Source organism: Felis catus, chromosome X (assembly GCF_018350175.1).
Source record: "Felis catus isolate Fca126 chromosome X, F.catus_Fca126_mat1.0, whole genome shotgun sequence".
NCBI lineage: Eukaryota > Metazoa > Chordata > Mammalia > Carnivora > Felidae > Felis > Felis catus.
In genome coordinates, this window is record NC_058386.1 from 6,457,334 (window position 1) to 7,509,976 (window position 1,052,643).

The 1,052,643-nt window shown below is 49.0% G+C and overlaps 7 protein-coding genes, 3 long non-coding RNA genes, 2 other non-coding genes and 1 pseudogene across 30 annotated transcripts; 11 read left to right on the forward strand and 2 right to left on the reverse strand.

Annotated features, from left to right (window-relative positions):
• Window positions 1–146,534: 146,534 nt before the first annotated feature.
• Window positions 146,535–384,740, forward strand: TBL1X (transducin beta like 1 X-linked). 4 transcript variants are annotated; one of them, XM_023249356.2, is made up of 19 exons: window positions 148,211–148,464; window positions 206,246–206,323; window positions 235,504–235,577; window positions 313,478–313,566; window positions 324,660–324,715; window positions 329,565–329,672; window positions 356,082–356,227; window positions 359,359–359,620; window positions 361,664–361,796; window positions 362,172–362,313; window positions 363,025–363,088; window positions 363,203–363,300; window positions 367,159–367,219; window positions 371,816–371,937; window positions 374,906–374,980; window positions 375,361–375,488; window positions 377,566–377,731; window positions 380,215–380,316; window positions 381,277–384,740. In XM_023249356.2, the coding sequence occupies exons 6-19, from the start codon at window positions 329,615–329,617 to the stop codon at window positions 381,301–381,303; spliced, it is 1,584 nt and encodes a 527-aa protein (XP_023105124.2). In that variant the 5' UTR covers window positions 148,211–148,464; window positions 206,246–206,323; window positions 235,504–235,577; window positions 313,478–313,566; window positions 324,660–324,715; window positions 329,565–329,614; the 3' UTR covers window positions 381,304–384,740. The 4 variants fall into 4 exon arrangements, with proteins under 4 accessions (XP_044906367.1, XP_023105124.2, XP_023105122.2 ...); XM_023249354.2 differs by lacking the exon at window positions 324,660–324,715; XM_045050432.1 differs by lacking the exons at window positions 148,211–148,464; window positions 206,246–206,323; window positions 324,660–324,715 and adding an exon at window positions 146,535–146,644.
• On the reverse strand, window positions 370,198–437,153 carry GPR143 (G protein-coupled receptor 143). 5 transcript variants are annotated; one of them, XM_023249358.2, is made up of 9 exons: window positions 436,785–437,148; window positions 431,577–431,686; window positions 430,198–430,292; window positions 423,112–423,204; window positions 419,678–419,787; window positions 416,851–416,959; window positions 415,405–415,522; window positions 413,252–413,495; window positions 370,198–371,997 (listed from the first exon to the last, which is right to left on the reverse strand). In XM_023249358.2, the coding sequence occupies exons 1-9, from the start codon at window positions 437,146–437,148 to the stop codon at window positions 371,915–371,917; spliced, it is 1,326 nt and encodes a 441-aa protein (XP_023105126.2). In that variant the 3' UTR covers window positions 370,198–371,914. The 5 variants fall into 5 exon arrangements, with proteins under 5 accessions (XP_023105126.2, XP_023105125.2, XP_044906369.1 ...); XM_023249357.2 differs by lacking the exon at window positions 370,198–371,997 and adding an exon at window positions 387,462–387,842 and having other exon boundaries at window positions 436,785–437,153; XM_045050434.1 differs by lacking the exon at window positions 370,198–371,997 and adding an exon at window positions 412,118–412,342.
• LOC111558883 lies at window positions 415,026–415,240 on the forward strand (annotated as a pseudogene).
• A 223-nt stretch (window positions 437,154–437,376) lies between the features above and the next one.
• LOC109496423 lies at window positions 437,377–447,594 on the forward strand. The gene is made up of 4 exons (XR_006592859.1): window positions 437,377–439,860; window positions 441,237–441,358; window positions 442,301–442,340; window positions 447,459–447,594. It is a non-coding gene; the product is annotated as an uncharacterized LOC109496423 (long non-coding RNA).
• On the reverse strand, window positions 441,243–466,260 carry LOC109496425 (collagen alpha-1(I) chain-like). 6 transcript variants are annotated; one of them, XM_023249362.2, is made up of 5 exons: window positions 465,813–466,260; window positions 465,045–465,097; window positions 461,533–461,540; window positions 458,347–458,465; window positions 441,243–441,380 (listed from the first exon to the last, which is right to left on the reverse strand). In XM_023249362.2, exons 1-5 carry the CDS (start codon window positions 466,118–466,120, stop codon window positions 441,332–441,334), a joined length of 537 nt encoding a protein of 178 aa, XP_023105130.1. In that variant the 5' UTR covers window positions 466,121–466,260; the 3' UTR covers window positions 441,243–441,331. The 6 variants fall into 6 exon arrangements, 3 of the variants coding, with proteins under 3 accessions (XP_023105130.1, XP_023105129.2, XP_044906371.1); XR_006592857.1 differs by lacking the exon at window positions 461,533–461,540 and adding an exon at window positions 447,445–447,650 and having other exon boundaries at window positions 441,263–441,380; XM_023249361.2 differs by lacking the exon at window positions 441,243–441,380 and adding an exon at window positions 445,654–447,650.
• A 119-nt stretch (window positions 466,261–466,379) lies between these two features.
• On the forward strand, window positions 466,380–623,958 carry SHROOM2 (shroom family member 2). Of its 4 annotated transcripts, none has more exons than XM_023249375.2 (10): window positions 466,381–466,753; window positions 540,557–540,708; window positions 559,374–559,505; window positions 564,906–567,363; window positions 568,883–568,980; window positions 605,299–605,874; window positions 610,096–610,620; window positions 611,523–611,694; window positions 618,042–618,311; window positions 621,192–623,958. In XM_023249375.2, exons 1-10 carry the CDS (start codon window positions 466,589–466,591, stop codon window positions 621,456–621,458), a joined length of 4,815 nt encoding a protein of 1,604 aa, XP_023105143.2. In that variant the 5' UTR covers window positions 466,381–466,588; the 3' UTR covers window positions 621,459–623,958. The 4 variants fall into 4 exon arrangements, with proteins under 4 accessions (XP_023105144.2, XP_023105143.2, XP_023105142.2 ...); XM_023249374.2 differs by having other exon boundaries at window positions 466,382–466,753; window positions 618,039–618,311; XM_023249376.2 differs by lacking the exon at window positions 559,374–559,505 and having other exon boundaries at window positions 466,380–466,753; window positions 618,039–618,311.
• TRNAQ-UUG lies at window positions 503,852–503,936 on the forward strand. The gene has a single exon. It is a non-coding gene; the product is annotated as a tRNA-Gln (tRNA).
• Window positions 615,480–615,564, forward strand: TRNAR-GCG. The gene has a single exon. It is a non-coding gene; the product is annotated as a tRNA-Arg (tRNA).
• Window positions 623,959–628,775: 4,817 nt separating the features above from the next.
• Window positions 628,776–635,751, forward strand: CLDN34 (claudin 34). Its single transcript, XM_045051034.1, has 2 exons — window positions 628,776–629,384; window positions 634,799–635,751. The coding sequence occupies exons 1-2, from the start codon at window positions 629,090–629,092 to the stop codon at window positions 635,461–635,463; spliced, it is 960 nt and encodes a 319-aa protein (XP_044906969.1). The 5' UTR covers window positions 628,776–629,089; the 3' UTR covers window positions 635,464–635,751.
• Window positions 630,734–634,323, forward strand: LOC123383442. Its single transcript, XR_006593165.1, has 2 exons — window positions 630,734–630,876; window positions 631,174–634,323. It is a non-coding gene; the product is annotated as an uncharacterized LOC123383442 (long non-coding RNA).
• A 2,952-nt stretch (window positions 635,752–638,703) lies between the features above and the next one.
• LOC123383430 lies at window positions 638,704–692,148 on the forward strand. The gene is made up of 3 exons (XR_006593150.1): window positions 638,704–639,868; window positions 689,690–689,808; window positions 691,823–692,148. It is a non-coding gene; the product is annotated as an uncharacterized LOC123383430 (long non-coding RNA).
• Window positions 692,149–696,924: 4,776 nt separating this feature from the next.
• Window positions 696,925–815,599, forward strand: WWC3 (WWC family member 3). Its single transcript, XM_023249413.2, has 23 exons — window positions 696,925–697,223; window positions 738,218–738,327; window positions 745,410–745,613; window positions 755,820–755,896; window positions 757,283–757,362; window positions 768,561–768,690; window positions 771,381–771,527; window positions 775,615–775,688; window positions 785,181–785,423; window positions 788,197–788,286; window positions 789,094–789,659; window positions 794,950–795,070; window positions 796,103–796,177; window positions 796,994–797,080; window positions 797,808–798,000; window positions 799,557–799,703; window positions 800,047–800,198; window positions 801,602–801,767; window positions 804,996–805,160; window positions 807,823–807,915; window positions 810,472–810,699; window positions 811,137–811,264; window positions 812,865–815,599. The coding sequence occupies exons 1-23, from the start codon at window positions 696,940–696,942 to the stop codon at window positions 812,929–812,931; spliced, it is 3,627 nt and encodes a 1,208-aa protein (XP_023105181.2). The 5' UTR covers window positions 696,925–696,939; the 3' UTR covers window positions 812,932–815,599.
• Window positions 815,600–836,543: 20,944 nt separating this feature from the next.
• Window positions 836,544–899,743, forward strand: CLCN4 (chloride voltage-gated channel 4). Of its 4 annotated transcripts, none has more exons than XR_002152419.3 (14): window positions 836,544–836,700; window positions 837,825–838,096; window positions 862,272–862,440; window positions 865,067–865,166; window positions 869,543–869,730; window positions 871,984–872,106; window positions 877,344–877,550; window positions 877,679–877,759; window positions 878,741–879,286; window positions 880,961–881,147; window positions 882,615–883,013; window positions 889,969–890,185; window positions 896,571–897,399; window positions 897,738–899,743. XR_002152419.3 is itself a non-coding variant. In XM_019823538.3 (14 exons), exons 3-14 carry the CDS (start codon window positions 838,053–838,055, stop codon window positions 896,659–896,661), a joined length of 2,352 nt encoding a protein of 783 aa, XP_019679097.1. In that variant the 5' UTR covers window positions 836,554–836,700; window positions 837,315–837,417; window positions 837,825–838,052; the 3' UTR covers window positions 896,662–899,743. The 4 variants fall into 4 exon arrangements, 3 of the variants coding, with proteins under 3 accessions (XP_019679096.1, XP_011289907.1, XP_019679097.1); XM_019823538.3 differs by adding an exon at window positions 837,315–837,417 and having other exon boundaries at window positions 836,554–836,700; window positions 896,571–899,743; XM_019823537.3 differs by having other exon boundaries at window positions 896,571–899,743.
• The last annotated feature ends 152,900 nt before the right edge of the window (window positions 899,744–1,052,643 follow it).

The following is a 1,052,643-nucleotide window of genomic DNA, read 5'->3' on the forward strand; positions in this document are numbered from 1 at the left end:
GCCCCTCCCCCGTTCATGCTCTGTCTCTCTCTGTCTCAAAAATAAATAAAACGTTAACAAAAATTAAAAAAAAATAATAAATAAACATTAAAAAAAAAAATGAGGCACCTTGGTGGCTCCGTCAGGTATGCGCCTGACTTCAACTCAGGCTCTGTGCTGACAGCTCAGAGGAGCTTGGAGGCACGTCAAATTCTGTGTCTGCGTCTCCCTGCCCCTCCCCTGCTTGTGCTCTGTCCCTCTTTCTCTCTCCCTCTCTCTCAAAAATAAATAAACAGTAAAAAAATTGTTTTTTAATTAAAGGGGCTCCTGCATGGCTCAGTTGGTTAAGCATCCAACTTCATTTCAGCTCAGGTCATGATCTCATGGTTCGTGGATTCAAGCCCCACATCAGGATCTGTGCTGACAGCTCAGAGCCTGGAGCCCGCTTCAGATTCTGTGTCTGCCTCTCCCTGCCCCTCCCCTGCCTGCACTCCTCTCTCAAAGATAAACATTAAAAAACAATTTTTTAATTAAAAAAAAAAAAAGAGGGAAGAATTACTGGGGGCCATCTCGGAGGCAGACTACCCCATACAGTTTCCCAGAAAACGAAGAGAAAATTTGCCGGAAACCCATGGTCATGCTGGACCCTTGATGGAAAAAGCAGGGTCGAGAAGGAGTCTAGGGCTTAGAAACTGGCTCACGGGGTACCAGGATGGCCACCAGCCCAAACGTGAACATCCACAGGTGCATGGCAGAGAGTCCACGATAAGGAAGACATCACAGATGGAAGGCCGTCCGTCCAGTCCTTCCGTGGCGGAACCAGCTAGAGATTCCCAGTCAGAAACGCTTGGAGTCAAACAGCAGTACAGTCGTTCCAAACGGGTCACTTGGGGCAAGATTGCAGGCAGCAGCCGGAAGGAGAACCCACCCTCGAGAAAGGAACCGCTTCAGGGTAGGTCTCCGGGCGGTCAAGCGGACGAGGGAGCCGAACAGGAACCCACACTCGCGTCAGAGCCTAATGCTGCGCGCAGTGGCCCCGCAGGTGCCATGAGCCTTCCCCGCAACACTGGCTGCGGCGCGAGGCCCACCTGCACGAATGCCACAGCCCGTTCCTGCGTGGAGGCAAGCTTCCTGCCACGGAACGCTCTGGGTCTAGAGTTCTCACAAGAAAGCCAGCCAGCGCCCGCCAGCCTCCGGCCGCAGTGCATCCAGCAGCCGCCACACTGTGAAACCAGAAGCCTGCCCTCAGGCGACGCTCCACCACAGGCGGACTGTGCGGGTAATCGCCCAGGTCTGTGGGGGCCTTCAAAGCTAGCTGCTCGGGGCTCCTCCCTCGGGTGCAGGTCTGGAAAGTTGCGGCGTAGCACGTGGGGCTCCAGGCCTCCGCCCCTCAGGGGGCGGCGCCAGGCTAGAGTCCCCGCCCCCAGTACGGAGGGTGGATTACGGCGACCCCGAGTCCCCTACTTCCGGGACGGGCCCATCTCTCCGCAGTGCTTGCCCTGGGGTGGCAGGGCCGCTGCGTGGGCTGTGAGGGGCGAGAAGGGGCAAGGAGGGCGCCGGTGACCCCCAGAGCGGCGCCGCCACCTTGGACGCAGGACGCTCTCAAGGAGAGAGAGCTTGAGGCCGCTGAGGCTGCCGGGAGCCGAGGAGGGCCCGCGCGGCCGGCCGCTGAGGCTGCCGGGAGCCCAGGAGAGCCCGCGCCGGCCGGCCGCTGAGGCTGCCGGGAGTCGAGGAGGGCCAGCTGCAGTCGCAGGCTGGTTTCTCAGCGCAGCTTGCCGGGGAGGCTTGCTACCTGGGCTGATGGAGACTTGCAGTTTGTCACGTAAGCGCAGTCCGCTCGCAGGTAGTGGCTGGCGTTCACTGAAGGGCGGCCGGTTCTGGAATTCTCGGGGACTTGCACTGGTTCCGGCCACATGGTCGCTGTCACTCCAGAAGTGGTATCTGTGTTCCAGGCGGAGGCAGAGGGAAGAGGTCAGCGTGCAGGTCCTTGATCCCTTTGGTCAAGAAAGCAGGTTAATACCGCCCCCCCCCCGCCCCATTTGATATGTACAAAGCAAAATCTTATAAAAACAAAACAAAACAAAACAAAAAAACAGGCTCTAAGAAAACTCCATGTGGCACATGCTGAGCATCCCAGATTCCATTTCCTCCTTCATTCTTAAGAAGAGCCGTGTGACTTAGTTTACCACCATAATGTGCTCTGTTAAAATATATACATCTTGCGAGACTCTCTTGAAGCTGTAGGTAGCCTTGGGATATCATTCAAGCTAATGAAACTTAACTAGGAGACTCCTAGAGAGTGTGGGGAAAGTTTTAGCTTTCTGATGAAGGCATCTTTCCTTCCACCATCCCTCCTTCCTTCCATCCTTCCTAACCTTCTTCCTTTCATCCCTCCATCCCTCCTGCCCTCCACCCCTCCTTTCTTCTTTGAGCCTAAAACATATACTTTTGGGGAAGCCATCTTGCAAGTAGGAAGCAATGAGCAGGAGGATTAAAAGTACAAGCTGGGCGCCTGGGTGGCGCAGTCGGTTAAGCGTCCGACTTCAGCCAGGTCACGATCTCGCGGTCTGTGAGTTCGAGCCCCGCTTCGGGCTCTGGGCTGATGGCTCAGAGCCTGGAGCCTGTTTCCGATTCTGTGTCTCCCTCTCTCTCTGCCCCTCCCCCGTTCATGCTCTGTCTCTCTCTGTCCCAAAAATAAATAAACGTTGAAAAAAAAATTAAAAAAAAAAAAAAAAAGAAAAGTACAAGCTGAATGGGGCGCCTGGGTGGCTCAATGGGTTGAGCATCCAACTTCGGCTCAGGTCATGATCTCTCAGTTTGGAGTTCCAGCCCTGCGTCACGCTCTGTGCTGACAGCTCAGAGCCTGGAGCCTGCATCGAATTCTGTGTGGCCCTCTCTCTCTGCCCAGCTCAGAGCCTGGAGCCTGCATCGAATTCTGTGTGGCCCTCTCTCTGCCCTTCCCCTGCTTGTGCGCTCGCTTGCTCTCTCTCTCTCTCTCTCTCTCTCTCTCTCTCTGAAACATAATTTTTTTTTTTTTTTTTAAGTTCAAGCTGAAGAAGAGAGAGGAAGGAGACAGTCTGGGATACTGGGGAGAGTGTGAAGTCACTGCAGCAGCCTTGGATTATGTCTGGATCTTTTATAATGTGAGAAGAAATCAATTCCTGCTTAGTTAAAACTGTATGTCGACTTTGTCACATCCAACCAAATCCCGTCATAACAGATATGGTTAGTCCTGTATTGTCCAAACTCGTTTGGACACAGAAACTCTTTTGCCTTGTAGAATCCTTAACCACATTCCACAGAATTGTTGTTCTGTTGGGCATATTTTAGGGAAAGACTGAACTGGTAGCATTAGAGTGGATTTAAGTGAGGAAAAGGGGGCAGCTCCTCTACCAAGATGTTACGAGAGCCTACGTGCTGCTCCTTGGGTGCATGGAAGGGGTACCAGGGAGAAGGGAGTGAGTTTTGATAGAAATGTTACCATAATTGAAACTAGCTCAAAGAATGAGAATCAGGAGTCCTGGAAGCATTACGTCAAAAGTACATTACTCATCTTTATCTTCAGAACACAAATATTTTCAATATTATGCCCCACTGTGAAATTTATAATCTAGTTTTCATTACTGATTTGCATTACTAGCCCAGGAGTTGTAATTTAAAACATCTTCCACGAATGAAATATACTTCCCAGGTGGTTGCTGCTCCTGCCTTCTTCCACCTACAGTAATTCAAAATAAGCACCAGCTCTTTATGATTATTATTTTATGAATTCCAATGACATGTAAGTCTGGGAGGCACTGTGCATTTGCTGAGAAGAAAATAAGGGCTTCAGGGCTGTCCTGGAGCTATGCTGTCCACGAGGGTAGCCACTGGCCACATGCAGCTTTTGAGAACTTGAAACATGGCGAGTCTGAATTGAGAGGTGCAGTAAGTATAAAATACACACAGGATTTGGAAGATTTGGTATGAGAAAAGGAATACAAAATATCCATTAATAATTTATTTATTGGGGCACCTAAGTGGCTCAGGCAGTTAAGCATCTCTTGATTTCAGCTCTGGTCATTGTCTCATGGTTCGTGGGATCATGGGTTCATGGGATTGAAGCCCGCATCGGGCTCTGCACCAGCTCAGAGGCTGCTTGAGATTCTCTCTCACCCTCGTTCTCTGCCCCTTCCCCACTCACTCTCTCTCAAAATAAATACATAAACTTAAAAAACTTAGTTTTATTTATTTATTTATTTATTTATTTATTTATTCATGTATTTATTATGTGCTAAAATGATATTTTTGTGATGTACTAGATCAGTGGCCTGTATTATTAAAATTAATTTTGTCTGTTTTTTATCACTTTAAAAAAAAATTTTTTTTAATGTTTATTTATTTTTGAGAGACAGAGAGAGACAGAGCGTGATTGGGGGAGGGGCAGAGAGAGCAAGGGAGACACAGAACCGGAAGCAGGCTCCAGGCTCCGAGCTGTCAGCCCAGAGCCCCATGCGGGATCATGACCTGAGCCGAAGTCGGATGCTCAACTGACTGAGCCACCCAGGCGCCCCTGTTTATCACTTTTTAATGACAGTGCTAGGGGCGCCTGGGTGGCGCAGTCGGTTAAGCGTCCGACTTTGGCCAGGTCACGATCTCGCGGTCCTTGAGTTCGAGCCCCGCGTCAGGCTCTGGGCTGATGGCTCGGAGCCTGGAGCCTGTTTCCGATTCTGTGTCTCCCTCTCCCTCTCTCTCTGCCCCTCCCCTGCTCGTGCTTGGTCTCTGTTTCCCTCAAAAACAAATACACATTAAAACAAAATCTTAGGGGCGCCTGGGTGGCTCAGTGGATTGAGCCTCCGACTTCGGCTCAGGTCATGATCTCGCGAGGTCTCGCGTGATCTCGCGTGAGTTCGAGCCCCGCGTCGGGCTCTGGGCTGATGGCTCAGAGCCTGGAGCCTGTTTCCGATTCTGTGTCTCCCTCTCTCTCTGCCCCTCCCCCGTTCATGCTCTGTCTCTCTCTGTCCCAGAAATAAATAAACGTTAAAAAAAAAAAAAATGACAGTGCTAGAAAATTTTAAATTACCACTATGGCTGGCATTAAGGCCAGCATTATATTTCTATTACATGTGTTCTAGACACTCTTGTCCCAGTATTGTGACCTTTTGAGGGAGTCTTTGGGCTTCAGTTTCCCCAGCTATAGAATAGGGTGATTGCTCCCAGTTTTGGATCTATGAATTGTAAAATTTGTGCATTTCCTCTTTCCCTTTTTTTGTCTCTTAAGAAAAACCGTCACTTGAATATTTTCCTGGAGAGAACACGGAGCTTGGAGTTAGAAAGCCTGGTTTGAGTCCTGTTTCTGCCACTCCCTAGCCAAGTGACTTTGGATAAGTTGCTAATTTTTTAGTATTAGTTTCACATGGGAAGAACTCACATTTGAAGCGTTTTAAAGAAAATCCTACCTGAATGTGAAGCTGGCTCTGAGTAGACACATGGTTGTCTTGAAAATGAAGATGTTCATTTACAGACCCAGAAAACAGTATATAGGAAATATATTTGACAAGATAGAGGAACATTTTCCCAGCAGCTTACAGCCCACAGCCTAAAGTATAAAAGTACATAAAATGCCTCCCACAATGTCCACATTAGTTACTTTCAATCATTCTGCTGAAGGCTGAAGCGATTAGTACTTAGGTCCCCAGCAAGAAAGGAATCTCCAGGGGCGCCTGGGTGGCGCAGTCGGTTAAGCGTTCGACTTCAGCCAGGTCACTATCTCGCGGTCCGTGAGTTCGAGCCCCGCGTCGGGCTCTGGGCTGATGGCTCAGAGCCTGGAGCCTGTTTCCGATTCTGTGTCTCCCTCTCTCTCTGCCCCTCCCCCGTTCATGCTCTGTCTCTCTCTGTCCCAAAAATAAATAAACGTTGAGAAAAAAGATAAATAAATAAAAGAAAGGAATCTCTGTAAGAAAACAAATATGTGCCAAGTGATATTCAGGAACTGAGAATACAGTTGGAAAAAAAATCAAAACTGAAAAAAACAGTCAAAAAATCACACATGACTCCTTCCCCTCATGGTGCTTATTTTTCAGCAACTACAGAAGTTCCAGCATTACACAAATCTGTCGATAGCGATTGGGAACAGAAGGAGCAAGCACGATAGATGTGCAGGTGTCAACATTTCTATAAACACAACAGAAAGTTCCTGTTTAAAGTTAGAACTTTTGGGGCGCCTGGGTGGCTCAGTCGGTTAAGCGGCCGACTTCGGCTCAGGTCATGATCTCGCGGTCCGCGAGTTCGAGCCTGGCGTCGGGCTCTGTGCTGACAGCTCGGAGCCTGGAGCCTGTTTCAGATTCTGTGTCTCCCTCTCTCTGACCCTCCCCCGTTCTTGCTCTGTCTCTCTCTGTCTCAAAAATAAATAAACGTTAAAAAAAAATAAAGTTAGAACTTTTGAGAAATTATATGCAAAATGTCTACGAATTCTGCCACACGTTTATGTCCTGTGATACAAGTAAGTGGCAAGTCAGGGATGGATAAATACAGGATAACTAAGAAGATGGAAAAGGTCAGATGACCACAGAAACTCAGAGTGATGCTAGGAGCCAAATGACAGGAAAGTCTGGGGATCCAAAGCAGAGAGCATAGGTAGGGCTTGGGGCAATTTCCTGAACTTGGGCTTTCGTATGAGTTTTCAAACATTGGAGAGCAGTGTCCCCAAGGTCCAAGCTTGCAGGTTCAGCTCAGGAACCAACAGGTCACATCAAAAGCCACTCTCTAGCTGTACCTGGATGGTCTTCCTAAAATTCTTTACACGTTTACACTTTATCTGTTATTAAACCACTGGCAATGTATATACTGTCACCATTCATGTCACTCAAGGAATCACCTTTTTGTGTTTATAAAGAATCCAGTTACAATCATTGACTCATACATGTTACAGAATACTGACTCCTGGGGTAGATGTAATCAGACACATGCAGTGTCCTGACCACTTGGAAGTAGAATGGTGCCCAGGCAAGCCCTTTCCCTACCTTTCTTCATTCATTCAATACCTACATATTGCATATCTGTGTTATGGGTTGAATTGCGTCCCCCCAGAATTCGTGTGTTGAAATCCTAACCCCCAGTACCTCAGAACATGACTCTATTTGGAAATGAGTCCATTTCAGGTGTAATTATTTAAGTTAGGATGAGGCCATATGAGGGCTGGGGAGGCTAATCCAAGATGACTGGTGCCCTGGGAGCTGAGATGGAAATGAATAAGATGACTTCAGATGGTGATCAAGGACAGCCCTTAGACACACCGCATTATAGGTTCTTCTTTATTTTACTTTTTTCTTACTTTACTTTTATCTTACTTTATTCACAAAACTGTGAGCATGTAAAAACTTAAATCAAACTTGGATAGCTGCGGTGCTGGTATGCATTCCATTCCAGGAATGAATGGCCAATTGGCATTCGGAATTTCCCATTACAGAACCTCATACTTGTAATCCAATCCTGCTTCCATTTTCCTTCTTCAGTGCACATGGTCACTCTCCAGTATGATGCCTTCTAATCAGCAACAGTTCTCCCATATTCCTTCTATATAATATAAAGTTATATCTTTACCGTACAAGTCCATAAAGCCTCACCAGACATATAGCCTACTTAAGCAGGCTGAGAAAAAGAATGATTTTCATTGTATATCATTGGGCATTTTAAAAAACTTTAACAAGAGTAGAGAATTACGTGAATGAAAAGTAAAAGTAGAAAGCTGGGATGAATTATGGCCACCATGCTGGCAGTCTCAACAGGAATGTATAAAGGTGTATGTTATGCAGGACTAACAAATGGATAAAAGATATTATCATGAAAGTAGAGAAGTGGCTGCCTGGGTGAAGATGCTTGTGGAATCTTTTATGGCTTAACATGAACACAGCTTTAGAATGTATAATATAGTCAATGTCAAACTGAAAAAAAAAAGTTTATGATAATACAATTTGACTATTCATTTTTTCCCATTGCCTCAAATACTTCTTTACCAGAAAAAAAAAATTTTTTTCTGTGTATGGTGATATATACTAGATAGATGTTGGATGGATGGATGGATGGATGGATGGATGGATGGATTCATGAAAAATGGATGGATAGATAGACAGATAATGATGGATGGAGAGATAGAGATGGACAGATACAGATAATTGTATCCTAGGAAACAAGGTAGAGAAACCTGGATTATCTAGTCACTTTTTCAAACTGTCTTCCCCAAGCCCTAATGTGCCTCTTTCTCTGAAGGGACATTTGCCATTTTGCCAGGACAAGTCTTCATTATTCTTTTTTTTTTTTTTCCATTGTTCTTCATGGTACAGAGCTACCCCAGCACCACAGGTGTTTGGCATCCCCGAACCCTGCCAAGTGTACCTTCCAACCCTCAGTCATTAGGATGACAAACACATTTCCAGCACACTTCGAGCTCTCATCTTAATTCAACAGTTGCCATCAAGTTAGCCAGCAGGTTTTCTAGTCTGCCCAATGCTGTCCACTCAGCGTTGCAGAAAAATCTGGATTGGGTGGCAATGCATAAAAATGCATTGTTTTCCATTCTGCATTGCACCCACATGCCTGGCCATCTTGAATAACTGGAATATCTGCTAACAACTAGGCCCACATTTCCACATGGCCACGGTCTGGGGGGCTGCTAGCCCCTCCCCACTATACCTGACTTGTTTCCCTCTTTAAGGTACCTTCGTGGCCCCTAGTGCATCTAGCTTAACACCTAATTCCCAGATTCTGCCTTTAGAGCTGCAGTTGACCACTGATGCCTGGGTCCCCACAGATTTGATGGACTTCTCTGGGATGAGGCCTGAGAAACAGGACTTTGTATAGCTCCCCAGATGCTTAGAAAGTGCAGCTAGAGCTGAGAACCCTGCTCTAAAGCCTTGTTATTCAAAGTGTGCTCTGTAGATCTGGTTATTCCCAGGGTCCATGGGCAGATAGCATCAGCATCACCCAGGGCCCTGTTGGAAACGCAGAACTTCAGGTCCCAGTCCTGACAAGGCTGTAACAAGATCCCCTATGACAAGGTGATCTGTAAGCATGTTAAAACAACACCGACATAAGCCCTTTCTCCTCTCTTTGGCAAAGCAGTCATTCCAGTGACTTTAAACAGCACCTCCACGTGGATGACTCCCACGCAAACCTTCCCTGGTACATTATACTATGTTTATACTATGATTACATAAAACTGCCATGACTTTCCATTCAGGCTTCCTGCTGGTTCTGACTTTGGGAGCTGTGCTTATAATTTGGAGTCTCCAGGTTCTTCTCTATTTCCCAGATTCACTGAAAATGTGTCCTGTAGGTTGCTGTTGTTTTTCCTTGAAACTGTGTACGTTTTCCAGGAGAAGACAGTTCAGAACTAAGCTTCTGCCGTGCTCCTATCAGAAACAGAAATCACTTTTTTGGACTGAAGAAAAAATAACTTATGATTTATTCCCTCTCCTGTTTTTTCTCATTCTGGAATTGCTTTTGTTTATGTATTGGGCTTCCTCAAATGGTCCTCTAATTTTCTTATCCTTTCTTGTTATCCATTGTCTTTTTTTTCCCTCTACTTTCTGGCTATTCCTTAATTTCATTTTCGGTAGGAAGCTCTTTCTGTGCTCATCCATATTCCCTTGACACATGCATTTTCATGTCCCCAAGACTGTCTTCCAGCTGCCAACACCTAACAACTGTCAGCCAGGGGACTTTCTATGGCGACGGTATCCCACTGGGCTCTTATGAGCAGTGAGCTATAAATACCGAGGAATTATTCTGCCTTGGGAACAGCCTCCACCTAATGACTGATTGGCTTTTTCCACTTAGCTTATTTCCTTGGAGATACATCCATGTTGCTGTGACTATAAACAGTCTGTTCCTTTTTACCGCATAGTATTATTCCTTTGTATGGATGGACCACAGTTGGCTTAATCATTCATCTGTTGAAGGACACGAGAAATTGGAGCTATCACAAATAAAGTTGATGTATGGATATTTGTGTGAACATAAACTCATCTGTCTAGGACAAAATCCCACAATGGCAATGATTGGGTTATATGATACTCGCATGTTTCATGGTACCTGGTTTTTGAGCTAGAGGGCTTTGGACGTCACCTAACGGTAATGAAAACTATTCCCAACCTTTTGGACAGATAGGATGCAATCAGAATATTACTATATGAAAAGTAACAACTTCATGCAATATGGAAATTAAACTGGACATGAAGGGTCCAAGCAATACTGTCATGATGAGAAGAAGGATAAAGGAAGTGAACAGAAGACAGTCAATGGGGGTGGACAAGAGAATTGGATCCAGGGGGCAAAGTTCTTTGGAATCTTACAGGGTTAATTCCATAGTTGGAAAAGGATACCCTTGTAAAATATGACCCTGTGGTCTTCTTCAATCCCCAGGAGGATATTTGAGGAGAAATATAAACAAAGCAAAACAGAAGAGAAAGTTGTGCTTAAATTTATTTGTAATGTGTCCATTTAACATTAAAAACTATTCCTATAAAGAATACTGTGGCTTAAATAATAGAGAAAAATCTCCACCTCGTTTTCTTTTCCTACATGCAGCCTCTCTGTACTGCTTTTAATAAAATAAAGCATGATGTGCTTCTGTGGGTAAATTATGATTTTTCCCTAATATATTCCAATTCAAACTATTTTCAGAGAGCCCAATCTGAAAATTGCTCTCATATCTATAAAAAGCACATGTATTTTGAGAAATAAAAGATGAGAAACAAGAAGAAAAAGATACTTAAAAAAAAATTCTGCAGCCGGTCTAGTTACAGCTTGAGCCAAGAATCTGATGTCCTGAGAAAATAATTCTCTCCGACAGTTTTAGAAAAGGAAGAACCCAGATAAAAATAAGCCTCTAGCAAATGGAGCCTGGACAAGAATCTATCCCCTCCAAAAAAAAATCTAATTAAAAATATATACCATCTCACTTGCATATCTTATTTTGGATCCCTTAAAGATAAATTATTATTAAATCTTTTCCAAGAATTGCCCAACTTTAGGGGTGCCTGGGTGGTTCAGTCGGCTAAGCGTCCATCTCCAGCTCAGGTCATGATCTCACGGTTGGTTCATGGGTTCAAACCCCGTGTTGGGCTCTGTGCTGACAGCTCAGAGCCCGGACCCTGCTTCAGATTCTGTGTCTCCCTTTCTCTCCGCCCCTCCCCACCCCTGCTCTGAAAAATAAAATAAACACTAAAAAAAAAAAAAAATTGCCCAACTTCATCATAACCCCCTATGTCTTTGTAGTTTCTTATCACAGTGGTAAGGTTGAGGGTGGGTAGCGGGGGCGTATGTTGTTTTGTTCTGTTTGTTTCTTCACGGCAGATCATGCGAGATGGAAAGCAGCCCCAACTATTCCATTTTCCAAATTTGGATGTTCAGGAAAGCCAGTTTCAATAAAGAAGAAAAAACAAGCAAAACACACAAGGAAACAGAAAACCTAAAAAAAATACATTTGCACCCAGTTGTGTAAAGCCAGAGGGATGACACCATTGATGAAATCTGGTGACATAAAACACCTGTGAGGAAAGCCAATCACAGACACCCTGGACTCCTGTGGGTATCACTTTCCTTCCATGAATCTTCTTCTCCAACCACCTCTTTCTCCACGTTGTTCCTGTGCCCTCCTCCACAAGGAATGCGGGGTTCTGTTCCAAGGATGACTTTAACGAGACGTGAGGCCAAGCTTCACGTGGCAGAGCCACCTCAAGACTCTGAAGCCACTTCTCATGAAGCTGTACTATGTGCATTTCCTAATACTCCAGAGCAGCCAGTTTGGGTTTTTCTGCTATCTTTAAAAACATCAACATACGCCTTTTAAAGCTCCCAATGCTAGAGAGACTTCATGGAGTCAGATACACAGCAGAGTCCTCTAACTTGCTTGTAAATCCTGAATTTCCCAGATTCTTTTCCATGTGAATACGTTCATTATCAAACCATAGCACATACAAATGTATTCTGTAGCTAATGACCTGTTTACTTGAATTGCCATTACAGGCATTAAGGTCCTTAAGTATGCATAATTTCCAGCCAAGCAAAGGAGAAAAAGGATCATTCCAAGCTTAAGAATAATTGCATACATAAAATTTTCATATCTTTATCCATTTAAGGAGGAAATTTCTTGAAAACTGCTCTTCCAGGGTGACTGGGTGGCTCAGTCAGTTAAGTGACCAACTCCTGATTTCAGCTCAGGACATGATCTCACGGTTCATGAGTTCAAGCCCTGCATCGGGCTCCGGGCTGACAGCATGGAGCCTGCTTGGGATTCCTTTTCTCCCTCCCTCTCTCTGCCCCTCCCACTCTCTCTCTCTCTCTCAAAGTAAATTTAAAAACTTTTTTAAAAATGCTCTTTCAGGGGCGCCTGGGTGGCGCAGTCGGTTAAGCGTCCGACTTCAGCCAGGTCACGATCTCGCGGTCCGTGAGTTCGAGCCCCGCGTCAGGCTCTGGGCTGATGGCTCGGAGCCTGGAGCCTGTTTCCGATTCTGTGTCTCCCTCTCTCTCTGCCCCTCCCCCGTTCATGCTCTGTCTCTCTCTGTCCCAAAAATAAATAAATGTTAAAAAAATGCTCTTTCAGGTTAGAGTGGGAGAGAGCCAAAGCATAAGAGACTCTTAAAAACTGAGAACAAACTGAGGGTTGATGGGGGTAGGAGGGAGGGGAGGGTAGGTGATGGGTATTGAAGAGGACATCTTTTGGGAGGAGCACTGGGTGTTGTATGGAAACCAGTTTGACAATAAATTTCATATATTAAAAAAAATAAAAATAAAATAAATGAGAAAAAAAACTGTATTCCACAAACAACTTTATAAAGATATCTTTATCTGAAAACACTGACATTTTTGCTTGTAAGTCACATTGTTGACATTCCATAGAAAAATAAAGGCACAGCAAATATATTACAGAGTGCTATTTAGTAGAAAGCAATAAATGTGAAAGGATGGCAAGTCAAAGTTCTATATTAAATAACTAATTTTTATAAAATTAGAGTATACTTTTTTTTTTAATTTTTTTCAACGTTTATTTATTTTGGGGACAGAGAGAGACAGAGCATGAACGGGGGAGGGGCAGAGAGAGAGGGAGACACAGAATCGGAAACAGGCTCCAGGCTCTGAGCCATCATCAGCCCAGAGCCCGACGCGGGGCTCGAACTCACGGACCGCGAGATCGTGACCTGGCTGAAGTCGGAGCTTAACCGACTGCGCCACCCAGGCACCCCTAGAGTATACTTTTTAAGTAAATACATGCCATGTTTTATAAAAGTAGTAATAAAATTGCATATTAAATATTAAAAAAATAAATAAAAATAAAAATGCTCTTTCATTCAAAAGCAGAACACATTCCTACTTCTCAAACTGGCTGTATTTGAATTCATTGTTTTGAACCTTAAATCATTTTTCTCTGCTGTTCCTGTGTTTAAGTATGTTTAAGTAGATCATGTCCAATACTGGTATTTTACTGAAAACTTCTAAAATGTGGGTTAAAACATGTAATGTAAGTACATGCACCATGGTAACCAGCCTTCAAAATGGCCCCAAATGATGGTAACCAACTGGAGTTCATACTCTCATAATCCACTCCCACACCGAACCAGGACTAGCCTTGCACCAACAGAACACAGCAGAAATACTAGTGTGTGATTTCCAAGCAGAGCCCATAAAAGGCATTAAAGCTTCCACCTTGGTCTTTTGCAACACACCCATTCTGTCAAACGCCACCAACCATGCTGCAAGGATACTCAAGCAGCATGTGAAGACGCCATGTAGAAAGGGACTAACATGTCAGACAACCGAGGGAGCTGCCTGGAAAGGAGATCCCAGCTCTAGTTAAGCCTTCAGATGCCTGCAGCTCCAGTCAACAACTGACTGCAACCTCCTGAGAGATCAGAGCCACAATCACTCAGCTGAGCCCAAATTTCTGACCCACAGAAACCCAAGAGATAAGGATGTCTGGGTGGCTTGGTCGGTTAAAGCGTCCAGCTTCGGCTCAGGTCATGATCTCACCCTTTGTGAGTTCGAGCCCCTCATCGGGCTCTGTGCCGACAGCTCAGAGCCTGGAGCCTGCTTCAGATTCTGTGTCTCTTTCTCTCTCTCTGCCCCTCCCCCACTTGTGCTCTGTCTCTCTCAAAAATAAAGAAATACATGTAAAAATAATTTTTAAAAAAAGGGTGGAAGGAGCAGACTACTTTAAAAAAAAAAAAAAAGAAAGAAATTATGACCATTGTTTTAAGCCTCTACATTTTGGGGGTAACATGTTACACAGCTCTAGTAATTTGAACACACACACACACACACACACACACACACACACATATATACACCAAGCACAGATTACCCAGAAAAGGACTCAACTCCAACAGGAAAAAAAATTTTTTCAAGGTATCAACCCTTCCCGCAGATTATTCAGTGGATCACATAAAATATTTTTTTGGGGGGGTGCCTGGGTGGCTCAGTCAGTTTGATGTCTGACTTCAGCTAAGGTCATGATCTCACAGTTCATGGTTTTGAGTCCCACGTCAGTCTCTGTGCTGACACCTCAGAGCCTGAAGCCTACTTCAGATTCTGTGTCTCCCTCTCTCTCTCTGCCCCTCCCTCACTCATGCTCTGTTTCTCTCTCAAAACTAAATAAACATTTGAAAAATTTTAAAAAAACTATATATATAGTCTTTAAAGCATCAAAAACCAAACACGGATATTTTGCACATCAATTAAATTTTTTCTTCTTACAGCTACTGCACCTCTTGCTACAAAGTTCCTTTTTCTGATTGTATTTTGATCAAGGGTGTAGAGATAGTCTATATGGCTCTCCAAAATTTTCCATAACTGTCTAAATACAGTTGCCAACAACCTAGGTCAGTTATGAAATTACATGATATGCAATCTAATTGACAAAAAAATACTAAATTGAGACTAGAGTTTGATTTATTTTTTTTTCCACAAAAGAAAGCTTCAGAGCTTAATTGAATGGGAGAGGAAATATTGAGATAAAATTTTAAATGGTCTATCAAATATTTGCCTTGAAGAAGGGTTAAACTCATGTTTTTTTCTTTACTTTGTATGTAACAGACTGAATATTAAAAGGTACATTATGAATAACACTATACTGGATATATGCCAAGCCCTCTTAATTTTTAAGAAACAAACTCTTTCTTTATAAAATCCTATGAACCGACTTGCTGTACCTTGCTACATGTTTCCAATCTTGCTACATCTACACCAAAATGAAATTCTTATCATGTTAGCCAACGTCTTTTAGCCAAATGTATCAAATTCTATTCATGGAATCAAATGTATGAGAGCTCACAGATAAGTGGAATAACTCAGTTCATGAAATTATATGGGCAAATCCAGTATTCAGATGGCCTCTAAAGGGAACACAGCCTGTCATGCACAATAAAATTTAAAACAAAAATTAAGAAGGTTCCCCCACTGTAGCAGGGAATTTCCCAAGCATGGAAAACTGCCTTCTGTATTCTGGGTAATTACCCAAAATATAAAATGTCTATTTAATAGTCCTTTCTTCACCCAGACATTTCTCTGCCCACAACCATCACCTTCTTATCCCCAAGTACACTCCTAATTTTACAAGGAAATATCCTGGGGTGGGTGGTGGGGGGGGATAAAAGGAAGTAAATTTAGTCAGTAGCTATCCTGCTTCCTTGTATTTCTAGATTTTATTCTTTACATCACAGGGAAAGAAATGGCACCAACTGGCTTTTTGTTTGCCTTTTATTTTTCACGTTAACTGAGCATTTTCTAAGACCGGATTACCGATCTAAGCATTCAACTATTCCATTAGCATTACTCATTCAATACCCAGTAACCATGTGGGTCATTCCCCCCCTTTCACTATTAGGAAACTGAGGCTGAGAGAGAGTAAAGGAAGTCTGCCCAGCCCATAGAGTTAGTCTGCGGCAGGATAAGAATTCAGAACCATTAGGTCTGAGACCAGAGCCTATACCCTTAACCACTGCTCTGCATCCGTGATCATTTTCACACACACAAAAAGGCACCTGTTGTCAGTAGCTTTATCACCAGGTATTTTATCATCTATTCGATGGGGTGGAACAAAGTAGATTTCGCAAGAAACCTGGGATTCCCCTGCACAGGTGTTGTATACCTTACTCCGCGTCCCTCAGACATCGCAGAAGCCCAACAGACATGGCAGTGACACTACTACACGTGATTAATGTACCAAGAAGTACATCCAAAGGGGGGTTTCCTGACTTACAAGAGTATAAGTGAAAACCCAAGTACCTGTCCAATTCAGCTACTGCAAGAGATTCTCAAAGCAGAGTGCCTTTTAAGGAAATGTGTGTGGTCACAGATTTGGACTGATGGATTGGTGAGAAATCAAGCAGCATCAAGACAGGCTGAGTGAGCTGTTTTAGTCCTGTGTATTCCAGCCCTGTGTATTCCATTGTGCACATTCTTGACCAGTTTTCAGGTCAAAGACACAGTAGCCAATGCAAAATTAGAATCAGGGGTGCCTAGGGGCGCCTGGGTGGTTCCGTCGGTTCAGTGTCCGAATTCGGCTCAGGACATAATCTTGCAGTTTGTGGGTTCGAGCCCAACATCAGGCTCTGTGCTGACAGCTCAGAGCTTGGAACCTGCTTTGGATTCTGTGTCTCCCTGTCTCTCTTTGCCCCTCCCCCACTCACGCTCTCTCTCTCTCTCTCTCTCTCTCTCTCTCTCTGTCTCTCTCTCTCTCTCTCAAAAATAATTAAATGTTAAAAAAATTGAAAAAAATAATCAGGGGTGCCTGTGTGGCTCAGTTGGTTGAGCAACTCTTGATTTCACCTCAGGTCATGATCTTGGGGTCATGGGATCAAGCCCCACGTCAGGCTCTGTGCTGAGTGTGGAGCCTACTTGGGACTCTCACTCTCTCTTTCTCTCTCTCTTTCTGTCTCTTTCCCCTGCTCTGCTCTCTCTCTCTCAAAAATAAAAAATAAAAAATAAAAAATAAATTAGAATCAATTCCTAAAATAGAAATCAATCCATGGAAGTCGATAGCAAATATGTAACTAGGGAAAACTTAGCAATTTAAACATCAGGAAAGTGACCTTACTTTGCTAATGGCAAGCCATCTTCTAGAAACTGTGGAAGAGTGAAAAATAAGTTCATTTGCTTTTGTGCTAGACACTCACCAACTCATCACTACAAACATTTATGAAAACTCACAGAGAAAGGAATTCTAATAAATGCAAGGAGTAAAAAGTGATCTCTGAGGAATTGTCAAATCACTAACCTGCTGTAAGGATGAGGGAGTCTGAATGAGATCAATACACCTAAGCATAAAATAGACAAATCCCGTAACTGCTTGCCAAGGTAAAGCACCTTTAGGTGAATAACAATTATGATGATGATGATAGTAATAAAAATATCTTCTAGGGTTTATATACATTTCTTGAAAAAAATTACTTTCTGAGAAATCATCCCTGAATTATATTTAACTATAATATACATTACAGTAGACTTTTGACCTGTCTGGGTTTTCTTCCAAGATATCTAGTCCAGTATGCAAAAATTTATTTTAAAATCTTAAAGGAGCATGTAGGTGGCTCAGTCGATTAAACATCCAACTCTTGAGTTCGGCTCAGGTCATGATCCCATGGTAATAAGATTGAGCTCTGCATCAGGCTTGGGAATCTCTCTCTCTCTCTCTCTCTCTCTCTCAAAAAAAAAAAAGTAAATAGGGGAACTTAGGTGGCTCAGTCAGTTCAGTGTCTAACTTCGGCTCAAGTCATGATCTCACAGTTCGTGGGTTTGAGCCCCACGTCAGGCTCTGTGCTGACATCTCAGAGCCTGGAGCCTGCTTCGGATTCTGTATCTCCCTCTCTCTCTGCCCCCACCCTGCTTGTGTTCTCATTCCCTCTCTCTCTCTCTCTCTCTCTCAAAAATAAATAAACATTAAAAAAATTTTAATAGAAGAAAATATAATCTTAAAAACAAAAGTTATAGGGTTGTCTGGGTGGCTCAGTCAGTTGAAATCCAACTTTGGCTCAGGTTGTGGTCTCATGGTTCATGAATTGGAGCCCTACTCTGGGCTCTCCGCTGTTCATGTGGAGCATGCTTTGGATCCTCTGTCCCCCTCTCTCCCTGTACCTCACTTGTTTGCTCTCTCTCTCTCTCTCTCTCTCTCTCAAAAATAAACATTTTTAAAGAGTTATAGTTCAGACTTTAAAGAGCATTAATGCAGTTATATGATTTTTTTAAATGATGAATCTAAAGGTTAGACAAGTTGCCTGAATTACCCAAGGTCCTACCATCATTTTGTTCACGTCTTTGTTGATTCACTCAGCAAATGCAATGTAAGGCAGCAATCATGCTGAGCAATGTTTATACTCAGCCTGTACAGTGTGTATCACTGTTAGTCAATGGCAAAGCTAATATTAGATCCAGATCTTCTCACTTCAAGTCAAAGTTGTACAGAAAAAACAAAAGGTACCTGTGTCCACCCAAGTGGGTAACCAGTCTGGGTAATACCAGACAGTATTAATAATCCCTAATAGCAATGCATAGAGCCAAAGCACCATCACCATAGCTCCCATTACAGAAGCCTAAATTATTCCAACATCCATGAGCAAGTCTGGTATTTTCAGAAACACTTAACAGTGAGTTCTGGAAAAGTAAAAGCCATGCTTCATTGTCTTCAAGCTGATAGCATGTGGCATAGTAGTCAGTTACCGAGACCAGAATACGTGCTCAGTGAAGACTGCCTGAATGAGTCAAGAAAGTTTGCGTCATTCTGCAGGCACTTTCCTCATCCTTTTTGACAATGACCTTAGGAAAGAGAGAGGGGGAAATGAGACTAATAGGGGCAGAAGTAAAGGTGAAAATGGCCAATATTCAGAGAGGTACAACTATCCAAAACAGGCAAGTAAGGACTCCTATGGAAATTAAGTCATACTGATGGATTTAGGAAGATCAGCAGATGAGATTTCAAAGGTGGACAGAAAAGGAAGCACATACTAATGCCCTAATCAGAGACATTGCTGATCTAATGTGCTGATCTCTGCACATTAGGGCCTTACAGACTGAAAAAGTTAGACCAATGCAGACATGCAGAAAGCAGAGACTAAAAAACAAACAAACAAAAAAAAAAAATGCCCATTCTAGCTGGAACTCAGAGCATCACTAATTATTGGCATCCACATTAAAGACAAATAGGAAGAAACGGGGCTAAAAATAGCACTCACAACAATTCAACAGCACAGTGAATACATGTAACGTTGATACCTCAATAGTTGCTCTTTGTTAACAGAAGTCATACCTTCATTTGTCACCAGCTGGGGTTTTTTTTTAGATTTTTTTTTAATTTTTAACGTTTATTCATTTTTGAGAGACAGAGGAAGACACGGCATGAGGAGGGGAGGGACAGAGAGAGAGGGAGACACAGAATCGAAGCAGCCTCTAGGGTCTGAGCTGTCAGCGCAGAGCCTGACACGGGGCTCAGCCCCACACAACGTGAGATCATGACCCGAGGTGATGTAGGACACTTAACCGACTGAGTCACCCAGGCAACGGTTGTTTTCTTTAGCATCCCTTCTCGCATGCCTGTGTTGGTCTAACTCTTTCAATTGGTAAGCTCCTAATGTGCAGACATCAGCAATATCTATGAATGGAAACACATGTTGGGAGTAAAGGAAAATAACAGGTGGATGGGAAAAATAAATTAGACATCTTGGGGATAAAAAAAAAAATGTCATTGAAATTCAGAGACAGAAACGGCTCTCAGCTGAACACAGCCAAGAAAAGAAATTGCAGTTAGAAGTTTGCATCAAGGAATCTACCAGAACAAGCAAGCCTAGAGTTAAAAATTAGTTTAAGCAAAGGAATATCAAGGGGCTCCAACACATATCAAACTGAAATTCTAACAGAAGAGAAAGGAAATGAAAAAGTGAAGAAAGTCTTTCATAGCTTAGAGCATTCCTGAATTATCCTAGAAACGTTTCAGAGCTCAATAAATTTCTTAAAGTGAATCAATGGGAATTTGTAAGTGTGGGTTTCCGTGTTTCTCTGCTCTTTCCTAAATGACTAACCTCTACATAACTCCTTAGAACTTGCAAAGTTTTCTTCCCTTATGGTCTCACTTAATCCTCTGAGCAGCCTTGTGATATGGGTGTCATTAAACTTATTTCTCATACGAGAAAACTAAAATTCACAGGGAAATATAGAAGCTTTCCTACAATCCCACAGCTAGAAAAGAACAGAGCCACGGTGGGTGCAATGGCGTTAAAATATGTCCACAAATTTTTTTGATACTTCTTCCTTCAAAAGGTAGAGCCTAGGGGCACCTGGGTGGCTCAGTCGGTTAAGCATCCAACATCAGCTCAGGTTATAATCTCACAGTTCATGGGTTCGAGCCCCTCATTGGGCTCTGTGCTGACAGCTCAGAGCCTGCATGAGCCTGCTTCGGATTCTCTGTCTCCCTCTCTCTCTGCCCCTCCCCTGCTTGTGCTCTGTCTCTCCAAAATAAATAAATGTTAAAAAAAATTTTTTTTAAAAAAAAGGTGGAGCCTAGTTCCCCTTCCCTTGAGTGTGTGACTTGCCTCCAACAAATACAATAAGAGTGAAATGAACATATGTGCTATTCAAGACAAAGTCATGAAAGGCACTATGGCATCCATCTTGCTCTCTCTTGGATCACGCACTCTGGGGGAAGGCAACCGCCATGTTGTGAAGATACTGAAGTGGCCCATGAAACACATCCACTTGGGCAGAGGCTTTCTGCCAAAGTGCAGAGAGAATAGCCACCTTCTACCAAAAGCCATGAGAGCAGACCCTCCAGCCTCAATTAAGGCTTTGGATGACTTCAGCCAGGGTTGAAATCTTAACTGCAATCTCATGAGACACCTTGAGTCAGAACCACCCAGCTAAGCTGCTGCCAAATTCCTACCCCCAGAAACTATGAGATAATAGAAGCTTGTTTAAGGTACTAGAGAGTCATTCTGCAGCCACAGATAACTGATATACCAGGAAATAAACACAGAGGTCTTGACAAAGCCGGTGTGCTCTTTTATTTCACACTACTACTTTTTCCATGACTTCTTGCACAAAATCAAAATATACTAGCCCACTGAACTTACATTACATTCCCCTATCAGCTCAATCTTTGCCAATTATGTCACCTTTTCCTGTGCCTATTTATAGTACTTCCTGTATTCTTGAAACACTGGTCTCCTCTTAAAGACAATAGGGCCACAAGAACAGGAGACAGATCAGTTCTGGTCACCAGTGTATCCTAGGACCAAATTTAGTGTTCAGTTAGGAGTGAGTATTCAGTGAATATTTTGGATGAGTAAATATCCACATATGATAGAACCAATCTGCCACCAGAACTTGATTCTCATTTTATCTCGAACCAAAGGGGAATACTTTCTGTGTCTAAGAGGGAAAAGGGGATTCTGTTGGAGTTACGATTTTTTATTGATCCGAGCTCCCCGTTAGAAGTGTGTTGTAGGGGCGCCTGGGTGGCGCAGTCGGTTAAGCATCCGACTTCAGCCAGGTCACGATCTTGTGGTCCGTGAGTTTGAGCCCCGCGCCGGGCTCTGGGCTGATGGCTCAGAGCCTGGAGCCTGTTTCCGATTCTGTGTCTCCCTCTCTCTCTGCCCCTCCCCCGTTCATGCTCTGTCTCTCTCTGTCCCAAAAATAAATAAAAACGTTGAAAAAAATTTTTTTCAAAAAAAAAAAAAAAGAAGTGTGTTGTATTCTGATAAAGGAAATACTTTGAAGCACAGGATATATGATTATTTTTCAACAGCGTCCAAACATCCCCAGGGCATGTAAAAATAAGAATATTTTCCTAATCAAAAGTGTCTTGTTCAATCCTGCATGAGTTCTTTCACTTCCTGTCCAGACCGATGGGAGGTTTTGGGCAACAGGGCCTCAGACAGGAGTGGCCGGGCCTGCCGCTGACCTCATCCCACACTCAGCTGCACAGGCGGGAGGGCAGCCTTCAGTCACAGACAATATTTTAATGGCCAAGTTATTTGTTCACACATGAACAGTAAATCAACATGTAGTACTAAGTTGCAATGGCTTTTGATTTTGTGGGAAAAGCCTAACCACCCAGATTTTATTTCACAGCCAGGAAAACATAATAATGATAATGTGTGAGAGGAACAAAATGCAGGAACCTCTCTCAGACATGACTGAAATAAGAAATCTAAGGAACAAATAATGTTGCTAACAGCAGTCCAGCTTTGATCAAAGACCAGACATTTTTATAGTAACCACGAAGACAGGATGTGACATCACGGGCACATTTTCCATCCAGCCCTCACTACTTTCCTTGGCATTTTATCATCTCAACAAGTGCTGCCCATTCGATCTTTCTGAGATGAGGGAAATGTTCTGAGCTAACACAGGAGCCACTAGCCACGTGTGGTTGGTTACTGGGCACTGGAAATGTGGCTGGCTAGCATGACTTAGAATTGAATATTTTATCTCATTTTAATTGGTAATTTATTATTATCATTACATCAACTTTAATTTAAATTTTTTTTAATGTAAATAAAATTATCTTTGAGACCGAGAGAGACAGAGCATGAGCAGGGGAGGGGCAGAGAGAGAGGGAGACACAGAATCTGAACCGGGCTCCAGGCTCCGAGCTGTCAGCACAGAGCCCGATGCGGGGCTCCAACTCACACACTGCGAGATCATGACCTGAGCCGAAGTTGGATGCTCGACCGACCGACCGAGCCACCCAGGCGCCCCTGACATCAACTTTAATTTAAATGTAAATAGTCACGTGTGTCTAGAAACTATAGTAGCGGGCAGCACTGCTTGAGAACTATTTCCCACAGACTCTTGAGATCTAGGCTCTCTCAGGCTGCTGGAGTAACTTAGGTTAAGACAAGTTCACCATTATTACATTTTGCCAAAGACAGCAAGAAACTCAAAACTCAAAAAACTCAAGCTATTTTTAAATACTGCCAGGGAGCCCTAGTGTTCCACTCTTTTCTGGAGGGTTTTTTTTTTTAATGTTTATTTATTTTTGAGAGAGAGAGATAGCCTAAGTGCAAGAGAGGCAGAGAGAGAGAGACAGTGGATCTGAAGCAGGCTCTGAGCTGCCAGCAGAGAGCCCAATGCAGGGCTTGAACTCACAAACCATGAGATCATGACCTGGGTTAAAGTCAGATGCTTAACCGACTGAACCACCCAGGGTTTGCCCCTATTTTCTGGGGTTTCTTATGATCAGCTCCCAACCTGAGAAGTGAGACAGGAAAGAGCAAAGAAGGAAGCCCACCCGAGTTCTTCAACCGAGGTTCCCGTCCCAACATAGAAGGAGGGTCCATTCTAAAAGAGAGACCACCAGTACATGCCTTTAGGCTGAAATGGGACAGCAACGTGAAGTAAAGGGCTGCCTAGAATAGAAATCATGTTTAAATCACTAAGGAGGTCTAACTGGAATGCAACAAAGGCCTCAGAGAGTCCTTACCTGAGATGCCCAGTGAGCACATTGGCTACCTCTCATCATTTCCTTCTGCTTGGGGAGCAAGTCCAAAGTCTGCAATCTGTTGAGGAAGCAGTAGCCAGCCCCTGCTCCAGCCTTCCTCCTGTTACATTGAGGCCTGATTTCTCAGGTCTCCCCCACACAAGATCTGACCGCTGCATCCCAGCAACTGGGTGTCTACGATGATGTCCTCTTCTCCCGCTTTCTGCATGACTCCCTGACTGCACAACCCAGTCAAAGGGTCCAGGGCCAGGCTGGAGAGCAACTGGAACCTTGCCCTCTGCTGGCGGGAGTGTGAACTGACACAACCACCCTGGAAAACTTGTCTCTAGGGATCTACTAAAACTGAGCCCTCCCACTCCTGGGTAAATGCGTACCCAGCGCGTACAGATTTTCACCAAAAGACATGTGCGGCGACATCCACAGCAACATTATGCAGAGTACCCTAAAACTGGAAACCCCACAAATGCCAACAACAATGCAATGGAGAGATACAGTATATAGCAGAGTAGTACACAGCAGTGCAAACAGATGATTTGCAAGCACATGTGGCACCAACAGTGCGTCAGACAGCAGTTTGGGCTACCACAGCTAAACGCAAAAGAGCATCATTCTATGATGTCAACAGAGGCTTCCTGCACTTCACATCATTCAGTGTACAGAAAGTACAGAAATGAGCCACTTCATTCATGCTGTTCAAAGAGGTGGAGGTGCTGGTGACCGAAGGGGGACAGGGGAGGGAAGAGAGAACTCCAGAGTGCCCTTCACCTGAGTGTTGATTTGATGGGTGTGCTCAGTTGTAAGAGGTCAAGAAGCTGTACCCTGAAGGCACATGCAGACGCTTCTCTGGATGTATTCTTCAATACTTTTTTTTTTTAAAGCTCTATTCATCCTCAAAGTACAACTCAAAACTCACCACTTCCATGAACCATGAAAGTATCCTACAGCGGTCTTTCATTTTCTCATCATTAAAAACAGCTCACGTTATTTCAGGCACATACGTTTCAGCGTATCAGTCAGAATTTAAACACTGTGCTTTTTTAAACCTCCCTCGGTGTTTGGCACAGCACTGGTCACAAAATATGTATTTCATAAACTCTTGTAAGCCAAGCACATCTTTCGTGCTATTATTTAAAATTGCATAAATGGCAAAGACAGGTATTATCTCATACTTTCTGTGAATTTTCAAACAGCTGAGTTCAGTTAAGCACACATTTCCTTGCACATATAAAAATGGAAAACATTGCAACAAAAAAGACTCTGGAATTTTCCATCCACGCAGCTGTTGCTGCATAGAGTCTGTGGTGTAACCTTCTCTTAATGGAACTCACTCTCACAATCCCACACAAGAGAAATGATTTCATTCCATTGCAGTCCCATCACCGTACTGGGCAAAGGCATCAGAAGTAATCAAGGGAAGAAGAAAAGGCTCCCCAAAAGTGTGATGAAAACTATTACAGTGTACTACATCCAGAGTCTGAAAATTCATGGTAAATCCTTTTTTTTCCTGGGTTTCCAAATGACGGTCTAATTAGTATGCTTTTTCTGTCACTTGTAAACTATGAGAACCAAGGAGAAGTATGAATCCACAGACTAGTCGTAAATTACAGCAGTCATTTCTAGGAGCCTCGCGAGTACCCCGCCCCAGGAGGATTTTCACCCACAAACACTCCGCCAGCTCAGATTAATCAAAGGGGAACCCTTCCCTTCACAGCATGTTCCTCACTTCTCCTTTCCTTCCAACCAAATGCCTGCCACACAAAAAGAGGCTGGCCTCTCGAAATGTTCTTCTATTGGCTTGGTTTCATCAGCCCTGCAGAAAGAGGGGAAAAGTAATCTCCGATTTGCAGAAATGAGAGAAAGACGGGAGATTACAGATTTCCTTAGAACTTTCACCTCTGCTCTAAATAAACAGTTGAAATCATCTCCCCATTCCTGTAGTTTCATGGCGGAAGTTCGGTGCCATCAGAAGAAGGGTAGTGTGACATATTTACAGACACCCGGAAGGAAAGCAGGAGAAAACATCAAACAAGTACTTTCTTTAAAAAGACTCTTATCAACCTTCCACAGAGCCACAAGTGCTAGATAAGGAACATGGAATACACAAGATCCAAGAACCAGTCCGGCCAAAGCTGTTTGGGACACTGTGGGTTAGGTGACCTATGACTTTTCACTTGGTAGCAGCTACAAAACTCTTTACTCTTGGATTAAAGAACTTTCCAGAAATAGTCAAATCTATCATCTCAGTTCTAAGGAGTGAACCGAAAGCAAAAACTTGGTCGCACACATGCCCCCTCCCTCTTCCCATCCCTTCTCTGTACCTCTGTCTCTCTCTGTCTCTGTCTAACTGTCTTGCTTTCCCTCTCCATACCAGTTCAGGCAACCCCGTGAGTATTACTCTTTGGACCCGAGGAAGAGAGACTGACTCTGCACAGTCCTTCCCAGGGCTTCATACCTCTCCGTTGTCCAGAAGGGTAGTCTGCTCAACAAGGTCTCTGAGTCTTGGACCAGATATTCCTCTTTAAACAAATGCCTAATCCCACTCAACTTTAAAGTTCCTTTCAGCCCAGCAATTTCACTACTAGGCACCCACCAAGAAAACTCAAGGTATATGTCCACACAAAATCTCGTGCACGAATGTTCAAAGCAGCACATTCATAACAGCCGAAATGCAGACACAAACCAAATGGCCATCAGCTGATAAGTGAATACATGAAATATGGCATACCCATCCAATGGCACATTATTCAGCCGTAAAAAGGAATGAAATACTGGTTCATGTTGCTACATGGATGAACCTTAAAAACTCTATGCTACGGAAAAGGCAGCAAACACAAAAGCGTCAGCATACACAAAACATTGTATGATTCCACGTATGTGAAATATTCTGAATAGCAAGTCTAGACACAGAAAGTATCTTAGTGGCTGCCAGGGGCTGGGGGCAGAGGGGAGTCAGAAGTGACTGCTAATAGCCGCCTTGCTCACATCTTTTCAGGCCAACAAGTTCCCAGAAATTACTGGCTAATTTTATCTGCCTCTCCCAATTAGATGCTAGTTCCTTGCGGGTAGAGACTATCATTTTCTTGAACCGTCAGCCAGAGAAAGCACTCAATATGTAAAATGTAAGATGGAACATTTGGACCGGGAGTCTTTGTTCAGTATATTTCAAGCAAAGAATAGCAAAGGTGCATGACTTTGATATGAATCCTTAGAGCATCCAAAATGGGGATTCCCTCTTGGACTCAATCACCAGGCATTCGCTCGGAGCTCCCACTCATCAGGCTTAGAATTGCCTTGTTACATTTATTGACATGTTTGCCCCACAAAGCTGGGGACTTGATTGTCAGTGCATTTTGCTGCATTTACAGTGAAACAGGTCCTGGGACTCTGCACGTCTTCCAGGCAGCATTTGTTAAGAAGATATCAGAGCGGGGCGCCTGGGTGGCGCAGTCGGTTAAGCGTCCGACTTCAGCCAGGTCACGATCTCACGGTCCGTGAGTTCGAGCCCCACGTCAGGCTCTGGGCTGATGGCTCAGAGCCTGGAACCTGTTTCCGATTCTGTGTCTCCCTCTCTCTCTCTCTGCCCCTCGCCCGTTCATGCTCTGTCTCTCTCTGTCCCAAAAATAAATAAACGTTGAAAAAAAAAATTTTTTTTTTTAAATTAAAAAAAAATAAAAAAAAAAAAGAAGATATCAGAGCAAACAACTGACAATTTGGACGTGAAAGCAGAGATGTGGCTGCTTGGGCGGCAGGTGGTTCAGGGGAGGGCGGCACTGTAAGACGATCTCGGGCTCCCTTCTGTCACCCCTGCATCGCTGCGGGGAGCAGGAAGAGTTGCAGTCCGTCCAGCCTAAACCGGCCACACAGCCTTAACTCACCTGCGAAACCCACACCAGGCGGTCCCGATCAACAAATCTACGTAACCCTACTTGAGGGCTACCAAAATTTCCTTCCTTCCCAAACAGACATCCCCTTGCTTGCCACAGCACCTTAAATTAATCCATAAGGCGTCAGTTACCCTTCAGTTGAGACAGTTTCCCTAAATACTCATCTCCAAGTGCTCGCTTTCCTGCTTGTGATTCCACAGGGAGCCATTAGTCCTGAACATTAATTGTGAGTCTCTACCTTTATCTTCAACTGCTTGTCCCGCCCCACCCAGTCACCCCACAGCCACATCCGCATATTCTCTGGTCAAACTGACACACTGCTATCTAGGGCCATGCCCTGGCTGTTCTCTCTGGCTAGAACTTGCTCCCTCCCTCGAGTCTCCAAGCCAACACCCTCCCTTCGTTCACATCCCCGTTCCAATGTTGCCTTCTCGAGAAAACCTTGTTTGGCCATCTCCAGGAAATAGTAGCATGCCATCTTCCATCTGTCTTCATAGCACCTATGACCATCTGACCGGTGCACATTTGGGTTTTTTGGCTGTTAACCCACTACAACAAAGGCTGTGTCCATTTTGGTCACTAGGGGTTCTCTGGCCACATTGCAGGTCTCCAGCAAATATCAGGTGAAGAAAGGAGTGAGTGAGAATTGCATTCACAGACTTAGAAATGCCAAGGCAGCTCCTGTTCCCAGAGAGCTGAGGAGGATTAGCAAATCCTCAACTATAGCATAAATGTCTATATCGGGTGTTTTTGTAATTTTGTAATTCCCTAAGTGTTACAGAATGGGCATCAAGCAGAGCTCAGTTAGTTACAGATGATAGAAATTCCTTTTTCAGCCAACTTGCACACTCAAGGAAATTTACTGGAGTGCCTGGCAGTAAGGCTAGCGAGAGGCAAAAGTTGCATCTGGGCTCAAAAAGCCAGCATGACCAGGATTGGGTTTTTCTCTCCACTTCTCAGCTCCGCCCAGGCAGCCTGAGTTTCGCTTCTACACCAAGTCACCCTCTCTGTCATGGGCCCCAATGGCTGTCAGCCATTCAAGGTGCTTCCTCATTCAAGTCCAAAGCAAAGACTCTTTCCTGGCAGCATGCATGGGTGAATGAGGCTTTTCTCTCCCAGAAGTCCTTGCATCCCATTGACTCTGCTACATGTGAATGCATGAAGTCATCCCTGGAGCCAGCAGGGATAGAAGGAGCTTTGGCTGGGATCCAACCCACGCACACATATGATACAAAAATGGTGGAGGACTAAATTCCTCAGGAGGAAATTAGGGTTCTGTCGAGCAGAGAAGTGGCCAGCCACTGCAGGAAAGACCAACTACAAATGTCCAATATATCATGCGTACATAATGACTTAAGATGCTAAAAACCTAAAGTCAAATTAAATATAGAGTAGAAGTTTACTTCTCTAAAACCATTTCTTACCTCAAATTATAGCTTCCTCAATTTTTAAGGACAATGGAAATTTTTTATATGTTGATTGTGGTAATAGTTACATGACTGTTTAAATTGGTATAATTCGTAAGACTACTGCTAAGTCCACAGACTATATAAAGGACTAAATAGTCAATCTTTTCGACTTTGCAGATCAAAACTGTCGCAACTACTCAAGTCTGCAGTGCACCAGATTGGACCCATGAGCTGTATGTAGGTTGAAGGCTTCTGAACTCCACGTTTGAAAAAGAGTGAATTTTACCACGTATACATTATACCTCAATAAGCAAACCAAAAAAAAAAAAGTAAAGCAGAAAAAAAAAAAAACCACTCCAGGAAACACACACACACACACACACACACACACACACACACAATGTAGTTCCTTCCATTTATTTTAAGCAGAGATTATCAAGAGAACAAAGTTATTTTATTGTTTGTAAGAGAGATTGTTGGCAATAATTGTGCCACAGATGAGCAGAAAGGTTTACAGAAAGTTAAACAGAGAATTTTAAACTTGACTTTTGAAGATTATTTCACCAACTCAGTTGGAAAATTCACCTAGAAGCCAAGTACCATACCCCTGCCCTTGAAAAAGATACCTACAGCTGGCTGAGCCCCTTGTCAACACTCTAAACCGACTTGTTTTGCTTTGGTCTGGTTTGGTTCAGTGGGAATATTTTAAGACTTAGCGTCCTGCGCTTGTGGGGTTTTTTATTGTTTGCTTCTTTTATGGCAAAGCAGTCTCTATCAGACATAGATTGTAGATAACAGCCAGTCAATTCTTCCCCCTCTCTAAACAATGGCACAAAGAATCTCTGAGGCTTTTAGCCCACCAGAATAGAAAGAGAAATCAAACTTACTGGGAACCAGAAAGTGAACACTCTCAGGAAAAAAATAAGTAAATTTTAAGTAGGAGAGTTCAAAATCAGCACTCATCAGCTGGCATTCAAACACCCAAACTTGATGTAAGCGAAGTGATGGGGGGGTGTTACTGTATGTGTGGAAATTCAGGTTGTATAAAAGATATACAATCAGCCTCTAGCATCTGGATTTTTTAAAGATGTACAAGAAAGAAGAAATCAAAGTGCTCATCTCATTTTTCAGTCGAAAAAATACGCTTTTAAATCAAAGGTAGCTAACGTACAGATCAGCTGGAATTTTTCATGAAGACGTCCCTTACCACACCCAAATGTCAGTCCTGCAGGGGATGTGTATTAAGGGGCAGATGCTGTGAGAGGCACGGCTCCAGGAAGACAACACATGAGCTGCCCTTAAACATTGAGAGCCCAACTAAGAAGACCCAGAACACAAATATTTAAGAAAATGTGTTGTATTACCACAGAATCTCTAAATACTTTAACAAGTCCAGGCAAATTCATTTTGTAAGAGGTGAGGTCAAACGTGGAAGCAATGTCATTTCTCTTTGAAGCAATGCTAATAAGAAAATATGATCACTGTGTCCCTTGGTGCCGCCTGATGGAGGTGACAGCCATCTCCTACTCAGCCTCATGGCTGCCCTCAAACCTCTGGTAAAGACCAAGATCATTACAAAGAAGACCAATAATGAGCACCTGGGTGGCTCAGTCACTTAAGCATCCGACTTCAGCTCAGGTCATGATCTCATGGTTCATGAGTTTGAGCCCCGCATTGGGCTCTCTGCTGTCAGGGCACAGCCCGCTTCAGATCCTCGGTCCCTGCCTCTCTCTCTACCCCTCCCCAGCTTGTTCCCATTCTCTCTCTCTCTCTCTCTCTCCTTGTCTCTCTCTCTCCCTCCCTCCCTCAAAAAATAAAATTAAAAAATAAAAATACTTAAAAATTAAAAGAAAAAGAGGACCAAAAACTTCATCAGATACCAGTCAGACCGATCTGTTAAAATCACACACAACTGACATTGACGTTAGACTGTGCAGAAGATTCAAGAGACAGAGCTTGATGACCAACAGTGGATATGGGAGCAACAAGAAAACAAATCATGTGCTGCCCAGTGGCTTCCGGAAGTTCCTAGTCCACAACGTCAAGGAGCTTGGAGTGCTGCTGATGCACAACACATCCCATTGTGCAGAGGTCACTCCACATGTCTTCTCCAAGAACCACAAAGCCACTGTGGAAAGAGCAGCCCCTCTGACAATCAGAGTCACCAATTGCAATGCCAGGCTGGGTGGCAAAGAAAATGGATAGACAGCTTGTGTGCACATCATATTTGTGTTAATAAAACCATAAAACTACCAAAAAAAGGAAAATATTATCAAAAGAGTCACACAAGAGAAAAATGGACAAATTCATTTCGTCCTTCTGCTAAGTCATGTGTTACTACAGATAGGACAGATAGGACTTTTTAAAAAAAATTGCCAATACAAGAGAATGCTTATTTTTACTCATTTGTTGCAGGACTGTTTTGTTTCATTTTTGTTAAATGACTTCAGATTAATATTACCAAAAGGAAATCAGGAGTAAAATAAAGCTGGAAGGGACCGTTGGAGTTAATTTTAGTAACAATCCTGGTCTCAGTAACCGTCAGAACGTTTTAGAGACAGAATTGTGATATGGTTGAAACAACCAAGCTGGGAAGATAAAGTGAAGTTAAAAAACACAAAGTCATTTTTTCCAGTGAGTCATTTCCTACAATCAGACATAAATATCCCCAACACTCTTTGCCCTGGACATAAAATGGATAAGTTGAGAACAGCTCCTACAATTGATTCGATTCACTGCAAGTTAATTTGGGGATGAGACTTCACATAAGCAGCTCTTAAACGACACAGATACCTCAGAAGGATCACAAAGTATTCTCATCTCATTGCAGATTCCCAGGCACTACTCCCCAGAGACTCTTTGATTCCAGAGACAAACATGGGATCGCGAGTTTACTCACTTACTCAGTGGATCATGTTGTCACCCCTGTAGCCAGGAGGAAACCTTGAACTGCAGACGCAGTAAGGTGCAGTGTAACCAATCCTCCAAATGACACTTAACCCAGAGGTTCTGAAACCTCACCACCATTGACTCTTCAGGGCTCCCGCCAAGAATAATTTGGGATGGATCAATGTCTAGACATAGTGACTGTGTTGGATGCTGTCTAGTCCATTTGTAACCATTCAATGAGCAAATCAAAATGTTTAAGAGAAGAGGATGCATTTGTAGTTAAATTTCATCAATTCCACGGTTGCTTTTCCATTAATTGTGTCACTAAGATGTTTATTTCCTTAACATGACAGCTACTCCTATTTGTCTGCAGCTACCAGTTTTCCCACATCAGCAGAATAACTCTATCGGTGTTTTTCTTTGCAAAATAGAATCTCACACAGTCAGTGTAAGGCATTTATAAAACCCCTGTCACAGGAATCATCCATTTGTCTTCCAACACGTAAAGGAATATCAGACCCAAATGCCTAGAAGGGATTTAGTTATGTGATAGTAATTGCGTAAGTACATGATTTGTGAAGTCTTTGTGTACAAAAACCATTTCTCGCCAAGCCATTAATTTGTTGTGGGTCATCTGATTTTCCTACCATTACACTATGTGTTTATTGCTTATATCTAAGTAAAAGGCACTGGTATGACTAAATAATCTGCCTGAATAGGAAATTTGGCAGTTGCCTAATCCAGGGATTGGCAAATTACAGCCTGCCACCTGTTTCTGTAAAAAAAAAAAAGGGGGGGGGTAGTGTTTATTGGTGCACAGATAATGCCTATTCATTTAGATATTGTCTATGGTCACTTTCAAGCAACAACAGCAGAGTTAAGGAGCTGCCACAGAGACCATATGGCCTTCAAACCTAAAATATTTACAATGTGGCCCTATTCCAGAAAAGTTTGCCCACCCCTGTTCTCGTCAGTTGAGACCACCAAAGTTAGAACTCAGCCACACAAGGGCCAGATAGATGAAAATGCTCAATGTTAACATGGTGTCATGCAAACCAAGACTGATGTGGAAGAAATTGCCATGCACGAAAGCAATACAAGAAATCACAGAGAAAACATGGGTAGATTTTACTATATTTAATTTAAATGTTTTTTTAATTCCAAATTAAAAGGAAAAGACTACAAATTAAAAGAAATTAAAAGAGGGGCTCCTGGGTGGCGCAGTCGGTTAAGCGTCCGACTTCAGCCAGGTCACGATCTCGCGGTCTGTGAGTTCGAGCCCCGCGTCGGGCTCTGGGCTGATGGTTCGGAGCCTGGAGTCTGTTTCCGATTCTGTGTCTCCCTCTCTCTCTGCCCCTCCCCCGTTCATGCTCTGTCTCCCTCTGTCCCAAAAATAAATAAACGTTGAAAAAAAAAATTAAAAAAAAAGAGAAATTAAAAGAAATTAAAAGAAAAAGACTACAAAGAGGTTAATATGCTCACTCTCTAAAGAACTGCCACAAATCTGTAGCAACACTCAATGGAAGGAACCTAAAAGGAGTGGATACAAATTGCCACTTTACGGAACAGGAAGTCTACAAAACTGATAAAGATATGAAAAGATGATGGGGCACCTGGGTGGCTTAGTCACTTAAGTGTCCGACTTTGGCTCAGGTCATGATCTCACAGTTCACGAGTTGGAGCCCCACGTTGGACTCTGTGCTGACAACTCAAAGCCTAGAGCCTGCTTCGGATTCTGTGTCTCCCCCTCTCTCTGCCCCTCCTCTGCTAGTTCGTTCTCTCTCTCTCTCTCTCTCTCTCTCTCTCTCAAAAATAAACATTACCAAAACATAAATTTTAAAAAAGATATGAAAAGATGCTCACCCTAACTAGTAATCAAATTAAAAGTGAAATGAAGTATCATTTCAGATTGGCAAAAAACTGAGTCAAACATTCAGTAGTATCAGATCTTAGTGAAAACATGTGGATGAGGTACCCTGTGCCCCAACTGTGGAAGAACATTTTGAAGGTCATTTGACAACATCTATTGAAAGTTTAAATACCATGGCCTTTGACCCCACAATTAAAATTCTTGATGTTCACCCTAGCGAAACACTTGACCTTGTTCACAAGACTGTACGTCAAACACACTCTGAAAGAGCCACACTATAGAATCTGTGTAGCAATACAGTGCACGAAGCAAAAGTGAATGTACTAATGTTGAAAGTGGTCCAAGATCATTGTCACCCCAAAAAGAAGTGATTTGCAAAGCAATATATCCATGAAGATACCACTGAGTTTTTAAAAATCATTATCTTCAACTTGTTATGGGAAGAATCATGTCCTGCAAACACGATATGTTGCCATTCTAGGCTCCTGGACCTCAGAAGGTGGCCTTGTTTAGAAACAGGATCTTTACTGAGGTAATCAAGCCACATTGAGTAATTAGGTTGGGTCTCCATCCAACATGACTGGTGTCCCTATAAGAAGGGGAAATTTGGACACACACAGACACACACAGAAGGAAGGCGGTGTGAAAACACACAAGGAGAAGGTGGCCATGTGACTGGAGTGAGGCATGTACCACCCAAGGAATGCCAAAGATGGACAGCACTCAGCAGAAGCTAGTAGAGGGACGGAAGATCATCTCCTAGAACCTTCATGGGGACCATGGCCCTGATGACATCTTGGTTTTAGACTTCCAGCCTGTAAAACTGCACAACAATCAATTTCAGTTGTATTAAGTCATCCAGATGTTGGTACTTTATTATGGCAGCCCTAAGAAACAAATCCATAATCCATCACTTCTCCCCCCTAACACCCAGTCGTTTCTAGAGGGTTTGTACACATACTTATCTGTAAATGCACAGAAAATAGTTGAGAAGTTTATCTTGCAATCAGTAGTGGGTATGTGCGAGCAGAATTTGCAGGTGACATACGAGGGGAACCTGTCCTTTCTACACATTCTTTGAAAATCCAGCAGCTAGTATGTATTAATGTAGGACTTACATCTACTTTAAGTAGAAAATGTTTTTATAAGGTGCAATGGTGAAGGGCAGGCCAATCTTTCTTCTCCTGGAACAAATGCCCCTCTTCTAGAACCTCCCACTCTCCATTCCAACTATTGGGCTCAAACAAAGGCATCCACCATTGATTGGTCCTACAAGTGCACTCTGGGTCCAAGCTGGGTCCCTGGGGTCTGATGGAATCCCTCCCTGTCAGCACAGGTGAAGACCTATGCCTGGGACATGCTGGCCACCATATCCACTGCTTATCAGAAGCAGCAGCTCCAGGGGCAGAGAATAAAGCCAGTTTCAAAAGGGAGGTGATGGACGGGCACCCCTGTAAGAACTGGTGGCCTTGGAATCACTGTTTCCAGTCACTCCAGTAACCAGCTGCACCTCCGTCCTCACTTACGTGACCCAATGCTCTTTGTCACCAAGGCCACTTAGATTGGGTTTCTGTCACTTGCACTCAAAATAGCTCTACACAGAAAGAAACAAAACAAAGGAGACTAGATGCACATGATTCCAAACATCTGTTGAGAAAATGCTCAACCTTTTCATTATCAAAGGAATACAAATTCTTTTAAAATGGGATGTCTTTTTTTTTAATTCAGTGGCATCTATTGTGCGGGTGTGTGTGTGTATCCTTTGAACTGAAATTCTCAATCTCAGGTAGTGGAATGATAAGTAAATTGTGTTCTCTTTCATTTATACTTTTCTCTTTTTACTAAATTCTTACCAAAAAAATTATATTACTTCTGTATTAAAAATTAATTTGCCGGGGTGCCTGGGTGGCTCAGTCAGTCGAGCGTCCGACTTCGGCTCAGGTCATGATCTCATAGCTCGTGAGTTCGAGCCCCGCGTTGGGCTCTGTGCTGACAGCTCGGAGCCTGGAGTCTGCTTTGGATTCTGTGTCTCCCTCTCTCTCTACCCGTAACCCACTTGTATTCTGTCTCTGTCTCTCTCAAAAATAAATAAACATTAAAAAAATTTTTTTAATTAATTTGCCTTTCAAAGAAAAGTCTTACAAGAAATCAAGTGCGAAACATTTAGGACCTAGACATTAAGATATTGTTTTTTAAGAAATTTTTTAAGGTTCTTTTTTTTTTTTGAGATAGAGAGAGAGAGAAAGAGAGAGAGATCGAGCGTGTGCAGTGGAGGGGCAGAGAGAGAAGGAGAAAGAGAACATCCCAAGGAGTCTCCACACTATCAGTGAGGATCCTGATGCAGGGCTCAAACTCATGAACCATGAGATCATGACCTGGGCCAAACTCAGATGCTTAACCGACTGAACCACCCAGGCGCCCCTAGACATTCAGATATTTTCAAAGCATTGCTAGTTTTTGATCACTCACATGGAGAAAATGAGCAAAGACTCCAGGGTGACTTTACGGCTTGGGGCACATAATTTTTGGCTTCTTAGCACAGCATATTTACTACTAAGCCGGACTTACAAGGTGTGCCGTTGGCATGATTAAGTCATATATTTAAACACTTTACTGTATTAGATCCTGATAACTAGTGTGGTAGCTTATAGTTTTGGTCACCAATATTCAAGGACCCTCCCTGAAGAAGGATTAAACATCCTCCCTCAACTGAACTCATATGTTACCATGTTGTCACCAATGAGGGTGGGAAATATGTTTCAAGGGGATATTTTACAATGTGGTGGTCATTTCCCCCCATCTCCTCATTCTATCAATGTCAGTCCCCAAGTGACTACAATGAGCACGGGCCCCAGGCCAACATGCAGTGACATGTAGCAAGAGCAAGAAATAAACGAAGTTTTAAAGTCACTGGTCTTTGTTCATCACTGTGTCATTACATAGCCCATCCTCACTAGTATAGTGAGAACCCAGGAAAAGACACCATGAGGAATGTTTGGAAGGAAAAGGAAGATTACATGCCGTGGCTTGCAAAACACATTTTAACTCCTGTTCTATTCTCTTGCTATTTTTACACGCTGTAATTATTCTTCTTGATATTTTACTAACTTAGCAAAAGGTTCTAGTGCTTTTTGAGGCTGATTAACAAGCAAGCTAAGGGAAAAGCTTGGCTGGATCAGAAGCCTTAACATTTCTAGCAGAGCTCACACTATGCACTAAATTACACCGCTATCATCATAATCAAGCACAAACAAGGCCACATTTCTGTAATACATTATCCACTCCGTGGTTCCCTCCACCCCAGACAGCCTCCCCCCTCCATCTCAGCAGTCAGGGAGAATGTAATGGGAACCACACAAGCAACTCTTAGTAATTTTTCCCAGATCTGTTTTTACTCCACTTCTAAGCATGAGTATAGACCTAAGATTTTTGCCTCGTGGAAGCTAACTTAAATCATTTCATTAGATTCAGGCTCAGCTTGGGAAGTGTGCATATGAGGGCAGAGGGGAGGAACGCCTTCGTGTTGCGTCACGGGTGTGCAAAAATCAAGAAATAGCCCCTCAAGTAACAGGAAAGGAAGAACATTTTTCAATATGAGTTGATGGCAAACACCTTCAGTGATCTTGTGCATGAACGGAATACCAACAAGGGTGAAATCACTTTTAGAACGTAGATTGAGACCATCGTCATACAAACCCAAGCAGCTTCTCATGAGCTCAAGTACCCTACAATGAGGCAAAGCGCATATGCATACTCTCACACACACAAAAGGGCATGCACACTATCCACACTGGAGCAGTGCACAAACACACAGTTACACACACCGCCTACCTCGGGGCAGGGTGCGCGAACACACGGTTACACACACCGCCTACAATGAGGCAAAGTGTGCAAACACATGGTTACACACCCCGCCTACCTCGGGGCAAAGTGCGCGAGCACACGGTTACACACGCCGCCTATGACAAGGCAAGTGCGCGAACACACGGTTACACACATTGCCTACCTCGGGGCAAGGTGCGCGAACACACGGTTACACACCCCGCCGACCCAGGGGCAAGGTGCGCGAACACACAATTACACACCCCGCCTACCTCAGGGCAAGGCGCGCAAACACACGGTTACACACAAGGCGTACAATGCAGCAATGCACCCGCACAGAGGCAACACCCCAGGAAGGATTTGTACCAAATTTTAAATGAAATTTCTGTACTGCTCCGACTTTTCAAAAAATGCCTTTCCTTCCACACCACACCAGCAAGAGTTGGGGCATTGTCTTTTTTGCTGATGTAAAACCTCCTGGACTTGGTCAGGGTGCTTCTGCTGTCGTAACTGTTCAGCTTTAAGTCAGTTTTGACTCAAAGGTAAACTACTACCACGTTTTATCAAACTAAAACTTCCGTGCGGTCCAGGGCAGATACACCCAGAGTAGTAATGCCATTTGACGCCAACATTGCCTGAGATGTCAATCTTTGCCAAATTAAATGGTAACAATTCTGTCTGCGCAGATGCCACTTCCTGGTTCACAGAGGGCACCTTCTCGCTGTGTCCTCACGTGGCAGAAGGGGTATGGAGCTCTCTGGGGTCTCTTGTATAAGGGCACTAATCCCCTTCTGAAGACTCTACCCTCATGACCTGGTCACCGCCCCAAAGGCCCCACTTCCAAATCCTAGTTAGATTGCATGAACATATGAATCGGGGCTTGGGAGGGAGCTGACCCCAAGGTTAAGAGCATAGCACCCCTGGAATAACTTCACGCAATCGTTTCTATCAAATCCTGCCATCATTTTGCCCATGGGAGCCATATTGCGTAGAAGAGGCCACCAGCAATTTCTAAAAGGCAACAAACGTTTTGGAGATTATCAGACTGATCATTTGTGCCTCGACGTATATAGCTTGGGAAGCAGTTTTAATGACAGAGGGATTCGTTGGAGAATAACATGGGATAGCTGTTTATATTATTATTTATGTATTAATTTACATTACCAAGTGTTTTGTATGTTTTCTATTACCATAGGTTTTGTATTCTAGTACAATTCAAAGGGCAATTCTGATGGTGAAGTAAAACGATATGTGTAAAGTCCTGAACAAAGTTCCCATGGCACAGTAGTATACACTAAATTTTACTTACTTTTCTTCAGGTAGAACATCTAGACTTTGGACAAGTTAATGAAAAGCAAGACGTGGAAGTCACGTGAACAAGCCATTCATTGCAATCCCAAAGGCTGTAAACTTTTACGTTTGAAAAGTGCACCCCATCACCGGCCCTAATCTAATGCCACAGGAGTTCTCAGCTACTTAAGCAATTACTTTAGTTACAGCACAATTACCTTTACATGTGCCAGGGCCAAAAGGGAAAAGTAACAATGGAAATTGAAATTCAACTTAAACATTGACACTCAGGCACAATTCTCGGACCGCAAAACTGAAGGGACATAAATTGTTTCCAGTTTCCCTCAACACTGAAGAGAAAAGCATGAAACAGGTAATAAATCAAAGTTTAATTTAGAAATTTCCTGGGATTATGCTTTCATTTGTGATCTTTTTATTCCAGAAGCGCTTCTAAGCCTCCCTCATCAGTAAAAGAAACATACAAGCACTTCGTTTATTTACAGATCGTGGCTGATGGGTCTCATTCCCCAGCCCACCTCTCACAGAAACATATCTGCACCTGCCACTGCTATTTTTTTTTTTCTTTTTGTATGTGATCCTGAACAGCTTTCACATTTCAGGACAGTTTCCAATCACATGGAAATCAATTCTTCTAAAGTATGTCACTCCCTGCTCTCAGTAGATAAAACGTTTTAATTGGGTGAGAAAAGGGATTTACTACTCCAACAGCTCTTTGTAAAAATTCCTTACACTTTCTCAGCATCAAAGCCCCCGTTACTGTTGCTTCATGCATCTCTTTAACATCTGTTAGACGGTGTTGCTAGTTTTCAAACGGATTGTGTGTGAAGCCTACCCTTACCTTTCTAAAGCACTCAGGACAAAATGTGCATCCTGGGTTCTCTTTGCCTCTGAAGGATGGATGGACAGCCCACCTACACGTCCCCCTGCACGTATCCAGGGGGCTTTGTGGCAGGTAAAGAGTTATGCACCAGTGGCCCTATTCATGCTTTTTCTTCTCCTCTGTTTACAAAAAAAAAAAAAAAAAAAAAAAAAATCAATATCCTGTCAATACCTTCCTAGTTAGTAGTTGAACCATCTTGAGAAAGGTAAATTGTCCACTTACGAATATGTTCTTGCTCTGTCCAAATCAATGAGGCTAAGAGACACGTAGATGTTTAATTGAAAAATAAAAATCCTACACCTCTCAAAATCAGCAAACCACACTTATGGGCCAAATGAAGTGCTGCCTGTTTTTATCAATAAAGTTTTATTGGCACTTGGCCACACCCATTTGTTTCCAAATGGCCTATGGTACAAGGACCAAGTTGAAAACATTCCACAGAGACTTAATCCCCCACAAAGCCTAAAGTAATTACAATTTGGCCCTTTACACAAAACATTTGCCAACCCCTGCTCTAAAGAGGTACTGTCTTGGGGCACCTGGGTGGCTCAATTGGTTAAGCGTCCCACTTCGGCTCAGGTCATGAACTCGCAGTTTGTGGGTTCGAGCCTCATGTCGGGCTTTGTGCTGACAGCTCAGAGCTTGGAGCCTGCTTCTGATTCTGTGTCTCCCTCTCTCTCTGCCCCTCCCCCACTCATGCTCTGTCTCTCTCTGTCTCAGAAATAAATGAACATTAAAAAAAATTTTTAAAGGGGCGCCTAGGTGGCTCAGTCGGTTAAGCATCCGACTTCGCCTCAGGTCATGATCTCACAGTCTGTGAGTTCGAGCCCCGTGTTGGGTCTGTGCTGACAGCTTGGAGCCTGGAGCCTGCTTCAGATTCTTTGTCTCTCTCTCTGACCCTCCCCCATTCATGCTCTGTCTCTCTGTCTCAAAAATAAATAAACATTAAAAAAATTTTTTTTTATTATTTTAAAGAGGTACTGTCTTAACAGAAATATAATGGAGGCCACATACGTAATTCCAAATTATATAGTATTCATATTAAAAATTAAAAAGAAATAAGTAAAATTAATTTTAATATATTTAGCCCAATATAACCAAAATAGTGTCATTTCAGCACATGATCGATACTTAAGTTATTACTAACAAATTGTCCTTTTTTTTTTCTGCATACAAAGTCTGAAAAGTGTACTTCACATAACAATTCAGACTAGCCACGGTTTGAGAGCTTGATAGCCACTTAAGACTAGCGGCCACCACACTGGTCCCTGTGGCTCAAAAGGGCTTGCTAAGTGAAAGGAGAAAAGGAAGAAAAAAGAATGAATTTTTCAATGAAGGCTCCAGCTTCATGCAAGTGAAATGTGAGATAATGGACTTTGTGCTCATTCTAAGTATATCCCAAGTAATATTTAAGACATGAAACACCATCCGTTGTGTACCTGAAATTCAGGTACTGGGTGTCCTGATTTTATCTGGCCACATATGCCTCATCCGCTGAATCTTCCTGCTCAGTTAAAGTTCAAGAGGGAGGCAGCGAATGCAGGGGATGTTTTCCTAGGGCCTCTGGTCTGCTTGGGTTCCTCAAGTCAGCATTTAATTGATTTTGAAAATTGCTGGTGTGCACGCACTCCCTGGCCTTAGAGATCAATTAGTGCCAAATTCATCCAGCCCAGGCTCCACCAGGTGTCACACAGAAGGCGCAGGCTGCGTCCCTTAGTTCGAGTCCACAATGCCACCATCAACTCATGAGTGTACAAACTTGGATATAGATGCCATCTTCCTCTTCAGACAGTTTTCCTTTAAAAAAAAAAAATGCATGTTGTCCTACCAAGACACTAGGAATACCTCGCATAGAAAAGAAAGAGTCTGGGGGCACCTGGGTGGCTTAGTCGGTTGAGTGTCTGAATTCAGCTCAGGTCATGATGTCACAGCTCGTGAGTTTGAGCCCCACTTCAGGCTCTCAACTGTCAGCACGGAGCCTGCTTCCCGGCTCATGCTCTCTCACTCTCTCTCTCTCTCTCAAAATTAATAAATAAATAAACTTAAAAAAAAAAAAAGTAGTCTGCACCATGAGGAGTCGCGGTAAGAGTGGACTCCAAGTAACCTTTTTTATTCCTATGGAAAAAAATATTTTAAAAAATCACTGTCTCCTTTTTGCTTCTAAGGAAGTAGGCCAGCACTTCTGGAAGCCTTGACATGCAGAACTACGGAATGCATGGAGATGACCAGAGTAATGTTAGCACCTGAGAGCTGTCTGGGAATCCACACAAAAATCCAAGTTGTCAAGACCAAGCCCTGTGTGTTGTCTGTCTTCCCTATCCTCAAAAGATTGGTGATACAACTCAATATCCTCCACCATGGAGCCTTCTCAATGTGTCCTCTTCCACAGGCAACTCTGACAGAGTTCAAAGCCGAGGATGAAAATCAGATCGTGCGCAACAGAGTGTTGTCGGGTGAGCGAACGGCTGGGTATGGCAGTCAGGGGACTCGGCAGATGAGCGAACCACTTGGCGACTGCAGCGTGATCAAAGCTGTCAACACAGTTTGAACAAGGAAGAATGGACCCCGAAAAATGAAGGAGAAAATGATCCGGTGACAGCTACAATTATGCACTTTTCCTTTTATTCATCTTGAAAAATCATCTGGGAGAAACTTTCCACAGAAACAACAGACAACCTTTATGTCATTCTCTTTCAAATTAATTTACTTGCAGAGCTCAAGATTCGAAGCACTCTCCCATCAATCCATTATTTAATGATCCCTCAAAAGAGGTTTCTGTGCAGGATGAGAGTTATCTTTTAGGTCGAACAAAAACTATTTTTTTTTAACTGTGGACACATTTAGGTGGTCAAATGGGTATTAAAATCCAGGAGAAGGGTGAAATAATTCCACCCCCACCGGAGACACCCGAATCTGCAAACTTCTCTGTGTTTTTCCTGTTATTTCAGCTATATTTTCTCACAGTGTCAGTTACAAGGAACGGCATTAGGAGGACTTGTAAAGTCTCCAGGATTCTGCGGATAGTCATCAGGCCGTCCATTGGGTCAGTACTATTCTTGCAGTCTTGTTTTCCGGACAGCTTGCCCACCGCATCTGAAGATTCTCTCATCCCACAAACCAGAAAGCAAAAAACGCACTGCAGGAATGACCGACTGCAGCCAGCCATGTCACTGAGTTTATAAACAGGTGTCCTTGTCTCTCTGTGCTGGGAAAACATGGGCAAGATAGTCTGTCAGACTCTCAAATGTGTTAGCGGGCGTGAAGATTTCTTTCTCTAGTAGGTTAAACAAAAAAGGACCCTGCCTGCTATCTCCACTTTCAAGACAGTTTTAAGTTATGCTATATTCATTCTAGAATTCCTCAGTAAGATGAAATAAAATCACTCATGAATGTACTTAATACCATGGAAGTGTATACTTAAAAAAAGTTAAGGGGCGCCTGGGTGGGTGTCGGTCGAACATCCGACTTTGGCTCAGGTCATGATCTCCTGGTTCATGAGTTCGAGCCTCGTGTGGGGCTCTGTGCTGACAGCTCAGAACCTGGAGCCTGCTTTAGATTCTGTGTCTCCCTCTCTCTCTGCCCCTCCCCTGCTCGCACTCTGTCTCTCTCAAAAAATAAACATTAAAAAAAATTTTTTTAAGTTTACTTATTTATTTTGAGAGAGACAGAGACAGTGTGAGTAGGGGAGGGGCGGAGAGAGAGGGAGAGAGAGAATCCCAAGCAGGCTCCGCACTGCCAGCACAGAGCCTGATGCAGGACTCAAACCCATGAAACCATGAGATCATGACCTGAGCCAAAACCGAGTCAGACGCTTAACCGACTAACTTACCCAGGTGCCCCCGAACAGGATTATGATTTCAATATGCTGTTAAAACATGGGATTATTGGGGCGCCTGGGTGGCGCAGTCGGTTAAAGCGTCCGATTTCAGCCAGGTTACGATCTCGCGGTCCGTGAGTTCGAGCCCCGCGTCGGGCTCTGGGCTGATGGCTCAGAGCCTGGAGCCTGTTTCCGATTCTGTGTCTCGCTCTCTCTCTGCCCCACCCCCGTTCATGCTCTGTCTCTCTCTGTCCCAAAAATAAATAAAAAACGTTGAAAAAAAAAACATGGGATTATCTAGACTATTCACACACGATCCAGTTATTGTAGACTAAGGTGGAGACAAACAGAATTCCACCTCAGTATTACCATAATAACCAGTTACCTCCTCAAATTCCATAGCCGCACACATTTCTCCTATGTGGACACTCTTCAGCAATTTCTGTATGCTGGGAAATTGGCGTTGTTATTTTCATAAGCAATCCAATTCTTTAATGAGGATTTTACAAATCTTTTCCTACTAACAGCTAACTTATGAGTAGGTGTATTTTGGTGCTTTTTTCCCCTATGATTAAGCATTCCTTACAAAATTTCACACGTTTCCTGCCTTGGTTGGCTTTGGGGATGTTTTTCATGGTTTTGTGATTCATTAGTTGCGAGGCCTCTTGATGTCCACACAGGGCCCTTTGTGGACCTGGAGGAAGATGGGGTAGTCCAGAGGAAGGGGGGGCATGTCTGGGCTGAGACTTAATGAAAACAAAGGGGAGCACTGGTGAGCAAGATCCTTTCACAGGGAGGAGCATGGGGCAGGGCAGAGGAGGCACATGGCTGTAGGGGCTGGGGAAGGTGTTCCAAGCTAAAGGGAGGAGACTGGAAGGGAAAAGGGGTGACACCGGCAGATCTGTAGCAAGGGGGCATGTAGTGGGTTGCACGGCAGCCTCAAATACACGGGGCCAAGGGGCACCTGGGTCCCTCAGACGGTTAAGTGTGCAACTTCAGCTCGGGCCACGATCTCACGGTTCATGCGTTCAAGTCCTGCGTCCAGCTCTGCACTGCCTCTCTCTGCCCCTCCCTCACTTGCACTGTCTCTGTGTCTCTCCAAATAAATAAATAAACTTCAAAAAAACTTTTTTTAATTTAAAAACATATAAATGTATGCATAGGTAACAAGTGCTAACTCTTGGTACCTCAGAACCTAACCAAAGAAGGGGTTTTGTAGATGTTAATAAAGTTAGGATATTGACATGAGGACATCACAGATTTGGGGTGGGCCCTAAATCCAAGGACGTGTGTCCTTATAACAGAAATGACAGGGGGACATGAGACAGACCAAAAAGGCCATTCAAAGACCAGGGCCGAAATTGGAGTGGTGACAGTAATAACATTCAATTATCACTTGAATTCTCTACAAAACAGAGTCTACAAGTCAAGGATTGTTAGTAGCTACCAGAAGCTGAGAGAGCTCATGGCATGGATTCTCCCCACCAGGTTCCACAGGAACCCCTCCTGCAGACACTGTGATCTTAGGCTCATGGCCTCCGGAACAATGGGAGAATAAACTTCTGCAGTTATAACCCCCCTTCATCCCCTTACCCCGAGTTTATGGTCATTTGTGGCGGCAGCCCAAGGAAATCAATACAGATTCATATAATCAGGTGTGCATTGCAGAAATAGCACTCCAGCTTCTATAGAGAAAGATGGCTGGACCTAAAAGATGCACGTGCAAGTTAGGAAGACTGTGGCAATAGTCCGGGTGAGAACTTCAAAGACCCAGTCGCGACGCTGGCCAATGAAGGCAAGGTTATAAAGGCAAAGGCCTTTCACAGACATTGTCAGAGGTAGGTGTGGGCCGGAGGGAGCTCACGGAGCCAAGGACAGGAGCTCCTAGGAGGGGGGAGGGCACAGGTGCAGCTGTTACCGGAAAAGAAGCTGGGCCCCGGAGACGGCCGGGGAGGTAGGTATGGATGCAGAGGAGATTCATCGTTGCCAAGTTAAGAAACGAACAGTGTTACACCTGATGACCTCCATTAGTCAAGGTCATCTACTGGAAGTGTGTGGAGAAAAGCAGTGAGAACACCACGCCAGCCTGAAGAGGCTGGGTCTGGAGGGGGAGGGGGAGGGGGCAGCTGAAGGCAAACTCGCGGAATCGCTGGCTCTCACGAGGGCGCAGCTGGGGCTGAAGATCATGGTCTGGAGTAACGTGAATTCACTCGGCTGTGCAACTTTTCTTCAGCAGCCATCAGCAGTCTGGATGTGGACCAAGGACGGCAGATGGCTGGGCTGATTCAAGATCAGGCTTCCACAAAGAGCGGTACGTAGCATTTCAGTTTGTTTCCAATATGAGCTCTGTTGGACCGATCAACTTCAATAAATTCTCTACTATAAACATCGGGTACCAAAAATACTCCCTAATGGATAAATCCATTGTGGTACAGTCATATGGTGAATGCTCCGACAGCCTTGAAGATGGGTGGGCAATAGCTACAGCAGAGAGGAACATCACCCACATAATGTCAGCGGACAAATGTAGGATGCCCCCAAGATACATGCAGCACAGTTCCATTAATACAAAGTTCATTCAGTTTGGGGGTGCATACACGGAGTAAAACTATAGAGAAAAGCAAGGAGATGATGATCCCCAAAGTCTGAAAAGTGATAAAACTTCAGGTTGGTAACCATGGGGGTTTCCTGAGCAGCTGACAACATTCTCCTTCTCAACTCAGGTGATTACTAGTTGTCCTTTTTTGTATAACTCATTAAAATGTATAGATTTTGAATGTTCCCTTATGTCCAGAGGTCATATGTCATAATAAAAAATGAAAGGAAAAGAGGTAAATTCTCTGTGACTCTAATAACCTTTAATTACCATTTGAATTCTCTACAAAATAGGGAGTATCATTCTAATAAGCCAGGAAATACTTTTTAGGGGCAAGCATTAGCAACCCAAATCAGATTTGGCTAAGAAAAACAAACAAACAAACAAAAGGAACACATTGGTTCCTATAATTGAATAGTCCGTGTGTGGCCTTCAGGTGTGGCTAGATCTAGGCACTCAAATGCTACCTAACAGGGTCTCTCTCTGTTCCTTGGCTCCATGTTTCTCAGTGCTCACTGTTGTCTTCAGTCTCAAGCACTGATAAAGAAGATGAATTTTATCATAACTAGGTTTACATGTTACCAGCTGAGCAAGCAAGCAAGCCAACAAATAACCAAAGAAAGAAACAAACCCCTTTGTCAGTAATTGTAGCAAAAGCCCATCTCCGGCTCTTTCCGGATAATCATCAGTAACAGACTCCTCCCTAAGCAGTCACTGTAGCCAAGGGATGTAACATGCTGTTTGGCCAGACCTGATCCCCAAATTTACCCCCAGAGCTCTGTCGGGGTCTGAGAGTGACAGCCAAATGTTCCCTAAAGAAACTTTACTTGTTTTAACCGGAAGACAGGTAATGGACATGGAGTCAGACAAAACCCTCCAACGTCCACTACAGGTATTTCCACCTTTCTCTGGTGCCATCATCAAGCAGTAATTTCCTTTCATTTCCCACTCCTACACTTCAAACAAGCCACTTACCAAATAAAGAGCAAAGACAAACAAAAAAGACCGAAGAATTTAGAAAGAAACAAAAAGACTGAAAGAATGAGTGAATGATGCCATTTTCCCCAACTCTGGCCTCTTGTTAATTACCCACTGGACATCTGGGCCATAGCTTATACACAGAATTATACAATTTCTATCGAGTTACTGGTAATGGATTGCTGCCAGCATGGTTCCGTAGAAGAGAATGTGACATTGTGCTTGGCAGCACAGTGAAGGGTGCCAAATTGACCCAACTTCCTCAGCCTTTGCCCAGTGACCTGCACATTCTGTCCTGGAACCTCTGGGGACAAATGGAACTCAGTGAGCCCTTTAACGTAAGTAAAGGAGGAAGATCACGAATGCCCTCGGAGGGTCCGGAGGGCCCGGAGGGTCCGGGACAAGATGGATTTGCCCCAGAGGGAAAGGACAAACTCTGCCCATAACTGGCCATGCCAGTCAGTACTCTAGGATCTCTCCAAGATAATCACAACCAAGAATATCTCCTAATTACGTCTGTCATTCACCAAATCCCCTATGCTTCTGCAGATGCTGCAACGCTGGACGTGAAGGCAGACCCAGGGAAATCTGAAAGTATCCTGAGATCAACTCTTTCCAGCCATCCCACACTGGAATCAAAGGTAATAAGGCTGTTGAAACCACAGCTCTAACAGACTTTAGCCTCTGGACCTCTCCTTTCTCCTTCTCCTTCTCCTCCCACTCTTCCTCCTCCTCCCCCTCCCCCTCCTCCTCTTCCTCCCCTCCTCCTCCTCTTCCTCCCCCTCCTCCTCCTCCCCTTCCTCCTCCCCCTCCTCCTCCCCCTCCTCCTCCTTCCCTTCCTCCTCTCCCACCTCCTCCTCCTCCCCTTCCTCCTCCCCCTCCTCCTCCTCCTCCTTCAAGATTTTATTCTTAAGTAATCTCTACACCCAACGTCGGGCTCAAACTCACAACCCCAAGATCAAGAGTCACACACTCCACCGAGCAAACCAGCCAGGCGCCCCTGGACATCTCCTTTCTGAGAACAGCTTGAGGAAATGCACCATATCAGAACATCTACATCGTCTCCCCAGTTAGAGCAGCTAAGAAAGACAGAACTCTCCTTTTAATAATTACCCGTTACCATTTCACAACAAAAGGCTTTGTGGTTTCTGTCACACCCGATCGCCGAAGATTAAATTAACATCTTGAAAACCCACATGGTTATTCCACAAACATACCTTGGTTCCCTCCTAGGTGCCAAGCACTACAGTGAACTCTGGGGACACAAACATTCATAAGACACAACTCCTGCCAAAAAGAGACTACTCGGGAAAAACTTGGGTCTGGCAGCCTTTGCACATGCCCTTCAGGGTGTGGTGAACATGGAATACAGAAGTAATCTCTTTTTTAAAAATCTCTCATCTCCCAGAAGAGAGAATGAAAACTGCAGCCGTCATTCAGGGCTCATGGCCCAGGTCTGCCCTGGCACCTGGGCCACAAGGTCTCTCCCTTCCACATCTCCCTTCTCTCTGTGGACCAGACCCGCAGGGCACCCCAGGCTGAGGAGGGATGTGAGCTCCCTCCCCGCTCACCGCCTCTCCTGGAGCAAGCCTCCGAAGTCTCCTCCCCAACCCTGTTAGGGACTGATTTGTGTCCCCCCAAAATTCTTTGGTGAAATCCTAAGTCCCACTACCTTAGAATTGGACCACATTTGGAATCAGTCCTCAAGGAGGTGATTAAATTAAAATGGGGTGATTAGGGTGGGTTCTAATCTGGCTGGTGTCCTTGTATAAAGAGGACATGAAGACACAGGCAGGGACAAAGGGAAGGCCATGTGAGGACACAGGGAGCAGTCGCCCATCCTCAAACCAAGGAGAGCCGCCTCTGGAGAAGCCAAAGCTTCCGGAAAGCCCCACCGCAGACTTCCAGTCTTGAGAACTGTGAGGGAATAAATTCCTATTGTTTACGCCCCCACACTCTGTTACTTGGACACGACAGCCCTAGCAGACCAGTACAAACGCAATCTACCACTATCAAAATTCAGACACCCTACAGAAACGCTCAGGCTCTCAGGATGCCTTTTTTTTTTTTTTTTTTTCTTCCTAATTTTGAAAGCTCAGGCCCTTAAAATGCACGAGACTTCTGGGCCTTCAGACTGAGATGGAGGCGTGCGGGACCACCCCTGTCCAGCAGCCCCACACAGGGCGCCCAAGTCCGCACACCGTTCTTCCTCCACTCACAAGTCCCCAGACCCTTCTGAGACGCGGCACGACCTGGCTCGGAGAAGCCAATGGAGCGCTTACCGAATCTGGCTTCACGCGACGGTGACAGATTGTGAACTATACATTTGCCAATTTTCCCCCTGTGCCAGACCATTTTTAAGTTCTGTGTGCACAGAATGGCATTTAAAGGCCTTAAATCTCTCTCCAGGGAGAGAAAAGAGCAGAAAATGGCCCCCGAACCTCACATAGTATCATCAAGAACAGCTGAGGCAGAGTTTGGGTGGGTTTTCTGTTTGTTTTTTGTGTTGGGGGGAGTGCTTTTGGGGTTGGTTGTTTTTGTTGTTTTGGCTTTGGGGCTGAAGGGAGGGAACAGAACACACAGGGAACCTAGTTTACAGGAAGGTATTTAGGAAAATCACTTGTAGATGAGGGGAGGGGTAGGGCTTGGGGACCCCTGGGTTCCAACTGCTTAGGCTGGAGGCTGAGCGAGTTTCAGGGACTGTGATGACCCGGCAGGCAGCTCAGCCCCTGGGGACGCCCAGTCTCCCCTCAAACCCACCGCCTTCCCTGGACAAGTGCTTGGTTTTTTTTTAAAAAAAAAAAGTGTTTTTTAAGCAGCACTTCCTGTTATGCTAGAGGAAGGCAGGGGCCGTTTTATTATTAAGCAATTCTGTTTTAAAGTTAACAAAAAAGAAAAAAAAAAAAAAAACAGACCATATTTCTACCAGGCTGGAATCGGCCTTACTCAAGCATCCATGTTTTAAATCTCATATTTTCTTAAGCCCTAATTAAGCCTTCCAAGAGCTCGCTGTGTTTAATTTGCATTCTGAAACAGAAAATCTAATGTGTTTTAACATTGTCTGCTTCAGCTGAAAAGGAAACTGTAAATTTATACAGTCTGGTTTAAAAAAAAAAATTGGCAATTGCATCTTAATGAGTCTCTGGAATGGGGTTGGGCAGAGCCCCAAACCTTGTCTCTGGCCTCCTGTCCCCTTCGTCCTCCACTTTCCATACACCTCCTTCTCCTCTTTCCACCCTATCCCTCCCCCTCCTCCCATCCCCCTCTTCTTCCTCCACTTCCCCTTCCCATCCCCCTCCTCTTCCCATCCCCCTCCTCCCCTCCTCCCACCCCCTCCTCCCATCCCCCTCCACCCATCCCCCTCTTCTTCCTCCACTTCCCCTTCCCATCCCCCTCCTCTGCCTCCCATCCCTCTCCTCCCATCCCCCTCTCCTGCCTCCCATCCCCCTCCTCCCATCCCCCAATCCTGCCTCCCATCCCCCTTCTCTACCTCCTATCACCCTCCTCTCCCCATCCCCCTCCCCTGCCTCTCATCCCCCTCCCCTGCCTCTCATCCCCCTCCCCTGCCTCTCATCCCCCTCCTCTTCCTCCACTTCCCCTTCCCATCCCCCTCTCCTGCCTCCCATCCCCCTCCTCCCATCCCCCTCTCCTGCCTCCCATCCCCCTTCTCTACCTCCCATCACCCTCCTCTCCCCATCCCCCTCCCCTGCCTCTCATCCCCCCTGCACCTACCATCCCCCTCCTCCCATCCCCCTCTCCTGCCTCTCATCCCCCTCCTCTTCCCATCCCCCTCCTCCACTTTCCATCCCCCTCCTCTACCTCCCATCCCCCTCCTCTCCCCATCCCCCCTCCCCTGCCTCTCATCCCCCCTCCCCTGCCTCTCATCCCCCCTCCACCTTCCATCCCCCTCCTCTTCCTCCACTTCCTCTTCCCATCCCCCCCCTCCACCTTCCATCCCCCTCCTCTTCCTCCACTTCCTCTTCCCATCCCCCTCCTCTTCCCATCCTCCTCCTCCACCTCCCAACCCCCTCTACCCATACCTGTCCTCCTTCACTGTCCATCCTGCTTCCTCTTCCCATCCCCCTCCTCCACTTTCTATCCCCCTCCCTCCACCACCTCTGTGCCCCCTCCTTCGGTTTCTGCGCCCCTTCCCTGCCCCTCAGTCCCCCTCTGCCCTCCCCTAGTCCTCTCTGCTTTCCCCAAGCAAGCACAGGGTTCCACCTCCTCCCTCTCCTCCCCTCCCCGCCCCCACAACCCCCTCCCTCATCGCCTCTCGGAGGGCGGACGGGTTTAGAAAGGTCACGTGGCCCCCTCGGCCTCCCGGTGGGGTGAGGGGGCCGGCAGCCGAACCTGTTCTTTGTTAAGAGGTCAACGCAGGCGCCCAGCAGAGCCGAAGGAGTTACCGATGACCTTCGAAGAGCAGCGCACTCGCAGCACCCCGCCCCCACTGCCGCCCCCTCGCCTGCCTGCCGGGCTTTCACAGTGTGCGGTGCTCCCCAAACGGCTCACCGTTTGGGGGTGGGGGGGAAGAGGGGGTGGAATCCTAAGTCCCGGGGCGAGGGGGGGGGGACTGCGGTCCCAAGCAAGCTGAGAAACAGGAAAGGGGCCCCCGGAGGATGCGCCAGGTTGGGGGTGGGGGGCTGGCAGGAAGGCCTGGGGGCGGGTGCTCGTGTGGGACAGGAGGTAGAGGGGGAGCTCCTGGAGGAGGGGGGAGTTCTGAGCGGTGGAGGCGCGGCATCTACGGAAGGGAAAGCCAGGCCCAAAGGGTTCGCCCGGGTTCAGCCGGCATGGGGGGGGGGGGGGGGCTCAGTTTCTGCCGCACGTCAGGAGGGGGCTGTTTTCGCCGAGAGCCGCTGGCGACTGCCCAGGCCCGGCCTTAAACCCCCGCAGGGGAGGGGGAACCCCGCGGGAGGCTGCGCCCCACACACACACACACACACAATGCTGTGCGCAGCGGTGGGCTGCCCCCACCCCCAGAACGCCCCTGCGCATAGTGGCCTGGGGTCGTTGGGAATGGGGGGGGACCCCCGCGGGAGACTGCCTCCCCCCCCCCCAGACTGCTGCGCGCTGGACTGGGGGCTCCCCTAGATCGCCCCCGAGCAGCCTGGCCTGGTCATGGGGACCTGGGGACGAGCCGAGTTCTTCCGCCACCGGAGGAAGTCTTTGTCACCCCACTGTAGGCTCACCGTTGCACGTGCTGACGATTGTTCACTCTTCCTCGCAGAAAATAACAACGTGGCCAATTTTCTGTCCCGGGAAGTAGACATTCGCGGAGAAACCAGCGTTAGCGTTAGCGCGACATGCCTTTTTGGGCAGAACAGTTTTCCATCCAAAAATGCGAGTTGGGGGGAGGAAGGAGGTGAATAATAAAATAGGGCTCTCAGGATGGAAATGGCTTAGCGCTGTGATTTTGTTACCCAGCCTTAAAAATATTTTTCTGGGTCACTAAATATTGTTCAAAGGCGTGCTTTTAATGATGGCTTCAAATTTGACAGCCTGGAATGTTACATGCCAGCATTTATTAACCATTTCCCTATTGGAGAACGTTCCTTTTGTTTAAACGTGAAGAAATAGATGCTAAATTATACCGCCTTGCCTCGCGTAGTTATGTAAGTAACCTTTCCCACTGTGAGTCTCAGTGCAAGAAACGAATACAGTTTGCTCCTGCCGTGGATAAGCGTGTTGACTTTGCTTGCTTTGGGAGTTACTTGGAATTGCTCTTTGAAGCTTTCTGGGTATTACAGAAAGGAAGCATTGGTCGAGTGACCAAGCCAAGGGCTGCTGTTGGTCCTTTGCGACCTCAGATCACAGAGGAGAGCAGCCTAGCGGGGGTGGAAAGGATGCTTAAGGTGCCTGGAGAGTGTGGACGATATCCAGATCTCTCAGCCTTGCAAGCAGCCTGGGTGGGAAACTCTCTGTGCCACGTTCCCTGGGATATCCAGCAAAGCCTGAGTGTTTATGGTAAGGAGTGGAAATTTTCCCTTCTGCTACATTCTCTGCTAAATACACAGCTTTTGTATTTATATACACATGCACATTTTAGGGGAATGGTGGCTCTCCCCGATTCCATGTAAATTGAAGGCCTTGAAAGGCACAAATCTCAATGTGCTGGGACAAGCTGGAGGCCTCTCCTGCAAAGACTACAGTCACCTCCCGTTAATGACAAACTTCACAGGCCTGGGAGGCATCACATTCGGTGGTCTGTCGGTCGGTGGTCTGTCGGTCGGGTCATTGGCTTAAATGATTCCCTCTTTTTGTGCCAATCACGTGAACTGTGTGAGCAAATTGTTTCCCTGACTTACTTCACCCCACGTTTTAGTATTGCATATGATAAGAAGAAATGCTAGAACAATAGAGACTTCCCTTTAACTGAACCTCACTCCTATCTGTGTAGTGAATGAGAATGAATTCCACGCCCATTCTCCTACCCCTTTGAAACACACAGTGGGGGGTGGTTCTTTTATTCTTTTATTTTTTTAATGTTTATTTTAGAGAGAGAGAGAGAGAGAGAGAGAGAGAGAGAGAGGGAGAATGAGCAGGGGACACAGAATCGGAAGCAGGCTCTAGGCTCCCAGCTGTCAGCACAGAGTCCAATGTGGGGCTCGCACCCACGAACCATGAGATCGTGACCTGAGCCGAACTTGGACACTTAACCAACTGAGCCACCCAGGTGCCCTGGAGTTTTGTTCTTTTAATCAACAACTTCAGTGTTAGAACATGACCAATTGTACGTATCTACTCAAGAGAAAAGAAGACATATGTCCATATTATTCATAAAAGCCAAAAGTGGAAACAACCCAAATGTCTATGGACAGGTTAACAGACAAGTTGTAGTCTTATCCCTATTACGAATGGTATTCAGCCATAAAAAATAACAAATTCCTGGTGTGTGCTACATAGTTGAACCTCAGAAATGTTACACTGAGACATAAAAGGCTACTTATCATATGATTCTGTTCATACAAAATGTCCAGAAAAGATTAACCAATGGAGAGATAGTAAGTAACTTCATGGTTGTTGCTGTGTGGAGAGTGACAGCTGATGGGTACTGGGTTTCATTTTGGGGTGATGGAAATGTTCTAAAATTATATTATAGTCATGATTGTACAACCTTCTATATTAAAAAAAAATAAAAACTGAATTGTATACTTACAGTGGGGGATTTTTATAGCATATTAATTATATCTCAATTAAAAGTTTAATTCTTTGAATGCTTATTTATTTTTGAGAGAGAGAGAGCATGAACAGGGGAGGGGCAGAGAGAGAGGGAGACATAGAATTGAATGCAGGCTCCAGGCTCCGAGCTGTCAGCACAGAGCCTGACACGGGGCTCGAACTCATGAACTGAAAGCTCGTGACCTGAGCCGAAGGCAGACACTTAACCAGCTGAGCCACCAGGCGCCCCTCAATAAAAGTGGGGATTTTTTAATGCTTTTAAAAAGCATTTTTAAGAGACAATTTGTTCAGGCACTGTCTCTAAGTGAAAAGGGGACGCTGACACAGACCTATTAAAGATAAAATACCTTCCAAATTGGCCGCCCTAGGACTAGCACATGCTACAGTGAATCTGTACCAGATACTGGCTTTTTCTTGGAGACTTTTCTCTGAGATCCTGTGCCTACCTGGACCTAAGTCCTCCTCACTTTATGTTAGCATTTGGGCGCAGTCCTTGCAATGGTTTGCTTCACTGCTTTTCCCGCATATGCTGTGAAATAATCCATAAATCTGTCTCTTTGACGGATTTATGCAGTTAACCCCCAATTCCTCAAGCTAGAATTTCCTCGAGCTGAGCTCACCAAACTTAGCTGAGCTGTTTGCATCATCCTCACCTTTGCCACGTGTGACATACTATTTTTTCTTGTTCCACTTACGTGTCATTTTTTCGATGCTGATCATCACCGACCCCACTAAATTCACACCCAAGTAGTTGTTTGAGAAGCCATCCCTCCTTCCCCAGTTTGAAAACTATGAGTCCGGTGGGGACATTAGGCAATGTCCCTGCAGACAGTTTTGATTGGCACGGCTGGGGGAGGGGTACGACTGGCATCTAGCGGGTGGAGGCCAGGGAGGCTCCTCAACTCCCTACAGTGCCCAAGACAGCCCCCAGCAGAGGACAGTCTGCCCCCAAACACTAACAGTGCCAGGACAGGGAAATTCTGATTTCAGTGTTAGGAATGTTTCCAGTGTCCTCATCCACTCAACGGGTCTCATAGCTAACTCTGAAATAAGTTGGAAGGAGGGGTACCTGGGGGGCTGTTGGTTAAGCGTCCAACTTCAGCTCAGGTCATGATGTCACAGTTCATGAGTTCGAGCCCTGCATCCGGCTCTGTGCTCACAGCTCAGAGCCTGGAGCCTGCTTCGGATTCTGTCTTTCTCTCTCTCTCTCTCTCTCTCTCTCTCTCTCTCTGCCCCTCCCCCGTCTCAGAAATAAATAAGCAAAAGTAAATAAATAAAATAAGCCTGAAGGAGAGAACTCTCCATAATTCATAAGGGTAACATGCTCCTGCCTCTTCTTCCCTGATATCTTCCGCTTCTATATTATTAACCCAAAGCAGACAATTCAGGTCCCTAGCCAACATTAGCTCAGGGACGGTGGCTCTGAGAATGCCATCAACATTTAGCTGCAGGCCGACTTGTGCTCAGTGGATTTGCACACACACCCCTCAACATGAGTCCTGTGGGGAGTACGTACCATAGCCCTGTGACTCCACGCGCAGTCCCGCTAATCTGAACCCTCTTTCTCAGTCTGTGGCTAGTCCACGGGGGATTGTGGGTCTTTCTTACTTGGGCCTGAGGGTCTTCTGACTTTGGCTTCAAGTGTTCTGAAATGAAGGCCAGCCACTGCCTCAGTTGGGGCCCTCTCGCCTCGGCCTGGGAATGACAGGGCCTGTCTCCCCCCATGTACCTTGGCCCCCGTGAATGTCCACATGTTCATCCTGCCTCCTGCCATTTTGTCCACCCGTGTCCACCTCAGGCCTCCCCGATGCAGCTCCCCCCCCCCACCCTGAGTCCTGCCCCTTTGGAAAGTTCTTCCTTCTTGGCTTTGCTCTCACATTGTGTCTCGTTAAGAATCCAGAGGGTGTCTGGGATGTGGGCTCTGGTTTCCATCCCTGACTCCACTCACACCAACACCTATATCCCAGGTCCCCTGACGCTCCAGCATGGCCTCACATTGGAATCACTCCCAAAGCTTTCAAAACTCTGGTCGCCCAGGTCCCACCGCCAGAGACTGGGATTTCTTTAGTCTGGGATGTGGTCCGACCATCACAGGTTTGGAAATCACTCCCAGTTGAGAAACGCTAATTTAAAAGTATGCAGAAGTATGTTTCCGCTTTGCTGTTTTTTAGCTACATTAAAATTTACACTTTTTCAAAATAGTTTCCAAAGTTGCTTCGTGCCAACTATACTTTGTTTTGTTGGGGTGGGAGAGAGCGCCAGGCCTATGCTCCTCAGTCCTCCCAGAGGAAGGCCATAGCGGACCCACTGGATCAAGGCTTACAATTCAGTTGGAGGCAAGGCCTGACAAAGAAGTCAATGAAATTAGCAAAGCTGAGGTGTTGGCGGCCTCTCTTCTCATGGCCACTGCGGCTCAAGAGACTCCTTTTCAGGATCTCCTGCTGCTGACGGGACCAGACCGCGGGCACCTCCTGAGTCCCTCTCTGCCTCGGACGCCTCCCGAGTCCCTCTCTTCTTGCGACATAAGTGCAGATTCCTGACTTTGGGGATCACATGCTTCCTTCCCTCCCTGAAGCTGCACCTTCAAACAGCCTCAAATACCTGGAGAGAAGCCCGCACGTCACGAAAGAGATGTGGCTGGGTCGGGGACAGTTTGTGGCTTGTGAGCAACAGGGCACCAGCAGGCACAATTCTATCCGTTTGCCCCTGCACAGAGCCATTATCAGGGGAAACAAAGGATGATTAGCGGTTTTTAAAATTAAACAGATGGGGCGCCTGGGTGGCTCAGTCGGTTAAGCGTCCGACTTCGGCTCAGGTCACGATCTCGCGGTCCGTGGGTTCGAGCCCCGCGTCGGGCTCTGTGCTGACAGCTCAGAGCCTGGAGCCTGCTTCTGATTCTGTGTCTCCCTCTCTCTCTGACCCTCCCCCGTTCATGCTCTGTCTGTCTCTGTCTCAAAAATGAATAAACGTTAAAAAAATTTTTTTTAATTAAACAGAATATCATTGATGGGTTAAAAAACAAAAAACAAAAAAACTCGCAACCCTTATAGAACTATGTCAGGAATTCAAGAGAAGGAATTGGCCCTTTGAATTGTTTCCTCTGAATCGTTTGTGGGGAAATGAACTATCTTCTTTACTTGCTGTGACCTGCGAGCAGTCTACGGCCGTGTAATGACGTGTCCACATACGACTTCCGCTCAGATCTACTACGTAATTCGGGGGCACGGTGCAAACTGTCAATGCGGGGACCTCGGTGCAGAAGCAGACCGTCTCCCACGCTGCACTTCCTTGGGCACTGTGATCCTCCCACGGTCCGTGTGGACCCACACAGGTGCCCAGGGTCCCACGAGGCAGCAGGTAGAGCACACGCCCGAGGACCCCAATGCCCCCTTCATGCCCCCAGGGGCACAGGGTAGCAGCAGCACCTTGGTGGGCACAGGGAAGCCAGCTGCAGACAGCGCTCACGGTGGGGAGGCAGAGAAGCTGCTGGACACGGCACCCACCAACCTCCCAGTTTCCTTGCTCCATTGGCCAGGCAACTGCACTTTGCAAACACAAAGCCAAGCATAAAATTACGAAGGATTTCAATACGGTGGCTGCAGAGGATGTCCAACCTGGGCATACGGGGCCACGCGTGATGGAAGTGTCACCAGGCCCTGAAACTGCGGCATCAGCAATATTTTATAAAGTAAACGGTAAATTAAACATTTTCCAAGTGACGAGGATGACCCAATAATCAGTTCCACAAATAATTCACTCTTTTAGGGGCACAATCACGTTTTCAGCACATTTGCTTTTCTCAATTGCCAATGTTTTTTTTTGACATTGTTAACATCTGTACAGTAAAAACATACAGTGTATATTTAAAAAAAAAATAGTTCGGGCGCCTGGGTGGCGCAGTCGGTTAAGCGTCCGACTTCAGCCAGGTCACGATCTCTCGGTCCGTGAGTTCGAGCCCCGCGTCGGGCTCTGGGCTGATGGCTCGGAGCCTGGAGCCTGCTTCCGATTCTGTGTCTCCCTCTCTCTCTGCCCCTCCCCCGTTCATGCTCTGTCTCTCTCTGTCCCAAAAATAAATAAACGTTGAAAAAAAAAATAGTTCATTTTGTTGCTCCTGCCAAACATTTTTTGATCGATTTTTTTAAACTTTATTCGTTTTTTTTTTTAATTTTTTTAACATTTTATTTATTTTTGAGACAGGGAGAGACAGAGCATGAACAGGGGAGTGTCAGAGAGAGGGAGACACAGAATCTGAAACAGGCTCCAGGCTCTAAGCTGTCAGCACAGAGCCCGACGCGGGGCTCAAACTCACAGACCAAGAGATCATGACCTGAGCCGGAAGTCAGATGTTCAACCTGCTTAACCAACAGACTGAGCCACCCAGGCTCCCCTCAATTCTTTCTTTATTTATTTTTTAATTTTTTTTTAACGTTTTATTTATTTTTGAGACAGGGAGAAGAGCATGAACAGGGGAGGGTCAGAGAGAGGGAGACACAGAATCTGAAACAGGCTCCAGGCTCTGAGCTGTCAGCACAGAGCCTGACGCGGGGCTTGAACTCACGGACCGGGAGATCATGACCTGAGCCGAAGCCGGCCACTCAACCGACTGAGCCACCCAGGTGCCCCATTACCCTATCTTAATTTTTTTTAATGTTTGTTTATTTTTGAGAGAGAGGGAGAGACAGAGTGCAAGCGTGGGAGGGGCAGAGAAAGGGAGACACAGAATCCGAAGCAGGTTCCAGACTCTGAGGGCTTAGCACAGAGCCCAAAGCAGGGCTCGACTACAAGAACCCTGAGACCATGACCTGAGCCGAAGTCAGGCATATCACCAACTGATTCACCCAGGTGCCCCCCTACCGTACATTTTTTTTTTATCGATTTGTAAAACAGCCAAACAGAACTAAGGAGATATAATTTCTGTCCCGGCCAAAGAAACATGCATTCCCCAAAACCAGGTTGTCCCTTACTCGAAAGATAATGAAATCACCTGCTGGTTTGTTGCAAAGGACCAAAGCAGGACAGATTGTAAATGGCAAAGCATGATGGGTAAAGATTGGCCCCAGGTTTGTCACTCCTTCACCCATTTGTCCAGCTTTGTGGAGCAGAACTCCAGGGTGACATCTTGGGAACCTGCGTTAGGAACAAACAGCTCAGGTGCCACAACACACCCAACCATTGAGAACCACCGCCCAGTGTATCCCCCCCACCCCCGCCGACTGACCGTCCCTGGGCAGTAGAGAACAACACTGCTCCTTCCGGAAACGCTGTGAACTCCCTCTGGTTCCAGCTGCCGGGCTTGCTTTTACACATCACGCACATCACACGGTCGAAACGGCACAAAGCCATAGACACGCCTTGTCTGAAGCTGTCCACACCTGCCTCGGATGTGTGGAGTCAGGCAGCAGCATTCTGAGGGCGTGGGTACCCGTCTCCTGACCCTACACTCACCTCTGGGGCCATGCTGGATTGAAGGTTTGCATGTAGGACTTAATCACCTCCTTCTTCCTAGCCTTCTCCACTCTCCAGAGCCAGATATTGAAAAATACAATCGCCCTTTGTGTTCTTGCCTTTCCACTGTCTTGGCACAATCCCAGTTTGCAAGGTAGGAGCAAAAACTGCGAATGCAAATACCTTATGCTCAGGAAACACATGCCCCTCTTTTCTTAGGAAGTGACTATTTTCGAACTTTAAAAAAATCCTTCCCATATAAAATGTTGTTGTTATTGTCTCGAGACAGCAATCTGCTAATTTGGTAAATTTTTTCTTTCCTTTAAAAAAAATTTTTTTTTTGATGTTTATTTATTTTTGAGACACAGAGAAAGACAGAGTGTGAGGGGGAGGGGCAGAAAGAGAAGGAGACACAGAATCTGAAGCAGGCTCCAGGCTCCGAGCTGTCATCACAGAGCCGGACGCGGGGCTTGAAACCAGGAACCATGACATCATGACCTGAGCTGAAGTGGGACACTCACCCTACTAAGCCACCTAGGCGCCCCTGGCAATTTTTTTCTTAAACCTAACTCTTTCACTGTCATTGCAAATAACTTTCTTTGGGGGGCAATTATTTTTCATTGAACACAATACACATTTTCTTCCGTTTCTGACTGTCTAAAATACCATTTTCCTGTCCTTCTGTCTACCAAGTCATGCACATGTAGTGACGCATTAGCTCCAGGAAAAGCAAGAAAAAGATGTGGTCCTTGCTTTATCAGCACATTGTTGCGAAGGATCCCATCTGGCAAAACTCTGTCGGCCTTCCCTGAAATTTTAATTTTGCCACAGGTGATGTGTTGGTTTTGTTATTTATTGATTTATTTATTTATTTATTTATTTATTTTAACGTTTATTTATTTTTGAGACAGAGAGAGTCAGAGCATGAACGGGGGAGGGTCAGAGAGAGAGGGAGACACAGAATCGGAAGCAGGCTCCAGGCTCTGAGCGGTCAGCACAGAGCCCGACGCAGGACTTGAACTCAGGGACCTCGAGATCATGACCCGAGCCGAAGTCGGACGCTTAACCGACTGAGCCACCCAGGCGCCCCGGTTTTGTTATTTAAACTATAAATACATTTTATTTTTTATTTTGTTAATGTTTATTTAGTTTTGAGAGAGAAAAGGAGAGACAGAGTGTGAGCAGGGATGAGGCAGAGAGAGAAGGAGGCAGAATCCGAAGCAGGCTCCAGGCTCTGAGCTGTCAGCACAGAGCCTGACAAGGGGCTCAAACCCACCAACTGTGAGATCATGACCTGAGCCGAAGTTGGACTCTTAAGCGACTGAGCCACCCAGGTGCCCCATAAACTATGAATACGTTTTAAAATGTAAGAATGCAAGGAGTCCCAAGTGCAAAAGAAAACATTTTCGGGCAAAATAGGAAGAAAATAAAGACATGGTCCAGTTGACTGCCTAGAAGCTTTCATAAATTCTGCAGGATGGTGATAACGGTTGGTAACCTGGCAAGCGTTTCAGAGAAATGCACAGGAAGTGAAACCTACCGCACACATAACGGGCCCGATGTCTCATTGTGCAATGTCCCACAAGCCTTCAGGGTCCTCAGAACCATTTTGTAACCTACACATTTCATGGAGATGCCCCAGTTCCCTGAATGCCACCCGCCAGCCAGACTTCCTTGCAGGTCTGATGGGACAAAGCTTTCTTTGAAACAACAGCCAAAAAAGGGGGGGGGGGAGGGGCAAGCAAAACTTGGCTCTTCCCCAGAGTCTCGCCTGGCTGGTCTTTTCTTCTTCTCTTTCTTATCCTTCTGGCTTCTCGTTCATCATTATTTTGAGTCAGCAGGAGGAAATGTCAAGGGACTCCTAAGGAACGCTGGTGATAGGGTGGATAAGCAAAAGGCAACATTTTGCCTGTTCCTTTTATTAAGAAATCTTTGTTTGATTTGAGGATGCACTGTTCAAAGTGAAGGACTCCTCGGAGATTCTCTGGATAAGAAAGAGACACATGGTAAACCAATTCAAGGTCAGGCAGATCAGGTTTTGCTTGGCTTGGTTTTGTAGCGAAGCCCAGAGGCTCTCCAGTAAACCCTTGAGCACGCATTAGCTGGATGTCTCTTCGCAAAGAGTCACTTTTCGTAAGGTGCAGGGGAGCGCAGCCAAGGACAGCCGCCAAAAATAGCTGACTCCCAGGGCTGCAGAGAGATTGCAAGACCAGCGTAAAAGGACCTGTGTCACACCAATTAACCCATCTATGCCAAACAGTGGGCTACTCTGGGTTACAAAATGCGAACACGCCTGTTGGGAAAGATACAAATAGAAACTTCCCCGCTGTAGTAGTCTTAACATTGTGTCTACATTTCCAGCCCAGCCGTGACTTGTAAAGTAAGCCAATGTAAACAGATATTGGGGTCTGAGGAATTACGCTTATCTCTTATACAGTCCACACCGCTCCACAGGTTCAGGGAACCCCGGTGAATGGATCGAGTTCACTAAAGTGACAACAAAAATCAAGCTGGGGGATTAATTGCCCTTATCCCCACTTCCTCCAAAAGCAACAAGATATGTGGTCAAGAAATGAGAAAACCCCAGCAGACCATCCAGCGGGTCTGTGGCACAACTCTATCAGACAAAGTCAGTGCCAGGGTGCCCAGCGGGGCGGGGGGGCTCAGTCGGTTAAGTGGCTGGGTCTTGATTTCAGCTCAGGGCGTGATCTCACTATTTGTAAGTTCAAGCCCCTCATGGGTCTCTGCACTGACAGCATGGAGACTGCTTGGGATCCTCCTCCTTGCTCTCTCCTTCTGTCTCAAAAATAAACATTTAAAAAAACATTTATTAGAAAAGAGAATAAAGTCAGTGCCTTCAAACGTATGATATTGTTCATCCTAGGTTCTCACATTTTATTTAGTTGAATAGATTTTATTTAGTTGCTATGTAAGTTGAAACTTACATAGCAAAGCATTCTGCTAGGCTTGGAGGGAGGGGAGACAGAGAGGATACTAGTGACAACCAGTCACTCTGGAGAGGGATCTACAGTCAGTGAGCAGCTGTGCACACAGAGAGTTCCCGATACAGAGCAATACATGGGGCAACGGTTGAACACCTTCCCGTCAAGTTTACAAACACTGGTATCCAGCAGGCAAGAAGACATCGGGAGCTTAAAATTCTTTCGCATCTGGGGCCAGTCAGGGCTTAAGGGTCCCCTCGGAGTCTGAGGGCACCACCCTAGGACAAAGGGACTCCTTTAAATGGCATCCACCCCCTGGGACGCCTGAGTGGCTCAGTGGGTTAAATGTGGGACTTCAGCTCAGGTCATGATCTTGCGGTCTGTTGAGTTGCAGCCCCGCATTGGGCTCTGTGCTGACAACTCAGAGCCTGGATCGTGTTTTGTATTCTCTCTCTCTCTCTCTCTCTCTCTCTCTCTCTCTGCTCGCCCCCTGCTCACTCGGTATCTCAAAAATGAATAAATGTTAAACAAGAATTTTTTTTTTTTTTAATGTCATCCCCTTACCCACACACTCCTCCCACTGCCGCATGCAAGATCACAAGAGACCAGGTCTGGAGGAGGTCATGATTCGGTGCACAAGAGAGACCGGTAGAGATTGGCAGGTGAAGCATGACATTCCCACAGTGAGAAGTGAGAAGCGGCCTAACGCTGCTGGTCTGAGGTCACACCCGCGCAGCGACCGAAAGGTGGGATCCTGTCTTGTGCAGGTTCCTGGAACTCACTCCCAGGACTTCTGGTGCACTGGATTTTCTTTTCTTTTTTTTTTTTTTTAATTTTTTTTCAACGTTTTTTATTTATTTTTGGGACAGAGAGAGACAGAGCATGAACGGGGGAGGGGCAGAGAGAGAGGGAGACACAGAATCGGAAACAGGCTCCAGGCTCCGAGCCGTCAGCCCAGAGCCCGACGCGGGGCTCGAACTCACGGACCGAGAGATCGTGACCTGGCTGAAGTCGGATGCTTAACCGACTGCGCCACCCAGGCGCTCCTCACTGGATTTTAATAAGTTCCAAAGCTGTCTATTTAATACCTTCCCTGGGAAATTCTAGCATAACCAGTCTCTGCACTCATTGTTAGGACGGTGTATTCCAGGTGGAGAACCAACATGTGTGCTCTGGGAAGTGCCAGTCATTTGGGAGCAGGAATGTCTAGGAAAGGGGAGAGAACACAGAGGAAGCCTGATGCTTCTGTGAGCTCAGCTAAGAGTTTAGGGTCTAATTCCACTCTGAATGCAAGCCGCAGAAAGAAGGTGTCATGGGTTCCGTATAAACCAAACATTTATTCGACGTCAATACAAGGATGTTCCTGGACTAGAAAATGGACGACTTAATAAATAATACCTCTTTCTTTAAAAAAAAAATGTGTATTTATTTTTGAGAGAGTTCAAGCAAGGGAGGGGCAGAAAGAGAGGGAGACAGAGGATCTGTGAAGCGGGTTCTGCACTGACAGCAAAGAGCCTGATGTGGGGCTCGAATCCACAAACTGAGAGATCATGACCTGGACTGAAGTCAGATGCTTAACCAACTCACCCAGGTGCCCCAATAACTCTTTTTAGAAGCTCCGCCCACAACACACACACACACACACACACACACACACACACACACTGCATTGCAAAACAATAAATCAATGTGTAAAAATTTACACTATTTACAAGGTCAGCTGTTGGTAGATCTGTCCTTCCAGCTTCCTGGTGGAAACATTTGGGGCCCTCCTTGATGATATCTGCATCAGTCCTTATCGTCACCCTTATCATTGTGTTCAGAATCCAACCACTTTTCATCACCTTCAGGGTGTCGCCCTGTGGGAGCCAGCATTTTTTGTGTCTGGACAACAAGGTTGGAGAGGACCTCCTACTTTGACTTCCTGATTCCACTCTGGCCCCTAGAGCCTATTCCCTGCACAGTGCCTAGAGGATCCTTTTAAGAAGAAGTCAGATGGTGCCTTTGCTCAAAACTATCCAGAGCAGGGGCACCTGGGTAGCTCAGTCGGTTAGCGTCTGACCCTTGATTTCAGTTCAGATCATGAGCTCATGGCTCACAAGTTCAAGCCCTGCGTTGGGCTCTGTGCTGACAGTACAGAGCCTGCTTGGGCTTCTCTCTCTGCCCCTACCCTGGTCACACACACACTCTCTCTCTTAAAATAAATAAATAAACTGAAGAAGAAAAAAACTATACAAAGCATCCCCTGAAAGTTCCTGTGCAATTCCCCACCACCCTCCCTCTTACTTCTTAGACTTTGTGAAAGGGAGAATCATGACTCCCCAGAGATTTCCACCACAAGCTGTGGGTAGGTTACGTGTTACCTGGCAAAGGGGGATTCACATTGCTAGCTGCTGAGTTGCTAAGCAGCTGACTTTAAGATAGGGAGATTATCGGGGCACCTGGGTGGCTCAGTCGGCTAAGCGTCAACTTCGGCTGAAGTCATGATCTCACAGTCCGTGAGTTCGAGCCCTCTGTCGGGCTCAGTGCTGACAGCTCAGAGCCTGGAGCCTGCTTCAGATTCTGTGTCTGCCTCACTCTCTGCCCCTCCCCCGCTCATGCTCTGTCTCTCTTGCTCTCAAAAATAAATAAACATTAAAAAAAAGTTTTTTCAAAGATCACTTCACACTCTCAAATCTGTGACATACTTAGATGAACGTGAAATATCCCAAGTACAGCAAGGCAGGGCCCAGCCGCATAAGGTAGGGGTCGACAATACCATATATAGGACCATCCGGCAAGATGGCCCCAACAGTAAGATTTTTGAGAAGGAATGTTAATCTACCAGGACGTGGAGGTGGGGTGGCTTCCATTCAGGCAGCTGACATGAGTCGTGTGCTACAAGGTACATTTCAGAAGTGTCACAATCATGTCTAAGCAGGTAAAAAGGTCGAGGGACACTGAACCTGACACCCATGCTTAACGCATCATGTCCAGAGAAACTTCTAGAACCAGAACAACCTCTGATCTGAGCCACCTTTCAGAGGGGTCTCCCCAAGACGCCTTGAAGGGAGCAAGTTGGTGACCATCGCTATGCATATTAGTTTAAGTAGATTCACCATCTTTGCATCCGATCAGCTGGGCAGACTCAGTTCGGATTTCCTCTTGTCCTCAGATGCTGTGAAACCTGGGCCCAGAGGCCAGAAATAATTCGGAACGCATACGCGGTGCCTCCTAATACATAATTATAGTTAGTACTGTTAATGGATTTCCAAAATGCTCCCCCAGACCCCATTAGCTGCTCTCCTTCCTTACCCCCCAAGAGAGCACGCTTCAAGAGGAAATAAGGCATCTTTGCGGGAGAAGTAATACAAAAGAGTATAGAGTTGAATGTTTTGCTCAAGAAGTTAACATGAGGTATGGAATGGGAGAAAATATTTGCAAACGAGAAAAAAAGTTAACCTGAGGAAAAAGCAGGATGCTATCAATAGCATAAGATGCTCCCATTTGAGAAGTGAAGAGCATGTATACAAAACAGGGTAAGCCATGGGGCGCCTGGGTGGCGCAGTTGGTTAAGCGTCCGACTTCAGCCAGGTCACGATCTCGCGGTCCGGGAGTTCGAGCCCCGCGTCGGGCTCTGGGCTGATGGCTCAGAGCCTGGAGCCTGTTTCCGATTCTGTGTCTCCCTCTCTCTCTGCCCCTCCCCCGTTCATGCTCTGTCTCTCTCTGTCCCAAAAATAAATAAACGTGGAAAAAAAAAATTTAAAAAAAAAAAAAAAAACAGGGTAAGCCAGGGGCCCTGAAGGGCAGCACTAGCGACATATGGGGCAGGAATCTTCTGCTGGGGGCAGGGAGGCTGTCTTGTCAGATGGTTAGCAGTATCCCTGCCTAGATGTCCCGGAGCTGTGACAACTAAAATTGCCTCCAGACATTGTCCAATGTGCCCTGCAGGGAGGTAACGGCACTCCCAATTGAGAACCAGTGCAGTAAGTTAACTAGTACAGCAAACCAAACCAGTCATGAGACGGTCCTATCGGGGTCTCCAGAAAGCAGGGAGACAAGAAAGAATGTGGGGAGGGTCTGATGGGGGTTCCAGGAGCAGAGTCTGGGAGTGGCCTAGAGCACCTTTCCCAACGACTGGCCAAGACCTCATACAACTGCAAGGGAGGCTGGGAACATCACCTAGTTTCATGGCCAGAAAAAACAAAACCAGTCATGAGGCTTGCCGAGCACATCCTATTGACTATCACACATACATGCTTGTAAATGCCCCCACCATACAAAATCGCTATAAGAATGCACACAAACTCAGGCATGTAAACAGTGGTTGCCTTGAGCGAGGGGAAATGGAGACACTGGAGAGACCAAGAGGCTTGCTTTTCACTATTTGGATATTTGTAATTTTATACCATGACCATGCATGACTATTAAAAAAGAATTTTTGGGGGCGCCTGGGTGGCTCAGTCGGTTAAGCGTCTGACTTCGGCCCAGGTCATGATCTAGCGGTCTGTGGGTTCAAGCCCCGCATCGGGCTCTGTGCTGACAGCTCAGAGCCTAGAGCCTGCTTTGGATTCTGTGTCTCCCTCTTTCTCTGACCCTCCCCTGTTCGTGCTCTCTCTCTCTGTCTGTCTCAAAAATAAATAAATGTTAAAAAAATTAAAATAAAAATAAAAAATAAAAAAATAAAATAAAATAAAAAAGAATTTTTTAATGTTTATTTATTTTTGAGAGAGAGAGAGAGAGAAAGAGACAGAGCACAAGCAGGGGGAGGGGCAGAGAGAGAGGGAGACACAGAATCCGAAGCTCCAGGCTCCACGCTGTCAGCAAAGAGCCCGACGTGGGGCTGGAACTCACAAACCAGGAGATCATGACCTGAGCTGAAATCAGATGCTTAACGAACTGAGCCAGCCAGGTGCCCCTAATTTTGTTGTAAATCATCACTAGGAAAATAATGAAAGCTTAATGCACGTAACCATCAAAAATAGACATAAACGTTTTCACAGATGAATGTCAAGTTGCCTGTGCTATTGAAGACCAGATTTTTGTCTTCTGAGGGAATTAAAGGCAGGGCATCTCAGAGTCAGTTCGTGTGAATATGCTTTCACTAAAATCAATTATATCTGCTTCTTTCCATCAATCTCTCTCCACTTTCCACAGCTAACAGTGCTTGATCTCCTTCAGAGTAATTGGTACCAAAATGTGTCTCCATGAAGACATAGTATTAAAACATCTCAGAATGATTTTGATGTAATTCATGACTCAAACAATTTCGTAAGAGTTTTCACCTTTCCTACTTGAAAGGTTCTTGCTATAGAAGCCATTCTAATTGGGACTGGTAAATATATTTTACCTAATGTTCACAAGCAGGTAAATATATGGAGAGGTTCTCATGGAAAGTTCACAATTCTTGTTGAGGGACAATCTCCCACTAGAACTTGCACACAACCTTTCTCTTTCTTCCCATTTGGCTTACAGAATGCAAATCCCATGGAGGGAGCAAAGTTGTCTGGGGTGTGTTGTTTGGTTTCTCTTTGTAATATTTCCTGACAATAAAAGTCCTTTTCAGACGTTTCCTCCCCCTCTTCTCCAGTATGTCCAATTCAGTTGGTAACTACAAGGAAGAAATGCATAGACTTTCATTATTACAGGACAAGGGTTAACAATTCTGATTGGTCCAGCAGAAAGACTACTGAAATTGCCTAAGTCAAACTTTTTTTTTTTTAAATCAAGCAGTTTTAAAAGTTTTTAAATCTCTGAAAATACTGCTGTTTTAGAGTAGTTAGAAAATAATTTTCAGGTCAGAAGTCTTGTATGCTCACTAGATTAAAATTTGGATTCTTTAGAATAGTTGTATCAGTCAGCTTTTCTGCATAACAAACATTCCCCGAACTTAATGACCTAAAGCAACTACGATTCATTTTGGTCACAAATTTGGGTTGGGCTCAGCCAAGTGGATCTCCTAGTTTTGGCTGGACTCATGAATGTGTAGTTGGCTTCCATGTGAGCTGGAGATTGGCTGCTTCTAAAATGGTTGATCTCTGTGCTGTATAATCTGTCATCCTCCAGAAGGCTGGGCAGAGCTCTGAGAGAGAAGAGGCACATAAGACCTCTTAACATCTAGGCCCGGAAGTGACAATATTGTCACATCAGTATCACATTCCATTGGCTAAAGCAAGTCACAAGGCCAGATTAGAGTGAAAGGGAGGGAGAGTAGATTTGAGCTATTGATGGAAATAGATGCAAAGCCATGTTGCCAGGGTGCATGTGTACAAGCAGACAGAAAGATCATGACCATTCTTACAATCTGCAGTACATTTATTTCTATTTGCCTAATCACATTCTCCTGTATTGTAGTTATTAAAATTTAACCCTATGGAAAATAATGGGGCAAAAGAGTGGAAAACCAGAGAGCCCCATTGGATTCTGATTTGACACAAGCCCCGATACATGAATGTACATTATTGTTGAGCTTTGAAAAGTCTGGCTAGGGGCAGCTGGATGGCTCAGTCGTTAAGCATCCAACTTCAGCTCAGGTCATGATCTTGCAGTTCGTGGGTTCGAGCCCCGTGTCGGGCTCTGTGCTGACAGCTCAGAGCCTGGAGCCTGCAGCATGCATCAGATTCTGTGTCTCCCTCTCTCTCTCTCTCTCTCTCTCTCTGCCTTTCCCTGGCTCGCACTCTGTCACTCTCTCTCTCAAAAAGAAATAAACATTAAAAAATTCTTTTAAAAAGAAAAGTCTGGCTAAATATCTGTCCTCAAAACATAACCTTGAGCATCAGATTCTTAAGTTACTCCCAAAGCTACCTGTTTTGTTGCTTAGTGATTATCCATCTCCGAGGCAGTGGAAAATCACATGATCTTTATATAGATAATGCTGTTATGGCAATGGAAAAAAATTTGATTTGATATAAGGTTTACATAGCTAAAGCTCATTGATGTTGAACAAAACAGCCTCATTATTTTTGTATTCCATTCAAAATGCAAAGAGTGGTGAGGGAGGAGAAGCAAGCCAAACTTATTAAATGGAGGGGAAAAGAAGTAGGAAAGAATCATTAAGTTCTTATTCATGAATAAGAGGCACAAACCAAGAATAATGAAAAAGATAATCAGTAGCATCACCCCTGGCAAAAACCAAGCTTCTGCCATAACTAAAAATGTCCTGTGGCTCACAGCCTGTGACCGCCCCCCCCCAGCTCCCCTCAGCTGCACCCCATTCCCACCACTTTACAGAATCATGGATCCACTAAGCACACGGGGCATGATTTTCTAAATCACAGGGGGCTGGAAGAGCTTCACCAGATTGTTTGTATTTGGAGCACATTTTCAAGAGATAAAAATACCCATTCCTTCATCCCCAATATCTTTGGTGTTAAAATAAGAAAAAAATGCTTTTGGAGATGGGGCAACAATTATACATTACTGAACGTATCTTAAAACTAGGGGCACCTGGGTAGCTCAGTTGGTTAAGCATCCAGCTTCGGCTCAGGTCATGATCTCATGATTCCGTGAGTTTGAGCCCCAGGTCGGCTCTGTGCTGATGCCTCAGAGCCTGAAGCCTGCTTTCATTCTGTGTCTCCCTCTCCCTCTGCCCTTCCCCTGCTTACACTCTGTCTCACTCTTAAAAATAAATAAACATTGGGGCGCCTGGGTGGCTCAGTCGGTTAAGCGGCCAACTTCGGCTCAGGTCACGATCTCGCGGTCCATGGGTTCGAGCCCCGTGTCGGGCTCTGGGCTGACAGCTCAGAGCCTGGAGCCTGTTTCAGATTCTGTGTCTCCCTCTCTCTGACCCTCCCCCGTTCATGCTCTGTCTCTCTCTGTCTCAAAAATAAATAAACGTTAAAAAATATATATATTAAATAAATAATAAATAAATAAACATTAAAAAAAATTCACTAAGTGAACTAAAAATATCTGAAGGAAAGCCAGATGCAATGAAGAAATAACATTATGGACCCCTTAGCCAATAAGTACTTTCTCCTCTTCCCTGTAATTAATGCAATAAATAATTTATTGAGCACTTAATATGAACAAGGCATTGGGCTAGTATTGGGAAAGTGTAGAGATTAATAAAACATAAGCTCATTCTCTCAAGGAAATTATAATTTACCAGGAAAGAGAAGCACTCACTAAATAACACCAATACGAGATTGAAATGAATGCAGTCAGTCCTCACAATTCACGGATTCTGAATCTGCAAATTTGCCTCCTCGCTAAAATTTTTTGTAACCCCGAAGTCAACGCGCATGGTGGTTTCAAAGTCATTCAAGGACACGTATATGGCAGAGAAAATTTTTGAGTCCCTTGACACGTACATTGCCAGCCAAGCTCAGAGTAACACTCTGCCTTGTTTCCGCTCTGAGAATGTAAGCAAGCATCTTTTTCACAGCCCACCTGGTGCCACGTTTTTTGCTTTTTTTGTGCTTCCTGTGGGTGATTTCACTTTCGAAAATGGCCCCCTAACGCTGATGTGCTGTCAGGTGCTCCTCAGCACGAGAAGGCTGGATGGTGCCTCGTGGAGAAAATACGTTTTAGGTAAGTTTCCTCCAGTCATGGGTCATAGTGCTCTCGGCCATTGGTTCAATGTGAACAAATCGATAATAGATATGAAATAAGATGTCTTTGAACAGAAACATGTATAAAACAAGTTTAGGTACTGAGAGGTGGATGCAAGTCATGACCAGAGCCTTGTAGGAACCTGACCCCATATGTCCCCTGGGAGCAGAGGTTCACTATTTGCTAATTCAGTGTTCGTGGAGATTCTATAGAACATCAATACTGCAAATAATGAAAATCAATTGTATACCTTGAATGAATGAATGAATGAATGAGTCACAAGAGGCATAGGTGAAATGCTCTGAATGTTCAGAGACAACTTCCAGTTGAAGGAAAGGGAAAGAATTCATTGCAAGATGACACATGGGAGCTGAGTCTTACAGAGTCGGTCAGGTGTGGACATGCCCGGCAGGGTGGAACAGCGTGAGCAAAATCATACGTGCAGAAAACCTTGGCACTTGTCCTGCTCAAGAGCACAAGTCCCAAAGTCTTAGAATTACAAGTTCTAAGACATGGGATGCATGGTGTGACATCCGGTAAGTGACTCAATTTCCAGTGAAGCGGGTTAATAATACCATCTATCTCATAAGGTCGCTGTGAAGATTAAAATCTGTTACAACTTTTTAAAAAATATTTGTTTAGGGGCACCCGGGTGGCTTAGTCGGTTGGGCGTCCGACTTCGGCTCAGGTCATGATCTCGCGGTCCGTGAGTTCGAGCCCCACGTCGGGCTCTGTGCTGACAGCTCGGAGCCTGGAGCCTGTTTCAGATTCTGTGTCTCCCTCTCTCTCTGACCTTCCCCCATTCATGCTCTGTCTCCCTCTGTCTCAAAAATGAATAAATGTTAAAAAAAATTTTTTTAAATATTTGTTTATTTTTTGGAGAGCACAAGCGGGGGAGGGGCAGAGAGAGGGGGACAGAGTATCCAAAGCGGGATCCACGCTGACAGGCAGACAGCAGCGAGCCCGATGTGGGACTTGAACTCACGAACGGCGAGATCATGACCTGAGCCTGAAGTTGGACGCTCAATCGCCTGAGCCACCCAGGCGCCCCAAAATCTGTTACATCTTAATCAAGAGCCTCATGTATGTTAAATATTTACGACAAGTCAACTATCATTGTTATTATTTCTATTACCAGAACAGTGAATATTTCCATTTGGCTCAATCATAAGCCATATGAGGCAAAACGGGGTGGGGGAGGGACTAGCACCGGGAATATGTTCTCATCAGGTCCCAAGGACCTTGGATTCTAGATGAAGAAACTGAGTTTTCACACCAGAGCACTAGGGAGCAAGGCTATGTTTTCAAACAGAGAACAGACATGACAGGTTGTGGTCCAGCCTGAAGCTGGCAGTGGGAGGGAGGATGGATGGGCAGGGCCATGGTTGGGGCCTGGGAGACCAATGAGGAAATGGACCGGAAGGAGGGTGAGGGTTCCAGGATGAAATGGAGAAGAGGGAGTTCATGATATCTGGAAGAAGTTAACTCCTAGGAGTCCAACTTACCAGGACAGTAAGGTAGTGATTTGCTTCTTCATCTGGAGCTGGTTCCATGGGAGCGTTTAGGTTGTGAAAGTCAGAGAGCCACTGACTTCTCATATTTGCACCTTTCTGTATGTATAGAAACTGATGAATTTGTTAAAAAGTGCTTTAAAGGTTTTAGGCAGGCAGACGGGTTGGAGGATGGATCCATTTATATAAACAAGATGGAAAAGGAACAGAGTTGGGTGGGGAGGATGCAGAATTCAGTTTGCGGTCTATGGATTGGAGAAGCTTCATAAACCGTGATGATCTTGTTGGAAAACTGAGAGCCTCATGCTACCAAGAGGCGCCATCTAAAACCTTTAATTTCAGAATCAAGAATGGGGGAACAGGGCTATTTCTTGTGGTTCTTTTTTTTTTTTAAGTTTCTTCATTTTGAGAGAGACAGAGAGAGTGAGCGGGGGAGGGGCAGAGAGCAAGGGAGAGAGAGACTTCCAAGAAGGCTCTGCACTGTCAGTGTGGAGCCCCATGCAGGGCTCGAACTCACAAAACATCAGATCACAACCTGACCGAAACCAAGAGTCCGACACTTTACCTACTGAGCCACTTAGGCACCCCTATTCTCATGGTACTTAAGCAAAGCGCTAAAAGAAAAAAAGGAGAGAGGGAGGGAGAGAGTAAGGAGGAAAGGGAAGATTGGCCTTAGGTCGTGAAATTTAGGGTATTAACAATTAGGCTAACATTTTTGTCTTCTCACATAGGAATAGCAGGCCCTTGGTTACAGGCTTCTGTATTCTATATAAATCTTATTCCCAGTTTTCCCTGTGGGACAGGAATGTACCACAGCCTGACTAAAATCTAATAGAACACTGAAAAGTTTTGCAAATATCTTAGCTTTGCTTGAAACACCAATTGTCCAGTGGGAATAAATAGATGCCCACAAAGAAGGTTTTGGATGTCCTCGTTCCTCCTCTCTTAATCCACTGCATTTCCCTTTGAGAAATAGGCTGGGGTAGAGACAGGGGCGGGGGGGGGGGGGGGGGGCTGTAAACCAAAAAGGTGAAATCCTGTTTCTCATATAAAAACAAGCCTCTTTTCTACTTTCAAATGCAAACGCGAAGTAATCAAAGATGGCAGCCGTAACAGGCGTCCTCATCTTCGTTAACCTATGTGTGCTCATTAAATAGCAGGGGGTACATAGGGCATTTATTTCAATAAAAACAATTAAGTATATACGTTTTTTCTGCTCAGCGTTAATGATTCCCTGTTGACAGGGCTGCATGCGGGGTACTTCTTGAGTTTCAAAGCAAGATTATTAAACAGAAATGACTGTCAAGTCTTATAACTTGGGTAACTGCCAAACAGACCAAGGATAAAAGCAGAAAAAGGAAAGGAAAACAAGAGACTGATTACCTGAAGCACTTTTTTTTTTCCTATTAAAAAAATTACCCCTGAGGCCCTAACACTTATCTGCTCGGGCCATGCAGCCTCCAAAATGGAATGCCCACCATCATACCCACGCAGGACCGCACAACCTCCTCTCTAAGCCTGGGAAATCACTTCTAAACCACCTCTAGGGTGTCACATCCGAGGTGAAGGATTAATTAGTGCAAGTGTATAAAGTAGAGGAAAAGCCATCGAGGGCTGTCTATCCAACACCGTTCCCTCTAAAGCTGAAGGAGGTTGGGCCTCCACCCAAGCACTCACCAGGTTGGGTGAACATCCGTATTTCATTTTGACCCTCTCCCTAAATAAGAGATAGTGTTTGTCCTAAACTTCAGAAAAATTTTTTTAACTACTGGGAAGTCTGTAGTGTGCTTTCCTTCCGGCGGCCACTGAAACAGTAAGCCAGAACATACTCCAATCAAAATTATGCATTACAAAACCTGATTTCAGAAAAGAAGTAAATGATGAAGCAGGAGAAAGTATCTTGGACTTCACTGAACACACAACTTCCAGAGTGTATCTTGGGGGCCAATAAATGGAAATCAGCTTTGAGAGCACAGGGGAGGACTTTTAGCCCACTGGCCCCTGGCCCCTGGCAATGCGTGTTCCAGAGTCAAAAGGACAGTTAAATTAGGCTCAGCATGCTGACCTTGCTTCAGAAGGAGGAGGACTAAAAACATTTTTTAGAGGGTTGTAACAAGGAAGAATCTAAGGACACCAGAAAATTTACTTCACTCCCCAAGGTTTAACTCTGCTTTGAAACCTAAAATTGTGCCTTCTTCGCAATAAAGGTACATCTGAATAAAAATTAAACAAACAAGGGGCTCCTGATGGCTCAGTCGGTTACGTGTCCGACTTCAGCTCAGGTCATGATCTTACAGTTGGTGGGTTCGAGCCCCACGTTGGGCTCTGTGCTGACAGTGCAGAGACTGCTTGGGGTTTTTTCTCTGTATACCTCTCTCTCTCTTTGACTCTCTCTGCTTCTCCCTGACTTGTGCTCTTTCTCAAAATAAATAAATAAACTTAAAAAAGATTCTTTTTAAAAAGTTAAACAAATAAGAAAAAATGAAAACTAAATTTTCCAAATTATATATACCAGGAGTTATTTGACTAATGGGAAGTCAAAAGTCTTTTATAATTTCTGTTCACCCTCTTGGGAATAGCCCCCCCCCAACAACAGCACGCTCGGGTCCAGTTTGTGTCTGAGGTCACACAACTGGTTGATTGCAGAGCCCCGAATGGACACCAGTTGCCAACATGATTCACTAAACGTAATGGCCTTTGTCATTCACAGTTGCTTGGCCATTGACCCCAACATGCAGAACTGGTTAGGGCAGGGTTCACACTTGACATTTGGAGGCAGATAATTGTTGCCGAGGGCCACTCTGTGCACCGGCCTCTACCCATTAGATGCTGCAATGTACCCTCACCCACGTTTGCGGACACCCAAAAATGTATCCGGACGTTGCCAAATGTTCCCAGAGGGGGTGTGGGGACAAAGTCTCTCCCCAGTGAAATCCCTGGGTTTCGAGATAGGGATGTGGCCCTGCGTATCCAGATGTCATCTTCAAGCCCAGCCAGTCACCAAAGGACCCATCTGCTCCTACCACCCAAGAGAAATAAATTATAATGGCTGCACCTCACAATATACATCCCCCTGCCATTCTTCTCCAAGACCTGGCTCTTGGGTTCCTGTCTCCAGCCCAGGCTATGAGACCCACTTCTGACCCCCTTATAAGAATTATTGGACCTCCCACCCAGCTCTTTATTCCAGATCTCCAGTCCCTGCACTGGGGTCTCCAATAGGGATCAACCCAGGAACCTTAGAACCTCCCAGCCACCCTCATATCTCCACCATCTTATTCTTCCCACCACTCAATCAAGACAAGGGGATTTAATACCCACGACCTAGACTTGCTTCCACTTACCTGAAGGATAACATAGCAGAGGAATCGGCAAGTTTGTTGGATTGAGACAGATTCTGTCTCATCAGTTGCCTTGAACAATTCTGTTTCTATTGAGGAACAAATAATTAAGGATTCGGCCTTATCATGAGAAGTCAGCAACTAATAAGTGTTTATTCAATGCAAAGCAAGTCCAGGGAGGACCTGGCAGTCTAGAAAGTCTGCAGTGTGCGTTCATTCAGTCGCCCACTGGAACAGGACTCTTCTCTGACGCTTCGTTGTCTCGTCTACACCTAGCGTCTGAGATACGCTTGATAATAAATAGTTTTCGCATCAGTTAGTTCACTTCTCAGAAACATTAGGTAAGTGAATATGAGTTAAGGGAGTATTGCATGTTCCGTGCTGGTTTAAGCAGAAGGAATGAGTGAATGAACGGATCGATTAATCAGTCAAGGATTCCTTGTTAAAGTGGTAATTTTCAAGTGGCGGGAGACCACCGTTTTCATATTAGGGGTTGTAATAGGGAGAATTCCGAGATGCCTCTGACATGCCTGACCCCTGGCATACACACACCTTCTCCAAGTTATTCAGTCACATACTAACCTAGGTGGGTCCACGAAGGGATTTTGCAGCTGCAATTAAATCCCAAATCAATGACTTTAAGAAAGAGAGATTATCCTTGGTGGGGCTGACCTAATTAGGTGAGACCTTAAAGGTGACAAGGTTTTTCCTGGAAAGAGACTCGAAAGGTAACAGGGAATCTGGTGAGGCCCAGTCTCTGCTACTGGATTCAGAGATGAAGCCACAAGGCAAAGAATGTGGATGGTTTCCGGGAGCTAAAAGCAACCTGCAGCTGACCGCAGGCAGGGAAGCAGGGGCCTCACGTGTGCTGTCGCAAAGAACTGCATTCTGCCTCAACCACACTAGGAAAGGACCAGACCTTCAGATGACGACCACGGCCCCAGGGCCCAGGTGAGGCTGACACTTCCACTGCAGCCCGGTGAGACCTGGCTGAGCAGAGCTCACGGCCACACCATGCCCTGTTCTGCCCCGACCACGGTGAGCTGATGAGTGGGTGTGGCTGCAAGCCAAGTTGGTGGTGATTTGAGGGATAGCAATAGAAACCGAGGCAGGGTTTGGGGGGAGCCTGCGTGGCTCAGTAGGTTGAGCATTGGACTTCTGCTCGGGTCATGATCTCCCAGTTCATGAGTTCCAGCCCCGCATTGGGCTCCGTGCTGACAGCTCAGAGCCTGGAGCCTGCATCAGATTCTGTGGCTCCCTCTCTCTCTGCCCTTCCCCTTCTCACACTCTCTCTCTGTCTCTCTCTCTCAAAAATAACATTAAAAAATAAAAAAAATAAAGAAACTGAGGCAGGGTTCAAAACAACATTGTCATTTAATAAAAAGACCACAGAGTTAATTCTCATATTAACAGGAGGGGTGGGGCGTAGTTTGTGTCATGTATGACCAAGTGTCTTAGAAATGCTCACACTTAAGAGACACAGGTGTCACTTCCTCCACCTGTTCTCCATCACCTCCAGTCCCCAGTGGAGGAGCCAGCAGCCTCCAGTCTGCTATTAGCCCGAAGCTTTCGTTGTGTTAATCATGGTGAGAGCCACCAGGAATGACACCAGACAGGGAGCCCCACAGAAGGGAGAAATGGGGGCAAGAACAGGGGGATGGGGCAGGAAATAAGAGCCTGTGAGGAGCGCCATCTTGAGAGCAAACCGGGGAGGGGTGGGTGGATGGCAAGAAAGAGACGATGAGGACGTTTGCCATCTGTGTGTGATAGTAACAAAGAGAGAAGGAGGAGAGAGGGTTTAACAACTTCTGTTACACTGGGCTATGAGTGAAAACCCCCTTTGGGCAACTGCACAGTTGTAATTACTTTTATTATTTAGTAGGCACCAGATTAATGTTTTTGCATGTGGCTTTGTGGGGAAACGGCGTTTCCTGTGGATGCCAAAGGCCCAGCTTTCTACAGGTCACACTAGTATTGTCAGCCTGGCCTAAGGGAACGTGAAAACTGGCCTGCCTTCCCCACTCTTGTCTTCCTAGCTCTTGCCTCCGGGCCTCAGGTCTGCAAAAATTCCCTGAGGATCCATAAATGCAAGTCACATTAAAAAAAAAAAAAAAAAAAAAAGCCCAGGGGCGCCAAGGTGGCTCAGTCAAGGTTGAGCCTCTGACTTCGGCTCAGGTCATAGTCTCCGGTTCAGGAGTTCAAGCCCCATGTCGGGCTCTGTGATGACAGCTCAGAGCCTGGAGCCTGCTTGGGATTCTGTCTCCCTCTCTCTCTGCCCCTCCCCCACTCACACTCTGGCTCTCTCTCTCTTTCAAAAATAAATAAACATTTTTTTTAAAATGCCTCCGTCACGGGGCGCCTGGGTGGCGCAGTTGGTTAAGCGTCCGACTTCAGCCAGGTCACGATCTCGCGGTCCGGGAGTTCGAGCCCCGCGTCGGGCTCTGGGCTGATGGCTCGGAGCCTGGAGCCTGTTTCCGATTCTGTGTCTCCCTCTCTCTCTGCCCCTCCCCCGTTCATGCTCTGTCTCTCTCTGTCCCAAAAATAAATAAAAAACGTTGAAAAAAATTTAAAAATAAAAAAAAAATGCCTCCGTCACTTAAGCATCCGACTTTGGCACAGGCCATGATCTCCCAGTTCATGAGTTCGAGCCCCGCATCAGGTGAGCCCTGCCTCTCTCTCTCTCTCTCTCTCTCTCTCCACCTTCACTCACTTGTGCCCTCTCTCTCTCTAATAATAATAATAATAATAATGCCTCTCTCCCTGTTGAAGCTTGCTGCTCAGTGCCTCACAGCCTCCCTGGTGGCCCAGGAGAGGCTGAAGAGACGGCTATTGTGAGCAGGAAGAGGATGCGGTCATGCCTTGGTGTGAAGCCTTGTGGCCGAAACAACCACCCGAGAGGACAATTCTGGCCCAGATTCTCCCAGCTCCTGTCCTCTCCAGCACCAGTTCTCAACTGGGGCACTTTGCTCCCCAGGGAACATTCCACAATGTCCAGAGATATTTTTGGTTGTCACTCCTGGGGAGGAAGCGTGCTCGTGGCATGCAGAAGACAGAGACTAGACGTGTGCTGAACCCCCGCCCCCTGAAACACAGTACAGCCCCCCCCCCCGAAAGAGTATCCAGCCCCAATGTCAATAGAGCCGAGCCGGAGAAACTCTGATTGACAAGCTTTGGTGGGCAAGGATTGAATATCAAAAACACCACGGAAAGTGATGGAAACCAAGCTCCCATAGGCAGGTTTCTATGTTTGGAATATTTGATGTTTTTCTGCAGGAAAAAAAGAAAAGAAAAAAACCACCACGATTTCTCAGGTTAAAAAAAAATTACTGCAATAAAAACCACATGATGATAGAGCTAAGTTATTTAGCTGCCCACAGAGTAACCATAAGTGAAGAGCATACGGAAAGTTGCAGGCCCGTTTCAGAGCCCCCTCGTAAAGCTGCCCCATGATGCAAGGATTCTAGATTACCTTCCTCGGCTGCTTTTCTGGGCTTCCATGCATTTCACTGACCTGGTTCATGTTTGCGGGATGGATATGAGGCTGAACCTCTCTCCGAGAGGTAGGGTAGATGAGTTTAGGTCCCAAGATTGGGCACCCAAATGGACGCCATGAGTCCTTCTCGGAGATTCTACGTCATCAGTGGGGATACGTGGACAGCAGGAGTGAAGACGGCACAGAGGGGCTGGCCGTTGAGACACACTGTGTCTCTGAGTGGCTTCTGAGATCCACGGGACGCATGGCTCAGGGAGGAGCAAGCTGGGACTCATTCTCAGGAATGCCCTCGCCTCCAGCTTTCCACCCATGATCTGGAACTGACCGGCAAGCCTCTGTCCTCTCCAAGAAGGGTGGTGTGCTCCCGATGCATGGGCGCTCGAGGAACTTCTCTGCCTATGGTGGTGAAATCACGTCCTGCTGACTCAGAAGAGGGGGGTTGCGGGTGTCTGCATCTGATAGACTCAGGGGGACCCACACAGAGACCCAGAGTTAGAGCGGTTCATGGGCAGATGGGGACCAAGGTCTCTTTCCGGTGGGAGACGGGAAATGAAAGCCAGCACCACAATCGACAGAAACAATTTCCTCTTATTTTAATTTATTTTTTATTTTTTATTTTTAGAAAGAGAGCACATGGAGAGAGGGGCAGAAGAAGACAGAGAGAGAGAGAGAGAGAGGGAGAGAGAATCCCAAGCAGGCTCTATGCCCAGAACAGAGCCTGACACAGGGCTCAATCTCACCACCTGAGCTGAAATCAAGAGTCGGATGCTCAACCACCTGAGCCACCCAGGTGCCCCCCCCCCTTTTATTTTATGTTTATATCAGTCTTTACGTTTTCTGGCTTTCCTTCTTACCTGTTTTCTTTATGAATGCGTAAATCTTCAGTTTCCATACAACAGGACTAATGTAAGCACATAAAGAGGCATATAAAGACTCAACAATTCCATCTTGTCTTTTTGTTTTCTTGTGGCAGAAGCCATCAGCCTTTTGACAGATTCCCCAGACACTCCTTCATCCCGCATTTACAGGCACTCCTTCGTCCGCACGTTCGCGCGCTCCTTCGTCCCACATTTACACGCTCCGGTGCCGTAGTCGCAGCTCATTCTTCGGTGGGCTTTTGCCTGGCTCCATAATGCTCTGCATGAAATGCAGTGCTTAAAGACCAGAATCTTCCTCTTCTTTTTTTTCCAGTAAGCTCTGTGCCCAAGGTGGGGCTCAAAGTCACAACCCCAAAATCAAGAGGAATATACTCCACTGCCTGAGCCAGCCGGTGCCTCATTCTCTTCCTTTCTTTTTCTTTCTTTCTTTCTTTCTTTCTTTCTTTCTTTCTTTCTTTCTTTCTTTCTTTCTCTTCGTGAGAGCGTGTGCACCCACAGGTGTGGGAGCACTGGAGGAGCAGAGGGAGAAGGAGAGAGAGAATCCTAAGCAGCCTCCACGGTCAGCGCAGAGCCCGATGCCGGATGTGGGATCATGAGCTGAGCCGGAATCCACAGTCGGACACTTAACTGCCTGAGCCACCTAGGTGCCCCTATGCTTCCTTTCTTAATGTGAGTTGAGTGTCTCCATAGTTTTATAATAATCCTATAATAGAAACAACTTTATCATCAGGGATTTTACTGTAACCATTTACTGATGATTTTGAGCTCTACAGGTGCCCTCTCTTGTTTTTCTAATTCAGTGAAATTTAACATTTATTGAGTTTTTACTCCAGGCCAAGCTCTGTGCTAGGCTGTTGGGGGTGGGGGTCGGTATAAAGATGAATCAAACATCCATTTGCTCCTGAAGAGCTTTGGTGATTGTTTTTTCTCTGCCACATGCCAATGAAAACAATGAATTGTTTCATTGAACAAATTAACTGAGTGCCTGCTATGAGCAGAAACAGTAAAACCTATGCAGAGGATAAAAATCGACAAGAGGGGCTCCTGGGTGGCTCAGTAGGTTGACCGTCCAACTTCGGCTCAGGTCATGATCTCGCAGTTCGTGAGTTCGAGCCCCACGTCGGGCTCTGTGCTGACAGCTCAGACCCTGGAGCCTGTTTTGGATTCTGTGTCTCCCTCTCTCTCTGCTCCTCCCCTGCTCACACTCTGTCTCTCTCTCAAAAATAAATACAGATTAAAAACAATTTTTTTAAATCAACAAGAAATATGGTAGGAAAATAAGAAACAGGAGATGAAACCAGGGGTAACCACAGCATACAGAATTTATCCTATAAGCTCTATGTTTGGGCGAAGGGGGCATTATGTTTACCTCCCAGCTCCCCAGCAGCCAACTGAACAGAGAAATAATATCACCCGTGTATCGCAGTATAAAAACATGCACAAAAAAAAAACAAACAAAACATCAGAACCCTGCTACTCTTCTGGAAAGAACATTCTCTTCTCTTATTCTCCTAACACGGACTCCTCTGTGGTGTGAAACTAATGATGTCGCTGGAAGACACACAGGGAAACAAACTCCTCAGGACGCGAGCCACAGGCTGCGAGGGCAACATGTTGGATACACAGACGTAGCACGCCAAGGAATAGAGGAAGGGCCCCTCGACAGACCTTGCAGGACAGGGCACTGGAAATGGCTAAGACTTCCAGAGGCGGGAAGGACGACATTCTCAGCAGAAAGCACAGCCTAAGTGAAGGCACAGAGTTCGAGGGAAACAAAACATCTTTGGAAACAGGCCAGGGGCCTGCAGCGGCTGGCGTATAGGTCTCGTGGAAGCAGGTCAAAGGAGACAAGCTGGAGAGGCAGGCTGAAGCCAGACTACGAAAGTTCCTGAAGGCGAGCCGAGGGGTTGAGACGTTATTTTGTATGTTGTGTTTTGTCTGGAGTGGGGAGATATGGGATGTTTATGACAGCAGCCGGGAGCCCTGTGGGTGATGGATTCAAAGAAGGGAGGGTGGCAAGACCCAACCCACGGCTGGGGAGTAGCGGCGTAAAGATGAGGAGGACATGAACTGGACAGTGTATGGGCGAAGTAGGCGGATAGAAGAAAGAACCAGGGGACTATGGCGTTGACTGGCTTTGGCTCATGACTCAATCCTTGGCCAAGATCCTTGGCTTGGAATATAGATACTCTGCAAAGTTTGCTAGTTGAGGAACTACGGATATGACAAAAAATATATATATGTGATATATGAGGAACTAAAGGATATGACAAAAAAAAAAAAAAAGGCTTTGGGTTTTATAACCTGAGAAGCCAGAAGGATTCCAGTAGCATTAAGCAGACTAAAGAAGACAGATGGGTCTGAAGTGTTTTTACGGCACGCAGATGGGGGTTCCAATCTGCGGTTGCTTGAAGGGCATTGGTTGCCAAGGGGCAGATGGGGTGATGGAAATGTTCCTCATCTCGATTGGGATGTTAGGTACATAGGTGAGTACATTTGTAAACCCCACCTAGCTCATACCTAAGAGCTATGTGTTTTATTGCATATTAATTTTACCTCCATACGTTGAGTTTTTTTTAATGAATCTAAAATTTCCAGCACACGAACAAAGTTGAAGAGATTTTAGTTCCGTCCTAAAGGAGTTTGTACAAGCAAATGAATACAACAGAACCCAACAATAAGGAGAAATATAAGGGGCAGAATATAAAGGCCAGAGCGTAGTCCTGGGTGGGGTTTGGGGAAAGCTGACGGGCGGTGCTATTTGAACTGGGTTTTGAAGAATAAACAAACTGGAAATAGAACTGCCATGAGGAAGGACAGGAACCATAATTTGCTAATGACTCGTGGCATGATCAAGTTCAGACACATTTATTGCAATGCGCTTTAAGGCGTAATACAAATTTGCACAAGGGTATGCTTCCGCAAGAGACTGTCAGGCAGTGTGGAAGCACACGGATTTTGGAGGTGGACCGTTTTCAGGGTGGGCTCCTGCTATGCCCTTTACTGGTTGTGTGGCATTAGGCAAGTCACATCAGCTTTCTGCAGGTACACATGCTAATATCTCTACTATCTGGTAGTGGTGAGAATTAGCTCGGTCAGTGAATGTAAAATTCTTAGTTCACAGCGAGTGTCCGTGAGTGTAAACTCATGATGTGATTGCACAACAAGGGCCTATGCTTAGGATTAAAATGATTGTTAAAATAACACACCAAACAATACCCAGATAGTAATATGCTTATTTTCCAATGTTTCACATCCGAAGGTTTTAAGGTTGGGTTTTTCACCTGTGCACCCCTGGGGACCTCCTGAATTTAATTTAGGACTCCCTGCAGTGTCTTCTGTTAAATCCAAAACGTGTTAAACGTTTATCACAGCAATGCTTATCTAAAACAGAGAACATTCTACCCATGTGTGGGGGGAGGTGTGCACCATGTGTGCTGTGGAGATTTTTCCCTCCTCTGTTAAAAGAACACACGTGGAGATCATGTGTCCCCGCCGATTGTGTGGGAGGCAGAGGATCACACTGTACATTCTAACCCCTGACCCCCTGCAGAGTGTTCGAGGCCGAAGAAATCACACACAGGACATTCTGTTGATTTAAAAGATTTCTTCCGGAAGTCATCAAGCCCCTGACTGATCTCACTAATGAACCGTGTGGCCAAGATTGATCTTTCCCCAACCTGATCTCTTGAATCAAGCAAATTGCTGGAATGCTTAGCAACTCCATCTTCAAGGGGAAAACATTCGTCCTGCATATATGAGCGCTTCTAATGAGATGTGCCCCGTGCACCACAGCAGAGCGATCACGGGGGGACAGAGGTAAATTGTGAGAGAGCAAGTCTGGCAGTGATTGCTTTTTTAAATGATGATATATTTAGAACAGTCTGCCTCCCCAGCTGCCAGAATCCCTGCCAAAGCTGTCAGGCTTCCTCTTCTATTGTGGGCAGGCACTGGTTTACTTACTTAAAAATTGTAGAAAGCCAATGGGGTTTTCTTATCTTTCTCTTGGTTGTGTGGAGGCAGAAGCCGGTGTCTCCTCATTTCCAAATGGACTGATATTGATTGTAATGACAAGAATGGTCTTTGTTTTTTTTTAATTTCTTTTAACGTTTATTTATTTTTGAGAGACAGAGCATGAGCAGGGGAGGGTCGGAGAGACAAGGAGACACACAGAATCGGAAGCAGGCTCCAGGCTCCGAGCTGTCAGCACAGAGCCCGATGCAGGGCTCGAATCCATGAACCATGAGATCATGACCTGAGCCGAAGTGGGATGCTTAACCCACCGAGCTACCCAGGCACCCCAAGAACTGTTTTTTAGGGGGTAACTGTGAATATGCTCAAGAGCTAATGAGGGACAGAGTTATTTCCGTGAAGTGAAGGACAGATTAAAATGGAAGATGGAACTGAACATCCTATTTGAAGGCAACACGGATGAAGGGAGCCAGAACTGTCTCTGAGTCTAGGAGGTAAGCTTGCAGGTAGGGAAGGGAATCGGCAGGAGTGAGCTGTTTGCCACGCCCCTCGTGGCTTGGGAGGCAACCTGTAGAGGCAAGTGTTCTAGGGGAAGTCTTGACTTCTACCGGAGACACAACAAAAGTGTTGCTGTGATTCTATTACTAACCATGGTTTCTAAACCTTCAGTGTTTAAGCCTTGGTTCACCTTTCAGGATTCCCTACCAATTTCAGATCTACCGGGCGCTGACTACCCAGCTCCCAGCATGCAGTTCACAGACCTGAGTCCTCATCCTGGTTCATAATGTAAGACAACACGGGGTAAGAGGTCAGAATATTGGAGTTCCAAGTTCAGCGCGGCCGTTGAGTGTTGGGTAGCATCTCCAGTACTGAGGAAAGGCTGTATGTTATCTCTTGCTGTGTAATAAATCCTTTCAAAATGTGGTGACTTGAAACAACCATTCGTTCCATGTCAGGGTTTCTTCAGGTCCAGAATCCAAACAGGACACACAATCCAGAAGGGACGGCTCGTCCTTCATCCACAGTATTGAGCTTCTTCTAGAAAACTCAAAAGAAGCATCTGAAGACCAGACGCTGAAGGATCCACTTCCAAGGTGGCTCGCTCAACATGGCAGGTGTGTCGGTGCGGACTAAGGGGGGAAGATTCAGCTCCTCTCCACGTGGGCCTTTCTACAGGACGGCTCCCCCGGAGTGAGCAATCCAAGACTCCAAAGAGAAAACCAAAATGGCACACCACCACTTGCTCAGTATTTTACTGGTCACAAAGGTCAGTTGTAGCTAACATGGAGGAGGTGAGGGAGGGCAGCGAACACCAGGAGGTGAGGACCACCAGGGACTTCTTGGAGACTTGCCACCACAGGCAGCTTAAGACAGCTCGCGGTGGGGTGTGGCGGCCTGGGTGTGGATACAGCACACCGGTGTGGAGGGATGCCGTGTAACACCGGCTCTCAAGCCACACCATTTGGGTTCACATCCCAGCCTACCCCTTGCCCTGTGGCCTAAGGCAAATTGCTTCATGCTCTTGTGACTCAGATTCCACATACTTTAAATGTGGTGGGTCAGATTATTGGCAAATATTCACTCCCGACAGTGCCTTCTCTCCACCACCCCCAGCCTTCATGGGAGGAGTACACTCCCCCGCTCTGTCAATGTTGGGCTTGGCTCTGAACTCACGGTGGCCAGAGTGTAATTTCGACCTCAGTGAGGCTCAGCAATGTGCCTCATTTTGCCAATGCAAGAAGATTTGACACACATACAAGTCTGAAATGAGTTTGCCCGGTTTTGTTGCCCTTTTGCATATCGTCCATCATTATGGGAAAAACATACTCCAGGCAGGCCCCTGGGTCCCAGAAAAAGAGACGTGCCTGGAGCCACGTGAACCCAGCCTGCCACGTGGAGCTAACTCCAGCTGTGCTGGACCAGATGCCCTGAGCCTCCGCTGACCTGTGGACAGTGGACACTCTAGGAGAGATGAAGCGATTGGTGTGTTAAGCCCCAGAAACTTGTGGCAATGTTTGTTACACGGTATTGCTGAGGCGATAGCTAACTGATACAGGCGGCCGTGTGGAACCTGTCACATAGGGTCATGAGGATTGCACCAGATGATCTCTGTAAAGTGCTTCTAACATCGCCTGCTGCTAGGGCTGACTCAGGGAGCCTTCAGCCTACCTCTCGGCATGCTGGGGGCCCCTCCGCCCCGTCCGCCGGCCCTCTTTCCCTGGTGCATGCATTTCGCCTCGTCCCAGGCTTTCCTGCCTGCCACTGAACTCTGCCTCATCCCCTCCCACCCTGCCACCCCCTTCCAGGTGGTAAGCAGCACATCGGACTAATTAACCCACCCCAGTACAATGGTGGGAAAATCCTCTACCCACCTGGCCTCCTCCCACCTTCCTGGGAATCCGCGCTTGGCTATTTCTGTTGGTTTTAAACATTCTTGGAGTCAAGGGCTTCCTTTGTCTCCCCGGGAGAAATGAGTCACGGTGAACAACCCGGGCGAAGGACGCGGGGACGGGCAGGCTGCTTCAGGCCGGGAGGCGGAGGAGGGCTGCTGAACCGTGAGCACGGTCGCTCTGAGGCCGGCGGGGCTCCGAGGCAGCCTGGCCCCCGGACGCACAGCTCCCGTGCCTCCGCTTGCCGAGCCCTCCCCCGATGCTCAGGGCCGGCAGTCCCCAGCCGTGCATGCAGGTGCCCGTGGCCGACAACATTAGCTGACACTGCAAACGTTGGGAGGGGAGCGGGAGGTCAGGAGGACCAGCGGCACTGCCCCGGCCTCGGGTCCAGGGCGTCCGGCCCCCCAGCCGGAGCGTACAGCAGAGGTGGGATGCGGGAGGCGAGCCCCGCAGGCCGGCTGGCCACGGCAGCCTTTCCTGACCTCGGCAGTACACACATTTGGGCCTGGCTCCTTCTCTGTGGAGGGGACTGTCCTCTGCACTGTAGGATGTGGAGTGGCGTCCCCGCCCCCCACCCACCAGATGCCCACCCCCAGTAGTGACAACCAAAAATGTCTACAGATATCGCCGAACGTCCCCTGGGTGCCAGCTCTCCTCCAGGTGACAACCGCCGAGCTGGAGGCAGAGTCGGACCGAGGTACTTGTATTCAGTCAGCAAACACTTCCCGAGCGTCTCCCATTTGCCGGGCACCTTGCTGGGGCTCAGGATCGCAGGGATGAGTCAGGGAAGAAGACCTGTAGCTAAGGAGCAGTCACATCATGTGCCTTCTCTCCCGTACCCCGTGGGGGACGAGGGGGAGTCTGTGAGCTTGAGACAGTCAGCGTCACGAGCCCTGTGCTTGTCCCCAAAGCCGGAATAGGCACCAGCGCCCCAGAACCCCACCCGGCGTGCTTTCTTCTGACAGCCGAGCCGGGGAGGCCCTGCACCCTTCGCCCCTCCCTGTCAATGGTCATGTGCTGGGGTAGTCAGAGCCCCTCTCAAACCAACCTGGTTTGGGACCTATGGCCAGTGCTTCGTAGAAGGGCATGTCTTTCAGCCCTGGCTGTTCCCTGGGATAACCGGGGGGATCCTTACAAAACACCGATGCTCATGCTGGACGCCACTCTTCCTGTCTCTGCTTTCATTCGTCCGATGTGGGGCCGCTGTGGTTGCTAGAAAAGCTCCCATCTCACCCAAGAGGGCCTCTTCCCTCTCTGGAATTTTAGTTCTATTCCCCCCTCTCTGTTTCCACACCTCTCTGGTGCCTCCAGAAATGTGATTTCTGTGTCATTGGTCCATTTCGTTCTCGTTGCAATAGAAGCAGTGATCCATCCCTCACCAGCAGCAAAAGTCGCTGGGAGATTTTTAATCCCCTCCACCAGGTTCCAATATACAGCCAGGGTCCAGAAACCTTGTTTAAGAAAAGGCATAAGCCAGTGGTTCTCGGAGCGTGGCCCCGAGCCAGTAGCCTCACCCAGGAACCTGTTAGAAATTCCGACTCCTGGGCCCCATCCCAGAGCTGCTGAATCAGAAGCTGTGACCACGGAGCCCCACAATCTGTGCTTTAAATAGACTCCCAGGAGGGGAGCCTCGGTGCCTCAGTCGGTTGAGCATCCGACTCTTGATTTCGGTTCAGGTCATGATCTCACGGTTCATGAGATCAAGTCCTGCCTTAGGCTCCGTGTGCTGATGGCGTGGGGCCTGCTTCGGATGCGCTCTCTCTCCCTCTCTCTCTGCCCCTCCTCCGTTCACGTTTTTTCTCTCTCTCTCAAAATAAACTATTAAAAAGTAATCACTAGGGGCGCCTGGGTGGCTCAGTCAGTTAAGCGGCCGACTTCGGCTCAGGTCAGGATCTCACGGTCCGTGAGTTCGAGCCCCGCGTCGGGCTCTGGGCTGACAGCTCAGAGCCTGGAGCCTGTTTCCGATTCTGTGTCTCCCTCCCTCTGCCCCTCCCCCGTTCATGCTCTGTCTCTCTCTGTCTCAAAAATAAACGTTAAAAAAAAAATTAAAAAAAAAAAAGTAATCACTAAAAGAGACTCCCAGATGATTCTGACGCACACTCAAGTTTTCGAATCACTGTGAGAGGTAGCTGTTCCCTAGCTTTGTTTGGTTATCACAGGCTCCCCCTACCTCGGCCCTGTGCAGAGGCCTGACCGTGCCCGACTTCCCAACCCCATGGCACTGGACCAGGCTTGCTGAGACGGAGCTGATGCACCCTTGGGTGTTTGAGCTGAACTCGGAGACATCTGCACACCCGTATCGTGAAGCTGGCCTCACCCCTCCAGGAGCAGCCCCCGTCTAGATCTCGTTCCCCAGCCCCAGTGCTGGTCATCCCCCCTCCCCCAGCCCTCCTCATGACTGCGTAGGAATGACAGGGAACTCCAGCCAACTTGCCTCCCCCACTATTCCTCCCACTTTCCTACCTATTCGAGAATGAACTCACTCCCTTTTCAGAGAGAGCTTTCCTGCCACACAGAAAATGAAACACACCAGAGGTTGAAGAGGTTGAAGCCGGTGACGAGGAGGGAAAAGAAAAAAGATACAGCAAGAGTAAACGTAGATAAGATTAAGTGGGGAAGAGAATCACTGCCGTGGAAAGGAACGAAAAAACCACGGGAGGAGAGAATGATATATGAGTTGGGCTGGGAAGGACAAGGATGAGGAAGCATAAATAAATGTGTAGAGATCCAGAGGGAATTTTGATTCCTACAAAGTTTCTCAACTAGTCCTAAAAGAAGGGGGAAAAAAAAACAACAGATAATGGAGACAGAATTTAACCTATAAACTCGTGTGGAAACTAGCATGTTCCCATGGGTCTCGGGCATGAGAATTTGCCTCTGTGAGTTATTCCTAGAATATTTGCCTGGCTTCTTAACCCCAGGAACAAAAGACCGAGGTCTTAAAGGAGGATCGTGGGGGAATCTTAATGAGGCCAATTGTATCTGCCCGGATTCTTAGTTGTAAACAGTAGGACTTAACTCTGGCTCATCTAAACAGAAAATGAATTTATTAAGGAATGATAAGTCGCTCACAGAATCTCCAAGAGGGTGCATCAGACTTGGGGCTGACAAGGTCGGCCACGGAGCCAAAATGTCACGAAACAGCTCCAGCAAAGCCCAGCCTGGTGACAAATGTGGAAATAACACCACAGCTTGACCTTCCGTGAGGGAGGAGGCTTTGCCTAGATACAGGATAGAGACCCATCTTCCAGGCAAGGGGGGGTGTTGACATGTGTCTCTTAATATCCGATTCTTCCGTCCCGTTCACAGCCACTCTCGACTTGAGGCCACTTTACCCGCAGAGGACATGGGGCAATATCTGGGGAAAATTTTATTTGTCATCACTGGGAGGAGGATGTCACTGGCATCTGGTGGGTGTAGGCCAGGGATGCTAACCACCCGGCAACACACAGGACAGCCTCCCACCGCAGAGAATCACCTTGACCAAAATGTCCATCATGTGGGGGCTGAGGAGCCTTGCCCCTTCCAACAAGACGGGCTGTTTTTCACGGAGTCCCTGGCCACCCAAGAATAAAAATTATATTCTCCAGCCTCGTTTGCAGCACAGTGAGGCAGTGTGACCAAGCTCTAGCCGTGGGGTTATGGACAGAAATGGTGTGCACAGCCTTGAGGAACTGCTTGCTCTCCGTCCCTGTCAGCACAGGCTGCTATAACAAAGCACCACGCGCGAATCGACTTGAACAACACACATTCCTTGCTCGCACTTCCAGAGGCTGGGAAGTCCAGCATCAGGGTGGGGGGGGAGCCAGTGCCGGGGAGGGCCTGCTGCCTGGTCTGCGGATGGCCGTCTTCCTGCTGTTGGATCCTGTTTCCTCACTGCACATCTTGACACACAAAGGAACACGCCAGCCCATGTGCCAGACAGGCCACAGCGCAGAAGAGTTGGGGCTTCTGGAGGCAGGGCTCAGCAAATACTCTCGGGAGTCACTGGACAAGTGCCCCGGAGTGCTCACTGTTTGGGCAGGACGCCTCTGAGGCATGTTCTATGGTCTCTGAGGCCCCCACACCTGGGCTCCAGCCACCCATCATGCTCAGAGACTGGCAGGCGCTCCCTTCCTCAGCTGTCGTCTTCCAGGATTTGCTCACACATCAATGGCTTGCACTTCATCCCTGCCTCAGGCTCTGCTTGGGGGGGGGGGGGAACCCAACTCTGAACAGTTTTCTAACTTAAAGCCCATCTCTAGGCATGAAGACAGTTTGGATCAATTAATATATTTTTTTACATTTAAAGCAAAATTTATTTTAGAGAGAGAGAGAGCGTGCAAGCAGGAGAGAAGGGCAGTAGGAGAGAGAGAATCTCAAGCAGGCTCCACGCTCAACACAGAGTCTGACACCAGCTCAACGCCACGACCCTGGGATCACCACCCGAGCCGAAATCAAGACTCAGAGGCTCAACCGACTGATCCACCCAGGTGCCCCTTGGATCAATTAATATTTTAAAATAATGGCCATGCAGCAAGACAGACCAAGGACTTCCCAGCTCGAGGCTGTGGACGTGAACAGACAGTTGTCACTCATGGTCTAAACACAGGGTCTAGCACAGACTGCAGACGGTCAAACGCAGGTACCACATTAAATATAATTATGTTTTCGTGTGCGTGTGTGTGTGTTTGGTTCATAAATGCGATGTGTGACAGCAAAATCAATTGCTGTACAAAACAGAAACCTGACCCATCGGAAAATAAAATCTTTGCGGCAAAAAGAACCACAAGAGAACGGAATGTGTGGGATAGCACATCCCAGGCTCATTACTTGACTAAGTGGATCAGAGTTCTCAGGCAGAAAAGATTAAATATTGATCCCCAGCGGGGGCAAGGAGAGAAGGATCCTTATTCCCCTACCCCTGTTCCCTACATCTGCACATCCACCCCTCCCTGTGGCATCTGGGAAGTCCCCCTCCGCGTCTATGACGATCTCCCACCTTTTACAGGTTACACGATTTTTGGAAGAACCATCACTGGCTGTAATTGTCACTGAAATAGTTATGGTGCCCCCCCCCCCAACAGAGAAAATATAACTTTAGGTAAGTGCCAGTGAAAATGGAATGTCAGGACTATTAGCTATTAGCATTAAAACTTCATGCATGAGCACAAGCTGGAAATGACTCTTTGACTCTCTCTCACAGTCGAAGATTTTTTTTTTTAAGCACGATTTGCTTCTATTGTAACAGATGGGAAAGTCAGTATTACATATAATGGATCAATGATTTAAAAAAAACGACTAGACTCAGAAAGATACTTCAAAAATCTGCTCTTCATCATCCTTTTCTTCTGGGCGTTCAGGTGGATAATTTCCAGTTTTAACAAGGAAGCCGAGCAATTTCTTGGTATCACTGCTTACAACTTGACGTAAGCAATGGTGGTTCATTTCACCATTGGCATCAGCCTAATCTTTTTTGTTCAGTGCTGATCACACCTGAATTCATATTCATACTAAAAATACACGGGGATCTTTCTATGTGAGTTGGGGCTGGTGTGCTTCCTGCAACAACGGTAGCTCCAGGCGTGAATTTCCCAGGGATTTTGTAAGGTATTTGCGGAAAGATATCAAGCTTGCTTTTCTGCTACTCACGGGTGCCAAGGAGGACAAAGCAGCTAAATTTTACTATCAGGAGAATTTCCAGTCCTACTTCACAGAAGAAGACACATTGAGAAGATATTCCTTTTCAAGACCAAACGTCGGGGTGGGGGCTGGGTACAACAGGGAAATTAGCTTCTCAGCCTCTGCCTTCCAGCCAGACCAACTTGAGATCCTAAGAGAGTCTGCACGGCTCTGGAAAACAACAGACCCACAGCCGTGGCCTCTCATCGGGCGTTACGGCTGCTGGGAACGACTTGCTCAGGTAACTCAGTGTGTGTACAAGGAGTAACGGCTTATGTGCAACGGAGCCCAACCTGGACCAGAAGAATCCCTTGTCCGAGCCTGACCCAAATCGCTGGCCCGTGAGCCATGAGCTAAATGAACGGTGGTTGCTTTTCAGTCATTACATTTTGGAACCATTCGTCAAAATAGCAAAAGCCGAGGGCCTGGGGGGCTCAGTCAGCATCTGACCTCAGCTCAGGTCAGGATCTCACGGTTCGTGGGCTCGAGCCCTGTGTCAGGCTCTGTGCTGACAGCTCGGAGCCTGGAGCCTGCTTCCGATTCTGTGTCTCCCACTCTCTCTGCCCCTCCCCCATTCAGTCTCTGTCTCTCTGTCTCTCTCAAAAATAAACATTAAAAATTTTTTTAAATAAATAAATACAATAGCAAAAGCCGACTGATACAAGTAATTCACATTTTTTTTGAATCTTTTTCACTCTAATGAACATACAAGAGTGGTGATCTGAAAATTATTCTCCAACTACTCAAAAACAGCAACATTTTCAATGATGAAAAAACAGACTGAGCCTGATGGCTCAGTCGGTTAAGTGTCCGACTTCGGCTCAGGTCATGAATTCACAGATCGTGGGTGTGAGCCCTGCATCGGGCTCTGTGCTGACAGCTGAGCCTGGAGATGCTTCAGATTCTGTGTCTCCCTCTCTCTCTGCCCCTCCCCTGCTTGCTCTTTGTCTCTCTCTCTCTCTCTCTCTCAAAAATAAACATTAAAAAATATTTTTTAAAAAGTTAAATATAGAAGGACTTCTGGGTGGCTCAGTCTGTTAAGCATCTGACTTTAGCTCAGGTCATTGTCTCACAGTTTGTGGGTGTGGGTTTGAGTCCCACATGAGGCTCTGTGCTGACAGCTCAGAGCCTGGAGACGCTTCAGATTCTGTGTCTCCCTCTCTCTCCGCCCCTCCCCTGCTCATGCTCTGTCTCTCTCTGTCTCAAAAATAAACATTAAAATAAATAAATAAAAATTAAGTGATCCTAAGAATAGAAAGCAAGGAAGACTAACAAATATCACCATCTAAAATGTGGTCCGAGGCCTCATGGGATTCAATTATTGCATAGATGTAACCATAAGAAACCAGGTTTTTATGTCAATCACCTTCTTGTTTAGAAGCAGCAGGATTACTTTTATGTTATCATTTTATTTTATTTTATTTTATTTTATTTTATTTTATTTTTTTATTTTGGGGACAGAGAGAGACAGAGCATGAACGGGGGAGGGGCAGAGAGAGAGGGAGACACAGAATCGGAAACAGGCTCCAGGCTCTGAGCCATCAGCCCAGAGCCCGACGCGGGGCTCAAACTCACAGACCGTGAGATCGTGACCTGAGCTGAAGTCGGACGCCCAACCGACTGAGCCACCCAGGCGCCCCTATGTTATCATTTTAAAATTGAAGTGTAGTTTACAAACAGCAAAATGTGTAGGTCTACGTGGACACTTGGGTTGGTTTGGTTGATGCACACACACATAAAGCAGGAGAACATAGAACTTGTCCATCGTCCAGGCCACTCCCTGGTTCTTCTCCCTAGTTAATCCTTGTCTGCCTAGAAGCAACCATGGATCTGCTTCTGTCACCGTGAGTTAGATTTGTCTTTCTTAGAACTTCCTACAATCCATAGTGCATACTCTTCTGTGATTGTCTTCTTGCACTCTGCGTGAGGTTTTGCACACTCGTTTTTGTATACTGTCGTGTGTGTTAATAGTTCATTCCTTTTGATTCCTGAGTAGTATTCCATTCTACGGCTATGCCACTGCTCTCTTAGCCTGTCTCCTGTGCGTAGACACCTGGACCATTTCCAGGTTTTGGTGATGGTACGTAGATGGCTTCTTGCACTAGGCTTTCATAGCCACAGAGTTTACTTTCTCTTAGGCAATGACCTTTGGAGTGAGGTTGTTGGGCACCAGATAGATATGTGCTAAACTTCTTAACAGACGACCAAATTGTCTTCCCAACTGGTGGCACTATTTTTTTTTTAAGTAAACCAACCACCAAGTGCTTTTCCAAAACAGTGGCACTATTTTTTTTTTTAAGTAAACCCTCTACCCAAGGTGGGGCTCAAACTCACAATCCCAAGTTCAAGAGTCAAACGTTCTACCAAGTGAGCCAGCCAGGTGCACAGAGGTGGCACTACTTTAAATGCCCACCAACCAGCACTTTCTGAGCATTCTGGTTATCCTTGCCCTCCTTGAATGTGGTCATCACATCATAATATCAGCTGCTCTAGTGCACATACAGTGGTATTTCATTGTAGCCTACATCACTTCCTTTTGCAGGGTTTCTTTGCATGCAAGCGTTGAACAAGAGGTATTTCACTAAACAATAACGATTTGGAGTAACTCTCACTATGGAGGCGGTCAGGTCAACATTTTGGAAAACAATAAATCACAAGTGGGGCGCCTTGGGGGCTCAGTTGGTTGAGCGTCCGACTTCAGCTCTGGTCGTGATTTTACGGTTCGTGAGTTCAAGCCCCACATCGGGCTCTGTGCTGACAACTTGGAACCCGGAGCCTGCTTTGTATTCTGTGTCTCCCTGTCTCTCTGCCTGTCCCCTGCTCATACTCTGTCTCTCCCTCTCTAAAAAAATAAATAAACATTAAAAAAAAGTTTTTTTAAGAATAAATCAGAAGCAATAGGAATCTAGTTCTTAATACAAGGACCCATCTAACGACATCAGATTTTTACGTAGTTGTGTTCCAAATTAGTGGAACTTATCAAACTAGCACAACATGGCTTCTAAGTATGCCATCATAAGACGCAGGATGGCCGGGACATGAGCCAAATGAGAGAGCATACGGAGCTAAGCATGTCCGCACTGGGAGAGGTCCACGGGAGCCAGATCTTGAGGATCTCGCCAGCCATGTCCAAAACGTGGATGTTACTCAGAGGCCGAGGGGAAGCCGCTTTCTGGATTTATGAAGGAATAGAATTACCTTACGACCCAGCAGTCCTTCTCCTGGGTATGTACCCCAAAGAGCTGAACACACGTACTCGAACAAAGATGTGCACACAAATACTCACAGCAGCGACTATTTACGATGGCCCCAGATTGGAAACAACCCTAATGTCCATCAAAGGATGAGCGGATAGATAAAATGTGGCATCATGATGGAATATCAATCTGGTATAAAAAAGAATAAAGTGCTGTTACAGGCTGCAATGTGGCTGAGCCTGAAAAATGTTATGCCACATACAAGAAGCCAGACATGAAAGCCTGTGTGAACGATACAGATTCGGCAAATCCATAGAGACAGAGGGCAGTCGGTGGTTGCCAGGGGCTGGGCAGAGCAGGGAATGAGGAGAGACCACTTCCTGGGGATGGGGTTTCTTTTTGGCGTGACAGAAACACTCCGGAAATACATAGGTGACGGTTGCACAACCTTGTGAATATCCTGAAGGGTCACTAGCAGTCAGTTTTATGCTGTGTGTGTTTTACCACAACGGGTTTGTTGTTGTTGTTGTTGTTGTTGTTGTTGTGGTTTGGTTTGGGTTTTGTTTTCTTTTGTTTTTTTTTTTTTTTTTTTTTGGTGGGTTTAATTTTAATTTCATTTTAATTTTTTTGTTTGTTTTGTTTTGTTTGTTTTAGAGAAAGAGCGTAAATGGTAGAGGGAGAGAGAGAGAATCCCAAGCAAGCTCCATGCTCACTGCGGAGCCCAACATTGGGCTTCATCCCCCATGACCTAGGCTGAAATCAAGAGTTGGGCGCTCACCTGAGGGGACCCCCCGGGTGCCCCCACCACAAGCGTTTTGAAAGGGAGCGTGAAGCCACGGGATCTGTCTGAGGAAGATGGGTATGACTGTGAATTGGAAGAGCAAGACTGGAGTCAGAGAGACCAGGAAAGACCACGTAATTCAGGAGAAAATTGTTGGAGTAGGAGTGGGTGGTGGGAAGAAGATCATGGACAGAGAAAGTGAGAGCTTGGTGACCTAGCCTTCGGGGACCAGGAATGTCAACAAGTCCAGGAGGAAGCACAGATCCCTCGTTTGAGCCACAAGGTCATCGGGGCAACACGATTTCAGAAAGGATTTTGCTCTTTTCACGTGTACCCTCTCCCTGTTTAGACCTGCAAACGTGTGGCTCCCTCCAGAGCGGTATAGATTATGCACTGTCAGAATTTCCATTTCATACACAGCTCTGTTTATGCCCCAGCACTTGGCGTTCTGCTGGTGGAGATAGGACCCAAGTCCCTGCGGAGAAACAGCGAGCCACCAGTCCAAAAAGTTAAGCTCTCCTTTGGGTCTCCCGTCCAGTTCTAGGACCACGCTGGCCCCAAATGAGCTTTTCCAGCTCTACAAATGTTTGGGATTGTAATTTCTGTTTCAAACTCTAAAGACAGAGCGCTGTGCAGTTTATCTGATAAACTGATCACCTGAAGATAAAATGTATCTTGGGGAAACAGCCGTTATAATGATAAAATCAACCAGAGCGTACTATTCACGACACGCCAGGCCCCGTGGTAAGTGCTTTCCGTCAGTGAGTGTATATGACCTCCTGCCCCCAGAGCCCAGTGGAAAAGAGAGAATATGACCTCTTACCAGATGAGGAAACGGAGAAGTTCAGACATAACACAGCCTAAGAGGGGATGGGGACTTGAACTCATTTCTGACTCCAAAGGTCATCATCTCCTTGCTCTCTTGAGTAGAAGACAGGTTAAATTTGATGGAATTGGAGGAGCTGGCTTCTGCTCAATGAGGCTCTGATCCTAAATATTCAAAGGCCCAGAGCCCAGTTATGGATTACCTGGGGCTTTTGCTTGTTTCTGGTTTTCTTCCCTCAGTCCCCTCCTTTAGGTGTCTAGAGCTGTGAGAAGAAGCCCTGTTCAGCCATGAGTTTCCACAGCGTTGACGGCCTAGCAAACCTGCTTTAAACCAACAAGACACCGATGGCTTAAATGGCATTCTAAACCAGAGGTCGGCCAGCAAACATTTTCTATAAGGGTGAAAGAATAAATATGTTAGGCTTTGCTGTCCTTATGGTCCCCGTCACAACTATTCAACTCTGCCATCGTAGCTGAAAGTGGCCATTGACAATATGTTCATGAACGGGCACGGGCATGTGCCAATAAAACTTTATTTACAAAATCAGACACTGGGCCAGATTTGGCTCGTGGGCCGTAGTTTGCCAGACCCGTGTTTTAAACTGAGGGTTTGAGATCGTGTTTTGATTTCATTTGTCTATAATCGGACTGGTCCTCACTGCCAAAACTACCCACAAGGGTTGAGTGGGCTACTGAAGACAAAACTGGGAGAGTTGAAGCCCAATCCCTGCTTGACGCCTTTGCGGGATCGTGATCATTACTGTCCTTTTGCCATTATGGTCTCAGATATCGCCGAGATAATGGCCTAATTAGAGGCTGCTCAGTTATGTTTCACTCAGCAATGCCTAGCCTTCCCTCCCTCCAAGCAAAGGAGAAGAAAGGAAAACCATCCAACTAATTAATTCTTTGGTCCCCAGCAATTACGCAGGCCAGGACTAGTGAATTATTTAAAACTAAAAATTAATTATTCAATGAGCGCTCCCAAGACACATCGCTGGCCACACAGAGGAAAAAGCAGGCCAGGCTGCCACTTCCGAAGTCAGATGCAATAACACAGGGGTGTGAGCTTTGTGATGCCAGGAGTTGATGAGCCAGAGAGCCTACTGCGTGCAGGGGGAGTAGGGCACAGGCACCCCTAAAGTGAACAGCGGGCTTCACTACAAAAGGGATGTCGACATAAAATGTACGTACGACCTTCACGTAAATGTCCCTGCCTGTTAACAGACCAGGACTGAGTGATCACAAAACATCCTGTGTTTGCCTTTTCTTTTTTCTGTAATAGCAGATCCTTAGAGAAAATGTAATTTTTAGACAAAGGTACTTTAGGCACTTGGCTCTCTTAATATTGGCTGCTCAGCCCTTGCCTGATAAGAAGAGGAAAGGGGCAGAACACGAGATCCATCCCAGGGTGAACTTTTTACCAGGCATAGGGATGAACCAATCCAACAGCTTTCACAGATGATTTTCCTAGGAGCCAATATTTTTCCACCAAAAATTTTCTAGCTTTGGGTCTTCAAGTAATCATAGATTCACGGGAAGTTGTGAAAATAGTGCAGAGAAGTCTCTTATTGCGACCTCCCGTTTTCCACCGACGTTGGCATCTTCTAGAACCCATTATCAAAATCAGGAAATCAACATAGTGTAATACAATGAATTCGTCTACAATTCCAGCTTGGATCTCATGCTTTTTCATGCATTCGTGAAATGTGCAGAATCCTATGCAATTGTGCCGTTTGTGTGGATTCCTATGACCCACCCCTGTCAAGACACAGACATCTGGGCACCTGGGGGGCTCGGTCAGTTAAGCGTCTGACTTCAGTTCAGGTCATGATCTCGTGGTTTGTGAGTTCAAGCCCCGCTTTGGGCTCTGTGCTGACAGCTCAGAGCCTGGAGCCTGCTTCCGATTCTGTGTTTCCCTCTCTCTGCCACTCTCCCGCTCATGCTCTGTCTCTCTCTCTCTCTCTCAAAAATAAATAAACATTTAAAAAAATTTTTTTTGTAGAAGACACAGATATCACCACAAGGGAAGGAGTCCGTGTAGTCACCCCTTTATAGTGACATCCACCCCCTCCGCCCCCAACCCCCGGCAGCTAGTGATCTGGTCCCCATTGTGTTATTGTGGGTCATACAGTATGGGACTTTCTGAGATTGGCTTTTTACACTCAGCATAATTTCCTGCAGATTCATGCAAATTGCAGCGTGCATCAATAAATACTGTGTTCCTTTTCACTGCTGAGTTGTAATTTGTGCTTCAAATGTGCAGCCACTCGCCCACTGAAGGACATCCGGAATGATGGTGGGTTTTGGCTCCTACAAAGTTAGCAGCTGTGGGTAGGGGTCGGTGTGAATCTAAGTTTTCATTTCTCCATAATCAATGCCCAGGAGTGGTTGCTATTTTCCAGATTTCCAGAGGGTATCCAACAACCTTTCAATGGCTTTGTGTTTGTCCCCACATTCCAGTTCCAAAGAAAACCATTGCCCATGCCAGCTATTCAAGTTCCTCATGAGCTCCACTGTGAGCCCCAAAAGTCATGGAACACCCTGGCTTCAGTGATTGAGCATTATTCAACCTCTTTAGTTTCTGCAAGAAGCCTACATTAGAAATAAGCTTTTCCCGGGGCGTCTGCGTGGCTCAGTTGGTTAAGCCTCCGACTCTTGATTTCAGCTCAGGTCGTGATCTCTTTGTGAGTTCAAGCCCCTCATTGGGCTCTGCGCTGACAGTGGGGAGCCTGCTTGAGATTCTCTCTCTTACTCTCTCTGCCTCTCCCCTGCTCTCCCTCAGAAATAAATAAATAAACATTAAAAAGAGAGAGAGAGAAGCTTTTCCTATGCCTCAGGAAGGGGGGCAGAAAGCAAACTTTCTCTGGAAATACGTGGTTGTTTCCGAATCCAGCTTTAAGAAAAGCAAAAGGAAAATAGAGGACTTCCAAGAGGTATTTGTCAAGGGCCAAAAAAGTGTAGAAAACAGAGTCATCTTTCATTCAGCTCGGCTCATGTGAACGGGAACCCTTACATAGTTGTGGATAACGTGTGGTGTGGGTGGCTAAGCATCGTTAAAGGAAGTCAACGTTTGTATAGGCAGCACTGTTTCCTTTCCAATTCTTTCATCTTGGACCAAGAACTGAGACCCTCAGCTTGGGACATGACCTCTGTTGAGACTGGCCAAAGAGCAGGCCTCCCAGCTCCAAAGCCCCTCTCCCATGCCTGTTGTCATTCAGCATGGATGGTTTTGAACCAACTCTTTTATGATGAGTAGGTGAAAAAAAATGCAGGTATGGTGGGGGGCACCTGGGTGACTCAGTTGGCTAAGCGTCTGACTTTGGCTCAGGTAATGATCTCACAGTCCATGAGTTCAAGCCCCATGTCAGGCTCTGTGCTAACAGCTCGGAGCTCAGAGCTCAGAGCCTGGAGCCTGCTTCGGATTCTGTATCTCCCTGTCTCTCTATTCCTCCCCTGCTTAATCTCTCTCTGAAACCAACGAACTGTGACATCGTGACCTGAGCCTAAGTCGAACGTTTAACCGACTGAGCCTCCCAGGCATCCCAAACAATTTTTTTTTTTTTACATGCAGGTACGACCCTACCCTACAAGAATAAGTCTACACTATGTTTTGATTGTGTTGTTGGCTTTCATTGCCCACGGTAGAAATCTAGCGACGATTTTCATGCTTCAGGGGAAAACAGTGCTGAGTAAGAAACCAAGTGTTCAATTGCTTGTTTTTCACCAGCAGGAGATACTGTGTTCCACACTCCTTGAGGCAGGAAGGACGCAAGCCTGGCCTTGGATAATCGCTGTAGGCATGTACGCCCCGGTGAGAAGTCTGGCAAGGCTCATGCAGACAGGGCAGGTCAGAACCAGAACAGCACACTCTCCATTTCCCCGCCACACAGGCGGAAACATACAGAGAGCCCTGTGCTAAGCACTGGACAGGTGCTCTCCCATTCTTTCCCACAAATGCAGAGAAAAAGAGGTTTACTGTTGCCACCTGACCAAGGAGAAAATTCCTGTGATGGAGCAGGTGTTCCACAAATATTTGCAGAATGTGTTCCCTTTTAAAAAAAAAATTTTTTTTTAATCTTTATTTATTTTTGAGAGAGACAGAAGCAGAGCGAGAGTTGGGGAGGGGCAGAAAGAGAGGGAAACACAGAGTGTGTAGCAGGATCCAGCCTCTGGGCTGTCAGCACAGAGCCCGACGCAGGGCTCGAACCCATGAGCCACAAGATCGTGACCTGAGCCAAAGTCAGACATTCGACTGACTGAGCCGCCCAGATGCCCCAGAAATGCTTCTAACACATTTTCAAATGAGTTAAATCATTGGCTCACTCCAGACCAACATTTGCGAAACAAGACTTTGTTCCATTTCTTTTTTTTAAGTTTAAAAAAATTTTTAAACTATGCCATGAGCAGGGGAGAGGCAGAGAGAGAGAGACAAGAGGAGAGCGATCCCAAGAGGCTCCATGTTGTCAGTGCGGAGCCCCAACACAGGGCATTAGCTTAGATCAAGACCTAAGCTAAAACCAAGAGTCAAACACTTAACTGAGTCACCCGGGCCCCCCAAGATTACAGTCATTAAACAATTCCCCCCAGAGGAATAGCCACCAAACACCCCACTTTTCCAAAATGGCATCCATGATTCCATTACCATATGTTCCCACAGTGTTCCAATTCTCGGGCCATTCATTTCCTTGGGTACCTTCGCTTCGGCAATGACCATCTCCAGGGTTGGATTTTATTGTACAAGGCTGCTTGAGTCTGCGAATGAGGAAAAGAGAGAGAGACAGGAGAGCCTGGGTGGCTCAGTCGGTTAAGCGTTCAACTTCGGCTCAGATCGTGATCTTGTGGTTTGTGGGTTCAAGTCCCATGTTGGGCTCTGTGCTGACAGCTCAGAGCCTGGAGCCTGCTTCGGATTCTGTGTCTCCCTCTCTCTCTGCTCCTCCCCCACTCAAGCTCTGTCTCTCTCTCAGAAATAAACAAACACTTAAAAAAAAAAAGAGAGAGACAGAGACAGAGAGACTATAAATAGGAGACCTTGATTTTAGCCATCAAAAAATGGTGATACTAAAAAATCTATCAGACTGTTAGAATTTTTTTTTCATGTGCTCACATCTCTGCGGAAAAGACGTATTTTTTTTTCCTAGTGAATACATGGCAAATATGGTCAGTTGTGTAATCCAAGACATGAGAACACTTTCTCTGAAAATGTAGCTGGGGAAAAAATGATTCCACAACGTAGAGAGGTAGCTGCCTCAAGAAACAAGTTTTCCGGAGTTGATGAAATAGTAGAAAGAGAAAAGAGGTCCCGTCGTGTGCTGTCCCCATCTCTATGTGTATTTTCAGAGCCAAAATGATTCCTTTTAAAGTATGCGTGCCAGAATTTTATTTTTTTTTAATTTTTTTTAACGTTTATTTATTTTTGAGACAGAGAGAGACAGAGCATGAACGGGGGAGGGGCAGAGAGAGAGGGAGACACAGAATCGGAAGCAGGCTCCAGGCTCTGGGCCATCAGCCCAGAACCTGACTCGGGGCTCGAACTCACGGACCGCGAGATCGTGACCTGAGCTGAAGTCGGACGCTCAACCGACTGAGCCTCCCAGGTGCCCCAAGAATTTTATTTTTAACAAACGCTATCCCAAGTGCACATTAGCATCTTACTGTCCACCTCTAAAATCACCCATGGTGACCTAAATAGCTGGGGACCACCAAGAGGAGGATGGTTTCCAGGAAGAATTAGTCACAAGAGGATCTGAGGGGGAGATGAGGCCTGCTGCCTTGGTGGTGAGGACGGGCGCTTCGTGTCAGCCTCCAAACGGGAGGACAGGAGCCCGTAGAGGGCTAAGGTGACCCACACACAATGCCCTGAACCCACTGACCTGGGAAATTAGTTGGCAAGGGCAGCATATTTTGAAACTTGCTTCTTTATGTTGTACACGGAAAAACAGATGTTAAAGACCCAAATCCTGGCAGAATTTCATTTCCTACAAGGTAGCTCACCTGGCGAGGAAGCTCCATGTACTTAAAAATAGGAATCAGATCGAACTAAAGCGGGCGCATAGTTAAGTCAAAAATTACCATCAATGCAGGAGCCTCGGTGGTTCAGTCGGTTAAGTGTCCGACCTCGGTGCAGGTGAGGATCCCACAGTTCGTGGGTTCCAGCCCTGTGTCGGGCTCTGCGCGGACAGCTGGGAGCCTGGAGCCTGCTTCGAATTCGGAGGATTTTGCTAACTACCCCAGTTAAACTCCTCCCCCGCCCCTCCATCTAGATATGCCGATTTTTGTTTAGATAGTCTTTATAGTATTATGGCTTCATAAGTTCTGTGCTGATCCAAGGGGCAAGCTATGGCTGCATTTCCTTTCTTGTGCAACTCTGAACGTTCTGGAATTAATACCTGTCTCATGCCATTGCTTGGTTTTCTATAGATGTATGCCGATTTTTTTCCAAATGTGTTCCAGTGTCTATTGATGTTTCTCCCAAAGGCTCAGGCACAGGGAGGCACCTGGCTGTCCACTTCTCCCCACCCAGAGAACACCCCTGTGAGCCATGCGCTGTCCTGCTCTGATGCACTGCTTGGATCTGGAAACCCCCGCACACAGCTATAATCCTGGAACACCCCACTTCTCTCATGAGACGGATCTTGTCTCTTCCTGCTTTGCTACTTTGTGGATCTGCAACACGTTCTCCAGTCGCTTCCCAGGAAAGCGTGCTTGCAAGGTACAGGAGGAATACATTTTTCATCCCCACGTGCTAAATAATTTACTCCTTCTGCCTTCTTTGTTCTGCCTGAGCGAGAGCTGCACACTTTCTCAGAATGTCCTCTTCTCTGCACGATCTCTCTGGTTCTGCCCCCGGAGGAATGGCCTGCCTTTGGACTCCGGCTCTTGGGCTGTGACCTGTTTTGCTCTGCAGAAACTTTCACCTCAGCACTGCCCACTAGAAAGAGGTCATGAGCTCCAAAGTTGATACTCTAATAGCCACCATTTAAAAGGCAAAAAGTGGCTGGGGCGCCTGGGTGGCTCAGTCGGTTAAGCGTCTGACTTCACCTCAAGTCATGATCTCACGGTTTGTGGGTACGAGCCCCGTGTCGGGCTCTGTGCAGACAGCTCAGAGCCTGAACCCTGCTTCAGATTCTGTGTCTCCTTCTCTCTCTGCCCCTGCCCTGCTCACACTCTGTCTCTCTCTGTCTCTCAAAAATAAATAAATGTAAAAGGCAAAAAGTGGAGTGAATTTTAAGAATATATTTTATTTGGGGGGCGCCTGGGTAGCTCAGTCAGTTAATCGTCCGACTCTTGATCTCGGCTCAAGTCATGATCTCAGGGTTCCTGAGATCAAGCCCCGCGTCAGGCTCCGTGCTGACAGCGTGGAGTCTGCTTGGGATCCTCTCTCTGCCTCTCTCTCTCTCTCAAAATGAATAAAGAAAACATTTTTTAAAAAGAATATATTTTATTTAACCCAACATTTACAAAATGTAATCATTATCACCCTATAATCAATATGAAAATGATCGACGAGCTGTTTTAGCTTGACTACATCTACATTTTCCACTCCCAGCTTGCCTTCTTGCTCTGTTCTCTGGGCTCTGCTCCATGTGCCTCCGGAAGCCTTCTGGAGTCCTGCCTCATACTCCATCATTGCTGGAGTCCTTCTCCACCACCGTACATCCCACTGGTCAGCCCCCTAGTTGTTTAATGTCATGGTGGTTCTGGGTCCTTACATGCCTAGTCACTCCTAAACATTCGAGAGCCCCGGTGCCCAAGTATTTGGGTGGAGAAGATAGTCTTTGCACATATGGAACTGGCCCGCCCTTCTGGTGGGTGGCCACCATCACATGGTGGGTCAGGTCACTGCTTCAGGATTTCTCCTGGCCCTCCTGCACGGCCTGTGATTTGAAATGTGTTCTCGGAATCCTCGAGGACTCTGTGGAAGGTTTTCAACATTTCCTGGGAAAGAACCAGCAATTCCTGGAAGGAGTGACTTTAGCCTTACCGGGTAACAGGCGCAAAGGAAACTCGGTGTACAGCCAGCAGAGGGCAAGACCCCTACCCACATGATCTCAGGCTGGGAGAGGGAGGGACGGACAGGGGACAAGGAGAAAGGAAAGCAGGACGGATCTCATCTCCTTCCCTTGTGGTTGGGGCACCAAGGACTCCAGGCTGGCCCCTGCTCCTGCCCTCCTTCCCTTCCACTCTCTTCCTCTCCCCACCTCTCCCTTCTCCCCCTCCACTCCCTCTCCCTTGACCCTGCCTCTCCCCAAGTCCCCATGGCAGACAAGGTCCACATGTCCCCACCGCGCTTAAATAACATAATCCCCTTATGCTCCTTTCGGTGGTAAGATTCCTCACCTGTATCTGTCATCTTAAAACAACAGACCAGAGCATGCCTCCTAATTTGCTTGTCAAACATTTACATAGCGTTTACTCTCAGCCGCCACTGTTCTAAATCCTTCTGCAAATATGAACTCATTTAATCCTAACAACCTCTGAAGGAGGAACCTTTTCTACCTCCATTTTACAGATGGGAGCACTGAGGCCAGGGAAGGCCAGGGTATACCGCAGTCTGTCCCCAGGCAGTGGCTCCGGACTCCATGATCTCAGCCATTGGTGGGGGCTCCCTGTCTCCCTGAAGTGCCTGCACAATTTGAAGGGGGAACAAGAAAGGTTTGGGTGTCTTACCATGGAATGGTCTATTCCGCAGAGCGGGTTGATTGATTGATTTATGTATTTATTTTCAATATTTTTTAACCCTTACATCTTTTTTCTTTACTTATTTTGAGAGAGAGAGAGAACCAGCCCGCATGGTGGAGGGGCAGAGAAAGAGGAGAGAGACACACACAGAGAGAGAGAGAGAGAGAGAATCCCATGCTTCATGCTTCATGCTGTCAGCACAGAGCCAGATGTGGGGCTTGAACTCCCAAACCGGGAGATCATGACCTGAGCCGAAATCAAGAGTTGGGTGTTTAACCCACTGAACCGACCAGGCGCCTCTGCAGAGCAGGTTTAAATCCAGACCAAGCCTGAGCTCAGAACGAGTTCTCAGTTCTAAATGCTCCTGGGGCTTCCATCTTGACCAACACCAAAGCCACGACATCTCCCTAAGTCTCCTGTGTACAGTTCACTCGCCCCCACCCCCCTCACTCTGCCAGGACCCCAGCTGCCAAAAAAGTCAGCTGACGTCCAGCAGACCCAGCCAAAAGTCTAGTAATACCTTTGCTTGTGAAACTCCCACTTAATTCCATTCCAGCTCAATTTTTGTCCATACCGATTTTCAACGGTGAACACGTGTTCTACTTTTTCCTCTCTGCCTAATTCAACTTTCCTGCTTCCAGAGTTTACAACATGTTGGTGAGTTTCAAATCCCTCAAATGTGTCTTGCTAGGAACCAGCAAGCCCATAATTAATAAGGATCTAATGAGTTTGGACGGCACTAATTTGCATTCCGTGATGGTTTTGACAGCAGCTGGGCGGGAGCAAACCTCAGTCCGTGAAGAAAAGGCTGGCTAATCATTTCACGGTGAAAGCATCGTAGGGACTAGATAAATATATTTTTCAGATCATGGAGCTGTGACAATTATTTACATACATAAACATGCTGTTGGATGCGTGCTGTTTCATACATGGAATGATATCGGATCTTTGGTTTTTAGTGCTGTCAGTTTTCCACATCCTTGGGTAATACAAGTGCCCTCTTATTTTACTTATTTGTACGTATGTATGTATGTACGTACGTATGTATTTTCCGCTTTGTTGTTGCATTTGGGTTTGCCCTGCCTCCTGAGTCTGACCCGAGAATGGGTAAATGCATTCTCATTGCCTCCAATTCCATGCATCTTACATTTAAGTTCTGAGATGCTGGATTCTTTATGATCCTACTTGGAGAGATTGGTGAAGGAGGGGACAGGTTTTCTGAATCAAGGAGCAGAAACTTGCTGTGAATTTCCTAACGATGACACTGATGGGATAAAGAAATATTCCAAACTTGGAGATTTTGGAGATAAATCCTCCAGGTTCTGGAGATGGTGAAGGGCTAGGGGCATATATTCTAGTCTGACAAAGAGAACTGAAAACTTGTAGCTTTGTACGTGAGGAGTCCGCATGCCGGCAACGCTGAAATTACCTTGGAATTAATTGTCAGGGGGTGAATGAATACAGGAAGGTAGCTTTTGAGGTTTAATTTGATTTTTCAATAACCATCTAGGAATAATTAATTCAGGACAAGTGTTTTTAAAAGTCTATTAAAATATAGCCCTGTTAAATTAATTGGCACAGTTTCTTCTGAATTCTCCTTTTAACAAAACTAATAAATTATTTTTCATGCATTTAATAAATATTAGATAGCTCAAAATTGAGTTTTCCTTTATTGTGGTGCTGATATTTTTAGCCTGCATCCAAAAAATGTGACATTGGGTATTCCAGGCATATTCCTGGATTCTAGCATGATAATTAGCATCCAATTTCACTGGGTTCTTTTCCCCCGAAGCTCCCCCAAAAGTGCCACACTAATTATTAATTATTCTCATTTGTTCATTAAAGCAAGCCCTCAAAGGACATCTTGGAAATGACAATTTATTAACCTAAACCAGGTTATTCTACGTTCTTCACTATAATAAAAGTGTAATTGTTTTAAAATATTTTAAATCCAGATTTTTTTCTGTGAACTCATTGCAACCTTCCCAGTATTCTGACTCATTGTCATTTCACCCTTACTCCTGACCCATCCGTTTTATTTATTTATTTGTTTGTTTGTTTGTTTGTTTTTAATGTTTATTTATTTTTTAGAGAGAGACGGACCGAGTATGAGCAGGGGGGGAGCAGAGAGAGAGGGAGACACAGAATCTGAAGCGGGCTCCAGGCTCCACGCTGTCAGCCGGGACCCCGACACAGGGCTTGAACTCACGAACCACGAGATCGTGACCTGAGTAGAAGTCGGGCACTTAACCGACTGAGGCCCCCAGGCACCCCCTGGCCCATCCTTTTAAATGAGCACAGACAGGCGGCAGCCGTCCCCTATGTAACCACAAAGTGCGTGGAATGAGAAGGTCCCAGCAAGAGATGAAAACTTCTATTTGCGGTTGCTAACTACACCCCACCTGGATGCGAAGACTCCAGCACCCTGCTGTCCCACAGTTAGGTGAGGCGCGGACAAATTAGGCAGCAAAGCCATGGCCGTCTGGCCCCTCTCCCCCTACCCAGAGGGTAAGACCCTTGGGCTCAGACCCATCTCGCTCATCTCCTATCGCTGGAGCTGCCCGGCACCCAGAACACAAGTTCCTCGGTCAAGGTTGGCTGCGTGGATATATGAGTAAATCCACCGCCAGCACCGGCACGCCATCCCGGGCCCTTTGGTGCACACACGCTGCTTCTCCTGGCCTCCCTCCTGCTCCCCGACACCGTCGGAGTGAAGGCACTTTCTCCACAGGGCCGGGGCGCCCGTCCCCCGCACCGAGTCAGGGTGGCATGAGCAGCAGGGGGAGGCTCAGGTTTTCCTTGTGACTTATTATCGGACCCACCTTTCAGGCCAAAACATAACAATAATAATAAGACGTACTGAGGTTGAAGGGACTAACCAAGGCGACCCAGCTATCGGGGAACATGAGAGCATTTGAGCCCAGGTTCCAGCTCCCCTGCGCGTCTGCTGTGAGGTCAGGCCAGTGGGTTTGCGTCTCTATGTTCATGAGACGCAGGAGAGCAAGACCTAGTGAGGACAAAGAGCGTGGCAAAGACCCTCGTGCGATCACATTTGGCACAGTCCGTAACAATAGGGGGAGGGATCCTGGATGAGTTTCCAAGGGCTGCAAAGCAGGTGCATAAAACAACAGAGACCTATTCTGTCCCAGTCTGCAGGACAGAAGTCCACACTCAAGTGTCACGGCAGCGCCACGCTCCCCGTGAGGGCCGTGGAGGAGACTCCGTTCCGTGCCCGTCACACCTTCTGGGGTAGCCAGCCATCCTGGCTGTCCCCTGGCTTGTGACCCCATCCCTCGCCATCTCTGCCATCGCACGATCTTTGTTCTCCCGAGTGTCTTAGCATTGTCTTGCCTCCGTGCGTGTCTCTCTCTGTTTGTCATCTCTGCTTCTCCTCAGGACAGCAGTCATACTGGATTAGGGCCCACCTTGATCCAGTAGGACCTCATCTCAACTCGATCACATCCTCAAAGACCCTATTTCCGAGGAAGGGAACATTCACAAGCCTTAGAGGCTGGGACACAAGTCTTTTGGGCGGAGGGAGGGGACACAATTCAACCCATAAAATGTGAGCAGTGATGGCAGATTATTTCCTGCTACGTTCTTTGGAACGTTTCAGGCAAAGTGAAGCCGGGGCTCCCAGACGGCATCTTGCTACTCAAGGTTGGTCGACGTGTGCAGACAGCAAATGAATTCTTGTAGGTCTTCACAATTTAAAGGCCTTGGCTCTAGGGCCCCAAATCTACGCAAGGGTGCTGCTATGTATCGCACGATGGGTAGGACGTTCCCCACAACAAAGAATGAACCAGGGATCAAGTGAGACTCTCAAGCACTTCTCCGTGAGGGATACGTCTTGAGGAAAAGCTTGAGAAGCCCTCCCCCAGGCCATGCCCGTCGTTTTATAAACCAGGCCTTTAGGAAAGTCACCTCAAATTACCCGCTGTGAGGAGCCCCCTGTTTCCTGCCCAGACAGACCCTATTATACTGATTCTTTTTTTTTTTTTTTTACTTTTTTAAAGTTTATTTATTTTGCGAAAGAGAGCAAGCGAGGGAGTGGCAGAAAGAGAGAAAGAGAGAATCCCAAGCAGGCTCCGTGCTATCGGCTCAAACTCGTGAACTGTGAGATCGTGACCTGGGCTGAAACCACGAGTTCAACACTTAACCGACTGAGCCACCCAGACGCCCCTACACCGATTCTTTTTCTATTATTTTTATTTTATTTTTTTTAATTTTTTTTTATAGTTTTTTATTTATTTTTGGGACAGAGAGAGACAGAGCATGAATGGGGGAGGGGCAGAGAAAGAGGGAGACACAGAATCGGAAACAGGCTCCAGGCTCCGAGCCATCAGCCCAGAGCCCGACGCGGGGCTCGAACTCACGGACCGCGAGATCGTGACCTGGCTCAAGTCGGACGCTCAACCGACTGCGCCACCCAGGCGCCCTATTATTTTTATTTTTTAAAGATGTTATTTTTAAGTAATCTCTACACCCAACATGGGGCTCTCGCTCACAGCCCTGAGATCAAGAGTCACGTGATCTCCTGACCGAGTCAGCCAGGTGCACCTACACGGATTGTTGTATTTCATTAGCCAAGGACACAGACCAGGTGAGTCTTGAAGATGGAGGGAAATGTCAGAAGGTTCTGGAATTTGAGAGTCTCCCTGGTGGAGCAGAGTAGATCCAGCAGAGAATATATGGTTTTGAGCCAGCAAACACCAGAACATGGAGATGTAAGTCCCAGCGAAAGGCCAAGTGTCCCAGAAAGAAACAGAGCCCAGCTAGAAAATAAATTTTATGCCTAGGGGCCCCTGGGTGGCTCAGTCGGGTAAGTGTCTGACTTCAACTCAGATCATGATCTTGCGGTTCATGGGTTCAAGCCCCGCGTCGGGCTCTGTGCTGACAGCGCAGAGCCTAAAGCCTGCTTCTGATTCTGCGTCTCCTCCTCTCTCTGCCTCTCCCCTGCTTGTGCTCTGTCTCTCTGTCTCTGTCCCTGTCTCTCTCAAAACTAAAATTAAAATTTTTTTTTTCTAATGAATTTTTGTTCCTCAAAACTGTACTGGTCAGAGTAGGCCTCAATTACGGGTGAGCCGCCATGAGAAAAGTGACCTCTGGTTGACTCTGGAAAGCTCCGCCTCTCTGGTGATGTCTGCTAGAAGAGAGGACCAGGCAAGTCAGAGGAAATGTTTGGTTCATTAAATAATTTGCAGTTCTGAATGTTTTGTTTGTTTTGACTGCGCGAACAGCTTCTCCAAATGGATGTCAGGCTTCTGCGGCCCGCTCACTTTGCCTTGCCCCAGCCTTCCTGGTGCGTTTTATGTTTGCTTAGTTATTTTATGTATTGGCCTCAGATGTTTGGATGTATGACACTAGACGTCAGCTGAGCATCCTGGCACAGCCAGGCTGGCTTCTGACACTGTTAATTGGTAAGTGATTTGCCTGGATCACAAGACATACTTTCCCGTGAAATTAATGTCCAGGCCAGACAACGAAAGCCCCTTCCTCCCACACTGTCCCTGAAGGCTTGGCAATAGTTTGGAATTTCGTCCCCCTGTCTCAGGGCGTGTCTGGAGAAATGTCTTTGGTAGGTGAGCCAGTTTGGAATTCAGGATCTCCACGCGCCACGAGTCCATACGGGGAGAGATGGAGGCGAAGGGAGAGAGACCCCTTCAGTAGACAACAGTTGCTTCACTCTCTTAACACCGGGGTTCCAGATAAGGCATGCGCAGCCAGAATGGGGGTTCAGAGGTCTGGAGATTACGAACTGGGATGGGGACGGGGACTTTGCACGATGCGTTAGCTTGGGAGACAGGACCCATGGGAGAAAGACGGGCTGGAGTGGAGGGACAGGAGAGTGTGGTGGGCAGAGTAAACACTCCCAAAGAGGTCTACGTCCTAATCCTGAGAACCCTTGAGTCTGTGACCTTACATGGCAAAAGGGACCTTGCAGGTCTAAGTTACAGATCTTGAGATGGGGGGTGATGCTGGATAATGTGGGGAAGCTCAGGGTCATCTCTAGGGGTTTTATTAGGACCCAGAAGTTCAGAGGAAGAGAGGGAGGCATGAGGAAGCAGTGGACAGAGTCAGAAGTTCACAGATGGCGTCCCACTGGCTGGGAGCACGGATGGAGCGACCAGGAGCCCAGCAACGCAGGCGCCTCTAGAAGCTGGAAGAGGCAAGACAGTGGATTGTTCCCAAGAGTCTCAAGACGGAACCAGCCCTACTGACCCCTTGTAGACTTCTGAGCTCCGGAATCGTGAGAGAATAAAACGGGGTTGTTTCAAGCCACCCTGCCTAGGATTATTTACAGTAGCCACAGGAGACCAGCGCGGTGAGGTTCAGGGATCAGCATGGGACGGTGGGAGATGGGGGAGGGAGGGAATGCCCAGGAAGAGTGGATCCCCCTCCCACCGCCTTCTGTCCCCTCCCATTCCCTCCCAAGGCAGAGAATGCAAAGGATCATGGGAGGAGTGGAGGCCACTCTCTTCCCCCAGGCCTGCCCTTGCACCCTCTCCTCTCCTGGTGGCTTTTGCCACTGTCCCCTGGACCTGTCACTGTTCTCATCACCCACTCTTTTTTAAAACTGTCTTTTATTGTGGTCAAATTTACATAATCTAAAACGTGCCATTTGGACTATTTTTAAGCACAGCTCAATAAGGACTTTCACACCGTTGTGCAAACATCAGCAACATGCGTCTCCAGGATGTCTGCATCTTCCCAGCGTCAGCAAAGACACAGCAAGTCCCCATTCCCTCCTCCCCCCTGGTGACTGCGAATCCATTGTCTGTGTCTGTACTTGCGCATTGTACACAGTCCGTCCGAGTGGAGTCCTACAACACCTGCCCTTGCGTGCCCGGCTGATCTCACCCGTGCAGTAGTTTCGCAGTCCAGCCGAGTGGTAGCATGTATCAGACCCCCACTCCTTCCTTGTTCAGGGTGAAGAGTTGTCCATCGTGCGGATGGTCCGCAGTTGTTTCTCCGTTCGTCGGCTGGGTTTGGCCGCTGGATCTGAATCCAGCTCTTGGCCATGGCAAAACTTGCTGCAAGAACATTGCTGCGCAAGTATCTGTCTGGGTTCCTGCTTTCACTTCTTTCCGGCAGAGGCCTAGAAGTTGAATTATTGCCTCGAAGGAATGCTATGTTTAATTTTGTGAGGAGCCACCACACCGTTTTCCACTCGCACTGGCAACGTGCTAGATAGAGCCTCTCCATGCCCTCGCCAAAGCTTGTTATTTTGTTTGTTTGTTTTCTATGCTTATTTATTTATTTATTTATTTTGAGATGGGGGGGGGCAGGGGAAGACAGAGGGAGAGAGAGAATCCCAAGCAGAGAAGCTGGATCTCACCACCACGAGATCATGAGCCAATATCAAGAGTTCGACGCTGGGGCGCCTGGGGAGCTCAGTCGGCTAAGTGTCCGTCTTTCGCTCAGGTCATGATCTCCCATTTTGTGAGTTTGAGCCTCATGTTGGGCTCTGTGCTGACAGTGCAGAGCTTGCTTGGGATTCTCGCTCCCTCCCTCCCTCCCTCTCTGCCCCTCCCTCACTCGAACTTCTCTCTTTCAAAATAAATAAATAAGAACTAAAAACAAAAGAGTTGGATGCTCAACAGACTGAGCCACACCCAGGCACCTGTTTCTTAGTTTATTTGATTACAGCTATTGTAGTGAGTGTGCATAGCACTGACTCTTTGTATTTTAATATTTTTTAATTTATTTATTTTGAGAGAGAGAAAGATAGACAGTCGTCGAGGAGAGGGGCAGAGAGAGAGGAAGACAGAGAATCCTAAGCAGGCTCCACACTGCCAGCGCAGAGCCTGATGCGGGGCTCGAACTCGCAAACTGTGAGATCACGACCTGAGCCGAGATCAAGAGTCGGACGCTCAACTGACTGAGTCACCAGCACTCTTCTGATAGGAAAACATAGCTGAGTGCTTACCGGGGGCCTGTGAGGAGGAAGGGAACCCGCTGAAGAAGAAACATGAGAAGTATGAGGGGGGACGTCTTCACCAGCCACAGAGAGGAGAGGCAAGAGTGGGTAACATCCTTGAGAGTCCCTCGAAGGTGGTAACGAACACACTGAACAGGAGTGGTCAGCCGAGCGCCCCTCCTTTAGTGTTGCCTGGACAGGGGGGCACACACCCTTCATGAGCACCTGCAAACCGACATGAGGAAAGGCCTCTGTGGATCCCCTGGTCTTTATTTTTTTTTTAATGTTTATTTTATTCTTTAGAGACAGAGCATGAGCGGGGGAGGGACAGGGAGAGAGGGAGACACAGAATCCAAAGCAGGCTCCAGGCTCTGAGCTATCGGCACAGAGCCCAACACGGGGCTTGAACCCACCAACCATGAGATGGTGACCTGAGCCGAAGTCGGACGCTCAACCGACTGAGCCACACAGGTGCCCGGATCCCCCGCTCTTTATGATGACCTTAGCGGAACAAGAGAACTCAGAGGGACACAGGCGATTTGCTGCTCAGGTGGCAACACCGTTTGAGGAACCGTGGTCTCCGAGCGTCACAGTGGGCCTTGAACTGACTGGCAGTATTGTCCCCCCCAAACCCGATCAGTGTGTGGCCGGATGTAGAGTGCAGGTGAGGAATCCACAGCTCATTAAGCAGCCATTTAAGAAAGCCCCTCTCCGGGCAGCACGTTTTCCAAAGGAACGTCCGAGAGGAAAGAGAGGTGTAGATACATCCACGCACGTCGCGCACGAGACACGACCACCAATTACGTGCCTCGTGCTCTTTTCTTTCCTTGCCATAAGGGACAATTAACTGGAAAGCAATTTTATGTATTTAAGAGATACAGATCGAGAAAAATCAATAGGACTGGGATGTTTTCACGGTTATCTCTGTTTTAATTGTGGTAATTTTTTTTTAACGTTTATTTATTTTTGAGACAGAGAGAGACACAGCATGAACGGGGGAGGGGCAGAGAGAGAGGGGGACACAGAATCGGAAGCAGGCTCCAGGCTCTGAGCCATCAGCCCAGAGCCCGACGAGGGGCTCGAACTCGTGGACCGCGAGATCATGACCTGAGCTGAAGTCGGACGCTCAACCGACTGAGCCACCCAGGCGCCCCATGTTTTAATTGTGGTAAAGAAACAAACCTCATAACATAAAATGTACCATCTTTGAGCGTAGGGTTCAGTAGTGTGAAGGATGTTCACACTGCCGTGAGGCGGGTGCCCAGAAGTGTTTCCTCTTGCAAAACCGGCTTGATACGAAGAAGCCACTCCCTCTTCCTCGCTCCCACAGCCCCTGGCAACCACCATTCTACTTGCTGCTTTTATGTCTTTGAGTACTTCTTTTTTTAAGTTTGTTTATTTTTGAGAGAGAGACAGAAAGAATGGGCGGGGGAGGGGCAGAGAGACAGAAGAGAATCCCTGTCAGAGAGACAGAAGAGAAGCAGTGTCGGTGCAGAGCCCGGTGTGGGGCCTGAACTCACACGATCCGTGAGGTCATGACCCGAGCTGAAGTCAAGAGTCGGACGCTCAACCCACTGCGCCACCCAGGCGCCCCTCCTGTGAGTACTTTAGATGCCTTACAGACGCAGAGCCATATAGTAGTGGCCTTTTCGTGACCGGTTATGTCACTTGGCATAATGTTCTCAAGCTTCGTCCACACTGTGATGGTGGAATGTCCTTACATTTCCAGGCTACATAATATTCCATCCTACGTACCGACCACATTCTGTTCATCCATCGGTAGGCATTTGGGCCGCTCCACGTTTTCGCTGCTGTGACCAATTCTGCTATGAATGTGGGTATGTAAATATCTCTTCAAGACCCTACTGTCCAATTCATTCTAAGTGGGATTGCTGGCCATCATAGAAGTATCTCTTTAGCCTGCCAAGTAACAAAATGGGTAGTACAAAGGCCAGTTCACAAGTTATATTTGTGCAACAGGGGAGCGTATCGGAGGGAAAGTTTCTAGCTCCCTTTACGCCTTGTTTACAGTTTATTATGAGCACTAGTTTTTAAACTTGTTATGGAAGAATATATACCGAAAAATACAAAAACGTTAAGTATGCAGCTCAATGTATTTTCTTAAACTGAACGCACTTGTGTAACCCGCATTCGTGGTAAGAAAGAAGACATTAGGGGCACCTGGGTGGCTCAGCTGGTTAAGCCTCTGACTTCGGCTCAGGTCGTGATCTCACGGTTTGTGAGTTCAAGCTCCACATTAGGCTGTGTGTTGACGGCTCGGAACCTGGAGCCTGCTTCAGATTCTGTGTCTGCCTGTGACTCTGCCCCTCCTTTGTTTACACTCTGTCTCTCCCTCTCTCTCAAAAATAAATAAACACTAAACAAAATTTTTAAAAGGAAAAAAGGAGGACATTGCCAGACCTAAGTAGCCCCTTTCCCAACCTCCTCAAGGGGAAACCACCCTGAGCTGTCAGCCTAAATAGGCATTGTTGATACTCAAAACATCCTAGAGGGGATAAAAAAAGAATTAAAAAAGAAAAGAGAAAGAAAGAAAAAGAGAAGAGGGAAAGAAAGAAAAGAAGGAAGGAAGGAGGGAAGGAAGGAAAGAAGAAAGAATGAATGGAAGAAAGAAAGGGACATGGGAAAGGAAGGAAGGAAGGAAGGAAAGGAAGGAAGGAAGAATGAATGAATGAATGAATGGAGGGAGGGAGGGAAAGAAAGGAAAGAAGGAGGAAAGAAGGAAGGAAGAAGGGAAGGAAGGAAAGAAGAAAGGAAGAATGAATGAATGAATGAAAGGAGGGAGGGAAAGGAAGGAATAAGGAAAGAAAGAAGGCTGAGTTTGAAGGCCAGCCTTCCCTTTAGCTGTGTGACATCGGGCAACTGAGTTAACAGCTAGGATCAGCTTTTGATCGCCACAGTGGACGTCCTCCTAATGCCCCACCGCCGCTCAGCTCAGTGCTGTCACGAGGGCCGTGACCTGGTTCCTGGATTTTATCACAACTAAGGGGAAGCAACGATATTCTGGGGATTAGCGTAACGTCAGGCTTTACCCTCTGCTCTTGAGGGTGGAAATTCTAGAAGAGCATATGTCATGTCCACTCTGTGAAGCTTCCCGGGGATTTTGCAGGGCAGAAAGGAAGAAGAAGAGCCAGGTTCTCAAGGGCCGGCAGGAAGCCACGTCCAGCGAGCCGAGAAAGCAGGGAGCAGGTGATCCGATGCCCCGCGAAATGAGCGTGGGCCCCGCCGGCCGGGCAGATCCCTTGTTGGACCAGGTGGTTCTGTAATTTTCACGTTTATATTTAGCACAACTTCTGAAAGTCTTGTTAAGGGAGGCGTGGAATCGTCCCCGGAGGTGAGTGTGAAACAGAGCAATGTTCTTGCAAAGCTCCATAAATAAGAAGGTAATGGGCCTACCCGATGAGCAGGGGTTGTCTGCACACATTCAGCCTCCCCAGGGGCGGGCTGGAACACTCTAGGCTTCTCATGCTCTCTCTTTCACACTGAGGAGAGCACTTAGCAAAGCCTCCTGTTTGCCTTAAAAGGGAAATATGAGGGGCGCCTGGGTGGCGCAGTCGGTTAAGCGGCCGACTTGAGCCAGGTCACGATCTCGCGGTCCGTGAGTTCGAGCCCCGCGTCAGGCTCTGGGCTGATGGCTCGGAGCCTGGAGCCTGTTTCCGATTCTGTGTCTCCCTCTCTCTCTGCCCCTCCCCCGTTCATGCTCTGTCTCTCTCTGTCCCAAAAATAAATAAACGTTGAAAAAAAAAAAAAGGGAAATGAAGTTCCCCCATGTGTGGCATTGTGTGGGAGATAACATTTCAGTGCATGGTCATATGGCTTACCAGTAACCCTGATATTAACATAAAGAGAAATAAAAATAATATTTCCTCTGGTAACCCAGTGACTTTTGCAGGAAACAGAAAAACCTCATTTTTTAAAAAAATGTTTATTTTTGAGAGACAGAGAGGGTGAGCGGGGGAGGGGCAGAGAGAGGTGGGGGACAGAGGATCCCAAGTGAGCTCTGTGCTGACAGCAGACAGCCCAATGCGGGCTTCGAACTCATGAACCATGACATCGTGACCTGATGAAGTTGACCCCTAACCAACTGAGCCACCCAGACACCCCAGAAAAACCTCAGTTTCCTCATCTAAAGACAATCTGAGTGAGGCTCCAAGTGGCTAACAGACTTGTCTAAAGTCACCCAGTTGTTAAGAAGCAGTGTGTGATCTTAAAACGTGGGTCTTGTGTTGCTAAAATTTAAAAGACCAACCAGGGGTACCTACGTGGCTCAGTCCATTGAGCATCTGACTCTTGATTTCAGCTCAGGTCATGTTCTCACCATTGTGAGACTGAGCCCTGCGTGGGGCTCTGTGCTGACCGCTCAAGAGCCTGGAGCCTGATTCGGATTCTGTGTCTCCCTCTGCCCCTCCCCCACTCGTGCTCTGTCTGTCTGTCTCTGTTTCTCTCAAAAACAAATAAACATTAAAAAACATTTTTCTTAATTTTTCACCATGGATAACTTATGAGAATTTCTCATTGTTCTAATTTGTTAATAACATAAATTCCCATCTGTAGTGTTTCTCTCTTCCTTGGTATTAAGATAACTAAGTTATTAAACTGCATCAGGAACTGAGCTGGAAATTGGCATAAAGGTTATAACTGAACACCCAGTCTCAACACTAAAGATCTAAGTACGCTTCTAGAAGAAATAAGAGTTCTCTGCTGTAAAAGAACTATTTCTCTGTGTGCTTGCTCTGATGGCTGTTCTTTACTGTAGTAACACGGAGGTGTGTTTATAATAAATTATGAGCTTTGAGTAGAACGTTGGAAACAAGACTCAAGACGCATCTGGGTGGCTCAGTCAGTTGAGTGTTCGACTCTTGATTTCAGCTCAGGTCACGGGACCTTAGGTCATGGGATGGAGCCCTGTGTCTGACTCTGCACTGAGCATGAGTGTCCTTAAGATTCTCCCCCACTCCCTCATGCTTGCTCTCTCTCTAAAATTAAAAAAAAAAAAAAAGTCAAAAGATGGGAGGCAGATTCTAGTGTGCACTCAGGCACTTAGGTGGGGTTCAGGTCTGGTGTATCAACCAGCGTCCTTACAGGAAACAGATGACATGCACAAAGGAAGGGTTAAAGAAGAGAGTTCAATGAAGGGGCCATGTAGGGAGAGGTGGGTGGGGTCAAGGGAATCCAGGAGGAAGCTGGATGTAAGGGAGCTGGGTGTGGGAAATGGCACTGTTGTCTCTCAGTTGACAGTTCCTCCCAGCCCACGTCTTATGCCTCTGCTTGTGGAGCGTCCTTCCTGCCCCTTGGGCCTTGGGCTTCATTCACTGACTCGCTTTGGCCAACGGAATGAGAGCAGATGTGGTGAATACCGTATCTACATGGAACTTTAAAGGCGCAAAATCTTCTTCCCTTGATTGTGTGTGTGAGCTCTGGATGAGATGAGATGTAACTCCTGTGATTAGGTAACTATGCAGTTGGCTCCGGGTCAATCAAAAGGGAGACGTCCTTGGTGGGCCTGACCTGGTCAGGTGATCTTTATAAAAGGGTGAGCCTGATGTAATCAGATGACCTTATAAAAGTGGGGAAACTCTCCTGCTGAACTCAAAGGCAAAGCAAACAGCTGCTTGTGAGCTGCCTATGAAAAAGACAATTCTCTAGGAGTTGACAGCCTCGGTCAGGCCCTCAGCTTGACTCCAGGCTGGTAAGTACCTGACCAGAGGATGCAGTTATGCCTTGCCCAGACTCCTGGCCCAGGAAACCATGAGATAATACATGCGTGTTGTTTGAAGCCTCTAAATGTGGAGTTAAGTGGAAAAACAATTCACCAGGGAACACATATCCTCAGTGTTGCACTACTTTATATCTTCTTTTTAATGCTAGGATGAAAAGAATAGAGGAGTTGCATTCCTTTTGTAGTTTACTCATGCAGCCTCAGTGAAGAGGGAGGGGTAGGTAGGAGAGAAATCAGACAGATTCCCTGCAGAAGCCCTTTTACAATCACTTTCTAGCGCAATTAGGGAGCTGGGGTTTTTTTTATTAAAAAAATTTTTTTTTTGTCTTAGAGAGGGAGAGACAGAGCACGAGTCGGGGAGGGGCAGAGAGAGAAGGAGACACAGAATCGGAAGCAGACTCCAGGCTCTGAGCTGACAGCACAGAGCCCAACGCGGGGCTCGAACTCAGGAACTGTGAGATCATGACCTGAGCTGAAATCGGATGTTGAGCTGGCTGAGCCACCCAGGCGCCCCGGGGGCTGTTATATTCTAACACTGACAACACCCATCCTAAGCCCTTCACTTACCTGAATCTCAACCTCATGCTTCTAGCAGGTCCCCTGTCCTCCCCAGGAAGGGCAGGGACCCTGGCCAGGACCCAGCCCCAGCCCTGTCCGCAGGCCCCTGGTAGAGCACTCACTCCAGTGTGGGGTTGGCTTATGTGCTCTTGGGCTCCCTGGTCCTTCAGCAGAAATGACGTCTACAATGCTTCTGGTATTCCTCAGCCCTGTGCCAAATGTGCCCTCACAATCCCCCAAATGTTGGCTAAATGCTTGAGCTATTAATAGCATTCCGATACTGACTTTCCGCAGGGTAGCCGTTCTCAAAGTGCGTTCCTCAGACCAGAGTCAGCATCTCCTGGGAACCTGTAGGAAATAAGTCGTGGGTCTCACCTGCTGAGTCACAAACTCAAGGGTCGGGGCCCAGCCACGTGGGGGTGACAAGTTCTCCCCGTGGTTCTCCTTGCTTTCAAGTTGGGGAATCTCCTCCCTGGCCTAAGGGTTCATATTTTCAGGGAATCAGCCCCTTAATCATTCCCAGAATGGTCCCTTTCTCTCAATGTTTCTGTAGCTGTTTTATTTTGGATTTTGCACAAAAGTCCTCAAAGTCGTATCATCAATATCGTGCTCACATTCCTTGTAGTCATCTGAGATCCGTATTTCAGTGGAATCATCATACCTTCAATTTGTTGAGAAGTTACTGGGTACCAAGCACTCAGCATAGTGCTGAACGCGGATTATCTTCCTCTCAAACCTGCCCCAGGAGAAGAGGCCGAGGTGACCCCGCTTGTCAGAGGCAGAGTCTGGAGTGCAGCCGTGTGCAGTCACTTATACAGCACATTGCCACAGCCGGTCGGGCTGGACTGGAAATTCAGAGCCAGGGTGTCCTGCTTTAAAATCATGGCTTGGGCGGCTCAGTCAGTTAATCGTCCGACTTCAGCTCAGGTTGTGATCTCACGGTTCTTGGGTTCAAGCCCCACGTCAGGCTCTGTGCTGACAGCTCAGAGCCTGGAGCCTGCTTCCGATTCTGTGTCTCCCTATCTCTGCCCCTCCCCTGCTCGCACTCTGTCTCTCTCTCTCTCTAGAATATATGAACATTAAAAAAATTTTTAAATAAATTTTAAAAATCACTGCTTGCAACCCCAGACTCAGTAGCCTCAGAATCCTAGACCCCAACTTTTAAAACGCACCGTTTACTGCATCCAAATCGTGTGCCCCAGAAAGCGTCCTGCTGGGGCTAAGGACGAGCATGACCGTGGAGGTGGGGACACCACGGTGTGCAGCCAGTCCCTGCCTGTGGTATCGCGGAACACGCAACGCCTTTGTCCCACCAGCCTCCGTGGGAAGCTCTTTGTTCCGGGAGAAGCTGTACGTGTTCAGGGAGCAGAGGACACCGTGACCGGCTTCCTTGGAGGTGTGGATCCGGCCCCTGTGAGAGCCACTCTGCCTTTCTCCTCTGCTCCAGGCTCCCTGTTGCAGGCAGCACCCCAGGCTTCAAGCCATCTCGGCCTCCTGCAGCCCCCCAATCCCTTTCCCAGGGGCCCTTCCCTTCCACCTCTGGCTCCCACCCGCCATCTCCGACGTGGATGTGGCAGCACGGTTATATTTCAGGGTCCCTAAGCAAAGCCCCACGCAAACACTGGCTGCGCCCCACTCCCGCCACCTGGTCCTCTTGGCCATCCGCCAATGGGACTTTTCACCTAGTGCCCGAGCACCATGAAAATTGAGAGTCGGTGGACTGAGTCCCCTGCCCTGATCTTTCTTCCTCCTCTGAGGCTGTCATCTCCGCGATCGACTGATTCCTCCGGGGCCCTTACAGCATTTCCATGTTTGGGTCTCCTAATACAAGAGAGAAGTAGATCTATAAATCATTATCATATTTGTTTGCATCTGTTAGTATGTGAAAATATATATAACACAAAGTTCGCCATTTTTAATCATTTTATTTATTCTTTTTTAGTTTACTTATTTTGAGAGAGAGAGAGAGACAGAGACAGAGAGAGAACGCTTGGGAGGGGCAGAGAAAAGGAGACAGAGAACCCCAAGCAGGCTCCACACTGTCAGCCCGATGCGGGACTCAATCTCATAAATGCTGAGATCAAGACCTGAGCTGAAATCAAGAGTCGGATGTTTGGGGTGCCTGAGCAGCTCAGTCGGTTAAGCGTCTGACGTTTGGTTTTAGCTCAGGTCATGGTCTCGTGGTTTGTGGGCTCAAGCCCCGTGTGCTGACAGGGTGGAGCCTGCTTGGGATTCTCTCTCCCCCTCTCCTTCTGCCTCTTCCCTGCTCCCTCCCTCTGTCTCTCTCTCAAAAATAAATAAATAAACTTAAAAATTAAAAAAAAAAAGAGTGGGACGCTTAACCCACTGAGCCACTCACATGCCCCAATTTTAACCATCGTGAAGTGCACACTTTTGTGGTATTCAGTGTATTTATCGCCACTGTACCCCTTCCAGAACTTTGTCATCATTCCCAAAAGAATCTCTCCTCTCATTAAGCAATAAGTCTGTGCCCCTAACTCCCCCAGGCCCCGGTAACTACTCTCCTACTTTCTGTGTCGATGAGTTTACTTATTCTACATACGTCATAGGAGTAGAATCATGCAATATTCTTTTATCTCTGTATTATCTTACTTTTTGAACCAGGAGGACAATGATAGGTGTGGGGACAGAGGGTGGATAGGGAGAAATGGAATTGTCGATGGCGAGTGACATTAGGTTCTGTACAAATACAATAAAATATAAACGTAAACAGCGGGGGGTGGGCATCATGGGGGCCCCCCTATAGTCGATCCAACACACTTTCAGGGTGCGAGAATGAGGGGAGAAAGAGCTGTGGAAAACCCCCATTTGCTCTTCCTCGGCTGGCCTGAATTCAGTCACCGACCCTGAGAGTATATAGTCAAACCTTTTACCCCAACATCATGGGGTAGTGACGGTTTTCGAACAGCCTTTGATTAAGACTGTAATGAAACGAAATGGAAGGAAAGATTGGTTTTAAGCATTACTGACTCATCTTCCTCCACCTGCAAATTTCAGCCCCAAAATAACTTGAAAAGAAAAAAACCTGGTTTATTTACATTTCCTCTCTATTTTTAACCGCCTTTCTGTTTAAAACATTTAATATCTTCTGAAGCCTTTTTAGAGCCCATTGAACCTGTAGCGAGATATCGTATTTATTTTCATAGCTATTTTGATCCGCTTAGAGAACTTTTTGTTTTCATGGGAGCTTTTAGGGAAGGTGAATCAGGTCAACTTGTCTGGCTGACTTGTCAACCGGCAGTGGCAGCTGCTTAATAAAACGGTGCTAAATGCAGATGTACTAATCATGTGTCTCTTTTTATGTGGCTCAATTTTCCATTACTTGAAGTTCCCAAATGCTAATAAACCCTAATGCACTATTTTTGGTGGGAATGAATGCATTATGCTTTTCAGAGCTGATGTTTTTACATAACTAGAAAACGTTCTGTAAGAGAGGAAAAACCACCCTCGTAGGGTGCACATCATTTGGGTTTTTTTTTTTTTTCCTATTGATCTGGAGCTGTTTAAGCAGAGAAGTGGGGAGAAACATAAATGCAGCAGAGGGAAAAATACACCTACACATTCCACCCACCTCTCCTACCTCCTGTCTGCTGGGCTATGGGTTCTTTTACATTTGCTCATTTCACACTCATGAGGCGTACATTTTCAAAGGGGTCTAATGGAAAAAGATGTCTGGAAGACAGCAAAGTGATTCCTGAGACTCTAGAAGAGAATGCATTTGTTATTCTTCCAGCCATACTTAGAATAAACATTTTGCCATAGAGTCATTGGAAATCAAAAGCCTTCATTAAAACCTGAATGAGTGCAGATAAAAGTAAGGAACAGGTGAGAGAAATCCGGAGTGTTAGCAAACTTCCATGGGAGAATTGACTAAGATGGGGAGTGAAGGCCCTTTCTAGAAAAGACCATGTCTTCATGTGGCTGATGCAGGTGCGTACTTGGATAAAACACACTGGGTGTTATTGCACTAACTGTATGTAAGTTACACCTCAGAATTTAAAGACAAAAATCCAACCTAACCCAAGCCTGGGGTAGTTCACACCTGCCATAGAATGTAAAACTAGCAACTAACAGTCAACAAAAATTTCACCTCCCTAATCTGAGCTGTTTATTCAGTGTCCCTCCCTTCTCTGCCCCCTCCACCCTTGTCCCCTACAATAGTTATTTTTGTTACACTTTACTTTATTCTTTTTCAAGCAGCTTCTGGCAGAAAGATGTAGCGTTTTAAGAGTTGAATATCAGAGTACTCGCATTTCCCTCTTGAATGTTTTCTAATTCCATCCCTCACTATAGATACATTTTGTATCTCTTCTCCTTGGTTTTGTCTAGCAGGCTCCTTGTCAACAGCTCACCTGTATTTCCGGGAACACTAAACCCCATAGGTTCATGCAGCTTTCAGTTTGCTATGAACAATATCCAGCATTGTTTATGGTTATTCTATTAGTTGATTGCATTTACTGCTTCTATCGAGGAAAAATGATAATAATGGTTCTTTGCCCCAAGAAGCTCGAGCAGTCAGTGTTGGGGTTTCACGCTGCGTGGCTCTGAGGACGGTTCTGGCAAATGTGTGGTGGGATCTGAAGGCGCACACAGTAGGATGTATATCTGCAGTGGGTCTGATGGCGCATGGAGTTTGTTTCTCTTTGCTGTGTTGCTATGTCTGAAATTAAACTGAAGCCAAGTATCAAGTGGGAGAGCCTTGTGTATTTCTTCCCCAGTTTCCTTTTGGGGGGGATGTTTGGCTACCTTTTCAAATACTAATTAAGTTTTATTTTGCAAGAAGAAAGTTTTATATTTCAGAAACTTTAATGAGACCTTTTCCTTACTTTTGGGGGAAGTTAAGATGAAAGTCACATAACATAAAATAAGTTTTTTTTAAGCATGCAATTCCGTGTACATATATAGAGTTGTGCAACCTTCTCCTCTATGTTGATGCAGGACGTGTTCATCATTCCCAAAGGAAACCTTGTAGCCATTAAACAGCCACTCCTCATTCCATTCCCCCTTTGCTCCAGCCCCAAGCAACCATTAATCTGCTTTCTGTCTCTAATGATTTACCTATTCTGGACATTTCGTAGAAATGAAATCATGCGATATGTGACCTTCTGTCTCTGGTTTCTTTCACTCAGCGTGTTTTTGAGGCTTATCCACATTGTAGCCTGTGTCAGTAATTCATTAAATTTATTTTTAGATGAAAACACTTTTAAATTAAAAACAATCATTTTATTTTATTTTTTTTCATTAGTATTTTTGAGACACAGAGAGAGACAGAGAGCAATCAGGGGAGGGGCAGAGAGAGAGGGAGACACAGAAAACGAAGCAGGCTCCAGGCTCTGAGCTGTCTCAAACTCACCAACTGCGAGATCATGACCTGAGTCGGACACTTAACTGACTGAGCCACCCGGGCGCCCCCAAAACAATCGTTATAAACACACGGTGAGCGTTTATTCATTGAGCACCTACTGTGTGCACTAAAGCGCTGTGTTACAGCCAGTGTGCTGTGGAAATTGATGCGATCCCTGCAATCAGCCTGCACTGGCCGCTGAAGGACGAAAGTAGATGAGTGTGTCCCCACCCATGCCACCGTCTCTCACGTGAAACTATTCTAGGTGTGTCCCCAAGGTAGCCCGACTCTTGGGACTCAAAGACTGTCATCTTTGGGGAAGTTATTTCCCCCTCCCCCCACACCTTTCTCCAAAGCAGCGTCCATTTCCCCAGAAACCACAGAAGCCACTTTAGAATTGTCCCTTCGACTCATGATATGCCAATAAACAGAAGGCAGAGCCCTGTGACCATCAAGACGAAGAGACATCCCTCAGAAGCCCTACGTGCCCGCAGGGGACAGAAGACACAAAGATGAAATGGGAAAACAGGAGCTGTAGAAAAAAGTCAGACAAGCTGGCCGTGTCCAGGTGGGGTCGCCCGGAAGGCTGACGGCTGTGAAGGGTCCTGCGGGGCCATCTGACGCGAAGTAGCCCTTGCAGAAACAGGCTGGGTGGAAAGTGAGGCTTGGAGAACTCAGCGAGATGACCTCGTGGCCGAAGGGAAGATCTGAGCCAGGACTTGGCTGCAAGAAGACAAGACAAGGCAGAAGCCATCTTGTTCAGAGTCAAATCCTTATTTGCAAACGAGCAAACTCGGACCATGTGAGAGGGAAGCAAAAGAGAAGGAACCCCCTCAGTTTTCTTGCTTCAGCTTCCCACAGCCAGCGTGCCATCTCCAGCCTGCGGAAGCCCAGGTGGGGGTGACCGCAGGACAGAGCCACAGGGTGTTCCTGCAGCCGATGAAGCACCCTCTGGCTTCTGCTATGACTCCAAAGGAATCTCCCATCATGCCTCTCTCCCATATTGTAGCAGGTGTCTCATACAGAGAGTCATGAATACAGAGAGTCATGACTCCGAGCCTTTTCCTTCCAGGAAGCAACTTGATTCGTGCCGGCCCTGGCTCAGTTGGGCTCGTCCCCGAAGCACTGAGCCCCAAACGCCATGTGGCGTAGTTGTTTACATATTTTCCACTTCTTCGTCTCCCATATGTGGGAACACACAAACACGCAGTCTGATGAAGTGGTCTCATGTTACAAGGTCGTGAGGGATGTTGTCACACACGCACATAAGCAGCTTGCCTTGAGGGTTTTCTTCTTCTTTTTCTTTCCTTAGGGAGGGCGCCCTACTACATGTCTTCTCTTCCTTCACCCCCATGGCAAGCTCTTGCCCATCCTTCCAGACCCATCTCTCCAAGTCGCAAACAGAATAGCTCCTTCCTCGTATATTCCCACCAAGTACATCTCACTGTTGGGACAACCGGTTCCTCCAAATGGAACACGTTCCCCTTGCCCGGCTGCAGGCATTGCACGTCACGCTAGAGCCCCACGGACCTTGCCACCGAGCCAGAGAAACAAGATGCAAGATGACAATCGCGATTGGCATCCGAGGCACAGTACGGCCGGTAGATCGGTGGAGCCCCTCAGTGTTCCGGGGAGTCGGAGAAGGTGCAAATGGCTGAGCGCAATGTTCCGGGCAGTCAGGAAGTGGAGTCGCTGGGGAACGCGGGGAGGTCAGGCCCAAGCCATCGCACGACAGAGACACGCTGCGATGAAAGGCAGAGCAGACCGTGGGCACAGGTGATTATGACTCACACACCGGGGTCGGTTGTGGGTGATGAGGTCCTGGGTGGGGGGCTGCTGAAGTCAAAGGGCACGCGGCAGACTGCCTGCAAAGGCAGAAGCAGAGAATCGGCGGCGGCTGAGTTAGATTTGCCGGGGATCGGCGGGAAGAAGCAGCGGCAGGTGGTTACAGGGATGGAGTTTGCGTCACCGGAAGATGGTCGTCCGACAGAAACGGGAGGTTCGGAAAGGGGGACAGCGTTTCCTTGCTGGGCACGTGGCATCGTTTGGGCCAGATCGCTACTCGGTGTGGACGGGTGCAGCCCCAGGCCCCTCGAGCCTCCCGCCTTTGCTGCCGGGTAGGACGCCAGCTCTGCGACACACACGAGCATTGTGGCCATTTGCGAGGCACGAAGTATGACAGCTGTCACATTTGTTTATGGACCGCTTGGCTCCTGGTGCCCCCAGAGACTAACGTCTGTGAGTGACAACACACCCCCAGATGTAACAAGTTTCCGGGAAGAGGTGAAATGATGCATCAGCCTCCACCGGCCCGCTCCCGCCAGACAAACGGTGTCTTCCCTCCGGCCCTTGTCTCCGCAGCTCAGCGAAGCAACAGTCCCGTTGGCGGACCTGCCGGGCTTCTCAGGAGGGTCCCCAGCATGTCAGGGGGTCCTCTTCCTCCTCCAGCTACAAAGCACAAAGATGTGGGTGCTAGGGCACCTGGCTGGCTCGGCGGGCCAAGCCTCTGACTCTTGATTTCAGCTCAGGTCTCGATCTTACCGTTTGTGAGATCAAGCCCAGCATCAGGCTTCACGCAGAGCCTGCTTGGGATTCTCTCTCTCTCTCTCTCTGCTCTCTCTCTCTCTCTCTCCTTCACTCTCTGCCCCTCCCCCCCTCTCGTGTTTACACACTCAAAGATCAAGAAACATTTCCCCAAAAATGTGGGTGCTGAAACCCATGGCCTGCTCACCCTCTCCAACGCCACAGCCAGGAAGGATGTCTTCACTGTTTTTACTCTGGGGAAAAGGTGGAGTGTGGGCCATTACTGGAGACGGTGAACAGAAACCAAAGTACCCCGGAACCTCCCAGAAAGCCAGGTGAAGGCGTGGGAACAATGGACAGACAGGTTTCATGTGGTGCCACGGATTTGTGCTACTTTGATATTTGTTTTCGGGCCGGCATTGCATTAGGAATTGTCTCATTTGCCAGCTCAATGTTCCCACGCGCATAATTTTCTCAATCGTCTGAAACGGTGAAGGTCATAAAGTCACAGAAGACATGTCTTTAAAAACTAGATTTTTAAAAAAAAAATTTAGTATTTCTGCATTTCATTGAATGAAATTATAAGTAGGACAATTTGCAAAAGTAAGGAATACAGAACTGTGAGCTTTTAGAACACCCACTAGGGAGAGCCCAAAATTAGAAAAATAGATGAATTCTTATGAGACAGTCACACTTCCCACACATACACTCTCTCGTTTCTACCATTTATCGCTCGCAACTTTTATTAGAGGTAAGTTTGTCTTCTACTAGAGCATAAGCTTCTAGAAGGTAGGGGTGTGTGTTACTGTTTTGTGTTTTCTCCTGTAGATCCGTAAAATGAACTCAATTATTGTTTGTTTGAACAGAATTAAACTTATATTACTAAGAGCTTTTGTTTAAAGTTTATTTATTTTTGGGGGGCCCCATGGTTGCTCTGTCAGTTAAGTGTCCTTCAGTTCAGGTCATGATCTCACGGTCGGGGGGTTCGAGCTCCACGTCAGACTCTGCGCTGACAGCTCAGAGCCTGGAGCCTGCTTGGGATTCTGGGTCTCCCTCTCTCTCTGCCCCTCCCCCACTTGTGTTCTCTCCTCTCTCTCAAAAATAAACATTAAAAAAAGTTTATCTATTTTTCTTATTTTTTTTAACGTTTATTCATTTTTGAGAAACAGAGATAGAGCATGAGTGGGAGAGGAGCAGAGAGAGGGAGACACAGAATCTGAAGCAGGCTCCAGGCTCTGAGCTGTCAGCACAGAGCCCAATGCAGGGCTTGAACTCACTGACCGGGAGACCATGACCTGAGCTGAAGTCGGATGCTTAACCCACTGAGCCACCCAGGTGCTCCAGAAGTTTGTTTATTTTTGCCAAAGGATCAACTGAAATGCTATTTTAGGAATGGCCCATTGCTTAGAAGGTTACAATTGTATTAAGTGAATTCTTAAAGCATCTAAATCCAGTAAGAAAATGAAATTTGAAAGGATGTTGAGGCGCCTGGGTGGCTCAGTCGGTTAAGCGTCCGACTTCAGCTCAGGTCGTGATCTCACGGTTCGTGGCTTCAAGCCCCGTGTCGGGTTCTGTGCTGACAGTTCGGAACCTGGAGCCTGCTTCCGATTCTGTGTCTCCCTCTCTGCCCTCCTCCACTTGAGTTCTGTGTCTCTCTGTCCCTGAAAAATGAATAAATGTTAAAAAAATTTTTTTTACAAAGAAAGGAAAAATGGGACTTCTTTCTCATACACGTTTCGGTTTTCAATGACTTTAGTATAAACATACCTTGACAAAAATTTTCCCTGCTTTTTAAATGTATTTTATCCAGGGGCGCCTGAGTGGCTCAGTTGGTTGGGTGTCCAACTTTGGCTCAGGTCATGATCTCATGGTTCAAGCCCCATGGCAGGCTCTGTGCTGACAGCTCAGAGCCTGGAGCCTGTTTCAGATTCTGTGTCTCCCTCTCTCTGCCCCTTCCCCGCTCATGCTCTGTCTCTCTCTGCCTCTCAAAAATAAATAAATGTTAAAAAAAAATTTTTTTTTACAAAGAAAGGGAAAATGGGCCTTCTTTTTCATACACGTTTTGGTTTTCAATGACTTTAGTATAAACATACCTTGACAAAAATTTTCCCTGCTTTTTAAATGTATTTGATCCAACAGGTATTTCCTTTCTAAAGTATTTGCAGCGCAGATAAAACATGCAGCTTCATGCCTATAACTCCGTTTCTGTAGTTTGTTTCATAGCCACTTGCGAAGTTTGTGCGAGGTCTGGGGAAGAGGTTTGTATCAGACCAACCGAACTGACAGTTCAAAGAATTTCAAGTGTTGAAATCTGAATGACTTTCCAAGGGCGTAGCCCACACATCCGCTGAAGAAGAAAAAAATCCTTAAGCCGTCCACTGGCAGACTCTGTCACAAATATCTAATCGACAGGGAAGGTCTAAGTCAGCACATGGACATTTTTTCACGTTTTTTAAAGCAGGCTTCACACCCTTGAACTCAACGACCCGGGATCATGAGTCCCGTGGCCTCCTGACTGAGCCAGCCAGGCGTCCCAGCACCTGCGCATTTTTGAGCTCGTTAATTCTGCCCCTCCTGTCTGAGGCAGCATTCCCAGAAGTCCAGTGCCCAAGGCTACTGTTATCATTACCTCTGCCCCGTTCTCAAAGGGAGCACAGAACTTGGAGCTCAGGGGGGATTACAGGACCCGCTTCACCCGCCTGCCCCGCTCTGCAGTAGCAAAGCCACGTGTCTGGCTGCAGGGTCTGTGGGCGGGTGTAAAACATTAAACCCGGATCCTGCACAACCCAGGGTTGCTGGACGCTGTGTGCCCGAGTCAAACTAGCTCAGGAGAACTGGGTGCCGACAGGAGCCTGGAAGCCGGCTCGGTCCGATGGAACACTCACCTTGCTGGTTGGCAAGACCTCGCTGTGGCTCCCTGGCACAGTGGGAGGTGTTGAAGTTCAGGGCCTGCCTGGCCAGAGGTGTCGTGGGTCACGAAGGCCAGACGCTGGGCGCACTGGACTTTTCCCAGTGGTAGGACTGGAGTGACGTAGGCACTCCCGCCTGAGCTGGCCGCACGCATCGCTCAGGCCGCTGCCTTGGAATGTTCCTTGGCCCCTTTTCCCTCTTTCTGTGCAAATCCTGTGTCTCCTCCTCCCTGAGCGGGAGAGAGATGGCCTGAGAGAGAGAACCCTCTCCGTGAGCCATTTCAGCTTTAGTATTTGTTCCTGTCGACGGAGTCTCAGCTCCTGCTTTTGAACCCGTAGTGTCTGATCCCCCAAGTGTGGTGTTTTGCTGGGGCTGGGTGGCCAACTTGGCTTTGTTCGCCACCTGCTCCCCATCCCTCCGCTGAGGCCCCCTAGCAGGACGGCGGAGGAGGGAGCAGTGGGCCAGGGGAGGGGTCCTTGCTGTCTGCCTGACTTCCACTGGGATAGGGGACACACGCAGCAGGGGGAAGGGGTGAGGAGGGAAGGACAGGAGACTTGAGTGCTCTAGACAGCTCATCCCCTCCTGGTGAGCAGGTGCCCTCAGCCCCGCCCCGGGCCCTGAGGATGGCAGAGGCCCATTCCCTGGGGGGCAGGCGCACTCACCCCTGCCAGAGCTGGCCACTCCCCATGCAGAGGGTCCCTCCCCCACCTGCAGCACTGTTTCCTGCCTAAATGTATTTCTCCAGCTTCTTGGAGAAAGCTCATGAACCACCCCCATGCAGGGTCGGGTTGCTGATGTCCCCGCACCAGCGTGCCCAGGACCCAAGCCTGAGCCTGCAGCCATGCTGTCAGGCTCCTCGATGTTGTGTCCCCGTGGTGCCCAGGTGCCTGCACGGGGTGGCCTGTGGGAGCCCCCTGCGGCCAGCCCCAGCTGGGGGCGGGGGAGCACTTGGGCTCGCTCCAGGACCTGCCTGCAGGGTCCTCTGTGCCTGTGGTGGCCGCCCCCCGGGGGACCCTAGACACATCCTGGCTTGGGAATGAACTTCTAGGCGGTCCGGGATGTCTGTGGAACTGCGCACGTTAGATGCAAAAGAGTTACAAGCGAAATAGGCCTTAATGGAGTCTTGCCAGAGGGAGAGAGAGGTAGAGAAAGGAAGAGAGAGACAGAAGGGGAGTGAGGCTTGGAAGTCACCTGAGCTGTCATCTCAGCCCTCAACCCCTGAGGGGTGTCCCTCAGCCCATCCACCCAGCACAGCTCAGTGAGACCCTGTCCTGGCCCGTACCCCACCCAGAGTCTGCGTGTGCACCGCCTGGAATTTTCCTCCACGCACCAGGGGAAGAGGGCTGTTGACCCGTCCTCCTGAACAGCAGGCCTAGCAGACGCCTGGCGACAGGTCTCCTCCCTGTAAATCATTAAATTGGCTCTGGGTAAAATCAGGCCCAAATCAGGTGACACTGGCCCAACTGAACCAGGCGCCTGCCAGCCTGCCCCATGCTCCCGGAACCTCACCACCTCGCAGCATGGATGGGAGCCAACACCAGGCGGAGGCTGGCAAGGGCAGGGACCTGGGGTCCCTGGAGCACCGGCCTACTGCTCCCTCTTTTACTCTGCACTCTGTCCCCTAAGTCAGCGGGCTGCAGGGCATCCTTGCTGGGAAAGTGCCCCCCAGCTGACTTGTAACTGGTATGAGGACAGCAGTGAATACCAGTCACGGTTGAATAAACGCTTTCCTTAACCGGGGCCCCTGATCCCGTGGGAAAGGACCGGCCTGCTGGGAGGGCACGCCTGGGGGATCAGTCCACAGGAGCCTCGCCAGGCTCTGTGTTGCTCCCAGACTGTGTGATCGGGCTGGGCTCTGTGGAAGTGGCAGACGCAGACACGCTCACTGGACCAAACACAAGTCTGCGTTGTGTACTCCTAAGGGTCCCCAGGGGTCATTGCCCTCACCCTGCCCGTGTGCGGCCGTGGGAAGGGTCTGCTTCCCCCAGCAGGCTCTCGGGGGCCAGCCTGACTCCCCAAGTTCCCGTCTCCTGCCTTCCGGGGAAGAGCTCGGGCGCACGGCTTCACCAACACCTGGGTCGCTGGGACTTTGATGGAGCACCCCTGTGACAGACACTAACGTGACCTGGTCAGACTCGGAGGAGGTGAGTTGCCAAAGGCTACGGGACTCTGAGGAACATTGCCGGGACCTGTCTGTGTTTACATCTCAGGCTCCTACTCACGGCGCCACCAAGAACCCGTATGATGCCATGTCATAGAACCCACGTTGGGTCTGCCCTGAGGGACGCAGAGGGTGTCATGAGGAAAACTGGAAGTCATTTTGAGGTCACATGAGGTGGCCTCATAGGAGGGAGGGAGATTCCCAGGACACGGTGCTCTATGTCAGTCTCCCTGTGAGAACAGGGACCTAGTCTCCATGGCGAACTGTGTCCACTCAGAGAAGATCAGGGCCACCGCCAAGTTTTCAAGAGGCCGTCTATCTGTGGCAAGTACCGCATGGAGACTCAACTTTGTTCCAGAAGAGAGTCTCACGGGAGCCAGATCTTATCACAGCCTTTGCTCAGATAGCCTGTGGACAACTTGGGCGTCCTGGCAGCCAACTGGCACATAATTTCTTTTTTAATTTTTAAAAATGCTTATTTTTGACAGAGAGAGAAAGAGCGCGAGCAGAGGAAGGACAGAAATGAAGGGGGCGACACGGAGTCTGAAGCAGGTTCCAGGCTCCGAGCTGTCAGCACAGAGCCCCATGTGGGGCTCGAACTCACAAACCACAAGACCGTGACCTGAGCCAAAGCCGATGCTTAACCAACCGAGCCACCGGGGCACCCCGGTTCCCACAGGCTTGCTTGGTTTGTTTAATTTGCAGACAATGCTGAAAGCACACAGGAGGGGGAGATCGTAGCTGAGAGGTAATTGAACTTGCAAGTGTGCTACAGGCCTGCAACTTCAAGATCCCCGGCCTCGGTTTTGATAGCATCGTCAGCTGGTGGGTGTTTTCATCGAAAAGACAGGCATCTCATCCGTGGGTCATTCTTCCCAAGATACAGTTGGACCACAATGTACCCAGAGGTGTGATCTCCGAGGATGGTCAGTGGCCCACAGTCTGCGACACGCACACACACGCACGCACACACACACACCCCCATCTGTCAGGCTGCTTAAAGAAGGGAAATTGAAACCACTCGTGATACCACTAGCCGCCTGTGAGCAGCAGTGCAGCTGGGAGCTGGGGGCTGGGGGCACAGACAGGCCCAACCCTGTGGCCACAAGACTCCTGAGCTCTGCAGGGTCCAGCGCAGGGAGCGCAATGATACATCTTTGGCAGCTTGGTCTCAAGTGAAGGTCAAATATATATACAATGTATGTGACAGAGTAGCCATTAGAATCCACAAAAGCAAAGACAGATGGTTTCCCTGGTGGGCAAGGACAAGGAATGAGGAGCCCATGGGACACTGACTGGGGACACACACACACACACACACACACGCACACACTCGCACTCAGGTCTACCGGCTCTGTCTTGTCTCTGGCGGGCACGGGGTGGTAGGAACTGAGAACCTATGGTCAGCCTCATCCCTGCGAACACAACAAGGAAGGTCCCTCGGCCACCACCGGTGGAGGGCCACGGAGCTTACCAGGGGCAGTGGTGCCCCAGGGGACACCTAGCCATGCCTACACACGGCTTTGATCTTGCGACTGGGCGGAGGGATGTCCTCCTGGCATCCAGCGAGTAGAGAATGCCGCTAGACCCCCTACCACGCACAGGATGGCTCCACGCCCCCAAAACATGATCCCGCCCTAGACGACAGTGGTGTGCAGGACACGAAACCCCTGTCCAAGTCAAAGCCGTGCCTTCTTCATTTTTAAATGTTTTTTGGGGGGGACTCAGGGCTCCCAACCAGCGCAATTTTGTCCGCCACCCCTCGGGACCCTTGTCAATGAATGGAGGCCGGTTGGGGAGAGGGGATGCCGTTGGCGTGGAGTGGCCAGACGCCTGGTACGCTGCTCCCTCCAGGGCACAGGGCGCACCCCAGTGAAGAAGGACGCCACGTGGTAAGCGGGCTGACCTGGAAAGAGCTCACGTCCCGAGTATTCACAGTGAGGTCAAGGGGCCCGCGTAAGTGTCTGTCACGGGATCCTGGGGTGGGGGGCGCCTTCCTCCAAAACCTTAATAAGAACAAGTCACGCAAGGGAAACTTTTCTGTTCTCCCCGGATCCTTAACTCCGGATGCCTCGCTACCTCCCTCCCTTCTTGTACCTCTGCCCCCTCACGTATTTTGTTTGTCGGGGGTCAGGGTAGTTTTTAAGAGCTTTATGGGTGTGTAATTCACACACACATTACATACATTCATCCTTTCAACGTGTACAGTTCAGTAGGTTTTGTACATTTGCAGGGATGTGTGACCATTATCTGGTTCCAGAACATTTTTCTCACTTCAAAAAGAAACGCGGTGCCCATTAGCAGTCCCGCCACATTGCCTCCTCCCCCGGCCCCTGGCAACCACTAATCTGCTTTCTGTCTCTAAGGATTTGCCTGTTCTGGACATTCCATATGTTACAGGCTGGATTGTGCCCCCCCCCCCACACACACACACAAGGGTCATACATGGAAACCCTAATTCTTAGCACCTCAGAATATAACCGAATTTGTGCGTAAGGTCTTTAAAGAGGTGATTAAGGTAAAAATGAGGTCAGTAGGATGGGCCCTGATCCCATAGGGCTGGTGTCCTTGTAAGAAGAGATTAGCACACAGATGCACACACAGAGGGGCGACCACGTGAGGACACAGGGAGGAGGTGGTGTCTACACGGCAAGGAGAGAGACCTCAGGAGGGACCAGCCTTGCTGACACCTTGAACTTGAATTCCAGCCTCCGTAACTGTGAGAAAATCCATGTCTGTAGCTTAAGCCGCCCGGTCTGTAGTGCTTTCTTCCAGCAACCCCAGCCGTACAAATAGAATCGTCCGGGCAGCTCACGGGTCCTGTCCCTGTGCTTTAATAAAACCACCTTTTTTGCACCAAAAAAAAAAAAAAAAAGGTAGCGTCCAGCATGTGGCTTCTCAGTCTGGCCTTCCCTCACCTTCTGCCCACTGGCCACATCTCCTGCATCCCGCCCCCTGCTCCCCTCCTTTCTCCCTCTCTTGGGGTCTCACCATCCACTCTCCTCTTACGAAAAGCTCTGGGTCCTGCCTCTTCTGCCAACCCATCCCAACAGACACTCATATTCAGGGGAAAGCTGCAGGGAAAACCCTAACTAGCGTTGAGGCAGAACCAAGATGCCGAGTTGACTTTTAAGAGGTAAGGTTGCGCGTGATCTGAACCTAGTGACTCAGAAATACAAGTTACAGCATTTGCGAACGCATTCACTACCACTTTCATTTTTTAGCTGTGAGGATGATTTATTTCTAGTTGTCTTTATAAATGCCTTGATACCTTCACCCACAATATTTTGGATTATAGTGAAGGCACGTCACAAGCATTTTCATGCAATTTACTGCTGCAGATAAAGAATTTGTGTTTCTTGGTTTGTAGCTGCCAATAGGCTCTGTGATCCTCTGTGTTTAAATGTGATAGATTCAGACAATTCTTCCACGTTCATAGAGCAGTCAGCGTTCCTCCCGAGAAACAGAACTAATAGAGGACACAAGCTAAGAGAGTTATTGCAAGGAATTGGCCTATGCCCTTGGAGGGGCTGGTTAGGCACGCCTGAAATCTGTAGGGCACGCAATAAAGGCAGACTGGAATTCTCTCAGAAACTGACAGAAGCCGCTGTCCCCAGGAACAATTTCTTCTTTCTCGGGGTAACCTCAGCCCTGCTCTGAAGACCTTTTACCTGATTGCGTGAGGCCCAGGCGGATTATCCAGGATCATCTCCCCTGCTTTCAGTCGTTGATTATGGACCTTCCTCACATCTATAAAACCCATCTGCAGCATCATTTAGATTTGTGTTTGTAATGGGTTAAAATGTATCCCCTCCAAAAAATCCTAACCCCTGGTACCTGTGAAAATGACCTTCATTGGAAATAAGGTCTTTGTAGGTGGAATTCAGCTAAGGCGAGGCCATACTGGGTTAGGGTAGGTCTCAAATCCAACGACTGGTGTTCATTTAGGGAAAGAGAGATTGGTGCACACACACACACACACACACACACACACGAGGAAGAAGTCCATGTGAAGAGGTGGAGGGTGGAACGAGACAGCTGAAAGATCAGGAACAGATTGCTGACCACCAGCAATATATTCTCGGCTCATCTATGAAACTTTCCCATCTTCTTCTTCTTTTTCTTCTTCTTTTCTTCTTTTTTTCTGGGTAGAACATTAACATCTAAAAATTCAAACCACCTTGGAATTATCTACTCATTTGTAAAAGCTATTTTAGTCATCCAAGGGGATCTATGCAAAGGCAAAGTACCCTTTGGGGAGCATACTTCTTGATTCCCCGTTCTAAAAAGCATTCCTTCCTTCTGCGCTCTTATCCACCGCTCAGACAATTCCCCGGAAAGCCTGTGTCTGCTCAGGTCAGCCCCACACCTGAGTGATTGATGGCTATGCGCTGGTGTGGGCTTCCGTGGGTAGGTGGGGGGGGGAGAGTTTTATCTGAAATAGTCACTTATAGAAAGGTGACTCATTCTCATTACTATCTCAGAAGTACATTAAAATGATCTTTCCCTTCCCCATTCCCTTAGGGACATTTTAAGAATTTTACATGACATATTTCTGATCTTATCAAATGGCTGTGATCTAACTAAAATAACAACAAACAGAAAGAGGTCCTTACATAGGTACTGCAGAAAAGCCCCGTGGTCTAGTTTCATTGAGTTTTATGGTATATTCCTCGAATCTTCTGAGTTCCCCCTTTTTTTTTTGTCTTTTAAGTCGATTTTCTTTTCTTTCTTTTTTTTTTTTTTAGTTTATGTATTTATTTTGAGAGTGAGAGAGAGAGTGTGCACAGGAGAGGGAGAGAGAGTGGAGGAGAGAGAGAATCCCAAACAGGCTATACACTGTCAGTGCAGAGCTGTTGTGGGGCTGGAAATCCCGAACCGTGAGCTCATGACCTGAGTCAAAACCAAGAGTTGGACACTTAATCAACTGAGCCACCCAGACTAATTCAATCTTCTTGAGATGTAATTTACACATTGTAAAGTCCACCCTTTTATTTTTATTATTTTTTAAAATGTTTATTTAGTTTTGAGAGAGAGACAGAGTGTGAGTGGGGGAGGGGCAGAGAGAGAGGGAGACACAGAATCCCAAGCAGGCTCCAGGCTCTGAGCTGTCAGCACAGAGCCTGCCATGGGGCTTGAACTCACAAACCGTGAGATCAGGACTTAATCCGAAATCGGACAGTTAACCCACTGAGCCACGCAGGTGCTCCATAAAGTCCACCCTTTCAGAATACGGTCCTATGAGTTTTGACCAACATTTACAGTGATGTAACCAGCACCCTAATCAAGATACAGAACAGCTTGGTCACCCCCCCTCCCCCCACCAAATTCCTCCATGGCCCTCCATAGTCAATATCTTTCCTCATGCCTAACCCCAGAAAATAATGATCTCAGTATTTTACCTTTTCCTGAAAGGTAAAATGGAATCATGGAGAATGTTGGCCTTTGAGACTGGCTTCTTCTACTTAGCGATTTACATTTGAGATGCATCACGGGGCTCAAACTTGCTCCTTGTTAGGGCTCATTAGTGCTCCATTGTACAGGTCTACATAGTTCATTTATCCAGGTTCTGTTGAAGGACATTTGGGTGGTTTCCGGTTCTGCCAACTATGAATAAAGCTACTGGTGTGCAGATTTTTGTATGAACCTAAGTTTTCACTTCTCTTGGGTTTACAATTAGGAGGGGAATTGCGGGGTGCGTATACTCACTGACATACGTCTGATCTTATCAGGTGGCTGTTCATGTTGTAGAAACAACAACATCAAAAAGATTTGATGACAAAGGCAGTGCAGGAAAATGCAAATATTCCACCTCCATCTGGTTTCACCTGTGCCTTTCTTGAAACTGCTGGATTCTGTCAGTGTGGTGTCCTGCTTCACTATGTGGGAGATGAGTTTGTGCAGCGACTATTTATAAAACCAGCCTCCCTCCATGCTTGTTCTCTATAGCCAGTTTTAAACACTCAAGGCAGAAGTGGAAACAAAGAGAGGAAAAAAAGCACATAACTTCTTCTAACAAAATATGGTTACCAAAAGGGAGGTGGGGGGAGGAACAGTCTTTTGAAAGTTATAATCTCCTGTTATTTTGTACCTATGACAGCTGTGTGTTATTTGGGGGAGAACTGAAACTCTTTCCTGTCCTGTGCACTTTTGAGTAAGCCCGGGCAGGGTTTTCTGTCCTTGCTTTGGGTGTGGGGACGGGTGGGCTGTGAAATCATACGCTGATTGAGAGGCAATGAGGTTCATGTTAGAAAGACCATGAGTGTGGGAATGAGAGTTGCTGGGTTTGAGTTCGCTCTGCCTCCCTTTTAGCCTAAGACCTTCTGCAAGTCTTCTGCAGAAGACAGAAGGTAGCCCATGCCCGGATAGCTGCCCACTACGTAACGTCCTAGAACTGGTGAAGATGCCCCATCCCATGCCAGAAGAGACTTTGCAGATGTGACTAAATGAACAACCTTGCCATGGAGAGATTGCGATGGCTGATACAGGTTGGCCCAATGTAATCGGCAAGATCTTTGGAACCGGAAAGGGAAAAGTGAAGGAACAGCAGGTGGGAATGATGTCATGTGAGGACAAGAGTTGCAGGAGGTCCTGGGCCACCGAATGCGGGCTCTGGACACTGGGAAAGGCAAGGACACAGAATCTCCCCCTGGGCATCTGGAAGGACCAAAGCCCTGATATTCACACGGTGGTCCGCACTCAGGACTTCTGAGATCCAGAATGGTCAGATGATGGGTTGATTTTAAGCCACTAGGCATGTGGTGATTTGTTGCAGCAGCGTTAGGAAAGTGATACAGCCATTAACCGAGACTCAGCTTGCCGCCTCTGTAAAATGGATATGCTTGTAACCAGTCCATGGGCTGCTATGATGATTGATCAGTGAGGTCATCTTCAAAGTGTTGGGAAAACCGTAAGACAACTCTGTTAGACACAAAAAGCAGAGCGCTCGTAACATCTCAGCTCTTCCTCTGCTCACCAGCGTGCACGCTATCAGGATACATCTAGGGGTGCCTGTATGGCTCAGTCAGTTAAGCCTCTGACTTCAGATCAGGTCATGATCTCACGGCTCATGGGTTCGAACCCCGTGTCGGGCTCTGTGATGACAGCTTGGAGCCTGGAGGCTGCTTCAGATTCTGTGTCTCCCTCTCCCTCTGCCCTCCCTCTTTCTCTCTCTCACAAATAAACACTAAAAAGTATTAAAAGGGGCACCTAGGCAGCTCAGTCGGTTAAGCGTCCGACTTCGGCTCAGGTCATGATCTTTCAGCTCAGGGGTTCAAGGGTTCAAGCCCTGCTCAGAGCCTGGAGGCTGCTTCAGATTCTGTGTCTCCCTCTTTCTCTGCCCCTCCCCTGCTCACGCTCTCTCTCTCTCTCTCTCTCTCTCAAAAATAAGTAAACATTAAAAAATTTTAGAAAAAAAAGGTTACATCTCATGTCACTCATTTCACTCACTTCTGATGACCTCTCCTCTTCCCAAGTGGGTGGCTGTGCCCAAGCTTCGGGCATGTCTGCTCTTCTGAAACCAACCACTGTCCCCAAACAGGAAGGGCTTGGTTTCCAAAGACAATCTGGGCTTCTTTTCCATCATCATTGCTCTCCTTCTTTTTCTTAAACATGAAAAAAAAGGTGTTTCTTAATTTAACTTATTCTGAAAATTTTTTTGAAAACACACTATAATAAAAACAAACAATTTCGTAGGAAGAAGTTAACAAGTTACATGAGGAGCCTTGAATCACTCAGTCTCTCAGAAAGAAGGGTCCGCAAACTTTCTGGAACCCTAGAGACAGTCAATGTTCTTTACGTTTTGTGGGCCATCGGGTATGTATCAGTCAGTTAACTGTGCCCTTACTGGGCTGTAAGCAGTAAAGGACTGGGTGTTTTTGTGTTGCTGTGGAACTTCATTCATGGGAACCGGGATTCAGATTTCATAGAATTTTCACATGTCACAAGGCATCACGCTATTCTTTTTCCCCTCGATCTTTTCCAAGCGTATCATTGTGGATACATTAGCTTGTGGGCTACAGGAACCCAGGTGTAGGAGCTGTGGTCTGCTAAGTCCTGTTCTAGAACAGATGCTCTAGATCAGAAACAGGGAGTTTCACCTTTCTGGGTAGGTGTTCCTTTCCAGTGACTGACACGGTATGCCGGGCAGTGTCGGACCCCATCTTTATTTCATATTTTGATATTTTGCTCGTCATGGAAGTTTGTTGCTTTTTTTTTTTTTTTGCATTAATTTTGATTTTTTAAAAAAATTTTTTTTTCAATGTTTATTTATTTTTGGGACAGAGAGAGACAGAGCATGAACGGGGGAGGGGCAGAGAGAGAGGGAGACACAGAATCGGAAACAGGCTCCAGGCTCCGAGCCGTCAGCCCAGAGCCCGACGCGGGGCTCGAACTCCCGGACCGCGAGATCGTGACCTGGCTGAAGTCGGACGCTTAACCGACTGCGCCACCCAGGCGCCCCAATTTTGATTTTTTAAATGTGGCATTATAATATTATTTATCTTGAGTATGGTTTTGGTGTGCCCTTAAACTCACCTCCCCTTAATGTCATGGTCCATTTCCCACGGGAGGGGTCCGTGGTGGGGCATGAGTGAATCCGGGTAGACGGAAGGGCAACAGAGGAACAAAGATTCCACTTTCTCCCTAGGCGGGAAGATCCCAGGGACAGATTTCAGGGGGTCTGTGAACTTACAAGGGGAGAAAGATCCGCCGTTTGAGGATCGCTAACCGCTAACTAGCTGAAATTCAGCATTTCAGACGACTCTGAATGTCTATATTCTTCTCCGATGAATGACAGCAGCTTTAACAGTGTCTTTAATTTGTTACCGATTTGTCACCAAGAGAAGCCTGATCTATTTTTAGAGCAGGTTACAGTTGAAGCCGATTTGGTCTCATCACTGTTTTGAAATGACAGCAGTTCTTGGAGCCACCTCTACGGCTTACGACTGGAAGTAATGAGAAAGCAGCACGTGCGTGACCATATGAGATTTCTAAAAAAATTTTGGATAACTATATTTTAACAGAATCGGGGTACTTTGCAACCCTATGTATTATTTTGTGTGTTTTGTGCATCATTAAGCATTTAGAAACAATACTCACTGAGCTACTAAAGAAGGTCTGAGGCATAGAGATGCTTCCAGATGTCCTCACTTGTCCTTTACTATCTTAGGTCTGTCTAGTCTTCTCCTCTGAATATTGGTGATCAAAATCCCTGCCCTCCGGAAGGGGAACAAATAGTTTCGAACAGAGAGGGAGGCAAACCATGAGAGACTCTTAAATACAGAGAACAAGCTGAGGGTGGATGGGGGGGAGGGGAGAGAGGGACATGGGTGATGGGCATTGAGGAGGGCACCTGTTGGGATGAGCACTGGGGTCTGTATGGAAGCGATGAATCATGGGAATCTATTCCCGAAGCCAAGAGCACACCGTATACACTGTGTGTTAGCTAACGTCACAGCAGATTAGATTTAAAAAAATCCAATATCCCGCATGGACCCCCACACCAACTGCAAGGTGTTCTCAGCATCGAAATGACGTGAACTGAACGCGACGTTCCAGATGGAAAAACAACAGCAGCAATAACACAAGAGCAGCAACAGAAAACCCAGCAACTCACACGCATTGGTCTGTTGGAGCTGGCCTAACACAGCACCACACACTGGGTGCTTTAAACAGAAGTTTATTTTCTCCCAAACCTGGATGCTGGAAGTTCAAGGTCAAGGTGTGAGCGGCATTAGCTCCTCCTGGGGCCTCTCTCCTGGGTGTGTATGTAGATGGCTGACTTCCCTCAGTGTCCTCATGCTGTCTTCCCCCTGTGTGTGTCTGTGTCCTAATCAACTTTTCTTATAGGGACCCCGGGCACATTGGGTAAGGGCCCACCCTTATGACTTCGTTTAACGTATTTACCACCTTAAGGCTGTATCTCCAAATAGGGTCAATTCTAAGGTGTGACTGGGGCCAAGGGCTTCTGCATATGAATTTTTTTTTGGAGGGGGACACAATTCATCCCATAGCAACACATTAAAAAAAGGAACCCGTGTGGTTCAATTGGTTAAGCCTCCGACTTCAGCTCAGGTCATGATCTCACAGCTTGTGAGTTCGAGCCCTCTGTCTGGCTCTGTGCTGATGGCTCGGAGCCTGGAGCCTGCAGCCTGCTTTGGATTCTGTGTCACCCTCTCTCTCTCTCTGCCCCTCCCCTGCTCTCTCTCTCTCTCTGTCTCTCTCAAAAATAAATAAATGCTGAAATAAACAAACATCATCTCACATCCATGGTGAGCGATGGACCGCTTTGTCCTCTGTGTTCCTGTTTACCTCTCCAAGTAACACCTCATGTGCCACCACCAGCACGTGCTCCAACTTAGCTCGTTTCATAGTTTACTCGAAGCTAAGACATGCTCTAGGAATGTCAACGAAGGATCGTGGCAATATTTAGCACGTCAGTCCTGGAATCTCAGGGCTTTCTGAGCAGGCCGCTCGTGGAGACAAATATTGCCTACGCGTTAGGAATCTTTCAAAGTCAGATGAGCCTGGGGGAAATTGGACACTGGAGTCAATGAAAACCAGACAGGGAGTCTGAAGAGAAGTTTCATACCTGTTCCTACTCTTTATTCATTTATTAAAAAAAAAATGGTTAACGTTTATTCATTGAGTTTTTTTTTAATGTTTATTTATTTTTGAGAGACAGAAATAGAGCACGAGCAGGAGAGGGGCAGAGACAGAGGGAGACACAGAACCCGAAGCAGTCTCCAGGCTCTGAGCTGTCGGCACAGAGCCAGACATGGGGCTCGAACCCATGAACTGCGAGATCATAACCTGAGCTGAAGTCGGACACTTGACCAACTAAGCCACCCAGGTGCCCCGTTACTTTTTTTTTTTTTTTTTAACGTATCGTATTTGTTTTGAGAGATAGAGAGCCGGCGGGGGAGGGGCAGAGAGAGAGAGGGAGAGAGAATTCTAAGCAGGCTCCAAGCTGTCCGTGCAGAGCCCGATGTGGGGCTCTATCCCACAAACCTTGAGATCACGACCTGAGCTGAGATCAAGAGCTGGATGCTTCACCGACCGATGAAGCCCCGATGAAACCCACAGTTTAGAGTTCAGAACATTACAGTTCACTCTGTGTCGTGTAGTTCTCAGTGTTTGGACAGTGTAAAATACTGTGGATCCTCTGTTACAATATGGAATAGTTTTACTGCCCCCAAAATGCCCTGTGCTGCACCTGTCTACCCCTCCCCATTCATCCCCAGAACCCCTGGCATCCACAGATCTTTTCAGTTTCGCCTTTTCCGGAGTGTTACTGAGTTGGAATCATATAGCGGGAAGCCTTTTCAGAGCAGCTTCTTCCACGTAGTAATATGTTCACGAAGTCCCTCCATGTCTTTTCAAGGCTTGATAGCTCATTTCTTTTTATTGCTGAAGAATATTCCGTTGTAAGGCTGTTCCACAGTTCCTCTTATCCATTTAGCAACTGAAGGGCATCCTGGCTGCTTTTAGTGTTTGCAGATTATGAGTTCCCATGGTGTATGGTGCCCTTTTGTGTAGACATAAGTTTTCTACGTAGTTGGGTAAATGCTTAGGAGCGCAATTGTTGGATTATACGGTAAGACTATGCCTAGCATTTGGAAAACACTAAATCGCCTTCCAAGGCGGCCTTACCATTTTGCATTCCACCCTCAATGCATAAAAGTTCCTGCTGTTTCTCAACCTGTGAGCATTTGGTGTTGTCATTTTCTGGGTCTTCAGGGGTGACTTTAATAGATGTATGAGGGTATTTTTTTTTAATGTGCAATTTCCTAGTGATATATGTCAGCATCTTTTCATATGCTTATTTTCCATTTGTATTATCTCTTTGGTGAGAGATTTCCAGATACGTTGCCATTTTTAAATTAGGTTGTTTTCTTGTTGTTGAGCTCTGAGAGTTCTTTGTATATCTTGGACACAATCCTTTACTAGATATGGATTTTGCAAATATTCTCTCCCAGTCTATCACTTGTCTTTTCATTCTCTTAACAGTGGATTTGTAGAGCAGATGTTTTAAATTTTGATGAAGTTCGGCTTACCAATTTTTTTCTTTCATGGGTCATGTTTTGGATGTTGTATCTAAAAACTCATTCCTTGGGGTGCCTGGGTGGCTCAGTCAGTTGAGCATCTGACTTAGGCTCAGGTCACGATCTCCCAGTTCGTGAGCTCAAGCCCCACATCAGGCTCTGCTGACAGCACAGAGTCTGGAGCCTGCTTCGGATTCTGTGTCTCCCTCTCTCTCTTTCCCTCTCTCTCATTCATGCTCTCTCTCTCTCTCTCAAAAATAAACATTAAAAAATTAAAATGAAAACAAAAAACTCATTGCTAATCTCAAGGTCACGTAGATTTTCTCCTATGTTATCTCCTAGACGTTTTATAGTTTTGCTTTTTACATTTAGACGTATGATTCATTTTGAGTCAGTTTTTGTGAAAAGCATAAGGTCTCTGGCTAGATTATTATTACTATTTTTTTGCATATGGATGTCCAATTTTCTAGAACCATTTGTTAAAAAGGATATTCTTTCTCCATTAAAATGCCTTTGCTCCTTTGCCAAATTAGTTCAGCCTATCTGGGTTGGCTTCTCCTGCCTTTTAATGAAAATTTTGTCTGCTGTTCTGGGGGGGAATACTGATAGCATTTGGTGCAAGCAGCCTCTTGTCAGCAACCTCCAGTCAGCAACCAAAAATAATTGTTTGGAATATAGATCTTGTGCCCTGGATACCTGCTGGAATCACTGCTGCTCACAGCCCCCCCCCCCCAATATACCTTCACTTTTATCACAAGGCCATAACTCCTCTCCCGCTCTAGTTTATTTCCTGTTTTCCTTGTTTCCTCCCACCATATAGGACGCACATTTGAAAAAAACTGCAAAACACATTAAATAAAATAGTCTAATTTGCCACCTACCTACCACCCCTCTGGTATTTCAGAAAGGGGAATATCAGTTTATCATGATAAACGTAGGCGGTCTATTTTCCTGTCTGAGGTCTTACAAAGTCCCTTAGGGGTCCTAAAATAAGCTAGGCTCCTAACTTACAAGAAGACCTTTGGGATGTTACCAAAGAGACAAGATGGATTCTGAGCTCGCTTGCTTTGTTAGTTACCGAAGACCAGCTGTGAAAATTGGTTAACACCGGTCATAGTTTGGAGGATTTCCACCAGTTTCCTGTACTTTAAATGATTGGCACCTGCCAACTAATCAAAACATACAAAGAGGACTTTTCACCAGGTTTAGTTCGGAATTTCCAAGCGACTAACGACAGGCAGGCCCAGCAAGCCAGAGGGCTCTTTTGGCTGCGCGGCTACTCGAGAGTGTGCGGTAGCCGAGGGCCGCGTCCCCGTAAAGCCGAGAGCTGTAATGATGTCAACTTGTTATTTACTTTCCAAATCTGAATGACTGAGCAAGGCGAAAGGAGAATCAATCAACCACAATGTGACCCTACAGGCGGAAAAAACGCAGCGCTCCCACCAGCAGGCGGTGGGGGAAGGGAAGCACGTGTAACCCGGGCAGGGTTGCATCATGAGCTTGCTCGGGCTTTCAATTGCACCCTTGGTTTTTCGATTGCATGTAATACCTCAGCATCAGTCCGCACAAGCCCAGGGAGCCGGGGAGCAACGAAGGGCAGGCCCAAGGGAAGGCCCCACCACGTCCTTTTGGGGGGCCTTGATTGGCAACTGATACATAATAAGACACAATCTATTCTGCTGATTCACAATTATGGAGACTGTGTAAGTGTGTATTTTTTATTGATGTGCTCTAATAATGGTGTTGCAACAGTCGTTTTACATCATTGACGTTTTACAGCAATATTTGGCCGGGTGATTTTTAGGTCCGCCTTTTTGATGGAGGTCCAGCCCCTTAAAAACTCACCTCCGGCGTCCCCCCCCCCCCCCGCCCCAGTCCCCCCGCGCCTACAACCTGAACAACAAATGGTCCAGTGTCCCAGAAAGGAGCAAGTGAGGTTACGGTTTAAAATGCTGAGTGTACTGAGCTCTTAGCGCAAAGCTCATTATACCCCAAAGGGAGGGGCAAGTTTATCTTAAAATATTCAACAAAGCAGACCCCGAAGTACTGGGTGGTGGGCGCGGTTATCTGATTAATTGAATTAAGGGACGCGAGTGGTGGTCAGGGGTCTCCAAACTGGAAGGGAGGAAGGAGCTCTGGGGACTTTAATGCACTGGGGCTGGGCCAAGTAAGCCTCAGCAACGTAAAACCCTTTGCAAAGCCTATGGGTGGGGTGGGGTGGGGTGGGGTGGGGGTCGGGAGTGAGAAGGCCCCAGGGCCCAGGTACCCCCAACTCCAGAGGCCCCCACACCCGAGGTCCTGGCCTCCACCTTCGTGTGTCTGAGTTTCTTTCTCCACGAACATTTCTGGATTTTCCCGGGAGGTGTTTTGCAAAGGTCGAGGCTCCGCCTGAGCCCCCACTTTTTTGGGAGGGGGAAGAGGCTTTTGGGGTGTCCTCTAAGCCGCCGGTTTTGAGAGAGATGCACCCTCGGGCAGGTTGCAGGGGGCTGTTAGGGTAGCTGAGTAGCTGCTGCTTTGAGGTGGGGGAGGGTAACACACTAGCAGTGGCTTGGGTTCCCCTCCCCCCTGGAAACCGCGGGGGTGGTGGCCCGGATTCCTGTACCCTCTGGGTAGTGGGGGAAAGGCTGGGTTTGGGAATAGGACTGCGTGGGGGTAGGCCCGTGTTCCCTTCATCTCCCAGGGAGGCCACTGGGAAAGGGAGAGGCCCGGGTTCCCCTCACCCACCCTAGGCGTGGGGGCGAGGGCAGAGTTTAGACTTGAGGGCGGTGTAGGGTCGCAGGTTCCCCCATCGTGAGGGAGGGGGCGGATTAGGACGCCCGGCCTCTCTAGAAGCTGCGTGGGGGCGCGGACTCTCACCCCCATCAGCGTGGGGGGAGGGGCGGCCCTGGAGGCCCCTCCCCCGGCCGTGGGGGAGGGGCAGGTTTGGGACTGGGCCCCCCCAGGGCTCAGGGGCGGGGCCGAATGGACGCGGGTTCCCCTCCCCCGCCCGTGGGGGAGGGGACGGGCTGGGGGGGGTTGGGGCGCGCTCCCCTTCCCCCCCACCGCCCCCGGGGCCCTGGCCTTGGGGGGAGGGGCCGGCCGGGGCGGCGGAGGCGGCCCCCCTGGCAGTCCTCCCGGCCGGGGTCGGCGCGCTGGCGGCCGTTCCCCCGCCCCGGCGGAGGTCACTGCCCGTGCCGGTCCCTCCCGCCGTCCCGCCCTCTCTCGCCGCCGCCGCCGCCGCCGCCGCCGCCGCTCCCGCCCCAGCCCCCCCCACTCTCCGCTCTCGGGAGCGAGGAGCCGCCAGCGCCCCCGCCCCGCCGCCGCCGCAGCGCCCTCGGCCGCCATTCGGCACCCGAAACTTTCCAGCGCCCGCGCCTCTCGGGGACTCGCGGCGGCGGGGCGGGGGCGGCCCGGGGGCGGCGCGAGGCTGCTCCGGGGCGCCGGGCCCTCCTCGGCCGCGGCACGGCCCGGGCTCGGCGACGGCCGGCGGCAGGGAGGCTCGGAGCGCGGCGGCGCCGCCACAAGTTGCGCTGCCGGCGGCGAGGTGAGTGCGCGGGGCTCGGCCGGCCGGGCGCGGGGCAGGGGGCGCAAACTTCTCCGGTGGGGGTGGGGGGGGGTGCTGGCGGGCGGCTCGGGGCGCCCGCACGCTCCGCCCGCCGCCGGGGCTCTGGAGGGGCAGGTCCCCAACTGTCCCCGGGGCTCGGGCAGGGGTGCGGCGCGCTCCCTGCAGGCTGAACAATACCCCGATGTGGCCGCTCCCCAAAGTGCCGGCGCGTCGGGGGCGGGCGGAGGCTGGCGCGCGGGGGGTGAGGGGGGCTCTGTTTGGGGAGGGGAGGCGGCCGGTAAGTTTGGGGAAGCGCTCGGGCTGTCCCCCGGCGCCCCTTTGTCTGTGTCTTCTGGGGCTGGCGGGGCGAACCTGCGCCGCCGCGGGATCCCCCCGTGGGGGAGGGGCGCCCCATTCATCCCCGGGCGCCGGCCAGCCCGCCCGGGACCGGCTGGAAGCGCGGCGGCGCGCGGTGGAGTGAGTGGCGGGCGAGGCGGCGGCGCGGGCCCGGCGGCCGCTCAGTTTCCGAGAGGCAGAAACTGTCAAGGAAGTCGGGAGCTCCCCGGCCCGAGCGAGGGGACCTGGCTAGGGGCGACATCGGTGGGTGGAGGGCGGGGGGCGCCCTTGGTCAGGCGGGGTCTGCCGAGTGCGGCCCGGAGAGGGTGCAGACCTGTTGCTCCCGGGCTCGGCGGGGGGTGGGGGGGTGGGGGGGTGGGGGACGGGAGGGGTAGGGGGTGGAGGGGGGAGGGGTGGCCCCCTTTCGGTGTGTTGAGCTGTGCACTCCATGGGGACTATCCCTATGGGGGGGCGGTGCTCGGAACGGCGTGGGGGTGTGCCTTCGGGTGTCGGTGACCGTCTGGTATATGACAATTTGGGGTCGCTAGAGGCCCGCCCGCGCTCGGGTAGGGCCTGGACTTCACGTGCGTCGCCTGCGCGCGCGGTCAGGCCTCGGCCCGGACTCGCTGCACGGCCTGGCATTCTCCGAGCCAACTGCCTTGGAAATTCCACAAAGTTAGAGTCGGTGGTGTGTGTGTGTGTGTGTGTGTGTGTGTGTGTGTGTGTGTGTTTTCCTCCTCTTAGTCGGTAATTTTGTGGAGCAGAACCCAGAAAGAAACAAAAACTCGCTTGCTATCGCATCCTCGACTGTTTCTGGTTTGCATTGTCACATGTGGCTTTACCCGACTTCTGGCTGTTTTTCTTCCGAAGTGCCGCCTGAGTCCCTAGTTTAACCTGAAAGGGGAGGGGCGGGGCTCTAACTGGGACGGGGAGAGCCCTCCTCAGGTCCCGAGCGTTGGTTTCCGGGTAGCAAATGGCTCTTGACGATTTTATGAAAAGTTTACAACTAGTCATTCCTGGAAAAGACATGATGGCGGGGGGGGGGGGGGGGGGGGTGGGCCGCGTAGGCAAGAATGTTGAGTTTGGCACAATTAAGACGTCGAGATGACACTTTAGTTTTAAAGGATGTTAACGTTTCAAATGTGCTGCAGATCGTCCTGGAAAACCAGCCAGCTGGATAACTAATCCAGGGATAAAAGTTGAAGTTCATCATTTGACCCAGTTGTTAAAATGGCCCTTAAGGAGATTCCAGCTCTTAAATGAAATGTGCACCTGTGGGACAAAAATGGGAGATTTTGGGTATTTTGTTTGGTGGCGTGCCCTGTGGGGCCAGTGTCAGTGGATCCTCTGGGATTGGCTTTTCTTTCTGCTTTTATCCACAGCTTGGTCGGTCCAGTAGTTATCAACACCCCCATTTAAATTTCCCAAACCTCAGTGCTCCTGAATGTTTGCATGTGTTAGGGGGTTGGGGAAGGATGGTGTGCAGGTGCTGTCGAGGTTAGTGTTGGATCTCATCCCTACCTGTGGGAACTTCGGGCTCCCTCCTCCGTGTGATGTTTGCCTGAATGGGCAAACTTCTCTGTCAGGAGTTTGCCTGAATGGGCCGTTAGGAGGGGTTCGGTGGGCTCCAGAGCCTGCAGAGAGGTGGACAGAGCCCTTGGACCCAGCTCTGTCAGGACACCTTGCTTGGCTAGAAACCAGCCTGTGTCCCCATTTGGCTTGAAGTAGCGAAAGGGTCCACCCTCTTAACACTCTGCTGCTGACCTTGAAGGTCTGCAACTTTTCCGAGTGTCCTTTCTATGTGTGCAGAACTGAGACTTGAAATCCTGGTGCTCATTGAGTGCTGGGAGGGAGAGAAAGAAAGAACGTGTGTGTGTATGTTTTCTGGAAACTATAAAGTTGCCTGTAAATTTTAGTTGTTCCTGTTGTGCAAATCGAATAATTGTCTACGCGTTACTTGAAGGCCACGCACTGCGGATTTTACAGGCACTTGATGCCCTGTGTGTGGTACTTCTTGCCATCCTGCTATAGGGGACACTGAGTTGCTAACATTTAGGGGAGGAAGGATTGTCTGATTCTTGAAGCCCAGCTCTTCTGCTTGGAGTTCCTGTTTTCCTGTTTACCTAGCACGAATTTTCACATTTGGAGACCTAAAGTTCCTTAAATGACATGCACGCATTCACGAACGAGAACGTACGTTGAAATCTGTTCAGAGATACAGGCCCAGGGGCTCCAGTGAGTCAAGAAACTTTGACCACAGCGGAGGGACTGCTTTCTATGGTTTCACTGTCCAGTATAGTAAGCACTAGGCACATGTGAATATTTAGATTCAAATTAATTAAAACTAAATAAAATAAACAATTCTGTTGAGTTCCTGGAGCGATAACTCACATGCTCGGTAGATGCCTGTGGCCAGTGGCCACTATATGAGACAGCACAGGACATGCGGAAAGTTTTCTTAGAGGGTGCTACTCCATAGTTACTGCAAGGAAATATTGATAAAAGTTGGTGTACTTTTTGTAGGGGGAGGGGAGAGGTTGTTAAAATTTGAAATAATTCACAGATAAACCTTTAAAAAAAAATGAAAGACCCATCTCAGCTATGATTTACCCAGGAAAGTGATTTCAGTGAATGGATTATTTCTTTTTTTTTTTTTTTAAAGTAGGCTTCATGCCCAATGTGGGGCTTGAATTCACCCCCTGGGATCAAGAGTCGAACCCTCTACCAACTGAGCCAGCCAGGCACCCCCAGTGAATGGAATCTTGATCTGAAATTGACAGCAATTTTGGATTGAGGTGCTTTGGACCAGTTCTGAATTAGAAAACTGGAACCGCAAGCCCGAGTCTCCCACGGAGTGTTTAACCTTGGGTGAGGCCGGTAGCCTCTCATCTCCGTGCGTCCTTTTTCCCACCTGAAGAAAGGTATAGCCATTAGCCAGGCCCCAAGATGCCTGCCTAAGCGGATGGTGGGGACTGTCCTTGGGATGGTGGAGCCCAACTTGTCAGCATCGGTGAGGCCCTGTGTGGGTGATTGAAGGTGCGGCCATGTGTGATGTGTTTTAGCCTCTGTTTGCTGTGGATACCACAGGCTTTCAGCCCCCCACCCCCGTGATAAGTCTTAGTTTTGAGGTTCAGTCTCTTGAGGTCAGAATCTTTCGTATTAAAAAGGCAGATAAGGAATCCTTCCAACAGAGTGAGATTTCACAATCGTCAGAGTATTTTTTTTTTTTTTTTTTTTTTTTAATGGCTGAGTACTAGCTGTTTCCTGTACACCAGGTCCCTGAGTCAGGATGTTATTTTTATTAGTTGCTGTGATCTTCGCACAGCTCTTTGTATTTTTTATAGTAATTGGCTAGAAATTTTATTTGTAAATGAGGGTGGGGGGGAAAACCAATTTTGTGTCTGCCAGAGAGAGAGGTGACTTCCCAGATCACCTTTCTGCCATTTGTACTCACTTATTTTTGTTTCTTCAGGGCTCTGGCGTGACCCGTCAGCTTTTGGCAGAAAGTACTTACAAATACCTAGGATGTCCCTGATTGTCTGTCTTCCAGAGGTGGGAGAAGGGTCTTCGCAGGAGGAGGCCAGGCCCACGGAAGCCTTCTGATTCTCAGTTACCTGGTGGGCTGGTGAGCAGCTCAGCTCAGCTCACCTGGGGCTGCCCCCTGCCTACTTCCCGCTGGGGGGTCTGGATTCCTGGGGTCTACGCAGGAGGCACTGGCAGGCCGATCTAGCCTAGACCGCAGCCCCGATGGCTCTTTGGTGCCACAGGACGCTGTCTTAGCGGTGGTTTCCTAATCCTGGCATTTGCCCTCTCTTCCCCTCTTAAAAAAAAAAACAAAAACGTGGAACATACAATAAGTTGTTGGCCTTTCACCCCTGAAGACTTTTGTTTATAGGGGTACCTGGGTGGCTCAGTTGGTTGAGAGTCCGATTTCAGCTCAGGTCATCTCGCGGTTCACGAGTTTGAGCCCTGAGTTCGAGCTGCAAGTCGGGCTCTGTGCTGACAACTCGGAGCCTGGAGCCTGTTTCAGATTCTGTGTCTCCCTCTCTCCCTGCCTCCCACCCCCGCTAGCGCTCTTTCAAAAGTAAATGTTAAAAAATAATTAAAAAAAAAAAGACTTTTATTTTTTAAAGTTTTTTTTTCCCCCCTAGAGGAAGCACTTATTCACAAGTGGAGAGGGGCAGGGAGAGAATGGGAGACAGAGATAGAGAAGAAATCCCAAGCAGGCTCCTCGCTGTCAGGCTCTAACTCATGAACCAGGAGATCAGGACCTGAACTGAAGTCTGACTCTCAACTGACTGAGCCACCCAGGCGCCCTGCCCCTAAAGACTTTTAAAATATAGTTTCAATTGGGAAGCAAGGCTAAAGTCATTTTGTAAACACTTTTTTTTGTAACTTGGAGATAAACTACCCCCCCCCCAACTATTTTTAGTATTGAAGGAAGTAACTGACCTCTTGAGTGGGAGACTGGATGTGAGTTTCCCCCTGGTGTCTTGCCCTCCTTGGCCTTCCCAACCCCCCACATCCTTTCCCTGGGGTTGACCAAACTACGCTGGCCAGATCGGCTAGATGAGACGCAACAAAGCCAAAATAAAAACGATGTGGGAAGGGACTGGCGAAGTCAACATGTTTATGTAGGCAAAGAGAGCCTCATCTGAGAAAATGAGTTCAAAACCTCAGGGGAAAAACGCAGCCATCAAGGAATCTGCTTCCCCGGGTGGCTTTGTGACCAGGGTGCAGGGAACTTGACTAAAGACGGTCGTGTTCACTTGGGGCCCCTGCGTGGCTCAGTCGGTTGAGCATCTGACTTTGGCTCAGGTCGTGATTTTGTGGTTCAGGGGTTCCAGCCCCACATCGGTCTCGCTGTTGTCAGCACAGAACTCACTTCGGATCCTCTGTCCCCCTCTCTGTCTGCCCCTTCCCTGCTCGCACTCTCTCTCACAAAAATAAATAAACATTAAAAGAAATACATGCTTGTGTTCACTTGAGTGGACAGGTTTGTCCCCATATCGCTGCTGTTAAGTGCTTATTGAGAATCTGCTGGGAGTGAAGACTGCAGACGTGTCCTGGAACCCAGTAAAAAAAGACAAAATTGGGGCAAATTTAAAGTTAATACGCTGGCAAAGATGTTTTTTAATTTCGCAGAGGAAGCCGGGTGCCATTTCTTTTGCTTATGTTTGTTCTTGGCAGACGGGAGCAGAGGTGGAGATGGGATGATACACAGGTGCAAAAGAAAGGAACGTCTTCTGAGGTGAAGGCAGGGGATGCTTTATGGGAACTGGGCTTGGAGCCCTCAGCTCTAGGATCTTGAATGAACTCACGGTTCTCAGGGCATTTCAGCCTCCTACTTTCAAAGGTGTTTGGCAACGTCTAGAAACGTTTTCAGTTGTCACAGCTTGGGGGAGGGGCATGGTGGTGCTCCTGACATCTGCAGGGGGCGGGGAGGGGGGGCGGTCTGTGGATGCTGCCGAATAGCCTACATTGCACAGGACAGTCCCCACCGTGAGGAATGATGGGCACCCAAATGCCAGTGGTGCCCAGGTGGGGACACCAACCCTGGATTAAATAGCATACAATCCTGTTGGGGAAAGAGTAGGGGGCGGGGGCGGGGGGAAGGTGGGTACCAAGAAGAACCTGTGTGTCAAGTTCTGTGTTCCCTTTTTTTCTTTGTTTGTTTTCAGGTTTTTATTTTGAGAGAGTGCAAGTTGGGGAGGGCAGAGAGAGGGAATCCCAAGCAGGCTCTGCACTGCCAGCACAGAGGCCTGTGTGGGGCTCGACTCATGAACCCTGTACGAGATCACGATCTGAGCCGAAGTGAAGAGTCGGATGCTTAACCGACTGAGCCACCCAGGCGCCCGTCACGTTCTGTGTTCTCAAGGCACACCTGTCCGTTTTGGGAATCTGTTAGGAAGTGAATTACATCCTTTGGCAGATTGAGACAGGAAGTTTGCAGTGCTCACAGGGGAAGAGGAGACAGGCTGAGTGCACTTCAAAGATGGAATGAAAAGACCAAGAGGGCCGTGTGTGTGTGTGTGTGTGTGTGTGTGTGTGGTGTCGTGTGGTGTCGTGTCATGTCGTGTTGTTGCCCAAGCTCCGCCTCAACACCAGGAGTTCAGAGACCCCAGATGCAGGTGTTTCTTGAAGGCGTGTTTCTGGACTTTTTCCTCTTGGTTCTATGGATGTCGTGCATTTGCTAGGTCTTACTTCGGGTCAGCTTCTGTGTACTGACGCTACTTATTGTGGAAAAAATGGCACCTGTCTCGTGTTTATGCAGTGACATGGGGGTCACCCTGGAGTTGAAGTTACCCCAGTACTACAGGCTGTGCAGGAGCTCGTGAGCGTGGGGGCGAGTGAGTGAAGTTTCGGCCGCTCTCGGGACTTGGTGCTGCCTCTGTGTCCGTCCCTTCTCTGACTCTCGAACTTCACAAACCGGGGCAGCCAGACATGGATCTACATTTTCCAAGGATCCCCCGGAAGAGGTGCCCTGTTAGTGTCTAGAGTCCGGTCCTGCTGCGTGTCTGGTCATCCTGAGCCCGCCAGTGACCCCAGAGGAGCACCAGGCCTGGCCTGCACGGGTGTCTTCTGGGCCCTTGGTGGCCGTGGGGCAGGTGACGCAGCTGTGGGGGGAGCTTCGTCTGTGGACAGCTTGCCTTGCGCTGCCCGCCTCTTTGGGCAGATCAGTTTCTTTCTCTAGCATTAGTTTTCTCATTTAGAGAGAGAGAAAATAGAATCTATTTCTCAGGCTTGTGGCATTAAAGGAGATAGGATTATTATCCTGCCTGGAGCCCCGCCTGCCGATACCTTCCTCCGCTCCGAGGTTGGGAATTGGGTGTGCAAATGCATCTTTATTAGTTATGATGGTCTCCAGCGCTTGCTTCCTTTTTCTTATCTCTTCCTCCCCACCTCCTCCCCACCTTAAGTTAAATTTCACTGCTGCTTATATATATGTCTTTATATTTAATTTTTCATATCATTCTATAAGATTGATTATCCTCTCTTCCTGTGTACAGTTTTGTGAATTTCGCTACACGCGTAGCTTTGTGTAACCAACACCAAAAGATGGGTACGGTACAAGTCTATCACCCCAAAGGCACCTGTGGTGCTTCCCTCCATAGTCACCCGGCCCCCCACCACTAACTGAAGTGCTCACCCAACAGCTCTGCCCACTGGGTCTTGGTAATTGCGTTTCAACTCTGGATCAGATGCCTTATGGAAAACCCTTCCACCCTCCCAGCACCTTCCTTTGTGTTTCTCTCTGATGGCACATGAACTTCACACTTTTGCACACATGGGCCTGTGTGTTTGCCTCAGAACAGCAGGGTTTGCACTGTGGGTATTATCGAAAGCAGGGAGAAGAAACCCTTACTGCTTCTTAATATTTGGGGGCGCCTGGGTGGCTCAGTCGGTTGAGCATCTGACTTCGGCTCAGGTCACGATCTCGCGGTTCGTGAGTTCGAGCCCCGCGTCGGGCTCTGGGCTCAGAACCTGGAGCCTGCTTCCGATTCTGTGTCTCCCTCTCTCTCTGCCCCTCCCCTGTTCATGCTCTGTCTCTCTCTGTCCCAAAAATAAATAAACGTTAAAAAAAAATTTTTTTTTAAAATATTTGTAGGAAGCCATGGAGTAAGGATACCAGGTGTCTGGTTGGGGCAGCCAAAGATCTGCTCTTTTCCTGTACTGGTTAGTCCTCGCCGCCAGATGAGTCGAAATGGGATGTTTTCTGATGCACTTTCAGAAAAACGTTTCCTGACTATTTCTGCCTCACCCCCCAAACACGCTTAGTATGTGAACTGTATCAGTGAGTTACAAAGTCCTGTCTTCAGTTTCAAAAAACAAGACCCACGTGTGGAGTTGTTGCGTTTTTTGCCAATGGGGGTAGTAATTGGAAAAGAAAAGCTAAAAATATAGTTGTATTTGTGTCACTTTGTTGTAGAAATAAAATGAATTCCTATGTCTGTGCGTCTCTGTAGTTGTTGACCTGTGCTTTAGGCTGTAATTTCAGTTTTTGTGGTCTAATAGGAGATGGCATGTTTTCTAGAGGAATGGGCTTGGTGTTTGGCTTTGGCCAGATCCTGCCCGGGGTGGTCCGCCTGCTTGCGTGACATCATTTAAAACCTGTGCGCGACCTCACCTCTAGAGGTGGAGTCAGAGCGCAGGTGAGCTGATCTTGAGACTTCTATCTTGTGGGGAGATTTTAATTTGGAAAACGGATATTACTCCTGTGTTGGGGCAGCTATCTTCTTAAAACTTAAAAAAAAGTGTTTATTTTGAGAGAGAGCGAGAGCACGTGCACACGTGAGCAGGGGAGGGGTAGAGAGAGAGGGAGAGAGAGAATCCCAAGTAGGCTGCATGGAGCCTGACAGCATGGAGCCTGACTCGGGCTCAAACTCACAAACCATGAGATCATGACCTGAGCCGAAGGCAGACGCCCAACCGACTGAGCCACCCAGGCGCCCCTACCCCATTTTTTTTTTAAAGAATGGTTAAGGATTATGTTAAAAAGTATAAGTAAACTGGTGTTTATTTATGTCCCCTGCTTTGACTGTCACTCTATCCACTAGCGAAATAGGTGATTTTGACTTAACGTTGATACCTTAGTTATATATTTTGCTTAACACAGTACACATCAAATCAGAAAATACTTTGGGCTGTTGGGTGACTCTGAATAATTTGTGTGGGTTTTGTAGTTTCCCAATCTCAAGAGACATTGTAAAGCACAAACAATGCTTATGGTAAAATTCACAGTGTTTATTCCTTGAAAACTTTGTCTGCTTTGAATTCTTGTGATTCCCCCTTCCCCCCTCTGGTGGATGCAGCCAGAAGGCTCTGAAGAAAGTTTGTTTTCTTCGTTGCTTCCCTGGAACCTGGAACCCAGAATATGACCCTAGATAGCCATCGTGGAGCACTTTCCCATCAACCTGCACGGGAGTGCAGATGCAGAGGGAGGTGTTGAGGGCTCCCCACCCCCCCCCCCCAAGCCTGATTACCTTCTCACTTTCTAAGAAATTGAAAACTTTCCTGAAGTCTACTGAGAACTAGGTAACCAGCATCACCCAAGTTGGAGTGAGTTTCAGGGGACACTTCATTTCTCACAGCGCTACGTTTCTTCCTATGATCAAGAGTCTGTGCAAATACCTGGTATGGTTCAGTTCTGGTATTGTTCTGTTCTGCAAACGTTTCCGCTTGTTTGAATATCCCAGTAGGTGGAAATGTGGACAAAAAGAAGCTTACTATATGCGATGCTATTTTATTAAATCACAAATAACAAAAGCTTTAATACTGTAAGACCGTATCAATGGTCATACGAAGTGGAGAAAAATTCAGCACCCCTGAGCAGTGATCTCTGTTCTGGTGTGTTGCAGGGAGTACTTAGTCTTAACCGGGTCAGCGCTGTTCCTCCAGTTGTCTTGTAATCTTGACATCCATTTGAAGAGGAGAAACGAGACCGTGGACAGGAAGTCTGTCACCGAAGTCATGCCGTGCAGAAGGCTGTTGCATCAGTATGCAAACCTAATTCCCAGCACTGATAAAGTTCCAGGCGGTTGTAAAAAAGTAGGGTTCCAGGTGGTTGCGGAGTGGTACGTTGTATTTGATAAAAGCAGTTGAGTTGAGAATTGATGTCTCTACCATTTGGTTCTTGTGGGGAACGGATTAAACTTGGGTCCCTGCCTTAGGTTCTTTTTCCAGCAGAATCTTATCAGGCACTTGAGATCCACACAGCTTTAATGCCAACTCGTGTTGGTAAAGACTCAAGCATTCACAGTTACTGACTTGACAACAGTGATGGCCAGCTCCTGACAGTCACAGATCAGTCTGGGAGACATGATTTGGTTTAACTTTTAACTTGGTTATGAGAAAATACCCATTCGGTTTGTTTCTAAGACGCAGGGGTGATTCTGTGCCAATTTCAACCATTTCCAGGGATTTGTAGCAAAATGCTTTCGAAAAGCCCTCGCCAAGAGAAACAACATTGGAGGTACACCCAGCTCTGAAGTTGATGAAAATAAGAATTAATGATCTTATGTGTCTAGTGCATGACAGAAATGATTGTAGACCAGATGAGAACAAGGTGAGAGGCCTTTGGAGATTAGAGTTGCCTTATAAATTTCATGGGAGTCTCTGATAAATTTCATGGGCTTCTGAGTACATTTCCTTGCAACCAGTAATCTCCACATTTTGTTGGGGGCAGTGTTAGGTTTTAATTCCCAAAGTGCCCTCCCCAAGTCGACTTCATGTTCTCTGGGCAGGTGCACAGCGAGGTTTATTAGGGCGTAGGAAGAAACTGAAAATGTCCACGTTCTCTGTGTCTTGATACTTAGAAGATGTCTGTTTTTGTGGTCTGTGAAAAATGCATGTAGTAATTGGTTGAGTGCTGTGTATAGTTAATAAATAAATTACGTGAGTTGGGGGCACACGTTAGAAACTTTTTCGCTGATTAGGATGTGCAATGAAAGCGCATTTAGACATTGCTGAATGGGTCCCCGGACACAGATGTATTCCCCCCTCTGGCTTTAGCTGCCAGAGCGTGTGTGTATATGTGCATGCTTGGATCTACCGGATTTTGTGTGTTTTAAAAGCTGAAAAAATATTCATGCTTTAGAACCAGATGACAGAATCTCCGCTGCAGGTGCGTGCTGTGCTTTTTACGCATTTCATGACTCTGCAGTGTTTTCATAATCACTTAATTCTGTTTATAAATCAGCTGCACTCATTGATGGTTGCCCTCAGGGCTCCTGAGAAACAGGCTTGTTGAAGAGATTCAGACCTTAGAAGACAACCAACGTGAGATGGTGCAGGAACAGGATTGTGATGAAAGTCCTTAGGTTAGGTACCTTCAGTCTGCCTGTTTCCTTGTTGGGTCTTTTTCCAGAGAGAAGTTTCATTGATCACGGTTGTTATTTAACACATTTTCAGAAATATTTCATGATAGAGGTTGTTTTTTTGTTCGTTTTAAAGACAAAACTCCCTTTAGTTGATGCTGTACTGCTGGTGTTACAGAGAGTAAAGGTAAAAATTCACGGGGCCCTTGGATGGCTCAGTCGGTTGAGCATCCAGCTCTTGATTTCCGATCAGGTCACGATGTCGTTTGTGGCATAAAGCTCCATGTCTGGCTCTGTGCTGACAGTGCAGAGTCTGCTTGAGATTCTCTCTCCTTCCCTCTCCCGCTCTCTGCCCCTCCTCCACTTGAGCACATGCACACTCTCTCAAAATAAATACATAAACATTAAAAAAATTAAGTTCACGATTCAGACCACACTGTGAGCTATGGAGGTGAGAACCAAGACTCGCCTCCTCACACTTGAAGTCTTCTGTCTGAGCTCATTTGCTGTGGAGGCTGAAGGTTTGGTTTTCATGAGACTAAATGTCAACCGCAAGTCGTTGCAGGGTTTCCACATCAGCCTTTTTGTTTGCTTAACTTGAAATGGTTGATAGGTTAGCTTTGGTTTTTCTGTGTAGTTTTTGGTGTTCGCATCAATTTTTCCCTTTGTGAATACTGAATTTGCAGTATAAGTCTGTACGTAAAACGAAACTGGGAGACTTGCGAGTGAATTCAAAAGCCTACAGGTTAACGCTTCTTGTTCATTTCTACGTGCCACGTGACAGATATGCCACGTGTCGTTAACGGATCTGCATAGACGTTCATTTGTCTTTGGGTAAACTGAAATACTTACCTCCTTAAAAAAAAATTGCTTCTCTTTATGGCAATAGTCAGAAGGCACCTACTGTAAAGAGGAGAAACAGGAAGTAGAATTTTTTTTCCTGTCGTGTTCTTCTAAACCTTTGTCTCTCCCATGTTATAAACCTTTGTCTTTCTTCTCCGGAGATCGATACGTGCAAATGCCAATAGTAGATTAGTTACAATTAGTGTCTCTGGGAATGTGCTTTATCTTTTATCTGCCCCTGCACCTTGCTCTTTGGAGAGGAAAGAGAAGTTGAAGTATTTTGCGCTCAGCCAGACTCCTTGAGCTGTGTCCACGTCTTTCCACGTCTTGACTTTGTGTTGTAAGTAGGTCAACCAGACACCAGCGAATCACTTCAGCTCTGATCCCGAGTCCTCTTCTTTGTTTTTGGGTGACACACTAGTAATTATTCATTTGATGATTTGCCTGCCAAATTACCCTGCAGAACATTTCCGAGCTGTGTCTCAGAAGATGGCTGTAAAGGGAGACTGTTTTCAGAGGCACGCACACAAGTTGCTTCTGTTCCCTAAACGTGTAGCTCAGACGCTAGTGAGGTGCGGAAATCTGCTCATAGTTTTTGAGAACGTGAGGCCTAGGTGTGTGAAGCAGGGGTGCAGGGAGACAGATAGTAAGGGCAAATGATAAAAGCCACCAGAACATTAAATGTATGAGCACACCAACCTTTGGAAGAGAATATAAAAACAAATTAGTTTATAGTTTTGTTGGAGTACCGTTTACATAATTTATATCAGGGAAGGCAGTTACTTTTCCTTGGGAAGATTGGGTTATTAAAATTAGCTGTCTTCATTTTTCCACCGAAATAAAAAAAAAAAAAAAAACAATTGTCGTTCAAATAATTGTGTGTGAAGCTTTATAATTGGAAGTTTGATGTTAGTAAAATTATATAACCTTGGTTAATTACATTCGTATACTAAAACTAAATATAGAGTAAGACTAGCTCATGGAAATACTTCATTTTTATCTCCGTCAGTACAGTACACATGTATTCAGTAGTTGCTTGTTTCATTTTGTATTTTTGTTCTTTTATTATCCCGGACGTATTTTCAAAGTGAACTTGAAATGAGACTGTGTGTTTTTATTTCCCAGCCACGTTTAAATATAAAATGGCACACAGAATGAGGTTTCCTTTGTGAATTTTGATTTTCTTAGTGGCTTCTGTGTTCTGTGGCTGCAAGGGATAAGCTAGGGGTCTTGTTATTTTGCAGGACATTTGTCCTAAGGGAAGTTTGGGTGCCACTGAGTATCTAACACTAAACATTCAACCTCCTCTATTTCCCCTTGTGTTTGCTTTTCCGTTGGATGTTCTCTATTTGGACAACAAGGAATTATTTAAAAAAATTTTGTTTTGATGTTTATTTTTGAGAGAGAGATAGAGCGCGAGCAGGGGAGGGGCAGAGAGAGAGAGGGAGACATAGAATCCGAAGCAGGCTCCAGGCTCTGAGCTGTCAGCACAGAGCCCGACCCCATGGACCACGAGATCACGACCTGAGCTCAAGTCGGATGCTTAACTGACTGAGCCACCCAGGCGCCCCACGGACAACAAGAATATTTTTTGGTGTGCGTTTCTGATGGCCCAGATGTTCGGCCCAGTGGAATTTCTCTGTCCACAGCACTGGGTTGGGCAGCTGGTGGTGTTGGGCCATATTTAGTCCTGAGAATTGATTCGGACTCCTTGTAGATTCAGGTTGGGCTGTCCTTCCCTCCCCGCAATCTGTGCGGAAGTTACGGTGTTCTGTTTGGGTTTGCCGTAGATGTTTGCCGTGCCTTTGGATTGCTTACTGTGGACGCCCGCTTGCGGTGGTGTTTAATGTAGAACTTTAAATGTGACTTACATCTAGTTGACTTTCTGAAACCACGATATTGAGGTATAAATTACATACCATAAAAATCACCCATTTTAAGCGTACGACTCAGTGATTTTTAGTAAATTTATGGAGTTGTGTAGCCATCGTCCTAATCGATTTTCATTCCTCAATACGGTCGTTCGTGTCCATTTGCCATCAATCGCACCTCCTACCTCCCAGCCACGGGCAGCCATTAATCTCCTTTCTGTCTTTGCAGATTTCCCTTTCCTCAGAACAAGTACTCGCGTGCTTGGTTGAGCTTGCCGGGTGGTAGGTGGTGAGGCTGGACTTAGTGAGCCTTACCCGCCCTTCCACAGGAGAGGGAGAAGGCGGCGATTGTAGGCTTCGTGCCTCAGTTCCCCCTTCTGAAAAATCAGGGTAGTCGTGGAGTTTTGGCAGCCTCTCAGTGCAGAACATGTGGGAAGTAATTAGCTCAGGATCTGGAGGAGCTCATCGCCTAGAGTCGTGTTCGGCCTCGGGGGACCCTGCAGAAAGGGCCCCTGGGACAGGTAGGAACTGAGAAAGGAGTTCCCTCGACAGTGAAGGACTCAGTTCCCGGACTCGGCCGACGAGCGAACCCATGACACGACCCAGGACATGTGCCCGTTTCCCCTCCATTCATCTTGCTTCTTGATTCTTTCATGGTGTTGACTGTTGATTAGGTTTGGAGGGAAGTTTGAGCTGGGCCTGGGATGGACCTCAGCTCACTGTCCCTCCGCCGGGGCAGTTTTCCTCCCAGGGAACTCTGGACGACGTCTGGAGACATTTCTGGTTGTTACAAATGGGGAAGAGGTCCCCAGGCATCTCGTGGGCTGAGACCAGAGATGCTCTCAAACACCCTCCAGTGCCAGAGGGCGGGCCCCCTGTGCCAGCCAACACTTCCCCAGCCCGAGAGGTCAGGAGTGTGGAGGCCAAGACCTCTGCCGTGGTAGCTTTGAATCGGGGGGTAGTTTTTTTTTTTAATGTTTTAATGTTTACTGACTTACTTATTTTTGAGAGAGAGTGAGAGAGGGGCCGCGACAGAGAGTGAGAGAGAGAATCCCAAGGAAGCTCTGTGCTGCCCGCGCGGAGCCCAACGTGGGACTCCACGCCACAAACTGAGATCATGACCTGAGCCAAAAGCAGGAGTCGGACGCTCAACTGACTGAGCCACCCAGGAGCCCCTGAATCTGGGGGTAGTTTTAAACGAGGTACTAGATCTTCACTAAAGACTTTGTGGGGCTCTTGGGTGGCTCACTCGGTTAAGCGTCCGACTTCGGCTCAGGTCATAATCTCACTGCTCGTGAGTTCAAGCCCCACGTCGGTCTCCGTGCTGACAACCTGGGGCCTCCTTCGGATTCTGTGTCTCCCTCTCTCTCTCTGCCCATGCTCCACTCATGCTCTCTGTCTGTCTGTCCCCCTCTCTCTCAAAAATAAATAAACGTTAAAAAAAAATTAAAAAGACTGTGACAATGGAGTGAAAATACCATCGAGTTTATGAAAGAGGTACAGGCATCTTTCATTCTTTGGACATTCCAGGGAAGTAGGGATTTTTTTGTAAGTTTTTAAAAAAATTTTAATTATTTTGAGTGAGAGAGCGAGAGAGAGAAAGACAGTGCAAATGGGGGAGGGGCAGACGGAGAGCCTGACGCGGGGCTCGAACCCACGAACTGCAGGACCATGACCTGAGCCAAAGTCGAGAGTTTTACGCTCAACCGACTGATCCACCCAGGTGTCCTGGAAATGGAGATTTTTTAAAAGCAAAGAACAAACAAGATTTTTGGAGTTAACTTTACAGGGGAAAAATTTCAATCCCTTTAGAAGTATTCATTTACAAATAATGAAATTGCAACATTGACAGACAGCTGGGGCCACCCCTTGACTTTGATCTGGGAATCACATTTCTTTACCTGTTTCCCTAAGAGCTGAGAAGACCAGGAGAAAGAGCCTGATCCTGCATGATGACTCTGAGAATTATGTCTGTACCTGGAAAAGGGCTGCTCTGAGCAGGCACCTTGTCATGGGACGTGTTTCTGGACTGGCTAGGGGGGTGACTTCTGCACCCCTAACACTTTGGGGCCTCTGCTGTGGGCCGCGTGCTTTCTGCTGGTTTCTCTAGGATTTTCCGTGGTTCCCCTGAAATGTCCACCGTGATGACCACCGGCCCTCCGCCAGCATCCTCCACTTTACTGTCTGTGTTTAGCTTCCTTGGGCTCATCTGCCTTGGAGTCCCCTGCCCGGGACCCAGCCTGTGCACCTGCCTCCTGTTCCCTGTGTTGTACTTTGCTGCCAGACCTTCCCCTTTCCTGCAGCTCTGGTTTCTACCCCTGGGTGGGGGGGTGCTCTTCCTCCCGCCTGCCCCCAACCTGCCTTCCTTAGCCCTTCCAAAGTGCAAGATCTCCTCCTAACATCCCTTCTCTGATTCTTTTGTTTGTGTCGTTTGTCCGTTCTAAGCTCAGGCTTTTTCCCAAGGTAATACATGATGTGCTAATTTCCATGAATGCAAGCAGCGTGGAGTTCTATCGTCCTCCTCCTGTTCTTCCAGAATAATCAATATTAACAGTCTATCGAGTGCGACAGAATAGATCTGCCTCTAGTGTGCTCAGCTGTCCACGTGCAAATATGTAGTCTTGTCCTTTTATCTAAGTGGAATCCTATTATACTTGGTTCCCATCTGTTTTCTTTGTTTTTACAACTGTATTAAAGTATAATTGAAGTAGAGGAAACTAGGCATATATAAATTATGTCTTTAATCAGTTTTCTCATTATCTTGATTGTGGTGGTTTCACAAACATCTACGTGTAATGTAGCTACGTTACCCATCTGCCTGTTTATATGTATCAATATAATATTTCCATTGCTTTCAGATTTCCTTGTGCCTTTCTGTGATCTCCGCCTCCCTCCACTCCTGCCTTCAGGATGAACATTGATTGGCTTTCTATTACTGGATTGGTTAGTTTGCATTTTCTAGAATTTTATATCCATGAAATTAGACCATATGCACTCATTGTTTTGCTTGGCCTTTTTCACTCAGTGTAATGATTTGGGGCTTCATCCATATCGTGGCTTGTGTCATGAATTCGTTCCTTTTTTTTTTTTTTTTAATGTTTCTTTACTTATTTTGAGAGAGAGAGAGAACATGCGAACATGCCCCAGGGGAGGGGCAGAGAGAGAGGGAGAGAGAGTGAATCCCAACCGTGAGATCATGACTTGAGCCGAAATCGAGTCGGACACTTAACCAGCTGAGCCACCCAGGCGCCCCGTGAATTCATCCTTTTTATAGCCGGGGAGGCTTGTTTGGGATATGGATACACCAGTTGGTTTATCCATTCGCCAGTTGTTGGACATTGGGGTCGGTTCCATTTTTTTTTTTTGGCTGTGAAGAATAATGCTGCTATAAATACTTTTGTGGTCATACTAGGGGTTCTCCAGCTTCACCCTTTGCCAGAACCCCCCCTGGAGAGCTTGTTGAAACACAGACTGCCGGGCCCCATCCCCGGAATTCTGATTCGGTCAATCTGGGCTGGGGCCCGCGACTGGGCCTTTCTAACAAGTTCTCAGCCACCCGTCTTAGACCGCACACACTCCGAGAGCCACGGCCTTACAGGTGGGTCTTTATAACCCATGGCTGTTACTGCTTTATTTCTTGTTCCAGATATTTCTCTCTCCACGGTTCCTTGTCTTGCAGTGTTGTGGTTTTAATCATCAGGCTTCCCATTTCCGTGTGGTTGTTGGTATCACTGTTTTCCTTTGGGCTTTTGGGTTTTACTTCCTTATGTCCAAAGGACTAAAAGGAAGAAAAACTCCGGGTTGCTGGGTTGGGCTGCTGATGTTCCCCAGAAGCCAGCCACGATACCCCCGTCCACAGGGGGCTGGCCCAACTGGACCCTTTGGGGACCTGAGCGATGCCTTCTTACCTTCTGAGCAGCTGGCCCAGCACTGTGGTCAGCACCCAGCCGCACGGGGTGGCTTGGACCCAGGCCTTGTGCCCGGAGGCCCCTGGTGCTGCTGCGTCCCCCTTGCAGCCTCAGGGTGACGAGTAGCCACTCACCTGTCTTTTCTCTCACAGGGAAACAGTCTATCCGTTTTGCATCCCGTACCCTCTCACTTAACACAACCAGCCCCAAGCCAATACCCCTATCTTATTTTCACTCTGTGTTTTATTTTTAATTTCCTTTTCGAGAGTCTAATCTGAATTCACTAATTTGGAGCCCCTAGATGTTATCAGTAGGTGTTTACTCTCATAGCCAGTGCATGTGTTCTATTTAAAAAAAAAAAAATTTTTTTTTTTTTGGTGTGGGAGGAAGATAACTTCTTTTATTTTAGAGAGCAATTTTTAAATTATTGCAAACTATTCTTTTTTTTTGTAAAAGTGTCTTTGTGCACTTGGACACGAACCTCATGTCTTCTGTCTTTTTGCCCCTGAATCTGTGGTCCGTTCCGAATTGCCTCCAGTCACACCTTCCCTTCTTCGGGCTGCTGACCTCAGCTCATTGTCTGAGAATCTTGACTCAAGAGATGCTGTGGAGTGGATTGTTGTGCAGGATTCCAGACTGGTTAAGTAGGCTCATCTCATTGGGATGGTTACGCTTTTAAAAATTTGCAGAGACTCGTAATCATGAGCTAATGTCTTAGTTTCTTCTTCTTCTTTTTTTTTAACGTGACAGCTTTACTGAGATGAAATTCTCATTCCATGCAACTCACCCGTTTAAAGCGTGTAATTCAGGGCTTTCCTGGGATATGCAGAGCTGTACAGCCACCACTGTTGTCTAATTCTGTAACATTTTCATCACCCCAGAAAGCAACTCCATACCGGGTAAGCCATCACACCCCATGTCTCCCCACCCCAGCCCCTGGCAACCACTCACTCACTGTCTCTGTCTCTGGATTTATGTGTCCTGGATCTTTCCTACAAATGGAGTCATGCCACATGTGGTCTTTTGTGTCTGGCTTCTTTCACTTGGTATTTTCAGGGTGCTTCCATGCTAGGGCTTGTGGTGTTGCAGTTTCTTGGTACCCGTTTTGTGGAAACTCTGGGTAGTCCAGGAAGCCTGGGAGTGAGGGGTGGGAATCCAGCTGGAAGAATGTTAGGGGATGAGAGAACCAGAGAGGCTCCCCCTCTCTTTGATCGCGTTTAAAGTGGAAAATGGTTCACAAAGGGAACGTTGTTTGTTTCGTTTTGGCTTCCAGCCTGGCATAAACTGTAACCTTCTTCCTTCCTTTTCTCTGCCCTTCTTCCATCTTTTCCCTGGAAGATCAGCATAGACAACAGTTTGGGTCAATGAGAGCTGCACCTGCTGACCCCTCTCTTCCGCCGAGGTTTTGGGGTGGGGTTTTAGCAAGTCGTTTCTTGGGATGAGGCATAGGAAGCTTGAGTTTTCCCAGGGTGTGGTGTGAAGTTCCTTCCAGCTCTGAGGTCATGGCATTCCATCCAGCTAGACTTCGGCTTCTTTCTAGGGCCTCCCCGGAGCCACAGCCCCGACTTACGCCATAGCAGAGTCATAGAATTGTGTGCTTTCCTGAATTTACAAACCCTTTGTCGGTGTCGGACTGCAATTACCATTCTGGCGTTGAGTGGAAGCGTACGGAGGCTGACTTTTCTCAGCCCGTCCACGGGCCGGAGCTCTCTGGCTTGTCCACGCCTACAGCAGATTGCTTCTTGCTAAGGTCATGTGTGTTCTGCTGGTTTATCTCCTTTTAACGCACTGTGTTGGTTTGTTATCGCTGCGGTGACAGATAGCCCCGGCGTATTGGCTTGAATGACACAAATTTATCATGCCACGTAGAGGTGAGAAGTCTAGAGGTGGCTCTCACTGTGCTAAAATCAAGATGTCACCAGGACTGCATTCTTTTCCAGAGGTCCTCAGGGGAATCTGTTTTCCTGTCTTTCCTGCTTCTGGAGGCCCCACTGCATTCCCTGGCTTGTGGTTCCCTCCCTCCATCTTCAAAGCCACCGAGCAGTGTAGCGGCTGTCAGACTGTTCTTCTGTGATTCCATCCCCTGTGACCACAGCGTGGAAAGATTCTCCATATGTGATGACATTGGGCCCACCTGGATAATCCGGGGTCATGTCCCTATCTCAAGATCCTTCACTTTGCCACACCTGCAAGTCTCTTCCATGAAAAATGTTTCCCAGGCCCCAGGGTTAGGGCATGGGAGTCCCGGGGGCCATTATTCTCCCCACCACATTGACATCCTTTGTTTCTGTCTCTTAAGGTTTTTTCCTTTGAAGCCTGCAAGGTTCATACTTTTATTTAATGTTTGCTGTTTGTTGAATAGAGTAGGTATCAGGGTCATGGGGGAAAAAAAAAAGGAAATGAGGGAGTCCTGGAACCTGGCTTGTATGCCCACCTTTTGCTGATGATCATAGCCCACTCGCTGAGTCTTAATTTACATCTGAGTACAACCAGGAGCTGTTTTCCATCTTGGACAGAACCAGGATTGCTGGTGCAGCTTGGGGACACACTGTTGTCCTCTCTTCTTCCCAAGAACCCCACACTTGCTGGGTGGCCCTTCCACACTCCATTTGGGGGTCACACGGGGGGTCTCGGCAGGACCAGTTCCTGGACTTAGGGTCTCAGAGTCTGAGTCAGCTGTCGGAACCCAACAGGACCACCGTGACATGAGCAGAGCCAGTAGGCGAGGCCCAGCCCCCAGGATTTCTAAGATACCATGTGTGCCTTTATAGGATCTTCTGAATCCGTGTTCTCTGGGCTTCTGGCTCCACAAAAATGGTGGAGGAAGATGGAGGGTAGGGATAGAAGAGAGTCACTGGACCGTTTTTGCTCAGAAATAGTTTGGGAGGTATTTGTATCAGTCAGCTTTCTGCTGTGCTGATACTGCGTAACAAGCCACCCCCGAAATCAGAGGCTTACAGAAACAAGCATTTATTTCTTGCGTACCAGTCTGTGGGTCACCCGTGGCTCTCCTGGGCTCAACCGGGTGGGACCAGGAAGGCCGGGTCAGGCTTTGGACTGGGTTCGGGACTGAACTAAGCATCTCATTTTTGAGGCCAGTGGACCCCTGGGGCACGTGGTTGTGCTTCCACCTGATTGGAGAAGCTGTGAGGTGGAATTCTGCGGTGCCAAACCGCTGCCTGTCACACCCACTGATACCCCACCGAACCAGGGGACCGGGCCCGATCCAGCATCTGGGGAGGGGGAGGTCCGTTCTAGTGCGGAGGTCCTGCGGAGTCACAGGGCAGAGGGAGTGAATGTGTATTTGTATTCCGGGGAGGAGGGGGGGGAGGGCAGAAGCGGGGTTTGTGTGTGGGAGGGGTGGGTGACTCCAGTGGATGGCGCTGGGTGCAGCCGGTTGTGTCCAGGAGAGTCTGCTCCGCGGGTGTTGGAGGCAGGGGTGCTCGCTCGACCTGCAGCTTCTTTGGCTGCATCTTGGAGTCCCCTGGATGCCGGTGGGGGGGGGGGTCCACTCGTGTCCCCAGGGAACACGTGGCAATGTCTGGAGACATCCTTGGCTGTCAGAACCGACTGGCGGGAGAGGGCGCTCCTGGCATCTAGTGGGTGGATGCCAAGGATGCTGACGGGCTGGTGACGCACGAGACAGCCCTCCACGAGGAACGGTGTGGCCTGGGCCTGGGTGTTCAGTGGCCGACGAGCCCTGCATGAAACAGGTACTTCCCAGCTGATTCTCGTGCACCTTCAAGTTGGAGAACCTCGTCTTGCAGGACTGCCCCAACTGTGAGGGAGAATTGGCGATCCTTTCCACACAGAGGCCTGCTGAGGAGGGGAAGTGAGTTGTTGAAAATGTCACAGATGGGCTGTGTAGAAGCAGGTTAAAACTTCTGGGTCTTGGCAGGGTCTCTCTGCAATCTGTGACTTTTTTTTTAATCGTTTTTTTATTAAAAATTTTTTAATGTTTATTTTTGAGAGGGAGAGGGACAGAGAGTGAGTGGGGGAGGGGCAGAGAGAGAGAGAGAGAAGGAGACACCTAATCTGAAGCAGGCTCCAGGCTCCCTGCTGTCAGCACAGAGCCTGACGTGGGTCTTGAACCCACGAATTGTGAGATTACGACTTGAGCCAAAGTCGGATGCTCAGCCCGCTGAGCCGTGATATCTGTGACTTTCTATCATTTATTTTGTACTGTATCAGTCTTTTCAGTTGTATTAATTTCTTTACCGTTGCTCAAGCTAATAAACGGACTATTTATTTGGTGTTGAAAAATCTGTTTTTTATTAGATTTTCATCGTGAGCTTAGTGTTTTCTTTCTCCAGGTGGCCCTTTGTCAACTATTTCTGTTATGTGTTTTCTTTCCTCACCAGCAACACTGCCAAGTTCTTGATAGCAAAGATCTGTGCCTTAAATTTCGTTTTTTTTTTCTACGCAGTAATGAGCATGTGTGGTAATTATTGGTCAGTTGCCATCGGTATCCATTGCGATGCAAGTTGCACAGTGGGGTTAAGGGCCATCTATCCAGTTTGCACAGACCAGCCTTTTATACCTTGCTATAAATCCCGTCTTCAGTCTTCAGGGGCCGATGGTTAGCAGGCTGACGCTTGGTTGCTGTGTGGCAAAAAGAAAGCTTTGACCTCATTAAAGGAAGGCAGCCGTGTTATTGAGAGGCAGGCCGCCTCATTCTTCCTCCCACACTCATGTTCTTTTATTTTGGTGGTTGAAATGTTTCAAGTATGAAAAAAAGTCGGGAATTGCTTGCAGGCAGGTACCAACGTACAATACAGCGAGTTAAAGCTTCTCCGGCCCTCCCCTCTGTTGTGCGCAGCAAGCAAATCTGTATTTTCTTTTAAAAAGCCAGTTGGGGAAGCATTTGCTGTGGGGATGCTGTATCTCCTAGAATTTGCTATGATCAGATGAACCAAGTACCGTCCGTTGGGGCTACCAGCAAGTTACGGGAATAATTGAAATGGTTCTCCTTGTGTGTATCTATGGTGCGGTGGTTTTGAAAAGACATTTGTTGACTTCATGGGATGCAGAGAGGTCAGGGCTCATTAAGGCTGTTCCACCCTTCAGTTCTCTTTTTTCCTTTTCTTCCCTTTCCCTTTCCCTTTCCCTTTCCCTTTCCCTTTCCCTGATTGATTGATTGTAGGCTTTATGCCCAGTACAGGGCTTGAACTCACGACCCTGAAATCAAGACCTGAGCTGAGATCAAGAGAGAGATGCGTGGCGCACCTGTGTGACTCAGTCGGTTGAGCATCAGACTCTTGATTTTCACGGAGGTCATGATCTCATGGTTCCTGAGTTTGAGCCCCGCGTTGGGCTCTCTGGTGTCAGCACACAGCCCACTTTGGATTCTGTGTCAGCCTCTCAGCCTCTCCCAGGCTCGTGTTTAAAACAAACGTTTAAGGGGCGCCTGGGTGGCTCAGTTGGTTAAGCGTCCGACTTCAGCTCAGGTCACGATCTCGCCATCCATGAGTTCAAGACCCACGTCGGGCTCTGTGCTGACAGCTCAGAGCCTGGAGCCTGCTTCCGATTCTGTGTCTCCCACTCTCTCTGCCCCTCCCCCATTCATGCTCTGTCTCTCTCTGTCTCAAAAATAAAAACGTTAAAAAAAACAAACAACAAACGTTTAAAAAAAAAAAGTAGTGCTGCTTGTATTTGGGAAATGAACCCCCACGCGGCAGATCAGACCCTTTTAGAGGCACTGGGAATGTCGCTCGTGCTGAAAGAGTTTAGCTGGAAAGCAGTGCAGGAGGAAACACCACTTCCGTTCTGCATGCCTGTATCAAGACGTTTTGAGTATTAATTCCTGTCGTGCAGCAGAAGAGGCTTCACGTTCTCATCAGGCATGGAGAATTGAGTGTGGCTGAGATGGGGTGTGTGTGTGTGTGTGTGTGTGTGTGTGTGTGTGTGTGTGTGTATGAAGGGGAGAAAGGAACAGTGACAAAGCCATTTGGAGTGCAGGGAATGTGTTCGAAGATACGCACTCGAGGACCGACGATAAAATTTTGGCAGTAGTCTGGGTTCCTGACCTGTGACCCAGACCCTGTGATTGCCAGAGAGGCTGCAGTGGTCCCGTAGCTGCATCCTGCTTCTTACCAGGGCCACAGGGCACTGCCTCAGGTCTGCCTTCCCACAGCGCTCTGGAGGAACTCTTCATGCTCCACAGAGGTGATACTTTTCCACTTGCTTCACTGTGTTTTAAGGAACCAGGAAGTGATATTATCGGCTGAACCGTCTCCAGGTCCTTTTGATGATTCTGTCCTTTACCAGCCGCGAGATGCCCGTGATTTTTGTGCTGTGACTTCTCGCGGCGCACTTGTCCTCGCGGCAAACCTGCGTGCCGCAGACAACGGGAAATGGAGACTCCTGGACATAGATTGATTCTCCTGTTGGGAGGTTGGGGTTATGGGAACCAACGTAAATCAGATCCTGCCTTCATCTGTGATTTTACCACATTAAATCCAAGGAGACCTGTGTAGGTGGTCAGTTTTTTCATCAAGTCTACAGAGTAATGTTTTCCTGGAAAGAGCCCTCAAATGGGAACAGAACGATTGAATTTTAGTCCTAACGTGGTCAGTAAGCACCCATGTGATACTGTCCTCAAGAGAGTAAAGGTAGTGTCGCATTTCTCCTGCCAGCTGAGGGCTCGGGCCACATGCTCCCCGATATCACTCTGGGACACGACATGATTGATTTCAAGACCGTTCGCAGCCCCTTGTTTGAATTCGTGGAATTATGAGCAGTTATGCTGCCACTCATGGTGGTAAAAATTGCATATGGTGGAACCCGGTGACTGGAAAGCCGTCTTTAGGATCATCTTGTCACCTGAAAAGGAGTGCTCCATAATAATTATGTTCCTTGGAACTTCTAGGGACTGAACTGCTTTGAACAGGAGTCAGGAAAGGCCTCCCTTCCAACAAATTCCATTTTTGTAATGTTTATTTTTTTTTATTTTATTTTTATTTTTTTATTTAAAAAAATTTTTTTTTTCAACGTTTATTTATTTTTGGGACAGAGAGAGACAGAGCATGAACGGGGGATGGGCAGAGAGAGAGGGAGACACAGAATCAGAAACAGGCTCCAGGCTCCGAGCCATCAGCCCAGAGCCCGACGCGGGGCTCGAACTCACGGACCATGAGATCGTGACCTGAGCTGAAGTCGGACGCTTAACCGACTGCGCCACCCAGGCGCCCCTGTAATGTTTATTTTTGAGAAACAGAGACAGAGCACAAGGAGGGGAGGAGCAGAGAGAGAGGGAGACACAGAATCTGAAGCAGGCTCCAGGCTCTGAGCTGTCAGCACAGAGCCCGATGTGGGGCTCGAACTTGGGAACAACAAGATCATGACCTGAGCCGAAGTCAGACGCAGCTCAGTCATGACCTGAGCCACCCAGGGGCCCTTCAACAAATTCCATTTTGGTAGAACTGTCTGAGAGAACTTCTGGATTATCTAGCTAAGTGGATGTGACAGAATTAAAGGCTAATTGGGACTCTGTCTGAGAAAATCAAATTCCGACACGTAGTCTAAGCAGAACTAAGGAATATGGGTACCTTTATCACATTATTTTAGTTTTCTTTGGAGGACATAGAAGCTTGTCCCATGGTGTCAGGCATCACATATGGAGGGACTTTTTTCCCTGAAAAGTCCTTGGTGGGGGTCAACTTTATTATTATTATTTTTTGAATGTTTATTTTGAGAGAGAGAGAGCCCTGGTGCGTGTGTGTGCGAGTGGGGGAGGGGCAGAGAGAGAGGAGAGAGCATCCCAAGCAGGCTACACACTGCTAGCTTGGAGCCCGATGTGGGGCTTGAACTCACGATCCTTGAGATCATGACCTGAGCTGAAATCGAGAGTCAGATGCTTAACTGACTGAGCCACCCAGGCACCCTGAGACCATTCAACTTTAAAAGAAAAAACAGCAAAACAAAACAAATAGTTAGCTTTTTTTTGTATTAAAATATTTTGCTTGAGAGTCTTTATTGAAAATTGGTAATCTTTTTGCAAATTTAAGTAGGCTTTGGTGCTTTTTAGGAAGATTCTTTCCTGCTTGATATGCTTGGTCCTTTTACAACTTAGGTTAGGACGGTTCTCCAGGAAAGAGAGGGGTTCAGCTGTGGTTTTACTGTTAGCATTGCTCCGATCACAAAAGAAATTTCCACCTTCACCTCTCCCTTTTGCTCACTTGCTGTCTTGGAAACATTTCCGCATCTGGCCTTGGGGGAGTCGTAAAACAGGAAGAAAGCGTTAACAACAGGCTGTGTTTCGTAACCGACATTTGCTTCTTGCCCTGAATACTGCATTTTTGCCAACCGTTTCCCACTTTATACATGGAGGCACATTCCAGAGCTGCTCCCCAGGGCTGCTGAGTCATGGAAATTGAAGGAGACCGCCTGCCGGGGCACCTGCTGTGACAGATGGGCTCCAGAGACATCAGCCAGCAGAGGGACAGGATTCATCTCCCAGCCCCGTCCTCTGTCATTTCATTCTCTCTCGTTCTGGCTTTTTCCTTTCATAGCTGCCCTTCCGGTTCATTTGAACCACACTTCACCTGTGCAGGAGGGCCATGAGCCAGCTCGCTTAGCTAGCTGTCAGGTGTGAAGAGGCAAGAATTGGGGCGCCTGGGTGGCTCCGTCGGTTGGGCATCTGACTTTGGCTCAGGTCATGATCCCACAGTTTGTGGGTTCGAGCCCCGTGTCAGGCTCTGTGCTGACAGCTCGGAGCCTGGAGCCTGCTTCGGATTCTCTGTCTCCCTCTCTCTCTGCCCTCCCCTGCTCACACTTTGTCTGTGTCTCTGTGTCTCAAAAATAAGTAAACATTAAAAAAAAAAAAAAAAAAAAGAATGAGGAAGGAATGGGGACGGGAGCAAGGGAGAGGTGACACCAGTGTGTCACAGATGGCTGTCTGTGGAATGTGAAAATATTGTAGGATGGTTTGCGGTCTTTTTTAGATTGAGTGGAAAGGACTCTGATGGGTACATGTTTATGTGGTTAGTGTGTCTGGGGGATTCTCGGTATTCGCAGTAGTTAATGTCCTGTAAAGTCACTGAAACTTCATAGAAGCTTTGCTCCTAGGGGAAACACAGGGGTAGCTTCCCGTGAGCCTCTGCTTGACGTCAGTACGTGAGCTTATTTTTCCGTAGAAAGACCCCTTATTGAATATATATCGTTGATTCCTTTACACTGAAACTCCCAGCCGACAGCAGTGTAACTCTTGCCCTAGGAAAGCTCGTCGAACAGGTGAGATTTCTCCGTAAGGCACGTCCTGCCTTCTTGCCCTTGGCAACGCCGGCCAGCACTAAAGCCCCGGGCTCGGGGCCGTTCTCAACGGTCCTCACCAACAGAGAGCAGGCAAACGGGAAAGACTTTGGCATGGCAGAGACCCCGTGAAGGACACTCGTTGCCAGTCTGGGAGCTGAAACGAGAAGGTAGAGTTCAGCCTTGTTCAGCCTCAGCTGGAAACACGTGCCCCTGGTGACTCAACTTCCCCGCTCCAGTGTCCTGGCGTGACCATGGAGCACGTGCGTATCGATCGCAGGGCGACAGATAAATTGTAGCAGATAGGCCGATTCAGAGATACCCACGGTGTTTATCCCTGTGCGTCAGAGACACATAAACCTGTGTCTAATTTGAGAGCGACTTTACCGGCCTGAAAGCAATCAGCGTTCCAACAGTTGTGTCCGCAGGGCCCCACGGAGATGGGTTGGAGCTGCAGGTGTTGCCAGACGTCTCGGGAGGCACGCAGAGGGTACGTGGGAGGCAGGGTCGGGTAGAAAGCCTAGCGACCTCAAAGCCCGCCTCCTGAAGTGTGGGCCAGCCAGATAGCCCCGGAGCAAGACAGAGATGGCCTTGCTCAGTCACGAGGCTGCCGGGAAGAGGAAAGCCAGGGTGGATTGGGAAATTCTTTCTTGAAAGGAGATAAGGAGCTTTGCGTTTCCGTAGTTTAAGAGTTGCATTTGCACAGTTACTCCCACAGTTGTAAACCGAACCTTCAGTTACAGGTTTATATATAAAGCATTTTGCACCCATATTAGGTGGTTGTTTTTGATCAGAAGTTGTCCGGTACTGGAAGTGTCTGATGGGTTAACCCAACAGAATCTTTTTTTGTTTTTTAACGTTTATTTATTTTGAGAGAGACAGAGTGAGGAGGGGAAGGGCAGAGAGAGAATCCCACGCAGTCTCCGTGTGGCCAGCACAGAGCCCGACACGGGGCTCTAACTCATGAAACTATAAGATGATGATCTGAACTGAAATCAAGAGTCGGATGCTCAACCGACTGAGCCACGCAGGCGCCCCCCCCCCAGTAGAACCTTTCTAAGGTGTAATGATATTGTTTGAAACAAGGGTCACCCTGATGTCTTTTGGGGAAGTCTACTGGACCTCAGTTGAAACGTGATTTGATCCACATTGGAAGCCAGTCAGTGGCATCAGGGCCTCCTGATGATTTTTGGTTGGTTGGTTTTATCAGGATGGTTCCTTCCCCCAGATTATGATTGAAAGGGAGCCAAGGTATTAAAAAAAGAATGGAGTTTATGAGTAGGTGTTGGTGTGTATATATTTAAGGTGGCCTTAGTCTGGGAAAAGGAGCTTTTTCTGGACAGCTCCTTCCCTTTCCTCAGGTTTTGTGGGTACTGAACACTGAAGTCCTGTATTAAAACTGTTGCTGGGGAGCCTGGGTGACTCATTCGGTTGAGCATCTGAGGCTTGATTTCGTGTCAGGTCCTGATCCGGGGTTGTGGGATCGAGCCCTCTTGTCGGGCTCTGTGTGGAGCCTGGAGCCTGCTTCAGATTCTCTCTCTTTCCCCCCTGCCTCTATCCCCCACTCACGCTCTCTCTTTATATATAAAATAAAGAAAATTAAAAAATACCATTATCGAGCAAATGTTAATAAGGACAAACAACACAGTTATGATTACCCGTTCTGAAATGATGGCGATATTAAATATAATTTGGTTGAACGTGTAACTGCCAGCGTATAAAGTAAAACGCTCACGTTGGACTTAAAACCAAGTAAATGTTCATTTCATGGGAAATATCCAACTGATAAAGGATGGGTTGGTTTCTGATGGTGATAAAGTCCGTTTTAAAAAATTGAAAGTGCTTTTTTCTTATCCGCAGTTCGTACAGATAAGTTCTGTAAGCTCTCGGATCGTTTCAATTTCAGGTGGCATAAATTCTGAGGCTCATTCTTAGAAAGACGTTTGGCCTTACCTGGGCTTATAGGTATAGTCTGTGTCCTTGAGGCAGTAACCACCAGATCGTGCACATCTGTGGTTGGACAAAGTTGAGCTTGTTGACTTACTGCCTCGAGGGGACCGTGGGCATCTCCGAAAGAGGGTGCGAGGAAGCGCTTAAAAGATTGGGCCTTGCGTTCAGTGATTTGGGGCAGGGTTTAAGGAATCGGAACCTTGTCCGATGCTGGTTGTCTCTGAAATTGTTTGTGTTGTGTCTGGAGAATGCCACAGCCTAGCTCCTTCTCCTCTTTCAGTTAATACATACTTGATTGGTACATGGATGGGTGATTGATTGAATGGGTGTCTGATGGGTGTGTGTGCTTAAACATCAGAAACATCCAAATAAAAGAATTGTCTTAAAAAGGCTTCTTAGTGATCACTCGTTGCTGAAATCCTGCGTAGTAGCTACTGGGTTTGGCCCTGCTGTCATCTTCAGGTTCCTTTTTTTTTTTTTTTTTTCTTTTAAGTAAAGCCTATTTATTTATTTTGAGAGAGAGTTGCACGCATGTGCGAGCAAGAGAGGGTCCCAAGCGGGCTCCCGTGGGGCCGGATCCCCCAACCCTGGGATCACGACCTGAGCCGAAATCAAGAGTCGGATACTCCTCTGATTGGGCCATCCAGGGAGGGGCCCCAGTGATGGCACTGTATGGTTCATATTTTAGAGCATCAGGTGCATTCTTTTTGGTGCTCTCGCGAGTGCTGACTTCTTAATTTCATTTTTAGGTTGTTCGTTTCTAGTGCTTGCAGAATATTACATTTTTTTTTAAATTTTTTTTTCAACGTTTTTTAATTTTATTTTTGGGACAGAGAGAGACAGAGCATGAACGGGGGAGGGGCAGAGAGAGAGGGAGACACAGAATCGGAAGCAGGCTCCAGGCTCCGAGCCATCAGCCCAGAGCCCGACGCGGGGCTCGAACTCACGGACCGCGAGATTGTGACCTGGCTGAAGTTGGACGCTTAACCGACTGTGCCACCCAGGCGCCCCCGAATATTACATTTTAATGCAATAGAGGACCCTTTTTTCTTGCTAGTTACAGGAAGAGTTTTTCTGGTTCACTGCCTGTGTTTATTGCAATTAGTTTTATTGAGTAGGAAGACCTTTATAGGGTTCCTTTACGTCCCTTGGATTTATTTTTAGTTCTCCAAAGTACCAGGAGGGTGCCTCAGTAACAGAGACTGTGTCAGGTTTTCAGAAATTTATTTAATTTTTTTATTTGAAGTGATTTATTTTGGTTAATTATAGACCCACAAGAAGTTGCAGAAATAGCGTTCTGTGTGCCGTCCCCCAGCTTCCTCCAATGGTGGCATCTTACATAACCTTGGTGTAATATCAAAACCGGGAAATCCACATGGCACAGTACAGTTCACCAGCCCTCAGCCCTCACTGGGAGTTCACTGGTTTCTGCACGGATTCATTTGGGAGTTACATTTGAAGGATAGGCATAAGCAATAGCAGAAGGGGATGGAAGGAGTTGGGGTTAGAAAGAAGCACGCGGTCGCGGTCGCCTTGACTTTTTTGGCAGCCAGTGTGCACGGGACAGGTGGCAGCAGGCCAGGAAGACAGGAGATGCTTTTGGTGGTTAAAAACCAGATATCTGTGCTGCCCATGCACACTGTGTTTTGTTTTCACTGCTGTAGTGAGACAGACCATTTTCCCTTAACCTCCAGGCAGACTCATGTAGAACATTAAATTTTGGGACAGTAGAAGACCTTTTTCTTGCTAGTTACAGGAAGCGATTAGAATGGGGAAGGCAGAAACCCAGTGTTACACAACCCGAAATCCTTGGCCCTAGATTCACTTATTCACATGTTCTTTACTTTGTGATGGATGAAACAGTCCCCATTCCCCCCCCCCCCCCACCGCCACTTCAGTGGACGTAGTCTTGTGTTGGGTGTTACCTACTCTATTAGGACCTCACTTCGGAATTCCCTTCCTCTTTTTTTTTAGCGTTAATTTGTTTCTTTTGAGAGTGGGGGAAGGACGGGGGTGGGGGGGAGAGAAGAGTCCCAAGCAGGTTCCCCACTGTCAGCACAGAGCCTGACGCGGGGCTCGAACTCCCAAACCGTGAGATCATGACCTGAGCTGAAATCAAGAGTTGGACGCTTAACCGATTGGGACACCCAGGCGCCCCTGGAGGGCCTTTCTTTTCCTCTGCTTGGGCGGTTTGCCACTTGTCCTGCTGGGAGAGTGGAAACGTAAAGTGATAGTTGACACGGACCCCAGTCTCCCATCACACGGAATGTGGCGGGATGGATGGTTTTTCTTTCCTGCCTCTCTTGCTGTGAGGGTAACAGGATTGGTAATGGTCACTGAGAGCAGCGAAGTGCTCTTGAGTAACTCTCCACGTGGGGGACGAGGTGCACTCTACCTCCAAGAGCCACATAATGGTGTGTCCCCCACGCTGGGGTTTGGACACAAGCTGGTCAAGAATGGAGTGCAGTAGATTCCTGTGTGAGCATTGAGAAGCTCTTGTGAGTGAGGCGTGGAGCGAGGTTGCACAAGCTTCTGTGACTCGTGGAAACCGGAGCCAGGCTCATTTACGGGCTCACACCCGTCGGGTACGATCAGACAGGGATGGTCGTTGCGAATGGGGTCCATGCCAAGGCGCCTGTGAGCATCTGTAGAGGCTTGGGACGGACTAAAAAAAGGCACAATGGTCTCGTATCTGTTGAAACAGAAAGGAGGTTAGCACTTACCTAGCACAGGGGGCTTGGGGACGGGGCCTGGGTTAGCGTCTGCTAAGGTGGGAGTGGAGGGCTTCTTCTCGGGACAGTGAACGTGTTCCAAGGTTATTTGCTGATGGTGGTTGCACAGCTCTGGGAATATACTAAGAGCAGTTGAATCATATACTGCCAGTGAGTGAATTGTATGGTGTGTGATTCCTAGCTCAACAAAACTGTTCACTTTTTTTTTTTTTTAACGTTTTAATTATTTTTGAGAGAGAAACAGAGTGTGAGCAGGGGAGGGGCAGAGAGAGGGGGAGAGAGAATCCCAAGCAGGCTCCTCACTGTCAGTACCGAGCCCAGTGCGGGGCTTGAAGCCTCAGATCATGACCTGAGCTGAGGTTGGACGCTCAGCTGAATGAGCCCCCCGGGCGCCCTTCATCAAAACCGCGTAAAGGGGGTTTTTGTACTTTGTAGTTTCAAGAGTGCTTTTCTAATACCTGCTGTGATCTTGTGTAGTTGGAGCTCCTGTTTGTGCACAGATGCGGTGTAACTTTCAGCGTGGAGAGAATGGTTTTTTCAGTGACCAGTTCCCGAAAACGTGTCCCCATCTGTCATCTCTACGCCGCCACAATTAGGAAGCAGCCATCCACGGTGAGCGGTGAAAACGTGGCTGCTGTCACAGGAAGTGTAGCACCGTCCTCTTCGTGTTTTCTCCTTTCCCTGTCTCCTCCTCCGCCCCTCCCCCTCCCACGAACTAACTAACTAACAAGAAACAGCAAGAACCCAGTGGCACAGCTGAATACGCTCCGGGCTTTTGAGGACAGGACACATACAGGGGGGAATATAAAGCACAAGTACAGCCACCCAGCCTTTCTCCACGGCCAGCGTCAAGATAGACACGGCAGAGGGCAGACTCGGGAAAGCCTTGATCTGCCTGGTCAGAGTTGGGAAAAAGTCCGAAAGATCTGGTACCCCAGATCACCCTTACTGTGACCCATGAAACTGATAGAGGGGGTGTAGGGAGAATAGGGAGAATGCAAGGGAAATTCACAAGGTAGCCGCCTGCACATTGATAATCGGTCTCCCGATGCCTCCCCAATGCGTCTTGCTCCGAAATTATCACAAAGCACTATCGTGCGCATAATTGGAAGCACCGTGGCCTGTTTCTCCATTCACACACTTGGCTAAACAAAAAACACACTTGGAGTGAAAAAAATGTTCCTTCACAAAGCTTCCGAGGGGCGCCTGGGTGGCTCGGTTAGTTAAGCACCTGACTTCGGCTCAGGTGCTGATCTCACGGTTCGTGGGTTCGAGCCTTGTGTTGGCTCGTGCTGACAGCTCAGAGCCTGGAGCCTATTTCAGATTCTCGGTTTTCTTCTCTCTGGCCCTCCCCTGCTCGTGTTCTGTCTGTCTCTCAAAAAGGAGTAAACATTAAAAAAAAAAAATTAAAACAACAACAAAAAAAGCTTCCGATATCCAGATGGTCACTTACTATGTCCTCTAACACTCAGCAATCTCGCCATGAGCTTTGTAGCATTGGCTCATTGCTTATGCTTAGAAGAGAATGACTGAAATCGCACATCCCGTTAAATAAAAGCCATCAGGGTTTAGTGTCCTGAAGAAATGTTGTCTACACAGCCAGCCTCTGTTCTTTCGTTACCACGTGCGGTCACACATCTGTGCTGTGAGCTGTGAGTAGTACACAGTTGCGAGGGAGAGAGCCGAGGTCACAGACCGGGGGACAGGGATGGTGGCTGTGGTGCAGTGTTCCAGGAAGAGGCCCAGGACGCTGGGGAGGAAGGACCCCCCCCTCCCCGGCCCGGTGAAATCAGCCTCCCCTTGTGTGTCTGTGTTTAATCTGCGGGGCGGGATTTCTCTGTGACTTCCTGTGTTGAAACCCGAGTGGCCTGTCCCGCCTTTGACCTCTGCTGTCTGCAGTGTGGCTTAGTTCACGTGTCCTGCTTCACTGTGAGACCCGGGGTCACATCCCTGGATTGACATCCGAGGTCAGAGTTTGGGGCAGGAATAGGAATGTACCCGAGTCTCGATGGGATGTGAAGGTAAAGACGATTAGCACCAGGGGTGCCTGGGTGGCTCAGTCGGCTGAGCATCCGACTCCCGGTTTTGGCTCGGGTCAGGATCTCACGGCTCATGAGATCGATCCCCATGCCTGGCTCTGCAGTGACTGTACAGAGCCTGCTGAGGCTTCTCTCCTCCTGTCTTTGCCCCTATCCTGCTCACCTGAACTCTCTTTCTCTCTCTCTCTTTTCTGTCTCTCTCTCAAAATAACAAAACAATTAGCACAGCCAGTTCGTCTTTGTGTGTCTGCCTTCCACCAGGCGGTGCTCGGGGGACCCTATGCAGTTCCTTTTGAGCCTCTACAACAAGTCCACATCATTGGAAAGACTCTTCTAGCTTTATAGGTGGGGAAACTGAGGCCAGGGCAGTGCAGTACCTGCTGTGCAACTCCCACCTGCGGAGCTCAGAGCGGGCTGGTGGCAGGTTGGGTCATCGCGACTTTAAAGTCCCTGTTGTCTGCGAGGCAACGCTGCGCTTCTGAGCCCTAGAGGGTTTCCCCTCGATTCCTGCCAATTTCCAGTGGGACAATTCGCAGGACCCCCAGGAGTGTGTGGCTAGAGGCTGCGGCTGTGTGCGTGGGAACCCTGAGAAAATGACGGCGTCTGATTCCAGAAACATCTCTGAGCCAAAGCCTGAGACCGGCCTGCCCTAAGGCAGGGGCTGCATTTGGCCTGCTACCTGTTTTTGTGCAGCCCGCGAGCTAAGAATGGTTTTAGATTTTTAAATGGCCGAGAAAAGAATAATATTTTGATATAAAAGTTACATGTCAGTCCGACACAGTTTTATTGGAACACAGCCACACCCATTCACGTATATCTCCTCTGAGCAATAGACGGTGTTGCAACACAGACCCCCTGGCCCAGGGAAGCCTGAAGTATTTACTCTCCGGCCCTTCACAGAACAAGGGTTGCAGTCCCTGCCTGCCTCGAGGCCTGTCCCTGTACCTGCTGTACTTTCATTCCGCCCGCCTCCCCATCTCTTCCTCATTTGCACTTTGTTCCCATTTCACCTTGCTTGCTGGAGCCTGGTATTGCACAGTTAGAGAGTCACTTGTTGGATGTGAAAGCCTGTCTCAGTTAAAATGTCTGTAGCCCTGAAAGAGGTAACATGTTAAACCTTACCATTTATGCCTTGGGAGTGGAAAGGGTTGGTGCTGGCATTGTTGGAACAGAGCAGGGCTGATGTATAAGAGGAGGGGGTATGGGGCGTCCCTGTGTGCCACAAGATGGGAGATTCGATCATTAGAAGTGACCTTTGTCACTTTCCCTCAGTCACCCAGAGGCTGGGAGTGTTGGTGGGCGAAGTGCGTGGCTAAGCTCCCCTGTGGGAGCTGTCGGCTTTGGAGAACCGGGTCACCTGAAGATTACCGCCCCCCTCCCCACCTTCCCCCCCACCCCCGCCTCCCAAGAAGAGGGTGCTAGGCTCCTGACGTGACTGGTCCCCGTGGAGTCGTAAGGTGGGGCCCACAGGTAGAAAGTGGTCGAGTCGGAATCGGATACAGACAGTCTTCCGTTCCCAGGGGCTTACCTGCATTCTGCCACCTTGTCTGCGATGCTGGCCTCACAGTGCAAGGGTGACCACCCGTTTCTTGCCTTTTTGTCCGCTGGTTTTGATGGTTGCTTCAAGGCTCGGACAAGGGTGAGAACTCGGGAGGGAGGTGTCGGTCGGTCCGTCTCATCTGTGGTACCTGGCGTGCCACACACGGACCCGTCGTCATGTGTATTTGAGAATAACGATGCCACGGTGGACCCTTGCCATGTTATGGTGTCCTGCCTGTAGGACTTCTGTGCCAAGTTCAGTTACGTTTGCAGGCTTTCTGGGGCCATTCTAGACTCGCTGGGAAGTTGACCATATTTTTATAGCGTCGTTTTGGGGAGAAAAACAGTTCTGAGTGAGGAACCAGTGAAGATTTGGACCCTGGCCCATTTGTAATTCGGAGGCTGCTTCAACTTCAAGCTTTCTTCTTTAAACTTGTCCCGTCGTGATGCACACAGTAGCAAGGCGGAGTCTTCCGTTAGCCGTGGCGTCCTCGCTAAGTGGCTTCCTCGCGTTCTACTTCTTGCTTCGCTTCTCGAAGCATTATTAAAATACGCTGGAGGCTGCTACCTCTTCTGGCCGGGGAGCGGGTTGGGGGGGTTGGGGAGAGAAGGATTAAAAATTAGCTCGGATCTAAAAGCCGCACTGACAGCGCAGATAATTTTTCATGCTAACCTACTTTCAGTGCTGCCAGCACCATCGTAGAATGGAAAATCTCTGCTTTCTCCCGTCCTGCTCTGACGAGACCTAAAAATAACTCCATGAGGAGATGGGCACGTGGCCCTTTGATCTCTGTGGCCTGGGATATTTCTTGGTAGGAGCCGAGGCTGGAAGGAACTTGGTGTTTTTCAATGAGCCTTCGGGTAGTTGCAGTTGATGGATGAGGCCAATTACTGGAATCGTCCTTCACCATCAGGCTATTTGATCTGTCCCTGGTTTCCACTTCTTAAGCTTCTCCGAATACGCTCTCCCTACGCCTGGGGTTTATGCAACTACAAACTGGGATATGTGTGCGGAAACCCAAACAGGACGCATCACTCTTGGATGCCAAGAACCGCTGGACTGGATATGTTAGTGATTTACTGAGGGGCCTCCGGTTCCGGAATAAGTAGAACACCGCTTTGACCCCCAGGGGGTCTGCGGTTGAGGTGGACAGGACAAGGGCAGGATTCGAGTTCACGGATAGCAGAGGTGTCCCAAGTGCCCGTGCGCTCTGCGCAAAGGAGTTTGAAAGGGGTTGGGAGCCGATGAGGTGGCCTGGGGCGCAGGAGGTGAGGCCCAGGAGGCGCCTTCCCGCGAGGAGCATGTCTGCAAGAGTGAGGAGAGGAGGAGAGCCCAGAGGAGCCAAGAGCCCTCAGAGGTGCAGAGGTGGGACGGTTGGTGGTGATTCTGGGGAATCCGACTTGTGTTTTTCAGGGTAGGAGTGGTGGGTCTACAGTGCATGGGAAACAGGGTACACGCGGGGCAGTGGGGTCACACCTCTCCTTGGAGAGCCGCAGCCCTGAAGGTGAGGCCGGAAGTGGGTAGCCTTTGCCTGGGAAACTAGTGTGGGTGAAGGAGGGCTTAGGGAAAGGGAGACTTAGACTTGGTGCTTGAGTGGAAGCAGACAGGGAGATGTTCAAGAGATAAGATACAGGATTGGCGGATGGACTGTATTTCTTCTTTTTTTATAATGTTCATTTAGTTTTGAGAGAGAGAGAGACACAGAGAGACAAGAGCGCAAGTGGGGGGTCCAGGGAGAGGGGGAAACACAGAATCTGAAGCAGGCTCCAGGCTCAGCTTTCAGCACAGAGCCCGACGCGGGGCTCAAACCCATGAACTGTGACATCATGACCTGAGCCGAAGTCGGACGCTTAACCGACTGAGCCACCCAGGTGCTCCAACGGACTGTATTTCTTGCAGGAGGAGAACTGTGCAGGGTTTTAGTCTTGGGAGACTAGGGGTATTAGGGACATTTCTTTTTGGGGACAGATGAGAAGGCAGTGAACATGTAAAATATTTAGAAGCAGAGAGGACGATACCTCTGAAAAGCTGTACCAGGAGATAACCTAACATATGAAGGTTAAGGTTTTCTGGGAGAGCAGGGGCGTCCTGACTCAAAGGAAGCCAGACGGGGTGGGATCTTCTGATGCCCCAGACCAACTAGGCTTTCAGACTGTACTGGGGAACAAAGGGTGTGTGCCTGGGGGCTTGGTAGCCAGCGGCCACTTCTTTACCTCCTGGTTCTTACCCTCCCTGATGACCACCATTGTTTAGAATCTGAGTCACCCTCATTTAATCCACTTCAGATGAGCCTTTCTGTTTAAGAGGTTATTTGAATTATGCTCAGTTTGTTTCCTAAAAACCAGTGGACTGGGGCATATACCAAGGCAAAGCAGGACTACGTGGAGATGGGCTAACCCCCAGCAGCTGTCTAGTAGAACGTTCTTCCATGATGCAGATGTTCCGTGTCTGCACTAGTGGATCGTCTCAATACTCATGGATTGTCTCCATACCTCGTGAATCATCTCCATACTTGTGGATCGTTTCCGCACTAGTGGATAGTCTCCATAATAATGGGTAGTTTCCATACTACTGGATAGTTTCCGTACCTAGTGGATCATCTCCACACTAGTGGATAGTTTCCATGCCTAGTGGATCGTTTTCATACCCAGTGATAGTTTCTGCACTAGTGGATAGTGTCCATACCTCGTGGTTAGTCTCTGCACTAATGGACAGTCTCCGTACCTAGTGGATGGTCTCCACACTAAGCGGATAGTCTCACATGGAAGATACTAGCTACACGTGCCTATGAATTGTTTGGGCTTCTGATGACAAGGTAAGATGAGAGCTTATGCGGTGTCTGAGAAGGATAGTCTGTCAGCAGAGCCTCTGGACGCGTGGCTGCGGTGAGGCTGAACATGACCATGGCCAGGTGAGGGCAGAGAACTGGTGTGAGGAGGAAAGCTCCAGGTGGCCGTGGCCCCCATGAACCAAAGCTGGGCTCCCTATGTTTCACTGCTTCTGTTTCTTACTGTTAATTACGTCAGGTACAGGAAGTGTGGGGCTGTGATTTTGTCCTTGTGCTGAGCCAGAGGGGCTGGTCTTCACCTTCACCGTCAATCGTGAGTCATGGTCTAAGGTCGTCTCTAACGGACAGCTGTGCGGAGATGAGGTTGACCGCCTCGGGTTTAGGGAGGGGGCAGGAGAACTCCAGGCAGAAACACCTCCTCCGCTGAATTCTCTTCCCTCCCCAGCTGCGTCTTCGAATAGCGACTCTTATCAAGCCCTTGGTCATCTCTGTTGACGTTTAGCCTTGAGAAAGGAAAAGATCAGCTCAGTGTTTCCATCTGTGAGCAACGTTTTCTGAACATGTTGAAAATGTGGGTTTAATTTTGTGAGCGTAGCAGGAATTCATGTGGTTCGGGATTTATTAAAAACCATAGGTTCTATGAGGAAAGACCACCTCTCACCTGAGTTCTACAGACTGTTTACTTGCTTTTCGCACTGGAAACACAAGCAAACCATTTCAGAAAAAAAAAAAAAAAAACAACAGAACCCTTTGTTAGATCTGTTCGCTGATTGCCCTGTTTCTGATTTTCCTCCTGCTCATCACCTGTCTTCGGAGAAAAGTCGCACACGCTCTGCCTTCATGCCGTCTGATGCTCTCGTGCCACGCACGCCCTGATGCTGTGCGATCTGGTCTGCCCCCACTTGGAAGAAGCATGCCTTCCTCGTTGCCCGTGAACTTCAGATCGTGGACACCCCAGCTCTTCCAGCCCTTCTGCCCCTACCTGCCACCCCCCTGCCTTCCCCACTGCCCTCTCCCTTCATCCTGCTGCTGACGGACCCTCCAGAGCACCAGGGCTGGGCACCCTGCTTGGGGCCAAGTACTTCAGAGTCCCCACGAGGTGATGCTGAGTTTGGACTCCTTGTGCCCAAGGCTCTCAACAGTCTAGCTTCCTTATTTGCCCACTTCTTGTAGACAATGGTCCTGAACCTTCGTTTTTATGTTTGGACCTGCTTTAGCTGTCCATCAAAGCCTAGGAGGCTTGTCAGAATAAAATTTTCAAATGCATTCCAAAAAAGAAAAAGAAAAATAGTCGGGTGTCTGGGTAGCTCACTTAGTTGAGTCTCCGACTTTGGCTCAGGTCATTCCCTCAGGGTTTGTAAGTTCGAGCCCTGTGTAGAGCTCTGTGCTGACAGCTCAGAGCCTGGAGTCTGCTTTGGATTCTGTGTCTCCCTCTCTCTCTCTGCCCCTCCCCAACTCGTGTTCTTTATCTCAAAAATAAATAAACATTTAAAAAATAAGAAAAACAGGCTTGCAAAGGACGCGATTAAAATTATTGTCATTACAATATTAAAAACAGAATTTGGGCCGCCTGGGTGGCTCGGTGGGTTGAGCGTCTGACTCTTGATTTCGGCTCGGATCATAATCTCACGGTTCATGAGATTGAACCCTGCATCAGGCTCTGTGCTGACTTAGGAGCCTGCTTGGGATTCCTTCTTTCTCCCTCTCTCTCTGCGCCTCCCCTGTTTGCTCCCTCGCTCTCTGTCAAATAAACTTTAAAGAAATAATAAAATTCATTGAATAGTAGGAATATGTGTTTTTTTTCCCTTTTCCTTTTGTTGTGGTAAAACATAAATAATATAAAATTTATCATTTTGGGGTGCCTGGGTTAAGCATCTGAGTCTTGATTTTGGCTCAGGTCATGATCTCACCGTTTGTGAGTTTGAGCCCTACACTGGGCTCTATGCTGACAGTGCACAGTCTTCATGGGATTCTGTGTCGCCCTCTCTGCTCCTCCCCTGCTCGCTCACACACTCTCTTTCTCAGAAAATAAACATTAAAAAAAATTTTACCATCTTGGAGTGCCTGGGTGGCTCAGTCACTTAAGCATCCAGCTCTCGATTTCAGCTCAGGTCATGATTCCACGGTTTGTGGGTTTGAGCCCCGTGTCGGGCTCTGTGCTGACAGTGCGGAGCCTGTGTGGGATTCTCTCTTCCCTTCTCCTGCGTGCTTACTCTTGCTCAAAATAAGTAAGTAAACACTTTTTTAACGTTTACCATCCCGACCTTTTTAAAGTGTCGAGTTAAGCAGCGAAAGTGTGTTCACGTTGTCATGCTGTCATCCCTACCGTCCGTCTCCATGTGGGACTTTGCATCATCTCCAGCTGAAACCGTCCCTGTTAAAGTCCTCGTCCTCCTCGCCCCCAGCCCCTGGCACCCACTGTTCTACGTTCTGTCTCTCCTCTCTGTGCCTCTGAATCACACAGTGTTTGTTTTTTGGTGATTGGGTTACTTCACTGAGCGCAGTGTTCTCCAGGCTCGCCCGTGGCATAACAGGTTCACGTGTGTACAGACCACATTTTGGTGGTCCATTCATCCGTCGGGAGACTCTTGAGTTGCTTACACCTTTCACGACTGTGAGTCGTGCTGCTGTGTGAGCCTGGGTGTATGAACGTCTCTTTAAGACCTGCTTTCTGTTCTTCATTATGGTCGTAAACATTTTAAAGGTTTTTTTTTAAGTTTTATTTATTTTGAGAGAGAAAGCAGGGGTGGGGGAGGGGTGAGAGAGAGGGAGGGAGGGAGGGAGAGAGAGAGAGAGAGAGAGAGAGAGAGAGAGATTGAGAGAGAGAGAGAGAGATTGAGAGATTGAGAATCTCAAGCAGGCTCCACACTCAGCACAGATCCCAACGCAGGGCTCGAACTCACTAGGAGATCATGACCTGAGCCAAAGTCAGACGCTCAGCGATGGAGCCACCCAGGTGCCCCAGTTCTTTTCAAATATTTTAAATAACACCACGTAGCAATGACTTTAACTGCTACCAGCATTTCCAAGTGGTATTCGGTGTCAGCAGTATTTGCAAGTGTCTGAGACCTCTGTAACATGATAGGAGAAAGGTCTTCGGTTTCTGTTGCTGAAAACCTCAGGGGTCTGCTAATTCCACAAAGGTTTGTTACCTGCGTTTCTGACGGAATTCGGTAAAGGCTAGTGGAAACAAAGTTGTTGCCCCCCTGTCCCTGCCATGCACGTTCCCTGAGGCCCCTGAACTGGCTTGCATGTGCATTCCAGCCAAGTGGGGAGACCGACTTTCTCTGGATGGACATGGAACCTTCTGCCTCTGTGCGTGCGCCTTCAACTAAAATCCCACCCATGGAAAATGCTCGCTTAGCTGGAGGCTTTTTCGTCCTCCCCTGCTCATTTACTTATTCATTCAACAAACGTGTGGTCGGTCCTGTGTAATCGGTGCTGCCCTGGGTACCCGGGGTGTGGCAGTGAACCAAACAGATTGTGTGGCCACGGTGCGCATACCCCGGCCAGAGTGGGTGGGAAAGAGAAGCCAGCACGTGCACACAAAGGTTTTTGGGTGGCAACCCTGATGATTATCCTGGGGAGATCATTGGCTGTGAGAGCGTGTGGTCGGGGCATCTTGCTTAGTTGTGGGAGGGGGCATTTAAGATGGAACCTGAGGGGTGAAGAGGAGGGGCTGCCTGGCCAAGGAACAAGCATTTGCAAAGGTCCAGAGCAGATGAGGAGAGGGAGAGAGAAAGAGAAAGATCGGCCAGGAGCCTTTGCCATGACTCTGTGGACTCTGTGGTCTGTGTTAAGAAGTCAGCGCTTGTCCTGAGTATCGGGTGGCATCCGTGGAGAGGAATGACCCGATCTGTACGTTGTGATGGGATTTGGCTGCTCTGTGGTCAGTGACTCAGAGGGAGTCCATAAGGGAAGTGAGTTGACTCTCGGAGCCTCCTGGAATATTCTAGAGGTGTAGAGGACCAGGGGCGTGGAGAGGAGGGCATTTACTGCAAACAAAACTTGGACATTTATTGGGTTTCTTTCTAAGTGTATTTATTTTGAGAGAGAAAGAAGAGAGGGGCAGGGGCAGAGAGGAGAGAGGGAGAATCCTAAGCAGGCTCCATGCAGAGCCCGATGCAGGGCCTGATCTCACCACCGTGAGGTCGTGACCTGAGCCGAAATCAAGAGTCAGTCAGAGGCTTAACCGACTGAGCACCCCCCAGGCGCCCTGGATCTTCTGATGCCTGTGAATTTTAAGATCCCTCCCTTCCCTCCTTCTCTCCTTCCATTGAAACCCGGAACACTCTGTGTCATTCGAACAGATTTATGTTCCTGCCTTAAAGTGTAGTTATTTTTATACTCTTTCTAGGTCTATATTAGACTGGAGGTCAGAGACTGAATTTACGTGCTTTGAATGTCTAAAAACATTATACCTCATTGCTGAGGTGAGTGTGTGTGTGTGTGTGTGTGTGTGTTATATGTATCCTGCATTCTTAGGCACATGAACAAATTTCTCAATAACTAGAAAGTGTGAACAAATTTCTCAATAACTAGAAATGTAACGATGTGTTGTAACGGCAGGTACTGTAGGGAACCCTCACGACCGACGGCACATTCCTGTTACTAGACCTTCCCTAGAGTCTGCAAATAGTGTGTCATTGTTTAATAAGGCGCCGGTTGAGGTTTCCGTGATAGACTTTTGCTTTTTAAAAGGAAATTATCTGGATTTTAATGGAAAAATTGTAGACCCTCCTGAGTGTTGTCTTGCCTTTGGTTCTGTCCTGTTTAAGAGCTGGTTGTGAGCAGGAGAAAATAACCCATTTTGTCTGTAACAAAAATGTACGTTTGGTTTTTAAAGCATATGCGACACAGAAGACAATACCAACTTGGCGGGCATTTAAATTGTTATGTAAATCAAATCTTTTGATGTGCGCATTGCTCTCTGTGTTTTTCACGATTTGTTTTTGCAGGGAGAAAATAATTTTTCCCAGAGAGGTTTTGGGTAGAAAGAAGCCCTCATATGGTATGAAGTGTGCGACGTCTTAGATTTATTTTTCCTCCTTCTGCCTGGGAGGATTGAAAGCTTAAGCATTTAGTGATGTGTGCGCACCCGGGAACATTCCTGCCTTGTTTTCCCTTCTAGTCCCATTTCCTGTATAAGGACAGGACTAATGAGTGCAGCTGGACCCACTCAGTTCAGAATGAAGGAGTGTGTGTGTGTGTGTGTGTGTGTGTGTGTGTGTGTGTGTGTATGAGAGAGAGAGAGAGAACGAGAACACTGTCTCTTTGTCAAACCCAGTGACTCCCCTGCCAGGAGTCCGGCTCCTGAGTTCTAGTGAACTTCATCTACTCATTTTGGGGGCGGGAGGGGGACCGGGGTTCAAAATTAAGCAAACAGCACTAGCGGGATAAATCATGTGTCTGTTAGAGACGCAGTCTCCGTTTTTCCTCTTCTGGGTCTCCATCCTGCCCGAGCCGAGGCAGACAGGCTTCAGAAGGACCCTGAGGATTAAGTTGGGGGAGATGCGGGTGACCCTTGGGGTCTGGTCTTTTCCTTTCGTTGAGGCGGGAACTTAGGGACCTGCCGGTGTCACTGGAGGCACGGCACAGGCTGCGATGGAATTTCGAGGTTCTGAGTCCTGGGCTCGCTTGTCTACACAGGGTGGGCAGCCTTTCTCTGTGGAGGGCCAGAGAGTAGACGTGTTAGCTTCAGATGGCAGGACACTGTCACAGGGCCTCTGTGGACCCATGCCTTGTGCTGAACAGCTCTAGACGTTTTATCACCGAATGAGTGTGGCAGGGTCCCAGGGAAAAGCCCACTTAAGGCCACTGAGGCCACTGGGCTTTGAATTTCCTATAAATTTCCTGTCTCCTGAAAGATTAGCCCTCTTGATTTCCCCCCACCCCCACCCCCACCATTTAAAACAAAGCAAGAAACCATCCTTAGCCTGTGGGCTTCGTGGGACAGGCCATGGGCTGGATTTGGCTGACCTCTGACCCACAGCGTGTGGACCATATAGAATTGGGCTCTTAATAGTTGGCGTGTATCCTGTGTATTTCTCAGAGCGCTCTGTGTTTTCTCGACAGGCGTTGGATTCCCTGACCTTGTCTGAAGGTGATGGATTTGTTTTTACTCATGCTCTGGGAGGAAATGGTTTCATTTCCGTGGAATTCTGTGTTCTCTTAATCCATGGGTCGTTTCATTCATCGACTCCGCGAATACCTGTTGGTGGCTTCGTCTGTGCAGTGCCCGGCGTGGTACGGTGGTAGTAACGTCTGGGCAAACGAGTTGCTTCCTGTCCTTGTGCGGTTGACACACGAGGACGGGTAGGTGCCCGAAGGGGCGGTTCTCTGGTGATGGGGGAGCGGCCTTGCTCCTTGAGAAGGGCCCTCCCACCAGATGGAACCAGAGAAGGTGAGACCTGGAGGTTGGGGGTGGCATCGTGGGCCAGGACTGGGCAAGTCATCCTGGGCGGCGAGCCCTAACTGAGAAAGAGGTGGGGTCCACGCACCCCCACCCCAGCCTTTGTCCGTGATTCAGGGGAGTTGGAGGTTTGCTAGATGTCAGGTGTTTGAAGCATACCCAGTTCAACTCCACCTCTGGAGAAGTGGTCCATTTCCTCAGATACCATCATTTATTTTTAATGTGAGAGAAGGATTATTTAAATTAAAAAAAAATTTTTTTACATTTTTATTTTTAAGAGAGAGAGAGAGAGAGAGAGAGAGAGAGAGAGAGAGAGAGAGTGGGTGCGTGCACAGTGGGGGAGGGGCAGAGAGAGAGGCAGACAGAATCCAAAGCAGGCTGCAGGCTCTGAGCTGTCAGCACAGAGCTCGATGCAGGGCTCAGACTCACAAACTGTGAGACCAAGACCTGAGCCAAAGTCGGACGCCTAACCGACTGAGCCACCCAGGCCCCCCAAGAGAGGGATTATTTAGGAAGAAGGACCACAGACACTTTAGCCTGTATTTAGTCACTGACCCTAAATGTGCATTGAAAAAAAAAATTTGGAGGTGCCTGGGTGGCTCAGTCAGTTGTGACTCTTGATTTTGGCTCAGGTCATGATCTCACAGTTGTGAGTTGGAGTTCCGCATCAGGCTCTGCACTGACAGTGTGGAGCCTGCTTGGGATTCTCTCTCTCCCTCTCTCTCTCTCTGCCCCTCCCCTTCTCATGCTGTCTCTTTCTCAAAATAAATAAACTGCTAAAAATTTTTGGATATTTTGGTTCATTTTTGTCAGGGCTGGCAGACTTTTTTTTTTTTTTTTTTTTAAGTAGACTCCATGCCCATGTGGGGCTTGAACTCATGACCCTGAGATCAGGAGTCACATGCCCCATCACCTGGGCCAGCAGACTTTTGTGTAAAGGTCCAGATTGTGGTCTTTTTGGACCGAATGGTATGTGGACATTGTGTGGCCAGAGGAGCCATGGATATGTATGTAAAGTAAGTTTTCTTTGATTATTTAAGTCATCTTAGTTCAGAATAGTTTGCCAGGAATGTTCCTAGTTGACAGATTAAGATCGGACATGATCTCCTGAGCCGAGATCAAGAGTTGGACGCTTAACAGACTGAGTCACCCAGGTGTCCCAAGGGGGCCATTCTTTAAATTTTTTTAAATGTTTTTATTTATTTTTGAGAGAGACACGGGGCACAAGTCGGGGAGGGGCAGAGAGAGAGGGAGACACAGAATCTAGGCTCTGAGCTGTCAGCACTGAGCCACCCAGGTGCCCATCAAGGGGCCCTTTGTAACCCCCTCCCCCATTGGAACGTGGCTTCAGGGGGCACAGTTCTGGGGTGGCTGGGGGAGGGGGGGGAGAATGCCCAGAAAGGGTGTCTTGGCAGGCCCATTACAGCATCCATTCCCCTGATCAAATATGTTGCCGACCATTCCTTGGGAAATTGGCATGGAAACACGGAGTCAAAAGTTTCCTGATTGTTTTCATCTCTTTGTTTATTTCTTTTGGAAAACTATTTAAAAGCTCAAGTGTGGCTTGCTAAAATTAAATCACAGGGGAAGTGCCTGAAGCGAGATTTGATAGTGCTCTGTGTCTGGGTCAAGTGCTCCTGTGGTCCATTTTGAAAGTCAAGTGTTCCTGGGACGCAGCCACACCCACTGTTGTCTGTGTGGACCTGTATGCTTTGGTCCCTTAGGGCCGAGCCGGGCAGTAGTGGATTGTACGGCCCCACAGAGTCGAAGGTGTTCATTATCTGGCTCATTTGCTGCCTCTGCTCTCGGTGGAAGCCGCAGTCTTCTTAGATCCAAAAGTCAGTCGTTTGCCTGCAATGCTGAGTCTCAGGTTCACTGAAGGAAGGTCCCAGACGCTGTGTCTGATGATGGCAGAGCAGAGCGTGCAGGGGTCCAGCGTGCAGGGCCGCCTGGCGACACAGCCAGAGCCTTGTGGTTTAGATGGCGGCCGCAGGCCACCTGTAGAGGGGCGCCCCTTCTCCCCGATGGAATTGGGAAGTAGCAAACGGGGGGATTTGGGACTCAGGGTGTCAGAAGTTGTAGAGAACCTGCATTCCAGGTTCTTTCCCTCCTCAAAAGCCGGAAGAACGGATACGTGTCTCAACACGACATGTTGAGGAATGACAGCAACCCAGGACGGAACAGAAAACCTCGTGAATGTGGGCAAAGCATGTATGAATTCCTCATTTTTTTGAATTAAAATTTTTTAAATGTTTACTTTTGAGAGAGAAAACAGAACGTGAGTAGGGGAGGGGCAGAGAGAGAGGGCGACACAGAATCCGAAGCGGGCTCCGGGCTCTGAGCTGTCAGCACAGAGCTGGACACGGGGCTCAAACCCACGAACCGTGAGATCACGACCTGAGCCGAAATCAAGAGTCAGATGCTTAACCGACTGAGCCACCCAGGTTCCCCATGGATTCCTCATTTTGGGATTAAAAAGGCGATTTTAAAAACCTCAGGCGAGGGGCACCTGGGTGGCTCAGTCAGTTAAGCATCCCATTCTTGACTTCGGCTCAGGTCATGATCTCACTGTTGGTGGGTTTGAGCCCATGTCGGGCTCCATACTGAGCCTGGAGCCTGCTTAAGATTTTCTTTCTCTCCCTCTCTGTCTGCCCCCTCACTCGTGTGGTCGCCCTTCTCTTTCTCTCTCTCCACCAAGTAAGTAAACAAACAAATGCTGCACCCGAGAAGGATCCTGTGTGTAGTGGGCCTTTTTCAAAGTGAACGTGTGTTTATAAGCCAGACATTATTTTAATGGAGCGCAGCGTTCTTCTGTCCTCTTTCTCCTTTTCTTTTGTTGAAGTAAGTAGCTTCTGGGTCTTCCTGACATCGTGGAGGACACCAAAGCCCAGAAAACTTGTTTTTGTGGTTTTTCTTCTGTGTTCAAGTTTGCCTGCTTGTAGCATATTGGCAAAAATTAAGAGTTTCCTTAAATTTTTGCCAGTGCAATTTAAGAGCAATTAGAGCAAATTCAGTTACTACATTTGAAGTGATTGTCTGGGTAAATTATAGTTTAAAATTTAATTTATACTAAATCCTACACTTTAATGAACAGACCACATCACACGTTTTTATGTTCTTAAATTATCCACGGCTTTAAAGCTATAAAACAAGGCTCTTTTAAAAAAGTACTGTTTCTTTTTTTTTTGTTTTCTTACTCCTTCAAAAGTATTTACATTGCTTTTTCAAAATAAGGTGAGAAAACCCCTTCGGCCTGTCAGCTTTAAAGAATTATACTTGTCGAGGGTGCCTGGGTGGCTCAGTCAGTTAGGCGTCTAGCTTCAGCTCAGGTCATGATCTCGTGGTTTATGGGTTCCAGCCCCGCGTCGGGCTCTGTGCCGACAGCTCACAGCCTGGAGCCTGCTTCGGGTTCTGTGTCTCCCTCGCTCTCTTCCCCTTCCCTGCTCATGCTCTCTCTCTCAAATATAAATAAACATTAAAAAAAAAGAATAATACTTGTCTTTCCATCTCATCGTCATTTATCTGGATTGACTTGAACCCATCAAATCTCAAAATGTACTAAGAGGAAGACATTTCCAGATTTTTTTTTTTCTGCAAAGTACATATATTTTTGAATGACCCGTTTTTAGCTTTTGCTTTAGTCCCCACTCTTTCACTACGTTTCTAGGTGTGTTCAATTAGAGATAGTTCTCCTCTCGGGGCCTCTGGGTGGCTCCCTCAGTTGAGCATCCGACTTCAGCTGAGGTCACGATCTCATGGTTCCTGAGTTCAAGCCCTGCGTCGGGCTCACTGCTGTCAGTGTGGAACCTGCTTCAGATCCTCTGTCTCTCTGCCCCCCTCCCCCACTCATGCATTCACACACACATTCTCTCTCAAAAATGAATAAACAGTGAAAAAAAAAACCTCTCCTCTCAAAGATTGGAGTCTCCCATGTGAGGATCTAAACACTCCCTGTGAAAGCATTTTCTCGGGGCCATTTGGAAAGTGATTGCAGGTCATCAGGTGATCCTGGAGCAGGCACGGGTGTGTGGACGGAAGAACTTGGCCCAATGTGATGGCCAGCTGGATGCAGGAGAGCCACGGGGGGGGGGGGGTGTCAAGAGCCCAATGACGTGGCCAGGTGTCCCTTTTGCCCGGTCTCCCCTACTTTCGGACGTCAGCTCTGTGGATTCCCGTGTCCTGGCTGGCACCCTGCCCTGAGTGTGGATGTGACGTGCCCTTGTCCCAGAGTCTTTGTCTTCCTGCTGGGCCTGGGGCCATGTCACCTGCTGTCCCCAGACATCTCCCCTGAGGTGTCGTAGGGGCTCAGTGCACCCAAGGGGTTACTCTGTTTCCTCCCCTCCTGTCCCCTGTCAGAACTGCCAGGGCCGCAGCCTCTGTTACTAACGTTCACAAGGGCGTGTCAGGAGGTTCACGGTAGAAGCCTTTGGGTCCCGGTGGGGTTCCCGAACTTGACCTTTCTGTTCTGTCTCTGTTCATTTCTCCAGCAAGCCCACCTGTCTCCTACTGGCGGTTTCCACAGAACCTGGTCTCTGCTGCCTCAGAGAAGATACTGCTCCCCGGGTCTCACTTCTCAACCAGGCTGCCTGCCGGGATTTCTTAGGAGTTTTATAGATTTTCTGGTGCTTAATTCCCACCTCCACAGAGGCAGGTTTAATTGGCGTGGAGTGTTGCCTGGCACCTGGGTTCCTCCCAGTTTTAAAAATGATAATGTTTGGGACACCTGGGTGGCTCAGTCTGTTAAGCGTCTGACTTCGGCTCATGTCGTGATCTCACGATTTGTGGGTTCGAGCCCCGTGTGGGGCTCTGTGCTGACGGCTCGGAGCCTGGAGCCTGCTCTGGTTTCTGTGTCTGCCTTTCTCTCTGCCCCTCCCCTGCTTGCGCTTTCTCTCTCTTTCAAAATTAAACGTTAAAAAAAAAAAAAAATTCCGTAAACAGAAATGTTACAGTTGAGAGAAGTATTTTTATGTCAGGAAGATACATCAGGAAGGCAACTTTTGGAACTCTTAGATTCCTTCTGAGTGAAAATCTTCAATGAAAAGATACGCTTCCCTTTTTCAGATGTGGAGAAAATGCAGTTTTCAAGTTCTAACCGCAAAGAGAATCCTTAGATTGCTCTGGAATCCTCCATGGATGTTTCAGCTGCTTAGTTGAGGGGGAACTTAAGGTCAGGACAATTTTTATTTATTTAATTCTTTCTTAAATTTAACTTTTTTTAAAGAGTTTTTTTTTAAAACATTTATTTATTTTTGAAAGAGCACAAATGGGGGAGGGGCAGAGAGAGAGGGAGACACAGAATCCGAAGCAGGCTCCAGGCTCTTGAGTTGTCAGCACAGAGCCTGATGGGGGGCTTGAACCCATGAGCCACGAGATCGTGACCTGAGCCAAAGTTGGACGTCAACCGACTGAGCCACGTAGGTGCCCCAAGGTCAGGACAGTTTTGAAGGAAAAATGCATGGTCTTGAGCACAGAAGACCCAAAGTAAAGACAAGTGGCCGTGTGGTATTTACGTAGTGTTCTGGAAACTTGAGGGTCAGGGATGCTAAATTAGCAGGCTAGAATAACCCGGGAACCAGAAATTCATGCCGGGACACTGGCTCTGCCTCTGGTTTGTCCTACTCGAGCTGCCTTGACAGGAGAAGCGTCCCGCAGACTGTCCCCGGCTACGGATGACTTGACTTCACATCAGTGCCACTTTAGTGCCCATGTGCTCCATGCGGGGGACGTGGAGGGACTCTGTTGATGGGGCCAGCGGGCTGCTGTGGGTGATGGCATGAACTACAAGGCAATGTGCGGAGACCTGAGGGCCCAAATCGGTGTTTTATCAAATTGTGTTTTCCGTTTGGTGATCTCATTGCACTAGAGACAAGCCTGAGAGACGCTGAGGCAGAAATGGCGGGTGACCAGTTTTATTCTGTCTGCCTGCGTTTAGAGTGACTTTTTCACAGCAGAGCCAAAATCAGTTAAGTCATTGTCATGAGTATAAGGAGACATGAGTACAGATTTTGTTTGCTGATGCTCCTGTAATTTAAAATTATTGACTTGAAAAAAATCATTTTTTATTTTTTCAAGTATCAACATACAGTTTTTACTTATTGGCCACATACTATCATCTCGTTCTGTTTACCTGGTGTCTCTGTACAAAATAATATTTTTAAAAAAATTTTTTAATGTGTTTTTCTTAATTTTTTAACATTTTTAAATTTATTTTTGAGACAGAGAGAGACAGACCATGAATGGGGGAGGGGCAGAGAGAGAAGGAGACACAGAATCGGAAGCAGGCTCCAGGCTCTGAGCCATCAGCCCAGAGCCCGACACGGGGCTCGAACTCACAGACCGTGACCTGAGCTGAAGTCGGATGCTTAACCGACTGAGCCACCCAGGCGCCCCTAATGTTTTATTTTTTGAGAGAGAGACAGAACACGAGCAGGGAAGGGGCAGAGAGAGAGGGAGATACAGAACCCGAAGCAGGCTCCAGGCTCCAAGCTGTCAGCACAGAGCCAAAATCAGTTAAGTCATTGTCATGAGTATAAGGAGACATGAGTACAGATTTCGTTTGCTGATGCTCCTGAAATTTAAAATTATTGACTCAAAAAAATCATTTTTTGTTTTTTCAAGTATCAACATACAGTTTTTACTTATTGGCCACATACTATCATCTCGTTCTGTTTACCGGCTGTCTCTGTACAAAATGATATTTAAAAAAATGTTTTTTAATGTTTTATTTTTTGAGGGAGAGACAGAGCATGAGCAGGGAAGGGGCAGAGAGAGGGGGAGACACAGAACCCGAAGCAGACTCCAGGCTCCGAGCCATCAGCACAGAGCCCGATGCGGGGCTTGAACCCATGAACCGTGAGATCATGACCCAAGCCAAAGTCGGATGCTTAACCGACTGAGCCACCCAGACGCCCCCAAGACAATATTTGTTTTGATCCAGGTTACACTGTTGGATGATTTACATACAGTGAGACGCACTCACTCATTCTTGGCTATTCTTGGCTTTTTAAAGAAACCGCTTTATTGAGATGTAAGTCACATACCATACAGTTTATTCATTTGAAGCGTATGACTCAGTGCTTTTTAATGTCTTATTATTATTTGTTTAAACAACACAGCGTTGAGTACTTCCTTTTGTTGCTTAAATAGTTAGGATAACTGGATTCCGTGTCCCCGTTTGACTCCTGCTGCCATCGCCACCGGGGTCACTGGTACGTCCTCAGTAGGACTTGCTGGGACATTTAAAAGCCACTTCCCTTAGACCGCTTACAAGAGGGCCTGGTGCTTGGCTAGCCCTCAGTCATTGTTAACCTACTTTTATGACTCCCTTTTTAAGAGGCAGGACGCAGGAGTTTCTGTGTTTTTGTGGCTTGGTATTTCTGCGGACCTGCCTCGGGAAGGCATCCCACGTGAATCCGTCCCCCTTCTCCTGCCGCAGAAGTTCCAGAAGCCTCGTGGTCTGTGGCGGATCGGGGCCACCAGTCGTGAAAGGGCTTGGCTCTGTGTGCTGTGTGCGTGTGAGCCATGCTGTGTTTGTTACTATTCAGGAGGTGGAGGAACCTTCCGGTCCCCTGTGAGGAAGCAAGGTCAGTCCACACAGATGTGGCTCTGTTCTGTTCCTAGAACGAAGGAAACGGGGTGGAGGGTGTCCACCGCTGCGCTCTTGGGAAAGTGCTCAGAAACATACACGTTTGCGTCTAGATCGTAACTGGAAAGCACGCAAGTCCACTGAGGGCTGGCCCGCCCCCCTGGTGGCAGTACGCTCTTGGGTGTTTAAGCCAGCAGATCTCTCGCACGGGAGCCACACGGACCCAGAAAGATACGATGAGGAGTTCTTACAGGGAGAGATTTCTGGTTTTGTGAAAATAACCGTGCACTCTTTATGCCGTCGTAAGGGGACTTGGCTCTGATTTGTCGAAATTAATAGTAGAGGATTTTGTGTATTACGTGTTTAGATGTGTGTCCGTCTCTCATGTTTAGTGTTCAGCACTTTGTATCGAAGAACTTTGTATTCTTTATAAGCTTTATATTCTGTTTGTTTGGCTGTAAATAGACTTGTCTGTAAAATTCAATATCCAGGAGTGCCTCTGTGCAGTGTCACCATGAAAGAACACGTAGAGAGCGGGGTCTTGGGCATAGGATGATCGTAGCGATGTGCTTGGAGCCACATTGAATACACCAGCAAGAGAGTACTGGTGACAGACATTAGGGAAAGTACAGAAGGAAGTGTGAATGTTTAAGGTCATGTGTCGTGTTCCCTGAACACTTTTTTTTCTTAAAGTTTATCTTCAGAGAGACAGACAGCATGAGTGGGGGAGGGGCAGAGAGAGAGAGAGAGAGAGAGAGAGGGAGAGAGGGAGAGAGGGAGAGAGGGAGAGCGAGAATCCCAAGCAGGCTCTGCCCTGCCAGCACAGAGCCCGATGAGGGACTCAAACTCACAAAGTCGTGAGATCATGACCTGAACCCAAGAGTCAGATGCTCAACTGACTGAGCCACCAGGCATTGCTCCCCCCCCCCCCCCCTCCCCGGCCTGAGCACTTCTGAGTCATTGGCTCCTTACGTTAGAATGGCTTGAAATTAATCAGCCTGAATTCGCCATCATGGGCACTCTTAGTTCGGGTGTCCTGTCACTAAGACAGTTGTGCATTGTGTTTAATAACTGGTGACGTGAGGGCATAAGGTGAGGCATTCTTCTACTCTGTGATGACTCGAGCATGTACCATTTGTTTTTTAAGTTTATTTATTTATTTTGAGAGAGGAGAGAGACGGTTCCAGCCGGGGAGGGGCAGAGAGAGGTGAGAGAGAGAATCCCAAGCAGGCTCTGCACTGCCAGCGCCATGGCTCAAACCCATGAACCGTGAGATCGTGACCTGAGCTAACACCAGAGTTGGGTGCTTAACTGGCTGAGCCCCCCCGGGCAGCCCCTGGTTCTGTTTTTAAGGTACCGTAGAAGCACGTGTTACAGCCGTGATTATGTGGCCATTACCTAAAGCTATCAAATTGTAAGTTTATGGGATGGCTGTTGTTTGGCCGGGCGTCAGAACGGAGCAGTTTAATCGTGGTGTCAGTGCCGTATTGGGAGTGGCCTGTAAAGTTAAATAAGTTCCATTTGCTGTACACAGGTAGTAATTACAAAATAATGTCCATGGAATGCGAGTATAAATGTTGACCCAGCAGCCTCCGTAGCTTAGCTCTAAGATCCAAGCACAGCTAATCCTAATAAGGCGAGGGCCCATCTTCCGAGTGGGACTCCTCCCCACCACTGTGGTGCAGTCAGCCTCATCAGAAAGGGAACGGAATAAGAGAGCGAAATGACGTGGAGGTCAAAGACTCTTAATTGAATCTCGATGATAAAGATGGCACGTTACAGCTATTGGATTGAAGCGGTGACTTTAATTTCTCTTCTGGTGGTGGGACAAGAGCCATTTATCTCCCATGAACAGAAAGTGAAGTTCAAAGTCTGTTCACTAAACACTGGCTCATATTTGGACTCCTAGAATGGTTTTGAGACTCTGAGTTACTGTTCTTTCTTTTTCGGTCTTGAAGCAATTACTGAAAGGTCAGTCCACTAATTCCTTCCAGAGTTACCCGAGACCTTTCGTGTAATCATTTAGAACTTGATTCCAAGTAGCTAATATTTATCCAGTTCTTACTTTGAGCAGGGCACAAACATGGTGGGGGGGGCGGTGGGGAGCTGAAGGAATCTTGGTCCTTACCCTTGAGACATCTAGTATCTTGAGTAATCTATGTACGTTAGCCACAGAAATGTCTTGGCGTCCTTGTTTGGGCATATTGAAGAATTTGGTGTTACAAGTAGATCCATGTCTTCCTGCCTTTCGCTCCCTAGCACTGTGTTGGCACATAGTAGGTGCTTTATAACTACTTGCGGAGTGCATGGAAGGGGGACTTGACCTGACCGTGATCCGTATTGCATCATAAAATGCTTCTGCTGCGTGGAGGGTCATTAATCCCTGATCTTTTGTTGACTGATGCTGTTTATGACGGCGATCACCCAGACACCTCAGAGTTTTGATTCTCTTCGAGGGTGGTTGCTTCGTCTGCTTGGACTGCTGTGACAAAGTACCAGAAACTGGGGGGCTTACGAACAACAGAAGTGAATTTCTAACATTTCTGAAGGCTGGCAGTCCAGCGTAGGCCGATTCGGGGTCTCCGGAGAGCCTGCTTCCTGGTTCACAGACCACCACCCTCTCGTTGTGTCCTCCCGTGGTGGAAGGGGTGAGGGAGCTCTCTGGGGTCTCTTTTGTAAAGGCTGATCCCGTCATGAGGCTTGTACCCTCATTAACTAATCACCTCCCACGAGCATTCCCGAATACCATTACGCTCGGCATTAGGTTTCAACGTATGAATTTAGGGGGGACACAAGCATTCGGGCCACAGCGGTGATGATACAAAAAAAACAAAAACAAAAACAATGAGTTTGACAATGACCTGTCAGGCGCGGTGCTTCCTGAGAGACAGTCCCAGCTGACGCGATACATGACACCGGTTCTCAGATTCCCCAGTCAGCCGTGGGTTTGTGCAAACCTGATGAGGTGGTGGCTAGTGGTGATCAAGGTGAGAGGACGTCTTAAATTTTGCTTGTGAATCTATGGCGTATCAGGAATAACTAGTCGCCGGTGTCCTGGAGATCACGCGGTGTGTGAGGGCAGCTTGGAGCACAGAAAGGTCGCTTTAACTAGAGACGGAGAATTTTGGGAAGGCGGTGGTCAACGAGGGAGGTGGCCTGCATGCTTGGAGCCGTCGTGTGCGGGCCAAGAGCTTTCCCACGTGATGCGTAGGCACGAACGCGGCAGCACAGACAGCACACAGTAGGCTGTTTCGGGTGGTGCGCGGAAATGTTTGAAGGCGAACGGACAGTTGGGATGTGCGTGGGTGAGTTGAGGTCTTGGAGGCCCGCCCTTGGAGGATGGAACCCGTTCAGTGAAAAGAGGGGAGACCGCTAAGCTTCTTTTGTTTTTGTTTTTGGATGGGGCAGACCACATCGGAAATTGTACGGAAGAAAGAATGGTCTGAGAGTAACACGTAGATCAGGGCTGGCACACTGTGAGATCAAGCCCCTGGTGTTTTTGTGTGACACCCACCCTCCGCAAGCTAAGAGTGGTTTTTACATTTTTAAAGAGTTGTGAAAGACAGACAAAGGGCAACACGGGACACAGACTGGTGTGATTTGCAAAGCCTATAATATTCATTATGTGGCCCTTCGCTTGAAGTAGTTTCCTAAGCCCCAGTGGATTGGAAAGGAGAAGACAACCTTACAGAACCCCTTTTCTCCCCACAGTAAGAGGAAGTTGAGCGTGTTGGCAGAATGAGGACCCTTTTGGAATTCTGGGTAAGGAGAGACCAGACATGAAGATGGGGCAGGTGAAGTAGGGCCCGGAACAGGCTGGAGAGAGAGGGTGGGATCGAGGACAGAATGTCCATTAACATTTGGGAAGGTAAAAAGGCTGATTGTTTCTTTGAGGAGAAAAGAATTGGGAAGGAAAATGGGTGTAGAAAATTAGCTAGTGGGTGGGGAAGAGGAAAGTGGAGACTCTTTACAAGGGATCTGCACCAGGCTTGGGGGTCAACCCTTGAGCAGGGTAGAACATTCTAGAATGGGTGCTGTGAAGAATGAAATGCAAAGACCATTAGCATTTGGTTTCTGTGGGGCAAAAATGCCATGTGTTACGTTATGTAGTGATTTATCTTTTATTTATTTATTTTAACTTTTTTTAACGTTTAATTTAATTTTGAGGCAGAGAGACAGAGTGCGAGCAGGGGAGGGGCCGAGAGAGGGGGAGACACAGAATGCAAAGCAGGCTCCGGGCTCTGAGCTGTCCGCGCAGAGCCCGACGTGGGGCTCCAACTCACAAACCATGAGATCATGACCTGAGCTGAAGTAGGAGGCTTAACTGACTGAGCTTCCCAGGTGCCCCCGCTGTGATTTACCTTTTAAAGCGTGGACTCCTCCACCATCCTGTGGTGCGTTCAGCTACTAAGAATGTCTTGCTAATTTTTATTCAGGAGCAGTTGAAGCAAGTGGCTAGCACAAAGAGGAGTGACGTTTGGTAATACTTGCTGGATGAACGAGGGCTAGATAGCAGAATAGTCCAGTTAAAGATAGGGAAGGCACCTTCCAGTTGCACCTCTGGCCCAGTTCGTTCACCAAGGGGAACTCAGCGAACAGCTACCAGACCAATGCCGCCCAGTAGAACTTTCTGCAGGGATAGAAACATTCTGTGCTGTCCAATATGGTGGCCATACAGGTGTGGCCAGTAAACACTTGAAATGGGTGGGCTTGTGGGATGGAACAACTGAATTTTAAATTTTACTTTTTTTATTGTGGTAAAATATATATAACCTAATGTTTACCGTCGGAACCATTTTAAAATGTAGAGTTGAGTGACTTTAAGTACATTCCCACTGTTGTGCGACCATTAGCACCATCCATCTCCAGAACTTTTTCGTCTTCCCCAACTGAAAGTGGTCTGCGTCCTCCCCTCCCGCAGCCCTACAACCTGTGCTGTCTGTCTCTGAATCTGACTCCTGTGGGTACCTCAAAGGAGTGGGATCCTCCGGTGTTTGTCTTTCTGTGACGTGCCTATCTCACTTGGCGTAAGGTCCTCCAGGGTCATTCTGTGTTGCAGCACGTGTCAGAATTTCTTTCCTCGTTAAGGATAAGTGACATTCCATGCGGATGTATGCCGTTTGTCCGTTCATCCATCGATAGACGCTTGGACGGTTTCCACCTTTTGGCCACTCTGAATCGGCCGTGTGAACCTGGGTGTGTACTTACTTCTGGTTGATGGGACTCTGCAAAGGCACGTGGGGGTTTGTGAGGCCTGTCGTGGGAGAAGCGGGTGGCCTGGTGGCACTTTTCGGCCTTGAAGGCTTTGGAAGGAAAAGCCTTCTCTGTGACCGCGGGCAGGCCATGAGGGGGTCAGAGTGCATCTGAGTTCAGGGTCCTTGGCATGGAGGGGACAGGACGCTGACTCCAGGAGTTTGTCCGGTGTTAACGGCTTGGGATATTTGTGCTGTGCTTGATGTCTGGAGGTTCCGTTGATAGTTGAAACATAATGATTTATGGAGCCTGGAAACTAGATGGAATCTGTCTGGTTTCCTGTGTCTCGCTCCCTCAGAGGTCGGCATGGCATTCCTGCTGCTCTCCCAGTTGGGATCATTTCAGCCTGCTTGAGCCTTCTCTTCTTGTGGCAAACGGTTGTGGCTTGAGGCTCCAGTTCTGTCTTATGTATCAGTTTCCGGGATGGCATTTGATTTTGTATTTGTTGTTGTTTGAAGGGTGTGGCGTGTCCGGAGCCCAGAGTGTCTTCGTGATCCGCCAGTGGAGCTGAGGTCTGTGTGATTGGCCCGTAGCAGGTAAAGATGGCGGGGGAAAGTTGCCTGGTGGGGTGCAAGCTGTGTGTGCACCTGCTGCGGAGAAGCAGGGCCCCGGCACCTCCCCTTGGCCCGGGGGGAGGGCCGGGACGGTGGAGAGGATGGATGTCTGTCTGTGCAGAAGCTGCAGGGGAACCCGGTGCTCAGAGGCCAGGAGGCTCGAGGACTGGCAGGTGAGGCTCACGGGGATGAGAGAGTCTGAGAGTCAGATGACCATCTTGATTTCTCTCCCGCGGTATGTCTTTCAGTGGCTGCAGCGAGGACAAGGGTAGGTTGTGTTTGGGGATGAAGAGGAACGTCTGGACACGTGTGTGTTTGCTCACATGCACGGGGACCTCCTTGTGACCTTCACGGCAATATGGCGGATCCGTGAAGGTCACGGGTATAACGGGGATGGCGTTGGTCTGAGAGTGACTGGGGTCAGGGAGGAAGGAGACCCCTCCGTGGCGTAGCCGTGGCATTTATCAGCTTAACCTTGGTTTCCAAATCAGGAGGGGGTGTTGGACAGCATTTACCTTATGAGGCTGGTGTATGAATTCAGTGAGGTGACATAGGTGGAGATTTTGGCGCATGAGCGCTTGGTAAAGGTTAGTTTCTTTTTTTATTTTATTTTTATTTTTTAATTTTTTTTTTGAGGGGGGGGCAGGCAGCAGCACGCAAGCCAGGGAGGGGCAGAGAGGGAGACACAGAATCGGAGGCAGGCTCCAGGCTCTGAGCTGTCAGCACAGAGCCCGATGTGGGGCTCAAACCCACAAGCTGAGATCATTACCTGAGCCGAAGTCAGCTGCTTAACTGACTGAGCCACCTGGGCTACCCGAGGTTAATTTCTTTACTATTTTGTTTTTATGTTTGTTTTTGAGAGCGCAGGCGCGAGTTGGGGAGGGGTAGAGAGGGAGACAGAGAATCCGAAGCCGGCTCTGCGCTGACGTGGGGCTCGAACCTAGGAACTGTGAGATCACGATCTGAGCTGAAGTCGGACGCTCAACTGATGGAGCCACCCAGGCGCCCCAGTTAGCGTCTTTAGACACGTGATGGGCCCCGCTCCCTTTTCTCTTTGTAACTAACTTCTGCTTATCCTTTAAAACTTGGCTCAGGTATCACCTTCCCCGGAAGCCTCCGTCTCCCACCCTCATGGCTCTGCTTCGTCCGTCTCTTGTAATACTCCAAAAGCGGTTTGCTACCGCGCTTCTGTGTTGTTTAGATACCCCGCCCCCCCCCCCCAGCTGTCCTTTGTGTGGTGGCCACAGGGCCGTGTCACATCATGTCATCCGGGCATGCGGCATGTGTTCAGGCAAGTGGGGAAGACCAGGCTGGTGAATCTCCTGTCCCTCCCCTTGTTTCTCCAGATCGTGGGAAGGGCATGGCCCTGTTAATTCCAGTAATCCTTGCAGACCATGGGCTGAGAGGACACAACTGGGCCAACGCAGTGGGCCGAGGAGGGTGCCAGGGGACAGGGTCTGGCTCTGGCTAGGGTCTTAGAAGACATCCCTGGCTGCCAGTGGAACAGAATGTCCACAGGGTTTGTACATGGACCGCAGCTGGTATTTACAGGTCAGGAACTCGGCCCAGGAAGGGTATCCGACGAGAAGTCTTGGGATTTTCCACGCTGTGGACAGAGATCCTGGGAGCCCATCCTCATCGTCACCGTCCGCTGTCTCGGCAGATACTTGCTGAGCGCCTCCTACGTGCCTGGGAGGGGGCGGGGTCTCGAGGGCCTCTCGCACTAGCTGTGTGACCCAGACAAAGAATCAGGCCTGGCCTGCAAGCTACCAGAAATAGTACCCTGGGGGGTAACTGAGTCCTGGGAGTCAGGCGTGCTGGACCCTGGTCGGCACCGTCCGGGGGCACCATCCGCGATCACGGTGGGAGCCGGGCTTCCTGAGGCCCTCGGGCCGTGATGGAATGTGTTCTTTGTGCTGGCCACACCTAGGCGAGCCAGAAAGCCAGGAGGCCGTGGCTCCTTCCTGAGGTCGAAGCCTCTCTGCCGTCCTCTCCTCCTTATAGAACTCACCTCCTCCCCGTGGCGGTTGAACTGGACTCATGCCGAGAAGGTGGGAGCCGCTGAGGCAGGGGACACCAAGGGTGATTTGTGTGCACCTCAGATATGTGCTGATTTAGAAGCTGTCCCATGTTTTAGAAGTTGACAGCAGGCTGAGCTAATCACAAGCAAGTCTCGTGCAAGTGGGGGCTGGGCGGGCTGGTTGTGGCCCATGAGTTTTTACTCGGGATGAAGTCGGGAGAGAAGATGGTCGTTCATTCACTCCCACGTGGGGTGTTCTTTGGAAAAGCCTCTCCTTTAGTGGCCAGCCCCAGGGAATGTTGCTGTTAAATATTTTTGCGTATCCTTCTCGTCGTTTAAAGGATGTAAAAATGCTCTTTCTTTTCTAATATTCTTTTTTTTTTTTTTTTTTTTTTTTGAGAGAGAGACAGAGTAGGAGCAGGGGAGGGGCAGAGAGACAGGGAGACACAGAAGCCGAGGCAGGCTCCAGGCTCCGAGCTGTCGGCACAGAGCCCGACGCGGGGCCCAAACTCACAAACCGTGAGATCCTGACCCCAGCCACAGTCAGATGCTTGATGGACTGAGCCACCCAGGCGTCCCCCAAAATGCTTTTTCTACCAATTTAATTAAGTGTGAGTGTGGCCTTAGTCTTTTCCCAGTTCCTAATTTTGCTTTTCTTTCTAGTCAGAAATAAAGGCAGAATGTGCTTTTTTGCTGTAAAGCGTACGTGACAAAGTGAACCTCCCTCACCAGCATCACGGAGCTTGGGAATCGGGCAACGTAAGAACAAAGCAAAACCAAACAAAAAAGCAAAAATGGGTTGGGTGGAATTTATCTATAATTAACCGTGCTAATTCAATATTGTGGAAACAAATGATCGTAAGGCCATTACGGTGCAACCGATCCGCTCGTAAATTGTTTGATCCTTGAAGTGTCAGGCACCTGATGTGGGAAAGTCTGTGTCGGGCTTGAGTCACCAGGACTAGGTTTGGCAATTCCGTTCTTTTTCTCTGGTGAGAGAACAAGATTTCTGCCTTGCTCTTTGAAGGTGGCAGTGAGTTCAGCCCGCAGATGGAGGTGGGCTTAAGGGGAATATTGTCAGAGGGCATTGTCTTAGAAGAAGGGAGAAAGATTCAAAAGGAGATTAATAAGCATTTCTATGGGTGAGAATTTATTCTCTGGGTTTGGCCTTCCTTTTAGGTTTGTACGCATTTATTTTTATTACGGTTATATGCTGTTTAGTTAAAATTGTAAAACTTTTAGAGAGGGTACCGAATGGTATGAGGAAGAGGTAAAAACCTCTTTCTCCCTCTTAACCCCACTTACAGGTTAACCGCTGTTGACAGTCGTGCGTTTTTTCCGGCTGTTTTACGCGTAGTCATAGGCACGTATGGGTGTGTGTGCACGTACGTACATTGTCAACAGCTTGGTTCTAAATCAAAACCAAGCTGTCGGTAAAGCGGCATGCATACGCATCTCGGACATGTTGGGGCTCGGGGAGACACGTACATCCCCTTGTGGGGCGCGTGATGGTCCGTTCGGGCTCTTGGTTTCCAACGACAGAGACCGCTCCTGGCCAAGTCGAGCTGACAGAGTCTGTCGGAACTGATGACGTGAGGGAGCAGGAGGAAACCAGGCAGCTGTACAGGACTGAGAAGCAGGAAGCAGGTAACACAGCCGCGTTCCCTGGGGCAGGAGTGCCTGGATCCCATCAAACTGGTGTGACCAAGACCGTGGAGGAAGCTTCCCATACATCCGTGTTCCTGTGTCACTACGTCAAGATGCAAAGTGTGTGTGCGCGCGCGCGCTCATGCGATAGGTGTGCGTATCCAGCTGGTTGAACTGCAGTCATGTGCCCACCTCTGGGCCAGACCGGACACCAAGGACAGCAGGGCTTCGGTCCCCGCGGTACGGCAGTCCTCCCACTAGGATTGCCGTCACCGGGCGTTTGCTGTTTGTTTGCTGGATGTTTGTTTACAGGTTTTGAAGGGCCCAAAGCAAGGAGCTATAAGCTCCTTTGGAGCTAGCAGACACTGCAAGTATCACATTCTGGGGAAAATGTGACATTTGTGAGTGAAAGAACTGCCTGTGCACCTCTGTATTTTTTCCCATTTTTCTTTAAACATTTACGTGTGTATGTACGTATATATGTATGTATCCACCTATCTATCTATTTAGAGAGTGAGAGCTGGGCAGGAGCAGAGAGAGGGAGACACAGAATCAGAAACAGGCTCCAGGCGAACTCACGGAGCTGTGAGATCACGACCTGAGCTGAAGTTGACGTTTAACTCACTCAGCCACCCAGGTGCCCTGTAATCTCTTATTCTTCTAAAAAAAATTTTTTTTAATGTTTGTTAATTTTTTAGAGAGAGAGCATGAGCGAGGGAGGGGCAGAGAGAAAGGGAGACACAGAATCTGAAGCAGGCTCCAGGCTCTGAGCTGTCAGCACAGAACCTGATGTGGGGCTCAAACTCACGAACCGAAAGATCGTGACCTGAGCTGAAGCCAGACGCTTAATCGAGTGAGCCACCTAGGCACGCCTGTAATCTCCTATTCTTTTTTTTTTTTAATTAAAAAAAAAATTTTTTTTTTCAACGTTTATTTTTGGGACAGAGAGAGACAGAGCGTGAACGGGGGAGGGGCAGAGAGAGAGGGAGACACAGAACTGGAAACAGGCTCCAGGCTCTGAGCCATCAGCCCAGAGCCTGACGCGGGGCTCGAACTCACGGACCGCAAGATCGTGACCTGGCTGAAGTCGGACGCTTAACCGACTGCGCCACCCAGGCACCCCTGTAATCTCCTATTCTTAAAGACAACAACAAAATCCCAAACCAGCCTTCTCCCCCACCCCTGGGCTTAGAGCCTGAGAAGGACTGAGAAAAGTGTTCACCATGTTACTCAAGCCATTACTACCACCGAGCAGAAGAAATGCATGTAAAGTCTGTTGTGAGTTGTTTTTATTTTAAGTTATTTATTCTGGGAGAGGGGGAGAGAGAGTATCAAAGTCCCAAGCAGGTTCCATGCTGTCAGCCTGGAGCTTGAAGTGGGGGTCGAACTCACGAACCATGAGATCATGACCTGAGGTGAAATCTAGGGTCAGACGCCTCACCGACTGAGCTACCCAGGCATCTCTGTTGTGAGTTATTTTTAAATGGTCCAAACTCCTGCTAATCATAAGGTACTTGCTCAGTTGAGAGCCCAGGAAATAACGACCATTGCTGTCCCATGGGATCTGTGAAGCCTTCTGGAGAGGTGGCCTGGCTGCACAGCTTTGGGATGGTCTCGTGTCCATGGAAATTCTGGCCCCGTGTTTTTCACTCTGACTTTCTGGAGCTCGACTGCACAGTGTCCGGCCTTCCTGGGTCTGCGGGGGGGAGGGGGGCGGTCACGCCTGTGCAGCCCACGACGGGGAGGATCCAGACACAACTCGTGGGAGCGTGTGCTTAACCGTCAGTGTCGAGCTCCACACAGACACAAACTCAGTGCCTTTTGTTGTAACAAGATACATTTGAACTACCATTTCAGTATTAAGACAGATTTCACTTGGTATTTTGTTGAAGACAAATAGTGGCCCAGTGGACCTGGCCAAGGTTTATGCACTTTTTATTCTCGGCTTTATATGGTAAGACATTTTCGGCACACAGGAAACTATGACTATGTTCATCTGTTGTTAGCATTCTGCCAAATTGGCTTTATCTCTATTGCGTGGTGGTTTTTGTCTTTCCTTTTTTTTTTTACCCTCTTGTGGTTCCCTGCCCCCAGTCTTTGGAGAGTAAGGCTATTTTTGAATATAAAAACATTTCCATGATCCCCAAGTCCAAACTCTATGAATAGGTGTTCTCTAAAGTCACATTCCAACTCGCCTCCTAATCCATTTTATTTTCTGCTGCATTTCTGGGCTCCTCGCTACATTTGTTTACTGTTCTTAAAGTCCCCCCCCCCCCGCCGCTTCCCCCGCCGAAGATCTGTTGGTAATGCTTACATTTATACAAAGAAAATGTCAACTTCTTAAGTAGGTTTTGTGACTGATGGTTAGCAAAGCATCCTATCTATGCTATTTTAGTATTAAGTATTTCACTATTTATTAAGCTTGGTGTGTAGGATTTTTGGTGCTCTTCTGGAGAATTACAAGGGTTTCTCCAAAGACGTGATGAAAAGAGGTCCAATTGAGACCACTTGTGATCACTTGATATATATATACACTTACGTGTGTGTGATACGAGGAATATCCTAAGGAAACAACACTCACTAATGTTGATTTATATTCATGCAAAGTAAGGAATAAAAAAGAAAGGCATGGGCGCCTGCGTGACCCAGTTGGTTAAGCGTCCAACTCTTGATTTCGGCTCAGGTCATGATCTCTTGGTTCATGGGATCGAGCCCCACATCAGGCCCTGTGCTGACAGTGTGGAGTCTGCTTGGGACCCTCCCTCTCTCCCCACCCCCCATCTCTCCCCCCCTCCCCTGCTTCTCCCCTACTCATGTTGTCTTTCAAAATAAATACATAAACTTTAAAAAATTCTTAAAAAATAAGACACAAAGCTTAAGGCTAAGCAGTATCAGTTTTATACAAAATACCATGCCTTTGTCATGCTTGAAGGTACCGGTTATCCCCCGGCCTGAGTTTCTTAGCACAGACGACACAAAGAGCGCATTCTAGGCTCAGAAAGACCTCTTTCTCCCGGATGCGCAAGTGTAGATTTTCCTTCCTTCTTCTCTTGCCTTCTGTCATGGCGTCCTGGGCAGCATCATGTCTTCTCTCCGGGCCCAGAGGTGGGCCACGGGCTGTGCCACCAAGAGGTGACGGCTGCCTGCCTCTGCTCCTCCAGGGCTGGGTCTCGAACAGCAGCCCCCCCGCCCCCGGCCAAACCTGGCTCGCTGCTTGCTTTTGTGCACACTTCACGCTGACGATGGTTCTCATGGTTTTTTTTTTTTAACGTTTCGTTTTATTTTTTGGGAGACAGAGACAGAGCACGAGCCGGGGAGGGGCAGAGAGGGAGACACAAAATCCACAGCAGGCTCCAGGCTCTGAACTGTCAGCACAGAGCCCGACGCAGGGCTCGAACCCACGGACTTGAGATCATGACCTGAGGTGAAGTCTCAGGTTGGACTCTTCAACCGACAGAGCCACCCAGGTGCCCCTGGTTCTCACATTTTTAATTGGTTGGGGAAAAAGCATCAATCTAGCCTTTTCAGAAAGAGTCCGCCAACTCCAGCTCCATCAAATGAGACCTTTGAAACAGATGTCAGAGATCATGGGTCCCAAGCCCTCCGAGGATCTAAAAGCCACTCAAATGCTTGCATTTCTCAAGTAAAAGCAAGGGGAGTTGTTCGCTCCCTCCTGTACCAGGCGGGCTCCCTGGGGACCTAGAGTTCCGCTGTGCTCCCTGCACAGACCTGTTCTTGCGATCCCGTCACCTGTAGGACCTGCACACCTCGCGGTTTGGACTTGGGAACAACGTGCAGCAGCTAGTTCGCTGTGGAATCTTGGAGAAAAAGAGCATCCCCCCCCCCCCCCCCCACTAAGGTCCTAAAAGCAGCATGAAGGACGCTTTCACTTCCTTCGAGCTTCCGCGTGGGGCAGAGCGGCCGGGACGATGGCACACACAGATCAGACGGCTTTCTCGGAAGGCAGGGCAGAGGGGACGGCCACGGCCCCTTCCCTCGCCCAGCCTGGTGCCCAGCCTGGGCACCCTTCCCGTGCCCAGCCTGGTGTGGCCGTCCCAGCAGTCACTGAGCGACCCGTCCCTTCTGATCTCAGTCCCTGTCAAAGGGGCTGCGGCTCTGGGCTCCCAGAAATCGTTGTCCAGGGCCCTGCCCCCGGGTTCTGGGCCATCGCTGGAGGGAGAAAGAGGCAGACGGACGCGAGCGTGAAAATCCTTTTTGGAGTCGCCGTGGAAAGGAGAAAATGAGAGCTTTGATGTAGACTCTGTTTCCAGCACTCCATTTGATTCTTTGTCCACAAGCCGAACGAAAATAAACAGTAATTTAGAGGCAATGTTTATGTAACCTAGAAGAATGTCGGTCAAGTGCGGGGAAGATGGAATCTGGGTTAATGCAGGACCACCTCCCGAGCGCTCTCCCTGATTGCGGGCTTTGGTGGAAAGCTAATGAAAGGAAGCAATTTCGGTTTTTGTTAGACTCTTCAAAATCCCCTTGGTAAAATACGGACTTTTTTCTTTCTTCTTCTTTTTTTTTTTTTTTTTTTTTTTTTTTTGCTTGGAAAAACACAGATTGTTTTTTGTGAGAGCTTATCATTTGGTCATTTTGATGGAATGTAGGTCGGAAAAGCATGATGCAGAATGTATCGCGTTCGTAAGACCTCTCAGAGCGGATGATTCTGGCTGTGAGTCATCGTAATCTGGGAAAGCACACTGCTCTTGTTCCAAGGACTGTATGCCTTAAATAATGTCAGGCCACGTTCTGTCTGGGGACGTTTTGGTGGTTTAGACTGGCGATTCTCAGCCCGCGGCAGCTGTGTCCCCCAGGGAGCATGTGGCATTGTCTGGGGATAGTTTTGGTTGTCATAGTTCGAAGGGGGGGAGGGGAATGTTCCTGGCACGTAGCGGGGTGTGACCAGGGATGTTGCCGCCGTCCTATAGGACACAGGATAGCCCGCACCACAAAGAATGGCCTGGCCCCAAATGTACGTAGTGTCAAAGTGTAAGCATTCTGGGCTAATGAATGTCTTAGAGTCTCATCTTGTGAGTTTTTAAATGTAAGATAGTACATATATGTGTGTGTGTAGACACACATATGCATACACATGTGTGCGTGCACACACAGAACGCTGCTCACTGTACACACGACGTAGGCCGTGGGACGTGTGCCCTGGAATCCGGCTTTAAGATTGATCCCCAACACTTGCCCAGGGTATTGTAACCTCCTGGGCATTGGCACATATATGTTGGTGATGTCAGTGACAGTGACGTGAAGACCCGAGGGCGTCTTCTGTCCTGCTCAAGGGTGCAAAGTAGAGTGGATTTCATACTTTCAAGACGTAGTTTACAATGTTCTGATTTTTAGGGTGGCACATCTCAACGGTTTTCTTCTGCGCAAATAAGTAGATTATGTTGTGAGTATTCCCTTTACAGCTTCACGACCTGAGCTTCCCGGTACAAAAGCCGAGATGGGTGCAGTGGTAAAGGACTCTGATGCGGACACACAGCCCCCTATCAATGTGGAGGAAGAATTGTGTGGGCACATGGTCGTTTTGGGAAACACGTGTGTTCCGGGATGTTGGTGGAGAGTGTATAGGATCTCTCTCCATGTTCAGCGTTGCATATGGAGGTCACAGAGCAGAGAACGACGGATTCACGGCACAGACACTTCGCGAGCACAGTAGGCCAGGTGCTCAGCAGGCACTGGAGTTGTGGAGCGTAGTTTTCCCCCTTGAGACCCTCAGATCCGGTCGGAGGGGCGGGTGAGACCCTCAGAACTGGTCGGAGGGGCGGGTGAGACCCTCAGATCCGGTCGGAGGGGCGGGTGAGACCATCAGATTTGGTTGGAGGGGCAGATGATCAGATCTAGTCGGAGGGGCGGGTGAGACCCTCAGATCCGGTCGGAGGGGCGGGTGAGACCCTCACATCTGGTCGGAGAGGCACGTGAGACCATCAGATTTGGTTGGAGGGGCAGGTGATCAGATCTAGTCGGAGGGACAGGTGAGACCCTCAGATCTGGTCAGAGGGGCGGGTGAGACCCTCAGATTGGGTTGGAGGTGTGGAGGAGACCCTCACATCTGGTCGGAGAGGCACGTGAGACCATCAGATTTGGTCGGAGGGGCAGGTGAGACCCTCAGATCGGGTCGGAGGTGCAGATGAGACCCTCACATCTGGTCAGAGAGGTACGTGAGACCATCAGATTTGGTCGGAGGGGCAGGTGAGACCCTCAGATCCGGTCGGAGAGTCACGTGAGACCCTCAGATCTGGTCGGAGGGGCAGATAAGTACCAGAGGCTCCATTGCAGGGATCAGAGCTGCAGGGAAGGTGTGGACGTCACTGGGCACCGGGTAAGGACCTGCTGGACATGTGGGTGCCGGGCCCTTAGATGAGGGAGGAGATGAGGTGTGTGGTGTCCGGGACGAGGCGGGGCCCCTGCCCACGTGGTGCGTACCTTGGCCTTGCTTGTCCAGGGGTCCTCAGATAGGCCTCCGTCTGGGTCTGTAAATGTCGCGGTCGCGTTTATCCTGCCTTCGAGATACGACATTTCTGGTTTGGGTGTTTTAGGGCAAAGGGGGCGGGAGGTGTTTGGGGACTGAGCTGAGCTTTGAGGAAAATGGCGGTGGCGTTCACTGAAGAGGGAGCGGTCTAGAATTGAGGTGCCAGCCTTCCTGCTGGGTGGGTCTGCGGTCTTGGGAAAACCATCCGGCCCCAGTCCATGTATCCCTGATTGGGGGAGAGCAGTGCGTGTGGGGAATAAACGAATGAGGTGTCAGTAAGTGTTTGGTGCCTTCTGAGGTCAAGCTCGTGGGAGCTGGAGCTGGCCGGGTTTGCGCCCACCTCTGGTTCCTGATATCAGGCCAGCCTAAACTGTGAAGTGTGCCAGGCAGAGCTCACACGTGCCCACCCCCTCGACCACAGTCCCCTACCAAAGAGCGGTTCTCACTACTGGTCAGAGTCCTAAAAATAGCACTCCCGTCTCCAGCCGCTCTTGCCCCTGCCATCACCACGTGCTTCTGTCATGCTGCGGCGACTCTGGGTGCTCTTCCCGTTTCTTAAGGTGGCCCTCGATCGTGGTGGCAGGCAGAGCAGTGGCCCTCGGAAGGTGTCCAGTCCTAGTCCTGGAAGCCGTGAGCGTGTCTCCGGGATCTTGAGATGGGGAGGTTTTCTGGTTGCGTGGGCCACAGTCGCCACTGAGACGCCTCCACGTGGAGGAGGAGAGAAGCAGGAGGCTCAGAATCCGAGAGGGGAGGGAGTGCGCTGGAGCAGAGGCCGGAGGCATGGGGGCCCACGGGCCACGGGATGCCGGCGGCCTCCAGACGCCGGACACGCTGAGGAAACGGACTCTGCCCTGGAGCCTCAGAAGGAGGCTCTGCCCCTCTGACCCGCTCCAGACATCTGGCCTCCAGAACCCAGAGAACAGATCTGGGTAGCTTGAAGCAGCTAAGTTGATGCTAATTTGTTACAACAGCCATAGGAAACCAACACCATGCATAAACCAGAGGTGTTAACAGTCCGGAGTTGGGTGTACTGGGACCAGGGGGTCCATGTAAGAAATGGACAAAAGATCAGGGTCCAGGACTTCTGCTCGATGGCCTCTTCCTCCTCTTTCAGTGAGAACACAGCCTGGCAGTGAGATGGGTCACCTGTTTGTTGTCCTTCTCATTGACCCTACCGTCGTGGACCACATCTGAACATGTTCTTTTATTTATTTATTTGTTTGTTTGTTTTGAAAGAGAGGGCTCGCCCAAGTGTGGGAGGAACAGAGAGAAGGAGAGAGAGAATCCCAAGCAGGCTTTGCTCTCTGTGCAGAGCTTGGCGCAGGGCTCGATCCCGCAAACCATGAGATCGTGACCTGAGCCGATACCAAGAGTTGGACACTCAATCGACCGAACCACCCAGGTGCCCCTGGACAGGTTCTTTTCAAGAACCTGGGCAAACAATAATCCTACAAAATTCTGATTTTATAGTGAGGGTTCAGCCTGAAAAAGAAGAGTATACTCCACAGAAAAAGCTGAAATTAAAGCGGGTGAGTTACAGACATCTTTTTTTTTTTTAATTTTTTTTTCAACGTTTTTCATTTATTTTGGGGGCAGAGAGAGAGGGAGACACAGAATTGGAAACAGGCTCCAGGCTCCGAGCCATCAGCCCAGAGCCTGATGCGGGGCTCGAACTCACGGACCGCAAGATTGTGACCTGGCTGAGGTCGGACGCTTAACCGACTGCGCCACCCAGGCGCCCCATCTTTTTTTTTTTTAATGTTTATTTATTTTGGGGACAGAGAGAGACAGAGCATGAATGGGGGAGGGGCAGAGAGAGAGGGAGACACAGAATCGGAAGCAGGCTCCAGGCTCTGAGCCATCAGCCCAGAGCCCGACGCGGGGCTCGAACTCACGGACCGCGAGATCGTGACCTGTGAAGTCAGACGCTTAACCGACTGCACCACCCAGGCGCCCCTACAGACATCTTTTTAACAATGCTGAAGTTCACGCTTGTCTGGAAGAAAAGCTCTACAACAGGTTCATTAGCTACTGGGCAGTTTTAAAAATATATTTCACTGTCATTCTTGAAGCTTCGTCATGTGTCACAACAGAAAATTGAATTTTGTTTTTTTTTTTTTTTTTTTTTTTTTTTTAATTTTTTTTTTTTTTCAGCGTTTTTTATTTATTTTTGGGACAGAGAGAGACAGAGCATGAACGGGGGAGGGGCAGAGAGAGAGGGAGACACAGAATCGGAAACAGGCTCCAGGCTCTGAGCCATCAGCCCAGAGCCCGACGCGGGGCTCGAACTCACGGACCGCGAGATCGTGACCTGGCTGAAGTCGGACGCTTAACCGACTGCGCCACCCAGGCGCCCCAGAAAATTGAATTTTGTAATCCACTTAGTGAATTTAAAATCCACTTATATTGAATTTAAAATCCACTTCAACTAGGGTTTCAGGTGTTAGTATTCTTGACTCCTAATAAGCAGATATTCTAGTGAGTTTCATCTTCTGGGTTCTGTTGTGACTGCCACAAGAGGCGTTTTATGTATTTTGATTTTCATCGCAAAGCAGCTGAAAATTATGTTATGTATAAATGTGACTCGATTCAATAAAATTTATTGTTCAGGCATAATTTGAATTAGAAAGGCCTTCTATATGCCTCTTACCAAGCTAGATTGTGCAATTATGCTTTTGACGCTAGAGGAAATGTACTTATTTAAAGTATAAAATCCTTTTTATCAGAGCAAATGAAGTTTCCGTTTTTTTTTTTAATTGGAAATTGCTCTAGTTTTTTGATCATACAGTAACAGCGTAACAGTACATTTTGTTTAGTGTTTATACACACAATCATAGGTAATCTTTGCTTCAAGGATCTTAAGGCTTTTTTTTTTTTTTTTTTTTTAGAAAAACAGCTTTACTGAGGCATCGTTTACAACATTCACCTGCTAGAGATGTACAATTCAGTGATTTTTAGTAAATGCACAGTCACGCAGGTATTATCACAGTGCAGTTTCAGAACATTTATCGGCCCTAAAAGACACCCTGTGTCCACCAACAGTGCGTCTTCCCCTCCCTGCCAGGACCTAGCAACCCTTTATCTTTGTGTATCTATGGATTTGTCTCTTCTGGACATTTCAAATAAATGGAGTCGTACAGTATGTGTATTTTGTGTCTGATTCCTTTTGTTTAGTATGATGCTTTTCAGAGTTCATCCGTGGTGTAGCATGAGTCAGTATTGTGCTTTTTTTTTATTGTTGAAGATACTCTCTTATTAGGCACGGACCACATTTTGCTTATCCACTTGTCATTTGATGGACATGTGGGCTCTTTCCCCTTTTTGACTATTAAAAATAAGCTGCCTTGAAGATTTGTATACAGGCTTTTGTATGCACCTATGTTTTCACTTTTCTTGGGCATATTCCTAAGAGTGGAATTGCTTGGCCATGTGAATTCTGTGTTTCACTTTTCAAGGAACTGCCAGATGGTTTTCCAGAGTGGCTGCACTGTTTTACATTCCTACCCATGATGGGTGAGCATTCCAGTTTCTCCATATCCTCACCAACACTTGTTATCATTTTGCAAAGAAATTTCTGAACCTCTGTTATAATGCCCACAAGTGTCACCTGTTGAGTACTTAGGAAATTAGGGATTTTCATTACCTGCCTTAGAGTCCACAAACCCCTTAAAGAAAGAAGCTAAGGGGTGCCTGGGGGGCTCAGTGGATTGAGCATCCGACTTGGGCTCAGGTCATGATCTCACGGTTCGTAAGTTCAAGCCCCATGTCTGGCTCTGTGCTGACAGCTGAGAGCCTGGAGCCTGCTTCTGATTGATTCTGTGTCTCCCTCTCTCTCTGCCCCTCCCCTGCTCAGGCTCTGTCTGTCTCTCTCCAAAATAAATGAATGTTAAAGATAATTTTTTTAATTAAAAAAAATAATTAAAAAAAAACACGTATGCATCTGTGCATACGTGCAAACCGGACGTATGCATCTGTGCATTGTATTAAGTCTGTCCTAAAGGTGGTTCTGCATGGATGAGACAAAAAGGGATTAACAAGTGATTTCCAACACAAAAAGGATTGTGGGGCTCTGCTTGCCCAGGGACTGCGGAGACAGGGCTTGGACCCAAAGGATGAGTGCTGAGTGAGTCCTGGTTTTGTGCCACTTGTCCGGGGAGGTAAGTCCCCAGATGTAGGGAAGCTCGTTTCTGGGTTAATGAACCCTTGTTCTGTGCTTCCAAATTCCATCGGCAGCCTTCATTTGCCCATGTCACGTAACCTAATGTGTTCACGGCTTCTAGAGATTAGGATGCCCTGGAAGAGTCGCTTGGGTAGTTCAGGGACAGGCTGAAGTTTGGCAGGAAGGCAGGTTTTCAGCCAGGAAGCTCTAACGGAGGGAGGACGACAGCACCGCGGTTGGTTGGCTCTGCAGCGTCCTGTGGGAGGCGCTGTAGAGACCGTGCTTGCTTGTAATGTAAACCCGCAGACCTCAAGCTATCCCTTGCGGTGATTACAGGGAATATAGTCTACTGTTTCTAAAACAGGGTGCTGAGGGCCCTAAAATGGTATGACTGAGCACGGTGGGAACTCAACGGCAAGAAAAAGGGTGTGTGAGTTTCTGATCGCTGCTGCGACAGGTGACCACAAGCTCGGTGGCTTAAAACAACACAAATGTATTACAGCTCTGGAGGTCACAAGTCCAAAGTGGGTCTCACTGGACAAAAATGGAGAAATCCACAGGGCCGCTTTGTTTTCTGCAGCTCCTAGAGGAAAATCTTTGTTTTGCTTTGTTTTGTGATTGCCTTCCCCACTTCTCGAGGCTGCCTGCAATCCTTGGCTCATAACTCCTTCCTTCGTCTTCAAAGTCAGCAAATAGCTGAAGTTTTCTCACGTGGCGTCACTCTGACACGGGTTGTTTTGCAGCCCCATTTAAAGGGGTCCCCTGATAACTTTGGGTGTGTTCGTCACCTTTTTTTTTATTTTTTTATTTTTTTTATTTTTATTTTTCCAACGTTTATTTATTTATTTTTGGGACAGAAAGAGACAGAGCATGAACAGGGGAGGGGCAGAGAGAGAGGGAGACACAGAATCGGAAACAGGCTCCAGGCTCTGAGCCATCAGCCCAGAGCCCGACGCGGGGCTCGAACTCCCGGACCGCGAGATCATGACCTGGCTGAAGTCAGACGCTCAACCGACTGCGCCACCCAGGCGCCCCCGCCACTTCTTTTTTAAGGTCAGATCGGTAACCCGAATTCCATCCGTCACGTTTATTCGCCCACGTTGTGCAACCGGATGTGTTCACAGGTAGTAGACAGGAGGATGTGCACAGCTTGGGCGGGGAGGGGTGTTACTCTGCTCAGCACAGGTTGTCTGCTTACGGTATTGTGATAATTTATTCCTGATGGTATTATCAGCCCTGCCCCCTGCTTTTCTCGCTGTGTAGGGACGAGCGCTTCCGGCAGGCCATATAATGACCTTGGGTTTGTTTTCTGGAGCACGGTACTCTGGACCTGGTAATGAGGTCCACCGGATCTCTGCTTTAGGAAGATTCCTGCAGTTTTCTGGATTTGCAGGGGGAGAGATCAGGAGAAGGGAAGCTGTATGCAATCCTTCAGAAGCCAGGTACCATGTAGGGGAGTGGCAGTGAACATGGAGAGATGCAGTGTTAGAGGCTTATGGGGTCGAAATGATAGGCCTTGGCATCTGATTGAGGGAATGTGGGGAGGGGGTGGCAGAGAGAAAGGAATGGGGCCAAGATGGGAGCAGCAGAGTTTGGGCCTGGGGGTGCAGGGTAACATTTGGTGCATAAAAAGACATAGTAATGCGAGTCTGGGAAGAAAGTGAAGATTGCATTTGAAATAGTGACCTTCAGGTGCTGGGCAGGGATCCACGTGGAGATAGGAGGCAGGCGGAGCAAATACGGCCTCGAAACAGAGCTTCAGGATTACCTACAAAGAGGGCCGCCGTCGGGAGATGGTGTTATAGGGGAGCAGAGCTAGAGGAAAAAGATTCAAGAACAGAGCGCTGGGAAAGTGTTTCATGGATGAGGTGATAAACCAGAGAAACAGTCTGAGAGAGAGGGGTTATGAAACAGAAAGAGGTCGACTCATTCGGCACGTATTTATTGAGCGACTATTGTTTGCCAGGTCCTGAAGAAATAAAGACAGATGCAGTTCCTGCCCTCGGTAGGGTTTACGGTCCAGCTCAGTTGTTCTGGACCCACTCACCTGGGTGTGTGGCCTGTGTGTAGCTGGTGACAGGCGAACAGTAGTGCCAGATGTCCCCGAGGAGCGGGGAGGATGAAATGTCATTATGTTTGTTGGCGTTATTACGTCAAGATAGCAGGTGGAGGAACCTTCCTTTGACGATTCACGTTCTAAGCAAGGGCCCTTCCTACACACTTCGCCATGTTAGAACCTCCAGGTTTTTTTTTTTAGTGTTTGTTTATTTTTGAGAGAGAAGAAAGAACATGAGTGGGGGAGGGGCAGAGAGCGAGAGGGAGACACAGAATCTGAAGCAGGCTCTAGGCTCTGAGCTGTCAGCATGGAGCCCCTTGTGGGGTTCAAACCCACGAACCGTGAGAGATCATGACCTGAGCCGAAGTTGGACGCTTAACCGACTGAGCCACCCGGGCGCCCCAGAAGCTCCAGGTTTAAAGACTCCCTGCTTCTTTCTACAGAAACTTGTGTCTAGGACCTTGACCAAGTTCCTAGTTTGTCATTCCAGATCCTAGGCAATCTCAGATGCTGACTTGTCTCTAATATCTAGAGTCGTCCTATAATTTCTTGTCCCCATCGGGACACTTTTGAGAGCGAAAGGCAGCACTGTTCTTCATGACCTTGAACAACAGGCATCAGCCAGAATCCTCTCAAGCCAAAGACAAGTGGATATGTTGATGTCTTGAAATGAGTCATAGTTAGCACATTAAGTTTGTCCTGAAATTCTCAATTCAAATTTGTGAAAAAGGTGTGTTTTTTAAAAAAGGTTTGTTTATTTTGAGAGAGTGTGATGCGGGAGGGGCAGAGAGAGGGAGAGAGAGAATCCCTAGTGGGCGACGCTGTCAGCACAGAGTCCGACCCGGGGGGCTTGATCTCATGAACCGTGAGATCATGACCTGAGCCACCCAAGGGTTGGACGCTTCACCGGCTGAGCCACCCGGGCCCCCCCGGGGGAAAGTTTTAATGCCAGATGGTTTGTAATTGTTTCCCAGCAAGCCTGGAAGTGCGTTCATACACACTCATTCAGGCACGGTTTCCGGGCTGTTGTCAGTTTTCTCCTGTGTGCTGTGTTCTGCACATTCCTACAGACCCTACCGTGATGGCCGGGAGGGCACGCCATCTCAGGGTGTCACCGACATGCTGCCACGATGCAGTCTTCCCGTTGGGTGTTTCTTCCCTGAATATTAGGTAATGAGAGCGTAGCTTTCTCTTTGTCCCCAAGTTGGCCCTCGAAATTTTTTCACGCCTAAAAATTACTTATTTTATTAGGCATTGCTTAAAATAACAAGTTGAATGCAGCGGAGAAAACATTTGTCTATACAGGGGGTTACCAAGCAAGTGTTAAAAATGATGTTATCATACAGGGGCACCTGGTGGTGCAGGCAGTTGAGCGTACGACTCTTGATTTCGGCTCAGGTTGTAGGTGATCCCGGGTTGTGGGATAGAGCCCTGTGTGGGGCTCTGGACTGAGTGTGGAGCCTGCTTGCTCGCTCTCTCTCTCTCTCTCTCTCTCTCTCTCTCTCCCTCTCCCTCTCTCTCTCTCTCTCCCTCTCTCTCTCTCTCTCCCTCTCTCTCTCTCTCTCCCTCTCCCTCTCCCTCTCCCTCTCTCTCTCCACCCCATCCCCCGTTTGCAGTCTCTAAAACAAACTACAACAACAAAATCACAATACGATACAAATGGCATGTTTTTTGGCATTGAAATGTGTTCGGTATATACCGTAGTGCGTTGCTGTGACCTCAGGGGACCTGCAGCCCAGTTGGGACTTGGAGCGCGTCTAAAACGTGTCCTTGGAGTCGTGCGGGCTGCGCGGAGACGTGCACACCACCACCATGTTGTTTGTACCCCCTCAGACTTGATTTATTTATCTCCCTGTGCTTCGGTGTCGTGCGATTAGATCCCATTGAGAATTATTTTAAGAAGCAGCCCGATGAAACGTCTCCTGGACCCCACTGACTGAGAATAGAGTTGCACGGAGTGCACGCGTTCCTTCTTCTCGGGGGCCCATGGGAGAAATTGTGCACATGCTTCATTTTTGGGATACAAATATCTACTCATACTTGTTTCTTTGAATAGATGTCTGGGAAACTCCAGAAACCGATTTTAGCTCCGTGCAACCGATGTAAACTTGTGTCTGCGGGTAGGCTTTGCCTACGTCCTCATCTGTCAGCTCTAGCTCATTCTTCGCGCCATTACCTTCCGTTTGCCCTGATTTCCCCCAGTTAATTATTTTAGTTTTGCCATTGTGTGTATTTGGAACCCACTTCAAGTGTTTTTCTTTCTCCGGGTGGAGAATTACTAAGTATTTCAGTGAATGAGAGCAGTGTGGTTTCTTGGAGGTTGTTGGCTCACGACAGCTTTTGAATTCTCATGTGTTAGTAGCATCTTATTTTAATCTGGCTGCTTCCCGCTGAAATGCATCGGGCAGAGCATATTTCTAAATTTAGTGTGAGGGAGGCTCGGTCAAAAGCAGCTGGCCAGCGGACCCGAGGTAAAGCTTTCTAGGTCTTTCAAGTCTGAAAATTAAACTTCTGTAAAATCACTTTATGAAACAAAGATTCGTAACAATTAGCAGCACTCTGGAATCACTCGATCGTCCTGGGAAAAAACTCACACCATTTAAAAAAACAAATTCTCCGGCTTGAAGTTACCTCGAACGGAGCGGAAATTCTTTTTCTATCTCTGGCAGCAAGGTGCAGCGGTTTCCTCTAAACTCCATTGAAAACAGGACCTTGGGGCCCCGGATGTGCTCCATAACTTTTGTCGAAAAGCAGGAAGTGAAAATGAGGTTATGGAAGTAAAAGTTCTTCAATGTCTGCCACTAAACAGGTATAAAGAATTAGCACGGGGGCGCCTGGGTGGCTCAGTCGGTTGAGCGTCCGACTTCGGCTCAGGTCATGATCTCGCGGTCTGTGAGTTCGAGCCCCGCATCGGGCTCTGTGCTGACGGCTCGGAGCCTGGAGCCTGCTTCCGATTCTAATCTCCCTCTCTCTCTGCCCCTCCCCTGCTCATACTCTGTCTCTGTCTCTCTCTCAGAAATAAATAAAACATTAAAAAAAAATTTAAGAATTAGCACAGGGATAATTTGTGTTTCTCGATTTACGAGAAGGAAAGCTTGGAATAACTTGTTGGGATCAGCTCAGTGCCTCGGCTGCCCTCCGTTAGTCACTGCTAGTGCCGACGGTCTCCCACAGGTCAGGGGCCACGCCGTGTATCTTAGCGTGACTCCCGGGTCGTCATCTGCGGCCACACGTCTGCTTCGTGACAAGGCTGTGAGCTCATTGCATCATGCATGGACTACGATGACAAGGGCAGTTTTGGCCGACACTTGCCTAGTTTCCGCTGTGTGCCAGGGAGGGTTCTCTGCTCTCCTCGTGTATGAAGGGCGGCGTGTACCCCTGACGTCATCATGAGGGCTCACTTACGCACCTCGCGCAGAAGAGGACCTGGGGTGCAAGGATGCCCAACCCCAGGATATGCACGCAGCTGGCACAGGGAGCCGGGCGGTTCTCGCGGAGCCCTCTGGCCCCAGTGTCCGTGCTGGTAATCGCCTGGCTCACTTGTCGGTGTGGAAGCACAGGAGTGCGCCTGGAGGACACACGTCTGAGGACCAGGCTTGGGTTCCAGGGAGAGCTTGCCGAGAGGGTAACATGCACGAGTGACGCAGAGACGTTAGCCGTGATGCAGTACTTGGACTTGGACGTACGGTTCTTTCAAAGGGTGCAAAGCTGGGGAGTGTGAAACCAGTTAGGAGGGCTTGCACACAGCCCGGGCAGAAGCTGGGGGCGTGGTGTTCTTTTGAGGTGGTTGTCGTAGGGACTGACCTGTACGTTGTAGGATGTGTAACAGCGCCCCTGGTCTCTACCTACTACGTGCCAGGAACCCTTCTTCCCCCGTTGCAGCAACCTAAAATGTCTCTGCCCATCGCCAGTGTCTCTTGGGGGAGGGCATAATCACCCCCAATAGAAAACCTCTGGTCTAAATGCTGGGGGCAGGAGTGACCCACAGTGTAAACCACAACAGAATTCCCAACGGCCTCTCCTCCCAGCTGTTGAATTTGACACTTAAAAATTCCAGGGCCGTCCAGCTGGCCGCCTGGCTAGCATGTGACTCTCCATCTCAGGATCATGAGTCTGAGCCCCGTGTTGGGTGTAGAGATTCCTCAAATAAATAAAAACTTAAAAAAAAATCAATTTTTGGAAAAGTCTCGGGCTTAAAAATCATTTTGAAGGCATCTGTTTCCAAAGGGGCATAGAAAGTTGGGGATTTCTATGGGGATTAGAAAGTTGGGTATTTGGGGGTTTACCTTTACAAGAGTTGTTCAGCTTTTTTCTTCTTTTTCCTTAAACGTTCATTTATTTCTTTTGAGAGAGAGTGTGTGCATGTGAGTGTGGGGGAGGGTCAGAAAGAAAGAACAAGAATCCTAAGCAGGCCCCGTGTGATCCCACGATTCACGAACCGTGAGATCATGACCTGAGCTGAGTTCAAGAGTCAGAAGCTTAACCAACTGAGCCACCCAGGCGCCCCCACCTTCTTTCATTATAGTGAAACTCCAGTATGTTTGTGTAAGAGTGTTGGGGTTTTTTAGTCTTGATTTGATGTGAATTTTTATGTAGGGCATCTTCCTGATCTCCTGAGTACGGAGGTAACACTTAAAGGACGATGCTTGGTGACCAGAAACAGATGTGTGGATGTGTGTGTGTTTTAATACTTAGTTCTTAAATGAGCAGATCATGGACACTGGTGTCCCAGATTTTGGAGTATGTATGTAAGCAAATAATTGAACGTAATTGTTTTACAAAAGGGATTTGCTTGCAGCATTGTTAACTGAAATTGAAGACAGTACGATTGACCTTTCCAGGTGAGTGGGAGATAGCAGGTGTTTGCAAATGATAGAAACTGAAATGTGATCACTAGGGCCGTATGATGTTCGGAAACTTTTAATCATAATTTCAGGAACAGATAACGCGCTTGACAATTACGTTTAAAATTATGCTCAGTGCTCACTGCAAAATGTGGAGACAGTACTTTGGGAGATGAGGAAGAGGTTCAGTGGATTCTTTCCTACCTCATGATGCACGATGCCCTCTATAAACAAAAAACTGAGTAGAGTCACCTGAAGATTATCTTCATACAGTTTAGTATTGTGTCTGTGGGGAGGGATTCAGATGGCTGTTGACTGACAGTTGGCTAAGTAAGAAAGATCATGTGCTCCTAATACTTTAATATGTCTTCTTTAAATGTTGTGGTTATTTTTCTCTCACTGAAGATCAGATCAGTTTCATGCCACTAAATGAAATTTAATCGCTCGTTCTAATTTAAATAATAATTGCTTAGAAGCAAATATTGTACGACTGATAGCTTATTAAAATTTGCTGTGGGTTTGTTTTTTTCCGTTGCTATTGCCTCTAGATTCTAGATAGATTATATAATTATAAGCCCAGTCAAGTCATGCCATTACCTTGTATCAGATTTTCACGTGACAAGCCGTATTTGGGTCTTTCTGTATGAAATCTGCTTGGTGTATCATAGTGTGAGTCAGGAAAGAGCCTTTCGTTTGTTGTGAGCGGCATATGGTTGCCTCTGTTGGGGTGGGGTGGTGGGTGAATGATGCATGTGCCTATCTGTATGTATCCAGATACATCAGTGTGAGTGAGAAGCATTGACTCTGTTGGTTGTACAAGCCTGAAAGGCTTGTTATTAACATCATAGTAGATTAAAAAGGAAAAGGAAAATCACGGAAATCAAGTTTGGTGTCTGTTTTTCTCCTTTTTGAACAGTTGGTACTTTCACGCTGAACTTCTAAACCCTACCAACATAATAAAAAGTCATGCTTTGCAGGAACAAAGGGATATTAAATGACTTACTAAAGAATAGATGGAAAAAAATGTGTTTCCCTATTGATCCCTAAATAAAAAAGGAATGATTTTCCCTGAACCTTTATTTCCCGATCCCCACAGTGCTAACACGCTTTTCCTGAGAGTTGAGAAAAACCATAACGACTTTCTTTTGGTTTGGATCCTACTCTTAATTCGTTTCCAATGCACACCTGTTACAGGCCTGCTGTATTGTGGGCTCTGAGCTGTAAAGAAAATGGGTCCCAGTGATGGAGATGAAGCAACGGCTTCATTGGGTTTGTCTTGGGTGCTCGGGACTTTTGCAGTTTGGGTTTTGTTTTGGTTTTTGCGGTTCTGTTTTCTGTCGTGGTCATTGTGTTGTTGTTTTTAAATGTTTCTTAACGTTTATTCATTTTTGAGAGACAGAGCATCAGGGGGGAGGGGCAGAGAGAGGGGGAGACACAGAATCCCAAGCAGGCTCCGGTCTCTGAGCTGTCAGCACAGAGCCTGACATGGGGCTTGAACCCACGAACCGTGAGATCATGACCTGAGCTGAAGTCGGACGTTTATCCAACTGAGCCAACCAGGCACCCCTCATGGTCATTGTTAATAGAATGTCTGGATAACAGTTTGTGATGTTTGTGGTATTTGTTGAATGAGTAAATGAATGAATGAGAGCCCAGAGAATGTTCTGGTATGCTTCTTTAGTTCTGTCCCCTAGACCCCCTCCTGTACAGAAGTAGTGTAGGGTGCTTGTGTTCTCATGAAGAAGGAGACCATGAGGAACTTCATAGTGAAAATAGTAATGGCGAGGATGTAGAAATTATACCCGATTTCTCCTCCTCCACCTCCTCCTATTTTAAGTTTATTTACTTATTTTGAGGGGGGAGTGGGCAGAGACAGGAGGGGAGAGAATCCCAAGCAGGCTCTGCACGGTCAGTGTGGAGCCTGAGGTAGGGCTCGAACTCCCGAATCAGGAGTTCATGACTCAAGCCAAAGTCAGGAGTCGGATGCTTCACCAACTGAGCCACCTCGGCTCCCCTCAGTTCCTTCTTCTGAACTCATGGTTAATATCATCTTAGAGTTGGTGCTGAAGGCACTGACTGCTTCTCCTTTGTCATCCCCCCATCTCCCCATTTGTCACAGTCTTTAGATTTGTGTTAATATGGTAACCACTGGCCACATGTGACTATTTGTACTTTAATTAAAAATTTAAAAAAACTTACTTTAAAAAAAAACTTTTAAATGTTTATTTGTGAGAGAGAGAGACAGAATGCGAGTGGGGGGAGGGGCAGAGAGAGAGGGAGACAGAGAATTGGAACAGTCTCCAGGCTTCCAGCTGTCAGCACAGAGCCCGATGAGGGGCTCGAACCCATGAACCGTGAGATCATGACCTGAGCCAAAGTCGGATGCTTAACCAACTGAGCCACCCCAGGCATCCCACGCAGGTGTCCCAAAATTAAATAAAATTTAAATGTCAGTTCCTCAGACACACTAGCCAAACATTTCAAGTGCTTAGTATCTACATGCAGCTAATGAATACCTTATTGGTCAGTGAAGCTAGAGCGCAGAAAGTTCTATCACATAGACGAGAGATGGTTATTCGGATTTTTGCCTAAAGGTATTCCAAGGAAGAGAGTGTGGAAAAAAAAATACGATTTCACACCAGGTTACTAGAAAAGAGAATAAAAATTAAGCACATAAAGGGGTGCCTCAGTGGCTCAGTCTATTGAGCTTCCAACTTCAGCTCGGGTCATGATCGCACGGTCTGTGAGTTTGAGCCCCACATCAGGCTCTGTGCTGACAGCTCAGATCCTGGAGCCTGCTTCAGATTCTGTGTCCCTCTCTTTCTGACCCTCTCCTGTTCATGCTCTGTTTCTCTCTGCCTCAAAAATAAACAAACATTAAAAAAATTTTTTTTGAATTTAAAGATTAAGCACATAAAAAAATTATTACAGGAAAGCTAATTGTCATGTCATTTTGGAATATTAGAGGTAAAGGCAGTATCTAAGCAGTATCCTGGATTTAAAAGTCATGTGAAGGATCTAGAATCAAAATGATATCAGATTTCTTAATGACAACACTGGAAGATAGAAAAGAGACTGAGCAGGGCACCTGGGTGGCTCAGTTGGTTAGATGTCCGACTTGAGCTCAGGTCATGATCTCACGGTTTGTGAGTTCCAGCCCTACATTGGGCTCTCTGCTGTCAGCGCAGAACCTGCTTGGGATCCTCTGTCTCCCTGTCTCTTGGCCCCTCCCCGACTCGTACTCTCACTGTCTCTATCAAAAATAAATAAACATTAAAAAAAAAAGAGGAAAGAAAAGAGCCTGAGCAGAGAATTCTGTGCAGATAATGTTCACTCAAATTTTGAAGTCATGGGATGCCTGGGTGGCTCAGTCCGTTACATGCCCGACTTGGTCCCAGGTCATGATCTCGTGGTCTGTGGGTTTGAGCCCCCGCGTCGGACTCTGTGCTGTCATGACAGCTTGGAGCCTGGAGCCTGCTTTGGATTCTGTGTTTCCCTTTCTCTCTGCTCCTCTCCTGCTTGCACTCTGTCCTCTTCTCTCTCTCTCTCTCTGTCTCTCTCTCTCTCAAAAAATAAACAAACATTAAAAACTTTTTTTAAAGAATTTTGAAGTCGTCTCTTCACAAGCTGTTAATTAAGGGTAGAATAAAGATATTTATACATATTCAGGATATAGGTAACATTTAGTTTTTACATGTCGTTTCCCTGAAATCTACTAGAGAATGTGTCCGGCCAAAATGAGAGAGTAAACCTAAAACTGGGGAGTTGGGATCCTAGAAACAGAGATACAGTGTATTCTCAAGATGTTGTTATGGTTTCAAGGCATGAAGTCTATATAGCAGGCCTGATGCTGACAATTACAGACTGGAGCAGAGGCAAGACATTTCAGAAGGTCTGATGTGTATTTGGGAAATATAGGGATGATTGAGGAGGAAACACATAGAGGTGACAGATTATCTAAGAATTTTGATTATGTGAAAAACTGAATTAAAAGACTGTGGACAGTGCTGGAAGAATTACCAAAGGATACAAAGAAAAAAAAAAAAAAAGAAAACTAAAAATAAAAACAAACACAATTAGTAACTCCAGGAAAACAAAAGGTTTGCATAAGAAAGGAATTGTAATCATACCATACTGCTTGTTTGGGAGTGCCCATTCCATTGCCAAAGTAATATCTGTCAAATACACATTTAACCAAAAACGATGACACTATTGGGAAAATGTGGGCAGGTAAGCAGAGAATTGAGGGTGGGGATTTAAAAAAACCAAAATCCTTATATGTATTTGAGAAAATCAAATAAATATTATCTGAGGCTGATAGGAAATATTATAAGCATGTCTTTTAGAAACAGGGAAGTCATACTAAGGATCACTGCCAGTAATTCCAACAGTTCTAAGATTTGAAAGTGGTTGCTTTGGGAAGTAGAATTGGGGATAGATGGCGCTATAAAAAGCTTGGAAGTAAAGAGAGGAGCCTTTTGCCTCACCTGTATTTTATTTTTTAAAACAATGTACATGTCGGGGCACCTGGGTGGCTTGGTCGGGTAAGCATGTGATTCTTGATCTAGGCTCAGGTCATGATCTCGTGAGTTTGAGCCCCATATTGGGCTCTGTGTTGACAGCAGATTCTGTCTCTCCTCTCTCTCTCTCTCTGCCCCTCCCCCCCCCCAATAAAGAAATTTTTTTAAACAGGCCAATTTGGAGTGGATTATGAGGATTGTTATTAAAAAAAAACATAAAACAGTGTACATGCATTATTTTGAAAGGGATAAAAATGCTTTGGAAAATGGAAGTATATAGGATGTATCTGCTATAAAATTATAGAAATCTTAGTGTGGTCAGCCTTGGCAGGATTGATATTTCAGCCAGATAATTCTTTGCTAAGAAGGGCTATCCCGAGTGCTTTACTAGATGGTACTAACATTCTTCCTCCGGTCTCAACAACTAGAAATGCCCAGTGTCCCATGGGAGACAGCCCCGTTTGAGAACCACTGCTTTAAAGGATTTAAAAACTGTTATTGAATGAATTTGTGGCAATACATAAAAATGCTATTCGGTATCAGTAATGCAGGAAACAACAGCTTCGTTACACAGAACTTGAACCCCGTAGCAAATGAAGTGTTCGCAGTTCTCTGGTTCCTCCTGCCAGCACCCGGCTTAGCCCCTGGCTCTCGGCCCAGTTAACTCAGGGCTCACTAAAAAAAGAAAGGGCTCAGGAGGAAATGGCAGCTTCTTTGTCATGCTCAGTGGCCTCTGAAAACATAGTTGACATTTTTTGCATTGTTTTCCCGATGGCACAACTTGAATTTCTCTGGGGTGCAAATGTTAATCATTAGGGCAACTTCGGGACAATATGGCAGCCTTTGGATGTATTTCTGTGGTCAGTTGGCTGCGGGACAGACAGACACACACATTCTTCCCCCCTGTGCATCCCCCCACCTCCTCCAGCATCCCTGTGCAACGCTCTTGGTTCAGTTCTTTGCAAGTGTCCCTGAGAATTTACAAAGGAAGTCAACAGGAAAATGGTTCCTCAGATTTTTTGATGTGGATAAAACCTCATAAATAATTTAATGCCCTCATTTCACAGCCGAGGAATCTGTGGTCCAGGGAGAGTTGCTTATAATTAATTAGGAGCAAAGTGAGACCTGTAAATCTGCCCTTCTTCCCCCCCCCCCAACTTTCCTTGCCCACTCCCCTTCTCCCTCTTTCAGTACAATGTGTGTGCACAGTAATACTGTGGGGTGAAGACAGAACAGGGTAGGAAAACGGATCAGGCATCTGGCAAGTTGTGTGAGCAATTTTCACACAGTCAAGGGCTCTGAGCGCCGTCCACCAGGGGCCCGAGTGCTTGTAAGCTTAGAGAAAACAGAAAAGAGAAGTGGTTGGCTCGTCCAGGGTGCCCCTGGCTCCTGCTTGGGCAGAACGGTGTGGCTCGTGTGGAATTTTGGAGTCGCCCCTTCCCCCCCCCCCGCCCCCGGGAGTGTGCCGTCCGCGGAGCCACCTTACCCCGGTGGCCACCTCTTCCCCATGCGGGACAGGGCGGCCCCATTCTGGCATCCTGACACCTTGCTACACACATCCGCTTTCCCAGCACCCCGAGAGTGCTTGTGACCCCAAGGCCCTCTGGCCTGCAGCTGTTGCCTCCAGCACCACTCAAGCTGCAGCCCTTTTCTTTTCCTCCTCGCCTGGCCTCTTGGGCCAGCAGGGATTTTGCTGCCTCCAGGAAGCCTCTCCGGATTTCTTCCATGGGGCGAGCGTGGGCAGACAAGACAGTGTGCTTGCTTGTCATCCCGTCCTCTGCAGTCCTCCTTGTCCTCCAGCTCAGTGGCAGGTATTTGTTAGTCCCTCCGTGATTTTTGAGAGCGGTCTGTCCCTAGACGCCAGGGACCCCACGCCGCCCAAGATTTCCTCCTAGTTCTCTGCACTCTCCTCTCTCACTGACAGCCCTTCTGTCAGGGTTCCATCCACACCTTGCGGGTCTGTAGACCAGTGGTTCTCAGCAGGGCACTTGTGCCCTCCGGGGGGACGCCTGGTAACAGCCGGGTCAGCTTGGGTTAGCACAGCAGAGGGGGCGGGGCGTGTGGATTGCCACCTGCATCTGACGCGGGGAGTCCAGGCGTGCGGCTCAGGGCACAGAGCAGCCCCAACAACAGTGACCTGACCCACAATGACCGCGGTGCCCGGGGCGAGAAACCCTGTTTGGGGCACTCCCATTCAGGCCCATAGGTTTTGAAGGTCATGGTCGTGGGATGAGTTCCAGACTTAACTCTGCAACTGTGATGTCTCCTGCTTGCCCGGGCGGGTGTGCTTAACTACCTCGTTCACAGTCCACTGAGAGACGGAATAGCATTTCATCGCGTCACACACAGAAAGTCTCCATTTTCCTCTCCTCGGTCCTGCGTCCCAGGAAATGGTACCGCCTTCCAAGTTGTGGCCCAAACCCTGAACCCGGAAGTCATGCTGGGTTCTTTTGTCCCATCCCCATCATGCATGCTTCCCCCTCTCCCCCTTGCGCGTCCTCTAGGTCAGAATGTCTTCGAACCCGACACACTCTCTCCGTTTCACGATCATCTTTCCTGCCAGCACGGTGCCAGCCACGAGCGGCTCTGCTGATCAGGAGTTTCTCTGGAGTTCGTTCTAGGCATGACAGGAGCCCCCGGAGAGTTTTTTAAATAGCAGGAGGGTCAGATTTTCTTTTCTCATGAAGCCTGGTACTGGCTGAAGAATAAGGTGTAGTGGAGCTTGTGTAGGATCAATTTCTTTCTTTTTCTTTTTTTTTTTTAATGTGTCTTATTTTGAGAGAGAGAACGAGCGAGGGAGGGGCAGAGAGAAAGGCAGAGAATCGTAAGCAGACTTTACACTACCCGTGCAGAGCCTGATGCAGGGCTCGATCTCACAAACCAGGAGATCATGAACTGAGCTGAAACCGAGCCTTGGATGCTTAATCAACTGAACCACCCAGGCGCCCCAGATCAGTTTCCTTTCCATGGGCTGCAGAGCCCTCTGGGACTTGGGACCTGTTATTACTTAACCTCTGGTGCCCAGCCCGCCAGACTTCCTCCCTCTTGGCCAAGATCATTCTCACCACAGGACATTTGCACTTGCTGTGCGTGCAGCCTGGCCTCCCTCGCCCGCGCTCACGTGCTCCCTCCTCCAAGAATGCTGCCCCAGGCCCCACCGGAACTCTGGTGACTCTGTCCCGCCACCAGCTGGGGTTTCTGTAGTTCTGTCATCTGAAATGATCTTGCTGTCCATTTGCTTTGTTTATTGTCCCTGCTGTTCCATCCTCACGTTCCCCCCTTTCCACTGCCAGGTTGGGGACACCCCACAAGACCCATGCGTCTCTAAGACCGGAGTGGCGCCGAGCGCTGTTTCACATACCTGCTGGCCTCGAGCGGTCTCTGCGTGGACGCTTTTGCCTTACTTTGCGTATTTTTCATTAACAGGTAACCGAAGACAGAAAGCGGGCCTCAAAATAAACCCTCGAAGGAAGAAGGGATTTGCCTACATTTGGCTCTGAGTAAGTGAAATTGTAAAATGGATTGCTTATTATGTAATAAATATCCTGTCCACCTCTCCATATTTTCTGTGCTTAAAAATGAAACGGTACTGCACTGGCTCTGAGTATTGGAACACGGTGATGTCTCAGGATTTCTTGTAACAGGTGATTTTGCCAGCACAGAAAAAATATGTCTGTATGACACTTCTTTTTTTTTGTTTAGCTTCTGGAAGTCAGAAATTTTAGGAAACAGAAATGGAGGTCATTTTTAAAACGTGTGCGCTTTTGCGAGAACCCTCGTTTCTGCTGTTCTCTGGCATACGCTTTTGAGGTACTTAAGTTGTCCTTAGAAGGCTGATTTACAACAAACAGTGGCTTTTGACTCTTTGTCTGCCACAGGCTCCCTTAGTCTCATTTGTTCTTCTCAGAAAGTGTCTGGAAGATGACGGGCTACCGACGGGCTACTTGAGGACCAGCCAGCATTTTCCATAAAATCCTTGCTTGGGCACCACTCTGAGGCAGCCTGGCCTGTGACGTAGGCCCCCGCGGGGCTGATTTCCTTCATTCTGAGCCCTGCCTGGACTGTCGTTAGAGCAGAGAGGATCCCCGGTCACTTAGAACGGGGCCTTGTGGGGTCTGGAACTGTCATCTTGGCCCCTGTAATGCATCCAGTTCACAAGAAGGCCTAATTCCCGCTGGAGTCAAGACGGTCCTTTCCAGCGCGCTTTGTATGAAAATCTTTCACCTCTGGGAGGACCGTGCTTGGGATCTGTTCCTTCTGGAGTATTGCGGAGTCTACACAGAGGTGTGAGATGGGTCTTGTTCTGGGGGGTAAGCATTACAGGTGCATGAAGTGGGGGGTGTGACACAAAGGCATGGTGTGGACGGGTGGCCCTGGGATGGTGTAGACAGTCCCTGCTGAGCGAATTCTGAGGAATTGTAGCGGCATGTGCCAGAGCACCGAGGAAGGCTGGACCTTCCTCCTGGAGGGGAGACTCCAGGTGGGCTTGGTGACGGGTGGAGTTTGGACGCAGACTGAAGAAGTATGTTCTGGATGGGGGACCGAGTCTGTGGGCAGAGCCAGGAACAAGAAAGCTTTCTTTTCTTATTTTTTTTCATTGGAGAAAGTTGATAGATCAGGCTGGTGGAATTGAGGGGGTGGTGGAGGAACAGAAAGGCCGTGAACTTTGTACGTACCCCTGCGTACAGAATATTCCGAGGAGACTTGCTCTAGTGGTAGAACTCCCGTCTCGTATCTGCCTGGACACACGTGCGGAATGCGAGCCCATCGGTATCAGAGGGACACCCTGTGGCCTGAAAGAACACCAGGGGTGACCCCCACGGGGAGGAAGGGACAGTAAATTGTGACGAAATACCTCAAAAAGCACCTACTGGGTGCCAGATGGTGCCAGTTTTTGGTAACCACTTTAGCGAGAGAATCCACACAGGTGACCGTTGACTCACCGAAAGCGTGCAGTTCCGCAGTTTTCCGGTGTATACCCGGGGTTGTGCGCCCAGCACCACAGCCTGTAGCTGGAGCCTTGCATGGACTGTTGTCACAGTGTCGCTCGCTGTTGCCGCCTCCCCGTGTCCCTGGCAGGCAGCCGGCTGCTTCCTGTGTCGGCGCATTCACGCGTTCCTGGGTGTGAAGAGAGCCCTGTGGGGTGTGTTCTTTGTGTCTGACTCCTGACTCAGCGGACTGTTTTCTTTTTCTTTAAAAAAATTTTTTTTAATGTTTTATTTATTTTTGAGAGAGAGAGAGAGAGAGAGAGAGAGAGAGAGAGAGAGAGCGAGCGCGCGCGCGAGCGGGGGAGGGTCACACAGAGAGGGAGACACAGAATCGGAAGCAGGCTCCAGGCTCTGAGCTGTCCGCACACAGCCCGACGCGGGGCTCAAACCCACAAACCTGAGAGATCATGACCTGGGCCGAAGTCAGACAGACGCTCAACCGACTGAGCCACCCAGGCGCCCCAGCAGACCGTTTTCGACGCTCACCTGTGTTGTCGCACGTGTCTGTCCTTCATGTCGTTTTATAGCCAAGTACTATTCCGTTGTATGAATGGACCACATTTTGTTTATCCGTTCATCCATCAGACAGTTATCTTGAAAGCTTCTATTCTGGGGGCGCCTGGGTGGCGCAGTCGGTTAAGCGTCCGACTTCAGCCAGGTCACGATCTCACGGTCCGTGAGTTCGAGCCCCGCGTCGGGCTCTGGGCTGATGGCTCAGAGCCTGGAGCCTGTTTCCGATTCTGTGTCTCCCTCTCTCTCTGCCCCTCCCCCGTTCATGCTCTGTCTCTCTCTGTCCCAAAAATAAAATAAAAAAACTTTGGAAAAAAAAATTTAAAAAAAAAAAAAAAAAAGAAAGCTTCTATTCTGAATTAACGTTCAACTTGGCAAGAAGTTGCGAAAAACAGTACCGTGAGTTCCAGAGTATTCTCCCCGCCTTCCGCCTTGCATCTTCCTGAGCTCTCACAGGAGGAAATGGGGATTGGCACTGTTGACTCAGATGCACGCTGTCCGTGGACCTCACCAGTCGTCACGTGCGCTTGTGCGTTTGCGTGTGCGTGCTTGCGTGGACCGCGCGTGGAATGTTCTCACACCTGTGCGTGCCGCCGCTGGTGAGTCTGACGCAGACGCGGAACCGTTCCATCGCCGGGAACGCTCCTCGTGATACTCCTTTATGTCACCCTCTCCAGCGCCTGGCAGCCGCTGGGTTCTCCATGTGTACAATTCTGTCACGTCGAGAGTGTTACATACACGGCATCTGGCCTTGGGAGACTGCCTTCGTTCACTCCGCCTCAGGCCCCGGACAATGCAATCGAGTTGTGGGTGTCAACAGCTCGTGCCTTTGAAAAAGTTTTTTTTAGTGTTTGATTTTGAGAGACAGAGCATGAGCCGGGGAGGGGCAGAGAGAGAGAGAGAGAGAGAGAGAGAGAGAGAGAGAGAGAGACACACACACACACACACACACACACACACACACGCACACACAGAATCGGAAGCAGGCTCCAATCTGTCAGTACAGAGCCCAATGTGGGGCTTGAACCCACGGACCGTGAGATCATGACCTGAGCTGAAGTCGGACGCTTAACCGACTGAGCCACCCGCTTGCCCCTCCGTGGGCATTCCTGCCTCCCCGTCTCCTTCCCTCACTCGTCCTCCCTGTCCAGAGCCTGGAAGTGATCGAGGACCCCGAAGTACTCACTGTTTGCTTTTGGGCTGTATTCTGTTTGCCCACTGGAGAGAGAGGGAGAGAGAGAGAGAGAGAGAGAGAGAGAGAGAGAGAGAGAGAGAGAGAGAGAGTGTGTGTGTGTGTGTGTGTGTGTGTGTGTGTTGGGCTTACTCTAAACGCTTGCCTTGGGCTTTCTCCTTTTTCTCGGATTGCTGTCCTTTTTGAGGTCTAACTCATGGGATGGGCGACCAATTCCCACCAGTTCCTTTTTATTCAGACAATCTAAGGAGGGCATAGTGGCCCAGGTAGTTGTAATCAAAGAGCGCCATGGCTCGGAGAAATGGTGCCGTGGAGCCTGAAGGGGTGGTTACCTGTTCGCATAGATTAGAAGTGGACGTTGAAGTAGGGACAAGATAGGGCCTCTGGTGTGTGTCACCTGGGCCGTGCACCATGTTGCAGACTAACCCACCTATGGGGGTTTTCACACTCAACTTGGTGAAGGTGGTGCCCCTGAGGGGTCTTTCAGCGGGTTTAGGGGGCGCTGGGGTAGAGTGGGGTGTTGCTGATCCATTGTATCAGAAGCAATAAAGCTTCACAGGTGCCCTGGGAACCATAGCTTCTTGATTTAAAGGTATCAGTTCCGTGTGGATAATTGGGCAGGACGGTTGCCTTGTGTGGTCTCCAGCTGATGAAGCGTTCTCGGTGGGTGCTGTTGGATAGCACGATTCAGCTGTCCGTTCTGCCTTTCAGTCTGCCGTTCGGATTCACTTAGTGTTCTTTCCTTTCAAACCACATTTGTCTTCACCTGCTTTCTCAAATGCCCAGAACGCACACGCCAAGCCGCGTAGACGCTGCCTCCAGGTTATCAGGAAAGCTGCTCTCTTGTGAGAAGCTGGGTATTCCTTTCGTCTTAAGCCCAAGCAGACTGGGAAAAGTGTGCCGTCTTCCCAACTAAGGGATTGAAAGTCTAGTGAGTTTCTTCATGGTGGAATTTTGACTCACATGGACGTTAATTAAGTTCTTTTTTTTTTTTTAATTTTTTTTTTAACGTTTATTTATTTTTGGGACAGAGAGAGACAGAGCATGAACGGGGGAGGGGCAGAGAGAGAGGGAGACACAGAATCGGAAACAGGCTCCAGGCTCCGAGCCATCAGCCCAGAGCCCGACGCGGGGCTCGAACTCCCGGACCGCGAGAGCGTGACCTGGCTGAAGTCGGACGCTTAACCGACTGTGCCACCCAGGCGCCCCAAGTTCTTGATGAGTTAAACTCAAGAATAAACTCTTGAACTTGGATTTAGATTCTGGGTGTAACATGGCTAAGAAAGGTCCTCAAAATGATGAAAGAATTCCTTCGTTTCTGACAAAACTCTTCTGTCTCTTGTAATAAATCAAAGTATGTTGTTTTTCTTAATGGTTCCACTATAACCCTTAATGTTCCCAAGTGTCTCTCCGTTTAGGACACTGCTTGTCAACTAGAGTGCCCCCCCCCCGCCCCCCAGGGGACACTTGACAAAGTCTGGAGACATATTTTTCAGGACTGGGGTGTGCGTGGGTGGGATATTGACCTCTAGAGAGCAGGACTCGGATGCTGTTAACGTCCTCCAGCGCACGGGACGGCCTCCCTCCCACCCTCCCACACCAAAGAGTTGTCTGGCTCAGATATCGATAGTATGGAGGTTGGCTGGTGTGGGATATGACCCCAAACTGTGCATATGTAAATTGTCGCCCTCTGTCTTCTTCATAGTACGACTCTCAGTGTGCTCATGGGTGTGAAGCATCGTGGTGAGGAGTTACACTTTTAGCTCTCCTGCCGTGACTCCAACACTCAATATAACTACAAATTTGGAAAAGAATAAGGTTATAGCCACAACTGCGATTCCTAAATAATGTTTCTCTTTGCATTAAGAAACACAGTTATGACAACATGATCGTATGTATAATTCATAGGCATCAAATCTGTTTAACTTCATTTAACTTATAATCTATCAAGGAAAATAATTTGTGTAATTTGTGATTTCTTTATGGTCAGGAGGAATTCTGAATTTATTACTTAGAATAATTATGTAATTTTTCAAATTCCCCACCTTTATAAGACCTCTGTATGCACAGTTAGCAGATTTTTAATGGATTTTTATTTTAGCAGATTTTTATTTTATTTTCAACATGAAAATACTCCCCTACAAAAAGATTATAATGGAAAGGTCATGCTTTGCTTAATACCTATTTAAGTCAGATTTACAAAGGATTCTTTTTTATCGTGATGAAATTCACGTGACGTATAATTTACGATCTTAACCTTTTTTTTTTTTTTTGAAAGAGCTTGTGTGATTGAAGGGAAGTCAGAGAGTGAGGGAAAGTATCCTTTTTTTTTTTTTAAAGGTTATTCGTCATTTTTGAGAGGGAGCGCACGAACAGGGGAGGGGCAGAGAGAGAGAGGGAGAGACAGAATGCCAAGCAGTCTCCACACTGTCAGCGCAGAGCCCGTCTCAGGGCTCAAACTCACAAACCGTGAGATCATGACCTGAGCCCAAATCAGGAGTTGAATGTTTAGGGGCGCCTGGGTGGTTCAGTTGGTTAAGCATATGACTTGAGCTTAGGTCATGATCTTGAGGTCCATGAGTTTGAGCCCCACATCAGGCTCTGTGCTGACGGCTCAGAGCCTGGAGCCTGCTTTGGATTCTGTGTCTCCTTCTCTCTCTGCCCCTCCCCTGCTTACGCTCTTATCTCTCTCTCAAAAAGAAACATCAAAAAAAAAAAAAAAAAAAGAGTGGGACGTTTAACCCAGTGAGCCACCCAGGCGCCCCTGTCTTAACCATTTTTGAGTTTCATCTCAATGTTATTAAGTTCACATTGTTGTGTAACTTTTGTCATCTTCCCAAACCAAAACTCTGAGCCATTAAACCCTGAATCCCAGTTCCTCGCTGCAGCCCCTCACCCACCATTCCACTTTGTGTGTCTGCAGATTTGCCTGTTCTAGGTACCTCTGTAAGAGGAATCAGACAGTATTTGTCTTTTCGTGTCTGGTTTATTTCAGTCAGTATAATATCTCCCAGGTTCGTCCGTGTTCTGGCGGGTGTCGGAATCTCCTTCCTTTTCAAGGCTGAATGATACTCCTTTGTGTATAGAGACCACATTTTGTTTGTCTGTTCATCCATCGTTGGGCGGTTGAGTGGTTTACAAAGAAATACTTTGAAGTTGAATCCATTATGTCTGGACCATCACTGTTTTTTAGACATAGTAAATGGGGACACCTGGGTGGGTCAGTCCATTGAGCATTCGACTCTTCAACGTTTATTTATTTATTTATTTTTTGGGACAGAGAGAGACAGAGCATGAACAGGGGAGGGGCAGAGAGAGAGGGAGACACAGAATCGGAAACAGGCTCCAGGCTCTGAGCCATCAGCCCAGAGCCCGACGCGGGGCTCGAACTCACGGACCGCGAGATCGTGACCTGGCTGAAGTCGGACGCTTAACCGACTGCGCCACCCAGGCGCCCCGAGCATTCGACTCTTGATTTCAGCTCAGGTCATGATCCCAGGGTTGTGGGATCCAGCCCTTTGTTGGGCTTGGAGCCTGTTTAGGGTTTGGTTTTGTTTTCTTTCTTTCTTTTTCTTTCTTTCTTTCTTTCTTTCTTTCTTTCTTTCTTTCTTTCTTTCTTTCTTTCTTTTCTTCTTCTTTCTTTCTTTCTCTCTCTCTCTCTCTCTCTCTCTCTTTCTTTTTCTTTCTTTCTCTCTCTCTCTCTCTCTCTCTCTCTCTCTCCCCCTCTCCCCCTCTCCCCCTCTCCCCCCTCCCCCCTTCTCTCCCTCTCTCCCCCCCCTCTTTCTCTGTTTCTCCCTCCCTCCCTCCCTCTCTCCAACTCTTTCCCTTCCTTCCTCGCTTTCTCTCTCTCTTTCCCTACCCACCCTGCCCCTCTCCCCTGCTTGCACTGGCTCTCTCTCACTTTCTCTCTTAAGAAAAACGAAAAAAAGTAGACATAGCAAACGATTCTGGTTGGTGTGTGCTGAAAGCATGTTGTACCCACACAGAAAATGCCACAGCTTCCCTCATGCACGTCCTCAGGTGCAGTTAAGACAACATTCTACTCTTTTGGGAACTGCAGCTGACCCTTGAATACACAGGGCTGAACTGCGCCGTCCACTTAGACGCGGATTTTTCGATAAATACAGTGCCGTCTTGTAAATCTATTTTCTTTTCCATGTGATTTTCTTATATTTTCTTTTCACCACCTTACTTTAAGGATATAGTATGTTGGGGGTGGGTGCCTGGGTGGCATGGTCAGTCAAGTGTCCTGACTCTTGGTCTCGGGTTGGGTTATGATCTCACGGTTTGTGAGTTCAGGCCCCACATGAGGCTCTGCTCTGATGGTGTGGAGCCTGCTTGGGATTCTTTTGTTGTTGTTGTTAATTTTTTTTTAATGTTTACTTAATTTTAAGAGAGACAGAGCACAAGCACAGGAGGGATGGAGAAAGAGGGAAGCACAGAATCTGAAGCAGGCTCCAGGCTCTGAGCTGTCAGCATAGGGCTCAAACTCACGCATGGCAAGATCATGACCTGAGCCAAAGTCGGATGCTCAACCACCTGAGCCACCCAGGTGCCCCACCTGTTTGGGATTCTGTGTCTCCTTCTCTGTGCCCTTCCCTACTTGTGTGCTCACTCACGCTATCTTTTCTGTCTCTCTTCTGTTCTATCTCTCTCTTTCTCTAAGTGACTAAACATTAAAAAATTTTTTAAATAAAAAAAAAAACACAGTATGTTGGCACCTGGGTGGCTCCGTTGGTTAAGCTTCCAACTCTTGATTTTGGTCAGGTCATGTTCTCAGGGTTTGGTTTGTGAGATCAAGCCCCTCGTCAGACTCCGAGCTGACAGGGTGGAGCCTGCTTGGGATTCCCTGTCTCCCTCTCTCTCTGCCCCTCCCCTGCTCACGCTGTCTCAAAATAAACTTTTCTTTTTTTAAAAAAAAAAAAGAATACAGTATGCAATGTGTATCACATACAAAATATGTATAAATCGAGTGTTGATGTTAATGGATAAGGCTCCTGGTTAACAGTAGGCTGTTCATTTTGGGGGAGTCAGAAGGTTTACACAGATTTTCAGCTGTGAGGGGTGGGTGTCCCTACCCCCTGAATTGCTCAAGGGTCAGCTGCCCTCTTCTGAGATGACTTCATACCTTTGTCCCATGTGTTTCTTTATTCCCTTAGCTTCTAAAGGAGAGAGCAGTGAGTGAAAGAAGTATTTCACACAGTAGAAGTGTCCAGAGAGGTACCCACACCCTTCGACTTCCCGCCATGCTCTCTTGAAATGAGATCTCTTTCCTGCCTCCCTCCCTCCCCTCGCGTGCCTCTGGCCACAACTCTCTTTGACAAGTAACCCTCCGCCAACAGTCCCTGAATGGCATTTCTTCTTCCCACCTCCTGGGACCTCACTTCTCTGCAAAAGTATAAACTTTGGCTCTGTGCGTGTCAACTTCTGAGACCCTTTGCAATCAGCACGTTGAAGTCTTTACGCGAAAAGAGTTTTGGTTATTCTGCCGTGTGGTGTCTGTAGTTGAAGCATCGTCTGTGAAAACTGGCGTTCTGACTTTGGGATCTGACTCTGTCCCCGCATATTATCGCAGCACTTAATCCTCAACCACCTGCTGTCTACTTAACAGGAGTATCGTTCACCTGTGATGAGGACGGTTCCTACGGCTGCACACCAAAGATTCGATTTCGTTTTTGGTTGGGGGTGGAGAACGTAGCGGGCGAGCACGGAGCTCCGTGAAATAGTTGAAAACCTGTCACACAGTCTGTAGGATCTGTAGCGGTTTGCCTTACAAAACAAAGTGCTTTGGTGGCGTTTCTGAGTTCTTCAAAATGCACGTCCGCTTTTTTATTTCGAACTGGTGGAATTAGACGGTTGTCCACTTGCCGTTTCGTAAACCTAAAGAAAAGCTTCCTTTGTGAGGCAAGTCCTCCTAGCAGGAGGGTTTTCTGGCTAAGACCGTGGGCTGCATTTCTTGTTTATGTTACATTGCTGATTCATTTTCAGTCTGATTTAAAATTTAATTTATGGTTTCTTTATCAAATTAATTACATTATTGGGTGCTTTCGTGATTTCACGGAGCTCACCGCATTTGATAGCAGTAGAGGGCAGGGTGTGTGACCTTTAGTAATTTTTCCACCCGTTTTAAAGACCGTTTTCTGTGTGACCACGCAGTGTTCGGCTCACAGGGTGCGTATTCCTTCAGACTCCAGATTTCGGTGGCAAATACCACGTTTGCACCGAGTTCCCTTCCCAGTGTTTACTTACATAGAATATCGTCATTCCGTGCTCGGGAGCTATTTGTCTTTGTCAGCGGATGTAGGTAGAATATTAATCTCGTATGAAATTCAGATAAGGAGAGAACAGATGGATTTATGGCTCTTGAAACCTCTAAACTCTGCAGCTGTGGGGAGTTGTTAAGCTATGAATAAAGAAATTCTGGACCGTGGCTAGCAAGGGCTGGCGTGACCCGGTTGGTGCTGAACCCATCGCCCTGTTAGGGATAGGTTTCTCGTGGCACGTCTTCTCTGGTTTGGGGTTAATGCTGTCCTGCTGCGGTCCGGCCTTCCTGTGGGCCAAGAATGAGTTCTCAGCGGTGTCCTTCACAGGAGTCTCCTGGGATGCAGGCAGAGTTACTCCGGATCCCCAGAGGCAAAAACAAGTGGTCAGGTGTATTTCTTTCGTGGTTGAGGGGGGCCGTGTGTCGGCCGGGTGCAGGTGCAGGAGAGGGCCAGCATCAAGGGGACACTCCCAGGCATCTTAGGACACGCAGCCTGTCGCCTTCAGTGAGACCTCATCGAGAGGACAGAAGCACCTGCGGATCATTATGGGGGATACGGGGCCACGTCGGGATTTGAAAATGGCAGTGAAGTGATCCAGTTTGGGGATCATTGCTTTGAGTTCAGCTGATGCCCCGAGCACACCACAAGATGATGCTTAGACGCAAGAAGGTCTGCTTGGCGATTTGCCTCCCGCGCCTGGGCTGGGACGCACGTTATGTAGAATTATGGAGGACAGGGGCCTCAGGTGAACGGGTAGGACCCATTGCCCCGTCTGTCTCAGAGTCCCCAGCCAGAAAGACGTGTCCTGTCTAGAAAGTGCAGAAACGGTTCTGAAAACGTTACCTCTCTGTTGATACAAGCGAGTGACTGTCCCCCGGCCACCAGCACCTCGTCACTTCATCGGAGTGGAAATGCCCTGTGCTGGGCTGTATTAACTGTCTAAAGATAAGTGAGCTTCATTAGTGTGTCCATCACGCACCCCTGTGCTAGGTGGGCCAGAACAATGTTAGCCAGAGGCAGTTTTTTCAACAGCTTTATTGACACATGATTCACATACTGTCACATTCATTCATTTAAAGTATCTGATTTGATGGTGTTTGGTGTATTCACAGAGTTGTACATCCTTCACCAAGATGTTAATTTTAGCGTATTTTCAACGCCCCTCGGAAGAAACCCCATGCCCCTTAACAGTGGCTGCCCATTTCTTTCTCTGTGGCTCCAGGCAGCTGCTAGCCTGTGACCCTCAGGATTGACCAGTTTGGGACATTTTGTAGAAAGGGAATCATTCTCGATGTGGCCTTTCGTGACTTCTTTTACTTTGCATGATGTTTTCAAGGCTCATCCACGTTGTAGCACGTGTCAGTGATTCATTCCTTTTGCCACTCCGTCGTACGGATTGACCCCGTCGTGTCTGGTCTGTTCATCAGTTGACGGGCACTTGGGTGGTTTCCACCGTTTGACCACATGAATAATGCTCCCCTGAACATTCCGGTGGAAGTTTTTGTGGGGATGTATGCAAGCTAGGATCAAGACGACCCAATGAACTGTTGGCTATCAGAATGATATAGGAAGGTTTTTAAGATGCAGCTTTACATTTTAAAAATTATTTTGATTATTGGGGTGCCTGGGTGGCTTAGTCGGTGGAGCGTCCAACTCTGGATTTCAGATTCCAGGGTCATGGGACAGAGCCCTGCATCGGGCTCCACGCTGAGTGTGCAGCGTGGGTAAGATTCTGTCTCCCTCTGCCCCTCTCCCCTGCTCACAAGCACGCTCTTTCTCCCTCTTAAAAAAAAAAGTTACTTTTAGGATTTTAAGTTCTCTGTGAGATAACTGTACTTTAGAAAAAAAAAATTTTTTTTTAACGTTTATTGTTGAGAGACAGACAAAGCGAGACAGAGTACAAGCAGGGGAGGGGCAGAGAGAGAGGGACACACCGAATCCGAAGCAGGCTCCGGGCTCTGAGCTGTCAGCCCAGAGCACGACGCGGGGCTCCAACCCGCGAACCGTGACATCATGACCTGAGCCAAAGTCAGACACTTAACCGATTGAGCCATCCATGCGCCCCAAGAGATAAGCGTACTTTTGTGTTTTGATCTTTTTGCCCCCAACTCCTCTCAAAGCATAGCATAACAAAGCTGTTGCGTATTTAGTAGCTCAAGTGTCCTTCCCTGGGTTGGGTTGAACCCGTGGGCGTGAAAGTGCTCTGTGTGGGTCTGTGTGGCTCCATATTTGAGCAGATGCCAGCGCTGTGAGAGGGGGTACAGTGTCTAGAACAGGTTTCTAGATGGCGGACAGTTCCAGAAGACCAAAACTGGGGCCAGGTCGGTCGGAGGCGACGGGATTACACAGTGAAATGAGGCAGGTAATTCACACGGGTCCACAGATCTTGCTTAGATGAGTAATTGAAGTAGGTGTCCACCCTTTTGCTTTTGCCCAAATTTGCAATTTTAGGCCGATCTAAATATTTCCAACTTTATACTTTTTTCATGTAAATTTAGAGTAAATGTTTTTTTCCTTGAATATATTGTACACCTGAAACTGATAGAACATCCTATGTCATACTTCAGTAAAAAATACAGATACATACACACACGCAATTCTTTTTTGTAAGTTTATTTATTTACATTGAGACAGAGACAGCACGCGTCGGGGAGCACAAAGAGAGGGAGACAGAGAATCCCAAGCAGGCTCCATGCTGTCAGCACAGACCCTGACGCGGGGCTCAAACTCACGAAGCTGTGAGATTATGACCTGAGCTGAAACAAGGAGTTGGGTGCTTAACTAACTGAAACACCCAGGTGCCCCCCAAAATGCAGTGTGTAAAATTACGAGGTGAAGATCAAGTGGCCAGTTTGTAGAAATTCCAGATTTCTTTGAATAGCGTGACCTCGGCACAAAGAGAGTTTTTCTTATTTTCCCAAGTGTCAAGCCTCACCTGTGTGTGGTGTTAGTTTGCAGTTGCCCGCCAGTTATTTTCCCGAGGTCTTCCAGAAGCTTGCACCGGTGTTAGGTCAGTGAAGAACTTCTCCGATAAGGAGGGGTCGCCTCCGGCCGAATTGTCTGCGCCGAGATGGAACCATTCACATCCGCGTGTTCAGTGCGGTACCCACTAGCCACCTGGGACCCTAGAGCATTTGAAACGAGCCTCATGCACCCCAGGAACTGAGTTACAGGTTTTGTTTAGTTTTTTTTTTTTTTTTCAACGTTTTTATTTATTTTTGGGACAGAGAGAGACAGAGCATGAACGGGGGAGGGGCAGAGAGAGAGGGAGACACAGAATCGGAAACAGGCTCCAGGCTCTGAGCCATCAGCCCAGAGCCTGACGCGGGGCTCGAACTCACGGACCGCGAGATCGTGACCTGGCTGAAGTCGGACGCTTAACCGACTGCGCCACCCAGGCGCCCCAGGTTTTGTTTAGTTTTAATTCACCCAAGATTAAATAGGCGCATGTGGCCAGGGGCCACCCTGATTGAACAGGGAGGATGGTTTGGGAGCTTTGTCTGGTGCTGGAGTGCAGTGAGGCTCATGGTGGTGGTTTGAGACGGGGACGTGTTTGGAGAAACGCCGTACAAACTAGGTCTTTATTTTGGTGGATACCTGGAAACCAAGGTGGCACCCGACCCCTTCAGAACAGGGACTCTCCAGTGCGTAGTTTTGCAGTCGTCGCCCCCACCCCTTCCCTGGACATCTGGCAGCGGTCTGGGGGGCATTTTGGATTGTCATAACTCAGAGGAGGGTGCTGGTGGCACCGAGTGCGTGGAGACCAGGGACTCTGTTCAGCCTCCCGCAGTGCGTGGCAAAACAAAACTCCCTGCCTTTGCGTGGTTTTCTCTCAAATTGAGTTTAGGGAAATGTGACCCTTAACTCTGCACGTTCACCAGCATAATGAGAGATAGCTGCAGTGCCCAAAGCAAGTTGGCTCACTCGCCTCTCCCAAAAGATGTAGAAAGCATTTGAAAAGGTCCTCTTTTACAAGCCAGTCTTGGCAACCTTTGGCAGGAACAGAAACGATTCATTGGATAATTGCAAGGGAACTCGAACTTCCTGTTAAGTGGTGCGGTGGAATTTGTAAGAGCGCTAACTGGTAAACCTGTCCCCAACACACACAGCAGTTGGAGGTGGTCCCCCACTTCCTGCCCCCCGTCCAAACCAAGGGGCCGTGGTTAGAGGTAGCCCTAACCAGCCCTTGTCATGCTGAGAAACACGAGTGGTCAGCGTCGTAATTCGTAACACGTACATGTTTAAGCATTGAAACTGAAAATTCGATTCTGCCACGCTGGAGCAGGGAGAGAAGGAACCCCCAGAGACGGGGGGCTGAAATGGGGCTGTGTTGGCCGTACGACGTGGGATGAGATGCTGCAATAAAACAAGCAGTGCCCTGTGCCTGAGGACAAATGGGTCGCCTGTGATAGGATGCGGGGGCGGCTTTGGCAGCCCGACCGTGCCCGGCAGAATGGACTTGAATTGGCCGTTTCTTTTCAGGATACTGCAGATAGTCCTGAGGAAGCTCGGATGGCTTGCCAAACAGATAATATTGATGCTGTTTTCACAAAATGAAGCCACGATGCTTGTATCCCATGGAAATGATTTTTATCCTGTTTGCAAAAACCAGAGATGTAAGTAGGACAGATGTGTCAGCAACTTAATAAGACAGTTGTCAAAGGAGTTAAATGGAAATCATTCAGAAAAATAAGCTCTCTGGCAAACCCAAAGCCCCAGGGGGATTTTGGATCTTACTTAATGTAAAATTCCTTGAAGCAGAGACTAGCAGGCATTATGTTACGGTTCCAGGCAGTTTATTGTGTCCGCCCCCCCCCCCCCCCCCGCCTAAATATTTGTGAAACGTGTGAATTACTGTGTGCGCTAACCATGGGAAGTAAAACCACAGACAGGGGGAGGGAGGTGTCGGATGAATTCCTCTTCAGCAGAGAATTGGAGCATCTCGTTCTAACAGAATCCGTCCCGACCACAGCGTGATGCGAGAAGCTGTGACGGATCTGAAACGTGCCAGGTCCCTGTCCGCCCTCAGTGCGCCGGGAAGCCCCGTCCACGGCATCCTCGCGCGCGCCGATCTGAAATTCGGTGCGATGGGAGCTTCCTGTCCCTGGCTGTGGGGTGGCACCTGTCCTGTTTCCGGGACGTCGATTGTACCCCTTTGACGGACCGGCCTCCACCTTTCGCGCCTGGACGCTCACTGAATAGAATCGGCAGGTGGAAGGAGAGCAGCTACGTTGGCTCTCCCGTCCCACGCGTGAGCCGAGGACGGATGCACAAAGATGCCCTCTTGCGAGGCTGCGGGAGGAAGTGACGGCGAAGAGAATCGCTCACATGCGGTTCTCACGTTCCTTTACGCCGCCCAGGCTGTCCCCCGCACGTTTGGGGATTCTGGGTCCAGCGGCTTAGATGTGGGGATCCCCGCGTGGCCACTCGTAGGGAAAATTCTTTGCTCTCAGCAAGCCCCGTGGGAGGCAGAAGTGGACGCTGATGTGGAAGAGAGGTGGGCGGGCGGGGGGGCGGATGCTGTTCTACAACTCGGCCTTCTCTCCGCTGCGGTGCGTTACCCCCGCTCTCTCCCTCCCCCGGGAGGAGGGCAGACCAGGGGCGCAGAGCGAGGGAAGCCAGAGAGCTGAGGGAGGCTGTAACTGGGTTCATGAAAATGAAGGGAGCCATGCTGGGAACCGGCTTTGATGCGAGTTAAAATCAGATACATCCTTGAACCACTGTCACTATTACTGGTGGGACGCTTGTCCTTGCTGTTGGAGAATGATTGCACCATCCGTCTTGACTGCCTAGAAACCGCAACATACTTAAGTTAAAATTTTAAAGACCTCTGTTCTATGAGGCCTGACGTTGTAATTATTCAAAAAGATTTTTTTTTAATCTTCCTGAAAGGCCATCTGAGTGAATCCGATGAAAGTTGCATGCTTGTGGGGCACCTGGGTGGCTTAGTCTGTTGAGCGTCCGACTTTAGCTCAGGTCACGATCTCACGGTTCACAGGTTTGAGCCCCATGTCGGGCTCTGGGCTGACGGCTTAGAGCCTGGAGCCTGCTTCAGATTCTGTGTCTCCCTCTCTGTCTGCCCCTCCCCCACTCACACTCTGTGTGTCTCTCAAAAATAAGTAAACATTAAAAAAAAAAATTAGGAAAAAATAAAAAGGCAGAGTTCATACTTTGCCCCAGAACGTTCCAGGGATTGGGCTGTTCGGTGAGGATTTTTTAGGACTCTGGTTTTCACTGAAGGAGGATTTTTGCCCCCCGCCTCTGGACAACACTTGGTCGTGTCTGAGGATATTTTTGGTTGGCTCGATGGGGATGTGCTCCTGGCATCCAGTGGGCGCGGACCCTGGATGTTGGCCAAGGCCTTACATTGCTCAGGACGCCCCAGCCCAGAGGGCGATCCGGCCCCACACGGCGGGAGTGCAAAGCTGACAGACCGTGCTCTGCAGAACTTTCCTTTTGCTCTGTGCTCCAGGAAGGCTTGGCTGCCAGCACCTTGTGTCGTTGGGAGAGGGCGAAGTCCCTGTGCTGTGCGGGTGTGCAGGTATCCGGATTCTGAAAGGAAATTGGAGATGTGAGGGTCACATCCAAGGAAACCTAGTGCATGCGGAGCAAATCAGAGACCCCCTGAGAGCTGCTGGAGGCGGACCGCCCAGCCCAGCCCAGTCCTGTTTCTCTTTCGGTTCTTCATTTAGATGCTGCCCGGGCTTCTCCTGAGGGCTGCTGGCTCCAGGCTGCCCCTCCGATCTCATTTCTTTCCAGTGCAATTCAGGTGAAGCTGCAGGAGCATGTTCCCTGAGGAGGGATTATGGGAATCAGGCCCGGCCTTCGCCACATAGACGTATCGGGAAACTTCACCGTCTTTCCCAGAATGCGGCTAACCGGTTCCCACAGGGCCGTCCGCCTGGAGGCTGTGCGGTGGCTTCCGTTGTGCAGGTTCAGTGTGGTAAGGCTGGCCGCCAGTGTGGTCACATCCCTCATTATTGCTCCAGAACTGCGAGCTAATGTTTCCAGAGTGTTTTCCTAGTGGCTTTTTAAGTGTGATCCCCCCTTGTTAGGGTCCGATAGTTGGCCTTGGCCTACATCACAGGAATTTGGTCTGTAAGCCCATCAGGTCTTTGGAGGCAGTGTGCTGATGCTTGCCATTGGGAACCTCATTCCTGAAGGGGTGTAACCTTAGCAGAGGGCGGTATTTTCAGCGTGTTGATTCCATTGTCTCTGTTCCGGTGCTGCTGGTGGAGGGCACGTAAGAAAGGATCCCTGGTTTATATACACAGGTGTGCGTGTCGTTTATCCTTGTGACGGGATGCATCTGAAGAAGTGCACAGGGACGCGAGCTTCCTGAATTGAGGATTCCTTCCAAGAAACTCGGTCGGGTGATGGCTCCCCGTAGGTCAGCATGCGATAGCAACTTTAATGAATGGGGTTCCGGTGTTTTTTGTCGTTTCTCTTTCGAAAAGGGTAGTGAGTAAAATGGATATTGACGTCGGACGCCTGGGTGGCTCAGTCGGTTAAGCCTGACTCTTGATTTCAGCTCAGGTCCCGATCTCATGGTTTGTGAGTTCGAGCCCTGCATCAAGCTCTGCACTGACAGCACAGAGCCTGCTAGGGGTTCTCTCTGTCTCCCTCTCCCTCTGCCCCTCCCCTGTTCGTGATCTCTCTCCCTCTCCCTCTGTCCCTCCCCTGTTCGTGATCTCTCTCTCTCCCTCTCCCTCTGCCCCTCTCCTGTTTGTGATCTCTCTCTCTCTCTTTCTCTCTCTCCCCCTCTGCCCCTCCCCATTTGTGATCTCTCTCTCTCTCTCAAATAAATAAACTTAAAACTATATGTGCAGATTACATATGCACTCTTAGCCTGTTAATACGGAAATCATCAAAAGCATACTCAAAGCGTATACAATATATCATATACTCCCACGTGCCCTTCACGCCGTTTCAGCCACTGTCGGCATCTGTCCCTCACTTCTTTTTTTTTTTTTTAATTAGGGCAACTTAAGGCAAATCTCAAAACACTGTGTCATTTCACCCATAAGTATTTTAGAGTATACCTTTAACATAGAAGGGATATATATGTGTGTGTATATATATATATATATATACACACACACATACACACACGTATATGTATGTATGTATATATATGTATAACACAAGTATATAACACACATATATATGATATATATACACACGTATATAATACATATATATAATACATATATATATATATATACACACACACACACACACACACATACATGTATATAATACATATATATATTTCTCTGGCCACCATAGCCAATTACCACAAACTGGATGACTTAAAACAACAGAATTCATTCTGTCACATCTCAGGAGTTCAGAAGTCTGAAATCCAGGTGTTGGAAAGATTGGTTCCTTCTGGAGGCTCTCAGGAGGAATCTATTCCGTGCTTCTCTCTCCACTTCTGGTCTTCAGGTGTTCTTGGCTCAGAGCCACATCATCCGGTCTCTGCTTCTGGCTCCATGTGGCCGCCTTCTGTGTGTCTGTCCCCAAATCTCTCCTTTCTGTTAGAAGATCCCAGTCATTGGATTTCAGGCCCACCCTAATCCAGGATGATCTCCACTTAATTTGATTCCATGTGCAAAAGACGTGATTTCCATGTAAGGTCACATTCGCAAGTCTTGGAGGTTAAAACCTTACCGTGAGTTTCCAGGGGACGCAGTTCAACCCACTGTGGTGATTGTGTGGTTCCTGCCCCGATCTACCTGCACTGAATTGTTCTTCCTTAGTTAACACATTGGCTCCCAGAAATCTTTGCTGGGGCATGGTAGGTGCATCACATGAACGGTTACCTTTGCGAGGTGCTTGGACCCACCATACCATCCCTGGGAGGGAAGCGAGTGTATTTTCTCAGGGTCACAGCGCTTGTGAGCAGCGGGACAGGTAAGAACCCGTGTCTGGCTCCAGATCGAGCCAAGGAAACGGACCACGGTTGACCACACGGGCTGGTGAGAAATGCTTGCTTGAATCTTTAGAACATAAACTATATATTGGATGATTTTGCGTTTCTGTAAGGCTGTGCATACGCTCCTTTATATTTATTTTATAAAGTTGTTGGTGCTCAGGGGCGCCTGGGTGGCTCGGTCGGTGAAGCGTGTGACGTTGGCTCAGGTGTCATGATCTCGTGGATTGTGAGTTTGAGCCCCTTGTTGGGCTCCGTGCTGAGAACACAGATCCTACTTCAATTCTCCGTTTCCCTCTCTCTCTGTTCCTCTTGCGTGTGCACGCGTTCTCTTTCTCTCAAAAATAAATAAACCTTTAAAAAAGCTTCTTTCAATCAACAGATAAGTAATTGTCGGTACTTAAAAAATACAGTACCACCCCTGCCCTCCACTGCCTGACCCCAGTCTGCAATTTTGCTTTGCACCTGTCCGTTACCCACGGGCAACTGTGTTGACAGTAGGTCAAAGGTCAGTGATAGCCGGATGCTGTATCATTCACCTGACTCATCTCATCATGAGTATGTTGTCACCTCCCGTCATCACGAGAAAGGATGAATGCAATACAGTAAGATCTTCTGAGAGAGAGTGCCGAGACCACACTCCCATAACTTTTATTGTAGTGTATTGTTATAATTGTCCCTTTTTCATTGGTGTTGTTCCTGTCCTACTGTGCCTGATTTGCAGATTAAACTTCGCATAGGTATGCAGGCAGAGGACAAAGCATGTTGTCTCTCCAGGGGTCCACACCACCAGCGGTTTCTGGCACCCCTTGGGGGATCTCAGAATGTATTCTTCGCAGATAAGGCGGCGGGGGGGGGGGTGGCTACTGTGCACTGTTTTAAAGTTTATTTATTTTGAAAGAGAGAGAGGATGTGCGAGTGGAAGCCGGGGAGAGGCAGAGAGAGAATGCTAAGCAGGCTCTGTGCTGTCAGAGCAGAGCCCGAATTGGGGCTTGAACTCACGAAATGTAGGATCATGAGCTGAGCTGAAACAAAGAGTTGGACGCTCTACTGACTGAGCCACCCAGGTGCCCCAACACTATTTTTTAATTAAAGCTTTACATATATTTTTAGACTTTAAGGGCGCCTGGGTCGCCCACTTGCTCGAGCGTCTGACTTCGGCTCAGGTCGTGATCTGGCGGTTCGTGGGTCTGAGCCCTGCTTTGGGCTCTCCTCTGCTGACGGTGCGGAGCCTTCTTCATATTATCTGTCTTCCTCTTCCTCTGCCCCTCCCCCGCTAAATGCTCACTCTCAAAAATAAACATTAAAAAAAGAAAAGACTTTAAGGATGTCTTTAGCGTATTTCTTTGAACCCAGCCATTCTTCTCATGTATACACCGCCCCGCGAGGACATCTGCAAGGGGCTTTCCATGGCTTCCCCTTACTTTTCTGCCATCACGATTGCAAACTGGTGCTTGCAGATAACCTGTCTGCTGGGGTAGTGCTGTGAGGTCTTAACGATGGTGCATCTACAATGTGTTTGTTCATAACTTCAGGTCATGTGGATTTTTTCTTTATTTTTCATTACAACTTAAAAAAAAAAAACTAATGTACTTTTTTTAAAGCAGTTTTCGGTTTACAGAAATCATTTGTTTTTTTTTTAAGTAGGCTCCGCACCCAGTGCGAAGCCCAGTGCGGGGCTTGAACTCACGACCCTGAAGACCTGGGCTGGGATCAAGAGTCGGACGCTTCACCGACAGAACCACCCAGGCGCCCCTCAGTTTTCTTTTTAATGAATGTGTTTATTGGCAGCGAACTTAGCCATCAACTTACATACCTTACAGTATCATTTTGAAATAGAACTTTTGTCACAGTCAGGATAAACACTACGCACAATCAAGCCACGATCAGGCGCATCCTTTGGGTCATCAGCAGGTTGCCGAGTGCACCGAACCCTTCTGCTCAGGATGTGTCCTTGGGATTCCCTTTCTTCCCCGTGAGCCGCCTGGACTCTTGATCACACACACATCCGTCGGCATTTTTAAGTGTTCTGTGTGCTCTTGCTTTACTCATCCGTGATTGACTTCAAGAGCCGGTTTTTAAAATAACATTTTAAAATAATTCTTGGAAGTTTTCCTTCTGAAAAGGATACAAATTGATCTAGCCATTTGAACTCCACACTGTGAGCCATATGTTAATTTTTGTATCCATAACATTCAAGAATCACTAGGCAACATTCGTGTGGGCTTAAAGTATCCCCCTCCCACCCCAAGAGATTTACCAATTACTAAAGGGACAACGCCAGTGATTTATGGGGAAGAAACCCAGCAGATAGCGCCAGCCGAGCCGAGTGACGAGGGTTAACCTTGCCAGGAATAAGGCCCAGTGACACCATGTGATGCCCTAAGAGGACACAGTATCACTTCTCTCGTATTCCTGCCAGAAACGCATCTCATCAAGAGAAGAGTTGGGCAAGCCCTAACTGAGTTACATTCTGCAAAGTAACTTGCACTCGTCCAAGGTGCCTGGATCTTTCTGACAAGGAAAGAAAGGCAACAGAGCAGAGTCTATATGAAGGATGTAGGGTGCTTAGGGGTCCTGGATGGGATCTTGGACAGGACATGTGCAGGTCTATAGTTAATTGTATTGTACGCATCTTGATTGTGTGTATGTATGTATTCATGGGGGAGAGTGAGCGAGAGAGACAGACAGTGGGGGAGGGGCAGAGAGATAGAGAGTTGAGCGAGGGAGACCGACAACTCCAAGCAGGCCCTACACTGTCAGTGCAGACTCCTGTGTGGGGTTCGAACTCATGAACCGGGAGGTCATGACCGGAGCAGAAATCAAGAGTCAGACGCTTCACTGACTGACCACCCAGGTGCCCCGATTCTGTTTTAATCATGGCTGTGTTTATGTCAGATGGTAACACCAAGGAGAAGCCGGGGGAAGGGTATATGGGAAGTCTGTACTATTTCTGCGACTCTTTGTAAATCTAAACTGACTTCAAAATGAAGAGTTTTTTGTTTTCAAGAATCATTTTAGGTATATTTTTATAAAACTAATGTTTTGGTTGGCATCACCATAACTTTTTGCAGTTCTGTTTCTTGATAGAGAATGTGCATCCAAACATTATCTTTTGTGAAAATAGGAACTGAGACCTTATTTAGTTTCAACAAAAATGCCGTGGAGGAGGTAGACTAGTTTTGCGTTGTAATTCTGAACATGTACTCGTTTTTAAGGAAACTCATTGTGTAGTGTTCCTCTCCTTAGAAGAAAGGCCACTCGTGTTCAAAACACAGCATCTGTTAAACACATTAGAATTTTAAAAGATTTTTCTTTTTTCTCTCTTTTTTTTTTTTTTGCTTTGCTTTTTATGAGTAGGGCTATTTGGGGGTATTCTGAATCTGGTCTTAAAAATTTTCTTTGTTTTAATGTTTATTCATTTTTGAAAGAGAGAGACAGAGTGTGAGCAGGGAGAGGGGCAGAGAGAGAGAGGGAGACACAGAATCCGAAGCAGGCTCCAGACTCTGAGCTGGCAGCACAGATCCTGATGCGGGGCTTGAACTCAGGAACCATGAGATCATGATCTGAGCTGAAGTCGGATGCGTAACTGACTGAGCCCCCCAGGCGCCCCTGAATCTAGGTTTTAAATCACTGCTGTGCACCCTTGTGTGTGATCTGTAGTCTCGTCTTCTACCTCACTGGAAGGGCCCCTCTTTCCCATTCGTAGAAATCTAGAAGGAAGCGTGAGAAGATGGCGTGGTTTGAGCATTGCTGGCATATCCCACAGGGCAGAGGATGTCCCGTGGGGCCGTGCCTTCCTTCAGAGACTCAGGGGCAACCCCAAGTCATGATGGAGAGAGAGAGAGAGAGAGAGAGAGAGAGAGAGAGAGCGCGTGCGTGTTCGTGCGTGCTCTGGGGGGGTTGCTGAGGGGAGAGGGGTGGTGGAAAAGGTGGAGGTTGGGGCCAGCAGCGACCCTACACGGAAGACCCAGGACAGGTGGCGGAGCCCGCAGTGGATTCCGCCTTGGGGTCTGCCCTGCCAGCTGGGACTGCTCGCTCCACATGCCCTTGAGCAGAAGCTCCAAGTGTTAAGCCTCATTTCTGGGCTCTGTCACAGAATGGTATCTTTCCCCTCCATAGCAGGATTAAATGCAGTTCTCCAGGGAGAACCGCGCTTAGCGTGGTTCCTGACCCTTCTGCAAACATGGGGCCAACCCGATGATGCTATCTTCTGTCATAATTTTATTTTAGTTTTATAATGTTTTATTTAGAGAGAGACACACACAGCATGAGCGGGGGAGGGGTAGAGGGAGAATCGGAAGCAGGCTCCAGGCTCTGAGCTGCCAGCCCAGAGCCCAGCACGGGGTTTGAACCCATGGACCCTGAGATCATGACCTGAGCCGAAGTCAGATGCTCAACTGACTGAGCCACTGAGGCGCCCTGTCATCATTTGATAATGCACAAGAGGTCGTTGAATCACAACGTCTGCTATTTGCCTTTCTTTCCCCATATGCAGTGCTCTGTGTCCCGATTTACTGCTTTCTCTCATCCCAGCTGATTTAAGCTGTTTTTTAGTCTTGATATGTTTAAATATTTTAAAAAAAATTTTAATGTTTATTTTTGAGAGAGAGAGAGAGGGAGACACAGAATCCGAAGCAGTGCTCCCAGCTTTGAGCTGTCAGCCCAGAGCCTGACACAGAGTTTGTACCCACGGACCATGAGATCATGACCTGAGCCGAAGTTAGATGCTTAACCGACGGAGCCACCCAGGGGCCCTGATATGTTTAAATATTTTAAAAGTAAATCTTTGTTATTCTGAAAAGTACGTATGTATCTACACATTCAAGGATGATTTACTCAGTGCTTGCAATCAAGTGGTTGGGGAGGTGCGGAGCATCGGACATCTTCTAGAACATAGAGTGATGTGGAGGGAGGACCCCTGGCTGAGCATCGTTCTGCTCCATGATGATGGATACGTGGGGCTGCACCTGCCTGCTGGAGGTCGGACGGGGGACAGCTGAGCCAGTCCCTGAGTGATGAAGAGGACGTTTCTGGAATCCAGAGGAAGGCGTCTTTTGCTAAGAGGACAGCGCGACCTCCTACAGCGTGTCTGGGAAATGGGTCCTTTGGTACAGGTTAGACAAGGGGAACTGTCCTGGGGTCAGGGGCTGGCATGGAGCAGGGACTGGGAACCTGCCAGCTCATTTACTCATGAGTAAATCAAAGCCACTTGGTCCCCTGAGGAACAGCTTTGATTTCATTTTGGAAATCGAAACTATTTTGAATAGGAATATAAAATAAATGTTCCATGAGACAAATGTGTTTCTTAATTCTTTATTCCCTTTAAAGTTTCTATCTATCGATGCTGTTTTTTTGCCTTATTGCCGAGTCCTGTTTCTGGCTTTTATTTCTGCTTTTTACTTAATAATCTTCGACTTCTTGATGTTGATTATTACCGACTGGTCTGTGCCTTCATCCTTCCTTCATTTCTTTCCTTGTGTCCACTTTGTTTACAGCCCGAGTCGTTGACCTTTTTACCCAGCACTTACTAAGTGGCATTTAAAGAAGCAATGTCACGTCACATGTCCCGTCATGTAACTGTGGCTTTTTGTACTTGGGACGCGTCACCTCCCTTGGTTGCTGATAGAGATCTTACCCTGTGGGTCATTCATTAATTCTATAGCAGATCAAAGAGGCTAGTCAATAATTGTGAAAAAAAGTTCATGTCCGGCCACATCCTATTTTTTATTGTGGTAAAATATGCCTAACATTCTTTTTAATGCTTAATTATTTTTGAGAAAGGTGGGGAGCGGACAGAGGATCTGAAGCAGGCTCTGTGCTGATAGCCGTGGACCTGATGTGGGGCTTGAACTCAGGAACTGTGAGATTGTGACCTGAGCCGGAATCGAGAGTCAGGTGCTTCACGGACTGAGCTGTGCAAGGTGCCCCTGGTAGCATTTTAGTCATCCATAAGTGTATATAGTTCAGTGACATTCGGGTCCATTCATTGTGTTCTGCAGCTGTCTAGACCCGAAACTATTCCATCATCCTCCCTAGAAAACTGTACCCATTATGACAGCTCCGTCTTCCACTGTTTCCCTCCCCGCAGCCCTCATAACCTGTCTTTTCTGTGTCCGTGAACTTGTGTATTGTAGGTTCCTCATGTAAGTGAAATCTTACAATATCTGTTCCTTCTGTGTCTCGTGTGTTTCCCTGAGCATAATGTTTTCAAGATCCGTCCGTGTTACAGCTTATGTGAGAATTCCACTCCCTGTTATAGCTCAGATCCCGCCTTATGGCCGTACGGCCATTTAGAAGAGTGCCAGGTGGGGTGCCTGGGTGGCTCAGTTGGTTAGTCGTCCAACTCTTGATTTCGGCTCAGGTTATCATCTCCCGGGTCGTGAGAATCCGTGCGATTCTCTGTCCCTGTCTCTCTGCCCCTCTCCTGCTCATGCTCTCTGTCTCTCACAAAATAAAAATAGCTTAAAAAAACGTATAGGAGAGCAGTAGGTACACTGCCCACATTGGGCTTGGGGAGGCCCCAGCGTTCATGGGTCTGTCTTACGTGTCACATCATGTGCTTCATGGGAAAGACGTTTCCTCTCGAAGTTTCCATGTGTGTTGCCTGTTTTCTGAACAGGTCGCCGTGGGGATGTGGTACTTCCTCTCTTTAAAGCTCTGGTAATAGAATTGATATTGTCTGGCTGAGTGAAACCAAGTACTCATTCATTTATTCATTCATTCATTCATTCACCGGACCTTCACTGAACTTGCACCACAAGTCAGGCAATGCGATGGGCCATGGACGTGGCTTAACTGACTGTCCCGACACCGTCTGTTGGTGGCAGTTTGTAGCTACCTTCAGAGTTTCCTTAGCTACATCCTGTTCCCTGTATCTGTCATTGTCTTGTCTTCTCAAGCAGTTCACACTTTTTAATTTCAGGTAAAGGCGTTTCATAATGTGTCTATATATCTTATCCAGTACCTTTTAAACCCGTGTTTCTCTTCTGCATGAGAACAGCCCCCGCCACGTAGAAAGATGAATTTAAGAGTGATTCATTGCCACCATTTGTAACTGATTTCCAAGTAGGATTTTTCTGGTTCTCAGGAAATTGTAATGCAATCAACATAAATCTCTCTGTGAGGGGAAAATAAATGCGTATGTCTGTGGTGAGAAGAAGAAGGGCATCTTTTTGGCTTAGGGGGTTGCAGCCACCCCGTCTTGGTGTTTATGGATCACCAGGAAATTAGGGCACATGGGCACGAAGGTGGTGATGGAAGGAACAGACTGTGATGGTTCTGTGCTCGGCATTGTAGAGAACGTGGGCATGTTGTCACACTTTACATGGTAAAGAACAAGGAAACACAATGACAAATGAAGGTTCAGCTACTGACCTAAGGAGAACCGGTGCCTTTTCCTGTCTTGGCACAGTCCTGGGTCCTGGTGACTGGCTCCCAAGCCACACACACCTGTGTGAAGCCCGTGGACCTCTCCATGGGGAGGGGAGTGGACGCTCACGGCTTAGGTTGGTTTCCTCCCCCAAATGCATTGAAACCCTCTCCATCACCAAGCGGCGCGTTCACATGTGCTCTGCTTACAAGATAGCCAGCCCATTGGAAGAATGGATGGAAAGGGTATTGGCTACTAATGTTCACGTTCTGCAGCGGAAGAAGGTGAAGTTCATTTAGCAGATTGGGGCCACCTGCTACCCCAGGTAGCCGCCACCTTGACCTGCCATTGAGATCTTGAGATCTAGTGTGGTGAGGTCTAAGACCACGTGGGGGGCCACAGGAAAGGCTTGCCCCAGTCTGGTCTAAGGGCGAGTCCTGGGCATCCAGGGTTAGAGGCCTCTCTTATTTTCTCCCCTGACCTGTCCTCCCCTGCCAGTGGCTACTCCCCACCTCACAGCCACCTCCCTCCCCTCTCTCCCCTCCCTCATGCCCCAGCCACCCGCCTCCCATCCATGCTTCCCCTTCTCCCAAGCCCACACACCACCTAGAGCTCATACCTGGAGCCCGCTGCACCCACCCCCCCTCACCACCCTCCCCAGCCCAAGGAGGACACAGGCTGGTGGTGTGGAGCCCTTCCCTCACTTTGGCTTCCTCCCAGGAATTTCCCATCACCTCCTGGGCTGGCCATGCCTCATGATGCAGAAAGTGCTCCCAAGTTGGGACATTACTGGGCTGGGATCAGCAAGGAAGTGGTTTTATTTATTTATTTATTTATTTATTTATTTATTTATTTTTTGAAATTTATTGTCAAATTGGTTTCCATACAACACCCAGTGCTCATCCCAAAAGGTGCCCTCCTCAATACCCATCACCCACCCCCTCCTCCCTCCCACCCCCCATCAACCCTCAGTTTGTTCTCAGTTTTTAAGAGTCTCTTATGCTTTGGCTCTCTCCCATTCTAACCTCTTTTTTTTTTTTCCTTCCCCTTCCACCAGGGGTTTCTGTTAAGTTTCTCAGGATCCACATAAGAGTGAAACCATATGGTATCTGTCTTTCTCTGTATGGCTTATTTCACTTAGCATCACACTCCCCAGTTCCATCCACGTTGCTACAAAAGGCCAGATTTCATTCTTTCTCATTGCCAAGTAGTATTCCATTGTGTATATAAACCACAATTTCTTTAAAGGGGGTGGTTTTAAAACAGGATTCAGAGGAGCCAATGGTGCGTAGGTACTCGAGGAAGGGTATTTCTCAGGATATGGCTTGAAAGGTGTCCTTACTGTGCGTCCCCGATAAGGGGCATGAAAGCAGCCGAGTGAATTAAATCACGTTTGTGAAACAGGGCTCTCTCCCAGCAGGAGCTTGGATGAGCGTCCACGGAAACACCTTCCACAGTTGTTCATGTCCGTGCACGAGATTGTCATCACTAGCCCAAGGTGTCTTTATTTGAAAAGGAACATGATGGTGTGCAGACGCACTTTGTGGAAGAGAAGAATATGTGGGATTCCTAGGAAGATAAAGAGGCAGTGATTTGATGGTGTTGGTATTAATAGTACTTAGTCTTAGGGAAATTCCTCTAGGAAAATATTCCCTACGGATGCTGCCTGTGCTCCTGATGTACTCTTCCTGGAATTTATAGGAGTTTATCCTTAGCCATGTCTGTGGTGCGTCTGTAGATAAGGGGAGATGGTTTTGGAAACTGACATCTTAAGAACCCATGAGAGGGACGCCTGGGTGCCTCAGTCGATTAAGTGGCCGACTTCAGCTCAGGTCAGGTTTGTCGGTTCGAGCCCCACGTCAGGCTCGTCGGCTCAGAGCCTGGAGCCTGCTTCGGATTCTGAGTCTCCCTCTGTCTCTGCCCCTCCCCTGCTCGTGCTCTGTCTCCTTTTTTGTCTCTCAAAAAATAACATGTTTAAAAACAACAACAAAAAGAACCCCTGAGAAATAGAGTTTAGCCTCGAGGGATCCTTGCTTCCAGCAAAATGGATTGTTTTGTTTTAGAGCCCGGTACTTTCAGGGAGTTAGGGTGCTAGTCTACTGAATTGTGATTTTAAACATTTTCATCAGCCCTCATCCTGATTTAGGACGGAAAAGATCTTTCCTCAGAACCACTAAGTTGTGCTTGCTGGGGTGGTTTTCGTTTCCTGTGTTGAATTATTAGCATAAAGCAGCAGGCTTCCAGGCTTGCCCCATCCCTGATTTCCCAGTGCCCTGATTTACACTGAATCCGTCTGAGAGTGAACCCTTTAAGGAGTGATGCGACAGGTTTCAAAGCTTGCACTGTTTTCTGACCGTAGCGTCGGCTTCCAGAACGGAAGGGTCGTGGCTTCGCAGCTTTCCCCAGCACCGGCACATCGGATGAGTTTGGGGACTGTGAGATGACGTATCCACGGCAAAACCAAACACATCCGCGGGCCACGCGGTGCCTCCCCTCTGGGTTGTCTTAGCGCTGTCCGCGGGGCTGTGCCCTTCTGTCCATGGGGCCACGGGCGTTGTGCTGTGGAGCAAGAATCTGGGTGGCCGTGGGCGCCCCCGGAGTGGCCAGGGGGCTTCGCCTTGGGCAGGGTCGCCAGAGCGCCAGCTGGGCTCGCCCCGCGACCCTGGGGAAGGCGCACCGATTTCCATCCCCGCCTGTCACGGTCACACGTGGGGCTGGCCCAACGCCGTGTTGGCCCGGGAAGTGGTCCGGCAGCTCGAACGGTGACGGTTTGTTGGCCAGGAACAAGGGGAACTCGGCGTATTACGCGCTGGTTCCGTTTGGTGACAGCGTGGTGGCTAACAGCCCTGCTGATAACAGGGAACTCATTACTTCGTGTTTGAAATGTAAATACCTTTTCGCCCAGATGTTAACGTTGTTTCAGTTTTTCAATTTAGAGGGTTCATATAATAAATAATTCCCTTAATAGAGTCACTGATTGCCTCGCTCCTCATGACGAGGACGAGGAGGTGTCCTTCCGTTCCCTGTCTTGCTGGCTTTTCAGGAACGGGGATTGAAGATGAAAGGGAATTCTTAATCACGGCTTGAATCCCTAGGGCATTTTAAGAATTGAAAGCCCTCCGTGCACAGAACACAGTTCGAAATTGAGGTTACTCTTCCTAATAAGCGTACCAGCACCCCAGCGGGCTGGTCACCAGCACACGTTTCCAGCAGCGCTGGGTTTTTTACGGCCCAGATTTGGCCTCGATGTCCTGTGCTTGCGAATGGTGGGCACACAGCTGGGGGCACACGGTGCCACATTTGGAAGAGGACATCAAGAGGTCACGCAACATTGTGTCGGAGACGTGATCCCTGAGGTTTGCGGTAATTTTGTTTACAAAGAGCCATTCTCTTAAACTTAAGGAGAACTGAAAATCAGATCCGCAGAAACCCTGCACATGTGGGGTATTTTTCCTGTCCAGACTCTGTGACATTTCCCCATCCACCTGGGCCCAGCAAAATAAATTATCTTGTAAACGAAATCATGAGGGGACCGTGTAGCATACGGAAGGGGACAGACTTGCGTTAGCTAATGCGAGGGATATTGCAGGCAAACGTGTGGCCTCTCACTGAATAATAGATGTGAAATCTTCAAAAAAAGTTCCTTGGAAACATTGGACCAGAGATGGTCTCGATGTGGCTCCTTCTCCCAAATTGTTTACAGCTAGTAGGGAAGATGAAAAAATTTTTTTAATGTTTATTTATTTTTGAGAGAGAGAGAGAGAGATAGAGCACGAGTGGTAGAGGGGGAGAGAAAGAGGGGGAGACACAGAATCTGAAGCAGGCTCCAGGCTCCGAGCTGTCAGCACAGAGTCCGTCGTGGGGCTCAAACCCATGAATGGTGAGATCATGACCTGAGCTGAAGTCGGACGCTTAACCGACTGAGGCACCCATGCCCCAAGGAATTTTTTTTTTTAATGTTTATTTATTTACTTTTGATAGAGCACAAGTGGGGGAAGGACAGAGAGAGAGACAGAGAGAGAGAGAGACACCGAATCCAAAGCAGGCTCCAGGCTCCGAGCTGTCAGCACAGAGTCCGCGTGGGGCTCAAACCCACAAACGGAGAGATCATGACCTGAGCTGAAGTCAGACGGTCAGCCAACTGAGCCACCCAGGCACCCCAAGAAATTTTTTATAATTAATTGTTACACAAGCCAGCCCTCTAAATCTGAGTATCCAGAGAAAACAAGGAGTCAAGGAAATCAGCCATTTGCCTGGACTGTCGTTCCTCAGCAGGGGCAGTTCAGCATCCCAGGGGACATTCGGCAGTCTCTGGACAGAGTTTCGGTTGTCACAAGTGGACGGAGGAAGATGTTCCTGACATCTGGTGGGTGGAGGCCAGGGATGCTACTAAACGCTCTTCGGTGCACAGGACAGTCCCCACCGCAAACAGTTGTCCACCCCATATATGCCAGGAGGACCCTCCCCCCTCTGCTTGTGACCACCCAGAATGTTTCCAGGCATCGCCGAACATCCTCTGGTGGCATGATTGCCCTGCGTGCCATTGAATGCCCTTCCCTCTGTCCGTGGCCACTTGAGTTCAGGCAAGTCAGGTGCCTCCTAGGAAGTGGCGGGGGCAGAGGCGGGACCCGGAGCTTCTCAGTCCTTCCTTACCTGCGGTGCCGCCCGCTGACCCAGCCCGAGTTCCGTCGTGGTCTCTGGAAATGCACACGGTGGCGGCCAGGAGGTGTCTGGGTCGTATAAGTTTTGCATTATTTAAATTTTTTTTAAGTTTGTTTATTTAGAGAGAGGGAGAGAGAGAATCCCAAGCAGGCTCCTCATTATCAGTGCAGAGCCCAGTGCGGAGCTTGAACCCCCGAACCATGAGGTCATAACCTGAGCTGAGACCAAGAGTCAGATGCTTAACTGACTGAGCCACCCAGGCGCCCCTGTAGTATTTTAGATGTCGCTTTGAATTCGTTCATGAAGGCTGTGGAAATGTGAACTACAGGTGCACGAGGGGTGTGAAAGAATGAAGACTCCTCAAAAAAACTTCCCAGCGTGGAACTTTGCCACGTAAATCCAGGTACAGATGGTTACCTGGGAGGCGTATGTAGTAATCCGTACTGTGCCCCACGTTGTCCTGTGACCGTGTTTTCTCTCACTGAAAGCAACATGGGACGCAGGTGTCCACCCAGGTAGAGAGACCCCCCTCCCAACCCCTTTGGGAAAGACTCAGGAGTAAGCTGGACGCCCCTGAAGCCCTGTGGCCCGTGGTTTCCTGTAACACTAACCGTGGGGCTGCAGTATCCAGTTATAAATAATTGGGTGGTGGCTATAAATTTTTGACATTGGTTCTCAAATATTCATAAGGAAAAAGTCACACGAGACTAATTGTTATGGAAGGGAGCGGAGACCTACGTGGCAAGGAGAGTCAGGGGAAAAAAGTTAGAAATGCAGATTCAGTGCCCGTAGAAAAGGAAGGAATGTCCTTTAACAGACTTGGACTCAAAGCAGCCTGCTGCTTTATTTTAATGTGAGTTGAATTACCTGTTTCACAGGACGGAGGGCCTCTAGCAGTGAAGTTCTCAATGACCCTACAGAATTCTTTGCCTTTCATTCTCTTTATGAAATTCTGTGGGCATTTTGCCTCCCGGAGATATTAATTGGGAACAACGGTGAATGCCCACTCTCCCACGGTCCTCCAGCCCACACACATATTCGGCTACCCACTGGCCACAATATATTCCAAATGCCACAAGCCACAGACCCTGACAGAATGCGTTTTTTTTTTAAAGAAAGAAATGCATGATATGCCCAAAATTTATGGAAAATGTTTCGATCTAGCAGTCCTCAAGTCAAATGTGTCCTTTAGGAGTTGTGTGGCAGGAAAGGCTCAGAGGTTCTCCTGAAGAGCGAACCCATGGAAGGATTTAGGAGGCAGACTTAATCCCGTCTCTGAACGGTGTTCTCCTTCTGGGCATATGTTGTTAATTATCACCGCTATTAGGGCTTTATAAATCAAGTAGTCTTTGTCACTGTTTGGTATGGATTGAAGTGCGTCTCCCCCCACACTCCAAGAAAAGATACGTTGGAGTCCCAACTCCCAGCACCTCAGAATATGACCTTATTTGGAAATAGGGTCAGGACGCCTGGGTGGCTCAGTCCATTAAGCGCCTGACACTTGGTTTCAGCTCCGGTCGTGATCTCATGGTTTGTGAGATCGAGCCCTGCGTCAGGCTCTGTGCTGAGAGCGCAGGGCCTGCTTGGGAATCTCTCTCTCCCCCTCTGAAAATAAATAAGTAAACTTAAAAAAAAAAAAAACAAAAACCAAAGAGAAAATAGGGTCTTACAGAAGTCATCAAGTCAGTGAGGTAATTGGGGTGGGCCCTCATCCAGTCTGACCAGTCCTTATAAAAAGAGGAAATTTGGATATAGGTGCACGTACGCATGGAGACAGCTACCCACGAGCGAAGAAGGGGGGCCTGCAGCAGACTCCCTGTCCCTCGCCCTCTCACGGAGCGAACCCTGTTGGCAGCTTGATCTCCAACTTCCAGACTCCACAACGTGAGCGGATGTGCCTTCTGTTAAGCCTCCCAGCTTGCGTTTCCTTGTTAAGGTCCCCCTGGGAAGCTAATACCCGGTCCCGGCCTCTGCACGGATCGCGGTCCATGGAGGGTGCCCAGGGTTCGGATGGCACGTCCTCGGTTTCCAGCAGGGCAGACCAAAAGGAATGTTCCTATTCACTTGGTTCCTTCTGCAGAGACCCGATTTCCAAATAAGGATGCGTTGTGAGGTAGTGGGGGATGGCGCCTCACCGTATCTTTTTGGGGGGGGGCATGATTCCACCTGTAACCCCGCGTGTTAGAAGGTTCTGTTTACTGTCCTGCACAGTGCTGCCAGGTTTGACAGAACTCCCTGGCTGGAATTGGCGGGGGAGGGTCTTTCCCAGTGCAGCAGGGTCCCGGCGATGAACAGGGAGGGTCCCAGGGGCACGACAGCAGAGGGATTCCCTTGTCAGAGGTGTGAGCCCTACGTCTTTGAGTTTTGAGACTTGACTGTCTTCAGAAGCTTTCTCTCGAAATCTCTGCTCTGGTCTGTATTTTTTCTCCGTTTCCTTGTGTGACTCTGGCCATATTACCACTGCCAGTGCAGTTGACTCAATGACTTGTTTGTAATTCAGAGTTTATCTCGGTTGTAAGTCTCCCTAAGGCTTAGAAAAAAAAAAAAAAAAAGGCTACCCATGAATATGTTACAAATTCTGCCCGCAGATAAGAATATGTGACTGAGGGGAACCTGGGTGGCTCATTTGGTTGAGCCTATTACGACTTTGGCTTAAGTCATGGTCTCACGGTTCGTGAGTTCAAGCCCCGCAGCAGGCTCTGTGCTGTCACCACAGAGCCTGCTTCAGATCCTCTGTTTCCCCCCCCCCCCCACCATTCACACTCGCTCAAAAAATAAAACAGTGGGGCGCCTGGGTGGCGCAGTCGGTTAAGCGTCCGACTTCAGCCAGGTCACGATCTCACGGTCTGTGAGTTCGAGCCCCGCGTCGGGCTCTGGGCTGATGGCTCGGAGCCTGGAGCCTGTTTCCGATTCTGTGTCTCCCTCTCTCTCTGCCCCTCCCCCGTTCATGCTCTGTCTCTCTCTGTCCCAAAAATAAATAAACGTTGAAAAAAAAATTAAAAAAAAAATAAATAAAACAGTAAAAAACAAGGATATGTGATTGACAGTCTTAATTAGAAAATAAAATATATCCTTTATTGGAATACAAGGAAAGGAGTTCTTTTGTTCTCTTAATCTTCATCGTTTTAGAGGTAGCAATCACCCCAAGCTGGTACTGGGTGGCCAGCCTTTCCGAGCAGATCCAGAGTGAAGCGAGATCTGTCAGTGCCACGGCCGAGTGCATCACGCTGGGAGGGAGGAGAACAGTCTCCATCACAAGGAGGATGGTGTGCGTGCCTTTACAGACATTAGAGGGGGAAGACATGTGGACAAACAGCCGCAGTTTTATTTGGCCAGAGCTGGACGTGAGTCTCCAAGAGGCTGCACTTTCCTGCCAGGCGGTCTTCCTGTAGAAAACGCCCATGAGACTCGGAACTGAGTTTTTCCCTTTTCCCACCGGGGCTGCCTGGCGGGCAGGGGTGTGATCAGCCCTCTTGGGTTCATGGGAGAGCAGTAGGTGTTAATAAGAAACCAACTGTGTGCTTTCCTCCCAGCCTCTAGTGGCTGAGACGTGACCTTGTGTTGACGCGGGTGAAGAATTAGGAGATGGTGGCCGGCCGGCTGTCCCGCACCACCTCGGAGCACGATGCAAGGTCGTCAGCGCCGCTTTGGAAACAGAGTGTGGGAATAGCTGTGCTGAATGGTCTCCTTTAAGTAGAGATCATGAGCACTGGCCTTCTCGGGGGTACTCCTGAAACTTCCTTTTGGGGGAGAATCCCTAAAATGCACAGGTGCTCCTGTCTCTGGGACCGTTGATCAGATACATACCCCATAGGAGCACCGGGGAGAGGGAGGTCCCCCTGTCCAACCTGTGACTGTCTGCTGTCGATGGGCGTATTAAGCCCGCATCCCAATGTCTGGAGCTACTGTACCTCTTTCAGTTGGATTGATAAGGCTCGCTAGGTTTTCATTTGCTTTTAACCACCCGATGGAAATCTACCAGGACGTAACAGCTTGGGAAAAAAAACCACAGAGAATGGCATTAGTCCGTTACAGCAGAACGATGCTCACCTCTCCACCTGGGTGATGTTGAAGACCATTTCTGACCCCCTTTGGAAATCCTTGTTGACAGACAGTGACTCATAAAACCAAAGACGCCCAGAAGCCTGTCGGCGTTGGCCTTACATACGTGGAGAGCCATGCTTTTTGCTGTAGCGTTATTATAAATTACACCTGATTTTTTTTAAGTTTGTTTATTTTGAGAGAGAGAGTGTGTCCCAGGCAGGGTTTGTGCTGCCACGGAAGAGCTGACACGGGCCTTGAATTCATGAGCCATGAGATCAGAACCTGAGCTGAAACCAAGAATCGGCCACTTGACTGACTGAGCCACCCACGCGCCCCGTGTTACACCTGATTTTAATTCAGTGCAGGCAACACTGGCCGAGTATCTCCTCTGTGTATCGTGCGCGGAAAGTTATACCAATAAATGAAACTTAATTTTTTCTGGGATCGGATTGGATGGATAGGACAGGCCTGAATGTGGCCAGACCGTGTTACTATTGTGGGAGCAGAGCGGAGGGTCTGATTTCTGCCCTGGAGAAAGACGAGGCTTACGGACAGCAGTGATATTTCAGCTGGACCTCTACAGAGTGGAAGTTTATCCAGAGGAGAAAACGAAGGTTCCTCTGGGTGGAGGGAACAAGCCAGCCGGGGGCCTGTGGACTTGATTACGTGTGCGTGGTGGTGGTGGGGGCGGGGGGGGGGTGTCACTGGAGGTTTTGTTCAGTAGACAATGAGGTCATAAATCAGTGTTCTGGGGCGTTCCCTCCGGTGGTGCCAGAGTTCGAGTCTCTGGGGTGAGCACATCAGCAGTAGACGGTAGGGGACATGCAGGGGGGTATTCAGGGCCTGGAGGACGACACCCCTACATCCACCATTTGCATCCAGCTAATGCAAATGTGATGTGGGCCCACGTGGACCTCTGGGTCAAGGAGGGCTAGGATTCGTGGCCACATGTGGTCTCTCTGGAGGTTGATGAGTGAGGGTTGGTATCTCCTGGGAGGAATGTCCTTCATGGGCAGGGTACACATGCGTTTTTTCTTTTTTCTTCATTCCCTGAATTGCAGAGGTGGATAGATAGGGGTCCAAGACCCTGAGATCAAGAGGCACGTGGTCCACCGGCCAGTCAGCCAGCTGCCCCTAGTGTCTTACCTTTTCTAATAATTGGTTGGCTGCATGTGGAACAGAGGTTCTAAAGGCAGACTTCCATCTTGATTAAATGTTAGAATGTTTGTCGTTATCCACGTGGCGTTGACACGCCCGCCAGTTGTTGTCAACGAGAAGCCTCACTGCCTAAATTGCCGAGTGGTCCACCGGAGAGATCTCAGAGTAAAGGAAGATTCCTTTGCTTCTCAGACATGCTAAACGGGGAAAGTAAAAGCAGGTGAGGAAGCGGCATCCAGGTTTGCTCTGCTCGCTGTTCTTCTAGGCAAACCAGTCTTTCTCCTTTCAGGGAAGCCGTTTCAGAATTTCTAATTAATTCTTCAAGCGGACTCATTACTGGGACTGGAGAAAGAGCTCATTACCGTAATGGTGTCTCATCCATTGTGTGGCTTGATGTCACGGACCCTGGGGGCCAGGCTAAGCTGTCGTTCCAGTGTCTCTCTTATCCATCTGAAACCCACCACACCGCACCACTTTTGTTTTTAGGATGATTATCTGGTGGTTTTAAATATGGTAAAAGTTGCACTGCTTTAAGAAACGTAAAATGGCATATGTGGACACGTATTTGGGTATCAGTCGTATAAAACAAAATGCTTATGGGTGTACATGTGCGGACAGCGTTTTACAATCCCTAAAAGATCCGATGTGTAGTCTGAGAACTGTGCATCCTCTCCCCAGTCCCACCTGAACCCCAGTGTCTCCGGGACGCGAAGGGAAGGGTGGAGGAGGTACGTGTAAGTGCTGTTCAGCTCGGCCAGCTGTCTGAGTGGGGAACGGCTAAGTCAAACCCAGGACCAAAGCCAGTCAGAGGGGCCTTTCCCTCCCAGCGGACTTGCTGGAACAGTACGATTGCCACTTACCGTCAGCGGTCACATCTGCGTCCTGGGACCGCCGTAACCATGAACCACGACCGGGGGACTGAAAACGGCGGACATTTATTCTGTCTCCGTTTCTCTTCTGGAGTTCAGAGGCAGAAACGTGAAGCCCAGGTGTCACCAGGGCCACCCACCCTCTGAAGGCTCTAGAAGGGAGGATCCTTCCTTTTCTGTCTCCGACTCACTTCCAGTGCTCGCCAGGGACTCCTGACATTCCCGGACTTGGAGACACACGGGTCCATCTCTGCCTTGTCCACGTGCCTCTGTTTTCACACAACTACAGGGACACCAGTCGTGTGGATAAGGGGCCCACCCGACTCCAGTGGGACCTCGTCTTGATGAATTCCATCCGCGGTGACCCCGTGTCCAAATAAGACCTCGTTGTGCAGCGCGGGGGTTAGGGCCACAACCGATCTTTTTGCAGAAGAAGGCGCAGTTGACTCCACGATCGTGGCTGTGGCCCACACCGTCTCATCCCGCCTCACCCCTGTTCCCCCGGGCCCCCTGCTGTACTCCCAGGTGGCCACCCAGCCATGCATGACGCACGCCCGTGGCCGTTAGGCGTTTGTGCAGCGCGGCCGAAGAAGCGCAGTGACAAACTCCTCGTCTTTAATAAAATTAGCACGCGGATACAGCGGCGCTCCGAGCGCAGTGCTCCGCGACAGGTCGGTGTCACGGCACTGCCTGCAGGGGAGCGCATTCAAGCAACGAGGTCGAAAGCAGAGGCTGGAACTGACTCGCTGGGCTTTCTCTTTCACGTTTTCTGCCAACGGTCTGCAGGCTCCAACCGTCTGTCCCCCGGGGGATGATGCTCTGTGTGCTGCGTTTCGCAGAGGTGCAGGCGTGGACTCCGTGGCTTTGTGCGCCGGCTCCGAGTTGCATCTCGGAGACCCGCTCTCTGTCACATGGCCCAATGAGGCTTTTCCACACGACTGAACGGGAGGAAGGAGCCGGGGTTCTGGTGACCATGTCGTCTGTGGGCCCACCCGCTTTGCCCCCCGGAATACTCCGTGAACCGGCCACACGGCACAGACTTTTCCTGGCCCCCGGCTGCCAGGAGAGACCCCAGGGCCTGGTGGTTCTGAGCGTAGCCCCCCGTCCTGTGGGAGCCGTAGGTGGGCGGGGACAGAAGCAGCTGTGTGCCCTTTGCGTTTTGGTGCCTGGCCTCCAAGGACCTGTCTGAGGAGTCTTGTCCAGTGTCTCTGAAAGAAATCATACTGTGGGTGAGTCTGTGATGCTAAGTTGGACATCTTTCTAGACTCTCTGGCTCTTTTGAGGGAAGTGTGTTCAACAGCACATCTATTCAAAAATGCTCTGTATCTGCAAGTCTCAGAGCGTGGAAGGAGAGACCTTGACCTTGGAATTCCTCTCTCGGCAGCGGTGGTGGCTTCAGGTAGTAAATAGGGGGTGACCTGGGTGTCCTCTGTCACCGCATTCCACCCCTTGGAGACAGACTCGGGGCCCTGGAGGATCGGCTTCCAGTAGCAGCTTCGACAACAGGGAATATGATTTCACATCATAATGACGTTCCCCAAACGAGATCCAACTTCATAATTGGAGTCCCAATTAGAGCACGTACACACTCGTCAGCTCTGTCCATTCTGGGCATTAATGTCAGACTCATGAGAAAGGCAGTGAACCAGAAACTAGAGTTTTGCTTTGGAGGTAAAAAATCTAAATCCTTTTACGTGAGATAACCTACGTAGTCTAAAGCCTCAAAGGGACTCTTTCTTTCAGGTAAATGTATTCTGTGGTGGTACAAAACACGTCTTGCGTTTTTGTGTCCTGAATTTGCTAAAATATATCGGGCGAGTTTAGGAGTTATCTCATAGGAAACCAAGAACTTTAGGCTGGACCTTTTCTTCTAATCTGATAAAAAGTACCATTTGTACCTTTTGCACATGGAAATGCATAGCTTAGGGGGGAGCAAGTTATTTGCTGGGGATTTAGGGGGGAAAATACCAGTCTGATTTTTTTTTTCTACTTTTTTTTTTTATAACGTTTATTCATTTTTGAGAGGCAGAGACAGAGCGTGAGTGGGGGAAGGGTAGAGAGAGGGAGACACAGAATCCAAAGCAGGCTCCAGGCTGCGAGCTGCCAGCACAGAGCCTGACACAGGGCTTGAACCCACAAACTGTGAGATCATGCCCTGGGCCGAAGTCGGACACCCAACCGACTGAGCCACCCGGGCACCCATTATCAGTCTGATTTCTAAGGCTGCATGATTCTTGGGAGGTAAACGACTTGCCCAGTAGATTTAGGTTCTACTCTTAAAAGAGAACTGCTTCATGGTGGCAAGATAGATCCATTTAGTTTGGGTCTTTGCGTGCTGGCTTGAAGGCAAATAAATGAAATGAAGTGGTAATTATGGACTTGGGGGGAGTGGACAGGGAGCAGATGAATGGGGTTGGTTTCTACTTTAGGTTCCTTTCTTCCCACTAGCACACTGCAGTGTCAGTCCCTGCATTGGTTATCCGTGGCTGTGTAACAAATGATGCCAACACTCGACAGCTGAAGGCTATAAGCACTTATTCTCTCACACTGGTTCTGAGACTCAGGAGAATCCAAGTACAGACTAGCTGGATGGTCTGGTTCAGGGTTGTCTCCAAGAGCCGCAGTCACGTTGTTGGCCCAGGCTGCAGTCTTTGAACGTTGTCCCAGCTGGAGGATCCGTTCCAAGCTCATTCCCGTATGTGGAAGTTGGAGGGAAGCTTTAGTTCCTCACCTTATGGGCCCCTCTGTAGGGCTGCTCGTGGCCTGACTTCCCCCAGAGTGAGTGATCCCTATGAGGAAAACAGACAAAGAGGAAGAGGAAGCGGGGGGAGAAGGAGACAGAGAAAGAAAGTGCCGGAAACCATAGCGCTTTCGTAACCTAATTAATTGCAAAAGTGACGTATCCTCGATTCTGCCATATTCTTTTGCTCGCACAGACCAATCCCGTTAAATGTTTGTTGGGGCTATGCGAGGGTTCGAATACCAGGAGGTGGGCTCACTGGGTGCCATCTAAGAGACTGCCCACCACAGTGCTCTGTCTTCCATACCCATAATTTTGCGTCTTGGTTAGAGAAGTGCTCCTTTGACTACATTACCAATTGTCAGGAAATGCTGGAGAAATTCTTTAGCCGTGTCCATGGCATAACCTCTGGAGCCAGTAGAACCTTCATGTAGAGACTCTCCCTTTACTACAGAGCATGAGTTAAATAACAACGATCATGTGTACCTATTTTGTGCTCTTAATTGTATTCTTGCACACAAAAATAGTTCTCCTTCCTATCACATGAAAACATCAGTTGAGCCCCTGATGGATGAGCCTCAACAGTGCCTGTGTCCACCGCGTGTACCTGTTAATCTTCCAGTTGCTGTCCGACGCGCTTCTGCACCTCCACACACACCTTCTGCCCCAAAACATTTAGGAAATGTTGACCTTTCCCTTTCACAATAGTGAAATTGAATTACCTTTTTTTACTGTCTCCTATGCAGAGTCAACGAAAGAAAAGTGAGTGAGATTCCTCCCCGCCAATGTTCCCAAAGTTTACAGAATTCTATCTCTTTTGAAAAATTAAAAAAAAATGTATTTCTAATTCAAGTGTAGTTGACATAGCTTATATGAGTTCCAGGTGTACTACATAGAGATTTGGCGATTACATACATCACGAAATGCTTGCTATGCTATGTGTCATTATAGTCTATCGTCATACAAAGTTATAACAGTGTTATTGACTGTGTTCCCTGTGCTGGACTTTTCATCCCGTTACTTATTTATTTTATAACGTGCAAGTACCTCTTATTCCCCTTTACCTATTTTGTCCCCCCTCCCCAGCCCCTTTCCTCTCTGGCAACCTTTAGTTCTCTGTATGTATGAGTCTGTTTTTTGTTTTTATTGTTGTTTCTTTGTTCATTTGTTTTGTTTTGTAGATTGCACGTGTAAGTGAAATCATATGGTATTTCTTTTTCTGACTGATGTATTTCCCTTAACATTATACCCTCTAGCTCCATCCATGTTGTTATGAATGTCAAGATTTCACTCTTTTATGGCTGAGTAATATTCCTTTTGTGTACATCACGTCTTCTTTATTTGTCGGTAGACACTCAGGTTGCTTCTGTATCTTGGCTGTTGTAAATAACTCTGCAGTAAGCACAGGGGTGCAGATATCTTTTTGAATTACTGTTTTTGTTTTCTTCAGGTATATACCCAGAGTAGAATTACTGGATCATATGGTATTTCTTCTTCTTCTTTTTTTTTTTTTTTTGAGGAACCTCCATACTGTTTTCCCCAGTGGTCATACCAATTTCCATGTGCACCCACAGTGCACAGGGGTTCCCTTTTCTCCACATCCTCACCAACACTTGTTATTCCTTGTCTTTCTGAAACCAGCCATTAAACTGGTGTCAGGTAATATGTCATTGTGGTTTTGATTTGCATTTCCTTGATGATTAGTAAATGCTGAGCGTCATTTCATGTGTCTGTTGGCCATCTTTATGTCTTCTTTGGAAAAGTGTCTATTCAGGTCTTCGGCCTATTTTTAATCAGATTATTTGGTTGTTTTTGTTTTTTGTTTTTTGGTGTTGAGTTGAGTTCTTTATGTATATTGGGTATTAATCCCTTTTTTTTTTTGAACATTTTTTCATTTTTGAGAGAGACAGAGCTTGAGTGGGGGAGGGGCAGAGAGAGGGAGACACAGGATCTAAAGCAGGCTCCAGGCTCTGAACTGTCAGCACAGAACCCAACATGGGCCTCGAACTCACAGATCGCGAGATCGTGACCTGAGCCGGAGTCGGAGGCTCAGCGGACTGAGCCATCCAGGCGCCCTGGATATTAACCCTGTTTCAGATATATCCCTTGCAAATACTGTCTGCCTTTCAGGAGGTTGCCTTTTCGTTTTGTTGATGGTTTCCTTTGCTCTACAAAAGCTTTTTAGTTTGACGTAGTCCCAGTTGTTTATTTTTGCTTTTGTTTCCCTTGCTAAGGTTGATGTCCAAGAGATTACTGCCTGTGTGTTCTTTTATGAGTTTTATGATTTCAGGTGTCACACTGAGGTCTCTAATCTACTTGGAGTTTATTTTTGTGTATGGTATGAGAAAGTCGGCCAGTTTCATTCTTTTGCACGTTGGTTTTCCCAACACCATTAATTGAAGAGGCTGTCTTTTTCCCATTGCGTATTCTCGCCTCTTTTGTCATAGATGATTTGACTGTATGAGTGTGGGCTTATTTCTGGGCTTTCTATTCTGTTCCATTGATCTATGTGACTATTTTTGTGCCAGTACCATACTGTACAAAATTTTATGTCCTGCTCATGATTCCAAAGATGATATACTACTGCTCTTTGCTCATATAGCACTAAAATCATTCATTCATTCATTCATTCATTCATTCAGCAAATACTTACTGAAAACTTATGCGTCCCAGACGTTAGGTGAGGCCCTGGAGAGGCTGTAAAGGCAGAATAGAGTAGTAAAGGCCAACATCTTAAACAGTAGCTTAAGGCACGTCAGATACAAAGAAATGAGCCTGGTACGTAGGAATTCCACTCTACGAATTCGGGACACTCAGGATGAATTAATGAACATTTCATAGGCTTCTAAAATTTTCGAGTTGAGAAGGAAGCTTTAAGATTCTCTTGTGTTTTCTGGGCAAGGCAGCTGCGGGCCAGAGAGGGGAGTGCTTTTCCTGACTGGAGAGCTGAGAACCCAGTGACCTGACCCCCAGAGCGTCCTTAGCAGGAGCGCGGTCAGACGGTCTCTGTCAGCATCTAGAAGATCAGACGCTCTCAGGGGATTTATTCCCCTGCTCTTCCAAGTTCTGGTGTGGGTTGGAAACCCTTCTGTTGCCCTAAACGTGGCCACTTGCTTTGACACGAAGCTTGGTGCTGCCGCACTGTTTCCATCTTTGCAGCTAGTGGCCCTGACCCTGAAGCCCAGCTCTTGGAGGGCATTTCTTCTCTTTTTGCTTTAAAGTTCTCCTTGGTGGATTTTCATCCCTGCTTTTCAAGTCCGACTGATGGAAATAACCGAAAGGGTTAAGGTGGGGGGTGGGGGGGAGTAGGAAGCCGAGAATAATGGAATAATAAAGACAATGGCATTTCGAGCGGTGGAAGCGACAGACCTCTATAAACGTGGTAACCTGATAAGACTGGGTAGGTGTTTCCACCACGGTTGCCAAGGCTGATGATCTTTGACGTGTTGAAGATTTGCAGCGAGGCAGACTCGTAACCGTGAAGGAGTTATTGGTGGCAAAGCCCAGGGACAGCTGTTGACCCAGATTGGGTTCGTTTGTTGGTGTGCGCGTGCAGGGCCTCTCCCCAGGGGAGTAAGCCACGGCATGCTTCCCAGGTGTGGACCCATTCTGCGCTGGTTTCCCTCAGGCACGGATGAGCCTTCTTACCTGGAGGACTGAGGCCCATAGCTGGCCAGGTCACCGGAGAGCATTGGGTAACTCAGGGAATCTAAAGAAACGATACTCGTATATACATTATTTGAAATACGTCTATTAATTGCATTTCAGACTTGTGTAGGTTTCACCCCTTTTCTTCACGAATGCGCTTTTTCTGTCCCGGGATCCCTACCAGGGCACCATGTTGAATTTGTCTCCTTATTTTCTCTGGACTGTGACAGTCTCTCAGACATTCCTGTTTTTCATGACCGTGGTCATTTTAAGGAATGCTGGGTCATGCATTCTGTAGAACGTTCTTCAGTTTGGATTTGGCTGCTGTTTTTCACATGATTAGACTGGGGTTAGGAGTTTGGGGGACAAAGACCACAGGTCAAGTGCCCTCGGGCCACATCCTGTCAAGGGTATGTGCCGTCCACGTGGCCATATCACTAATGCAGTAAACCTGACCTCCTGGCGACTGTTTTGTCTTAAGTTAAAGTAACTAGTGCCAACCTGTTGATGGCTGTGGACAGAGCTTTCTCTTGCGCTGCGGGTCTGGGTCCGCTGTTCTCATGAGCCACACCCGTGATGGACCCTCCGCCCTTTCCAGCATGGGCTTCTCTAAAGTGGAGCGAAAGCCTCTCCACGCAGAATCGCCCACGGATCTGTTGCCTCTTCCCCCCTCCTCACCATTGTCTGTGCTTCGGCCGCTCCGACGACACATTTTTGTTTGGTGGCCTCTCTCGGTTCAGTCTCATAACACAGCATCCAAAGTCGTTTTGGGAGAAAAGAAATTTTTGCGCTCCCAGTTGAAGTTCACACGATACTCGGTTACTGTTCACGAAGGCAGTAGCAGGTCCCGCCGGCATAAGCGGACTCGGGCACCAGCCGACGCTGGGCTTTTACGAAGTGGACGGGTACCCACTCGGGCAGGGGGACCCTGGGCCGGCGGAAAGGGAGGAGGCCCCGGGAGCCCCGGGGCCTGCGGGCAGAGTGCACGGTCCTGGTTCACGCAGCGAGAAAATGAAATTGGAGGCCTTGTTAAGAGACCTTCTCCTCTTTGTATTTTTAGAAGCGGCAAATATCAATCATAAATATTTAATGTTGTATTTATAGACTCGAGCATCATGAAACCTCAAAAAGGTGACTCCCAGGAGGTTGGTGCGTGTATGCCTAGAGAAGAAAAGCATTTCCCCGACACATCGCGCTATAGAAGGAAAAGCGTATTGATGTTCTTAGAAAAGAAAGAAATAGGTCGTCAGCTATCTTAGTTATGTTATTGATACTCACCACACGTGGAACTAGTAATTCTTTGTTGCCAGGGTTTTCGGTAACTTTGGTGATTTTAAAAATGACGTGCAAGTTGAAAAAAAAAATAGCATGGAAAGAAAATGAACGCCTCCAAACTCACCCACGGAAGTTCCCTCCCCGTCAGTATTTTGGTATATTTCTTTCCAGATGTTTATAAAAGTTGCGTGTGTAACACCCCGTAGAGTCAGCTTCCTAATGTTTGTCTTCCGCTTAACCTTACAGAGTGAGCATTTGGTCATCTACCAACATGTAATGAAAATATTTTTCTGCATCTATCCTGTCAAGTTCATGCACCGTAATCTATTTAACACGTGTAGTTGGGAGATTTAGATTGCTTCCAGTTTTGGCTTTAGGATAGATTGCTGGAAATAGAGTTGTGGGGCTCTTGGGATCGATTACCAACTTGCTGTCCTGAAACGTTGTTCCAATTGTATAGTATTGGGAAGGGGGTGGGGGACAGCCCTCGCAAACAGCTTGCATGATTGCGGTCAACCGACCTGGGAATGCACAGCATCTTTCTCTCTATATGTATATTTTTGCATTTCTTTGATTACCAATGAGGTGGGATATTTTATCTTGTTTGTCAGCCATTTGCATTTTTTTAATGAATTGGACAAAAGCCATTTTATTTTTTATTTTTTAAATACGTTGCTTTTAACGTTTATTTTTGAGAGACAGAGAGACACAGAGCGGAAGCAGGGGTGGGGCAGAGAGAGAGGGAGACACAGAATCCAAAGCAGGCTCCAGACTCTGAGCTGTCAGCACAGAGCCCGATGCGGGGCTTGAACTCACAGACTGTGACTTCATGACCTGAGCCGAAGTCAGATGCTTAACCTACTGAGCCACCCAGGCGCCCCGACAAAAGCCATTTTAAAAGGCATATCTCGGGTTCTTTTTTCGAACATCACGCTTTCTGGGTTTCACTTGAATGCCATTGTTTTAGGGATTGTCGGAGTTTCAGCTAAATGGGTCATTTTTTAAAAAATGTTTATTTACTTTTGAGGGAGAGAGATGGAGCACAAGCAGGGGAAGGGCAGAGAGAGAGGCAGACACAGAATCCAAAGCAGGCTCCAGGCTCTGAGCTGTCAGCACAGAGCCCGACGCGGAGCTGGAACCCACGAGCCACGAGATCATGACCTGAGCCGAAGTCGGAGGCTCAACTGACGGAGCCACCCAGACGCCCCTAAATGGATCATTTCTGATATTTGCTGGTACATTAGTGTCTTGAGCCAAACTGAATTAACATACTGTGGCTGCATGTGACACAGGGTCTACATCCAGAAAGAAAGAAGGAAGTTAGCAAATTAATTCACTGGTACCATACGTTCAGGTGCGCTTCTCTTGTTAGCTCTCTGATCCCTTTCCTTAAAGGTGTTCACGAGTGCCACAGTTACGACCCCCCGTTAATGCGAGTCCATGTGTTTGAATATCACAGAGAAGTGAATTCAGCTCATATTTCCCAGTGTGTTTATCAAAAGACGGTATTTTTGTAGAATGAAAAGCAGACATTCTTATGTTAGCCAATAAAAGAATGTTGAAATATAATTATACTTTGGCAGACTTGCCAATTTGTTTCCAGTTATCATTAGCCAAAGTTCAGTGTTTCTCAGGGATGTGTGTATATGCGTGCATGTGTGTGTACTTGTGTGACATATGTCTTATTATGCAAATGAATTAATTGAGTATCTATTTTGTGACAGGCTCTGTGCTGCCTTTGAAGCCCTGAGCTGTTTTATAATATGCTCAGGATGAGGAAGAAATTGTTTTCTAAATCACTCTGAAGTTCCTCATTCAAAGGAGTGCTGTGATAACATCAGGGCGGGATGGCTGCCCTTTTGCAACGTAACAGATGTAGCTTCTTAGTGGCGTTTGTATATTTTTGCTGAAAAGTACATTGAGTAGGTAAGAGGCTAGCCAGGGCTTCAATGAGTCATTTCCTGCCGAGTTGCAGTACATGAGATAATCCATGGAGAAATGGCTGTATTTCTCTAATATTGGGCATTTCCTTGGGACTCAAGATTCCATTTCCTCTGTGTGGTTTACTACCCAGAGTAGGAGTTTTCTTTGTTCTACAGTGTGTAGGACTCAGGAAATCAGGAACAGGGGCAGTGGCCCTGTCCTACCTTCTATTCCAACATGTGGCTCAAGGTCAGTGACTTAAAAACATTTTTTTCATGTTTGTTTATTTTTGAGAGAGAGACAGAGTGTGAGCAGGGAGGGGCAGAGAGAGAGGGAGACACAGAATCCGAAGCAGGCTCCGGGCTCCGAGCTGTCAGCACGGAGCCCGACGCGGGGCTCGAACCCACGAACCGTGAGATCATGACCTGAGCCCAAGTCGGACGCTTAACCGACTGAGCCACCAGGCGCCCAGTTGGTCTTCGTGGATGAGATACATGCAGTTACCTCAGTGCTAGGTGCTTGAGATGTGTAGCTGTTGATTCTCCGCTGCCCGTGATGGGCGGGGCTGAATTAAATCTTCAAGTGACTGCTGACAGTTAAGGGGCAGAATGTCAGACCTAAAAGGAGATTCAGTGTAACAATAATAGCAGGAGTAACTAACGGTAGTCCTGGCTGAGGTGTTTTGTTCGGGGTCACCCACTCCTGATCAGCGACCCGCTGGGATTTGAGCTACACACAAAGCCCATTAGTAGCTTCACTGCCTTTGTGCTCCTGTGACCACGTGCCAGGGGGTGGGACGCCCGTATTGTGGTCTCATCCCCATTTTGTAGATGACGGAACTGCAGCCAGGCTGGGTCCTTACCTGGAACTGAGACCTGGAAGTAGACAGCCTGCTGTGCCACCTGCTAGGCGAGGTAGGTCCAAAATCAAAATGGATAAAGTGCACAGATGTGAGCATTGGGCTGTTCGCTCACCCCATGCTTGGCCTGCTGTCGACCTTGGCGTTCTCGGACCCACAGGCTTCCACCAACACTCTGCTCACGTGTCTGATGGAAATTCTAATAATTCGCTATATTAAAAATAGCTTCAGACGGAAAATTGCTTTTTTCCAAGGGAATGCTAGTCTTTAATTAGAACAATTTGTGTGTTTTTTTTAATTTTATTTATTTATTATGTGAGAGAGAGAACGAAAGGGGTAGGAGCAGAGAGAGAGAGGGAGAGAGAGAGAATCCCAAGCGGGCTCCACGCTGTCAGCACAGAGCCTGACTCGGGGCTCTCAGACTCATGAACCGGGAGATTGTGACTTGAACGGAGATCAAGAGCTGGCCGCTCAACTGACTGAGCCACCCAGGCACCCCCAATTTGTGATTATTAATGTGTTTCGAATTGGTCAAGGAATAAAAAAGATGCCAAGGAATAAAAATTGGCAGTGGTCACAATTGAAACAGGAATCATGTGACCTAAAAAGACTCTGCTTTCATCTTGCAATGACGGTCAACATGTTAGAGCCTGCAGGCACCATAGAAGCCATCGAGATTGGTGCTGTGCAGTAGAAATAGAATGTGAGCCACAAATATCACTTTCTAGTAGCCACAACACAAAGTAAAAAGAAACCAGTGAAATTAATATTGCAACATATCTTAATATTGCAATCTATAATTTAATATGTAATAAGGCAGTAGTACATTCCATTTGACTCTATATCCATTTCAACAAGTGATCCATATAAAAAAATGACCCCCAAGATATTTTACGTCTTGTCTTTTTTTTGTACCGTCTCATCTGTGAAGTTCAGCACGTAATTTGGATTTACGGCACATGCCGTAAATGTGGCCTCATATATAGGAGAGTCCAATGTGAGACTCTAAGCTCCAGGATCTATCTAAAGTTATGAAAATTAGTTCGTAATATGAAAAGGAATTTTCAAGAAGAAACTTAGACTGTTTTTAGGAGGAGATAGTTTTAAACTTTGATACTTTATTAATCTATTGGGAATCGGTAGAGAAAAAAATTGTGGGCCTGTGATTTAAAACGCTGCATGTGGACCAATTAGAGAGGAATCGTGTGGCCTAGAAACTCCCCATCTCCCTCGATCCTACAGATCATAATCAAAGGATTTGATTAGCCTGGCTAGCTGCCCCGGGCTTCTTACTAGCCATGCTGACCTGCTCTGTCCGATAAGGTGGCCCCTAGCCACGTGGAGTTACGGAGTACCTGAAGCGTGGTCAGTGTCACTGAGGACAGACTTTAACATTTTATTTCCTTTTAATTGACGTAAGTTTAAACACCGATACTTGATTCAGTTATTGGAAAACTTTGAAATATGTTGGGAACCATTTAGTTTCCTAGTTGAGATGCACCATAAGTAGAAAATACCCGGTGGTTGAGGATTTTGGAGATGTAGTTGGAGAAAGGGACATGGGAGATCTCAGTAATTTTTGATAAGGAGCACATGTTGAAATGATGCTATTTGGGATACATTTTGGGTGAAATTTAAATAGTGATGAAAATTAACTTCACAGGTCTCTCTTTGCATGTTTAACTCTTAAAGTTAGGTGTACTCCAGGGACTCCTGGGTGGCTCAGTCGGTTGAGCGTCCGACTTCGGCTCAGGTCACGATCTCACGGTTCGTGGGTTCGAGCCCCGCATCAGGCTCTGTGCTGACAGCTCAGAGCCCGGAGCCTGCTTCGGATTCTGTGTCTCCCTCTCTCTCTGCCCCTCCCCTGCTTGCGCATGCGCGTTCTCTCTCTCGCTCTCTGGCTCTCGAAAATAAACATTTAAAAAAATTAAATAAAAAAAAAGTTAGATGTAAGCTCACCTTCTATTTCTCTTGGCCGGTGCAGGTCTGGATCCAGAGTTCTCCCGTAACAAGCGGAGAAAGTAGTTCTTGAAATGGGAGGCTGTGGGTTCATGACCAAATCCCAGCCCTTGTGCTTTGAAAAGCTTTCGGCACTCTCGGAGTGAGTCAACTTGATGATTTGCTGGGCTCAGTGTTGGGCCGTTTCCAAGCGTGGCCTCCTCACCGTCCCTCTGCCCACGTCCCCGTTGGCCACGAGAAGGCAAGGCCGAGAGCGAGCCAGGTCCTCCGCCCACATCGCTTTTCTTACCTCGCGGCACCCCTGTGAGATGAACATGGGCTTTCCTATCGCACACGTAACAGAAAGAGTGTCAGACATGCTGCATGATCGGCCACGAGGGTGGAAAGTGGTACCAGTTCAGAGTCTGGGATTAAGCCCAGGCGTGCTGCTTCCGATGTAGGCGCTTTTTTCAAGCTTTGTTTACATGGTGTGATACCCTCTAAGGAATTAAGATTAGGTGCCAAATCCAGGAAAAAATAAAAAAGACAACATGGGGTAGCACGTCGTATTTGTTTCTTGAGGCACTGAAAATGTTAAATTTCTTTTAATGTTTGTATATTTTTGAGAGAGAGAGCACGAGCAGGAGAGAGGCAGAGAGACAGGGAGACACAGAATCTGAAGCAGGCTCCAGGCTCTGAGCTGTCAGCACAGAGCCCAACTTGGGGGCTCGAACCCATGAACTATGAGATCACAGCCTGCCGAAGTCAGACACTTAACTGATTGAGCCACCAAGGCGCCCCTGGCCACTGTGATTTTAAGAACGCATTCATGAAGCTTCCTCTTTGACTTCTTACGTAGCCTTTGGCCAAAACCCATTCGCATGGAAAGCATATCCTTTTGGGGGGAGGGTGTGGCCATGTGCCCACCTAAAGTCGGGTGTCCTGTTCTCAAAGCATGAACAGAAACAGATAACGATAGATTAGCTGACTCCACTCTAGTCCCTGCCCGCTCTAGTGAAGGTGGCATTACTAAAACAACCACATGTTACATGCGGAATTCTAGACCACAGGACACCAAGCCATAGGTAGTTTACAGAAAGACCTCTACAAAGGACATCTCTCTCCCATCGTTTGAAGCCCAGTTGTACGTACTCTCTCTCTTGCCCACTACTAACTCTTGAGTTTTAGCCAGGTGACCAGAGACCTCTTTCTTTGTCCACGAAATGGGAATATGATCTAGCTCGTGTTATAAGGAGTAAATGGAGTGCCCCAGAGGAAAGGCAAAGAGTTCCTGTTACCTTTCCTGTCCTGGGTCAGAGATAACCTAATGCAGTGTTGGGAGTTCCGTTTCCACCTGAGTGCGTGTTGTGTATACACGAGCTTCTTGCACAGGAAAGGACTTTGTCTCCTGTCTTTATAATCTTCCCCCCACACCCGCCACATAGCATATTGCATAGTATGTGGACCCATTAAGCTCTTGATGAACACTTATTTTCTTCCGTCATTTCCGTTCACTTCATCTCGGTGTAAAACATTCAACTAACCAGTGTGTATTTACTGAGCACCTACTGTGTATATCAGGAACTATGTTAGATAGTAGTGAAAAGAGCAGACAAAAAAGTCTTCCGTTATAGTGGGTAAAAAATATATGCTGAGGTGCCTGGGTGGCTCGGTCAGTTGAGTGTCCGACTTCGGCTCAGGTCATGATCTTGAAGTTCGTGAGTTTGAGCCCTACGTTGGGCTCTCTGCCATCATCACAGAACCCGCTTCGGATGCTCTGTCACCCCCACTCTCTGCCCCTTCCTTCCCTGCTTGTGTTCGCTCTCTCTCTGTCTCTCTCTCTGTCTCTCCAAGTAAGTAAAATAAACTTAAAAATATATATATATGTGCTATGTGTGACACATCGGATAGGATGCTAAAAATGAGAGCCTATGAAATCATACTTGTATCGCATTTTGTAATTTTCAAAAATTAGATAGGTTAGATACTAACAGTTATATCTCTGTCACCAAAGAAGAGTACAGTAAAAGTATTGAACTTTGTATTATTTTTAAATGTTATTATAGTGTACTTGAGTTACTTGTGTATAGTTCTCAGCCATGTGATTAGAAACTGACGTTCTTTTAAATTCTTGTTTGTTGCAGAGAATACATAAAACACCATTTTCTGTTATATAACAGTACTTGGTTAAAAAAAAGTGCGTGCACGCACACACTTTTTAATGTACCTTGGCCAATTAGAAAAATTGTAAAGCGAAATTGATTTCTCCTGGGGTTTCTGTAGAAATTAGCCAACATAATGCTTTTCCCTGACCATGATCTCGTTTAAACTGCTGAGAGGTTTGTAATCATGGCAGGTTGAATGAGGTGAGCTGATTAATAAGTCCCTGATTTTGTTTTAATAGCATGTTCTGACCCAGTAAGGAAAGTTCAGACTATGTTTTCTTACAGTGGCAGCGCTGTTAAAATGTATGCAAATGGAACTCTTATTATTTCTAAGCCTTTCATAGTATTTTTGCTTTCTGGGGAGCTTTGTAAATCATCATAATTATTTTTACCCAGTGTATTGGTTCTAAATGCCCCTCCTGACCTGCCATGCTGAATTTCCATTCGGGGAAAATCGTATGGTTAAATTGAGGTTTATGCCCCATAGAAATTAAGAAGAGATTAATGCAGTTAGACCCAGCCGCTCGAGGCTGCGGTGGGTGATGAATTACTTCCTCACATTTATGGCGACTTTTACACCCTGATGTGCACGTAGCGGTAGGAACGTTGATGACAAGTACTTAAATGTGGACTTTGTCCATATGACACCGTTTTGAGTAATTGAGCCATTAAAATGCAGTAGGAATGCTGCGGTGGGGGATACAGAGGTGCAGCTATTAGATTTTAAATTTGGTTTCAGTTTGACCAGTCGTTTTTGGCTAAAGTGGTTCGTTTTTTGCTGTCTGGCAGGTACTGCCTTTTGAGGCGGGCATTACAATGAAGCCGTGTTAATAATGACTGGTCTTCTGCATTTTGTTTTTTCAAAAATTGTTAATGTTTATTCACTTCTGAGAGACATGAGCGGGGGAGGGGCAGAGAGAGAGGGAGACACAGAATCGGAAGCAGGCTCCAGGCTCCAAGCTGTCAGCACAGAGCCCGACGCGGGGCTCGAACTCACGCGAGATCACGCGAGATCACGCGAGATCATGACCTGAGCCGAAGTCGGACGCTCAACCGTCGGAGCCACCCGGGCGCCCCAGTTTTCTGCATTTTAAATAGATGCCTCGTAAATCCTGAGACTGTTCATGTGAATCTGATCATTTTGGTCTGATTTTTCTCAATCTCTCCAGTAAGCCTGCTCTGATCGAGGACACTGGTCTCCAGTAGCAGAATGCTGCGGGTCCACGTGCAAAGTGCCTTCTAGGTGGAATACAAGTTCAGGTTTACAGATCTCTGTGACTCAGACCATCCTTGGGTTGTTTGTTTCATTTTGTTCTGTTTTCATCTTGGTGAAGAAGATGCTCTAAATATAAATCTATTGTAGTAATTGCTGTATGTTGTTAGTGGTATTGTGTGACCCGCTACTTAATAAAACTTGAGTGGCGTATGGTAAGTGTTGTCCTCGGTTAAATTTGTTCGTTTCAAACAAATACATTGAAGGTGATCTTTTAAGGACCATAGCTTTAGAAGATAGAAAGATGAAGACTCTCTGGGCTGCTGGCCTTCCTGCAGTGATGCCCGTAACCATGTGAAGTGGCTTCGAATGCTGGAAAAATACAAACAAGATTGAGTTCCCACCCATAGAGTGAAGGTGCCTTGCAGACAACATAGGAACAAGAAAAAAGGTCACACGTGTTACAGAACGTGAAAACTGGCCGCAGGAAGAACACATACATTCACATAAGGAGATAGAATGGGTTTCTGAGTCTGGGCATTATGGACTTTTGGGGATGGGTAGTTCTTGGTGCTGGGGGATTGTGGGATGGTGAGCAGCATTCCTGGTCTGCACCCACCAGGGGCCACTAACGCTCCCCACAACAGTTATAACAACCAAAAATGTCACCAGATACTGCCCAGTGTTCCCGGGGGGGGGGGGGGGGGGAGGACAACATCACCCCCTGTTGAGAGCCGCTGGAATAGATAGGGAAATGCAAACAGGTTTACGGATCTTAGGTCTGGGGATCTTAGGTCTGGCATCGGATCTTAGGTCTGGCATCGGGAGGACGCATCAGAATGTAACGAACCCGTCAGAGCACATGGAAGTAGGTTGTTTCGTGCCCTCGGAGCCCGAGGACACACTGAGCAAACCATTCCTATTTGGGGTCAAGAAGGCTAGACCTCACCATCTTTAGAGGAAATGAGGTTTGAGTCGCTCTTTGAAGGTGGGGGTGGCAGAGGCTGAGGGACTAGATCAAAGGTCAGCATTAGGTGTTCTTTTTAGTTTATCATATGTCACAGGTACATATTTTACTCTGCAGATAGCTGCATTTAGGGAAAAAAAAACTTCCAGGAAGTGAATTTTTATAAGCTAACATACTCAACAAAGTGGAAAGTTTACTTATTTCTTCTATTTATTTTTATTTTGCTTAAAGTTTATTCATTTTTGAGAGAGAGAGACAGAGCCAGAGCAGGGGAGGGGCAGAGAGAGAGGGAGACACAGTATCTGAAGCAGGCTCCAGGCTCCGAGCCGTCAGCACAGAGCCCGACGCGGGGCTCGAACTCCTGCTGTGAGATCATGACCTGACCTCAAGTTGGACACTTAACGACTGAGCCACCCAGGCGCCCTGAACATTTACTTATTTCAATTTGAATTTGCATATTTCAAATTGGATTCTTTTCTAATATTAAAAAACTAGTTTTAGTGAAAATAGTCTTAATTTACCCATGTTCTATATTAGGCACTTAGATACGTCATTTTGTAAAGGGCTTTAGAGGATGGGGACGGATGTCTGGAATATTTGTGATTTTACCGCATTAATTTCACATCACAATGTTACAGCCATTTAACCTGGGGTCTACTCTGGACTCCAAAAACTGAGCCGACACTGTTAGCTCATTAGAACTTCATGGCGTCAGCACAAAGAACTTGTTTGATTTACGCACATTATAAATGGATATTTATCACTCAGAACGTGGACAGTTTTATGTGAAAAGACAGAAGTTGTCTGTCGTCCCCCTACCTCCCAAATCTGACCTGAGCATTGTCATGTTAATTCAAAAAGTCAGTATCAGCTGAGCAACCTAAAAAATGAGGCATACACATCTGACGTCTTTGGTTGTTTTAACCTAAAGCGTGTGAATACCAGTCATCTGTAGGTACCCAGTACCTCGAGGGTGGGCCTCCCCTTGCTGTGAGGAGGATTCACAGCCAGGACTTGCCCCCCAGAAGATTCCAGCCAGAGCGCTCGGTGCATTTTGCTGGCTTTCTAGCTCCTAGCCGCACATGCACACTGCATTCTGTTGTGGGCATCTCTCCAGATCGCCACCATCCGTCGTCTTGGCTGCCCCCCGCACCTAATCCCGTGACACTTGTGGAAACGACTCCCACTTAGCCGTTCTATAGAGGGTTCAACTTCGTTTCTGTAAACAACTAGTTGTGCACGTGTAAATCCGTGCCTGCTGGGCAGTGAGAAGGCTCAGTCAAGAGCGGCTGGGAGTAGGGGACTCCTTCACGAGAACTGGGCCATTTATCTGTTAATTGCTAGACCTTGCAGCCAAGAGCGAAGTCTAGTAATGACGTATGTGTTGGACTAACTTGGTCGTAAGTTGGATGCGGTAACGATGTTAAATTCATATGTAGGCAACATGGGGATGTACTGCCATCTGCTCCGAACTGTATACATTTAGACGGATATGATATCACACCAGTTCTATTTCTACCCCTACTTTCTGGTTATCATTAATGTTTATTACAAAGCTCTGCAGGTCCTGAAAATGGTGCGTGAGTCACCCAGACGGAAAATGCAACCTTGGGTGGAGCTTGGGTGTTAAATACATCTTCCTATATTCTGAAGGGTTTTGTTTTGTTTTGTTTTGTTTTCATCGTTATGTCCTAAGCTATCCAACGTTTTCTTGTTGTGTCAGGGACACAGCTAAGCTTTGTGGATACAGATGTTGAGTTAGACCCCCCTTGAGCTCAGTGTCGTGGATGCCGTTGGTGGACCTAGACAGGCAAGAAGCAGAAACAAACAAGATAGTTGATAACACATGCCACAAAGCGCATCAGCAGGGTTATGTGACCGAGGGACTTGGAGGAAAGGGGTCCCATGTTAGAGGTAAGAAGGCCTCTTAAAGAGGAAACCGTTGAGTTGGAGTCTGGGGGATACAGGGTGGGGGAGCCAGAGGAGAGTTCGGGAACAGCACGTGCAGAGGCCAGGCAGCGGGAGCGAGCTCCGGGAACGTGAGAGGTGAAAAGGCAGCCGGACTGGCGTGATGTGATAGCAGCAAGCATCTGACAGGGAGATGGGGTCAGAGCCGTGGACAGGGAACAGCCATCGGCTCCTTATGGGACACAATAATGGTGACAGCTTTGGACTTTTGGACAGCTCTGCCTCCGCACTCCCCCTGCAGGTGGCTGGCAGCTGGGTGGGGAAGGGACTGTAGTGTGTGGCTCCAGGTGGGTCCCAGGCAGAAGGCAGTCTTGCTTTCCACTCGCAGAGCTCAGTCAAGCCGGGAAGGAAGGCACAGATTTGGGACACTTCAGCGGATGTGCTGGCCGGAGGGGTCGGGCCTGGTGTCGTTCCCTGAGTGGGAGGGTGGTGTCATTCATTGAGACGGCAGGCTGCAGGAGTAACGCCTCCCTGAGTGGGAGGGAGGGTGGAGGGTTGCAGCGGGAACAGGCCGTGTTCGGGGTGCCCTCCAAGTAGACAGGTCATGTGGGATGGGTGTGGCTCGGGCAGGGCCAGGACCAGAAATGCATGTGGGGTCTCGAGCGGGGGCGGGGGGGGGGGTGACTCCTCGGGGCAGGAGAATGGCAGCGCAGGCCTGCCCGGTCCGTGGGAGGGGCCCAAGGGCAGCAAGACCCTTTCGGAAACTTAAGGTGCCAAAGTCATTTGATAACCCCTTGTGTTTTCATAAAGACGTACGCAGGCTCGTAGGAGATCAGAATTGGGTGAACCCGCCATCTAGAAACGTTCTGAGAGAAATTTGTGAATGCCATCTTCTTATTAACTCCTTTTTTGTTTTAAAGGGGAACAGCTTCCACTAAGAATTATGCCTAAATTTCCTTTTTGTCCTTTTTATTCTGACCTTGTAGTTTTCATCTGAGGTGGGGAGAAAGGATGTGACCGAGATTAAATCTGAATACCTGTTATTTTTCTTAGGCTTCTGTGAGGTTTTGCTGACAACCACAAGTACAGTGGTGAACATCACATAACGGCACAGTGTGTTAATTTTTTTTTTTGAATGGCTTTTATGATCTTTTTTTTTTAATGTTTGTTTTTGAGAGAGACAGAGGGGCAGAGCGTGAGTGGGGGAAGGGCAGAGAGAAAGGGAGACGCAGAATCCGAAGCAGGCTCCAGGCTCCGAGCTGTCAGCACAGAGCCCGACGTGGGGCTCGAACCCACAAACTGTGAGATCATGACCTGAGCTGAAGTCGGACACTTCACCGACTGAGCCACCCGGGCGCCCCTCGAATGGCTTTTATGATCTCGATTTAACGACAACTTCCATCCCATTTCCTGGCCACAAAGATTAATATGAATTTCACTAACCAAAATGTGTCATTCTGTTACCGTGTAGCTAAATTCTCTGAGGACAGAAGCTGGCCTAAGAATTTCCAGGTTTGACTAATGTTCAGATATTTCGGAAGGGACCAAGATTCTGAGGTTGCTTCTAGACAGTGGCTCTGCCCCACCAGAAAGTATCTGAACGTGTCACCTATGAATCTGAATATGACTGAGTCCATTTTGTATTTCATGGTGAAGGGTTTGAAAGTGGCTCGGGAAAAGATAGTGGTTACTTATTCCTCAGTTGCTAGCTTCCAGATATATTGGCCGTTGTCCGTTTTAACCCTCATCACCATTTTGATGTCAGTTGCTTTGTAATCAACAAGTAGGGTGTTTGGGAGAAATACATTTGCATTAAAGATTCATTTTCTTCGAGTTTTTGTTTTGTTTTGTTTTGTTTTGTTTTACGTGGTCTAAATATACATAATATAAAATTTACCGTTTTGGGGCGCCTGGGTGGTTCAGTCGGTCAAGCGTCCAGCTCTTGGTTTCGGCTCAGGTCATGATCTCACAGTTCATGAGTTCGAGCCCCACATCAGGCTCCGGGCTGACAGGGCAGAGCCTGTTTGGGATTCTCTCTCCACCTCTCCTCTGCTCCTGCTCTGTCTGTCTGTGTCTCTCTGTCAAAAATAAACATTTTTAAAACCTTACCATATTGGCCATGTTTAAGTATATAGTTTAATGGCATTAAGCATATTCACCATCCGTTCCCAGAGCTTTTTCATCTGCCTAAATTAATTTTTCAAATGTTTATTTTGAGAGAGAGAGAGAGAGAGAGAGAGAGTTTGTACACTTGTACAAGAGCAGGGGAGGGGCAGAGAGAGGGGGAGAGAGAAAATTCCAAGCAGGCTCTAGGCTGCTAGTGCAGAGCCTGACTCGGGGCTCGATCCCATGAACCTCAAGATCATGACCTGAGCCAAAATCGGGAGTCGAATGTTTACTCAGCTGAGCCACCTGGGTGCTCCCAAATTAAAACTCTCTGCCTTTTGGGACAATAATTCCTTTCCCTTCTGCCCATCCCCCAGCTCCAGGCTACCCAGTTCTTCTTTCTGTCTGTCTTGAACTACTCTAAGTAGGTGTTTCACATGAGTGGGATCCTGCAGGCTTTGGCCTTTCGTGTCCAGCTGATTTCTCTTAACGTAAAGTCCTCAGGGTTCACCCACAGGGTAGCACGTATCAGAATTTCATTCTTTTCAAAAGCTGAGTAATATCTTGTGTGTATGTGTGCGTGTATATATAACACATACATGTTTTGTTGATTCATTCGTTCATCGGTGGACATGTGGCTTGTTTCTGGCTGTTGGCCGTCGTGAATAATGTTGCTGCTATATGAACGTTAGGGTCCAAATATCCGTTCGACTTCCTTCTTTCAGTTCTTTTATATACCTAGAAGTGGGATTGCTGGATCATATGGTAATGCTATGTTTAGTTTTTGGGGGGGAGCTATCATACTGTTTTCCTGAAGGTTCATTTTGAAGTAATCTTTGCGAGATGCGATAGAAGTGGCATCCAACCATGACTCATGTTATCTAACATAAGAGCTAGCGAACGCCCACAGGCTAAATTTAGCCCAGTGCCTACTGCGGTACAGTCAACAAGCTAAGGGTGGCTTTTGCATTTTTAAATATCAAAAGAAGAAGAATGTCCTGATACGTGAAAATTCTATGAAATACAGGTGTTACTGTACATAATTAAAGTTTCGTTGGAACACAGCTACACCCATTGACTCGCGTCTTGTCCCTGACTGTTTCTCCCTACAGAGGTAGAGTGGAGTGACTGTAACAGAGACCATATGGCCCACGAAGCTGAAAATATTTACTCTTTGACCCTTTGGGAACAAGTTTGCCAACCTCTGCTCTAACAGATTAGAATTGTAAGAAGCCAGCGGTGCCTGGGGGGCTCAGTCAGTTGAGCGTTCAACTCTTGATTTCTGCTCAGATTGTGATCTCACAGTTGGTGGGATCGAGCCCCGTGTTGGGTTTTTTGCTGACAGCACGCAGCCTCCTTGGTATGTTCTCTCTCCTCTCTCTCTCTCTCTCTCTCTCTCTCTCTCTCTCTGCCCCTCTCCCTGCTTGTACGTGCTCTCTCCCTCCCTCTTATAATAAACATAAACTTAAAAAAAAAAGAATCGTAAGTCAGACAAGCACATTTACATCTGTTGACTGTGCCAGTGTAGCACGGGGTTTTCCACTGGTCATTATAGGAACGTCATGCTGTCCACCTTTTTAATCACACTGTTCTAAACCTCATTTCTGTCTCCTTTTTACATGCGAGCATCCAATGCTTATTGCCAAAGCCCCACGGACCTGCAGACTGTAAAACCCCACCCCGGTTTTTTTGTTTTTTCAGTATTTTACTTTTAAGTAATCTGTACACCCAATGTGGGGCTTGAACTCACAACCCTGAACTCACAGCATCGCATGCTGTACTGACTGAGGCAGCCAGGCGCCCCAACCCCAACCGAGTATTGAGACTCGCCCCTTTCGGATACATTTCCTTTTCCATTCCCCGTTCCAAAAGTTGCTTCTTGGGCCTGTCTTTTAAGGAATTCTTTCGTCCCCATGAAGAAGAGATAAATCTCTGAGTAATGGAGGAACCACACTGAGGAGGATTTCTCAAAACGCACTTACTTTTTTCCTATGCTTTTTTGGACAAGGTCTGTACCCTACTAAAAGGCAGTCTTCTATTTTTAATCTGTGATATTTCAATAAAACCATGTAAATGTCATACTTGGAGCTGTAGGGCGTTTTCAACATTTTTTGCAAAGAGCGTGTCTCTACAGCGCGGGCTGCGTACGGCGTTGTTGAAAAGTTGTATTCACACAACCGGAAATCAGCAGCAGCATTGGTTTTCGCCGTGAATGTCTTTGTTCACTTAATGAAACCTTCGGAGTACCATTTGAGGGCAGCCCTTTGTTCAGAGTTTAGCTGATTGTTAGAAATGTCACCCCCAGACCTTCCTAAGGGACACGACCTGCCATACCACAGGTACCTATATACTTGTGTATTTAACGTATCTGTCCCCCATTTTGACCACCCCTCCCCCCCCGGCTGCTGGCAGCCATCACTTTGTTCTCTGTATTTCTGGGTCTGGTTTTGCTTTTTTCTTGTTTGTTTGTGTCGTTTCATTAGATTCCACATTAAGTGAAATCACATGGGATTTTCTTTCTCTGTCTGACTTCACTTAGCATAATGCCCTGTTGTCCATCCCCATATTATTTTTTGTACTCCATGAACGTGATCGTAGGACCTGAGAGAAATTTGAACAGGCTCAAAGGAAATCAGGCAAAGCGTGAACTGGAAAATACACTGAAATTCTGTTTTTCCTATATTTAGTTTTTATAGGAAATGGGGGTGTTGGCATTTTCTCTTTCTGAAATTGTGTTTGAAATTGTATTTGCACGAAGAAAAGTCTTGCCCACTGGACTGGTAAAACGTATCCATAAAAGAGAGAGGGTAGGCAGATGAAATCATTCGGTGACCGTAGCATGAAGATACTAAATAGGCTATTCCGGAATTTTACTATCTGCACTCACTCTGATCCAGTTTTTATTCTTATCTGACTCTATTCTCACTTCCTTTCTCAAACACACTTGCTCATTTAAAAACACCGTTATTTGAGGGGCGCCTGGGTGGCTCAGTGAGTTAAGCGTCCGACTCTCGATTTCGGCTCAGGTCATGATCTCAGGGTTTGTGAGTTCAGGCCCCACATTAGGCTCTGTGCTGCCTGTGCTCCCTCTCTCTCTGTCCTTCTCCCCCTGCTCGTGCTTTCTCTGTCTCTCTCCAAATAAATAAATAAAGTTCAGTTTTTAAAGTTCAGTTACTTGAGAACAAAGTAATAAGTTTCCTTTTAAGAAAACCACAGATAGGGGAGCCCGGTTACTTAGTCAGTTAAGTGTCCAGCTTCGGCTCAGGTCATGATCTTGCCGCTTGTGGGTTTGAGCCCCACATTGGGCTCTGTGCTCACACCTTGGAGCCTGGAGCCTGTTTCAGATTCTGTCTCTCTCTCTCTCTCTCTCTCTCTCTCTACCCCTCCCTCGCTTACGCTCTCTCTCTCTCTCTCTCTCTCTCTCAAAAATAAATAAACATTAAAAAAAATTAAAAAATAAGAAAACGACAGATAAATGGGATTATGTCCCAGTTGAAATGAAAACTTGATTCACTCACACTTTTTTTTTAAATTTTTTTTCAACGTTTTTTATTTATTTTTGGGACAGAGAGAGACAGAGCATGAACGGGCGAGGGGCAGAGAGAGAGGGAGACACAGAATTGGAAACAGGCTCCAGGCTCCGAGCCATCAGCCCAGAGCCTGACGCGGGGCTCGAACTCACGGACCGCGAGATCGTGACCTGGCTGATGTCGGACGCTTAACCGACTGCGCCACCCAGGCGCCCCAATTCACTCACACTTTTATTTGCATGACTATTTTAGTCCCTGTTAAGAAGCTTCTCGAAATTTATTCCTTTGGAGCAGGGAGGGGGATAAATGTTTATAGGTTCATCTTAACTTTTTATTTTTTATTTATTTAAAAAATGTTCTAATTGTGGCAAAATACACATAAGGTTCGTCTTGTTTTATTTTTATTATAATTTTTAGGTTCTTATATATATTTTTTTCTTTAAAAGCCTAAGAAAATGAGCAACAGAACAAAAGGAACATAGCAGCATCCCAGTGGCCAGGGTTTGGATCTATTGCTGTTCCGTGGTTATAATCATAACTTCGTTTGCGATACGCCTTCCGCGTCTGCCTTTACGTGTGTTCGAATATGTGTACCTGTGCCGTCTAACTGTTGTGTGCTGTGCTCATTTTGGGGGGCGGGGAGATTGAGTTATTCACCAGCTTCGGTGGGGGCTTCTGGGATTTAGCCACACACAGTCGGCCTCACTCCAGGGCCGTGATGCCTCTCCCGGAGTGCCAGGTTGTCTGGTGAAGGAGACGCTACCCTTTCCCAGCACTGAGTGTAATTTCTGGGAAAAGGCCACACTGCAATTCAGAAAAGAGAAAGCCAGCTCAGGCCGGCCCTAAGTATATAAGTACAGCGCGACAGAGATGGGCAAACATAATTTAGGGAAGAGTTTGACCTTCAAGGAAAATGCAGACTGATACGAGAACTGCTGGGCTCTGTATCTTTTATTTTTAAGAATCCCTTAGGGGCACCTGGGCGGCTCAGTCGGTAAGCCTCAGACTTTAGCTCAGGTCATGCCCCCGTGGTCCATGGGTTCGAGTCCTGCATCGGGCTCTGTGCCGACAGCTCGGAGCCTGGAGCCGGCTTCGGATTCTGTGTCTCCCTCTCTCTCTGCCTCTCCCCGCCGCTTGAACTCTGTCTCTGTTTCTCAAAAGCAAATAAACATTAAAGAAAAAAAAAAAAGAATCCCTTAAAAGTGCCCGCTGGAGACAGACTTGTGGGGGAAGGGGAGGGCGTTAGGGTTTAGGGCCAAATGGCCTGGTTCTCCCCTTCCTGGCAGTGCATTTACAAAGTCTCTGAAATACTGGGAGATGGTGACAGTGTGGGGGACAGCACCATGCTGAACGCTGAACTCATGCACCCTGGACGCTTCACCCAAATGCCGTGTGTTTCCCTTCGCACCGCACACGGCCTCTTTGGCCTGCGTGTTCCTCATTGGGCAGCATGAGGTGCCTCTGTGGGATGTGACGTCAGCCTCCCAGCTTAGACCATCAGTGGGACCATCAGAAGCCCTCGGGAACCTGGGGATTCTGATGGCCCGACACCTGAGCTCTCTGACTCACAGAAAGTTTAGAAGTTCCGAAATCGTTTGTTCTTTTTTCTGTCTCAAGATTCAGTCGCCCTTTTATTTATTTGTTTTTAATCTTTATTTGTTTTTGAGAGAGTGGAAGCGGGGAAGGGGCAGACGGGGGGCAGAGGATCTGAAGAGGGCTCTGCCCCGAAAGGCTGACAGCAACAAGCCCGGTGTGGGGCTCGAACTCGTGAACCGTGAGATCATGACCTGAGCTGAAGTCGGATGCTCAACTGACTGAGCCACCCAGGCACCCCTGGTTGCCCTTTTATTTATTTTATATATGTATTTCTAAGGTTTTCATGTTTAAGTAATCTCTACACTCAACATGGGGCTCATACCCATGACCACCGTGATCAAGGGGATTGTGCTCTACTGACTGAGCCAGCCAGGCACCCTTAGTCACCCTTTCAAACTGTGGGAAAACACGACTCATCTTTTTTTTTAATCTATTTTTATTTTTATTTATGTAAAAAATTTTGTTTATGTTTGTTTTGAGAGAGAGGAGGAGAGAGAGGGAGTGTGCGTGCATGAGTTGGGGAGGGACAGAGAGCCAGAGGGAGACAGAGAATGCAAACAAGTTCCAGGCCCTGAGCCGTCAGCATAGAGCCTGGCACGGGGCTCCAACTCACGAGCAATGAGGTCATGACCTGAGCCGAAGTCAGACACTTAATTGACTGAGCCACCCAGGCACAACCCCTCCTTTTGTCTTTTAATTAAAACAATTTTTTTAAATGTTTACTTTTGAGAGAAAGAGTATGACCAGGGGAGAGGCAGAGAGAGAGGGAGACACAGAATTCAAAGCAGGCTCCAGGCTCCAGGCTCCGAGCTGTCGGCACAGAGCCTGACACGGGGCTCGAACTCACAAACCGTGAGATCATGACCTGAGCCGAAGTCAGAAACTTAACTGACTGAGCCACCCAGGTGCCCCTTCTTTTTATTGTAATCTCTGTGCCCAACGTCGGGCTCAAACTCACGACCCCAAGATCAAGATTTGCATGTTCTACAACTGAGCCAGCCAAATGCCCCGGAAAACACGACTCTACTTGACAGATGTAATGCCTGGCCCTCCTGTGGCCCTGAGATCTGGTCTCCTTCAGTGTCCTGTGTCGTTCACTGGCAGAGGTCAGCACTGCCTGCCTGCCCCACACGACTTAGGTGAGAGTGCGGCATCATGGGGAAAGTGGATGTCATTAGATGGTAAGGTTCTTGGTCACACTTCAGGCAAAGTGCCTGAAGTGTGTTTCTCCAAATGATGGTGTGCTACAAGCTGTAATTTGTAGGCATCACACACAGGATTAGACGGGTGTCGTCGCGATCCAGCCACATGACATCAGGGAAGAGGATGTAATGGCTTAGTCCTCATGTCCAAGAGAGCCAAGCTGTATGTCCTTTTAGGTCCCAGTCTTCCGGGACTGACGGAGTGGCGCCCACACCTGCAGTGTAATTAGGTGAGCGGCGTCAGTCGGAAAGGAAATGTCCCAAAGTAGATTGAGGGGTTGCAACTCCAACAGAGGTTGCGGCATTCATCTTATGAACGGGAAAATAGTCATATTCAGTAGCTGTAGACATGAAATTGGGCTTGATGGAAGAATACATACTTTTAAGGTGCATTGTACGTATGTATATATTTTTTAAATTTTATTTTATTTGGGGGGGGGGGTGGGCAGGGCAGAGAGAGAGGGAGAGAGAGGGAATCCCAAGCAGCCTCTGCACTGTCAACGCGGAGCCTGATGCGGGGCTTGAACTCACAAACCGGGAGATCGTGATCTGAGCTGAAGTCGGATGCTTAACCGACTGAGCCACCCAGGCACCCTGCATTGTACCTGTTTCACTCGCTTGTACAATCATTTATAATAATGATTATTGCTGCCTCTGACCTTGCCAGTATTCAGTACCAGTGATGGGACAAGGGGAGCATTACCTCTTAGAGACAGACTGACCAACAGAGTAAGAACTTTAACAGGAATTAGGGGATGTAGCAACGGCATGGCTTCTACTGCTGAGGAATGAAACTCCATGCATCGTAAGGGAAATTCTTTTTCCCTACTGCCAGCTGACCACACACTCTGCCGCTTTCTTGGTCAGAGGAATGACCTCTCATCTCTAAATGAATGGTCTCTCTAAATAAGATATTCAGTGTTGATGGAACACTCGGGTCAGTCTGGATTTTGCATAACGAGATGCACATGTGAGCAAAACGCAGGGCCCGCCAACGGCTCACTCTTGTCCCAGCCACCACGTTCTAGTCACCTGATAGAGACTGACGGTGGGAGAGTCTGATGGGAGTCGGTTGGAAAAAAAATAACATCTAGAAAATCCCAAAACGAGTTGAGCACAGTTGCTCGTAGGTACGGTGTAAATGATGAAATCTATTTCTGACCAACTCAGAGTATTAAAGATTAGCCGAATGAACCGCATGTCATGAGCGCCTTGTGTATAAGCAAATTGATGATTCGGTGAGTCTGGAAGACATCCCTTCGATAAATGGTGTTATCAATTGCAAATTCCTATTTATTTTCATTGTGCAAAATAAATTCCTACCTCCCTTCCATCCAAATCATTGTAAGTGATGGGACGCCTGGGTGGCTTAGTCGGTTAAGTGTCTGACTCTTGATTTCTGCTCAGGACATGATCTCATGGTTCGTGAGTTTGAGACCCGTGTCAGGCTCTGTGCTGACGGCATGAAGCCTGCTTGGGATTCTCTCGCTCCCTCTCTCTCTGCCCCTCCCTTTCTCTGTCTCTCCTTCTCTCTCAAAATAAATAAACATTATAAAAAAGGAATTTTAATGATGGACACAGCTGACATGTGCCTTCATCACTAAATTGAAAGATTCTACTTTGAAAACTATATTTGTGTTAAACATCAGAACACACACGGGACACCTGGGTGGCTCCGTCGGTTGAGCATCAGACTCTTGATTTCTGCTCAGGGTATGATCTCGCAGTTTGTGAGTTCAAGCCTCGCATCGGGCCCTGCGCTGACAGTGCGGAGCCAGCTTGGGATTCTCTCTCTCTCTCTCTCTGTCTCTCTCTCTCTCTCTCTCTTAATATAAATAAATACAACATTAAAAAAAAAAAAAGCCAGAACACACAGAAGCAGCTTACTATACACTGAAAGCCAGGAACTCAGAGTGACTTAGAAGACTTTTGACCTTTTACCTTTGTATCAAGATTGCTCAACCTTGGCTCTGTTGAACTTTGTGACTGGAAAGTCTTTTCTTGTGGGGGAGAGGTCTTTTGTGTTGTAGGTGTTGAGCAGTATCCCTGGTCTCTACCGATTAAATGCTAGGAGCACCCCCCCCCCCCCACACACACACCATACTTGTGACATTGCGACATCAAGTAATATTTCTGGACATTGCCCCTGGGGAGGGGGGGTGGGTGCAGAATTGCCTGCCATTGAAAACCTCTTAAAATCTCTCCCGTGAGCATGCACTACTTGTATAATTTTAATGGCATTTAAAACCATAAAATTTACCCAGTGGAGTTGAAAACTTCTATCCATACCGAAGCCCACACACGATATTTATGGCAGCTTTATTCATCATTGCCAAAACTCGGAAGCAACCAAGACGAGATGGCCTTCGGTAGGTGGATGGATACATAAGCCGTGGTCCATCCAGACGGTGGAATTCTATTCGGTGCTGAGGAGAAACGAGGTGTCAGGCCGTGAAAAGATAGGGAAGCACCTTAAATGCCCATCACAAAGCGAAAGAAGCCCATCAGAAAAGGCTATGGGCTGTAGCACTCCAATTCTGTGACCTTCTGGAAAAGGAAACAGCAAAAACACCAGCGGTTGCCAGGGGTTGGAGGAGGAAGAGGTGCAGGGCAGAGCACAGAGGACTGTTTAGGGATGCTGTGATGATGGACCCGTGTCATTGTACGTGTGCGTCAGTCCACAGAACACACGGCAGCAAGAGTGAGCCCTGACGTAAACTGTGCGCTCTGGGTGACAATGACGTGTCCGCGTAGGTTCATCCATGGTAACTAATGTCCCCTCTGGTGGGGGGTGTTGGCAGTGGGGGAGTGAGGGCAGGGGGGTATTTGAGAAATCTCTGTACCTTCTGCTCAGTTTTGCTCTGAACGTAAAACTACTCTAAAAACAGAAGTGTATTTAAATATAATATTTTGTTATTTCATTTTTTATTATTTTTTTAAATGTTTAATTTTGAGAGCGAGAGAGCATGAGTGGGGGAGGGGCGGAGACACAGAATCCCAAGCAGGCCCCAGGCTCCCAGCTGTCAGCACAGAGCCTGACGCGGGGCTCGAACTCCCCAACTGTGAGATCACGACCTGAGCTGAAGTTGGACGCTCAACCGACGGAACCACCCAGACGCCCCTAAATGCAATCATTTTCAAAGGCAAAATGAAGATGGCGTTCCCAAACTGATTAGATTGTTCTGTTTAATTGCCCACTTCTGTGATCCGTGAAAGAATTGGGAAGTTTGAAACTTTCGGCACTCGGGTCCTGAAATCTGCACGTCGATGTGATGTGACATTTGCTCGGCTGTCCCAGCGATCCCTGGTGGCAGCTGTGTGAATGGCCCCTGGGGACCGGAGACTCGTGCTCCCGTCCAAGCACTCTCCTGCTCTTTCCCCTTCCCTGCGGTCGTTCTCTGTCACAAAGCACAGACCTGCTTTGCTTCTGGAATAAAGAACTTCTTTCTCTGCGTGCTGCCTGGTCACCCTGACCAGACGAGTGGGTTGTCTGTTTCAATGCAGTGAAGAGTTATGAGTGCACAGCTTACTAAACCCGGCGTGGTTGTGTGCCGAGGCCGGGGTGGGCAAGCCACCGCCCGTAGGCCGACCCAAACAGCCCCACCCCTGTGTCTTTGTACTTTGTCAACTCCTGCTTCGGAGTGTCAGGATCCAGCTCAGTAGTGACAACAAGAGTATGGCTGGGCCTCAAGTCACTTACTGTTTGGCCGTTTACAGAAAAGGTGGGCTCGCCTCTGCTCTGTGGCCCTGGAATTTCCCGCCTGTGGCCATGTCTAGATAGGTCTCCCAACTTTTAAGCTCAGGTTCAGAAAAGGGGAGGGTGGTAAATAGAGAAGCCTCAAGTACGAAAATGATAGAGGACGTCAAGAACATTTCATCGTAAGTACTCTGGGGAGTTTTCTGTGTTTCTCTACGTGTAACATTTACCTAATATATACCAGTGTATACTTATTGAAATGCCTGGCGTGTGCACTTTTTCATCAAAGATACAAAACATTGTTTTCTCTGATTTTAAACATGCTATTATTTTAAACATAAAATTCTCTGATTTTAGTAACATGCTAAAAACAAAGCGTTAGTAGCATTCATGATACAGTCACTTGATGGGACAGGGCACTTTTTTCTTTTTTAATGTTTATTAATTTTTGAGAGAGGCAGAGCACGAGCAGGGGAGAGGGCAGAGAGAGAGAGGGAGACACAGAATCGGAAGCAGGCTCTGGGCGCCGAGCTGTCGGCACAGAACCCGACGCGGGGCCCGAACCCACGAACCGCGAGATCGTGACCCGAGCCGGAGTCGGATGCTCAACCGACTGAGCCACCCGGGTGCCCCAGGACGGGCCAGTTGTGTGTGAGATATTGTAACCACGTGCCGTTGCAGCTATTGTTTTAAGAAGGTTGTTCTCAGGAAACAGACTCTCAGATAAATTTGCTGGGGTCACGGATCAACACCTGTTGGGGAGAGGGGAACAGGACCTCGTGTGGAAGCTCCCAGGCATCTGTCTGCCCCATTGCCCCAAGTTGGCCGCCCTGATCAAAGTGTTCCTTCAGCTTGGGCTTGTCTTCAAGAGCAGAGGTTGTGATTTCTCACTATTACATTCCTTAATCCTTTTGGGGTGTGTGTCTTCATTGAACAGCTGAATGTGCCCTCAGCGTGTTGATGCTCAGGCTTCTTACGGAGTCTGGTGGTCTGGGCTCTCTACAGTCAGACGCCGACAGACCGGGGTCGCTGTGTCGTTACCTTCCTTCGTGAATTGCTTTCTTAAAGCAGAGTGATCTTGGTGTCCAGGAATCATCCATATGACATGTTTTCTTCACCCTAGCATGTCCTCCTCAGACTCAGGAAGCAGTTAAGAGGTGGGAGAAATCACAAAGGAGAATGCTCAACTGAACAGAATACATACATTCAAAGACAGTATATGGCTGCAGGCCTGGGTGGCTTGGTTGGTTAAGTGTCGGACTTCAACTCAGGTCATGATCTCGCGGTTCATAAGTTCAAGCTCCCTGTTGGGCTCTGTGCTGACGGCTCAGAGCCTGGAACCTGCTTCGAATTCTGTGTCTCCCTTTCTCTGCTCCTCCCCTGCTCACGTTCGCATGCTCTTTCTCTCTCTCTCTTTCCCTCTTCCTCCCTCTCTCTCCCCATCTCTCTCTCTCTGTCTCAAAAATAAACATTAAAAACAAAAGGTAATATATATCGATAATATATGGCCAACTATAATATATATACATACATGCATACATATATTCATAGACAGAATGTATACTTCTCCAAACCGGTTTTGTTATGACAGCGTGGCTTGATCTTGATTTTGTATCCAGTCCGACAATCAGCCTTTTAATCAGAATGGTTATACCATTTACCACTGACTTTTTGTTTTCTGTTTGTGCCATTCTGTGTTTCTGTTTTCCTCTGTTCCTGCATATGTTTGCATAAATTGAGAATTTTTTTGCATGATTCTGCTATGAGCTCATTAGCTATACTTCAGTTTTAATTTTTAGAGTAATGTTCTAATGCTTGCAGTATCCGTCTTGAATTTGGCACAGTCTGGTGCTCTCTTCGGCGGCACATTAACACTAGTTTCGCGCAGTCTGCGTTTGCACATCGTACCACATCACGGATGTGGACCTAACAACAGTTACTTCCATTCCTCTTCCATCCCCGACTTCTTCTACTGTTGTCGTACATTTTCCTTTCATATGTTTTAAAAAGCACCATACAGGGGCGCCTGGGTGGCTCAGTCAGTTAAGCATCTGACTTCGGCTCAGTCATGATCTCACAAGCCTCACGTTCATGAGTTCGAGCCCCACGTCGGGCTCTGTGCTGACAGCTCAGATCCTGCAGCCCTTTCTGATTCTGTGTCTTCTTCTCTCTGCCTGCCCCTACCCCACTTGTGTTCTCTTTCTCTCTCTCAAAAATAAATAAAAACATTAAAAAAAAACCCACGATACAGTTACTAATTTTGCATTAAGCAATCAATTATATGTAAAAGAAATTTTATATATATTTTTAATGTTTATTTTTGAAAGAGAGAGCACGAGTGGAGGAGCAGAGAAAGAGAGGGAGACACAGAATCTGAAGCAGGCTCCAGGCTCCAAGCTGTCAGCACAGAGCCCAACGTGGGGCTTGAACCCATAAACTGAGATCATGACCTGGGCCAAAGTTGGATGGTTAACTGACTGTGCCATTCAGATGCCCCTATAAATTTTAAAATGAGAAGATAATGTGTGGTTTTTTTAAAAAAAAAAATTTAAGTTGTATTTATTTTGAGAGAGAGAGCACGAGCAGGGGAGGGGCAGAGAGAGAGGGAAAGAGAGAATCCCAGACAGGCTCCACGCTGACCATGTGGGCGGGGCTCGAACCCAGAAACCCAGAGATCATGACCTGAGCCGAAATCAAGAGTCAGATGCTCAACCGACTGAGCCACCCAGTTGCCCCAGAAGAAAATGTTTTTATATTTATCATTTCTGTCACTCATCATTCCTTTGCACAAATCCAGATGCCCAGGTGTCAGTCTGAGCACTTTATCCTTCCCCTTGAAGCACGTCCGTTAATTTTTCATTAATTTTTCTTACAGGACAGGCCTATTGGCCATGAACTGTCTGTGCATTTGTTTGCCTGGAAGAGTCTTTTTCTTCATATTTAAGAGCTGTTTTGTCTGAGAGTAGAGTTTTCAGTTGACACATTGTTTCGGCCCTCTGACGATTTCATTCCATTGTTTCCTGGGTCGCATGGTTTTTGACAAGAAGTCCGTGAGTTTTGTCTTTCCCTCTGGCTGTAATTTGTGTTTTTTTCTCTGGCTGCTTTTAAGAATTTCTTTTGACTGTAGATTTTCAGGAGATCGCATCTTGTTAGAGTTTTCTCTGGAGTTTATCCCGCTTGGTGTTTGTTTTCACTTTATGGATCTGTTTTACCTTTTTCTAACCTACAATTTCCCCAGACTTACTCGATCTTGGAAGCTTTTCTGTAGAAACACATTGTCACGTCTAAGAACTTGTGCCTTCTGAACAAACACTAGAACGAACCCTCCCCCGGGTTGGGGCAACCTGAAAGTCGCTGGTCGTTAGTTTTGCCTGTTGGTAACTCTCTCCTGTCTGCTTGGGCCGTAGAGAATGGGGTTCTGCACAAAACCCTGGACACGTCTCTGGTCCGTGTGCACAGTATACCGACATTATTACTCGTGAGAGGGGCATCAGCCGTAAGTGGCGGGCTGGCTGCCAGCTTTATGGGCACGCTTCCACAATGACCGCTTTTCCCATCTCAAATATGGGTCAGAGATCTTACCAGACTTCTCACACCTGTGCCGTAATGGTCCATTGGCCGGTTAATGCACGCCACAGGAAAATTGATGGCACAGCCAGGGTTACCGCCTACAGATAACCAGACTAAAGTGTTAATTCCAAAAAAGTTCAGACTAAATATTTTCTGTAGACACTGGATGACAAATATCGTCATTTAACCGTACAGACTGTTTTTACTTTACTTTTATTTTATTTTATTTTATTTTATTTTATTTTATTTTATTTTATTTTATTAAGTTTACTTATTTTACCTTTATTTTATTTTATTAAGTTTATTTTGAGAGAGAGAGAGAGAGTGCACGCAAGCAGAGGAGGGGCAGAGGGAGAGACAGGGAGACAGTTGCAAGCAGGCTCCACACTGTCAGTGCAGAGCCCGACACCCAGCCCAGGGCTCAGACCCACAAACTGTGCGATCATGACCTGAGCCAAAGTCAGACCCGTAGTCGACTGACCCCACCCGGGTGCCCCTGCAGACTGTTTTTAAAAGAAAAACGTTTTGGGGCGCCTGAGTGGCTTTGTTGGTTAAGCGTCCAACTTCAGCCCAGGTCATGATCTTGCAGCTCATGAGTTTGAGCCCCACATCGGGCTCTGTGCTGACAGCTCAGAGCCTGGATCCTGCTTCGGATTCTGCGTCTCCCTCTCTCTCTCTGCCCCTCCTCTGCTTACCCTCTGCCTCTGTCTGTTTCTCTCTCTCTCTCTTTCTCTCTCTCACTCTCTAAAAATGATATAAACAAACATTGGGTCGTCTGGATGGCTCAGTCAGTTAAGCGTCTGACTTCAGCCCAGGTGATGATCTCACAGCTCATGAGTTTGAGCCCCGTGTCGGGCTCTGTGATGACTGCTGAGTCTGGAACCTGCTTCGGGTTCTGTGTCTCTCTCTGTCTCTGCTCCTCCCCCGCTCACACTCTCTTCTTCAAAAATAAATAAACATTAAAAAAAAAATTAAAAAAGAAAAATCTTTTAAGGTGGTCCTTGTTTTTACCTTATGTGTTTATGACATATAAGCTGATTTTTGAAGGACATCAGAGGTTAGCCCCTTGGAATTTATGTACAAAATTACTAGCCTTTATCACTAACAATACAAGAAAGTTTTTCTAGGTCATAAGCATAACTTGAAAAGGGAAGGCATCCCTTTGGGGTCTCACTTAGGGTTTATGCATTAACAGAAAAGTAAACCTTTACTTAACAGTGGCAACACTTAATCCCCCCCGAATTAAGGGTTTTCCAAAAGTGAGCTTTAAAAAAAGAGAGAGAGAGAGAAGATAGGAAGAAATAATCCATGCATTGTGACTTTTCACTTCGCGGTACCCGTTTTCCTAGTTCAGTGAGTCAGAAGAGAAATGGGAATGATGGCCTGATTAATTCCCGACGGAGAAGGCTTATCTAGAACTGCCCTATTTCTTGATACTATTATAATATCAAAAGTAACATTTATTTTTATCAGTCATTACCATCTGGGCACACTTGTCTTCGTTTTAGTCAAGTACCGTCGTCTTTAGATTTCATACGTCCAAAGTCTGAAAAGTGTGTTTTCATATTTCTGTTGGAGAACACCCAGTCTTCCAACAGGAAAACCTCAATTTTTTGGAAGGTCTAGTGACTGACGTGTTCAGAGTCCATCAGAGCTCTGTCTTCTGAATTTCAGCATATTGCTGGCAAGCCGTTCGGAGAGGGCTTTGGGAGCGTGGCAAACCACAGCGTATTGGCCGTGGGGTGTCGTCACCCGGGGGGGGGGGCCCATACAGGGATACAGGGAGGAGCAGCTTGAAGTGAAGCTCGCGGAAGAAGGGGCTTCCCAGAGTTCCTGCCGCCTGCAGGTCCGAGCCGTGAGGGAACCGTGACAGCAGAATGATATTTCTTGTGTGGGGTCACCTGGTGTGATGTGCTTGTTGGCGGGACCTGGGGTGCAGCACTGAAAACACAGTGTGATTCTGGTAGGTGGGCTTCTTCCGTTATTTAATAAAGGATCAAATGAGTTTGTAGCACTTGGAACAGAGCTGGGCAGACGATAGGTGCACTTCCGCGTGAACCACTCTTCTTGTTTGTTAATAACTTCACGAAACCCAGTGTGTCCCATCCGATTGGATCGTGGAACCGTTTCTCAGCTGACGCAGACCAAACGTGCACTGACAGCCCGGAAAACATCATTCTGTCGCTTTGGTGCACTCAGACCTCTAGTTGTCGGGCTCCCCAGCTCATTTGGTTTTAGGCTTCCGTGGCACAGCCCTGCCCGTGACCGTCCCCAGCCTGTGGATAATGATCACACGCACTTGCTGAAGGGCGCCTGGCCCCGGTCAGGTGTCTCACCTGCCCTTCACCATGAGTTGGGTCCCGAGGCTGAGGAATGCCAGTGTGACTCAGCAGGGTGGGCCTGGCTCGGGCCCCTGTGACGTTGCACTGAAGAGGCCACCCTGGGGCTGCGGTTTTCTGAGGGTTTCACCAGGGCTGGGTTACCTGCTTCCGTGGTGCCTTCCTCACGTGGCTGGCAGGCGGTGCTGGCTGTCGGTAGGAGGCCTCTGTCCCGCTCCATGGGCAGTTTAAAAAACAGCCGCCATCGACAGGGCTCCTGGGTGGCTTAGTCAGTTAGGCGTCCGACTTTGGCTCAGGTGACGATCTCACGGTTCATGAGTTCAAGCCCCATGTGGGGTTCACGGCCGTCAGCGCACAGTCTGCTTCGGGTCCTCTGTCCCACCCCCGCCCCTCCCCGTTCATGCTCTGTCTCTCAAAAATAAACACACGTTGAAGGGGCGCCTGGGTGACTCAGTGGGTTAAATGTTCAGCTCTTGCTTTCGGCTCAGATCATGATCTCACAGTTTATGAGTTCAAGCCCCACATTGGGCTTCGCCCTGACAGTGCGGAGGCTACTTGGGATTCTCTCTCCCTCTCTCTCTACCCCTCCCCCACTTGCTCTGTCTCTTAAAATAAATAATTAGACAAAAAACACCCTTTATTGTGCAAATTGAATTCGATTCTACCAAGAGATAGAATCAAGCATTTAATTTATGATCAGTAAGAACATATGCTTTGTCCCTTTGCCTTAGTGATCCATGTGGGCTGTTGGCTTTGTTTTATAACTCGGGCAACCAGGAAGGAGGCATTATGATGGTCTATGGAAGCTTCCCCTAGACACTTCTTTCTGAATCTAAGACCTGCCTGAAAGTGTTACTCACCTTCTAGTATTTCGCAGTAGAAATTAGGAGTCACGAAGAGAACTCGGTGAGTCTCAAATCTGTTTTGTTCAAGTTTCTCTACCTTGGCATTATTGACATCTTGCCGCGAGTCAGACTTTCTTGCGGGTAGGCTGTCCTGTGAGTTTTAGGATGTCCAGCGGCATCCCTGGTCTCTCCCCAGTAGTGGTCATTGGACCTCCTCCTCCTCCGGTTGTGACAGCCGACAACGTCTGCAGACCGTGCCTAACATATCCAGGGGTGGAAGACACAGTCGCCCCAGGCAGAACCACTGTGTTAAAGTACAGATGCGCTGTAATGATTGCATGCTTTTATTCAGTATTACGTGCCTGGGTCCATACAAAGTCTCGGTATTAAATCTGCGAAGTCACCTGGGCAACCATTGTCAACCCAAGTGGCCCTTGATGGATCTGCCCAGGAATGTGAGCAGGTCTGAAGTCAGAACTTGGGTGCTAAAGCTGGGGGGGGGGGGGAGTGGGGGAGGGGCGGCGGCAAAACAAAACAAATCCGGTTTCTCTGATGCCTGGCACTTCGCGAAGATCCTGAACAGGAGAGTAATGTGCTTTGCTCCGAGCAGAGAAATAGTGACTTACTCTTTGTCACGGTGTTTGCCGTGTAGGGCCATTTACCACCTGTAGCTGGCGTGCTGGCGGGGGCCCGGGCTCCCTCCTGCACCCTGCTCCTCGTGCAGACCTCCCTGCCTGTCCCCGGCTAGCGGTCGGCTCCCGTCCCCAGGCCCCTGCTCGCTGAACTCCTTCCCTCTGCCCGTCCTGTTGGCATCTGTCAGTCCTGGAGAGGATGCGGCTCCAGCAAAGGAGGAAGAAGGCAAAATGCTATAGGGCAGTTCCCCTCCCCGGTCGGTATACATCCGAAGGGATGGAAAACAGGGCCTCAAACACTTGGTGCGCGAAGGTGCGTAGCGACACCGTTCACAGAAGCCAAAATGCCCTTGAACTGATGGACGGATGAACAAGATGAAGTTCATCCATACAGTAGAATCCTGTTCAGCCACAGAAAGGAATGAGGTCCCAGGGCAGGCTGCATCATGGCCGAACCTTGAAAACACGATGCTGAGTGAAAGATGCCCGACACAGGAGGTATTGTTTCTTCCATTTATGTGAAATGCTCAGAATAGGCAAAGCCAGAGAGACAGAGGGTAGGCTGGAGGTTGCCAGAGCCGGGAGAGGGTGTGAGGAGAAGAGGGACTGCTTAATGAGTACAAGGTTTCCTTTTGGAGCCACGGAAATGTTTTGGGACTTGACAGAGTGGATGTTTGTGCAACACTGTGAATGTCTTGAGGCTCTGTACCTCCTACGTGGACGGACTGCCAGGATGTGTCTACCCCATGCCTTGCCAAGAGCTGAGGAGCGACCAGAAAATCGTGCAGTCCTTTTCGCGTTTATTGTTACCTTGTGTGTTGCATTGGTTAAAATGATTGGCATTTCACACACAGGCTTTGCAGGACGTGAACCTTTTTTGCCATTGGTGATTATTGGTAATGGTTCCGTTTGGGTAACAATAACGGGAAAATCAGTTATGATTAGGTATTCGAAGATCGGCTTTATCATCTTAATTTGTTGTTTCTATCAATAAACTAATTAATTTTGACATGTTGCATAAGCAGAAGAATGTTATCAGCCAGTCATATTTTCCCTTTTTTGTGTGTTTGTAACACACAGATGATGTTAATTACACTTACTGAGTCTAACAACATATATAAAAGATAATCTTCAATTCCAAGACACTAATTTGTGAGTTACCATCTGTTTTGGACCAAAGAATAAGAATTTGATTCTAAAGGTTTTTCTGAACAGCTTGTAATAAGAGCTGTTTATATATTAATTACTTATTGAATTATTACGGATTTTAGCGTTTTAATTCCCGAGCAATTTGGGGCTTATTGTGGTGACATCTGCTCATATTTTGATACTTTGTGGTATTTAGCAATTTCATCATAAGGCTATTTTTTTCCCCCTGTGGTAATTTTCAACTCAATCCCTAAACTAATAATTTGGTTTCTGCTTCAGGTACTATAAGGAGTATTGTCCTGTTTTATTTCTACTACAGAAGTGTTTTCAGAACGAAATGTATTTGTGTCTTATAAGCAGAATCAATATCCCTTTATGCCTGCTTCACTCTGGTGAATAATTCCTATTCAGAGAGTTGTAAGGGGATTTTATTTGAATCTCTCTTCTTCAGTGGTAGGTTTTTTGTTTAGTTTTGTTTTTGAGAGGGGGAGTGTGTGAGCAGGGGAGGGGCAGGGGGAGAGGGAGAGAGAGAATCTTAAGTAGGGTCCACACTCAGTGCAGTCTGACACAGGGTTTGATCTCCCTGCCATGAGATCATGACCTGAGCCGAAGTCAAGAGTTGGATGCTCAACCGACTGAGCCACCCAGGCGCCCCCTGTGGTAGGTTTTTTAAAATTGCCCTCATTATTACTTTTATCTTACATATCCTTATGACTTTTTTTAAATGCACTGTAATGAAACTTAACGGCCTGTGAACCTACCTATAAAATCGTTTTAGCCTCCTTTCTTTGAACAGCATAGCTATAAACATGACTCAGTGGGACTAATTTACTTGAATTTCCTTAAAACATTTTACAAGGCTCTGCATTCACTAATAAGAAACACCATTACTCATAGCTTCACTTGTGGAATTGAATTATATTAACCCTGGTACGTTTTTATTATCACTTAAGGTGATTGAACAAGAATTTAGAGAAAATAGCGGGCAGTTAATTTCCTTAGATTTTGAGCTTATAGACTATAGTAGGTAATTTAAACGTAGGAGGCTGGATCCATTCACAACCAAAGAAATTTCATGAGGAAAAAGGTAAATACTGTTCCGTAAATTCTGGTTGACTGTGTAGTGTTTATATTGACTGAAAAGTACAAACAAGATTTTGATACGAAGTCCCCTCATGAGCTGTACATCTGGCTTCTTGAGAATCGCGAATGGTGGCATTCGGGTGGAATTGAAATGTATGGAAACAGTAATGGATACATCGAGATGCTTTGAATCCATATGCTTTTCTTTTGCTTTACTTTAGGGAAGCCAAAGGGAAAAACAGATTCTTTTTTTGTTTTTTAATTTTTTTAATGTTCATGAGAGAGAGAGAGTTAGTGAGCGCACGAGTGAGCATGAGCGGGTGAGGGACAGAGAGAGGAGGAGACCGAGAAAGCAGGCTTCGGGCTCTGAGCCGTCCGAACAGAGCCCGACGCGGAGCTCGAACCCACGAACCACAAGATCATGACCCGAGCCAAAGTCAGATGCTTAACCGACTGAGCCACCGAGGCACCCCAGGGAAAAAAGAGATTGTAATGTTACTCCTGTGTGTTGATGAGCACAGTATACCCGAGGGTGTACCCCATGGACATGCGTGCCAGACCGTTACAAACGTCAGTGTGAACAATGTCTATAAAGTTTCCTTAAATCGTGTTTTCTTCTCTTAGAGGTGTGTACGGTTTAGTTTCCTGGTTGCATATGACACAGTTCCTAAAACAAAGGTATTTCAGATAGGCATTGATTATCATTAAAGGAGAGCGGTAGCACTGTCTGAACCAAAACTGATTATTTCCTTAGAGACTTTCCTTCCAGGATTTCTACGCGTTCAGTACCGACTGGCCATTCTCCTTCCCCTCTTTCACTTTGCAGGTAAAGCTGCATAGTCTGTGTTAAAGTGGAAGATGGAGATTATAACGTCATAAAATGCGTTTCGTTTGAGCTGAGATTTAAAAGGAAGACAATGTCACCGATTTGAAAAAGAAAACAAAGAAGTAGGAGAGGCCAGAGGGGAATCATTCCCAAAGAATTTTAACTTTTTTCTTCAAATCTTCTCGTTTCTCCCCAGGCAGGTCCCGGCGGCCAGTTGGCAGTTTATCTGATCGGATGCTGGGGAGCTCACTGGTCCCGAGGTCTACACATGAAGTCACCGTAAAGGTGAGCAGCCCACATGCTGTTGGTCTTTGTCCTTTCACCTGAAGCCCCTTGGAGAAGTGGAAGGTGCCAGAACTGGACACTGTCTGTTCTAAAGTGGCATGTTTTCAAGTTGCAGGGGCTCCTCCTTCCTGACATTGAAGGCAGTAGATGGAACACCACGAAATCGTTGCAGGCTGTATGGTTAATTCTAAATGATGAATTCGCCTTTTGTTGCCTTCAGTGAATTTTGGATACTGAACCAGCTCTTCTAAACTTTTCTGGGTCTCACCAGGAGAGTGTGACACCTTCTAAGACCAGTGTCAGCATTGTGAATTAAAATTAAGCCAAAAGATGCATTATAATCAGGCACACGGATATACGTTTTTGTCTCCTGTATCTTAATTTTGTGCTTTATTGGTATATTTTTTTAAGATTTTTTATTTTTATTTTTATTTATTAAAAATTTTTTAATTTTTATTTGTTTTTTGGGGGGGGGGCAGAGAGAAAGGGAGATACAGGATCCAAAGCAGGCTGCAGGCTCTGAGCTGTCAGCACAGAGCCCAGTGAGGGGCTCAAACACGTTAACCTTGAGGTCATGACCTGAGCCGAAGTCAGACACTTAACCCACTGAGCCACCCAGGCGCCCCTGATTTTATTTTTTTTTAAGTAATTTCTCTACCCAACATGGGGCTCACATTTACAGTCCTGAGATCGAGAGTCCCGTGCTCTACTGACTGAGCCAGCCAAGCGCCCCTGGACGTTATTAGTTTCTTAATGTATTTTGTTTGTATCTGCAAATTGACTAGCTGGTTAACCTTGAAACTTATTAGAACAACATGGGGTTATTACTTACATATCTAGGAGAAGATAAAATTTCTAGAAGACCAAATCAAACAGACGCCAAGAGTTGAAGCCCATATGCCAAACTAAACCTGATGGCCAGTTCTACAAAAGTTGTCATTGTTTGGTAGGTGGGATTTTAGGGTTTGATTTTATTATTTACTTTTTGGTGTTTCCTGTATTATTTACTTTTTATATTTACAATTTTGTCTTTCTCTAATTATTCTTCGTAAAAATAATAAAACCCACAGAACCTTTACAATCTTAAATACATAAAGATGGAAATTTGGGCAAGACTTTTGCTTATTGCTTTAAAAAAAACTCAAGTGGAACTAAAGTGATCCTAGTCCTAGATTTAACTGAAGAATTTTATTGAGGTATTTTTTTGTTTAAAACCAAGTAATGCAAAACTGTTCAACAAAGTAAACATGTAAGAATCTTTAAAAATTTTTTTAATATACTTTTTTAAATGTTTATTTTTGAGAGAGAGGGAGCACATGTGCACACGAGTAGGGGAGGGGCAGAGAGAGATGGGGACAGAGGATCTGAAGTGGACCCTGTGCTTTCATTCAGCGCATAGCCCGACGTGGGGCTTGAACCCACCGTCCATGGGATCATGACGTGAGCCAAAGTAGGACGTTTAACCACCTGAGCCACCCAGGAGTCCCTAAATGTATAAGAATCTTGATATTTTACTCAAATATTTGAAAATTATTGTTTGCTAATGAGAACGTAAATTTGTAGGGGCACCTGGATGGCCCAGTCAGTTAAGCGTCCGACTCTTGGTTTCAGCTCAGGTCGTGATCTCACGGTTCATGCATGAGTTTGAGCCCCATATGAGGCTTTGCACTGACGGTGTGGAGCCTGCTTGGGATTCTCTCTCCCTCTCTCTGTCCTTCTCCCACTTGTATGTGCGTGTGCTCTCTCAAAATAAACAAAAATTTGTAAAATGTTAATTAAGTTGAGCTTGTGATTGGCTTTAACCTAATATATTTTCAGGGTTCATCCATGTTGCAGCATGAATCTTTCTTATGGCCGAAGAATATTCCATCGTAGGGTTATACCACGTCTTTGTTGTTGATCCATCAGTTGGTGGACATTTGAGTTGCATTTCCCTTTCAGTTATGAATAATGCTGCTCCGAACGTTTGGGTACAAGTTTTTGTGCCGACGTCTGTCTCCATTTCTCTTGGGTATATATCAGAGAGGAGAATTGCTAGGTTGTATGGTAACTGTGTTTAGAATTGTGGTGAACTGCCAGGCTTTTCCATGAGTATTTTTTGAAATGTAGTTGAATCATCTTCTAAATGTCAGAGAGAAGCTGGGAGAGGTCTGCTGGTCATCAGTGTTTTGACTGGGATTTAACTCCGTACGTAGGGAACACAAGGTTCCATTGAGTGGAGCATACATTGAATTCCTGCTGTGTATGATGCACTGGTTTTGAGCTTTATAGATGACTTTGGGTTTTGGGTTTTTCGTTTTGGTGTGTTTTGTGTGTTTTTTTTGGTAGCCTTTGATAATTCATTGGGAAGTTTGTAAGATGTGCATGGTCATTTGGGATGATGCGAGGAAAGGCACTCTGTTGAGTACTGACCACAGTACCTATCGTGCGTGAGTAAGATTGGGAATCATCTGTGGATCACATCTCCTTTCTGTGTGTTGGGTGCTGTGTGTCAGAAAGCGACAACTAATCATAAGCTCCCTTAGATTTACCTAATTTCTACACGTGTGCTCCTTTGAGAGCCATTCACAGCTGACCGTGGCAATGGTGTTTCCTGCTCTTACTTTTAATATTTTAATTTTTTAAACTTTTTTATTTTTGAGGGGGGGGTGGGGGCAGACAGAAAGGGAGACCCAGAATCCGAAGCAGGCTCCAGGCTCTGGACGCTGAAGGGAAGGAGCCACCCAGGTGCCCCACCTGCTCTCACTTTGAAAGCGGTTGGTTTGTTCATGGGAGCATCCGCAGTTGGGGGCATCACCTCCGCTTAGCAGACAGGTAGCTTTCAAGCTGGGAACAGACAAGGCGGTTGTCGTCTTGGGTGGAGCAGGGGCAGCATTTTCTGTCAGGGACGAGAGTAAACAGTTTAGGCTTTGAGGGCCGGCCAGTCTCTGTCACGGCCACTCAGCTGTGCTCTTGTGTAAAAGGAGCTATCGATCACCCGTAAATGAGTGAACGTGGCTGAGTGCCAATAAAACTTTATTTATGGACACTGGAATTTGAATGTCCTCTCAATTTCATGGGTCATAAAATATGATTCTTTTGATTTCCTTTTCAACCATTTAGAAACGTAAAACCTCTTCGTAGCTCGCAGGCCCCACGAGGGGAAGCAGCAGGTGGGGTGTGGCCTGCGGGCCGCAGAGGGCTGACTGGCGCCTGGAGGAACGCACCGGTTTTATTTCTCCCTCTTCCGACTTGTGCTTTTTGAACTGGAGTAATCTGGAAGTGCGGTTCTGGAGGGCCCATGACCGGGTTCAGACAGACGCCAAGCTGTGGTCACTTAGCAGAGGCGCTGCCCGTGTTCAGGGAGCGAAGACTTTTAGGAATTTGGGGGCCTTCCTGCCATGTAATGAGAAGTGGCCCTAACCGGAAGGTTCTCAGTCAGAGGCAGCTCCTCACCCCTCCCCGGGGCGGTAGGGAGCGGGGAGGACACTTGGCCACACGTGGACACATTTTTCTGGGGGAGGGCGCTACTGGCATCTAGTGGGCAGAGGCCAGGGATGCTGCTGGGCCTCCGACGGTGCTCAGGAGAGCCCCCACCACAGAGACTCAGTTGGTCCCAAATGTCAGTAGTACCGAGATTTGCCACACACTCACTATTCCTGTCAGTGCTTTATTTTGAATTTTAAATCTTACCGGCCTGTTTTTTTTTAATGTTTATTTACTTATTTTTGAGAGAGAAAGAGAGCGAGAGAGAGAACGAGCAGGGGAGAGGCAGAGAGAGAGGGAGACACAGAATCCGAGGCAGGCTCCAGGCTCCGAGCTGTCGGCACAGAGCGCGACACAGGGCTCGAACTCACGAACCGTGAGATCGTGAGCCAAAGTTGGATGCTTAACCAACTGAGCCACCCAGGCACCCCTAAAATTTTTCTTTTTTCTTTATTTATTTTTTAAATGTTTTTATTAATTTTGAGACAGAGACAGAGCATGAGCAGGGGAGGGGCAGAGAGAGAGGGAGACACAGAATCCGAAACAGGCTCCAGGCTGTGAGCTGTCAGCACAGAGCCCGACACGGGGCTCAAACCCACAAACCATGAGATCGTGACCTGAGCCGAAGTCAGACGCTTAACTGACTGAGCCACACAGGTGCCCCTAAATCTTACCAGCCTTGTGGCTGTGAAAATGTAAGTTGCATAGCATTTGATGATAAAAATTTAGTTCTACATTTGCCGACATAAATAGGAGGATCATTGCATTCTCATCTAATGCTTAGAGTCATAATGTTTTAAGTGTTTTTTTTTTATTTTATTATATTTTTGTTCTTCATTTAAACTGAAACGTGAAAAGATGCTGTTATATGACGACTTAGGAGTTCCACACCACGTGAATGGGTGAGGCATTGCCTGCTTTTATATTTATAGAGAAAGCCACAGGGTTTATTTTTCAAAACTCCAGAGGCCACGTTATATGAGCCCATGACTCCCTAACACAGGAAAGGGAATTCTAAAGGCCAAAATAAATCCTGTGTAAGTGGGTGAAAATCAGAGTGTGTTAGAGATCGCATAGCCAGCCTGTATGTCTTCCTAAAATCTGTTGGAGGGCCTAGTGTACATTGTAGAGAAGCTGTTTCCAACTTCTCAGTCTTGAAGATAATTAAATTTGTAAATCGATGTACAGATTGATTGGAAGTGTTGGCTTAAACCAAAGTCATTAGAAAAAGAGTACTGTTATGTCTCCAAGGCAGTCTGCTTGGACATCTTGGGTGCATGAGCTTGCATTTTAGTCTGGAGAGGGGGGGAAGAATAGAAAAGGGAGATTGTACATTGTCTGGTCTTGGGACGCACACCGTCACAGCGAGAGGCAGCAGTGGTTTGCTGTTACTAGATTGGGCACTTTTAGGAAGCCTTCCTCCTGGACAGGCAGAGAGAGATGTGTAAGCAAATACAGTGGCGAGTGCACAGAGTTTGAGAGAGGACTCCGTGGCCACTTGGGAGGCACACAGATGGTTTTGGAGGTAACCCCGAGGACCAAGGACTGGACGCCTTTCCTGTCACGTCAGCATCTGCCTTTGACGCGCACTTGAAGGCCCCGGCAAGCCATTAATTAACCCAGAAGGGCGGCTAAGCACAGAAAGGACCCTTTCTGAACGCCTCACCCGGGGATGTTTTTTATTCCATGAAGAGCAGCATTATGTGTCTACGAAGAGAGCCCCTCCTCTCTGTCCTCCCCACCCTGAAGCCTCATTTCCTTCTTAGAAGCGCGGAGTCTTTCTCATGCGGATTATTTCTGGAGACTCTGTGCCAGGTTTTAATTACATTTTAATGAATGTGAAAACAGTTCATGTGCCTAGGAGAAAATTTGGAAAATACAAAAAGCGCACGTAGGGAGATAAATCTAGCAAAATTCCACCCCCAGGACTAGATGTGAGACTCTTTTGGAGGGTTCTCTTCCATTTGTGTGTGTGGGCGCGTGGGTGCGCACGTGTGTATACAAAACAAAATTTATCATCGTGTGCATTTGAAACCTGCTTTTTTTGTCTCTAACTCTGCATCATGGATGTTTTCCCCAGTCATGAAGTATATTCTTTTTCGGACTTCACCTCATTCCCCTGGTTTATTCCCGTATTTAAATGGTAGTATTGTTGGTCGTAACTCTGGTAATAAAATAAGTTGTTTGATTTGGTGTATAGGTTTGGGCCGTCTGAGTGCAAATAAGTAAATAACTGTGAGATGAGTGGAAAATCGTTTCTTTAGGTATCTTTTATTACTATGAAATAACATATACGTATACTCACTGGTAAACGATGGTAAGTCTAGAAAGAAAGCGGTCAAGATGAAACCACTGTTCATGTTTTCATGTATTCCCCCCCCCCAACATTTTCCATGTGTATATTTGCCTGTAATTGGGGTCAAACCGTAAATGCCGTAATTCATTGAACCCCCTTGTCATTGAACAGCGAGGTATTTCAACAGCTACACGTTGGCTTAATTACAGTCACGGGGGAGAAAGAAGTAATGCCAAGTGATAAGACCAGTCGGTTTCATCTCCACAATAAGCTGGTCCCCAAGCAGGTTTTAGAAAAGGATTGTATGTAAATGTTAATACGTGCATTAAAAATTTGGGGCACGTGGGTGGTGGGTCTGTCCGTGAAGCATCCGACTTTGGCTCAGGTCATGATTTCATGGTCCGTCAGTTCGAGCCCCATGTCAGGCTCGGTGCTGACAGCTCGGAGCCTAGAGCCTGGTTCTGATTGTGCGTCTCCCTCTCTCTGCCCCTCTCCTGCTCGTGCTCTGTCTCTCTCCCTGAAAGATAAACAAACTTGAAAAAAAGATTTTAACTAAAAAAAAATTTCCTCTTAAACTGACCACTGATTGTAAAATAAAAGTAAACCCAGTTCCCGTTTGAAGGGAGGAAGACGGCCTGGGGGAAGCAGTCAGCAAGTTAAGACCCACTGCGTTGAAGCCAGAATGTCCACGAAGAAAGAGAGAAAGTGCCTTTTGGATGATGAGGTCATTGCCAACAGATTTTCTGGTGGCTCTGGCTTTTGGTCCTCGGGCTGCAGAGAGACAGGTCCCAGAGACCTGAGTCTTTTCCAGATTATTTGAACCCAATGGATTCTTCCAGCATCCACGCCAACAGGCTAATAGGGAACGAGAAATGAGACAAACTTTTCTTCCATCCCTGGAGAAAAAGGGCTGCTTTAAAAGATTTTAAGAGACTATTTCATAATGGGGCAGATTGTTCGCAGAGAAACTTTCCCCTGTAATGGTATCAGATTAGGACCTAATTTCCTCCTTTAATGCCTGTGTGCTTTGCTCTCTATCTGGGGACAAGGCCAGCTCCCACATAGGTCCCTTGTGGTCATATCTTCAAGGTAATCAAGTGGCAGTTCCAACTTGATGTTTGGGGCAGCCCTCTCCCTGCTAAATAAAACGAAACCCTTAAACGATATTTCTCTTGCGGCTGAACTTTGAACTAATTTGGGAAGGGAGCCGTGGTGAATAGGAGTTTCTGCCACCTTGCAATCAAATCGCAAAATGAAGAAACTCGCCTTCGCTTTCTCGAAGGCTCTTCTGTCCAGATCGCTGCATGTGCTGGCTTGCTTCCCTTCGCAGGCACCACAGACACGCCATGGGCCACACTCTTGGGTCTCCACCACCCCGCCTCCACCGCTCCGGTCTCCACCGCTCTGGTCTGGGAGCAGGTCAACCGGGGAGTGCTGGGGCCTTCCCTGTGCACTGAACAGCTCCGATCAGCCAGTTGAGGGGCCTCATGTCACAACTGGGTCAGGCAAGAAAGTAAACACAACTGCCCTAATTAAGAACCCCTCTGTTTGGGGGGTTATTTTTTGCTTTGTTTCTCCATGTGTTTGAGGCCAAGGAGCTGTCCCAGGGCCCCCAAAGCTTTCTTTTATTCTAGAACTGGAGCGGTTGGAGAGCATCCATGGGAGTTCTCAGAACTGGGGCTGGAAACAGATGCTGTTCCCGAACCGGCGAGGTGTTGAAAGTTGCCTTGTGTTAGGGCGCTTGGGTGGTTCAGTCGGTTAAGCATCCGACTTCGGCTCAGGTCATGATCTCACTGTTTGTGAGTTCAAGCCCCGCGTCGGGCTCTGTGCTGACAGCTCAGAGCCTGGAGGCTGCTTCTGGTTCTGTGTCTCCTCCTCTCTCTGCCCCTCCCCTGCTTACACTCTTTCTCAAAAATAAATAAAAACATGAAAATAATATTAAGAAAGAAAGAGAGAGAAAGAGAGGAAGGAAGGAAGAAAGAAGAGAAAGAAAGAAAGAGGAAAGAGAGAGAGAGAGAAAAAGAAAAAGAAAAGAAAGAAAAGAAAGAGAAAGAAAGAAAGAAAAGAAAGAAAGAAAGAAAGAAAGAAAGAAAGAAAGAAAGAAAGAAAGAAAGACAGTCGTCTTGTATCTCCAACGCATCCATGTTAGGAAAGGAATACACACCGTGAGGCCTCTGTGCATCGTGCTTTCTTCGACGGGTTTTAGAAGTTCCGCTTGCGGGTTTGGAGATCACCGATGAACTGTTCCCAGGAGAGCAGCTCTGAGTCCATTTAGTGAGGGTGGGGTGTCCTGCCGATCCCTCCAGAAGGCCCGTTTTGGTCACTCTTTGGGGATGCGCACAGTCAGCTGGATGGGAGGACGAGCTACCGCATCCTGGATCTCTACTGTGCAGGAGGCCCCGCTCTGAGAATTTACAGAAAAGCGTTTAACCCTCGCAGCCTCTTCCAGGCATAGGGGCTATTGCTATCCTCAGTTTGGAGATGAGAAACGGAGTCCTGCGACCTGGCCGCCAACCTGGAGCTAGAAAGCGATGACATTATGATTAGAAATCGGAGTTTCTGGCTCTTAGCCACCGGGCGCCCTGAATCCTGCATGAATCCCATGCTTTGACCCTGACTTTATTGCAGCCAGCACAGACCTCATGCGCCCGCTAAAAGTGTTCTTCCAGAGTGGAGAGAGGACATAGGCCGGCTCCTACCCGACATAATAGACATCGATGGCGTTTCATAGACACCAGCTTATCACAGAGGGTGGTCTTCCCGCGCTGGGTCTAGGGGAGCATTTGGTGTATCATAAAAGGTCAAAATCGTTCTTGTATAGCAGCCCCCTCAGGCACGCGTGCGTGTGTGCATACACATGCGCGCACGCGCGCGCGCACACACACACACACGGCTCCTGTGCAGCTTTTCTCTTCCTATTCCCATGTTTCTCCCCCAACCTCATCTTCATCAACAGGAATTGCGTTTCCCCTCTGCCAGACCTTCCCTTCTCAGAAGTTGGAGGCCGTCCATAATACTTTCGGGGGCTTAACTATTGGAGCCCTTCGTTGTTTGCGTAGATGTCTTACTAAATAGCTTAAAGACAGGTTGTGTGTGAATTTGTTTAATCCCTAGTATTTCTAAACACCACACCTTGAATATGGTAGACACCCAGAACTTTGTTCTATCACCCCCTCTTACACCATCTCCTTACACACAGAAAATGCCGGGCAGACCGTTTGTGCGCGTTGTTATTTGCAGCGGGATTTCGGTAAGTTCCGGTATAGGGTCCAGTCATGCTTGTGTGACGTGAGCTGCTGCTTTGCAGTGTGAACGCTTCCCGGCCTCTTCGCAGACCTTTCTTTCCCAGGAGGAGCATGTAGGAAACAACACACAGTGCTGACAGTTGAATAAAGTGTGCACAGCAAGCGTTAGGGCTGAGATGCGATTCGCGATGTCACACGGCCTCCGGAGACCGTTCAGCCCCACCCACCCCACCCCCGTGTGAAATGTGCCTTTACCTGTGTTCTCGCTTCAGATGTCTGAGTGTTTGATGGAGGGAGCCAGGGCGAGGTGAAGTCAGGGGGTTCGTTCATTGTGGGATTGTTATTTCGGCAGAAGTACGAGTGGCGGGAAAGGCCTGGAAAACTGGCACACGTGGGTCACGCTGAATTGGCCCGGTGAGTGTGGAGCCCACAGCCTCCTCTGAGGGGCATGAGCATCCACGTGTATCAGTCCTTCTGGAAAGTGGACGCGACAGGGTCACGAGAAATGACCTGTGGCCCCGGTGTGCTTTTTCTTCCCCTTAAAATCAAACTGGTGGTTTCAGACGGTTCCACTTTCGTGACCTTGAAGCGTATACATTAAAAAGCTGGAGGATGGGGCGCCTGGGTGGCGCAGTCGGTTAAGCGTCCGACTTCAGCCAGGTCACGATCTCGCGGTCCGGGAGTTTGAGCCCTGCATCGGGCTCTGGGCTGATGGCTCGGAGCCTGGAGCCTGTTTCCGATTTTGTGTCTCCCTCTCTCTCTGCCCCTCCCCCGTTCATGCCTGTCTCTCTCTGTCCCAAAAATAAATAAACGTTGAAAAAGCTGGAGGAGTCCAGCTCACAAAGACAAACAGTGGACAGAAGAGTGGGTGCCAGGGACCAGGGGGAGGGGGAAATGTGGAGTGAGTGTTCAGTGGGGACAGAGTTCCGCTGTGGGAAGATGAGAAAGTTCTGGAGGTGGATGGGGGGATGGTTGGTCAACAGCGTGAATGTACTCAGTGACAGTGAATTGTACATCGAAAGGTTAGATAGTAAATTATATGTGATGTGTATTTTACCACATTAAAAACCGAAGAGCAAGAAATAGAGCTGAACCATTCGTGTAAATTGAATCTCTGTCGTCTGATACAGAGAACTCAGGCCGTCCTGTCCTTGAGTAGAAATTGTGGAAATGTAGAGCAGCTCATGTTAAGGAGTTCACAGCCTTGCCTTACCAATCTTTTCCATCCGCAAGAGCCATTTCCCGTTTAAGCGAAGGCAGGAATGGGGGACTTGAGAAATGGTATCACTACCATTGAAACTCCTACTGCCTAAGCCATCGCTTATGACTGGGTTTCGTAAAGAACAGGACAAGGGCTCCTTCCTTCCGTCTTCACTTGTGGATGGCCTCAGAAAATGGCACCTGGGAAGGCGGGTGACAGGAGAGGCAGAATGTCCTTGCTGACCCTGAAATCAGAAGTGTTGTGTTGGCGGGGGCATCTGGGTGACCCAGTTGGTTGAGTGTCCGACTTTGGCTCAGGTCATGTTGTCGCGGTTCGCGGGTTCGAGCCCCGCGTTAGGCTCTGTGCTGACAGCTCGGGGCCTGGAGCCTGCTTCGGATTCTGTGTCTCCCTCTCTCTCTGCTCCTCCCCCACTCACACTGTGTCTGTCTTTCTCTCTCAAAAATAAATACACATTTTTAAAAAATAGAAAAAAAGGAAGAAACGTTGTGTTGGGAATGCATCCTTGTGTTCAGAGCCGGTGAACTTGAATACCTCTAGTACCTGAGCACTTTGTTATATGAAATTATACAGCAGAACTCGGGGAGCGGGGGGAGATCCATCATTTTATTCTAACACCCATCTGTGAGATTTAGATCTTGTCTTGGAGAACAGAGGATAGGTAAGTTCTTTCCCACCCTTAATGAGTGGAAGTTGGTGAGGTTGGTCTAAAACAGTAACTTTTGGCCAATGAATCTCAGCCATTTGCCCCGTGGAGTCAAAAAAAGTGAAGTGAACCCTTCAAAACAACCCCTACTGCCTTCACATTCATTGCTTGGAGGGGTGGCAACTAAGCACCCAGTTAATTGTTGGTTTCTCTTGATTTCAGTGTAATCAGACCCGTTGACGAGTTGAAGTGGACCGAATATTGCTGCTAGGTTTATGGTCAGTTCGGAGAGTGTTCTCATGTTTGTATTGAATAGTCTAAGAATATATATGTACGTTTTACTGGTTACTGTAAATTCTTTTTTTTTTTTCATTAGGTTTTAAAAGAAACATTTAATAGGGGCACCTGGGTGGCTCAGTTGGTTAAGTGTCTGACTTCGGCCTAGGTCATGATCTCGCTGTTCCCGAGTTTGAGCCCTGCATCAGGCTCTGTGCCGACAGCTCAGAGCCTGCTTCAGATTCTGTGTCTCCCTCTCTCTCTCTCTCTCTCTCTCTCTCTGCCCCTCCCGCATTTGCACTCTGTCTCTCTTTCTCAAAAATAAACATTAAAAAAAATTAAAGGAACAGTCATTTAATTTTTATACATTTGTGTGTGTGTGTGTGTATTGAGAGAGATAGAAAGAAAGGGCCTGTGTGAGCAAGGGAGGGACAGAGGGAATCCCAAGCAGGCTCCACACCATCAGCACAGAGCCCACCACAGGGCTCGAACTCACAAACCGTGCGATCGTGACCTGAGCCGAAACCAAGAGTCGGCTGCCCAACTGATGGAGCCACCCAGGCGCCCCGAAGAAACAATCCTTGAAAAGCTAGTTAGGTGTTCAGTTGTGTGTAGGGTAATTGATCCAGCTACTAGGATTTGTTTTTCTTTGGTTTCGCTTTTTTTAGAGAGAGAACGGGAGAGGGGCCGAGGGAGAGAGAATCTTGAGCAGGCCCCACATTCAGCGCAGAGCCCGACGTAAGGCTCAGTCCCGCAACCATGAGACCATAACCTGAGCCGCAATCAAGAGTTGGATGCTTGGGGCGCCTGGGTGGCGCAGTCGGTTAAGCGTCCGACTTCAGCCAGGTCACAATCTCGCGGTCTGGGAGTTCGAGCCCCGCGTCGGGCTCTGGGCTGATGGCTCGGAGCCTGGAGCCTGTTTCCGATTCTGTGTCTCCCTCTCTCTCTGCCCCTCCCCCGTTCATGCTCTGTCTCTCTCTGTCCCAAAAATAAATAAAAAAACGCTGAAAAAAAAAAATTAAAAAAAAAAAAGAGAGTTGGATGCTTAACTAACTGAGCCACCCAGCCGCCCCCAATGACTAGGGTTTTGGGGGTTGTTTTTTGTTTTTTGTTTTTTTTAATTAAACTATATAGCTCCGTTGGGGGGACACATAGGGCAAGTCTCGTTGACCAAGTGACATTTCACCTGGTTCTCTTGCAGGCCACGGCTAGTTTCTGTTTTCTTTTCTCCGCGGCTTACAAGTCAAAAAGCCTTTAAAAAGTTAACAGTGTGTTGGGAAAGCCTTATCCCGACTTACAAACTTACAAAAATTGGTCCGTGATAGGAAATGTGAGGATGGCGCGTGAAGAGAAAGAGGAGCGGACTGACAGAAGCTGCCCCCGGTCCCTGGTGTCTTACGGATGGCGTGTCCCCTGCTCCGCGGTCCTGTGCGGTCACATGTGCGGACACGTGTGTTTATCAGACACTTGGGGCTGGGGAACCAGAAGCAGCTTCTTGCCGGTGCATCATCTGGAAACACTTTCTCCGTGGAAACCAAAAGACATCTGACCGCTGAAGGAAGAACTCCGCGTTTCACTTTCTGATGAACATACCGCTGATCTTGTGGGAAGACTGGACGCAGCCTGTTGGAAAAAGCCCAGCTCTTAGGCTGCGTTTTCAGCGATCTCTCGTGGGGGCTTGGCCGCGTCCTTAAGCGACACCTGTGAGCTAGCGGCGCACCGCGTACGGCTCTGTCCGCGCGTTTTCATTGTCGTCGCAAACACAACGTGCTGGGTTTTCTTCTCCAGAAGTGTTCTCGACCAGCAGCACTTTCGCAGTTCGGACCATTTGGCAAAGTCTGGAGACGTTTTTGATCGTCAGAACCACGGCGGGTGGGAGCTGGTGCTGGCATCTAGCGGGTGGAGGCCAGAGAGGACACTCAGCAGCCTCCGGTGCACAGCACAGCCCCATAACAGCATCCTCTGGCTCCACATATCTAAAATGCTGACATTGAGAGCCTGATGATTAGATTTTGCTTCTTTCTTTTTTTGGGGGGGGGGGGGGGGAAGGGCAGAGAGAGAGAAAGAGAGCAACAGAGAGAGAAAGAATGTTAAGCAGCCTCCACGCTGGGTGTGGATCCCCGATACAGGGCTCAAGACCTCACGCCTGTGGGATGGTGACCTGAGCCAAAATTGAGGGCTTGGGCGCTCAGCTAACCGAGCCACCCAGGCGCCCCAGATTTTACTTATTTCTAAGCACCCAACGTGACAGAATAAACAACAACGTGACTCGGGGTGGTGCCTGAGCCATTTCACGCTGCTGTGGCAACATACAACAGATGGGGCAGCTTAAACGTCACGTTTATCGCTCGCAGCTCTGGGAGCTAGAAGTCTGAGATCCAGGCACTGGCAGATTTGGGATCGGGTGAGGACCCACTTCCTGTTTCCTCCATGACATCTGCTCATTGTGTCCTCACTTGGCTGAAGGATGAGAGCTCTCTGGGGGTCTCTAACATATAAGGGCGCTAATCCCATTCGAGAGGGCCCCACCCTCATGACCTAATCACCTGCCAGTGGCCCCACCTTTGAGCACATAGTGAGTTCATCATTGTAACTGACTCATTACTGCCCCGCTCAACGTCAGCTCAGCATCAGCAAAAGTCCGTTCAGGGTTAGCCTTGTGTGGGGCACGATTTCGTTATTGTTTACATTGTCTCCCCTCAGTAATGTTTTTGTTTCATTTGGTTATGCTCCGATCTCATAGTTTTTTATTTAGCTTCTCATATTTTCCTAATGCTGTCTTATGAGTGAATTTCCCAGAATTCAAACAAATCTCAGGACAGATCTGTATTTCGGCTGTCAGACTTTCTCTTCGGTATATACAAAAGCACAGAATATCACCAAATTAACTAAACATAAGCATTTTTAAAAATTAACTTTTTTATTCATTTTTGAGAGACAGAGACAGAGTGCAAGGTGGGGGTGGGCAGAGAGAGGAGCCCCAGAATCTGAAGCAGGCTCTGGGCTCTGAGCTATCAGCACAGAGCCCGACGCCGGACTCGAACTCCTGAACCACGGGATCACAAGCTGAGCTGAAGTTGGACGCTCAGCCGACTAAGCCACCCGGGCGCCCCAACATAAGCATTTTTTGAGTGACAAAATTCTGGTAACTACAGTGAGAATTGGAATAACCCAAGAGGCAGTCATGTTGCTTGTCTTCTGCCGCCTGTTGCCACGGGTGCAGCAGCCAGAAACAACACATTGCTTATCCCGAGTCCAGGCACGCCTTTGCTGGGTCCTCTGCTCAGGGTCTCACAGGGCTGTGGACGACCTGGTGGCTGGGCTGCATCTGCGTTTGGAGCTTGCCCGTCCCTCCATCCCGCCCCCAAGTTTCCACCTGCCTTCCAGCTATCCGGAGGTCTCTGCCAGACCAACGCAGTGAGCTCTGCGACAACATACAAAAGTTGGAGTTCCTCTTTGTCCGTGCGCCAGCGTCCCGAGACGTGGCTTCTTCATAGAATGACGTCAAGTGGACGTGCACCCTTTACTCCTCCTTCACGATTGGTTTCCTTCTCCGTGCTAGGGACGGGCCCATACGCAGAGCGACTATCAGCTTATCGCTTAAACTCGGCAAGTGAAGGGTATTTTGATTAATCATTTTTCTAGAACAACAGGTATGATCCAGTCAATGTGGTTACCTGCCCTAGGGGTGTTGACATGACTTCTAGTCTGCTCAGGCATCTTCTGTGTCTCTGGAAAAGCGTGTAGTGTTCTATCTGACCACGTCCGTCAGAATGCACCTCAGGAACACAGTCATGCTCATTACCAAGTACGTTGTCATGTTCGCAGCACACACGTGATTTTTAGTGAATAAAAAGTTGGGCTTTGTGGGGCGCCTGGGGGGCTCACTGGGTCTGACTCTTGGTTTCAGCTCAGGTCATGATCTCACAGTCCGTTGTGACACTGAGCCCCAAGTCGGGCTCTGTGCTGGCAGCACGGAATCTGCTTGGGCTTCTCGCTCGCTCGCTCGCTCACTCGCTCGCTCTCAGTCTCTGCCCCTTCCTGTGTGCACGCGCTCTCTCTCTTCCTGTCTCTCTCACTCTCTCAAAATAAGCATTGAAAAAATAAGTCAGGGGGCGCCTGCGTGGCTCAGTCGGTTGGACGTCCAACTTCGGCTCAGGTCATGATCTCGCGGTCCGTGAGTTCGAGCCCCACGTCGGGCTCTGTGCTGACGGCTCAGAGCCTGGAGCCTGTTTCGGATTCTGTGTCTCCCTCTCTCTCTGACCTTCCCCCGTTCATGCTCTGTCTCTGTCTCAAAAATGAATAAATGTTAAAAAAAAAAATTAAAAAAATAAGTCAGGGGGCGCCTGGGTGGCTTGGTCGGTTAAGTGTCTGACTTTGGCTCAGGTCATGATCTCACGGTCCGTGAGTTCGAGCCCCGCGTCGGGCTCTGTGCTGACCGCTCAGAGCCTGGAGCCTGTTTCAGATTCTGTGTCTGCCTCTCTCTGCCCCTCCCCTGTTCATGCTCTGTCTCTCTCTGTCTCAAAAATAAATAAATGTTAAAAAAAAAATTTAAAAAAAAAGTCAGATTTTGTTTCCATTATCTGTTGCCCCTGAATTTGTCCCCATCGGTGTGGTTTGTGCCTGACCCTCCCAGCCTTGTAAAATACACCAACACTTCTTTGGTTTTTTTGAAACATTCGTCCTGGATGCGTTTATATTGATGTATGTTATTACAAAGTTATAATTACCCTCATGGTTATAACGTCACATCACGGGTGTTATTTCTTCAGTTGTCTCAGCGAGATGCCGTGACACAAACACAGGCAGTGTTTCAACTCTCTCTCTCCACTCTCTCCTGTCGTCTAACAGAGGGCGGCTCCCGCATCGTAAAGACCTCGTCTCCGCGAGGTGAGGCTAAGATGAGCATAACCAGCGACGAGGTGAACTTCCTGGTGTATCGCTACCTCCAGGAGTCAGGTAAGAGGCTTGGGGTCTGTCAGCAGGGGAGTCCTCTTCAACATGCCACGTGCACGTCCACCAACCGTTGGGCCGGGAAACCAGGCCATAGGAAAAGAAGAGCAAACAAACGACGTTCTTATGAAGAGAGTTGAAAAAGAGAAGGCTCCGGGGCCGCCCCGTTCCCGGGATGGGGTGGGGAGCGCGTTCTTTTCTTCCCTTGATACTTCTGTCCGGATGAGATCAGATTGGAGTTAAGGTCAAGAGCAGTCAGGATGGACGTCGAGAGTGGGGTAGCGGAGGGAGCAGCAGCTCTTGGCTTCCTGCACGCTGAGGGCGCTTGTGGGCTAGTCTGTCGTCACGATGTGTCTGTCTGTGAACCTCTCAGAGTTGGAACCAGTGATCTGTTGAGCCCCTGAACCACTCCCCCAAATGGACCGTTGTCAGTTTCCCAAAACGTGGGAGTAGTTCCGGTTTCTTCCAGCACTTCTGATTAGGACCAAGATGTTACTCGGCGGTAAGCAAGGACCGGGGCAGATATGTGTTCCCCGTGGACACAGTGGACCTTGTGAGTAGCGTCTGCTATCCTCCGGGAGTGGGGGAGGGGCTGACAAGCACCCGAGGCCCGGGGTCTGGCCTGGCTTTGTCACAGGCCAGCCACAGTCCTCTGAGGAGCCCTGTGATGCCTCAGAGCGTGGATCCCCCCCATTCCTCGATGTCGCAGATGCCCCACACAGCGGAGCCTCACCGCAGTGTCGTGGGTTGCTTGTGGGTGCTTTTTTTTGAATTCTCAAGAGTCTGAATTCTTCTTAAACTCACGTCATTAGGTTTTTTTTTTTTTTCCAACTTTTTTTTTTGTTGTTGTTGTTTTATTTTTGGGACAGAGAGAGACAGAGCATGAACGGGGGAGGGGCAGAGAGAGAGGGAGACACAGAATCAGAAACAGGCTCCAGGCTCTGAGCCATCAGCCCAGAGCCCGACGCGGGGCTCGAACTCCCGGACCGCGAGATCGTGACCTGGCTGAAGTCGGACACTTAACCGACTGCGCCACCCAGGCGCCCCACGTCATTAAGTTTTTAATGAATTTCTAAAATGAATATTGTCTTCCGAACTTTAAAATACTTCATTCGAGACGTACACGACGACGTTCGTGGAGGACATCCTACCCCTTCCGGTACGTGAGTTGGCGCCTGTGTGCGACCCTCCTCTGTCGTCCCCTCTCTCTCTTCAGTGGTAACTGCCCCTCCTGGTTTTTGCACTTGCTGTGTCTGCGATGGCTTCCTAAGCAGTGGGCGTACGGATGTATTAGTTTGCCCCGGCTGCTGTAACAAAGTACCACGGACCGGGGCGGCTTGAACAGAAATACGTTGTCTCACGTTTCTGGGGAACCAAAGTCCAAAATCAGGGTGTGGGCAGCCTTGGTTCCTTCTGAAGCCGCCGAGGGAGTCTGTTCCATGCCTGTCTCCCAGCTTCCGGGGGTTTGCTGGCCGTCTTTCCCTTTGTCGTCACACGGCCTCTCCCTGTGTGCCTCCACCCCTGTCCAAATTGGTCAGATTTCTCCTTTCTGTAAATCTTCCTTCCGAGATTCTCTCCTTTTGGAAACAGCCGTCCTGGATTAGGGCCTCCCTGTAGTGCAATAAAAACCCATCTTAGCATAACATCTGCAGCGACCGTGTTTCCGGATAAGGTCACTTTCTGAGGTGGACCAGGGCTTAGGACTAACTTAGGAATTTGGGGCGGGATCAATTCAGCCCCTAACTCTTGGTTTCGCACGTGTTTGAGCCTTTTACGCTTGATATCCTATCGTTTATGTTCCGCAACTTGGTCTTTCAAGAAGGAAACCAGTTCCCGAGCCTCCACCTTCCAAAGACACACGGACAAGAGTGAGGGGCAAGCGGCACGTGAGCCCCTGGGTCCTGGCTCTTCCTCAGTCAGCCTGCAAGGTGTGGCATCCAGACCACGTGGCTCAGGCTCTGAGCCTTGAACAAGTTATTTACCCCCACGAGCGTCCCCTTCCCGTGCAAAAATGGTTAACCTGGGCCATAGTACTGGAGTTCACTGGACACGTGGCATCATAGAACAAACCCCTCTCCCCGTCCAAGCCTGGATATCTGTGCCTGGGGACCCCAACTAGCACTTTCCATGGAAGGTGCACACTCTTTCTCCATGTAGATTGGGTCACTTGGAGTAGCTGGTCCCAGGCATAGTGTGACAGAAATTGATAAAACGTGTGTGACCTCAGCCCCGGGGATTGGGGAAGTCACTAGCACCGATCTCCTACCTTGTTGTGGGGCATTGCTCACCTGAGCACAGGTGCTCTCCTGTGACACAGCAGATACACTCTCAGAGCCATGTGCTTCCCTGTCAACTTCCAGCATTGAATTCTGAATTCGAGATGCCTTTCTTTGGTTTTTTTTTTTTTAATTTTTAACGTATATTTCTTTTTGAGAGAGAGACAGAGCATGAGAAGGGGAGGGGCAGAGAAAAGGAGACACAGAATCCGAAGCAGACTCCAGGCTCTGAGCTGTCAGCACAGAGCCCGACGTGGGGCTCGAACTCATGGAGTGCGAGATCATGACCTGAGCCGAAGTCGGATGCTCAACCGACTGAGCCACCCAGGCGCCCCCAAGATGTCTTTCTTTTAAAACCCCTCTGCACGAAGATACAGTCAGAATATGTGGTAAAACCTCGAGCTGAACTTCAGCATGAATAAACAGTGTGGGAGAGATACCTAAGTGTAGCCCGGGGCTAGGGTTCTGGGTTGGCTGGTCCCTGGGGCCCGAGGCACTCCAGCAAGAGAGCTGCCGGCCTCTTTGCGTAAACACAGAAACCATCCCTGCCCCAGAAAGGCCCCACTTCCTTTTCGTGTGTGTGTTTACACGCGGCTCCTGTTTGTGGCTAAAGCTTCTGTAACCAGGCAACCGAGGAAGGGAGTTGGGGGACGGGATGGATAGGATATCACTGGGGTGCGTTTTATGTCACAACTGTGAACGCCTGTCCTTTCCATCACAACCCTTACCGACCGTCCCACATGTCGCGTGGGTATTTAAGAAAGCCATGCTTGAGCTTCGTGACCACAAGGCCTGGACTTGACCCGAGTCCTCCCATAAGGACAAGTTCAAAAGCAGGGAGAGAAGAAATGTCACACTCAAGTGTTCCTTTTGGGATCATTCTATATGTTCATTTCAAATCCTAAAGATTTGATGAAGCACGTATTGATTGAGGCCCCATCAAGTGCAGAGAGCACCTTCTCAACCTTTCAGTGTCTCCTTTCTAGCTGCAGAATCGGGGTTGGGGCGTTGGGGGTGCCTGGTGGTTCAGCCGGTCGAGCATCTGACTTCGGCTCAGGTCACGATCTCATGGTTCGTGGGTTCAAGCCCCACGTCGGGCTCTGTGCTGGCAACTCAGAGCCTGGAGCCTGCTTCAGATTCTCTGTCTCCTTCTCTCTCTGCCCCTCCCCTGCTCATGTTCTTCCTTTCTCAAAAATAAATAAACATTAAAACGGGGGGGGGGGGGGTTGGGGAGAAAACACACCCCTTGAGCATACGTCTCCTTCAGGCATCTCTGCTCTCCCCCACGTACCTCCAGCAACTCAAAAATAAGTCCTGTGTGAACATAGGTGACTCATTCCTCCACACCTACCCATCCAGCTTTCCTTGCCAGAAGAGTCCAGGAGGTTCTCTGTTTCCGAGAACCCCTCTCGTGCAGCAGGGTCCCATCCTTAGGCCTTGTGTGGAAGAAGGCGGGTGCAGGGGAGGGAGGGAGGGAGGGAGGAGGTGGTCAGGGGATGGCTTTACAGTGAGATAGACAGCTAGTTCTCTGGTCTGTGTGCTCTTAGCCTCACCGCACGGGGACAGACCCACCAGGTTCCAGCCCACCTTCGTGGGTGCAGTGAGGGACAAGTTCCCAGAACCACGGTTGCTCCTAGTCCCGGCCACCTGAGCCACAGGGGAGAGCCCGCCTTCTCTGTGCCGAGCCAGTGGACAGCGTTCCTGGCCCTCCTGTCTCCAGCCAGCTTCTGTCCCGGATCCTCTGTATCTGTGAGGACGCTGTGAATCCCCAAAGGAGTATTTGTCTCCCTGATGGCAGGAAGGCTGCGTATGGAAGATGATCCCTTCCTTGTTGTGAGAATCCAGGTCACGTGACTTCAGACTTGGGAAAGAGTCCCCCAAATGGGCTTACCTCCTTTGTCTGCCCACGAGCGGCAGAATTGAGATCCTCTTAGATCTTCCCTGGCCCTCACCTGGAAGTGAGGAGGTAGATTCCAGGCCCAGAGGAATGTCCCACGACCGTCAAGGCAGACGGAGAGGCCTTGTTACCGTTGTTAGTTGTCTGAAGCAGGGGCCTTGCCCAGGAAAGGACTCAATAGATACTCTTGGTTTGTGACATCTCACGGTAGTGGCTTCCGGGCTCCCTGAAGGACGAAAGTGCTGGTTGGTAAGCAAGGCTTTTATTTATTTATTTATTTATTTATTTATTTTTAATTTTTCTTTTTAAATGTTTATTTCTGGAAGAGAGAGAGAGAATGTGAGCAGGGGAGGGGCAGAGAGAAGGAGACTGAGAATCCCCAACAGGCTCCTTGCTGTCAGTGAGCTGTGAGTGCAGAGCCCGACTCGGGGCTCGAACCCGTGAACCGCGAGATCGTGACGTGAGCCAAAAGCAAGACTGAGACGCTTCACCAAGTGAAGCGTACCTCCTCAGTCAGGAGGGCTTTTAAGTTAAGCAGTGAGAAACGTGAATTGTCAGCCACAGCACCCAAGTGGCCGAGGTAGCTTTTGCCCGAGTTACGGCAGTCCCGCTTCGAGGGGTAAGACTCTGCCGGCCTCTGCCTCGTGGGGGTTAATCGTGCGGTCACTTTTGCTGTCTGGGCCATTGTTAGAGACACGGACGATGGCGGGGCGCCGTCCCACCCCGCCCTAGGCCCGCTTCACGCTCTGAGCCAGATGGAGGCAGGGAGCGAGCCCTGCGAGGGTCTCGGGCTGCCCAGGCTTCTGTGAGCAGCGTCTCCAGATCCTGGATGAATCTGGGCTTGTTTGCCCCTGCTTTTTTCTGAACCCAGTGTGGGAGGCTGGCATGTGTTCCGGCTCCGTGTGGAAAGTGGGAGAATTCAGTGAGTCCTTGTAAGCATAAGTGTTTCCTCTTTTGCTTCATTCCAAAGTCCAAATTGTAAAGAAAATATTTTCTCCGAGATGAAACCGACTGAGCCACTCGACTGACTGAGCCACCCGGACGCCCCTGTTTTATTTTTTTAACGGAGGTATAGTTTTCATGCTCTAAAATTCACCCTTTCTAAAGTACAGGTTTGCACCTTTTGCCAAACGTTTCTGGTCACGTAAACAGCAGTACAATTGAGATCGGAGAAGAGTCCATCACCCCCAAAAAGTCCCCCGGGCCCCTTGGTAACCCAGCCGTGTCCCCACCACAGCCCCTGGCGACCAGAGCTCTGTTTCCTGTGCATGTAGTTTTGCCTTCGTGAGAACGTCGTGTCGATGAAATGGTAGGGGGCGTAGCCTTCAGAGTCCGCGTAACACAAGGGAGATTCGGTCACGCCGTCCGATGCCCTGGTCGGTGGTTCTCTGTGGTGAGTAGTGTTCCGCTTTAAGACCGCGTAGCAGTTGGCTCGTCCGTCTCTCGTTGAAGAACATTTGAGTCGTCCCCAGCTTTTCCCAATCACGGCTGGAACAGCCGGAGATATCTGCATACAGTGTTTTCGTGTGAACGTAGGTTTTCGTCTCTCTGGGGTGAGAATCTAGGCGTGGGATTGCAGACCCCTCGCTAAGTGGAGGCTGAAGGTGATCAGGAGCCGCTGCTGCGTCCTTTTCCGTCTCGCTGGGCAGCAAAGCACTTGAGAAACGTCGGCCGTTTTACAGATTTGATGAGGGCTGCAGGGCTACCTGGAAACTCGGTAAACGGACCTTAGCCCCGGCGGACATACGTGCAGGACACAGGTGAAGCTTCCTCTTTGGGTGTAAAAGTAGCCTTCTTGAATCTGCACGGGGTCACAGTTTTCGCCAGTGACTTTCACCCAGAACTGCTGAGTGAGAGAGCATCACAGTGCCCGACCTTCTCCTCCTTCAGCATCGTAACTTCACGCATAAAAATAGAAAAGTCTGCAGCCTGGCCAGGCGGCCGGTGGGTACGACTGGGCGTCTGGGCTGGGCGTGTGTCCATCTGTGCGTGCCTCCGGGCAGAGAGCGGCGTTCCTGCAGATGGGGCCCTGGGCAGGGCAGACACTGAAACGCTCCGGGTGTGGATTCAGGTATTCCCCCACCTCGAGTTTTGTGACCGTCATCGGAGAACGGGCCACAGAGAACGGGCAGACGCTTCACAAAACCAGTCGCCGACCGCGGTGGCGGTTCTGCTGCTGGAAGAGAAACGCAAGTGACACAGCGTTTTGTCCCTGCGGCTGCGTTAGCGGGCCGTGCGGCCCCAAGGGCTGTCCTTGTAAACATTTCAGGCAATAAAAGGAACTTATCATTACAGTAGGTGGCAAAAATGGATAGATATCACAAATCACCAGGAAGATGAACTTTGTGCTTCATTCTGAAGCGTTTCAGATAGGATTGAAGACTCCTTATACACGGAACTTCTTTCCTGATTCATCAGGATTTGTCATCGAGAGGCTGGTTTATTATACGTGTTTCTCGTCTCCGTTAACGTCACAATCCATGCAGATGGGAGCGTTGACGGTTTCCTGCAATGAAAGACTGCAGCTTAGACCGGTTCTGTTTTCCTCAAGAGCCGTATCTGCACACGTGTTGACTAGCTACGTAGAATTAGGCGTGTTTCCTCTGACTTACGTAACATACGCGTGGTTCTCTATTTGCATATCGTCCTTACATAGTTTAGGGTGTGTGTCAGCCAAGAAGGATAGGGAATTATTATGTACTCAGACTTTCAAGGTTGACAGTAGAACTCAGATGCCATTTCTCACTCATTTCATGGAGCTTCTAGGCCAAGACCGATGATAAAGATTCCCTGGCCGGGTGGCAGGCACCCTTTTGTGTCCCCGCTGCCCGTCTATGATGTCAGTGTGGTTAGGACATAAGAGGAGACTGAGTATTGCTTAGGTGGCATTTCCTCTCAACCGCGAGCCCCGGCACAAAGCTAAAGGTGGTTCTGTCCTAAACACACAGAAAAGCTTTTACTTTCCAGAAAGATTACGGAGCCGTTTAAAAATCATGCGTGTGCACACAGCCACTTCCCGGGATCGGGTCAGGAAAGAAGCCTGTTTGGATAAGAGAGAGCACCAGGATTCCAATTTTATTAGAATCTTGTTTGGTTAAGGATAGTGAGCAGTTCATATTGAGTGTCATTTCTGTCCCCACTCAGCATCTCAGGTTTGTTGGAGAATGTCCTGGGAAGATGTGCTATCTTCCTGTAGAGATGAGCTCCTCCCTTTAGGGGTGCAGTAGTACGTTCTCTTTTTTTAATGTTTGTTTATTTTTGAGAGAGAGGGAGGGAGGGAGGGAGAGAATCCCAAGCCAGTTTTGTGCCGTCAGCGCAAAGCCCAGTGCGGGGCTCGAACTCACTAACTGTGAGATCATGGTCTGAGCTGAAAGCAAGAGTCTGACGTTCAACCAGCTGAGCCACCCAGGCGCCCCAGAATGCTCTTTTAGAAAATTACTGTGGAAGCCACCCCCGTGTCCATGGACGGGGTGAACAGATAAACAGAATGTGCTGTGTGCACACTATAGAATGTGACTCAGCCTGACCAAAGGGGGGTCATTCTGACTCCTACTACAGAGTGGACGGACTTTGAGGCCATGATGGTGAGTGACATAAGCCAGACACGAGACCGATAACTGTGCTAACGGTCTGCTAACGTGAGGTATCTGAACCGTCAAAGTCATAGAGACGGAAAGTAGGACACAGGTTATGGGGGGCCAAGAGGGCGGAGTGGGGACTTAGTGTTCCATGCGGACAGTCTGGGAAGATGACAGGGTTCTGGAGTTGCGTGCTCGGGGTGTTTGCAAGCAGTGTGAGAGTACTTAATGCCACTGACCTGTGCACTCAGAAATGGCAAAATCAGTACATTCTGTGTTACGTGTATCTTACCCCAATTTTGTAATAAGTCACCATGTTATAGGTGAGAAATTTCATGTATAGATTGTTTCAGAGTTTTGAATCTCAACAGAAAGTGAGGAAGCCACTTGAATTCCACACTGACGATACCACATTTAAGGGCCTTTTAAAGACTTTTTAAGTTTATTATTGGAGAGCGAGAGAGACAGCATGAGTGGGGGAGGGGCAGAGATAGAAGGAGATAGAGAATCCCAAGCAGGCTCCACGTCGCCAGCGCAGAGCCCGACGCAGGGCTTGAACTCCCCGTGCGATCATGACCTGAGCCCAAACCGGGAGTCAGATGCTTAACCGACCGAGCCACCCAGGCACCCCCGAAGGGCTTTTTAATAGAACTCTACGGAGTTTGGAACGGGTCCTTGGCGCACACAGTGTCATTTGTAAGCTAGATTGCTGTCTGACAAAACCCAGTTCGTTAAAAAACAGAAAATAGCAGCTGAATTCGTAATAGCGGTATCCTGGAACGTCCCCAGATGTGCCCTGGCGGGCGGCTGGCTAAGCAGACCGTATGCAGCTGCCCACCTTGGGGGCTGTCTCGGCAATGAGGAGGGATGTGCTGTGGGTACGTGCCACAGCCCGGATGCCTCACCAGGGAGATGTGCTGGCTCATGCAAGCCAGTATCGGAACGCCGCATTCTGGATGGTTCTACTTACCGAACTTAAAATGGCAAGTCTGTAGACGTAGCAGAAAGGGTAGTTTGGGGGAGTCCTCTTGTGCTGATGGAGAAGCGCTGGGTCTCGACCGTGGCGGTGATCGTGCACGTGGACACACGTGTGGAGGTCAGGAGGTTTGCGGTCTAGTGGCCAGGCAACAAGAAGTCGTCTTGGTTTTGAGATTGTAGTACAGCAAGATAAGACGTCACCACTGGGGAGAGGCAGGGTGGCGCAGAACACGGGATTCGACCATTTTGCAGCTTTTCCTGACTCCACGGTATTTCCAAACTGTCAACATCCAAAATAAACCAAAAACATCATTTTGCCCTTCCCATTATCTGCGGGTGTGTGTGTGTGTGTGTGTGTGTGAGAGAGAGAGAGAGAGAGAGAGAGAGAGAAGGTGGTCAATGATCGAGAGACAGCGAAGACGTGTTAATTACATTGCGCAGGTCATTTGTCCACGCCGTGGACCCAGCCTTTGACGGGGACGTTCTTTCGTATGACGGATTCGGATAATGGCCATCGTCGTTTGAAACTGGATGGGCACACAAACCTTCCGAGTCTTCTGGGAACAGAATCCTGAAAGGTCATCTGAAGGGGAAGAGTAGTTGTCTCTTACACAGCTCAAATTGTTGCCTCCTTGGGAATCAGCAAACTTGGGTGGGCATCGTATGACTTGCTTCCCTGGCTGGCTCGTCCTGGGTAATTGTCACGAGAGGCCGTTTGGCATCGGACCCGGCACCTCCCTGGCCTCCACTCACTAGGTGCCAACAACTCTCCCCACCCCTCTGCTGTCACAGCCAGAGAGAGAGAGAGAGATAGAGCATGTGCAGGGGAGGGGCAGAGAGAGGGAGACACAGAATCCGAAGCAGGCTCCAGGCTCCGAGCTATCGGCCCAGAGCCCAACGGGGGGCTCGAACCCACAAACTGTGAGATCATGACCTGAGCCAAAGTCGGATGCTTAACCGACTGAGCCACCCAGGTGCCCCGCCCCCACCCCGACTGCTTTTATTAGTAAATGGAGTGTAAATGGAATTCTCATTTCTTCACGCTTTATCTTCTTGGGCTGTATTTTGATTCCTTCTGCTTTAGAACTCAAATAGGCTTTAACAATGAGCAAAATGCAGTCCTCGCTTTTATTAAAATTTTCCAGGGTATTTTTGCCCTCGAGGAAGGCAAAAGTCTGCCAAAGCATTCTCCAGCAGATAATAAAATAGTTGGGAGTAGCTGCCTTTCCCTTAAGTTTTTTTTTTTTTTTTTTGGTCTCCCCTTGAAGAGGTTACATAACCAGGAAAAGGGTGCTAGTCTTAATATTTGTGAATAATTCTGTCTACAGAAATGATTAAGCAGCTTTGCCCACTGTAATCCTGGCAGCTGACGAATGATCCGGTAGGCTCCACTGTGTTTCTTAGAATCGTGGAATGCCTTCTTATGCAAGACACGTTTGCACAGATTCGGGAAATCATTTGAAAATGGTTCAGCTATCTTAATTTAAACAAAAGTTCAGGGCTTATTGTTCAGCTGAGTCTCTAAAAATATATTTTGACTGCAGTGGCTCGTTTACATTGCTAATGTGTGTCCCTGTTTAAAAAGAGGATCTTTCTGAAACAGTAAAGGCAAGTGCTTCTTTGAGGGAATGGTAGCCTTTGCTTTAGAAATAATAAAGGCAACTGTTAGTTTCATCACGTAGTAAATAAAGAAGACCTGAATAATCTGTCCATATCACTAGCGGGTAAAAGGACTTTTGAAGTCCTGTGAAACGGTAACAGCTCCTGCTTCCTGTTCGCCGTGGACGTGAGCAGTGCTTTTGTGTTGGTGGTCTGGGGGTCCCACGACCACCCTCAGACTGCGATTCGCTAAGAGGGTTCACAGGGCTTCGTAATAGTTATGCTCGCGGTTCATTGGAGCAAAAAGACATAGGTCATAACGTACAGCACGGTGACCATGGTTCACAGTAGTGTATTGTTATATTTGGAAGTTACTAAGAGACTAAATCCGTAAACGTTCTCCTCACACCAGATCAACGTAACCCTATGACGTGATGGAGGTCCTAACCAACCCGACTGTGGTAATCGTTTCACAGTGTCTGTGTGTATCAGATCATCATATTGTACGCCTTGAACTGACAGGATGTCTCATGTCCCTTATATGTCCGTAAAGCTGAGGGGAGAAAGAAACAGATTGGCATCAGAAAAGGGAAGGGGCGCCTGGGTGGCTCAGTCACTTAAGTGTCCAACTTCAGCTCAGGTCATGATCTTGCATTTCGAGAGTTCAAGCCCTGCATCAGGCTGTGGGCTGACGGCTCCGAGCCTGGAGCTGCTTCGGACTCTGTGTCTCCCTCTCTCTCTGCCCCTCCCCTGCTCATGCTCTCTGTCTCTCTCTTTCTCTCAAAAATAAACATTAAAAAAAAAAAAAAAAGGGAAGAGTGCGTGTGGTGTGGCCCAGCATAAGGTAAGCTCACACGTACAGATGTGCTGTCCCCATGGATGTGCTCAGTGGCACTTCATTTCTCCTGGCACGTGCGATGACACCTGTGAAGCGTCCTGAGCACACGAGCTTGGGCGTGCAGGGTTTTCACTGGGCAGCCGTCCTGTGAGCCGGCAGCACCTGCTGAGAGGGACAGAAGGAAACCTTGGCAGATAGGTGGCTGTTCATCCCACCACCATCCCGGAGTTTAAAGCTGGGTTGTGGACCCATATCTGTCATTTCTGAATCGGCGTGTATGTTGTACTTTGATTAACAACCAACTGGAAAACGTAGGGGCTATAGCTGAATGCTGATAGCTGCAGAGGAGTTTCTCTTCGTTCAAAAAGTGTATTTGTTTTGCGAGACTGTTCTTTTGGTTTGGTCATAAGGCCACTCAGAGTGACAAAGTGGAATCGTGAACCTGGTCTTTCCTGTGTCCCAGACGTTCATAATCACATCACGACCACCCCGGTTCCCGTGCAATTCGAGTTGTGTCGTCCTTGCTGAGTTTACTGTTCTAATTTGTGCATAGAAGCTAAGATTCAAAATTTGCCATTCTTGCGTTCATAGATTTGTTAGAGGGGGAAAAGCCTAATTAGAATGAAAGTCACTTTAAAAAGAATGAAAATTGCTTGATTGTTCATAAGCTATAGCTGTTTAGGGGCGCCTGGGTGGCTCAGTCAGTTGAGAACCTGATGTCAGCTCAGGTCATGATCTTGCGGTTTGTGGGTTTGAGTCACGCGTCGGGCTCTGTGCTGACAGCCTGGAGCCTACTTCAGATTCTGTGTCTCCCCTTCTCTCTGCCTCTTCCTCTCTCTCTCTCTGTCTCTCTCTTTCTCTCTCAAAAATAAACAAACATTAAAAAAAATTTTTTTAAGTAAATTACACTTGTTTAAATGTGTACCTTGCTCAATATTGCCAAACAATTTCCATTGGTATTAACATCAAAAAAGCTCTTTAGGGGACGCCTGGGTGGCTCAGTCAGTTAAGCGTCCGACTTGGGCTCAGGTCATGATCTCGCGGTGTGTGGGTTCGAGCCCTGCGTCGGGCTCTGTGCTGACAGCTCGGAGCCTGGGCCCTGCTTTGGGTTCTGTGTCTCCCTCTCTCTCTGCCCCTCCCCTGCTCGCGCTCTGTCTCTCTCAAAAATAAATAAACATTAAAAATTAAAAAAAAAAAAAAGAACAATGTAAATTGTCTTGGGGCGCCCGGGTGGCTCAGTCGGTTAAGCGTCCGACTTCAGCTCAGGTCACAATCTCGCGGTTCGTGGGTTCAAGCCCCGCATCGGGCTCTGTGCTGACAGCTCAGAGCCTGGAGCCTGCTTCAGACTCTGTGTCTCCCTCTCTCTCTGCCCCTCCCCTGCTCATGCTCTGTCTCTCTTTCTCTCAAAAATAAAACAAACATTAAAAAAAAAACCAAAACCACCACCCTTCGATTCTTTTGAAGGTGCCCATTAGTGTGTGCTGTGACTTCGTGAAGAAGTCTGGGATGGTTCAAGTTCCCTTTTTTCACAGAGACGTAACAGCCACTTAGCAAGGTGCCTGTCTTCAGAGTTGAGACACCATTACCTTTAACGCCTGCCCCCTCTCAAGCTCCGATGGGACCTGAAACGTGTCCAGCCTTCATGTATTTTATTTGCTGCCAACTTCCTGCCGTTCCTGTCCTTCCTTCTGCACAGACGAGCAAGTCGTACGCAGTGTCGGCCGCGACACTGTCCCTTCTCCCCCGAGTTACTGAATGTCACTTTACCGGGGCCGCCGCTGCTGTCTTGCTTCTTGATGCCACTGACCCCAAGGTGACGTCCTTTCCCTTCCCTCCCGCATCTGTGTCTGCAGTCAGCCCGCTGCTTTCTCCCCAAGTCCTGGCGTGCACCCCAACCTCTGCATTGGGCACCCCGGCCTCTCTTGCCTTCCACGCTGGCGTTTCGGCTGCACGCTGCCAGGCACGTCCTGATGCCATCCCGCCGACCGCCGTCGCCGCATCCTGACCACGGACCTCCCCTCCAGAGATTGTCTGCCAGCTTCCCCTCGTATCTTCTCTCCTGCCTCCGTCGTCTGTTCTGTCACCCGCTTGTCTGCCAGCCGGCCACTCCGCGTCTCTTGCCAGCGGTGCTCCTGTCCCCGTCGTCACGGCTCCATTGTAGCAACTGAGCTGACGTTCCTGGGCACAGTCACGGTGTCGGGCAGGATTCTAAGCCCTTGACCGAGGAAACCTTTAACCCCCAGCAAGCAGGTGCAGCTTCGTTTCTGTGTGCAGGTGAGAAAACCAGTGCCCCAAGGAGGCAGCCCCTGGCCCCAGGCCCCTCGCTGGGAAGCCACAGAGGCAGCACTCGGAGCGGGCCATCTGGCTCCTGAATCTTCCTCTCTTGAATGATTTTTCTTGACTCTGTTCCTCTGGGGAATTCACTGATTCGCTTGCTGACGTGAAAGCCTGCATTCCTGGCATGGGCCCCGCCTGGCCCGGACGTGTCGTCCTTTCTCCGTATTGCCGAAGCTGGTGTGTTAATGCTGGGTCTGGTATATTCGCGGTTACCCGAGGGGGAGAGGCTGGGGTGTGCAGGTGCTTTCCCAGGGTCCTCGTCGGGTTTGGGTCTTGGGCTTTGCCGGCCTCAGAAAACAAGTTGTGGGATCCAGGCTCGCTTTCTTCGGCCCTTCTCGGCCCTGCCCTCTCATCCAGGTCTCTCCCCTAGATCAGGGTGGAGAGAACGTTCTCCAGAGCTTCGTCTCTGGCCCAGCTGCTCGTGTCTTTCTGGCATCCAAGCAGACACTGCACATACGTACGTGACAGCAGCTGTGGTTCAGGGCACCTTTCTGTGCAAAAGCAGGTGAGGGGCCAGACCTGGCCGCCAGGATGTCGTGTGCTGGCTTCTATACAAGACCCCGCAGAGAATGCGGGCACTCCTTCCGCCTCTCCCCTGCAGCCCCCCGTGCGTCTGGTGCATGTTCCATACGTCTCTGTCCCTCGGCAGACTTTTGCGCCCTCCCACGTCGACGTGCGTATTTCCCAGCCTCAGCTGTCTGCGCATCATTTTTGCCACGCTTTATTAACATTTATTAACATTTTCCTTAAGGTGAAACCGTTGCTGAGATGTGCCTATAGTCGCATTTGCGTGATACACGTTAAAATAAATAAGTTAGATTTGGGGTGCCTGGGTGGCGCAGTCAGTTAAGCGTCCGACTTCAGCCAGGTCACGATCTCACGGTCCGTGAGTTCGAGCCCCGCGTCAGGCTCTGGGCTGATGGCTCAGAGCCTGGAGCCTGTTTCCGATTCTGTGTCTTCCTCTCTCTCTGCCCCTCCCCCGTTCATGCTGTCTCTCTCTGTCCCAATAAATAAATAAATGTTGAAAAAAAAATTTTTTTTTAAATAAAATAAAATAAGTTAGATTTTATTGGGCGCCCAGGTGGCTCAGTCACTTCAGTGTCCAGCTTTGGCTCAGGTCATGATCTCATGGGTTCGAGCCCCGCGTCGGGCTCTGTGCTGACAGCTCGGAGCCTGGAGCCTGCTTCGGATTCTCTATCTCCCTCTCTCTCTGCCCCTCCCCCGCTCAAGCTCTGTCTCTCTGAAAAATAAATAAACATTAAAAAAAATTTAAAAAAGAACTTAGATTTGAAAGTGTTCACTCCTGTGCGATGCGAGTGAATTTGGGAGAACATCAGAGGTCTGGATGCCCTCAGGGAGGCCTTGATGTCCTGGAATAGAGCAGTTGGCATGATTTTCGGTTCCTCCTCCCGAGGGCCTGTCCTTTGTTAGCGGCACTGCCCTACCTATGTGCGAGTGTGGACGCACAGATGAGGACGGAGGCTTGTTTTGGTTAACGGTCGCCTGTCAGAGGCTGATAAATGTAACACCGGAGGTGCAGGCGAAGGGACCCCAGGACCCCAGGAAAGCACACGGAGAGAAGGTGGCATTGGAGCTGCGACCTGAGCTACAGTTCTGCGAGCAAGCCAAGGAGGACGTGTCGAGCACAGTCAAGAGGCTGGCTTGAAGAAGGCCCTGAGGGTTCGGGGAGGAGGACCCCCTTGCCGGGGGCGACAAACGATGCAGAATGAGAGGAAGGACCAGAAAGGACTGGGAAGGTGGTTCAGCAGCTGAGCGCCAGGCGGCTGAAGGCTGGAGCCCTGTCCGTGTGGAAGCCATGGATTCATCTTTGACAGTAAATCTGGAGGTTGTGGGAGCAAAGGACGGGGGAACATGGAGAATCTGTCCAAATGGTGGCCGTCAGGTCCACTTAGCGACCAAGGGGACGTGCTTACATTGCGTTAGGTAAAGAAGCAGCAACGCGGATTCTGCGATTGTAAGAATTAACATACAGACTAATTTGCAGGGACAAAGGGGGCTGGAAGAAATTCTCCTGCATGAGAACACTGGTTTATCAGGTTTAGTTATTCAAGTGTAGTTATGTGAGTTATTTCCTCTGTCTTCCAGATTGCTTTCTCTGTGTTTTCCCCACGTCATAATTTTTTTAAAAATTAAAAAAAATTTTTTTAAATGTTTATTTTTGAGAGCGAGGAAGCGTGTGGGGAGGGACAGACAGAGTCGGCATCGATCCCGATCCCGGGCTTGAACTAATGGACCGCAAGATCATGACCTGAGCTGAAGTCGGACGCTCAACCGACTGAGCCACCCAGGTGCCCCCATAAGTTGTTTTTTTTTTTTTTTTTTGTAATTTTTAATGACGCTCTCCATTACAAATCTCTGGCTTGGCTTCTGTGCTCGTCTGTTTCCCAATTTCCAAATAACAAATCCATGAGGGTTCAGACTCGCGGGGGCTGGGGTTGCCAGCAGGCGGTATGTTTGCGCCCGGAGGTCCCGCGACACTCTGGAAGGCTGAGCGCAGGCGGCTCTGTGAGCCGCTCTCGGGGCCGCCTCTGCCCCAGCCAGTTGTTGGGAGGAAGTAACAACCTTCGTTTATAACCTGACTAATGCTTTCCCCTCCTGGATGTTTCCCATGTTGAGAGGATATTAAAATCTTGGCAGGCCTCACGGTCTGCACTAGTCAGAGGCCTGCGCTGGACTCAGCCGCCACCCTTGGGGTCCGGGCCAGATGTTATAAGTGAAACCCTATTTTAACGAGGTCCTTCTGGTATTTCTTTTGGGCGCCATCCAAGACGGTCCATTTTACACCAAATTCCATGTTGTGCGGGTCGTCTAGAACAGGTCTGCAGCCCATAAAAACGTTCTCGCTGCACTCAAGTTTTCTGTGGCAGAATGTCAGAGAATTGGGAGAGAAGGTGAGGGCTCGGTCTTGAGGATTTTATGTAGACGCATATACACACACACACACATGTGGTGTTATATTCGCATGCATATATAAAGAGGTTGAATGTAAAGCTGATAGGAGCACATGCGGCGATTAAGACACGGTCCAGAAGAATTCTCCACATAGTTTTGTGCTTTTTACCACGGGTAAAAGTAGGGTCTTCGTTCGGTGAGCATTGCTCCTTGGGCCGCAGATGTAACCGTCTGGCGAGACGAATCCATCACTTCCAAACAGGAGAAGTGAACCAACCGCAAATGAGCTTCCAAAGATGTGAGGGTGCGTGTTTTCTTATTCTGTCACCTTTTGTGTTGACAGCTTCTCGCTCCGTGTGTGTGTCTGTGTGTTTGTGTGTCTGATTTATGTGACCCAGCTAGCATGTCACGACCCTTGGCCTCCCTTCCATCTGTTTTTGTCAGCTCCCGCCCCGCCCCCACCACCTTAAGTCACCCCCGTCCCCACCCCGAGAGGAAGACAGCCACTTGCCAGACAGCTGCCGTCGCGTTGCACAAACTTTTACGATCCAGGAAATATCGATTCCCCCGTGGATAGGGATGTTACAGGAATGTCGATATTCGAAGAAAGGAAAGGAAGTGCTCCATGATAAATGAGCGAGCGGTCCCTGGCTCTGTTTTCAGAATGACTCTTGAAAAATCCCTGCCCCGGAGCCGTGGAGAGTGGATCCGTGCTTTAGCCGGTGGCCGTCGGGCACCCCCGAATCACAGGGCCCTCCCAGCGGCCAAGGCCGTTCACCCGTCCCTCACAGGACGGCCTTCGCAGGCACACTCGAGTCGTTTTACAAACCTCCCAACCACAGACTCTCAACTGCCTGTTCTCCCGTCCCCTGGGGATATCCCCGCCTCGCTACTGCCTCTCCGTTGTACTGGTGAAAGTGTAGTCCCAGGAATGTCCTGTCCTCTGTCTTCTGCGGCTTCCCGGTCCCTGCACGTGGCCCCGTGTGGTGTGGTGACACCCCTTCTTTCGGGACTTGTAAGTGATCCATTCTTTCTATGGCCTGAACGCCGCTCAGTCACCTCTTTAAATTAAAGCCCTCTGTGGGTTTGATGGGACGGTGAGGTCCCTTTTTCCCTCTACCCAGAATCTTAGGTTTGAAAGAGACCTTGGAGATCATTTAATTGTACCTGTTTGGTCGTCAGAAAAGGAAGCCAGAGAGCCGCGGAGGGCAGACCCAGGCCTTGTAGCACCTGCTGAAGAGTGCCGACTTCACACGCACAAAGAAACAGTACCACGTTCCGCCCTCGCTGCGTCTGATTTTGGTTGTTTGCCGTCACTCTTATTCCAAAGGCAGCTCTCATCAGGGGAGTGTGTCTGAAAGATACAATTCATCCTTGTTTGCTTTTTGTAATACAGAAAGCATTCAGCCTAGTTTTTGCAACCTAGAACCTGTTTGCAACTTACTTGGCTAAAAGATGTACTAGAAATCGTATCGCTGAACTAGACGACCTTCTTCCTCTTTTCTTTTTTTTTTTTTTTTTTAATTTTTTTTTTCAACGTTTATTTTTTTGGGACAGAGAGAGAGCATGAACGGGGGAGGGGCAGAGAGAGAGGGAGACACAGAATCGGAAACAGGCTCCAGGCTCTGAGCCATCAGCCCAGAGCCCGACGCGGGGCTCGAACTCGCGGACCGCGAGATTGTGACCTGGCTGAAGTCGGACGCTTAACCGACTGCGCCACCCAGGCGCCCCAGCTTCTTCCTCTTTTCTAAAGTCTGTCTGAATCGTGTCGAGGTTTCGGGAGTGTGTGGTGTTGTGAGTGAAGAGCGTGGAGTCGGTCAGATGGCCACTTGCTGGCTGTGTGCCCTTGGGGGAATCGCTTACCTGCTCTGTGACTCAGTTTCCCCCATCGCTTACACACGGAGTCAATATGACGAACTCATAGGCTGCTGCCAGCTCTCTGAGCTAATTCTTGGAGAGGGCCAGTCCACGTAATAAGCACCGAATATCATTACCTTCATTCTTGTTCTCAAATAACATCATAGTTTTTCACTTCAGGTGTGCGTATGCCCAGCAGTGCCCTTTGGTGGTTGTTTGAACTGCGCCTCGTATGGCACCGTCATCTTTGTTTAAAACCCGTTTTCCTTCTGTTTTGCTGTTGTACCTACTCCCTTAATTCTTGTCCTTCTCCGTCAAGCTCCACTCTGAAAATAGCAAGGACTCCGTTTTGTTCAGTTTCTTACCACCCTTCGTCTGCATCCACCCCAGTGGTTTCTTTTAGCTTTCCTTCAGCTTCCTTGACACAAACCCGTCGTGAGCCGCGGGGGCTGTCCCCGAGGAGGCTGCTCTGTGCGTGATGGAGGGAATCCAGATGGGCTTCCTGGAGGCGGGAAGCATCTTCTTGGTAGCTGGGAGATGCACGGACGCAGAGAGTGCTTTGTGCAGGGGCCGCGGCATCTCAGGAGAGACCGCAGTCGTTTCCTCCTGAGGAGACGAGATAGGCCTCTGGGCAGCAAGGACGCCTGGCCACAGCCGTGGTGACTAATAAGCAGGTGTCAGGAGCGGTGAACAGGGGGTACTCGAGAGCAGGGTTTCTCAACCTCCGGCTGTTGAAATCTGGCCCCCATCACTCTATCATGGGAGCCGTCCTGTGCCTTGGGTGATGCTGAGCGTCCCTAGTCTCTACCTGCCAGATGCCAGCAGCACCCTCCCCGCCCCACACACACACCTGTGACAACCGAACGTATCTGCAGACATGGCCAAGGTCTTCCTCTGGACAGAGGAAGAATCGCCCTCACTCGAGACCCACAAACCAGTATTCTGGACCAAGAGGCCGGAATAAGCAGGGTCATCCTCTAGCCGAGCAGCCACGTGTTTCCGGCCCAGGCGCCCCCTCCGCTTCCTGTCTGTGCCTTCCAGGGGAAGCTCGGAGACATGGCCCCGGCCCCGCAGCACCGTCTGAGGGGCTTTGAGGCGCCTGCTGAGGTGCGGGGTTGCCCAGCCTACGGGCTCTAGCTGCTTCGAGCAGGAAAGCCGGAGTCCCCGTGGCGAATGGGTGCCGTTAGGGTGACAGTTTTGTCTGCCACTGCCTAGCGAGAAGGAGGCCCCGTCTGCTACTGTCGACCTCCACGCGGTCAGGCACAGTGGAAGCGGGTCTCCGTGCCTTTGGGCTGCGGTCGCAGAAAAGAATCCCGCGGACCGAGTGGCTTCTACACAGAGGCTGCTTTCTCACAGTTCGTAGACGGGACGTCCTACACCGGTGGACTGGCAGGTGTGTCTGCTGAGGGCCCGCCACCTGCTTCGCGGATGGTCTCCGTGGGATGACCGGATCCCACACGGACCCCACACGGACGGGAAGCTGGCACAGGAGCTCTGGGGGCCTCTTTGATAGAAGGGCACTAATCCCTTTCATGAAGACTTCACCCTCATCACCTAATCGCCACCCAGAGGCCCCGCCTCCTACCACCATTGCCTCATGGAGTGGGTTTCAACGTAGGGATTGAGGGGAGACAGACCTTGAGTCCACAGCAGGAAGGAATGAAAAACATCTAGGAGGTCGTGACGTTTCTTTTTCCGCACGTGCACGTGCGCACATGCACACACAGGATCAAGTTGGCTTCCTTTTCCCATAAAGCTGCAGGTTGTAACTATGTTCAGCCTCGTGGGCCAGCCTGTCCGTTGCAGATACTCGGCTGGCTCTGCCGTCGTCGCACGCAAGCAGTGACACACAATGTATCGACTCGCGGGCGTAGCCTTATTCCGATAAAACTTTATTTGCAGATACAAGCAGTGGGCCAGGCTTGGCCTTCCCCCGATCGAGACAGTTCGAAATAAACATGCCGTGCGTGGGCTTCGGGTGGATGTCTGTATTCCAGGCTCATTAAGTATTTAATAAAGACTCTGCTTTCAAAGATGCCTCAGATTGGGGCCCTTGGTATCTGTTTCAGCTAAAGACGGAAAACCAACCCCACATCTGCCTGGCGTTCCGTGTCTGCGTCTCCCTGCCAAATCAGGATGTTTAAGGGCCGGCGAGTGATAATCCGGCAGGCTTTGCTGATGCGTCAGGCCGACGTTAAGCAGGCAGAATGGTTCACTGTACAGCTAACTCAAGTGGTGTGGGACGCCATTTGTGGGAGAGGTATGGTTTAGCGGTGTGGGGAGGGCAAGAGGCAGAAAACGAGCGCTCGGTTTGTTTTAAATCTCGTTTTATTGCCTCGTTGGGCGAGACCAATTCATGCTCACGCTGTTTCCCTCTCTCACGAGGAAGATGGAAAGGACTTTACTCTTGAAGGGCTCGCGTGCTTCATCTAAAACGTAGCGCTTATTTTAAAGCTCTCCCAGTTCATCACGATCACACCCTTTTTGGCTCCTCGGAAATATCTTCAGCTCAGTGGCTGGTCCGCATCGTTGTGCGTTATCTGAATTCTGTGACCCCGTCGCGTAGAGAGAGAGGGTGGCTTGATCTTCACCGGCAGCTCTGTACCTGTTGGGTTTCGAAATCGAGCGGGAATGGGAGTGGACCACAGATAGTGTCTCTTGAGGGTTACTTCCTCGGGTCACTGGTTTACAAGCATGGCAGGGTCAACCAGGCAGTACCTGGAGACACCGTGGGCTGTCGAGACTGGGAGGGGGGCGCCACTGGCATCTGGTGGGGGGAGCCCAGGGGTGCTACTCCACACCCTGCGGGGCACGGGACAGCGGTCCCCACGACAAGGAATGATGTGGCTCCGATGTCAGTCATGCCACGGCTGAGAAGTCCTGCTGTCGAGAGAGGTAGCGGGGATGCCTCTTCCTAGGCAGCAGGCCTGCCGGCTTCAGTAACGACTCCAGGCCGGCCGAGGGTTAGGCAGCGGGGGCACTAATGCTTTGCCCTCACGCAGCTCTTCCATCGAGGTGCCACCAAGCTCTCTATTCCCCTTCATGTGGCCGGGCCTCTGTTTCCTGTCCTTCGGAAGTTGTTTGTAACAACTTCCACACCTGCCATTGAGCCAGTCCTGAGCGTTTCTGTCTCTGTCATTGATACCACTGCTTTGTTGGTATGCACGTCCCCTTGGGCGGAAGAAGACGTACATCAAAAGCTGCCGGACAGCCGAAGAGGCAGAAAGCCCAGAAGGCCTACGTCTCAGGCAGACTGGAGGTGAATGCGCTCATTAGCCTTGCAGCCCGGTTGGGGAGAGAGCAGCGCTGGCAGCGTAGAGTGTGGGCCCCCCCCGGGGGAGAGGCATCCAGTCTGGAGACGCCAGTGTTCCAAGATGGCGCCTCTCACAGCACCTGGGCGGCCGTGGCCCGAGACCAGGTGCTCAAGCAGGCCTTGCTTGCGTAGTCTGTGAACATCTCTCTGTTCCACCACGAATGAGCATCAGGACTGCAAAGCGTGCGAGTGACTGCTTCGTCCAGTGTCCTCACTGCACAAATGAGAGGTGGAGAAAGAACGCGTCTGCGGGTTCGTGGTCTTCTCTGGATTGAAACCCGTGTGTCGGCCGTGTCACTGTCCCAGCTGGTTCTCTCATCAGCTCCTTGAGGTCCTTGCTAACCCCACACCCAAGAACAGGAAACAGAGGCCCAGCCAAATGAAGTGACCTGGCCCAGGCACTCATGGGGGATCGAGGGCAGACCCAGTGGTCCGCCTGTTGCTGACGTTTTCTCCACCTGGCCCTCCTGCAAGAAGGAAGTCTTAAAAACAAATGGATTAAAGAAAAAAAAAAAACCCAAACCAAAAACATTGAGAGGTCGTGCATAGATTTGCCCAAAGAAATGAAGCTAGGGTGATTTTATTTATTTATTTACTTATGTATTTATTTCTTTTTAAGTAGTCTCCATGCCCAACGTGGGGCTTGAACTCAGTACCCTGAGATCACGAGTTGCATGTTCTACCGAGAGAGCCATCCAGGCGTCCCGGCAGCCAATGTAAATCTAAGCAAATAGGAGGGACTCGTGTCAGCAGTGACGTGGAACAACACCGCATGTGTTTCTGAAGATATCTGGTTTCCAGTCATGATTTCCTGTGCCCTCTAGTAGGGGACACAAGTTTCAATGACACGTGTTCAAGGTCATGGCACTCCTGTATACCTTTATCTGCTCACTTTGCTTCAGCAGGGGAAGTTCATTGTCACGATTCCTCGCCCACGCTCTTTGCAGTCTTAGATTCCCGCCGCTTGGGTTAATCTTCACTGCTTCATCCCTGTCTTGCAACACGTCTTCACTGAACGTTGTCCTCGCCACCTTCTAGAAGTGCAATGTACGTTGCAAAGCATTATCACGGAGAGAGATCAGAAACTCGGGCCGCGAAACCTCAGTGGCAGCATTTAAGCCCCCGGATGCAGAAGGACATCAAGGACAGGCGTTGAGTTAGACGTGAGCTTGCACCTCGTCCTTCGCACGTTGCCCGTGCGGCACCGGGAACCGCCAGCGTGTCCCGCCTGGGAACGGAGGTGGCATCCACCCAGAGGAGCTGAGAATTCTGGTTCCTGCGCTTGTGGGTGTCACGGGGGGTGGCGGAGGGGGGCGGGTGAAATGGCGAATCCTGGAGTCATACAGTCTGGAGGTGACATTTACTGCATTGTGTGCGTGAGCCTTGAACCACTTACCTGATTTCTCCAATATTTTCTCTCCTCGTGTGTAAGGCAATAACCACAACAACTGAGCAGCTGCCCCGTAGAGACAGTGGGCGCAGAGGGCCCAGGTTTGGTTAAAGGAAGTGATGCGGTGGGAACCTGCGATTTTGTGTGCCTTAAGTGGCAGTTCTGTGGCTGGTGTCTGGAAGATGAAGAAGAAGGGACAGAGGAAGGAAATACTCTGCATTTCGCGTCCCCTCCCGAATTCCTATGTTGAAATCCTGACCCCTGCTGTCAATGGTGTTAGCGGGTGGGGCCTTTGGGAGGCGGTTAGGTTGTGAGGACGGAATCCTCACGCATGGGATTCGTGTCCTTTTAAAGGAGACCCCCACCCCTCACCCCCGCCCCCACCCAGAGCTAGCTCACCCCTTCTGCCATGTGAGGACCCGGAAAAGACGGCCGTCTGTGAACCGGAAAGCAGCCCTCACCAGACACCAGGTGTCTCTGGCACCTTGATCTTGGACTTCCCAGCCTCCAGAAGCGTGAGGAATGAGTGTCTGTTGTTTGTAAGCCCCTCAGTCTGTGGGATTTTGTTACAGCTGCCGACTGTAGGAACTGAGACATACACCAGAAGCTTGACCTCTCTTCTAGTGTTGCCCCTTAGTCATGGAGACTGACCTCTTCTTGGGAACCTTGTCTGCCCTCCGTGCTGTGCTCTGATTATGGCATCAGTAGGTGTTTTTAGGTCGAGTCACCAAGGAAGCTAAGAGTGGTTTCCCGCTGCCCGGGTTTGGATCTCAGCCCCAGCCAAGTGTCTGGGGCCTGTGGGTTCCTGGAGGGATCTCAAGACCTGGCCTGTAAAAGGGAAAGTTGCACTTGGGGAAGCGAGGCAGAGCATTACCAAGAGGCTTTAAGGGAAGTCGTGGCGAGTTGTTGGAGCGGTGCCTGGTGGAGAGGACGCACCACACAAGGCCTGCCTGTCATTGTTATTATTCGTGCAGTTCCTTGCACAAGGCCCTTTAACGATACCAACCAGGAGAATAAGAAATGGCCCCCGAAATCCAGTGTCCCGTGCCCTTAGCTGGTCGAGACCGCAGATGGAGGAGAAGGCAGGAGCCGGGTGAGTGGGGTCAGCAGGCAGGGAGAGCCAGGAGTTTGTAAGACGGACAGATCACTGTGGCCCAGGCGAGAGCGAGTCAGGCCAGGAATCTACTTGCCCCTGCTCTATCCACTCACCTGGGGTTTTCCATCTACACCGCTGGCAACCTGACAGAGGAAAGCTTGGAGGTCAGATTTCTCGCAGGGCCGAGAGCAGGGCCAGACTCAGGATATAGTCACTGGTTAACACTGGAGGGGGTGGGGGTTGTATTATGGCCACCGGAGGGGGTGGGGGTTGTGTTATGGCCACTGGAGGTGGTGGGGTTGTGTTATGGCCACAGGGGTGGGGGAGAGGGTGGGGGTTGTGTTATGGCCACAGGGGTGGGGTGGGGGAGGGGTGGGGGTTGTGTTATGGCCACAGGGGTGGGGTGGGGGAGGGGTGGGGGTTGTGTTATGGCCACAGGGGAGGGGGAGAGGGTGGGGGTTGTGTTATGGCCACAGGGTGGGGGAGGGGTGGGGGTTGTGTTATGGCCACAGGGTGGGGGAGGGGTGGGGGTTGTGTTATGGCCACAGGAGAGGGGGAGGGAGTGGGGGTTGTGTTATGGCCACAGGGGTGGGGTGGGGGAGATGTGGGGGTTGTGTTATGGCCAGAGGGATGGGGGACACATAGGAGGAGGGAGAAGAGCAGGCTGGGGGGGGCAGCCCGCGGGGAGGGCCTCGGAGGGGCAGTCCCGTGTGGCCTCAGTTAGGTGCTTACAGTTGTGCGAGGCAGTTCACAGCCTCTGTGCAGCGGATTGTAAAACCAACAGCGGCTACCATACGACTCTGTGAAATAAAGTCCACGTTTTATATATTCTTTATAATCAGGCACTGGGGAGCCGACAGGCCTGGGTGGAGGAGGAGTGGAGAGTAGAGAAAGGAGAGGAGGCCGCACACACAGGAAGCCTCCTTTCACGGAGGAACATTCCCATCTGCTGAGCACTGTGGTTATTGCCTCGGCTGTTCGGGTCCTGCCCGCGCGAGGCACAGGGCCTGCCGTGTGGAACCCGACGGAGGCCGGGCCTGCTCACTGCCACCGCCGTCGGTGTGGCGGGTGAAGGTGGCGTTGTAGCCGCGGGAGGGAGGGCGGCAGGGACCCCGAGGAGTCCCGCCGTGCTGGAGGGCCGCACGTAGGACGAGCCTGCGGGGATGGGTCGTGCTGCCTGGGGACACCCCCCTGAGAGCAGGGTTTGCAGGACCCCCACAAACGGGGCGGGGGGGCTGGCCCAGCCCAGGAGAAGCCACACCAAGGGGGTAACTCTGAGACAGGTCCGAAGGGTCCAGCCTTATGGGACACGCAGACGCCGGGGACACTCCAGCATTGCCGTGTGTGAACGGTGGGCAGGGCGGCCGGCAGGTAGACGCTTCACCCCAGAACTGCTCCCTTCTCTTCCCACGGTATAAATGGTGAGAGAGTTCAGAGTCACAAGTGCCTTTGGCCCCACCGCACCCCCAGCCTGGGAGCCGAGCATAGGGGTCCCTGTTAATTACACAGCCTCCACCCCACAAGGATTCCCAGCTCCCCGGCACCCCTGGCCTCCCCACACCGAGCAAGGTGAACGCGGTACCCCCAGCAGACTGGGCTGCCCCCTCGTGGAGAAGGGCTGCATCAGCCGCGGACTCCGGCAGTAAGATGCCCCCTTACTGTCCTTGAAGAAGGGCCACTGTGGGTTCCCCATCGCCCTAGGACCCACGTGGGTCATGAGTGCTCCTGCCCCCTGCCCTGCGTTGTTGCCGCCCCTCCTGGAACCGGAGTTGTCTGCTGCGTTCCGGAACCACCACCCTGACCGACGAGTGTTGAGGGAAGGGTGGGGGGAGCTGGCATCTCTAATAACGACCAGTTATCAGATGAAACAGCTCAAGCCACCCCAGCGGGTCCAGAACAGCCTCCTTTTCTTCGGATGTTTGCTTGTGTGGTTCCTTTACCCCCAGCCACCTTGAGCGCTCGGAGCCCGGCTAAAGACAGGTGCCCTGTGTGCACTGCAGTGGGGTCGGGGGGCACTCGGGGACAGGGAGCTCCAGAGGGACTGATGGAAGGCGGAGAGGAAGCCCAGAGGTGCACTGGCACGACGTTTAGCCAGGGCACGCTGGGCTCTGTTTGGCTCTTAACGCCGAAATGGCTCTACCTCTCAAGCTGTGTCTCTGTCCCCTGCAAGCAGGTCTGACCCTGCTGTATCCCTTCTGCCCTGCCCGTCCCTCCGCTTCTCCCCAGACCCGAAGCTGGGCGTCCCACGGCCACGTGTGCCCCGCTAACGAGGCACGTTCGACTTCGGTGGTGGTGCTGCCTTCGGGCCTCGCGAAACCCCGGCTTCCCTCTCTGTCGCGGCAGGTTTTTCCCACTCGGCGTTCACGTTCGGTATTGAGAGCCACATCAGCCAGTCCAACATCAATGGGACGCTAGTGCCGCCAGCTGCCCTCATCTCCATCCTGCAGAAGGGACTTCAGTATGTGGAGGCTGAGATCAGCATCAACGAGGTGGGTGCCCTCCCCGTCTCCCGGGATCCTGCCGGGATCGCCTCCGTCCCGTCTCTCACTTTGAACTGACTTCATCCTCACAAGCCTGTCGGATTCAGCTTTCTCTCTAGCTTTTGTAAAGCTCTTTGAGGGGCACCTGAGCGACTCAGTGGGTGACGCATCCGACTCTTGGTTTCATCTCAGGTCGTGATCTCGTGGTTTGTGAGTTCGAGCCCCGCTTCGGGCTCTGCGCTGACAGTGCAGAGCCTGCTTGGGATCCTCTCTCTCTCTCTCTCTGCCCCTCCCCTGCTCGGGCTCACTCTTTCTCAAAATAAACAAACAAACTTGAAACAACAGAATGAAAAAGAGATCTAAAAAAAGTACAGAAGTAATCTATCCTGTATTCTGTCATTTCCGTTCCCCCACCATTTTGCAAAAACCCCATCTTTGAAAACACCCAAATTTCTGTCTGTCCTGTGTGCATTCTGCCGGCAGTGGTCATCTCCTCTTGCCTCATTTTTTTTTAATTTATTTTTGAGGAGGGAGAGACAGCACGAGTGGGGGAGGGACAGAGAGCAAGAAAGGGAGATAGAGGATCCGAAACAGACTCTGCACTGACAGCAGAGAGCCGGATGTGGGGCTTGAACTCATGGACTATGAGATCATGACGTGAGCTACAGTCGGATGCTTCATGGACTGAGCCACCCAGGCGCCCCTCCTCTGTCATCTTAGATTGGATGCCCGAGGCGGTTTTCCACCAGCCCCGCGAGGTCCCATCTAGTCTCTTTTCCTGCATAACAGTGAAGTGTGGGGATAGGGGCGCATGACCCCAGAGGCAGTGGACCTGAATTGGGGTGCCTGGATGGCTCAGGTCACGACCTCACGGTTCACGGCTACTTCTCTTCCTCAGCAGTGCCGGCTCCAACGTGTGTACAGGAGAACGTAGAGGTCGTCTCGTTGGTGACTTAGGCTTGCGGTCATTAAATAGGGGGACCACGTGCGTTTAGAGTTTAAAGCAGGAGGTGTTTTCATTACTCTGGGCACGTGCTACTTTTGGCCGAGTAGTCCTCCCCTTGAGGTGTGAATACGTGAAGAAGGCAGGTGATACGGAAGCATGCTGACCAGTTGGCCAACGGTGGGCACGCCGTGGTGGGAACCGAAGGGTGAAGATGGTTGACGTGACCAGCTACTTGTTCACCCGTTTTGTAGGGTTTCGTATCATTTGCTTGTTTTTGAATATTGTATCGTGACCAGAACTCAGCTGGTGTCACGTTTCGTTCAGCTCACGTCCAGCTGAAACTCACGTCTTTCCGGTCTTCCTAATTTCTGAGGTAATTCAAGGTCGGAACGTACAGAAACGTGTTTGCACATTAAGCAGACACAACCCAGAAGCACTGAGTTTTGTATGACTTGTATTTGGAGCAGAGACAGAGGGAGACACACAGTCTAAGGCAGCTCCAGGCTCTGAGCTGTCAGCGCAGAGCCTGACCCGGGGCGTGAACTCACGAACCAAGAGATCATGACCTGAGCTGAAGTTGGACGCTTCACCGACTGAGCCACCCAGGCACTCCTGGAGTGATTTGTAAGGAAAGAACATTCTTCTGTGTTTTTAAGTGTGCATGGAAACTTTTTCACTGCAAATAGAAGCCAGCGAATCAAAAGACGTGGGAAGAAAAGGAATTAAATTCAAACGAGTAGGAATTGAACAGTGCTGTCGTCCGTATATCACGGCTAGATTTAGTCCACACCCTGAACCCAAAACGTCATTTCAAATGGCAGCAGGTGCGTACGGTATTAATTCGGACAGACGGGTGCACAAGGAATCGAATCCTGATTCGAATCGAATCGAATACTGTGCTAGTATCTCTAAATTGGCCTTGGGTTTCTGAAGAGCTGCCTCTTCCGTGTAAGAGGGTAGTTGGTCACGGATCTGCCCACCAGCCATACCGTCTGCACACGGCTTGTCAGCCTCAGCACTGCCGCCTTGTGGGGGCAGGTGACTGTGCTGGGGCAGCCTGTACACGGTCCAGCGTGTTGAGCAGTGTCCCTGGCCTGCACCCACTGGATGCCAGTTACATCTGTCTAGTGGGGACAGCCCACGGTGTCTTCGGACATTGCCGGGTGTCCCCTCAGAGGGAAGAGTCGCTCCCCGCTGGGAACCCCTGCATCCAGCATAGCACTTTTTGTCGTGAAGTAGCAAGGTTCAGATGGCACTAATGCCCCAATTCAGTCTGTTGTTTACCCAATACGGAGTCGGTCATGACACCAGAATCTCGATGTGCGCCCCGGGCCACGCCCCCCCTGCAACATCCCACTGTGCCCCCCTGCCCCTCCCAGCTGACCCCGCCACACCCCACTGTGCCCCCCTGCCCCTCCCGGCCGACCCCCCCCACACCCCACTGTGCCCACCTGCCCCTCCCGGCCGTTCCCCCCCACACCCCACTGTGCCCACCTGCCCCTCCCAGCCGTCCTCCACACCCACTGTGCCCACCGGCCCCTCCCAGTTGTCCCCCACACCCCACTGTGCCCACCGGCCCCTCCCAGTTGTCCCCCACACCCCACTGTGCCCACCGGCCCCTCCCAGCCGTCCCCCACACCCCACTGTGCCCACCGGCCCCTCCCAGCCGTCCCCCACACCCTACTGTGCCCACCGGCCCCTCCCAGCCGTCCCCCACACCCCACTGTGCCCACCGGCCCCTCCCAGCCGTCCCCCACACCCCACTGTGCCCACCCGCCCCTCCCAGCCGTCCCCCACACCCCACTGTGCCCACCGGCCCCTCCCAGCCGTCCCCCACACCCCACTGTGCCCACCGGCCCCTCCCAGCCGTCCCCCACACCCCACTGTGCCCACCGGCCCCTCCCAGCCGTCCCCCACACCCCACTGTGCCCACCGGCCCCTCCCAGCCGTCCCCCACACCCCACTGTGCCCACCGGCCCCTCCCAGCCGTCCCCCACACCCCACTGTGCCCACCCGCCCCTCCCAGCCGTCCCCCACACCCCACTGTGCCCAACCCCCCCCCAGCCATCCCCTACACCCCACTGTGCCCACCTGTCCCCAGCCCACTGCGGACACCACGGGTGTTGCTGTGGACTCCCAGTCCCCGCTGGCTCCCCTCTGGCCACCGACGGCCATCCCCGTGCTCTCTCCCCAGGATGGCACGGTGTTCGACGGCCGCCCCATAGAGTCCCTGTCCCTGATCGACGCGGTGATGCCTGACGTGGTGCAGACGCGGCAGCAGGCCTTCCGGGAGAAGCTCGCTCAGCAGCAGGCCAGTGCGGCGGCCGCGGCCGCGGCGGCTGCGGCCGCGGCGGCCACGACGGCCACGGCGGCCCCGACAGCCGTTGCTCAGCAACACCCACCAAAGAACGGAGAGGCCACGGTGAACGGGGAGGAGAACGGAGCCCACGCGATAAGTACGTGCGGGGCTCTGGGGGTGGGCGAGCTTCTGGCGGTTTCTCTGCTCCGTCTGTGAGTCGGCTAGACTCTTCGCGATCTGCCCGCCGTACGTTCTTAGGCGTTGTGCTGTCCGCGTGCTGTTTGCCCGCGAGGGCTTCACACCGTTTTCGGGAGGTCCTTGGATGCGACGGTCTGGACGCACATAGCCCTGATTTGGGGGCACCGGGCTCCTCTGAGAGCTCCTTTCGTACGGCAGCGAGAAGCACTGTGTGACTACCGTTCGACATAAAAGGGTTTCATTTGTGGAGGCCACGGGTCCTGTCATTCAGCCTCCCGTGCTGAGCGGGTTCGGCCGAGATCCGCTGGAACAGTTCAGCTCAAGATCGGCCCGAGGTCCTATCCAGAGAACCTGACTCCGCTCTGATCTGCGGCTTATGGTCTCAAAAGGCTGCTTCAGGGTCTAAGTTCGAAGTGTGTTTTTGTGTGTGTGTTTCTTAATCTTCCGTCAAGGAAAGCAATTTGGAATTGGTGAACTTTAAGAAATCCGTACGTCTGCCAAGACAGAAATTTTCCCAACTTGTAAATTGCACGGATTTCTTTTATTTATTTTCATTTTTTTATGTTTAATTATTTATTGATTTATTTTCACATTTTATTTATTTTTGGGGGAGAGACAGAGCACAAGTGGGGGAGGGGCAGAGAGAGAGGGAGACGCAGAATCCGAAACAGGCTCCGGGCTCGAGCTGTCAGCGCAGAGCCTGACGTGGGGCTCGAACTCAGGAGCTTTGACATCGCGACCTGAGCCGAAGTGAGATGCTTAACTGATCGAAACCCCCCGGGCGCCACAGAATTCCTTTTAAATCTTAAGAAACGTAATGGAGCATGGCTGCGTGCAGACATGCACGCTTCTTAAAGCACGCTGGCCACACACACACAGAGCCTTCGATCCAGGGGTGCCTCTGGGTTGACTTGCTCGTTCCCGGGAGCGTCCCTGACAGCTCGCGGCCACCTCCTCCCTGCCGCGTTGTCCTCCGCCTTCCGCGTTCCCTTTATTCCCTGAGGCCTGCTGCCACCTGCAGTTTGGGTCATCGTGCTGCAGCGCAGGTTGAAACCAGACCGTGGTGTCTGAGGTGGTATTTTATGCTGACCTTCAAGAATCTTCCCTCTCCTGCCGCTTGGGAGGAAAACAGCCACCCCCCAGGATGGTTTCCAGGTGGCATTTAGCACGGCCAGTGTCCACAGTCACCAGGCTTCCTTGGGCATTCAGAACCCCGATCCCGTGGTTCATCCAGGGCAGGCCTGTCCGCTTAGAAAGCACAGCGGTTCTGCTCAGCTCGAGAACTCCGACACAAAGGTGACTTCAAGACGCCAACGGCACCGGACCCCCACGAATACAAGGGTGTTTGCAGGCAGGGGTGCGGGGTGGCGGGCATTCCGCAACAATGGTGGCGTCTCCCGGTAGGAGCTTCACAGACAAAGACGTGATACTCAGGAGCGCCTGCATGGCTCAGTCGGTTAAGCGTCCAACTTTGTCTCAGGTCACGAGCTCACGGTTCATGGGTTCGAGCCCTGCATTGGGCTGCGTGCTGATCGCGCGGAGCCTGCTTAGAGTTCTCACTCTTTCCTTTGTCTCTGCCCTCTTACCCCCAACTTGTGCTTGCTTTCTCCCTCAAAATAAATAAACTTTAAAAAAAAAAAAAGGTGATACCTCCAAAAGGTGCTCGCAGATAACACGTGTCACCCCATCTGGAAAAGAGCAACCTTCAGGCTCTAACTGGCTGTCGTCATTGTTCCCCAGTGTCGTGGTGGCGGTTAGACATTAGCCTGGCCCTAATTAGGAAGAATAAATAAATTTGTATTTCTCTATCAAATTTGGAGAGCGTTGAACTAAGAAAATGCAACACATTTACTACATTACACAAAAGCAGGATTCAGTTACCGTCGTCAGAGGTAATAGAACTAAGTACACAAAAAGAAGGTGTTTCTAAGACTCAAGTGCCCCCAAGAATGCGCTGCTTTTATACTGGTCACCACACGTCTTTTCCTATTTCTTGTGACAGATAATCATTCGAAACCAATGGAAATAGACGGGGACGTTGAGATTCCACCCAGCAAAGCCACAGTCCTTCGGGGCCACGAGTCCGAGGTGTTCATTTGTGCCTGGAACCCTGTCAGCGATCTCCTAGCTTCAGGGTAAGGATGCCAGGCGGTGGGTGCTGCAGGGCCCGCGGGGTCCGAGATGCTTTCCGGAACTGTGCCTCACGGAGTGAGTGCTGCCCTCTTTTGTGTGCGGAGCAAGGCCTGGGGCTCTCTGTGCCGCGCTCTTCCCCGGGTCGTGAGGGAGTCCTCGTTCCACGCTCTGTTCTCAGTGGGGCGGAGAGCAGCGCAAAGACACGTTAAATTACTAAGAGCGGCAAAAGTGGCGAGGAGGAAAACACGGCCAGGGAGCGTGATTAAGAAGACACAGGCCGTGGGCCAGAGATAGCTGACGTAGGCCGCCCGGAAGTCTGATGGGCTTTGTTTCCACCGGACCCGGACGCTGAGTGCAGGTGCGTGTTCGTTCTGCAGATCCGGAGACTCAACGGCGAGGATATGGAACCTTAACGAAAACAGCAACGGGGGCTCCACGCAGCTCGTGTTGAGGCACTGTATACGAGAAGGGGGCCACGACGTCCCCAGTAATAAAGACGTGACCTCCCTGGACTGGAACGTAAGCCCCTGCCGCCACCCAGACGCTTAAGCCCCCGGAGACCCTCCAGCGCCGCGGGGGGCGCCCCTGCAAACACAGGGGAGCGGGCGGTCCCGTGGGCGAGCACCCCCAGCCCGGGGGCCGGTGGTACGGGTGCTCTCTGTTCCTGAGAGCTTCTCACAAGGCCGTGTCGGGCAGACCCCTGGCTGGGGGTTCAGAGGCTCGTCTTCCCATCATTAAGCAAGATGAGCCCGGTGGTTTTCCTGGGGGGGGGCCCGTTCTGCTGGCGGGATGTGAGGCGCGACCCGGGGAAGGGGACGTGTCCCCTCGCTGTCTCGACAGCAGGCGTCACGTGCGTTTGGACGTGGGAAGCCCGCGGTCCTTCGTGATTTCTTTACGCTTTCGCTTCCGTGTGTGCGGGCACGGTTTTCAAGGCTTCCCTAAGCCTCACTACCGTCACGTCTCATACGGTGGTTGTAACCGTGCCACCGGGGTGAGCGGTGGCAGTATTTCCCCTGTTGCTGCGCCTGTCCTCACAGTGCCTCACGTTGTGGGTTCGGAGCAGGGTGGGCTCCAGGAGGCGCACAGGGTCGGTCTGTCCCTTCCCTGGGAGCCAGCTCCTGCTGGGAGAGTAGCCTCGCCCTGGGATCAGCTGACAGGCCGTCTTGGCTGTTTTCGACGCTGCCCCCACTGAGCTGTTGGCGGTGCTGCCTGTCTCTTTCTGGCCCGCAGAGCGACGGGACGCTGTTGGCCACAGGCTCCTACGATGGCTTTGCGAGAATATGGACGGAAGATGGTGAGCCCGGCCTGCCTCGTGTGGGGTGGGAGCAGGCGTGCCCCAGTGCGGAATCAGCCAGTGAGCCGACCATGGCTTTGAAGTCAACCTGTTTGTTGTTTCCCCACGTAACAGGCAACCTGGCCAGCACCTTGGGGCAACACAAAGGCCCCATCTTTGCCTTGAAGTGGAACAAGAAGGGGAATTACATTTTGAGTGCCGGTGTAGACAAAGTGAGTATTGGCTCGACGCAGGCGCCTCTCGTCTGCAGATGCGTATTTAGTTTTAATCTCGGGATCGCATCCTGGGTTCTGTTTGCTTGGTTTTCGGTTTTTTAATGCTGAGAATTTCTGCTTCTCCTTAAGATAGCAGAAGAGGTTTATTCGGTTTTGTTTCTGTGGGTGTGATCTTGCTGTTCGTTCATCACATGTATGCTCTCGATATAGTCTACCGTTCCACAGACCTTTGTGCCAAACTGCCACCCCTGTTTTTGAGGGGCATTATTCAGTGACACAGGAAGTCCCCAAATTGCATTGATGCAACGCTTGAACAAGCCAAGGGGTGTGGGACGCACTGGATGGAAACCCTTCGCCACTGGGCCGTTTTGGAAACACGGACTGTCTTCTCTCGAGAGGCCAGGCTTCTGTTTCCCTGATTCGATACATCGTTACTTCCTGTGGAAGGGCTGCGGGCCTCTCCGAGCACGAGCACGGGAGTAGAGCGGAGCCGCGCACGAGCGGGCGCGCCCCTGACGGCCACGGAGCCCCTGGACGGGGCTGCCGGTGGATGTGATGGGGTCAAGGCCGGGCGGCTGCGAGCACCCAAGTCCATCTAGAAGCCATGGGTGGGCAAGGAATGAGGCGGTGTAGGTGCCATCTGGCTCTGAGTCTGAACCCGTCCTCTGGATTTGTGTCCTCAGTCGCCAACAGCCAAGAATCATGACCCCCAAAAAACAGGGATTGGATGGTCATGTCATTCCTAAGACTTGGTGGGAATTTGAAGTCTTGCTGTGGGGAAATATTATCAAGAAATGGAAACAGAAGTGGAAGAAAGCATGTCCTCACGGCACTTTGTGTTTGTACACCTATAAACTGGGTGTGAATACTCTACTTTGGTTTGGTTTCCAGAGGGCAGGCTTGCTTGCGTGCTTTTTTTTTTTTTTTTTAACATTTCTTTATTTTTGAGAGACAGACCACAGGCAGGAGAGGGGCAGAGAGAGAGGGAGACACAGAATTCGAAGCAGGTTCCAGGCTCTGAGCTGTCAGCACAGAGCCCGACGCGGGGCTCAAACCCATGAACCATGAGATCATGACTTGAGCCGAAGTCAGACGCTTAACCGACTGAGCCACCCAGGCGCCCCTCTACAAGGCTTTCTTTACACGTTCATACTGACGTCAGGATGATTTGAGAAGCGGTGAAGTTACCGCTTCATGTTCATTCAGGTTCTAGAATTAATATAAAATAATGGCCATGACTTACAAACCCTGCTGTGGTGTTGGTCTAAAATATTTACTATGTGGCCCTTGACGGAAAATGTGTGCTGACCCCCACACTGGGATGTGACGCTCTGGGTTAGTCTCTCTAAGCCAGTAGACCCCTCATTCGGACCCAGCAGCCCAGTAGCTAATGTTGAACAAGCTGAGTGCTATGGTTGACTCACTAAATGTTCTCCTGGAACTACATCACGTTTTCTCCGAGGTGTTCTAATTCACATATTACGGATGCGCGCACATACACATACGGAACTTAGGGACGCGGCTGGTCATCCGTACTGCTGATTGGATTGTGAAAATGACTTGTACAAATGACTGCTCACCTTTGACAAACACGTTAACTATTACGTGTGTTGGCCAATTCAGTGCTCCCAGGGTAGGAGGCGGGCACTGTGGCATCACCCTGTGTCACAGAGACCCGCACTGACTTGCCTAGGGACCCACCGGTACAGTGTACGGGCCCTGAATTGCCAGTAACTTCTGCCCTTCGACCTCCAAATGCTTCTAAAAAGTTTTTTCAGGGGCACCCAGGTGGCTTAGTCTGTTAAGGTTGATTTCGGCTCAGGTCATGATCTCACGGTTCATGGGTGTGAGTTAAAGCCCCGCGTCGGGCTCTGTGCTGACAGCTCAGAGCCTGGAGCCTGCTTCGGATTCTGTGTCTCCCTTTCTCTCTGCCCCTCCCCGGCTCGCACTCTGTATCTATCAAAAAATAAACATTAAAAAATTTTTTTTAAGTTTTTGCGTCCTTACTTGCGTCCCTGCTCGGGGACTCCCCTTTATATTCATTTCTGGTTTTTGACCCTACTTGAAGTTGTGACTGTAGGAGGTGATGAGCGGTATGGCCAATGAAAATTCACATTATGAATTCAGTTAGTCTTTGGGTCCTACACTCGCTTGTTTGTGACTGGCTACGTTAGGAAAAGAGCTGTATTCCACCAAACAACAAACAAAAAACATTTATCGGTCTAAGGGTGCCTGGCTGACTCAGTCAGGGGAGGATATGACTCTTGATCTCCAGGTTTTGAGTTCGAGCCCTACCTTGGGTGTAGAGACTACTTAAAAATAAAATCTTAAAAAGAAAAGTTAATTGGTCGAGAGCTGGCCCCAAACTTAGAGAACCGAGTTTCAAAGATACTTACTGCTCTGTTTCCTCTGGAAATTTCTGCAGCTGATAGAAAGTATAAGCAGTTCTTCTTAAAACAAAATCTTTCATTTTTTAAAAAAAAATTTTGAAATGTTTATTTTTGAGAGAGAGAAGAGAGAGAGAGAGAGAAAGAGCAGGAGAGAGGGAGGGACAGAGACAGAAGGAGACACAGAATCCGAAGCAGGCTCCAGGCTCCGAGCTGTCAGCACAGAGCCCAACGCGGGGCTTTAACTCACACCCATGAACCGTGAGATCATGACCTGAGCCGAAATCGACCTCAGGGGGCTCGAACCCATTAACCGCTAGGTCACAACCTGAGCTAAAGTCAGACACTTAACCAAGTCAGCCACCCAAGCGCCCCTTAAAACAAAATATTTCTTTTTATTATGTTTTTATTTTAAATCTTTTTTTTAAATGTCTATTTTAGAGAGAGAGTGCGAGCGGGGGAGGGGCAGAAAGGAGACAGAATCTGAAGCAGGCACCAGGCTCTGAGCTGTCAGCACAGAGTCTGACACGGGGCTTGAACTCACAGACCGCGAGACCGTGACCTGAGCCGAAGTCAGATGCTTAATCAACTGAGCCACGCGGGCGCCCCAAAGCAAAATCTTTCTTAAATGCCATGGACAGGGAGGTGGAAAGGTTTCAATTAAGGTGAAAGTTCCAGTTGATTAAGACTTAATTTCGGTGGTGTTCATTGAGCGGCCTCTGGTTCCTTCCCTGCGTATCTTCCCAAGATCAGTAAGTTCCTAAGAATCCAGGATTTACTTTGCTTTCCAAGGGGTGGAGGGAGATCATTTTGTCTCCCTGTTTCTCGACCCGTGAACTGGGGCCTGATCCCAGGGTCACGACTACTCGGCTGTATCGAGGATCCCCGATTCTTGGGGTGATGGTCGTGGAAGTGTCAGGACTGGCAGCGTCTGTAGCTCGTTACTTGGAAAAGTGCCAGAAAGGTGCTTAATTGCACACTTTCCAACCTGTTTCCCTGTCGGGGGTGAGGGAGCGTGCCCCCCGATCAGGGCAGAGTCTCAGGACCGGCTGCTGTGTCTGTCACCAGCACATGGGGCCGCCGAGTTCACACAATGTCGCTATCCAGACTGTTCAGCTTAAAACACACACGCTGGATCCTAAAAATCTAGACGAAAGACAGAATGCCAAATTATCTCCTTGATGTTTCTCTGTTGATTGCATGTTGAAACAATATTTTGGCCACATTGGAGTGAAATAAAATATATTGCTAAAATTAATTTTACCCATTTCTTTTTCCTATTTTTTTTTAAATGTAGTTCCCAGATCATTAAAAATGACCTGTGTGACTCACATTCTGTCTCTTTCAGACCGTGCCAGTTTAGAAGGAAGGGGTGTTCTCGGTCTTTGGTTGTGTGTTACGTTTTTCTAGGGAAATCTTTCGGTGAAGAAGAGTTGCTAACTTTTTCTTTTTGTTTTGCGGAGCACAGACAACAATTATTTGGGACGCCCACACAGGAGAAGCCAAACAACAGTTTCCGTTTCATTCCGGTGAGTTTGTTTTTTGTTTTTTGGAATTCAGAAATGGTAATCCACGGCAGCTCAATGTCCCTTAAAGTAATCACGAAGGACTGCAGGAAGGAGGCCACAAAATCTAGCTGGTAGCAGGGGAATGCATGTCACCGACCGCAGAACTGGTGTGGGCGTCTTTGCCCTGCTGTCCCCAGGGCGACGCTGTGTTGGGCTTCCTGAGACCACGCCCAGACTCCAAAGTTCCCTGGGAGAACTCCCTGGACTCAGCAGGTAGATGTCCTCAGGGTCAGAGTATTACAGCGAAGAAATACAAAGCAAAATCAGAAGGCGAACGAAGTGAAATCCAGACCTTTCCAAGGGTCCTCTCCCAGCAGAATCACACGGCGCGTCTGACATGCCCCCCCCAAAACCAGTGTGATAACACGTGCGAACAGCCGTCTGTCAAGAAAACTCATTAAGTCTCAGTACCCGAGGTTTTTATTTATTGTTATTTTTTTTTTTTATTTTAGAGTGCATGAGCAGGGGAGAGGGACGGGGTTGTAGAGGGGAGAGAGAGAACTGGGCGTGGGGGGAGAATCCCAAGCAGGCTCCACACTCAGCACAGAGCCCAACACAGGGCTTGATCCCATGACCCTGGGATGATAACCTGAGCCAAAATCAAGAGTCAGACGCTCAACCAACTGAGCCGTCCAGGTGCCCTTCAATGCCTGAGGTTTATAATTTTTAATCTTATTTTTTTAAATGTTTACTTTTGAGAGAGTGCACACGCGTGAGCAAGGGAGGGGCAGAGAGAGAGGGAGACACAGAATCCGAAGCAGGCTCCAGGCTCCGAGCTGTCGGCACGGAGCCCGACGCGGGCTCGGACCCTCGAACTGCGAGACCGTGACCTGAGCTGAAGTCAGAGGCTTAACCGACCGAGCCACCCAGGCGACTTAGGACTGTGTTCAGATGGGCAGTACGCGTGCAGGGGGTACTTCAGCAGTGATTCCTCCTGATCAGGGCAGCTAGGAGCGAGGGAGAGCCCGGATGTCGCAGCTTATGTGCTGCTGCTTTGGAGATGTAGCACGTCTCTCCTGTGGCTGCCGTCGGAGCTTGGGGTCCTCAGCGGATACACCGCTTGGGGTGCCAGTGAATTTTGTTGTTAATGTTGCTTTCATCTAACACCACTGATGATGTGGAAATTGCCAAACGAATTACAGAAAGTGATTTCTCACCAGGAAGGAGGCCCAGCTGCACATGCAGGCGGCTGTCTGTTCCATCCTGTATCGAGTGGGGCGGGGGAGGGGTGCGCACAAGGTGATATTTGCCGTGAGGATGAACTACTACGCATGCACGTCATGGGCAACCATTGCCACTATCTAGTTCCGGAATATTTCCACCGCCGCCCCCAAAAGGAAATCCCTTCTCCATTAAGAAGTCCCTCCCCTTGGGGCGCCCGCGTGGCTCAGTCAGTTGAGCGTCGACTTCACCTCACGTCATGATCTCAGGGTTCGTGAGTTCGAGCCCCGTACTGGCTCTGAGCTGACAGCTTGGAGCCTGCTTGGGATTCTCTCTCTCCCGCTCTCTCCGCATCTCCCCCGCGCTCCATCGCTCTCTCAAAATAAATAAGTAGACTTAAAAAAGTTCCTCTCCTTACCCGACCGAGACCCTGGCAACCTAGTGTCCGTGGATCTGTGCGTGTTCCCATACGCGTGCTACCCTGTGCTCCAGACCACATAGTGGAGTAAATGGCAAGTGAGAGTATGGGGCTAGTTTTCAGTGGTGTCGTCTGTCGTAAATGCCCAACGTGTCCTGACCTCTGTCGTGGGAGAGAATCCAGCAACAGGTGCAGAGCCTTAGAACACCCGGTGTGCTCACCCACGCGATGGGAGAGAACGTCTGTAACACACAAAGCTCTGGGTTCTACTTTTCAGAGGAAAAGATGGCCAAGAGAAACATCCATAAAGTTCCTCTCACGCTTCGGAGAATTCGTTTACGAAGGTTTTCAGCAGAATATAATATTCCCCAAAGCATGTCTAAGACTTTACGGAAAGGTTTCCCATCCCACAGGCCCAAGAAGACCACAGACCACGCGTTATGTATTGAGAGACCTTCTGACACATAATTTTGCTGCCCACGAGGTAGACCCGTAGCCCCTTGCTGGTTCCGGAAGTTCTAGGTGTTATTTGCCCTTTATTACAGTCAAGCGGAGTGTAGAGACTTCCAAGATAGAAAGATGGAAGAAAAGGAATGTGGTTTTTTCCAGGGCAAAACGCAGACAGTGCGAGCTTATAGGGAGTAGCCTCCTTCAGCATTCACAGACTCCTTAATGGGTGGATCTGAGAACTTGCTCTGCCTTCCTAGGTTTTCCCCATGAGCACCTGGTGGTAGGGCCTCCCTCCAGCAGCATCAGCCAGAAGCGATAGCTCAGAGCCTAACTGGGGAGCACCACTCAGCAGTTAGAAGGAACAAATTATTTATAAACTATTGGTAGCGTGTAACAGCTTCTAGATCTCCACGGTGTTCTGTGGAGGGGAAAAAAGCAATCAGCAAAGGTCACCTGCTGTATGATTCCATTACATAGAACATTCTTGAGACGGTGAAATTCTGTTTGTTTTTAATGCTTATTTATTTTTGAGACAGAGACAGAGAACAAGGGGGGGGGAGGGGCGGAGCAGGAGATGCACAGAATCCGAAGCAGGCTCCAGGCTCTGAGCTGTCGGCACAGAGCCCGACGCGGGGCTGGATCTCACAGACCGTGTGATCATGACATGAGCCGAAGTCGGGCGCTTAACCGACTCGAACCCCCCAGGTGCCCCGAGATGATGAGAGTTTAGATTGGAGAACAGATCAGTGGAGGCAGAGTTTTGGGATGCCGCAGGGAGGGCTCTGGATCTTGACTGCGGGGGGCAGTCGCACAGAGCCGCCTATGTGATGGAACGGCTTGGGCCGACACACACGTACCATTATCTTTCTGGTCTTGATCCTGTAGGGCTGTAAAACACAACCACTGGGGAGCCTGGAGGAACAGTAATATTTCAGAATTACACTTAAAAAAAAACAAACAGCAGAGAAAGCCAGGCTGAGCCTCGAATGCTGATCGTTGAACCTCGCCGGCCCCTCTGTGGGCAGGGAGGCCGTGCAGACACCCACAGTGGCTGGGCCTTGGTACCTGTCGCTCACCCGCACTGAATGGTGAGATCACACTGGGGCTTCTGAGGGTCCTGGACGGCGGCCGACTCACGGTGGGGCCAGCCACCTAAGTACAGAGGGTCCCCTCTTTGGACAGCAAGGGCTGGCGGTTGTTAATTTTTATGAGCAGGTGGTAGACAGCGTCCCTGAAGTGCCTGCCTGAGCGTCCTATTTCCAGGTATATGAATCACGTGGCCCGCACAGTGCAGAGGGTGGCCCGGGAATTCGGGATGTAGCTGGGGCGGTGTTGTAGGCGAGAGCAGCTGGGGTCTTGCCTCTCAGGCTCACGGGAGCGTCACTCCGACCACATGGGATCGGTTCCTTCGTTCTGTGTTGTACACGTGGGAAATGCGCCCCAGGGACCGCGGGGCTGTCCTGAAACACTGCCGGGGATGTGACCAAAAGGGACGGTCTTGGCTTTTGAAGAAGCCTGTGCTCGCTCTCGACCAAGTACACAGCCACAACAGCCACTCCGGGACGGAGCCGCACGCAGAGGCTGATGGGATGCCTCGTGCGGTTACCCACTGTGGAACGTGGACCCCTGCAGAGGCCTGCCTGTCTCACTTAAACACTGAAGAAGAGAAGGGGCAGTCCGGTTGTCAGCCTAGCCTGAGTCCTCTGCTTTCTTCTCCCGACCCGCTGCTAACTTGCCTTTAAAAGAAACACGAGACACAGTTATGGTATTGATCAGTTGATGAAAACTTTGTGATCAGAGGTTTGGAGGAAGCTAACCCGCTTTCTCCTAGAAAGAAGGAGGCGTCAGGAGACAGCAGGGATGCCGAGTAGTGCGACGGAGAGGTGTGGTGCAGGGAGAGAGCTGTGAGGTGTAGGGAAGGCCATCACCATCCCCCAAACCCTCCACAGGGCTCTCGGAGCCCCTGGGAAATGCCCAGGAGTCAGAAGGGGCGTTCATCACAAGTCCTGAGCCGACGTCCAGTCGTGTCCCCAAAGGGATCAGTACCCTGCAGTTGGGGGGTGCATTGATGTGTTGCGGGACGTTTTTAAAAATCGAGCTATCTTGAACGTAGGATAGGAAATCTTCTCCGTCTCCTTTTCTCTTTTTCCTCTCTAAAATACGACACATCAGCCCATGCACCAGTGATGTCCCTGGAAGCAGCAAGGTGCAGATTCTCCCCTCCGCTTTCTCACTGTGTCAGGGGAGCCGGACTCTCGTGCCATGGGGCACGTGAACCATCACGGGGGTCTCTCCAGAGTGTCTGCTCCACAGATGTGCAGGGCGGGGTGGGGTGGGGGTGGGGGGAGGTGGGGGTGTCTTTAAGGTCTATGAGGAAAAGAGGCTGTGTTCACACTGGGAAGGGTTTTTTTTTTACTGTGTTACTAGATCAGGCTTCTTGAGACTCTGCTTTTAATTGTTTTAAATCAACTGAGCTCTGTGCACAACTGGTAAATGTCAATGTCCTCCCGCTGTCCCCTGCTATCCAGCCCCCGCTCTCGACGTAGACTGGCAGAACAACACTACCTTTGCCTCCTGTAGCACAGACATGTGTATTCACGTCTGCAGACTCGGCTGCGACCGCCCCGTCAAAACCTTCCAAGGACACACGGTAAGTACGGGCTCTGGTTCCAGAGAACGTGCTGGGAGGTGGTCAGCGTCTCCTCAGTGCCTGGGATTGAAAGATACGGAGAGAGATACTCGGTCTGTTCTCCTGCAGCCCTTTGCTGCTTGGGCTCTTGTAGCATCTCTGGTGGTTGGATTTAACCCAGTTGGGGGCAGGCAGTGGAGAAAAGACTGGCTGTCAGAGGAGTCAGACGTCAGATTCTGCAGGAAAGACTTTAAAGTAGTTATAAAAATGTGCAAAGACATAAAGGACAGGATGCTTGTAATGAAAGAATAGATGGGAAATATCGGCACGGGAAGGAAAACTATATTCTAAAAAAAATAGCCCAGTGGAAATCTGAGAACTGACTGGTATAACGTCTGAAATGGAAATTTTTTTTTTATTCTTTATTTTTGAGAGAGAGACAGAGTGAGAGTGGGGGAGGAACAGAGAGAGAGGAAGACACAGAATCCAAAGCAAGCTCCAGGCTCCAAGCTGTCGGCACAGAACCCAACAGGGGGTTTGAACCCACGAACCGTGAGATCATGACCTGAGCTGAAGTTGGACACTTAACCAACTGAGCCACCCACTGGCCCTTGAAATGGAAATCTTAATGTGGGGCGGGCGGGCGGGGGGGTTCAACCAGGAGATGGGAGTTTTCAGAAAGGTTAGTGAGCCTCAAGTGACATTGTAGAAATAAGCCAATTTAAAGAAGTGATAAAAGATCGAACAAACTTTTTTTTTTAACATTTATTTATTTTTGAGAGACAGAATACAAGTGGGGGAGGGGCAGAGAGAGAGGGAGACACAGTCCAAAGCAGGCTCCAGGCTCTGAGCTGTCAGCACAGAGTCTGACACGGGGCTCGAACCCACGGACCACGAGATCATACCTGAGCCGAACTCGGACGCCTCGAACAAACTTTTCAACAGAGGCTTAATGACCTATGAACAATATGAAGTCCTCTAGCATATTTGTGACATGGAGGGAGAGAGATAAAAAGAGAATGGAACAGGAAAAATGTTGGAAACGGTAATGGCCAACATTTTCCTCAAGTTGGTGGAAAATAAGGAACGTTTGATCCAGGAAGCTCCACTGCCAGCTGATGTGTGATCAGATTCCTTAGTGGGGCACACGAGGCTTTTCGTTGCCTTTCCAGATGAATCTCTATGGCCTCCCAACCCCGTTCACTTCAGCCCTGTTGGAAGACCTGCCAGGGTCACAGATGCCGTTGTCCCCAGCACTTGATCATTTCCACGTTCCTCACCCTTGCCAGCCTCTGTCCCTACAGGTCCTTCCTTCTAAAAGCAGAGGCATCGACTGTGCTGTTAACATCTCATTGTGTCAGTCAACTGACCCTGCTCTTTATTTTGGTCATCTCTTCTGTCTCTCCTCTAATCCCCCCCCCCAGCTTTTAATAGAAGTTTTTGCGACTTCGCGCTGTCCCACTTCGAGCTCTGTCACCATCACACATTTTCAAATGTAGTCGAGCCTGTTTCTTCCCGAGACTCTGAGCCAACCCTGGTTGCCTTCTGGTGATTGTGACTTGGGTTGCGGAGGTAGGGAGAGAAAACTCCACTCCGGGGAAGGGGTTTGCTATACCCTAGAGGATTTACAAGATGGCTCTCGCTGGGGGTAGTCCGTGGTCCGGCTCCACGCTCCTGGGCCCTGAGCCATCCGCCCATGGGGTAGATCAAGCCAGCCTAGCTGCCGTGTGCTGCTGAGTCTGTCCCTGGAGCAGCACCTGTCACTGGGCACCAGGTTCTGCTGGCATCCCGGACCCGCTCTCTCGAGTACACGTGCACACGCACGAACACCGTCCGCGGCCCGGCCCCTCTGTCCTCCCTTCGCCCAGCCAGTCGCCTGCCCCTGGGACTCCCAAGCTTCCTTCCTCCCTTTTTTTCCAGGCTATCTCGATAGTGCGCGGAACACAGATGTGGCCTTGTCACGTCTCCGCCTCACACCCTTCAAAACTCAGCGTCCTTTACAAGTAGCGTGACCGTAAACTATATCACCCAAACCAGAGCGCATAGGAGGGTGAGATTGATTGGAAAGTTAATCGTTAGTTTGAAATCAGTTGTCAGGCCGGGACGGCAGGCATGGGTGGGACTCTCTGGGCAAATGGGGCTCTAGTCATCCTGCTGGGAAGGCTTGCTCCCCGGCTCGCCAGGCCCAGCGCCCCCTCCCCAGCCCAGGGTCCGGTGTCCCTCGGGGCTGCGTCCACCTGCATCCTCCAGGATTCCGCCTCGGGGTTGGGCCCCAGGGTCATCCCGCCTCCCGGCCCATCCAGAAGGCCGTCTGCAGCCACACTCCTTTCTGCCCCCACAGCACACCGCGGCCGCCGCTACAACTTTGCACCTGTGCTGTGTTGCGGCATTTTGTCTCCGGGCTGTTTGCTCTGGATTTTGAGCTCTTTGCCCTCCTCGAGGATTTTGTCTGTGGGTGTATCTCTAACAGTTACCACTTGTACGGCCGCCTTCGTCTGCTGGTGCGTTTAGGTCACGTGGCCTTCAACCTGCGTTAAAGCCCTGTCTTAAATCTCCTTCCACCCCTCCCGCCCCCGCCCCCCCCCCCCAGAAGAGAAGTTTCTGGTAGGGAAACAGCCGTAGTGAAAGGACTTAGGAAAACGATTTTCAGAGTCAGTTTGTAAACAACCGTGGTCTTCCTGGTTTTATGAATCATGAGTAACTTCACTTCACTTGGCTCCCTTCCTAGTTGAGACTGGGTTTTTCCTTAGACAAATGCAGATGAGGCGGCTGGTTCCGTGTGGCACATGGTTGTGCTTTTATGCAAATGTGAAAGGCGGAGTAAGGAAAAGAGGGAAATGAGAGGAAATGCCGCGGCTTCTCCATCTTTGCCATCCGGGCGAGAGGCAAATAGGCTCCTGGTGGAGACGACAGAGCGCTGCTGCCACCTGGTGGCGGGTTGTGGTATCTGCTCGCAAGCCGTTCTTTCTGAAACCCTTTGCTCTTTCAGAACGAGGTGAACGCCATCAAATGGGATCCTTCTGGAATGCTGCTAGCGTCCTGCTCTGATGACATGACATTAAAGGTACGGCTGTCTGCAAGGACGTGCTGTCTCCTCCCAGCCACAACCCGCGTACTCTGTGCGGAGCTTCCACTCACCGTTCCTCACACTCTTCCTGCCTCTGCACTTTGTCCCCATCGCTACTAGATGTCGCTGTCACCCACTTAACTCCCGTGTGTCCGTGTGTCCGTCACGGATCCTGCTGAGAGTCCTTCCCTTCCCCGTGGCGCCCTTGCCCTCTGTCCGCCCCTGTTCTGGGCACCGCGTGGCCGGCCACCTGCCGACCGGGCAGCGAGCTTCCCAGGAGCCAGACACGTGACTTAGGTTCACGGAATAGGTGATGTTGAACCATTCCTGGCTGCAGAGACGGCGTCTGCTCACATTGTTCCCGCTGTGTTCTCTAGATCTGGAGTATGAAGCAGGATACGTGTGTCCATGACCTTCAGGCCCACAGCAAAGAGATCTACACCATAAAGTGGAGTCCCACCGGGCCAGCCACCAGCAACCCAAATTCCAACATCATGCTAGCAAGGTAAAGGGCACAGGGCCCACAGCCCAGGCACGGTTCCTGAAAGCAGCCTTGCTCGCTGTCTCAGCTCGCCACATGGCCAGTAAGAGTTTTTTGTATCCAAACGGAACAGGAAGTTTTGCTGAGGGGTGTTGCGAGTTTGCTCACGGCTTTCCAAAGGAAACGAGGTGGCTAGCCCGCTTTGAATGCACCGCGAGACTCTCAGGTGACTCGTAACTGGAGGGTGAGGGTCATTTGAACCATGAGGTTGGTGGGAGGGGCTGGTCGTGGGGCCGGGCTTTGAGCCCTTGCTTTGGTGAAGGTTTTTGTGAAGACACAGAAAGGAAACGGAATTCAGTTGGGACGCCAGACCCGACCCGTGTCTGTTGTGACACCAGCATCGGGCGGAGAGGAATGACCAGTCAGGCCACAATTGGCCAGAGTGGTTATAAGTGACGCAGAGGTGGCCTCCCCGGAGCCACGTCACTTTAGGCCGCTGTCCGCGGAACTGGTTGGTCGCGATGCTCGTTGGACCCCTTTCAGGACGCAATGTTCTACTCTGGGTACTGTGTTTTAAAAAGAACATTCAGAAAACAATCCAAACAGATTCTGAGACTGAGCCAGGAGACCTAGGGATCTGGAAGCCACAGTCCAAAGCCTCGTGGGTGTGTTTGCTTCACCGGGAAGGGATGAGACTGGGGCGGGATGTTTCGTTACCGGGAACAACCAGGGGCTGGCTCTCGCACTTGCACAGAACGGATATGCGGGGACAGGTGACAGGTGTCGATCAGGAAGAACGCTCCATCTTCGCAACGGAGCGGGATGCGGGGTGGCGGCCTCGCCGAGCAGCAAGGACTCTTGTTGCCGCGAGTGCTCGACCACAGGCCGTCTCTTAGAAAGTACTGGAAGGCATTCCTACACTTGCTGAGAGACTGAAACCAGAGGAACGTGGAGACCATAATTGTCTTATTTCAAGCAATTCTCCTAAAATCCACTTAAATTACCACGAGAACACACTGAGAATTGGTTTTTGATAGCCCAAAGGGGACCCTTGTGTCACGAGCGTAAGTTATCCTTTCAGCGAACGGGTACACAGGGAACATAGTCCCTGAGTCCCTGGTGAGAGCACCGCAGATAACCGCTCTGGGATACATGCTGTTCTTTTCAACTTGAAAATAAGTGCAATTGGAGCTCGAGACAGTGTGGTTGCATATTTGGATGTGATTGTATTTTAATTGCTGTTGGATTAAGAGTCTTAATCACTCAGGTTGCTCTTTTTCCAGACTGTTGGTATCATCTTAGTTGCTAACAATAGATGTTGGTTTTTGGGTTTTTTTAAATGTTTTTATTTTTGAGACCGAGACAGAGCATGAGCAGGGGAGGGGCAGAGAGAGAGACAGACACAGGATCCGAAGCAGGCTCCAGGCTCCGAGCTGTCAGCGCAGGGCCCGACGTGGGGCTCGAACTCACAGACTGTGAGATCATGACCTGAGCCGAAGTCAGACGCTCAACTGATGAGCCACCCAGGCACCCCAATAGATGGTTTAAATTGCAGGAGTATTTATTTTTTAGCTTTTTTTTTTAATGTTTATTTTTTGAGAGAGAGACAGCGTGAGTGGGAGAGGGGCAGAGAGAGGGAGACACAGAATCCGAAGCAGGCCCCAGGCTCTGAGCTGTCAGCGCAAAGCCTAACGTGGGGCTCGAACTCACGAACTCAAGATCACGACCTGAGCCGAAGTTGGGGGCTTAACCGACTGAGCCACCCAGGCACCCCAAACTGTAGGGAGCATTTTAGAAATCGAGTAAATATTTTACAAGAGCATGTATCATTCATCTCCGTAGAACATGCAGAAAGCAATGAATGTGGATGTCACCTTGTTTCCTTAATGACAGCCCCGGAAGAAAAGATTTGTTTTCTAACTATAGGCTTTTTTTCAATATGCCCAAGTCACATTTTAGAAAAGGCATATGCCCAGTTACTGTCTCTCAAAACCTCAGGGCCAGGAAGGACAAACGGCACGTGAGATCTGTTGAACGTCTTAGGGAAATAGAAAGAAACCAGCGTGTTTCTCTGATGATGTTTTCTCTCCCGTCTTTCTAGCGCTTCGTTCGATTCTACGGTCCGACTGTGGGATGTGGAGCGAGGCGTCTGCGTCCACACGCTAACCAAGCATCAGGAGCCTGTCTACAGCGTAGCTTTTAGCCCTGACGGGAAATATTTGGCCAGTGGCTCCTTCGATAAGTGCGTGCATATCTGGAATACTCAGGTAATCCCCCGATTGCCGCAACCGAATCCTTTCCAGAAGTAATGCCCAAACAGCGTTTGTGGGGACCCAGGCCAGGAGCGGCGACTGGGAAGTCTGTGCTTAGGAACGAGCGGCCTCACACGGAGCCTGGAAGCAAACCCTGCCTTGCCCGGGCGGACCTCGGGCTCAGCACTGCGGGGCTGTGGGCCTTCCCCCGCCCCCGCCCCCTCATCAAGGGATCTCCCCGTCTTCGACTTTCTCTAAGCCCCTGGCATGAAACCTTCCACCTGCAGATGACCCGCGGTCATCTCAGCAAAGTGTCGCCCAGCCTTTCCAGAGATGCCGCTGTCGGTCACAAGGGTTCGAGGGGGAGAGGCGTCCTTCCGTCCGAGCTTACCGGGCAGGGGTGCCAGGCCGGCCCTGACCTCCTGCGCTCCCCACCAACACCAGTACCTTCTCCGTGCAGCAAACCAAGGAGCACAAAGGAGTGTGTTTGCTGTGCTCTTGCCATTTAATGGTTTTTGACTGAAACGGTGTTCGGGTAGCAAAGGATAGGTCAATGATGGGTCGTCGTGTTATCAGAACTAAAAGAGAATGTTTGGTTCAGTGTAGCCACTGTAAGTACCTGCAGCCATAACTGAGGGTAAATAGCATTCTGAATATAGAGAGTAGAATGACAGGAACTGGTATAGTACAGAAGATTTTTTAAGTGATTTTTGAAAGAGGCGGAGAGAGAGGGAAACCGAGAATCCGAAGCGGGCTTCGCGTTGTCAGCGCAGAGCCCGAGGTGAGGCTCGAACTTCCGAGCCCTGCGATCGTGACCTGAGCCACAATCGGGAGTCAGACACTTAACTGAGCCACCAGGCACCCCCAGTACAGAGTATTGTATCGGGCAGTCATCTCTCGGCTCTCCTGACGGAAGACAAATGCTGTTACGGTAGGAGGTGTTGAAAACAGCCTGTGACCCGTTTTGTTGGATCTCAGGGTGGATTACGTGCTCCGCTTCTGTCCTTTTAATCTGACCCACCTTCTTGATCCCCTTTGGCTGGGTTGACCTTCAGATGGATTTGCATTCTCCAGCCCATGGCCTCTTGTGGCAGGGAAAGGGGGTAGTGAGCCAAGTTCACTGGCATGGGGGTGCGGGCGTCCGCGGAGACCTCAGGCTCCCCGGGGAGTGCCGTACATAAACCAGTCTCGCAGAAGGAGAGGCGATGGTGGGCCCTGCGTGCAGGCAGCCTGACACCAAGGCGAGTTGCACGGCCCTAGACAGGCCTCCCAGAAACCCCCCAGCCCCACGCCAAGAACAACGTGACAGGCTTTCGGTGAAACACTAGAAATCGTGATGGGCGGGTCTGCAACATGACCTCATTCATTAAGTGCTGCATGCTGTCAAAAAGTCGTCAAACCCTGTCACCCCAGTTTTAGAAATCACAAAACTCAGAGACCTTTTATTTGCTTTTTTTTAACATTTTTATTTATTTTTGAGAGATAGAGAGCGAGCGGGGGAGGGGCAGAGAGAGAGGGAGACACAGACTCGGAAGCAGGGTCCAGGCTCCGAGCTGTCGGCACAGAGCCCGACGCGGGGCTCAAACTTGCGAACATGAGACCGTGACCTGAGCCAAAGTCAGATACTTAACCGATGAGCCATCCAGGCACCCCTTATTTATGTTTTTAAAGACTTTAAGTAAACTCTCCACCCAATGTGGGGCTCGAACTTACAACCCCATCCACGATCAAGAGTCACAAGCTCAACTGGGCCAGCCAGGTGCCCCCTCTTTGAGACATTTTATTTGTTGTGTTATTATTTTGTTCACGTTTGTTTATTTTTGAGACAGAGAAGGAGAGAGAGAATCCCAAGCAGGCTCTGCACTGTCCATGCAGAACCTGACCCAGGGCTCAAACCCGTGAACCATGAGATCATGACCTGAGCCAAAGCCAAGAGTCTGACACTTAACAGACAGAGCCACCCTGGCGCCCCTCTTTGAGACATTTTAAAGCTCACTTTAATCCTCAGAGAGGGTAGTGTGTGAATATAAAAAAAAACGTACGTAACGTTGTTGGCTTGCTCCTTCTCCTGTTCCCATCTCGTAGGAAGTCTGAGAGGCCTGTGTCTACAGCCGCTGGAGACCTTATTGCAAGTCGGTTTCATTTCTAGGTGTCAAAAATACCTGAGATAATGTATCTGTGATGACATTTCAGGATAACGTCCAAAGGAGTGCCCATTGCACCACATCCATGTTTTGTTTCGTGTGTAATGCTTTGAGAGCGTGAGATCGAGGCGGGTGCGTGAGTTAGGGAGAGGCAAAGGGTGAGAGAGAGAGAGAACATCTCAAGCAGGCTCCCTGCCTAGTGCAGAGCCGCATCTCACGACCGCGAGATCATGACTTGAGCCAAAACCAGGAGTCGGACGCTTAACCGACAGAGCCGCCCAGGCGCCCCGGCTACCGCGTCCGCTTTTCGAGTGTCCTTTTGCGTCGTTAAGTGATGACTGCTTTGCTTTGCAGAGTGGAAGCCTTGTCCACAGCTACCGAGGCACTGGCGGCATCTTCGAGGTGTGCTGGAATGCCCGAGGGGACAAAGTGGGTGCCAGCGCGTCCGATGGCTCTGTAAGCAGCACCTGTGGTTTGCTGGGGAGGGGCGGGGCGGGGAGGGGTGGGGAGGGGAGGGGCGGGGCAGGGCACAAAGACGAAACATCGGGCAGCGGATACCCGAGTGCAGCTGCAGGGGGTGTGACGGGCCCTGGCCTCTGACCGCTTTGCACGCAGGCGCTGAACAGCCGTGCTTCTGGTGAAGGAAACTTCTGGGCTGACCCCCTGGGTTGGCACCATCTGTGAATGGCCATCTCTTCCTCCCTTCCAGGTTGTCATTCTGGCCAGCATTTTCTTAGGGGCATTCTGCCCCGTGAGGATGCCACAGGGGTGATCCTGCCCTGTCACAATGGCAGGAGGCACTCTGGGCTGTCACTACTTTGACAGGGGCGCTACTGGCATCTGGTGCGTGGAGGGCAGGGAGGCCGCCAGTCCTCCCACAATGCGCAGAATGGCCCCCGGAGCGGGGAAGGATCTGGCTCTAGGTGTCACCGGTGCCGAGGCTGAGAAACTTGCTCCTAGCTTAGTTCCGTGTTTGTGACCCTGACCTCTTGTGATAAAGGCACGACCTCCTGGTCTTATTCTGCTCCCGTGAGAGGTCTAGCCTCTTGGTTCGTTCCCGCGCTTGGGCTTGCCATGAGCCCCAAGGTGGGGGGCAGCAGTGGGGCTGGCTCGGTGACTGTCAGCAAGGGCCGCAAATGTTCCCATCGTCTGTGTGCTCGGGCTGAAGTCGTCCTCTCCATCACGTAGCCCGCCCCTCCCCCACTGGTTCCTGGCATCGCCCTCGACCTGGAGCTTCCACGTAGTGCGGTTTGCTCGGCGTTGCCGGGTCACATGCTCACACACTAGCCTTTTATTAAAGCTGCCAATAAAACTTTATTTACAGAACATGGGTGGCGGGCCGGAGTTGGTCCAGGGGCTCAAAAGGCATCTTGCTGTCATCTGTGAAGATAAGAGGCACCTTCTGTTTCCTTCCAGGTGTGTGTTTTAGATCTCCGAAAGTAAACACAAACTATTCTAGAAGAGAATTCTAACGGACCAGCAGTGAATGTGTGAAGCAGCAATGCTCAGACACCGTTCTTTCCGCTCCAAAACTGTACGAACTTGACTTGCATTAGAGTGTACTTGGAAATCAGTTCATCCTGGCCACAGGAGTCTCTACTTTCTCGTAATCTTCATCAAGAAGTTTAAACCAGAAACATACACAGTCATATCAAAGGGGGAAGGAATGGTTTCCACCCAGAACACTCAGCCTGGGAAGCATGGAGCCGCCGGCTAGGCGGGGCACGGTTTGCTTTCCATCCAGAACAGGCTCTGATAGTTGAGAAAAGACGAAGAGGAGAAAAGAGAAAACAAAAAAAGCTGTGCCAAAAAAGAAAAAAAAAAGAAAATGCTGTGATAAAACCAAAAGTGGGGGAGGGGACTCTCCTCCACGTGGTGGGTTCGTTTTTTCCCCCTAACAATTTGGACACTGCACTTGCTCTCACAAAGGATGTTCAAAGACCAGTTTGTACCGATGAAATGCGCAACTTTGTAATCCCAACACTTTCTATTTTCTAGAATCTTCTTTGTCCGGTGGTTTTTCTATTGGCTGGAATCCTGTCGTCCGGGGGCCTTCGGTCTGAGATGGAAACTGGTTTTGGTTTGTTGCTTCCTTCCCACTGTGTGCCCCCTCCACCTCTCCTTCGTGCGGTGTGGTGTTGGTTTGACTACACCTTCCGTAGACGCGGCCTCGTGGACACCATGCCGGAATCTCTGACGGTCGGCTTTCCCATCCCTTCGTCCTCCCCTCCGCCCTTCCTCCCTCTCCCTCACCGTCCCTCGCTCACTCGCTGTCCCTTTCTCATAGTTGCTTCGGATCTTCGGTCTCAAGGGCACTTTCGGCGCATAATAAGTGCTTTATGTAAGAAGGCAGGGCACGGGGACTTTTTACAGGAGAAAAAAAAAATACTTATAAGAGAAAGAGCCCGGAGTATTTTTGGAAAAAAAAAATATTTTTATGTTAAAACAATTTTAAAATCCTAAAATGGCCATCAGACACAGAGAGCTTTGTGTGATTCATATTTTAAGCAAATCTTAGGAGGACACGGGCAGGGTCTGAGGTGGCCTTTCCGTTCCCTGCAGCATCGTGAAAGGCGGTTAGGAATCTGGGTGGAAAAGTCTGGGTGGGTCCTGGGGGTCGGCGGGGGGATGCTTCTGCAGCGAGAGACGCAAATCCCGGCGCTTTTTGGTTCAAAGAAGAGTGTCGCATCGTTTCGGGGGCGTTCACCCTCGTAGCCGGCACGAGAGGAGTCAAGAACAGAGCCCTCTGACCCCAGGAAGCATTTCCCAAACCAAATGGAATTGAAGAAGCCATCCACACGGACAGCGGGGCTCCCTGTCACCTGTTAGCGACCTCTCATTCACGGCGCTCTGAGTACCCACGGTCGCTTCACCGAGAGCGGTTGACCGGTCCTTGCACAGCTCACCTAAAAGCCTCCAGGATCTCACCCGGTGTGAGAGTGACAGAAACGAACGGGAAAGGGAGACTCTCAGTCCTGAAGGTGAATTACGTAGGTAGAACATCACTAATAATTTCTGCCGTCTTCATCATTTCTTTCTCTCTCAAGAGACCAGGAGAAAGATTTTTTTTTTTAATAATGAATCTTTTTACTGTTTTTAAAAAATTAAACATGGCTTTGTGTTCCTAGAGGAGTTTCCTTTCATTGGATCAGGTGCCCTTTGTACTCTCGTCCTAACCCGACACTGACCTGTTTTTTACATTAGCATCGGGGAAGGAGCGAAAGATTGGGCCTCTTCTCTCCTCTGTTTCCCAGCGGGCACACGAAGGGGCGAGGAAGCTGGTCAGGCCCGGGGGCAGGGGTGCCGGTCGGGGGCAGGCTTCGGCTGGGTGCGCGTCCCAGCAGTGAGACAGGGTGTCGTTTGGAGGGTGGCGTCCGTCCGTGAAGCCAAAATCCAGCCGGCAGGACGGCGGCCTCCCGCAGAACGTGGAATGTGTGGGGACCGGCGGCAACGGCCAGGGTGTGTTCTTCCTTCTAGATCGTTCATTGCCCTCCGCTTGGATACCCGAGTTATGCAAGCCCCGTCTGTAGAAGACCAAAAAGGGCTCTGTGTACAAGCTGGGTATTTGATTCAGGCTCCGTTCCCTAAGTGTTTAGCCCGGAAGGTCCGAGTTCTGTGGCGTCACATTCCCGTTTTTGAAGGTCGCAGACGACGACCGCCTGCCCTAAGAAATCATTAGGTTTGGGACGCTGTTTGCTGGGGATCCAGACCAACACCGTCTTGACCCCTACCCCAAGTAAAAATGTCACCTCTGCAGAGAAGTTGTTGAGGGTTGGGCCACGGTCAGCATGTGGCTCGTGTCTTACGAGCCAGTCGCCGTCAGGCGGTCATGGTGGGATGTCCTGTCGGGTTCACTAGATAAGCTTCCCGTGGACGTCAGTGGCTGGGGTCCTGTGGAGCTGTGGGCTTTAGCCTCGTGATTCATAAGTCTGAATCACGTGGGAATGATCAGCTGGGAGCCACGGGCTGCAAGGCACAGAATGGAGCTGGGGTGACAGAGGCAGATGGTCCCCAACCCTGCCTCCCCCCACCCCACCCCCAGCAGTCACAGGAGAGGAGCACCCGGGCCTGAAGAGGGACGGAGCCTGAGCACGCAGGGCAGGCCTCCGGCCCACCCCCACCCTCGGCACGACAGCTGTCCGCTGAGCCTCTCACGTCGGCGACTTCCAGCAAGCCGGGAGTTTCCCCTTCACCGAGGGGTGGCCCTCGTGGGAAGTTCCTGTTTGCCATTGTTTACGGCTCTTAAACAATGGTGGGTAAACGCTGAAGTCTTAGTGACCAAATTGAACCTTGATTCTGAAAGCAGAGTAACACAGTCATCCTTCCTGGAATCTTCGCTCGGGCTTGAAATGACCAAGAGCGTGTCCTGGGGTCTGAAGTGACCAAGAGCATGTCCTGCACCACAGGGTCTAAACCCTCTGACCCCACACGACACCCGGGACTTGACCTCCGTCCTGTCTTTCTAAAACTAGATCGCGGAGCCCAGTGAAGTGCACTTTGTCAAATGTAAGGGTCTGCTTTATTCCTTGTTACTTTACTCTATTTTTTAACCTTCTGTTCCATCTTGTTTTTTCTTTCTTTTATCCTGTTTCTTGTCAAATGCAGAAATGTTCCTTCCGCCACTCACTGAAGTTTTGAATTCTGGCTTCTGCAGTTTTTATTGTCTGTGTCAGACGTACAGCCAGATGTGGTCCTCTGTCTGCATTTTCTAGATTCGGTTCCGTTCACATCCCCCCTCGTTTCGTCGTCCTCCACCCCCACTCACCTTCACGCTCTCTGAGAAGAAGAATCACTTTGTGTGTCGTAGCTCATTTGTTTCAAGAGAAAATCAACCGATCATACTCAGTGTCTTGAATAAATTGCTCTATTTTGATATTAGAGAACTTGGTGGCTGTGCTTTCTTGGGTCTCACTCGGTTAACTCTTGGTTGGGCCCGCGGGGACATGGATGAATGAAGAGCAAACTGTGCATTTTCTCAGGGAGACCGTAACTTGAGGGCCTCTTGGCAGGATTGCTGGGCTGAAGTAGGGCCAAGGGAACGGAACAGCACGATGTGGGAGGAACGGCGGCCCCCAGTTACCGTAACGTGTTGTGTAAACGAAGCATGTGTTCGTGTGTTTCTTCATCACTTTCTTCCAGGCTGGTTGTGGTCAAAACTCAAAGCGAGTGTTCCCCTATCAGCAGCTTGCTTTGCTGGGGCTTTGCGTTCAAGGATTAGCTTTAACTTGGAGAACCCGAGTCCTAGGACACGGGTGAGTTTAGGACACAGGCTACCCTTCAGACGTCTACCAGTGTCTCAAATGTAACACATCTGGCAGGTGCTTCCTATCACTTTAATCAATTGGTGGGGGGTCGGGGGGCTACATAATGACTGGGCACTGCCGTCCCAGGGTTAGGGAGGGGGCAGTTGAGGAGAGGCAGGGAGTGCTGTACGGGTACTTTTGCCGTAGGAGTCCCAGACAAGGTCATGGTATCGTTCCAAGTCCAGCCCGACCCTGCGCTACAACAAAGCAGAGGGCTGCGGTCCCCGTGTTGTCTGGGGGCTCAGCCTGTGCCTTTTCTAACGCCTGCCAAGTTGACCAAGCATGTTCCCATGTTTCGGGAAATGGGGTGAGGCACACTCAAGCCGTAGGAAGGTCCTGGAAAGATGGGAGTCCCCGGGATAAAGGCACGTGTGATGTGTGGCTTTGGTGGCTTCAGCAACAATGCTGGGGTCACCTATAGGTCTCAGGGGGATTCTTCCTACTATAAGGGAAACTTACGTCATTTGGGGCATCTCAAGCTTCCAGTCACTCGGCAGAGAACTTTTCACCTTCCACATCTTGTCTCCTCCATGACAAGGTAAGCCGTGCAAGGGGGTGGACAGGGCGTGGGGCACCACGGGGGTAGCGTGACAACCCGTGCACGGCGTCCGCGCTCCGAGGCCAGGGGCTCTGGGAGCAGTGTTCCTTGAGCACGCGTCACCGGGAGAGACCACAGGGAAGCGGCCGGGTGCGGGACGTCCTCACGCTGCACGGTGGGAAGGAGCGCGAGGGCATTTTGGGAGCGGGGAGCGAGTGGAGTCCTCACGAGGGTTTTTGTGCTGCGATAAGCCGACCGGCTGACAAACCGAAGTCCTACGAAAGCGACCTGACGGGAACAGCCTCCTCTTTTCCACCCAGACTACACTCCCGGCCACCCGTCTGTCGTGTCCCGGCCCAGACTGCTGGGGCCCGGTCCCCTCACCTTTCTGAAAACTGCTCTCCCATCGGTGTTGCTTTCTCTCCACTGGATCATTGCTTTCGCACCCGCCATCTACAAAACGGTAATCAGATGCCCCCGCAGCAACCAGCCTGACGGGGAGACTGCTTGCAACCGAGCGGCCCGTCATTTTCTGGCTCATCCCCGGGTTTGCTCCGTCGTCCCTTCTCCTCACTAGATGGACTGGGAGCCCGTCGGTGATGTCCACCGCACGGGCCCGCTCCCTGCCCGGCAAGTAGGCGTGAGGGGATATTCATGCATCTTCTGGCTTTCAGTCCCCACCCCCCACAACCCCCTCGGGCATAACCGCTGCGCCAGCTGGGGACTTGGCCACCCCGTCTCGGAGGGGTTGTCACTGGATCATCAGATCAGAGAGGGTTCTTCCTTGCAAGCCTCTGAACCCGACTCGCTGGCATAAGGCAAAAAGAACAAACGAGGACACCGGGCCCTCTGAGGGATCCTGGAGGACCAGGCCCAGGCCCATGCAGGGGAGGTGCGCACAGACACAGCCCCGGGCACTGCCCACGTGTGGACACGACACCGGAGTGGCCCCTCAGCCCCTCTCCAGACCTGCTTCTCTGCGGCCCTTTCCCTCGGGCGCTAGCTGCTAACTAGACTGGCTCGGCCAGGGAGGTGTGAAAGCTAGTACCTGTGCCTACAGGCGGAGGTGGGGGGGAGGGCTGGCCTCATGCTGTTGAGGGGGGTCCTCAAGCAGAAGAGGGGCTTCTGGTGCTGCTGGGGACTGAAGAGTCCACGCGGAGGCAGACAAAGAAGGCACATACCGCTCCGAAAAGCTAAGCTTCCTTCGCACGCCCCTGACACTTTGGATCAAGGGGGGGGGGGGGGGAGTGACGTAGCTTGGGCCCATCCTCAGGAATGTGCATGCCCAGGGCACCGTGGCCACAGTGCAGGTGTGCCCCGAATGCTGCTGCAGCCAGGCGACTCTCTAAGAGTACAAGTCCAGAAGCTTCCTGGACGGCTTTTCTAGAGCAAAAGGGCGTCCTTGACCAGAAGGGAGGTGTCCCGTAGCCGGTTGGTCTGTGGTGTCCCGGGAAAACACTGCCTTGCTTTTTCTATGGATCTTCCCATGGGGCCTGTAACTCCAATGCATGCGACAATATTTTGCCCATAAATACATTTAAAAACTTAAAATATATACCTATAGATCCACCTGGATAGACCTATATTTCAACTGATGCAAAGATTCTAACCTGGGAAATGGTGTCAGTCAGGGCCAAAGAGTCCTTAGACCAGGTCACTGCTCAGCACAGCATGGGGACCAGGGGCTACGTCATCAAGACCTTGCTCAAGAGCATTTGCTAGAGGTGTTGTTCAGACAGCATGCGAGCCAGGCCCGGAGCTCAGTTACGACGACTTTATTCACTTTTCTCAGGACCTAGGTCTGGCCTTTACATTATAGGCAACCTCAGAAGAGTGGAGAGCAGCTGCTATGTCTGGTCTGGAAGGAATTCTCTCTCTGTTCCCAAGCTCGTGCTCACGGATCGCGTCTCTTACCACGGCTACTCCTCGGGAAGGAACCGTTATAAACACGGTGAGGACAGGAAGGTTTGTGGGGAGAATGCAGTTCTAAAGAGTGAGAAACGCAGAACCTGAGGATGTGGGGACCGGACCCCTGTCACGTCCCCCTCAGAGGTCTCCCTGGGGTTCGGGAACAGATTCCACCTCATTTTCGTTGCGGGACCCGCTTGTGACATGGATTTCAACTGTGCTGGCGTCGGAACCTGGGGAGGAGAAGAAGGTCTCTTGTCAGCAACTGATGCAGGACCTCGCGGCCATTTTCTGCCCCTTTTCCCAAGCGTCTGCCCTGGGCAGCCACGTGTGCGTCTCAGCAGAACCGCGTGGATGCCACAGACCAAACGGAAACCAACCGTGGGCCGACACGGGGGCTTCGGGGCCCTGTGCTGTCGGACCGGGGAGCACGGGATCACGGCGCGCTTGGGTGACCATCGGGACAGCTGCCACGGGGGTGGGGGGGTGGGGTGCAAAGGTCGCCAGGGCCCCACGGGGCCCACACGGAGGAGACCGCCAGCCTCTGTCACACGAAAACACCTCCAAGTGGTCTTTTCATGCTTGCTGCCACGTGGTTCCAGGAAGAAAAGGCGGGTGAAGGACAGCAGAATTATTCCTCCCAGAAGAGGAATCTTGAAGATGTGTTCAATCGTTCTGGTAACACACCTTCCTTCAGAACCTGGGGGCGTCCTTTGGAACAGACCTCAGAACTCTTTTCTCATTCTGCAAGTATCCAGGCGTGCCTCCTACATGCCAGGTTCCAGGTTGGATGTGGGCCGTTGAGATGAAGACAGAAAAGAAGGGTGGCCTTCTCAACTGCGCGTGGGGCAAGTGAGTAACCTTCACAAAAACCTCCAAATCCCAAACTCCCTCCACCAGTGGGCCTTGCCGGTCAGTGTAGTCTCCACTCACGTCCCTCTCTGTTCACTCCCAACGCTCAGGCACACTGGCCTCTCTCACGCTCCCAACTCAGTCCTGCCACAGGGCCTTTGCACAATCTCTTCTGCCTGTAAAGGTCTTTTCCAGATTCTCTCATGGCTCCCTTCTACACTTCACTCAGATCTTAATTCAAATGGCCCTGGGAGAACCTCATCCTCAGGGAGAAATCCAGGACACCCGACCTGAAATCACTCCGCTGCCCCGTATGGCTCTGTTTTTCTCCATGGTATTTCACTACCCGAAAGATGATATAATCGTTTGTATTTTTCATTCTGTCTCTGCTGCTACAGTGGAAAGTCCCGTTAGACGAGGGGTCTGTCGTACTCACCGTGGTAGTGCCTGAAACGGCACCTGGCACGTGGAATGTGCTCAATACACAAGTACTGAACGGATTAAGCACAGGGCAGCAAGTGCCCTGCTATCAGCAGGGTGCAGCACCAGTGCCCCGGGGAATTGGGACTGATGAGTAAGAAAAACGGCGGGAACCAGCACAACTTAAAAAAGAGACGCGTGCACAGCTGTGGGGAACGCGTAAGGAAGAAAAGAACATTAGCGTTGTCTGGAAAAGACAAGGCAACAGGAGAGCTGTCTGCGGAAACGCCTCGGAAGGCCTGGGTTACGGGAGGACATGCCGATGTGACCGAGAAAAACCCAGCACGGTGCTGCAGTGGCCTCCCCCCACCGCACTCCGACCTTCCTCCCGGTGCCGGGCGAACAGGAAGTCTGGGAGAACACGGGTCTGGGTAAGTCAGACCAAGTTCGCTGAGCCCCATGAAGAGGGGTGAATTTAGCGGGCAGTGGGAGGACCCATGCCGGCCATGGAGGCCGCAGGCGGACCCTGAGGAGAGTCTGGGGTGCCGGCAAGGATGGTGGCAGACCCGCGGCTTGCAGCAGTGAGCCTGCGATTCCAGGAAACCAGGCACAGCTGGGAAGAGACACTTCCAGAACCGCATTCCTGCCGGAGAAGCTGGTGGCACTTCAAAAAGACCGCATTTTCACAGGGTCACCCGCTGTTTATGAGGACACCCCGAGCTCATGGGAACTTGTCTGTGTGACTTCTGCGGTCCTTACAGAGACTGCAGGGGAATATCGCACGGTGGCTTGTGATCAAGGTCCGGGCTTTAGACATTTCCCCGTGACCTCACACTTCGGGGCTTGCTCTGGATCCTGTGGCTTTTTCAGAGTTCCGGGTTCTTTCATCCTCCCCCAGGGGCCCCGCAGAGGAAATCCATTTGCACCACGACAACTTTCTCAGATGCCAGTGCTGCTGAAGCCACGGCCCCCGAGTCCAGCCCGGCCTGCGCGGACTTCAGTGGGTCCGGCAGGCCTAGACCTCCATGGATCCTCTCTTCTGCTCATGAAGGTCTCCAGAGAGAACACGCTGGCCGCGTGAGCAAGTCTCTGAGAAGATAATCCAGTGAGGCTATTGGGGGATTGGGACGAATTCCATAGGTGCAAAGGGCAAGTACCTGACGAGTGTCCCTGCAGGAAAGGCAGATGCCCACAAGCTCGTGGCGCCCAAGGGCCAGCCCCCTTCCTAGTGACTCTCGCATGACCCTTGCAAGCCCCAGACAGGTGCTTGGGAACGTCGCGGCCCCATGGAGACCGGAGATTCGGGAAGGCACCTCACCTGTTGCTCCCGGATCCCCTGAAAGCCCGCAGCCCTCGATCAGAAAGCCCCGTCAGTGGGCACCCATGAGCCACAGAGAACACAGGGCACCAGGGCCTGGATCTCCGTGAAGTGTTGAATTGGATCCAGGGAGCACGAGAGTCAGAGCCCCGGGCACACCCTCTTCCACACTTTCCTAGCAAGTGCCATCCACAGGGCCACCTGGTGTTACATTCAGGAGAAGAGCAAGTGACAACAGGGAACCAAGGGTAAGACAAGGAATTGGGGGAGCGAGAACTGTGGATGACACAAGGGAATACAGGAGGGAACAGAACTATGGGAAAGAACGGGAATTCTGGAGAGAATGAGGAACTATGGGAGAGAGGTGGAATCCGGGGGGAGACGGAGTTGTCAGGGACGATAAGAAATTAAGGGAGAGAGAATTGGGGGAGAAACAGAATTGTGGGAAACAGGCAATTGTGAGAAGGAATTATGGGGAAGAACAGAGTAGTTAGCAGAAACAAAATTTTACAAGAGACAGGATGTGGAAGAAAACAGACTTGTGAGAGACCGTGAAGAACCCAGAACTGTGGAAGAAAGTGGGGACACTGTGGGAAAGAGAACTGGGAGAGAACTAGGCTATGGAGAACACGGAGAACTGTGGGACAGACAAGGCATTGTACGACAAAAGGGATTATGGAAAAGAACCGCGGGAGAGAAGGAATTGCAGGAGGCCAGGGACTGTGAGTGAGACAAGGAATTACGGGAAAGGAAGTCGAATTGTGAGACAGAAATAGAATTACGAGAGGGGCGCCTGGGTGGCTCAGTCGGTTGAGCGTCCGACTCTTGGTTTTGGTTCAGGTCACGATCACAGCCAGGGTCGTGGGATCGACTCCTGCATTAGGCTCCTTGCTGAGTGTGGAGCCTGCTTAGGATTCTCTCTCTCCTCCTTCTGCCCCTCCCCCCATTCGCTCTCTCTCTCTCTCTCTCTCTCTCTCTCTTAAAAAAACAATTATGGGGGCGCCTGGGTGGCGCAGTCGGTTAAGCGTCTGACTTCAGCCAGGTCACAATCTCGCGATCCGTGAGTTCGAGCCCCGCGTCAGGCTCTGGGCTGATGGCTCGGAGCCTGGAGCCTGTTTCCGATTCTGTGTCTCCCTCTCTCTCTGCCCCTCCCCCGTTCATGCTCTGTCTCTGTCCCAAAAATAAATAAACGTTGAAAAAAAAAATTTATTAAAAACAATTATGTGAACAAAGGATTATAGAGAAAGAGGAATTGTGGGAAAGACAGGCATTGTGGGAAAAAGGGAATGGTGAGAAAAATAGGGCACCGTGCGAAAGACGAGAGCAGGGCAGTGAAAGGGGAACTGTGGGAACAACAAACGGTTATGAGAGAAAGGGTACTGGGAAGAACGAGGGAAACTAGAAGAAATGTATTATGGCAGAGACAGGAAATAGTGGGAAAGAACAATCTTGGGGGATGATGAATTGTAAGGTAGACGGGCAGTATGTTTTTTGGTTGGTTTTTTTTTTTTTTTTTTTTTTGGTTGTCCACTGATATTTTTTAAAGTTTTTATTTAAATTCCAGTTAGTTAACATAACTATAATACTAGTTTCGGGTGTACGATATCGTGATTCAACACGCCCATACAACACTCCGTACTCCTCACAACAGGTGCACTCTTTAATCCCCATCACGTATTTTACCCACCCAGCTATCACCTCCCCTCTGGTGACCATCCGTTTGTGCTCTATGGTTAAGACCCTGTTTCCTGGTTGGTGCCCCACCCCCTGCTTTTTTCGGAATTGGTCTTTCTCTGACTCATTTCTTTCGCTCAGCATAATACTTCTCTAGCTCCATGTTTGATGTTGCAAATGGCAAAGTTTCAGTGGACACTTGGGCTGTTCCCATAACGTGGCTATTGTAGACAATACTGCAATAAACATCAGGGTGCGTATATCCCTTTGAGTTAGTATTTTTGTATTCTTTGAGTAAATACCTAGTAGTGTGATTGATGGATCATAAGGTAGTTCTCTTTATAACTTTTGAGGAAACTCCATACCGAAAAACACAAAGTTAAACACCACGAATTTTCAAAGATGCACTCGATGTTTATTGCAGCATTATTTACAATGACTAAATTAGGGAAGCGACTCACGTATCCACCAACAGGTGAATAAAGGGATGGTATATACATAAGGTAAAATATTTAATTTCATTAAAAGAATGAAATCTTGCCATTTGTAACAAAATGGTTGGAGCTAGACGGTATAACGCTAAGTGGAAAAAGTCAGAAAAAATACCATATGACTTCACTCATCATAGAATTTAAAAAACAAAACAAACAACGGGGGGGGGGGGGACAAAAACATCAGACTCTTAGAGAACTGACGGAACCAGAGGGGAGGTGGGTCGGGGGAGGGGTGACAGGTGAAGGAGATTAAGAGGACACTTCTGGTGATGAGCACTGAGGTACAGAATTGCTGGATTGCTATGCTGTACACCTTAAACGGACACTGTAATTATACTGGAATTTAGAAATAATAAAAGTATTAAATCAACAACCAAAAACAAAACACAGCAAACTCTGGGCGAGAACAATGAAGTGTGAAAAGACAAAGGGTTATGGGAGAGCAAGACCCGTGTGAGAAAAGGGGAGTCGCGCGAAGCAACGAAGAACCGTGGGAGGCCAAGCAGTGCAAGAATGACAAGAAATTGAGCCAGAAGAGAGCTGTGGGACAGAAGAGGATTATAGGGGAGACACGGCACTGTGCGTAAGACAAGGGATTACTGGAAAGAAACGATTTTCATTAAGAAATGGCATCGCGGGGGGGCGGGGGAGGGTGGGTGCCTGGGTGGCTCAGTTGGTTAAGCCTCTGACTATAAAAAAAGAAAACTTCTTTTACTTATTTTGGGAGAGCGAGAGCGCGTGCGCTCGCATGGGCGTGCAACTGGGGAAGGGACAGAGAGAATCCCAAGGAGGCTCCGCACAGTCAGTGCAGAGCCTGACGTGGGGCTTGAGCCCCCAGACGGTGAGATCATGGCCCAAGCCCAAATCAAGAGTTGCATATGTACCTACTGAGGCACCCAGGCACCCTAACTCTTAATTTTGGCTCAGGTCATGATGTCATGGTTGTGAGATCAAGCCCCATGTTGGGCTCCAAGCTGAGCACGGAGTCTGCTTGGGATTCTCTCTCTTCCTCTCCCTCTGCCCCACCCCCACATACTCTCAAAAAAGAAAAGGAATTGCTGGAATATGGGGTTAAAGCAGAGAATCTTGGGAGAGGGCATCATGGGAAAGACCAGGGATCACGGGGCATCAAAGGGGAGTTTTCGGGAAAAGGGAATTCTGGGACAGAGAACTCCGGATGAACATGGAATTGCAGCAATAATGCAGTTTTAGAAGAAAGGGGAACTGTAGGAACAAGAGGACTTATGTGAGACAAACAACTGGGGGACAAAATACGGAACTGTGGGAAAAACAGTATTACGAGACAGATGGGAATAGTGGGAAAATGAGATTATGGGGGAGAATTATGGGAGACACAGGTAATGTGAGAAAAGAGGAACAGAATGTGGGAAAAACAGGATTGCAAGAAAGATGAAAAGTGGTCAAAATCACAAGTATTGAGAAAAATACAGACTTCTGAGTGCCAACAGATTCCCGAATTGTGGGAGAAAATTGTGGGCAACGGAAGGAAAGAAGGACTTGTGAGAGCAATAAAGTATTGTGGGAATGACAGCGGATCATGGAAGAGAAAGGGCAACTGTGGGAGACTGTAAAACAAACTCTAGGAAAACTGTTTTGTGGGACAGATTAGGAATGTGGGGGGGACAACGGATTATAGGAGAAAAATAATTAGATTGTGGGAGAGGTAAGCAATTGTGAGACCAAATAAATTAACAAGGAAACAAAAGGCAACACGATATAAAACAATCACCAAGGAAAATGGAGATTTGTGGCAAACAAAAAAGACACCAGGATTGTGAAAGAAAAGAAGGAATTTTGAGGGAAAAAAAGAGTATTGTGGGAGAGACAGGGAATTGTGAGAAAAACATATAGGCTCATGGGGGAGAGAAGGAAATTTGGGGAGACAGTTATGAGAACAAGGAATTATAGGAGAAACACGAAATTGTGTGACAAAATATCGTAGGGAAAGGAATTAGGAAAATAAAACATTATGCAAGAGTGGAAAAATGTGGAATACACAACTTTGCTACCAATGAAACTATGAAGAATAGAGAACTGTTGAGCCAATCGAGAAGAGGCAGAATGTGATTTGTGTGGGAATGACAAGGGATCACAGGAATTGTTGGAGAAAAAAAGAAACTGGGAAAAATTGTGGGAGGATAGAGAGCTGTGGGAAAAGGACTGGATTGCAGGGGAGCTAGGGAATGGTGGGAGGAGGAACTGGCTGTACTAGAAGTGGGGAACCGTTGCAGAAATTATAAGGATTATAACTGGATTAGAAGGAAAGCAATAGGTTCTCAGGGAGGTGAGGACTAGAGGTCAGCAGGAAAAGGGCAGAGAGTGGGGGAGAAGCAACGGATTATGAGACAGGCCAAGAATGGGAGAGGAGCAATGGATTGTGGGAGAAGCCAAGATGGGAAAGGATTGTGTAGAGTTCGTTAACGGTGGTGAAGCAAGGCGCTGTGGGAAAAGCAATGTATTCTGGGAAAGTCCAAGATGGCGGAGAAGCAAAGGATTGTAGGAGGGGTCAATATGGCAGAGAAGCAAAAGATTCTGGTACAGTCCGTTAACGGTGGCTAGGCAATGAATACTGGGAAAAGCAATGGGTTGTGGCAGAGACCAAGATGGCGGAGAAACAAAGGATTGTGAGAGAAGCCAAGATGATGGAGAAGCAAAGGATTCTGGTAGAGTCCGTTAGCAGCTAGGCAATGAACTGTGGGAAGAGCAATGGATCATAAGAAGGGCCAAGATGGCGGAGAAGCAATGAACTGTGGGAGAAGGAATGGATTGTGGGAAAGGTCAATGGCGGAGAAGCAAAGGATTGTGGGAGAGTTAACGGTGGTTAAGCAAAGCACTGTGGGAAAAGCTATGTATTCTGGTAAGGGCCAAGATGGCGGAGAAACACAGGATTGTGGGAGAAACCAAGATGGCGGAGATGCAATGAACTGTGGGAGAAGCAATGGATTGAGGGAGGGGCCAAGATGGTGGAAAGGCAAAGGACTGTGGGAGAGTCCGTTAACGGTGCAGCAAAGCACTGTGGGATCAGCAATGTATTCTGGGAAGGGCCAACATGGCAGCGAAGCAAAGGATTGTGGGAGAGTCCGTTGATGGTAGCTCAGCAAAGCACTGTGGGAAAAGCAATGTATTCTGGGAAGGGCCAAGATGGCAGAGAAGCAATGGACTGTGGGAGAAGCAATGGCTTGTGGGAGAAGCCATGATGGCGGAGAAACAAAGGATTGTGGGAAAGTCTGTTAACAGCAGTTAAGCAAAGCACTGTGGGACAAGCAATGTATTCTGGGAAGGGCCAAGGTGGTGGAGAAGCAAAGGATTCTGGTTGAGTCCATTAATGGCAGCTAGGCAATGAACTGTGGGAAAAGCAATGGATTGTGGGAGAAGTCAAGATGGTGGAGAAGTAATGAACGATGGGAGAAGCAATGGATTGTGGGAAGGCCAATGGTGAAAAAGCAAAGGACTGTGGGAAAGTCTGTTAACGGCATTCAGCAAAGCACTATGGGAAAGGCAATGTATTGTGGGAAGGGCCAAGATGGCGGAGAAGCAATGGACTGTGGGAGAAGCCAAGACGGCGGAGAAGCAAAGGATTCTGGTAGAGTCCGTTAACGGCAGCTAGGAAATGAACTGTGGGAAAAGCAGTGGATTGTGGGAGAAGTCAAGATGGCGGAGAAGCAATGAACTGTGGGAGAAGCAATGGGTTGTGGGAAAAGTCAAGATGGTGGAGAAGTAATGAACTGTGGGAGAAGCAATGGATTGTGGGAAGTGCCAATGGCGGAGAAGCAAAGGATTGTGGGACACTCCGTTAACGGTTCAGCAAAGCACTGTGGGAAAAGCAATGTATTGTGGGAAAGGCCAAGATGGCGGAGAAGCAATGGACTGTGGGAGAAGCAATGGGTTGGGGGGAAGTCAAGATGGTGGAGAAGTAATGAACTGTGGGAGAAGCAATGGATTGTGGGAAGGGCCAAAGGCCGAGAAGCAAAGGACTGTGGGAGAGTGTTAACGGCTGCTCAGCAAAGCACTGTGGGAAAAACAATGTATTCTGGGAAGGGCCAACATGGCAGAAAAGCCATGAACTCTGGGAGAAGCAATGGGTTGTGGGAGAAATCAAGATGGCAGAGAAGCAAAGCACTGTGGGAAAAGCAATGTATTGTGGGAAGGGCCAAGATGGTGGAAAAGCAATGGATTGTGGGAAAGCCAATGCTGAAGAAGCAAAGGACTGTGGGACACTCCGTTAACGGCTGTTCAGCAAAGCACTGTGGGAAAAACACTGTATTCTGGGAAGGGCCAACATGGCAGAAAAGCCATGAACTCTGGGAGAAGCAATGGGTTGTGGGAGAAGTCAAGATGGCAGAGAAGCAAAGCACTGTGGGAAAAGCAATGTATTGTGGGAAGGGCCAAGATGGCGGAAAAGCAATGGATTGTGGGAAGGCCAATGGTGAAGAAGCAAAGGACTGTGGGACACTCCATTAACGGCTGTTCAGCAAAGCACTGTGGGAAAAGCAATGTATTGTGGGAAGGGCCAAGATGGCGGAAAAGCAATGGATTGTGGGAAGGCCAATGGTGAAGAAGCAAAGGACTGTGGGACACTCCGTTAACGGCTGTTCAGCAAAGCACTGTGGGAAAAGCAATGTATTGTGGGAAGGGCCAATGGCGGAGAAGCAAAGGACTGTGGGAGAGTGTTAACGGCTGTTCAGCAAAGCACTGTGGGAAAAGCAATGTATTGTGGGAAGGGCCAAGATGGCGGAGAAGCAATGGACTGTGGGAGAAGCAATGGGTTGTGGGAAGGGCCAAGATGGTGGAAAAGCAATGGATTGTGGGAAAGCCAATGCTGAAGAAGCAAAGGACTGTGGGACACTCCGTTAACGGCTGTTCAGCAAAGCACTGTGGGAAAAGCAATGTATTGTGGGAAGGGCCAAGATGGTGGAAAAGCAATGGATTGTGGGAAAGCCAATGCTGAAGAAGCAAAGGACTGTGGGACACTCCGTTAACGGCTGTTCAGCAAAGCACTGTGGGAAAAACACTGTATTCTGGGAAGGGCCAACATGGCAGAAAAGCCATGAACTCTGGGAGAAGCAATGGGTTGTGGGAGAAGTCAAGATGGTGGAGAAGCAATGAACTGTGGGAAAAGCAATGTATTGTGGGAAGGGCCAAGATGGCGGAGAAGCAATGGACTGTGGGAGAAGCCAAGACGGCGGAGAAGCAAAGGATTCTGGTAGAGTCCGTTAACGGCAACTAGGAAATGAACTGTGGGAAAAGCAGTGGATTGTGGGAGAAGTCAAGATGGCGGAGAAGCAATGAACTGTGGGAGAAGCAATGGATTGTGGGAAGGGCCAATGGCGGAGAAGCAAAGGATTGTGGGAGAGTGTTATCGGCTGCTCAGCAAAGCACTGTGGGAAAAGCAATGTATTGTGGGAAGGGCCAAGATGGCGGAAAAGCAATGGATTGTGGGAAGGCCAATGGCGAAGAAGCAAAGGACTGTGGGACACTCCATTAACGGCAGTTCAGCAAAGCACTGTGGGAAAAGCAATGTATTGTGGGAAGGGCCAAGATGGCGGAAAAGCAATGGATTGTGGGAAGGCCAATGGTGAAGAAGCAAAGGACTGTGGGACACTCCGTTAATGGCAGTTCAGCAAAGCACTGTGGGAGAAGCAATGGATTGTGGGAAGGGCCAATGGCGGAGAAGCAAAGGATTGTGGGACACTCCGTTAATGGTTCAGCAAAGCACTGTGGGAAAAGCAATGTATTGTGGGAAGGGCCAAGATGGCGGAGAAGCAATGGACTGTGGGAGAAGCAATGGGTTGTGGGAGAAGTCAAGATGGTGGAGAAGTAATGAACTGTGGGAGAAGCAATGGATTGTGGGAAGGGCCAATGGCGGAGAAGCAAAGGATTGTGGGAGAGTGTTAACGGCTGCTCAGCAAAGCACTGTGGGAAAAACAATGTATTCTGGGAAGGGCCAACATGGCAGAAAAGCCATGAACTGTGGGAGAAGCAATGGGTTGTGGGAGAAGTCAAGATGGTGGAGAAGTAATGAACTGTGGGAAAAGCAATGTATTGTGGGAAGGGCCAAGATGGCAGAAAAGCCATGAACTGTGGGAGAAGCAATGGGTTGTGGGATAAGATGGCAGAGAAGCAAAGCACTGTGGGAAACGCAATGTATTCTGGGAAGGGCCAACATGGCGGAGAAGCAATGGACTGTGGGAGTAGCCAAGATGGCGGAGAAGCAATGAACTTGGGAGAAGCAATGGATTGAGGGAAGGGCCATGATGGCAGAGAAGCAAAGGATTGTGGGAGAAGTCAAGCTAGCAGAGAAGCAAAGGATTTGGTAAAGTCTTAACGGCAGTTAAGCAAAGCACTGTGGGACAAGCAATGTATTCTGGGAAGGCCCAAGATGGTGGAGAAGTAATGGACTGTGGGAGAAGCGATGGGTTGTGGGAGAAGCCAAGATGGTGGAGAAGCAAAGGATCATGGGAGAAACCAAGGGTTCTGGCAATGAACTGTGGGAGAAGCAATGGATTGTGGGAAGGGCCAAGATGGCGGAGAAGCAATGAACGGGTGGGAGAAACAATGGGCTGTGGGAGAAGTTAGATAGCACAGAAGCAATGGATTGTGGGAATGGCCAAGATGGCAGAGAAGCAAAGGATTCTGGTAAAGTCCGCTAAAGGCGGCTAGGCAATGAACTGTGGAAAAAGCAACGGATTACGGGAAGGGTCAGTAATGGCGGAGAAGCAAGGGACTTGGGGAGAATGAAAGGATTGTGGGAGAAGTTGGTAATGGTGGTGAAGCAGTAGACTCAGAGAAGCAAGGGACTGTGGGAAAGGCCAAGATGGCAAGAAGCAATGAACTGTGGGAGAAGCAAGGGGTTGTGGGAGAAGTAACGGATGGCTTAATGCATATGGAAAGAACGAATAACCGCATTTAAAAATTTTCTGGGGTTCCTAAGACAGAAACCAACCAAGTTTAGGTTTGTGAGAAGTCCCATTTTTCTTAACTTTTAGTCCCGAGGCAAATTTCAATTCCTTGTGAAGATATTTTACATGACACTGTCGTAAGAAATTACACACAGATCCCCTCAATGGAAACTTGCTACAGTCACAAAACATGATCATCAAATCAATTCTCCCACACCAGGTAGTCCTCTAAGCAAACCTACAGTCTGTACTTAAAAGCCTTATGTAGGCCTTTGGGGACACAGATAAAATGCAAGCTCTTTAGCAGAATCTACAAAAGTCCTTCATCATCTGTTCCCAGGCTGCCTCTCCGGATCCGGAAAACCCATGACACCATGTCGTGCTGAGGCCACCCCAAACCACATGTAAACATTCTGCTCTGTATCTCTGGCCTTTCTCCTCTCCCATTCAGGTCTCCTGTGCAACACCACGTCTGAACATCTCCAGAAACTCTCACCCATGCGCCCCAAACCAGCATACATAGCTGCATTTTCTGCGTTTAACACCTCACATTTTTCACAACAAAAAATAGCACTGTGGGGGCACCTGGCTGGCTGAGTCAGTAGATCATGCAACTTTTGATCTCGGGGTGTTAAGTTGAAGCCCCATGTTGGGGGAAGAGATTACTTAAAATCTAAACAAATAATAAATAATAAAATAATAGCACTGTCTTCTAAGTTTCATACATGATACTTCTCAAGAACACTCACCCTCCTTGACCAAAACGGTGTTGACCGTACAGCAGATGCTCAAAACCCCTTTGCTGAAGATCAAATTAACTTACATTAAGTGCCTAGTAAGCACCTGAACCACATCAGATATGTACTAATGGAGGTTCAAGGTGAGCCTATTGGCCTTAGAGCAAACTTCAAAGTTGTAGATGCTTCAGAGCAGGACAAGTAAGTCCATTCATCACAACAGTACAAATGGAGAGACCTGTGTTTACTGCTTTGAATTACATATCTGGGCCTTTTCTCACACATGTAACAGTATTTTCTGCATTACACATGGTTCCCTGTTACTGAAGAAACCTTTATTAAAGCAGTTGGGGAAAAGGAGGAAGGAGATGCCCAAGACTAAGCCGGACCTCAACCCCAAGACGGCCTTTAGAAGACATGGCTGCCGCTTACAGCAAGCAGCACGTGGCCTAGGGTAGAATACCCAGAGTCGGTTGTGGGGGAACCACTCTGCCTGGGCTGTTACCCTACATGTGCCAACACCTCTTTAGCCCAGACTGAACTGCCTTGGTAGTTTAGATGCAGCCTAGAAATTTGCACTCTGTTTTGCTTCTGAATTCCACTCCTTACCAACATTTGCCCCATTTTCCCCTCAAACTATGAGTACGTAAGATTATTTATCACTAGAGTTAGAGTTACTGAATGTCAGCACCACTGAACACAGCATACGATCTATTTGATCTTATGAAAAATTACCATCGTCAGCACCCTGTTAGAGGTAAGCAAATCCTAAGTGAGGTTTGCCAGCAGGGCTTCTTGTCAGCTCACCTGGACGAGGCCGAGTGAACAGTCCTGTGCCCAGATGCCACTAACCCTTCCTTGAAGCTACCATGACAGGTCTTGCCTGGCAAGTCCATTCCTTATACTTCCCTCATATGTCACCTAGCTTCTGATAAGCTTAATAAACATTGCTATTATTCAAGGACAGAGAACTTAACTCCTTACGCATTCTTAGCACCCAAAATGTTCAAGATCTCAACTCTTTTTCCCCAGCTCTACTGAGATGTCATTGACATAGTACCCCAACACTTACATTATTAAGAATTCTTTCAATCTTTTACCTAATGACTCTTATTTTTCAGTTAGGCCTTCAGTTAGCCATGACCTGCATGACCTACATATTTTGCATCAAAAATCTGTAATTTAACATCATCATTACAAGCAACCACTGAGCACTTATCATATGGAAGGGTCAAGCTTTGGGTATGAATGCAAGACGGAGAATGGAATGCATCGCGATACTGGCAGTGAACATGCATTAGTTCAACGTGCTTTCAAACAATCTCAAAGTAACACAGTGGGAAGTGGAAGGAGCTTCAGGGTCTCAGTGGAAAGAGGAGAGGTGAGGTGGCCTCCTCCTCGAAGAGCATTTGTGAGAATCAACCCACTGATCCGAAGAAGAAAGTGCTCCAAACATGTGGTCTCTCCTTGTAAAGAATTTTCTATCTTGTTACTCAATGCTAACAGCAACATGTTTAGTCAAGAAGAATCTTCTGAGGGGTTAAAATCTAAGTATAGGAGGGAGGATAAAATCAATGTTATCGTAACAATAGTAACGGACATTACTCATTACTCATCTTGATTAGAATATAAGTGAGCTTATTGTAATAGTAAATTCAGAATACAGAACAAATGATAAATTATCAGGTTGTAATAGTTTAATGAAAAACAAATGATGTACTTATTAATAGATATATGTGAATATATATAATTATAAAATTTATGTGATAGGTTTCATAAATGGCAATCTTTAGAGAAACAATTATTTGAGCCTTAACTGGTACTTTCTTCCTCCTTATCAGTTGGGTTAGTGGACATAACCCCAAATAAGAATAGGAGTTTAAAAAGGGAAACATAAGGAAAGAAGACGTATACATTGATAAGATAGGTTGATGGTACGAGGAGAAAACTTCATAAGAACAGAGCGCTAAACAGCCAAAACGCTGTGATAAAATGTCAACTTTTACAAAGTGAAGACTCACAGATAACACAAACAGAAAAATCAATAAAGAAACAGTGGTTTTGAATGACACACTGGATTAGGTGATCTAACAGATACATTCCGAACATTCCATCCTAACACAGCAGAATACTCTTTTCAAGCGCACATGGGACATTCTCCAGAAGAGATCACGTCACACCACAAAACAAGTTTCGACAAATTTAAAAACAATGAGGTCATACCACGCATCTTTTGCAACCACAACACAAGGAAACTAGAAATCAACCACAAGAAAAAACCTGGAAAGAGCACAGATTCATGGAGGTTGGATAATCTGCTGGTAAATAACGAATGGGTCAACTAAGAAATCATAGAGGAAATCACAAATACATGGAAACATGTGAAAAGGAAAACACAGTCCCAAATCTTTGGGATGCAGCAAAAGTTATCCTAAGAGGCAAGTTTATAGCAATACATGCCTACCTCAAGAAGAAAACTCCCTGACAAAAAAAAACAAAAAACAAAAAACAAAAAACAAAAAACTAACCTTCTAGCTAGAGAAGCTAAAAAAAAGAACAAACAAAGCCCAAGGTCAGTAGAAGGAAGGAAATAATAAAGATTAGGGCAGAAAAAACGACCAAAAAAAAAAAAAAAAAAAAAAAAAAAAAAAAAAAAAAAAAAAGAATACATCAATGAAACCAGGGGATGATCCTTAGAAAAGATCAACAAATTGATAAACCTTTAGCCTGACTCATTCAAAAAAAAAAAAAAAAAAAAAGAAAGAAAGAAAAAGAAAAAAAAAGGACTCAAACAAAATCAGAAATGAAAGAGGTGAAATAACAACACTGAGTACAAAACAGAAGAGAATATTATAAAAAACTACATGCCAACAAACTGGACAACCTAGAAGCAATGGACAAATTCTTAGAAACATTACCTCCCATGGGCGCCCAGGTGGCTTAGTATGTTAAGTGTCCAACTCTTTATTTTGGCTCAGGTCATGATCTCATGCTTCATTGGTTCGAGCTCCACACTGGGCTCTGTACTGACAGCACAGAATCTGCTTGGAATTCTCTCTCCCTCTCTCTGACCCTACCCCTCTCATGCTCTCTCTCAAAATAAGTAAATAAACTTAAAAAAAATCTTAAATAAAATTTTTAAAAAGCAATGCTTTAAAAAAAATCATTAAAACTCCCAATAAGCAAAAATCCAACATGAGATAGCTTCACAAGTAAATTCTATGAAACCTTGAAAGAAGAGTTAATACCTATTCTCAAAGACAACGTAGAAGAGAAAGGATAGCTTCCAAATTCATTCTGAGGCCAGCATTACCCTGGTACCAAAACCAGATAAAGATACTACAAAAAAAGAGAATGAGAAACCAGTATCTCTGGTTAACATAGATTCAAAAATCCTCAAAAAATACTGGCATACAGAATCCAACAATATATTAGAAAAATCATTTACTCCGAGTGGGATTTATTCTCAGACACAAGAGTTGTCCGGGATCTGCGAATCAATGTGATACATCACACATCAACACATATGATCATCTTAATATATACAGAAAAACCATCTGACAAAGTACAACATCCATTTTTTTAATGTTAATTTTTGAGAGAGAGACAGAGTGTGAGCAGGGAGGAACAGGGAGAGAGGGAGACACAGAATCCGAAGCAGGCTCCAGGCTCCGAGCTATCAGCACAGAGCCTGACGTGGGGCTCGAACTCCCGAACTGTGAGCTCATGACCTGAGTCAAAGTCAGCCAGATAACTGACTGAGCCACCCAGGTGCCCCTATAACATTCATTCATGATAAAAGCTCTCAACAAAGCAAGTTTAGAGGGAATATACCTCAACATAATAAAAAAAAACCCATAGCTAACATCGTATTCCATGGTGACAAATTGAGAGCTTTTTCCCTAAGACCAAGAACAAGACAAGATTTCCACTCTCACCGATTTTATTCAACATAGTACTGGAAATCTTAGCTATAGCAATCAGATAAGAAATGAAAGGCATCCACATCGGCAAAGAAAAAGTAAAACTACCACGATTTGCAGATGGCATACTATATACAGAAAACCCTAAAGACTCCACCATAAAACTCCTTGAACTGATCGATGAATGCGGCTACAATATCACTATACAGAAATCCACTGCATTTCTATACACTAATAATGAAGCAGCAGAAAGAAATTAAGAAAATGATCCCATTCGGGGCTCCTGAGTGACTCAGTCAGTTGAGCATCCGACTTCACCTGAGGTCATGATCTTGCAGTTCATGGGTTCGAGCCCCACATCAGGCTCTGTGCTGACAGCTAGGAACCTGGAGCCTGCTTCGGATTCTGTGTGTGTGTGTGTCTCTCTCTCTCTGCCCCTCCCCCACTCGTGCTCTCTTCTCTCAAAAATAAACACTTAAAAAAATTAAAAAGAAAATTATCCCATTTACAATTGCACCCAAAATAATAAAATACCAAAGAGGTAAAAGACCTGTATCATGAAAACTATAAAAAACACCGATGAAAGAAATTAAAGATGACATAAACAAATGGAAAGATATTCCATTTTCATAAATTGGGAGAATATTAAGATGTCCACTCTACCCAAAACAATCTATAGATTAAGTGCAATCCCCATCAAAATACCAACAGCTTTTTTCACAGAACTAGACTAACTCTAAAATTTGTGTGGACCCACAAAAGACCCCAAATAGTCAAGCAATCTTGAAAAAGAGGAACACAACTGGAGGTATCACAATCCCAGATGCCAAGATGTATTACAAAGCTGTAACAATCAAAACAGTGTGGTACTGACGAAAATAGACACATAGAGCAATAGAACAGAATTGAGAGCCCAGAAAGAAACCCATGACCATATGGTCAATTAATCTCCAGCAAAGGAGGCAAGAATATACAATGAGCAAGAGACAGTCTCTTCAACAAGTGGTGCTGGGAAATTTGGACAGCTACATGCAGAAGAATGAAACTTGATCACTTTTTTACAGCATACACAAAAATAAACTCAAAATGGATTAAAGACCTAAATGTGAGACCTGAAACCATAAAAATCCTCAAAGAGAGCACAGGAATTAATTTCTCTGACATAGTCAATAGCAACATTTTCCTAGATAGGTCTCCAGAAGAAAGGGAAACAAATGCAAAAATAAACTATTGGGACCTCATCAAAATAAAAGGCTTCTGCACTGCAAAGGAAATAATTAACACATCTGAAAGACAACCTACTGAATGAGAGAAGATATTTGCAAATGACATATCCAGTAAGGGGTTAGTTTCCAAAATATATAAAGAACTTATACAACAACACCAAAAACGCAAATAACCCAGTTAAAAAAATGGGCAGACGATGGGCGGCTGGGTGGCCCAGTTGGTTGAGCGTCTGACTTCAGCTCAGGTCATGATCTCACAATTTGTGGGTTCAAGCCCCGTGTCAGGCTCTGTGCTGACAGCTCAGAGCCTAGAGCCTGCTTCAAACTCTGTGTCCCCCTCTCTGTCTGCGCCTGCCCCGCTCATGCTCTGTCTCATCACTCTGTCAAGAATAAACATTTTTAAAAAACAGGCAGGAGACATAAACAGACATTTCTCCAAAGAAGACGTGCAGATGGCCAACCAACACATGAAAAGACGCTCGTTGATACTACCTGGAGCAATCTACACAGTCAATGCAATCCCTATCAAAATACCACCAGCATTCTTCACAGAGCTAGAACAAACAATCCTAAAATTTGTATGGAACCACAAAAGACCCCGAATAGACAAAGCGATCTTGAAAAAGAAACCCAAAGCAGGAGGCATCACAATTCCAGACTTCAGGCTATACTACAAAGCTGTAATCATCAAGACAGTATGGTACTGGCACAAGAACAGACACTCAGATCAGTGGAACAGAATAGAGAACCCAGAAAAGGACCCACAAATGTATGGCCAACTCTGACAAAGCAGGAAAGAATATCCAACGGAATAAAGACAGTCTCTTCAGCAAACGGTGCTGGGAAAACTGGACAGCGACATGTAGAAAAATGAACCTGGACCACTTTCTTACCCCATACACAAAAATAAACTCAAAATGGATGAAAACCTAAAGGTAAGACAGAAAGCCATCAAAACCCTTGAGGAGAAAGCAGGCAAAAACCTCACTGACCTCAGCCACAGCAACTTCTTACTCAACCCGTCTCTGGAGGCAAGGGAAACAAAAGCAAAGATGAACTATGGGACCTCATCAAGATAAAAAGCTTCTTTCCAGCTAAGGAAACAATCAGCAAAACTAAAGGCAACCGACAGAATGGGAGAAGATATTTGCAAACGACATAGCAGATAAAGGGTTAGTATCCAAAATCTATAAAGAACTTCTCAAACTTAATACCCAAAAAACAAATAATCCCGTGAAGAAACGGGCAAAAGACCTACATAGACTTTTCCAAAGAAGACATCCAGATGGCCGACACATGAAAAACTGCTGAACATCACTCATCATCAGGGAAATCAAAACCACGATAAGATACCACCTCACACCTGTCAGAAGGGCTAAAATGAACAACTCGGGCAACAGCCGAAGTTGGCAAGGCTGCGGAGAAAGAGGATCTCTTTTGCACTGTTGGTGGGAATGCAAACTGGTACAGCCACTCTGAAAACAGTATGGAGGTTCCTCAAAAAACTAAAAACAGAACTACCCTATGACCCAGCAATTGTACTACTAGGTATTTATTCAAAGGATACAAAAATGCTGATTTGAAGGGGCACATGCACCGCAATGTTTACAGCAGCACTATTGACAACAGCCAAAGTATGGAAAGAGCCCAAGTGTCCATCGATGGATGAATGGATAAAAAGATGTGGCACGTATGTATGTATATGTATATATACACGTATATATATGTGTATATATATATATATACACACATGTGTATACATATACATATATATGTGTGCATATATATATATACATATATACATATATATATATACATACACACACACACACACACAAATGGAGTATCACTCAGCAATTAAAAAGAATGAAATCTTGCCATTCGCAACTACCTGGATGGAACTGGAGGGTCTTATGCTAAACAAAATTAGTCAGAGAAAGACAAATATCATATGAATTCACTCATGTGAGGAGTTTAAGATACAGAACAGATGAACATAAGGGAAGGGAAACAAAAATAATATAAAAACAGGGAGGGGGACAAAACAGCAGAGAATCTTAAATACAGAGAACAGAGGGGTTGCTAGAGGGGCTGTGGGAGGGAGCATGGGCTAAATGGGTAAGGGAAGCATTAAGGAATCAAGTCCTGATATCATTGTTGCACTATATGCTAACTTGGATGTAAATTAAAAAAATTAAAAAAGAAAAAAAGAGTCACCGTTCCTGTTCTTGTATGTGTACCGAGTTTTCTCTACACCTGCTCAGGTCCCAATGCTCAAGCTCTATCAATATGAAAACAGTTCTTGCAAAGGCTTTTCCCTGACTTTATGCACAGAGCTGGTATCATGTGCACATGTAACTTACTCAAACACAGCCGTGTTTAGTGAGGGGTGGGGTGGGTAGGAGAGGGGACAACAGGTGAGGAGGACATCATCCCTGGGATCCTGCCGGCCAGCTTTCCACCTGTTAGCCTGTGCCCACATACTGCACGTTGGAGAAGCCTCTAGAGAGAATACGTGAATGGCCTTTGAGGTTCCTCTACCACTGATGGAGAAGTGAAGTGACTTCTCTGGTGGCAGCCAAGCGGCCCCAGAGGCACACTGACCAGGGAAGAGTTAGAGGGGATCCTGAACTTGTCCCCAGGGGTCAATGGTAAGGACAGCCAACAGTCTGATGTAGACCTCTTCATGAATGTGCTGAAGCATCCTAGGCAGCAAGACCTTTAAATGATTTAATTTCTGAATGACACTGCTGTTGTTTTTACTGTAACGTGTGCAAAGTCCTGCACAGGATGACCATACAAAATACTGGGCTGGATCTCAGGAGCAATGTTAAAAGATCCAAGGGTGACCAGATACAAACCAAAAACCCTCACTGCCACTTCCGTTACATCTCTACCATACACTTTTGCAAATGTCAGTGGTTAACTTTACAAACTTAACTCCGTGCTTCAGAAATTCCTCGAAAAGCCTGACTCAACAGACGTTAATTAACAACACGTCACTATAGTTCTGAACTCATAGCCGCTCTTTTTGTATGTTCTTTCCATAATCAAAAACACCGAGGACAGGGGCGCCTGGATGGTTCCGTTGGTTGACTATCCAACTGCTGATTTTGGGTCAGGTCACGATCTCATAAGACTGAGCCCTGCTTCAAGTGTGGAGCCGGCTTGGGATTCTCTCTCTCCCTCTCCCTCAGCCCCTCCCCTGGTCATTCTTTCTCTCAAAAACAAAACAAAACAAAACAAAACAAAAACACCACTGATGCGTTCCTTGCTTTTCTCAAAAGGCATTCCTTATAGGCTATCTTTTTCCTCCAAATTTTTCTCAAACCGGCATTTCCACTGCTTATTCTATTCCCAGCTTTTTTATTGTGTACCATAGACTGTGAGATCCTTGAGGGCCAGGATTGCAGTCTCTGTTCCCCGCACCCCACAAAGCTCCCAGGACAGGGCTTGGTGGCAACGTGGGCAGTCATGGGTCACCACTACCAGAAGCAAGTGCCTCTCCATCCACACAGTGGAGTATTTATTATTTAGCCCTAAAAACAACGAAGTTCAGACTCCAGCTACAATGTGGGTAAACCCTGAAAACATGATGCTAAGTGAAAGAAGCCACACAGAAAAGGACAAGTAGGTGTCCATTTAGAAGAAATGCCCAGAAGAGGTAAATCCATACAGAGAGAAAGTAGGTTAGCAGTTTGGGGAGTGGGGGGTGGCGGAGAATGGGAAGGGGTTGAAAACGGGTACAGGGTTTCTTCTTGGAGTGACGAAAATGTTCTGGAATTAGATAGTTGCACAACTTTGTGACTATACTAAAACCGACTGAAGTTTAATGTTAAAAAGATGAATTCATGGTATGTGAATTAGACCTCAAATTCTTTTAAGTTTACACATCTTGAGAGACACAGAGCAAGCACACACGTAAGCGGCAAAGGGGCAGCGAGAGAGAGAGGGAGAGAGAATCCCAAGCAGGTTCTGTGCTCTCAGCGCTGAACCCGACTCGGGGCTTGAACTCATGAACCATGAGGTCATGACCTGAGCCGAAATCAAGAGTTGGATGTTTCACTGATTGATCTGCCCAGGCGCCCCTTTATCTCAATTTAAAAAAAAAAGCAGAGGACAGAGGCAAAAGCTACATGTGACTGAGACCAGTCTTCTCCACAGCTACAAGTTTGAGGCAACCCCACCAGGGAACAGCAACTTTGGTGCTTGTATAACTCTCCAAATTCAAAGTGCTTTTTAATGTTTATTTTTTTGAACGAGCACAAGCGGGGTCGGGGGCGGGGGGGGCACGACAGAGGATCCAAAGAGGGCTGTGTGCCAACAGGCTGACAGCAGAGAGCCCGATGCGGGGCTGGAACCCATAAACCGCGAGATCACGAACTGAGCCGACGTCTCAACCGACGGAGCCACCCAGGTGCCCCCAAATGCAAAGACTTTTAAGACATTTCCTTATCCTACTATTTTCCCAAAAATAAACTGATCGCCCAAATGGAGTTCAAATTTCAAAGACAAACTCTTCTTCCTTCCTGGCTGTGAGTCACCCCATGACGTCAGCCTTGCTGAGGGCTCTGGCTAGGGAGGGGGGAAGGGAAGGAAGGAAGGAAGCCTTAAGAGTGTCCGCAAGGAATCGATGCCCCATTTGCTCACCTCTCTACCGGGTCTGTCTGCTTCCTCTAAAAGCTCTGTGTGCATATTCCCGACCTCAGAGGGGCAGGCCCGCTCGACAGCTCGCTGACAGACGAGAGCAAGATTACTGACTGGCCCTGTTCCTTGCTGGTGACTGGGGCTCGGGCAGACTGGGACTATTTTTATTATTATTTCTAATGTTTGACTTGACTTCCAGAGATGGGCTCAACCACTTTAAAACATCAGGCGAGGGGGGGGGGGGGCGCGGGTGCCTGCGTGGCTCAGTCAGTTAAACGTCTGACTCTTGATTTCGACTCGGATTGTGAGATCAAGCCCCTGCGTCGGGCTCTGCACTGAGCGTGTGGAGCGTGCTTGGGATTCTCTCTCTCTCTCCCTCTGTCTCTCTGCCCCTCCTTTTGCTCTTTTGCTCGCTCTCTCTTCCCTTAAAATAGATAAACAAACTTAAGACACCAGGACGGAAATCAAACAAAACTGAATGTATCAAGATAAAAATTTCTGGCTCATTCCCCAGGTGGGACTATGCTCACAGCAATTTCCCCTCCCTTCTCCAGCCCTCCCCCACCACCCCGGTGGTTCTTTAAGCCTTGATGAATCGTTCGCACTAAATAAAAGTCGATGAACATACAGCCTCTATCTTGCAGCTTTAGCCAGAACTACCATTTTCCTTCGAGGTTTGCAATTACAACCAGATGATACCCGTCTCCGGGAAGCCATCTATCAATTTATCACTATGTTTTTTGGCCCTGAGAATAAACCAAGCTCGCCACCTGAAAACAAACCCTCCTTCAATGTATCTGAATTGCAGGAATGCAAAACAAAACAAAACCAACCCTCTAAAGTCACTTCCAAACAACCTTCTGTGTATTTTCTTCACTCTCGAATGTCAACATTATTTCTGTACAAAGCCGTCTGGTTGGTGTGTTTGCCTTTGCTTTCACACATGCGTGTGCATGCATATGCATGTGTGTGCGCGCGCGCAGTTCACTCAGACAACACATTGGGGAAAGCAAATGTACGGATCTAAGCTTTCTGAAAGCCTAATTACTCTAAGACATTGGTTCTGAACTGGGGTCACTGTGCCCCCAAGGGGTAGTTGTTGAGGTCTCGGTTGCCACAATCAGGAGGGCGCGACGGGCATGGAGTGGGCACAGACGTGCCACATCCCACGGTGTCCGAGTCGGCCCTCGGAACAAGGCATCCCCCAGCCCCAAATGCCAACAGTGCTGAGGAGGCTGCTCTGGAGACAGACACACAGACGGGACGTGGGCTGAACAGAGGCGGCAGCCCACCCCGCCGGCCCCGGTGCCCGCTGATGGAACGCAAAGCAGTCCCCACGTCCCAGAGCATGCTCAGTTGCCCTTAATTTCTTTTTATTTTTTTCTTTTTGGAGGGAGGGAGGGAGGGAGACCACACGTGTGCATGCGTGGGGGACACACTGAAAGCATACTCAGCATGGAGCCCGACTCCCAAGTCAGGCTCTGTGTCACAACCTTGAGATCATGACCTGAGCCAAAACCAAGAGTCACATGCTCAACCGACTGAGCCACCCAGGCACCCTTCAGCCAACATTCTTAAACATTCTCTCTTAGCTTCTCTCTTGCTATTTTTTTTATAATACATATGTGTCTTGGGGGCACCTGGGTTGCTCAATCGGTTGGGCATCCGACTTCGGCTTAGGCCACAATCTCACAGTTTGTGGGTTCGGGCCCCGCATCAGACTCTGTGCGGACAGTGCGGACCCTACTTGGGATTCTCTGCCTCTCCCCGACTTGTGTGCACGCTCGCTCTCTCTCTCAAAATAAACTTTAAAAAACATAAAATGAAATAAAATATGTATTTGTTATTTTAAAGAGAGAGAGAGCATGATCCAGGGAGAGAGGCTGAGGGACAGAGAGGAAATCTTAGGTAGGCTCTACGCTCAGTGCCTCTACACTCATGGGGCTCGGTCCTATGACCCCCGGATCGTGACCTGAGTTGAAATCAACAATCAGACACTCAACCAACTGAGGCACCCCAGGCATCTCTCTCTCGCTCCTTTTTAGACAACCCATGGGCAACCATAAAATTATAGCTACCAAAAACCTAAAGGATCAATCGGCTTGTACGTTACAAACCATCAGGCGAGTTACAACTTTGGGGATGTCAGAGTGGGGATTTTCAAACCTCTCCTCACCAACATTCTGGCTAAAACAAAACTTTATTAGGAACCTCAACAGGGAGGAGAGTAGTCTATTAGCAAGAAGTTATTTCATAAGTTACAGTCTGGATTGTAAAAAAAAAAAAAAACCCAGATATAATCAATTAGATCCATGAGGCCACTTTAGTCAACACAAAAAACTCTGAGACAAAAAACTGACATCTCCAAGACAGTCTCCATCACACTCGAACATCTAACTTTTTCTGTTTTTGATCTGATAAATAAATAGCACCGTAACCTGGAAATTCAGTTCCACACAGCGACGGAGCTGAAAACGTGATGGTTTCAGGTAGCACTTCTTCCCATGTGAGGCCAGTTTTCACTGAAACCAAGAGGGTGGGCAAATGTTTCTCTGAGCTAACCCGGGAGGACAGATTAATGGGCTGTGGGCCTGGATGGGTTAGTATTTGGTTACCAACGCATTTCAGTATGCGCAGTTCTCCCCACAGGATTTCATGCAAATTCTGGAAGTGAATCATTTCCTAGATGTCTAAACGTCCACACTAGGATTCCACAGAACGCAGTCTAATGACCACAGAGAGGTCTGCAGACCCCAGCACTCAAGTCTTTCAGTGAAAAGAAGAGATGGGAAGAGCCAGCGCTGGCAGACTGGGTCTTCATCTGAAACGTCCCACGTGAGCTGGGCACACCGAACCGTACCTGGAGCCACAGAGGTCCGGTCACACCATTCACGGCCTTACAGCACAGCAGGCGTATGTGATGGGTCTGGAGTGACTATCTCACACTGATAAAGCCATCCCGCCAAGCGGGGGGAACCGCTTATAATTACATAAGTCTTGGGGTGCCTGGGAGGCTCAGTTAAGCGTCCGACTCAGGCTCAGGTCATGATCTCGCAGTTTGTGGGTTCAAGCCCCACGTCAGGCTCTGTGCTGACAGCTCAGAGCCTGGAGCCTGCCTCCGATTCTTTGTCTCCCTTTCTCTCTCTCTGCCCCTCCCCTGCTCACGCTCTGTCTCTCAAAAATAAACATTTTAAAAAATTACACAGGTCTGCAGTGCTTAATAAGCGCCATTAAAATATTAAAAAGACAAGTGGGTAACAGAATACAAGAGGAGCATCATTGCTGCTATTGTAACTTTCCCCTCACACCCTCGAGGGTATTACAGGTGTCACGGACACCTCTCCCACAACACATCACTTCCTGGTTTGATAAAGGACTTCCGGGTGGCCCCGGGGCTCCGCAATTTACCTGCATTGGCAGACAAGGCTCACCTTCAGACAACAGGCTCAGGGCCTCGTCGGACACGTGCCCGCCGAGTCGCAGCACCTTCCTGGGAGTGAGGCTCTCACCGGGTGCGCTGGAGCCATCTGGGGACAGGTAGGGCTGCTCCGCGGCAGAGGTTGCCATGGATTCCCACTGAATCTCCTTCCTGGGAGACTGAAACTCCAGGCTGCATCCTGTCCAGCCGTAGAAGGCCAAAGACAAGAGAAATCCCTGGGCTGGGTTCAGTATCGCCTAGGAGGAAGGACAAAAAGACACGAGTCGGCCAGTCTGTGTACTGGGAATTTGAGCATTAACTCCACTCGGATGCTCGCTCACTGGGCTGCCTCACTTGGAAGTGACCCGGTTGGCTGCTTCAGGGCAAGACCAAGATTGGCTTTAGGTGCTGTACCTTCATGAGGAGGCGGGGAGGGGACAGCTGGAGGGGGTGGGGGGGAGGGGATGCATGTGACACAGGGCAATCGAACCCATCCTATTTTCACCCCTGCCAGGCGGCTAGGCTCTCCTACACAGAGATGCTCTCCATCTTGTGCTTGAGTCAGAATGTGATTTAACAAAGGTACCTGAGGCTAAAAACGAGTCTAGGGGACGTTCCTCTATTTCCGTGTGCTAAGTACCCATGAAGTGAACCAAAGGAACCAAGAGAAACTCCAAACCGAAGCAAAGAGGTGGAGGCAATGAATGCTGGTCTTATTATAAAAGTTCTCATGGGTCAGATTCTCCCCAGTTCGGAAGCAGCAGAAATACCAATTCCGTACAAGACAACGTCTACCTCTCCGCTAACAGTTTTGTTTTTTCATTACAAATGCAACACAGCGAAAACACCGGGAGGAATCTACTCATGGTGTTTCCACCTCATTTCCATTTTGTGTATTTTTTTTAATGTTTTTATTTATGTTTGAGACAGAGACAGAGTGTGAACAGGGGAGGAGCAGAGAGAGAGGGAGACACGGAGCCCAAAGCAGGCTCCAGGCTCTGAGCTGTCAGCACAGAGTCTGATGCAGGGCCCGAACCCACAGACCGCGAGATCATGACCTGAGCCGAAGTCGGACGCCCAACCGACTGAGCCACCCAGGCGCCCCGATTTTATGTATTTTTTTAATGTTTGTTTATTTTTGAGAGAAACAGAGCAAGTGGGGGGAGGGGCAGAGAGAGAGGTGGACAGAGGATCTGGAGCGGGCCCCACGCTGACAGCAGACAGCCGGATGTGGGACTCGAACCCATGAACCATTGAGACCATGACCTGAGCCAAAGTTGGACGTTCAACCGACTGAGCCACCCAGCTGCTTCACCGTTCTGTGTATTTCTATACGATATTTTTTTCACACGTGTTATTATGTAGTTGTAACTAGTGTAATTTTTATATCCTGCGTTTTTCACTTAAAACTACAGATTTCAGGGGCACCCAGGTGGCTCAGTCCGTTGAGCGTCCAAACTCAGCTCAGGTCATGATCTCGAAGTTTGTGAGTTCAAGTCCTGAGTCGGATTATGCAGACAGCTCAGAGCCTGGAGCCTGCTTCAGATTCTGTATCTCCCTCTCCCTCTGCCCTTCCCCTGCTAGCACTCTATCTCTACCTCTCTCAAAAATAAACATTTAAAGAATTTTTTTAAAATATATTTTCAAAATACTAGAGATTTCATAATTGTCACATTTAATATCTACATAACACTCCACCAGGATGAAAAATTGTAATTTACTTAGCCATTTCCTTGTATTTGTTTCATTCGGGTTGCTTATAACACTTTATAATCACGGATGATGGGATCGCTTCTTGGCCTTTTGGCTAAGATCAAGTGTGGTATCTGTTCGTATCAGTTTAATAATCGTGGATGATGTTACAAGGCACACCTTCATCCCTATGGCTTTTTCATAGTCTGAAGTGAAATTTCTTCAAGTGAAATTCTCTGATATTTTGGGTCTGCTTGAAAGGTCTGAAAAACTGGGCCAAACTGATTTACCAGAGTTGTCCCCATTTAATAACGGCCCCAACAATGAATGAGACTAGCTAGCTGGTACATGAAAGCCAGATACAGGTACATACCGTTACATATTTAACCAACAACACATCATACTTTGGAGTGGTTTTTTTTCTCTCTGAACTTTACTTTTCAAGAAAAAAATTTTAAATCAAGGTTGACCTACCATTATAAACCACGTGGTCTTGGCCGCATTTCTCATAGGTCTCAAAAAGCTCCCGTTGATATCTGGTTGCATTTCAAGATAGAATAAAAGGCTTTCGTTGACGATGTTTGGCAACCAGCTGTCAGAAAGAAACGAACCCTGGGTAAAGAGAACATGTAACCCAACTCATCTTTAAATGCCGGCGGTCAGGAAGCCTGTCCTCCGAGACCACCAGGTCCTGGAGGGGAATCCACTTGGGCACATGGAGGAACCAGCACATCCAGGATTTAATTTAAGAGACCTAACTCTTTCTGTAAAGCAGAGATCAGCGACTTCTTCCAAGGGTAACACGCAACACCACATCGGGTGTAAGGCTCTAACGTTATAGCTAATAACTCAAAATTCAATTTTCACTTGAAGAGTAATGTAACGTTTTGAGGGAGAGCTGCACCAATCTTGCTATTTCACGTGTGAACCGTTTGATGTTATTGTTGGCAGGCCAACGACATTTAAAATGAGGAGCTGTTGGGGCGCCTGGGTGGCTCAGTCGGTTGAGCACCGGCTTCAGCTCAGGTCACGATCTCACAGTCCGTGAGTTCGAGCCCCGCGTCGGGCTCTGTGCTGACAGCTCAGAGCCTGGAGCCTGTTTCAGATTCTGTGTCTCCCTCTCTCTGACCCTCCCCTGTTCATGCTCTGTCTCTCTCTGTCTCAAAAATAAACGTTAAAAAAAAATTAAAAATAAAATGAGGAGCTGAGTGTATTTTGAGGGAGATCATTTCCATCTCGCCTAGGACCACGTCCAAAGAAACCTCCTCCTACCACATCAATTATTAACACCACGAAGGCACGCCCTGTTTTGCAAAGTATTGATTCACCCCAGCAAAAGGTTTTCTGGTTCCCATCTGTTTTGCACGGGTTACAGATCTATTTTCAAAGCCTGCACCTGAAACTGGGCAGAATGCCAACTGTGGGGCCAACTGAGGTTTAGAGAAAAATGGCTCTCTCTATATGTCTTGATGGAACCATGAATCATCCCACCAAAAAATGTGCCCTTGTCCTAGATCTTCTCAGATCCAGGAATCCTGGGGTCAAGAATGATACAAACAGGTACATTTTAAAAGTGTGGTCCAGCGTTTTACTTCAGAGTTAGCCCTGGCAGTGGGCCGAAACACCAGATGCACGTTCACGGTATCTGGAAACTAAACTCAGGAGTTGTTTGTTCTGAGGGCTTTATATATAATCTGAGGAGACGTGAGTATCTTTCCAGGAGTTCACAGATTGTGGGCCTGCCTTCCTGTCTCGCGTGTATTTCCTCAAAGGGCACCTAGTGCAGTTTCAAAGATCTCCTTTCCAAAGACTCTCTCTGCTTTGCAACTTTCGGGTCACACTTAGAAAAGCAAAATGACAAGTTGTTTACGTATCCCTTCCCAGCGGCAATTAAAAAATAAAAAATAGAAGAAAGGTTACCAAATAATCAAAACCAGCATTATTTTGAAAAATCGGATCTTGATCACGGCTCCCATCCGTCTCTCGCTCTCTGTGTAAATGCCTTTTCTTCCTTTTAGTAAAGAGGCCACTGTGAAAAACAGAGGGGAACTGCATGTCACAGTCATTATTTGCATCTCCTGAGTGACAGGGAAGAGAGTCAACATGGATGTAAGCCCGAAAGCAAAGGCAGAAGAGCAGGAGACAGCCCAAGACACGGCCGTTCCTTCCCCCACACTCCAAGCTGGGGTGCTCGCAGACTCGAAGGGACACGGGGTCTTTTTTTTAATTTTTTTTTTCAACATTTATTTATTTTTGGGACAGAGAGAGACAGAGCATGAACGGGGGAAGGGCAGAGAGAGAGGGAGACACAGAATCGGAAACAGGCTCCAGGCTCCGAGCCATCAGCCCAGAGCCTGACGCGGGGCTCGAACTCACGGACCGCGAGATCGTGACCTGGCTGAAGTCGGACGCTTAACCGACTGCGCCACCCAGGCGCCCCAGGGACACGGGGTCTTTAAAACGTTTAACCTCCCAAGAACTGTAGACTTCCAGAAGAGTTGCAAAGACAGTACAGAGACTTTCTGCACACCTATACCCAGACTCGTTCAACATTAACATCTTACACACCGAGGGTCACATTCGTCACCGGGGAGAAATTAGCAATGGTCCGTTACTATTAATTAAGCTCCAAATTTTATTTGGATTTTACCGATTCGAAAACTGTATTTTTAGGGGTACCTGGGTGCCTCAGGTCACGATCTCACAGTTTGTGAGTTTGAGCACCATGTCAGGGTCTCTGCTGTCAGCATGGAGGCTGCTTCAAATTCTCTCTCTTGCCTCTCTCTCTCAAAAATAAACATTAAAAAAAATCTATATATTTAGGGGCATCTGGGTGTCTCAGTCGGTTAAGCGTCCAACTTTGGCTCAGTTCATGATCTCACAGATCATGAGTTCGAGTCCCCTATGGGGCTCTGTCAGCTTCAAATCCTCTTTCTCCCTCTCTCTCTGCCCTTCCCCTGCCTTCTCTCTCTCAAACATTAAAAAACAAAACTATATTTTTAAAGGTTTATATTTTCTATTACAAAAGTAATGCACACTGTTTTGAAACATTGAAAGATTAAAAATTTCTCATTATAGACAAGTTGGAAAATACTTTACTTTTTAATATTTATTTATTTTTGAGAGAGTCAGAGTGAGAGCAGGGGAGGAGTAGAAAGAGGGAGACACAGGATCCGAAGCAGACTCCCAGCTGTCAGGCAGAGCCCGACGTGGGGCTCAAACTCACAAACCGCGAGATCATGACCTGAGCCGAAGTCAGATGCGTAACCAACTGAGCCACCCAGGCGGTGTCTCGACAAGTTGGAAAACATTAAAAAAGGTTAGAGGAAAATCAACGAGCTATTGTCTATCCTGAGACAAGCACTGTTAGCATCTTACTGTCGTCCTTATCAGTCCTTTACCTAGACATGATTTTTGTTTGATATAATTGACTCAGTACTTTTATGCAAATCTGTATAAAAAGTTGCTGTACTTAACATACTGTTTTTATTTTAATTTTATTTTTTTATTTTAGAGAGAGGGAGAGAGTGCACAAGCAGGGGAGGGGGCAGAAGAAGAGAGAGAATCTTAAGCAGGCTCCACACTCAGCAGAGAGCACTCAATCCCATGACACTGGCATCATGACTGGAACCAAAATCAAGAGTTAGATACTCAACCAACTGAACCACCCAGACGCCCCAATACACTGTTTTTAAATGCAACGTGGAGGAAAAAAACTGATCCACAGAGCCACATGATTTCCTACTCTTAGTGGCAGAGCACTTGAAATGTTTTGAAGTTCTACAATCAACCGACCTTTCCATTAAGGGGCACTTCTTTTTATTTATTTTTTCTTTTAATTTTTTTAAATGTTTATTTTTGAGAGAAAAAGAGACAGAGCATGAGCAGGGCAGAGGCAGAGAGGGAGGGAGACACAGAATCGGAAGCAGGCTCCAGGCTCTGAGCCGTCAGCACAGAGCCCGACGCGGGGCTCAAACCCACGAACCGTGAGATCATGAGCTGAGCCGAAGTCGGACGCTTCACCGACTGAGCCACCCAGGTGCCCCAAGGTGCACTTGTTCATTCTCATTCTGCACAGGAGAGATCCATGCAGCTTGAGCAGGTTGGAGGTTTGCCCCAGGTCACGCCTCCGTGAGGATGGGGTGGAACCAGAATGCCAAGTCCCCAGCCTCAGCTCAGAGTTCTTTCCAGGGCATCCTGCTGGCTCATAACATCCTTCTTACTCAGTCCTTACTATCTGCACCCGACTCCTTTCCTGCACTCTACTTCCTGTTTCCTGCCCAACTGAGTAAAGACACAAGGCCAAGCACCTCACGGGAGTAACCAGGCTCACTCTTCAGGCCACACCCCATCCCTTCCCCACCCCCCCCCCCCGGCTCCCCACTCCTCTCCTTACGCTCATATCTGACCTCCACAGTTTTCCACGGGCACTCCTGGGGCCTCCAAGGCACCCCAAGGGCAGACCCAGGATGAGCCTAGACGGAAGTGAAAAGTCCACTGGCCCTGGCCTTGAGCTATTAAACACTGGCAAAGAACTTGTGTAGCCCATGAGCAGATAGGCTTGCTCGCTTTCCCTTATTAAACCTGCTCACTTTCTCCAAGTGTATTGCACTTACGTCTCTAGAGGATGACAAATGAGGTCTAGCGTCCTAGATGATTCCAGGAGCACAACGCATGCCATTATCTGAGCCCAAGGCATGGGGCCATAGCCCTGGTCACGCACCCAGACAGCTTCCCTGCTGCTCACCTGCGGTCACGGTCTTCCAGAATAGGATGGGGTTGGCCCCCAGGACGAGCAGCAGCGGCAAGTACGTGGTGACGTAGTGCGGGATGGCGAGCTCCGGATCCCGTTCACACCTGAGGGAGGAGGACCAAGCCATTCTTGAAAACAAGGCTTTGCCCAAAATATACACACTCACCTGGAAGCTGAGATCAGAGGGTGAGAGAGAAAAGGCAAATGCGTAAATCTACTTCTGACTCTGCCAGAAGGAAATGTGACTCACACCTTCTGTCTGCAAAGGAGCAATCAATCAATCAGTGAAGAACAGGAGAGACCAATCATGTTTCTATTTGTCCCGTAAATGTGAGGCCCTCTAGGGCATTCCACGGGGGAGAGATTTTGAAGGTCACTGCTAACCAAAGGAAAGATAGGGGGAGAGATTTTAAAGGTCACTGCTAACAAAAGGAAAGATAGGAAAGGACACTCGAAAAGGGGAGCCCCCCCACTGGGTCTCTTCAAGGAGAAAAAGACACAAATGGGAACGCAAACTGGTGCAGCCACTGTGGAAAACACTATGGAGGTTCCTCAAAAAATTAAAAACCGAGCTACCCTACGACCCAGAAATTGCACTACTAGGAATTTATCCAAAGGATACATAAGTGCTGATTCGAAGGGGCACGTGCACCCCAATGTTTATAGTGCTACTATCCACAATACCCAAATTATGTAAAGAGCCCAAATGTCCATCAACTGTCGAATGGGTAAAGAAGATGTGATATACATACAATGGAATACTACTCGGCAATGAAAAAGAATGAAATCTCGCCTTTTGCAACAAAGTGCGTGGAACTAGAGTGTATTATGCTAAGCAAAATAAGTCAGAAAAAGATATCACATGTTTTCACTCGTATGTGGAATCTGAGAAACTCAACAGATGAACACTGAGAACGGAAGGAAAAATAAGATAACAGAGAGGGAGGCAAACCATAAGACTCTTAAATACAGAGAACAAACGGAGGGTAGATGGGGGTGGGGAAAATGGGTGATGGGCATTAAGGAGGGCACTTGTTAGGATGAGCACTGGGTGTGATATGTAAGTGGTAAGTCAATAAAAAAAAAGGCCGGTCCTGTGAATAAGACCCAGTCTCTCTCCTTTAGCGCCTCAAAATACCCAGCCTTCATATTCCAAGGGCAATGTGTTGCCATGGTTGTGTAGAACAATCACAAGGATCATGGGAATCGTCAGTCAGCAGGTGGGGTAGCAGAGTGCCACACAGGCACGGCTTACCCACGTGGGAGCTAGGAGCGAAGAAACGCATAACGTCAGAGAGCAACGAGGAAGAGAGAATCAAAGGCAAAGGGGAGAGAGGACTGCTCAGGCCCAACCCAGGTAGGAGGTAGAAAAGCAGACGAGGGAGCAGCCTCTGTGGCCACAGAAGGCAGAACGATAAAAATGCACACACGCACCCTTGTTCTCACACGCCTGGAGTGGTCCAGCCCAGAAGGGGAAAATGACTGAATGCAAAACAACCTGGGTGGGAAAAACGCACGGCCACCTTTTCTCGCCACGAGAAGGAACACAACACCATCTCACAAGGCTACCTTCCTTTCAATGGAAGTTTTCATTTTCAGCTGTGCAGGTTCAAATGTGGTCTGGAAAGGCTTGAGGGGACAAAGAGAATCAAGCAGCAGAAAAGCCATGATTTGGGGCGCCTGGGTGGCTCACTCGGTTGAGCATCTGACTTCAGCTCAGGTCATGATCTCACTGTTGTGGGTTCCAGCCCCGTGTCAGGCTCTGTGCTGGCAGCTCGGAGCCTGGAGCCTGCTTTGGATTCTGTGTCTCCCTCTCTCTGCCCTGTCATGCTCTGTCTCTCAAAAAATAAAATAAACTGCTAAAGAAAAAAAAAAAAGGAAAAAAAGAAAAGCCATGACTCTGACCAAAAGACAAAAGTAAGCCATGATTGAGTGAGTGGGGATAGCAGTTTGCACAGGCCCGGGAGCAGCCTCCTGAGGACCAAGGGGGCACCTGGGAGTGAGCCCCGCAGCGATGGCTCCCTCATGCTCAGGTGCAACCTTTCCAGGAGGCTCCAGGAGCCTACGGGTGAAGCGGAGTGATGAAAGCTCCCTTTCCACTATTAACCATTAAGCGCCCCCCACTATAACAGCCACGGACACCGTACTTGTCCTCGTAAAGTTCCTCAGAGCAGCTGTATGGATGCATCTACACAGACTTTGGGAGTATCCGCCATCGAGAAGGCAACACCAATTTGGAGACATCCGAGTAGCTACAAGAAGTCAAAAAAGGGGGAGAAACTGTCCAACCACGAGTCAGCAAACGTTTTCTGTAAGGGAACTTTTACCGTAAGTATTTCATGCTCCACGGGCCACCCGTTCTCTGTCAAAACTACTCTGACCCTGCAGCATGAAAGCAGCCATAAACCATGCATAAACAAAGGGCGTGACTGTGTTCCAATAAAACTTTATTTATAAAAACAAGCAGAGGACCAGATTTGTCCTCAGGCTGGGCTGTGATCCTTGTCTACACTGCCCTAAGACCCCAGACAGAGACCATGTCCCCACCTGTTGCAGTTTTCCATTGGAAGCTAGAGCACACCTCCTTGGAGGGACCGTGAGCCCTTACTGACTGCACTGAGGAGATTTTTGAAGACATTGAAGAAATACCTAAGACAATTTCAGATTATCTGTTTCCCTGGATCTGTGTTCAGGATAGCGGGAATACAGCTGGAAGAGAAGCGGCAAAGTGAAGCAAGCTGACGCTTAGATCCGGCTCTTCGAAGAGCAATCTTTGGGTTTCTCCAAGCCATTTCGAATTCATCCTTAGGATGTGAAACTCCCCTGCTCATCCAGATGAAGCTGGCCTGAAGCGTAACAACTAAAGGGTGTGCATGAGGAAGCCCCATCGATATGGAGAGGAACACACCTAACGCTGGGTGCACACCCTGACATGAGGACGCACCTCAAGCCGGGTGCACATACTTGCATCCACAGGCACCTACAGAAATGTGAGGGGAGGGGCGCCTGGGTGGCGCAGTCGGTTAAGCGTCCGACTTCAGCCAGGTCACGATCTCGCGGTCCGTGAGTTCGAGCCCCGCGTCGGGCTCTGGGCTGATGGCTCAGAGCCTGGAGCCTGTTTCCGATTCTGTGTCTCCCTCTCTCTCTGCCCCTCCCCTGTTCACGCTCTGTCTCTCTCTGTCCCAAAAATAAATAAATGTTGAAAAAAAAAAATTTAAAAAAAAAAAAAGAAAAAAAAAGAAATGTGAGGGGCTGAGGCGGGGGAAACGAACGAACTCCAGGGTCCAAGTACTGTAGCGAGCGCCCCAGGGCGGGTCTGGGCAGGTCCGTGAACAATGGCCTGACCTGCAAGGTGCCCACTCCGCGTCAGGGCCTGTGTATTTGTCGCCAGAGAACAATGAGTCAGGGAGCAGGGAGTCCCCGCTTACCTGGACACGGACGGGTAGTAGAGCATGACCACTCCCTCCACGCACAGCAGGACGGCCAGGCCCCAGGCCATGATGTGGTAAAGCAGGATGGTGCTAGGACACAAGCAGAATCAGTGGGGCGGGGCCTGGCCTGAGACGAGCTACGGAGATGCCCAGCCACACAAAGTACCAGACCAACTCCCGGGGGGGGGGGGGCCCCAGCCATCAGGAAAAGTTACACTGAGCAAACCCTTGGTAAAGACCTGCCCCATTCTACCTCTGAGTTTTCCTTTTGTAATTGAGATGAAATTCACGGAACATAAAAGTAACCACTTCAAGCGGAGGGGCCCTGTCGCCTTGGGCAACTTCACATTATGCCACGGCCTCCTCTCCCCAGTTCTGAAACAGCTAAGGTCCCCAGTTCTGAAACAGCTAAGGCCCCAGAAGGACGTGCCCGCAGGCAGTCCCCGTTCCTCCCACCCCCAGCCCCAGCAACTGTCCCCGTTCCTCCCGCCCCCAGCCCCAGCAACTGTCCCCGTTCCTCCCGCCCCCAGTCCCAGCAACCACCCGCCTCCTGTGTGTGTCTTTGGCTTCTCCCACTCTGCACAATCCGTGTAAATGGTGGCACACAACACGTGGCCCTCTGTGTCTGGCTTCTTTCACTTAACAGGAGTCTTTCAAGCTTGACAAGAACAAGGCACCTCATCAGTCCTCCTAAGTACCCAGCTCACCCAATAAGCAAGGAGCTCCTATCCCCACACATTCGCTAAGGTGCATCTGTACCTAGAATTCACGGGTCTTAGTGCTAAGTGCAAACCAAGGTCTCTGAAGAAATGTGGGTTCGTTCCATGTTCTGGGACAGCGGGGAGCTCTCCTTTCTCACCTCCCACCCCCACACCCCACCATTCCCTGCATGCTTAACATTCCTGGACCATCTCTACCCTCTGTCTTTGTCCTCCCACATGCCCCTCCCTCTCCCCCAGGGACTCAGTCAGCCCTGCAGATGGGGTCTGGGAGAGGGGTGCACAGCCATCTGTTAAAGAGCATTTAACCGGCCTCTTCTGTGCCACGGGACGGGGGCCCACAGCTCCGTCGAATGCGCTCACCGTCACCCATGACTGTACCAGGCTCCCGGCAAATAGTGCCACCCCCAACCCACTGGGATTTTTTTTTTATTAAATTTTTTTTTTAATTTTTTTTTTCAATGTTTTTTATTATTTTTGGGACAGAGAGAGACAGAGCATGAACGGGGGAGGGGCAGAGAGAGAGGGAGACACAGAATCTGAAGCAGGCTCCAGGCTGAGCTGTCAGCACAGAGCCCGACGCGGGGCTTGAACTCACGGACGGTGAGATCATGACCTGAGCCAAAGTCGGAGGTTTAATGGACTGAGCCACCCAGGCGCCCTGACCCACTGGGATTTTAACTCTGAAAACCAGCTGTGTAGGCAAGGGAAGAAGCAACTTTTCGCAGCCAGTTCTCCAGAAGGCCACAAGGAAAGGACCCCAGCATGCGGTGCCTCTCGCGTTAGAACCGGTTCTGGAGCAGCCCTGCCCCTACCTCTCTGGGTTTGGGAGCTGATGGGGTGTGTCCCGTCCAGAAGTCAGAGGCTCTGCATCAAAGAGAGAAAGCAAAGGAGCAGCTTTCTGCAAAGGCCTGGGTTGTTGCATAGAGCAGGAGCTCCGCATTCCAGAACCTAACCTTGGGCCCAGGGAGCCAGGGGTGTTGTCCAGGGGTGTTGTCCGCAGAGGTGGGAGGGAGCAGTCCAGGCGAGTGCAGGCCTGGGGGCGGCCACAGACTACTCAGCGGTGCTCTGGCCCCAGATGGCCAAGCAGGGAGGGAGCCAGACTGGGCCCGGCTGTTCAGGCAGCAGCCACTTTAATAACCGATGTGACCCCGAACCCACACCAGGTCATGAGTCTCAAGTCCAATGCATCCACAATCAAGAGCAGCCGGTGGCTGAAGATGCTCATCTCTTTATCTGACCGCTAGACCGTTTTTTACGTCCAGGCACGCGAGGGCCCTCCCCGGACCCCCTTTCCCCCACACTCCTATTCACAGAGCAAGTCGGGGCTTCGATTTAGGGCTTTTCCCACGATCTCAAGCAACTTCTGCTGTTGTTTAAAACCTGTACATCCCACACCTAGAGCCGCAGGAGTTTACATTTTAACTCTAAATCTGTCTTCATGACATTTCTTAGGATTAGGATTGGAAAAAAAAAAAAAAAAAAAGATTCTCCTGTGCCAAAGAAAATAGCTAAGGACTGGAAGGATCTAGAAGGGAATACAGACTTTAATCCAGCCATACCTGCAAAACCTGGCCCCCTGCCCTGGAATTCCTCGGGACCCTCCTGGGAGGCTGCAGTGTCTTAACCGCGGTATGGACCGCACCCTGGGCTCTGGAAGCAAGCTGGCTCTTAACAGAGGAGCCACACCCGCAGCTCTGGCCCCTTGGAGCCCTCACACCAGGAAGCAGGGCTTCTGCCATGACGAGGCAGGGGCTGGGTCTCCGTGGCTACAGAGCACCTGTCTTACTGCTCTGCTGTGATCCCTGCTCCTCTTTGATGGCAGAGCCGCTTCACTCTCAACAGTCTTCCTAGTCCCGGGCCCCTGCGCTCGCTCCTGTCCTTGCATCCGAATGTTTCACCTCTTTGGCTGTTTGCCTCCCGCACGACCGGCCGGTCCTCGGACGCTAGGCTCTGCCAGCATCCTCTGAAGTGTGGAACCCCCCACCCCTGCATCCTGCCTGTTCTCACGCTGTGCTCCAAAATGAGTTGCAAACACTGCTGGCTATGAGGAGGGCTTGCTGACGGCCTGTCCTGGTTTCTCAGGGCTCTCTGCCTGTCTTCTCGCTCCAGAGAGCTCTCGGGCTGCCCTGTCGGACCGCAGTCATCCGTGGGTGGGGGTGGGGGTGAAGCAATGCCTCCTCCTGCGACAGAACCAGCTTCCTGGAGGTGCTCCAAGGCTCCTCTTACCTCCACAGCTGGCTGGCTGTGACACCTCTCGTTGTGCCCTAACTCCAATCCTTCCAAAACTGAGTGAGAAAGGTGTCACACAGGAACACACACTTATTTGCACTGGCCTCCGGGTCAAACACTTCTCATTGCTGCTAGTTGCCTACCCAAAGCCATTTCCCCTTTTTCCTTGGTAAAATAACCTTGATGGCATGCCAAATAGCAGCATGCTTGCCTAACAGACTATGTTTCCAATCCAACCTCCTCTTGCAGCTGTGACCATGAAACTAAATTCTGTCCATTCCAAAAATGGAATAGTTGTGTAAAATCCCCAGGGAGGCTGCTTAAAGGGAAATGGCTCAGGAGAAAACAGGCCCCTTATGCATTGCCCCTTCCTCTTTCCTGTGGCCTGGAATGCAGATGTGATGGCTGGAGCTCCAGGAGCTATATTGGGCCATGACGCCTTGAAGATGAAAGTCACACAACAGGACAATGCAGCAAAAGACAGAAGAAGCATGGGTCCCTGAGGTCCATTATAAGGGCCCGGGATTGCCTACCTCTGGCCTCCTTTGGCATGAAAAAAAACTTGCTTTAAAGTTATTTTATGTATTCTATGTAGCCAAAACTAATCCTCATTGATATACCTGGTTGGCTGCCCTTGACCTTAACTCTCTTCCCTAGAGAATTTTCAAAACCAAGAATGTCTAGGTTCTGTACACATGTATAAAAGCCTAGGACTGAAAGTAAAATGGTAGAAGGAACAAGCACACAAATAAACACTAAACTTAGGCCAGAGACACCAAAGTTACTGATGATGATACATAAGGAATATCAACAATTTTAGAGCAAGAATCTACTTAAGTATCCCAGTGTGTTCTACAGCCTGAACGTGATTTCTGTTTACTAATTTTGGCTTCTAAAGTGAATTTATTCAGGGGCCCCTGGCTGGCTCAGTCAGTGCAGCAAGCAACTGTTGACCTTGGGGTTGAGTTTAAGCCCCATGTTGGTTGTAGAGATTAAATCTCGAATCTTGAAAATGGATCAGAGACCTGGGCACCTGGGTGGCTCAGTCAGGTAAGCGTCTCTTGATTTCAGCTCAGGTCACGATTGCACAATTTGAGAGTGGGAGCCCCATGTTGGGCTCCTGTGCTGACAGCATGGAGCCTGCTTTGCATTCTCTGCCCCACCCCCCTCTCAAAATAAATAAACCTTAAAAAAATAAAATAAAATGGATGAGACCTAAATTGAAGTGTTCAAACCATAAAACTCTTTTTGGGTTCCCAAGTTTGATGCAAGAACTCATACAAAATATTCCAGATAAAGGATCCTCCTCCTTCTGGTTAATCTAGAAGTAATGCAATTCGTAACTCTCTTTGTGGTTAACAACTGTGTGCAACCAATCACAGAGATCACTCTTCAGATGTTTTGGGGGGACAGGTTTCAAATACCTTTTGGAAAAGGGCACCTCAGAAATTACAGTAATCTTGGGGCGCCTGGGCGGCTCGGTCAATTGAGCACCCAACTTCGGCTCAGGTCATGATCTCACGGTTCGTGGGTTCGAGCCCCGCATAGGGCTCTGTGCTGACAGCTCAGAGCCTGCAGCCTGTTTTGGATTCTGTGTCTCCCTCTTTCTCTGCCTCTCCCCTGCTCACACTGTCTCTCTCACTCTCTCTCAAAAATAAACAAACATTTTTTAAAAATTTAAAAAAATGCCATCAAGTAAAAGACAACCCAATGAACAGAAGATATTTGTAAATCCTGTATCTAATAAGGTACTTGTACTAGAATCTATATGAAGAACTCTTACAACTCAATAACAAAGACCAATTAAATGAGTGAAGGAACTGAACAGATATTTCTCCAAAAAAAAGCATACAAATGGCAACTAAACACGTGACAAGATGCTCACCATCACCAGCCACCAGGGAAGATACCATTCACACACACACTAACATGGCTAAATTTTAAAACCAAAGTAATACATGGAAAAGAACAAGTATTAGCAAGGATGTGAGAAACTGGAACCATTATACGTTGCTGCCGACAATATAAAATGGTGCAACCAGCCAGGTTGGAAAGCATTTTAGCAGTATCTTAACAAGGTTAGAGAATTACGATGTGACCCAGGGTATAAAGCACCTGAGTACATGATGAAATAGCACGTCCACACAAACATCTGCATACCAGCGGTCGCTGGAGTATTCCTCACAGCCAGAATGATGCAAACAACCCACACGTCCATCAACCGATAAACGGATAAAATGTAGCACATCCGCTAAGCCGCAAACAACCCACACGTCCATCAACCGATAAATGGATAAAATGTAGCACATCCGCTAAGCCGAATACTATTCAGCAAGGAACAGGAATAAAATGCTAACACCACTGCGCCATGGGTAGAGCTTGAAAACGTCTTGCTAAGTTTAAGAAGCCAGACACAAGGGGCACCCTGGGTGGCTCAGTCGGTTGAGCTTCCGACTTCGGCTCACATCATGATCTCACGGGTTGTGGGTTCAAGTCCCATGTCAGGCTTTGCACTGATAACATGGAGTCTGCTTCAGATTCTCTGTCTCCCTCTCAAAAATAAACATATATTAAAAAACACAAAGAAACCAGACACAAAATGTCACATATGGAATGAATGTGCTTACAAGCAATACCCAGAACAGGCAAACCTAGAGACAGGGGCCTGGTGGGGGCAGGAAGTGGGGTGGGGATTGATCACTGGTAAAGAGACTGGGGGGAGGTGAGGATTAAAATGTCCTAAAACTAGTTGGTACGATGGTTGCATGATTCTGTGAATATACTAAAAAAACAATGGATTTTGGATTTTATACACTTAAATGGGTGAACTTTATAAAACTGTTTAAAACAAAACGAAACAAAAAAAAGAGCATGGGGCACCTGGCTGGCTCAGTCAGAAGAGCACGTGGCTCTTGATCTCAGGGTTGTGAGTTCAAGCCTCACCTTAGGTGCAGAGATTACTTCAATAAAGTTCAGGGGCGCCTGGGTGGCTCAGTGGGTTGAGCCTCCGACTTCGGCTCAGGTCATGATCTCGCGAGATCTCGCGTGAGTTCGAGCCCAGCGTGGGGCTCTGTGCTGATGGCTCAGAGCCTGGAGCCTGTTTCCGATTCTGTGTCTCCCTCTCTCTCTGCCCCTCCCCCGTTCATGCTCTGTCTCTCTCTGTCCCAAAAAAAAATAAACGTTGAAAAAAAAAATAAAGTTCAAAAAAAAAAACCAAACAAAAGTAGGAGGGCACATGCTTCCTGGATGAAGCGTCAGAAGACCCGAGCACTCCTCCCATGCTGCCATCCAGCTTCCCCTTGTCACTCAGGTGCTCTGTTCCCCCAACACACATGCTCACCCCAGCTGCCGTCACGGGGCACAGCGCCCGACAGCCTACTATGTGCCAGTCACTTTCCTCAACCATTCACAGAGCATCGCATGGACTCTCCTGTGACCTGATGCGGTTGCCACTATCCTACATCTGGGAAAACAGAAGTCAGACACGTTAAGAAACTTGCCAACGGCGCCACGGTGAGTGACCCCTATACAGATGGGACCCACCGTGGATGCTCACCGGGTAGCCACCGGGAGCTCCAATGTTCGGCTTCCGTATTTGGCCTAAAGTGTGAACACACACTTCAAAGAATCTTCTCCAATCTCTAGATACAGTCAAAAACTGTTTATATTCATGCCAATTCTGTTAGTATGTGTCCAGTTGCAAATATTTAATTTATAGATTACCTGCTGTCATGGTTTAAACTCCTCATTTGGAATCTGCCTTCAGCTTTTTATAAAAACAGCTGCCGGAGGGGCGCCTGGGGGGCTCAGTCGGTTAAGCGTCTGACTCTTGATTTCGGCTCCGATCGTGATCTCACGGCTCAGGAGATCAAGCCCTGTGTGGGGCTCTGCACCGGCAGCACAGGGCCTGCTCGGGATGCTCTCTCCCCCTCTCTCTGTGCCCCTCCCCTGCTCGCTCTTGCGCTCTCTAAATAAACTTAAGAAATAGCTGCCAGACACAATCCTCAAGGGGCCGGCTGACATTCTGACTGTGTCCGCCATACCGAAAACTACTTTGCAGCCCTCAATGGTACCCCCGACCCCTCTTCGTACAACAGAAATTGGGCAGAAAGCTCTAGTTCCTTGTGCATACCTCTGTCCTGCTGATCTCCGGATCACCAGATAGGCGTCGACCGCGTAGCAAAACAGCCACCAGAAGCAGGCACCGTACAACAGCTGGATCCACATCTGTAATCAGGAAGAGCCTGGCATCAAAGCTCCTGGAAACAGGCCCCGGATTGTCCCCATCCGTGAAAGGAGCAGGCAGATGCCGGTTGCCTCTGACGTCAGGAAGCAGCACATGAAAGCCCTCCGGAGACACGTGGACAGTCTGGGAAACCAAGGCTGGGGCGTGGCCCAGGGCGGCGTGCGCCTCCGTGCTCTGTCCGCCCAGCGGCGCCGGACTAGCAAGCCCGCTGGCCGGGTACACTTGTCGGCACGGGACGTAAAGGCCTCAGATGCACAGCCTTCCCCATCGTGAGGGCTGACAGTGCCTCTGAACGAGTACGAAGGAGTGTGGGCAGGAAAGGTCTTCTGAGCAGAGGGGAAGGAAGGGGCCGGTCTGCTAGAGGCAGCGGGACATTGACCAGCCTCTGGCGCCGGCGGAGACCGCGCTCCCCTCTGCAGCCAGGAAGCACCGACGGGCACAAGGAGAGAGGCTGACGATTCTGCTACAGCTCGGTGCACAGAGCAACAGAGATACACAGATTGAAATAATATATTCCGGGGCGCCTGGTGGCTCGGCGGGTTAAGCGGCCAACTCTTGATTCCTCACGGTTCCGGAGTTCAAGTCCCGCGTCGGGCTCTGCGCTGACAGTGTGGAGCCTGCTTGGGTTCTCTGTCTGCCTCTCTCTGCTCCTCCCCCACTCTCTCAATAAATAAACTTAAAAAGTGAAGGCACAAATATGTATTTCATTAAGCACAATATATATCCCATAAATCAACAACTTTCATTGTCCTTTCTTTTCCCTTTTTGGCCAGCTGGTTTTAACTGCAGCTCCACCCTAGGTAAGGACTGTATATGTGGGGTCACATACGGTGGGGGGCAGGGGGGAGCCATACTAGCGCAGTGGTCCTCAAATTTAAGTGCCAGTCAGAAGTCCCTGCAGGGGGTGTAACATCACAACAGACCCCACACCAAGGTTCTGAGAATTTGCATGTCTTTTTTTTTTTTAATGTTTATTTATTTGAGAGAGAGACAAAGCACGAGCAGGAGAGGGCCAGAGAGAGGAAGACATAATCCAAAGCAGGCTTCAGGCTCCGAGCTGTCAGCACAGAGCCCTATGCAGGGCTCGAACCCACAAACCGTGAGATCATGACCTGAGCCGGAGTTGGATGCTTAAATGACCCAGGCGCCCTTGAGAACTTGCATTTCGAACAAACTCCAGTGGGCTGAGACCACACTTGGAGGAACAGAGTGTCACAGGAGCACAGTGGGAAGAAAGGGTTATCAACACAAGCAGATGTACTTACTGCGGTCCCCACGCAGTACGCAGCAGGCCAAAGGTCTGTCCCATTCACGTCTGAGATGTCCTTGATGAAATCGGGGAATCCCAACCACACCGCAGACCGGAAGACGATCCCTAAAACCGAGTAAGAGGACACAGTCATCCCGCGGGAGATGCATTCCAGGCCCCGCATTTGGTGCCGAAACTGCACATTGTACCGAATCCTAGGTGGACCACGTTTTGTCCTTTACGTACATTCCAACGATACGGCCTCCTTTATAAATTAGGCACAGTAAGAGACTAACAACTAGTAAACAACGATAATACGCTGTAATGGAAGTCATGTGAACGTGGTCTCTAAACACCTTACTGTACTCACTCTTCTTCTCGTGAGGACGTGAGATGTAGCGAGGTGAAGCATGCAGGCACCGTGATGTGGTGTTGGGCTATACGGACCTTCCGACAGGGCAGATGACCAACCGCTTCCGGACCAGAACGGACCGCGGGGAACCAGAACCGCGGAAAGGAAAACTGTGGCTAAGGGTGAGCTACTGTCCTTGTAATGGTCCTAATTCGTATCTAAAGCCAACTTGCTGCTCTGTTAAGAGTAAGTAGATGGTGGATGGAAAAATAGAGAGAGAGAGAGAGAGAGAGAGAGAGAAACGAGGGAGGAAAGAAACACACACATCGGTGTGTGTACAGAGAATAAGATCTAGGAATAATTATTTTGGTCACAGAGCAATCCCAGGAATTTTGATTTCAACTTGAACCACCATTAGCCACAATCATATGCCTAACGTAGTCGTTTGCTTACTTGGTATGAAGAAGCAATTATGTGAACAACAACCGGTATTTCTTGGCTATATTTTTAATACCCACGTATTAACCATTCCTGACATTTAAAGAAATGACCGAAACAGCACGATTCTGAAATGTAAAAAGATAATTCTTTCATTCTTTAAAAAAATGTATTTAGGGCCTGGGTGGCTCAGTCAGTCAAGCCTCTGACTTCAGTTCAGGTCATGATCTTGAGGTTTGTGAGTTTGAGCCCCGCGTCGGGCTCTCTGCTGTCAGTGCCCAGCCTGCTTCAGACCCTCTGTCCCCCTCTCTCTCTGCTCCTCCTCCACGAGCACTTCTCTCAAACATTTAAAAAATAAAAATAACAAACAGGGGCGCCTGGGTGATGCAGCTGGTCGAGCATCTGACTCTTGGTATTGGCCCGGGTCGTGATCTCATGGTTTGGGGGACGGAGCCCTGCATCGGGCTCTGTGCTGATGCACGGAGCCCGCTTGGGATTCTGTCTCTCCATCAAAAGAAATAAACATTTAAAAAATTACATAAGTAGATAATGCAATTAAGATTCTCACAAATTAGCTCTCCTCAATAATTTGCTCTTGACGTTTATGATTTGTAAGTTTTCCTTGCTATTAAACCCAAATACCTAATTCTCCTCAAAATAGTATACACGCTTTAAGGTATATATTAAGGTTTTTTTGTTAAGAAACGTGATATGCTGTAATAACATACTCCGTAGGGGTGCCTGGGTGGCTTAGTTGGTTAAGGTTCCGACTCTTGATTTCGGCTCAGGTCATGATCTCGCAGGTCATGGGTTTGATCCCTGCATCAGGCTCTGCACTCCCAGTGCGGACCCTGTTTGGGATTCTTTCCCTCTCCCTCTCTCTCTCTGCCCTCCCCTGCTCCGTCTCTCTCTCAAAATAAATAAACTTAAAAAATAATAATATACTATGGAATACAATGCTAAAAAGTAATTGTAAACAGTACGAAGTTTTGTGCTATGTGCTCATGTACACTAATATAGTATGTAATAGATGACTAAGTATACAATACATAACATACTAAATCTATTCTATGTAATACACTGCCAGACTTACGTTGCATACTATACTACCAACTATATGCTGCATAATACGTCACCAAATACGATCTGTGTATTTAAATTGTATACAATCTAAATATAGTGTGATACACTACCAAACGTACGTTATATACGACATGAAATTTGTGTTACATAACACACTACGAACACCATGTAATACATCACTAAAGAGGAACTATGCACACTGAGACATTTAAGATATACCTTCTTGTTATCAAGCACTGCTCACAAAAATAATGCTTTTCTTCCATAGAATGCTTACCATTTACGGCACATAGCATTCCTCTGAGCTCAATAAATGCCCAATGTATTTTTGTAGCGATATGAGCTGATGAATGTCAACTTATTGTGATAAACATTCCACAATATGAGTATGTCAAGTCATTCTGCTATCTTAAACTCTTACAGTGCTCTACGTCAACTGTATCTCAATAAAACCGGAAAAAAAAACAACTCTGCCCTATGAGATAGGCATCATACGTATTTTTCAGTGATGTGTCAGTCACCAAGCCTTGCCCTGAATTCTGCTTCTGCTCATTTGTCAATATCACGCAACTCCCTTCCAAAAACAAGCATATATGCAAATATTATTTCACTGATCCTCAAAAGATACCTGCGTGCATCTTTATTTCTAGATATCCAAGTTAATAGAAACTAAATTGCTGTTAAGACGCTTTTCCAGAGGCACCAGGCTGGCTCAGTCAGAAGAGTGTGCGACTCTATCTCAGGGTCATGGGTACAAGTCCATATGGGGTATAGAAATTACTTAAACTTTATTTTTTTAGCATTTATTTATTTATTGAGGGGGGAGAATATGCAAGTGTGCACTCATGCATGGTTTTGAGGGGCAGAGGGAAGAAGGGAGAGAATCCCAAGCAGGAACCACGTTGTCAGTGCAGACCCCAATGAGGGGCTCGGCTCGAATTCACAAACTGTGAGATCATAACCTGAGCTGAAATCAAGAGTCAGGCATTTAGGGGCACCTGGGTGGCTCGGTCGGTTACGCGTCCGACTTCGGCTCAGGTCGTGATCTCACGGTCCGTGAGTTCGAGCCCTGCGTCGGGCTCTGGGCTGATGGCTCAGAGCCTGGAGCCTGTTTCAGATTCTGTGTCTCCCTCTCTCTCTGCCCCTCCCCCGGTTCATGCTCTGTCTCTGTCTCAAAACTAAATAAACATTAAAAAAAATCTAAAAAAAAAAAGAGTCAGGCATTTAATCGACTGAGCCATGCAGGTGCCCCAGTAAATAAACTTAAAAAAAAAAAAAAGATGCTTTTTCAAAATGTTTCAGCAGAATCAGGAAGAAAACCAATGTCTGATTTATTTAGCCTGCACCAAGATAGTTTTATCCCTAAGAGAAAGGAAGTACTGCTTCCTGTCTGACTCCTGGAGTCTGAGAAAGTGACTAGAGGTTATACAGTATGTACTGGAAGTCAAGTTCCTTGAGGGTCTCTGACCACAAGGGCACAGAACTGGAGAACAGCACGCAGAGACAGCCACCTGCGTGATATCAGCTCAAGGTGGGGTGAAAGCTGCTGCCACCCCCTCAGGGATGTTTCAATACCATCGACAGCCTTCAGCTTCACGAGTAAAATTATGCAAAAGTACATGTCCAAAATGGTCAACGCCTGTCAGCCAATTGCCAAATGTGGGCGGCATCTGGATCCTGATTCGAACGAACCAACTATAAAATAGCATTTATGAGACAACTGAACATACACCAGGGATGTTAAAGAATTGACTTTCGGGGTGCCTGGGTGGCTCAGTCGGTTAAGCGGCTGACTTCAGCTCAGGTCACGATCTCACGGTCCGTGAGTTCGAGCCCCGCGTCGGGCTCTGTGCTGACAGCTCGGAGCCTGGAGCCTGTTTCAGATTCTGTGTCTCCCTCTCTCTCTGACCCTCCCCCATTCATGCTCTGTCTCTCTCTGTCTCCAAAATAAATAAACGTTAAAAAAAATTTTTTTTAAAAAGAATTGACTTTCATTATTATTTTCCGGCGACAATACTAGTGTAATATGTATATTTAATTTTTAATTTACTTAAATTCAAGTTACTTAACACATAGCATAGTATCGGTTTCAGAACCCAGTGATTCACCTCTCACATACGACACCCAGCGCTCATCCCAGCAAGCGCCCTCCTTAATGCCCATCACCCGTCTAGCCCATCCCCCCCACCCACCTCCCCTCCAGCAACCCTCGCTTTTCTGTATTTAAGAGTCTCTTACAGTTTGCCTCCATTTTTATTCTTCCTTCCCATCCCCTACGTTCACCTGTTGTGTTTCTTTCATTCCACATACGAGTGAGTTCATGTGGTTCTTGTCTTTCTCTACCTTAGTTCAATCAGCACAATACACTCTAGTTCCACCCCGCGTCGTTGTGAATTAATCCAGTGGTGGGTGATACCAGGACGGGGTATAGATGAAGTGAGAGCATAGGTCCGAAGGCGGTTCCTTATACAGTCTGTGTGACTTAAGTTAGAAATTTTCCCAAAGTAAAAATGCAAACAAATGGTTTTGGAAAAGAGTTTAGGCTTTACGGGCCACAATTTCTCTGCCATCATCCACCTCTGTCCTTGCAGGGCAAAGATAGCACTAGACAATGCACAAGGGCAGGGCACGGCTGTGTTCCCACGAAACTACTGAAGGACACGGACATTTAAATTTCATGGAATATTTATCAAAAACATTTCACGAAGTATTTTTCTTTTGATTGTTAAAAACCTTTCGGGCCACAGAAAAGAGGCAACAGGTGGGATTTAGTGTGGGGTCTGCGGTTTGGTCGCCTGTGGTAGAAAACCCAAACCTGAAAAAAATTATGTATTTATACGTATTAGAGGTAGCCACATCAAGTTTTCTTCCCGATTCTGCCAAACCGTTCGGGAAACGGTTGTGGATGCACAGAACATTGTCAGTCTCTCACTCGCAGAAGTTATTAGGGAACCGTTGTATTTTCTGGGGGTTTTGTTTAATGGCAACCGTCTGAAGTTTCCCCCAGTAAGCTTGCAATAACGAACACTGTAAACTGTTTCTTCTCTTTAAACAAATGTCCCCTGGGCATAATTTTTACTGCCTGTCTTGTTTCGCTGAGTCCCTCGGTCGTCCTGTCCGGTCCCTAGGGAGCCGCCTCTGTGCTCCGAGTACACACCCTGCCCAACCTCGCGGGCCGCGCACGCTCGCCCGGGCACCGAGCAGGTCCGGACCCGCGGGCGGCGCACCTTACTGAAGCAGCCGAGAAGGTCCCAACCCGCGGGCCGCGCGCCTCACCCAGGCACCGAGCAGGCCCCAACCCGCGGGCCGGGCTCCCGCACCCCGGGCGTCGAGCAGGTCCGCGCCCCTTACCCAGGCAGCCGAGCAGGTCGCAGGCGGCGGCGGCGCGCAGGATGCGGACGGAGGCCGGGGCGCGCGCCGAGGCCGGCGGGGACGTGGACGTGGCCCCCGGGCCCGCGGGCCGTCGCCCCGGCAGCAGTTGCAGGAGGCCCAGCGCCAGGCGGCACGCGCCGCCGCCCAGACACAGCGCGTGGAAGGCCCGGGGCTGGAAGCCCAGCACCAGCTGCGTGGCGGCGTCCCGCGTGGGGCAGCAGAAGGTTCCCAGGCGTGGGGAGGCCATGGGCCGTGCTCGGGGACGCGGCTCGGGTGTGCCGGGACCCCGCCGGGGCCGCTGGGTCAGGTGCCCGGCCGGCAGCGAGGGGGTGGGGGGGATCATGTGCCCGGGGCCGCGCCTCCCCCCGCCCCCGCCCCGGCGCCCGCGCTGGCGGAGAAGGCGCCGACCGGGGTGGGGGCTGCGCGCCCTCGGCGGACGCCACGAGGTCTCACGAGGGTGAGGCTGGGGCCCGAGCCGGAGGTGGGGGAAGGAGGCGCGCCCGGGGCCCGGGAGGGAGGTCGGCTTTCTTCCCTGCAACCCAGCCTTTCCCTAAGCCGCCTCCTCGTCTTAAGTGACCTTACCAGACAAACCTGCCTCATTTGCCAGCTCTTTCCTATTTGGGACCTGACGTCCCTAATTTTGATGCGTTACAGGCGCCAGAACACGTTCATCATCAACGTGACTGATGCGATTGGTGTTAACGGACACGATCCCAGCGTCAGGAGTTTCCTTGCAAGTCAAATCTTAAAGACGGAAGCGCTTAGACTAACGAGACATGTTTACACACGCGTATTTTGCACCTTACAGTTCAGTGTTCCGTGTTTACTCGGCTTCAATATAGGTTTGGGCATTCTAAATTAGCTTTCAAAAGTAATTGTTTGTTTTTTTTTAATTACCCAAGTTCATTCAGATTTCATAACTTTTTTTTCGTTATACATTGAAAATCAAGCTTTATTCTATGTGCTTAAAAGTTCCAAAATTGTGTCAGCACTAATGATAACCATCAACCTACTGGGTAAAGTTTAAAAACAAACTCGAGAAGGCTGACAATAAAAGAGCTCGCCTATAGGTTATGGCTTTTACTAACCAAACCTTTAAAACAAACCAAAAAACCCTTACCAGATTTATCATCTAATAAATTAATAGGCCCATTGGCAAACCCCAAGCGGCCACCCTTTCTCTCTCCCCTCGACGAATGGGCCCCTCTCTAAGGTTTTTTTCCGGTCACCCGAAGGGAATGCAGCCCATTCGTCCCTCCCCCACTTATCAAACACTTAAGTGCAAACACATGCCCTCCCACCCAGCTGCTCATCTGCCTTTCCACCAGGAGCTTTGCTATTTTAAAGGCAAAGTTTGGGCTCAGCTCCTAGGCCTTCTTCCCCGAAGGCCCTAGGACTGGGCTTCTCTGTTGGAATCCACGGTAGGCAGACAGGCGGCTGCGTTGCCAGATGGGAAACAGAGCCTTTAACAAAGGGCTGCAAACGCCAGCACTTCAAAAGGATCTGACCTGGCAGTCTATTAGCAGGGGCAGCTGCTTTGATAGAATTCTGGAACCACCAACGCTGTCAAAACCTGCACTGCTCTCGGGTATTGCACACTCGCTTGTAAAAACAGCAGAAAACATCAGAGAAATACTCCCCAAACATCCATTTGTCAGCCCTTTAGAAAGTATGAATCCTGCTCTCTTGGGCCATTGATCTCCTCCTTCGTTTCCTCTTGGAAAGCAGAGGCTGCTTCTGGAGGACAGTGTGCGGGAGTGTGCTTTAAAAGATACAAATGACAACAGAGGCTTTGTATGCTTGCTCTGATGCTGAGGGTTTGAGGGTTTGCATGGCCCGTCCATGCAAAAGTACCAGTGCATTTCCGTTTTTGCCTTGGGCCGGAACTGCACATACCCCACCTCTCTGCTTCCCACGTGCAAACCTGCAGGCTCTGATGATTCGGGCACCAAGTAGTCACGGGTGAGGCTCCCAGGAGGGTCAGTGGTAAAGTTACCTCGGGGAGAAAACTGTTATAAATGAAGATTCCTAGGCCAGATGGGGGCCTCAGAGCAAACTTGCAGAAGGACGGACAGGAGACTACGTTTTTTTGACGGTCCGAAATAACTTGAAATTAGTATAAGAAATGCAACTGACGTAACTGTGTGCAAGATGTGGGAATGATGGGGCTTTTAGGGGAGATAGTGGGGTTCGTGGGGTCCAGAGCCGACGGCCAGGAAAGAATTCTTGAAAACGTCTTTGGTGCAAAATGGTGATCTTGTTAAAGCATGGGGACAGGACCCTTGGGCAGGAAGAGCTGCCCCGGGGCCTTGAGAGACTAGTTATATACTATGGGCCTGCGGGAGGTAAAGTCCAGGGGAAGTTTCCAGTGAGATTTTTATATGCTAAAGGAGACTCACAGGATTTTGGAGGCCTAGCTATTGTCAAGCTAGGGTTGTTTTTGCCTCTAGCAAAGCATTAGCATTAAGACAGTAAGGAGTTCCCGGAGAAACGTTTTACTCTGCCGGCCTCAAGTATTTGTCAATGGGCTACGGGTTCTAAGGAAATTTAGTTCTATCTGCCATTTCCGTCTGCCTTTGTTCCCCACGTTACTACGGAGAGTGATCTCTATCAGTTCACCATTTGTTTTTCCCCTTTCCTTTGTTCTTGGGCAGCCGGGAGTGCACACATATCCCACCTGGGGGGGAGGAGGGGCTGTCAGCTTGCCTTATGCTTCCAGAAACATCTGGAAGTACTGCAGATGTGCGACCTGCAAAGACGATCCCGCCAAGCCACAGTCAGCTGAGCCTGAACATCGATGCATCTGTGCGGTAACAATCAGGGCCTTTACGTATGTGAAGTTCGTTTTTGCATCCACGCTCCCTCCTTTTCTCCCTCCCTCCCAGCTTACCATCTGGATTCCACCTTGCACTTTCAGCCTGGGCTGCCCACGGAAGGTTGTCTCGGCTTGACCTTTGCTCTGCCATTCACGACTGGCCCGCCATCCCGCTTGATCCGCTACGCTAACCTCTGGAAGCGGCTCAGGGGGTTTCTCTCACAGACCACTCTTCTCACGGTGAGTCCCCTGACACCCACAGGTCTTAATGGAAAGGACGGAGCTCACGGGGAGAACCTCAGGTAGGCCACAGAATCCAGTGGAGGAGATAGTGGGGGGCGGATGGATAGTCTGCTGAAATACACTGGTAGCAGCAGCAGAAGTGAGGACAGAGCGACTCACAAAAACCTACTGTTTTCAGAGTGCATCAGTAGGCAGGCACAAGGCTCTGTGTTTTACATTCATTGTCTCACTGAATCTACAGCAGGAGCCTTTCGGGTGGGTTTTACTCTTCAACTGATGAGGACAGTATGTACATTAGTGGGCATGGCTAAGTTCCAGTAAAACTTCATTTACAAAACTGGTGGCAACCTAGCCATTTTGGCTTCTATGGGTCTACCCACAGAGACTCCGGCTTAACCAGCAGCACCCCAGAAGGCCGGGGGGCTAAGCCCAAAATAAGAGGGAGGCTAACAGCTAGTGGGGCAGGCAAACAGGCCAGTGAGGAATGGGACACAAGAAGTTGCTGGCAGAGAAATTGCTCCTCCTTCCTCCCGCCCTATGAAGTTTCTGAGGAGAGGTTGTATAGGGTCCTGAGCAACCAGCTGTGTTTCTTAGGAATCTGTAGTCTATTCATAATTGTGCCACCTTTAATTTGCCCTTCCTCCTTCCCTACTTTTACTTCCCTTGTGCCCAGGGATTCCATGGTGTTTGCCCACAAAACTTCGGCACACAGTTTGCCTCAGGCTCTGCTCTCTAAGGAAGCCAGGCTAAGAATCTGCCTTCCTCATAAAGGATTTCAGGTGCTGTATTCCCTGCCCTGCTTGGGGCCCATCTGATGACCAGCAGCACCTCTGCCTTTCAATTCCTTTCATTTCAACAGAAATGTATTGAGTGCCATGTGCAAACCGAGCAGATAAAGAGACAGGCTGTGTCCAATAAATATGGGTGTGTTTACTAGGCCTTAATAAAGAAGAATACATAACGGTCAAAGGCACTGTCAGAGTCAAATAAACCAATTAGTCATAGACACACGGTAGAAGAGGGTGGAAAGAGATAGGGACTGAGTAGAGTTTAAAATTAAATTGTACTTGTGGTGCCTGGGTGGTTCAGTCGGTTGGGTGTCCGACTTCGTCTCAGGTCATGATCCCCAGGTTTGTGAGTTCAAGCCCCGCGTCAGGTTCTGGGCTGACAGCTCAGAGCCTGGACCCTGCTTTGGATTCTTTGTTTCCCTCTCTCTCTGTGACCTCCCCCGGTCTCGCTCTGTCTCTCTCTCTCTCTCTCTAAAAAATAAACATTAAAAAAAATTTTAAATTAAATTGTACTTCAGTAGAAAGACATTTAAATATCAGACCTGAGAATAAAATTAATCAAGTTTCATGTGCATTGCGTTGCAGATGCTACTGAAAAGCAGGTTCTCATTCTGCTTATCGGGATGGCTGGGTGAGGCCATGCATTTCTAGCAAGCTTCCGGAGATGTGGATGCTGCCGGTCAATGGTTCCTACTTGGAGCAGCAAGGTCCTGGAGCTTGTATCTCAACCTGAAAAGGAAAGGAACAACCAGGCCATACTTCAGTGTGGGGAGGGCTTAGTTCAAAAGAGCAGAGAAATGGATCAACATCCAGCTAAGCCAAAGAGCATTCTGAATGCCAGTGACGAAGCAGGGATGGCATGAGGTTAGCAGTGATGAGCAACATCCTTCCTGATGGTTCTGAAAGCCCCAGGGGGAGAAAACTGTTTGGGGCTAACCGGGGATGGAGGTCAGGAAACCGGGAGGAGAGGGGAGCAAATGGGAGAGGAAGAAGACTGGCGAGGACTGGGGGAGACACACAAAAGTGACTTGTGTTGAGGAAGGGAGAATGACCTGACGGCGTTCTCAGGTAGAAACCGGAAAACTGTTCACCCTGGTCTAGAAAAAAGAAGAGGCCTGGGCTATGACAAAGTCCTAACAGAAGCTCTTTTGGTGTAGGTGAGTGGCTCAGTGCCCTGAGAGGGACCTATCTAATCCCAAACGACCCCTCCTCCTTATACATCATTTAAAATGCTTTCTCCCTGAAAGCCAACGAGCCAGCTGTTAAATAAATCTCAAATGGAAAGCAAAACAGGATTTGCTTCACAGAGATTTGATTTTCAATTCACAGCTAAATTTGCTGGAACACAGTCATTCCATAGAGAAAAACCACTGTTAACAGTCCGATGCAGTAAATGTGCCAAAAGTAATAGTATAGAAAGTTGCAACTGACATCAACGATGGCATAAACGCCAAGGAAAAAGAAAACAAAGATACATTCAAAGATGATTAGGATGCGAGTAGCTAACGCTATTATGTTAAAATGTTTAGTAACTGAGGGAATGGAGCCACAAGTAAATGGGCAGGCACGGACTATTAAGACTAGTTCAGTGGTCAGTTATGTCAAGGGCAGTGTTTTACATCTAAAATCACATTTTTGTGCTTTTTCAGGATGTGCAGTCAAGCTGAAGGAATTCTACAATCCTTCATGGTAAGAAACAATTATTCTTACATTTACATGTCTGAAGACATCTCTCTATAATGCCAGCTTTTCAGTTCAATCTCCTTATTCTGTATGCTGACGTTTGGAGCTTTCAGCTCAAAAAGAAAAAGAGGGTTGTTGTTTTTTTAACATTTATTTATTATTGAGAGACAGAGAGACACAGAGCGTGAGCAGGGGAGGGGTAGAGAGAGGGGGAGACCCAGAATCTGAAGCAGGCTCCAGGCTCTGAGCTGTCACCACAGATCCTGAGGTGGGGCTCGAACTCACAAACTGCGAGATCATGACCTGAGCCCGTCGGTCGCTCAACCAACTGAGCCATCCAGGCGCCCCAAGAGTTTTTGTTTTTAATGAATATTTCTAATGCCCAAAAAGGAATGCAATGATTTTGAGACCCAATGCTCAGCTGTGTATTCAAGGTCAAGTAACACACACTCATGGACAATTAAAGGCAAATTCTTTTACATAAATCTGCTGCCTTTGGAATGGCTTTCAAAGTGCACACACACACACACACACACACACACACATTAAATGTACACACAAAATTATCTCTTAATAGAATTGTGGAAGCATTGTACACACTTGATTGGCAACCAAACTGGACTGCAAAACAGTTTTATATGTGCTTTTAAAATCATGAATGATGGGGCGCCTGGATGGCGCAGTTGGTTAAGCGTCCGACTTCAGCCAGGTCACGATCTCACGGTCCGTGAGTTCAAGCCCCGCGTCAGGCTCTGGGCTGATGGCTCAGAGCCTGGAGCCTGTTTCCGATTCTGTGTCTCCCTCTCTCTCTGCCCCTCGCCCGTTCATGCTCTGTCTCTCTCTGTCCCAAAAATAAATAAACGTTTGAAAAAAAAATTTTTTTTTAAAAATAAAATCATGAATGATGGAAATGATTTATTCAATCAAAAGTTAGTAAGTCCAGGGACCTGGATGGCTCAGTCAGTAAAGCATCTGGTCATGTTCTCGTGGTTCACAGGTTCAAGCCACACATGGAGCCTGATTGGGATTCTCTCTCCCTCTCTCTCCGTCCCTGGCCTGTGCACACATGCTGTCTCTCACTCTCTCTCTCAAAATAAATATTTTTAAAAAGGTAAATCCGGGGCGCCTGGGTGGCTTGGTTGGTTAAGCGTCCGACTTCAGCTCAGGTCGTGCTCTCACGGTCCATGAGTTCGAGCCCCGCGTCGGGCTCTGTGCTGACAGCTCAGAGCCTGGAGCCTGTTTCCGATTCTGTGTCTCCCTCTCTCTCTGCCCCTCCCCTGTTCATTCTCTGTCTCTCTCTGTCCCAAAAATAAATAAATGTTAAAAAAAATTTTTTTTAAATAAAAAGAAAAGGTAAATCCATTCCAATTTGAAACTATGTCCTGAATGTACACATGTTCTTGAATGTCTTATCTCCTACTAAAGTAAAAAAAAAACACATCAATACCATAACAAGTTCTTGGTGGGAAAAGAGGTGACAGGCAGGACAAAGAAGCATTTCTCTTTCTGAGGAGCTAAAAGGAACAGGCATGTTGATCACTGTTAGAAATGACTCGGGGCGCCTGGGTGGCGCAGCCGGTTAAGCGTCTGACTTCAGCCAGGTCACGATCTCGCGGTCCGTGAGTTCGAGCCCCGAGTCAGGCTCTGGGCTGATGGCTCAGAGCCTGGAGCCTGTTTCCGACTCTGTGTCTCCCTCTCTCTCTGCCCCTCCCCCATTCATGCTCTGTCTCTCTGTCCCAAAAATAAATAAACGTTGAAAAAAAAAATTAAAAAAATAAATAAATAAAAAGAAATGACTGGAGGGGCACCTGGCTGGCTCAGTTGGTGGAGCACATGACTCATGACCTCAGGTTGTAAGTTTGAGTCACACATTGGGTGTAGAGATTACTTAAAAATAAAATCTTAAAAGGGTGCCTGGGTGGCTCAGTGGGTTAAGCATCTAGACCTCGGCTCAGGTCATGATCTTGTGGCTTGGGGGTTCAAGTCCCACATAGGGCTCCAGGCTGACAGCTTGGAGCCTGGAGCCTGCTTTGGATGCTGTGTCTCCCTCTCTCTCTGCCCCTCCCCTGGTCACACTCTGTCTCTGTCTCTCTGTCAAAAATAAACATTTTAAAAATAAATAAAAATAAAATCTTAAAAAAAGAAAGAAGTGACAGGAAAGAAGGCCTAGCTGGTTAGTAGAAACCAGGAGGGACAGTTTCTGAGGTTAAATCTGCAATCTTAGTGACTAAAGATGGATGCAAAGAAAGGTTTGAAATCACGTCGTGCACACACAGACAGCAGCATGACACGGCGTGACCAGCTGAGACCCTCCCGTGCTGACCGTGAAGTGAGGTCGCGTGCAGAAAGGTTTATGTGGACAAGTTTCCAGGGAAAGGCAGGAAGCGCTGGAACCATGTGATCATGAAAGGGAGACCAAGCATAGATTTGCAAGTCAAATAAAGTCCCATGAATGGTGCCTTGGGTTCCATCCCACAGGACTTGTAGTGAGGGTGCAGGCTACTGTGGTAATCTACGCTACATAACAAATTTCTCAAACTTAGCAGCCTAAAGCAACACCTATTTATTCCAACCTCCCTGAGCACAGATCACAGGCTTGCTCTGTCTTTTCAGACTGTGTTCATGGTCTTTTAGTGTACCTCACAGTTTTTTGTTTAGAGCTGGGCATGATGTCCTCGGTGCAAAGAATCGGGGTAAATAGGCTGTTAGTTGCGGGGGTTGGGGGGAGGCAGGAGATGCATTCTACAGTTTATCATTAGGTCTGTCTCGTAGTGGTGAGCCGTACCCCTTGGCTGTGAACTTCACAAATGCCTCTCAGGCGTGGGTTCCCTCCCTCCCCCCAGCCTTAGGTGGGAAAGAAAGGTTGTCTGGAGGAGGTTGGAGTTCAGTATTTCATTCCCCCCATGGTAGTTAGGCCCTGGTAACCCCAATCAATTGGGTGTCAAATTTCTCTTGAGGGCAGGGCTCGTTCAGAACAGAATGCTCTGGCATATTTAAAAATGGCTGCGTTCCTCCCCTTCTCTGCGCAGGAAGCACAAGCAATTTTTCTCCAGTTTTCACAGTGAGAACCCGGTAGAGCTCCAAGAGGTAAAACTCACGGAAGCATAGGGATCCCTGCAGCTTTTATTTATTTGTTTATTTTGAGAAAAAGAGAGAGAGAATCCCAAGCAGGCTCTGCACGGTCAGCACGTAGCCCAACGTGGGGCTTGAACTCACGAACTGCAAGATCACGACCTGAGCCAAAATCCAGAGTTGGACAATTAACAAACTGAGCCACCAGGCACACCGCTCCCCCCTGCCCTCCACCCCACCCCCCGCCCCTGCAGTTTTGACTCACAGACGCTTCTACACTGAGCCTCCAGCAATGTGTCAATTACAGTTCAGGTTTTCCTATCCTGGCGCGGACTCCTGGCGCTGAAGTTTCTGCTGATGGGTTTCGGCTCCAGTGGGTTGTGGGTTCTCTGCATCGGCCCATCTTTTCAATTTCGGGGGCAGCAGGTCGCCCTGTGACCTTACTTCTCTGAGAAATCTAAGAAGAGTTGTTGATCTTTCAGCTTGTTCAGCTTTTTGTGTGTTAGGATGAGGTGATGACCACTAAGTTCCTAACATGCCAGACTAGGAATCAGCAACACACATTTATTTGCTCACAGCTTCTGTAGCTTAAGAGGCCAAGCCCTGCTCAGCTGGGCCTTCCATTCTGGGGTCTGTCAATGGCTGCAGTTCAGGTGCTGACCGGGCTGGTCTCACCTGAAGGCTTGAGTGGGGCAATATTTGCTTCCAAGCATTTGCTTACATGTTTAATGACAAGTTTTCCTTCTTCATGGGCTGTTGGCCAGAGGTCCCCTTCAGTTCCTTGGCACGTGGCTCTCTCCACAAGGCAGGCTTCCAGTAAGGCTCCTTGACTCATCAAAGCCACCAAGAATGACTCACCAAGTGGAAGTCACAAGCTTTTGTAACAGAATCACAGAACTGACATCCCATCACCTTTGCTGGATTCTGTCGGTTAGAAGTTAGTCACGGGTCCTGTTCACACCCAATGGAAGGAACACACAGAGTATGAACACCAGCTGGTTGGGTGTACTGGGGAGGCCATCTTTTTCTTTAAATGTTTATTTTTGAGAGAGAGAGAAGGAGGGACGGGCAGAGAGAAATGGGGACAGAGGATCTGTAGCGGGGTCTGCGCTGACAGCAGAGAGCCCGACATAGAGCTCGAACTCACAAACCATGAGATCATGACCTGAGCCGAAGTCAGACGCTTAACCGACTGAGCCACCAGGTGCCCTGGCGAGGCCATGTTCATGTCTGTCCACCACAGCTACCTCTCAGGGTTGTCTGATGGTGCAAGAACGCTGGAGCGTCCAACTCTGGTCGGTCACCCAGGAAGGGCTGCCCCTCGGGAGGGCACTTCAAATCCCGGGGTCTCTGAGAGCATTGGCACAGTGAGCTCCTGCCACCTGAGGGCATCCTCCTGCAGGCAGGTGCAAGCTGCCTCCTGCAGCTCCAGGAATCTGTTAAGGGGATAGAAGGATAACCACCCTCTCCATCCCAAATTAAACTTGCTTGGTTTGACCCTGTGGGACGGACAGAAATGCTCAGGGTTGGCTCAAGGCTTTAAGAGCGTAAAAAGAGCTGCCGGGGCTTATCTCTTGATGCCGACCCCCTTTCTCCGCCCCGCTGGGGAATTCAGTAGCTCTGCAAAATTCCACACAACGAATCGGTTTTGAACCTAGGCTCAGAGCTCAAAGAGCCTGATTTGTGGTGGTTGTTGGGTTGGGTATTGACCTCGCCTGACAAAACAGGAGTCTTGGCTTCTGAAAGAAACTTGCCTTTCCCCTGAGAAAACCACAGCAATTCAGACTGAGAAACAGTGTGTGAGAGCACGACTTCAGTTCTGCAACAGGCAGATAATGAGTCTGTGAGCAAAGCAGTGTCCGCCTGAGAAGAGGTGAGACCAGACGGTGCCGTGGAAGGGAGAGGGGTGGGATTTGTGTTCTGAGAAGAGGAAGAAAGTAAAGTAACATTAATAATATTGTCTGACCACCTTCCCTGAGCGGGCAGCGGTTAAGTACTCAACGTCTTGCTTAACTCTCACCACACCCTCGTGGCTCACCTTTTTATCTCTAGTTTCTATGGATGAGGCAGCAGAAGAGCTGGGGCAACTTGGGAAGGTCACGGAGGTGGTGGAGGGGAGGATCAAACCCCGGCAGATTACACCATAAACACTTCCTCCAGAGGAGACCCAGAGATTCATTTCCTGTCACCATGGATGTCGACGAACGGGTCGGACCATAGAAACGCACCTTCTCAATACACCACCTTGAAACAACAAGGAGCCCGCTTTTGAGAAGTTGGAGGGGGGTCGCAGGTGGCCAAATTTGAAGTCACGTGACCATAACTGCACTTTCAAGGAAGTATACGGGGGGACGGGGAGGTGGGGGGTTAGGACGCTCCTGTATATATACATGTTACAGATTTCAAACTTCGTTCGGATTTTATGTTTCTTTTATAGCACGTTACACTAATATAGTGAAATGAGAGGACTATGATTTCTGGGAGGATCAAACACGCTGCAGTTTTCACCCACGTGACTGTCAAACCTCAGGTATCTAACAAAGGGGACAAAGTAGGCTCAGACTTTCGCTAATTTTGAAATGACTGCTTCGCTGGTACTCAAGTGGCCCTGAGCAGGGAATAGGAAACCCACATTAACCCCAGTGGTTTGGCTTGCGGTTAGAAACACAGCGTGTTGGGAGATAATACAACCTTAGGTCAACATGGTTGTACACACTGCAGAAACATTTGTCTGACACACGGGCTAGAGCATACATCTCAATATCAGGATTGAAAGGCATCACTATAGAAAATGTGGGGGTGCCTGGGTGGCTCGGTCGGTTGAGCATCCAACTTCAGCTCAGGTCGTGATCTCACGGTTCGTGGGTTCGAGCCCCACGTCAGGCTCTGAGCTGTTAGCACAGAGCCTGGAGCCTGCTTTGGATTCTGTGCCTCCCTCTCTCTTCCCCTCCCCCACTCACAGTGTGTCTCTCTCTGTCTCTCAAAAATGAATAAACGTTAAGAAAAAAATCAAAAAAAGAAAATGTGGGTAATCGTTCCTCTGAGGGAGTCTGATAATATAAATGCAATGGCTCTTCCCCTCTCCCACTCCCGCCAAGTTTTCCGGGTCTCAGTGCACTGCCCTTGGTTGAACCTTCAGAGTAAGCCATGTGTATAACCTGAGTTTCTTAAACTTGTGGCATTTCTTTAGTCTGTCACAGGTGTCACAAAATGTACTCTTAAGGGGCCAAACGGTATGTATTTTTGCCTTTGCAAGCTACTCGTTTCTCTCAATTACTGTTTCTCTCAATGTGCTTAAGCTGACTTAATCAATGGTGTGATTCAGGCATCTTAATTTGGTCTTAAGGATAGCCTGTCCAGTTACAAACTTGGTGGCGACCATGGAACCAATGTGATTTCCCACAGAACACCTTTGCACTGTAAAACCTAAGTTGTTAAACGAGCTAATCAGAAAGGGAAACTTTCCCTATAACTTTACAGTGAGAAACCTGATGGCCACCTCCTTATCCACGTATTAAGGTGACAGTCACAAGTGACAAGCCATGGCGATGTCAAGTGTTCCCTGATGTGGTGTGCCGAGATGGCCACAACATCAATGTGTGTGTTTTCCCCCAAATCCATAACCTAGTCTTTAGAAAACGTCAGACAAGCCTAAATTGGGGGACATTCTACAAAACACCTGACCAGTCCTCCTCATGGGATGCCTGGGTGGCTCAGTCAGTTAAGCGTCTGACTCTTGGTTTTAGCTCAGGTCATGATCTTACGGTTCATGGGTTCGAGCCCTATGTCGGGCTCTCCACTGACAGTGCAGAGCCTGCTTGAGATTCTCTCTCCCTCTCTCTGTCCTTCCCCTGCTCTCCCTGGCACTTATGCTCTCTCTCAAATAAACTTCAAAAAAGAAAATTCTCCAGGTCATCAAGACAAAGGATGGGAGACCAAAGAGACGACGACACGCAGTGTTGGGTCCCGGGGACAGAAAGACACTAGGGTACAGACTGGGGAAATCCAACTAGAAGTTCATGATGAGGAATGTACTAGGTGAGGGTATACAAGTCCTTCCTATGTTATCTTTGCAAGTCCTCTGTAAATCCAAAATGGTTCCAACAGATGAATTTATTATTTTTAAAAAACTTTTAATGTTTATTTATTTTTGAGAATGAGTGCAAGCATGATCTGGGGAAGGGCAGAGAGAGAAACACACACACAGAATCCAAAGCAGGCTCCAGGCTCTGAGCTGTCAGCACAGACCCCGAAGCAGGGCTTGAACCCACGAACTGCGAGATCATGACCTGAGCCAAAGTCAGACGGTTCACCAACTGAGCCACCAGGCACCCCTCCAACAGAAGAATTAATTTTTAAAGAAGTTAATCTCACACAATATTTCCTGTGGCCCTTCCACACGCATAATTATGCAAAAGTAAGGAATGATCGCGACCAATTAATTTTTTAGAGACTTCCTATCCCTGCCTGGAAGAAATCGGTCCATTGTAGTAAAAATTCTACCACCCTTCAGATGGCCGTCCTCGGTTACTTCCTGTTATTTCTACGACTGGCCAAATACTTCTACATTCCTTGAAGTTCAGAAGAAAAGAGTCAATTGAAACAAGTATTTTGGCCAGTGGCCAGCAAAGGAATTTCCCGCATCCGAATCAACAGTTCCTCCAGCTTTCCAGGGCCCCTCCTTCCCACACGGCACCCGAATTATTTCGGCTCTAAGGAAGTACAGATGGCTCCTTTCTCTCTCTCTCTGTGTGTGTGTGTGTGTGTGTGTGTGTGTGTGTGGTTGTGTTGGGGGCTGAGAGGGAGGGAATGGAATAACATTTATTGAGCTCCAGCAGTATGCGGACTCTCCTGGCAATGTCATTTGATTCTGTGGTTCTCCAGATGTGCTCTCCGAAGGGCAGCCTGAGTGTGGTTTAGGAGCTGGTCACAAACGCAAGTTCCCCGTGCCTTCCTGGAGAGCCTCACAGAAGCATCTCTGGGTTTTCTTCTCTCAAAATGTGGAGTACGAAGTAAAAAGGTATTCCACAGTCACACGAATGCTATCATAGGGAAGGAACAGAAGATTCATGCTACATTTGGGAAGGGCAGTATGTTCAAGGATGTCTCACTGAAATCTCATGTACAGAATTATTTTTTGCAGCTTGGAAATCGCTTGTGTTGGCTCTCACTGGAACCACCTAGATGGTATTGGGGACTCAGGTATCATGTTTTTATACTGGGAGTTAGTTGGCAAATTACAAGCAGGATGGGTCGCAGAACGTGTTTGAGATTGGAAAAAAAAAAAATCTTCCCCAGATACAATGTTGTAAATCAAGGTAAGGTGGCCAGGCTGGTGTCAAAAATCCTGTCCTTGGAGCACCTGGGTGGCTTAGTCGGTTAAGCATCTGAGTTTGGGTCAGGTCATGATCTCATAGTTCGTGGGTTTAAGCCCCATGTCAGGATCTGTGCTGACAGCCCAGAGACTGGAGCCTGTTTTGGATTCTGTGTCTCCCCCTCTCTCTCCCCCTCCGCTGCATGTGCCTCTGTCTCTCTCTGAAACTAAATTTTAAAAAATTTAAAAAAAAACAAAAAAACCCTCCCATCCTCTTGGGTACCCCAAGCCCTGCACTAAGTTCTGATCTGTGACCACAAGGTCTATGCCTTTGACCTCAGCTGAGGATCACTTGGAGAACGCAGACATGGCCCATGCGTGTGGCGGCCTTTTTACCCCTCTTTTCCTCCTCTCATCAAGCCCCCCTAGTTTTGATTAGGTAACCGGAGTTACCCTATTGGTCTCTGCCCTCCCAGAAATCCCTGGCTTTTACTTAAAGCAGAATGCCCCACGTCATACAGGGACCCCAGGGAGAAAGAAGAATTCTAGACTTGGCCGCCTACACATTTGCATGACCAGATCTAGACCTTGATTACATCTCAAAAACTACAAGGATAAAAGATAATTTACACCCCCCACTACTCATTCCCCAGGTAGAACTGTTTTGTCTCTTGCCAGGAAGTCACTAGCATTCAGAATCCTTGCTTGGCTCTGTTAGCCTCAGTAGTGGTCCTGGGTCAGGCCTGAGTTTGCGGTTTTAAGCTGGTAAATCTCGTGATAATTGGCTATGTAGTGGCATTCTCAGGCATACTTGGAGAGCTCACTCACTCACTGCTGAGCCCTCCTCCCCTCTGATGCCTTCTGCTCACGTCCACAAAAGTTGCTGATCAGCAGTGGCCTACACTTCCAGACGTCTTTCTGAGGGAGCTCTCATTTGGCTTGAGGGTGCGACAAGCCTTGCCCAATCACCACCCGGCGGGCAGGCAGATAACCAGCGGATTCTGCCTCTCCTGCGAGCACTTGGAACTATCAGCACAAACAGTGGGGTGTTAGCCATGATGCTTCCAAACCAGGAGAAAAGTCCCATTTTGTGTCTTAGAATGTAGCAGGATTCTCACACAGAGTCACGACAATGAGGCTTTCCTTTCCAGAGAGCGACTTTATTCCCGCCGGCACTGCTCAGTTGGGTTTGTTCCCAAAGAACTGAGCCCCGAATGCCACGTGGCATAGTTTTTTGTACGTTTTCCACTTCCTTGTCTCCCATATGTGTTAATACGCAAACGTGTGGTCTGATGAGTGGTCTCCTGTTATAGGGTGGTGAGGGATGTCACACATGCATATGGCCAGGTTGCCTTCCATTATCTGGCAGTTTTTTCTTCCACATTCCTTAGGGAAGGGACCCTACCACATTCCTCACTTTGATGCTCAGACCCCTCTATTTTGGGTCAAAGAACATAATTTTGGTTTAGAGATTTCTATTTCCATAACATCATTATATGGGTGGCCGTCTTTCTTTCACCCATGGCCTCAATGAGTCTGGAGACAGACCGTGCAACCAGGGGAGGTAAGCAAGACAAGATTAAGCACCCTCCCCAAATTAGGGTAATTCCCATGAGAGTCTGGAATCCCCCGAGAGTTGAAAACCATCCAATACCTCCCCGGGGTTCCAACCATCCCAGGTCCGGACTGGGACATGAGCAATCCTTTTCATTTGATTTGTGATCTCCTCTATGACTTTTCTCTCATCATCTATCTGTGGGCAGCAGTTGCTCAGGTTAAACTTTTCGCAAACTTCTCCGTCAGAAGCAAGCACGTGATCCAAGGCGAAGCAATTTTGATAGCACTGCACATTTTGGTTTGCTGCTTGGCTAGTGAGCTAAGAGCCCTGGCAGTTTCATTGGTTATACATTCTACAACTGCTTGCGGTCTGATTATGTGGTTTTAGCATGTACGTCAGAGTGCGGCAGCCCCAGGACCCGTCCTCTGCCCAGGTGGCAGGGCCATAATATTGGATTAGATGCGCGGGAGGCCATTCATCATCTTTCCACTTGCCAATCTGCAGGGCACGCCCCTTCCTTTGAGTCTCCCTATCTCTGTACATTTGAACTCCCAGATGTTCCCCGCTGGCAAGTGGGAGCAGGAAGAAAGATGGGACGAATAGTCCCCAGCACACGACCCTGACCAGCCTGAAGGAAGTACTGTATAGGCTGTTTTTCCACAAAACGTCTGCTGCATCTGCTGCCTCAGGGTTAGACTGCCTATCTCACTGAAATCCCCCTTACGCCCTTGACAGTTGGGGGAGGGCGCCCACAAAGGATTTCATAAGGGGAAAGCCCGTTTGCTTACTGGGGCTCCCCCTGATTCTTAACAAGGCTTCTGGCAACACCCGGTCCCGGTGCACGTGGGTTTCCTGGCACAGATTACTTAATTGCAGCTTCAGGGTTCGGTTCGTTCGTTCCACCTTCCCGGAGCTGTGGGGTCAGTGTGCCGCGTGTGACCTCCACGTGATCTTTAGCCCTTCTGCCAGCAGCCGCACCTCCTCAGCCACGGGTGCTGGCCCCTTATCTGACCCCATAGTGAAAGGGACCCCAAACCGTGCGATAATTTCCTTTAGAAGAAGTCGGGCTACTTCCCACTTCATGTGCCTTTTCTGTGCGAGTAGGGAAGGCTTCCACCCCAGCCTGAGAAAGTGCACACAAAGACCAACAGACATTTACGGCCCCGAGCCCGGGGGAGCTCCGTGAAGTCCACCATCACATTTTCAACTGGGGCTCCCCCGACACTCTGCACCTCGGGAGTGGCCTTGGGTCCCTGATGTGGATTATTCCGGGCACACGTTTCACATTGCTCATATACGGCCCGGGCTATGCCGGAGAGTCGAGGGAGGTAGAAATATTGGCTCCACATTGTCTCAAGGACCGTCCGGCCAATGTGAGTTTCCTGATGGAACCGCTTGACAAAGGCTGGAACCAGGGTCTCAGGAATTGCTATTTGCCCGTCTCAAATTTCCACCATCCACCTGGGAGGTAGCTTCCATTTTCAGTCTTAAACCACATACTTTCATGGTGTGAGTAATTAGGGTCCCATTCCGCCAGCGGGTTAAGCAACAGTGCAGCGGTTAAAGCTGGTCATTCCACTGCTCCTTTGGAAGCTGCTAGCTTCGCCTCTCGGTCTGCCTTACAGTTTCCCCGTGCAGCCATGGTGTCTCCCTATTAATGTCCCTGGCAATGCATGACTGCCACACTTTTAGGGGCCCACATAGCATCTAAGAGTTCAAGGATTTTCTAACCATACTTTATGTTCTTCCGTCCTGAATTTACTAGACCCTTCTCTTTATCTAAGGCCCTATGGACATGGAGGGTGGTGAAGGCGTATTTAGAGTCTGTGTGTATATTAACACATATCCCTGCCGCCAGTGGGAGGGCACGGGTTAGCGCAATTAGCTCTGCCTTTTGCACCCAAGTCCCCTTCGGCAGGGGCTCTGCTTCGATGACAGAATTCAGGGTCACCACAGAATAACTTGCAAGACGCTCTCCCCTCTTTACAAAACTGCTACCATCAGTGAAACATTCAGTGTCGGCGTCTTTGAGGGGCTGATCCCTCAAGTCTCCCTCAAGTGGAGAACACCTTATCCATGACTGCAATGCAGTCAAGGTCTGGCTGGCCCGGCCCGACAGGCAGTAGGGTTGTGGGGTTCAGGGTTCGCACTACTTCTGGGTGAACGTGTGGCTTCTCACATAGCATTCCCTGATACATGACCATCCCGGCGTTGGTTAGCCAGTATTGTCCCTTTTACTGTACTAACGTCAATACTGAATGTGGCACTCAGACTGTCAATTCCTGTCTCATAGTTAACTTGTCAGCCTTCAGATACCAGGAGGGCCATGGCTTCCGGTGCCTGTAGGCCGGGGAGGGGGGCGGGGCCGGCCTTGGGCCAGTGAGTCAAGTTGCTTGGAGAGATATGCCACCGGGCGATGCCATGACTCCAACAACTGAGTTAGGACTCCCCCTGCAATACCAGCCAATACAGACACATAGAAAGAAAGGCTTGGTCATGTCTGGGAGCCCTAAACCAGCTGCATTAGTAAGGGTTCGCTTTATTTCCTCGAAGGCCTTCTGCTGTACTGATTCCCACATCAGGGGCTCCCTCTCTTCCCCCCTCACAGAGGGGTTTTGCCAGGACTGAAAAGTTAGGTATCCCGATCCTTCAGAAACGTGCAGCCTGAGAAACTCCCGGACCTGGCACCAGGGTTCGGGGCCGGGATCGAGCAGATGGCCTGCTTCCTCTCTGGGCCGAGCTGGCACTGCCCCCGGGGCAGGTGGAAGCCAAGATATTTCACCTTTTCCTGACAGACTTGGGCCCTTTGCCTCGAGACCTTGTAACTGGTTTTCCATAGGAGGGCAAGGAGCTGCTGAGTCCCTTCCATGCAGCCCTCCCGGGACCTCCCAGCCAGCACGTCATCCACGTACTGAAGCGGGACAGTCATGCTGATCTGCGGGGAAGGCTTCCAAGTGAGAGGCAAATGCAGTGCCGGAAACGGTTGGGGAGTTTTTGAAACCCTGAGGCAACCTGGCCGAAGTTAATTGGCCCGTGTCACCATTTTCAGGATCCTCCCATCGGAAGGCAAAGATCAGCTGGCTCTGGGAGGCCAGGTGGATGCAGAAAAAGGCATCCTTGAGGTCCAAACAGGGCAAGAAGGTGGCTTCAGCAGGAATGAGCCCCGGAAGTGTAGAGGGGCTTGGGACCACTGGGTGCGTGGTGACAGTTACCTGGTTGACTGCCTGCAGGTGCTGAACCAGCCGGGAGTCATCTGTGCCTGGATTTTGGACAGGCAAGAGGGGCGTGTTCCAAGGTGACTGGCACGGCCGAAGGATCCCATACTTTAAAAGTCTCTCCAGGTGTTTTTGGATCCCCATCTGTGCCTTGCGAGGGATAAAGTATGGTCTCTGTTGGGTGAGCTCTGCCTCGACTTCAGTTCCACAACTACAGGTGGTATGTTTCAGGCCAGGCCTCGAGGGGTGCCTTCAGCCCACACTCCTGGGATCTTAGAGGGAAGCTCAGGCACCGGTTGTGGTTCCTCCTTGAGACTGCAGAGACGCCACTCTTCCCCTTGAGGAATCGTGAGAGTCACAATCTTTGCTTCCAGTTTCCGTAGGGTCAGAGCAGCCTGTCCCCGACAGTGGAAAGTTATCTGGGACTGCAGCCTTCCCAACAGGTCACGGCCCATTAGAGCCACAGGGCAGTCGGGGAGGTACAGGAATTCATGGATGACTTCATGGCCAACTAAACTGCATCGTTGAGGCAGTAGGAAGGGACGGTGCGTCCGACTGCCTGTGGCCCCCACAATGGTGGCTTGTCTCTGTGAGAGGGGTCCATGGGTTGGGTCACTACTGAGTGTTCTGCTCCAGTATCCACCATAAAGTCAATGGGTTGGCCCCCGCATTCATTCAGACCATGGACTCCTAGGGGCCTAACAAAATAGAGCCCGGTCTGTCCTAGTCCTCCTCGGTGGCTAGCAGCACAGTGTCGTCTTCGGGGGGCCCCATGAGGCCTTGGGGCCCGTTGGTACCAGCCCTGGACCACATGGCCTCTTTCTTTCTGCTTGGGGGCTTTGGTGAGAATGGTCTGGTCTCTGGGGACACTCAGTTTTCCAGTGGCCCTCCTGACGGCAATAAGTACACTGATTCCACCCTAATTTTGGTCTGGCGGGAGGCCTTCCCCCGCCGGTCCCCTTTCTGGCTTTGACCCTTTCCCTGCGGGGCACCTTTCCGGGAGCATTCTGACCGCTCCACCGAGGCGGCAGCTAACGAGCCTGCCTGTTTCGCATCTTTCTGCGTTCTTTCTCTGTGCTGCCTGGTGACAGTTCACCAACACCTGGGTTGCTACTTCTAGCAACTGACTGGCATTCACGCCGGTGACACCTCCCAGTTTTTGCAGCTCGCACCAAATGTCCCCCTGGTCCCGACCTACGAAAGCCGCATGAACCATCCGCTGGTGAGTGGGCACTTCTGGATCAGGCGAGTATAGAGACGAAATGCCACACGCAGTCTCTCATAAACGGTCTCAGGCTTTCCTCGGGCCCCCTGGAGCACTTCTGATGTTTTACTCACATTTATGGCCTTTCCCCCCGCTTTCCAAGGGCTTCTGGATACCATTCCGTCCTTGCAAACCCTCCATCTATACTTGAGTCATTTGGGTCCCGTTTGGGGTCCTCCTCAGGGAAGTGAGCCCGAGCACAGGCCTGGGGATCTAGTGTCCCAGCTGGGGCATTCTCCTCTAACCATTTTAGGGCTGCCTGGGTAACCCAGCGACACTCCTCCGTATCGAAGAGGGTCAGAAGTTGGTGGCAGTCACCCAGGTAGGTTTGTGGGTTTGAATCATGGACCGCATTAGCTCAATCATAGCCTGGGGTTTCTCCGTATAGGAGGGTATGGTGCTTCCAGTTTAGGAGGTCCGTAGTGGTAAAGGGTTGGTACACAAAAACACGCTGGCCTCCTTGGATCTGGCCTTCCTGGTTTCCCTCAGTGGCATCAGAAGGGCTCCCTGCTGTGGCTGCAGGGAGGGACCGCCTCTGCTGGTCTGATTCACTAGTCACCTTCCAGGAGGCATATGTGGTTTTAAGACTGGTGGTCTGGGTGAGTCAGTCACATTCGGGGAGGCCAGCGGTGCTAGGGGTGGTGAGGCCTCGAGACTAAGGGCAGACTCTGATGGGGTTTCGGCAGCTAGAGTGGCTGAAGGCACGGGTGGCAGTGAGATGTCCAGTGGGACATATGGTGGTGGGGTTTCTCCAGGTTCTCCCGACAGTATGGGCTTTTTAATTTCTGGCCGGTATTTGGAGGAAGCTGTGACGTGAGCCATCCTAACTTTAAAGCTCTTTTCAATACAGAGTTTCAGCCAAGGTGGCCGGGACAGGACCAGGTCTTGCCAGCAGTCAATGTAAGGAAATTGGTCTGGGTGGCCTGGGTCCCCCGCAATGACCCTCAACACTCAGCCAACTAGTTCCTTATCAAGTGAGCCCTCAGAGAGCCAGCCTGCCCCAAATGACAGCCAATCAATTTCACAGAATGTCCAGAGCTTTCCAGGAGTTAGTTAATTTCACACCATAATTTCCTGAATATCCCTCTTTGAAATTCCTCAACATACACTCTAGGGGAGTTGGTTTACCCTGCTTTCCACCCATTTCCTCCCCCTAACAGATGACTTTCATGCATACAAGGGGGAAAAAAGAGGAAGGTGGGGGACCAGTTTGGAGAGGACACACACTCGCTTTGTCCATTTCCGGCCATTCTCCTCTCAGAGATATTTCGGGAGCCTCTTAGCATTGGCGGGTTCACTTTCAATCCGTGATACGGATCACGCTCCCAAGGAAGTCTGATGCCGCCTTAAGCCATATAAGGTCACCAAGGAACCGCGGATCAAGACTCAACACTGACCCTTGGTCAGGTCAGAACCTTTCTGTTGTCCGTCTCATTCACACATCGACTCCAACCCACCACCCTACATTCAGCGCGTTAGAGTTGTGGCTTGGTTCCTCGTCGCTGTGGAACTAGGGCAACTCTGGGAGGTGACCAGGCTCCCCTTCTGCCTCTTAGGGGCAGGTCTGCCAAAATGAACCTGGTTCTTACCAGTCTGATGGGCGGCTCTCCTTAAGCTGGTTCCTGGGCCTCACGGGTTCCGTTGGCGCACACGGGTTCTGTAGCTGCACATGGGGTCCTCGCCCCGGCACACCGGGAGGGCTCATCTCCTAAAGATCAAGCAGTCCTTTAGCGCCAGGCAAGGCCACGTCTCCTGGCACTCAGAGGTTTGTACCCTGGCGGCAAAGGAGGTGGATACGCACCGTCTCTGAATCCCGGACACGAGCCCCCATGTAATGGAGCAGGATTCTCACACAGAGTTGTGACACTGAGGCTTTTCTTTCCAGAAAGCAACTTTATTCCTGCCAGCACCGCTCAGTTGGGTTCGTACCTGAAGAACTGAGAACCAAATGCCATGTGGCATAGTTTTTTATACATTTTCTACCTCTTTGCCTCCCATATATGGTAACACAGAAACATGTGGTCTCATTAGGTGGTCTCCTGTTACGGGGTCGTGAGGGATTTCATGTCCACCTACAGCCAGGTTGCCTTCCTTTATTTTGTTTTTTTGTTTTGTTTTTTTTTTTTAATTTTTTTTTTCAACGTTTATTTATTTTTGGGACAGAGAGAGACAGAGCATGAACAGGCGAGGGGCAGAGAGAGAGGGAGACACAGAATCAGAAACAGGCTCCAGGCTCTGAGCCATCAGCCCAGAGCCCGACGCGGGGCTCGAACTCACGGACCGCGAGATCATGACCTGGCTGAAGTCGGACGCTTAACCGACTGCGCCACCCAGGCGCCCCCCCTTCCTTTATTTTGAAGGTTTTGTTTCTTCCACATTGCTTAGGGAAGGGACCCTACCTCAAGAACACCCCAGTGATTTCCACTCGGATATCTGTAGTTAAGATGACTATTGCTCTCCAAAGATAACGGGTTCAAATCCCTAAAACATTTGTTACCTTATTTGGAAAAAGGGTCTTTGCACACCAGATTCGATTAAGGATTCTGAGATGCAGACAGCAGCCTCCATTCTCCAGGTGGGCCCTAAAGGCAATCATGGTGACCTTCTAAGAGAGCGACAGAGGGAGACAGGACGTAGGCAGAGGAGGAGGCTGCGTGACCACAAAGGCAAAAGTAAGTTGGCCTGATCCAGTCATTCAGCCCAGAATGCCAGCAGCCACCAGACACTTGAAGGGACCAGGGAACAGATTCTCTCCTAGAGCCTCCAGAGGGGGTGTGGCCCTGCTGACACCTAGATTTCAGATTTCTGGCTTCCAGGAAGGAAAAAAACATGGTCTTAAGCAGTTTATGGGAACTTATTACAATAGCCTTAGAAAACATACACGGCATCCCAAAGGCATTTCAAATTTCAACCTGCCCAAAGGAAACTCCTTACGGCCTACCCTCACCTGTTCTCCAGCCACCAGACTCGGTTATTTCGGCCAGAAGCCCAGAGCTGTTTATACTTCCTCACTCACCCTACCTGTACGCACACCCCTGGGATGGGGAGTGGAGTCTCGGGACACATTCAAAAGGAGCAAGACTGGGAAGCTTCTGCACTCGTCCACAGCGTTTCAGCATTCAGTCCTAACGCGTTTAGCTTCCCTGTAAAGAACATTCCTCTGCTCACAGGAGCAAAGGAATACAACTCTTCATCTAGGAGTTGTATTAATTCCTTGTTTTTCTTCTCTACTTTGGTTTCTCTCCTGCTAGAACTTCTGCAATTAAGAGTCATTTTGTGCATAATGGTGCACTAATTTCTTTTTTCTATTGTATTTTCTTCATTGGCCAGAGTTAATGCTTCCTGTTTCCTGCATCCTTTCCATTCCTTAGCGACCTCTCCCCAGTACTGGGCAAGTTACAAGTGCTCAAGAAGGACTTGTTGGCTACTTTATAAAAAAATAAAAAGTGAAAAACAGCCAATGGCTTTCTACAACTGCATTTAAAAAAGAATTTTTTTAAGGGGCGCCTGGGTGGCTCAGTCGGTTAAGTGTCTGACTTCAGCTCAGGTCATCCTCTCACGGTTTGTGAGTTCAAGCCCCGCATTGGGCTCTGTGCTGACAGCTCAGAGCCTGGAGCCTGCTTCGGATTCCGTCTCTTTCTCTCTGCCCCTCCCCTGCTCCCACTCTGTCTCTCCCTCAAAAATGAATACACTTAAAAAAAATTAAAAAAATTTTTTTTTAATGTTTAATTTTCAGAAAGAGAGAGAGTGGGAGCAGGGAGGGGCAGAGAGAGACCGAGACACAGAATCTGACACAGGCTCCAGGCTCTGAGCTGTTAGCACAGAGCCTGATGTGGGACTCCAACCCACGAGCAGGGACATCACGATCTGAGCCAAAGATGGACATTCACCAGAAGGGAGCCACCCAGGCGCCCCTAAAACTGCATTTTAAAAATGAACACTTTTAGGGGCACCTGGGTGGCTCAGCTGGGTCAGTGACCCACTCTTGATTTCAGCTCAGGACACGATTGGGGAGTTCGGGCCAGGCACGGAGCTCCACACTGTGACAGTGCAGAGCCTGCTTGGGATTCTTTCTCTCTGTCTCTCTTTGCCCTTCCCCTGTGCTTGCTCTTAAATAAACTTAAAAAAAAAAAAACTTTAAAAATAGTAGCTCTTTTTGAATACTCCCAATTTGAAAAGCATTGTTTTATATATATAATAAAAATCTTGGTTTGCAAGCATAATTCGTTCCGGAAACATGCTTGTAGTCTAAAGCACTTGTATATCAAAGCGAGTTCTCCCATAAGCAATAATGGAAACTCAGATGATTCGTTCTACAGCCCAAAAATATTCATACAAAAATGATTACAATACTGTAATATAATACAAAATAATAAAGAAAATACAAAATATCAAGAAAAACAAATTACTTTTGAAAACCTTCATGGCCATGTGAAGGAGACAAGAGAGAGGAGGGTTACTGGGAGACTTTCACCATTAGTAACAGACACTGGCTACAGTACAATACTAATAAACTCTTGTCATGTACTGTATTTAATGTAACTGGCAATAAGGCAGCAGAGGAAAGGGTCTCTATCTGCAGACAGCCTGACCTACAATGAAGTAGAGGATTCCTAAGCTCATTTTTGTATGGAAAAGCAAAGAACTTAGGTGCTTGAAGTGACAAAGAATACACCACTGCCAGTTTTGGGCACCTTCCAACGTTCTGAAAAATCACTGATTTCTGCCAAACACCGTGGCCTGAGACTGAGCATCTGAGCATGGGAGACAATCACCTTCAATCCTGCAGAGAGAAAGAGAGAGAGAGAGAGAGAGAGAGAGAGAGAGAGAGAGAACCATTGATTCAGTTGTGATCGTGTGATATTTGAAGTCATGTACTACTTGTATTGTAAGACATTGCTTGTTTGTCAAGTTAAAACTTATTAGAAAGTTGCTCGTCTTGTGGAACACTTGTAGAACAAATTATTTACAATGCAAGGTTTTACTGTACATATTTCTTAAAGATTAGCTATTAATTAAATCTCTAACATTTGGTTCAATTTGCCTTTTATTCATTAATTCATTCACTGATAAAAGTGTGTGTGTGTGTGTGTGTGTGTGTGTGTGTGTGTGTGTGTGTATTTAACCACCAGCCAGAAATGTGACCATTTACACATAACATTTGAAAGGACATATCTCAAGGGTGCCTGGGTGGCTCAGTGGATTAAGTGCCTGACTTGGGCTCAGGTCATGATCTCACAGTTCATGGGTTTGAGCCCCGCGTCAGGCTCTGTGCTGATAGTTTGGAGCCTGGAGCCTGCTTCAGATTCTGTGTCTCCCTCTCTCTCTGCCCCTCCCCCAGTAGCGCTCGGTCTCTGTCTCTCAAAAATGAACAAATAAACAAAATTAAGGTCTCCAAGGTAACAGGATTGGAACTCAAGCAAACAAATTAGTACACAGTTTTATTAGGCAAAGTTTGCACATAGGATGCTTCAGCCTTTTTCTTGTTTGGAGATCAAGGGAACCTCAAAAGGTGGCTCAGTGTCTAAAGGTCTTACAGAGAAGAGCCAGCTCCCTAGCTCAGTGCAAACTGCCGTCCAATACCCAACCCAGCACTGGTCCCTGTGCATAGAAGAGCCTGAGTGTGTGAGTCCCCCTTGGGAGGGGGCTCAGCAACCTCAAGCAGAGTTATTAAGCCCCTCTGGGGCTCAGTTTCTTCCTCTGTAAATTGGGGTGATGCATGCTCCAAGAAACTTTGGACTTGAGTCCATCTATGTAACGTGCTTGGTACAAAGCAGGTTCCCTGTGGATCGTGGCTACTATGTCTTAGTTGCTGTGGCTGCTTGCTTCCTCAACCAAAGGTGCTGGGTGCTAGAAGCCAACTCCCAATGTGGATTACATGAATGGGATAATGATGCCATGCACAGGTAGAGACCCCCCCACAGAAGAGGAAATCTCTCCCCTGGAGATCTGTAGATGCTCCAACTAACAAGACCCAGGGTAAAATCCTTCTGAGGTGAGAGGGGGAGAAGTGGGGGTGCAGTTATGCAGATGCAGCATTCAGCTTTTGTCTCTGGGCAGAAATCAAGAAGATGACAAATGGTGGTGACTCTCCACCATCTGAATTCATAGGGACCCTAACTCAGGTACACAGTGGGTTAAGTAGAAAATGGCTAATACTGCCCTCTAAAAATTGCCACAGGTGTTCTGCAAAGCTTGACGGTACTAACCTACTACTTTGAAAGGTAAAGTTTTGGTACTCTATCCTCCACTACATTTTATAATTACAAATCCTCGTGTCTTTTTAGAACCAAAATACCCTAAAATAATTTGAACTCTATTTCATAAAAAGGATTAGCTATTGATGAAATCTCTGAAAGTTGGCTCAACTGGTCTTCTATTCATTGATTGATTCATTCACTGTCAATAAAAGTAAAAGAACTTTTATTTGTCAGTAATCTCCACACCCAACACGGGGCTGGAACTCACAACCCCGAGATTTAAGAGTCACATGCTGTATGGACTGAGCTGGCCAGACACCAAAAGAACGACCTCAAGTTTCACCTGTCTCTTCTCTATTAAAGGAAGTCTCAGATTTGAAAAAGTGGCATATACCCAGGGCTATCGAATGCTTAGATGTTGATGGGTCACAGGGTCACGTCTACAGGTCCAGAAGAACATAGGCTCATAAAGCCTATTTGTCCCTAGCTTTCTAACAGAAAAGCTAGATGCTAACAAATATATTCTGTCCTTAGAAAATCTGGCTGAGTTATGAGTTCTTAGAAAAGAAAACCATTACCATTGTAAGTCCACACTGGTTCAGTGTCATACTAAACTCTTCCAAAAAGGGTGCGAGGCTAATAAACTGGGGCAATGCCTTTCAGTCACAAGATATTGATGGTTTCCAAGATACATTATACTGTCTTATAACGATACAACGGACATGATACAGAAGTCTAGGTGTGACGGTAGATTTGCCCACCTATATAAACCCAAGACCGTCAATGAAAGGATTTATGAGGGTCTGGGAAGAGGGCATCTATCTCAAAGCAGGCCACACAGACTTGATCCAGTCCCTTCTGCTGTATTTATTAATGTCTATAGATAGAGCAGTCTTAGACCTATTCAAATAATGCTAAGCTGGGAGGAATGCCTAATGTGAAGATTAAGAAAAAACTCAGTAAAATTAAATTTACTAAGGATAAATGTCGACCTCTACCTAAGTTTGAGAATGAACAGTATAACCCGTTCAAGCGGTGGATAGGTCATCTGATTACATGATCAACATAAAACGTTAAAGATGACTTTGGCTGTGACTTATGGGACAATGAAATCTTGGTCTCTGCTTAGTGAATCTAGTGGCCTGAATTTCAGCCCTAGTTAACTGAGATTTAAGTTAATATACCACAGGGCAGGGAGGTGCGTTTTGAGACTAGGGAACTTCCAAAAACTCTACGTGCGTTTATATGGCCCTTTGTCTTTTGGTGTCCCGATCCATCCACTTTTTAAAATTTTTTTTTTGCAACGTTTATTTATTTTTGAGACAGAGAGAGACAGAGCATGAACGGGGAGGGGCAGAGACAGAGGGAAACACAGAATCGGAAACAGGCTCCAGGCTCCGAGCCATCAGCCCAGAGCCCGACGCAGTCTCGAACTCACGGACCGCGAGATCGTGACCTGGCTGAAGTCGGACGCTTAACCGACTGCGCCACCCAGGCGCCCCATCCATCCACTTTTTAAAGCAAACGTCATAGCTGAAGATAATTACAGATTCACATTTAGTTGTAAAAAACAGTACAGGGACATCGTTTGCAACCTGCACCTCAGTCAGAACATTAACATTGATACAATCTGCCAAGCTTGGTTAGATTTCCTCAGCGTTGGTTCACTCCTGTGTCTATTTAGTTGTGTGCAATGTAATCATTTTGGGCAGGTTTGCGTGACCACCGCAGTCAAGGTACGCTTGAGACGGATTCTAACAGGCACACACTCCTTACATCTCCCTTCACAAAGAAAAACTCCCCATTCCTCTAACTGGACACATTCTGGACCTTACTTATGGGGCAGTAATCAGTGCCCAGAGCCAGAAGTGTGGAGTGAAGTCTGCACTCTTACTTCAGTTGCCTGGATGATACCCCAAACCATCAGTCACAGAATGGAAATCCCTCACTTGACCACTGAAGAAACTGAGACCACAGGTGAGGTTCCTGGTCTCTGCTCCACAGTGACAGAGACCCCTCACTCTTTCTGTCCAGTGGTCTCCGAGCTTGTCCTTGAGGTCTATTCCATCCCCACCTGCTGCAAGTACCTGGATAGAGCCGCTTTGAAGAGACAAGCGAGCACCAGCGTCCAGTGACGTAACTACAAATAAAATAAAAAGATTTTGTTGTGTTTTTTTTTTTTTTGCAAAGCATGCAAACATGTACTAATACAGGTATTTCTTCATACCGGACTTTTACGTAAATTGAAAAGGGGTAGAGGTAGGAGGCACACCCTTTCAGTAATTTCAGACCACCTTTTCTTTGTAGGAATGCAGAAGTGGGACATTAAGACCTCGTGGCACTGCCCTACGAGAGTGAGGACAGGGTCCGAATGCAAAGACTTCCCGGACCGTACCTACAAGGGCTGGGAAGAGCCAAGAACATTCCTTGTGTGGGCTGGGCGCTGCAGCAGGGACCTTGTGGGAGGGTAGGCAGCTCCACCCGGGAAGAGTCCAGACGCCCTTCCATTCTGCCCGGACTTTAAAAGGACCCTCCTAAGGCCAGCGTTTGGCCCAGGCTGCGCGGCGAGGGGAGGCTCTCAGGGAGGACTCCCGGGACCCGCGGACCCCAAGTCCCCGCCCGGGGACAAAGCACGTGCGTGCGGGAGCAGGCTGGTGGCTCGCGGACCGGCGCGGGGCCGCCCGGGGGCCGCCCGCCGCGCTTCCGGCCTCACCTGGGCGGCCGCCGGCAGCCCGCGGTCGGCGCGAACAAAGGCGGGGGCGGCGGGCCGGCCGCGCGCTCCAAGATGGAGGGCGCCGGGGACTCGGACCGCCGCCCGCCCGCCCCGCCCCGCGCGGGCGCTTCCGCCGCCTCACCTGCCGCCGCTGGGCCTCCCGGGCGGAGGGGCTGGCGCGCCCGGAGCCTCCAAGGGCCGCCCTGCGCTCGCGCGGGAGGAAGGACCGGAGTTCGCCTCGCGGTCCCCGGCCGCCCCTCGGCCCCAGCGAGCAGCGCGAGGTCCGGTGTGCGCGCTCCGCCCCCTCCCACCCTCCGGGCAACTTTGGAGGGGGGCGAGTCGGGGCGCGCTCCCGCAACGGCAGGCGGCACAGGTTCCGTGCGCGCGCCGGCCCTCGCCCCCCTTCCACCCTCTGGGTAACCTGGGGGAGCCCCGAGCGCGCACTCGCATCCCTGGCCGGCGACACCGGCACCGTGTGCGCGCCGGCCCTCGCCCCCTTGGGACCAGTCCAGGGCGCCCCCGCCCCGAGCGCCTCTGGCCCCTCCGTCCCTCAGCGGCCGCACGGGTCCCGGAGCGCGCGCCCCCTCCGGTCCCTCCCACCCTCCGGGCAGCTCCCGGGAGCCCCGCGCGCGCCCCGCCCCCTGCCCGCCGAGCGGCCCGAGCCCTGGAGCGCGCCGGCCCCGCCCCCTGCCCGGCCCGCCCTCCTCCGTGCGCCGCGCCGCCCGCTCCCGGCTCCCTCCCTGGCCCCGGCCGGCACTTTCCTCCCAAGTTGCCGCGCAAGTTCGCCACTGGCCGGCGGCGGCAGGAGCGCACGGACCTTCCCTCGCCCTCGGCCTGCCGGGGCTCCCCCGACTGCATGGGCGCGGGCCGGACGGGCCCTGGGGGCTGAGCGGCCGCGCCGCCTCCGCGCCCCGCGCCATGGAGGGCGCCGAGCCCCGCGCGCGGCCCGAGCGCCTGGCCGAGGCCGACGCGCGGGTGGCCGACGGCGGGCGCTTGGTGGAGGTGCAGCTGAGCGGCGGCGCCCCATGGGGCTTCACCCTGAAGGGCGGCCGCGAGCACGGCGAACCGCTGGTCATCACCAAGGTGAGGCGGCTGCGGGACCCTTACGGTGACAACCCAAAGGTGGCCTCGGGGCGGCGGACTCGCCGGGGGTGGGGGCGCCGGAGGGGCGGGCGGATCGCGCCCCCAGCGCCGGGGCGCGGGTCTGCCTGGGTCACCTGCGGGGACCGGAGCACCGGGACACGCATAGGTGCGTGGTCCCGGCGCCACCCCGGCCGCTCGGCGGCGGCTCCCAGCCCTGCTCACTCTAAGCGCCGCGCAGAGTTTAAATGGCTCCAGTTCCGGGTCCCCTCCCCCCCCCCCTTCAAGAAGGGACCTGGCTGGGTCCCCTGTCACTCCCGGCTTCTCCAGCGGCGGCCTGCACCTGTGGGGCTGCCCAGAGATTGGAGAGGGCCCACTGCACGTGCCAGGGGGTGGACTGAACTCTCCCGATCTGTGTTTGCCACTGTAGGCCCTTGGTTCTGCACCCCTTGAACCTGTACCCCTTATCGCTGAGAAAGCCAGACTAGCAGCTGTCGCCATCCCAGCTTCTCGATTCCCATCAGCCCATCAATATTTACTGACTTTCGGCTTCCAGCCCTAGATCCACGGCGTTCTGGATACCTGCAGAAACGTACCGAAACTTTCAGCGTCCTTTTTAAAAGCGGGACTTGAGCTCCAATAACAAGTTTCTAATAGGTCTAATCAGGAATGTGTTTCGCGGGGTGTGGGGGGGGGGGGGGAAAGAGGCTGCTTTAGCGCTGTGAATTCTCTTGTCTCAGAACAGAAATCGAACTTGAAATTTACCAGCTGGACTTGTATTGATCTGTGAAGACACACAAACAACAAACCCATCATCCTGTTTTCTTCTGGTTAAAAGTGTCAGTGTCTCTGGGCAGGGTTGGATCAGGCCATTCCTAGGGACAAAGTTCCCTTTAAAATGTAAAAATTCTTGGCTATTACCAGAGTTTGAAGGTGAGTTGCTGGGTTGTTTTGTTTTGTTTTGTTTTTCTTTTTCTGCTTTCCTGCTTCCCTGCAGCAGGAAGGTATAAAGTCACTCCTAACCCACCCCACCGGTAATGAATTTGAGCAGTGGTGTGGCTTTGTTGTGCATATAGCAAATGAGACCCCAAACTTTTCTGTTCTACATTTTCTCCTGTTTTTAGATTTACAGAACCAGAGAGTCTGAGAGGAGGCTTGTTTAGATGTGCGCTGAATTTATGTTCAACTGGGAAAAGAGGCTATCATTGCTATAAATTGGACTAATGTGTAACCCATTAACGAATTCAGTTCTTTGCAAAGATGGTACACACTTTGCCCCGCAAGGGCACTTTCCTGCATAAATGCATATTAAAGAATGTTAAGTTGTGCCTTTTTAATAAAGGTTTTACAGGGCATTTCTGATGGTAAAGGTTGAGAAGATAATTAGGTCTTTAGCATCTCATGTGTTTCTTCAAAAAAAAAAAAAGATATACACAATTCAACGTATCTTAGACTTGTCATTATAAGTAGGTGGAATAAATTGTAACACGTTAGTTAAGGTGAAATCTTGCCTTTTAAGCATACACAGTGTAAGAAACTTGGAAGTCACCATAAACTGAAATTCCGGGGGCCTGGATGGCTCAGTCGATTAAGCGTCAGACTCGGTTTCGCCTCAGGGGTTCGTGGGTTCAAGCCCCGCATCATCGGGCTCTGTGCTGTGCAGAGCCTGCTTGGGCTTCTCTCGCTCTGTCTCACGCTCCCACGCCTGCATGCTCTCTTTCTCCCTCAAAATAAATAAATAAACTTAAAAACTCTGAAATTCAGTTGTTTTATCAGAAGCTGGAGAAGGGGATTCTTGAGCACACCCTCCTTCCTAAAAACCCTGGTGTGTTCTACCTGGCCTCCTGTTCCCTGTGTCCAAAGGACCCCATTCTAGACCGAAAGAGGTGGGCAGTAAAACTCCGTAAATAACGCACCAGGGCCTTTTTGGGGCATGTGAAGCCGTTTGTTCGTGATTTGGCCTGCCGGTTAGCTTCCACGCTACTTGCCAAGGCGTTGTTCCTTTTCGTTTTGAAAGTTTTTGTGACTAGGCCACCAGCACTGTGTGCTCGTCCTTTCCAGATTGTGTTTCCGGATTTTGCAGGGCTAAAAATGTTTGTGATTCTCACCTGAGATGCTCATCCGTCTCCCCCTTAAACTGCTGCTTAGTTTGTGTAGCTGCTCCAGTGTGAGCAGCTTTGGTGGTTTCTTTACTTAGAGTGGAGAGGATTCGGGAGGGTTTGGGGCTTCTGTACTAAGTTCCCATGTACACTTGGATACACTGGTAGAGGTACGTGCTCACACATGCGTGTATTATATATTTTTAACTACCTGTTGTGTGGCATGGTATTGGCAGTATTTCACATGCCTGTCCTTTCCGTTGGATTAAGTCATCAATGATGCTTGGTTACCCTGCACCAGCTGGTAATGAACTGTTGCATGATTAGAAAAGGATGAAGGAAAGTGTGTCCATTTAGAACCACCGAGAGTGGGAATTGGCTGTTGTGAGAGAGACTGCGGAAGATTGTTCCGCTTGTAGAATTTGGATGGATCCAAGTTGTGAATCTTCCTCTCAGTAGCTACTGAAAAATCTTGGGGGCTCATCATAACAATTGTTATTGGGGGCCCAAATAAATAATAATTGTTCTAATAGGGGTGGGGGTTTTTTTGGATTAAAAAAAAACCCCTCATAATCAACTATTTTACAGATAAGATCCTAGGGATATCATACGACTCATTTTCTATGTAACAGAGTCTGACGTGGGGGTAGCTTGATCAGGTGTAAGGTAACGTGCTCTTTTTATGATAATGGGGGTCTGATTTGAAAGCCTCATCAGAGTGCATGTCTTAGCCCTGGAAGAAATGCTAAGAACAGGGCTGGTTCAGCCCGTGATCTTCGGATCAAGTTTTGTCAGCCTATTTTACTTTACTTTTTAAATTTTATTTTGAGAGAGAGAGCAGGGATGAGCAGGGGAGGGGCAGAGAGCGAATCCTGAGCTGTCAGCAGAGCCCATCAGGGCTGTATCTCAGGAATCCTGAGATCATGACCTGAGGTGAAACCGAGTCGGATGTTTAACTGATTAGTGACCCAGGCACCCCTGTCAACCTTTTTATTTTTATTTTTTTTTCTTCAATGTTTTTATTTATTTTTGGGACAGAGAGAGACAGAGCATGAATGGGGGAGGGGCAGAGAGAGAGGGAGACACAGAATCCGAAACAGGCTCCAGGCTCTGAGCCATCAGCCCAGAGCCTGACGCGGGGCTCGAACTCACGGACCTCGAGATCGTGACCCGGCTGAAGTCGGACGCTCAACCAACTGCGCCACCCAGGCGCCCCCCCCCCCCCCCCCCCGTCAACCTATTTTATAGATGCAACAGCTAAGGCAAAGGGAAGTTAAACGGTGTGCCCTGAGATAACAAAACTGGCAAGCCCTGAGAAGGCCCCCAAGGGCCAGCTCTTGACCCCAAATGACCCCATTTCCCCTCCGTTCCACCTGTTCTGTCCTGGAAACACTTGCAGCGCTATTATTAAATGACTTCATCCCATCCATTAAATGAGGGTCTTTCCACCGATACTCTGGTCTGTGTCCTTCTCTATGGTGGGGGCTGTTCTGCACTTGGTAGGATGTTCGGAAGCATCCCTGGTCTCCACTCAACGTGATGCCACTGGTACACCCCCCCTCAGGTGTGACGGCCAACAAAAGTCTCCAGACGCTGTCAGATGTCTGTCCTCTGCGGGCAGAATTGCCCTCGTTAGATTAACAGTGTGGTCGCCTTTGTTTTAAAAAAGACTTTAGCTTTCAAAGCTCATGCTTCGTTCTTCTCTGTGAAGACACTGGCCTTTTGGGTGGTTTTGTGAGGGGCTGTTTTCTTCCCAAGTGCTGGCCCTGATAATAGACTTTATTTACATAGTAAAAGTCAAACAAATAGTTGCTTCATCTGCACTTTTGTAGCTGGAGAAAGGAAATGAAGCTGGAACTGGGTGCTGTTTCTGGGCGTTCATTGGGGCTACGGGGTAAAGACAGTCTTTTCTTTGGGTCTAGTTTGAAGTCAAAGGGATACTTAACTTCCCGGGAGTGACATTCTTGGAATTTGAAGTGCCTGTGTGAAGTCCCACCAGACTTCCGCTGGAAGGTGGGAGCCACATTTGTATCCACGCAGGACCTTTCCCCCTGCTTGTAACTTGACTTTTCACGACGGCTACAAAATTACAGTGCTGCTGTTTTTACGTGCTCCTGGCCGAGAGGGAGCAGGAACGATGTCTGTGTCCTAAGAAACCACAAAGATTTTGACTTGTTAGTATTTCCGAGGCCACATTTTGATGTGGGTTATCTGGGGACCCGGGTAACATGGTCCCCTGTTTCTAACGTGGTCCCCTGTTTCCTTTCTCCATGGATGCAGCGAATGTAAAACATCAGTGGGGGTAGGGGAGGGGCCTGATTTCTAAAAAGTCACTAGAGGGCCTAGAATTTCAAATGGGCGGATGGGGACTCGTCAGGGAGCACTCCGCAGGAGCTGGGTGTCAGTAGGCCTCCTGCAGCGGCAGGAATGTTTGCTAAGGGGGGAGGATTGAGGCTCCGGTCCCTCCCTGAAGAAGGCCCTCACCTTAGCCAGAAGCACCAAAGAAGACATGAATTGGGGCCTGCTGTGGTCCCAAGGCTGGCTCGTTTGGGAAGCCGCCGACTTTGAGGTTGCCTTTGGGGGACACAGCCACCCTAGAGCAGGGCGGGAGGGCTGTGGCTGGGGATCCCCGCAGCCTGGCTCACCCTCTCAGGGGGCTTCAGGCCATTAAAACATTTGTCTGGATATGAGACAGAGTCCTTAGATGTCCTTTGTAGTTTGGATAGTGAGGGTAGGATGGAAGGGAATCGGGGCGCCTATTTTGGATGGAGGTCACACAGCCAGGTGGCAGAAGTCCTATGTAAACTGTTAGAGCTCCTGATAGCAGGAGGCTCCCGGCAAAGACCGGCCGTCAGTGGTGGGTGGGTGTGGGAGGTGCCGACCGCCTGATGTCCCGTCCTTAGTGGTTTGAAAAGAGGTGCCATGTTAGGGGACCCGGCTGAGTCACCGTCATTGGTGACGGGAAAGGTTGGATAGTGGCCGCCTTGGTGAGGACGAGTTGTCGGCCTCACGTGTCTGTGTTTGCCCCCCACCCCAGCCAAGTTCTTTGTCAGATATCAGTAAAGGTTGCAGGAAAGAGGGAGCTGATGATGGGAGGGGATCGGGGACTGACAAACGTCAGCTCTTCTGGATTTTGCTCTGGATTTCTGCGTGAAGGCCCGTCGGCATCAGTGTGTGCGGCTGCTTCGTGGCCCTGGACAGCAGCAAATGGCCCGTGGCTGGGCTGCGCCGACTCCGGGGACGCAGGGCCGGGGTGCCGTGCTGGCTGTTCCTCCATCGTGCCACCCCAGCCACTTTCCGAGGCCAGCCACCCTTCTCTGAGTTGTTAGGAGGAGTGGGATTCTGAAGACTCGTTTGTATTTAAGCGTCGTTGGTGCAGTTACAAGAAAAAAAAAAAGAGGTGAGTCTTCTTTCGTGAGCTGAAAGCCACTTTCAGCTGGTAGACCTGCTTGCCAGCTGGCCTATCCCGTGTGTCTCTATTACCCTGGCCCGGTCCCCGCCTCACACACTTGACCTGCTCCTCGTCCTTAGTCCTCCCGAGGTGTGTTGGGTGCGGGAGCAGGAAGTCAGGGAGTCCGATGGCCTGTCCCAAGGTCTGCTGGCTGTCAGCTTCAGCCGGTGCAGACTTCTTCCTTAGACGGGAATTGTGCTGACCTCAGGTCTAGAAATCCGGAGGCTTCCGTGCTGTGAAAAGCTGTGCACTTGAGTTGTGCACACCTCCACACCATGTTGGATTTGGGCTTCCCGGTTCAGTCGTGAGTCGTTCTTAACGTGTCCAGACATTGGTCTTTTGAAAAAAAGAAAACTAGTTTGCCCGAGCATGGTAATGAAACACTCCTAAAAGTAGTCGTTTTCACCTTGTCCCCAGGAGCTGGGATTTCTTAACTTCCCTTCCTGTTCCCTGGCCACAGAAGCTGGGCGCCCTGCTTGGGAAGGGCTGGCTTTTCTGTTTGGAGAGCGTTTTGGACTTGCGGTCTTGCCAAAGTTGTTTTGTGTCAGCATGCAAATAAACCTGGAGTTGTGCATTTCTTAGGGCCTCTGTGGATCTTTTCTTCTTGTACACTGGGAACACTGTAAACATTCGACAAGATAATTTCAGGATTGAAAAGACGAATAGACTTTTTATTCAGGTCTCACTTCTTTCAAACACTGTGGTCAGGAGCAGGGGGCGGGGGGACCCTTGGAGGAGAAATTCTGCAAGCCGCCGCCCTTCCAGGCTAAAAACTTTCATCCACAGGAAGGAATTTTGAAAGAGCTGAGGGTTCTACATTGCTCTCTTTGGTCTTTTTAAAACGTTGCCAGTGTCTAACACTGGTATGTTCTGGAAGAATTGTTTTCCCATTACCTCGTTAGATCAGATATTTGCATTGTCTTATAGTACGTCAAGCGTCTTCTGTTTGCTGGTGTGATTATTAAGGCTTCACTTTGGGTAATGTATCTTGGTAGAAGGACGATAGGGCATCATCAAAAAAAAAATAATAATAATTGGACTCACCTTATTTTAGGTTCAGACAAATAAAGTGGTTCTGAAAAGGCAGGATGTTCTGTATTGTAACAGAGAAGTAACATTTTCTTTACCTGGGTTTTCTATTATCATTGTTAATTATTGTTATTAAATCCCAGGCCCTGCAGATTCTGTGTGCTTTAAAGGCAACATTTTTACTTACTCATGGAAGGAAAGGGATGAAAGGTTAGTGTATCTTTTTGAGTTTTGTTTTCATTTTCATCAAAGTGGCTCTTGCACAGTTTAAATAATCAAAGTTCTTTGGGGCCTGTCATCGTACCCGGAGCTCGCCCTGCTGCCCTTTCCCCATCCCTGCAGACAACAACTGAAACTTTCTGGCTGATGTCTTTTGACATTTGCTTACATTCTCTGTTGCTGCTACTTGTATTTGTTCCTGTTGACTTCCAACTATATCGAAAATTGGGAGTTAGCCTTTTTTTCTGCACACCTCCTTCCCACCACCCATCCAGACCCATTTCTTCCCACCATGCATGCCACACTCCCAATCTGATGACTTCATCATTCTGGTTAGAAGAGGGTTTTTCAGCTTTCGCACTGTAGACATGGAGGGTCCCATACAGGTTGCCCTGGAACAACGTGGGTTTGAACTGTGCAGATTCACTTACACATGGATTTTTTTTAATACAATACAGTACTGTAAATATGTTTTATTCTGATTTTCTTTATTTTTTAAAAAGATTTTAGTTTCAAGTAATCTCTACACCCAACATGGGACTTGAACTCCCAACCCCAAGGTCAAGAGTCGCATGCTCCACCAACTGAGCCAGCCCGGAGCCCTTCCTTAGGATTTTCTTAATCACGTTTTTTTGGATACAGTATATAGTATATAATAGGATACAGTATATAGTATATAGTATACAATATATATATATAGTATATAGTATATAATACATGCAATATATATATAGTATATATTATATAGTATATATATTATATATATTATAGTATATAGTATATATATAGTATATATAGTATATAGTATATAATACATACAATATACAAAGTATGTGCAACATATAAAGTTTATGTCAGGCCTCCAGCCAACAGTCGCCTATTAGTAGTTAAGATTTGGGGGAGTCAGAAGTTATACACTTAACTTTCGACTGCATGTGGGGCTGGTCAGCGCCCCTCACCCCCTTGCTGTTCAAGGGTCAGGAGTAATTCTTTGTTGGGGTTGGGGGGACTGTCCCATACGTTGTAAGATGAGTAGCTTCCCTGGCCTCTACCCGCTAGATGCCATTACTATCCTCACTCTGGCTGTGACAACCACATGTGTCCCCAGACATTGCCAGATGTCCCTTGGGGGGGCAAAATCACCCCCTTTAACTTTTGCCCCGAGTTGACAGGAGTCAGTGCTTGCATATTTTGACGGCCAGTGCTATCACTGCTGAGCCTGGTGGTACAAACTATGATTACTTTTCCTATGCAAGTTTTCATTCTCAGTGGGGTTAATGGTAGTTTTGTTTCTTTGCTTGATTTCCTATACAGTTACCATTGATTCATGTTCCAGATCATCCCCAATTGTGAGAAAAATAATTTTAATAATTTTTAAAAATTGTTTATGTGTTTTTGAGAGAGAGAGAGAGACAGACAGACAGACAGACTGTGTGAGTGGGAGAGGGGCAGAGAGAGAGGGAGACAGAGAATCTGAAACAGGCTCCAGGCTCTGAGCTGTCAGCACAGAGGCCGACACGGGGCTCGAACTCACAAACCGTGAGATCATGACCTGAGCTGAAGTCGGACGCTTAACCGACTGAGCCACCCAGGCCTCCCTGCCACACACATTTTTAATATGTTTAAATACACAGGTCTTTGAAGACCTTCTCTGCCTGAAAAAAATTTTCTTTTTGTAAGTTTATTTATTTATTTTGAGGGAGAGAGAGAATCCAAAGCAGGCTTATGCACTGCCAGCACAGAGCCCAATGCGGGGCTCGAACCCACAGACCACGAGATCATGACCTGAGCTGAAACCAAGAGGCAGATGCTTAACCGACTGAGCCACCCAGGCGCCTCTCATTTCTCTTTCTTTCATATCTTTGTGTTTTTGTTCTTCTTGGGAAGTTTCCACAACCTTATCTTCCAGTCCTTACATTGAGTTTTACAATTGCGCTCTCCTTTCTTTCTGATTACACAAAGTTTTTAGTGTTGTTCTTGAATGTTCCTTTCATTTTTCTTTTTAATCCCCTACTGATTTTGCTTCATGTTTTTTCTTTCATATCTTTGAGGATATTAGGCAGATTTTTTTTTTTAAGATTTCTTTCCGCATAGCTTGAGTTTCTGAGCTCTGCTGCATTTTTGTTTGTGTTGGCTTCTCTTTTCCCTGTGAAATGCTCTCTGCAAATGTTCCGTGATCCTCCTATCTGCAGGTATTTGAGTGACTGGGTGACTGGGGCGCCTGGGTGGCTCAGTGAGTTAGATGTCCGACTCTTGATTTTGGCTCAGGTCACGATCTCACGGTTTGTGAGATTAAACCCTCATCGGGGCTCTGCGCTGCCAGTGTGGAGCCTGCTTGGGATTCTCTCTCTGCCTCTCTCTCTCTCTCAAATACAAAATAAGTAAACACACACACACACACACACACACACACACACACACACACAAAAGGTGACCAAAGCGTTATTTGGAAGCTCTGCGTGCGGCTGAGTGATATGCGAGGCTGCTTCCGTGGAGACTCCTTTAAGGCCATCGCTTCAGCTGGTTGTTCTGGGCTGATCCTGTCCTTGTCACACGGTCATTCCCCCCTCTACTGAAAATAAGTATCTGGTGTCCGGCAGATTTGAAAGGTGCTGTGAGGGCTACCAGTTCAGAGGATGCCTGCTTTGCTCAGCGAGCTGGAAGTGGTCACTTCTCCATCGTGTGGCCACAGGGGTCCCAGTTTGTTGGGAAGGTCTTCCCGACTGTTAAGTGGCATTGCCTGTGTTCCAGGCTGGATCTTGCACTCTGTTCTTAACCTTTTCTTTTCTTTTCTTTTTAAATGTTTGTTTCTTTTTGAGAGAGCGGGGAGTGGCAGAGAGAGAGGAAGACAGGATCCGAAGCAGGCTCTGTGAGGGGAGGGTGGGTGGCCAAGTGCTGGATGATGTCAGGGATTGGACCTTCCTCCTAGTCGAATTGTCCTTTCCTTAACTGCCTGGGTTAAAGTGCAGGAGATGTTGCCTGGGAGGGTAACACGTTAAATCTTCATTAGCAGGGCTGCTGTTATCAGATTAATTAATTATAATCCTGTATGGCGGACTATTTCTCCCCTCTGGGGAACAGGATTTAGATGGGTTAGGCCATCAAACAGAGATAAAGATAAGTGCAGAGTCAGAGTGGTCTCCGGAGGAAGGTGGAGTCGGTGTGGGGATGTGAGCCAGAGGAGAGGAGGGTCTCTTCTGTGTCAGGTGCTGGGGAGCCCGGAGAGCGTGCGGGCGAGGGAGGACAAGGTTACCGCACTGGTAACCAACCCTCCCTGACTTGCGAAGGAGGTGAGGGTGCTTCCTTGCCTCTGGCTTGCAGATGCCAGAGCTGATGAAATTCTGCATCTGTTTATGTTAATTGTGCATATGTTCGTACATTCGTAAGAACGGAGATCCTTATCTGTGCTAATTGTACATATGCTTATACGTTTTTAAGCATAGTGATTGTTCTTGGGGCAGCAACATTAAAACCATCTTGAAAAAATTGAAAATAAAGGAAATGATTGATCAGTAGCCCAAAACATAATCATCTTATTTCTGGTGGTACAGCTATGTTGATTCATTTTCCCTGTCTCTGAAATTCTTCCCTTTACACCACATACGTCTAATTATTCATTGCTTGGAGACGCCCGAGTGGCTCAATCAGGTAAGCATCTGAGGCTTTGGCCCAGGTCGTGCACTCCCGGTTTGTGAGTTTGAGCCCCGGGTCCTCAGGCTCTGTGCTGACTGCTCACAGCCTGGAGTCTGCTTTGGATTCTGTGTCTCCCTCTCTCTCTGCCCCTGCCCGCTCACTGTCTCTCACTTTCTCAAAAATAAGTTAACATTAAAAAAATTTTTATAATTATTCATTGCTTGAAGGTAACTCTCCTAACATTGTATCATCAACAATCTTTGGAATCAGATGAAGCTTAGCTCTGTGTATGCCCTTTGGAATTTTTAAAATGACATGTTTTAGGGGCACCTGGGTTGAGCGTCCCAATCTTGGTTTTGGCTCAGGTCATGATATAATGGCTTTGTGGGTTCAAACCCTGCACTGGGCTCCGTGCTGACAGTGCAGAGCCTGCTTGGGATTCTCTCTCTCTCCCTCTCTGTCTTCCCCTCCCCCACTAGTGCTGTCTCTGTCTCTCTCAAAATAAATAAGCTATAAAAGTAAGTAAAATTGACAAGTTTTATTGTGAAATATATTGAGTTTTATTATTCAGTTTTTTTTAGACAGACCTAGATCTTCAAAAGCCCTAACTTCTGGAAAACTGGCTGTATTGGTAAAATATGTCATTCTTTAAAACAGCTCTGCAGGGGCGCCTGGGTGGCTCAGTCGGTTAAGCGTCTGACTTCAGCCAGGTCACAATCTCGCGGTCCGTGAGTTCGAGCCCCGCGTCGGGCTCTGTGCCGACAGCTCAGAGCCTGGAGCCTCCTTCGGATTCTGTGTCTCCCTCTCTCTGCCCCTCTGCCACTCATGCTCCGTCTCTGTCTCTCAAAAATAAATAAGCATTAAAAAAAAAAACAAAAAACACACAACTGTGTGCTTTTTGGGTATGTGCCGCTTTTCTTTTAATTTCTCTTCATGTTTACGCGTCCTGGGCCTCGAGTGAAAGTTTGGGAAGGAAACATCTGGACTCGGAAAGATAGGCCTGCTGCTGCTGCTTGAATCGTATTTGTTTTGTGTCCATGTAGCCACAAGGAGCTCACAGCTGCTGCTGCTGGGGTCGGGTCGGGGGGCCGTTTCCGTCCCCCTCGTCCATCCTCAGTGACTGGTGTGCAGGAGACGATAATCACCACCTGATACCACACAGGTGCACTGTCCGTTCTCTGCTGGATACTCAGGATGCCCTCCTTGTGCCCTAGAGACGTCCGGTTTTCCAGAGCTCAGTTCTCAGACTCGCCGTGGCTGCACTTGCCATCTGAAGAAGACGTCTACTCACAAGAAGACTTACTGTGTCCTTTCTTTGTGACCGTCGTACAAACAGCCTTGACCGGCTCTTTCCCTCACCATGTACTGTAGTGTTGGTTTCTCCGGAAGGTTCCTCCTTTATTTGTCTCTCCTCTCTGGCATCTAGGTACCATCAAGTGCTTCCTTGCAAGGGCACGTGTGCACGTGCCCCTTCCACCTCCGGGTGCACTTCGACTTGGGCAGTGGCCCTGCAGACCCCCTGTGATCCAGGCGGAGATGACTCCGCTTCCTTTTTGCCTTTACCTTCTTTCTCCGTCTCTCCTGGATTTCCAGTCCTGTCGACGCTTCATCCCCAGATCTCAGCGTCACTCATGGTGGCTTGCCCTCCTTCCACAGCCAGCCGATCACCAAGTCCTTTGGAGCCTAAATGTCTTGTGTTTGTTGCTCCTTCTTCACTCCCAGTGTCCCTGCCTCCAGTGTCATGTGCCCGGACAGTCTCTTGCACACTGCCTATGGCCTGTGTGTCAGACTGTTCTAGAACTCCGGCAGTGGATATGCCAGCACGCTAAGTGGTTCCTCAGGCTCTTCCTGGAAAGGCCTCAGGAGCCCCTCGCGTTACACCTCAGCTGGGTCTAGAAGGTTCTTTTGGCTTTTAGCATCTGTCCGTTTCCCAGCCTCATCTGCTGCTTTCCTCCCTCCTGCCCTGACCCTTTAGTCCAGCACTGTCCCATGTGGTAGCCGCTCGTCATATGTGGCCGCTGAGCACTTGAAAGGTGGCTAGGCCAAATTGAGATGGACTGTAAGTTTAAAAACACACTGGATCTTAGACTTAGTGTGGAAAAAAAAAGACAAAGTAGCTCATTACTAATTCCTTTATATTGTATACTTGTTGAGATGACCATATTTTGGCTCCATTGGGTGAGATCAATATATTCTGAAATTAACTTCATATATACTTTTTTGCTTTCTTAAATGCAGTTCCTGCAAAATCGGAAGTTCTAGGTGTGGCTCTTAACTGTGTTTCTATTGGACGGCTGTGCTTTAGGCCCTTGTTAGGCAAAGTATGGTCCTACAAGCTTGTGAGAAACGCAGACCCTCAAGCTGCACCCCAGACCTGCCGAACCACAATTTGCATTTTAACAAGGTGTGCACTTGGGGCCGTCATCACGTGTTCACGACTTCGAGCCCCACGTCGGGCTCTGTGCTGACTGCTCCGAGCCTGGAGCCTGCTTCGGATTCTCCGTCTCCCTCTCTCTCTCTGCCCTTCCCCTGCTTGTGCTCTGTCTCGAGAATAAACAAACTTAACAAAACAAACAAACAGAAAACCCCAAAGGTCTACAGCTGACTCAGAGGCATGGTCCAGATTGCCAAGTGCTGCTTTGGAGAGCTGTTTGCTGGTCCCCAACATCCTGTGGTGTTTGAGGCTTTGCAAGGGTTTTTGTCCTGCTTTGTCTCCGAGACGCTCGTGGCCGCATGGAAGGCTGTGCTCCTTTTCCACCTCCCAGGCAAAGCGGCCCCTGGCCCTTCCTCCCCACCAGCCACAGTATGCCCACAGTGGCCTTCGTGGGCCTGTCTAATCGAGGACCCTGCAGCATCCTTGAGCCCGATGGACTGGGACATCCCTGAGGTTGGAAACTGGCCATCCCTTGCCCCTGATGCCCCAGTGCATTGCCTAGCAGGTGGTAAAAAGGGCACCGGTCAAGAATTGACACCTGTCACCGTGCCAGCGTCCTGCTGCTGCTTTGTTTCTGGTGTGGGACTTGGGGGTGAAGGTCATGGTACCTCCAGGACCACAAAAGTCACGCGCGGCGGCACTTTCATGAGCCAGGGCCACGGGGCCCGCGGGGAGGCCGCGAGTCTGGGGCGACTGTAATGGAGGGACCTTCAGCGTTTCTAAAGAACAAGACCGTGCGTGTTGGAAAGGCGCTACGGAGTGATGCTTTCTAGGCCTCGGGGCGCCTGGGCGGCTCAAGTCGGCTGAGCGTCCAACTCTAGATTTCAGCTCGGGTCATCATCTCCCGGTTCGTGAGATCGAGCCCCGCCTCGGCTCCTCGCTGACAGTGCGGAACCTGCTTGGGATTGTCTCTCTTTCCCTCTCTTTCTCTCTGCCCCTTCTCCCCCTCACAGTAAAGAAGCATTTAAAAAGAAGAAGAAGAAGGAGTGATGCTTTCTAGGCCTCGTGGCAACACGGCAGAAGCCCGAGCCTGGAGTAGGCAGGGGATGGAGAGCCAGAACACAGAACCGCCTGGGTGCCGGTCTAGACTGGAAAGGACGTGCCCCGTGGCCTAGCAAAAGCAGGAAAATAGGCAAATCACGGCGGTTGCATTAGAACCCGGAGCTGACACTGACTTGCTATTTCCTGGCTTGCGGGTTGCTTGTGACACGGTGGCTGCTGCCCTGTCCTAGAAGGCATGCTCCCACGTTTAAAGGAAGCCCTGCCCAGAGTTTCCTTCCCCTGCCCTCCTGGGCGGCATTTCCCTGTGGTAACTGTGTCTGAGTCCCTTTGTGACCAGACTTCCCTGTCACCAGGAGGTGAGGGGGTGGCCCTCAAGTGTCCGGGAGGCAGGGGCCTGGCTCGTGGCCAGCGTGGGCACAGGCATACCGGGGCACGTACCCGGGGGGCTTGACCCCAACAAGCCCAGGCCTGATGCCACGGGAAGGGTTGTCCTGTGGCTTCACGTGGTGGCCTCACACTGACTTCCTTCCAGTCCTCGCTGCCCGGAGGGCGCCTTATCTCTCGGTCTTTGAGACTTCCTTCAAGTAAATCTGGTATCTCGTGTGTTCTCAGATTAAAGGCGGACTGTGCGATGCCCGAGGAAGCCCGATGCGTGTACTGGGGGGGTTGTAGAGGCTGGGGGGCCAGCCTGTGTTTCTTTTCCCTGGAGTTTTTACATTTTTTGTGTGTATTTATTTTTGAGAGAGAGACACACACACTCTGAGAGGGAGGATGCCCAACTGACTGTGAGCCACCCAGGTGCCTCGAGTTTTTAAAAATGTTTAAAAACTGAGATGTAACTCCCATGCCCTCAGATTCACCCTTTTACATGGAACAATTCAGTGTATTTTAGTACATTTACTTAATTGCACAGGCAACACTGTCTCTAATTCCAGAACATTTTTATCACCCCAAGAGAAATGCCACATCCATCAGCTGTCACTCGCTGCTCCCTCCCTGCCCCCAGCCCCTGACAGCCACTCATGTACGGCCTGTTTCTATGGAGTTGCCTGTTGTGGATACTTAGTATGAGCGGGTCATATAGTACGCAGCCTTTTGCGTCTGGCCTCATGCGCTGAGCTGAGCGTGTTTTCCAGGCCCATCCACGTTGTCGCACGTGCCCGCGTTGCCTCCCTTTTTAGGGCTGAATGCTGTTCCACTGTGTGGATGGAACACATTTTGTTTATCTTTAACTGTGAATGGACAGCGGGTTGTTTTCACTTTTTGGCTCTTGTGAATAATGTGGCTGTGGGTGTTCACACAGCTGCCTTTGTGTAGACCTCCGTTTTCGGTTCTTTGGGGCATTTTACTTGCATTGCGGGCTGGTCACACACACACCCAGGAGTGGTACTTGTGTTTCTAGAACACAGGGGCATCGTACCTCTGATAAATTCAAAGGATAGGGTTGGTCTTTCTGGCTTGGAGGTTGCTCAAACAAAATTAAAAGTAACACTTTTTTAAATCTTAAAAAATTTTTAATGCTTTTTTTTGTTGTTAATTAAGTTTATTTTATTCATTTATGAATGGAAGAGTGCAGGGGAGGGGCAGAGAGAGAGGAAGAGAGAGAATACCAAACAGGCTCCACACTGCCAGCACAGAGCCCAACTTGGGGCTCAAAGCCACAAACTGTGAGATCATGACCTGAGCTGAAATCAGGAATTGGCATGCTTAAATGACTGAGCCACCCAGGTGCCCTCACCTTAAAATTTTTAAAAATCTCCAGGGGCACCTGGGTGGCTCAACTGGTTAAGCATCTGACCTCAGTTCAGGCCATGATCTCACGGTTCATGGGTTCGAGCCCATGTTGGGCTCTGTGCTGACAGCTTGGAACCTGGAGCCTGCTTCCGATTCCGTGTCTCCCTCTCTGTGCCCCTCCCCTGCTCGCACTCTGTCTTTCCCTTTGTCTCAAAAAATAAACATTAAGGGGCTCCTGGGTGGCTTAGTTGGTTAAGCGTCCAACTTCATCTCAGGTATGAACTCGCAGTTTGTGGGGTCAGAACGCCATGGCGGGCTCTGTGCTGACAGCTCAGAGACTGGATCCTGCTTTGGATTCTGTGTCTCCCTCTCTCTCTGCCCATTCCCTGCTCACACTCTGTCTCTCTCTCTCCTTCAAACATAAATAAACATCAAATAAGTAAATATCAAAAAAAAAAAAAACCTTTTGGAGTGCCTGGATGGCTCGGTTGGTGAGGCGACCGCCTTCGGCTCAGGTCATGATCTCACGGTTTGTGAGTTCGAGCCCTGCGTCAGGCTCTGTGCTGACAGCTCGGAACCTGGAGCCTGCTTCAGATTCTATGTCTCCCCCTCTCTCTCTACCCCTCCCCTGCTCACGCTCTGTGTCTCTGTCTCTCAGTAATAAATAAATGTTAAAAAAAATAAAATAAAAAAAAACCTTTTTAATAAGTAAACAAAAAATTGTTTTTTTTTTTTTTAAATCTTCAAATGAACAGTTTTGGAAGCTCATGGGCTTTTGTCTCAATGGCATGAGATGGCATGTGGACCCCTGCTGTGACAAACCCGCTCTCACCTGGGCTCTCAGAACATTCTAGACACAATGTGCCTTGGTCCCTGGCGTCCTCTCTTGTCCTGAGGACGGCAGCTAACACTTTCTGAAGCCTTTCTGTCGGCTGCTGTTTGCTCTCTGAGCATGAGCGAGCAGAATCTCTAATGACTCTGTGAAGTGGGCATTGTTATTTCCCCCGTTTGGTGGGGGGGGGGGGGGTAGAGGTCTGCCAGAAGCAGGGACTGCGCGCGAAGTGCTTGGCAGATGCAGACACGCCTTCCCCGCAGGAGAACATCGTCCCTCCTCCACGGCACCCTGTCCACCTCCATTCTTCTGTTGCCATCCTTGGAGGATGCCCTTTGTCTTAGTGCCGGGTGATTCTGGGGCGTAAACACCCCCGGCGTCCCTCTGGGGCCAAGGGCAGTAACAGACAAGTGAGGCATCTCCCCTGTGGGAGATGAGCTCCTCTCCCACCTCTCCCCTGCTCTCTCCTCTTTCCGGCTTCAAACAGAAATGAAAGCCCCTTGTCTTGGAGCATCTGGGTGGCTCAGTCGTTTAAGCTTCTGACTCTGGACTTCGGCTTGGGTCATCATCTCCTGGTTTGTGAGTCCGAGCCCCAAATTGGGGGCTCTGCACGGAGCCTGTTTCGGATTCTCTCTCTCATCTCTCTGCCTTTCTCTCCCCTTCTCTCTCTCTCTCTCTCTCTCTCTCTCTCTCTCTCTCTCTCTCTCAAATAACTTAAAATCTCTATGTCTTCAATAAACTTAACCTTTTCAGGGTTGGGGACATTGATATTATCTTCATATAGCATTGTAGGGTTTAGAAAGTTTTCTGTCTTTAGAATATTTTATTTTTCTTTTGACCCTTGACTTGTAACAAGCTGCTAGGAGGTTTGACCAGGGCTGTATGTGTTCATAGGTGAGAACCCAAGACCCCCACGGTCCTGCTGTCCAGCCCATTAGGTGGTCAGAACTAGGACTCCCGCCTGGGCCTTGGAGCACGAAAGTGAATAGCTGTGTTTTCTGTGTGAGGTTTTTTGGTTTTTGTTTTTTGTTTTCTTAATGTTTATTCATTTTTGAGAGACAGTGTGAGCAGAGGAGGGGCAGAGAGAGGAGACACAGAACCGGAAGTAGGCTCCGGGCTCTGACGTGTCAGCATAGAGCCTGATGCAGGGCCCAGACTCACGAACAAGATCATGACCTGAGCCAAAGTTGGATGCTTAACCGACTGAGCCACCCAGCTGCCCCTGAGTGACTTTTTTTTTAAAAAAAATCTTTTTTGAGATTCATTTTTGAAGTGTAAGAATTCTCGGGATTTTATAAGATTATATGAGGCCCATTCTCTGAAACCTATATAAAGTACTGTCTCAACTTGACAATAGACCTCTTCATGAGATTTCTATATTTAGATCTTCTTCTATAAACCAGAGGACAGCAAACACACAGGACCAGAGTAAATATTTTTGGTTTTGTGGCTCAAACTGCTGGTCTCTGCAGTTACAGCATGAAAACAGCCATAGACAATACATAAATGAAAGGGCTGTGTGTCAATAAAACCTTTATTTACAAAAGCAGGTGGTGCCCGGGATCTGGCATGGTGGTGGAGGGATTGCCGCCCCCAGCAAGGGATCGTTTTCAAAGTGTGGCCCCCAGACCGGCTGCCTCAGTGTCACCTGGAAACCTGTTAAAAATGCAGTTTTGGCCCTCGCTCTGGACCTCCTGAACCCCAAACTGGGGGGGGTCAGCCGGGAATCGCACGGGTCGCCCTGGTGCTGGCTGAAGCCTGAGCACTGCCGTTTTGAAGAGCTGAGGCCCACTGCCGTGGACATGAGAAGCAACTACAGTCTGCTGACGCTGCTCCAGAAATGTGCGCTTTAACACGGGGCCCAGGCGGTCCGCTGTGCCCTGAAGCGAGACGGAACGTCTAAAACAGCACTTCTCTGCACCGGCAGAGGGGATGCGGGAGATGCCGGGGGACAGAAGGTGGGCCCAGAATGTGGATTCACTTCTGATACCTCATGCACCCTAAAGCCCAGCGTTCCTGGAATTCAGATGCAGGCCTTCTGTTCATAGTTGACACACAGCCCACCACACTTGCAGATGCGTGTTTAGTGTTTGCGGTGAAAAAGTTGAGAGCATATTGATTCCCTCGATATAAGTGTCCAGCCCAGGCAAACGCATACAGATAGCAGACGGGGCAGGTGTCAGGACGGGGCGTGGGGGGGGGGGGTTGGTGACTGCGGATGGGCTCGGCATTTCTTTTGGGGAGCGATAAAAATGTCTTGGAATTCTGGAGTGGTCATAGTTGTAACACTGAGTGTACTAAAAACCACTCCTTTGTATACTTTACAAAGGTGGACTACTTTATGGAATGTGAGTTGGAGCTCCGTAAAGCTGTCCTTGAATAAAAGGAAGTGGGATGAGGCATTCGGGCTCTTTCTTGAGCTGCAAAGACTTAACTGCCAGGATGCCTTCTGGGCCAGTCCCACCCTCTGGGCAGCACGTTAGGGGCCTGCATCCGGCCCCGCATCTTGCCTGTCACAGGATTCCTCTGTGCGTGCTGGGTCAGGCCAGCAGGCAGGAAGCCTGGGGAGAGAGTCAGTGTTCTTCAGGGAGAGTCACCCCTGACAGCTGGGAGGTCCCTGGGCAGGGGGAGCCTCTGTTCCTGTAGGTCGGAGGAAGCAGGAGAGGCCACAGGGGGCGAGGCAGGCGGGAGCCCAGGCTGTTCTCCGAGGACACTGGGAGCCACAGAAGGTATTGAAGCAGCTGGTGGTGGCAGGGGTCACTCTGGCAGCAGAAGGGCAGGTGGGTTCAGGGATGTGGGGAGGAATTGAGAAGCCTCTGGCTGCCAGTGGTGGAGATAGGGGAAAATCCTGGAATCTGAGTGGTACCCCCAAGGCACGGTGGGGGGCAGGGCACCCGACACTGGTGCTGGGAGCATAGATGCTGGTGGTAGCACCCGAGTGCTAACTGTGGGTACAGGTGATACTCCCCTCTCCCCAGCCCACCCGCTTGGGGCGATGACAGTCCTGGCTTCTGGAAGTGCGGAGCCTCCAGAAAGCTCTGACGGGACAGGTGTGTGCAGGGTGGACTTGGCCCTTCTCTTTGCCCAGGTGTGACTGGGGCAATGAGCAGGTGCTGTCTCAACACACTGGCTCAGGCATCTGCCCGTGGGCTTCTGTCCCTCTCCGTTTCCCAACAAACATTTGCCTTGCTTTGCCCCTAAGTGCGTTTTCCATGCTCTGTCCTAACTGCTTGTAGAGGAAAGGAACAGCTGGTTGGAAAAATTCCCTTTTAAGGATAAGAATTATAGGGGTGCCCGGTGGCTGAGTCGGTTAAGCGTCTGACTTCCTCTCAGGTCGTGATATCGTGGTTTGTGGGTTCCAGCCCCGCATCGGGTTCTGTGCTGACAGCTCAGAGCCTGGAGCCTGCTTCAGATTCTGTGTCTCCCTCTCTCTGCCCTTCCCCTGCTCTCTCTCGGTCTCTCTCAAAAATAAATATTAAAAAAAATCTTTTTAAAAAAAGTTCAGTCTCATTGGGAGACCTAGTGAATATCAAACAGCTCTGGGCTGAGCTGCCTGAACTTTGGGGACCCAATTTCAGTAGTAGCATTTAAAGCCAGACCTGCCCTTGTAATTCAGCCCCAAGCTGTACTATTAGTAAATAGTATTAATCCCCAATGAAACTGTAACTCATCAGATGAGTCATTTAATTTTGCACAGATTAATAACCATTCTGGTTGTGTGACTATTGCCAAATTAATTGTACTCTAGGGTAAAAATAGGTTGTGTGAGTGAATGAATCTTCTCCGTGTCTTGTTCTAAAATATGTGTTGTTAACTCTTAATCATCAAGATTGTACTTGAATTGTCATTAAGTAATGAGATTTTATGTTTGGAGTTATGGGTTCAGTTCATGTGTGTAGAATGCTGTGACAGCTTCATCAGGTATTAGTTTTCTTAGAAAGACAGGACCAGGGCACCTGGGTGGCTCAGTCGGTTGAGCGCCTGACTTTAGCTCAGGTCATGATGTCACACACAGTTCATGAGTTCAATCCCCGCATCAGGCTCTGTGCTGACAGCTCAGAGCCTGGAGTCTGCTTTGGATTCTGGGTCTCCCTCTCTCTCTACCCCTCCCCCACTGTGCTCTGTCTCTATCTCTCTCTTTCTGAAAAATAAAAATTTAAAAAACAAAACAAAAAAAGCGGCAGCATCTGTAGGACATGGGGGGAGTGAAATTTGTAATGAGCCAGTTGGAAAGGATATGGACCACCACTGCTGATCCTTGACTCTATTTCCTAGTAAGATCTGGTTCCACAGCTTAAAAAAATACACACACACACACACACACACACACACACACACACACACATTATTGATTACATAATGACCGCTTTTGAAATCATGTTTCAGATTTCAAGGTAGAAACAACATTTAGGTTTTAGGTAAAGGAGGTTAGTTACATTCTGGGTCTTCCCTCCAATCTTTTTTGTTGTTGTTCAGCTGTTTAAACATTGAAGGGTCATTGATTTCTAGTAAGAGAGGGAACATCTAAGTCGGGATACATAAGGCCGGAAATCTTCCATTGATTCTCCCATCCCCCAGGAATCGTGCATTTGGACAAAAGTGATTGCGTGAGCCCTTTCCTAGCTAGCTGCGGGAATTCAGAGCACGAGCAGGGGAACAATGATGGAAAGCTAGAGGAACATTCTGGGTATTGGAATGCCAGCTAGTGGGTCAATAGCCCTGCTGTGCTTCTGTGATCCCAGCACACAAGAATTCTGCCCTTTTGAACTGTGCGGGGTCTTACTGGGCTGGGTGGGTCAGTGAGGCTGATTTCCCTGATTGGGAGCGAGCTTGCATAGCGGCTCGGAACCTGGGAAGTGTGGGCAGAGACATTCCAAGGCAAACGTTCCCAGGAGTGTCCTGTGGGGCAGGGCATGGGCAGCCACTCACCGGGGCCGCCACCTTCCGGAATTCTCAGGATTGCTTTCAGGACAGGAGTGTTTCGCTTCTTATAGTGTAGTATGTCTTTTTCAGATGTGATGGAGTAATGGCAGGAAAGTTCACTATTGTCACATTGGGAGCTTTGGGAAAAGAAGTCCTAAATGTCAAAATACAGTGGTTGTGGAATAACTTTAAAGGACTCTATCTAGAAAATTCCAAATTAAAAAAAAAATCTCTTTGCTCTGTGTTAAAGAAAACAAAAGGAATCCTGAGGAATGTATTTTTTAAAATTTTTAAATGTTTATTTATTTTTGAGAGAGAGGGCGCAAGGAAGGGAGGAGCAGAGAGAGGGAGGGAGACACAGAATCCAAAGCGGGCTCCAGGCTCTGAGCTGTCAGCTGGGACACCAACAAGGGGCTTGAACTCACGAACAGTGAGATCATGACCTGAGCCGAAGTCGGACGCTTAACCAACTGAGCCCCCCAGGCGCCCCGGAATGTATTTTAAGCCCACTTTGTGCACTGGGCTAATTTGTCCTGTGGCTCTTTGTCCTTAGTAGAGACCATGTTCATCCTATAATTAATCCTCGCTTCCAGAAAATGTATTTGTGCAGATAATCCCATGACAGCATGAAATTTTAATTTAACTGTTAAAGCGTTTTAGGTCTCACAAACTGGTGAGAATCTTCCAGTGTTCTGTTCCCATAAAGCCAACTGGAGATAAGAAAATTAACGAGCTGTCTTTTTAGAGAAAGTTCCGCTCGTTAACTTCCAGTACTCTTCCTGTGTTTGTATCCACACTGATCAAAATTCTACCTGGCCTAGCTCATTCTTTAGGACCTTGGGTGAAAGGACAGTGGGGACAGCCCTTGGGAAACCTTCTGCAAGGTTTCTTTTCCTTTAGTCGCTGAGTGCTCCAGCTGGGTTCCAGGTACCGTCAGCAGGGAGTGTGTGTGTTACGGTGAGAAACCGTCAGGAGCCACCTCCCTCAGTCTTTGCTGCTCCACCTTGTGCCGCCACCCACAGGAGACCTCGAAAGGGGGGTGCTCAGGCTCCATCCATCAGAACCCCTGGGTGTATTTTAAGTTCCCCAGGTGATTCCACCTTGACCCTTGGCCTCCTACAGCCGCACCGGTCCCTTTAGCTCAAGCTTCCCCAACTAGCAACTCCCATGCTTGACAACAGGAGCCCGGTTCCCCTGGGGTCAGCATCCCCACCGCACTGCCCAGCGCCTGACACCTTATGGGCACTCAGTGAATGGGTTCTCAAGTTCAAGGGTGCGTTCTTTTTCCTTTTGCATGTTGCATCTTTCTGTACGTATATTCGGGGATATAAGTCTAGGGTTGCAAAGCCATGTCTTTCGTGAGTCACCCAACCTGATGCATCACTGCTGAACTTGGGTGACCCAGACGAAATAGACTTTTGAATAATATAAGTTTATTGTAACATGTAAGTGATATTCCAAAATCTGTTTCTAAGAATAACTTTATCTTCAGCTCTTATTGACTGATTACTTAAAAACAGTATCATCAACAACAACAAAAATCACTGTATACATTCTCACCTTGCACAGGATGAGCAGGATTCGGGGAGCCTTACCTAAAGGCTCAACTGCTTTTTTTTTTCTCTTTTTAGTTTATGTATTTATTTTGAGAGAGAGTGCACACACGCACACGTGGAGAAGGGGCAGGTGGAGAGAGAATCCCAAGCAGGCTCCATACTGTCAGCGCAGAGCCTGATGCGGGACTCAGTCCCACAAACTGTGAGATCGTGACCTCTGCTGAAATCAAGAATCTGATGCCTGACTGAGCCACCCAGGCACCCCCAAGGCTCAAACGCTTCTGAAGGGTGGACAGTCAGGAAGCATGCTGAGCCTTAGGGCTTCTGTTGGGCCTTAAAACTCCGGTAAAACCTGATCCCTGGAAACATTACTGCCGGTTTGGGGCCGAGAGAGGTAGGGGGATGACTTCGAGTTTCTTCGAACACAGTGGACTGAAATCTGGGCTGTGCATTGGAATCACCTGGGGAGCTTGGAGAGCTATTGATGCCCAGTAGGATATGCACCCTCAGATCAATTAAGTCAGGATCACGGCATGAACCCAGGTATCGATGATTTTAAAGCTTAGCAGGAGATTCAAATGTGCAGTCAAGGTAGAGAATCACAGCCTTACGTTTTCGCCCTAACTCATGCTGGTAGGTGCACAGCCAGGTACCAAGAGTTCTCTGCAGAGCTCAAGAACACAATTTAGTCCACCTGGCCAGAGGGCTCCCTGGGTGCCCTGAACAGGTGTGTTTTCCGAGCTTCAGGAAATCCCTTTGGTTCCCTTTGGGCCAGGGCAGGGGAGCAGGGTCCAGCTGTGGCTGAGCTCTGGTGGCCTCGGGGATCACTAGACGGGTAAGAGGGCAGCCTCTGTGCCGAGGCTGGGGCTGAGGGATTTTAAAGCAGAAAAAGATCGGGATGATGAGCTGTATTGGATGGGGTGCTGGCTCCCAGTTGCGGACCTGCCAGGTGCTGGGCTAAATGCTTTGTTGCAAGGATTCTCTAAGTGCCGATTCCCTGAATCCGCAGCATCCGCCTCCTCCCGGAGCTTGTCAGAATGCAGACTAACAAGCCCTGTCCCAGACCCTGGACTGGCAGCATCAGAATCTGTGTTTGGGGCCCAGCGAGATGTTTTTAGGCTCCTCCATGGCATCCTGATTGTAGGCTGATTTTTTTATTCTTATTTATTTATTTATTTATTTTTGAGAGAGAGAGAGACAGAGAAAGAGGGGGAGAACCCCAAGCAGACTCCGCACTCCGCGCAGAGCCCGATGTGCGGCTTAAACAGAGATCATGACCTTGGGTGAAGTCAAGGGTAGGACGCTTGCCTGACTGAGCCACCCAGGTGCCCCGGGAACCCAGTTTTATATGCTTTATCTTATTCCTTATATCTCTCGAAGGAAGTGCTCATTACTTTTTACGTGTGATAGCTATTGGAACAGATGTTTGGAGATAGACGTCCAGAGTTGCAAAGTTGGTGGATGGTAGAGCTGTGAACTGGGCTCGGCTCGGTGCCCTACGGCCCTGGAGGTGGGGCTCTGGGACTTGGGGCTGCTGCTTTGAAAGCCCCTGAATCCAAGTTCACTTTCACGCGTGTACTTCCAGCGTTGACAAGATGAAATGAAATATAAGGTATGTAAGTGTATGATTAGCAGTCAGTGATTCACACTGATGTTTAGCTTTTTAAAGAGTGCTTATCTGGACCTTGTGGAGGATCGCTTTCCACCTTATGAGTGACTGTCGTGGCTTGGGTTTTTCTTAAAATCCTGTGTGTGTGTATACTTAAACACAGACACATCTTTACAGACGGCAAAGCAATACTTACTTTATTGCTTGACAGACGGCAAAGCAATACTTACTTCCATTTGAACAGGCAAGCAAAAAAACCTCAGCAAGGTGTCAAGCCTGTAGAATCTTGTGGGAGTTAGGAAACCGGATGCTAACCCCTCCTTGTGCACTGACCTGGGAGAGTCACTGAAAGTCTCTGAGCAGTTTTCCCGTGTGAAAGTTGGGGACATATCAGCGAGGTTTGAGTAGTGGGCTAGAGGGTTTTATGCACGTTTGGGGCACACGTGTATGCTGCTGATGGTATTACGGGCAACACTAGTCAGATCCCCGCCTCAGCATGTCCTTCCAGCAGGCGCCCTTGGTTTGTCGGGCCGAGGGCTGATGCTGCAGGTTGATGGCAGCAATGGCCAGGGCCGTGCGTTGGCTGTGGAATCCCAGGGATGCCCTGTCTCCGCGACGGGGTAACCGAGCCACCGTTTGTCCGGACAGCAGGTAGCCACACACTCTTTGCTCCCCTTCAGTCCTCAGGGGGACAACAAGAGCACATGGAGGGTTCTAGAACTAGAAGACTGGGAGCCAGTCCTAGTTCCAGAAACTTTTTTCATGCATGGAAACCAGGACCCAGAGTCTCAGGGTTGAGAATTTGCTGTTGGCTGCAGATGAATCATAAAGGTATTTTCTGAAGTTAGCACTTAAGATAGAAAGTATGATTCAGGTTGGAAAGAGTACGCACCTGTCTGCTCCAGCAGTTACCTGAATATGCTTATGACGACATTCTGATTGGGGTGGGTTAGTTACGGTGAATGCTTTCGTGATGAGAAAACCAAAGCCTGAGACCTAATGCAGCATGATTCTGGTGTCAGGTTCAGCTGGGAGAACACTGCAGCCCAGTGTTCTTGAAGGTCAGTAGTTGGTGTCTTCAGAAAATAAGCAGGTGTTTTTCCAGCAGCATGTCCGGGTGCTTCCGAGGGTTTGGATGTACAAGAGGCAACGTACACACTATTTACACTATGTCAAGTGAGTGTGATTGGGTTGGTGGAAGACGGAAAGAGACCCCACATCCTGGGATGAGGAATGCCGTGCCAGGGCGCCTGGGTGGCTCCGTCGTTAAGCATCCGACTCGGCTCAGGTCATGATCTCCTGGCTTGTGAGTTCGAGCCCCACATCGGGTGAGCCTCAGCCCTGCTTCGGGTCAGCCCCACTTCCCTCTCTCTGTCGCTCTCCCTCCCTCTCACTGCCCTTGCTCACTTGTACTCTCTCTCTGTCTGCTAAAAAATAAAAAAGGAGTAGTGTGCCAGCATACATGTCTTTGAGGGGTCTTTTGGAACTCTGCTGTTCACCTTTAACCAGAGTGTGAGATTCCGTGTGCCAGCCATCAGAGCTGGTGACGGAGGCAGGCTCTGCAGTTAGGGAGCCGTGTATTCAGCACGGGGAGCTCCCTAGTGAGCTGGAAGAACCAGCAGGAGCACGCCTGCGGAGCAGATGTGAGGCCATAAACCGTGGGGATTAGTGTGTGGCGGGGCCATGAATCACCGGCCCCACTGCCTGTCCAACACTAAAGGGCGTGTAGCGCTGTGGGGCGGAGGCACCCGCTAGGAGCCCCAGCTTCACCCTGGCTGGCTGATTTATCAGGTGTTCCCCTGGCCAAGGTCAAGACATCAAATACTTGATGTCTCCTGTTTCGTGTCTAGGCCTTAGCAAAAGCCCACCTCGTAAGGGGTCAGAGGGAGGGTGAGGACTTATTTGTTCTGGTTTCCGGGCAGCAGGTGGCCAGATGCAAGGGCTTTCACGGACCGAGCATTTGCAGAGGAGAGGAGAAGAGAGGAGGGCGTTGTCAGTATCACCCAGACCGACCTGGCCGTTTTCTTTCTCCGGATAACAAATGTTTTCTGGTATTGTTCTGGCAGAGGAAACCTTCGGGCACTGCTGAGCCTCGGTGTGCTAGGGCAGGGCACGTCTGACAGCTGCAGCCTTAGAGGAGGGCTGAGCTGACCGTCGCAGGGGCAGCCAGTTCTCCGGCTGGGGCAGAGACCGGCCTCGCCGGGGAGTGTGGGTGCTCCCGCCGGCCGCTTCCCGTCGCCCCTGGGGAACTTAATCCTTTCTCGCTGGCTCTCCCCTTAAGATCATGAGTTGGCTTCTCCTCTGCAAGCCTGCCAATTCCATTCCCCGTTTTCCCAACCTTTCCGAAATGCCCCTCTCCTAGGTGATGACTGAGAACATGGTTCAAAATATTCAGTGATATTTCATCTGCAGATTTTTGCTTCAGACTTGGCTGTGAACCTCTGTTTCTTTTTAGTCATGTCCCCCCCACCCCTCTCCCGGGACCTCATTAGGAACCTCCCAAGTGAGTGCTTGGTTACTGAGACCTTGAATACCAAGGGTTCCTCGCATTGGAGAGCCCCTCGTGCTCATCTGTGTGTGCTTATCAGAGCCGAGAACTGGAGAGAGCCAGGGCTGTTCTGATGGAATGGACAGCAGCCTCTGTGGAAAAAGGGACCGTGTGGGCTCACCCACCTGGGGGGTCCCGGGTGTGTCTGCCATCATAGGAGACGTGGGGCTCGTACACATGCCGGGAGGCCTGTCCATATGACCGTGTCGTTCCTGCTGGCTTCATTCTCAACCAGATTCTGGGGTACCTGGGTGGCTCAATTGGTTAAGCATCCAACTTTGGCTCAGGTCATGATCTTGTGGCTCGTGAGTCCGAGCCCCGCGTCGGGGTGCAAATGCTGGAGGCATTTTGGTTGCGCTAGCTTGAGGGGAAGGTGGCTGTTGGCATCTCGGGTGAAGACCGGGGGCACTGCTCAGCCCCCTACAGTAAACAGGATGCCACCCCCTCCCCACCGAGAACCATCTGTCCCAACGTGTCAGTGCTGCTGCATGGAGAACTGTGGCCTGGAACCCTCCCTTTCTCCAGGGACTGTGGTCCCTAGCCCAGGGTAGGGTGGTATGACCCGGTTGTTGGGAGTAGGGCAGAAGAAAAGGGAAAGCGATGGGAAAGCCAGTAGTGGAGAGATGGTTTCCTCAGGACAATGGAACACTGGCCGACAAGGAGCCGTCGCGAGTTAGACACTAGGTGTGGACCCTGGGGGTGCCGTGTGTCTGTTCTCCAGAGTAGTTCCGGTGGGTGTTCATCAATGCCTGCTAACGTGTTTGTCAGTCATCAAGCCATCTGGGTTTCATTTTTTAATATTTGTTTATTTATTGTGAGAGAGCAAGTGAGGTAGAGTGTGAGTTGGGGAGACGGAGAGAAGAGAACCCCAAGCAGGCGCCTCGCTGTCAGCAGAGAGCCTGACGCGGGGCTCGAAGTCACAAACCGTGAGATCGTCACCTGAGCCAAAGTCGGATGTTTAACCGACTGTGCCACCAGGCACTTCAAAATTGCCCCTTGTCTTAGAGGACAACGGTCAGCTCTGTTGTGCGGAACCTTGTCCTCCACCCCCTCTCTGGGTTTGTCCTCTGGTCCCCGCTGGTTGACCTTCCGCTGTTGTTCTCTGTCTTTACGTTCTGTCCCCTGGAACCTTCTCTTCTGTGCTTTCAGCCCTGTCTAGTTTCTAGGCACCTGCCAGGCACTCCTGCCCTTCAGCCCCACCTATTCTGCAGCTTCCTTTTGCTTCCTACCCACACACCATGCCGTGGCGTGGGGGCGGTGGGTGGACCTAGCTGTGGTTAAATGCTTTGCATTCGTACATCTGGTAGACCACACCGCCTGTGAAATCTGTTTCTGTTTTCTTTGTGGAAGGTGTTCGGGGCTTAGCTGGAAATGCCCGCTCGGGAGGTGTTGGGCTGGGGGGGAGGGCACAGGCTGGAGGTCCACGGTGGTGGTAAATTGTGCTTCAAGGCTCTGGATTGGGGAAGGTGGCCCAAGGACAGCAGAGAGAGGGAAGGGACGTGGCGAGGGAGGAAGACAACAGCTAGGGAGGGGGAAGCCCACACCAAGGGTGGACTGTGGTCTAACCTGTGTGTGGACATGTCCCAAAGGAACATGTACTCTGTGTGCTGGTGGGACGCTTCCTATCTCGCCTTCCCTGTGATTTCCCCGCCCCTGCAAATATCCAGGTTTGCCTGGAACTGCCTCCCGGAGCCACCATGGGAGGCGTTAGGATAGGCATCTTCTGGGAAGAAAAGGGGTCCCGAAGAGGGCAGAGACGGTGTGCTGGGGTTTTCTCACTGCGCGTGAGCACAGATCCCAGACACCTGCATCCCATGAGCAGACACACAGCAAACCCGTCCGTGGGTTTCTGCCCCGCAGCCTGGTGCCAGCATGAAGAACCAGGCGGCTGTGTTAAGCTTGCTGCTCGTGTGTCCTCGTTGGCCAGTCAAGGTCGTCTCTGCTCTGGAAAGTAGATTTTAGCCTGCTTACCCTGGAAACGGCTTGCTGGTGGGGAGAAACACAGTAGCAATATTTACTGTAAATAGGGTGACCTAATATTTTTGTTTTAGAGATGGGAGTCAGGAAATTTGACTTGAACTGCCACTTTTTTTTTTGCTTGACCTGTACCTTGTGCTTTGTGGTTGGTCGCATGGAGGAGAGGGACCAGAAGCCCATAGGAACAAGGGGCGGGTTGGTATATATGTGCACGTGTGTGTGTGTGTGTGTGTGTGTGTGTGTGTGTGTGTGTGTGTGTAGCCTGTGGTTTCTGGGAGTCCTGTGTCTCCTTCTCCTCCCTCCCCCTTTCCTTCCTTCTCGGGTCCCACTTCTTCTGCCCCATGTCTCTATTTCTTGACTGGTGAGTTCAGGTAAAATCCAACCCTTGCCTGCCTGTTTCCTCATCTGTAAAAGGATTTGGAAAACCCTACCTTACAGCACTGCTTCCAGAATGTGGAGGGTCTTGTATGTTGCCTGAAAGTCAGATGGTGCCCAGCAGAGCAGGGCTAGAGCTGACTAAGAACATCGGATGCTCGCGGCGCCTGGGTGGCTCAGTTGGTTGAATGTCTGACTTCGGCTCACGTCGTGATCTCATGGTTCGTGAGTTCAAGCCCTGCGTTGAATTCACTGCTTTCAGTGCAGGGCCCACTCTGGATCCTCTGTCCCCGTCTCTCTCTGTCCCTCCCCTGCTCATGCTCGCTCTCAAAAATGAGTAAGTGTTAAAAAACAAAAAACACATCTGATACTCACGTGTGCCTGCCACCCCTCGCTGTTCTCCCTCTGTGTGCCGGTTCCTTTGTTCCTCCCTGGTCCCACGCCCTGCCTCCTGCTTTCTTAGACACCTTTATGCAGGCATAGGATTTCCTAATTCACCCATATTGGGGCACCTGGGTGGCTCAGTCAGTTAAGCGTCTCACTTCCGCTCCGCTCGTGATCTTGCGGTTTGTGGGTTCAAGCCCCGCGTCGGGCTCTGTGCTGACAGCTTAGAGCCTGGCACCTGTGTCAGATTCTGTGTCTCCCTCTCTCTCTGCCCCTCCCCCAGTCACACTCTCTCTTTCTTTCTCAAAAATAAACATTTAAAAATAATTGAAAATAGAATAAAATTCACCCGTATTAAGTGTGCACCTCAGGGACCCAGTCCCCTCAGAGCTGTGCGCCCATCACTGCTACCCAGTGTTTGGGGCCATTTCCATCACCCCGGAAGATCCTCTGCAGCCTTTGTACCTCCGTGTTCCCGCCTCAGCCCCAGGCAACCTCGAATCTTCTGTCTCGAACAGGTTGGCCTATTCTGGACATTTCCCACAGACGGGAGTCCTGCACTCCTCTGGCCTCTGCGTCTGGCTTCATTCGCTCGATGGGACCTTTTCCAGGTTCATCCACACTGGAGCGTACCGGCATTTCTTCCCTTTTCCTCGCCGAGCGCTGTTTCCCTGGGCGTCAGACCACATTTGTCCGTTCACCAGCTGATGGACACGCTGAGCTCTCCACGCGGGCGGTCCTCCACGTCTTATAGGTGCTCTCGGGAGGTGGCCGGGCTCTGTGGTCACTTAAGTCCTCGCAATATCCATTCCATCACTCGTGAGCAGGGATGGGGGGTTTCCTCTTAATATATCGTAGGACTGTTAGAAAATCTAATAAGCCAACTATTTGAACAATGTGTCTCGTGGCGTTTCTCTCTGACCTCAGGAAGTAACTCTGAATTCTTGTAATGTGGAGAAAAATCCCCAGCTTTGTCACACTGAGAGCTAAATGGAGAGCGGTTCGGGAGGCATACTGTCTAGCGAGATTTCTCTGAAAATGTGTGGTGCGGTGTGCACATGTCTCGTCTTGCCCTCCTGAGAGGGTGGGATGCGGAAGGAACCTGGGAAGGGAGGCTCGGTCTGGGCAGAGGCGGGCCTCAGCTGTCCGTGATAGTGGCCTGCACCCCGTTGCTCTGCTTTCTCTCTGGCGTGGCGCTGGCCTGAGGCGCTCGGACGCTTGCTGCCCTGGGCCTCCGGGGACCCCGGCTCCTTCCCGGATGTGGCAGGGCCCGGGAGGTGTCTTCCACTGGGCTCAGCGGTCCCAAGGACGGTGGGGAGGTGCTCCTTGGGGGGTGGGGTGTCGAGCAGGGGCAGGGTTTCAGTACGGGATTTGGCTGCACTTGGCCTCCTGCGGACCCCCGTGAGGCAGGTGTGGATCTTGTTGCCGCCTCCACGGGAGCCTCCCGCCCCACAGCACAGATCGAGTCTTGACTGTTGAGGCAGGTGGAGTAGTTTGCACCAAAGCATCTAGGATAGCAAGCTGTGCATCATGGTAGAGACTTTGTTCTCACACTTGCAGTGTGACCCTAAGCCCTCCAGAGCTAAATGAGACAGAAGGAAACAAAACACCAAAACACCTCAAGAGAAGTTGAAGCTAACCTCTTCTTGCTGGCCCAGCTGCTTTTGGAAAACATTTGCATACACTGATCAAAGAGGGCAGGCACTTTGTCCACAGCCAGCTTTTCTCCCCTTTGTCACTGAGGGGCCACAGCAATCCTCCGCTAAGGGGCTCACGATTAGGCTTCTATGGAAGCAATCAGAAACCAAGCAACACTGAAACAGTGGCATCCCTTTCTTGACTGAAATTTCACCAGGTGGCTCTTGGTGTTGATAGCCATCATCGAGCCGTGTCTGCTTACATCGAATATTATTTGTCACTTCCTGACTGCTCTACTGGGTCCCACCGACCTGTGTGTGTGCTGCGTGTCATCTGTGCCCACGGGTGCCGGGTTTCTGTATCGACAGGGCGGCACGGGGAGGGAGGAGGCTTTCCGTTGGTCACCTGTGCTTTCGGTGGGGCATGTTTGAGTGATTGGTGGCCTTCTCTTATCTCCCACGTAGCCTTACCCAGTCTGGAGGGAAACCTTGCTTGTTAATCTGGCTGGTCCTAAAGTTCAAGAGCTTCTCCACACCCCCAGCCCTCCAGAAAACAAGCGACTTCAGAGTTTTTGGAAACTACAATTGAAACTCTTGGTGGCCTAATGTGATTCTTAATTGCTTAGAACCCAGCCATGAGGCTTTGCAAAGTCTTTCGAGAGGAATTTTTTTTTTTTAAGCCTTTAAAGAATAGAGTTTAGTCGGATGGTCCAGTGGAGGTTTTCACGTACGTATACATCTGTTTCACGTATACGTATACATTTCACGTACGTATATGTAGATTGACACTTCTGGGGATCGTCTGTGTTGTTGAATTCGCCCGTTGCCTCTGTTGCGCTGACCGGTGTCACATTGGCAGATTGCACGTTAGATGCGTGAGTTTCTTTTTTTTAACATCAGAGGCTAATTTTCAGAACATAACTAGGGGTGCCTGGGTGGCTCGGTCGGTTAAGTGTCCAGCTCTTGGCTTCGGCTCACGTCATGATCTCACAGTTCGTGAGTTCTGCATTGGCAATGTGGAGCCTAGCTGGGATTCTCTCTCTCTTCCCCTCTGTCTCTCTCTGACCTTCCCTACTTGCACTGCCTCTGTCTCTGTCAAAATAATTTTTTTTTTTAAATTACTCTTCCAACGTTTATTTATTTTTGGGACAGAGAGAGACAGAGCATGAACGGGGGAGGGGCAGAGAGAGAGGGAGACACAGAATCGGAAACAGGCTCCAGGCTCCGAGCCATCAGCCCAGAGCCTGACGCGGGGCTCGAACTCACGGACCGTGAGATCGTGACCTGGCTGAAGTCGGACGCCCAACCGACTGCGCCACCCAGGCGCCCCAATAAATTTTAAAAAAGATTAAATTTCAGGACATAACTGTAAGGAGAGCCAACAGGAGAACAATGTCTGTGAAGATACCTCTCCTTGTTGATGGAGGCAGGCAGTTCTGTGCCTTTTCTGACTTCTGCATTTTTGTCATCTGCCACGGAGCTCTCACTTCAACCTTGACTTGACTTGCCCACTTGAGATAAGACCTGTTTTCTACCAGATTTGAGGTCCTTGGAGACCCTGGTTTTATCAGGAGCAGGAGGAGAAGGTGACAGATGACTACAGGGCATGATACCAATTTGGAAAGAAAACTCCACTCTCCAAAAGCTTTGTACATTTTCCCGTCCATGTACATTTATTTCTAAGCCCTCTTGCTGTGCTAACCTTTTAAAAAATTAAAAGAACGTATATCACTTAGAGGCGGTCTTTTATACAGAAGATACTGTGAATGGTACTCCTGTGTATCTTTGATTTCTATCCCAAATTCTTGTGAATAGATTAGATTACAAACATTTTAATTTAACCTCAGGATTAAAATCCGTCCCTGCTATTTTAACAGTTGCCTGCTTGGGATTGTCTCTCTCTCCTGCTCTGTCTCCCTCTGAAATAAATAAATAAACATTAAAAAGAAAAAGAAGTTGTATACGTATATGCAACAGAGAAAGAAAAATTGAGTATATCAAGATTGGTAAATGTTTTTTAGTTAGGGAGTACAGGTGAGTGCCCTCCCCCCCCGACAGACACACTTCTTTATGCTTTTGTGTAATTTAAAACTCTGTTGCACTGAATACTTTTTTTTTCTAATTTCCAAAAAATTTTTTAAATTGTAGGGGCGCCTGGGTGGCTCAGTTGGTTAAGCGTCCGACTTCGGCTCAGGTCATGATCTCGTGATCCGTGAGTTCGAGCCCCGCATCGGGCTCTGTGCTGACCTCTCAGAGCCTGGAGCCTGTTTCAGATTCTGTGTCTCCCTCTCTCTCTGACCCTCTCCCATTCATGCTCTGTCTCTCTCTGTCTCAAAAATAAATAAACATTAAAAAAATTAAAAAAAAAATTTTTTTTAATTTTAAAAATTTTATTTGGTGGGGAGAGGGGCAGAGAGAAAATGAGTGAGAGAATCCCAAGCAGTCTCTGTGCTGTCAGCGCGGAGCCTGACGTGGAGTTCAGACTCTCGAACTGTGAGATCGTGGCCTGAGCTGAAATCGAGAGTTGGCCGCTCCATCGTCTCAGCCACTCAGGTGCCCCCTAAATGCTTATTTTTAAGAAAGCAAATGAATGTTGTATACAGCTTTGCAGAACTTGGCTTTTCCAACTAGGGTCATTTGAAGATGGAAAGATTTATTTCCTTTTTAAAAATTCATGACATCCTCCGTTGCAGCGCATCTGGTAAAACAGTGTGTGCGCAAGGATTTTTATGATGCATAAGATAGGCCGTAAGGTGTCGCGTATGCCTTCTGATGCATTTCATGCCTTTTCCCTCTGGCTTATGTGATGCATGGTGAAAAGCCCTATGGAGTTTTTGATTTGGACCTTCTGAAATCCCGAGGAAGAGGAAGAGGAGGGGACAGGAGAGAATATCCTGGAGGGGGTGGCAGGATGCCGGCTGCGTGGTTCCTTACCCTGAGGACTCCTGGGCCGCAGTCCCTGCACCTTATCCTGGGTGGCCGGAACAGCTGAGTCTGTGTTGTCTGACTCTTCCTTTCCGGCATCGCTGGACCCCCTCCAGCAATTATTCAGAATGCGTTCTGTGCAAAAATTACCGGTTTTCTCTAACGGGGCACAGAAGTGGATACTTACGTTCAAATATTCTGATTGATGCTGTGTGGGGTGTGTGTGTCCGTGTGCTCGAATTGTCTAGCAACTTCTTTAATGAGCATTCTGTGTTGGAAGTTTCTCTTATTTATGACTTCCTGGGATTTCTTGCTTTCAGTTCTTGTTAAAGTCATGTCACGTTTTAGGGAGTTTGGACGGACCCCTTTCCCTTTTAACCTGGTGTTCTACTTTGTGATACATTTTTTATTTAAACAAATTTCTGAAGGTCCTTGTGAGACTTGGAGGGATTTCACTGAAATATTGCTTTTTAAAAAATTTTTATTTATTTGTTTGTTTGTTTTTTCAACGTTTATTTATTTTTGGGACAGAGAGAGACAGAGCATGAACGGGGGAGGGGCAGAGAGAGAGGGAGACACAGAATCGGAAACAGGCTCCAGACTCTGAGCCATCAGCCCAGAGCCCGACGCGGGGCTCGAACTCCCGGACCGCGAGATCGTGACCTGGCTGAAGTCGGACGCTTAACCGACTGCACCACCCAGGCGCCCCTGTTTGTTTATTTTTGAGAGAGAGCGCAGAGAGAGAGAGAAAGAGAGGGCACGAGTGAGTGAGAGCTAGAGAGAGAGAGGGAGGGAGGGAGAGAATCCCACACAGTCGCCGCACTGGGAGTGCAGAGCCCCAGGCAGGGCTCTAGTTCTCCTGATGTGGGGCTAAAACTCACAAGCTGTGAGATCATATCTTGAGCTCAAGTCAGACACTTAACCGACTGAGCCACCCTGAAATATTCTTAATTTTTCCTTTGAACTACGGTAGGCAGGTTCCTGTCCTAGGGTCCTTGTGAGAGAATTCACACTGCATGGTGCATAGTGCTGGATGGCTTTCAACCCTGAATCACAGACATGGTGAGCTCGTAAGAGTGAATCACAGGGTCCCCTCCTTGAGTCTAAAGTGCGTGCCAGGGTCGCCTGGGTGGTTCAGTCGGTTAAGTGCTCGACTTCAGCTCAGGTCACGATCTCACGGTTCGTGAGTTCGAGCCCCACGTCGGGTTCTGTGCTGTCAGTGTGGAGCCTGGAGCCTGCTTCGGATTCTATGTCTCCTTCTCTCTCTGCTCCTTCCCTGCTCATGCTCTGTCTGTCTGTCTCTGTCTGTCTGTCTCTCTAAGATAAACATCAAAAAACTTTTTTTTTTAAATTTTTTTTTCAACATTTATTTATTTTTGGGACAGAGAGAGACAGAGCATGAACGGGGGAGGGGCAGAGAAAGAGGGAGACACAGAATCGGAAACAGGCTCCAGGCTCTGAGCCATCAGCCCAGAACCTGACGCGGGGCTCGAACTCACGGACCGCGAGATCGTGACCTGGCTGAAGTCGGACGCTTAACCGACTGCGCCACCCAGGCGCCCCTAAAAAACATTTTTTAAACAAATAAGTAAAGTGTGTGTCTAATTTGGTGGCCCAAATGCCTGTGGTTCAGGGTTTTCAGAGGGATCTCCCCGACGCCACCGCATGAAGACAGGAAGCTGAAGCAGGTTTCTGTCCGGTCGTTTGGTTAAATGAAACTGCCCGGCCTCAGGAATGCTGTCGTACATTCCATGTCTGGTGGTGAGGGCAGGAGCCTGGAATTTGGTGGTGTCCTCTGTCCCTCCCTCTGTCCCCTTTCCCTTCCCTGCTCCCTCTTCTGGGAGTGGAGTGGGCTTGTCTTGGGGCGTGGGGGTGGGGAGGAACAAAGCTGGGCTCTGTCCCCAGGGCTCCTGTGATCTTTTCTGACCCTGTCCCGCCGCAGTCAGAAATGCGAGGTGCCATCCACCCACCTAGTAGGGGCTCGTAATCCAGCGTGCCCTGACTACCAGCAGCCTGCCGGCCCCACTTCTCAGGAACACAGGGGCTCCTGGGGTCCCCAGGCAGGAGCGAGTGCTGGTCACTCATGCGGCTGGTCTCCCATGTCCTGGCCACACACAGTACATTGTTGCTGTTTTTAATTAAACCTGTGTTTGGGGGAGAGTTTGTGATCTACAGAGAAGTTGCGAAAGTGGCACAGAGCACCCCCACGTGCCCCACGCGCCCAGTTTTCCCCTTGGTAGAGGGAATGGCGGTAGTTTTCTCCAGTGACCCAATATTGATACGTGACCACTAAGCTCGTATTGTATTCAGCTTTCCTTAGTTTTCCTCTGATGCCTTTTCCGTTCCAGGATTTCATCCAACACGCCACAACATACTCAGTTCTCTTGCTGCCTTGGGCTCCTCTTGACCGTGACCATTTCTCAGGCTTCCCTTGTTTTGACCCTGACCGTTTTGAGCCGGGCTGGTTGGCTGTTGTGTAGAGTGCCCTGCTCTCCAGGACAGTGCAGTGCAGTGCATTTGTCTGACATTTCTGTCACGGTGAAACTGAGGTTCTGGTTTTTGGGGAGGAAGAGCACAGAGGTCAAGCAGCATTCTCATTACCCATAATGTTTTTTACTTTGATTTTCCAGTTTTCCTAATTTTAGAAGTTAAGATGTTTCACATCTGCTTTGGAAATTTTGAACTCCAGGGGAGGAAAAGCACGGAATTTCCTTCTGAAACTCTTTTTGTGGGAGCCTGGGTGGCTCAGTCGGTTGAGCGTCTGACTTTGGCTCAGGTCATGATCACACTGCTTGTGGGTTCGAGCCCCGCGTCGGGCTGGGTGCTGACCGCTCAGAGCCTGGAGCCTGCTTTGGATTCTGTATCTCCCTCTCTCTTTGCCCCTCCCTTGCCTGCGCTCTGTCTCTCTCTGTCTCTCAAAAATGAACGAACATATGGGGCGCCTGGGTGGCGCAGTCGGTTAAGCGTCCGACTTCAGCCAGGTCACGATCTCGCGGTCCGTGAGTTCGAGCCCCGTGTCAGGCTCTGGGCTGATGGCTCGGAGCCTGGAGCCTGTTTCCGATTCTGTGTCTCCCTCTCTCTCTGCCCCACCCCCGTTCATGCTCTGTCTCTCTCTGTCCCAAAAATAAATAAACGTTGGGAAAAAAAAAAAATGAACGAACATTTAAAAAAAATTTTTAACTCTTTTGGCAAAGCCACTTTTTTATTGGAATTGTCCAGCTGGGGTGCAGTTATGGGCTGAATTTTTGTCCCCCCTCTAAATTCATGTATTGAAACCCTAATTCCTAGCCCCTCAAAATGTGTTAGGGCATTTAAAGAGGTGACAAAATTAAATGAGGCTCTAATCTAACCTGATTGGCGTCCTGACGTGAGGAGGAACAGACAGACACCAAGGATTCTTGCAGACAGAGGAAGGCCACGTGAGGAAAGTGGCTGTCTGCAAGCCAAGGAGAGCGGATGTATTTCTATTGTTTAAGCCACCCCATCTGTAGGATCCGAGCTGACTGATGTGGCGGGGTGGGGTGGGGTTGGCGATCAACGCTGCTCTGCTGTTTGGACGTTTGTAGACGTCATCGTTTTGAACAGGAAGCCTGCCCAGCATGTCCTATAGATACGTTATTTATTCTGTTCTCTTCTGTACACTACAAATATGTTAGGTTTCAGAATAGCATTGGGATGGCTTGAATTGATACGTTGTTGTGTGCACCTTCTCCCCACGTCAGAAAAGCTGTCCGTCGTCAGGGCACATCGTATTGTTTTTCTTTTTAATTTTTTAAAATTATTTTTGGGAGAGAGACGGAGAGTGAGCGGTGGAGGGGCAGAGAGCGTGGGAGACACAAAATCCGAAGCAGGGTCCAGACTCAGAGCTGTCAGCACCGAGCCTGATGTGGGGCTCGAACCCACGAACCGTGAGATCATGGCCTGAGCCGAAACCAAGAATCAGACACTTCACCGACTGAGCCACCTAGGTGCCCCGGGCAGATCTCATTCTGTTGGGCTGACAAATTACTGTCCTTCTCTAGAGCGGCAGGCATTGGCAAGCCATCTGTGTTAAGAGCCAGATTGTGGCGTTTTCGGTTTGTGGTGTGGCAGGCCACACGGTCGCTGGGGCAGGTGCTGAGTGCACCTGTTGGCCAGCCCTTGCTCTGTTGCGGGAGGACACAGAACCATGACTCTCTCTTGAGGCTGTTGTTTATTTTTGCGGTCATGTCGTTGCTTTTTTGTGTAGATGGGCCCATCTCTAGGTAACAATGTCATGTTTTCTCTGGAAAGTCTTCCCGGGCATCTCCTCTGCAGGCCTGCTTCCCAAGTGCCGTGTTGCCACAGAGCGTCTCAGAGAGATCGAGAGCAGCCCATCACCCTGACCAGCGGCCAGCCTGAGCCACCGGACTGGCTCACTGTTCTCCAGAGCATGTACCCCAATCCTGCCTTTGAAACTGCAGGGGAGTCCTCTCAAGCTAGCATCCCTGCTCCTAGATGTGTGTGTGTGTGTGTGTGTGTGTGTGTGTGTGTGTGTGTGTGTGTTCTTGAAAACAAAGGCTTTTATTGTCTCTAGTTGTGGGGAAGGATGAGGGGGTGGAAGCTTCCAGAATGGAAAGGGCTCAGAGCCCAGGGCTGAACCCTGTCTGCACGTCAGCCCTCCCTGGCCCCTCCTCATCCTCGTTTCTGCTTTTCTCTGCCCTCCAGTCCCCGTCTGCTGCAGACGCCCTTCCCCGCGAGTTAAACATCATCCTTGGCAGCTGCCGTCCAGCCTCAGGGAAGGCGGATGACGAGGGACTCCGTGTGGCCCCTGTGCCTTATCCAGCTGCCTCCAGTGACTTGCTCTGCCTTGTTCTCCCTGCGGTCCCTGGGCCATGCAGAGCTGGCCTCGAATTTTTGTCCCCCCTCCCAGTGACCTAACCTCTGCCTCTGTACTCACCCATCCCCTTCCCATCCCAGTTCGCGACATCGTCTCAGATACGTCCCTATATGCGTCGAGTCCTGTCCCGGCTGGCTCCCCTTCCAGGTTATTAAGGTAGTCTCCTATGCTGGTCTTCCCCCTCCAGCACATCTATAAGCCTAGCTCTGTTTGTGCTCATTCCCTGCTCGAAATACTGTAGTGGCTCCTCCCCCATGGACTGCTGACTTTTAAAAATAATCTGGGCAAACAGGCCAAGGTCACTCACCTGCCGTAGCCTGGATATCTGTATTTTCCTCTCTCTGAGCCTGTGGACTCAACTGAGAAAGCCTCTGTGTTGTTTCCTTTTATGACCCGCCTGCCACTGCCTGCCACTTCGGTTCCCGTGTTCCCTGTGCCCAGAACTGCCTGCCTCTCAAGGGTCCCGTGCCTCACCCCATCTGAAACACCCACCCCCTCAAATCCACCATCTTCCTAGAGCTTTCAGTATTTGGTCCAAGTAGAGAAAGGCTCTCCCTGTGATTCCACTTGGAGCTTTGTTTTTATGTTTCCTATTTTATTTTATTTTATTTTATTTTATTTTATTTTATTTTATATTTTATTTTATTTTATTTTATTTTATTTTATTTTATTTTATTTTATTTTATTTTATTTTATTTTATTTTATTTTATTTTATTTTATTTTATTTTATTTTATTTTATTTTATTTTATTTTATTTTATTTTATTTTATTTTATTTTATTTTATTTTATTTTATTTTATTTTATTTTTATTTTAGAGAGAGAGAGTGCACAAGTGGAGGAAATGGGCAAAGGGAGAGAGAGAGAGAGAGAGAGTGAGAGTGTGTATCCCAAGCAGGCCCCACACTCAGATTGAAGCCTGATGTAGGGTTCGATCCCATGACCTGGGATCATGACCTGAGCCGGATTCAAGAGTAGGATGCTCGGGGTACCTGGTGGCTCAGTTAGTTAAGCATCTGACCCTTGACTTTGGCTCAAGTTATGATCTCGAAGTTTGTGAGTTCGAGCGCCACATCGGGCTCCGAGCTGACAGTTTGGAGCCTGCTTGGGATTCTTTCTCTCCCCGTCTCTCTGCCCCTCCCCTGTTTCTCCCTCCAAATAAGTAAATAAACTTTTTTAAAAAAAAAAAAAGAGTAGGATGTTCAACTGACTGAGCCACCCAGCTGCCCCTGGAGCTTTGCTTTGTGACCTTGTATGGCCTGATACCGATGCTTTGTTTCACATATACATGATTCCTCGGAGGACACTGGCTGCCCCTGTGACATCTGTTCCCTCCCGAGGTTCCCACCTAGTTCCCACCTTCCTGGGCTGTGTCCGGCTTTGGGCATGGACCTGACTGGTTTGGAGGGGGGGGGCCACTGGTCTTTCCAGTGGTTTATTGTTGTTGTTTTGGTAGTGGGCATGTGTTTCCATTCTGGCCAGTAAAGTAGGTAGGGAGCTCTGGAGGGGGGCTTCAGGGAATAGATGCCCTGTCTTGTGCTGGGCACAAACCCAGCACAAACCCAGAACAGAGGGGTCGGCCTCGCAGACCCCTTGGCAGAGGGTGGGCTCACCTGTGAGCTTCTAGGCTTCTCCCGGCCTCACTTTCTCGTTTTCAGTGTTTGTCCAGGAGATCAGAAAACTTGGACTTACTGTACCCTTAAAGCTCTATTGTGGTTTAATTGTAGAGGAATTCTCTAACATGTTTCATTTAGTGACTTGCATCGGGACGAACGGCGGGTGATCCGAACATCCGTTTCTTCAGGGTTCACTGGTGTTGTCAGGTTACTGTAAGGGAACCAGTAACGAGAGGTGAATTTATGCCTCACCTCGATGCCTCACATAAGCTGGAAAGTGCATGTTTAAACCGGGAGCCCTGCCGTGTTCAGCTGTCTGTTTCTCCAGCCTTCCGGAAGGCAGTGCAGTGGTGGTAGGTGTCTGGCTTTGTCCTGTTCCTACTTCCCTGTAGCCTGCTCTGTGAATATTCTTCTGTGCTGTTCCCCCACTAGCTCCCCTGGCCATCATGTCTCCGGTCCCACAACTGCCAAAATGTATGGCGGGGGGGTGGGGGGCTGGCTGGCATCCTGGTTTCCTGATGCTTTTGCTGAGATGCCTTTTATCAGTCAACATAACCTTGACCCCAGGGGCCCTAGGCGTCTTACCTAGGGAATGAACTGTCCTGTCATTGGATACAGTTCTTGGACTGCAGCTCCCAGACACCAGCATTGTGATGGTAATGATGTGCGCTGACCTAACATTGGTATATGGAGGTGCCAGTCTGCACCCCAAGAAGGAGCTGATTCCATCTACAAAAGAACTTCTGGGGATCCGCTCCTATATGTGCTCTCAGTGTTACTGCTGTTTTTTAAATTTTATTTTCCTTTTATTTATTTTATTATTATGAAATAGTAGGTGCTCTTTATTTGTTAATATGTATCTTTTGGTGGTGAAGTAGAACTTGCATTCAGAAAAGTAAAAAATGACAACAGCTGGATGAATTTTCATGGAGTGAACACGGCTGTGTAAGTCATTATCCAGATCAAGAGATCGAACTTTCCTGTTTCTATGTTCTAGGCCCCACAGGTGCCACTGAACCTCTCCCCTGAAGATGCTGTGTCTTAAATTTTCACACCATAGATTAGCCTCTATTTGACCTTTATGTAAACGAAATAAATATATTCGTGTCCAGCCTTTTCACTCTTCTGTTTAAGAGATTGCAGCTATAGTAGCTCATTTTCTTTGCTGAACCACAGGGCCGTGTGTGTGTGTGTGTGTGTGTGTGTGTGTGTGTGTGTGTGTGTGTGTGTAAGGGGACTTTAGAAAATTCTTAGTGGCTTTGACATCCTTGTGGTCCCTTTTCATCCTTCCCCAGAGATGAGCCATCTTGAACACAGATTTGACATCTGTTGCCTCAGAGCCCACCCCTGGCTGCTCTGTGGCTGGGGTCTGCCTTCCAGAAGATTTATTGTTTTCTCGCAGACACTTTGTAACTACTTCAGTAGAGTGCTCAGATGCATGCTAGCTGCTTCTGTGGTTGATTTCCTTTCATGGAATTTTATAGATGGAATCTGGACTCCCCGAGACATATCAACTTCCCCCTTATAAAAGGGTAATCCAAGTGATAGAATATTGCTTTTGATCTGTTGAGTTTTGTCTTTGGGTTGCTTTCTTTTTTTTTTTTTTCATGTTTATTTCTTTATTTGAGAGAGAGAGAGCAAGAGAGAGAGCGTGTGCATGAGCAGGGCAGTGGCAGAGAGGGAGAGAGAGAATCCCAAGCAGGCTCCGCACTGTCAGTGCAGAGCCTGACCCGCGGCTCAAACCCACGAACCGTGAGATCAAGACCTGAGCCAAAGCCAAGAGTCAGACACTTAACTAACTGAGCCACCCAGGGTGCCCTGTGTTTTTGGTTTCTTAAAGCAGTTAGCTGTACTTACTGTTCCGTGCTTGTCTTGGCCTCAGCTCAGTATTTGGGAATCCAAGCAAATCTCCTTGTAGAATAAGCCTGGCGTACCAGGATGATAACATTCAAATCCAAGGGCAAGGAATGAGGCCCTTCAGAGGTTGGGGTTCATTTTGAAGCACAAGATAAAGCGCTGAGTGATGTTCACTGTAAGGACTTGCAGGGCACATCCTGGTCTCTGAAAGAAATGCTATTTTACCAAGTCTTTTGCAGTGAGTGATCACAGTGCTCTGGGACACAGTGTGCACCAAAGGAGGTAGGATTGATTGATTGATTGATTGATTGATTGATTGATTGATTTTTTGGTCCTAAAAGCTGTGTGAATCCAGAGATGACTGGAAAGTATCAACATACTAAGATATTCACAGATGAACACAAGAGATGCAGTGTTCTGGGGGCCTCCAGATAAATTGAAGTCTGATCAGAGGTGGAAGAGGGTAGCTAGTGGAATAATTAGGTAGCTCAGGAGAGTGACCGACCAGCATCCAGCTGTATAAAGGGTGCTGTTCCTAAGAAGTCTGTGTGGCAAGCCTTGGCCAGTCCTGACCTATGATCACCGTTCTTATCCTCACTAGTGATTTTGCAGCCTGAGTTCTGATGTCCTGCAAAAATGCTGCGTTAGCTTCTGGACGCAGCATTCCCCGGTGTCCTTGAGCGGTGGCTGATTCTTCTAAGGATGTCTCCCCTTTGATTTAATCATGTCCCAATGGAATTAACTTTTTTTTTTTTTTTTTTTTTTTTTTTTTTTTGAGAGAGAGAGAAACAGACAGCACAGGCGAGGGAGGGGCAGAGAGGGAGACACAGAATCCAAAGCAAGCTCCAGGCTCTGAGCTGGCAGCACTGAGCCCAACACGGGGCTCGAACTCACGGACTGGGAGATCATGACCTGAGCTGAAGTCAGACACTTAACTGACTGACCCACCCAGGTGCCCCTGGAATTAACTTTTAAAATAGTTTTTCTTTAACCTTTGCATCCGTAGCTGCATTTCTCCTTACCCATAATGCAGGATAGGGGCGGAAGAAGGAATCTCTTATGGATTTGAGAAGCTTATGTTATTAGGGGGTTAATGCCCCATATGTGTTGGGGCAAATGTGAGGATGGAAAGGAGAAACTGTTGTGTAGAGTACAAATCTACATTTATGAATTCAGCGGTCCATTGCCGGGTCACAGCAGACCCCAAATTTGTGTGTTCTTCGCGGCTGTTGGTATGTTACTGAAGTTAAGTCAGGTGTCTAGAGAGAGACGTCCTAGGAGGTAAAATTGAGAGAGAAGTTCTAGGAGATAAAATCTTCTGCTACAGGGTTATCGGGAGAGGAAATAGAGGGAGCCCATACGATATGTTTTAATGGTTCACCACTAATTAGATATATGACCTTGAACGAGCTACTTCATATCTCTGAGCTGAATAAACTGCCCTTTGACCAACTTTTTAACCCCATGAATCTGTTTATCTCCACGATGAGGGTGGTCAGGTGCATGTCCCACATGGTGGGAAGGTTTCACAACGCATGCCAAGCGCCCAGCCAGTGTCCTGCATGAGTGAGCCATTGAGTGAAGGGTGTTTTGTTGTTATTCCTGGAACACACAGCTTCTGTTCCATTCACGTACCTTGATCACCTAAAAGTCCAGAGCAAATGAGCTTCCACTTAGACGGGAATGTCTCTGGGGTTGGAACATTTGCCCAGCAGTGCAAGCTAGGGGTGTGTGTGTGTGTGTGTGTGTGTGTGTGTGTGTGTGTGTGTGTGTCTGTGAGAAATACAGAACATGGGAGCATGGTGAAGGCGTCTCTCCCTGCCTCCCTAATCATCTGCAGCTCCAAACAGTCCCACCGTAGCTTCTTTTGACAGCTGGTGTGACAGTGCTGCAAGCCACGGGCATCTGAGGGCCCAGGAAGCAGGGAGCACCCGCTGTGCTTAAGCAAACATGCCAGAGGAGAGGCTGGAGGTGCCCGCTGGCAGGAGCGGTCCCCGTGGAGGCTGGTACGCGCTCACCATCTCCGCTGCCTCTGGTTGATCTCGTTCCCTCTGCGACACGCTCTGCTTTTCTTCCAATCTCCCAGTGACTCGCTCCGGGGAGACACAGCTTCCCGTGGCCTTGGTTTCAGAGGCTGCCTCAGATGTGGCATCACATCTTTGGCTCTCGCGCGGGGGGGGGGGGGGGGGGGGTACTGGTGGCCTCCCAGCCCTTCCTATGTGACCTGGGCATCGCTTGGAGTTTTGTGGGGTAGAGGAGGTCTCCCCCCCGCTAAGGCCTTGCGGGGCCAGCTCCTCTGGGGTGACTGTCAGTTTTACAGGCTGCCTAGAGAGTGTCCTTATCGGCCCCTCATTTAAGAGCCTTCTGCCGGAAGTGGGGGGCTGAGTCCCCCTCTCCTTCACCCCATCCCGTCCACGTATCTTCCTCTGGAGTGGAGGCGCTAATGGGAAGACAGAGCAAGGCTGACCATCACCCAGACACCTCTCATTGTAGTGAACTTGGCCAACCTGTCAGCTAGCACTTGGACACAGTGGAGAGAACGCCGACAGACAAGACAGGGTGCTTTTTCCCAAGGTTGAAAGGAATGGTGACTGCTGTATGCCGTTTAACGAGGTACGGATACAGTACATTGTATGAAAGCGTGCGTGTTGGTGTTTAAAACAGGTGGACGCGGAGCAGATGGTCCGTATGTTCTGTGAGCGTTTTGGGTTGGTGGGGGTCCTGGGGTCTGTGGTTTCCTCCCCCTCACAGCTGGGAGCCCTTGAAGGGAACGCCACTCTGCTCATCAGCAAACGATTCTGGCATTTGACAGGCATACACCCAACGCCCTCACGTGTTCGTTGGATGGACATCTTGGGTCCAGGCTGGGCTGTCCCCCCCCCCCCGCCCGCCCCCCGCTCCAGCACAGAGTAACCTCACGTCCCTTGTTGACTCATTCCCCCCCTCCCCACGCCACAGCACCTGCGGGGCTGTCCACTGCAGAGACTGAAGTCCCCGCCAGTGTCCACATCGTTCTCTGATCTCCCACACTTGGGTTTTGCTAAGAGCCATCACTTTCTTGTCACTCCCCCCTCCTGGCCCCCCACTTCCCTTTATGTCTGTCACTGGTGCCAGGGAGAGGTCATGACTTCAGGAAGATACGCAGTTTTGTTTTCTGGGTTCAGGTTACTGTGCATGTTCCTACTTTCCTGCTGGATGATGGTGGCCAAGTATGAAGTCAGACTGGCCGTCAGCTGGACCTAGGTTTTTTAATTTTCTTTTAATGTTTATTTGTTTATTCTTGAGAGAGAGAGAGAGAGACAGAGCATGAGCAGGGCAAAGAGAGAGGGAGACACAGAATCCGAAGTAGGCTCCGAAGCAGAATCCGAATCCAGGCTGTCAGCCCAGAGCCCCACGTGGGGCTCGAACTCACAAACTATGAGATCACGCCCTGAGCCGCAGTGAGACGCTTAAGTGACTGAGCCACCCAGGTGCCCCTGGACTTAGTTCTTAAGTATTCCCTGCAGCTTCCTAACTTTACAAAACCCAGACCCCTATTTAGGAAGGACTACAGGTGATTCAACATGAAAATTCATGGACTTGGGGTCTCCTTGTTTTATCAAACCTTCAGTGGCTTGAGGGGATCCGGTCTTTCTCTTCTACCCTATTTAAATGTTTCGTACGGTTCTTGAATTTAAAAAGACTTTCAGAACAAATGCTTCACACGTGTGTTGCCCATTTGCGTTTGAGTAAGGTGAGGGGGCGTGACCAGGGACGGCTTGTTACAGGTTTCACATTATTTTCCCTCACCTGTTTGTCCAGAGAGTACCTGAGTGCTTACCATCAGCTAGGTGCTGTAGTAGGGAGTGTAGCACATGAACACTTCCAGCAGGAGGAGCTGGTTCTGATTTGGATTTAAATTTTTTTTGTTGTTTAGTGTTTTATTTTATTTTTTGAGAGACAGAGAGTGAGTGTTGAGGGAGGGGTGCAGAGAGAGGGAGACACAGAACCTGAAGCGGACTCCAGGTTCCAAGCCGTCAGCACAGAGCCCAACGCGGGGCTCAAACCCACGAACCCCGAGATCACAACGTGAGCCGAAGTTGGACACTCGACCAGCTAAGCCACCCAGGTGCCCTGCTTCTGATTTGGATTTAAATGACAATTTCATAATTGTCCTCAACTCCAGCAATATGTCATTATTTCAGTTTTACCATCATATATTCATAAGCCTTCCTAGCAATGAACCGAAAATAAGGCAGGACAGGCTTTATCAGTTTCAAGGGAGTGTTCATTTAAAAACGGCCCATTAAATTATGTACTGGAATGAGCTTGTAGTTAAAAATCTCTTACTAAAAAGACCTCTTATTAAGCTCAGAAGGACATGACATCTAATTCCAACGGCTTTGTGTTTCATTGAATTAAAGAAATTCATATCAGTGAAGTGTTAACTGATACAGTGTCTAGCTGTCAATTAAATTGGAAAATATACTTGTTTATTATAAAAACTGAGTGCCTTCCATGCTATGAAAACCTAATAGTGTGCTTGCCTAGAAGATCAAAAGGGGGCTGCATGGGTGCGATGTCCTAGAGATCACGCTCTGGGATTCTTTTGATCCCCATAACTTCCGGTTAGTTTTTTCCATGGCTGTGTGCCTAACAGCCTCCTGAGTGTCTGTGACAATGAATGACAGGCTGTTATCGATGGAACTTGGGTAGTGTCATTTAGGGAATATATTTTTTTTATTTTTTATTTTATTTTTATTTATTTATTTTAATTTTATTTTTTATCTTTTAAAATTTTCATCCAAATTAGCATATGGTGCAACAATGACTTCAGGAGTAGATTCCTTAGTGCCCCTTCCCCATTTAGCCCATCCCCCCTCCCACACCCCCTCCCGTAACCTTCAGTTTGTTCTCCATATTTAAGAGTCTCTTCTGTCCCCCTGCCTGTTTTTATATTATTTTTGTTTCCCTTCCCTTACGTTCATCTGTTTTGTCTCTTAAAGTTGTCATAGGAGCGAAGTCATGTAATATTTGTGTTTCTCTGACTCATTTCACTTAACGTAATACCCTCCAGTTCCATCCACGTAGTTGCAAATGGCAAGATTTCATTCTTTTTGATTGCAGAGTAATACTCCATTGTATATGTATAGACCACGTCTTCTTTAAATTTATTTTTTAATTCTTTTAACGTTTATTTTTGAGACAGAGACAGAGCATGAACGGGGGAGGGGCAGAGAGAGAGGGAGACACAGAATCTGAAACAGGCTCCAGGCTCTGAGCTGTCAGCACAGAGCCCGATGCGGGGCTTGAACTCACGGACCTCGAGATCATGACCTGAGCCGAAGCTGGACGCTTAGCCAACTGAGCCACCCAGGTGCCCCCACATCTTCTTTATCCATTCATCCATCGATGGCCATTTGAGCTCTTTCCGTACTTTGGCTGTTGTTGATAGTGCTGCTGTAAACATGGGGGTTCATGTGTCCCTTTGAAACAGCACACCTGTATCCTGTGGATAAATGCGTAGCAGTGCGACTGCTGCGTCATAGGGTAGTTCTATTTTTAGTTTTTTGAGGAACCTCCATACTGTTTTCCAGAATGGCTTCACCAGCTTGCATCCCCATGGGAATATATTTAAAAAAAATTTTTTTTAATGTTTGTTTATTTTTGAGAGAGAGAGAGAGAGAGAGAGAGAGAGAGAGAGAGAGAGACGGAGCACGAGTGGGGGAGGGGCAGAGAGAGAGGGAGACACAGAATCTGAAACAGGCTCCAGGCTCTGAGCTGTCAGCACAGAACCCGATGCGGGGCTCGAACTCAGGGACCACAAGATCATGACCTGAGCTGAAGTCGGGTGCTGAACCGACTAAGCCACCCAGGAGCCCTGGGAATATTTTTAAAAGAGGCTTCGGGAGTGCCTGGGTGGCTCAGTCAGTTAAACGTCCAACTCTTGATTTGGGCTCACAGTTCTCACAGTTCGTGAGTTCAAGCCCTGTGGAAGGCTCTGTGCTGACGGTGTGCAGCCTGCTTGGGATTCTCTGTCGCGTGTGTTCGTTCTCTCTCTCTCTCTCTCTCTCTCTCTCTCTCTCTCAAATAATAAAAGCAACTTCAGGTCATACAGTTAGTCCCCGGCTCCTTGGCTACAGAGAGAGAGCTCACCATATCCTCAGAAGTGTGCAGACATCTATGCTATTTGCTTTATTGGCTCACGTTCCCCCTTTCTCAAAGCATCCCCATTTCCTTATGAAAATCTCCCCACTCTTAGGTCTTGTCGAGAGGAACCCCTGCTTGTCACTATGCCCTTCTAAGGGTCAACCAAATCTCTTGGCTTCCTGTCCCTGGTAGAGCCCTAGTAGTCTCATGATCTCTTAGCCAGTCTTTCCTTTTTCCTCTTAATTACTTATTTTGCAGTCACTGTAGATTCATTTGCCAATGTCAAAAGATTGAGGGTTCCCTGGTGGTAGCGTCTTGTAAAGCTCTAATAACGATGTCCCAACCAGATACTGATGCGGATACAGTCAAGATATAGCACCTTCCCATCACCATGAGGACCCACACTGGTTTCGCTCCAGCCCCTTCCTGACGTTAAGCCCTAGCCACTGTTTTTATAATTGTATTTCAAGAATACTAGCTAAATGGGATTGGCTGTTTTCACTGGGCATAATTCTCTAGAGATTTGTCCATGTTCCTGGATCGAGAGTTCATTGTATTGCTGAGTAGTCCCGGCTACTTAATATACATAATACATATTCATTCATGTGTAATACATATTCATTCATTGCATCTTGACCAGCTGGTTTCTGCCCTGAGCCTGACTTCCTGCTTTCCTCCTCTTCACTTTCTGGAACCTTCTGGGGCAGTTCCCAGTGCTGTGGTTTCCATGATTCCCTACATCCTTGTAGTAGATCTCACTTTGCTTTTGAGAACCAGACCCTTCCCGTCAGAGCCCTCAATGATCCAGAGTCTGGGGATTACCTGGTCAGATCAGCGTGGCTCGTGCTAACGAGTCAGCCGACAGGCTGGAGCTTAATTAAACAACAGTGCAATTCTTGCCACTCCGATGTTTGAGTTCCTTGCCCGTTCTTCCAGCATTTTCCTACAAGGTCTGTGTGGAGACGATGCCATCATTCAGATGCACATATAGAGATGTGGAAAGGTACAGAATTTCTATGGACTCTGTCAGAATACTGCGGCTCTCGCTCTTTGGTAGTACTGTATTCTTTCAGCTTCTGCTTTCTGTGCTACCTCTGTTCTGCCTTTATAAAGATAAAAGTCGAGGGGTGCTTGGGTGGCTCAGTCAGCTGAGTGTCCGACTTCAGCTCAGGTCATGATCTCACGGTTTGTGAGTTCGCGCCCCGCGTCGGGCTCTGTGCTGACGGCTCGGAGCCTGGAGCCTGCTTCGGATTCTGTGTCTCCCTCTCTCTCTGTCTCTCTGTCCCTCCCCCATTCATGCTCTGTATCTCTCTCAAAAGTAAATAAACATTGGAAAAAAAAACTTAAGAGGTTGAAAATCTTCTGTAGTAAAACTGTTACTGACTGTAGCCTGGGATTAGAGCTGGAGGCGACTAGAGTCTGTTTTATCCCTTCAGCTTCTAGTTTTGAATTAACAGGAGTTCACTCTATTAGATAAGAAGCCTGTCACTGCTTCATTCTGCTCATTTAAAGAGTTACGGCCCTGCAGAAAGGGCCTGCTCATTAAAGGCAGTCTCTCGTGAAGATAGGGATCTATTGGAGTGCAGGACGTGACCATCAGCGGTCGAGCCATTCAGACCTTGGGGAGGTTAGTGCCCGAGAAAAGGCTGTGTGGCAGAAACCCAGCAGTACCTCCCGGCAACACATTCCACTAAAGATGATTCATTGCAGTATTCAATTAACTAGACTTATTTTCCATGCTCTGCTTTTTGTTGTTGTTGTTCTTGATTTTTTGAGAGAGAGCTTGAGTAAGCAGGGCAGGGGCAGAGAGAGAGAGAGAATCTGCACTGTTAGAATCACACACGGGGCTCCAACTCACAAAACTGCGAGATCATGACCTGAGCCGAAACCAAGGGTTGGCCACTCAACCGACTGAGCCACCCAGGTGAAGAAGGACCCTTCTCCCTCCTCTCTGCCTTTGCAGCCCCAGGGGTACACCACGTGTAAGAGTTGTCCTGCTCAGCATCTGTCTCAATCCTTGCTACCTTTTCATAACATCTGGGGCTTAATTCTTATTGCCAACACCTTGAATCTTTGTTTGAGCTGGGTCTGTTGAAGCCTTGCTTTCTGCTACACGCAGTGTCCCCTAGGACACACTTCATGCCTTACCAATGCACAAATCTGCATGAACTGCAGGTTTCAAGACTGTTGAATTAGACCCAGGGTAAGAATGACTGTAGAATTGGAGTTTTCAGATTGTAAAGCTGAAAGATCTGAAGTACAGTCGGGATTGAATTGCTGATTTTGATGGGTAAGGAAACAAAGGCCCAGAAAAGATCAGTGGTTTGACCCGAGTGTGTGTTTGCATCTCTGGGGAAAGCTGGAAATTTAAGTTCTTTCTTCAGTCCCTGGCATCCAGCCTGTGAGTTTTCAACAGTGGATGATGTAGTCCTATTATCTGCCTTATCCCGCCCCCCCGCATGCAATTTAAAACAATCCAGAAAGTATTTTCAAAGCTCTGAGAATGTACCTCTTGGGCTTTGCAGATTACTTGTTTTAAGAGGAAAGGAAAGCCTGTTATAATATGGCTGTTTCTTGGGATGTCTGGGTGGCTCAGTTGGTTAAGCACCTGACTGACTCTTGATTTCAGCTCAGGTCATGATCTCACAGTTGGTGAGTTCGAGCCCCACTTCAGGCTCTGTGCTGACAGTACAGAGTCTGCTTCAGATCTCTCTCTTCTCTGCCTCTCCTCTGCTTGCGCTGTCTTCCAAAATAAATAAACATTAACATTTTTCTTTAAATATGTGGATGTCAGGGCATCTGGATGGTTTACTCAGTTAAGCATCTGACTTTGTGTTCAGGTCATGATCTCATGGTTCATGGGTTCGAGACCAGTGTCAGGCTCTGTGCTGATGGCTCACAACCTGGAGCCTGCTTTGGATCCTGTGTCACCCCTCCCCCCTGACCCTCACTTGCTTGTACTCTGTCTCTCTCTCAAAAATAAACATTAAAAATTTTTTTTTAAATGTGTGTGTTTCTTGGGCACCTTAACCCTAACCCTAACCCTGGTACCACCAGTTCATAAAGGAACCCCCTCAGTCCTTCCTTGGTTGGGGGGGGCGGGGGGCAGCGGGGATCCATGATCCCGTGGAAGGTCAGGATGTCCCCATTCCCCTGCCAGGACTCCGAATGGCAGACGGCCAGTAGAGGAGCTGCTGTGGCTTCTTGGCAAAGCCCAGGTCTTATTCTGGAACCTTTAAGTCGCTGTGGCAGAAGGTCTTTGCTCCCACCTCGGTCATACCCTTTTCCTTTTGGTAAAAGGAAGATGTATCCTTTCCCAGGGCTGTCCCAGCAGAGATGCAAACAGGTGGCTTAAACAGGTTTATTGTCTCTCAGTTCTGGAAGCTGGAGGCCAGATGTCAAGGTGTCAGTGGCCGTCCTGCCCTGAAGGTTCCTGGGGACAATCCTTCCTTGGTTACGGATGCATCCCTCCAGTTGCGGCCTCTGTCTCCGCGTGGTCTTCTCTCCTGGGTGTCTGTGTCCAAATTTCCCTCTCGTAAGGACGCCAGCCATTGGATTAGAGCCCACTCTCGTCTAGTATGATCTCCTCTTAAATCGAGTCCATCTGCAAAGACCCTGAATCGAAATAAGCTCATATCCCCAATTCCTGGAACTAGGACTTGGGCATCTGTCTTTGGGGCACACAGTTCAGCCCATAAAAGAGAGCGAGGGGCGCCTGGGTGGCTTAGCCCATCAAGCATCTGGCCCGTGATTTCCACTCAGGTCATGATCTCTTGGATTATGCGTTTGAGCCCCCCCCCCCCCCCGCCACGCCCTTGTCGGGCACTGCGCTGACAGTGTGGAGCCTGTGTGGTACTATCTCTCCCTCTCTCTCTGCCCCTACCCCCGTCAAAATAAATAAATAAACTTAAAAATACGATACAACTTGGTTTTGAGTTATAATCTACATATATAACACTGTTCACATTGTAAGCATAGGCACTGATGAATTTTCACATAGTATGCCACACTTGTAACCCAGATGAAGGAATGGAAGAAACCAGTGTCTTTTTGTCTTTGCCTTTGCCTTTGTCTTTGTCTTTCTTTTCTTTTCTTTTTTTCTTTTCTCTTCTTTTCTTTTCTTATACCTTTTTTTTATACCTTTTTTTAAGGTATACACCTTAAGGAAAGCCTCCCCTCTTCCCCCAGGCTCTTTAGTTTGGTTTGTTCTTTTAATTCTTGTATGTTGCTGACACTTCTGGCTGGGTATACTGTAATAAAACCTCTGATGATAGGGGTTAGGAAGAAATTCCTGCGATGCTTGTGTCTCAGGTGTATTTATATCTTTAGTTTTTACTTAGGGAACCCTCATATTGAACAAGTACACGTTTTGACCACAGTGGCTTCCTAAGAACTCTATTGTAAAGAATACATATAGGGGCACCTGGGTGGTGGCTCAGTCAGTTAGTGTACGACTTGGACTCATGGTTCCTCAGTTCGAGCCCCACGTTGGGCTCTGTGCTGACAGCTTAGAGCCTGGAGCCTGGTTCGGATTCTGTGTCTCCCTTTTCTGCCCCTCCCCAGCCTGCACTCTGTCTCTCGCTCTCTCTCTCTCTCTCTCTCTGAAAAATAAACATTAAAAAAAAATTTTTTTTAATGAACTCTAAGCAAGGAGGGATGGCCATTTTTTGTTTGTTTTTTAAAGTTGAGAGCGAGAGAGGGCGGAGAGAGGCGGAGAGAGAGAATCCCCAAGCAGTCTCCACACTGTCAGCACAGGGTCTGACGGGGAACTCAAGCTCATGATCCATGAGATCGTGACCTGAGCTGAAGGTCGGATGCTGAAGTTGGATGCTTAAGCGACTGAGCCACCCAGGCGCCCCAAGGACCCCTCTTTAAATGAGAGCAAGAACATTGTTGACTTTTGTCACTTAGGTTTTAAATTTTTTTTTTTCAAATCATAGGCTGTTCACTCTTTTATAAAGAGAAAAAATGGCATTTCTGTCTTATGTCCTACATGTCAAATACAGTGAAAAGAACCTCTGCCTGTTGTGTAAAATATTTTAGCTGTATTTGGAATCAGTCACTGTTCCTAAGCTGACTTTGTTTTCCAGATCCTTGGGTAGAATTTGTTTTATAGTCTGTCATGGGAGATAGCTGCTTCCCTGCTCTTTTGAACAGTGATTGTAAAATCCCAAGGAGTCCCACGTCAGTCCTAACAGACAAATACACACTTTACATCAAATTTTCCCCTAAAAGGACTCGATAAAGCACAAGAGACAGAATGACACCAGGCTGCAGCTAGCCTAAAAAATGACTTTGCTGAGAGCTTTGCCATGTTGTGTTAAGCCACCGAGACCCTGGAAGAGGTGGTGACTCCCTCTATCCTCAACGTACGCAACCTGGAGGTGTGTTGGGGCTCCTACCTCTGTGCCTTGCCTCTGCACACTTTTACGTATCGTAGACTAAGCGTGTAAAATTAACTCAGTGTGTTTAGTTAACTGGTGAGTAATTCAATCTTTAACTTGGGAAAGACTGGAAGTGGGCTATGAAGCATATTTTTTTTAATGTTTTTTTAAAGGTTTTTATTTGTTTTTGAGAGAGAGACAGAGCGTGAGTGGGGGAGAGGCAGAGAGAGAGGGAGAGACAGAATCCGAAGCAGGCTCCAGGCTCTGAGCTGTCAGCACAGAGTCCGATGCGGGCTCGAACTCATGAACTGTGAGATCACGACCCGAGCCCAAGTTGGACACTTAATGTATTGAGCCACCTAGGCACTCCAGCATATTCTAACATCTAGTAAAAAAAAGATTGTACGCCCCCCTCCCCAAACCACAACCAAAAGGTCTGAATTTAGGGCTCCTTGAGTGGCTGGCTCAGTCGGTTGAGCGTCCAACTTCAGCTCAGGTTCTCACAGTTCTCACAGTTCAGATCTCACAGTTCGTGGGTTCGAGCCCCATGTCAGGCTTTGCACTAACAGCATGGAGCCTGCTTTGGATTCTCTGTGCCCCCTCTCTCTGCCCTTCCCCCTGCTCATGCTCTTCCTCCCTCCCTCCCTCCTCCCCACTCTCTCTCAAACATAAACATTAAATAAAGAGGTTTTAAAAAAAAAAAGCTCTGAATTTGCCCTGTCTTGGCTGAAGCTGTGGCCACTACTGTGCCAGGAGAATTAAGTTCTTTTTTATTTTGAGTCTCTTTTTTTTCTTAAGACTTTAGAATGCTTCCATATTTGCCCCCAAAGCTATGAATGAACTTGGGAGAAACAAACAACATTAAGCATTGAAGGTTTTGCCTGGACAAGTTGGCCACTGGAAAAAGTCAGCGAAGAGTTTTCTGATTTGTATGCAATCTCATTAGGACTGGAGTAGCTTAAATCTCCAGTGTTTTTCTTTTTCATGACTGAGAAGGGTTCCAAATTAGATAATAGTTTGGCTAACTTTGGTTTGATGCTAACTTCAGTTCACTGTGGATAAATAATATTACTCATGAGCTGAGGAATGTGTTTAGTGTAATAAAAACTTGCTTTCATGTAGTCTCATTTATATTAAAACAATTAGATTTTGTACGTATCAACCCTGCTTCCATCCATGGTTTTTAGTTTTTTCTTTTATGGGTTTTTTGTGTTGTTTTTTTGGTTTTTCTGGTTTTTTGTTTGTTTGGTTTTTTTTACAGTGGTTTATACCATTAGTCTTTGCCATCAAAGAGTACAGGCATTAGACAAACAGAAATGTGATGACTCCTCATAGCTGCTGGATTTTTTTTTCTTTAGGGTATGTGCAGTTTGTCTTACTCTTTTTTTAATATAATATTTTGTTTAATGTTTATTTTTGAGAGAGAGAGAACAAAGCTGGGGCGGGGGTGGGGGTTGCACAGAGAGAGGGAGACAGAATCCGAAGCAGGCTCCGTGCTATCGGCCACAGTCGAATGCTTACCTGACTGAGGTACCCGGGTGCCCCTTAAATACGAACATCAGTAAGCAACACATGTAGGTTTTCTTAGCCTGTTTATCAGACATGATAAATTATGCCTCTCAAAATAAATAACATTTTAAAACATTTATTTATTTATTTATTTATTTATTTATTTTATCTACTTTATTTTATTTATTTTATTTTATTTTATTATTTTATTTTATTTTATTTTATTTTATTTTATTTTATTTTATTTTTTTTTTTTTATTTTATATGTTGAGAGGGATCACATACTTGCAGGGCAGGGACAGACAGAGCGTCCCAAGCAGGCTCCACACTGTCAGTGCAGAGCCCAACATGGGGCTCCAACTCTTGAACCATGAGATAATGACTTGAGCCAAAACCAAGAGTCGGAAACTTAACTGACTGAACCACCCAGGCACCTTGCTCTGGATACTTAAAGAATTATGACTCATTTGAAAGCATCCATGTCTTCTGGCTGGATTGCTCTGGTTTTCTGAGGACCTCGCCGCAGGCACGTCACGGGGGCATGGGCGACCTAGGCCGTTGAGTGTGCTGCCCGAACACCCAGCTCTGGTGCGTGGCCGGCTCCCACCCGTGGCTGGCCACCTCCTGGGCCCCGAGACTCTTCGGGTCTCTCTCTGCTGTCTGCACGGTAGCTATAGCATCTGCGGGCCCGTGTGTTCTTTCTCGGGGGCCCCAGATGTGTCTGCTTCTGATGCAGCCTCACGGGGCGCCTGGGCGCCTCGGTCGGTTAAGCGCCTGACTCCTGATTTCGGCTCGGGTCCTGATCTGTTCATGGTTCGTGAGATCAAGCCCCACATCAGGCTTTGCACTGACAGCATGCAGCCTACTTGGGATCCTCTCCCTCTCTCTCTGCTCCTCCCCTCCTCTCCGTCTCTCCCTCTCTCTCTCTCTCAAATAAACAACAAAAAAACCCTGATGCGGCCTCCAGCTGACGCCTGCTTCCGTCCCCTGTGCCAGGACCACCGCACAGCCACCCTCCCTGCAGGGGAACATGGCCGTCCCCTCCTGTGTCGGATTCCTACTGTGGGGAGAGCAGGGCTTCTGGCCTCCAGAGACTGATGCTCACCAGTGGCGGGAGGGTATCGCCCTGGAAGATACAGTCGGGCCTGGAGAACTCAGTGCTTGACTAGAGTGCTGAGGGAGCCCACATGAGAGGGGAGGAGGGGACATGCGGGTAGGGATAGAGGCAGAATGCTGGGTGAAGGGACATGAGGAAGACCGCCTGGGGGGTAGGGTTCCCGCGTGCTGCCGTGGCTTCTGACACAGGAGAAGAGGCGTGTATGATAGAGGAGGACCAGAGGTGCGTGCGTGGTTACGGGTATGTGACCTTCTGATAATGATTTTTTTTCTCACCTCATTTAAAAATTTGTTTTGATGTTTTATTTTTTTATTTTTTGAGAGCGAAAGCATGAGTGGGGGAGGGACAGAGAGAGAGGGAAACAGAATCCGAAGCAGGCTCCAGGCTCTGAGCTGTCAGCACAGGTCCTGACGCGGTGCTCGAACTCACGAACCATGTGATCATGACCTGAACCGAAGTCGGACGCTCAACCGGCTGAGCCACCCAGGTGCCCCTCACTCACCTCCCTTTTAAAAGCCAAGGACTGCCAGCCTTTGAGGTCCTAGGGAAATCATCGATAAAAATCCAGATGGTCAGATTTAGGAGAATTAAAAGAAAAAAAAAAAAAGGCCTGCTCCCACTGAGTGCTGATTTCACTTCCGCGAGCGGCATCTTTTGTACGCGCGGCCCCTTCTCGACCTTATGAGCACTTGCTGTGCAAGTCAGGGCTTCGTGTTCTTCCCGCAGGGCTCAGCGAGGCCCTGTGGGCTGGACCTTTGACATCTGCCTTTGTCTCTTCCTGCTAATGTAACAACAATACCACAGACTGGGCAGCTCATAAACAAATAGTTATTTCTCGCAGTTCTGGAGGCCAGAAGTCCAAGTTCAACGTGGTGGCAGATAGGGTGTCTGGGGAGAGCCCTCTTCCCTCTGTATAGACAGCTGTCTTTCCACGGTGTCCTCCCATGAGGGAAGGGGTGACGGAGCTTGTGGGGTGTCTAGTAGAAGAGGACTAATCCCATTCCCGAGGGTCGCACCCTCATGACCCGATACCGCCTGGGAGCGTCCCACCGGGCATCAGGGCTCAACATGTGAGTTTGGGGAGGACGCAAACATTCACTCACCGCCAACATCACTGAAGAAAAGAGTTTTTCAAGCAGAAAGACAGCCCTTGTGATGGAGGAGATCATCCATATTTTACCCAGCACAAAAAGCAAAGGCTTTAAGGGAGCTCTGAGTTTACCCAAAGGAAAGGTGAACGTAACTTTGGCCACGTTCCCTCTGAGCAGCGCGTCTCTTGGGTCGCACAGGGGCAGCGTTATCTGAAGGGACAAGCGCTGTTTCTTTGAAATGGCAGTAGGCTGGGGACGTCCATTAAAAATAAACAGCCGTGTGTTCTGAAAAGCCAGGGACACTTTGTTCTAATGTCCAGCGGTTCCTTTTCCTGTTTCGTGATTGCCTATCAGCTCTTGGAGATTGCTTTTCTACTTTGAAAACTGAAAACCTAAGTAATTCTAGTCATCTCTGTTTAACCGGCACTTAATGTTCCCACCATTTGTTTCCAGAAGCTCTGAGAGAGGGGTGCCTGGATGGCTCGTCCGACTCAATTTTAGCTCAGGTCATGATCTCACAGTTCATGGGTTCGAGCCCCACATCAGGCTCTGTGCTGACATTGTATAGCCTGCTTGGGATTCTCTCTCTGTCTCTCTGTCTCTTTCTTTCTCTCTCTCTCTCTGCCCCTCCCTCTGTGCTCTCTCTGACTCTCTCAATAAACTTTAAATAAATTAATAAATTAGAATATATGTGCATGCATACATACATATATGCTTGGGGTGGTTTTGCCCCAACCAGTCTTGAGATTTCTAAGACTGACTTGAAAGACCAGGACTGGGGACACCTGGGTTAAGCACCCAACTTCAGAGTCCTTGTGATTCGCCGTCTGTGATGTGGAGCCCTGTGTCGGGCTCTGTGCCGACAGTTTGGAGCTTGGAGCCTGCTTTGGATTCTGTGTCTCCCTCTCTCTGCCCCTCCTCTGCTCATGCTGTCTCTGTGGCTCAAAAATGAATAAATGTTAAAAAAAAAAAAAAAAAAAGGACTGTAGTGGGGTTTTCCTCCCACGGTCCTTAGGATGAAGGCAGGGCTTGAGACAAAAACCTGGCCATCTTCACTGGTTCCCTTCCTCTGTTCGCCCCTTCCACAGTGTTGCCTCCTGCCTTGCAACAGACATTGGTATAGGAGGGACTAAGCAAAGATGCCACCTGGGCTTTGTTCTCAAAGACGGGCTAGTCCCGCCACGGGGCTAGAAGCAGAGGCAGAGGACCATCAACAGGGTTCAGAGCAGTGGTTGGCGGTGCAGCCCGGGTGTCGGAGAGGCCAGGAGGAGGGCCGCCAGTCCCGCGGCGGAGGCAGGAGGAGGCTTGTGTGGCGTCCAACGGGAGCGAGCCAGGTACAGTGCGTGCATGTCCATGATGGGGGCGGCGGCCTGAATGGAGGGGACCTGGCCAGCAAAGCCCGCAGACAAGAAAGACCATTTTCTGTGGGGAGAAAGAACAAAGGCTTCTTAGTTGCGGGTGTGTGATGTTGGGACAGGACCCGTGGTGCCCAGAACAACAAGGCCTGCTTTGCATGGTAATGATGGGCCTCATTAAACACGGTGGCTCCACCTGGCCCGATGGGCCTTGTGCGCGGCTGCCAGTGACCAGAGAGCCTGTCCCTGTGAGGCTGTCTGCTTCTCACCATGGTGGATGGGGTTTTCGGGGCAGGCGTGAAAATGGGATTTAGGCGGTGTCTTGCTTTTTGTGTGGATGTTCACGAGAGCTGGCCTGGTTGTCCCGGATACTTAATCCTTTCTCTAGAACAGTGGCTCTGAACTAAGGGTGATTTTTTTGGGGGGTCCCCTAGGGGACATTCGGTAATATCTGGAGACATTTTTACTTGTTACAAATTGGGGTGACGGATGGTCCTGGCATCTAGTAGGTGGAGAGCAGGGATACTGCTAGTAAACATTTTGCGCCCAGCACGACCCCCCACAACAAAGAATTACCCAGCCCCAGTGTCAGAGGTAGAGAAGTGTGACGTGATATTCCACCATGAGCCGTCCCATAGTTTACTTTTTGGACATCTGGGTTGTTCTGGGGTCTTAGGTGTCATTGATGATGCTGGTGTGGACATTGTGGTATGGGCCCGTTGGGTAATGTACAGTCACACTGATGAGGTATAGGTTATGCAGTGTGGTTTCCCACGTGGTCACATTGATCCCACGTGGTCACATCCATGTAGCCTACAGGACTTGCAGGCGTTGAAGCAGCCCACGTGTCCACTGACAGGTGAAAGAATAAAGAAGGGGCCCCTGGGTGGCTGTCGGTTGAGCGACCGACCGACTTTGGCTCAGGTCATGATCTCACGGTTCGTGAGTTCGAGCCCCGCATTGGGCTCTCCGCTGACTGCACAGAGCTTGATTGGGATTCTCTTTCTCTCCCTCGCTCTCGTTGCCCCTCCCCCGCTTGTGCACGCTCTCTCTCTCTCTCTCTCTGTCTCTTTCTTAAAAATAAACATTGAGAAAAAATAAAGAAAAGGCATATATGTACAGGGAATATTATTGAGCTTTAAAAGGGAAGGCTGCTATGCATCATGTGCTGTGGCATGGATGGACCTTGAGAGCTATAACCAGGCGAAAGGACAAATACCGTATGATTCCACTTATGTAAGGTGTCTAGAGCAGTCGGGTTCCTGGAAAGAAAGAAGAATGGTGATTGCTGGGGGGCAGGGGGGCTGGCGAGAAGGGGACTGGGGCATTGTTCGGATATAGGGTCAGTTGTACAGGATGAAGTTTTAGAGATGGGGTATACACGATGTGTTTATACTTAACGCTACTGAACTGTGCACTTTAAACACGGGCTTTTTTAAATTTTTAATTTAAATTGAGAGAGAACCAGTGGGGGAGGGGCAGAGAGAGAGGATAGAGGATTCGAAGCAGGCTCCATGCTGATAGCAGACACCCAGACACAGGGCTTGACTCATCAACCGTGAGATCATGACCTGAGCTGAAGTCTAACACTTAAGCAGCTGAGCCACCCAGGCGCTCCGCGCCTTAAACACAGTTAAGAGAGTAGATTGTGGCGCATGTGTTTAGCACCGTCGAAGAGCTGCAGGTGACCCCGTTTTCCTTTCAGGCACCCTGTGCTCCTGTGCGCGTCACCGAGCAACTGTGCACCCTGGGGCACACCCTCCTTTTCCTGCCTGAGGGCGCTAGGGGGCGACAGGGAACGTAGGCTTTGGGAGCCGCACAGATGATGAAGACATATTAAAGGAACTAGAGCTCACGGAATTGTGGGAGAACGTCCTCAGGGGGCATGTTGGGCAGCAGGAAGGCCTCTGACAACCCATGTCCACCCGGCTTGGGAAGACTGAGGGAGGCAGGCCCCTCGGTGTGGCCAGGCATCCCCTGGCGGGCCACTGGTCTCGCGGCCCCAGTGTGGAGCAGTGGCCTGTGAAGACGTCCTGGGGCCTCCTGGGCCCCTCTGCAGCCGTCCCTTGCTGACTGTGACCTTGTAGAGACCTTGTCACCAGTAGAGAATAGTGCTGCTGTATCGCTTCTGCCTCCCATAGTTGGGCAGGTTCATTCTAATGCAGAACCATACAGAGACGGAGATTCTGGAAAATGTAGTTCCCATTTTAACCAAGAGGACCCACTACTGACGCCTAAGTTGGAAACACCTTTTACTTATTGAATCCGTTCAAAGGGCCACCTGGGGAAATTCGTGTTCTTTTTTTCCCTTTGCTTGACTGCAAATCTGTGGTATTTAAACCACAAGTATTTTCAAGTATTTGTATCTTGAGAATTTATCATGTAAATCATGCTTTTTTAAAAGGGGGAACTGTGGTCTGGTTTCTACATAATCCACTTAGGCTAAATTTTTGTAAAATATCATTTATATACTGTGGCTTTGTCTACTTAAGTTTTCTGTGATGCTATTATAGCTAAATAATGGAAAAAGGAAACTTTAAGTTAGGTTTAAACAATAGCATCTAGGATAACTGAGCTTTGGGATTTTTTTTTTTTCTTTTTCAAACAGCCTCAGGAAAGGACTTAGAAACTATTGTACCTAAATAAATAGCTTGGAGCATTGTAAATGAAGCATTCTCCCTGACCACTTCAGCCTTATTTCCTAGTGTTAAAATCAAGAATGGGGGGTGCCTGGGTGGTTCAGTCAGTTGAGCTTGGGACTCTTGATTTCAGCTCAGGTCATGATCTCAAGGTTTGTGGGTTCAAGCCCCACGTTGGATTCTGCACTAACAGTGCAGAGCCTGCTTAGGATTCTGTCTCCCTCTCTCTCCGCTCCTCCCCCACCCATGTTTTCTCTCACTCACTCTCTCAAAATAAACACTTAAAAAAAAATCAAGAATAGGATCATTAGGTCACTGAAGCCTAGCCAGGTAGTTCCACTTGTTACACCAACAAATGGTAAGTGAAATAATTTGTGAATATGCTTGTGTAATACTTTAGAGTTTACAAAATATTTTTTTTAGGTGACAAAACAGACAAAAGTGAGTGACTTTAAGTTGACTAAGTAAATGGAGGAGTCAAGGCTTTTTTTTTTTTTTTTTTTTTTTTAGTTTATTTATTTTGAGAGAGAGCACGAAAAGCGGAGAAGGGCAGAGGGAGAAAGAGAGAATCCCAAGCAGGCTCTGCGCTGTCAGTGCGGAGCGCGATGTGGATCTCGAACTCACAAACCACAAGATTATGACCTGAGCCAGAATCAAGAGTGAGACGCTTAACCACTGAGCCACCCAGGCGCCCCTAAACGTTTTATTTTTTTAAGTAATCTCTACACCCAGTGTGGGGCTCGAACTCACAATCCTGAGAGCAAGAGTCCCACACTCCCACCTCTTTTAATCCTTCGCTGATGCTCATCATCTCCTTGCTCCCTAGCCGGCCCGTAATATAATTTTGCTGCTTGGGCCCCGCGGGTGTCTGTTACTGCACTTGCCACGGGGAATTTATATCTGTCCGTGTCCGGAGAGGAGACAAACCGCTCAGTAATTTGGACAGGAAATGCTTCATATAAAGCAGGATTCGGCAGACCGGCGACATACAACACAGCGTTCTTTGTCTTGTCGGTTGCACAGAGTCGAGCGCTGGCTGTAGGCTGCGAGGCCCACGAAGCCTAAACTGAAACACTGCTCGCCCTGCGGCTCTTTACGGAAAGGTTTGCTCCCCCCCCACAAAAAAAATTATTACCTCTTAACGGATAATTACTCGAATTGACAAGCAAAGAGGCTTGTAAATGCAGAACCGGGGCTATGAGGAGCAGCCACCACCCCCGGGGCTGAGGCGGGTGAGCGAAGGAAGAAGACCTTAGAAGTAGCCCAACCCTCCCGCCGGGAGTCAGGCCTCCGTGGGGGCGCGTGTGACCGCGTACCCCCGGCAGGGGCGAAACTCAACGGAGTCGCAGAGCAGCAGGCGGGCGGGAGGCTGCCCCCGGCTGCCTTCGAGGCTCAGCAGGGAGCGGGGCAAGGGTGCTGCCGGAGCCGGCTGGCGTGCCGGTGGAGAAGCCTCTGGGGAAGGCACTGGGGTGACGCTGCTAAAACTCGCCGAGAAGCCGCCCCCGCCCCCCAGCGTATCCGCAGAAGGTGCCCGGAAGCTACTGCGCTGCTGGGCACGCCAGGTGACTGCCACGCGCGGGGGACTGCCGCGCCCATTAATGTGGCGATGGTGACTATTGTGCCATGTGACCGGCCAGCCATGTGACTGCCCTGCCCACGTGAGCGCCGCGCCCTTTGACGCCTTTGCGTGACTGCCACGCCCATCACTGTCATGCTCACGTGACTGCCACGCCCACATGACTGGCGCGCGGTCATACCTGCCACACCCATGTGACTGCTGTGACCACGTGACTGACGCGTCCCTGACTGCCATGCCCATAACTGGGCACGTGACGACCCCATCCACATGATTGCCACGCCCATGTGACTTGCGTGTGGGCATAATGGCCACACCCACATGAAAGCCATGCCCCCAAACGGTCATGCCCACGTGACTGTCACCCTCACGTGACTGGAGGGTGGACACAAAGGCCTCGCCCATGTAATTCCCTTGCCCATTAAGGGTTGGGTCCCTTTGACGCCCTGCCCATGTGACTGCCACGCCCATAGCTACTGTGCTCATGTGACTGCTGTGCTCATGTGACTGCTGTGCCCACGTGACTCAACGCCCATGTGACTGGCGGGTCGGCCTAATGGCCACATGACTGTTATGCCCACGTGACTGCCACGTCCATTAACATGTGTCAAGCCATGCCCACATGACTGCCTTTCCTCTTGACTGCCGCGCCCATTAACTGTCGAGTCCCTGTGACTGCCACACCCGTGAACTAATGAGCCCATGTGACTATCACATTCATGTGACTGCCTGACCTGTCCACGTGAGTGCTGTGCTCATTTACGGTCACGTCGGTCTGATGCTGGGCCCATGTGACTGGCACACCCATTAACTGCTGAGTCTAAATTACTGCCATGCCTGCGTGACTGCCATGCCCATTAACCGCCTCACCCATGTGACTTTTGCTCCTCCAATGACTTCCATGCTCCCGTGACTGCCGCACCTGTTCGCTTCTACCTCCGCGTGATGCCGCACCCACGTGACTGCCGCCCCCATAACTACCATGCTCACGTGACTGCCACGCCCACGTGACTGACGTGTCCCTCGACTGCCACGCCCATTCGCTGTCACGCCAGGCGACTGCCTTGCCCATTAACTGCCGTGCTCACATGACTGCCACACCCACGTGACTGCTGTGTCCATCAGCTGCCTTGTCCTCGTGACTTCCACTCCCGTGGACGGTCGCGGCCATTGACTGCCTTGCCCACGTGACCCTAGTCCACGTGACGCCAAGCCCCAGTGAGTGCCACGTCCACGTGACTGCCACGCTGCATCACGGCGCCACGCCCAGGTCTCCGCCGTGTCCGCGTGACGACGTGCCCACGTGATTTTTCACGGCCACGTGAGTGTGGCACCTCGTGAGTGCCATGCCCACGTGCCGGCCTCTCCCACGTGACGGGTGCACCCACGTGATGGCCGCATCCGCCTGATGCCGTGCCCACGTGACTGCCGCCTCACGGGAGCAGGTACAGAGGAAGGCAGGCCGCAAGTGGAAAGGGTGACGGAGTCCCCTTCTGGTGTCCCTCCCGTGCCCTCTGCCGACGGTCCTGACTGGTGCCTGCGGCAAGGAGAAGCGGGCACAGGGCCCCTCTGCGGGATCTTCAGGGGAGGCCGCGGAGGGCAGAGCTAGAGCCGAGGCGGCACGTTGCTAACCGGCAACGTGAGAGCCGGAAGTCTTCGTGTCCCTTCTGGCCTGAACCCTCCCTGACACCTGACGGTGTTTAGCAGATGCTCCTTGGATGTGGCTTTCCGGAAGCCGTCCCTTACGTGCCTACGTAGGCCCCTGTTCCTGGGACGCAGGGGCGATGTGGTGATGAGGGCTTTGCAGAGTCCTCCCGTCCCGGACCTTTGCCCCGTAGAGAGGAGGCCCCGCTCGGGCCTCTTCCGGCCGCAGGCGGGCAGCCGGGCCCGGGCTCGGGAGGAGCGCTTCTCCTTTGGCTCCTGGCGCGGCTGGCCTGGCTTCTGCGCTGTACTCCCGACCGCCTGATGCGGAGCCCCCCCTCTGCCGACTGTGCTTGAGCCGTCCTCCAGATTTCGGTTTCCGTCTCTGGCTGTCCGGTGCAGCCTCCAGATCTTGTCCTCCTCTTCCGTGGGACTTCCGCCTTGACGCTTTTGTTGGCCACATTCCCCCTCCGCGCACGAGCTCGTCACCCAGGCGTGTCTTCCTTTTATATATCTCGTCGGCCGGGCCCTGGCCCTTAACCTGCCTTGGTCCCTTTGTGCAGGCCACATTTGCCTTTCTTTTTATGGGGTCTCACGTGACCAGCTCTCCTTTTAGGGAGGCTGAAAGGAACGTGTTAGAATAAATAGAGCGAGCCTTCGCGTTCTTAAATGCCTCCGAGTAAACACCAACTCGCTCACCGGGAGACCAAAGCCCAGGAGGTGGGTTGTGGTTTCTTTTGTTAGTTTTAGGGGGGCATCGTTTTGTCTTTTCTCTTGCTTTTTGATTTTGGTTGTCAACCATGAGAAGAAAAAAAAAGAGGTTTTTTTTTTTTTTCTTTCCACAATTGAGATTTCCTTGGTGGTTTGATGATCGGTACACAGACATTTCATTTTGTCTAGATTGTTTTGAAGTTTATTTGTTTATTTTGAGAAAGAGAGAGAGCATCCCAAGTAGGCTCCACAGTGTCAGCACAGAACCGGACATGGGGCTTGAAATCACAAATAGTGAGATCGTAACCTGAGCTGAAATCAAGAGTCGGACGCTTAACCGACTGAGCCACCCAGATGCCCCTCATTTTGTACAGTTTTTAACACAGATACCAAAGACCTAAAAAGATGTAGTCTGCCACTCTTATGTAAACCGTTATTCCGGTGACTTTACAGCTTGAAATGTGGAGGCAGATTTTCCTTAGGAAGAGATAAGTATCAGTATCTTGTGTGTCGATAATCTGCTCAATCACAGCGCTCCCCACCTCATTCACAATTCACAATTTAACACCCTAAACACGACTTGTTCAAACTTCCAGGTTTTTCACGGCACACAACCAAAGTGTTTAGGGAAACTGAGCCAGCATGCTCAGGAACTGAGCGCGCCAAGATCAGGGAATGGTTTTCTTGAGGAATTGTGGGGAGACAGGTAACGTTCAGTGTTCGAGACACACGAAATACACGACCGTGCCTCCAGATTGCCACGTAGCATGCTTTGTACTGTCGGCTGTAAAAACTGCTCCCCTGACCCGTGGAATGTTAAGCTGACCCAGACAGCCAGAGCCTCCTGGGATTCCATATCTTGCTCTTTCCTGGTTGTACTAAAAAATACATAACCAGCGAAGGATTTTGCCTCTTAAAAAAAAAAAAGTTACACTTAACTCGGATGAGGTGAGATTCCCTCCTTAAAAGTATTCCCAGACTTAGTAAAAAGCTTACATTTCCAAAATAGCGATGAAAGTCCCCTCTGGATTCTGTAAGGAGACAGGACCCACCAGTAAGGCTCTCCTGAAGCTTTAGTTCCTCTGTTTCCTCAGGTAGATCTGTAGTTTCTTGGTCAGTCCCTTCAGCCTGTTTTCCCATTTGTTTGCCCTTTTTTTGTTTGTTTGTTTGAAGAGGTTTTGCTCCATTTCCACTTTTGCTGGTGCAGGTTTTAGCTGACAACTTGCGTGTCTCCTCTGGGGCTCCCTCACCACCCCTGCACCCGAGTTGACCTTTCTCTCGGGCATATTGGCCGTGGAGAGGGTGCCGGTCGGTCCCGAGATGCCGAACAGCCTTCTTTTTTTTTTTTTTTTTTTTTTAATTTTTTTTCGACGTTTATTTATTTTTGGGACAGAGAGAGACAGAGCATGAACGGGGGAGGGGCAGAGAGAGAGGGAGACACAGAATCGGAAACAGGCTCCAGGCTCCGAGCCATCAGCCCAGAGCCCGACGCGGGGCTCGAACTCACGGACCGCGAGATCGTGACCTGGCTGAAGTCGGACGCTTAACCGACTGCGCCACCCAGGCGCCCCCGAACAGCCTTCTAGAAGCTGGGCTGCCTGGATTGTGTGGCTTCTCTCGTCACGGGGGGCCGGCAATTATTACTTGTTCGAGTCTCCAACACGTTTCGGTGGAAGTTTCCAGTTTTCAATGGGCTTGTCTGTTACCAGAGATACACATTCAGGTTATTTCACTACTTGATACTTCCCCTGGATGAGTCAGGTTTCCTTTCCGAAGCTTTTTGGTTCTGGGAGAATGAGTAAAATACTGAAATTAAGCAGCCTGAAGCGGTGACATCAGGGATTGCCCCGTCTAACAAAAGGCATTGCTTTGTCATGCAGTTCCTGTTGTCTGGACCGTTCTTGAGGTAGAACTGATAAGTTGCACGCGTGATTCGTGGCCTTTGAAATAGGATATTAGACTCCGTGTCGTTTTCCTCCTTTCCTTGTGATCTCTGGCCATCGTGATTTTCTGAATCACTCGAGCACAACACCTCCGCACCACTGGCTTCTTTCCTTTGGCCCATTGTGTCCATCTGTGACCACATCGTGAGGTCCTCCCTCACAGTGTCTAGAGTCCTTGCCCACGTTCCTGTTCTCTGCCCTGTGTCGTTTTGAGCCCTCATTTCTGTCCAGCGCCAAGATGGAGGTGAGGATCTTCGTCATCGCCACCTTGTTCTTGGGCAGAAATTGATTTCACGTGTTGTGCCTGCAAGGTTCATCTTCCACAAATACTTGCGTGAATACTGTCATTTCCCTACTTCCATGCCTGCTTTCTCTGCGCCTTCACTGCCTACAGGATATTGTCCCAGATTCTGATTCAAGGTCAAGTTCCTAACCTTCTCCCTTCTGCCCTTATCTTCAAACGCCCTCTTGTGAGAGCTTTACACCCTGCCAGGCTGACATTCCTGTGACACGCTTCCTGCCCGTGCCCCTGTCTTCACGTCAAGACCCGACTTTGGGATGTCCTCCCCGAAACATGCACCTCCTTTCAAGTGGTGTTCATGGCCCTTCCCATTTGTGAAACTGCATTTCCGCCCCCGAGACAGAGGTGAACGTTGCCCCTCGTGCTGCCCCCTGCATTGGACGCGATTCCTTTCAGTGTACGTCTGGTCCACTCCCAGACCCGATTCTTTTGCCTCTGTGGGTCTTCATTCCCGATCATCTGTAACGTCCGTTCCAAGAAGTATGAAAACTTTGTTCCAAAATGACTCTCGGCGTTTAGGTGACTCAGTCGTTTCAGTGTCTGACTTTGGCTCAGGTCGTGATTGCACGGTTTGTGGGTTCGAGCCCTGTGTCAGGCTCTGACCTGCCAGCATAGAGCCTGCTTTGGATTCTCTGCCTCTCTCTCTCTCTGTGACCCTTCCCCGTTGATGCTCGCCCGCTTGCTCTCAAAATAAATAAATGATAAAAAATAAGGGCTTGCGTTAACTGTTTCTCCCCACTGCTGTTTCCAAACAACATATTCCTATAAGAAGAGTAAGGCCTTCTTTATGTCACGTGACATCTCACTTCATTGGGGCGGTGAGCGTGGGTTTGCCGTACGGAATGCCAGTTAGTGACTCCGGGTGGAATACGTGGACAGGCGTGGGCGCTCGGGACTCCCGTTCTGTACGTGTGAAGTGCGTGCCACGTGGGCCCGCATCGTGGGCACGGCAGGGTTTGTCTCTGCCCGCCTCCCGTTGTGCGGGGGACTCTCCTGGGTTGGAGCAGGTGACCTTGGCCGGAACTGCCCTGCTGGTGGCTCCCACCCTCTGTACACGTAGGTGGTCGCCCCTACTGGTTAACAGTGCCAAGCACGGTCCTTTGTAGCGTGTGGCCCTGGGGACAGAATGCCCATCAGCGTTGGGTTTGGATACACTGTCACGTGCGGGCAGGCAGAGTCCTTATCCTGTGCGGGTAGCACCGACTTCAGGTTTGTTCTTCGCCAAGTTGAAGCCTAATTAATCCCACCTGCTGTGAGATGTTGGGGGGGGGATAGAATGCAGGTTTTCAAAGCTGCTTTTTCTTTTACAGCTTCTTCCCCCAAGAGCACAATAAATATCAAAGAGAAACTTTGTCTTGGGGAGGAAGCCAAGGGCGGGGGTGCAGGGGGGAGGGTAAAGCCCCAGCTACTTTATCTCCCAAACCCAGTGTAGGTGGAGTGCGTTAGGGCGAGGCTGAAGGAGGCTTTGGAATGCAGTCTTCCTTTATAGAGGGGAAACTGGAAAAGTCTTTACGGATGAGAGGAAGTAACATGGTGTTCGTCTCCGTGGCGAAGCCGGAGGACATGACGGGGCTTTACGGGAGTCTCGCACAACTTGTCCATAGAAGGGTTTGTGGGGATGACGCGGAGAAACCCACCAAGTGGTGGCTGAGCCAGACACCGGTGACGTGTCCCCTCCAGGGCCTGCTGCCTTAACAACTGTCCTGAGACTCTGCAGGTCATTAGTCACGGTGGTTTTGCCTAAAGACGTTCTCTTTCACTGCAATTCAAAGGGAATCACTGTAGGGAGGACGCTTATGTTCACTCTTATCGTGGAGTCAGGATCTTTTCTTGTAGATACAGAAGAATGTGTGACTTTTAGTATGCTAAATGTGTCTGACACAAAACTCACCATTTTAACCCCTTTAGAATGTGTGATTCGGGGGCGCCTGGGTGGCTCAGTCCATTAAGTGACGACTCCTGGCTTCAGTTCAGGTCATGATTTCATGGTTCGTGTGTTTGAGTCCCGTGTTGGGCTCTGCACTGTCAGTGCAGAGCCGGCTTGGGTTTCTCTCTCTTCCTTTAAATAAATAAATAAACTTAAAAAAACTTGTATGGTACCTGGCCCTTGTGTGTTGTGATGAGTCTCCAAAAAGCGCGTCCTTCAAGGCTGCACCAAATGCCATGGGCTCTGTGAAAATGTTCCTGGAGGGTCCATCCACACCATAGAGGGCAAGCCGACTTCTCACTCGTCTGGTACTTCATTTATCTGTCCCTGTATCTCTACACTGCAACTCAAAGCATCGTCTCCTCTCCTGGGAGCTTGTTAAGGATGGTCTTAGAGACGCAGAAGTTCAGGCCCCACCCAGGACCTGCTGAATCAGATCTGCATTTAAAAAACACTTTTTTTAGGTTTTATTTATCTATTTTGAGAGAGAGGGCATGAGCAGAAGAGGGGCAGAGACGGGGGGGGGGGGGGGGGGGGGGGGGGGGAGAGAGAGAGAGACAGAATCCCAACCAGGCTCCACACTGCCAGTGCAGAGCTTGATGCAGGGCTCAAACTCACAAACTGTGGGATCACGACATGAGCTGAAATCAGGAGTTGGATGCTTAACTGACTGAGCCACCCAGCCACGCCCAGATCTGCATTTTAAATAAACCCTGGGAGACTTGTGTGCACATTACAGGTTGAGAAGCATTGGCCTCTAAGCCTAGAAATGTCTTCGAGGCGGGAGCTACATCTTGCAAGACGCACTGTCCAGTATCTAGCGGTTTTTGTGCATAGTACTTGCTCTGTAGATGCTTACTGAAAGAATAAGTACAAACTCTGAACGCAGATGGCTTTTTTTTTGCACTCATGCCACCAAAGCATTTACCTAATGGAATTCAGGCAATAGTTCGCTGGGTACAGACCCAAGTTACCATCTGCATCTGCAGCCTCTGGGTCCCTGTTTTGGGGGACAGGTGCTGGTCTTGACCCACCACCGCGGCCACCACAGTGCCGCGGGCTCTGGTAGTGACCCCAGCCGGAGCGTTGGTCAGCTTCCCCTGGGGGCTTTCCCCGCACGGGCAGGGTCGCCGGCCGTCCTCGTCAGTGTGAACTTCGGTGGTGGAGGCTGCTGCGATGCTCACCCTTTCTCCTTTATCTCCTGTGGTTTACCTGGTGCCCTCTTTCACCAGCGCTCTAATTGTTGGGGATCCAGGGTTCCGTCTCTGTGGTTATCTGCCCGTGACTCTGTCTTCTGTCCGGGCAGCCTCCTTCAGTCTCCCCAGCCCCCTGGTTTTTTTTTTTTTTTTTAAGTTTTATTTATTTCTGAGAGAGAGTGAGTGTGTATGCACAAGCCAGGGAGGGGCAGAGAGAGAGAGAGACAAACAGAATGGAAGCAGGCTCCAGGCTCTGAGCAGTCAGTACAGAGCCCGACACGGGGCTTGAACCCATGAACCACAAGATCATGACCTGAGCTGAAGTTGGACACTTGACCTACTGAGCCACCCAGGCACCCTGCCCCTCAAATCTTTAAATATCTTCTGCTTGGGGTCACTCCATGGGTGGGCCACCTTTCCCTGGATGCTCTTCTCCCACTGCCAGCTGCCCACGGACCCTCCACCTGGACAGCCCCTTGGCCTCTCGCACAGGACGTGTCAAAAACCTAAGCTCTCCACTGAATGTCACCTGCACCTTGACTGTACCTGGCTGAACGTGTAATCTTGGGCAGGTGGAAATTTATTTACAACGTGTCTGTTACTGTGTTGGGATAAAATTGTCTAGACTTTTGAAACCAGTTATTAACAAAAATATGAAGCCATCCATTCGGTTAAGAAGTGGTCGTTTACTTGCGTTGATGGTGTTGACTTACAATGAATAATTGCTTGGTTAACCTGAGAGTTCAAACGTCGTCCTTAGATTTAAGCGGAAATTTGAGGCAACTATCATTCACTTGCAGAACTGAAGCATGTAAGTTGCTTAGTACCCAGTTTTTTAACCCGGAGGAAAGATGTACTGCTCTACTGCTTTGTGGGGGCTTTGTAAGTAACTGTTAGGTTGGCCGCGGCAAACAGTCAGGCAGTGAACTTTCAGACTGTACACAGATAGTCTCACAAACGTTAACTTTGTTCACCGGTTTTCCTAGCAGTTTGTAAAGATAATTGCTTTTTGGTATAAAACTGGGGTTGGCAAACTGTTTTGTAACAAGCCAAGTAGTAAATATTCTTGGCTCTGTGGGCCAGGCGACTCATTGCTGTTCTGTAGCCATTTGTAAACAAGTGGGTGTGGTTCTATTGCAGTAACATTTTATTTACAAAACAGTGGGGGGGGGGGCGCATCTGGCTGGATTTCACTCATGGGCCATAGTTTGCCAAGCACTAGTAGAGAAAGCAGGCAGGGTTAATTGCTGCTGAGATTATTATTACTCTATAGAAAAAACTAGGTTTAGTATTTAAAGACCAAGATTTCTCGGGGCGCCTGGGTGGCTCAGTTGGTTAAGTATCTGGCTCTTGATTTTGTCTCAGGTCATGATCTCTTGGTTCATGAGTTTGAGCCCTGAGTGGAGCTCTGTGCTGACATCATAAAGCCAGCTTGGGATTCTTTCTTCCTCTCTCTGCCTCTCCCCTGAGTGTGCACTCTCTTTTTCTCTCTCTTAAAATAAATAAACGTTTTTAAAAATGCCACATGTTGCAGAATTCTTTTTATTTGTTTAAATGTTTAATTTTTTAAATTTATTTATTATGAGAGAAAGAGAGAGAGCACAAGTGGGGGAGCAACAAAGAAAGAGGGAGAGAGAAGCCCAAGCAGGCTCCATGCTACCTGTGCGGAGCCTGACACAGGGCTCGATCTCATGAACCATGAGATCATGACCTGAGCCAAAATCAGGAGTTGGATGCTTAACCGGCTGAAGCACACAGGCGCCCCATTGTTCATTTATTTGAGAGAGAGAGAGAGTGCAGGGGAGGGGCAGAGAGACAGGGAGAGAGAGAATTCCCAGCCGACTCCACATTGTCAGCACAGACCCCAATGGAGGGCTCTATCCCACAAACCGTGAGATCATGACCTGAGTCAAAATCAAGAGTCAGACGCTTAACCACCTGAAACGCCCAGGCGCCCCTGTAGGATCCTTTTTCTGTGAGCTATCCACCAAGGGCAAATGCATAGAGACAGGAGGTAGGTTAGTGGTGGCCAGGGCTGGAGGGGATCAGGCAGTGACTGCTCACGGCTACCAGGTTTCTTCTAGGTTTAGGACGTGATGGTTCCACAGTTCTGTGAATATACTAAAAAGTCATTCACTTGTATATTTATGTGAGTGAGTTTTGTGGTATTTGAACTCTCTCTCAGTAAAGCAGTTACAAGAATCTAGGCCTGGGATTAATGTATGAGAAACAGTACATAATAAAAATAACCCATCATTATTGTTTGGATAAAGGATTTCCAGAAAAGGGCCCTGTATCTTTAGATCCACCGTTTTGGGTCGTGCGTGTTCCGGAGCGCATGCGCTCTTTCCTGTTCCCTTGGTGAAGGTAGCCCAGGTCCGCGCAGAGGCAAGCGCTGGGTGAGGGATGTGTCCCTCATCCGTCAAATAGGAATCCGCGCAGCCTCAGGGCCTAGATGGGGTCCTGGCGGATCCCAGAGCCAGTCATAGAGCTGTGGGCGGCACACGTCACAGGCACGTTGCTCCTGGCTGACTTCTGGGGACTTGCTTTGCTTGTTTGGAGGCTCATGGCACGTGCGTCTTTGTTGCAGATTGAAGAAGGAAGTAAAGCTGCGGCAGTGGACAAGTTACTGGCCGGGGACGAGATCGTCGGCATCAACGACATTGGTCTCTCAGGGTTTAGACAGGAGGCGATTTGCCTGGTGAAGGGCTCTCATAAAACCCTGAAGCTGGTAGTGAAAAGGTAAGACCCATGCCTCGTGCCATTTTCACAAACAGAAGTGAGTAAAATAGCAAAAGGTGAAGCCAGGTCTGCTGATCTGTATCACTGCAAGCAAATCCCGGTTTGGACTTAAGAGGTGTGTGTGTGTGTGTGTGTGTGTGTGTGTGTGTGTGTGTGTGCGCGCGCGCGCGCGCGAGCACACGCACGCGCATGACCATAAAATTCTACTCCTTGGCCAAGGGTGAATCCAGCATCCAAAACTTAAAAGATGCCTTCTTCTAGTACTATGCATTGTTTATTTGATACATTAAGTGAATTTGAATGCTTTTTTCCTTTCTTTTTTTGATTTAAAATCAAGTTAGTTAACGTACAGTGTGGTCTTGGTTTCAGGAGTAGAGCCCAGGGATTCATCGCTTACATATGACACCCAGTGCTCATCCCAACAAGTGTCCTCTTAATGCCCATCACCCATTTTCACCACCCCAGTCAACCCTCAGTTTGTTCTCTGTATTTAAGAGTCTCTTACGGTTTGCCTCCCTTTCTGTTTTTATCTTATTTTGCCTTCCCTCTCCCTGGGTTTGTCTGTTGTGTATTTTAAGTGAAAAACTTTCACTTATGAGTGAAATCACATAATATTTGTCTTTCTCTGACTGACTTATTTTGCTTAGCATCATACATTCTAGTGCCATCCACACTGCTCCAATGGCAAGATTTTATTCTTTTTCATCACGATGGAACATATTCCATTGTATACATAAACCACATCTTCTTTATCCATTTGTCAGTTGATGGACATTTAGGCTCTTTCCATACTTTGGCTATTGTTGATATTACTGCTGTAAATACTGGGGTGCATATGCCCCTTCAAATCAGCATTTTTGTATCCTTTGGATAAATACCTAGTAGCGCAGTTGCTGGGTCAGAGGGTAGTTCTATTTTCAATTTTTTGAGGAACCTCCATACTGTTCTCCAGAGTGGCTGCACCAGTTTGCATTCCCACCGGCGGTGCAGGAGGGTTCCCCATTCTCCACATCCTCGCCAGCATCTGTTGTTTCCTGAGTGGTTAATTTTGGCCCCTCTGACCGGTGTGAGGTGGTATCTCATTGCGGTTTTGATTTGTATTTCCCTGATGATGAGTGACGTTGAGCATCTTTTCATGTGCCCGTTAGAATGCTTTTCTCTTTTCTTCAGCCTTATGTAGGTTATTCTGTTAGAGAGCTGCACTGACGCTTCAGATGAAGTGTTGTTACCTCTTGTTTCCACAAGGTGGCAGGGTACCGCGTTTTCGCCTCTGAGTGAAAATGGTGCAGGGCTGCCTGTACGCTTGTCAGCTACCGGGAGTTTCTAGCGCTGTGCTGAGGTCTGGGGGGAGCGCGCTGCCTGTTCCTGCAAATCAGATTGCAGAACTTTGGAGGACTTGAAGTGGTTAGAAAAGGGGAATGAGGGGCGTGATGTTTTTATGCACAGGAGCGACCCTGAAGCCCCATAAAGGTACTTGTGATCTCTTGTCTTCAAAGAGAAGTAATTCTCTACCTTGCATTTTGTAGTTGGCTAATTCACACTAAAGTGTTTGCATGCCCCTCCTCTTTTTTTTTTTAAGTGGAATTAGTGTATTCTTTCAAGTTTAAGTGTAAATTTTAAAAAATAAATGGACTCAGGAGCCTGAGTGGCTCAGTTAAGCGTCCGACTTCGGCTCAGGTCATGATCTCATGGGTTTCTGGATTCAAGCCCCACGTCGGGCTCTGTGCTGACAGCTCGGAGCCTGGAGCCTGCTTCGGATTCTGTGTGTGTCTCTCTCTCTCTCTATCCCTTGCTTGCTCTCTCTCTGTCTCTCTCTCAGAAATAAGTAAATAAACATTTTTTAAAAGTGTGTTAAAAAAAATAAATGGACTGAAGCATTTACATCCATTTTTAGTACCAGTAGACTTGAAAGCCTATTCCCAAAGGAATTCACTTTTTATTTTTTATTTTTTTTAATGTTTATTTATTTTTGACGGAGAGAGACAGAGAGACAGAGCATGAGTGGGGAAGGGGCAGAGAGAGAGAGGGAGACACAAAATCCGAAGCAGGCTCCAGGTCCCGAGCCATCAGCACAGAGCCCGACGCGGGGCTCGAACCCACAGACCGCGAGATCATGACCTGAGCTGAAGTCAGACGCTCAACCGACTGAGCCACCCAGGCACCCCTCACTTTTTTTTTTTTTTTTTGACTGAAACCATATCCAAGGAGGAGGCTCAGAAACAAGGAAGAAAAAACTCTATTTCATTGCCACACTGAATTAACAACTTCATTTCCAAGTGGTACAGACTACCTTCTCTGTAAATCAGAAAAATAAACCCTTAGATGGGCAGTTTGGGAGCCCTTTGGAGAGGATGAGATAGGGGAGACTCCGTCGTATTGTATAATTATTCCTTTGTGGTCACGTTAACGACCTTTCTAAGGCAGGATACGTGGCGCTTAGTGCAGTAATGATGATGTGAAGGGAAGCGTGCTCCACAGAGGTGAGCTGGGTGTTATCAACTGCCTTGGGGAGTCCTTACCAGCTCCCCAGCTGATTGAGGTTGCCCTCTATCGTCTCTCATAGGAATCTGCGGGTTTACTTGAAAATGAGACAGTAGTTTTTTTTTTAATGTCTATTTATTATTTGTTTTGGGAAGCGGGGGCGGGGGGCAGGCAGAGAGAGGGAGGGAGAGAGAATCCCAAGCAGGCTCCGCTGTGCCAACTCAGAGCCCGACACGGGGCTTCAATTCACGGACTGTGAGATCGTGACCTGAGCCAAAACCAAGAGTCAGACGCCTGGCAAACTGAGCCAGCCCCCCTCCCCCGCCCCCTGAGGCGCCCCCTGAGATGGTAGGCTCTGGCTGTCTTGTTGACAGAGACCTAACAGCGAGACCCATCGGTGAGATTGTGGGGAACCAGCATGTATTTGATACAATGCCGATTGGACTACAGGTTAGACAGACTTTCCGGCGAGTAGTTTGGCGACATGTTTCAAAAGGCAGGTCTTGGACCCACAATTTTCGTTTCTGGGCTCCTAGATACTCAGCAAAGGGAAATTACTGAAGTGAATTAGAGACCACCCAAACTGTAAAGTGCTGCTGTTACCAATGATGTCAGCGTTTCCTGACATGGGAAGGCGCCCCACAAAGTCCGGGTGAGTGGAACACGTAAGAGCAGTCAGAGAACCGTGTATGTCCCATTCTCACAAGGTTGGTCGGTTGGTTTGTTAGGTATGCTTCACGCCAGCATGCAGCCCAGCATAGGGCGTGAGCCCAAGACCTGAACTGAGATCAAAGGTCAGATGATTAAGGGGGTGCCTGGGTGGCTCGATCGGAAGCGTCTGCCTTCGCTCAGGTCATGATCTCATGGTTCGTGAGTTCGAGCCCCACGTAGGTTCTGTGCTGACAGCCCGGAGCCTAGAGCCTGCCTCAGGTTCTGTGTCTCCCTCCCTCTCTGCCCCTCCCCCACTCATACTGTCTCTGTCTGTATCTCTCCGTCACTCTGTCTCTCTCTCTCTCTTAAAAATAAACATAAAAAAAAAAAGAGGGGGCACCTGGGTGGTTCAGTCGGTTAAGCGTCCGACTTTGGCTCAAGTCATGATCTCACGGCTTGTGGGTTTGAGCCCCGTGTCAGGCTCTGTGCTGACAGTTCAGAGCCTGGAGCCTGCTTTGGATTCTGTCTCCCTCTCTCTCTCTGCTCCTCCCCGGCTTGTGCTCTGTCTCTCTCTCTCTCTCCCTCCCTCTCTCTCTCTCTCAAAAATAAATAAACATGAAAAAAATTTTTTTAAAAAGAGTCAGACATTTAACCCACAGAGCCACCCAGATGCCCCGTTCTTAGTTTTAATTTTTAAAGATATTGTGGTACAATACATATAACAGAAAATTTACCGTCTTGGGAATGCAAGCTGGTACAGCCACTCTGGAAAACAGTATGGAGGTTCCTCAAAAAACTAAAAATAGAACTACCCTACGACCCAGCAGTTGCACTACTAGGCATGTATCCATGGGATACAGGTGTGCTGTTTCAAAGGGACACGTGCACCCCCATGTTTATAGCAGCACTATAGACAATAGCCAAAGTAGGGAAAGAGCCCGAATGTCCATCGATGGATGAATGGATAAAGAAGATGTGGTACATATATACAATGGAGTATTACTCGGCAATCAAAAAGAATGAAATCTTGCCATTTGCAACTACGTGGATGGAACTGGAAGGTATTATGCCAAGTGAAATGAGTCAGTCACAGAAAGACAAATATCCTATGACTTCACCCACATGAGGACTTTAAGAGACAAAAAAGATGAACGTAAGGAAGGGAAACAAAAATAATCTAAAACCAGGCAGGGGGACAAAACAGAAGAGACTCCTAAATATGGAGAACAAACTGAGGGTAACTGGAGGGGGGGTGGGAGGGGGGGATGGGCTAAATGGGGAAGGGGCACTAAGGAATCTACTCCTGAAGTCGTTGTTGACTATATGCTAACTAATTTGGATAAAAATTAAAAAAAATAAAAAATAAAATAAATAAAAGTATATTTATCATGGTGAGCAATAAAAAAAAAGAAAATTTACCATCTTAAACATTTTTAAATCTACATTTAAGTAACATGTTACTTATTACTTTTATAGTACTTTATAAATTATATTATTATACTCACAAGTTACGTTTATAACGATAAAAACTAGCATTAAAAAAAGCTCACTCTATTTTTATTTTAATTTTTTATATTAAAATTTTTTTCTTAATTAAAAAAATTTAATTAAGTTTATTTTGAGAGAGTGTGAGTGGGGTAGGGCAGAGAGAGAGGGAGAGAGAGAATCCCAAGCAGGCTCCGCGCTGACAGCACAGAGCCCAGCACGGGGCTTGAACTCGCGAAACCATGACCTCATGATGTAAGCCTGAAACCAAGAGTCGGACACTTTAACCAGCTGAGCCCCCCAGGCACCCCAGCTCGTTGCATTTTTAAAGAGGAAAAGCTTTGGGGGTTCAGTGTGCCTGTGCTCCTAGGAGTCAGCAGGAGGGTTGGTCCCCAGGAAACCGTCAGCTGTGCACCCTGTTCTGTTCTAGGCAGTGCCCCAGAGAAGGTCTGTTTATTGCTCTGTGATCGGGACAAGAAGAAGGACCCTAAGAAGGCGGGTGTTGGAGTGCTGGCTACAATATACTCTAAGGCTGACATGTATTTCTGCATTTATTCAGTTCTTAAAGTAACACCAGGGCGCAGTCGACTCCCCGGGCTCAGAAGGGCACTGGGTGGACCAGGGGCCTTGCACCTCTGTTGTGTGTCTCCGGAGAGCAGCATTGGCACTCACTGCTGATCTTGGGCTTCTTTGTATCATACACGTGCTTGTGCACTTCACGTCTGTATCCGCGGAGATCGTTCCGGGTTGACTGCGCTGAGGTCTGAGTCGCGATTTCTCTTAACGACCCCACGCTGCTCCACAGTCTGGATCCTCCGCTGTTCTACAGAACCTCTGTAGACGGATATTTCTGGTGCCTCTGGTGAAAGCCTGTAACTGCAGCATGTGGTGTCTCTGTACCCGAGTCTGTGTACCTGTACGTACAGGTCGTTGCAGTCCATTTCCAACCTGGGGTTCTTGAATCAGAAGTTTGGGGAGCACGAACTGCGACAGCCACCTCCAAATTTCTCGGGCCGCTTTTCAGGCTCACGTCCACTCTAGCAGAGGTTATTTTCAGTTTAGTTCTGTACTCTTTTCGAATATGACGGGTGAAAAATGGCTTCATTGGTTAAATGAGCATTTTTCAGGGCACCTGGTGGCTCAGTCAGTTAAACATCTGAGTCTTGATTTCGGCTCACGTCATGATCTCACGGTTTGTGAGGTTGAGCCTCGCATCTGCGCTGTTAGCGTGGACCCTGCTTGGGATTCTCTCTCCCTCTCTCCGCCCCTCCCCCTCTCTCTCTTATGCACACTCTATCTCAAAAATAAAATAAACATTTTTAAAAATTCAAAACAACTTAAATGGGCACTTTTCATTATGAGTGAAGTTGGGCGTCTTCCCTTATATTTAGAAGCTTTTTTTTTTTAAAGTAGACGAACATCTTTAAGGATATCAGAATGATCCGAATTCTGTTCCAAGCAAAGCATCTACGCCACAGAGAACTGGTCAGTGGAGGGACAGGGAGGAGATGCAGGGCGCCTGCTAGCTGACGGAGGTGACGAGTTATCTAAAAGACCCTTGGGGAGAAGGAAGAGACTTTTGCCCCGAAGGATTGATGGGAGCCACTGTGTAGAACTCCACTTTTGCATTCTGTATGTCCAGTTTTCTTTAAATGAGGGGTGCACAGGATAATTTTCTGGTTTAGATGGGAATTAATGTTTTAAGCAATACGTATAACAAGATAATGATTGTTAACTTCTGTTTTTATGAAAACATACTTTATTTTGATCATTTTTAAAAATATATATTTGACATATACCATTGTGCAATTTGAAATACTTTTAATAACACTTAGGTATTGCAACAATTTTTAAAATAACTTTGTATTAATTTTTAATACGATATGTCGATATTATTTTTTGCCTAATAGAAAAAAGTCTAAGGGGTGCCTGGGTGGCTCAGTTAAGAATCCAACTCTTGATTTCAACTCAGGTCATGATCCCAGGGTCATGGGGTAGAGCCACATCTGGCTCTGTGTTGAGATTCTGTCAGTCTCTTTGCCCCTCTCCCCTGCTTGCTCTCTCTCTCTCTCTCAAAAAAAAAAAAAATTAAAAAGTCTGAAATGGTGCTTTGTTCAGAAACATGAATGAAATTCTGTAACCTGGTTAATTAGTTAGTATTAGGGTCTGTTGCTGTCATCCAGCACATGGCAACTCACTGCTATAAAATCCTGAAGATGCTCAGAGGAAGCACCACTAAAACTTCAAACTGAGTTTTACATTGTCCTTATTACAGAGGCACCAGTGGGTACTTTTAAAACAATTTCTCTGGAATTGGTAACGTGTATTCTTTTCTGCCTAAATTTAAATCTCTGTTTAAAGCCTGCCATTCTCCTCTTTCTCCATCCCCAGGCAACCACTTACCGGACTTCTGTCTCACAGATCAGTTAGCATTTTCTAGAACTTTATGTACAGCTGCAAAGTAGATCATGGACTCTTAAAAATACAAACAGACAAAACCCGACCAGTTTATAAAAAAGCACGCTGGGGGTGCCTGGGTGGTTCAGTCGGTTAAGCATCTGACTTCAGGCTAGGTCATGATCTCACAGTTTGTGGGTTCGAGCCCCACATCGAGTGAGCTCAAGCCCTGCTTCGGGTGAGCCCTGCTTCTGTTTCTCTCTGCCCCTCACTCACTTGTGCCCCCTTTCTCTTTCTGTCTCTCTCTCTCAAAAAAAAAAAAGGCACTCTGTAAATTATTCATAGACTGAACGACAAACACATAAATATCCTGTGTTGCCCTGCCCGAGAGTATGGCCAAATGATGAATTAGCTTGCTCAACTCTTATTTAACTTGATTGTACTCCCAGCCCATCCTCAGAGGCCCAGAGAAGGGCTGACATTTATGACAAAGACTGAGAGTGGCCAGTGCAGGTATGGTGGTTCTCGGAGGTTCTGGGGAAATGTACCTCCGTGCAAACTACGTACCCAGAGTTTCATGAGTAGAAACAGCGGTTCACATGCTAACTCCTTCCTGCTAGTATATCTCTTACCCGTAGGCTTGTTTTGTTTCGTTGTGTGTGGTGATCAGGGGAGCGAGCAGGCAGGATGGGATCGAGGGGGGCTGCTTGGACAAAGCCGTGGCGTCTGGTTTCCTGGGCCGTGGGCAGTGCTATCTTGTCATCGCTTAGGAGCCGGGAAGGGAAGGTGAGTCAGGAGGTGCGAGTGGCTCTTATCTCTCCCTATGAAGTTTCTTTCCCAGACACAAGAGAGAGAGCGCTTCCTTTCTCCCCATGTGGGGTCAGCTGGAAACAGAGACCTGTAACCGTGATCCCCACCAAGTGCACATCTGTTCTCCTGCACGATGCCCAGGTGGTCAGGGAGGGGGTGGGGGTGTCTGCCCGGGAGTCAGGTGAACTGTTAGGCCATGAAGAGAGGCTGAGCCGAAAGCTCCTGCCTAGATCTTCCCTCTGGGCTACTCTGTTGTTCCGACTTTGCTTGGCGGAGGAAGGAAGTGCTACTCACGGGAAAGTTCGGGGCAGATGCGGTAACCTTTTCTTCTGTGTCGCTGACAGTCGTCATCTGCACCTTTGTCCTGTGTGTCCAGGCCACCTCCCTGGGAGGGCTGCCGAGCGGGTCTGGAGTGGCTCCTGTGCCCCTGTTTTCACAGACAGCCACGGCTGTTGTCCTGGGCAGGCACAGAGGGTACACCATGGCCTAAGATGGGCTCGGAACAGGTGAACACCAGAAACTGGGTCACTTGTGGCATTTTCCTGATCCTACTAGCCGAGTAGATCAGCCTCGGTTGTGGGAGATGTGCTCAGGGTCTGCCTGATGCGCACAGCGTGTTGGGAAAGGGGGCGTCTTGCTCAGACCTGGGGTTAAGGCTGCTGCGCTCTGATCCTATCGAATGTGCACTGAAATGGCATGAAGAGTGCTGGGACACAGTCCTCCTCTCTCTCTTTGGAGGCAAATTACCATAGCCTCAGCTTCTAAAATGTACACATAATTTCAAATATCCTCGGGAAAATTTCTTTTAAATACCACGCTATCCATTACTTTGGAAAGCTTGCAACTGCTCTGGCTTTTTTTTTTTTTTTTCAACTTTGTATGGGAACAGATAGTTTTGGTTACAACGAAACACGCCTGCCCACCTCATCATTTATGGTACTCTCAAACCATCATCCGGTGTTGCAGGTAGTTTTGCCGGGTCCGGATTATCGATAGGGTTGGTTCATGTGATTTTCTGCCTCTTTGCCGGCGGCCTTAAATCCTTTTTGTGTCTCTAATAACAGCCCCTAAACTTATGTTCAGGAGCAGATTAACACCCAAGGATAGAGGTTCTTCGCTGGAGGCTGAAAGGGTTAGCCAGACTTCGGGCCGAGTTAGAGATTTCAAGAAAGGGGCTTTCAAATCTAGTGACAACAGCTGTGCTCGCTAGGAGCACATTTCTTGCAGCCTGCTTTGTTTTCTGGATGCCACTAAGCTGCAGTAAACTCCGCACCGCCCCTGTGTTGTGCTGGGAGCCCCTCTGCTCCTGGCTTCTTGGAGCTATCCTGCAGCAGGTGGGTCTGCGCGCAGCCCTGACATTGGTTGGCACCGATGTTCTTGGAAGCAGCTATGCGTGGCGATGCGGCAGGATTACAGGCAGGGCTAGGGCGTCGGCAGGCTTCGTTCCTCCCCGCTTCCCTCCCAGGAGCTCTTCCTGGGCCAGAAACCATGTATGTGTTTTGCTGGAGGGTGTGTGCCTTGGTGGGGGTGCCGGCAAAAACCTGTGCTTTCGAAGGGTCTGCCATCATTTGTTCGAGTCTCGGGAAAAGTTTCTATTTCGAGCATGTTGGGGGGTACAGCCGTTTGCAAATGCTCATTTTCTTATTAGACAGAGAAAACCCAGAGACTTACGCTGGACAGACACCCTGTCTTGGGGCTGTTTTCCATTCTTTGTTATTAAATGCAATCAGGAGAAAAAAGAAAACCATGCAGATCAGAGTTGTTTTATTTTAGGAAAAGTTGCTTCTATTCCAATTTAGGCTCACTGTATGGCTTGAGCAATTTAATCAGGTGAATTTCCAATTAAGTGAGGTTATTTCATATTCTAAGTCAAATAGAAAGTGGAACAAAGTTAAGATTTTGTTTTTCATTGCAAAGCATGTAAGTGATGTTTATAAAGTTTATTGTGCAAACATCGATGGTTTCTGATATGTTAAGACATGCAGAGAAAGGTTTTTTTTTTTTTTTTACTTCTTTTATATATGACTCATCAGCACTGTTGCTAATGCTTAGAGCTATTTATAATTAGTTTTACTAATGGTTGCACATTTGAATATCCTGAGTTTCTTTGCCAGAAAATCCATTCTCTTGAAATGTAGCCAGTAGGTTGGGCTGACACCCTTCTGAAACTCTCAGTTGAACTTGCTCGGGCATTAGTCCCTCGAGGAGCTGTACTGTGAACACAGGTGGGTGAGATAGTCTTTTTTCCCCTTTTTTCTTACATGAATAGATTTATTGACCTGAAGATTTTAAAAGTTAGTAGAAAAACCAAATCATTTTGGTCTGCTCCAGTTCTGCCTGCGTTCATTATGTGACATTAAAAAAATATATGTATCTTTTTAATGTTTATTTGAGACAGTGAGAGGGGGAGACACAGAATCCCAAGCAAGCTCTGTGCTGTCAGCACGGGGACCAAAATCAAGAGTCAGACGCTTTACTGACTGATCCACCCAGACGCCCCCATTATGTGACATTTGTGCACAGGCTTCTCTGTGGAAGCACCCGGGAAGAGCGCCGAAGGCTGAAAGAAGAACCATGCACCCGCCCTTACTGGGGGAAGGGGAAGGACCAGGGGTGCCCCGGGCCCGTGGAGAGGCGCCCTGCCTCTTTCATCCTGTGGGAATGCTGCCTCTCAGCCTGGCGTTTGTTCCAAATGCAGCTTTGATGTCCTGTATCAGTCTCAGCTCTTTAGGCCGTTTGGGAATTTTTATCTTAATTCTTCTCATGTATAAAGGCAGGAACTCTGTGGCTCGCATCCCATAGGACTATATGGATTGAATCCAGCATGACATCACCGTCCACAGCAGTATGTTGTCTGACCACTGCAGGGGAAGGGAGCCCTTTGCCGTTTCTCGAGTGCTCGGCCCTGTGTCTTCATACATTCGTGTAACGTGTTAGAAGCGCTCCGTGCAATCATACCATTAGGTCCTGCCGTGTAGGAGCTGCCTGCTGAGGGTGCTCTCATAGGCCTGGATTGGGAAAGCTGTGACAGGTGGTGAGCCAACAGATGTGAGGAGGCCGGGAAGCAGACTGCAGCAGAGTCTTTCCCGAGGCTGGGCCACTGACCTGCCCTTGGAAGGCTGAGCCAGGTTTGAGCCGCAAATCTGGTCCTACATCGACAATACCAGGGAAGGGCAGAGGGGGTGCAGGCAAACGGACTGCAGGGCGACAGGTGACTAGGTGGCTGGGGGCAGAACGGTGCTGGCCCTGAGCTTGCCTCTGAGCTGCCGGGAGGGCTAGTGCAAGGCCACCAGCCTGCCCACATGTGTCTCCAGCTGATGCCCATGCTGCTGGCCCAGGGGCACCCTCCAGACCACAGCTTGGCTAGATGCCTGAGAATGTGGGAGCTTGGGCTCCTGTGGCAGCTGCGAGCAGTTGAAGGTTCCAGAGTGAGAGCAAGAGCTGTCTAGAGCAGCGTGGCTAGGAGATTGATCTGGCAGGAGGTAGACAGACCAGCAGAGGGAGAGGCTGGTCAGGATGTAGTCATCCACAGGCTTGGCTGGGTCAGAACAAGGTTCATTTTGTGTTTATAGAGTGCTGGTTTTTATGTGTTTCCTTCTGAAGGACTAAAAAGGGTGCTTGCAGTCACCCTCTCCAGTGCACGCTCCCCGCCCCACCACCTTCCACCTCCCCTGCTGGCCTGTACCCCCTCCTTTCCTTGAATGCTAAAGTCTTCACACAGGGCTGTTCCCCTCACCCACGGGTCACCGAGGCACCTTTGCAGTCCTGCCCAGACCACCCCTTCTCTGAAATCCAGGCCTCTTCCCCCCTCGGGCCCCCCGATTCTTTTCTCTAAGATGCCCCCAATGGATCACTATTGATTTCCTCCCGCCAAGGAGCCTTCCCCAACCCCAGGGTTGCCTAAAAGCCCCAGATCCCATCATAACCCCCGGCACAATGCACACCCAAAGCCAAGGCACCTGGCCTCCCCCTCTGGCCTCCCCGGCCTCCCAGCCAGCGGGCCCGGTACAGTCAGGCTGACGCAGCTTGTGGTGACCCAGCACAGACTGTTTGTTTTGTGAGGTGGGGCCTGTTGGCTTCATTCTAAAAGGCTATGAAAATAACCCAGCACTCACGAATCTTTTTTTAGGCAAGGAAGGGATTCTGTTCTTTATGAGAATGACAAACATTTCACTGAAGCATTTATTTTAATAATTCCTTTTTTAAGACAGAGAGTGCACACGAGCAGGGGAGGGGGGCAGAGAGAAAGGGGGACACAGAATCTAAAGCAGGCTCCAGGCTCTGAACTGTCATCATGGAGCCCGATGCAGGGCTCGAACTCACGAACCATGAGATCATGACCTGGGCCGAAGCCAGACGCTTAACCGACTGAGCCACGCAGGCGCCCCTGGATTCATTCTTAATTTTAAATGATATGCTAGCATTTTTCATATTTGTGGTGTAAACCCTGTCCTTCCAAAAATCCCCCAAAGACTACCTCGCTTATAAAATTATTTCTAAAAATTGAAGTAAATTTTTATTAATCTTGGTATGTAATTTGTGGGAAAGGCTTCAGGGGAACAACCCTCATTAGGATGAATAATTTCATCTGTAGGAGCAGAAAATGTTCGTAGCCAGTACTATGGCTTTTCTGTATTTATAGGAAAGGAATAGTAAGCACTGATGAGAGGTGCCATTTGGGAAGAGTGACAGTGGCATGAGAGAATACTCCCAAAACCAGGCGGGCCGCAGAGTGAAATGGAGACACGGAGTCTGCAGGCTTCTCCAAATTGTCTAGAGACAGAGAGGAGGTCGTGCAGAGGGCTGTCTTTAGGTCATGGCTTCTTTTCCTTGGGCGTCTTTCTGGCCTTTTAATTTTTAAATATTCCATATTTTCTACAATAAGCATGTGTTTTAAGGATTCCAAACATCAACAGCCGTTTGAACAAACAGGGTTCCTTTCCTATATACACGGGGCTGACCCTGGCCTGGTGTGAGCACGGACGAAGCCCCACTGCCTATCCAGTGATTCTGGGATTGCGCAGCCCCAGGCTCAACGTGGGGCGTTGCTGGTCCGTCTGTCACATCCCTGCCCACAGCACCTGCTCAGAAGCAGGACCTTCGGCATCTCTGGGTTGGGCTGCACAGGCCTTTGTGGCTCTAGCGCTCCCATTCGCCCCTCATGGCTGTTTGCGAGGCCAGAAATCACCCTCTGTGTTTCTCCCTCCCAGAATGGGCTTCCTTACCGGTCTCTCCAGTTGGCTTACATCTGACTGCCAAGGAGGGAGCATTCTTTCGGTAGCGTCCCTATTCATTCTCGTTCGATATTTGTCTTGGGGCTGTCTTGACCGTAGCAGACATCCCACAGGAAGGAGTGATTCGGGACTGGTTTGCTGTATGCCGTTTTGCATTTACTCCCTTCTTTGGTTTTATTTTATTTATTATTTTTTTCCAGAGGGAATGCTTTTTTTTTTTTTAATCTTTGTAATATAATTTACTGTCAAATTGTGTAACATACGGTGTGTAAAGTGTGCTTTTGGTTTTTGGGGTAGATTCCCATGGTTCATCGCTTACATACAACACCCAGTGCTCATCCCAACAAGCGCCCTCCTCAATGCCCATCACCCATTTTCCCCTCCCCCCCCCATCAACCCTCAGTTTGTTCTCTTCATTTAAGAGTCTCTTATGGTTTGTCTCCCTCTCTCTCTGTACTATTTTTTTCCTTCTCTTCCCCCATGCTCTTCTGTTAAGTTTCTCAAGATCCACATATGAGCAAAAACATACGGTATCTGTCATTTTCTGACTCATTTATTTCACTCAGCATAATACCCTCCAGTTCCTTCCACGTTGCTGCAAATGACTGGGTTCCATTCTTTCTCATTGCCAAGTAGTACTCCATTGTATATATAAACCACATCTTCTTTACCCATTCGTCAGTTGATGGACATTTAGGCTCTTTCCATAATTTGGCTATTGTTGATAGCGCTGCTATAAACATGGGGGTACATGTGCCCCTATGAATCAGCACTCCTGTATCGTTTGGATAAATTCCTAGTAGTGCTATTGATGGGTCATAGAGTAGTTCTATTTTTAATTTTTTGGGGAGCCTCCACACTGTTTTCCAGAGCGGCTGCACCAGTTTGCATTCCCACCAACAGTGCAAGAGGGTTCCCATTTCTCCACATCCTCTCCAGCATCTATGGTCTCCGGATTTGTTCATTTTAGCCACCCTGACCAGTGTGAGGTGGTATATCAGTGTGGCTTTGATTTGTATTTCCCTGATGGTGAGTGACGTTGAGCATCTTTTCATGTGTCAGTTGGCCATCTGGAGGTCTTCTTTGGAGAAGTGTCTGTTTATGTCTTCCACCCATTTCTTCAGTGGATTATTTGTTTTTCAGGTTCTGAGTTTGATAAGTTCTGTATAGATTTTGGGTACTAGCCCTTTATCCGATATGTCCTTTGCAGATATCTTCTCTCATTCTGTCGGTTGCCTTTTTGTTTTGTTGATTGTTTCCTTCACTGTGCAGACGCTTTTTATCTTGATGAGGTCCCAATAGTTCATTTTTGCTTTTAATTCCTTGTCTTTGGTGATGTGTTGAGCAAGAAATTGCTGGGGCTGAGGTCAAAGAGGTAGTTGCCTGCTTCCTCCTCTAGGGTTTTGATGGCTTCCTGTCTCATGTTTAGGTCTTTCATCCGCGTTGAGTTTACTTTGGGTATGGTGTAAGAAATGGTCTCGTTTCATTCTTCTGCATGTTGTTGTCCAGTTCTCCCAGCACCATTTGCTAAAGAGACTGTCTTTTTTCCATTGGATACTCTTTCCTGCTTTGTCAAAGATTAATTGGCCATACATTTGTGGGTCCAATTCTGGGTTCTCTATTCTATTCCATTGGTCTATGTGTCTGTTTTTGTGCCGATACCATACCGTCTTGATGATTACAGCTTTGTAATAGAGGCTAAAGTCTGGGATTATGATGCTTCCTGCTTTGGTTTTCTTTTTCAATATTACTTTGGCTATTCGGGGCTTTTGTGGTTCCATACAAATTTTAGGATTGTTTGTTCTAGCTTTGAGAAGAATGTCGGTACAATTTTGGTTGAGATTTCATTGTATTTTATTATTACTTTACAAAAAATTTAATGTTTATTTTTGAGACAGAGAGACAGAGCATGAGCAGCGGAGGGGCAGAGAGAGAGGGAGACACAGAATCTGAAGCAGGCTCCAGGCTCCGAGCTGTCAGCACGGATCCCGATGCGGGGCTCGAACTCACAAACGGTGATATCATGACTTGAACTGAAGTCAGACGCTTAACCGACTGAGCCACCCAGGCACCTCTGTATTTTATTATTTTTTTTTAAATTGTAAGTTTATTTATTTACTTTGTGTGTGAGAGAGACAGAGGGAGCAGGGGAGGGGCAGAGAGAGAGGGAGAGAGAGAGAATCCCAAGCAGGCTCTGCACCGTCAGCACAGAGCCCGATGTGGGGCTTGAACTCACGAGCCTTGAGAGATCATGACCTGAGCGGAAGACAAGAGTCGCATGCTTAACCAACTGAGCCGCCCCGGCACCCCGCATTTACTCACTTCTAATGCTCATGGCTCTGCGGGTGGCCAGGGTGGATACCACTAAGAACCAAGTATGGCATAGTGGTTTCAGCCAGGCCCTCAAACTGGGGACTTGTGCTCTCCTGTCCTGGCACATCCTGTGGCCTGTGCATTCCTCAGGGCCCCCACATTTCTGGCGGCTGAATGGCTTAAAGCCACCTGAGTGTGTATCTTGTGCGAGAAGAAAGCCCAGGATCTTGTGAAAATGAAGACCTTAAATCTGTTCTTGTTTCTGTTCATCTGGGTCTGACTGAAACGCAGCCAGAGGGACAGTGGCTGTGTGAGACCACCAGGTGGCGCCAGAGAGGTCTTTCTCCACAGCCTGCCGGACCAGCATCCTCACAGCATTGTGATTGAATGAACACTTTTGGATCCAGAACGTCGTCCTCTCGTATCGGCAAGAATCCAGCCATTTTAGGTAGTCAGAGGGGCTGAGAAACAGAAGGTAGCTGGAACCTTCCCAAATACATTCATTATGCACTAGGAAATTCAAAGGACCTGATGAAAAGCCCATTATGTTTTAGGAAAACGTCACTATCCCCAATAGCCAGGATATCCTTATGTGTAGCTTATGGGTACAACCTTTCACTGGGTGATTTGTTTTTTTTTTTCTTAAAAAGCTCTTAATTTCTACTGTGTTATCTTTTTATTTTATTTTTTAACGTTTAGCTGTTTTGAGAGAGCGAGAGACAGAACATGAGCAGGGGAGGGGCAGAGAGAGAGAGGGAGAGGGAAAGAGGGAGACACAGACTCTGAAGCAGGCTCCCAGGCTCCAAGGCTCCAAGCTGTCAGCACAGAGCCCGATGCGAGGCTGGAACTCGTGAACTGCGAGACCATGACCTGACCTGAGGTAGATGCTTAACAGACCGAGCCACCCAGGCATACTTGTATTGTCTTTTTATTTTTATTTTTATTTTTATTTTTTTAATGTTTATTTATTTTTGAGACAGAGAGAGACAGAGCATGAACGAGGGAGGGTCAGAGAGAGAGGGAGACACAGAATCCAAAGCAGGCTCCCAGGCTCCAAGCTGTCAGCTCAGAGCCCGACGCGGGGCTCGAACTCACAGACTGTGAGATCATGACCTGAACCAAAGTCGGCCGCTTAACCGACGGAGCCACCCAGGCGCCCCTGTATTGTCTTTTTAAAAAGGAGGGAGTGCATGTACTTTTGGAGCCCTGCTGCCTCCCCTCCCCCCAAGTAAGCCAGCACATACCCCAGTCTTGCCATGTGCTGGGTTGGAAGATGTTGCCACAGATTATAAGGCATTTTCTTTTTCAGGCTTCCTTTTTTTATTTGTTTCCTTTGCCTCCACTCTCAGTCTAGTTTATTTCCTTCATTAATTAAGTATAAAGGAAAGTGAAACACATCCTTGATGCGATAGCACAGAAAATGCCATCTGAACATGAGACTCACGTAGCCAGAACCTTCCTCACGAGGATTTGGAGAAACTCGACGAGGTACACTTTGGGATTGCAATCCCCTTACTTCTGTGGTGTGATGAAGTTGTCTGTTTTTTTGCTCTTGTTCATGGGGAAACTCCTGAAGTCAACACATTCCACATTTTGCCACCCATCTACTTTTCCTCCTTAAGTATGAGTTGTCAGAACGTTTTTATTTTAACGTTTATGTATTTGTTTTTGAGGGAGGCGCAGAGAGAGAGAGGGAGAGAGAGAGAATCCCAAGCAGGCTCCACACTGTCAGCGTGGCTGGAACACAGGAACCATGAGGTCACGACCTGCGCCGAAATCAAGAGTCAGACACTTAAGTGACTTGGCCACTCAGGCACCCCGTGAGTTGTCAGAAGGTTTAAGTTATACATACTTTTCAGATTTCTTTAATACTCTTTACTACTGTTTTGAGAGAGAGTGTGTGTGTTAGAACACACGAGCAGGGCAAGGGCAGAGAAGGAGAGAGAGTCCCAAGCAGGCTCCACACCCAGCCCAGAGCCCATCGTGGGGCTCAGTCTCATGACGCTGGGATCATGACCTGAGCCGAAGTCAAGAATCAGACACTCAACTGACTGAGCCACCCAAGCACCCCAGGTTTCTTTAATATGCTTTTAACATTAATATCCTTTAATGTCTTTGCCTGCCTGGAAGAATGTCTGCTCTCTGTCAAGCACCTGGAGAGGCTCAGTTGGAGCCTCTTGAGCTGCAGACTGGCCACAGTGAGCGAGTTCTGTCCCAAATTGGAGACGTGGAGACAACGGAGACTGGGAGAAGCAGATGCGTGGCTCTCCTCACACACCACCGTTCTCTTGGATGCTCTGTGAACATTTACATGGCAGCTGTAGGCATTTGCGACTGAACCTCCCTTATCGTTCCCAGGCGGTGTAGCCAAAAAAAGAATAAGCCACCGATGGGAGGGTGCGGACAGGGGCGCAGGAGCCCAGGAAGACGCTGCATACTGTGTTCACAAGTCCTGGCTGAACGGACTAGAGCCGTCGTTCTAGGGCATCATGAATTCACACGATGGGGACCCTTAGCTGACGTCACAGGCACTCTGAGGGGCTCAGAGGAATGAATGCGCCCCTGCTGGTCTCAGTAAATGTCAAGATGTCTGCGTTTACTTAGTGAAGTGAGTAAATAGAAGTCATCCAGGGATGCCTGGGGGTCAGTCGGTTAAGCATCTGACTCTTGATTTTGGCTCAGGTCGTGATCTCACGGTGCAGGAGTTCGAGCCCTGCGATGGGCTTTGTGCTCACAGTGCAGAACCTGCTCAGGATTCTCTCTCTCTCTCTCTCTCTCTCTCTCTCTGCCCCTCCCCTGCTCTCTGTCTCTCTCTCAAAATAAATAAATAAACTTTAAAAAAAAGGAAGTGGTCTAAACTGTGTGTGACCCGGCTGAGCTGGGGACCCCCTGCACTTCTCTCTAGTGCATGTCTCCTCCTCAAGGAGGCTGATGGCTGTGTGCATAGCTATGCTGAAACAGGAAAGACAGAAGACTCCATCCGGGGTCCTACTGATGGCTGAGGCGAGGACAAGATTTATTTACCTGTTTAGAGCAAAAATTGAAGAATAAGGCTTAGTTCACATTTTGGAACTCATGACTCTCACTCTGCCTTAGGATGGGTTCTGCATTAATAAGAGTTAACAATTTTTCATATCCAGATACTGTGGAAAGCCCCAGAAGCAATGCTATCAGTCACACGGGAGTAGCTGTAACATATTTCCGTGTCTCGCTCCCGTCTTGGCACAGGGTTGTCCTTTATTTGCAATTCCTGAGTTGTCTGCGTTTTTTTTTTGTTTGTTTTGTTTTTTTCAGGAAGAATGAGCTGAGCTGGAGGCCTCACTCCTGGCATGCCACCAAGTTCTCTGATAGCCACCCCGACACATCAGCATCTCCGTTCCCCTCTGCCAGCTCCTGTCCTTCCTGGCATGGCCGTCACCACCCCAGGTAGGCACTGTTTCCCACTGGGATGGACGGTGTTCGACATTCCACCAACATCCATGACTTCCCAGCCCTGCCACAACAGCACCTTTCTTGACTTCAGCGTGATTTTCTTTTCTTTTCTTTTCTTTTCTTTTCTTTTCTTTTCTTTTCTTTTCTTTTCTTTTCTTTTCTTTTCTTTTCTTTTCTTTCTTTTCTTTTCTCTTCTCTTCTTTCCTTTTCTTTCCTTTCCTTTCCTTTTCTTTTCTTTCTTTCTTTTTTTTAACATTTATCTATCTTTGAGACAGAGAGACAAAGAGTGAGCAGAGGAGGGGCAGAGAGAGAGAGGGAGACACAGAATCTGAAGGAGGCTCCAGACTGAGCAGTCAGCATAGAGCCCGATTTGGGGCTTGAACTCATGAACGGCGAGATCATGACCTGAGTCAAAGTCCTATGCTTAACCAACTGAGCCACCCAGGCACCCCTCTTTTTTTTTTAAATTTATTTATTTTGAGAGAGAGAGAGAGAGAGACAGTGCCAGTGGTGGAGGAGCAGAGAGAGAGGAAGAGAGAGAGAATCCCAAGCAGGTTCTGCACTGTCAGCGCAGAGCCCCATGCAGGTCTCTAACTCACAAACGGTACAATCATGACCTGAGCCGAAATCAACAGTCAGAGGCTTTTTTTCTGATGAGGAAAAGCTGCTGACACACCATTACCAGTAGAAATGTCTAAATTCTTCACTGGGTAGGTAGGTGTCCAAGCCTTGAAAACAAAAACTAGGGGCACCTGGGTGGCCCAGTTGGTTAAGCCTCTGACTTCGGCTCAGGTCATGATCCGTGGTTCGCAAACCCCATGTCAGGCTCTATGCTGACAGCTCAGAGCCTGGAACCTGCTTTGGATTCTGTGCCTCCCTCTCTCTCTTCCCCCGCCCCTGCCCACACTTTGTGTCTCTGTCTCTGTCTGTGTGTGTGTGTGTGTGTGTGTGTGTGTGTGTGTGTGTATGTGTGTGTGTGTCTCTCTCAAACAAAAAATAATAAACATTAAAAAAAAAAGAAAACAAAAACTAAAACACCAAGAGCAAGGATGAACAAGTGTGCTTTCTCATTTATGTTGTTTAATAAATCGGGAGCTTGGGGACTTACCTTTTTGGGCCAGCCAGGTCAGTGGTCCTGAGCTGAGTGGGAGGGCTGTCTGTCCACCCATTTGCCTACAGCAAGCACCTTTCTGCTGAGAGTTTTACGTACACATTAGAAGGCAGAAGCAGGGCGCCTGGGTGGCTCAGTTGGTTGAGCCTCTGACTTGGGCTTAGGTCATAATCTCACGGTCCGTGAGTTTGAGCCCCTCGTCAGGCTCTGTGCTGACAGCTCAGAGCCTGGAGCCTGCTTGGGATTCTGTGTCTCCCTCTCTTGCTGCCCCTCCCCCTCACACTCTGTCTTTCTCTGTCTCTCAAAAATAAATAAACATTAAAAAACTTAAGAAAAAGAAGACAGGATCTGCCTAAGGGTTCGGCAAGTGTATTGCAGCGAGGCTCCCAGGCCGTTCTCTTAAGCATCAACACCCTCTCCCCAGCCCCTAGGGCTCTCCTTATAGAGGAAATCAGGGCTTCACAACCCACATGCCAGGGTGCCATCCAGCGTCGGGGGCCCAGGGGTGCTTTCCCACTGAGTGGGAGACCCAGATGCTGGGAGTTGTAGGTCAATGGATGGAGGGGGAGTTCTGGGCTACCTGGAGTCCACATTTCAGGGTCAGAAGGGTTAATGTGTCAGGCAGGTGTGTGGCCACACCACAGGGGTGTTGGCTGGAGGAGGCCTCTCCTGGCCACCTTGGGTGAGTGGCCAGCGTCCTCACAAGTCTCATTAAAAGGATGATGGCTCTGTCTCCCTCTCTCAAAATAAATAAATAAACTTAAAAAAATTTTTTAGAGAGGGGGGAGGCACCTGGCTGCCTCAGTGGGTTAAGCGCCCGACTTCGGCTCAGGTCACAATCTCATGCTTCAAGCCCAGCTTCGGGCTTCTCACTGACAGTGCAGAGCCTGCTTGGGATTGTCTCCCTCTCACCCTCTCTCCCCCCACCCCAAAATAAATAAGTAAACTTAATATTTTTTTTTAATTTTTTTTTCAACGTTTATTTATTTTTGGGACAGAGAGAGACAGAGCATGAACGGGGGAGGGGCAGAGAGAGAGGGAGACACAGAATCGGAAACAGGCTCCAGGCTCCGAGCCATCAGCCCAGAGCCCGACGCGGGGCTCGAACTCACGGACCACGAGATCGTGACCTGGCTGAAGTCGGACGCTTAACCGACTGCGCCACCCAGGCGCCCCTATAAACTTAATATTTTTTAAGCAGGGTGGCTTTGGGTGTGTGCGAGCCCATGTATGAGCGTGTATATGTATGTATATGAACAGGTGTATCTGTAAGTGTGGCGTGTGCACATGTATGTAAGTGCATGCATGCGCGTGTGTGCTTGAATGTATGTGTTTGTGTATGTGAGTGTGCGTGCGTATCTGTTATGGAAGGGCATTTGTGCCTGTGTGTGTAGAGCTAACGTAACCATCTCAAAATCAGTTTTTGATCGTTAGTAAACACCGGTCTGCTACAAACTTCTGAAGTACTCCTGTGAAGGCAATACATCTCAATGCATTGTCCTGTTGAAAGTGACAGGAGATGATGGTATTTGGAGTCCAGGGTACTTTTGAAAAACCACAGATTCTCAACTGAGTAGTAAAAGTTAAGTGAAAAGTGGGCCTTTTATTTTCATTATCAAAGTGACGTAAAGTAACACGATTTCCATTAAGCCCATTTGGTGGTTTGTTGATGAAAGAATCACGTTTGCTGCCCACATGCGTGTGGGAACGGTGCTGGGCACTATTTATAGCTGCCCGGACCTCAAATGTTACAGAGAATCACCTCCAGGGCACTGAGGGGAGGGTGCAGGAGAACCGCCTCCTGTTCTGTCTGAGAAGGGCACTGCTCTGTCCTTTTAGGAAAGGGTATACAAGGCAACGGTCCCCTGCCTTCAGGACAATGTCACTGTCCCCGGTAGCTGCCGTATCCTCAGAGCTTGTAGATGGAGCCCTTGTTGTGTGTTTTCATTGGTTCTCTTGTTCATTTGTTTGTTTTATAAATGGTCAGTGATGTGCTTTTCTAAATGTTTGTTTATTTTGAGAGAGAGAGAGAGAGAGAGAGAGAGAGCGAGCACACAAGAACAGGGGAGGGGCAGAGAGAGAGGGAGAGACAGAATCCCAGGGAGGCTCTGTGCTGTCAGCCCAGAGCCCGACTTGTGGCTCCAACTCACAAACCCTGAGACCATGACCTGAGCCAACATCAAGAGTCGGACGCTTAACCCACTGAGCCACCCAGGCCCCTTGTGTTTTGTTTTTGTTTTTGTTTTTTTTGAGAGTGGGTTGCAATTTATTTATTTATTTATTTATTTATTTTTCAATATATGAAGTTTATTGTCAAATTGGTTTCCATACAGCACCCAGTGTTCATCCCAACCCTTGTGTTTGTTTTAAGAGTGATTTAGCCAGTTGGGTCTCCTGTGTCCTTGCCCTAATCACACAGTTTTCCCTTTCATCCTGGTTCTCCCCAAACCTAAAGTCGCCAGGGTTGTGGTAGTTTTGCTTGTTTTTTGGTTTCTTACCTTGAAGCCTGAATGTTCCAGCTTTGTTGAACTTTAATGAAACCAGTTTTTCTTTTTTTAAATGTTTATTTATTTTTTATTTTTTTTATTAATTTTTTTTTTCAACGTTTATTTATTTTTGGGACAGAGAGAGACAGAGCATGAACGGGGGAAGGGCAGAGAGAGAGGGAGACACAGAATCCGAAACAGGCTCCAGGCTCCGAGCCATCAGCCCAGAGCCCGACGCGGGGCTCGAACTCACAGACCGCGAGATCGTGACCTGGCTGAAGTCGGACGCTTAACTGACTGCGCCACCCAGGCGCCCCTTAAATGTTTATTTTTGAGAGAGAGAGAGAGAGAGAGAGAGTAGGGCAATGGGTAGAGAGCTAGGGAGACAGAGAATCCCAAGCAGGCTCCACGCTGCCAGCTCAGAGCCCCACACGGGGCTTGAAACCAGAAACTGTAAGATCATAATCTGAGCCAAAATCAAGAGTGGGATGCTCAACTGACTGAGTCACCCAGGCTCCCCACGGAAGCATTTTTAACATACTTGGATAAGTAGTTTTACCATCGAGAGCCATTAACCTCCTATATACACTGTCACTACCTCATAGAATAACTGATTCCGTAACAAACATATCTCCCAGCTTGTAGCAACAAACCTGATTTTGTATTTCCCTGTCTTAGGCCCCATCCTGCTTCAGAACCAGTATTTTTGGCATTCAGGTACAGCTCCAGTGAACTCTGTCAAGTTAATGAGTCCCCTGAGCACGACAGTGTTTGTTTTGTTAAGAAAGCCTGTGGCTTGGGTCCTTTATCAAATATTCCATTAACTGAGAGTTAAGAGGAGCTCTTGGTACTTTAATATTTGGGTGTGGAAAAGTAACGTTATGTCTGGATTTCCCCTTTTAATTTGAAAATTGTCGTTATTTGGGGCACTGGGGCGGCTCACTTGGTTAAGCATCCAACTCGTCCTGGTCTCACTGTTCGTGAGTTCGAGCCCCACATCGGGCTCTGTGCTGACAGCTCAGAGCCTGTTTGGGATTCTCCCTCTCTCCCTCTCTCTCTGCCCCTCCCCTGCTCTGTCTCTCTGTCTCTCTCTCTCTCTCTCTCTCTCTCTCTCTCTCTCAAAATAAATAAATAAACCTAAAAAATTTAAAAAAAAAAAAAGAAAATTACTGTCATTTGATTGCTTCTTCGGTTTTAGTAATCCATAACAAGAATCCTTTTATACGCTAAACCCCACGGGGTCCACAGTCTTGTTCTTTGAGGGGGCAGGTAGGAAATATTTTAGGCTTCATGGGTCTCTGTCAGTTGCAGGTACCCAGCTCTGCCATTGCAGCTCAGAAGCATTCACAACCAGTGTGTAAACAAATGGCCATAATTGTGTTCCAATCACAGCATATCTGTGAGTGCTGCGATGTGAATTTCCTGTCATTTTCACGGGTCACAGAATAATCTTTTTTAAAAAATGCCTTTAATGTTAATTTATTTTTGAGAGAGAGAGAGAGACAGAATGTGAGCAGAGGAGGGACAGAGAGAGAGGGAGACATAGAATCCGAAGCAGGCTCCATCCAGGCTCTGAGCTGTCAGCACAGAGCCCGACGCGCAGCTCAAACTCACGAGCCGTGAGATCATGACCCGAGCCGAAGTTGAACGCTGAACCCACTGAGCCACCCAGGCGCCCCGGCATCTGGACGTTTCTGTGTGGGGCCAGCTGTATTCTTGGTCCTGCTCTCCTCATTTGTCCCCTTTACTATTGCTCGCTTCAAAAGCAAACTCTTCTCTCTGGTTCTTTCCTCCTAGTTCTTCCTCCCATGACCTGTCTGGCACGTGGGAGCACACGAATCTGCAGCGTACCTCTGACCACTTTAGTTCCCTGGGGAGCGTCGACAGCCTGGACCACCCTTCCCAGCCCTACCCCTCCGGACGCCTCTCCGCTGCCAGGTCCAATGGCAGCATTGACCACCTGGGCGGCCCGAGCAAGCGGGACTCAGCTTACGGCTCATTCTCCACCAGCTCCAGCACGCCCGACCACACCTTGACCAAGGCTGATGCGTCCTCTGCGGAGAACATCCTCTACAACGTGGGCCTGGGGGAGGCCTCCAGGCCGGGTGGCCGGCAGGGCCAGGCTGCCAGTGACCCCCAGGGCCTGGAGGACAGGCTCGGGTACTTCCCACCCCGGGTCCCCCGTGACGGCAGCAGAAGCCCCAGGCCAGAGGACAGTCCTGAGACCAAGCTGGCCACCCCTGGAAAATCAAATTTGGGACCGGTTTGGTATGTCCCCGATAAGAGAAAAGCACCTTCCTCCCCTCCTCCACCGCCTCCCCCTCTCCGCAGTGACAGCTTCGCTGCCACCAAGAGCCACGAGAAGGCCCAGGGCCCTCCACTCTCAGACACCGCCAGCGTGCAGCACTTTCCAGGCCCACCCCGGGCCCAGCCCCGCAGTGACTGGAGACCAGAGCCTGCCAGTCAGCAGTGGAGGCCGGCACGGCCCGGCAATGGGAAGAGAGTCGGGAGCTCGGGCCCTGTGCCCCACGTCCCCCTGGACGGTGGGGTGCCGACCCCTGACCACAGGCCGGGCGGCTTCCCAGGGGCCCCCGGCCGGCTTCAGGCCTCCCTGTCCAGCACGGACGTGCGTTTCCCGCAGGCCTCCTGTGGCTGCCAGCACCCGCGCCAGTACAGTGACGAGAGTCCCTTCTGTCACGACGGCCCCAGGGCCGCCTCGTCGCTGAGGGAGCAGCACTGTGTGGCCGTCCCTGGCAGCCGCCAGGAGACTTCTGCCCACCGTGTCCAGGACGACGGCCCCACTCGGCTCAGGTGGCCCGGTGCCACTGAGCAGAAGGGCGACAGCGGTGGGCAGAGCCGCTACTACTGCGTGACCAGCAGACAGTGCCCGCAGGCAAGCGCCCAGGCGGGACAGCCCCACGAGGAATATTGGCAGTCTGACAGGGCCGCAGAAGCCCACGAACTCCCCACTGAGCACCCGATGGGCCACGGGCCCTGGGGTCACATCCAGCACGAGGAGGAGGCCCCGGACGCCCGTGAGAGCGACCAGGCAGCCAAGGGCCACCCCGTGGGAAGCGAGGAGCCACAGACAGCCGCCCACGGGACAGGAGCCGCAGGGAAGGAAGCCGCCGACGGCTTCCTGTGGGCCGCGGGAGAAAGCGGCAAGATCTCCCCTCAGAAGACGCCTATGCTGCACTCGCTGGCCCGGGAGGGGGCGCGCCCGCCCGACGACGGCCCGGGAGCTGGTGCCGAAAGGCCGCCCCCGTTCGATGGCCAGGTGGGCAGAGCCACCCGGAGAAGCGACCGCTTCGCCACCACCCTGAGGAACGAGGTCCAGATGCGCCGAGCCAACCTGCAGAAGAGCAGAAGCACGGTGGCGCTGGCTGGGGCCGACGAGGCGGCTCGGGAGGCCGGCGGCTGGCAGGTGGAGCCGGGAGGCGTCCCCGGCGCCTCCCCAGAAGGTTCCTTCCGGGGCACCTATAAAGACCACCTGAAGGAGGCCCAAGCCCGGGTCCTGAGGGCCACGTCCTTTAAGCGCCGCGACTTGGAGCCCAGCCCGGCCGATCGTCCCGCGGGGTCAGCAGAGCCGCGGACTGAGGAGCACAGCACACACCTGGATGCCGCCCCCCACTTCTGGGAGGGGGGCCTGCCCAAGCCGTCCCCGTCTGGAGGGGGCCTGCCGCACGTTCCCCGCATTGGGGGCCGGAAACGGTTCACGGCGCAACAGAAGCTGAAATCGTACTCCGAACCCGAGAAAATGAACGAGGTGGGGCTCGCAGGGCCCGATCGCCCCCACCGGCACCCGGGTGCGTCCGAGGACGCCGTGGGCACGTTCGCCGACAGGTGCAAGTTTTTTGAGGAAAGCAGCAGACCCATTCACCAGAGACCTGGGCAGAGGCAAGCGCTCTGTGGATTCCCGAAGGAGAAGCTGGAGAGGCCGCGGACAGCGGGCCACGGGTACGAGGGTGCAGAGCCTTGGTTCCAGAACAGGGCCCACACGACCTCCTTTGGAGAGAACCCCAGCAGTCACGGAAAAACGGCGAACATGGGAAAACCAGAACCGCCTCAGAGACTTGGAACCTTTGCTGAGTATCAAGCCTCTTGGAGGGAACAGAGAAACGCTCTAGAAGCCAGGAGTTCTGGGCGGTATCACTCAGCGGATGACATCTTGGACGCAGGTCTGGATCAACACGAGAGGCCACAGTACGTTCATGGAAGGTCCCGTTCCTCACCATCCACAGACCCCTACAAACAGGTAAGGTTTGTGCCCCAACCAAGGAAGAGCTGCCCCGGGCCGCTGTCTTAAGGCACATATAGGATGCCCTGAAAATACGATGGCCCAATGTCAGTGTCGCTTGTGTCCCGCCGTTTGGGCATCATTTGTGTGCACCGGCTCTTCTCGTGTCAACTTGTGTGAAAGGTACCTGGGGACTAAACAGGTACATCCGTGACAATTTAACTCCGTATCCGTGTGCCTGTCTTGAGTCCCCGGCCACCCCATCGTCACTTGCTTCGGCTGTCTTTCCTCATAATTAGCTTGCCCCAACCTTAACACCATGTAAAGAATTTGGGGGGAACCCTAGAAAATGGTCAGTTCTCCTCTGAAATGAAAAGGGGTGAAGACAGTGTATGATACACGATAGCCACTCTTCAAATGCTGAGGCCTTTAAAATTTTTAATATTTGTTCCTTAGTATTTTTTTTCAAATATGTTTAGATTCCTACAGAACAAATGTAATTAAACATGCAATGCATTGAACTGTTGCACTTTTTATAAGGTGAGAATTCTTTTTATTTTTTTTATTAAAATTTTTTTTAAGTTTATTTTGAGAGAGAGAGAGCGACTGAGTGAGCAGGGGAGGGGCGGGGGGAGAATCCCAAGCAGACTCCATGCTGTCAGCACAGAGCCCAGTGCGGGGCACAGACTCACAAACTGTGAGATCGTGACCCGAGCCGAAACCAAGAGTCAGACGCTTTAACTGAGCCACCCAGGTGCTTCTATAAGGTAAGAATCCTAATGCTAAAAGTTGACTTTAAGCTTTCTAGAAAACTTAAAGAAAACATTCCAGTGTCATCTCGCCTCTTTCTCTCTCTCTCTCAAAATATAAATAAACATTAAAAAAAATTTTTTTTTAAAGAACCAGTAGTAGGTTCAATACACAATATTCAGGGGGTGCCTAGTTGCCTTAGTCGGTTGAGCGCATTTTTTTTTTTAATGTTTATTCATTTTTGAGAGACAGAGTGCAAGCAGGGGAGGGGAGAGAGAGAGAGAGAGACACAGAATCTGAAGCCGGCTCCAGGCTCCAAGCTGTCAGCACAGTCTGACACGGGGCTCGAACTCAAGGACGGTGAGACCATGACCTGAGGCAATGTCAGACGCTTAACCGACTGAGCCACCCAGGTGCCCCAAGCGTCTGTCTCTTGATTTCGGCTCAGGTCACCATCTCACAGTCCACGGGTTCAAGCCCTGTGTCAGGCTGTGTGCTGTCCGTGCAGAGCCTGCTTTGGATCCTGTCTCCCTCTCTCTCAGCCCCTCCCCAGCTCTCTCTCTCTCTCTCTCTCTCTCTCAAAAATAAATAAACACTAAAAAACAACAGTTTGGAGAGCGGAGCTTGTGAGCCCTGTGGCTGAGTGTCATTACAAGGCGGCAGGCTGCGTCCTCGCCTCCGCGGCACAGGCTTGCGGGGCAAACCCACAATGAGGGGGTTCATAATAATAGATGTCTTGAGGAAGGCAGCTTGATGATTCGGAGTTTCACTGTGCTGCTCTTGGCAGGAAGCTGCCATCGAACCACAACAGCAAGTGGGGGACGCTGGTGAGCACAGGCAACTTTCTGCCGCCGTCCGGGCCGAGGAGGGACGCCCTAATCCGAGGTGGGTGAATTCTGGGTTTGGGGTTGCTAAGAAGACATCTTGGAGGTGGCCTTCTCGATGGTGGGTGAATGCTTGGTTCACGTGATTGGGCCTCTGGTGGTTTTTTTGCCAAACCCAGCATGGCTGCTAACCGGATGCAGTTTCCAGCACCTCAGCGTCCCCGCTGCAGACGTGGTGCCGTTTGAGCAGAGCCTGTAGCCCTGCGCCGCCTCCAGCAGAAGCGTCTCAAGGGCGAGGATGTCTTCTGATGCCATCGTGGCTTCTTTTTTTTTTTTTTGGTTCTTAAAATGGCTGCTGTGTTTTCTGTACAGTACGGTTCTTTATGTTCACAGAATGAGAAATCCAGTGTAATGTGCTTGAATGAAATGCTTTATCCAGAATGCTCGTTGAAAGGATGCTTTAATGATCTAGTACACAGCTGGGCTGCCGGGGCGTGGTCTCCAAATTGGAGTTGCCTGGGAAGATTGTCAGGAAGGAATGGAGCCAGCCTTTCTAAATTGGGCTTATTTCGAGCTCGAAAATAGAAATCAAGTCCGTTGGCTCCTCAAGAGGATCTGAAAGACTGGTGGATGGTAGCAGTGTTATTAGCACGTTGTGTGCCATAGTTCTCAAATGTGGCCAGTGTAGCTGTTTAACTGTAGTGAGGATACAATTTAGGTTGATTAAGTAAATGAATCAATAGTGTCATCTCGCCCTTGATATGCACGAGGAGGGAGGGAGATGGAAGCGTAGAATACTGTAGGACCTGTGGTATCAGCTTATTTTAAGAGGGCTGATAGGGGCGCCTGGGTGGCTCAGTCGGTTGAGCGTCCACCTTTAGCTCAGGTCAGGATCTCACGGTTCGTGAGTTCAACCCCCACATCAGGCTTGCTGCTGTCAGCTCAGAGCACGCTTCAGATCCTCTGTCCCTCTCTCTCTGCCCCTCCCCCATGCACACTCTCAAAAATAGAACATTAAAAAAAAAGAGGGTTGATAGAACAGTGGAATTAAAACTACGCAATTGGGTCACTGAATACAGATCTTCCTAATGCTTTGAGAATATCTGGTGATTGGTGTGATATTCAAATTTAAACACTTAACCTCAAAATTCAGGGTTCTGTTGCAGAAATAACCAATTTAAATGTTTGCTTTTGAGAGCCTTCTATACTGGGGTTTTATTTCATTTGGCTTTAAACTCGAGTGCTGTTAGCCTCACAGGAGAGTATCCAATCTTTACGTGGCTCTGAGGGGACACGAGTGGTATTTTGTGTAGGAAGTCTGTGTAATTATCTGCATGGCTAAAACCAAGAATCCCTGGGTAAGAAGGAATGGCCGCTGAATACTACACCTACGGAATCGAGCAGTTTCTGAGAAACACAATCACAGCTTTATTACTATACATTCTGGGTAAGTCACGTGCCCAGCACCAGCTGTACTCTTTCTTCCGAGCCCACTTCTAGGCTGTGTTGCAGTTGTGAGAGCGCTCGGTGCACCCTGCATGTGCGAGCTCTGGTTTCAGCCCTGTGCTCCTGCCATGTATGTATTTCACTGATCCTGCAGAGGGTTTGTGTGGTGGTTAGAGTTAGCGCCCCTGCGGTGAACAGAGTCCTAATGAATAGCTCTAATGTACAGTGTGTGTGTGTGTGTGTGTGTGTGTGTGTGTGTGTGGTAAATGGCACTATCAATAGTGAAAGGGTCAAGAGGAACAGGGGGAGGGACCATATGCTTCATTTATCATGGCTGTGTCTTCTAGCGGACTGTGTAACCACCCTGAAGAAATTAGTTCCAGAAGCTTTCTGCTTTTGAGCTATAGACCCAGCAATTTTCAGAATTGTGTGCACTTTCAAAGAGTGGCAGGACTGAATGAAATTCTAGAATAGGAGCATTGAAAAGCCATTCCCAGTTTTTTTCAGAGAATGTTTGTTTTTCGAAGTATCAGTAAGAAATAATGTACTTAAAACATTAAATCTGGGAATAAAAGAAATGAAAACTCAGGTTAAGGACTGTCTTTTGCTCACCAAAAATAAAATCCTATAATACAAAGATTTTAAGATACCTAATGTTTTGCATAAATTTTTTAAATGTTTTATTTATTTTTGAGAGACAGAGAAACAGCGCGAGTGGGGAAAGGGCAGAGGGAGAGAGGGAGACACAGAATCCGAAGCAGGGTCCAGGCTCTGAGCTGTCAGCACAGAGCCCAACGTGGGGCTCGGGTTCACAAACTGTGACATCATGACCTGAACCGAAGTCAGACACTCAACCAACTGAGCCACCAGGTGCCCTGCATGAATTTAAAACAATATAAGTGTGTCTATAAAAAATATGAATTACTGGGGTGCCTGGCTGGCTCAGTCAGTACAGCATGGTACTTTTGATCTCGGGGTTGTGAGTTTGAGCCCCACACTGGGCGTAGAGATTGCTTAGAAATAAAATCTTAAAAAAAAATTACTGATCTGATAATGGGGCAGGATAATGAATGGTTTTCATTGTATTCTGTTGAGACAAGAGTAGGGCATCAAGATAAGAGTTACTTGTTTACGCAAACCACATAGAGAACATTTTTGTGAGGGTCAAGGTTCTTTTCTATATAAAGATAAATAGGACAAAGGTTCTGCTCCCGAAGGACCTCACAGTGTAGGAGGGAAGGACAGACACCCATACTTAACCACTGAAGAGGTGACACATAAAGTATAATTTTGGTGAAAAGTTACGTGGTGCTTCCGAATCTTGGAGGAAAGAGGATGGGGTGACTTCTGGATGAGTCCTGGGGAAGACGGGGGGTTTGATCTGAAATCAGCCCACTCCCATGAGAGCAAATCCAATCGCGTGCACTTAGTACCAGCTTTCCCTGTGGTGGGCAGCGTCCCCTGCCCACACCCGACCCTCAGTCTCCTGGCTCCTGTTCTCTGAGGCTTTGTACCAGCTCTCCAAGCCCCGTCATTCTGGCCAGCACAAGTCTGCTTCCTGCAAAGCTGCTCCCCCGCTGACTTGGGGTCCCTCGTAAGGCGGATGCAGTAGCTTATTCCGGCTATCGTAACAAAATACCAGAGACTGGGTAGCATCCACACACACAAAAAAATTTGTCTTCTCACTCTTCTGGAGGCCAGAAGTCCAAGTTCGAGATGTCAGCCTCATTTCCCCCAAGGCTTTTTTCATGACTTGCAGACAGCCACCTCCTCCCCGCCGCCTCCTCACGTGGTCTTCCCTCTGCGTGTCTGTGTCGTGATCTCTTGTAAGGCACCAGGCTGGATCAGGGTTCCCTCTGATGACTTCATTTTACCTTACTTACCTCTTCAATAACCCTCCATCCAAATAGTCACATTCTGAAGTCCTGGGGGTGAGGATGCAAGCGTATAAATTTTAGGGGGATACAGTGAGTCCGTAACACTGGGAGGAATGTCGTTTCTGCCTTATACCTTAAACCAGTGCTGTCTGCTGCATCGGCCCTCTCAGGAAGTGTCACCCCATCATTGAGCGGCTGAGGCCACAGCTGATAGGGGAGCATTTAAAATTTTTTAAATTTTTATTTATTTACTTCTTTCTTTCTTTCTTCCTTCCTTCCTTCCTTCCTTCCTTCCTTCCTTCCTTCCTTCCTTCCTTTCTTTCTTTCTTTCTTTCGTGGGGGAGAGCAAGACCAGGGGAGGGGCAGAGAGAGAAAAAGAGAGAGAATCCCAAGCAGGCTCCGAGCCATCAGTGCTGAGCCTGATGTGGAGCCCAAACTCACGATCCATGAGATCATGACCAGGGCTGAAATCAATAGTCCGGTGTTCGACGGACTGAGCCACTCGGGCGCCCCGTTACGGGAGCATTTAAAATAAAAGGAAGTGGGAGGCTGCCATCCTTGAGTGTGGCTGGCGAAGAGAGAGGAATTTGGCAGAACCTCTCTGGAGGGCTTTTTGGTGGCCCGTAACCACTGCAGGCACCTTCTGGTTCACTGATCCCACTTTGAAGAGTCGCCCTTCCAAGTGAACGGCAGCACAGAGGCATTCCCCGCTGAGGTGCTGACTGATGCTCACTTGGTGGGTGTGTTTGCACCCCCCTTTCCCGGTTCTCATGGAGTCACCCCCTTGCTGCCTGCTGTTCTCCTTGCCTGGATGGCCGGTAGTGCCTTTGAACGGGGTGGAGGTCAAAATCCTGTTTTTGCCCCTCGGTACCCTCCTTGCCGGGGCTCGGATCTGAGCCACAGCTCCCCTGGTCACCTTGCTGCCCAAGCCAAGGCCCACCTTCCTCGGGCAACACAGTGCTCTCTGGGATCACGTTCCCGTCTTCGTGCAAGCTTTCGTCATCTCCAGCCTGGACTACAGCAGCTACTTCCTCACTGGTTTTGGAAGATAGATTACAACTGTCCCAAGGCCCAAACCATTCAATGGCTTCTAGTTGCACTTGGAATAAAATGCAAACTCCTGACTGTGGCCTGGAAGGCCCTGTAATGCCCGTCCTTTTGTGGGGGGGGGGGGGGCACCCTTCGTCACTCCTCTCCCATCCAGGCTCAGGACTCATTGCCACCTTCCTATCCCTTGAACAAGCCAAGCTCGTCTCTCCCGCAGGGCCTTGATGCTTACTATGAGACTGTTCCTGGAGTACCACAAGCCTTCCTGAGGACATCTGCTTAGCAAATGGCAGCTGGGTGTTCATGCTCAGCTTGGGGAGGGGACCTGTGGAGCACAGTGACTGACAGATGGCTGGACCAGTTGTCAGGTGGATGAGTGGAGACATGGGTGGGTGGTGGGTAGATAAATGCATAGGTAGGTGGATAAATAGGATGGATTGGCAGATGCATGGATAGGTACCAGCCTAACAGCCCTTGGTTCGGTCCTTGATTATGGTAGATAAGGATTCCACGTTGGTACATTCTGTATGCTAAATGTCATTTAAGATTTTAGTTTGTACAATAGTAAGTGAAACGGACTTGTCTTTCTGTCCTGGCATAACATTGAGAATCAAGACATAAATGTCTCAAAATAAATTTGGTAGTGTGGACTTGTTTTCCAGTATCGTGTTTTTTAAATGTTTATTTATTCATTTTTGAGACAGACAGAGAGAGTACAAGCAGGGGAGGGGGAGAGAGGGAGACACAGAAACCGAAGCAGGCTCCGGGCTCTGAGCTGTCAGCACAGAACCCAAGGCGGGGCTTGAACCCATGAACCTTGAGATCATGACCTGAGCCGAAGTCAGATGCTTAACTGACTGAGCCACCCGGCGCCCCTCCAATATCATATTTTAAAGCTTGTAAGAAAGCTAAGCTATGCTATAGGCGATTATTGTTCTCCGATTTGAGTGTTCAATGAGTACTGTGTTCTGGGAGGCTCTGGAGACCAAAGGTGATGGAAGGGGATCTAGGGGTGGAACACCATGGCTGTGGGTGCTGGCAGGTTCTGTCTACGTAGCTGCCTTCCAGCCATTTCCACCCCCGCCTTTAGGAGCGAGTGCCAATGGGCTGGCACTGACCTGCAGACCTGTATCTTGTTGGGGCAGATGAGGAAGGAGGAGGAGGAGAAGGTATTCTGAATCCCAACAACTGTAAAATTGAATCTGTATGCAGTTGAGCTCTTTAGGAAAAATGTGCTTGAATATAAAATTCATAAACAAGCTAAACCCACCTGAGGGGCACCTTCCTGTACACTTTCCCTGAGAGGTGACTTGGCTTACAGAGGTTGGTTAGTGCAAAGACTGATTTTTCATGTATCCTTCTTTTTAAGTTTACTTATTTTGAGAGAGAGAAAAGAGCACACGTGAGCGAGAAGGGGAGGAGCAGAGAGAGGGAGAGACATAATTCCAGGCAGGCTGTGTGCAGTCAGCACAGAGCCCAACATGGGGCTGGAACTCAGAACCATGAGCTCATGACCTGAGCCGAGATCAAGAGTCAGCTTAACTTACTGAGCCATGCAGGCGCCCCTGATTTTTCATTTACTAAACAAGCTTCTTACAAATAGATTTCAAAGTAAGAGAGATTAGCCAGCCAAAGTCTATTCCTCATTTGTTGCTTGAGGGAAGACCTTTGCTTTTCCTGGCCCTCAACTAGCTAAGGGGCAATTGAAGCTTTCCATTTTGGACTGCTCTGCTGGGTAATTATGCAGCCCGCGCTGGGATAACAAGGGGACACTCCAGCTTGGACGTTTTCCAGGGTGGAGCCAGCATCTGGCAGAGCCGGGACTGGGCATAGCTTCCTTCCTGGGCGGTGGGCTTTGTGCCTGCAGTGCTTACACACTTGGCCTCTGTTTTCCATCCCGGAGAGGAGAAAGGGCCTGGCAGAAAAAACCCTGAGCCCCCCCGGGGGGGGGGGGGAGAGGGGGGGGTGCTGGTGGGTTGTAACTCCAGTTCCTCCCTGCATTTGTAGCCATATGGCTTTTTAGGGAACGCAGAGTGAGGACAAGCGAGCGATTGCAGACTTTCTTCCATGCTGGCTTCGTCTGGTGGCTTCACGTTATTTGAAAGGGACATGGTGGGGGGGCGTGTGCGGGTTATAGGATTTGGGGCCGGAGAGGAAAGACGGGAGACCCAGAGCCAGGACAGAAGAGGCGTGCCTACGGGGCGGGGGCGGGGGCGGGGGCGGAGGCCCAGGGGAGGAGAGGGGAGGGGAAGCGGACGGCCCGCAGTTCTGAGTTCCGGGCTGGGAGAGGAGCCGGAACGGGGAGTCACATGACTTCCGGTGCTCTTCCGGGAAGACTCCCCCCCCCCCCCCCCCCCCCGCCTCTAGCTGCGCCTGCGTGCTGGGCGCGCGCCCCCTGGTGGCCGCCAGAACTGGCTGGTGAATCCCACAACCATTCCGGAGGCCGCTGCGTGCCCTTCCCTGATGGAGAGACCTCCACAGCCGCCCAGATGCAGAAACCCCCTGCTCTTTTATCCTCTTGTCTCGCCCGGCCAGTTGGCCGCTCTCTTCAGAGCTCAGACCCTTGTCGCTTGACCTTGGTTGAATTTGCACATAAAGGTATTCATCAGTGTTTTTTTTTCTTTGTCTGGAAATCCATCTAAGCATGCCAAGACCCATCTCCTTTCAGTTCTCCCAGCCTGCTTCTATTCTCTAGGCTGTGTCTGAGGGTTGAGATGGTCTGGGAAAGTACCCACTCGGCCATACACATTTAAATACTACTTACGTTAACGCTGTTCATTTTGACAAAGGCATTGGCAAAGTCTGCTCTTCCTCCTTTGGAGATCATCTTTGCTGCCTATTAACTTTTGTAGACCCTTCTGGTTGGTTGCCTAGTTAAGGTGCCTTCCATCTTGACTCAAGAACCAAGTTCCTATTTCTTATTTTTATTTCTTTATTTATTTTTAATGTTTATTTATTTTAGAGAGAGAGAGAGAGCACAGTTGGAGGGGGGCAGAGAGCGAGGTAGATGCAGAATCCGAAGTAGGCTCCAGGCTCTGAGCTATCAGCACAGAGCTGGATGCAGGGCTTGAACCCACAAACTGTGAGGTTATGACCTGAGCCAAAGTCCGTTGCCCAACCGACTGAGCCACCCAGGCGCCCCAGTTCCTATTTCTTCTAATGGGACCTAGTGTGGCACTCTATTTGATCCATATTAAGTTGGCTTTCCTGCCATTAGTGGGTGAAGCCAAATGTCTTAATCAAACCTGAGTGATTAACTCAGGTTAGAAATATATGCACATCCCTGGGACTCCTGGGTAGCTCAGTCGGGGTTGAGCGTCCCGCTCTTGATCTTGGCTCAAGTCATGATCCCAGGGACATGGGATCAAGCCCTGTGCTAAATGTGGAGCCTGCTTAGGGTTCTCTCTCTCTCTCTCTCTCTCTCTCTCTCTCTCTCTCTTTTACTCTGCCCCACCCTTGCCACAGAGAGGAGCGAGGTGTAGGGCCAGCAGAGTCCTCCCTGATGACCCAGTAGGGTCCTGGCTGAGTTGATGCGTTCCTTCTATACATGCCTACCTCAAGGACACCATCCATTCAGCGTCATTCATTTTTAGAAACTTTGGACAACAGACGTGCCAAATACAGGCACGTTGTTTGGGGCCAGGATAAGGCAGCCTAATGGCAGGTTTCTCCTTTGCTCCTTTTCCTTTGTTGGCATTTTTATATTAGAACTTTGAAATCATTGTGTGTGCAGAAAACCGTTGGGCAATGCCAGGCCCACCAACGCTGAGCTCCCCACAGGATGACTGTGAGGACTGGCCCGCTGTCTGGTTCTCAGTTCCACCTCCTCCCCTTAGGACTCACAGGCTTGTAGGTCTCTGTCCAGAGGGCCTCAGTGGCCGTTCTTTGTCTCTGAGGTTACTCCAAATTACTTGCCCCCCCCCGCCCTTCAATGAGGTTGTAAAGATTTATTTGTGGTAAGATCCAGACAACATAAAATTTCCCATTTGAATGTGTGCCATTCAGTGACATTTACTACATTGATGTTGTGCAACCATCACCACTATCTAATCCCAGAACATTTTGTCACCCCAAAAGAAAACCACCTACCCACTAAGCAGTCACTCCTGACATAGGCTTACTTTCTTTAACTTATGAGATAACTTGACGTGATCCACCACGTGGGGCAAGAGTACGTCTTACCAATACGCAGTTGTTGCCAGATGCGGGTGAGATGGGGACTCGGCTCTCGGCACTCACTTGCCACAGGCTCGGTTGTCAGGTTCTCGCACCCAGTCTCCAATCGGCTTAACCCCTGCATTTGCTGACGGTCCACACACCTGAAATTAAAGAAAAGTCACCTATTTCTCTTAAGCGATTGAGATTGCGTCCCAATATTTCTAAGCATGTGTTAAAACTACACATCACCCAGGTCTTCACGGAAGAGCACACAGAGCCGGGGGCGTGTTTTACGTCTGTGCCCCCAGCCCCACCCCAGTAGCCCTTTTTCCTCCCACTCCCAATACAGAAATCCTTGCCACCCCCACCAGAATTCAGACGAAAGGAAGGCGAGGGAGGAAGACAAGCACGGGTAGTAACAGGATGGTTGCCTGAAAAATAGATCTCCTTCAGGGGCGCCTGGGTGGCTCAGTCGGTTGAGCGTCCGACTTCAGCTCAGGTCATGATCTCGTGGTTCGTGGGTTCCAGCCCCGCATCAGGCTCTGTGCTGACAGCTCAGAGCCTGGAGCCTGCTTTGGATTCTGTGTCTCCCTTTCTCTCTGCCTCCCTCCCCCCTCCCCCCTGCCCCCTGCTTGTGTGTGCACGCGCGCGCTCTCTCTCTCTCTCTCTCTCTCTCAAAAATAAACATTGAAAAACAAACCAAAAAAGTTATTGAAAAAAATAGGTCTACTTCAGGTTTTCTCAAACAGCATTTGGAGCATGTTCTTGGGAATAAGCATGTTCTCCGTGTGCGTTTACTTTTCTGTCATTGTTTCCATACTAATTCTTCAATTCATAAAAGGATATTCCGGGTGATGTGCGTAACCGCACCTTGTACATGAGGGAGTGTCTCATTGTCAGTGGCACTCACATAACTGCCCCTGGCTGGGAGGAAAAAAACCTGTCCACATTCATCCATTAAGCTATCCTTCTAGATCGGCGAAAGACATCAAGGTGCCTGGCCCCCAGAGCTCTTTGTCCTGTCAGTCAAAAGAAGAGCGACGGGCGAAATGAGGCCTTCTGTGACATCCAGAAAACCGGTAGCTGAACTGGAAAGTAGTGCTGAGGTATCAGGTGGGGCCACGGGAGAAACAGTTTGTCCCCAGAAAACTCCCCACACCATTGGATTCAACATTTGCTTTGTGGTCTTGCTCTCATAAAACGTGCAAATTTGTTTTGTGTTTTATAGCCTAGGAGCTATGAAAACAAAGAAAGTGAAATGTTTTATATTTAGACATATTTCACAGTACAGTAAAAAATAAAGCCGTATGTGAGATCGCATATATTGGCAGAATCTATAGAGACACAAAGTACATTTGTGTTGCCAGGAATTTGGGGTCGGGGGGCAACGAGAATGGCTGCTGTGGTAGGTATGGAGTTTCTTCTGGGGGTGGCGAGGATGTTCTGGAATTAGATAGCATAGATAGTTGTACAATTCTGTGAACATACTAAAAAATACTGAGTTGTATACTTCCATGGGGTGAATTGTATGATATGTGGACTTTATCTCAATTTTTAAAAATCTGTGAACACTGGGATTCCACAAAAAATAAGTTAATTTAAAATAAGTCTGGGGGTAACAGAAACCCATGAGGGAGGGGAAGGAAAAAAAAAAAGAGGTTAGAGTGGGAGAGAGCCAAAGCATAAGAGACTCTTAAAAACTGAGAACAAACTGAGGGTTGATGGGAGGTGGGAGGGAGGGGGAGGTGGGTGATGGGTATTGAGGAGGGCACCTTTTAGGATGAGCACTGGGTGTTGTATGGAAACCAATTTGACAATAAATTTCATATATTGAAAAAAATATATAAAATAAATAAATAAATGACCCTTCAGAGGAGTCCCACATCTCCTGGGGAAGTGCCTGCCTTAGTATCATCCTGCAGCTCTCAGTTGTCAGTGGGGAGCAACTCTGAACAAAGGCCTCAATGAAAAAGTAGTAATAGGGTTCAAATAAAATAAAATAAAATAAAATAAAATAAGTCTGGGGGAACCTGGCTGGCTCAGTCAGTGGAGCATGTGACTCTTGATCTCAGGCTTGTGAGTTTGAGCCGCACGGTGGTGTAGAGATTAATTAAAATCTTATTTATTTTTTTAAAAAAATTCTAATGTTTATTTATTTATTAAGAGAGAGACAGAGCACAAACAGGGCAGAGGTGAGGGAACAGAGAGAGAGGGACACACAGACTCCGAAGCAGGCTCTAGGCTTTGAGCTGTCAGTACAGAGCCTGACCCGGAGCTCAAACCCCCTAACTGTGAGATCATGACCTGAGCCAAAGTTGGATGCTTAACTGACTGAGCCACCCTGGCACCCCAAAAATAAAATCTTGAAAATAATTAAAAAATGAAATGAATCTGGACATGACTCAAGTCTGAGAAATGCAGCTGTAGCTCTGAGGTCGACAAAGTTTGTAAAGGGTCAGACAGTGACTTTTCTTGGCTTCGGGGGTCCGACTATTCACGTGGTGATGGCTCAGGTCTTGCAGCGTGGAGGCAGCGATGGCAGGTACATACAGAAGGGTGTGGCTGTGCTCCAGAAAAACGTGGCAGAAAGGTTCGCCGGCCCTGGGGTTGGGCCGAGGGATGGCTGTCGGTGAGTGTACTTTTCAGGATTGGGAATGCAGGTCATGAATGGAGCTCTCTTTACACATTCCAGAGAGCCTTCTTTTATGATTCTCTTGCCACATGAGATCCATTTCTCTTGTCATCTTCATTGTACTTGTCTCCTGGGAGGTGGTTGAACTTCGGGAGCTTGAACGGTCCACCGAGTAGGGGTGCTGGGGCTCCTTCACAGCGTAGGGGTAGAGGACAGTGCGGTATGCTCGAACCACGGGCTCCTTTGTGATGTTCTGACTCACAGTGATGGTGTGGGGTAGGGTCCTCGGACCCTAATGACCAACTCGGGAAGGGCTCAAGGCTTCACCAAAACTTCCCAAGAGGCGAGGGAGAAGAGATCTTCTGGAGTGTAAGTGCTAAGGTGCTTATCTTGTTCTGTTCCCTTTTTATTTGTGGAATTCTTCAAGAGCGCAAATGTTCTGTGTCAGTTAAAGACCAGGACTTGTATGTAATTTATTACAAGTACTTATAATATAAAGTCTTTTTTTGTAATTAAAAAAAAATTTTTTTAATGTTTGTTTATTTTTGAGAGAGAGAGCGTGAGCAGGGAAGAGGCAGAGACAGAGGGAGACACAGAATCTGAAGCAGGCTCCAGACTCTGAGCTGTCAGCACAGAGCCCCACATGGGGCTCGAACTCACGAACCATGAGATCATGACCTAAGCCAATGCTGGGTGCTTAACCCACTGAGCCATCCAGGCGCCCCTTTTTTATTTAAGTTTAAGTTAGTTAACTTGTAGCATAGTAATGGTTTCAGGAGTAGAACGCAGTGATTCATCTCTTACATACGACACCCAGTGCTCATCCCAAAAGTGCCCTCCTTAATGCCCATCACCCATCTAGCCTGTCCTCCCACCCACCTCCCCTCCAGCAACTCTCAGTTTGTTCTCTGTATTTAAGAGTCTCGTATGGTTTGCATCCCTCCCTGTTTTTACCTTATTTTTCCTTCTCTTCCCCTATGTTCATCTGCAGTGTTTCTTAAATTTCACATATGAGTGAAATCATATATTTGTCTTTCTCTGACTTAATTCGCTTAGAATAAGACGTTCTAGTTCCATCCACGTTGTTGCAAATGGCAAGGTTTCATTCTTCTTGATCGCTGAGTAATACTCCATTGTATGTGTATATATAAACCACATCTTCTTCATCCATTCATCAGTTGATGGACGTTTGGACTTTTTCCATAATTTGACTATTGTTGAAAGTGCTGCTATACACATTGGGGTACATGTGCCCCTATGAATCAGCACTCCTGTATCCTTTGGATAAATACCTAGTAGTGCAATTACAGGGTCCTAGGGTAGATCTGTTTTTAATTTTTTGAGGAACCTCCTGTTTTCCAGAGTGACTGCACCAGTTTTCATTCCCACCAGCGGTGCAAAAGGGTTCCCCTTTCTCTGCATCCTTGCCAACTTCTGTTGTTTCTTGAGTTACTAATTTTAGTCATTCTGATGGGTGTGAGGTGGTATCTCAGTGTGGTTTGGATTTGTATTTTCCTGATGATGAATGATGTTGAACATCTTTTCACATGTCTCTTTGCCATCTGGATGTCTTCTTTGGAAAAGTGTCTATTGATGTCTTCTGCCCATTTCTTCACCGGATTATTTGTTTTTTTGGGTGTTGAGTTTGGTAAGTTCTTTCTAGATTGTGGATGCTAACCCTTTATCTGATATATTATTTGTAAATATCTTCTCCCATTCCGTTGGTTGCCGTTTAGTTTTGTTGATTGTTTCCTTCGCTGTGCAGAAGCTTTTTATCTTGATGAGGTCCCAGTAGTTCATTTTTGCTTTTTTTTCCCTTGCTTCTGGAGCCATGTCTAGTAAAAAGTTGCTGCAGCCGAGGTCAAAGAGGTTGCTGCCTGTTTTTGTCTCTAGGATTTTGGTGGTTTCTTGTCTTACGTTGAGGTCTTTCATCCATTTTGAGTTTATTTTTGTGTATGCTGTAAGAAAGTGGTCCAAGTTCATTCTTCTGCATGTCACTGTCCAGTGTTACCAGCACCACTTGCTGAAGAGACTGTCTTTATTCCATTGGATATTCTTTCCTGCTTTGTCAAAGATTAGTTGGCCACACGTTTGTGGGTCCATTTCTGGATTCTCTATTCTGTTCCTGTGATCTCTGTGTCTGTTTTTGTGCCAGTACCACACTGTCTTGATGATTACAGCTTTGTAATACAGCTTAAAGTCTGGAATTGTGATGCCTCCAGCTTTGGGTTTCTTTTTCATCATTATTTTGGCTATTCAGGATCTTTTCTGGCTGCATACCAATTTTAGAATTCTTTGTTCTAGCTCTGTGAAAAATGCTGGCGGTACTTTGATAGGGATTGCATTGAATGTGTAGATTGCTTTGGATAGTATCGACATTTCAACAATATCGATAACGTAAAGTCTTGCTACCGTTAACATAGCACAAGCAATGAGTGTCCCAGTGAGTGTCCCAGACACCGTAATAATTATGCCTTGCTCTAGTAAACATAGTTGACTTGGATATATGAAAACCCAAATTATAAACCTTAGTATTATAAAAGTCCTTTCTCTTTGGAAATAATTCATTGAGGGCGTTCTTTAAAAATTCCGCAAGCACAACTAGCGTCCAGATCTTGATCTCCAGTACCCTTCTGTAATCAAAGCGACTGGTGCTCCTTGGGAGAATGGCTGGGTTTAGGGCTGGGCCAGGGAATATGCAAAATGAGCCTGGAATGTCTTATAGTGCCAAAAAAGTAAGAAAGCACTGAACTAAATAAGCCCAATGACAGTAGGCACATGTCAAAAGGACACAGGAGCCGTCTTAAAGAGCTTCCTATGACCAGAGCTGGAATAGTTAAAACAGGAAAATAATGTTGGTTTATAACCTAGTGTATAAAATAAATATTCTTGCGTCCATACTGATATACACAAATGATGGAATAAATGGGGGAGAGAAAAGGCAAGTCTGTGCAGAAAAGTTCCAGGTAATCTGTGTAGTTTGCCCTCAAGGAGGTGGTGCACAGCTCCCGGCTCCTTAAATATGCGCTGTGTAGAGAGGACAGGATGGAAAGGTGGAGGGAGAGAAGGACATATGCTAGCCCCTGCCAGGTGATACACAGAGATAAGTTGTGTTGACAGCATGACCCTCGGTGTCATGTAATGAGAATGGCACTTTACCTTCGTGATCTTACCCCAAATCCTATAACTGCAGCATAATCGTGACAAAACCATCAGATGGATCCTTGTTGGGAGATGTTCTATAAAATGCCTGAGCGATATTCCTCAAAATTGTTAAGGGCGTCAAGAACAAGGAAATTCTGAGAAGTTGTTCCTTAGGAGAAACTGGGGAGACACAGCTAAGTGTAATGTGGTACTCTGGGTAGGGTCCTGGAACAGAAAAAGGACATTAAGTAAAAAAAAATTGGGGGGCGCCTGGGTGGCTCAGTCGGTTAAGCGTCCAACTTCCACTCAGGTCATGATCTCATGGTTCTTGTGTTTGAGCCCCACATCGGGCTCTGTGCTGACAGTGTGGAGCCTGCTTGGGATTCTCTCTCTCTCTCTCTCTCTCTTTCTGCCCTTCTCCCTCCCCTGCTCACGCACGAACTCTGCCTCTCTCTCTCGAAAGTAAATAAACATTTAAAAACAGCAACCACAACTGAAAAACAATCTAAATCGAGTGTGGGCTGCAGTTAATATTAATGTCCTCAGGCTGGCTCATTAATTATAACAAATGTAGCACATTAATGTAAGTTGTTAATTGTAGGGGACACTGGGTGATGGGTGTATTGGAACTCTTTTATTGTCATATTTTTTCTGTAAGTCTAAAACCATTCTAAATTTTTTTTAATGTGTGCTTATTTTTGAGAAAGAGAAACAGAGTATGAGCCAGGAAGAGGTAGAGACAGGAGACACAGGATCCGAACCAGGCTCCAGGCTCCCAGTTGTCAGCACAGAGCCCGATGTGGGGGCCAAACCCACAAACTGTGAAATCATGACCTGAGCCAAAGTCGGCTGCTTAACCGACTGAGCCACCCCGGTACCCCTAAAACCATTCTAAAATGAAGTGTTTATGTAAATTTTTATTCTTGTTTTTTTAAGATTTTATTTTTGAGGGGTGCCTGGGTCGCTCAGTCGGTTGAGTGTCCGACTTTGGCTCAGGTCATGATCTCACAGTTCCTGAGTTCGAGCCCCGCATGGGACTCACTGCTATCAGCGCAGAGCCTGCTGCGGATCCTCTGTCCCCCTGTCTCTCTGCCCCTCCCCTGCTCATGCGCGCTCTCTCAAAAATAAATAAAACATTGAAAAAAAAGATTTTATTTTTAAGTGATCTCTACCCCAACATGGAGCTGAAACTCACAGTCCTGAGGTCAAGAGTCACAGTGTTCCCCTGACTGAGCCAGTCAAGCGCCCCCTAAAATGCTCTTCTTTTTGTTTGAATGTTTATTTTTGAGAGAGAGAGAAAGAGAGAGCATGAGTGGGGGAGGAGCAGAGAGAGAGGGAGACACAGAATCTGAAGCAGGCTCCAGGCTCAGAGCTGTCAGCACAGAGCCCGACGCGGGGCTCAAGGTCACAAACCATGAGATCATGACCTGAGCCGAAGTCCGCCACTTATCTGACTGAGCCACCCAGGCACCCCCAAAATGGTATTCGTATAATGCATTTTGAGTTACTCAGTTTGTAAATATTAGGAACGTACCTTTTGAACAGTGAGTGGAGTGAAATATCTAATCAGCCACCATCTTACTGGACGTGTATTACGTGGGTGGGTGTGCCCTGTGCACTGAGTGTTAAGGGTGTGGCCTGGGGCCAGTTTTGCCTTGTCTTAGAAACAGGACCATGTACTTGGTAAATAATCAGTGGACATGAGAAGTCTAGAAAGAAGGTAAGCTTTGGGGTTGAAGACAGGTTTAAATTCTCATTCTCATTGCATCAGGCCACCTCAGTTAATGACTTCATGTCCCTGGCCTACAGCAGCCTTCCTCGGAGACTTATTTAAATGCTTTCTAGATATAACATTAATGCATCAGCACAGTGCTGAAGATAAGTAGGTGTGGATAAAAGGAAAAAGTCACTCTTATGAATATAGCAGTAACATGGAAGGTACTGCAGAGTAGTATGTGTGACTCGGTTAAATGAGCAAGACTCAGAACTAACTGCCATGAATTTAGAAGAGGCTGATAGAAGCAGGTTGAAAAGAGAAAACCCATCTTAAAATTAGGTAAGCACAAGACTTGGGAGGGCTGGGACTGTCCAGATGGGAGGGCGCTGTTAGGGCCAGTGGTGGGTGGGAGCATGCTTCCTGTACTGGGGCAGCACTGAGGTCTTGGGCTGCTTTAGGAAGGGAGGTGGAGGGCAGGGACTTTAAATATGGATCATTGTGAACTGATGAACTGGTAAGTCACGGTCAGCCAAGTCGCGGTCAGCCTGTGACTTCTTTGTCTTCTTCACTGAAGGCTTTGCACACAGTAAAACTTCCGGAAATACTTTATCAGTTGTTTGGTAGATTATGTTCCTAATGAGTGTGTAATAAACCCAGGAGTATAAAGAGAATGCAGATAGATATAAAATAGGCTTTTCAGTGGGGTTTTTTCTTTCATTGTTCTGTCTGATTTTATTACGGTTTTAGGGTCGAGCAGTGTATCGCACATGCTATGTGATTAGCATAGTTAAATAGACAAAGCTGCATAAAATACATTCACTGGGCTTTCCTGTGTTTCTTCCTTTTAAACGGTAAGGAGGAAGACACCGGAGCCTTTTGGTAGCTTTAAAAGGGCAAGTCTTTGGGGGTGAGGGTTCTAAGCATAGAAGCCTTGGGAATGTTCCCCCTGAGGTCAGGAGTTGTTGATGAAGTAACATGAAATACAAGGGAGCCTTGAGTCAGGGAGGTTAGAGTTGACAGAGCCTGCGTGAACTTGTCCATCACGAGGCAGCAGGCACAGACAGGCCAGCTGCTGTGAGCATGGCTTTGAGGCTCCTCTGTGCCGGAGGCAGCTAGACCCAGGGGCTGCGGCAGGGTGCGGCTGCCCCGTCCCTGGAGGGAGCACCCCGCCGTGTTCCCGCTGCTCCACCACGCGCAGGCAGCCAGCGGGGAGCCGGTAAGAGACTCCCGGATTTGTTCTTAGGCAGCTCGCCCGGGATGGGACCCGTCGCCTCATGCCTCTGCTGCTTCCATGTGTAGTTACGAGTGTCTCTTTTGTTCTCCTGTCTTTACGAGCAGGTTGTCAGCTCAGGCAGCACAGTGGGTGAGATCCGGGGAGGTCTGTAAATGTTTTCCTTGTTTATTGTGCTGCCTGGAAATGAAAAATAATGCAGGTTGGGGTGCAGATTCCAGCTCTGCACGCACGCACGCACGTACGTGTGCAGACACGCGCCTGTGCCGCTTCTGTGCTTCTGGATCCATGCAGACTTCGCAGCTTTCGGTTTGGCAGTTGGCTAAACGTGCTCTGAAATGAGAAGGCAGTGGCTTTCCATACCGCATTCTGGGCTGCGAGCCATGGTGCCGGTGGGACCGGTAGCCTGGGAAGTGGGAGCATCGCTCTGCGTGAGATCGGCGGAAGGCCGGCATGGTGTGAACAGCGTCTCGCCTTTGCTTTTTCTGTGCCAGTAGGAAATTAGCATTTTCATGACCGAGGCACTGACTGCGGATATTGAAAGGAAATGGTGAGTCGGCCACATGGACATGGGGGGGGGGGGCGGGCAGCAAAATCAGGTGTGCACGTTTAGTCATGGAACAATGCTCTGTGGCTAGATTCACACGTAGACTGCTAATTGCAGTGAAAAACGCCTAAATGTAGAAAATGGAATCAGTGTGGTTCTGAGTATTGTGCAGGTCTTAGGTTTTGCTCCCCACCGTGATTGTGACAGCTTAGAGGCATGCCGTGTCTTCACAGGTTTTACTGTACATGTGCTCTGAGTCTTTACCTTCTATATTGTAAAAGAAAGATTTGTGAAATGCCTTTGCTATTGGCAGATGCTTTTGTGTCTGGAGGGAGGATGCCATTTTCAGAGAAATTGCTGCATATACGTGTGTGTGCGTATGCTCACACATGCATACACTGTTTGAGTCTGCATTTACTGACTCCCATGGGCAGGCGTTCTTTTAAAATGCATATGTAGTGGCCATGCTATTGAGAAGTAAAAAGGAAAAGGAGTTTGAAGAAAGGTTTTCAGAAACCTATAAAATGGCCTGCCGCCTTACACACTGAAGTCTTACAGAATGAATGAATGAAACATGTCACGTAAAATATCTGAAAATTGGGTGCAGGTCAGATGAAGGGCTGGCATATTTCCCTTGCGAAGCAGAATCTTTGAGGGGTATTCTATAAATATTTTTCATTATTATGTTGCAGAAAAGTATTCCATGGACAGTAGTAGGAGGTACATCTCCACATATGCTTTTTGTCATGCATGGTGGAAGAAACATGGTCTCTCTTTCTCTCTCACCTACATACACACTCAAGCTGACACACACCCCTTAAAAAATTTGCAGGGTATCCTCATAGATGCACGAACAGAACACACACAGAAGCGCTTTTTTAGAAAGTATTAGAAACGACCATACGTGTTGGTGTTAACCATACAGGTTGTACGAGGCATCTCTTGCCCAGCTGGAGTGACATGGCCCTGGGAAGCGTGTGCTAACTGCCCCCTGTTTAACATGGACTGGCCGCTTCCCCCAAATCCACCTTTGAATTTCAGAGGTATGTTGGGAAGCTGATATGTTATGTGGTTTTTAGAATGTGTTTGCTTTACTTTCACGGCCTTTAATTCTTTGCCTCTTATGTACATTAAAATTAAAGAAGGTCAAGGTGGTAGAAACCAGGGCTGCTTTTTTGTGTCCACTGGATCAACCCGTCTTTCCCTGGTTAGTGGACACTTGGGTTTTCCAGCTGGCTTTTCCTTAGATAATTAGGTCCTTTCTGGGCAGCTTCTAGACAGAGCTGGAGGTCTGACGAGATCCTACAGTTACTTAGTTTTTTGCCTTTAAAAAAACATTTGCAGAATCTCTTGTGTTAATTCTTAAAGTTCACAAGCATTTTCATACACACATACACACACACACACACACATATCTTGGGCCTGAGCACATTGCATACCATGTTCAGTTTACAGTAAGCAAACTGGGGCTTAAGTGCTGGATTCACACAGCCCTTGCGTGCAGTGTGGCTGGTTTTTCATCTGTTGGGTTCCTGCGGATTCATGCCACCTCTGACGTTGAAAGGTCCTACAAGGAAGTAGGAGAGGAGATGGCGGTGCTCGTTGCCAAAGCTGGTCTCTTCTGACCTTTCGTGTCTCAAATTCAGGGTGCTGATAGTGCAGTGGGAAGGAATTCAGTGTGGACTCCCGAGGGGGCGTGTGGTACAAAGAATCCCTAACCAGGCTGAGAGACTGGGGATGTGTATCCTGAGCTGCACGGGTATAACTTGCAGGCTGCCTTTCTGACCCTCCGTTTCTTTGTCCATAAGATAAGGAGTTTGGGGCGCCTGGGTGGCTCAGTCAGTTAAGCATCTGACTTCGGCTCAGGTCATGATCACAGTTCGTGAGTTCGAGCCCCGCGTCGGGCTCTGTGCTGACAGCTCAGGGCCTGGAGCTGCTTCGGATTCTGTGTCTCCCTCTCTCTCCACCCCTCCCCTTCCTCACACTCTGTCTCTCTCAAAAATAAATAAACTTTAAAAATAAATAAAATCTTTAACAAAAAATTATTTTTTAAAGTGTAATAAGGGAGAAGACTAGTCCTCACAGGAACTTAAATGTATTATAAAGCAACAAGAATTCAAGTAGTACAACAGTGGTTCAAGAACAGACAAAAGTTAATTAATACAAGAGGAGAATCAGTAGCCCAAAAATGAGCTTATTTTTTAACTGAAGATTTAATAACGCATGAAAAACAACAGAAGAGAAAAAATCATGTCACGGGGCGCCTGGGTGGCTCAGTCGGTTAAGTGGCCGACTTCGGCTCAGGTCATGATCTCGCGGTCTGTGAGTTCGAGCCCCGCTTCGGGCTCTGTGCTGACAGCTCAGAACCTGGAGCCTGTTTCGGATTCTGTGTCGCCCTCTCTCTGACCCTCCCCTGTTCATGCTCTGTCTCTCCCTGTCTCAAAAATAAATAAAACGTTAAAAAAAAATTAAAAAGAAAAAAGAAAAAATCATGTCACATATGCTGTTGAAAAAAATAGATTAGGAAAAAAGTATATTCTTATTTTGTGCCATCTATCAAGTTAAATTTCATGTGGACTTAGGAGATTTTTTTTTTAATTTTTTTTTTTCAACGTTTATTTATTTTGGGGACAGAGAGAGACAGAGCATGAACGGGGGAGGGGCAGAGAGAGAGGGAGACACAGAATCGGAAACAGGCTCCAGGCTCCGAGCCATCAGCCCAGAGCCCGACGCGGGGCTCGAACTCCCGGACCGCGAGATCGTGACCTGGCTGAAGTCGGACGCTTAACCGACTGCGCCACCCAGGCGCCCCGGAGATTTTTTTTTTAAGTTAACTATAATAAGGGGCGCGTGAGTGGCTCAGTCGGTTAATCATCCGACTTCGGCTCAGGTCATGATCTCATGGTTCGTGGGTTTGAGTCCCTCATCGGGCTCTGTGCCGACAGCTCGGGGCCTGGAGACTGCTTCAGATTCTGTGGCTCCCTCTCTCTCTGCCCCTCCCCCGCTTGTACTCTGTCTCTCAAATATGTAAACATTGAAAAAAAAAGACTGAGAAAGCTTTAAAATACTTATTTAAAAAAAGAAGAAGGAAGGAAGGAAGGATAAAGCGTTTGGAATCACTGATTTCTGAGGTCCCTTGAGACCATACTAGTTTTTCATTCGCAGGGACAGAAGCCAGGCACTGCAATCCCCCTTGAGGTCACACACCCAGCCCCCAGGTTGTATTGTCTTAGTGGAAAAGACATTCATGGAGAAGAAGACCTATAAATATAAGTCACACACACACACACACACACATATAACATGGAAAAGAAGACCTATAAATATAAGTCACACACACACACACACACACACACACACACACACACACATTAATGTCTTTGAGATCCATTTAAAATAAAACGAGCTCCTGTCTGCCAATGGTGTTCCTGCCTGCAGGCTTTGTTGATGGAATAGCAGTGCCCTTGACAGTCAAACCTGTCCGGTGTCCTGTGCTAATGCCTCATAAAGTCAGCTGCTAACAGATGAAGTGCTTTGGGGCATAACTTGCATAACATTTGTTATTTAATGACTCTTGCAAAGTCTAGCCAGTGGGCCCTTAAACATACTCAGAGGCCATTAAAGATGGAATAATTAGAAACTCTAGGAAGGTGTTTTAACATTTATATCCACGTGCATGCACGTATATGTATATATGTGTACAACATAGGCACACTCACATATTAGACATTTTATAGAGTAATAAAGTATATAAGGTAAGCTTTTATGTACAATTAATATATCTAAAGCCTATTGGGTAAATAACCCATTTCCAAATATGGTTCAGCTGAGTGACAATAATTAGACAATCCAATGTATAGAATTTTGAGAATTTGGGGTCACATGCAATTGTGGTAAGAGGCAGCTGACGCAAATGATTTTCTCTTAAATTATGGGGAGACTAGGGGCCGCCTGGGTGGCTCAGTCAGTTAAGCGTTCAACTCTGGGTTTCGGTTCAGGTCACGATCTCACGGTTCATGGATTTGATCCCCACATCAAGCTCTGCACTGATGGTACAGAGCCTGCCTGTGATTCTCTCTCTCCCTCTCTCTGTGCCCCTCCCCTGTTCGCATTCTCTCTCTGTCTCTCTCAAATACAAATAAACATTAAAACAAAAAAGTAAAAATATAGGGAAGTTCTTTGGTCAGCACAGAGTCCTCTTCAGATCCTCTGTGCCCCTCCCCAACTCGTGTGTCCCTGTGTGTGCACGCGCTCTCTCTCTCTCTCTCTCTCTAAAATAGATAAACATTTAAAAAAGAAAAATTTTAGGGGCACCTGGGTGGCTCAGTCGGTTGAGCGTCTGACTTCAGCTCAGGTCATGATCTCACACTCTCTGAGTTCGAGCCCTGCGTCGGGCCTTGTGCTAACAGCTCAGAGCCTGGAGCCTGCTTCAGATTCCGTGTCTCCATCTCTCTCTGCCCCACCCCACTTGTGCTGTCTATCTCTGTCTCTCAAAAATGAATAAACATTAAAAAAAATTTTTTTAAGAAAAACTTTAAAAATATATAAGGAAGTTCTGTGTATGATGCGTGGCATTGTAAGATACAAATGTCCAGTAGAGGTCCTGTAGACTTTTAGGATTATTTCCACACTTTCACAGTTATATAGGTGAGGCTGCAGCAAACATCTTGTGAAATACTCATGTTCTGGCATGCTGATTTCCCTAGGATCAAATTCTAGATACGGAATTGCTAGGGAGGCTTTTGGGAAATACGCGCAAATTGCCTTCCATAAAGTGCGTGCTGTTTGTGCCCTACCACCTAGCGGCCTAGGGCAGTCCTGCTTTCTCAAAACTCTGGCCACATCAGACATTTATTTGTTCATTTATTTATTTTTATGCTTATTTATTTTTCGAGAGAGAACAGAGGAGGGGCAGGGAGAGAGGAGGACAAAGGATCTGAAGCAGGCTCTGCACTGACAGCAACGAGCCCAATGTGGGGCTCGAACTCACGAACCCTGAGATCATGAGCTGAGCTGAAGTTGGACACTCAACCAACTAAGCCACCCAGTGCCCCAACTATAAATTAAAAAAAAAATTGTAATGTTTATTTTTGAGAGAAAGAGAGACAGAGTGTGAGCAGGGGAGGGGCAGAGAGAAAGGGGGAGACACAAAATCTGAAGCAGGCTCCAAGGTCTGAGCTGTCAGCACAGAGCCCGACACGGGCCTTGAACCCACGAACCGTGAGTTCATGACCTGAGCTGAAGTCGAATGCTTAACTGACTAAGCCACCCAGGCACCCACATCAGACATTTTAAAAGTTCTGTGATTCGACAGGAAAAGAGCAATTTCATTTTTAACTTGCATTTGCCCAGTAACTAGCAAAGTTGAGTTTGTGCCTTGTCTAGCCATTTGTATTTTTTCTTTGGTTCATTACTGTTCATATCTTGTGTTCACTTTCCTGTTGGGGGTGGGACCTCTCTCTTCATGATCATTGTTATTTAGGTTGCAGATAGATCCCTGAAGTGCGTTGTGTGCTTTTCAAACATTTAGGGTTGGTTATGCTTAGTTTTGTCCTTTTCTGTGTATAAGTATTTAATAATCATGCCGTTGCCCCTGCCTGGCGGTTTTGCACAGTCCATTTCTATCCTGCTGGCTCCTGGCCCCTGGCAGTTGTGTACTGGCCTTTGCATTAGTGACGTCACAAGCATAACCATCTGGGGCTCTGGGCCTGTGACCTTCCTATGAGCTGTAGACTGCCACCTGAAACATTCTACAGAGTTTTTGCAAAGAAGATAAAACTGGTCAGGAAGAGAAGAACATAGGGGTTTCAGAGGAGTGTCTCACGTGATGTTGTAGACAGAGAGAGTCACAGATGAATATCTGCACCCTAGCTCAGGTTATCAGTAAGTCACTTAGGCTCTGGGGCTGCAGTGTCCTCACAGGCCAGGCAGAAGTACTGGATTTTCTCAGTTATGCTTGCCCTCTGCAAATGGACGTTAGGGTTAGGGTTGTGTGTGCTGAAGAATCGAGAAGCGCCCGCCTACCCAGTACCCCAGCACCTCCGGCCCCCTGCTCTGGTTGACCAGAGCCCGTCTGAGGCACAGCTGTCAGACTTCCATACCTGCCAGGGTCTGCTCACTTGAGCACTTTTCCATGCCTGTGCCTTTCTCCTTTTCGTTCTCCCTCATCAGGATGTTTTTGTGTTCATTGTAATGTTCCTGTTGTGTGTTTTGCTGTGGCCCACCGCCCCAAAAGCATTTGATTGCTCAGGGTGTAAGTGCGTCCAAGTAAAATACATAGAAGCCATTTAACTATAGATACAAACACACTGGAAAGAGTAAAGGGCTACTCAGTCCCCAGTTAATATTTTTATTATGGTCATCGCTTTGTTGAAAAATTGAGTGGCTTCAGATTGTGTTTAATGGGCAAGGAAACCTAACTGCCTCTGTGAGTGGCGTCGGTTTCTATAGCATTCATGCAACGTGATGTGAAATTGCAAGGACTGAGGGGCGCCTGGGTGGCGCAGTCGGTTAAGCGTCCGACTTCAGCTCAGGTCACGATCTCACGGTCCGCGAGTTCGAGCCCCGCGTCGGGCTCTGGGCTGATGGCTCAGAGCCTGGAGCCTGCTTCCGATTCTGTGTCTCCCTCACTCTCTGCCCCTCCCCCGTTCATGCTCTGTCTCTCTCTCTGTCTCAAAAATAAAATAAACGTTAAAAAAAAAAAGAAAAAAAAAAAGAAATTGCAAGGACTGAGCCAGGACACGGCTGCGCAGTAGAGCTGACGCCGTCTGCCTCTCATTTAAGAGCAGGTCGGGGCCTCACTGCTCCAGCATACTGGGTGCACGTGTGTGTGTGTGCGTGCGTGTGTGTGTGTGTGTGTGTGTGTGTGTGTGTGTGTGTGTTTGCCCCTATGTTTTAATTAGTATTCGATCAGAACCACGGGCTCTGTGGACAGGTCTTTGGGTGACATCGGTATGTTTCTGGTTACTGATCTGTATTTACGTGGTGAGGTGCCAGGAAGCCTGCAAAATGGAATCAGGTACAGAGAGAATCTCCCTTGAAGGATCTTCTCCTCTGTTGTCAGGGAAGATAATAACATAACAGATTACCGTAGACTAGGTGCTTGGACAACAGACATTTACTTTTCACCAGTTCCAGAGGCTGGAAATCCAAGAGTGAAGTGCAGCTGACTTGGTTCCTGGTGAGACCTGTTTCCTGGTTTGCAGACAGCTCTGTTCTTGCCGTGTCCTTACGTGGTGGAGGGCAGAGAGAGGAGCCACAAGCGCTTTCCTGTGTCTCTCTCTCTTTTTTTTTCTTTTTAGAGAGAGAAAGGGGTGGGGGGGGACAGAGGATCAGAAGCAGGCTCCGTACTGACATCAGCGAGCCCGATGCAAGACTCAAACTCATGAACCTTGAGATCATGACCTGAGCCGAAGTCAGACAGTCAGCCAACTGAACCACCCAGGTGCCCCTCGTGTCTCTTTTACAAGGGCACTGTCCCACTGCTGAGGGCTCCATCTTTATGCCCTAATAACCTCCCCCACGTCCCACCCCCTAACACTATCCCCTGGGTGATGGGGAGTTAGGATTTAACATATGAATTTTGGAGGGTTACAGAAATAAATACTGTGATGTCAGGTAGTCAGAAGGCCCAAGAAAATCAGCCTGCCGGCCTTGGCTTCCTCTCCTCCCTTACTCCCTCCCTCCTTTCTTCCTGTTACCTCACTGAGTCTTTGCTGAAGCCTGCCTTGTGCCAGGGCACTGCGTTAGGCCTACGGACAGAAGTGGGTGTTATCACCGTATCCAGGAGAAGTGATATTCACCGAAAACAATACAGATAAATTGAGTATAGTTTGGGGACAAACAGGTAAAGATTAAATCCTTATGGGGGTTCATCAGAAGAAAGGCTTGTTTGTCAACAGGTCCTGGAAATGGGGGCACCTGGATGGCTCCTCAGTTGGGCATGTGACTTCAGCTCAGGTCATGATCTTGCAGTTCGTGAGTTGGAGCCCCGCATCGGGCTCTATGCTGACTGCTCAGAGCCTGGAGCCTGCTTCAGATTCTGTGTCTCCCTCTCTGCCCCTCCCTTGCTTACGTTCTGTCTGTCTCTCTCTCTCCAAACAAAACAAAAACAAAAACAGGTCCTGGAAACGCTTCACGGAAAAGGTTGGATCTTAAAGAAAATGGGAATGGTGTCCATGGGGCGTATTCTGAAGAGTGTGGATCAAAGCGGAGATAGGGAAACCACGAGGCATAAATGGCAGGGGAGGGCCTTTGGCCAAAATGTATGTTGCAGGAACATGCATCCCTGAGGAGTGGCAGGTGGCTTGGGAGGGATGAGAGGGAGTCTGCAAGATCAAGCATGCAGTCTGGCCTTGATCTGGTGTTGGTGGCAGGAGGAGCCGGAAGTTTCTGGGGGACAGGGTCAGGCATAGCTACTTTCCATGCTAATGGTGGCTAAAGCATATGCATGTTTGTAAAATGCAATAAGGGGAGGACAGAAGAGTGGAAATGCCCAGGGTGGCTGATCCTTCCCATGGAATACTTTGCTCACAGTCTGGAAAGGTCACTGCAACGTGGCTTTGCTTTCAGAACATTAGTTTGTGCAAGTCGTAAATAGATTCACTCTCAAATTTGTTGAAATGGGCATTTCCCAATCATTTCAGTAGGGTTTGATTTGTAGGTGTTTTTTCCCCCAAATGTTTATTTATTTTGAGAGAGAGAGAGAGAGAGAGAGAGAGAGAGAGCAAGCATAAATGGGGGAGGGACAGACAGAGAGGGGAAGAGAAGGAATCCCAAGCAGGCTCCATGCCGTCATCACAGAGCCTGATGCAGGGCTTGAACCCATGAACCATGAGATCATGACCTGAGCTGAAATCAGGAGTCCGATATTTAACTGACTGAGCTACCCAGGCGCCGCTGACTTGTAGTTTTAAGGAATTTTAATCTTCTACGTCTGCCTAAAGTTGGCTGTCCTTGCAGACAAACACACTACCTTACAGGGTTTTCAGTCAGGGCTGCACTAAGTGCCTTAGAGCAAGAGGGAACTTTCTGGGGCAGTGCAGTTGTATTTTGACTTGATTGTGGTGGTGAATACACAACTCTATACATTTACCCAAACCTCCCATCGCTTGAATTTTATGGTGTGTAAACAATACCTTGATAAGATTGTGGTGTGGTCATGGGATCGAGCTCTGAGTCGGACTCTGCACTGAACTTGGAGCCTGCTTAAGATTCTCTCTCTCTCTCTCTCTCTCTCTCTCTCTCTCTCTCTCTCCCTCCCTCCCTCCCTCCTTCCTTCTCTTTCTCTCTCTCTCCCTCCCTTTGCCCCTCCCCCTCTTGCATGCATGTGTGTGTTCTCTGTCTCTCTCTCTCCCAAAATAAAAATAAAAGATAAAATTGTGGTGGGGTGTGGGGAGGAATAGAGGCAGAGATGTTCTATAATGTCAAGACCTCCCAGATCCATAGCTAGATTTCTAGGAATACAAACACGTGTTTTTAAAAACTTAAGTGGCTCAGGAGAAAAGCGTGTACATGTAGGGCACAAGATGTAGGGTAAACCCAAATTCATGTATCACTTGTTCCCTGTGCCCTAATGTTTGCAGCTTTTAAGTTTTTATCAAGAACAGATCATACCTAATAAAAACTTATGCAGCCTAGATGTTCCCGAAACTATTATTGAGGTAAATGAAGTGTCTGCCGTAATACGATACTAACCTGATTTTTCCTTCTGACTGCTTCTAATGATTTGCAGTGACAGGTTCAACATTCACCATGGTTCATCCCAGGATGTTCACAAGAGACCATTGCTTGAGGCATTGCAATTATAAAATCATAGCTTTAGAGGAACTCAGCAGGCCCTCCTCTCTGTAAAGTCTCTCCTCTTTTCTCCCTTGGCATTCGCTTCATAGTACTTACCAAAAGGAGTTAAAATTGTTTAGAAATTACTATCTGCCTTGCCTTTGAGAGCAGGGTTTGACAAACTACAGGCCAAGGCCCAAATCCCCTGGGCCCAGGGTTTGAGAAGCCTTTCTTGGTGGAGAATGAAACATCAAGGCTTTATCCCTCCAAGGCTGGTACCAAGGGGTACTTAATCTCACTGTGTCTTCAGAGGATGATCGTCTGGTTTCGAAGGGACATGCCAAGCCAAGGATTAAAGCTTCAGGCATAGTTTGTAATACTCAGATCAAGTGGTTAGAACAAGGGGAGAGAAGGAATTTGGGAGGGGAGGGTCCCATAAAGCAGAGATTCTCAGCACTGCCTTGACATCCAGATTCCCAGGAAGGCTTTTGCTAAGATAACAGATTTGCAGGCGTGCGTGTCCTCATCAGCCCCTACCTCTGCCCGGAGCTGGCTTCTCGTGGAGTAAGTTCGAGGAGAGCTTACATTTGTATGTCTGTAGCATCATCCCCTACGTTCCTTCAGAATGTTCTTGAGAATTGGAGGGGTGGGTTCAGGAAGCTGCTTTTTTACACATCTTGGAAAGAAATATGGACAGGGTAACCTCATGCCTGGGAGGGTCGAAAGCCTCTGATATTGATTACGTTTCCCCTGTTTTCTTTGATAGGCTTCAAACTGGTAATAGCTTCCCATGAGTTGCGGAAGGAGCTGCCAGGGTCTCAGAAGGCAGAGAGAACTTTTTACTGTATCTCTTGTGGTTTGTATTGTGTGTCCTGCTTCAGGTGTTTTCTGGTCGGACGTGGGCTGGCCCATGCTGAGAGTGGGGTCCTGGCTGGCCGCAGGTGCAGCTGGACCAGGGGATCCAAACGCCCATCAGAAGAGACGGCAGGGCGTGCTGGGACTGTGGGGTGACTTGTGGCACACACTCTTGTGTCCTGCGGTTTCAGAAGACTAATCGTGCCCTGCCGGGTCACCTCCTTAAAGCCCGCAGACCACAGTGAGTGCAGTCTGTAGCCAGCAGCGGAGCAGTGTCATTGGCCAGCCCCACTTCCCCCTGAGATCTTGATTTGATCGGTTCGGCTAGTTCTAAAACCTTGCAGTTCGGATCGGGCTTGCCCACTTTGAACTTTGCACAGAACGTATTTTTAGGAAAGCTGATAACAGAATGCCTGAAGAAAACTTTGCTAACCGAGCACGTGAAAATGTCATCTTTAGCCCATTTGTGCCTGTTTCTCACTGGTCTGGAGCTTTCACTGGCAGAGAGAATTTGCCTGATTTTGGGATTTTGGTTCAATCAAAACAAAACAATTCATCTATTTTCAGGGGTGCCTGGGTGGCTGAGTAGGTTAAGTGTTTGTTTGACTTTGACTCAGATCATCAGATCATGATCTCACGGTTCGTGAGTTCGAGCCCCATGTCGGGCTGTCTGCTGTCAGCATAGAGCCTACTTCAGATCCTCTGTCCCCCTCTCTGTGCTCCCCCCCGCTCATGCGCCCTCTCGCTCTCTCTCTCTCAAAAATGAATGAAATAAACACATTAAAACAAACAAAAATTTCCAAGTGTCACATCTTGGAACCAGGAACAAGTGTCTCTCTAGCCACAGAAATGAAAGAGGCCTGGAATAGATTCAAAACACGTGTTCTGAACACAGAGTTGGATGCTTGAGGGGCGGTCACAGACTACAGTCTCTAAGTCTAAGTATTTTCTGTGATTGGACACTAGTCCTTCAAGAAATCTGTGCTTGTACATTCTGATTTGGATCCTCTGTGTGTGTGGAATCTCTCTGTTAATCTGTTCTCCTCCACTTAACTACAGACGACTTACCAGTCCCTCTCAATTCAGCTTCATTCCTATTTACCACCCAAATTCCTGCAAGCAAAAAACAAAACCCAAAGGAAGCAAGTTTTTTTATCCACCTGTTAAGATAATGAAGAAGTCACATTCATCTGATTTTCTCAAGTGATTGCTTTCCCCGTGTGGCATTAGAATCACAGAAGAGAGAGCCTCTTTGGGTCTGACGCAGAGGGAATAACTTTGGTGGAGACGTTGCAGTAAAGAGATGACTGGATTGAAAACGATTTCAGCGCCCCTCCCCTCCCAGAAGGTGATTCTGCGAGACACAGAATTGGGACAGGACTCATGGAAACCGCTCTCTCCCTCATCACCAGTGTACCTGTCCGTGCATTTGGTAGATGTTGTTTGCATACTCGGAAGCTGGGATACGACGGCCAGACAGCCTTTAGCCTCCAGGGGCTCACCATCTGGGAAATCCTGTGGTAGTCTGGCATTTCCAAGGAAAGAGTGGGTGGTGCCATTATCCCTGGGTGTTCATGCTGTTGGAGACGTTTCTAGTCGTTTCCATCCGTTCATCAGTGAATCGGTTGATTGCCTCTTTCGCTTCCATGCCTGGCCCATCATCGTCACCTTTTCCCACCTTGTTTGGCTCTGAGGGGGTGCTGCGTAGACAGAAGACCTTCCTGCGTGTGCTTCACTGCGGCCATGTGTGTGTGCTGGGAGTTCCCTGGGGCTCACAAAGATCAGCGGAGACACCAGGGGCTCGTTCCGGAGACTTGTACTTGTGGCGTGAGCGTCCCGTGTCTCTCCAGCCACGTGGCTCGTCTGAATGTCCGGTGGCAGTGTTGTTCTTGAGACAGCCTGCCTGGTGGTGTTCCATGCAGATACAGGGAGAGAAGCTGTGATTTCTAATAACCGGTTCCAGCCTTCGCAAAATCGCCGTCCTCCATACCCACAGGCAATGGATGTGTGCCGCCTAAAACTGTGAATGTTGACCTCCAGCGCTTCTGGGAGGCCTGTCTCTGCCTGGAAGGCAGCACTTCTGAGTCCTACCCGGTTGGCCTGTGGAATCATTTTGTCCCGTGCAGACCTGGCTTTGCCACATACACTCGCAAGTACTGCTCTTGAACCGTCTCCAGTACGCCAGCCACCCTGGCTGACGTCAGCGGCGGGCTGGCTTTGTGAACGGTAGGAGTTAGCATTTTTCGCAATATTGAAATGAAAGGAGGAAACACCCGAGTGTTGTCTTCCACTGGAAGGTTGCTCTGTCTCTCCCCGTCGTTCACTTGGGCAGTTCCATCCCACGGGATTGTGGCGGTACCCATAAGCGCCCCGGAGCAGCTGCCACGGGGATGCCCTTCCCCAGGTGGAGGCCTGGGCGGCCCTGCCTGGCTGTGCCGCACTGTGGCGCGGCGTGGCGTGGTGTGGCGTGGCGTGGGCGGGGGGTACGCGGTGCTGCCGCGGAGACCTGCGTTCGGGTCTGCTCCGCCACACGGGGCACTCTCCCGTTGGGGGCTCCGCGCAGCGTGTGGCTGGTGGGGGCCGCCACGTGGATCCCGCCGCGCGGGGGGCTCTGCCGCCTCTGCCTCGCGTGGCGCCGCCCCCCGTGGTATCCCATGGTGAGGAAATGAGGCTTGGTGACACACTGTCTCTCGCCGACGTCACACAGCTGGTAAATGGTGCTGTGATGGGAAGCGTGTGCCTAGTGAAACCCCAAACGAAATGTGGGCCAGAGCCTCACCGTGGCCTCACACACTAAAGTGCATCAGGAGGAAGAGCCGTGAGCAAGAAATGTGTGTCCAAGTCAGAAGTGACCGTGTGTCCCTCTCCTCTCATTGTCCCTCTAAGCACTTAGGAAAGGAGGACCCTGTGGTACGCGTTACGTAAGTCATCCGAGAGCTAGAAATGTTTCTCTTTTCCTTGATGGAGACAATGGTTAACCCTACTTGCAATGCAGTGCTGACTTAATTAGTGATTCCAGAGCAGTCTAAAAATGTTCAGTTATGATGGGAATGTTCACCTGCAAAGTTACTTCTCTGAGAACCTGACTGGCTGCGTCTCAGAAAATGCAGCCTCGCAGGGCGCCTGGGTGACTCAGTCCGTGAAGCATCCGACTCTTGATTTGGGCTCAGGTCATGATCTCAAAGTTTGTGAGTTCGAGCCCTGCGTCAGGCACCGAGCTGACAGTGTGAAGCCTGCTTGGGATTCTCTGTCCCTCCCCAGCTTGCTCTCTTTCTCTTTCTCTTTCTCTTTCTCTTTCTCTTTCTCTTTCTCTTTCTCTTTTCTCTTTCTCTCTCTCTCTCTCAAAGTAAATAAGTAAACTTCAAAAAAAAAAGAAAAGAAAAGAAAAAAAGAAAAAAAAAAGAAATGGGGTACCTGGGTGGCTCAGTCGGTTAAGCGTCCGACTTCGGCTCATGTCATGATCTCACAGTTTGTGAGTTCGAGCCCCACATCCGGCTCTGCGCTGACAGGTCAGAGCCTGGAGCCTGCTTTGGATTCTGTGTCTCCCTCTCTTTCTGCCCCTCCCCCACTTGTTCTCTCTCTCTCTCTCTCTCTCTCTCTCTCTCTCTCTCCCCCTCCCTCCCTCCCTCCCTCCCTCTCTTCCTCCCTCCCTCCCTCCCTCAAGAATAAAAAATAAACATAAAAGAAAGGGGAGGGAGGAAGGGAGGAAGGAAAGCAACACAGCCTTGCTCCTTACCATTGTGCACAGTGACTGAAAGCAGCAGATGCATTTGGACATTGATGTTTGGGTGACCGTGTGCCATGGTGCATGCAATATTTGCTTGTGAGGCTTCAAGAAGATAGCCTGGTCTCCTGCCCTCCGTGGAGGCGCTTATAGCCCAGTGAGGTGAGTGGAGACTGTGAACCACGCAAGCATTGGAGAGTGAGACCAGTCCTGGGCTACGGGTGACCAGGAGTAGAGGGCCTGTGTGAGACGGATCAGAAACCTGTGGCCCAGAGAGAGGAACCCAGGGCCACAACAGGGCTCATCACGAGCAGAAAGAACCTGGAAACAAAACCGTCACTTCTCGGATCTAGAAAGCACAGTTAGACATGGAGCTGACCGGCCGCATCCCCAAATCAACAACGTAGATTTGAATAATACCAGTGTTGATGGGATTCCCTGGGCATTTGGTGTGTGTGTATGTGTCTGTATATAGTCTTTCTCCTTTTGGACTTCTGGTCATTTCTGCCCCTATCACAGGGTGTCTGGGGTCCTGAGCAGCATTTATGTGGCCTTGGGGCGGGGCGGGGGGGGGGGTCCTCTTCAGATGAGGTTTGTTTTGCTCGCTGCCCTGCCTCGGACCTTTCATGGCAGCAGGCAGAGGAGAAAACAGCCAGGCGCTGGGGGGAGAGAGAATCCCAAGCAGACTGCATGCTATCAGTGCTGGGCCAGACTTGGGTCTCAAACCCACGACCATGAGATCATGAACTCAGCTGAAATCAAGAGTCAGATGCTGACTTGACTAAGCTACCCCGGCACCCGTCAGCTTTTATTTTAAAGTCTATTTATTTATTTTAGGAGAGAGAGAGCACACACCAGCAGGGGAGGGGCAGAGAGAGAATCCAGATGAGGTTTGTTTTGCTTTGCTGCCCTGTCTCAGACCCAGGCGCTGGGCTCCCGCCTGCCCAGGGGTTGCAGGTGTCCTGGGAGTCTCCTCCTGGAGCAGCCTTCTCCTTGATAACGTGTCATTAGCATGTTCTGCATGACAGTGAGTGACCTGAGCTGCATATCAATTGCTGGGAGTCTGGAATGCAGCTGCCTTTTAAAGGTTCCTTTGTATGGCTTGACTCACTGTTCCAGGCATTCCTCGGAGCTAAATGGTTAGGTGCCTTTGCTGGCAAATCCTTAAAACTTCTTATTTTCTTACTCTGTGTGGATCTTTCTATCACCATTTCTATCACCATTGACTTTATCCTTGAAAATTAAAAAAAAATTTTTTTAATGTTTATTTTTGAGAGAGACAGAGAATGCGAGTGGGTTAGGGGCAGAGAGAGAGAGGGAGACACAGGCTCCAGGTTCTGAGCTGTCAGCATAGAGCCTGATGCGCAGCTCAAACTCAGGAGCCATGAGATCATAACATGAGCTGAAGTTGGACACTCAACCAACTGAGCCACCCAGGAGCCCCTAATCTTGAAAATTTTTTCAACATTTAAAAAGGAAGGGCCCCTAGGTGCCTTGGTGGCTCAGTCAGTTAAGCATCTGATTTCAGCTGAAATCATGATGTCATGGTTTGTGAGTTGGAGCCCCGCGTCGGGGTCTGTGCTGACCTCAGAGCCTGGAACTGCTTCGGATTCTGTGTCTCCCTCCCTCTCTGCCCCTCCCCTGCTCACTCTCTGTCTCTCAAAAATAAACATCTAGGGGCGGCTGGGTGGCGCAGTTGGTTAAGCGTCCGACTTCAGCCAGGTCACGATCTCGCGGTCTGTGAGTTCGAGCCCCGCGTCGGGCTCTGGGCTGATGGCTCAGAGCCTGGAGCCTGTTTCCGATTCTGTGTCTCCCTCTCTCTCTGCCCCTCCCCCGTTCATGCTCTGTCTCTCTCTGTCCCAAAAATAAATAAACGTTGAAAAAAAAAATCTAAAAAAAATTTTTTTTATTAAAAAGTTATTTTGAAAATTTCTAGTTTCTCTTAGTGTGTACCTAGTATGTATTTTTTTCTTAAACATCTAACTTTCTGAAGCTGGGTTAATATTTTAAACTCTTTTGCTTGGCTGTTTTGTCACCGTGCATCTGCGAAGCCGAGGCCGTGTCTTCAGCGTCTTGAAAGCAGAGACCACACCTGCCCTCTCTCAGGGCCCCTGTGGGATTTGAGCTCTTCCGACCTCTCCCAGATGTGGACGGCTTCCGGCTTCTAGGTGCGGCCGGGTCCAGCCGTGTGTGGCTGTGCTCACGGCAGCACAAGGTGGGGAGCTGCCCCCAGCTGGCTGACGACGGGAAGGGGAGGGACTTGGGCATGGTCAGGGTTCTACTCCAGAGCATCCGCTGAAGCTGGAGGGGCCCTTTCCCCGAGGGACACGGTCAGAGGGACACGCACCGGGCACTGGACTTTGTCGTGCAACAGCCTGGCTGGGGTTGGGGCATCCATAACACCCAGGCCGGGCATCACATCCCAGGAGGCAGGCTCACTGCTGGGCCCCAAGGGGGTGCTGGAATGAGGGGGAAAGCCTTACCTAGCTTGTTAGAAGGGGACGTCACTTACGGGCACCGGTGCTCTGTCTTCTGGTTCCCCCCGTGCTGCCCTCGTTAGAGTTTGCTTTAACACGTCTGAGGTGATCTCCTCAATGCCAAATTGCTCTTCCCTGAACGGGACGGTCCTTCAGAGCCTCCTTTTATTACTGTGTCAGGTTGGAAGAACTGTGCTGGCAAAGGCATGGCAGGCTGCTCTGTCACAGAGTTGATAGTGCTTAGCCCGTGAGTGAGCGCTGCTTGCAGCGCAGAGAAACGTGCTTGGAGCGTGTGCCTCTGTCCCGGTTTTGCGGAGACCTTCCTGCGTGTGCGTCTGTGCGTACTGAGCACACGCGTAAGCGCATGGAATGTGGAGGTAGAACTGGGAATGGGTAGCAGTATGGAATGATCAGTGAGCCACTGCAGCGCCCAAAGTCTTTGTTTTTGTCTCTTGTTTTAAATTTTATTTGAGAGAGAGAAAGCATGAGTGGGGGAGGGGGCAGAGGGAGAGAGAGCAAGAGCGAGGGAGAGAGAGCGACGGCGAGAGAGAGAGAGAGAGAGAGAGAGAGAGAGAGAAAGAGAGAGACTCTTAAGCAGACTCCACACTCAGCACAGAGCCCAACGTGGGGCTCGATCCTTTGACCCTGGGATCACGACCTGAGCCAAAATCGAGGCATCAAGGGTGGGACGGTCAACCAACTGAGCCACCCAGGTGCCCCATGTTTTTCTCCTTTTTAATAATATACGACTGATTGGGGTGCATGGGTGGCTCCATCGGTTAAGCGTCCAACGCTTCCTTTTGGGTCGGGTCATGATCTCACGGCTTTGTGAGTTCAAGCCCCACATCACACTCCACGCAGGCAGCATGGAGCCTGCTGGGGATTCTCTCTGTCTACCTCTCTCTCTACCCCTTCCCTACTCACGCTGCCTCTGTCTCTCTCAAAATAAATAAAACTTTTTAAAACTTTAGGAAAAAAATAATATACTACTGAGTTTAAAGGCTTTATTCATAAATTGATTTGAGGCTCATGTTAGAAAACTCTATGCCTTTTTGTAAATGGCAATTTTCCTAAATAAGCCACATAAAAATAGTTACATCAAGAAATAAATATTTCTAAATATAGCCATATGAGATTTTTCACCAGTGTTGTTTTTAAAAATGTGTAAAGGGGACTCCTGGGTAGCTCAGTCCGTTAAGCATCTGACTTGGGCTCAGGTCGTGATCTCGTGGTTCCCGAGTTGAAGCCCCACGTCAGGCTCTGTGCTGACAGCTCAGAGCCTGGAGCCTGCTTTGGATTCTCTCTCTCTCTCTCTCTCTCTCTCTCTCTCTCTCTCTCTCTGCCCCTCCCCAACACGCTCTCTGTCTCTGTCTCTGTCTCTCTCTCAAAAGTAAATAAACATTGAAAAAAATTTTTAAGAGGTCTGAACCTTTATAAATAACTAAAGTGTGAATTTTCTTGCCCCACAATGCAACTTGTGTGTGCAAGTACATGTCTGTACCTTAAGTGTGTGCGTGTCATTTTAATATTACCCGTCCTGTTACGTGAGGTAGCAACATGCAGCCTCCTGTGTGTGCTTGGACTGGATACCTCGCGTCACGAACGGCGGGGACAGGTGTGGGAAAACATATCTGGCTTTCATTCCCGAAAATGAGTTAAGAAGGTCATCGAGATCTGGATCTAGTCCCGTTTGGAGAGATGCGGCTTGGCATCGTGCACTCACTTGTACACTTTCTCCCTGTAGACAAGCAGATGTCCGACGGCCGGCAAGCGGTGCGGCAGGACAGCAGGACTCCCGGACGCCGGCCCAGCTCGGTCAGCCGTCTCCCGCCTGGGGGGCTCCGGAGGTGCCCCCGGAGGCCCGCGGCCGAGCGGGGACCCTCCCTCGAGACTACAGATCCTCGGAGGGCGCGCCCTCGGCCCCGCACACCCGCGGGCAGGAGCCCAGGCCCTTGAGCGCCGCGCCCGTCCCCAAGCAGCCAGCCCCGCGGAGGCCGCCGCCACCGCCGCCCAAGCGTGAGCCCGGGCAGTTGGGGGGCCTGGCCGGCGGCACCCCCAGCGGGCCCCAGCCGTCCCCCGAGGCCCCGGACGCGTGCGCCCCCCGCCCGGCCCTCGGCCAAAGGCCCGTAGACGGCGAGCGCGCGGGGCGGCATGTAGACGGGCACCCGGCCGGGCCTGAGAGCCAAGCCCCGCTCCCTTCCTCGCTGCGGGCCCCGCGCCCGGCCGCCATGGAGACTTCTCGCTCCCCTTCGCCCCAGTTCGCCCCGCAGAAGCTCACGGACAGACCTCCCCTGCTGGTCCAGGACGAGAGTTCCACCAGGTAGGGCCCTGGCCCCACGCCTGCCCTTCCCTGGGCTCCCGCGGGAGGTTTCCCGGGCGTCTTTCCTGGGCGGTGTGGGGGCGGTGTCTGGACCCCATGGGGGACAACCCACAGCTCCAGGGGTCAGGTGGATTTTTAACTTGGGGTCGGGGCGGGGGTGCCCTGTTCTCCAGGAGCAAAGGGGATGTGCCGCAGGTGCGGACTGTCCTCTGTCCCTGTGGTCCAGGCCCAGCGGTGGTGTGTGCCTTCCCTCCCGGCATCTGCCCATGAGGGCTGTGCTTTCCCTGAGCACTTGTGTGGTTGGAGAGTCCCGTGTACAGTAAGCCTGACGCCTTCAGGAGACTTCGGTGTTTTTCATAATGTCCAGTATTTCCACACGTTTTGTAGGTTTATGTTTCTATTTTTGAGAGAGAGTGTGAGCAGAGGAGGGGCAGAGACAGAGACAGGGGGAGATAGAATCGCAAGCAGGCTCCACGCTGTCACCGCAGAGCCCCAGCCAGGACTCATGCGGGGCTCATGTGGGGCTCACGCAGGGCCTCACACGGTCAAACTGTGAGATCAGACCTGAGCCAAAGTCAAGAGTTGGACGCTTCACCGACTGAGCCACCCAGGTGCCCCAACACATTTTTTTTCTGTGTCATATGTGAAAAGCAAAGCTGGTATACACATGTTATGAAGGCAGAGGAAAAACCTGTTCAACTCCATGGCGCTGCTGTTAGAATTTCCGACGTGGACTTGTCTGCCGTGCGCATGGAGACGTTGATAATAAATATGGTCAGGCAGGGACCGACCGGTCCCGAACACTGAATGTTTCCTTTTGCCGTCCTCTCAGAGTGCCTTTGAAGAACTGGGAAAGGGCAGAAGTGCAGAATTTTCATCTTGCTCGCTAGGGCCGGGTGGAGGAGGGTGGAGAGGTTTGGGGGGTCACAGCTGAAGAGCGAGTGTTGCTGCTGGCATCCAGCGGTCAGAGGCCGGGACGCCTCGCATCCTGCGGTGCACAGGTGAGCCCCGCAGCAGGGAATGCTCTGGCCCCCATGTCCCGTGCTGTCGAATACGGTAGCCACAGTCACATGTGGCCGTAGGAATGGAAGTTAATGAAAAACAAAATAAATTCTGTGCATCAGCTGCACCACGTGTGGTTAATGGCACACATACCATTTATTTCCATCATCCCAGAAAGTTCTGTTGGACCTTTTTCTTGTAGAGTCTCAAGCCGTTCTCTTTTTTTTAAGTTCATTGATTTATTTTGAGAAAGAGCATGAGCACGGGAGGGGCAGAGAGAGAGTGAGAGACAATCCCAAAGCAGGCTCCACTCTCTCAGCACAGAGCCCAACGCAGGGCTCAGACTCCAGACCCAAGAGATCATGTCCTGAGCCGAAACCAAGAGTCAGATGTTAAGGGGCGCCTGGGGGGCTCAGTCGGTTGAGCGTCCGACTTCGGCTCAGGTCATGATCTCACGGTTCGTGGGTTCGAGCCCCGCGTCGGGCTCTGTGCTGACAGCTCAGAGCCCGGAGTCTGTTTCACATTCTGTGTCTCCCTCTCTCACTCTCTGCCCCTCCCCCACTCACGCTGTATCTCTCTCTCTCAAAAATAAATAAACATTAAAAAAAATTTTTTTTTAAAGAGTCAGATGTTTAACCAACTGAGCCACCCAGGCACCCCTGTTCTTCTCTTTCCACCTTGAAAATAACTCAGCAGAGAGGACACCACTGATAGCATCCTGTATCTCTGCAAGTGTGACCTCGTAACCACAGCTTCATCTGGGGGCCACGTCTGTGCTCTGTGTCATGCAGACTGTGGGCACCACTGAGATAACCTGTCAGTGGGAGGCAGCGTTGTCCGTTCTGAAGGGAAGAAGAAGCAATAACGTGATCTGTGTGGCGGGCCGAGTGTACGACACTGTTCCAGGCGAGCTGGCCTAGGCCCCTCAGGCCGCTCGCTTCTCGGGAGCTGGTCTGAGCTCCGCGGGCTCCTCGGAGAAACAGCCATGTGTTCCCACAGTGCTCGTGACCTGCGTCGGCTTAGGACGTAGGGAGTGGGTTTCATTTTTTCCTTGCCTGAAGCCAGTGTTGATTTTCTCATTCTGTCTTTTCCAGGAGCTTGAGAGGGATTTCAGTAAACAGGGACAGTGCCTATTGAAGATACTGGGGGGTGACGGGTACCCACATTTTTTAGTGTTCCCACCCATCGTGTCTTTTGGGTCGGAAAAGGTTGCCTGTGCACCATGTCCCCTGCTGTGTGAGTGCTCGCAGAGGGCCCGAATCCGGGTCAGTGTCTATACCCAGACCCACATGTGGACACTTTGTTCTCAGGAAGCTCAGTGAGGCACATGGTGGCCGTGCCACCTCCAAGAGCTGCTACCCAGAAAGTCGCTCACAGTGCCCCGAATTAGTCACCGTCCCCACGGTGTGCCCCATCGGTCAATCCTGGTATGAGAGCCTGCGATCCCAGTGACCTGCAGGCTGAACAAGAAGCCGGGGAGGGGTCCTGGCCCTGCTCTGTATCCACGGTCAGCTACCGACGGGTCAGCAGGGGAAGGGTCAGGGTCCCCCTGTGTCAGGGCTTCCTGAGCTGCCGGTCATTTGGGCTCAGCTCAGAGATACTGTTCTTGGGGTGCCTGAGTGGTTCAGTCAGTTAAGCATCCAACTAAGCGTCTCACAGTGCGTGAGTTCGAGCCCCACGTCGGGCTCTGCATGATGGCGTGGAGCCTGCTTGGATCGATCCTCTATCCCCTTCTCTCTGCCCTCCCCCACTCTCAAAAATGAATAAACGTTTAAAAATTTAAAAGAAAGGGGTGCCTCGGTGGGGCAGTCAGTTAAGCATCCAACTTCAGCTCGGGTCATGATCTCACGGTCCCTGAGTTCGAGCCCCATGTCGGGCTCTGTGCTGACAGCTCAGAACGTGGAGCCTGCTTCTGATTCTGTGTCTCCCTCTGTCTCTGCCCCTCCCCCACGTATGCTCTGTCTGTCTCTCTCAACGATAAATAAACATTAACAAAAATAATTTTAGAAATAAATAAAAATGTAAAAGAAATTGCCCTGCTCCCTGCTGACTTGGATCTCTTGAGCAGAGCTGCTCACCTCATCTCCCTCCATGTCCGGCCTCTCCCTCCTTCCAGCTACGCCTTGACCATGCGTGTGCACGCGCCCCTGCCTGCTGGGGCGCCAGCCGGGGTGCAGGGCAGGCTCCCACCTTCACGTGCTGTTGAGCCGTCCCTGTGTGCCAGGCCCTGAGCCCCCAGCAGGAGTGCAGAGAGTGGAGAGCAAGCATTCCTAGCCTCTGAGGGATTTCAGAATGGGCATTCCTACCAAAACAAATGCTTCAACTCGTGTGCTACCACTAGGTAGCTGACTTTTTTACTTATTTGTTTTTCCAACATTTGTTCATTTTTGAGAGAAAGAAAAGTATGAGTGGGAAAGGGACAGAGAGAGGGGGAGACACAGAATCGGAAGCAGACTCTAGGCTCCAAGCTGTCAGCACAGAGCCCGACACGGGGCTCGAACCCACGAGCCGTGAGATCATAACCTGAGCCGAAGTCAGGCGCTCAGCCGACTGAGCCACCCAGTTGCCCCTAGGTAGCTTACTTTTAAATCTTCAACACTTGTCTGGGGATTTTTTGCTTAAACTTCAAACGATCCTCTGCTCCCCCATCTGCCCCTACCCCACTTGCACTTTCTTTTTCAAAAATAAACATTAAAAGAAAAAAAACATAGGCAATCTTTCTAGAAGTCTCCCGGCGGCCCCAGAACCACGCAGGCACCTGTGGGTATGTACTGGCCCTGCTTTGAGAGGCAGCGAGGGAAGGCTTTAATGATAACTGTGAAAGGAAGCCTGTTGCAGGTTCCCCGACAAAGGAGAATGTCACCGAGCAGGGCCTGTTAATGTTTGCACTATTATCCGCATGAAAACGCGTGTTAAACCACCCTCCTCTCAGTCAGCAAGCCCAGGGATACACCCCCGGCTCCCCTAGGGGTGTGGGTGATTTTGAAAGTGGAAAAGGTGTCCAGACGCTCAGGGTCAGGAACACAGGCCTCCTCGACCTCCATTCCCCGTCCTGGGTCTGTGATCACGGAGGCTCCTTCCAGCTCAGTGGCCAAAGGTCTTTGAGCCTGGGTTCCCCAGCCAGAAGAGCAGGTGAGGGACCAGCGGGTTTCTCTCCTGGGTAGGCGTCGGCGGCAGGGCTCACTTTGCGTTTTCAGCACACGGCTCTTCTCTTTCCAGAATCGAGCGGGTGATTGACAACAATACCACTGTGAAGATGGTGCCCATCAAGATTGTGCACTCGGAGAGCCGGCCTGAGAAGGAGAGCCGCCAGGGCCTGGCCCGCGCCACCGAGCTGCCCACACTGCCCAGCGGGCTGGAGAAAGACCACATCAAGACCCTCAGCACCTCGGAGCAGTTCTACTCCCGCTTCTGCGTGTACAGCCGCCAGGGCGCCGAGCCCCAGCCCCAGCCCCCCGAAGCCCCCGCGCCCACTGCCAAGGACAGCGGGGCCTCTCCGTCCGGGTTCAGCTACATGAAGACCAAGGAGAGGACAGCCGAAGACCTGAAGTCAGAAGAGCTGGCCCGGGAGATCGTGGGCAAGGAGAAGTCTCTGGCCGACATCCTGGACCCCAGCGTGAAGATCAGAACCACCATGGACCTGATGGAGGGGATCTTCCCCAAAGACGAGCACCTGCTGGAAGAAGCCCAGCAGCGGAGGAAGCTGCTCCCCAAAGTCCCCTCTCCTGGGACCACGGACGAGAAGTGAGTAAGCACCGCCTTCAGGTGCGTGGTGTGGCCACTTGGTGTGCTTCTCCCTCTTAGCATCTGGTTCGCTCCAGGGGGCAGGTGGCTTCTCCGTGTGTCTGTTTTCATGATTGCTTCTGGGGGGCAGGTTTCCGAAAGTACTGCCCAGTGCTTAGCGCGTTTTGGCCATCCGGGGACCCTCCCAAAAGAAGCGCTAAGGCCCGTGGCTGGGGATGACGACTCTGAGGCCTGGCAAAGATGTGAGGATAGCGCAGCTCCTGCGATGCCCGCAGGTGCCTCTCAGAAGACAGCGCTTCTCAGCTGGGCCGTCGTCTCCCTCCAGGGGACACTTGGCAATGTCCGGGTACGTTTTTAGTTGTCGCCCCCGCGAGGTGCTCCCGGCATCCTGTGGGTGGAGACAGGGAGGCTGCCCAACACCCTGCGGTGGACAGGACACCCCCACAGCCCCGGATGTCAGTCACGAAGGCTCCTGAACGTCATAGTTATTAAGGAGGCTTTCTGTTCCCGCTTGTGGAACGGAGTGAACGGATGCATTTCCATGATTTGGGGGAACGTGCTTTGCGTCCTGTCTCATTCCGTGGGCCGCCTGCACAGGCGTGTGCTCACATCTGTCCTGTTTATGTCCGTTGTGTCCATACACGTCGTTAACTGGCGGTAGGTGGGAGTGCCCGTGAGATGCCCGAGAGAGGGGCAGAGGGGGTGAGTCGGATCAAAGCAAGAGGGAGCAGACATGGCTGCAGACAAGGGCTGCCCCTCCGTCCCCCTTTGGCGGTCCCATCCCCCGGCTGTTGTCTTTTGGTTAGCGGCCCCGTTGGCTCGTCGGGACCGAGGCCGTGAGCTGGAAGGGGGCACGTGCGCGTAGGGTCCCAGCCAGTTGCGGTTCTGACCTTTTTACGTAGGAGAGAGGAGCCGAGCGTGCCGGCGGCCATGTCCCTGGCCACCAGTTCCACGTACTACAGCACTTCGGTCCCCAAGGCAGAGCTGCTGATCAAGATGAAGGATCTGCAGGAGCAGCAGGAGCCCGAGGAGGATTCGGGGAGCGACTTGGACCACGACCTGTCGGTGAAGAAGGTAGGAAAGGCCATTGTCAATGAAATCGTGCTCGTTGGCAGAGAAGGGGCCTCACATCTCAGTCCAAGTAATCTGTCCCTTCCACCTTAGTTAAAATGCTGCGGACTTCATTCTGTGACCTTCAGCAAGTTACCTGTTCTCTTTGAATATCAGGTTCTAATACCTGCAGCCAGGAGATCATAGTCCCCACATGGTGCTTGTAAAGTGCTTTGTCCACCAAGCAGCGGCATTTCTTGGCTCCTAGAACTCCCAGGCGCTTAGGGACACAGCAGGAGACCAAACAGAACGGAGCCCTTCCTTTCCAGAGGGGAGCTTCTGTTCAGCCCACATGAAAACAAATACACAGTAGGGGGTCGGCACACTGCACGCAGCCTGTGGGCCAAACCCAGTTTCGTGAGCAAAGTTGTATTGACACACAGGCACATTTATTCACTTAGAGATGCTCTCTGGTGGCTTTCCTTCCACAGAAGCAGGGTTGAGTAGTTGCAGCTGACCACGCCACCTGGAACGTCGAGGATCTTTACTGTCTACCCCTTTATGGAAAGAGTTTGCCAACGTTTAATGCGGTACATTGGATGGTGAGAGAATTAAAACAGAGTGAAAGAATCGAGTGAAACAAAGGAAGGTGATTCTAGAGAGGGCTCCGGCGAGGGGATGATTGAACAGCGACCTAGAGTGGTGTCAAGGGTGAGCCGTGTGGATATCTGGGTGCACTGGGGGAAGGGGACCAGCCGCTGCGAAGGTCCTGAGGTGGTAGGCTCGTGACACATTGGAGAAGCAGCAGTGGCTTTAGGGGGAGCTATGTGGACCAGGAGGGTAGGACTGGAGATAAAGTCAGAAATGAGGTCAGGGACTACATAGTGAGTGGCCATGAGGTCATGGTAGGGACAGCATTACTGCTGTCAGTGTCAATGTCATTACTGCTCTGTTAGCTTTAAATCTCCATGATCTGTCAGCACGCCAGACCTGTGGCATCTAGGTGATTACCTAGTTTTTTAGGAAGGCCTTAGCATTAAACGGATGACGGGATTGCCAAAGAAAGTCCGTTTCGGAGGCTAGCACGTACTCTTTATTCCAGGGCCTTGAGCCCGTCAAATACTACCAGGGAAAGAAAAGGAGGGAAGCAGCCTTTTGTGAGCATTTGCCATATGGTTAGTACTTTGGAAAACTGCTTTCATAAAAAAACACTCTTTTTTTTTTCTTTAACAAAAATCTTCCCAAAAGATTATGTGTGTATAGTTGGTGGTTTAAAAACACCACTGGCTGGGGCGCCTGGGTGGCGCAGTCGGTTAAGCGTCCGACTTCAGCTCAGGTCACGATCTCACGGTCCGTGAGTTCGAGCCCCGCGTCGGGCTCTGGGCTGATGGCTCAGAGCCTGGAGCCTGTTTCCAATTCTGTGTCTCCCTCTCTCTCTCTGCCCCTCCCCCGTTCATGCTCTGTCTCTCTCTGTCCCAAAAATAAATAAATGTTGAAAAAAAATAAATAAAAACACCACTGGCTGATTTCAGATATAATAGAAGAAATACTGTGACCCATGCATGAGAGAAGTTTACTTTCAGTTTGGGGAATATTTGCTTTTTTGTTCAAGGGAATTAAAGGGAATAAAAGATAAGAATTTTAGTCCTGGGCTTGTATCTGGCTTCCAATCACATATCCAATTTCTTTCTTTTTTCTTTCTTCTTTTTTAATGCTTGTTTTTGAGAGAGAGAGACAGACAGACATACCGAACGTGAGCCGGGGAGGGGGAGAGAGAGAGAGGGACACGCAGAATGTGAAGCAGGCTCCAGGTTCTGAGCTGTCAGCACAGAGCCCGACGTGGGGCTCGAACCCGCGAACCGCAAGATCATGACCTGAGCCGAACGAAGTCAGACTCTTTTTACGACATGGCCTTGTTTCTCGTGCTGTGATGAGTTTGGGGTGGGGCACGCCCTGGTACTGCCCAGCCTTCATCTGGGTGGCTCTTTTCTCTTTCTGCTTTTGGGAGGCTCAAGTTGCTGGGCAACTGCCTCACCTTAGATGACTGCTTTGGGATTGAGATGAATCCCTGTGAACTTGGCTCCTGACAGCCTACTCCCCGCCCCCCCCCGCCCCAACCTACTCCGCATGATTATATTCTTGGATTTTTTTAATGTTTATTTATTTTGGGGGCCGGAGGAGCAGCAAGAGAGGGGGTCAGAGGATCCGAAACAGGCTCTGAGCTGTCAGCAGAGAGCCTGATGCGGGGCTCGAACTCACGAACTATGAGATCATGACCTGAGCTGAAGCCAGACTCTCAACCGACTGAGCCACCCAGGCACCCTCGCATGATTAAATTCTTAACACAACTGACATATCTTATTCCAGATGCAAATGTTGAGTAATTTCACAGTAAACGGCAAATGCTATAAATCACAGTTCTCTATGGTGTTAGTGACTCAGTAATCCTGCTTTTCGGCTTGATTTGACAAAGGCAACTGGCACCCTGTCTTTTCAGCCTCCTTCCCATAACCCACAAATACACTGTGTCGTGTGGTTGTACAAAGTGTCACGGTGGGGAGAAGGAGGTCCGTGCCGTGTGGCTGTACCTGATGGGCCATAATGGTAGAGCGGCTTGACCCCGAATCGCATGTGGACCCACGTGCCCAGAGGGACCTTGGCTGTCATGGTCCCAGCATCGCTGCATGCTCACAGAGCCCGAGTGCCAAATCGGGTGACCCTGTGTTTTAGGAGAAGGCTGAGGACACAGGGATGCAGAGAGGGAATTGTGGTGGCTGGTTGGAAGCGTTACCCCAGGAAGGCGAAATCCATTTTTACACCCGAGGCGGCTTAGGCACACTCTGCCCAGAAAGAGGCCCAACTGAGATACTGGATTCTTCAGCAGAAGCAGACACTCCATGGTCAACATCTGGAATCTGAGGGTGGTGGTTCTTCCCTGGAACTTAGAGGTGGGCATGAGGCCCAGAGAGAAAAGACCTCATTCCCCCCACAGAGGGGGACAAAACTAGGTGTGCGGGGGGCACCGGAAACAGAGGTAAGGGGCAGGAGTGCACCTGCTGTGAGACCCAGGGTGGGCGGGGAGGGGGGGGTGGTTGGCCTCTTGCCACCACTTGCTCTCCCCCCAGGCCCTCTTGAATGCCATATGCTGCAGAACACAAGTGGATGGGCTCACGCGAGGCTCCTCTGACGTGGCGGGTGAGGCCTGCTGCACCCCGGCTAGTGCTGATAACCAGTGATCCGTATGCTTCCTGGGCCAGGCCTTGTCCCAAGATCCCTGAAAGTCAGCGTCTGGCCCTTTATGGAAGAAGGGGAGGGTGTTTCTAATAAAACTTTACGCAAGACATATAAAGGAATCAGAGGAATTTGGGCTCCTTCCAGAATGCCCAGCTTCAAGTTCGCTCAGATGTTATTGCAGGTTTTGAAGGCGCATATCATGCATTGGTGTGAAATCTTTATCACGATAATTGCTAAAGAAGAATGAAACAGGAAAATTACTAGAAGCCCTGGCTAGGGGTCCTCACACATCCACAATCCTCTGAATTGCTTGAGGTGTTCACTCGGGTTACGGGTTGCCTGCAGGTGAGAATTTGGAAGGTTCTCCATCACTACAATCCATTTTGTGCTCTCCCCTCAAGTTATGAGTATCTGAAAAAGGCCATCTTAGCCGTGGGAGTCGAAGTTGACTTAAACCGTCTCCCCAGATAGGTAGGTAACCAGACGCACCGAGACACAAGCATCAGCCCACATTCTGAGAGAAAATATCAGAGAACTGTAGACGCATACAGCTTTACATTAGTGAGGGAAGGGGCGCCTGGGTGGCTCAGTCGGTTGAGCATCTGACTGCGGCTCAGGTCGTGATCTCACAGTTCGTGGGTTCAAGCCCCGCATCGGGCTCTATGCTGACAGCATGGAGCCTGGAGCCTGCTTCGGAATCTGTGTCGCTCTCTGTATCTGCCCCTCCTCTGCTCTCCCTCTCTCTCTCTCAAAATAAGTAAAATAAATGAATTAGTGAGGGAAGACTAACTAGAACCTGACCCGAAAAAGCCCAAAGCAGTTTATAAATTCCATGTTGGGTGTTTTAGGAGAAAACCCATGCCGATGAATCTGCAGTGAGGACGAGGACGGCTCTCCTCTGAAACTGCTTGCCATCTTAATCTGCAGGATACCCAGACATTGCGATAAGCCCTAGGCAGATTGAACCACGAGCAGGCAGTGCCCATGCCTTTCCAGGCCATGGACTTGTCGTTATACGTACTTGTGCGTGCGCATCAACGCCGGATGGGGATTCTCGTCAGCATCTCCTCCGCAGACAAAGCGGACACATCATCGGCTCCTACAAAGCATACGCTGCCTTGCTCGTGGTTCAGCGTGTCTTTCGTGCCGCCGTGTGACTTTGCCCACCTAAACTGTCATCGGGACAGGCGTTTTTTGTTTTTGAATTTTTGTTAATGTTTACTTATTTTTTAGAGAGAGAGTGAGGCAGAGCACGAGCGGGGAAGGGGCAAAGAGAGAGGGAGACACAGAGTCTGAAGCAGGCTGCAGGCTCTGAGCTGTCGTCTCGAGCCCACAAACCGTGAGATCACGACCAGAGCTGATGTCGGCCACTTAACCGACTGAGCCACCCCGGCGCCCCCATGACAGGCGGGTTTTACCCCACTGTTGTCTGTTAAGCCGGGGCACCTTCTCAGCCTGCACACAGGACTGCTGATACCTGCCAAGTAAGGGTACCTACTGCAAGCCGCCAGGCTGGTGATTGTCACGCAGGCACGCGTTCAGCTTTCGTGTCAGTCCTGGAGGTGCAGGCTCCTTTTCCCCTGTGCGGCCAAGATCAGGGTCCTGGAGAGCTTAATGAGACGTCGCTCCCTCCGGGCGGGTGACTTCTCTCCGCTCGGCTCTGCCGGCTCCCTGTGGGGTTGGAGTCTGTAAAGGGCCCAGGACACGCGGTGACGGTGTGGGGGGGACTTCATAGGTCCACTTTCTATACGTGGTGTTCCTTGTTGCAGCAGGCTGAGCTGAACATCCTAACTGGACGTGAGCGTTCACATTCTGCAGTCTTCATTTGGGTTTGTGCACCTCGGCGCTGTGGCGTGCAGGGGTTCACGTGGGCTGTGTGTGGTTCAGCACGTGGGGGTGAACGCCCTGGCGCTTCTGCTGTGGGTGGGCCTGACGGCACGCAGACATCCGTGCTCAGGAGACAGTGGTTTTGGCAGCCTGGGCTCACCTGTTGCGTTCCTTTAGAGCCATCCCTGTGCGTTTCCCCAGATCTACCAGAGGAGGCAGACCATCTTTGCCACTCAAATCCTGCCACTTCAGCAGGAAGGCCAGTTTATATGTTCTGTTTTTTATTTTTGCCCCTTTAAAAGATAATCATTTAAAGGGCCTGTGGAAAAGGGGGGTGGGGAACTCATGTTTAATGGTCAGAGTGTCAGTTGGGTAAGATGAGAAAGTTCTGGAGATGGGCGGTGGTCACGGTTGCCCACGACGTGAATGTACTTAATGCCACAGAGTGCTATGCTTAAAAATGCATAAAATGATAACTTTTGAGACATATATCTTGCCATATTCAGTTTATTTTATTTTATCTAAAATATTTTTTTAATGCTTTTGTTTTTAAGAGAGAGAGGGACAAAGCATGAGTGGGGGAGGGACAGAGAGAGAGAGAGAGAGAGAGGCGGGCACAGAATCCAGAGCAGGCTCCAGGCTCTCAACTGTCAGCAGAGCCCGACTCGGGGCTCGAACCCACAAACCGTTATCATTACCTGGGCCAAAGTCGGGCTCTTAACCAACTGAGCCACCCAGACGCCCCTTTCTTGCCATATTTTTAAAAAGGTAGTAATATATGTGCATTTCGGTCACATTCAAGTCAGGTTACTCTCAAAAGACTTTTAATTTTACTGACATCCCTTTATTTGTTTTAACTTTAAGTTGCTAGTTGTGTGTGGAGCATACGTTTAAATCACGCCATTCAGTAGCAGGCGTGAGACTCCATAACTTGTGTACGTGTCAGTTCTTGCACTGGAAGATTGCAGACTATGAAGCACAGAATCTCACGTGGGCCCCGAGAATCCCGGCCAAGGTGAAGGTGAAATGAGGTTTATCTCGAGGGGCCACGTCCTACCTATCGCTGTGTGATAGGACACTAATGGGAAGAGAATAGGTTAGTTTCGTGTCTAAATGTCACGCCAGGGACTTCACCAGGAGTTGTTCTTTCTCCCCGGGTCTTAGAAAGCCTCTCTTAGCAAGTTGATGCGAAATCAACTCTTCCCCACGCGGGTCACTTACGTGAGACCACAGGGCCCTGGCAGCCGCTGCAGGTGCCAGGTCGGGTCACCCTAACAAGTGTTTGCATGCCCCCCTGTGCCCTACAGCAGGAGCTCATCGAGAGCATCAGTCGCAAGCTGCAAGTGCTTCGGGAAGCCCGGGAGAGCCTGCTGGAGGACATCCGTGCCAACAGCGCACTGGGGGACGAGGTGGACGCCATCGCCAAAGACGTGTGCAAACCCAATGAGTTTGACAAGTTCCGCATGTTCATTGGGGACCTGGACAAAGTGGTGAACCTTCTGCTGTCGCTGTCGGGCCGTCTGGCGCGGGTAGAAAACGCCCTCAATAATTTGGATGACACTACTTCTCCTGGTGATCGGGTAGATACAACGTTCCTGACCTGGACTCGGCGGGGGGCGGGGCGGGAGGTGGTTGCGGGAAGGTTCCGCGTGGGGCGTCATGAGTTGGTGCCCTGAAGCCTCACACGGTCCCTGCGGCGGCCTGTGCCCCTCCCAGCGCAGGACGCCTTCGGGTGTCCAGGGCTCTCCCTCACTTTGTTGGTAACTGAGGGAGACAGGTGCTGGGGGGTGTGGTGGGCAGGGCCTGACAGGCGTGGTCATGGGACTGCAGGGCTGCTGTGATGTTCAGGAAAAACTGTGGGCTCCTTTTCACATCTTCTCACCTGTTCCCACGGATCATTACTGATAAGCGTCTCTTCCTAGGAAATAGTCTCTTTCGCCTTTCTTGACCATGCGTGTAAGTGGGTCTCACTGAGAATGGAATGTGATTTTTTGCTGCTTTTAACAGGAGTGCACATGGCAGTCTGGAAGCAGTCGAGGACTTGTCTGCCTCTTCTCCCTCTCTTGAGGTGTGCAGCCTGGAACGTGTCTCTTAGGGGGTTTGCAGAATGCAGGAAGTAATAGCCCCCTTGTTGGCTTCACTTCCTGGGTCAAATATCAGTAGAACATGGAGTTTGCTTCTCTGTGTAGGCCCTCAAATGATCATCTTTATTATTAATAAGGCTCCTTCTCTGAAAGGGGAGCGGAAGATTTAGCCCTCTCCCTTACTCTAGGTGAGAGCGCTTTCAGGCGACCTAAATGTTCTCGAGCACGGCTCGCAGACGTTGTCGTTCTGTGCTTAGCTAAGTCATTGATGACTACCGTTTGAACGTACTCGATAAGCATTGACAAAATAGCCGGGACCCTTGGGTGATGTTCAGATTCCACTTTCTGATTTCCTCGTCTTTGCCACGTGTATCTGAGGAAAGGAAGATAACATGAGGGGTGCCTGGGTGTGTCCGACTGGCTCAGGTCATGATCTGTGGTTCGAGCGTTGGAGCCCCATATTGAGCTCTCTGCTGTCAGCACAGAGCCTGCTTGGGAGTCTCTCTCTCTCTCTCTCTCTGCTTCTACCCCACTCAAGTGTGCTCTGTCTCTCTCAAAAATAGAAATATTCTTAACAAAAAAACTTGAACAAGAAAGAGATTCGTTTATACATAATTGGAATGTTCTCGAGTATTCATTTAAGTGAACAACTAGTGTGGTCTTTGCAACTCAGCTCCTCTATAATCTATCTTTCCCTCCGTGTGGGTGGAACGGACAGATACTTTATTTAGAATTTGGGGATGATGAAGGAATGCCAACGCTAAGGACCACGCACGTGGTCCTCCTGAGTACCAGGCTCTGGAGCCCTCAGCACGTCCCGGGGGCTCCCTGTGAATGGAGTGTTGCATTCCCCCAGCCAGGGGCAGTGAGGAGGCCCCGTCTCCAGCAGGGTTGGCGTTGGACAAAAATCTGCGTCAGGCAGCGGAAGTTTGGAGACGCTAAGGTTTTCAGAGACACCATAGTAACTAGTTAAAAGACACGGCAGAACGTTTTCTGAGGCTCCCTCCATCTTTCCAGACAGAAAATGTCCCCATCAGGTCCTCTCCCAGCCTCTGCAGCCTCCTGTCCCTAGTCAGCCTGACTGGTTTTAAGTTTTTATGTATTTATTTTGAGAGAGAGTTCCTGCACACACCAGCGTGGGAGGGGCAGAGAGAGAGGGAGAGAGAGAATCCCAAGGCTCTCTCCCCTGATGCGGGGCTGGGACTCACAACCCACAAGATCGTGACCTGAGCCAAAATTCAAGAGTCGGACACTTACCTGACAAAGCCGTGCAGGTGCCCCAGCCTGACTGATGTTAATAATCCAAAGCGCACTTCTAGGGTCTGTTAGCACCTGTTTCCCTTTGGGTTTAACGGATTTGCTTTGCCTCCTCTTTGCGTGAGAATTCTCTGTGCGCGTGACCTGAAGAGGGCGGTGTTGCACGGGAGTGAGCAGGGGACCTGACGCCCACCAAGACACTTTCTGCTTAGTGACGGTGGCCGCTCACGTTCATCGCGCTCTCTCTGTGTGCGGGCTTTTACAGAGAGCCGCCGCATGCTGGACTCTCACGGTGGCTGTTGGTAACTGTGCGTGGCCACGTCGCAAAGTGGCGGAATGAGAGCGGCTGTCCTGCTGTCCAAGTAAAAATCACACAGAGGAAATGAAGCCCCGGCCTCCCCCAGCCGACGGTGGGAGACTGAATGCACTCCTCTTCCTTTCTTAGTTTTCGTTAAACTTAGAGAAGGCAGGGACCGTTAGGTGTGTATTTTGCGGAGAGACGGTGCGGCTGTGAGTGCCACATTTTAGGAACGGGGTCGTCCGTGTCCCCCAGAGCGGGCCCCGTGCAGGGAGCCGGGGAGTCTCCCCCGTCTCCCTGCGTCTGTCCTGCCTGTCCTTGCTCCCTCACGCGTGCCCTGCAAGCTCGCCCAGGGGCTCTTCTCCTGCGGAAGGGTGTACACACCCCGCTCCGCGAGTTCTCCAGAATCCGTGCCTTTTGCTGCCTTTGCCGCGGTGTTGTCACGGGCAGGCCTCTGACGCGCGTGGGATCCCTAAGTCCTTTACACCTTTCGAGCCTCTCAGAATTCTGTCCTTATCTGTCCGGGGACAGCTGCTCTCATCAAGGCTGTTCCTCTGAGCCGTTCCAGGCCAGTGGGAAGAAATGGGAGGCGGGACGAGCCTGTGAGCTCTCGAGGAAGGGCTGGGGCCAGCCGCGCCCGAGTATCTCCATGCAGAGGCCGTCAGACCTCTGGTCCCTAACCTGGCGTCAGGGTGTCCCCTGAAGCAGCCCGCAGCGTGGCCGGCATCTTGCGGCGGCCGCCCGGAGCCCCTGCTCTCGCCCTGGTCCTCAACGGGCTTGTCTCTCTCTCTCTCTCTCTCTCTCTCTCTCTCTCTCCCCAGCAATCGCTGCTCGAGAAGCAGCGGGTCCTCATCCAGCAGCACGAGGACGCCAAGGAACTGAAGGAGAACCTGGACCGCCGGGAGCGGATCGTGTTCGACATCCTGGCCAGCTACCTCAGCGAGGAGAGCCTGGCCGACTGCGAGCACTTCGTGAAGATGAAGTCCGCCCTCATCATCGAGCAGCGCGAGCTGGAAGACAAGATACACCTGGGCGAGGAGCAGCTCAAGTGTCTGTTCGACAGCCTGCAGCCCGAAAGAGGCAAATAGGAGGGCCCTCCCTGGCGGAGGCCGGAAAGTGCCCCTCTGAGCTCGGTTCCGGAGGATGCACGCGGAGACCCCAGCCGGTATTTATGTCCTGCAGCCCGAGCCGTCCCCTAGCGGGATGGCTGCTTTAGAGAAGCAATAACTTCCGTGTGTGTTTGCGATGATCTATTTAACGTGTTTTAGCTTCCCCGTTGAACGCTGAGCAGAACATCTCACCATTAGCCATTTTGCTTTGCCAGTTACCACACGTGGCCCAGCCTCCGGAGGGTGGCGGGTTCCCGCAGTATAGACTGTGTAGTGCATGCAAGTGGTCCTTCTCACTGGTAGGTGTGCCCTTCCTCCCGTCTTCACATCCTGAACCAACCGCCCGGGAAGCAGCCTGAGTGAGTCTTGAAGGCGCATGAGCGGGGAACCCCTGGCTCCCGCCTTACCCTGGGGAGCGTGGGCTGCCCCGTCATACCCCATTCGTCCGATGGTGTGGACCCTTCCTCGTCCTTCATTCATTGTCTCCCAGCAAAACCATGATGATATGATGACAAGTTACTAACCTTTTGGAAAGGGGAATGGTTTCCCAGTGGTTAAAAACCCACTGTGAAATGAACACCTTACGTGTTGGCTTCATGCATCCTGAAATCGCCACAGAAAGAATCGTGTGCATGCTTTAAAACACGCGCACAGCACAAGGAGCTTCAGTCCTGACGTCACGGTTCACGTGATCTTTTCCTGCAAAGTGAAAGTCCTCGGTCAGTAGTGTGTCCAGTAGGAGTGATGTGCTCGCTAGATACTTGTTTCATGAGACCAACAGCATATTTCTGAGATTACCTTTTGCCTGTAACACTTACTTTGTGTGCGTATGGTTGTTAGTGACAATTGGCTACGTTTCTGTTTTTGCCTCTTTAAATCTATTGCCATGCCGTAAGGGTTACTTTCCATTTACTTGTAAGAACCTTTCCTCTGCGCTTTCAGAGGCCCCATGGAGTATTACAACTCCCAAACCCGATCTTTTTCTGCCACAGTTTATAGACTCTGTCCTCTGTTTATTAGCTGAAATCGCAAGTTTCTCAAGAGAGTCTGCTCACTAAGAAGACACCGTCATGCTGTCAGTTTCCAGTGGACAAGTCACAGACTGGGAGGAAAGATGTGCTAATCGTGTCTATGACAAAGGATCTAGAACGTGTGAAGACCTTCCAGAAGCAAGAGAACAAACAGCTGGTTGGTACATGGGCAAGAAACATAACTCGGTGCTTCAGCACAGAGGCCGTGTGCACGGGCAATAAAATAAGCACGTGGAAAGACATTCAACCGCCATCGGCTTGGTTGTAAGTCCCGTTGAATCTACGCCGATGTAGAGCTTCTTCACAGATGCTCATCCGATTAAACGCGTGGTAAATGGCAGGACAGCCCCTTGGACGACGTCATGTTGAAGTGATGATCGGACATTTGGTTGATCGAGGGATCATTTGGATCCTCGTTTCCCCTATTCCCATGAAAGTTTTCCGACAGGTGGGGACACGTCCCTTTGTCCGCGGTGACGGTTGCCTTCCCAGAACACACGTGCACACAAATGTCTTAACAGACCGCTGTCTGTACTTGATGAGCCAGAGGTGGGGAGCTGGACCCCTGAGCCACAGCACTGACGCCTCTGCACCCCACGGGGGTCCCAAAGTGGCAAGCTTCGGCAACGCACGCAATAAACCCTCTTTTTGGCAATCCGCTCATGCCAGAAAGCTCTATGCCTTTTCAGAAGTTTCCAGTCCTATTGAATTAAGCGATTTCTGACTTGAAAAAAATCCCCATCCTGCCAATGACGTGTCCTCCTTTCCTCCTGCTGTAGTCCCTTCCTGTGAAAACTGGTCACTTCAGAGAAGGTGAAGTTGGCTGTCCACGGACCTCTGTCATTCTCCCTCAGGGGGACAAACACAGTAATTTCAGCGTGTTTTGCTTTTAATTTAGACAAAGCGTTTATCTGTGATTCTTTCCCCTCGAATACAGTATTGTGAATCATTCTGATGATATATATGTAAAATGTGAGAAACAGGAGGTGTGTGTCTCTATCCAGCCTTTTAGGTCTTTTGAGGACCTTCTCTTACACACAGCAATATACAGTGCTCTGTCCCCCTTGCCGCGAAGCACATGGGGTCACTGTCCTGTACCTTCCCCTGTTTGCCTCTTCAGCGTCTAGTCAGCAGGGACCCAAAGATTCCAGTGAGTCGATGTACATATCTTTGTACATAGCTATGTTACTGCATACAACAACAATCTGGTGCTAATGTTGTGCCCTTGGCATTCTTAGGTGGCGGCTGATTCCTCCCCCTCTGTCGTAGCACAGCTGTGGAATGCTCTGTATGGCGAGATTTCAGTCAGGGGTATGGCCTGTGGCTTTTATCCTGCAGTCCAGTGTGGAAAATGTGTATGTACTTCATGCTCGAACCTTACCACTTAGCTCTCATTGTATCGTCCTGCTTGACTTTTAACAGAATAAATGTGTCTTTGAGTGAATGGAGCATGTCTTTGACTTACCTATGTTCTATCCTTTTTTCTTTTTTTTTTTTTTTAATCAAACTGTCCTCACCATAGGTCAAATTCTTAAGCCACTGATAAATTGTGGGATGGATTCTCTATATGTGTGTAACTTTAGGCCAGCCTAGCTAAAGCTGATCAGTTTACAGGCAGGCAAAAGTCAGGGGACACAGGTTGTATCAGTTAGCCGTGGCCGTAGTTATGCTGTGTAACAAGCAACTGTGAGATCTCAGTGTGCAGTACGGTATCTCTTTAGCTCACGCATGCGGCGATCATGGTACTCTGTTCCGTGCGTCTCTCGTGTTTCTCCTGGAACTGGCAGCCTGGCCTGGGGAAGTCAGTGGCGGATGCATGAGAGAACCGACCCGGGCACAAAGGTGTTTTTCCACATACCGGATTATATCACACCGCTAACCTTCCATTGCCAAAGCAAGCCCCACAGCTGAACTCAGAGAGGTGGTGGGATGTGCCCCACCTCTTCGGTGGGAGGAGCCGTGTCGTCACGTGGCAGAGTGTGGACACCAGGTATGAAGAATTCGGGCCACTGATGAGCTGCATCTCCCACACCGGCGTCTGCTATGATGGGGTAGCACTCAAGCGTCCTGGACCCAGAAGCCACGTCCCCAGGGCGAGGCCACCTCTGCCGCTCCCTAGTCGTATGGCCGTGACCAAGGTACTCGGGCTCTCCGAGTTTCATCCTGTGTCACTGGAGAAGGCCTGGGGAGCTCAAGCAAGCACGTGTTGTTCATGTGCTTAGAGGCCACACTAGGCCTGGAAAAAAGTGCTGCGGAGGCGTCTACTCTTGCGTGTGCATCATTCCCTCTGGTCTTGGAGGGACAGGCCTTCCCTGAACGATCTGCCAGAGCCGCGCAGGAGACGGGGATTTCTGTTGCATGGGAGGATGAGAAAGGGTTCTGGTCTGGAGCAGGTTTGCGAGGCGTCAAGGCTGGATGGGAGCGGGGAGAGTCTCTTTAATAAAAATTATTCAACGGGCGCCTGGGTGGCTCGGTCGGCTAAGCGTCCGACTTTGGCTCAGGTCACCATCTTGCAGTTCATGACTTTGAGGCCCGCGTGGGACACCTTGCTGACATCTCAGAGCCTGCTTCAGACCCTCTGTCTACCCCCCCTCCCCGCTCTGCCTATCCCCTGCTCTATCGCAAAAGTAAACATTAAACAAATTTCATAAGTAAAAATTATTCAAAATTAGAGTGGATATTTACTGAGAATGAAAAACTCACAAGTCAGATTTTTTTTTCAGTGGATGAATACCACACATTTTGTTTTTATTTCTGGCTTCTGCCAGGTGACTTCAGCGTGTCTCATTTGAGTTCTGGAATGGTCAAGAGATTACTAACTGGTGGGCAGTTCAAATGCAGTCCGAGAGTGCTGCTGTGGTGCTAGGCTGGGCAGTTCTGCGATCTGTGTGCCATGTTCCATGACCCACTGATGACAGCGTGCAGGGTTGCGTCCCTGAGAGCTTGTGTGCTCGGGCTGGTGAACCACATTGGTGACAGCTTGGTCTTCGGTGCGGGCCCATCAGACTTGTGTGGGATGAGCTGCGTTGGGTACCCTGAGACAGCCTGGGATATGGGGACACCAGACACTCGCTGCATTTTCAGACCTGTCTGCTGGGACCGCTGCAGGTCTGTACCTACAAGCACAGACATTCTGAGAGCCTGGATTGTGCACTTCCCGTTAAGAGAAGAAAAGCAATGCACGGTGTGTTTACCGTTCGTGTGTGCTACATCTTGAGTCCCGGTGACCCACACAAACATCCCAGTCAACCCAAGCTGGATAGTGCACCCTCTCCTCGTTCTCCTCCAGGTCCCCCGGAGGCTTGTGGCCATTCCGGCACCTCCTGACACAGGCAGGCGGAGAGGAATGACATGGTAGACCTAACAGAACGTGATGACGATGTCTTTGTCAAATTTCACGAAAGCATAGGGCTGTGCTAGATAAACCAGGTGATCAGATTCAAAGACGAGGCCTACTGGATGGCATGATCCGTCCCGGCGAGGACCACGTGGAGGTGTATTCAGGGCTGTCAGTCGTAGCTCACTAAACCCTCAGCCCCCAGAGCACAAGGCAGGGTTTTGTGTATGTCTGTGCTTCTCTGCTGGGTACCTGGTATGAGTAGGCGCTTAATTTATACACAGGTATCGAATGGGCGAAGAAATAAAACCGGTTACACAGTATGGATCACCGAGCAGCGTGAGATTTCCTTTTTTTTCCCTCCTCCTGGGTGCCGTGTATGGAACACCTGTGTGCCAGGCACTTGAGGTCGGGCCATGGAGCACGTGCTGCTGACTTAACGCACAGAGGGAAACAAGGACTGAGTTCGTCACGTTACCGTCTCGATCTTGCTGCCTCTACCTTTACCCTCCCAGGTTCTGCCTTCAGCCTCTTCTGCGTCGGTGTCCGGAGATAGAGGGATGTTGCATGGGTCACAGGAAGCGAGTGCCTTGATTTTATTACTGTCAAGCCTGAGACCAGAGAGGACATAGAGCGCAAGGTCAGCAGGGTGGGAGCCGACGGGGTGTGCCAACTTTTGAAGGTTCCAAACAGGAACAGCCCCTGGGATCTAAGTACTGAAAGGCACTCAGGATAGTCTCCAGAGAAAAGCCAAGAGGAAAACTATCCAGTGAGCCTGGGTGTCTCTGTTATGTATTCCTCTCGAAGAGATTCTCGGAGCGTAGTGAAGTTTCCAAGGAAGCCTGCAATAAAGACTCGTTTTCAGATTCACTCAGGGTTTCCAAATGTACTTGAACTTGGATTGCTTCCACCCTGTGTTTAAAAAGCTAATATTTTGATTTATTTATTTCATTTTTGAGAGAGAGCAAGCAGGGGACAGGCAGAGAGAGAGGGAGAGGGACAGAATCCCAAGCAGGCTCCGCACTGTCTGCGCAGAGCAGAGCCCGACGTGGGGCTCGAATTCGGGAACCATGGGACCATAACCTGAGCCCAAATCTAGAGTCAGATGCTGGACTGACCAAGCCACCCAGGTGCCCCCGATTTAATATTTTTAATCAGTCAAAATGTCAGCATATCTTGAGAGACCCAGTGACAAAGATGGCGACTACTGGTGGTAATGGAGCACTGTGAGTGTTTGGTCTAGGGGGCTCCTGTCCCCAGAGGTGGGGGGAAAACCTAAGCCTGTCTGTCTCCATATAAGATCGTGGTCTTCAAATTCAATTTTGTGTAGATTATCCACATAAGCTTTGGGTGAGATGGAAAATACACAACCACCACAAAAAACCCACATACGCACGTACGTGTGCACATCCGTAGCTAACAATATATGTTTAATATTCTGTGCCAGGTACATATTTGGCGTTTTCTCCCCACCAGTAGGACGTTTCTCCCCACCGGCCGGCATTCGATTGTAGGTCTCCGGGCACACGCCTACAGTCCCCACATCCATTCCTGCCATCCCTATGGCCCCACCTTCCCTATTGACATCTCTCTGGCATGCCAGCCACCCCTGGTAACAGCTCTAGGACTTTCCCAGGAGACATGAAAGTCTACTAGGCCCATAGCACGCTCTACCCCATTCCACGCCCACAACAGTTCTTTCCCATCCAGTGCAGATGAAGATGTTACCGCTGTCAGAGACCTGTTGCCATGAGACGTAATATATTCAAAGGTCTTCCCTTCTTCTCTCTCTCCTGTCTTTCTTTTTTTCTCCTGAGAAACAGGATTCTACTAATCATGTTGTTGAAGTCTTTATTTAGGGTGTCTGGGTGGCTCACTTCAGCTCAGGTCATGATCTCACAGCTCAAGAGTTCAAGTCCCACATTGGGTGACCTCAGGTAGCTCAGTCGGTTAAGCGTCCGACTTTGGCTCAGGTCTTGATCTCACAGCTCCTGGGTTCAGGCCCCGCATCGGGCTCTCCGCTGTCAGTGCACAGCCCGCTTCCGCTGCTGTCTCCCTGCCCCTCTGCCCCTCCCCACCCCGTGCTTTCTGTCTCTCAAAAGTAAATAAAGACATCAAAAAAATTGTTAACAATAAAATAATCTTTTTACTTAACAATGTTGGGAATTTTCCACTAGTTATTTGTTAACATCGCGTTTAATTGCTGTGTGATAGCCCACTATAAAGGTACTCAATAGTTCATTAACCATATTCTCAGAATGGGATTTTTCCTATTTGTTCCCAGTTGTAACCTTGGTTATAAAGGTCATTGGGTGTGTGTTTCACTTACGTCTCTACATATCTCTCCTTGTTTCCTTGGGATAAATTCCTTACAGAAACATTAAGCGATTCTGGTGGAATTTTGGCTTCTATATAAAATCTAGTACCCTGAGTGCTGGCTAGCTGACGTTATGTGATTTTTTGGTAGCCTCCTGTCTACAGAAGCCCCATTTGAAGCTATTCCCAGTCTTCGGTCGATTTCTCACAAATGAGGAATTATTGTACATACTCCATGCTATTTTACCCACGTGGACTATGTGTCAACAAGCCTGTAATCCAAGCCTCAACTAGGAGGAGGTCCTTCCCCATGAATTAAGGGTGTTTTTCCTAATATGTCAAATGTCCATGGTCTTTCACAACTGAATCTCGCCCTCGTGGGTACCACTTCTGCTAACACCTACACATATATGTTGCCATAGCTTTTCTTTCATTGAAATTTTTGTTTTAATGCTTATTTATTTTTGAGAGAGAGACGGAGCACAAGCAGGGAAGGGGCAGAGAGAGAGGGAGACACAGAGTCAGAAGCAGGCTCCAGGCTCTGAGCTGTCGGCACAGAGCCCGATGCAGGGCTTGAACTCGTGAATGGCGAGATCATGTCCTGAGCTGAAGTCAGACACTCAACCAACAGAGACACCCAGGTGCCCTGGTGTTGCCATAGCTTTAAAAAAAAAAAAAAATTGTCATTACTTCCTGATGGTGTGGGTTAGATACCATTTCTGGGGGACAAGAGAGCAAATGAGTAGGAGACAGGTCTGAATCAGATACATCTTAAAAGTGGACTTTGATGGTCCATTAGTAAACATTACCCGCCCTCCCCCGCCAAAAAAAAAAAAAAACCAAAACAAAACCAAAAAACGATATGCAAAGAGAATACATGATTCAGAAAAGAAACCAAAGAGGTGAGGTGATCAGTTACAAGACGGATGTTGCCTTGGAGTCCGGGACCTAGCAACCGAGAACTTGGAAGGTGCAGACAATGGGTGACAGAATGTGCTCACAGTTTCAGGCTGAGGAGAGGAGAGGGCCTTCAGACTGAGCTCCAGTCACGCTCGGTGGCTGAGTGCTCCTGTCTGCCCTGCCGAGGGGCCGACCATGGACAAGCGAGGACGCTGTGCTGGATAGAGGAACGGCCTGTGCTCTGCGCGTCTGACCCAGTAGCTAGCCGTCGTCCTCCCCAGACTTCCGTTGCGTCGGAGACCGCGTCACTGGACAGTGGAGGTTCGGCCTTCTTTGTTGTGTGTGTCTTACTGTGGTGAAATAGGACATAATCTTGATCATTTTACCATGCGTTAAGTGTACAGTCCAATGGACGTTTAAAATGTTAGGTCAACCCCACTGTCCCATCTCCAGGACGTTTTCGGCTTCCCAAACTGAAGCCTTGTCCCTGTTAAACGCTAACTGCCCCATTCCTTTCTTCCCCAGCCCCTGGCAACTGCTGTCCTACTCTCTGTCTCTGTGAAGGTGCCCACTCTAGGGACTGCATATAAGTAGAGTCACAGTATTTGTCTCCTGGGGACTGGCTGGTTTCAGCCTAAGGTCTTCACGGTTCATCCATGTTGGAACAAGTGTCAGAACTTCCCTCCTCTTGAAGGCCGATAAATGTTCCATGGTGTGTCAAAGACCACATGTTTTCTATCCATGTGTCCATGGACAGACATTTGGGTTTAGCGTGAAGGGCACTACATGGACGTGGGGGTGCAGGTATCTGCGGTCTCTTCGTTGGGTAGAGAGCAAGAGGTGGGATTGCTGGATCGCGGGGTAATTCCGCGTTTAACTTTCCGAGTCTGTGTTGGGCTCCTTGGCCACGCGAGTGTTTGTTTTGCTCACTGTCCGTGATTAATTGACTGTTCGCCGCTTTCCCATTTTGATGCCCGGTCCTGTCCTGGACTCTTCTGACACGGATTCGAGTGGCACCACATCAGTGTCACTCGGGTGAAGACTAAGGAAGGCGGAAGGGGCAGACCCTTTCCCTCGGGCCACGTAGCCCCGCTTAGAACCCTTCAGGGCTCTCTTCGTTCTGCAGCCTCTGTATTGTGACACGGTTGTAATGGCATCGTGAGACAACCTCACGGGGCTTTTTGAGGTTATTATGTATTTTATTGGCGTTTTGTCGCCCCGTTTCAAGTCTGTCTCACACATCCACAGGCCCACCCCTCCAGAGGCCGCTTCTCTACATGGGTCCGCACAATCTACTTCCTCTTTCCTCTTTTATATTCTCCAATTAGCCAACATGGGTAGCCCTCAAATTTAGTCTCCTTGGCTGGTGAAAATAAATAACCTGCCCGTCTCTGGGGAAGGGCAGCCGTATGGCATCCGTTCTACCCTTGGAAATGAAGACTTTCTGGGTGGCTGGGTGGCTCAGTCGTGAAGCACCTGACTCCAGCTCAGGTCATGATCCCACGGTTCATGAGTTGGAGTCCCACACCAGGTAAGCACAAGCCCTGCTTCAGATAAGAAGCCCTGCTTTCTCTCTCTCTCTCTCTCTCTCTCTCTCTCTCTCTCTCTCTCTGTCTCTCTGTCTCTTTCTCTCTTTCTCTCTCTCTCTGTCCCTCCTGGGATTCTCTCTCTCTCTCTCTCTCTCTCTCTCTCTCTCTCTCTCTCTCTCTCCCCCCTTGCTGACTTGTGCCCTCTCTCTCTCAAATAAAAAATTTAAAAAAGGGAGACTTTCTAATCTGAACCAAAGACATATCAGAACTCAGGCAAGTATAAGGTCTCTCTCTCTCTCTGTCTCTTTCTCTCTTTCTCTCTCTCTCTCTGCCCCTCCTGGGATTCTCTGTCTCTCTCTCTCTCTCTCTCTCTCTCTCTCTCTCTCTCTCTCTGTCTCTCTGTCTCTTTCTCTCTTTCTCTCTCTCTCTGTCCCTCCTGGGATTCTCTCTCTCTCTCTCTCTCTCTCTCTCTCTCTCTACCCCTTGCTGACTTGTGCCCTCTCTCTCTCAAATAAAAAATTTAAAAAAGGGAGACTTTCTAATCTGAACCAAAGACATATCAGAACTCAGGCAAGTATAAGGTGTACGTTGCACACGGGAAGCTAGCACCTGCTTGAACACTCCACCAGAAGGTTTCCCATCTTGGGGAAAGCATTTCAGAGTTCACGAAGCTCTGTTAAATGCAAGGGATGGAAATCACATTCAGGTTACGAGCCAGAGACTGGTAAGAAGAGTCGTGTCTTAAACTTCACGAGGCCAGAAAACTACAATTAGGCTCACTTTCAAAGTGCCCCTTGTCACCAAGGTTCCTTTACACGGAGCATACATCGTGCTTCCATGTACACAATAATCAAAACCCAAACGGACACGCAGTAACAAGGGTTACGAGAAGGTGGAGAAATTCGAGCCCTTCTACATTGCTGGTGGGATTATCAAATGGTGCCGCCACTTAAGAAAACAATTTGTTGGTCCCTCAACGTGTTAGACATAGAGTTACCTTGTGACCCAGCAATTCCCCTCCTGCCGAAGACAAATGAAGACGCATCCACGCAGAGACTCACACGTTAATGTTCACAGTAGCATCATTCGTAGTAGCCCAGAAGGGAGAAGAACCCAACTGTCCATCACCTGCTAAACAAACAGGTATGTCTATACAGTGGAATACTACCAGGCCATGAAAAGGAATGGAGTCCTGATACATCTGTGGATGAACCCCTAGCACATTATGCTGAGTGGAAGCAGCCAGACCTAAAGGCCACATATTGTAGGACTCTGTTTATATGAGATATCCAGAAGAGGCGCATCTGTAAACATGGAGGACCAGGGGCCGGGGGAGGGGAGAGGGGAGCGATTGCTAACGAGGACAGCATTGCTTTTATGCTTCTCTTGGGTGGGCCTTCCTTTTAGCAAACGGTAGGCAAAATGGCTATACTTTCCCTTAGCTCCCGGGTCACAATGGCCTCATTCTTCCACAATTTTCTTGAAGGGTTTTAGAATGTCAGGTAAGTGTATGTGTAGGTTTGTAAACGGTAAGTAAGCGAGCCAGGGGCTTTGATGGGATGAGATCCAGACTATCGCAGCAGCATCCTTCAGAGTCCCCTTGGTCTCATCACATTGTGGGGTGGGCGTGGCCCGTTAGGAGAGAGGATGCCAGCTGCCTGATGGCGAAGGGGTATCAAGTCTGTGGCAGGTGCCTCCAGAACAATGGCTAAAAGCGGCCCTCTGGAGCCAAAGACAAACGTCAATTTCTCCACTTTTCCCATTAGGTCATGGAGCTTGATAACACTGACCTGAGAAAAAGAATGTTGTCATGTTCCTCACGACCACACGGCATAAGTTACAGAGACTCTAGGGTTTCAGTTAGGAAGTTCTGATTCTACAGGCCATCAGCGCTGGGTACAGTTTAATTCTTTTTTTTTTTATTTTTTTAATATTTATTTTTGAGAGAGGGGGAGACAGTGCAGGCGGGGAAGGGGCAGAGAGAGAGGGAGACAGGCTCCAGGCTCCGAGCTGTCAGCACGGAGCTTGACGTGGGGCTTGTACTCACGAGCCGTGAGATCGGGACCCGAACTCAAGAGTCAGATGCTTAACCGACTGAGCCACCCTGGCGCCCCAAGATTCTTTGATTTCTAAAAATGACTGGATACTCAATACTGTCATTGAGTACATATGATGATGGCATTTTTAGCTTACATTTGATCTTGCTTTATGCCTCCATTTATACTATCAGAGTTCGCATTTAGAAATGACACAGTAGTCTAGGAATGTGAATTATTGAGGCGCCTGGGTGGCTCAGTCGGTTAAGCGTGCGACTTCGGCTCAGGTCATGATCTCACAGTTCATGGGTTCGAGCCCCATGTGGAATTCTGCGCTGACAGTGAGGAACCTGCTTGGGATTCTCTGTCTCTCTCCCTCTGTCTCTCCGCCCCTACCCTACTCTCTCAAAAAATACAATAGAATAGAAAAGGAATGTGAATTATGAGGGAATTTCTTCTAGTCTCAGACCCAGTGCACACATAAGGTCTAGGCCTTCAATTTGATTTGCAAATTGGACTCTGAGGGGTTGGGGTGGGCAGGGGTGACTTTTCTGGAGGCCCTGTGTGGCTCTGAACCTACAGACCTTCCAAGCAGTAAGCCCTCTGTCAACTTCTGCTTGCAAGTGCTGTTGTGGTCTTGGGGATGTTTGCAACGGCTGAGGGTTCTGGCAAAAGCTAAGTTTCTGGACAGTCCCACAGAAGATACTCTAATATCCCCAAGCGTGTGTGGGGTTCCTTCCAGGGAGGACAGTGAGGTGCAAATACGAGTTATTACAGAGTACTTCTGTACCAGAATTAATTAATCCTCCATTGCTTTACAAGCTTAAGGAAGCGTTTTGTATAGTTTTTATTAAAAAAAAAAAAAATCATGCTCATGCCAGAAGTACCTAAAAAGCTTGAACAGCCAGACCTCATTTAACAAGTCACAATCCAAGGTCACAAATACAGTGTTGAGTGAAAGAAGCCAGGCACAGAGGAACACCTACTGCAGGATCCCTGTTTTGAAAAACAGGCAGAATTGAAGCAACACTTTTGGGGGCCCATGCTGAAGGAAAGCCCTGTAAAGACAAGTAAGGAAGTGATTCTGTTATCTATCCTCCACCAGGTGGTGCCGACGGGGTTATTTGCCCCGTGCCAATTCACTGAGCTGTACACTTCGACTTTGTGTGCTTTTCTGTATAGATGTGATTCTTCACAATACAAATAGCCTTAACAACGCTAACCCAGTGAAAAATGTCTCTTACTAACTTAGCATATAGAGACTTCCAGTTGTGTTTATATGCACGGTGACGTGCACGGTACTCTTTCGTAAGTTCCCGTTTGGGCTCGATCCATGGTCAACATCTTCCTTTTGGTTATGTTTGAATGGGAACAAGAACGGATGTAATCTTGAAGACTAAGCCTGTGAAATGTTAGAAAGGAGGTGGAGGAACTGGAGCCTTCATGCATTGCTGGTGGGAAGGCAGAATGGTATAGCCACTTGGGGAAACGGTTGGGCGCTTTCTGAAAAGTTCAACATCTACGTATCGTACACCCCACTCGTCCCACTCCGAGGGACCTACACGAGAGAAACGGGAAAGTAGGCCTGTACAAAGTGTTACATAGAAATGTTTAGAGCAGCCCCATAATAGCCCAAACTTGGAGCCAACCCAAATGTCCAAAACCGATGGAAGAATAAACATTTGTCCAATTGAATAGGACTCAGCAATCAAAAGAAACTACTTACACATGCTACAACGGGGATGAAACTTGAAAACACTCTACAAAATGAACAGAGCCAAGCACAAAAGAGTACACCTTGTTCGATCCCTGTTATGTGTTTCACGGCGCGTGGCTCCATCTCACGGATGTAGCATGAATTATTTGACTGAGCCCCATTGTTAGGCCTGAACTTGTTTCCCATTTTTCAATATCATGCATAGCATATGCCTAAATATTGGTGCCCAGTCTTAATGATTTCTTTAGGCAAATGCCTAGAAATGGAACTGCCTGTGTGAAAGTCTGTCCATTTTAAGCCAAATGGCCCTTCCCAAAGTGCACTCAGTCTGGGCTCCCGCCAGCAGGGCTCCCGTCTCAAATATAGCACCGCTGACCACACGGTGGGGGGTGGGGAGGTCACTCTTCCAAGCCCAGGAGCCCCACCCTCATGACGCTCTGTATTTGTTTGCAGACCCCCAGCACGCAGTTTCCATGGCCTTGCCTCAGGGTGCCAACAGCTGCCAATCGGCAGGCTTCGCCCTAGCCACCCTAGGATGGATCCTCGCCATCACTTCCATGGGCCTCGTGGAGTGGCGAGTGTGGCACACAGGGAACACCTCTCTCTCTCACTCCGGAGTGGTCTGTGTGGGAATGTGGAAGGTGTGCATTTACCACCATGCCCCCGACACCAACAGATCTACATTGTGTTACCATTACACCCAAGAAGATACTTACATCCCTTTGGGTATTCGTATTTGTCAAAATCTCCTGTTGGTCGCCAGCATCCTAGGTCTCATGGGGAGAGTCTCCACCATCTTTGCACTTAAAAATGTGTGCGTTGGAAGTGTTCAGAGGAATGCCACCTTCGGTCCACGCGTCTCAGGAATTCTGGACATAGCTGCTGGCATCTGTGTCTTGATCCCTGTGATCTGGAATTACCACTCCGTGATGAATGAAGAGGGTATCGCCTTCCCACCATTTCTCTCTCTACCCTTCAAACCCAATACCCAGGAGCTGGGCAGTGCCGTTCTGGTGGCAGGCCTGAGTGCCATCATGATGCTGTCCAGCGGATTAATTTTCCTCTTTTACGGGTGCCCCATAGCTCGCCAAGTGCAGCCTCAAACTTCAGAAATGTAAACTCTTGGTTGCATTGGCTTTCCAAATTCAAGATTACCAAGCATTTGTGACGAGTTCTAGCAGGATGCCCTATCAAATATTTCCAACGATTCTAGACCATGCCAAGGGTAGTTGTGGGCAGAAAGTAGCCAACTATTTCCATCTGCTATTTTCTATGTCTTGGGTTCATTAAAAGAAAATTTCACTTAAAAAAAAATCTTCCCCACCTGTTGGTTGGTCTTACTGAGTCTGAATTTCAATTATTGTCGAATAAATAATCTATACTATAAACCTAGCGTATGGACATAAGATTTTCTGTGATTCTCACATGTCCCTTTTTTTCAAGTTGGTTTTGTTGTTGTTATTAATTTATTTTGAGAGAGAGAGAGCATGTGAACAGGGGAGGGCCAGAGAGAGAGGAGAGAGAGAATCCCAAGCAGGCTCCACACCGTCAGCACAGGGTCTGACTCGGGGCTCGAACCCACCAACCGTGACCTGAGCCGAAATCAAGAGTTGGATGCCTAACCGACTGAACCACCCAGGCCCCCCTCCAGAGTATTTTACTTTCTTTTTTTTGTTTTATGTTTATTTATTTTTGAGACAGAGAGAGACAGAGGATGAACGGGGGAGGGTCAGAGAGAGAGGGAGACACAGAATCCGAAGCAGGCTCCAGGCTCTGAGCTGTCAGCACAGAGCCCGATGCGGGGCTCGAACCCACGAACTGTGAGATCATGACCCGAGCCAAAGTCGGACGCCCAACCGACCGAGCCACCCAGGTGCCCCCCCCTCCAGAGTATTTTAAAGCAAACCCCAGATATCATGTCCCTTCATCCCTACACACTATCTAAAAGATGGACATTTCCTTGCATAATCATTCTGTGCCTTAAAAAATTGAACAGTTATCCCTTGTGATCATGAAATATTTAATCAGAATTGTTACATATCTCCAAAATAATTCTACACTCTGCACTCTGTCTCTTAAATCTCAAACTAAAGTACTTCCCCTTCGGCGCCCACTCCACCTTTTGTTCTTGTAAGATTTTATTTTCAAGTAATCTGTACATGGAACGTGGGGCTCGAACTCAAAACTCCAAGATCCAGAGTCACATGCTACACTGACTGAACCAGCCAGGCACCCTTGCCTTTTTTTCCTTTTCTTAATTTTGATTTGCCTAAGAAAGTGGGTCTGTTGTCCTCCCATGAAACTTGTCACATCTCAAGGCTTCATTAGATTCCAGGTCAGCTGTTTGTGGAAGAGTATGTCAAAGGCGAAGCCCTACTTAGACTGAGTGCATTGTAGCAGGTGGTAAATGGTTATTTACCTTTTTAGTGATGCTAATATTGATGGGTGGATCCAGAAGGGGAAAACCCAAACCCTCTCGTAAATTTCATCCAGCTTCCACCTTTTGATGGTCCTTGTGCGAATCAATGATTGCACTAAGGATTACGAGTGGTGACTTTCTAATGTGAACATTTTTGTCAGATTTATTAACTAGAATGCTTTTGTAAAGAAGAGCTTTCATCAAGTGTGGCTACTTGGGTTCTCTACAATTCAGCTCAGACACAAAAGGCAAGGTAAATGCTTCATTTTTTCCCTTTAATTGTGAAATTGCTAGAGTAAGGGGGAAGAAGTCCTTAATTACCTTGGTGTTGACCGATGGCATTTTAAAATTGTTTTCACTGTTAGTTTTCATTTTTGTCTTTTTCTCATGAGAGTATAAACTCAACTCTGGAGTCTGAACTCATGAGACTGTTTCCGTGTTTTTATTGTGGAAATTTTCCAATGCCTTCAAAAGTAGACCAGCGATTTTCTCAGCTTCAAGAATTCTCATTAGGTGCCCTATAGTGTTTCATCCCTATCCTCACCGACTCTCCCCAACCCGTCTTGGATCATTTTGTAATAAATCCATGGCAGTGTATCATTTTATTGATGAATACTTCAAAACACATCTCTAAAAGATAAGGACTCCTTTTTCATAACATAACCACACTGTCATTATCACACCAAAAAAAAGTTAATACTTTCCTAATGGAAACAAATGTGTAGTCAATGTTCAAATTCCCCTAATTGTCTCATACATGCTTTTGTGGTTTATTAATTTTGAGAGAGAGAGAGAGAGAGAGAGAGAGAGAGAGACGGAGAGAATGCAAGCAGGGAGGGGCAGAGACAGAGGGAGAGAGGATCCCAAGCAGGCTGCATACCTTCAGTGCAGAGCCCCACGCAGGGCTTGAACTCATGAACCGCGAGATCATGACCTGAGCCAAAGTCGGACGCTTAACCAACTGAGCCACCCAGATGCCCAGATATATCTAGGTTGTTGTTGTTTTTTTTTTTAAGTTTATCTACTTATTTCTGAGAGAGAGAGAAAGAGGATTTCGAGCAGGCTCCACACTGTCAGCAAAGAGCCCAACACAGGGCTCGAACTCATGAACCGTGAGATCATGACCTGATGTGAAATCGAGAGTCAGATGCCTAACTGAGCCACCCAGGTGCCTGTTGTTGATACAAATTTAAATAACTACTCCCAGCACCCCCACGCAATTAGGTATGCCCTTCGTGGACTGTGGAATGCCTTTTTCTCCCCAACTTCGTAGGTGGTCCAGTCAGCTCCCAGGGTAACTCCTAAGTCCTCCTAATGCCCTATTTGATTACATTCTGAAATCATCCTGGAGGCCGGCCTAGAAGAGAGACAACACCTTGAGCTCACTCACTGATGAATTCTTTCCCCAACATTCACTGGGTGTCTTTCACATGAGAGGTGACATCGACACATTTCACCGAGAGCTTTGAGGGTATGGTGTATACAAGACACACACCTCCCACTTGTGCTGCGTGATTGCTCACGCTATTCACAGCCCTTCAGATGCGTAAATGGCCTCAAACGAAATAAATGACTAAAAGATAAGGTCTTAATGGGTAAAACTCAGACACACTTGAATCTAGAGTGACAGACTGAGGGTCATACTGAGTTCACAAGAGAGAAATCAAAGGGCTAACCTGGAATGTCTTTCTTTTCAAAGAACATTTATTTGTTTGAGAGCATAGTGTTTGAAAAAATTTCCCCACTGTGACAAAAGTCTATCAGCTATTTAAATTTTTTTAATGTTTCTTTATTCTTCAGAGAGAGAGAGAGAGAGAGAGAGAGAGAGAGAGCATGAGTGGGGGAGGGGCAGAGCGAGAGAGGGACGCAGAATCTGAAGCAGGCTCCAGGCTCTGAGCTGTCAGAGCCCGATGTGGGGCTCGAACTCATGAGCCACGTGAGATCATGACCTGAGCCAAAGTCGGACGCTTAACCTACTGAGCCACCCGGGCATCCCAGTCTATCAGCTATTTAAATATGTGTTCCAAAATCATCGCCTGTGGACCCAAGTGGGCTGGGTGCTCCGCTAGAATGTTAAACAGACACTTCCTTTAGGCTTTGTGGCCAGATTTGTGGGCAACAGATTCTTCCTCCTCTCTGATGGAGATTTTGTAAAATTTTAATAGCATTCTTTAGGAAATCTCCTTTCTTCGCCGACTATTATTTGCCTAACACCCTTAGCTCTCAAGCTTTGGGAACTGGGAGGAAATCACACCCTTTTGCATTTAGTTAAAGAGTTCCTGGCTCCCTTCCCGAGTCTTTGAAAGGGGCTTTGAAAGTGGATTTGTGTAATTTAAGTGGAGCAAAACCACGGGTTACTTGGAAAATGGAAGCTCGCAGACGACATGCTTATGAGGAAGGGTTGCCCAACCCACCCCCCTCACAGAAGAGATACCGTGACCACGAACAGAGTGGCACATTTGCCGCCTGTTGGTCACAGGGGAAAGTGGCTAGATTGGCTTTGGTGAAAATTCAGTGGTGACCCCCTTCTGCCTCCAGGTCAACAGAGAGCAAGCCCATGGGTCCTAAAGACTTTAGATGCAAAAGGCCAAGGGATCACCACGGCAGGGTCTGCCCTGGGGGAGAAGGGGAGAAGAAAAGGGGGGAAAATGAGTTTCAAGACCTTCTGAAGGACCTTCATTCATTTCTCGGGTTAATGGCTATAAATGGAGGCAACTGTGGTTAGTTTACCTCGGGAAAGGGCTTTTAAGGAATATTCCCAAGCAGCTGCGGAAACCCCCTTTGTTTCAGGGAAATTCCCTGTCTTCTCTGGCTTGACAAGGACTGCCTAGTTCCACCTGTTGGCGGGAAAAACCCGCACCAGCTCATCTGTCTGAGCTGATGGAGTTTAAGACCGGGAGACCTCCTTCTCTGTCCTCTGGACTTTTACCGGCCTCCAGCCCGCCTGCTGGGCCAACACCTCTTTCGCTTCCCGCCCCCCTCCTCCTGTTTCTGCACCACTTGGGGTGTGGCCTGCCTACCGTCCTCAGGGCCTGAGGCACCATCGGCTCCTCCTCCCACCCTCGTGTCGGCACCCACTTCGGATCTCCCCACCAGTGTCTCAGGTAAGCACTGACAACGGGGAACAAATCGACTGTCTTTTAAGCTGATGCAAGCGAAACATAATTCGGTATTTAAACTCATTGAAGTTTGTTGGTCCAATTAAAAATAGAGTTATCAGGGGCGCCTGGGTGGCTCAGTCGGTTGAGCCTCCGACCTCGGCTCGGGTCACCATCTCGCGGTCCGCGAGTTCTAGCCCCGCGTCGGGCTCTGGGCTGATGGCTCAGAGCCTGGAGCCTGCTTCCAATTCTGTGTCTCCCTCTCTCTCTGCCCCTCCCCCATTCATGCTCTGTCTCTCTCTGTCCCAAAAATAAATAAACGTTGAAAAAAAATAGAGTTATCAGCATTAAATATAAAACGTTTTATTCTATCTAGGTTTCCTAAAGGTCAGATAAGCTAATGTCATCTCCCTTGCAATTTGCTAGCAAAAAGGTGACTTAAAGTGATGGTTAATTCGGTCTCGAAGCTTTCGCGGGTAATTGTTAAGATAGCTTTCAAAGGCTTTGGTAACCAGAAACTTTAAAGTGTTTGCTTGGATGAGAAATTGAAATTGGATTCATTAGACATCTAGGTCTTTTCGAAATGAGATAAAGTGCTAAAGCATTGACTGCTAAACATAAGTTTGAGCTTTTGACTTCTCATCACATGAAACAAAGGATATTTGGGTCTGTTGGAAAACATGCCTTGTGCTTCATCGATTGATGAATTTGCCATCTGCTGAATTCTGCTGTAACAGTTCACGATTGGTTGCTAGTTAGTTTTGCCTGGAGATTAAGGTTTCTAAGCATTAAAATTCTTCTGTTAAACATAGTTAAGACAGATGGAAAGAAGGGAAGCGACTCTGTGTGTAGAAACGTAGGAGAGGTGTAAGGAAGATACAAGGAATGGAAATACATTTTTGTTGAAGGTAAAAGAAGGTCATTTGGTCCTAGAATTGATGACGTTTTGGGGTCATGGGGGGCTTGTGGCGTCTGGAACTGAAGGCCAAGAAAGAATTCCGGAAGACGTCTTTGGTGCAAAAAGCCGATTTTATTAAAGCATGGGGACAGGACCCGTGGGCGGAAAGAGCTGCATTGGGGTCCTTCTGGGTCACTCATTATCTACCCTCAGGTTGGGAGGGGTTCAGGGATAGAGTAAGTGTCTAAGGAATTCTGGAAGCAAGGTTTCCAGGGCCTTGAGGGGCTAGCTGTTGCTAGGGAAACACCATTTACTACCGTTTAATAAAAGCTCGGTCCTGAGACCCTTCAGATGCATACGAGGGGGACGGGGCACCAGCTTGGAGCCTGATTGCCAGCATGTATCCTGGGGCAGTCCACGTAAAGGAAGTAGACTTCCAGGATCCTCGAGGTTGGGACAACGGACAACAACGTTAAGCCAAGGTTCTCTTTTGCCCCCAGCAAAGTGTCATCGTGGAGGCAGCTGAGCTCCTAGAGGGAGATCACTCTGCCGGTTTCAAGGACTTGTCAATGGGCTATAGGCGGTAAGGGAATTTAGTTTTCTGTTCGCCTCAGTGTCCTACATCACCATGGCAAGCTCTTAAACCCCTTTCCTTTCCTTTGCTCTTGGGTGGCCGGGAGTGTCTGAGGAATGTCACACAGATCCCTCAGATGCCCTCAGCCTGCCCCAAGCTACTTCGTCAAAAGGACGCTGGTTGTTTGGAGAAAAATGGCTTGGGACAACATCTGAATGCAAAGGAAAGTTGTAGAAGGTTTGTGAAAGGAAATCTTTGGAAGGGAATTTTATGTGTGGTCAGCATGGACTAAGGTTAAAATAAATGGATTTCAATTTTTTTTTTAATGTTTGTTTATTTTTGAGAGATAGAGCAGGGGAGGGGCAGAGAGAGAGGGAGACAAACAATCCGAAGCAGGCTCCAGGCTCGCGGCTGTCAGCACAGAGCCCGACACGGGGCTCAAACCCACGAACCAAAGTTTTCTTGGATTGTTGATCTGCTCTTCATAAAAAAATGTAAACAAGTATCTTTTTTGTCCGCCGGGAAAACCAAGCTTATGTTCTGTCTTTATCAAGTCTTTGATTACTTAGTTAAAACTTCTCAATGTTAAAGGAGCTAAGTTTTGCTAACAACTATATAACCCTACATACATATTTGCCTTTGAATCTCTTATTGCCACCTTGGTTAAATAAATAACTAAGTTTTAAGTTTTGTCATGATCTGTGATCCTATTTAGGCATGTGCTTTATAACTTTCTAAGGTTTTAACAGATTCCCCAAGATTTAAATTGTGAATGAAGTCTTTTTGACCAATTAGGCTTGTTTGTTTCGTATGTTACGTTACTTGAAAAAAACTCAAACAAATAATGGTGAACCTCAGGTTGTATTGCTTGGATAAATGCTATAACTGTTCAAATATATATAATTCCTAAAGTGTTAATATGTTTTGGTAATAAGGTCGTCACTTGATATTCACAGAAATCATGAATTCCCTTGTCAATTGCATCATAATGAACTCTCATATCAGATTGTTAACAGTGTCCATTTCTGAGATTTTGCCATTTATAGTTAACTGTTCTTATTCTCTCACAAAACATCTTTCATCTTCAAGGACACTTATAAAAAGGACTTTTAGGACAAATACAGGTGTTTCACATCTTTAAGATTACTGAAATAGGTAAAAATTTCCAGAACTAACTAAAAGTTTTATTTGAACTAAACAAGAATTAGGAACGTGGGACTAAATGAACTGAGGAAGATTATAGTTTTCGTGACTCTTGTTTGAAATACTATTGGTACTCATGGGAATGCAAACTGGTGCAGCCACTCTGGAAAGCAGTATGGAGATTCCTCAAAAAACTGAAAATAGAACTACCCTATGACCCAGCAATTGCACTGCTAGCCATGTATCCATGGGATACAGGTGTGTTGTTTCGAAGGGACACAGGCACCCCCATGTTTCTAGCAGCACTATCAACAGTAGCCAAAGTATGGAATGAGCCCAAATGTCCATCGACAGATGAATGGATAAAGCAGATGTGGTACATATATACAATGGAGTATTGCTCGGCAATCAAAAAGAACAAAATCTTGCCATTTGCAACTACGTGGATGGAACTGGAGGGTATTATGCTAAGCGAAATGAGTCAGTCAGAGAAAGACAAATATCCTATGACTTCACTCACATGAGGACTTTAAGAGACAAAACAGATGAACATAAGGGAAGGGAAACAAAAATAATCTAAAACCAGGCAGGGGGACAAAACAGAAGAGACTCCTAAATATGGAGAACAAACTGAGGGTTACAGGAGGGAGTGTGGGAGGGGGAATGGGCTAAATGGGGAAGGGGCACTAAGGAATCTACTCCTGAAATCAGTGTTGCACTATATGCTAACTAATTTGGATGTAAAATTAGAAAAAGAAAAAGAAAGAAAGAAAGAAAGAAAGAAAGAAAGAAAGAAAGAAAGAAAGAAAGAAAGAAAAGAAAAGAAAAGAAATAAATAAAAGAAATACTATTGGTACTCTAATGTTTGCTTTTCCAGATTAAGAAAAGTTTCTCTTAAGATATCTATGACTTACACGGTCTCATGGTTAAGTTCTTGGGATTGAGCCCTGTGTCCAGCTCTGTGCTGGTGGCATGGATCCTGCTTGGGATTCTCTCTCCCTGCCCCCCCCCCCCACTCTCTCTTCCTGTCTCTCCTCCACTTGCACTCTCTCTCTCTCTAAGTAAATAAATAAACTAAAAAAAACCTATGACTTACAAAAACATGGTAAAAATATTCCTCTGTAAACAAATTAAGGCATTTCACTTTTCTTTGTACCTAAAACCCTCTGAAATTCAGAAGGTCTTAACGAGATATTTTTAAAGGCTTTTTTTTTAATAAAAGGCTTTAAAAAAAGGCTTTTTAAAAAATAACTTTTTAATGCTTTATTTTTGAGAGACAGAGAGCTAGAACATGAGTGGGGGGAGGGGCAGAGAGAGAAGGAGACCCAGAATCCAAAGCAGGCTCCAGGCTCTGTGCTGATAGCACAGAGCCCGATGAGGGGCTTAAAACCATGAACCACAAGATCATGACCTCAGCCGAAGTCGGACGCTTAACTGACTGAGCCACCCATGTGCGCCAACACTGTTGTCTTTTTTAACTAAGTTTATTTATCCCTTTTTTTAAAAAAATTTTTAAATGTTTTATTTATTTTTGAGACAGAGAGAGACAGAGCATGAGCAGGGGAGGGGCAGAGAGAGAGAGAGAGGGAGACACAGAATCCGAAGCAGGCTCCAGGCTCCAAGCTGTCAGCACAGAGCCCCACACGAGGCTCGAACTCACAGATCGTGAGATCATGACCTGAGCCGAAGTCGGTCGCTTCACCGACTGAGCCACCCAGGCGCCCCTATTTATCCCTTTGAATGTGAATGGTAGCTTGCAACATGGGTAATGGCACCCCCACCATTATGTCTCTCTTCCCATGCCACAGTGACATGACCACGTGTGCGTGTGGGGAAGCAAATGACTGAATTGTGACTTAGAAATGGCAGAGATAGCAGCGCTGACAGCTTAGAGCCTGGAGCCTGCTTCAGATTCTGTGCCTCTCTCTCTTTCTCTGCCCTGCTCACACACTCTCTTTCTCTCAAAAATAAATAAACATTAAAAAGGAATTGAGAGAAAGAAAGAAAGAAAGAATGAAAGAGAAAGAAGGAAAGAAAGAGAAGGAAGGAAAGAAAGAGAAGGAAGGAAAGAAAGAAAGAAGGAAAGAAAGAAAGAAGGAAAGAAAGAAAGAAGGAAAGAAAGAAAGAGAAAGAAAGAGAAAGAAGGAAAGAAAGAATGAAAGAGAAAGAAGGAAAGAAAGAGAAAGAAGGAAAGAAAGAAAGAGAAAGAAAGAGAAAGAAGGAAAGAAAGAGAAAGAAAGAAAGAAAGAAAGAAGAAAGAAAGAAGAAAGAAAGAGAAAGAAGGAAAGAGAAAGAAGGAAAGAAAGAGAAAGAAGGAAAGAAAGAGAAAGAAGGAAAGAAAGAGAAAGAAAGAGAAAGAAGGAAAGAAAGAGAAAGAAAGAAAGAAAGAAAGAAAGAAGAAAGAGAGAGAAAGAAAGAAAAAGAAAGAAAAAAAGAAAAAAGAAAGAAAGAAAGAAAGAAAGAAAGAAAGAAAGAGAAAAAGGAAGGAAGGAAGGAAGGGCAGGGTTAGTGTTGCCAAACCACAGGATGTCATTCCTTCAATAAATTGGACACATCTTTGCTCTTTTTCTTTTCAAATGTTTATTTATTTACGTTGAGAGAAAGAGAGCACAAAAGGGGGAGGGGCAGAGGCGGGTGGGGGGGGCGGGACAGAGGATCTGAAGCGGGCTCTGCGCTGACAGCCGAGAGCTCGACGACGTGGGGCTCGAACTCACAAACTGTGAGATCGTGACCTGAGCCAAAGTCGGACACTTAACCGACGGAGCCACCCAGGCGCCCCTATCCACTTTCATATTTTGTGGGACGTAGAGAAGACCACAGATGGCCATTGTTAAAATTGACAGAGAATTTGTCAAGTTTTGATTCTCTTTTGATGTGAATAAATGCCCTCCGGTATCAGGAGAGGCAGGAAGCACTGTGCCCACAGCAAGGGCTCTAGAGCCTGCCTCGGCCGTTTCTACCTATGTGACCTTGAGTAAGTTACTGAACCTCTCTGTGCTCGGTCCCCTCATCTAGAAAATGGGGATCATAATTGTACATCTATCACTGGGCTGTCATGAGGGTCGAATGCGTTAACATTCATAAACTATTTGGAAGAGGGAATGAACTTTACAAAACACAAACTCTGGGTGATAAATATTTGGCAAGAGGCAGCAAATGTTGGGCTTTTCTTCAGAGCCCCGAACTCTGCCTGGCCACACCTCTTTTGCTGTTCATCTCTTGCTGTGGATCTTCTAATGTTGGCTGGATCTTCTAATATTTGCCATTCCCTGATCTTCTGAACACTGGAGTCCTTCTACATGGCCCACGGGTAAAATGTTAAAGTAAGATACAGGGTGTCTTTCAAATTTGGTCTTCAGGAAAAGCATGTTCCCATCCCACTGGTTTCCTGCACGCTGCCCAAACTCACCGGTCCCGTGGTCCATTCCCTCAGCCCTCCATTGGCAAGGAAGTATTATTCCTGGAGAGTGAGGTCATCAAACTGGCAGTCAACCCCAAACTCGTTTTGCTAATGTAACTAAGACTGCTGCCTTCACGCGATTAGAAAGCCCATTGCCCAGGAGATTGTGGAACAGCGAATACGGTGTTGAGAATATCAGGCTTCATAGCCAGCCAGGAGACGGATTTTGGAGGCCCTTAAAATCTTCTGCATGGGCAGGTGTTCATGTTACCCACTCTGAGCAAAAGCCCTGCCTCACGCCCTTCTGCTAATCGGCAGAGGCAGAGGCCTGAGGAGTATCATTTTCTGATTAGCCCTGCTTCTACTCCCAAGGACTCCAATTGAAAAAGATCCAAATAAGTCGGTGCGCAATCTCGATTTTGCTTCATAGAAGATATCTGCTTCGTGTAAAATACGTCAAGCTGGAATTTCACAGTGGATTTTTATGACTTAGCTTTCCCACTGCAAAAGAAATGCTAATAAGGAAATGCTTCTCCTAGGCATTCGCACTAGGACTCACAACTGCCACCTTCTCGCTAATAAGTGCCGCCACGTTCTCCTGTGAAACATTTTCCATAAAACAGTGGAGTCAACCCCAGGGCTGGGGGCAAATGTCCAAAACAAAAGGTCTGGACAAAGGACCTATTCTTTGGAATGGCTGCCAATAGCTTTCTTGAAAAAATGTCCTACCTACATATCATCTACTGTCATCATCTACTCATTTAACATCAAATAAAACGTATTTGGTTTTTCAGGGTGTGTCTTCCTTCCTTTGAAGCTTTTCACTTCCTGAAATCTGTAGACAAACACATTGCATGCGTACGCTACCAAAAACCAAGGGGCGCCTGGGTGGCTCCGTCGGTTAAGCGTCCGACTTCGGCTCAGGTCATGATCTCACGGTCCGTGAGTTCGAGACCCGCGTTGGGCTCTGTGCTGACAGCTCGGAGCCTGGAGCCTGCTTCGGATACTGTGTCTCCCTCTCTCTGACCCTCCCCCGTTCATGCTCTGTCTCTGTCTCAAAAATAAATAGACATTAAAACAAAACAAAACAAAACAAAAAAAACAAAGGCAAGAAAAAATGGTTGTTTATTGCAACCACTCAGGTGCAAGTGTCACTGCACACAACCCACTCTAAGCCGAGTCAAAGCTTATAAATAAGCTGACACAGTTGGTTCAATGGCTGACTTCGGTTCAGGTCGAGATTTCACCGTTCATGAATTTGAGCCCCACATTGGGTTCTCTGCTGTCAGCACAGGGCCCGCTTCAGATCCTCTGTCTCCCTCTCTCTCTGCCCTTCCCCCGCTCGTCCCCCCCCCCCAAATAAACATTAAAAAAAAAAAGATTTCTTGGGGCGTCTGGGTGGCTCAGTCAGTTGAACGTCGGGTTCCTGATTTCAGCTCAGGCCATGATTTCCTAGTTTGTGAGTTCAAGCCCCACATCGGGCTCCATGCTGGCAAGGCAGAGTCTGCTTGGGATTCTCTCTCTCTCTCTCTCTCTCTTTCTCTGCCTCTCTCTCTCTCTGTATCTCTCTCAAAATAAGTGAATAAACTTTTAAAATTTAAAAATTTAATGCAAGATTTCTGGGAAAAAGAAGCTCACACATGCACACAGGAAAATAATCACGTTTAGAGCTTAGAGATCTTTAAGACATTATAACTGGTTAAGTTAGCACAGGGTTTCTCAACCTCAGCACTATTGACATATGGGGCTGGGTTTGTTGGGGGTGGGGGGCTATGCTGTACCTTGTAGGATGTTTATCCGCATCTGTTGCCTCTACCCAGTAGGTGCCAAGGGTACTTCCTCTCCCCTTCTGTCGAGACCAAAAATGTCTCCAGACATTTCCCAGTGTCCTCTGGGGGCAGAAGTGCTCCCCACCGAGAACCTCTGGGTTACAGGTAGCCAACGACCCTCGCTAATGAGCGCTATGGCGTGTTGAGAGGATTTTGAGGAAAACTATCCAATAAAACTGTATTGGCTCAATATGTCATAGCGTCCATTTGCCTGGTCTTTGACTATCTTTAACTCAAGGGTCTCCTGGGGTGATTTTGCTTCCCTCCCCAAGGGGACATTTGAAAATATTAATAAGAAATGTAATTTATTTATTATTTTTTTTTAATTTTTTTTTCAACGTTTATTTATTTTTGGGACAGAGAGAGACAGGGCATGAACGGGGGAGGGGCAGAGAGAGAGGGAGACACAGAATCGGAAACAGGCTCCAGGCTCTGAGCCATCAGCCCAGAGCCCAACGCGGGGCTCGAACTCACGGACCGCGAGATCGTGACCTGGCTGAAGTTGGACGCTTAACCGACTGCGCCACCCAGGCGCCCCAGAAATGTAATTTTTGAAATATGAAACACCATGGTAGGGTTAGGTAGGCAGATAGATACAGCTGATGAGAGAAATGGCCTGAAGAGATGGCCTGAAACACAGCCTGGAAGTTGAAATATGAAAGAGTACTTAAGGGGCACCTGGGTGGCTCGGTCAGCTAAGCATCTGACTTCGGCTCAGGTCATGATCTCGAGGTCCATGGTTTTGAGCCCCGCGTCGGGTTCTGTGCTGACAGCTCAAAGCCTGGAACCTGCTTCGGATTCTGTGGCTTTCTCTCTGCCCCTTCCCTGCTCGTTCTCTGTCTCTCTGTCTCTCTCAAAAATAAATACACATTAAAAAAAAAAAGAGTGCTTAAGAGGCATGGAAAGTAGAGGAAGAAGGCCTGATGTATGTATGTCTCTGGGCATTTCACTGGAATACAAATAGACTACGGAAAAGGCGATATATATATTTTTAATGTTTATTTTGGGGGGAGAGAGCTCAAGAGCACAAGCGAGGGAGGGGCAGAGAGAGAGGGACAGAGGATCAGAAGCAGACTCTGTGCTGACAGCTTTGGTGCTGAGAGCAGTGAGCCAGATGTGGGACTGAAACTCATGAACCACGAGATCACGACCTGAGCTGAAGTCGGACACTCAACCGACTGAGCCACCCAGGCGCCCCGAAAAAGGCGACGTTCGAAATGAGGTTGAAATTTTTCTAGAACTAGTGAAAGATCTGAGTCCTCAAACTGAGGAAGTACATTGGGTCCTTCAGTAGGACAAATAAAAATAGGTTCACACCTATTATAGTGAAAATGCAGAAACTTCAGATATAAGGAGAAATTTTTAAAGGAGACTAGAGAGAAAACCGAAATTAAATGATTAAGGCTCTATAATTAGACCAACAAACACCAGACTTCAAGAAAGAGCAAAAACAGGGGCGCCTGGGTGGCGCAGTCGGTTAAGCATCCGACTTCAGCCAGGTCACGATCTCGCGGTCCAGGAGTTCGAGCCCCGCGTCAGGCTCTGGGCTGATGGCTCAGAGCCTGAAGCCTGTTTCCGTATCTGTGTCTCCCTCTCTCTCTGCCCCTCCCCCGTTCATGCTCTGTCTCTCTCTGTCCCAAAAATAAATAAATGTTGAAAAAAAAATTAAAAAAAAAAAAAAAAAAGAAAGAGCAAAAACAGTAAAATGATATCCTCAAAGTGCTGAAAGAAAGTAATGCTCAACCAGTAATTCTATGCATACTAACCTATCACTCAAGAATAAGGACGAAATGAAGACATTTTCAGAAAAGGAACTTCACATTTTTTTTGAGAGAGAGAGAGAAAGCAAGCTCGCTCGCACGTGTGTGCCATCGGGGAAGGGGCAGAGAGAGGAGGAGAGAGAATCCCAAGAAGGCTCCGCACTGTCAGTGTAAAGGGGCTGGATCTCACAAACCATGAGATCATGACCTGAACCAAAATCAAGAATTGGATGCTTAACCGACTGAGCCACCCAGGCGCCCCCTGATTATAATTTTTAAATGCTGATATTATGGAGTTCACAGATAGCATGTAATACAGGAGAGGAAAGGGTGCCCGGCTGGCTCAGTTAGAAGAAGGTCTAGATCTCGGGGTTGTGATTTCGAGCCTACATTGGATGTAGAGATTACTTAAATAAAGTTAAAAAAAAATTTTAAGACAGGAGAGGAATAGTTAAGGCTAAATCTTTTTAATGTCCTATTTATTCTGAGTCATTAATTAACTTTAGATTTAAAAAAATGTATTCATTTGTTTGTGTAATCTCTATGTCCAACATGGGATTTGAACTCATGACCCCGAGATCTAAAGTCACATGCTCTACCAACCGAGCCAGCCAGGTGTCCCAACCAACTTTAGATTTTAAGTGAGTATATATGTTAAAATTTTAAGGATAACCACTATACAAATAGAGGATGGAAAAAAAAGTAGAAGGACTGGAAAGGACAAAACAAAGTCGTAATTTTTCCGAGGCAACATGTTTATGTAGAAAATCCAAGAAAAGACTGCATAGTCATGATTCCATTTATAGGAATTTTCTAGAAAAGGAGCACTCGACACAGACATAGAGCAGTGGTTCCCTGGTGCTAGGTGTGGGAATGGGGAATGGCCGCAAGTGGGCATTAGGAAACATTTGAGGCAGACAAGGATATTCTAACTCTGGATTGTGATTATGGTCCTACAATTCTATAAATTTACTAAAACTCTGCAAGTTGTGTGCCTTAAAGGAACGAATTTTATGGTGTACAAAGTATATCTAAACAAAGAAATTTTTAATTTTTAAAAAAAATCTCTGTTTTGAGACAGAGAGCGTTCACGTGTGAGAGTCCAGGAGGGGCAGAGAGTAGGGGACAAAGGATCCCAAGCGAGTTCCACGCTGACAGCAGCGAGCCCAATGCGGGTCACCAACTCACAAACCATGAGATCATGACCTAAGTCCAAGTCAGAGGCCCAACCCACTGAGCCACCCAGGTGCTCCTCAACAAACATGTTTAAAAATAAAACCCAGGGGCTCCTGGGTGGCGCAGTCGGTTAAGCGTCCGACTTCAGCCAGGTCACGATCTCGCGGTCCGTGAGTTCGAGCCCCGCGTCGGGCTCTGGGCTGATGGCTCGGAGCCTGGAGCCTGTTTCCGATTCTGTGTCTCCCTCTCTCTCTGCCCCTCCCCCGTTCATGCTCTGTCTCTCTCTGTCCCCAAAAAATAAATAAACATTGGAGATTGCTCCTTAAAAAAAAATAAAAATAATAAAAATAAAAAAATAAAACCCAATGGCATTCCTAAATGCCAGTGACAACTTTTTAAAAAATATATACTATTTCCAATGGTAAGAAAACCAGTAGTGGTCCAAGGAATAAATTTAAAGATGTGCAAAACTGTCATGGGGGGTAAAAAAAAGAATCTTATTTAAAGTCAGGAAAAACAAGTTATTCAACAGAGGTGTAGACTATGTTCATGAATGTCATGACTCGATGTTGTAAATTGGCCATTCTCATCCATGTATTGTAATTCCAGCCAAAACCCCACAAGAGTTTTTGTTCATTTGGGAAGCATTGACAAAAGATAAAACAACAGTGAGTGAACTCAGTATAGCCCTATTTCCTCCAAGTTGTGACTCAGGGGCCCCGGATCCTTCCCTCTTGTAGCCAGATGTCCTCAATAGGTAGATGGCAAGTTCTCTGGGCCTGTCTGCTTCTAGTGACAGGAGTATGGGGCATCGCTCATGGAGCACTTCATAGGTTGGCCTGGAAGCGCTATCAGTATTTCTGCTCACTTAATAGCGACCAGTGCCAGGCGTGTGGCTGGGAAATTTAGTCCAACCACGTGTCCAGGAGAAAAGAAAAGTAGGTTATGGCAAAGACACAGCAGTGTCTGTTGTAGTTTTTCATCAAGTTTGATGAGCTGATATTCCCAGACTCCTCCTGACCTGCGCAACATGGACTTCTTCCTGGGATATTCACCCAGGAAGTGAATAAATTCCAAGCTCGCTGCTGGCATATAAAGTTCCACTTCAGAAGCCACAAAAAAACATTCAGGGCTCATTTTTATAGTTTGTGGTAGAAAGTGAAAATCACATTTTCGTATCATAAATGACGTGTATCAATCAGACCCATCATCGTATAAACTGTACAGGTCTTTCTGTGACTTGCCAAATCCTCAGACAACCAGCATCGCCCTGCCACCCACCCCAGGCCAGGGTCTGATCTGATTCCCGCCGGCAGGTACAGGAAGTGGAAAGGGTAGCAGAGCCAATAGTGTGAAGCTTGGCATCTTCAACGGCCACTAACAGTTTGCTCTTGGCTGCTTATTTAACTCAGTCCCTCAGTTTCTTTCTGTAAAACTGGGATAATAATTGTTTTGTCCTCATCTATGATTGTTGTGAGACTAAAATAAATAATCCACGTAGATTTTTCAACATTTTTTGGCATGTGTAAACACTCAACATATACTAGTTGTTGCTGCCGCCACTGTGGCTTTGATTGTTACTGTCATTTATATCCCAGTCCCCTATTGGTAGGTATTTGATGGTTTTTACTTGTTTTCTGTTATGAACAACACGACCTAAGCATCTTTTTAGTCCCATCTTGGCTGACACATAAGTAGCTTGCTAATTCACGGGACGTATTCCATAGGTCCAACTGGGTTACGACCCAAGGCATGGATCAAAATACCTCTTGGGGCACCTGGGCGGCTCAGTCGGTTAAGTGTCCGGCTTTAGCTCAGGTCATGATCTCACTGTTCATGAGTTCTAGTCCCGTGTCAGGCTCTGGGCTGACAGCTCAGAGCCTGGAGAGGCTTCACATTCTGTGTCTCCTTCTCTCTCTGCCCCTCCCCCACTCATGCTCTGTCTCTCTCTCAAAAACAAATAACCATAAAAAAAACCCAAAACCTCTTTTTGTAATTAAAAAATATATATCTAAGTGCCAACTGAAGGCAGAGCGCATTTGCTTGATTTTTCCAAAAGGGAAAGAAACAATTTCTAAAACCTGGTAACTAATAAACTTGAATTCAATAATCCGCAAAAATACTAGGATGTGATAGTAGATATACAGTTTATGAACTCCTAGGGTGATGGCGATCCTGGATGGCCAACATGAATTTTCTCGGAACAATCTAGCTGATCCGTTTTCTACTTTCCCTCACGTTAAGTGCGATTCAGATCGGCATTGCAGACAGATTGGGCTGCCAGGCATTCTGGGACTTGAGTGACTGAACCTCTGGGAGAAGGAAGAAAGTCCAGCCCTGGTAGAGCAAGGGCTAGAAAGTATGGGTGAGATCACCAAGGGTGGCTTCCGTTGGGCCAACATAGTTCCATGCGGTCACTCTTCACCTACAAACCAGGCCTGCAGCTAGTCCAGAAAAGGAACTCCAGGGAAGAAGCCTGGCATGAAGGCCTGTCAACACCATAGGGAGGTGTGATAAAGACCATGGACGTCCATGGTTGCAAGACTGATTCTAGACCCTACTGGCAATAGACAGAAGCTGCCACTGTAAGTCTCCCCATATCAGGATTGGTTTCCCATTTTAGGGCAGCAGCCCTTGTCCTACCTTGAGCATCATGACCCTTTGGATCTTGCCAGGAATTAGTGTGACCGTCTCCCTCAGACCGGAAGCCATCTAACTATTGCTGGCCTTTTACAGGTGTAGATGTTAATCGCTCACCCAATTTTGAGATCTCCTGAGTAAGGGAATGGTGTCTTCCAGAGATGTTGGGGCATACGATGGATGTAAAGACTCTTATTTCATTCAATAAGAGAAATTTACTTGAGTTTGTCTAAGTCAGTGATTCTCAACTGGGATGACTCTGTCCCCTTAGGGGACATCTGGCAATGTCTGGAGATATTTTTCATTGGCACAACCTAGGAGGTAGAGTGATACTGCTCAACAACCTACAATGTGCATGATAACCCCCAGCATGAAGAATTATCCCGCCCCAAATGTCTACGATGCCTAGTTGAGAAGCCCTGGCCTAAACCGAAAAGGAAACATGCAAAACGACTTATCGGAAGAGTCCCGGGGGTAGTTTGCAGAATCCAAGGAGAAATTGAATCAGTCTCAAAAAGAAAAAGAATATACCGGTGCTGATCCATGATCCCGAGCAGTAGGAGGTCACGGACATTTGCCACACTCTGTTGCACATATGACTTGTCTCCCCAGCTGCCAGTCTCTCGGGAAAGAATGTGATTGGTCCAGCAAGGGTCAGAGTCCACTCCCAGGAGATTCAGCTGGGGCCAGCTATGTGGTAGAAACGTGGCACACGGGGGCCACTCCATAGGTGTTTCCTACATGAATGAATTACCATGGCTGCTGGCGGCCATTCCTGTGAGCCGTGCTAGTGTTTTGAGAGATGGGGCAGAAATCCGGCAAAGAATCCATCACTTTCAGCCTGTGGGGCTATCTGTTGTTAAGCCATGGTCGTCCCTCTCTGCTTGTCCACTCTTCCCGACCTTCCAGTCCATCTTCCTATAAATCCCCTGCTCCGGTGACACGGGCTATGTTCGTGGCTATGAACATAAGCTGCTGTTTCCTGGAATTTCAGAAGCCTCCACATCTCCTAATAGCTGGGAGTGATTTTCCCTGACTTTCACTCCACCAGCCAGTCTAATCTTCCAATACCTAATTCTCTGTAGTAGATCGTTCCTGTTCGAAATATCTAGAATTTTCCTGACTAAAACTGACTGATGTAGCAGAGATGGTTTCCAACAGTTCTCACTGCACATTTGATGATCCCTTGGCTGCTAGCCTTGTTGAAGGCAACCTCAGACACCAGATGTGTTCCCGCTTCCCGCCAGGCCTCAGGTCTCTGCAAAGCGGGGCTTCTCAGTCGTGAGTGGGCATCAGAAACTTCACTGGAAGGCGTGCAAAACACAATTTCCTAGACCCCCAACTCAGCATTTCTGATTCAGTAGGTCTGGTTTGGGAGTTAAGAATTTGCATTTCTAACAAGTCCCCACTGAATGTTGACACTGTTAGTCCAGAGCCCCCGCTGGGAAACATTGCCAGCCGGATCCCAAAGGTCAGTCATTTTGAACGCCTGGCTGAATTATTAGAATTAAAAAAAAATTTTTTTTAACCTTGATTTATTTTTGAGAGACAGAGAGAGAGCACGAGTGGGGGAGGAGCAGAGAGAGAGGGAGACACAGAATCCGAAGCAGAGGCTCCAGGCTCCGAGCTGTCAGCACAGAGCCCGACGTGGGGCTCGAACTCGTGAACCGCGAGATCATGACCTGAGCTGAAGTTGGACGCTCAACTGACTGAGCCACCCAGGCGCCCCTAGAATGTTTTTTTTTTAAGATTTTATTTTATTTTTTTCAAGATTTTATCTTTAAGTCATCTCTACGGCCAACGTGAACTTACAGCCAAGCGAACTTACAACCTCGTGATCGAGAGCCGCACGATCCACTGGCTGAGCCAGCCAGGTGCCCCTGAATTATTAATACATTTAAAAATGAACTCTTTAGTGATTACTTTGCTATAATTTGTGTGGACTGCTACAAACAGGACACCATTGTGCGTTGTCCTTCCTTTCCCTAACGTTGTGAGGCTGCCCACCTTTCTCAGTATTGCCTTCTCACCTCCCACCTTTCCGATAGCATGTGAACTTCAGGCACCCGCTTTTCCTAGGGTGTGATACTTGACTTTGAAGTGGGAAAATGGAGCATAAATTCACCCATTCGAGGAGGCTTTTTCAGCTGGTATTTAATCGTGAGCGGCAACAGATGAAAATGAAGTCAATCCACGGTAGGAAAGCAAAGAGGAAGAGAGAAGGAGAGAAAGAAGTATGATTTCTGATACTTCTAATTAAACAAAGTGTCAACTACACTTTAATAAAAAAGAATAGTAGTGCAATTTCTGAAAGACCAGGAGAACAGTGCCGCGTTGGAAACATTCTTCAGAAAGCTTGAGGTTAACGGTCCATTTTTTAAAGGAGAGAGTGAGTGGGGGAGGGGCAGAGGGAGAGGGAGAGGGAGAGGGAGAGCGAACCCCAAGCAGGCTCCGCGCTGCCAGCGCAAAGCCTGATGCGGGCTTTGAACTCACGAGACGCGAGATCGTCACCCGAGCTGAAAGCAGGAGCTGGACGCTCGGCCGACTGAGCCACCCAGGCGCCCCGGTCGGTGGCCCATTTTTAAACAAAGTCTACTTTAGCAACAGGCACTTTTCTTGAGAAGTCCAGTTTTGAAGGAAAAGAGGTGGGTTTTTCAGCCAATCTGTTGGCACAAAGCTGTGACGCGATCAGAAGAAGGCCTCCGGTCAAAAGGAAAAATCCGCCAATCCAGCCGCTGAACATGGCATTGCCATAGTCCCACCGGGGCACGTCGGTTGGGAACTCAGGGCCCCAGAACCTCTGCACGGTGACCCGGGCGATGTAGGACACGGGCACCAAAGTGGCGAGTCCAGCGAGGAAGAACAGAGCTCCCCCTGCAACGTTGGTGCTTCTCTCCAAAGAGCTTCCCTGGTGGCCCCCGTACCTCACACGTGTCAGTCCCAGAAGGACGGCCACCAGCCCGAGCGAGCCAGCGCCACAGGCGCCACACATGAGGATGCGGGCCACCAGCATTTCGGTGGCCAGGTCCCGCAGGCTGGCAGAGGCCTGGCACACACGGCCACCCGTGTCTTGAGTCACACACGTTTCCCACAGGCCCAGCGTGTACTTCTCACTCTCCAGTAAGCCCGAGGAGAGGGTCAGCCACTGAGGGATGCAGAGCGTCACCAAGGAGCACACCTGGCCAGCCAGGGAGCCCAAGAGCCCCGCGTTCTTGACCAGGCGGAGCACCCCACTCGTCATCTCGCTGGCCAGGCCCGAGTCCGTTGGGGAAACTGCGTCTCCACCTAAGAGCAGGGCGGCTTTGCAAACATGACTCACTCCTTGGTTAACCAATCAGAATGCGGCGGCTATTGTTCACCCTTCATGAATGCAGACGGGCACCTACCATTAAAATAGGCCCGACAGAAAAGCCCGGGCGACCCAGGCCGAGGGGGAGGACAGGCGGGCTGGGTCAGGTAATACACACTTGGGAGAATTCTTCCCAGTTGTGAAAGGTATTCATTTCAGCAGTCTTATTTTCACAAAGGAGACAGTTTGGAATGGAGTTATTAAGCATTCGAATCACTGATCAAGGTTTTTCAAGGAATCTTTCATCATTTGGAACTATTTTGAATTCTCTGTTAGCATCACCTCTTCCAGGGTTTGGTATCTGGTTCCATCATTCCTAAACCTATCCTCACAGGAAGCCTCTAATTATCCACACCTTCCATTAAAACAGGAGATGGGGATCTTCCCGAATTAAAAAAGACTCTCATGGTCCAGCAATCGCGCTCCTTGGTATTTACCCAAAGAAGCTGAAAACTTATGTCCACGCGAAAACCTACAGCAGCTTTATCATAGTTGCCAAAACTCGGAAGCAACCACGATGGCCTCCAGAAGGTAAATGGATACATAATGGTCCATCCAGACGTGGGATACTATTCAGTGCTAAAAAGAAATGAGCTACCAAGCCATGAAAACAAAGGGAGAAACTTTAAATGCATATTACTAACTGAAAGAAGCCAGTCTGAAAAGGCTACAGACTATACGATTCCAACTACATGACATTCTGGAAAATTCTGGCAAAACTACGGAGACAGTAAAGAGATCAGTGGTTGCCAGGATATGGGGTCGGGGCAGGGGTGGGGGGAGGGATGAACAGGTAGGGCACAGGGTATATTTAGGGCAGTGAAACTATTCTGTATGATATTATAATGGTGGCTACTCACCATTATACATTTGTCCAAACCCACAGAATGTACACCACCAAGAAGGAACCTTAATGTCAAGTGCAGACTGGGTGATGACAATGTGTCAACGTAGGTTCATCAGCTACAACAAATAGTACTGCTCTGGTGGCAGATGTCAACAGCGAGGGAGGCTATGCCTGTATGAGAGCAGAGAGTATGAGAGAAATCTCTATACCTTCCCCTCAATTTTTCTGTGACCCTGGGGTACCTGGCTGGCTCGGTTAAGCGTCCGACTTCGGCTCAGGTCATGGTCCCGCGGTCTGTGAGTTTGAGCCCCGCATCGGGCTCTATGCTGACAGCTCAGAGCCGGGAGGCTGCCTCAGATTCTGTGTCTCCCTCTTTCTCTCTCTTTCTCAAAAATAAATAGGAACATTTTTTAAAAAAATCAAAAATTGTTTTTCTGTGACCCTGAAACTGCTCTAAAAATTAAAGTCCGTCTAAAGAGAGAGAGAGAGAGAGAGAGAGAGAGAGAGAGAGAGAGACTATTATCTGTCACTCCAGTTCCCAGTCAGGGTCATCATGATCAGTGATAAAGGAGAATTTTCCATTGTCTCTCTGTTAGGTCCGAAATGATGTTGGGATCCCTCAGCCTCCCCCGGGGGCTTCTTCAGGAAGCCGAACCCAACCTCTCAGGTTTCCAAATTCTCCCCCTTTGGGGCTTGCATACACATCATATTCTCTTGGAGTGCCCCACCCTCCTTTGTGCTGTTGTAAATGTTTGGCAAGTGGAAGATAAATCCACCCCCAAAATTCTGTCTCTGTCCCAGTTTGAGATATGGGTCTATGAGAAGTCTAAGAAAGTACAGAGACACAGTCAGCTTGGCCATTACTCAGTATTAACCAGAATCAAGGAGATTTCTGTTTCTCCAGCTTCTAGAGTGAGCACGTGAAGGAATATCACACACACACACACACACACACACACACACACACACACATTTTTCTGCGAGAGGTAGAAGGAAGAAAAGAAAGAAGAGGTCTTGACCTGCTGGGAGGAGGCGGCATCTCACCAGGAGGAGGGTGTAATTACCCCACACCCAGTCCCCATTCCTAACTCCCCGATACCATCTAGAGAATGGACACCCACAGCCAAAGGGACACACGAGGTACGACTGTATCTGTGATCTGCCAGGAGGCCCTGAGCCTTCACTCCAATGCCAAGGACGGAGAGACTAATTCTGGTGAATCCCAAACAGGGATCTAGCGTCAGCATAATCAGTGCTGGTCAGAGCCTATTACGTTAGGGTGAATTCCCGGATTTAAATCTCCTACTTAGAATTTTTAGTCAATGGTTTTATGGAGCCCTATGTCTCACACAGGCTTTCTTACCCTTACGGGACAAGTCTAAGGAAGCCCTGACTTTTGAGATCCGGTGCAAGGCCTTCGAACACACCCATGTTTGTCTCTTAAAGAGAAGCAATTAGCTTCATGTAAGAGAAAACTGTGTCAACACAGGTCTAGCCAAGATGGATATTGTGACAACAATATCCACGAGCTGATGTCCCTGCATCTCTGATGACTCAACAATGCCTCCCGCCCAGGACGGGCACTGCTTGGAGCAGATCGCAAAATAACTACACATCTCCAGCAGGGCGCCCCTGTCTCTTGCCCCAAGGGATTCTATTTTTTTTAATGTTTATCTATTGATTTTGAGAAACAGAGAGAGAGACAGAGAGACAGACAGAGAAAACCCCAAGCAGGCTCCAAAACAGAACCCGACATGGGGCTTGATCCCACAAACTGAGATCATGACCTGAGCTGAAATCAAGAGCCAGATGCTCAGACGACTGAGCCACCCAGGTGTCCCCTTTTTTTATTTATAGAATCTTTTTTCATTTGTCTGTTTTTATTAAGTTTCTTTTTAATTTTAATTCCAGTGTCGTTAACATACAGTGTTGGATTATAGTGATTCAACACTTCTGTACGTTGCTCAGTGCTCATCATGATGAGTGTAGTCTTTATCCCCTTCACCATCCCCCCCCCACCTCCCCTCTGGTGACCATCAGTTTATTCTCTATAGATAAGCGTCTCTTTCTCGGCTTCTCTGTCTCTCTCTTTTCTTTTTATTTGCTTGTCTGTTTTCTTAAATTCCATATATGAGTAAAATCATATGGTATGTCTTCCTCTGACTGACTTATTTCACTTAGTGCTATACTCTGTAGCACCATTCGTGTTTTTGCAAATGGCAAGATTTCGTCCTTTTTTGTGGCTGAATAATATTCCGTTGTGTATATATGCCACATCTTCTTTATCCATCCATCTATCAATGGACACTTGGGCTGCTTCCACAATTTGGCTGTTTGTAAATAATGCTGCAATAGACTTAAGGGTTCATATATCCCTTTGAATTCTACTTTTTCTGGGTATTTTTTTGGTAAATACCTAGTAGTATAAATCCCGCATTGTAGGGTAGTTCTATTTGTGACATTTTGAGGAACATCCATACTGTTTTCCACAGTGGCTGCACCAGTTTGCATTCCCACCAACAGTGTAGGAGGGCTTCCCTTTCTCCACATCCTCGCCAACACCTGCTGTTTCTTGGGTTGTTGATTTTAGTGACTCTGACAGGTGTGAGGTGATAGCTCCTTGTGGTTTTGATTTGCATTTCCCTGATGATGAGTGATGTTGAGCGTCTTTTCATATGTCTGTTGGCCATCTGGATGGCTTCTTTGGAGAAGTGTCTGTTCATGTCTCCTGCCCATTTTTTGATCAGGTTATTTGGTTTTTGGGTGTTGTGTTGTGTCAGCTCTCTCTATATTTTGGATACTAACCCTTTATTGGATATATCATTTGCAAATCTCTTCTCCCATTCAACATTGCCTTTTAGTTATGTTGGTTGTTTCCATCACTGTGCAGAAGCGTTTTATTTTGATGAAGTCCCAATAGTTTATTTTTGCTTTTATTTCCCTTCCCTCAGGAGACATATCTAGAAAAATGTTGCTATGGCCAATGCCTGTACTCTCTTCCAGGATTTTTCTGGTTACAGGTCTCACATTTAGGTCTTCAATCCATTTTGGGTTTATTTTTGTGTATGGTTAGAAACTGGCCCAGTTTCACTCTTTGGCATATAGCTGTCCAGTTTTCCCAATGCCATTTATTGAAGACACTGTCTCTTTCCCATTGGATATTATTGCCTCCTTTGTTGAAGACTAATGACGATATAATTGTTGGTTTATTTCTGGGCTCTTTATTCTGTTCTATTGATCTATGTGTCTATTTTTGTACGCATACCATGCTGTGTTGATGACTACAGCTTTGCAGTATATCTTGACGTCTGGGATTGTGATACCTCCAGTTTTGTTTTTCTTTTTCAAGGTGGCTTTCGCTATTTGGGGTCTTGTGTGGTTCCGTGCAAAGTTTAGGATTGTTTGTTCTAGTTCTGTGAAAAATGCTGTTGGTATTTTGATAGGGATTGCATTACATCTGTTGAGTGCTCTGGGTAGTATAGACATTTTAACAACATTTGTTCTTCCGATCCATGAACATGGACTATCTTTCCATTTGTGTCATCGTCAATTTCTTTCATCAGTGTTTTCTAGTTTGCAGAGCACAGGTCTTTCACCTCTTTGGTGAGGTTTATTCCTAGGCATTATTTTATTATCTTTGATGCAGTTGTAAGTGGGATTATTTTCTTAATTTCTCTTTCTGCTGCTTCACTATTGGTGAATAGAAATGCAAAAGATTTCTGTACATTGATTATGTATCCCGTGACCTCCCTGAATTCATTTATTAGTTCAAGTAGTTTTTTGGTGGAGTCTTGAGGGTTTTCTATAAATATAGTATCATGTCATCTGCAAACAGTGAAAGTTTTACTTCTTCATTACCAGTCCGGATGCCTTTTATTTCTTTTTTGTTGTCTGACTGTTGTGGCTAGGATTTCCAGTACTGTGTTGAATAAAAGTGGTGAGAGAGGACCTCCTTGTCTCACTCCCGACCTTAGGGGGAAAGCTCTCAGTTTGTCCCCATCGAGGATGATATCAGCTGTGGGTTTACAAGGCCCTCCGGAGATTCTTCATGTACCTGCATCAGGATGGGGATGTTTCTGGCCGGGAACGCTGCCCCACAGACACTGCCCTGGGGACAAGAGCTCACAGGTCTTTCTGTCCTGATATTAACCTGGAGCAGATCCAGATTCAGAGATGGGAGAAGGTCAGGTCAGGAACCAAAGGCCTTGGCAGTTATTCTTGTCAAACGGCTCTGGGGTCATTCGGTGTGTAAGCCTCAAGCATCTGGGCCTTCCCAGGCCTTCCTGCTTTGTTCCCCTCCGAGCCCTTGTCTGGCAAGCTGGAGTTGGGGCCCCTTCCTTCCACTGTGGCGGTCTCCTTGGCTCGCCGCGCATGAGCCAGATGACTCAAGCAGCTGCGTTATCCCTCAAGGGGCTTTGGATAGGGTTGATACTTATATTCAGAGACACACAGAAGTATTAACAACAAATTTTATGGAGACTGATACTATGTATGTGCATCATGGGCTATTATGATCTACATTCAGCTGGCCAATAATTTACCTCATGTGTAAAGATTATGAAATGCCTAGCACATCACAGGCCTCAATTGTAGGCCATTTCCACCCTTCTGGACCCTTCCCTCCCCACTGGGCACTGGCACACGGAAGACCTGTACAAATGACAAGCCTGGCTGTGGAGTTCAAACTCTGTCCCTCCTACTTCCAAGGTGGCAGAGATTGTGAGACTGACTTATAACCTGCGACTGTCTTGGCCCAAGTTTCCAAGCAACTGCTCTTAAAAAAAAAAAGAGTTTATTTATTTATTTGGGGCGGGGAGGAGCGGAGAGAGAGAGGGAGAGAGAAAATCCCAAGCAGGCTCCGCACTGTCAGTGCAGAGCTCCACGTGGGGCTCGAACTCACGGACCCTGAGATCACGATCTGAGAAGAAATCAAGAGTCTGGCGCTTAACCGCTAAGCCAAGCCACCCAAGTGCCCCCCAAGCCACTGTCCTTCTATTATACTGGTTGTTTTTAAGGGGCGGGGAGAGCAGACGATGTGCCAATAATGAGAACAGAATCTTAACTGTGTCTCTTCAAAAGCCATCAAGCAGATTGAAAGAAGTGCTGTTAAATAAGACCCGATCATTCAGATTAATTGTGTTCACTATTTAAAGTTTTTTTTTTTTTTTAAGATTTATTTATTTTTGAGAGAGTGCACAAGCTGAGAAAGGCAGCAGGAGGAGGGGGGTCAGAAGGTCCAAAGTAGGCTCCGTGCTGACAGTAGCCAGTCCACTGCGGGGCTTGGACCCACGACCTGCGAGATCGTGACCTGAGCCGAAGTCGGACACTCGACAGACTGAGCCACCCAGGCGCTCCTGTGAAAGGGCTTCATTTCAATTCTGATTTCCAAGCAACTACTGCACGTATACAGCAAGGCTGTTGATTTTTGTGTTAGTATCCAGCGGCTAACTGGGGTTTCCGCTGGGTTGGAATAGCTTTTTCAGGCGTTTTCTTGGGCTTTTGAAGGCATAGAATCAAGTTAGCAGAACAATGACTTATGTGCCCCTCTAGGATAATTATACCTCATTTCTCTGTCTCCTGACTTATGTCAGACCGGCTAGACCTTCCAGAACAATCTTACGTAACAGCGGTAATGACAAGTTTTCGAGTCTGGTTCCTTGTTTTCAGGGAACTGGTCTAATGCAGCGATTCACAGCAGGGACAGCAGGCTCAGCAGAGGGGGTGGTTTGCTGGGGCTGAGGCCGAACAGGCCTCATTGGAAAAAGCCTCACAGGCGATTCTGAAAAGCCCCACCTCACCCAAGGGGGGTAAACCTGCATTCATGTTTCACCAAAGATTTAAATGTTCATTTAAAATAGGCATCATCAGGGGCGCCTGGGGGCCTCAGTCAGTTCAACGTCCAACTCTTGGATTCGGCTCAGGTCTTGATCTTGGGGTTCATGATCATGAATTTGAGCCTTGGTACCCGGCTCCGCGCTGACAGTGCGGAGCCCGCTTGGAATTTTTTCTCTCTGCCCCTCCCCTGCTCTCGCTCACTCTCTCAAAAAAATAAACTTAAGGGGCGCCTGGGTGGCGCAGTCGGTTAAGCGTCCGACTTCAGCCAGGTCACGATCTCGCGGTCCGTGAGTTCGAGCCCCGCGTCGGGCTCTGGGCTGATGGCTCGGAGCCTGGAGCCTGTTTCCGATTCTGTGTCTCCCTCTCTCTCTGCCCCTCCCCTGTTCATGCTCTGTCTCTCTCTGTCCCAAAAATAAATAAACGTTAAAAAAAAATTTTTTTTAAATAAACTTAAAATAAAATAAGATAGATATCATCAAGTGAAGCGTCTTTTTTTCCTTAGTTTACAAAGAGCGTTTATCAGAAATTAATGGTGTCCTGGTGTGAATCTCGAAGATAAATAGAAAGGTTTTATTGAGCTATTATCTACATACCATACAACGCACCCCCACAAAAAGAAAACCCACCCCAACCAGCAGCCACTCGCCTTCCTGCTCTGGCCCCGACAGCCAAGGCCTCCTTTCTGTCCCCCTTGCCTGCTCTGGAAATTTCATGCAAACGAAATCAGATAATTTATGGCCTTGCGTATCTGGCCTCTTTCACTTAACATCATGTTTTCAAGGTTCATCTACCCACGTAGTAGGAGGAGGAAAATTAAGTCATTTCCTGACTTATTCCTACCAAATTCACCTGGCTCAGCGACCGACAGTCCTGCAGGGAATACCCTTGGCAGCCGTGAACTTCCACGTTCCTGGTCCCGCAGCGTCCTAGCGGAACCCCGTTCACAGCTGGGGCTTGCGACTTTCCAAGATTTCTCCTCCACGCTTTTGTCTGGAGTCTAGAGACACATCCCCTAAAGGGCATGGTGTGCTCCCAGCTACCCAGACTCCGGCGAGGCCACAGTGGCCGGGAAGTAGAAGGCTTCAGGTGTATTTGTCAGCCAAGATCTTCAAAGTCCGGCCGTGAGTGGCGCCAATAGCCTCCGACAGCCTGTGTTGCCCAAGGGACGTGCGTGGGCGTCCCGTTTAGTCACCACACTTGCTTGTCCTCTATTTCCCAGCAAGCCCCACGCCTTGCCGCTGCTGCCTCTTTAATCTCTTCTCCCTTGGGGCCTGTCACCACCTGTCATGTGCTTTGCCGCCATCAACCCCCCCCCGCCCCCCTGCCCCAGGAGCCACGTCCCCGCCACCACGTCGTCTGTCGGCCAGCTCTCTCTCCTCTCCTGGAGACCTTCCCCGGCTAATGGTTACTCCTTTCCCCCCATCTACCCTCCCCAGAGCCCTTTCCAGGCCCTGTCCTGGGCCCCTGCGGCGGCCTGTCTCTCCCCTTGGTGGCCCTCTGTCAGGCTGAAGTCACTTGCCAATCCACACTGTCTTCCAGAGGCTACACGGCCTGACCCCGTCCCCCTCAGTCCTGCACTCCCAGCCCCTAATGCGGGCACAAGGTAGGTTCCCAAGAAATGTTTCTTTAGTCTGGGTTGCTCGACCCTGCGCTGGTGACACTGGGGGCCACACGACTTTCGGGCAGGGGGGCGCGGCGCGGGGCGCTGTCCCACACTGGCACAGGGTTTAACAGCATCCCTGGCTTCTACCAACCAGAGGCCAGTAGCACCCTCCGGTCGGGACATCCCGAAATATCCCCACACGTCGCAGCTGTCCCCCGGGGGCCGAGTCCACACCAGGCTGAGATTCCCTTCAAGGCCTCAGCGAAGGAACGAAGGGATCCTGTCGCGACAGACTCCATCCGTGGCACCGATCAAACACCAGGAGGCCACTTTTCCTCTGCTCCATCTAAGTGAGCCAGAGAACCTAAAATGAGACCTAAAAGAGCAGGAAAAGAAATCAGCCATTCTACTCATGCTCTATACACCCCCACTCTCTCTATTTTTTTAAATATGAAATTTATTGTCAAACTGGTTTCCATCCAACACCCAGTGCTCATCCCGAAAGGTGCCCTCCTCAATACCCATCACCCACCCTCCCCTCCCTCCCACCCCCCATCAGCCCTCAGTTCTCAGTTTTTAAGAGTCTCTTATGCTTTGGCTCTCTCCCACTCTAACCTCTTTTTCTTTTTTCCTTCCCCTCCTCCATGGGTTTCTGTTAAGTTTCTCAGGATCCACATAAGAGTGAAAACATATGGTATCTGTCTTTCTCTGCCTGACTTATTTCACTTAGCATAACACTCTCCAGTTCCATCCACCATTGCTACAAAAGGCCACATCTCATTCTTCCTCATTGCCATGTAGTATTCCATTGTGTACATAAACTATAAGTTCTTTATCTATTCGTCAGTTGATGGACATTTAGGCTCTTTCCATAATTTGGCTGTTGTTGAAAGTGCTGCTTTGAACATTGGGGTACAAGTGCCCTGATGCATCAGCACTCCTGTATCCCTTGGGTAAATTCCTAGCAGTGCTATTGCTGCGTCATAGGGTAGGTCTGTTTTTAATTTTCTGAGGAACCTCCACACTGTTTTCCAGAGCGGCTGCACCAGTTTGCATTCCCACCAACAGTGCAAGAGGGTTCCCGTTTCTCCACATCCTCGCCAGCATCTGTAGTCTCCTGATTTGTTCATTTTAGCCACTCTGACCAGTGGGAGGTGATATCTGAGTGTGGTTTTGATTTGTATTTGCCTGATGAGGAGCGTCGTTGAGCATCTTTTCACGTGCCCGTTGGCCATCCGGATGTCTTCTTTAGGGAAGTGTCTATTCATGTTTTCTGCCCATTTCTTCACTGGGTTATTTGTTTTTCGGATGTGGAGTTTGGTGAGCTCTTTATTTAAAAAAAAAAATTTTTTTTAACGTTTATTTATTTTTGAGACAGAGAGAGACAAAGCATGAACGGGGGAGGGTCAGAGAGAGAGGGAGACACAGAATCTGAAACAGGCTCCAGGCTCTGAGCTGTCAGCACAGAGCCCGACGCGGGGCTCGAACTCACGGACCCGCGAGATCATGACCCGGGCCGAAGTCGGCCGCTTAACCGACTGAGCCACCCAGGCGCCCCACGGTGAGCTCTTTATAGATTTTGGATACTAGCCCTTTGTCCGATATGTCATTTGCAAATATCTTTTCCCATTCTGTTGGTTGCCTTTTAGTTTCGTTGGTTGTTTCCTTTGCTGTGCAGAAGCTTTTTATCTTCATAAGGTCCCAATAGTTCATTTTTGCTTTTAATTCCCTTGCCTTTGGGGATGTGTCAAGTAAGAAATTGCTGTGGCTGAGGTCAGAGAGGTTTTTTTCCTGCTTTCTCCTCTAGGGTTTTGAAGGTTTCCTGTCTCACATCCAGGTCCTTTACCCATTTTGAGTTTATTTTTGTGAATGGTGTAAGAAAGTGTTCTAGTTTCATTCTTCTGCATGTTGCTGTCCAGTTCTCCCAGCACCATTTGTTAAAGAGACTGTCTTTTTTCCATTGGATATTCTTTCCTGCTTTGTCAAAGATTAGTTGGCCATACTTTTGTGGGTCTAGTTCTGGGATTTCTATTCTATTCCATTGGTCTATGTGTCTGGTTTTGTGCCAATACCATGCTATCTTGATGATTACAGCTTTGTAGTAGAGGCTAGAGTCTGGGATTGCGATGCCACTGTTTTGGTTTTCTTCTTCAAAATTACTTTGGCTATTCAGGGTCTTTTGTGGTTCCATATGAATTTTAGGATTGCTTGTTCTAGCTTTGAGAAGAACGCTGGTGCAATTTTGATTGGGATTGCATTGAATGTGTAGATAGCTTTGGGTAGTATTGACATTTTAACAATATTTATTTTTCCAACCCATGAGCACGGAATGTTTTTCCATTTCTTTGTATCTTCTTCAATTTCCTTCATAAGCTTTCTATAGTTTTCAGCATACAGATCTTTTACATCTTTGGTTAGGTTTCTTCCTAGGTATTTTATGCTTCTTGGTGCAATTGTGAATGGTGCAATCCGTTTCTTTATTTGTCTTTGTGTTGCTTCATTATTAGTTTATAAGAATGCAACTGATTTCTGTACATTTATTTTGTATCCTGCGACTTTGCTGAATTCATGTATCAGTTCTAGCAGACTTTTGGTGGAGTCTATCGGATTTTCCATGTATAATATCATGTCATCTGCAAAAAGTGAAAGCTTAACTTCATCTTTGCCAATTTTGATGCCTTTGATTTCCTTTTGTTGTCTGATTGCTGATGCTAGAACTTCCAACACTATGTTAAACAACAGCGGTGAGAGTGGACATCCCTGTCATGTTCCTGATCTCAGGGGGAAAGCTCTCAGTTTTTCCCCACTGAGGATGATATTAGCTGTGGGCTTTTCATAAATGGCTTTTATGATCTTTAAGTATGTTTCTTCTATCCCGACTTTCTCGAGGGTTTTTATTAAGAAAGGATGCTGAATTTTGTCAAATGCTTTTTCTGCATCGATAGACAGGATCATATGGTTCTTATCTTTTCTTTTATTAATGTGATGTATCACATTGATTAATTTGCGAATGTTGAACCAGCCCTGCAGCCCAGGAATGAATCCCACTTGATCGTGGTGAATAATTCTTTTTATATGCTGTTGAATTCGATTTGCTAGTATATTATTGAGAATTTTTGCATCCATATTCATCAGGGATATTGGCCTGTAGTTCTCTTTTTTTTTACTGGGTCTCTGTCTGCTTTAGGAATGAAAGTAATGCTGGCTTCATAGAATGAGTCTGGAAGGTTTCCTTCCCTTTCTGTTTTTTGGGATAGCTTAAGAAGGATAAGTATTATCTCTGCTTTAAACGTCTGGTAGAATTCCCCTGGGGAGCCATCTGGTCCTGGACTCTTATTTGGTGGGAGATTTTTGATAACTGATTCAATTTCTTCGCTAGTTTTGAGTCTGTTCAAGTTTTCTATTTCTTCCTGTTTGAGTTTTGGAAGTGTGTGGGTGCTTAGGAATTTGTCCATTTCTTCCAGGTTGTCCAGTTTGTTGGCATATAATTTTTCATAGTATTCCCTGATAGTTGCTTGTATTTCTGAGGGATTGGTTGTAATAATTCCATTTTCATTCATGATTTTATCTATTTGGGTCATCTCCCTTTTCTTTTTGAGAAGTCTGGCTAGAGGTTTATCAATTTTGTTTATTTTTTCAAAAAACCAACTCGGTTTCATTGATCTGCTCTACAGTTTTTTTAGATTCTATATTGTTTATTTCTGCTCTGATCTTTATTATTTCTCTTCTTCTGCTGGGTTTGGGGTGTCTTTGCTGTTCTGCTTCTATTTCCTTTAGGTGTGCTGTTAGGTTTTGTATTTGGGATTTTTCTTGTTTCTGGAGATAGGCCTGGATCGCAATGTATTTTCCTCTCAGGACTGCCTTCGCTGCGTCCCAAAGCGTTTGGATTGTTGTATTTTCATTTTCATTTGTTTCCATATATTTTTTAATTTCTTCTCTAATTGCCTGGTTGACCCACTCATTCTTTAGTAGGGTGTTCTTTAACCTCCATGCTTTTGGAGGTTTTCCAGACTTTTTCCTGTGGTTGATTTCAAGCTTCATAGCATTGTGGTCCGAAAGTATGCATGGTATGATCTCAATTCTTGTATACTTAGGAAGGGCTGTTTTGTGACCCTGTATGTGATCTATCTTGGAGAATGTTCTATGTGCACTCGAGAAGAAAGTATATTCTGTTGCTTTGGGATGCAGAGTTCTAAATATATCTGTCAGGTCCATCTGATCCAATGTATCATTCAGGGCCCTTGTTTCTTTATTGATCCTGTGTCTAGATGATCTATCTATTGCTATAAGTGGGGTATTAAAGTCCCCTGCAATTACCACATTCTTATCAATAAGGTTGCTTATGTTTGTGATTGTTTTATATATTTGGGGGCTCCCGTATTCGGCGCAAAGACATTTATAATTGTTAACTCTTCCTGATGGATAGACCCTGTAATGATTATATAATGCCCTTCTTCATCTCTTGTTACAGCCTTAAATTTAAAGTCTAGTTTGTCTGATATAAGTATGGCTACTCCAGCTTCTTTTGAGTTCCAGTAGCATGATAAATAGTTCCCCATCCCCTCACTTTCAATCTGAAGGTGTCCTCAGGTCTAAAATGAGTCTCTTGTAGACAGAAAATAGATGGGTCTTGTTTTTTTTATCCATTCTGATACCCTATGACTTTTGGTTGGAGCATTTAGTCCATTTACATTCAGTGTTATTATAGAAAGATATGGGTTTAGAGTCATTGTGATGTCTGTACGTTTCATGCTTGTAGCGATGTCTCTGGTACTTTGTCTCACAGGATCCCCCCTAGGATCTCTTGTAGGGCTGGTTTAGTGGTGATGAATTCTTTCAGTTTTTGTGTGTTTGGGAAGACCTTTATCTCTCTTCCTATTCTAAATGACAGACTTGCTAGATAAAGGATTTTGCTGCATATTTTTTCTGTTCCTCACATTGAAGATTTCCTGCCATTCCTTTCTGGCCTGCCAAGTTTCAGTAGATAGATCCGTCGCTAGTCTTATCGGTCTCCCTTTGTATGTTAGAGCATGTTTATCCCCAGCTGCTTCCAGAATTTTCTCTTCATCCTTGTATTTTGCCAGTTTCACTATGATGTGTTGTGCAGAACATTGATTCAAGTTACGTCTGAAGGGAGTTCTCTGTGCCTCTTGGATTTCAATGCCTTTTTCCTTCCCCAGATCAGGGAAGTTCTTGGCTATGATTTGTTCAAGTACACCTTCAGCCCCTTTCTCTCTCTTCCTCTTGTGGAATTCCTATTATACGGATATTGTTCTGTTTCATTGCATCACTTAGTTCTCTAATTCTCCCCTCACACTCCTGGATTTTTTTGTCTCTCTTTTTCTCAGCTTCCTCTTTTTCCATAATTTTATCTTCTAATTCACCTATTCTCACCTCTGCCTCTTCAATCTGAACGGTGGTCGCCTCCATTTTAGTTTGCACCTCATTTATAGCATTTTTTAGCTCCTCCTGACTGTTTCTTAGCCCCTTGAGCTCTATAGCAATAGATTCTCTGCTGTCCTGTATGCTTTTTTCAAGCCCAGCGATTAATTTTATGATTATTATTCTAAATTCTTGTTCAGTTATATTGCCTAAATCGTTTTTGATCAATTCGTTTAGCTGTCGCTACTTCCCGGAGTTTCTTTTGAGGAGAATTCTTCCGTTTCGTCATTTTGGATAGTCCCTGGGGTGGCGCGGAACTGCAGGGCTCTTCCCCCGTGCTGTCAGGTGTAACTTGCGTTGGTGGGCAGGGCGCAGACAGACCCGATGTCTGCCCCCAGCCCACCGCTGGGGCCGCAGTCAGACTGGTGTGTACCTTCTCTTCCCCTCTCCCAGGGGCAGGACTCCCCGTGGAGTTGGGCGGCCCCTGTCTGGGCTGCTTGCACCCTGCCAGGCTTGTGGTGCTGCTTCGATGGGGTCTGCCTCCAGAGAGTCCCTTCTGCGAGTCTTCTGGTGGTTTTCTGGGTTATTCAGGCAGGTGTGGGTGGAATCTAAGCGGTCAGCAGGAGGCGGTGAGCCGGGCGTCCTCCTACGCCGCCACCTTCCTCCGGTCTCCCACCCTCTCGAAAACCCAGCCCAGCCCATGCAGTAGACCTCTGGCAGTGTTTTCCCTCTCGGCCCGCCGCTTCCTCGGACGTCTTCCCTCCGCGGACCGTGGCTCCCGGGGGCTGTCCTGTCCGTACGGGCGCCGCTGCCCCCGGCGCCCCCCATCCCTGCCTTCTCAGCCTCTCCAACGCGGGCTCTCCCCTCCCCTGGTTTGGGGCCCCACGGCCAGGCCGATGACGCCCATGACAGCAGTACCACTTCCCGGGCACTTTCCACGGGCCGGTGCTGTCCCGGAGCACACCCGGCTCACACGGGCTTAGCGGTCGGCCCCAGGCCCCACGACGCCTAAGTGGCGGGGGCAGAATTGGAACCCAGCTCTTTCCGAGTCCGGGCCCGGTCCCTCTCAAGGCTGAAAGGTGGGCCGCGCTGAGAGAGCTTCTCCTCCCGGGACACGTTTGCTCAGGACAGCCTGGAGGTGTAGGAAGCTTCTGGCAGGCCGGGTGCGGCGACGCTCCGGGCCGCAGGCCTCGGAGCTCCCCTGCTCACCCCTCCCTCGCCTCCATCGCGTTCCCGGCCACCAGAAACTCGTAACAAAAGCACCTTCTCAGTGGGGGCCGGAAGGACCTTTCCCAAATGCTAACCCACCGTGAGGCCCCCTCCCCAGCGCCAAATGTGGGAAGGGTCCCACATCCTGGCGCGTCCCCTCTGCCGCCACCCGCTCCCTGCCTTTCACTCCCACGGCATCCGGCCATCGGTCCCGAAGCCCTCACCGCCCCTCGCCCGCATGTGAGTGCTGCCCTCGTCAGTGTGCTCTGACCTCCAGTCTTGACTGCAGGTGGCCTCCCGGTGCCTAGGGCAGCATGTGAAGCACCGCGAGTCCTCAACAAATGTTGGCGGCTGGAATGTAGGGACCAGCGGCTGGAATTTTGCTGTGGGTTTGGTTTTTTTTTAATATAATTTGTTGTCAAGTTAGCTAACAGTGCGCTCTTGGTTTGGTGGGGGGGTAGATTCCCCTGATTCGGCACTTGAGTACAACGCCCGGGGCCCATCCCAACAAGCATCCCCCCATGCCCATCGTCCACTTTCCCCTCTCCCCCACCCCCCATCCACCCAGTTTGTCCTCTGTGCTTCAGAGTCTCTTATGGTTCGCCTCCCTCCCTCCCTCTGTGTTTGTAACTATTTTTTTCCCCTTCCCTTCCCCCATGGTCTTCTGTTAAGTTTCTCAAGTTCCACATAGGAGTGAAAACCTACGACATCTGTCTTTCTCTGCCTGACGTATTTCACTCTTGCTGTGGGTTTTTAAATAGTGAACACAGTTGGGGCACCTGGGTGGCTCAGTCGGTCGAGCCTCCGACTTCGGCTCAGGTCACGATCTCGCAGCTCGTGGGTTCCAGCCCCACATGGGCTCACTGCTGTCCACGCAGACCCTGCTTCAGATCCTCTGTCCCCCCCTCCCTACCCCTCCCCCACTCATGCTCACTCTCTCTCTCTCTCAAAAATAGATAAACATTAGAAAAAAAAAATGAAGTCCTTTCACAAAAGCAGCGCACTCTCAATGTACCCCCCAGATGGGAAGCCTGCACGTATCTTGCAAAGTTGTTCAGGCTTCCTAGATGAACGTGTTGACTCAACGTCATTCTAAGCAAAGTATCGATGATAAGTAGTTAAGTGAAAAAAAGGGGCAATATCCACACGTACGAAGAAGGGTACCGTTCACTGTCAAGTTTATACCCAAAGAAGATCACCGCAAACACACATGGATCGCTAGTTCGTGGCTTGCTTGTTGACACACTCAGAGAGACGTGTTTACAGACGTGTGCAAGAATAAGATGGACTGATCGATGGATACAGGGATGGGCGTGGGGATAGACATGTGGGAAAGGAAATACAGGTAGGATCTAGGCCGTAAGTATTCGTGTGTTAGCTGCAAACTTTCTTCAACCTTGTTGAATATTTGGAAATTTTCATAATGAAAGGTTGGGGAAATACAGAGCAAAGAATAGCATAACTGAAAATGCATGTACAGTATGAGTCCAACTTTAAAAATATGAGCTGAAGGGGCACCTGGGGGCTCAGTCGGTTGGGCGTCCGACTTCGGCTCAGGTCATGATCTCACGGTCCGTGGGTTCGAGCCCCACGTCCGGCTCTGTGCTGACAGCTCCGAGCCTGGAGCCTGCCTCGGATTCTGTGTCTCCCTCTCTCTCTGCCCCTCCCCTGCTCAAGCTCTGGCTCTGTCTCTGTCTCTCTCAAAAATAAATAAACATTAAAAAAATTTTTTTAAATATGAGCTGAAGACAGATGGGGAGGAAATGGGCTAAAATATTGCCTGTGGTGAAATTATATGTGGTTTTTATTTACTTTTTCATACTCCATGTCCTGACCATATTTTCTTTTTAAAAAAATTTTTTAATGTTTGTTTATTTTTGAGAGAGAGAGAGAGAACAGGGGCAGAGAGAAAGAGATACAGAATGCGGAGCAGGCTCCAGGCTCTGAGTTGTCAGCACAGAACCCGATGCCGGGCTTCAACTCACCAATCATGAGATGGTGACCTCAGCTGAAGTCGTAGGCTTAACCGACTGCGCCACCCAGGCGCCCCTCTTTTTTTTTTTTTAATGTCTATGTATTTCTTCGTTTTGAGAGAGGGCCCGCGTGCACACACGCATGAGTGGGGAAGGGGCAGAGAGAGAGGGAGACAGAGAATCCCAAGCAGGCTCCGTGGCTGCCAGGGGGCTCAAACCCACAAACAGTGAGATCAGCACCTGAGCCAAGAGTAAGAGTTGGGCCCTTAACAAACTGAGCCACGCTGGTGCCCTGAGCATGTTTCAATTTTTAATAACAAACTTATATATGATATCTTTATCACTATGCAAAGAATGCTTTGGGGTTTTAGAAATGCCTCTACATTCAGGAGCATTCTTCCATTTCTCCACGAGAGGGCGGCATAAGCACAGCAAATAGCAAAAATGCTTTGAAAGTATTCAGTCTGAAATTGAATGCTGCTGTTAATTGTTCAGTTTATTTTTTAATTTTTTTGTGTTTATTTATTTGTTCATTTTTGAGAGAGAGAGAGAGAGAGAGAGAGAGAGAGAGCGAGCAGGGGAGGGGCAGAGGGAGAGAGAAAAAATCCCAAGCAGGCTCCTTGCTGTCAGCTCAGAGCCCGATTCGGGACTTGATCCCATGAACCGTGAGATCATGACCTGAGCTGAAATCAAGAGTTGGGCCCTGAACCATCCAGGCGCCCCGAGCATGTGTCAGCTTTTAATAATAAAATTATATGTGATATCTTTATCACTATGCAAAGAACACTTTGGGGCTTTAGAAATGACTCTGCATTCAGGAGCATTCTTCCATTTCTCCACGAGAGGGCGGCATAAGCGCAGCAAATAGCAAAAATGCGTTGAAAGTATTCAGTCTGAAATTGAATGCTGCTGTTCACCAGTTGTTTTTTTTTTTATGTTTATTTGTTCATTTTTGAGAGAGAGAGAGAGAGAGAGAGAGAAAGCGGGAGAGGGCAGAGAGAGAAGAGAGAGAGTTTCAAGCAGGCTCCTTGCTGTCAGCTCAGAGTGAGATTCAGGGCTTGATCTCATGAACCGTGAGATCATGCCCTGAGCTGAAATCAAGAGTCGGACACTTAACCGACTCAACCACCCAGTCCGCCCCCCCCCGATTTTCTTTTTACAATATCCAGGGACTACTATCACCATAATCCAAAGGGTATCGCTGCCCACCCACTCACCCTCTGGCCAAGCCAGAAAGGCCCGTTGGGCATCGGTGTCTCACAGGTGTGCTCCCTCCTCGTGGCTGTGGCTTTGAACACCTCCTGGGTCCCCAGAGCCCTCTAAGCACAGCTCTAGACATCTGTCTACCTTGGCTTCTCAGGAGATGACCAAACCTACCACTGACTTGAGTTCTCAGGCTATGCCCCACCCTCTCTGTATCTCTGTATCTCTGCCCATCACGGGGCTACCGCAGCCTCTTGTTCCAACCACACCCTGTTGCTCCCTGTAGTTTTTGTCAGTTACTTCAAATGTCTTATTTTAAATGATCTTTGCCTAGAAACTGAAAAGGAAGAATTTACAAATTTTTCTATGTGACAATGTAAAATCCCTGCTCAGGGAAGGGAGGAAGGGAGAGAGGGAGGGAGGGAAAGAGGGAAGGAAGGAAAGAATTATGAAATGACATTTGCGAGAAATATATTTGCAACATACATGACAAAGGGCTGATTTGCCTAATTTATACAGAGCTCAGAATCAAATGTCAAAAAAAAAAAAAAAAGGAAGATGAAGAAAAGCGGATGAAACACCCAATAGAAAAAAAAAGGATGAAGTAAACAAAAGGGTACAAAGAAATCTAAGTCACCAACACACAGGGAAGAGCTGTTGTACCTCACTGGTCACAGAAGACACGCAAACCAAAACGATAACGGAGTAGAATTTCTTACCTTGCAAATTGCCAAAAGTGAATTGAAGTTGGGTGACACCCGGTGGTGTTGAGGATGGCACGTTGGGAAATGAGCGCTCACGCGCATTTGAAAAGCACGTGCTTGTCGAAAAGCAGGAAGGGATGCAACTTTCTGAAGGACCATTTGACAACATCGATGAAATTTACCAATGCATGTAGCCACCAAGCTACGCCCTGTTTGGAACTTACACTGTAGAAATATTTATATTTCTATATATGTATATGGAATTTACATTATAGAAAATTTTATTATACCAAAAAAAAAACCCAAAGCGAAACAAAAACACAAAAACAAAACAAGGGGCTTGCAGCAACCGAAGTATCTGAACAGGGCAAAATGACTAGATATTTATAAAAATGAAGAGGCTTGATGATAGGTTAAAAAAGCAAGAATCAAATACCAAAATCAAGTTCAAAGTTGGCACCCATGTAGCAGAAAAGTAGACTTTAGGGGCACCTGGGTGGCTCAGTTAAACGTCCGACTTCAGCTCAGTTCATGATCTCACGGTACCTGAGTTCGAGCCCCGTTTCGGGCTTTCTGCTATCAGTGCAGAGCCGGCTTCAGATCCTCTGTCCTTCTCTCTCTCTGCTCCTCCTCTGCTAGTGCTCACTTTCTCTCTCTCTCTCAAAAACAAATAAACATTAAAAAAAAAAAAGTAGACTTCATACTGAAAGAACTATAGTGCCCTGATCTTTGTTTGTATCTCTTCTGCCTGGGAACTCAGAATCCTGACCCAATGGTGAAATGAGATCATGTGTGATTTTTTTTTCTGTTGTACTTTCCTGGGTACTCTAAATTTTATGTAATGAGAATGTGTCGATTTTTAATAATAAAAGTGTATATAATATCTTCATCTCTGTAAAGAACACTAGGAATTTATAAATTACATTCATGAGCATTCTTCCGTTTCTCCACGAGAGGGAGGCATAAGCACAGCAAATAGCAAAAATGCTTTCAAGGTATTTGGTCTGAAGTCGAACACTGCTGTTAATTGGTCAGTTTGGTTTTTTTTTCATATTTATTTATTCGTTATTGAGAGAGAGAAAGAGAGAGAGGGAAAGAGAGAGAGCGCGCAGGGGAGAGTCAGAGAGAGACAGAGAGAGAGAATCCCAAGCAGGCGCCTCACTGTCAGCTCAGAGCCCGATTCGGGACTTGATCCCATGAACCGTGAGATCATGACCTGAGCTGAAATCAAGAGTTGGACTCTGAGCCATCCAGGCGCCCCGAGCATGTGTCAGTTTTTAATAATATTATTATATATGATATCTTTATCACTATGCGAAGAACGCTTTGGGGTTTTAGAAATGCCTCTACACATTCAGGAGCATTCTTCCATTTCTCCACGAGAGGGCGGCATAAGCACAGCAAATAGCAAAAATGCTTTGAAAGTATTCAGTCTGAAATTGAATGCTGCTGTTAATTGTTCAGTTTATTTTTTAATTTTTTTGTGTTTATTTATTTGTTCATTTTTGAGAGAGAGAGAGAGAGAGAGAGAAAGAGCAGGGGAGGGGCAGAGGGAGAGAGAGAAAATCCCAAGCAGGCGCCTCACTGTCAGCTCAGAGCCCGATTCGGGACTTGATCCCATGAACCGTGAGATCATGACCTGAGCTGAAATCAAGAGTTGGACCCTGAACCATCCAGGCGCCCCGAGCATGTGTCAGCTTTTAATAATAAAATTATATGTGATATCTTTATCACTATGCAAAGAACACTTTGGGGTTTTAGAAAGGACTCTGCATTCAGGAGCATTCTTCCATTTCTCCACGAGAGGGCGGCATAAGCACAGCAAATAGCAAAAATACGTTGAAAGTATTCAGTCTGAAATTGAATGCTGCTGTTAGTTCACCAGTTTTTTTTTTATGTTTATTTGTTCATTTTTGAGAGAGAGAGAGAGAGAGAGAGAGAGAGAGAGAGAGAGAGAGAGAAAGCGGGAGAGGGCAGAGAGAGAAGAAGAGAGAGAGTTTCAAGCAGGCTCCTTGCTGTCAGCTCAGAGTGAGGTTCAGGGCTTGATCTCATGAACCGTGAGATCATGACCTGAGCCGAAATCTAGAGTCAGACTCAGCCACCCAGGCGCCCCTGGTTATTTATTTTGACGTGTTACTTGCACAAATTGTTCATTCAATTGTTTATTTGCATGATAAAATGTGTAGTCATGGTAAAAATTGATATACAGGAGAAAACACAAGTCACCTATGGTCACACTCCTCATATGTAGCCAAAGTTGACAATCTGGCATTTATCTTCATGTTTATAGGTGCGTGGTGGAAAGAGGAAGCTACGGGTTTTTAAATAAAATGTGCCCACCCGTACAATTGTTTTGTAATCCGCCCTTTTGCACCAAATGTCTCTTGAGGATCTCCTTGTTTCCCTAAATTCTTTGACATGGTGGTTTTTAAAGGTGTCATGGTGTTCCAGCTGGTGGACACATTGTACCTTGCTTAACTGACTTACCCTGGTCATTTAGGCTGTTCTTTTTTTTTTTTTTTTTAATTTTTTTTTTAAACATTTATTTACTTTTGAGACAGAGAGAGACAGAGCATGAACGGGGGAGGGTCAGAGAGAGAGGGAGACACAGAATCTGAAACAGGCTCCAGGCTCCAAGCTGTCAGCACAGAGCCCGACGCGGGGCTCGAACTCACGGACCGGGAGATCATGACCTGAGCTGAAGTCGGATGCTTAACCGACTGAGCCACCCAGGTGCCCCAACATTTATTTATTTTTGAGACAGAGAGAGACAGAGGATGAGCAGGGGAGGGCCAGAGAGAGAGGGAGACACAGAACCCGAAACAGGCTCCAGGCTCGGAGCTGTCAGCACAGAACCCGACGCGGGGCTCGAACTCACGGGCTGCGAGATCATGACCTGAGCCCAAGTCGGACGCCCAACCGACTGAGCCACCCAGGCGCCCCTCATTTAGGCTGTTCTAACCATCTTTAAATTACAAAAGATTTCCCATGTACAAAATACACAAGGAAAAAGAATGGTCACCCAGTTAATCACTGCTCAGATTTGATACATGTTAATTTTTGCCATCTCTGCTTCAGATAGTTTTTAAAAGATTTTAAGTAATCTCTACACCCAGTGTGGGGCTCGAACTTAACAACCTTGAGATCAAGAATCACACGCTCCACTGCCAGGTGCCCCTGCTTCAGATTTTTTTTTTTTTAATTTTTTAACTGTTTATTTATTTTTGAAGAAGAGACAGAGTTAGCAGGGGAGGAGCGGGGTGGAGGGGGGACACACAGAATCCGAAACAGGCTCCAGGCTCTGAGCTGTCAGCACAGAGCCCGATGCGGGGCTCGAACCCACAAGCCAGGAGATCATGACCTGAGCCCAAGTCGGACACTTAACCAACTGAGCCACCCAGGCGCTCCCAGATATTTTTAAGAAAGAAAAGTTTATAGGTAGAGTTGAAGGTCCCTCTGGCCAGTTCATTTCTATCCTTCATCCCAATAGTCACCTCTAACATGAAGTTGATGTTTATTTTTCCTATCCTTGATCTCACACTTTAATTGCAAAAAGATGTTCCATAAACAACATAGTAGTGTTCTGAGTTTTAAAATTCTACACGTAAACAGAATCACGAGGGCATATCCTTTATTCACTTAATATTGTGATTTTGAGATTTACTCAAGTTGATATAGACCCAGGTAAGTTTAACTGCCCCAAGACATTATCATTTATACATAGAATTCATTAACACACTCCCCCATTGATAATCATGTAGGTTGGTTCTGACAATCACTGCTTTTTGTGATGGGGCAGGTGGACAGGAGTCTCTCTAGGGGTCAGCTCATACTGAGCTGAGTTTGGCATTCCAAGAAGGGCCGATTCAAAGGGGCGAGCCTCTTCAGCCCTACCGGGTCCTGCTGAGTCACACTGTCGAATGACTGTGGTTTCCAGGTCAGCCAGTCTTTTTTAATTATTATTCTTTTAAAGTTTATTTATTTATCTAAATAATCTCTACACCCACCGTGGGGCTTAGGCTCACAGCCACGAGATCAAACGTCACAGGCTCCTCCAGCTGAGCCAGCCAAGTGCCCCCAGGTCAGCCAGCCTTGAAGGAGTGTCCCCTTTCCCCACCTCCACTGTGTGGTAGGACCCGTAGCTTTAAGCATCATGGAGATGAAGCGTTTATTCGTGGTCACTGGCCAGCAAGGTTTGTCTCTTGCGAATTCCCTACCCATGGCCTTTGCTAACTATGCACTTGAGTTATTCGTCTTTTTCTTGCTGACTTGTATACGTTTTATACGTATTACTGACGCACGTGGCAACGCACAAGCCCAATAATTTAAGGAGGGCTCGATAAAGGTGAGGGGTAGGGCGGCCAGCAAGGTGGGCAACCTCAGGCCTGAAGTGGCCGATGTTCAACAACAGTTCTCCCCGGATTTCTGGGTGTTTCCACACGGTCCCGCTCTGCCGAGCAAAGGGCACTGACGAGCTTGTCCGGGGATGATTGGATAGCAGCCGGCCTTGAGAGCTGGACTCGATGGAGATGAGAACATCGAGAACATCGCCCTCCCGGGAGACATTCCAGGATCCTAAAGCCAGCTCCTGCCCGTCCGGGAGACCTTTGCTTACCTTCCCCTGTGGCCCCTGAGGGGGTTTGGTTTGCTTGCATTCCAGATAAGGTCATCTCTCCGGAGGGGAGGATGGGCAGGCCATTAGCAGGCCTGAGAGCAGCTGGCTTTCCTAACTCAGGGTCCCTGTCTTGTAGTGCGTCCCCCCCACCCCACCCCCACCGCGTGCAGGTGAGCGTCGCCCTGTGGGAACTGGGGAGCTGCTGCCGGCTCCAGAGAGCGTTCTGGCCGCTGCTTGTTGCTCAGCTAAATCCTGTGCCTCTGACCAGGGCTCCGGAGCTTCCCGGCCAGAGATGCCCACGAAACGGGGGCGGGCCGACCGGTTAGCCTGCGGGAGGGCACGGTCTCAGACCGCAGCTTCCGACTCGCCGGCAACGAGCGGGGCCCGGCAAGGGCGGCCGGCCGGCTGGCCGCAGCCGCGCTAGACCGCGCGACTCAGCGGGAGCCGAGCTGGGCGGAGGGACGCGGCCAGCTTCCTCCGCGGGGGCGGAGCCAGGGCCAGAAGCTCACACGCCGGCCGGCGGATCTCCCACGGAGGCTCCGCCCCCCCGGAAACCGGTGGGAACGGAGCGCCCGCTCCCAGGGCCCGCCTCCCGGGCGCCGCGTGGGGAAGGCTGGGAAAGGGACGGCCCGGGAAAGGCGGAAAGGCGACCGGCGCTGCCGAGGGTTTTGTGCTCGGCAGATGTTTTCCCTTGGACTGTGGCTTGCCTTTCCCTCCAGAAACGTGGTCCCCTTGCTACTGATACTTTGGGGATGTGTGCAGACTTGCTTTGCATACTTTTCCCAGGTCTGTATTTGTAAATGTTCCACGCGTGTATTGACTAATCGCTGTGTGCTGGTTCCTGCGTATGCCCCGTTAGCTCAGGATGAACAGCAACAATAATAGTAACCGACCGGAGCAGGGTGTAGCCGGGTTGGTTAAAAAAAAAAAAAAAAAAAAAAAGGTGGCACTATGCCGGTTGACTCTTGATTTCAGCTCAGGTGGTGATCTCACGGCTCGTGGGTTCCAGCCCTGCGTCGGGCTCTGTGCTGACAGCGTGGAGCCTACTTGGGATTTTCTCTCTGTCTCCAAATAAATAAATAAACTTTAAAAAAAAACATTTTTTTTTTTTAAGTGGAACTACAATCCTTGGCAATAACCACGTGCAGGAGGGCAGGCCTTTCTGTGAGTTAGAACGTTCTGGGCCGTAAGGGTCAGAAACCGTGGCTCAGCTGGATCAAACAGTAAGGAAAGTTAGAGCTCTTTTAGCAAGCCCAGATGTAGCTGTCTTCCAGGCTGGTTGAATCTTCAGCGTCATGATGTTACCGTGGACCTAGACTTTTCCATTTCTCTGCTATCGTTTCCATTAGTTTAATGAGCATGCTGGGAGCAAAACATTTGTAGCAGTTCCAGGAGCCTCGTCCAAACTTGACAGTGTCGAGAGGAAGAGATAAATAATACAGTCCTTGCCTTTGTCTTGAAAAGAGAGGAGACTTCTCCCACAGCCTTCTTAGCCGACTGCCCATCGCGTGGCTGAAGCTGGGTCACACTGGTTTTCCTGACGCCGTGACTAACAAGACAGAAGATAGTAAGTTACTCATGTTGAGCTGATTCTTAGAGCAGGAGAGGGACTTGGTTTTCCCTTCAAGAGACTTGCTGCGCAGGGCAGAGGTGGATAGCTGAACAATATTTGGATTCTCTCAGGTAGGAAGGAGAGTAGGCGGATGCTGGGTAGGCAGCCCAAAGCCTTCACTACGGGTGACCAAACCCTTGAACTCCACAGTTCAACACCAAACGATCCAATTAAAAAAATCTAGGCAAAAGACGTGAAGAGATATTTCACTGAAGAAGATACACGGACGGCAAACGGATGAAAAGGCGCTCAACGTCATTAGCCGTTTGGGAAATACAAATTAAAACCGCGATGAGATATTATCGCACACCTATCAGAAAGGCTAAAATGTAAAAACAACGGCAGTAGTGACAACACCCAATGCTGGTGAGGCGTGGAGAAACCTGACCGTCCCGACGTTAGTAATAGGAATGTGAAATAGTGCAGCCACTGTAGAAAACACTTCGGCAGTTTCTTAGAAGCCTGAACATAGGCTTACCCTATGAAATCCTAATTTCGGCGTCAATAGAGGCAGTCTTACTGGTACACACCCATAACCATTCGTTTACATATTGTGTAAATACGTTAGGCCGTGGCTGCTTTCACGCCACAACGGCGGAGACGAGTGGTTGTGACACAGACCTATGGCCTGCAGTGACTAAAAGGTTTACAATCCGACCATTTACAGAAGAGCTTTGCCGACCCTCGTTTTAGGCAAGATCAGCCCAAACACAGACACGCAACGATACCGTCACGGAGATCCAATGAACCACAACTACACGCAACAACGTGAGTGAATCCCACGGACATACAGCTGACAACAAGAAGCCGGAAACAAACAAACAAAAAAATACACAGAGTACGCATCCCAGTGGTAGCACATTTACAAACAGGCCTGACCGTCCCCGTGCTGATTGTAACCCCGAGGGACAGCCAGTTCAGCGCCCGGAAGGGGCCGGGACAGGGCATCTCGAGCGCTGATCTGGTGCCAGTTCAGCGGGTGAGTTCACGTCGTAAAGATTCACGGAGGCTTCCGCTTACAATCTGCACGCTTACTTGTGGGAAGCTATGCTTCGACGAAGACTGCAGAAGAAGACAAGGGATGCGGCACCACTGCTTGGCCACATCTGGGAACAGGTGGGCCCATCAGAGCCGGCCGGGATTTCTTCCGTATTCGCTCCCGTTCTGTTTCTCAGCTCGCCACCCCCCCCCCCCCCCGCCCCATCCCAGCTCTCACTGCTTCCTCACCGCGACCTTTCTAACCCTGCCCTAGCGGGAGGGGCTCCTCTTAATTTCGGCAGACCCACTCTGTGACGGGGAGGAGGTAGGCTGCCGGTATGCAGGTCTGCGTTCGTCAGAGCTATCTATCGCCACGTGACAAGTCACCTCCCAAATGAATGGCTTAAACGACAATATTTTGTTGTTTGCCCCTGATTCTGCACAGCTGGCCAAGATGGAACGTTTAAGAAGCCTTGACGTACGTGGTTGGGCTCCTCAGTGCTCCTTGCCACATAGCCATCTTGAGCCGCCTTAAAGCGTAGCGGCCTCAGAGTAATCTGATTCCTCACGTGGTGGCTAACTTCCAAGAGCAAGAAAGTGAAAGGGCCCATTCTCCTAAGCGTGGGAATGGACGCCTTAGAACATCACTTCCACCCAGTTTTGCAGGGCAACGTAAGTCACCGTGAGGAGAAACAGACTCCCCCTCCTGATACAAGGAACAGAAATGCATGTGTGACCTTCTTTAATCCACCCAGAACTTTATCTAGGATGATAGGGCTGGAGCTTAGCATGCTTCCTGGAGCTCGAGGGTGCTAGGGCTCCAATGATTACAGCAAAAGCCCGGGTCCATCCCCCGGGGGACTTCCGCAGAGACGTTATGTTCCAACCACCCAAGCGCCACTTGCATTAACTCAACAACAAACACACACGTAATTGAATAATTTATAGAGAACCTTTGCGGAATAAATTGAGTGGGAACTCGGTGGCTTTTCATTTCAAACAACTGCTGCTGTGTACTCTGTTGAGCGTGAAACTCAAGCAACCCAACATCACTGAATTACCTGAATTTCTTGTCTAGACCAATGCTTCCCAAATTGTAATGTGCATGGGGATCACCTGGGGATCTTGGTTGTTTTTTTTTCCCCCAAGTTTATTTACGTATTTTGGGGGGAGGAGAGAGAGCGTGTGCGAGCGTGGGGAAGGGACAGAGAGAGACAGACTGTCCCAAGTGGGCTCTGTGCTGACAGTGTGCCGGGTTGAACTCACAAACCGTGAGATCACGACCCGAGCCGAAATCAAGAGTCAGACGCTTAACAAACTGAGCCACCCAGGCGCCCCAGGGATCTTGTTAAGAAGCAGATTCTGATGTCGCTTCACCAACTGAGCCACCCAGGCGCCCCAGGGATCTTGTTAAGAAGCGGCTTCTGATGTCGTAGGTCTGGAGTGGGGTCTGATGGCGCTGCTCTCAGTGTGGTTGGGCACAATCAGACCACAATGGAATTCAAACAGTCAGAGTTCGGGAACTTCCAAAGCACGTACTGGCTACAAACAGGGTCATTTGGACCCTCCATCAACACTCCCCTAGTTAAAGTAGTATACAGTTAAGCCGATCCTTTGTAAGGAACATAAACCAGTTGGTTAGGGGTGAAATAATTTATTCAGATGACAGTCAATCACACACACACACAAATCTATAAATGAGAACGTGACAAGGGCCGAAAATCAGATTCAGATTATGCAAAAGGACAGAAACACAAGCACCTCAGGAGGAATGCAACTTTAACCATATCAGACCTTATCAGCTCTAAGCAGGATCTGGAGAGCTAAGTAAGGTCCTGAGCTTGGGCGGAATTTATTCGGTAAACAGTATTGGTATTTGCTCATATCATTGCCATAGGCTCACAAAGATGTACTTGTGCTATTTGAAATGTAAGCACATTCATTTGTACATTGTACAGCTCTTCAGAAATGGTGATCAGAGCCCTCAAAAGTGGTGTGTGTGTGTGTGTGCGCGCGCGCGCATGCACAAAAAAAGATTTATTCAGTTTTACAGATTTGATAGCTTATTTAAGTTACAGGTTCAAATGCCTGGTTTACCTGAGCCTTTTAAGTTCAGCCTAGAAACCTCATTATCCTTTTCCTTGATTTTACTTGCAAACTTAGTTAATTAAACACTGTCACGAATTTTTAAGTACATTTAAAACTTACTGTGGGGCACCTGGCTGGCTCAGCCGGTGTGGGGTGGGACTCTTGATCTTGGGGGTGTGAGTCTGAACCCCACGTTGGGCCTAGAGATTACTTAAAAATAAAATCTTAAAAAAAAAGAAGACAAAAAAATGTAGTGTTCTGTAGTTTCCTTTTTAATCACTTCAACTGGCTCAATTAACAAGCAAATACATTCCCAACTGTGCAAATAACTTTTGAGTCTAGCGAATTAAGCCTACAGTGAAACTTAAGTTTTCTTAAAATGTTCCAGTACCGTATACAAAATTAGTTTTCAACTAAAATCAAGAGTTTAGATTAATTACCCAATGATGCATTTTACAGTCGTTTCCAATGCTCAGAAAGTCTCTGAAACTTGTCCAACTACATAAAATATCAAATAGGCATAGATTCCTTCCTCACCCCAATGATGAGTCCCGTATTTTTGACTCTCTTAAGTTTCTCCACTTTTCCTAAATTCTCGAACTCAGAGATTCGTCCCCATTACAGATGATAGTTACCACCCCAAGACTGAGCCCGCACACACAGCCAAGATTTGGGCTGGCCTCTGGCTAGATTCTTGTCAGTGACCCTAATGAGATACCTGAAGCCTGTTAATGATTGCTATGTCCACGATGCGATGCTGTATTTCTTGTGAGGTGGAATCAAGACCCTGACCCTTTGTTTCTTTGTTTGTTTGTTTAGATTTGTTTCTGTAAGATTTTATTTTGAAGGAATCCGTGCATCCAACATGGGGCTCGAAACTCACAACCCCGAGCTGGAGTCACACGCTCTGTGGACTGAGCCAGCCAGGTGCCCCCCTGACCCTTAGTGTTAAGCTGTACACATTCTTGGATTTTCTGTGCACTCCTGGACATTTGTAGGACCGGCAGCTGGGTCCCCTGACTGGATTTCACATTTAGGCGGTTCTCACAATATGTACTTTTCTCTTTAGCCCCAAAGACCTTTGCACTTGAGGAATCCTAAGATATGTAAATACCCTTTTATCTGCTAATAAGACCTTGGGAATCCGTGGAATCTTTGTAGAGGCTTTGATCAGATTGGCTTTGGATTTTAGGGCCTGGGTGCCTCTCTCCGCGATTTCAGCAGAACACATACTTTTTTGAATATTTCAAATTACATTCAAGTTTTAATATTTCACATGGCTCTGTCTGAGCTGTGGTCACCAAAATTTGAGGTCCTTTTACTGGCAAGGTTTGATGCATATGATCAGCAAGCTGCTTCTTTACTAATTCAACAAATGTTTACTGATCACCTGCTCTTTGTAGATAACGCAATAGAAAACGTAAGATGTTCTTTTCCTTCTGTCCTTCTTGCCCCGAATTTCTCAACCTCAGTACTACAGTCCATGGCCTCTCCCCACTAGATTCCAATAGCACCCTCCCCCCCACCCACCCCGCCCCGGGTCTTTCTTAACAATCCAGAATGTCTCCAGATATTGTCAGATATCCCCGGGAAGTAAAATCACCCCCGTTGAGGTATGCAGGAACCATTATAGGGTATCTTGGTTTTGAACGAAAAAAGGTTAAGTGTTTGTCAATCTGAAATACCTGGTCCGAATCACGTCTGCGGTGGGCAGAATAATGGCCCCCCAAAGACGTCCGGACACATCCGAATCCCCCAAATCTACGTTTCTCTACGTGGCATACGGGACTTTGCAGATGTGGTTAAATTAAAGCATCTTGAAGTGGGAAGATTATTCTGGATTATGCAGGTGAACCCAATGTGATCACACGGGTCCTCCTACGAAGGAAGCAGGAGGTCAGTGTCAGGGAAGGAGGAGTGAGATGTAAACTGAGGCTGGAGGAGGGACCCAATTGCTGGCAGGGGGATGAGCCAAAGACCGCAGGCAGCCTCTAGATGCTGGAAAAGGTAAGGGGACTGGACCTCCCCTAGCGCCTCCGGAAGGAACAAAGCCCTGCCGACACCTTACTTTTGGCACGATGGACCCATTCCAGAGTTCGGACCTCCAGAACTGTAAGATAATAAATTTCTGTTCCCTCCGGTCACCATGTTTATAGTAACTTGTGACGGCAGGAAGACAAGATGAATACAATATTTAAATATTCAGATTCTATTGGCTCAGATGTTTTTATAAAGTTCCCATGGAATGAAAACGTTTTTTCGTTATTATGGAAATTTTAAGCATATGTAAGTGACAGCGAACAGCATAGTGAACCTCCTTGACTCATCCCCGGCTTCAACAATTATCAACTCACGATGACCTTGTTTTAAACCCACTCGCTCCTGCTCTCCGTCACCTGTATTTTTATTTTTTATTTTTATTTCTTAACATTTATTTATTTTTGAGAGGGAGAGACAGGGCATGAGCAGGGGAGGGGCGGAGAGAGAGAGAGGGAGACTCAGAATCGGAAGCAGGCTCCAGGCTCCGAGCCGTCAGCACAGAGCCCGACGCGGGGGCGCGAACCCACGAACTATGAGATCACGACCTGAGCCAAAGTCGGACGCTTAACCGCCTGGTGCCACCCAGGCGTCCCTGTATTATTTTTAAACAAATCTTAGCTATGTCACACTTCCCATGCATTTATAAAATGTATGGACTATTTAAACGGTAACTGAAATACCATTACCCAACCCAAATTAAAAAAAATAATTCTTTAATACCATCAACTATCAAGGAGGGTTCCCGTTTCCGGTTGCCCCACAAATATCACGGATGTTTTTTCCAGTTGGGTCTGTATGAATCCGGATTCGCACACAGCCCACGCCACGCTACTCGTTGCTACGTCGCTTCAGTCTCTTTTTCACCTGCAGGCTCCCTTTCCATCTCTCTTTTGTCCCCCTTGAAATTTATTTCTTGAAGAAAAAAGGTCATTGGTCAGGTAGAGCTTCCTCAGCTGGGGTTTTGCTAATCTTCGCAGCCACTGAAGCTCAATGTCAGGATCCAGTCAATCCGTGGGGCGGTGGGGGAAGGGGGGGGGTTCATTCACATTTCTGATTCCCTCACTGCCCCTTCGGGATCAGCTGAATGTTTCCACAAAGAGACCCTTCTCTCATCTACAGGTTGGCTACCCAGTGGTCCAAGGTAGGTCCGAGCTCTGGGTAACACACGGCGGACGTGGGCGTTGCTGCTTTGCTTCCCGTCTGGACTGGATGTCAGCCTTTACTGTTTATGGAATGTGGTCTTGGAATCAAGTGTGACATACCTGGGGCTCCTGGGTTTGGTGGGATTTCTGGGGGCTGTCAGGGTGGGTTTCCGTTTTCTGGGATTCCCTGGCATTACATGGGATTCTGTAGACGGAGATTCCCGACAGATTTCCAGGCGTATTAGTTTCCTGGGGCCGCCGTCACAGAGTGCCGCAGACCGGAGGGCTGAAAACAACAGAAATTTCTTCTCTCGCTGTTCTGGAGGCTAGAAGTCTGAAAGCAAGGTGCCAGCGGGGTCGCACTCCCTCCCTCCGAAGGCTCGAGGAGAGCGTCTGTTCCGTGTCTGTCTCTTAGCTTCCGGTGTTGCTGGCAATCTTTGACTTTACAGGAACATCACTCCAATGTCTGCCTCCTTCATCACATGGCCTTCTCCCTGTGTGTCTGTGTCTTTTCTCTCTTCCAAGGACGCCAGTTATATGTGGCTGAGGGTTCACCCCACGCCAGGATGACCTCATCTTAATGTAACCGATTACAGCTGACCTTATTTCCAAACAAGGGCACGTTCACAGGTACCAGGCGCAGGACTTGAACACACCTTTTGGGGGACATAATTCAGCCCGCAACACCAGAGAACCCAGGGCGTAGGAGCAGTAGACGTTCTTCTTGCCAGCGATGTCACAGGAGACTCGGGGAGGGAATCAGCTTGGCAGAGACGTTCTGCGGAACGAGTGGTTTGATCTGCAGGAACAGAGCCTTGCTCCCCAAAACGGTCTTCCGTGCTATCGCTGAAAACTGCCGTCCCTTCGGAATGTCCGAAGGACACAGCAACTAGAAGTCAAAGGTACGGACAGGGCCCTGTGCTCCAGAGGACTGTGTGAGTGAGATTTAGTGCTCTACCATCACCCTCTCGAAATTCTTCACAGTTTTTGTAAACAAGGATCCGCCATGGTCTGAATGCTTGTGTGCTTTCCAAATTCGTATGTTGGAATCCTAACCCCCCTGGGGGATGGTATTAGGAGGTGGGGTCTTTGGGAGGTGCGGAGGTCATGGTGATGGAGCCTCGTGAACGGGATCAATGTTCTTTTCTTTTTATTAATTTTTTAAGTTGACTTACTTATTTTGAGAGAGAGGGAGAGGGCGTGCGCGTGAGCGAGGGAAGGAGGAGCAGAGAGAAGTGGAGAGACAGGATCCCAAGGGTGTTCCACGCTCAGCGTGGAGCCTGACCCGAGTCTCGATCCCGTGACCGTGGGATCATGACCTGAGCCGACATCAAGAGTTGGACGCGCAACCGACTGAGCCAGGCGGGCGCCCCATGGGGTCGATGTTCTTTTAAAAGAGACCTCCCAGCTCAGGGTGAGGGAAACAGGACGGCGGCGTCCAGGAACAGCTAGTAAATTGCTGTCATAGAATTCAGCCTTTCTAAAGGAAGGACCAGACCCCCCCCGCCCCCCCTCCCCCCCCCCCACAGCAGATGTCCCCTAAACAAACTAGTCAAGGGCACTGGACCTATTGGAGAGAGTCTGGGACTTAGTGACTGAGGAATTGGGGTTCTGACCCTACTCCGGTAAGTTGTACACAGGTGTCCCGCTCTCAGAGGGTTGGTAAAGGTTAAACTATACATAACTGTATAATCCACATAACTATGTAAAGGGCAGGCCATAATTTCGCTATCTCTTGCGTATAAAAAAGAAGTGTGTTCCACAGTGCCAAGCAGGGTGTGTGCTCAATAAACATTCTTTTTGGCCATTCATAAATAAATAAATCAGAAAGAGACCTGCCGGACTTTCCTCGACCCTTCTGCCATGGGAGGACACAAAGACCTGGAAGAAGACCTTCATTCAACCATGCTGGCACCCCGATCTTGGACGTCCCAGTCTCCAGAACCGTAAGAAATGAATTCCTGGTGTTTATAAACCACTCAGTCTGTGGCATTTTGTGAAAGCAGTGTGATCGGAGTAAGACAGGGCCCCACATTTCCATTGTGCACCGCAAAGCACAGACCACACGTTATGTGGCCAGTTCTAGGTGGGGACGCCGACCGGGGGGGGGGGTGGGTGTAGAGGCACAGGAAACAAACCAAAAATCAAATGTTGTTTACAGCATAGTCAGCTTGGGGCTGGCTTTTTGCCTCTTTCTTCTCCTGTGCCAGGTAAGTCTGGCTGCACTTCACGGAGACATGGCCTAACCTTGCGTGACAAGCAAACCCGGCTTCTTAGCGGTGCTTGTTGTGCGGAGCGAGTGTGGACGTGGCTGTCACCATCCTCCGCTCAGTGACTGGAGTAGGGCTGGGCACCTCTTACGTGGTCAGTAAACCTCGACTGATTATGAAGCTAAGTAAGAAAAACGTGACCTAGATCCTCTTGGAATCAGCATTGGGAAATCTCTTCCCTCCCCCCGCCCCACCCCAACACCATCCCCTTCTGTGTGTGTGACCTGGTGGGACCCACACGAATGGGTCTGGACTGGGCGTTACGGTGAGCTCCCCCGCGCTGCTGGTTTATGAACCTCTCTGTGAGTGGAAAGACTTGTAGAAACACAGAACAACTGCTTATGGAGTCGAGACGTGTGATGGATAGTTTGTCTGTTGACGTGACCGGACCGTGAGGTGCCCAGATATTTGGTCACACGGCGTTCTGTGCCTGTGAGGTTGCTTCTGGATGAGCTGAAGGTGTCAATCAACAGGCCAGACCGAGGAAAGCGGATGTAGGTGGGTCCCATCCAATTCGTCGAGGACCTGAACAAAACAGAAAGATTGACGCTCTGCGAGTAAGGGGGAACTCCTCCTGCCTGACGACTGAGCTGGGACATCACTTTTTCCTGCCGGCCTCCGCCTGGAACTGCACCATTGGCTCTCCTGGGTCTCCAGTTCACTGACTGCAGATCTTGGGACTTGTCAGCCTTCATAATCGTGTGAACCAATTCCTTATAATGAATCTCTTTATTTATATATTATCTATCTATCTATCTATCTATCTATCTATCTATCTATCTCCTATTGGTTCTGTTTCTCTGAACTTCCATCTCAGGGCTGATGCTTTTTAGCAGCAGCCAGATCACATTGGATCAGTTACTTACATTCTCTGAGCCTTGGTTTCCCCACGATAAAGCCTAGGCGGTACAAATGTGATCATAAGTCACACATACACTATGGGGTTTCTCATGGGGGATGCATCGTTCTCTGGGAGGTGGGGCCACCCTGTGCACTGTGGGAGGGTGAGCAGCCTCCCTGGCTCCTACTCACTGGATGCCAGTAGGGGCCCTTCTTCCAAAAACGTCCCCAGACACTGCCGCATGTCCCCTGGGGGCCACGGCCGGCCCTGGTTGAGAATCACTGATGTATGACAAGCGTCCTGTGGTTTTGCTCCAGGATCTAGCCAGGTTAACTGTGTTCCAAAGCTGTTCCATTCATGCGAGGAAAGAGACTAAGTTGTAACACCAGTATTGGCAAGCGGAAAAAAAAAAATGGTTCATGACCCAGAGGCTGCTCCTCTCTGTGTTGCATAAACCCTCCTTCTTGTTTCTGTAAGCCGGAGACTTCCAAGCGGCTCTGCTTGGCTCGTAAGGCAGAGGTCTGCAGTTTAAGAATCTGTTTTTCCAAAGACACAGGGGACCAGAGTCCTAATCTTGAACCAGAGAATCCAGCCAGGAGGAAGCATCTCGTAGTATGCTGGCTCATGGCAACTGTGTCTTCCTAAAATTATGGTTTGCCTGGGATACATTTTCAGTTGGCTCGTTAGCATTTTGTCGAACAGAACCCACGGGTTGGGAAGGAAAAGAAGTAAAAATGTAGCCCTGGGAGGGGAGACTTGGAGAGGAAGGAAGTGGGTGGTTCCGAGTGTTCTAAGTTTGGGAGAGAAATTGGTCTAACATTTTTTTTAATCTGAATTTTAATAACCCAGGTACAAATGGAGTCCTACAACATGACAGCCATGACCAATTCCAAGAACACCGCTTTGTGCTGAGACGCCGAATGATGCAGAGCAGAATGATGCACTAAAAACGACCAAATACGGACCTCCCGGCTTATCCACACAGCTGACTTTTCCAGAACACCCTGCATGGCTTTCGAGTGGAAGATCAGGAAATGAGACAAATCTTAATCTCAAAACTGGATGGGGGCGCTCGGTCGGTTAAGTGGGTGACTCTTGGTTTCTGCTCAGGTCATGATCTCACAGTTTGGTGAGTTTCAGCCCCGCGTCAGGCTCCACGCCGGCGGAGACCGTGAGGAGCCTGCTTGGGATTCCCTTCCTCTCCCTGTCTTTCTGCCCCTCCCCCACTTGCACTGTCTCGGTCGCTCTTACAATAAATAAACAAACTTAAAAAAAAAGAACTGGATGCGTCTACACATTTGGGAACAGCGCTGCCAGTCTCTCCGTCCACACTCAGAATCTAAACAGCAGCCTTTCTGATCACGAGTCAAATAAGCGTCTAAAGCTAAAGGCATCAAGCCACAAAATAAAATTTCAGGGAATAACCCCACCCTGTCCCCATTCCAGTCCGTGAGCCTGCCTAGGGGTCCCGGGTTGGGGACCTTGGCATTTTTCTCTTCTTTTGCAGGCCCCGAACCAGCAAGACGGGAATTAGCAAGCACTACATGTGATCTCCTCCACAGCCTGTTGGATTTGCATTATTTAAATGTATGGGAAGTGCCCATAATTGAGTAATTATTCTAGCATTTAAAGAATGCCAAACAATGAGCCATTTCTTCTTCAGACCCGATCCGGCCCACTTCCGGTTTCCTCCCCGCACAATGTGCAGAATTAGCCAATGTGTCATTTCCTAGAACACTTGATTGTTTATACAAGTAAGCAAGACTCCTTTGGCAGTATTTATTTCTCTCATTTTAGACACGATGATTGTGGCCTTCGTGGTACTCCCTTCTCTAGAAGCTTCTCAAGTGTTGAATGTGTACAGATGCGATTTGGTACCTTTTTTTTTTTTTTTTTTGTACCTTCTTTTTTTAAAATAAAGATTATCCTCTGGGAAGAGGGGCGGGGAGCGAAGGCGGAATCCAACTGAAAGAGCAAAAGTCTTCCAACTCTGCGTTTGCTTCTCTGGCGTGCAAAGAGTCTGTCGGTTTGACTCCTTACCAAGCATTTTAAAGAAAATATTCTGCGAGCTATACTTGAGTGCATTTTAGCAGTTTCAGAAAAGGGATTTCCCACAAGGTTGGAAAGGAGGAGAACAAGTATTCGCCACCTCAATGACCCAGAGCCTAAGTGGATTTTTCCTGAGCTGTTTTTCCATCAGAAATCTCAGTGAGAGGCTAGGTCACTATGATGTTTGCACTTTTGTTGTGGGCAAGGCTGTGGTTTTAATATAGAGGCAATTAGGGGCGCCTGGGTGGCTCGGTCGGTTAAGCGCCCGACTTCGGCTCAGGTCACGATCTCACGGTTCGTGGGTTCGAGCCCCGCGTCGGGCTCTGTGCGGACAGCTCGGAGCCTGGAGCCTGCCTTCGATTCTGTGTCTCCCTCTTTCTGCCCCTCCCCTTACTCGTGCTCTCTCTCTCTCTCAAAATAAATGAACTTAAAAAAAATTCTTATAGAGGCAATAAAGAATGCATGACTGTGCCTTCAGCTCAGACCAAAGCCTTCTTTCACTACAGTGTTCGGTGTGTGCCTGTGTTTTTAGTGCAACATGGAAAACCTGGCCTATAAGGAAGACAGGCCTTATTCTCCCTAACGGTCCACACCCGCACACCATACTTCCCAATTCGTGGCACTGCTGGGGAGTCAGGAGTCCCTTCCTCGGCCACCGACTTCTCTTCCACCCCAGCTCCCTATACAGGTCTTCGGGGAGGGCCAGAGGCTGGCTAGGGCAAACATTACAAGTCCAAAAGTATGAACGGTGCCATCAACAGGCCCCGGGAACCCCGAGTTCTGGCCTCTCCCCTTAGCTCATTTAGGAAGAAGTGCAGCAGGTCCGCCGACCTTCTCTGAGTCGGAGAGGTGCAGGGGCCACGAGTGGGCGTGTGGATAAGGCTTCTCCAGTGAGGGTCTCTGTCTTAACTGGCTGTGTCACCCTTTTTCTGAATTCCCCTCTTGTGACACGCACATGAAATTAGGGATACCCGTAGATGTCGTCATGACGGCCAAACGATTTGTTTGCCAAGTTCTTGGAAGAGAGCAAGCGCCCCAGACTCTCTTAGGTCAGGCTCCGGGAAGGGCGCCTGAGGTGGGGGTTCTCATGTGAGTGATTGATGGGGGGGGCGCGCTGACTGCAGGGGGTTTGGGAGGTGGGCCAGGGCAGGGGGCAGCCCAGGGGGAGCTCTGGAGTGCGGTGCCCTGGTGTTTGCCCCAGCAGGGCAAGAGGCAGGGCTGTCACATAGCAGACTCAGTCCCCGGGGGGTGGGCACAAGCTCTCAGACGCAAGGGCAATCCTCCGAGAAGGGTGTGTGCCCGGGCCACGGAGATCTGGGTGGGATGCTGCATCTGCTATGCAAATCGACAAGTACTTGGGGCCAGCGGCTCCACGTGCCGAGGGGACAGGGCCCAGAACTTGGGAACCTGAAGACCTGAGCCTCACTTTCCTCATCTGAGGCGTCTTCCTTTTAGTCTCGCGGGCCTCCCTGCATCCTCAATTTGAGGTTGGCACCTGGGCTTCATTTGTAGACAAGTCACAGTCGGTCACTGCCTGTTTCTTTGTTTCATCCCCAACTTGTGGCGTGGGGCGTGCACAGACTCTGTGTTGCCCTCTGCAGCATCCCAGCACCCAGCACGATGCCTGCACACAGTAGGTCTGCAGCACAGTCCGATTGGGTACTTGGGAGCTCCCATGCTCAGCGAAAGGCCCGTCCACTCTTGCCTCTTAGCTCCCAACTGGATGCAGCCTCCCCCACCGCTACTCTACGGATACTTTCTCTTCTTGCCTTTTCTTCGATGAGTCCTTCGATGTGCGGGTGTTCTCTCTCTGTAGACGCTGGCTTCACTCTAACACACCCCAGCCCCATTCGGGGCAGTTTCTAGCGACAGTACCCAGATTCACGAAATTCTGGAAGGACTCCGTGCCCGGGAGGGCGGGGACGCAGCTTCAGCCCTGCCACGTTGGGCGGCAAAGTGACTGCGTGCGCGGTGGGCGGGATGAGAGAGAAAAGGCTGTGGCAGCCCCCTTGGCAATAACGCATGCCAACCAGAAGGGAAGGTGTCAGAGCAAAAGCGCTTGGGCATCCCCTGGAAAGCGCAAGATCAGAAAGTATTTGCTTTTTTTGCTACTCTCCCTACCCTTCCCTTGGACATCTAATAAGCATGCATGTTTACAAGGACTCGAGCGGTGTTATTTCCGGCACATACGTTTTGGGTGGGGGCGGATACTTGGGGAGCAAGGAAGTTTCTGTGTTGTGGTGGGAAGACTGGAGGAAAGACCTTCCTCAGCGATGTCCCAGTTAGCAGTCTCCATGCTTTCACCGTCGTTAGAAACAACTTTCTCCCTTATGAAAGTAGTATTACCTTTTTACAAACAATGTGGAGGGTAAATAATTTTTAAGCAACCATCTCACCGAAGGAATGCAAACTACCTGTGAGCATGTTTCCTCTAGTCTCTTCTCCCATGTGCCCAGATTTGGATCTCTGTTTTGACTTTTTAGTAGATATTTTTATATCACTCTAAGAGCGTTTTAACCCCTCCCCCCCCCATACTTTCCTGTATTTCCTGGCATTAAATCTTGTGGCCAGGGAACTGGAGTACTAAGTAGCCGGGGCATTTGGTGCAAGAGACAGCCCCAAAGTTGGACTTCAGTTTCCCCAGCTTGAGATGCGAGTGGAACATAAACTGCCATCGAGGTTTCCAGTTTTAGGAATTGACCTGGCTTCCTCCCCAGCAGTGGCCTACTTGGGTCTCTGCTCAAACTAGCAGATCCTTCAGGCTGGACGATGGAAGAGCTCAAAGCAGGTCAGGAGGCCAGGCCCGGAGTGGGGACTCCGGATCAGTCCTTCTGGGGCTCTCCTGGCAGGGATCCATAATGCGTAAGTGGCCACCTGCCCAGCTCCCTGCTCCCAGGTGTGTCCTCCCAGCTCGACCCAGGACGACTGGCCGCGGCTTCCTCCTCCAGCTCCCCAGCTCCCTCGGCCTCCCCTCCGGGGCATTTCCCGCCCTCGCGGGACCGTCTTGGGCACTCGGGAGACCCAAGGCGCTGTCCTCCCCCACCCCAAGTCGGCAGAGGGGAGGCCAGACTTCCAAGTCCCGGGAGTGGGTAAAGTGAGGTGACCGCCCTCTCCCCCGGGAATTGTGTGGGTCCCAGGAGTCAGCCCCGGGGCGGGCCGCGCCTGCAGCTCGGGTGGGGTGCCGTCCTCCCGGCCCTCTTTCCTCTCCGCGGTGGCCCGGGGGCGGGCGGACGCGGCGGCGCCCATCCTGGCCCCCGCGCGGTTTCCCGGCGGGGCCGGAGGAGGGAGGTGATGGAGTGGGAAGAGGGAGGAGCGCGCGGAGCCCGAGGGGAAGGAGAAGGAGGAGCAGCGGCGGAGGGGAGAAGGCGCCTCCGGCGGGGGAGCCGGAGGAGTTGCAGCGGACGGGGGCGGGGGCTCGGGGGTAGAGGAGCGGGTAGCCGAGGAGCCCCGGGGAGCTCGGAGGCGGAGCAGCGGAGGGAGACTGGGGGACTAGCGGCGGACGCGGGCGGGGCCGTCGAAGCGGCCGAGGCAGAGGGGGGCGGAGCAGTGGGAGGGGCGGGGCCTACGCAGCCCCGCCCCCCTCCCGACCGGGCCGCGCCGAGGAACGAAGATGGCCGGGCGCGCCGCGGGAACCGAGGGGCCGCCGGCAGCAGCGGTGGCGGCGGTGGCGGCGCCGGGGCTGTGACTCTACGCGTGGCGGCGATCCGAGCGATCCGGGCGGGCGGGCGGACGGCGGCGCGCGGGGCCAAGAGGGCAGCGGGCGGGCGCCGGTGCGCGGGCGCCGGGCGGAGGATGCACCGGGTGCGGCGGGCGGCTCCCCGCGGCCGCCCCCGCGCCCCGGGCGCCGGGCCTTAGTGCTGGCTGAGGAGGCGGCGCGCGCGGGGCGGCCGGGCGGCGGCGGCGGGGCCCGTGCCGTCATGCCGTGGCTGAGCGGCGGCCGGCGGCGGCGGCGGGGAGAGCCGCGGGAGGCTCCGCGGGAGCCGCAGCCGCCCGCGCAGCCCGCTCGGGAGCCGCCGCCGCCCGCGCCCCCTGCCGCGGCCCCCGCGCCCTCCGCGCCCTCCGCGCCGCCGCCGCCGCGGGCCCGGGAGAGCGCCGAGCTGCCGCTGCCCGCCGGCTGGGAGGAGGCGCGCGACTACGACGGCCGCGTCTTCTACATCGACCACAACACGCGCCAGACGTCGTGGATCGACCCGCGCGACCGGTAAGGGCGGGGGTGCGGGCCGGGATCCGGGCGCTCCATCCCTTGGGTTCGGGGAGGGGATCGAGGACGCCGGGAGGCCTCCGGATCTGGACGAAGATCGCGCGTCCTCGGGGGTCCGGGCGTTGATTCGGGCCCTCCACGCCCCCACCCCGGGGCCTTGGACGAGGATCGAGGCGCCCCCTCTCCCGGCCTCGAGCCCCCGGAGTGCGGAGCCCCGGCCGCCTCCCGGCCCCCGCCGCGGGGCCGACACAGTGACTTGGTTCCCTCACGTCACCCGCTGACCGGCGCCTGGAAGCTGGGCGCCTGGAATTTCCTCTCCCGGGGCTGACGGATGGCCCTCTTTTCCTTTTTCCGCCGCGGCCTCGCCCATCCCTGCCGGGCCTCAGCGGCCCACCGCCCCCGGCCCCGCGGTGGCCAGATGAGCTGTCATCTTGGAGCCGAAACGTGCGCTCCAGCTTCGTGGTGTGGGTTCCTTGTCTGGCGGGCTCAGCGTACTTTCCATCCAGAAACTGGTGCCAGACGGGCCACTTCAGGGATTCCCAGTTCTTTTGCAGTTGGGAGAGCCCGCTCCCAAACTATGATGGTTGCTCTTTAGCGCCTTAAAAATTGAGGTAAAATTCTGATGGAAAGAGCCTTGCCTACTGCAGGCAGAACGGAATATGATTAGACCCATATGCTTTGGGGGTAAACGAAAAACAAGAGCTGAATTTCAGGTTTCCTTTTTGTGCAAGATGTGAACAGGGCACCAAGTTGTCGTCTTATTCATGTAAATAAATCCCATGGAAGAGAAAAAAAGGATTCTTCTGAAAGCACTACCATATTGCATTTAATTAAGTTCATGTAATGACGCTTTTCCTTAACTTTCTGTTTGATTGCTGGTTTCAATGGCTCCGCTGCTTGTGGAGAGATGCAGTGTGTGTGTGTGTGTGTGTGTGTGTGTGTGTGTGTGTGTGTGTGTGGAATTGGGGATTCTGTTGAAACCGAGTACTTCTGGTGGTTACCTGATATCTTGCTGGGTGCCAGAAAGACAATAGTGCTGGCTCCCCAGTGATTTCAAGACTTGAGAAGGTTCAGTTTGGTGACATTGGTCCTGCTTTCCCCTCACCTGCACAGGAAAGGCAGTGCTGCATGGCACTGGCATTTGAAAATAAACTTTGGAGGAGGGTAGCTGCTGCATTATTGTTTGAAGATCTCTGTGGGTTCAGATAGGGAAAAACAAAGCCAAAGGATCGTGCTTCCCTAACATTTTCCCTGAACACAGCAAACTTCTGGACTCAGAAACTTAGATCAATCTTAGCACAGTTTTATGGGTTAAAAAAGATGCTTGGTTATTTTGAAAATCAGGTGAGATCATATAATAATTTTAACCAAAGGCTAGAGCCACAGCTGTTTGATCAAGCCTTGGATGGTTCTGGAATTGGTAGAACTGCTTGGAGTGTAACGCCCTTTTATGCTGTATGTCTGTTAAAAACCCAAACAACTGGAAAATGAACCAATTAAAAACACCGTTTGGCTTAGAAAAGGCTAAGGCTCATTTTATGAGGGTAATATAAAACAGTTGTGGTTACGTCGGAGTGGGGATTCAAGATGAAAAATATAAATGTGAAACTTTCCATTTTAATGGTATGACCCAGGGCATAGGTGAGCAGACCCAATGGAAGTCAGCTTGTAGAATCTTCCTTTCTGTGTGCTTCATACACATTTCGTATGCTCTTTTTTCCAGAAATCTGTTTGCGCGAACTGAATGACATTTTCCCCCTTTTCAGACATTGCTTATGTTATAGATTTTTTAGAAGTCCCCGTTTCTAATGCTTAAAAGTGTCGATTGAGTGAACAAAAGTGCATATTTTACATTTTTTGTAAAGTAAAAACATGTGTATACTTTTATGAGACATTGTTTTTATAGTGAGTGAAATTCAGCAGGGGACAGCTTGCACTTCAGCTCCCATAATACCTTGCCCGAAATATGTATGGAATGTTCAGCAAGCCACAAACATTTAAGTGGAGTCTACCGAAGGGTGTAAATGGGGTATGGTGTAATAGCCATTCTTTTTCCTCTTTCAAAACAGAACCCTGCTGATTTTTATGGGTGACTGATTATCCTTTAAGGTTGTAATTGATTTTTATCATATGGAAAAAACGGTTTGTCGGAGCACATTTTCTCCATGTGCGTCTGACAGTTGAAACCCTTTTTGAGTTGTGTTTGAGCCACACAACTGGAAGACGCTGTTCAAGGACTTTCTCCAAACAGCTTCCAAATAGAGGACCGACAGAGTGGCAGATACACAAATAGGTTTTTAAAGAAAACGAGATGATGAAGGAATACGTGAATGTGGTAGGTTAGGCGAAAATTGTTGCTGACTTAAAACATGATTTCATATACGATTTAGTAAAAGCCATAATAGCATAAAATATGCTGCTGTAAGCAAAATAACTGAGGACCGAGGGTTGTAAATAATCTCTTCTAGGGTTTTAGAGTAATTCCATTCACTGTTGTGTTTAACAACATTTGATATTGCCACGGCTCGGGGTGTGTTGGTGAATTACTGTAGGTATCGTTTCTTTTTGGAGTCACAACCAAGAGGTTGCAAGCCCAAGGAAACAGTCTTTACAGATGTGGCTACAGATTAGTATAAAAAATGTCAGTATTTCCAAAATGCAGTTTTTTTAGTTTGATTTTGAATCCCCACCCCCCCACCTCAGGTTTAAAAATTATCATCTCGGGGCGCCTGGGTGGCGCAGTCGGTTAAGCGTCCGACTTCAGCCAGGTCACGGTCTCGCGGTCCGTGGGTTCGAGCCCCGTGTCAGGCTCTGGGCTGATGGCTCAGAGCCTGGAGCCTGTTTCCGATTCTGTGTCTCCCTCTCTCTCTGCCCCTCCCCCGTTCATGCTCTGTCTCTCTCTGTCCCAAAAATAAATAAACGTTGAAAAAAAAAAAATTTAAAAAAAAAATAAAAATTATCATCTCTGCAGATCAGTACTGTGTGTATAATGTTCATACATTTATACATATTACATATGCATACATATGTATACAGTTATTACATATACAGTTATTACATATACATATACGTGTATACATGTGTATACATATACATATACAGTTATTACATATAATGTTCATACATTTCCTTTAACAAAGGATTTTATCCTTTAACAAAGGGTTTTGCATTAAAAAATATAAAGTGAATTCATCATTTCTATGGCTTGTAGCTCCCGTGGATGAGCCTTGTGTGGTTTACATTAGTTGCACATATGCATCCTACGTATATTAACTCAGAGTTCAATGACTGCTCTATAAAAACGTATTTGCTGTTGAGGCAGAAAATTTGGGAAGAACATTTTTGCCTCCTTTGAAAACCTTGAGTGCTTTTGACAGCTGTGTATATGTGTGCTTCCTGTGGGGTTGTGTCGATATCATCCTATAGGCGGACTGAGTGATCGAAACTTCACATTCTGTTTCTTGTAGCTCAGTTGAGATTGTGCAACACTGGAATACCAACTTTGGGCAGCTTAAGAATGGTGCACCAGATCACACTTGAGGTTGAACAGAATGTAAATAATCCCGACGATGGTGGAAGACCCAGACGATATCATGACATAAGCTTTTAGGGACCCATTTGTTCACGAGATGGGATTTGACCTGCTCCAACTGGAGACATTCTGTGGTATATTAAAATTCCTTTGAACAGGCTCTTGCTTTATGGAGAAAACAATCCATGGTTTGGGAATTTGCCAGGTTTGGAGCCCCATATGACAGAGCCAGGTGACATCATGACCCCCTTCTTAGAACTTTTATTCAGTATTCATTAATGGGCGGTTTACCATATTTACTCCACAGAATCTGTTTCTGGGTTATATAAACTTTCTGATAAATAAGCAGTGATTTCTCCATTTTTCATTTTTTTTGAAGAATAGGTACTGTTTGTATGGACATGGGGGAGCATCTTGCTTTTAAGGCCATAAGGGGTGGGCTCCTGGAAGAATCAATAGTCATTTCTTGGTCTATTCTTGGCTTAGTATCTTTCTTTCTTTTTCTTTCCTTCCTTCCTTCCTTTTTCGTTTGTTTTTTTTTTTTTTTTTTTTTTTTTTTTTAAGAAAAGTGAATGGAAAAGTCATTTCTGAAAATAGATCCCGGATGTTTGGAACTCTCTAAGTTTCCTCTTCTCCCTTTTCACTCTGATTCTGAAAGTGGAAATAATGTTTCACCTTCTGTAGTAGGTTCTGCTTCAGGAGCCCATGGGTCAAGTGATGTGTTAAAAGTCACCCGGCGAGCCTGGTGAGTTTCTTCTGGTCCAGGTCCCTTTGCGACTGCTGGTTGCCTTTCCGACACGTTCAGCAAAATTAAGCAGAGTTAAATGCTACTGAATTCAGTTATTCCCATTTAAATCCAGTAAAATGTAGAAGTATTTACAGAGATTCTTGGGAAGGTGGATGGGGAGACCCGGGTTTTCTGGGGGATGGGAGACAGACATATACAATGAAGCCAGTGGTCACCAAGCACCATTGTCAGGTGGTGATGGCTTCTGAGAAAAGGACGGAGGGCTCATTTGAGCCTGCGGGGTCTTTACCTTCTTCCATTGATTTCCTAGGTTGAGGGTTTCTTGCGTGCTCTCTTGGAGCTGGGGAAGAAAAGGAGGCATGTGAGGACAGTGCTGGAGACAGGAAGTGCTGCGTGTTCAGGATAAATGAGGTCAATTTGACTGACCCAGAGTCTTTGTGTAAGGGGGGTGAGCCTTGGGTAACAGCACGCAGAGCTTGGAACCCTCAACTTTGGGCTTGGAGGAGCGAGGACGGTCTTGTGCAGGCTCTCATTTCGTGCTGGAAGGCCACAGCTATGGGGACGGGGAGTTGAGCTGGGTCTTCTGGCCCGGAACCAGTGCTCTTTCTGGTATGCCACTCAGCTGCCCAAACCCCACCCACTCTTAAGCATCCTACCTCTGTGTTCGTTCATTCGTTCGTTCATTTGATAACTGTTGCACAGCCTCTCCATCTCGGGTGTTCTTCCAGGGTTTGAGACTCTAGTGGCGAGCACTAGCAGACGGGTCCCTGCCTCCGTGGGGCTTACACCCCTCACCGTGCTGTTCCTGCCTCTTGGTTGTTCCCCACTGAGATCCCTCAGGTCTGTGATGGTGGTCAACAGAAATGGAGTGCTGACCGTGTGCCAAGCGCTCTAGGTGTTTGTCTGGATGCTTTCACTGAAAGCCCACAGTGGCCGCACGGAGTGTGGGTGGGCAGGTGATGAAACAGGACGGGGAGGTTGACTTAGTAACCTCACTGCCCACAGCCAGAGAGGGGCAGCGTCTGTCTGACTCCAGAGTTGAGCCCACGTCTACTACCTGGACGTGACCCTCCCTTGGCCAGGTAACTGTGCCCCTTGCTCTGTGTTATACCCACCAGTTATTTCTATCTTGCATTCATTGTTGTTTGATATTTTGCCCCCTCTCCCCCACCCCGTGGTCGGTAGAATAATGGCTCCCCCAAAGATGTTACAATGACATCTGTAGGTAGGATTAAGTTAAGAATCTCGAGATGAGGTGATTGTTCCTGATTATCCGGGTGGGCCCCATGTAATCATGGACCTTATAAGAGGGAAGCAAGAGGGTTGTTTCCCATTGAGAATGGAAGCATCTGGTCAGCTTGGTGTCTTTGATAATAACGGTGATTGCTGGTGCTTGTAGAATGCTTAGGGGGTACTGTGCTAGTATGCTCGTTACATCCATTTTCTCCCTAGCTCCTCCCAGCAGTTAGGAGTCCTTGTTCCTTTTAGAATAGTGTGGAGTCTCACCTTAGTCATCTGATGCGCTCGCCAAATGTGGGGTGGTGGGTAGGGTGAATTTCCAAGAGAAGAGGCCAGTTGGAAACTCTTGGGAGGTCTTCATGGATGGTGAGGGCCTGATTGAGAGAGATTGGGAGCAGTGGGGCTAGAAAAGGCAGGGATTCTACGAGAGAAACTGTGATGAAAACAAGGGCACAGTATTTAGCTAATAGTTGAATCAAGGCAGGTGGAATCGGGAGCTCTTGACAGACATGGTGAGGGCGTCTTGAAAGGCTGTTCGTGGAGCTGCGGAATCTCCAGTGTTTTCTATCTGGTGGGCCCTCTTTTTATTTCTTTAAAGGGGCTAAGGAAGTGAGAGGGAAGGAGAAAGGGAGTCGGCTAGGCTGGTCCTTAGGCAGAAAGCCCTGCACTTGGGTGGGTGAGTCATCGAGCCAGGCGGGAGATCTTCTGGTGGGTCTTAAGCGCCAGCCGCGGCACCACCAGGAGATCGAGCACTGCCAAGGTGGGCACGGCATTGCCATGGCGTGGGAAGCTCAGCCAGGACACCGGGCAGCCACCGTGGGAGACGGACCCCTTCTGCCCGTGGAGCTCTGTGCCACGGGAAGGTGCTCGTCCCCAGTGCGGGGCAGGCCTCTGAGGGTATGGATCCACTGGATTTGCCCTGAAGATTCTCCCCGCTTAACAAAAATTGAGATAAGATTTACTTACTCTAAAACGTACCGTTTCAAAGTACACTGTGTAGGTAGTGGCTTCTAGTATGTTCACAAGGTTGTGCCATCATCACCACTAACTCCAGAACCTTTCCTTCACCCCAAAAAGAAACCCTGTACCTGTTACCCAAAGTCACTCTCCACCGCCCCCAGCCCCTGGCAACTGCTAATCTGCTCTCTGTCCCTGTAGATTTGCCTGTTCAGGACATTTCATCTAAGTGGAGTCATACGCTCTGTGGCCTCCCGGGTCTGGCTTATTTTGCTCAGCATGATCTCTTCGAGGTTTATCCGTGTCGCAGCGTGGACCGGTGCTTCCTTCCTTTTCGTTGCCAAGTACGGCCCCACCGGGTGGCTAGGGCACAGCATTAGAGGCTGCCCTGAAGTGCCGTCCTTGTCCAGGTGTCCCTACAGACGATAGGAAGTGGCCGTGGCTTGAATTCCACCCTGTCAACTGCAGCTGTTCTACTCACAGAAAAATGACCCTTCCTATGTTTACAATGTCAGAATGTAAACATGACCTCGTGTATTCCCTGAAAAACACGAGGCTTGGGCTGGCTGTGATCAGCTGTTGTCTGTTCTCATTTGCTCGCTGCTTGTTGTGGCCCCTCCGTAGTGCTGTCCATGGTTGAACCGGCTGGGGGGTGGGGGGGTCTTCCGAGTCCCGGCGCCCTCTGCACGTGGCGCCCAGGTAGCCCGTGTTTTAGGTTTGAGTTTCTATTCCCTGACACGAGCCTTGAGTAGATTGCTGTTTCCGAAGATGATGTCGCAGCTCCACACGGTGTTACGGTGTTGGGCTTAGGTAGGTATGTTCAGTTCCGTCACTGTGCTTGGAATTTCAGAATTTTGACAAATGGCTCTTTGTTGCGTGCTGTTTGGGAACTGCTCATTCCGGCTCTTGGGAAAATGTTTTCTGGCCCTTTTCCCCCAGGTCTCCGTTAATCCTGGGAAGTGTCTGTGATCTTGGGACGGACGGGAGAGCTCAGGTGAAGCCCGTGAGGATTTGGAACGGGGGGAGTTTGGCCCAGGACGGCTGGCGGACCTCGCCTGGCAGGTCAGGGCCGGGGCCAGGGTCACGCCCGCCTGGCCGGCCAGGTCCCGATGTGCAAGGTGGGGCCTGGCACTCAGAGCCCAGTGCAGGGGGGAAGGGGGGTCTGGCTGAGGCCGCACACCTTTGTTGCACCCTCGCTCCATTCTCTCTCCCTTGTCCAGAAATGCCCTTCCTGCACGCCGGCCCACTTCTCAGAGAAGAGAAGCGGGTTTAAAGGGGAGGGTGATGCTGTCCCGATGGGCCCTTCTGCAGCCTGCGGGACTTGTTTGTGACGTCTGATGCACTTCACGTGACTGATCAGCTGATGGAGGCGGCCGAGCCGCGGGAACCTCGGTAAAAATCCGTTGTTTGGCATCACGGCAACTGTGGCCCCTCACTTGGCGCCATTCTCCCGTGCACAGCTGTGCGTGGAACCGACTGTGGCTGCCCTTTCACGTGTCGAGGCCCACGGGGACCTGGGGTGTTCCTTCTGTTCCACGGGGAAGCCACTGAAGCGTTCCTGCCACCCGAGAATGAAACCGTGCATGAACACGCAGAGTGCGTGCAAATCCCCGCCTGCCCCTTCCCAGAGGGAGCTCCCATAACCTCTTGCTGTGTGTCCTTTGGTCCCTTCTCGACACTCTGCCGAAACACATGTGCATGAACCTGGACCTCTGTCTGGGGGTTTTACAGAAACGGGATCATGCTATCGACTTGCCCCCGTGGCTTGACACTGTCGCTTAATGATAAGTCCCGGTGCTCTTGCCACTGTTGGAATATTACGGATCTACCACCGTTGTTTTCCATGTCGTTGTATTGAGGTACGTTTCATAACAGAATTACTCATTTTAAAGTGAGCCACTCCGTGGCATTCAGTTCGGTCACCGTGTCGTGCGGCCGCCCCCGCTGTCCAGTTCCAAAACCTTTCCTTCACCCCGGAAGGATACCCTGTCCCCATTAAGCAGCCACTGCCCGTTCCCTCCCCCACCCCCCGTGGGCCCTGGCAGCCCCAGGCTGCTTTCGGGCCCTCTGGCTTTGCCAGTTCTGGACATTGCCTCCAAATGGAATCATATGATCTACAGGTGTCCCATCCCCTGGGCAGGGGACTTGGGTTCCATTACCTCCCCAAGGGCTCTTACGGTTGGCCCCATCCCTGGGGGCCATTTCCCCATTAACCACCCGCCAGCCCGAGGAAGGGTGAGGGGGAAGGGCCATCAGTGATATTAAGGTGGTGGTGGTGGTGGTGGTTCTAAACAAAATGGAGAAGCATAAATAAGTGAAAGGGTTTATTTCAGTTCCATAAAATGGATGAATGAATGAATGAATGAATGAATGAATGGAATCGTACGCTATGTGGCCTTTTGTGTTGGGCTTCTTTCATCTAGCCTAATGTTTTTGTGGCTCATCCCCATTGTAAGGGTCTGGTTTTATGCTTCTGCTTCTGGTTTAATATGAGGCTACGCCCTCACGTGATCCTAACTGAGGGCAGCTGCGTGAACTTGCCCGCGGGAGCTGCCAGCACATTCTAAGAAAAGTCAATTGACAATCAAAGAAAAGAGATTTTTGCTTTTCGTTTGTTCCTTAATTTAGCCTTTAATTTGTTACTTTGAGAAAGAGAGAAACGTAAAATCTTTCACATTTCTCTTCAACGTGAGGGACAGGGAGCCAAAAAAACTAATATGTACAGTAAGACCTTTCAATAACCTAGATGCAAAAAGAAAAATCAAAAAAACCCCAAACAAACAAACAAACAAAAACCCCGATCTAGATGCTACGTCTGTGCCGGGGGCCATGGAGAGTAACAAATGAACATCACCTAGCCGCTTTCCTCGGGGAGATGGAAACGCCGCTGGGGAAAACAGAAGAACCCACGTGGAATAATAAGCCGGTGCCGGGGTGGTTCGCGATGGGCTGTCAGGACCGCGGCAGCCCTGGAGCCCGACGACGCGGGCGCCCCAGGTCAGCGCCTGCCACCAGCGCCGTGCTGCCGTGCAAATCCCTGAACTTCCTTGTGCCCAGAGTTTCTTACTTGTACAAGGAGAAGGGCAATACTTGTCGTTAGATGGACCAGCGTGTAAGTGTAGGTTCTTTCCCAGATGCAGTGGCCGGCCCCAGGAGGTCTTAGGAGAGGGGGCGGCCCAGCAGCTTTTCCTGAGCAGCCTGTGGGATAAGAATGGGTTTTCCATTTGCAAGTGGTTGAATAAAAAGAAGAGTAGTATTCTGTGAAATTTATGTGACCTTCGGATTTCAGCGTCCGCGAAAACGTTACTGTCTGGCTCTTTACAGAAAAAGTGTGCTGATCCCTGATCTTAGAAGACAGGATTGGGGCGCCTGGGTGGCTCAGTCAGTTAAGCAACTGACTTCCGGCTCAGGTCATGTTCTCACTGTTCGTGAGTTCGAGCCCCGCGTCGGGCTCCGTGCTGACAGCTCAGAGCCTGGAGCCTGTTTCGGATTCTGTGTCTCCCTCTCTCTCTCTCTGCCCCTCTCCCACTCGGTCTGTCTGTTTCTCTAAAAAATAAATAAAAACATTAAAAAACAATCTTAAAAAAAGGATTAATTAAGGTCAGGGGACCTGTGGTCAGGGGACCATTGGTCAGGGGACCTGTGGGGGGTGGCACAGGATAAGACCTGAAAACCCCAGTGGGAAGTCTAACCAGAGGAAAGGGGCATGGAATCATAAAAGCCAGTGGGGACCTTAATTTAGTCAAGGAACCCCTCCATAGAAACTTCCTCGGAAAAGGATGTTGTAGGGGTGCCTGGGTGGCTCAGTCTGTGAAGCATCCGACTTTGGCTCTGGTCACGATCTCACCATTCTTGAGTTCGAGCCCCGCGTCAGGCTCTGTGCTGACAGCTCGGAGCCCGGAGCCTGCTTCGGATCCTGTGTCTCCCTCTCTCTCTGCCCCTGCCCCGCTCGCACTCTGTTTCTCTCTCTCTCAAAAATAAATAAACATTAAAAAAACAAAAAGGACATTGTATCTGTCATATGACAACCGGTAGAGTTAGATTAGATCATTTAAATAGGATGCGAATTAAGACTGTATAAGAAGGCAGGAAAATAGCCACATTTAAAAAGCTTTTCACTAAAAATACATTTTTAATTCTGGGGATCCGCTGCACAGCACTGTTATTATAGTGAACGGTAGTGTGTCATATGCTCGAATCGCTAAGAGAGTAGATCTTAAATGGTGTCACCACAAAGAGGAAATGGTAATCAGGTAACGTGATGGAGGTGTTAGCACACGCTATGGTGATAATCATATTGCCATATATAAGCCTATCGAATCATCATATTGTACACCTTGAACTTACACTATATGTCAATTACATCTCAGTAGAGCTGGGAAAAACACAGTTAAAAAAAGCTAAGGTTTGAAGGTGCAAAAAAACCTTAGTTCCTGGGAGAATTTTGAGTAAAGGACTCATTCTTTTGTGCTCCTGGGTGAGTGGACCCGCCCCCCCGTACTTTATGAACTGAAGTGGGTTTTAAAGGCCCGTTAAGAGAATTGTGTGTGTGCACATATGCTGCTTGCTAAGAACGCGCAGATGGAAAGAAGAAACCCAGCTGTTCTCTGCCCCTCCACACCCCCCTTCACAGGCCTGGAGGGGCAGAAAAGACCCCCTGGGACCAGTGTTACAGGGAGGGCCCTTCATTAGCCTGTTCCTCTTCAGAGCAAACGGAGACGCAGAAAGAAATTGGTAGGATTCCATTTATATAGCATTCTTTTTTTTTTTTTTAATGTTTCTTTATTTTTGAGAGAGAGAGACAGAGTGCAAGCAGGGGAGGGGCAGAGAGAGAGGGAGACACAGAATCCGAAGCAGGCTCCGGGCTCCGAGCTGTCAGTACAGAGCCCGACGCGGGGCTCGAGCTCCCAAACTGTGAGATCGTGACCTGGGCCGAAGTCGGATGCTTAGTCGACTGAGCCACCCAGGCGCCCCGATAGCATTCTTAAAATAATAACATGGAGTTGGAGAGCACATTAGTGGTTGCTGAGGGTTAGGGATGGGGGGCAGGGGTAGGTGTGGCTATAAAAGTGGCTGGAGGGAGGCATGTGGTGGCAGGATATTTCTACGTCTTCATTGTGGTTATAGAAACTACACATGTGGGGAAATGACACGGAACTAGTACACAATGTGTACGGCCACTCACGTGCACACGGATGTGCACATGAACTCTGAGTAAGCCGTGTGGGCTGTGTGGGTGTCGGTCCCCTGGTTTGGCCTTGTGCTGTAGTTGCGCAGGGCGTGACATGGGGGGAAACTGGGTAAAGGAGCCTCCCTTCCACAGAAGGAGCAACTTTCTGTGAATCTGTTATTTCAAAATAAAAAGCAAAAGGAAAGAAAAGTGAGAGAATGAAGGGACCAAGCAGTTATAATTTTGTTTTGTTTTGTTTTGATTTAAACCATCTCCTTTCCTTTAACTTATTTAGATTTTACTCTTCTTTTCTACACAATACCTACCACGCAGTGGGTGCTCAGTAAATGTTTTTTGAATGTAATTATGCATGTAGAAGCAGGTTTTTTTTAATGTTTATTCTGAGAGAGAGAGAGAGAGAGATTCAGAGAGAGCAGGGAGGGGCAGAGAGAGAGGGAGAGAGAATCCCAAGCGGGCTCTGCACTGTCAGAGTAGAGCCTGACGTGGGGCTCGATTTCACAAACCGCGAGATTGCGACCTGAGCCGAGATCAGGAATTGTACGCTCAACCGACTGAGCCACCCAGGTGCCCCCCTAGAAACAGGTTTGACTTACTTGTGTATTTCTGTGTTCCACTTAGTTTTTCTCAAATATTCTAGAATTCTCAAGAGCAGTCGTCTTTGCCTGCGGTCAGAGCCCCCCGCTTTGTTGGAGTGCCCACCCTTGCCTTGGCTCAGGGGATGTTATCCTCTCTGCAGCTCCTGCTGAAGTCCTGCTCGCTCAGAGCCGGTGGGTCTCCGCTGGGAGTGGGTTTGCCCCTGCGGGGCCATTTGGCCACGTCTGAAGACATTTTTGATCATCACAGCTGGGGAGTGGGGATGGGGTGCGATTGGCATTTAGGAGGTGGAGGCCAGGGAAGCTGCTGGATGTCCCCCAGTGCATAGGACAGCCCCCAGCACCACGAGGAGTTATTTGGCCCCAAGTGGCAGTAGCCGGGCCTGCCTGCGTTTGGCTGCGGCAGGAGCACGTGGCCCAGAGCTGTGCCGTGAGCGCAGGGGGAGGTGCGGGACAGCCAGAGTTGAGGACAAGGCTCCTCGTTCCCGCGGACCTGCGTGGAAGCGACTCCTCCTTCTGCTAACCCGTCTCCACCTACATCCGGAGCTGGGCGGTTACGTCGCTGCCACAAAAGCCAGGAGGGAGCTGGCCGAGAAGCCGAGGGTGGCAGAGAGAAAAGGCTGCACCCTTGGTAAGGTGGATGGTAGCTGATTGAAGAAGGTTCTAGAGCTACCTGCCCGCAGCACCTTTTCTTACATGAAATGTGAACTCACAGTGTCTACTTAACCCTCCAAAGCCGGTTGAACTGGGGTCTCTGTCACTTGCAGCCAGCAGAGCCGTCCTCGCTCGTGTGTGTCTATCTCGTGGCGTCTGCAGTTTCCATCACGGACATTCTTACTGGGGGTGCAGGCTGCCACGGAGCGTCTGGGCCTCATCTATTAAGTAGTCCTCTGTTTTTGACCCTTTAGACTGTCCCTTGATATTTGTGATTCTATAAGTACTATAATTATAGTGCTGCTTAGGTGCAATTATTTGCTCAGCAGCAGTGCTTTCCCCCATGTTTGCTTTAGGAGATAGCTAAAGGCCTGGGCTGAATGCAGACCAGTGGTTGGTTGGTTGGTTTTAATACACATCTGTTTTGGAATGTTTTAGAATTACAGAAGAGTTGCAAAGATGAGACAGCTCCCCCCATTGTTAATATCTTATATCACCATAGTGTATTTGTCAAAACTAAGAAGCCAGTTTGGATATGTTTCTGTTCATAGAACTCCAGACATTATTTGGATTTCACCAGGTTTTTCCGCTCCAAGAGTTTTTAGAACTATTAAGTTGTTGGCATTTGGATGCCTCAAGCCGACTATTGTATGTTTCTCTTATATCTCTCATGTGGGTGTTCATTTATCTTCCGTGCACTTGACAGACTTGTTAGAAGTGCTCCCAGGCTGCTTCTCATTTAGGCTCGTGACGTCATATGGCATCCATTGAACAGTGGAGGTTCGTGAAGAACCTTCTTTGCTTTCTCCAGCTCTTCCTCGGCCTCGCACCCATCCTAGCACTAAACTGTGGTGTGCAGTCACTAGATACAGCCCCCAAGTACCGAGCGGGTTCCGCACGAAAAGGGAAGGGATCAATGAACCTCGAAGACACGATGCTGAGTGAAAGAAACAGACACATAAGACGGCACAATGTCCTCCAAAGGCAAACCCATAGCGATAGAAAACTAGTTGTTGCCTGGGGCCGGAGGTGGGAAAGGGAGCTACCTCGGCGATGAGAACGTTCGAACGCTGGATTAGGTTTTGTACAACTCGGCACGTTTACTAAGAATCAGTGAATTGTAGACGTAAAAAGGGAGGGTTTTATGGTATGTAGATTATACCTCAATAAAATTGTTTTGAAAAAATCTTATAAAGCGAACCTGTTCTTACATTCCGGTGCCTACCTTGCTTTGGTGGTGGGACAGACCAGGCTAATGTCAATGAGAGTTCGCAGCTGCTTGCCACGCAGAAGGCTTCCGGGCTCCTCAGAGTGTCCATACGATGTAGCATTTTGTATGTCAGCTCTGCTGCAATGGACAATAAAAAAAAGCTTTTGGAAATGTCCCTGAAGTCACCAGGTACCCTTAAGAAGCCGTATGCTAACATTGTCCAGGAGTGTTGCCAACCGTAAGGGGAGACCACCGCCACGAACAACCTGGTGATCATCACTCGATCAAAAACATATAGGTGGTTTTCATGAAGGCACCTACCTCCTTCATTCAGAGGAATTTTCCTTCTAGGAGGACTCACCGACGCTGCTTTCTGTTTTAGAAGAGTTGATGTGACATCTGATTATGTGGCAGTGTTTGGGTTGTAATGCAGTTTGTGGCTGAAGGGTCGATTGATACTTGGGCCTTTATTTTTAAAATTTATTATTATTATTATTTTTTTGGTGTTTACTTTTGAGTGAGCGTGTGAGCAGGAGAGGGGCAGAGAGAGAGCAGGGCAGAGGATCCAAAGCGGGCTCTGCACTGACAGCAGAGAGCCCAACGCGGGGCTCAAACTCACGAATCGTGAGACCATGACCTGAGCCGAAGTCGGACGCTTAACGGACTGAGCCACCCAGGCGCCCTGATACTTGGGCCTTTAAATGTCAGCATTCTCTTTCACACATTTTTTTGGAAGAAGCTCTTAAAATTGTACTACATGCTTCTTGTTTCTTGGGTGTATTAAAATGTGACATTTTCTTGATAGTTAGGGTTTGTATGGGTGAACAGGGCCGTTGGTATGTCCTGGAATGGACCACTAACCATAGGGACCACCCACGTGTGCTTAGCCCTCATTTTAGACGTAGACATCTTGAGTCTGACTCCTGGCTCTGCCGTTCGGTGTGTGCCCTAGGGCAGTATTTGGGCTCTCTGAGCCTTAGTTTCCTTTTCCATAAAATGGGGGCACTTAGGTCAATGTCTAGTGCATAGTAGACACATTTTAATTGTTCTTGTGATCATAGTAAATAGTCTTTCAGCATTGTGGGTCTTCAAAGTCTTTTTTCTTCTGCCTATCAAATTTTCCTCTCTCCATCATCTCTCTTCCGCTTCTGAGTTGCTTCCTTATTTTCCTTGTAGTTGTGTGGCCCTGGGGACCCACCAGTGTAAAGGCAGGCACTCAGAGTTCATGATAACTATTTTCCCTCTCTGCTTGAAGCTGTTCTTTGCATTCTCTTGGTTTTGTGGGCTGAGTGAATGAAGTTGCTGGAAGTGAAATGTTACTAAAGAGAGTGAACAGATTAGAGCAGGGCCATCAAACTTTCTTGGTAAAGGGCTAGAGAGAAAATATTTTAGGCTTTATAGGCCACGGGGTCTCTGTTGCAGGCACTCAACTCTGCTGTTGTAGCTCAGAAGTAGCCAGAGGCTATCCCTAAATGTGGATGGGCCTGGCTGTGCTTCAGTAAAGCTTTATTTATGAAGACAAGAAACAGGTTGAATTTGGCCCACAGGCCCTACTTTGCCAATCCGAGAAATGATGTCATGCTTGTTTGCGTCCCGTGTCGACACAACCGAAGCTTCTGCGTGTTTAGCTTTCATTGTTATTGTATTAGCTTGGATATAAATCTGAAAATACCCCAAATATATACCGAATTATTGGTTTCCAGGTTTCAGCATCATCTTGTTCTGGAACTTGGTATTTGTAGCACTCAGTGATGTTGGGGACTTTCAAAGAATTCACATCATATGATTAGATCTTGTTCTGTAATTATTGTTGGATACTTAATATTGGACAGATATTAAGACCAGGAGAAGTTGATTCAAGGTCAAGGTCTTCAGCTACATCTTCTCAGCAACCTTGTGCACTATCTACACAGTTTTCGTGTGTGTATTAATAGCTTTTGGCTGCACATTATTTATTTATTGAGAGAGAGCGCGCGAGCACGCACAAGTGAGGGAGGGAGGGGCCGAGGGAAGAGTCTTAAGCAGTCTCCACCCTCAGTGCGGAGCCCGATGTGGGTTTTCATCTCATGACTGTGCCATTAAGAGTCAGATGCTTCGCCAGCTGAACCACCCAGGTGCCCCAGGCTGGATATTTGACACACTTACTTTGGGGATGAAATTAAGTTTACCCAAAACGCTGTGCTATTTGGGCCTTGGAAGGGGGACTCTCAGAGCGCATGTCCATAGCACCGCCTCTGGAAAGTCCTCACTCCTGCGCGGCTCACCTGCCTGCGGTGGGAGATGGGTAAGTGGGTGGACCAGGGCTGCAGGGAGGCATCGAGAAACCATTAACATTCACTTCAACAGTTAACTTAGATATTTTCCTAGCAGCATGTGGCCACAGCTGTAAAAGCTATCCCGGCCCTCAGGTTCACCGATTCCACCAAAACCAAGGCTGTCAGCTGGGGGCGGTTTCGCCCTCCAGGGGACGCGTGGCAATGTCTGGAGACGGTTCTGGTGGTCGCAGTTTGTGGGGAGGGGTCGGTACTGGCGTGCAGCGGGCGGAGGCCGGGGATGCCGCTCGATGTCCCACAGGGCACAGGGCAGCCGCAGCAGAGAGTGACCCGGCCCCTGTGCCAGCGGCGCTCAGGCTGCGACCCTGCTCGCGGGGGCACGCCGATGCCCATATGATGTCACAAATTGTTGTGTTTAGAAACTGAGGTTTTATTATTAAGAGCAAGTGGCTGGTGGTTGCTTTCTAATGGTTGGATGGTTTGGGGTCTAAAGCAATAAGGCACAAGCCCGTGGTGGCCGGCGCGGCAGAGCTTCATCACCGGGTGACTTTTCTTCAGAAGCGCCGTGGCGCCGTGTCGTTGGCCGTCCACGGACCGCTTCCGAACGTGTCGCACCCGGATCATTCTGTGATTGATCTGGCCCCGGGTTAACCGAGATCGTCATCCCCTGAATCTCAGTGTTAAAAGCCAAGACATCAGAAACCGAAGCGTCCCTCCACCGGGATCCTACACCTCCCGAACGTCAGCGTGCAGATGGCACATTGACAAAAATGTCGAGGATTACCAAGAATAGCTTCTTGCACTCACACGCACGCGGCAGGGAGGACAGAGCGGCGTTTGCTTCTCCAGGCCAGAACCAGCGACTCCTCTTGGAGCAGCTCCCCACGCTCGGCTCTGTCTTGGAACCGTAGACACACCCACTTTCAACTTTTAAATACAGATTCGTGTACTTATTAGCCATTATGCCTTTAAAATGATTAATTAGCATTTTTCTTAGGCCGTATATCACCCAGCCCCTTTAAAAATATGGGTCACCCTGAAGTTCTCTATAAACACATAACTGATGAGACGCACGTTTCCCTGAGTCATCGCCGGCATCTCAGTTTGAAATCTGGTGCCAGCTCAGTAAATACTTGGGATCAAAGTCTGCGCTTCCTTCAGATGGGCTGATTTTTATCTTGTGTAAAGTGGAGAGACCTATCACGTTCTTGCCATCTGTTTTGGGGTGGCTGGTGGCCACTTTTTCGTCGGTTGCAGTGGCTGCCATCGCTTTTTGCACCGGGGAAAATAACACCCTTGGCACGCTTTTGTTGTTGTCAGGGTTAGAAAACCATGTGGATTAATCCCAGCCGGGTGGTGGGGGAAGGAGCAAGAGCTAAGCTGGTTCTTCCACCTTCCAGAGCTGCGGGATTAGTTCCTGGAACACTCACCAAGCTCACGGCAGTTTAAATGACTTGGATCGCACAGGAGCTGGTCAGTGTCACCGCTGAGCTCTTCATCGATGGTGTGACAGAAAATAACAAGCATGCCGCTGAGTCATTCCTCTTCTTCCCAGGATCCTTTTTTTTTTTTTAATTTTTCTTTAAATTTTATTTTAGAGAGAGAGAGAGAGAGAGAGAGCGCGAGCGAGCGCGGGGGAGGGGCAGAGAGAGCCGGAGACAGAATCCGAGGCAGGCTCCAGGCTCTGAGCGGTCCTCGAAGAGCCTGACGTGGGGCTCGAACTCACGGACGGGCGAGATCATGACCTGAGCCGAAGTCAGACGCTCAACCGACGGAGCCACCCAGGTGCCCCCTTCCCAGGATCCTTTTTTACATTTCACTGGTGGCTGGTTGCTTTACCTCTCCACCCAGAGTAGAAGAAGGTGCTTTGGCATATACAGAACTGGTAAAAGAAATGAAAATGGACAATTTTCCGTGAAGCCGACCAGTGACATGGTAGTAACACAGGCATGTGAGTTACTGGAATTGGTTTTGTAAAGCAGTCAGCTGGTCACGTTTGCAAAGCTGGGAGGTGTAAGTGGTTGGGGTTTTTTCTGTCACCCAAACAGTAGCCCTACATTAAAGTTGAACATTCTTGTATTAATTAATGGGTTCCAAAGAAACTGAAGTTCTTTGTTTTTCCCGTGAAAGTAAAGGTGAAATGAAAGTGTGACCTGTAGGCCGTCGTTCTTTTCATAATTAGGTCTTACACATGCTAGAAAGATAGGATCAAAGAACTCTCCAGAAGCAAGGAAAAGAAAGTGCTGGAGAAAGTGTCGATCGCAGTGCAGTTTGTTTATAAAGGAGTAAATGAATGCTGTGTGCGGTGGTCCCTCTTGGTAACTACCTCCCCTCCGGTGGAATTGTGTAATAAAGTGGTGTCTCACCATCTCTGGTCAGTATTCAGAAAACGAGATCTCTGAAATACCAGCAGGAACCGTCTACCGTGCCAGAGGCCGAGCAGCATGGGCTTGAAGCCACAGGCATATTTCTGTTCCGAGGTGGCCCTTGCCCCTCAGGTGTCCTCAGGAATCTCAGACTGTGTGTTGCCATCGACAGTCACGGGGCCAGGTCCTTTCGGCCCGATGCCGTCTCCAGCCCTGGACGGTTAGCCGGCTCACGGTTCGAGTGGTCGGCCTTTGGCTGGGCTAGCCTGGGCTGCCGCTTCCAGCTCCCCTACCCCCTTTGGTCCTGGTTGGTTCCCCTAAGAGTCCATTAACGTTTGCTCTTATTTCATGTTCATCATGAACACGTCATGCTCAGTGCTTACTGAGGACACCCGTCCAGTTTGCATTCATCTGTGTAAATTGCACTCTGGGTCCTTCCATCAGTGTGGGGGCAGTATTTTTAAATGGGCACACTGTCCTGATTATGTTGCTCTTGAGTGCCCTGTAGCTGGGATTTTGTCACGGCTTTGTATTTCTGAATGTTATGTGTCTATTTATATTTTTGAAAAATGCGTTGATTTTTTTTTTTCCAGAGAGAGGGAGGGACAGCATGCCATACTCTTTACCCAGGATGAGTGCAGCATCAGGTAAAACCCTGAGGTCTTAGCCACCGAAATGCTCTCATTTCTGTATTAATTTAAAGTTGCACATATGTTGGGGCGCCTGGGTGGCTCCATTGGTTGAGCGTCCGACTTCGGCTCAGGTCATGATCTTGCAGTCTGTGAGTTCGAGCCTCGCGTCGGGCTCTGTGCTGACAGCTCAGAGCCTGGAGCCTGCTTTGGATTCTGTGTCTCCCTCTCTCTCTGCCCCTCCCCCGCTCATGCTCTGTCTCTCTCTGTCTCTCTGTCTCTCTCTCTCTGTCAAAAATGAATAAAACATTAAAAAAATTAAAAAATAATTTAAAGTTGCACATATGCATATGTGCAACCTGGTGCTTTTCAAACCTAGATGCAAGATCAACCTGGGGTGCTGTATATTTGTGTTTATTTGCATTTACACACACACACACACACACACACACACACACACACACACACAGCACTACCCTAGGAGATTCTGATCAGCAGGGTCCAAGAGGAAGCCCCCTTTGACCCATTTCTCTCCTATTTTTACACTTGATCTTAGGCAAAAGGCCGAGAAGCGATTCTCCTATTTTTAAAGACTGACGTAGAATTCACATAACATGAAATTAACCACTAGCCTTTCCCCCCACCCCCCACTAACCATTTCAAATGGTTAATCCAGGGGCATTTAGTATGCTCACAGTGTTGTGCAACCGCTGTCTCTATCTAGCTCCAAGATATTTTCACCACCAAAAAGAAAACCTCGTACCCATTAAGCTGTCACCCCTCATTCCTCCCCCCTTTCAGCTCCAGGCTGCTTTCTGTCTCTATTGTTTGCCAGTTCTGGACGTTTCGCATAAGTGGAATCATAGACGATACGGTCTTTTGGGTCTTGCATGATGTTTTCAGATTCATCCATGTCATAGCAGAGATTGGGGTCTCATTTCTTCTTACGGCCACCTACTGTTGCATTACACGGAGCACCCCACTGTGTTTGTCCCTTTGTTCGTTCACGGACACTTGGGTTGTTTCTGCCTTTTGGCTGTGGTGGATAGAGCTACTGTGAACACGCACTGCCGGTGTCTGTTTGCAGACCTGCTTTCAGGATCGCTGGGTACGTCCCTGGGATTGGATTCGTTGGGTCGTATGATAATTCTGCGTTTCACTTTTGGAAGAACGACCCAACCGTCTTCCACTGTGGCTGCGCCATTTTACAGCCCCACCAGCAGCGTATGAGGGTTCCAGTTTCTCCATACCCACGTCAGTTCTTGTTATGTCCTGTTTTCTTGTTTGCTCGCTTTCTTGCTTTTTGAAAAGAAGGCCATCCTAGTGGGCATGAAGTGGTATCTGTTGTGGTTTTCATGTGCATTTCCCCGATGACTAGTGATGGTGAGCCTCTTTTCATGTGCCTGTTGGCCATTTGTATGCCTTGGAGAAATATCTATTCAAGCCTTTTGCCCGTTTTTACATTGGGTTGTTTGCCTTTTTGTCGTTAAATTTGACAATTTGCTTCTACTCCCTGGATATCAGACCCTTATTGGCCGCTGTGATTTGTAACTGGTGTCTGTTTTGGAAAAGTTCTGGTGGGTTCAATGAGCGCAGCTCTGGACCGGTGATTCTTGAGGCATCCTACGACACCTAGAAACCACATGGCAAAGCAGCGGTTAGAGGTGCCTGATGACCTAACTGAATGGACAGGTGTCATTAAAACAGAGAATCCAGCAGTTCATAGAGACTCCGCCAGCATCGGCTCCCCGCTCCCCCTTCTCCAGAATGTTCTGGGCGTTCGGTAAATGTGCAGCAGGCCGCCCTTCCTCATGCTCACGCACATTACAGGATGGCCTGGGCCTCCCGAAGGACCGGCACCGAACCTGCCGTGTTGTTTGGCCTCTCAGGTAACAAGTCATCTGCCTGTTTCTCCTGTGCCCTGGGGGAAGGGCACCTCAGCATTGCCGTGTCAACCCTTGAGCTGCGTGCTCATGTTTCTTTTCAGTTTCTTCTGATGGAGAGAGCACTATTGGTGCTTGCTTGAAACGTCATCTTAATCATGTTAATGTGGGATACTGTGGTCTTCCTCTCGAAAGAAACGCATTGTCAGCCTGGGTTCCCTCTACCTTCTGTACCCTTAACTGCAAAGGATGGCGGAAAGCTGGGCCCAAAACCGAGAAGGCGGGATGGTTCTGGGTCCGTTGGTGGAACTTTCTAGTGAAAGAAGTTCTCATCTGATAGGAAGCTGGGCGTGGGGGTGGAGAGGGCGAGATCCCCAGGGTTCTCTGCTTCATAGGAATCTCTTTATTTATTTATTTATATATATATTTTTAATGTTTTTGTTTTTGAGAGAGAGAGACAGAGCACGAGCAGGGGAGGGGCAGAGAGAGGAAGACACAGAATCCGAAGCAGGCTCCAGGCTCCGAGCCGTCAGCACAGAGCCCGATGTGGGGCTCGAACTTGGGAACCGCGAGATCGTGACCTGAGCCGAAGTCGGACGCTTAACCCACTGAGCCACCCAGGCGCCCCTGCTTCGTAGGACTCTCTTAAGAGAAAATATCTTCCGCCGATGCTTGAGCCATCCTTTACCACCTTGGCGGGTCCCTTCTTGTTCCCGGGTTCATAGGGGCTGAGAGCCTGTCATGTTCTGTGTACATGGTTCTTCCTTCCCGTGCCCTCCGCTCCAGTCTGCCACCTGCACTGCTCCTCCCATGTCTCCAGCTGGTGTAAAATGACTTAACTTCCATACAAACTTTGGGAACCACATAGGGACTCCTAAGAATAGATTCTGATGGATGGGAAAAGAAAAGAAAAAGATCGCCTCAAAGGGATTCAGTGCCACAGCAGTGCATGTGTTTTATTAAATTCCACGTTACGGCGCAAGGTGGTTTTGCTGGGCGGCTTTTATGGGATCCTTATGTGTTGCATCACATTTAGCCTTAGAGGAAGAACGCACCGAAATGTGTTTTGAATAATCGCCTGGTCAGCCATACGTCTCCTGCTTATTAGCACGTGCCCTCTGTACCCGTTTTAAAAAATCAATTACTATTTTGGAACTACCGTCTCCCTGCGAAAAAGGAGAAGCTGGCCCTGGGGTACGTGTTGCATTTCATCGTTACTCCGTGCAGAAGCCTGTCTTCGTGAAATGGAGGTAGCCCGTGTATTTGGTTGGCGCTTTTCTTTTCTTGCCTTTTTGTCTGCTTCCTAGAGCGTTTCCTGCACTTGGCACGTGGCAATGCCGTCCCCTGGGTAGGCGGAGAGATAATTGTTCGATTATGGCTCCAAAGATACTTTAAGTATTCAAGGTGGAATTCTCGGTTTGAAAAGCAGATGCTGGGGGGCACCTGGGCAGCTTAGTCGGTCGAGCGTCCCACTTCGGCTCAGGTCACGAGCCTACGGTTTGTGAGTTCGAGCCCCGCACCGGGCTCTGCTGACAGCTCAGAGCCAGGAGCCTGCTTCGGATACCGTGTCTCTCTCTTTCTCTCTCTCCCTCCTCCACTCACGCTGTCTCTCTCTAAAAATGAATAAATAAATAACCATAGAGAGAAGAAAAGCAGATGCTTGTGGAAAGTAACCGATGGTGCGCTCCCGAACTGTGCTTCCCGACCCTGCTCACTTACCATCTTCCCTCTCTGGGGCAATGCCACACACACAGGAGGCAGGTGACTACACGCCTTTGAGCGTCACTTACCCGAGGGTCTCAACCCCGACTTCAAGTTACAGTGATCCAAGGAGCGCTTACAAGCTAGTGTTCCTCGTGTGCCACCACGAGTCAGTTAAGTCCAACGCCTTGGACAGATCCAGATGTCCCTGATGATTCGAGTTGCAGCCAGGGTGGAAATCCACTTTCTCACGGGCTCCCTCTCGTTCACGGGACTGAAGGAGTATTTGCTGATGATTTCAAGCCCTTTGTGACACCTGGGCAGATGAGCCTTGATCTTGACCACCAGAAACACGGAGGTTTGTAAAGGAGAAAGAAAGGTTAGAACAGCTACAAATGCTGTTATGTCATCGTTCTGGGGCCGTGAGACGGGGGATAAGGATTTGATGTTCTGCTGACCATAAAAATCATTTATGTTCCTGTTGAAACGTTTCCTCCTCTGAGCCTTCTGTAGCGTTCTGCGCCCCTGCCCCTGATGGGATCTGTCGGGTGGTGACCATTTGTTATTTCTTTGCTCCCGGCTGAGATGAAGTCCTGGAGGAAACTCTTGGCACCTCGGATCTCAAACAGCCTTCCTGCACTGACTATTTGAACGAGCGAATAGCCCTTTATAGTTTTCCCACAGCTTGTCCTAGGGCGTGGGGCCCCCAAGCTCTCTCATCCTGAGCCAAGATTATATGCCTGAGCCGGTGAGCATCATCTATACCAAGCTTGGTGCCCATCTCTGCTCGCACGCCTCGTGCGTACCGTTTGCTGGGCTGTTCCCGGGAAGGACTTGCCCACCTTTGTGCCTCACCTTGGTGCAGTGATTACGGACTCGAGTGCCCACCAGGGCTGGGATCCCAACCACGTGACCGCGTGTCAGGGGTAACCAGGAGTGGTGGGGGCCGTGGCCAGCTAGCGAGCCGCCCCTTCCGACGGGGATGGCCCTCCTCGGCTTTTGTCACGCGTTGTCTTTGGGGCTCGTCACCCCCGTGTGCCGGTTCTTCTGATGTTCAAGAGAGGTAGAAATTCAGGTGTTTGAAATGAGATCTTCTGAGCTTAAGTATTGGCAACTCGATGGGGTTTGGGTAAATCACCGTGAGGGCCGGCGCCGCGGACCAGACAGAACACGTCTGCAGGCCGAGTTGGCCTCCGGGTGGCTTTGGAGCCCTGCGCTGCCAGCTCTCGCCGCCTGGCTTGCCTTTCTCCTGGGCGGAGGGGAGCAGGAGCCCGATGGGAGCGCGGTGGCGGCCGCACTTGTCTGTACGGATCATGGGGGGAGGAGAGGAGACGGAGCTCTGTTGGATTCTGGGTAAACTCTCCCTTTTAAAAAATGATTTGTTTGTGTAAACGCACCACAATCCAGTCCAGCCTCTACCGACAAGTACTGCTGTGTTCACACGTCTTCTGTAGTCTTTTTTTCTTTTTGTAACCAAAGGAACCAAACCGTGGTCGTGTATCAGCTAATTTGATAGCCACTCTTTCTCCCTGATCAACAACCAAAGCCCTTCCAAATTATTCCAGTGTGTTATTAAACACACTTTAAAAATTATCCCAGGTAGGGGGCGCCTGGTTGGCTCAGTCGGTTAAGCAGCTGACTCGATATCGGCTTAGGTCAGTATCTCACGGTTTGTGGGTTTGAGCCCCGCGTCAGGTTCCCTGCTGACAGCGCGGGGCCTGCTTGCGATTCTTTCTCCCTCTCTCTCTGCCCCTCCCCTGCTCTCCCCCGTCTCCCTGTCTCTCAAAATGAATAAAATAAAACTTAAAAGAAGTCCACAGCGCCTGAGCAAAGTCTGACATGTGGTAGGCCCTCCGTGAGTAACTCTTGAGTGATTGTTAGCGGGCAGTAATTTATCGGATCCTATCCTGTCCTTATTGTTGGTCGTTTTTCCTTTTTTTCCTGTTGCTGTACACAGTGCTGTGATGCACCTCTTTATACGTTAAGCTCTTTACATATTTTAGCTGATTTTCATAGGTGGTACTGATGACCTCATGGCCGGGCAGTTGTTGGTCGTGGGGCCGTCCTGCGCATCGTAGGATGTGAGCAGCATCGCCGGCCTTTGCCCGCTACGTGCCGGTAGTTCCTCCCCTTGACGCTCGTGACAACCCCAAATGTCTCCAGACACTGCCGAGTGTCCCTGGGAGGCCAAACGGCTCCTGCGAGAGCCGCTGTGCCAGAGGGATCAGCCAACCAAAGAGTGGCAGTGTATTTTAAGATTTTCAACTTACAATGTGTGCTGCTCCGAAGAAATATTTCAGCAGACTGTGGTCAGCTGCCTTTCTGTACTCCCGCGTAAGTTCCTTGAGTACTTGAAATGTGGCTGGTGCAACTGAAGGATGAAGTTTCGATTTTATTTCATTTTAATTAATTGAATGCTAAATAGCCACCTGTGGCTAGTGGCTGCCACAGTGGACAATGCAGGAATGCTTCTCTCTGGCTCCCCCAAATAACCCACCCTTTCTCAAAGCGGCCTTGCTGAAAATCAAATCAGTAGCAGGTTTTGGGGCAGCGTCTCTGTGGTTGGTGTGGGTTTGCTGTTGAGTTTGGCTCCTTCTTTCGTTACCTTCCAGCCTCCCGGTTAGGAAAGCAATCTAAAGAAATAGAGCCTGATTAAGATACGAAGGAACTGGGCTGCCCTCTGGCCCCCTAAGCCTGCCTGGAATGTGTTTACCTATAAATCTTGATGGACCTGGTTTGGGAATTCCGGCTTTCAGTTCCCCTTAACTCCTACCATCCACCTTCTCCTTTTCAAGACCTTTCCTCCCTACTGGCCTGGGTAGATGGATTCTTTACTGTTCACCCCTCCCTTTCTTCCTCCATCCTTCTCTGTCCTTCTGTCCATCCTGCTCCATCCCTCCGTCCACCCATCCATCCATCCATCCTTCCACTGACCCCCATCCAATTATTTATCCATCTGTCCGTCCCTCCATCCACCCCTCTGTCCATCATTCGGTCCATCTCCCTCCACCCATCCTTCCCTCCGTGCCTCCGGCTTTCCCCCTCGCCCTTTCTCCCTTCATCTGTCTTAGCATAGTGCACTCCTGCTGTAAGGTCAGGGTCTGTGCGAAGTGCTGGGATGTCAACATCTCTGTGTTCCCTGGCTCTGTGGTGTGCACACACTGGGGGGGGGGGCATCCGAAGGCCCCTGTCCTTCAGTGACGATTCAGAGCAGAGTTGGGAACGGGATTGCCTGGGCTCGTGGTGAGGGGGCCCCTGCAGGGCAGGGGGCTATGGATGCCTAGGGTGAGAAGGTGAGTTAAGGTCATTTCAGGGTTAGAGCACTGGGCTGCTTTGGGGAGGATAACGAAGACCAGAGGCCTGTGTCCCTGCAGGCTCATTCTCTGCGATTGGGTTTTCGGGCCATCACGTCTGGAAGTCCTTTGGTCTTCCTTGGTTTCTGGTCCTGGGAATAACTCCTTACTTTGCTCGTGTCCCCTCTGCCATCGTGAAGCGGACCTCAGGCCCACAAAAGGAACTCGAGGTGGAGCCTGGTAAGCAGCGTTCCAGTGATCCGAGGGGCCTGGCGGTTCTGCGTGGGTCACGAAGCAGACCCGGTTGACCTTAGCTGTGCTCTTTGCTGCCCGTGCTGAACTCTGCTCAGATGGAACCAGGCTCCGAGTGCTGGCAGTCCGGGCTTAAGGGTGTGCATTGACAAGTTGGACAGAACAAATGTATTTCAGAAGAAGAGCCGGTTACTTGTTCTAAGTGTGGCTTTCTGTTTTGGAGACAGCCAGGTGCCGTGCTCTTGCTCTAAGCGGCTGGCACATCCGGAGAGGAGCAGCCCAGTGCTCAAGGGATGATTCCGTGGGCTTCCTGGTGGTGGTTTTCAACATGGGAGGAGCCATCGGAGAGGGCCGGAGCGTGTCCTCCAGGGGAACTGACTCTAACCCAGAGTGCCCGGCCGGCCCGGAGGGGCCTGCACACGCAGCCCCGTGCTGGTACTTGGCAGGCTCGGTGTGGACATGAAGGGTCTCCCAGAGGCTTTAGGGTCTAGAAATTTAAGCCAGAGCGGCAGGGGCATGAGAGGAAGAAGCCTGGAGCCGGCGAGCTTGCGGGACGTACCCTGGCTCAGGTCCAAGGAGTGTAGACTTTCAAGCGGTTGTTAGAATGCCGCATGTTTATTGTGCTGTCTCAGATGGGAAACGTTAGCTTCTTTTTGGTTCTGAAGGAGAATTTGGGGCTCACTATTAAAAAAAATTTTTTTTAATGTTTATTTTTGAGAGAGAGAAAGAGAGAGAGAGAATGAACACGAGCAGGGGAGGGGCAGAGAATGAGAGAGAGAGGGAGACACAGAATCCAAAGCAGGCTCCGAGCTGTCAGCACAGAGCCCGACGCGGGGCTCGAACCCACGACCTGCGAGATCGTGGCCTGAGCTGAAGTTGGACGCTCAACCGATGGAGCCACCCAGGTGGGGCTCACTATTAAGCCACCTCATGGGGCGGCTCAAATATTGTTGGCTTGCAGTCCTACTCTGAGGCTTCAAAAAAATTTTTTTTTCAGTTCCTGCAACTCAATATTGAACAAAATGACAGATTCCTGACAGCAGTGCCTGCTGGTTTGGGGGTAGCTGCTTTTCTTACAGGACATCCTGACTCCAGCCCAGTAACGCCTGGACTGCCTCACTCATTCATTGGGTCACGGCCCGTGTGTCGGGCCCCCTGCTGGTGATTCTGCGATAAGGGCAACGGTGGCCTGTTCCCGCCTCTTTGGAGAGTATCAGGGGAGCCTGGCATCGTCGAAACTTTCCACCAATGACGACTTGCCCTTTGGGTAGGCGTGCCTTCGTGCAGATACACACCAAAGACCTCAGACTCAGCGCCCTCCTGGTGTTACTGAGAAGGGAAACCAGCAGGGTAACCAGCAGGGTGACGGGAATGAACGGGAGTGGTTACGGAGTGGCGCTGGGGTTCCTGATACTCTCCCCGTGGCGCCCACCCTCCGGGAGGCTGCCCCCCTCACCCCGGTCCGGGTCCCGGCCCTGGCCCTGCCACTGTTCCCCTGGCCCCGTGCTCCTCAAGCTTTGTTTCCTGCTCACGCCTCTGGTCCCTCCTCCTGCCGTCCACTTTCTCTGCAGCCCAAGGGATCTTCCTGCGCGGCTGATGTGATGATGGCGCGCCTAGCCTCCACTCCTCCTGACTTCGTGCCACCTACGGACTGCGGCCCTGCTTCGGCGGGACGGCCCACGCCTTCTGGGGGACGCTTCCCTTTGCCTCACCCGCCCTTGCGCCGTCCGCTTGGGGCCGGGGCAGGGCCCGGTCCTCCTGGGACTGGCCTGCGTGGCGCTGGCAGCCTCCTGTGCCCTTCCCGGGCAGGTCGGAGGCGGTCTTGGTGCTCCTCTCTTGGGCTTTGAACCTACCGCCGGTGAATCGGCCCTTCCCCCGGGAGCCGCACTGTCTACCTGGTGCCTCTTCCCCTGGGCAGGGAGCCTTGGGCACGGGGATCCTGAAACCGGACTTCCCGGACTGGCAACGTCGCATATAGATGCGGGCGGCATTCTGGGTGTACGTGTAGGCACATTTTTCCAGGGAGGAGATCAGTGGCTTATCTCAGATTCCCAACGAGATCCGAGACCTGGAAGATCCGCTGTCCCAGAGAGCTTAACTGACTCCTCGTGCCCTCTCCGGGCGGGCGTTTCTTCCGAGGAGCTTGCTGGGTGGTGACTGAATGTCTTAGATGTTCGGGCATGTCCCCTTTGCTTTTGTTCGTGGATTCAGATGGTGATATGTGCAAAGATGCATTAATAAAGAATGGACTTCTCATGCCAAAAAGAAAACAGATTGCAGAAATGTGGCTGTTTTCTTCGTGGGGGGAGAGGTAATTCGTGCAAAAAGAGATGTGTGATGAAGTCCTTTTACTCTTAAAAGCCTGGTACAGGACTTCCTGCAACCGGGAACAATCCGAAGGGGTGAGCTTGATCTGGACGCGGTTTGCAAAGCTGAAATTGAGATCACGGAGCCCGGAGGACTGTGACGTCACCACTGTGTGCCGCTCCTCTGAAAGGATGGCCAGGACCCTCCCTGGTTGCCTCCCCCTGTGATGCCATTTCTAAAGAATGTTATTGTTGGGCCTCTTGGCTCTCCTCGGCCAGTGAGGTTTTCCTCTCTCGTTTCAGTTGAGTTTACTTTTTCCGCCAATTGTTACTATTTATTTCTTTTTTTCCCAAATCCTTCCTTACAACCTCCCCTTTTAATTTTTAAATATCCCTTCCTGTCCGTTGTATTCAGTACTAAGCTAAGAATCAAACTTTTGTAACACTGTATTTTATTTTTAGAGTGAAGTCCCTCATCCAGCATTTTGTCCATGTTAAAAATAAGACGGTCATTAACTAACTTCCATGAAGTACTCCCGTCAGAGTAATCCACACTAGAAGTTTCTCAGGAGGATGATGGAGATAGAAATTATTTAGAGGTGGAGTCTGGTGCGTATATGCTTACAGGCACACCTGGGGTTTGGTTCCAGACCACTGCAGTAAAGCGAGTGTCGCAAAGCGAGCCCAATGAACTTTTTCTTTTCCCGGTGCATGTGAAAGTTATACGTATACTATACTATAGGCTGTTAAGTGCACAATAACGGTATGATGTCTAAAAAACAGCGTACGTGCCTTATTATGACACACTTTATTGCTGAAAAATGCTAGCCATCATCTGAGCTCTCAGTGAGTTGTAATCACTGATCACAGATCACCGGAACAGTTAGACTAATAAGGAAAAAGTTGGAGATGTTTAGAGAATTACCAAAATGTGAGACAGAGACGTGAAACGAGCGAATGCTGTTGGAAAAAAGGTGCTGATAGACGTATTCTATGCAGGGCGGCCACAAGCCTTCGATTTGTGAAAAAACACAATTATTTGCCAAGTGCCATAAAAGGAGGTGTACCTGTATTTTATGGCATCTTTAGTTCTAGTGTTTTCCCCAGGGATGGTGGTTCCTGCCTGATAGATTCTTGGAACTGTTTCAGTTTTGCTTGGAATCCTTGCTGTGAGCTCAGTGGGAGTGCAGGGAGCCAGCCAGCGACCCTGCAAGGGCTTCTTCCGAGTCCTCGTCTGGTCTGGGTATTTCTTAGGCACGCATCCCCGAGCTCAGGTTCCTGCTGGGTGAACTGGGGGTGATGATCGTGGACCCATCGCTTAAAATTGTGCTGACTGAAGGAGACTCTCCCTGTCTGGCCAGAGCACAATGCGGGTTTGCCCCCGGCTGCTGGGTGTGGCCGCACACTTTCAGTTGTGTCTGCAAGACTGCGGGGAGGTGGGCGGTAGCCCTACACCGAAGTGCCTAACGTATGACTGGGTGCACTTGCCTGTGGGTATAAACCAGAGCATCGCCCTTCCCAGTCCTGCTGACTGCTACGGAAAAGAAGGAGACTGTTTTGTATCGCATGCACGACCAAAAGACAAGTTTCATAACGTCGTATGTACCATGCTACCCCTCAGAGGTGTGCTGTGCTCTAAGATTTTCTTTTTAAACGAAAGCACTGATTGCGACCTGCCGGGTGGCTTACACTGCGCATGAATGGGTTGTGACTAGACACGAGAGCCCGATACAGGGTAAGGTGATGAATGAGTGCAGGGGATCGGAAACGGTTACTTTAGAGAGTGTGTCAGCATGTGTCCAGCTATTTGGAGGACGTTCTGGGACATTGTTGAGCCATCACTTGGAATCTGTGGATCAGAATCGCCAGAGGCGCGTAACAGCTTAATGTGAGATGACAGTGAAGCTAGCTGTTGTCCAGAGTGTTTCATATGATTTGGAATCTTGACATTGTTTCTTCCCACTGTAAATCATATGAAACGCTCTGGACAACTTACAATTTTGAGAGAGAGAGTGCAGGGGAGTGGCAGAGAGAGCGAGAGAGAGAGAGTCCCAAGCAGGCTCTGCATTGTCAACACAGAGCCCGACGTAGAGCTCGATCTCACAAACTGTGAGATCATAACCCGAGCTGAAATCAAGACAAGAGTCGGATGCTTTACTGACTGAGCCATCCAGGCGCCCCTGTGTGTGTGTGTATTTTTAATACACCTTTAGTGAGGTGTAATTTACACGGCACAAAATTCACCCATTTCAGTGTAGTTTGAGGAGTTTTAGCAAATGTATACAGCTGTATGACCATCACCATGAGTTGGTTTTCGCATATTCCCGTCTCCCCCACCCCCGGCATGTCCCCTTTCCTGTTCCAGTCCCTCAAAACCACAGATCTGCTTTCTGTCTTTTATGTGTATTTTGGAATGCCTGCTTTTCTGGTTCCTCTTTGGCAAAGACAGATTCCAGAAGTCAGACTTTCCTGGAAGTCGTCATTTCTCCACTTTCCCTGCTGAGAGAGAACTGCAGTGGCGGGGACCCTCCCTGGTGACCAGCTGCCTGGTCTGGAGCCCAGGGAGGAGGACAAACTCAGATTCGTCTGTACAGGTTGGGCACTGAGGGCCGCTGGTCTGCGTGGGCGTGGAATGGGTGGGTGGGCTTTTAAGGCAGCTGTGGACTATTGGAGGACCCACAGCTGACTTTGCGTCTCCTCGTGAGGGCCCCTCAGCCTGCCCTGGCTCCCGTCGGTTAGTGCCGTGGGTCCAGGATGCCATTTCTAACTCGACAAGCCCGCGTTTCCTATCGCATAGGAAACAGCCCCTGAGCACCTGTTAGTCCCATCCCCGAGAGGAAGAGAGGCGTCCGCCACGCTTCAGCCCGCTCCTTGGGATCCAGTCTCTCAGGCCTCAGATCTGCACACCTGCTCTTGAACGTATTCTGTCGAGACAGAGACGTCTAAAAACAGCTCTAGAGCGACCACAGACTCCATTCGCCATCGATCAGATCAAGCCAGTAACTTCCCCTGCGTGTGCGGTTGTGGCACCTACGGGACACTCTGGAGCTCCGTGGGGGCAGGGCAGAGTTGGAGGAGATGCGGTTCTTGCCCAGAAGGAACCAACAGTGGGGGAGATGCGACATGAACGAATCACCACGTTCTGCTTGTAGGTTTCATAGATGTCCCAGGAGGAGAGAGAGTGCTGAGGCTGGGAGAGAAAGGGCTGCCTACTTCCTGCTGGGACGTGCTGGGTACGGACAGGAGGCATTCCGTGCCACATCCTGGGACACGACTAGGATTTGAATTGGAGGGGGATGGGAGGGAGGCGTGGCAAAGGGAAAGGACAGTCCAAGTCTGGGAAAGCCGTTCCTGAAGGTTGCTGGGAATGCAGGTGAACAGCGAGGAGCCGGAGGGAAGCAGAGTTCCCTGCATGAAGTTTTGTGGTCTTAGAAACCTTAGAAAGCGTCTAGGATCCCCACTATGGGCTTGTGGAAGAAGGCTTTTCAGTGTAGATATTTCCTAAGGGCCCAGCATCTCAGTGGGTGGATTTCGCTGTGACCTTTTGTGGAGTCAGGTGACGGTAGAGCAGGGGAACCCCTAGGGCCATGCTGTCCCGCCCAGTAGCCGCTGCCACGTGGGCGACTGTGCATGTCCCATCTTAGTGAGCCCGAGATGAGGTGGGCTGTGAGTAAAACGTACACTTTGTAGAAAAACAGGTAAAATACCTGTTTAAAATTTTTATCATCATCACATGTTGAGTGATAGTTTTTTCAATATATTGGGTTTCTTAAAAAAATACACACACACACCCATACACGTATATATGTATATATATATATATAGGTTTTTTTGGGGGGGGGGTAAGGAGGGGCTGAGAGAGGGAGAGAGAGAACATCTCAAGCAGGCTCCATGCTGATGCAAGGCTCGATCTCATGACTGTGAGATCATGACCTGAGCCGAATCACGAGTCGGCTGTTTAACCAACTGAGCCACCCAGGCGCCCCTATAAAATATCTTAGTAAACTTAATTTCACCGGTTTCCTTTTAAGTGTGGCTGCTAGAAACGTTTGAATTCGGTATGTGGCTCTTGTATTTCTCTTGGATAGCACCGCCCTAGAGAATTCTTTCCACCCACTGGGCTGACGTTTATCTTCTCCCGGCTCTAGCTTGTACCGTTGGAGCTCATTCGTGGAGGTGGACAGTGTTTTCTGTTGTCTTGGGACTGGGCACTTGACGGGCTCCGTGAGAAATTCTTTTTCTCTGTGATTTTCACGGCAGAGGGCCCTGCTGGCTGGGGCTCTCGGGCAGATGGCTGTGCTAGGGCGCCCCTCTGGGTGTGGTTTTCTTTGGGTGGTACACTCCCATCACATAGCGGCCTGGGGTCTGCTTGCTCCGCTCTGCATTCTAGCACCTGAATCCCAGGCTTTTAAACCGCGTGCCATTTGTGCAGTATTCTGCTAAATCAGAAGAATAATTATATTTTTCCAGTTTCTAGACAAAAAAAAAATATGGAGTGTGTAATAAGTTTCAGAAACCTTGATAATGGTCACAGCCTTTCAGCCTCACCACCCCGCTGTAAAGATGAGAAAACGGAGGCCCCAGTGCGACGGGCATTCGCCGAGGCTCGTCGCCACTTAGGTGGTTCTAGTTTCCTTGGTTGGAGGTTGTCTCCCACAAAGTTTACAAAAGTTAATTGCTGTCTGTGTCCACTGTCACTGCGATTCAACGAAATATATACCGAGGGACCCTATGCTCACTCACGCACCAGCTCGTGGTCTTTTTTGGGTGTCGTGACTTTCTTTCACCAGTGTGTGAACCATCTGAGAACCAGGAGGATCGCTGGGGAGGGGGAGCCTCTGGGAAGTTTGCTGGTCTCCCGAAATACCTCCTAGACTGGTTGCCTTCGGACGGTTTATTCTGAGTGCCCTTTTCTCTCTCGAGTCTGTCTCTTCCCGTTGTCTCTTGACTGCTCGTTGGTTCCATTTTGGTTTTTACGTGGTACCAGTTTCTGAAATTGTCCCGATCAACTTCTCACACAGTCTCGTGAAGGCCCGTTGTGTGCGAGGGCTGTGGCTTAAAAAGGTGGATTAGAGAAACAGCATCCTTGCTTTCAAGGAGCTGACAGACCAGTAGGGGAGGCAGCCAGGTGAAATAGCGATTGCACCACAAAGTGACAGCACTGTTGAGAACAGAAATATGCGCAGCGGTCCTTTTCACCCGTTCCCCCCCAAGACTCCATGGTAGGGGAAGGACAGACTCTCCAGTCCTCTCCAAATAATGCCTGCGCTTGGCTAACACGGTTTAAATCACCAAGGACGCCCCTATAACCAAGTGAGGCGAAACACTCAGACTTTTCACTGATTCTGATTCTCTCTGCCCTTCGTCCGGATCTCCGAATGCGTTAGCCAACCGAGTGCTCTAACAAATGGCTCAAAATCTCAGTTGCTTAACAGAAGTTTCTCGCTCCTGTAAGTGCAGTGGGGGTCCCGGGGGTGGGGAAGGGGCTTCCCAGACCCTCGGATCCATACAGCCTGCTCAGTTCTGTGAAACCAAAGTGCGCTTCTGATCTCCAGGACTGTAAGATAAAAAAAACCTATGCTGTTTAAAGCCACCACGTTTGTCATCATGCGCCCCAGCAGCAAGAGGAGACGAATACGGTCCGAAACGGGTCTCCTGGAGACACAAGAGGGAGGCAGGAAGGGGAGCGGCCGCAGCCCGCGTCCAGGCTGTAACTAAAGAGGCCACCCCCAGTTAGCACGAGCCTGGCGGGTTTGTTGGCTCATCCCCATTTTGAAGATTTGGAAACCGGGGCTCAGAGAGAAACAGAATGACTCATCCAGGGTTTCTCGGCAGTAAATGGCTCTCTTGGATCTGGCACCGACTGGGGCGGCCCGATGCCACCTTCTTAAAGAGCCCTGGGGGATGCAGCAGGTGGAAGGGAACGAAAGAAACCGGCATCTGTGCCGTCCATCACTCTCTCCCTTCTTGTGCACCGGCTCTGGTAAGATTGGCCAGCGACACGTACTCCTCTCCTCTGCTGAGGCCGAGAAGAACCGTTTGTTAAGGGGAGACTCCGCGAGGGGACCATGTCCGAGTGGTTGTTGAGGGCAGGGGGCACCTCTCCTGGCCGGCGTCGCTCAGACGGGGCGGCGGGGTGAGGGGCTGGTGAGGGCCGGCCGGTGTCAGGGCATGCGTTGAAGCGTGGGGACGGTGGGTGCCCTGCTTCTCGGTTCATCGCTTTCCATGTTTCCCCAGCTCCCCCGCATCGGGAAAATGCCATCAAACTCAGGCTGTGCTCGCTACCTACTTGTTGCCTGAAAGCAAAGCCCGCTTGTGCCTTACGGGTTTGTTCTGAGCCCTTGAGCAAGCACATTGTAGATTTCCCCGGAGGGTGATGAGACAGACCGTCTCTTACCTCTCTGGCAGGGGTCACGCACTTGGGCAGTTTATGTCAAGTGCTTACTGGAAGCTCACATTCGTCATTGACAATAAAGAGCAGAGTGTCGGGACATACCTGAAGAGGTGACTCGAGGTGCCTGGTATATGGGTTATGCTTTTTACTGCAAGTGATGGAAGATTCCAGCATGACAGAAAGTGGTGCTAATGCGGAGTGAAAGGGCACGAGGAAATAGACCAACCAGTGTACGAAATTGTATGTGGTGTCGTATCAGCTGTGGAAAAGTGAGCTGGAGGACAGAGAAGAGAGGAAAAGAAATGAAAACGTGAATCCGGGGCTTCTGGGCTTTAGGTGATTTTATCTCCTATTCTTCGTACTTTACTGTGAATGTTTTACATTGGGTTGGAGATACGGGGAAAAGAGCGTCATGTTCTTCAACCTTGAAAATTTACTTCTTGGACTCTTGAGGAAGATAGTTGTAAATGAGTTTGGGCGTATTCACATTGTGCAGCCGTCACTGTCTCATTCCAGAACATTTTTATCCCTCCCAACAGAAGCCCCACACCTATTAGTGTCACTCTCGTCCCCTCGCCCCCAGCCCCTGGCAACCACTGATCTACTTTGTGCCCCACTGGACTTGCCTGTTCTGGCCATTTCTTATAGATGGAGCCACACAACACATGACCTGCTGTGTCTGGCTTCTTTCACCCAGTACGATGGCTTCAAGGTCCACCCGTGTTGTAGCAAGTGTCCATACTGCGTTCTTTTCTTGTGTTTTTAATGGCTATATAATATGCCATTGAATGGGTAGACCATGTTTTATTTATCCATCCATCAGTTGATGGCCCTTCATTGTTGCCACCTCTTGGCTATTGTGAGTAATGCCAGCATGGACCTTCATTTGTGTGGATGTACGTTCTCATTTCTCTTGGGTATACACCTAGATGTAGAATTACTGGGTCATATGGAAACTGAGTGTTTAACTACCTTGAGAAATTGCTGCACTGTTTTCTCAAGCACTGCTTATGAATATTCGTATTAACAGAAGTCAGGAAAGAATGTAGCTTGTCAATAGTAGGAGAGTGCTTAGGTGAATTGTATTAATCCCCTTAGCAAACGCTTGGTAAGAACGCAAGCTCTCTTATTCCTAGATTACGTACTAGGGGTCAAAGGAAGTTGAAATGGGATAATTGTCCCCATTTAAGATTGAGCCTAGTCTATTCCACTCTTCTAGGTGATGTTTGCAGATAATTTAAGAAGGGAGACAGAATACTTGGGCTATAGTGTTAGGCCAGCTCCAGTAATTTGGGGGGAGGCTCCAGGTATGAATTAATAAGTAAAGATGTTACACATTACAAAGTTGAGTGGAATAGACAGGACAGAAAATTGTATATACTGTGTGAGCGTGACTGTGTCAGAAAAAAACAAATTAAAAGAGCACGGAGGGGCGCCTGGGTGGCTCAGTCAGTTAAGTGTCCAACTTCGGCTCAGGTCACGATCTTGCAGTTCACGAGTTCGAGCCCTGTGTTGGCCTCTGCTGACAGCTCAGAGCCTGGAGCTGCTTCAGAACCTGTGTCTCCCTCTCTGTCTGCCTCTCCCTCACTTGTACTCTGTTTCTCTCCCTGTGTCTCTCTCTCAAAAATAAATAAAACATTAAAAAAAAGAGTGAAAAGAACACAGAAAAAAGGTGGAGGGAAACACAGTAAAATAGGAATAATGGTTTTATTTGAGGGGCGGTATGAATGGACAGTTCTCTCCTATTCAGGTGTAGTTCCTAAACTTTCTGTAATGGAAACTGTAATAGAAACAAAAATGCCCCTGAGCCTGTGTGTGGTGACTGTGGGAAGGTGTCGGCTGGAAAAATCTAGCGTCAGGTTTCTGGGGAGGTGAGAATTCAGGAACTTGGGCCGGCCTGCCTGTGAGTGAGTGAAGACAGAGCTTTGGGTTTGCCTTAGGGAGGACTCGTAACCCCAGTCTGGGCCTATCTTGGCACTCAGTGCCGTGCACCTGCAGACAGCCACTGCGCTCGAGGAGGGGCCGTTGGACATCAGTGTCGCCGCCCCCTTGGAGGGATGAGCGTCACCAGGATGAAGGGTCACGAGATTGTCCCGGAAGAAGCCCACCGCCTTGCTGAGGGTGCTGGTCGTCTCTGGCTGAGTATGAGATCTCCCCCACGTGGCTCCAGGCCTCCCCCTGACGTACAGGAATCCTGCTTTTTAGCCAACAACAGCCAGAAAGCACTCCTTGCTGAAAAACTAACACCAAAACAACTCCACTGTTCCAGACTCCCAGACGTTGGCCTTCTGACAGTGAAAAGGGAACCAGGATTTATTCAGCTCTCCTCATTACATCAACGTGATCAAGTACATCCTAAGACCGAACCTCTCATCTGAAGTGATTTAGTCATTACTGAAGCAGTGTTACCCACCAACACCCTCCTTGGGAGAAAGACATCATTTTGACATTGGTACAGTTTCAAATATTCAAGGATGGCCTGTGCTGTGCAACAGAAAACCGTGAAGTCTTTGTCCCATAAATATTTCGGAATGATGATTAGGACAATCAATTTAGACACGCTCGATGCTGTTGTTGAAAGTCAGGCCAGAATGTGCCTGTGTGCCATGAAGTCGCAACCGTCTGGAAGTCTGGAGGGTGTGTCGGCCTGGTAGATGGGTGGATCAGAAGATCGGCATGGATGTTTATTGTAATGTTCTGCAATAGGAGGAAAAGCCTTCTCTGCATTTCACGGCCTCCTAATAGAGGACAGCCTGGATCATCACCACAAATGTCCACTGCGGGATCTGACGATAGACTGGGAAGGGAAGTGAGAGCTTAGGTGTCTTATTGGTTTCCTATTGCCGCATCACAGATCACTCTGAGATTTAGTGGCTTCAAATGACAGTGAGCATTATGTCACATGACTCCTGTGGTGCAGGAATATGGGAGTTTCACTGGGTGGGCTTTGATTGGGTCTCACAAGGTGTCGTGGTCAAGATGCTGCCCGGGGCCGAAGTCATCCGAAGGTTTGACTGGGGCTGGTGGACCCACTCTCAAGGTGGTTTACCCATATGGCCGGCCAGTTGGTGCTGGCTGTTGGCAGGAGGCCTCAGTTCTTCCCCATTTGGGTCTCTTCATCGGGCCGCTTTAGGGAGCTCACAACCTGGCTGCCGGTTTCCCCCAGAGCCAGCAATCTAAGAGAGCAGGATGGAAGCACAGTGTCTTTTATGACTGCATCTCGAAGGCCACGCACCGTCATTTCCTCAGTATCTTGTCGGTTGCACAGCTCAACCCTATTCTGTGGCGGAGGGGACTGTGTGAGGCCATGAACACCAGGAGGCAGGAGGCATTGGGAGCCCTCTTAGAAGCTGGCTGTCACGGGTGTCCTGCTGTAGGCATGCGCGTTTCACTCACAGTATGATGGATGAAGCCAGGGAGCGGGTTTATGTGCTCCTCCTTGCTGTCAGCTGGCCCCTTTGCCGCGTTCTGCCTGCCCAAGGGATCCCTATCTTTGCCTTCTAGCTTACCACTTCTGTCTTTTGGGAGCTGGGAAACGTCATCATTGAGCCTGTTCAGACTACCATCAAGTAAGTAAATGGGCTCAAGGTGTAGGCCCTGTGGATCGATAAGACCAATAGCAAGGACTTGATAAACTTCTATGTGGGTGCAGGGACCTTACTCTTGGCGTGAGCTGGACTCTGAGAGGCGTGCTTCCTCCTCAGCTAGCTTTGTAGTACTGATTCTGTGGATGACTGTGCAAACTCCATGCCTTGTTTTTTTTTTTTAATTTTTTTTACATTTATTTATTTTTGAGACAGAGAGAGAGAGAGAGAGAGCATGAACAGGGGAGGGTCAGAGAAAGAGGGAGACACAGAATCTGAAACAGGCTCCAGGCTCTGAGCCGTCAGCACAGAGCCCGACGCGGGGCTCGAACACACAGACCGTGAGATCATGACCTGAGCCGAAGTCGGACGCTCAACCGACTGAGCCACCCAGGCGCCCCTCCATGCCTCGTTTAGAAAGAAAGTGGAGTCAGAGACATCCGGCCTCTCTATCGGGCCAACATAAAATTCACTACTAGAACAGTAGAGGTGTCATTTGGTTTATTTTTAGAACAACAAGTATGGAAGTGTTATTATAATCCCCTGTACTGGCTATTGGACAGAAAATTGAAAAGATGAACTTCAGAGAGTTTTATAACAGTTCTGAATTATGAAGTGAGTTGGCCTCAGTAGCTCTAGTTCAGGATTCCCACCTCTCTTTGCTGACGAAATGAGATCACAGATGTAAACGTGCTTGGAATGCACCTGTGCTTGAGCATTTTTCCCCCAGCTTACGTGCGAATCAAGAATGGCAGAGATGTGCTCAGGGCTCCATTTATCCTGAAGTAGCGTCGTTTTTGGTGTGGTTCGATCCCATTCAGGACTTGAATCACGCACAACGCCCTACTGTTACCTGCTTGACTTGGAGCCACGCCGCCATCACGCCATCCCCGACCTGTAAAGGAATCGTGCTCCGGACGTTGGTGTTTCGGGACGGCGTGGCGTGCACTAGGCTCATCCTGTGATGTTGTGTGTTTTGAGTGCATTGTAGTTGGCAGGCTGTCTGTGGTGTATCTTGCCTTCTGTGTATTTCTGTTTTGATGTTGACTCTAACATCTAAAAACTATGTATAAAATGGAGACAAATTACAATCTGTTCCATTCTGATGGCGCTTATCAGTTTCTAAATGCTACTGGGAGAGACAGAGCCTTGTTGTCGAACCAGTTTGGGGAAATAACATGTTCAGAATTCATCCTGGTCTTGTGAGGTTTGGCGGTGGTTGTGGTATCTCACTTTCCTGGGGCCAAGGACTTGAACAGAAGATGTGGGAAGATTGAGGTGGTGAAATTTAGGTTATCGGATTCCCATGCATACCAGTCAGTGTGCATTTATAGAGACGACCGAAGAGATAGCTTGCCCAGACTCAGACAATTATAAGGTGTGGCCTGTTTCATCCAACAGCTGTCTTGTCAATCATTGTGATCATGGGATGTGGGGGAGGGGACGTTCTCCCTAAAGAAACCCATCTGGAAACCTTTTGTGTATCTATGTCAAGCCAAGGTTTCCTTAATCAATTGTGCTTCAAGGAGAGAGGTCTGTAGACAATGCGCTTTTGTTGTTTTTCTCCAGAAAACAAAAAAGGACCCTTGGCAATTTCTGCCTCCTACTGTATAAGGAATACAGGCAGTATTTATTTAGTAGGTATCTCCTTGTATTGTCGCCACGCGTGCTGGGCTTTTTGCATTTGGTCAGTGGTTAATGTTTCACTCCTTAACTTCTGATGCCCGGTAGGTGAAACTTACCAATACATTTCAGATAGATTTAAGCTGTAATGCATGCAAACCGTTGTGTGTGTGTGTGTGTGGGGGGGGCATCTGTAAAGGAATGAGAACAAAACATAGGTGTCCTCTTGTGGAAGGTTCCAGTGTCATCAGCTCATTAAACGTAGTGCTTGGAAGAAGATGCTCGTTTACCTGTTTTGTAACTGTCCATATCTCTTTTCGCTGCTATTTAAAGTTGCACTTTGACATAGGAATGCTTTTAACTGCAAGCGTACAGATATTGTTGCTGATTATTATTTGGGCAAAGCCAGTCAGTTAATTTTCCACCTAAATAGTTGGAGCAAAGGCAGTCAATTAGATGAGATAATATCTAATTTTGTTTTAAAATCTAATTCTGGAGTCGATTCAAGCCAACGTACACGAAATTGACCTGACTTTCAAATTTGCTTTCATAATTTTATTTTGCAGGATAACAAAGCCATTGACCTTTGCCGATTGTGTTGGGGATGAACTTCCTTTAGGATGGGAAACTGTATATGATAAGCAAATTGGAATTTATTACATGGATCACATAAATAGTAAGTAGACTGCCACATTTGAGTTATTACATGTGAATGAGTTTTCATGTTGATCTCAGAGATGCTAAGAACTCTTTTTGTACAGCTAAAACAATCATTACTATCCGATGCGGCACTGGACTGGATTTTATAAATGTAACCTGAAGTTTTTGTTTGTTGAGTTCTTCAGAAAGTGAAGTGGTTACGTAGCTACCTTGCTTGTGTGTTGCTCCGAAATGCACGGAAAATGTTGAATGGAGAGTTTTAAATTTTTTTTTTTCAACGTTTATTTATTTTTGGGACAGAGAGAGACAGAGCATGAACGGGGGAGGGGCAGAGAGAGAGGGAGACACAGGATCGGAAACAGGCTCCAGGCTCCGAGCCATCAGCCCAGAGCCCGACGCGGGGCTCGAACTCACGGACCGCGAGATCGTGACCTGGCTGAAGTCGGACACTTAACCGACTGCCCCAGGCGCCCCAGAATGGAGAGTTTTAATGGCTAATAGAAGGACTACGTTTCCCAGGCAGTCTGCAAATAGAAAGATCTTTCATAATGAGAAGGTTGTTTATTGCAAAGCGGAGCTTACAGGTTCTTGGAACAATGAACACCCAAGTGATTACCTTACCTTCATTTTGTCTTACACATTTAATTTTAACTTGAATACACCAAACCTTTTTGATCTTTGGGGAGGGTGAAAACTGTGTAAAGACCAGAGCTAAAATAAGGGTCACTTGACCTCGCAAGCTTTCTTCAAAGAACCGTTTAGAGCAGTGGCTCTCCATCAGGGCTGGTTTTGTCTCCCGGGACGACTTGGCAGTGTCCAGAGGCCTTGCCCATGGTCACGCCCGGGAGAGGTGCTGCGGCGTCCAGTGAGCAGAGGTTGGGCGGGGGGTGCCGTTGAACGCTGTCCGCTGGTCAGGACAGCGCCCCGAAACGGCAGTGGTGCCGAGGTCGACACACCCTGGTTCACAGGCTCCATTGTATCAGAGATCTGTTCTCCACCGCTCGCTCTCGGCTTGCTGCACTTTCGTCAGCCCTCCTCGATCTGGCCCGGCTGGGACCCACTTGTCACTCAGATTCCCGCTTTTTACTCCCTCCCGGCTTCATTCTAGCTACCCTCAGTGTTTCTGTCGTTCGACATTTTTCATTCCTCAGGACACCAAGCGTGGCTTCCCCTCAGCGTATTTTCTCTCCTTCAGTTTATTAAGTGTGGGGGTGCCCGAGGGGCCCGAAGACTCGCGATGCCTGCCACGTGAGTGATTTGAAGCTCTTTCTGGTCCCACGGCTTCTCCTGTCCCGTAGTGCAGTCAGCCCAGGTTGGTGTCTTCAGGGCCGATTCTTGCCTGTCTCTTCCAGCCCGGCCTCCCGAGTCGGCGTTTGGAAACCCAAGTGGCGAGGCTTCCTTTCTCAGTCCCCGGGGAAGTGGAATTTCTGGTGCCTGGCGGTCAGCCTTGCCCTCGATTGTGGCTCTTACCCCAAGACTGGGCAGTGGGGATAAGTACTGCCCCAGACGGGGCCCCGGCCCGTCTGCCCTGTCAGGTAGTTACCCAAGTGGCAGGAGGGCTTCTGGGTAAATCCACCACCCAGCGGACAGGGCGCTGTCCTTAGCGAGGCTCCAGCTGCAGATGGCCCTCCCTGTAGCCCCAGCCGACCTGGTGTCTCACGACAGTGTGTGTTCAAGGTGTCTTGTCTGGGCTTGCCCTCCCAGCTGCTGGAGGGCAGCTCCTGCAGGTGAGGGCCTCTGCTACAGGTGAGGGGCCGCTCCTGCAGGTGAGGGATGCTTTCGCAGGTGAGGGATGCTCCCACAGGTGAGCGATGCTCCCGCAGGTGGGGGATGTTCCCACAGGTGAGGGCCGCTCCCGCAGGTGAGGGATGTTCCCGCAGGTGGGGGCCACTCCTGTAGGGGAGGGCCGTTCCCGCAGGTGAGGGATGTTCCCGCAGGTGAGAGATGCTCCCGCAGGTGGGGGATGTTCCCGCAGGTGAGGGCCGCTCCCGCAGGTGAGGGATGTTCCCGCAGGTGAGAGATGCTCCCGCAGGTGGGGGATGTTCCCGCAGGTGAGGGCCGCTCCCGCAGGTGAGGGATGTTCCCGCAGGTGAGAGATGCTCCCGCAAGTGGGGGATGTTCCCGCAGGTGAGGGCCGCTCCCGCAGGTGAGGGATGTTCCCGCAGGTGAGGGCCGCTCCCACAGGTGAGGGATGTTCCCGCAGGTGAGAGATGCTCCTGCAGGTGGGGGATGTTCCCGCAGGTGAGGGCCGCTCCCGCAGGTGAGGGATGTTCCTGCAGGTGAGAGATGCTCCCACAGGTGGGGGCCGCTCCCGCAGGTGAGAGATGTTCCCGCAGGTGAGAGATGCTCCCGCAGGTGGGGGATGTTCCCGCAGGTGAGGGCTGCTCCCGCAGGTGAGGGATGTTCCTGCAGGTGAGAGATGCTCCCGCAGGTGGGGGCCGCTCCCACAGGTGGGGGATGTTCTCGCAGGTGAGAGATGCTCCTGCAGGTGAAGGCCACTCCCGCAGGTGAGGGATGTTCCCGCAGGTGGGGGCCACTCCCGTAAGGGAGGGATGGTCCCACAGGTGAGGGCCGTTCCCGCAGGTGAGATGCTCCCACAGGTGAGGGATGTTCCCGCAGGTGAGAGATGCTCCCGCAGGTGGGGGCCGCTCCCGCAGGTGAGGGATGTTCCCGCAGGTGAGAGATGCTCCCGCAGGTGGGGGCCGCTCCGGCAGGTGAGGGATGTTCCCGCAGGTGAGAGATGCTCCCGCAGGTGAGGGATGTTCCCGTAGGTGGGGGCCGCTCCCGCAGGTGAGGGATGTTCCCGCAGGTGAGAGATGCTCCCGCAGGTGGGGGATGTTCCCGCAGGTGAGAGATGCTCCCGCAGGTGGGGGATGTTCCCGCAGGTGAGGGCTGCTCCCGCAGGTGAGGGATGTTCCCGCAGGTGGGGGCCACTCCCGTAGGGGAGGGATGGTCCCACAGGTGAGGGATGTTCCCGCAGGTGAGAGATGCTCCCGCAGGTGGGGGCCGCTCCCGCAGGTGAGGGATGTTCCCGTAGGTGGGGGCCACTCCCGCAGGTGAGGGATGTTCCTGCAGGTGAGAGATGCTCCCGCAGGTGAGGGATGTTCCCGCAGGTGAGAGATGCTCCCGCAGGTGGGGGCCGCTCCCGCAGGTGAGGGATGTTCCCGTAGGTGGGGGCCACTCCCGTAGGTGAGGGATGGTCCCACAGGTGAGGGCCGCTCCCGCAGGTGAGGGATGTTCCCGCAGGTGAGAGATGCTCCCGCGGGTGGGGGCCGCTCCCGCAGATGGGGGATGTTCCCGCAGGTGGGGGTCGCTGCACCGTGGGCCCGGGCACATGCTCACTGCGGCTTCCTCATCAATCTTTGGCCTCCCCGGGCCCAGGTGCTATTACTGAATGGCAGAGGCATCTGCCTTACACAATCTTTCCGGAAAGCCAGCCTGCCACTGAGGTCCTGGACCCGTTCTGGCTCGCCTCTCTCGTAAACCCAACTTGCTCATCCCTGTGTGCCCCCTTCTTTGCTGTGGGCATTCGTTGCTCACCTGCTCACTGTCATGGCGACTGTTTTAGAGCACCTTTCTGTGCTGGCCCTGGGGACACAGGGCCCAAAGTGAGACCCAGTGCGCACCTCAAGGATCCCACATGACGCTCTAGACGTGGCCTTGAACCCAAAAAACTGAGTAGTCACCGTGGACTTTCTTCCAGTCACTGTGAGTATAAGTGGGGTGACTCAGCACCGTGGGTGATGCTGGTGAAGACATCAGCTCCGGGATCACACCGCCTCCTCTCTCAGAGAACCCAACTCTTTTGTTTTTTTCTTGCAGGAACAAGAAAGGTTATTATTATTGCAATAGTTTGTACATGGAGGGCCAAACAGTACATTCCAGAAAACTTGCTCCCCAGAACCCAACTCTTCATAGCACAACTTTAAAACTCTTTAAAGGCACAGCACCCAGAGAGTCAGATATTAAATTGGAACCGTGCAGGTGGGCAGTAGGGTGTGAGGGACCAGAGGGACCCTGGTTGACCACCTTCAAGGTTCCCAAGACCCTCCGGGGCACTGGACAGAGTGCAGGCAGTGCTGGTGGGCCGCAGCGGGTCTCACTGCCACACACAGGCATCGGCGACACCCGGCAGTTACAGATGTGATTCGGCCCCGTCCTGGGCCCGCTGAACGTGAGCTCTGGGACTCGGTCAGGACCCTGATCGTTGTCGTTATATTTGGTTTCTTATCGTCTAGCGTGGGCTTTTGAGGCCTGGAGAGGCTGTCCAGTAGGGGCCTAGAGTGGCAGTGTGAAAGGGACGGTGGGTGTCGAAGGAAGGGGGTTTAAAGGGAGAACTTACTTGAAACATCCTAGCAAGCTCTTGTGTGTGCGTGTGTGTGTGGGGGGGGGGTATGTGTGTGTGTGTCTGTGGTAAAGAGCACATGACATAAAATTTACTTTTTAACCGTTTTGAGGTGAAATCCACAAAACCGAAAATTAGCCATTTTAAAGCGTGGAGTTCAGCGGCGTTTGGTGCGTTCACTGTTGGACAGCCACCGCCCCTCTCTAGTTGCAGAACATTCCACCCCCCTCCCCCAGAGTCAAACCTGGAACCCATTAGCAGCCACTCCCCCTCTCCCCTCCAGCCTCCCAGCCCCTGGCCACCACTAAATCTCCTTTCTGTCTCTCTGGAGTTGCCTCTTCTGGACATTTCACGTAGATGGGATCCTACGCTGTGTGACCTTTCGCGTCTGACCTCTTCCACCCCACGGGATGTGTTCGAGGTCCGTCCGCGCTGTAGCCGGAAGCAGCACTTCGTTCCCCGTCGTGGCCGAATGACCTTCCATCGTGCGGATGGGTCCTGCTTCATTTATCCCCTTATCAGTTGCTGGACTTAGGCTTGTTTCTACCTTGTTGGCTGCTGCCGTAGAGCTGACCGAGCACACTTTATTCTGTTTTACTTATTTATGAAGATCTGATTGGCTTTATTACATGTTTCATGAATCAGGCAGCACCCCTTCTCGCAAATAGAGGGGAGCTCCCCAAGCCGCTTTAAATGAATTATCTTGCATGTTTGTGTAAGATTGGGGTACTCCTGTACTCTGCACTCCTGTGCCAGCAGCCTGCACGTATTTACCAATGTGTCATGGTTGTAACAGAGCCACCATAGCCTGGGGTCTCTAAATTTGGAACAGGGACACCGCTTTGCAGTTTTTATTTGATTTAGGGCAACGCTTCGGTTGACATCTCCCCGTTAGGAGATTTGTGGCGGCGGAGGAGGGGAGCGTCTCCCGAGTCTGGGGGTCTTGCCCGTTCGCTCAGTCTGCCGCCTCAGTCTCAGGCTCTGATTTCGGGACCGTTGTCCTCTGTGGAGCGGACTCCCCTTCCTGCCGCTCGTTCGGTGCTCCTGCGGTCAGCAGTTAGTGATGGCCTTGCCTTGGGTTTCAGATGAAGGAAAAGGTCCTGAGAATATAATGATGACCGAGGCTCCGTGCCTGCCTTTGAGGGGCTCGTAGTTTGGGGGCGGGAAACAGAAATGTGAAAACGGTCACGTGCCCAGTGCCAAGAACTGCAGTCCCAGCCGTCGTGGAGAGACATTACGTGCTTGCAGGGGCGGGGCAGGCTTCAGAAAGGAGGTGCTTTGGCAAAGGCACTCAGAAGCCGGTAGGGTTTCCTGGTGGGGCGGAAGAGGACGCAAGCAGCACGAACAAATGCAGACAAGCATTTCCAACGATGGAGACTTCGGAAAAATTCAGCCTGTTTCGAGGACGTCTTGGTTGGGGGAGGACAGAAACTAGGAGTGAAGCTGGCAAGTTAGTTTCGGGACTCCGGCGTCATGAGGATATTGCCTTGAAAGACGTTCGTGTGTTAAAGAATCGGAAGCCCAGGGGCGCCTGGGTGGCGCAGTCGGTTAAGCGTCCGACTTCAGCCAGGTCACGATCTCGCGGTCTGTGAGTTCGAGCCCCGCGTCAGGCTCAGGGCTGATGGCTCAGAGCCTGGAGCCTGTTTCCGATTCTGTGTCTCCCTCTCTCTCTGCCCCTCCCCCGTTCGTGCTCTGTCTCTCTCTGTCCCAAAAATAAATAAACGTTGAAAAAAAAAAAATTAAAAAAAAAAAAAAAGAATCGGAAGCCGAGTTAGGAAGGCGACTCTGGTGAGCGCACTGAGGAGGCAGGACGCCTGCGTGGGTTTCGGAGAGGGGTCGTGAGGGTCTGATTGAACTTAGGGGAGATGGAGAGAAGGGCATGTCGTCAGCCACGATTGTTTCTAGGGGGCAGGAAGCACCGGTTCTTGGTGGCCCGCAGAGAATTCTGGGTGAGGGAGAAGAGCAGGTGTTCTCTGAGGATGGGTCCCAGGTTGGCCAAGTGGGTGGATCTGGATGATGCTGCTCACGTCGAGAGGGGGCAGAAGGAGAAGCAGGTGACTGCTGTGTCCCTGTTGGCGTCGGTTGAGGGTTTGGTGGTGAACGGGCGCCATGTGAGAATGCGTTCTGCCTCGGACGAATGACTCAGAATTCCTCTGGCTCCGTCCGGGTGGAGATCTACCTAGGAGGCAGCCGGAAGAAAAATGGGAACTCAGGAGAGAGGCTGGAGCCAGAGGGAGGCATGTGCCTCCCACGGAGAGTGAGAAAGCCGGAGTGGAAGATGGTGGGGGGGGTGGGATTTATGGGTGGGAGGAGACAAGGAAGTTCGCGAAGAACACAGAGGGGCTGCAGGTCTGGTGCAGAGGCCTGACGAAGGGGAGCAGCCAGGTCATAGGGCATTCTGGGTCAGAGAAGTCGGTGACCAGAAGGTTGGGAGTAGCCATTAGTTTGACAGCGGAGAGCTCATTTGGGTTCATCCCCGCCAATGTTTGTTCGCAGTGTGAACAGTTGTCTGGTATCGTCTCCTCCGCGGGAAACTTCTCCATATCCCTAGAGTTTTCTTCTCGTTCCAACTGTGGATCTATAAACGGCAGGGGTTCCACGCTTCAGGAAGCTTCGTTATGAGGTTGCTTCCATAACGTACATCCCGCCAATGAGTTAATTTTCGTATCAGCCAGTCACGTGACTGTGTGACTGTTGGTCAACCTCAAGACCTTACTTGTAAGTCACTTACGTTCTCGCCCTTTTAATTTCAGAGCTTACCCAGATTGAGGATCCCAGAGAACAGTGGAGGCGAGAGCAGGAACGGATGCTGAAGGAGTATTTGATCGTGGCCCAGGAGGCTCTCAATGCCAAGAAAGAAATCTACCAGATTAAGCAGCAGCGGTTCGAGCTGGCCCAGGAGGAATACCAGCAGCTGCACAAAATGTGTGAGGACGACAGCCGCTCGTACGCTAGCTGTGAGTTGACTGTCCCCCGTGGGTAACGCGCGGCTTCGGAAGCCGCCTCTCCGCCGGCTTACTGCACACATCGAACTTGACTCGGGCAAGACGGCTCCGTAAAGTTTCTAACCGCGTATCGTTAGGTCGTCGGTATTTTGCTCTGGAATCGGGTGTCTTCCGTTAGCCACTCCTTTAGTGGGTACTTACCAAGTGCTTGCCCTGTGCCCAGGCACCGTGATGCGGCGGAGCCTGAGGAGGCAGAGGTCCCTGCCCTCGTCGCATCACATTCAGGTGGGGAAGGTAGAAGAGCAACAAGCGGATTTCAGGCAGCGGCACGAAACGACCTCGTGTCTCGTGTTTGTCAGTGCGGAAAGGGGCTTCACTCGGAGCCCTCCGCCACCGATAGGGCGTGTTAGGGGGGATCCCCGGGAGGGCCGCGCAGTGGTTTCGTTGATCCTGCGTGGAAAGACTCGGGAGCCATCACGTGTGTCAAGCGCCTGTCCCTCTGTAGAGTCCTTTCTGGGGCGGCGCGCTGAAGGCGGAGGAACTCAGCGTAACCCAGAAGATCGGGGGGACTCCCCGCCTCCGATGGATGCGCACTGGTGTTCTCAAAAGGAATCCCTCTTCGTTTTAGAGGTTACTGGACGTGGGCTCCCATCTCATTAGTACTCGGAGGATGCTCAGGTATTGAAGGAGCCCGGTCCCGTCTCAGAAACCAAAGCATCTCGTTACCGACACAGTCAGTCACTGCTTGAGCCAGTCTCTTCCCCACAGCGCTGTCACACTTAACAGTCCACCACAGGTGCACACGGCCGTGACCGTTCTGGGTGCCCGTGAGCTCGGGAAGAAGGCGTGGAGGTGCTACGACTAGGTTTTGTGTGATAACAACCTGAGTCTCGTTGAGACACGGGAAGCCTTAACCTGTGACGTGGCCGCCATGTTGCCAGGTACTTGGCTCTGGCGAATAATAAAGACACAGTCAGAGCTTTGTTCTGTGTTGCGAGTCAGAATGGAGTTAAGGCCGAGGGGCCATAGGTCTTTTTTTTTATTGCAGCTGCTGTTGAAGGTGAATACGCCTTACAAGCTGTGGGGAAGCGAGGGGTGGGGGTTCCCCTCTGTAACAGGAACTGAAGACAGTGCTATCACATGTCCCGAGAGAAGGTCAGGACCCAAGTATAATGCTGTGTTGTTTCCAGCTTGTCTTATCTCTTGTTCTTTGGATATTGATATCTACTAGGTTTTTTTTTTTTTTTTTTTTTTTTGGTTTTTGTTTTAACTGTTCATCAGAACGCAGTGCTCAGCTCAGTGCGAATTTTTAGAGGTTGGTTTCCTATCTCCATAGTTTCTTTTTTTATAATGTCTTTCTCTGATTTTGGTATCAGGCCTCACAGAACAAATTGGGAAGTGTTCCCTCCTCCTGTTTTTGGAAGGAGTTTGTGTGGGATTGGTATTTGATAGAATTTGATAGAATTCACCAGAAAAGCCATCTGGATCTTGAGTTCTTTGTGGGAGTGTTTGGAACTATAAATTCAATGTTACAAGGCTATTCAGATGTTTGTTTCTTTTTTTTTAAATTTTTTTAAATGTTTATTTATTTTTGAGAGAGACAGAGACAGAGCATGAGAGGCAGAGAGGCAGACAGAGAAGGAGACACAGGGCCTGAAGCAGGCTCCAGGCTCTGAGCTGTCAGCACAGAGCCTGATGCGGGGCTCGAACTCACAGACCGTGAGATCATGACCTGAGCCGAAGTCGGACGCCCAACCAACTGAGCCACCCAGGCGCCCCTGTTTGTTTCTTCTTGAATCAGTTTTAGTATTTGTGTGTTTCAAGGAATTCGTCTATTTCATGGAATCCAAAAGTCAGCAAACTTTTCTACCAAGGGTTAGGTAGTAAATATTTTAGGCTTTGTGGGCCACAAGGTCTCAGCTGCAACTACTCAACCCTGTTGTTATAATGCAGAAGCAGCCAGAGATAATACATGAACGAATGTGTGTGGGTTGTTCTGATAAAGTGTAAACACAGGTAACAAGTTTGATTTGGCCTGCAGGGAGATTTGCCGACTGCCGAGCCAAGTTGTCAAGTTTATAAAGTTGGTCGTCAAGTTTATAAAGTTTGTAGAATTCCCTTACGGTTCATTTAAGATCTAGACACTCCTAGGTGGTGTCCTGTCTATCATTCCCAATGTTCCTAATTTGTGTCTTCTTTTTTTCCTCAGTGTAGCTAAACTTTTGTTGATTGTATTTGTCTTTATAATGAGCTGGCTTTTTCCCCCCTCCTATTTCTTACCTGTTTTCTATTTTCTTGATTTCTCTTTATTATTTTCTCCTTCTTAGTTTGGCTTTACTCTGTTCTTTTCTAGCTTCCTAAAGTAGAAGCGTAGACCATTGAGTTGAGACCTTTCTTATTTTCTCACCTAGCCTCTAAAAGGTATGAATTCTTCTCCAAGTGCAATTTTAACTGCATGCCGCAGGTGTTGGTGTTTTCATTTTCAGTCAACCCAGGTTGGCTGTTTCTTTTTGGGTTCTCTAAAAGCAAGTTGTTGGGACTTCTGAAAGATGTCATGTTGCCGATTTCTAATGTAATTCCATTGTGGTCAGAAACTACACTATGTAAGATTTCAATGTTTTGAAATCTATTGAGATGACTTTTATGACCCAGCATATGGTCTCTCTTAGTGAGCTCATAGGATTAGAAGCCCATGGTGTTGGTACAGCGAGGTCACGCCTAGCTGCACCAGTGGCTTACAGCTGTTCCTGAGAGCCTATGGTTAGCGATCTTAAGTCTTTTCGAAAGTTACTTAGTAGAAGCTCCGCCGAACCATAGAAAATTGTTCTTTCTGTAGCTTAAAAAGGGCTGAATATAGGCAGTTTCATATGATTCAACCTAATGGAATGTTTCTTCCCAGTAGCCTTTAGGGACCTTATCTGTTCCATGGTTGGGTTTGATTAGATCTCCAAAGGCCCTCCGGTTGATTTTTCGTCTACGGATGGAATGGGGGAAGGACAGACCAGACAAATTTGGCAGGAACTTTCTTCCAGTGATTGAAGAGAAAAATCGCAGCAAGGGAAGATGTTTCCTACATGTTGCCTACGACCAGTGCAGCTGAGACTTCGGTCGTGGTGAACGTGGGGCCTCTGGACCTGAGCCTGTGAGGGTGCAAGAAGAGGAGGACCTTGGCGCGTCCTGTTGGATTCCACACCCAGCCCTGGGGGAGGCGAGGGAGGAATCCCGGGCCAAAGCTGAGCCCCTGGATTAAGAGCATTCAGAACCTGTAGCCCTGTAGCGATGGGATATCCCTCACCATCAGTTTTTGTATTTCCGTGGGCTTTGACATTTGGGCATGTAGGAAATCGCACTCGGTAATATTCCTTCCTGTGCTCCGTAGAATTTTCCTAATGCCCAGTAAAACAGAGCTACTCAAGATGCCGTCCTGCGTGGTGCATGAAGAAACCTTCAGTAGAGGAAGCAGATGACTCTGGTGTTCACTTGACACTCTGACCCATGCCCATCAGAATCCTGACCTGCTAGAAGTCTCTGTGTAGACACGATCTCTGCATCCACTTGTATAGGTGGCCTTGGGGGCCAGATAGGGCCAGCCTGTTTTCATGAAGGGCTAGAGGTGCCGGTGGATTTTGCTGGGGCCTGTTGGCTCATCTGGGATAAGACGCCACATGGAATCGTAACGGACTTAATCCAAGTGCTTCACCAGGTTGCTGCTGCTCCTGGGGTTTGGACCAAGCTCTTTCAACTTGCCATTTAACCTGAACTACTAATTACGATGACGAAAACTCTGTTAGTGACTCAAGTGAATTCTCTCTGACCACACCGGTCTCACACAGCCCAGATTGCTAGTCATCGAAAGCAGGGAGGCATCTCCTTGCTCCAGTACTGGGAACGGGATAACACTTGGACCCGTTTCTTGTTACTTCCTTCATTGGCAGTGACTTGAAGCGAAATGAACCAGTATTCAGTGAGCTAGAGATTTCTGTGCATCGTTGGGATTGCAACATTACGAAGCGCATGATGCTGTCTTTGTTGCACACGTGAGAAGCAATACTGGGGAGGCGAGGTTACTTCTTCAAGGTCACATGCCTAGTAAATGGCAGACCTGGGATCTGAACCCAGATCTGTTTGTGCATGTAGCCTTCAGTGCTGCTACTGTTTCTTAGGCATGGAGGAGGCAGCTCAAAGGAGCTAATTGTGTTTTTGAAACACTTTGCCCTCCTGTTGTTCAACTTATCTAGAAGTAAAGACCGATTAGAAATTGACAAGGCCTCTGGCAAGTTTGCAACACTCAGAGGGGCGAGTGGGAGGCAGAGCACTTTCTACGTCTTGGCTTTCTTGTGGCCCATGGCAGGATTGCTAAACTATTCGTCTAGTTTCCAACAGATACTTACTTAGCACCTGGTATTGGTATGTCCCAAATGCTGGGGACACGATTTCTGTCTCCCTAATGGCTGATTGTAGGGAACAGTTAGGCAGTGGTGGGGAACAGAGGAATTAACTAAAACAGCCACTTTTTAAAGTGTTCATTTCTTGATTTTTGAGAGAGAGAAAGAGAGCACAAGCAGGGGAGGGCCGGAGAGAGAAGGACAGAATCCCTAGCAGGCTCTGCGCTGTCAGCACAGAGCCCGACGTGGGGCTCGATCTCACAAAGCATGAGATCATGACCAGAGCTGAAATCGAGAGTCGGACGCTCAACTGACTGAGCCCCCCCAGGCGCCCCCAAAACAGCCATTTTTAATATTGGAGCAGGAGGGCGGGAGGAAATGACGTGCATCTGTCCTACCCCCTTCACAGATTCCTCCCTGAGTTGTGGAAATCACCGGAATAAAACTCCATTCACTGGAGAGAAAAGATTTTGTGTCAATATTGGGCCATCTGGTATCTAAGAATATCCAAACCTTGACCTTTTTCTGTCCCTGAGCAAAGCAAAAGCAGATGCTTGCCGGATTTGAGCGTACATGTCCCCGTGAGGCTAAAAACCCTACCCTACTCTATTTCTGGGAGCCGCCTGGTACCCGGGCCCATTTTGTTTGTAGAACACGGGGACGGAGCTGTTCTGCAGTGGGCTCGTTCTCTTTGAGCACACCGGTTCTCTTCCACAGTTCCATCCTGTCGTGTTCTCCTACTTTCTTCGTGTCTTGTTTTGCTGGCAAAGGAGTTTTATTAAAATCTCTGTAGCAAAGGAACTTCTTGCCGCATTCATTAGGACTATAAAAAATGAAAACAGAAAATGCTAAGAACTGGAGGTCTTTGTATTTCTTGACCTGAGTGGTTATGTTTGTATTTGCTTTGCATTAATTCATTGTTTTGTATGCTTCTCTTTATGTGTGTTATCCCCCCACCGCAAAGCGGAAAGAAAAGCCAGGAGGAGCTACGTTAAATTATTAACGTTGCTCACATCTAGAGGTAGAAACAGGGAGGTCTTTTTCTTTTTTCAAACCTATTTTAAGATTTGTCTCTTGAGTCCACGCGTTTATTTCATACAGTGAGCAGAATTCTCTCTGGGTGAAGAGTGAATTGACATCTCATTTAGAGGAAGAAGATAGTTCTGTCTTGATTTGCCCTACTTTCTTCATTCTAATGTGCTCATCTCTTTGCCTTTCCCACTGAATACATTTGTTATGTCAGACGCTTTTACGCTAGAGTTAATCTTTCAGTCTTCCTGAGAAACTTGAGCTCCTAGGTGCCTTCAGATGAAGTATTATGACCATTTGCAGGATCTTTTGGAAGGAATTCTTGCATGGGATGAATTACAGTCTAAGCCACAGGTCAGCAAATTATGTGTGGTTTCTGGGCTGAATCTTGTCCACTCTGGCTCTTTATAAATAAAGTATTATTGGAACGCAGCCACATCCACTCACTTACCTATTGTCTATAGAAGCTACGATGGCAGGGTTGAGGAGCTGAGACAGAGACTGTACGGTCCACAAAGCCAAAAATATTTACTCTCTGGCCCACTGCAGAAAAAATTTCCCAACCCCTGGTCGAAACCAGTAGTTCTGAACCCTGGCTACAGGGTATCATCTCCTGAGGGGCTTTTAAAAACTGCTGCCTGGGCCCCACTCCCAGAGATTTTGATCTCCTTGACCTCGGGTGGGGCCAGACATTTTTTTTTTTTTTTTGGTAAAGCTTTCCAGGTGAATCCCAGAGTTGAGAATCCATCGGTCTGGATTGACTGTGATGGTCTCTTCCGGCAGCAGGAATATGACTTTGTGCCTGTGGCTCCTAGGAGCCACCAAAAGTCTGCACCAAAAGTATCTTCGGGTGGTTGGGAGAGCTGGCTTAATCTCCCGTGAGAAAGTGCTGACCCACCCTGAATTCCTGGGTTAGGTGGTGGTGAAGCTTGACCTTATCGGTTATCAGTTTTGCCCACATTCTTTCTGAGGCTTTAGGCCCATCCCACAAAGACGGCCTTCCATTGGTTACCCAGGAGAGGGGTTTCTCCTCTACTACCTAGGGGGGTGTAATGGCCACAGTCCATCCATTCAGCCTTCTGTTTTCCTTCGTGGGTAAGCGTGTTGGAGCTGGCAGGGGAAAAATGGATCACACGCAGCATTTTTCACGGGTATTAGTTGGCAAGACTCAATCTTAAAGGCGATTGCAGAGCCTATGTCTGTTGAGAGATAATCCCCTAGTCTGCCCTAGAGAGCATTTCTGAGAGAACGCTCAGTCTGAATTTGGTGGGATCTTGTGTTACTTCTGTAGGTCGCCTCTGAGCGGGCTTGTTTGATATTTTTTGTTCCTTTGCTTATGGTGCCTTTAAAAACAAATGTCATGCCCTCCTCTGTTGGCCTGGGTTACTTAACGTGCATGCCTTTGTCGCTGCTCTGGTAATTAGTACCTGTCAGCATGGGAACTGTCAGGGCTTGCCATCCTGTCTGCCAGGGTTCTTTTGGCTTCCTTGAGCAACTCCCCGTGGTGCCGATGCCTGGAGGTGCACACCTGGTCCTAAGGGGCAGTCTGCCCAGAGGATGTCTTTGGAGAAGGACTACTGGTCTTTCAAAGCATGTTACCCCCCTGGGGTGATCTTAGGTTCCCACAGCACAGAGGAGGCCTGTGTGTATCAGAGAAACAGGGAGACAGAGACAGACACACCAGCAGACGTGTTTTCCCTTTTCGATACCCTGGAAAATCAAAATCCAAAATAAGTCCTGGGGTCTGCAGCGTCACGAGTGCTAAATGCACGGGCCACGCTCACCTCTTGGACAATGGGCACTGGGGAGCCCGGGGTCCATTCCTTCTCTTGTTGGAGAAGCTAATCTGATGGAAGAATCTGGGGCATCTGGCCCACAGGAGCCCAAGATTCAGACCGAGGTCCCTTTTTGACTGATGTAGATCAAGGCACTGGAAACTTAGTCTTCGTTCAAGTGGGGAGACGTGATCATCGTCTCTCACAAAGATTTTCCAAGAGTTGATGTCGCTGTGGTCCAGCTAGACTGTAACCTGATTTTCGTGTTACCCAGAGCACTACGGTAAGCCTGAGTGGGCTCCTTAAGCTGTTTAATAGCTGTGGCCACTCAAGTCTTCAAGAGAGAAGAAAGCTTCAGAGGCGAAGGTCTGGTATTTATCATAAACCTTGAGGTTGGAGACGTGTCTTAACAGAGGCATGATTCTTTTTTTAAATGTCGTGGAGTGCACGCCGTGAAAAATGGAGGCTGGTGCCCTGAGGTGTTCCTTGGACTCCAGAAATGGGTTCCATTAGACCTACCGGCAGATGTCAGGAACTAAGGATTTGGCTTTGCAAGTTAAATCACATTATTAAAAGTTATGCCAGTGTTCATGACGCTCCTTCGTATTTGAAGATAAATGGACTCACTCTTTTAGGTTCTTGAGTTGCCTCTTCCCTCGTCCCAGTCCTGGAAGTTTTAAATTTTAGAGACTGTAGCAAAGCTAACGTGAATGCTGTCTGCATCAGGAAACCCCGTTTTATCATTTGGGATGGTTTCAGCTGTAAGTCACAGAAAAGACCCGCTCCTTGTCACATAAGAGCCCTTCAGCGGTGGGGTGGGCCCCCCCATGGGTGCATTCGGTGGCTCAGGGATACCATTTCTCTGTCGGGCTCCCCCTCCAGGACTCGGTACACCTTGAGTCTCCCCCAGGGGAGGGGTTCACGCCCAGCGACCCGAGGGTCCTGTTAGTTAGGAAGGAGAGCTGGGGGGCTGGTGGCTGTGTATTTGTCTAGCCGTATCCTGTTATTTCAAGTCTGTCGGCTAATTTTCCCTGTGAAATTGCGCAGAAGAGGACTTTTGTGGCAACGATTTCAGACCGTTACGTTACTGCTGTCGAACGCTGTTGTCAGTTTCCCCGGACTCTGGGAACCCAGAGTTACTTTCTGCCCCACGTGGGAACGACCGCAGGGTGATGGGTGGACCCATGTGGGGGTGAGCAGTCAGCGAGCCTTGGGCTCATTTGCTTCTTATCTGCATCCAAGTGGAAGTCCCTTTACCTCAGGTCGGGGGGAACGTTTAAGTCCTGGGAGTTCAAGGTGGGGGTTTTGTAGAGATGATTTCTGACTCTTAAGGGCTTTGTTTGGGGCGTTGCTCTCAGTACTGGTCTTAAATGAAGCCAAGGAAGTCAGTCAAGATGGAAGTTGAAGGATTTGGAAATAGACACTCTTTGTCTCAGAAAGAATTCTGTTTTAAAAGTATTTTACTCCGTGTCCTCAAGAGATTACGATTCTAAGAACATTTGAGATAAAGTTGGCAAATGCTTAGCTCCTCCGGATATTTATTTCTAGTAGATTCTAATGGTTTGAAATTCTGACCGTGATAGGGACTATATTCTTATTATTATTTTAGAGAGACAGGGAGCACACGAGCAGGGGAGAGGGGTGGGGAGGGGGGGGAGAGAGAGAATCTTAAGCAGGACCTATGCTCAGCTTGGAGCCCGATGTGGGGCTCGATCCCACGACCCTGAGATCGTGACCGGAGCCGAAATCAAGAGTCGGACGCTCAGCCGACTGAGCCCCCCAGGCGCCCCTGGAACTGTTTTTTTAAAGAGATATCTGAACTGCTCACACTACCTTTGGATGCAGTTCTAATTGAGGGTATTAAGCAATCTTGCTGTGTAAGCCCCTTGATGACTTTGAGCCGTCCTCTCTGATGCAAAGTCAGGAAGTGATTTTGAACTAGTCGCTAGCGGTTGGCACCCAGTCATCCGAGTGACAGGCAGCCTTCAGCTCCCAGAGCAGAGGGGTGAAGAGAAAGATGCCAGCGCTGCCGATGGGTTTTCCGAGCAGGTGGAATCAGTGGGAATAACCCGGACGCAGACGAGAGCGGTGCGGGGTTGGCCACAGCCGGGGACAGGGGTGTGCGCCGCCAGCCAAGGTGGGGGCAGAGACGAGTCACTCCGGCACGGGGGCCGACGGCTTCCGAAGCTGAAGAGAGGAGACGGAAGCATCAGGAAACAGCAGTGCAGGGAGGTGAACGGGGTGATAGAAGTTCGAAGCGGCCACTAACTGCTCGGCTGCGGAATCCCTGGAAAAGGTCCTTCGCTGTTCCGCACCGCCGGAAATTGGCTGACTGTGCTCGGCGCACAGCTGAACAGGCCTTCGCGTCCTGCTCACGTCAGGTCCCGGCTGTTCATAACGGTGCCGCGTCTGGCCCGGAGCACGCGGCGTGGAAGGACGGCTTTTTCCTTCCTTCTAGCTGCTGACACATTGCTAGAAAGTCGTCGTTTTTATTTCATAGAGCTTTACTAGTTGTTTCTCATGCCAAAAATCGTTCATGTGGAGAATACAGATGTGAAGAAAGGAGAAAGAAAACCTTCTGTGATGAAACCATTGAGGATAACCACAGGTAGCTTTGGGATTCTGTCCTTCGAGTGACATCCATGTGTATATGCGTTTGAAAAGGAAGCAAAAACGGATTCATCCTGTATGTACTATTTATCTACTTAGAGCAGTTTTCCATATCATAATCACCTCCCCCCCCCCACCCCCCGAGCGTATCTGTGGTTTTTAACCCGAGTAATTTCGCTTTCGAAGTAGTTTTGATTTACCGATAGCCATGTATTGCCTCGTGTGGAATCACATAGAAGGGCCACATGCAGAAATCAGACGTGAAGATTTGAGGCTGTGAAATGTTAATTCCTTATGAGCCGGTGCCAACTTGTAAATTGGAGACTTAGAATTAATTATTGATTCAGAAGTTCCTGTCTGTGTGTATTTATTTATTTTGAAGGATCCATTATAAAATAAAATGTTTTCCTTCCGTTTAGCCTTCTCTGGATATTCAACAAATACAAAGTACGACCCATACCAAATTAAAGCAGAAATAGCAAGTCGTCGGGATAGGGTGAGTAAAAGAGCGCTCCCACAACTAGAAGCCCTGTGTGTATTTTCATGTAGCGTTACTTCTCGTGGCTCATCTAACGGGGGTCGGTGTGTCTAACACTCATATTGTAAAATTTTTAATTTCGTGGATTACGACGATGTTTGGTTTTACCCTTCACTTTTTTTCTAACAGGAGGAGAAAAGTTTCTTTTTGAAAGCTCAACCCATCTAACCAAAAGCCACCTGTACCCCTCTGTGTTTTCCCTAGAGCTAGGGTCCTCCTGCCCAATTTGGAAAGATTGGGTGACGTCGGGGCCCGGCCTCCACGGCCTGCTTCCCGATATCAGTGGGTTGCCAGCCTTGACCCTTGGCAGCTTTAGCTCCTCCTGTTCTCCCCTGGTTGCTATATTCCTAGGGAAATCTTTCCCGCAATGGCATTTGACCAGAAGGTTCTGATGCTCCTTCCCTGGGGACACTGGAATTCTTTACGTGCCCCCCCCCCCCCCCCCCGTCTCATCCCTTCAGTGCCCTGCCTTGGTCGCGTGGGAAGGGGGATGGTTTTGTTGCATTTGCAGCAAATCATGGGACACGTCTTGGAAACGAAGCCTCTTGGTGTCTCATGCCCCAAACGCCACTGTCTCTCTCAGTGCAGCGGTTCCCAAACTCTAGCGTGTCCAAGAAGAGCACCTGGGGAGTTGATTACACATGCGAGCTGCCAGGCCCACCCCCTGAGGGTTTTTTTTTTAATGTTTATTTATTTTTGAGGGAGGGAGCCAGAGCGTGAGCAGGGGAGGGGCAGAGAGAGAGGGAAACGGAATCCAAAGCAGGCTCCAGGCACAGAGCCCAACACGGGGCTCGAACTCACAAACCGTGAGATCGTGACCTGAGCTGAAGTCGGACGCTTAGCTGACTGAGCCACCCAGGTGCCCCCACCCCCTCCCGAGTTTTAACACGGGCCTCGGGTGGATCCCCGAGAAGCTCTCCATGTGACGCACTCTCAGGTAGTGGGACCGCAGGCTTCCGGCAACAGCGTTCCCACGTGTGGGGTCTCGGAGTAGTAAGTAGAGGGAAGGTGAAAAACGCATTAGGCAGTTTGCTGATTGTGACGTATAAATCACTACCTGAAAAAGAAAATAGTTGCCGGTTCCACATAGGTAGGAACCTGTCGGGACCTGGGATTTTTGTATCCAAGCGAGGCGCTTCTTCCACGCTGGCTGTTCTGTTTGCCCGTGGATGGAAATTCATGGAGAGCCTAGGTGACCCAGCGCATCGGGAGCGAATCAGGAACTTAGAGGACAATGCTAACACGAATCAGGAACTTAGAGGGCAATGCTAACACGAACAACTATAGAAACGATTTTCAGAGCTTTTTTTTTTTTTTGGAAAAAAAAATATAATTTGTCTTTAGCTTTCCAGATTAAAACGAGAGCTGACCCAGATGAAGCAAGAACTGCAGTACAAGGAAAAGGGGGTGGAGACCTTGCAAGAGTGAGTTGCCCGCGATGACAGAGGGGGGGGTTTCCTATGATTTGCTCTTGTGCTCGCCTGTTGGGTGCCTGGGTGTGCGTCCTGAAGCTTCACGGGCCTTCTGCTTCTATGCTTTTATTTCTGCTCATGTTTTCCCCAATCCTAAGCCTCGGAATCTTTCTTTTCCCTGAAGATACTTGGTTCCTTTAAATGGGAATACCTGGGAAACAAGACCTTTATTTTACATTTATGCACATTCTCTGTAGCCGCACCGTCCAGGACCCCCGTGGATGTTTAAATTTGACTTCTAGTTCTGTTGCTTTTAGTCTCAAATTGTTTTTATTTAAATTAAAGTGAACTAAAATTCAAAATTTAGAAGCCCAGTCACCTAGCCATATCTGAAATGCTCAGCAGTCACATGTGGCCAGTGGAGATTTTCTCTACCTCGCTGCTGTTGGCACTTTGGACCAGATAACTCTGTGCGTCACAGGATCTTTAGCAGCATCCCTGGCTTTGACCCCCTGGATGCCCGTAGTACCTTCCCACCCAGTTGCGACAGCCAAAACTCTCTGTAGACATTGCCAAGTGTTCCCTGGAGGGCACACGTGCCCCCGATTGAGAGCCAGAGGGCTAGCGGTGACTGCATCGGATAGAACAGATAATCGAACGTTTCCATCGTCACAGAACATCCTGTGGGGCGGTCTGGTCTACAGACCTTCCTGTTGGCGTCTTTACAATTAGAACTTGGTCCCGACTAAGAGTTTGGGGGTGGATTTCTTTTTTGTGAGCTATATTAAGTCAGCAGATCCAATGAACACAAGTTATTTCGTAAATGGTGATGTTGTCCTTCTGAAAGAATTGATTTTCTTAAGAAAGAGTGTTGTATGCTTACTGGTCGGTCGAGATTCAGAGCCTGGCTTCTCTTGCTGCACTTGAACACGTGCCTCACGAGACCTTCTGTGCCTGCTCTTCCCATCAGTCACTGGGGATTGTGCTAGTAGCTCAGGCTGCTATAACAAAACATCCTTGGCCGGGGAGCTTAAACAGCAGCCATTTCTTTCTCACAGTTCTGGAGGCCAGAAGTCCAAGATCAGGTCCTGGCAAATTTGGTATGTGGTAAGGGCCTGCTTCCTGCCTTCTTGCCATGTCTTTCCGTGGTGGTGGTGGTGGTGTGGTGAGTTCTGGTCTCTAGGGTCTCTCCTCCCCTCGTGGGGGACCCCACTCACATGACCTCATCTAACTCTCGTTGCCCCCCCCCCCCGAAGGCCCCATCCCCATATACCATCACACTGGGAGTTAGAGCTCACCTTGTGAATTTTGGGGAGACGTGCACCTTCAGATCATTGGGCCGAATTGTCCAGAGGGCGGTGCCAGTGCCTGCTCTGGCCAGCCTTCGGTGAGTGGCAGGGATCCGTGTGGTTACTGGGCCTCGTAAGGGTGGGCAGCACATCACTCTCTTGAATCCTGTGTGCGGACGCGGTGACAGCGTGTCAAACGGGACTGATGTGTTGCTCTTGATAGGGAAGTGATACAAATGTAAGTGTCGGACAAGCATAATTACCTCAGCCTCAGATAAAGCGTAATCGCTGGGCGTGCCCAACCCTGTTGTTTAATACTGTTTAATGTTGCGATTCATCTTCTTAATCATCCAGGATCGGTTTGGTTGATGATTTATGGGCCCATTTCTTTATGAAGGACCTATTATAGGCACCAAGGGAGGCACGATAGAAAACTGAGCTGGGTCCTCCCTGGAGCCGGGTCCTGCTTGGCTTTCTCTGGCCCTGAGATGTGGCCATGCCCTCTGCAGGCCCTGCCGCGCGGTGGATTTTGATAATCCCATCCACACGCTTAGTGCGGCCGGGAGTCTTTAACCTGACTGTCAGCTTTTTGCTGCTCTGCCGTTTTCCAGCTGTGCACAGTCTCGTGTGATTTCAGTCTACAGTGGGAGTTCCTTTAACGAGCCCTAGTCCATATGGCTTTTTAAAAAAGTTCTGCTTAAGCAAATCAGTCCTTCTCGGTATCGGCTGCTGTCGCGTTCCTCATCTTGTCCGTTTGCTACGGCGTTTCCCGGCGCGCCAATTCGTGCTCCGTAACTTTACGCATACGGCCCAGCCAGCCTCCAGATACTCCGATGCCTGCTAGGGCGCGTCCGTGTGTGCTGTGGCCACGTTTTCCTGTGTCACTTCCGCCGAAGGGCCGGATGAGAAACGAGCAGGAGCAAATAATTTCATTTGGGAGGTCTTCTACGGTTACGAGGGCTGTCTGGCTGAATCAGAGATTGATTTCATTCTTTCCTTTGGCCACCCAGGAGCTTTCTGTCATTACCAGGGAGAATCGGGACTTCACAGTGTCTCCAGATGATACCTAACTTAATGCTAGGCATCGTGCCGGCTGGAGAGCACAGCTAGTTCAGTTCTCGCTTGTAGAGCTCTGGGGAAGGTGATAGAGGTTCGGGGTGGTTCGGGAACACCGTGAGGACACACAGGACCCCCGAGCCTCAGAGGGGAGCCTTGCCCGGCACCTTTCCCTGCCGGCCCCGGCTTCTGTAGCGGGATCGCCGGCCCGGTGCCCGTCCCTCTGGCCTCCGTCCCTCCGGCCGTCTCCGTTTCTTTATGTGAACGCACGGGTTCCATTGCAACAGCAGCCGATGACTGAGCACTAGAAAACAAAGGTGTTGGGGCTCAGGGGACCGAGCATCTCTAGGAAGCGAATCCATCACTTGTGGTCAAACTAATTTCAACAATAGGAAGAGGTGGCCTCGCTGTCTCCAGGTTTATTGGGTGGCAAGCAGCCAGGGCAGGCAGAGCTGTGACTTCACACCTGCGGCCAGAGCGGAGTATGGGTCGTGCTCCTAAGAAGAGAAGGGCCAGTGCTCTTTGTCTTTGCTTTCTGCTTTCCTTAGCAAGGTCTCTGTTGGGGGGTGGTGATGGTAAACGTGTCCCTGCCAAGGAGGGACCCCCTTCCAGAGCCCGTGAGGATGCCCGTGCTCCCCAGTGGAGGCTGGGAGAAGGTTCTGGACCTAGCCTCGGCCCTGGGGGACTCACTGCGGCTTTCCAGGTCGAGCCGCCTGGAGAGGTGGCTGCATTGTCACTACAGGCTCAGTCTGTCCTCACGGGAAGGACAGAGAACACAGGCACTCGTGCCATGCTTACCTTTCTTTGCGAGCGAAAACTAATCCGATAGCCTTCCTCTGAGTATACACGCTACGCGGGAGACAGAAACAGCCTCATTCTCTTTCTGGTATTGAGGATTGACTCTTAAGTTTCCATCGAATCCTGCAGATTGGCATTATTATCAAGGACATTTGGGGAACCTTCTGGAAGCATTGATAATGTGATCGCCTCACCCCTAATACACGAGCTGTTGTACGCGAAAGGGCTTCTCGGATGTTATTACCAGCATCGATTTAAGCCACAGACCCTAGCTTTTCCTCCAGAAAATTTTCTGCTGTTCTTGCTTCCCAGAATACCCAGTGTATTCTTTTCCAGAGCACCTCGCCAGGAGTTTAGCCGCTTATAACATTTTAAACTCTTACTTGTTTATCTTGGTGAACTTTCCTGGCTAACAAGGAAATCCATCATTATGCTTGGGTCCAAGAGAGGAAAAAAGAACCTTTTGTATTTTTTTTTTCAGGTCTGTGTATGTTGTTAATTTTTGTAAATGGGAGCTGGCCACGAACACCGTCCTGGGTTAATGATAGAATAGGTACGTGCCTGTGTGGGAGCGTGTGCGTTTAACGATGGAAAACGTCAGGCGTACACAGGAGCGGAGAGAATAGTATCGTGGAACCGTCCCGTGGCCTTGACCGCACTTCGGCAAAAGTCACCACACAGGGGCCGGTCCTGTTTTGTCACCCTGCCGCACCCCTGAGACCCTCGCTGCCTTACGGAAGCAAATCCCGGAACCCTTTTGAGTCCATAAATGGCTCTTCTGAAGTTACGGATCCCTTTTGAAAACGTAGCTACAACACCTGTTCCCCACTTAACAGTCCTCTCGTAACATCGTCCCCTCTCCAGCACGTTTCCCGTTTCTCTGTTTCGTTTGGTCCAGGTTCGGAGAAGCCCCACACGGTGTGTTTGGTTGGTGTGTCTGTGAATCTCTACGCCCCTGCGCTTTTTTTTCTTTCCTTCTGGCGACTTAATTCATCGAAGGAACTAATTCGCTTGTCCTGTAGAATGTCCCTGATACTGGATTTTGCTGCTTTGGCCCTCGCGGGCTCACTTGACACGTTCCTCTGTCCCTTGCTACTTATGCAAACTAGTGTCATTAGTCTGTGAGGCTTGATCTGATTTGAGTTCAGGTTCTCTTTCTTTTTTTTTTTTCCGGGGGGAGGGGGAGGGGCTGGGCTGGGCAAAGTCCCATTTCCTGGGATGCGGAGATCGTTGGTGGGTCCTGGCATCGTCAGCCTCATTCGCCCGTTTATAACGTTTCCCATCAGCTTTACACCTGCTGCTGTGCCCGTGTGGGTAGGAAGGCGTTCAGGATAAGGGTTTGCTGGGTCAAAGCGTAAATGCCCTGGTCGCGTTAGGAGATGTGGCCAGATCCCTCTCTCTACCACGTTGCCTCCCCGCCACCGACAGGTGAGTTTCTGTCGCCACGGCTGTGCCGACAGAATGTGTTGTCGAGCTTTCGCGTCGTTGCCAGGCGCAGAGGCGGGAGAGAGTATCTCGGCGTGGTTGTCATTTGAATTTCTCTTGAGGCTCTTGCTAAAAGACGATCAGAGCAGCGTTTACGGGTAACGGAAGTCTTTTTCTAGAAAACTTGAGCTTTTCCAGGGAAAAGGCGGCTGCGCTCCCTGCCCTAAAGTTTCCGAAGGGTGTTTGGGAAAATTATCTTAATGTAACTTGTTACTCCCCTCCAGGGGCAAAGGCGGAGGGCTCAGGAGTGGCATGTGCACAGCTCCCCGAACGGGTGATGTACAAGAATGCGCTGAGTGTGCCAGTGGGTGTGGGAGAGTTCCCTCTCTAGTTATTCTAGATCTCCTGGAGATCTGGAACGTACCTCGTGTTAGATTCCCAGTTGTCCTGCAGCCAGAAAGCTCATTTAACGTTGCTTCACCCTGAGTTTCCCACGCTTACGTGCCGTTGAAGCCTTTTTTCTACTGAGACACCCGTGAGGTCCCCGAGAGCTGGTGTGACAGCCCGAGACGCTTTGGCAGGGGGCACTGTCCTGCCCACCTTTTTACCACCCGTTGTTCTTGATGTGCTGTTATCACACCTGACCCCCGTTCCCTTCTCCCAGCTTCTAGCACGGTGGCTGTTACGGCTCACCGTTCTCACGCTGTGGCCGTGGGGACTTTTCAAATGTCGCCTGTGCTTGTGGCTCTCCGGGGCTTTCTCTCTCACTTCGAATACAGTCCCCCCGGATGATCTGGCCCCTGTCCTGACCTCGTTTCCCCCAGTGTCACCCCCACTCCTCTGTGTCCACCCCCTGGCCGCCCTGCTGGCTCTCCCCACTGGAACTTGCAGCCCCCTGTCCCCGGAACACTCTTTCCCCCAAATTCTACTTGCCTGCCTGTTCCCTCCTTTCTGTAGTTTTCTGGACAGATGGTGTCTTGCCAAGATCCTTGGCTAACCACTGGACCTAAAAAGGAGCCCTTTCCGTCACACTCTGTCCCGGAACCTGGCTTCGTTTTCCTTAAAACGCCGATCGCTGCCTGCCCTAATGATTTATTCTTTGTGGTCTCTCTTCTTGACTCGCATCGTGCCACATGGGAACAAGGACTCTGCCTTGTTCCCTGCTGGGTCCTCAGGACCCAGACGCTTCAGGCACAGGGCAGGGCTGAGTGGCACGAGTGGACCCGGCCCTGGGTGCTGTGCGGAGTGGCTGATGTCGCCGCTCCTGCCCGCTGGGAGCTGTGATGCGGTTCGCGTCACTGCTGGACACTGGCACCCTCTGGGCTGCCTGGACCACCGGAGGACTGTGTACGTCGGCCCGGTCACCTTCTTATTAACCGCCCTCCGGCACTACCTTGTCGTCTACGTGCCGTGCTCTGTTGTGTTTTAAGAAATCCTGTTCCTCATTCCTGCTATTGACATCACAGAGAGGGGCTCACGAAATATTCCAACGACCAGTTTCCAGGGGGCACGTTCTTCGCCACGGGGTACTGTTTTCGCTTCGAGCCTCGTAATTGCTTGATGAACGTTTTCCCGTTTGGGCGGTGTGCGCAAAGTGAAACCCACGTGTCTCAGACAAGAGTGACTGCACGCTCCCGAGCAGTCTGTACTAGAAGGACGTGGTATTAGATATGGGAATGAGCGTTCTCTCTCCAAGGGGATTTAGCGTTTTCAGAAGAGAATGGGATCGTTCACAGTCGGCACAGGCTGAGGCCGACAGTTTCCCAGTAACATGGCCCGTCAGGTACAGCCCGTGCGGAAGCCCGGCACCGCTCAGGTAACTGGAAAGCGTGCAGCAGTGGGGCGGAAACAAAAAGAACATTGTTCCTGGTCGCGGGACAGGTCTGCTGCTGCACACAGGCCCTGCTGTTGATAGAAAGCTGCCGGAAGCCGTCTGAGGTCCCTTCAGGGCCCCTTGCCAGAGCCGGTGATGTAAAAGGTGGAGCCGTAACAAAACTCCTCATTCTTTTGGGTTGTAATGTGTGGTATTAACATGGAATATCTTCAGCGGCCTGGCAGCCCTTTTCTTCCAAGCTGTGGGTTGAAGGAGCCATTTGGTGTTGCGTTTGCCGGTGCGGTTCTCTTGACGTCTTAAATCCAACAACAGATACGGAAACCAGGGTAGTAGAAGGTGGAGGTTCGTAGATGCTCTGAAATGCCTTCTCACCCGTACTGCTGTCATCGCCTGAAGCTGCACCTTCTCCTTTTTCCCTCTAACCCTTTCTTTCAAAAGTAGACCCTGGAGGGCACCGGTTTACTTTGGGACCACATCTGACTGGCTGTGGGGGGTGGCCTTCGGCTGTGACACAGTGTGAACTTGGAGGCCTTGACTCTGAGCGTATTGCTGGCCCAGCGCTGAAGAGGCTGAGAGCCGGTGTGAGCGGCCCTGGTGTGAACTTCACCGTGCCTCTTACTGGCTGCGTGACCCTGAGCAAGTCACTTAACCTCCCCGAGGCTGCTTCAAGCTGTTGGAACGTGGAGACTGTGGTCTGGGTACTGGATTTTTTTTTTTTTTTTTACACTGTGCCTCAGTCCATTTGGGCTGCTAAAGCAAAATACCACAGACTGGGTGGCTGATAAACAATAGAAATTTATTTCTTAAAGTTCCAGAGCCCGGAAGTCCCAGATCAAGGTGCCAGCCTGGTCGGCCTCTGTGTAGCCACCATCTTGCTGTGGCATCACAGGACGGAAGGGGCAGGGAACTCTGTGGGGGTCTCCTTTATTAGAGCACTGATCCCACCGATCCCAGTCATGGGGGCTTCTCCCTCATGACCTCATCGCCTCCCAAAGGCCCCACCCCTTAACACCATCCCCCTGGGGGTCAGGATCCCAGCATGTGAAGGGGGGTGCGTAAACATTCAGATCATAGCACCGGGCGTCCTAACTTAAGTTTTTACCTTTTGTTGACAGTTACCACTTTTCTGTCATTTTATTTGGGATGTATCTGCACTCTCTTGGGCTCTTGATTAAAATTAAAAAAAGAAAAAGTTCCTTGGCAGTCACAGATGTTACGATCTTCTTTATGAAATGGAGTATATTGGTATTTTAGAAAGTACCAAATCACTGACCACATCCTCTGAATTTGACCAAAGTTCTAGAGGGAATTGGAGCAAAGGGAGAAAACTCCCAAAGAAATGAATTTTGCAGAATTCCCTTTGAAGTTTTTATTAGATGAAATTTATCATCGTTGAAAAATGGAAGTGGTTGGGATTCTGTGAAGCCTGGCCTGCCCTTAGAAAAGCATATGGGCCCGACCTTGGCCGCTCTGAGCAGGAGTATGCCTGTGGGATCAAGGGGGCAGCACTGTACTTGGCGATCCGACACAGGCTTGAGAATTGGGAGACGTGGGTTCGAAACACTGCGGCTCTGCCGGATCTTAGCTTGTCATCTGGGGCCGCGGAGGTCATCTCTCTGAGCCTCGGGTTTTTCATTATAAAATCTGAGAGGGTTATGCTTCCCTCATAAAGCTGCTGAGGGGACTCAACGAGGTGACAGACGCCAAGCGTGCAGCAAGACCCTGGTGCCTAGTAGGTGCTTGGCACGTTCAACTGTTGTAATGTACTGGTTATATAATTATATAGTGTAATCAAATAATATATACCGTATAGAGTGTTTACCTAAGGTTATATTTGCATAATACATAATGACCCTTTTAGATGATTGTCTGTTCTGTTCTATACCATTAATATTGACATACAGTTGTGAAATATGATGCACAATACAATAATGGTATATAACCGTTTTTTTTTTTTTCAACGTTTATTTATTTTTGGGACAGAGAGAGACAGAGCATGAACGGGGGAGGGGCAGAGAGAGAGGGAGACACAGAATCAGAAACAGGCTCCAGGCTCTGAGCCATCAGCCCAGAGCCCGACGCGGGGCTCGAACTCACAGACCGCGAGATCGTGACCTGGCTGAAGTCGGCTGCTTAACCGACTGCGCCACCCAGGCGCCCCTATAACCGTTTTTAAATAACAGTATTCTCTCTGAAATACCAGGACTTCAAGATCATGTTCCCTAATAGCTTTCGCACTTTTTTTAGCAGCGGAATCTTTTTCCTTTCCCTTTCCTGCACATGACATCTTCTATGGAACCAACCAGAATGTCTGAGACGGAGCAAAGGGGAGGTGCTCGCTGAAGCAGGGGTGAGGGTCCTCGAGCCCTAGACAGGCCCTCCCTGTAGCCGCTCCTGCTCCCCGCGCCGGACACCCTTGGCACAGAGCGGAGACAGCCGTTCTAGGCCAATCTGCATTCTCTTCGAGGTCCCAGAGCCACTGGGGTATAGCCAAGGCCAGAGCGCAGGTCCGTGGCCTTGAAGTTGAACTTCCGTTCTCCCAGGTGCTGTGCAGCGTCCGCCGGCGGCATGAATTACGGGGCTGCCGATCCCTCTTCCTGAGGGAATTGCGGCCTGTTTTCCTGTGTGTGGCAGCCGTTTCCGTCACGGGGCCTGGTGCCTTGACGGGCTGCTGGCTCAGCCCCTGGGTTTACTGATGTGATGGCCACGCGCAGGCGTTCTCGCTACCGAAAGCCGTAAGGAAGTCACAGCACTTACGTATAAAGCTGGAGCTGACATGCGTAGGGTCTCACGTCACAGCCTTAGCGCCGGGAGCGTGTGTCTGTACTTCTGTGGCCGTTTGATTAGCTTTGATTTTCAAGCACTTGAAAACCTTGTGCTCGGTGCAGCGGAGTTCATTTCTCCACGGGGGTGTCGGCGTCAGGCGAGGATCTATTTGCTGCGTTTTTCGTTCTGGAGCAGTCGACCTGGTTAGCAGAGGCGCCGGGCATTGACTGTTACAGGGAAGTCAGACTTGCCCGGCCTCGGTGTTTTGTCTGAGAACGATGGAACCCTTCTACCGACTTCATGAGCCTCTGCGGGTTGTTGGCTGTGACATTAAATGAGATGTATTGGAAAGCCTTTTATCAGGGGATGGGTGCCAGGAGACCCTGTTACGTAAACGAGTCTAGCTTTTCCCTGCAAGAAAAACCGGGCCACTTCTTCGGCGGATGTGGCGCTGTGAGATGGACGGCCTCTTATTTCCGCCCTCTATTGGAGACCCTTGGTTCTCTGGAGAACAGCTGGAATGGGGAAACGCGTGGCCAGGCCCTGCTGGGATGGAAGCGTGTCACCACTGGATGGGTGGGGGCCCGTGGCGTTGACTCCGTGAAAGAGAACTCAGGGCCAGGTTTCGTAAATGCGTGATTTGCAGCTGATGCAGTGCCGGCAGTGGCCGTGGAGCCCTGAAGCCCGGTTCCAAAGGGAAGGAATGGCTTCCTGCCTTGGTGTATTTGTCCTTCTCTTATTCCAAGGGTCGTGAGAGCTCAGATCAACTCCGGGCCTAAAGAACCAGAGTTGGTGAATTATTTACTTTTTCTCCCATGAATACACAGATTCAGTGTTATCCTGACGATAATAATAATCACCGCCAACATTACACGCCTGGCCTTTCCTCATTAAGTGGGGGAAACGTGAACCCGAGGTTTACAGAGGCCAAGCCGCTTGCCCAGGGTCCCGCTGTAGTGCTGCAGCATCACTGGTCCTCACCAGTGTGCCGGGAGGCTTTCGTGAGCGGAAAACCGGCGAGTTTGGGCTGGCCGTTAAGGATCCAGATTTTCCGGTAACGTGGGGAAGAACGGTGTCGAACCGGAACCTGCGTAATGGTGGGTCTGGGATCTGAAAGGCATGCTAACCACTTTCAAGCGGCGGAGTTCGTGCCCCTTTCTGGATCAGAGTATTCCAACTGCTTTAGCCCTGCGGGTTTCCAAGCCTCAAGACTTAGGTAAGGGAGGGAGACAAAGGACGTGCCGTATGCGGGAGGCGGCCTGCTTTGTGGAGGCCAGAGCCAGGCCTAGTCTCTCGGTCAGCGCTCTGTTTCCACCACCTGGAAGCAGGCCTTGTGTGCCTGGGGGCGGCCTGGCTGGAAGGAAGGAAGGGAAGGATGGAAGGAGGGAGGGAGGGAGGGAGGGAGTTTGGATGGATGGATGGAAGGAAGGATGGATGAATGGATGTTTGGATTGAAAGAAAGAACTGAGGAGGTGAGTAGTAAGGAGAAAGAGAGAGAGGGAGATCAGAACGAGAATGAGCTGGAAGAAGGTAGCGGAGACAGAGTTTCCAATTTTATAGAAGGCATCGCTATTAAAAGTTCACAACATTTTGCTGTTTCCCATATGCTCTCCTTGCGCACAGATGTCATTCGTATGTTTATTTAATAGACACTTTTGACCGCTAACCCAGATGCCGGGGATAAACAAGTAAGACATAATCCCCCTCTCAGAGAGGAGTTTACCATCTCAGGATATTACTTAAGCCAGTGTTTGTTGCCTGATCATTAGTAGAGGTCATGGGAATCCTGATTCGAAGGTCCTCACCTGCATTGGATGTTCCTGGAGCAAAGGAAACCGTCCACCGGCCAAGGCTCATCTCTGCGTGTTTACCACAAGCAAGAAAGGTTTTATGGGATCTTTATTTCTCTTTGCCACAACGCTTTTAACCGTTTCCCACCTTTCTGTAAAGCTTTTGAGTTATGTTGTTGTTGTTGTTGTTGTTGTTGTTGTTGTTGTTGTGTAATGGAGTGTTATAATCTCTTATTTTTATTTTTTAACCAGGATTGATCGTAAGATGTCAAGCACTCACACCAACTACAAGCTGGATGAGGCACAGGCCATAATGAGTGAGCTCCGGACCATCAAGAAAGCCATTTGCACAGGCGAGAAGGAGAGGCGGGACCTGATGCAGGTAGGGGCCTGGCACTCTTCAGATCCCATGTCCGTTCGTCTGCCTGCCTGCCTACGCGTCTGTCTTTTATTTAAAATTTTAGGAAAATATGTACTTACCGTATATATTATGTTATATATGTATTATATATGCAATCCATATATTTTTAAAAACACGCATATATATCATACATATATGTGTATATGTGTTCTTTATGTGTGTATATTTATGTATACTGTATATTAAAATGTTTTCAAAACGGGTATTAGTTATTCCTGGGGCCGCCATGACAAAGGAGCACACACCGGCATAGAACGACAGAAATTTATTCTCCCAGGGTCTGGCGGCCAGAAGGCCAGAGTCAAGGTGCCGACGGGGCCCTGCCATCTCTGAGGCGGTAGGGGAGGATCCTTCCTCACCTCTTCCAGCTTCTGGCATTCCTTGGTATCTCCCAGCTTGTAGCTGCATTGCTCCAGCCTCTGCCTTCCTCGTCACATGGTGCCCTCCCTGTGTCCCCGCATCTAAATGGTCTCCTCTTATAACAGTGCCAGTCATTGGATTAGAACCCACTCTAATTCTGTATCACCTCACCTTAACTTGATTCCGTCCACAAGGACTCGATTTCCAAAGCAGCCCGCATTCCCAGATTCTTAGGACTTGAACGTAACTTTCTGGAGGACACGATTTAAGCCGCAAAAATGGGTGATGCCTATTGTTCAATAATCAAAATAATTTAAAAAGTCTATGATGAGAGGTCTTGCCGTTGCCTCATTCGCTTGTCTCCTGTAACTATTATTAGCTTCCCGTATACCCGGCTAGTGTTTATGCAGCCGCGGGAGAGTGTGAACGCGTGTTCAGCCATCCTCACGGGGAGCTAGGACTATGCCTGCTGCTCCCCTGCCCCGGCTTCCTCACCTAACCATAACACCCCGTCTCTTTTTCGGCATCTGTCCACCATGCGCTGCTTCATGCCCTGACGTGGCCGCAAAGTACCCTACTGCGTGCGTACGTTTCGGTTCCGTGGCTGCCATCAGTGGAGCATTATATCGTGTTCTTTTTTGTTCCTCGCGCTTCTGTAGATGTTGTTATTTTTAGAAAAAGCTTGAGTGTTTGCAAATGGGCGCGCGCTGGCCTTTTTGCTTGATGCTCGGGTGCTTTCAGATGTTTCTGTTACGGCTTTCATTTCGTGTTCCACACACTGAGTACCTAGTAGGCACCGGTCTAGATTCCGCAGAATGTAGGGCATACAAGGGCACGTGAAGCAGAGCTCAGACTCGTAGGCCAAATGAGACAGGTGCACAGATAGCTGCCTTCCATGGCAGTGCTTCCTGAGGTCAAGGATCCAACAGACTTGTCCCCACAGTGGTCACTGAGTTGCCCATTCCCGGGCCCTGCCCCGGGCCTACTAGATAAGGCTCTGGAGGTGTGGCCCACACATCTGTATTTTCACACGCCCTCTCCAGGTCATGAAAGTAAACGATCGACGGTTAGATTGTCTCCGAGCACTGGTAGCAAGAACAGCTACTGCCATTTACTGAGGCCTCTGAGTGCGGTGTCGGACAAGGTGCTGTATGGATGTCACCCATCATAACGTGAGCCTAAACCCCAGGGGTGAACCAAGCGGCATTTCACCACGGGGGCTTGGAGGCTCTGCCCCCGGAGGTCGCGCTAACTGCTCCGCACTGGCCGATCCAGGCGTGCAGGGCGGGGGCGACCGCCCAGTTGCCTCGAGTGGGTTCCCCACTGTGGGGGCTGGAGATAGAATTTCTAGAAGAAGCTTCAGACCCCCGCATCTTCTCTGAGACGCTCCTGGGAGAGGCATGGGGAACGTCCTCTCTAGTAAAATCAAAGAAGTTGTTTTGTCTTTCTTTTATGAGCTTAATGGTACCGGCCCATTCCAAGATGCCTTTGTCTAGAGCCAGAACCAGCTACGTGTGTTATACTGCTCCTGCACGTCCTGGTGTCCGCAGCCATGTCTGCTGAAGATAAAAACGTTCAAAAGTCTTCTAAAAACTTGTAGAAAATCTCATTGCTCTTTGACTTGCACCCAAAGGGGTTACGTGTGCCAGAAGACATACTCTGGTTTTTGGCCAACTGACATCACGTGAGATGACTCTTGGTCGTGTACAGTCACCTGAAAAACCAGGTTGTGAAAATACGTAAACATCATCCGGGAGTGGTTTTGCTTCTGTGTGGTTTATCAAAATTTCAAGGTGGCATTCATCTCAGACTCATTTATTGATAGAACGTTTTGGATGGCAGTGCTCCCCCCTTTTATTGAGGTACAGATGACAAAATTATATAAACTTAAGGTATACAACCTAATGATTTGATATACATATATAATCTGGAATGATTACCACGATAAAGTTAGTTAACACATCCACCGTCTCACATAGGTACCGTGCGCGTGTGCATGTGTGTGTGTGTGTGTGTGTGTGTGTGTGTTGAAACATGCTGTGTTTCCTAAAGAAGAAAAACAGTAACAGTGGTACCCCGGCAGTTGTCTACGTTATCCACATGCTGGCAGGGGGACTCGGTCACAGGGGGACGTAAATGACGAAGAATTGTATTAAAGGTGCACGTGGCGGTAAACTTGGCTTCTCCACCTGGTGGGGGAGGGGTGGGGTGGGCCGGCGCCAGGGGCGGCCCTCAGCGGGAAGGGAAGCGTCACCACCTCTGTTCAGGCGGCTCGTTTCCTTCTCTTCCAGAGCCTGGCCAAGCTGACCGACGGCTTCAGGAATAGCTTTTCTCTCACCGACCCTCTGCCGGAGTTCCCTCACAATCCAGGTGTGCTTGGCGATTCTTTACCTCAACAGTTCTGCGACGCTGGGTCTCAGACCGACATCGTTGGAGAGGTATGCCAGGAACCGGCGGGGGGGGGGGGGGGCTGGGGTGGAGGGGAGGGCCGAATGTGCCAGGAGAGGAAGAGCCGCCTTCGCGGTGCCGTCACTCGTCACTCGTTTGTTTTCCTCTGCCACTTTCTCTTCAGAGATGTTTTGGCTTTTGTGCCATTGCGTTGGAGGAAAAAAATCCAGCTTCATGGTCCCGGGGCCTGGAAGGCGATCGAATTGCTTATTACCTCTCTCCTTGTGATTCGGATTCTTTAAAATGGCAGAATCCTTTTGAGAATTGAATTTAGGTGTGTTTTTAACAGACATATGATATCTTACAGCAGGGATCAGCTAACTTTTTCTGTAAAGGCCCAGATAGTAAATATTAAATTTTTTTTAATGTTTATTTACTTTTGAGAGAGAGAGAACGACAGAGCGTGAGCAAGGGAGGAGCAGACAGAGAGGGAGACACAGAACCTGAAGCAGGCTCTAGGCTCCAAGCTGTCAGCACAGAGCCCGATGCAGGGCTCGAATTCGGGAACAAGATCGTGACCTGAGCCGAAGTCGGACGCTTACCCGACTGAGCCACCCAGGCACCCCTAGATAGTAAATATTTTAGACCTTTGCCATAACTATCCGACTGTGTTGTTAGAATGCAAAAGCAGCCATAGGCAGTGTGCGAACAAATGGGCAGGGCTGTGTTCCAATAAAGCTTTATTTTTAACAACAGGATTGGATTTGGCCTGCGGGGGCCATAGTTTACCGATCGTTGGCTTGGCCCAGTGATTTTCCGAGGCTTTGTGCCTGTGGCACCCTTGGGTTATACTTTGATGCTATTTCTTATTCTTCTAAAAGAATGTCAGGAAATTGAATTGAATCAAAATTAATTTTGCTTGGGACTTGGAAGAATTTCATAAGGCCCCTTTTGGCAATTAGTGAAGCCTTGAGTTAGCCACAAAAACAAAGTTGGCAGTCATCATCTGAAGCAGGGTGGTGAATGCTTAAAGACACTCCTGTTGTAATGTTATTGAGTGAAGTTTATTACAAATGGAAAACAAATTGAAAAAAAAAAGATGGCTTCTTTTTCTTAGAGCTTATTAAGTAAAGATGAGACGTCAATGGAATGTGGAATGCCCTCCCCAAAATTACATAAAGAAAAGGAAACAAGGGGAAAAGACCCTTGACAAAAACTCTGGGTTTTAAATAATTAACTAATATTTTGAAATTTAGGCAAATAGTATCTCTTTGAGAGTACTATGGTAAATAATGACTCTTTTTGTCCTAGACGTCCCAGAACAGCCCTATTTTCAATTTTCCCCTCCCTGCTTTCAAAAGTCCGCGTAGACGTTTTTGACCAGGCAATTTTGGTTTTAAAGGATAGGGTCACCATCTATATAAAGACACACAGAATAGAATCTGTAAGTCAGAAATGCCTGCTATTTTTGCCTAAAGGGTTTGGTGTGCAGGAAAGAAAGAAGTACAAGACTCATTGAATTCCATGAATAATTGCCGTTATCATAGGTTAGGATTAGAATTTAGAGATTCGACTAGTTTGGAAGAAACAAAGGTTCTCTAATGATTAGGTAAGACTTTCTAAAAATGTCAGGTGGGGAGTGGCTGGTCATGCAATAACTCAAGGAGTAAATTGTTATCGTTTGTGAGTTTACTGGGGCTGGCCCTGGACTGACCACTTCATGGCTGTTACCTTATTAGTTGTTTCCATATACTTTTGATAGACGAGGGGATCAGGTGCCGAGTCAGCTAAGGTCATGTAGCCAGGGCTGGCTGGGTTTGAATCAACATTTCTGATGTCTAAACCCCTGTTTATATCATGTCGTTATAAAAAAGGATATTGAAAGGCCGTAATTGGATTAGTGGGCTATTACTGCCTAACAGATTACTCCAAAATGTAGCATCTTAAAACATCACGCTTCGATTATCTCAGACTTCTACTGTGGGTCAGGAGTCTGGGAGGGCCCTCTGCTTCAGCGGCTCTCACGAAACTGCAATCAAGGCATCAGCCAGGGCTGCAGTCTCATCCAAGGACTTGACTGGGGAAGAGGCTACTTTGAAGCTCACGTGATTGTTGACAGGATTCACTTCCCCACGGGTCGTGGGACAGAGGGTTTTGCTTCTTTGCCGTATGGACCTCTCTGGCACCATAGCTTGCTTCATCAAAGTGTGCAAGCTGAGAGAGTCTGCCGGCAAGATGGAAGTCACTGTCTTCTGTAACCTGGTCACAGAAATGGCTTCTCATCATCTCTGTTGTATTCTATTGGTAATCATGGCTCTAGAGCACTCTCAAGGGGCTCACACATGGGGCAAATCCCAAGAGGTGGAGTCTACTGGGCACCATCTTAGACGTCTGCGTACTTGGCTTAGTTATCACTTTGGGTCATCAGTTTTGTGGGATGGGTGTGGACATAATTGGCTATGCTTTTTGACCCCAGGACTTTGCAAACACAGATGTATACACGCTGCAGGCCTAATGCTGGGATTCGACGGGTGGGGTACATGCTACGTAGGAACTGTGAAGCAGGAACCTGCTGAATCCATTGGGCCGTAGGTTTTTCCTTTTTTGACCAAGATGTCCGTTTTGTTCTCAAAGAAGAGTGCAAAAACAGAGCTCAGAAATCTACAGGAGCATCAAGAGCAGGTTGAAGAAATACCTGTTGGTCTTGATGATGGGTCAGCTGCAGGAGTCTCCGACAAACAAGGTGGTGAGGTGACATGTAGCTCGTTTCCAGCGTAGATGGCTCCTGGAGATGTGACGTCAAAGCATAGGAGTGTGTGTGTGTGTGTGTGTGTGTGTGTGTGTGTGTGTGTTGAGGAAACCGTGGGGAGGCTGTAAAATGTGTAAAATTATGACACATCTCATCGGAGAATGCTCAGCCCCTCATAAGGCATTTCTTCCATCTCGCCATTCAAGACGATGAAGATAAAGACATTCCTATTGATGTGTATCAACACTGGTATCGATAAATTCATCACTAATCATTCAGATAGAATATTTTCAAATATTTGCTGACATGACGTTATTTAAAAAAATGACTTGGAGGCCATGGTCTAGTTAAGGTCAGATCTACAGAGAGGATCGATTTAACGATGGTGTCATAGATTTCCAGGAATGAAAGAAGTGACCAAGGTGAGCTACGATTACCTCCCATACAGGTCTTTTTTTGTTTTGTTTTAGGAATTTGTTTTGTTCGGTGTAATTGGTAAGAAAGTAAGAACAACTAATGATCATGTCAGGGCACCACATTTCAATTCTAACTCCTAAGGTGCTGCGCCCCGATCCAGGCTTTTCCAGACCTTGCTTTATTTCCTTTTGACCTTGAGCTCTTTAACATGCCATGTGACACTAGAAGGAGTCCTGTAGCCCATGCCTAACACAGCTAAGTCTGTCGTCTTCCGATCGTGTGACTTCTCAGGAGAGCATCGTTATTCTGCATTTATTGAAGAATGACAAAATGTACTGTACAAAGTGGGACGGACGTTTATGCCTTTGTGTCAACTTTTACTAAGGAATTCCCTATTTTGTTTTTTAAACTTAATTTGTTGTTAGGAATTATACAATAGATGAATACACTTCCACTGGTAAAAAATACAAACAGACCCACCAGTGTTTGAAAAGCAGAGCTTCCCAGCCCCACGCCCAGCTTCTAGCAACCAGAGGTGACAGCTAAGTATTATTTGGTGTGTTTCCTTCCAGACCCTTGAAAAGGGGACATTTGTTTTCTTTTTTGAGAGAGAGAGAGAGAGAGAGAGAGGGAGAGAGAGAGAGAGAGAGAGAGAGAGCGTGAGCGATCAAGCACGAGTGGGGGAGGGGCAGAGAGAGAGAGAGAGGGAGGGAGAATCCCAAGCAGGCTCTGCACTGTCAGCACAGAGCCCGACGTGGGGCTCATACTCACAAACTGTGAGATCATGACCTGAGCTGAAGTCTGACGCTTAACCGACTGAGTCCCCCCAGGCGTCCCAAAAAGTGGAAATTTAAAGACAAAATAAGATCTTCTTCACTGTTGCTAAAAGTTGAAATGAATTTTCTGTTTTGAAAATATGTTTTAATATGTTTCCCTCCCCCCCTTTTTTTTTTTCCTTCTGTTCCGGAAAGTTTGTCTTTGATGATAAGACAAGACTTGTAGACCGAGTCAGGCTTAATTGGCAGTATGAGGAAGCCAGAAAGAGGTAAGAATCTCCTTTTTCCAATCTTGCCTTCTGCTTCCTTCCTTTCTCCCATGGAAAGAGGTTTTGTGGAACTCCGGTGTGGGATCGTCCACTTTTTCTCAGAAAGCAGTGTCTGATAGAATATAAAATCAAAGATCTTCCTTTCTGTGGAAGCTTCCTAATACCCACAACAGAATTTCATATGCATTTAAAATGTGAAACGGTCACTCTTGTGAACAGTTATAAAGCCATGATTTAATAAAGACAGAGACACCTGGCTCCCGCCCTCCCTGCCTTCCCACCAAGGGTTCAACACAATCGCCTTGTCTTTTATATGTGCCCTTTCCGACTCCGTAGGTTAATGGAGAAAGCCACGCATCTTGGTTTAAAAGACGGGTTAATAAGGACTAGGTCAGCACGTGCTGGTGGCCCCCGGTCTGTTTGGATTTCGATAGAACTGAAGCGTAGCCACTTTCGTTGACCTTTGCGGTAAATCATCTGTCCTCTGAAAATTGCGACTCGACCCTGTCTGTACATTTTCAAAATTCATCTTTCCGTCCCCCTGTCCCAGTCCTAACCGTAGCCAGGGGCAGGATTGAGAGGCAGCGTGCAATCCTCACAGGCAGGCAGGGTTTTTAGCACGTCATACCCCTCCCCATGTCCCCAGGACCCCGTTTTCTATATTCTGACCCTGCCGTGGCTTTTGTGTCCCCTTTTTAGACACTTTCTCTCCTTTGTGTCTTTTGAAAAGAGCCTTAAAACCAAATCATTTCCAAATCTGTGCTTTGGAAAGCTACAAAGCATATCGTTTTGAAAAAAGTTTCTTGAGTCACATGCGAACTGTTTTCTTGGAGGGTGGGGGAGAAGGAGCGGAATGCCCGGTGGGGTGAGGGAGTCCCTTCTGGAAGATAAATAGTTGGGTCCGCTCGATCGACTGTATCATTCCTGATGTCTGGTAATCCACTTGGTTGCCTTTGTAGAAAATGTAAAAATAGCAACCGAAGCAGATCAGATGACTCCCCTGCTAGAGGGCCTGACACGGGCCCTCTGTTTGCTCGGAGCTCTGACACCCGGCTCTCCCTGGCTTCCCCCCTCGCATGTGCAGTGGGCTTTATGTCTCCACACGGACTGCCGCCAGATCCGTTCAGCCGTGCTGCTGGGCTCCGTGGCCGTATTGTCCATCTACCGCGCGTCCCTGCTCTTGAGGTCGCTGCCGTCTGTCAGGGGCTGTTGTCCCCGTGGAATGTTCCTCTGCTCATTCCTGCATGTTTCTGCTGGACTGCGCAGTGTGGGTGCTTGGAATTTGCTGCGCTGTTGTAAAAGGCAGAAAATAGAAGGTTGCTACACTTTGGAACTTAATTGTTACGTGCTTTGCTGTGACATTTTCTCAACATAGCAAGGGATTTCTTTTGTTTTCTAGAGATAGCATCGGTACACAGGGAGTCACCTTTTAAATGTTGAGATAATACATTTGGGCGAAAAGGCAAGTATTTAAGGCAGATATGCAGGGGAGGACACTGCATTTCATCAATATCTTTTAAATGAAAGTAATATTTCAAGGTTGCCAGAACCTTGTTAGGAAACGCACTGCGGCTATGGGGGTGGGGGGTGGAGTCCTGCCCTGGGTGCTTCAGCCTTTGTGGGACAGTGAGGGCTTCTCGGGAACGCCTTTCTGGGCTGCACCGGCACCATTGACGTGAGGACCTCCTGGGCTGGCTTGCACGAGCGCTGCCTGTCTCCCCTCGAGCACAGGGGTTCCCAGCTCGGGGGCGGGGGACCCTTTACCCCCAGGGGACTTCTGGCCCTGTCTTGAGGCATTTGTGGTTGTCACGACTGTGGGGGACGCAGTATCGGCGTCCAGTCGGCAGGGCCCAGGCCTGTCACTCCATCGTCCTACGGCGCACGGGCCGGACCCACCCAAAGCATGATCCCTGCCGTGTGTCCCCAGTGCCGAGGCCAAGAAACCCTTCTCTGTGCTGGAGGACTGCGATGTCTTAGCGGAGCCACGCCCGTGGTCTGCGTGGGTGACCCCAGGAGCTCCAGTGGGTAGGGAAGCCGCTGGGAGAATGGGAGATCGTACTTCTTTCTGCCCGGCCCCTGCCCTGTTCGGGGCATTTCCAAACAATTGTGTGGTGTATGTGATGCGATTACATATGGTCTTTAAGCTATTTGGGAGATAAACTCCTCCCCAGCTAACAGAAATCTGTGAGTTTATCAGCGGCTCTGCCTGGGGGTGAGGACCTCCCCCCACCCCACCGGCCAGTACCTGCGGGGGCTGCGCGTGCATGTGTGCGTGAACATACGTGTACACGCGCCAGAGCCAGAAACACATGCCCGTGTGTGCTTGTACGTGATGTCCGCGTATACCACAGGCATGCTTACATACGTGCACGCATGCTTGTATTTTCCTCTTTGTTTTCATTACAAAAACAATACATGAATACATCGTTTTTGTCACAGGCGCAACCAATAACTAGAGACCAGCTGTTTTTCCCTTCTCTAATCCCACTTCCTACCATTAATGGTTTGACGTGAAACCTTCCAGGCTTTTATCTAAACATTGAAATCAATTAAGCCCAGCATAGTTAAATACGGTACGTGATGCATAGCTTCGGAGGCGTAGCCATCACTCTGCGGCTAGACGTCTTCGATGGCTGCAGTTTTCCCTTTCCACAAACTGCACGTCTTTTTGTGGGCCCCAGCCTTGCAGGAATGACGGTTCCCGTGGACCGAGACTCAGCAACGAGATGTGTGGGTCTAAAGGCACGTACGCTGAAAGTTTTGCACTGCTGCGAATGGCGATTGAGAGCCCTGATTCTCACATGCGCTTAGCATCATGAAACGTCTTCATTCCGTGTCAGTTTTCCTAGAGTGATGGGCGGAGACGTCCTCCCAGCTGCCATGCGCTTCTCCCTGGTGTGGACGGTGCGTTTCCTGGTGCGGTTCAGCATACTCTTGTGTAGCCTTTGGTCATTTCAGTTGCTCTGTCGGAATTTTTTTTCCAGACAAGTGATCCTTTCAAAACGTGTTAGATGCTGTCATTCCTCTGCCTCGCATGGGTCTCAAGCATTGAAGGAAGCAATGTTTGCTCCCCAAGGAGCGTTTTTGGTCCCTGTGACTAGAGACCGGGCACTGCCGGCACCCAGCGGGCGGAGCCCAGAGATGCCGCATGGCCCCATGGCACAGACTTAGGTGGCCCAGACTGTCGGTGGCGTCTTGGCTGAGAAGCCTTACTCTCGGGCTGCTCGTTTTGCTCCTGAATCCCTACTGTGTTTGGATCGCGAGGGCCCACAGGAGCAGGTTTTCGCTAACTCGGGGCATTAGCCCGTTCCCCGCGCCCTCCCCGCCCTGCTCCAGCCGAGCCGACCCCTCGGTGTTCCCCAGACATACCGGGGCTCCAGCCTGCCAGGCAGACTCCCGACTTAGTGCCTGGAGTTAGCAGAACCACCCCCCTCCCCAAGATGTCCGTGTCCTGCAGACAGAACCTGTGACTGTGTTGCCTTCCACGGCAGAAGAAACTGTGGATGGGATTAAGTTAAGGACCTGGAGATGGGGGGATGGTCCTGGATGATCCAAGTGGGCTCAGTGTCATCACTAGGGTCCCTGGAAGAGGGACGGTCAGGGAAGGAGACGTGGAGGGAAGCAGAGATCAGAGTGGCGTGGGCCACGAGCTGAGGCCTGTGGGCGGCCCCTAGAAATGGCAGTGGGATGGGTTCTTCCCTAGAGCCTCCAGAAAGATCACAGCCTTGCCCACCCAGTTTTGACTTGTGACTTCTGGAACTGGAAGATAACAACGTGTGCTATTTTGAGCCACCAAATCTGTGGTCTTTTGTTACAACAACAAGAGGAATCTCACAGAGTGCCCTGAGGGCTCGATCCCAGGAACAGCACTGTGAGATCACGACCTGAACTGAAATCAGTCAGCCGCTTAACCGCTTAACTGACTGAACTACCCAGGTGCCCTGAGAGTGGTTATTTTATTTATTTATTAAAAAAATTTTTTTAATGTTTATTTATTTTTGAGAGAGACAGAGCGTGAGCAGGGGAGGGGCAGAGAGAGAGAGAGGGAGACACAGAATCCGAAGCAGGCTCCAGGCTCTGAGCTGTCAGCACAGATCCTGATGCGGGGCTCAAACTCACAAACCGTGAGATCATGACCTGAGCTGAAATTGGACGCTCAACCGACTGAGCCACCCAGGCGCCCCAGGATGTATTCAGATTAAAAGGAAGTTAGTGGAAGTGGAACTCCTAATTCCAAGTGGTAGTGTGATTTCTAGAGAATTCTGTCGACCAAATCACCATCATGGTGACTAGTTTTGTGTTTTCAACTCTGGGTCGTGGAAAATGTACCCAAACAACTGCTTCTGGGTTTCCCTTCAGGAACATCACTTAGGATTCTCAAGGCAGACCTTATGATAGGAATACTTTCGCATTATTGGTTGAAAATTTTAGAATTTTTCCAAGCCGATTTGGAGGAACGAGTCTCGAAGCAGTCCCAGTGACGCAGATAGTTCCTTATTTTTAACCTAAGAGCACTCGTTCCAGAACTGTGCACAAACTGCAGCTGTTTCCATAGAAACACTCGCAGTCCAGATAGGAACAAAACATCGGACCCATCCAGTTTTTTGCGTCTTAGCGTTTGTTGCCAGGATGGGTCCTGCTGTTCATCTGTCATCAGAAACCAAAGTCGTGTTAGGATTCCAGTCGAATTTGATCAGTCGCTTGGAGTTTTCCTTCGTTTCTGCAGTGACTGTGTACCGGGGCTCGGGCGTGAGTGAATCACAGCCAGGAGCGACGTGGGAAAGCATCCTTGCCACGCCTGGCTCCTTCTTCCCCATTCGGGCCAAGAGAAAGAAGCCTACAGATGCTCTGCTTTTCATTTAAAGGAGTTGCGCTCTGAAGATCTGTACCCTCAAAGGGGAAAAGACACGAGGGCAGGGAAGGGCTTGGGGGTGTTAGTAGACCCTTCCTACACCACATATTTGAGATTCAGCTCGAATTTCCAACACAGAATAGACAGCTGAGCCAAATGGACAGCGGTTTATTGATGCTTAGCTCAGTCAGCTGAAGCGATTTTATCGTCCATCTGACCTAGATCTCAACTGAGATTTTCTTGAACTTTTGCTTTTCGTGTACATGGATATTTACAAAAAGAAAACTGAGGAGAGAAAACATAAGCAGTGTCAAATCTGTAGCTGCGATTGAAATCTGGAGGCACAAGGCTCCAAGCCAACACGACGTCCCAGAGTGTGGCACTAGGGGGTCTGTCATGTCTCAAGCGTCAAATGGGACCTTGGCTTGCCTGGGGTTCCATTTCTCTTCCGGAAAGCAACCATATTTTAGGAACATGCAAAATTATATAGTAGACTGCAGAATTTATATATAAATTGAAAAAACCAAGGATTGTTCTGGGTATGTAAAATATACCTCAGAACTGTGCTGTATTAGAAGTGCATTATTTTTTTCAGAAAAATGCAGACACCATTTAGGGCTTCTGTGAACTGTGGGGGCCTAAGCAGTTTCTGCAGCATAAACGCACCTTTCCATTCATGGTTTAATGGTGCCTGGGCTATAACAGAACAGGTGGTCAGGCAAAAACAGCGAGGGGGACAAAAGATTCATATATTACTTGTGTCTACCTTAGACCTGTTCAGGGAATGGAATTTGGAGATTACATAATAAATATGAAGGCTCAGTGTTTGGTTGAGGCTTTGCCTTCATTTCTTCTCCATCATGAGCACAGGCACATACGTTTTAAAGCTTTTTTTTAAAATTTGTTTAACGATTATTATTGAGAGATAGAGACAAAGCATGAGCATGGGAGGGGCAGAAAGAGGAGACACAGAATCCGAAGCAGGCTCCAGGCTCCGAGCTGTCAGCACAGAGCCAACGCAGGGCTCGAACTCACAAACCACGAGATCATGACCTGGGCCGAAGTCGGATGCTTAACCAACTGAGCCACTGAAGCTTTTAAAGGCATTTGTGAGAGATTATATGTAAGCCATAAAATGTATTACCTATCAAAAATTAGAATCAGTACAGAATACAGTTGACTTACAGGAAATAAACCGTCCCCGATTTTAAGTGGCTCTCGGACTCCCTTCAAAATGACCTGGGGAACGTTTCCTTTTTGCAAACCGTCCTCAGGGCCTTGGTTTGCTTTCATGTATTTAATTTCACCGGAATGGTATTTCAGGAAAGCCTTTTTGGAGATTGTTTTCCTCAGAGTGCTCAGAACTGGGATGATGGTACTCGTAGGAGTGGGGTTCCAGCCTTCAGATCAGTTGTGTGGCGTGGATGTGGAAGAAGGGGCACCGGAAGTGATGCTGCATCTTAGGCGCGAAGTCAGTCTCCTCCAGTAAACCTGCCACACTACGGGGCCTCCTGGCAGATGGCTGCTTTCGAGGCTGGCAGCACGGGACGGCACAGTAGACGAGGCGTACTGTGTCAAAGGCAAAGCCGTCTTGTCTGTCCCTCGGTGAATGCACCAGAAATGAGTGAAGGAATCCTTCTAGAGCTTTGGGCTTCTAGCGCGGACACACACACAAGACACGTGTGCCACGCTCTCACCCCGGCCCAGAGCAGGTCCCGTGTGCCTGCATCTGGAGTAGGGAGACAGGGCAAGAAATGGCGCTTTGCGATACGTGTCAACAGTCTTCTAGATTCATAGCTAGCTCTCAGATGACCAGGCGATCACTTGCGTCATTGTGAGATGTATTTTAAAGAGCGCTATCCTCAAGCGTAGAAATGCTTGCCTAGTGTTCGGCACAGCCCAGGCAGCTTTTCCCGACGGGTGGCGTGAAGTCCACTTCGTCTGTCTTTGGTTTCTTCTACAGACGTTGTCCCTTGCCGCGTGGCTTTGCTTATTTTTCTCGCGAGCTGTGCCGAGTCACAGAAACGTGCTTCACCTCGGCCGCCGTGCTGTTTCTTTTATGCCTTCGGTGGACAGCCCTTTCGAAGCTGGCGCTTTGCTTCTCTTCCCGCCTGTAATTCTTTTCTTCCCCTCATTCTTTTTTCTGATAGTGGATATTACTTGAGATCTGCCTGGAAAGAGTGGGATTAGCTAGGACTGGCTCTTCCACCGCCCTGCCGCCCTCGGCAACTTGAATCCACGTAGAATGGCAGCTAACCTGCGCCTGGCCGGCTTGGACGGAATCACGATCGCCTCTCGTGTGCACCTCAGAGACTCAGAGGCAGTGCTTTTTAAACTGTGTCCGCTTGTAGTGGATGTATGAGAATTAGTACACGTTACAAAGTAATACCGCTAACTTTAGCAGGGTTCAGAGAGGCTTTCCTGTGGATTGGTCAGGTAAATTACATGAGAACTTACGAGGACACGATGAATTTGCTCATTGTTGTTCGGCCCCTTCATATTTATTCCTTACTTTGGACTTGTCTGGATCTACGGTAGAACGTTCCAGAAATTTCATTGGGTATAATGTCTGATTTGGCACTAACTTATTTATGGGCCTACTTGCAGCGTATTTTCCTTGGGCTTCAGTTATATGACTGCCATAAATTTTAATTACACTAATTAGACATAGATGGATGCTTAAGGCCCAGTTGGATTCCTAACCCTGTTCAGCTGCCTCTGTCATTAGTATTTTTCGGTGACATGATTTGGCACCATTTTCCAACACATTTTCAGGAAATTAGTTTTAAGTTGGAAAAGAACTTGCCTAATAAAGCTACTGACATTCAACTATTTTCTTTACCTTCTTGGGGAATTGGACTTGAGTAAAATGCACACGTTGAAACTGTAATTTGTACACTCCTTTTTTAAGCCATTGGCTTTCGGATTGGCTTGGTACTCGAAGAAGGCGTCTTACCCAGTCCTCTGGCCGGGCTGGCTAGCCCACACGCTCACATCCAGCTCAGAGGAGCCTGACTTAGTGCAGGGCCGGCTGACAGGCTTTGACACGTGGACCGACACCAGTCGATGGATGGGCAGCGTCTGCAGGGAGCTTGGTGTCGAGAAGGATTCCGAGGGCTGGACCTAGCGGGCGGATGCCAGCTTTGATGAGTGTGTGTGCCCTGGGCACGGGACAGGGTGGCCTCAGGGGCACTCCTGCCATTCCCATTTTAGTGAGGATCACCACATCGGAGCCTGATGTGAGCCCCTGAGAGCTCCAAGGCCAGTTAGGATCCTCTGGACAAGGCCGGGCCGCCTGGGGTCAGAGGCTTTTCGAACTCCGGTGAGCATCAGAAGTACCAGTGGGACTTGTTAAAGTCCAGATCGCCCCGACCCCGTCCCCAGAGTGTCTCCTTCAATGGGTCTGGGGTGGCACCCGAGGTTGCCGTTTGTCACAAAACTCCTGGTAATGCTGAGGCTGCCGGTCCGGGACCCCACTTTGAGAATCACTGCCTTAGAGGCTACAGGGCCACGTGCCCCCGCCGCTGCCCCTTCTTCACCGCTCTCTGCGACCTCAGGGACGTCTCTGGATTTGGGTTTTTGGGCACGTGTGCCAATGTCTGTCTGTCCTTCGCGGCGCCGGGTTCGGGGCAAGTCTGGCGTCCCTCACTTCTGCCTGAAAACAGATAGGCCTCATATTTAGCCACACCTAAACTTGAAGGGCCTACAGCAGTCTACTCTGGCCATGAAAGGATTGCTCTGAAGATACAGGCCGCATCTCTGCCGTTTAGTCTGCATCCAGCAGCGACTCGGGACACACGGTGATGCGGTCTGCCAAGCGAACGCATGGAAGTTTGGGCCCGTGGAAGGTGACAACAGAGCCCGCGTTCTTACACCCGGAGGGTGGCCATGCCGATGCATTTAGCGAGGCCGACCGGTCTCTACCCCCCTGATTACCTCACGCCAACACCCACGCCTGCCAGGGCCGACCCTCCCGCTCTCGGATATTTGCGGTCATGTTTGCTCCCAGTTCCGTGCGCTTAGCCCTTGCCGAGTGTCTGCTCTCTGCAAAGCATTTTGAATGTCACCTACGGTCAAGGTCTCTGGTGCTGGAGAGAGCAAACAGAACCAGGAGAGGTAGATCACTGGCCTTCGGGGGTTTTCTGTCCAGAAGCAGTGTGAGGGGTGCGTGGCTGTCCTGTCACTTTGTCTACGTGGCGTTGGCGGTCAGGCACGGCAGACGAGGCGGGAAGCCAGAAGCATGTCTCACGTACCCGGCGCAGTGTTTAGCTACCGATGACGGGGGATGGGGAGAAAGGAGCCGGTTCCATCCTGCTCTGCGACAGTGCCATGTGGGAAACCGTGCACCTGAGACAGCACAGTGCACGGGTACGTGGAGGACGCCAGCCTTTCCGTCATTTCTCTACAACAAGCACGATTTGCTCACTGCCGTCCCCAGTCTAGACCTGGGGACGTTGTGCAAAAGACCTACGCGTCATTCTTATCACTCCTCGTTTCCAAACGCTTTATTTCTGTCACTTGGTGCGCTAACTTCAGTATGTACTGAGCAGGGTGAGTTTCTAGAATCTGCGTGATGGTGCCGAGAACGTGGGAAGGTGACATTTTGACTTCATGGATTTTTCTGGGCCCGTCTCTTGCAGGGTGTCGACCATCCAGCAGCAGCTGGCCCAGCTTGACAACGAGTCCTGGCCGGGTTTGGCCGAGGCCGACAGGGACCGGCTGCAGCTCATCAAGGAGAAAGAGGCCCTGCTTCAGGAGCTGCAGCTCATCGTTCAGCAGCGGAGGCCGGCGGAAGACGTGGCCCGGCTGGAGGAGGAGCGGAGGCGCCTGGAGGAGGAGATCCAGCGCGCGCGGGCCACGTCCGTGCAGGGCGCCACGGAAAGGTACGCCGGCCCCCCCCCCCCACCCCGGGGTCGGGGGCAGGGGGGACCCGGCTGCTAGTGCAGAACCAGCCGGAAGAGCTGACTCGGAGAGCTGGCACGTGACTCGAGATCGGTGCCGGTTGCCGTCGGCGCTCGAGGCGTCTACCGCCTGGCGTGTCTCCTCGCCAAGTAGAGCGAAGGGAGAAGGCGCGGGGAGCGCGCGCCTTCCCTTCTGTAGGAGGTCCCGGCTCTGCCCAGGGCTCCCGAGCTTCCTGGCTCCTGGACAGAAGCAGGAGGGGATGGAGAAGGGGATGGAGCGAGGGAAGCCGCCCGCTTAGACCGCACCCCTTCCCGGTATGGGGGTGCTTTCCTCCGGTCCGCAGGACGGCAGCCTGGACGGGTGTGGGCTTGCCGGCGGGAGGGCGGGAGGCGGGCGCCGGCACGGAGAGGAAGCCTGCGTTCCTCCATTGTGGGCGTTGGGGCCAGCCACCTCTTCCTTTCATCTGCGACCTTGATTCGCCCCCAGGAAAGCCCGCTCTCTCTGCTGCGGCAGGAAGCCGGCAGCCTGGCGTGTGTCCGTGCCCAAACGTGCCTCTCCTCGGTCTGTCCTGGGCTCTTGGCTGGTGAGGCCAGCACAGCGTCCCGTGTCCTCGGTGCTCGGCGCTTTGGGGTGTGTGGGGGTCTCCTGGTTTCCATCTGGCGCGTGTGACCACGGGCCGCGCCAAACGCTGGGTCTGACCTCCACGTTTCGGGGCTGTCGGATGGGTATCTGAGGGCATCAGCTGAGCTTTGGCGAGCCCACCCTGTCTGATGATCTAGTGGACCTTCAACTTCAGCGTGTTAAGAGGACCGTACGCTGCATCTACGTGAGCATTGCCGACGTGGATTCAGCAGTCAGCTGAATGATTCCATCTGTACGGAGGCCCTTAGAACTGTCAGTCCATCCCGTTAGCCCGTTCTCTGTGTTGGGGGTTATCGATGCTCAGATAGTGATCGTTTTTGCTGAGGTCTGTGTGGTGACGTTAGTGGCCGATGTCAGTGTTGGCAGGCAGTGCTGGTGTTCGGAGAGCCCAGCTCCTAGCAATAGGTGGGATGTGTTCTGGTTAGCTTAAGATGCTAGCGTGGCCTGTCACTTCACTCAGAGTAAACACGGAGTTGATTTTGAGTCTGAGAAGGGACTATGGAACTGAAGTGTTCATCCGTGCCCTTGTGCTTCCAGACTCTTCTGCTTCAACGTTACCTTCCTCTCTACCCTTGGTATTCTGTTGTGCGTGTTCTGGCTTGGGGGGCCTGGGCACTCATTGGGTTGGTTCTCTCTTAGGGGGGTGGATCCGGTCCCACAAATGCCACCTGCTTCTCCACACCCCACATCCGTGCACCCCTGACTATATTTGCCCTCGCCGTGTGGAAACCCTGGCACACGTGAGTGCTGTGGTCCCAGGGTACAAATCCACGGAGCCCCATGGAGCCACCGTTCCCCTCGATGCCTAGGTCCGGGACTGGCTCAGCCAAGCTCATCCGGCTGAGGGAGGCTCTTGTGGGACCAGCCCAGGAGAGAGCCGTCCACGGGTGCCACTACACGGCCCTGGGCGAGGACGGCACACCCTTGTGCCGGCAGCGCTTTCGCACCGAACACTTCGGGAACATTCTCTGCGGCCGTGTGCCCCTCGAGGGCGCCTGCAGCAGTGAAGCGTGGGCCTGGTGGAGGCAGGCCTGTTTCTCCGCACGCCTCCCTCCACTTGATGCGTGCTGGAACCGGAAGTGTGGGCCCCCGAGGTAGGAGGCTCTCCCTGCGAATAGGCTGAGGGGTGTGAGAGAGAGCCGGTGTGGAGCTGGGCCAGAGTGACCGACGTTGGCGTCTTAGGGCTGAGATGTGCCCGCTGCTTGGCCAGTCTTTGCCCGTCTCGGCCTCCGTGTCCTCATTGTCAGGTAGGAACTTGGCGCCGGGGCCGTGAGTGTCACTGGGGATTGGGACGACATAAATCCTTTCCCCTGTCGAAGGACAGAGCAGCTGTTTTAAGGGTGCCTACTTGGTCCCATGCTACAATGCCATCGTTTGATTTGTAAACAAGGACTGTTTTGTTCTGAGGCAAACATATTCATACATTCATTCGGTGACTGTTGAGTGCCTGTACGTGTCAGGCTCTATTCTAGGCAGTGGGCTTAGTGTAGTAGAAAAAGTTCATCTCAGAAATAATAAAGTAGAAAAAGTGGAAAGAGGAGAAAAATTGTCTCCAACCCTGTGACAGTTGCTGTTTTGTTTTGTTTGTGTCTAATCTTTTAATTCTGTAGATTTTAGAATTGTATGCATTTTTGCCTGGAGAGGCCTTAAATGAGGGACCCGGGTTTGTTCTAAGAAATTCCAGTAGATTACTGCGTGTTCTGCATTTGAGTCCATTTTCTAGTCTAGCCCCTCATCCTTTCTGTCTGTTCTGTGCCTGCCCACCCCCATCCCCCACTCACCCCCCCCCACCCCTTCCTCCCATCCATATGCCCACCCCCCCCCCACTCACCCATCCATCCACCTGTCCGTCCGTCCACCCGGCCACGCACCTGCTGGGCTCCTACAGTGTATCAGGCACCGCCCAGGGTGCTGGGGGTACGTTTTCAAGCAAGACAAAACCAGTCTGTGTTATCCTGGTGTTTGTGACCTGGATGTGGTTTTTTAGAATTTAGTCTCTCAAACCTAAATCGGGGGGGCGGGGGGTGGAATTCACAGTTGGATTTCTTGTTGGGAAAATACACTCACTCTGTCTCGGAAAAATCCACCAATGGACCGTTTTCTTACCTACAGGATTCTCCTTCAGGAAAAAAGAAACTGTCTGCTTATGCAGCTAGAAGAGGCTACCCGCCTAGCGTCCTATCTCCAGTCCCAGTTAAAAAGGTGGGTAACTTACTGTCACGTTAGAACGACGCGTCCGTGAACGTCATCATTCCCTCTGGCTTGTTTTTCTCGTACCAGAACTTGGAACCGGAAGCGGTTGTAAACACGGGGTAGCAAAGCAGCTTCGTCGTATTTTTCAGAGAGGCTGCTAATGTGTGATTCAGGGAATATGAGGAGAACCGGACTTGGCTGCAGAACGACGAGTCTGAAGTCAAATTCGTCCGTCGGCTTTGTAATTTAACCCACCGCTTCCGAAGCGTGTATATTCATCTCCATATGCGCATGGATATTTTTATGTTGTTGTTTTTTTAATGATGTGACTATTTGTAAAGTAAGCTTTGGATGCTTAGTAATAGCTTCTGCTTTCGAGTACTTACCGTATCGTGAAGCATAATGTAAGGGCTATCTATGTAGTATTTCCTCAGTTACTCCTAAAAATGTCACGAGGGAGCAGGAATTATTTCCCAGCCCCCAGTGAGAAAGTAGGGGGTTCCGAGAGGGCAGACGGCTTGACCCAGCGGACCCAGCTACTCTGCGTCTGAGCTGGACCGGGGACTCGGGCTTGAGTCTCTGATGCTAACTGCTGCTCTCTGCTGATATTCGAAAGAAACAAAGGGAATATTAACGAAGTCGCCTTCTAAATGCTCGCAAGTGGCTAAAGACCCGCTCTGGTTCACGGGAGCCTTGGGCAGGGTTTCGTTCCCTCTAGAATAGACCAGAGGCTCAGCTTCGCAGCGGAGAACGGTGGGGCTCCAGCCGGGGTGTGCAGGCTGCTTGTCTCACGGCACGGGGTGTCTGTCCTTTCAGCCTGTCTGCCAGCACCCTGACCGTGTCTTCGGGGAGCAGCCGCGGGTCCCTGGCCTCCAGCCGGGGCTCGCTCGCCTCCAGCCGCGGTTCCCTGAGCTCCGTCAGCTTCACGGACATCTATGGCCTCCCGCAGTACGAGAGGCCGGACGCCGAGTGCGGCCAGCTTCTGCGCTTCGACCTCATCCCCTTCGACTCCCTGGGACGAGACGCCCCCTTCTTCGAGCCCCCGGGCCCCTCGGGCTTCCACAGGCAGAGGCGCTCCCTGGACACGCCGCAGTCCTTGGCGTCGCTGTCCTCCCGCTCCTCCCTGTCCTCTCTGTCGCCCCCGAGCTCGCCCTTGGACACGCCCTTCCTCCCGGCCTCGCGCGACTCGCCCCTGGCTCAGCTGGGGGACAGTCTCGAGGTGCCCGGCCTGGGCGCGCTCGACAGACTGCGGGCTCAGGCCTCGGCTTTGGGGGACGAAGACTCGCAGGGCACGGCGTCCCTCCAGCCGCACGGCTTCCCCGGGGACGGGGAAGGACCTCGCGAGCGAGGACCCCAAGCGGCTGCCGCTCCGGTGGGCGCAAGTAAGTATTGATGAGCCCTGTGGGGGGGGGGGGGGTTGGGAGAAGGGTTTCCGAATCAGGGAAGAGATCGCGTGCGGTGGCACTGAAGCCAGCCCGCCGGCTCTCCGATTCCATAGCGAGCTCTCAATTCCAGACCGTTGGTAGGGCCAGGAGGCGCGCACCTGCCGTCCGTGTGCTCTCCTAGCCGGGCCTCGTGTCTGTGTCCCGGAGACATCGTTCAAATGGCAAAGGCGCCTTTCCCGGGCGTCTGGCTCGTTCTCAGAATGCGCTTGCCTGTTGGAAAGGGCGGGAAGAGCCACAGCCTTCCACACTCAGAGGCTGCTCCAGAGGTACCGGGGCCTCCGTGAGTTCTCCGGGGCGTGTGCGGCCAAGGAGCAGCAGTGGGGTCGTAGCCCAGCACAGATCCCCCTTCCTTTGTCCCTCTGACTTCGTCTCTTCTTCTTTGGCCTTACGGTTTTCAAAGATGTAATTTATCAGACGTGGGATCGAAAAGAATTGGTGTCATTTCAAAAGACGTGCCAGTCGGCATCGGTCATTTCCACCGAATCGATTTTTCTGGTAGTCTTCAAATCGAGGCGCACGAACTGGGTCCGTCTAGTCCGAGTTCATTCGGCTTCTGCTTGGCGCCAGGGCCCGTCCGCTCGTAGCCCGTGAGGGGACCTGGACTGCCGTTCTACAGAATATTCCAGCTGATGGCTTGTGCCCAAAGCAGGGCCTGGGCTCCAGCCTTCCTCTTCTTGACCCCGTGCGCCTCTTTGAGCCAACCCTCCCGCAAGATTAACTTCTTTGGGTTTCACAGAGGATCGAGAACCAGGTCTCATTCCTGAAGTTCCCGAACTTTTCTTTACATGGCAGAAAGGTTTTAGACATTCCATTTAAGCAAATGCTAGGTGTTTGTATAGCTTACTGGATCTCAACCAGGGGAGTTTTTGAACCCTGGAAGGTACCTGTCAGTGGCTGGAGACATGTTTTTGGTTGTCACAGCCGAGGTGGTGGTAGGGAGGTGCTGCTGGTATCTGGCGGCCAGAAGCCAGGGATGCGGTTCAGCATCCTTCAGTGCACGGTGTGCACCACCCCCCCCCCCCACCTCCGAGAATGATCCGCCAAGATGTCGGTAGTGCCGATGCTGAGAAACCCTGGGTGTGTACCGTTGAGTGGTTCAGCAGCAGGGGGCAGAAATAGAACGCGAACACGGAACCAGGTTGTTTTGGTGGGAACGGCTTCAGACTCGCAGCTTAGAGGCCCAGATTCTGTTCCCTGCCCTGTTGACTGGCTAGCTGTGTGACCTTGAGTGCATCCCTGGACTTGGCCGAATCTTGGCTTCCCTGCCCTTGAACGAGGCGGTCTTGATGGGCTCTTGCATTCTCCACCATTCTGTTACCCTGAGTTTTATCGATACAACCACACTGGTTATTATGTACGTGATCTAGTGATCTTCCCGGTTAGCACCTACGTGCGTCACCAGGGAGCTGTGAGGTCCTCAGGCAGCCCGGTGGCTTTCCGGCATCTGTTACTTTGGTGCCTTCTCTGTGTTTGCAGACACACCTTTCATACCCCCGGGTATATTGTTTCGGTGATTCACATATGCAGGTGACCTTCATTCACTTTGCTCTTTATAGTCACAGGTTCCGTGCTCCGTGTTTACTCCTTTGATTCAAAAAAGAAAACACAAAACAAGGACCGGATTGCACACCTGTCGTTAAGCTCACCGCTCTCAGTGCCTTGCCTCCCATACCAGCCCGTCTTTATAAAGGTTGAGATGCAAAAGTAGTCTTGTTAGGCAGAAAATCCACACGAGGCCCGAGGGAAAGACGGGATGAGATGGAGAAGAGCTGACTGACTTTCTGATCCTGATTTCTTTATTTTTCTTCCCACTCTGGCTGACATTATAATGGTTCAGACTCCTTAGCCGGGGAGGTATTTGCTTGCGCCACGTTCAGATACCGCCACCTCGTGGTAGATTCTTACATGACACTGTCAGTTGACTCGGGTCTTTAGAAATAATTAGCTCAGTGAATGAATTGGTCCTGGTGGGTGCTCCCAGAAGGCTGGGTTGGGTAACGAGCTTCAGGCATGGACACAGGGTGACTTCTGGCCTCTCTTGATGCGTGTGGGAACGCTTGAGCCCAAAGTCATCGTAGCTTTGTACGGTTGGCAAGGACCTCTGTACCTTCCTTATTTTAGCCCAGCCCTCGTTTATGATGCCTGCCTGCCATCATGTGGTTCCCTCTGACTTTCTAGTTTCCCTAGGAACAAAACAGTCTGAGTTTGACCTCCAGCAAGTTTTAGAAAGATAAAATCTTAGTAAGATAAAATTCTAAATTGCCCAAACTTACAAAGCAAGCCCTAGGAATAATTTCTTCCATTGTGTTTTAAATGGAAGAAATGTGTTTAAATGTGTTTTGCCTGAGGAGGCAAAACATGGGACCGGGGAGTGGGAAGATAGACTGTAATCTGTAACATTTTAAATATTTTTACTATACTTTTATCTTCTTTGGGTTAAAATTTTTTTTTTTTTTTTTTTAGAGAGAGATCACAAGTGGGGGAGAGGGAGAGAGAGGAGAGAATCCCAAACAGGCTCCATGCTCTGCACGGAGCCCAGTGCAGGGCTCGACCCCATGACTCTGGGATCATGACCTGATCTGAAATCAAGAGTTGGACACTCAACCGACTGAGCCACCCTGGTGCCCCTGTCTTCCTTGGATTTTAAAAAGCAAATGTGCCGGGGTGCCCTGCTGGCTCAGTCAGTGGAACATGCGACTCTTGATCTTGGGGTCATGAGTTCGAACCCCACGTTGGGTGTAGAGATGACTTAAAAACAAAATCTTTAAAAAAGCCAAATATGTCAGATTTTGAAATCTTTTCCTATTTTCATTTCCCATTAGTATTTGCTAATCTAAATCTGGGAAAACCTTGATTTTGTTCACCCATTTACTGGCGTTTTTATTATGAATACTTATACTCTGTTGAAAATTGTTGGCTTAAATTCTGCAGTTTTTTCACTTTATGCTTTTTTTTTTTTATCTCTTTTCTCATGCGGCTCGCCAGACACACTCGCTGTAAGTGACCTTGGAATTCTTCACCTTGTTGGTCAGGCAGTAGGCACATCTTTGTGCAATGAATCAATGTATGTACGATGGTAGGAGCGTGGCCACAAAGGGCGTATCTTATAGTTGTACTTTAATGTAGCTCCACAGTTACTATTATTATTATTATTAATTATTATTTCAACATTAGTATTTATCATGGCTATTGAAGTCGTCTAAGAACTTTTCTAAATGCTTTAAGTATTCATTCCTCTGTATTTTCCCCCGGACGTTAGTGGCTTACATTGTTTTAGTATGCCAGCTTTGCCCCAAATGTGATTTTCATTGTATTTTCTTTTCGTCAAGCGGTGTTGATGTCCTCGGGTCTCCGTGTCTGTCTGTCTGTCTTTCATGATGGAAAGGTCAGAGATTCCTAAGGTGAACGTGTGGAAGGTTGTTTCCTCCTCGCCTCATTGCCATTGCCCCCGGTGGTCCAGCCGGTTGCCTTGAAGGCTGAGAGCAGGTGGCTGGGCACGTAACGTGGGGTCTGCTGTGCGCTTTTTCTCACCCGGGGCAACGGCTCACCATACTTCATTCTGGCAACTGCTTCCCATTGCCAGTTGCTCCGTGAATGTGGTGACGAAGCCTGGGATCGCTGAGGATTCATTCCTTCATTTCCTTTTTCTCCTCATCGACTGCCATTGCAACGAGGGAGAAATTTTGTTAGAGCTGTACCGTCGGGTTACCTGGAAGTGCTCGGGGTCACTGCCTGATGTTAGTTATGTCCTGGACGGAACGCAAAGCCATGTCTAGGAGCCGTGCTGGGTGTCCGGGCTGGGGACGGAGATAGGGAGCAGTTCCGTCTGCTGGGGGTCAGGGCACCAAACCGGGGTTCCGTCTGCAATTCCGAGCTGGGGACTTTGGGGCCTCCCCTGTGGCGGGGGCGACCGGAAGAGCTGGACTTTGAGAGTCGGTGCCTCCGGCCACCCCAGAATGGAGCCGGCCTCGGTCCCCGCCCGGGGAGGAGCCTGTAGTCGCCCAGGCCTGGCATTGCAGACCTCTGGAAGGACGGCTTTTGTCTGCAGTTGAGATCGTGAGCCTGAAGACCGCGGCCCTGTCTGTCTGTAGGCTCTTTAACGCGTTTGGATTTAATTGGTACGTGAATAATTTGGTTGAGACGAGAGCTGGTCGTCGGTGGACTGGACGTATCCCCCTGTACGGGGTGCACAGGTGCCTAGATGTTCACGTTCGGAGCTCAGGCGGCCGAAGAGAAGCCGCACGGGCCGGGGGGACGTGCAGTGTGTGCAGAGGCGTCACGAGGCGCGGCGCTCCGTTGGGGGCTCCGCGTTTGCACCCGGGCTCTAACCACGTCTGCCTCCCCGGGGAGCACTGACGCTCGCGTGTGCACACTCACACGTGGCACGGGAAGACCGAATGCCCGCTTTGCTTGGCTTGGTGGAAAGGGCCTTGTCGCTGCGAGGGACAGGGCAGAGGCAGTCGATGAAATGCCAGAAGGAAGAATGTCCGAGGCCGTGTTGGGCTCTTGATTACAATAGATACGAGGCAAAAAGAAGCTGCCTCGTCAGGGTGGCTTGCTCGCCCCAGAAAAGCCATTTGGGATGCCGATCTGGCCCCGGGGCTGCCGAGGACACCGCAGTGAGAGGGGTTGTTGCCAAGGCCATGTCTGGGGTCAGCCGTGTCCTGAAAGTCACTGCGTTTAGTTAGGGTTTGTTTGGATAATTAAAAAATTTTTTTTCTGATGATAAAATATAGAGTGTGTGTTTAGTATATAAGATGTGGGAAGGAACCATGCCGGATAAGGAAGGAAGTGAAAAATGCCCCTGTCCCCTGCTCAGATACATTTAGGAGGACAGCTGCTGTCCACATTCGGGGTAACGTCTCTTGCCCGGTCTTTCAGGTATGACAGTCTTTTCTCCAAGTGTGATACGAAGGGGCGTCCCCCTGTCATCTTCTGTTCTGTGTGCTGGTTAAGGAGGTGAAAAGACATCTGTGACTGTTTAAAGAGCTTTTCAAGAAGTAACCAGAAGCCTGTTCCTGCAAATTTTCAATATCAAAAGAAAAATGAAGTGCAGCATATTTAAACATATGCATGTATATGATGTGCATGTCTGTATAATGGCGTGTCTCTGGAACGCTCAGCAATCTCATATGTGCACTGACTCAGAGTGTTCCTTTCTTGGCATCACGGTCCCTGGCCTCCCATGCTGTCCCCTCCTGACCCCCGGTGTGTCTCTTGCTTGTAGCGGTGACTCTTCGAGAGGACAGCGCCACGAGGTTGGAGAGGAGAGCACGCCATGTGTCTGCATGCCTGTCCGATTATTCACTGGCGAGCGATAGCGGAGTATTTGAGCCTCCAAGCAAAAGGTTAGAAGCCGACCTTCTCCCTCAGCAGCCCTTCCACAGTGTTACTGTTTTTGTTGTTAATTTTTTTTAATGTTTATTTATTTTTGAGAGAGAGAGAGAGAGAGAGCGCGCGCGCGTGAGCAGGGGAGGGGCAGAGAGAGAAAGAGGGAGACACAGAATCCGAAGCAGGCTCCAGGCTCCGAGCTGTCGGCACAGAGCCCGACGCGGGGCTCGAACCCACGAGCCGTGAGATCGCGACCTGAGCCGAAGTCGGGCACTTAACCGACTGAGCCGCCCAGGCGTCCCGTCCACAGTGTCACTGTTAAGCACGACGCGTGTACACACTGAGACTTCCACATATTGAAACTTTGCGTGTATCTCCAGGGCTAGAATCTTTGCCTGGCTTCTCTCAACTTTGATAGGTTGGGCCTTAGCGAGCCACAAAGAAAACTCCTCTGACTTCTGTGTGGTGTCTGGAGGTTGGCCCTCCTTCCGTGGTTCGAGGACCACTTCCTCCTGTTTGGCCCTGGCCAGTTTCAGGCTTAAGCCCATGAGAGCTGGAACAGGAGAACCCATGTACAAGAGACACCCGCTTTTCTAGAAAGGCGTTCGTTAGAAGTGAATGTTCTCCCTCCTTCCCTTCCTTCCTAAGCTGAAGGAAAGTGACAGGACACCTTTGGGGATTCTGGACTTTATTTTGATTTGATATGTTTGATGTCATTGTTTCCTTTCAGGTGTCTGTCAGACATTTCACTTATCACAAGTTTTTTAAAAGCTACTTTTGAGCTTTGCCCTGAATACCACAGGTGGTTTTGAAAGACATCCCAAGTTATTTTCTCAAAAACAACAACCCTTTGTAGGCAGGTCCCCACTGAGATAGGGCATGGCAGGTCCCCAGGGCCCATGACCGTGCAGTCACTTAAAGAATTTGTTTATGTCGCAACTTAAGAAAGCTCTCCTCGGTGAGAAGCGCCCCTGACACGAGAGGGCTTCCGCCAAAGCGGCGCTGATCGGTTCCCTGCGGAATAACCCTGTGACTTCCGGTTTGTTCAGGAGTGAAGATACCGAGGAGTCTGCACATGGAGACGCTTGTGGTAACGAAGGGCCCCAGATCCACGTTGGATTCTTGTGAGTACAGGAGACTCCTAGAGATGATCTGTAGCGCGGGGCCCATCCGGCGACTCACGCTTCCAGGCCGGGCGGGCCCGGACCGTGGTCCGGGTGCCGCCCCCGGCCTGGACACCCCCAGCCTGCTTCGGCGTCTCGGCTGAGGGGACGGAGGTGGCGGGACGGAGGGTTGGGGTTGAGCCGCTCCGTCGCTGGCCTCCAGCGCCGAGAGTCACAGCCGGGATGTCCCCTCGTGGAGCTGGGGGCCGGGGGCCATAAGCGGGGGGCCCGGAGAGCCCCGGGGAGTGAGCGCACGCTCCGCCTGGAGCTGCCCGTGTCCGCTGCGGCACGGACAGGGAGGCCCAGCCCCTCGTGCCCGCAGCCAGAAGCCGGGTGGGCCGCAACGCGGAGCCTTTGGGTCCCAGTCCCCGTTTCAGGGAGAGCGGTAACCAGCGGTGTCGCGACTAGCAAGGCGGGAGGCGTGCATGCCCACGACTTCCTTGGCTCACCCCCGTCATCGGGCCGGGTGTTTCTCAGTGCCGGCGCTGTGGCCGTCCGGGACTGGGCCGTTCTTTGCCGTGGGGGCCGACCTGGGTGCTGGAGGGTGTGGCACGGGAACCTGGTCCCCGCTCCCCAGGTGCCGCTGACACATAACATCCCCCCCCTGCCCCGCACCCGGTCACGACAGTAAGACGTCTCCCGACTTCGCACACGTCTGGGGGCGGGGGGCGGGGGGTGCAAAACCGCCCTCAGTCGAGGGCCGCCACTGTAGTCGGTCCGAAGGAAGTTTCCACCGTGGGGGATGTGCGCTCAACGAACTCGCGTTTTGTTTTCTAGGCTCGACACTGCCAGTGAATGTCTTCTCGTGAATGTGTTCCAACTAAAGAATTTTGCGGGGCTGGTCATGAAGGAGGACTGCAAAGTGTAAGTAGGCTACCTGGCCGGCAGCGTTTCCTTTCGGGGGGCGCGCTCCTGGCCGCCTCGCCAGCCCCGCTCGCCGACCGGTTCTGCTCGGCGGCTTCGGGAGGGAAGAGGCAGCTTTGGAACCTGAGTTCCAAAGCGTATTCCTAAGAAAATACCGGGAAAGGTCTGAAACCCAAAGGATCGTAAGTTTTAGAGACAGTCGTGACCTGAGGCAGACGAAGTTGAGGGAGCCGGGCTGGTCATGTGCCGCGGTGATGCTGAGAAAGTGGCCAGCGACAGTGTTTTGGTTTAAAATGTGCATCCTGGTCTGGGAGCTGGGTGATGTGGCGCTCAGCTCTCTGATCCCACGAGGGGAACAGAAAGCCTTCTCCCTGGGCCCCGGGGGCCCTTGTCTGTGCAAAGGAGAAGGTAAGACGCGTCGTTGCCGCTGGAAGGCGCTACCTCTGTGAGCTCCGCAGCCGGAGATGGGTCCCACTTACCAGGCACTGACTTTTAAGCCTTTCTCTTTACGTGTGTTTTCCCCCTAGTCTCCAGGGGTACGTAAATTCTTTGGGCTTACTCTTAGTTGAGAAAAGGACCTTTTCCGAAAGGCTTCAAAACTCGGCCCGTGGGCATCCGAACAGGGAGACCTACGTGTGTATCCATGCGTGTGGTTCGTGGATTCAGTCGCACAGATCTGTCAGTAAGTGTTACCTCTCTGTTTTTTCCTCCCGCTTCCTGGTTCCAGACACATCCGAGTCTATTTGCCACCGATCGACTCCGGCACACCAAACACTTACTGCTCTAAGGCTCTGGGATTCCAGGCCCCCCTGGTGTTTAATGAAATTTTCAGAATCCCTGTGCATTCAAGCATGTTGACGTTGAAGTCACTTCAATTATATGTGTGTTCAGTGAATCAGCAGCTGCAGGAAGAACTGCTGGTATGTCCCTCCCCTCCCCCCCACGCCCCCCCCATTTCCTTTCGGCTCCCCTCCCCGCCTCCCTCCTTCCTTCCCCCGTGTTCCCATCGGTCTCGGTCTCGCTCCTGCCCCTTCTCCTCTTGTCTTTCTGCCTGCCTCTCTCTCTTCTTTGTCTCTGTCTCTCCATCCCCTCCTTCCTTCCAGCTCGCTCCTTCCCTCTCTCCCCTCCTTCGTTTCACCTGTGGTGGGCTGCTTAGAAATTGTCGTCCCCTCACGTGATGCCTGTACCTGGGAGCGCACGCGAGGACACAAAACCATTGGTCTCGCCGGGTGTGCCGTACTTCAACTATGTCATCTCAACTAATACTTGCAAAACTGCTCTGTTGCCCCCATTTTCAGTTGAGGGAACGAAGTACGGTTGAGAAACTGAGCAAATAAAAATGGAGGATGGCGACGCCTGGGCGGCTTAGTCGGTCAAGCTCCAGCTCTTGATTTCGGCTCAGGTCATGATTTCACGGTTCGCGAGACTGAGCTCTGTGTCGGGCTCTGTGCTGCCAGCTTGGGGTCTGCTTGGGCTTCTCTCTCTCCCCCTCTCTCTCTCTCTCTGCCCCTCCCCTACTCGTGTACGCATATGCCAGCACGTGCGCACGCCCACTCTCGCTCTCAAAAGAAATAAACTTAAATAAAACACCTTAAAAATTTTTTTTAGTTATTTATTTTTGAGAGAGAGAGAGAGAGAGACAGAGCACAAGTGGGGGAGGGGCAGAGAGAGAGGGAGACACAGAATCTGAAGCAGGCTCCGGGCTCCGAGCTGTCAGCACAGAGCCCAATGCGGGGCTTGAACTCACAGACTGTGAGTTCATGACCTGAGCCGAAGTCAGATGCTTAACCGACTGAGCCACCCAGGCGCCCCTAAAGCACTTTTTAAAAAATTAAAATACAGGATGGTTCATGAAATGTGAATTTCAAATAAACTATGGGTTCTTTTTTGAGTATAGTGTCCCGTGCAACATTTGGGATATACTTATGCTTTAAAAGAATGCATTGTTTACTTGAAGTTCACATTTCCTGGCTATCCTATCTTTTATCTGGTATCTCGGGAACTAAGCCCCGGCAGCTTGCGTTCAGTACCCCCAGCCACGTGCTGCCCGGGCCACGACTCGGCAGCCCGGGTGGCTTCTTTCCCAGATTGGAGTTGTTCTCCTTGGTGTCACCCCTCAGCAGTAGAACTAGATTGTGGCGGTCAGCCAGCCCTCTCTTGTTTCACAAATCCCTGAGCGAATCAGCGGCTCATCGGTTGGCAGACCCTGAGCCCCACCCACCACTCCACGTTGCCCATTCTCTGCCCCCGGCCCCCTTCTGGCACTTTCTCCGCGGGCTGAACCAGCCGTCGAGGAGCCTCCCTCAATCAGATCCTGTGCGACCACTTCCATTTTCCTGTAGTCCTTCGAATAGCAATGAAAACATTCCGTCTTTCCGGTTAAGTTTGGAGGGCGACCTCGATGTCTTACAAGATCCCCCTTGGCTGTCAAGGCGAAATCACTCACTGCCCGTTCTGCTTGTTAACACTGGTGCAGGGCATCGCTCAGATCAACTTGGCCGACTACGACGGGTCCGGCGAGATGCAGCTGCGCTGGTACGCGGTGCAGGTGTTCGGCAGCTGCGGGCCGCCCGGGCCGGGGGCCGCCGCCAGGGACCCCGCGCCGGCCGTCGCCGGGAAGACGGTACGTGTGCCCGCCCGTGGCGCCACCGCTTTCCTGCCGCCCGCACCCGCCGTCACGCGGGTCCACCCCTCACGAGCGTCTGTGCGCGCTTGGCGTCGGAACGTAGTGGCGCCGAGAGGCAGTGTCAGGGGACGGCACGGAAGTAGGTTTCCGTAGCTGTGGCCATGCGTGACGGCGGGTTTAACGCAGACGAGCTGGTGACTGTGCGCCACACGTCGGTGGCTTTATAAAATCGAGCCCTCGGAGCCGCTCGGGCCGGCCAGGCTAGGTCCCGGCGACACGCCGCCAGCTGCGGCTCAGGTGCGCCCTGTTCCCGCCCCCCCCCCCCCCCCCCCCCCGCCAGGACGCGGTGACGGCGCTGCTGGCCAGGACCACTGCCCAGCTGCAGGCCGTGGAGCGTGAGCTGGCCGAGGAGCGCGTGAAGCTGGAGTACACGGAGGACGAGATTCTCGAGATGGAGCGGAAGGAGGAGCTGGCCGAGGCCGTGTCCGAGAGGTAGGGCTCTTCCGCGCACCGGGCGCACGGAGCCCGGCGCCAGGCAGCCGCCGCCCCGGCAGAGGGCCCCGGGGCAAGAGGCTCTTCTCACCCGCGCCTCCGTGGAATGTGCCGGGCGCACACTCCGTGCCGCCCGACGGCCGGGATGCTCACGGGGACTTTCGTGCAGCGCCATAGGAGGCGGTACCTTGACCCCTGTCCCCAGCTCCCCGCGCAGGCTTTTCACCCTCTCCTCGTGTTGTGGAGTGTCCCCGAAAGAGAGCGGCTGTGAATGGCTACAAGTATTCTGCTCTGCCGGGACTGGTATAAGGTCCCTTTCAGTTGTATTTAAGCAGCTTTTTCGGCTTATGATCTCCCTCCCATGCGGTTCACCGTTCCAGGCGAACGAGTCCGCGGTGACTGGGAGAGTCACAGAGTTGTGCCACCTTCGCCACAGTTGATTTCCGGGCACTTTATTCATCGCATCAGAAAGAAACCCCTCTCTCGTTAGAGCAGTCGCGCTGTCCTCTTACCCTGGCCCCTGACCACCGCTCATCTCCTTGCTGTCCCCGTGGATTGGCCTGTTCTGGGCATTTCACCCCCGGGGAGTCATGCACTGTCCCTTCGCATCGCACCTCAAGCAGCCTCTTGGTGAACCCTTGACTCGGTAGACACCACTCTGCGGTTAGAGGCATAATTCAGACGGACAGGCTCTTCGAGTGAATGGATTTCTGTCTGGTCCTTTCTGGAGGCGCTTTTGTATTGCTTTATTTGCCTGTTTCTTTCTCCGTGAAGAGCATCCTCTATTTCCAAAGCTTCCTGCTTCTTCCCGATAGCTTTCCCTGAATTGATTTTAGGAATCGATTTTAGGGAGGGAAAGTGCACGGCAGTGGGGGGAGCAGTGTATTCAGGGACCCTCGGGAAGCTGGGAGGGCCTGGGAGAGAGGGTTCAGGATTCTGGCATCTTCGGCAGCTGCCATTGGGTGATAAAGACAGACCTCCTCACTGAAAGTCCTTGTCACGTCGTCTTCCCTCTAAACCAGAAAAGCCCGTTCACTTCTCGAGGAAGCACCTCTCCGACCACCGGAAGGTGCGTGGGTCTTGCTGCCGTGCTCTGAGTGCGGCGGGGGACTCAGCCCCTTTGTGCACGTTTTGTCTTTCCAGTTTTGTCAGAAACGATATGTTTTATTTTTCTGACGCCACACCTCTGCCAAGGGGTTTTTACCAAATTGAATGGAGGTGACGCAGAACGTTCTGTGTGTGAGCATCCGTTCCGCTCCATGCGAGTCAAGTTCAGTTGGGAATTCCTGAGAAAGAACAGAAGAGGGGGGCGGACAGGGAAGGCCATGTTGGGGAAGGAAAGGCGGAGGGAGGGAAGACGGCGTTGACGCACCTGTCTGGGCTTTCGCGATGTCTGCCTTCAGGAGCTGGCAGGCCGACTCGGTGGACAGCGGCTGCAGCAGCTGCGCCCAGACCAGCCCCCCGCACCCCGAGCCCTGTTGCGTCGGCGCCGACCCCATCCGTGGACACACGTTTGCCGGCCAGGCAGACCCTTACAGCCCCGAGAAGTTTCAGCCTCCACCTCGTAAGGTCAGTGGAAGAGGGTGAGGGATCTGTGCGGCCCCCCGAGGTCCTGCCGCACCGTCCCAGGCACCGCCCTGGACGACGAGCGGGAGGGCCCACACCCTCCATGGGAAACCGAGGGAGTCGGTGCGGGGGTGGGCGAGAAGACGCTGGGGCCGACAGACTCATACGCGAGAGGAGGGCGGTGTGGCTTTCCCGCGACCGGGGCTGTGGGGAGGGTGTGGTGTAACGTGGGCCGTGCTGCTGGATTGGGGGGGGGGGGCACGGCCAAGGTGGTATTTCACTGGGAGCCGAGGGAGAGAAATGAGGGCCTAGATCTGGAAACAGAGTCACGTGGGCCCAGCGGGTACCGTCAGCTCTCAAGTAAAATGAAAGGACGGCTACGGCGAAACCTGGTAGGTTTGTACCCCTCTGTGCTGTGGGGCGATGACCCGTTCCCATCTTCGGGGCTCAGGATGTTTTGTGAGTCCCCGGGGTTTTGGACACTCATGGTCTTTTTTCTCCGTCGGTGACGTGACGAGCTGTGAAGTGTCCCTTTGCCCCTTCTGTTCACCCGATCTTAGCTGTGCTCGCGGCCGTATCTTCAGTGCAGAAATCTTGGTCGCTTGCGGTGATGTGTGTCTGAGGAAGCCGGAGAGGTGGGGAGACACCGCATCAGCGCTCGGTCAAGACTTTGTTCCCAAACGGTTCAACTCCCCGAAGCTTTTTATCAGCGTGGCCCCCGCTCTCCCCCCACAGCACAAGTACTGAGAGAAGTGGAACCCGCCTGCCTCAGTTTCCCCAGGCGCGGCCCACGCGGCCCCAACCGGGTGGCTTCGGGCTAGGCTGCCAGTAATGGCCATCGGGCAGCTTCTCAAGACCTTTGAAAGCTTCGGCTCAAACGGGGAGGGGGCCGTGGCGGGCTGGTTTGGTGGGTTGTCGTCATCCCCAGCCCCCCATTTGCATTTTGAAATACTTCACATCTACAGACGACTTGCCGGGATAGTAGAACGAACGCCCACCTGCCTCGCACCCGGGTTCCCCAGCTGCCCGTCCCTCACCGCGTTTGCACTGTCTCTCCACGTGCACGCGGGGAGGCGCGAGGCGTTGCACACGCGGCCGTGGAGGAAATAGTGCCTCGAGGGGGAGGCGGGCAGCAGGGTAACTCCGTACAGCACGAGGGTGCTCACCGCTTGAGAGAGTCACGGGGGCTGCGAGTGTATCTCAGGGATTTGCGCTTACATCTCAGAAAGGTCGGGATTGTGAAACGGTGCAGCCTCTCCGGGTAACAATACAGAACTTCCTGAGAAGCTTCACAGAGCTGCCGTGTGATCCAGCGGTGCCGTTTCTGGATGTGTATCCAGACACTGGGGCCTGCCGGAGATACTGGCACGGCCAGGTTCCTAACAGCGTTATTCGTGGTAGCCTGCAGGCGTCCACCGGCAGGTGGGTGGATAAGGCGAACGCCGCATAGCCACCCAGCGGGATGTCATTCAGCCTCAGAAAGGAAGGAGATCCTCCTTCCACGCTGCCACAGAGGCGAACCCCAAAGACGTCGCGCTAAGTGAAATAAGGCAGCCACAGGAGGGCGAACACCGAATGATTGCACGTACAGGAGGTCCCCGGAGCGGTCAGAGTCCTACGGACAGGAAGCACGGAGGTGGTGGCCAGGGGCTAGGGGGCGGGAGGATGGGGAGTTGTCGTTTAATGGGGACAGTGGCAGTCTGGGAAGATGAAAAAGTTCTAGAGTCCTGTGTCGCAACAGTGTGACTATATTTAACACTGTTGATCTGTACGCTGAAAAATGGTTCAGGTGGTAGATTTTATGTGGTTTTTACAATAAAAAAGAATGAAAGGTCATGGAAGCCTCACCGAAAAGGGAGTTTTTGAGCGGAGGCCTTGAGAAAGGAGTCTCCGGAGCCGTGTGCGGGGCCGGGGAACGGCATTCGGGTACAGGGAGCTGCACGTGCAGGCCCACGGGCGGGGGTGGGGGGCTGAGAAAACAGCAGTGAGGCCGGTGTGGGGCAGGGGGTCGTCAGAGCCGAGGACAGAGAAAAGTAGAAGGACCGGATCACACAGGGCCCACCCGGGACCCTCCCTTTTCTCTGAGATGATTGGGAAAGTGGTGGGTGGTTTGGGGCCCAGGATTGACCTGATCTGACGTAAGGTTTCTCGTTGGTTTTCCTTTGTCTAAAATAATTTGGGGGGGGGGCACCCGGGTGGCTCAGTCGGTTAAGTTTCCGACTCCCGATTTTGGCTCAGGTCATGATCTCACGGTTTGTGAGTTCGAGCCCCATGATTCTCTCTCTCTCTGTCTCTCTGCCCCTCCCCAACTCATGCACGCTCTCTCGCTCTCCCTCTCAAAATAAATAAGTAAATAATAAATGGAATAAAATAATTTCTTGACATGTAATTGACAGAAAATGAAGTATTTCAAAGCGAACGGTTCAGGGGCATTTAGTATGTCGGCAGTGCAGGCAACTACCACTCTGCCTAGTTCCAGAACGTTTCCATCACCCCAAAGTAAAACCGCGTGCCTATGAGACTCACTCGCCAGCCCCCCTCCCCAGCCCCTGGCCACCAGCCGTCTACTTCCTGCCCGGGAACTTGCCCATTCTGGGAACTCCCCTCCGTGCATGGACAGGTGGGCTGTTTTCACCTTTGGCTGTTTGGATAACGCGGCTTTGAATGTTCGTGGACAAGTAGTTGTTTGAACACCTGTTTTCAGTTCACTTGAGCGTGTGGCTAGGAGGGGAATTGCCAGATCTAACTTCGGCCTCACCGGCGTCTCCCTGGTGACTGTGTTGAGAAGAGATGGGGGAGGAGAGGGAGATTCTGGAAGAGGGGGAGACCGGTGAGAAACCCACTGTGCTGATCGGGTGCGAGATGCTGGTGACCCAAATGGAAGGTTGATGACAAGCGGTCAAAACATGCTTCCTCGTAAACCTGGAGCCAGTAGTATTTGATCTTGGACCAGATATGGTGTGTACGAAAGAGAGCAGAGTCCAGGATGACAGGAAGTTGGGGTTTTTTTGTTTTGTTTTTTGTTTTGTTTTTTGCACGAACCATCAGAAGGTAGGGGTTCTCGGAGGAGGTGGAGAGGTGTGTATTAGGGGGAGAAATTAGCAGAAGTTGTTTTGGACGTAAGTATCAAATGCCAGTTAGAACTCCAAAGGCAGAAGGCCGGGACGGTTCATGTGAAGCTTATTGCTCGTGTTCTAGAAAAAGTGATGGTAACGGTGAGCTACTGTCTAGGTTGATAAAGAAACCAACACAGAAGATGTCTTCCCAGAAGAAGTCGCGAGTCTTCCGAAGGAGAGGCCCGGCCGCAGGGCCCGTGGGTCGCCTTTTGTCCGGAGTAGCACAATTGTCCGTTCGCAGACCTTCTCCCCCGGAGCACGAAGCCAGTATGTTTGCAGAGTAAGTTGAAATTCCGTTGCCACCTGTCTGGACTGTTTTCTTCCCCCCCACCCCCTTTGTCGTGTGTTATTTTCACTGTTTATGCTAAAAGACACACGTGTTCCCACGCGTACCAGTGATGAGCACCACGCGTGTATGGATGGAAAATCAGTATTGTGGCTTCGTCTCCCCTCACCCATGCATATGTGACTCTGCATCTGTTCGAGATTCTAGTACATCCTCCCCAGATTTTCAGTCTGTATGCACACCAGCTCGTGGTACCCGGGAAGCAGGGCCAATCAGTTCTACGTCGGCCTAAGGAATGACAGGTTGGAACAGGGAGTATCCTGAATTGGATTGAGATTGGGAAGTCGGGCCACTGAGTGGTTGGAGGTCTTAAAGTGTAGCTGTAGTGGGGTCCCAGGGAGGATGGCAACGTTGAAGACTCCGGACACTGAGGCAGGGTTCTGACCCCCCCAGCATGTAAATTCTCCCCCTGAGGGTGATGGCGGGAGATGCTGGGTGCTTCTCAACCTTGGCTGGCCGTGCGGTCAAGTCGTGTTGGCAATGGTGGGGGGGTGGGGGTGTTGGGCAGGTGGGAGGGCTTCACAAAATGCTAGTGCCCGGGTTCCCAAGATTCATCATTGGCCATGGTGGGGCCTGGGCATCAGGCTTGGGGAAGCCCACATATGATTCTGATATGGAGAGCCCCGAGGTAGGTAGAGGGGGAGAGCCAGTCCGCTGTGGTCCTTGAAGATAGGACAGCGTGTTGGGGGTTGGTGAACAGTGGCGGTGTGACAGTAACAGCACGGAATAGGAAAGAGAAGGGAATTTGAAGGGTAAATAGTCATGACACAGTGGCCTGATGCAGCTGTTTGGGTTGAGGAGAACTTGGACCCTTCCCACCTCTGAATTGGGCTCGTGGAGGTAAAGCTCCTTCGGTTGCAGGGGACCGCCAAGGAGCTGGCTCCATTTGGGCAAAAGCAAAGTTCAGTCGTACGAGAGAATCAGGCTCAGGCCTGGGAGCGTGGTCCAGGGGTCCCCGAGCCCATGCTCAGGTTCAGGAACTTGCTAGGACTCCGAACTCGGCAAAGCCGTTACACGCGTGATTGTGGTTTATTACAATGAAAGCATAGAGACCAAGGTCGGCAGGGGGAAGAGGCGCATAGGGCAGCGTTCAGGAGACACCTGGTGCAAGCTCCCAGTTCTCTTCCAGTTGCCTGGATGGCTCTTGGCACTGGTCACTGCCGGGAGAGGCCGCAGGCATGGAGTACTGCCAACCAGGGGTTTGTGGGGGGCTGGTCACGTAGGCATAGCTGATGGCCTGCATGGCTGACCTTAGTCTCCAGCCCCTCCGGAGGTCAAGCTGATGGCCTAAGGCCCCCACTATAAATCACATTGTCAGCAGAGCCTGTGTGGTTTGGCCCGAGGTCCCCAGGTAAACAGGGATGCTTAGGCAAGACATTCCAGGGCTTCACGGGTCACTTCCCGGGAGTTAGGCAAGGACCAGACCTTTCTTGGGGAAAAGTTAATCCTTTATCCTATGGGGGGGGGGCGGTGAACAGCAGGGGGTTGGGGCCACGTGGCCCAAGCTGCTCCTGTGCCATTTGCCAGACCTGCCGTGCGTCTCCCCACAGAAGCGAGGCGTCCGATCCCAGCTGCCCTGGGTCGCGCAGGGTCAGGCCCGGACACTCCCGCCCCATCAGGCCGCAGCCCCGTGGGGGCTGATGCTTAACCAGACACCTGGAGGCAGGAAACAGAAGGCTACCCTCACGTCCCTTCCTCACCTTAGGCCGAACCACTGCAGAGTGGGTTCGGGTCTGCTCAGTGAGCAGGGCAGGGAGGTAAAGGAGGAAGTCTTTGCTTCCCCAGAGAGAGGTTTCCTCAACTCTGGTGCCGTGTTCTGCGCCCTGCATAAAAGCGTGCATTTACAAGTGATGCTTTTAGAGGTCTCTTTGTTTTTGTGTGTTTGTGATGATGGGGCGGGGAGGCACGTACACTGGTGTGCCACAGCATTTCCTGAGTCTTGTGGGTCAATTGGCATGGAAGATAAGGCCGCGAAGGCAAGGACTTTGGCTTTCGCACAGATACACACGGATCCTGAAGCGCGAACCCGCCATCAGATGTCTTGGCTCCCATAAAGAAGGCGTTCTTTCTTTTGCTTCTTAAAAGCAGACCTTTTCCCTGGCAGAGCGGGTGTTAGGGCTGCTGGCTCGTCCTACTACCAGGAATGAGTCTCTCGGAAAGCCGTTTTTTCCCAGCTCTTGCCAAAGCCGGAAACAGAGCAAATGAGAACGCCTGATAAAAAGTCAAAGGCGCTGAAGTCCGTGCTGGCTTCCTGGGCGTCACACAGGACGTCCCGTCACAGTTGGTATCAATGAGACAGAAATCTTGTGGACTCTACCACCCTGGAAACTTCGCGTGGTTTCGTTGATGTGGCACATGAAGGAGGACAGGGGGTTGGTTTGTGTATTCAGTTTGTTTTCGCTTGTCTTTAGTTTGACTCGAAACTCCTGTGTAGTTTTGTCTTCACCGAACCCGCAAGTCTTGCTAAAAAGCCCCCGTAGCCGTGAGCGCGTTCGGGTACCTGTGAGGAGAAATGAGATCAGTTCAGGGTACACCGAGAGAATGAATATCGAATTTCTGCGCAAGTGTTTCTGAACATCATTTCTTTTTGGCACAGCTTTATCGTAGTGACAGCGACAGTTCGACCCTGCCCCGGAAGTCCCCCTTTGTCCGAAACACCTTGGAAAGACGAACCCTTCGCTATAAGCAGGTATGTGCCACGGAAACTGATACGGAGTCTAGACTTACCCTGGGAGTTATTGTTACAAAAGTTAAAAGGTGGGGGCTCTTAGGTGGCTCCGTCTGTTGAGCGTCCGACTTCGGCTCAGGTCATGATCTCACGGCTCGTGAGTTCGAGCCCCGCGTCGGGCTCTGTGCTGACAACTCGGAGCCTGGAGCCTGCTTCCGATTCTGTGTCCCCCTCTCTCTCCGCCCCTCCCTCACTTGTGCACGTGCACACTCTCTCTCTCTCTCAAAAATAAACAATAAAAAAATTAAAACTTAAAAGGTAATACTTTAGGTCACGTTAGTTAAAAGGTAATATATTTATTTCCTCATTTACTGCAGTATAATTTTTCAGAAGCCTATGTAATGTCAAAATATTGCCAATATTTCTTAATGTCCTAAGATAACATCATGATCTAGGATAATTCATGATCTTTCCGTTTTTAAATATGATACATTCATGAACAACCATCCTAGATGAGAAAAAAACCATCCTTTTCTCTTTTTTGACAAGGGAACACACAGAGTTGAGAAAATGGGAGTCTCAGCCCAGAGCCTTCCACATAGGCCTGTTCTGCCTTCGTTCCCTTTACCCACCGAGTTCTTTCTCCACATCACGCAGGTTGACAGCGTTGTGCCGCCTTCAGTTTGTGAGCCAGTAGTTCCTTATCTTTTTCAGGCTAAGATTCTTTTAAAGAAACAGTAAGTCCCACATTCCCACGTTGCTCTACTCAGAGCAGCTGCTGACTGGGAACGAGAAGACAGGACAGAGTTCAGCTCCCTCGGTGTTTTTCAGCCGGCACGCTGGTGGCAGTTTGGGTCATCGCTGTGGGGGCCGCCCTGGGTGCTGGCGGCCGTTGAGCTGCCTCCCTGGCCTCGATCCGCTAGTAGCCAGTGGCACCCGCCCTCCCCTCAAGCCGTGATGACCCAGAATGCGTCCGGACGCTGCGGAGAACCAACCGAGCTCTACCGCGAATTCAGCAGTGCTTTTAAATGAACCTGCGTTTGTTAAGTCACGTCGTGTATTTGCATTTAATGTACGTATGCGTGCATGCTGTACGTGTGCACAATAGTGTACGTGGGTGTAGAAAGCATACAGTTCCTCAGTCCACTGAACGATGCCCACTGATGTGTGCTACAGTGAGTGCCGTTCCTGAGGTTGCTTCCCATTGAGCGGGAAGTACCCTTCTCCACTCCATACACAAAGTTCGCTTTTCATCTCAGGACTTTTCTTAAACGTGGTGGATTTGCTTACTTGAGGCTTCTACGGGGAGGGAAGGTTTTGACAGCTTGCGTGTGTGCCTGTGCAATCTTTTAGCATGGATCATTTAAGATCGTCCAGTATATTTTTTCGACATTTTACAGTGGCTGTATTTTCTGCTGCCCTTGTAATTTACTTAATCCGTTTTCTCTTGTATTTAGGTTTGGTCAGTCATAAACTTTATTTTTTAACATTTATTTATTTTGAGAGAGAGAGAGAGCAAGAGAGTGTGAGCGGGGGGGCGGGAGTGGCAGAGCGAGAAGGAGAGAGAAAGAATCTTAAGCGGGTTCTGCACTGGGGCTCAAACTCCCGAACCGTGAGATCGTGACCTGAGCCGAAATCAAGAGTCGGACTAAACATTTAACTGACTGAGCCACCCAGCCGCCCCCTGTCATAAACTTATTTTTTAAGACTTTTTTATTTTTGAGCAATCTCTCTACCGAACATGGGGCTCGAGTTCAAAATCCCTCGATCGAGAGTCCCACGCCCTACCAACTGAGCCAGCCAGGTGCCCCTTGGTCATAAACTTTAATTGGATTACTTTTGATTACTTTTACATGTCATGAGTTGTGCCTTTTATTTATTTGTCTTTTGAAATATTTATTTATTAGAGAGCAAGAGAGCATGAGCAGGGGAGGGAGAGAGAGAGAGAGAGAGAGAGAGAGAGAGAGAGAGAGAGAGAGAGAAAGTGAGCTCATGTGCGAGGTGGGGAGAGACGGAGAGAGAGAATCCCGAGCAGGCTCCGCACGGTCCGCAGAGCCCGATGCGGGGCTCGAACTCACGAACCGTGAGATCATGCCCTGAGCCGAAACCAAGCGTCGGACACTTAACCGACCGAGCCACCCAGGCGCCCTGAGTTGGGCCTCTTAAGTGCAAGTCGAAATGAAATTTTGTAACCAAAGAAAATGCACGTTTTGGGGCTGGATGTATGTTGTCAGGCGGAACCTCAGAAAGATCGTACCCCCCCCCCCCATCCCGGCAGCTCTGTCTGAACGCCTCTGTTTCTTCACGCTTTCGCAAATGCGTGGGGCCTCGGGAGACGGGCCACCTGCGTCACTGACTTGATACTGGAGACTTAGCCTCGCCCACGCCTGTGGTTCATTTGACATCGGCCACGCGTGGGCATACGCCCCCCCCCCCCGACCTGTGCGGCAGCCGCGCCTCCCCTGCCCGCGTGCCACGTGGCAGAACCTGGCAGGGGGTGACGGGGTCTGGGTTCGCCGCAGCCCCTGCCCCCCCCCCACCGTCGGCGCACGCGCTCACAGCTGCCGCCTCCCGCAGCCCTGCAGGGCCTCCCTGGCCGAGCTCATGGCGCGCACGTCCCTGGACCTGGAGCTGGATCTCCAGGCCTCGAGAACGCGGCAGCGGCAGCTGAACGAGGAGATCTGCGCCCTGCGCGAGCTGAGGCAGCGGTTGGAGGACGCGCAGCTCCGAGGCCAGACCGACCTCCCGCACTGGGTGCTGCGCGACGAGCGGTTCCGGAGCCTGCTGAAGGAAGCCGAGAGGCAGGTAGGAAGCCGGCGCCCGCCTCGCCGGCCCCTTGGCGTCCTGGGCCCGCCCGGTCGCGCTGACGAAGCTGTACTTGAAACCATCCGGGTGCTCGTGTGAAGGAGCTGGGTCCCTTCCCCCCGTGGGCCAGGCAGCCGGTGTCCCCGGTGGCGCCGACGCGCGTCTTTTGCAGCCGCCTCGGGTCGGGGGGCGGGGGGGGAGCGCTGGAGGGAGGGACCCCAGGACCCTCCGGCTGGCATCGCCACTCCCCGCTCTGCGGTGGAACGTTCCGTGTCGGGTGTCTGCAAGGCATGACCCCCCGGGGACCCCAGTAGGCCTCTGTGAAGATTCCCTGTTGGGGGGCGGTGTGGATGGGGCAGGCCTTTCTCCCCTCCGCGACCCGACGGCTGGGAGCGGCTTAGCAACAACGCCTTGTTCGTCCCACGCTGCTCTTCCAGACGAGACAGACCAAACTTGACTTCCATCAAGAACAGGCAGCTGAGAAGATGCTGAGGAAGGCCTCCAAGGGGGTCTGCCAGCTGCGAGGGCAGAACCACAAAGAGCCCGTCCAGGTGCAGACCTTCAGGTAGAGGCGCCACGGCCCCGCTTCCTTGCGTTCTTTGCACTGTCACACCTTCGTCGTCACCACAAGCATAAGCGTTACAAAACCCCACGGGCAGTTCCGAACAAACCCGGAATCCCCACTGCCGTCAGCATCTTGGTGTTTTCTGCTCCTCTGTGTCTAGGAACTGGGTTCCTGCTGCTTGCAGTCATAATGTGGGTTCCCGTTTGCGTTTCGTTTTTTGTCTTTTAGTGAAAATACCCTGGGTTGCCACATAACCTGTTGGCCTTTCTGGCTGTCACGTTTCATGTAAGATAGAATTTGCCCAACTGCTCTATTTTACAACCTTTCCAAATATCTGCTGTTGTGAACAACACGGTGGTTTACATACATATACACACGTATCACCTGTGCCTCTTCACTTAACTTTTTATTGAAGCATAGTATACATACAGGGACGGGTGCATTTTGTATGTGTAAACTAGTCCGGTGGGTTGTCACAACGCCACACGGCAAGAATCAAACATTATCAGCACCCCCCGATTTGAATCGCATACGTCAGTTTTCTGTTTTTGCTTTTCGGAGGAGGAGAATTGGTTATGTCCATATTCTTTTGTGTCTGACTTTTTAAATTTTTTTTTCAAAGTTTATTTATTTTTGGGACAGAGAGAGACAGAGCATGAATGGGGGAGGGGCAGAGAGAGAGGGAGACACAGAATCGGAAACAGGCTCCAGGCTCCGAGCCATCAGCCCAGAGCCTGACGCGGGGCTCGAACTCCCGGACCGCGAGATCGTGACCTGGCTGAAGTCGGACGCTTAACCGACTGCGCCACCCAGGCGCCCCTGTGTCTGACTTTTTAAAAGATTGAGGTGAAATTCACAACGCATAAAAGTCACCGTTTTAAAACGGGCAACTCCGTGACATTCAGTACAGTCACCGTGTTGTGTGGCCGTCCCCGCCGTCCAGTTCCAGAACCTTTCCTTCACCCCAGAAGGAAACCCCGTCCCCATTAAGCAGCCACTGCCCGTTCCCCTCCTGCCCCCTGCGGCCCCTGGCACCCCCAGGCTGCTTTTGGGCCCTCTGGCTTTGCCAGTTCTGGATGTTACGTGGAAGTGGCTTCATACGGTATGTGACCTTTGTGCGTGGCCGCTTTCACTTAGGATAATGTCTTTGAAGTTCACGTATGTCTATGTAGCTCGTTTCAGTGCTTCATTCCTTTTTATGGCTGAATAATCTGTGCCTTTTAGCCTTAATGTTTTTATACGCTGAATTTTCACGTCGCCATCATAAAAGAACATAAAACACTATCACCGCCCTCCCTCAATCATGATTCAGAACTCCTTCATTTGTAGAGAGATTCATTTGTTAATAAAGCAGATATTTACAGAGCACCTGCCATAGGCCAGGCACCGTTCTAGGCACCGGGAACAAACCCTTGTCCTCATGGGGCTTCATAACTTCCATCGGCATTTAGAGAATCTGTATACAAACAGATGTGTTGTTAGGAATTTAAATTCATTTTTTTTTGTATGCGTAAGAAAGGCCATCATTGACACGAGAGCCTCCCATCAGCTTTTGTCGCACGTATATCTGCTTCTAACCTGTCATTCTTTCCAATCCCAGGGAGAAGATAGCATTTTTCACAAGACCAAGGATTAACATACCTCCTCTGCCTGCCGACGATGTTTGATACAGTGCTTTGTACACATGAAGTATTTATCTGCCTGTTTTATTTTCATGAAGTTCTTAGACTAGCTACATTTGTCCTTAAAATATTTGTGCAAAGCTATTAATATACACCTTTTGTAAAAAAAAAAAACCCACATCTATATCTATACATATATATTTTATAATAGTGACGGCAACAGGGCTTGGCTTTCCCTCGTTGTGAAATTGACATCTCTGAAGACAGGTTATTTTATAAAAGATCAACTATCATGTTAAGAGTGTACAGTTTTTACGCTGTTTTATTTGACTTAAAGGCTGGAAGACAGAAACAAAGTGAGTTCAGGCAAATTCACTGTATTGTAATTTATTTATAGTACTTTTTTTTTTCCTTGAAGGAAAATACTGACGTTCAGATGTATTTTAAGACTAAAATTGTGTGCTTCAGTATTTGTCATGCAGTAGAACGGAACTTTGGGGCCGGTTTTGTTTCTGACACCCAAAACGCAAACACTCTGTGCTCACTCCATCGCTTGTAGCCGTCTCTCGCGTGTCTTCACCGTGCCCGGCGTGCACGCTGCGGTGGCCCAGGGCCGGGTCACACGCCGTGCGGGCACCGCAGAGCTGTCTCCCGTGCGCAGTGCGCGCCATGAGCCTCCCGTCCTGCCGTCTCTCCGCGCATCCCCGTGCGTCCCTCCCGTGAGTCTGACGCGGGCCCCGAGCCCCGGCATCCTGGCCTCTAGCCTGCCTGTCCGTGGTGGCTGCCCGTGGTGGCTGTCCGCAGGCAGCCCCGCCTTCTGAGTCCGCTCCCCCTGACCTTGGCCTCCGAGGCGGTTGTGGAGCTCCTGCGCTACCACCGTGCCGCGAAGGGAAGTGACGGGAACCGGGAACGCGCGTGTTCGCAGGCTCCGTGAATCCACGGATGGACGTGGCGGTTATGACGTAGAAGTGATGGCCTTGGAAGGCGCTTTTTTGTGGAAGGAAGTGTGTGTGGGTAACGACGATTACCCAGTGGGTCTCTTACAGGAGAGTATTTGATTTAAATCAAAACCCGCCCCCCTCCCAGTACTGGACTCTACCCAATATTTCTTAAGAAATCTTAGAAGTAGTTCACGAGGCAAAAAAAAAAATGTATGTAATAAAAATATACCAATATTCTTTTAAAATGCCAAATGATATAAATATTTCGCCTAATACATATTTATTATCTATGAAATGCACTCTCCTTTACGAGGCCTCAGAGAAGTAAACGAGGTGGGTCACATGGAATGAAAAAGAAAACAGAACTCTCTTCCTAGATCTTTCTGCCTCTCCCTGGGAAATGCCCCGCCCCCTCTAATCAGTGTCTCGCCCTTCTCATTAGTCTGTAACCGCCCCCTCGTGTAACCTGCCTGCCTTTTTACATTTGTTAAAAATGAATTTTGTAAAAGCATTTCGTTGACACAGACCCGTCACAGACAGTGGCGTTTGTCAGTGGTGCTGGGACTGAAGATCGTGCGTTCGCAGCGCCCAGCTCTTGCTCTGTATTTCCGCCTCTAGTCTCGCTTTTTTTTTTTTTTTTTTTTTTTTTGCTAATTTCTCTGTGTACATAACCCACAACAGAGGCAGAGACGCGCAGACCATCAGTCCTTGGCAGAACTGCCCGGCCGCAGATGGCGCGGCCGAGCAGGTGACACCGGGGGCCGGCCCCCAGCTGTCGAGACTCTCAGCTCCAGCGGAGAACCGCCTGCCTCCGGACTTGGGTGTGTGGAGGGCACGTCACGCCCGTCTCGGGCACACCGCTCCCTGGCCGTGCAAATGTGTCCTGGAGGCACTGCCTGGCCGCTGCTCCTCAGCGGCTGCTACACCCAGCTCTCTCCGCAGGAGGGGGGCCTCGGGGGGCTTTTCCGGCACCCCCCATCAAGTAGCAACGTGGGGAAAACCCCCTGTGCCAATGCAGAAGGCCCTCACCCCAGGGCTTTCACACAACTCTCACTGCCCGGCATGTGCAGGTTTCTGTTGGGAGTGCGCCCGCACCCCAGGGTTGGTCATTTGTTTTTTCAATCCCTATTTCGGTGCCAGTCCAAGGGGTGCTTGCGTCTGTCACCTCTCCAGTTACTTCTCCCGCGTCCCTGCGAGAGTCCGCCTTTGCACCTGAACGGTACCAGAGTGCGCCAGGAAGGAAAAGCCAGCCAGATGGAGGAGGTGGAGGGTGAGGGGCCGGAAAGGACACAGGGACGGCGACAGAGACCAGCCCAGCTGGCAGGTGGACAGGAAGCACCATCACTGGCTTGTCTCTCGTGACCTGGGTTTCCAGCTTCTTTCTAGTTGAGACTGCCGCCCCCTAGAAAACCCCCACGCGCCAGGAAACTGAAGGCCTGTTGTCGTACGGGGTGTTCTCATCTTCTGTTTGAACTTGACCATAACCGTGCCGTGGGATGAGAAAGCTGCCGTGTTTTATCAGCAGGTCTGGTCCGGAGACGATCCGAAGTCTGCCACCAGGGCTCTTTAGAAACAGCGCGACGAGTAAAAGGGAATTTGGTCTTCATGTCACCTGATCACAGAATTGTCACTGCTTAAATAACCTTCTGTCGTGGGAATAAGTTATAATCAGTACTCATCTCTGTTTTTGTCACTGTTCCCTACTTGCATTGTTTGTATTGTTGGAAAGTATTCCTCCTATAAAATTAAACTAACCTGCCTTAAGAACAAAATGGAGATGTGTGATTTTTTTTTAAAGAAAAACGTAATCACGTGGGCTTAAGTATATAAAAATGTACATTTTTTAAACATAAAAACAGGTATAAGAGTAGAACAGTAACACGAACACACGTGCGGCCATCCTCCATACGCCTTCTCTGTTTAAAGAAAAATGTAATCACATGGGCTTAAGTATGTGCACCTTCTCTGTTCAGCTACGTATTGCTGACTTCTGAGGCCATTCAATAGCCAGGGTTCACCTTTCCAGTGGTCTCGTGGGTCATTCGCTTTTTACGTTGTTTTTTAAATAGGCTTCCCGCCCAGCACGGAGCCCAACTTGAGGCTTGAACTCACGATCCTGAGATCAAGACTTGAGCTGAGAGGGATAGTCAGACACTTAACCGACTGAGCCACCCGGGCCCCCGTCATTCTTTTTTTTTTTTTTTTTTTTTAACTGAACACAATCCAAATATACATTTAATGGGATTTCTTCACGCCGATGGGTTTTTTTGGTAACCGTTTTCTTGAGATCAAATTCACGTACCATATAGTTCACTGTTTAAAGCACGCAACTCATCGGTATGTAGGATATTCACAATTGTGCAGGTATCACTACAATCAATTGTAGAACTTTTTCATCACCCATTAACACTCCCCCTCCCCCCCCCCCCCCCAATTCTCCCAACCCTTGGCAACCACTGACCTGTTTTCTGGCTCTATGGATTTGTCCACTCTGGACATTTCCTATAAACAGAATCATACAGTGCGTGGCTTTCGTGTCTGGCTTCCTTCACTTAGCATTGGGTTTTCCAGGTTCATCCACGTTGTAGCAGGCCTCGGGACTTCATTCCTTTTTATTGCTGAAGAATAATCCACTGTGCGGATAGACCACGTGTTGTTTATGCGCTCACCAGTCGACGGACATTCGGGTTGCTTCCACTCTTTGGCCAGTATGAATAATTCCGCTTCCATCATTCATGTTCAAGTCTTTGTGCGGACGTATGTTCTCCTTTCTCTTCGGCCTGTACTAAAGGTGGAGCTGTTGGGTCGGACGGTAACCCTGTGGTTAACCTTTTGGAGAGCTGCCAGACTGTTTTCCCAAGCAGCCGCGCCATTTTACATTCCCACCAGCAGTGTGCATGGCTTCCCATTTTTCCACATCCTGGCCGACGCTTGTTACGTCATTTTGACCATGGCCGTCCTAGTAGGTGTGAAGTCGTATCTCCTTGTAGTTGCGTCTGTCTTTACAGGATCTATCCCTCCACCCCGCAACCCCCCCCCCCCACATACACACCCTGATAATTTGTTGAAGAAACAAGATTGCATGTTCTCTGAGCCTCCCGTGTTCTGGCCTTTGCAGTGTCCCTCTGGAGGTGCCTGGGTGGCTCTGTCGGTTGAGCGTCCGACTCTCGGTTTTGGCTCAGGTCACGATCTCACGGTTCATGAGTTTGAGCCCCACATCGGGCTCTGCGCTGACGGCACAGAGCCTGCTTGGATTCTGTCTTCCTCTCTCTCTGCCCTTCCCTCGCTCACACTCGCACTCTCAAAATAAACTTAAAAAATTTTTTTGAAGTGTTCCTCTGAACTTCATTTTCCATTAATAAATACTGTGGGGGGGAAAGCTGTTGTTGAACCTACAAGTTTGGTCAGATTCCCTTTTGATCAGATGCTTTCCCTTTTTTGGGGGGCGGGTGGGGGCGGAGAATGAGTGGCAGGAATTTCTATTTTCATCCATCTGGTGGCTTGCAGTGTCTTTTTTGTAACGTTGGAAACTGTTGCCAATCGACACCTAGATCCATTAACTCACTAAGGTTGCAAAGTGAGGATAGTCGAATGCTGTCAATTGTTTTTAACTTAGTTTGAAATACCTTTATAAAGAGAGAACCTAGTGGTACAGTTTGTATGGGTAAAGCAAGATAGATGCTTAATTTTTTTTCTCGACCAGTTGTGAAAATAGCGAATTGCTTTCCTAGCATTATACAGTGGTCACCGATTTGTTCTTGGTTTTTGAACAAAAAAAAAAAGCCCACACGGTTTTCTTAGTGTCGTTATTATCAACACACAGTTTAAACATGGTTGGTGTGCTTTAATCCATTCGAGTTGTTACCCTTATCGATGCTTAAATTCCCCTGTCTTTGGCGGGGGGACCTTGCCTGGTTGGCTCCTGGGTCCTTTTTGGTTTTGGGGAACAGCCTTAGCTGGCTCCCTTGCTATCCCACGTGACCCGGAAATGGTCATTTCTCCATGGAGGGTTGGGTCATTGTTTTTAGGCCTTTTTAATAGGTAGGCAATATTTTCTTTCTTTCTTTTTTTTTTTTTTCAGGATAAAGGGATGAGAAAATATCACCTAATTACTCCTTCTCTTTGTCCTGTATCGTACACACACCACAGTTTCAGAATAACGGAACCAACACGACCACCAATAATATAAGTAACTAGAAACTGGCATTTTTCCCCCAGTTATTTTAAGGTGTACCTCACTAGGAATATGTATTCAAATTGACCGTGTTTTAAAGTAACTTGGAATCTTTCCACCCTACGTGACTATCAGCTGGGCACATGTGTTTCGCTTTATTTTGGACTTTGCATTTTTATTTTATTTTGTTATTTTTATTTCTTAAAAAAAAATTCTTTTTGCGTTTATTTATGTTTGAGAGAGAGAGAGAGACAGAGCACGAGCAGGGGGAGGGGCAGAGAGAGAAGGAGACAAGGAATCCGAAGCAGGCTCCCGGCTGTGAGCTGTCAGCACAGAGCCCGACGTGGGGCTCAAACCCGCAAGCCATGAGATCATGACCTGAGCCCAAGTCGGACGCTCAGCCGACGGAGCCACCCAGGCACTCCTCAATTTTATTTTCTAGTTATGTAAAATATTGACATGGTTCCAAAGACAAACAAGGTGTATTCAAAGGAGTTGTTTTTACTCTTGCCTCTACCCTATTTTTTTCCCCTCTCCTTAGGGGTCACCATTTAGGAAATACTGCCTTTTCCTGCATTGTTCAGTTTTTAATATAAGCAGATACATAGGCATATGTAAGTGCATACACAGGCATATACGCAGGCTGCACACATATATACGTGTGAATATATGCATATACACAAATACGTCCACATCTGTGTTTGTGTTCACTCCCCTCTCCGATAAACGGTAGCACACCAAACACACTTTTCTCTGCCTGGCATTTCGCACTTACAAATGTACCTCAGAGATCACCAACGTCTGTATTGGCTGCTGTAACAATTTACAACAAACTTCGTGGCTTAAAACAACAGAAATCGGGGCGCCTGGGTGGCTCAGTCGGTTAAGCCTCCAACTTTGACTCAGGTCATGATCTCAGTGTTCATGAGTTCGAGCCCCGCGTCGGGCTCTGTGCTGACAGCTCAGAGCCTGGAGCCTGCTTTGCATTCTGTCTCTCTCTCTCTCCTCTCTCTCTCTCTCTCTCTCTCTCTCTCTCTGCCTCTCTCTGCCCCTCCCCCCCCAAATAAAATAAAACATAAAAAAACCCAGAAATCTATTCTCTCATAGTTCTAGAGTCCAGAAGTCTGCGATCAAGGAGTCAGCAGGGCTGGGCACCCTCCGAAGGCTCTGGGGGAGGATCCTCCCTGCCTCTTCCAGCATCTGGGAGGGGTCTGGGAGCATCTGGGGTCTGCCTGCAACCCTGGCGTTCCTGGGTTCCTGGTGGTAGAGCCACGCCCCCAGTCAACCCCCCCCCCCCCATCTTCATCACCCTCTCTGTTCCTCTTCTGTCTCTTCTCAGAACACCTGTCCTTGCATTTAGGACCCACCGGCTAATCCTAGATGATCTCAACTCAAGATCTTTAATTACCTTTGCAAAGACTCATTTTTCCAAACAGGGTCATGTTCACAGGTTAAAGAAGGCCACCGTTCGACGCACTCCCATCTGCCCCCCCCCCCGGCTCCCCCAAATTCACATCCATCCCGCATGCGAGTTACATTCACCAGATGCCCAGCCCCCCTGCACGTGCCCCGGTTTATGCAACGGCCCCCCCGGGGTTTCTAGTCTGCTGCTGTTAAAAATAACCCCGCAACGAAAAAGCCTTCTGCAGACATCTTTTCGTATTTTTGCCAGGGTTTCGGTGGGATCGGTCCAAAGCGGGAGCTGCGGCTCACAGGGTCAATGCGTCTGGGATTTTGCGGGGTGCCACCTCATTTCTCTGCTGGGGGCTGTGCCATTTCGTGTTCTCACCGGCCCTGTATGCGACAGTTTCCCCACACCGTCACCAATAGCATGGTGTCGCCTTGCGAGCGGTTGCCACTTGCAGAGATGAGAAGTAATACCTCAGCGGAGTCTAAGTGTGTTGGAGACTGCCTTCATTATAGAAGCTTTTTGATCTGTTTTATTGTGTTAGGGCTGACTCTTTCTTTTTCTCTCTTTCCTTCCTCTTTTCCTTCCTCCCTCCCTCTCTCCCTCTCTCTCTCTTTCTCAGCATTTTCTCAGCGATCCTTGCTTAGTTGTGCTTCCAAATGGATTTTATAATCAACTTGTCTAGCCCCCGGAGTGGAGGGAAATGATGGAATCATTATCCAGGATCGCATTAAATTTACAGATGAGGGAAAGCTGACATCTTTATGGTGTTGAATCGTCTTATCCAACAATGTGTTACGTATTTCCATTTGTTCAACACTAATATTGTGTCTTTCAGGAAGGCTTTGCAGTTTTACTCGTTTATATTTTAGATGTTTTTTTGATAGGTTTTGGCCTATTTTTATAGCCTGTCTTAACATGGATAAAGACAGAAAATAGGGATAAGATAACTACTCTACATACAAGGCTATAGACCTTTTTCTCAGACCTCACTGGAAAAGCTAGCGTTTCCCCATTAAATAAAATGTTGGCTTCTGGAGATGAATTTCACACACGCACGCTTTGATGTCAAGGATGAGCCCATCGATTTCTATTTTCTTGAGTATTTTCGACATAAATAGGTATTGGGTTTTTCTAATTCCTTTTCTCCATCTATTGAAATGATCGTATCATTTTCCTAAGCTCTAAGAATGATTGATTATATTCCTGGGTTTCCTATTAGAGACGTTTTGTAAAATAAATTCCATTTGGCCATGATATATAAGCATTAATGTGCTTTGGAGTTGGTTTGTTAGTATTATATTTATGATTTTTGCATTGCTACACTAATTTTTTTTTTTTAGTGCAGTCTTGGCCGCGTTGAGGGTCAATACTATAGTTTCTAAAGAAAATGTGGAAGTTTTTCTTCTTTTTCTTGGCTCCGAGATGGTAAGTTTGAAAGAATTCTGCTGGGGAACCATTTGGGTGCACTCTGTTTCTTTTTCTTTTTCTTTTTCTTTTTTTTTTAAATCACAGGGGAGCTCTTTAAATCACTTCTCTACTTCCTCTATGGCAATTGAGCTCTTTAGACCTGTCTCTTGAGGTCAGTTTTGGTTAAGTTGTATTTTTCTTAAAAATGATCCATTTCACATGTTTTCCCTTTTATTTGTCAAGAGCACACGGCACAATGTTTAGCGGTTCCTTCCTCTCACCTGTTCTTTCCCCCGGCATTTCCGACTCTCTGCGTGTGTGTTTTCTCCCTTGTTTTTCCCCTTGATTAGGTCAGTTACTGAATTATTTGGGGGCGTCTTTTTTTTTTTTTTAAAGAGAACCAGCTTGGGGCGCCTGGCTGGCTCGGTTGGTGGAGCTTGTGACTTGATCTCAGGGTCGTGAGTCTGAGCCCCACGTTGGGCGTAGAGCTGATTTAAAAAAAAAAATAGAACCAACTTTTGATTTTATTTATTCTATTGTTTTTCTGTCTTACAGCTCATGAAATATTGCTTTTGTTTTTACGGATCCTTTGTATTCTTGTATCTTCCTTAGTTGCCTCGTTTGGGTAGTTGTTTGAGTTGGGTGTGTTTATTTGAAATTGTATAGGGCTAAACCAATTTAGTGCTCTATGTTTTCTCTTGTCAACTCATCTGTTGAGTTTTCATTATCATTATAACTAAGAAATTCTAGAATTTCACTTTGTATGTCCGCTTTGACCCCAAAGCATTATTAACGTGTCTTTAAAACGTCTTTCTGGAGGGGCGCCTGGGTGGCTCTGTCAGTTAAGCATCTGACTCTTGATTTCAGCTCAGGTCATGGTCTCACGGTTCATGAGTTCGAGCCCCGCATCGAGCCGTGTGCTGACAGCACGGAGCCTACTTGGGATTCTCTCTCACCCTCTCTCTCTGCCCCTTCCTCACTTGCTCTCTTTCTCTCTCTCAAAATAAATAAATAAAACCTAAAAGCTCAAAAAAAAAAAAAAACCCAAAAACCACCTCTGGCCTGTTCTATTAAAAAAAAATCCAGATACAAGGGTCTTAACAGATTTTTTTTTGATTTCTACTTTCGTGGCAAAGTAGAGAAATCTTGTTTGTGTTATTTTTATTTTTCTGTATAGTTAGGGTTTAGAAATTGGCTGATTGGTTTATACTTGCATACATTTGATATTCATTTCCTAGGACTCCCATAATGCATTACCACAAACCAGGTGGCTTCAAACAACAGAAATCTTGTTACCTCACAGATCTAGAGGCCCGAAGTCTGAGATCCAAGTGCGGACAGGGCCCCGCTCCTTCTGGAGGCTCTCGGGGAGGAGCCCTCCTCCCTCTGTTGGCTTTTGGTAGCTCCAGGTGGCCCTGGGCTTGTGGCCGCGTCCCTCCAAGCTCTGCGCCGTCTTCACGTGGCAACAGATTCCCTCTCCTTTCTCTTAAAAGGACACCAGTCATTGGATTTATGGCCCACTGTACATTTCATCTTGAAGATCGTTAAATATTCCACATGCAAAGACGTTATTTCCAACTGAGGTCCGAGTCTGCAGTTCTGGTGGACATGAACTTGGGGGGGGGGGAGACACAATTCAACCCACTGCACGTACATACACACCTAAGCCCTATTTCATGGATCACGTCTGGGTTTTCTGGGTCTTTACTCACGTCTCGTCTACTTGAGCCGTCTCGGACCCATGGAGGATGGCTGTTAGGATTTCCACTTTGCCTTCTGTCACCGGTAGTTTCTCCTTCTGAAAGCTGTTGCTTGTTATTGGGCACACAAACGTTAGTGACTCTCAAAGTCTTCGTCGTGCGTTGTAACCTTGCGCACCGTGAAATGGCCTTCGTCTCTCCGAACGCTTTGTGCCAGAAAGTCCACCTTCCCCGATATTATGAATGTGATCCTTTCATTGTGTTTGGGCTTTCCTTGTACATCATTTATTTTAGTCGTTTTGTTTCAGCTGCATCTGTCTCCACGGAGATTGTTACGTTCTGCTTTGTTAGATACTCTAAAAACGTGTTAACCTTTTTACGTGAATTATGATGGGCTATTTACATTATTAATATTATTTATCGCTCTCTGATCTCGTTTCCATCATTTTTTAAAAATGATCTTCTACTAGCTGGAGGGCTTTTAATTTTTTTAATTATTTTTTTAATGTTTATTCATTTTTGAGAGAGAGAGCGAGCATGAGCAGGGGAGGGGCAGAGAGAGAGAGGGAGGCACAGAATCCCAAGCAGGCTCCAGGCTCCGAGCTGTGAGCACAGAGCCCGACGCGGGGCTCGAACCCACAAGCTGTGAGATCGTGACCTGAGCCGAAGTCGGACGCTCAACCGACTGAACCACCCAGGTGCCCCTACGTTTTATTCTAATGGCTTCCTTATATTGTCTTGATATCGTCCTTGTAGTTGCCTCTCTTTTTGTGGTTGGCATCTGTTGGTTTCCTACTATGGACAGTGTTGAAATTAGCAAGTAACCCCCCTCTTTCCTTTGCCCCGAGGTCCGATTTGAGGTAGTATCACTAGAAGGCCACCAACAAGCCTACTGGCCTTCCTCTAACCCTTCCCCGTCCGCCCCATTTTCTCAACGTTTATTTATTTTTGGGACAGAGAGAGACAGAGCATGAACGGAGGAGGGGCAGAGAGAGAGGGAGACACAGAATCGGAAACAGGCTCCAGGCTCTGAGCCATCAGCCCAGAGCCCGACGCGGGGCTCGAACTCCCGGACCGCGAGATCGTGACCTGGCTGAAGCCGGACGCTTAACCGACTGCGCCACCCAGGCGCCCCGCCCCATTTTCTCATAGCCACCAGTGTTCCCGTTGTCGGGGGGGCCCTGTCCCCTACATCCTGTCTTCTGTCTCGTATAAGCATTTTGTCATCGCTCTACAAGTAAATGCACATGTAGGTCTCCTTCTGGTTGTCTGCAGCTTGTTCTGGGCAGATTCTTCTAGAAGGGCTTGTGGGAACAATATTCTCTGAGCTCCTGCAGGCTGGTGGATATAAAATCCCTGCCTCACCTTTTCCTCCCTTGAGTACCCTGAACGTGGCACTCCATTGTCCTCTGACATGAAGGGATGCTCTCGAACTTGCATGAGAAACACAATTTCTGTGTGCCCTGTCGATATAGAGTTTCACGTCTTTATATGACAGTTTTCTTTTTTTTTAATGTTTATTTATTTATTTATTTCCTTTTCTTTTTTAATTTTTTTTTTAACATTTATTCATTTTTGAGAGACAGAGAGAGACAGAGCATGAGTGGGGAAGGGGCAGAGAGAGGAGGAGACACAGAATCCGAAGCAGGCTCCAGTCTCTGAGCTGTCAGCACAGAGCTCGACGCGGGGCTTGAACTCACGAACTGCGAGATCATGACCTGAGCCAAAGTCAGACACTCAACTGACTGAGCCACCCAGGCGCCCCTAAATGTTTATTTATTTTTGAGAGAGACAAAGCACAAGCAGAGGAGGGGCAGAGAGAGACAGAGAGAGAGGGAGGGAGACACAGAATCCGAAGCAGGCTCCAGGCTCCGAGCTGTCAGAGCAGAGCCGGATGCGGGGCTCGGACTCACGAACTGTGAGATCGTGACCTGAGCGGAAGTCAGACGCTTAACCGCTTAACCGACTGCGCCACTGAGGTCCCCTGATGGTTTTCTTTAATGTCACTTTCCAGTATCTGTCCAGGTCTCCTGCTTTCATTTGGCTGTTGGCTCTTCCTGGCCTATTTTTTATGTTTGTCACTTTCTCTCAAAACCCTTTCAGCTCCGCATTTCTTTGTGATTTTTAGTATTTCTCTTTCCCTTTTAATATTTAAAATACTGTGTTTTGGGGGCGCCTGGGTGGCGCAGTCGGTTAAGCGTCCGACTTCAGCCAGGTCACGATCCCGCGGTCCGGGAGTTCGAGCCCCGCGTGGGGCTCTGGGCTGATGGCTCAGAGCCTGGAGCCTGTTTCCGATTCTGTGTCTCCCTCTCTCTCTCTGCCCCTCCCCCGTTCATGCTCTGTCTCTCTCTGTCCCAAAAATAAATAAACGTTGAAAAAAAAATTTTTAAATACTGTGTTTTGCATTTATCATTATTGTCTTCCTCCTGTTCTCTCCCTCGTGTTTCTGATTCTTTGCTGAGTCCTCCCCTTTCATTTCTGAGTTTGTCTACTTCGAGTGCATGCTGTTCTCTCAGATAGCATTTCTCTTACTTTTTTCTCTCCCACTGAAATCTTCAGATGACGCTTTGCATCTGTTTCGTGAGCGCATCTTCCTGGCGCGTTTTCGTAATCTGTAGGGATATCCGCGTGTTTTTTTATTCTCTTTTTAAAAATAATTTTCTAAAAAAGCGTTTAGGGACGCCTGGGTGGCTCAGTCAGTTGAGTGTCCAACTCTTGATTTGGGCTCAGGTCATGATCCCGGGGTCGTGGGATCGAGCCCTGTGTCGGGCTCCGCGCTAAGCGTGGAGCCTGCTTATGATTTTCTCTCTCTCTTTCCCTCTGCCCCTCCCCCCACACTCATACTCTCTCTCTCTCTAAAATGCGTAGTAATAATAATGATGATAAATTTGTTAACACTACTGTGGCCAAATCAAATTTGCTCCAGTTCCTGTGGCATAAAGCGCCCCCTCCTGATGCCTTGGGACACACCCCATCCTCCCTCTGGCCCATCGTCCTCCTGTGTCCCCCCAGCTGCTGTGTGACCCCGCTCATCCTTTGCTAGGCTAACCAGCTGCTTTCTCAAGGAGGCGGGAAGTGGTGTCCATCCATGAATAAATTTGGTCCCTCCACTTTATGTATTAGACCAGGGGGCTTAAAGAACACAAATTAATTTTCTCACCGTGGCCGTCCCTTGGTGCCTGCGGCTGCCTTCCTCTTCTCATAAAGACACCGGTCACTGGGTGAGGGCTCAACCCGATGACCTCATTTGAATTTAATCACCTCTCTGAAGACCCTATCTCCAAATACACTCACATCTAAGGTCCTGGGGGTGGGGCTTCCGCATACGAATTTGAGGGCACACGCTTCGGCCCCGAACAGCGTGTTTCCCGTCACCCAGCACTTCTCTCGTTGAGCGCTGGCGGCTATACAAAGTCTCCTTCCGTGGCTTTCTCGCCAAAGACTGTAAACTCTGAGGGCAGAGGCACCGGGCCACTCCAAAGCATTGCTGGCCCTTGGGCCTCGCAGTGCGGGGCGCACACTGGGTGCTCGATCAGTATGAACCGGGTGAATCAACGAGTCAAGGCTCTGTTAGGTACCTCTCGCTGCCGTAACAGATGACCTTAAACTCGGTGGCTAAAACAGCGCGGGTTTATTCTCGCACAGTTCTGCATGGAAGTTGGGAGTCTAAAGGCTGCCTTCCTTCTGAAGGCTCTAGGAAAGAATCTATGTCCTTGCTTTTTCTGCTTCTAGAGGCCACGTGTATCTGTTGGCTCCCGGCCCCTCCCCCGCTCTTCCAGGCCAGCAACTGTGTGGCTCCGACTTCCGCTTCTGTGCGCACATGGCCTTCTCTGACTCCGACCCTTCCGTCTCCCTCTTATAAGGACCTTTGTGATGACGTTGGACCCCTCCCGCCCCACCCCAGGCCTGGGTCATCTCCCACCTCAGGAGCATTAACCTAATCACAGGCGCCAAGCTCCTCTTGCCATGTGAGGTGACACGTGGAATTAGAGTGTTAATATGTTTGGGGGGGGGGGTGTCATTATTCAGCCGAGCCCAGAAGCGCTCATCTTTAAAGGGTCCGTTCCCCTGCTCTGGAACAAGGTTTGCGGGCCTCTAGGGAAGTGCAAAGGCAGACGGTGCACATCCTGCGGCGTTTGGAAACGTCTTGCCTGGGACGTGTGGCTAGAGGCACGGAGCCTTCTGGAAGCCGTGTTTTCCGCGCTCCCCGCGAACAGACACTCTGGCCAGATTGCTTCTCCTACGCTGCAATTACAGGCAGAATCCCCCGGGTAATAAACACAAATTGTTTCATTGCAATGGAATTAGTTGAAAAGAAATGCTTTGTAGCACATGATAGAACTGATGATGAAATTGTTCTGTACCTGCCCTGTGTGGCTCTCGAGCCCTGGACACGTGGCTAGTGTGACGGAGGAACTGACTTCTAGATTTGACTGATTTCAGTTAATGTCACCGTAAACAGCCCCCGGTGGCCAGTGGCTACCGTACTGGAGCAGTACGGTTTGATAAAAACCCCGTATCTGATCCAAAGCGCTCGGACGAGGCACAGCTTTCCTCCAAGAACGCGTGCCGGCTGAGAAGAGCTGTCCCTTCCCCAGGTGCAATAAAACGGTTCACTTGTATTGCCTGCTTACGTACGGCGCAGATACTCGGTCATGTTCCAAGTGCGCGGCTAGTGAGCTGGCAACCAGCCACGGCGGGAGAGCTCGCACGCGGGCATCTGCAAAGGCCACCAACCGAGGCTCCCCACCCCCACCCCCTCTCTGCCCCCAGAGAGCTGCGCTGTTCGACCTCGGCCAGCACACCGCTGTGCACACGCAGCTGCGAGGGCCCGGTCCCACTGAACTGTCTTAGCACAGTCCGAGCTTCCTGGCACCCAAAGAGAGAAAGGACGCGCCGCAGGCTGCACGGTGTTCGTTGTCAGAGAAGAAAACCGGATCGTGGCTTCTGGGGTGGGGGGTGGGGGGTGGGGAGGGTCCTCTTAGCCCTCAGCGCCGCCCGGGATGGGCTTCCTCGAATGACGACTTCCTGGGCTTTCGAAACTGCTGCTTGTCACATCATTCAAGGCTGTCCCTTTCGATAGATGTGGGGGTGAGATGGCCCCACCTTCGCAGCTTTCGGATGTCCATCGTGATCTCGGAGCACAGCTCAGAATGCCTGGGCGAGGCTGGATTGCATATACTTAGTCTCCACCCGTCGCTTCTCCCTCTCGTCTCTATGACGTTGGCCACCTGCGTCGCACCACGCTCGGTGTGGGGGACACATTCATTGGTTCGTCCATCTGGAGAACGCGTTCAGATGCACAGGAGCTCAGGACATAAAGGCAGATGAAACGAGGTCCTGAGCTCCAGGTTTTATCAGACCCACCATTTACGGAGGAGTTTGCCAGGGACTCAGGGCCGGAATTTGGAGGAGGTGAGGCAGGCACTTGCCTTGGGTGCAAAATTTAAGTGGGCACCAAAAAGTCGGTGATCAAGATAATATTCATAAAGATCAAAATTAATGCAAAAATTCACAATGGGCGAAATCGCACACTTAAAAATAAAACCAGGCTGCCGTGTGTTTGACGACCGGGCATTATCGTGCAAGGGAAGAGTCGCTTCCGAGCAGCCAGGGCTAACGCGCCCCGCTCGCCCCTGCAGCCTGGCTTTATGGGGATCGACCATGGTGTGTGAAGAAATTGGGCCGCGTGGGGCTTTGTGGGTGTGCGTGTTTGGTTATACAGTCTCTATGAACTTTTTCCACTTGGCTGAAAGTGTTGGGGGCTATTTTGATAAGCATATATACGGGTGGACGCTTCTCCTTGTGTCTCAGGCTCCAGCTTGCTCTTTCCGGACCCCCCACGTAAGTCTCACCGTGCCTTCAGGTGGTGGCTATTTATTACCGCCTACCACTGCGGCCCGCTTTACAGAAGGGAAAATCAAGGCCTGTGGACGCTTGGCGAAAGAGCGCAGACGGCGATACCGTGAGCTGGCCACGTAGTACCTCAAGATGGCGTATGATAAGAGGTGCTGGGCTTTGCTTGAGAATATCGGGAGACGGTTTTGCTTCTGGTCTACCCCTGCACCCCAGGGAGTGTGCTCTCAAAGACAGGTCAACCCAGCTCCCTTCTCTTCCTGCAGGAGCTCCAGGCGAATGTGAGCAAATGATTTCGCTCCATGGAGAGTCTCAGGGAGCTAGCGCGGTGCCCCGGGTGAGAAGCCAGGAGGACCGGGCCCGACCACAGGGGCACGCCAGCCCGGGGAGTGGGAGACTGACGCCAGGGCTTTGATGCAAGGGGGCTTGCAAACGGCTTTCTAGCAGGCCGTGAATGCACTTCCTCGTCTCTGAAAGCTTCCTGCCGCCTCTGTGTCCCAGCTGCCAGGTTCTCTCCTGTACGTGCCACCTGCCGGAAGTCCTACGTTGGAGGCATTCTAAATGAAGCAGAGTTTCCAGCACGCTATATATACCGTGGTGAACTCTGAAAAGGGGCTGGAAAACGGAACATTTTTGGCATCAAATTATACTTTGCGAGTAATTTTATTTTATTTTTTAATTTTTTTTAACGTTTATTTATTTATTAAAAAAAATTTTTTTTTTCAACGTTTATTTATTTTTGGGACAGAGAGAGACAGAGCATGAACGGGGGAGGGGCAGAGAGAGAGGGAGACACAGAATCAGAAACAGGCTCCAGGCTCTGAGCCATCAGCCCAGAGCCCGACGCGGGGCTCGAACTCACGGACCGCGGGATCGTGACCTGGCTGAAGTCGGACGCTTAACCGACTGCGCCACCCAGGCACCCCGCGTTTATTTATTTTTGAGACAGAGAGAGACAGAGCATGAATGGGGGAGGGTCCGAGAGAGGGAGACACAGAATCTGAGACAGGCTCCAGGCTCTGAGCTGTCAGCACAGAGCCCGACGCGGGGCTCGAACTCACGGACCGCGAGATCATGACCTGAGCCGAAGTTGGCCGCTTAACCGACTGAGCCACCCAGGTGCCCCATTCGCGAGTAACTGTAAACGAGGGTTCCTCCAGCTCTGTCCTCCCGGTGCTCTGCTGGGGGCGCCCCGCGCGCCGTGGGAGGCCAGGCAGCATCCCTCGCAGGCAGCCACTGGCCAGATGCCAGCAGCATCCTCCCCCAGAGCTGTCGCGGCCAAGCATGGCCCAGCCGCGGAAAAATGTCACGGCTTCAAAGGGAAACAGAGCAGGAATCTGCGAAGAATATGGAAGGCACCTGTAAGGAGCGATTAAAGCTCAAAGTCTGAAGGATCGTTGCACGAAAGACGGTCACCGCTCACTTTCTGTCTCCACACGGGGCACAACAGGAAGGGAATTGGCGTGGCCGAGAAAGTGAGACTGACCGACAGACGATTAAACATTAACACCGGTTTGGGGCTGGCGGCCGCTTTTCCTAAAGATGTTTATGAGCAGAATAATCTAGGACGACCAGGAACTGTTCTCCCGGGGTTTTGCAGTTAAGATTTGAGAATCTTCAAGTCATAAGATCGGCATTGAAAAGCAGCCACAAAAAAAAAAAAAAAAAGAAAAAGAAAAAGAAAAAAAGAAAAAAAAAAAGAAAAAAAGAAAAACAGCCACAAATGTTCATTCCATGATCCTGCCATGGTGCTTTTAAGAAAACGAACGATAACCGTTTCTTGTTTCAAGACTAATACACATTAATTGTAAAAAAAAAAAAAAATCTAGATAATGTAACTAAGCTAAAAAGAAGAAAAATGTAAAACACCCCCAATCCCACTAACCAGTGAAATATGATTGATACTTTAGCGAATTTGCTACCTAATTGTTTTCTGTGTTCAGATACAAAGGTATCCGTGTAGATACAAATGTATTGTAGGGGCAGAAAACTTTCCCCTCTTCCCTTCTGGGTTCTTTGGCTAGTCCAATAATTAAATGGACATAAGGCAGATTAACAGGAGAAAAACAAATTTAATTTTGTACATACGGGAGCCCAGAGGAATGGGAGATGCCAAGAAGTGACCACAGCAAGCAGCTTTTATACCTTGTAGACAAAGAAACCACAAATCTGTGAAGAGTTGACGAAAGTCCGGGCTTGGGGTAGCAAATTAGTGAGAAGTAACAGGTTTGTTTCCACAGCCCTCTGGCCTTGGACCCCCATCTCCGGCAGGAAGGATGTCTCCCTTCCTCCGGGTTCGGGGCGGGCGCCTTCACGGGGGTTTATGCCCTGCTCCCAGGGCACACGGCAGGCCAGAGTGTCCTTGCACGGGCTGCTGCTTATGCGACTTGAATTCAAAACAATGTGCCAAAGTGGCATATTTGTGGGGCAGCCTGCCCTGAACCGCAGCTTGAGCCACGGTGAAGTTCAGCCGTGCCTGCTTGACACGAAGCAGAAACACGTGCGGAGCAGGTGCACTGCCCCGCGCCCAGCCCAGAGGGCACGCTCGCTCCGGTCTTTCCTGTCCATCCACCATCCCCCGTGTGCACCGACCGGTCCTTAAACACAAAGGAGCGACCCGCCGTCCCTCCTCTCCTGTGTGGGCCCCGCCACTTCTCGCCCCGGCCGACACGTGCCCCGGCTCGTCCTGGCCGTTTCCCGCGGACTGGGCCGACCCGGCACCATGTAGAGGCGGTGAGCTTTGTAGATACGGTTTTCACAGTTTCGCGTGGACCTTGAAACCCAAGAGAAGTGGGAGAAAGAATCTTCCGGCAGATGGAACGTCATCAGCTGCTAGAATCTTCGAGTGCTAGAAATGGAAGGGATCCCAGAGATTCCGGGTCTGTAAGTCTCATCTCGCAAAATAGGAGACTGGGTGGGGAGAGGAGGAGAAGCTTCTCAAAGACAAATTCATTTCAAACACAGTTCTGAAAGGATCCTTACAGCATGCAAATAAGAATCTTTAGAAAAACTTTGGCCACCTGAGCATGTAACTTTAACTTACTGTATCTGCCGGGAAACACAGTTTGGATCTAACCATTTTTATTTTTGAGTTTTGTACCTGGGACATGGCTAAAAATTTTTAAACAAAGGCTGTAAGAGCTCTGTGTCTGTATTTTCCATGTCTGTGTGTCTGTATGTCTGTGTATATATGTCATAATGTGTGACATTTTTCTGAGTATTGCCAAAACTAATTTGCAAAGAGCTCTATTTAATTGGCTTAAAGAAAACTGAGTGTTTACAGAAATCAAGTATACTCTTAGAAATTGTAGAAAGTAAGCCAAATGTTTGTTTCAGGTTCACATGATCTGGGATAATCTTTGATAAATAAAAACTCATTTAAATTTGCTGGTTTAATAAAAGCAAGCATGTCTTCGAAATTTGTCAACAGCAAAACAATACATAAGATAATGGCTAACCATTTGATGTCTAATCCGAGCATCATCGTTAAAAAGAAGTAATTTAAGTATGTGTAAATACGGTCAAAGTTTATGCTAAGTTAAACCAAATAATGGCTCTTCAGTGAATATCTAACTCATTTCCAAATCAGATGAACATTAAACGCTAAGCAGAAGTTTATCTACTTTTTAATTTTTACAGAGAGGAGCAAATATTTGGGTCTATCGATAAACATGTTTGACGCCACATGGAAAAAATTATTAGAAGAAGACCCTTCCAATAATCTTGCAATGTATTTATCCGTTTGTTAATCTACCACAGGATGCTAATATACGATAGCGCGCAGTCGCCTGCTTCCTGGTTTGCCCTGGAAAGCAAAGATTACAAATAGTTTAAAAAATGGGAGGAAGGGCTGCGAACGACCCAGAAGCAGCAGCGGCAGGTAACTCGGTACAAAGCCTGCACGGGCGCCAGGCAAACAAGGCAGGTGCAGCAGGCGGCCCCCTGGGGAGGTGAGAGGCCGGTCAGCTTCTTCCTACTGCGCCCGGATTTACCGAAACTTCCAGTTTCCCAAACTGCGCTCACAGACCCTCGGTGAGTGAACGTTAGCCTTCCTGTGCACAGAAAATATGCGTATGATCTACTTATATCTAGATAAATGGAAAATATGGATCTTCAATTTTATCCATCCTTTATAGAGTGCGTGCGTGGCATATACTAAAAATGGGAAACGTGTGTCGGTTTATTAAACTTTTCTTTCAGTCACTTCTATGGTTTTATATGTGTTGTTTGTTTTTTTTTTGTTTTTTTTCCACAGCAAATTGAGCATCGGAAGGGTCTGTGTGGCCAGCTGGAAAGGCCCGTAGGAGAACAACCACCCTTGAGAAAAAGAAAGAAAAGAAAGGAGAAAGAAGAACAAAAGGGAAAAGAAAGAAGAAAAAAAATTATTTAAAAGCATTTGCCCCATTTCTTTTAACTACTTGCAAGGCTGGGAAATCTGGTGGCGGCTTCCCAGCTCTTTACAGCCACTTTCGACCTTGCTGTCCGGTCTTTTGGATTTTTATTCTGCCTGGTCAGCTTAGGGCGACCGTCTTCAGCAACGATGTGGGGACCCCGGTGGCCCTGCCTGTTGTATCATCCCCGGCCTCCCAGGGCAATGTCAGGCTGAGCCTGGAGATGCGAGTGAATGTCATACTGTAAATTTCAAAATGCGTATGGTGTATTTCTGCTGTATTATATGCTATTGTCTACGAGCGAATCTGTAATTATTCTGTGGCGACAGCTTTGTGCCGATTCGTTTCTAGATAAGCTTTGTAATTTTTTGAAATTGAGAAAACAACATTTGAACGAATAAAGGTGAAGTTGTCAGAAAAAAGAGGCTTTTGTTTGCTTGTTTTTTGTTTTACGAAACTACTAGAAATAAGAAGGGTGAAAGAAAATGGCTGGATATGAAAAGCAGGATGTGTGTTTTGGCTAAAAGATGATATGAGGGATGGAGATGCATTTTTCGTAAGGAAGAAAAAGAAAGTAATTTTATCCTAAAGTAAAATCACTGTTCCAGAATAAGAAAGAGAAAAGATAGGACTAAATGCAAATAGATACACAAAGTTGAAGGCTTGTGGAAAAGGGATCTTGAGAAAGGAATCTTATGTGTGGCCAAGCAGACCAAGATTAAAATGGATTTATTTAAGTTAAAAAGAAAAAAAAAAGGACAAATTTTATTTTTTATTTTTTAAATGTTTATTTTGGAGAAAGAGAGCGCGCGCGCGCGCGCGCGTGCACGCGCGCCCATGCGCGCACGAGCAGGGGAGGGGCAGAGGGGATGGGGCAGAGGATACAAAGCAGGCTCCCCACTCACAGCAGTGAGCCCCATGTGGGGCTTGAACTCATGAACCATGGGATCCCTGGTGCCCCAAAGGAAGAATTTTAACATCCAAAGTATAATGGTGCAAAATTAGAATTTGGTTTCCTCTCTGTTAGAAGGACAAAGTTTTCTTCGATTATGGGTCTGCTCTTGGTAAGAAATTACAAAGGTTTTTCTTTACCTTTAATGTAATCCGCCTAGTAAACAAAGATTTGATGTTTTGACTTCATCAGGTTACGTATGCAAACGGGGTCTTCTTTATTTAAAAAGCTAAGTTATTTTTTCAACTAACACTTTAATGTTATGTTACATTTCATGGGAAGCATTATCAAGTAACAAGTGATGCTAAACTTTTTTAGGAAATATTTACATGGATGTTATTGATATAAATGTTCTAGAAATTATATGAAGTTCTTGGGAATCTGGTGTACTGACATAGTGTTACCAGTGATAATTCCAGCGATTGTCTTAAAATATTGTATCTCAGAAATGACCAAATTTTCTTGTCCATTGCATTATAATAAATTCTCCTCTGATGTTTAACTACTGCCGATTTTTAAGTCTTTTGTTTCATCCTGATGCTTTTGCAACAATGTTCCTGCAAAGATGCTTTATCTTTGAGGAGATTCATGAAAAAGACCTTGATAAGTACTCTGTAGAATAGAGGTTTCTGATGACTTTAAGATCATAATACTGAAGTGGGTAAGAATTTCTAAAACTTCCATGGAAAAGTGATGAGTTCATAAAACCGACCAAAGATCGAGCTCAACAAGAATTAATTACAAGAGACCCAATGGATCCATGAAGATGACTATAATTTTTATGACTTCATTTAAAATATTGCTGGTTCTTTCATGTCTGGTTTTGCAGATTTAAAAGGATCCGGAAGAACATGATCGATCACTATTCTTGCTGCACTTACGTAAATAATCAGGCCGAGTTTATTAAAACTCCACTTAATTTGCAAAACAAATTGGTCTTGCCTCCGTGGTCTTGGATGGAAATGGAAATGATTACGGAGAGAAAATTATGTTTCGGTAACACACCCTGGTGGATATTAGATTCGCGTGCTGGTGATCGTCTTTGAGGCTTATTTTCTACCTGTAAGCTGGACTGGATCCTGAGTTCCAGCTTCCTCCAGTATTTGGCTGCCACTCTCTAGACCAGCATTTCCAATTTTCTCCCACTATTTTGACCTGCAATCACTGTGAACTTAAACCTGCCCCTTCTCCGAAGCCAGGCAGGCTGAAGCTGGACAACTTGATACGGGCTTCAGAAGGTGTGGACCATCTTTGTGCCTGTGGCCAGGTGGCCACTCAGAACCACCCCCAGGGACATTCACACCACAAACGGGAAAGTCTGTCCGACTGCCTGACTGTCACTGCTTGCACTCTGTCTGAAGATACTTAGAATCCGACAGTTCGAAATCTTCTCAGCCGACTGCTCTCCCAGTTTGGAAAACGGAACTTCTAATTTGCTTCAACTGTCGGTCTTTGTTTTTCTTTTGTTAACACAGAAATGCCTCTCATTAAATCACCTGATTGCCCACATCACATAGCCGCCTAATTCAGGTGGAAGCCCAGGTGCGACACCGCCTCCTGAAATACAACATCAAGTTCATCCTGTCCTAGGAAATCACGAGGATATGTGTTTGCTAATACATCATGTTATGCCTATGCAAATAAACTTTTTTTTGTAAATTGACTTAGTAAGGTAAAACCTGAATCTGATTATAACCCGGTTGATTTATTTGGTTGGTTAAACCTTGGCTCCTGGGTATCTCGGCTCTGGGGAATTTTTCAATCCTTGGCTATTGTTCTCCCTACAATCATCATATTGTATGCACTTGAAGCTTTTAAGTGCCTGTGGGCAGTCAGTCCCGTGCCATGTGGGCAGTCAGTCCTGTGCCACACGGTATCCAACAAGATCAGGCAACTGGAGGAAATCAGCAATAACCGAGTGAATGAATGAGGAAGATGGTGACTACAGGGCCCTCTGGCCTGATGACTCAATGGAAACAGAAATGTGTGATCCTCTGGACTGGCTACCAAGACCATGATCTTATGGCCGGTCATACTCTCAGCCTGCTTCACGGATGACCAAAAGCGGGGGAATTGTTAAAATCACAAACAAATGAAGACCAACCTTGGAGGGTCCCCGAGCAGACAGAGCCGGTCCAGTCAGGCAGGCAAAGCTAAGTGGACCTGGTCATTTCTTGCTTGTGTCTCTGGAAAGGATAAGCAAAACGTGCACCGCTTCCCAAAGTTGCTATGACCGGTAACCACTGAAAATTATACCATTATAACTCACCACTGTGAAGCATGTTCTGGTTTGAGTGCTCCAGGGATTCGCTGGTTTTATTTTGGCTACTTTGAACCTTTGACAGAAGTCATCTCATTCTGTTGGAAACTGACACGGCCATTTTAGGCCTTTTCTGACCCGCCCCGTTGGCTGTAATGTGTCTTACACTTGAGCAATCCCCTCCGAAAGAGAAGGTGAAACTGACCTATTGGCAAAAAAAATCGCCCCACAATGAGGAAGGTGCCTTTGCTGTAATCGTTTCTGCCAAGCCGGAACACAGAGCATGTCATTTCAGACCTCACGAGGGCATTTTATAGACCCTCCCCACGTCCCCTCGATTCCTGGAACTCTGTCACAGCAGCCTGTGCAGGCCGGCTTCTCAGGGCAGAGCGTCCTGTGTCCCGGACGCGAGGTTCTCGCCGGCCGGGCACACACACCGAGGGTAGGAGGCGACAGAGCTTGGCATGGCGGGCCTCCAGACCGGAGAGGTGACCCAGCTGGCTGGGCCGGGCTGAGTGGCTGGGCCCAGCACGTGACCTCCGAGCCTGGCTCCGTGGGGGGTGGGGGTGGGGCCGCCCTGGGCGCCTGGGGCTGAAATCGACATTTGCCTCTGGCAGGAAAGTGAGCCTGTCAGACTCTGTCTCCGTTAGACCCTCCACCCACGGGAACGGGGGATTTCGGTAGCCTTTTAACTTTCTATCTCAGGAACCAGAAAGCCCAAGGTAAGAGTTACTGATCACCTCGAAAAACAAGCTTGCGAGGAGTGACCTAGAAAACCACACGGCCACATTTGTTGAGTTTTAAAATCCGGTGCTGAAAATAATAGATCCTTGTGAGGGGCAAGGGCCCCTGGTTGTTCCCAAATTACAGACTGACCTTCTGAACAGATATTTGGTTACTGTGGAGGGAATGGCCGTAAAAGGGCCCAGGTTAAATATAGAAGGACGTGAAACCTGCTGAATAAATAGCAAGTAGGTAACTCTCATCTGCTTGTAAAACAATGTTTCACATCTCTTTGGGGGGGGGGGGCTGGGCAAGGGAATGTTAAAATTGGGATTTAAACTCTATTGAAAATAAATTAGTCTATATGAAGCTGGGATACAAGTAAAACCGGTTCCTGCTTTTGTCCTTTCACATTTCAAAACCGTTTATATGGTTTGGCAGAAGAAAACTTGGTATGTTCACTGCTCAAGTTTGAAATATGCCCTTTCAAATTTACATGATCACTGTTGGGAATTTTCTAAGGCTTTCTAGGCAAGGCTGTTTTGAGTTGTGAATGAGAACTGTTGACATCGTGCATATTTTCTGTAATAGTAAGATGACTCACTTTCTGCAGAATGTGATAAAAATTAAAAAGCGTGAAATAGTGAGTTCTTGTGACTTCACTCCTTCATGTCTGAGAGATCAAATTCCTTGCCAGAAAATTTAAGAAAACACGGGTAGGTGGCATGAATATACGGCATCCTTATTTTTTTTATTTGGCAAATCCACGTTAATATGGATTAGAATGTTATGCTAGTGACAGTAGACAAAAGCCTTACTCACCACTGCAATTAACGTAATATTCCAGGATGAATATGCTTCAAATTAAAGTATTTGAGGTATGACTTCAAACAGCGAACCTCAGTGCAAAGTATTTCCGTGCGCTTCGTATTTCAACTGCCCTTTTGATTTACACAAAATCGGTTTCTCCGTTGCATTTGATAAAGTCTCTTAAAACTCAAACACTAAGTTGTGCCCTGTCGTTACTAATCCCTGTACTGCTAACTCTTCTGAAATCCTATTACACGCTTGGAGCCTGTAATCATTCGGGTTTCTCCTCCTGTGTGCTGTTTGTTTCCCGTAGCCGGTGAAAGGCCAGGCAAGCTGCGCGCGTCCAGCAAACTGCCCAGAGGGGAGGCCCCGGAGCGGGGCTTCCCGGTCCCCCGCTCCTCACCTCCGGGGACTTCCAGGTCTTCCTCGCCCCCCACCCTCTCCCCGCCTCGCCCCGAGGGCGTCACGTGGCGGCGTGGGACCCGCCTCCGATGACGTCACCGCGCTCGCAGCCGTCGCGCTGAAGAAAGGATGCTCTAGGATGCTGTGCAGGTGGGCGGCCGGACGCGCCATGCGGCACTGCAGGTAAGGGACGCGCGGCGCCCACTCTGCAGGCGGAGCCCCGGCCTGCAGGCGTGCGGCCCGTCGGCGCCCCGGAAAGCGAAAGTGGGGTCTTGGGCCGCTGCGGCTGCTGCCTGCGCCAGGCGGGGGTGCGGCGGAGGCGGGGGGGGGGTGTCGCAGGCCCACGCGTGACTCGGGTCTTGGCGTGCCCATCCGGGGAAGTGGGCAGGGGCCAGACGGGAAGACCGGGGCCTCTCGCTCAGGAGGGCGAAGAATCTGGAACCGTCAGCCTACGTGCATTATAGGGAGAGGAAGGGGCTCGTCCAAGATAACTGTCAACTGTTTTCCAGCTGCCATTGTGCTTCATAAATCATGACACATTGACTAATTCTCCTTACAGGGGTTTGTCCTCAGGATTTAGCCTGATTTCTTTTAAAGCAAGAGCCCCTTGGCTTTGAATGGAGTGGAAACTTCTTGGTTAGCAATTCAAAGAGCTAGGTGTGCAATATAAACCGTTTTGCGGAATTTTGCAAGGTTCCAGCGTTGAAAGGGGACATGTCAGAAATGCATCCCCCCCGCCCCCGCCAGGTGTTTTCGGTAGATTAAAAAATAACGGTATCCAAGAAAACAAAACACAATAGAATAAATAAAATGAGCTGCAGCCTCCGAAGATAACTGCGGGCGTTAAGAGCCGATTAGCTGCATCTCTGAAGAACAAAGTGGATTTTGGAAGGGGGTGGGGGGTGGAGACAAATACCAACCCCCAAGAATTCCCAGTGTTCTTTTTAATTCCCCCGTGCTGAATAATTAGCCTGCTGGAAGAAGGGGCTTGATGACTCAGCGGCAGATGGGGGGGGGTGTCAGGTGACTTTTCAATTCTAGCCAGACGGGGTGGGGGGGTGGGGGTGGGATTTTAATGGGCTCTCTTAAGCGTTCTGACCTGTTTACATTCCTTTCTCTGGTTACAGCCTGAGGCCAGGACATGGGTGGGCCCCCTTAGGAGGAGAATGTGGCATTCCTTCCTGTAAAACACCACTCCTCTGGAGGTCGGGGTGTCCGTAAGCTGTGTTGGAACTCACACCATGAATAATTTGATTCCCCAGCAACTGTCGAGGACAATGTTAAAAAGCAGTGCTATTTTAGTTGATAATTAAAGAGGGTTCTCTATTCTTTTCCCCTTGCTGTGGGCTTACTAGGATGTCAGGCAGCCCCAATAGCTTTGGCTCTAAGAAGGGGATTATATACCTCCTCTCTCTGCCTATTTTCTGACCAATTTTCAATTGATTTGCCCTGACTATTTATTTCAGAATAAGGCAAAGCTATAAAAACAAAGGATAATTCTCTTCCAACTTAGAACTTCATAAGTTTGCCACCCAGAAGACATTGGCGGGGGGGGGGGGGGGAGAAAAATGGAGATGTGTAAATGTTTAAATAAGAAAATGGGGGGTGGGGTGAAGTCAGCAAGGCTTCTCATTTGCTAAAATCAGACTAATGTTTCAGAGAAATTAATGCTGTGTCAGAAAACGAGCTGGCAAGATACTGGAACGTAGTCTCGCGTGTACTTCAGCCTAGAGATCCAAACGTCAAAATCGTATCTCTGTCCACATCCACGTCTATATCTATATAAATATGCATACATTCATGTCTCTGTCTCTATCTCTGTAGCTATGTCTTTGCTACTGTAGTCTTTTTTTGAAATTTATGTTTAACTTTATAAGAAAATGCCAAACTATTTTCCGAGGTGGGTGTACCAGCAACGTAGAATTTCCGTTAATCAGGATCCTTGCCAGCACCTTGAGTTGTTTTTATTTTTTGTTTTTTAATTTTAGCCATGCTTGTAGGTATGTAGTGGTATCTCTTTGTGTTTATTTGTTTGTGAATGAGTCTTATTGTATGTAAATGATTCCCTGCGGGCACCTTGGTATTACTAATTAAAAAATTCTAGCTCTTCTGATAGGTAACAGTGATCTCTCCTTGTATTTTTTTCTTCTTTTTGATTTTTTCAAAGCATTTTTTTTTAATGTTTATTTTTGAGAGAGAGAGAGAGCGCGCTATCAAGCAGGGGAGGGGAGGGGCAGAGAGAGAGAGAGAGAGGGAGACACAGAATCCGAAGCAGGCTTCAGGCTCCGAGCTGTCAGCACAGAGCCCGATGCCGGGGCTGGAACTCAAGAACGGTGAGAGCATGACCTGAGCCGAAGTGGGACGGCTTAACCGACTGAGCCACCCAGGCGCCCCCTTTTAAAATTTTTAAAGAATTGACTTGTCTATTGTGTTTCCCCCTGCTAGAATATGAAGTCCATGAAGGCAGGGATTTGTGTCTGTGTTGTTCATTCCTTTATCTCTAGCTCTGGGCCTGATACAGGGCATATTTAGTTAGTGTTTAATACATCAGTCAATGTTTAGTAATTGAACAAGCCCCGAAGGCCTGGTGGGAGCCCCCTTGCTCACCCCAGAGGGGGTTAAGCCATCTGTGGTGCCCCTGCAGTTCTCGCTGGTGCAGGAGTCCAGGATGAATTGGATTTGGCCGCGCATTGCAAGCTGAAATCGTTATCAAGGAGACAGCTAGCAATTTTCATTACCTCGCTGGTAACTGATCTTTATTTGTCATTAATTATTTTCAAGTCCCTGGATCCAACCATGTCTGAAGCTTCAATTAAAAAAAAATTACTTCTCCCACCGCGTCCCCCTGCCTTTGGCAACCATCAATCTGTTCTCTAGCTTCCCCCCCCCCCCCCCCCCCCCCCGCCATTGGATTCCACATATAAGAGGGATCAGAAGGTATTTATCTTTCTCTGTTTGACTTACATCCTTTAGCATAATGCCCCCGGGGTCCATCCATGTTGCAAATGACAAGCTTTCATTCTTACGGCTGAATAATATTCCACTGTAAATATATCGCACAGTTTCTTTATCCGTTTATCCATCGACAGACACTTAGGTTGCTTTCATGCTTTGGCTATTGTAAATGATGCTGCGGTGAACATAGGGGGGCAGATATTTTTTTGAGTTCGTGTTTTTGTTTCCTTCAGATAAATACCCAGAAGTAGGATTGCTGGATCATATGGTAGTTCTATTTTTAGTGTTTTGAGGACCCTCCGTACTGTTTTCCACAGTGGGGGCACCACTGACATTCCCACCGACCGTGCGTGAGGGTTCCCTTTTCTCCACGTCTTCGCCATCACTTGTTATTTCTTGTCCTTTTGTTAATAGCCATTTTAACAGGTGTGTGGTGTTACCTCGTTGTGGTTTTGATTTGCATTTCACTGATGATGAGTGATGTTGAGCGTCTTTTCATGTGCCCGTTGGCCATCTGGATGTCTTCTTTGGAAAAATGTCTATTTCGATCTTCCGCCCATTTTTGGATCTGATTTTTTTTTATTGTTGTTGTTGAGTTGTATTAGTTCTTTATATTTTTTGGATATTAGCCTTTTATCGGATATGTGATTTGCAAACGTTTTCTCCCATTCAGTAGGTTGCCTTTTCATTTTATAAATGAATCCTTTTGCTGTACAGACCTTTTTAATATGCTGTAGTCCCACTTAGTTATTTTTGCTTTAATTGCTTTTGCTTGTGTCAGATTCCAAAAAACATCGCCAAGACCTATGTCCAGGAGCTTACCGCCTGTGTTTTTTTTTTAATTAAAAACATTTTTTTTAATGTGTATTTATATTTGAAAGAGAGAGACAGTGCGCGAGTGGGGGAGGGGCAGAGAGAGAGGGAGATGCAGAATCCGAAGCAGGCTCCAGGCTCTGAGCTGTCAGCACAGAGCCGACATGGGGCTCGAACTCACGAACTGTGAGATCATGACCTGAGCCGAAGTCGGACGCTTAACCGACTGCACTACTCAGGCACCCCCCCCCCCCCCCGCCGTGTGTTTTCTAATAGGAGTTTTATGGTGTCAGGTCTTATGTTCGAGTCTTTAATCTAGTTCGAGTTAATCTTTGTATCTGGTGTAATTTCCTATATGTGGCCTTTCGTTCAGGGTTTGGACACCCTGACGTGTTGTTGCAGTAATTCGGCAACTTCTTTATTGCAGCTTCCGTCATTCGGTTCAAGTTGGCTACGGGAATTAAGATCCTTGGGCCCTCCGCCTTCCTTCTCCCCCAGCCCAACCCTAGATAGAGCCGAACGGGTGATAGAGAGACGGATGTAGTTGTGACCTGAATCCTTCTGGCTTCCGGACCGTGGCACCTTGGGCACGTTACTTTGTGTCTTTGGGCCACAATTTTCTCTTCTTCAAAGTAACCAAGAAACGTAGATCTCAGGGTTCCTCCGCCTCAGCAGCGGTGACACTGGGGGCTGACTCAGTCTGTTGGCGGGGGCACCCGTGCCCTGTAGAATGCTCGGTCGCGTCAAGGCCTCTACTCACTAGCTGTCAGTAGCGCCTCCCCAAGTCGTGACGACCAGAATGTCTCTAGACGCCGCCACGTGTCCCCTGGGGTGGGCAGCGGTGCCCCTGGTTGAGAAGCACCGATTTGGATGATCTCTAAATGTTCTTCTGGCTCCGGTGTTCTAGAATTCGTTTTCCTATGAGTCGTCTGGTGCTAAGCCCTCCGTCAGAGACCCAATTCCCTTTCGTCACGTCGTATATGTTGGGAAATACAACGAGAAGGCCTTTTTTTTTTACGTTGTGGGTTCCAGAAGGAGCTTCTGTCCGGAAGGGGAGGCCTGTTTGTGAGCGAGCTGTCGCCGGGAATCTAGCTGGGACGGGGAGGCTCCCTGCGCCCGCAGGCCCCACAGCCGCGACCCTTCCTCGTGGCGGCAGCGCGTGGCGCCGTGGGAGGGTGGCAGGACGGTGGCGGTGTCTCGCCCACCGCGGAGCCCCCTCGGGGCACAGTGCTCAGGCGCGCCAAGCCTGGGGATCAGAGCGGTGCTGGGTCCGTCTCGTGGGGCCCACGGCACTTGCTGGTCCTGCCGCCTTGGCCCGGGGGGATCAGAGGGACGGCAGACGGTCAGCAGGCTGGGAAACGCCCAGGAGTCAGCATGCGGTGACGGCCTTGGTGGTGATGATGGCCATGGCGTTGCATCGTGCGCCCAGTGTGGTGGGGGCGGGGTGGGACACTTAGAACGGCCTGCACTATGCGGTTCCCCGTCCCCTTGCCATCGGCCTTCTCGCCGGTTCTTCCCGGCCCCCCCAAAATTGGCGTCAGGCACTTTGGCCCGCAGGGAGAGAGGCGCTGCGTGGGGGCGACGTTTTCCCCGCAGGCCCCTCTCGCCCCTGCGCTCCTCCCGCCGGCTTGGCACCCTCGCTGGGCCTTCAGGCCCACCTCTGCGACAGGTCACAGCCCACAAGTCACAGCCGTGAAAGAAGTTGGAAATAGGAGGGTATTCACCATCAAACGAAACTTAAGAGACCGAGTGACTGTCCCGGCGCCCTCTGCTGCCAGAGTGCCAGACTAGGTGGCTTAGCAACAATAGCCGTTTATGTCCTGCAGCCCTGGAGGCTGGCGGTCCCAGACCAGAGTGCCCGCAGGGTCGGTTCCGGTGAGGGCCCTCTTCGGGGCTGGGGGGGGGGGGCACCTTCCTGCCCCCGCCCGTGGCAGGAGCCTGCGTAGCTCGCTGGGGTCTCTCTGTAGGGCACTGATCCCATCACGAGGCTCCTCCTTCAGGACCTGGTCCCCTCCCTACGGCCCCGTCTCCTGATGCCATCACATTGGGGGTTAGCTTTCAACATGTGAATTCTGGGGGGACGCATTCAGCCCATGACAATAACCAAATATAACTCGTGGCCCCCGTTTGGGCCCCGGCCCGAACAAACACCTGTAATCGGCGCCCGGGACACCCGGGTTATGTTTACGTGAGTGGTCATTAGACGATATAAGGAAACTACCGTCAGTGTCACTAGATGTGATAGTCTTGTGGTGTGGTAGGCACCTAGCGAAGCCACCCTGGGGTTCCCGACGCGAACAGTGAGGTGACGCGGGTTTGTTTCCCGCCGCCACGTTTTGGGGTCTTTGTTACACAGCTGTAGATAACCAACACACGTGTACATAGAAGAGTCTTATTTTTTGGTGACGCGTGCTGAGGTATTTAGGGACGGAGTGTCACGATAGCAGCAAGTTACTTAGCAATTTCTTTGAACCATTTTTGGAGATCTCTTTAACGTACGGCTAGATACAAGACAGGTGAATTCTCATACCTGCTTCTACATTCAGTCCGTCGCAATATCACGCGTCATGTAGCCTCTGGAAAATTCTACTGTCTACTTACAAGAGAATGAGAATGGGAAAAGGCAGATAACAATGTAAGATTATTATAAAAATATTTTTGATAGCATGGATCCCTTAAAGTGTTTTGGGGACCCCAAGGTGTCCCCAGATCACCCTTTGAGAACCGCTGTTCTAGAAAATAATTGATGTGTAAATGATTCACTTAAATGGGAAGAGAAAAAGGTGAGGCAAATTCGGCCAAATGGAAACACTGAATTTGCTGCTATTCATTGGACTCTTCTGGATAATGTTCTGTGTATTTGAAAATGTTCACAATAGGGGCACCTGGGTGGCTCAGTCGGTTGAGCGTCCAACTCTTGATTTCGGCCCAGGTCATGATCCCAGGGTGGTGGGATCGAGCCCCGCATTAGGCTCTGTGCTCAGGGCAGAGCCTGCTTAAGGTTCTCTCTCTTTCTCCCTCTGCCCTTCTCCCCCTCTCTAAAATAAATAAAAAGATAAAAAAAGGAAAATGTTCATAATAAAGCATTTTTAACAAGATAGAAAAGAAACGTAGACTCTTGGGCATGTGGGGGGCTCTGACTGAGTGGGTCACGGGGTGAGGCCCGGCAGGAGCATTTTGGAGCTGGGCTCCGGGTGCCCCCGGTGGCCCTGAGGCCTGCTGGCCAGAGGTTCCCAGCCACCCCCCCTCCCACCTCCACCCTCCCGCCCGATGGAGCCGAGCGCTGTTAGTTAGCGAGTGGTGAGGCTTATCTGTTTTCCCACTACCGATGGGCGCCCTTGGGGACAGTCTGTTCCACACACGCTGTCCCTCCTCCGCAAACCCTGTGTGCTGGCTGTGGGGAAGACTGCGTTATCAAACCGTTGCTTAACTGCCTTTTCAGTGGACGGCAGAGATAAAGTTTCCTTTCTAAGGGCAGGGGTGGTTTTCCTTCACAGACCGTCGGAAGTATTTTTGAATGGCTCATCCACGTTACGGACGCACAGTGACTTTCCAGCAGGATCAAAGTTAGGCAGAGAACACCAAGTCTCCTTCGTATCCCCATTCCCCTGGTCCCCCCCTTCCCCAGGCAGCCACCGATAACTTGCTGAAATGTGGTTTCTGAAAATGGCTGTTGCAAATGCACTCATCTACAGAGTGTATATCGTGCCTTTTTTTTTTTTTTTTTTTTTTTCGGTTTTTGCTTTTGTGGGATGTAATTTACACGGAGCAAAATGCATGGATTTTTAGTCCGGTTGGTTTTGACAGAGACTGTTCCCCACACCTCCGGAGGGCCCCGTCTTGCCTTCCTTGAGCCAAACCCCGTGCCATCAGCACTGTTTACTTTCGCGCGTTCTTGAACGGCATATACACGGACCCCTGTAACATGTACACTTTCGTATCTGGCTGCAGAGAGGTTTCCATGAGACGCGAGCCTCGGTGTTCATTCGTGCCTTCCCTCCCCCATTTACTTCCTTGCTCAGCCAATATTTGTTGGGTCCCTGCGATGTGTCCAGGCCCGGATTCTTCAACGTTGACACTGCGGCCATTTGGACTGGACGACTCTCTGTGGGGGGCCGTCCTGTGCATCGTACGATGTTTAGCAGCCTCCCTGGCTTCTACCCACCAGATGCCAGTAGGAAGCACTACTGGCATTGTGACAGTTGTGACAGCCAAACTCCAGGCATTGCCAAACGTCCCCGGGTGGGCAGGAGTGCCCCTGGTTGAGACCTACCAGCCTGGGCAGTGAGACGCACTGTGGTGCCAAACAGACAAGGCTCATGCCCTGGTGGAACATCCGAGTTGAGGAAAGGGAAAGGAACCGTTTTATCGGTCGTGCGTTTAGTGAGGTACGGCAGGGGGCAGAGGATAGACGGTGATGGATTCAGAGTGCCAGTCGGGGGGTCACGAAGGCCTCTCTGAGGGCTAGCACGTGAACAGGGACCCACGTGAAATGAGGGAGAGCTATGTGAACCTGGAGGGCCTGAGTGTTTGGGGCTGAGGGAACAGCCCGTGCAAAGGGCCTGAGGCAAGGCACGGCCAGGTGCATTTGAAGAACCGCGAGGAGGTCGGTGGGTCCAGAGAAGAGCGACCCAGAGAACACGCGGTGGCGAAGGTGCGCCGACGGGTGGCGGGGGGCGGACCGTGCAGGGACTCGGCAGGGGCGGTGCCGGCCCCGAATTATTCTGAGCGTAAAGCTGCCGGCTGCTTTCAGGCCTGGGAGCGACGTGGGGGGGCTTGTGTTTGAAAGGGTGACCCTGGCTGCTGTGAGAAGAGTCCGAGGTGGCTGAGAGAGGAAGCGGGCTGGCCGGTGAGGAATGCGATGGCGGCCAGGACCTCAGGGACCTGGGTGGCCAGGTGAGCCGGAGCGCGCCTCTGGCTGACTTGGCGGCAGCGTGCTGGGCGCCACGCGGACTGCGCCGTCAAGTGCGAACGTGTAACGGCAGCTTGTGGAGACGGGCCCAGGAGGCCGCCCCGGGTCAGGGGCACGATTACCCTCGATGGGCAGCGGTGCACAGGGACGGCACGTGAGATGGCGCCTGCGGTCCACATATGATGCTAGAAAGGTCTCTTCCCGGCTGTCCGTGGTGGATGAGGTCCCCCGTGCCCTTGGGTCACGGTTTGGTGGCCATGATTCTTAGGGTCACGGTGACACCTGGACCTTGAGCCCGCCACACTCATCCTTGTCACTGGGTTTGTGAATTGGCTGCTCTCTGTGCCTGGAGGGCTAAGCCCCCGTGTCACATGCTGGCCGGCCCAGGTCACTCACGGCCCGCTGAGCCCTCCTCCGAGAGGCCATCCACTGTCACCCTATCCGAGCTCTCCCTGCCCCAGCCGGGTGTTGTCCACCGTCGCCGTGCTGTATTTCCTTCCCTGCTCGCTGAGGCACGTGCTGTTGGCCAGACCTCCGTGTCATTCAGAGCAGGGAGCCCGGTTTGAGCCCAGAGCTTCCCTGTCGGAGGTGACGGTAAGCCCTCCTGAAGTCACAGAAGGGGAGTCATGGAGGCCTGGGGGGACAGGCCCTCGAGCCTCCCAGGGTGGAGTCGGGCTCGCCCCCCTGGGCAGCAGCTCAGGTGCCTGGCAGGTGCGGGGCGTGGCTGGAGGGAGCACTTTTTACCGTGTCTCTGGGGGGCGGCCTGTGCTTACCTGCCCCTTGCTGCTTCGCTTCCCTTCTGGCTAAATGTGGAACTTCGTCTGTGGCTGTGGCCAAACATGAAGCCGTTTTCCTCCCTCCACTGTAACCCTTGGGGGCGCTGCTTGCTTTGGTGGGCTTTGTGGTGAGTAGATAGGAGGGCTGACCGCCAAGATTACAGACGAGCTATTTTTCCTCTCAGCTTAGTCATACCTTCCACAAGCGCCCCTCTTGCCCAAAGCTTACTAACTGACCACACATCAGCCCTCATCTTTTTTTGTAATTAAAAAAAAGTTAAAAAAAAAATTTTTTTTTTCAACATTTATTTATTTTTGGGACAGAGAGAGACAGAGCATGAACGGGGGAGGGGCAGAGAGAGAGGGAGACACAGAATCGGAAACAGGCTCCAGGCTCTGAGCCATCAGCCCAGAGCCCGACGCGGGGCTCGAACTCACGGACCGCGAGATCGTGACCTGGCTGAAGTCGGACGCTTAACCGACCGCGCCACCCAGGCGCCCCTAAAGAAAAGTTTTTAATGTTTATTTTTGACAGAGTGCGGGCGGGGGAGGGGAGAGAGAGAGGGAGACACAGAATCCGAAGCAGGCTCCAGGCTCTGAGCCATCAGCACAGAGCCCGATGCGGGGCTCGAACTCACAAACTACGAGATCATGTCCTGAGCCGAAGTCGGACGCTTAACCGACTGAGCCCCCCAGGCGCCCCTAAGGGAAACATATTTTTATTGATTTTTATTTAATTTTTTAAACATTTATTTACTATCAAGAGACAGAGAGAGAAAGAGTATGAGCAAGGGAGGGGCAGAGAGAGAGGGAGGCACAGAACCCGAAGCAGGCTCCAGGCTCCGAGCTGTCAGCACAGAGCCCGACGTGGGGTTCAAACCCGTGAACTGCAAGATCATGAACTGAGCCGAAGTCAGATGCTCAACCAACTGAGCCACTCAGGCATCCCTCAGCCCTCATCTTGGTGACCCAGTTAGAGTACGCTTAAGCCACCCGGTGGCCTCGTCCTGAGAGCTCCCGGAGGGACACCTCAAAGCCGTGTTGGATGACTGCCTACATTTAACCTTTACAGAGTGGCCAGTCGTGAGTGTCTCTTTAAATTTTATTTACCTGTGTGTGTGGGGGGGTGGGGGGGGTGTACTGCACCTGAAGCGGTAAATGGATTGTCACGGAGGAAATGGCCAAGGGAAGGTCAGTCTGAAGAGGTCCCGGGAGCGGGGCGGGGGGAAGGGCAGGGAGAGACGGAGAGCTGTTTCCCACCAGTGTTGTTGAATTGTGTCCCTCAAAATTCATATGTTGAGGTACCACCGGGACCTCAGAACGCAACCTTACTTGGAGATAGGGTCTTTACAGAGGTAATCGAGTTAAAATGAGGTCATCAGGGTTGTTATAATCCGGTGTGACTGATGTCCTTCTAAGAGGAGGAAGGCACAGAGAGAAGGCAGCGTGAAGGGACGTGGGGAGAATGGCTGTCTGCGAGCCAGGAAGAGGCTGGAACAGATTCTCCGTCAGTGCCCTCAGAAGGAACCAACCCTGCTGTCGTTTGGGTCCCAGACTCGTGGTCCCCAGAACTGTGAGGCAATAGACGGCCGTTACTTGAGGCGGCCGGTCTGCGGTACTTGGTTGGGGCGGCCCTGGGGAGCTGGCATGGCACCGCTCTCAGAGGCCGGAGGGTCGCCCAGCCTGCCTCTATCGAAGCTCCACGCAAGCTTTCCGCACAGTTTAGGAGGGAAGAGGCGGGCAGCGCCCTGTCAGCCGAAGCGGCGGCCCTCGGGTCCCTAGAGGACCCAGGCCCGCGAGGCTGTCGCGGAAGAAGGGACCCTCGGGGCCTGGGCTCGAATCTGGCTCCTCGCTTACCTTCTGTGAGACTCGAACCTGTGACCTGACCTCTCCTCTGCCTCCGTTTGCTCATCTGTAGCGTGGGCCCGAGGGTGACGGTATTTAATTCGGAGACTGTCAAGGGCTCTAGCGACCGAATACGTGTGACGTGCTTAAAATAGCGCCTGGCACACGGAGTCCTGGAAAAAGTTGTTACTGTGAGAAGGAGTCTCCGGGGAGGTTCGAGTCCCTTGGCCCTTGGCACCAGGGGCGCAGAGACTCCTGCCTCTCCTCCCTCCCCCTAGCGGTGGGGATGTGAGAACACCGAGTCTGTTGTGTCACTCGAGGCCACGTGCAGTCGGCCTCGTCCCCTCTCCGACACGCAGGCTGTGTTTCCCACCGTGAGGGAGAGCTGTGTGGCCCCGGGGCCGTAGGAGGCGTGTCACGGAGGGAGGGTCACAGTCCCACGTTGGCTGCCCAGTCCTGCGGAAGCGAGGCTGTAAGCGAAGGAGCACGGAGCGCTGGGCGCTGGGAGGCCGGCCAAGAAGGAAGGAGGAAGGAGGAAGGAGAAGGAGGCCGCCGCGGCCCTCCCCTGTCTCTGTTGGCTCCGGGCAAAGTTTAATCTTCGAGTGTCTTTCCACCTGTCCTTTGGCTCTGGGCTTCCCTCTTTGGGGGACGCTCATTGGCCCCGTGGCCCTCGGCTGGCCCCTTGCGCCACGACCACCGGGGGCTCCTCTCACTGTCGGCGCCTCTGGGGAACCCGTCTCGGGATCCGGAGGACTGGCTGGAAGGAGGGAATGCGTCCCGGCCCCTCACCATCCTAACGGTGTCTACGTTTTAAAAAGGGAGAGTCCGTCGTCTCAAACGGATTTGACATCGGTGGGGTTTCGGGCCGTGGCTGGCGCGGGAGCCGGCCTCCACGGTGGCCCCGGCGGTCCTGCCTCCCGGTGCCCGGGCCCGCGTGCGGTGTCCTCCCACGCTGGCCACCCGGGGCCCACCTGTGCCGCCAGTAGGGCGCCGTGCCGGCGACGCCGTGGCTCTTCCAAGGCTAGGTCCCAAGACACTCTGCTGCCTCCGCCTGTTCCCTCCGATCGCCTGCTTTGGAGGGAGGCAGCCGCCAGGTCCCGTGGAGCCGCAGGACGGCGACCTGAGGCCTGCCGCCCGCAGCCCGCCTCAACTGCTACCCGTGTCCGGGAGCCAACTCAGAGGCGGGTCCTCCTGCCCCCATCGAGCCTTCAGATGACCGCAGCCGTAGCGGACCGCTTGACCACAACCTCCCGAGAGACCTCGAGCCGGAAACACCCAGACGAGCTGCTCGCGAGTTCCTGACCCACAGAAGCTGTAAAATCATACGTGTTCAGCGTTTTTAGCTGCTGAGTCCCGGGGTAATTTGTTGTGTGGCATTGGACAGCGAGTACAGTGGTGAGGACCCAAACTTTCGTGGTGGGGGAGGCCTGGCACCGGCTGCCCCTTGGGTCCGCTCCCCACGCGGGCACTGCCTCCCTCTTGACCCTTCTGAAGCTCCACTTTTCTCTAGCTGCTCCATGTTTGCTCACGGTGTGGCCCCCCCTCCTTCTCTAGCCCCCACCTCTCTCTCTCTCTCTCTCTCTCTCTTTCTGGCCGAGGGGAGAGGCGCTTCGTGCAAGGTTTATAGGCGCATTCACGGTAAGTTAGGGCATACTGATGACGACTTCGAGTGTGTCGATTTTTAGTACATGGACAGCTGCCTGTATTTTTTCACAATGTATTTCCCTATATTCATCTTCAGAGTCTGGACACTTTGGTACAATAAACCCCCAATGCCAATCGGGTTGGATGTCTGGCTGTCGTGTTGAGAACCCAGCATTTGCCAGTGTAGGTTGTAATTTGCTTTTTTTTTTTTTAAGGTTTTGTTTGTTTATTTTGAGACAGAGGGAGGGAGGGAGGGAGAGAAAATGAGCAGGGGAGGGGCAGAGAGAGGAAGAGAGAGAATCCCAAGCAGGCTCCGCACTGTCAGCACAGAGCTGGGTGCGGGGCTCAAACTCATGAACCGTGAGATCGTGACCTGAGCCAGAATCGAGAGTCAGACGCTCAACCGACTGAGCCCCCAGGCGCCCCGTAGGATATCACTTTCCGTGCCAGCATCTCCCCTCTTCCTCTTGCGACGGTGGAACGTATGCTGACCTGTAACGCCGCGTGGAGCCTGTGTCCTGCGCCCACCGCGCGGCATGTCTGCCAGCCCCGGTGCCTTGGTTTTGTCCGAGGGTTCAGACTTTCCACCTGAATTACTTCGGTGGGAGGTCATTTTTGCAAGAGGTGATGTGACAGGTATTTCGAAGATGCAGTATATCACAGGCTCTTTAGGGAGGTGTTGTAGCCTACAGAAGTCTAACTTTTGTAAAGTTAGAGGCTGTGAGATGTGATTCTAGCTGATGGCTGTTTTGGACTGCCCTTCAGTAAGGCTTTTACTGAAATACATGTGCGGAAAAGTGTGTAAAGCAGAAGTGTGCAGCTTGCTGATTTTTCACCAAGTGACCACACCCGGATAACCAGGGCTTAGATTAACCGGAACATGACCAGTCCCCAGAAGCCACCTGCGGGGTCCCCTTCTAGGGACTCCCCAGCCCCAGGGTACCTGCTCCGACAGATGCATTTTGCTGGTTTGGAACTTTCTATCAGCGGACTCGCGTATTCCTTCGTGTCCGGCTTGACGTTGGGTTTGCGAGCTTCAGCCTGGTCAGTGTGAGTAGTGGCACGTCGTTCGTGGTCACGGCTGTGTGTGGTTGAAGGGTTCGCTCTGTACACGTGTGTCTGTTTTCTTTTACTGCTTTCAGGGTATCCTCCTTTCCGCTGGTGTTAACAACTTGACTTTGCTACGCCTTGGTGTGGTCCGGTTTGTTTACTGACTTATTTACTCTTGTGCTAGGGTTTGCGGGCCTGGGATCCCGTATCTGGGATCGAGTCTAATAGCTCGAATCCCTACAGTAAGTGTGCGGGGCAACTAATCAAACTTTATTTCAGGAAACTTCTCGAGAGAGTTTGAAGCGAGTTTGAAACCAATTTCCCTCTCACCTCCTCCACTTGGGTAAGAATGGCGAAGAAGGTTCGCCTAAAGGAACTGTCAGCTTGTGGTGCTTCTAGCCGCCGCGATGGGTTCAGAGTCCACTCCCGTGGTCCCTGGTGGCACAGGCCCGCAGTTGAGTATCAGCCAGGATGCTTGGCAGCCGCACTGTCGTCTGTGTATTTCTCAGCTCAGCTGTTTCCATGGGTGAAATGTAATGAAGGAAAATCAACATGAATCGAGCAGTTAAAAGGAAACCCTGCAAACCTAGCAGGGAAGGTGGTGTCACACAAGTGTGGGACGGTGCGTGAACCAGATGATATGTAGTCAGAGAAAGGTGTTAAAACCACTCACATTTTACATGGGTAGCGACTTCAGTCCTGAGTGTGTGCACGGATAAGGTATCTTTCTTGTATGTATTTTTCAGTATGTCTACGCAGTGATGTCCAAAGCATCGAGCTGAGTGCTGGATAGAGGTCTTTTTTTTTTTTTTTAAATCTATAGATGGATTACAATATTAGTAATGCGCTTGTAGAATGGAGATAGTGTATGCGGTCGGCTAAGCTTTTTAGGTTTAGTGGGTAATATTACTGTATGGCAGGGCCCAGCAAACACTTCCTCAAAAGTCCAGATAGTAAATAAAGGTGAGGAACCGACCTCAAGGAACTCCCAATCTGATACGGAAGGAAGCAAGCTTGCAAGTAATTATTCTAACAAAACGCAGTTTGTAAATAAGGTCGATGTTAAAAATATTGGTGATGAAAATGCAGTGGGAAGGATACAGGGCATGGGAGAGAGTGGGAAATAGGAGGGGACAAAAAATGAAGGGGCCAGTGGTTCCCCAAGTACAGTCCACAAGCCAGTATCATCAGTCGGCCTCCCTGGGAGCTTGTTAGAAATGCAGATCCCTTGGGGCGCCTGGGTGGCGCAGTCGGTTAAGCGTCCGACTTCAGCCAGGTCACGTTCTCACGGTCCGTTGGTTCGAGCCCCGCGTCAGGCTCTGGGCTGATGGCTCGGAGCCTGGAGCCTGCTTCCGATCCTGTGTCTCCCGCTCTCTCTGGCCTTCCCCCGTTCATGCTCTGTCTCTCTCTGTCCCAAAAATAAATAAAAACGTTGAAAAAAAAATTTAAAAAAAGAAATGCAGATCCCTGGGCCGCACCCCGGAGCTGCTAAAGCTGAAAGTCCGGGCGTGGGACCTGGATCCAGCGTGCTGGGAGTGCTGACACACACTGGAATTTGTGTGTATCCCATCTAGGCAGTGATCGGCCACCAGCGTCCCGTCGAGGGGCGTAGGACAGGCCATTTGGGTGCTCAGGCTGTCCCAGAATTGCTAGAGGCCTGGGGACGGCTTGGACCCTTGTGTTGACGGACTGTTAATCTGTTTTACTTTGCCCGGTAGCATAATGTGTCCAATTTTTCTTTTATGGATCATGCTTTTGTGTCCCTTCTGATAAGTCTTCACTTAGCCCCACGTCATGAAGACATTGCCCTTTGGTGCGGGGCCATAAGAACACCCCTTGTGGGTTTTACATAGGCAAAGGCATCGGTGGCCGACGAAGCAGAAAACGCCATGCTGCCTTCATCTGTGTTCTCCCAGAGGTGGACCCTGGGACCAGGAGCCCGGCGCGGGGTCCTTTGGGAGGGGCGTGGGCAAGCGTGGCTGGGAAAAGAAGGCAGCCATCAGAGGCTGGGCTGGAGGTGCGGGTCACCCAGTGGGCGACTGGAGGCTACCTCTATGCTCTGGGCGCTGTAGGAACCGGAGCTTTGTGTGTCACCGGTCCCCGAGATCATCTCTGGGTTCAACCAGGGGTATTCACAGGACAGTCTATGGTTGTTTTCATGGCTGTGCTTGATTATAGCCGGGGAGGGGGGGCTGTAGGGCAGAATCAGCAAAGGGGAAAGGCCCGGTCGTTAGAGCCTCAGTGCTGGGGGTTTCACTGGAGGCTGCTTCCGCCGGCACCCTCTGTCTAGCTCGCTGTCAAAATTCCAGACCTTTAGAGGGAAAGCGGGAGTGTGGCACAAATGACATTATTTGGACAGCCAGTGTACACACAGTGAGCCATTCTTACCGCTTCGGGGATGGTGGGAACCCTCTTGAAGTCCAAGTTCCCAGATGCAGGCCTTCCCAAGGAGAGCAGTGTCCGGCCTGCAGTGGCAAATCTTTTCTGTACAGGTGCAAAACACATGCCTTGAAGTGATTCCGTTCGAGGGGTGAGGGGGTGGGGGTGTTTCCACACCAGCTCCTGAGAGCCCTCAGGTCCTACCTGCTCCCAGTAATGCACCGCGGGCGTGCCGTGGCTCCAGGGCCACTTTCGGGGGGTCCTGAAACAGGGGTCTCGGGCACGGAGATACTGTCGGAAATCAGCTGCAGCTCATCGGAAGGGTTTGAGGGGTACGGGTAGCATCGGATGCAGTCGTTCTTCTAGAAACTGGGTGAGGACAACAAAGCCTGTACAGGGCAGTTCACGTGCCTGTGGTCATGCAGTGGTTTTACAACTGTGGGGGAAGCGACCAAAGGCTGGTCTTCCCTAGAACTTCCTTGGGGTGTGGCAGGAACCCGACGCGGGGCTCGAAACCATGAGCCGTGAGTTCGTGACCTGAGCTGAAGTCCGGCGCTTAACGGACTGAGCCCAAGGCGTCTGGAATCTTGAAGCATCAGAGTAGCTAATTAATTGCAGAAACTCTTCTGATTGTAGGATATTATAGAAACCTCAGTGTGTGTGTGTGTGTGTGTGTGTGTGTGTGTGTGTGTGTTAGAAACTACCTTCAATATTTTCCCAAAGCTTCCAGGTTGAAATGTTGCTAGTGAGGTCCTTTAGTTGCATTTTTAGGGTCTAGTCCATTCATCAATTGATGGACCTTTGGGTGGTTTTCACTTTTTGGCTGGTGGGAATAATGCTGTTGTGAGCATTTGTGTGTTTGTGGACGTGTTTGCAGTTCCCTCCCATATAAGCCTGGGAGTGGAATTGCTGGGTCATGTGGTGAGTCTGTGTTTGACCTTTTGAGGTGCTGCGAGACTGAAACCACTTTTCTTAACTGAACTTTTTATGGAAGTAAACATCTATCTATAAGAATGCAAAAAGTGTAAGTGTGCACCTCCACGAATTTTTGCAAAGGGAACTCAACTACGTAACCAGCAGCCAACTCGAGGAACAGAATGTGACTGGTCCCCAGAAACCTTCTGTGACTTCTTCCAGGCCCCACCCCTACCCCTAAAGGTATTTGCTATCCATACTGTCACCACAGATTAATGTTGCTGGTTTTGAACTTTATATACATTTTTTAACGTTTTATTTATTTTTGAGATATATATATATATATATATATATATATATAATCTGAAGCAGGCTCTAGGCTCCAAGCTGTCAGCACAGAGCCCGATGCGGGGCTTGAACCCACAAACCGGGAGATTGTGACCTGAGCTGAAGTTGGATGCTTAACCGACTGAGCCACCCAGGTGCCCCTTGAACTTTGTATAAATGGAATTTACTTCCAGCTTTTGTTCTACATCATGTTGTAAAATCTCTGTTGTTGGGTGTAATTACTGATTGTTCCCTTTGCTCTATAGCAGCAAACTTTTTCTTTTTCTTTAAAAAAAATTTTTTTTTAACGTTTATTCATTTTTGAGAGACAGAGATAGAGCACGAGTGGGGAAGGGGCAGAGAGAGGAGACACAGAATCTGAAGCAGGCTCCAGGCTCCAAGCTGTCAGCACAGAGCCCGATGTGGGGCTCAAACTCACGAACCACGAGATCATGACCTGAGCCGAAGTCGGACGCTCAACCAACTGAGCCACCCAGGCACCCCAGCAAACTTTTTCTATTAAGGGCCAGATAGTGAATATTTGAAGCTTTGGGGGCCGTGTGGCCTCTGTCAGAACTACTCAGCTCTGCCCTTGCCACATAAAAACAGCACGAGACAATACACAAATTAACTGGGGCTGTGTTTCAATAACGCTTACTTTGTGGACACCGAAACTGAATTTCTTACAATCTTCGTTTGTCACATAATATCATTCTTTTGTGTTTTGATGATTAAAAAAGTCTAAAAGCCATGCTTAGCTGGTGAGCCGTGCAAAAGCAGGCGGTGAGCTGGACTTGGGCCACGGGATGATGCATTTTGCCAACGCCTGTTCTGTAGTGTTCGATTGTGGGACTGAGCCCTGATACATTTTTCTCCTCTACTTGGACGGGCTTCTGGGTGCTTTCCCACTTGGAGCCATTACGCGCGGTGCTGCTGTCATGTTTTACATCCACACGTGAGACGTGGTTGAAGACCTTCCACCTGTCCCCTCCTCTCTCAGCCTGGCAGTCCTTTCCCAGATCAGACCACGTTGCCTTATTTGCCGACTTCCCTATTAGCGAATTCCCAGATGACTTGGGCAGATGGAACGGAGACTCGTAACTCAGATTAAGAGGTGAAAACCCTCCGATCAGCAAGGAAGGCCGGTCCCCACGGGGGTGAGTACCCGAAGATTCCTCCCGCAGCGTGGACGCGCTAGAAACTGCCACTGAAACCTCCCAGGCTCATGAGCCTTTCCGGCAGGCTGTCCTTGCCACCTTTCTCCTTTCTGTCCCCTTGTAGCGACTGAGCTGACATTCAGGGGTTAGCAAATGTTTCCTAGGAAGGGCCAGTGGGAAATGTTTTCAGCTCTGCGGGCCTTACCGTCTCTGTCGCAGCTGCTGCACTCGGCTGCGGTAGGGCGAAGCAGCCCCAGACGGTGGGTAAAGGAAGGCGTGCGGCCACGTGCCCTTAACACTTTATTTACAGAAACAGGCGGTGGGCTGGACTTGGCCTGCGGGCTGTGGTTTGCCAGCCCTTGCTTTGTGCCCCGAGCGTTCCTGGGCCCGAGCTAGCTCCCAGACCCCTGTCCGAGGTACCGGAGCTACCAGCCGACCTTTACCTACTCACGGGAGTCAGCAAAGAAAGCATTGTGATCCACTGGGAGAAGGACAGAGATAAGTAGGCGACCGAAATGCCCGTCAGCGGGTGAACGGGCGAAGGCGACGTGATGTGTACCTACAGTGGCGTTTGAAAAGGAGCCCTCCCATGCGCAGCCACACGGATGAAATAAGCCAGTCACAGAAAGACAAATACTGCATCGTTTCATTTACAGGGAGTCAGACTCACAGAAGCAGAACGTAGCAGTGGTTGTCAGGGGCTGGGGGGGAGCGGACACGGGGGGGGGGGTTTGTGTATAAAGTTTCAGTTACGGAAGACGAAAAATATCTAGAGGTCTGCTATCCAACGTTCTGCACAATAATGTGCTGTACGCTTAAGATTTGTTAAGAGGGTGGCTCTTGTGTTGTTACTGTTTTAAACATCATTTAAAAAAAAAAACAAGAAAAACCGAGCATGCTTTTGGGTTGCCAAGGAGGAAGCCCTCAAATCCCTCTGGGGACATTAGTGCACGTTGCCCAGAGACAGTGAAACAGAACAGGATTCTGGAGGGTGAATAGAAGCTTTGCCAGTCAGAGGGCAGGAAAGCCGTTCAAGGTAGAGGAAACGGACGTTCAAATGTATGGGTTTCTGCGTGACGTTTTTGGTCAGACATGCTGATAATCCTTATTAGCCTAGGATGGGGTGTTCTATGTTCAGTCAGGCCTTGGTTATACCTGGGTCAGAACCCGTCATTCTTTATCTCGATCTGGGCGATTTCCTGCCTTCATTCACCTTGGAGAAACCGTTTTGTTATTGCCGACACCCAACTATGCAAAGTGCGGGTTTCCTTAACATTTTACAAATCCCTGTTTTGAGGGTGAGCCGACCCATCCAGAGCTGTGTTCGACATCGACGTCCTAAGTTATGTCACCGAGAGTGTCACAGTTAACACATGCTTGTGTTCGTCGGGCCCTGGGTGAAGTGAGTTTTACTGGACACGGTCCGTTGTTGTCATCTGCTGTCGAACACTTTGACCCTAGCCCCTTGGAGTCGTCCTTTCGGAAGACCAAACCTAGATACCTTCTTGCCTTAAAGGACTGCATAAAAGATCTAGGTGCCCCATGTGTCTTCCAGAGCCCCTTTGTAGGTAAACAGGGTCGCGTGGGAGAGATGTTACTTTGTCAGGCCGCGGATGCCTCCAGCTGGAGGCGTTTTATCAGCCGGTCCTCATCCCGTCCCGTCCCCGGGGCTGGTCTGCGATGCCACAGCTCGCTTATCTGCCTCATTCCTCCTCTCCCTCGAGCCCAAGTAACAATGTTAAACACTGTTAGGACGCCGCCACGTGACAGGCTCTTCAAAAAACCCGGTGGCTTGGAACAATAACCGTTTATGCTTCTCACAGTCTGTGGGTGGGCTGGGTGATTTGATTGGGCTAAACTCAGCTGATCTTGGCTGGGCTCGCTCATCGATCTGTGCCTGGCTGGGCCTCGGTGACCTAGGACGGCCTCAGCCAAGATGACCCAGCTCTCCATTCTGTGCGGTCTCTCAGCTTCCAGCATTCTAGCCTAGGCTCCTTCCCATGACAGAGGTGGAGGTCAAAAAAAAAAAAAAAAAAAAAAAAAAAGCAGAAGCTTCATCACCTCTTGGGATCGAGACTGAGCACACGTGCATGCTGTCACTTCTGCCACATGTCACAAGGCCGGTGCAGAGTCACTGGGTGGAGAGATGGACTCCACGTCTTAACAAAGAGGACCTGTGAAGTCCCCTTGAAAATGTGGTAGATACACGGAGGGGTAGAGAATATGACCTTTTTTGCAGTCAGCCCACTGCGTAGATCAGGGATCAGCAAACGCCTTCTGTACGCGGCCGAAATACTGAACATTCTAGGCTTTGTGGGCCATACTGTCTTCGCCATGACCGCTCAGCTCTCGTAATGTGAAAACAGCCATAGACCCTACCTAAACGACTGGGCACGGCTGTGTTCCAGCTGCAGTGTGCTGAGCCCTGACCTGGATGATCCAGACCAAGTAGGAATCTCAGATCCAGGTTCCAGGATGTTGTCCTTCCTGAAACCATGGCCTGGAAGCCATGAGCATAGGTGTCATGTGCCAGCAGAAGCGCTCTTCTTGGAGAGAAGAAATGAGAACAGGTGAGAGGAGTGGGGCTCCCCGCCGAGGTACAGATGACTGTTGGCATCCATTTGGGGCTGTTCCTTGAACCACGATGAACTTACGGAGGTTAAGTTTATTTCTCAGCAAGTCCTTGGAGTTCGCTTCTAGTTGCTCTCATGTTTGGCTGGACTCTCATTCCTTACCCATCCATGTCTCCCACCTGGATTCCAGATAGAATTCTTTCCATTTTTCTAACCTGGATGCCCTCTTCTCACCCTCCCCCGGACCCTCCTGTCTTTCCTAATAATCCCAGTGTCAGAAGTGACCTCACCACCTCCTTCTGGGCTCCCACAGAAGACCCCAACTAGATCCCGTTTATTTTCCTTTACCGGTTATGTGTCTAATTGTCACGACCATGACCTACTCCATCAGAATGTAAAGGTGGTGACTGTTCTCAAGAGTGACTTTTTGATTCAACCCTGATTGCCTGGAGTTGTTGCTTGACTACAGATTTGGTTAAGCTTCAGGGAACACGAAGTCCCTTTTTAATAGAATGTTCGAGTCTCTGCTCTCTTATTTTTCCCATCAGAGATTTTCTTTGCCACATATAATACAAAGCTGTTACCACCTTGTTTTTGTAGAAATGAGAATGAGATCTTTGCTTTCTAATTTCACCCCTTCCTTTTTATTATTGGTTGCTACTGACTTATGCAACATGATTCTTCCCTGGGTACCCATCAGCGGGTATAGTTTTCAGCTTGGCATAGCTCAGACCTCAAACTTTTAAAGTTTTAAAGCAGCCGAGTTGCACAGACGGTCAATAAATCACTCACTATTGCTACTTTATTGCTTGTAAGGTGATTACCCCACTTTGCCCATAGCGACTTTTCCATTTGATTAAAACGCAGTTAGTTTCATCAGGTCGTGGTTGAGTCCTCCAGATATAAAAAGACATAAAGCAATGAGAGACGCCTCTGCTCAAATATTTTTATAACTACCCTTTGCCTCTTTAACCATCTACTCCAGCACTTTTGTGGTCCTCGCCCTATAATTCAAATTTCCATGCTCTTCGCCAAAGGAATTTTTATTTAGTGCTTATTCCAACCTCTTGTCTTTGTAAGAGCGTATTATTTTTTCTGCTAACTGGTGGGGAGCATTGGTCCTGCTGCAAAGCATTTCCTACATCTCAAATGAGCTCCTACGTGATCTGTAAATCAGGCTCTGATGGTGGTATAACGTGGAAGGTGTCTTGGGGGCCAGGATAGTGGGAGTGGAATTGTTATCTTAGGCAGGAAGAAGAGAAACTCTCCGCCCGGCTACCGTTCTGGCGGCCCGAGCCCTTTTGACTGTATTTTAAGAAAAATTAAAAGTGAGTGCCTGTATCCAGAGCTTCTGTGCCCAGGGGGCGTGCGGCCAGCCTGGCCCAGCTCTTGGCCTTTCTTAGTCTGTTTGGGCTGCTGTGATCAAGTCTCACAGACTGGGGGGCTTACAGGCAATAGACACTTAGGTCTCGCAGTTCTGGAGGCTGGAAGTCTGACGCCGGGGGGCCAGCCCGGTGGGGTGAGTGAGGGCCCCTTTCCCAGTGAGGACTCCTCATCGTGTTCTCACACGGTGGAAGGGGTGAGGGAGCTCTCCGGGGTCTCTTGTATATATGTATGTATTTATTATCTATTATTTTTTAAAAAGTTTTATGTATTTATTTTGAGAGAGACAGAGACAGCACGGGTGGGGAAGTGGCAGAGAGGGAGAGAGAGAATCCGAAGCAGGCTCTACGTGGGCAGCACAGAGCCCGACGCGGGGCTCGAACTCGTGAAACCGCGAGATCGTGACCTGAGCCGAAAGCAAGAGTCAGACGCTTAACCGCCTGAGCCACCTGGGTGCCCCTGGGGTCTCTTGTAAAAGGGCACTAATCCCATTCGTGATGGCTTTGCGCCCCTGACCTAATCACCTCCCCAAGGCCCCACCTCCTAACAGCATCACCTTGGGGGTTACGACGTCAACATGTGAATTTTGGGGGGGGCAGACACAAACATTCAGACCGTAGCATGGGTCACGTGGCAGGTCGTCGTCTTCCCTTGTCGGTCTCCGTGGGACCCCCCCCCCCCAGGGCCACCGCCCTCTGCAGCTCACCCTGGCTTCCTGGCATGCTCGCCAGCATGCCACATCTGTAGTGACGACCACAGAGGCTGCCTGCCTGCGTGGTCTCCTCCATCTCACGAGAGGACCAGTCACTGGTTTGGTTCCAGGGATTCGATTGTGAGCGGCGCGCCTCCGCCCTGCTTCCCCTCCAGTGCTCTCGTTTGGATGGCTCCCTCGCTTCCGCAGTACTTGAGGTTTTCCAGAAATGCGGGTGGCCGATCCTCGTGATTTGCGGGTCTGCGTCTGCGCATCTGCCTACTCGCTAAAACGTACCTGTAAGCCTTGCCCCCCAGCCCCCGCGCGTGCCTCTGTCCCGGTTATTCACGGACGTGTGCGTGTGCAGTGGCGAAAAGTCTGAGTCCCCAGAGAGGCGCGTTCCCAGCCCCTCCGTCTGATTTCAGCTCCCAGACTAGAAACGAGTGTCCTTTGCCCGGACTGTTTCGTGCCAGGGTTTTCACATTTTTGTGCTCTTATTATGGGTAATTGTGCTGTTGGCAATGGCCCCGAGATGCAGTGCTCCTGGTGTTTCCATTTGGAAGAAGGCTGCAGCGTGCCTTGTGGAGAAAAGACATTTGTCACACATGCTTCGTCCAGGCACGACTTGTCGCGCTGTCAGCCGCGACTTCAGTGTTAATGAATCAGCAACATCTATTCGGTAAGATATCCTTAAACAGGAACACAGAAAACAAGGCTGTAGATTGACCCGGTCACACAAATGCGACCTCGTTTGCAAAGATGATGCTTGCGGGAGCCTAACCCCACCTAACGCTTTGGGACGTTGCCTCCGTGCTCACCAGTTTGGAGTTCATGGTGCCTTTACAGAACATAACGACCGCGCGTGACAAAGGAAAAAGTACATGTGGATGATTCTGCCGTGTCTGTGCAGATGTCCTGCATGATGGTTTTAATCACAGGTTCTCTCTCCCAGGTGTAACTAGCATGGTCAATGCAGGAGCGATGAGTGGTTCTGGAAACCTGATGGATTTCCTCGATGAGCCATTCCCTGACGTGGGGACATATGAGGACTTCCACACCATCGACTGGCTAAGGGAAAAGTCACGGGACACCGACAGACACAGAAAGGTAGGTGGCCTTCCTACAAGACATATTGAAGGGGGACGCTTCCTGAGCTGAGGTTAGGGTCACGTGTCACATGCTGGGCTACGTTCTAAAAAAGAGAAGGGCTAGTGGGAGAGGCAGAGATGTGGACAGATAATGACGGTATTAGGTGCTCGGGGTGGGGGGCTGTGTCATACAGAGGTACGGTGTGGGGGGCAGGGAGGGGACTCCGGAACCAGACAAGTCAGGCACATCGTGCCCTTGGCCCCTTTAGGCGGGGTGACTTTTGGGGTGCCGTTTCGGGACCCTGGTTTCTCTTCTGCGAGGATGGAGGTCATTCGGCGTAAACACGAATGAGGTGTGTGTGTACGAAAGCCCGTATTTCAGGGCCTGGCGTCCAGCGGGCAGTCGGCACATACGTCAGTGGCCACGGCGAGGTGGTATCGGGGCCGTGTGATCATTCGGGAGGGACGGTCAGGGAAGGGTGTTTTAGAGAGGGTGACATTTCACTGGGGTCTGGAAGGATGACTGGGAGTTTGCCAGGCGGGGAAAGAGGAAAGGGTTCCCAGGTCAGGAGCGGCCCTTTTTCGCGTGGCGGAGGCATGGCAGAACCCGGCGCCGTGGGTGGTTCCGGCGGCTCGGAGGCCCGGCGGAGGGTTCCCAGAAGGGAAGACCTGAGTCTGGCGGCACGGGCCGTGGAGCCGCGCGGGGGGTGGTGGCCGAGGAGGCCGCGAAGAGGGGGTTGGGTTTCCTCTTCCCGGTCGCGGCCACGGAGTGCGAGAAAGATGCGAGAAAGATGCGTCGCAAAGGGAGACGCGGGAAGGAAGCTCGGAGATCAGCTGGGGGGAAAGAGGAAGAAGGTGCGACCGAGGGCAGTGAAGTGCGGGAGCTGCCGACGGGGATTTGGGGCGGGTCTCGGGGGCGGGCGGGGAGCGGAGGCCGGGACGAGGCCCGGCCGCGGGTTCGAAGCGGACGAGGCCTCTGTTGGCCGGAGGGAGGAAGAGGGGAGCGGCCGGCGGGTTCCGCGGGAGCCGCTCCGAGTGCGCGCCGTTGACGCAGCGTGCGGCTGGGGACGGTTGGCGGGTGGGGGCGCCCTGCGCTTCCGGGGTGAGGTCGGGGCTGCGGGGGCGTCGGGGGGTCCGAAGCGGCCGAAGCGGCCTGCGTGCGGAGACGGAGAAGGTCCGGCGGGGCGCAGACGGGGCGCCCGTGGCAGACGCTTCGAAGAGGCACGTAGAGGCGGCGGAGGGGAACCGGCGAAGTGGCCGCGAGCGAAAGGAGGGAGAGAGTGGCGAGGTGGCGGACGGGCCCTCGGGGACGGCACCTTCCCGGTGGGCGAGGAGTGTCCCGTCGCCGCACCGAGCGGCGGGAGAAGGGGAAGAGACGCGTGTGGGGGTGCGGCGGGGTCAGAGGACGGCCGGCCCCTTGGTCCCCGGCGGCGAGGAGGAGCGCGGGAGACGGGGCGGCCTGCGGCCTGCGGCCTGCAGCCGCGGCGGCCGGACTCCGGCCCTCGGGCCCTGTTGGGCACCAGAGTGTTCCCGGAACGCGGCCACGCACGCCGCTTCGCCCCTTCGCCTATGCGTTCCTCGCGGCTCCTTTCGTGCCACTGTCGCACGGCCAGGTAGTCGTGTCAGAGGCCCGCCGGGCCGCGGAGCGCACGGTCTTTCCAGAAGATGCCGTGAAGGGTGCCGAGAGGAAGGCGTCCCAGGAAGGCGGGGCTCTGTGAAGGGGGAGCAAAGGTGACCCGTGCGGCTCATTCGGAGCTCTTACTCATAACGTTCACCCTGGGAAAGAAGCAAAGGAAATGAACTCGTTGTTGAAGGGGTTCTTTGGCGAGCAGACCTTACAGTGTAAGTGAAAGCAGGAATTCTTGTTTTTATTTTATTTATTTTTAATTTTTTTTAATGTTTATTTTTGAGAGAGAGAGAGAGAGAGAGAGCGCACGAATGGGGGGCGTGCAGAGAGAGAGGGAGACGCAGAATCCGAAGCAGGCTCCAGGCTCTGAGCTGCCAGCATAGAGCCCGACGTGGGGTTTGAACCCACGGACTGTGAGATCATGAGCTGAGCTGAAGTCGGATGCTTAACCGACTGAGCCACCGAGGCGCCCCTGTCATTCTTTTTTTAAAATAAGGTTTATTTCTTTATCTTTGAGAGAGGAGAGAGCACATGTGCGCAGGAGCAGGGGGGAGGGGCAGGGAGAGAGGGGCCTCCAACTCCTGAGCCGTGAGATCACGCCTGAGCCCAAACCAAGAGTTCGATGCTTAACTGTCTGCGGCACCCGGGCCCCTACCCCCACCCCCCAGCAGTAATTCTTATTGAAAGTGGTGACGATGAATTCATGCCTCCCTTTGAATGGCTTCTGAATGATCAAAGATCAAATCACACTTCGGAAGTTTTTTTAATTAAGTGATTTTCGGGGTGGGGGGGGGATTCTAATTCTTCGGAGACTGTTATGGCATCCTTGTCACCCTGTGAACCAGAAAACCCATTCTGTCATCGTGCTGGGCAACCGAAAGGATATCGTCAGTGGGAATTTTGTTGCTTAATCACACTCATTTTCTTAGGCACCCGTTTCCCAAGGAAACCGTTCCTCGGCAGGAAGCATGGGTTACAAAGCGTATCCAGATGACCCACTGTGTCTTTTTGTTTCTAGATAACCAGCAAAAGCAAGGAGTCCATATGGGAGTTCATCAAGAGTCTGCTGGACGCCTGGTCAGGATGGGTGGTGATGCTGCTCATTGGCCTGCTGGCGGGTATGTGGAGGGCACGCGGCGGACACGTGGAGGGGCAGGAGGTCCTCCTGGGCGGAGCTGGAGGTACCAAAACCCAAATCGACAGCTGTCTGGGACGGTATCCCGAAAAAGAAGCGATCCTCTCTTATCCGTCGAGGCTTTTCTTACTTGAAATACCTAGGAGCAAAATACACGACCACACGTTTCACGTGGCGTGTGCCATCAGTAAGGCAAGACCCCAAGGCGTGGGCCCGAGTGCCGTCACTGGAGAGCTGTAATTAGAGAGCTGGTAGCCGCTTCTGCACCGCACGGTCGTTCGTTGCCGTAGTGGATTTTATCGAAGGCACATAGTTTGCGTTGTATGCCAGAAAGTGTGGGAGCACTTTGAGCTCTAAAAACCAAACCCCGTAGGAGGGAGGTGTTTACGGATACTGGCAGGCCCTGGAACGGATTGTACACATCCTAAAGATACTCAGGATAATTCCAGCCCCCCGCGGGCTGTGGACTAGGCCCAGGGGAGATACCTGCAGGCCGACGTTGTGATGACCCTCAGGGACTCCGGGCCCTTCATTTTATAATCCCGTCACCCTGCTGCCAGCGGGAGGTGTCCAGAGTGAACGGATGAGTATCTGGAGGGGACACCTGCCCTTTGAATGTCACAGGTGCCAGCTCTCCGTGGAAATTGTTTCCTGAAACTTAGCTCCTTTTAGGAGGCTGTGAAGGTTAACGTCTGAGAATAAAACATCTGAGCACACTAAGAGATGCCCTTGATAAAAATCACCTGCCTGTAATATCATCGTAGTTGTGGTTATAGGATCGATCAGAGGATCACTAGAATACAGGCCGAATGTAGTAAATGTTCTAAAAAAGAATATTAAGGGGGCATAGATACACATTTTCCGATTACAGAGGATTTTGATTTCTGGGCATTCTTTCATTTATTCCGTATACAGTTGTGGGAGAGGCTTGGTTGCCGGGGAGGGGCTCCATTGGCCTTGGCCTGTCCTAAAGAGCCCAGACTAGTGTGGAAGGGGGGGCTCTTTCCCTCTGGTCACGGTGGCTGTCCATCCATTTCCCTAATTTTAGCCTCCCTTTCCCGGGGGCATCCCCTGTATAAAATGGCAGCAAGGCCGGCGGGGACTTTGATTTCACGGATATACGGTGTTTCGCCACCAATTTGTTTGACTGCTTCCACGAAGACCTTTGAAAGTGGGCAGGGTAGATATTTGCTGTGAATTTTGACGTCTTTATGTAGAATAGGTGTATGAAGCTGTATACTGTATCATTATTGCCTTCTGGGAAGGACAAGTAAATAGAGGAAATGAGGAAATCCGGAATAGATACTCCAGCATCTTCCCAGGGTGCACAGCGCAGCATGGATTTATTGACGAACGTAAGAGCCTGATTGGGCTCTCTTTAACCAATCTGACACTGCCCGGTTGGTTTCACTGCCAGCCCAATTTTTGTCAGTTGTTTCAGGAACAATCACCTGGGGAATGAAAACAAAAATTCTGCTGCCTGGGCTTCAAGGAAATAGGATCCCTGGAGATGGTGCCCTGGCATTGGGTAAAGCCCCTCTCCTCTCTTTCTCCCAGCCCCCTCTACCTGCGATTCTAATGTGCAGCTGGGGCTGAAACCCCCCTGGCGAAGGGCGATCCCTGGGACACACCAGCAGACAGATCTAGGAGGAAGGCGAGAAGGGGATGATACTGACAGTGAAGGTGGCCTTGAAGGGAAAGTCAGCAAATTGTGTCCCGTTCGCTTTTCCGTTCCCCCGTTGTTCTGACCGTGGGGGAGGACTCAGGGGTCCCACTGCCTGGCCTGGCCTCTCCTCAGCGGCGCCCTGGGCATCCTGTTTCGGCTCCCATTCTGGGGAGGCCTGAGCAGCGTCGCCTCTACAGGGCGTTTATCAGGAATCACCACTGGGTGTCGCTGTTGTTCCACCGAAGGAAGCTGAGCTGCACAGTGCGGGCCAGCCCGCCGAGTCCGCCCGGAAGGTTGGAGGAGGGATAAGGTGATCACAAATGAAAGAATAGTGACGAAATTCGGGGGGAATCCTTGGGTCTTGCCCTTGGGTATCTACTGGACCCCTCCCTCACCTTCATTAGGTCTTCGTTCAAGTGTCCTCTTCCCTTGAGGCATTCCCTGACCACCTTTCCTAAAAGTCCTCTCTCCCTCTCTTAGCCTCGCCCCAGTGTGTGTGCGTGTGCGTGCGTGTGCGTTTGCGTGTGCGTGTAAAACCTTCATTAAGACATAATTCACATCTTGTACAATTCACCTTGTTAAAGTGTACAATCGAGTGGTTTTTAGTGTATGCAGAGTTGTAAAACTGTCACCGCGATTTTAGAACCTTTTCATCAGCCCCCAGAAGACCTCCATACCCCTTAGCTATCAAGCCCCAGTGCCCCCAGCCTCCTCCCAGCCCTAGGAAGCCCCGGATCGACTTGCCGTGGCTATACGTTTGCCTCTCGTGGACATTTCACGCAGTGGGATCCTACCGTACGTGGTCCTGCGGTTGGTGTCCTTCACTGGGCATCACGTTTCGGGGTTCGCCTTGTCACGCGCGTCAGTGCTTCACCCTTTTTTGTTGCCAAATGCTGTTCCGTCGTGTGGATAGACCGCATTTTATTTCTCCATGCGGCAGTATGGGCGCGTGGGTCGTGTCCACTTTTCGACTGCTGTGAGGAGTGCTGCCGTGAACATTCGTGTGTGAGTCCTTGCACGGACTATGTTTTCCTTTCTCCCGGGTGGACGCCTTGCAGATGGCTGTTTTCCAAAGTGGCTGCACCGTTATAACGTGCTGGATTTTTCTCTCTAGCATGTCCCACCTGCTGTCGGAGCTCCCGATTCACTTACTTCTTTTGTCCCGTGTCTTTCCCCCCGTGATGTGCAGTTCCACGAAGGCAGGGACCTGAGTCTGCCTCGTTCACTGCCATATCCCCAGGGCGTGGACTAGGGACTGGTGCGAAGGGAGGGGTGAATGGCTGGACCGGGGTTTTCTGGTTTTCGTTTATTTATCGCACTCTGGATGTATAGTTCGCGCCGTGTCCCCAACAGATACAACAATGGACAAGCCACTTGCGGACATAGAGTGGACACAGAGTCTGGACATCTGGCCATGGCATGCAAACCACACAACAGGATCTCCACCCTCCCAGCCCCATTTATGGACTAGACGCTATACACACACATACACTCATCACACACACACTCATGTTATCAGGATGTGACAGGTATGGTGCTGGGGGAATGCCTGGGAGGTACGCCTAGCCCAGACCTAGGAAATCAGGGAAGGCTTCCCGAAGGAGGATGTAAATACTGACTCTGGAAGGTCAATAGGAGATCGGCGGGTGTGGGAAGGACAGTGCTGGCTGAGGTGGCGCAGAGAGGAGAGCCTGGTGTGCCCCATCCAGGAACATGGTGTGGGCAGTGTGGCGGTTAGCGATGGAGAGAGCTGAGGCTGGAAAGGCATGAGGGGCCAGCTGTTCGGGTCTGCTGCCTGCTAAGGATTCAGGCGTTCTCCTGAGAACAGGGGGCGGCTTTCGGTGCAACAGAGGAGCAGGGAAGGGTGAGCCGTGTCGCAGGTGTGCGGACGCCTTCGGTGTTGATGCGGGTGGGGAGGTGGTATTGAGATAAAGATCTAGTAATAGTTTGCAAAATGTAGCGGCCTGAAAGTCTTCCCTGCCTCTGTAAAAGACTCTAGAATGGGTTATTCTGGAAGGAGACCCAAAGGTAGGCTTCCGTGGCCCACCGCACACTCTCTGTTATCTCAACTCCACTTCCATCGGACTTCAAAGCAGTTATTTACTCAGATAGATCCACACGGTCCCTTATCCGTAATTTTAAAAATCCGGGAAAGTCCTAATAGGTGAGATTTTCCAAGTTTGGTTCCCATTTGGTGGCAAAACGGTACCTAAACGATGAGGCAGGTATAGTCATTATGCCTCCGTTTTCTCTGAATCGTCAGGTTGGCCTGAGACAGGTTAATAATGTGTGTGATCCCAGCCTTGTGCCCCAGAAGCCGCTGAGGGGGTTGCATCATTTACAGGGCACAGGTACCGTGTTTCTAGACTTTGGAAGGGGTGAATTCTGAAAGCTGCTTGGCCCCGGTGGCTTGTGGTGACCTAAGACCTGCCTGACCGTCAGTCCTGCGGGATTTAAGGCACGCAGGCGGCACGGGTCGTCGTCCTCTGCTTGTCACCGGCCTGGGCGCTGCTTGCCCACGCCGTAAGTGCTCAGGAGACCCGACGATCGATGAAAGAAACTTTCTCTACGTGTTCCTTCTGCTGCGTGTTCATCTCCTGGTCCGGCCGCGTCTCTGCGTTGGCCCCGGGCCCCGTGTTCTCCTGTGTCATCACAGGGCGACTCCTCTAAGTGGCTCTCGCTGCTTCTTCCAGGCACCTTGGCTGGGGTCATCGATCTCGCCGTCGACTGGATGACCGACTTGAAGGAGGGGGTCTGTCTGTCTGCCTTCTGGTACAGCCACGAGCAGTGCTGCTGGACGTCCAACGAGACCACTTTTGAGGACAGGGACAAGTGTCCCCTGTGGCAGAAATGGTCGGAGCTGCTGGTGAACCAGTCAGAGGTGCGTTTCTGGGGAGGGTCCTGGCTGGGAGCGGCCGCTGTTCCGCGGGCGCTTGGGAACCTGGGCCTTCTGTGACCGTCTGTACTTTTATCTCCAAGTGTCTGTTCCGGCAGCCGTCGGTGCTCAATACCAGTGCGGCTTGGCTTTTCCCAGCTCTGATGTGCAAACCGAAGTTGGAAAAGCCTTCCGTACCGATTCGTGTGCATGGTATACGTAGGTGTTCGTAAAAGCCTTGTTATTTTTCTTAGCGAGAGTGGTCTGTTGATCGTGCTGCAGAAATAGGGTTGCTTTTTATACCTTCTAACAAGAAAAGAAGTTATCTTTTTTTTTTTTTTAACAACACCAGCTTCAGTGAGATATAATTCACCTCCCATATGGCTTGCCCATTGAAAGCGTGCAGCCCACTGGGTTTTAGAATATCCGCAGCGTTGTGCTGCATTAACCACAAAATAATTTCACCACATCTTCATCATCCCCAAGGAAACCCTGCACCCCTTAGCAGTCCCCCCCCATTCCTCCCAGCCCTCCAGTCAGAAGCAACCACTCCACTGACCTTTCCGTCTCTAAGTGGAATCGTACAATACGTGGACCTTCGTGTCCGACTTCCTTTGCTCGTATGAGGGTTTCGGGGCATCCGCCTCCTCGCCCGGTTTTGATTGCAGCCACCCTAGCAGGTGCGAAGTGCTATCTTGGTGGGGTTCAAGTTCTCGTCTTCCAGTGTGGTTCACGAGTGCATCGCAGAGGGTGCTTCTGGGCCTTCTCTGATGGGAGTGTCCCGGCACAGGGGACGTAGAGCTTCAGATCTGTATGCATGTGTCACTGACAGATCGGAAACCCAGGTCGGGGGGCGCTGGGTCGGCAAGGTTCACGTTAGGGGTAACTCGGAGACGTTCAAGCTAGAACTATTTTTGGAAGATGGATGTGATTTATCCCTTTTCTCCCCCCCCAACCCCCTCCCACGCACTCCCCCCTCCTCCCCCCCCCCCATGTACTTGCCACAGCTGAAGCGATGTGGAATGCACTTGGCCATTTTGCTAAACCTCCTTCTCAGCGGAATTGAAAATTAATTCCTTCCAATCTGAGAGGTAGACAGGGATTTTGAAATCTCACACGTTCTCAGTGCTCTCCATGACGTCCAAAAATAAATTCTCTCCTTGGGTTGATGGGAGTGGGCAGGCGATATTGGCTGGACACCGTATTTTATTTCTTCTCTCCTCCTTGCAATATGGTTTTTTTTGGGAAATATGGCCATCTATCTTTTCATCCGTTTCTAAGATTTATGCTTTGATTCAAAGAATGACCGTTACCAAGAGTGAGAAGTTATTTTTGGTCTCAAAAAAGCACATTTTTAAGTGGGTGAAATGTATTCTTCGGTCCGATTTCTCTTGCCTCGGGTGTGAATATATGGGATTGTAAAGGCCAGAACGGTCTCCTGGAACGTGGTTTTGCATTTAATAGGCGCACATGCGGCCGTATCCGTGGCCTGACTCCTAGGTGACCTCGCTTTCCTTCGCCCCTCGCTTGAGTGATCCAGATGGTGGCAAGAAGCTGAGGCCGAGAGAAATGTCTCCACCCGGCCAACCAGGTCCTCAGCATCAAAGACCCCAGACCGTGTGTTTGGTTCAGAAAGCCAGCCTTCATTCACCAGATAATTTGGAATAAATGGTTCAAGGAGTTATTCTGAAGGAGATGAGCATGCATTTTTCCCTCTAAAAGCGCCTGGAGAGCGTGTCGCGGCGCACTTTGCTGGGCCCCACCTCGGGTGCGTGTGACTCGGCAGCCCCGGGGCGCGGCCCGAGAACCTGCGTCCCGCACGCGGGCTCAGGTGATGTGGATGCTGCGGGTCAGGGGACCACAGCCGGGTGGCTGCCTCCTGCGACATCGGACAGAGCCTCCGGGGTCGCCGGGGCAGACTTCTGGGCGTCCCGCCTTCCCCTACCCGCGGCGGGCGAGGGGGAAGGCCCCGTGACCTTGGCGGTTCCCCGAGTGCTGAGGGTTTCGCCCCGCGGAAGGTGTGTGGGCACAGCTCCTGGACGAACGCCCGGTGCGGCGTTTGTGTGTACCTGCCGTAGCAATGGCAACAGCTGATAAAACCAACGCTGGCCTTTTTGTTGACACGGGACCGGATGGGAAGCTGGCCGGTGCCTTCAAAGCTCCCGCTGTGCCCTCTGCACGGAGGGGGCGGGCGGGCGGGCGCAGTGCTCAGGTTGGTGACGGCTCATCTCTCTTTCTTGTTTTGTGTCTGTCGTCTAGGGCGCCAGTGCTTACATTCTGAATTACCTAATGTACATCCTGTGGGCATTGCTGTTTGCGTTTTTGGCCGTCTCCCTGGTGCGCGTGTTTGCACCATACGCCTGTGGCTCGGGTATACCAGAGGTGAGTGCTGGCTGGATTTCTTCTGTGCCGGTAATAAGCCTAGCAAACACTTATGTAGCACCTAGGTGCCAAGCATGTGATCTCTGTTAACTCATTTAGTCCTTACGGTGAGACGAGGAGGTAAGGTCTGCTATTTTGCCCTTGAGAGTTAAAGAAACTGAAGCACAGAGAGGTTAAGTAACTTGCCTGAGGTCACGAAGCTGGTTAGCAGCAAGTTGAACCCAGCTGTCTGGCTTAGGGATTTATGCTCTATATTCAGGATTTATGCTCCATTGCTTCTCAGATGATTAAATTCTTGTCTTTGCAAGCCAGGCATAACTCTCACAGCCTGTGGAATCAGAGTTAATTAACCACATACATAAGTGTGGCACTTCAGAAACTTGTAAGTGCACCTGTGACGTAATGTGAGCAAAGACAGCGATGGACGTTTGTTACCCGGAAAGTTCACTGATGAGTCAACTCTCTTGTGGGTCAACTCCCTTGCCCTGTTTTGCTCTTCTGGTGACACGGTAATAGCGATCCTTAAAAAGCTTAATTCCACATTCAGCGCATGCACTGTGAACGCACCCTTGTGGGCTCAGAGTTCTTACGTCTTTTTGCATTTTCGTGTAACCAAAGTGTAAGGGAAGTGACCTCATCGATCAGGAGGGATGCTTGAGATTAAACTTCCCACCTAGGAGGATCTGCTGGCTAGAATAATGAGAGTCGGGCTAATTCCCCCAAAGCCCAGATGCTGAAAATTTTGGCCAGGAATAAGTTCACCAGTTCTTACGTTATCACTACCATCGATGCAGTTCCGTTTTCCTTCAGGCTGGTGCTTCGGCAACGCCCCTAGGTGGTGGGGATGGTGAGTTTAAAGATGTGACCGATGATGGCAACAGCCCCACGTTGGTCCCTGCTCCCCTGCGCCCACATTCTTTGCTGGTATTTGCCAGCACCGCCGCTGTTCCGGGCGGTTCACGGAAAGGGCTGGAGTAATTGAGAGACTGCCGAAAGAAAAGCGCGACATCGTCCCGTTCCGGGAAGGAGAGAGAGAAGAAAAAGACCTGATGCGTCATGTTGACCTTTTGGCGGTTTGTATTCACACGTTACCGCAGGAACCTGAAAGGCAATCCAGTCGTGCTGCAGCGCGACACGGGCGTCCCTACAGCTCACGGGGCCGTGCGGAATCGCACAAGAGAAACCACAGCGCTCGCGGGGAAGATGGCTCCAGGAGCACAACACGCAGAAACTCCGTCAGCGACACGTATAGAAAAGACAGAAAGCCAGTCGAAACAGTAGCCCGGCTTACACGTGTTAAATGGTTAAGAAATCTGTACTCGCCACTGAGCGTGTGACCTGGTAGACGTTGGAGGCACGTGCCGTGTGTGTTTTGTGCGCTCCCGCCGCGTTTCTCCCAGCTGAAATTGTGCATAAACAGACGCGAAATTTGCATTATGCTCAAGTTCCTCCCTAATGCATGAGTCACGTTGGAACAAATCTGTGTTTTCAAAACAAGCACTGTGACCGAACCGACTGTGCTGTATTTGGTGTCTAAGAGCTGACGCACCCCAGATGACAGAAAGAGCAGACTGGTGTTGGCCTCTCAGTTTTATGATCCCACTGCCCGATGGTAGGCTGGTTTTTTTTTTGGGTTTTGTTCTTTTTTTTGACCCAAGTCGCCTTTCCAAAATGAGCAGGTGGCCAACGGGGAATTGGAAAATTTCAGGCGGCAACAACCGGGGACACAGGGCTCAGCTTGCGAACTTGTAGACAGACAGGGGGCTTGGAGGTGAGCTCTGTCTGTGAGGGGCCACCTGCACTTGGTCTTGTCCAAAGCGGGCATCTATTTGTGACCGCTGAACCGGAAAGGAGTTAAGTCCTGAGTCGGGCATCACGTTTCCTATGTGGCAGACGTGCAAGGCACGCACTGGTGTGGATGCAGCGCAGAAAGGCAGTGTCGAGTGAAGAAAGGGGCAGGAGTATATCTGAAGTGTGATTCTATTTCTGCAAAGTCCGCAAACGGCCACAACGGAGCCACGCCCTGTTTAGTGACACACACGTACGCGGATGGTATAAAGGAAGGCAAGGAAACGATCGATTGGGCTCGGGAAGGAGGAAGGTCCCACCGAGGAAACAAACACGGGGCTTTCCTGGGTACCCATTCTTCCATCTGAAATGCGGGTACGTGGGTGCTTGTTTTATTAATATGCTTTTGAGTCATATGTAACATGTAACAGATTGGTTTCTCAATTTATGAAAGAGCTCACCATGATCTTTGAAAGTACCACGAAGCCAAGGGCGGCTGTCTAATGAAGTTTCGGTCACCATGACTCACTAGTAGCAAAATTTTCACTGTTACCACACTAGGGCTTGAAATTGCTAACCTCGGGGTGCAGTACCTACTCCAGCTCTTGGAGGAAAGGGGCAGAGGAGACAGGAAATGTGAATGATTCATGCTGGAAAAGAACCTCCTAGTCAAGACCCAAGTGACTACATAAACTGACTTCACTCACAGTGAGATACAAGGCCGCGCGCCCTCATTTTAGCAAAGAGACTAACTGCTCAGAATGGACATTCCTTTGGAAACCTTTTTTGCAATGCAAATGTAGAGAACATTTATTTTGCGTAACACGTGCTCTTGTATAAGGCACATTGAAAAGTGCAGACTAGTTCTTGGGGTTCCGGTGTCCCTCCTTCTCTGCCTGCTTTGTCCGTAGAACCACCGTTGACTCCGGAAGAAATCACGTCCTTTTAAAAGTTGCTTTGAATTGGGGCGCCTGGGTGGCGCAGTCGGTTAAGCGTCCGACTTCAGCCAGGTCACGATCTCGCGGTCCGGGAGTTCGAGCCCCGCGTCGGGCTCTGGGCTGACGGCTCGGAGCCTGGAGCCTGTTTCCGATTCTGTGTCTCCCTCTCTCTCTGCCCCTCCCCCGTTCATGCTCTGTCTCTCTCTGTCCCAAAAAAAAAAAAAAGTTGCTTTGAATTGATGTTTCAGCCCATTGAAAACGCGAACGCGCACACCAACGTTCATTTAGCAGAAAGGTTTTACAGTCAACACCGGCAAGTCCCAGAACCACTGCAGTACATCTCGTTAAAGCCCCACTGGATTCGGTCTCTCTTAATTCATATTAAGCAAGTGATTACCTTTTGGCATTTACTGGGAATGAATTTGCTTTCTTTAGTTCCTAATTTGATCGTGACAATTTTATAAAATCATTTTAGAGAATTACAAAACACCTATTACATTGTTCAATTCACCGCATGTCACGGCTGGCGGAGGCTCAGGTAATTTAGATGCTTGTAATTTTCTAAATGGTGTTACGCTCTTAAACTGTACCCTAGGGTCCAAATCGACATTAACTAACTGACAAAAAATTATAGATAATTTTATTCGAGGCAACACAAAAGGGCAGGACTGCGGCAGGCATAATAAAACATCCCTTAAATAAAGGGATCTGGGATCCCCTGGGCGCGGGCTCACACAGGCCGACCACCACTAGTTAAAGACCACCTTAACCACCGCTAGTCTGTCTGCCATTAGTGAAAGGCTAGTTCAAGAAACACTGTCTGATGGTATCGCCAGAACACCCCGCTTGTGCTTTTTCGGGTGCGTGCTTGAACGCTCGCTCGCTCGGTCTGTCTCCGTGAATTAAGTGTTCCATTCATCCACCTTTAAAATTTTGAGGATTAGCTCACTTCGCACCCCCCCCCCCCATCGCCAAAGGTGACGTGGTGCCAGAGAATGTTTGGGGACCATCCCTTGAATACGGAGAAATGGGCTGCATTTTTGAATCACCCGGGGAGGCTGTAAAAATCCCCAGGCCCAGAATACACCGCAGACCAACTGCATCAAGTCTCCAGGGGGAGAGCCGGTCCTCACTGGTTTCGAGCGCCAAGCTCAAGAAGGACTGTAATAGCTATTTGAGAAATTAATTTCTTGGCATAGCAATGTCCACCAGGAGGCACTTGGAAGATATGCCAATATCCTGACGCTGACAAGAGATAACATTGTCCCGTTATGTATTTATGCGATGGGAAAAACAGAAATTGACCATGGATGTCCTTGGCTGACTCACTTATTGCAGACTTGTGAATTGCCAACTCAGACAGTAAACATTCACTCCATTTCAGCCAGTTGTAGAAGTTGAAGGTAAAAAATTACTTACCCATTGGTGATGCTTCTGGATCCAAAGGATAGGGATTTGGGGTGAGGAGGACTCCAGTATATGAAATTAATCACTGAGATTGGCACCCAGTTGAATTCTAAAAGCGTAAGGCAAACTGCACCTTTAGCAGGAAAGCCATTATTTGGCTTTTATTTGGCCTTTTAAAATGCGGTAGATCTGAAAAAGGAGCAAGATGACTCTACCTGTAGTCCCAGAGTCCTTTTCAGTATGAGGGGGCAGGATTCTATGGAAGGCAAGGAGTCACTCTGAATGTAGTCACCATTACGTCCCCTGGAGACGCGTTATTGGAATGTTGAGCCTCATCTTTTTCTGACATCGTATTAAGAATATTTTCAAACATTCAGAAAAGTTGAAATAATTGGGCAGTAAACCCCCATGCCCCTGGCCTGCTGCAGGGGTTAGCAGACTTTTTCAGTAAAAGGGCAGGGGATCCATATCTTAGGCTTTGTGAACCGAGAGGGAAAATCTAGCAACGGTTGTCAGTAAAAGGTTAGTAGTCTGGTTTACACATTCCATTTAAAAATGTTAAAGCACTCTGGGTTCGTGGGTCATACAAAAATGGGCAGTGCGCTGGATGTAGCCAATGGGCCGCAGTTTGCAGACCCCGACCTATGGTTCAGTTGCCATGTTGTTCTATTTGCTTTGTCACACAGTTAGCCAGCTTTCTGTCTCTTTATCTTGGATGTCCCTCAATAATAAAAGATGAAGAGTTAAAATCGATACCTACATGTCTCTCTTCAACACAACGGGGGATAACGTGAACAGGGTTAAAATGGCGTAAAGAAAATGAGACCCTGATAATCGCTCCTTCAGTTCTCATTATGGTCTCTTATTACTTTAGAAAGTCTCTAGATTTGTTACGCATTGAATGGTTTCAAGTTATCGTTAATAAAAAAAATTATATACTGTTACAAATTCTGTTAATGTGAAATCCTAGCCAAATCCAGAACGAAAGTAGCCTGTCCTCGGTATGATCGCGTGAATCTAGTGGGGGGCAGGGGGGACTTGTCACTTTCCTCGCTGTGGCATTGAAGCGGCTCATTCCACCTCGTTCTCTGTGCTCTGTTTCAGATAAAGACCATTTTGAGCGGCTTCATCATCAGGGGCTACTTGGGGAAGTGGACCCTGCTGATCAAGACCGTCACCCTGGTGCTGGTGGTGTCCTCGGGCCTGAGCCTCGGGAAAGAAGGGCCGCTGGTGCACGTGGCCTGTTGCTGTGGCAACTTCTTCAGCAGCCTTTTCTCCAAGTACAGCAAGAACGAGGGCAAGAGGCGCGAGGTGAGCAGGCTCCCCCCGACCCCCGTCCACGGTGACAGCCTCTTCTGGAGGTCCTGGCCCCGTGTCCCCTGCGCACGCGTGTTTGCACGACAGGTCTCGGGGCCTATGTGGTGCTCTTTGCCTTGCAGGTGCTCTCGGCTGCCGCCGCTGCTGGAGTTTCCGTTGCCTTTGGGGCTCCAATAGGAGGTGTGCTTTTCAGCCTCGAGGAGGTGAGACGGGGCGGGATTTGTGGCCTGAGAGGTCAGGGGCGCGGAGGGCCGGCACGGCAGTAGGCTCTCAGGGCTGTGTTCCAAGGGGTATTGACCGCAGCTCATTAAGAAGCCCCAGTTCTTGCCGCTAAATATGTTTTCAAGTATTAATTTCAGAAATTGCCGGTGTAATTTTTTTTGTTTGTTTGTTTGTTTGAAGTTGGCAGTCTTTCTCATAGCCAACCTAGTGGGGCATTTCTGGTTGTGGCAAGCCGAGTGGATCTATTCCAGGGGTCAGCCAATGTTCTGTGCAAAGGGCCAGAGAGTGACTCTTCTAGGCTTTAGGGGGTCTTACAGTCCCGGCTGGAACCTGTCAGCTTTGTCATTGTAGCGGGGAAGCGGCCGCAGACAGCACTCACGTGAATGGGCATGGCCGCCTTCCAGTAAAACTTGCCTTATGGATGCCCGAGTGTGGATTTTATATGATTTTCACGTGTCACAAAATATTGTTTTTCCTTTTGAATATTTCAGATATCACAAGATGGTTCTCCCCCCTCCCCAACCCCCAACCCCCGCAAGCATTTAAAAATGTGAAAACCATTCTTAACTCCTGTGTCCTACAGGTACATTTGCTGGGCCAGGGTTTTCCAACCGTCGACCTGTTCTGTTGTCTGTAGAGTCAAATCCGGGGCTTTATGTGCCTTTAGGAGGGTCTTGGTGACATAAACAGAAGTATAATGAAATATTTCCATGCCTCGTAAAAAATGGCTCAAACACATCGTGACCAGCATCGGTTCCACTTTAGACACACAGTCCTTTAAATACCTCTGTTGGTGCATCTTGGTCCTAATTGAACCTACTTTGAGGAAGCGAGTACTGCCCATCTTTGGTCTGGGTGTGACCGTGACACTAAGCGCCAGCGGGTGGCTGCGGGTCGGAGGCTGGGGCTTTGCGCAGCCCTTTCTTCAGCCGGTCTCCCAACTTTCTGCTTGTCCGTCCCAGGTCAGTTACTACTTTCCCCTGAAGACCTTGTGGAGGTCCTTTTTCGCGGCCCTGGTGGCGGCCTTCACGCTGCGATCCATCAATCCCTTTGGGAACAGCCGCCTTGTTCTGTTTTACGTGGAGTATCACACGCCCTGGTACATGGCCGAGCTCTTCCCCTTCATCCTGCTCGGGGTCTTTGGGGGCTTGTGGGGAACGCTCTTCATCCGCGGCAACATCGCCTGGTGCAGGAGGCGCAAGACCACCAGGCTGGGCAAGTACCCGGTGCTGGAGGTCATCGTGGTGACCGCCGTCACCGCCATCATCGCCTACCCGAACCCGTACACGCGCCGGAGCACGAGTGAGCTCATTTCCGAGCTGTTCAATGACTGCGGGGCCCTCGAGTCCTCCCAGCTGTGCGACTACATCAACGACCCGAACATGACGCGGCCCGTGGACGACATCCCGGACCGGCCGGCCGGGGTGGGGGTTTACACAGCCATGTGGCAGCTGGCCCTGGCACTGGTCTTCAAAATCGTCATTACCATCTTTACCTTCGGCATGAAGGTGAGTGAACGGGGGAAGGAAGATGTGGGGGCACCTCCTGTCCTTCTGGGGATAGCGCCCTGCTCGCCAAAATGAACTCAGGATGGGGGCGCCTGGGGGGCTCAGTCGGTTAAGGGTCCAACTCTGGACTGTGGCTCAGGTCATGATCTCACCGTTCCTGAGTTCGAGCTCCACACTGATGGCGCAGAGCCTGCTTGGGATCCTCTCTCTCTCTCTCTCTCTCTCTCTCTCTCTGCCCCTCCCCCACTTGTGCGTGCCCTCTCGTACTCTCTCTCTCAAAGTACATAAATAAACTTCAGAAAAAAACCAAAAAAATAAAATCGTGATGGGAAGGGAAAGGGCAACCGACCTTTAGCGACCGTTCTCTCGTGCCGGGCACTTGACGTTCTTTTAATCCATAAGAAGCAATGCTTTTGATAAACCAGCCTGTGAAATAGAGATTTTAATCCCTTTACAAGTGAAGGAGCTAAGGCTCAGAGTATGTCGTTCATACGGAGATGTGGACGGCTCGAGGAATTTTCACAAAACGCACGCTTGTGTCATGAGCACCCAGGACCAGAAGCCAAACGTTTCGAACCCTGCAGAGCCCCTGTAGTGTTCATTACTGTTGCTTTCTGTGTGGGACTTTTAGGATTTGTTTCTTTTTACAAAGTCTAAGAAACTGGGTACTTGAGTGTGTAATGGTCAAATGCGAACCTGAATTTAAGCCTTAAGAACAAGGATGGGTGGACTTTATTAAACGGCCAACTCTCTCTGACGCATTGTCTCCTAGCAAACGGATTATTTGCGTGTCTGAGAAAGACGTTTGCGGCCTCTTCCGGTGCCTGCTGGGAGAAGTCTCCTTGGCATTTACGGGGAGTTAAATGCCTAGGGATCGGGGGCATCTCAGAAAGGAAGTTTCTTCAGGAACATCCCAAACTCGAGAAATCGTACTCGAGGATCCAGACTTACCTGGTGTGTGGGAGGGAGCATCAAGGCGACTCCCGGTCGGGATTGCCAAGCACGCGACGTCTCCGCGAACACGGAGAGTCGGGCGTGTTCTGTTGGCGCGTGTCTGATCACGCGATAAAACGCATTTCCACGCGGCAAAACGTGAAGCACGCTACCACCGACATCTCCCAGTTTACTGCCAGTTTACGTAGTCTGTTTCTTTGCTGCCTTTCACCTGGCTCGGCCCGTGAAAAGCTTCGTAAGGCGCAGGGCAGCTGCTCCGAGCTGCTTTGTGTGACCCGTGAATGGCCGCGCGCCCTTCTTTTCCATTCTCACGCTGGGGCTTGACATTTCGTTTCAAAAGCTAATCTGAATGGCGCGCAACGAGAGAGAGAAAGTGGGGAGTATCTCAAGTGGCCGATGCTCACTTTGAATGTCATTTGCAGCGGGGCTTGTCATTCTTTAATGCGCAGCGGGGGAACCAGGCCCGCTTCCCAGGGAGAGGAGACGCAAGTGTAAAAGTGCGTCCTGTCCCAGTCGCAGTAGCTGGGCCTGACTCAGCGGGTGAAATCGCTCGTCCCGCCTTTTGCCAGCTGACCCCTGTTGGGAAGCGTTGCACCTCCTCTGAAGACTGAGGCAAAATGCAGGCTTGTTGAGGGGGGGAGCGCTCACTGGGAGTGGGGTGTGGACACGCGGACTCCTCCACTCATGCTTCTTTTCCCTGTGTTCCCCCCTCCCCCGGAGATCCCGTCGGGTCTCTTCATCCCCAGTATGGCTGTGGGCGCCATGGCGGGCAGGATGGTGGGAATCGGCGTGGAGCAGCTGGCTTACCATCACCACGACTGGATCGTCTTCAGGAACTGGTGCAGGCCCGGAGCGGACTGCGTCACCCCCGGACTTTACGCAATGGTGGGAGCCGCCGCCTGCCTAGGTACAGCCCCCGGGGGGATGGTGCGGGCTGCACGGAGCGCACGGGCTGCTGTGGCTCCGGGCACCGGCGAGAAGGAAGGCAGGGACTCGAGTGCTGGCATTCTCAGGATAGGCAAGCTCGCGTTGCCGTCACAAGGAAAGCCCCAAATCTCCTTGGCTTAGCGCACCAAGGCGTGTATCTCACTCGTGATGTGCAGTCGACTCTTGAATACTGTGCACGAGTATCCTTTCCTTTCCGTGGTCTATTTAGTGCCATGTTTTGGCGTTTTTATGCTTTCGGTTAATGATTCTGCTGTTTTAAATGGCCTCCAGCCACAGTGCTGTCTGGTGACCCGAAGCACAGGAAGGCTGGGACGTGGCTTGCAGAGAAAATAGGGGTGTGGAGAACTCCCTTCGGGCACGAGTTACGGTGCTCTTGGCCGTGAGTTCAATGTTAACGAGTCATCTACACGTCCTAGATAAGGTGTCTTTAAACAGAAATGCACATAAAATAAGGTTCGGTGTTGATTGGTTCACAAAAATGTTGTGACCAGAAACTCGCAGAAACCTAACCTTACGTTTCCCGTAGGGCAGTGATTGAGTGTTTGCTCATACAGTGTTCGTGGCAACTTTATAGATCATAGCCACCACAAACAGTGAGAATCAACTCTGTGTGTGTGTGTGTGTGTGAGTGTGTGTGTGATGTGACTTATTAGAGGGCTTTTCTCCACTCCCGTCATGCAGGGCCCAGGGTGATGGAGTCTCCATCTGGCAGCTGTACCATCTAGAAGAGTGGTTTTCACCTGGGGGCACCTGTGCCTCTCAGGAGCACTGGACAACGGAGGAGTCCTTTCCGGTTGTCACACCTACGGGGGCGGTGCTACTAGCATCTAGTGGGCGGTGGCCAGGGATGCTGCTAAACATTCCAGAGTACACAGTGCAGCCCCCACATCAAAGAAAGATCCAGCCCCAAGTGTTCCTAGTGCTGAGCTCGAGAAAGCCCAGTGTAAGCTCATTGGGTGATTAGTAGGAGTTGGTATGGAGTCTCCTTTTAAATACCGAGGGACACAGAGTTGGGTCCCTCTCCTGCCTGCAGCTCCTACGAATCTCTACAATTTTCTAGCTCGTGGGGTTCTGGAAGAGAGCCACATTTGCTGTGTCAGAAACCTGCATAGCCCACATAGGATCCCCTCCCCAAAGAGCCAGGCACGTGGTCTTGGGTATACAGACAACCCTGTTGTCCCTCACCGAAGAAAAGCCCCCCCCCCCCCCCGCCCGCCGTCAGAAGTGACTTAGGGCTCCCTGAGGGAAGGCCGCATTTGACAGCCTGGCCTCCATTGCAGAGGCCCGCCATGGGCAACCTGGACGACCGTCTCTTCAGAATAGGTGTCAGGAGCATTTATAGCCAGCTTGTCCATTTCCATAGTTCATGCCCTCGTGAGGGCCCGGAGATGGGCTTTCAGAACTGTACTCCTCTCTTCGGTTGCAGGCGGGGTTACCAGGATGACGGTGTCGTTGGTGGTCATCATGTTTGAATTAACGGGTGGCCTAGAGTACATTGTGCCCTTGATGGCGGCAGCCGTGACCAGCAAGTGGGTGGCCGATGCCTTTGGGAAAGAAGGCATCTACGAGGCTCATATCCACTTAAACGGGTACCCGTTTCTGGACGTGAAGGATGAGTTCACCCATCGCACGCTGGCCACTGACGTCATGCGGCCACGGCGCGGAGAGCCACCTCTGTCCGTGCTCACCCAGGACAGCATGACCGTGGAGGACGTGGAGACGCTCATCAAGGAGACCGACTACAACGGCTTCCCGGTGGTGGTCTCCAGGGACTCCGAGCGCCTCATCGGATTTGCCCAGAGGAGGGAGCTGATTCTTGCAATAAGTGAGTAAAGAGAGGGGAGCTCGTGATGTACTCCGAGGGGAACGGTAGCCTCTGTAGCCCCTGAATTCTCAAAGGAGGTAGAGTGCAGAAGCCAGAGGGCTCGAAGCCAGGGGCTCTGCGCATTTCGCATTCACATCCCCTGGGCATCTGGTGGAAATGCGGATTCCGATTCAGTAGATTCGGGGTGGGGCCCAAGACTCTGCGTATATATTTTTTTAATTTGAGAGAGAGAGAGAGAGAGTGTGCGATCGGGGGAGAGGGGCAGAGGGAGAGAGAGAGAGTGAGGATCCCGGGCAGGCCCCACGCTCAGCACAGAGCCCGACGTGGGCGTGACCTGAGCCGAAATCGAGGGGCGGACGCCCGAGCGACGGAGCCACCCAGGCCCCCCCCGCCACAGCATTTCTCCCAAGCTCCTGGTTAATGCTGATGCTGCTGGTCCTCAGGTCCCACTGGCAGGGACGACGCCTAGGGAGAGACGTGCTTGGCTGGAAAATGAGCGCCGAGTTTGCACGCAGCCGAGGGGCCCACTGCTGCTAGGTGGCCGGCTGCGGCTGCCGCCTCTTTTAGGGAGTTGTCGGGTAGAGCCGGCGAGGATTGAGGTGTGAGGCCCGGCCCGGCCCCGGGCAAGCTGGTCTGGGACACGGGCTTTCAGGCGGGCTTACCGACTTCTGTGGTGAGTTCTTTGTCTCAGACGCCTCCCCCCGCCCCACCGCCGGGCACCACACAAGCCCTTCGCTTTGCTCGGTGGCATTATGTCCCGTCCCATTAGTTCGACACCCTCGTGGGTCAGTTCCCCGTGGTGCTCTTCCTCCCTGTGCGCTAAGTGGACTCTGCTGGGCTGAGGGGCAGGCTGTCGAGTTGGGAGAGGAGCGAGTGGATGACGCCCGGGGTCGGGGCGGGGTGGGGGGGGGCGGTGCCAGAGACCCATAGGTCCGAGAAGCCAGCCTGCGGGCACGTCAGCCTAGGGGTGCCTGCACGGAAAGGGGGGCGGGAGGTAGAAGGATTCCCAAGAGAAAGGTCTGGGTGTGAGGCACGTGGAGACCTAAGAAGGAGGACGGTGAGCTCGGAGGCCCCCTCGGGCTGGGGTCCCACCCGTGGCATGTGGCCAGTACAAGTGCCGTCTGGCTCAGCACGCCTGCTCCCGTGATCTGCTCCTGGTTCCGGCAGCCCACGGTGGGCCCGAGGCACGGCCCCTGTGGACACTTGATGACTTTACCACGTACCCTGTCTTCCAGCGTACCTAAGTTCGCCAGGGGGACTGGCGCGGTCCGGTTGCAGAACGCCCACTGGGAACACACCTCCACCAGATGACCATTTGCTTTTCCCTGCCCTTGGTTAACTATCTCTGTGGCTCCTTTTGAGTTTCCAAAATCTCTTTGTGATGTTAAATAGCTTTTAAAATATCTTTAGGAGCGCCTGGGTGGCCCTGTGGGTTAAGTCAGACTTCAGCTCGTGATCTCAGGGTTCGGGGTCGTGAGTTCGAGTTCCGCATCGGAGTCTGCACTGAGGGCACAGAGCCTGCTTCGGATTCTCTCAGTGCCTCTCCTCCACGTGCACGCGTGTCTTCTCTCTCTCTCAAAAATAAATAAACGTTAAAAAAATAGCTTTAAGGTATCTTCGCCAAAGGCTTTATAAAAATAAGTTTAGATAAGCCGTGTCCTTTAATTTGTGCTTACGTGCTCAGTGATGCTTCTCTTTATTATAGGTCCTGTCGCTTAACAGGTAGGTGCCTTTGGGCGTAAATATTGCCTTATAGATAACGGGATCTGTTTTAAGCTGTAGAAGTAGGGTAGGGTTTGTTTTAAAATAATGTAATCAGCAGCCTTTAAAAATCCATTCAGTCCCTAAAATCTTTTAAGCAAAGGTTGAAATTTAAAAACTAAAGTAATAAATGTCACCGGCCCCATTACCTATTGTGTAGCTCCAGGCACACCTGCTAAGAGACAGCTCACTAATTTCGCTGAAAGCCATTACCGTAATCAAGTGGGAAGCAGTAATTGTCATCAACCGGTTAGAGAAGAAATTTAAGCTTGCCGACGGAGCGCTCTCTTAGAAGCTATGTTTGGAATGTCTGAAGAGGCAGCACGCCGGGTAAATAATACCTGTATGCTTTCAATCAGACCGATAATAGTACAGAAGCTGCTGTTTACATGGTTTGTGGAAAGGTGAGGAGTCCCTGTACTCGGGTGGAGAAATACGTGACCGGTATTTGCAGAATTACGTGACCTTTCATGAAGATAGAAGTATGACTTTAGCATTTCGCTAGCGACTGTCTCATGCCAGTTTCATCTGCAGGGGAATTAGCAGAGATTCTAGGCAGGTAGATCCCAGACAGCCTGTGTAAGAACGCTAACTGAGGCACATGAGGATTTTTCTTACGTATCCTGTTAAAATCATAGCAGCTGCTCACACGAAGCTGAAAACGTTTTGTTATTTTCAGACATCTCTGGAATGCCGAACCATAGCCGTCGTCCTTGTTAAAAGAGCGATTCGTTAGCCCCACGAAGGACACATGGCCCACTTCCCCCATCACATACTGACACATGGGGCCGTGTGTGACCCTCGTTCAAATTCCCAGTAAATGGGACTTTGCCGTTCAGTGCCATTTGCAAATATGAGGCTCTTTCTGTGCTCAGCAGGGCTCAGACTCTTCTAGTCTTGAATTCTGCAATTAGGTGAGGACGGGTTCAGAGAGGACTCAGCGGGAAGCCGCAAAGATGATTAAAGGGATGGAAAGTTGGAGTCACAGGCAAGAGTTAAGGGAATGCTCCTTTTTTTCATCTGGTGGATGATTTAATGATGATTCTCTAGCATGTGGAAGATGCTTGCTTACAGAAAGGGATCTACGGCCAGAACTGAACAAAGTGTCAGATCTGTTGGAAGGGCTATTTAGGGATAAAGCGGTTTCTTCCCGGGAGGGCCGTTGATGATTGGAATAGGCCACGGAGAGCGGCGGTATCATCTGCTTTCTGCTGGGCTTAACACACATGTACAGAGGGACTTCTCCGTGCCGCGGCAAACGGGAACTTACCACAACATCCTCTGCTTTTTCTTCGAGATGGTTCTTTTGCAATCCCATCTTTGTACTGGCCACCACTCCGGTTGCTTTCAGTTTTCCATTTTAGCCTTTCGAGTTAATTACATCTGTCATATGGGAGCATTTTTGATGGACGGGATGGTCGAGTATTATCTCTCTAAAAACATGTTACTCTAAAGTAGAGCTTCTCAACCTTAACACCATTGACATCTGGAGCTGGATCATTCTTTTGTGTGAGGGCTCGTCCTGGGCACCGAGAGACGTTTAGCAGCACCCTTGGTCTCCCATCACTGGGTGCTAGGAGCAACACCATCCCCCAGTTATGAGGACCAAAAATGTCTCCAGATATTTCCAAACGTCCCCTAAGGGTGGGGGCAGCATTGCTCCCCGTTGAGAACCGTTTGCCGTGGAGCCATGATAATAGCCTACTGAACATATGATTATTTCCAGTCTTAAAATTTCTTGGTCTGTCATAGTTTGTGAAATTTACTTTACCAGCACCCTATTTTTTATTTTTTATTTTTTTAAAATGTACATCCAAGTTAGTTAGCATATAGTGCAGTAATGAGTTCAGGAGCAGAATCCAGGGGTTCATCCCCAACGTATAACACCCAGTGCTGATCCCAACAAGCTTTCTCCTCAGTGCCCCTCATCCATTTAGTCCATCCTCCCACCCACAACCCCTCCAGCAACCCTCAGTGTGTTCTCTATATTTAAATGTCTCTCATGGGGGCGCCGGGGTGGCTCAGTCAGTGAAGCGTCCGACTTAGGCTCCGGTCAGGATCTCACAGTTTGTGGGTTCGAGCCCCACATCGCGCTCTGTGCTGACAGCTCAGAGCCTGGAGCCCGCTTCGGATTCTGTGTCTGCCTGCCTCTCTGCCCCTCCCCCACTTGTGCTCTGTGTGTCTCTCTCTCTTTCAAAAATAAACATTAAAAAAGTAAAAAATAAAAGTCTCTTATGTCTTGTCCCCCTCCCTGTTTTTATATTATTTTTGCTTCCCTTCCCTTATGTTCATCTGTTTGGTATCTTAAATTCCACATGATACTTTACCAGCACTCTTATCTGTACTTGGCATTGTCATGGTATTGTCTGCTAGAAAATGGAATGTCAAGTTGAATAGCCTTAGCAAGTACTCACAAAACGTACCTCATTTTTCAGGAGCGGTGGCCGCTGACACTAGTTCTGGTAGAATATACAACAAATCTTCTTTATTAAGAACAGTTTAAGTGATCTTTAAAACAACTAAAAATGGAGTTTATTACATTTTTATTTTTTTATTAAAATTTTTTTAATGTTTATTTATTTTTGAGAGAGAGACAGAGCACGAGCAGGGGAGGGGCAGAGAGAGAGGGAGACACAGAATCGGAAGCAGGCTCCAGGCTCCCAGCTGTCAGCACAGAGCCCGACGCCGGGCTCGAACTCCCGAACCGTGAGATCATGACCCGAGCCTAAGTCAGATGCTCAACTGACTGAGCCGCCCAGACGCCTCTATTACATTTTTATTTTTAAAAGTAATACATACTCATAGAATATTGGGGAAATCAGAAGTAAAAGGGGGGAAAAAAGATACCCACTTTCTCAAGACCATGGAAAGCCATGGTTAATAATGTTTAGTGCATTTCCTTCTTGTCTTTTAGGTCTTTTACATATGTAAACCTGGGGCTTTTTTTGTTTGGTTTGGTTTTGCTTTGTTTTTTTTTTTTTCGACACGAGTCTTCATGGCTCCCTGGGGTCTGGGAGTCTACACTCTTGGTAGCACGGGATCATCCCCTGGGCGGGAAGTTGGTTTAAGCTTTCCCACGGGGACTATTTCTTGTGCACGCGCCATGTACTGGAACAGCTCTGGGAGCCGGCAGGACGGGGATGGCAGTAGCCAGGCTGGGCCCCCTGTGAGCGCACAACGTGAAGTTCGTTGTAGGCATCTTGGTGACCGGTGAAGATTTCTTATCTGAGCCAGGAGTAGATGGCTCCCCCCAGCAGAACGATGCAAAAAGCTTTCTTGCTGGTTCTTCTGTTACTGGCCGGAGCACCCCCGCCCCCAAAGTCTGAGCATTGAGATAAGTCCCGATAACAGAATTCCAGAGTGGCCTGACAGACCCTTCCGGAGAGAGCGGCAGTCGCCACTCTTGGAGTGACAGGGAGCATCGCTCACGTCTCCGGCTCGGACGCCAGCCGACGCCTTTGATTCTCGTTCGTGGGCTTTCCTTCGCAGCACCTCCTACGTGGGATGGGCTGGGTTCTACATGGCGGGCGGACCCGCGTCCGCCAGACGCTTAGGAGACCTACTCACTCATTCATTCGCTTAGTGATGTGTGCGTTTGGCGGATATCTGTTTTGTGCCTGCTGGATACTAGGCATTGTCCAGGCCCTGGGAATGTACTGGTGAGCCAGAAATCACTGAACTAGCTGCTATTAGAATCAGGACTTCTAACCCGATCGGGAGATTCAGAGGAAATCTATAGGGTGGGTATTCATTTCAACGAGTAGACTGGACAACTCACGAAGTCGTATTGGGTTTTTACAAGGGGTTCAGCGAATCACGCATTCAGTTCTCGACTGAGGTTTGTGGCTTGATCCAGTCCTGAGAAGGATCCATCCTCGACCCAGTCAACCTGACTGTTGGAGTCGATGGCATTCTTGTCCCGTGGGCCTTTCAGAGACTTGGTCGGTCTGTGAAAGTGAGCCCGAGTCTGTGCTGACCGTTGTATCCTCACCTTAGTGCCTCCGGCCGGAACCATCTTGATGGAGGAGAGAAAGGTGCGGTGTGCGTGATGTGACATCATGTGCCGGCATTTGCCCAGGGGGCCCTCTGTTCCTCTTTTAAACAGAGACCCCTTTTCAAACTCAGCCTGACCCCGAATGCTGCCAGTTTTCCATTAGAGTACTCTTGCAATAAATGGCCTGAGAGCAGGCAGTTAGAATTTTATTTTTCAAAGAACAATATAGGTGAATAGTAGTCTTTGAGAAGGCAAGAAATGTATTATCGAAACCAGGATCCATTTTGAGGCAGGCCTCACACTACATTTTTCCTAACCTTTTCCCATGAACCAAAAGAAAGATTAAAATTCCAACAGAAGGAAAATCGCCTTGGAGAAATATCTTGAGACCGATGGATTTATTTCATGTGTGACTTAAAACAGCCTGGGCTTCTAGTACTGCAGAAAGCTGTGCTTCTAATGAGTTCCTGGTACCCTGCTTTTCCTCAGCTGGCTTTTGCGCGGCCTTGCCTACAGATAGAAAGAGGCTAATTGTTACCATCACAGTGTTACTATCTTTCTTTGAGGAATCCCCAACACGGTCTATTTTTAAGAGAGGAGATCCGAGAGGTGGGGGGAAGGTGGCTTTTCTGGGGTTATTTCTTTGGTCCCAAGGGTCATATTTGGGATTGAGCTGCATTTCTGGGCTGGGAGCCTAGGATGGTCCTGTGGTTTTTGTTCCTCTCAGGATTCATAATGCCACTTGGGCCAGTTAAAAGTTAGTTTGTAAGAAAAAAACCCCAACTTGTTAGGGTCGTTGGGCAGCTCAGCAAGGCCTCTTGTCACGTCCAACCTGGGCCCATGATGAGGTGAGGGACTGTTAGGAAAGCCAGGGTGGAGGGCCCTGGAGGCCGGGAGGAGGCAGCACGTTCTCCCCAAGAAGCCACCCTGCTCAAGCCCGCGTGTCGAGACTTTGGCAGTGAACGATCAGGTCACAGCGTGGGGATCCTCGTAGGGCACTCGCTTCAGAGAGATACCGATTTTACAGATGTTTGGCTGCAGCCCCTCATTAGGAATGTGGCGTTCGCCCTCTGAACCCCTTCCCTGGGGGGGTGTAGGATGTGGATGGAGGGCAGACGTGTGTCGGTGCGGGTGCGGGGCCGACAGAGTTGCTAAGCACGGGCCCTCGTGTGGCTTATCGTTCCCGCTCGCCCATTGCAGAGAACGCCAGACAGAGGCAGGAGGGCATCGTGAGCAACTCCATCATGTACTTCACCGAGGAGCCGCCCGAGCTGCCGGCCAACAGCCCGCACCCCCTGAAGCTGCGGCGCGTCCTAAACCTCAGCCCGTTCACGGTCACGGACCATACCCCCATGGAGACGGTGGTGGACATCTTCCGGAAACTGGGGCTCCGGCAGTGCCTGGTGACGCGCAGCGGGTGAGTGGCCGGACAGGCGCGGACGGGCTGTGTGCTGGGGCCGCACTCTGAGAACAAGAGGAATGAGACACGGCCACGGCCGTGCAGGGCCTCGAGGTTGCCCGGGGCGGACGGGTACTTGGGACAGGGCATCGGGAAGCTGCGGTGAGCTAGCGTGCCGAGCAGGACCTGACCGTGACCGGGAGCTTTGGGAGCTTGGCGTGGGGCCCGGGAAGGTGCGAGAGGCTTGGGGGCGGGGGCGGGGGGGGGGCCGTCTGGCCTGAGGCTGAAGGTCGGTCAGAAGGGGGAGGAGCGCATTCCTCGCAGCCCAGGCCCCCCGTGCAGGGAGCTACGAAGCACGGGCTGATGAGAAAAACAGGGTTGTGTGTGCAACACGCCACGGTGGCGCGTGCGCACGCACACACGATGGGAACCTGCTAAAAAAAAAGTAGCACGGCTTTTGCACGTTAGATGGTCAGGAAAACACAAATACTACAACAACGGTAGCACTTTACCTTGAAGACGACTTGAAGTTGTTTTGTAGAGGTAGGTGTCGTGAGGGCTGCAGCTTGCGAGCTCTGTACAGTCGAACCTTGCACGACACCGGACGGGGGGCGCCAAATTCCCTCGCGGTCAGAGATCACGTAGAACTTTAGAATCCCCAGAACCGTAGCTGCCGAGAGCCTGCCGTTGACCCGAAGCCACACCGATAACGTAAACAGTCGATTAACACGTTATTTTGTCTGTTCTATGTATTATATACCGTGTTCTTACGGTAAGTAAGCCAGAGAAAGCGTCAGTAAGAAAATTCTAGGGAAGAGACCCTACGTTTATAGTACCGTACTGTACTTCTTGAAACAAATCCGCATATAAGTGGACCTCAGCAGCCCAAACCCGTGTCGTTCAAGGGTGGGCTGTGTTCCTGTGCCCCTGGCTTCAGCTGGGTGCAGTTTTCTGCACGCACCTGGAACGTGTCCCGGATGAAATCACCCACATGCAAATGTGGAGTTCACATCGTGCTCAAATTGCTCAAATTGTTCCCTAATATAGCAGTCTGTTCAAAACAACCTCGCGTTTTCACAACAACGGTTACTGTAGAGCTGAGAGATTTGGCGGCCCCGTGGCATCGTCTCTGCCGCGGCGGAGGCGTACCTCTTGCTTTGTGTAACCGCAGACCGGGAAACTGGCATTTCGAAGATCAAAGGTTCATGATGGCGGGAGAGGTGCGGCGCCTCGAGGGCCATTCTTTGGGCTCCGCGGTGCTCCCTGAATCCCATGGCTTCAGCAGCTTCGGTGGGGGACGAGATTGGCTGAGTGAGGGTGGCCTGGAGCATAGGGTCGGCTGCCCGGCTTATTCCTCTGTAGACTGAGAAGAGCCGGGGCATGGGTCCTGGAGACTCCGGCCCCTAAGTGCACTCGGGGCCTTAACTCCCTAACGTAGTTTACGTTGCAGAGCCCATGCTCCAGTTTGACGCGACGGTTCTAGACCAGGGCGATTTTGCTCCCCCCCTAAGATTTTGGGTGTCACAACTGGACAGGGGATGCTCCTGGCATTTAGTGGGTAGAGGCATGGGACGGCCCCCGTTGCAACAAAGAGTCACTGGCCCAAAATGTCACCAGCCTTGGAATTGAGTGACCGGGGACTAGATGCCTGGGAATAGCCACGTGAGTGCTCCTGGTTCCCTCGTTTCCTTCCTGCTGTCCCGGCCACAGCAGCGTCGGGCTGTACGAGGGGCCGTATGTGCGCACTGACCCCGAGAATTCCCAGCCCACGCGACGAGCGTCCTCAGCTCTGGCTGCAGCCAGGGTGGGTGTCTTGCACACAGGAGGGACGATCAGTAAGGAATAAATACACGTTTAGGGCTAGAGATCACTTCCGCTGGTGTATTTGAAAGGAACTCGGTGGATCGCAGAATCCCCCTGGGGATTCAAGCTCCAGGTTAAACCGGGAGTGTTGGGTCCACTGCAGTGACTGATCCCTTAGGTCTGGGAGGGGCCTGCGAATATATATTTCTAGCAAGCTCCCCGGTGCTGCTGCCGGTCAGGACTCCACTTTGCAAAACCCTGAAGCCCATCTACATACTTGAATTTCTAGTGCTCGGCATAAATACCACTGTGATCACCCGCCGCGTCTCAAGTGCATAGCAGTTTCTCTTTTCCTTTAAAATAATAATCCAATGTCAGTTATCGTGGAATTTCCAGTTCTGGCAGGAAATTCTGCCCTTAACGCCCGCTCACACCTCACGCAGCCCCATGAGGTTTTCCTGTGAAGATCTGGGTGCCGAAATTGGCTCCGAATGTTCTGCGAGAAAACAAAATCGCACTCTCTCTCGCTCTACATATTTTAAACAAACACAGATGCTGATACGTTACTGCTGGCAAGGGATCCTTGTTTGCGGGCCTTTCATCTCCTCGGGCTTTCCGCCAGGACAGGCATGTCTTGAGCCAGCTTGCGTTTTTGATGTATTCCGTCACCATGTGCCTTCCCTGCTCGCGGGGAGAGCCCCAGCTCGCCCTGTCGACCTGCATCGTCTGCAGGATTTCTCGGGGCCTGGGGGTCCAAGGTAGTCTTGAAACCAGACCAGGAACCACCGAAGTCTTTGTCCCCAGAATGCCCGAGTCTGGGAACTTCCGGTGGCAGAGACTGCATTTGGGTGGGGTCTTCCCCCCAGAGGATATCGAAAGGGAAGGCGGGCAGGGGACGTTGTGTCCACCTTCCCTGAGTCTGCTAGGCGGGCCCCCGGGACTTGGACGGATGGCCTTCTCAGAAGAGCCTGGCTGCCCTCATCTCATACGTTCACGGTCACAGATTGGCCACTCCCCAAAGGGGCTGGAAGTTTGAACACTTGATTTTAGCCAAATAGGACATTTCACGCCACTAATGATCTCCGCCGGGTTTGATGTTGCCTGCTTCTTGTAGATGTTGAGCTTTCTTCTTTCGCAGCGATTACCGTTGCAGGCCAAGGCACCATTTATGCCTGAGGCCGAGGCAGCTCCTGAAGTCACATGTCCCCGGGAGTGTTGTGAGCAGCTTGACTTGGAGGTGCTGTAGTTACAGAGCTTTAAGGGGAGGCTGCCTGGACCGCTCCCCGGTGAAGGTGGGGCAACAGAACCAGGCCTCGGGGATAAGGGAGGGGCGCGCAGAATAGAATCCCTATCGCTCTGCAAACAGGAGCAGGTCAAACTTTTTCAAAGCAACACTGCCTTAATCACCATCTTACTGAACATCTGTTTGAGACCCGGAGAAAGCTTAAGAGGTATCTAAAAACTAATAGAGCCGCGGAGTTTGTCATCTACTAGGGAATGTGGACACACTCCAGTTCAGGTGGTACTACCCAGGTGTTCTAGAGAGGAATGTCCTGAGCCAGGCTTTCAAGTAGAAAACGTCCGAGGACAGGGGCGTCCGGGGGGCTCAGTCGGTTGAGCGTCCGACTTCGGCTCAGGTCACGATCTCGCGGTTCGTGGCGTCGAGCCCCGCGTCGGGCTCTGGGCTGACAGCTCGGAGCCTGGATCCGGCTTCGGATTCTGTGTCTCCCTCTCTCTCTGCTCCTTCCCGACTTGTGCTCTCTCTCTGTCTCTCAAAAATGAATAAATGTTAAGGAAAAAAAAGAAAGAAAACGTCCGAGGACAAAAGAGCGGTGTCGGTTGAGAGACGGTCTGCTTGGCGATCGCCAGCGGCAGAGCCCTCCCTGCCTCACGCAGACGGACGAGCGCCCTGTCGGCGCCCTGTCTCTGCGGACCCGACTGCTCACACCCCTCCCGTTTGTCTTCCCACCACACCTCTGCTAGTGCGATTGTAGGCATAAGCTGCTCGCCTGTTTCCTGTCCCTTTTTGATTTTAAATGCAATGGAAGAACGGCTGGGGACTGAATTGTATCCCCCCGGATTCCTATGTTGAAGCCCTAACCTGCAGCATGACCGTGTTTGGAGATGGAGTCCTTAAGAGGTAAGGGTGAGTGAGGGCGCGAGGCCGGGGCCCTAATCTGATAAGACTGGCGTCCTTAGAAGAAGAGGAAGAGGCAGCAGGGCTGTGAGGACACGGCAGGAAGGTGGCTGTCTGCAAGCCAAGGAGAGAGGCCTCTGGAGACCCCAAACCTGCCACCACCTTGACCCGGGCCTTCTAGTCTTGGGAACCGGGCGGCTTTAGTAGAACAGCATCTTGCTTTACTGCGTTCTGATAAATTTTAGAAATGTATTTCAGGTCATCTCTGAGCTCAGTTGAAGCCAAGTGACTCTAAACAGCTGGGACAGAAAACAATTCCCGGCTTCATCCTTCTTCACCAGCACCCCTCTCCCTTCAGGCAACCACGTTTCTCCCACAAGGGTGTTTTCTTTAATTAATGGACTATTTTTTTTGTTACATTTATTTATTTTTTGAGAGACAGTGAGACAGAGCGTGAGCGGGGGAGGGACAGAGAGAGAGGGAGACACGGAATGTGAAGCAGGAAGCAGGCTCTAGGCTCCGGGCTGTCAGCACAGAGCCCGATGCAGTGCTTGAACTCACGAACGGTGACATCATGACCTGAGCTGAAATCAAGAGTAGTATGCTTAACTGACTGAGTTAGATGCCCCCAGAAAATTATTTTTGTTTTTTTATTTCAAAATTTTTTTAATGTTTATTTAGTTTGGAGAAAGAGAAGACAGACTGTGAGCCGGGGAGGGGCACAGAGAGAGAGGCGGGGGGGGGGGGGGAACACAGAGTCTGAAGCAGGGTCCAGGCTCTGAGCTGTCAGCACAGAGCCTGACGCGGGGCTCGAACCCACGAACCACGAAATCATGACCTGAGCCGAAGTTGGATGCTCAACCGACTGAGCCACCCAGGCGCCCCTAATTAACAGACTATTTTTTATTAGAGCAGTTTTGGGTTTACAGAAAAACTGAGCATAAAGTACACAGTTCTCATATATCCTCTCATTCCTTTAATTTCCCTTGTTAATGTCTTGCACTTGTTACGTTTGTTGCCTCCCATGACCTGATATTGACGCGTTAACTAAGGTCTGTAGTTTAGGGCTCACCCTTGCTGGTGTACATTCTGTGCGTTCTGATCAATGGAGAATGACATGTATCTTTTATGACATGTATCTTTATAGTGTCGTACAGGGTAGTTTCACTGCCCTGAAAGTCCTCTGTGCTCCTCCTCTTCATCCCTCCTTCCTTCCCTCTAAGCCCTGGCAACTGCTGATCTCTTTACTGTCTCCATAGTTTTGACTTTTCCAGACTGTCATCGAGTTGGAATCGCACAGTATGTAGCCTTTTCAGACTGGCTTCTTTCATTTAGTGATGTGCCTTTAAAGTTCTTCTATGGCTTTTCATGGCTTGACAGATCATTTTTTTTCAGCGCTGAATAATACCCCACTGTCTGGATGGACCACGGTTTATGTATCCATCACCTTGAGGAGGCCATCTTGGGTGCTTCCGAGATTTGGCAGTTGCGAATCAAGCATACATCTTCTTTTTTTTTTTTTTTTAAGCATTTCTTAAAGTTTATCTATTTTTGAGAGAGAGAGAGAGAGAGCGAGCACAAGCGGGGAGGGGCAGAGAGAAAGAGGGAGACCCATAATCCGCAGCAGGCTCCAGACTCTGAGCTGTCAGCACAGATCCTGACGTGGGGCTGGAACTCACAAACGGTGAGATCATGACCTGAGCTGAAGTTGGGTGCTTAACCGACTGAGCCACCCAGGTGCCCCACAAGCATACATCTTCTAAGAGTTAAGGAAATTCTTTTATATAACCAACTAAACCATAATTATACAAGATGAACAGTAACTCAGTATATCATTCAATATCCAATTCATATCAGATTTCAATCCAGAATTCCTTCAAGCTTCACACATTGCATATGGTTATTTTTCCTCTTTAGTCTTTAGTCTAGAACAGTCTCTTGTCTCTTTTTGTTTGTTATTTATAACGTAGATGTTTTTTTTTTGAAGAATCCAAATCAGCAGTCTCACATTCTGACTCTGTTTGATTGCTTCCTCACGGTTTGATTTGGTATAAGTAGTTTCTGGCGACATGCCACCGTAGATGACGTCATAATGTCAGCTTTTCCAGCCTTGTGGATGATAAGCTCTATCTCATGAGGTGGTGGTGGCTGGAGCCCTCCATTATAAAGAGACATTTTGCTCTGTGTACGTCATCTGTGGATGGATGCTTTTGGGAATTTTTTGTTTTCCAGTGACCATTTGCTGAGTGGTTTTGGAGTCCATCGACAATGGGCGTCGATCGGGGCATCTCTCCTCTCTACCTACGTGCCATTGGCCAGAGCTCACCCAGTTGTCCCCACCCAACTGAAGGGGAGCTGGGAAGTGTCTCTGTGTGTCCAAGTGGCAAAGTCACTGGGGTTTAGGACATGCGTGGGTCAATATTGTAAGGCTGACCTCTTTTCTGTATTTTGTTTCTTCTCCAGGAGACTTCTTGGCATCATCACGAAAAAGGATGTTTTGAGACATATGGCCCAGATGGCAAACCAGGACCCTGAATCCATCATGTTTAATTAGAAACAAGGTGGCATTTATTTTGAGAGAAACACAACTGTGTCATTTTAAAAGAAATAAACAAATGATATGTTATTATCCTAATGAACGATTATACGCTAGGGGCAGTGGAAACAAAAGCTTTGTTTGAACGAAAGGAGGATAAAACCTGGTGTGTGTGTGTGTGTGTGTGTTTTTAAAGACATCCACGAGTAGGCATTTTATAGCTTTAACCCCTTACGAGTTTCCAGCTGTGTTTCTTAATGAGTTTATTAACTGCCGTGGGAGCATGTGGGTGGGTGTAAACGATGTGGTTTGTACAAGGACACAGAACACAAATGCTGAGTCAAGAAACGCTTGCCCCTTCTGTTTAAGGCTGTTTGGGAAGCTTTGAGTCTAAGAGGCCAAGGGGTATTGGCCTGTCAGCATCTTTATTTATTGGTTCCCGAAGTGTTGCTGCTATTTTACTGAATTGGATTAAAGATGTTTGCACTTACTTTGTCGGAAAAGAAAAAGAAATTAAATTCGAGCCGAGTGAAAGCTGCACGAGTGCCAGTGGGCTCACTCGTGACCATCCCGTTGTCTTGCTCCTGCTCTCATCCGCCTGTGCACCAACATCCGGGGCTTCTGCTCCGCTGACTGTGAGAAACCCTTTCTCGGTGCAACACCAGCATCTCGGGACCACACCGTGAACTCACTGCTCGAGCGTTTAGTGCTACGCGTGTTTCCTCCCGCACGAAGGGACCCGCCGCGATTTTGAGGGTATACGCACCTGCTCATGGTTTCGCGTCCCTGTTGTATGTACCTCACTTGTCGATCGCCGTGGCCTGTGCATTCTTAAATATTGATCAGTCCGGCACTTTCCACGGGCCATATCCTGTATGCTGCCAGCTTGCCGTAAGCGTGCTTCAATTTCCAGATAGCGTACGTGAGAGTCAAAGCCGGCCACCCAGTGTTACTACTTATTTTTCCTCTCAGCTCTTATTAAATACGGCTGCAGGGAGGGTGAGGCATACGAAGTCTCAGTGGGAACTCCTCCAAATGGATTGCGAGAGAAATGCTAAATTGATTCTAAATCTGTTCCATTATCTTCTCTGTAGGATGCATAACGTCCGGCTCTAATGTCTGAGCGCGCGCTTTCATGCTCGCAGTCAAAGCACAGAAGGGCAGAGTTAAATTGGAGACCGCCACTTGGAGCACTGGGCACCTTCGTGTTGAACTTAACGGTGCATTTGTCCCTTTAGTCGGGACTCGGCTCTTTTCTGTGAGAAGGAACCGACCTGCGGTTCCGGTCCGGTGTGAGTACGTCCGCCCCCGGGAGCCTATCACGTGTGTCCCCGCTTCCCCCTTTCTCACCGAGTGGCCCGCGCCCTTTGCGATCTCGGTCTCGGATACTGACGTGCCAGGTGTGTGTCTGGCGGCCAGAGAGAAATCCCACGAACAGTGATGAGCTGAACGAGAAACCGGGGGTCGGGCACTCTCGCGTGTCTCCACATTACCACCCAGCAGCCGTACGCTTTGCTATTGTTGTCTGCCGTCCTTCGTCCTCTGGCTTGTAGCCTCAGAGTCACAGGCCGGGCTCTCTGTTACCCGGCTGCCGGCCAGGCCGTCGGCTTCCTAGGCACGAAGCGGGAGGAGGAGACACGTAGCAAGGTGCGATGCCTGTGCCCAGGAAGCAGAACTTGCCCACAGGTGCCCAGCTGATGTCCATTGGCTGGACTTTGGTCCCGTGACTCCCCCTGGCTGCACGTGAGTGTGGGAAGGAGAAGTTTTAGTGAGGCCTGGTACTCTCTGAATGAACTTTGGATTCTTCTAACAAGGAAGAGGGACTGGTCCTTGGGAGGGAAGACTGTCCCCTGGATTGGATGCCATCATCATGTCTCTGTTGGTGTCCTCCCTGTCCTCCTTACTCTCTTTCCTGCCACACCCTCCAGACATTCTCCTCCTCACCGAGCGGTTCCCCACCCCGTCTCTCAGATCTGACCTAGAACTCCCAATCGGAAGCCATCATTTCTCAGCCCTCGTAAAAATGCTCATCTTGTATAAAAACCTAGCGACTAGCGGGTTTCTGTGAAACTTCTGGTTGATACAAGAAAATGTACTGCTGTGTCCTCTGGGTTCAAAAAAGTGAAGTCAGATCGTGCTGACAAACACTGGAAAATTTGTTTCTGTGATCGCTTGGCCCCCTCCAGAATGATATCAAATAGCCACTTCAGTGTGGAAACACTGGTCAGTACTAGAGAATTTGATCTTGGTGTCCCGTTCACGGCACGTTAAGTGTCGAGTCACAGATCCCAATATTAGTGTTGTTACTGGGGTTTCCATGGAGCGTGTGCAAGTGAAGCTGGGTTCTCCTGGACTTGAAATCCTACGAGGTCTTAAAGATTGCTTCATGTAGTTCCCGCTAACTCCCGCGTGGCCTCCCGAAAGAGTGTTAGTCACAGCCTGGATTTGTATAATCCAGAAAGCCCCTTCAGCTAAAACAGGGAGCTTCAAAAGGGAACACGAAACCGTGAACGGATAGCCAAAGGGCAGTGAAACCACAGAACTTCTTCCTCCTCCAGATGAGGCCATAGAGGAATGAAGGGATAGTTTACTCCAGGCCAAGGTCACCAAGCCGGGGGGTGGGGGGGGGTGGGGGTTGTGCTCTGTCCTCCTCCCAGGCCTTAGTGTAGAAGAGGTCTGCAAATTCACGGCAGACAGTTGGGAGTGTTACTTTGACGCAAATAGCCTTGTTTTCCTTCATGAGTTGAACCTCTAATTTGTCGTGGGGTTCAGGCTCTTGGCAACAGAAGGCCATGGTCAGACAGGCAGGTGAAGGTCAAGGGTGGGAGAGTTTGCAGCGGGACTGCCAGAGCTGGTTGCCTTCCTCCCGTGGAGCCCGAAGTCCCCTGTGCGGTCCACTCGCCTGCTGGCCCCGGGCTCTCACACATACTCCAGGGGGAGCAGGCTTCCGAGCTGTTTGTCGGTCTTTCTTGTAAAAGTACACGGGTCGGGATTCTGAAGGGATTTGCTGTAGCCAAATGTAGAACCTTGTCTATCTGGCGATCTGATGAGCGGGAAGAGTACAGCTGGGATGTGGAAGTAAAATAAACATTTCTCAGAACGGTGTGTTTGTTTCTTTTTCCAGAACCAAACCCTTTAGACTTCTGTAGAACTTTCTGGATCCTTTCTGAAGCAGTGTTTTATGTAAAGAAACCTAAATGCGGGACAGAAACGGAGTTCTCTAACAGAGCACATCAACCTATTTCTTGCTCCCCCTCTCTACTAGTAAGGAAACGGGTTGTAGAAGGACAGACATCATAAAGAACATCCCGAGAGGGACACACGGATTTCTTGCGTGTTTCGGTGCACCCCCGGGAATGCGGGTGCGTGGGTGGCATTTATGGAAAGGTAAATGTGTTAGAAGCAATCAATACTCGGTGTTCGCTGTTCCTCAGAACCAGGCCAGCTCAACTTCCTCTGTTTGGTACTCCCCAAAGACCTTACAAAGGAGAAGACCTCTCAGTAAGATCTCGTTTGGGCCCCGGTAAGCCACAGAAACTGGGGAATTCGTTTCACTGAGGGGAGAACTGGTTACTTTGGATTATCGACAAGTGCAGATCTGCTCAGGACTCCTTATCAGACGCCGAGCTGGAAAAGATGAGAAACACAAGCCTCTGAAATGATTTACACGACGGGGGAGCATGTATATGTGACTTGGGGACATTAACCAGACTCCATTTTCGCTGACGCAGTAATAACTATTTATTTGCCGTCCTAGGTGTGCCGGGAATGAGCCTACGTGCGACTTTTACGAGATCTGTTCGCATTTGGTGTTGGAACGACCACAGAGCAATGTGGTGGTTTTTTTTTTTTTTTTTTAATTGTAACCCTCTGTGTAAACGTTGGCACCTTACTAAAAATTAAGTGTTTGAACTTTCCTTTTAAAAATAAAACGAGCGCAGTCTTCAAGCAGCAAGTTGTAGATGGGAGAGATACTGATTTTGCAGCGTGTTTGTGCCCAGATGGAACAGTTTGGTCAGCTCTAAAATCCCTTGCTCTTAGCCTGGTGGGTGACAGCTAGGTAACCGTTCAGACTTGGTGCTGTGTATTTCCAAGGATGGGGTAGGACCACTGTCCCCAGGCCATCTGCGTTTCTGCCCTGTGCACAGACGCTAGGGAGGACAGGTTGGGCAGCGGTCTAGTAATTCCAAGCTTTTTATCTATCACTTTGGGAATCACAAGGGTTTAAGTTATGTCCTTCCCCAACAGTTTTTTTTTTTTTTTTTAATTTTCCACTTCGTAAAAATTTGAAGGGAAAAACACAGAGAATGCCCACATCCCTTTGACGACCTCAAAGAGGCAGTGAGGGGAGTCCCTTCTAATTAGGGGAGAGAGCCAGCCTGGGGACCACTTAGGGAGGATTGTCCTCAGCAGAGGGGCCAGCGAGTGCAAATGGCCTGAGGTGTAAACAGGCCTGACTTCCTGGGGTCCCACCAGGGGCGGGGGCTGCAGGATGGGTGGCGCTTGAGGGAGGGAGCGTCGGGTATTTGAAGTTGGTTTTGCTTTTCCCTTGGGAGGAAGCTAACACAAACAGATGCTTCAGAGTCCCATAGGGCCAGGTACAGATCCGGGGTTGAAGAGGAACGACGTGCTTTGACTTGCACTGTACAAGAACCATTCTGGCTGTTGTGTAGTGGGACCGGAAGCCAGGAGGCTGGCTCGGAGGCTGTTCCAAATACACGAGTTCTGATGGAAGCTTGCCCCAGAGACACTCTTGAATTCTGGATATACTTCCGAGGCAGAGCCAACACATTTGTTGGTGGAGCGGGTATAAAATGGTACAGCTGGGGGCGAGGGGCCCCTGGGCGGCTCAGTCCGTTGAGTGTCTGTCTGCCTGTGGATGTCAGCCCAGGTCACGATCTCCCGGTTCGTGGGATTGAGCCCCACATCGGGCTCCGTGCTGACAGTGCAGATACCCTACGAACAAAACAACCAACGTTCTGACAGAATTGCAGTATCGAATTTTCAGGGAGTCACGCTCGCCGACTCACACGCCGATAGGACCGCCCTTGAATGCCAGCGCCACTGCCTCGTGTCTGTGTGGCACTGCGAAGGGGTCAGACCTCCCCGAGCCTAGATGATCCCGTGTCTGTAGACTGAGCTGTGGCCCGTGACAACGGCACGGCCGCGGGAGTTCGGCGAGAGACTGGCTGTACCCAAGGCACGTGGCACGGAGCAGACCATGAAAACGGCGGGTCGTCTCATCTTCTCACGTTACGGAGCCCTCCCGGCAGCTCTAGTTGGAAGCCGACTTTGTGTTGTCAGAGGACCTACGCTTTGGTTGAAGTTTAAGACCCCGCAAAGTGACACACGTCGGGCTAACCAGCTGCCTTCTTTCCAGGTTCTATCTTCAGTCATTTCCAAACCACCGCAATGAGACAAAACAAACAAAAACTCAGATCTCTTCAGGGGCGTCGAAAAGGTCTCACTGACTCCAAATTCACGGGAAATGCTTAGAAAAGAAACAACTCGGTGAGAAATCCCGGTTCTCCGTAGCTTTGTATTGGCCCGGAGAAGAGAAAAGCATAAGAAGGTGCGGGGGGTAACGGAACTATCGATTGGCCTAAGATGTGGAAAACCCAATACTGCTGTACCTCCAGACGGAAAAACCTCTCTAGCACGGTGTCGATGTAGAAATAAGTCTCGTTGGTAAAACTCCTCAAAGACCAGCCTTTTGTGGGCCTTGCCTGTTTCCCCTCAACACGATGTAGTTTAAAAACCAGAGGGGGAGAAGGAACGAACAGGATCTGTCTGAAAGGTGACGACCCAGCGGTTGTAACTCTGGGAGCTTGGCTACAGCGACCCAGAATGACCTTGCAGAGAAACGTCCGGGGGTCGACGGGCTTCTTCCTGGGCTTTCGCGAATCGAGACAGGACCGAGACGGGACCGGAGACCTCCACGTCCTCCTGGGACCCGTGCTCTGGCCGAGCGCAGGGGAGCCCGGCACACCCATCGTTATAGCTCGTCCCCAGTTCATTGGTAGTTAACTAGCTAGAAAGAAGCTACCTACCATCTGGGAAGGTAGAGCGGGAGTGTCTCTTCTTGGCAGGCCCTCCACGTCGCGTTTCATTAAAGAAATGGCCTTCTCTTTCCCAATGAACAATAAGCAAAGAGCACCTTGTGGGGATTTCCAAACCCCTTTCGTCAGGGTTTGGCTCACGGAATGAAGATCAATTTCCATGCGATTCCAGGATCTGTTATGGAACACATATTTCAAAGATTAAACGGCCGCCCTCAATCTAAACAGGCTCTGTCAGAGAAATTGGAAACACATACATAAACTCTCGTCCTGCGGGCTGCCCGGGACAGGTTGCATCCAGAGGACGCTTGCTGGTGGTGGAACATTCCTTCCTTCTGCGCGGGCCCATGTTCATTTCACACACGCTCACTCGGCTCCCACCTGTTCCCAGCGGGTACCGACCCGAGCGGAAATTGGAGCTAGCTTCCTTTTGATGGGCTGGTTTCCTTTCCTGACATTTCTCAAACTTCAGCCTGTCCCCAGAAAGATGAGCATTTCCAGGAGTGGCTGCGGGCTATTTCCATCCCTCCAGGGAGGGAGGGAGGTGCTCCTGGGGTGGGAGTCTCCACAGTGATGGGAGAACCCGCCCCGTGGGTCTGCGTGCGGGGGGCTGGGGAGGGGTGGGGGGGTGCGCTTTCCAAAGTGTCCACAGGATGCTTCTGCCCCCCCCCCCCCCGGCAGAAAGCGTGGCTCCCGTGGTTAGCGAATTAGAAAGACCAGGGTCGCAAAGACCAGTCCTTGGGAAGCGCTGCTTTGGGGGCAGGAGTTTCTGTTCAGAGCTGAGGAGCCTGGGAGAAGTGAACCCCCTTTGGCGGGACTTACAGCACATCATCTGTGAGGCAAGGGCCTTTCCTTCTGCTTGACAACCAGAATGACATTCAGGGACTAACCTCTCCTGCGTCACCAGAGCTGGTGGGAAGTGCAGTGGTCTGAGCCCCGCTCAGGCCTGCTGAGTCTGAATCTGCATTTTCCAGGGGTTTTGTGTGCAGAGTAACGTTTGAGCAAGTTGACTTCCCAAGTTGCCTTCCAGCTCTCAGATCTCTAAGGGGGACTTCCAGGGCAGGAAGTAGCAGTGGCTGTGGCGACTGGGTCCCCGAAGGAGCCTGTCCAGAGGAACGAGGCGGAGAGCAACTTGGCGTGGGGTCCCCGAGTCTGACTTCTCAGCCCCTGGACCGTCCCGGTCACCGCACGGCCGCGTGATGCTCTGCGTCTGCGGGCGGGGGGAGAGGGGCAGCCCGCCCCCCACTCTAATTGTGCAGAGGGCAGCCTGGGATTTACAAAGCGTGGACACGGGGACCCTGCCTTGGGATAGTGTGGGTGAGATTTTCATCAAGCTGGTTGCAGATCTCTAGTGTTAGGCAAAGACAGGGTGTACGTGCTCTGGGTGGCCGGGAAAGAGGGTCCCCCGCCTTGAAGCAGAAAGCAACAATGTCAGGCAGGCGGGGACAGCCACCTCTTTCTCTCTGAGAACTAGCTGCGTGCCCGGAAAGACTGCTCCTACACCGGAGCGCAAACAGAGCGCGGCTCTTCGCTTGCAACGTTTCACCCGAAAGATGCCCGGTAGCTTCCTTGAGTCGGCCTTGAACATTTTTTGTACCTTCACTGAAAGTTCAGAGCAGCCGTTGGCAAACCACGGTACCGCGGGCCCAACCCAGCCTGCCACCTGCTGCTGCAAATAAAGTTTTATTGGCACGCAGCCACGCCCATTCTTGCCAGCCGCCTGGGAGGCTACAATGGCGGAGTTCAGCTGTTGCAAGAGAGCTGTGCAAGGCCAGCAAACGCTACCGTATTTGCTAGTCAGCCTTTTATGTATTTATTTTAAGTGTATTTATTTTGAGAGAGAGGGAGAGAGCAAGGAGGAGGGAGAGAATCCCCAGCAGGCTCCCAGCTGTCGGCGGGTATTTGGCCTTTTGCAGAAAAGTTTGCCGACTCCTGGCTTAGAGTCCGTCAGGGTCACCGAAGCACTGGGTAGTTACCAAGAATAATTGAACTTTCTTACACTGGGTGGAAAAGAGAGACGCTTTTAAAACGCTCTCCTAATCCTCCAAGCCTCTCCAATGGCTTCATTTGTGCCAGAAACGATCTGTCCTGCTTGGATACCAGCGGAGGTATTGGTGACCTCCGTTACAATTTAAATACGTTTTCTGCCGGGGAAAGTAACACCTACCCTCTGTTGGACCAGCTCTCTGTCATTTATGAAGGGATTTCAATATTTATTTATGCTTCTCCTTCTCAGTGGTCCCGTGAGGTAAAAGGGATCATACGCATCGTTCAGAGGGCGAAGCTGGGGCTCAGAGAGGTTGAAGCACAGGAGAGTCACCCGTAGAGCGTTTACGGCATGCTGCTGCCCTGGTGCCATGCGTCGCGGGTGCGATCTGGCATCCCCTTTAGAAAGGGCTGCCGTGTGACCCCAAAGCGTGGTGCAGACTGAGAACCTCTGGGCTCCAGGGACTTGCCCAAGGTCGCATAGCTAGTTGGTGGTCTGACTAGAGCTCAAACTTGGCTCTTTTTGCGACTTTCAGTCCAGGGACCTTTTCCAACAACACGACAGTTCACCTTAGCTCCGATCGGTCTCAGAGTCAAGCCGGTTGGGGGATCCCCGTGGTCCTCAAAGTGTGGTCTCTTGACCAGCAACATCAGAGTCAGCCGGCAGGTTGTTAGAGATGCAAAGACGCCCTCGGCCCCACCCTGACCTGGTGGTTCAGAGAGCTGGGGGACAGAGCCCTGCCACCTGTGTGTTAACGAGCCCTCCGGCCCATTGGGGTGCGGCTCCCGTGTGAGAACCGCCGGTCTAAGGTGACGGGAAAGCGCCGATGGAGCGAGGATGCTAAAACCGGAACACGTGCACACGCGCCCACGCCTGGACGAGGCACCGCCCCTGGGAAACGAGGCCTGGGTGTAGACGGCCAGAGCGGGCGCGGGAAGGGATGGAGAGAGTGAGACTGTGCGGGCGTCTGCGGAAGCTTGGGGACACCGGGGCGACAAGAAAGAAAACATCTCCCCGTCATCCCGAGATGAGCCTCTGCTGACCCGCTTTTCGAGCTGGCGCCCCGACGGTGTTAGAGGGAACTCAGCCATATTCCCTTGCTGTGTTGGCAGGTCTGAAGGTTTTTTTTTGTTGTTGTTGTTTTTTTGGGTTTTTTTGGTTTCGTGTTTATTTTCTGAAGTTTGGGTTTTTCTGAATCCAGCACTGTGTAGAAATGAACATTCTTGTGGGATTAAATGAACCCCCTTCTGCTCGGAGCCAAAGTCGCATTCTTTGCTTCCATTTCAGCCAGGTGCTCCTTTCTCACTGCGCTTTGGGTTCAAGTGCGCAGCCGTGTCCTTCCCGGGGGAGGGCTGGCCCCTAATCGCTATGGGCTTTGCCCCTGCAGCTGGGACTTCAAAGGCCCCAGAAGTCCGACTGTAACGTGAGCTCCCAGTTGTGCCCAGAGAGGCATCGTCAGTCAAGTCAAGGCGAAGGGACACCTCAGTGTGGAGGGGAGAAGAAGAATCTGGCCTCATCTTCAGTCCCCCTCGGAGCTTCCCCCCCCCCCCCCCGCCCAAAGCATTGCCCTTCCCAACGTGAAAACCGCACCAAAACATGCATAATTCAAGTCTGTGCACCGGCCGCCCAGAGCGAGGGGACAGATGTGCATGCCCCGGGAAAGAATGTTTGTTTCAACCAAACGTTCACAGCACCAGCTGCCAACGGGAGACGAAAAGCAGAGAGGGGCTCCCACAGACTGACGTGGGAAAATGTAAACAACGATTACAGGCCCGGAGCAGGGACTGTTGGTGGGTGAAATCACATCATCTGATTTGGGCTTTGGTTTTGCAATTACTGGACCTAGAGAGTGTAACTGCCACGCACGTGCTGTTCCCAAGATGGGCGGGGCTGTGTGAGCTCACCATGGGTTCACGTCTGCACTTGGACCTTCAAGTCGGACTCTGAGCGTTAACGAGAGCAGGCCTCGATTTCCACAGTAGCTTAACGTCAAGTTCCAAAGCACGGTCCCTGGAGACAGATGGGGTCACTTGTGACCCTATTTCCTTTCTTCGGCCCAGAGCTAACGTGGAGTATTGATTTGCAAAGTGGGATTTCCGAAGGTGGAAACCTGGGATTTGCTTTCTTGCTCAAATCTGCGAGTTTCTCAAGGTCATGGAGCGATGTTTCCATTATTTTTCTTCAGTGTCAGTTCTGGTATCCCGTACGGTGACGATAATCAATGATTACATATTTTTGAAGAACGGATAAGCGCCGAGGACCTGCTCTTTAGTTGTGACCTTTTGGAATAAATCGAGAAAAATCATCGTGGCAGAGTTTTCTGGAGACAGAGAGCGTTTCCCCCAAAGAGAGCCATCCACCATTGTGTAAAATGTCACATAAAACACTCCGCGTCAGAAGAAAATGGTAATCGGCTTGGTGTTTCATGGCCCGAGAAGGGCTGCTCAGTTGAGAGACCCTGAATTTCCAAAGACTAAATATGAAAGCAGAGTCTGCAGACCCTATGTGTCCTGGTGTACCTTTGATCAAACTGAACCAGAAAGAAGTGTGGCAGGCTCTAAATGCCGCACAGACTAACGGCTCGGGAAATCCGTGCCCATGACTTTACTGAACGTGTCACATCAAAGGGAGAAATGCCCCACTGACTGGAAAGTTCTTTTGCTGTTCAATGTTGAGAGAGAATAGAAATGAGATTAAATTTCAGTATTTCTGGATTTGGTTAATAGATTCTCTCTCTTTTAGATATAAGAACTTTAAGTGATTCTGTTTACTTAGTAGAAAAATATCCAAAAGGTGCGTCTAATAACCACATCTGAAGGGGAGTAAAAATGTGTACGTAGAAAGAGCATCATGACCTTTAGAGAGGTGGTTCTGCTAAAAGTTGCTTTCAGCTGTGACATCCAGGACAGGTGAAGTTCACCAGCACAAACACCCCCACGGGGAGACTCTGGGTTTGTCGGCAAATCCCAGGGCACCGTTTGCCACTTGACTCCTTTCTTGGGGATTTGAGGAGGCCGGGGCAAAATGCTGGGGAACGATATTGGAGGAATAAGCATGCTAATTCATAGTTTATAAAAAGAAGAAATACCATGCATAGCTGAGTACTTAATATCAACCAACCGTTTGGACCCTGCTTCGCGGCTGCCGAGGCTCGTGGGGCCCCATTCCGTACCCGGAAGAATCCGTTCTTCCTGAAGCTCACCAGTAAGACAAAAGACAGCGTCTGAAGGGGCCAGACTGAGAGCTCTGTCTTGTCAAAGGAGAACTGACTCAGCTGGTTTCTGACTCAGGATCTCTCCTTCTCTTCCTGGGCATGCGACACGCCTACGTCTCCCGGCATCCCTTGCAGTTAGGTGTGGCCATGTACAGGTTCCAGCCAGTGGAACGTGAGCAGAAACGAGGCCCGTGGAAAACTTCCCGTGTGCAATCTGTTGCAGTCTTCTGCTCTCCTGGGTTGGGAGGGAGATGACCAGGGCGATCTCGGAAGCCTCTGAATGACTTTGGAGGAGGACTCCCCAGCTCCCTGTCACCTGCCCTCCACTGTCATGGGAGTAAGAAACAAAGCTCTGTGGTACTGAGTCATTTTCCACTTTGGGGTCGTCCGATAAGGTAGATAGTCTACCTAGACTATGCACTTAATATCATTACAGATTCCTGTGCACTGGTGTGATGAACTTGTACCAGTTCCCAAGACCGATGGTGAAACTTGCAGGACTTTTGCCAGCCGGTTGCTGGCACGTTCCTAGCTTGAAACGGGTTATGGTGGGAATTTGTACGCCACACAAAAAGGCAGATACCGTAAACCGGGTTTCGCCCCACCCCTGCGCCCCTAATTGGGGAACGTTTACCGGCACACCACTGACTGGGAATATATCTTTTTCTTCTTGGTCTTATCCCAAAGCCTTATAGCCTAGTGCACTGTATATTCATATGACTCAGAAAGCGTTTGTGGCTATGAAGTAAGGTCAGACTCAAATAAATTAAATGGGGACACTGGGCCCAGGGATACACTTTGGTGTCTCGGGTCATGTTAGAAGGTTCAGGTCTTCAACTCTTTTACCCCTTGCCTTCTCCGGTTGTCACTTGTCCACCTGGCAGGTGGGTGCCTCCCGAAGCACAGCGATTCTGTCCTCACTCCCAAGCACTCCGTGACGACAGGCAGCGGGGAAAGTGTCTTATTCTCCTTGAGTTACCGTTGTCGGCACAGGGAGGGCTGCCTCAGTCTGGATTCCCCCAACAGCAGACCCCGAGACAAAGGTTCAAGTGCCAGTCATTTATTTGCAAGGTGACGCCAGGAAACGGCGCAAGGGAATGGGGGGGAGGAGGAGAGAGGGCAAGTTGCTGCCGTGGGCTGGTACAGACATGGGGGATGGTGGAGAGCACTCACTTCCAGGCTATCACCCCCACAAGGGACAAGGCGGCTGGGGTGTTCAGCAGCTCCCTTCAGTCACTGGTTGGTGCGTCACCCTGTGTCCGGGCCCCTAACCAGCCCGGACAGCCGGACTGTCCCTGCTCTTTCACTAACTGGCCCCTGACACTCTCGTTACTCCACCAAGACTTCCCTGATTTCTCGGAGACCAGCTGACTCCTCCGCTTGGACCTCCCAGTCCAGACTGCACACGTATTTCCTTAGCTGCCCTTGACCACGACTCCAATCGGATATGCATCCTGACCTCTGTGTGCATTAGATCCCTTGAGCGCATTCACGTATATGAAGAATGATTCCAGTCACAATCTTAGAAATGCCCGAACCGGAGAGTTCTTGTTTTATGATCTAACACGATTACGCCCACCCTGGATTAGATGTATGTTTCATCAGAATTTCCACACCGTGGTAGACACAAACGTTGGCTCCCAAAGTTGTCCACAACTGGATCCCCTGCAGCCACGAACATGTTACCCTCCACGGAAAAAAAAAGGACTTCGCAGGCGTGATTCAGTTAAGGATCTTGAGAGGTGGCGATGATCCCGAATTATTGGGGTCGGGGACAGTGTCATCATAAGGGTTCTTCTAAGAGGGAGGCAGGAGTGTCAGAGTCAGAGAAGGAGATGGGATGATGGAAGCACATCGCGGTCGTGCAGGGCCACGAGCCAAGGAACTCAGGCGGCCTTGACTTAAGCCCGTAAGACCCGACCACACGTTTGTCCTCTAGAATGGGGAGCTAATAAATTTGTGTTGTTTTAAGCTTTAAGTTTGTGGCAATTTATTACAGCAGAGGGAGAGAGAAAGAGAGAGAGAGAGTGAGCGAGCACAAACAGGGCAGGGGTGGAGAAAGAGGGAGACCCAGAATCCGAAGCAGGCTCCAGGCTCCGAGCTGTCAGCACAGAGCCCGACGCGGGGCTCGAACTCACGAACGGCGAGACCATGACCTGAGCCAAAGTCAGACGCTCAACTGACTGAGCCACCCGGGCGCCCTTCACAAACTTTAAATTATGTATTTCTGAATGACTTTTTGGGGATCTGACATAACTGTGATGGCTGGCGGGCTGTTTTCAGTGACTTTTGGAATCGGCTTTGTGGATTAACTCTAACCAAATCAAGGTGGGGGCTGGCGGCCCTCTGAGGTCTGCTCTCGATCACCGGCCGGTGGCTTCTCGGGGCAGAGACCCTGACCCCACACGCAGGTGGGCGAGCCGGGAACAGGTGTGCTGTTCGCGGCGGCCGCCGATGGCGGGCCAGTTATTTCTGGATTAACTGCTATCTGTGGGTAATCCCTCATCCAGATAATTGAAAATTCTCTGCCTGAGCGCTCTCTGTTTCCGTCCACTCCGAAGCCGAGGGGTTGGCGGCTTCAGCGCACCAGTGACTTTTACGTTCCCAGCAAATCGGTCGGCTTACTCGAGAACTTGCTTCATTCTGGAGAATAATAGCAAATACTTCCCGAACATTTTACGCCACCAGTCAAAACTCCAGGCTGAGCACTTTTTGAGTTCATTATGCTTTTGAACACTCGGAGCTGAGGGCTCCACGTACGGATTGTGCAGTCTGTACACGCGAGGCCAGGAGGGCCGGGGGCCCGAGGGGCTCGCTCGGCTGGCGTCCGGCAGAGCTCTACTCCGCAACCGGCCCCCCCCCCCCCCCCCGGCTCTTGAGCCCGTGCCTCTCACCAGTAATGACAGTCAGTCGCTGTTTTGTTGTGCTTTTTTGGAAATGGCCCAAGTTTGTTCCCAGAGCTAGAGATGAAGTCAGCATTTGCCTTTAACTGGTGGTGGAAGACGCGAGTCAGGAGCCAGGAGCCCTTGTTGGCAAAAGCGGCCCCTCCGTGAACTGTTGCACTCTCTCCTGGCAACACTCTTCTGGGAAGGGAGGGTCTCTGGGCGTCCTGTTTCCAGGATGCTGGATTCACCTCCCACCTCGCCAGGAACTGAAGATGATAGTTGTCCCGGGGTCTTAGTGATCAAAATGCGTTAAAAAGGGTTCCGGCTTGTGTCCAGCGGCGGTTCGTTCGGAGAGAACGTCTAGCCAACAGATGCCGTCCCCGTGTTCCCGGCACGCCGGCGCTCCTGGCTGCGGTTTGCTCTGTGTCGCGGGGTGCCTAGCCTTTATGGACTCCCCGGGTCCTTCCTTTTAGATCAGAAGATTGCTTCTCTTTGGAGTTTAGAAGTGGCAGGCCGACGCAGTGGTTCTCAGGCAGGGATGACTTTGCTCCTCAGGGGACATTTGGCAATATTTGGAGACATTTTGCACGGTCACAACTGGGGGAGGGCGCTCCCGCTGTCTAGCGGATTGTATTCGTTTCCCGACGCTGCCGCCAACTTCACATCCCCCCCCCGCCCAACCGTCTCCCATGTCTCTGTGCCTCACGTCTCCCTCTCCTTCTCTTCTAAGGACACCTGTCGTCGGATTTAAGGTCTAGGTCCGGGATGATCTCATCCCGAGATCCTTACCTTAACTACATTTGCAAACATGCTATTTCCAAATGAGGTCCCATTTACAGGTGCTGGGAGTTAGGCCTGGGACATATTTTTTTTTAAATTCTTTCTAATGTTTACTTGTGAGAGGGGGGAGGGGCAGAGAGAGAAGGGACAGAGGATCTGAAGCGGGCTCTGTGCTGACGGCAGAGAGCCTAACGTGGGGTTCGATCTGAGCAGAATTTGGACGCTTCACCGACTGAGCCACCCAGGGGCCCCCACTTGGACGTATTTTTTGAGGGGGACACGATCGGGGACCCGTTGCAAGAATAGATGCCAGGGATACCGGGACACGTCCGACCACGCGCAGGACAGTCCCCACCCCTAAGTGGTTGAGAAACTCTGTTCCGCCACGAGTGTGAAAATTGTGGCAGAGAAGACCTTTCCGCGAACCTCAAGTCCTCCGGCCAGTGTTGTGCGCGGTGCTGCCCGGCACGGTGTCGCCGCCCGGTTCTGGAGTGTGACTGATCGTCTCCAATGAGCGGAGGCTCTTCGTGCCCAGTAGGTGGCATTCAAATCCCCAACTATAACCACGGCTGGCGTGCAAATGACCCAGAGCGTCGCAAATGCACGCGGGGCTCCCGAGCGTGTGTATTTGGCGTGTGAAGATGCGGTTTGTGTCTTCCTTCTGACTTCCCGGCGTAGGCTCTCGGGGCTTCCCCTTCTCCAGCCCCTGCGTCATCTTTACGATCCTGCTCCCGGCCAAAGTGTTTATGAGAATTTAACACGGGGGTCTCAAAGTTAATTTGTAAAAGGCTAGAGAGTGAATGTTTTAGGCTTTGCAAGCCAGGAGGCGGGATGGAGGGTGTTAGGTGGGCTCTGAGATAACGAGGGAGAGAAGTTCTGCCGCGCCCTGCCCCGCTTGCCCTGGGTGACTGGGCTTGGGTGGTGGGCGGCTCTGTGCCTAGTCGTCACCTGCTGGAGTTCTGGCCCCGCTCTAGGGTTGGGGCCGGGCCCTGGCTGGAGCAGGAGTGGGGTGGGGTTGTGGGGCGAGAGGTGGGAGGTTGGGGGGAGGGTGGAGGCACACTGCTTTGGTCAGTTTCACTCCCTGCCTGGTGACCCCCAGATCCCGACACCCTCTCCTCGCTCCGGAAGGGTGAGGCTGTCTCACTCTGGGCAGCTGGAGGCTTCCAGGCTGCCCACCGCCCAGCAGATGCCAGTAGCCGAGGCCACAGTGTGTAGGTGGTGACCGGTACCGTCCCTGAGCGGCAGCCACTGGCCCCAGAGGGGGAGGGGAGGCTCTGGCCGGTCTCCTGGCTCCCAGTGGCAGCTTGCTACAGCGATGTCTGTAGGCCGCACGAGCAGCCCTGTGCCAAGCTAATCCGCGGGTTGTTAGAGACCATACATAGAGGCTCGGGAAAATGGGTGCAGTAAGGGCTTTCTTTGCAAATGAGCGTGCGGGCCAAGGAGAAAGGCAGAGTCTTTCCCCGTCCGATTGGATTCTGTCTATTCCTCCTATAGGTAGCTTGGTTTGGGCAAACCGTGCTCTAGGAACGGTGACCGGCGGATTTATCTTGCCTTTTACCATATAATCCCCAAAGGTAAATATTAGAAGCAGTAGGCTGGGAAGGACTAAAAGAGCAGAGAACTCCCACATTCGAGGTTTCCGATGCCATCACGAACACGAACCCTGTGCTGCACGCGCCAACCGTCTGGCATTTGCGATATGGACGCGTCGGTTAAGACAAAATGCCTTCCTAGTCAAAGCCCCGGAAAATTGTCTGCGATCACAGTAGCAACCGCTGTCTGTCAGCGAGTCTTCTTTCCTCGCTTAGAAACTTCATTAAAATGCCTTCTCAAAAATCAGCTGTCACCTCCCATTTGATTCAGCCGGGCTCAGACTGCAGCCTCCTTCCCAGCACGCTTACCAGTCGCCTCTGAGCCAAGTGCGATCAGGGCTGTGGAAATGTCTGCGCTTCCTCGGATCCTCCGCGGTCCCTCCAGATGCACCCCTGAGCATGATCCTGAAGTCTGGGGACCTTTCCCGAGTCCTTCACTGTGCACGACATGGGAACCGGGTGCGCTTCGCGCCTGCCGCTCTACCGTGGGAGGTATCGCCAACCACTGGGAGCGGAGAGGTTTTGAACGGAAACATGGGAAATCGGGGGTAACAAATGAGAGAGGAGAGCCTGGGACAGAGGGCAGAAACTGGTTCTGAGGATCCCTGCCCCCCGAACCGTGTTCCTGCCCCAGTCGAGAGTCTTTAGGAATCTGGTGCTGATGAAGGAACTGTCTTGGGGGGAGCCTTGACCCTGAGAGGTGTGGCCGACGATGCTAGAATGGCTTCCGATCGCCCCTCATCCGATTCTTGCTGGTGCCCAGACACATGGAGTCTGAGAGTCAGGAAAGAAGCACTCAACGAGGGTTCTCTACCTCCTAGGTCCTCCTCAACCCTCGGCGGCACCTGACATTTGCTGCTCTGATTTCTTCCGGAAACCTGGGCTTGGCGGGGCTCCGGCCTTGGCCTTCTCATCTGTACGACCTGCTTCTGTGACCTCATCCAGGCTCTCGGTTTTGACCAGCTCTCCTTGATCTCTGGCCTTGATTGTCTCCGGAACTGCAGACTGCTTCTCTAACTTCCTGTTTGGATGTAGCCGGAGAGCCCCCAGGCACTTCAAACTCAACATGTTGTCTTTAAGAGACGCACTATAAATTCCGAACACCGAAAGGTTGCAGGATTTGGCAACCGGTCGTATGTAGGAGGAGATGGCGGGGGGTGGGGGGGGGAGTCACTGGCGACACTTCTGCTTCTTGAAACTTACCAGGGTGGCGGACAGGTATGGGGAACGTGGAGGTCGGTGATGTGATGGGGGTGATGAGTGGCTTAGAAGATGAAAATAGAGTTGTGAGGGTTGTGAACCACAAAGACTCAACTCAAACTAGCTTAAACACACACACACACACACACACACCCCAAAGAAAGAAAAAGAAAAAAAGAAACTTTGTAAGTTTATTTGCTCAAGGAATTGGAAAGTCCAAGGGGGTGGTTTCAGGGACAGCTGGATCCAGGTGTTCAAATGGTGTTATCTACCATAGTCTGGGTTCCCCCATAAAAGAACCTGAGACAGGGGCGCCTGGGTGGCTCGGTCAGTTAACTGTCTGACTTCAGCTCAGGTCATGACCTCGTGGTCTGTGAGATCGAGCCCTGCATCAGGCTGCATCTGACAGTGCGGAGCCTGCTTGGGACTCTCTCTCTCCCTCTCTCTCTCTCTTTCTCTCTCTGGCCCCCTGCCCCACTTGTGCTTTCTCTCTCTAAATAAATAAATAAATAAACTTAAAAACAAGAGCCTGAGACAAGGGCTTGTGTGCCTGTAATTCTTTTGGGAGCCGTGTTGGAAAGGGAACACGGGACAGCTAAGCGAAAGATGCATGAATGAGTCCCCTGGCAATATGGGATCTTCAAAAGACGGAAGGGAGAAGCACTGATTCATTGGCCGAGCGCCGCAGTCATCAAGGGTGGCCCGTGGGCATTGACTCCTCCCACATTTATACACACATAAGTGCCCAGCAGGTCCTACAGGTGTCCCACAAGACAGACGTCTCTGGGTAGAAATGAACTTATGGTGGCCTCGGAGAAGTCCTGGGGTGGCCGGGTTGCCCCCGTGTGAGGCTGGTCAAAGCCTGCATGGGAACAGTGTCGGTCGCAGTGGATGGGGTGAGGGCAGAGGCCAAGAGGATTCGAAGTGGCTCATAAACTGGCCTTACCCGCCACCAACGTCTCTCTATTTCCCTGTCTCTTACCCGTCTCTTGACCACGTTTGCATCTTCCTGACCCTCCCATAGCCTTACTGACGTCCAGTCCCTCCTTGGCCCATGTGCTGCTCATCCCTGTGACCAAGAAAGCAGAGGGTCTCAACTCCTTGCCCTGCCGGAGTTACACGGAGTTGGGAGTCGGGTTGTTTTCCAGTGGACAGGTGGTGGCTATGGCAGGCACCGAGAGGTGGCCCTCAGATCCTCCTTCGAGCCTCGAGGAAAAGCTTGCTGCTGACCCGCGAGGTGTGTTTTCTGCCCACCGCCTCAGCTTGAGAGCCAAGGTCATGCTCTTCATAGGGCAGTCCCTGGCCAAGGACCACGGCAGGGCAATGCTCCCCGGATCCTAGCCATTGCTCCCCAGAGCAGGGCTCCTGGAAGCACAATTCGTGCTCTGGAGCTGCCTGTTGGGCTCATGGGGAAATTGTCAGGCCAGCATCCAAGTCTGGCAGCTTCTTCTGCCCGATCCTTCTTCCTCTCTTTTTTCCCCTCAGGTGCTTCTCTCCAATGCGCCTTTCGCGCCCCTGACTCCATCTCGGTGCCTGCCTCCTGAAGAACTCACAGAGTTCACTCAGGACAGAGGGGCCTTGAAGATGGAGGGAGGGAGGGAAGAGGAGAGAGAGAGTCCCAAGCTTTGAGTGGGGACAACAAAGGGTTCCAATCGCCACCTCGCCAGGGCTTCGGAACCACCCGAGGTCGGCCCGTGCGCCACTCCGTAACCAGCCGTAGGGGTAAAAGGCAGGCCTGGATTTGGAATCGATGCTTTTAGCTTCTGCTGTCCTATCACCGACAGGGCCATGAGTCGGAGGCTACAGGGAGCCAGGGAGATAAACACAGAGGGGAGGCGGCGTGCTCATCCACACCTTCCGGGCAAGCCAACGCCACTGCTCCTCACGGGGACATCGACGCTGGGCAGCACCGGAGGGAGGACCACGTGAATTTGCGAGACCACCTTCCGTATGAGTCCCTTCTGCTGACAGGCACATCAGGGAAGGGTACGGGCCCCTTTGTCTGGAATTCCAAGGTCCAAGGAAACACGGACCCGAGTGTCATCGTTTCTCGGAGCTGCTCTGTCTAACGTGTCTCCAAACACCTGGTTTGCGCATCATTGGCCTTGGCTTCGCAAACTGGGAGTGAATTTTATGGGAAGGTGGCACATAAAATTATGGGTCTATAAACGGCCGTCGGAAGCCAGCCAAGTAAAAGGCATAAATTCCAAGTCATATGGTATGAAGAAACAGAGCTGAAACTGCTATTGTTTTCGCTGGCAGGCAAACAAAAGCGAACAAAATCCTTATTTTTCTGAGTGAACAGGGATCAGAATGCATTCCCATAGTGACTTCTCACGCCCTGCATTCCAGGGAACGAAATAGAAGGTCTGGTTCACCAACCTGACTTCTAATTGCTGAGCTCTGACGTGAATACAAATAATCATGGTATTCTGTGGTGCTTCGTTCCGGAAAGCCAGTATACGGAGTCATAAAACTCCTCCCATGGCCCTAAGGAGCACACGTAAGGCAAACAACACTACGATCGTTTTTAAAATTTATTTTTAAGTTTATTTATGTATTTAAGCAATCTCTACCGCCAACGTGGGGCTCAAACTCACGACCCCGAGATCAAGAGTCTCACGTTCTTCCGACTGAGCCAGCCGGGCACCCCTGTCACAATCATGTTTGTAGCTGGATAGATTGAAAAAAGCAAAGGATGATCTGATTGCTACTTCGTGCGTTAAAGAATTGGGCTCTTTTTGTGTCCATTCCTGTTAAATCGTAAACTACAACAAAGGAGAATGACTTGATTTCAAAGTTGTACTGAGTCCTTGTGGCCGTGAGAGAATGTGGGCGCATCCAGGGCAGAAGTCTTTACTAGCGCAGTTAGAGACGAAAGAGGTAAGACAAGGTCGTAGGTTGACAGTGTAGGCGATGCAAGGGGTCACCAGGGTACTGGGTTTTTAAGAATAGACGGCCTATTTTATCAGCGTGACCGGAGATATTGGGCTCTTGGGCAGTGACTCCAAGTAGCCCATCTGCTAAGAGACTGAATGGTAACAGGGAACACAGATGTAAGCCCTGACTTTGTCTAGGGCTGGGACATTTTGTGCCGGCCACCCCGAAGCCTTCTGTCTTGGTCTCCGGACATCTGGGGAGTTGGCTTAGAAACAAGAAGACTGAGTATGTAACGAGGAATTAAAACTGAGGCCGCTGGATGGTCCCAAGAGCCATGCCATGCAGGTCCTGGTGACTCCGAAGATCCTGCCGGCTCTCTCCACAGTATTTATCTCTAAGGACCGAGAGAATTTGTACTTGTGAGATTCGGTGCCTGCCTCTCTCCTCGGTAAACGCCACCATAGTTTGCTCTCGGTAGACGCATTTTCGTGGTCCACCGGTAGACTAGTATCATCCCACCTTAAAAAAGGAGACTTTCTTTAGAAAGAATACAACACCATGGAATCATTTACAATCATTTTCTGACCTGCCTCTCTAAGTTGCTGCTGGTGTAATTCTGGAACTTAACCAAGATCAAGGACAACTTACTCTCTTTGATAGTCCCAATTATCTCATCGGTCTGTGAAAGTTGAAATGAACATTTCAAAACGCCAAGAGGCGGGCAAACACAAGAAGTTGTTTTTTTTTTTTTTTTTTTTAATGAAAGTATCAAGTAAGAATTATAGTTGAGTCTTGAACAACACAGGTTTGAACTGTGTGGCTCCACGTGTACGTGGATTTTGTTCAATAGAGTACAGTACCGTAAAATGCATTTTTCTTCCTTAAAATTTTCTTTTTAAAATGTTTATTTATTTATTTTTGAGAGAGAGAGAGAGAGAGAGAGAGAAAAAAGAGAAGCAGAGAGAGGGGGAGAGAGAGAACCCCAAGCAGGCTCTGTGCTGTCAGTGCAGAGCCCGATGCAGGGCTCGAACTCACAAACTGTGAGATTGTGACGTGAGCTGAAATGAAGAGTCGGACGCTCAACCGACTGAGCCACCCAGGCGCCCCCTATCTGTCACATCTTTCCGAGCTCAGGGCCCTCGGCAGCTCTCCACAGGACACCGCCCAGATATTTCTGAATTATATCTTGTATCTAATTCTTCTCAAATGGCTGCTAACAGGCATTTAATACGAATTAAACACACCCCCCCCCCCCCACCACCAATAACAGAGGGTATTTGTGTTTTAGAGAGTCAGGGACGGATTAGAGTTGGTGGCAAAACCCGAGTAGTTGGCCACCAGTTTTCCTTGCTTTCTAGGGCATGTCGCTTGCCCACAGTTCCCAGAATTCCTTACCGTTAGACGGGGGTGGGTATGGCACACCATCTTCAGACCTGGCCCATCAACAGTTCCTGTACTTTCTCTTTCCCTGAGGGGTGACCTAGTACAGAGCATGTGGTGGAGGACTTCAAGGTCCCCGCGGATGTTAGAGCCACTACATAGAAGGGACCTGGGTCCTCCAATATCTACGTGGAGCAGAGCCTACCTGATGGGACCACTGGGATCTGAGAGTTGTTTGCTGCGGTAGTTAACCCGCCTGACTCATACAGAGCACTTAGCCACTCACCATTGATTTTTGCCTAGGAAATGTGCATTCGTGGAGCCATTTAGGTGCCCTCAACACCTCTGCTAAAGCTCCAGGGTTTGAGGATGACCACAGAGGGTTTCCACTTTTGTGAAGAATTTCCAGAGGCATTCTTCCCAAACTGGTGTTATTTCCCCTTTTTCTGACAACATGGTAACAAATTTTTACTTCTTTCATGTAACCTGTTGCACAGTACTGAAGTTGATCGTTGATGGTGTACCTTGACCATCTTAGGCAGAAAGGGAGTCTATTCCGTCTTAGGAAGTGAGGGAGATGATCTTCCAAGATGGCCACCATCAATTCCTCTCCTCCCTGCGCCTGCATGCTGCTCCACCCGTCAAAGAGCGGAGTCTGGCCTGTGGCCTATGACTTGCTTTACCCCGTAGATTGCCAAGGACGTGACATTCTGGGACTTCCAAGCCCAGGCCTTCAGAGGAATGGCTGCTTTATTTTGACTTATTTTATTTACTTATTTATTTATTTAATATGAAATTTATTGTCAAATTGGTTTCCATACAACACCCAGTGCTCATCCCAGCAGGTGTCCTCCTCAATGCCCATCCCCTCCCTCCCACCTCCCATCAATCCTCAGTTTATTCTCAGTTTTTAAGAGTCTCTTATGGTTTGGCTCCCTCCCTCTCTAACCTTTTTTTTTTCCCTTCCCCTCTCCCACGGTTTTCTGTTAAGTTTCTCAGGATCCACATAAGATTGAAAACACGCGGTATCTGTCTTTCTCTGTATGGCTTATTTCACTTAGCATCACACTCTCCAGTTCCATCCACGTTGCTACAAAAGGCCATATTTCATTCTTTCTCATTGCCAAGTAGTATTCCATTGTGTACATAAACCACAATTTCTTTATCCATTCGTCAGTTGATGGACATTTAGGCTCTTTCCATAATTTGGCTACTGTTGAAAGTGCTGCTCTAAACATTGGGGTACAAGTGCCCCTATGCATCAGCACTCCTGTATCCCTTGGCTGCAGAACGACGAGTCTGAAGTCAAATTCGTCCGTCGGCTTTGTAATTTAACCCACCGCTTCCGAAGCGTGTATATTCATCTCCATATGCGCATGGATATTTTTATGTTGTTGTTTTTTTAATGATGTGACTATTTGTAAGGTAAGCTTTGGATGCACACCCCGGTGAAGCTGTCCGTGACCCCCCCCCCTCCAGCCCCCCACCTTTTTAGCCCTTGGAGACTTGCTGGCATCTAATGCAAGTACATTTTCACTGCGCTAATCGTAGGCAAACAAACGCAAACAAATAATTGAATACTGCCCTTTGAGCCTTTCCCCCTCGTGTGATGATTTCTTTTCATCACGATTTTATCTCCTGACATTTAAGCTCTCCTTTCTGTAGATCTGAGGGGCCTTTGAAGTCCATTTTAACCCGGTTTCCCCTGAGGAAATATATTTCAGTACGAGGGCACTCCCTTATCCCCCCCCCCCAACCCCCTCCCCAGACAGTCCTCGCTCACCGGCAATACACACAGGGAATTTTAATGCACAGTTAATTGGAAGGTTTTTACCAACCTTTGTCCCTTCGCTTGCCCAGAAAGCACCGTGGTTGCCATAGAAAATACCACTTTCAAAGCTTGCGAAACTAAAACACTAGGTTGCGACTGGTCCTATGTTCTTGCGTCGGTGTCTTCATTATTGTACAAGACGACAAAGGAATGAATGAGTGAGTGAACGCACTCACTCCGTTTTCCGGTCTGGTGCCTTACGAAAGAGGTGGGGGCCGCCTTTGAAGAAATGGGGGCTCTCTCTGGAGCATTATGGTGACCCGCGGGGGGCGGCGAGGACTCAGCAAGGAAGCCGACAGGACAAATCATTCGGCACCAGTTCCCTTCTCGTTGCTTGTTGTCATTGGGGGTTTAAGGTACGCGTCCACGTTCGGAAATTTAATGCGTTCGTAATCTTTCTGGGTCTGCCTGTTGCGTCCAGTGAGGGGTACCTGCACATGCTAACAAGGGAAACACTCCCACTCTTTCGCTTTTGGGAAATAGTACCTTCTAGTGCCTGGGGCACACAGCTGCCGAATTACACGTGTTGGCATCTGCTGGTCTCCGACCAGGTGTAATGAATGTGTTCTGCCTATTCTGACGCTGCCTCCAAGATGGGAGAATTACTGGCACCTTCGACCACCGGCTGAGGGGGCTGGTGTCTTCTTCGAAGCAGGCGCCAGCTTGTAATGCGTCGTCTGTTCGGCGCGACTTATCCATGATAAGCCGCAGCCAGCCTGACACGGACGGCCTGACCTTCTCCAAGTACAAAGGATCATCACAGCCTGGCCCTCCCAAAGCCGAGCTGGACACAGCCATTCGCTGCTAAAAAGGCCCTTCTCTCCTTTCTTTCTGTAGGGTGCGGACTGTGTCCCAGGTCACTGTTTGTTTGAGGCCTCAGTTTCAGAGATGAAGTATTTAATGAGGTTGAGTCCCCTGGTCTCTCATCCAAGGAGTTTCTTTTGGCCCTGAGGTTACCTGAAAGTCTGTCCTATGAACCGATCGCCTCTTTTCTTTCGGCCTCTATTTGCCATAAGAAATGAATCATCAGACATAGACAAACGTGACATCACGACATTCATACGCTTTTAAACAAAGAGAAAAAAAGAAATCTATGTACATAGGTCTTTCGCTAATATTTGTTAGAAGTATTTTCTCTCTTTGTAACCTACGAGCTCATTCTTTCAAAGCTAGTCACTGCTTCGGGGTTGATGAATGTTTTCAGCTCGTGAACCATGTGCATTTTTCTCCCACCTCCCACTTCCTGTATGTTACAGGCCCATCCAGATATTGGACATGCTGGCTCCAGGCTGGTGTGGGAGTCGGTGTGTCAGCTGTCTCCTAGACGAATGTCGGCCTGGGGAGTCTGGGCCGGAACTTGAAGGGTCGAATCTGGAGAGGGGAGGGGCCGGGGTGAACTGGCAGGGGACCAGAGTTCCAACCCCAGTCATCGCCAACGGTATGACTTTGGACAAGTCACTTAAAACAATCTGGCCCCTCCCTTTTCCCCCGTAAAGGGAAAGGACCGGCTGTGTCTTATAAGGGCCCGTCCGTTCTACGATTCTGGTTCCTAGACTTGCACCCATCTGAGGTCACCCAGACGGGAAGGTCTACCTGTCTGGGACTTTGCGGCAGGAACTCAGGGCTCCTGAGTTCCTGAGTTCCTGGACGGCACTACTCTTCGACTTGGAGGACTTGACAGATTATGACGCCGTTCCCAAATACCAGTCTTTTCCCTGCAAACTTCAGATGTGCGCTGTGTCCCTGTCCCACCTGTGTATTTATTTACTAGGTATTTTTCTTCGAGTTGACTTTCTAAGACTTCAATTTAATTTTGGAAACGCTGTCAACTTCAGCAGAGGGATACACAGCTTGGTACCGACCGCGGCGGAAGCAACTACAACGACAACTCAACATTACTCGGGGCTAATGCCTTTCTGCCTACGGAGGGTGGACTCCGGTGCCTTCTGCTTCTCTTCCTCCCACAGGCTGGGAGCAGAGCTGGTGTCCGGCTCGCCGCGGAGAGTGCAGTCCGGCTTTGGGAGAACCAAACACAGGGGGCGCTCAGGGCACCCGCTCGGCTCGGCACGACGTTGGCTCAGGGCAGATTCCGTTTAACTCGGGCTCTCCATTACGCCCAACGCTGATTAATGGGCAACAGAAACATTCTGGTCCTCCAGAAATTACTGTTGACTCGGGGTTCAAAGGGGTTCAAATCCTGCCACCGAAGGGGGAGAAAATCTCCCACATCCGCTGCTTCGAGTGGCACGGCATACTCCCTTGTGTCTCTGATGAGCATTTCCCTCGGCCCGTGGTCGGGTCTCCCCCACAACCGAGAGCACCCCAGGGCGGAGCCCAGACCTCGTGCTCTCTTAACGCATCGTCTGATCCTGGGTCAGCCTTCCGCGGGAGCCCCATCCACACCCACGACTGATACGTGCATCTGACATGCAAACCCAATGCCTTCACGTCTAAGGAGCTGGGGGCAGGGCTGGTGAGTACTATTTAACGTTGCTGCGGCAGGAGACTAGACCACCAGCCACCGCCGGGATGAGATTCATCTACTCAGAGTCTCGACCATGAATTTTTGCTGCCACCAACCCACATCCCAGGTGAAACCTTACGAGAAGACAGTGGCTGCCCCGCTGTCTTTCAGGGGCGTTTATGAAGCCCCCGCCTGTGGTGGCTCGTCGCAAACCGTTCTACGAAGCCATCAGAGGCACGGGCTACGTTCTCCAGGGCTTGTGATTAAAAACAGGCTTTCTCTGAGCTTACAGCATAGACTGTTCCAGACGCTGCCTCCCAAAAGTTTCCTGCTGGTCCTCGACTTTTGCTGGTAATGACATTCACACACGGAAAGGACGCAGCCCCTCTTCTTCAACAAAGCCCCAAACTTCTGTGCAGCCTGAGCCCCAGAAAGGGGATCTGTAGAGAAGACGGCTGGTGGGCCAGGCACCCCTGAATCTTCACCCCGAGTTGCTTCTTCCCCCTGGGGTTCTCTCACCCGATTTCCACACTCACCACCATCCTGCCCCCCTTCCGCCCCCCCTTCCCGCCGGCTTGGTTCCCTCTGACAGGTGAGAAAGACTTTACTCTGAATATATGTAATAGTGAAAAAGGAAACAAAATAAAGGAAGAAAACTAGAACTGTAACTCGGAAAAGACTTGACTAAATCCCAAGAGGGCTACAACGATGTGGGTGCAAACTCACGTATATGATGACCATACGGCTTAGCCAGACGGGCTAACTCCCCCGTGACCGTTGTCTTCGGGGTCTGGGAACACTTGCCTCCAGGTCCCAAAGTCTGCAGTCACTCCTTGGCCTGAATTCCTTGCTCCCTAGACCCACACTCCGTATCAGGGCTTCTCCTCCTCGGCGCCGGGGACTCTTGGGGCGGGATGATTCTTGGCCACCCTGCACACTGTGAGACGTCGAGCGGCACCTGGGCCTCTGCCCGCCGGATGCCAGGCGCGCCTCCCCCCGGCCCCCCAGCTGGACCAACCAAAAATATCTGCAGACGTTGCCAAATCCTTCAAGGGGGTGAACGGGCTGAGCCGAGAGCCGCTGCTCTGTCTTCTGGTCCCTCCCCATGAGGTATCACCTCTTTCTGAAGCAGGGTGTTCCCGTCACTGCCTACTAAGGAACCGAATTCCACTTTGGTTCTGGCTTTTGCCCTAGGTCGTTGTGGTATAATGTAACATATATGTGGTCTTTGTCCCCGGTTCCTGGCACAGAGCTCCTAAAACCCTTGTACTTTCCAGACTGATAGGAGTGTCTTTTGTATTCGTGAGAAGGCCCTTTCAACCCTACCTGGAATTATGCCAATGAGGTGACTCATGAAGGAGGTGTGGCTGGATAGCTTCAGGACGGGGCTGGTGGCCAGAAAAACCAACCAGTGACTAGAGAGTTAGAACTTTCAGCCCTGTTCCGCCACCTCCAGGGGAGGGCAGCTGGAGACTGAGTTCAGTCACCGGTGGCCAATGATTTTATCAATCATGCCTCGGTAATGAAGCCTTGATAAAAACTCGGATGAGGATTGGGGGAGCTCCTGGTCGTGAACACATCAGTGTACCAGGAGGGTGGCACACCCCAACTGCACAGGGACAAGAGGGTCCTGCGCTCAGGATCCTTCTGGATCTCGCCCTACGTACCTCTCACCTGGCTGTTCGTTTGTATCTTTTATAATAAATTGTAATTGTAAGTATAGTGCTTTCCTAAGTTCTGTGAGTCATTCTAGCAAATTATCTACCCTGAGCGGGAGGCGGTCACGGGAACCCCCGAATTTGTAGTATGCCAGGCTGAAGTGTGGATACGCTGGGGACCCTGTCTGTGGTACCTCCAGTGAGGCCAGTCTTGTGGTCCTGAGCCCTTAATCTGTGAGGTCTGTTCTAACTCCGAGGTAGTGTCTGAATTGAGTTAAATTGCAGGATACCCAGTTGATGGGAAGGATGGAGCATTGATTGTTGCTGAAAAAAAACGACGTAGTAGTTGACGGGATCATTGGGACGTCCAAAAGGAAAGATCTCATGCTTCCGGTGAAAGTCTGCCTGCGGTTATGTATCAAAAGGTACAGTGAACTTTTGGGGCTCCTGGGTGGCTTAAGCGTCTGACGTCGGCTCAGGCCATGATATCGCAGTGGGCGAGGTCGAGCCCCGCGTCGGGCTCTGTGCCGCCAGCTCGGAGCCTGGAGCCCGCTTCGGATCCTGTGTCTCCCTCCCTCTCTCTTCGTCCCTCCTTTGCTCACGCTCTGTCTCTCTCTCTCTCAGAAATAAACATTGAAAAAAACCAAAAAGGTAGAGTGAACTTTTAACAAAGTTTGTCAAGCCTGATGGAACACTTGGAAAATAATGGGATGTTGATGGAGCATCATTATGATGTCACTGAATGTAATTGTTCTCCCATAGATGGCGACATTAATTGTCCTGATCTTACAGGTGAACTCACTGTTGCAATCATTGATTAAAATTGCCAGCTTCCCTGGTGGTGTGGAGTATGTGACTCCATCACAAAGGATTTCGCGGCAAAACGATATAGTATTTTTCTTAGAATGTTTCAAATGTTTAGACAAACTGGGAAGCCTAACGTCTTTGGACAGTGGCAGTTGTTAAAGAAATAGGGGAAATGGTGGGGGTGGGAGAAAGTGCCCTTCCCTTTGAAGAGGGTGTTCTCTCCAGAAGAGCCACTCCAGGCCCAGTGGGCCACGCTCTGTGTCACCTGCAGCACATCCCGACAGGTGACATGTTCCTGACGTGACATTCCATCAGGGTGACTGGGAACCTGGTCTTGCCCGCTGCCACCTGGGGAATCTTGACTGTGACAGGAAGGCCACTCTTCTTCCCGGTGCACGAGTTTCCTACGGCCACCGTAACCAATCGCCACAAGCTTAGTGGCATGACGAAACACAAATTCATTAACTTACAGTTCCGGAGGCCCCAAGTCTGAAAATCGGTCCGAAATCAAGGTGTGGGCATGGCTAGAAGCTTCTGGAAGCTCTGGAGAAGAATCTCTTCCTTGCCTTTTCTGCTTTCTTGGCTCATTGGCTCCCTTCCAGCCAGCCATGGCATCTCTCCAATATCTGCTCCCATGGTCACGCCCCTTCTCTGACTCTTACCCTTTCCTGTGGTAAGGACCCTTGTGATGACCTTGGGCCCATTTGGAAACTCCTGGATAATCTCCCCTTAACTAGATCACACCTGCAAAATCCTCTTTGCCATCCAAGGTAACACCTTCTCAGGTTTCCGGGATTAGGCTTGGGGGCCGTTACTCTGCTTTCCACACCGTGGCCTGCGTGTGACAATCCATGATGGAGTCCATCAGCCCAGGACCTCAGGAAGGCGAAAGGAGGGAGTGCGGTGCGTCGCCAAACGCAGCTGTAAAAACCACCCCGTGAGATCCTGCTGCCCGTCCCAAGGTCCTATTCATCAACCAGCTTCACTAGGCAGCTGCAAGCACGGCCTCCGTTTTGATCTGGTTTGGACTTCTGTCTGTCTGTCCTCCCACTTATACTGATCTTCTCTTCCGAGTGCTCCGGAAGGGGTGTGTGTATAGAAGTAAGCGCGGGGGGCGTGATCACTCCACTTCCTGTAGTGCTCAGAGCCCAGAGGTGCCTAACAAGAGGGAGTTGTTGCCGCCGGGGGTTCCACCCATAGTACGTTTGCAGAAGTATTGGCTGGCTGTGTGCAAACCAAAGTTCCGGGTGTCCCCAGGTGAGGGCCCCTCGTACTCACAGAAGCCATCCACACCAGGGCCTGTGCGTTGGAATCTCGTGGGTCTTGTTGACATCCGGCACAGATTCGCCAGGTCTGGGCTGGGGCCTGAGATTTTGCATTTCTAGCACGCTTCCAGATGATGCTAACACTGCTGATCCAAGGACCGGACTTTAGGGATCTCCCAACCCATTTTACAGATGAGACGATGGAGGCCCAGGAGCACAGGTGAGTTACCCAAGGTTTGTGGCAGAGTTGGAACCGGGATCCAATGGCCTTCCTCACAGTCCAATGACCATCCCATGTCACATGCCTGTCTCAGGTGAGGAGAGGATTCAGCTGTGCTAGCCATCAGTGAAAATAGGGCGTTGCCTGATTATATAAAAATTATCAATGGGGCGCCTGGGTGGCTCAGTCAGTTAAGCATCCGACTCTTGATTTTGGCTCAGGTCACCATCTCACGGTTTATGAGATCGAGCCCTGCGTCAGGTTCTGCACGGACAGTGGGGAGCCTGCTTGGGATAGTCTCTCTCTTTCTGCCCCCCTCCTCAAAATAAATAAATAGGCATTTAAAAAAGTTATCAAGATTTAGCAACATGAAAAGAGGAAAACCATCATAGTGTGGATCAATCATATTAATTGTTAATGAGAAAATGGGTGTATGTTATTTATTTGCTTAAGGGACCAGACTCTATGTGTATTCAGGTTTTATATATGTTAATATTTTATATTCATTATATATATATAAATATATGATTTTTATACATGTATATGTAATCTTTTTCCTTTATGAAACACTATTTTAATGAGAAGAAACCCCGATGACTGTTAGAGGGCTGAGAATGGGCTGGGGCTCTGAACTTGGCACATAAGCTTGGCCTTCCTTCCAGCTGGAGGTGGCCCTTTAAGACCCGGAGTGCTCAGATGGACACGTGGGCGGCTCTGCTGGGGGGCGGGGTGTCCTCTGGTTGGTCCGTCACCAATACATCGCCAACACATTCTTTTCTCTCCTTCCCTTTTCCTTCTCCTCTTCCTTTCTCTCCCTTTCCTTCCTCTCTTCCTCCCTCTCTCCTTTGCTCCTTTCTTTTCTCTCATAAACATTTAATGGGTGCCCTTAAAAATCTTTCGCCTCCAGCAATCGCCCCACCCTTGGTACAAATATTTTAGAATGGTTAACTCTGTTTTTTAATCCTTTGTATTTTTTGGTGAAAAAAATTTTCATTCAGGTATAAGCAACATACAATGTTATGTTAGTTTCAGGTGTATAACATATCAGTTCCACACTTCTGTACATTACGAAATGGTAAGTGTAGTTACGGTCTGTCCTCATACACCATTATTACAATATTATTGGCCGTATTCCCTATGCTGTACTTTTCATCTTAGAATGGTTAATTCTGGAAGCTGGGCCAACGACAAGTAAGGCGAAATCAATGTGGCCAACTTGACCCTTCTGTGACACGGCCGAGTGGAATAGCTCTGGGGGCAGGTATAATGACAAGGTGAAGAGTAACAAAGACTCTATCAGGAAGTAAACGGAGGACTGTGGCTTATTTTGTCATTACACCTGCCCCCAGAGAGTCCCCGCTGGCCTGGCGTGAAGAGGTCCTAGCCCGGCCGGGCCGTCCCTCCAGGCTGTGCACACAGGCTTTTAGCGACGGCCCTGAGCTCCTCTGGGACTGTGGTTTCTATCGCCAGTCTGACTGCTAGGGACGATACGACTTTATGAGAAGCAAAATGAAAACTCCCTTTGCTTGAGAAATCACCGCTCAGAGATGGCATTTATTCTGAAGGATGACTCGGAAAAGGGTGATGTTAAGAATCGGATGCGCACAGAACCCTGAACCCTGTAACGCCAGGGGCCATTATCCTCGATATCAGTGACATTTGGGTGGCTCTGCCGTTTGATCTTTCATCTTCCAGTTTGTACGGACTTAAAGTCTGCCCTACATCGGAAAATGGCAACGGTCAGAAAATGCGACGTGAGCCTGAAGATGATAAGGCTGAAGGCAGTTCGCGACCAAGACATTTTCTAGTGCGCGTTTTGCTTTTTTTTTTTCAATATATGAAATTTATCGTCAAATTGGTTTCCATACAACACCCAGTCTAGTGCGTGTTTTGTATTTTTCTTGCATTTCTTCGGTTTGTCTTCTGAAAAGGTGCAGTTTGGGTATCGTACAGAGGTGTGAGAAGCACCCAGGGACTGTGAGTGAGGAAATGGATCATGACATTGATTATGAACCTGCCATATGAGTGGCAGAAAGGTGAGCTGTATGGATGACCTGAGCCATTTGCTTAGAGCTGCCTGGGTAGTGCGGGGGTGGGTGGGGGGAAGGGCTTGTTACAAATGCAGATTCCAGGGCCTTGTCCTTGAGGCTTACAAGTCAGCGGGACTGAGGTTGGGTCTAGGAAACTGTGTTTTTAGAGGTCCCCTGTTGCCTCCAGAGCTGAACTCGATTAAACACATGCCAGACATGGGATCCCCTAAGACTAAGTCCAGGATCTTTGACCAGATGTGATTGGTAATCGAACTAGATCAAGGAGGGCAGTGAATTTTTAGAAAAAAGTTAGTGGTTCTAGAGAAAGGAAAACAGCTAGCACTTCTTGAATACTTATTATGGGTCAGCCACTGTGCCGAGAGCTTTATAGAGATTAATCCTGGGCATTTATGTCCTTATTTGTTTATTTGTTTTTAGCAAACGAGGGAACTGACGCTTAAAAAAAGCTAAGGCAGCTTGGCTCAAGTCCTACAGTTACAAGTGTTGGGGGTGAAGGTTCCATCCCATGTGTGTGTAACTCTGCAGTTCAAAGCCCAAGGGTGGGGGAGGGGAGGGGAGAAAGGGAGGAAGAGAGAGAGAGAGAGAGAAGGAGAGAGAGAGGGAGAGAAAGGTGCCCCCCCACCAAAGACTTGCAGTTTTTCTCTGGAAGGAGGTAGATGAATTTACATACAACTACAGCAAGGAACTAACAAAGGGACATGAGATGATTTTTAGTTGCTGTTCAAATTCTCATTACGTTTGGGAGGATGAATCTTGTTAACTGTGGTCCAAACAGAGAAACTTACTCTTAGGGAAAAATTATAATCAGATACTAAACATTTGTGTGACGAATTTTGTTTGGTTGACACCGAAGGCCACCGCGTTTTCGCGGGATAGCCTTAAATGTAATAAAGTGAGGTTTTAAATATAGTATTAGCTGTATAATTCTGTTCTGCTTTGTTAGCTTCTGCTAGCCCAATAAACTCTGTCAACGGAACAAAAGACCCTCCTTAGGGTGATATTTTAATTGTCATAAAAATGTCATATAGATTAAGGGGCCAGCTGAGCCCTTATAGTTTCTCAGGGACTAGAGAAATCATTAAAAAATTGCATATGCTATTTCCAAGATAAAATACTGGCCACGACTCCAGCCGTAATGTTCTTTTTATGTGAATTTTGCCAAATACAAAGCCATGAATTATATTAATTCCCTGAAATCATCTTCCAAAAAGCTTCCATGAAATATCAGAGATGTTCCCCTCCTCCTCGTTCCTCTTTCCTCCCTGCCTCAACCCCCCCTCCCCACCCACTTTTTATTACGGGGAATTTTGACTCAATACAGAAGCGCGCATCGTTGCATAAAAAATTCCTGATACTAAAACATTTATTGCCATAGCAATTTCTGCCCTCCCACGTCTGCTAAATTTTGAGTCAAACTTTGATTTCTGGCAAGCTTTTCCCACAGCCCTTCCCTGAGCCGGAGGAAATACACTAAAGGGAGGAAATCCCTAAAGGGATTACAACATTTCTAATGTTTTAATTGAGTTGCTATTTTGCACTGTATTCGATACACTTCAGAATTCGTATCCCTCTTAAGGCTTCAACCGCCTTTCCTCTTTGTCATTGTTACCTCCGTAAATCATTGTGTTTCTTGGAAAGAAGAAAAACGCACATGTCCTTTTGTTTTACCCAGACTATTAACGTGACCTACAACACGAATAGAGGAAAGAAACAAAACAGCGGCACTTGCCTATAATTGGAGCTTGGAGTAAAAATTCTATGTGTTTTAATTTGCAGGTGCAGCACCAATTACGCTAATAGGCAGAAGAACTTTCTCTCTGCCAGAAGCGGACGCCTCTCAATTCCCCTGAACGTTTCCTAGAGAGTCCGTGGTGGTTAAAGGGGCAATGACATGTTTTCGGCCTCAGTGTGTCCTTCCTGTGAAAAGTTGGGCTCTTCTGAACAAACCATGTTCATTTCCCTCCTTTTCGCAACTGCATTTGAAGAGAGGGAAGGTCTGGAAAGAGGTAACACTAGGTGAGGGGTCATCAAATTAGGGTCCTCAGGCCAAAGCGAGCTCACTGCCTGTTTTTGTAAATAAAGTTTTATTAGGACACGGCCGTGCTCACTCGGGTACATGTTGTTTATGGCCGTTTTTGGGATGCGGCGGTTGAATAGTCGCGACAGAGACCGTCTGGCCTTCAAAGCTGAGAATATTTACCGTCTGGCCCTTTGCAGAAACAGTTTACTGACCCTGTTTTTAAAGTCTTTCTCATCTGCAGAAAAAGTCGAAATATAAATTATATGCCCACGTATGAAGTTACGTAAAACCTCTCAACCACTTACGGAGCATGATGCTAAAACACATTGACTTGATATGGATTTTCATCGTCATTGATTTTGGCAAATTGAGTATATTTCTTCTTGATCTTCCTGTTTTGCACATGACACCTTTTCCTCCGCCCACAGAGAACTCAAAGATGTTCTTCTTTCAGGATTATTCTCTCCATCTTGAAACGTGTTTTTCTCCCCTGCTTGCCTTTGCCTCCTCTTTGCCTAATAAATCCTCTCAGTCCCCTCGTCATCCTGTAAACATCGGCATTCCCCACTTTGGTTCCCCTTTGGTTTTATTCTCACTTCACCTATGCCACTGTCAGCCAGTCACGCCTGTGGTGTCTGTCAGCTGCAAACTTCTCGAAAACTTAGCTTCACGCCAGGATCTTTCTCCTGAGGGCTGGACTCTCAGTTCCAGAATTCTCTCTCCCGGCCGTCTCCACTCACAGTGCACGTTCACGATTGGACTTGCCTCTTCTTCCCAGCCCGGTCGTCCTTCTTTCTTATACCCGTACCCTCTTCTCCTGCAGCTAGAAACTCGGGAGTCCACGTTGATTTTCCTCTGCCAGCTGGCCACCAAGACCCACTGATTCTATCTTCTAAATACCCCCCAAATATGTGGCCTCCTGTCCGTGTCCGCCATTGCTTCAAACTCTCATCACATCTTGTGTGAACTGCCTCGAAGCGACTTCTCTCCTGATTCCACATTACTCGATACCCCGCATGGACACCAGAGCCACCTTCCTCAAGCCAAGTTTGATGTACGAATGTACTTAAAATTCTTCAGGGTGTCATCACCTTAAGGGTCATGTTCAAACACCTCAGCAAGGAACTTAGGTGCCTTCTTGAGATGGCTTCTGCTTAGCTCTCCGGTCTGATCTCTCGCTGTTCCGTTCCCTCAACCTCTGGGCTCCTTGCTCAAGCCAGTGCATACTTTTGCCCATGGTGTTACCTCTGACCTCAGTGCTTCGTCCTGATGCCATTTCCTTCTCTTATTCATCCTTTAAACTTGAGATCAGGAATCTCGCGCTCCTCCTATCCGTACAAGATGATAGATGTTAAGTAAACCTGTCATGGTAAGCATTTCACAATATACAGAAATCAAACCATCGTGCCGAACACCTCAATCAGGGATGCATAAAACTGGAAAAAAAAATCTCTGTTAGAAATAACATCGGTGGTTAGTTTTCATATCTGTATACCGACCCAGGCTGTCGATACGTACATCTGTATGCTACCCGTTCAGCATTATATGTAGTATATATAATATATACACACACTCTCGGACATGGCCCGAGGAGGTGGCCCGGGCACGTACACCTTTGAGAATATTTTGAGCTTAAATTTGCCTTTAGCACTTAAGGTTTCTTTAACATCTAGGGCACGAAAATAGTTTTAATATATTGTTAAACATTTCCCATTGACGATCTGCTTAATTGCTCGCGTGAAAAGATTTCAACTCCGCCGGCTCCCTGCCAATTCCGCTTTCCTTCCACTAACGTGCCTGTGTTTCCAACATCTGCTCCTGGTGACTGACCTCCCATCGTGTGGCTGCTAGCCTTTTCCTCACCACCTGGCCCCGGCCCCCCCCCCCTTCCCCCATCCATCATACGGCTTCTAGTCAAACAGTTGGCTGTGCCCTGGCGGTCTCAGACACGCACGTGCACACCTACATTTCGGCCCCACGATCTTCTTTTCATCGGGACCAGGTTCAACGCCTTTGTTGCATCAAGTTCACTGGATGATGCCCCAGTCAAAGACTGGGTTCCTGGTCGCTGACATCAGCCCCTCTGTTTCTCAAGTTCACTTCGAATCACATTCAGCCAAGTTGAGATTCTCTTTAGCAGTCGGGGGCCAGGGGAATCAGGATAAAGAAAATGTTCAGACAATCCTTCGGTTCGCTTATCCTAAGCAGTAGAATAAATGCCTTTACTAAATTCTCAGCCTGTTGGCTGGCGAGGGGTCTTAAGTAACGATTTATATTGTGTTTGTCAATAATGATCATGGTCGTCGTGGAAACTGATCGTGTTTATTCTGGACAGACTGGGGCAGGCCTTTGACATGAACCATCTCATCAGAACATCCTTGGATTCCAGTGAAATGGCCCAAACAGGCATTTGAGGGAGAAGAAAGGGAAAACTGGCTGCATCGCTCTCTGTCTCTCTGTCTCTCTCTGGTTTTCAAAGGTGTTGTTCGGTTTTATAACTTTTTATTTTGAGATAGTTTAAACCTTACAAGAAGTTGGAAACATAGCGCAGAGCATGTGTATCCTTCACTCAGCTTCCCCAATGATAAGCTCTTACATAAAGACGCTGGCTCATTGTCAAGACACTGTGTGTGTGTGCGCGTGCGTGTGTTTCTATGAAATCTGATCACATGTGTAGATTGAAGAAGTCATCGCAGTCAGGAAACGGGACTGTTCAATCGCCACAAAGAACCTCCCTCGTGTTACACTCTAACTACTGCTGATCTGTTCTCCCTCACTATGATTTGGTCACTTTGTGGTGGTTTTTGTTTTGTTCATTTTTAAATGTTTTATTTATTTTTGAGAGAGAGGGAGGCAGACGCAGAGGGGGACAGAGAATTCCAAGCAGGCTCCGCGCTGACAGCAGAGAGCCCGATGCAGGGCTCAACCCGGGAACCATGAGATCATGACCTGAGACGACGTCAGGCGCTAAACCGACTGAGCCACCCAGGCGCCCCCATGGTGGTTTTATACACACGGAATCACACAGCATGTAACCCTTCGAGGCTGACTTTTTCACTCAGCATACCCTTGAGAGCCATCCAAGTGGAGGGTATCGCTGTTACTTTTTGCATCCTTTATTAAAAAGAGACTTTTTTTTTGCAGAGTCCTGACTGGAGGGTTCAGATTTCAGCATGTAACTGGCGGGGTCTTCTTTAGGCAAAGTCAACCATGGAGCGACCTGGGATCTGGGAGCTGAGAAGTCTCCAGAACATCATCGTTGGCAAAAGAGTTCTGGCCCTGATTTTCGCATTCTCTGGGGCCGGGCTCAGGACCCCCCGAGGGCCTCCCCGTGCGCTTGGTCAACTGACTGCTCCACTCTCGAGTTGTTCACGCAGCTAATTCTGAAAGCTTATAATGATGTGGAGGGATTTTATCCATGTAATGAAATTAATCGAAACCCAGATCTGTATTTCACCCTGAATAGCTTCAAATAATGTAAATCATCATTTTTTTCACCCCAGTGTCTTATCCAAGTCCCCAAATGGCACTTTTTCCAAACGGTCCTTTGCTTCTTGGCATGTACCGCCGCGCCCTACTGGAGTGGTTTATGCGTCTACCTGCACCCTCCGCTAACTCCCTCGCTGTCGGCCTTGGAGTTTTCATCTCTTTGAATCCTGTGCCGCTAGCAGAGGGTCCCACACACGGGCGCGGGCAACGAACGTGCGCCGCAGAGGTTGGGGATGGAGGCGGCAGGGAAACCACAAAAGGAGGTTTCCCACTTGGGCCTTCGGGGGGGTGTTAGAGGGGGTCTCGAGTCCGGTCCCACTGAGGCAGTTCCGGGTGACGCTGCTGCATGGCGGCGTGCGGTCGGCCGGGCCCACCCGTCCCAGCCGGGCTTGCCACCGGTGGCTGGGGAGCTGGGTCAGGTGGCTTTGGGGACTAAAGTCCTGTCAGTGGGAGCGGGGAGGCGCGGGAGAGAGAAAAGAGCAGGGGTGTAGAAGTCAGGGTTAAATCTCAGAGAAGTGACTTTATAGAAGTTGTACCAGCGATCTACACCAACGTCCTTTTCCCCCAAAGACTGGCTGGCACGGGGGTTTGGGTGAGGCCAGAGTGCCTTAACGTTTATTTACTTTTGAGAGAGAGAGAGCGACAGAGCACGAGCAGGGGAAGTGCAGAGAGAGAGGGAGACACAGAATCCTAAGCGCTCCAGGCTCCGGGCTGTCAGCACAGAGCCCGACGTGGGGCTCGAACCCACGAACCGTGAGATCATGACCTGAGCCGAAGTCAGACGCTCAACCGACTGAGCAACCCAGGCGCCCCAATGCTGTTGTCTTTTTAAACTGAGCTTATTTGAGTATCACTTTGTTTTTTTTTTTTTTAATTTTTTTTCAACGTTTTTATTTATTTTTGGGACAGAGAGAGACAGAGCATGAACGGGGGAGGGGCAGAGAGAGAGGGAGACACAGAATCGGAAACAGGCTCCAGGCTCTGAGCCATCAGCCCAGAGCCTGACGCGGGGCTCGAACTCACGAACCGCGAGATCGTGACCTGGCTGAACGCCACCCAGGCGCCCCATTTGAGTATCACTTTGAATGTGAATGGTAGCTCACAACATGGGGTAATGGCATCCCCACTGTTATATCTCTTTCCATATCTTTTTCCGTGAGATCCTGACCTGAGCCAAAGTCAGCACCTAACCGACTGAGTCACCCAGGTGCCCCAACAACGTTTATTAAAAGCAAACGATGCCACCGTTTCAGTGATCTCTTGCTATGTAACAAACTAGCCCAAGCCTTAGAACTTCGAAAGCACGATGTGTTATTTATTACGACGGGGTGGGTCAGGAATTGGGGCAGGGCTCAGATAGGTGGTTCTTCTGCTCCGTGTGTATCATTGAGGGTCGTTCATCTGGCGGCATCACCTGGCAGCCAGGAGGGGCCAGGACGTCTCAGAAAGGTCTCCACTAGATCAGTTGGTCTCTCTCTGTCTCTTCCGATGTCTGTGTCTCCATATAGCTAGTTTGGTCTTCCTTGCAACATGGTGTGAGGGTTTGGGCTTTCCCCAACTAGGGTGATCGGACTTCTAACGTGGTGGCCGATTGCCAGGAGAAAGGAAACTGAAGCTGTCGATATTAAGACCTGGGTTCGGAAGTCCCGGGACGTCTCTTCCACGACAGTCTACTGGCAGTTCAAGGGGAGGGAAATGGACTCGTCTCTTACAGCATGCACATCTGGGGGTGGGGGTGGGGGGCTGTTGGAGGCCGCCCTGGTGACTCATTATCACACTCATCCCGGTAGTCGAGTGGCAAGAGTGGGCTTGACTCAGGGGAAGGCGAGGTGAGGCTGTCCAGGAAACTACAACGTGGCCTGGCTTCACAGAGCCACCGGCCATTTTCCGGACAATCTGGAGTCAAGAGCAGGGAGGGAGGGAGGGAGAGAGAGAGAGCACACCATAGAACAGAGCTGAAGGGGAGAGGACCTGTGAGAGAGTAGGAGCCGAGAGAGGCCACAAGTGAGCTGGAGGGAAGGAGGCGCGCAGAGAAGGGCAGATTCTGAGAGGCACAGGCCGTGACTGAGAGGGGCAGGGAGAGTTCTAGTCCTTGGTGCCGACTGGAAGTTTTCAGCTCCAGAGTTAATTCCAACCAGTCCCCGTGCGTTATCAGATACCCCTTTTTACCCGAGGAAAACGAGTGGGTCTCCTTTTTTCATTTCCAGCGAAACGATTTGAGACATGAGTTTGCGTCCCGGATCGGCCACCAACTGGTGCCGTGTCCGTGGCTCGGTTTTCTCATCGGCAAACGAGAATACTTCTGCCTTATAATTATGCCTACGTCACATGGCTGTTTTGAGTATTACGGCATTTCTATCATGAGGGCTGATACGTTCGCAAGCCCTTGGAAAAATGCCTAGCATGTGACAAGCACCGTGTAAGTATTTTTTAAAGAAAAAAATAAGATAATGCTTGGGAGTCTCGGGTTGAGAGTCTCTCTGGAAAACAAGTAAGATATTTGATCGGGGAGAAAATACGTGATTTTCTCCCATAAGCAAGGTAGACCAGCCCTACCAGGCCGTTACTGTGTGCCACTGAACTAAAAACACATCTCCCGAAGAATCTGGAACCAAGTTGTCCGCGAGGTTAGACAAAACTGTGGCTATAGTAAATCACACAAGCGGAGGCATCTTGATCCTTATCAGGAATTTGGAGCTTCTTTGAGCTCTCCGTGTGCTCTTTTTTTCCATCCTTTTTCTTCCCGCTCACTTCTCCCCTTCTCAAGATAACCCAATTTGTAGAATTGCCTCAATATGTGCCTGTTGACGTGACATTCTGAGCGGAGAAGAATGCCAGAGAGACCCGGTTGTAACCTGTTGATTTATGGTCGGTCCGCTTCACTGTCACTTTCTGAGTTAAACATCAAAAGAGCGGATTAAGAACGCAATCACGCTGGGCAAACAAATATACTGTTGCAAATGACTTTGCAAAAAAAAAAAACAAAAAAAACTTTTTTGGTTTTATTCCGGCCGTGTAGAAAACGAGCTAAAAGTGGCCCTTGGCGCAATCATTCAAATACCTTCGGACCTCGCACCATATGTTTCCTACGTTTTCTTTTATCACACGTGATTGTATATTATAACACGCGGCGATTCCAAAGGGGAACCAGATGGCCGCGTGTTTCCCGGTTCAGGATTCTCCGGCAAAAAGGCAGAAGGAATCTGGGGCTATGTTTGGTTCTGATGAAACTGACAGGCCATTGGAGGTGATAATCAGTGGTATTCAGGGAAGGCTCGCATTTACGATAAGAAGCAAGTGCTCAGTCACGTCTGAATGTGTCTTTAACGGGCATATCCTTTAAAAACGGATTTCATGTCTTCCTTTACGTCTGTCCGGTTTGAACATGTTGAGACAAGCGATATTTTAGACTAGTTTTTCTTTCTGAAATATACACGCTTCAGAAAAAGCAAACAATTCCTTAGAAAGACAGTTCAAAAGGTGGCCAGTTTTCAACTCTTGTTTAGGCTGCTGGAGAGTCATTGGCTCAATGAAAAAGAGTCGGCTGAGCTGGGGGGAAGGGAGCGGAAGGGAGGCGACGTGGCAGTTTTCTCTGTGCACTTGAAGGGTCCTTGCACACCCTCGGTTTCACGGAAGTGAAACAGCTTCCCCGACGTGAAATCCTTAAGAGTGTGCAGGACGATCACAAGTCTGGGCGGTCGGTCATCAAGGTGCATAATACTTTCCTGTCTTATTTGTGCCGCCACAAAGAATGATGCACGTTTCAAAATGGAAAACAAAAAGACACAAAAGCTGAACATTTCGGTGGCCGAACTGGGGATTACGCCGTAGCCAGGTGATCTCTGTGTGTCGGCTCAAGGCCTGCCTGCCTGTCGCAACATTTGTTCGTGTTGAACTTTGTGTTGTGGCCTATTTTTATTTTATTTTATTTTATTTATTTATTTAATTAATTAATTTATTTTTATTTTTATTTTTTATAATTTACATCCAAATTAGCATATAGTGAAACACTGATTTCAGGAGTAGATTCCTTAGTGCCCCTTCCCCATTTAGCCCATCCCCCCTCCCACACTCCCTCCTGTAACCCTCAGTTTCTTCTCCATATTTAGGAGTCTCTTCTGTTTTGTCCCCCTGCCTGGTTTTAGATTATTTTTGTTTCCCTTCCCTTAGGTTCATCTGTTTTGTCTCTTAAAGTCCTCATGTGAGTGAAGTCATAGGATATTTGTCTTTCTCTGACTGACTCATTTCGCTTAGCATAATACCCTCCAGTTCCATCCACGTAGTTGCAAATGGCAAGATTTCATTCTTTTTGATTGCCGAGTAATACTCCATTGTATATATGTACCACATCTTCTTTATCCATTCATCCGTCGATGGCCATTCGGGCTCTTTCCACACTTTGGCTACTGTCGATAGTGCTGCTAGAAACATGGGGGTGCCTGTGTCCCTTTGAAACAACCCACCTGTATCCCGTGGATACATGGCTACTAGTGCCATTGCTGGGTCGTAGGGTAGTTCTATTTTTAGTTTTTTGAGGAACCTCCATACTGTTTTCCAGAGTGGCTGCACCAGCTTGCATTCCCATGTGGCCCGATTTTTTTTTTAAAGTTCATTTATTTTATTTTGAGATAGAGAAGGAGCGTGAGCAGGGAAGAGGCAGAGAGAGAGAGAGAGGGAGAGAGAGAATCCCAAGCGGGCTCTGCACCGCCCGCACAAAGCCCGATGTGGGGCTCGAACTCGCGGACCATGAAATCACGTCCTGAGCTGGAATCATGGGTCGGACGCCTAACCGACTGAGCCATCCAGGCGCCCCCGTGTGCTCGTGGCCTTTTAAAAACTGGTGATGGTGTCAGTACTCTTGGGGGTGAAGTACACATGTGAAAAACAAGTACAGAACTGAAAAAAAAATGACAGGAGAGTAGAAGAGGTAGGATCCAAACACCAGATTCTGGCAACAATGGCCGTGGACTGAAAGGCCTGCTCCCTTCTCAGGGCCCACAAGTTCCAGCACTTGCTGGAACGTCCACCACACCCCTTTTGCGTCTGGCCCTGTCCGTCTGCCTTCCGGGATCCCAACTATACCTTCCTCTACCGCCTGATGCTGTTCCTGTTCTCTCTCCTACGGCTCCCTCCGAGGCTCCAAACTAAGCCTCCTTCCCCTTCCAGAAAGCTCCATCTCCAGTTCCCCTAGGCACTATCAACTCAAAGCGACCCCAACTCTGCATTGGCCGCCCTCTCTCCCCACCTGCCCCTCCCGCTTGAATTCCTTTCTTTGCGAACGGCCTTGTTTCTTGCTCCACGGCCGCAAGAATATTTTCTCTAAAAGAGAAATCCGATCACGGCGCTCCCTCAATCAAATCCTTCAGGAGAGTCCCATGATAGGATGAAGTTCAAATATCATGGCGGGGCCTAGACGCCCCTCACCCTTGCCTGGATCCAGGCTTATCTTTCCTTTCTTCTCCCATGGGGGTCTGCGGAGCGGGCGGCCTCTGACTTTGCAGCTCTCGCAACAGCACTTGCAGGCTCGCATTTATCTGCTCATTTTCCTGAGAGAGCTCTCCTCTCCTCCCTCTCCTCTCCTCCCCTCTCCTCCCTTCTCCTCTCCTCTCCTCTCCTCTCCTCCCCTCTCCTCTCCTCCCCTCTCCTCCCTCTCCTCTCCTCCCCTCTCCTCTCCTCCCCTCTCCTCTCCTCCCCTCTCCTCCCTTCTCCTCTCCTCCCCTCTCCTCCCCTCCCCTCCCCTCTCCTCCCCTCTCCTCCCTTCTCCTCTCCTCCCCTCCCCTCCCCTCTCTTCCCCTCTCCTCCCTTCTCCTCCCCTCTCCTCCCCTCCCCTCTCCTCCTCTCCTCCCCTCTCCCATCCTCCCCTTGTTTCTTGAGAACTGCACATGTCCTGGCATTACTTAGCCTCCCCTTCCTGTGAGTCCTCCCTCCAGGCTGTGGGTTCTGCCACGGGCAGCACAGCACGGTGTGAGGCCGGGATGAGGGAACCACATCCCCAAACAAGGAATGACACAGAGCGGTGCTCCTGCTCTGCTCTCGCTGGGCCGGAGTTGGGGGGGGGGGTGGTGGCGGGCAGCAGGGAAGGCAGGCAGGGCGGACCCGGGGAGCCGGCATTGGGGTGGAAGCCCTGACAGCCCACGGACAGACGGACAGACGGGTGGACAAAGGGCTGGCCCAGAGGAAGGAGCGGACGGCAGAGAGTAGGTGATCACTAATGTACTTTCTGTCTCTGTGATTCTTGACATTTCCCAAAATGAAGTCACATAGTATGTGGCCTTTCGTGTGTGGCTTCTTTCACTTAGCATCATGTTTTCAAGGTTCATCCATGTCATAGCATGTGTCGGGACTTGATTCCTTTTTTTAAATTTACTTAAATTTTTTTTATTACTAAAAAATTTTTTAAATGTCTTTATTATTTATTTTTGAGAGAGAGAGGCAGAGTGCGAGCGGGGCAGGGGTGGAGAAAGAGGGAGACACAGAATCCAAACAGGCTCCAGGCTCCAAGCTGTCAGCACAGAGCCCGACGTGGGGGCTTGAGCTCTTGAACCTTGAAGTCATGACCTGAGGTGAAGTCGGACACTTAACTGACTGAGCTACCCACATGCCCCTATTATTATTTTTTTAATTAAAAACTTTTAAAAATGTTATTTATTTTGGGGGGGGGATGAGTGGGGGAGGGGCAGAGGGGGGGGGGATGAGTGGGGGAGTGAGACAGAGAGGGACAGAGGATCCAAAGCAGGCTCTGCACTGACAGCAGAGAGCCCGATGCGGGCTTTGAACTCACGAACTGGGAGATCATGCCATGAGCCAAAGCCAGATGCTTAACCGACTGAGCCAGCCACTCGCCCCAGGACTTTATTCCTTCTTACGGCTGAACGATATTCCACATGTAGTTTATGCACATTCACCACTTGACAGACATTGGGGTCATTCCCACCTTTCGGTTATTATGAATAAAGCTGCCGGGAGCCCCATTTTACGGGTAAAGAAGCTGAGGCTCAAAGGGGCTGAAACACAGTGATTTAAAAGTGCCATTTTTTTTAACCAGATAGACGTAGATTCAAAACTCAGCTTCATCACCTGCCAGCCACGTGACTTCGGACAAATTGTTCATCCCCTTCAGCTTCCGTAGTCAATACAAAGACAGATACACGATCTGACCGTCAGCCTGGGTATGAGCACTCTTGATAAAGGACGGCTTGGTGCGAATCAGGACGTCCGTGAAGACTGTGGACGGGTCCCTCCACATCTGGCCTTTCTAGGCGCCCAGTCGCTGGTGCAGTTGGGGACGGTAGCCGGCGCGGTGGTAATAAATGAGGTCAAGGGCAAGATCTAGCAGCGGTCCTAGCACGTGGGAGGGACTCGGTCAGTGTTCACTCTCTTTCCCTTAAAGCCCGTAATTTGTCACTTTTGACTTCCATGACGTTAATATTCTCTATCGTTAGGGAAAGAAAGGCAGAGCACTGAAAACATCATTTAGGAGCTACTCGGTCGGGTAAACACACAATGCGTTCGTGAAGCGTTTTGCTTCTCGCTCGACGCTTTTTTTATTTTTGCTAAAGCCAACTTCTCCAGAATCAGCAACATAAAAATGACAGGCACCAAACCGTTTAGTTCTGCAGAGGGGCCTAAGTGTAAATTGAGGCTCTGCTGTGCTCAAGGTTTCCGCTCAGCCCGCCAGGAAGGGCAAGTCTTAATGGAGAAGCCCCCACTGTGGGTTCCATTCATTTTGCAAGGAATGAAGCATAGGTCAGGGGTCGGGACAGGGTGAAGGAAAATGTCTTTGAAACAACTCATCGGATGTCACTCAGGGATTATTAATTTACTGAAAAGTCTACCTTTGGCCTGGGGATTTACTGAAGGTAGCATTTGCTAGATGTTTCCTTTGAACCCTGCATCCAGGCATCCAGAGGAAGGCTGGCTCACCCCTGCGCTGCGACCTCGCAGACCCGGCCGGCTGCGGCGTCTTTCTACGCCTGATGCCAATGACACGATTCTGCTCAGGCTCTTCGGTAAGCCCAGGCTTTCAAGGTTGAGAAAAAGAAAAAAGAAAAAAAACCTGGGCCTCACTGTATTTTGGTTTTCCATTGCTCTTATCCGATCATCAGAGGCCTTAAGTCTAAGGAGCCGAAGGCCGCGACCATTTTGGATCCGGTGACAGAGGAAGGGTGTGGTGAGGGAGGGTGGTGACAGGGGAGTTGGGACATTTTCCTTAGCGGCAGCGTCACTCATTAGGAAATTGCCAGCAGTGTGGGTTACTGGCTTCGGCGAATGCCGGTTGAAAGTCTCGACTGGTTTGCCCTCATCCACTTACGGGCTTCCAGAAAGATCCAGAGAGACGCAGAGTAGAAAGGGTGGTTTCCAGGGGCGGGGCGGGGGGGGGGGGGTTAGGCTGTTATACGCACGTATATAATGTATTTAATTTTTTAAAGACCTTGTGTTTTAGAGCAGTTTTAGGCTTACAGCAACACCGAGAGGAAGATACGGAGATTTCCCACACACCCCCTGCTCCCACGCGTGCACAGCCTCCCCCGTTGTCAGCATCTCCCACCAGACTGGGACATTTGTCACAAGTGATGAACCTCCTCCCAACCTCTGCCAGCTACTCATCTTCTTACGTCTCCATCGTTGTGCCTTTTCCAGAATGTCACGTAGTTGGAGCCATACACTGTGGAGCCCTTTCCGACTGGCTTCTTTCACTCCGTCATCTGCATTTAAATCGGGCTTGACAGCTTATTTCTTTTTAGTGAAGACTGGTCCACTGTCTGGATGGACCACAGTTTATCCATTCACCTCCTGAAGGCCATCCTGGTTGCTTCCGAGTTTTGGCAACGGTGAATACAACTGCCATAAACATCCAGGCACAGATTTTTATGAGGACCCTACGTTCTCAGCTCCTTTGGATAAATGCTAAGGAGCAGCATCACTGGGTCGTGTGTTAAGAGTGTGTTTAGTCTTAGACCGAACCACCTTCCAAAGTGGCCCCACCAACAATGAATGAGGGTTCCTGTTGTTCGACATCCTTGACGACATTTGGTGTCGTCTATGTTCTGGACTTCGGCTGCTCTGATAGCGTATCGTGGCATCTCACTGTTTGAACGTGCGTTTCCCTGATGCCGCACGATGTATAATACCTTTCCCTGTGCTTATTTACCATCTGTGTAGATTCTTTGGTGAGGTGTCTGTGAAGGTCTCTGGTCCATTTGTAAATCAGGTTATTTGTTTTCTTATTGTTGAGTTTTAAGTGTTTTTTGTACGTTTTGGATGACAGTCCTTTATCAGATGTGTCTTTTGCAGGGCAGGAATTTTTAATTTTAACGAAGTCCGGCCTATCAGTTATTCCTTTTATGGGTCGTGCTTTTGGTGTTGTACCTAAAAAGTCATTGCCATGCTCAAGGTCTCTAGGTTTTTTCCTATGTTGTCTTCTAGGAGTTTTACTGTTTTGTATTTGGCATTTGGGTCCATGATACATTTTGAGTTCATTTTTGTGAGTGGTGTAAGGTTTGCGTCTAGATGTATTTATTTATTTTGCATGTGGATGTCCAGTTGTCCCCGACACCATTTGTTGAGAAGACCATCTTTGCTCCATTGTGTTGCCTCCGCTGCTTTGTCAAAGGTCAGCTGGCTCTATTTGTGTGGGTCTATTTCTGGGCCCTCTATTTTGTTCCATTGATCTATTTATCTATTCTTTTGTAAACGCAACACTGACTTGATGACTGTCACCATATAGCAAGTCTTGAAGTCTCATAGGGTCCTTTCTCCAGCTTTGTTCTTCTCCTTTAATACTGCGTTGGCCATTCTGGGTCTTTTGCCTCTCTGTTCAGAGAGAATAAAACGTTAGTTTCATTTTAGTTTAATTCTAGACTTTAGAATTAGTTTCTCGGTAGCCACAAGGTAACTTGCTAGACTGCGCATTGTTTTAAAACACAAGAAGTGATATGACAATGCATGTACGTTCCTCCCCAAAGATATTCTTACACTTGCATGGAAAGTGAATGTAGGCTTTTTGCACCAATACAAGGCTGATAAACTTTTCTTAAATATTCATACAAGACATCTGTAGTTAATGCAACTAGCCATACATTTTTAATGGGTTCCATGGACAGTTAATTTGTCTAATCAGCTGAAGATACGTTCAGCAGAATGTGCTATGCCATTGTTATTCCTAAAGGTACACCCAGCCCCCTCAAGCCTGTCAGGTTTCAACAAACCATTTTTAAAAAGATCTAAGGCCAGTGGTTCTCAAAGTGTGGTCCCTGGCCACAACATCGGCACCATCTGGAAACTTGTTAGAAATATAAATTCTTGAGGTTATCCCAGACTTTCTGAATCAGAAACTCTGGGGAAAGAGCCCAGAAATCTGTGTTTTAACAAGCCCTTCAAGTGTCTTTGATGCTAACTAACATTTGAGAACCTGTTATTTAAGGAAAACATATGAAGCCTCTAGTGATCTGAGTTTTTTTTTATTTTCTCCTTGTGCCTGATGGTAAAATTAAAAGACCCACCTGCACCAGCCTTGCAGAATGAGAACTTGGGAGAAGGAAGACACCCCCAATAACTAAAGAACATCAGTCTTTGAAATGGTGCATCAAAATAGAACATTCAAATGACAACGTAGTGTAGGAAAAACCTTACCACGACTCTGATCCTAGAGCGATTGAGAAGAATCCTTCATTCAGAATATGCAGAAGGTGTAGACCATAACTTAGATGTTTCTATTGCAGAAGAAAGTGGTGTTGGCATCTATGAAGAGTTAAATATTCTGGTGGGTGAGTTAAAAAGACATTTTAGGAATGCTAAGGCAGTTTCGAGGGGTGCATTCAGTGGGGCCCAACCCAAGATCCCAGTCCAAAGCACTGAATGGTCAATGTCCTAATAATAATTGTGAAGAATTAAGGAGCACGGACCACACTCTCGGCCTCAACCTAACAGGGGGCGAGAGCGGTGAAAGACATTAGAGGGCATTTCCAAGTAAGGTTAGAACATGGTATGCCATTAAAATGAAACTGAGGACTCCAGAAATTCCCACACTGCCTATGGACGCCACGTATTTAGATTTTTATGACATTCTTTCCAGTACTTTTGAAATAAAGGTAGAACAACACAAAATTCCCTTTCCAACGGAAATGAACCTCATTGCCTCTTGGTTCCCTAATATTTCTTAAAAAAATTTTTTTTTAACGTTTATTTATTTTTGAGAGAGAGACAGGGTGCAAGCAGGGAGGGGCAGAGAGAGAGAGAGAGAGAGAGAGAAAGGGAGACAGAGAATCCGAAGCAGGCTCCAGGCTCCGAGCTGTCAGCACAGAGCCTGGAGCCCGGAGCCTGCTTCGGATTCTCTGTCTCCCTCTCCCTCTGCCCCCCCCCCCCCCCGCTGACGCTCTGTCTCTCAAAAATAAATAAAACACTAAAAAATAAATAAATAAAACAAATTTTAAAACGTTAGAGATTGTGTGGTAGAAATCTTTGGGGGAGTTTGCGTAGGTCGGATGCTATCCTCTCCCTTTGAGAACTGTCTTCAAGAATGCGAATGTCCTCAGCACTCGAGCAGCGGGTGACGTACGGAAGTGTTGAATCACTCTGTTGTACACCTGAAACTAAGATAGCGCTGCATGTTAACTAACGGGAATTAAAGCAAAAACTTAAAAAGCCAAAAAGAATGCAAACGTCCGTGTGATCACCGCTGTTTCTCCAGCATCTGGTTTGATAGACACTTAATATATATTCGCTGGAATATTTGATATACGGATGACCCTCTGGGAAGCCTTGACTATGACCGGCCCACGCTGGCTGAAATTGATTGCATCAGGATTGCGCTCATGACCCAACGGGCCAATGAGATTCTCTCCTGGGAACTGAAATTGGTACTGAGAGATAGTTGAACTCTGAGTGGTCTTGGAATGGTAGCATTTAAGCTGAGGGTCCGTGAGGTTAGCCATGTTCTGCCACTTGGATGGAGACACAGAAAAAGTAACCGACGGATATGCACCTATGTACATGGGCACTCATGCGTGTTTGCACACATGTGCCACCGCCCCCTCCCCCTTCAGCATCTTTTGGGGAGGGGCGGGGCCTCGTTTCTGGTTCTTATTTACATTCCCTTCCTCAGACCCAATGTCTCCTCCTCTTGGTTCTATGAGATACCCCTTATTAGAGTAAATCCCCCTTCTGCCTAAACCAGCTCAAGTTGATTTTTACCACATGTGACCAAAAACGATTAGCAAATACACCCTGTCATAATTCATTTTTGTTCTCGGATATTTCAACATTTGTAAGGTTTAAAAGTCGCCCGTGTAAAATATTTGTGTTAATTTGAATTAATTTCCATGTCCCTGGACCTTGGCTATTCAGAAATGCCTGCTTGGCCCTCTTCCATCGTGCAAAAAGGAACGCAAAGCAATAAATACCACGAGACACCAGCTGAGGTGCACTCTCATGCTCTGGGTGGAAAGTATGCCTTTGAAACACTTGGGAGTCTTCCTGGGAAACCATTTCCCAGCAAGGGAAGACAAACTAACACATTTCAGAAGTAAACTTGAACTATTACTCATTGCTATGGAAAAGTGCAACTTTGAAGTAACCAAAGAAATGCAAACACATGGGTTCTCTTTAGTGGAGGATAAAGCGGTAGTCAGGGTGGAGGTCTGGGGCCAGATGGCTTGTCTGGATGTCACAAGCCCCCAGCTGGAGAGCACGCATCGTACAACCGTGTCCGGGTCTTGGCTTTGCGCCCTCGGCCCCTCGCGGAGGGTCTCACCTGAGACGAGGCTCCGTATGTGCGCGTCAAAGAAAGAGCGAGAGATGGAAATAAAAGGGTGGTGATTAAGTGGTTAGGTCTGGAGATCAGAATCAGGGGGCAATTGTCTGGTTCCAACGCCTCCTTCCCATGCGACCTTGGATGTGTCACTTGACTTGTTCATGACTTGGCTTCCGAAACCATAAGCCAGGGATGAGAACGGAGGTGTTTTTTAGAGCGTTGAGTATCGAATGAGCCCATACATGCCCCACGTTAGCTCAGCGTCTGCAAAGGAGGAGGCAATAAATGTTTGTTTTCTAATCATCATGTTAGAGAGTAGCTTTTCATAATCACATTTTGCCTCCTTTAAAATTGTCTGGAAATGCCAGGGGCAAGCGTGTTAGGGGCATGTGATTTAACCTTTGTAATGTAGATATTAAAGAAACATACCCCTGTGCAAGTTGCGGTAAAAAGTCTTTACTTGTTCCCGGGTGAGAACTTGAGGGAAAATGCCAATGACTGGCAACACAAGGCTTTGGACCCTTAAAAACTCTAACTTTAAAAGGCTTACCGGATGGCCACATCAGAGGAAAGTCTGGGCACAACTCTTACGTCTTCTAGCTCACAGCTAGAAGGCTCAGTAGGTTTCTTGGGCTCAAGAGGATCAGCCCAGGTCCAGCCCGTCCTGGTAGTCACGGCCGGAGACACTGTGCTGGGATCACACAGACCAGGGCCTTCACCCTGTGCTTCACTCTTGCCTCGCGTGCTGCCCATCCAACGATTACTTCCTACTCCGTTGAGTCCCCCGAATATTCTGCAGGGAAATATAGCTGGTCGTGATCCTTTCCCCCTCCCCATTGGTCAACTCCATATGGTTAACTTTCAGTCTTTTTGGCTGGAGATATTTACATATCTGTGGCTCTTGGCACAGATGGGCTCCTTTCTCTGTTATGGTTGGCCCCTCACTCCACATGTCACCCTTCTGAGGATTGGACCAGGAACTCTCATTCTGTCGGAACGAGCACACGGTTGTGGCAGGGGCCGAGGCTGACTCATCAAATGACTTTAATGACGGTTACTGTCTACTGTGGGCAGGCTGACTCATGGGGACACTGGTAAACACAAGATTGCTCTGTTCCCTTCCCCAGACGTGGGCCTTCCCAATGCCACTCAAGAAGTGTTAGGTAACAGGTTAGGGGTGAGAGTGCAGATGAATCAGGGACAATCCCTCCCGTCTCCTGCACCAAGAAAACAGACACGCACACCTGCCAGCGCTATGTTCCCATGCGGGGGTGTGGCGCTGTGACAACCTCAGGACTAGTTAACTGTGGACGGTAGGGGTGGTGAGTCGGCCCGTGTCATCCGTCCAGTTCTCCTAGGTTGGAAAATCGAGAACCACCGTTCCCAGTCTACCGCTCAGCTGAGGTCCAGGCGTGCCTTAGGTCTCACGAGTCTGATGCACTCCTGGGAAACTCAGGGGCCAAGAACAGAGTGGTGTTGACTTCTGCCCTTTATGTTGGCAAAGCCAGTTGTGGACGCGTAAAATGCTGTTTCTGCATTTCCGGAGATCCCAGCGCAGGGCCCCGGGGAATCTTTCCTTTCCTTTCCTTCCCTTCCCTTCCCTTCCCTTCCCTTCCCTTCCCTTCCCTTCCCTTCACCTCCTTTCCCCTCCCTTTCCCTCCCTTCCCTTCTCCTCCCCTCCCTTCCCTTCCCTTCCCTTCCCTTGCCTTCCCTTCCCTCCCCTCCCCTCCCTTCCCCTCCCTTCCGCTCTCTTTTCTTTTCTATTCTTTTCTTTCCTTTTCTTTTCTGTGCAGCCCCTGAAGCCAGTAGTGGCTTCCCGATCTCCACTTTCCTGATTAAGAAAGAAACAGCAACGCTCATGCTGAAGATAGTTCTGCTGTGGGTTCTAGAGATGATTCCTGGGGTTCCGGCCCCAGCCCCCCTCCCGCAGTCTAAGGACCCTGCCTGTGCTCCCTGGAGACAGCGTAGACGGACGTGCCCAGCTCGTAATGGTTTCCCAGGCAGCCGGTCTATGAACGAACACTAGTAAGTGAACGTGACTCAATTCAGCCTATGTTTCTGGAAACTCCTGATGCTGACAGGCTGCTTCGCCGGTTCTGCGATCGAGTTTATCATGTATTTGTTGCGTGACTTTGGCCTCCGTTTCTACCATTTGTAAAATGGTAGCAATGCTTTCAGCCACCTCGGAAGATTTGCGTGAAGAATAAGTGAAATGACAGGTGTGAAGGAAGAAGTCAGTAAATCTACCACGGAAGTGGGACTCATTTTGGGCTAGGAGCCAGATCACAAAGATAAACACCACGCACTCGGGCTCTGACCTGGACTAGAGGGGGGAGGGTCTGGGGGACAGAGTGGTGGACTTGGAGACAATTCGCTGAAAACCCGTTGGCCAAGAGCCAGCTTGCTGAGAGCTACTTTCCCAACGGCCCAATCGCCTAATGCCTAATGGCTGATTCACCAAAGTTTATACGTTTACTAAACACTTATTTTAAGAATAGTCTTGGGGCGCCTGGGTGGCGCAGTCGGTTAAGCGTCCGACTTCAGCCGGGTCACGATCTCGCGGTCCGTGAGTTCGAGCCCCGCGTCGGGCTCTGGGCTGATGGCTCAGAGCCTGGAGCCTGTTTCCGATTCTGTGTCTCTCTCTCTGCCCCTCCCCCGTTCATGCTCTGTCTCTCTCTGTCCCCAAAATAAATAAACGTTGAAAAAAAAATTAAAAAAAAAAAAAAGAATAGTCTTCTTGGGTCTAGTCAGTTAATGTATTTCTCCTAGACACATCGACTTGTCAGAAGTTCTGGGTTTTAGGGTGGTTTTGACTTCACGAATATTTTTTTCCATTAGTGTTCACGTTCGTGGAAAACCATGTCAGTAAAGTTATTTATTGAATATGTTCATAATCATGAGGATTTTATATTACAGACATAGTGAGTATATTCTAAAACACAACCATTCAATATTTTTACTTATTACAGTAAAGGAGAATACGATCCTAAGAATAAAATATTGATTTCATTGAATATATTCAAGACAACTATCCCTTAGAGGAAGGTTTCAGCCAATGAGTAATTTTGGCAAATTCAACCCATTGGCCACGTGGCAAATTAACAATTTGGCAAATCGATCCTTCGGTTAATTGGCTTTGGACAAATTGGTCACTTGGTATATTGGACATTTGGCTAGTTGGCGATCGCTTCTTTCAGACTCGATCGGTGAGTGTGTCTGTGCACCTGTCATTCGGTTCAGGCACAGACAGCCAAGCAGTAGTTGTATTGCCTTCCTGCGTCCCCACCACAAATCCACACGGTATTACACAGAACGGACAGCTGAAGGAGCGAAGAAATGAAAAGTGATGACATCGGAAGCGAAATTCGAATCAACGGAAAGGGATTTCGGAAAGAAAGGGTGACCGCGGCAACACCGATGCTGTCGCCCTTGGAGGGACTCTAGATGTGCAGCCAGACGCACGCAAATGAGGAGAGCGGTTGTGACGACACGGACACGTCCCGGAGGAAATGAGGCTGGCTGAAGAGACTTCACGCTGAAGAGACTCTCAGAGATAGTTCCCGCTATTGGAAGTACGAAGGGTAAGACGGTGGAAGCAGACCCGAATTTAGAAAGGAGTGTGACGATTTTCCAAGGCCCAGAAAAGACACTCCGTCGGAAGTTACGTAAGAAGTGTTTACAAACAGACAAAACACTTCGATTCTTAATGTGTCTGGGGTTATAAGTTACAGCGTGCTAAAGAAATACAAGTTCGGCCGTGGTTTATTTCCCCAGGCTTTCGTAACGGACGGGAAGAGGGGTCTTCATCTTTTAACATAAATGTGGGGCGCAGCACAATCCTATTGTCCCCAGGCGTGACTGAGATCGCCGTGCACGGCTTGGGCTTGCGTGGCCACTTTGGCCAGCCTGCGCTGCCATGCAAAGGAGGCTGCCTGCGCTTAAGATTGGGCAGAAGGGAGATAAAAAATAGTTCGCATTATAAAGTCTGACTTCTGGGAAATTGCAGAGCAGTGAAATGTACACTATTCCTCTCCTCTCTCTGGCAGCTAATTCAAATGAAACAGGTGGTGAGGAACAGAGTATTGTACTGGGGGAAGATGAGAGAGAATTTTGATGGCATCTGGAAGAATGTTATCTGATGCTAATGCTGATTTTCTCCGGAGCCTCATGATTGCCCGTTGGCGGAGCGGAGCAGTGCTCTTAACACTGTCAAGAACAATTTTCTCCTTGAGTGATCTTTTCCAAAAGGGTCCTCACTGATGAGTTAGTTTTCATTATTGTTAGAATTTAAGTACCACACTTAACTCAGACTTCTGCGTTCTGAGATGTAACCTTTAGCTGTCATTGTAAAAAGATAAACAGAAGCGAAGCTCTCATACACCTGATCAGATGAAAGGAAACCAAGAATGAGAAATATGTACGCAAAGACAGTCATACGAATATTTTTGTTGCCTGCTGCGCAAACCACTGAGCTGGGTCTACAACAAGATGCACTAAAAATTTCGGTATTAATTTTACGACCATATCTCCATTAGCTACATGGCATTATTTCTATTACCCACATGAAATATGTTGGTAAACGATAAAATTGAATTTGTAGCTTTCAGGGACTTTTCGTTCTGAGCCATCCCCGGGCTGGGGCACCATACGGTCAGTAACAAGTCTCCCAAACTCGGTGTGGCTTTCACTCAAGGGGGGATAGCGAAATCTCTAAAGGGGGTCACGGTTTGAACCCTCGTCCAGGTGCATCTGACCCTCCAAAAGATCCGCCCCTCCCCCATCATTGCCGGGAATCACCTTGAGCTCTTCTAGTTTCTTATCTGAAGTGCCTCTGCCCTGAGCCTTCCACTGGTTCAAATACAACAAAGTACACGAATGTGCTGGTAGCTGGCGATCGGAGATGCGTCTTGCGCGACCCCCGTCTTTCTGCCAAGATATCTACCTGTCCGTAACCTTCCATGAGGATTTCTAAGTTCGGGGTTAAATCATTTGTCAACAACGTTCCATGTGAAATACGAAATCTTCAGAAGGTTCCATGAATACTCAAAGTAGATTTCGTTTTGATATTATATCAAAATTCCCCAAAGAAATGGAACGGATTAAAGGTCAGTTTTAGTGTTGGAGACGGAAGTAGTGAGCTGCAGGGACAATCTCCGTGGGCCGACTTCATTCCTGTACAGCCAATTTTGCTCTCCGAGCACACGCAAATGCTTCAGCTGAATTAAGCGCCTTAAATCTTGGCTCTGAGAAATATAATAAATACTGCTACTTACCGGTTGTGGGGACGGATTAAAGAAGGAGAGGTGGTATAATGACCGAGCCTCAGCCTCTCCTGTGTCTGATCCTAGGTGGATATCTAACATCTGGCCTTCATTCTGTCGCCCGGGGCGGGGGATGGGGGGGTGGTGGGGGGGTGGGGGGGGGCGGGTGCTGGGGCTCCGGGACTGGTGCGAAATTACTCTGGCTGTTTTTGCCCTGAGTAATAAATGGCCTGCTCTCCGAACCAGAAAGCCCCGTGCCTCCTATCAGATCAAGTGGGATCAGGCCTCAGACTTTCCAGAGGTTCTGACTTAACATTTCATACTGGATGGAGCTGTTATGGGTATTAAAATAGATCATATAAGCATGGGCAGGGGGCTGAAAGGTCATTTCTTTGACCTTCCCTGCTACATACAGTCTGAGTTTTTGTGTCCCCGTCCCCCAAATTCATATGTTGAAATCCTACCCGCCCCCGTGTGAGGGTATTGGGGGGCAGCTTTGGGAGGTGCTTAGGTGATCAGGGTGAGGCCCTCCTAATGGGACCCATGTTCTTAGGAAAGATCCCAGACCGCTCCCTCACCCTTCCCAGCACATGAGGGCACAGTGAGAGGGGGCGTCTACAGCCCAGGAGCAGAGTCACTGTCCCCGGCACCCCGATGTTGGACTTCCAGCCCCCAGAACCGGGAGGAATGAGGTCGGTTGTGGAGGCGCCCCTGGTGGGTGGCATTTTGCTGTAGCGCCCGCAGGGACTAGGACATCCCCCGGCGAGATCCCTGAGTCCCTGGCAGGTGCCAGGCGTTTTCCGCGCCTGCCCTCGTCCAATTGTCAGAGCAAGGCTGTGAGGCCAGCAAACCCACTAGCCAGCCTTTTTTCTAGATGGGGACACTAAGGTTCAGAGTTGAAGGAACTCATTCAGTCATCAGGCAAAACAGGAATTTAGCGCAGGGTGCCTGATTTTCCTGCTGGTCACATGCGACCTTACAAACGGAACCAGACTGGCTATCCGATGCCTCCTCATTTAGTAATTTATTTCCTGTTTGTTCACATGGGCATTTCCTTACCTAGAATCTAATCTATGAAGTTAATGGGGGTGTAAATCCCTCAGAATCACCATCTGCCGCCTCCCCACTGCAGGGTGACATTAACATGCTAATGGCTAATTCCAACCGGAGTCTGTTAAAAATCCCCCGGGGCCTTCGCAAAGCTACCAACACTCACGACCTGACTATGTGCCCTTGGAAAATCACTGGCTCCAACAAAGTGTTGTAATAAGCCCCCTGCATCTGAGGGTTAGGAAAACACGGTTTAAATGGCCTGGGTGAAAGCAGAGAGGGGAGGACGGGGCGGGGGGGGGGGGGGGGGGGGGGCGGAGAAAGAGAGAGATACAGTGAAGAAGAAAAAGAAAGACACAGAAAGAGGAAGAAGAGAGAGTCCAGGAAGGGATAGGAAAGGAAAAAGAAAGAAAGAGAGAAAGAGGAAAGAAAGAAAGAAAGAGAAAGAAAGAAAGGAGAAAACAAACTAGAAAGGAAGGAAAGAGGGAGGCAGGGAGGGAGCTGACAGGACAGTACATCAGCGGAGCCAGGGAAAGTTTGTATTGATTGAAGATTTGAGGAAATGGACCAGGGGACAGCAAATTAGGAAATGCATAATGCATAGAGCATGTACTTTCTGGAACAGTCCTGGATCAAAGATCCCACACAAGGGCCTGGAATCCATAAGTTTCCTTTTGGTGCCAGAAAATGTTTCAGAGAAGCCTGCAGACAAGCCTGCAAAATTTTCTTTTAGGCTCACACGTACCCCCAAAGAAATCAGCAAGGTGTGATCCGTAGCACCGGGCAGGATTTCTTCTAGCCAGACGATGATTCTTTGGCCAAGTAACACCCGGAAATGGGAGGGAAAGAAAAGTGGGTAGAAATTCTGGAAAAATAGCCCGAGCAGAGGAAAACAGTGAGTGCCTGGGAATGACAGGGAACTGATGGCTTTTAATATTCGAGATTCAAAAAAAAAAAAAAATTATCCTGAGAAAGAATGGTTTTGTTTGTTTGTTTGTTTGTTTCGCATTTCCACGTTGCGTTGCCTCCGGGGACCCGGAGCAGTAGGGGGTGCTGATCCCAATCATCTCTGTGTCTGTTATAAATTGTGAGTGGATCTGCTCTGTTAAACAGCTCATCTGAATTGCGCACGAGAGATTTCGCAGATGAGGATAAGCATCTAGAAGTCTGGGTCGCATTTACATGGAGCTCTGATTCAAGACACCTTTATTTGCACGCAGCGTGATAGAAATAATGACAGAGAGCAGTGCGGTGGTGGCGTTTGCTCGATATCTCCCCGGCACATCACCTCAGCTCCCAAACCATCGAGGTGTGAGTGGGTGAGACGCTTCCTGCCGTTGTCCAGAAGGAGAGGCGCGAGGCGTGGCACTTTGTTTCTAGGGCTTTCCGTGAGACGTGCTGAGTCACACATTTCTGCAGTGTATGAGTTTCTTCCTGCTGCTGTGACAAATACCATCATCTTAGCGGCTCGATACAACACAGATTTATTATCTCACCGTGCTGGAGGTCAGAAGTCTAAAACAGGCCCACAGGGGTGCATTCCTTCTGGAGGCTGTGGGGGAGAATTTCTTTCTTTACTTTTCCCGGCTTCTAGAGGTGGCCCACGTTCCTTGGCTCATGGCTCCTTCCTCCACCTTCAAACCCAGCACTGTGGCCTCTTCTTTCCTCTGTGAAGTCTGCCTCTATCCTTGCACCTCGTCTCTCCCCCACCCCTATCCCCCAACAAGGACCCTTGTGATTATACTGGGCCCATTTGAATAATCCAGGATGAATCTCCCCGTGTTAAGAGTCAAGATCCTTAACTTCTTCATCGCATCTGCAAAATCCCTCTTGCCGTGTAGGGTGAGATAGCCAGGGGTTCAGAGGGTTAGGGTGTGGGCACCTTTGGGGTCATTGTTCAGCCCACCACGTGCAATCTGGACATAAGAGAAGGAGACACAGATTCCGAAGCAGGTTCCAGGCTCCGAGCCGTCAGCACAGAGTCCGACACGGGGCTCGAACTCACAAACCGCCAGATCGCGACTTGAGCCGAAGCCACACGCCTAACTGACTGAGCCACTCAGGCGCCCTTTGTCTTCAGCACATATTAGAGTTGTTATAATGTCATGTGGACCTTGGTTCTCCAGCTGCAAGGCAAGTAACATGTAGTTCGGAAAACAGGGTTGTTTTCCATGTTTTCCCAATTTCTTGACCTGCAGTTTTTAGCTAAGAAATCCTTCTCCGTTCGTGTGTCTAGAAGGGAGAATGGGAGCAGCATCCTTGGTTCTCCATATTGACCTGCACACATCGAAGCATCGACATTCAGATATTCAAATACTGACATGCAGAACTTGGGGCTAGATGTTGACATACATCTATTTTTTAAAAATGTTTCTTTATTTTTCGGGGGGGAGGGGCAGAGAGAGAGGGACAGAGGATCTGAAGCGGTCTCCGCGCCGACAGCAACGAGCCCGATGCAGAGATGGAACTCACAAACCATGAGTTTGTGATCTGAGCCTAACCAACTGAGCCACCCAGGCGCCCTGATATTGACATGCATCTAGATATTGACATGCAGAACTTTCGATAACAACAATAAAAACACAACAGCTATCCATAATTGGTCACCCGTTTTGCCTGGAACCGGATTGGGTGTTTTCCACACATATCTCATTTATTGCTTACCAGAACTTTCTGAAGTCTGTATTACTACATTGATTTTACATATGGGTCAGTTCTTGTAGCTGAAATGGCTTCATGGTCATTCCTGTTGTGTACATTTGTTACTAAATTTATTTCCTCAGTTATCCTTCACAGATGGTGAAGGCAAAGATTGCCTTTTCCTTCTCAACCTACTGAGAAAAGCGCTCTCTCGGGACACCGTGCCCCTGGCCCATAGTAAGCATATTGATTTGAAAGAAATAGCTCGAAGGTCGCAGCCATTGGGTGACAGTGAACAGTGGTGAGTGGGGGCTCTGCTGGTGAGCATCGGGACCGGGTTTGTGGTCTTCAGTCTTATTCGACTCAAATCCCAGGGATCATCAATAACAATGATGAGGATAAAATGGCCTCAGAACATAGAGAAGACGGAGGGGTAGGGCCTGTTGGATGAGTGGTTTCAAAGCCCCAGGAAAATGAACTGATGATCCCCAGGGGAGTGCTCCTATGGAGAGCAATTCTGAGAGAAATTGTGGGCTTCCGGCTTCCGGCTTCCGTTCAGACAGGCTGCCCGGGGAGGAGGGGAAGAGGCTCAAGACGGAGGGAAGAGAGGTCAAGTAGGGGTGCTGGTTCATAGGCAAATGCTCTTAGGTGTTGGCTCAGCATTCCAAGGTCATCATAAACAGGTCTGCGTGTCTGTTCATCAGCGTCCTCCCGCCTGCATGGTGCTTCAAGTGCACCGTTGTTTGACCTTCTGTGTATTTGCTCATTATCTCTAATTTCATTTAAAATACAACGAAGTGGGGACTAAGAGGGTTCACACATCATCTCCTATTTGTTTCCAGACACCAGTCATGCCAAGTCGTCATGAGAACTGAGGCCATGTGATCTGGGTCCTACGTGCTTTTCTCTGGAGATGAGGCCAAGGTCTTGTAATGAATCTTCAGATACTAACTTAGATTCCTGTTCACCTTGTGCAAAAGCACACTGAAAAAAATGTCCTCCCGGGTCCTTCCCTGATATTCTCTTACTTGCCATGGAAAAGGCTCCCGTAAATGCAACAAGTCCTCATTGCTTTGACGAATCTTGACATAGACTAGCTCTGGATACAGTGGTGTTACAGGTAAAAATCCAAGACTGGCCAGATTGCCCCTGGCTCTTCTCCCAACGCCGACGGGAGTGACAGTAGGTATTTCTCGTGGGTATTTTATTCTTTCAGAAATGGACATTTTTAGAACATCTGTTGTAAGGCAAACACTACGCTCGTTTTATATGGTCTCATATATGCTATTTTATTTAATTTTGCCTCTCGAAAAGTCCTTATTATACCTAATACTCAGATAAAACAACTGAAGTCCAGTGTGTTTTTAAAAAAAAAATTTTTTTTTTCAACTTTTATTTATTTTTGGGACAGAGAGAGACAGAGCATGAACGGGGGAGGGGCAGAGAGAGAGGGAGACACAGAATCGGAAACAGGCTCCAGGCTCCGAGCCGTCAGCCCAGAGCCCGACGCGGGGCTCGAACTCCCGGACCGCGAGATCGTGACCTGGCTGAAGTCGGACGCTTCACCGACTGCGCCACCCAGGCGCCCCAAGTCCAGTGTGTTTTAATGAACCCTGAAATGTCTACCACGAAATCACTTGCTCTTTTTCCCACACCTCTCTAGATACACTTTGACAAGGAAAATTTTCCTTGACAAAGAGCGTTGTTACTTTTTGGTTCTGCTTTATAAAAATTGTGGTGAAAATTGACCAACCGTTGTACGTTGTTCCTCGGTTAGTTTCTTCCCACTCAAGCAAACGTGCTAGAAAAGAATGAAACCATTTGAAATTTACCATACTTAGGTTCTGTCCTTTCTTTAGATACAATATAATACTTACCCAATAGTGTGAAGGGAAGTCTCGATGGACCCAGACACTAAACACTCCCTGGAAAACTCAATGAGGCCATAAGGCTTTCACTGCTTCATCGTAGTGGTGCGGAAGCAGCCCCAGGACATTTACACAGCCCAAGGACAGCAGTTCACAGTCGTCCCATGAAAGCGCTCGGACTAACTTTCAAACTAGACAAACAAGGTTTCTGTTTGGGGTTTTGGGTTTTTTTTTTTTTTTTAACCAAAGTCTTTTTGACTCAACTGGGAAGGAGACAACTATCATTGTGATACCCTCACGAAACCCCCTGAATCCTAAAGCAGTAAGTTGCACAATAGGATATCAAAATTATGGTCCCAATCTGAAACCAGAAAGAAGTCACGTTTAATCTAGCTGGGTTTCTAAAAAAAAAAAAAAAAAATGAGTAATTCGTTCTCCTTTGAGCCAATATGTCTTTAAAAATAGTTTTTTCCTATTTTTCCCTTAGGAGAAAAAAAATCATATTTATTACCTCACAAGAGACCTATATTCTTCTTGTTTTCATAAGTAATAGCTCTACAGGAAGCATAATCTGCCATTGTTAGTAGCGGTGCCACATAATTTGACTTGAGACTGTGAGTGAAACATTGTTTAGATGGCAGCATAGCTTGTTAAACCTCAGAAGAGGTCTTCTAGTTTATTCCAGAAGGCCCGAACACCGCATTTAGCATGGTGCCTTACATGTATGGCCCACTCAATAAATGAATGGAGACACCAGTAAATTGTGGGTTCAGACAGAGAAAAAGTAACAAAAAGATACACCAGAAAGACTTACATTATGATTGCAATCCCAACGTATGATTTCAAGCACACTGACTCTATCACAAGATCTGGCACTGTTAACTCATCTGTGGCGTTGAGTGGGTTGCTATTTATGATGGTCGCTGTTTCCTTGAAAAACAAAGCAACGCAAATCGAATCAAAACAAATCCACCCATAGCAGGCTTTTGCAATCACAAATATTTTCCAGTAATAATCACAGAGTGTTAACGCGGTGAATTAGAAATGTAATATTCAAAATGGTTTACCTCTCTCTCTTTCCTTCCCCTTTCCCGCTAGCCCGTGCCATCCTTCGCAAAATAAAAAAAAGTATAAAAGCGTGTTTCAAGCGTGTTTCAGTATGTGTCGGATCTAGGGATAAAGCAAGGGCCCATGAATCCCTCCTAGTATGCAGTTCCAACACGAAACAATAATCAAACCCCTGCTCCTCTTGAAAAAAAAAATAGACTTAAATCTTTTAGAGCAGTTTCAGACTCACAGCAAAATTGGGTGGAAAGTACAGAGATTTCCCATATCTCCCTGCTTCCACACATGCACAGCCTCCCCTGTTATCAACACCCCCCCCAACAGAGTGGTACATTTGTTACAATTGATGAATCTACATTGACACATCATTATCACCCAAAGTCCGTAGTTTACATTAAGGTTCACGCTTGGTGTTGTACATGCTATGATTTTGACAAATATATAATGACATGTATCCACCTTTATAATAACATACAGACTAGTTTCACGGCCCTAAAGATCTCCTGTGCTCCAACTATTACCCACCCCTCTCCCACTAGCCCCCAGAAACCACTGATCTTTTTACTGTCTCCACAGTTTTGCCTTTTCAAGAATGTCTTATAGTTGGAGCAAATCCTCCTTTACAGTAGATCAAGGCTGTCAGTAATAAATACAATTGTTTTATGAGTACACATAAAACCCCAAATCATTTATACTTCTCTGCTTGCTACAAGTTACAATCATATTGGATGGGTTAACACCTTTTTGGGGGGACGGGTGTTAGGTGTTAAACCCTTATTTCTGCTTCCCAAATTGAGACCAGATTGGTTTAGAAATGAATGTCTAGTTTCGGAAAGTAGGATGTTTTAATAAGGGAAAAACCAGTTAATGTTATTAATTAAGAGGTTGAAGGAGAGATATTATATAATCAGGTCAACAGATGCATAAAAGCTTTTTTCGTAAACTTCAATATTCATAGTAAAAAATATTGGTAAACAAAGAGTAGAACAAAATTTCTGTAATGTTCTGTGAAGAATATTTATAAAGAGATGATAATAAGGACAGGTTAAATTCCTTTTAAAATCATGTGTAAGAAAATTTCTTGCTAATAGAAAAGTTCTATTCATTATTGTATTAGGGATACTGGCCAGCAAAATTATCATAAGAATTGGAAGGGAAGAAAAAAGAACTCTCATTATGCACAGATAATATGATTATCTATGTAGAAAACTCCAGATAACTGTGGATAAATGTTTGGAATTGCTGCATCCAAAATAAACACACAAGATCAACTGTTTCATTTCACCACTAGCAAACAGAAAAAGAAAAGAAGATATTACAACAGCATCAAAAAATTGAAGTATTTAACAATAATTTCCACCGAGTTGACTGGAAATAATGACACAGATTTATTGAATGTCATTAAAGATTACTAAAAACGGGGGCGCCTGGGGGGCTCAGTCGGCCGAGCGTCCGACTTCAGCTCAGGTCATGATCTCACAGTTCGTGGGTTCCAGCCCCGCGTCGGGCTCTGTGCTGACGGCTCGGAGCCTGGAGTCTGCTCTGGACTCTGTCTCCCTCTCTCTCTCTGCCCCTCCCCTGCTTGCACTCTCTCTCTCTCTTTCTCAAAAATAAATAAACATTAAAAATTACTAAAAATGGAGAGTCATGCCATATTCATAGAAACGAACCCACGTACGAGTCATCTCTTGCGGGAGAACAGATTACCCCGCACTTCGTGAGGCCAAACAACACTTTTATCTCACCGCTGGCGTAGGTCAGGTCTTCAGGAGCGGCGTAGCCGGGTGGTTCTGGCTTGAGGGCTTCGTGAGGCTGCGATCAAGCAGTCCCGTGATCTGGGAGCTTGACCGGAGCTGGAGGAGCCACATCCAAGCTCGCTTACATGGCTCTTGGCTGGAGGCCTCAGTTCCTCACCACATGGGTCTTTCCATATGGCAACGTGACAGCTGGCCTCCCCCGGAGTGAGCGATCTAAAGGACAGGGTCTCTGAAGTCACACACTGTCACTTCTGCTTTTTTCTATTTATTGGAGACAAGTCACTAAGCCAAGCCCACACTCAAGAGGAGGAGAAGTCATTCCTATCTTTTGGAGGGAATGCCAAAGAGTTTTTGGACACATTTTCGACCACAGTGCTCAATATTATAAAGATATCGGTTGTCTACCCTTTGATCAGTAGATTCAATGCATCCTTTTGCCCTAATTGTCTTTGTATATATTCTTCTTAACAATTGGATTTATAAGAATTTTTTATTGAAATATAGTTGACACGCCATGTTAGGCTATATAAGAATTGTAAAAAAATGTTTAATATTTAGCAAAACTAAGGGCGCCTGAGCGGCTCGCTCGGTTAAGCATCCGACTCTTGATTGCGGCTCAGGTCACCATGTCGTGGTTTGCTCACAAATGAGTTTGCTGATAGCCTGCCTGGGATTCTCTCCTTCCCTCTCTGCCTCTCTCTCTCTCTCTCTCTCTCTCTCAAAATAAATAAACATTAAAAAAATATTTAGCAAAACCAAATAACATTTATGCAAATATAGGTGATTAAAACCTATCAGCAAGAAATGACACAAAATTCAGGATAAGATTTACCTTTAGATTGGTGGTTCTCAAACCGGGAAGACCAGGAGACATTTTTAGTTTTCATGTCTGGGGAGGTGCTATTGGCATTCCAGTGGGTAGAAGCCAGAGATGCCGGTGAACATTCTACAATGCACAGGACAGCCTCCTACAGGAAAGGATGACCCGGTCCTAAATATCGGTAGTGGTAAGGCTGAGAAACTTCAGGAGAAGGAGTGGGTTTGGGATGGGGCACGTAGGGGACAAAACCATAGTAATGTTCATTTTCTGGAATTCTTTCGGTGATGCAAACACAGGAATATATTTTATAATAGTTTAAGAAACATGCATACCAGAAATATTCTTTTGAGTTTTGTCAGTAATTAATAGATACGATAAAAAAAAAGGCAAGTTGTTGAATCAACAGAACTCTGGACTCACTGGATGTAGATGCATGGGGGTGAACTTCCTGTTCTGAACCATTGGATAGACAGGGATACCGCCCGCTGCTAGATTTTTTTTCTTTTTCCTAAGATAAAAGCCGGCCCAGAACACCTCCCTAGACTCTTGGCGTTGTCTCAAGAAGGAAAACAGGCCTTCAACATTAATTGTATTTTGAAGATGGCCTTAAATACAGACTGCGTTTGCGAATCCCGACAAATCATCTTCACTTGGTGATTTGTAAGTCACTGTTCCAATCCTGTTGGCCATAAGCAATCGGTCCCCTTCCTCGCAGGGTCAGAAGAGCAAATCCAGCAGTGAGGCGGAGACCTTCGAGCGAGGGGAACCATCAGGCGGCCAGAGGCCTCCAAGCACCCCCCCACCCCCATGAGCTGGCTCGGGCGCCCTCCCGGAGCTCACTGGCAGCCGACACCGGGCACCGGGCAGGGAAAAGCAATTCTCCGCGAGCCCAAAGCACAGACCAGTCAGATTCTCCAGGGGGTGGGCCCAGGGCATCTCTAGCCTCGTTCTGAACTCCCACATAAGTTCGTGGTTACCCTGGGCTGTAAATGAATGAAAATCAAGTCTTCCGTGATTAAAAACAAATGCTCTATTTGGGGCCACAGTTGCAGAGAGCTGAAGCCTGCTGTGTGTATCTTATACCGGAATGAACTGGAGGAGACAGGCTAAGAGATGGAATTTAAGGAAACATGTGATCTTTTTTACTTTTAGATTATGCTATGATTTTCCCCTTAACCGTGTAGTTGAATTTTCACACATGATAACAATATTTTTCCTTGCAGCAGATGGGGCCTTTTATGAAGGGGGGTTTGCACCTTATTTTGTCTTTCCTATGTCTAAAAATTATACATAAAAACCCCAAATGTGAGCAATTCACCTAAACTCTGCCAATCCTTTGTGTTTTTAAACAGCCAACCGGGAGGCAGTGGGACTATTCAAGTCTTAAAAGTGTGTAATGACCCCCATTACGGAAATTTGAAATGCTGTCCAATCTTAGAGAACCCTCTTTTTTTTTTTTTTTTTTTTTTTAATGGCCCAGTGCTTGCTTTGGGCACAGAAGGACGACAAAAGATATGGAGCTTGCCCAGTATTACTCCCATTCTAGACCTCTGCCATTTGAACCAGATTATAAAATGGGACCTTTAACTGAGCAAATTCTTCTGGTAAAGACGCCAACTGTGGCCTTCCTCTTACAGGATTCTGCTCCAGGATTTCAGCAGAGCTCTGGAAAGCCAAATATATAAAAAAAATTCAGAGGCAGCCATGATGCTTGGGAAAATTCTCGGGTCACAGAATGATGGAGATTCAAGAGGTCTCCAGCCTGGATTTGAAGGACAGGAGTATGACGGGACAAGAGACCTGGTGTTTCGAGAATTCTGTCTCACCAGCCTTCTCCCTGGGGGATCCCGCCCCTTTCTCCTCCTCTCCCCACCCAGTCTCCTATTTTGCGAGATGAGACTTTCAGACCCGGAATCTCTGGGATCCCTTCCATTTCTAGCACTCGAAGATTCTAGCAGCTGATGACGTTCCACCTGCCGGAAGATTCTTTCTCCCACTTCTCTTGGGTTTCAAGGTCCACGCGAAACCGTGAAAACCGTATCTACAAAGCTCACCGCCTCTACATGGTGCCGGGTCGGCCCGGTCCGCGGGAAACGGCCAGGACGAGCTGGGGCACATGTCGGCCGGGGCGAGAAGTGGCGGGGCCCACACAGGAGAGGAGGGACGGCGGGTCGCTCCTTTGTGTTTAAGGACCGGTCGGCGCACACGGGGGATGGTGGATGGACAGGAAAGACCGGAGAGAGCGTGCCCTCTGGGCTGGGCGCGGGGCAGTGCACCTGCTCCGCACGTGTTTCTGCTTCGTGTCAAGCAGGCACGGCTGAACTTCACCGTGGCTCATGCTGGGGTTCAGGGCAGGCTGCCCCGCAAATACGCCACTTTGGCACATTGATTGTTTCGCATTCAAGTCGCATAAGCAGCAGCCCGTGCAAGGACACCCTGGCCTGCCGTGTGCCCTGGGAGCAGGACATAAATCCCCCGTGAAGGCGCCCGCCCCGAACCCGGAGGAAGGGAGACGTCCTTCCTGCCGGAGATGGGGGTCCAAGGCCAGAGGGCTGTGGAAGCAAACCTGTTACTTCTCACTAATTTGCTATCCCAAGCCCGGACTTTTGTCAATTCTTCGCAAATTTGTGGCTTCTTTGTCTACAAGGTATAAAAGCTGCTTGCTGTGGTCACTTCTTGGTCTCCTATTTCTATGAACTCCTGTATGTATGAATTAAATTTGTTTTTCCTGGGTGGCTCAAGCAGTTAAGCGTCCGACTTAGGCTCAGGTCATTATCTGGTGGTCTGTGAGTTCGAGCCCCACGTCGGGCTCTGTGCTGACAGCTCAGAGCCTGGAGCCTGCTTCAGATTCTGTGTCTCCCTCTCTCTCTAACCCTCCCCCGCTCACACTCTGTCTCTCAAAAATAAATAAACATTAAAACAATTAAAAAATAATTTTTTTAAAATTTTGATTTGAGTATTAGAGCAGCCAAAGAACCCAGAAGGGAAGAAAGGAAAACTTTCACCCAGAGTGTGAACACCAGGAGGTGGAGATCAGGGGGGCCACCCTAGACTGTGTCTGCTACACCAGCCACTCCTAGGTTGGTTCTTGATAATTAATTAGTTCATTTGACATGCACCCACTGGGTTATTTAGCATAGCTTTACCCTGTGCTGGGTACTGGAGCATGCAAAAAACAAAAACAAAAACAAAAAAAAACCCAAACCAAAACAAAAAACCCTATAAAACAAAGCCATGGTCTCTGTCCCTGAGAGCACCCAGGTGAGAGGGGTGCTGGCTTCCTCCCGCTGTTCGGTTCTGTGCCTGGCTCTCTGTCCCGGCACAGGAGTTGGGGCTGAGCCTGTGTTCAGTGCTCCCCTTAACCCGGGGCTTCTGGGCCGTCTGGGGATGCCTTGGCCTCAGTGTGGTCTCCCAGTGACCTCCTAAGCTCTTGGCTCCTCCTGTCTGCCGCCTGTGGCCGGGCTGCACCTGCTCAGCGCCGACTCCCATCCCGGCAGCTAGAGACCCCTCCCCAGAGTCTGTCCAGCGGCTTTCTCACCACCCTTCTAGAACCTCTGCCGGGGTGGTGGTGAGGGTGGGGCGCTGGGGACACCGCACGGGCCTTCGAGACCTCTCGAGACCAGTCCACCCTTGTGAGTCAACCCTGTCCTGGGCTGGGGTCCCCACAGGTAGAGCCGGAGGTGAGGATCCCTCTGAAGGTGATTTTGCGGAAAAGCTCGTCATAGGGCAGAGGCGACAGGGGCGTGGGCTGGGGGGACCAGTGAGCGCGTGGGATCCTGACAAGCCCCCTGGAGGGAGCCTTTCCACCCCAGAGGAGTTACCATCAGGGGAAGGCACCCAGGGCGCCCTCTGCCTCGCGAGTCATTGGAGAAGGGCTGCCCCGAGATGATGTGGGTTCTCCCGTGCTCTCCTCTCTTTCTGCAGCCAGAGTGGCTTCTGGTGGCCTCAGAGCTGCTTTTCCACAGAGACGTAGGTGCTACTTGTGAGTAAGAAGCTTGGGGCAGAAACCCCAGGGGATAAGAATCTCCCTAAAGTTCGGTATTTGGTTCAATGGCCTTCTGTTTTCTGCCTGGACTCGGACCAATACTGCTGAAAAATTAATTGCCCAGTTTTGCTTGTCACTCCACAACTGTCTTTACATTTCCCCTAGGCAGGAGTTCCAACATATTCCTTAGACTAAGATTTTGCAGCCGCAGCGCAAATTGACATTTGGGGCCAGGCAATTCTTTGTGGTGGGGACTGTTCTGCGCATTTGTGATATGGTGATTAATAAGAAATCCGTACATTTGGTCATTCAGGTGACCAAAGTGTATTTCTCACACATATTCGGTCTCCGTCCACGGTTCCCGCGCACAGCTCCCCAAACCCTTCGAGTTTCCTGAGCCCTAAGACAAAGGGAGCATCTTTTGTTATGATACTGGCTCTCTTGTCCTCAGTCCCTGAAGTCCCTTCAGAGCCACAGAGGTGTGACGAGGGTATTGCTATTCTTAACAAGCTCCTTGCCACCACAACTGTGTTTATGTTAGCGAGGAGACTTCTGGAAGGCACCTAAGGATGAGGATTGGTTGCCAGGGGAGCCAACCACGTGGTTAGACCGTCGGAACTTTCAATCCCACCCCTCGATTTCCGGCGGGGGAGGGGGCGGGGGGGGGCACTCAGGTTTATTCCATCACCAATGGCCAATGGTTTGATCAGTCACGTCGGTCATCTAGTGAGTAAATGGGTTTCCTGAGTTCTGTGAGCCGTTCTAGCCAAGAAATGGAACCCAAGGAGGGGGTCATGGGAAATCTCCGATTTATAACCAGTTCGTCAGAAGTGTAACGACTTGGGTTTGTGATCGGCTTCGGAAGTGGAGGGCGGTCTCGTGCGACTGAGCCCCTGGCCTGCAGATGGATCTGAGGCTGTCTCTGGGTAGATGGTGTCAGAATGGAGTCGAGTTCTCAGATACCCTACTGGTATCCCAGAATTGCTTGTTGGTGTGGGGAGCCCTTCGCACACTGGAACTGGGCCCGGGAGCCCAAAAGAATGTTGTAAAATGTTTAGCTGCATCCCTGGCCTCTTTTCCCGGTAGATTCCAGGAGCACCGCCTCTCAGTGGTGACAAACAAAATGTCTCCAGACGTTGCCAAATGCCCCCTGGGGCCAAGATGCCCCTGGTCGAGGACCACTGCTTCAAACTGGAAACCTAGCCAAAGCTGGGCTCCGTGTTTCTCTCATGGCTCTGTAAGTGATCAGGACGACTAACTTTCCCCATCTCTACTACTGAAGTGGAAACTTCCGCGGTGCCCCTTGTCTGTCTCACCCAGTGCCCATAACTGGTTCCAAAAGAGGTAAAAAAAATAATAAATAATAATAATAAAGGAAAGTGCTTCCTTTAAATACAATTTTAATCAGAATCATCTGTTCAGTCATGTCACACAACTGGATAGCCTTTAATGACTGTTGGCGAGCAGCGGCTTGGGGCAAGCACTGCCCTGTTCAAGTCTCCACGAGTTACTAAAAAAGCAAGGACAGGGCGCCTGGGTGGCTCAGTCGGTTAAGCGTCCGACTTCAGCTCAGGTCACGATCTCGAGGTCTGCGGGTTCGAGCCCCGCGTCGGGCTCTGGGCCGATGGCTTAGAGCCTGGAGCCTGCTTCCGATTCTGTGTCTCCCTCTCTCTCTGCCCCTCCCCCGTTCATGCTGTGTCTCTCTCTGTCTCAAAAATAAATAAACGTTAAAAAAAAAAAAAAAAGCAAGGATAGTCTACTTCCCAGGTAAAGGGATGGAAAATGGTGGGACCTGGAAGGGAGATGATTGGCCGCCTCTATGGATCTGTGGTTTCTGCCTCTTCCCACCGTGCACACCCCCCTACAAATAGAGGAAAAAGACCTGGAAACTTGGAGACGTTTCACCCTCATTGGCTGCACTTAAGATTGGCCACCCCAGTAAGACCAAAGTCGAGATCCGTGCTTTTATTTGGCCAAGTAGAGTAGAATGTGTATTATAATCTTCCAGATCTTCTATATTCTTTTGACAGTAGAGATGTGGTTTAAATCAGCATCTAAACTCTGCAGCTTTCTAAATCACAGAATTACTTAATGAGTTTCCTCCATAATTTCCACTTCCAATGACTGTGCTTCCTGTGACTAGAAGTGGATGAAATGATTACTTTCCTTTTTTTCTTCTTCTCCCCCTCCCTCCTCTTCTTCCTTCTTTGATATTCTTACGTTCTTATTTGACGAGTTGAATTTTGTTTTTCTGAACTGGATGTTTATGTTCTTGCCCACAGAATGCCAAGAATACAGATAGACTCAGCAGACCAGGACAAAATGCAGATGCCCCTGTTTGATGAAGGTAGAGTGGTGGGGGTACAGTTTCGGCCCAAACTCATCCACCTCCCGAACGTATCCGGGAAGTGACGGGTTTTCACAGCTATGAAGCGTTCGCGAAAGGTAGTGGAGATTCGTTGAGGTAACTCTTCTAATATCTTTTTGTAATGCCTCCAAGGACTTCAAAATGACCATAAAAGAACACGAAGCCATGAAAGACACCAAATAATTTTGGGGCCTGGTGTAATCCTCCCAATTATATCACTAGCAAAGCGCACGCGGGCAGCATAGAGAGAGGCTCATGTTTGCCTTCGGTGGCCATCTGCCTGGGGGTCTCCACATCCGGGTCCTCAGAGCCCTTGTTCTTCTATGTCCAGCTCCCTATAGGGGCGCAGATCTGGGTTTTCTCTCCCTGTGTTTCACATATTTCGCTTCCTTTTTTTATACATCGTTAGTAGTCACCTGTGAAGAAGATGGCTGGTCAGGGGACTTTATTTACATATTCTTTTCTTTTATTTATTTATTTTATGTTTTTAAATGTTTATTCCTTTTTGAGAGAGAGAGAGAGAGAGAGAGAGCAAGTGGGGAAGGGGCAGAGAGAGACGGAGACACAGAATCTGAAGCAGGCTCCAGGCTCCCAGCTGCCCGCACAGAGCCCAACACGGGGCTCGAACCCACAAACTGTGAGATCATGACTCGAGCTAAAGTCAGATGCTTAACTGACTGAGCCACCCAGGTGCCTCTCTTTTATTTTAAAATGAGGGAGAAAGAGATAGAGCATGAGTGGGGGAGAGGGGCTGAGGGAGAGAGAGAGACTCTCAAGCAGGCCCCATGGAGTCTGGCCTGGGGCTTGATCCCACGACCCTAAGATCATGACCTGAGCTGAAATCAAGAGTCAGACAGACACTTAACCAACTGAGCCACCCAGGTGCCCTTACATATTTTCAAATCATTGCCAGTAGAGGCCTCCTCTGTCTCTACCCAGGGTACGGTGTTAGTTGAATTTTTCACTTTTTAAACATGCTGCTGTGGCTTGAAACAGCTTATATCCCCTCAGTTTCTTTTGCTAGAAAAGAATCCTTTTTTAAGAATAGATGATGTTAAAAACGGTTTTAGAGTTTTTTTTTTTAATGATTTTTTTTTCAACGTTTATTTATTTTTGGGACAGAGAGAGACAGAGCATGAACGGGGGAGGGGCAGAGAGAGAGGGAGACACAGAATCGGAAACAGGCTCCAGGCTCTGAGCCATCAGCCCAGAGCCCGACGCGGGGCTCGAACTCCCGGACCGCGAGATCGTGACCTGGCTGAAGTCGGACGCTTAACTGACTGCGCCACCCAGGCGCCCCCCTTTTTTTTTTAATGATTTTTTTTCACAAAAAACGGTTTTAGAGTTTCTAAAAGAAACGAAGAGAAATGAGATTGGGAAAAGATGAGTTTCCAACGTGTTTAACATTGAACTACATGTTGGTGCATCGTTTACTCATTCCTGCAGAGATCTTTGAAAACGTTTATTTGAAAAATTATTGGAAAAACTCTGTTGAGGTTCTGACGTAAGGCAGGCATTGCATCAGTACTGGGTTCAGAGACGAGTACCACACTGTCCCTGTCTTCTAGTGCTTTATTATTAGGGGGGTCAGCTGTAAATACCCATTAGCACCCTAGGGAGCTCGAGGCAGTGACTGTCGCATTAGAGCTCAAGCAGTGTCTGTTAAATATCACGAGAATGTCCTTAAAAATCAGGCTTGGGGGCGCCTGGGTGGTGCAGTCGGTTAAGCGTCCGACTTCAGCCAGGTCACGATCTCGCGGTCCGGGAGTTCGAGCCCCGCGTCGGGCTCTGGGCTGATGGCTCGGAGCCTGGAGCCTGTTTCTGATTCTGTGTCTCCCTCTCTCTCTGCCCCTCCCCCGTTCATGCTCTGTCTCTCTCTGTCCCAAAAATAAATAAACGTTGAAAAAAAAATTAAAAAAAAAAATCAGGCTTGAGTGGGGGCGCCTGGGTGGCTCAGTCGGTTAAGCGTCAGACTCTTGGTTTCAGCTCAGGTCATGATGTCACGGTTCACGGGTTCGGGTCCCCGCCTCAGGCTCTGTGCCGACAGCGTGAAGCCTGCTTGGGATTCTCTCTCTCTTTCCTTCTCTGCCTGCCCCTCCCCTCCCCGCTCTCTCTCTCTTTCACTCTCTCAAAATAAATAAATAAACATGAAAAAAATGTTTAAAATATCGGGCTTGAGTGGACAAATTGTCAAATATAAAGATACCACCGAAATAACAATCGTAAGTTTGGAAAACGGGCCCCAAGGAAGCACAAAGGAGGCAAAAAGACAGGAGGAAGAAGGGAGGATGTGGAAAAGTGAGGCGGAGAATTGGACCTGGTGGCTGTTCTCTCGGAAAGTTCCGTTGGCATATCCACCGTCACGTCCCTCGTCGAAGGTTGAATGATCCGAATCGTGATCCTGACCATCTTCGCTAATCAAAAGAAAGGCGGGTTTTTCGTTTGGAATAAATTGACCTCAAATGTGCATTTCTTAGAACACCACGGTCTATACTACAGCCGCTGGGTTCACAGTGCCTTGGCCAAGTAATGCGCTTGGGCAAATAATAAACCTTTACTTCCACACCACCTATCAGCCCGACTCGGCGGTGATCCCGACCCTAAATCAATCATCCTACTCATAAAACTAAGTGTCCGTGTGTCCCCCCTCTCCGCCCCCTCCCGCTGCCTTGGTTGTATCTCCACAGCCTTTCATCGCTTGATGAAATTACTAGATCGTTCATGGCCAGCGTGTGGGAAGTCACAGTTCCTGCAGTTCTTGTTTCCAGAACATCGTCATCCCCACAACTTCGATAAAGCCCCACATGCGTGTTCTTTTTTAGCCCGTGCTCTTGGATACGCTCAAAACCCAGGCAGAACAGTGCATTTAAAGACTCAAATCCCCAACTTTGCAAGCACACAGAACCCATTTCCTTAACAGAAAAGTTCAAGAAAAGTGAATCCCTTGTCCTTGCTATTATTATTATTTTTTTTCTTGGAGGCCGAACCTTTATAAATGGCTTGGCCGGATGCCCTTTCAATTAACAGCACGCTGAGCAAAGTCTCTTCTGTGGAAGAAAATTCCATCACCCTCAAATGTGACTTAGCGTTCCCATTTTTTCCTGAAGGACGCGTACTTGAATTTCCGAAGAGTGGGTTTCGGGGGTGCAGGGCGGGGTGCGATGGGATGACCTTTCCTCTGCGTGGATCGGGGCCAGGGCTCCGGACGGGCCTTCCTCACTTCGCTCGGGAGAGTCGGAGCCCGACACCGGCTCACACTTGGCGCTCCCCTGGGCTGAGGCCTCGGGTCGATGCTGCGTGGACGGTTGTCACTTCCCGTTTCAGCTGCTTTGAGTCTCATTCCTAGGCGTCCGATTGTGCTTGTCTCTTCCAGGCGGTCTTTGAGGTAAACACCTGGCGTTTTATTCGAAGAGCTAGAACCCGAGCCCTCTCCGTCAGTCTCTGCATGTTTCCTCGCGCCGCGTTTTTCCCATCCAGGAAATGCTCAGGGGAATTCGGGGTACATGTGGTACCTTTGAAGTTCCACGAGCAATTTTCTCTTTCCTACTTTCCTCCGCGTTTTGTCACATTATTTTAATTGATGTATTTTGTCTGATGTATTATATTGGGGGAGCTTGAGGGATGATGTGTTTCGCATACAATGTCTCTTACGATTCGATTTCTTTGCAGAAACGCAACGTCTCAGTTGTGACTCTGCTGACGACCCCCCCCCCCCCCCCCCCCCCCCCCCCGGGCTCTGGGTTACGAGACAAAAACAATGCTTTGCCAGTCGAGCAGGAAAATCGCTCAGACGTTCCCGCCCCAGAGCTGGCAATTCGTAACCCAAATTTGTTTCAAGTTAAAAAACTCTAATATTTATGGCCCGTGTTTCCTCCCTTTATGAGTCCTGCGTGTCTAGTTAAGCTTTTGATGAGATCAATTTCGACGTATATTAGTATACAAACGTAGCGCGTGGGTAGAAACAGAACTTTTATTATTTAATGACGGAAGGGCACCCTAGCTCTGATAAAATGGACCTGATCAGCATGTAATTTAAGTCCAAGAAAGGTAAAGACAAATATAATCCTGTTAACCTGCATTTTTATATTGGTTTAAATTCCACTGGATTGCAATTCCTTGAAACTTGAAGGCACCGATGTTTGCCCTTTCTTTTTTTTTTTTTTTTTTTTTAAAATTTTTTTTTTTTCAACGTTTATTTATTTTTTGGGACAGAGAGAGACAGAGCATGAACGGGGGAGGGGCAGAGAGAGAGGGAGACACAGAATCGGAAACAGGCTCCAGGCTCTGAGCCATCAGCCCAGAGCCTGACGCGGGGCTCGAACTCACAGACCGCGAGATCGTGACCTGGCTGAAGTCGGACGCTTAACCGACTGCGCCACCCAGGCGCCCCTGTTTGCCCTTTCTTTATACCTCTATCGTGCTTGGGAATAAGAAATGTCCAGAAATAGCTGTAGGATTCTCTCGGCCTCGTGACTTGCTCCAGAGAAGAAAAAAATAAGGCAGGCCCCGTCTGCCACTAATATTTGGGTCCAGCCAATTCGCAAAGTCTGTGGAAGGAATCTTGAGAATAAAAGCACACATTTATTCACAACCATCAGGTTTTGATCTAAGAGAACCAGGAAGGGATACAGCATCAAACACTATTTTTTTTTTAAAGTTTATTTGTTTTGAGAGAGAGAGAGAGAGCGAGAACCAGCGGGGGAGGGGCAGAGACGGGGGGGGGGGGGGGGGGACAGAGGATCCGAAGAAGGCTCCAGGCTCCGTGCTGACAGCAGTGAGCCGGATGCTTTGGGGCTCCAACTCACAAACCTCGAGATCATGACCCGAGCTGAAGTCGGACGCTTAACCGACTGAGCCACCCGGGCGCCCCCGGCATCAAATACTATTTAGGAAATAATACGTCCACGGTGTGAATAAAAGGAATTCTGTCTTTTCCGGCTACTTTGAGCATTTCTTTGGCGATTTCTGAGAGTCGGGTTTTTTTTTTTTTTTTTTTTTTTTTTTGCACAAGTGATACACTGCCCCCCTTCCCTTTTCCCGCTTCCTTTCCCTTCTAATATTTCAATTATGCTGAAATGAACCTAGAATCATGCATTCTCCATAAAAGCTTCTAATAATGAATTTATGATGGTCTTCTCTCTGCTTAAGTGATCAGGGAATCTCTGACCTTTGAAAAGGTGGAATAGTTTTTGCTGTGTTAAGTGAAGCACAAGCAAGAGACCCAGTCAGCCAATTTATGTTTGATTTTATCTTAAGCATGTCAGGGTGACTCATCCAACCCAGAAGAGGGTAAGAGAGAGGCAGAGAATTGTTGAAATGGGAAGAAATAAGAGTTGTTTGCAGGCTGCACGATCTGCACAATCCATACAGAACTCTTAATACATTTTTTTTCTCGTAACGAACGGGATTCGGAATTTGCTGCAGCGGGTTGACGTGAAATAGTTTGGGCCGCACGGCGTAGAAGGTTCTGGAATTCATGAGATGGCTGGACGTGGGTAGTTTTGTATGTCTACCGGGCTGAAAAATGGCCATCTTTTAGGGTTTTAAATGTACGCGTTTAAGGGAATACTCATCCTATGGGAAAACATAACAGTTGTTTGATTTACCATAGACATCCCCTGCTGCGTATTATTTGCTGTAAAACCTAAGTCCACTTAGGATCCAGTGAGTCATTGGACGCCTCTTTTAGGATTTGAGAGACTCAAGGATTGGCTCGGGGCCCCTTCTCTGCAGCCCGAATGCATCACCTCTCGGGCCCCGCTGGCCCCACCGGAGCCCCAGCCTGCCTTCCCGGAGCACGCTTCGTGCCGACCCAAGTTGCGTTTTGGTGAGGAAGCCCCTCTTGGTGCTTTGCCCTCCGTGGCTACGTCAGCCCTGCCCAGGCAGAGGATCAAAGTTCCCGCATTTCCAAGCGTGCTGATGGATTTTTTTTTTTTTTTTTTTTTTTTTATCAATAAGTTTGTCTTGGGCCGAAACTATCGGACGGGTCCGGCGCTTTTGTTCTGTTAAAGAGACACACATCTATCCTGGATTTCACCGTGGCAGTTCAGCTTTTCCATGACTTAAAAGCACAGTTCTTGCAAAACGGAAGGAGACCAGCTTTTTAAGAAATCACTTTCAGCCTGGTTCTACAACCAGCACATTCGTCAAAATGGGGCTGATTTTGCCTAGATCCTCCTTGTAGGGGAATTTGGAGTCTAGAAAGGCCCATTTCTGCAGGGGTGTGATGGAAAAAACACAGGGAGTAATTGGTTCCATTCATTTTAAAACTCCTTATAAAGCCATGAGGAATTAATTCATATTCAAAGAGAACTGAACAAAGCCTCAGAGAAAGCCATTGTGTTTTCACAGATTCTGTGTGTGTTGGAGGGGGAGAGGTAACTCTTCAGCGGTGATGAGTAGAATTTTTCATAGAGGGTTCATTCATGGGAATTTCATGTACCACCCAGGAATCTCCAAGCCCGGAGAAAGATCGGCATCTCAGGACTCACGTATTTTATCTTACGAACACCAGCCCACTCGAATGTGTACGTACGTGTGATATTCAAGTGCGTTTCTGTCTGTGATTCTCGATCACGGCTGTGTAGCAGAATCACTTGTGGGGATGACTGAGTCGGATAGGGTCGGCTATGCTGCAGTAACAAATGGGTCCCCAACTCTCAGCACTTATCACAGCCACGACTTTGCTCTCGCTCACAATCTGTATTCGTTGTGGCTCACCCCTGGCTCTGCTCCTTCTTGTGCCCACTGTGACACCAAGGTGACAGAGTAGCGGCTGCCGGTTGTCATGACAGAGGGAAAAGAGAGAGCCTGGCGGAAACCGCCAGCTGGCTCTTGCCACCAGTGTTCCATTTCATTGGCCAGGGCGAATCACCTGGCCTGGCGTAATAGGGTGGCCCACGAAGCACGCGTCTCCCGGGGAGCCACAGCGAGTCTCTGGGCCTCTCTCACAGGGACACTTCAGGGATGCAAATGCCTTCTGACTTCAGATCTACGAAGCAAGAATTTCAGGATGGGACCTGGGGGGCCGTATTTTTGAAAGCTCTCTAGCAAGTATGAGTAAGCAAGGTTAGGAAATACTGACTTACATGAGACAAATCTTGTACCTAAAACATCAGATGAATGCCTGTTTCATTCCTCTACGGTCATATCGTCAAATCATTCGGCGAATTGGGGGCTTTAGGAGTTGTTCTTTAACAACAAATGTCTTTTTCCGATCAGACAGACAACACGAAAGCGTAAGACAGTCTCAGTGTTGATGTTTACTTAACAGGACATTGTGGTTTATTCGCAGATAGGCGCGCCCTCTGGTTATGACGGTCAAACCCCTCACAGGTAATGGGTGAGATCGGGGTAAAATAATTGATCAGTAAAACCTGTAATCTAATGAGGCCCTGCGCGAGAGGCATGGCCTTGCCCTCGGAGTGTTTGGGCTTGGTGCTAACATTACATGTTTGCGCCATCCGTGCAGTGGAAATAAATCATGCGTTGGTACGTATCAGAGTGTTGAATATTGTGGGTTAGCAGTACATAAATTAATTCCATTTGAAATTTTTTTTTCAACGTTTTTATTTATTTTTGGGACAGAGAGAGACAGAGCATGAACGGGGGAGGGGCAGAGAGAGAGGGAGACACAGAATCGGAAACAGGCTCCAGGCTCTGAGCCATCAGCCCAGAGCCTGACGCGGGGCTCGAACTCACGGACCGCAAGATCGTGACCTGGCTCAAGTCGGATGCTTAACCGACTGCGCCACCCAGGCGAAATTAATTCCATTTGGGTACTCCCTGCCGTCACACAACCACGTGAGCCACACCAGTGCCGTGGAGCGAAGACTGGATTCTAATGAGAGCTTTACTTTCTCAGCTCTTAAATACTCACAACACTCTATCGTGCCGCGTCTTCCGGCAGTCTTCTCTTTTATTCTCTATATTAGATATTTGCGTACACCGTGCAGGGCATTGCGGGGGACTCCGCAGTCTACCTGCCTCCGCTGGGTAGGAGCTACGCACTTTGCAGCGCTGACTCCCCTCCAAGCTTCAATGCGAGGCTCTGATTGGATCGAACCAATCCCAACCCCCTAGCCTCAGTCATTAGTTTAGGTAACTCATGCCTAAACCAGTCAGATCGTGGCAATTCCCCACCCTGGGGATTGATTCAGGAGTCGCTCCATCAGACGGGGTGAAGAGTTTTGGCGATAACCCAGAAAGATGACGTATCGGGTTCTGGCGTAAACGAGCTGTCAGCGCGTCCAGGAATATGTCTGCCCGCCTGCTCTGGACTTGGCTCTCAGAGAGGATCAGAACCTCTTCTCAAGACTTCATCAGCCTCCAAAACACTGGCCTCCTGCTTGTAGTTCCGAAGCAAGCGGGAAGGTGCTCGGGTAGCTTTTCCTTGCTAATTCCATCTACACGGGGTGGTTGGCCAACGTATGCTGAGGAGAGGAGGAGACTGGAAAGGCCCTCAGACAATATTGACTTGGACCCCTAGTCTGACAAAACCCCAACCAGCGCCTGGAGAGATGAAATGTCTCACCGTAAGTGACTGGAGAGCTAAGTAACTCTAGAGCTTATGCTCGGGTTGATTCTTTAGCTACTCCCAGTAGGAGATGCCATATACTGACAGCACTCCAGCCCAGGGCACCATCATCCCCCATCTGAACCCCTACAGTGGCCTCCTAACTGCTGACTCTGTGTGTACCAAACTGGCCCAGTCCATTTGCATACAGGAGTCTGAGGGAGCCCGATACATCCACACTAATCACATTCCCTTGAATGCCTTTACCTTATGCCAGCATCCCGACCACTATGGCCAACCCACGTAGCCTATCTTGGCCCAATTCATTGACCAAGATTTCCTTTTTTCTCTGGGACTGGACAAATCCATTGAGTTTGAACACCCGATAGGCAATCCTCCTCTGCGTACTATTTCTAATTTTTTCTGTCACTCCATTTAATGGTGAGGTCTGTTATTCTCAACCAATCCCTTCGTTCTCCAAGTTCCAAGTTATTGATGTGGTCATAAATAGCCTTATATTCATAAGATTCCCATGCACAGACGTCTCAGCCTGATGACTCTTATTTCTATGGGGAAGCTAACCAAACGGTGCCCAGCCAGCTCGTGGAGAGCAAACAAAATGTGGTCTTCTCCAAGCTCATGCTGCTTTGGGAACATTCATGCTCCACGCAGTGTAGACGAGCAGTTTTCTACTTGGATGATTTCATTCCCCCAGGGAATATTTGGAGTCTGGAGACGTTTTGTATTGTCATGACTGTTGGGGAGGTGTTAGTGGCATCTAGCAGAGAGAGGCCAAGGATGCTGCTACGCGTCTTTCAGTGGAGAGGCATTTTATAATTTGTAGAACACACACACAAAAACTCAATCTCTTGTGCACCTGACGGGCCCCCTTCCTCTATGGAAATTAAGGTAGTCACTTGCTCCAAGAAGCTGCTTCTGGAGGGATAGGGTGAGAACACGACCAACAGTCTTGGGCTCCTGATTTTTAACTTCTCTGGAGAGGAAAAAGGCCACACGCGAGTGTGACCTCAAAATCAACGAAAAAAAAATTTTCATGTTAAATGTACCGCAGCTGAAAAATAAAGGCGTTACATAAGATAACACGTCTGTGATCTTTTTGAAGCCCCTGTAAGATTTCCGTACACAACAACTACAGACCCCACTTGAGGTTTTCTGGAAACAAAGCGACTCATAGCTTCTCTCTGGATTTTTCTTAAGGTGCATCTATAGGTTCGAAGAAAAGAAAAGTGTGGCTCGACACAGGCAAGCAGAAATAACGTGAAAGGTTGGTGGAGCGGAAGGACAAAGCGGTGGGAATAAGGTAGTTAAGAGCTGGACCGAGCCTCCGACGGAAGGTTGAGATTGTCAGCTGTCTCCCTGGTGAGGCCCGGGTGACAGTGAGTGGCAGGAGAGGGAGACATAGCAGCCCAGGGAGGCAGCTGGCATCTTGCAGGAAATGGAAGGGTTTCTGCTGCCCAGGCGACTGCAGGCCTGCCTTCTTGGAAAGCAGCACTTCCAGAAGTTTCTACAAGAAGGCCTGGAGGAGGGGCAGGATTGGAGCTCTCACTTCCCACAGGGCTTGCGTGGAAGCGACGTCAGCCAGGACAGCAGCTGATCGGCGTGCCAGCACTTTCAGAAATACTCGGCCCTTTGGACCTTTTTTGTTTTTTTCTTTTCGCCGTTTGTATTTCTTCCTTTGTGATGTGACAATTTTTGAATTAAATGTTGGAGGTCCTCACTCTCAAGCAATTTAAAAGTTGCCTCCATTGTGTGAAGGCCTCTGGGCTTCGCATCTTTAATCCTCGCACAGCTCGTTGGGACATTATAGGCCCCTATGAAGTGTTGAAGGAAAGAAAGCACGTCGTTACCCATGAACGTCTCATGGGGAATTAATTCAGCACCTTCTATCACATCTCGTAACTGGATTTTGCGGAGGAATTTTTTCAGTGAAGCAAGGACATGGAGCCCACCTGATGGGGGCAGGTCCTTAAGACGACAATCTGGCGGTTGTCACAGATTTTAAGCAATGCTTGCAGAGACAAGCTTGGCATTCATGACTTAGCACTCTCGTTTTGTCTGTTAGCCTCCAAGACATGTTGGAATCTCTCAGTGTGCGGACGTGCAAATATACGCCAAACTTAAAATAAGCCTGGGGTACACGGACAGGTCTGGAAGCTGTCGCTTCTCTCAGAGCAAGTGCCGTAACTCTTGCCACGAGGTAAAATATTTGGTGTCTTCAAACAGCCCCTCACACCCTGAATCAGTGTGTGTAAATTAGAACAACCTTTCAAGGGGACAATTTGGCACAGGTATTAGAAACTTTAAAAGTGCTTTTAGGGGCGCCTGGGTGGCTCGGTTGGTTAAGCGTCCGAACCCTTGATTCCAGCTCTGGTCGTGATCTCACGGTTCATTGAGTTTGAGCCCCATTTGAACAGGTGATTGCTCATCTAGGAATTCAGGCAAGGGAAAAAGGTGTGTGTATGTAAAGGCTTATCATCGAAGAATGTCATGGAAGCACTGAAAATTGGGAAGAGACAAAACCAAAGGCCTAGGACATTGGCCGAATTGGTTAAATAAATTATGTACCTTCATTCAGCGTAATGCCAGCTCTTCAGATAAACGAACGCCCTTTTAAGACCGTGAAATGATGTGGGGTACTTTTCATGATACATTCCGTGATGAGGTAGCTTACAAAATGGTATAAAGACATTTCACCTTTGGTGTGAAAACTGGGGAGAACCACATATGCAGAGACAAGTGATTAATGGTGCTTCTCTCTAGGTGACAGGAGAATGCTTCATTTTCGTGTTTCGTGCTCTTTTATATTCCACAGTTGTTTGGGTTTTGTTTGTTTGTTTTTTACATTAACCTGAGTTGATAAGGCAGTGAGAAACAAATTCTTTCCAAACTCAACTTTGCCTCTTTGCTTTTGATTATAAGATTCACAAATGAGAGGAGTCACCTGTCCATTCTAGAGGCCATGAGATTAGGTCCAGAGAGTTTGTGCTTTCTTTGGGCACACACGTGAGGCACTTTCTCTCAACTAGGAGACCATCCATCGGTCATAGGATATGCCCCTCTTCAATGTCTCTAGGTAACAAATTACTCTCAAATGTGATCATACCATTTTACCTCTTTTAAACAGTCCCCAAGTTTTCTAGGTATGCTTCCTAGCTTCACAGAACAGCAGGAAAAAAAATGCATTTGGGATCCAAAGACGAATCGGGCAAACAAATCTGTCCCGGACATTGTCAGCGCCCCACCCATATCCTCTCATGCTTACCACTTCCGTGGACACCAGCCAACTCCCAACTGCCAGCACCTGCGTTGCTTTTTGCCTGGGAACATTCTCTGGCTTCCAGAGATAGCATTGCTGTCGGGGTAGCAACGGCAATTGGGAGGACCTGGGGAATTTCCACTCCCTGGGAGCTGTCTTGACCAATGACTGATGGGAGTTGGGATATCAATACCTCAGCTCCCTCGTCCTTCAGGCGGGATAACTCTGAGGTACGTGTTTTATCCAGATTTTTGGCGTGCCCGGAAGAATTAAGCCCCGGTTGCCCACAGATAATCTGCATGATACCAAACCCTGTATTCAATGACTCTCTGTCTCACTTCCCCTTTTCCCCCACCAGTGTCCTGGGACCACTTTCCAAATAGATTACTTGTGCTCACACCCTTGGCTCAGAGTTGGCTTCTGAAGGAACCTTAACTGGACTCCAAATAGCTCTCATAAGGATGCATTCAGATGGTCATAGGTGTGGGGGAAATTGTCATCAGTTGTAGAATTTGTCCATAACCACATCACAAAGAAAAAGAAAAGAGTTTGCATATAGTAGCTGCAACAGCGGGAGACTTTCCTTTGAAAGCCACGTCTTTCGCTTCTATTCTAAATTTTTTCAAGGGCACTGAAGAGAAATGCTTGTAAGACTTTTGGGTTGCTTTGCACAGTTTGAGATCATTGGTGTCAGAACTTCGAGTTTTTATAGTTGAAAGTCTGAAATTAAAATTAGAAGAAGAGAAGAAAAAGAGAAAGAACTATCTTCAAGTGCAAAAAGGCAATGATTTGCAATGTTTTTATTTATTTATTTTCGAGAGAAAGAGAGAGAGAGAGAGAGAACAAGCAGGGGAGGGGCAGAGAGGGAGAGAGAGGATCCAAAGTGGGCTCTGTGGTGATAGCACAGAGCCCAGTGCAAGAAAAGTTGAGTGCAAAAAGGAAGCTGTCGAATGGCGGACCCAGAATATCATGTATATAATGTTGAAAGCATTAAAAATAGGATTATATATTGTTTGCAGATCCCTACACGTGTTATAAAAGCATAAAGCGAGCATGGGAATGATAAACAGATTAAGATTTGACAAAGATTTTTGTAGGTGCATGGACATTGTTTAGAATATTCTCTCTACTTTTTTTTTCTGCATACCTGAAACACTTCATACCAAGAGAAAAACGAAAAAAGATTAAGTTTTTTTTTGTGGCCTTTGTAGTTTTGCCATTTTTTGGAAACAAAATGGTGCGATTGAGGGATGGCATTTGGATTTTTTTCTTACGGCGGAATTTCAGTTTGAATTTTGCACTTTGTGGCTCCAATTTTGAATTTTCCGACTCTAAGTTCCAATTCCAAAGTTGTGTGTGCGCTGCGTGATTGTACTCGCTTAAGAAACTTAATTATTTCCTTTCCCTTCCCAAGCTTTTGGCCCAAGGAAGGGAGCTCCTCCAGCAAGATATCTAGTGGTAGTATGGGGTAAGTCCAAGCTGTCGGTCTGAAGCATCAAACATAAAACACAGCCATGGGGCACTTGGGTGGCTCAGTTGGTTGAGCTTCCGGCTCTTGATCTCGGCTCAGGTCACGAGCTCATGATTCATGGGATCGAGCCCTGCATCAGGCTCTGCTCTCACAGTGTGGAGCCTGCTTGGGATTCTCTCTCTCTGCCCTTCCCCTGCTCAAGCTTTCGCTCTCTCTCTCTCAAAACAAAACAAAACAAAACAACACAGCCATATGTTAGGACTGATCGGTTGTTGGGCTCTAAGCGAGAGAGACAGAGAATTGCTGCTTTTAAAGACTTCCGTGCTGGAATTTTGTACGTTTGAGTGCGCATGCAATTCCTGTCAAAACACGGCTATCTGTGACAGTCCACGTTTCTGGGCAAAAAAGCAACAGAATGAAGAGCCAGTGAATTCGTTATTAGTTACCTGATGAGGTTAGGAGGCAGATTGCACCGGCAATGAATCAGCATAAGCTCGCCCAGTCTTTCCTGGACAACCTGGCTTCCAGATTTCTCCACACTCCATCTGTGCTCCGGGTGAGAACAGCCTGGGGCAAAAGCGAGAAGAAAGCAGTTTGTGTTCAGCGCTCCTTCTTCAAGCACTTCCGGGTCAAGCCGACCTCAAGCTGGCAAGCCCTTTCAGAAATAGAGAATACGTTCACACGGTTTAAAATGCAGTAAGTACCAAAGGGCTTACAATGATAAATCTCCCTCTTACCTGCCTCCTCCGGGCACCCAGTTCCCCAACCTGGAGGCAGCCAACACTGGCAAAATGTCTTATGCACCATTCCAATCATACTTCAGGGCTATCCAAACAAACACGTGGGTACGTATTTTTTTAAAAACTCGCCTAAAATGCACATAGTTCTACGCCTTACGCTTTCCATGGAACATGTATCTTGGTTATTGCATCATACCTGTGTATATTCAAATGGTCTCACTTGTAAAATAACGCGACAATATTCTACTGTATGGATGCACCGTAACTTATTGAAATAGTTCTCTCTTAATGGTCATACAAGTTCCTTAAAATATTTGGCTATTACGAGTCCTACTGCAACGAATGAGCTCCACCTACACTGGTATTTGTAGAATAAATTTCTGAAAGTAGGGGCGCCCGGGTGGTTCAGTCGGTTGAATGATTGGCTTCAGCTCAGGTCAGGGTCTCACCGTTCATGGCTTCGAGCCCCGCGTCGGGCTCGGTGCTCACAGCTCAGAGCCTGGAGCCTGCTTCAGATTCTGTGTCTCCCTCTCTCTCTGCTCGCCCCCCTGCTCATGTGCTGTCTCTCTCTGTCTCTCAGAAAATAATATAAAACGTTAAAAAAAAAAGAAATTTGTGACAGTAGGATTCTTGAGCCAAAAGGTATGCGTATTCATAATTAGGACTGAAATGGGTAACTGGCTCTCCCTACAAGTGGTACCAGCTTACACCCCAACCGGCAACGTATGGGAGTGCTTCTTTCTCCAAATTCTTACCAATAATCTGCTGTTAAATTCATTATTTTATTTTATTTTATTTTATTTTATTTTATTTTAGAGAGAACACGTGAGTGGGAGAAGGGGGCAGAGGGTGAGAGAGAATCCTAAGCACACTCCACGCTCAGCATGGAGCCCGATGCGGGGCTCGATCCCATGACCCTGGGATCACGACCTGAGCTGAAATCAAGAGGTGGCCACTCAACTGAGCCACCCAAGCTCCCCAAATTTGTCTTTACCTTTGCTGAATTAATATATGAGAAATGGTATCTCAATGTGCATTTAATTTGCCTTTCTCTTACTGCCTTTTCACCTGTTACAAGTTATTTTTGACATGGGCCATTTGCTTTTTTAGGTATCAGAAACGTGAAAAAATCCTGTTGGTATAACACATCCAGATTTGGGATAAATTGCAACGTGCTTTTTACTATGCCACGTTTTACGATGCTATGCTTTACTATGCTCTACTTTTTTCAATGCTGAGGATCCGGTAAAGGGAAGGAAGATTGCCAAGGCAGAACGGGGACGATAATAGCGAAACAATGGGAGTGCAGACCAGGGAAGTGGGCAGGAAGCAGACAGAAGCTTTAGTGGCGCTGTGGGCACCGTTACTGTGGGCTGCGCCGACTCCGTGGTCGCCTTCCATTCGCTAATTTCTACAACGCCTGTTGAAGGTGGGGGTGAGTTTATAATGTAGTATGTCACAGGGCTGGTCCCCCTTTATTAATCTGTTTGTTTTTCCAAAACCTTTTCTGGCTATTGTCTCTCTTCTTTCGTTTTCCACGACACTTTTCGCTCTTCTATTAGCACATGTTGACATTTTTATCGAGGGAGTTTTGTATTTTGGACCGAATCCAGGGCGATCTGACATCTTCAGCTGGGCAATGATTCGACAATGCTTTATTGTGCATCTATTATGTTCTATTATGCGCATCTGCCGTGTTCTGAGTGCGGGGATAGAACAGTGGACAAAACGAAACAAAAATACTGCCCCATGGGACCTTACATTTTACGTGGGGAAATAGACAAGCAACAAGAAGAAGGAGATACAATAGAGAGTATATTAACGTTAGATGGTGACAGGTGCTAAGGAGAAAATTAAAGGCGAGACGAGTTGGTGGCAGTACGGGGAAGCGTGCTGTAATTTTAGGAAAAGTGGCCCGAGACGGCGTCAGTGCGAAGGTGCATTGGAGAAAGGCCTGAAGAATTGAGGGAGCAAGCCATGTGGATATTTGGGAAGAGCATTCCTGGCGGCGGGAACAGCCGGTACAAGGGTCTGAAGCCCTAGCATCTCTGCAGGGTTCGGGGAAAAACAACGAACAGACCAAACCAGGATAAACACGTCGAGACGATGCAGCAGGGGAATGAGCCCGCAGCAAGCAGGGACCGGGAGCCGTTCTAAGGACTCTGGGGCTCATGAGAAACCCGAGCTCAAAGGGACCTGGGAAAGTTCGCAGCTTTCCAGCCTCTGTGTTCCAGGGAGCCACGCTGGAAGCCCAACGGAATGAGTGTTGGACAATTTTCGGCGTCTGCCCTGAAAACTAGCCCAAGTGTGTGTGGTGGTGGTGGGGGGGGGGTGTTGAACATGCAACGGCCACTTGAAATCCAACTTTGTCATTGTCAGGTACAGATAGGTTACAGAAGAAGCGCGAGGTGACCAGGAAAATTATTTGCACGCGATGCAGATAACCACGTGTGACCAGGTGCAAACTATGACCCATGAGTTGGGGAAGGAGTGAGGACGATAGAAAGGGAGATGGGTCCATTCATCAGATAGGGGTCAGTGGGTCTAGTGGCCAATGTGACTACAGATGCAAGTGTCTCAAATTGATCTTTGCATCATCACGTATTGATCACTGTAGGGGGTACGTGCCATCGATCGTCGTGGCTACCCAGCCTCTTTGGCAAAGCCTTTCTATACTCGGGCAAACACACGAGTTATGAGTTCTCACTCACTGACCCAGAGGTTTCCTGGGATGTGGGATTTTAATTGCTGAAACCGGGGAACTTTGCCATTAGTCGGTCACCCCAGGTTTTACCTCTCAGATGTAGAATCAGAGCTCAACCCCCCCAGGGCTCTTTGGGGGCTAGGATGTGGCATGTCACCGAGACTCGGCCCTTTAGAATTAAAAAAAACCACCCAAGACCTAGAATCGGAGCTGAGCTAGGAAGGAAACAGGCTTGCAGTGAGCTTCCTTCGCGCTGCCAGGGATGACAGTCCGGTCGGCTGCCTTTCAGGGGCGGGCGCAGTGGCTGTGAGCTTGAGTTCCTGATGCAGAAGAGCAGGAGTCTGGAACGCGATCATCTGCAATCAAGCTGAAGTCTGGGCTTGGTAGTGGTAACAGCACAGCAGCGGTGGTGTCCCCCCCTCCACCCTCCCCAAAATCAGGCTAATTTGCAGCATGGTTTTGGCATTTTTCCTGGAAGCTACGCCTTGGGTTTGTTTTTGCAGCCCTTCCATGATTCCGGAGCTACTGAATATCTTTCAATAAACCCTTTCCTGCTTAAACTCACCAGAGAATGGATTCCAGCGTTTGCCAGACAGAATCCTGACCAATAAAATAAAACTTGAGTGCTTCATATATGGGATGATGGCTATAGCTCCTTTTAAGTGTATCCTTTTTTCACTAAGATGTAGATATTCGGAGGGAGAGGCGAGACAAACCGCCTAAGGGAGATTCTGCTATAATTTCATATTCCGAATATATATTTATCAAATTTCTGGCACTCTAGTGCTGATTACTCATTCTTCTTTTGTTCTTTTTTTGGCTTCTTCATACCAAAAAAAAAAAAACAAAAAAAAAAAAACAAAAAAAACCCAAACCAACCCAGGACTCCACTGTGTTTGCTAAACAAATACGTATATGCTGTTATGACACCGGGTGAAAAAACGTGGTTAACGTGTAAGCCGAGTGTTTATTTCCATTGCTCTATTCTTTCCCACTTTTGATGTATTTAGCTTTTTGCACAGTATCACTTGAAAAGTTTTTTACGGGGGAGGGGTTCACTTGCCTAAATTGCAAGCCACATCTTGCATTTTTAAAAAAAACAAGCTTTTTATTTTGGAAGAGTTTTTGATTTATGCAGAAGTTGTGAAGACAGCACAGAGAGTTTCCACACACCCTTCACCCAGCTTCCCTTAACATTCACGTCTTACACAATCACGGCATTGCTCTTAATTTCCCATGACACCTAAATCACCCAGAAGTGCTGGATCTGGAAACGTCACATGCTATCGGTACCTTAACAGCAGGTCGTCATAAATAAACAGACGGCATTTGGGCTTTACCAATGGCTTTTAAAATTCTTTTCACTCTATCTCGCGATATATTTTGACATGGAAACCTGTGCTGGCAGAGGACTTTGCTCCATGTAGACTTCATTCTGGCCTTGCCGAGTGTCCGAATTAGCACAGATGTCCTTGACTGGTGTGTGAAGATCACAGGTAGAACTTGAGGAGCCCCCCAAGGGCAGAGTTTGTCGGAGGCAGCCCAGTAGGAAGTCAGCTCAGCGCGTCAACATCTAGTTTACCCAGACTGGGGAAAACAGGACTGGCCACAAATGCGAGATGTTCAATCCACCCGGACTCACGGTACGTCACGGAACCGAGCTCCTCCAGCATTATTTCGCACACGAGAGGCTCTTCTTTGGGATTCAGTGGGTCTCGGGCAGAGGCTGCGATTCTGCGTTTCTAATGCGTCCCAGTGATGCTCATGCTACTGGTCCGCAGACCACACGTTGAGTAGCAAGGCTGATTGGTCATGATGCAACTGTTACAGCATTAAAGGAGCCATACTTGTCATGGGTGGCGTTAACCTCGAGACCAGGATCAAATGGATTGGAAGTGACTTTGTTTCTCTTGTAACATGGATTTGCACCATAGGCTTATATAATTCTCTTCACACACAGTCTCTGAAAACAGTTAAATACTGTAAAAAATGTAGTAGACTTGGGTGATCAATTATGACCATTTAAGTTCAGACTCTGAGTTCCTGCAGAAGAAGAAAACAAAGATTTTTTTTTAAGTTTATTTATTTTGAGAGAGAGAGAGAGAGAGAGAGAGAGAGAAAGTACAAGCAGGGTAGAGGCAGAGATAGAGAGGAAGAAAGACAGTCTCAAGCAGGCCCCTTGCTGTCAGCACAGAGCACAACGTGGGGCTCGAACTCACGAACCTTGAGATCATGACCTGAGCCAAAATCAAGAGTTGGCTGCTTAACCGACTGAGCCACACAGGTGCTGCAGAGGAAAATAAAGATTTAAGGAGACCCAAGACCATGGGACTTGAGGGATGTTGGAAGCTTTTATGGGTTTGTTGAAAGTCAGAGTTGAAAATATCTCCACAGTCACATGCCACATTAAGGATAAAACATGGAACAGAAAGAATTATTTTGTATTAGGAACCCAATTTAACACTTCATAGGAGACTTTCATTGTAGTTTGATAATGCTAGGTGGACATCTACTAGAGGAATCCAAGACCCCGTGACAGTAGAGAAGATAAGGAAAAAAGGATGTTTGTGGAGATATTTATAAATCGAATCAGTTCTCAGTGCGGTTGAAAGAATTGATCTTCCTTAGGATTTCTGAGCCAGGTTGAAAGTTCAACTAAGAACAGTTGAGATTTGAAATAGAAACTGCTACCCATAATATAGAAATGTGATTTAAGTTTAGGAATGGAAGAACAACTTTATGTCAGAACTACTATAAATATTTTTGCGTCGATGTGCAATTTATTCTAGAGGACCAAATTTTAAAAACCAGATGCTACGTCTCTATTTTCTGTAAGCTATTAAATACCAAATCATGGGACCTGGAATCCACGTGGCAAAACAAATCAAATGCTGCAAAACATGCTGAAGGTTACAATTCATCAAAATTCATACCTGTGGAGTCCCTCTCCTACCTGGGAGAAGGAGCACATTTTCTATGAACTCCTTGAAGAGAAAGTTGAGAGAGTTGAGAGGTGAATGTGTGCCTACGGGTAACTTTAGTGTCATAATCCTCACATCGGACAATCGTGGAGGAGTCTGTGTGGATTTACGTCAGCCGGAGAAATCAGTGGGCTTCTGGCCATGGGATGCAAGTGAGGGAGACCCCCTGAGGGATTCCCAGTTCTGCTGGGGCCACCTCTGGGCAGTGTGGCCTTACAGGAAAGGCCTTACAGGCCTTACGTGACTTACAGGAAAAGAGCTGTCAGTGTTCCCCCTCGACGTTAAAAGCCCACAGTGGGTTTCTCTCTCTGAGTAGGACATACCCCAGATTCTAGTCTTCTCGAGAATTAAACTGATGACCAATAATAATAATAAGAAGAAAATTCAGTATAGTATTATATGCGTTATAGGTACATAGTATTGTATGTATTGGTTTGCTATTGCTGCGTAAGAGCAAACTCGGAGGCTTTACAAGGCTGCAGTCAAGGTGCTGGCTGGGTTGCGTGCTCATCAGAGGCTGGACTGGGGAAGATTCTCTTCCAAGCTCCTCCCGGTTGTTAGAAGAAGTGGTGGTTGGAGGACTGAGCTTCCAGCAACTTGCTGGCTGTTGACGGGAAACTACTCCGAGGTCCTGGAGGCCGCCAGCGGTTCCCTGCCATGTGGTCTTTCCAGTCTGCTAAGATGGAGTCTTCTATAATGTCACCATGGGAGTGACATCCTGTCACCTCTGCCATGTAACAGGCTAAACATGGAAATGACATCCCATCACCTTTGCCATATTCTGTTGGTTAGAAACCAATCACAGCTTCTGCTCACACTCGAAAGGAGGGACTCGTACGAGGGCATGACTCACTGGGGGGTCACCTTAGGGTGTGTCCGCCACAAACAGTGAGAAATGAAGCAAGATTTGGGGCCCTGCCTTGTGCCGTTTGAGGGCTCTGCTTTGTGCTACGTGGTGCTTTTATTTACCCTTGAGTGCCTGGCTCATAGCAGGTGTGTCATGAACGAGGGACAGAAATCCTTCTGGAACGGACTTCCTTTTGCTCCCCTCTCTGAGAGGTGATGCTGGAGGCAAACGGGAAGGGAGTTAAAGGGAAGAGACGTCCTCTGCTGCCTCCCAAATGAAACCCTGAGACATGACAATATCTATGAAATAGGAAAACTTCAAAATCATAAGTAAAACGCGGCTTCTATCAGCTCAGTGATTGGGGGAATCATCTTGTTGGTGTCTGAAGAGTTGTAAAAAAATTACTACTGAATGTGACACATGTTTTTTTTTTTTTTTTTGCCAGCCTCAATCAAGAATTCACCCAGTGAATATGGTGGTGTTTGTTTGGTATGTTTGTACCATCTTTCAAAATCTGTTCATGAGTGTGGCTTTTATTAATATTTATTTATTTATTTATTTATTTAATGTTCATTCATTTTTTGAGAGACAGAGAGAGACAGCGTATGAGCGGGGGAGGGGCAGAGAGAGAGAGAGGGAGACCCGGAATCCGAAGCAGGCTCCAGGCCCCGAGCTGTCAGCACAGAGCCCGACGCGGGGCTCGAACCCACGGACCCTGAGATCGTGATCTGAGCTGAAGTCAGATGCTCAACCGACCGAGCCACCCAAGCGCCCCCATCAGTGTCGCTTTTAGATGCCACCATGGCCAGGGCCTGTCAAAAGACACTGAGCTTAGGGGCACCTGGGTGGCTCAGTCAGTCAAGCATACAGCTCTTGACTTGGGCTCAGGTCGTGATCTCATGGTTTGTGGGTTTAAGCCCCACATCTGGCTCTGTGCTGGCAGCATGGGGCCTGCTTGGGATTCTTTCTCTCCCCCCACCCCTACCCTCTCTGCCCCTCCCCCACGCGCACACTCTGTCTCTCTCTCTCAAGATAAATAAACTTAAAAAAAAAAAAAGACACTGAGCTTAGAATTTGCTAGTTGGCTTGGCATCTTGAGCTGAATCTATGTATTTTCAGCCCAACGAACATTCACTGGGCCCGATGTCCCAGACACGGAACTGAAGACACGCAGGCCGGGGTGGGGGTGGGGGATGGGGGCTGTTGAGTTGCCTTCTCCACCTCCCGGGCATGACAGTGCTGTCCCCAGTAACGATTCCATCAATCACGGCACATGATTGATCCTGACTCCACTGCGTCTTCAGGGAAGACCTTTTCCTTTTGGCTCTTGCCGGTCGAATGTGATTAGAGAGTTTTCTCCTTAAAAAAACACAGTAGGCGAGAAAAATATTTGGTCAGCTTTCCAAAGTGGAAACAACCCGGGGGGTGGGGGGGGGGGGTGGGAACGCTGCGGCAGGTATTTCCCTTGGTTTTTTTTTGTTTTTTTTTTTTTAAAGTTCAGACTGCATATGTTCTTTAGAAGTAGAACCGGAAAGGAAATGTGGACGGAAACGCTTTGTCTAGGGTGTAGCACGTGAATGCGAGAGAGTGACACAGGCTGTCTGCAGGCTCACGGCCACCCTTCCGAAATATCTCGGTGGCGTTTAGTAGCCGGCAAGGTCCGCACTGGGTTTGTCTCCTCACCGCCCCGGTGTGCTCTGCTAGATTTTTCTTCGGCAAATGTTCACTCCCCTTCTTCTCTCTTCCTCACCCTCCCCCGCCCGGCCATCACCTGCACAGGAGTTGATTTCTCTGTCCCATCGGGCTCGGCGATGGCGATGCGACCGGCTGAGGCCCATAGAATGAGGGCAGAAGAGATGATGTGTCAGTTGTGAGGCTAGGCCTTCGGGAGATTAGCCCCTTGGGAGCTTCTGACTTCTGCCGAGAGAATGCTAAGCCCGGCTGGTTCCCGCTGCTCCAGCCCGAGCCCCAGGACGAGATGTGTGGAGCGCATCTGGACTCAACCTCCCCTGAGAGAGAACTGGCGGCTGTTGCGTGCCCCTGGCATTTGGTGCGGGCACATTTCACGCCTGTGATACACCTGATGGTGGCAGGACCTCAGAGGTCAGAGGGCGACTGCGTTCGTCTACCCCAGCCCTTCTCAGACCCGAGCCCGTGTCAGAGCCACCTGGAGGGCTTGTGGCTCGGCTTCCCGGGCCCGCTCCCAGAGCGCCTGAGTCAGTTGGTCTGGTTTGGAGCCCCGGAGTCTGCATTTGTAGCAAGCTTGTCGGGCGCTGCCATGCCGCTGGTCCAGGGACCCATTTTGGGAACCACTGACGGAAAGCCCCGATCACGAATGGGAGCAACCGTGTGTGGCAAAGGTTGAGTATAGAAAAGGTTGAGTTCTGCGGATGTCGCCCTTTTCGATGTGATCTAAGCTGGGAACAGGCTCCGTTACCCAGAAAATGGGCTGCAATGGAGAGAAAGCAGGTGGTACTGGTGGTGGGGGTGGGGCGAGGGGGGCTTGTCTTAAAAATGGATTTTGAGGGGCGCCTGGGTGGCGCAGTCGGTTAAGCGTCCGACTTCAGCCAGGTCACGATCTCGCGGTCCGTGAGTTCAAGCCCCGCGTCAGGCTCTGGGCTGATGGCTCGGAGCCTGGAGCCCGTTTCCGATTCTGTGTCTCCCTCTCTCTCTGCCCCTCCCCCGTTCATGCTCTGTCTCTCTCTGTCCCCAAAATAAATAAACGTTGAAAAAAAAAATGGATTTTGATCCCTGGGGGAACGGAAGACAAGGCTCCGAAGATACTCTGTGGGGAGTAGGCACCTGGGTGGCTTCGTCAGCTAAGTGTCCGATTCCGGCTCAGGTCGTGATCTCACGGTTCGTGGGTTCGAGCCCCGCGTCGGGCTCTGTGCTGGCAGCCCGGAGCCTGGAGCCTGCTTCGGATTCTGTGTCTCCTTCTCTCTCTGCCCCTCCCCTGCTCACGCTCTGTCTGTCTCTCTCTCTCCAAGGTGACTAAATGTTAAAAAAAAAATTAATAAAAAAAAATCTGTGGGGAGTAGCCTGGATAGTCGTAGGCTTTAAGAGGCCAGATGGGGGGTAGTGGTTCATCAGCTAGCATTTTGGTCTTGTTAATAAACATTTATGTGTCTTCTATCCTGGTTTGGAGACATGGAAGATGGGACTGGAACACTTGAGTTTATTGGAACACTTTAAAAATGTACAATAAAGACCATGAATGTAGGCATCTTTACATCAGGATGAAAAACGAACAACTTAAGGAATCATCTGGAAGTTTTCAAACATCTGCAGACTTGGCCTCATGTTGATTTTGCCTGAATACAATAAGTGTGTAATTTGGAAATGGGAAGAGACAAGTCTAAAACATTAACTGTTGGATCGTCTTGCACATTCTGCTCTCAGTGTAGATGAGGTCCCAGTGGCCTGATGCTGACGTATTTATTGATACAATGAGAGGCAGGAAGCTGATCACAGCTCGGCCAGGCACCATTCCCAGGAAAAAGAGTAATGAAATCAGATCACTTATTTGTAAAATGCATCCAGCTTTGAATTACATGGATTCCCCTGAGAGCCCAAATTGGTTACACAATGGAGGACAGTTTATAGAAGTCGCTTGCTGGGTGATGGGGAGACAGTCAAGCTGATTTTGGATTAATATGATCCTTATTCATATTCACCGATAATCTTTTTTGAAGTCACTCATTGATGACCCAACTGCAATCCTCACCCCCCTGAACTCTGACACACTGTTTCTCAAACTTTGCCGCATGTTCGAATCAAACCGGGGAATTTTGTGCGTCGGGAAGTCCAAGCCATACCCCAGACCAAGTTCATCAGAATCTGGGGACAGAACTCAGGCATTAGCCTTGTTTGGGAACCGGTGCACACTTTGCTCTTCAACAGTATCGTCACCTCCTTGGAGTTCCTTAGATACGCAGAGTTTCAGGCTCTACCCCAGACTTAACTAAATCAGAATCTACTTTTTAACAAGCCCCACCCAGATGATTTGCTTGCACTTTAAAGGACGGATAAAAGTCACAAAGGGCAGCACCAAGCTTCCGTCCACCATGGGCCCCAGCTGCAGGGACCCTTTCCCGACCAAGCCAGGTAGGTCTTTCCACCCCCCCCCCCCCACAAGCAGAGCGCTGATCCCCCCGCCGGTCACGACGAGTGCAGCACGTCTCTTCCACCTTTGCTACTGAGCAAAGATCAGCATTGTTCAAAGGGAGGAAAAGAAAGAGGGAAGGAAGAAGGAGAAGCAAAGAGAATGAGAGAAGCTGTCACCAGCACGGATTTCTTATTTTAACCAGAAACGTCCCACACTAAGTCTTGGCCGGCGCAGATTAAAGGAGAAAAGTAGTTTAAGGGTAATGCACCACGTCAAGGTCTCAAGGATAGTGGTTGTGATGCCTTTATCCCAGGGGTCAGGACATTCCTCTGTGAAAAGCCAGGTAGGTAAATATTTTCGGCTTTAGGGCTATATCGGCTCTGTTGCAACGATTCAACTCTGCCACCAGAGTGTGAAAGGCGCCCTAGACGATATGTGGCAGCTCTTTCAGGGGTATAAACCGTGAAGCATTGAGGTGGTGGTTGTACAACAGTGTGAATGTACTAAGTGCCACTGAATTGTTACTTCATTTTTTTTTTAAATTTATTGATTTATTTTTTGAGAGAGACAGAGACAGCGCGGGGGGGCGGGGCGCAGAGAGAGCGCAACCCCAGCATCAGCAGCGCGAAGCCCTGCGCGGGGCTTGAACTCGTGAACCGCGAGATCATGACCCGAGCTGAAGCCGAGAGTTGGACGCTTAACCCAGTGAGCCCCCCGGGCGCCCCGAATTGTTGGTTTAAAATGTGAGATTTTAAAATATAAAATGGTTCATCTTCTAGTATGTGAATTTTGAATTATACCGCAATAAGAACGTTAAAGGGGCGCCTGGGTGGCTCACCTGGTTACGGGTCTGACTCTTGATTTCAGCTCAGGTCACGATCTCACGGTTCATGAGATTGAGCCCCATGTCGGGCTCAGGGTCACAAACCGACTTCCTATTGTTCCCAAAGAGCCCTAATTAAATTACTGTTTTTTCTCCAGGGAGTGTTAGTTTGCAAGCTAAGGTCAGTGTTGCTGCCTTGCCCTGCCCTGAGCACAGTGAGTGATCAGAGAATTTTCCTACATAGTGGTGATGCATCTGCCGAAATAAAAGATAGTAGACCCAGATTTCAGGGTCTTCCCTGCTAATTCTACCTCTGTGGTCTTTGTGCATCATTTAACACCGAGCCTGGTGGTTTTTGTCTCTAAAGAGCGCCCGATCCTCTTACGTATTTCTTTGGTTGGTACCTGAGTGAAATGAGTTAACGTATGTGTGACACTTGTATAGATGGTAAAACTCTCTATTAACTATCAACTAAAGGAGGCTTAAGAGTCCCAGAAGAGCAGTTTATGGCTTTATATTATAACTATATTTTGGATGTCATAAAAATAGAAATATTTCTCATACTTGAGAGAAGTGTCATTCTCCTTGTATTAGTTAGAGACCACTCGGAGCACAGATGAACTACCTCAGCTGGCCCCTTGACCAACCCACCAGCCCCATGGGTGATCCTAAAACAAGGTCTACAGAAGAGTGGCCCGGCTGAGCCCTTCTCAAAACGCTGAACTATAGAATCGTGCACAAATAAAATAGTTATTTTTGTTTGAAGACGCTAAGTTTTGGGGTAGTTAATTATGTAACATAGATGGACTGAAAAATCTCCCAAGAAATTCTATATTCCTAGCAAAGAATAGAAGAATGAAGGGTTTTGTGAGCTGTTTCCAAGAACCGGGGAAGAAAATGGCTTACGTCGCGTTCTATCACATTCTACTGGCCAGGACTTAGTCCTATGGCCCCCTTCAACTGCGAGGCAGGCTGGGAAATGTAGTGGTCCTGTGTTCCCAGGAAGACAATACAGCACATTATCTGCCATAGCTGTTCGTAGCTTTTTCTCTCATTTTCCTTTTGGTGGATGGAACATGATCTTTTTTCTCTTCCTGTAAGTGGTGGAATCACAATCTCATCTTAACTGGTGTATCTTGTCATATTCCTTTCAAAACCTCATCAGGTTAGTGTCAAAAACTCTCCCCGGCCCCCAAATCAGACCTGACGTTTTAACAATTCTGGCAATTCAGACCTGGAATTTCTCAATGCTGGTATCAGGAAATACAAAGAAATACAAAGTATAGAATTCCTCTCCACTTAAAACCAAAGATGTTATCTTTTTTTTTTTTAATTTTTTTTAAACGTTGATTTATTTTTGAGACAGAGAGAGACAGAGCATGAACGGGGGAGGGGCAGAGAGAGGGAGACACAGAATCTGAAACAGGCTCCAGGCTCCGAGCTGTCAGCACAGAGCCCGACGCGGGGCTCGAACTCACGGACCGCGAGATCTTGACCTGAGCCGAAGTTGCCCGCCCAACTGACTGAGCCACCCAGGCGCCCCAAAGATGTTGTCTTTTTTTAAAGAAATGCTTATTTATTATTTTATTTTGCGAGAGAGAAAGAGCTCGAGCCGGGGAGGGAGAAAGAAAGAGGGAGAGAGAGAATCCCAAGCAGGCTCCGTGCTGTCAGCACGGAGCCCGATGAGGGGCCCGAACTCACAAACCGTGAGATCATGACCTGAGCTGAAATCAAGATTTGGACGCTTAACTGACTGAGCCACCCAGGTGCCCCAAAGATGCTGTCTTAATAGGTATTACACTACAAGTTTCCCCATCAACTTTGTGCCCACCTTCCTGACAACCTTAAGATAGTATATCTTAGTTCTTGTGGTCAGAGAAGATTTTATTTTGTTTGTGACAATAACATTACATACAGTTATATTTATAGTCAACTATTTTTTCATTTTTAATTCAGACAAAACAATGAATAAGAAACACTACTGAAAAGCTTAAGTTGGGGCTTAAGTCCGTTAAGCCTCTGACTCTTGGTTTCAGCTCAGGTCATGATCTCATGGTTCGTGAGTTCGAGCCCCGCATCGGGCTCTATGCTAACAGTATGGAGCCAGCTCAGGAGTCTCTCTCTCTCTCTCTTTCTCTGTCTCTCCCCCTCTCTCTCTCTCTGTCTCAAAATAAATGGATAAACGTAAATAAAAAGCTTAAGTCAGCATATTGAAGAGAAACATTTTAAAAGAGGCCAGTTTAAGATTCAAATTGCAGGCTGGCTTCCGGCGGTTTGAAGTTCCAAAGTGGGAAACTGAGAGCCCTCACGCTCTCACATGTCACACTTTCTGTAACATTATTGAAATTTTCTATTGCATTAAAATAATAATAGAAAAAGTAAATCCTTCTCCTGATACAGGATCCCTCCCCATCTTGTTCCCAAGGCACGGTCTGTGGCGCAAGGTTGAGGAGAACAGGGGAGGAAAACAAAAATCCGTGGACACACAGAAAATGGCTAATATTAGCGTCTTCTGCGCACAGTTTGCTTCAAAGGACAACATGCATTAAAAAGGAAGGATGAAAGTGATTTCTACTAGAAAGTGATTGTATTTTATTTTGTTTAGAACAGAGAGGTGTTGCTTAGAAGAGGAGATTTAAAAGGAAAAATGTGGTAAAATTATAGAAAGACTAAGCTGAAAAGGAATTTTCTGAGGTTTAGCCGATTCCCTTAATTCAATTCACTCAATTGAATTGGTTCCATTCCATTCAATAAAATCAATAAACAGTCGCCCCGCATCTATAGTGTATCAACCTCGGGGATGTAATGACCAGTAAGATCCAGTCTGCCATCACACATCTCAGTCCTTGTGTGAAGAAACTTAACCTGGAGATCTGAAGCGACCTATGTAGGTCCTATAACTCATTGGCAGGGAAAGCAGGGCTGACATTCCTGCCTCGTGACTCCTGATTCGGCAATGGGCGTGCCACACAGGCTATGGCTTCCCTATGCCAACTCAGAGATCACACCAGAGAACTCACCCAACTGTTCGTATGCTTCGTCTATGCAATGCTCAAAAGAAACCGGCAAAATGAGGTACTAAATATGAGAGGTAAGATTTTATCGTTTACTTTTTTTAAAGTGTATTTATTTGTTTTGAGAGAGACGGAGACAGCACAAGTAGGGGAGGGGCAGAGGGAGAGGGAGAGAGAGAATCCCAGGCAGGGCTCCACGCTGTTGGCACAGAGCCCGATGTGAGGCTCAAACCCAGGAAGGCACGAGACCGTGACCTGAACCGAAACCAAGAGCTGGACGCTTAACCGGCTTGAGCCACCCAGGTGCCCCGGGAGCTGAGATTTCATAAGAAGGGAGAGGGGAGAAGGACAAAAGGAATAACAATCCCTTAGAAAATATCGGTAATTTAGACATTGGAGTCAATTACATCTGATGATCATTGAATTTCCTGGTTTGGAGGAATTGCGGGTCTCAGCAATAGTTATGGTAATAATGACAGTAGCCAAGATATGAGTAGATAATACTTTTTGAGTGCTTACTATGTACCGTTGACTAGTTTAAGGGGCGTATCTGAAATAACTCCGTTAAGTCGAAAAAGAAAACTACGAGGTAAGTATTATACTTATCTCCATGTAATCATTAGCACTTAGCACTGTGTAACCAACCTCGCCAAAATTCAGTGGCTTGTAATGACAGCCATTTATCACGGCACTTGAGCGTATGGCTCAGCCGGTGGTTCTGCTGGTCTCGGCTGGGCTTGCTCGTTCACCTATGGTCAGCTGCAGGTCACCTGGGCCGTAGATCGAGGATGGTCTCAGCTGGGTTGATTCTGCTACATGTTAACCCCCATCCACATGTCTTTCAGATCCCTTCAGCAGGCCAGCTCGGGCATATTCCCACAGTAGAGGCGGGGTGCACGAACGATCAACAGGAGAAGAAGAAACACATAAGCAGTTTCGAAGCCTGCTTGCGTCCTGCTTGCTTGAAATCAGGGGAAGCATCATGACAAGCATCCACCACAGAGGTGAAATAACTTGCTCTTTTGATTGGGATATGGGTTCACCTGTGTGTCATAGAGGTCCAAACCGGCAGTGGATTATTACCACTGTGTGTAGTTGTCCAAAGATAGGCAGTCCAGGCTTGTGTGTTTGGTGTGCTCCAGACTTCCGGGTTTCTTTTATCTGGTTTCTCTGCCTTCCTCTCAAGAAGCGTGTTCATTTGCAAGGTCTAAGATTGGCCATCACTTCAACCATGTTCCAAAGTAAAGATGGCTATCAGTGAGGGAAGAAAAGTATGCATTCCCTCCCCGTTACAAGTAGGAGTAGAAATCTCAGGATTTCCACTTCTGGTGATACAAGCTCCGTGATATGGACCAATCCTCCTACAACTAAAAAAGCTATATGGATTATTTTTAAAACCCAAGAAGCATCCAAGAGCCAATAAGATACTGTGAGATTATTGGTCTGACGCTCTAGAGAGGCTGCTAACTCAGAAAAGATGAGCAAAGCTCTTGGAGATGCCAGTGTCCTAGGGGGATGCTTAGTTGTCCTTTTGGTGACCCCAAAGGACTAGGAGAACAAAAATCTAAATCTTGTTTAGGCAGGGCAGCAAAGGATTGTGCCCTAGAACAAGGGCAAACTGGAGGCAAACTAACCCTTGCCTCATCTGAAACCCGGCTTTGCAAAACTCCGATTTTCCCTCAGAAAAATCTCATACCTAAAACTTAGATCAAGGTGATACTAAATCACAAGCACTAGCCCCAGGTCCCAACAGAGGCAAGTATAACTAAGAAAATATCACCTTAGTCTTCCAGTTATTCCTACCAATAATACCTCTGGTGTAATATCAAGCACATGACCAAAGTTAACTAGACATGCAAAGAGACAAGACCATATGGGCAAGAACTAACAGAGACAACAGCAAACTACAGTGATTGGACTGATCACATGTAGACTGTAAAACAACAAAGATTCTTATCGTTAAACAACAACGTTCGAAAACAAAACCTTAAGAAATTGACAGAGAACTGAAAGATATAAAAATTGATGTAACAATTTTGTAAAAAAAGCCAGACAGGAATTCTGGATTTGAAAAATATGACAATGGGAAACAGCAAGATTGACAACCGAGAATAAGCCCAAGGATACAGTTCAAAATGAAGCACAACCCAAAGGATGAAACTCGGAAGAGACAGAAGATAGTCATAAAGCTTAATGTATGTTTCATTGGAGTCTCACAAACAGAAGGGAGAGAGAGGCAGGCAGTGAGATTGGAGAGAAGTAATTTTGAAATGATGAAGGCTGAGAATCTTTGGAGATGATAAAAGACGTCAATACACTGAGGCCCACTGAATCCCAAACAGAGTTTTTAAAAATCCACATATAACATATCTTATTGAGCTTTAGAAAACAGATTTAATAAATCCTACCGCTTTTGTTCTCATTGTCCAGATCGTGGTCATGTAGCTACAACTATCTGCAGGAAAAGGTGGAAAATGTTGGTTTTACTTTGTTGTTTATTCAGATGTACATGCTCTGACAAACACTGAGAGTTTATCACCACGAGAGAGATCAGAAGCATCAACATTGACCTTGACATCTTTTCAAGGTCACACAGCTAGTCAGTGGCAGATCGGATGTTTGCTTCAACATGGCCTGGCTCTATAGCCTGTGCCCTCAGTTGCTTGCTCTACAAGCATGAGACTATAGTACAATGCTTGGGTTTGCAACCATTGACCACAAGTCAACAGATTGTGTTAATTACGCAAAGGGACTATTAAAGACACATTGAAAACAGGATAACCAGGCCGGGATCATGCTAGTAGAAAACTAAGCTCTTCTCAAACATTTCAGTGTTGCTCACATTCATTAAAGAATATGGTGCCCGTGACACAGGGTCTGAAAGTGCACATCAAGCTGCAAATACCCCATCTTTAGGCATTAATGTTTCTGAGCACAAGGGGCAAGGTGTCGTCAGTCTCTTAGTGAGTTAATTCTTTGCATCTCAAAATCAGAGTCCCAAGAACACAAGTAGTAGGAGAAGAGATGAAAAGTTGATTCTTGTCTTTCGGCATCCAAGGTCAGTTTTTCTCAAAAGTGACCTTAGGTATATAGCAAATAGAGTTATATATTTTTATTTTATTTTATTTTTTATTAGTTTTTTTTTTTTTAATGTTTATTTAATTTTGAGGGAAAGAGCGGGGGTAGGGGCAGAGAGAGAGGGAGACACAGAATCCGAGGCAGGCTCTAGGCTCTGAGCTGTCAGCACAGAGCCCGATGCAGGGCTGGAATTCAGGAACTGTGAGATCCTGACCTGAGTTGAAGTCGGATGCTTAACCGACTGAGCCACCCAGGCACCCCTAGCGTTATATATTTTTTAAGGTAGCTCTAAGCCAGGCGCTTGGCAAACTGCGACCCAGGGGCCAAACTCCTCCTGCCTTCTGTTTCCGTTAATAAAGTTTTATTGGTACACAACCACATCGATTCACATACATTTTACCTATGACTGCTTTTGCACTACAGTGGCAGAACTGAGCAGTCGTGACAGAAACCACATGATTTGCAAAGCCGAAAATATTTACTATCTGGACCTTTCCACGAGCAGTTGGCCGATCCCTGCTCTAAACAAATGACAACTTCATGATTCTAGGCAAAGATAAATTCATCTTCGTCTTCAGCCTCATTATGAAGGAACATCCGGGGTCTTTATCTCCTCTTGGCCTTCTTTTTTTTCACGGGGGAGATTTAAACTTGTTTTTTTTTTTTTTATTATTGAACTATAGTTAATGCATGTTATATTAGTTTCAGGTGTGGGGGGGGGGCGATTTCGGACTGCGCGAAACCTCCTCATGTTCAGTGAGCCCCCAGAATTGAACTTGACAATTTTGGATATGGATTTTAATAAACAAGCATTTCATAAATTCTTAATTTCTTTTTTCTTACTGAATTAAATCATTTTCTGAATTTAATTTGGTCAAGTAGCTTGATGAGGGTAGGCAAAACAAAGCCGTTTTATACAAGGAGAACTCGCTGCCCTAAAAGCCCTGCTTGGTACAGGTTTTTCCAAAGAAAGGGCGTTTTCTCTACAATGGATGATTGAAAACCAAAGACATGTTTTTCTAAGGTCAGACCATCAGGAATCATAAAATCAAGATTTCTAACATTTATGGATTTGCTCCTATTACTTTTTGGCAATACATGACTTCTTGACTTTTGAAAGAGGGACAAAATGGTGCAGAAAGCTTCTGGAACATGAATAAAATATATATACATATCTTTTATAATTTTAGTGTAAACAAATTCCAAACATCTGGATCACATTTCCTTTTAAAAATAAAGGGTTTTAGCATTTAATGGGAAAAGCGATTTGCAAAATATGCTTTGGGTTTTGCCAAAACCGAATCACTCAAAATGTACAATTAACTCTAAACGAAACCAAACTCAACTGTCTTTGCTATAAGTGACTAAAAACACATCTCCCGTTGTTGTTCATGCCTTTCAGTTCCCAAGTCGAGAAAGGGAAGTCAGAATGCGCCGTGAAACGCACTGTTCTCCGTAAAGTCATGCGTCAAAATGCAGTTGAACGGGAGAGTGTTTCCCAGGGGAAGATGTGTGACCTTCTCATGTGTAAATCTATTCTGACTAGTTATGATGTTTAGGAGGAATTATAGAGAGGAACTGACGTGCTTCCTGGTAAGGGATCAAGTTGTTAATTTCCACGGGCCGTGAAATGCTTATTTGTGCCCCGAGAGCTAGATAATCTGACAAAAGTCTTCTACATGTTAATGACCTTTTACATTTGTAATGAGAGAAGTAGAGTGGTAATAAATGTGCTATTAAAAAATACATTAGGTTTTTTAAGGTTTTTCTCTTAGATCATATTCATTTGCAGAAACAAACACTGCTGTTTTAGAATCGAGGGGGACTGACTAATTGTCGGGGTGAGACACCAGGGGGTGCTTTCTTTTTTCCTTGCGGTTTCCAGCTGTCCTCCTTCGCGGGGATCCAGCTGACTGTGCCGGCAGGTACAACCCCAAACCGGGAGCCCAAGGCTCCTGAGAACTCGCATATCCACCAGTCTCTACTCTGAAAATAATACATGTGCCTCCTTTGAGGAGACATGGATTAGGAATTAGGAATTAGGGCTGGGGTGGAATATGCAGGTGACTCTCGTGAGAATTTCAACTTTAAATGGCACTTCTGGTCGGAGGGGATCCATCCGTCTGCCAAGAGTCGAAGAGGGTGATAAAGTTGAGGAGTACCTTATAATGATGCAAATACGCTCTCCCTTCTGGACAGAATGGGGAGACCAGAGGGGCGCTCTTGAAATACTGAAACCTAGGAGCGTAATTAGAACCGATGCAAAACCACCATATACACAGAAGAATAAGCGAGGAAAATGGCAGGAAAAGGGAAGGAGGGAAATCGAGGAACACTCGGCGTGGTGCCCTCCCAGTCATTTTACCGTCCCGCGAAATCTTTCATTTTCCAAAGAGCTATCCAGGAAGGAGAGTAACTTAATATTTTCACATCCATTTCTCCAGCTCTTTGATGCGACAAAAAGGGCATGATAGCAGAAGAAGACCTGTCAATCGGGCATCTCGAAGGTCAGTTTCTGTCATGTTTCAGTAACATATTCTTATTGTATTGGCACTTTCCGAATTCGCTGTGACTCACGATTTTCCACGCCATGCATCCGCTTCCAAATCATTCGTTTCTTACAAACGTCACCAAGTCCATTAAATTTAAGCTCGCTATTTTCAGTTTCCGCCGAAGCCGATCTAAATGCAGACCCTGTGCTGTCGACACAGCAGCAGGCTGCAAAAGCCAATAATCACCACTGTTCCTTGTGAATCAAAAACGCTTTTGCAGTTCAGGAGATTGGTCCCAGCAGTCGGATCATTACTTCTTGAGTTGCCCATTATGTGGTTAAAATTTACATAAATATTAGGTACACTCAGTCCCTTCCCTGTGGCTTTTCCAGAAGGACCACATTCCTGTATATTTATTAGCCGCTTTCAAAGCTTCTTGTTGTTACAACTTGCAGAATAGAGAAAGTCGGAAATACAAAGAAGTCTTAGATTTGTACAACTCAGGGCTGTGTTCATATACTCTTATGAAGATTTCGTAAGTAAATGGATAACTGAGTTCTAGAAAGCAATTGGGGCAAGAGTAGTCCTGTCCATCTCTCCTTCTGGAAAATACCCATAGGCCACTTCTCGTTCTCTGGTCATTGCACACCTCTTACCCTCTGCCTTGATTTTGAGGGGATACTTCCCCTCCTTATATCGTATCACGCGCGACTCCTTGTCGCCTTCCGTCAGAGCCCTCGGCCCCTCTTACTTCAGACTTCCCTCTTGTTCCCCCTCCCCTCCCCAGCCCGTACCATTTTCCTTTCATCGGGACTTTCCTCCACTTGGGTTACTTTTCCACTTCTGGTGCGCACGGAGGCATCAACGCAAGGTTCACGAAATTGTTTCCATTTCCTCCCGGGTCCACGGGAAGACTCTTGCATGAAGTGGGCCATGAGATGATGCACACATGATGTTGCCCTCTTCCAAGCCTCTTGAAAGCCCTGCAGAAACTTTCATCTCCCTTCCATCCTCCCTTCATGGATGGGTCCATTAGAACGCGGCCGGCTGGTTCAAGGCTCTGGAGGTCCCCGAAGCTGCAGGGGTTGGCGGAATCGCCAAAGAGAAGGAGCCTGGTTGAGAGACAGCTGCCCGGGACAGCTGTGTGATGGGGGACGTGGGCTCTGCATTTCGCGTCAGCACAGAAGCTTCGATTGTGTTAAGCCACTGAGATTTGGGGCTGTCTGTTAAGCGTTTGCCTGCGTTGACTACGGCAGCGATGCCGTGTATGACCTTCAAGATTCAGCTCCCCCATCGTCTCCTCGATGGGATCTTTCTCCTGTGGGCTCCTAGAGCACCTGGGTTTGCCATGAGGGTACACAGCTTATTCGATTGGAAGAGCTGAAACGGACATTTTACCTCTAGCCCTTCTTCCTTGAAGACAGGAACTTTGTATTCTAGTGCTTCCTGCAGTGCCTGGCACAGAGCAGAAAGGCCCTCAATAAATCTCGGCAGATGTCACCCCTTCCTCAAGAAGACGCCATCACAACTGGGGGACCGTCAGACGCCGTAGCCTGGGGTGGGGGTGGGGTTGGTGAAAACTGAAGATGTGGGGGGAATTAGCCACATGCCCTTCAACGCCATCACCTAGTCTGTTTACTACACAAAGAATGTCTTGTCATCACTCACTCCGTAGGGAGTGTAAATAAAGGCAAGTTTACATAAAGCAGTGATGTTGCCTATGTAACCATTTATTCTCTGTGTATCTGTCTTTGCCTGAGCACTGTTCTGGGCACCAGGGGAAAGGAGGTGGATATGAGAGATCAGGTCCTCATCTTCAAGAGTCTGTTTTCTGAGCCAGCAGCATTATGATATCTCCATGCTGGCCATGGAGCCTAACGTGGGGCTTAAACTCATGACCCTGGGATCAAGACCTGAGCTGCGGTCAAGAGTGAGACCCTTGACCGACTGAGTCACCCAGGCCCCCCTGATATCTTTTTTGAAAGGCACCTTTCCTTTGTATAAATCATAGGGATATTGAACAGTATGAAGCATCGTGTATCCCTTTTGGGCAAAACATAGAGATCAGGCAAATGATAGAAGCCACTGGAAATCTAGACACTATAAATAGGGTATCCGTATCATTGCTCGGATCCTATCTCCCACCATTCATTTGTAAGGACTTTACAATCTGATTACAGAGGTCACACATGACTTATAATTTAATTTCTCCACTTGCATTTTTTTTCCTTCATTTTTTCCTCCTCCTTGAGGATGGGGACTAAGCCTTACATTCAGTTCAACAAATAGTTATTGCACACAATGATCCGTTTAGTTCCCTTGGGGAAAAAAGATTGCAAACTCCTCTAAATTCATTCCATACTCCTTACAAATAATCCCTGTCGAGAACTGGGCTCTCTTTGAAGCATTTACCGCTCAAGTCTTTTTTTTGCCACCAAAGATTTTATTCGTCTCAAATTTCTTTTTTCCGTGTTTTCTTCCATACTTGCTTCCTCAACATTTCAGTCCCTATTTTTGAAAAATTACATCATTCAATTAGTAAATTAAATCAAATGTTGGATGTCCAAGGGAAATTCTCTAAATAAAGGACTTATATGAAGAATTCAATCATTTAATTGTATTTAATATTTATTTTAAAGCAGAACTTTGTAAAAACCAGATTTGATTAAAATAGTGACATGTTTTGGTACAGTCAGTTAAGCGTTCGACTCTTGATTTTGGCTCAGGTCCCGATCTCATGGTTCGTGGGTTTGAGCCCTGCATCGGGCTCCGTGCTGATGGTGCAGAGCCTACTTGAGATTCTCTGTCTCTCTCTCTCTGTCCTGCCCATGCATGCGTGCTCTCTCTTTCTCAAAATAAACAAATAAAAAAAATAGTAACATGTTTACATTCAGTGCCAGTTCATTTCATTTTTTTTAGTGTAGAGCTTTTCAGAATGAGGTTTCTGATGTCGACCCCACAACCACTGCTCAACTTGGTCCACTTCTGGTGGAAAGGGAGATTAAACAATGTGACAGAGTAACTCAGGAGAGTGGTCTAGAGCCCTGTAAGGAGGTAGTTTGCACCCATCTAAGGAGGAGTGGGAAAGTGAGAGGGAGGGAGAAGTGGGAAGAAGCTGCCAGGCCAAGAAGGAACTCAGACTCACATGTGATACTTCAGAGAATATAGAAAATAGAGTTGCCTAGATTTGGCCGAGAAACAAACAATCAGAAGTCGATAACAAAACGCAGGATACCCAGTGACACTTGAATTCCAAATACATCGATTGTGAGGGACATACTTACACCTGTGCCTGTTCATTGTTTATCTGAAAGTCAGATTTAACTGGGACTCTGATTTCTCTGGTGACTCTAACTAAAAAGCCACGCAGTGTATAAGTGAAGAAGCGTTTTAAAAATCATTTGTGTGCATTCACGACGGGCTTTCTGTCTCACATAGGCCATCCAAAGGCCCATTATCCTACATGTCGTGAGCTAGAACAGTGGGTTAGGTGTGTGGGCTAAAGAGTGTGTTAAATAAAGAATCAAGAAGCACCATGAAAAGAAATGATTGGTTTCCCAGAAGGGACTGGTCTTGTTGGTGGCACTCCCCGGAAGCCAATACTTTACAACCCAAAAGATGACTTTCCAGCGGGGAGTGAAGAGCCCTGACCCCAGGCCGGGCCGAAGAGACTGGAACGGGCAGAAGGGATAGGCTGAGTTGAGAATGAGTCCCCATGGGTCAGAGCCTAGAGACAAGAAGTGACCCTTGGGAGATGTCTGGGGAAGGATGGGGCACCCGATGGGCACTCCATGGCAAGTTTTTAAAACCTAGGCTCTATTAACGTTTCGGACTAGATCATTGTGGTGGGGGCCATCCCGTGCCCTGTAGGATGTTTAGCAGCATCCCTGGCCTCTGCTCACCAGATGCCAGTAGCGTCCCTGCCTCCAGTTTCAACAACCAGAAGTGTCTCCAGCCATTGCCAAATGTCCCCTGGTAGGCACCGTTGCCCCCGGTTGAAAATCCCTGTCCTATGGACACAGAAGCCAAGGAACCAAGAGCGATAACAGAACCGGAAATTGTACCTACGAGTCAAACGGGGCTGGCAAGGATCTGTGGCAAGCATAGCAGAGTCCCATAATCATAGCAAGATCTCACCATTGGGCTGTTTGCTCGGGAAGCCCGCCCCACCTCCCACCTGCTGCCCACCCTCACCACTTGCAGAGCCTCGGAGAAATGGCAGCCTAACCAACAGGATCTCCGAGGGCATAGCAGGAAGCTTTGAGAGAAGACCATCTTTACTCTGAGAAATTCACCACCACAGCCTCTGACTGGCCTTCCTGCTTCCACTCCTGCCTGCTGTAGTCTCTTCTCCAATCGCCAGGGTAGTCTTTGAAAAAACAGAAATCAGGCCTCATGATACCCCACGTAAGACCCTCCAGTGGCCTCCTGCCACACTCAGGCTAAACCCCAACTCCTCCCCATGACTTGCCAGGGCCTGCATGATCTGGCCCCTGCCTCCTTCCTCACTTTCACACTGCCCAGAGATCCTCCTTGATCACTACCCCCAACAACACTGGCCTGATTGCTGGTCCTACTCCAGGGCCTTTGTTCATGCTATCCCCCTCTTCCTCAGACGCTTACTTCTCATGAGGTTCTGTTTGAATATTACCTCCTTGAATTTTGCCTCCTGACCACCGTATTTAGCTGGTTAATTAGCAATCTCTGTACAAAGTTATGCTTTTGCCCCTTACCGTGCTTAATGTTTTCATAGATGTTATCAAGTTTATATTTCATTTATATTACCCATTTATTCATTATGTTCATTTATACTATTCAATATTTTTGTATTTACTTTTTTATGGAATATATGTTTACAGGGTTATTTACTTGCCTCTCCCTGCATTTTCAGGGCCTAGAAGAGAGCTAGGCCCATAGTAGCAGCTCCATAAACATTTGTCGAACAAAAGAGTGACTGGCAATTGGCAAAGCTAATTACAGAAATGTAATTAGTCTTATATGTTTTTTTTAAGTTTATGTATGTATGTATGTATGTATTTGAGAGAGAGAGAGAGAGAGAGAGAGAGCACAAGCAGAAGAGGGGCAGAGAGAAAGAGAGAGAGGATTCCAAGCCTGATGTGGGGCTCAATCCCATGAACTGGGAGATCATGACCTGAGCTGAAATCAAGAGTTGGATGCTTAACTGATTGAGCCACCCAGGCACCTTGAATTAGTTGTATATGTTTAATCTAAGCATTTGCAAATGCAATCAGTATTTCTTGGTCATTCTCTGTAATCTCTTTGTATTTTGTGGGCCATTGGAGAACATCAGATCAATATCATTTACGGTTTAGGAGGAAGGACCATATGTCCCCAGATGCCCAGGAGTGTCCCAATTTGTGTCTGTTGTCCCAGTGGAATTATTAATAGCACTGTCACTCTCAAGAACATCCTCGCTTGCACAACAGATTGAACTTACACACGGTATGGATGTGTCTTTTAACAAGTAATAGAAGACAAAGACAAAACAAGATGAGAGGGAGGCTGGGACTTGCAGGCATGACCTCATGGAAGATTTGGAACTAGAATGGAGCCTGGAGGGACAGACAGGAAGAAGGAAGGGCTTTTTGGATGGAGAAAGTCACATGTGCAAAAGGACCAAGATGAGATCGTGCCACTGTGGTTAGACCCGGCAAATTGTGATGGAACGTTTAGGCAAGAGAACAATCAGGGGTAAAATTCAAAGGCATATAAGGGGCAGATGGGAACGGACTACATTCCAAGGCTAAGACTTAGGGCCGCGTCCTGTAGGTGGTAACCATTCATCTAAGGGTGCTGTCATGCTCCTGTCACTTAAGCACAGATTTAGATGGCCAGGTTGGAATGTTTGACACTCACTGAAAAAACAATGTCTTGAACACAAATGACTGTTTTAAATCAGTCCCAGATAAGATAGGAGAGAAGATGATACGGGCTTTAGGGAAACCTAGGGCAGGCAGAATTGGCTCGTTAATGGCACAGCTGTTTCAACAGTTAGAATTAAATTCAGCACGATGATCCAATTTAGTTTTAACAAACTCAGATCTTGCATTTCACCTTCTTCATAGCTTCCACTCCTCCAGAGAGCCAGCAGAGCTTGGTTTTGGTATAAGTCGCTGCCACTCTTGTTTAGTCAACATTAAAACAAGACAGAAGAAGAACGTCCGCTCTCGTACTCTTGAGAAAATAATCAAGTCGCTAAGGACTTGATCCCAAAGCACTGAAGAGGATGGGCATGACCGACTCATCCACTGAAGTGAGTAATTTTTAATGTTGGACCAAGTTTACTTCCAAAATCGGTCAACAACATTTTGGAGTCTCATGAAAACAAACCAGTAAAATCCCTCTTTCAGTCAACTGCACCTCTCTAGAAGTTTTGTCTTTATAGAAAGGATATTTTATCATTCGGATGCATTTTATTCAATAGGTACTTTCTCTAGAGCATATGGATCTCCCCTTTTCCACCATTGTTGGCGAGACACAAAAGAACTCTGCTGACATGATGATCCGGCACAGCCATGGGTGGTGGCCTGGAGTCTCTAGTCACAGGTGTTTTTACAGAGACACGGTTTGGGGGTTAAAAGCATATTTGTTCCTGGGGCACCTGGGTGGCTCAGTCGGTTAAGCATCCAACTCTTGATCTTGGCTCAGGTCATAATCTCCCAGTTTGTGAGATCGAGCCCTGTGTCGGGCTCCATGCGGACAGCACGGAACCTGCTTGGGATTCTCTCTCTCCCTCTCTCTCTTATCCTTCCTCTCTCTCTCGCTCTCAAAAATAAATAAGTAAACATTTAAAGAAGAAAAAAAAGCATCTTTGTTCTCAAATTAACCCTCTGGGTTCCCTTAGAGAAAACACGCTTTATGAAAAGAAGAAACAAAAGTGGAGGCAAATGAAGGTCTGATAGCATCTCTACCACAACAAAGTGGCTAGAGGACGAGCAATGGGTACGTTATCTTAATTGTCACCAAAGGATTTGAACTTTGGCTAAGAGTCCTTCATCTACCTTTTCGGGAAAAGTTGGGAAAACCAAAGTCCTCTGGTTCTTACATTTCCGTTGCTGTTTGAAATGTTCCATTGCCAAAAAATCATTCTTTCAGATAAATGACAGAGTGGCCTTTAGATGGCCAGGCCATCATGCACTGAGCTGGTGGCCAGGGTGGCGCTGAGGAATGTGAAAAATGTCTGTACACAATGAAATTGAAGCTGGTGTAGCATGCTCTTTGCAGTGGACTCAATTTTTATTGTTTCATTGTCAGCGATGGGGATGGTGGCGGTGTTTCCGGAAATGGAATGGAATTTAGATCTCTGTTTGGATAAATGTCTTCAACTTGCTCAAGAATAGTTTAGGAAGATTAGGAAGAGAGATGGAATGAAAATTTATGCATACAAAGAGCAATCAAAATGGAAGGAACCATCTTCAAAAAGTTAACTAATCTCTTTTCAGGGTTCGTTTCTATTTCATTTCCATTAAAAAGGAAAAAAAACCCAAATTATTGGAAAATAATTAGTTGTTTCCCTCAGAATAAGACAGTAGTCCAAAGGGAGCCTCTCTGCTTAATATGGTGGAATTGACCATTCTGTAATTTCCAAGACTAGGGCATACGGAGCCTTGCCAGTTTCTCTCGGAATGCTTGCTAGCGGGGAAGCCTGCCACCATGCTATGAGGAAGCCCAAGCTACCGTGTGCAGAAGCTGCATGGAGAGAGGGATGACCAATCAGCTCTAATAATTCCAGCCATCCCAGGCAACATACTATGAGCGCCAAGCCTCCAGATGACTCCAGCCCCGACCGCCATCTGATAGCTACCACTGAAATGAGACTCCCAGCAAGAACCGTCAGCTGAGCCCAGTCTACCCACAGAAACATAGAGATAATGATACATGGTTTTAAAGCCACTAAGTGTTGGGTGGTTTGTCGTGCAGTAACAGATAACTGGAGCAGTCATTGAAAGTAACGTCAACTTGGCCGCCAGGCTGTCCGGGATGGACTCCATGAGTTCAAATCCTGGCCACCGCTTTGGATTCTTACTTGCTCTCTCAAAGCCTCAGCTTCTTCATATTTGTAGAACGTGGATGATGACAACAGTAGTATGTTTGAATGGTGGTTGTGAGGTGCAAATAAATTCCTATGATGTGTATAGCACACTGCTTGTCAAAGGGCCACACTAAATAAATTTCACCTGTTTTTATTAATAACTAAAATGACCCACAGAAACTGAAAGGCTTTCGGGGGGGGGGGGGAGAACCCATTTGCTTGCTTAAATAATGATCCCTGTATTTGGATCATTTGTTCTGCTTCTGGTGGGCTGACCAGCTCTTTGAAAAAAGATAATCTCTAAGATGGTGAACTTGAAAAGGAGCTGGCACATTCCAAGATCGTTTTGGGGAAATGATGCTCTCTGTCTTACGTCGGTGAAAAACTTCATGTTTCTTCTGAAAACTCACCAACAGAGAAGCAGACACAGAAATGAGTGTGAAGGCGTCTGTGGCAAGGTTAACTCCACTGGGCTGTAGATAACGTATACGGTACATTCCAGGAATGGTGGTGCCTTGGAAATTTATTATGTGTAACATTTAATAAAGGGAAGAGTTTAACAAAACACCCTGGAGATCTGTGTTCTAATTGAGTATCTGCTTTGATGTGTGACTTAGAGCAAGTCACTGGACCTCTGTCTCTTATTTCCAACTATTATAAAACTGGATTAAGAGCACATTCAGAGCACCCTCAGACACTGAAAAATGAAGGGGGTGGGGCAGAGGACCCTCTGTGGAGAGCACCTAAAAATGTGGATGCTTAACAGAGGATAGCCAGAAGGTGTATGCGATAATCCCATTAGCATCAGGACAATCAGGAGTCCTTCTGGGTTTCAGCAGGGGCAGACTGGGTCAAGGAGCATGATAACATCCTAGAGGCATGGATGCCTTCCAGCTTGGTACTTTTGATGCCAGAATGAGACTAGAAGGGACCCCCTTCTTATCTGTGGAATAAAGTAGTATATATATATATATATATATATATATATATATATATATATGATCTATATTTATATCTACCTCTATCTACCTATTTCTCTGTGTCTCTATATCTATCTATCCATCCATCATATCTATCATCTATCTATCCATCTATCCATCCATCATAACTATCTATCTATCTATCTATCTATCAATCATCTATCTACCTATCTACCTACCTATCTGGTATGCATGGTGTATATATCAGTATACCATATGATCCATATACAACATATATATTATATATCATACAGTCCATATACCATACCCAAGTGTATGGACATGGTGGGGGGCGGGTATCATTTAGAAATCTCCAACTGAAATCATACCCACCTGGTTCTGATCAAACATGAGCCTTTAAAGTCAGTGGAGCCCATGATCGGCGCCTTCAACAGGTCTTTGAAATTCATCCTACAAAATATTAAGCAACGGGAGAATTTTCCAATGGCCGGGAAGGGCATGTCTGTTGGAAATAATAACGAGAGTGTTTAACTGCGGAGAGCACTAGCCACATTTCACTGGGAAGGACCCCTTTCATTTTGGGGAGCATTATTGACAAATTCATGGCTTTTCTCTAGTTTTGGATTGGAATGTCTATCTCTTAAGTCTTGGTTAGGCCTAAATCACCTTCATTGGCATCATAATTCATTCCAAATTTAGCGCATCCTTTTGTAGACTCAAAGTCTCACGGCTCCGCAAATTGTAAGTGAATTTAGATTTTAACTGGTGTGGAGCTGGAGTAAATAAAAGGCACTTCCATTTAAAGATCTTACAGAGACAGTAATTGGAGCCTCCGGTGGCCCCTGAGACGGTTAAATAGACCCAGAGACTGGAAAGTCACTGAAGGCAGGGCCAGGCATTTTGTCCTGCTCACAGCAGAGATCCCAGCACTCACGACAGTGCCGGGCGGGCATACAGCAGGCGCTCTATAAATACTTGTTGAAAGGATGGGGTGACCTGAAGGCTGTGTTGAAGCAGAGATGCATCTGTTTGGTGGCAGGTAGAGACGTGAAGAATGTGCGACCTTCAAAGGATCTTGTTTCAGAAACGGTCAAGAAGGACCAAAGAAGACAAGACAGGAGCTTCCACTGGGACTCTACCCAGGCCTTTGGGTCGGGGAAGGGAGACTCCAAGGCAGGGGATTTGTGCGGACAGACTCCTGGGGGACTGCCAGGTTAGGGCTCTGGTGTTTGTGAGGAGGACGTTTCATCCCGAAGTCTGGAAATAGAGGACATTGCTTCTTCTGGAACAGGAGCAGCTTCCAGACTGACGTAGGGTGTGGGAGGCGATGACCACCGACGCCTGATGTATGTTACACTGAGCCCAGTGGAAAATTACAAGACCCATTCAAATCTCTACACAGCAGTCAAGGAGCCTTTGTTTCCTAAACGGCCAAATCCGAGCGGAAACTAGGGAGAGGGCATCTATAAGAGAAGACAGGCAGAGGACTTCGTCCTTGGGCCACCATATTGGTCGGGCCACCACGACACCCACAGTTTTTGTAAAAGAAATACATTATTAAGTGACAAAAAGTTCCTTTGCTCTCTAGTAGAGGTGAAGGGGCTGTTCTAGCAGATGATTGATCCCATATTTGACCATCTTTTTTCTTTTGTTAGTCCTCTGGGTTTATTACCTTTCTTTTTGTCAACTCCTTTTAAAAACATGTCTGGGATTGCAGAACCTTACCCTGCAATATATGTGAGGCTCTTTATGGATTTCGTGACATCACCACATCCGATGTTCGACAGGCTTGTATGGTCACATAACTGAGTCTGTAAACCATTTCCATAAAGGGCCAGATTATAAATATTTTCAGCTTTGTGGGCTATACAGTCTCTCGCAACTCTGCAAGGTAGCATGAAGCCAGCCACTGACGGTACATGAGAGAAGGAGTGAGGCTATGTGCCAATAAAACTTGACTTACAAAACTAGGCAGTGGGCTCGATCTTTGGCCCATCGGCTGGAATTTGCAGAGCTTTTGGTCTAGACTCTCGCTATTCAAACTGTGCTCTGTGGACCAGGGGAACGGGCATCACCTGGGAGCTTCCCGGCAATGCAGAATTCTGGTCCCAGATCTCCTGGATCAGAATCTGCATTTTAACAAGCCCCCGGTGAGGCACGGGCACATTAAGGTGTGAGCAGCCCTGAGCGGAAGAGTGTAGGGTTTCCTAAGGGAACCATTTTGGTTTCCTCCCCTCGCTGCCCCTAAAATCTACTGGGGTGCATGTATCTTCCTTACCCCTGTGCCACCAGATCATATGTTGGGCAAAGCCCCTAGGTTTTTTGTTTTGTTTTGTTGTTGTTGTTGTTGTTGGCGTTTCTTCTGGGCACAGCCTCATTTTTAGCTATTAAGAAGTCTGGTCCCATCTAAACTGATGTTTTACCAGCAAACGCAATTCCAAGGCTCTCAGCCTTCCCGTGGCTGCGTTCGCCCAGCTTGGAAACCTCCGGGAAGAAAAGGGGAAGGGACTGTTTCCCTCACTTCCGATCGCGGCCTTTCCCTCCCCTGCCCTCCCCTTCCCACCCTGCGGCTTCTGCCTCCTCCAGGGTGCGGTCTGCTGCGGGAGCCTCGTCTGGGCAGCCGTGCAAAAACTGGCTCTCCCTCCTGTGCGGTGCTTCCGTGGGGTGCTCCCGCGGGACCCTAGGCTCCTCCCAGCTTCCCGACTGCAGCCATCCTCCCTCTGGCCTACCTCACACCTGCTTCGTGTTGGGGGTCATCTCACGCTGGCAAGCGTGTCCTTGGGCACATCCCTCTGGCGCGGCCACCACCGTCAGCATCACCCTCTCGGCCTCAGGAAAACTTAGCCCCTTTCCCCAACGAGCTCTGGAGGTGTGCGTGGCCTGTGCCAACGCCAGCCTCCGACGTCTCTTCTCGCCTCTGAACTTGGCCAAGCCAGGGTCAGGCGGCACTCCTTGTGGCCCAGATGCCGGGACAGGGGCAGGATCAGAGGCCCCGAGGCTGGCTTCTACCCTTGCGGCAGGTAGAGAAAGCACGCTCATCGCTCTCCCACAGGGGACAAGAGCACACTCGTGACCCTCTCTCTTCTTTCTATGGGCTGCCCCCTTCTCTCAGTGCCTGGGTCTCTTCACGGGCAGGCAGGCGGCGGGCGACGAACAAGGGTCACAGAGCCAGTCCCGAGCCTCTTAGCAAATCCTTCACGATTCCTGGCCTCACCCGTTGTCTTCAGCTTCGGGCCCCAGCCAGAAATTCCCACAGAATAGCCTGTTCCAGAGAGTTTGTCCTGGTACCTTTATACAGAGGAGGACAGTGACACTTAGCGAAGTTAAGTCGCTGGCACAGGGTCCCTGGCCAAGGAAGGGCGAGCCGATGATCCTCGCGCCTGACTCCAAGGTTAGGCTTCTCCCCTCCCAAAGCTTCTCTTTGAGACCCTCTCTTAACCCTTCAGTTTACGTGCGAGCAGCTGGGCCCGGAGAGAGAAGTGAACTGTCTTGATTTCCAGCTAAGAAACGTCGCCATTACAGCCTCTTTCCCCTTTTTGTGGAGCGGAAGATTCCGCAATCAGATGAATAAGGGCCGAGCTGAAAGATTCAATCGCTTAAGAAAAGTCTGCCTGTTAACCTATTTTCCTTGTCGAGCAACCGGGAGTGAACAGACAGAGAAAATGTTTTCTCTGCGAAGAAAGCGGCTCTCAGAACAGGCTACGTTCAGTGATTCCAATTTTGTTGTAAAAATATACGCACACACATAGAGAAGTGCCTGGAATAATACATCACAGGTTCCCGCTCTTGCTGGGCTCGAGGATGCTGGTTCTGATCCGTGTCAACCTTTCTCATGCTCTCCTGGAGTGTTGGAAGTTTGTTCCGATGCCGGTGTTACTTTTACAATAAGGAAGAGGCACACATTTATCTTGACAAAATACAGGAAGGAGGGCTGTTTGTTTGTTTTGAGCTTTTGTTACGATCAATTTTCCATTCCCTATAATTTCAGCATCAACATACAGGGCGCCAATAACGGCCTTTAGAATTTTGGCAAGTTCTCGCGCCGGGGATCTGTAATCTGTGTCCCGTGAAAAAGGCAACCATGAATTTGATGAAATAAGATTTCCAGGGAAGCGTATGATTTCAGGAAAAAGGATTTACCCCCCCCCCAAATCACTTCGTGGAGAAAAAGCCCCGAGTATGTTTAGGTGAATTTAGTGTTTGCGTCAGTTCTGTGATTGACGGGGCCTTAAGACTGGAATCTTCCCTGAATATGACGAAGTCACCAGGAGCCTGATCTGCCTTCACCTTTGATCTGCAGAGGTCAAGCTTTCAACGGGGATGTGTGTTGACTCTCCTGCAGCGTTTATTTCTTGGTTTCCGGGTGGCCGGTTTGAAAATCACGAACGCCGTCCCAAACCCACCAACTCGGTTTCAATTGCCACACCGAATGCATTTGGACGACCCGGTCCAACCGGGTCATCCTAAAGTTGAGATGGGTGAGGCCCCGGAAGACCGAGGAGGAGCAAATTTGCATTGTTCTCTACTTTGCAACCCCTGTGGGTTGAATGTTGTCTCGCTATCACGTCTGAGTGTTCTTCCGGGTATGTCCTTCCCTCTCCCCACATACCCTTCCCTTTGTCTTCAACCCAGCTGGAGAACAGCACAAAGCTGTCGCAGGTAGTCCTGCTTTTAAGCCCCCGCCCCAAGGAGGAAGGGATTCTTCCGGGGGAGGGCCAGAGAGAGGGAGACGCAGAATCCCAAGCAGGCTCCAGGCTCGGAGCTGTGAGCACAGAGCCTGACGCGGGGCTCGAGCCACGAACCGTGAGAACACGACCCGAGCCGAAGTCGGACGCCCAACCGACTGAGCCAGGAAATCTATCCAGTTCATCTTCTTGGGAAAAATCTCCACCCCTACCTGGATTCAGCCACAGAATCGTGGGACTTGAGTGTGGGAAACAGGGAGAAGGTCGGAGCTGGCGCCTCAGTGTTTAGAATGTATACGTATATTGATTCCCTTCTTTCCAATGTGGACTCAATGCTCCAGTTTCTACTAACCTTCCTACTAACGTCTCTACCAACCAAGTCCACTAACCTAGAGTTTCTCAACCTTGGCCCTATTGACATCTGGGGCGGGACAATTCTTCGTCATGGAGGCTGTGCTGTGCAGCGTAGCATGTCTAGTAGCATCCTTGGTCTCTACCCAGACCCCCGGTTGTGTCTCCCCGAATTGCCAAATGTCCCCCGTGGGGCCGAATCACCCCACGTCGAGAAGCGCGGCCTTAATGCTACCTGGTGTTTCTCAGGAGAGGAGCTCTCTCTCTTTCCTGAGAATGAGTATCCATTTTGGTTCTGGGTTCAGTGGGCACCGAATCCTTAGTTGTTCAGAGGATCTCAAAGTGTAACTGTTTCTTTTTTTTTTTTTTAATTTTTTTTTAACGTTTATTTATTTTTGGGACAGAGAGAGACAGAGCATGAACGGGGGAGGGGCAGAGAGAGAGGGAGACCCAGAATCGGAAACAGGCTCCAGGCTCCGAGCCATCAGCCCAGAGCCTGACGCGGGGCTCGAACTCACGGACCGCAAGATCGTGACCTGGCTGAAGTCGGACGCTTAACCGACTGCGCCACCCAGGCGCCCTATTTTTTTCTTTTTTTTTTTCTTTTTTTAAAAATTTTTTTTTCAACGTTTATTTATTTTTGGGACAGAGAGAGACAGAACTTGAACGGGGGAGGGGCAGCGAGAGAGGGAGACACAGAATCGGAAACAGGCTCCAGGCTCCGAGCCATCAGCCCAGAGCCCGACGCGGGGCTCGAACTCACGGACCGCGAGATCGTGACCTGGCTGAAGTCGGACGCTTAACCGACCGCGCCACCCAGGCGCCCCAGTAACTGTTTCTTAAATCAACATTCTGCTACCCTTTCTATTGTTAGCTTCACATTTGCACTTCTGGGCTGCGGTATCGGAGCCGGTCCTTTCCGGAGCCTTTGTGGGATTCTGTCACACCGGTTTTCCCCTTGGCCTGATACAGGTCCCCACTTTCCCGGGCCTGCTAAATCAATTAGCATATCCTTCTGCACACCAGCTGCTGAAATTTTGTTCCTATGATCTCCTCTCGTTTTCCTTGTTGTCCTGGGTTTCTGCTTTTTGGTTTTACATGTATTCACAGCCTTGGGAGTTCAGGATGGGATTTCGGGAAGGGGAAGAGGGACGCGTGCGTATTCTAATTCACCGTCTTTGACGGAAGCTGAGTCAACCATCTTCAAGTGGTAGAAATGTCATCTACCACATAATGGGGGGGGGGTTGGGGAGGGCACAGGTAGGGAGCCGCCCTGTGCGGGGATTGTAGGTACCACCTTGAGTCGTGTAAAGGCAGCCTACGGAAGTACTCACAAGACCAACTGAACATCTCATGTTTCCGCCAAATTGCGCTGTTAGCACACAAAGCACCTAAAAATGAGGTGGGTGTGGGGGAGAAGTCTATTACTTGGCTGCCGCTTTGGCTCCACGGTAGGATTCTCTAATAGATGAGTCACTCTTTCCCTTGGGATGTGGCTTACAGTGTTTGGTATTAATCTCCTGTCGTGCTCCATGGTTCAGTCGCGAGGGTCTGCCCTTCTCCTTCTTGTCTGAGAAAAGCAGAGAAGGAGACTTGGGTCTCAGGGAAGCAGGGGAATATGGTGGATGTAACACCTCAGTCCCAGAGGCCTGGGCTTCAGATCTTTGCCTGCTCTCCGTGCCCCACCCCCACTCCTGTCTCTTATAAGAAGGATGGGGAAGGGGGAGGGGAGCGTTGTCACAGGCCCCTTTCTTCCACAGCTCCGGGTTCTGGCCTCTCAATGGTTTACCTCGGGCCAGTCGGAGGGGTGCAAGGTGGAAGCGTGAGACCCTTTATTTGTGGCTCAACTGCTTTATCTAACGTGGGCGGATGGATTCAACAGGTTGTAGCGGCCTTCTGGCTAGCTTAGGCTGACGGGTACCAAGTTATCCCTCACGTGGAATACACTTTGCAACAAAATGCACTCGCCGCCTGAATCCTAAACATGGTTAGTTTGGCTTCTTAACCTGTCTTCTTCCAAAAAGAAAAGAAACGAAAAGAATATTTTGTAGGAAAATTCCTGACATGGCCTTTCCTCTTCCTCTGAGATTAGATAAACCCAAAACAGAACTCTAAGGAAGGTCCTATGAATCTTTTTGTGAAACATTTCTCATGTGGTTGTAAGTAGTGCAAATATTATGGCGGTTTTGGGGGCTACCCCAAATATCCCAATTCTCCTGTTTTTGCTGACATGCTATGGGATGTCACTCCTCGAATTGCTCTGAAGGTAAGTGTGGCCAGGGCACTTGCATTGGTTAAGAAAATGAGAGGCGATGCTTTAAGGAGTCGGTATGTAATTTCACATTTACCCTTTGCTTATCTCGATTATTATGGAAGAATGTCCAGATGGAGCTTCCGGGAAGCACCGACACCTGGAGGCTGTTTGTTACTGTAGTACAATCTCGTTTCTACTGACTGATACAAACTTGATACTTGACGGAATTTGTGTGATTCAGAAACGTCAATAACATTTCCCAGCAAAATGTGCGTGTGTGCAACCATTTTGGCTGCAGCTGGGTTGAGAGTCCGGAGGCTTAGCTTGGCTACTCCTTTCCTCCCTGTGTACTTCTGAAACATCTTCTCACAATCTTATGAGGGGGCAGTTTGAAAATCATTACCAAAGACTTCCAAACGAATATCGAGAAGTTCTCACGATAAGAGTTTTAAGCATCCTTTTCATCCAGAAGCAATGTGAAAAATCCACTCCACAACCACTCAGTAAGAAGCCAAAACTAATTATAATCAGGCAAATGAAATAAAAACTACGACGATGGGGGTCTTTTCCCAGCGAAGGTATCCTCATCACATACATGTGGGTTCAGCATGAAGACAGGGTTATGTGTTTGCATTTCCATACCCAGCAGAACTTTGAGGACAGGACTGATATCAGCACGGGAAGTGGGAGACCCCACGTTAGCTTGTCCCACCCTGGGTCTGCTTTTCTCTTCTCCTCACCTGATTCCTCATCCCCACGTCAGTTCTGCTGTCGGCTTAGTGATTACGTGTTAGTCACAGCTACAGGTCTCAATACTCTCAGGCATCCTTAAATGTTATGGTGTCCTAGTCCTTTGAGAATCTAACTGAAACCATGATCTCCAGGAACAAAATCACACACACACTCAACACGTACATCGAATTGCAAGAGTTTTAAGAACTCTTGATCAAAATGTTCTCTACATCTACCCACCCAGAAGGAATTTGGCCTCTTGAAGATGTGTATATTTCTGCATTTGGTCAAGATGGGTGTGAAAGAAAGACACTCTCATAGTTTCACATGTTGGTTGATATTTCAAGAACATCTCAAATGGTAGAATTCAGTAATTCCACATCTTTACTGTGGTGAAACGTGTGTAACAAAATTTGCCGTTTTTAAGTATATATGTCAGTGGCATTGGATACATTCACATTGTTGTTGGAACCGTCACTACCATGGGTCTCCAGGACTCTTTTCATCTTTCCAAACTGAAACTCTGTACCCATTAGATACGAATTTCTCATTCCCCCTCTCCCCCAGCCTCCGACAACCACCGTTGTACTCTCTGTCTCTACGAATGTGACTACTCCAGGGATCTCATACAAGTGGAATCATACAGTATTTGTCCTTTTGTGACGGGCTTATTTCACTCAACATCATGCCATTCAGGTTCATCCATGTCGTAGCAGGTGTCAGGATTTCCTTCTTTTTTAAGGGCGAATACTGGGCCATTGGGTATATAGATAACATTTTGTTTATCCATACATTCACTGAGGGGCACTTCAGTCGCCTCCCCCTTTTAGCTATTATGGTGCTCGCTTTGGCAGGACATACACTAAAATAACTATTATGCATAATGCTGCTATAAACACAGGTGTAGGAATATATATGCAAGTCCCTGTTTTCAGTTCCTTTGAGAATATACCCAGAAGCGCACTTGCGGGAACACGTGGTAATTCTATTTTTACCTTTTGGAGGAACTGCCATATTGCTATCCACAGCGGCTGCGCCATTTTCCATTCCCACGAGCAGCGCATGAGGGTTCCAATACCTCTGTGTGTTGCCAACGCTTGTGATTTTCTGTGTTTTTTTTTTTTTTTTACTGGCCATCCTAATGGGTGGGAAATGTTATCTCATTGTGGTTTTGATTTGCATTTCCCTGATGATGAGGGATGCTCAGCATCCAAAGATGCTTATTGGCCATTTTTGTATTTTTGGAGAAATGTGTACTCTAGTTCTTTGCCCATGTTTAATTGGGTTTTTTTGGTTGTTGAGTTGTAGGAGTTCTTCAAAAATTCTAGATATTAACCCTTTATCAGATGATTTGCAAATACTTTCTTCCATCCCATAAGTTGCCCTTTCTTTCACTCTGTGGATTGTGGACGTTGATGCACAAAAGTTTGGAATTTTGACGTAGTCTAATTTGTCTATTTTTTTTAGTGTCATATCCAAAGCATCATTGCCAAATCTGATGCTATAAAGGTTTCCTTTCATGTTTTCTTCTAAGAGCTTTGTAGTTTTAGCTCTTGTGCGTACACGTCATTGATCCATTTGGACTTAATTTTTGTACGGTGTAAAGATTTAACTCCATTCATTCTTTTGCATGTAGATATCCAATTTTCCCAACACCATGGGTTGGAAAGACTGTCTTTTCCCCATTGAATGGTCTCGGCACTCTTTTTAAAAATCATTCGACTATATATGCAAAGATATGCAAAGATTTATTTCTGGGCTCCTTATTCTATTCCATTGGTCTGTCTATCTGCCTTTATGCCAGTGCCACACTGTTTTGATGACTATAGCTTAGGTACTACATTTTGAAATCAAAAAGTATGATATTTCCAAATCTGTTCCCCTTTTTCAAGACTGTTTTGGCTCTGTGGGGTCCTTTGGAATTCTATATTAATTTCAGGATAGATCTTTCTATCTCTTCAAAAAAAATCAGTGAGATTTTCATAGGGATTGCATTGAATCTGTAGATCACTAAGTGTGGCCATCTTAACGATGTTAAGTCTTTCAATCCATGAACACAGGATGTCTTTCCAATCATTTGTGTCCACCTTCATTTCTTTCTGCATTGTTTTGTAGTTTTCAGTGTAAAAATCTTTCAGTTCCTTGATTAAGTCTATTCCTAAGTATTTTATTCTTTTTGATGTTATTGTAAATGGAATTATGTGCCTAACTTTCTTTTCAGGTTGTTCGTTGTTAGTGTATAAAAACACAATTGATTTTTGCATGTTGATTTTGCATTGGACAACTGTGCTGAATTCATTATTTAGTTCTACCAATTTTTCAAAGAATGTTTAAGGTTTTCTATATGTAAGGTTATGTCATCTGCAAACAGAGATAATGTTCTTCTCATCCAATTTGGATTTATTTGATCTCTTTTTCTTACGTTATTGCTCTGGCTAGAACTTCCAGTAAAGGCGGGCACCCTTTGCCTGATTTCTGATCTTGGAGGAAAAAGTTTTCAGTCTTTCACCATTGAGTATGATGTTCACTGTGAGCATTTCACATACGGCCTTTATTATGCTGAAATTATTTTCTTTTAGTCCTCATTTTTTTGCACGTTTTTATCATCCAGTGTGTGTGCTGAATGTTGTCAAATGCGTTTTCTGCATCAATAGCGATGATCATGTGGTGTTTTTTCCCATTATTTTAATGTGGTGTATTACATTGATTCCATAACTTTTCAAGCATAGGATTAAAAATATTCTCAAATAAACTCCAGGCTAAAGGAAGCATTGATGTGTCGTCTCATTGCTATCTCTGCACGCAAACGCGGCCTCTCCACTCTCCTTTCCAAGAAGTCTCCTTGATTCCTAGGCCTCTGCCTCTTGCTCCTTACTTTCTTTGGGGTCTCCTCGTGAAAATATATTTTTAAGTTAAGAAATATTAACCTCTTGAGAAAGAAGCAAATCTACAATGCTACATCATAGATGGTTATGACCGAAAATGACTTCAGAGTTTATTTTGTCTACCTGTCGCAAGGACACAGAGCTTGCTTTGTTTAAAAAATGTGCTATTGAAGTACAATGCATTTCAACAGTCTGGGTTTCACATCCCATTACGTGTTTCAAGCTTGATACACACATATGAACAGAGAGAAAAGTGATTACATACAGGACTAGCTATAAGTAGATTCAGAACTGTTTAACTTCAACTGGAATATGTCTTCTTCCTGGTTCTACTTCTGTGAAAGCTATTTGATTGCTTTTATACGTCGGTGTGCTAATCCAAAAAAAGACAATTTACCCAAGAAATTCTTGTATATTACCTCATTGAGTCCTTAAAATAACTCAGTGAGGTGGATATTATAATTCCCAATAGACAGACACATACAGGTCAAAAGAAAGATTACAAAACAGTGGTCAAAAAGACATGTGGAGAATTCTAGAGAGAAGGGATATGATTATAGCATGAGAAAGGAGTTAACAGTTTGGGTTGTTACCTTGTACCAAAAATAAGGATTAAAAATTTAGATGCAAACACAGGGTTTTTTTTTTTTTAATTAAGAAAAGTTTATTTATCTATTTTGAGAGGTAGGGACAGGCAGAAAGAGAGGGAGAGAGAGAATCCCAAGCAGGCTCCATGCTGAGCGTGGCACTTCATCCCAAGACTGGGAGATCATGACCTGAGCCAAAATCAGGAGCCGGCTGCTCAACCAACTGAGCCACCCAGGCACCCCTGTTTTGTTTTCTTCTGTTTTGTTTTGTTTTTTAATTAAGTAGGCTCCATGCCCAATGTGGGACTTGAACCCATGACCCTGAGATCAAGAGTTACCTGCTCTACCAACTGACCGAGCCAGTCAGGAGCCCCACAAACAAAAGTTTTAAGAGGGATTTACTAGTATTTGCATTATAATGGAAATAACCGCATGAAGCCATGACCATAAATAGAAAAATTATCTTCTTTTTACAATTCAAATCCAAGTTAGTTAACATCTAGTGTAGTATTGGCTTCAGGAGTAGAATTTAGTGATTCCTCACTTGCATATAACACCCAGTGTTCATCCCACCGAGCGCCCTCCTTAATGTCCATCACCCATCTAGCCCGTCCCTCCACCCACCTCCCCTCCAGCAACCCTCAGTTTGTTCTCTGTAGTTAAGAGTCTCTTATGGTTTGCCTTCCTCTCTGTTTTTATCTTATTTTCCTTCCCTTCCCCTATGTTCATCTGTTGTGTTTCTTAAATTCCACATATGAGTGAAATCATATATTTGTCATTCTCTGACTGACTTAGGTCACTTAGCATAATACACTCTAGTTCCATCCATGTTGATGCAAATGGCAAGATTTTTTTTTGATCACAGTGTAGTATTCCATTGTGGGTATATATAGGACATATATGATATCATATATCATATCATATATCATATATATCATATATACACCCTATCTTCTTTATCCATTCTTCAGTCTGTGGACATTTGGGCTTTTCCCATAATTTGGCTATCGTCAATAGTGCTGCTATACATATTGGGGCACACGTGCCCCTTCGAATCAACATTTTTGTATCCTTTGGATAAATACCTAGTAGTGCAATTGCTGGGTCGTAGGGTGGTTCTATTTTTAATTTTTTGAGGAACTTCCAAATTGTTCTGGCTCTATTAGTAAAGTGACCTGGAGGTCAACTAGTAGCACCCATGTAGAACTCCTTACTATATACCCTGAATGCCCAGACTTGGGCTTCTATTTCTATTTTCCATTAAAGGAGCATTTTGTGGGGGCACCTATGTGGCTCAGTCAGTTGAGCATCTGACTCTTGATTTCGGCTCAGGTCACGATCTCACAGTTTGTGAGTTCAAGCCCTGCATCAGGCTCTGCATTGGCAGTGTGGAGCCTGCTTGGGATTCTCTCTCCCTTTCTCTCTGTCCCTTCCCTGCTCGTGCTCTCTGTCTCTCTCAAAATGAATAAAAATAAACATTAAAAAATTCAAAAGAGCATTTTGTGGATATTGGATTTCATATCCTCCTGGAGGGAAAGACAAAGTGGGTATAAAATATTTGTTTTTACCCAAGAGTCTTGTCTATGGAAGGCTGAGTCCATGATGAATACTAAAAAGGAGAACAATTAAGGGGCGCCTGGGTGGCTTAGTCGGTTAAGGGTCCGACTTCGGCTCAGGTCATGATCTCGCGGTTTGTGGGTTTGAGCCCCATGTCGGGCTCTGTGCTGACAACTCAGAGCCTGGAGCCTGCTTCGGATTCTGTGTCTCCCTCACTCTCTGCCCCTCCCCTGCTCATGCTCTGTCTCTCTCTGTCTCAAAAATAAATAAAACATTAAAAAAGAAGGAGAACAATTAATATACAGTGTCCAAAAGGAAGTCATAATAAAAAATAAAGATGAGAAGAATGGGAAATAGTCCATTAACTGTATTACAGAAGGGAGTATTGATTTAAAAAGGTGTTTGTGAGGAAGCTGCTGATATGCCAGGGGTTCCTGCTCATCTCAAGAAAATTAAAATAACCAGATTCTATTTATGGTAACAGAGCCAGGATGATGTTGCCAGGACAGAGAAGGGATGGGCTCTGTGGAGATCTTCTATTCAAAAGGTAAGGATCTTGCCCCTGTGTCATCATCAGTGCCGTTGGTGGGGGATGATGTTCTCACGGTCCATCAGACATCCTACTTCAGGGAAACCACCTTTCTTTGGGGGAATACCCACACAGCCCCCCCACCAAAGCAACAGGAATTTGTTCTGGCAAGGCACCCCGCTGGAAGCAGGGGAATTAGAATTGCCTGGGGACATAGGTACCAGGGAAAAGCCCCCCCCCCCCCAAGCGATTCTGACCCCCTCCTACTTGGGAGGAGTTAACTCTCCTTGTTGAGAATCAGACTTCCCACCGACTTAATTGCAAGGGCTTCAACTTTTGCAACCGTGAAGGTAAGAGTCCGTGAAACAGCACACAGCATCTGATTTCCAAAAGGAATGTTACATACGAATTTACAGAATTTAAAATAAGGACGTCATGATTTACGTGAGTAATGTGTACTAATTAAATCATCTTACGGGCAAAACTCCAAAGTCCTGAGTTTCTTGGTGTAGCTAAAACAATTCCATGAAATATAGCTGAACTACTGAAGGACATAACTATTGTCGATGAAAATAGCGAACCTGAAGGAGCTGCTTTGTGTTTTATTAATCTGGGAATTAAATAAGATGCATGAAATGCCAGTGATTCAAAATAGCAAATCTTTATTTTTTCCATAATGTGCCTAAGCTAGCAATGAGGACTAAACATTATATGTTGTGTCCAATGCAGTGGATTGCCATGTGTTGGGCACAGCGCCCAGCCGTACCCTTGCCCAGGGAAAGAGGGGTATTGTCAGACTAGAGACGTCTGCCCTGGGCACCGGCACCCATCCCCACACCATGGCCCCCCACACTGGCAGCCATCCCCACTGGCTTCTTTCCAGTGGCGTGATTAGAAATCACACTCCCTGTGCTTGATTAGCTTTTGATCTGGTTTGGGAATTGAGATACCAAAAGAGGAGGAAATAGAACATTTCTCAGGCAGTATAGAGACCTTCTATAAAGCTCTCCCGTGCCCCTCTTGGAACGAATTGCCCTTGGAACTAATTGCTACTTTTTGTTACTTCCATGGCTACTTTATGGCTGCTGTTATGTGAGTACTGCTTTTATTGCTTTCCTGACATGATTATTGCTCCCCTGTTAGCTTGTGATGCCCTCCAGGGCAGAGCCCTCAGTACCCTGGTCCATGCTTCCTGAGCTGAGGGCCTTGGCGGACAACAGGCTGAGCCGAGCATACGAAGAGGGTTGAAGGAAGTCAAGTAAGCAGGCTGTAACTACCAGGCTGACAACAGGCTGAGTCGAGCATACGAAGAAGGTTAAAGGAAGTCAGGTAAGCAGCCTGTAAATACCAGGCTTGTCCTCAGTTCCCAAACCCTTCCCGTTTCCTCACCTCCCATCCCCAGTTTTTCTGGGCCTTTTCTAGAGCCGCCCCGTTGAGTATACCAAATACACTCTCAACTTCCAGATAAATTCCTCTTCTCTTTAAGATCCTGAATCAAGTTTCTGTTGCTTGAAACAAAGCACAGTGCCTGGGACATTCTCCCACGGTTATCTGGCTTTTTCTCCCTTCATGTCTTTGCCCCTGTCACCCTGCTTCCTCTGTCACGTGGGGAGAAGGGAGTCACATAATCTAAGAGCTCTGGAAACTCCTAGAACATGGGACTCCCAGAACATAGGATTTCTCCTTCCCAACATCCAGTTACCCAGGATGAAGTGAACACAATGTCTACCTCAGGAAGTTGCTCTGGAGATCAAGAAAGATAACGCACACCAGGCATACGACTCAGTAGACACTGGTTACCCAGCTCCCAATTCCCCTCACTCAGCAGGGATCAAGTCATTGCCGTGTGCACCCTGGATACTGTGACCATTTAAATCCTTTATTACTTATCTTCTTAGGTACTGATGCCTTATTTCCCCAATTGCAGGGAAAGCACCTGACTTCGCGCTGGCCTCTGCAGAGGATTTGAACTTCTATCGGGTAACTTTGGGGAGGACGGAAGGAAGCAGGACTTCGCTCTGGATGGCATGATGTCAGAAAGCGGGGCTAATTCTGGGATTGGATATTGCAATAATTCTCAACCAGGAGGAGGAAAGGCTAGAACAGGGCCAAAGCTGTAACTGATAAAGAAGCAGCAATCACTCATGAGGGGGGAGGACAGGGGGAGGGTTTTTATTCCGTGGCTTGGACAATGTTCGTGTTTTGTCTATGCTCCACAATGTTTACAGAGGACTCTTGGTTTTGTCTTCATTCATTATGGTCACAGGGTGGCCTTGTCTGATGTTGATGTTCTGTGAAACTGTTCATGTTCAAGAGGAGAACACCCAGGCCTGGCGGGAGTGCCTGCCAGCTCCTGATGTCAGAGGCTCCTTTTCTTTCTCTCAACAGTAATTCAAGCTGAAATTGTCTCGTCTGTCGGGCCACAACTTTCATTTATATGGAAAACTTTCTCCATAATGGTTGAGGTTTCTCAAGCCTTTATAATTATAGCAGACCTCCAATTTCCTGCGTTCCTGGAGTGAAAATCCCTGCTGAAGGAGAGACCCTGTTATTGGAGGAGTCTCGACTCATAGGATACAGACCAAATTATTTTACTCTTTGTGATAACTGCTAAGCCGCGTGCTGCCCTCTTCCTGGGCAGCGGGCTCTCTGAATATTCCGTTCAACCTAACGTCACGACTTTTGTCGCTTGCGGTTATTTCCAGTCTCGTGTTGGCCGAGGAGACGGGATCCTGCGTGTGGCTAAGGTCCTCACTGCCCGCAGCCCCAGGTGACGGTGGCCGCTCTCTCTGGCCACCCCTGCAGGCAGCGACTTGCCAGACCCGGCACGTTCTGACTCTAGCCTCGGGCTCCACGGACACGGTCGCTGCGGTGGGCCCACCTCGTTGCCCTTCCCTCCGGGTCGGCCCGCCGTCCCAATGCCCGCGCATCTCCAGCACCAGCTCTGGGGCTGGCAGGCACAGGCGGGGTCCTCCTTCCAAGCCCGTCGGGAGCCCCCCTCTCCTCTGTGCACGCGAGCATCCCATCTCTCCCCAGGGCTCCTCTCTCCACTCCAGGGGGGGGTGTGTGCGTGAGGGATTTTCCAAGGAATGCTCTCCCTTGCTTCTGGGAAGGACTTTGGTCCATACTGGATTAAATAAAATGTAGTATTGAAATTAATTTTACTTGTTTCTTGTAACTGTTCCTTGAAAATTTTTTAAATTATTGGGGCTCCTGGGTGGCTCAGTCAGTGAAGCATCCGACTCCTGATTTTGGCTCGGGTCATGATCTCGAGGTTCGTGGGCTCGAGCCCCACGTCGGGCTCTGTGCCGACGGTGCCGGGCCTGCTTGGGATTCTCTCTCTCCCTCTCCCTCTGCCCCTCCCCCGTTCTTTCTCTGTCAAATTAAAGGCACATTTAAAAAATTTACGTTTGCTTATTTATTTTTGAGCCCCCAAGGGGCCCCTCAGATTTTTAAAAATTATTTATTTCTTAACATCAACGTATAGTTGACATGCAATGTTATATTAGTTTCAGGTGTACAACAGAGTGATTTCACAAGCGTATACGTTACTCAGTGCTCACCGCAATTAGCACAGTCACTGTCACCGTACAACATTATTACGCTATAGATTTAACACTACCTATGTGGATCCCATTATATTTCTATTGGGCAGGGCTGTTCCAGACCAGGTGTCGGCACACCACGGCCCACTGGCCAAACCCAGCTCAGTACCTGTTGGTGTAAATACACTTTTACTGGAATACAGCCATGCCATTTGTTTTCGTTTGTACGAGAGCAGAGCCAAGTAGGTGAGACAGAGATCACTGGCCTGCGAGGCCCCAGGTATTTGCTACGGACAAAGTCTCTCAACCCCGGTGCTTAGATTATCACCTAAAAGGTACTTTCTAACCCCGTCTGAGGAAATCCTCAGACTAGAGACCGGAAAACAAGTGCCTTTTGGTGAAAGCGCTAACCTGACCTCTTCCCAGCCTGCTGTCCTGGACCTGAGCCTCGGCCTCCAGCCCAGCCATCCCTCCTGCAGACTGGCTGCCCCCGACAGCCGTTTCTCTGTTCTAGGGGAGTGTTGTACAGCCTTTCGTTGATGGGAAATCTTCGTAGTAAGAAACCAAGGACCGGTTTTCCCTCTGACATCTGTGAATGCCTTAAACCCCTTAATTCTACATTAAGCCCTAGCTCAGTCTCTTTTGAGAATGACAGGGGAAGGGGCAGAGAATCCCAAGCAGGCACCCCCGTCCTATTTTAGCCTTACATCTCCAAATGGTGAAACCGTTCAATAAAACAACCAGGGTTTTGAAAAAAAAAAAAAAGTACTCTCTAAATGCGTGGAATGTACTGAATTAAAAAAAAATTTTTTTTAATGTTCACTTATTTTTGAGAGACAGACAGAGACAAAGAACGAGCAGGGGAGGGGCAGAGAGAGAGGGGGACACAGAATCCGAAGCAGGCTACAGGCTCTGAGCCGTCAGCACAGAGCCCGACGTGGAGCTTGAACCCACGAACCGCGAGATCGTGACCTGAGCCGAAGTCGGACGCTTAACGGACCGAGCCACCCAGGTGTCCCTGGAATGTATGGACTTTTTAATTCAATATTGCATATATATTATAGTCTTTTATTTCCCAGAAAGGTGATGCGTTTAGGCTAATCCTGTCTTAAGGTGAGTAGTTAAATAACCCGGACACCCCGCTGCCCACGTTGGCGGGTAGCAGAAAATTGGCTCCGTGAGTCCTGTCATGCCAGTGTCCTCATGGAGAGTTCGCACCCAATTCCTCGCCGATACACGCTCAAGAACTGGGGACTGACTGCACCTGGGGAAAACGCAGATTACCACTTTCATACAAGTATGAGTGACCGGTGGGGCTCCATATCAAGATGAGTCCACTGCGGATGAGCAGTAGCCGTGATGATTAAACGGAAATGCCCGTCTCAGCCTCAAATCACAGGCTCAAGGCACAGGCCGAAATTACCCTGAGCCGAAAGCAGTGTCCTTTCAGGACGGGGAGCAGAATCTTCCGCGTTATCGCAGAATCGTATCTAACAACATGTGGTCCCTTTTCTTGAACTCCTGCTGCAGAACCAATTGTCGCAAATGATTACACTCTTCATTTGCCTCCTGACCTTTCATCTTTTTTACTCTTGTCAGTTCTCCTTGTGACACGTTACCGTTTTAGTGGGGTGTGTATGTCACGAAAGCACGTTTTGCATCGCGCTGGAAATTATGGCCGCAAAGCCTCCTTAAATTACACTCTAATAGTATTTTCTTGGAAGTCATTACGAATTTTGGTTCTTCCTAACCTTTGCCACTGGGGATCACATAGCACAGCTCAACGTTTCCGTTGCTGCGTTTTATAATGGTGGTAATGTAAGAATTTACTGGGGACTTTATACACAGAGACAAAAGCACGCCACTTTATGAAGCTATTAAACACCATGGATTTTCCCACATGAGAGATCAAGCTTATTGTATTTCCCCAGTCTCCCGGCGGCTTCCCCCGCAGCACAGCTCCATTGTGGGAGATGGTGCGGTGTACCCGGCCGCCCCCTTGCCCGAGCTTGTTAGCGTCCTGACTGCAACCCAGTAAGATCACCAAAGCATGGCCGTCACAGACAACTCGCCGCTCTGTCACCAGGCTTGTTACTGTGGGACACCTGGCCTCTATGCAGGAAAGGTTATTATATTTCCTTTTGACAATGGAAGCTTTTCAAGGGCCAACAATGCAATTTTTTTTTATAGCAGAGATTAAAGTTAAAAACATGACAAGCAGAGAGCAGTGTGCTTTTGTGTGCCCATATCCAGCCATTTTTCAGGCCGAGATGGCCGTGAGCTGCACGATACAGATTCTAACTTGAAACTCCCAGGGTTCTCCAATTAGATGCTTATCTTTTCTTTGATGGGTGAGGCTTCGTTTAAGACAACATTTCTAATGGGGAAAATATGTTTTCACTGCCCAACTGCATCTGCTACGGGAATGGCAGGCCGCTGAAACGCAGGAGACGCTATCTGCATTTTTAAAAATGGTCACATAATATACCTTCATGTGCAGAAGATCTTGAAATTCAGGACTCTTTCCACTTAGGAAGAGCGGTGGTAGTCATTAAGGCTCCCTTTGGGGGTAATGTAGTTATTAAAATCAATTGTGTTTTCTGGAAATGACCAAAGCATTTCTTAGGTTTGAAGGTTCGTGTTTAAAAAAAAAAAAAAATTAAGAGTCCCCTGGATCTGGAGGTATTTACTGTGTGGTTTTAGTCCCTGATATAACTCTAAAACTATGTGAAGCTGCCTATGAGATATAAATCATTCCACCGCCAAATGTCCTCGTTTCTTCTTTGATTAGAAGAAGGAAGTTTCTTTGTAACGGTGGCTGGTCCGCGGGCTGTGTCCGGTTCAATCGCAATGGGCCAGGGCCCTCTGACTCGGATGGCCGGTTCATTGCCGGCGCGAAGACCACACTTCTCATTCGCTGAGGTTTACGGAGGGCAGGAGCCCACTCGGGGACCTCCGCGGCCCTGTGTGTTCTTCGTTCCCATCCACGGTCCCCGGAGAGCTGGACTCATTCCGCCGTGAGCCCGCGGGAGAAGCCATCACACGCTGGGGACATCCAGCATCCAACTGGACCCCATCCAACAGTTCTGATCTCGTAATCCTCCTCTGGGAAAGGTTTCCCTAGGGATTGGCGTTCACAGCCCGGGTCCGGGGGGATCCTCTCCGAGGCCGGGAAGGTGAACGCAGCTCCCTGCTGGCGACCGTCAGAGGCGGTCCCAGCACCTGCTGGGCAGCACCTGCTGGGCAGAACCCCGGGCCGCCCTTGACTTAGGTTTGCTCACAGGATGCTGTCCGGGGAATCAAGGTGCGGAAGGTCAGACTTGGTGAATGGGAGTACCACGCGTTTTCAGGTCCACCTCCTGCAAAAATAAAACTTTCTCAGGAGAGAGTGAAATGTCGGAGGCCCTGACCCCGATCTCCCAGCGCTATTTGGGCCGCACATATTTTCAGCATCTGTCATAAAAGCTCAGAGTGTTGTGAGGGGCTCTAAGTTGAATGGTGTGTAAATTTTTTTTCTTAAGTCTCTTGTTGCTTCATAGCTGCTGCCTGCAAATGTGGAAAAGATTTTTTTTTTTCTTTTTGCATTGAGTTTTAGAAGCACCGAGAAGAAAATACAAAGCCCTAAATGCCCTGGATTAAATTCCCAGAGCATTTTGTGCTCAGAAAAACGTCCAAATGCCAGCTCTCCTTGGCCTGTGGAAATTTCCAGAAACCCAGGGCCCGAGGCCCTGATATTAATTTTCTTTTCGCTCCTCACACCTCCTTACCCGCACCCACCTAAGGTTGTTGAGGCCCCCACGTCACACTGGCCCCCTCCCCCCCGAAACTCTCCTGATAACTGAGGAACTCAGTCCTCCTTTGCCCGGACAATCATTCACATGCTTGGGAATGTGGGGAATGTGACTCCAGGAGAAATGAGAAGAAAATAATTTTTAATTTCAAAGAGAATCCGAGATATCTCTACACTGTGAATATATGAATAATGTACAATTTATGAGGTGCTGGGAAATATACTACATTACATCGTCCAATTTAATGCAATCCATGGAGCTCCAAATGCCCTTTAGAGCGTTTGAAGCCAACATTTACAAATACAATTTTAAATAGACGATAACTAAATGGGTGTTATTATTCTGTTTCGAGCCTGCTAACGAATTCTCAAGAACGTAGCATGAATTGGTTGTCAAGGTAATGTCTGGGAAGGTGGCAGAAACTGTCACTAAGCCAAGTGGAAAAATTAAGCCCTCCCTTCGTCATATTCCAGGAATTCTCAAGCAAAAGGAAATTCCTAGACACCTCTCAGAGCCCTTTTGTATTCTCCTTTCTTTCATCCCTCAATCGTCTTTCCATTTCCCTGTAGATGACCAAACGAAATAGAATGCTCCCCAAGAAAACTCATTTAAAGAAGTTGAGTTCAGGGTCAGTCTCTTTTTATTTTATTTTATTTTATGTTTTTTCATCTACGGGTCTTTCTTGTAGTTTATACCCTCTGGGCTGATTCAAATTAGAGAGAGTATTTTGGGCTCTCTACGGAAGACACAGAGTGGAATAACTTAAATTGGAAATGCATGTTTCATGATAACAGACATTTCCACTCTTGCTGGGCATTTCCAATTGCTGGAAAGCACCTCTGTGACATGAGCTAATCCACAGACCCTCTGGAGACTCGGCAGAGAAACTGAGGCCATGAAAGTGATTACAGGGCCATTAAGCATAAATGGTGGAAAAGAAATTACATTTGAATTTTTTTTCATGTTCTGCTTTCATATAAATTACATAAGACAATGGAAAGAAAAGACCATCTGGGTTTGGATTTCATAAAATGGGACTCACATCTGCTTTGGTATGTCCTATAAATATTCCCTCATTAGAGAGTTCAGTCTATGAAACACTTTTGGTCAAAGAAGCATTAAGGAGAAGGGGGAGAGATTGCTTTTCATGGATGCCGATTATTTTTAAATCCTCAGTTCTAAATATTAACTGGCGAACACCTCAGAGGATTGTGCGTAACTTTATTTTTAGAAATTAAAATACCTTACGCCCTGTCTACTTTGGCCAAGTAGTGCACGTTGCTTTTTTATTTGTTAAACAGGAGAGTTGATGGGCCTTCGTCAGAAACGAGTGGCCTTTTGTGCTCGGTTCAGCTTTTAAAAAGGGCTGAGGATGGAAAGGTCTATGTTTATAAGACACGTCCTTTGGCCTCATCAACATGAATGAGATGAATTTAGTTCGCTTTCTAGCAACCTCTCTTGTCTCCTCCTTCTCTCACCGTCCATGTCTTGTTTCCATCTACTGTGTATTGTGTGATGTGCCTATTCTGTAACCAATCAGCGATCACAGAGCTGGTGGGGGGCTTGGGGGGGGTCTCATTGGCTGAGGCCTGATCACATGCCCCACGTCTGAATCGGAGGAGTCCACCCAAAACTGACGGGCCGAGAATGAAGGAGGGATGATCCCTGCCTCCCGGCGTTTCTGTCTTTGTTTATTCCTCTCCCCTTGAGTCTGGACTGGGCCTAGTCACTTACTTCTAGCCGATAGAATACAGCGAAGGTGATGGGATGTCACTTCTGTGATTAGGTTACCTAAGATTGTGACTCTTGTCTTGCTGTCACATTTTCTCTATTGCCTTTTGAGCTTGCACGTTTTGGTGAAGCAAGTTGCCTTGTGAGAGAGGCCCATATGAGGACAACGCCAGTTGAGGAATGGAGACTTGAAATGATACCCCCAGCCTTGGCCATCCACTCCATTGCAGACTGGGGACAGACTGTGAAATAGAGGACCCACTAGCCGTGTGTGGACCCCTGCCTCAAAGAAACCGTGTAACAGGAGCGCCTGGGCGGCTCAGTCGGTTGAGCATCAGACTCTTGATTTCAGCTCAGGTCATGATGCCAGAGTCGTGGGATCGAGCCCCGCGGCCGGCTCTGTGCGAAGCGTGGAGGCTGCCTAAGATTCTCTCTCTCTCCATCTGCCCCTCCCCCGAGCTCACACACACACACACACTCTCTCTCTCTCTCTCGTGTGCACTCATGCGTGCACAAATAAAAAAAAAGGAAAGAAAGAAACTATATAATAATAAGTGCGTACTGTTTCATGTTGCCAAGTTTGTGGCAATTCGTAATCCAACAATAGACAGCCAACAAAAAGAGTGCCCCAGAGGGAACTGAGCATACAGGCACTGGAGAAGGGTACTGTTCAAGGTGCACCTGCAATTTGTTTTAATCAGGTATGGTCTAACACACAGACCTGAGAATGAGGGTCACGAAGGAAGACGTCCATACTCACCGATCTCTAGAAACAGGGAAGGATCAGAGTCAGGAGGCAGAGGGACAGTGGAAAAGCAGGGGCAAAGACTTTACAGTGGTTTTCACAGCAGAGAAAGGGACAAAGCAGGGTAGATAGACCTGGGATTGGCGAGTTGGAACAATTTCAGGGCCCTTCAGGATGCAGGGACTGCCCCTCCTTGCCCGATAGCTGGCTCTGGCGTGGTATTAGGGCAGGGCAATTGTGTTAGTCTGTTCAGGCTGCGACAATATCATGGACGTGGTGGTTTATAAAGAACAGAAATTTGTTCCTGGCAGTTCTGGAGGCTAGAAGCCTGGGGTCAGGGTGCCGGCACGCGTGGGGTCTGGTGAGCGCCTCCTCTGGGTTGCGGACGCTCGCTATGTCCTCACTCGGTGGAAGGGGTGAGGGGGCTCCCCAAGGTTTTTGTTTTTTTTAATGTTTATTTTTGAGAGAGGGACGGACGATCCGAAGCAGGCTCCGCGCTGACTGCAGGGAGCCCGACGTGGGGCTCGAACTCACAAACCATGAGATCATGACCTGAGCCGAAGTCAGACACTTAACCGACTGAGCCACCCAGGTGTCCCCCAACACTCTGGTTTCTTTTTATGAGGGTACCGATCCCATCATAGGGCTCCACCCTGAGGACCTAATCACTTCCCAAAGGGCCCACCTCCGAATACCATCATACCGGCGGCTAGGATTTCAACGTATGAATTTTGGAGGGGTGCAAATATTCCGACCATGACGCAGGTGGTGGCCCAACCTGCGAGAGCTTGATCAAGGAGGTAGTTGGCAGGTGTGGGCTGTGGACGATTGCTTTGCTGTCCCTAGTTCTGGAGGGGCAGTCTCTCCAGGATCGGCCTGGCCCCGAATGTCAAAGCGTCATAAAATACAGAAAACGATACATAATTAATGTACGATAATAGTAATTAATACATGCAGGTGAAGTCTGGGCGGCCAAAACAATGGTGCGTTATAGCCATGAGCTCGTGCGTCGTCTCGGCAGCCCTAGGGGTAACATCGCCCTCCCCCCATTTTTTCTCCAGCACAGAGAAAAGAAATCAGCCTGCTCGAAATCATACAGCGAGTCACATCAGCGCTCGGAGACTAGAGAACATACTATTGGCAGAGAACGTTTAACCCTTAAGAGACTTGAGATGCGATTGCTTTCTAGTCTTTGTACGGTTTCAGGTGTCCTCAGAGAATTTGTTTCGGAGTCTAGAGATTTCAGGTGCCGCACTAAACAGGAACCTTCTCTATGCAAACTGCTGATCTGCCCCAAGCAGCTGCACGGGAGCCTTGAGAATCCCCGAACCTCATCCGCCCAATACTGGCGGGAAGAACAGATCATTGCTACCACGGCCGGCCCTGCCTCCCTTCCCCGGCCTGACCCTGGGGTCGCCACCGTATGCTCTCGCCTGGGCAGTTTCTGGCCCAGTCCCGACCAGGAATGACAGTGTCTCACCAATCTCTAGTCTGCCAGTAGCGGGGTCTGGACCTGGTTTTGCTGTCTTCGACCCAGGCCCTGCGTGCTAGGGCCGGACCCTTCACCCGGCGGGACGCCTCTGTCCCCCCTGCATTAGCACGGCACGCTTGCCTGGCAAACGCCCGGTTTCCCTGGGGCGAACTGCATTTTCCCGACCTAGTAGGGTCCCTGGGACACGATACGTCTGCAAAAAACCTGAGAATTCTCCTTTGCAGGGACAAAGCAACCCAAGCACAGGGTGGGGGCTGGGCTGGATAGATCATAAGGGCTGTTCTTGTCTTGAAAAGCTATAGCTTCATGTTTGCTTGCCTTCCTTCATTATTTGGTTTCTCCTATTAGATTGTGAACTTTGGGAGACTTTATCGATGTATCTTACACACAAATATATTTTTTAATGTTTTTAAATGTTTATTTTTGAGAGAGAGAGAGACAGAGAGACAGAGACAGAGCATGAGCAGGGGAGGGGCAGAGGGAGAGGGAGACACAGAATCTGAAGCAGGCTCCAGGCCCCAAGCTGTCGGCACAGAGCCGGATGCGGGGCTCGAACTCATGAACCTTGAGATCATGACCTGAGCCGAAGTCGGACGCTTAAGCGACTGAGCCACCCAGGCACCCTACATTTTTTTTACTTAAAAATATTTATGTGTTGGGCGCCTGGGTGGCTCAGTCGCTTAAGTCAGTCCGACTTCGGCTCAGGTCATGATCGCGCGGTTCGTGAATCGGAGCCCCGCGTCGGGCTCTGTGCCGACAGCTCAGAGCCCACTTCAGATCTTCTGTCTCCTCTCTCTGCCCCTCCCCAGCCCATGCTCTCTCCCCCCTCTTTGTCAAAAATAAGGAAACATTAAAAAGATATTGGGAAAAATTCAAAAAAAATGTAAAATGCTTATAGTCTTGATTGTTCTGATGATGGAGATGAAAATGGGTTTAGGAAAAATGACATTCCAACAAAAAAGTCAGAAATGAAAATGACCTTTCATCTTTAGAAAAATGTTTCCCTTTCATGTTGCTCTTTTCTATTTTTTCTGTGTGATTAACTCGGCGAACACAGAATCCCAGTGACCTGCGCTGTGCCTAATGACGATGGAAGTTTTGTTTCAGTTAAAAACAAACCATCTCACACGTACAAAAAAAGGCGAAGGCGTCCACTAACGTTGCTAATTTACTTCTCGCACATTCTGGAGATGCTAGCTCCAGATTAGATTAGAGTCGTGCTGCTCAGTTCTGTTTTTAACATCGTGACTGAACATTTTCACGGCGCTGAGCCGACTGGAATGACCCCGGATATTATGTTTCAACATAGAGCAGGAGTTGGCAAACTACAGCCTTTAGGCCAAACCCTGCCCTCTGCTCACATTTGTAAATAAAGTATTGTTGGAACACCACCGTGCCTGAGCAGATGTGACAGAGACCGTCCACCGGCAGAGCCGAGAATATTTCTTTGTCCCTTTAAAGAAAGTGACTGCTGACGTCGCACCTTAACTTGCAGGGCAGTTAATAAAGGATAAGCTTTGATTTGACTTGATTTGATTTTACTCTTTTATGGTGCTCATTTCCTTTCGAGCAAAGAGGACTAGGCAGTTTTTCAGTCCATTTATAGGATACCTCCCTCTAAAGAATTTTAAGTCTGTTCGCGTATAGATTTGCACATCTGGTCCAAGGCTTATACGTTTTTGTGTGTTTTTTTTTTTTTTCCGGACTCGGAGAGGTTAATTGGCCTTCATAAAGTTGCACACGCAGATGATGGTGGGGCCCAGAGGAGCTCTCGGGTTTACAATTCCGCAGTCAGGCCCCTTGCGATGAGCATTTGTGTTTGAAGCTGTGGTTCCTACGTTACACCAAGACCAGTATAAAAGGAAAATATTTAGTCGACCGACCGGTTCTGTGTGTACCAGTTAACCTGAATAACACCACGGCCCAAGTGTGTGTCAATGCCGACAACCATACTTGCAAACGTGTCATTCAAGAGGCACTACCAGTGCCATCTGGTCCCTGACCCCTTTTCTAAGTGGCTAGGTTCGAATGACGCTTTTATTTTGTACCCCCAGCGCGTCTCCCCTAAACCCGGCGGCCAGCCTGAGTCCTGGGCCTTCCGCTTTCAAGGCCCTCCTCTGTCCGCACCTTTCCCCAAGCCCAGAGTTCTGTTGCGCTAAGTGGATGCGAAACCCCCTTCTGGACCATGCCCCTTGGACCCGAGACCTAGAAATTCCCTGCTCAAATGGCCCAGCCTACTTCCAAGCCTGCATGGATTGTTCCCGATGTTCCTCACGTATCCAAGAGCACAGGGCAGACTGTGCTGCTGTGCACACCCCCAGGCCTGAGAGTTGGCCAAGGGGACAGCTGTTGGCCTAATGTTCATCTGGCCTTGAATGTGCAAGCCGGGGCGTCTATTCTGATGTGCCTGAGGCTCTTCGTGGTTTGCAGTAGAGCTGGAGACGCGAAGAGGGGTTGTGCTCTGGACTGGCCTCAATTAAAAAAATTTTTAATGCTTATTTTTGAGAGAGAGAGAGAGAGACAGAGCACTCACGGGAGAGGGGCAGAGAGAGAAGGAGACACAGAATCCAAAGCAGGCTCCAGGCTCCGGGCTGTCAGCACAGACCCTGACGCGGAGCTCGAACCCACGAACCGTGAGATCACGACCTGAGCTGAAGTTGGACGCTCAACCGACTGAGCCACCCAGGCGCCCCTGGACAGCCCTGATTTCAACTCTTGCCCGGGCTCTGCAAACTCCTCGCGGTACCTAAAACCCATTCTTGGTTTGTACACTTGGTTTTTCAACCAAGTATTCTTGGTTTTGTAAGCTAACTAGCTTACAAGCAACCTCTCCCTGCTAAACCGTAAACCCCTGGAATGCAAGAGCCACCTCTCCTGTGTTTCCACATCTCTGGCACCCGCACAGTGGTCGCGACATTTGGGGAGATCAGTAGATATTTGAGGGCTGAAAGAACAGTAGCCTCTGTGTCACTAAATTGACAACCGCGAGGGAAGTCAGCGCTCCTGCTACTGTTGTCGCATAATGAACCACCCCAAAGTTAGTGCCATAAAACAACCATTTGATTATGTTCGCAGCTCCGTGGGCCAGGAAGCCGGACGGGCACACAGGGGTGGCTTGTGCCTGCCCTCCAATGTCCAGGGCCTCAGCTGGAGAGTAGGAGACCAGGGGCGACATCACAGCTGGGGCTGGCGTCACCTGGAGGCTCGCTCGCTTGCGCGTCTGGCAGGTGATCCTGGCTGGGGCTGGACCGCCACGTGTGGCCTGTGCACTGTCGCTGCTTGGGCTTCCTCACGGCATGGTGTCTGGGGTCCAAGCGTGAACATCCGCAAACCAAGTGGTCTCGGAAGTCACTGCGTTCGCAAGCTCCACAAAATTCAAGAGGAAGGAAACTAGATGCCCACGTTTTGATGAGAGGACAGCCCAAGACATCCTAAGGAGAGCGTGTGAGACAGGAAATAGGGCTGTGGCCAAACTTGGAAAAATGGAATCTGCCACGGTTGGGTAGATCCTCTTTTAGGAAAATCAACCCATCTCCCCACACCCATGGAGAGGGAGAGCAAACTTTTCCAAGAAAACAAAACAAGTGAAACAAAGATCTCCTTTCCACACCTCCTCCCCCGCAGTGCTTGGGGAGGTCGTGAGGTGTGCGAAGTGGTGTAAAATGAGGACTGTCTCTCTGAGGCGAGGGGGCTAAAACGTGCTCCATTTAGAATAACGATTCGTGGCTTGCAATGGCTTCTTTCCCACTGAGTGGTTGATCGTTCCATTGCACTCACTTCGTCCCAGTGGTATAGAGTTACTTTTATATGAAGTACTAAAATAGCTTTTCAAAAATAAGACAGGAAGTTTCATGCTCTAATGAACTAATACAGTAAAATGTCAATATCATTAGCTGGAAAAATAGCAGACAAATGTTGAGTTAAACTCAGCTACGCAAGTTCTTTTCTTTGGAAAAGTTCTTGTACTGAATAATGCTTAATTTGGCATTATCAAGAATTTAGAGTCATCACCGTTAATACGGCAAAAATGTATGACAAATAAGGAAACGCTGTAGGTAAAGATTCCATAAATTTGTTGTCCAAATGGTTTAATTTAAGTGTGGGGCACGAGAACAAAACCCAGGGATTGTATGAAATCTCCAGAAGTTTAAAAGTGTATATAAATTTAAAGTAACGAAGTGAATTCAAAGAGGAGAGTCTGAACTGATGGAGGCCCCACAGACACACCATTGTAAAAACCCAAACACGGTAGCCTCCCACAGTGTCTCTCAAATTTTTCGATTTAATTTGCTCTTTTATTTTTTTTTTAATGTTTATTTATTTTTGAGACAGAGAGAGACAGAGCATGAGCAGGGAAGGGGCAGAGAGAGAGGGAGACCCAGAATCGGAAGCAGGCTCCGGGCTCCGAGACATCAGCACAGAGCCCGACGCGGGGCTCGAACTCACGAACTGTGAGATCGTGACCCGAGCCGAAGTCGGACGCTCAACCGACTAAGCCACCCAGGCGCCCCCAATTTGCTCTTTCAGATTCTGAAAGCCACTCTCAAAAACCTGGAGGCACATGCTTCCAAGGCTGGGTCAGAAGCGATTTTGAATGGGGTTTTCCAGAACCTCCCAGAAGGCATTTCTTTCTGCACCTCATCCTTCTCCCAGCTCCGCCCTCTTAGAGGTTAAGGAAGTCCCTGCTCCCATTCCATTGGGGTCTCAGAAGGGGGCGAGCTTTTAGCTCCAAAACATCTAGCCTCTTCCAAAATACCCTGCTCCAAATGCAACTGCTGGGTCTAATGTGGCAAGCCCTGGCCTGCCGGGATCGCCAGCAGAGGCAGACCAAATTGACCTTGGAGATGAACTGCGCAGAAACATCGACCAAGAGTAGTTTCCAGTTGAGTAGCCTGTTGGCTTTCAAATCCACTCTGCGGAACATCTGGAGTTCCCACTTTCGAGAAGAAAAAGAGCTGTAGCAGAGGAAGCCCTGTGCGCTCTGCCCACGTGTTACTTAGATGGCTCTGGGCTTATCTGTTTTATGTATGGCCTTCCTTTCAAGTCGTCGTTTGAAGAGCTTTTATGGGTTAGCGTCGCACATGCACTGTTTACATTCACCTGAGTTGGTCCTTACAAATCCTGGTGTCACAGGATGGTTTCTGGACATCTTTAAATAATTTAGAGAAAGCTCATGTCAGTTCTCCACTCCCACCCATGGTTTAGCCTGGTTAAATCATTGTTTTGGCATCAAGACCTAAAATAATAGTGATAGTAATAACAATAACAAAAACCAAAAGAGGTCATGGACAAAGTAATGGTGCCCGATGCTCCAGACCTCCCTTCCAAAGTACAAGAGTCTCAGGATTTGAACATTCTTTTTATTAAGTGATTGAAAATTATTTGCTTAATTATGAAAAATATAGAGGGTAATAGGTCCCAAATTAATGACACATGTCTACCGCGACTTGGCTCTGCCTGGAGCCTCACTGTTTTGCTTGTGTCACGAGGCAGTTTGGGGAAAGAGAAAAGGGAGGAGCATTGAGAAGGCCGTGTCAAACCTCCAGTTTCGCCAGAAGAAGATCTTGTTTAGCCGAGTAAAAAACATGTGCACCGTTAACCTGCTCGCACCTCACTGCAAAGAACAGTAGGAAATGCAAACTTGGGCTCAGTGGCCATTTCCTAGCGACAACTCTGCACCGAGGAGAGGGCGTAAGAAGTTTGGTGGATGGGCATACTCTCTGCCGCACTGCTTCTGGGAAATAGAACACTTTGCAGTGGCGTGGCCAGATTAGCATTCGGGTGTGACCTGACGGGTTGGATGTGCTAGGCCCTTTCGACGAGGTCTATCGCTTGCCCCCCGCAAAGCCACCCTCCACTCTTGCTTCTTCTTCCCCAGAACCATCCAACGAGACCTTTAGCCACTGCCTACGATGCAGTATTGCAATGCATTCAGGTCTTCTGACCTCTCATCCCAGGGAAAGGGGGAAATGAGATGTTCCGCTCGACTGGACGCTGAGGGGATGTCTTTTCTCCGCTGTCCCTTAGGGCCACCTGCCATGGAGCCTGCAGCACCTGGCAATCTGCATCAAGCCAGGCCTGGCGTATCGCTGATAGACCTGCCTCTGAAGCTTCCCTCATTAGAGTCACTTCCTCGTTCTGAAACCTCTTCTTCCTTTGGTCTCCTTGGACAGCACGTTTCTCTCTCTCCTCTCCCTTAGACGATCAGGGATTTAAATTCTCCTCCTAGACTTATGACTTCCAGTCTTCCAATCTTCCCCTCTCTAGCCTTAATGTCCCCTTTGAGCTAAGAACTGGCCACGTGACAATTCTGGGTCCATGTCAACGGAAGTCCACGTTTCACGCGGTCTCCTCGGAGACGCCCTTCCTGACTGCTAAGTTACACGAACCAACCTCTCCTACTCCTTGTTAAATATCCACTTTTATTGTCTTTGTAACCCGATCACCACCGGAGGCTGCTCTTCCACTTCTTTGTTTGCTTGTTATATCCTCGATGAAGATACTCCACGGGTGCTAGGACTCTGCCTACCTTGTGCAGAGCCTAGCGCGGTGCCTGGAAAATGGATGGGAGATGTTCCATAATTTGTCGAACGAATACGTGAAGAATTCGTTGGAGGCAGGCCCCCTCTGAAATCCTCAGTGCAGATTGAGGGACACGAGGGAGGAAGTAGCAGACATATTGGCTGGAGGAGCTGGAATTACTTGTCCACCAAGACCACTCAAGACAGGGGAGGGGGAATTGCCCATCAGGGTTCCGGAGTGCTATCCTCTTGGGAAACAGGGGTGAGGCAGGTAAAACCCGACAGATACTTCGTAAAGTTTGTAATTATGGCATAGAAAAAATACACTTTTGAGCCCCGAGATTCCTGGATCGGGGTGGGCAAAGATTTGTCTGTAAAAGGCCAGATAATAAGTATTTGGGGACCTGTGAGCCATATGGTCTCTGTTGAAACTACTCAACTCTGCCGTCATAGGACAAGAGCAGCCATAGACGGTATGTAAGCAAATGGGTGTGGCTGTGTGCCAATAGAACTTCCTTCCTGACACTGAAATTTAAATTTCATGTAAATTTCACTCGCCACTACATTTTTATTCTTTTGATTTTTTCCCAGCCATATTAAAAAAAACAAAACAAACATTCTGCGCTCACAGGCCAGAGAAAAACAGGCGTCAGGCCCGATTTGGCCCACAGGCAGTAGTTTGCTGACCCCTCTTCTAGATGGTCAGACAACTCGGCCTTTATACATATGAGGATTTTTTTTTCCCTCCAGCTCCCACGGCTACTTTATAAATAACGTCTCATAAAACATTTTCGTGTAATCCTTGAGTCTCTAGGGGTGTTCTGGGTTGGGGGAGGGAATAGGGAGAGAGTCTCCCAGGCCTAAATGGTTAACGTTTATATTGCAACATAAATAACTCTTTGCTCTAGATTGCCTGTGCTATCCACTGTAGAATGATTAATGTCAAGATGATAAAATGATGCAGTCTCTTGAATTTGATTCCAGCTGTTCCCGTCTTTGATATGATTTGTGAATGACATCTGTATTTTTCACTGGTGATTAGTTAATGCTGGAAAGGACGGCCAGATGATAGCTGTCTAGAAATCTAAAGCCAAAGATTTACTTGGCTGGAAGGCTGTTCAATAGAGTATCGTTACAACATTTACCGCAAATTCATTTAGCATTTGTTATTAGAAGGTGCTTAGCATCAGGGAAGCAATCTAGAGCCTGTAGAATTTCTCCGACCATTTGATTACACCATGATTACAGAACAAGGGTAACCCAAAAAGGCTTCTATCCACATGATGCATTACTCTTGTTTAGGTCGCAAATGAACTCTTAAAGAAACGATTCCAGTTTTTCTGAGAGCTCCTTGTCAGCTTGCTCACGGCTAGAGGACATCCCAAGTATGCATCTCGGTTTAGAAGCCACGTGTCAGAAGTTACTGGCTTTGGCCCACGATGACATCAGTGACCATTTACCGAGCCACTGACAATGTGCCAGGCACTAAACTATTTTACACTCATTTTGCCTTCACACCAGGGCTTTGACACGTTATACTACGCTGTTAGAATATTTTTCCATCCACCAAGCCATCAGGAGGGCAGGCGGTCTGGTCTCGCTCTGTCTGCATCGTGTGGCCTCTTGGGTTGCGACTCTCTCTGGTCAAGGGGGGGATGAGCTTAACCCCAAGTTCCTCGACCTCAGCCCTGGTGACCTCTGGGGCTGGACCACCCTTGGCCGTGGGGGCGTCCTGTACACCATAGGACAGGGAGCACCGTCCCTGGTCCCCACCCACTAGGTGCCTATAGCACACCCCCAAGTTGTGACAGTAACTCTTTTGTCTCCAGACGCTGGCAGTGTCCCCTGCAGGACAGAATCACCCCAAGTTGAGAACCACTGGTTTAACTCAATCTCCCCAGTGTAGCATGGTGCAGGTATTGCAGTCCTCGGGGTTCAGCCTGTGTTTTCACTTCCTGCACGGGACCACCCGGTAATGAGTTTCCTTTTACGTTAGGAATCGAAATGGGGGTCGCGCCTACTTTATCATGAGTTCTGCTTCATGGAAAATAGAGTTCGTTATGATGTTGGCAACGGTGACTGGATTCTTTACTCTGGATCCAAGTTAGTATAAAGGAGGTATCAATGTTTTTGACAAGTCAAAGGAGCAGGTGATAGAAGAGTCTCTCTGTCTCTCTCCTTCTCTCTCTCCCTCCCTCCCTCCGCCCAACTCTTTTGGATCAACATCTCCATCTCCGGAATCTAGAGGTAGACAAACCAGCGTTTTCTCTGCACGTAGGACCGTGAAGTATAGTTTTTGTTTTCCTCTGTGCTATTCTTTATTTTTGAAACTGTCTGTAATAAACATATATCGTTTTTGAATGTTTTTATTTATTTTTGAGAGAGAGAGAGAGAGAGAGACGGAGTGCTAGTGGGGGAGGGGCAGAGAGAGAGGGAGACACAGAATCCGAAACAGGCTCCAGGCTCTGAGCTGTCAGCACAGAGCCCGACCCGGGGCTTGAATTTCGTGAACCACGAGATCGTGACCTGAGCCAAAGTCGGACGCCCGACTGACTGAGCCACCCAGGAGCCCCTAAACATGTATCATTTTTTATGTCAGATACAAATTCCTTCAGAAAAATGGAGTCGCTAATCCACGCTTAGATTTATCAATTTCTTTAGACAACATGAGCCTCAACTTTCTGATACAGACACTGATGCCATTGTAATTCTAATGGTGAAACTTCTTGGAGAGAACTTGATTGGTGGACACGGGGAAATGATGTTACTTAGTTGTGCACATACAATTAGAGCCATGTCCTGAACATTTGAGATGCCAGGGACCTGGAAAAAGAAACATCCCGTCGCCAGTTCTGAGTTACGTCATATTCTCATTAAAGAACCACGGGGGACAGGAACAGCGGTTGCTTTGAATTACATGCTATATTTGGGATTAGCAACAGTGGATTAACAAGGTTTTACTGCATTTCGAAGGCGTATCAATGGTTAATTGTCAGCTCTCATATCTACGTATGAAATGTACATACCAACCTTCCAGGGCACGGGATCGTCAAGGCAGAGGTTATGTCTCTTCTGGATTCTGCACAAGGCTGGACCACACTGGAGAGCCCTAATACACTGGCACAGGATTCTGACCATTGATAACGGCGTGCGGCCCCTTTAGCTCAAGATCCCAAGGCCAAGGTAGAAACAGCCCGGGAACAATGCCTGCAAAAGCTTTTTTATGACTATAAAGCCCCAAGCAAGCGTATAGCTTTCCCAATCAGCAAACGCACTTGGCTCTGGTCTGTCATTAAAATGTGGGCATGGGCCCAGCCCCAGGCCCGGGAAAGCAGCCCCCTCCATGAGCAAGCTTCCCTGAGCAGAGCAGAAAGGCCTGGCTCTGGGCCCCCTGGAAGCCGGGAAGTTTCCTTGAGTGGCCTGGACGCCAGCTCCCGCCTAGAGAAGTTGGGAGAAGTGATGGCTTTCAGGCTGAGGCCTACAGAAGCAGAATTCCCAAATTCCCAGCCAAAGAACATAATCCTGAAGTGGAAAAACAAATGAAAGTCATACAAACTGAACCCAACAATTCCCTTCCCTCATTGGAAAGGAAATGGCGGGGAGACGGTTGTGGACAAACAGCGCACGGGGGCCACACTCCTTCCTTTTTCTTACGGCGGAAGCCAGAGGGGACTCAGCTCGGAGCTAACGAGGTCGGAAGGGCCACTCCGTCGGTGGGTCCCGCTGATCGGCAGTGCCCTCCACGGGGCTCTCTACGCCATCGGGACACGTTTCCTTTGGTTCTTAATTTTTGTTTAGCTTCTGGTTCTTTGGCCGATGGGAGCAATCGGGTTTCTTCACCAGAATTAAATTGTTAAGTCCCTTATTGCACAAGGGAGGAAACGTTCTCCAGCAATTTTCATTCGGATGAAATGGGGATAAACTGGTCTTGAAATAGAAGGAAAGAATTAAAATAGTAACTCTATTCCCAGGTACGTTTCCTCCCGTAGGAAACAGCGGTTTCAAGTTTGTGGAGCAGGTTAATGAGTTGGAGAACCTTGCCTTTTGGCCCATGTCCTAAAATAAGACTTAAACACACTTCAAAAATATACAACACTTCTCATTAATGGTGAATAAAGAATTAGGGTTTGAGTCAGGATGTAAAGGCTGAATGATGCATATGGTAACGTGCAGTAGAAATGAGGTTTTTCAGAAATGAAATATTTCATTGATTAAATGATTCCTGGAACACCACGGGCATTTATTTTGCTTTGCCTTTTCCCTCGTGCTCTTTGATATCGTTCCACATTTTCTTCCGTCGACATACATGACCAGACTGGAGAGAAACGGACTACATTCGAGGCCTTTCAAGAAGTGCAGTTGCTGTCAAAAGTCTCCAGAAATGGGGGCGCCTGGGTGGCGCAGTCGGTTAAGCGTCCGACTTCAGCCAGGTCACGATCTCACGGTCTGTGAGTTCGAGCCCCGCGTCGGGCTCTGGGCTGATGGCTCAGAGCCTGGAGCCTGTTTCCGATTCTGTGTCTCCCTCTCTCTCTGCCCCTCGCCTGTTCATGCTCTGTCTCTCTTTGTCCCAAAAATAAACGTTGAAAAAAAAATTAAAAAAAAAGTCTACAGAAATGGAAAATTTAAAAAAATATTTTTTCCTTTTTGGTTTTGCTTGAAGGTCGTGGGATGGATTGGAGGACTTGTAACCCGGTTCTTTTATTCTACTTATGTTTACCTTTTATGGCTCCATAGCAGAAGCCCTGCCCTCCCGTCTAATGGGAACGGGAATGGGCGTAACTCCAAAAGCTGGGCATCCGTTGACTCGTTATGGTTACGTATTTTCCCTTGCTGTCACTTTTCCCTCAGCCGAATTTCTTGGATCGCCTAAACAAACCCACACATCGCTTCTTTCGGTTCTGCATGAGATGCCGGAGGCCGGAAGCAGTACCGGCTTCTGGGTTAGGTGCGGCAAGGGAGCGTAGGTTAGGCTAAGCATCAGTGGTGTCATTCTTTTGATCATGGAACAAATTTGATTTGAGTACGTATTATAGAAGTCTAACACTGATATCCTCCCTCCGTCTCTTCTTTCTTTTCTTCTTTTCCTTCGATTTTCCCTCCTTCCTCCTTCCCTCCTTCCTTCCCTCCTCTCTCTCCTTCTCTCTCTCTTCCTCCCTCCTTCCTTCCCCCGTTCTCTCTCTCCCTTACTTTCTTTTGCCAGTAAACATCTACTAAAGGCATACAGCGCACTAGCAAGTGGGTTAGGCCCCAGAGATATTAAAAGGTAATCAACACAATCCCTACCTTCAGGGAGCTTAAGGTCAAAGAGGGAAAAAAAAAAAAGTCCCTCAGGGGGAGGAAGGCAGAAATCTGTGGATTCTTCTGAACTGTGTAAGGAAGGAAGAAAGGAAAGAGAAAACATGATAGCTATACTTTGGGGCTACCGTGTTCTTTCAAAAAGCAGCCCCTCATACCATATGGAAAATACGCTTCCGGCCGTCAGCAAAACCAAAACAGAGTCAGAGACCAAAAAACTGTTCTCTCAAGTTAGAGAGAAGCTTCATGTGATGACAGAAGAGCAGTGATGTGGCCGTGACCAGGGACCTTGAGGTCTGATGTGGAAAGTGAGGGTGCCGGTATTTCTTGTGCTGCAAGAAAGTTCAGAAATAATCTGTTTTTGCAGGGCAGGGAAATATTTTGAGGGCTTGAGGAAATTCCCATTAAGTTTTATTTATTTATTTATTTATAGAGCAGGAGAGAGTGAGCAGGGGAGGGGCAGAGAAAGAGAGAGAGAGAGAGAGAGAGAGAGAGAGAGAGAATCCCAAGCGGGCTCCGTGCCCAGTGTGGAGCCCAACTCGGGGCTTGATCTCATAACCGTGGGATCATGACCTGAGCAGAAATCAAGAGTCAGATGCTTAACCGACTGAGCTACCCAGGTGCCCCCTTTTAAGTATTTTTTAAAACACATCTATGGGGCGCCCGGGGGGCTCAGTCGGTTAAGCGGCCGACTTCGGCTCAGGGCATGATCTCGCGGTCCGTGAGTTCGAGCCCCACGTCGGGCTCTGTGCTGACAGCTCGGAGCCCGGAGCCTGTTTCAGATTCTGTGTCTCCCTCTCTCTGCCCCTCCCCCGTTCATGCTCTGTCTCTCTCTGTCTCAAAAATAAATAAACGTTAAAAAAAATTAAAAAAATGTAAAAAATAAAACACATCTAGTAAGCTCACTCTTTTTTTTTTTTTTTGCAGTAATAATAATTTGTATACGAAAGCTTCTTGTATCGGAGTTCCACATTTACCTAGAATCAGATGTCTTGGGTATTTGCTTATTGGCAGCTTCCAGATCTAGGGAGAAGCTGGAAGTGTATATTCTTCCCACAACCCTGCTTCCCTCTCTCCTGACTTTACTGATAGCGCCCCGGGCACATGGGAGATGTTGAACCGTGAGCCAGACGATGGCTGCATTATTGCCAGACACCCCACAAGTGACCCAGTGGCCCAGGAGCGGAGAGGAAGGGATAGAAAATCGGTAGGAAGGTGACATGAGAAGATCCTGTGGACAGAAGGAATATTAAGCTAGAACGTTGATGGAACGTGTACAACATTATATTGTTATAATGATATAATGTTGATATTACGGTTGAAGCCCTCATCTGAGCCAGTGGTTCTCAAACGGGAGTGACTGAGTCACCCAGGGGACATTTGGCAGTGTCCAGAGATATATTCGGTTGTCACACTTGGGAGCAGCAAAGACCAGGGTTGTGGGTCGACGTCCTACAACAGCCAGGATGGTCCCCAACAAGGAACTGTCCAGCCGCAAACGTCCACGGCGCTGAGGTAGAACGCCCCTGCTTTAGAGAAGGGGCGTCTGGGGAAAAGACTGAACAATGACGAAGGCAGGGAATCGGAAGACTTTGTCCACAGGACCAGCGAGGCGAGGGAGTATTCACGGCAAATACAGTCAACAGCTACTGGCTTTTCCGTCCTTTGTCTCCGTGAAGGCAGAAGATTCTATGTGGCAATCTCGTTAGACCCTCCATACATAAGCAGAAAGTTCGTAACATCCTAAATTGAAAAGAACTGGAGACACAGACTGTAACTAGCAAGAATGAACAGCGTCCTCACTTTTCCCCAATTCAGCGGCGCATTGAACCCTCAGCCACGTCGTCTCCTTCCAGAGCTGTAAAGGTGCCTTGACGTCGATCTCCCTGCCGTGGAGCTGTTCTGCGACACGAAGCCTGGCCGTCCGGCTCCGCGGATGTCTTTCTCGGAGGGCCGTGTCTGACGGCGTTAAGGGAAATTGTTCACGTTTGTGCCTCGGATGCTGTCACGAGCCGTGTCGATTTTGCTGCTGTCAGAGCTGTCCCTGAGGACTTCCTGCTCTTAGGGGCAAAAGCCTCAGGAAGGATGAGCTGCCTTCGCAAGCCGGCCGCCCGGACACGTGCAGTAGCTCTCCGAAGTCACTGGGACGGAAGCCCGGCCCGGTGTTCTGTGACGTCCAGAAGCATCTCCGGCGCCTGCTTCCCCGAGGGGAAGGGGAGGCAGGCCTGTGGGGCTCCTCTGGGCTGTCCTCCAGGCCCCGGATGAGTCCCGCGTGGCCATCTGCGAGGACTGTACCCTCACCACTTGCTTAACCATCGGCAGCACTGCTGGAGCAATCCTGCAGAGGAAAGATCGACCGACTGGGAAATGCTCAATATACCTGCGCTTCGGGGCCTAGGAACGGAGCCCGGGGGGGAGCAGGCGGCCTTCTGTTTCTGGAACCAGGTCCAGTGGCATCGCTTAACGAGAACCGCCTGTGCGGCACCATCAAGGGCTTGGGCCCTGCGGGCCGGCCGGCCCCCGGGAACTCTGGGGTTCGGGTTCACGCCCTGGCACTTCTGCTTCCAGTCAATCACCTGAAGGTTTCAGACGCACCCCCAACGGCAGGCTTCTCCGTTTCAGGATGTCCTGAGCGCCGGGTCTGGAATGCGGGCAGGGAGCGAGAGGCAACCGACAACAGATGCTGCCGTGTGGACACCCGCCCCTCCTCTCTCTGTGCAGACCCAGTCCCCGGGGGGGCCAAAGGTCAGAGGCCTCCACGTCTGTTCGTGTCCGTGTCTCTTGCCGCTTCTGAACCTGGCCTCACCGAGACGGACTCACCTGAGGCGTGACGTGGGGATCGAAACCAAGAAGATTCATCTCTGTCAGCATCTGCGGTAGCTCGCTTATTGGGCGCCGACAACAGACTCCAAAAAGCAGTAGGCCCGGCCAGAAGGCTGCATAGCCGACTCCACAGCCGACTCCCATTTGGATAGGCTTGCTCCAAGCCCTCCAACTCCAGCCCTGGTTTTCCCCAACTGACCCCGTCTTTGCCATCTTTTGGGGGGTGAAAGAAAGTGGGAATTAGGAGGGAAGGAAAAGGAGAGTGCTTTACTTATTCGGCGAATCGACTCACAGGAAATGTCCTTCATTGGGAAATCTTTGTCCGCTGTCGACTTAGCTACTCCGGCTTCCGCTTGATGAGGGCTGGCACGCTCTATCATTTGCCATCCTGTACCTTTGGACCCATCTCCGTCTCTCTTGCTGAAAGTGAGTTTCGCGTAGATTGAATGTTGTGTCGGACGGATTAGCCCGGAGCTGGTCTTGGGTTACTTGGGAAACTTGGGTTTCCCAAGATGACCTGGGTTATCTTTGGGAAACGTGCCTGTGACGGGTTCCTTTAAAGGGGCTGCGGGGCAACAGGCCTGGGAACGTGGCAACAGAATCTGAAGGAACGAAGGAAACAGAGAAATCGGCCCATAGAAAGAAGCAGGCAGGAGCCCCCGGGTGACCTAAGACCAAGCTGAACAAGCAGGTGACACAGGCGTTGGGCAGGATTCCACGTGCAGGGCTACTGCTGCCCGGGGGGGTTCAGAGCACGCGCTGCAGGTCAAGTCAGGGGGCCGGCTACTGAGAAATGAGAAAGGAGGCTGGGGCTCTGTGAACCGGTAGTGAAGATTAAGGAGTGCGCTTTCGGGGAAGCTGGGCAGAAATGCCGAGGAGGCGGGGCACCGAGGCCAAAGGGGACCTTCTCTAAGACCGAGGGGGACTGTGACGCCTCGGAGCCCATGTGATTCGCACCTGGATTCTCTTAGAGTGTGGGATGAGCTGAGCGGGCAAGCGAGAAGTGCGTACGTACGTACAACCCCAGACCCACAACACAGGGACAGGAGCTGGGCAGGAGGTGACGGAGGACACGGAGGGGCGGAGTTACTCGCCCAAATTGAAGGTTTGATTTTTGCTTGATGACAAGGAGTCACTATAAAGAGAGGGTGGAATTTGCTAGATGGTAGATTTCCTAGCTTTTATTTTGATAGTATTTTTTATTCTGTAGCATTTGTGGTTTCTGCAAATACGAAGGATTTTTTTTTTTAATTTTTTTTTTCAACTTTTATTTATTTTTGGGACAGAGAGAGACAGAGCATGAATGGGGGAGGGGCAGAGAGAGAGGGAGACACAGAATCGGAAACAGGCTCCAGGCTCTGAGCCATCATCCCAGAGCCCGACGCAGGGCTCGAACTCACGGACCGCGAGATCGTGACCTGGCTGAAGTCGGACGCTCAACCGACTGCGCCACCCAGGCGCCCCACGAAGGATTTTTTTTTTAACACAAGGCTTGTAAAAAGGAGAATAGTGGATGTAGTAGGTTTAAGAGGCAGTTACAAGTAGAACACACGCATGAGGAATAATGATTCTACTCTCTGTTTATTGAGCACATACAACACGGCGAACACCGAGCTAAGTCAGTCTTGGCCTCAGACTTCGGGAACGCTACCGTCTAGTGGGGGCAAAGGAACAGAAAAAGTAAACGAAACTTACACAAATACCGGCTCAATTTCAAGTGTGGCAGACACGCAGGGAAGCATGGGCTGCTTTACGGATCAAAACTGGGGGAGTTTGGCTCAGGCAGGGAGGTTAGGGTAAGTCTCTTGGGGAAGTGATGGCTGAGAAGGAACCTGAAATATTAGTGGTATGGAAGAAGGTGAGGGGAGTAAAGGTCTGTGGCAGACCAGAGCGGGGCTACGGTAGCCACTGTGGCCAGAGTGCAGGGAGTAAGTGGAGAGTGGTCCAAGGTGACGCGGGGGACAGCCGCAGGGACCGTGGCGAATCGTATGGGCACCGCGGAAGAGCTTCGGGGAGAGTTTTAAAGTCAACGTATAGGGGTGCGGCGTGGACGTGAGAGAGGCCGAAGGACTATGCGGGGTGAGTGTGA

Excerpts from the sequence above, each read along its gene's own strand:
- TBL1X (XM_045050432.1), top strand. The coding sequence starts at position 329,615 with ATGAGCATAACCAGCGACGAGGTGAACTTCCTGGTGTATCGCTACCTC. Across the intron at positions 361,797-362,171 it reads AGCGATCTCCTAGCTTCAGG|ATCCGGAGACTCAACGGCGA; the intron begins GTAAGGATGCCA and ends TTCGTTCTGCAG. Across the intron at positions 367,220-371,815 it reads ACAGTTTCCGTTTCATTCCG|CCCCCGCTCTCGACGTAGAC; the intron begins GTGAGTTTGTTT and ends CCTGCTATCCAG.
- GPR143 (XM_045050433.1), bottom strand. The coding sequence starts at position 437,148 with ATGATCCCCCCCACCCCCTCGCTGCCGGCCGGGCACCTGACCCAGCGG. Across the intron at positions 416,960-419,677 it reads CTGGAAGACCGTGACCGCAG|TGGCCTCTTTACTAAAAGGA; the intron begins GTGAGCAGCAGG and ends TGTTTTTCACAG. Across the intron at positions 412,681-413,251 it reads CCTGAGCCTGTTGTCTGAAG|GTACGGTTCGGTGTGCCCAG; the intron begins GTGAGCCTTGTC and ends CTGTGGCTCCAG.
- LOC109496425 (XM_023249361.2), bottom strand. The coding sequence starts at position 466,120 with ATGCGAGTGCGCGCTCGGGGCTCCCCCAGGTTACCCAGAGGGTGGAAG. Across the intron at positions 465,098-465,812 it reads GGGAGGCCCAGCGGCGGCAG|TTACGTCACTGGACGCTGGT; the intron begins GTGAGGCGGCGG and ends TTTTATTTGTAG. Across the intron at positions 447,651-458,346 it reads GAGAGCCGCCCATCAGACTG|GTGGTGTATTGAGAAGGTGC; the intron begins GTAAGAACCAGG and ends TGTTGTTTCAAG.
- SHROOM2 (XM_023249374.2), top strand. The coding sequence starts at position 466,589 with ATGGAGGGCGCCGAGCCCCGCGCGCGGCCCGAGCGCCTGGCCGAGGCC. Across the intron at positions 466,754-540,556 it reads AACCGCTGGTCATCACCAAG|ATTGAAGAAGGAAGTAAAGC; the intron begins GTGAGGCGGCTG and ends TCTTTGTTGCAG. Across the intron at positions 610,621-611,522 it reads CCTGGGACCACGGACGAGAA|GAGAGAGGAGCCGAGCGTGC; the intron begins GTGAGTAAGCAC and ends CTTTTTACGTAG.
- CLDN34 (XM_045051034.1), top strand. The coding sequence starts at position 629,090 with ATGTTGCCTTGGAGTCCGGGACCTAGCAACCGAGAACTTGGAAGGTGC. Across the intron at positions 629,385-634,798 it reads CGCGTCACTGGACAGTGGAG|ACCCCCAGCACGCAGTTTCC; the intron begins GTTCGGCCTTCT and ends ATTTGTTTGCAG.
- WWC3 (XM_023249413.2), top strand. The coding sequence starts at position 696,940 with ATGCCGTGGCTGAGCGGCGGCCGGCGGCGGCGGCGGGGAGAGCCGCGG. Across the intron at positions 755,897-757,282 it reads TAGCAAGTCGTCGGGATAGG|CTTTCCAGATTAAAACGAGA; the intron begins GTGAGTAAAAGA and ends ATTTGTCTTTAG. Across the intron at positions 795,071-796,102 it reads TTTGAGCCTCCAAGCAAAAG|GAGTGAAGATACCGAGGAGT; the intron begins GTTAGAAGCCGA and ends CGGTTTGTTCAG.
- CLCN4 (XM_019823537.3), top strand. The coding sequence starts at position 838,053 with ATGCTGTGCAGGTGGGCGGCCGGACGCGCCATGCGGCACTGCAG. Across the intron at positions 862,441-865,066 it reads ACACCGACAGACACAGAAAG|ATAACCAGCAAAAGCAAGGA; the intron begins GTAGGTGGCCTT and ends TTTTGTTTCTAG. Across the intron at positions 869,731-871,983 it reads TGCTGGTGAACCAGTCAGAG|GGCGCCAGTGCTTACATTCT; the intron begins GTGCGTTTCTGG and ends TCTGTCGTCTAG.